General features: G+C 52.4%; 325 protein-coding genes and 10 non-coding genes across 335 annotated transcripts in view; 159 read left to right on the top strand and 176 right to left on the bottom strand.

Moving 5' to 3' along the window:
• The window catches only part of P168DRAFT_191921 (mitochondrial 37S ribosomal protein bS1m), a 1,774-nt gene extending 748 nt beyond the window's left edge, over window positions 1-1,026 (top strand). The window contains exons 1-2 of the mRNA XM_024833027.1: window positions 1-712; window positions 940-1,026. The exon at window positions 1-712 is cut by the window's left edge and continues 748 nt beyond it. Of these exons, the coding sequence (XP_024691408.1) occupies window positions 1-701 (701 nt within the window). The 3' untranslated portion in view covers window positions 702-712; window positions 940-1,026. The remainder of the gene's footprint in view (window positions 713-939) is intronic.
• Window positions 909-2,222, bottom strand: P168DRAFT_291933 (Rtr1/RPAP2 family protein phosphatase). Its single transcript, XM_024837497.1, has one exon. It carries the CDS (start codon window positions 2,150-2,152, stop codon window positions 1,124-1,126), a length of 1,029 nt encoding a protein of 342 aa, XP_024691407.1. The 5' UTR covers window positions 2,153-2,222; the 3' UTR covers window positions 909-1,123.
• Window positions 2,223-3,187: 965 nt separating this feature from the next.
• On the top strand, window positions 3,188-4,487 carry P168DRAFT_291932 (SDR family NAD(P)-dependent oxidoreductase). Its single transcript, XM_024837496.1, has 3 exons — window positions 3,188-3,293; window positions 3,354-4,029; window positions 4,112-4,487. The coding sequence occupies exons 1-3, from the start codon at window positions 3,230-3,232 to the stop codon at window positions 4,203-4,205; spliced, it is 834 nt and encodes a 277-aa protein (XP_024691406.1). The 5' UTR covers window positions 3,188-3,229; the 3' UTR covers window positions 4,206-4,487.
• An 844-nt stretch (window positions 4,488-5,331) lies between these two features.
• Window positions 5,332-6,611, bottom strand: P168DRAFT_191893 (uncharacterized protein). The gene has a single exon (XM_024833026.1). The coding sequence runs from the start codon at window positions 6,357-6,359 to the stop codon at window positions 5,655-5,657; it is 705 nt and encodes a 234-aa protein (XP_024691405.1). The 5' UTR covers window positions 6,360-6,611; the 3' UTR covers window positions 5,332-5,654.
• Window positions 6,612-9,260: 2,649 nt separating this feature from the next.
• On the top strand, window positions 9,261-11,211 carry P168DRAFT_298499 (putative MFS multidrug transporter; the record flags this gene model as incomplete). The annotated part of the gene is made up of 3 exons (XM_024838274.1): window positions 9,261-9,578; window positions 9,700-10,856; window positions 11,100-11,211. 3 exons carry the CDS (start codon window positions 9,261-9,263, stop codon window positions 11,209-11,211), a joined length of 1,587 nt encoding a protein of 528 aa, XP_024691404.1.
• Window positions 11,212-11,447: 236 nt separating this feature from the next.
• P168DRAFT_t129 lies at window positions 11,448-11,519 on the top strand. Its single transcript has one exon. It is a non-coding gene; the product is annotated as a tRNA-Arg (tRNA).
• Window positions 11,520-12,593: 1,074 nt separating this feature from the next.
• Window positions 12,594-12,665, top strand: P168DRAFT_t130. Its single transcript has one exon. It is a non-coding gene; the product is annotated as a tRNA-Arg (tRNA).
• Window positions 12,666-13,390: 725 nt separating this feature from the next.
• P168DRAFT_t127 lies at window positions 13,391-13,462 on the bottom strand. Its single transcript has one exon. It is a non-coding gene; the product is annotated as a tRNA-Arg (tRNA).
• A 1,260-nt stretch (window positions 13,463-14,722) lies between these two features.
• P168DRAFT_320348 (uncharacterized protein) lies at window positions 14,723-15,735 on the bottom strand (the record flags this gene model as incomplete). The annotated part of the gene is made up of 2 exons (XM_024840359.1): window positions 14,723-15,079; window positions 15,154-15,735. The coding sequence occupies 2 exons, from the start codon at window positions 15,733-15,735 to the stop codon at window positions 14,723-14,725; spliced, it is 939 nt and encodes a 312-aa protein (XP_024691403.1).
• A 3,993-nt stretch (window positions 15,736-19,728) lies between these two features.
• P168DRAFT_191819 (uncharacterized protein) lies at window positions 19,729-20,750 on the top strand. Its single transcript, XM_024833025.1, has one exon. The coding sequence runs from the start codon at window positions 20,107-20,109 to the stop codon at window positions 20,656-20,658; it is 552 nt and encodes a 183-aa protein (XP_024691402.1). The 5' UTR covers window positions 19,729-20,106; the 3' UTR covers window positions 20,659-20,750.
• Window positions 20,751-21,086: 336 nt separating this feature from the next.
• P168DRAFT_191817 (putative C2H2 finger domain protein) lies at window positions 21,087-22,451 on the bottom strand. Its single transcript, XM_024833024.1, has 4 exons — window positions 22,148-22,451; window positions 21,859-22,050; window positions 21,732-21,811; window positions 21,087-21,673 (listed from the first exon to the last, which is right to left on the bottom strand). Exons 1-4 carry the CDS (start codon window positions 22,199-22,201, stop codon window positions 21,169-21,171), a joined length of 831 nt encoding a protein of 276 aa, XP_024691401.1. The 5' UTR covers window positions 22,202-22,451; the 3' UTR covers window positions 21,087-21,168.
• A 10,012-nt stretch (window positions 22,452-32,463) lies between these two features.
• Window positions 32,464-34,012, top strand: P168DRAFT_239162 (3-keto-steroid reductase; the record flags this gene model as incomplete). Its single annotated transcript, XM_024833656.1, has 3 exons — window positions 32,464-32,531; window positions 32,596-33,341; window positions 33,465-34,012. The coding sequence occupies 3 exons, from the start codon at window positions 32,464-32,466 to the stop codon at window positions 34,010-34,012; spliced, it is 1,362 nt and encodes a 453-aa protein (XP_024691400.1).
• Window positions 34,013-34,995: 983 nt separating this feature from the next.
• On the bottom strand, window positions 34,996-36,309 carry P168DRAFT_298496 (mannose-1-phosphate guanyltransferase; the record flags this gene model as incomplete). The annotated part of the gene is made up of 4 exons (XM_024838273.1): window positions 34,996-35,015; window positions 35,065-36,088; window positions 36,199-36,242; window positions 36,303-36,309. The coding sequence occupies 4 exons, from the start codon at window positions 36,307-36,309 to the stop codon at window positions 34,996-34,998; spliced, it is 1,095 nt and encodes a 364-aa protein (XP_024691399.1).
• Window positions 36,310-36,930: 621 nt separating this feature from the next.
• Window positions 36,931-38,453, bottom strand: P168DRAFT_291923 (uncharacterized protein). The gene has a single exon (XM_024837495.1). The coding sequence runs from the start codon at window positions 38,385-38,387 to the stop codon at window positions 37,293-37,295; it is 1,095 nt and encodes a 364-aa protein (XP_024691398.1). The 5' UTR covers window positions 38,388-38,453; the 3' UTR covers window positions 36,931-37,292.
• Window positions 38,454-38,885: 432 nt separating this feature from the next.
• P168DRAFT_256499 (i-AAA protease YME1) lies at window positions 38,886-41,862 on the top strand. The gene is made up of 4 exons (XM_024834520.1): window positions 38,886-39,083; window positions 39,149-39,298; window positions 39,357-41,153; window positions 41,205-41,862. Exons 1-4 carry the CDS (start codon window positions 39,051-39,053, stop codon window positions 41,607-41,609), a joined length of 2,385 nt encoding a protein of 794 aa, XP_024691397.1. The 5' UTR covers window positions 38,886-39,050; the 3' UTR covers window positions 41,610-41,862.
• Window positions 41,863-42,297: 435 nt separating this feature from the next.
• On the top strand, window positions 42,298-44,718 carry P168DRAFT_312077 (voltage-gated potassium channel). The gene is made up of 4 exons (XM_024839548.1): window positions 42,298-42,638; window positions 42,720-42,858; window positions 42,940-43,950; window positions 44,228-44,718. Exons 1-4 carry the CDS (start codon window positions 42,370-42,372, stop codon window positions 44,669-44,671), a joined length of 1,863 nt encoding a protein of 620 aa, XP_024691396.1. The 5' UTR covers window positions 42,298-42,369; the 3' UTR covers window positions 44,672-44,718.
• P168DRAFT_256492 (glycerol kinase) lies at window positions 44,700-46,877 on the bottom strand. Its single transcript, XM_024834519.1, has 4 exons — window positions 46,549-46,877; window positions 45,458-46,452; window positions 45,243-45,409; window positions 44,700-45,193 (listed from the first exon to the last, which is right to left on the bottom strand). Exons 1-4 carry the CDS (start codon window positions 46,812-46,814, stop codon window positions 44,921-44,923), a joined length of 1,701 nt encoding a protein of 566 aa, XP_024691395.1. The 5' UTR covers window positions 46,815-46,877; the 3' UTR covers window positions 44,700-44,920.
• A 3,103-nt stretch (window positions 46,878-49,980) lies between these two features.
• P168DRAFT_320341 (wax synthase family protein) lies at window positions 49,981-51,504 on the top strand (the record flags this gene model as incomplete). The annotated part of the gene is made up of 3 exons (XM_024840358.1): window positions 49,981-50,681; window positions 50,768-51,167; window positions 51,493-51,504. The coding sequence occupies 3 exons, from the start codon at window positions 49,981-49,983 to the stop codon at window positions 51,502-51,504; spliced, it is 1,113 nt and encodes a 370-aa protein (XP_024691394.1).
• A 944-nt stretch (window positions 51,505-52,448) lies between these two features.
• On the bottom strand, window positions 52,449-53,863 carry P168DRAFT_291919 (DUF3429 domain-containing protein). The gene is made up of 4 exons (XM_024837494.1): window positions 53,457-53,863; window positions 53,341-53,397; window positions 53,047-53,274; window positions 52,449-52,992 (listed from the first exon to the last, which is right to left on the bottom strand). Exons 1-4 carry the CDS (start codon window positions 53,661-53,663, stop codon window positions 52,570-52,572), a joined length of 915 nt encoding a protein of 304 aa, XP_024691393.1. The 5' UTR covers window positions 53,664-53,863; the 3' UTR covers window positions 52,449-52,569.
• Window positions 53,864-54,961: 1,098 nt separating this feature from the next.
• Window positions 54,962-64,444, top strand: P168DRAFT_239194 (membrane morphogenesis protein VPS13; the record flags this gene model as incomplete). The annotated part of the gene is made up of 1 exon (XM_024833659.1): window positions 54,962-64,444. The coding sequence occupies one exon, from the start codon at window positions 54,962-54,964 to the stop codon at window positions 64,442-64,444; it is 9,483 nt and encodes a 3,160-aa protein (XP_024691392.1).
• A 409-nt stretch (window positions 64,445-64,853) lies between these two features.
• P168DRAFT_191641 (putative G-patch domain protein (TFIP11)) lies at window positions 64,854-67,565 on the bottom strand. The gene has a single exon (XM_024833023.1). The coding sequence runs from the start codon at window positions 67,473-67,475 to the stop codon at window positions 65,124-65,126; it is 2,352 nt and encodes a 783-aa protein (XP_024691391.1). The 5' UTR covers window positions 67,476-67,565; the 3' UTR covers window positions 64,854-65,123.
• Window positions 67,566-67,869: 304 nt separating this feature from the next.
• Window positions 67,870-70,630, top strand: P168DRAFT_298484 (uncharacterized protein; the record flags this gene model as incomplete). The annotated part of the gene is made up of 5 exons (XM_024838272.1): window positions 67,870-67,999; window positions 68,091-68,501; window positions 68,536-68,628; window positions 68,690-68,792; window positions 69,142-70,630. The coding sequence occupies 5 exons, from the start codon at window positions 67,870-67,872 to the stop codon at window positions 70,628-70,630; spliced, it is 2,226 nt and encodes a 741-aa protein (XP_024691390.1).
• Window positions 70,631-71,463: 833 nt separating this feature from the next.
• On the bottom strand, window positions 71,464-75,129 carry P168DRAFT_191562 (uncharacterized protein). Its single transcript, XM_024833022.1, has 5 exons — window positions 74,815-75,129; window positions 74,637-74,720; window positions 74,503-74,574; window positions 74,095-74,438; window positions 71,464-74,040 (listed from the first exon to the last, which is right to left on the bottom strand). Exons 1-5 carry the CDS (start codon window positions 74,954-74,956, stop codon window positions 71,674-71,676), a joined length of 3,009 nt encoding a protein of 1,002 aa, XP_024691389.1. The 5' UTR covers window positions 74,957-75,129; the 3' UTR covers window positions 71,464-71,673.
• Window positions 75,130-76,228: 1,099 nt separating this feature from the next.
• On the bottom strand, window positions 76,229-77,327 carry psf3 (DNA replication protein PSF3). Its single transcript, XM_024837493.1, has 6 exons — window positions 77,260-77,327; window positions 77,126-77,194; window positions 76,998-77,056; window positions 76,708-76,897; window positions 76,492-76,600; window positions 76,229-76,415 (listed from the first exon to the last, which is right to left on the bottom strand). Exons 1-6 carry the CDS (start codon window positions 77,299-77,301, stop codon window positions 76,345-76,347), a joined length of 540 nt encoding a protein of 179 aa, XP_024691388.1. The 5' UTR covers window positions 77,302-77,327; the 3' UTR covers window positions 76,229-76,344.
• Window positions 77,328-77,852: 525 nt separating this feature from the next.
• Window positions 77,853-79,781, bottom strand: P168DRAFT_240000 (acetyl-CoA synthetase-like protein; the record flags this gene model as incomplete). Its single annotated transcript, XM_024833691.1, has 3 exons — window positions 77,853-78,191; window positions 78,355-79,637; window positions 79,718-79,781. The coding sequence occupies 3 exons, from the start codon at window positions 79,779-79,781 to the stop codon at window positions 77,853-77,855; spliced, it is 1,686 nt and encodes a 561-aa protein (XP_024691387.1).
• Window positions 79,782-80,933: 1,152 nt separating this feature from the next.
• Window positions 80,934-84,341, top strand: P168DRAFT_291912 (uncharacterized protein). The gene is made up of 2 exons (XM_024837492.1): window positions 80,934-82,518; window positions 82,554-84,341. The coding sequence occupies exons 1-2, from the start codon at window positions 81,331-81,333 to the stop codon at window positions 83,979-83,981; spliced, it is 2,616 nt and encodes an 871-aa protein (XP_024691386.1). The 5' UTR covers window positions 80,934-81,330; the 3' UTR covers window positions 83,982-84,341.
• Window positions 84,342-85,074: 733 nt separating this feature from the next.
• P168DRAFT_320332 (uncharacterized protein) lies at window positions 85,075-88,197 on the top strand (the record flags this gene model as incomplete). Its single annotated transcript, XM_024840357.1, has 4 exons — window positions 85,075-85,902; window positions 85,992-86,790; window positions 86,844-87,385; window positions 87,433-88,197. The coding sequence occupies 4 exons, from the start codon at window positions 85,075-85,077 to the stop codon at window positions 88,195-88,197; spliced, it is 2,934 nt and encodes a 977-aa protein (XP_024691385.1).
• Window positions 88,198-89,295: 1,098 nt separating this feature from the next.
• Window positions 89,296-92,628, top strand: kgd1 (alpha-ketoglutarate dehydrogenase KGD1; the record flags this gene model as incomplete). Its single annotated transcript, XM_024838271.1, has 4 exons — window positions 89,296-89,490; window positions 89,550-91,597; window positions 91,664-92,037; window positions 92,090-92,628. The coding sequence occupies 4 exons, from the start codon at window positions 89,296-89,298 to the stop codon at window positions 92,626-92,628; spliced, it is 3,156 nt and encodes a 1,051-aa protein (XP_024691384.1).
• A 447-nt stretch (window positions 92,629-93,075) lies between these two features.
• P168DRAFT_291910 (putative PHD finger domain protein (Ing1)) lies at window positions 93,076-95,585 on the top strand. Its single transcript, XM_024837491.1, has 5 exons — window positions 93,076-93,641; window positions 93,840-94,468; window positions 94,515-94,699; window positions 94,747-95,373; window positions 95,441-95,585. Exons 1-5 carry the CDS (start codon window positions 93,198-93,200, stop codon window positions 95,497-95,499), a joined length of 1,944 nt encoding a protein of 647 aa, XP_024691383.1. The 5' UTR covers window positions 93,076-93,197; the 3' UTR covers window positions 95,500-95,585.
• An 89-nt stretch (window positions 95,586-95,674) lies between these two features.
• dscB lies at window positions 95,675-96,776 on the bottom strand (the record flags this gene model as incomplete). Its single annotated transcript, XM_024838984.1, has 2 exons — window positions 96,454-96,776; window positions 95,675-96,346 (listed from the first exon to the last, which is right to left on the bottom strand). Exons 1-2 carry the CDS (start codon window positions 96,718-96,720, stop codon window positions 95,675-95,677), a joined length of 939 nt encoding a protein of 312 aa, XP_024691382.1. The 5' UTR covers window positions 96,721-96,776.
• Window positions 96,777-97,062: 286 nt separating this feature from the next.
• P168DRAFT_256472 (TFIIH subunit TFB1 family protein) lies at window positions 97,063-99,402 on the bottom strand. The gene is made up of 2 exons (XM_024834518.1): window positions 99,045-99,402; window positions 97,063-98,977 (listed from the first exon to the last, which is right to left on the bottom strand). The coding sequence occupies exons 1-2, from the start codon at window positions 99,181-99,183 to the stop codon at window positions 97,209-97,211; spliced, it is 1,908 nt and encodes a 635-aa protein (XP_024691381.1). The 5' UTR covers window positions 99,184-99,402; the 3' UTR covers window positions 97,063-97,208.
• Window positions 99,403-99,825: 423 nt separating this feature from the next.
• On the bottom strand, window positions 99,826-102,043 carry P168DRAFT_191391 (Leucine Rich Repeat domain protein). Its single transcript, XM_024833021.1, has 3 exons — window positions 101,756-102,043; window positions 101,364-101,693; window positions 99,826-101,307 (listed from the first exon to the last, which is right to left on the bottom strand). Exons 2-3 carry the CDS (start codon window positions 101,617-101,619, stop codon window positions 99,911-99,913), a joined length of 1,653 nt encoding a protein of 550 aa, XP_024691380.1. The 5' UTR covers window positions 101,620-101,693; window positions 101,756-102,043; the 3' UTR covers window positions 99,826-99,910.
• P168DRAFT_191213 (uncharacterized protein) lies at window positions 101,467-102,308 on the top strand. Its single transcript, XM_024833020.1, has one exon. It carries the CDS (start codon window positions 101,756-101,758, stop codon window positions 102,209-102,211), a length of 456 nt encoding a protein of 151 aa, XP_024691379.1. The 5' UTR covers window positions 101,467-101,755; the 3' UTR covers window positions 102,212-102,308.
• Window positions 102,309-105,285: 2,977 nt separating this feature from the next.
• P168DRAFT_256466 (snoRNA-binding rRNA-processing protein IMP3) lies at window positions 105,286-106,344 on the top strand. Its single transcript, XM_024834517.1, has 3 exons — window positions 105,286-105,508; window positions 105,612-105,940; window positions 106,037-106,344. Exons 1-3 carry the CDS (start codon window positions 105,448-105,450, stop codon window positions 106,208-106,210), a joined length of 564 nt encoding a protein of 187 aa, XP_024691378.1. The 5' UTR covers window positions 105,286-105,447; the 3' UTR covers window positions 106,211-106,344.
• Window positions 106,345-106,650: 306 nt separating this feature from the next.
• On the bottom strand, window positions 106,651-107,829 carry P168DRAFT_320325 (uncharacterized protein; the record flags this gene model as incomplete). Its single annotated transcript, XM_024840356.1, has 1 exon — window positions 106,651-107,829. One exon carries the CDS (start codon window positions 107,827-107,829, stop codon window positions 106,651-106,653), a length of 1,179 nt encoding a protein of 392 aa, XP_024691377.1.
• A 1,706-nt stretch (window positions 107,830-109,535) lies between these two features.
• Window positions 109,536-111,777, top strand: gua1 (GMP synthase (glutamine-hydrolyzing)). The gene is made up of 8 exons (XM_024837490.1): window positions 109,536-109,711; window positions 109,768-110,233; window positions 110,296-110,494; window positions 110,556-110,950; window positions 111,004-111,299; window positions 111,352-111,409; window positions 111,460-111,540; window positions 111,603-111,777. Exons 1-8 carry the CDS (start codon window positions 109,643-109,645, stop codon window positions 111,659-111,661), a joined length of 1,623 nt encoding a protein of 540 aa, XP_024691376.1. The 5' UTR covers window positions 109,536-109,642; the 3' UTR covers window positions 111,662-111,777.
• A 355-nt stretch (window positions 111,778-112,132) lies between these two features.
• P168DRAFT_306019 (uncharacterized protein) lies at window positions 112,133-113,441 on the bottom strand. Its single transcript, XM_024838983.1, has 4 exons — window positions 113,274-113,441; window positions 113,174-113,202; window positions 112,604-113,108; window positions 112,133-112,536 (listed from the first exon to the last, which is right to left on the bottom strand). Exons 1-4 carry the CDS (start codon window positions 113,313-113,315, stop codon window positions 112,321-112,323), a joined length of 792 nt encoding a protein of 263 aa, XP_024691375.1. The 5' UTR covers window positions 113,316-113,441; the 3' UTR covers window positions 112,133-112,320.
• Window positions 113,442-113,471: 30 nt separating this feature from the next.
• Window positions 113,472-114,733, bottom strand: P168DRAFT_191200 (uncharacterized protein). Its single transcript, XM_024833019.1, has 2 exons — window positions 114,399-114,733; window positions 113,472-114,321 (listed from the first exon to the last, which is right to left on the bottom strand). Exons 1-2 carry the CDS (start codon window positions 114,660-114,662, stop codon window positions 113,614-113,616), a joined length of 972 nt encoding a protein of 323 aa, XP_024691374.1. The 5' UTR covers window positions 114,663-114,733; the 3' UTR covers window positions 113,472-113,613.
• A 598-nt stretch (window positions 114,734-115,331) lies between these two features.
• On the bottom strand, window positions 115,332-116,141 carry P168DRAFT_291904 (uncharacterized protein). The gene has a single exon (XM_024837489.1). The coding sequence runs from the start codon at window positions 115,772-115,774 to the stop codon at window positions 115,550-115,552; it is 225 nt and encodes a 74-aa protein (XP_024691373.1). The 5' UTR covers window positions 115,775-116,141; the 3' UTR covers window positions 115,332-115,549.
• Window positions 116,142-116,993: 852 nt separating this feature from the next.
• P168DRAFT_298472 (uncharacterized protein) lies at window positions 116,994-120,198 on the bottom strand (the record flags this gene model as incomplete). The annotated part of the gene is made up of 4 exons (XM_024838270.1): window positions 116,994-117,774; window positions 117,873-119,545; window positions 119,594-119,906; window positions 119,972-120,198. 4 exons carry the CDS (start codon window positions 120,196-120,198, stop codon window positions 116,994-116,996), a joined length of 2,994 nt encoding a protein of 997 aa, XP_024691372.1.
• Window positions 120,199-121,210: 1,012 nt separating this feature from the next.
• P168DRAFT_328774 (MAPEG family protein) lies at window positions 121,211-121,832 on the bottom strand (the record flags this gene model as incomplete). The annotated part of the gene is made up of 3 exons (XM_024841388.1): window positions 121,211-121,524; window positions 121,606-121,741; window positions 121,801-121,832. The coding sequence occupies 3 exons, from the start codon at window positions 121,830-121,832 to the stop codon at window positions 121,237-121,239; spliced, it is 456 nt and encodes a 151-aa protein (XP_024691371.1). The 3' UTR covers window positions 121,211-121,236.
• A 320-nt stretch (window positions 121,833-122,152) lies between these two features.
• On the bottom strand, window positions 122,153-123,592 carry P168DRAFT_291901 (putative diacylglycerol O-acyltransferase (DgaT)). Its single transcript, XM_024837488.1, has one exon. It carries the CDS (start codon window positions 123,582-123,584, stop codon window positions 122,379-122,381), a length of 1,206 nt encoding a protein of 401 aa, XP_024691370.1. The 5' UTR covers window positions 123,585-123,592; the 3' UTR covers window positions 122,153-122,378.
• A 1,151-nt stretch (window positions 123,593-124,743) lies between these two features.
• On the top strand, window positions 124,744-127,234 carry P168DRAFT_272289 (WD40 repeat domain-containing protein). Its single transcript, XM_024835315.1, has 4 exons — window positions 124,744-125,063; window positions 125,127-125,242; window positions 125,318-125,518; window positions 125,613-127,234. Exons 1-4 carry the CDS (start codon window positions 124,970-124,972, stop codon window positions 127,008-127,010), a joined length of 1,809 nt encoding a protein of 602 aa, XP_024691369.1. The 5' UTR covers window positions 124,744-124,969; the 3' UTR covers window positions 127,011-127,234.
• A 25-nt stretch (window positions 127,235-127,259) lies between these two features.
• P168DRAFT_328771 (uncharacterized protein) lies at window positions 127,260-127,819 on the bottom strand (the record flags this gene model as incomplete). Its single annotated transcript, XM_024841387.1, has 2 exons — window positions 127,442-127,819; window positions 127,260-127,380 (listed from the first exon to the last, which is right to left on the bottom strand). Exons 1-2 carry the CDS (start codon window positions 127,729-127,731, stop codon window positions 127,260-127,262), a joined length of 411 nt encoding a protein of 136 aa, XP_024691368.1. The 5' UTR covers window positions 127,732-127,819.
• Window positions 127,820-128,065: 246 nt separating this feature from the next.
• On the top strand, window positions 128,066-130,467 carry pex8 (putative peroxisomal membrane protein Pex17). The gene is made up of 4 exons (XM_024839547.1): window positions 128,066-128,185; window positions 128,251-129,248; window positions 129,314-129,762; window positions 129,822-130,467. Exons 1-4 carry the CDS (start codon window positions 128,112-128,114, stop codon window positions 130,374-130,376), a joined length of 2,076 nt encoding a protein of 691 aa, XP_024691367.1. The 5' UTR covers window positions 128,066-128,111; the 3' UTR covers window positions 130,377-130,467.
• Window positions 130,468-130,507: 40 nt separating this feature from the next.
• On the bottom strand, window positions 130,508-131,772 carry P168DRAFT_272283 (protein-S-isoprenylcysteine carboxyl O-methyltransferase). Its single transcript, XM_024835314.1, has 2 exons — window positions 130,749-131,772; window positions 130,508-130,681 (listed from the first exon to the last, which is right to left on the bottom strand). Exons 1-2 carry the CDS (start codon window positions 131,599-131,601, stop codon window positions 130,593-130,595), a joined length of 942 nt encoding a protein of 313 aa, XP_024691366.1. The 5' UTR covers window positions 131,602-131,772; the 3' UTR covers window positions 130,508-130,592.
• Window positions 131,773-131,997: 225 nt separating this feature from the next.
• On the top strand, window positions 131,998-132,815 carry P168DRAFT_283520 (sugar O-acetyltransferase; the record flags this gene model as incomplete). The annotated part of the gene is made up of 3 exons (XM_024836059.1): window positions 131,998-132,158; window positions 132,321-132,717; window positions 132,813-132,815. The coding sequence occupies 3 exons, from the start codon at window positions 131,998-132,000 to the stop codon at window positions 132,813-132,815; spliced, it is 561 nt and encodes a 186-aa protein (XP_024691365.1).
• Window positions 132,816-134,116: 1,301 nt separating this feature from the next.
• Window positions 134,117-142,410, top strand: P168DRAFT_272278 (putative ubiquitin C-terminal hydrolase; the record flags this gene model as incomplete). The annotated part of the gene is made up of 8 exons (XM_024835313.1): window positions 134,117-135,188; window positions 135,260-137,990; window positions 138,052-138,213; window positions 138,274-138,424; window positions 138,482-139,378; window positions 139,436-142,138; window positions 142,205-142,261; window positions 142,325-142,410. The coding sequence occupies exons 1-8, from the start codon at window positions 134,404-134,406 to the stop codon at window positions 142,408-142,410; spliced, it is 7,572 nt and encodes a 2,523-aa protein (XP_024691364.1). The 5' UTR covers window positions 134,117-134,403.
• Window positions 142,411-143,364: 954 nt separating this feature from the next.
• On the bottom strand, window positions 143,365-148,410 carry bud4 (putative GTP binding protein (Bud4)). Its single transcript, XM_024833017.1, has 6 exons — window positions 148,279-148,410; window positions 148,006-148,186; window positions 145,708-147,933; window positions 145,194-145,596; window positions 144,433-145,139; window positions 143,365-144,374 (listed from the first exon to the last, which is right to left on the bottom strand). The coding sequence occupies exons 2-6, from the start codon at window positions 148,093-148,095 to the stop codon at window positions 143,754-143,756; spliced, it is 4,047 nt and encodes a 1,348-aa protein (XP_024691363.1). The 5' UTR covers window positions 148,096-148,186; window positions 148,279-148,410; the 3' UTR covers window positions 143,365-143,753.
• Window positions 148,411-149,686: 1,276 nt separating this feature from the next.
• P168DRAFT_328765 (SET domain-containing protein) lies at window positions 149,687-152,281 on the bottom strand. The gene is made up of 2 exons (XM_024841386.1): window positions 151,765-152,281; window positions 149,687-151,705 (listed from the first exon to the last, which is right to left on the bottom strand). The coding sequence occupies exons 1-2, from the start codon at window positions 151,870-151,872 to the stop codon at window positions 149,930-149,932; spliced, it is 1,884 nt and encodes a 627-aa protein (XP_024691362.1). The 5' UTR covers window positions 151,873-152,281; the 3' UTR covers window positions 149,687-149,929.
• Window positions 152,282-152,359: 78 nt separating this feature from the next.
• On the top strand, window positions 152,360-153,100 carry P168DRAFT_328764 (mitochondrial 54S ribosomal protein uL14m). Its single transcript, XM_024841385.1, has 4 exons — window positions 152,360-152,434; window positions 152,497-152,581; window positions 152,672-152,893; window positions 152,961-153,100. Exons 1-4 carry the CDS (start codon window positions 152,420-152,422, stop codon window positions 153,029-153,031), a joined length of 393 nt encoding a protein of 130 aa, XP_024691361.1. The 5' UTR covers window positions 152,360-152,419; the 3' UTR covers window positions 153,032-153,100.
• On the bottom strand, window positions 153,043-154,109 carry P168DRAFT_306007 (DNA-directed RNA polymerase II core subunit RPB9). Its single transcript, XM_024838982.1, has 3 exons — window positions 153,860-154,109; window positions 153,327-153,795; window positions 153,043-153,272 (listed from the first exon to the last, which is right to left on the bottom strand). The coding sequence occupies exons 1-2, from the start codon at window positions 153,937-153,939 to the stop codon at window positions 153,462-153,464; spliced, it is 414 nt and encodes a 137-aa protein (XP_024691360.1). The 5' UTR covers window positions 153,940-154,109; the 3' UTR covers window positions 153,043-153,272; window positions 153,327-153,461.
• A 919-nt stretch (window positions 154,110-155,028) lies between these two features.
• Window positions 155,029-156,851, top strand: P168DRAFT_272270 (amino acid transporter; the record flags this gene model as incomplete). The annotated part of the gene is made up of 4 exons (XM_024835312.1): window positions 155,029-155,223; window positions 155,325-155,371; window positions 155,439-155,518; window positions 155,580-156,851. The coding sequence occupies 4 exons, from the start codon at window positions 155,029-155,031 to the stop codon at window positions 156,830-156,832; spliced, it is 1,575 nt and encodes a 524-aa protein (XP_024691359.1). The 3' UTR covers window positions 156,833-156,851.
• A 314-nt stretch (window positions 156,852-157,165) lies between these two features.
• On the top strand, window positions 157,166-158,211 carry pin1 (peptidylprolyl isomerase ESS1). Its single transcript, XM_024835311.1, has 4 exons — window positions 157,166-157,298; window positions 157,374-157,777; window positions 157,845-157,961; window positions 158,023-158,211. The coding sequence occupies exons 1-4, from the start codon at window positions 157,296-157,298 to the stop codon at window positions 158,030-158,032; spliced, it is 534 nt and encodes a 177-aa protein (XP_024691358.1). The 5' UTR covers window positions 157,166-157,295; the 3' UTR covers window positions 158,033-158,211.
• Window positions 158,212-158,629: 418 nt separating this feature from the next.
• Window positions 158,630-159,322, top strand: P168DRAFT_320308 (uncharacterized protein; the record flags this gene model as incomplete). Its single annotated transcript, XM_024840355.1, has 1 exon — window positions 158,630-159,322. The coding sequence occupies one exon, from the start codon at window positions 158,630-158,632 to the stop codon at window positions 159,320-159,322; it is 693 nt and encodes a 230-aa protein (XP_024691357.1).
• Window positions 159,323-160,991: 1,669 nt separating this feature from the next.
• On the bottom strand, window positions 160,992-164,105 carry P168DRAFT_272264 (uncharacterized protein). The gene is made up of 4 exons (XM_024835310.1): window positions 163,713-164,105; window positions 161,528-163,645; window positions 161,303-161,472; window positions 160,992-161,239 (listed from the first exon to the last, which is right to left on the bottom strand). The coding sequence occupies exons 1-4, from the start codon at window positions 164,013-164,015 to the stop codon at window positions 161,182-161,184; spliced, it is 2,649 nt and encodes an 882-aa protein (XP_024691356.1). The 5' UTR covers window positions 164,016-164,105; the 3' UTR covers window positions 160,992-161,181.
• Window positions 164,106-164,265: 160 nt separating this feature from the next.
• P168DRAFT_328760 (nuclear cap-binding protein subunit CBC2) lies at window positions 164,266-165,233 on the top strand. Its single transcript, XM_024841384.1, has 5 exons — window positions 164,266-164,393; window positions 164,455-164,549; window positions 164,607-164,651; window positions 164,708-164,899; window positions 164,956-165,233. Exons 1-5 carry the CDS (start codon window positions 164,328-164,330, stop codon window positions 165,083-165,085), a joined length of 528 nt encoding a protein of 175 aa, XP_024691355.1. The 5' UTR covers window positions 164,266-164,327; the 3' UTR covers window positions 165,086-165,233.
• A 10-nt stretch (window positions 165,234-165,243) lies between these two features.
• Window positions 165,244-166,173, bottom strand: P168DRAFT_256424 (pyridoxal 5'-phosphate synthase subunit PdxT). Its single transcript, XM_024834515.1, has 2 exons — window positions 165,915-166,173; window positions 165,244-165,849 (listed from the first exon to the last, which is right to left on the bottom strand). The coding sequence occupies exons 1-2, from the start codon at window positions 166,166-166,168 to the stop codon at window positions 165,270-165,272; spliced, it is 834 nt and encodes a 277-aa protein (XP_024691354.1). The 5' UTR covers window positions 166,169-166,173; the 3' UTR covers window positions 165,244-165,269.
• Window positions 166,174-166,366: 193 nt separating this feature from the next.
• P168DRAFT_272258 (4'-phosphopantetheinyl transferase family protein) lies at window positions 166,367-167,575 on the top strand (the record flags this gene model as incomplete). Its single annotated transcript, XM_024835309.1, has 1 exon — window positions 166,367-167,575. Exon 1 carries the CDS (start codon window positions 166,550-166,552, stop codon window positions 167,573-167,575), a length of 1,026 nt encoding a protein of 341 aa, XP_024691353.1. The 5' UTR covers window positions 166,367-166,549.
• Window positions 167,576-168,227: 652 nt separating this feature from the next.
• Window positions 168,228-169,164, bottom strand: P168DRAFT_320303 (1-acylglycerol-3-phosphate O-acyltransferase SLC1; the record flags this gene model as incomplete). The annotated part of the gene is made up of 2 exons (XM_024840354.1): window positions 168,228-168,394; window positions 168,453-169,164. 2 exons carry the CDS (start codon window positions 169,162-169,164, stop codon window positions 168,228-168,230), a joined length of 879 nt encoding a protein of 292 aa, XP_024691352.1.
• Window positions 169,165-170,147: 983 nt separating this feature from the next.
• Window positions 170,148-172,799, bottom strand: P168DRAFT_239711 (anaphase promoting complex subunit bimA; the record flags this gene model as incomplete). Its single annotated transcript, XM_024833680.1, has 4 exons — window positions 170,148-170,219; window positions 170,275-172,115; window positions 172,176-172,349; window positions 172,463-172,799. 4 exons carry the CDS (start codon window positions 172,797-172,799, stop codon window positions 170,148-170,150), a joined length of 2,424 nt encoding a protein of 807 aa, XP_024691351.1.
• Window positions 172,800-173,496: 697 nt separating this feature from the next.
• P168DRAFT_328755 (SND2/TMEM208 family protein) lies at window positions 173,497-174,517 on the top strand. The gene is made up of 2 exons (XM_024841383.1): window positions 173,497-173,748; window positions 173,821-174,517. Exons 1-2 carry the CDS (start codon window positions 173,740-173,742, stop codon window positions 174,334-174,336), a joined length of 525 nt encoding a protein of 174 aa, XP_024691350.1. The 5' UTR covers window positions 173,497-173,739; the 3' UTR covers window positions 174,337-174,517.
• On the bottom strand, window positions 174,511-178,035 carry P168DRAFT_272248 (uncharacterized protein). The gene is made up of 3 exons (XM_024835308.1): window positions 177,464-178,035; window positions 176,629-177,345; window positions 174,511-176,568 (listed from the first exon to the last, which is right to left on the bottom strand). The coding sequence occupies exons 1-3, from the start codon at window positions 177,583-177,585 to the stop codon at window positions 174,825-174,827; spliced, it is 2,583 nt and encodes an 860-aa protein (XP_024691349.1). The 5' UTR covers window positions 177,586-178,035; the 3' UTR covers window positions 174,511-174,824.
• Window positions 178,036-178,266: 231 nt separating this feature from the next.
• P168DRAFT_312039 (E3 ubiquitin-protein ligase SSM4) lies at window positions 178,267-183,344 on the top strand (the record flags this gene model as incomplete). The annotated part of the gene is made up of 2 exons (XM_024839546.1): window positions 178,267-181,742; window positions 181,807-183,344. Exons 1-2 carry the CDS (start codon window positions 178,493-178,495, stop codon window positions 183,342-183,344), a joined length of 4,788 nt encoding a protein of 1,595 aa, XP_024691348.1. The 5' UTR covers window positions 178,267-178,492.
• Window positions 183,345-183,839: 495 nt separating this feature from the next.
• On the top strand, window positions 183,840-188,211 carry P168DRAFT_291880 (uncharacterized protein). The gene is made up of 2 exons (XM_024837487.1): window positions 183,840-187,343; window positions 187,404-188,211. Exons 1-2 carry the CDS (start codon window positions 184,073-184,075, stop codon window positions 187,847-187,849), a joined length of 3,717 nt encoding a protein of 1,238 aa, XP_024691347.1. The 5' UTR covers window positions 183,840-184,072; the 3' UTR covers window positions 187,850-188,211.
• Window positions 188,212-188,559: 348 nt separating this feature from the next.
• Window positions 188,560-189,716, top strand: P168DRAFT_305996 (mitochondrial phosphate carrier protein; the record flags this gene model as incomplete). The annotated part of the gene is made up of 4 exons (XM_024838981.1): window positions 188,560-188,690; window positions 188,805-189,224; window positions 189,291-189,643; window positions 189,703-189,716. 4 exons carry the CDS (start codon window positions 188,560-188,562, stop codon window positions 189,714-189,716), a joined length of 918 nt encoding a protein of 305 aa, XP_024691346.1.
• Window positions 189,717-191,302: 1,586 nt separating this feature from the next.
• P168DRAFT_239823 (acetyl-CoA carboxylase ACC1) lies at window positions 191,303-198,305 on the bottom strand (the record flags this gene model as incomplete). Its single annotated transcript, XM_024833686.1, has 3 exons — window positions 191,303-197,845; window positions 197,902-198,072; window positions 198,141-198,305. 3 exons carry the CDS (start codon window positions 198,303-198,305, stop codon window positions 191,303-191,305), a joined length of 6,879 nt encoding a protein of 2,292 aa, XP_024691345.1.
• Window positions 198,306-201,088: 2,783 nt separating this feature from the next.
• Window positions 201,089-202,935, bottom strand: nde1 (nuclear distribution protein NudE; the record flags this gene model as incomplete). Its single annotated transcript, XM_024833665.1, has 2 exons — window positions 201,089-202,627; window positions 202,696-202,935. The coding sequence occupies 2 exons, from the start codon at window positions 202,933-202,935 to the stop codon at window positions 201,089-201,091; spliced, it is 1,779 nt and encodes a 592-aa protein (XP_024691344.1).
• Window positions 202,936-203,048: 113 nt separating this feature from the next.
• Window positions 203,049-203,400, top strand: P168DRAFT_190765 (uncharacterized protein). Its single transcript, XM_024833015.1, has one exon. It carries the CDS (start codon window positions 203,162-203,164, stop codon window positions 203,345-203,347), a length of 186 nt encoding a protein of 61 aa, XP_024691343.1. The 5' UTR covers window positions 203,049-203,161; the 3' UTR covers window positions 203,348-203,400.
• A 521-nt stretch (window positions 203,401-203,921) lies between these two features.
• On the top strand, window positions 203,922-205,831 carry P168DRAFT_312035 (cysteine hydrolase family protein). Its single transcript, XM_024839545.1, has 4 exons — window positions 203,922-204,393; window positions 204,491-204,915; window positions 204,968-205,099; window positions 205,151-205,831. Exons 1-4 carry the CDS (start codon window positions 204,287-204,289, stop codon window positions 205,654-205,656), a joined length of 1,170 nt encoding a protein of 389 aa, XP_024691342.1. The 5' UTR covers window positions 203,922-204,286; the 3' UTR covers window positions 205,657-205,831.
• Window positions 205,832-206,036: 205 nt separating this feature from the next.
• P168DRAFT_272228 (TRAPP subunit TRS20) lies at window positions 206,037-206,871 on the bottom strand. Its single transcript, XM_024835307.1, has 2 exons — window positions 206,625-206,871; window positions 206,037-206,539 (listed from the first exon to the last, which is right to left on the bottom strand). Exons 1-2 carry the CDS (start codon window positions 206,813-206,815, stop codon window positions 206,107-206,109), a joined length of 624 nt encoding a protein of 207 aa, XP_024691341.1. The 5' UTR covers window positions 206,816-206,871; the 3' UTR covers window positions 206,037-206,106.
• Window positions 206,872-207,032: 161 nt separating this feature from the next.
• P168DRAFT_272225 (splicing regulator NSRP1-like domain-containing protein) lies at window positions 207,033-208,549 on the top strand. Its single transcript, XM_024835306.1, has one exon. The coding sequence runs from the start codon at window positions 207,074-207,076 to the stop codon at window positions 208,472-208,474; it is 1,401 nt and encodes a 466-aa protein (XP_024691340.1). The 5' UTR covers window positions 207,033-207,073; the 3' UTR covers window positions 208,475-208,549.
• Window positions 208,550-208,647: 98 nt separating this feature from the next.
• Window positions 208,648-210,631, bottom strand: P168DRAFT_256389 (Zn(2+) transporter ZRT3). The gene is made up of 3 exons (XM_024834514.1): window positions 210,457-210,631; window positions 210,223-210,353; window positions 208,648-210,170 (listed from the first exon to the last, which is right to left on the bottom strand). Exons 1-3 carry the CDS (start codon window positions 210,509-210,511, stop codon window positions 208,941-208,943), a joined length of 1,416 nt encoding a protein of 471 aa, XP_024691339.1. The 5' UTR covers window positions 210,512-210,631; the 3' UTR covers window positions 208,648-208,940.
• A 548-nt stretch (window positions 210,632-211,179) lies between these two features.
• Window positions 211,180-212,481, top strand: P168DRAFT_272221 (DNA/RNA non-specific endonuclease). The gene has a single exon (XM_024835305.1). The coding sequence runs from the start codon at window positions 211,284-211,286 to the stop codon at window positions 212,280-212,282; it is 999 nt and encodes a 332-aa protein (XP_024691338.1). The 5' UTR covers window positions 211,180-211,283; the 3' UTR covers window positions 212,283-212,481.
• P168DRAFT_256381 (putative RING finger domain protein) lies at window positions 212,471-214,165 on the bottom strand. The gene is made up of 3 exons (XM_024834513.1): window positions 213,343-214,165; window positions 213,013-213,271; window positions 212,471-212,949 (listed from the first exon to the last, which is right to left on the bottom strand). Exons 1-3 carry the CDS (start codon window positions 213,907-213,909, stop codon window positions 212,621-212,623), a joined length of 1,155 nt encoding a protein of 384 aa, XP_024691337.1. The 5' UTR covers window positions 213,910-214,165; the 3' UTR covers window positions 212,471-212,620.
• Window positions 214,166-214,875: 710 nt separating this feature from the next.
• On the top strand, window positions 214,876-215,179 carry P168DRAFT_320288 (uncharacterized protein; the record flags this gene model as incomplete). The annotated part of the gene is made up of 2 exons (XM_024840353.1): window positions 214,876-215,118; window positions 215,168-215,179. The coding sequence occupies 2 exons, from the start codon at window positions 214,876-214,878 to the stop codon at window positions 215,177-215,179; spliced, it is 255 nt and encodes an 84-aa protein (XP_024691336.1).
• A 1,131-nt stretch (window positions 215,180-216,310) lies between these two features.
• Window positions 216,311-217,819, bottom strand: P168DRAFT_283494 (alpha/beta-hydrolase; the record flags this gene model as incomplete). Its single annotated transcript, XM_024836058.1, has 1 exon — window positions 216,311-217,819. The coding sequence occupies one exon, from the start codon at window positions 217,817-217,819 to the stop codon at window positions 216,311-216,313; it is 1,509 nt and encodes a 502-aa protein (XP_024691335.1).
• A 447-nt stretch (window positions 217,820-218,266) lies between these two features.
• On the bottom strand, window positions 218,267-220,582 carry P168DRAFT_283493 (FAD-binding oxidoreductase; the record flags this gene model as incomplete). Its single annotated transcript, XM_024836057.1, has 2 exons — window positions 218,267-219,763; window positions 220,262-220,582. 2 exons carry the CDS (start codon window positions 220,580-220,582, stop codon window positions 218,267-218,269), a joined length of 1,818 nt encoding a protein of 605 aa, XP_024691334.1.
• A 1,924-nt stretch (window positions 220,583-222,506) lies between these two features.
• On the bottom strand, window positions 222,507-223,623 carry P168DRAFT_305987 (O-methyltransferase). The gene is made up of 3 exons (XM_024838980.1): window positions 223,030-223,623; window positions 222,696-222,945; window positions 222,507-222,639 (listed from the first exon to the last, which is right to left on the bottom strand). The coding sequence occupies exons 1-2, from the start codon at window positions 223,556-223,558 to the stop codon at window positions 222,710-222,712; spliced, it is 765 nt and encodes a 254-aa protein (XP_024691333.1). The 5' UTR covers window positions 223,559-223,623; the 3' UTR covers window positions 222,507-222,639; window positions 222,696-222,709.
• A 660-nt stretch (window positions 223,624-224,283) lies between these two features.
• Window positions 224,284-224,357, bottom strand: P168DRAFT_t126. The gene has a single exon. It is a non-coding gene; the product is annotated as a tRNA-Val (tRNA).
• A 289-nt stretch (window positions 224,358-224,646) lies between these two features.
• Window positions 224,647-226,210, bottom strand: P168DRAFT_298442 (flavin monoamine oxidase family protein; the record flags this gene model as incomplete). The annotated part of the gene is made up of 3 exons (XM_024838269.1): window positions 224,647-225,413; window positions 225,470-225,791; window positions 225,854-226,210. 3 exons carry the CDS (start codon window positions 226,208-226,210, stop codon window positions 224,647-224,649), a joined length of 1,446 nt encoding a protein of 481 aa, XP_024691332.1.
• Window positions 226,211-227,036: 826 nt separating this feature from the next.
• P168DRAFT_256370 (putative C6 finger domain protein) lies at window positions 227,037-229,686 on the bottom strand. The gene is made up of 9 exons (XM_024834512.1): window positions 229,643-229,686; window positions 229,313-229,566; window positions 229,075-229,258; window positions 228,473-229,010; window positions 228,349-228,387; window positions 228,247-228,297; window positions 227,935-228,200; window positions 227,263-227,867; window positions 227,037-227,188 (listed from the first exon to the last, which is right to left on the bottom strand). The coding sequence occupies exons 1-9, from the start codon at window positions 229,672-229,674 to the stop codon at window positions 227,154-227,156; spliced, it is 2,004 nt and encodes a 667-aa protein (XP_024691331.1). The 5' UTR covers window positions 229,675-229,686; the 3' UTR covers window positions 227,037-227,153.
• A 1,660-nt stretch (window positions 229,687-231,346) lies between these two features.
• P168DRAFT_272201 (carbon-nitrogen hydrolase family protein) lies at window positions 231,347-232,712 on the bottom strand (the record flags this gene model as incomplete). Its single annotated transcript, XM_024835304.1, has 5 exons — window positions 231,347-231,551; window positions 231,610-231,654; window positions 231,715-231,927; window positions 232,002-232,492; window positions 232,568-232,712. 5 exons carry the CDS (start codon window positions 232,710-232,712, stop codon window positions 231,378-231,380), a joined length of 1,068 nt encoding a protein of 355 aa, XP_024691330.1. The 3' UTR covers window positions 231,347-231,377.
• A 1,003-nt stretch (window positions 232,713-233,715) lies between these two features.
• Window positions 233,716-234,759, bottom strand: P168DRAFT_320280 (uncharacterized protein; the record flags this gene model as incomplete). Its single annotated transcript, XM_024840352.1, has 2 exons — window positions 233,716-234,200; window positions 234,255-234,759. 2 exons carry the CDS (start codon window positions 234,757-234,759, stop codon window positions 233,716-233,718), a joined length of 990 nt encoding a protein of 329 aa, XP_024691329.1.
• A 455-nt stretch (window positions 234,760-235,214) lies between these two features.
• P168DRAFT_291867 (putative short-chain dehydrogenase/reductase) lies at window positions 235,215-236,711 on the bottom strand. The gene is made up of 3 exons (XM_024837486.1): window positions 236,340-236,711; window positions 235,477-236,213; window positions 235,215-235,424 (listed from the first exon to the last, which is right to left on the bottom strand). The coding sequence occupies exons 1-3, from the start codon at window positions 236,380-236,382 to the stop codon at window positions 235,362-235,364; spliced, it is 843 nt and encodes a 280-aa protein (XP_024691328.1). The 5' UTR covers window positions 236,383-236,711; the 3' UTR covers window positions 235,215-235,361.
• Window positions 236,712-238,532: 1,821 nt separating this feature from the next.
• Window positions 238,533-239,417, top strand: P168DRAFT_291866 (uncharacterized protein). The gene has a single exon (XM_024837485.1). It carries the CDS (start codon window positions 238,810-238,812, stop codon window positions 239,257-239,259), a length of 450 nt encoding a protein of 149 aa, XP_024691327.1. The 5' UTR covers window positions 238,533-238,809; the 3' UTR covers window positions 239,260-239,417.
• A 2,477-nt stretch (window positions 239,418-241,894) lies between these two features.
• P168DRAFT_305981 (fungal specific transcription factor domain-containing protein) lies at window positions 241,895-242,511 on the bottom strand (the record flags this gene model as incomplete). The annotated part of the gene is made up of 2 exons (XM_024838979.1): window positions 241,895-242,383; window positions 242,473-242,511. The coding sequence occupies 2 exons, from the start codon at window positions 242,509-242,511 to the stop codon at window positions 241,895-241,897; spliced, it is 528 nt and encodes a 175-aa protein (XP_024691326.1).
• Window positions 242,512-246,153: 3,642 nt separating this feature from the next.
• On the top strand, window positions 246,154-248,590 carry P168DRAFT_283485 (uncharacterized protein; the record flags this gene model as incomplete). The annotated part of the gene is made up of 3 exons (XM_024836056.1): window positions 246,154-248,139; window positions 248,187-248,242; window positions 248,554-248,590. 3 exons carry the CDS (start codon window positions 246,154-246,156, stop codon window positions 248,588-248,590), a joined length of 2,079 nt encoding a protein of 692 aa, XP_024691325.1.
• A 498-nt stretch (window positions 248,591-249,088) lies between these two features.
• On the bottom strand, window positions 249,089-252,105 carry P168DRAFT_328733 (uncharacterized protein). The gene is made up of 9 exons (XM_024841382.1): window positions 251,774-252,105; window positions 251,070-251,708; window positions 250,859-251,006; window positions 250,566-250,802; window positions 250,443-250,514; window positions 250,209-250,390; window positions 249,844-250,150; window positions 249,762-249,781; window positions 249,089-249,705 (listed from the first exon to the last, which is right to left on the bottom strand). The coding sequence occupies exons 1-9, from the start codon at window positions 252,023-252,025 to the stop codon at window positions 249,190-249,192; spliced, it is 2,373 nt and encodes a 790-aa protein (XP_024691324.1). The 5' UTR covers window positions 252,026-252,105; the 3' UTR covers window positions 249,089-249,189.
• A 1,628-nt stretch (window positions 252,106-253,733) lies between these two features.
• P168DRAFT_320274 (uncharacterized protein) lies at window positions 253,734-254,653 on the bottom strand (the record flags this gene model as incomplete). Its single annotated transcript, XM_024840351.1, has 2 exons — window positions 253,734-253,849; window positions 253,906-254,653. The coding sequence occupies 2 exons, from the start codon at window positions 254,651-254,653 to the stop codon at window positions 253,734-253,736; spliced, it is 864 nt and encodes a 287-aa protein (XP_024691323.1).
• A 2,123-nt stretch (window positions 254,654-256,776) lies between these two features.
• P168DRAFT_320273 (uncharacterized protein) lies at window positions 256,777-257,163 on the bottom strand (the record flags this gene model as incomplete). Its single annotated transcript, XM_024840350.1, has 1 exon — window positions 256,777-257,163. The coding sequence occupies one exon, from the start codon at window positions 257,161-257,163 to the stop codon at window positions 256,777-256,779; it is 387 nt and encodes a 128-aa protein (XP_024691322.1).
• A 2,012-nt stretch (window positions 257,164-259,175) lies between these two features.
• Window positions 259,176-259,464, bottom strand: P168DRAFT_320272 (uncharacterized protein; the record flags this gene model as incomplete). Its single annotated transcript, XM_024840349.1, has 2 exons — window positions 259,176-259,348; window positions 259,401-259,464. The coding sequence occupies 2 exons, from the start codon at window positions 259,462-259,464 to the stop codon at window positions 259,176-259,178; spliced, it is 237 nt and encodes a 78-aa protein (XP_024691321.1).
• Window positions 259,465-261,180: 1,716 nt separating this feature from the next.
• On the top strand, window positions 261,181-264,546 carry P168DRAFT_305978 (uncharacterized protein). The gene is made up of 2 exons (XM_024838978.1): window positions 261,181-262,437; window positions 262,551-264,546. The coding sequence occupies exons 1-2, from the start codon at window positions 261,363-261,365 to the stop codon at window positions 264,224-264,226; spliced, it is 2,751 nt and encodes a 916-aa protein (XP_024691320.1). The 5' UTR covers window positions 261,181-261,362; the 3' UTR covers window positions 264,227-264,546.
• On the bottom strand, window positions 263,990-265,612 carry P168DRAFT_272195 (Fig1 domain-containing protein). Its single transcript, XM_024835303.1, has 4 exons — window positions 265,425-265,612; window positions 265,286-265,354; window positions 264,873-265,224; window positions 263,990-264,787 (listed from the first exon to the last, which is right to left on the bottom strand). The coding sequence occupies exons 1-4, from the start codon at window positions 265,447-265,449 to the stop codon at window positions 264,409-264,411; spliced, it is 825 nt and encodes a 274-aa protein (XP_024691319.1). The 5' UTR covers window positions 265,450-265,612; the 3' UTR covers window positions 263,990-264,408.
• Window positions 265,613-268,669: 3,057 nt separating this feature from the next.
• On the bottom strand, window positions 268,670-268,949 carry P168DRAFT_320269 (uncharacterized protein; the record flags this gene model as incomplete). The annotated part of the gene is made up of 2 exons (XM_024840348.1): window positions 268,670-268,782; window positions 268,868-268,949. 2 exons carry the CDS (start codon window positions 268,947-268,949, stop codon window positions 268,670-268,672), a joined length of 195 nt encoding a protein of 64 aa, XP_024691318.1.
• Window positions 268,950-275,372: 6,423 nt separating this feature from the next.
• On the bottom strand, window positions 275,373-277,026 carry P168DRAFT_190553 (uncharacterized protein). The gene is made up of 3 exons (XM_024833014.1): window positions 276,779-277,026; window positions 276,537-276,675; window positions 275,373-276,418 (listed from the first exon to the last, which is right to left on the bottom strand). Exons 1-3 carry the CDS (start codon window positions 276,927-276,929, stop codon window positions 275,404-275,406), a joined length of 1,305 nt encoding a protein of 434 aa, XP_024691317.1. The 5' UTR covers window positions 276,930-277,026; the 3' UTR covers window positions 275,373-275,403.
• A 1,756-nt stretch (window positions 277,027-278,782) lies between these two features.
• On the bottom strand, window positions 278,783-279,562 carry P168DRAFT_190543 (uncharacterized protein). Its single transcript, XM_024833013.1, has one exon. It carries the CDS (start codon window positions 279,378-279,380, stop codon window positions 278,937-278,939), a length of 444 nt encoding a protein of 147 aa, XP_024691316.1. The 5' UTR covers window positions 279,381-279,562; the 3' UTR covers window positions 278,783-278,936.
• A 4,231-nt stretch (window positions 279,563-283,793) lies between these two features.
• Window positions 283,794-284,707, top strand: P168DRAFT_190472 (uncharacterized protein). The gene has a single exon (XM_024833012.1). It carries the CDS (start codon window positions 283,971-283,973, stop codon window positions 284,472-284,474), a length of 504 nt encoding a protein of 167 aa, XP_024691315.1. The 5' UTR covers window positions 283,794-283,970; the 3' UTR covers window positions 284,475-284,707.
• Window positions 284,708-285,665: 958 nt separating this feature from the next.
• P168DRAFT_239131 (uncharacterized protein) lies at window positions 285,666-286,476 on the bottom strand (the record flags this gene model as incomplete). The annotated part of the gene is made up of 2 exons (XM_024833652.1): window positions 285,666-286,180; window positions 286,248-286,476. 2 exons carry the CDS (start codon window positions 286,474-286,476, stop codon window positions 285,666-285,668), a joined length of 744 nt encoding a protein of 247 aa, XP_024691314.1.
• A 1,389-nt stretch (window positions 286,477-287,865) lies between these two features.
• On the top strand, window positions 287,866-288,969 carry zrfB (low-affinity Zn(2+) transporter ZRT2; the record flags this gene model as incomplete). Its single annotated transcript, XM_024839544.1, has 1 exon — window positions 287,866-288,969. One exon carries the CDS (start codon window positions 287,866-287,868, stop codon window positions 288,967-288,969), a length of 1,104 nt encoding a protein of 367 aa, XP_024691313.1.
• Window positions 288,970-289,282: 313 nt separating this feature from the next.
• On the top strand, window positions 289,283-289,837 carry fkbp3 (peptidylprolyl isomerase family protein FPR2; the record flags this gene model as incomplete). Its single annotated transcript, XM_024836055.1, has 2 exons — window positions 289,283-289,539; window positions 289,669-289,837. The coding sequence occupies 2 exons, from the start codon at window positions 289,283-289,285 to the stop codon at window positions 289,835-289,837; spliced, it is 426 nt and encodes a 141-aa protein (XP_024691312.1).
• Window positions 289,838-290,042: 205 nt separating this feature from the next.
• Window positions 290,043-292,694, bottom strand: P168DRAFT_328724 (uncharacterized protein; the record flags this gene model as incomplete). The annotated part of the gene is made up of 2 exons (XM_024841381.1): window positions 291,542-292,694; window positions 290,043-290,112 (listed from the first exon to the last, which is right to left on the bottom strand). Exons 1-2 carry the CDS (start codon window positions 292,453-292,455, stop codon window positions 290,043-290,045), a joined length of 984 nt encoding a protein of 327 aa, XP_024691311.1. The 5' UTR covers window positions 292,456-292,694.
• A 702-nt stretch (window positions 292,695-293,396) lies between these two features.
• On the bottom strand, window positions 293,397-294,573 carry aspf4 (allergen Asp F4). The gene has a single exon (XM_024837484.1). It carries the CDS (start codon window positions 294,505-294,507, stop codon window positions 293,629-293,631), a length of 879 nt encoding a protein of 292 aa, XP_024691310.1. The 5' UTR covers window positions 294,508-294,573; the 3' UTR covers window positions 293,397-293,628.
• A 2,134-nt stretch (window positions 294,574-296,707) lies between these two features.
• P168DRAFT_256343 (nucleoside transmembrane transporter FUN26) lies at window positions 296,708-298,430 on the top strand. Its single transcript, XM_024834511.1, has 2 exons — window positions 296,708-296,920; window positions 296,974-298,430. Exons 1-2 carry the CDS (start codon window positions 296,769-296,771, stop codon window positions 298,193-298,195), a joined length of 1,374 nt encoding a protein of 457 aa, XP_024691309.1. The 5' UTR covers window positions 296,708-296,768; the 3' UTR covers window positions 298,196-298,430.
• Window positions 298,391-300,084, bottom strand: P168DRAFT_305967 (CTD-interacting domain-containing protein). The gene is made up of 5 exons (XM_024838977.1): window positions 299,815-300,084; window positions 299,671-299,762; window positions 299,565-299,623; window positions 299,376-299,517; window positions 298,391-299,322 (listed from the first exon to the last, which is right to left on the bottom strand). The coding sequence occupies exons 1-5, from the start codon at window positions 299,910-299,912 to the stop codon at window positions 298,508-298,510; spliced, it is 1,206 nt and encodes a 401-aa protein (XP_024691308.1). The 5' UTR covers window positions 299,913-300,084; the 3' UTR covers window positions 298,391-298,507.
• Window positions 300,085-300,217: 133 nt separating this feature from the next.
• Window positions 300,218-301,209, top strand: P168DRAFT_305966 (clathrin light chain CLC1; the record flags this gene model as incomplete). The annotated part of the gene is made up of 4 exons (XM_024838976.1): window positions 300,218-300,344; window positions 300,412-300,644; window positions 300,706-300,806; window positions 300,837-301,209. Exons 1-4 carry the CDS (start codon window positions 300,305-300,307, stop codon window positions 301,207-301,209), a joined length of 747 nt encoding a protein of 248 aa, XP_024691307.1. The 5' UTR covers window positions 300,218-300,304.
• Window positions 301,210-302,012: 803 nt separating this feature from the next.
• P168DRAFT_256337 (t-SNARE syntaxin TLG2) lies at window positions 302,013-303,648 on the bottom strand. Its single transcript, XM_024834510.1, has 4 exons — window positions 303,409-303,648; window positions 302,818-303,347; window positions 302,395-302,744; window positions 302,013-302,310 (listed from the first exon to the last, which is right to left on the bottom strand). The coding sequence occupies exons 1-4, from the start codon at window positions 303,429-303,431 to the stop codon at window positions 302,062-302,064; spliced, it is 1,152 nt and encodes a 383-aa protein (XP_024691306.1). The 5' UTR covers window positions 303,432-303,648; the 3' UTR covers window positions 302,013-302,061.
• A 1,116-nt stretch (window positions 303,649-304,764) lies between these two features.
• P168DRAFT_291850 (calmodulin) lies at window positions 304,765-306,106 on the top strand. Its single transcript, XM_024837483.1, has 5 exons — window positions 304,765-304,982; window positions 305,092-305,148; window positions 305,227-305,242; window positions 305,331-305,669; window positions 305,730-306,106. The coding sequence occupies exons 1-5, from the start codon at window positions 304,980-304,982 to the stop codon at window positions 305,762-305,764; spliced, it is 450 nt and encodes a 149-aa protein (XP_024691305.1). The 5' UTR covers window positions 304,765-304,979; the 3' UTR covers window positions 305,765-306,106.
• On the bottom strand, window positions 305,951-307,303 carry P168DRAFT_190390 (uncharacterized protein). Its single transcript, XM_024833011.1, has 3 exons — window positions 307,201-307,303; window positions 306,280-307,150; window positions 305,951-306,228 (listed from the first exon to the last, which is right to left on the bottom strand). The coding sequence occupies exons 1-3, from the start codon at window positions 307,212-307,214 to the stop codon at window positions 306,199-306,201; spliced, it is 915 nt and encodes a 304-aa protein (XP_024691304.1). The 5' UTR covers window positions 307,215-307,303; the 3' UTR covers window positions 305,951-306,198.
• A 1,078-nt stretch (window positions 307,304-308,381) lies between these two features.
• Window positions 308,382-310,370, top strand: P168DRAFT_298425 (glycoside hydrolase family 47 protein; the record flags this gene model as incomplete). The annotated part of the gene is made up of 3 exons (XM_024838268.1): window positions 308,382-309,895; window positions 309,988-310,245; window positions 310,331-310,370. 3 exons carry the CDS (start codon window positions 308,382-308,384, stop codon window positions 310,368-310,370), a joined length of 1,812 nt encoding a protein of 603 aa, XP_024691303.1.
• A 728-nt stretch (window positions 310,371-311,098) lies between these two features.
• On the bottom strand, window positions 311,099-313,709 carry P168DRAFT_239504 (uncharacterized protein; the record flags this gene model as incomplete). Its single annotated transcript, XM_024833670.1, has 6 exons — window positions 311,099-311,266; window positions 311,328-311,608; window positions 311,671-312,261; window positions 312,317-312,388; window positions 312,447-313,457; window positions 313,517-313,709. The coding sequence occupies 6 exons, from the start codon at window positions 313,707-313,709 to the stop codon at window positions 311,099-311,101; spliced, it is 2,316 nt and encodes a 771-aa protein (XP_024691302.1).
• Window positions 313,710-317,182: 3,473 nt separating this feature from the next.
• P168DRAFT_320253 (uncharacterized protein) lies at window positions 317,183-317,867 on the top strand (the record flags this gene model as incomplete). The annotated part of the gene is made up of 2 exons (XM_024840347.1): window positions 317,183-317,196; window positions 317,270-317,867. The coding sequence occupies 2 exons, from the start codon at window positions 317,183-317,185 to the stop codon at window positions 317,865-317,867; spliced, it is 612 nt and encodes a 203-aa protein (XP_024691301.1).
• Window positions 317,868-318,100: 233 nt separating this feature from the next.
• On the bottom strand, window positions 318,101-318,173 carry P168DRAFT_t125. The gene has a single exon. It is a non-coding gene; the product is annotated as a tRNA-Lys (tRNA).
• A 706-nt stretch (window positions 318,174-318,879) lies between these two features.
• P168DRAFT_291847 (uncharacterized protein) lies at window positions 318,880-320,037 on the bottom strand. The gene has a single exon (XM_024837482.1). It carries the CDS (start codon window positions 319,688-319,690, stop codon window positions 319,082-319,084), a length of 609 nt encoding a protein of 202 aa, XP_024691300.1. The 5' UTR covers window positions 319,691-320,037; the 3' UTR covers window positions 318,880-319,081.
• A 550-nt stretch (window positions 320,038-320,587) lies between these two features.
• P168DRAFT_283461 (Zn(II)2Cys6 transcription factor domain-containing protein) lies at window positions 320,588-322,283 on the bottom strand (the record flags this gene model as incomplete). The annotated part of the gene is made up of 3 exons (XM_024836054.1): window positions 320,588-320,649; window positions 320,718-322,177; window positions 322,228-322,283. 3 exons carry the CDS (start codon window positions 322,281-322,283, stop codon window positions 320,588-320,590), a joined length of 1,578 nt encoding a protein of 525 aa, XP_024691299.1.
• Window positions 322,284-326,864: 4,581 nt separating this feature from the next.
• Window positions 326,865-328,991, top strand: P168DRAFT_283459 (FAD binding domain protein; the record flags this gene model as incomplete). Its single annotated transcript, XM_024836053.1, has 3 exons — window positions 326,865-326,868; window positions 326,978-328,926; window positions 328,980-328,991. The coding sequence occupies 3 exons, from the start codon at window positions 326,865-326,867 to the stop codon at window positions 328,989-328,991; spliced, it is 1,965 nt and encodes a 654-aa protein (XP_024691298.1).
• Window positions 328,992-329,133: 142 nt separating this feature from the next.
• Window positions 329,134-329,582, top strand: P168DRAFT_190201 (uncharacterized protein). Its single transcript, XM_024833010.1, has one exon. It carries the CDS (start codon window positions 329,276-329,278, stop codon window positions 329,525-329,527), a length of 252 nt encoding a protein of 83 aa, XP_024691297.1. The 5' UTR covers window positions 329,134-329,275; the 3' UTR covers window positions 329,528-329,582.
• A 227-nt stretch (window positions 329,583-329,809) lies between these two features.
• On the top strand, window positions 329,810-330,398 carry P168DRAFT_190168 (uncharacterized protein). The gene has a single exon (XM_024833009.1). It carries the CDS (start codon window positions 330,007-330,009, stop codon window positions 330,340-330,342), a length of 336 nt encoding a protein of 111 aa, XP_024691296.1. The 5' UTR covers window positions 329,810-330,006; the 3' UTR covers window positions 330,343-330,398.
• Window positions 330,385-333,137, bottom strand: P168DRAFT_328713 (C6 zinc finger domain protein; the record flags this gene model as incomplete). Its single annotated transcript, XM_024841380.1, has 5 exons — window positions 330,385-331,552; window positions 331,617-331,846; window positions 331,896-332,318; window positions 332,424-332,825; window positions 332,917-333,137. The coding sequence occupies 5 exons, from the start codon at window positions 333,135-333,137 to the stop codon at window positions 330,882-330,884; spliced, it is 1,947 nt and encodes a 648-aa protein (XP_024691295.1). The 3' UTR covers window positions 330,385-330,881.
• Window positions 333,138-341,744: 8,607 nt separating this feature from the next.
• fleA (fucose-specific lectin FleA) lies at window positions 341,745-342,912 on the top strand (the record flags this gene model as incomplete). Its single annotated transcript, XM_024841379.1, has 5 exons — window positions 341,745-341,778; window positions 341,836-342,017; window positions 342,065-342,278; window positions 342,347-342,446; window positions 342,525-342,912. The coding sequence occupies 5 exons, from the start codon at window positions 341,745-341,747 to the stop codon at window positions 342,910-342,912; spliced, it is 918 nt and encodes a 305-aa protein (XP_024691294.1).
• Window positions 342,913-343,886: 974 nt separating this feature from the next.
• P168DRAFT_291844 (sugar porter family MFS transporter) lies at window positions 343,887-346,172 on the bottom strand. The gene is made up of 7 exons (XM_024837481.1): window positions 346,036-346,172; window positions 345,511-345,974; window positions 345,085-345,446; window positions 344,877-345,026; window positions 344,603-344,814; window positions 344,447-344,539; window positions 343,887-344,395 (listed from the first exon to the last, which is right to left on the bottom strand). Exons 1-7 carry the CDS (start codon window positions 346,116-346,118, stop codon window positions 344,131-344,133), a joined length of 1,629 nt encoding a protein of 542 aa, XP_024691293.1. The 5' UTR covers window positions 346,119-346,172; the 3' UTR covers window positions 343,887-344,130.
• A 930-nt stretch (window positions 346,173-347,102) lies between these two features.
• Window positions 347,103-347,404, top strand: P168DRAFT_190111 (uncharacterized protein). Its single transcript, XM_024833008.1, has one exon. The coding sequence runs from the start codon at window positions 347,164-347,166 to the stop codon at window positions 347,356-347,358; it is 195 nt and encodes a 64-aa protein (XP_024691292.1). The 5' UTR covers window positions 347,103-347,163; the 3' UTR covers window positions 347,359-347,404.
• Window positions 347,405-360,374: 12,970 nt separating this feature from the next.
• P168DRAFT_239533 (homeobox domain-containing protein) lies at window positions 360,375-361,564 on the top strand (the record flags this gene model as incomplete). Its single annotated transcript, XM_024833673.1, has 3 exons — window positions 360,375-360,479; window positions 360,545-361,339; window positions 361,394-361,564. 3 exons carry the CDS (start codon window positions 360,375-360,377, stop codon window positions 361,562-361,564), a joined length of 1,071 nt encoding a protein of 356 aa, XP_024691291.1.
• A 3,827-nt stretch (window positions 361,565-365,391) lies between these two features.
• Window positions 365,392-366,967, bottom strand: P168DRAFT_305956 (uncharacterized protein; the record flags this gene model as incomplete). The annotated part of the gene is made up of 2 exons (XM_024838975.1): window positions 366,336-366,967; window positions 365,392-366,252 (listed from the first exon to the last, which is right to left on the bottom strand). Exons 1-2 carry the CDS (start codon window positions 366,720-366,722, stop codon window positions 365,392-365,394), a joined length of 1,248 nt encoding a protein of 415 aa, XP_024691290.1. The 5' UTR covers window positions 366,723-366,967.
• A 699-nt stretch (window positions 366,968-367,666) lies between these two features.
• P168DRAFT_272148 (uncharacterized protein) lies at window positions 367,667-369,391 on the bottom strand (the record flags this gene model as incomplete). The annotated part of the gene is made up of 6 exons (XM_024835302.1): window positions 367,667-368,086; window positions 368,151-368,383; window positions 368,489-368,647; window positions 368,703-368,894; window positions 368,954-369,215; window positions 369,266-369,391. The coding sequence occupies 6 exons, from the start codon at window positions 369,389-369,391 to the stop codon at window positions 367,667-367,669; spliced, it is 1,392 nt and encodes a 463-aa protein (XP_024691289.1).
• Window positions 369,392-371,730: 2,339 nt separating this feature from the next.
• On the top strand, window positions 371,731-373,347 carry P168DRAFT_239146 (flavin-containing monooxygenase; the record flags this gene model as incomplete). Its single annotated transcript, XM_024833653.1, has 1 exon — window positions 371,731-373,347. One exon carries the CDS (start codon window positions 371,731-371,733, stop codon window positions 373,345-373,347), a length of 1,617 nt encoding a protein of 538 aa, XP_024691288.1.
• A 220-nt stretch (window positions 373,348-373,567) lies between these two features.
• On the bottom strand, window positions 373,568-374,181 carry P168DRAFT_305954 (uncharacterized protein; the record flags this gene model as incomplete). Its single annotated transcript, XM_024838974.1, has 1 exon — window positions 373,568-374,181. The coding sequence occupies exon 1, from the start codon at window positions 374,024-374,026 to the stop codon at window positions 373,568-373,570; it is 459 nt and encodes a 152-aa protein (XP_024691287.1). The 5' UTR covers window positions 374,027-374,181.
• Window positions 374,182-374,601: 420 nt separating this feature from the next.
• Window positions 374,602-376,515, bottom strand: P168DRAFT_312003 (alpha-amylase; the record flags this gene model as incomplete). The annotated part of the gene is made up of 8 exons (XM_024839543.1): window positions 374,602-374,880; window positions 374,951-375,191; window positions 375,269-375,415; window positions 375,471-375,633; window positions 375,701-375,929; window positions 375,988-376,096; window positions 376,151-376,266; window positions 376,327-376,515. 8 exons carry the CDS (start codon window positions 376,513-376,515, stop codon window positions 374,602-374,604), a joined length of 1,473 nt encoding a protein of 490 aa, XP_024691286.1.
• Window positions 376,516-379,256: 2,741 nt separating this feature from the next.
• Window positions 379,257-382,346, bottom strand: P168DRAFT_239895 (glycoside hydrolase family 31 protein; the record flags this gene model as incomplete). Its single annotated transcript, XM_024833688.1, has 4 exons — window positions 379,257-380,934; window positions 381,000-381,170; window positions 381,218-381,625; window positions 381,673-382,346. 4 exons carry the CDS (start codon window positions 382,344-382,346, stop codon window positions 379,257-379,259), a joined length of 2,931 nt encoding a protein of 976 aa, XP_024691285.1.
• Window positions 382,347-384,386: 2,040 nt separating this feature from the next.
• On the top strand, window positions 384,387-386,589 carry P168DRAFT_239606 (putative C6 transcription factor (AmyR); the record flags this gene model as incomplete). The annotated part of the gene is made up of 3 exons (XM_024833675.1): window positions 384,387-385,363; window positions 385,428-385,908; window positions 385,975-386,589. The coding sequence occupies 3 exons, from the start codon at window positions 384,387-384,389 to the stop codon at window positions 386,587-386,589; spliced, it is 2,073 nt and encodes a 690-aa protein (XP_024691284.1).
• A 5,322-nt stretch (window positions 386,590-391,911) lies between these two features.
• Window positions 391,912-393,342, bottom strand: P168DRAFT_239224 (glycosyltransferase family 31 protein; the record flags this gene model as incomplete). Its single annotated transcript, XM_024833661.1, has 1 exon — window positions 391,912-393,342. The coding sequence occupies one exon, from the start codon at window positions 393,340-393,342 to the stop codon at window positions 391,912-391,914; it is 1,431 nt and encodes a 476-aa protein (XP_024691283.1).
• Window positions 393,343-396,981: 3,639 nt separating this feature from the next.
• Window positions 396,982-397,494, bottom strand: P168DRAFT_320236 (uncharacterized protein; the record flags this gene model as incomplete). The annotated part of the gene is made up of 1 exon (XM_024840346.1): window positions 396,982-397,494. One exon carries the CDS (start codon window positions 397,492-397,494, stop codon window positions 396,982-396,984), a length of 513 nt encoding a protein of 170 aa, XP_024691282.1.
• Window positions 397,495-399,575: 2,081 nt separating this feature from the next.
• P168DRAFT_311999 (signal recognition particle subunit SRP72) lies at window positions 399,576-401,922 on the top strand. Its single transcript, XM_024839542.1, has 4 exons — window positions 399,576-399,954; window positions 400,044-400,308; window positions 400,360-400,504; window positions 400,551-401,922. The coding sequence occupies exons 1-4, from the start codon at window positions 399,628-399,630 to the stop codon at window positions 401,767-401,769; spliced, it is 1,956 nt and encodes a 651-aa protein (XP_024691281.1). The 5' UTR covers window positions 399,576-399,627; the 3' UTR covers window positions 401,770-401,922.
• A 225-nt stretch (window positions 401,923-402,147) lies between these two features.
• P168DRAFT_189887 (NAD(P)-binding protein) lies at window positions 402,148-403,860 on the bottom strand. Its single transcript, XM_024833007.1, has 2 exons — window positions 403,586-403,860; window positions 402,148-403,527 (listed from the first exon to the last, which is right to left on the bottom strand). Coding segments are annotated over exons 1-2 (1,188 nt in total). The 5' UTR covers window positions 403,587-403,860; the 3' UTR covers window positions 402,148-402,340.
• A 901-nt stretch (window positions 403,861-404,761) lies between these two features.
• rfeF (putative transcription factor RfeF) lies at window positions 404,762-407,974 on the top strand. Its single transcript, XM_024833006.1, has 6 exons — window positions 404,762-405,086; window positions 405,228-405,368; window positions 406,351-407,215; window positions 407,303-407,370; window positions 407,440-407,573; window positions 407,806-407,974. The coding sequence occupies exons 1-6, from the start codon at window positions 404,892-404,894 to the stop codon at window positions 407,846-407,848; spliced, it is 1,446 nt and encodes a 481-aa protein (XP_024691279.1). The 5' UTR covers window positions 404,762-404,891; the 3' UTR covers window positions 407,849-407,974.
• A 1,602-nt stretch (window positions 407,975-409,576) lies between these two features.
• Window positions 409,577-417,130, top strand: P168DRAFT_305945 (aminophospholipid-translocating P4-type ATPase DNF3; the record flags this gene model as incomplete). Its single annotated transcript, XM_024838973.1, has 11 exons — window positions 409,577-414,717; window positions 415,316-415,320; window positions 415,362-415,390; window positions 415,426-415,452; window positions 415,523-415,530; window positions 415,672-415,696; window positions 416,024-416,049; window positions 416,243-416,355; window positions 416,448-416,466; window positions 416,824-416,867; window positions 417,032-417,130. The coding sequence occupies exons 1-11, from the start codon at window positions 409,686-409,688 to the stop codon at window positions 417,128-417,130; spliced, it is 5,427 nt and encodes a 1,808-aa protein (XP_024691278.1). The 5' UTR covers window positions 409,577-409,685.
• A 1,436-nt stretch (window positions 417,131-418,566) lies between these two features.
• P168DRAFT_283438 (homeobox domain-containing protein) lies at window positions 418,567-420,468 on the top strand (the record flags this gene model as incomplete). The annotated part of the gene is made up of 3 exons (XM_024836051.1): window positions 418,567-418,904; window positions 418,975-419,412; window positions 419,511-420,468. The coding sequence occupies 3 exons, from the start codon at window positions 418,567-418,569 to the stop codon at window positions 420,466-420,468; spliced, it is 1,734 nt and encodes a 577-aa protein (XP_024691277.1).
• Window positions 420,469-420,928: 460 nt separating this feature from the next.
• Window positions 420,929-422,099, bottom strand: P168DRAFT_305943 (phosphatidylglycerophosphatase; the record flags this gene model as incomplete). Its single annotated transcript, XM_024838972.1, has 4 exons — window positions 421,301-422,099; window positions 421,141-421,148; window positions 421,085-421,104; window positions 420,929-421,025 (listed from the first exon to the last, which is right to left on the bottom strand). Exons 1-4 carry the CDS (start codon window positions 421,971-421,973, stop codon window positions 420,929-420,931), a joined length of 798 nt encoding a protein of 265 aa, XP_024691276.1. The 5' UTR covers window positions 421,974-422,099.
• Window positions 422,100-422,207: 108 nt separating this feature from the next.
• P168DRAFT_291819 (putative small nuclear ribonucleoprotein SmD3) lies at window positions 422,208-423,151 on the top strand. Its single transcript, XM_024837480.1, has 4 exons — window positions 422,208-422,416; window positions 422,488-422,548; window positions 422,656-422,785; window positions 422,863-423,151. Exons 1-4 carry the CDS (start codon window positions 422,360-422,362, stop codon window positions 422,963-422,965), a joined length of 351 nt encoding a protein of 116 aa, XP_024691275.1. The 5' UTR covers window positions 422,208-422,359; the 3' UTR covers window positions 422,966-423,151.
• Window positions 423,152-424,020: 869 nt separating this feature from the next.
• On the top strand, window positions 424,021-425,262 carry P168DRAFT_189279 (uncharacterized protein). Its single transcript, XM_024833004.1, has 2 exons — window positions 424,021-424,433; window positions 424,514-425,262. The coding sequence occupies exons 1-2, from the start codon at window positions 424,139-424,141 to the stop codon at window positions 424,933-424,935; spliced, it is 717 nt and encodes a 238-aa protein (XP_024691274.1). The 5' UTR covers window positions 424,021-424,138; the 3' UTR covers window positions 424,936-425,262.
• Window positions 425,263-425,306: 44 nt separating this feature from the next.
• P168DRAFT_298406 (protein tyrosine phosphatase-like domain-containing protein) lies at window positions 425,307-426,120 on the bottom strand (the record flags this gene model as incomplete). Its single annotated transcript, XM_024838267.1, has 3 exons — window positions 425,307-425,371; window positions 425,430-425,569; window positions 425,642-426,120. 3 exons carry the CDS (start codon window positions 426,118-426,120, stop codon window positions 425,307-425,309), a joined length of 684 nt encoding a protein of 227 aa, XP_024691273.1.
• A 4,500-nt stretch (window positions 426,121-430,620) lies between these two features.
• On the top strand, window positions 430,621-431,228 carry P168DRAFT_283434 (Hpt domain-containing protein; the record flags this gene model as incomplete). The annotated part of the gene is made up of 2 exons (XM_024836050.1): window positions 430,621-430,895; window positions 430,961-431,228. The coding sequence occupies 2 exons, from the start codon at window positions 430,621-430,623 to the stop codon at window positions 431,226-431,228; spliced, it is 543 nt and encodes a 180-aa protein (XP_024691272.1).
• Window positions 431,229-431,917: 689 nt separating this feature from the next.
• On the top strand, window positions 431,918-433,481 carry P168DRAFT_283433 (uncharacterized protein; the record flags this gene model as incomplete). The annotated part of the gene is made up of 10 exons (XM_024836049.1): window positions 431,918-431,930; window positions 432,024-432,088; window positions 432,208-432,220; window positions 432,333-432,459; window positions 432,615-432,690; window positions 432,856-432,880; window positions 432,930-432,937; window positions 433,023-433,154; window positions 433,194-433,249; window positions 433,463-433,481. The coding sequence occupies 10 exons, from the start codon at window positions 431,918-431,920 to the stop codon at window positions 433,479-433,481; spliced, it is 534 nt and encodes a 177-aa protein (XP_024691271.1).
• Window positions 433,482-434,716: 1,235 nt separating this feature from the next.
• Window positions 434,717-435,397, top strand: P168DRAFT_283432 (uncharacterized protein; the record flags this gene model as incomplete). The annotated part of the gene is made up of 3 exons (XM_024836048.1): window positions 434,717-434,818; window positions 434,923-435,163; window positions 435,318-435,397. The coding sequence occupies 3 exons, from the start codon at window positions 434,717-434,719 to the stop codon at window positions 435,395-435,397; spliced, it is 423 nt and encodes a 140-aa protein (XP_024691270.1).
• P168DRAFT_291815 (uncharacterized protein) lies at window positions 435,180-437,395 on the bottom strand. The gene is made up of 4 exons (XM_024837479.1): window positions 436,727-437,395; window positions 436,553-436,645; window positions 435,319-436,505; window positions 435,180-435,224 (listed from the first exon to the last, which is right to left on the bottom strand). The coding sequence occupies exons 1-3, from the start codon at window positions 437,094-437,096 to the stop codon at window positions 435,511-435,513; spliced, it is 1,458 nt and encodes a 485-aa protein (XP_024691269.1). The 5' UTR covers window positions 437,097-437,395; the 3' UTR covers window positions 435,180-435,224; window positions 435,319-435,510.
• Window positions 437,396-440,985: 3,590 nt separating this feature from the next.
• P168DRAFT_189137 (uncharacterized protein) lies at window positions 440,986-441,367 on the bottom strand. Its single transcript, XM_024833003.1, has one exon. The coding sequence runs from the start codon at window positions 441,264-441,266 to the stop codon at window positions 441,048-441,050; it is 219 nt and encodes a 72-aa protein (XP_024691268.1). The 5' UTR covers window positions 441,267-441,367; the 3' UTR covers window positions 440,986-441,047.
• On the bottom strand, window positions 441,162-443,492 carry P168DRAFT_291813 (CAAX farnesyltransferase subunit beta RAM1). Its single transcript, XM_024837478.1, has 7 exons — window positions 442,871-443,492; window positions 442,648-442,803; window positions 442,513-442,587; window positions 442,329-442,456; window positions 442,146-442,263; window positions 441,807-442,085; window positions 441,162-441,748 (listed from the first exon to the last, which is right to left on the bottom strand). The coding sequence occupies exons 1-7, from the start codon at window positions 443,362-443,364 to the stop codon at window positions 441,469-441,471; spliced, it is 1,530 nt and encodes a 509-aa protein (XP_024691267.1). The 5' UTR covers window positions 443,365-443,492; the 3' UTR covers window positions 441,162-441,468.
• An 865-nt stretch (window positions 443,493-444,357) lies between these two features.
• P168DRAFT_298403 (5-aminolevulinate synthase) lies at window positions 444,358-446,109 on the bottom strand (the record flags this gene model as incomplete). The annotated part of the gene is made up of 4 exons (XM_024838266.1): window positions 444,358-445,196; window positions 445,253-445,658; window positions 445,733-445,953; window positions 446,007-446,109. 4 exons carry the CDS (start codon window positions 446,107-446,109, stop codon window positions 444,358-444,360), a joined length of 1,569 nt encoding a protein of 522 aa, XP_024691266.1.
• A 1,957-nt stretch (window positions 446,110-448,066) lies between these two features.
• On the top strand, window positions 448,067-449,668 carry P168DRAFT_346448 (MFS general substrate transporter; the record flags this gene model as incomplete). The annotated part of the gene is made up of 5 exons (XM_024841881.1): window positions 448,067-448,206; window positions 448,269-448,642; window positions 448,714-448,917; window positions 448,982-449,141; window positions 449,201-449,668. 5 exons carry the CDS (start codon window positions 448,067-448,069, stop codon window positions 449,610-449,612), a joined length of 1,290 nt encoding a protein of 429 aa, XP_024691265.1. The 3' UTR covers window positions 449,613-449,668.
• Window positions 449,669-452,604: 2,936 nt separating this feature from the next.
• Window positions 452,605-453,644, top strand: P168DRAFT_291810 (uncharacterized protein). Its single transcript, XM_024837477.1, has one exon. The coding sequence runs from the start codon at window positions 452,822-452,824 to the stop codon at window positions 453,293-453,295; it is 474 nt and encodes a 157-aa protein (XP_024691264.1). The 5' UTR covers window positions 452,605-452,821; the 3' UTR covers window positions 453,296-453,644.
• Window positions 453,645-455,380: 1,736 nt separating this feature from the next.
• P168DRAFT_298401 (Zn(II)2Cys6 transcription factor domain-containing protein) lies at window positions 455,381-457,804 on the top strand (the record flags this gene model as incomplete). The annotated part of the gene is made up of 4 exons (XM_024838265.1): window positions 455,381-456,496; window positions 456,552-457,400; window positions 457,454-457,652; window positions 457,704-457,804. 4 exons carry the CDS (start codon window positions 455,381-455,383, stop codon window positions 457,802-457,804), a joined length of 2,265 nt encoding a protein of 754 aa, XP_024691263.1.
• A 136-nt stretch (window positions 457,805-457,940) lies between these two features.
• P168DRAFT_188722 (uncharacterized protein) lies at window positions 457,941-458,869 on the bottom strand. Its single transcript, XM_024833002.1, has one exon. It carries the CDS (start codon window positions 458,693-458,695, stop codon window positions 458,078-458,080), a length of 618 nt encoding a protein of 205 aa, XP_024691262.1. The 5' UTR covers window positions 458,696-458,869; the 3' UTR covers window positions 457,941-458,077.
• Window positions 458,870-460,402: 1,533 nt separating this feature from the next.
• P168DRAFT_298400 (ubiquitin family protein) lies at window positions 460,403-461,448 on the top strand (the record flags this gene model as incomplete). Its single annotated transcript, XM_024838264.1, has 3 exons — window positions 460,403-460,424; window positions 460,498-460,713; window positions 460,769-461,448. The coding sequence occupies 3 exons, from the start codon at window positions 460,403-460,405 to the stop codon at window positions 461,446-461,448; spliced, it is 918 nt and encodes a 305-aa protein (XP_024691261.1).
• Window positions 461,449-462,144: 696 nt separating this feature from the next.
• P168DRAFT_328685 (putative RING and UBP finger domain protein) lies at window positions 462,145-464,709 on the top strand. The gene is made up of 2 exons (XM_024841378.1): window positions 462,145-463,172; window positions 463,264-464,709. The coding sequence occupies exons 1-2, from the start codon at window positions 462,225-462,227 to the stop codon at window positions 464,446-464,448; spliced, it is 2,133 nt and encodes a 710-aa protein (XP_024691260.1). The 5' UTR covers window positions 462,145-462,224; the 3' UTR covers window positions 464,449-464,709.
• P168DRAFT_283424 (3-demethylubiquinone-9 3-methyltransferase) lies at window positions 464,701-465,974 on the bottom strand (the record flags this gene model as incomplete). The annotated part of the gene is made up of 2 exons (XM_024836047.1): window positions 464,701-464,731; window positions 465,010-465,974. The coding sequence occupies 2 exons, from the start codon at window positions 465,972-465,974 to the stop codon at window positions 464,701-464,703; spliced, it is 996 nt and encodes a 331-aa protein (XP_024691259.1).
• A 5,978-nt stretch (window positions 465,975-471,952) lies between these two features.
• P168DRAFT_298397 (putative C2H2 finger domain protein) lies at window positions 471,953-473,373 on the top strand (the record flags this gene model as incomplete). Its single annotated transcript, XM_024838263.1, has 4 exons — window positions 471,953-472,221; window positions 472,278-472,357; window positions 472,411-472,550; window positions 472,600-473,373. The coding sequence occupies 4 exons, from the start codon at window positions 471,953-471,955 to the stop codon at window positions 473,371-473,373; spliced, it is 1,263 nt and encodes a 420-aa protein (XP_024691258.1).
• A 1,413-nt stretch (window positions 473,374-474,786) lies between these two features.
• On the bottom strand, window positions 474,787-477,565 carry P168DRAFT_311986 (RMD1 family protein). The gene is made up of 4 exons (XM_024839541.1): window positions 477,201-477,565; window positions 475,610-477,149; window positions 475,370-475,555; window positions 474,787-475,290 (listed from the first exon to the last, which is right to left on the bottom strand). Exons 1-4 carry the CDS (start codon window positions 477,249-477,251, stop codon window positions 475,061-475,063), a joined length of 2,007 nt encoding a protein of 668 aa, XP_024691257.1. The 5' UTR covers window positions 477,252-477,565; the 3' UTR covers window positions 474,787-475,060.
• Window positions 477,566-478,431: 866 nt separating this feature from the next.
• P168DRAFT_291804 (uncharacterized protein) lies at window positions 478,432-481,427 on the bottom strand. Its single transcript, XM_024837476.1, has one exon. It carries the CDS (start codon window positions 480,942-480,944, stop codon window positions 478,767-478,769), a length of 2,178 nt encoding a protein of 725 aa, XP_024691256.1. The 5' UTR covers window positions 480,945-481,427; the 3' UTR covers window positions 478,432-478,766.
• Window positions 481,428-488,315: 6,888 nt separating this feature from the next.
• Window positions 488,316-490,313, bottom strand: P168DRAFT_291802 (putative aspartate aminotransferase). Its single transcript, XM_024837475.1, has 6 exons — window positions 490,000-490,313; window positions 489,847-489,925; window positions 489,098-489,738; window positions 488,758-489,045; window positions 488,640-488,699; window positions 488,316-488,590 (listed from the first exon to the last, which is right to left on the bottom strand). Exons 1-6 carry the CDS (start codon window positions 490,117-490,119, stop codon window positions 488,489-488,491), a joined length of 1,290 nt encoding a protein of 429 aa, XP_024691255.1. The 5' UTR covers window positions 490,120-490,313; the 3' UTR covers window positions 488,316-488,488.
• A 966-nt stretch (window positions 490,314-491,279) lies between these two features.
• Window positions 491,280-493,502, bottom strand: P168DRAFT_291801 (U4/U6-U5 snRNP complex subunit SNU66). Its single transcript, XM_024837474.1, has one exon. It carries the CDS (start codon window positions 493,405-493,407, stop codon window positions 491,365-491,367), a length of 2,043 nt encoding a protein of 680 aa, XP_024691254.1. The 5' UTR covers window positions 493,408-493,502; the 3' UTR covers window positions 491,280-491,364.
• Window positions 493,503-494,145: 643 nt separating this feature from the next.
• Window positions 494,146-495,238, bottom strand: P168DRAFT_188593 (aminoacyl-tRNA hydrolase PTH2). The gene is made up of 2 exons (XM_024833001.1): window positions 494,714-495,238; window positions 494,146-494,602 (listed from the first exon to the last, which is right to left on the bottom strand). Exons 1-2 carry the CDS (start codon window positions 495,027-495,029, stop codon window positions 494,298-494,300), a joined length of 621 nt encoding a protein of 206 aa, XP_024691253.1. The 5' UTR covers window positions 495,030-495,238; the 3' UTR covers window positions 494,146-494,297.
• Window positions 495,239-495,409: 171 nt separating this feature from the next.
• On the bottom strand, window positions 495,410-496,556 carry P168DRAFT_291799 (uncharacterized protein). Its single transcript, XM_024837473.1, has 4 exons — window positions 496,489-496,556; window positions 496,078-496,396; window positions 495,603-496,000; window positions 495,410-495,552 (listed from the first exon to the last, which is right to left on the bottom strand). The coding sequence occupies exons 2-4, from the start codon at window positions 496,390-496,392 to the stop codon at window positions 495,519-495,521; spliced, it is 747 nt and encodes a 248-aa protein (XP_024691252.1). The 5' UTR covers window positions 496,393-496,396; window positions 496,489-496,556; the 3' UTR covers window positions 495,410-495,518.
• A 759-nt stretch (window positions 496,557-497,315) lies between these two features.
• Window positions 497,316-498,666, top strand: P168DRAFT_291798 (DUF4448 domain-containing protein). The gene is made up of 2 exons (XM_024837472.1): window positions 497,316-497,604; window positions 497,672-498,666. Exons 1-2 carry the CDS (start codon window positions 497,526-497,528, stop codon window positions 498,478-498,480), a joined length of 888 nt encoding a protein of 295 aa, XP_024691251.1. The 5' UTR covers window positions 497,316-497,525; the 3' UTR covers window positions 498,481-498,666.
• A 1,025-nt stretch (window positions 498,667-499,691) lies between these two features.
• On the top strand, window positions 499,692-501,942 carry hcsA (homocitrate synthase). Its single transcript, XM_024839540.1, has 6 exons — window positions 499,692-499,774; window positions 499,839-499,966; window positions 500,024-500,247; window positions 500,318-500,398; window positions 500,457-500,524; window positions 500,588-501,942. The coding sequence occupies exons 2-6, from the start codon at window positions 499,897-499,899 to the stop codon at window positions 501,543-501,545; spliced, it is 1,401 nt and encodes a 466-aa protein (XP_024691250.1). The 5' UTR covers window positions 499,692-499,774; window positions 499,839-499,896; the 3' UTR covers window positions 501,546-501,942.
• Window positions 501,943-502,279: 337 nt separating this feature from the next.
• P168DRAFT_272086 (sphinganine-1-phosphate aldolase DPL1) lies at window positions 502,280-504,654 on the top strand. Its single transcript, XM_024835301.1, has 4 exons — window positions 502,280-502,537; window positions 502,657-503,134; window positions 503,197-503,330; window positions 503,389-504,654. Exons 1-4 carry the CDS (start codon window positions 502,440-502,442, stop codon window positions 504,398-504,400), a joined length of 1,722 nt encoding a protein of 573 aa, XP_024691249.1. The 5' UTR covers window positions 502,280-502,439; the 3' UTR covers window positions 504,401-504,654.
• Window positions 504,655-505,047: 393 nt separating this feature from the next.
• P168DRAFT_328675 (mitochondrial 54S ribosomal protein uL30m) lies at window positions 505,048-505,594 on the bottom strand (the record flags this gene model as incomplete). The annotated part of the gene is made up of 2 exons (XM_024841377.1): window positions 505,159-505,594; window positions 505,048-505,131 (listed from the first exon to the last, which is right to left on the bottom strand). The coding sequence occupies exons 1-2, from the start codon at window positions 505,330-505,332 to the stop codon at window positions 505,048-505,050; spliced, it is 258 nt and encodes an 85-aa protein (XP_024691248.1). The 5' UTR covers window positions 505,333-505,594.
• A 206-nt stretch (window positions 505,595-505,800) lies between these two features.
• On the top strand, window positions 505,801-508,546 carry P168DRAFT_256248 (SNARE-binding exocyst subunit SEC6). Its single transcript, XM_024834509.1, has one exon. It carries the CDS (start codon window positions 506,151-506,153, stop codon window positions 508,428-508,430), a length of 2,280 nt encoding a protein of 759 aa, XP_024691247.1. The 5' UTR covers window positions 505,801-506,150; the 3' UTR covers window positions 508,431-508,546.
• Window positions 508,547-509,824: 1,278 nt separating this feature from the next.
• On the bottom strand, window positions 509,825-512,452 carry P168DRAFT_283412 (putative transcription regulator BDF1; the record flags this gene model as incomplete). Its single annotated transcript, XM_024836046.1, has 3 exons — window positions 509,825-510,157; window positions 510,213-512,289; window positions 512,352-512,452. 3 exons carry the CDS (start codon window positions 512,450-512,452, stop codon window positions 509,825-509,827), a joined length of 2,511 nt encoding a protein of 836 aa, XP_024691246.1.
• Window positions 512,453-515,167: 2,715 nt separating this feature from the next.
• P168DRAFT_272077 (WD40 repeat and Utp12 domain-containing protein) lies at window positions 515,168-518,092 on the top strand. Its single transcript, XM_024835300.1, has 2 exons — window positions 515,168-515,840; window positions 515,901-518,092. The coding sequence occupies exons 1-2, from the start codon at window positions 515,272-515,274 to the stop codon at window positions 517,879-517,881; spliced, it is 2,550 nt and encodes an 849-aa protein (XP_024691245.1). The 5' UTR covers window positions 515,168-515,271; the 3' UTR covers window positions 517,882-518,092.
• A 190-nt stretch (window positions 518,093-518,282) lies between these two features.
• Window positions 518,283-520,995, bottom strand: P168DRAFT_320204 (WD40 repeat domain-containing protein; the record flags this gene model as incomplete). Its single annotated transcript, XM_024840345.1, has 3 exons — window positions 518,283-518,523; window positions 518,636-518,911; window positions 519,488-520,995. The coding sequence occupies 3 exons, from the start codon at window positions 520,993-520,995 to the stop codon at window positions 518,283-518,285; spliced, it is 2,025 nt and encodes a 674-aa protein (XP_024691244.1).
• Window positions 520,996-521,115: 120 nt separating this feature from the next.
• Window positions 521,116-522,456, bottom strand: P168DRAFT_188507 (uncharacterized protein). Its single transcript, XM_024833000.1, has one exon. The coding sequence runs from the start codon at window positions 522,228-522,230 to the stop codon at window positions 521,235-521,237; it is 996 nt and encodes a 331-aa protein (XP_024691243.1). The 5' UTR covers window positions 522,231-522,456; the 3' UTR covers window positions 521,116-521,234.
• Window positions 522,457-522,566: 110 nt separating this feature from the next.
• On the top strand, window positions 522,567-523,936 carry P168DRAFT_272073 (Rab geranylgeranyltransferase BET4). Its single transcript, XM_024835299.1, has 4 exons — window positions 522,567-522,648; window positions 522,705-522,815; window positions 522,869-523,448; window positions 523,499-523,936. The coding sequence occupies exons 1-4, from the start codon at window positions 522,640-522,642 to the stop codon at window positions 523,867-523,869; spliced, it is 1,071 nt and encodes a 356-aa protein (XP_024691242.1). The 5' UTR covers window positions 522,567-522,639; the 3' UTR covers window positions 523,870-523,936.
• A 1,078-nt stretch (window positions 523,937-525,014) lies between these two features.
• P168DRAFT_283408 (putative GTPase activating protein (Gyp5)) lies at window positions 525,015-527,738 on the top strand (the record flags this gene model as incomplete). The annotated part of the gene is made up of 3 exons (XM_024836045.1): window positions 525,015-525,047; window positions 525,130-527,613; window positions 527,676-527,738. The coding sequence occupies 3 exons, from the start codon at window positions 525,015-525,017 to the stop codon at window positions 527,736-527,738; spliced, it is 2,580 nt and encodes an 859-aa protein (XP_024691241.1).
• A 562-nt stretch (window positions 527,739-528,300) lies between these two features.
• On the bottom strand, window positions 528,301-528,819 carry P168DRAFT_283407 (Dabb family protein; the record flags this gene model as incomplete). The annotated part of the gene is made up of 2 exons (XM_024836044.1): window positions 528,301-528,513; window positions 528,718-528,819. The coding sequence occupies 2 exons, from the start codon at window positions 528,817-528,819 to the stop codon at window positions 528,301-528,303; spliced, it is 315 nt and encodes a 104-aa protein (XP_024691240.1).
• A 639-nt stretch (window positions 528,820-529,458) lies between these two features.
• Window positions 529,459-530,782, bottom strand: P168DRAFT_239868 (putative 4-hydroxyphenylpyruvate dioxygenase; the record flags this gene model as incomplete). Its single annotated transcript, XM_024833687.1, has 3 exons — window positions 529,459-529,843; window positions 529,906-530,070; window positions 530,130-530,782. The coding sequence occupies 3 exons, from the start codon at window positions 530,780-530,782 to the stop codon at window positions 529,459-529,461; spliced, it is 1,203 nt and encodes a 400-aa protein (XP_024691239.1).
• Window positions 530,783-531,251: 469 nt separating this feature from the next.
• Window positions 531,252-533,418, bottom strand: P168DRAFT_298382 (uncharacterized protein; the record flags this gene model as incomplete). The annotated part of the gene is made up of 3 exons (XM_024838262.1): window positions 531,252-531,735; window position 532,116; window positions 532,869-533,418. The coding sequence occupies 3 exons, from the start codon at window positions 533,416-533,418 to the stop codon at window positions 531,252-531,254; spliced, it is 1,035 nt and encodes a 344-aa protein (XP_024691238.1).
• Window positions 533,419-533,750: 332 nt separating this feature from the next.
• On the top strand, window positions 533,751-535,695 carry P168DRAFT_291782 (MRG family protein). The gene is made up of 5 exons (XM_024837471.1): window positions 533,751-534,336; window positions 534,473-534,704; window positions 534,851-535,235; window positions 535,296-535,520; window positions 535,566-535,695. Exons 1-4 carry the CDS (start codon window positions 534,173-534,175, stop codon window positions 535,505-535,507), a joined length of 993 nt encoding a protein of 330 aa, XP_024691237.1. The 5' UTR covers window positions 533,751-534,172; the 3' UTR covers window positions 535,508-535,520; window positions 535,566-535,695.
• Window positions 535,568-538,535, bottom strand: P168DRAFT_311971 (ARMH3 family protein). The gene is made up of 8 exons (XM_024839539.1): window positions 538,253-538,535; window positions 538,078-538,200; window positions 537,897-537,977; window positions 537,685-537,838; window positions 537,516-537,628; window positions 537,123-537,457; window positions 536,653-537,063; window positions 535,568-536,591 (listed from the first exon to the last, which is right to left on the bottom strand). Exons 1-8 carry the CDS (start codon window positions 538,334-538,336, stop codon window positions 535,928-535,930), a joined length of 1,965 nt encoding a protein of 654 aa, XP_024691236.1. The 5' UTR covers window positions 538,337-538,535; the 3' UTR covers window positions 535,568-535,927.
• Window positions 538,536-539,316: 781 nt separating this feature from the next.
• P168DRAFT_272056 (putative conserved membrane protein) lies at window positions 539,317-542,204 on the top strand. Its single transcript, XM_024835298.1, has 2 exons — window positions 539,317-540,159; window positions 540,992-542,204. The coding sequence occupies exons 1-2, from the start codon at window positions 539,466-539,468 to the stop codon at window positions 542,032-542,034; spliced, it is 1,737 nt and encodes a 578-aa protein (XP_024691235.1). The 5' UTR covers window positions 539,317-539,465; the 3' UTR covers window positions 542,035-542,204.
• P168DRAFT_291777 (v-SNARE protein VTI1) lies at window positions 542,165-543,439 on the bottom strand. Its single transcript, XM_024837470.1, has 3 exons — window positions 542,970-543,439; window positions 542,495-542,901; window positions 542,165-542,405 (listed from the first exon to the last, which is right to left on the bottom strand). The coding sequence occupies exons 1-3, from the start codon at window positions 543,147-543,149 to the stop codon at window positions 542,318-542,320; spliced, it is 675 nt and encodes a 224-aa protein (XP_024691234.1). The 5' UTR covers window positions 543,150-543,439; the 3' UTR covers window positions 542,165-542,317.
• A 551-nt stretch (window positions 543,440-543,990) lies between these two features.
• On the top strand, window positions 543,991-546,212 carry P168DRAFT_328659 (uncharacterized protein). Its single transcript, XM_024841376.1, has 3 exons — window positions 543,991-544,688; window positions 544,746-545,482; window positions 545,563-546,212. The coding sequence occupies exons 1-3, from the start codon at window positions 544,475-544,477 to the stop codon at window positions 546,190-546,192; spliced, it is 1,581 nt and encodes a 526-aa protein (XP_024691233.1). The 5' UTR covers window positions 543,991-544,474; the 3' UTR covers window positions 546,193-546,212.
• A 168-nt stretch (window positions 546,213-546,380) lies between these two features.
• On the bottom strand, window positions 546,381-548,239 carry rvb1 (RuvB family ATP-dependent DNA helicase pontin). Its single transcript, XM_024834508.1, has 4 exons — window positions 547,946-548,239; window positions 547,653-547,872; window positions 547,049-547,596; window positions 546,381-546,992 (listed from the first exon to the last, which is right to left on the bottom strand). The coding sequence occupies exons 1-4, from the start codon at window positions 548,087-548,089 to the stop codon at window positions 546,528-546,530; spliced, it is 1,377 nt and encodes a 458-aa protein (XP_024691232.1). The 5' UTR covers window positions 548,090-548,239; the 3' UTR covers window positions 546,381-546,527.
• A 145-nt stretch (window positions 548,240-548,384) lies between these two features.
• P168DRAFT_291775 (mitochondrial 54S ribosomal protein bL28m) lies at window positions 548,385-549,369 on the top strand. Its single transcript, XM_024837469.1, has one exon. The coding sequence runs from the start codon at window positions 548,486-548,488 to the stop codon at window positions 549,125-549,127; it is 642 nt and encodes a 213-aa protein (XP_024691231.1). The 5' UTR covers window positions 548,385-548,485; the 3' UTR covers window positions 549,128-549,369.
• Window positions 549,370-549,723: 354 nt separating this feature from the next.
• Window positions 549,724-551,240, top strand: P168DRAFT_305904 (putative alpha-1,6-mannosyltransferase subunit). Its single transcript, XM_024838971.1, has 3 exons — window positions 549,724-550,315; window positions 550,393-550,826; window positions 550,888-551,240. Exons 1-3 carry the CDS (start codon window positions 550,027-550,029, stop codon window positions 551,116-551,118), a joined length of 954 nt encoding a protein of 317 aa, XP_024691230.1. The 5' UTR covers window positions 549,724-550,026; the 3' UTR covers window positions 551,119-551,240.
• A 115-nt stretch (window positions 551,241-551,355) lies between these two features.
• Window positions 551,356-552,778, bottom strand: P168DRAFT_256202 (trans-2-enoyl-CoA reductase (NADPH) TSC13). Its single transcript, XM_024834507.1, has 2 exons — window positions 552,639-552,778; window positions 551,356-552,568 (listed from the first exon to the last, which is right to left on the bottom strand). The coding sequence occupies exons 1-2, from the start codon at window positions 552,676-552,678 to the stop codon at window positions 551,664-551,666; spliced, it is 945 nt and encodes a 314-aa protein (XP_024691229.1). The 5' UTR covers window positions 552,679-552,778; the 3' UTR covers window positions 551,356-551,663.
• Window positions 552,779-554,574: 1,796 nt separating this feature from the next.
• Window positions 554,575-558,739, top strand: P168DRAFT_272034 (peroxidase/cytochrome P450 family protein). Its single transcript, XM_024835297.1, has 7 exons — window positions 554,575-554,911; window positions 554,965-555,062; window positions 555,122-555,170; window positions 555,227-555,419; window positions 555,473-557,651; window positions 557,708-557,834; window positions 557,904-558,739. The coding sequence occupies exons 1-7, from the start codon at window positions 554,645-554,647 to the stop codon at window positions 558,246-558,248; spliced, it is 3,258 nt and encodes a 1,085-aa protein (XP_024691228.1). The 5' UTR covers window positions 554,575-554,644; the 3' UTR covers window positions 558,249-558,739.
• Window positions 558,740-559,433: 694 nt separating this feature from the next.
• tom1 (E3 ubiquitin-protein ligase TOM1) lies at window positions 559,434-571,861 on the top strand (the record flags this gene model as incomplete). Its single annotated transcript, XM_024833650.1, has 5 exons — window positions 559,434-559,481; window positions 559,572-567,303; window positions 567,365-567,445; window positions 567,506-571,711; window positions 571,767-571,861. 5 exons carry the CDS (start codon window positions 559,434-559,436, stop codon window positions 571,859-571,861), a joined length of 12,162 nt encoding a protein of 4,053 aa, XP_024691227.1.
• Window positions 571,862-572,367: 506 nt separating this feature from the next.
• P168DRAFT_311962 (ribose-phosphate diphosphokinase) lies at window positions 572,368-574,129 on the top strand. Its single transcript, XM_024839538.1, has 3 exons — window positions 572,368-572,622; window positions 572,710-573,174; window positions 573,234-574,129. Exons 1-3 carry the CDS (start codon window positions 572,552-572,554, stop codon window positions 573,658-573,660), a joined length of 963 nt encoding a protein of 320 aa, XP_024691226.1. The 5' UTR covers window positions 572,368-572,551; the 3' UTR covers window positions 573,661-574,129.
• Window positions 573,729-574,184, top strand: P168DRAFT_187997 (uncharacterized protein). The gene has a single exon (XM_024832999.1). The coding sequence runs from the start codon at window positions 573,886-573,888 to the stop codon at window positions 574,120-574,122; it is 237 nt and encodes a 78-aa protein (XP_024691225.1). The 5' UTR covers window positions 573,729-573,885; the 3' UTR covers window positions 574,123-574,184.
• A 1,232-nt stretch (window positions 574,185-575,416) lies between these two features.
• On the bottom strand, window positions 575,417-576,857 carry P168DRAFT_291767 (40S ribosomal protein eS6). Its single transcript, XM_024837468.1, has 6 exons — window positions 576,710-576,857; window positions 576,524-576,596; window positions 576,331-576,351; window positions 576,171-576,269; window positions 575,765-576,083; window positions 575,417-575,711 (listed from the first exon to the last, which is right to left on the bottom strand). Exons 1-6 carry the CDS (start codon window positions 576,812-576,814, stop codon window positions 575,615-575,617), a joined length of 714 nt encoding a protein of 237 aa, XP_024691224.1. The 5' UTR covers window positions 576,815-576,857; the 3' UTR covers window positions 575,417-575,614.
• Window positions 576,858-582,307: 5,450 nt separating this feature from the next.
• P168DRAFT_320184 (putative HMG box transcriptional regulator) lies at window positions 582,308-584,514 on the top strand (the record flags this gene model as incomplete). Its single annotated transcript, XM_024840344.1, has 5 exons — window positions 582,308-582,687; window positions 582,740-582,941; window positions 583,002-583,437; window positions 583,491-583,949; window positions 584,000-584,514. The coding sequence occupies 5 exons, from the start codon at window positions 582,308-582,310 to the stop codon at window positions 584,512-584,514; spliced, it is 1,992 nt and encodes a 663-aa protein (XP_024691223.1).
• A 1,126-nt stretch (window positions 584,515-585,640) lies between these two features.
• Window positions 585,641-591,042, top strand: P168DRAFT_256187 (uncharacterized protein). Its single transcript, XM_024834506.1, has 4 exons — window positions 585,641-586,418; window positions 586,474-589,131; window positions 589,875-590,058; window positions 590,125-591,042. Exons 1-4 carry the CDS (start codon window positions 585,887-585,889, stop codon window positions 590,984-590,986), a joined length of 4,236 nt encoding a protein of 1,411 aa, XP_024691222.1. The 5' UTR covers window positions 585,641-585,886; the 3' UTR covers window positions 590,987-591,042.
• Window positions 591,043-594,375: 3,333 nt separating this feature from the next.
• vosA lies at window positions 594,376-596,362 on the bottom strand (the record flags this gene model as incomplete). The annotated part of the gene is made up of 10 exons (XM_024838261.1): window positions 594,376-594,639; window positions 594,702-594,821; window positions 594,895-595,216; window positions 595,274-595,382; window positions 595,439-595,485; window positions 595,624-595,708; window positions 595,784-595,929; window positions 595,993-596,062; window positions 596,142-596,209; window positions 596,313-596,362. The coding sequence occupies 10 exons, from the start codon at window positions 596,360-596,362 to the stop codon at window positions 594,376-594,378; spliced, it is 1,281 nt and encodes a 426-aa protein (XP_024691221.1).
• Window positions 596,363-605,420: 9,058 nt separating this feature from the next.
• P168DRAFT_311957 (putative histone acetyltransferase) lies at window positions 605,421-609,780 on the bottom strand. Its single transcript, XM_024839537.1, has 4 exons — window positions 608,785-609,780; window positions 608,584-608,663; window positions 608,467-608,514; window positions 605,421-608,411 (listed from the first exon to the last, which is right to left on the bottom strand). The coding sequence occupies exons 1-4, from the start codon at window positions 609,279-609,281 to the stop codon at window positions 605,776-605,778; spliced, it is 3,261 nt and encodes a 1,086-aa protein (XP_024691220.1). The 5' UTR covers window positions 609,282-609,780; the 3' UTR covers window positions 605,421-605,775.
• A 310-nt stretch (window positions 609,781-610,090) lies between these two features.
• On the top strand, window positions 610,091-610,848 carry P168DRAFT_187695 (NADH dehydrogenase [ubiquinone] 1 alpha subcomplex subunit 1). The gene is made up of 4 exons (XM_024832998.1): window positions 610,091-610,217; window positions 610,313-610,409; window positions 610,605-610,699; window positions 610,756-610,848. Exons 1-4 carry the CDS (start codon window positions 610,170-610,172, stop codon window positions 610,774-610,776), a joined length of 261 nt encoding a protein of 86 aa, XP_024691219.1. The 5' UTR covers window positions 610,091-610,169; the 3' UTR covers window positions 610,777-610,848.
• An 87-nt stretch (window positions 610,849-610,935) lies between these two features.
• P168DRAFT_305892 (arylamine N-acetyltransferase family protein) lies at window positions 610,936-612,126 on the bottom strand (the record flags this gene model as incomplete). The annotated part of the gene is made up of 3 exons (XM_024838970.1): window positions 610,936-611,493; window positions 611,558-611,603; window positions 611,699-612,126. The coding sequence occupies 3 exons, from the start codon at window positions 612,124-612,126 to the stop codon at window positions 610,978-610,980; spliced, it is 990 nt and encodes a 329-aa protein (XP_024691218.1). The 3' UTR covers window positions 610,936-610,977.
• A 732-nt stretch (window positions 612,127-612,858) lies between these two features.
• Window positions 612,859-613,782, bottom strand: P168DRAFT_187671 (uncharacterized protein). The gene has a single exon (XM_024832997.1). The coding sequence runs from the start codon at window positions 613,528-613,530 to the stop codon at window positions 613,045-613,047; it is 486 nt and encodes a 161-aa protein (XP_024691217.1). The 5' UTR covers window positions 613,531-613,782; the 3' UTR covers window positions 612,859-613,044.
• A 1,323-nt stretch (window positions 613,783-615,105) lies between these two features.
• On the top strand, window positions 615,106-616,181 carry P168DRAFT_239659 (RraA family protein; the record flags this gene model as incomplete). The annotated part of the gene is made up of 5 exons (XM_024833679.1): window positions 615,106-615,171; window positions 615,237-615,316; window positions 615,416-615,722; window positions 615,832-615,933; window positions 616,005-616,181. 5 exons carry the CDS (start codon window positions 615,106-615,108, stop codon window positions 616,179-616,181), a joined length of 732 nt encoding a protein of 243 aa, XP_024691216.1.
• Window positions 616,182-616,288: 107 nt separating this feature from the next.
• P168DRAFT_187637 (3-ketoacyl-coA thiolase peroxisomal A precursor) lies at window positions 616,289-618,052 on the bottom strand. The gene is made up of 3 exons (XM_024832996.1): window positions 617,876-618,052; window positions 617,348-617,798; window positions 616,289-617,280 (listed from the first exon to the last, which is right to left on the bottom strand). Exons 1-3 carry the CDS (start codon window positions 617,883-617,885, stop codon window positions 616,482-616,484), a joined length of 1,260 nt encoding a protein of 419 aa, XP_024691215.1. The 5' UTR covers window positions 617,886-618,052; the 3' UTR covers window positions 616,289-616,481.
• A 35-nt stretch (window positions 618,053-618,087) lies between these two features.
• On the bottom strand, window positions 618,088-619,376 carry P168DRAFT_187605 (uncharacterized protein). The gene is made up of 3 exons (XM_024832995.1): window positions 618,467-619,376; window positions 618,254-618,410; window positions 618,088-618,190 (listed from the first exon to the last, which is right to left on the bottom strand). The coding sequence occupies exons 1-2, from the start codon at window positions 619,042-619,044 to the stop codon at window positions 618,353-618,355; spliced, it is 636 nt and encodes a 211-aa protein (XP_024691214.1). The 5' UTR covers window positions 619,045-619,376; the 3' UTR covers window positions 618,088-618,190; window positions 618,254-618,352.
• Window positions 619,377-620,966: 1,590 nt separating this feature from the next.
• Window positions 620,967-621,620, top strand: P168DRAFT_328641 (uncharacterized protein). Its single transcript, XM_024841375.1, has 3 exons — window positions 620,967-621,203; window positions 621,326-621,387; window positions 621,472-621,620. Exons 1-3 carry the CDS (start codon window positions 621,077-621,079, stop codon window positions 621,562-621,564), a joined length of 282 nt encoding a protein of 93 aa, XP_024691213.1. The 5' UTR covers window positions 620,967-621,076; the 3' UTR covers window positions 621,565-621,620.
• Window positions 621,621-621,730: 110 nt separating this feature from the next.
• P168DRAFT_187587 (uncharacterized protein) lies at window positions 621,731-622,176 on the top strand. Its single transcript, XM_024832994.1, has one exon. It carries the CDS (start codon window positions 621,874-621,876, stop codon window positions 622,120-622,122), a length of 249 nt encoding a protein of 82 aa, XP_024691212.1. The 5' UTR covers window positions 621,731-621,873; the 3' UTR covers window positions 622,123-622,176.
• On the bottom strand, window positions 621,997-625,259 carry P168DRAFT_272009 (uncharacterized protein). The gene is made up of 4 exons (XM_024835296.1): window positions 625,008-625,259; window positions 623,875-624,937; window positions 623,216-623,808; window positions 621,997-623,165 (listed from the first exon to the last, which is right to left on the bottom strand). The coding sequence occupies exons 2-4, from the start codon at window positions 624,919-624,921 to the stop codon at window positions 622,232-622,234; spliced, it is 2,574 nt and encodes an 857-aa protein (XP_024691211.1). The 5' UTR covers window positions 624,922-624,937; window positions 625,008-625,259; the 3' UTR covers window positions 621,997-622,231.
• Window positions 625,260-626,199: 940 nt separating this feature from the next.
• Window positions 626,200-628,533, top strand: P168DRAFT_187552 (NRAMP family metal ion transporter). Its single transcript, XM_024832993.1, has 5 exons — window positions 626,200-626,383; window positions 626,434-626,475; window positions 626,546-627,197; window positions 627,249-627,520; window positions 627,588-628,533. The coding sequence occupies exons 3-5, from the start codon at window positions 626,553-626,555 to the stop codon at window positions 628,396-628,398; spliced, it is 1,728 nt and encodes a 575-aa protein (XP_024691210.1). The 5' UTR covers window positions 626,200-626,383; window positions 626,434-626,475; window positions 626,546-626,552; the 3' UTR covers window positions 628,399-628,533.
• On the bottom strand, window positions 628,360-629,616 carry P168DRAFT_256166 (putative SNF7 family protein (Cta1)). Its single transcript, XM_024834505.1, has 2 exons — window positions 629,321-629,616; window positions 628,360-629,252 (listed from the first exon to the last, which is right to left on the bottom strand). The coding sequence occupies exons 1-2, from the start codon at window positions 629,384-629,386 to the stop codon at window positions 628,668-628,670; spliced, it is 651 nt and encodes a 216-aa protein (XP_024691209.1). The 5' UTR covers window positions 629,387-629,616; the 3' UTR covers window positions 628,360-628,667.
• Window positions 629,617-630,910: 1,294 nt separating this feature from the next.
• On the top strand, window positions 630,911-634,278 carry P168DRAFT_187527 (SAPS-domain-containing protein). The gene is made up of 3 exons (XM_024832991.1): window positions 630,911-631,902; window positions 631,971-633,332; window positions 633,389-634,278. The coding sequence occupies exons 1-3, from the start codon at window positions 631,186-631,188 to the stop codon at window positions 634,109-634,111; spliced, it is 2,802 nt and encodes a 933-aa protein (XP_024691208.1). The 5' UTR covers window positions 630,911-631,185; the 3' UTR covers window positions 634,112-634,278.
• Window positions 634,279-635,542, top strand: P168DRAFT_187528 (uncharacterized protein). Its single transcript, XM_024832992.1, has 2 exons — window positions 634,279-634,454; window positions 634,569-635,542. Exons 1-2 carry the CDS (start codon window positions 634,452-634,454, stop codon window positions 635,280-635,282), a joined length of 717 nt encoding a protein of 238 aa, XP_024691207.1. The 5' UTR covers window positions 634,279-634,451; the 3' UTR covers window positions 635,283-635,542.
• Window positions 635,543-636,316: 774 nt separating this feature from the next.
• P168DRAFT_328636 (SET domain protein) lies at window positions 636,317-638,639 on the top strand (the record flags this gene model as incomplete). The annotated part of the gene is made up of 4 exons (XM_024841374.1): window positions 636,317-636,345; window positions 636,468-637,019; window positions 637,089-637,348; window positions 637,403-638,639. 4 exons carry the CDS (start codon window positions 636,317-636,319, stop codon window positions 638,635-638,637), a joined length of 2,076 nt encoding a protein of 691 aa, XP_024691206.1.
• Window positions 638,640-639,047: 408 nt separating this feature from the next.
• P168DRAFT_291749 (NADH-ubiquinone oxidoreductase 51 kDa subunit mitochondrial precursor) lies at window positions 639,048-640,915 on the top strand. The gene has a single exon (XM_024837467.1). The coding sequence runs from the start codon at window positions 639,469-639,471 to the stop codon at window positions 640,621-640,623; it is 1,155 nt and encodes a 384-aa protein (XP_024691205.1). The 5' UTR covers window positions 639,048-639,468; the 3' UTR covers window positions 640,624-640,915.
• Window positions 640,916-641,606: 691 nt separating this feature from the next.
• Window positions 641,607-643,625, bottom strand: P168DRAFT_311948 (putative MFS transporter; the record flags this gene model as incomplete). The annotated part of the gene is made up of 3 exons (XM_024839536.1): window positions 641,607-641,635; window positions 641,933-642,552; window positions 642,628-643,625. 3 exons carry the CDS (start codon window positions 643,623-643,625, stop codon window positions 641,607-641,609), a joined length of 1,647 nt encoding a protein of 548 aa, XP_024691204.1.
• Window positions 643,626-644,051: 426 nt separating this feature from the next.
• On the bottom strand, window positions 644,052-650,152 carry P168DRAFT_298355 (nucleoporin family protein; the record flags this gene model as incomplete). Its single annotated transcript, XM_024838260.1, has 5 exons — window positions 644,052-646,028; window positions 646,311-646,637; window positions 646,673-648,353; window positions 648,384-648,519; window positions 648,559-650,152. 5 exons carry the CDS (start codon window positions 650,150-650,152, stop codon window positions 644,052-644,054), a joined length of 5,715 nt encoding a protein of 1,904 aa, XP_024691203.1.
• Window positions 650,153-652,185: 2,033 nt separating this feature from the next.
• Window positions 652,186-655,241, bottom strand: P168DRAFT_256151 (acetate--CoA ligase). The gene is made up of 6 exons (XM_024834504.1): window positions 654,726-655,241; window positions 653,424-654,668; window positions 653,084-653,344; window positions 652,906-653,035; window positions 652,568-652,842; window positions 652,186-652,512 (listed from the first exon to the last, which is right to left on the bottom strand). The coding sequence occupies exons 1-6, from the start codon at window positions 654,762-654,764 to the stop codon at window positions 652,450-652,452; spliced, it is 2,013 nt and encodes a 670-aa protein (XP_024691202.1). The 5' UTR covers window positions 654,765-655,241; the 3' UTR covers window positions 652,186-652,449.
• Window positions 655,242-656,181: 940 nt separating this feature from the next.
• On the bottom strand, window positions 656,182-656,571 carry P168DRAFT_291746 (uncharacterized protein). Its single transcript, XM_024837466.1, has one exon. It carries the CDS (start codon window positions 656,494-656,496, stop codon window positions 656,284-656,286), a length of 213 nt encoding a protein of 70 aa, XP_024691201.1. The 5' UTR covers window positions 656,497-656,571; the 3' UTR covers window positions 656,182-656,283.
• A 2,093-nt stretch (window positions 656,572-658,664) lies between these two features.
• On the bottom strand, window positions 658,665-659,524 carry P168DRAFT_291745 (uncharacterized protein). The gene has a single exon (XM_024837465.1). It carries the CDS (start codon window positions 659,509-659,511, stop codon window positions 658,795-658,797), a length of 717 nt encoding a protein of 238 aa, XP_024691200.1. The 5' UTR covers window positions 659,512-659,524; the 3' UTR covers window positions 658,665-658,794.
• Window positions 659,525-661,145: 1,621 nt separating this feature from the next.
• On the top strand, window positions 661,146-665,247 carry P168DRAFT_239246 (C2 domain protein; the record flags this gene model as incomplete). The annotated part of the gene is made up of 6 exons (XM_024833664.1): window positions 661,146-661,478; window positions 661,535-661,570; window positions 661,638-662,012; window positions 662,069-663,553; window positions 663,616-664,751; window positions 664,878-665,247. 6 exons carry the CDS (start codon window positions 661,146-661,148, stop codon window positions 665,245-665,247), a joined length of 3,735 nt encoding a protein of 1,244 aa, XP_024691199.1.
• Window positions 665,248-666,006: 759 nt separating this feature from the next.
• P168DRAFT_283368 (uncharacterized protein) lies at window positions 666,007-667,197 on the bottom strand (the record flags this gene model as incomplete). Its single annotated transcript, XM_024836043.1, has 1 exon — window positions 666,007-667,197. The coding sequence occupies one exon, from the start codon at window positions 667,195-667,197 to the stop codon at window positions 666,007-666,009; it is 1,191 nt and encodes a 396-aa protein (XP_024691198.1).
• Window positions 667,198-668,122: 925 nt separating this feature from the next.
• P168DRAFT_305877 (putative DNA polymerase iota) lies at window positions 668,123-670,355 on the top strand. Its single transcript, XM_024838969.1, has 3 exons — window positions 668,123-668,283; window positions 668,347-668,634; window positions 668,701-670,355. Exons 1-3 carry the CDS (start codon window positions 668,233-668,235, stop codon window positions 670,036-670,038), a joined length of 1,677 nt encoding a protein of 558 aa, XP_024691197.1. The 5' UTR covers window positions 668,123-668,232; the 3' UTR covers window positions 670,039-670,355.
• A 930-nt stretch (window positions 670,356-671,285) lies between these two features.
• On the top strand, window positions 671,286-673,556 carry admB (ADAM family of metalloprotease ADM-B; the record flags this gene model as incomplete). The annotated part of the gene is made up of 1 exon (XM_024833111.1): window positions 671,286-673,556. A coding segment is annotated over one exon (2,271 nt), but the record flags the coding sequence as incomplete, so codon positions are not given.
• A 550-nt stretch (window positions 673,557-674,106) lies between these two features.
• Window positions 674,107-674,178, top strand: P168DRAFT_t131. The gene has a single exon. It is a non-coding gene; the product is annotated as a tRNA-Arg (tRNA).
• Window positions 674,179-674,481: 303 nt separating this feature from the next.
• Window positions 674,482-677,720, bottom strand: P168DRAFT_305875 (ssDNA-dependent ATPase MGS1; the record flags this gene model as incomplete). Its single annotated transcript, XM_024838968.1, has 3 exons — window positions 674,482-675,325; window positions 675,407-676,001; window positions 676,114-677,720. The coding sequence occupies 3 exons, from the start codon at window positions 677,718-677,720 to the stop codon at window positions 674,843-674,845; spliced, it is 2,685 nt and encodes an 894-aa protein (XP_024691195.1). The 3' UTR covers window positions 674,482-674,842.
• A 365-nt stretch (window positions 677,721-678,085) lies between these two features.
• On the top strand, window positions 678,086-679,897 carry P168DRAFT_328624 (kynurenine--oxoglutarate transaminase). Its single transcript, XM_024841373.1, has 8 exons — window positions 678,086-678,191; window positions 678,244-678,312; window positions 678,369-678,453; window positions 678,503-678,608; window positions 678,664-678,736; window positions 678,788-678,941; window positions 678,993-679,006; window positions 679,063-679,897. Exons 1-8 carry the CDS (start codon window positions 678,118-678,120, stop codon window positions 679,772-679,774), a joined length of 1,287 nt encoding a protein of 428 aa, XP_024691194.1. The 5' UTR covers window positions 678,086-678,117; the 3' UTR covers window positions 679,775-679,897.
• A 116-nt stretch (window positions 679,898-680,013) lies between these two features.
• P168DRAFT_346371 (uncharacterized protein) lies at window positions 680,014-682,066 on the bottom strand (the record flags this gene model as incomplete). Its single annotated transcript, XM_024841880.1, has 2 exons — window positions 680,014-680,739; window positions 680,809-682,066. 2 exons carry the CDS (start codon window positions 682,064-682,066, stop codon window positions 680,162-680,164), a joined length of 1,836 nt encoding a protein of 611 aa, XP_024691193.1. The 3' UTR covers window positions 680,014-680,161.
• Window positions 682,067-683,776: 1,710 nt separating this feature from the next.
• Window positions 683,777-686,047, top strand: prm1 (pheromone-regulated protein PRM1; the record flags this gene model as incomplete). Its single annotated transcript, XM_024833651.1, has 1 exon — window positions 683,777-686,047. One exon carries the CDS (start codon window positions 683,777-683,779, stop codon window positions 686,045-686,047), a length of 2,271 nt encoding a protein of 756 aa, XP_024691192.1.
• Window positions 686,048-686,173: 126 nt separating this feature from the next.
• P168DRAFT_256136 (putative xanthine dehydrogenase HxA) lies at window positions 686,174-690,730 on the bottom strand. Its single transcript, XM_024834503.1, has 4 exons — window positions 690,298-690,730; window positions 690,022-690,225; window positions 687,993-689,962; window positions 686,174-687,944 (listed from the first exon to the last, which is right to left on the bottom strand). The coding sequence occupies exons 1-4, from the start codon at window positions 690,529-690,531 to the stop codon at window positions 686,264-686,266; spliced, it is 4,089 nt and encodes a 1,362-aa protein (XP_024691191.1). The 5' UTR covers window positions 690,532-690,730; the 3' UTR covers window positions 686,174-686,263.
• Window positions 690,731-691,323: 593 nt separating this feature from the next.
• P168DRAFT_239771 (uncharacterized protein) lies at window positions 691,324-693,172 on the bottom strand (the record flags this gene model as incomplete). Its single annotated transcript, XM_024833682.1, has 2 exons — window positions 691,324-691,396; window positions 691,455-693,172. 2 exons carry the CDS (start codon window positions 693,170-693,172, stop codon window positions 691,324-691,326), a joined length of 1,791 nt encoding a protein of 596 aa, XP_024691190.1.
• A 1,851-nt stretch (window positions 693,173-695,023) lies between these two features.
• Window positions 695,024-696,440, top strand: P168DRAFT_187076 (carbonic anhydrase). The gene is made up of 2 exons (XM_024832990.1): window positions 695,024-695,159; window positions 695,691-696,440. Exons 1-2 carry the CDS (start codon window positions 695,147-695,149, stop codon window positions 696,314-696,316), a joined length of 639 nt encoding a protein of 212 aa, XP_024691189.1. The 5' UTR covers window positions 695,024-695,146; the 3' UTR covers window positions 696,317-696,440.
• P168DRAFT_186878 (uncharacterized protein) lies at window positions 696,441-697,217 on the bottom strand. Its single transcript, XM_024832987.1, has 2 exons — window positions 696,907-697,217; window positions 696,441-696,769 (listed from the first exon to the last, which is right to left on the bottom strand). Exons 1-2 carry the CDS (start codon window positions 697,020-697,022, stop codon window positions 696,565-696,567), a joined length of 321 nt encoding a protein of 106 aa, XP_024691188.1. The 5' UTR covers window positions 697,023-697,217; the 3' UTR covers window positions 696,441-696,564.
• Window positions 697,218-697,304: 87 nt separating this feature from the next.
• P168DRAFT_291734 (aldo/keto reductase) lies at window positions 697,305-698,561 on the top strand. Its single transcript, XM_024837464.1, has 4 exons — window positions 697,305-697,341; window positions 697,426-697,933; window positions 698,019-698,176; window positions 698,215-698,561. The coding sequence occupies exons 1-4, from the start codon at window positions 697,328-697,330 to the stop codon at window positions 698,522-698,524; spliced, it is 990 nt and encodes a 329-aa protein (XP_024691187.1). The 5' UTR covers window positions 697,305-697,327; the 3' UTR covers window positions 698,525-698,561.
• A 222-nt stretch (window positions 698,562-698,783) lies between these two features.
• Window positions 698,784-701,118, bottom strand: P168DRAFT_186972 (uncharacterized protein). The gene is made up of 2 exons (XM_024832989.1): window positions 700,942-701,118; window positions 698,784-700,845 (listed from the first exon to the last, which is right to left on the bottom strand). The coding sequence occupies exon 2, from the start codon at window positions 700,805-700,807 to the stop codon at window positions 699,044-699,046; it is 1,764 nt and encodes a 587-aa protein (XP_024691186.1). The 5' UTR covers window positions 700,808-700,845; window positions 700,942-701,118; the 3' UTR covers window positions 698,784-699,043.
• A 613-nt stretch (window positions 701,119-701,731) lies between these two features.
• P168DRAFT_186934 (uncharacterized protein) lies at window positions 701,732-702,777 on the bottom strand. The gene is made up of 2 exons (XM_024832988.1): window positions 702,657-702,777; window positions 701,732-702,410 (listed from the first exon to the last, which is right to left on the bottom strand). The coding sequence occupies exon 2, from the start codon at window positions 702,380-702,382 to the stop codon at window positions 701,870-701,872; it is 513 nt and encodes a 170-aa protein (XP_024691185.1). The 5' UTR covers window positions 702,383-702,410; window positions 702,657-702,777; the 3' UTR covers window positions 701,732-701,869.
• Window positions 702,778-703,601: 824 nt separating this feature from the next.
• Window positions 703,602-705,135, top strand: P168DRAFT_305868 (DUF409 domain protein; the record flags this gene model as incomplete). Its single annotated transcript, XM_024838967.1, has 3 exons — window positions 703,602-703,950; window positions 704,015-704,633; window positions 704,727-705,135. 3 exons carry the CDS (start codon window positions 703,602-703,604, stop codon window positions 705,133-705,135), a joined length of 1,377 nt encoding a protein of 458 aa, XP_024691184.1.
• Window positions 705,136-705,729: 594 nt separating this feature from the next.
• On the top strand, window positions 705,730-712,251 carry P168DRAFT_271958 (proteasome activator BLM10). Its single transcript, XM_024835295.1, has 3 exons — window positions 705,730-705,981; window positions 706,060-711,961; window positions 712,024-712,251. Exons 2-3 carry the CDS (start codon window positions 706,127-706,129, stop codon window positions 712,084-712,086), a joined length of 5,898 nt encoding a protein of 1,965 aa, XP_024691183.1. The 5' UTR covers window positions 705,730-705,981; window positions 706,060-706,126; the 3' UTR covers window positions 712,087-712,251.
• A 183-nt stretch (window positions 712,252-712,434) lies between these two features.
• Window positions 712,435-715,550, top strand: P168DRAFT_311930 (H(+)-transporting V0 sector ATPase subunit a). The gene is made up of 4 exons (XM_024839535.1): window positions 712,435-712,751; window positions 712,865-712,943; window positions 713,010-714,469; window positions 714,528-715,550. The coding sequence occupies exons 1-4, from the start codon at window positions 712,626-712,628 to the stop codon at window positions 715,416-715,418; spliced, it is 2,556 nt and encodes an 851-aa protein (XP_024691182.1). The 5' UTR covers window positions 712,435-712,625; the 3' UTR covers window positions 715,419-715,550.
• Window positions 715,551-718,246: 2,696 nt separating this feature from the next.
• On the top strand, window positions 718,247-722,999 carry P168DRAFT_186686 (uncharacterized protein). Its single transcript, XM_024832986.1, has 3 exons — window positions 718,247-718,358; window positions 718,526-718,968; window positions 719,055-722,999. Exons 1-3 carry the CDS (start codon window positions 718,351-718,353, stop codon window positions 722,597-722,599), a joined length of 3,996 nt encoding a protein of 1,331 aa, XP_024691181.1. The 5' UTR covers window positions 718,247-718,350; the 3' UTR covers window positions 722,600-722,999.
• Window positions 723,000-723,399: 400 nt separating this feature from the next.
• P168DRAFT_283352 (AHA1 family protein) lies at window positions 723,400-724,685 on the top strand (the record flags this gene model as incomplete). Its single annotated transcript, XM_024836042.1, has 3 exons — window positions 723,400-723,622; window positions 723,683-723,765; window positions 723,855-724,685. 3 exons carry the CDS (start codon window positions 723,400-723,402, stop codon window positions 724,683-724,685), a joined length of 1,137 nt encoding a protein of 378 aa, XP_024691180.1.
• Window positions 724,686-726,539: 1,854 nt separating this feature from the next.
• Window positions 726,540-727,871, top strand: P168DRAFT_186637 (uncharacterized protein). The gene has a single exon (XM_024832984.1). The coding sequence runs from the start codon at window positions 726,734-726,736 to the stop codon at window positions 727,478-727,480; it is 747 nt and encodes a 248-aa protein (XP_024691179.1). The 5' UTR covers window positions 726,540-726,733; the 3' UTR covers window positions 727,481-727,871.
• P168DRAFT_320144 (uncharacterized protein) lies at window positions 727,685-729,302 on the bottom strand (the record flags this gene model as incomplete). Its single annotated transcript, XM_024840343.1, has 6 exons — window positions 727,685-727,717; window positions 727,768-728,001; window positions 728,074-728,247; window positions 728,323-728,927; window positions 728,993-729,207; window positions 729,256-729,302. 6 exons carry the CDS (start codon window positions 729,300-729,302, stop codon window positions 727,685-727,687), a joined length of 1,308 nt encoding a protein of 435 aa, XP_024691178.1.
• A 483-nt stretch (window positions 729,303-729,785) lies between these two features.
• P168DRAFT_186647 (uncharacterized protein) lies at window positions 729,786-730,540 on the top strand. Its single transcript, XM_024832985.1, has 3 exons — window positions 729,786-730,147; window positions 730,204-730,251; window positions 730,301-730,540. The coding sequence occupies exons 1-3, from the start codon at window positions 729,893-729,895 to the stop codon at window positions 730,349-730,351; spliced, it is 354 nt and encodes a 117-aa protein (XP_024691177.1). The 5' UTR covers window positions 729,786-729,892; the 3' UTR covers window positions 730,352-730,540.
• Window positions 730,541-731,321: 781 nt separating this feature from the next.
• On the bottom strand, window positions 731,322-731,393 carry P168DRAFT_t124. The gene has a single exon. It is a non-coding gene; the product is annotated as a tRNA-Arg (tRNA).
• A 10-nt stretch (window positions 731,394-731,403) lies between these two features.
• cpdS (putative serine carboxypeptidase (CpdS)) lies at window positions 731,404-733,409 on the bottom strand (the record flags this gene model as incomplete). Its single annotated transcript, XM_024838259.1, has 7 exons — window positions 731,404-731,501; window positions 731,551-732,117; window positions 732,185-732,277; window positions 732,341-732,666; window positions 732,857-732,962; window positions 733,050-733,163; window positions 733,397-733,409. 7 exons carry the CDS (start codon window positions 733,407-733,409, stop codon window positions 731,404-731,406), a joined length of 1,317 nt encoding a protein of 438 aa, XP_024691176.1.
• A 1,453-nt stretch (window positions 733,410-734,862) lies between these two features.
• Window positions 734,863-736,196, top strand: P168DRAFT_291723 (SDR family NAD(P)-dependent oxidoreductase). Its single transcript, XM_024837463.1, has 2 exons — window positions 734,863-735,860; window positions 735,958-736,196. The coding sequence occupies exons 1-2, from the start codon at window positions 735,137-735,139 to the stop codon at window positions 736,158-736,160; spliced, it is 927 nt and encodes a 308-aa protein (XP_024691175.1). The 5' UTR covers window positions 734,863-735,136; the 3' UTR covers window positions 736,161-736,196.
• An 880-nt stretch (window positions 736,197-737,076) lies between these two features.
• On the top strand, window positions 737,077-739,239 carry P168DRAFT_256108 (isoamyl alcohol oxidase). Its single transcript, XM_024834502.1, has 5 exons — window positions 737,077-737,606; window positions 737,695-737,839; window positions 737,905-738,165; window positions 738,237-738,743; window positions 738,821-739,239. Exons 1-5 carry the CDS (start codon window positions 737,092-737,094, stop codon window positions 739,145-739,147), a joined length of 1,755 nt encoding a protein of 584 aa, XP_024691174.1. The 5' UTR covers window positions 737,077-737,091; the 3' UTR covers window positions 739,148-739,239.
• Window positions 739,240-739,908: 669 nt separating this feature from the next.
• P168DRAFT_291722 (uncharacterized protein) lies at window positions 739,909-740,170 on the top strand. Its single transcript, XM_024837462.1, has one exon. It carries the CDS (start codon window positions 739,934-739,936, stop codon window positions 740,153-740,155), a length of 222 nt encoding a protein of 73 aa, XP_024691173.1. The 5' UTR covers window positions 739,909-739,933; the 3' UTR covers window positions 740,156-740,170.
• A 1,585-nt stretch (window positions 740,171-741,755) lies between these two features.
• P168DRAFT_256103 (cytochrome P450) lies at window positions 741,756-743,537 on the top strand (the record flags this gene model as incomplete). Its single annotated transcript, XM_024834501.1, has 3 exons — window positions 741,756-742,064; window positions 742,121-743,269; window positions 743,368-743,537. The coding sequence occupies 3 exons, from the start codon at window positions 741,756-741,758 to the stop codon at window positions 743,470-743,472; spliced, it is 1,563 nt and encodes a 520-aa protein (XP_024691172.1). The 3' UTR covers window positions 743,473-743,537.
• A 298-nt stretch (window positions 743,538-743,835) lies between these two features.
• On the bottom strand, window positions 743,836-745,854 carry P168DRAFT_256100 (undecaprenyl diphosphate synthase family protein). Its single transcript, XM_024834500.1, has 2 exons — window positions 745,214-745,854; window positions 743,836-745,114 (listed from the first exon to the last, which is right to left on the bottom strand). The coding sequence occupies exons 1-2, from the start codon at window positions 745,436-745,438 to the stop codon at window positions 744,053-744,055; spliced, it is 1,287 nt and encodes a 428-aa protein (XP_024691171.1). The 5' UTR covers window positions 745,439-745,854; the 3' UTR covers window positions 743,836-744,052.
• A 195-nt stretch (window positions 745,855-746,049) lies between these two features.
• On the bottom strand, window positions 746,050-749,008 carry P168DRAFT_291719 (putative glycerol-3-phosphate acyltransferase Sct1). The gene is made up of 4 exons (XM_024837461.1): window positions 748,612-749,008; window positions 747,937-748,534; window positions 747,609-747,877; window positions 746,050-747,557 (listed from the first exon to the last, which is right to left on the bottom strand). The coding sequence occupies exons 1-4, from the start codon at window positions 748,780-748,782 to the stop codon at window positions 746,346-746,348; spliced, it is 2,250 nt and encodes a 749-aa protein (XP_024691170.1). The 5' UTR covers window positions 748,783-749,008; the 3' UTR covers window positions 746,050-746,345.
• A 999-nt stretch (window positions 749,009-750,007) lies between these two features.
• On the top strand, window positions 750,008-751,702 carry P168DRAFT_291717 (uncharacterized protein). The gene is made up of 3 exons (XM_024837460.1): window positions 750,008-750,426; window positions 750,740-750,911; window positions 750,974-751,702. Exons 1-3 carry the CDS (start codon window positions 750,416-750,418, stop codon window positions 751,493-751,495), a joined length of 705 nt encoding a protein of 234 aa, XP_024691169.1. The 5' UTR covers window positions 750,008-750,415; the 3' UTR covers window positions 751,496-751,702.
• Window positions 751,703-752,041: 339 nt separating this feature from the next.
• Window positions 752,042-753,176, top strand: P168DRAFT_328608 (cytochrome b-c1 complex subunit 6 family protein; the record flags this gene model as incomplete). Its single annotated transcript, XM_024841372.1, has 3 exons — window positions 752,042-752,315; window positions 752,434-752,556; window positions 752,636-753,176. The coding sequence occupies 3 exons, from the start codon at window positions 752,042-752,044 to the stop codon at window positions 752,698-752,700; spliced, it is 462 nt and encodes a 153-aa protein (XP_024691168.1). The 3' UTR covers window positions 752,701-753,176.
• Window positions 753,177-754,032: 856 nt separating this feature from the next.
• P168DRAFT_320135 (uncharacterized protein) lies at window positions 754,033-754,932 on the bottom strand (the record flags this gene model as incomplete). Its single annotated transcript, XM_024840342.1, has 2 exons — window positions 754,033-754,313; window positions 754,551-754,932. The coding sequence occupies 2 exons, from the start codon at window positions 754,930-754,932 to the stop codon at window positions 754,033-754,035; spliced, it is 663 nt and encodes a 220-aa protein (XP_024691167.1).
• A 1,153-nt stretch (window positions 754,933-756,085) lies between these two features.
• Window positions 756,086-758,370, bottom strand: P168DRAFT_311922 (putative cell surface receptor/MFS transporter (FLVCR)). The gene is made up of 4 exons (XM_024839534.1): window positions 757,731-758,370; window positions 757,559-757,671; window positions 757,157-757,505; window positions 756,086-757,100 (listed from the first exon to the last, which is right to left on the bottom strand). The coding sequence occupies exons 1-4, from the start codon at window positions 757,872-757,874 to the stop codon at window positions 756,267-756,269; spliced, it is 1,440 nt and encodes a 479-aa protein (XP_024691166.1). The 5' UTR covers window positions 757,875-758,370; the 3' UTR covers window positions 756,086-756,266.
• A 224-nt stretch (window positions 758,371-758,594) lies between these two features.
• Window positions 758,595-758,668, bottom strand: P168DRAFT_t123. The gene has a single exon. It is a non-coding gene; the product is annotated as a tRNA-Val (tRNA).
• Window positions 758,669-758,995: 327 nt separating this feature from the next.
• P168DRAFT_291715 (uncharacterized protein) lies at window positions 758,996-759,460 on the bottom strand. The gene has a single exon (XM_024837459.1). The coding sequence runs from the start codon at window positions 759,447-759,449 to the stop codon at window positions 759,132-759,134; it is 318 nt and encodes a 105-aa protein (XP_024691165.1). The 5' UTR covers window positions 759,450-759,460; the 3' UTR covers window positions 758,996-759,131.
• Window positions 759,461-759,919: 459 nt separating this feature from the next.
• On the top strand, window positions 759,920-762,942 carry P168DRAFT_271926 (involucrin repeat protein; the record flags this gene model as incomplete). The annotated part of the gene is made up of 3 exons (XM_024835294.1): window positions 759,920-760,084; window positions 760,134-762,569; window positions 762,625-762,942. 3 exons carry the CDS (start codon window positions 759,920-759,922, stop codon window positions 762,736-762,738), a joined length of 2,715 nt encoding a protein of 904 aa, XP_024691164.1. The 3' UTR covers window positions 762,739-762,942.
• Window positions 762,943-763,208: 266 nt separating this feature from the next.
• On the top strand, window positions 763,209-764,828 carry P168DRAFT_283340 (uncharacterized protein; the record flags this gene model as incomplete). The annotated part of the gene is made up of 1 exon (XM_024836041.1): window positions 763,209-764,828. One exon carries the CDS (start codon window positions 763,209-763,211, stop codon window positions 764,826-764,828), a length of 1,620 nt encoding a protein of 539 aa, XP_024691163.1.
• A 1,225-nt stretch (window positions 764,829-766,053) lies between these two features.
• Window positions 766,054-769,074, bottom strand: P168DRAFT_328605 (F-box and WD domain protein; the record flags this gene model as incomplete). Its single annotated transcript, XM_024841371.1, has 3 exons — window positions 768,442-769,074; window positions 766,230-768,343; window positions 766,054-766,194 (listed from the first exon to the last, which is right to left on the bottom strand). Exons 1-3 carry the CDS (start codon window positions 768,680-768,682, stop codon window positions 766,054-766,056), a joined length of 2,496 nt encoding a protein of 831 aa, XP_024691162.1. The 5' UTR covers window positions 768,683-769,074.
• Window positions 769,075-769,709: 635 nt separating this feature from the next.
• Window positions 769,710-770,429, bottom strand: P168DRAFT_186497 (uncharacterized protein). Its single transcript, XM_024832983.1, has one exon. The coding sequence runs from the start codon at window positions 770,324-770,326 to the stop codon at window positions 769,949-769,951; it is 378 nt and encodes a 125-aa protein (XP_024691161.1). The 5' UTR covers window positions 770,327-770,429; the 3' UTR covers window positions 769,710-769,948.
• Window positions 770,430-771,897: 1,468 nt separating this feature from the next.
• On the top strand, window positions 771,898-774,870 carry P168DRAFT_239794 (Rho family guanine nucleotide exchange factor CDC24; the record flags this gene model as incomplete). The annotated part of the gene is made up of 4 exons (XM_024833684.1): window positions 771,898-772,872; window positions 772,938-773,186; window positions 773,256-773,442; window positions 773,507-774,870. 4 exons carry the CDS (start codon window positions 771,898-771,900, stop codon window positions 774,868-774,870), a joined length of 2,775 nt encoding a protein of 924 aa, XP_024691160.1.
• A 1,706-nt stretch (window positions 774,871-776,576) lies between these two features.
• On the top strand, window positions 776,577-779,884 carry P168DRAFT_271919 (putative aminotransferase, classes I and II; the record flags this gene model as incomplete). Its single annotated transcript, XM_024835293.1, has 5 exons — window positions 776,577-776,762; window positions 776,849-777,324; window positions 777,401-777,686; window positions 777,742-778,345; window positions 778,600-779,884. Exons 1-5 carry the CDS (start codon window positions 776,681-776,683, stop codon window positions 779,882-779,884), a joined length of 2,733 nt encoding a protein of 910 aa, XP_024691159.1. The 5' UTR covers window positions 776,577-776,680.
• Window positions 779,885-780,274: 390 nt separating this feature from the next.
• On the top strand, window positions 780,275-781,521 carry P168DRAFT_271916 (sucrase/ferredoxin-like domain-containing protein; the record flags this gene model as incomplete). Its single annotated transcript, XM_024835292.1, has 3 exons — window positions 780,275-780,326; window positions 780,353-780,657; window positions 780,740-781,521. The coding sequence occupies 3 exons, from the start codon at window positions 780,275-780,277 to the stop codon at window positions 781,448-781,450; spliced, it is 1,068 nt and encodes a 355-aa protein (XP_024691158.1). The 3' UTR covers window positions 781,451-781,521.
• Window positions 781,522-781,820: 299 nt separating this feature from the next.
• P168DRAFT_311916 (alpha-hydroxy acid oxidase) lies at window positions 781,821-783,352 on the bottom strand. The gene is made up of 6 exons (XM_024839533.1): window positions 783,230-783,352; window positions 782,797-783,177; window positions 782,492-782,722; window positions 782,139-782,392; window positions 781,977-782,053; window positions 781,821-781,918 (listed from the first exon to the last, which is right to left on the bottom strand). Exons 1-6 carry the CDS (start codon window positions 783,306-783,308, stop codon window positions 781,843-781,845), a joined length of 1,098 nt encoding a protein of 365 aa, XP_024691157.1. The 5' UTR covers window positions 783,309-783,352; the 3' UTR covers window positions 781,821-781,842.
• Window positions 783,353-783,724: 372 nt separating this feature from the next.
• Window positions 783,725-785,175, bottom strand: P168DRAFT_328600 (uncharacterized protein; the record flags this gene model as incomplete). Its single annotated transcript, XM_024841370.1, has 4 exons — window positions 783,725-784,179; window positions 784,238-784,479; window positions 784,545-784,786; window positions 784,872-785,175. 4 exons carry the CDS (start codon window positions 785,173-785,175, stop codon window positions 784,125-784,127), a joined length of 843 nt encoding a protein of 280 aa, XP_024691156.1. The 3' UTR covers window positions 783,725-784,124.
• Window positions 785,176-786,769: 1,594 nt separating this feature from the next.
• Window positions 786,770-789,039, bottom strand: P168DRAFT_320125 (uncharacterized protein; the record flags this gene model as incomplete). The annotated part of the gene is made up of 2 exons (XM_024840341.1): window positions 786,770-787,530; window positions 788,667-789,039. 2 exons carry the CDS (start codon window positions 789,037-789,039, stop codon window positions 786,770-786,772), a joined length of 1,134 nt encoding a protein of 377 aa, XP_024691155.1.
• A 504-nt stretch (window positions 789,040-789,543) lies between these two features.
• On the bottom strand, window positions 789,544-790,663 carry P168DRAFT_186364 (retropepsin-like aspartic protease). The gene is made up of 2 exons (XM_024832982.1): window positions 790,458-790,663; window positions 789,544-790,382 (listed from the first exon to the last, which is right to left on the bottom strand). The coding sequence occupies exons 1-2, from the start codon at window positions 790,492-790,494 to the stop codon at window positions 789,862-789,864; spliced, it is 558 nt and encodes a 185-aa protein (XP_024691154.1). The 5' UTR covers window positions 790,495-790,663; the 3' UTR covers window positions 789,544-789,861.
• Window positions 790,664-793,356: 2,693 nt separating this feature from the next.
• On the bottom strand, window positions 793,357-794,668 carry P168DRAFT_320123 (G1/S-specific cyclin; the record flags this gene model as incomplete). Its single annotated transcript, XM_024840340.1, has 2 exons — window positions 793,357-794,394; window positions 794,456-794,668. 2 exons carry the CDS (start codon window positions 794,666-794,668, stop codon window positions 793,357-793,359), a joined length of 1,251 nt encoding a protein of 416 aa, XP_024691153.1.
• A 10,131-nt stretch (window positions 794,669-804,799) lies between these two features.
• Window positions 804,800-805,650, top strand: P168DRAFT_186267 (uncharacterized protein). The gene has a single exon (XM_024832981.1). The coding sequence runs from the start codon at window positions 804,930-804,932 to the stop codon at window positions 805,563-805,565; it is 636 nt and encodes a 211-aa protein (XP_024691152.1). The 5' UTR covers window positions 804,800-804,929; the 3' UTR covers window positions 805,566-805,650.
• Window positions 805,651-807,788: 2,138 nt separating this feature from the next.
• ura7 (small subunit rRNA maturation protein UTP4) lies at window positions 807,789-811,165 on the top strand (the record flags this gene model as incomplete). The annotated part of the gene is made up of 3 exons (XM_024835291.1): window positions 807,789-808,860; window positions 808,913-809,145; window positions 809,203-811,165. The coding sequence occupies 3 exons, from the start codon at window positions 807,789-807,791 to the stop codon at window positions 810,799-810,801; spliced, it is 2,904 nt and encodes a 967-aa protein (XP_024691151.1). The 3' UTR covers window positions 810,802-811,165.
• A 210-nt stretch (window positions 811,166-811,375) lies between these two features.
• Window positions 811,376-812,354, bottom strand: P168DRAFT_186252 (uncharacterized protein). The gene has a single exon (XM_024832980.1). The coding sequence runs from the start codon at window positions 812,129-812,131 to the stop codon at window positions 811,514-811,516; it is 618 nt and encodes a 205-aa protein (XP_024691150.1). The 5' UTR covers window positions 812,132-812,354; the 3' UTR covers window positions 811,376-811,513.
• On the bottom strand, window positions 812,176-813,906 carry phzA (putative serine/threonine protein phosphatase; the record flags this gene model as incomplete). Its single annotated transcript, XM_024840339.1, has 3 exons — window positions 812,176-812,205; window positions 812,351-812,503; window positions 812,557-813,906. The coding sequence occupies 3 exons, from the start codon at window positions 813,904-813,906 to the stop codon at window positions 812,176-812,178; spliced, it is 1,533 nt and encodes a 510-aa protein (XP_024691149.1).
• A 249-nt stretch (window positions 813,907-814,155) lies between these two features.
• P168DRAFT_186243 (uncharacterized protein) lies at window positions 814,156-815,244 on the bottom strand. The gene has a single exon (XM_024832979.1). It carries the CDS (start codon window positions 815,002-815,004, stop codon window positions 814,405-814,407), a length of 600 nt encoding a protein of 199 aa, XP_024691148.1. The 5' UTR covers window positions 815,005-815,244; the 3' UTR covers window positions 814,156-814,404.
• Window positions 815,245-816,268: 1,024 nt separating this feature from the next.
• On the bottom strand, window positions 816,269-816,753 carry P168DRAFT_320119 (LSM domain-containing protein; the record flags this gene model as incomplete). The annotated part of the gene is made up of 2 exons (XM_024840338.1): window positions 816,269-816,526; window positions 816,643-816,753. The coding sequence occupies 2 exons, from the start codon at window positions 816,751-816,753 to the stop codon at window positions 816,269-816,271; spliced, it is 369 nt and encodes a 122-aa protein (XP_024691147.1).
• A 582-nt stretch (window positions 816,754-817,335) lies between these two features.
• P168DRAFT_328592 (uncharacterized protein) lies at window positions 817,336-818,462 on the bottom strand. Its single transcript, XM_024841369.1, has 2 exons — window positions 818,094-818,462; window positions 817,336-818,018 (listed from the first exon to the last, which is right to left on the bottom strand). Exons 1-2 carry the CDS (start codon window positions 818,254-818,256, stop codon window positions 817,606-817,608), a joined length of 576 nt encoding a protein of 191 aa, XP_024691146.1. The 5' UTR covers window positions 818,257-818,462; the 3' UTR covers window positions 817,336-817,605.
• Window positions 818,463-819,154: 692 nt separating this feature from the next.
• Window positions 819,155-820,331, top strand: P168DRAFT_226470 (protein MEMO1; the record flags this gene model as incomplete). The annotated part of the gene is made up of 3 exons (XM_024833119.1): window positions 819,155-819,309; window positions 819,361-819,429; window positions 819,479-820,331. Coding segments are annotated over 3 exons (1,077 nt in total), but the record flags the coding sequence as incomplete, so codon positions are not given.
• Window positions 820,332-822,221: 1,890 nt separating this feature from the next.
• P168DRAFT_298313 (glycoside hydrolase family 71 protein) lies at window positions 822,222-823,920 on the top strand (the record flags this gene model as incomplete). The annotated part of the gene is made up of 4 exons (XM_024838258.1): window positions 822,222-822,335; window positions 822,407-822,935; window positions 823,007-823,232; window positions 823,323-823,920. 4 exons carry the CDS (start codon window positions 822,222-822,224, stop codon window positions 823,918-823,920), a joined length of 1,467 nt encoding a protein of 488 aa, XP_024691144.1.
• A 612-nt stretch (window positions 823,921-824,532) lies between these two features.
• P168DRAFT_283324 (uncharacterized protein) lies at window positions 824,533-825,311 on the top strand (the record flags this gene model as incomplete). Its single annotated transcript, XM_024836040.1, has 2 exons — window positions 824,533-824,572; window positions 824,710-825,311. 2 exons carry the CDS (start codon window positions 824,533-824,535, stop codon window positions 825,309-825,311), a joined length of 642 nt encoding a protein of 213 aa, XP_024691143.1.
• A 2,677-nt stretch (window positions 825,312-827,988) lies between these two features.
• Window positions 827,989-829,772, top strand: P168DRAFT_311910 (MFS general substrate transporter; the record flags this gene model as incomplete). Its single annotated transcript, XM_024839532.1, has 3 exons — window positions 827,989-828,176; window positions 828,457-828,786; window positions 828,846-829,772. 3 exons carry the CDS (start codon window positions 827,989-827,991, stop codon window positions 829,744-829,746), a joined length of 1,419 nt encoding a protein of 472 aa, XP_024691142.1. The 3' UTR covers window positions 829,747-829,772.
• Window positions 829,773-829,944: 172 nt separating this feature from the next.
• P168DRAFT_346308 (acetyl-CoA synthetase-like protein) lies at window positions 829,945-838,788 on the top strand (the record flags this gene model as incomplete). Its single annotated transcript, XM_024841879.1, has 4 exons — window positions 829,945-832,867; window positions 833,010-833,090; window positions 833,199-838,587; window positions 838,650-838,788. The coding sequence occupies exons 1-4, from the start codon at window positions 830,152-830,154 to the stop codon at window positions 838,786-838,788; spliced, it is 8,325 nt and encodes a 2,774-aa protein (XP_024691141.1). The 5' UTR covers window positions 829,945-830,151.
• A 3,385-nt stretch (window positions 838,789-842,173) lies between these two features.
• On the bottom strand, window positions 842,174-843,446 carry P168DRAFT_291695 (putative metallophosphoesterase domain-containing protein). The gene has a single exon (XM_024837458.1). The coding sequence runs from the start codon at window positions 843,309-843,311 to the stop codon at window positions 842,364-842,366; it is 948 nt and encodes a 315-aa protein (XP_024691140.1). The 5' UTR covers window positions 843,312-843,446; the 3' UTR covers window positions 842,174-842,363.
• Window positions 843,447-843,576: 130 nt separating this feature from the next.
• On the top strand, window positions 843,577-845,006 carry P168DRAFT_328589 (uncharacterized protein; the record flags this gene model as incomplete). The annotated part of the gene is made up of 3 exons (XM_024841368.1): window positions 843,577-843,999; window positions 844,067-844,424; window positions 844,553-845,006. The coding sequence occupies exons 1-3, from the start codon at window positions 843,939-843,941 to the stop codon at window positions 845,004-845,006; spliced, it is 873 nt and encodes a 290-aa protein (XP_024691139.1). The 5' UTR covers window positions 843,577-843,938.
• Window positions 845,007-847,386: 2,380 nt separating this feature from the next.
• On the bottom strand, window positions 847,387-848,792 carry png1 (peptide-N4-(N-acetyl-beta-glucosaminyl)asparagine amidase; the record flags this gene model as incomplete). The annotated part of the gene is made up of 2 exons (XM_024833671.1): window positions 847,387-848,182; window positions 848,257-848,792. The coding sequence occupies 2 exons, from the start codon at window positions 848,790-848,792 to the stop codon at window positions 847,387-847,389; spliced, it is 1,332 nt and encodes a 443-aa protein (XP_024691138.1).
• A 5,656-nt stretch (window positions 848,793-854,448) lies between these two features.
• Window positions 854,449-855,509, bottom strand: P168DRAFT_283316 (uncharacterized protein; the record flags this gene model as incomplete). Its single annotated transcript, XM_024836039.1, has 5 exons — window positions 854,449-854,814; window positions 855,152-855,265; window positions 855,296-855,346; window positions 855,394-855,413; window positions 855,497-855,509. The coding sequence occupies 5 exons, from the start codon at window positions 855,507-855,509 to the stop codon at window positions 854,449-854,451; spliced, it is 564 nt and encodes a 187-aa protein (XP_024691137.1).
• A 948-nt stretch (window positions 855,510-856,457) lies between these two features.
• On the bottom strand, window positions 856,458-858,626 carry P168DRAFT_186067 (glycosyltransferase family 20 protein). The gene is made up of 5 exons (XM_024832978.1): window positions 857,974-858,626; window positions 857,530-857,905; window positions 857,108-857,478; window positions 856,711-857,050; window positions 856,458-856,659 (listed from the first exon to the last, which is right to left on the bottom strand). Exons 1-5 carry the CDS (start codon window positions 858,272-858,274, stop codon window positions 856,608-856,610), a joined length of 1,440 nt encoding a protein of 479 aa, XP_024691136.1. The 5' UTR covers window positions 858,275-858,626; the 3' UTR covers window positions 856,458-856,607.
• A 740-nt stretch (window positions 858,627-859,366) lies between these two features.
• P168DRAFT_320108 (trehalose-6-phosphate synthase) lies at window positions 859,367-862,137 on the top strand (the record flags this gene model as incomplete). The annotated part of the gene is made up of 3 exons (XM_024840337.1): window positions 859,367-859,389; window positions 859,442-860,774; window positions 860,821-862,137. The coding sequence occupies 3 exons, from the start codon at window positions 859,367-859,369 to the stop codon at window positions 862,135-862,137; spliced, it is 2,673 nt and encodes an 890-aa protein (XP_024691135.1).
• A 1,219-nt stretch (window positions 862,138-863,356) lies between these two features.
• Window positions 863,357-866,304, bottom strand: P168DRAFT_186048 (putative chromatin assembly factor 1 subunit B). The gene is made up of 6 exons (XM_024832977.1): window positions 865,952-866,304; window positions 865,861-865,876; window positions 865,684-865,786; window positions 865,374-865,610; window positions 864,235-865,300; window positions 863,357-864,176 (listed from the first exon to the last, which is right to left on the bottom strand). The coding sequence occupies exons 1-6, from the start codon at window positions 866,053-866,055 to the stop codon at window positions 863,564-863,566; spliced, it is 2,139 nt and encodes a 712-aa protein (XP_024691134.1). The 5' UTR covers window positions 866,056-866,304; the 3' UTR covers window positions 863,357-863,563.
• Window positions 866,305-866,742: 438 nt separating this feature from the next.
• On the bottom strand, window positions 866,743-868,104 carry P168DRAFT_328584 (uncharacterized protein). Its single transcript, XM_024841367.1, has 2 exons — window positions 867,523-868,104; window positions 866,743-867,442 (listed from the first exon to the last, which is right to left on the bottom strand). The coding sequence occupies exons 1-2, from the start codon at window positions 868,000-868,002 to the stop codon at window positions 866,981-866,983; spliced, it is 942 nt and encodes a 313-aa protein (XP_024691133.1). The 5' UTR covers window positions 868,003-868,104; the 3' UTR covers window positions 866,743-866,980.
• A 164-nt stretch (window positions 868,105-868,268) lies between these two features.
• P168DRAFT_291685 (uncharacterized protein) lies at window positions 868,269-871,584 on the top strand. The gene is made up of 5 exons (XM_024837457.1): window positions 868,269-868,339; window positions 868,405-868,444; window positions 868,517-868,836; window positions 868,891-871,088; window positions 871,143-871,584. The coding sequence occupies exons 1-5, from the start codon at window positions 868,330-868,332 to the stop codon at window positions 871,392-871,394; spliced, it is 2,820 nt and encodes a 939-aa protein (XP_024691132.1). The 5' UTR covers window positions 868,269-868,329; the 3' UTR covers window positions 871,395-871,584.
• Window positions 871,585-872,035: 451 nt separating this feature from the next.
• Window positions 872,036-872,107, top strand: P168DRAFT_t132. Its single transcript has one exon. It is a non-coding gene; the product is annotated as a tRNA-Arg (tRNA).
• Window positions 872,108-878,916: 6,809 nt separating this feature from the next.
• P168DRAFT_239291 (acetate uptake transporter family protein) lies at window positions 878,917-879,919 on the top strand (the record flags this gene model as incomplete). Its single annotated transcript, XM_024833666.1, has 3 exons — window positions 878,917-879,311; window positions 879,371-879,539; window positions 879,593-879,919. 3 exons carry the CDS (start codon window positions 878,917-878,919, stop codon window positions 879,917-879,919), a joined length of 891 nt encoding a protein of 296 aa, XP_024691131.1.
• Window positions 879,920-882,022: 2,103 nt separating this feature from the next.
• P168DRAFT_239651 (uncharacterized protein) lies at window positions 882,023-884,111 on the bottom strand (the record flags this gene model as incomplete). Its single annotated transcript, XM_024833678.1, has 4 exons — window positions 882,023-882,776; window positions 882,829-882,944; window positions 882,996-883,315; window positions 883,367-884,111. 4 exons carry the CDS (start codon window positions 884,109-884,111, stop codon window positions 882,023-882,025), a joined length of 1,935 nt encoding a protein of 644 aa, XP_024691130.1.
• Window positions 884,112-884,673: 562 nt separating this feature from the next.
• P168DRAFT_291679 (ENTH domain protein) lies at window positions 884,674-887,603 on the bottom strand. The gene is made up of 5 exons (XM_024837456.1): window positions 887,141-887,603; window positions 886,822-887,059; window positions 886,570-886,760; window positions 886,404-886,515; window positions 884,674-886,348 (listed from the first exon to the last, which is right to left on the bottom strand). Exons 1-5 carry the CDS (start codon window positions 887,189-887,191, stop codon window positions 885,042-885,044), a joined length of 1,899 nt encoding a protein of 632 aa, XP_024691129.1. The 5' UTR covers window positions 887,192-887,603; the 3' UTR covers window positions 884,674-885,041.
• Window positions 887,604-887,938: 335 nt separating this feature from the next.
• P168DRAFT_305826 (uncharacterized protein) lies at window positions 887,939-890,702 on the top strand. Its single transcript, XM_024838966.1, has 2 exons — window positions 887,939-888,865; window positions 888,912-890,702. The coding sequence occupies exons 1-2, from the start codon at window positions 888,428-888,430 to the stop codon at window positions 890,475-890,477; spliced, it is 2,004 nt and encodes a 667-aa protein (XP_024691128.1). The 5' UTR covers window positions 887,939-888,427; the 3' UTR covers window positions 890,478-890,702.
• Window positions 890,703-890,939: 237 nt separating this feature from the next.
• Window positions 890,940-892,090, bottom strand: P168DRAFT_291677 (40S ribosomal protein uS17). Its single transcript, XM_024837455.1, has 3 exons — window positions 891,850-892,090; window positions 891,284-891,522; window positions 890,940-891,162 (listed from the first exon to the last, which is right to left on the bottom strand). Exons 1-3 carry the CDS (start codon window positions 892,022-892,024, stop codon window positions 891,094-891,096), a joined length of 483 nt encoding a protein of 160 aa, XP_024691127.1. The 5' UTR covers window positions 892,025-892,090; the 3' UTR covers window positions 890,940-891,093.
• Window positions 892,091-892,464: 374 nt separating this feature from the next.
• On the top strand, window positions 892,465-897,449 carry P168DRAFT_256028 (kinetochore-microtubule binding complex subunit SPC105; the record flags this gene model as incomplete). The annotated part of the gene is made up of 4 exons (XM_024834499.1): window positions 892,465-892,713; window positions 892,782-893,142; window positions 893,197-896,439; window positions 896,492-897,449. 4 exons carry the CDS (start codon window positions 892,465-892,467, stop codon window positions 897,265-897,267), a joined length of 4,629 nt encoding a protein of 1,542 aa, XP_024691126.1. The 3' UTR covers window positions 897,268-897,449.
• Window positions 897,450-897,741: 292 nt separating this feature from the next.
• Window positions 897,742-901,572, bottom strand: P168DRAFT_291676 (transcription factor domain-containing protein). The gene is made up of 6 exons (XM_024837454.1): window positions 901,189-901,572; window positions 900,922-901,055; window positions 900,476-900,867; window positions 899,744-900,416; window positions 899,142-899,690; window positions 897,742-899,087 (listed from the first exon to the last, which is right to left on the bottom strand). Exons 1-6 carry the CDS (start codon window positions 901,327-901,329, stop codon window positions 897,947-897,949), a joined length of 3,030 nt encoding a protein of 1,009 aa, XP_024691125.1. The 5' UTR covers window positions 901,330-901,572; the 3' UTR covers window positions 897,742-897,946.
• Window positions 901,573-905,710: 4,138 nt separating this feature from the next.
• P168DRAFT_298297 (bZIP transcription factor) lies at window positions 905,711-907,340 on the top strand (the record flags this gene model as incomplete). Its single annotated transcript, XM_024838257.1, has 2 exons — window positions 905,711-905,972; window positions 906,781-907,340. The coding sequence occupies 2 exons, from the start codon at window positions 905,711-905,713 to the stop codon at window positions 907,338-907,340; spliced, it is 822 nt and encodes a 273-aa protein (XP_024691124.1).
• Window positions 907,341-910,023: 2,683 nt separating this feature from the next.
• Window positions 910,024-911,304, bottom strand: P168DRAFT_298296 (Eisosome component PIL1/LSP1 family protein; the record flags this gene model as incomplete). Its single annotated transcript, XM_024838256.1, has 4 exons — window positions 910,024-910,640; window positions 910,717-910,900; window positions 910,963-911,096; window positions 911,187-911,304. The coding sequence occupies 4 exons, from the start codon at window positions 911,302-911,304 to the stop codon at window positions 910,024-910,026; spliced, it is 1,053 nt and encodes a 350-aa protein (XP_024691123.1).
• Window positions 911,305-912,744: 1,440 nt separating this feature from the next.
• On the top strand, window positions 912,745-916,688 carry P168DRAFT_271853 (tRNA (34-2'-O)-methyltransferase regulator RTT10). The gene is made up of 3 exons (XM_024835290.1): window positions 912,745-913,013; window positions 913,069-915,783; window positions 915,833-916,688. The coding sequence occupies exons 1-3, from the start codon at window positions 912,996-912,998 to the stop codon at window positions 916,583-916,585; spliced, it is 3,486 nt and encodes a 1,161-aa protein (XP_024691122.1). The 5' UTR covers window positions 912,745-912,995; the 3' UTR covers window positions 916,586-916,688.
• Window positions 916,689-917,270: 582 nt separating this feature from the next.
• P168DRAFT_271850 (SGNH/GDSL hydrolase family protein) lies at window positions 917,271-918,411 on the top strand (the record flags this gene model as incomplete). The annotated part of the gene is made up of 5 exons (XM_024835289.1): window positions 917,271-917,289; window positions 917,350-917,432; window positions 917,493-917,739; window positions 917,870-918,125; window positions 918,208-918,411. The coding sequence occupies exons 2-5, from the start codon at window positions 917,378-917,380 to the stop codon at window positions 918,409-918,411; spliced, it is 762 nt and encodes a 253-aa protein (XP_024691121.1). The 5' UTR covers window positions 917,271-917,289; window positions 917,350-917,377.
• Window positions 918,412-918,530: 119 nt separating this feature from the next.
• P168DRAFT_185551 (uncharacterized protein) lies at window positions 918,531-919,034 on the top strand. Its single transcript, XM_024832976.1, has one exon. It carries the CDS (start codon window positions 918,651-918,653, stop codon window positions 918,903-918,905), a length of 255 nt encoding a protein of 84 aa, XP_024691120.1. The 5' UTR covers window positions 918,531-918,650; the 3' UTR covers window positions 918,906-919,034.
• A 122-nt stretch (window positions 919,035-919,156) lies between these two features.
• P168DRAFT_320093 (glycoside hydrolase family 5 protein) lies at window positions 919,157-920,414 on the top strand (the record flags this gene model as incomplete). The annotated part of the gene is made up of 6 exons (XM_024840336.1): window positions 919,157-919,244; window positions 919,300-919,358; window positions 919,404-919,556; window positions 919,619-919,683; window positions 919,728-919,825; window positions 919,876-920,414. 6 exons carry the CDS (start codon window positions 919,157-919,159, stop codon window positions 920,412-920,414), a joined length of 1,002 nt encoding a protein of 333 aa, XP_024691119.1.
• An 809-nt stretch (window positions 920,415-921,223) lies between these two features.
• Window positions 921,224-922,269, top strand: P168DRAFT_239237 (SUR7/PalI family protein; the record flags this gene model as incomplete). The annotated part of the gene is made up of 2 exons (XM_024833663.1): window positions 921,224-921,361; window positions 921,418-922,269. 2 exons carry the CDS (start codon window positions 921,224-921,226, stop codon window positions 922,267-922,269), a joined length of 990 nt encoding a protein of 329 aa, XP_024691118.1.
• Window positions 922,270-922,894: 625 nt separating this feature from the next.
• P168DRAFT_305816 (uncharacterized protein) lies at window positions 922,895-926,641 on the bottom strand (the record flags this gene model as incomplete). The annotated part of the gene is made up of 2 exons (XM_024838965.1): window positions 926,435-926,641; window positions 922,895-926,374 (listed from the first exon to the last, which is right to left on the bottom strand). The coding sequence occupies exons 1-2, from the start codon at window positions 926,582-926,584 to the stop codon at window positions 922,895-922,897; spliced, it is 3,630 nt and encodes a 1,209-aa protein (XP_024691117.1). The 5' UTR covers window positions 926,585-926,641.
• Window positions 926,642-930,684: 4,043 nt separating this feature from the next.
• On the top strand, window positions 930,685-935,190 carry P168DRAFT_291667 (1-phosphatidylinositol-3-phosphate 5-kinase FAB1). The gene has a single exon (XM_024837453.1). It carries the CDS (start codon window positions 930,786-930,788, stop codon window positions 934,902-934,904), a length of 4,119 nt encoding a protein of 1,372 aa, XP_024691116.1. The 5' UTR covers window positions 930,685-930,785; the 3' UTR covers window positions 934,905-935,190.
• Window positions 935,191-936,590: 1,400 nt separating this feature from the next.
• Window positions 936,591-938,550, bottom strand: P168DRAFT_239078 (pyruvate kinase CDC19; the record flags this gene model as incomplete). The annotated part of the gene is made up of 6 exons (XM_024833646.1): window positions 936,591-936,918; window positions 936,977-937,810; window positions 937,926-938,047; window positions 938,103-938,183; window positions 938,250-938,341; window positions 938,427-938,550. The coding sequence occupies 6 exons, from the start codon at window positions 938,548-938,550 to the stop codon at window positions 936,591-936,593; spliced, it is 1,581 nt and encodes a 526-aa protein (XP_024691115.1).
• Window positions 938,551-941,808: 3,258 nt separating this feature from the next.
• P168DRAFT_239184 (F-box protein) lies at window positions 941,809-943,221 on the bottom strand (the record flags this gene model as incomplete). The annotated part of the gene is made up of 2 exons (XM_024833658.1): window positions 941,809-941,930; window positions 942,003-943,221. 2 exons carry the CDS (start codon window positions 943,219-943,221, stop codon window positions 941,809-941,811), a joined length of 1,341 nt encoding a protein of 446 aa, XP_024691114.1.
• Window positions 943,222-944,037: 816 nt separating this feature from the next.
• Window positions 944,038-944,111, bottom strand: P168DRAFT_t122. The gene has a single exon. It is a non-coding gene; the product is annotated as a tRNA-Ile (tRNA).
• Window positions 944,112-947,795: 3,684 nt separating this feature from the next.
• P168DRAFT_328564 (uncharacterized protein) lies at window positions 947,796-949,839 on the bottom strand. Its single transcript, XM_024841366.1, has 3 exons — window positions 949,656-949,839; window positions 949,396-949,562; window positions 947,796-949,334 (listed from the first exon to the last, which is right to left on the bottom strand). The coding sequence occupies exons 1-3, from the start codon at window positions 949,691-949,693 to the stop codon at window positions 947,959-947,961; spliced, it is 1,581 nt and encodes a 526-aa protein (XP_024691113.1). The 5' UTR covers window positions 949,694-949,839; the 3' UTR covers window positions 947,796-947,958.
• Window positions 949,840-950,145: 306 nt separating this feature from the next.
• On the top strand, window positions 950,146-951,065 carry P168DRAFT_255998 (mitochondrial 37S ribosomal protein uS8m). Its single transcript, XM_024834498.1, has 2 exons — window positions 950,146-950,209; window positions 950,274-951,065. The coding sequence occupies exon 2, from the start codon at window positions 950,353-950,355 to the stop codon at window positions 950,863-950,865; it is 513 nt and encodes a 170-aa protein (XP_024691112.1). The 5' UTR covers window positions 950,146-950,209; window positions 950,274-950,352; the 3' UTR covers window positions 950,866-951,065.
• Window positions 951,066-951,468: 403 nt separating this feature from the next.
• On the top strand, window positions 951,469-953,136 carry P168DRAFT_346281 (NAD(P)-binding protein; the record flags this gene model as incomplete). The annotated part of the gene is made up of 3 exons (XM_024841878.1): window positions 951,469-951,943; window positions 952,029-952,567; window positions 952,647-953,136. 3 exons carry the CDS (start codon window positions 951,469-951,471, stop codon window positions 952,707-952,709), a joined length of 1,077 nt encoding a protein of 358 aa, XP_024691111.1. The 3' UTR covers window positions 952,710-953,136.
• P168DRAFT_291660 (uncharacterized protein) lies at window positions 953,102-953,831 on the bottom strand. The gene has a single exon (XM_024837452.1). It carries the CDS (start codon window positions 953,526-953,528, stop codon window positions 953,289-953,291), a length of 240 nt encoding a protein of 79 aa, XP_024691110.1. The 5' UTR covers window positions 953,529-953,831; the 3' UTR covers window positions 953,102-953,288.
• Window positions 953,832-955,135: 1,304 nt separating this feature from the next.
• On the top strand, window positions 955,136-956,420 carry P168DRAFT_240021 (uncharacterized protein; the record flags this gene model as incomplete). Its single annotated transcript, XM_024833693.1, has 3 exons — window positions 955,136-955,263; window positions 955,349-955,417; window positions 955,508-956,420. The coding sequence occupies 3 exons, from the start codon at window positions 955,136-955,138 to the stop codon at window positions 956,418-956,420; spliced, it is 1,110 nt and encodes a 369-aa protein (XP_024691109.1).
• Window positions 956,421-958,137: 1,717 nt separating this feature from the next.
• Window positions 958,138-960,398, top strand: P168DRAFT_271825 (putative MFS multidrug transporter). Its single transcript, XM_024835288.1, has 6 exons — window positions 958,138-958,406; window positions 958,471-958,728; window positions 958,795-958,939; window positions 958,990-959,023; window positions 959,082-959,755; window positions 959,816-960,398. The coding sequence occupies exons 1-6, from the start codon at window positions 958,194-958,196 to the stop codon at window positions 960,157-960,159; spliced, it is 1,668 nt and encodes a 555-aa protein (XP_024691108.1). The 5' UTR covers window positions 958,138-958,193; the 3' UTR covers window positions 960,160-960,398.
• Window positions 960,399-960,625: 227 nt separating this feature from the next.
• On the top strand, window positions 960,626-964,183 carry P168DRAFT_328559 (EF hand domain protein; the record flags this gene model as incomplete). Its single annotated transcript, XM_024841365.1, has 1 exon — window positions 960,626-964,183. The coding sequence occupies exon 1, from the start codon at window positions 960,740-960,742 to the stop codon at window positions 964,181-964,183; it is 3,444 nt and encodes a 1,147-aa protein (XP_024691107.1). The 5' UTR covers window positions 960,626-960,739.
• Window positions 964,184-964,430: 247 nt separating this feature from the next.
• Window positions 964,431-966,494, bottom strand: P168DRAFT_255985 (WD40 repeat domain-containing protein). Its single transcript, XM_024834497.1, has 2 exons — window positions 966,315-966,494; window positions 964,431-966,190 (listed from the first exon to the last, which is right to left on the bottom strand). Exons 1-2 carry the CDS (start codon window positions 966,420-966,422, stop codon window positions 964,571-964,573), a joined length of 1,728 nt encoding a protein of 575 aa, XP_024691106.1. The 5' UTR covers window positions 966,423-966,494; the 3' UTR covers window positions 964,431-964,570.
• A 164-nt stretch (window positions 966,495-966,658) lies between these two features.
• P168DRAFT_291655 (cornichon family protein) lies at window positions 966,659-968,075 on the bottom strand. Its single transcript, XM_024837451.1, has 4 exons — window positions 967,765-968,075; window positions 967,451-967,606; window positions 967,315-967,381; window positions 966,659-967,248 (listed from the first exon to the last, which is right to left on the bottom strand). The coding sequence occupies exons 1-4, from the start codon at window positions 967,863-967,865 to the stop codon at window positions 967,156-967,158; spliced, it is 417 nt and encodes a 138-aa protein (XP_024691105.1). The 5' UTR covers window positions 967,866-968,075; the 3' UTR covers window positions 966,659-967,155.
• A 248-nt stretch (window positions 968,076-968,323) lies between these two features.
• Window positions 968,324-972,466, bottom strand: P168DRAFT_255981 (putative ATP-dependent permease ADP1). Its single transcript, XM_024834496.1, has 2 exons — window positions 968,929-972,466; window positions 968,324-968,872 (listed from the first exon to the last, which is right to left on the bottom strand). Exons 1-2 carry the CDS (start codon window positions 971,971-971,973, stop codon window positions 968,636-968,638), a joined length of 3,282 nt encoding a protein of 1,093 aa, XP_024691104.1. The 5' UTR covers window positions 971,974-972,466; the 3' UTR covers window positions 968,324-968,635.
• P168DRAFT_185133 (uncharacterized protein) lies at window positions 972,055-972,485 on the bottom strand. Its single transcript, XM_024832975.1, has one exon. The coding sequence runs from the start codon at window positions 972,356-972,358 to the stop codon at window positions 972,137-972,139; it is 222 nt and encodes a 73-aa protein (XP_024691103.1). The 5' UTR covers window positions 972,359-972,485; the 3' UTR covers window positions 972,055-972,136.
• Window positions 972,486-972,939: 454 nt separating this feature from the next.
• Window positions 972,940-977,086, top strand: P168DRAFT_298275 (putative long-chain fatty acid transporter; the record flags this gene model as incomplete). Its single annotated transcript, XM_024838254.1, has 6 exons — window positions 972,940-972,972; window positions 973,078-973,535; window positions 973,614-974,319; window positions 975,082-975,083; window positions 975,143-975,866; window positions 975,926-977,086. 6 exons carry the CDS (start codon window positions 972,940-972,942, stop codon window positions 977,084-977,086), a joined length of 3,084 nt encoding a protein of 1,027 aa, XP_024691102.1.
• Window positions 977,087-977,703: 617 nt separating this feature from the next.
• P168DRAFT_291652 (uncharacterized protein) lies at window positions 977,704-978,235 on the bottom strand. The gene has a single exon (XM_024837450.1). It carries the CDS (start codon window positions 978,007-978,009, stop codon window positions 977,809-977,811), a length of 201 nt encoding a protein of 66 aa, XP_024691101.1. The 5' UTR covers window positions 978,010-978,235; the 3' UTR covers window positions 977,704-977,808.
• Window positions 978,236-978,357: 122 nt separating this feature from the next.
• On the top strand, window positions 978,358-981,194 carry P168DRAFT_185106 (putative dynamin GTPase). The gene is made up of 3 exons (XM_024832974.1): window positions 978,358-980,374; window positions 980,435-980,696; window positions 980,762-981,194. Exons 1-3 carry the CDS (start codon window positions 978,491-978,493, stop codon window positions 980,863-980,865), a joined length of 2,250 nt encoding a protein of 749 aa, XP_024691100.1. The 5' UTR covers window positions 978,358-978,490; the 3' UTR covers window positions 980,866-981,194.
• Window positions 981,195-982,403: 1,209 nt separating this feature from the next.
• On the top strand, window positions 982,404-983,328 carry P168DRAFT_185085 (ubiquinone-binding COQ10-like protein). Its single transcript, XM_024832973.1, has one exon. It carries the CDS (start codon window positions 982,448-982,450, stop codon window positions 983,216-983,218), a length of 771 nt encoding a protein of 256 aa, XP_024691099.1. The 5' UTR covers window positions 982,404-982,447; the 3' UTR covers window positions 983,219-983,328.
• Window positions 983,301-984,602, bottom strand: sod4 (mitochondrial 37S ribosomal protein mS42). Its single transcript, XM_024841364.1, has 4 exons — window positions 984,508-984,602; window positions 984,264-984,444; window positions 984,039-984,163; window positions 983,301-983,978 (listed from the first exon to the last, which is right to left on the bottom strand). The coding sequence occupies exons 1-4, from the start codon at window positions 984,565-984,567 to the stop codon at window positions 983,439-983,441; spliced, it is 906 nt and encodes a 301-aa protein (XP_024691098.1). The 5' UTR covers window positions 984,568-984,602; the 3' UTR covers window positions 983,301-983,438.
• Window positions 984,603-985,307: 705 nt separating this feature from the next.
• P168DRAFT_346271 (uncharacterized protein) lies at window positions 985,308-986,729 on the top strand (the record flags this gene model as incomplete). Its single annotated transcript, XM_024841877.1, has 1 exon — window positions 985,308-986,729. A coding segment is annotated over one exon (1,269 nt), but the record flags the coding sequence as incomplete, so codon positions are not given.
• A 213-nt stretch (window positions 986,730-986,942) lies between these two features.
• P168DRAFT_311876 (uncharacterized protein) lies at window positions 986,943-990,257 on the bottom strand. The gene is made up of 4 exons (XM_024839531.1): window positions 989,544-990,257; window positions 989,239-989,482; window positions 988,507-988,764; window positions 986,943-988,441 (listed from the first exon to the last, which is right to left on the bottom strand). Exons 1-4 carry the CDS (start codon window positions 989,894-989,896, stop codon window positions 986,954-986,956), a joined length of 2,343 nt encoding a protein of 780 aa, XP_024691096.1. The 5' UTR covers window positions 989,897-990,257; the 3' UTR covers window positions 986,943-986,953.
• Window positions 990,258-990,802: 545 nt separating this feature from the next.
• On the top strand, window positions 990,803-992,375 carry P168DRAFT_298271 (hemolysin III family protein; the record flags this gene model as incomplete). The annotated part of the gene is made up of 2 exons (XM_024838253.1): window positions 990,803-990,976; window positions 991,050-992,375. The coding sequence occupies 2 exons, from the start codon at window positions 990,803-990,805 to the stop codon at window positions 992,373-992,375; spliced, it is 1,500 nt and encodes a 499-aa protein (XP_024691095.1).
• Window positions 992,376-992,825: 450 nt separating this feature from the next.
• P168DRAFT_291645 (uncharacterized protein) lies at window positions 992,826-994,117 on the top strand. Its single transcript, XM_024837449.1, has one exon. It carries the CDS (start codon window positions 993,119-993,121, stop codon window positions 993,893-993,895), a length of 777 nt encoding a protein of 258 aa, XP_024691094.1. The 5' UTR covers window positions 992,826-993,118; the 3' UTR covers window positions 993,896-994,117.
• A 110-nt stretch (window positions 994,118-994,227) lies between these two features.
• P168DRAFT_320067 (Zn(II)2Cys6 transcription factor domain-containing protein) lies at window positions 994,228-995,658 on the bottom strand (the record flags this gene model as incomplete). Its single annotated transcript, XM_024840335.1, has 2 exons — window positions 994,228-995,445; window positions 995,494-995,658. 2 exons carry the CDS (start codon window positions 995,656-995,658, stop codon window positions 994,228-994,230), a joined length of 1,383 nt encoding a protein of 460 aa, XP_024691093.1.
• Window positions 995,659-995,900: 242 nt separating this feature from the next.
• Window positions 995,901-996,603, bottom strand: P168DRAFT_298270 (NudC domain-containing protein; the record flags this gene model as incomplete). Its single annotated transcript, XM_024838252.1, has 3 exons — window positions 995,901-995,932; window positions 995,984-996,305; window positions 996,364-996,603. 3 exons carry the CDS (start codon window positions 996,601-996,603, stop codon window positions 995,901-995,903), a joined length of 594 nt encoding a protein of 197 aa, XP_024691092.1.
• Window positions 996,604-996,766: 163 nt separating this feature from the next.
• Window positions 996,767-997,596, bottom strand: P168DRAFT_291643 (uncharacterized protein). Its single transcript, XM_024837448.1, has one exon. It carries the CDS (start codon window positions 997,546-997,548, stop codon window positions 997,048-997,050), a length of 501 nt encoding a protein of 166 aa, XP_024691091.1. The 5' UTR covers window positions 997,549-997,596; the 3' UTR covers window positions 996,767-997,047.
• Window positions 997,597-997,863: 267 nt separating this feature from the next.
• Window positions 997,864-1,001,193, bottom strand: P168DRAFT_298286 (uncharacterized protein; the record flags this gene model as incomplete). Its single annotated transcript, XM_024838255.1, has 2 exons — window positions 997,864-997,879; window positions 998,696-1,001,193. The coding sequence occupies 2 exons, from the start codon at window positions 1,001,191-1,001,193 to the stop codon at window positions 997,864-997,866; spliced, it is 2,514 nt and encodes an 837-aa protein (XP_024691090.1).
• A 744-nt stretch (window positions 1,001,194-1,001,937) lies between these two features.
• On the bottom strand, window positions 1,001,938-1,003,877 carry P168DRAFT_291639 (2-(3-amino-3-carboxypropyl)histidine synthase subunit 1/2). Its single transcript, XM_024837447.1, has one exon. The coding sequence runs from the start codon at window positions 1,003,731-1,003,733 to the stop codon at window positions 1,002,003-1,002,005; it is 1,731 nt and encodes a 576-aa protein (XP_024691089.1). The 5' UTR covers window positions 1,003,734-1,003,877; the 3' UTR covers window positions 1,001,938-1,002,002.
• Window positions 1,003,878-1,005,154: 1,277 nt separating this feature from the next.
• Window positions 1,005,155-1,006,648, bottom strand: P168DRAFT_239233 (glycoside hydrolase family 7 protein; the record flags this gene model as incomplete). The annotated part of the gene is made up of 3 exons (XM_024833662.1): window positions 1,005,155-1,005,919; window positions 1,005,977-1,006,363; window positions 1,006,433-1,006,648. 3 exons carry the CDS (start codon window positions 1,006,646-1,006,648, stop codon window positions 1,005,155-1,005,157), a joined length of 1,368 nt encoding a protein of 455 aa, XP_024691088.1.
• Window positions 1,006,649-1,009,153: 2,505 nt separating this feature from the next.
• Window positions 1,009,154-1,010,449, top strand: P168DRAFT_239299 (putative alpha/beta hydrolase; the record flags this gene model as incomplete). Its single annotated transcript, XM_024833667.1, has 2 exons — window positions 1,009,154-1,009,560; window positions 1,009,627-1,010,449. 2 exons carry the CDS (start codon window positions 1,009,154-1,009,156, stop codon window positions 1,010,447-1,010,449), a joined length of 1,230 nt encoding a protein of 409 aa, XP_024691087.1.
• A 78-nt stretch (window positions 1,010,450-1,010,527) lies between these two features.
• On the bottom strand, window positions 1,010,528-1,010,906 carry P168DRAFT_291636 (uncharacterized protein). Its single transcript, XM_024837446.1, has one exon. It carries the CDS (start codon window positions 1,010,873-1,010,875, stop codon window positions 1,010,699-1,010,701), a length of 177 nt encoding a protein of 58 aa, XP_024691086.1. The 5' UTR covers window positions 1,010,876-1,010,906; the 3' UTR covers window positions 1,010,528-1,010,698.
• Window positions 1,010,907-1,016,861: 5,955 nt separating this feature from the next.
• Window positions 1,016,862-1,018,436, top strand: P168DRAFT_255942 (autophagy protein 5). Its single transcript, XM_024834494.1, has 4 exons — window positions 1,016,862-1,017,076; window positions 1,017,133-1,017,285; window positions 1,017,339-1,017,792; window positions 1,017,888-1,018,436. The coding sequence occupies exons 2-4, from the start codon at window positions 1,017,166-1,017,168 to the stop codon at window positions 1,018,289-1,018,291; spliced, it is 978 nt and encodes a 325-aa protein (XP_024691085.1). The 5' UTR covers window positions 1,016,862-1,017,076; window positions 1,017,133-1,017,165; the 3' UTR covers window positions 1,018,292-1,018,436.
• A 1,122-nt stretch (window positions 1,018,437-1,019,558) lies between these two features.
• P168DRAFT_298264 (Zn(II)2Cys6 transcription factor) lies at window positions 1,019,559-1,021,764 on the bottom strand (the record flags this gene model as incomplete). Its single annotated transcript, XM_024838251.1, has 4 exons — window positions 1,019,559-1,020,889; window positions 1,020,923-1,021,246; window positions 1,021,316-1,021,516; window positions 1,021,620-1,021,764. The coding sequence occupies 4 exons, from the start codon at window positions 1,021,762-1,021,764 to the stop codon at window positions 1,019,559-1,019,561; spliced, it is 2,001 nt and encodes a 666-aa protein (XP_024691084.1).
• Between the last annotated feature and the right edge of the window lie 3,620 nt (window positions 1,021,765-1,025,384).

Genomic DNA, 1,025,384 nt, shown 5'->3' with positions numbered 1-1,025,384 from the left:
TGAAGAAGCTCCGCGCGGACCCGTTCGCGTTGGGCCCCGTGGTCTTCGAATTGCTGGACCTCCCGTCTTCCCCGGCGGTCCCCAGTGACCGCATCGGCCAGAAGTACTTCCAGTCTCCCGGCACCAAGCTCCCATCGGCCGAGTACGCCGTGACCGGTCCCCCGCGCACCCACCCCTCCGCCGGTCTCTCCTACTCGCGATCGCACGCTTTGCTCTACAACCACCCTAAGTTCGGGCCTCAGACCTACCAGCGCCCCGTCGAGGCGCGTATCCTGCGCCCGAAGGGCCGCTTCAAGGGCAAGACCGCCAAGGCCATCGCCGGTGTGGGTGGTATCGCCGTGGAAGACCTCAACGCCATGACCTTCGTGGAGCAAGGCTCGCCTCCCGGCCTGGCCGCCTTCGACGCCACGATCCCCGGCGGTGCCAAATACTACGTGACGCCCATCCGGGCCTCGATCAACTCCGAGGGCCGCATCAACCTGGCGTCCTACCGGGCCAGCGCCTCCGCCAAGGCGCCCCACGGTCTCGAAGACTACAGGAAGCCGAACACCCTGAAGATCGCGGACTACGCTCGCGGATACCAGCGAACGGTCCCCCGGCTGGACAGGGGCATGCGCCGCAATACCTCGGCTCCGGGCCCCGAATCGCAGGGCTCCACCGAGGACATCGCACGGAACTTGATGAAGACGTTGAGCTCGTAGAATGGTTGAAAGTAGGTGTCTTGTCTTCCACCTCCGTCCTGTTTATCTAGCATGGGATTCTTGGCACTAGGAATGTTTATTGTACGATTAGAATATTTTCTTTCCCTTTTCCTTCACTTTTTTTCTTTTCTTTTTCTTTTCTTTTCCCCCCGCTGTCTTTGATGTAAAGCACTTGTAAATGAAACGATAACTTTAACTTAACTTCATCCATGCATCACCAATTCATGCAATTGTATAGTCTCAACTCTCCATAGACCCGGGTATCATATATACAGTATCAATAAAACGCCACACAACCTTCCCAAATCCCAACCAATATGCAAACCTTTCTACTACCCATTCCTTCACAAGAATAAAAGGCACAGAAAAGCAACCCACAAAATATGGCAACTCGTCAAAGATCAAACCCATATAGGATAACATCACGGAGCAGGCACATACCCCTCAATCGAACCCCCGCGATCATCCCCAGGCCCCATCCTCGGCGCAACAGCAGCCGCACCGCCCAAATCATTCTCGCGAACGCACACCCCAACCCTCCCATCACCCCAAGCCCCCTCCACAGAATCACCCCTCTCCAGCGCCAGCGCACGAGCCGCCCGGCCCTCATCCCTCACCGACAACCGCGCCATATCCCCCGCAACATCACCCGGTCCACGCCCGACAGAGTCAACATCCATAGAAAGATTCTCCAACTGGCCCGTCACATTACGCACAGACGGGGGATTATCCGTACTCCTCGCCTTGCCCTTGCCGTTAACCTGACCTGACTGCGCAGCCCGACCCTCCTCCAACAAAAGAATCTCCTGACCACCCGCAACATCCGCCGCGCGCCTCTCCCAAACGGGCTCCGCAGCCAGCTGAACGCGAATATACAGCGCCCGTTCCGCACACTCATCCGAGCACCATTTCTCCAGCGACTCGCGCGGCACGATATTCATAGACCGGCCGCGACCGCCGGGGCCACTGCCTTTCGCGCCCCACGTGATGCGGTAGCTGCCGTTTGCGCCGGTGCTGAAGGCATTTTCGGTGCGGTGCGGGCGGGGACAGAGCGGGTAGCCGCAGCGGCCTTCGATGTTGCGCTCTTCGATGAGGTTGTCGTAGTCGGAGGGTTGGAAGGGGACGAGCGCTGATTTGAGGGCGTGGGCGTCTGCGGGGGAGGGGGCGGCTGGGTCGGCGGTGGGTGAGGAGGGGAGGGTGATGAGGTCGAGGATGCGGTCTAGGATGAGGGCTTCTGAGTCTTTTTGAGATTGGATGCGGTGGGCGTGGTGGAGGGCGATGGCTAGGTGGCGGGGGTCGGAGGAGGGTTCGTTTGGGCCCTGGGAGGAGGTGGAGGGTTTTGCGGGCGCGCGAGAGGCGTTGTTGGTGGGTTTGGGTTTGGGGGCGGATACGGTGGAGGCTGCGTGGGTGGCGGGGAGGGAGTTTCTCACGGGGGGTTTGTGGGAGGACATCTTGTTGTTGTTGTCGTTGTTGTTGTTTGTTGTAATGGAGTTGTTTGGAATTGGTGGTGTTGAGATGATTGATGATGGGTTTTGGGTGGGAGAACTAGCGGGTCAGGAAAAGCTTATGACGACGACCTTAGTTACCTAATATTCCCTGTCACTGCACATTCTTGATATTGATCCAATTATAGATTGTTTGATAGATATTTGGGACATATAAATTCTGATTGATGCTATAACCAATTGTTGGGCGAATATATAATAGTACATCCACCTGGATCAGCTATATATTGTTCCAGCCTTAATCAATTACTAGTACAGAGGTAATACAAAGCTCCCGAATATATATAGTTCGTGATATCGAACCATCTGTTCTAGATGTCAAAGTCATCGATTAAACTATACTCAGAAAACAACTGTCAGGTCTTGCGAACAAGGATCCCGTCAAGATTGACAAACAAGTATAACCTCCTCCATAGAAGGGAGCATCCAGATCGTCAGTCCAACGGAGTCAAGCTTGTCGAGCAGGCAGTTTAATCGATAGCTATGCACACTACTAGTATTGAACTACAAGTGATCGCTCAAGCCACAATACTCCTTGAGAAACAAATACCTGTTTAATAATTTGACCTGACAAAAAGAGTGGGCGGTGCTCCCAAAACAACCATACTCTATATCAACAAGGATGACAGCCCTTTGACGTCATGCATAGCAGCACCACCGAAACCAGCATGAAACAAGTCAAGATCTTGAATCTTGACCTTACCAATTCCTGTCCAGACCTTATCCCCTTGATATGACGTGCCAGACATGACGTAGATGAGCATTGTACAACCATGAGATAGCTATGACACCCCGCCCAGCACCACAATATAGAAGACAGCACGCTCCCGACACATAAATGCAGACAAAATGCGACCCCTCCAGTCGAAGCTATTTTTCCCATATAACATCAAGAAAACCTGTTCCTTCCGTCCCTCTTTAAATGCCATTGCTGTTCCTAAGAGCATTCTGAACCGACCATCACTACCACTACCCTTGCAAACAGCACCCTCCATCCAGCAGACACGCACAAACTCGACCAAGATGTCCGCTCAGCAGCAGAACCAGCGCTTCTCGCTTGATAATGTCTTCAATGTCAAGGGCAAAGGTTCGCCCACCACACACATATTATATATACAAAACAGTAAAAACTAACCAAGCAAAACAGTCGCCCTCGTAACAGGCGGCGGCTCCGGCATCGGCCTAATGGCCACCCAAGCCCTCGCCGTCAACGGCGCCAAAGTCTACATCACAGGCCGCACCGAAGAAAAACTCGAGCGAGTCGCCTCACTCTACTCAAAAGACATCCCGGGGCAAATCATCCCCCTCGCAGCAGACATAACATCCAAGCCCTCAATCGAGCACCTAGTTCAACAAATATCCGCAAAAGAACCCGCCCTGCACATCCTCATCAACAACGCCGGAATCTCCTCGGCGACCCAAAACACCGAGCTCACCTCCGCAGAGGAGCTCAGCAGCGAGCTCTTCAACAAAACCAGCTTCGAAGAGTGGGAGAGCCTGTACCGCACGAACGTCTCGCAGCTGTACTTCGTGACGGCGGCGTTCCTGCCCCTGCTGCAGAAGGGCACGGAGCGCGAGCACGGCTGGTCCAGCACCGTTGTCAATGTGTCGTCCATCTCGGGCATCGTCAAGGTCGCGCAGCATCATTTCCCGTATAATGCGAGTAAGGGTGCGGCGGTGCATTTGACGCGCATGCTGGCGCATGAGGTTGCGTCTTCGGGGCTGAAGATCCGTGTTAATGGCATTGCGCCGGGTGTGTTTCCGTCGGAGATGACGGCTGGAGAGAGTGATGATACTCAGAAGAGTAGTATTCCCAAGGAGAAGTATGAGGGCAAGGTGCCTGCGGGCCGGCCGGGGAAGGATGAGGATATGGCGGGTGCGGTGCTGTTCACGACGGCTAATCAGTATCTCAATGGACAGACGATTGTGGTGGACGGTGGGTATGTTTTGGCGGCTGGGACGGTCTAGTAGTATAGTCTGGGGTTTCTGCAAAAGATAATGATTGTGATGATTATTTGCTTATGGCTACTCGAGTCTTATGTATAACAGTCTGTTCCATATACGCCTGCTCATGTACTTCACGTGGTGTAGATCCATTGACTTCCATCCCGTGCTCAACCCAGCCCTAATTCACTGATACAATCCCATGCTTCTCTTCTTCCATGTTCGACGCTCACCATAACAAACAAATCCACTGCCTCTATGCTATACAAATCGCCCTACAATATTCTCTCTCTAAGAGTTGCCAAATGTGACCAGAAAAATAACTGGATGTCCAACTATATACAGGAAACCATAGTAATAAGGGGCCGGATAGTAATGACTCCGATAGTGAATCCCATAGTGATAGACCATGTAATGACAGACTGGGATAGTGATAATCCCCCATAGTGATAAAACCGATAGTGATAAGCCCGGTAGTTGCTGTAATGACTGTAGTGACCGTAGTGACCGTAGTGACTGTTGTGACCGTAGTGACTGTGGTGACGGTGGTGACGGTGGTGACCCGTAGTGATAGCCCCCATAGTAATAAGCCGGTAGTGATATGCCGGTAGTAATAAATCCTCCAAAAAAACCCCCAAAAAAAAAGATCAAAAAATGATCCAAAAAAAAAAAAAAAAAAAAAAAAAAAACCTCCCAAACTCCAAAAACGCCGGGGATGGCCAGTCCCAACACCCAATATCCCAAAACAATTTTTTGATAGGTTTTTCTATTTTTTTTTTCGTTTTTTTCCCACTTTCTTTTCGTTTTTTGATTCCCCCGGCCAAAAGAAAGACAAAAAAGCAACGCAAACCCAAACCCAAACCCAAACAAAAGAAATCCTCCCCAATCTCCCACGACCTCCCACGACACCTGCAAGTCAATTAGCACAGACCACCCACAAGGCAAGCAATGCGTGAAACCTACCAGCAACCCTTCATGGTTGCGCCACCAGGACAACCTCAAATCCGCTCACGCCGCGGCGTGCGACTCCCCCGAACCCCCATCCACAAAAACCTCCACCTCGGTCTCCGCGTGAGACGTCGACGGCGTCGTCGGTGCTGCCGGCCAAAGGACTACGACTTAAAGGTGCGTACACCCGTGCGTCATTACGTTCTGAGCCAACCTCTGAAGCGCGGCGTCCTCTGCGCATGGTGTGTTAGCCAAGGCGACGTCATCCAGCAAGGCACCGATCAACTCACCCATAATTGCAACTGATGGCACCACCAATACCACGGCAGGACATCACACACGACTCCGGGCCTGTGGCCAGGTTAGCCGGCCCGGGAGTATGGCCACTATCCACCCATAGTGGCCACCCCCCAGGCAACAACAAGCTGACAAAGGAAAATCAACGAGTGGCTGACCCGAAGGTCCTAAGAGGGTTACAAACGAAGGTGCATATGCAGGGTAGTAGGGAGGGGGTGCTTTAATGAGAGACGAGGAAATCCTGACCCAACTCCAAAACTTACCACCCGCTAAATATATGGATGCGGGTATCAACCCACCGATCGATTTCGACGACCGAAACCTCACCGAAGTGGACACACCTCTTCGGCTTGACGCCCGCGCTGGCGCCAAGGATAGGCCGAAGAGGCCCTACCACCCGGTGTGGTGGAACGAATGGCTGGCGGCCGGGGATTAACGAGTGGCAGCCTCCCCCGGTGGGAGGCTGAGGGCGGCGGTCACGGCGGATCCGCGAAGGAGTGTGGGGGACGGGGTCCCGGCGGCGTTGGCGGCTGGCCTGCGTCACCTGCGCACGGTGAGGCATGGCCGGAGGGGAGGACGAGGTAGAGACTGGAAGGCGCCGAGGCACCGGAAGGAGGGACGGGGAGGAGGCTCCCGAAGAAGAGACAGGCAGGTGCCGAAGCACCGGAAGTCGGGAGGGCGAGGCGGTAGAGACAGGCAGGCGCAAAGGCGCCGGAGGGAGGCAGTCGATGGGTGCGACTGGGGCCGGGGCGGCAGCAGCCGCGGCGGCCAGAGGAGAGACAGACTGGCGCAAAGGCGCCGGAAAAGAATGGACGTCGACCGGGGTGGTGGCCGACAAAAAGGAAGGTGAAGTCATCAGAAACTCCAGGTAGGCAGCCGGTCTGGCATAATAACGATTGTATGACCGGACTGCGCAACCAGGGGCCTGGTGCTCCGGTCGGGCAATGCCACAATGATGGATCATTGGTGGCGACGAGAGGAAGGAAGGAAGGTAAACGTCAAAAGGCTTGGTATTGTGGTTCCTTGTAAAGGGTCACTGGTTGACGAAGCGTAATGCGTTTGGGAGAAAAGGGAAGAAAAAAAGACCAAGAGGGGATCGAACGGGGGGGATCTATTTGTACTGGTATGAGTCTTGTTCCATGAAGAAGGAACGGCTTGTCGAAGATGTGGAAGGTACGCATAGCTTCAGACAGAAGGATGGTCACCGGGAAGGCAGGTACGGCTTCATATGACGTGCGGGCTATACTGATGTGGAATGGCAGCAGTCGAAGCAGTTTTGATATCGGGACCAGCGTCCCCTGTTTGAGGGTGAAAGATAGCCCTAAGTGACGATGGTACTTGAGATTCGACATGAAGACCGAATAGCAGCTTTCCTCTGATATAGGCATGTGTTTCGAGCAAGTTTCTAGGAGGAGACTGCAAAGAGACTGTATTGTTCGCGGGAACGAGTCTGTTGTGTCTAAAAGCGCGAGATTGACTTACCAAACTTTAGCCCTAACGCATACAGAGGCGTAAGACGATATAAGATGCCTGCATCAATTTCACACCTACCAAGCTACCACCCTACGAAACCCGGGGAATATGGCCTTCTACCACTCATTTTTAGCATCCCGGATCAGATAATGTTGGGCTTATTTTATCTACAGCTCTTCTTATATCGATCAGCTATACCCCATGTCTTACAGGAAGCCCCGTTATCAGTCTGCTCGGGGCCCATGATCTCAAGCGTCATACCCACCATCGTACTTTCCCTGTCAACCATTTTTCCTCAACCCTATGACGTCTGTTTGCATTTGAGGTCGCGGCCGTACCCTATTAATGCCTGAGGCACAGATGGCCGGAGTTGGGGGATTGGGGCCTCATATTCACACGGGCTATTGGGCAAAAAGAACAGAATTGACACTATATAGGACAAATGTGCTCGTATATTTTGCACTTTGCAAAGTACCTTATAGTTATATGTAGCCAGTTTCGGATCTATCTCGTTGAAGAGTGAGCGCAAAGGGAAAAAATCTACTTAAAAACAGACGAGAATCCGGCATCTTCTATGATACTGGTCTAGCCAAGATGATACTATTGCTATTCCCAGCAAGGATTCTGCACTACATTCCGTTATAACCGTATGATCTAACATTTTGAGATCTCTTCTGGCCTGCCCAGAGGTTTTTCGACAGATACAGCAGGGAAGCATACTGCAGAGCGGCGCCCTCGCCACTTGGAGGCATGACTTCAACCACCACAACTTTGCAGCACTTCTCAAATCAAAATACGTCTTACTGGAACGTTCAAGCCTTCTATACCACAGTTTCTAATGGTGCAAGATAACAAAAACTAGAAGAAGCAAATCTACGACCGGTCCTTGAGTTGGCCAGGTAGCCTGGTCACACGCATACAAGCATATTTAGCATGTAACAAAGACACTGTAGAGCATGAACTAAGCAGAACATATGCACTGAGCCCACTCCAGGCGTCTATCCATGTATTTTTATTGATATTCTATCCATGGGCTTTTGTGGACTTCGTCCCTCTATTCGCAGCCTCAGGCACCCTATATTTGCTTACATGATAAGAGTGATACATCTACTCGCACCTGCTTGTCAATAGGTTACAAAGAAGATAGATTGGATATGGGCCACCCTATGGAAGAGTCTTGTCCCCCATGCCAGTCGTTATGGACCAGTCTACATCATCTCCGCTTCGTAGCCCTAATTCCGCAAAGGTTTTCTTGGCATCCAGAACACTGGACAGTGAGATGCGCTCGCTCCTTGATGAAAATCTTGACAACATGGATAACCCCGTGAAAAGTGTTGAATCAATGGTCTATATATAAGTACCAGGACCCAAACTTGTAGGATGTCAATCAAAATTATACTCCTGTTTTCAGTCTGGCCGTGGCCCAAACATTTAACTAAATTCGCTGCTACGCTGATCGCCTGCTGATATCAGATCATAACTCTCTATGAGCTGTCTACCTTACTCCATGACTTGCAGCTATAGTTTTTCTCTTTTTTAATTGCTAAAGATTGGTGGTATCGAGTTATTGGCACGTTCTTCCTATGTATATTGACCTGATGGGACCCTCTCAGGGGCATGCCATCATGGAAGCCTATGTACTGATTTATTTAATCACAGCACCCGGCCTGCGATATCCCTTCCCATGTTCATACAGGGACACCGGTAATTGGACTGCTAACCATCCGAAGTATTATTGAGCCAACAGGTTTCTTTCCAGTTCTCAGCCCCTTAAAATTTGTTCCCAATAAGGTAACTAATTGATCCGTTGCCCGGTGACAATGCCAAAATCCAGGACCATTGGAAAGACCCAGAGGCCAAAGATCACCCTCCCTTCACAAGATCGATCCACTAACCTCCAAGCATATGTGAATGTATGTTCGATCAATTCAAACTTCTCTGATCTTTCTTAGACTAGCTCTTTGACACAATCAAATGGGAAAAGGCAAGGTCCTATACAAGGCGAAGTGTAACATGTTGACGTGGTTGACACACCTCCAAGCCCTAAACCTAGAATCCAGTACAATAACCCACGCGACACAACACAACCATCTCTCCCCCGTTTCTCACGCCCCAAATGAAGAGGAACTGTGGAATGTGACCGATACGGCGATCTGAACAATGCTCATACCGCCAATGGCATGCGCTCTCACAGGCGCGACCCTTTCGTAAGCCAGATCTGCATACTTCAACCTAGACAGGCGCCTCCTCGCAGTCTGCAGAATGAGCTCAAAACCTAGCGGTGAATTACCAAAGATCTCATGTTTATTTACCTTCGGTTTTCCTCGTGTCTGCTACTTTATTTGATTACAATCGCCAGCATTCCCGATATGCTGCCGCTGTACAACATACAATGGATTCTTACAACCGCCGCGATGCCTCCTGTCCAGATGTGATCGATTTGGAAGCAGATCAGAAAGTCAAGCAAAGCACTGAGATCCGGAGCAAGTCTATTGGAGACGCTTCTGCCGACGACTCCTCTGCAGATGAGCTCAAATCCCCGTATACCGTCCTTTCCGAGAGAGAGAAACGATTTTTTATTGCAGTCGTATCGACCGTCAACTTCCTAGGACCAGTAACGGCTACGATCTATTATCCGGCTTTGGGGCCACTGGCGCGCGAGTTGAATGTCTCTGAGAGTCACATTAACCTGACTATCACGTTCTATCTGGTATAGCCCCCTTCCATTCTACATTGACAAAGGGGGGGGTATAAAGAAGGCAAAAGATATAAATCAGATAAAACAAGCAAATGAAGTCCAGAGAGAGAAAAAAAAAGTGCCAACATCCCAGATTATCTTAGGAATTGTTCCCCTCTTGACAGCGGGTTTCTCTGATCAAAATGGCCGGCGTCTCATTCTCATCGGCTGCCTCGTCGCCTTCGCCTTCGTCAATATCGCCCTCGCCCTTCAAACCAGTTTCCCTGCACTCGTTAGTCTCCGCTGTCTCCAAAGTTTCAGCACAAGCAACATCGCCGTGGTCGCGGCTGCCACAGTCGCAGACGTGATCACTCGGGCCGAACGCGGCAAATACCTCGCATACATCACACTAGGACCCAACATCGGCAGTGCGGTCGGTCCCATCGTCGGCGGCGTGCTCACCCAGTTCCTGGGGTGGCGAAGCATCTTCTGGCTCTTAGCCATCTTCGCCGCTCTGCTCGCCATTCTAGTCATCTGCTTCCTGCGGGAGACCTGCCGCGCCCTCGTCGGCAATGGTAGCATCCCCCCCGCGCCCTACAACAGAACCCTCTTCGACATAATCCGCCCGTGGACACCCCACACCCCCGAGAAGATTGAAGAGACAACACTCACCACGTTTAAACGGCGGCCCAGCGTGCTCGACGCCCTCAAAATCCTCTTCGACCTCGAATCCTGCTTCATCATCCTGTACAACACCGCCCTCTACTGCGGCTTCACGGCGGTAACAAGCAGCATCCCGGCCCTCTACGAACGAACCTACGGCTTCAACTCCCTCGAAGTCGGCCTCGCCTACCTGCCCTATGTCCTAGGCAGCACTCTCTCCCGCTGGACAGTAGGCAACCTCGCAGACTGGAACTTTGCGCGCCACGCCCGCACCGCAGGCATCACGATCCAGAAGAACCACCAATGCGCCGAGCAGCTAGCGCGCATTCCACTCGAGCGAGCACGGCTACAGCTTGCCCTGCCCCTGGCATATCTATCAACTGTCTTCCTGGCAGCCTACGGCTGGGTGATCCAACGCGAAGTGCACATCGCCGCGCCGCTTTCGCTGCTCTTTCTAATGGGAAACACAATGACGGGCACTAGCAACACGCTAAACCTGCTGAACATCGACATCAATGCGCAGCGCCCGGCCACGGCCACGGCTGCGATGAACTTTTTGCGGTTCACGTGCGGTGCTGGGGTCGCGGCCGCGGCGTTGCCGCTGGAAGGCGCGATCGGGACCGGCTGGATGGCGACGCTCGTTTCGGGGTCTGGGTGGTGGTGTCGCCGTTTTTGTGGGCGGTTTATATTTGGGGGCATGGCTGGAGGGGGAGACGTGGTGGACCTGAGGGGTGATGGTTGTGTATTGTATAGACTCTGGTAGACTATATATACAAGTGTGCTCAATGAGTATACATTTTGGGTCTAAAATTCAACTTGGTCTACTACGGAATTTGTAGCCACATTCACTACCGCTCTTGTCTTGTATAGTAGATCTTGTTTCTTCTCTAGGGTGCATTGGCAATTACAATCAAACCATAATCAGGGGAGATATTTCAAGACACAGGATGAGTTACACTACAATATCATCAAGCAACTGCAGTCACACAATGCAGCCATGTAAGCTTAACTGCAGGTAAACGTGTAGAGTAATTAGAATGAAACAGCATTTACCGGATAGACTATACTCCATGTGCAACTACCTACTAATTACATGCAGTATACCTGTAGTACAGCAAGCTAGATCTTGCACATGCAGGATGGATGTACCTCTTACGGAGTAATTAAAAGCTGGTAGATATCCATCCACAAGGATAGGCTTATAGTGCCATGCCCTGAACCTACCCTCAACCAATCATCGGCCGGCTGGCCCAATGGCAAGGCGCTTGACTACGAATCAAGAGATTGCAGGTTCGATCCCTGCGTCGGTCAATATTTTTTGTATTTTTTCTTTTTGTTATTGCATATTGCCTATCGATTGTTACATGCTTTGAAAGTGTGTGGAAGGCAAATGTATCCTACGATGCATTTTCTTCACATAACAAAGAAAGCCCATCCTTGAGTAGTAGACGAGTATGATAGCTCACCGCTACAACATAGCCTATTTCTTGGTAAATATTGGAAAGGTTTCGACCTTTTGCTACTCTCTAATATTTACATAGTTCAAGAAGATGATTTCAAGATCGTGTAATTGTATTTATGTGGTTGTGAGGTTACAGATATCACTGACTATTACCACACTGGATGATACTGGTTGAAGATGGTTGTGGACGGTTGCTAACGGTTATGGAATGGTTGCCTGGGGTTTTGGTATAATATTACTCCCGTCAAATAATACTTTAGTATTATTCTTATATAGTTATGAATGGTTTGTGGTCATCTATAACTGTAGCACAACCAGCTGCAACCAGCGGCAATGTTTATACGACCGCTGGTAACCCTTGCAACCTGTGGTATCGACCTACTATGTACTTATTTTCCGCTTCATAAAGCTCTCTACTATCTGCATAATCGGTGCCTAGTTCATTACCTTGTCGGCTATTCAACAGGAAAGCAGCATCTAAGACGTCTAGACCGGCTTTATAAACCATACATGCGGTGGTAAATTATTGGGGCCGCTCTGCATCATAACTAGGCAGCCTTGGCCCCCAGGCAGCCTAGCCTAATGACTTCTTGTGGCTTAGATCCATCACCTGACATATATTAACAATTTGTTTTCACTTAACAACAGGCATTGACTTCATCAGCGATATCCCCCTTTCCTTCCCTTCCATCCCTTCCACGCATCATTGACCCACACAGTTCCTTCCCACTTCAATCTACCAGACCACCGACCAGAACGTCGGACCGCTAATAATCACGTGCACAGCCATTATTGGCCAGCACCCGTTCCACATACTCGCGTGATTCCGACTCAACCCCACCACACAACCGTTGTTCGTCCCACCAAGCACGAACCCATTCTTAATTGTATGTCAAACTCTGAAATCCATACTCAACAATCAAGGCCGGCTGGCCCAATGGCAAGGCGCTTGACTACGAATCAAGAGATTGCAGGTTCGATCCCTGCGTCGGTCAATTCTTTTTTATAAGTTTTTTTATATAAACTCTGTATACTGTACACTGTTGAGTTTGCTCCCTTGGGCATTGTAGATATTCGTGCGCTTCCCCGGACGCCACAGGTTGCAAGGGATGGACTCCTTAATGCTAGTGCGCCATGAAAGTTTATTTTTTTAGAAGCTTAGAGGTCAATTGTTAGTACAGGATTCAATACTTGTTGTAGGATTGATAGAGATCGAGTTCTATATGCTCGGTAGGGCTGCAGTCGCGCATGGCCTGGGTGCGCTGAGCCCAGTATGTATCCAATCATCTATAACCCTCTTAGTTGGACACCGTCACTTTTGACCCGGTGGTTTGGGTAGTTGCATGGCGTGGAGTTTGCCTTTTAGCCAGCTAGTAGATTACTCTAAACACAGGAAAGTGGGCGAGGCCACAGAGCACAAGGCCCTATCTAATTAGGTGGGCGTGTGACGGAAGATGTACTCTAGGATCATGGAGAGCCACAATAATTTATACTCGAATCAAATCTATGGGTAACAAGTTAAGAACAGACTTGTATATAAAGACCTTGACTGTGGCATTAGATTGGGGTGGCCAACTGTGTGGTTGCCCCCAAGCAGTCTACAGCAAAAGTATGCAAGTAATAACATGACTTAAGTGGAACAAAAAGAAAAGATAGATGCATATCATCAGGAGCCGTTAAAAATAAGTACCTGGAAAGAGAAAGAAAAAGACAAAAAGATTGACCGACGCAGGGATCGAACCTGCAATCTCTTGATTCGTAGTCAAGCGCCTTGCCATTGGGCCAGCCGGCCTAGTTGATATCTGTTGATTTGCTTGTCTGATACGTAGCCTAAACCTTATCTAGGCACACCCTCGACTACAATCGAGATCAATCTCACTATATACATCAGGCCATACACAAGGTCGGTAGTAGGTGTTCTCTTTACTTTACTATCAAGCAGGGCACTATTTCATACACTTCAGACAGTTACATATCTATAGTTTTTTTGGAAGTCATCTCAATCCGAAATGCGCGCGAGATACAGTGTACAAGATACTTTAAGATATATATATAGCATGCAAGCCATGGATGAATGTTTGCTTCGCCTAGCGGGTTAACTATGCTGTTAAGATCGCCTATCAAACATTGCACAACATTTTATCCGAAGATATGGACCTAGAAATTCATCTATTATCAAATGAAATTTACAATACAATTAGATAGCTTCTAAAGCACTCGTGTAGGGCTCTGCACAGCACCGCAGGGAAAAAACCCCATGGTCTGGCAGTCCGTACGAGCTCTATATGGATTCCGAATATTATCAAGATTATGGTAGAAGAAATTATCTGCTAGATACAGGAGTCCAGATCAAAAAATGTAGCAGTGACTGCAATCGGTTGGCATGTCAGCTGATCTGCAGTGTCCTTTTCCCACATTTGACCGTTTGTAATTTCAACAAGCAAGTGACATCCTACATGGTCTGAATATCATCGTTTTTCATCCTTTCGGACGCGTTTCCATCCTCCATTTCCACAAAAAAACAGTCAATGAATATTATTTCCTCTTGAGCAATCAGTTCAAGATCATGACTTCTCAGGATGTCAGTAGTTCACGCAGTGTCTTCGTACCCAGTATAGCTTGGATTGGACAGTCTTTCACATGAAAGTGGCCCTTGTGGTCGACAATAGTGGATTTTAGTAGGATTTTAGTAGACAACGATTTACATGATTATTCTTATATCTAGTCACCCCCATGCCCATACTCTATAATTGAATCCCCCCACTCATCTATGTACCTTGAATGCCTACGAACACACCTGGTGACGATATCCGGCCAATGTGCTGGATTTGATTGGGAATATAACTGATATGCTGACTGTCTGGAAAGTGTCATACATCAAGTGCCGAGCACCCTCATACTGCCGATAAAGGGCTGCCTCGCATGGCACCCAATACGCCGTATGTCAATCAACATTCTCATCTCATCATTTCCACACCCCTGCAACAGTCGAAATTGGCCTGCGGTACTAGAATCCAAGAGCTGAAGACAGGTGGTAGATACATCAAATTCCTTACCACTGGAGACCCCTACTGCTGCCATCAGAAAAGTCCAACGAGATCAGGTGTAGTTTCTGCGCAACAAGCTCCTCATCAAGTCGTTCAAAACGATCCAGAAGGATTGATGACGGGCCGCACGTTGCATCCTCAACCTGTCCAGATTTGATTCCCAACCGACGTCGTCGCATTCTTCGAAAATCGAGCAGCCGACCATCTTGACCAACCAACGGAGTCTGTGCTGCACCGACTAGTTTCTGAAGTACCTCTACTTCGTCTCCCCCGAATACGACATCGTATTCCGTGGCCAGTTCGTCTCCCTCCTCTGGGGCCTGGTGATCCAGTTTCCACGCAAGCTGGACAAGGTTCGGACACTAAAAGCTTGGTTTAGCAACAACACCCAACGAAGGAACGAGAAAAAGGAAGAAGGTATCCAATCCAGACATACCCTTCGTAGTACTGAATGGTAAATGTCTACTCGTCGGAGCTCTTCAAAAAGCGTACAGAAGTATTCCCGCCAATTGAAAACAAAATAGCGGTCCGAGGCAGTGGATTGGCAGGAGAGGTCCATTGGGAGCATATCTGTCGCACCATCCCCAACTATCATTGCCATACAAGGATGATAGCCCCGCTCCGTGAAGGCAGACAGCTGATCGTCAATTAGGTCTGCGATAGTGAGGGATTGTGCAGTGCTTCCGCGATCACCGCAGGTGAGAGACGACCGGAGGATGGCCATCTGCTTCGTATCGTCCACCCAGCCGTCAAAGCAATAATTCTCAGTAAGTTCAGGGACATCAGGCCCAATATTGAAGTAGTTTGGGCAATCTATATCCAGATGGGTGTTTTTTAGATACTTTTCAATATAATAGTCTTCTGTGACTTCCTTGAATAGCCTGTTGACAGGACGGTACCGCTGCCACAGTTCCCAGCGGAATTGGTGAGGCATGCGGAGAGCATAGTCGACGATGATCGACCAAATCTCATTGGGAAGGCAGCAGCCTTGGCCAGACGACACGGGACTCTGCTCCATGGCAATTAGTTCATGGTGAAAGAGAAGGGTTCCAAATCGAATCAACTGAATCATATGTCGACTGTATCGTATGGAGGAGTGTTGACGGCTAGGAAGATGGTGCTATATTCGGTTCGGTGTCGGATCTCCTCATACTCACGTCGTGACCTGTCATCGCATAACCTACTTTGCTACGGCTCTCTCTCCTCACCTCGTCATCTTCCAACCTCCAAATACTCCTCATCAGGGCCTCTAAACTCACTCCTACACGCACTAATACAAACAATAGATAGATTTGATGTCTACCTTGAATTATCAAACCACATATATTTGAAGACAATATAGATACGTATCAGATAGAAATGGTCTGTATCAGTCTGTTATTGTGGACAGGAGGTTCGAACACACCAAATCTATTCACAGAGCCAGTGTTATTGACACCGAGAATAAAAGCAATGTACATCATACCTTATCAATAGGTAGATAACTATTATCAGATTGCTTCATAGCCAATCACTAGTCTGAGATTGTATATAGATAGAACCCAACATAAGAACTGGAAACTGGGGCACCTATCATCTTGGAACTATCTATCATACACTAACTCTTAATAGAAATGCGATATAGTACCAAGGAGCCTCTTGCCTGTATGACTAGATATGCAATCTCTGGTTCCGGTTCTATAAATCGTTGGAATATCTGTCAAATTAAGCCCTATACCAAACATTGGCCAACGTTTTGGCGTAGCGGCTATGATGAAATCCACTTCCAGATATTCTATATTCACCATATCCACCCACATGCTGATATTAGAATGATACCAAGAATATAGGCAAAGAATTGATGTCACAAGAATCTCTTCTGTAATATGACATTACAGAGGACTCTAATATGTTTTACAAGTGCGTCCTTGAACTTGAGATGGGGGAAGAATTCCATATCCCTTTGATGCTGAAGTGCCGGTATCTGGACTTTGACGTACAAGAGAAATACCTAGGAGGTGCCGGGGACACCGGCTCCCTCAGCAAGACTGGTTGGCCAATGGAATGTACCCTCCCTGGAAAGCATTGACTGTGGGCTGGCTGAGGACCGTCCCCAGTACCTGGTCCACTATAGGGAATCTCAAGGCTTGTCTAGGCATGGATAGTTATACTTGGGATGGAGGCATATATTGTGATGGACTATCTCCATACTACGTGTGAATGGCCTATTGTATTCGCTACATTCGGTCAAATTTGCTAGTCTCAAGTGAAATAATACCATGAACGTAGGTTTCGTTCGAGTGATGCCGTCGGATACCCGGAGGATACGTTCAGACAGGCAAGGAGTAGTAAAAGGACTTTGTTTGAAATCCTGTGATGTCAGGCCCATTATTACATAGTATCAGCCTTCACAACCACCGTCGGACGGCAAATATTCTGAGCGAGTTGGTACGCTTCCTGAATAGATGGTCAACGTATGGGGAGCAGACAGACAGACGCTCCAGATGCACATCAAATGGAGCTTGTGACTCGCACACGCCTAGCTTCACACTGCCAGACGTGCGTGTCTTTTGACGAGGCTTAGTACGTACTCCATATATAACCTATCGTTGGGGTTCTATTTGCGTTTCCAAGATCACTCGGCATTCAAATGGCCCTTTGACAACTTCTATACCGGACTTGCGCCGGCCGACTTATCATGAGCCGCGGTAGCGGTTTCTATAGCTCGAGAGGGAAAGTCTTCGCGAGGGGGCACTGAAGAAATATGGAAGCCATTTGGCTAGGTTCTCATTCATCAAATAGCAAGCTAGGATCGTCGTCAAGCTGCAGCAGCGGTTACATTGGTAGAGCTGGTGTGGTCGGATAAGAGACCACTGCGGAGTTCACTGTAGAGAAAATGTCACACCTAGGGGTATAACACCGATATCAACCCCCAACCCAACCACCCCGAAACCAGCCACGTCATTTCACCCCAAACTCTCCATACAGCTTATGATATCACCTCATACTATCCATATCCAACAGCATATGACACATCCCCAAGACACCGCACGGGCAGTGACCCAGAAACTGGAATCAAAACCATGCACTGCCATCCCGATCTCCCCCTATACGGGACAGACTCCCACAGATAGAGTTCACCGAACAAGGTTGTCGGGTGCGGGGAGCAGATCCACAGTTACACGAGACTTTATCCTAGCCATCTTATATGATATGATATGATATGATATTGTGTTATATATGGTATACTCATATGGAATGGTGTATATGATATGGTATAGTATGTAATCTGTATGATATGATAGGCTATCTACTCGAAGAAAGGATCAGGATCATCCTTTCTTCTCGTTTCTCTCCATTTCTTTCTTTCTTTTCATTCTTTCTTCCATTTCTCTTCCCTCGCAGTGTATACTAATGTCGTCTAGCGGTCAGGCATAAAGGTAGTAATCTACCTGATATCTACGCGACCAACTAGCCCGGATCTGAAGCGGGGTTCGACTTCGGATATAACAAGCTGAACAATCTGCTCGGTTGCCACCAAAAAGAACCGGCCGAGAGTGAAAGTAAAAAAAAAAAAAAAAAAGGGCATAGTCGGAATTATTCCCCCCCCCCCCCCCCAACCCAAAGCACTAATCATACGGTTTATGCAGATGGAGACACTACACTACACTACACTACACACCCCCAGATCAGGAGATCCCGTCCGGCCGCTATCCTAGTCTCGCGTCTCGTCCGTCTCGTCTCCTGTGCCGCGTCGGGAGGCGGGTGAGGCTGCGTGTCGATCGGTGGAGGGGACTAAGCTCTTACTTAATACTTACTAAGTAGCTAACTAACTGACTAATTACGGATACTCACGAACTAACAATGTAGCCAGGTGGGTAACTGATGGCTTGAGGACTAGCTGATGCCAGGGTACGATGCGCCTAAGACGTGTCGAGGCATGGTGTCCGTTTCGTGGTGTGGTGTGGTGTGGTGTGGCTAGGTTGAGTGGGTTCTTTCCATGTGCGTCGTTTTTCGTTTTTGAAAGCCTTGTTGGGTTAGAGGTTGATGTGTCTCTTGTTTCTCTGTAGACATTGGGTTATTAGGTTTTTGGGCCACTGGGTGGTTGGATTAGATTGGACTGGTTGTTTCATTTTAGTCTCGGATAGCCAACCATAGAAATGGTTGAGGAGGATTGGATATATAAGGAGAGGTATAGACTGGAATATTTTCCCGAGTGATTGCCTGATTGGAGAGGTGGATTTAGATAGCTTGTCCCTAGTTAGGTATTTACCTCATGGTACCTTACTCAAATTAGTAGTAGGTAAGTACTACCTTACTACTACCAGTAGTAGCTGTGTCAGAGTAAAGGCAAGAGTGAATGGCCCAAGCTCACCGGAACAAAGACAAGAGTCGATCCTAGGGCGAGGGCGAGCCTCACCTGACGGGCACTAAACAGTAAACAGCATATTAGTTCAATTGAGCCGAGACGCCACATGACTAGGGTATCCTTCTCGTATTCTGAACTGGTCGGTTGTGGCCTCATGATAGAACTAGAGGTGGTCGAGGTAGGGAAGGGAGTAGTCCATTGTCCAATCATGGAGGATGGTGTGTTGGATGGTTGATATTGCGAGTCGTGTCGATGCAGGGATGGGAGTGTGAGGTCTATCATCATTTATGAGTAGTCTTGTCCTTTCAATCTCTCTATGGCGATCGGGAGAGGATGGGATTACGACTGTGGCTTCTTGTTTGAGAATCTGTCAGTCAGTCACAGTCACAACCGGACGTACTCCGAAAACAAACCACCACCAGAACATGGAATCGGTTAAACCATCCTCATGATGATAAACCCCTGAAGCCAAGGTAAGTAAGAAACAATCCAAGGACGTAGGTAGTCAGTAAAGTGGTATCCGAAGTGTTCTCCACAGCCACAAAGCAGTAAACTCGATCTAAATTAAATCCCCCCACCCATCGAACTCAAGCTAGTTCAGTTAGCGTTCCACGATTCGTCATACAAGAAGTAAACTAAGTTATCGCGTCTCTCGTCTCCCCGGAATCTTTCTCCACCTCATGCTGATTGATCTCCCGTCTGTTTTTCTTTTTCCATGCTTGTAAGCAGTCAATTCCCCTGTCTCCCCTGTCTGTCTGCCAAGGATGGTCGCTGTTTCTGTTCCTTACTGTAGGAGTGTGGTACGCTTGCGCTTCGGACCGTGGGGATTCAGTTCCTTCTTCCTCTTCCTCTTCCTCTTCCTCTTCCTCTTCCTCCGTAGCATTGGCTGCCTTCTATCTCTCTCTTCTTGTAATTTACTTTCTTTCTTTCTTTTCTTTTTCCTTCCCGTCTTCGTTGGTTGACTCCATCAAGATAAATCCCCGAAGGTCGTCATCAAGCCAAGCCACGCAGAGTGGCGACTGTCCTGATTCGCATAGTGCCATGGAAACCTACTGCTCCTCGCACATTAGCTCGAGTCGACACACCCCCGACACTGGCGTCGGGTGGCCTTGTGAAGGGTGGCAGAGGGGGTTGCCTTCTCCGAGTCCAATCTCCTTACGACCGTGTAGAAATGAAATGAGCCGACGATGGATTCCCGCTTTTCCTCCAAGCGCTCGCTCTCTTATTGTGGAGTCGCCAGCCCGTTCCGACTGTCGATCCTTGGCTGACGTTGGTGGTGTTTTCGATTCATTCTGTTGTTTTCTCTTTTTTCATCATTTTATTTTCTCTATTTCGTTGTCTTTTTTTTTTTTTTTTTTTGTTTTCTTTTTTCCCGTCTTTCTTTCTTCTTGTGACATTGAGGGTGCAAGGAGAGGGTTGCATGTCTTTCTTTTTTCTTTTCTTTTTTTTCCCCTGTCAGATGTCGTCCGACCTGATCCCTCCTGTCTCGACCCGTGGATCACCGATCTAAATCTCAAAACAGATAAAGAATACCAAGTCATAGTAAAAGTCGGATTCATCACGAAGATCACAAACACCAAAACAACTAGATGAGAGATGTCAAATAGTCCTCGAATGCCAAACCAAAGGACTAAGTTAAATACAATCCACGCAGAAAGAAACATGTAAACAAATCAAGTAGAGTGTGGGAAAGACAGAACATAGATGACCAAACATATCAGGTATCAATTAACAAACGCCTGTCCAGAGCCTTTTAGCGGGGAATCACTCGAAACAAATCATTGGGCCGGCGGAGGGAACAAGACAGCAAACACGAACGGCACGGAACGGATAGGTATCGAATTCAATAAATCCAGAGACACAGGACCAAAGCAGAAAGACTCGCAGAACGGAATAGGACGCACCCCCGCTCGGCTCGTAAAGACAATCGTTATAGACATTACATGGCACAGTGTTGTGGGGTTGGGGCTGGGTTCTCGTCGATGATCTTGATTGTTGCCCAATCAGGTGGGAGGGTTTGAAGAGTCCACAGACGGACGCGGAGAACCACACGATCCATTGACACACGGTCTCTCGACACAGACGCTTTCAATGACGGTGGCCTTATCCTACCCCGAGAAATCCCCAGTCGGTTCCTTCGGGCTGGTTCAGAATCCGCGTTTGTGATTTGTACTGGAACCCAGGCTGGTAGGAGGGCATGAGGGGATGGCCGTCAACCATGGGAATCCCCTGGAAGGGTTGCTGGTAGTCCGGCGGCACAAAGTCCGGACGGGTCTGATCGTATCGCTGCTGCATGAGCATGTATTGTTGCTGGGCGTGGACGTCTACCGGCGACGTGACCGGTACATTCTGGGTCACGATCGGGGGCTCGTGTACCGCAACGGGCGTCATGGGCACGTTCTGCTGGCGATAATACTCGTGGTTGGGGGTCGAGGCATGAGGATAGTAGGGTTGTTGGGCAAGGAGATATTGATCGTTGGGGATGGAGACCGCCGTGGGAGGGTGGTAGGAATGCTCCGACGTCGCGTCCTCGGAGGAGGGTCGGGTGATGGTGCCCGGTGGGTGGGAGCGGTGTTGGTGTTTCGTCAAGGTGGTTTTGCGACAGAAGCTGCTTGAGAACATTAGATCACAATCGATAATCCGCGTGATGCCCAGCCAGAATTTACCTTCGTTCGCACGCGGGCTCCTGGCAGATATAAGGCCGTTTCCCCGTGTGGATCCGTCGGTGACGGGCTAGGCTGGAAGACTGAAGAGGTCAGCATGATACCGTGCGGTCTGGTTCGCAGGACATACATCGGAGAATGCCTTGTGGCAACCTTCGTGGTCACACACATGGGGTTTCTCGCCCGTGTGTGTTCGCGAATGGACGGTCAAGGCGCTGCGCTGGATGAAACTCTTGTTGCAGTCCTTGACCGTGCAGTGATAGGGTCGCTCATTGGTATGTATTCGGTAGTGTCGACAGAGATCCGACTTGCGATTGAAAGACTGGATGGGTGGTCAGTAGTTGTCGCGTGGCCCTGGTTGAGCGAAGAGATACCCCAGTGACACCCGGTGTGAGCTACAATTAGACGGCGTGGCTTACCTTTCCGCAGTGCTCCCACGAGCAGTTGAAATCACGCCCACTACCTGGAGCCATGGCTACAGGGTAGGAAGCACAGACGTCCTCGGTGATGTGCAAGACGTATGGAGTGGTGGGGGAGCGATTCGTGGAGCCAGATGACGCGAAGAGGGGAACACCCGAGGTTTAATAATAATAAAAATGCAGACCAAAAAGGCCAAATGAGGTCACATCCACGGAGTATGTTATAAGAGGGAAGGAAGTAGAAGAGAAAGGGCACCGATGGGTTGGAAAATCGGGGTGTGGATCAGAGATAAGAAGAGGAGGGAAAGAGTCAGAGGTGGATCGGAAATTGAGCGAGGAAAGAAGGTAAGTTAAGGTCAAGTAAGTCGAGGAGCTAAGAGAACTAGACTAGATGTGTGGAGAAGGAAAGCTGCCACAGTAAATTAAATCCGACAGCATGCAGAAGTCGATAATTGGAGTCTGGGCCGCGAGTCAGAGGGAAAATTAAGGGAAAAAAGGTAACAAAAGGGAAAAAGGGCCAAAAAACAAGGAATAAAAATGGATTGAAAGGGCGAAATGGAGGAAATGGAGGCGGATGGAGTCGGGCTTATGAGTCTGATTCAGGCTTCGGCATCACCAGGCAATCAAACAAAAGATGGTGGCAATAATAGTGACAATAATGACAATAATAATAGCAGGAGAGGAGGAATGGTAGAGTGTGGAGGCGTGGGTGCAAGAGAGAGTAAATATAGCACCCGCAACATCAAACATCAACCATGATCCTATAGGAGAGAGGGCTGATATATGAATTCACGACCAGGGTGTTAAAGCGATAATAAGGAGGAAGATGGATGGGAAAGAAGGGAAGATAATCAGAAGAATCATATGGTCTAGGTAGGAAAGGAGGAAGTAGACCAACGAGATAAATCGAGAAAAGTCACCAATATTAGATAAATAAATAGGAAGAGAGGAAAATAACAAATGCACATAATAACAGGGAGGAGGGAGGGGAATGGAATTATATTATTATTATAATATAATAATAAATTGTAATCTATAATAATCCATAATAATAATAATCACGAGGAGTGACAGTTCTGAGGTTGTTCTAGCCAGGGACTGACTGGGCTGGACTCTTTCCTTTTCCCACGCTGTTGATTGACTGAAGGATCATCCTATCCAACTGGATGAAAAGGATGAGAGGGCAAAAGAGGGGGAAGCAAAGGGAGAAAGAAAAAAATGGAATGAAATGAAAAAGAAGAGGGAAAAAGAAATAAAAAAAGAAAAAAGAAAAGAAAAAAGAAAAGAAAAAAACAATCAAATACTACGACAAATACTAATCCGAAAATTATCGGAAGGATTGGCAATCATTATTAGATTCCTGGTAATAATACTGGCTAGTATAATCATCATCATAATAATCAGAATAGTAATACTATCTAGCATGACAGTCTTACTAGTACGGAGTACTATATCTAATTATAATCAGATTGATCCTATAATACTGGTAATTTGATAAGAATGGGTAAATGGTCAAAGAATAGCAACCATGGACAGTCATATCCATATACCAATCAAAGTCATCAAGCAATAACTGCTATATTGATTCTGATTCATCTGTGAAAGCCCCCCGCGCCTATTCTCAAGCAGCGGGTCCATCTTGGGCGGGTATTCCCCAACAGACAGCCCGATAAACCACGGTCGATGCTATATGGGAATAACTGGACGCCCGTTGGCGGTGAATTCCACCCATCCACCACACTAGTTAGTATCCGAGAACGCTTGGGCTAGGTCCGCCGCTACGATGATCCAGAAGGCTGGCGGCTGTCAGGGCCAAGCAGATGGGAGGAGAAGGCGGTCACAATGGTCGTCCCAAAGGGGGGAGGGTGTCGCCTGTGGTTACTCAATGACCAACGGCGCTGTTGGTTCCGGAACTATTTAGATTTCAGAGAGATGATCCGACTTGTCAGGAAATCAGCGTACGGGACGGGGTTTCCCGGGGGAAAGTATGTGGAGGACATGGACATCGGTGTGGAGTGTGGAGATGGAAGTAGAGATCAAATGGAGATGGAGATTATCCCGACCGTGGACTTGTCGTAGTTGTATCAAAGAAACCCCGTCTATTGTTAGATCCGGAAGTAAACGGTGAGTGGGGGGGAAGGGAGGAGCAGTAAGAGGATGGAGGGATTCCGCCAGACTGGATTGATAGACAAAGGGTAAAATGAAGCGGTTACTAGAGTGGAGCTGTTGGCCGCGGGAGAGAGACTAAGGTGGTAACAGGCCACTTTTTGATGCCCTGGGGTAGGAGCTAGTCCCCACCACGCACCTTAACTTGGCCAATAATCCAAGGTTCTGAGTGAGCCGTAGGAACAGTAGTCGGAGAACTAGTCCATTCCTCCTTCTACTTTAATACCCTGGAATACGGAGTAGCTAATCGCCTAAGACCGAAAGAGTCACCAACCCTAGACGGCAGGCCCTAGGCACCAAACTAGTCTCCCGGTCAAGGTTGTGTGATTCGAGACTGGGATAGTCTCTCACTCTCTCTTGAGAGAAGTGGAGAGGGGAAAACACTGACCCACCGGGCTTTGCCTGTGCCTTGGGATTCCGTCCAAAGCAGAGTATACAGTCAACCAATCATACAGATGACTGGTGACGGCCCAGCCTTGGACCAAACCCCCTAGATCACAATGGGGCAAGTGTCATGCAGTGATGGGATCCCACATTCATGTTGGAGGGAGGGTCGGTCACTCGCTACTGGTTCACCCGTCCGTCTCACTCAACAGTTGAAGATGGTCAAGAGACTAAGATGTCAGCCTGGATTTTCTAATACTTGATCGGTATGATCGTATGATACCGGTATCTTACCATTGATTTGGTAGTGGTGGGTTACAATTGCCTTGATTATTGTACCGGCGTACACACAGAGTATAGTAATCTGTACTCTAAACGAGGCATTTCATCTTATCCATCAACGCCAATCTACCTCATACCATACGGGTTTATGGTAATAAATCCGTGCCAGGATCGCAGCTGTCATCGTGATGGGTCCTTATTGCCTTTGCGCCTGACTTTCAAATCCAAGGTTCAAATCCCGGGGAGTCGGTGTAAACACCGAAATACGGAACACTATATCAAATTTGTAGGTACGGTCTTTGGTGTCGCGTCGTGGTCGAAAAGATGAATAGAGAGTAGTTACCTGACCATGGTATCTTCATCTCCGTCCTCGAGGTATTTCATACTGATGGTCTCCTACGAGTAATGACACAATGCTCTCTCCTCCTTGCCGCGGACGTTCCCCGAGCCGCGATAGTATCCCAAGGCAAGGAAAGAGGAGAAAACACCGCTCTACTCACAGCAAGGGATGGAATCAAGCCATTCTGAAACACTTTTACTATATGGATGAGTTAGCCCACCAGGTTCAGCCTTTCCCACTTCTCGTTTCCACAAGATTAGCCGTGCCAACTATCTACTTATTCCATCCAGCCTCGCGACATTTTCTGATACTCCAAAACCGTTACCCCCAAATACAGTACCGGGAGCATAGGACATGGGAATCCTCCCGCTGGGATCGGTCCGTATCCTCATTTCTTCCCCAGATGTTCCATCTCCCTGGCCAATTGACGATGCTGCCCTGTTTGCTGCAATGGAACGAAGGAAGGGATCGTTCCAGAGAATGAACTGAACGAGAGCTTCCTTGACAATATCGACTCTCCCCCCCTCCCCCATGAGCTTGAAACCCCATGCTGACAGCTGCATTCCTGCTCGCTGCTCCAGGCTACATACATACATACTACCCTAGACGAAGCAGAAAACTGTAAAACTGTAATGCAGCTTCAGACCCATCACGGCGCAATCACCACCACATAAGACTGCCAATGTCCTGGTTTCCGGGTCGCCCCCCCCAATCCTCCACGTGGCTGAGGGTGGCATTTGTCGAAGGGAAGTAAGTCACTCTAGGAAAATGGGAGAAAAGTAGGTAAGACGGATCCTGTGCCTGTGTCTTGGCCACATTCATTCCGCGATGCGGTAAGTACGAACAGCCGCTAAAATCTCATCGATGCCTCATCCATCTTCCTTCATGCTAACCATCCCCCCTCTTTCGATGACGGATGCCGTTTCCGGAGAATTGAGCCTCCCCCAACATGTCAAAAGTCAAAGTCAAAGTCAAATCAATCAATCACAATCAAGTTGTCAACAGATAGATCCTGTGAGGCGTGGGAATGTTGCATGTCTATCTCCATTGTTGGGAACTGCAGATCTCAATGATTGAATGACACAACCGTCAGTGGATCAAGCCGACAAAAGCCCAGACAGAAAAAAAAAAAAAAAAAAAACAGGAAAGGCCAACGGGTAGCCTCGGCCAAGGGCCGAACTCTTCTCCAGCCAACCAAGATTTCGACCTTTTACTTACTCCATAGACTTAGAGAGTCTAGTAACTACGGAGTACAGTATCTCTACCTAACCATGGTCGGCAAATCTTAATCGCGCTCGATGGGGGCGTCTAAATCTGGTTCCGTCCTACAGTCTCAGAGAAACAAGCCGGTGGACCTCCTCCTCCGCCCACCCAGACCCACCCACTGCGGTGGGCTTTGCCGTTCTGTACAGGTCCTAAACAGATGGAAGAGATGAGATGACAGTGTGAAAATTGACAGATCACCCGGAAGTTGCCATCCTGCCAGCCGCCCTTCCAATCCTCATTCCTTCCGGCTTCCCCTAAAACCTTCGGTTTTTGCTGTTGAAGGTACATACCTACTAGGTTAGGGCTACAGGGGGACACAAATCGGAATCGTTGCAGCTGCAAGCGATTGGTGGCTCTTATTCGCCACGGTCGCTGCAGCACTGGGTGGAGGAGGTGTGGGTGTGGAATGGATGTAGAATCTTCATGGGGTTGCAGAAGCAAATACGCCGTAGATCGAAATCAAATCACAACCGAGCCTACTGAGTCGAACAATAGTCATAATAATCATGATACGAAGGAGAGGACGATGGGAAGACGACAAATTGTTTGTTTGCAATTTACTACCCAAACGCTATCCTTTGGGGGCCAATTGCCTGGTCGTTTGCCTTAGGCTGACCATATACATACTATAGTTCGTATGGCGTACTATCATCGTTTTGATTGTATTTTACTCTGATCTCCTTTCTGTTCTCCCAGATTACTCCATGACTACTTCCTTCGAGACACTTCGGCGTTTCAGCGATATTGACGGAAGAAAAAGAAGCAAAAAAGCAGGTGCCTGGGAAGATATCTCCCCTCGTGTATGTTGTAATGTTGTATATGTGGGCGTAGGCGGGTGGGTGGGTGTCATCGTCATCTGTTAGGGGAAACAATCTACCGACCTCCAGGGTAGTTTTAGTCCTGCATGTCCAGCCAGCCCATGCATATTCCAAGCGACAGATGTGAATGGGGGGGATACTAAATCCCGGGAAGGACGATGAATGGATGGATGGAATAAGCAGACTGGACCTAATCTCCATGATCAAACGTGACTAGGGACGCGAGGGATCTGCTCACAGTCTTGAGGTATAGAGTTGTCTATCTATCCAGTGCTCTGCCACAGGGTGGGTATCATGAATCATTCTATCCGTCAATCACACAATCGTATACGCATACCTACTCAGCAAACCTTCACCTCCGTGGCGAACCACGGCCAGCACGGGGTCAAAAGGTGTTTGGCTGTTTGTTGGCCAGAGAAGTTTAGGATGCAGGAGAGGCGTCGTTAATGCACGGCGTGCCGATCTTCGAGAAAAACTAGAAGATGCTGCCAGAATGGGTCCAAAAAGGATGGGAGCAGATGACTTTGGCTCAATCCTTCCAGTTTATTACCAATCTACCCACCCAATCCTTTCTGGCAAGGCTGACCTAAGAAATCATAATTGAGATGTTGAGTTGTTGGTTGGAGCGTGATGCTGCTGGGACTGGGGTTGCCAAGGTATATTGGCAATTTGTATCTTGTCGTACATGAAACTTACATTCTGGCTTGTAGGTTTGCAGTATGGGATATCCCAGTTGGTCAAGCATAGTGAAGAAAAGACCCGACTAATACCATGGAGGGAAGGATATCTACACGATCGAGATCAGGATCTATCGCGGATTCGCTGAAGGAATCCACTTGCTGTGGGATCGTCCTTCTCTTCCCCTCTCATATGTCCATCGGTATTGCCTGTACTTACCAAATAGTAAGTAAGTAAATAAACAAGTAAGTATCCAGTACAACTAACAACTACTAACCCAACTAGGGATGAACATCATATGCCAGCCAACTTACCAATAACAACCATCCCTCCCAGCAAGGACCATTAAACTCTAGCCCGTTCGATTTCATGCTCTACGCCGGCCATTGTTCCCTCCGCAGCCACCCAACAAAAGAGGGGGGGAAGGGCCGATTCGTGATTGCGCAGCTGCGGATGGATCCCATCGAAAGTCTCCGTCCCCACCCACCATGGCTAAAGACTATACGGTGTATGGAGTACATGTACGGAGTACATACTTGAGAGGTATCCCCAGGGAGTGACAATGACGGGATTTTACCTACAACTAGTCGGTTAAACTGGGAAATATGACCAAACTTGCTAACTATGGAGGAGACTAGGTGTCTACCGCCGGCCATCTATCTCTAACGGGCGATCTCGTCACGGTATTATACTGTATTGCCTGAGAGTATCAACCTGCGATAAGAAGCATACTGATCATCCCCAAGGCTGGATGGGAATTATGATCCAAGACGACTGACTCGCTCGGGTCTGTCTGCCTGTCTGTCACGCTCTATCCTATCGCCAGGCCCTAGTCAGCCATCCTGGTCAAGGTGGATCAGAATGATACCTAATCAGTTAGTTAGTCACTGGTAGCTTCGTGATCGACTGAGAATACCCCGCAATACCTTGTCGATGGAGATTACTCCCGACCGCATTCTAGTGAGCCTGCTTGCTGCTCATGGGCATCACCTGTCTCGCGCGGGTGGTTTGGAATAAAAGATTAGAGATAAAACGGAGTTGATGGATAGGCTCAGGGTGGTTATCATATTACATGTTATCGGACAGGTGCTGTTTAGAGGGATGGAAACCAACCACTGTCAGCTTGTTGAATCTGTACTGATGGAAGGGATGGAGGGATGGATGAATGGCCAGATGATGCGCATTATTGCTTTTGTTCCCCCTGGCGGAGTTTTTGATTCGATATTCGTGGTGGTTCACATGTGTGGGTAGGTAGGTACCTAGTATAGTGTTATTCACCTAGTGTGATCCTGTATTGTTGGATTAGGAATATGGTGTTAATATTGCATCTGCTTATTTTTATTACTTATTTATCTGATATTTAATGATTTGTCTTTCCACTTCCCTCCTTTTATTTTATCATAGTTTATTTCATTTTATTCCATTCCTGAGAAGTGCAATGACTTCAGTCCCACCCGCCAAACTACGTAACTCACGTTTCCTCCCTCCCTCCCACCCCTCCCTCATCCTGCATATATACGAACCAGGATGACGGCCCCGAAAGGACATCTGAAACAAGGCTTCGTCGGATAGATGGGTTACTTTACTTCCCACCCTGCAGACGGAGAGCCCGTAGATAGGTAGAATACAAAGGTAATCAGGTAGCACCATGTCGACAAGACCCCGGTGATCGGTGACTACCGCGTCGAAAATCTCCGGTCTGCATAGATTGCACGACTTTATGACTTCCCTGGTACGACGTTTGTCTGTCTGCTGTACCTCCCCTCTGGAACTGTTGCCAAACGACGTGGGTCTGGTGGTTTGTTTGTACTGTATACTTTCTATGTGTCTTGTGGGTCGATGGCGGACTAGAGCGGTGGTCGATCAGTCGCCACCCGGGTTTTCTTATCGAGTGGATGGAGGAGGAGAGGAGGAGAGGAGAGGAGGAGGAGGGGCTACGAGAACCCGCCTTGCATTGTGCAGGGTCACTAGTATGTATTCGACTGTGGAGTAGTATAGTAGTAAAGTATGGGATGCATATCTAGTGCGTACCCCATGGCTCTACGGCTGCGGCGACGGCGACGGCTTTACGGCCTGAGGAGGTCCGTATCTACTTGGCCCAAACGCACTCGTGATGGTGTTGACTGAACATTAAGAAGCACAAGTGTGACCCCTGCTATCAATTTCCTGGTTTCTTTCGAGCTAAGCTGGATAGTACATCCCGACTAGTATCATATTGGCCATTGTGAACGTGACAATAGCATCGCCTCAGGAATGTCGGTGTAAGTAACAGATGACGATAGAGAAAGCTGACAGGATTCGCCGACTCTCTGGAGGCGTTGTTCCTTGCTGACGGGCTTGTGCACCAACAAACTCACTGACAGGTGCGCTGCTAATAATGGCATCCACGCAAGTTCGATGGCGTTTTCTCAGCCTTGGGGGTCCGTTTGGTCGTCCCGTTGATCCTTAGCGGAGAGGAGGTATATCTCGCCATCTGAGAGCGAATTGAGAGCCTCACTGTCAGAGTAAGCGGGTGCTCCGAAACTGTCCCTTCTTTGTTTCTTTGACGTCTTCCCTGTTTTATTTAAAATTTTCTTTGTCTGCACTGCATTCCCCACTTCAGTCTCTGCGATTGCAATTCGACCCGACGGTCTGGGTGCTGACGACACCGATAGTATGAATCAGACAAGACGTAATACATATGCTACGACTGGTGGCTTTTAGTCGAATCATGTTCATGTCTGCCTTTCCCTTCTCTTCCTCTACCCTTTCTCCGAGGAACGGTACGAGGAACGGTACGAGGAGTACTCGGGGAGTCAAGTCAACATTCAAGGACCGAGGATGCGATTATCCTTGTAGCCTGCATTATAGTAGCATCGGCCGTTCATTGGAGAGCGACACTACGGTCGAAACCTCCATGCGGTGAATTTGCTGTTGGCTGATCCGATAATATATAACCCTCGCGACCGATTGAAGACTGATTGATGGAAATAGCAATTAATATGGCCGATGTCACCGTTCCCTTGCGTGCCAGGGGCAAGCCCTGCGAGCCTCCCATGTCCCTATATCCCATCTTCCCTTCGTTATATCACGGCCGGTCAGCGATGCCCACCGGCGAAATGAAATCCTGAAGCGGAGCGGAGCTGGGAGTCAAGGTCGAGTCGAGCATGTTCCCGTTTCGGACTGGCCACCGCCAGAAAGTCATTCTTTGTGCCTTTTGTGCGACATGGTCATCATCTTGTGGCAAAGCCTCGCGCCACTCGTCCTATATGATATTACTCCTTCGGCCGAGTATGGCCATCGCTTGATGTCCGTCCTCCGATGGGTAGGTAGTATAGTTCACTCCCCGGGCGGGCTGGGCCGCCCGGGTGTAATGGATGCTATTCGATCCGTTTATCATCCAAGGATAGTTATATCATGGGTAATCGAAGCAACTCGCCCAATCGACTCGAGGTGTCGGTCCATCAACCAACCATCTATCGTGCCACCCGTCTAGAAACAGTCACTACTTGCGAGCGACTAGTCAACAAACCATGGTAAGCAAGCGCATGGCGCATCAAAACAGCCATTCGAGTCGGTCGGCTTTTGCCCCCTCTCAGCAACAACCCTGGGGACCTGCCACCAATCGGCCCCAAGTGCCAACCGCAGCGCAGCAAAAAGAAAAGAGAGAAAAAAGCGACCACCGCGAGTTGTCCCTCCCATCACCGTCCGTCGAGACGATGGCCTCGCACGTTGGTTGGCTCCGCGTCACGCTAGATTCGGAGAATACGAGGAGAGGGGATGAATCCTGGGACGGTGATTCGGTCTGCATTTTTTCCCTGGGAGGAACTTCCCTCACGGGCTTGTTGACAGGCGCCAGGATGAGGCGATCCGAACGTTCGTTTTGATCGCCGAGGCTCGACTCGCCCTGTTTGGAGGGACGGGAGAAACACAGAGCGCTTGCTGTCAGACCGTGTGTCGCAACCTTAATATTCCATCAGAGTTGGACATGCACACGTGTCTGTTCGGGGAGGCTCCTTGGTTAGTTAGGTTTATCTGTGACTGACATCAGGATATTCGTGAGTGGTTCGATGACCTCGTGTAGGATCAGGTCCGATCGTCAAGATCCTCTGGTTTCTTTATTCCAGCTGTCGCATGACCTCTGCAAGATGATGATATCATTGTTTACATACCTATCACTTACTCCGTAGTTAGTTCTGATTGACTCGATGTAGTATGAATCTTGATCTTGATCTCGATCGTGCCTGTCACATGATATGCTTACATAATTCACGATAATGGTCAACATCAACATCAACACCAAAAAACACCACCACGACCATATTACGACCATCCATTGAATTTTCTCTGCTCCACTACCAGTCAAGGATCCGTCAAGGGCTGTGCTCTGCAATTGGATTATTATGGAACCCGCAGGAGCTCAGAAAGACCTCAGCGACCAGGTCTTCATCCTGGTCACCGGCGCCAACAGGTACTGTCTCCTGAGATAACAGATATAACTCCCGTCCCTACTCTAATCCATCTCCGTCCTACAGTGGCCTCGGCTTCTCCATATGCTGTCGGCTAGCCGACGAATTTCTCAGCTCTCCCGCCAACGCGCAAAAATCCCTAACAGTGGTCTTCACAACGCGCAGCACAAAAAAGGGGACCGACACCCTCCGCCGCCTGCAAGACCACCTCCGCGCCAACCCCGCGCCCCGCAAAGACCAAGTGACCTTCCTCCCCGAGAACGTCGACCTTTCGAACCTGCTCTCCGTGCGCGCCCTCTCCCGCCGTCTCAACAGCACCCTCCCCAAACTCGACTCCATCATCCTCAATGCGGGCGTTGGCGGCTGGACGGGCATCGACTGGCCCCGCGCTATCTGGGGCGTTTGCACGGACCTTGTCCATGAGGTCTCTTGGCCTTCGTACAAGGTTGCCCCCGCAGGCATGGTCACCGAGTCGCAGATTCCACAAGGCGAGAAGGACGGAGTGGTGGAGGGGGAGGTAGAGGAACCCCGGCTGGGGTCTGTCTTTTGCGCGAACGTCTTCGGACACTACATGCTTGCGCACAACGTTATGCCGCTCCTGCGTGCCTCCAACGACGATACGTCTACTTTCAGCGGCCGCATCATCTGGGTATCCAGCCTCGAGGCTTCCAAAAAGCACTTCAACATCGACGACCTGCAAGGCCTGCGCACGACAGCACCCTACGAGTCGTCCAAAGCCCTCACCGATATCCTAGCCCTCACCGCTGATCTCCCATCCACATCTCCCTGGGTCAACAGCTTCTACTCCACCAGTACTCCCAGTACCTCCACCTCCACCTCCACCACCACCTCCACCATAACCAGAACCCCATCAACAACATCAAGAACCTCCACAAAGTCATCAACAACAACCACCAAAACCGCCCCGCCCACAGCAACCCCCACCCCAAACCCCACCCCCTCCACCAAAGAACCCCAAACCCCCAAACCAACAACCCACCTCTCCCACCCCGGCATCTGCGGCACCTCCATCCTCCCCCTCTCCCCGCCCCTCTTCTACAGCATGCTCATCGCCTTCTGGCTAGCCCGCATGCTCGGCTCCCCCTGGCACAACAAGACCCCCTACATGGGCGCCTGCGCGCCCGTCTTCCTCGCGCTCGCAGCGCAGTCTGTCCTCGACGACAGCGAAGCGCCCTACCGCGCGCACGGCGGCTCGCGCGTGAAATGGGGCTCGTCGTGCTCGCGGGCCGGCGTGAACGCTGCTGTGTCGACTGAGGTGGACGGGTGGGGGCATGGGGGTGTTGTTGGGAAGCCTGTTGTTGAGGAGGATCGGCTGAGGAGGCGGAAGAGGGGCGATGCGGATTTGGGAAGCGAGGAGAAGGAGGAGTTTGTGGAGTTGGGGAGGAGGTGTTGGAGGGAGATGGAGGTTTTGAGGGGTGTTTGGGAGGGCGTTTTGGATAGGGTTGAGGGGGGGAGGGTTTGATTTTTTTTTTTTTCCTTCCCCCTCTTTATTTTTACTTTTCGTCTGTTGTCTTTCATCTTCACCTTTTGATTTATGGAGTGATGGGTGATGGATGATGGATGAGGGTGAGTGAGGGATGAGGGGGTCCCTTTCTGATTTATCTTGTTAGACATGTCGTGGACTTATAGTATCCACTACTACAACTGTAATAATATCTTTAGATAGATGCATATAGATATACCAATACGATACAATACACTAAACCAAACCTAACTCATTGATCTGAATTCCTGTCTGTCTGCCTGTCTCATATATACAATTCCAATCCTGAAACCCCATGTCCGCATACATCATTAGAATAAGACTAAGCAACAAACGCATCCCCACACCCGATACGATACCCGGATAGGGTAGACCGTGTACTCTTTCTTTCTTCTTTCTTTCCTTGGTATTAGACGCCTCTTATTCCACCCGTTCGTTCATTCATTCAGAGGATGAACCGAGGAGAAGGCAAAGACTATTGTCGAAACGAACAGTCGGGTTTCAAAGTTTGGATGGTTGGACTGACTGCGCGGCAGGATTCCGATCCCGGGGGAAAAAACACAGGGGTTGAGATAATAAAAAAAAACGACAAGAACGTCAACAGAAAAAGGGGGCAAAATTAGAATTGCTGTAAACGGGTCGAATAAATAGGATAACCACGGCTACCCCCTCAGATACACACCACCATCAAGGCTGGCGCGTGGGGAAGACGGCGGGTGAGGACGAATGTAGGAAGAGAGAGAGAGAGGGGGGTGGGATGGGGGTTAAGGCTCGAACGCGGTGAGTTTCGAAAGGGGGTGGGTGGACTCGTTCCTGTCGACGATTTCGATGATTCCCATGACAGGTACTCATGTCGCAGGAGAGGCGAGGAAACAGCGCCCTTTTGTGCATCCAACGGTCCAACGTGGGGGTGGTGGGAAAGAAAAAGGAGGAGGGAGGGAGGATGGTCGTGGAAAGGGTGATTACATGATGATTGCAGGTACTATCAAACATTAGTACTGGCTCGTGATCCGAATGTATGAACGACTTACCATCGACATTTTGCTTGATACTCTTGTGGGGTAAGATGGAACCGCCGTTGACATAGACCTCGTCGGCGATGGTGACATCGTCACCGAGGACGGTCACATTCTCCAGACGGGCCCACTTGCCCACGGAGCTGTTCCATCCGATGATGGTCGACTTGACCCAGGCATGATCCTTGACCTTGCTGTTCTCCAACAACACACAGCGCTGCAGACGCACTCCGTCCCCGACCACCACGTTGGGACCGATGACCACGTTGGGGCCGACACGGCAGTTCTTCCCAATCTTGGCCGACGGGTCGACCATGACGTTGCCGCCGTAGACGTAGGAGTCGGAGTGAGGGGCGAGCAGCTTGGAGTTGCGCTTGGCGAGCGAGGTGAGGTAGAGGCAGGTGCCCGTGAGGAAGTCCTTGGGCTGACCGACGTCCATCCAGAAGCCGTCCAGGTCAAAGGAGTGCAGTTGGCCGTCGTTGCAGATGGCGGGGAAGGTCTCCTGTTCGATGGAGGTGGGACGCAGTTCGATGCGGTTCAGCACACTGGGGTTCAGGATGTAGATGCCGGCGTTGATGCGGTTGCCGACGAACTCGACGGGCTTCTCGACGAAGCGGTCGATGCGCGAGGCGTGGTTGGGCTTGTGGACGACGACACCGTACTTGGAGGGCTCGTCGACCTTGGTGACGACGATGGTGCCCTCGTCACCGTGGCTCTTGTGAAATTGGGCCAGCTGCTTGAAGGGGAAGTCGCAGATGATATCCGAGTTCAACACGAAGAAGGGCGTGTCATCCTTGCCGAGGATCTTCTCCGCCAGCTTCAGCGGACCAGCCGTGCCCAGCGGTTCGGTCTCGACGGAGAACTCAATGCGAACATTGTATTGCTCCTCGTACTTCTTGAGGGCCGCCACCATCACGTCGGGGCGGTAGTTGACGGCCAGGACAATATCCGTTACTCCGGCGGCGGCCAGACTTTCGACTTGGTGGAGGATCATGGGACGATTGCCGAACTCGACCAGAGGTTTGGGGAGGGTCAATGTCTACACAAGCGATTGTCATGGTTAGCCTGTATTCGGACGGGGACGGACCGCATTGACACGTATTGGTGGGATGTGGTGTGTGGTATGCGGGGGCCGAGTCGAGTACTCACCAAAGGTCGCAGACGGGTACCAAACCCTCCGACGAGAATGAGAGCTGTTGTGTCAATTAGCTTTATGATGCTGATCTCCAATCATACAATTATACTGTACATACCCTTCATGGTGGGTTGGTTGGAGGGAGGTTATTATGAGGGGACAGCGGGATGATTCCGGTGGTGGGGGGAGGAGACAGGTCGAAAGAAGCCAAAGAACCCCAAGAGAAAGGAAAAGAAAGGTGAAAGGAAGAGAAGAAAACCCAGGACAAGACCAAGGTGTCGAGACCAGAATTGACGCTGGAGAAGACACACAAGCAGGAGAAGGAGGAGGAGGACAAGAAGTGTTGGGAAGAGGGGAGATGGGAGAGTGATGGGGAAGTAATAACAAAGGAAAGGATCAGGAGAACAGCTGGATGGATCCATTCCATATCCAGGGGAGAGACGGTGGCAGGTTACCGTACCGTACCATTTGCTCCTTTTCCCCTACTGTTTGCGGATGATCCATCTAGGCCTTGGACAGCGCCCCACCGTACATACTATAGGGAGTGCCCAGGTACAACCTATCCATAAGTACGTATGGTACGGTAACCTCCTGTTACTCTAATTTCTGGAAATTAACTGACTTGAATTTACTGTGATATGGATTGTCTGCAACACATCATGAGTGGCAAGGTGTCTCAGCTAGAGTACCAGATCTTTTGTACTTTTGTACTTGATTTCCTGTAATCTTCCTATTCAATATTGTATGTGCCTTTCTTTGTCTTTGATTGTTATTCTTATTTTTATTGTATTTACATTCTATTATAATAATCAGGTAGCCAATGTCACGGTGTGGGTTCCCCGTCATTGGAATCCATCGTCTGCCGCTGATTCGGCATCCATCGTTGTTTCAAACCTGTCCCAAGTCCGGTCGTGCTTGGCATGGCGTGTCCTGACCCACCCTCCTGCCCCAAGCTATCCAAAACGCCTCGACCAGGGTGGTTTTGGGTGGAATGATTCCTGCATCCAGGATCATCCCGATATCAACATGCGTGATACTGTCCATCCGGGGGCAGATATAGGTAAAACGGTGGAATTTCCACCTGCATGAGGTATTCTCCCCCCTTTTTCTAATTATAAGTATCGGGCGTATCAGGTGGGAGCACGAGTTTCGGATTAGTCACTCCCGTCCTCTCACCGCCTGCCGCATCCGGCGAACTGCCCACAAACCGGCGGATCCACTCACGGACCTTGCTCACTTTCGCCAACGGCAGATCGTCCTTCTTGGCTGCAGGGTGAGTTTGAGGGACGTCGCGGAGTTGCCGCGCGCTGTACAGACCGCCTGCGTCACCCGCGTCCACCCGCGGTCGGTGCAGGAGGTCGACCTTGGTGACCCCCTTCCGTAGGCTTTGCCCGTATACCCGTTCGCGGAATGAGCTCAGGCCAACCATACGCAGCAGGACAATGTCGCGGGGTCGCAGGCCCGCCAGCGTGGGGCCCAGGTCGCCTCCCTCAGCGCAACCTCGTGCGGCAACACCACCCTTTGTCTGGTCCACGGGGCCTAGCCAGAGCGTAACCCCAAACCCGCTGCGTGTCTCGTCCCCTACGACCATCTCAACGAGATCCAGTTCCTTCTTCCACTGTCGCGTCACAATGCGACGTGGCGGGTGAATTGTGATGATACTGACAATCAGGTTGACCGTCATGGTCTGGGGCACAATGGACTCGAGGTATCTCGCACTGGGGATGTCCTGGAGGTCGATCACCGGTCCCTGGATCGGCGGCATGGGCCCTGGAGCCTCTTTGTCACCCTCGTTACTAGTCGCGATTGAAGTCGCCGTGCTGCCAGCCCAGAGGTCGCTCTCCTCCATGGAACCGGGCGCAGACACCGTCGAGGTCTCGTGGACCGTGAAGGAATGGTTGTAGAATTGCGAGAGCATCGAGTCCTCAGGGAGTTCTGAGGGGATACTCCCATCGGGGTTATCCCCCTCGCGGTTGGTAAGATCTCGGGTCGTCAAGAACTGGGTGACTCCGGCTCCGTATAGGTTCTCCTCGAGAGCCCCACGCTTGGGTAACAATCTCCATTTGACTGGCTGCGTGTCCGACGAAGGCCGGTGCCCTTCGTTCTCAAAAGGAAAGGTAGGTTCGTTGAGGAGCTCTGTTTCATCCCAGTGGAGGCTCTGAACGGTGGGGGCTCCCATGAGGAAGATCATTTTCTTAGACATGATGGCAGATGACCATATAAGAGCGACCATTCAACATCGTAAATGAATGAATTGAATGAATTGAAAGTAGTTGGATTGATTTTCCGTCTCCAGGCGAACTTCACGGTTCACCATCAAATAATCTCCCTGATGACGAGTCCTGCTCCAATCTGTCTACCGGATCGAGTGTCCGTCCTTGAGGCGGGGAGTCTGTCAACTACGATTGGCATTGGGAGTGAATAGTCACCGTCCCCGGATACTGAATGCTGTCATGTACATCCTGTCATGGGGTGTATCTCATAGATCAGTTGACGGTCAGAATGAAGAGTAGTTGCCATCTCCATCGTTAGAATATAAAGTATGGACGGCGGTGGAATCGGCCCGAAGCCTGCTGCCTGGGGCACCCACACGTGACAGCCCTCCGGCCGGGCACAGCGACCGCCGTGGCAAACCCAACCGATAGTTTCGCCGCCCGGCGTGGAGAGAAGCAAGTTCCTGTTTCTCATTCAATCATCTATCCTACTTTGATCCCTAGTGTCGAGTTGGCTGTCATCTTAATATTATTGGTGATGGCATTTTGCCTGTCTGAAGAATAACCTTACTCCCTGTCTTCTCTCTTATCCTACTCCCAAGGCCCCCACTCTGATCTCCATCGTCGCGGCCGAGCGCCGCCTCTGGGCAACCATGATGGCCTTCCAGCTCCCCATTCCCAGGCCGGTGAGTCACTTTCTTATCCTCCACACGCTTGAGAATATCCGGTCTAATGCTGGATTGTGAAATAGAATGTTGCTGCGGCGACTTCGGACCTGTGGCCGGCAATGTCGACGACGCTGAACGCGCCCTGGAAGAACGCTAAACGTACCTTTTCCGCCTCCGCCTCCGCAGCGTCTCAGCTCCCCGCCCAGCGCACGCCGGCGGAAGCGAGTTCAACGGTATGGACTTTCTGTCAGGATGCAGATTACAAGAATACCGGTATTAATGGATTCATAGACACTCCGTGGCGTTTCACTTCCCGAGTGCTTGAACGTAGTGTCCCCCGAAGCGCTAAGGGCAGACGTGTTGTATAAGCCCATGCAATCTTGGCCCTCGTTTCGGACTACCTCTCTCGCGCTCCGTCCCTTCTCGTCTCGTTCCTATTCCACGGTGACCAAGGGTCTGGTCGGTTTCCACGCCGCTCCCAAGGTCAACGGACTCTCCAGGCTACAGCAACAACGATTCCTCTTTGGCGGCCCGTCTCACAACCTGTTGGCTCAGAAGGAAAAGACCGCGAACAACAACCCCAACAGCGCCAGTGCCCAGAATGCTTTCTACCAGTCCCTCCTCCGCGCCAACATGCCCGCGATTGTCGTCGAACGATATAAGAGTGGTCATTTTGCCAGCAACCCTCTCTCGGAAGCCATCTATCTCAAGTCCCTGCAAAAGGTGGGTGGCGCTGACGCCGCCGCCGCCGTCGCCCCCGGTACCAACCAGAACCTGAATCCCGAGCAACTGCAGGCCATCGGCCAGGCGGTCGCGGCCCGGAATCATGGCGGTCAGGTCGGAATGGCAACCAAGCAAAACGGGACCGGTGCGAAAGAGGCTCCCCTGTACGTCGTCGTGGAAGAGTCGCTCGGCAGCGCCGTGTTCCGTTGGGTTAAGTTCCTGCTCTACTTCGGCTTCTTCACGTACTTGTCTCTTGTCCTGGTCACTATCCTTGTCGAAACCACCGGTGTTTTGAAGAACATCCGCGGCCCCCAGAACAACGAAGCGCAGCCTCAGCAACAGACCGTCCGGTTTAGCGACGTGCACGGATGCGACGAGGCCAAGGATGAGCTGCAAGAGCTGGTGGAGTTCCTGGTGAACCCCGACCGTTTCTCGTCCCTCGGTGGCAAGTTGCCCAAGGGTGTGCTTCTCGTGGGCCCTCCCGGCACTGGTAAAACGCTCCTGGCTCGCGCCGTCGCCGGCGAGGCTGGGGTTCCGTTCTTCTACATGTCTGGCTCTGAATTCGACGAAGTGTATGTAGGCGTCGGCGCCAAGCGTGTCCGCGAACTGTTCAACCAAGCGCGGGGCAAGGCTCCGGCCATCATCTTCATCGACGAACTGGATGCCATAGGAGCCAAGCGCAACGAGCGGGATGCGGCCTATGTGAAACAGACGCTGAACCAGCTGCTCACTGAGCTCGACGGATTTTCCCAGACCAGCGGTGTGATCATCATCGCGGCCACCAACTACCCTCAACTGCTGGACAAGGCCTTGACGCGTCCCGGTCGTTTCGATCGGCGGGTGGTCGTCGGACTGCCGGATGTGCGTGGTCGCATGGATATCTTGCGCCACCACATGAAGGAGGTTCAGACCGGCACGGATGTCGACGTCGGCGTGATCGCTCGCGGTACGCCCGGTTTCTCTGGAGCCGATCTTGAAAACCTGGTCAATCAGGCGGCCATCCACGCCAGCCGGGACAAGAAGACCAAGGTGGGCGCCAAGGACCTGGATTGGGCCAAGGACCGGATCATGATGGGTGCCGAGGCGCGCAGCCGGGTCATCCAGGATAAGGACAAGCTGCTGACGGCGTACCACGAGGCGGGGCACGCGCTGGTGGCCTACTTTTCGCCATCGTCAACGCCGCTGTACAAGATCACTATTGTTCCCCGTGGCATGGCGCTGGGTGTGACCCACTTCCTGCCCGAGATGGACATGGTGTCGCGGAACTATACTGAATACCTGTCGGATATTGATGTGTCGATGGGCGGAAAGGCTGCGGAAGAGCTTATCTTTGGGCCTGACAAGGTCACGAGCGGTATCTCCGCTGTATGTCTTCTTTTCCTTCTTTCCCGTCTTACTAGAACTAACAATATGCAGGACATCCAACAAGCCACCGAAACCGCCTTTACTCTGATCACCCGATTCGGCTACTCCAAGAAACTCGGAAACGTCGACCTGTCGAGCAACTACGACAGCCTGTCCTCGGAGACCAAGCAGGAGATCGAAGCCGAAGTGCGCCGACTCGTGGAGGAGGCTCGCGCGCGCGCGTCCACCATCCTGACCGAAAAGCGCAGCGAGCTCGAACTGCTGACCAAGGCGCTGATCGAGTACGAGACTCTGACCAAGGAGGAAATGGAGAAGGTCCTCCGGGGCGAAAAGCTGCCCAAGTTGGAGATCGCGCCCGAAGCACCGCTCATCCTGCCGGAGCCACTGCAGACGACCCGACTGCAGGAAGAGGCCGCCGAGCCCCCAGCGTCGACTCCGACCCGATCGCCCGAGTAGTCTATTTTTTGTCCTTGTTATCCATCTCCTGTTGATATCCTCCTCTCTGCTCGCATGTTTCTTTTTCTCTCCTCGCATGTTCCTTTTCTTCCTCTTTGGCATGTCCCTTTCGTCTTCACATCCTCTATCTGAGCTCGATTTCCTTGTCTGATCTCCAAGTTGAAATAGCATGCATTGGCAGGTTGATGGCCAGCAATGCTCATTGTATTGTACTGTACTGTACACGCATATAGAAATTGGTCAATGTCTACATACCATTACCTTCTAGCTTGGTCTGATATGGTGTATTAAAGTGGATTGTTGTGTTGAAGTGGATGTAACATGGTACGGTTTGGGTTCCATGACGCAAGATATCCGGCGGATATCACGGGACTTCCATTCTTTCTTTTGGCCATCCGTCAGACATAATACTGAAAGAAGACAGGAACTTATTATATATATTGTATATACTGTATATTATATCTCATTATACGATCATGTATACTTCGCCATGAGACATCATCTATCAGCTCATTCAGCGTGGGACATCCCCGTCTGGTCGGAACAACCCCGCTGTTGTGTTACCAGTCTACCTATATCTATCATCTACACTCTCTACCCTGTAGTGAATGATAGATAGATAGATGAATGAATAGGTAGACAGACAGACAAAAAGAACAGTACCACAACAATGCCAACCCCCACCCACCCAACACCCCCAGCGCATCCCCCCCGGATAGCCAACCCAGCCATACCACCACAACCACCACCACCAAACAAAATGCAACCCATCAAAAAACAATGGTGGAACTGGAACTGGAACCGCTGGACCTTCCATCCCAAAATACACATGCGCCCCCCGGACGACGACGACCCGCAAGACTGGTGGTTCGCGTCGACCGCCATCCCGCTCATCTCGGCCGCCACGAGCCCGCTCGCGAACGTCATGTCGATCGTGGCGCTCGCCATGCGCTGGCGCTGTAATGTGCATTTTGATCGCAGTGATCGGTTGGGGGATCCGGTGCAGACTACGTATGGGGATCCGGGGTGGTATGTTCCTTTCTATCTTGATTTATATCCATGTGGATATATGATATGTGTATATGGATATGTCTAAGGCTAAAGGGATAGGTGCATCGCGTTGAACGCCATCTCGCTGGTGTGTGGGTTAGCAGGGAATGTATTCCTGTTGTTCAATTTCACCAGAGTCGTGCGGTATATTGTTGCGTTGCCGGTGTCGATCGTGTGTTGGGTTTTGGCTACTGCTACTGTACCTCCTCCCTCCCCTTTCCCCTCTCCTCTTCTTCCTCTTCAAAGAGGCATACAAAGATATAAACTGACCAAGAAACAGCTAGTCTCCAGCATAACAGCAATGCACATCTACGCGCCCCCCATCCCCCCCTCCCAAACCTACTCCCAAGCCTACTGGAGCGCCGTCATCGCCTCAAGCCTCTACTTCCTCCTCGGCGCACTCCTCCTCATCAACCTGCTGGGCTACATCCGCGGCCACTACCCCCAGCACTTCGCATTAACAGACTCGCAACGCACGCTCATCCTGCAGACAACAACCTTCGTCATCTGGCTTCTCATCGGCGCGGCCGTCTTCCACCGCGTCATCGACATCTCCTTCGCCGACGCGCTTTACTTCTCGGATGTTACTATCTTGACCCTCGGGTTCGGCGATATCCCGCCTACGACGGCTGCGGCGAAGGCGCTGGCGCTGCCGTATGCTGTTATGGGGATTATTATCCTGGCGCTGGTGGTGGCGAGTGTGCATCGCTCTGTGAGGGAGGTGAAGCACAATAACGTTGTGATGAAGCATGCTGAGCGGCGGAGGCAGGCTGCTCTAGAGCACTTTCGGTCCCTACACAACAATCCTCAACAGGGTAAACATCCCTCCTCACAGGGAGTCCCACCCCAAGCAACAGCAACAGCAACAGCAACGCCAGGAACCGAACCCGAAGACAAAGCCCGCTTCCACGCCATGCGGTCCATCCAAAACAACACGTCCCACTTCCGCCGCTACTTCAACCTGTCCCTCAGCATCCTCTCCTTCATGGTGGTGTGGACCATCGGCGCCGTCGTCTTCTGGAGCATCGAAGCGAGCCAGGGTCTGAGCTACCAGGAAGCGCTGTACTTCGGGTTCTGCTCGCTGCTGACCATCGGGTACGGGGATATCACGCCGCGGACGAATGCGGGGAAGCCGTTTTTTGTGGTCTGGTCGCTGGTCGCTGTGCCGACTATGACGACGCTGATTGCGGAGATGGGCGATACAGTTGTGGATGGGTTTAAGAGGGGGATGGATGTTGCGGGGGATTGGACGGTGTTGCCGCATCCGGGGCAGTATAGGGCTTTGTTTAGGGTTTTGGGGGGTGGTTTTAGGGGAGATAAGAAGGGGGGAGGAGGGGAGGTGATGGGAGGGGAGGTGGTAGTATTCATGGGAGGGGGAGGGATGAGGAGCGGGGGGGAGGAGATTCTTCTTCTTCGTCTTCGTCTTCTGCTTCTGCTTCTCCTACTCCTACCACTACTGACTCTTCATCTCCTTCATCATCCTCCTCCTCCTCACCACCACCACCTCCACCACCTACTACTACCCCATCACACCCCCCAGAAAAACACCCCCAACCCAAACCCAAAAGACCCCCCAAATCAACCCCCCCATCCTCGTCCACCAACTAGCAATCACCATCCAACGCGTCACAAAAGACGCCACCCTCGCCTCCCCATTCACCTCCACCTCCACCCCCAAACAATACACCTACACCCAGTGGACCGTCTTCAAGCGGCTCATACAGAGTTCCGGCGCGGCCGCTTGGGCCGCTTCCACCCACACCAACACCCGTGCCTCTCTCCCGCCTGACGATCGGCGGGAAGAGTTTAAGCGGAAGGAGGACGCGTATGGGTTGTTGGACTGGGATTGGATTGGGGTGGAGAGTCCGATGATGGCGGGGCGGACGGAGCCGGAGTGGGTGCTGGATCGGTTGTGTGAGAGTTTGGTGAGGGTTGTGGATTTGGGGAGGTCGAGTGTTGCTTTGTCGGGTACTGCTGATGCTGATACTGATGCTGATGCTGCTGTGGATTAGGATGATGGAGATAGATATTTATGAATGTATTTATTGATGTATTTATGTATGTGATGAACTATTCGTATATCTATATGTCCTATCAATCCCATCTGATGAGACCGACGTATGTTACCTGATCGTATCGGGTATCCCAAAGAAACCTCCAGAAAGCCCCAACCCCCAGTCAGAAAAACATCGCTAAATCGCAGACCCCAAGCTATTGAACAAGAAAAAGAAATGAAATAAGGTTGAAATATAAAATGCAACTCATTCAGCGTCAGCTTCCCCGTCCATGTCGCCCGCTTCCACCCAGCCGCGGGACATCTCCACCGCCTTGGACCACTGGCCGTACATCTTCTTGCTCTGGACGGGCGAGATGTGCGGCGTGAAGGTGGTGCGGTTGGCGCGGTTCATGTTGCGGAGCTCGCTGAACTCCTTCCACACGCCCATGGCGAATCCGGCGGCGATGGCGGCGCCGAGGGCGGTCGTCTCGTGCATCGAGGGTCGCTCGACGGGGATCTGGATGATATCGGCTTGGGTCTGGGACAGTTAGTACGGGTCGATCAAAAGCGAGAGGGGAGAGACCGACCTGCATGCAAATATCCGAATTGCTCATACCCCCGTCCACGGCCAGTTCGGTCAGTTTGTGTCCACTGTCCATCTCCATGGCGTCCAGAATGGCCTTGGTTTGGAAACAGGCGGCTTCCATGGTGGCACGGGCAATGTGCCCTTTTTGGGTGAACTGCGTGATACCAACTATTCGAGTCAGTGGGTGTCATGGATAGGGAAAAGGGATGAACGTACAGATGGTTCCCTTGGCATCGTCAATCCAGTACGGAGCGAACAAACCACTGAAGGCAGTAACGAAGAAGCACCCTCCGTTGTCCGGTACGGAGCTAGCCAAATCGCTGACCTTGCGCGAATCACGGAAGAAACCCATGTTGTTCATCAGGAAGGAGACACCGCTACCGGCGACGGCAACGCTACCTTCGAGAGCGTAGGTGGGTTTCCGGTCACGCCCCAGCTGGAAGCCGACGGTGGCCAGCAGGCCGTGCTTGGAGATGACGGGCTTGTCGCCGACGTTGTACAGCATGAAGCAGCCGGTGCCGTAGGTGTTCTTGGCCATGCCCGGGGTGAAGGCGCAGTGGCCGACGAGGGCGGAGGACTGGTCGCCCAGGCAGCTGGTGATGGGGATGCCGTCGAGCGGGCCGGAGCTGACGTAGCCGTAGCCCTCGCGGTCGGCGGAGGGGAGGATGGTGGGCAGGCGGATCTTCTTGCGGTCGATGCCGAAGAAGTCGAGCAGGCGATCATCGTAGTCGAGGGTCTCGAGGTTCATGAACATGGTGCGGGAGGCGTTGGTGACGTCGGTGACCAGGCGGCCGCCGGTGGGGCCGCCGTTCAGGTTGTAGATGAGCCAGGTGTCGACGGTACCAAAGGCCAGGCGGCCGGCCTCGTAGGCCTCGCGGACCTCGGGCAGGTTCCGGAGCATCCAGACGAGGGTGACGGAGGAGGGGTAGGTGGAGAGGGGGAGACCGCAGATACCAACCAGCTCGTCGGCACCGGGCTGTTCCTTGAGGTCGCGGACGAGACCGTTGGTACGAGTATCGGGCCAGGCGATGGCGTTGTAGAGGGGCTCCCCGGTCTCCCAGTCAAAGCAGATGGCGGTCTCCCGTTGAGAGGTGATGCCGATGGCCTCGATGGCGTCGGCGGAGTGACCGAGGGCGAGGAAACTCTTCATGGCCTCTTCGATGCAAATGTAGACGGAGTCGACCAATTCGAAGGGATCCTGTTCATGGTATCTACTAATATTAGTTTTCTGTCTTTTTTCTTTTCTTGTCCTTTCCTTTCTCTTTTTCTCTCTTTTTGCTTTCTCTTTTTCAGGCGAAAAAACTCACCCCGATTGCGAATGAATCTGACGGAATTCATTTTGGTATTTGGCGACGGGAACACCGGTGCAGTCAAAGATGATGAAGCGAGAGCTGGTGGTACCGGTATCGATCGCACCGATGAAGCGTTCCTTGAGATCGCCACGGGCCCGCTCGTTCTGCAGCAAAGAACGGTTGCCGTCGTTGGATTGATAGGCGTGGATATCGATGTGAGGCTCGTAATCATCTTCGACGACGGAATCCGACATGTCGGTCATATCAAAGGGGTTCCTCATGGTGATGGCGTGGAGAGGTTTTTTTCGTGCTTTTTTTTTTTTTTCTTCGAATTTATTTTTGACCCCTCCGTGGGAACAAACCAACGGGATGAAATAGATAACAGGGAATGGGAGTTTAAAAAAGAAGAAAGAAAAAAAAAAAAAAAAAGGGAAAAATGTGAACCAGAAAACCGGAAGGGAAGGGTATGGCGAAAAGGGTATATAGGTGGTATCAAATGGACCGAAGAAAAGATGATTTGACGGGCGATGGGAGAGGGGAAGTCAAGATAAGAGAGGGGAGGAGAGGAGAGGAGAGAGAGAGGGGCAAATGACCGGAGTCGGCAATATCTCGTAATCGGGTCCTTTGGGGGGGGAAGAGTAGGGAGGAAGGAAGAGAGAAGGGGGGAAAACTCGAGGGAGGCGAAGAGTAAAAAGAGAGAGAGAGAGAGGGAGAAAGACAAGAATTAATTACGTTGCAATTCCCGTTCCAAGCCAAGAGGGGCGCGAACAAGGTGGAAATGGAGACGGATGACGCGGGGCGGGGAAGAGGAAGGGAAACCGGCACTACAGTCGGGGCGAATGATACAATCAACTATAGACACGATGGAAGCCAGAGAAGTCCAGGAGAATGAGAAGAGAAGAGAAGAGAAGACAAGAGGATGACGTGAAGGGTCGAATGGAAGAAGAATCGATTGTCGGAGAGAGAAAGGAAGAGGAAAGCTGGTTGGCGGAAGTTGGGACAGACCAGGTTGGAAAGTATGAGGTCACGCTGGAGTACGGTTGGTTTGACTTGGTTAGGGTGGCGATCTATTCCATTCGACCAATACGAGAGAGAGAGGAGAGAGAGAGAGGAGAGAAAGAGAGAAAGAACAGAAGATAAAGAAGAAAAAGAAGAAAGAAGAAAGACTTTATGTTCACCTCACTTTTGTTAGGGATTCCCATAGACAAGTGAGAGGAATGTGAGTCTACTATTGTCTCTGCTTCTTCTGGAGAAGTGGGGGCGGTGGGGGAACAAGAGGTTTTTTTTCTGATCAGACGACCAGGTTGGTCGTCAGCTTGTCTGTTCCTCCTACTGACTATAGCTGTCTTGGTTGTTGTCTTGTTTCTGGTTCTTGGGACTACTAGTAGTCTAGTCCCCCCCTTGCCGTCTTCTCCAATCCCTACTAGTCCACCACTTGGCCCTTTTTTTTCCCACCATCCAGATGAATTTCCCTGTGGTTTATCCAAGGAACCTCTGGCATTCCCTGGATTTTCTTTTTCGTTCCTTCTGTTCTCTTGCTTCTTCTAGTCTGGTCGGTAGAGATCCGGCCCTAAGAATAGACTCGCACATGACCCTCGACTCCCCTTCCAACTCCACTTCCTATGCTAACTCGTCTCAACTCCTCGCTATCTACTACTTCCTACTAATTAGTATGACTATCTACTACTACCTACTAACTACCTGGAAATTCAGGATCCTCACCTGACCACTGCCAATTCCCCTCCAGATCAATTCCTGGATGCAGGATCCATCAATCCCCACGTCTTAACTACCACTATCTCCAACAAGTCACAGCAGTCCATCTAGATGCAGTCCCTGCCAAGTCTTTCCTTCTCTTTTCCTTTCTTTCTTTTTTCTTTTTTTCTGTCGATCGCCCACCTGACACTGTCCAATTTTTCTCTCCCCTCCCCACTATTCCCCTTTCAACCGCCCGGATCCAGTCTCTCACCTTCTAGACCCGGTCCAGTCCCTCTTCCACCTTCCACTTCCACTTCCACTTTTCTTCTCTCCCTTTCTTTTCTCAAGGTCATTTGGACAGTGGTTTCCCCCTGTTCATCAATCCTGTCGACCCCTCCCCAGTTTTAACCGTTCCCGGTTAGCCTGGATTATCATCACTCAGTTGAAGAAAATTAAAATTTACCATCTCAATAAAGTCAATTCAAGACAATGAAGAATCGGCCCGGTCACTACCTGGCGGCTCGGTTCGGCCTGAGGGCACCTTTTGGTTTTGACCGTCTGGTCCGGCCCGATGTCTTCAGTCCCGTAGTCCGTACAGTCATCTCTTACCTAATCCACATGACGTTATTCCCACCTCTTCCTGGTTTTCCTGGAAAACACGGATCCAGTCGATAATGATGATGATGAGTACAATGATGTATGATGTATGACTCCGTGGCCCCTCCGATCGCCCTCATTGTCAGGATCAACAACCCTGCTCCCGATCTACCGTCTGGGGTTGAACTTGGTACATGCTTTTTTTGGATTTCGGCCCAATGCTTGTCATAAAACCGGTTTCTCTCGGGTTGGTGGCACCTGCCACTGCAGTCGATTATCGTTCTTGGGCCTTCTATTCAGTCCCATGACTTGTCCTGGTCTTGCCAGGAACGGTGGGGGATCGACAGGTCACTGTACAGTATGTAGTCCATGTTCGATATTATATATTGTCACGGGGTGAGTCGATGGTCGTCTAGACTCGTCCGACTTTCCTTCTTGGGATATATATCCCTGTATTGTTCTAGTTTGATTTTACCTTTTTCTCTTCCTATAGATAAGCATGCTCAGCCACACTATAAATCTTTAGGGTTATTGATCAAACCTACACATTGTATTCTATCCATCCATCCATCCATCTGATAACCATAAGCTTAGACCACCGGATCAGATGACACGATCGCTCTCTGATTTGTTGGCTAGTTGTAGGTTATTGTAACGACGTTGGCCGCTAGTGATGCAGTTTTAGTGGAGTGGTTAGTACAATTGATACTGGTTGAACTAATTTATACACGCCATGCTGGTAGTATACTACTACTAATATGCTATATACTTACTCTATGATACTAGTTTATGATTGTATCATTGATTTCTACTGAACTAGAAACCCAACAATGGCTTTCTTGATATGTGGAGGCTTAAGAAATAGTCTCATTGACTCCCCAAGTTGTGACCACAGGTTTATCTGGTGTACCTTCTACAAAATAACCCTCCAAGATGGTGACACCCACCTGTGCCTGGTTGCCGGGCGTACATGTCCTCCACTCCTCATCCATGTCGGGTCTTTCTGGAGTCCCTCGTCCTTTCCATAACTGTCTCAACTACATATTCAGCGTAGATCTACTCAATTCAAGAACCGCCGTACATCTATATACCACATACTCATCTAGCTAACCCAAGACAATCACATAGTCCCGCTCTATAAGTACTTTAGATATGTCAACCAGCTGGTTCCTCCCCTTCGCCTTCATGCTCCCCACCCTCCACGCCGCCATCCTCCTCTCTACCACCAAACACAAACCCCCCAGACGCCTCACCTACCTCCCAACCCTGGCTGGCGCAATCTACTGGCGCATCTACCACCTCCCCCAGACCACCATTCACCCCTTCGCCAAATGCGCCACCGCCGTGCTCCTCCTCGTCAACGGCCTCCACTCCATCAACCTCCTCTTCCTCCTCGACACCATCCCCGAGTACACCCCCTTCCTCCCAGCAGTCAACCTCGTCCTCAACCTGCGCGGCATCGGCACCCCCTGGCAAGCACGCCACCTCCCCCACTGGCCCGCCGCCTTCGCCCACCGACCCCCGTCCCGTCCCGCCTTTCTCGCCCGCCAATGTGCCATCTTCGCCTGGCAGTACCTCGCCGTCGACCTCATCCTGACCCAGTCAGGTCGCGGCGTCGATCCCACTGCGCCCCATAATCTCAAGTGGCTGTTCCTGGACCCGTCGTCCACTCGCTGGTTCCCCCGCTTGCTCTCCGCCCTCTGGACCCCGCTTATTCTCCTCCGTCTCGTCATTGATGGGCCCTACCGCTTCTTTTCTATCGTCTTCGTGGCTGCACGTCTCGTGCCCCCGGCGCAGTTTCCGCCCCTGTATGGGAGTATCTGGGATGCGTGGTGTTTGAGGAATGTTTGGGGGTGAGTCGTTCCATACATTATCCATAACCCTATCTAGTCACCCCACCCCTTCCATGAAGAGAAGAAAGGAAGAAATAATGAAATAGAAAATACTGGCACCAACTTTTCCAGCTCCCCCTCCGCATCCCCATCACAACCCTCATCACCAACTCCCGCCCAATCGCCATAACTCTCATCTTCCTCCTCTCCGGCCTCATCCACCACTTCGCCTCTCCCGCCATTGACACTCCAGCTACCTCCTCCTCAACCGCAGTCCCCTACTTCCTCGGCTTCGCCATCGCCGTCATCCTTGAAGTTGTTTTCTCCCGTCTCTTCTCCCGTCTCTCTCTCCCACCCAGTATCACCTCAATAATCCCCCAAAAGCAAGCCTTCCACGCCATCGGCTTCCTCTGGGTCGGAGCGTGGCTGGCTGCCTTGTCTCCGCTGTATATTGCCGACGTGGCGTCCTTCTTTGCGACCCATCGGATGGGATTACCTGGTGATGTGGTGGGGTTGTTGGGGGGCCGTCTTGGGCGGTGGTTGCTTTGTTGGGTGTTTGGGGAGTGGGGTTGGTGGTTGTTTTTGGGGTTGAGGTTTGATCATTTCTTCTTTTGCTTTTTCTTTCTTCTTGGTTATTTCTTGTTTGGGGGGTTTGTAGGCTTGTGTGAAGTGGGGAGTAGTTCTGATCAGGTGGTTGATTGTAGTAGTAGTATGTCATATAATCCATAGCTAGGTAGGTAGCTACCGATTAGATGCTTTTGAAGAATTAGTAGTTATCCATGGATACATAGTCAATCGACGGTAAGGAGTGAGTTCCTACCCCCTACGATAGCTCCTGTCCTAACTTATATTGAAAACCAGCACCGCTTAGTTCAATGATCTTGTCATGTGCTTTTACCTGCCTACCTACCTATGCTTTCTAGCATGTAGATAGGCCTTTTACTGTACCTAAGTACTACCTAGATAGCAGTATCACAGTGGTGATATCTATACTCCCTCCCCCCCCCCCCCCCCCCCCCCCCCCTCTAATAAGTGGAAGATATAAAAGTATAACCCAGCCAGCTTATACGGTCAACCAATATAGCTATCATGAATATAATCACCAGTGAAAGAGAGCCTACATATATAACTACTTAGGCGCGGATATAGCAAGAAGCAACAACACCACGGGGGGATGAAGGTATGCATAGCTCTGAGTGTTTTGTAAGTTGTATATGAGAGAGGGAGAGAGAGGGAGAGAGGATTAGGTAGGTAGAGATGGTAGTAGATATGATTCTACTACTACTACTACTACTACTACTAATTATTGTCATGGAGGGGTGTCAGGGCTGTGCCGTGCTTACAAGAAGGTAGTAAGGTATGAGTGAGGGGAAAGGACCTAGAGATGGGTATATACCTACCTAAGGTGTGGGATAAGCGTGAGGAGTTAATCTATAGTAAGTAATGCTCAGCATGTGATCGTTACATCTTTATCTTAGCTCACCCTGATCAAATTGATAACGTCCCGCTGACGGAGGTATGAGCTGCTTGAGTTGTAGGATGTTGTCCAGTATTTTGACCTACTTGGTAGGAAATACTTTCCTACGTATTGACGTCAAGGCTGGAACTGTGTATGTTGGGTTGGTCTTAGTGGTGAGCTTGGATGGAACTCTGGGAATGTGAAGTCTACTATAATCAGCCCTGATAGTATAAGTCTGGCAATGTGAAGCCTATAGAAGATTGCATATGAAAATCACGGTGTAGATACTACTGAATACAGGATGACACTACTAGGTACAACTCAACAAATGAAACACAGCGACTGCCGTCTGGATTCGCATATACGAAACTGTAATCTACAAAATCATCCCCTCCTTTTCCCGCGCCCTCCCGAATATACAGATATATCCTTAATCCCCAGTACTGTAAATTACTCCACATCCTCGATGGCGGCCTGGCGGGCAGCCTCGGCCTCCTCCTGCTCCTTCTTCTTCAGGAAGAGCAGCGCGTTGACCTTGTCCGTGATGGAGTGCCCCTCCGACAGGCGGTTGTTGATCTGCTCGCGGCCGATGAGCGTCGCCACGATGCTGGCGCCGACGATGAAGGTCAGCACGAAGCGGTACATGCCGTACCAGTGCGGGGCGCGGCCGAACTGCGCCGCACGGGCGTCGTTGTAGTACAGGAAGGTGAACGCGAGGAACTGGCTGATCAGAGCGTACTCCACGGGGAACAGCAGAGTCGGCCATGCCACCGCCGGGGCGATCACGCCCGCAGCGTACCGCTTGTAGCCGTACTTGCCGCCGTAGCCGGCCCACTCCAGACCCCAGTGGATGGCTCCGAGGAAGGAGAGGATCTAATCGGTGGTATTAGTATTGATATGATCATGGTTTGGTGAACGGGTACGCACCACGGCACCGTAGCCAACCTGGATGGGCTCCAGCATGTGCAGCATCAGCTCGGCACTCTGGCCCGAGAGGAGGAGGCCATCGCCTCCCATAGCGGCGGCGCGGTTGACCTCATAGGACAGGTAGACGGTCTGCATCGAGGTGGCCAGGTAAGGGATCACACCGGCCATGCCGAGGTAGAGGGCCTCCTTGGGGACCTCTGCCAGGCTGAAGGTGTCCTTGATGACTCTCTATCCGACCGTTAGTCTGTCACCGGAGCACCGACTCTCACAACTCTCTTTCATAAGATGACGTACCGCCTCGGTCTTCATTCCAGCCATCACATCATCATCACTTTCGGCGACCGTTTCCTCCTACACACCATTAGTCCGATCGATCTCGACAAAAAAGCGATTTCCTTCTCGAGCCTCACCTTGCCAGTCGAGGCATAGCGGACCAGAGCCGTGGTGACGGGCTTGCGAGCAGCCAGGGCGAAGCTGGGCGAGGGACGGACGGAGCGAGCAGCCGACGTCAACGGGGCCTTGAACACGTTGCCGACCAGAGTCGAGCGGGCGACCGAGGCATTGGTGTGGGAGAGAGCCCGCAGGGCAGAGCGAGCAGCGGTGGTACGGTACAACATGGTTGATTGAGGTGTGTGTGCGTGTAGCTAATTTTTTTTAACATCCCCCGACATCCGGATTAGCAAACGGGCACATGGAAAGCTCGGATACGAGATCAATGGAGGGGAAAACAAACCCAATTGAACTGGGAAGAGTGGAGAGTAGGCGCAAAGGGCACGACGAGGGTATACACCCAGGAATTGGCTCGAGTTGGACTCGTGGGAGTGGAGATTTATGGGGTAGGGGAAAGGAGGCTTTCAAGTTTCGAACCGACGATGATATTATTATGATGGAGATGACTGGTTGACTTGTCGGGCGGACCGCAGCGGCCACTTGGGATGGACGGCCTCAGGCTGCCCACGAGCTCGGATCGGAGACGAAAGCGGAAGCATCAGGGAGCTAGCGTTAGTCAGCTGCATTAGTCCTGTATTGGTTAGTCTATTACAGTACTAGGTCTAGTGTACAATCACGTGTGAAACCCACGAGGCTGATAGCTGACTCAGCAACAAGGGCTGCAGCCCTAGCTGGACTGCAGGTACCTTGGCTTTCTAGGGGACTCCCATACACGGTGCAAGTACCATACTGTTATTACAGAGAGCCCGACCGACGTCACTCCGACCTTTCTCTTGCTCTTTTCTTCTCCACCGCGTCACTCTCTCCCCCCCCTTTTGTTGGTCTTCCCCAGAGTTTGGGATACAACGGACGACTCACGACAACAATACGCCCTTCTATACGCCGAACTGATTTGAGGTAATGATTTTTCCCTGTTGGTAATTATTCTTCGGTTGTATACGATATACTCAGTATTGACATTCGTACTCTAGAGGTCCGCTTTCGTTACAATTGGTCGACCGGCCTCCTCTCATACCTGGAAACCCAGCCCAACGGAGTTTCCAACCAACTCTTCCCCTCCTCATCGCCATCACCGTTTCCCACTCTCCGATCATACCCCGAACCTTCAGGGATAAAGCTTTACCTTCGCATCGACTTTTTCCCCTTTTCTTTTTCCTTTCCCGCCCCGTGAATTTCCGACCGAAATCACCGTCGCGATCCGTCTACCTCCCAGATCGACCGGCCCGCAATCGGTATCGCGTGCATGCTTGGTCGCCCTTGCATGGATCTGGTGTCTACCGTCGGCGAGTGGATCTAGACCTTGCGCATGTACGTCGTCCCCGGAGCATTCGTCTAGTTTAATTCCATCGATGATCCTCGCTTCTACCCCTCCTGATCTCGCGGACTGACCGTGTGCTACTAGGCTGGCGTCCTTTGCTAGACCCTTGCTGTCGACCACCCCGCGCGTGAGCCAGACCCCGCCATCATGTTGGAAGGGCTGGTCGCCAACCTGCTGAACCGGACCCTCGGAATCTACGTCAAAAACTTCGATGCGACCCAGTTGAATGTCGGGATATGGTCCGGTGATGTCAAACTGCGGAATCTCGAGCTGCGGCGGGAGGCGCTCGATCAATTGCGACTCCCGCTTAACGTTGTTGAGGGCCATCTCGGAGAGCTCACCCTGTCGATCCCCTGGTCCAACCTGAGGGGGAAACCGGTCAAGGTCGATATTGAAGATGTGTTTCTTCTCGCGGCGCCCAAGGAGGATGCCGACTACGATCCGGACGAGGAGGAGCGAAGAGCCCACGCGCTCAAGATGGAGAAGATTGAGAGCGCGGAGATTTTAAAGGAACGCAATTCCGAGGGGCTGAGCCAAGAGGAGCAGCGTCGGAACCAGAGTTTCACCCAAAGTCTGGTGACCGCCGTCGTCGATAACCTCCAAATCTCCATCAAGAACGTCCATTTCCGCTACGAAGACTCCCTCGCCTCACCGGGGCACCCGTTTGCCGCCGGTGTAACCTTGAAGGAACTCAGTGCCGTGAGCACCGACTCCGAGTGGAACCCTACCTTCATCCAGTCCACCTCGGCCACCACACATAAGCTGGCGATCCTGGGCGCCTTGTCGGTGTATTGGAACACCGATGCGGAGCTGTTGGGTACGGGTCGCGGGTCCGACGTGGGTGCCGTGGCTCAGGGCACGAGCCAGGCCGAATTGGTGGAGAGGTTGAGGGCGGGCATCGACGAGGACGAAAACCACCAGTTCATGCTGCGTCCCGTCAGTGGACGCGCCGGCTTGGAATTAGACAAGTCGGGAGAACACGACCGCCCCGCCATCAAGACACGGCTGCTCTTCGACGAGCTCGGGTTCGTGTTGGACGACGAACAGTACCGGGATGCCCTGATGCTCGTCGACCTCTTCCACTACTTCATCCGCCACCAGGAATACAAAAAACTCCAACCTAAATCCAGCCCCAAGGAGGCCCCGCGCGCGTGGTTTAGATTCGCCGGAGAGGCCGTCCTCAGCAAGATCCGCGACCGGAACCGCCGGTGGACGTGGGCTTACATCAAAGAGCGCAGGGACGATCGGATCGCCTACATCGACCTGTTCAAGAAGAAGAAGCGCGAAGAGTATTTATCCCCGGCCGAGGCGGATGAGTTTGACCGCCTGCAACGGAAGCTCAACTACGAAGATATACGGTTCTGGCGATCGCTGGCGCGGAATCAATTGCGCAAGGAAAACGTCGGCGTCAAGAAGCCCCAACGCGAGCAGACATGGGGCGAGTGGATCTGGGGTACCAAGCAGGAGGAGTCGGAAGACACCACGATAACCGACGAGCAACGACAGGAGTTATACAACGCGATTGACTGGGATGAAAAGAAAGCCATCGCCGAGAGCGTCGACGTTCCAAGAGAGTGGGTGAAGCTCCAGGTCAACTCCGGCCTCAAAGCCGGCAGCTTCACCCTGAAGCGGGATCCCCACGGCAAGGCCAACGAGGTCATGAAGCTTGTCTTCGATGATTTGCGGGCCAAGGCTATGCAGCGGCCCGATTCATTCTTCATCGACGTGGGTCTCGGAGGGCTGAGAGTGTATGATGGCACTACGGAAGGTAGTCTGTTCCCGCAGATTGTCAAAGTAAAGGATTCGCTCCCGGTACCGAAGAACCGCCTGTCACAGATCTCTGGCAACGAGGAGCTGGAGTCCGAAGTCGGAGACAACTACCTCGAGGACGAGGATAGCTTGTTCCATCTGCAGCTGGAGAAGAATCCCCTCGAAAGCGACGCCGACTCCGTGGTGAAGGTCAAGCTCAAGAGTATCGAAGTGATCTACAATCCCAAGTTCATCTTCGAGATCATCCGCTTCTTCGAACCCCCGGAGACACATATGGAATCCATCGGGGCCTTGTTGGATACCGCCGGGGCTACGGTGGAGGGGATCCGGCAGCAGACTCGTGCGGGCCTGGAGTTTGCGCTGCAGGAACATAAGAAGGTGGACGCGCAGTTTGATATCCATGCTCCGTTGATCATCGTGCCCGAGAGTATCACGCACGAAAGCTCTCTCTGTCTGATCCTCGATGCCGGTCATATCAGCGTCAGCAGCGAACTGGTGGACCGGCAGACCATGAGAGACATCCAGTCCAAGCAGAAGCGGCAGTACGACGAAGGTGATTACAAGGAGCTCGAACACCTGCTGTACGATAGATTCCTGCTCAAGCTGGACTCGACCCAGGTCCTCATTGGTCCTGGCATCGACGTCACGAAATCTCAGCTGGCATCGGACAGCGCAGACCGCAACCTACACATCATCGACCGCATCAACGTGGATTTCGTCCTGGAGATGTGCATCGTCCCCAAGGTGACCGAGCTTACCAGAACGCGCATATCCGGCCATCTCCCGGAGTTACATGCATCCATGTCCGACATGAAGTACAAAGGCCTCATGAAATTAATTGGCATTGCATTCCCGGAGTACGAGGAGGGCCCTGACCAGCAAAACGCCCCGGCGGTCGCCCCCGAAGATGACGCGGCTAACAGGCCCCGGTCCTCGTCATTTGTGCCGCTAGCCATCAGAGAACTTCCCGCGGTGGACGAAGACTCAGAAGACGAGGAGAGTTCGGACAAAGACCAACCGAATCAGAGTGTTGACTCAACGAACCTCCACCGGCGGGATTTTGAATTCAAATTCACCGTCGGCCGTCTCCGTGGCTCGCTGTTCCGCTCCGACTCGAACGACCCGCTACGTGACCACCTGCTGGTGGAACTGGTTGCCGAAGGGTTCATGCTAGACTACTATAATCGACCTTTCGATATGGTAGCAGAAATCGTTCTCAAGTCTCTGAGTGTGGACGACTACATAGAAGAGAATCCGGTGCCCGAATTCAAGAGGATCCTTTCGTCCAAAGGATTCAATGCGGATGAAGAAAGAGATCTATTCCACCTCAAGTTTGTCCGAGTCAAGCCAGAGTCGCCAGAATTCCATTCTACCTACGAGGGTGTCGCGATGAACTTGGATATATCCGTGTCAACCATCAACCTCGTGGTGACCCGGAAGACGCTTCTGACGCTTCTGGACTTTATCCTGCTCACCTTCACGAACCCAGACGAACCGAGTGACCAGGGTGCTTCGTCGGATCGGGCTGTACAGGATACTACCGCTGTCGAACAGAAGCCCGACCAGAGCGGAAAGATCCGTATCAAGGCCGACATGAAGAGTATTGCTCTGATTCTCAACAATGACGGGGTCAGATTGGCAACGCTGACGCTTAACACGGCTGATGTGGGAATCGTGCTGGTCGGTAATTCTATGCTCATCCAGTCTCGTATTGGCAGCTTGACCTTGATAGACGATGTCAACACGGGTGCGCCGGAAACCTCGGACCTGCGGAGGCTTTTGACGATCGAGGGTGATAACTTCGCGGATTTCAAGTACGAGACATTCGACCCGGAATCTCCCACTTACCCTGGGTACGACTCGGAGGTCTTCCTAAGGTCTGGGTCCATCAAGATCAACTTCTTGGAAGAACCCTACCGGAAAATCATCAATTTCCTGGTTAAATTTGGCAAGATGCAAGCGATCTTCAACGCTGCGCGTCAAGCTGCGGCGAACCAGGCCAATCAGCTTGGCGAGAACGCGTCACGCATGAGGTTCGACGTCGTAGTCATGACTCCCATCTTGGTCTTCCCAGGTGCCATGAGGGAGAACCATCCGCGCGATACGATAACCGCGCATCTTGGTGAGATCTATGCCAAGAACGAGTTCGTGCCCTTGGACGAGAAGAAGGACAGCCCCGCTGTCAACGTGATCTCATCCGGTATTCGCAATATTCGCCTGACCTCCAAGTTTCATTTCGATAGTGGCTCGGTCGAGGAGCTCGAGATGATCCAGAAAGTAAACCTGGACTTTAGTATATGCTACCTAGAGCACCAGGCGGACAACCCGCGCCCAGATATGGAGGTTGAGGGGTCATTGTCGCCGATCAACCTTCGGATTTCCCAGAAGCAACTGAAATTCCTGCTGGACTTGTCGACAACGGTACCGGGAGCATTTGTAACGGACACCGAGCAGCAAGTCCTTGAGGCCATGGAAGCCCTTCCTTCGTCGTTGACCGAACCAACGCGGGAAGCGGAGGCGGTGCAAAGCCGCATGAGCTTAGAAAGACGGTCGACAGACGCAGCGCCCAATGAGGAAACGTGGGTGCGACTCGACATGATCTTCAAGGTAGATAGCGTCGGGTTGGAACTCATCCTTGCGAACGATGAACCTGTCGGCCGCCTCGAGGACTCGAGCCTATCTAAATTTACCCTCAACGACACCAGAGTCAAGTTGCGTATGTTGACGGATGGCTCGTTGGATTCTGAGTTCTTGATACATTCCCTGTCCATCAGGGACAGCCGCAACCAGGACACCAACAAATTCCGGAAGATCATGTCGTTGATCAACAACGACATCCAGCAGCAGTTCATGGCGAGCATCTCGATGTCCCCGGGACCTGACAAGCATCTTATCGCAATGTTGACGATCGACAGTCCCCGAATTATACTTGCCCTGGACTACTTATCCGCATTGCAGTCGTTTACCAGCACGGTATTCGCATCGGAAGATCCAGTAGAGGAACCGGATACCGATGACCAAGAGGAGTCGGAACCTAGATCGAGTACCGCAGAAAGCGCAGATGGTACTACTACCGCACCATCAAGCGTGGATGGAACCACTTCTGTCGGGCACATGACCGTTTCATTCCGAGTGAACCTCGTAGATGCTCAGATCATAACCATCGCCAATCCTGGCATCGCGCACACCGAAGCTATTGTGCTTGGAACGAAACAGGTGCTCTTTTCTCACCAAAATGTGTCTACCCTCCAGATCAAGCAGGTGGGCATGTTCTTATGCCGCATGGACAAGTTTGAAACCAGTAGACTTCGGATTCTGGATGATTTCACCCTGGAGATGTCCATGGATAGTCGACCGCAGGAGAGAGGCTCGTCTTTGACCTCCATCAACGTGCACCTTGATCCGCTTGTGTTGCGGCTTTCACTCCGCGATATCTTGATGGCGATTCAAATTGTGAACAAGGCCTCTGAAATGACCGCTCGCAGGACCCAACAGGCTCAGACTGGTCAGGCTAAGAGAATTTCCGACAGCAAGGCCAATGCCTCTAAAATCAAGAGAAAGTCTGTTGGCAGACCGCCTTCAACGGCCGTTGTTCCAAGGGCTCGGCAAGGCTCCGGCGAGGAGGACGATTTACATCTGAGTGCGCAACGCTCAGCGGTGTTGAAGCGCGAAGAGCTGAGTGTCCACGTTGATGGTATCCGGGTCATCCTCATCGGTGACCTGCATGATCTCCCCCTGCTCGACTGGAGTGTCAAGGGATTCTCGGTGGACGTCCGTGACTGGTCGTCCACACTCAGCGCGGAGACCAATTTCGACACATTCATTAACGTGTATAACTTCTCCAAGTCTGCTTGGGAGCCGCTCATAGAACCCTGGCAGTTGGGATTCCACATGGCCAAGGAAACCCACCCGGATATCCTGTCTATGGACGTCTATTCCCACAAATCGCTCGAGCTTACTCTCACCTCGGCTACCATTGCCCTGGCGTCGAAATCATTTCAGTTCCTGTCTACCGATGAAGATGTCCTCTCCAAGCCGAGAGGTGCTGATGCGCCTTACCGCATTCGCAATCACACTGGGTTTGATCTCCATGTTTGGGCCGAGAGCACTGGGGATGAAGAGGGACCAGCTGCTCGGCTGGACGACGGCGAGGAGTATCCTTGGAGATTTGAGGACTCGACCGCTATACGTGAGACCTTGACACCGGAAGGTCACGCTGGGCTTGTTGGAGTGAAGCTCGAAGGCAGCGGATTCGAGAGCGTTGGCCGTATCCCCGTTGTGAGGGAGGGTGAGATTGTGTACAACTTGAAGCCGAAGAAGGATAGTGTGCTCCACCGCCTCCTCGTCGAAGTCAAACTCGGAACCGACAACGTGAAGTATATCACATTCCGCTCGCCGCTGGTTGTTGAGAACAATACCCAGATCCCGGTGGAACTTGGCATCTTCAGCCCTGGCGACGGGCATCTTCTGAAGATCGAGAAGATCCTCCCTGGCGACGCTCGACCTGCGCCTGTGGGAGCAGCCTATATGCATTCTCTCGTCGTACGACCAGACCAAGGCTTCGGCTATGACTGGTCGAACGAGCAATTATACTGGAAAGACCTGATGCGACGGCCCACTCGGACGTTGAAGTGTCTGAGTGAGAGTGGCCAACAGGCTCCTCCATTCTATTTCCAAATGAATGCCACATACAACAAGCGAGACTCTTTGACAAGCGTTTATCCTTACATGCGGATCCGGATCTTTGCCCCGGTTGAGATTCAAAATCTGTTGCCGTATGACTTCAAGTACCGCATATACGACAAGAACACGCGGAAGGACTGGACGAATTTCCTGCGTAAGGGCGGTGTCAGCCCCGTTCATGTGGTTGAGCTCTCGCACCTCCTGCTTCTCAGTGTCGACATGGAGGATACGGTGTTTAAGCAGAGTGATTTTGCGATTGTCAACGGCAACGCGCAAGATTTCCGAAGGGAGCATACTCTTTCTCTCAAGGACGAGCGTGGTATACAGTTGAAACTGAAACTCCACTACTTCAATGTGCCTGACAGTGGAGGTGCGTTCAAGGTGTCGGTTTACAGTCCGTACCTCGTCTTGAACAAGACAGGCCTGCCCATGGAGATCCAAAGCAAGGCCTTCCTGCAGTCGGCTCGATCAGCAGCTGGCCAGGGACTAAGGGCCGATTCGAGACATGGCGGACGCTCGCTTCCCTACATGTACTCCTACCAGACCGAAGACCCCAAGAACCGATCTATGCTGAGGATCGGAGAATCCGCCTGGAGCAGGCCTCAGAGTTTCGAGGCCATCGGGAGCACGTTCGAGGTCATGCTCCCAGATAGACATGGGAAATCTGAGTTCCATGCAGGCGTGTCTGTTGCCGAGGGTGAAGGCAAGTACAAGCTGACCAAGGTTGTCACCATCGCGCCGCGGTTCGTCCTCAAGAACAAGCTCAACGAAGATGTCCTGGTGCGGGAGCCTGGCTCCTCGAACGTCCTGACCATCAAGAATGGCGAGCTCATCCCTCTCCATTTCTTGCGCCAGGTTCCGGAGAAACAGCTTTGTCTCTGCTTCCCGGGCGTGAACAACCAGTGGTCCTCCCCGTTCAACATCGCGGATGTCGGAACTGTCTATGTCAAGCTTGCCAAGGCGAACCAGCGCCAGAAGCTCGTCAAGGTTGAAATCATCGTGGAGGGGGCGACGCTGTTCCTTCATTTCAACATTGAGACGCGGAATTGGCCGTTCTCAATGCGGAACGAGAGCGACATGGAGTTTATCTTCTACCAAGCGAATCCGAGCCTGGAAGACGACGAGGATGATCGAACTAACAGCTGGCGACCTATTCGCTACCGGCTGCCTCCTCGAAGCATCATGCCATACGCTTGGGATTACCCCGCGACGAAGAACAAGTCGCTCGTCCTGAGCTGCAATGGCAAGGAAAGACGTATCAAGCTTGCCGAAATCGGCAACTTGATACCCATGAGGATCCCCCCGGCTCAATATGGCGAACAGCAGAAAATTATCGACATCAATATCGTCGCCGACGGGCCTACGCAGACTCTGGCCCTGTCGAACTTCAAGCAGTCCAAGAGTATGTACCGGCAGCAGAAGGCCCAAAGTTCGCAGACCAGCGTGAGCACCGGATTTGAGGTCAAGGAGCTGGACTCTGATGTCAATTTCAAGGCCCAGCTCCGCCTTGGGGGGATTGGTGTTTCCTTGATCAATAAGAATCTGAAGGAGTTGCTCTACTTGACTTTCCGTGAGATTGAGATCAAGTTCAGAGAGTCGAGGGTCTACCAGACTATGAGTACGACGATCAAGTGGATCCAGATTGACAATCAGCTGTATGGAGGTATCTTCCCCATCCTGCTGTATCCCAGTGTGGTGCCGAAGACTGGGAAGGAGATGGAAGCGCATCCCATTTTCCATGCCATGGTCACGCGGGTTAAGGACGACTCGTATGGTGTGCTCTATATTAAGTATGCCACCTTACTGCTGCAGCAGATGACGCTCGAGCTTGATGAAGATTTCGTGTTTGCGATGCTTGATTTTGCCAAGATTCCCGGAGCGTCGTGGTCGGAGGAGCAGGAGGGCAGGCTCTGCGACGAGGATCTGAATATCCCCGAGCCGCAGGGCAAGGGCGTTGGCCAGGACGTGTATTTCGAACTCCTTCACCTGCAACCCATGCAGCTGGACATATCGTTTATGCGCACCGAGCACGTGAACGTCGAGGACACGATGCAGCCTTCGAACCCGTTGATGTTCTTCGTCAATGTGATGACCATGTCAATGGGCAACGTCAACGACGCGCCCGTCCGCCTGGACGCTCTGATGCTGGAAAACGCCCGTGTCTCCCTCGGTGTTCTCGTCAGCAATATCCAGCGCCATTACACTCAGGAATTCCTTGGGCAGGTGCACATGGTTCTCGGGTCTGCCGACTTCCTGGGCAACCCGGTGGGCCTGTTCAACAATGTCAGCTCTGGCGTTGCTGCCATCTTCTACGAGCCATACCAAGGCCTAGTAATGACGGACCGACCCCAGGAGCTCGGCTACGGCATTGCCAAGGGCGCCACCAGCTTCGTGAAGAAGTCCGTCTTTGGTTTCTCGGACAGTATGGCGAAATTGACGGGCAGCATGTCCAAGGGTCTTGCCGCTGCTACCCTCGACAAAGAATTCCAAGATCAGCGCCGCATGTCGAAGTCCCGGAACCGTCCGAAGCACGCGCTCTATGGCATCACAGCCGGCGGGAACGCGTTCGCAACCAGTCTCGCCAGCGGCATAGGCGGCCTCGCACGGCACCCACTGCAAGGCGCCGAGAAGGAAGGCATCCAAGGCTTCTTCAAGGGCGTCGGCAAGGGTGTCCTAGGCCTAGCGACCAAGCCAGCCATCGGAGCCTTCGACCTCGCATCGAACCTCGCCGAAGGCGTCCGCAACACGACCACCGTGTTCGACGCAGAGGGGCTCGACCGCGTGCGCCTGACGCGCTTCATCGGCACAGACGGCGTCGTCCGACCCTACTCACAGCGGGAAGCGCTCGGCCAGTTCTGGCTCAAGACAGCCGACGACGGACGGTACTTCAACGAGGATTACATCGCGCACCTGGAACTCCCCGGACGCGACATGCTGGTCATGTTGACATACAAGCGCATCATGCTCGTGCGCACCAAGAAACTCCAGACCGAGTGGGACATCCACCTCACGGACATCCAGACCATCTCCAAAGAGCGCACCGGCATGAGCATCACCCTCAAGGGCGGTGCCAACGGCCCCTTCATCCCTGTCCAGGACGAGAGCGCTAGAAACTGGCTGTATCGCCAGATTGCGGTTGCCGTTAACGCGTTCAACGAGAAGTATAACGGTCGGTAGAGTCATTCTATCTGTTTTCTCTGCTGTATACCTATCTAAATAGATAAATGGGGTTGTTGATGAATCGACAGCCGCCGAGACTGGGAAGGGAGGGGTGAAGATGATATGACAGTAACGAGCTTTTTTGTTGTGTTATTGACTTTGTTTCTTTTACGATTGTGGGGCAAAATTCTAGCATCATAACTTGTTTCAGATGAGATTCACCTTTTTTCGTCTTTTTATCTTATCATCATTTCATCTCTTTTTTTATCTCTATTTTTCTTATTGATTTTTTGTTCCTTGGAATGTTGTTTTGCGTGTGTTGTGTATATACTACTTAGCACTTCATTCTGCTTAGGCGGTCACTGATTGAATTAATTTCTCTTACTTCTGATATAGCTCTGTCTCTTGGTAGATGATAGATGTGTATGCTTTATATACGTATGAATTATCCTGTCAATACTAGCTATATTGAGGTTCATTAGTAGACGAGTAGAGAGAAGGAAGATGGACAATGTATAGGCCTGATAACTCAAATCGGCTAGATAGGTACTACAAGACAGGCGCTGGATTCTATCACCATCCCGAACACTAGTTACCGACATAAGCAGGTAAAACATAAATATACAAGATTCCAAAATAAGATAGAAAAGAAAAGGATATCGTAACCGTCATCAAAAGCACCAAAACAAGTAAACAACTAGACCAGAAAATTCGAAAAGAAGAGATGAGAAGAGAAGGAATTACTTTCCCTCAGCCTTCTCGACCAACCTCTCCTCCAACCCCATCGGTTCCCAGACCTCCTTGGCCCGCTTGTTCTGCACCCAGACGACGTCGCCTTGCAGGTAGGCCACCACGCCGCCTTTGCCGGTTGCGCTGGCGGTGATGCGGAAGAGGGGCTGGCCGTTTTGTGGGTGCGCTTCGCGGAGGGGGAGCATGATGAGGCCTTGTTCTTGGCACCATGATTCCAGGATGTCTTTGAAGGAGATTTCTTCCATGGCTCGGGGTTTGTGTTCTGGTGGTGGTGGCTGTGATGGCTGGTGGTCTTGTTTGGGGAGGTCTGAGGGGTGGTGGTGGTTGTTTCGGGGGCTGTGGGGGGAGGAAGTTCGGTAGCGGCGCGGTCGCCAAGTCGGGAGGCGAGGTCCATTGAGCGGAGACCTTTGTTCCATTCGTCGTCGACGATGGTGAGCTCGTTGAGGGGGGCTGGGATTTGGCCGCGCCACCAGGAGAACCACTCGGCGACTTCGTCGTAGTTGGGGTCGTTGGTGAGCCAGATGTAGAGGATGTGGTGCCATTTGGGGAAGAACTCGGCGACGAGGAGGAGGCCGAGGACGTTGGGCTTGAAGAAGGGCTGCCACTTGAGGACGTTCTCGAGGGCCGTGAGGTCCTGGTCTTGTGGGTTGACGTCGAAGTCCTCGCGGAGGTGGCGGGCCAGCCGCGGTAGCAGGTGGTTGCGGAGGCAGACGTCGAACTCGGAGCCTAGCGCGTCGCGCCATAGCTCGATGCCGCTGATGAGTCCCCGGCCTAGGTCCCAGGTGTCTAGGACGACGCGGAACTTGCGCTTGGCGTCGGATAGGAGCCCTGTCGCTTGCTTCGGGTTCGTGTGTCGGTCGTCCAGGTATTGCAGCCAGGTGAAGAGCCACCAGGGGAATCGGGCACTGTTGGCTGGTGAGGATCCGTGTCGTCGGCTGCTGGCGCGGGGCTTCCATGCCTTTAAGCCGCCGGCGAGCTTGGGCACGACTAGCTGGTCAAGCACGTTGGCGTAGACGAATGGCGGGAGCAGGTCTTTCCAGGCGACGAGGAGGGAGGTGGCGGGTGACGAGTCGAACACGTCCCACTCGTTGAGAAGCGCCGAGCGCACGCGAGGAAGCCAGAGGGTGTAGATCATGGTCTCGTAGGGGGTGGTCGACTGTCGTTGGGTTGGCTCGCTGTTCTTTTTCCGCGTTAGGAGGGGCCGGAGACGGTGGAGATTGGATACTAGGAAGGTCGGGTCTTGGAGCGGCTCCCAGTCCTCCATCGCCCGACGGAAGAGCGGGTGCAGCGCGGCCACCGCAACCTCGGGCAGCCGGTATTCGTCAATCTCGGCTTGGTACCTGGTCTGTAGAGCCTCGAGCTTGTCGGTGACCTGGTCGAACTGGACCCGCGTGTCGTCACTTTGGACGAGCTCCAGCTGGCCGATGGCCGTCACCAACTCCGTCAGCTGATCAGAACGGAGTTGCTGCGTGTCCATCTGCTCCACGATCTGGGCCTCCTCTAGCTCGATGAACCGCTTTCTCTCCGTCAAGCCCTTCCATTCGTCGGCGAAGGCTTCCAGGTCGTTGCGCGCCCGACGGGCGATCTTCAGCGCCTCCCCTTCGCCCTGATTGACGAACTCCTGGGACGCCATTAAACCAGCAGTCGACGTGAGCACCCGCTGCTCTTTCCCGGTAGCATCGACCAACGACTTGAGCACATTGGGCACCTCCAGGCCTTCCATGTCCGCTTCCATCTCGCGGGCTGTGCGGAACTGGGGTTTCGGCCGCGCGACCGGCGTCCCCGAGCCACTGCGAGCCTCCTTCTTGCGCTCCGCCTTCTTCCTCTGCCGCTTCTTGCGTTCCTCGTCAGAGCTGTCCTCCAGTTTCTCCCCGCGCTGAGCAGCAGCCCGTTTCTCTTCCTCGCGCGCCTGCTTGGTCTTCTCGCGGACCACACCCAGACCGGCACCCGACGGACGGGCCTGAGCCTCGATGGGGTTGACGATACCCTGACCGCTGGATCCGAGACCTTGTCCCTCAACATATCCCATTTTGGCCATCATGCGCGCGGCGAAGGAATTGGCGCCTCCGCCTCCGCCGCCGCTCGGGGTGCTCCTCCCGGATGGCATGTTGCTCCCATTGTTCTTCCACGGATTGCGACGACCACTCCCCAGACCGCCCATCGACGCGGGAGGGGACTCGGAGCGAGAGGATGCACGGGCGAACCCGCGAAAGCCCATGGTCGGGCGGGCGTCTTCTTCGGAGTCGGAGCTCATGTCGGCGACTTTGCGCTTGTGACCGGGGTTCGTGGAGGGATCCATCAAGACGGCCGTGTAGCGACAGTTGACGGATGTGCAAAACGGAAAGAATCGGTCATACAGCGTGAGTTGACGCCATGGAGAGGGTTGAGGCAGAGGATGATGTCGCCGTCCTTCACATCCAGCGATGTCAATATCAAAACGACAGCTGCTGAGTCAGCGGAGAGCTGTCTGCTGAGTCACCCCTGAGTCAGCCGGTCCACACGGGCAGCAACAACAATGATGTAATGGAATCCCCGTCTACCCGAGGAAGTCAGCTCTCCATCCTTGTCCTCACCTTTTTTTTCCGTTCCTCCTCTTCTCTTCTTACACCCTTCCTCTCTTCCCAATCTGTCAATCCTCCCCCTCTCACTATCCAACTGATTCTTATTTCCCCGTTAAATCTCTATAATTAATCATGGCTGCCTCTCTTCTTCGCACCTCCACTCGCTCCGCCCTGCGCGCTGGAGCTTCGGCTGCGCCCAGAGCCGCTGGTGTCGCGGGCACCACCTTCTGCCGCGGCAAGGCCACTTTGCCTGACCTGCAATGTACGTATCCTGGACGAGTATCTCCGGTGGCGTTGGCCGTGTAACTTGGGAAAGCAGCAAGGGAAAAGAAGGTGATTGCTAACCATCGAAGATGACTTCGGCGCCCTGGAGCCGTCCATCTCGGGCAAGATCATGGAGCTTCACTACAAGAACCACCACCAGACCTATGTCAACAACTACAACGCGTCCGTCGAGAAGCTGCAGGAGGCCCAGCACAAGGGCGACATTGCCGCCCAGATTGCGCTGAAGCCCGCCATCAACTTCAACGGCGGTGGTCACCTCAACCACAGCCTGTTCTGGGAGAACCTGGCCCCCAAGAGCGCCGGCGGCGGCGAGCCCCCCTCCGGTGCCTTGAGCAAGGCCGTCAACGACAGCTTCGGCAGCGTTGAGCAGTTCCAGAGCCTGATGAACGCCGCGCTCGCGGGCATCCAGGGCAGCGGCTGGGCCTGGTTGGTCAAGGACAAGCAGACCGGCGGCCTCGCCATCAAGACCTACGCCGTATGTTGATTCTATGTGAAATGGAGAGAACCGGGAAGGGATCTTGACGCTAACTTCCTACAGAACCAGGACCCCGTTGTCGGTCAGTTCGAGCCCCTGCTGGGTATTGATGCTTGGGAGCACGCCTACTAGTAAGTGATCTCACTCCCTCATATCTTGATTCTAGGCCAGCAGAACGCTAACATCTCCCAGCCTGCAATACCAGAACCGCAAGGCCGAGTACTTCCAGGCCATCTGGGACGTGGTCAACTGGAAGGCCGTGGAGAAGCGTTTCTCTTAGAGAACGGCGGGATGAGTAATGTGGTGTAAACCAAGAATCTATGTCATAGGAAATTCAGCAATCTAGCGCTCTTCATTGGACTACATATCGTAGGATATCTCCCCATTAGGGATATCATTGTCGTCATCCCGGAAGTTTTTCCCCCCAAGACAACCGCCGCCGATCCATCCGGGCTTATGTCAGCCACATATTTTATCCAGCTTTATGCTTGGCGATGCCTAATCCGTTATACAAGCATAGATAATCTTATCCCTCTTCGTCTTCGCCTCTGCTCCCTGTTCCTTCTTCTTCTTTTTCCTCCTTTCCCCTTTCCTTGTAACCTTCTATTCCCCCCTTTTGCTTACCCCTCCATGGCGGCCGACAGCCCCGGTGAACGTCGTGGCTTTCGAGCCTTTTTCGCCAGCGCCCTCCGACCCAAGAAATCCCGCCAGGTCCTGCGCAAGGGCGGCTTCAGTACCTCCACGCCAGATCTCCGACCCTCCACCAGCAGCAGCAGCGTATACACGGCCCCCGGCGCCCGCTTTCCCGACGATGACGTGCCTCCAATGCCCTCCCTGGCCCCGCTCGAGGCCCACCGCGCCAAGTACCGCGCGATCAATGCCGGCAAGGATACCCAGCTGGGCGAGACCCGCGACCCCACGGCCATGCTGCACGCCCTGGGGGTCCAGGAACTCGAACACGACCCCAATGCGCCGGACGACATGCATGACAACCGGCCGCCGGGCGAGCCCGACATAGCCAGCCTCTCCGCCGACCTGTGGCAGCGCATCGCCGACGAACTCAACCCCGCTGGCCGCGCCAGTCTCATCTTCGCCAGCAAGACCCTCCTATCGCGGCTAGGCCCCGGCGCCTGGTGGGCGCTCGATGAGCCCGATAACACCCCCTACAAGGGCGACTTCCTTGCCTCCCAGGACCGACATTACCCGCACCACCTCCTCTGCTTCCCTTGCGGCGTCTTCCACCGCCGCACGCAAGAGGGCGCCGAACGCCTCCAGCCAGCCGGCACAGTCAACCCGCTCTTCGACTGCCCCAACGCCCGCAACAGCGCGCTGCCGTCCCCGCGCCACCGCATCACCCACGGCCGCGTCCTCTACTTCGTCTTCGTGCAGCTCTCCATGCGCGCCCACCGCTTCGGTCCCCGCTACGGCATCCCCGCCGAGACCCTCAGCCGGCGCTGGCGCCGCGACGGCTGGTGGCACAACACCCGCTACTACATCCACCGCAACCACCTGCTCATGCGGGTCGTCAGCTCGACGTTCGCCGAGGCAGGCCTGACGCCCTCCGCGCAGCGCATGCTCCTCTACTCGCGCGAGGACTACTGGCCCTACTTCTCCGCCTGCGCCCACTGGCGCGACGGCGAGCTCATGAACATCTGCAAGTGCGCCCTCGGCCACATCCCCCAGTCCCGCGCCACTGCCGGCCTCCAGGGCCTCGAACACCGCGCCAAGGACAAGTACCACGGCCGCACCCACAACCCCAACGCCCTGACCACCCTCTGCGGCCGCTGTCGCCCCATGCGCCGCTGCCCCGAGTGCCCCTCGGAGTACCTCGTCGAGGTCAAGCTCACCGAGGACCGCTCCGACCCCCGCGCGCTCCGCTTCCGCCAGGCCATCGTCGTCACGCGCTGGTGCGACCTCGGCGACGGGACGTCCCCGCACACGTCGCCGGAGTGGTCCGCCTGCAATGGCGAGAACGTCGATCACCCGTTCGATTCGTTCGCCAGGTTCAGCAAGCGCTCTATCGCGGGGACGTTCGAGGCGGCCTTTACGGATGATACCTTGCCGGGGCAGCGGATGCTGTCTTTGAATCCGAAGGGGAAAAAGTTGGGAGAGGAGGGAACGGGGTGGTATTAAGTTTTCTTATCGTCTGCTTTTGTCTTTCCTTCTTTTCCTCTTTTCATCAATTTTTGTTTATTTATTCTTTCCCCTCGCGGATGGCGTTCCCATGGACCATGGATATGGATATCACTTTTTTAATCAATAGTTTTTTCTTTCTTTTATATTGCATTTGGCTGGGGTGGGGGTTTTCTCTCTCTTTTTGTGTTTTTACCAAATACAGGATAAAACGGAGTTGGAATGGATTGATGGGCTGGACTTGGTTGTGGTGTTTAAATTGGGAATGGGATTGGGATTGGAATGGATTATGGGTAGAGGATTTGCATGTATTCTTATATTTTGTTTTTAAATTACGTTGATTTTTATATAGAATGATTGGATAGATGGATTTTATTTATATTCAGGTCTTATCTGATTCGTCCTTCGTTATATCATGTCTTATATTGATTTCTACGGATACTAAGAACCACTAACTCCCAGGGGTAAGTTATAAGCTTTCTATTTTTAGAAACAGAGAGAGAAAAGAAAGAATTCAGAAGCAAGAGAGTGACTACTACATCAGACAATAAGTTTCAAAAAACAACACTAGAAAGAAGAAGAAGAAGAACAGAAGAGAAGAAAAGAGAAAACAGCATATCGTAAATCACATCAAGGAGTATATCAATTAATCGATGGTGGTATAGGCCAGCTAGATACCAGGGTAGAATATCAAGATAGGGTACCAGGAGAAGAAGTCATTTCATTCCGTGGAATCAAGTGAGAAGGTAAGGAAGAAAGCAAGAATGGATTGGGTATGTATGTATGTATGCGTTCCTTCGGGAATGGAAGGAAATCAAAGGAAAGAAAAGAAAAGGGAAGGAGTCCAATGCGTGGGTATCGTTCGTGTCGTGATGAGGACTGACCTCTTCGAGCCGGTGTAATCGTAGATTGGAAGGGAAGAATGAGAGAGAGAATAAACGAAATGAGAAAAAGGAAGAACCAGAAAGGAAGGAAAGAGCCATGCAAGATGTACACAGAATGCAAGTTAGAAAACGAAAAGAAAAAAAAAGTCAAGGAATGAATCACCCCCGACGAGGTCGTCTGTCCATATAGCGCGGTCTCCAACCACCATCATCCTCGTCCGTCCGCCCCGCAGGACGCACCGGCGGCGCAAAGTCCGTCACGGAGACGTTCATGGACGCCATATCAGCAGCGGCAGGCTTGGGAGGCTCCGCGGGGGCTCGCTCCGGCGCCAGACGGGAGGATGCTCTGTCCTTGGGCACGGAGCTCAACGATGAGGACAGCGTCGCTGAGGTGTCTGAGTCGGACTTCTTCGAGCCCAGCCCACTGGCTCCTTTCATCCAGCCGAAGATGCCCAGGGAGCCGCGGCGCCGGTGGTGGTCTTTGCTTCCTAGGGAGGCGCGGGCGGTTGCGGAGTGGGATTCTGTGAAGGATTGGGCCAGCGGGCGTGGTGCTGTCCCGTCGTCGGCGTAGGTGGGTAGCGATGCGCTGAAGTCGGTTGGGGTGGAGACGAGGTCCTTTGGACCGGGTCCGGATAGGAAGTCTTCCTCGTTGAGGGGCGTCGTTGCTGCTTTGGGTGGCCTCGTGGGACTTTGTGTTTGTCGGCTTTTTCGAACTATGGGGGCTGGTGCGCCGTCGTCTGGGTCGGTGTCGGTGACGGGTGCCGCGTGGAGCCAGCGGGAGGTGATCGAACGGGCGAAGAATGGATTGCGGAGGCTGAGTCGGTGTCGACGCGCCTGTTCCCGGCCACCTTCTCGCTCTGGCTGTGCGGAGGGATCAAGGGGAGGGGTCGGGTCGAGCTCTAGCGAGGACAAGTCGAGCGTAGGGATGCCGGGGATCTCTGCGTCTCGCACGCCGGTATCGATGCTGTGCCGACGCCCGAGGAAGGAGGTCTGGCTGGGTGCCCGCGCGCCGACCAGGCGAGTCTCGGCGGGCAGGGGCCCCTGGCGGGGCCCGCGCGGGGACCCGGTTCTCGTCCGGGTGTCAGACTTGGCGGCCTCGATCCAGTCCTGGGGAGTCAACGGGGGCGACGATGATGGCGAGTACGCGGGCTCTCGGGTGGCCCGGCGCTGGGTTGGGGCATAGTTGTTCTGGTCCATATTCGACAGCACCTTCTCCAAGCCCTCCTCGTTGAACAATACATCCTCGCCGTGGTAGTCGTAAGTCCGCTGGTTGAGCGTCTCCTGGCTCAGAAGACCGTCGCCCCGGGCGGTGATGCTGTTCAGCGGGTAGATCGTGGGCGGTTCATCGTCGTCATCGAGGCTGGCTCGGGGCAGGGTGCAGTCACTCATGTTCAGGTCCATGCTCTCGGAGAGACTCCGCAGCGAAGTGAGCTCACCGGCCGAACGAGGACGACCAAGGCGGCGCTTGACAGGGAGAAGCGGGTCCACATAGCCCTTCTCGCCAGGATGGCTTCCTTGCGAGCCAGCGGAACCGTTGGGGCCACCTGCGTACGCCGTGCTCATCGTGTCCGGTGTTGGGGGGAGCCTGGCGCTGCCAAAGACGCTGTCCAGCGGCGTTCGCTGGCTGGAGCTGTTCAACGAACCGCTATCGAAACTCAGCTGGTCCATCTTGAGAACGGGGTTCGAATTCTCCTGGACCGTCGAGGCCAGCATGTCATGCTGGTATGGTCGAAGCAAACAGCCGATGGGGAGCGGCGCCGCCTCACGATGGCCTGCGTTGGGTGTCGCATCCGCGATGGGTGCTACCTTCGGCCGGACGGGAATTTCCAGTTCATCAAATCCGTGGGATCCAACGAAACTGGTGTCAGGGTTCAGTTCGCTACATTCGCTCAAGGCGCTGAGGCGCGGCGATTCAACCTCGGCCATCTCGTTCATAGAATTGCAGCTCTCGGTCTGAGTGAGCGCACTCATGCCCGGATGTACTTCCTCCTCAGGTGCGTACAGACTTCGCAGGGCCGCCGTCCGCGTGGTCTCATCGCGGAGGAATGACGGCGCCGACTTGAGGTGACGGGTTCCGGGTGAGACGCGCCGGTGGCGGTCGGGCGTTCTCGTCCCTTTCCTCGACGACGACCTCTGGGGAATTTCCACCGCGATCCTCCCCTTCGGCGTGACCGCACCGGGGTCTTCGCTCGGATAAGCCGCAGCCGGCCTCGCCATTGGACCGCCCGTTTCCAGACGATCGACCTTAGCTTCGAGTTGACAGATGAGATCGACTGCCTCCGTTACGGCCTGGTCGCGCTTGTCGATCTCATGTCGCAGCTGCTCATTGGACTCTCGCAAGCGGTGGTTGTCCTCCTCGGCATCACGCAGCTCGGACAGCTCATCCTCCAACCGCTCCATCCGCCGAAGCTCTTCCTGCAGTTCCGCCATCCGTTCCAGCTTCTGCTCCATGACCGCCATCTGTTGGACTCGGTGGAAGATCTCGAGCTTGAGGTCAAAGTTTTGTTTATTGATTTTCGAGACGTACTAGTAACGATTAATCACCGACCGACGAGCCGCCATGGGGTTCACGCCACTCACGTGGTCCATTTCCCTCATACCCATTTCTCGAGGTTGTTTCAGACCTGCCGACAGGGCGTTGTTCATTTTCCGCTGGCGTTCGGACCCGGACTCTTCCTGGGACTGGGAATGTGATTGGGACTGGGATTGGGACTGGGACTGGGGCTGAGATTGAGATTGGGGCTGCGATTTAGAGACCGATCGGGAACGAGTACGGGCCGCGCTTGGGGTGCGGAGCACGCTGCCTTCCAGATCCTCTGTGGACGAGCCTCGTGCGCCTCTAGAGGCACGTTGTTCGTTTAGGAGATCCTGGAGTAGGGCTGAAGACGGGTTCACGAGAGCGGTCATCGGGGGCTCGGGGGTCCCTGTATGGGCAGTCAGCTACCACGCTATATAGTTCCACATCCGTCGCGTTTGCGATGCACATACTCGACCGGGATCTCGCCGTGGGCGTGCGGGGGTTGCCCGACATGGGGGACGGGTCATTCATCCATGACATTTCTGCAACCTGATCAATATGGGGAGCGTACGCCGACGGAGGGATCCATGGAGGTCTGTCGTACCTGTGCTGGCTCGTGACGGCGTCTGCATTGCGATCTTACCCTTGACTCGGGTCAAGGCTTTCGGCTTCGGGAGCTCTAAAATGTCTAGATAGAAGAGGAGTTTAGTCGGGAGGCAGGTATCCCTTGGGCAAAACCAACAAGGGTGCAACACAAGTGATCTAGGCGCGAGTGGACTGACTTTTAGGCTTGGAACGGTGTCTCGGAGGAGCGCTGTCATTTGGGGGGGTCGTGGCGGGAGGAGAGAAGTCGGGCTGCAAGGACGAAGGGATGGAGGACGATTGCACGGCGACCGTGCTTTGGATTTGAGGAGTCTGATTCATTATGGCTCGATGCGATCGACAATCCCACGACCAAGGAGAAAGAAAAAAAGAATAACAATAATAATCAGAGAGGAAAGAAAACCCGAAACCAGTGCCCAGGCTTAGAGAATGCGCATCACTGACAAGCGGGACGCACGAGATGAGTTCGGGTGGGTTGAAAAGAGGTCTGAGGTGTCCACCCCATGCAGACAAAGATCAGGATAGACAATCGGTCGACAGGTACAGCGCTGTGGAGGACGTGCGATTGGGAGGGCGAGGAAGCGAGGAGGTTGGGGGACGTGATGGAGGCCCACGACGTTGGAGCGCGGTGAAGTCGGAAATCGGTAGTTTGAGACGCAAGGGGAGAATCAGCGGCGTCTCCGAGAGACCGTCGAGCCGTGAGGAGAGGACAGATGGAGGGGAGAGACGAAAGAAAGAGGAGAAGAGAGGAGAGTAGAAGAGAGGGGTGTGATGAAAGTGATGAGTGTGACGAGTCAACGGTCGATCCTGGGAAAAGCCAAGACAGGGGGAGAGTCAGTGCCCACCTGGTTCCCGATCTTGTCCTTTGATTTGATCTGGATTTGACTTTGTTCTGGCTATTTCGTTTCCATTTTCTCTTTCTGGTAGTCGCCGTAGCAATGACCGGGAGGAATGCAGGGTGGCCAGGCGATTGGCACCGTTGCATATCTGGTGCATACCTGAGTTCTATCGCCAAATGGTCGAGATGGAGGTATAGAATAAAGACCTGGGATCTGGACGATCCAGGCACACAATCCCCACTCCAACGAGACTAAGAACGAGACTAAAGCAGGGACCAGAAACCAATCGGAAAAGCCAACGACTGGGCTGTTTCATCCGAAGCCAATAAAGATTTACCAACCGTTGGACAACGAGTTACGTTGGTTGATTTCCAGGTACCTTGGGTTCAGTGATTGAGTTGCTCATATCAGCCAGGGGTCAGACTTGGGATTATCAGGTCCCATGACTAGTATAGATGGAGATATCCTCAATAAATTGAAAGAGATACCCACTTTTGATTCGCCTAGAAGAATAACGCTGGGGCCCCATCGTTCATCGGGTGGATGTCGATCATTGTAGTTGAATTACACATTTAAAATGATATTGCAGTACGATATATAACCCCCCTGACGACTTCTGTTTCTCATTAATTGTTCATACCATACTCAATACAATTTCATATAACATTTACCAGGAGGGAATAATATATCATCGATCCAGTCGAGCAGCAATTATTCTAGATATATATAGTACTGCTCAATACTAAGGTAGTCACTAATATATACATACTCATTGATAACTCCAAAAACAACCCTAACTCCATCATATATCGTTCATAACAAACTTCCCTCACATATACTCACAGATCACCCAACCAAGCAATCAAAGGATCAGGGCCTCTTTTTTGCCTCCCCTGCCCAAACCCGCACTTCCTTAGCTCCTTCATGAGCAACTCGGAATACTACCGAGAACAACGAATCAGTCATACCATAAAACAAGAAAGGAAAGAAAGAAGAAAGAAGAAAGAAGAAACATACACTGCCTCTCCATCTCATCCAGTCCGCGCAAGAAGTCCACCCCCTGCCCCATCGCACCCTTGGGATTATGCGCATGGTCTGCGATCTCTGCAGCGCGTTTCGCGAATGTCTATTGACAGTTAGTAGCTATACATCTTATCCATCTATCCACCCATCTATAGGTAGATAAGTAGATAGACAGACAGATAGATAGATAAGTAGATAGTGGAAATATACATTCAACAAAACATCCACCATCTCCTCCTCCTCAAACAACTCCAGCACCCGCTCACTGAGACTGTAAAAGTGTGGCGCCAGCGAGCGCAGGTCGATCGTTCGGGGGTCGGCCTTGAGCGCATTCAGCACGCGCTCTGATAGAGCGGATGGGATGTCGAGTGTGACGAGACGGGACGTGCCCAGGCGGGCTCTGTAGTCAGATTAGTATTCTCTTTCTTTCTTCATTTCTTCTCTTCTCTTATCGCCTTTTGTAGTCTGGTAGTTCCGATAGTCCCGAAAGAATGACATACCCAATCGACAGCATTTCACCAAGCCATAATGGGAGGTCGAGTTGCGTTCCCGCTTTGATCTGTTATAATTAGTACTTCTTCTATATACATACCTATATTTGAGGAAAGTAAGAAAGGATAAAACACACGTTTTCACCCGGATTCCCCTCCAACACGCCCAACCCGGGTACTTCCAGCTCAAACGTGCAGGGCAGTTTCTACCCCGACACCATTAGCCTACACCCTCAACTGATCCCAACGAAAGGAGAAAAATAGGTCATACCTCCGAGTCAGTCAATATTGAGTCCACGTCGTAGTACGACATGACGAAGATATCTCACACCGTTGATCTGTTCGGCGCGTGGAATTGAAGCTGCTGGTCTGGACGTGTCTGCGCGTTGGTTTCTGTGCTGTGGGGTTGGGGATGACTCAGCGGGGGGGTTATCTTATCGGGTGTCTTATCGGGGTTGGTTTGGCTGATACTGTTTTTTTATCTTATCGGGATCGGGTTGGGTTGATCTCTTCATCTGTTGCCGGTGGTGGATGGAGGTAGTATAGGGTGCTGTACTAATAAATTCTGGAGTCTTATTCTAAAGTGATTATAACAGTACGATGGGCACCATGGCAAGGGTCGATCTAGGTATCTAGGTATTCGTATAGATGGGAATATAAGTAGACGGTAGGAATACTCACGGCCACCGCAGAAAGCGCCGTGGCTTGAGCGTGATTATATTGTTACTAGTATAAAGCTGGTATTCGATATGATTGACGACCTGAATCCCTACCGCAGTTCCCTCAGACAGATCTGGCCCGCTTCCACACGGTCATCCCCGGTCCAATACTCATCCTCCCTACCAGAAAAAGATAACAAAACGATCAAAGCTTAGCACCCTCCTCCCTCGCCTCCTTCTTCGCCTGATCACGCAATTCCCGTCGCAGGATCTTCCCGCTGGGACTCTTCGGAATGGCAGGCACGTAGACCACCCCGCCGCGCAGCTGCTTGTAGTGAGCCAAGTGGGATTTCACAAATTCCTTGATGGTGGCTTCGCTGGCTTGGGCTGGGTCCGCCACGACGTATGCCCGGGGTACTTCGTTGCCGGAGCCGTCTGGGGTGGGGACTCCGATGACGGCGACGTCCATAATGGCTGGGTGGGAGAGGAGGAGTGCTTCGAGCTCGGCGGGGGCGACTTGGAGGCCTTTGTATTTGATGAGTTCCTGTGTGTTGTTAGTGTATCTAATGAGGGAAGATGAAGAGTGAGAGGGCAGCTATAAAAGCGAGAGAGAGAGAGAGAGAGAGAGAGAGAGAGAGAGAGAGAGAGAGAGAGTGAGTGAGACATCACACTACGAAGCGAAACAGGGAGGAAAATGAGAGAAATACCTTCTTTCGGTCAACAATATAAAACAACCCGTTCTTCCGCACGCCGAGGTCCCCCGACTTGAACCAGCCATCCGGCGTGTACGCCTCCCGGGTGGCCTCCGGGTTGTCGTAGTAGCCCTTGGCGATGACCGGTCCCTGGACGAGAAACTCCCCCTCCTGGCCCTCGGCGACGTCGTGGCCCTCCTCGTCGACGATGCGGAGTCGCATGTTGGGCAGCAGCCGGCTCACGCTGCCCGTCAACTCCTCCTCTTCCCACGGCATGCCCGTGATGCTGCCGGTGGTCTCGCTCAGTCCCCAGGTCTGGTTGACGAAGCAGCCCAGCTTCTGCTGGACCTTTACCTGCAGGTCGGAGCCCATGGGCGCGGCGCCCGAGTAGGCGCGGCGCAGGGTCCGGAACTGGTCTGTGACGGCGGGGCTGTGGCTGATGAGGAGGAAGATGGGCGGCACGGAGAAGAAGAAGGTGATCTCCAGTTTCTTGTTGTACTCGAGGAATTTGGCGAAGTCGAACCGGTCCATCCAGTAGACGGTGCCGCCAACCACGCTCGGATTGATGAAGTAGCCCTGTGTGCCGGCGATGTGAGCCGTGGGCAGGTGCGCCAGCGTGCGGTAGGGGTGCTCGTAGTTCGGGTCCTGGGCCGTCCGCTGGGCGACGTACTCGCGGTCCATGAGGAAGGGGATGAGCGCCTCCGCGACGACGTTCCGGTGGGAGATGTTGACCCCCTTGGGCACGCCCGTCGTGCCGCTGCTGTACAGTAGGCAGATGAGGGAGTCGTCCAACCGCGGGGGGTCCGTGATGCGCTCCCAGTCCAGCGCCTGCGATGGCGTCAGGCCGTGGAGGTAGTTGTGGCCCGTCCGACTGTCGGCCAGCACCCGCTCGTGATTCATGCTCCGGAGCACCAGAACGCGATCGGCGGGCACGCCCGCCGCCTGCGCCGCCTGGAGGGCCAGGTCCCGGGTCTCGGGGCCCGTGATGACGAGCCGGCTTTTCCCCTGGCGGATCTGGCGCTCGAGCTCGGTGGGCGTCGCGGTGTAGGACGCGGCGCTCCAGACGCCCCCGGCCGCCACTACGCCGTAGAAGACGGCGGGCAGGAGAACCTGCCCGGTGGAGACCCCGACCACGACATCTTTACCGGCGCCCTGGCCACCGACCCCGAAGTGGTGGCGGAGGAGGTAGGCGATCTGACGGGTGTACTGGCGGGCCTGGGCTTTGGTGATGCCATTGGAGGGATCGGCGGCCTCTGCATGCAGGACGGTGGTCTCCTTGCTGCCGGGGAGGGGCGAATCTGATCGGGCATGGATCTCAGTTTCTCCGCCGGTGGACTCCCAGACTGCGCCGCGGAACGGAAGGGACGAGAGGACTCACCGAAGATTAAGCTTAACAAATCGAGATCAGGGAGATCATAGTCTTTCTCCGGAAGGTAGATCATGGTGTGGGAAGGGGAGGTTTACGGAGAATTGGGAGATCGGGCCGCGACAGTCTTGTAGGTAGAAGGAGAACCCCCCCCAGGAGACGGCGTCAGACCGCTTTATAGGAGAATTATTCTTCGTTGGACAACACATGTTTCCGGCGGGAAGCCATGCACACGAAGCCACGGCTACAGGGTCGATACATCTCACCCGACCCAAGCGAGGAGAGGGTGTTCTGCAGCCGTGAGCAACAGAGCCCGAGGTCCGTCGGCAGGAGATCGGCGGATATTGATGAGGATCGCGGAGATGCGGGGTCGGTTGACATTTGCCCTCACATCTCACGAGAGGGGTGACCGGATGGATGTCATTGGCTTTGATCATTGTCATGGTTTGACTTCCGATGAATGTCACACATGGCAGGATTCGTCTTCCAATGTATCCAGAGGGAGAGCGTGAACTGACGCGCCATCCCTGCGGGCGATGCGGTGTGGCCTTTCAGAGTGGAGTCCCGCTGCAGTGTGGCAGGGAGATGACACGCTTCCTGCCGTTCATGAGAGTTTAAATAAATTGACCAGCCTAGATCATTGGAGATAGTATATATTTATATATGGGGAGGGGATCACGAACCTTGAGGCATCCGTCATGGTGTATATTCCCTAAGTATTCCCCCCGGTCTGCTCTCCAGATGGTTCGAGGGTCTAGAACGGGGCAGAACGGCAAGATGTGCAGCGCTAAATTGGAAATTGTTCCGGGACAGACTCCACTGGGGATTCTCAGATTCTTTCGAGATACTATGAGATACTGTCGAGTCGATCGATCGTAATAGAGTGGATGAACCAACAATGCGATACGGATCTATCCGTACCAGACCAATCCACCTTCCATGTAGATCGAATCAAACGAACGAGGAGAGAAACGGACACGCGATGCAAGAGGAAAAGAGAAAGAGAGACAATACCCTGTTTTTGGCCACGCTAACCCGGGAAGAGGATAGGATGGTGGAGGGGAAGGAATCCTTTGGCCAAGTTTTGTTTAAACCAATGGATTAAAATAACTTGGATATGACTTGGCCACAAGTTGGTCCGCCGTATGATCTGAACATATAGAGATTGAATCAATCCAAGTAAACATGGAAATGATTTCCAGAATTCAACAGTTTAAGAAAGATAGAAAGAAAAGTAAAATTCAATCAATAAAACAGGTCCCTGGAAACCTCAGGACCACAACATAACGCGATCATAAACCATCATAATATTTATGGACGTGTGACATCTGCTTCTCCCGCTTGACTCTTTCTCTCTCTTTCTCTTCTTCTTCTTCTTCTCTCTCTTCTTTCTTTCTTTCTTTCTCTCCTCCATCCTTCTCTTCTCTTCCTCTCTCTCCCCTGATTGAAGATCCTCCCCTCTTCTCTCCCTTCTCCCTTCCTTTCTCTTTCCTTCCTTTCCTTTCTTCTCCTTGTTGTTTGTCCCTCACGCTCGTTCTTTTTCTCCCTTTCTTTTCTCGACCCATTCTGCATGACTCCAGAAATAGCCGTGAAGGCTTTCGTTCCTCCATCGCATCAGTCCCATCATGACCTACAACGCCCTCTCGCAATCCGACCAACATGAGGTTACCTCCAACACGAGCGACCAGGACAATCGAGGAGGAGATCGGTTGGACGCACGGGAGCCCATTCGCAGCCTTGGGTCGATGATTCGTTCCATGACCGCCATGAGCTACGAGACCGTCGAGGACGACGACTACGAGGAGATCGCCGCCGATCATGCCGCTACCCGGAAGTCCATCGATCCGCCCACCACGACTAGCGATGGATTCCCTCGTCCACTGCCTCCTCCGATCAACACGGCCGCCGCCGCCGCCACTCGCTCCGACTCCACCGAGGAACCCGCCCTGCGGACGCCCATCTCCGATGTCCCCGTGCCCCTGAGCCACCCGACCCCCGACCTGCAGTCCCTCCAGGGCGCCTATGTCACCAATGTCGAGCGACTGGAGCAGAGCGCCGAACGCATGAGCTGCAGCTCCGCCGATATTGGCCGTGAGATCCGCAAGATGGACCAGGCCCAGAAGCGACGCTCCTCCGGGTCCACCTCCCACCCCGTGGGGAGCCTGGACGGCTCGCCCCGCCGCACCCATGCCCGCTCTCGCCAGACCTCCATCCAGTCCGCCGCGCGCCTCGCCCAGGTGTGTGAGAATGGCCCCGGCGACCGCCGCTCCGGCCCCGTGCCGGCTCCTCTCCTGCCCCTGCCCCCGGCCCTCGCCCAGCCCATCGGTTTCGACCCGCTCCTCCCCCTCGACAACCCCTACGACCTCGATCGCCCCGTCTCGGCCGCGTCCAACGACACCTACCAGCAAGCGCGCGTCTTGTTCACCGATTTTGATGGCGTCCACTACCATCCGGACCGCGCCGACGCCCGGGGGCCCCGCGTGTCCTTGACCCGCCCGCCCCTGGCCGCGCGGCCCGAGTCGTTCCAGGAGCCCCCGCCCGGCGAGCGCATGGTCTACTACCCGGCACCCGTCCCGATGATGCTCAACCTGCCCCCGCGCCTGTCCCAGCGGCCAATTGCGGAGCGGGAGAAGCGGAGGACCCAGCTCCTCGGCACCGTCGCGGCGGCCGACCGCCAATCGACCGCGGGGCGGCGACTGGGTCCAGACGCGGGGGAGGACCCGCCGCGCGAGAAAGCCGCGACCGAGGTTGCCCCCCACCTGCGTGCCAGTGTCTTCTTCGACCCCCCCGGCGCGCCGGCCCTGGACGTGGACGTCAAGAAAGAGTCCGCCGTCGCGACGCTGGAGAGCATTCTCGACGCCTCCACCCGGGCCCCGGTCAGCGCCTTCACCGATCACCCGTTTGCCGGCCATCTCGGCCCGGAGGTGTACGGCAGCGCGCGCCCCCGGGCGACGGCGCCCCCGACCGGGCTGCGTCCGACTCGGACCTGCACTCGGTGTCCCTCACGGGCACCGGCGAACACGGGCCAAGCGAGGCGGAGGCCACCCGTGCCCACGAGGGCACGGCCCTGCGCGACGAGTCGCCGGGGGCGCCCGACGGCGCAGATGCCCCCCCGGCGCCGGCCGACGCGGCTGACAGCGGGGACGACGTGCCCTTCACCGGACCCCCAACCACCCTATTGGCCGAGCTGGAGATGCGGAAGCACGAGTTGAAGCAGCGGCGGCGGACGGCCGCCACCGCCGGGGGCCTGCATTCCACCTTGCTGCAGATGGACGCCGTTGCGCAGAAGCAGAGCGAGCACCGGCGTGCGCGCCCCGTGGCCCTGGCGTGGGAGAGCCCCACCCTGCATCAGCAGGACGCGGGAGACGACGAGGACGTCCCGCTGGCCATGCTGTTCCCCGAACAGGCCCAGCCGCCCGAGGACGGGCGGGCTCTCGGCCTCATGGCGCGGCGGGCGATGGAGGAGTCGGAGCCTCTGAGCCGGCGGCGCGCGCGACTCCGCGGGGACGGCTCCCCTGCGCCGGCGGCGCGGACCTCGGACCGACGGCCGGTGACCATGTACGCGCATGGACCGGCACCCGAGACGACCGCCGCGGCCAACCCGGATGCCGACGACGACGACAACGACGAGGACGAGGGCGAGACGCTCGGGGCGCGCCTCCAGCGATTGAAGGCGCACCACCGGCAGAGCACCGCGGGGCAGAGCGAGTTCGCCAGCGAGATCTTCGCGGAGTTCCGTCAACTGGGTGGGGCGGACGGCGACCCCGACGACGGGACGGGCGCCGGTGGTCCCCCGGAACCCGAGGACGAGACGTTGGCCCAGCGGCGGGCGCGTCTGCACCGGGAAGCCGCCGCGGAGCTCCCGAAGAACTCGACCCTGACGATCCCGCGATATCGGCGCAGCATGGCGGATCTCCTCCACGCCCGCCGTCCGACGACGGAGGGACGGCCCGCCGCCTCGGCGACCGGAGGTGCCCCCAGCGGTCTGGGTCATCAGCACACGCGGTCCCAGCTGTCGCTGCCGTTTACGGCGCCGCCCGGGGTAGTTCCGCCCGGGGTCGCTCCGCCGGGGGTCGTTCCGCCGGGCACGGCGTGCGCCCCGTATGTCCCGCCATCGGGCTATGGCATGGTACACCCAAATACCTTCTACACCGATGCCATCCTGGGGAAGCACCCGATGAGCTATGCGGTGCCCCGGCAGCCTGGCCCTCCAGGGGTTGGGCGGGCCGGCGGCCAGCGCGAGATGATTGACCGTTGGCGACAGAGCATCGCTTAATATCGATCTTGATTGGATTCTTTATCTCTTTTCTCTCTCTTATCTTCGTCTATCTCTCTCTCTTTTTCTTTTCTTTGAACTTTGTCTCTCCCGACCCCCCCTTTCTTTTTTCTTTTTTCTTTTTTATCTGTTATTGATCAATGTATTGGCATGTCGGAGCATCGGGTTGGTTCTGACGGTTGGAACGCATGCACGGGCTGTAGATTAGCGCTTGATTGTTCTTTTGGCATTCTGTCTTGTATTATAATATCTCTGATATCTCCATATTCTCATTGCCGGATTTCGGTTTGTTCGTGATTCGCCTTGCTGGATGGGCCACGTTTAATAATCTTCACAATACCAATGTCGAATTCCCAGAAATTCCCTTTTCTCCTGTCCAATTTTACCGAATTGGTGACCTGTCCGCCCAATGCGTAAAGACCAGGGACCGCCGTCGGGCTGTCTGCATCCATCCGTCGGGTCTTCCTCCCCGCCGCCACGCAGGAACTGGTTCAACCAACCATCCCCCCCAACTCCAACCCACACCCAACAACCAACAACTCCACCGCAAGCGACGATGGTTCCTGAAAGAAATCCCCAGACATTCTCTGGATCCGTCATATTGACCCTGGCGAATTCGACCCAACCAATGTCTTCCCGTGAGCTAAGGTAGTTGATCGACGGTGGAGAGGGGATGATTTTCCCGCTTTCGGACCCAAGAAAGATGGACCAAAGTCAGTGACTTCACCTCAAGCTTCTTTTTTTCTTCCTCCACCTTGTTTTCCACCCCTGACTCAACCAGACTTCGTCTTCTGTCTTGTTTTTGGATCCTTGGTCATCCATTCCCCTTTTGCTCTTGTCCTCTGTCCTCTTTTCTATTTCCAGTGCTTCTATTTTTATTTTTCTCCCCACTGCGCAGCTGGATTCAACGCTGTCCCCAAGCTGAGACATACCCCACGCCTCCAAGGATCCTTCGTCCCCTCTGGTTCTTCTACAGCTTGTCGATCGCTCGTCCATCCTCTCTCCATCACCTCCATCACAAGTCATGGGGGACTGTGGCACTCGTTGATCCGAGGTTTGTTTTCCCCACCGAGCCACGGTAGGTGAACTGGCGATGCCACCCTCCGCCGTCTTCTCGTACTGGCGGCGCGACCACCGCCGGTCCAGTGCGACCCCGAAACTGGCCCCCGCGCTGGCCCCGGTGCCGACCATCCAAAGCACCCCCGCCGATGTGCCCACGTCTGTGGGCAGCTCCCCGGCGCATCCAGAGGGCTCGAGCCCGCAGACGCCGGAATACTCCCCCGACGCGGACGGGGAGAAGCTGAACGTCACCGTGTCGACGGCGGCCATCCCGCCGCCGTCGTCCTCGTCCACCAATCTCGCCGTCCCGTCCGCCACGTCGGAGATTCGTCCCCATTCGAGCCCCGAAGAAGAACGCGCACGAGAGGTGCCGCTCACCGCCCAGTCCAACCACTCGCAACCGTCCTTCACCGTCCCACGTTCGACGGACCAGACCGATGCGGAGTCGTCCAAACCGAGCTCGCCCTTCCGGCTGTCCTTGGGGAAGAGTCTGCTGCATGCGCATCACCAACCCTCCGATTACCATTCCAAACGAGCGTCGACCCCCGCCATGACCCACACTAGCCACTTCCGCTTCAAACCCGCGCCGGACGATGCCACCATCGACAAAGCCAACGCGGGACACCGAGAGTACAAGAAGGACCGGGCGGATGGCGGGAACGGCGGCCGACGGCAGGGCGACCGCGAGGTCTCGGGGGACCACGCCTCGCACAAGTCGGGGAAGGCGATGCTGCATTTGTTGAACCCCATGTCGCTCCTGGCCCGGAGACGGTCCTCCCACCTGGCCCACCTGCGGACGGAGGACACCGCCGCGGTCCCGGCCATCCCGGACGACTACGATCCACGGATTCGGGGGAAGATCGTGCACGACTTCTCCGCCCGCGGCCCCGGCGGACGCGAACCACCGCCCCCACTCGATCCGGGGCGGGCTCCCGGGCTCCCTCGTCGCAGGACCAGGTGTCGGCCGCCCGATTGTCGGACCGCGACGCCCCGAACTACGCCCCTGAACAGGCGAGAAAACGGCAGAGTGAATACGCCCCCGTTTTCAAGGAGCATTTCGAGGACGACCGCCCGGTGTTGCAGGTGGAGAACAAGGCCTACCTGCAATCGTCACTGTTGACGAACCCGGCCGCGACCGACCAGGACGCCCAGGCAATCCCCGCATTTGCCAGAAAGCTTCCCGCACAGGTCCCCGCGGACGAACCCTCGTCGGACAAGCTCCCGTCGGACAAGGGGTCATCGGACAAGGGGTCATCGGACAAACCCCCATCGGACAATGCTCTGGGCGCGTCAAACGAAGACAGACCCCAGCAGCACGTGCGCGATGCGGACACCATCGACATCACCCCCCATCAACCACTGGGCGTGCCCAAACACTGCAAGAGCAATGCATCCCGGTTCAGCTTCGACATGGACGCCGTGGAATCCGAGACCCAGGAAAAGCTGCTGGAGGAGAAGCACAAGGCCAAGGAGGCAGCGCGGAAGGCCAAGGCGCGCATGGACGGCGACTTCAGCGACGCCGAGGACGACTATGACAACGATCTGTTCGACGACTTTGACGGCCTGGAGGAGAAGATTCCGGGAGTGAACGTGGACGACGAGGAGGATGGGTACGACGACTTTCCCGCCCCCGACGCGTTGGCGAACAAGTCCTGGCTCGCGCCGGGCTTGTCCCCGGTGGTGGCCAGCCCCATTAGTCCGGTCGGACCCGGCCTGCCGCCGGGGGCGTCTCTGTCGACCCATGATTTGGGTACCGTGCCGACCCCGCCATCGGAGCGGACCTCCGGTGTGACTGCCGCGGAGTGCCGCCCCGCCCGCCCCCAGATGTGCGAGACTCCACCGGACCACCGACGGAGGCACCGCAGATCCCAATCGGTCTCCCGCCGAGCAACCCACAGCCCCTGGTAGACGACGACGACGACATGTACTTTGACGACGGCGAGTTCGGTGATCTCACGGCGGACGTGGGTGGTGGGGAGACGTTTGACGAGTCCATCTTCGATGACGAGTCGAGCCATCTCTACAGCCGCAAAACGGCCGCCGCGCAGCCCCCCGTGGCGCCCGCCGAGGACCGGGACCCGGCACCGGCGCCGATGGAGATCCTCTCCGAGCTGGACGAATTGGCTCTGGACACCGAAGAACGTACCGACGGCCTGAAGCACATGCCGAGCATGGCGAGCGACTATCGGGGCCTGGGGTCGCGGCGCGTCGGCCGCGGCCCGCCGTCGCTGGATCCGGCCAAGGCGCAGGGCGGCGTGCTGTCCGAGCACAACCTCGAGGCGTTGCACCACGCGCTCGCCGCGGCGGCCAACCAGGCGACCCGCGACGGACCCCGGGGGCGCGCAGTCAGCGGCAGCGAGTTGTCCCTGGGCGCGGAGAGCCTCCCGGAGAGCCTCCCCCCAACGCTGGGGCACCCCCGGCCCTGGGGGCGGACGACGGGGCCTTTGAAGACCTGGACGCCTTTGAGGACCTGGACGACGACGATTTCGACGCGTCGCTCTACAACGACCCCATCATCGCGGCGGCCAACGCGGAGGCGCTGGAGAACGACGACGAGGGCTTCTACGGGCAGGAGTTTGGGTTCTACGCACACGCGCACGGGACGCAGACGACGCAGCTGACGAGCGGCGGGTACTTTGGCCCGCGCACCCTCGAGGGACTGACGCGGAGCTACAGCAGCCGCGGGACGTTCCGGGAACCGAGCCTGACGCCCATCACGGAGCGCAGCGAGTGGAGTACGCGCAACTCGGTGATCTCGCTGCCGCCGCACGGGGCGGGAGCGCATTCGACCCCGTCGCTGGCGAGCCCGGGGTTGGCACAGCTGGTGGATCTGGGGCCGCGCGAGGACGAGATGACGCTGAGCGCGCTGATGCGGTTGCGGCGTGGCGCCTGGGGCGGCAGCAACGGGAGCCTGCGGAGCAGCAGTGCCAGCCCGCCGCCGCACCCCCTACACGCACCGCACGCGCCGCACGCGCCGTCATCGCACCGAAACAGTTTCACGGGGCTGTCGGACGTCAGCCCGACCGTGCACAGCGTGCCGCCAGACCTCCCGTGGGGGTCCAGCAGCACGAGCGAGTCCCCGCGAAAGGACCCTGAGACGAGCGGCGGATCGTCTCCGCCGCGTCGCGTGGAGTCGTCGCCGATCCGGGGCGCATGACCTCTTTTCCCCTTCTATTTAACTTCTCTCCCTCTGCCTCCCCACCTTCCTTCTTCTCTATTGTTTTCCTGACATTGGTATTTAATTGGATCTATACCCGGCACCCTGATGTAACATGATCTCTGGGCGGCAGTTTCTTTTCCTCTTTACCGGTTGACCTTTTGCATCTATGTTTTTTCCTCTTTGTCCTCCTTTTCTCTGGCGTTTGTGAGATCTTATGACCGCTGTAATGTGTGATGCCCAACGGTGCCCTCTGATAGCCTAATCATCCGAAAGGTCTTCCCTTCGAGTCAATCATCGTCGATCCGCAACGATCCGGGCAAGGTCATACCCGGGCCGGGGATGTGGCGGTGTCTTTTTTCTTTCAGTACTGTAGCGTATTAAGTATGCGGCATTAAAGCGATGCCGGAAATGTCGGCCCGCATTTAGTCACGCAGGGCGGACGGGCTGAGTCAGCCACCCGCCTCAGCCACAGGCGTCATCGTATGGTACGGTACGGAACGGTGTAATACACAAGACACGGAGTGAAGTCAGCCTGAGGGAAGAAAAAAAGTCTCATAGCCGTCGATTTCGGCAAAGCTCTCTCTCTCTCTTTCTTTCTCCTTCTTCCCTGTCCAACTTCCTCCCCTTCTTCACTCTCTCCACCTTTTGTCCTCTCCTTTAGGACTTCATTTGTGACGTTCTTTGTCCTTTTCTTCTTATCTCCACTCTCCCATCCCCCCATTGTTAAGAGAGTTTTGATAACTCTCTGATGAGTCGCGTTTTGTTACAGGTGCTACGGCAATAATCGTCGACACCTGTCTTCGCTGGTTGTAACTGTATGTTCCCTTCACCCGGTGTTAGTCCCCATAGCTATCCTCCCTATGGAGCATGCTATATGTCTTGATATCTTGGTGTCTTGACTTCCCTTCTATCAGACTGACCCTTTCTTTGCAATATCCAGAGCTTAATCGATCGGTCTCGACTTCTTCTCGCTTATAGACATTCCCGGCTCCCTACCCGAGCTATCCGTCCACCACAACTCTCCCTATTCCGGTCCTTCATATCGTTCAGATTGCGCTCTCTTGCCATTGAGAGCCCCCGGAATTTTTCTTCGTCATGTTTCGTGTCACCGCGGTCAAAGCGACCAACAGCGGGATGATGCGTCCGGCCACCTGCGGCCGGCGATCCCTCGCTTCGATCGCTCGTCCGGCGGCTTCGTCCCGGTTCGCCCTGGCGGGCCGACGTCCGCTGGCCCTCGCCGATCGTCTGTCCCACGGGAGACGCTTCTATGCGGCTTCTGCGGAGGGTGTTGTGAGTTGTTATATAATATGTGGGCATTAATAGAAAGGATACTAATATTAATTCCCTAGGATGCCAATGACTCCTTCCTCTCCGGCAACACTGCCAACTACGTCGATGAGATGTATCTGGCCTGGCGCAAGGACCCCTCCTCCGTCCACATTTCGTGGCAGACCTACTTCAAGAACATGGAGGATGGCAACATGCCCGTCTCCCAGGCCTTCCAGCCGCCCCCCACCCTGGTCCCCACCCCCACCGGCGGTGTCCCCCAGAACATGCCCGGTGAAGGCCTCGCCGGCGTCGCCGAGGGCTCCGACGTCACCAACCACTTGAAGGTCCAGCTGCTGGTGCGTGCCTACCAGGCCCGCGGCCACCACAAGGCCAAGATCGACCCCCTGGGCATCCGCATCGAGGCCGAGGCCTTCGGCTACAGCCGCCCCAAGGAGCTCGAGCTCGACCACTACGGCTTCACTGAGCGCGACCTCGATGAGGAGTTCTCCCTGGGCCCCGGTATCCTGCCCCGCTTCGCCACCGACGGCCGCAAGAAGATGACCCTGCGCGAGATCATCGGCGCCTGCGAGAAGATCTACTGCGGCTCCTACGGTGTCGAGTATATCCATATCCCCGACCGCCGCCCCTGCGACTGGATCCGTGATCGCTTCGAGGTCCCCGAGCCCTACCACTATTCGGTCGACGAGAAGCGTCGCATCCTCGACCGTCTGATCTGGAGTCACAGCTTCGAGTCCTTCCTGGCCACCAAGTTCCCCAACGACAAGCGTTTCGGCCTGGAGGGCTGCGAGTCCCTCGTGCCCGGTATGAAGGCCCTCATCGACCGTAGCGTCGACTACGGCATCAAGGACATCGTCATCGGCATGCCCCACCGTGGTCGTCTCAACGTCCTCTCCAACGTCGTCCGCAAGCCCAATGAGTCCATCTTCAGCGAGTTCGCCGGCTCGACCGAGCCCTCCGACGAGGGCTCCGGTGACGTCAAGTACCATCTGGGCATGAACTTCGAGCGCCCCACCCCCTCGGGCAAGCGCGTCCAGCTCTCCCTCGTCGCCAACCCCTCCCATCTCGAGGCCGAGGACCCCGTCGTCCTGGGTAAGGCTCGCTCCATCCAGCACTACAACAACGACGAGAAGGACTTCAACACCGCCATGGGCGTCCTGCTCCACGGTGATGCCGCCTTCGCCGCCCAGGGTGTCGTCTACGAGACCATGGGCTTCCACTCCCTGCCCGCCTACTCCACCGGCGGCACCATCCACATCGTCGTCAACAACCAGATCGGTTTCACCACCGACCCGCGCTTCGCTCGCTCGACCCCCTACTGCTCCGACATCGCCAAGTCCATCGACGCCCCCGTCTTCCACGTCAACGGTGACGACGTCGAGGCCGTCAACTACGTCTGCCAGGTCGCCGCCGACTGGCGCGCCGAGTTCAAGCGCGACGTCGTCGTCGACATCGTCTGCTACCGGAAGCAGGGCCACAACGAGACTGACCAGCCCTCGTTCACCCAGCCGCTCATGTACAAGCGCATCGCCGAGCAGAAGGCGCAGCTCGACAAGTACGTCGAGAAGCTCATCACCGAGGGCACCTTCACCCAGGAGGACATCGACGAGCACAAGAAGTGGGTCTGGGGCATGCTGGGCGACAGCTTCGACCGCAGCAAGGACTACACCCCGACCAGCAAGGAGTGGCTGACCTCCGCCTGGAACGGTTTCTCGACCCCCAAGGAGCTGGCCACCGAGGTCCTGCCCCACCTGCCCACCTCCGTCGACCAGCCCTTGCTCCAGCACGTTGCCGGCGTCATCAGCGACGCTCCTGAGGGCTTCACCCTGCACCGCAACCTTAAGCGTATCCTGACCAACCGCCGCAAGGTCGTCGACACCGGCTCGGGCATCGACTGGTCCACCGCCGAGGCCCTGGCCTTTGGATCGCTGGTCGCCGAGGGCTACCACGTTCGTGTGTCCGGTCAGGACGTCGAGCGCGGTACCTTCTCCCAGCGTCACGCTGTCCTGCACGACCAGGAGACCGAGAACACCTACACCCCTCTGCAGCATGTCAAGGACGGTCAGGGCAGCTTCGTCATCTCGAACTCGTCCCTGAGTGAATTCGGAACGTATGTTTGTTCCTTTTTCTTTTTCTTTTTCTCTTTGTAGCAAGGCAATTAAACTAACTGTTCCAGTCTCGGCTTCGAATACGGTTATTCCCTGACCTCGCCCAACGCGCTGGTCATGTGGGAGGCCCAGTTCGGTGACTTTGCCAACAACGCGCAGTGTATCATCGATCAGTTCATCGCCTCCGGCGAGTCCAAGTGGTTCCAGCGCTCCGGTTTGGTGGTGTCGCTGCCGCACGGGTACGATGGGCAGGGCCCCGAGCACTCGTCCGGTCGTATGGAGCGGTGGTTGCAGCTCTGCAACGAGGAGCCCCGCATTTTCCCGCAGGGTGATAAGCTGGAGCGTCAGCACCAGGACTGCAACATGCAGATCGCCGTCATGACGACCCCGGCTAACCTGTTCCACATCCTGCGTCGCCAGATCCACCGCCAGTTCCGCAAGCGTGAGTCTTCTTTTTTCCGGTGCAATAATTGTTTGAAACTAACTCTTAACAGCCCTGGTGATCTTCTTCTCCAAGGCGCTCCTGCGTCACCCCCTGGCGCGCTCGGATATTGAGGCGTTCAGCGGAGAGTCCCACTTCCAGTGGATCATCCCCGAACACGCCCACGGCACCGCCATCGACGAGCCTGAGAAGATCGAGCGTGTGATCATGTGCTCGGGCCAGGTGTACGCGGCGCTGACCAAGCACCGTGAGGCCAACGGCATCCGCAACACGGCCATCACTCGCGTCGAGCAGCTGCACCCCTTCCCGTGGTCGCAGCTGAAGGAGAACCTCGACAGCTACCCCAACGCCAAGGATATCGTCTGGGCCCAGGAGGAGCCGCTCAACGCGGGTGCCTGGAGCTACGCCCAGCCGCGCATCGAGACCCTGCTGAACCAGACCGAGCACCACAACCGCCGCCACGTCCTGTACGCCGGCCGTGCGCCCAGCCCGTCGGTGGCCACCGGTCTGAAGTCGGTGCACTTGAAGGAGGAGCAGGAGCTGCTGGAGGCCGCGTTCAGCGTGCACCAGGACCGCCTGAAGGGCGAATAAATCACCCACTACCCACTACCCCACTACACTATACACCACACCAATCGCAACGGACGGGAGTTGGACTGGCAGAGGACTACTGACTACTTTGTACGAGTGCGGCATCGTTTTCTTTTGTTTATAAGGGGCACAGGTTCTTGGATGGCTTGTCTATACCTTGCACACGTGTCTGGATCATGTAAATTAAGAACCTGGATATATGGTTTCGTAGTATTTTTACAGTTCTCTTAGTATGTTACAGTTTTAAATATCCACTCGTATCTTAGGCGGTTTTCAAGAATACTCGAATATTCACTCGATATATATGCATGACGCCATAGAGCTCTATGCTGAGTCAGCAATAAATGCCAGCTAAATCAGGCCGCTACCACCTGATTCGGCCCGAAGGGAGTCTTGTCCGTCAGTCAGTCATTTCTCCGCACTTCAGCCTCACATTTTCTCCCATCAATCTCATCTCACCAATCTCCCCCAACCCAACCATCACACATGATTTCCCATCACATATGACCCCAATCTCTTTTCCTTCCATCAAAACCAATCTAAATCCCGATTGAGAGTCACCACTCAAAATGTCAGCCCTCACCACCCACGCCGCCATACCCCCATCAACCACATCAACCACAACCGCCCCCTCAACAACCACCACCGCAAACAACAATAACAAATCCCGCCAAACACGCACCAACCCCTCGCGCACCTCCAAAACCCAAACCCGCACCTCCTTCGCCTACGGCCGGCACGCGGACAACGCATCTCCCCCCGAGACGTCGTCCGCTCCGCATGGGTTCTATCCCGCGCTGACGCACTTCTCGGATGCGGTGACGGCGCTGCCGAGGGAGTTTAGGAGGCATCATTCGTTGTTGAAGGAGGTTGATGCGAAGGCTTGGGCGCTGGAGGAGAATTTGGTGAGGTTGTTGACGGAGTCGGTTTCGGGGTCGGGGGCGGTGTCTGGGGGGAGTTTGGAGAGGGCGCCGATTATTGGGGGCGTTGTTAGGGAGGAGTTTTTGAATACTGTGAGTTATTACTTTTTTTTTCTTTTCCTTCTTTGCTTGTGTTTTGGGTTGGTTTGGAGGGTGGATGGAGAGAGGATGGAAAAGTGAATGATGAAAAGAGGTGAAAAATTAGATGGGGGGAAAGATGAGGAAAAGATGAAAAAAGAAGAGAGAGAGAGAAATGATGAAGAAAGGGAAAGATGAAGGCTAACTCTACAGAATAACCCCCCCGAACCAGAAGAAAGCAAAAATCGTCGCCTCCTCTTCGATCGTGTCCGAACGACCCTCTCCGACCTGATGATGACCGCCGATGAGAAAAATCACGTCGTGTCCAACGCCAACGACGAGCTCGATCGCCAGCTGCTCCGTCTGGATACCATATACCCATATATTGCGGGCGAGATCAGTGAAGAGGCTCGTATGGGCAGTGTCACCCATTGGGCGTACTCCAACCGCAACACGGCCAAGCCACCGGCCAACGAGCGTCCGCGCCGGGAGGCCGCGTCCAACAAGGATCTGGCGCACGCTCTGCACGAGGCCGAGGCGGCGTCCCGGAGTGAAGCCCGACGCGAGGCCGTCCTCGCCCGTCGCCAGCGTCGCACACACGTAGATTCGGATATGGATGATACTCGCGGCCGCAAGGGACAAGGTAGCAAGTCGCGGGCCGGAGAAGCTGGCCACGGCGCCCAGACCAAGCGGCGTAAGGTCGAGCGGCCGGCGCCTGTCGACGGGGCTGCCATGGAGCGGACGACCAGTGGTACGGGTGCTTCTGGGCGAGGGGTGTCCAAGGACGGAGCGGAGGTGAAGAAACGGGCGCGCGCGCCGAACTCGACCGCTGCGCGGAAGCGGTATGTCATTACAGTCAGGGTGTTTGATTGGCGCTAACGTTGGTAGGAATAATACCGGGGTCTCTGTGGCTGATACGCCTGTCCTCGCGCCGTCCCCTCTGGTTGGGGCTGCTGTTCCCCGCACTCAGAGCCCTGGGGTTGCTCGACCGCAGTCGTCTCGCGCGCAGCAGGGGGCCGCAACGAATGGGCGGAGACCGGCCTCGTCCGCGTCTAACAGGACCACCAGTCACAGTATGATCTATCCACCACCCGGGTCTAACATAGCTAACGTCCAACAGACAAGACCGAACCCAAGCCTCCGAAAGAGACGCCCAAGATGGAGATCGCACCCACGCAACCGGATCCCCACCGCAAGGAAGACCCCCCGGAGACATCGAAGAACCCCATGCCAATAAGCACCAAGCGCGAAGACGAGAGCAAGCCAGCGGAGTCAATCGAACCGCGCGACACGCCCGTCCCAACAACATCGCACCCAGCGCCCAAAGGACGATCCTCCAAGACCTCCACACCGGTGACCACATTCTCCGACGCACACCAGCAACAGCTCCAGCACCAACAACAGCAGCACCACCTCCAACTCCAGATGCAGCACCAACAGCACACCCACCAGCAGCATCAGCAGCGCGTGCGCCCAACCCGCAACACGGACCCGGCCCCCGCCAAACGATCGCACAAGAAAAACGGCAGCATACCAGCAGCGGTGGTGGCGCGGGCGCCGTCGGAAGAAGAAGAGTCTTCCCTGCACGAGGGCGAAGGCGACGACGAAGACGACGACGGCGAGCCGCGGTACTGCTACTGCAATGAGATCAGTTTCGGCGAGATGGTTGCGTGCGATAATGACGCTTGTCCACGGGAGTGGTTCCATTTGTCTTGTGTGGGGTTGAGCAAGCCTCCTGGGAAGAATGGTACGTCTTTTTCTCCTTTTTTCGTTATATTATGTGTTATTCAGATCGATCGTGCTAACTGGTGCAGTGAAATGGTATTGCAATGAATGCAAGGATAGTATGCGACGGAGCAGGAGTGGGCGGTGATACTACTAGATTGAGGATATGATAGACATGCAGTGGAATCAATTTATGTCAGAGTCAGGTTAAGGTAGATAATGCTACTTACTACATACATACTCCATCCAACTCCAGTAATCCAGCAGCACCAAACCAGCAATACTCCATAAAACACAACCATACCATTCGATCAATCAGCTAATCAATCTCTCCTCCTCTGCCTCCCCTCTCCACTCCCACTCCCAGAAGCAGCCGCAACAGCAGAAGCCTCCCCCTCCAACCTCCTCCTCAACCCCTCATACCTCCCACCGTCCCCCTCCCCCCCAGACCTCATATCCGCAAACCCAGACCCAACCCCAGACCTAGAGACAGAATCCCTCTCACCCACAACCCAAGCCGGAACCCTCCTCCCAGAAGACCCCGAGCCCAAAAAAGGCAACACCTCTGCGCGCCACGCAAACCCCACCCCCCAGCCTATCAGCGCGGGGAGGAACATCGCCGGGAACTGCGAGAGGGCGAGTTGGGCCGCGACGAGGTAGACGGGGGATTTGTCTGTTAGGAGGATTCCGGTTGCTTTTTCTGTTTCTTGTTGTTGTTGTTGTTGTTGTTGTTGGGGTTGGTCTTCGGGGGGGTTTGTCGAGGAGGCAGTAGAGGGAGTGGAGGGAGATGATGATGATGATGAAGAGGAGGTGGATATGCGATAAGAAACCGTATGCGGAACCTCCACGTAATACTGCACGAGCAGGGCGAATATCGTTGCCGTCGGGCCCGAGGGGAGATAGTTGAGCTTGTGCAGCGTGAGAGGGCAGAGGATGGTGGTGAGTAGTAGCGGCGGGAGAAGAGTCGTGTAGGGCAGTGTCGAGAGGATGAATGTCTATACACCATACATCATAATCATTAGCATCCTCTTCCATACCATATATATCATATCCACATATAAACAACGCAAGTAAAGGAGGGAAAAGAAGGGAAAAAACTCACAGCAACCTTCCGCCCCCCCCACCCCCTCTCCACAACCCTCAAATGATAAACCAGCAGCGCAGCGAACAGCGCCTCCGTGGAGTTCGCAAACCCGGCTACTTGCCAGATCAGCGCGCGCCAGAACTGCCCGTACGGCCAGAAGTGCGGCGCGATGTGGATGCTGGCGAGGTGTTTGCTGTCGAGGATGGAGAGGAGGGCGGAGGAGGCGATTGTGTAGATTAGGAGGGTGCGGGTGAGGGGTGTGTGTGTTAGGTTTGGGGCGAGCATTTTCTACTCTCTATCTCTCTCTCGCTCTCTTTATTTATTTGTTTATTCCCGCTTGTTTGTGTTCTTTTGTATGCTGGGTGGTGGGGGGGGGGGAGTGGTGGTTGGATTGGATTGGTATGGTGGATGCCCGGGTTTGGGGGGGTGCGTTTCGTGGAGAGTGGTTGCTGTCTGTCGAGGGGCGCTGGAGAGGTTCGTTGGAAGTGGGACAGGACAATGTCCCTTGGCTGGCAATGGTTGTTCTTCGATGTGAAATAGACCACTTAAGATGAGTATGTTGGTTGCTATTAAGATATTGTGTCTCGGAGGTGCGGAGTTTAACACGTCGCATTACTCCGCACCGCACCGCATATAACACGCCTCCCGCTATCAATCAATCAAGCAACCGAGTCACCGCGGCATGCCGAGTCGATCTCCCCATTACATCATGTTACTACTACTACCATAGAGTCTACAATGGAAAGTAGAAAATAAGCGTACAAGGGGGAAAATTATTTAATATCCTCCACCATCTTCATCTCCTCCGCCAACGCCTTCTTATACTTCCCCAACGCAACCTCCAACGCCCGCACCGTCGGCCCCAGTAACTGCCTAACAGCACCAGCACCCCCCGGCACGCCCTCCAGATTCACCCGCCGGCGCCGCCCCGTCGCCTCGAGCATCTCCCTTGCCTGCCGCTTGAGCTTGTCAACCTCTACCTGGCGCTCCGCCTCGGCGTCGTTGGCGACCGCCGAGATGCGCTCTTGGGCGCGGTTCAGCGACTCAACCAGCGAGGCGACTTCTCCAGCGCGGTCGGGGTTTCCGGAGAGAAAGGCCTGCCAGAATTGGTGGAGGAATTCGGTGGATGTAGCGTGTGTGAGGGTCAATCGGTCGTAGAGCGCCGTGGACAGGCCGTAGGTTTCTGTCGTGCTGGCTATCTCTGTTTGGGCGCGTCGCTCGCGGATCGCGGTGAGGATTTGCGCTGACGCGCGCTGGAGGCTCGCGCGGGAACCGACTTGGGGTGGGGCTTGTGTTGTGTCTTCGTCGTCGTCGTTGTCGGGCTCGACGAGCTTGCCTAGTGGGGCGGTGCCGTCGGATGGGAGGTGGTATTCTACTTCGATGCGGAGATCGTTGAGGATCTTTTCTGGGTCTTGTTGTGAGAAGAGCCGGCTTTGGGCGTCTGCGCTGTCGTTGGTCTGTGAGGAGAAGAACCGGCTTTGATCTTGGATGTTGAGCCGGATCCGGTCTTGCGGTTCGTCGCCTCGGAGGTCCCGTAGTTGTAGTTCGTTGTATGTCTCTTCGTCTATGCCGCGCGGCGCGTGCGGGTCGCCGTCTGCGGGCGCTACGTTGGCCATGATCTTCTCGCTGAGCGCGTTGAGAGACCGGATGATGGGGACTTTTTCCACCGTCGACGGCCGCATGTCGATATCTGGGCGGTTTCCGCGTCGCTGGCTGTTATCCTGGTCGTTGGCGCCCAGGTCCAGGAAATGAGGCACGTGCATCTCGCGCGGGAGATTCCCCGATTCATCCGCCTTGAGGTACTTGTCCAACACGGTATCGGTCGCGTCCGTTTCGGAAATGCGCTCCCCGCGCAGCTTCTTGAACAGCCGGCTCTGGAAGAAGCGCGACCAGAACTGTTGCTCGCTCAGCTTGGGCACGGTCTCGTCGTACACGCGCTTCACCAGCGGGTGCTGATTGAAGATCAGCTGGATCTGCTCCTTGCTGATATTCAGCTTCGTCACGTTATCCTCCACCCGTGGTTTCAGCGTGGACAGCACGTTGTACGACCCCCGCGTCTGCGCCCGCTCGATGGCATGCGCCCGCAGGAGATGCAGCCGTGCGGACCAAAACTGCGACATGAACTGACCCGCCGTCAGGCTATCCGGCTTGGTCTTGAGCAGCTCTGTGAACATGCGCTGCAGGGTCGGGTCCGCCCGGAGCAGCGACTGCTGCAGCTCCACGTCCCACTTTAACCGCTTGTCGTCGTCCCACGGGTGCGGCCCCGCGCCTGTCTGCGTCGCAGTTACCGCGACCGTCGGTGTTGAGGCGGGCTCCCCGTTTCCGGGTCCTGGTGTGGGTGTCGCGACTGGTGTCATCTGGGTGGACTTGGCGGCTTGGATTGCCGCGCTCAGCGCATCTTTAATGGCGTCGGCTTCCGGACGGGCATTGTCGCCGGCTGTGAACGAGAAGACGTATTGTTCGGGGGCGTTGGGCGCGTTGACGGGGACGACGAATATCTTGAGCATGACTTTTTGGCTACTCGCGGGGGTTTGCTGCAAGTCTATTCCAAATCGTCAGTCAGCCGTCGAAGAAAGAATGGAAAGATAGGCAAATGGGAAAACACGCACTAGTTATCTGAGAAATCGGCAGCGTGATAGCTCCCGCTCCCCCAGCCACCGGTGTCCATGAAATGGACTGGCTGTCCTGGGCCATAGTCAGGGTGCCATCTTTCTTCTTGTACGCCGCCGATCCGCTCGGAGGTGCCATCCTAACTCAACCGCGTCCACTGTCGTGAGCGGCGTATGGGGATCTACCCATCGGGAGACAGACAAGCCCAACGAGAGTCCGGAAGGCGGGACGTGTGTCGAAGCCTTCAATAGGGTCGTGGATTGGTGAGAGCGAAAGGTATCAGAAAGAAACGAGACGCGGTGGAGCAAATCGATGAGGCAACGGATGTGACACGTGACCTGCACAGACCTATCTCGGAGTTAGTCCCGGAGTTATACTATACTTATTCTACAGGATAAATAGTTTTTACAGCCTAGTAGAGAGTCCAGTCTACAGTCTACAGACCGTCCGGTCAAAAATAAGAATCTGATAAATCCATTAACTAACCCATTAACACCGTGCTATCACAATAAACGCCAAACTAAACATCCAGACAATGCATCCGCGATAATGACACATTTTGATAAACGAACTTCGCCAGAGAGGGGATATCGCAACAGGAGATACCGCAAGACCGTACTCGAACATTCCCAGCGCTGAAAAGAGATCGCTCCCGCTATGCAGAATACAACACTCAACCCGTCCAGTAAGAACATCCATCCACGTCCGCGCTGGTCGAAAGCAAAAGATCCATGCGTAAGGTGTCCGTCTGTCAAACCAAAAACAACGACAAGAGGACAGAACAAAAACAGAACAAAACAGAAAAATATGAACAAGGGTATAACGTAAACAAGAAAGTATAGCAGAAACACCAGTCACGAGTCGGTCATTTCTTGAACATGTAGTGTCCGTAAATTCCACCCACATCGCCGACGGCGACCGGGATCTTGCGCATGCCCCACCACCGGGCGCCCATCTTCCATCCCCGGGACCCGTCGTCGACCGGCTGGTTCGGCATCGAGGCGGGATCCCGAACGTACCAGCCGCGACGACCCAGTTCGCGCACCGTCCAGCCCAGGTTGGTCTTGGCGTTGCGGGTCCGCTCGCGCAGGGGCGCGATCAGCTTGTCGCTGAACTCGATGACCTGCAGGGGCCAGCCCTGCTGTCCCAGGAGGAGGCAGGTGCTCGTGTTGAAGACGGTGCCGAGGGACAGCTGGGGCGCGCGGTTGAGGTCCAGGTAGCACAGCGCGGAGGGGACCCAGGGGGTCGCCTCCTCGCCGGCGGGTACGGCGGGCGGGGCCAGGAAGGCGTTGATGTTCTGGGCCGACAGCTCGGCGGAGCTCAAGCCCAGCTCCTCCAGGTGCTTGGTCAGGGGCACCAGTGCGTTGGCGTGGGCGGACGTGACCTTGGCGCCGCCCAGGTTGAGGGACCGCAGGGTGGCGGGCAGCTTCGGGAGCAGCCGGGACACGTCCTCCTCGTCGAGCAGCCGGAACCGCGAGGGATCGGTCAGCAAGTTCAAAAAGACCAGCGAGTCGCACACGGCCGGGTGGGTGGTCAAAAAGTCCACGACCCGGGGCCCCCGGAGGCGGGTGCACCGGGACAGGCCCAGGTGAGTGATGCGGGCGGTCTCGGGGATGGCGAACAGGGCCGCCTCGCTGATCTGGGTGTGGGTGACATCGAGGTGGGTCAGGTTGATGAGGCGCGGGAGCAGCGTCTCAAAGGCGGAGGCCGGCAGACTGCTGCACTCGTGCATCGAGAGGCGACGCAGGTTCGGCAGGGTCAGGGGCAGGTTGGGCCCCGTGATCAGGGCCTCTTGGAAGACGGCCGAGAAGGACTGGGTGGAACAGCCGCAGAGGTCGATGGCGGCGAGGTTGGGCAGGCCGGTGAATAACTTGCGCAGCACGTCGACGCTCAGGTCGCCTTCCACATGCTCCTGGAGCAGGCACTCGCGCAGGTTGGGCAGAAGGTCGAGGCACTGCAGCAGGGTGCGCGGGGTCAGGTTCTGGATCTCGGCGTTCATCTGCTTGGTGCGTCCCAGCCCCACCGAGGTGAAGTGGGAGAAATCAAGGCGGCGAACCAGCGTGCCGAGCGCCGGATAGGACGACATGTGGTTGAGAGCCTTGGAGAAGATGATGGAGTGCGGGAAGGTCATGTTCCTGTACAACACACCGAGGGTGGCCGCGTGCAACGTCCGGGAGGTGAGCAGGCAGGCAATCAGATCCACGTTGCGCGGTGCGTAGCCGTTGGGCGGGACGTCGATCGCCAGATGAGAGATGATTTGATCTGAACCTGTCAGCGGGGTTTCTCAATCCGAATACGACGGGTTCTAGTTTCCTTACCGAGAACCTCTGGAGGCATCTTCTCGAGAGGGGACAAGCCCGGGACCGGGGCGGCCTTGGGTTCCTCCTTCTTCACATCGATCTTGGGAGGCGGCGTGGGCGTCGGGGTCGACTCCCAGGCCCAGCCACGAGACTGCATCCCCCCGAGGCTTCGCAGGTCGCTGTAGCTGCGGCTCATGCTCCGGCCCCCCAGTCGGATCTGCTTCCAACCGAGGAAGCCGCCGCAGGGGCAGCAGAATTGCGGCGGTTGCTGCATCTCGGGCCCGGCGGGCTGCTTCTGCTCCTTGGGGGACTCTTCAATGTGAGTATCCACAAACGATTGAGCGATACCTGTCCGATGCCCCTGTTAGCGGCAATCCAAGGACCCCGGGGGACTCCCCGGTGCGGCGGACATGCTCGGCTTACCGTCAACGTCTTCTTTGATGGAGCCGCACGAGGGACGACGGCGGCTGCTGGAGCGGGAACCGTCGGGCGAGGAGCCAGAGGAAAGCGGCGACGAGCTGCGTGAGTGGTCCACGGGGGAGGTGTCGCCTGCAGTGATGGTGGAGAGTCGAGGGCAGGAAGGTTTATGGGCGGAGAATCCGGCAGAGGCCATGGCGGAGGACATGATGCAGGTGTCGGCGGGGTGGGAGGGGCCTCTTGGTTCTATATATGGTGCGGACGTAGGTTCGTCCCAAAATAGGAGAGGAAAAAGGGCGGAGAGTTTCGTGGGGACACGAAATACCGAACGAGGTCAGAGGAAAAGTGGGATGGTTGTAAAAAAAAAAAAAAAGGTCAAGCGGAAAAGTAAGCTTCGCTTCCCCGGATTCCACAGTTACTTTCCGGTACGAAAAAAATTTTGCACCTGAAAGAAAGTAACGGTAATTTTAATTTCAATTTTTTCTTCCTCTATCAGGAGAGAAAAAAATCAAAATTAATTAAACGGAAGGGGGGAGAAAAACAATAATAAGAATAGTCGAGTAGAGGGGCGGCGGAGAACAGGCCAACCCAGACGGAACGGGTGAGGAGAGGAAAGAAAGCTGTTAGTCACGGATTGCAGCGGATGGTCCAACGGCCGCGCCCCCCGACGGGCGCACGATGGAGAGGTAGAGGGACGAGATTGGAGAACAGCGATGATTCGCTGGAAGAGGGAAGAATGCTGGTATCCAAGGAAGTGGGATCTTCCAGTAGAGGGAGAGGGGAGAAATCCCGTGGAACAAGAATGGAGGATGAAGTGAGGGGAGGATGGAAAGCAATGGAGGCGATAGTGACGAGGGGAGGGAGAAGGTAGAAGGAGGAGGAACGACGAGAGGATGACCGAAGCAGGTAAAGTATGGGAAGCGTAGTTGGGAATAGTCAGGTGGTAGTCAGAAGAGCGGATCCGCTGTCAGAGAGCTGAGAGAGGAAGAGAGATCAAGATCAGACCGTGGTTGGAAGTAAAGGTTCTTTTGAAGGAGATGCGACGGAGAAAAGAATCGAGAGGCGGAAAACAGAGGAAGGAGACGAAGAGCTGGCAGGTTTGGGTCGGGCCGGAACCATGGGCCTTTCTGATTTTCTTGTTTTTGATTATTTTTTATTCTCTTATTTTTCCTCCTTTCTTCGTATATTACTTTGTTCTTGTAGGTTGTAAGTAGACAATAATTCAAAAGATTCTTTAAGGTAGAAGAGTCATCGGGTGGGATGAGATTTCCGCCACGGGAGGCAAAAAGGAATAATGCCTAACATGACTAGGGACATAAAATAGCGATGGCGGAAAATCACTGATGAATGCGGCCATCGGAGGTAAAATCAACAGTTCATTATTATCCTGTATTAAATCAAACCGGATGTCAATCCCGGTCCATTGGTAGCTAATATTCTAGTTACCTCGAGTCGAGTCTTTTTTCTTTGATTGATCGTATATTATTTATGATTTGATTGCCAATATCCTTACTGATTTATTTGATATGATTTGCTTTTTCTAATTGGATCTGCATTCTTAAAAATAAACTGGGGCGGAAGAAAAAGAAAAAGAAGTTATCAATCAACGATCGATCATCACGGGACCTCTCCTATACTCCTCTATAATTCTAGATGACCGTCAATAACAGATCAATATGATGACTCCGAGGAGATGTCTCCAGTGTCCCACCTGTCCACCTGGCGAGTCTATAGATTTCTCCAATTCAATGTGATACATGGACGTGCGTCGATGAGATTTCCCACTGATCTAAACCCGGTTCGGGATCGTCGCCGGACATTCTATGACATAATGGAAAACACCCGTGACCTCTCTCGCTCTTTCTCTCTCTTTCTTTCGGTCTCTGTCTCTCTCCGCTGACTGTTTCTTTTGACTTCTGAGATCATTCCATTCCTTTACGGTCCTGTCATATAGTAACTAGAATAGAATAATTCAATGGACCAAAACAGAATCAATGGTTCGTCAAGATGATCGCCGACGATGAAGGATGAGGATACCCCAGACTAGCCACGTTCCCTTCAATTCTTACCTAACTCTTTTCCCCGTCATTGGCCACGACGGTCCATCAAAGGTCCCGTGACCCTGCGGAGACCACTAGTGCATCGTCATCCTTATACTCCGTACTACTCTGGATAAACAGAGTATCCGTAGTATAGTCACTATACGGATAGTAGTCACTGGTACCCCTGGTAGTCTCTTCCTCGCTTCCATCTGCTGACTCTCTCCTTCCCCGTCCTGAAAGACTGGGATGGATCTCCAACCTCAGACCCACCAATCAATCCCCAGTCGGAACCAGACCTCCTTCCCCTCCAATCGACCTGTAGGTAATACCAGTCAAGTTGCATGGAACGAACTGAAAACCCATCATAGCTCCTGGTCTGGATCTGCCCACATTAACCCATCAACCCCGGTTTCTCTCCCCCTCCAGCCTTGGTTCATCACTCAAGCTTTAGACACTTATCCACCCCCCTCTGCCCATCCCTGGCATTACCCTACAGCAAGGGGGGTACTCACTTACCTAGTTGACCAGCACGGGGCAGGTCACATGGCCATCTCTTGCATGTCAACCCTCCGGAACAACCCTAAATATTCCCGCCTTGAAGAAGGCCGAAGGACGATAAGAAAGAAAGGGATCGAGTCCAGACCGCCAAGACTCCATCCCCACGCGCTATTGGATAATATCGTCGTCGCCCTTTCTCTGCCGGACCCCTGCATTCATAAAAGGTGTGCTAGATGGTTCGATGGATAAGGCAGACCACCCCTGTTTATGCTGGCATACATGCTGTACATTCCTCGGGAATGGTATTGCTGTTATCTCGCCAGATAGGCGTCATCTGTCATACTTGATCACCTCATCGTGACGTCTTATGGGTTGAGTCTTTCATCAACCTGATCAAGGGATTGCGTCCATCATCCTCAAGGGCTGCCATTCCTCATAGTGTCTTCACCTCGTAGGGAAGAATCAATCAGTCGATAGGCTTATCAGTCCATCCGCCCCTGTACATGTCCAGCCTCATCATAGCCTTACGGATTGTCAATGGATGTAACCATGTCTAGCTTGTCAGCTGTTGGAGGTCGTGATCTCTAACTCTGCAGATGCAGCTCGCCTAGCTGTCGTTTACTCGAGTCAGCTAACACAGGAGTATATCATATTAAGGCATCCTTCACTAAACCAATACCGTAGTGTCATGCTATCTATCCATGGCATGACTGTATCGAATTCCATCGACTAGTCATGTCTGCTCAGCCAGAACAAGTCCAGATACAAACATGGCTGCAGCGTCTTGCATTTACCAACTGGATTGTTGACTCATGGTTGTATTCATAATTGACATAACTTATACGCTATCTATCACAAACATAGTCAACTGCCTGCATATCACCTCTAATCCTCAAAACAACAGCCAAAAAAATAGACTACCTATCTCTACCTACCTAGTATGTAGAGCCTGAGAGGCCTGTTTAACCTGTTTGCACCCCAACCCAACCAAATCAACCAAAGGAAAAAAAGAAGAAAACCCGGCAGAACTCCCACCGCCCCTCACCGCCAAAATTTCTCTCTCACCGTCCAACCACCAAAACATCCTCCAAAAAAAGATAGCGAAAAGAGCAGACAGAGAAAAGAGACTTACAAAACCAACCAAAATGGTCCGTCAATTCAAACACCACGAGCGCAAGCTCCTCCGCAAGGTCGACTTCAACACCTGTATGTCCTTCCCTCCCTCTCCTCACCTTCTTTCCTCCAGAAAACCTCCCAAAAATAAAAAACTAGAATTCCAAAAAAAAAACTTCAAACTAATAATGAAAAGACAAATCCGACGGCTCCCACCGCGAACACACCGTCCGCCAACGCTACCACCTCCAAGAATACGACTACAAGAAATACAACACCCTCTGCGGCTCGCTGCGGCAGCTGGCGCACAAACTCTCCCAGCTCGACCCCGAGACGGACCCCACGCGGCGGCAGATCGAGGCCGACGTGCTGGACAAGCTGTGGAACATGGGGATCCTGAAGCAGAGCCGCGAGCAGGGAGCGGGCCTGTCGCGGGTCGAGCGCGAGGTGACCGTGTCGGCGTTTTGTAGGCGCCGGTTGGGCGTTTATATGGCGAGGGCGGGGATGGTGGAGAATGTTGTTACGGTATTTCTCTTCCCTCTTCCTCCTTCCCTTCTTGATTGTTTTCCACTGCTGTGGGAAAGAGAGGGGGTGTATATGCTGATACTAACAATAACATAGGCAATCACGTTCATCGAACAAGGCCACGTCCGCGTCGGAACGGAGGTCGTTACCGACCCGGCCTTCCTCGTCACCCGCAATATGGAGGACTTTGTCACCTGGGTGGATAGCAGCAAGATCAAGCGGAGTATCATGCAGTATCGGGATAATCTGGATGATTATGATTTGCTGTGAGGGTGGATTGGGTGGATGGTGGTAGATAGATAGATACCCTTGGTTTTATTTTATCGGTTTCTTTGTGTTTCTTGGTGGGTTTGATTTGATTTGGATTGACTTGATTTGGACTGAATTGGATGGAGTTGGGGCTGTATATGGTTGTTTGGTAAAAGTTCTACATATGTTTTGTCTACTTACTACCTACTTACTCTGTCTCGTGTCTCAGTCTGAGACAGGACGGAATAGATGAATGAATAAAGTATGGTAAAAAATAATGACGATGCTATTATCAGTCTATCTCATTATGGGTATCATAATCCACAGCCCTAAATCACTTATCAAAAGTGCCGGCCTCCACTCACCTAACCAAACAGAGTGACCACCAAGCCACCCATTCCATCAGCCCCTCAAGCACAGCTCAGGGCACACGTTCAAACGACAGAAATGATATAAGATGATCACCTCCGCACCCCCAACCGCCTCTTGATCATCCCCCCCATCTTCCGCCCCGACCCCCCTTCCTCAGGAATATCCATTCGGAACCGCCGAACGCTCCCCTCGTAATTCGCCTTGCCGTCTTTGACTTCGAAGAACGGCGTGCGGGCTTCGTTGGAGCGGCACCAGCGAGGCGCCACGCGGCGCCAGAGGCCGCGCACGCCGCTGCTGGCTCGGTCGATCTTCTCGTACTCGCGCCGCCGTGTCGACGGCGTCGTCCAGTCGATTACGGTCGTTGAAGGGTTCTTTTCCACGCCGTCGAGGTGGTGCGGGCGGGCGGGCATGGAGTATGCGCGGATGGGCGGTCCGGCGCGTGGTGCTGCCGGGCGGGATGGGGTCGGTTCGTGTGAGAAGCGTCCGGGGTGGACGGCTGGTGCGGGGGTCTCGGAGGAGCGGCGGGTGGGGGATTGCGGGGTGGATGGGGGTGGGGAGAGTGGCTTTGACGGGAGGACCACTAGTGGTTGTGATTGTTGTGGCTGGGGCTCGGGATTGTGGAATAGCCGGCAGGATTCTCGGTGGAGGGCGAGGAGACTCTGGCGCTGGGATTCGGGGGAGGTCGGTGCCGTGGACCCAGGTGTTAGGGAGGTGCCGGTTGGGATGCGACTGTGGGAGTGGAGGGAGCTCCGTCGGCTGCTCGGAGCGGAGCGGCGAGTGTTGCACGATGTCGAGCGGCGGTGATCTGAAGGCGGTTTGGGGGTCGATGATGGGGAAACGGTGCGCTTTCGCTTGGGGATGCGTGGAGATAGCGGCGGCGTGGTTGTCATGCATGTCGAGCCCTGATTCTGCATCGGGTGCTCCACGCATCCCACCATCTCGTCCCAGGGTTCATCGGGGATCAGGTCCAGCCCGATGGGTTTGCATGGTGTTGTCGTAGCCACGGTGATTTCGGTAATCTCAGCGCGGCTGGGGGTCTTTGCGTCCCCGTGCACGCCAGGTGGGACGGGAGAACCGATGTTGAGCGGTGAGATGTGCGAGACGTGAGGAGTTGAGGGATCTGGTTTTATAGTTGGGTTGGCCTGGAGTGGATCTGCTGCAAGGGCCGGTAAGACTGGATCGAGTGGGCGGCTATGGGTGCTATTTTGATTCCCTCCGTGATATGAATAGGCGCCCGGTAGTTGACCGTGGCATGTGATGGTCACCATGACCAGGTTTTTTTCGTGAGATGATCTTTAGGCGAACAGATTAGGTGTTCGTCAGGTGCGACGAAAAGAATCAGGAAATCTCAAGTATCCGATGATCCTGGTCCGACCTTCACATGCGTTGCCAAATGGCACCAGTGAGACTTAGTGTAGTGTCGCAGATCAATTGATAGGCACCACCAGTTGGTGGGACAGGTCCGTAGGGCGGATAATTAAATCAGACGAATAGCAGAGGCTCTTTGATTAAGAATAAGAATAAAGAAAATATAAATAGGTTGATAGTGAGTGAGCAACAATAGGAACTTAATAAAGAGATGGCAATCAGATTAGGGTTTCCGACAATGAGGGGAAATAATCCAGAGGGTACAAAGACGCTGATCGTCCTCCCACGTTCAGTTGGTGGTTTGAAGCATGGTGGACTCGGGACAAAGAGATAACGAATGCAATGAAGAAATAAACCGGTCAATCAGGCGGTTGAAAGCAGTCACAGTAAGGACTTAAAGACAGGAAGAAAGAAGGGATAACGAGGGCGATGGTCAGGCGGTCATGCTGCAGAGAGCATCTGTCAGGGGAGTACTGTATGATGTATCATTCCGAGACATCAACCGTTGATCACTCTTCTCGCACCCCTCGAGTATTAATATTCTTGCATCGGACCATTTTTTCCTGCTCTTTTTCGTTTTTCCCTTTTTTTTTCTGGGTTTCACACCGACTTTGATCCTCCACACCGCCGAGTGGAGCGTCGTCGTGAAGGGTGGATAGCGGGGGGGCTTGGGTAGTGGCCGCCTTGGAGGGGAATTAGTCTAGATGCAGCAACGATTAACCCCGGGCTCCTCTCGATCCTGCCATGGCAGGATTAACGCAGCGTTAAGGGTCTGACCAAGTGGGCGAGTGTCCAATGGTCAGGAACCTGTTGGGAAGACCCTCGTCAACACGTTGTGATCGTATCCGATGATTTGAGAGAGACATCATTGGTCTAGACGTCGCAGACCCCGCTTCCCCTGGCATTTTGTCTCGAGTCAGACAGTCCCTGCAGGTGGAGGAACTCATGGAATCCGGATGATTCTTGCCGTGGCGAACCGGCCAAGAGATCTCTGGAATGGTGGGAAGCTTGGAAACCCTTGAGTCCACTATGAATGCCTGGATTAGGAATTCACCCCTCCCCGGATAAAAATCCCGCAACCAAGCCGGATATGATCCTTCCAACACCTGGAGTGTATCAGGACTGGGGAATATGTTCCTTTGCTATAATCCAGCCGTAATCCAGGTCACTAGGTATCAGATCACCGGCAGACATCAGACTTCGTATTCTTGAAGCTGAGCTCACGATTGATGTCAACGCGTTTGACATATTCGGCACAGATATCCTGAAAGAACAAGGCAGACTTGCCAAATGTACATGACCCAAGATGGAAGGATGAACATGAACTATTTGCCACTGTTTGCCTGACAACGTTGCCACAGGAGTCAATCATTCCCTGATGGAATCTCCATAGATGCACAGATGATATGACCCAGTAGATATTGGAACTAAACCTGGAAGAAGAACCATTGACCGACGTGGTAAAAGAACAAGATGATCCCGTTTCGCGATGGGCCGATAAGAGCACCACCGCCTTCCTGACCGCCCACGGCGGGGGGGAGTGTTCTGCCCGCCAGAAATGACTCTTTCCCCCGCTTTAGTCTGAAATTTTTTCCTCCGCGCCCGCGATAGATTCATTTCTGCTTTGGACGAGGTAGCCTTCTCACCGGATAACCGTTTCTCGAATCTCTTTCGTTGACCTCTCGTTCCAATTCAATCAATCCTACCTTCACCATGGCGGACGCAGAGATCCCTTCGGCCACCTTCGACACCATCCTGACTCTGGATTTCGGGTCGCAATACGTGAGATATACAACTCGATCGTCGCATCAACATACAGTCCACTAACGCTGTCGCAGACTCACCTGATCACGCGCCGTCTCCGTGAGCTCAATGTGTACAGTGAAATGCTCCCGTGTACCCAGAAGTTGGCCGATCTCCACTTCAAGCCCAAGGGTATCATCCTCTCCGGTGGCCCCTACAGTGTCTACGAGGAAGGCTCTCCTCACGTTGATCCCGCCTTCCTGGACCTCGGAGTCCCCGTCCTCGGTATCTGCTACGGCCAGCAGGAGCTGGCCTACCGCCTGGGCAAGGATAATGTCGTGGCTGGTGTCGCCCGCGAGTATGGCCACGCGGACCTGAGCGCGAAGAGACTCGACGACCAGGGCCATGTCGACCGTCTGTTCGCCGGTCTAGAGGATCACATGAAGGTTTGGATGAGCCACGGTGACAAGCTGGCTCGTCTTCCTGAGGGTTTCCATACCATTGCGACGACCTCCAACTCGGAGTATGCCGGTATCGCGCATCAGACCAAGCCCGTCTATGGTGAGTCATTATAGTAGTTGGTGCACGGACGTCTTCGAGCGTGACTAAACAGATACCAACAGGCGTTCAATTCCACCCCGAGGTGTCCCACACCCCCAATGGCATCAAGCTTCTGAAGAACTTCGCGGTGGACATCTGCGGCGCGAGCCAGAACTGGACCATGTCCAAGTTCGTGGACCAGGAGATCGCCCGCATTCGCAAGCTGGTCGGCGAGACCGATCATGTGCTGGGTGCCGTCAGCGGCGGTGTTGACTCCACCGTGTAGGTTTCTCTTTTTCATTCTGAGTGGGTACAATATCTGTACAGAGCTAATGTGTACCAGGGCTGCGAAGCTGATGAAGGAGGCGATCGGCGACCGCTTCCATGCTGTCCTGGTCAACAACGGGTGCATGCGCTGGCAGGAGTGCGAGTCTGTCCACGAGCGACTGACTAAGAACCTGGGCATCAACCTGACCGTTGTTGATGCGTCCAAGCTCTTCCTGGACGGGCTCAAGGGCGTCACGGATCCCGAGAAGAAGCGCAAGTTCATCGGTGGTACCTTCATCGATGTGTTCGAGCAGCAGGCCGAGAAGATCGAAGCCGAAGCCCAGCACACCACCGGCGCCAAGGTCAAGTGGTTCCTCCAGGGAACCCTGTACCCCGATGTCATTGAAAGCATCTCCTTCAAGGGCCCCTCCGCCACCATCAAGACCCACCACAACGTCGGTGGCTTGCCTCGTAAGTCCTCCCGGAAGGTATCCCTGCAGAGCTCCCAGCTAACGGTGACACAGAGCGCATGATCGACGGACAGGGCATGAGGCTCATCGAGCCCCTCCGTGAGCTGTTCAAGGACGAGGTCCGCGCTTTGGGCGAGCAGCTGGGAATTGCCCACGAGCTCGTCATGAGACATCCTTTCCCTGGCCCTGGTATCGCCATCCGCATCCTCGGCGAGGTGACTCCCGAGCGTGTCGAGATTGCCCGCCGGGCCGACCACATCTTCATCTCGATGATCCGCGAGGCTGGTCTGTACGACCAGATTGCCCAGGCCTACGCCGCTCTGGATCCCAGCAAGGCCGTTGGTGTTATGGTATGTGATATAATATCCCACTCAGTCAGTAGCAGTGACTAACTTCAAACAGGGCGACAAGCGCGTCTACGCAGAGATCATCATCCTGCGCGCCGTCGAAACCACCGACTGTGAGTTATTCCATCCACAATTTGGAGATTCCCACTAATGATATGAACAGTCATGACCGCTCGCGCCTTCCCCTTCGACAACGAGTTCCTGAGCCGCGCCGCCACCAGAATCATCAACGAAGTGCACGGTGGTATGTCTTCTCTTCTTTCTCCTTTTTGGTTCCCATTTTTCAATACTAATATCTATTGATAGTGTCTCGCGTGCTCTACGATATCTCCAGCAAGCCTCCTGCCACGATCGAGATGGAGTAAACGGTTCGGTTTAGATTTAGTTTAGTACCTACCTAGTAAAAGATAGAATGTCTGCATGTCCGGGAGGAGTTTTGGTTTGAGATACTTGGTTTAGATTATAGTTTTCTATATTATAGGAAATGCTCTTTGTTATGTTAGATGTTGGATTTCGAGGTAGAAGTGTGGCTCTTGAATGGGCTATCTGCTTGTAAAGTCTAAAGTCGATGTTGTGATTACTAGTATGGCTTTCTGTTACCGTGATATATAACTATGTGTAGTTCGGTTTTGTTATCACTATTTATATATCTGTGTATGGACAAGGTTGCGGTGTATTCACTGGCGAACGCAGTCACTAGAGGGGAGGAAGTATTGTTTAGCATCTGAAGTGAAATATATACATCCTCCTAAATATTGAAACAATGAGAGACGACAAAGATATCTACCATAGACTGGAGCAAAATCTCGTACAGAAGCAAATGGGTTTAAACATCCGTGAAACGTAAGAGACTCAGAACTATACCGTCCCAGTCATAACATGCGTTTATTTCCTACGAGCTATTGCATAAAACAAACCAGCTAGTCCTTACCGCTACGATTCTAACCACCAAGTATCGATCCCCAACCAGTGTACCAAGTAATAACCGCCAACAGGTCATCCAACAACCAAGCATAGAAACCACCTACTGGCTCCACTCATTCGCAGGAGCCGACTCCGCATGAGGCAGCATGACTCTCCTCGGCCCCCCTTCCTGCTCCGGGTCCTCCGCCTCCTCCTCTCCATTCAAAATCTCCGGACGCGCCGGCCTCTGATAATCGCCATTTGCACGCTCCGAGAACACATCGCGCATCCAGCTAGCATTCGCGCGTCGACGAAAGCCAAAGCAGGTAATCCCGACCTAGCAGCACAACCGGTCAGCATCATCATCTCTAATAGCCCACAAATAGCAGCGACATCCACCCTACCTTAACGATCAAAATCAAAGCAACGGCAGCAAACATCGTCCACGAAGTCGACACCGTCTGTTCCCTCCACGGCACCAGACAGCTCCGCCTATAACCGAACTGCGCCTCGCACGCATCGTCGCCATGGTCGCGGTTCTTGAACGGCCAGGCGCGGTCGCGCGTGCTGTGCAGGCCACAGCACTGGAAGCGGTCTTGGATGGAGCGGATGGTGTGTGCGTCTTTCGCTTGGAAGTGGCTCTGCCAGTAGGATTCTAGGCGGCAGATGAGGAGGCTGTCTGGGAAGAGGACGGTCAGGGTGGTGGTGAGGAGGATGGTTACGAGGATTGTGTAGAGTTGGTCGAGGAGGGTGGCGAGCTTTTGGCGATAGGCGTTGGTTCGGGTTCCTTCAGGCTTGAATCCTAGCAGGCTCACTGCGAGGAGGGTGAGGGCTGAGAGGAGGGTGGTTGTGCCTGGGAGCCATTGCGGGGTGGGGAGGAAGGAGGATAGGGTGCGGGACCAGGAGATGCTTGGATGGGGGAGTTGGTTAGTTTGGATGGTTGTTGATTTATGATGGTTAGATGGTTTACTTACGCGCCGAGGATGAGAGATAGTATTAGACACTGGTACACAAGGATGGGTTAGAGAGGAGTTGTTGATTGACGAGAGGTCTTTGTCTGTTGGTTGCTCCTACCAATATGATGGGAAATACGGGGTTTCCAAAGATCGATGGCATTTTTGGGATGTTGATGGTGATGGTGATGGTGATGGATTGTGGTGTTGATGGTAAACAAGCGATCTACTTATAGATGGAAGAAGTGGGGTGAGTTGTGGAGGCTGTGGAGGTGGAGATCCACTCCTATACCTACCTGGTGGTCTATGGATTCTGTCACTTGCAGCGCGTCTCACTCGTTACCTGTCTTGACTCAAACTGGCTCTCCCGGAAACCTTACATGGGTTTCAAGGGCCCTAGCTTTTTAGAATAATGAATCTCAAGCAAGTCTTTTATCTACACTCATCCCCGGATCGAGATGCTAATAATATGGAGGCCCCCGGCTTCCACCCTCATGATAGGCAGGCCCAATTTCCTCCAAACTACCTCCCATACCACAGGCAAAAGCCTCCTTATAACAACCCTCGAACCAAGCCCCGTCATAGTTGCTTTCTGATCCATCATTCTCAACTCTCCACTGTCTCACCACATTCCCATAATCATCCAAAAACACGTGCAATAAACCTCCACCGCGGAGCACCACCTCATCCTCCACGAATACATGAGTAACAACACTAGCAGCGTGCCAGGGCCAATACCTATTCAGTGGATTCTTTTCCGACTCCGCCTGGCCTCTCGCTAACAACTCTTTAACCTCATCGGAGTAGTTCTCCGCACTAGGACATGGACTTTCCTGTGCAGCATCGACCATTTCTCTGAACTGTGCCTCTCTGAATTCTAGATCAACAGGTTCATTCGTCACACGCTCTGGAAAAACCTCCAGGGCAGCTGCCAAATCCAAGCCACTGAAGATACTCTCATCATCGAGGACTATCCCGTCATCACCAACCCATTCCGCATCTTCATTCTCAGCCCACAGGGTCTTATGCGCCTCTTCATCAGTGTAGCAGAGACGAAGCCACAGACCCGATAAAGATGCGGTGTCATCCGCGTAGGCGCGTAGAGCCTCGGGACGTATCGGTCGAAGAATCTCGTCGATTTGATTTTCAGTTGGAATGGGTGGCGATTCCTGGCAGTAGGGCTGTCAGGGTGGTATTGATTCGGGGTCAGTTGCGGTGTATGATCTGTATGATAGGGGTTATATACCTGTCTGCCTTCGAACCCCAATGCGAGAAATTGCCGAACAAGCCGCTTGCGACGGTCTGCGGGGGATTCGTTGGACTGGGAAGGGTCTGGGGGAAGGGTTTCCCATTCGGAGAGGAAGTAGACTTCCAATGGAAGTTCTCCCCAGGGTGGTTGTTTGGGTTGTTGGTCGTCAAGCTTATAGACCGGCATTCTGGATTTCGTCCCTCCGATGCTTGGGATGTAGGACTGAAAGACATATATATCTGATATCTCGGTCTCCAACATGGCGGGTGCACTAGTTTGGCGTATAATACAGCTTAAAAGGTACTGAAGACGTATTTGTAAGATACATTGACTAGTCCAGGGTTTGTAATAACATCCAATAAGAGCTACATGGGATCTATGACCGTCGACTGTACTCCGTAGACCTCGGGGATTTGAGACCCCAGGGTTTGAAAGCACAAGACGGTTGTTGCAAGATAAGGCCATAAAATTACAGAGCGCAAAGGTGTATGATGTCTTTCGTAGCTGAGTGGTAATTACATTCTACCACAGTCATCATCTTGGGCTTGTAGATGCTAGATCTCTTGCTCTAGCACATGCAAGTTCCTTTTTCATGCTTAGTACTAATAAAGCTCTATACTCCTTTCGAAGACACACACAGATCTTGATATCACTGAGTACATAGTACTCTCATACGGAGGATGGGTATCTTTCTTCCGCTGGGAAGGAGCCTGCCTGCTCAGAGTGGCCGTCTCAGTTACATAAGTGACTCACAACCAAGGAGATCTCCCCACGAGCACATCAACACCACCAACAGAATCACTCTCCCAACCCAACCATGGGACCGAGTATGGGTCCAAGCTGCCATTCACTGCTCAGTACCTGTCAGGCAAGCAGAGAGGCTGGCCCCCCTGCAGTGATAGGAAGGGAATCAACACAAGCGAGTGAATACACCCCGTCAACAAAGTGACCTCATTATTTCCTGTTCAGGAAGGAGGTGAACGCAGTGAAGAAGTGACAGATTGGGACCTGGGACTGCCTGCCAGAGGGTATAAATACCCCATCCTCCCCCCATTGAAGGTCTCTCTCTTCTTCTCTCCTACATCCATCTCCCATAGTACCCTTCCCACCCTTACCCTTCCTATCCATCCCGTATATCCTCCCCTATATCATAGCCTCATCCTTAGCTTCATCCTCATATTCATTCTTATATTCATTCTTATATTCATTCTTATATTCATTCTTATATTCATTCTTACCTTCATCCTTACCTTATCTTTACCTTCATCATTACTTTTACTACCTTCATCCTTATATCCATCATAACCTTCATCCATATATTTTATCCCTTCTCGTCGTTCATACTCTTTCTTCTTTCCCAATTCCTTTCCCATCCTTGCCCATCTCCTTCCTGTATCGTTCCCCATCCCCCTCCTGTATCCTCTCCCTATCCTTATCCTCTCATTCTTATCCCTATTCTTACCCTCTATTCTTACCCTATATCCTTATCTTGTATCCTTATCCCCTATTCTTATCATCCATTCTTATCCTGTATCCTTACCATATATCATTATCCACCCCCTACACATGCCAACCGTCGAGGGCACGAAGAACTTCCATCGTCGTGCCCAATCATGGCAGGCATACATTCCCCACTGTATTTAGCTAGACACACACCCAATCATCCTTCACATTCATTCGGACGGGAACAACGATCAGAAAAAACATCGGGTGGGCAAAAAAAAAAAAAAAAAAAAAGAACTTGATCGAAAGTCAAAGAGCAATCAAACTGCAGAGAAAGAGCAGACCCTAACTGCAGGGAATTCAATTTTTTTTTCGGGGTCTTGAGATTGACTGTTCTTCTAGGATATCGTCTTCTGGGCCCTTGGTTGGGTGGCTGGGTTGGGCCTGGGTTATCAGATGTCGGCGGAAGCCGTACGGTATGTCTTTCTATACTTTCCTTTGGAACAGTGGAAGACATAACTAATACCGACTGTATGCCTCCATATCACCGACATCTTGATATGGTTCTCAGAGACGCTATTCTGGTAAGACACCTTCTTCTGGGCCCTTGGTTGGGTGATTGGGTTGGGCCTGGGTCATGAGATATCGATGGTGGCTTTTGGTATGTTCTTGTCTATTCGTTTAGTTCCTTCTTCGCAGTTGATAGTCTTATTGATATGTGTTAGGGATATATATACTGGTCGGTGTGAACTTCCTGTTGATGGACTGGATCATGGGCTTTTGTGGAGATTGGGAACTATCATTGTGTACTGGGCGTGAAGGAAAGATGCAAAGCTAAGGGCATTGGTGAACAAGTCTGTATGTTGATTGGTATGCCACATCATGTTATGAACAAGACCTGTACATCCAATCAACGTGTTCACCATCATCAGTAATGGACCACACTGTAGACTGTCTGATCAACAGTAGACAGCCTGATATATACGTATAGTAGTTTGGCACGACCAACAAGGTCTTCGCATTATATACACCCCCTTCACCACTGGAATATGTACCTATAGAAGTATGACACGGCCAAACAAGCTCATCGCATTATATACACCCCCTTCACCACTAGAACCACAACATTTACAGTCTATAAGTCTACATCTAAACCAACGCCACCAAATCCTTCGACACGAGGTGCGCCTCACCAAGAACCTCCTTAATAACCAACACCAACTCATCAACCGTCCCCAAAAACTTCAAATAAGCACTCAACGCCACACAATACCTCCTCTCATTCTCATCGCGCACACGCTCCGCCCTCAACGCACCCACCTCCTCGGGATGCAACCGCCAGTACTCAAACGAGCGCTTCACAAGCGGCGAAGGCAGAATCTCCGGCGGCGCATCCTCCGACTGCAGCGCCTGCTCGCAAACACCCAGCACGGCCATAACCTCGCCTATCGCACGATGGTCCAGCAGGCCCGTCTGGCGGGCGAGCCGATCGCGGTGTTCCGGCGGCAGGGAGCCTGAGAGCAGCAGCAGGCGGCCGAGGTTCCGGTTGAGATTGTGGCAGAGGCGTTTGACGCGGTCGAGGGAGGCGCTGTCGAAGCGGGAGCTGGAGAACTCGAAGCGGAGGAGCTGGATGGGGCTGTCTAGGGTGACGAGGGATTGGGCGAGTTGGAGGGAGATGGGCTCTGCGAGGAGTTGGCCTTCTGTGGGCGTTTGGGAGTGGTGGGAGGACCAGCTGGAGAGGAGGAGGGCGTAGTGGTCTGAGATTGTGCGGATTGTGTTGGAGAGAGATTTGCGGATGTGTTTGGAGGCGGAGGGCGGGTGGGGGATGATTTGCACGATTGTTGCTGCTGCTACGCCGATTAGGACGAGGAGGAGACGCCGCCAGAAGACGGTGTAGCCTAGGCCCGGGCTGCCGTATTGGGGGAGGTGCCTAGGGGGTTTAGTTGGTTAGTGGTGGTTTCTGGGAGACAGGTTGATGGTAGGTAGGATGGTGACTGGATGGGAATGGGGAGTGGGGTGAAGACTCACGTGTCGTCGTAGCTGTATGCTACGACTAGGAGGAACGTCGCGCCTCCCATGATACCTCCTTGTAGTAGATTGGGCGGTAGGTACAATCTAACCCACATGAAGATGAGAAGCATCGCGCCGACAATGGCCGACAGCCCATAGGGATTGCCAGGTCCCATTCCGGAGCCGATATACCAGGCCAACAAGCCGAGGGCGCCGCCGACGACGGTCCCCACGACTCGCGAGATCACGGAGAAGGTAAAGTCCGCCATGTAGACCAGCATTCCTGTCTGCGCCATGATCAGGGCCCAGAGGCCCTTTTCGCGATAGTAGAAGCCGGCTGTATGCGGCAGCACGCCGGGAATAGCAAGAGCGATGGTTACCACAACCACTCTCATCGCGTACAGCCCGTCATTCGACGTGAACCAGTGGTAGGTTCCGAGAATCGCACGGCCGAGCCAGCTGCGCTGTTTACCGCGGTATTTGCGGCTTATGCGGAGCTTTTCTTGCGCGGCTTTGGTTAGATCGCTCACATCGTCGGGGTCGTTGTCTGTGGTCTGCTCCATGGCTGGCGCTTTGTCTCCTTTCCCTGTGGCCCATGAAAAGGCATGTTGGAGACCGGTCGGGAACCACAGTCGGGTGTGAGGCGAGTCGTGGAAAACTTTGGATACCTGGGTGAGGAGCGCTTCCGTTCTCTCTAGAACCTTGGACATTTGGTCCTCGAAGGCCATGCCGACCATGAGGCCTCGGAATCGGCCGATCTTGTCTTTGGGAGGCATTGCGCTGATGTCGTCGAGAAAAGGGCCATACTCTGCGTGGAGGAACTCGGTCGTGTCATGGACGAAGGAGACGTGGGTCTCGCGCAGAGACTCCAATGCAGCCTGGCTGCGTTGGTACAGTTCTTCCCGTTCTGCCGCGGAGGGGCGCCAGAACCAACGGCGGCAGTTGACCAGGTGGATACAGGACTTGACGACATCCAAGCCCTCTATACAGGCAGCTATTGCCTCTGTGCCCGTTCCTAGAAGCTCTTTGACCATCTCATCGTGGAGGGGCTGGCTGTCTGGGTAGCGGAATCCATCCAGCATTCCCCCCAGCTGCGATAGCTGGTGGTCTCCAATGTGGTGGGGACGTTTTTCGTCTTCGTTCTGCATCGACTTGCGCTCTTCGTGCCGTTTCAAGGCATCCGCCGATCGGACATCTCCGTATATCCGGTTCATGTGGAGCTCTAACAGCGACAGGATCGACGCCATGGCCTGTCGCATCGGCTCCTTGAAAGTCTCCACATCCCGAGCTCCCCAGCAGCCCACTGAAAAGTCCAACGGTAGGAAGGCAAGCGCCGGTTCCATTTTCTGATATAGTCCAATAATTCTGGACCGGGTCTTTTGCAGCTGCTTGATATCTAGCTCCTCCCCATCTTTGTCTAGAGCAAGAGACGTGAGGGCGAGGGGCATTTTGAGAAGCTCTACGATATCCTCCATGCTGTCCAGGACTACGTGCGAAGTAGACCGCGGAAAGAAGAGGATCGAGGATGCCAGTCCAAGGCCGACCCCAATGCCAGCGGGCTTTACGAGCGCCAATGGCATTGTCCCCGAAAATGACGGCAGTAGCGGCACGTAATTGAGAAAGAGATCGGATATGATCGTGCTGAAGATTTGAGTAAATGCCATCTTTGGGTTACTTGCTCGCAAGCGGGCCTAGAATCGGTTAGTGAAAGATCACTTGCGACGTAGGATTGTCCTTACCATAAGATAAATGAATACACAAACCATGCAGAATGTCACTGCCGACACGCGCGCATCTAGCATGTGTCCATCGTAGACTAAACGCTGCGCAGCTACACCGGGTGCGATTCCTGTTGCATTGGCTTGCGCGACTGCTAGCTGTTGCAGGGACTGTAGCCGTGCCTGTCTGTCGGCAGCCGGTCTGGCTGCCATGGCAGCCTTCATTACGATCAGGCCCCATGCCCAAGCAAGACAGATACCAAAGAAGAGAGAGAGGGCCCCCAGAAGATAAATCAAGACGATGCCCGATGGAGGAAGCATCAACTGAACCAGACTAAAATTAGGTTTTAGTAAATGTTCCACATAACAGGCCCGTCAACAGACGCAGACAGCACTTACCATGCGAAGAATGTCGCAGTGCCAATGTTACGAAGAGAAGGACTGATGAAGATCAGAAGACAGGCCACCCAGGCACCGACCCAACAGCGAAAAAAGATCTTGAGATCGCGCCCATTGAAATGATCCAGGAACGCCGGCAATCGATGTTTTTTCTGGCTTGTAGCCGCATTGCGAAGGGTCTCTGCTACCAGTTGCTGGCGGGCGGGATTCGAGCCGGTTCTAGACATGACGTCAGTCGTGCGCCTCGGCTGGTCCTCGAAGAAAGCTAAACAACCATTGAGGTTATCTTTGTGCAATGGACAGGAGGGCAATCGGAAAGTAATCGAAGGAATATATGGTCCACGAAAAATGCAATAAAGGAGGCAAGAGAATATAGGAAGTGGAGAACAGATGTCTCAAGCCCAAGAATGCGTTCATCGGTGGCCAGGCAGAACTTATGAGATAAAAAGAACCCATGGTTAATCGACCATCCTGCTAACTAGTGAAGATCTGCTTCTTGACCTTCCTCTCTGGGTTTAACATCCGAATTTTCCTGGCCTCCTACCTTTCAGGCAAAATTTGATTGTGATGGAGGTCCGTTCATAAATTTGGCTTGTGATAGACAGACACAGGCACGTAATTGTTTATGAACGTGGCAAAGACGGCCATGGGCTTCTAGCCTTCTAGGGAGCTGGATTGCTCCACAAGCAGCAGGCTCGGATCGACCCACTTTGGCCGTTTCTAATTTGTGATCATCTCTCCAGCCAGTAAGGGATACTTCGTTCCTTATCTAGGCTTGTCATTATTTGTCCCCTGGGTGATATTGTAGTGCTAGGTCAGTATGATCGACTGTCGAGAGACGCAAACCCCGCATCCTCCTACTCTATCTAGCTAGCGACAGCTTGCGTGGGTCGGGAGGTTCCGGATCCCGCGTTGGAAGAGTTTTCAAGCTGCTCATTTGTCTCTGGATGTATGTAGTGGCTGTAGGGTGGATGCGAGTTCTGTGCTGGTGGTCTGGGTGTTGCTGGAGTGAAGGCGGAGAGATCAAAACGGCGAAAGGCCTGAACCACGAGGATGGCCTGAGAAAAGAGGCTCTCACCACGTGCACCACTCATCAAGCAGGTGTGTAAATGAAAAGGAAGTACTCCGTAGAGCATATAAATAAATATATATATATATTGACATTATATAAGTCGCACTTATGAATTCGAGTATCCAGTGTGAACCCAGAAAACACGAGCAAGAGAATGTACAGCAGTACTATATATAGCAGTCAAACTCCCTCCTCAAAGAGAAAGCAAGCTCTTACCCACACCGAACACGCTCAATCCCCAGAGCGCACCCTGCGCCAGCCAGAACCACCCTCCAAGCATGCGGCCCTTGCCCTGGGCCTTACCCGAGTAGACGTATCCGTACAGGAAGAGCACGCGGGCGGCAAGCCAAACGCCGCCGAGGCCGGTCGCCAGCTCGGGGTACTTCAGGCCGGCAACGAGGGTGAAGAGCATTGTCTGAGAGGCATTCTCGAGGAAGTTGGAGTGGGCGCGCTGGGCGCAGTTGAATTGCTCGGCTTTGGCCTGTTGGTAGGGTGATGAGCGGGGGTTTCACGAAGCGGGGAGAGGAAATCAGGGGGTGTTTCATGGGCGGCGCAAACATACGCTGGACTTGCACTGCTCAATGGTGGCATAGCTGTGCGGGTAAGGGACCTTGGCTTCCTTGCGAAGGCCCGTGGTGACACCGCCGTGAATGAAGCCGAGGACAGGGATGGCGCCGAGGGCGACGGCAATGACGGCCCTGTAGATAGATGGTCAATGGCTCGGAAGGTGGAAGCAAGTCAGGATCGCACCACTCACCCGTAGTTATCAGGAACAGTAATGGCGATCATGATGGATATATATGGATAGGATAACGTGTACTAATGCGATTGATGATGGTGAGCTGTGCGGGGAGAAGATGGGTGTGGGGAAAGGTGCAGCTGCTTCTTATGGAAAAGGTGTTGCTGTCATAGCGCCAATGCCAAGGACTGGGTGCCTCAGGTTATCATCCGGAAGACGGGCCAGCCCCTTCCCGCCGGTGCCTGATCACCCCGATCGCCGGCGGACTACTCCGTGGCTTCCTTGAATCTCATCAGGGCTAGTGGGTTATTGGAAACAATAGATCAATAGTGGCTCTTTGGTTCAGATCATCTGTACGTTTGCAGGATTCCATTCCCTTCCCTCAGACGCCCACGCTTACATCTCGCGAAGTGCTTCTACACAATTAGCCAGACGGCGCGCATACGTGTTGGGTTATCACGGGCTGTCAAGAAACATTCGATTACCAATTCTAGCGAAGCTTCGACTTGCTTCTCTGCGGCTAACTCCGAGGGCTTGGCAGAAGAACATGCCGGCTGAATACACTAGACCCCTTATTCCTCCTACATCCTTCCGACTCACATTCTACTCACACTGCCATACTTCGCTTGCCATGCGAAGAAGTACAGCAAGGCTCCCAACGGCTGGCCTACAAGACAGAAGCTGATCCAGAAGATGGAATTTCCCATGGCCCTACCGGCAGGACCTTGCTTCTTCTCCATGGGAGCCGTCATCGCAATCAGGGGCAGCTGGAAGAGCATGCCCACGAGCGCAACACCTAACGGCCGGTTAGCACGACACAAGTCGACACGTGGGGGATACAGACGAGAACGCATACCAATAAGATTATGAGTGGGAATGCCCACCAGCAGCTCGTGCAGAATAGCGGAAATGGTAAAGACCGCGGAGCTGGCCGCCAGAGGACTCCAGCCCCGTCCAATCATGGGAGAATAGACATGGCGCTTCATGAAGAGATACACGGGCCGATTCCAGGACCGCCAGTACATCCCCAGACTGGAGCTGTTCCACCAGTCCGTATAAAATTCGCGATCGCCAAACCGCATCACCTCCGCCAAGGCGTTCAGTAAAGCCTGGAAGAGGGCGAAGAACCCGGCAAGCCAGATAATGAGGGAGATGGTGGACAGCTTCATCACCCGCTCCATAATGGACGCGATGTCCAGGGTAGCGATTTTGTCGATCGAGTTGCGCAGGACCGGGGCCGCATACTGCGCCGAGAGGAGCCAGATGAAAACGAGCAAGCTGAAGAACTCAAACATGCGCTTCCCCACGAACGACCATCGGATGCGCTCCGTCCGGGGGTAGACGGGCTGGTATACCAGGGTCGGGGCAAACCAGAAGTAAGCTAGGTTGCCTAGCGTGATGTTGTTCGGATACGAACAGGAGGAGTAAATCTCCGGAAGGTTCGATTCGACGGACGGCTTCAGCATCGCCTCGCGTAGATCACGGTTGGTGAAAGCGTAGGACCAGTTCTTCATGGCTACGATGATCGCATGGACCTCACAGAGCGTGCCGATGCCGGGGTGATGGATGTAGTAGTAGACCACGAAGCTCGTCACGGCCAGATTGACAACATCATTCAAAATATGCAGAGGGAGCGCAAACCGCCAGATGGTCCGGAAGATCTTGAACTGCTGGTCCCGTTCACCCTGCCCCGTCTGGCCGTCTTTCTTACTCCGACCAACCGTCTGTTTGGCCAATCCCGCTGCCGCTCGCTCCAGGACGTAGGCAACGAAGAGCTGACAAGGAATAAGCGCGAAGAGCATGGACCCCAGCACGACGTCTTGTTTCCGGTAGTCATGGCATTTGATGCAGATAAGAACTCCGTACTGTTCCGCAGAGGAGCGCAGTTAGGCTCTGGTCGGTTTCTAATTCCACCACGGACAGACTTACCTTCATAAAATTTTCAATGATCAATCGGAGGTTCATCGCCACTAGTACAGCCACGTTAGACCATCGATCGCATCGTCGACCGCGCATTCGCGGAGAAGGGAATAGTCTCACCCAGGACGATGACCATCAGATTCCGGAACCCCAGAAAGCTCGTGGCTATATTGGAATCCCGGGTCAGACACGAATGCCGTATCGCGGAGTGGTAGGCCGCAACATGGCGATATTTACTGCGCCTTGATCCGGTGGGTGCCGGGGAAGCTTCATCGGGCGGGGACTCGCCCCCGTTCTGAACTGTTCCATTGGAATTGGAGGGGAGGGTATGGTTTCCCAAGTCGACGGCGGTGCTTGACGCGGTCGCCGGCGATGAATCTTCACTCATCTTCTTCCAACTACCCTCAACAAGCTTGAACAGTTGAGAAAATCCAAGTGAAACTGGAGCGACAGGAGACTAGTGGCGACCGAGAAAGGCGGACTATCATGTGCAAATTGGAGAGGGAAAGCTCGGCACAGTAGGTATAATACTGCTAGAGGGGACAACTGCTTGCGACCTGACACCCTGCTGATTCAATCATAACACACCATCGACACCAGATAAATCAAGAAGAGTGAAAGAGAAAGAAGAAGGAGAGAAAAAGGGTGAGATAAGAGAGAAGAAAGTCCAGGGCAACATGGCGGGGTTGGAGATTAGAAACGTTTGTCGAGCGAGGAGCAAAGACCTCTTTCTCTTTCCGTTAGCTAAGGTTACTACTTACTAGGTACAGTACCTTACCCACCCTGGGACCTAGGTATTCCGTAGTTTTAGCTATAGTACAGTATTTTCCAGGGTGACCGGGGGGGGAACGTTTAGGCGTTCAAGAGGGAGCAAGCCGGAAGCCTAGAGAGGAGCCACAGGAACGCCAAAGCAGCCAATGTCGCCCGTCTGTTGGTCGACCGCCCGCAATCATCCGGCCCAAAAGACGGGCAGTTTCAAAGACTAAGTTGGACTCAAGCTAGTTAGTGAATCTTACCTCTAGACTTACCTTTACTGTTTAACTCTCTTTCGCGGTCACGGCATACACGCTATGATGGCCCCATTTTAGTTGTCGTTGGCTTTGTCTTTGTTGATCTTTATTCTTTTTCTTGTTTTTTTGCCCGAGGAATTGCTTGACTATCTTTCCTAGTTTCTAACCCCCCTGTCATGGTCGCGACCCGCTCCGACTTGCTTCCCCGTCAGCCTCATTCCCTCTTCCCCGACAGCCTAACCTAGGCCTACGCTACAATGTCCTTTTACGATGAACATGGGGGTGATGGTCAGCCTTTTGGGCGACCTCCGAAATCCTTTGAGGGTGGGATAGTGGGACCACGAAGGCCGAGTATGTGGAATGGCTTGCGATAGAGATCGTGATGATCAAAACTCACTAATCGCGTCTCCATAGGGCTGGTCACGGATTATGGCTCGTCGATGGTACAGTGGATGCGCAACCGGCGGCCGCTTTACAAGGGAGGCAATCGCATGGAAGTCGAGAGGCCCAGTGCCAGCTATATCATTGATGTGGGTTCGAATCATGACCGTGAGCTTGGAGATGGCTTGATGACTGACCGCCTGTCTCTGTTTCTCTTCCAATAGATGGCCCCTCCCATGGCGCGCGTACATTCGCCCGCCGATAGCATTCCTGTACGGCATTTACACCAATCGATCGGAAAGTCAAAGAAACCGATTACAGTCGTCAGATGGACCCCCGAAGGTCGGCGTCTGTTGACCGGTGGCCACACGGGTGAATTCATGCTGTGGAATGGCACGGCGTTTAATTTCGAAACTGTGATGGATGTGCGTATGCTTTTTGGCTCTGCGCTTCTTTCCTGAGCACGTCCAGATGGGACCGGTGCTCATTGTTCGACGGTGGTACTGACTTCGTGGATAGGCCCACTATGACCAATTGCAAGCTGGAGTGACGTCGCTCGGATGGTCGCACAGCCAAGACTGGTTAATATCGGGTGGACAGAAGGGCGACATCAAGTACTGGCGGCCAAACTTCAACAACGTTGAGACGATCGATGACGCGCATCACGATGCGGTGCGGGATCTGGCGTGGTCCCCGAGCGACAGCAAATTCCTTTCGGCATCCGACGATACCACCCTCAAGATCTTTGATTTCACCTCTCGGACCCCGGACACAGTTCTTACTGGGCATAACTGGGACGTCAAGACTTGTGATTGGCACCCGACCAAGGGACTGTTGGTTTCCGGCTCCAAGGACCACCAGGTCAAGTTCTGGGATCCGCGTACGACGAGGTGCTTGACGACGCTCCACAGCCACAAGAATACGGTCACGGCAACACGATTTTCACGAGCGAATGGGAACCTTCTTGCGACGTCTTCGCGCGACCAGACGGCGCGAGTGTTTGACCTACGCATGATGCGGGATATCTGCATCCTTCGAGGCCACGAGAAGCCCATCTCTTCGCTGACCTGGCATCCCGTCCACACGACGTTGGTGTCGACTGGGAGTGAGGACGGATCATTGTACCACTATCTACTCGACGAACCCAACGTCCCTTCGGGACAGGTTCCTACGATGGCACCGTACGACAGCCCAGACCCCGCCAATACACCGGCACAGGTCATCTACCCGGCTCATCGCGTCCAGTATGCGCATGGCGCGACGATTTGGTCCTTGGACTGGCATCCTCTCGGGCATATCCTTGCATCCGGGTCGAAAGATAATTTCACGCGGTTCTGGTCGCGGCCGCGGCCCGGGGAGACTAGCTACCTGAAGGATAGATTCCATATCGGGGAAGAGGCCGCAGAGGCACAAGGCACGTGGAACAGAGGCTTCGGAAAGCGACAAATGCGCGAAGAGGAAGAGCTGGAGATCCAAGACGAGGCCGACAGCTTGGTCGACCAGAGAAAATCCACGGGACCAGGCCTCCCCGGCATCCAGAGCTCTGGTATGCCTCATGATAACTCGGGTTCTTTATTACCCGGAATCGGTGCCCCTCAACCCCCTCCGCAGAGTGGACCACCGAACTCCATGCCTCAAATGGACCCTGGCCGCCTCGCTGCGCTCCTATCCACCCAACAACCCCCACAACAGAACCACCTTCCTCAAAACGCTGGCTTCCCCGGATTCCCCATGCCCCCTATGTCAGGGACGCCCCCAGTCAATGTCGACCTCGCGGAGCTGCAGAAACAGATGATGTCCCAAGGGTTCCCGATGCCCCAAGGGTTCCCACCACCCAACTTTCCCATGCAGATGGGTGGCGGCGGCCTTCCTGGTCTGCAGGGGAGCGGCACGCCCGACAATGCGTACGGCAGGTAACGACATTATCACATTTGGTCAACTGGTCCCTGGGAAAACTGGCGTCAAGGCAGGTAACGACTTGTTGGAATCTTCTGGTCTCTGATAGCATTGTGGCACACATTTAGTGGCTGCTATAATTTCTTCTTTGCATGTATCATAAGGCGATCGTGAACAAGGATCCGAATGGGAGGTTTAGCATGAACGGAGGGTCTGTATCCCTTGTGCACGCTTAGTAATATATTCATCCTCGTGCCCGTCGTCGATGTATCACAGTCCACCTTGCATAGGGAAGCTGGAAAGTATTAGGACGAGCACGTTGATGCCGCCCCATACGATCGGGATCCAGGTCGACATTCGAAAGTTACCGGCTTCGTAGACTGCACCGAGACTATTGGCGAACCGTCAGCACTCTGCCACAACATTGACCGTAGTAGAACAGAAAAACCCACACAAGACCGATAATACTCCCAGCCAAGAGCGCCTCCAAACCCGCAATAACGATATAGACGAGCGGAACAGCAACACATATCCTCCAAGTGCGACCCTGCATAAGCAGGGCAAAAGCCGCAACCGCAAGGTGGCTCGCCGAGTAGAAGATCAGTGTCCAGTAGAGGGTGAAGCGCCAGATATCTTGAGTGTAGTAGAGGTAGAAAGCCTGGGCGTTGGGTCGCGGAAAGGGATCGTAGAGCGACGGGAACGCCGGCGTTTGGTAATTGATCGGAACACGGTTGATGGCCATTTCATTTCGTTTCAGGCCCCGAGCCAGCGAGGGATGGTCCAATGTCTCCCCTTGTCAACCGCACGGTCCGAATGTGATCGGGGCGGAGAACATGCCAGTGTAATGGGCGTTGTGTCGGAGTTGGAGGACTAGGGGGAGTACCTTAATTCGGGGGGTTCCAGAGCTTGGACTACAAGAATTACACCTTACTATTCAGGTGTGATGACGACCCGTGGTTTGCACTGTTTGTTCCCGGAATGCTTAAACCTCGGCAGGTGATCTGGGGTCTCCGCGGTTGGGGCCGAATAGCGATAGTCATCCTAAACAACTTCATTCTCTCCCCTACTCCGGAGTCTCTCCCTTCTTATGTTTACCTCGCCCAACAGCGTCTGATTTTGATTATGGCAACAGAGCGCTCACTGGGCGCTCTTCTGCGATCTCTGCAGACTTCTTCGGATACCCAGGATGCTTTCGCGTGAGCTGTTCCCGTTCCCCTCCGGCTCCTCGGCTTATACTGACTACTGATCTCATCATGATTAGCCTGCTGCCCACAGCCACCAGCCTCCTGTCTCTGCTAGGAAATCCGTTGAATCTCAGTCTCCTAGCATCGCAATTACTATCGGCACCCGCGATTTGGGATCATCCGATCGATCTCCACGCCTGTCGCAAGATACTCAGCGTGTTCAATACAGCCGCCATCACCGTCCTACATAACGAAACAGCGGAGGATACAAGGATCCCCTACGCGGGACCTCCAAAACTTGGGCGAGAGGAATGGGTCAAGGCCATCGTCACCGGGGCGGACGATAAATCACCGCGATGGAGGCATCTGCTGTTGATCGGGGGTGTGCTTCTCGGGTTCGAGGGACAGAACAGACAAGGTCTGTCGTGGAGCGTGCGCAAGAAGCTCGAGTCAGCTCTGGTGACGGCTGCCCAGCTGGCTCTCGAGGAGCTGGATCCCAACGGTGGGATCGACGGTCTTTGCGTGACTATGGTCTTGAACTATTCGTTTGAGCTCCTGTCGGACTTTGAGAGGGGACACCTCGAATACGATCGATTGTTGCCCGTCATGGTTGATGCGGTCTATTCTTCGCCGGAAGGACTCGAGCGGGGATACTTCCTCGGGACGGTTGATAAGGATATTGTGGAAGGCCCTGCGAAGAAATTCATGTGGTCGCCGCAGTCTTTTACTTTCAACCGTGTAACTGGGATCTCGTCGAGCCCGCTGGTGTCAGCTCTGGGCCCGCTCTCGCGGCTCATCGCTCATGCGGTCGAGAACGCCCGTGATCCGAGCTTGGTGGTCAGGACTGTCGACTACATCGCGGAATTCGCGCGCACGTTGATGGTCCAGTGGCGGCAGAACAAGTTGTCGGAAGTGGACAAGACGGAAGAGACCGATTTCCTGGACCCGGAGTCGCTCCAGAACACGATCCCAGGCCTGTGGAAGTTGCTCCGCAACAGTCTGTATTCGACGGTGATCGTCCTCCGGGCTGTCTTGGGAAGAGTGATCAATGATAAGGTGCTGGCCGCCAACAAGAGTGAGTACTCCCACTTTTACCGGTTGACTCTGTATTGTCCAGTGCTGTCCAGCTGACTGATGTAGACGCACCGTTTCTGTCGATGCAAGCACTGCATGTTCTTCGAAACATGTACTTTATCACTTCCCGCATCGGGCAGAATGTGTCTTCGCAGCACATGTTCGTGACGCTAGCAGCCGTGGATATCCTTTCCCAGTATCCCGACCTGGCCGAGAATTTCATGAGAAGCATCAAGCCAAGCGACGTGGGCCAGATCCCCGCCCACCCCGTCGAACGGGCCCTCGACCTGTACTTTCTCAACACCGCAGAGCTGTTTACCATCGTTCTGTCGCCTACATGCAGTGAGGAGCTCCTCATCTCAGCCGCCCTCCCATACCTCCCCGCAGGAGGAAACAACAACCTACTTGACATATTCGAAGCCGCCCACAGCACCTGTCTCGCGGTGTTCGCCATCCCCACCAACGCATCCATCGCAGCCAAATATCTCCCATTCTACGTCGACAATCTCTTCGCGGTACGTCGTAACTCCCCCCATCCTAACCCAACAACCCACCACTAATACCCCATCCACAGGTCTTCCCGAAAAACCTCTCCATCCGGCAATTCCGCCTCGCATTCAAAACCGTCCTCCAAGTAACAGCCCCACCCTCCCCAATCGCCAACTCCAACCGCCTCCTCCCCTCCATCCTCCTCGAAGTCCTCTACGACCGAGCCCACCGCGCCTCAGGAGACGCCCTCCCTCAGTCCGCCCAAGGCTTCACCAACGAAGACATGGGCAAATCCATCCCGCTATCCGAACAAGCAGCGCTCACGCTCTCCCTAATCGACGGCCTCTGCTTCCTGCGCGTCGACGACCTCGAAGAATGGCTCCCTCTGACGGCCACTCTCGTCAACATGATCCGCGGCCCTGACATGCGCGCGCACTGCGTCCAGCGATTCTGGGAGGCCCTCAGTAATGGCGAGATGGATGTTGAGCGTGCTAATTACTGTGTTACGTGGTGGAGTACCAAGGGAGGTCGTGAGTTGGTGCTGTTTGGGCCGGAGATGGAGCATGCGAATACGGGGTCTGACCAGGGGGCGTATATGAGTGGTGCGATTGGTGGCGTTGCGCCGGAGAGTAAACTTTGAGTTGGGTTGTTTTTGCTGGCGTGGCGTTGTGCGCGTGTTTAGTTCGATATATTATACCATGGAGCGATGTATACATAGCATGAATATGAACATTACTATTTATTATATACTATAGTACAGGCGGAAAGGCTCTTACTTCATGCTGGGATTTGAATTGACACTAAGGATACATACTCTATCTATACTGCTAACTGTACACACTACACGACGCCGGATTTACCGGAGTCCAGGGATTCCCACCCATGACCGCTTCCGGTATTCAAGGTACTCATCCCCAAAGAAAGCGATCAGGAACTTTTCCTCTCCTATAAGCACTAGTTAGTACCGAGCCCGGATAGTCCACGATGTGAGAAAGAGGGGGGGGGGACGCACTATAAATCCGATTATGGAAGAAATTCCACAGCACAAACGCATAACCCACAAAACAAACCACATTACCCAGCACAAGCTGCGTGCCGAGCCCCCACCAAAAGAAGCCAAAGTAGCTCGGATGGCGCAGAACGGCGTAGATCCCGTGCTGGACGAGCGTGTGGCCGTCCTTGCGCTCGACTTGCACCGTGTGGTTGAAGTTACTGCCTGCCTGGGCCATGGCGAGGGTGCGGGTTATCTGGCCGATGGCCATGAGGACCAGGCCCAGCGCGACTTGGATCTTTGTGGCTGTGGGGTTAAGGGACCAGGGGAAGAGGGTGGGCCAGAGGGTGTGCGATAGGAGGCATTCTAGGATAGCGGAGGAGTGGGCGAGGTTGTAGGCCCAGCCGTTGGAGGAGAGGAGGAAGGCGGAGATAGAGGCGTAGTGCGTGTTGTATTCGGCTGTGACCCAGTATTCGAGGAAATGGAAGGCGCTGAGCGCGGCGAGGAAGAAGGGGGCGCGCCAGAGGGGGTGTGCGGTGGTGGTGGTGGTGGTGGTGGTGAGGATGACTGCTGTGAGGGAGAGGGTGAGGCCCAGGGTCGTGCCGAGGAGGAATGCGCGCAGGGAGATGCCGGAGAGGGATTTGGGTCCGTTGGGGTAATTGCTGCGGTCGAGGGAGGGGGGTGGGGTCGGGGGGGAGGGCTCTTGAAGTCGGATTCGGCGCGGGTGCCAGGTGTTGTTGGTGTCGGCGTTGTTGTTATTGGGGCTGGAGGTGGGTTCGGGGCTGGAGGAGGAGTCTGTTGGGCGGGATATCGGCCAGGATATATTGGGGTTTCCTGGGGATTGACCCCGGTAGTCTGAGGCGGAGGAGGTCATCTTGGTAGTGTGTGGTTGAGGGACACGTGTTGGGGAGGTGTATCGGTCGGGGAGAGGCAATTGGTGTTTTATACGTTCAGACTCTCATGACTGATGTATAGGAAGGACCTGTAGCTGTGGTGAAGGTAATCGAGGTATTTATAACCAGCGAGATGGAGAAGAATGAGAGCGAGAGGAAAAGAACAATGTCAGTCTGGGCGGAGAACAATATGAAAATGATTGATCGAGTCTAGTCCCCGCTCTCCAACACTAGTCAATTCTTGGGTGTCTCCACACCATGATACGTAGTAGTAACTCCGACTGCCAGGTCCCGTCAACAAAGCTGAGACTATTCCCCCGCTTCTTGACAAACAAGGATCATTTCCGTTTCAAGCCACGCAGAATTCTCATCGAATTATGGATCATCCAACAGAGAGAGAGAAGATGCTCCGCGGGGAACTTTACCGTGCCTTCACCCCGGATCTCATCGCTGCTCGGTCTCGCTGCTCTCGTGCCTGTCGCCGCTTCAATAGTATGGAGGAGGTGTCTCGTCGACGTCAGGTCGAGTTGTGGAAAGAGTGAGTGAGTGATCAGGGGAAACTACTACGGTCAATTTGCCTCCTTCCATGGATTTCTATCTGTCAATTTGTCTCGATGATCTGTCACTCCCAACCCATATTACGCCTGTATATTTACGAGTCATCACATTATGACTGTTCTGCTAACACGATACTGTCCAGTATCACAGAAGACACAACTCCCCTCCCACCGATGCAGGAGAGCCCCGAGGAGGACGATGCGTTGTTTGAAAACGAGCCCTGGGTGGAACCGCCGATCCGCATGGACTACGGATTCAATGTGAAGCTGGGAGAGGGCGTGTTCATCAACCACAATTGTGTAATCATTGATACCTGCGTGGTGAGCATCGGCGCGCGCACCCTCTTCGGACCGAACGTCCATCTGTACAGTGGAACCCACCCCTTAGACCCGGCCCTGCGCAATGGCACCAAGGGCCCCGAGACTGGGAAGGAGATCCACATCGGTGAGGATTGCTGGCTGGCCGGCAACGTGACCGTTCTACCTGGGGTGACTATTGGGAAGGGAGCGGTTATTGGAGCGGGGAGCGTGGTCACAAAGGTACGGCTTCGCCCTGGACGTAGCAAGTGTTGCAACGTGCTAGATCTTTCCCCTCTTCTCTTTTCTGCTCTTCTTTTGGTTTTATCGGACCACAGTAGAGACAGCAGCTAACCGCAGGACGGACAGGATGTCCCGGCTTTCCACTTGGCCGTGGGAAACCCAGCCCGCATTATTCGTCGAATTGAAACGGCAATGGCTGAACAATGAGGGGGAGCTCGGATTAACTTTCGCTGCAGAGTGGGATGCCTTGAACACTGATGACAAAGTACCTTGTTTCAAGGACAGTAGTCTGACTCCTGTGGTCGGTCGGAGCCATGGAGAAGCTCTAACAGGTGACATAAACATTCAACTCTTTCTTTTCTTTCTTTTCTTTCTCTCGTTTTGTGATCGACCCCGCTAGAAGTCCGGATAATGCCGGCTGCGTCGAGGGACCTTATCTGGATTATGTATAGTTTATGGTGCTTGTTTCCAGCATTTTGTCGAGCCAAATTCTTTCTATCATAGAACAGCGACCACTTTTCTGACGTGCATAGATGGTTTATAGTACTGGGAGGAGACCAGCTCTGCAGCCATGTGAAGGGAAATGCCTGTCTCCCGCCGGTGATGCTTCTATAGTTAAGACAGCCGGATTTTTAGCCAAGTAAGGGGATGATACCATTCCATTCCCGTCCAAAGTGTTCCCATATTATTCAATCTAATATTATTTTCGATTTAATAATATCCCCTACAGCTTCCAATGGGCCGGAATCAATTAACTAAAGATGCATCGATGGGACGGATTCTATTGTCAATATTTATACATGGGTCACTTGTTTCAATAGGATCGGGAGAACGGGAAAGATGGACAAGACTGACGTAATGGTTCGCGGTATATCAATTTCGGCGCGCGTTAGCATGACAGGAATGTACCTCCATTGGGGATTGGGGTCGACTATAGGTCTACTGCTTGACATTAAGTTCCTGGAAATCCGAGAAACTCTAGGCCATCTATTCTGTGTTTTCCCCTCTTGTTCATCCAGCCCCAGCGTCATTCATTTGTGGTGCAGAAAGAAGCCTTGTCCTTGAGGGAGAAGAGTGCCTGAAAACAAATCAATGGATGGAATATGAATCAAAGAAATAGAAGGAAATCGAAAATGGTGAGTAGAGAAGAGAAATATAGGATAAACATTAAAGTACAAAATAATTGAATTCAATGAATCAATATAGAACCATTGAAATAATCAATAGAACAATATAGACTCCACTATCAAGCTCTTATCGAAGCTCCAGCTGTGTTGGATCTGCCTGTCTTGCCCGCACAGTTTTTATCGGGCTCTCTTCTTCCTCTTCACTCTGTTGACTCTTTTTTCCCTCTTCTTTCACTCTTCACTTACTATGATCCTCTTCTTTCATCCGACAATTCTCCCTCTACAATCTTTCTGGGTGTGTTATTTAACTGGTTAACTGTCCCCCTTCTTGTTCCCTCCTCACTCCCTCCACCGCTTTCTCTTCTCTCGCCCCTCCATCTTATCTTCATCTCTTCCTGCCGCGTCTGCTGTCACGGAGCTTCCCTCTTTCTTTGAATCAACCCTTGATTCTTCCCTGGCTACCTAGTTGGGTGATACGCCCTTTCCTATTCACAGTCACTCTTCTTTTCCCCCCTTTTCTTGGTGCTCCTTGGTCAAAATAGGTCGTGGAAAAAATGTCATGGCAGCTGCCCCGATAGACGACAGCTCGACCCCCCCGCCTGACCCTGTACCTGCCGATTCGACGCGTCCTCCCCGCGATTCCATGGAAGACTCCGACCCCCAGTTGACCCGGAAACGTCCTCGTCTCGATAGTGGCTCGCCCCCTCATGAGGATTGTTCAACCGACCAGACTCCCGTTTCTCGAATGCCCGAGCAGACTCCCGATGCTGGTCCGGCTTCGTCGCCGCAGGACACCCCTGCGTCGACCCGACCCGCCAGCCGCATGACGATCAACGTCAAGTCGCCCGTCCCCGACCTCATGGCCTCCGTCTCAGAGGACCTGCCCGCCGAGCGACCGTCCGTCGAGATCCCCGAACCGCCCCTCGCAGACGATACCGGGACCCATCTGTCCAACGCCATCTCCGTCTCGTCATCCCCCGCCCAGAGTCCGGAGATCGAGGTGGCGGACTTGGAGGATATGGGTCAAGATCCGAACATGTCGAGCTGGAACTCGCTGGGCGACGCGCTGGGAGATCCCGAGATCGTGCAGATACAGGAACAGCCATCGCTGACCGACCTCTTCCCGAAACTGCAGGACAATCTCGATTTGCGCCACAACGTGCAGCAGATCAGTCTCATGATCCAGAAGGGCCCAGCGCACGATGTGACCTGTTTTGCGGCGATCAAGAGTTGGCTTGACGACGTGGTCCAGAACCTCGACCAGCTGACTTACGGCATATTGTTGGAAGACCGTGAATTTTGGAAGGAGGTGCCATCCCTGGTGGAAGGCCTGCTGCACAGACGGTATGTAGCTCGATCCTACGTCCTGGAAAACTTCCGTCGGGTCCCAACCCCCACTGACCGGATCGCATTAGGCAAATCCTTCAACCGGATGAAGGTCAAGGCCCTGTCGCATGTTTGCAAGAATTCCTCAGCGGCTTCGCCCGACTGGCCCTCCACATCCTTCACCTGGATACTTTCCTTCTGAACCAAATCCTCGAGGGCGTGGACATATCGGTGGGCGACTTGTTGTCGAGGCCGTATTTGGCCGCGGTGGCGGAGATGATCCGGGGCCCGCCAATCCCCTTGTATGATGCTATGGATAGGGTGTCTCACACATGGGAGGGCTCGGGCCTGGCCGCTCGCTTGCATGCCCAGGTCACCGCGCCTCCCCTGAGCATCGCCAAGCGGGTCTCCGAGTATGGTGCCTGCATCATGGCGCTCATTCCCAGTTCCCCGCAGCTGTCCTCGGCCCTGTTGGCGGTCTTGGTGGCTGCGCACAACCTGATCGAGCCTGGCCGCACGTCCGAGCCGGATCAGGCTGTGGTTGCGTCCCCCGAGACCCGCCGCACGGCCGAACTGGTTTACAGCTTGGTCCGGGCCGCGGATGAGTGGCTTCAGACTCATGTCACCAAGAAGTCTTCGTGGGTCACCAGTGAGGTCAGCGAGGTCGTAGCTCACCAGCTCGGGATCGCTTATCACAAACTCTGCACCTGTGACTCGGACCTGGCCCTACAGGTGGCCCAGGATCTGTCTATCAGGCTTCCCGAAGGTCTCCCATCTGATCAGATCCCCACCATCATCCACCACGGCTGGAGGTTCGCGCTGTTGAAGAAGCATGTCATGGAAGGCCGCATGGAGCTCCGAGTCCACGGCGTCGAGGGGATTCAGTCTGATCTCATCAGTATTTGGAGAAATTACATCCAGAAAGATCCCTCGGGTGTTGACCATCCGGTGGTGCAATACATGGTCCACTTGCTGAGAGAGAGCAAGATCGTCGAGTATATTGTCGGGGTCGACTCTCACCCTCAACTGATCAGCCGAAGCGGGAACTTCGTCGGTTTCTTGATCGTGACGTCCGCGTACACCGATATGGATACCGACATAATCTGGAAGGCTGTGACTGACAGTCCCGACCCGCGGACGGTGTCCGAGATCTTGGGAATGCTGCTGAAGACTATCCACATGCATCCGTCGGCCTCTCCCGCCCTGATCTATCTATGCTCCAAGCTTCTCGACCTCCCCCTTCCCCGGTTTGATCCCCGCATGCTGGAGTTCTGTGAACAGCTTCTGAACCAGGTTCGTGAGCAGCATAGCGCAAGGGCCGATCACGACCTGTTGGAGAGGACTCATGTGGAGGCCATTCCGTTGCGTCTCTGTGTGCGCCTGATTCGGGAGAGTGCTGCAACCACGGAGCTGGCTTTGGACCACAAAGCACTGCTGCAGAAGTTTGCCAGCACCCAGCTGCGCCTTTTCATGGACACGGGTCTCAGCGATATAGACAAGATGGAAACATACGAGCAGTGCGTGCAGGATATCGCCGAGATGAACCAGTTTTCTGTGGGCAGCGTTCAGGCCCTGGACGCTCTGATCCCGCAGTTCGATTCCCAGGAGATCCGGAAGCTCGCGACGGACTTCGATCTCACCCGTTTGGTGATCGCGGAGCTGGCCCACATCATCGAAGCGGAACAACCGGATCTGACAGACCCATTCGCGAGGAACGGCCTTCTTTCCCGGATTTACTTACTGATTCGCATCATCGACAAGGTTCCCGACACGATCACCCCGGATCTGGCCGATGTGCTCTGGCGGGGAATCTTCATGTCCAAGATGTTCCCTCCGCCCGGCCGGCCGACGCTCTGGGAACTGCTGTGTGGAATTGTCCAGCATGCCGTGAAGAGGAACCCGTTCATCGATCGCTGTGTGAGCGACTATCTCCCTGAACTCTCTCCCGCAGAGGACTATTCTACGGAGGTTCTCGCATTCGCCAAGCATACCGTCGACTACGAGGTCCGTTTCGATCCTCCACCAATCGCGGCCGAAGGTGAGATCGTCTCGATTCCGGGAATGGATCGAATCTGGAACTTCATCTTGACGGCTCCGCCGAATTCCATCGAAACGGACGCCACGAATTTCGCCATCCAAGTCTACCTCGACCACCCGGCGATCAGACGGGCCCCGCGGTCGGCTATTGACGCGACCCATATTGCCCTGGTAGATCGTTGTGTCGACCAGCTCCGATCGGCTGCGTCCGTGTTGAAGACGAGATCTGGACATCGCCCTGACGAATCGAACGGCTCGACGCTAGAAGCAGTACCTGGAGGCGAGCCTCAGACGGAAGAGATGAGGTTCAGTCGCTCTCTGCTTTTTCTTCGGCAGTTCTTGCAGGGCTTGCGCAGTCGACCCCAGTATAGCCCGCCCCAGACCTCCCCGCCAAGCTTGCCTGGACGGCCGGGTAAAGGGGACATGGTCAGCATCAAATACCAGGCGTTTGACGGCCCGAACAGTTCGAACATGCGCACATTCCAGATCGGGGAGCTTTCGACTGCTGCTGAGGTGGTTGAGACATTGGTTCAAGTGACCGGTTTCTCCAAGTTTACCACCATCCATGGTGGGGCAAGATTCAACCTCTTGGATAGTCCTGACCTCACGGTGCGGGACTTGAAGCTAGACTCGGCACTGCTTATCGTCCGCAAGGCGCCAGACACCCAGGAGGTGGCCGTGAGTGGGCGACGCCCATCCATGACTTCGGTGGATTCCGAAGTGTTGAAGCACTTTGATGATCTTTACGAGCTTCTTGGTCTTGAGAATCGCCTAGCTCGAGAGGTATGTGCATCGCTTCCAGAGATCGCTCACGAGGTCACTCTGCTAACTCGTCCCACCGTAGATTTATGATTTTCTGGTGGTTTTCCCGCCCCAGGAGAGGGTCCTACAGCTTGTCAAATCAGCAGAGAGGACTGAAAAGGACATGTTCCCCATGGACAAGCCGTACAATTTCCTTTATTCAGTAAACGCCCTTTCAATATGCCTGAGGGAGGCGGCGCTCGAGGTAAGTAGGCCGCGGACCGCCCGTGGGCGACTTAATGGCTAACAATCGCCCTATCATCAGTCATCACCCAACTTAGAATTTGTTTCTCATAGTATCCAAGTCTTGGTGGCGGCTTTGACACGTCCCGAGATGTTTGAGTCCTTGGAGAAAAGCTCCGAAAAGCTTATGTTCGCCACCAGCCTTGTGGAATGCCTTCTTTGCGCTCTTCTCGGTAAGCATTCCTACGTCGTGATGAAGGAACCTGTGATTGACTCTTCGCTTGCCATAGTGCGTCCCGGTTTAGCCGACGAGTCGTCTTCCATTGTCCACTCGTCGCAGGCGATCCAGCAGCTGGTGCACTTGATGCAAATAGGGCAGTGTATCTCGCCTACGCAACTGCCAGAAATTGGCATCTACAAGTTAATCTGTCACTCGTTTGCCGTTCTCACCGAAGGTTCCGTTCGAGACCCTGCATTTTGGACTGTAGTCAAACGGGAGGTACAGTTCGACTCCTTGCTACGTTCCTTTCTCTTGGGTGAACGTCGTCAGTCGATCCGGAAAGGTATCGCCGATAACGTGGCCATGGCTTGTCGTCCTCTTATCCTTCCCAAAAAATCGAGAAAGGTAACCCCGCCCCAAGACGAGATTGCCAACGAAGCGGCATCTCCCGAAATCCCAGTCAGAGTAGATATTCTTGGTACTATTTGGGATGGGTTTGTCAAAACTTTCCCACATAGCCTGGACTATGCTCAGCAATCGCAAGAGTTCTTTGAGGTCGCGTACATGGTCTTCCAGTCTGTCGCGGAAAGGTCGCCGCGTGACCTTATCTACAGTGATTACCTCAAACAGTGGAGCCGTGTCATGCTGCAGCATCAAACAGAAGAGTTTGTGGGGCGTGAGCCTATCGATCATCTAGTTCTGGGATTCTGTCGTCTTCTGAAGTCTTGCCTGGACATAGCAAGCGCCACCGACATTCCAGTCGATACGTTCGATCTCACCGAGAGTCTTTTCGACAAATATCTTTTCCCCGACTTTTCTGAACCCTCATCACATCGCATAGTGCCTCAAGTTCCCGTCATGCACAACCAGACCCGTCAAGAACTGTACAATATTATCATTCTACTCTGCAAATTCGACGGCAATTACTCCAAAATTGTGGCACGTCTAGAAGATATCATCCCTGAAGGTCCGTCGAAGCATCTCTTAACCAGGGTTGTTATCCTAGCTGACACGATTTCTGCAGACATCACATACTCACCTGGTTGGCCTTTTGAGCGGCAAAAGCTTCTCCGGGCCCCAGAGGGCTACGCGGGACTCAGGAATCTTTCTAATACGTGCTATTTGAACTCGCTTCTGACCCAGCTCTTTATGAATGTTGGGTTTCGTGATTTTATGATGCAACTTAACCTTGCGGACCCAGAGTCATCCCACATGTTGCTTGAAGAAACGAAGAAGCTCTTTGGTCACATGCAGGAAACATGGCTCAAGAGTGTGGACCCTCAGGGGCTAGTGGACTCGATTCGGACATACGATAATGAGCCCATTGATGTCACCGTACAGATGGATGTCGATGAGTTTTACAACTTGTTGTTCGATCGATGGGAGGCCCAGATCGAGGACTCCGAGCAGAAGAAGAAGTTTCGGTCGTTCTATGGCGGCCAATTGGTCCAACAGATCAAATCAAAGGAGTGCACTCATATCTCAGAGCGATTTGAGCCCTTCTCTGCTATCCAGTGTGATATAAAGGGCAAAGCCAGCCTTGAAGAGAGCCTGCAGGCCTACGTCGAAGGAGAGATCATGCAAGGAGACAATAAATACTCCTGTACCTCTTGCGGGCGGCATGTCGATGCCGTCAAGAGAGCATGCCTGAAGGATGTACCTGACAATCTCATTTTCCACCTTAAGCGCTTCGACTTTGATATGATCACAATGATGCGGAGCAAAATCAACGACGAGTTCCAGTTTCCTGAGCACATTGACATGAGTCCGTTCAAGGTCGAGTATCTCTCCGACCAAAGTTCAAATCCCAAGGAAGATGTTTTTGAGTTGGTTGGCGTCCTAGTCCATAGCGGGACGGCCGAATCTGGCCATTACTACTCCTATATCCGGGAAAGGCCCACGGCTAGCGCCAGTGGCTCGTGGGTGGAATTCAACGACTCCGATGTCAGCAGATTCGACCAGACAAAGATTGCAGACCAGTGTTTCGGTGGCTACGGCGACTCCGTTCATTCCGCGACCATGGGCCAGGTTCGGTTTCACAAGGTCTGGAACGCTTATATGCTGTTCTACCAACGTGTGTCAAGCATGGAGACTTCCAAGTCGATTTACAAACCGACCACGGATGATTATCCGGTGCGCGTGCCATTGCCAGTGCCGCTTGCCAACCATATCGCGATGGACAATGAGGTACACATACGAACATATTGCCTTTTGGATCCTTTCCACACTTTACTCGTCCGCTCTATGCTTTCTCGGTTGCACGAAAGCAAGAATTCGGCTGGAGAGGTGGATTCTAAGCTAGTCAAGCCTGTGGTCTTCATTGCCTTGGACGCCCTCGAACAGCTGATAGCAAGAACGAAAGACTGTGTGGGTCTCGAGATGATTGTTGGCGAGCTTATCAAAGCAATCAACGAAATCCCTGACACGGCGTGTCGGATCGTCCAATGGATTGTAGAGAGGCCGTCCCCCATTCGCAATCTTCTTCTCAGAAGTCCTTATCCGTCCGTGCGAAACAGCGTTGTGAGAGTTGTCACTTGTGCGCTTGCGAAACTTCGAACCCTACACAATCGAGAGGAGGATAACAGCCCGGAGAAGGAGCATTGGCTAGCACAGTACTTTGATGGTATGGAAAGTGTGACCATGATGCTTGAGGGGCTGTGGACAGGTATGCAAACTGCGAACAAAGCTTGGGATGACTACTTCGAATTCTTGTGGCAACTGGCAGGGTTTGGGCCACAAGAGGCTGGGATAGTCCTTAACTACGGATTCCTCCAGAAATGCCTGGAGATCATGTGGCTAGACAGAGATGATTTGAAGCGGCTGAGACGCCATTATCTCGCCTATATCAGGTTCGCCGAGAAAGGCCGACGATTTTCGCACCGGAAGCTCATGGATCTTTTGTCGCGATTGATGGCGAACGTTGACCTCACCGTGCTTCCAACTCCGGACGACGAGCGACAAATTTCGCCGGACGGAAGGTTTACGCTCACGCTCACAGAAGGTACTCTGATCCGAACGCTCGGGAAGAACAGGGAACTACTGGTCTTGAAAAAGATGCTGCAAGAATACAGCAGCCCGCAGGCGTGTCGAGAAATTATCGGTCTGTTGTTGGATGCAGAGCCCGAGGCTAGTCTTATGGAGCCAATCTGCAAGGTTCTAGAAGACGGGCTTCGAGTCGCACCTGCTGAACTTTGCACTCCGTTCTTGGATGCAACCCTGGTGTTCTGCCGACGGAGCCCCGATGAAGATCGGATCGCGTCCTTGATTGATTATGTCTGCAAAGGGATCGACACCATCAATAACAGCGGGGGCAGAGAACATGTCGCATTCTTGGAGAGAGTCGTGGCTTGCCACAATGAACGCTTAGGACTCGACAGCAATTGGTTTTTGTCTCAGCTTACAGACCGGGTTCCCGACTGGGCACCGACTCTGCTGATTTTCCCGGATCGGTTCGTTAGGTCCACGACGGTGGAACTTCTACGGAACATTCTGTTCTCCGGAGAGTCTCAAGATGATGAAAGCAGCGACTGGAAAGCACGTCATTCACGAGTTGCGAAAGAGCTCGTGCATGCCAGTATCGACAAGCTTACCAAGACATACCTTACCCCTTCCGCGAGCAACGTCGAGACTAAGGTTGTAGAGACTATCAAACCTGTGGTTTCCCACTGCCTGTCGACTTACTTCGACGACAACGATGAAGAGCGAGAGTTTACCCATCAGGCACACGGTACGTTTTCCTTCTCAGTTCAAGATCGCGCGGTAGACCATGTAACTAACGGGGTTCCCATCAAAGCTGTCTTGGACGAAGTCGAAGAATTGGCCGTTGACTTACCTGAGGAGCTGGCATCCGGTAAGTCCCTTTTTTTATCGCTTCCGCTTCACCATCTAACCAATTCCCCCTCCTGGATCACAGAGTCTGATATAGCTTCTCCAGAAGAATGGGAGGACAACTCGGCCATGGCAAGCGACTCGGAGATAGGACTAGTGGGTTCGCCTTGAATTGGAAAAAGACAAAATCAATAAATACCACGGAAACGGAACGTCATCGTTTAGAAACAGACGGCAGAGAAAAAAAAAGACCAAAAAAGTACCCATGAGGAAAACGAATTTATGAGGACAAAGGGGGGGGTGTTTTCATTTTCTGGTTCTTTTCTACATCACCTGCATTGCTTGGCGTTTGTCGTACCCCAACCATGCCTAGAACGGGGAATGGGATGGACGGATGGATGGATGGATAGGAAAGGAGGTGTGCAAATTGCGGTTGGCTGGCTTGTTCTGTTCTTTCTTTTTTATGTTATTGGCAAGTCTGGCATGGAGGTATGATATGGTCTTTCCTGAATGGTTTGATTTGATTTGATTTGAATCACCACCAGTTGGGGAAAGGAAAGGAAGTGTGCTCCCTAGGCTGTTTGTTTTTAAATCCTTTTTATGTCCTTGTCCTTCGATTCCACATCATGTCTTACTTATTATGATGATGATAATGGTGGTGATGGTGATGAACTTCTTTGTCTTTTTACAAATGAGGAATGAAAGAAGAGAAGAAAGATAGATGATTAACTTAACTACTGTGATGATCGATGACAACGACAATCATGATGTGTATGTCAATTGATGGATGGATTGTTGTATAAAGAATTGATAGGCTTTTTGTTCTTCAATTTTTTGCTATTTGTAGGATATCCTCGTTGGACAGTATGATGAGTCCATGTATATTATGTCCCCGGATAAATATATATAGGACGGGTGGGTATATGTATAGTTAGCTCAACTGATATTCTTCACTATTCTACTCTGATACTCGAATACTCTGAGAAGGTGTAGAGGAAATAAAGTCCAGATAGTGAAGATTTACATCACCAGCAGATCCTTTCTTTTTTTTTTCTTTTTTTTTTTTCGAAATTTCATTTAAAGTAGGTAGGTTACAGAGGAAAAGAAATTAAGATAAAAAGAAAACTGAATTGAATTGAACTAATATTGACCCACGAAAGAAAAAAGAAAAGCGGAAGACGCTATGTAACTATCATTAATGTACGACGAGCGAAGCAAAGGGTAGAATAGAATAGAATAGAATAGAATAGAAAGGGGCAAGAACGGGAGGAAGACAAAAAAGGAGAAACAAGACGCAAAATAGGAGAAAGACTCTGACAAAAGTACATCATCGCTAGCGAACACGGGAAAACAATGGCCAAGTACAGGGAAGAAAGAGGAGAAATCAAATGCTTCGGTTGGATCATAGTGACATGAGAAGGGAAGAGAGGGTTGGAGGAAGGAAGTCAGACAAGGGCGATTTCACTGCTTGTGGTTATCGTCTGAAAAGGTCCTAGGAATCATCGTTGGTCGATCTAGAACATCAACGAACGCGCCTTGTTCTTCCGGGCGTCAGCGCCACGAGCGTCAGGTTGGGACTGCGTGTGCCGATGTTGGGGTCGCGAGGGACGGTGGGAGGCCATTGCAGAGGGCGGAGGACCCGTGGCCGTGGCAGGCGGAGCGGGAGCGTCTTTCTTGGGAATGGGAGGAGGAGGTGCCCCCATGCTCTTGCCGCTGGTGCGGTCCAGAGTCTCACGGCGCGACGACTTCATGCTACGCTCACGCTTCAGGACGAGCTCTGTCCACGGCTTGGCTTGACTGCTGCTGGTTGAGCCCTTGCCAACTGTGTCGGCCAGGACGCCCATCCAGCCGTCTTTGTCGGCAGCGCTGTCGGCGTAGAAGTCGATCACCTCGCCGTTGCCGAAGCGTATCCGGAAGCCTTCTTCGACGAACATGTAGCCTTCTTCTTCTTCGGCGAATGCTGAGCGACGCCGTCCGCCGCCTCTGGTGGAGGTCTCCCTCTTGGTGAGAGCGCTGCGGTCATCGATCAACTTCGCGGCCTTGGATAGGTTGATGTTCGCCCGGGGCTGCCGGCTGGTCTCGTGGTAGGCGATCAGCTTGGAGCCCTGGAGCTTGAAGAAGCGGCGGCGCCAGTACTACGTAAAAAGTCAGTACAATCATAGTAGGTAGCTTCGAGAAGAGAATTGAACTTACAGGGCAATCGCCACCTTGCTGTGACAGGAAGCCCTCCCAAGTGCGAGCCGAAGCAGTCTCAGCCTCGCGCATCTCCCGGATGCATGCATTCATGCTCTTAGGCATGTCCTCGTCCTTGGAGTTCTTGGGCTTAGGGACGAAGAGCAGCTGCAACTCCAGTTTGCCGATCTTGTAAGGAGGTCGACGCTGCGAGGCGGCACTCGTAGTGCTCTTCTTGCTCTTGACACTGCTTGGCTGTTCCTCGACGGCCCACTCGTTGAAGCAAGCCACGTCCACAGTATAGGGACGACCGAATGCATGTTTTTCATGATCACTCAACGAGACATAAGCACGGCCGAAACTACCATCTCTGGCGATGAGGGTTCTCAGCTTGTCCCAGACTGCAGCGTTAGGATCCTTGCTCTTTTGCTGTTGCTGTGAAGCCAGCTGCTGCTTCATTTCCATCTCCTTGCGCTTGCGGGGAGAAGCGAAGACACGGCTAAAGGTGGAAGCCTTTTGCCGGGCTGGGGTTGCCGCCGGCGCAGATTCTTCGGTACGGAACTTGTCCTCGTCCGCCTTCATCTGCAAGGTGAGCTGGAATTCCAAATCATTATGCACAATGAGCTCAAACTCTTGTCCAATTGGTGCTGACTTCCCTAGCTCCAGCCAGGCAGTTGTCACGCAGTGAATGCCGTTGTCCAGCGTGAGGGAGAAGTGCGACCGCTCGCCTATTCAAAAGATGAGCAAGAAGAATTTTCTGGGCTGAAAGTGGGTGGACTTACCACGTGGAAGGGGAAGGTCTAGGGATTTCATTCCTACCACCTTGACAAAGAGACGACCTCGCTCCTCACCTTCTTCGAGGACGCCGCTCAAGGCAGGCTCGGTCTCCTCAATGGTGGCGGGGGCATCCTGGACGTTGCTCTGTTGACAGGGGAGAGGAGGGGCGGGACCGGACACGGGCTTCTTCCGGATCGCGCCTGAGGTCGTTCTGATGCTAGAGCGACGAGGACCACTGTTCCAAGGGACAGTAGTCCAAGTCTGCTGGCTAGGCTTACGTTGGGCGGGTCCGGCCGATCGGGGGTTGCGAGCGTCAGTGGGTGCTTGGCCCGGGGTTTGGGGTACTCCGTCGTCGTTGCTGCTACTAGCGATGACAACCTTCGTGTTGTGTCTCGTCAGGTAGCCCTTCTGTTTGGGTACATGCCTGTTAGCATTTTGTTCGTTGTGATGGGTAAGGGCATCCTGGGGTCCAATGGGCACACGACTGTATAACTGGGAAAGGGACAGTTCAAACGCAACCTTTTGGGTTTCGATGACACGATCGAATTCTTTGTCCAGGCCGAAGCCAAGACTTTCCTCCTGAATGCTGAAAGGGATATCCAGCTTCATGAGGCTGCTCTGTCGCTGGGCAACATCAACACCGAGCTGGGGGGGTGACGGGTCCTCGGGTTGGCTATCTTCAGAGGCTTGCTCGGGCTCTTGCTCATTGGACAACTGCTTGTGAAGGGAGGGAACGGGCGGGGGACCCTGGCCACTGACTTGGCGTCTAGTGGCGGCCATCGTTTGCAGATCCAACGGGGTCAACGAGGGCCTCGTTTTCAGGCCGGCCCCGTGGGCTTTCACCGTGGCAATAGGGGGGGGGACATCATCATCTACAGAGATCTCACTGTCGCTAATATCGTCCTCTACCGAGTGACGAATGACCGAGTCCGGGGAAGATGGCGCCGACACAGGGCTATCAATCTCGGGAGTAGCCGGGCGCTGGAGTGATGTTCTGAGAGGTTCCATTTGCGGAGGGGATTGTTTGTGAGCTTGGGACTCCTGTTGGGTCTTCTCCGAGATATTATGGGTGAGCTCTTGTTTAGCTTGGTCCGCGGGAATCGGCGTGGTCTGCCCCTCATCCGGTGGAGACTCGGCATGTTTCTCCGCATCCGCCGCTAAGGAGTGGCTGGAATAGTGGCTCTGATCGTCGCTCCTATCTGGCAGGCTCTTGAATGACAGGTCTTTTGGAGGCATGATCCCATCGTATTCAGGTACGTCGTAAAGGTCATCGTCATGTTCCTCGTGCTTGATCACCACACTGCCTGTGTCATCATCGGTGTCGTCGTCATCATCATACATGTCATCGTGTTCCAATGATGGAATTGGGTAATCGGGATCATAGGCCATCGGACGAGGGCTAGATCCCGGTTGGGAAGAATCCTCGTAAGAGTCGTCCATGTAGCTTTCGCTCTTACGCAGGTCTCTCAGGATCGAGTCTCTGGAAATATGAGGGGCCGAGAAACCCTCCGTATGGTCTTGCGGGCCCTTGATCGCCAAACTCTCTTCCTGAGACTTCTCCTTGGGGGTTTCGACATCGCCGCTCTCCTCATCTTCCATTGGGCGCGGATGAGGTTCTTCGGTGCGGGTCCGGTCCGAGTCAACGCTTGCGCGCTCCTTCTCCTGAATCATCATCAGACGCAGTCTCTCCTCCAAAGGCATCGAGGCGTGATTGCGTCCCGTGATATCAGACTTGGTGTAAGATGCTGCTGCAGGTGGGGATGGCAGCACCCGCTGAGCCCCAGTGCCTCGCTCAAAGGCGGCAGTTAGCTTTCCCGGGGAAGTGGGTCGCTGAGTGGCCGGCTGGGGGGTCCCGTTCGGGAGCGGGGGAAGCGGACGCCGTTCCCCGTTGGAGTCCAATGACTCAACGCGGGAGTGACGCCTCGACAACCCTTGAGCAGCCGATGGACGAGGATTGGGGCTGTGGTTTTCTTCGTCTTCAGTGAAAGGGTCCTCCTCTTCCTTGACGAGGGCCTCGTTGGCATTCGAGGGGCTCATGTAGCGCCAATCTTCAGGCAAAACGACCGGGGTCTTCTCGAGGTCCTCCAAAGAAGCATCAAAGCTATCATCACGATCAAAGGACGAGTCACGGTCGAAGCTCATATCTCCTTCGTCGTCCTCGGTGTCGTAGCTGCCATCGCGAGAATCCGACGCAACGGAGGACGGATCCGGGGTGGTCATCACATACTCGTTCACCTGCGGCGGGGCCGCGTCAAAGGTGACGCTCTTCGGGTGGCGATCGAGATCGGACCAGATCTCGCTCTCCGGATCGAATCCCCAATCCTTGGCTCCGAAACGGCTTGCCCGCGACAAGGAAGATTTGGCCGGAGCCGATTGATCCTTGCTGGGAGAAGGCGGCCGCGGCCCGACCAGGGTATCATCCTGAGTATTGGGGTTTTCCAGCGATGCACCCGTCTGGGACTGCCGCTCCGGGGACCGTCTTGGAGCTAGGGGCCGTTGTGGGACGTACACAGTGGCCGGATCGTACTCTTGCTTGTAGTCACGCAGCATGTTGCTGTTGCGCACCCGCGACTGGCGCTTCAGGTTTTCGAGCGATGCGCGTCTAGAAGGCGAAAAGGTGGAATCCGGGTCATAAGGGGCTTGGTTTTCCGAACTCTTTTGGAACGGTGACCCAGATTCACGACCTTTCCAAAATAGTCGGGGCGACGCCGGAGCATCGTGGGGGGATGGCTCGTGCTTGATCGCCTGTCCGTAGTGGGTCAGTCTTCCGATCGATCGAACCTCTCCATGGGGCAGCGGGATCTGGATCACACTCACTTTATTACTTTGGTTCCAAATCGGCGAATTGCGTCTCTGCGCCATGGGGCTCACTTCGGAGAGTGGCCGTTGTCCAAGGCCGCTACCCATGTTCGTGGTAGGACTTTGTCCGATCAGAACGGATTTAGCTGAGCTGGGAGACACGAGGGAACAAGAGAAGGGAAGAAAGAAGAAAACAAGGCTGGAAGGAGTAAATCAATCAGCGACTCTTCATCCATCACAACAATCGCACGACAGTCAAGGATGTCCCTTGCATGAGGAACGCGACCATACCTGATTCTGATAAACAACAACAATGACTGTTGCGAGCAATTTTTTTTTTTTTTTTTAAGATTTGTTCTTTTCTTGTCTCACTTGGTTTTTCTTTGTCGTCCTTTCTCTGATTCAAAAAGAGAGTCCTGACGACAGCGATATCAGGGTGGTTAGAAGACGTCACTGATGGCTCCAGATAATCATGAAAATCATTCACAGGATCGTTGAGATGCGTCACAAAAGGTTAAAAATTCAACAAATCAAAAAGAACATCCAGAACAGCGATTGTCAATTCGTTAAGAGACACGTCGGATCGTGGCCTGCATGAAGAGGAGGGGAAGAAGATACTAGGGCGATCGGGGAACGGAGGGAAGGTATCATATATTGTAGATAAACAGAGAGACCGAGGCGCTTGCAACAACCACAATGACAAAGAAGACTCGTAAATTTCCAGCTGAAAGAGAAGGAAGAAGAACGTGTTGCAAAGAAAGCGAAGAAATAAAATCAAATAGAATAATAAAAAAGACACCGTCCAACAACGGGTTCGCCAACAAGGAACAAGGGGGGAGGGGGCGTAAATAAGAGGGGAAATACAAGCGAAGGTAGTAGAGCGAACACTGATAAAATGACTTTGTTAAGTACCTCCGATCAGATTCCTCGTTCTGGAGAAGAAATCAAGGAAACATCGACAGTGGGACTGGATGATGAAGCTGGGAAGTAAATGTTGACATCAACCAGGGCCAGTCGGGAGTCTCCATAGCAACCCATGGTTTCAGCTCGGCATTAGCGCCTGAGGCCTTGGGGTGGATGCGCTGGATGGCCTGGGGCTGTCGTCCGATCGCCTTAGGCTGCATGGGGTTTAGCGTGGGATCGCTGCCTGGGAAGAAGCCCGAGCGTCGTGATTGATTGTCAGGCACGGATATTATGTCCTGAAGTGTCTCCTACCTAGGGAAGTATTGAGGCAACAGAGGCCTTGTATTTAATGCTCTTTTTCGCGTCGATATGATTCCATTCCCCTGGAACTGCAGATGCGGTCTGTTTACATGCAATGTCCTCACTTTCTCTCCGAGATCATGCACACTGCTGCAGGGGCTGATTGCACCTCCGCGCCAAGGTCTCTAGGCAATCAATATATATATATCCCACCCGGACCCGTCACATCAGTCTAGCTCCATCGAGGTCGGAACGTGATATTATTAGGAATCTCCACCTGCTAACTTATCATGACATGGGAATCTTGGTCTACCCCTCAGATGTGAAACATTCACCGCTCAGTAGCCCAGGTAATCGATTCAACACCCTTGATGGCTCTCCATGCCAACAACACCCACTCCTGCTAAAAATACAGAGGAAATTCGCCGCCCATAGGCCACCCAATGCTGGAGTCAGTGTACAGAGTGCGCAAAGGGGATTTGGAAAAGAAATATTGAAAAAAAAAAAAAAAAAAAAAAAAGAAAATAGAAAGACAGAAGTGGGAAATCAACCAGGGAGTCCGTGTACACAATAACGCCAGAAAGACTAGACATTATAAACCCGTCGATTGTAGATCACACAAGTGATGTCCAGAGAAGATACCAAACCAGAACGCCAGTCGCACCCAGGGGAATAAGAACACCGCACCCAACATTCAGCATTACATAGGAACCGGGGTCTCAGCTACCCGTCGTCATTATTACATGGTCATCCGCAGGGCGCGCGTCCGCGTGCGGCTCGCTCTCGTGTTTCCCCGGTCGGCAGACGCCTCACCGTCGTCCGTTTCGACGCGCGCGTCAGAGAGCTCCGGGGTGGGGGTGACGCCGAAGCTGACGCCGCGGTCCTTGCGCGAGACGCGAGATTCCTCCTCGGGATACAGGAATCGATGCACCGTGCGATGGTCCATCACGCGCTCCTCATCGTCGTTGTTGCCCTCGGGGTCGGTTTTGGGCCAGCGGAAGCCGTAGAGCATGGAGTGGCGCTCGCACCGGGGACATTCCCTCCGCGTCAGGTACGAGTTGTGCTGGACGAACCAGACATTGCACGTATGACAGTCAACCCATCGATCGTACGTTTGCGCGAGTAAGCGGGAGGTCTTGGTGTAGTCTCCGGGGACCCGAGTGCCGTGGGATTCCGCCTCCACCGAGGGAACAACTCCGTTTTTCCCGCGAGACTTTCTCCGGGGTGTTTCGACTCGATCGGTCACAGTGCCGAGCTTTTCATCCAGTTCAAGAGATTCGGAGAGTACGGACAAGACATCGTGGTCGTTGTGAGTGGATCCGGACAAGGCTGACACAGTTTGCTCCACCTGAATGGGGGGAATCGAAGGGTTTTCGTGGACGGTAGTTTCAATAGTCTCCTCTACCTTCGCAGTCACCCCACCATCGCACACTGAAGTTGGGGCAGTGGACGCCGACGAACGCTGAGAGTCGTCGGCCGTGACAGATGCGGGCGATTCACAGTCGGTCCCGTGGTGAGGTCGAGGGTTCTCGTCCTCTTTGGTCTCTGGTCCCGCAGGATCGCCCGCAGCCTCGGCAGCCTCGCTGGGCGCGGGTGGTGTCGGCCTTGGATGATCAACCGAGCTGAGGGAGTTCTCTTGGGCGATTTCGATAGAAGAATCGACTTCGGCCTGTGAGACCTCTGATCTTAACTTTGAAGTCTGGCGGACGAATGCACCTCGCTTGCGTGGAGTGGATGGAGACGTGTCGACATCAGAGTCGGGTGCCCGCTTCCGTTTTCTGGGAGTGAGAGAATCTTCGGCTGCGGCGGGGGTCGATGCTTGACTTGGTTGGTCCGAGTCCACCACTGGCGCCCACCCGTTGCGCACAGCCCGTTCGCATGACAGGCAGAGACATTCACAATTATCAATACCAAAGTAGTCCTCACCATAAGAAACAGTGATTTCTTCACCAATGTAGATATCGCGGGTGGCGACAACCTGCATGCCCTCCGAGCCCCGGGTCACCAGGCGACCGTTGGCATTACAGTCGTGGTTGGCGAAGCGGGCGGGACCGAGAAAGAAAGACGGTGTCTTCCGGCGACTCGACATGACGATGCTGAAGTCCTTTCGCTTGAGATCCAGTTCTTGTTCTTCTTCGCGGGTCATAGGCACGAGCGTTCCGCTGAGGTACTTGATCTCCTGGCCCTGTTTGATGAACCTGCGGGCGCAGATGGCGGCTTCGTGTTCGATGATCGTGTAGCGATTGGTAGTGGTGACCTCAAAGGGCGAGTCCGGTAGGTACATTTGGATGTATTTGCGTAGATGGCGGCGGAACCAGTCCTTCTCGCGATCGTTGGGCAACTTGGCCAGGTATCTCTTCAGCCCCGACATCGACAGCAGGGTACGCTCAGCCTTGGCGACGTCCTTTTCCACGATGATATCGTGAAGCAGGGTGTGAGCAACACTATCCTCGCTGACTCCACGAAGAGCGATGTATTTGGTCCGGTTCTTCCGAGTATTGGTCCAGAAATAAGCCTGCAATAACGAGAGTCAGAGAGAACCACATCGAGGGAGATTGGCACGGTTGGGCCTACTCGATCAACCAGCGCATCCGTTGCGACGTCGTCATAGCTGGCCAGTTTCGCCAGGGTGAGACGGTCGCGCCGGTCATCCGCGGGACTCGACCGCGCCTTTGACGACATGATATATTGCAAGATCAGACGATTCCCATTCAAAGGTGTTGCCTCCAATTGGGGCAGAGATAGCGTTGTCGAGAGGCGCCCAAACCCAGCGTCTAAGGGGAATGAAGCAAAAAAAGCGGGTAATGGTAAATTAACAGGAGGTCTCCACGACAGAAGATAATGAATGAACGAAAGCCCAAATTGTTCTTTCACAGGCAGAAAACAGACATCTTGGGAAAGGGAAGAAGAAAATAGAATAAGAAAATAAGGAAGGGTAAGAAGAAAAAGGAAAAGGAAGACACGACAGGTAGAGAAAGTGGTTGAGAAAGAGAGAGCAGCCCCCAATTTAGCGCGGGTGATATCCAAGCATCGTCCTCCGTAATTGTCGCAGTAACAAAATCGCAGTGACCGCCGTAGTGATGACTGGCGCCCAGTCCGGGGTCGGTCGTCGGCGAAACCTTCCGGCCCGGGTTCCTCGCTGGAAATCTTTCGGACATCAAATCACACGCTCCGCTCCGCTTCGTCTGCTCCCTCTCGCTGTCTTTATCCACCAGGGCCTGCTCACAAGATGATTCAATTAAAAGTGAGTGCTCTATTGGATTATGTGATTTTTTTAAAAGTGGTTTTTGCTGACATTTTCCTTAGTCGATGCTTAATTGCATCGACAACTCGGGCGCCGCAGTTGTCGAATGCGTGAATGTCCTGAAGAAGAAGCGGGCTGCCACTGTCGGTACGTCATCTTTTCCCCTCATCGCGCTTTCATTATTGCATTCTTTTGTTGGGCGCGATCTTTTCTAATGTGGTCTGGTTATTATTGCAGGCGACCGGATCGTGGTAGTGGTTCAGAAGCAACGAAATTTCGCCTCCGAGGGCGCCGGCGGCAGTATCAGCAACAAAGTCCGTCGCGGAGATATCCGACACGCGGTGATCGTCCGGGTTCGAAAGGAGATGCAGCGGCCAGATGGGTCGTCCGTGAAGTTCGATGACAATGCCTGTGTGTTGATCAACAAGTCTGGTGATCCGATCGGCACGAGAATGAACGGTCAGTCGTCGCGGCTTTTCCGCCCTCCAGATTGACAGGTGCAAGAGTACTGACATGAGGTTTACAGGGGTCGTGGCTACAGAACTACGGGACAAGCAGTGGTCCAAGATCTTGTCCTTGGCACCTTTGCATGTATAAAATATACCTTTGCAAGCGAATCGTTTTATTTCCTCATATAGCCTGTATCAATAGAAATTTCTGTTTTCCACGAACCGCTCCTCCAATATAAACACGAACAAAAGCACCAGAAAACTCCACGGATATGCTCGGAATGGAAAAATAAAACGGATAAAGGGTATCGGAAACACGGTAGACATGGCGGACAGCGCAGAAATCACACATAAACATTACCGCACGCACAGCACACATAGTAAAGTTTCTGCACAAACGTCAGTTCGATGGCCCTCATGCAACAAGAAGCGAAGAGTCTCACCATTCCCGTCTCGGCCGACCGCTGTTGGGACTGGAAGAAGACGGCCTCTGATTCGCCGCAGCTGGGGCAGGTCTTGTTGGATCGTGGGAGCTAAGAAACGCAGAAAAAAAGAGAGCAAAGTTAGCCACGGAGATCTCAAAGGCCTTTTGATGTCCATTCCATGGCGTAATCACCCCCTCCGGAATATGCAGAACAGCTGTCATAGTCATCCCCGAACAGGGAATCTTCCTCGGGCGATCCACAGGAGAAGCAGGTGATTTCTTCCCCGCAGTGGGTGCAAAAGCCTGGGAGACAAACCGTAGGATCAGATGCGACATCCTGAGTCACACCGGCGGTATCTCCAACCTGAGTGCTGAGTTTGTTCTGGTAAACGCAATAGGAGGAGGCAGGCTCGCCGACGTGGCACGTGCGACAGGTGAACATCAGGCGGTTATTGACGCGATCTTCCTTCGGGTACAGCAAGTTCGAGCTATGCAATATGTCAGCAAGGGAGTCAAGACAAGGACGAGGAATAAAATGAGGCGAGTGCTTACCATTCGCGACAGAAGCGAAAGTGAACCTGTTCGTTCTGCTTAACGTCGCCACCGGCGGACGGAGTTGGGCTTGCAGACATTTCGATGGTGATATGGATCGTTTGCGACGACGCTGGTAGTATTTGACTGAGATGAGATGATAGAGGAAGGTAATCGCTGTAATATTTGGCAATGTCCGGGTTATGAGCGAACAGGGAACTGCTAACAATAGAATGAAAGAATCAGTTGAACAATACAGACTTATCTTTTGATGATGGAAGTTGGAAAGAAACGCCCGCCAGGCCGCACTCCAGGCAGCCAAGACGCTAGTCCAGATCGGATCACTCTACGCTATACCCAATCGGGAACATAGTGTTGTGGTCATGGATTGACCGGCCGTCGTGGAGCGACATATCTAAAGACTCTCTACTGATGATGATTTCATATTATACATTCATCATTTGGGGGTTAAGGCTGACATTGTGCTTGTCTTCCCGAGGTTCTTTCTGCAGTACAAAGAAGACCTCAATATCAATAACCAAGAATAAGAGCAGCTTCCCAATATGTGCAGACGTGGATCTCTGATTAAAGATAGCAATATTGCTGCAAATATCAGCCGTATCACAAGGGTTCAATCTAAATGCAAGGACTGAGTGGTAGATTGCGGGCCCGAAATCTACCGGTGCTCCTTGCAGTACCATTTGCCCCTATCTCGGTCAAGTTTCAACTGCTATTGATACTTTGATGTCTGTGGCAAAAGACCAGAGTCCCTTGCTCACTGGACAGAAGGAAGTATGCGCCAGTGCCCGTAGTACCAGAAATAGGCGTTCGTGCCAGGGGGAAGAAGGCAGGACTCGTGTGGAAGACGGAGACTTCGAAGGCTAAAGAGGACAAGCATTCGTCTGTGGAGCACTGTTATATCGGACAGCATGCACACCCTGATGGCTCAGTGTGCGCCCTTGCGCAACGGTGTACGACATGGAAGCATTATCCTTCTATCGGCGGAAATTCGGCTGCTGCGATGAGGGCAATGTGTAGCTCTAGACTCGCTGGAAAGACCTGTCTCTCTGCATAAGATAAAGCGCGGTGTCTCCTTGTTAATGACAGGGTAGAGATTGGAGCAAGTCAAAACCAAGACTATCTCTTCTTTCTCCTTTCATCAATAGTCATAAAATTTTCACATGGACAAAATGCAGGAAGCGTACGAGTCCAAGTCAAGACCCGACTCTCCGGCAGCACTCGATTCACCCTCCAGCCAGGCGCCAGAGGGCCAGACGGATATCACGGAGTATCGACAGCAGCTCCACCGCAGATTTGGCTTGCTCCACGTTTGTGGATTGGCGCTGGCCAGCGGCAGTACCTGGGTACCATTTGGGGGCAGTCTCGTAAGTTAATTTGCCGATATAGTGTGTATACTGCTTTGTATGCCATGTATGTGAACATTTCCATTTGCAACGGTGATGGCTAAATCTGATTTCTTTTCCAGATAACAGCCATCTTTAATGGAGGACCTCCTGGCGTAATCTATGAGCTGTATGCGATGCGAATCCCACGGTAGACAACTCCAGATGCTGACAACTTCCTCGTTGTGATGATACAGGATAGCAAGTTCCTTTTTCTACTGGTTTATTGCTGCCTCACTTGCCGAACTGGCTTCATCCATGCCCTCGTCGGGTGGAGGTTGGTCTTATTATACCCTGTACAAATCAAGCATATGGATACTAAGACAAGTAGAAATCAGTGTACCACTGGGCGTCAATAACAGCAGGACGATATGGGCGACCGTGCGGCTGGTTCGCCGGATGGTGGAATTTCCTCGCATGGATCTTTGGAGCAGCATCAATGACACAGATCATCAGCACGCAGTCCATGTCGGCATATGCATTGTTTCACCCGGGCTTCCACATCGAGAGATGGCACATATTCGTCACGTACACCATATGCTCATGGTTTTGCTGTCTGACAGTGGCACTGGGCCACCGCGTGCTGCCGAAAATCGAGACATTGTCCGGATGCGTGGTAGTCGGGGGATTCCTGGTGACGGTCGTTGTGTGCGCAGTGATGCCATACGTCAATGGTCAACCGTATGCAGACAACGACTTCGTGTGGAGTAAGTGGCAGAACCATGTTGGCTACAGCAGCGATGGATTCGTCTTCTGTCTCGGGATGCTGAACGGTGCTTTCGCCGTCGGCGCCCCGGATGTCACTTCGCATATTGCTGAAGAGGTGCTTTATCCTAGCCGCAACGTCCCACTGGGCACCCTGATCCAATACATTATAGGCTTCACCACTGCGCTCTGCTATGCCATCGTTATCCTCTATGGCATCAGCGACCTAGACCAGGTTCTAGCTTCACCCCTCCCCTCTCCCTTGGCCGAGATATACCGTCAAACAACCGGCACCCGCGGCGGCGCTCTCAGTCTCCTCATTGTCTCCATAATTCCTACATTTGGCGTTGTCATCGGGTGCTATCTGATTTGTGGCCGCACACTATGGACTCTGGCTCGCGACAACGCCACCCCGTTCAGCCAAGTCATTCGTCGTGTCCACACCCGCCACCGGAATCCGATGATATCGACCCTCGTATGCGGCATGGTCTGCACTCTTCTCGGATGCATATACGTCGGCAACGATACTGCCTTCGGTGCCTTCGTCGGCAGCTACGTCGTCCTGACTACCCTCTCGTACCTTGCTGCCGTGATGCCGCATCTGCTCAGCGGTAGGTCAAACACGCCCCGCGGCTGGTTCTGGATGCGTGGCGCGCTGGGATACGTTGTCAATGGAATCGCTTGCGCATATACCGTGATCTTCATCGTCATCTTCTGCTTCCCATCTTCTGTCCCCGTTGACGCCAATTCGATGAACTATACGTGCCTGATCACGGGAGGATTGACCGCCTTCATTGCGGCGTTTTGGTTCTGGCGCCAGCGAGACTATGTTGGGCCCACGAATGTGTTGTTGGAGAGTGAGATGCTAGAACAGTCTGCAACATAGTGTATCTGGCGTTTTTTCCACGTTCAACTTTGGATTTGTATGTGGGATATGAGAGGTGATGATTGTTGGTTGAGGAATAGAATGTGATGATTGTCAGTGCACGGGGTAGGGCGGAAAGAAATACGAGTCTCAATCCATGAGATATAGAAAACCTTCACATCTCTCTAGTATGCACCCTCTTATTAGATGTAAATATTAAATAAAGATCAATACGGCATCTTGTATGAACAGCTTAGCTTGTTTGTCGTGTTGATCATGTTTGCAGTGTTTGCCATGGGATCTTCAATTCCCCGCAGTTGACCAAGTGAGGTCCGTGATCCCAACTTGCATGCATGGAAACTGAGCTGTTATATATCCTGCCGCGAACAATTGTATCTGACATCTAACCGTAATATCTTTATATTGCGGAAATTTGCCTTTCTCGTACCTAATCTCAGTTTCTTCTTGCACACAATCCGTCATCATGGTAAGTACCCACAAAGCCTTCAAACATACCCCTCCCCCAGAATTCTAACCTTGTTCAACGTGTTTCCAAATCTAGTCTGAAACAGGTCTTCCATCGGGCTGGGAGGTGCGACACTCCAACTCCAAGAACCTCCCTTACTACTTCAATCCCTCGACGAAAGAGTCCCGCTGGGAGCCTCCGTCCGGAACCGACACCGAGACCCTCAAGGTCTACATGGCGAAATACCACAGCGGCCCCGCCGGCCGTCCGGACGGACCGAACCAGGGCGAGGGAAAAATTCGGTGCAGTCACCTTCTGGTCAAGCATAAGGATAGCCGACGACCCAGCAGCTGGAGGGAGGCCAACATCACTCGGTCCAAGGAGGAAGCCATCGAGATCCTTCAGGGCCACGAGGAGCGCATCCAGTCGGGTGAAGTTACTCTGGGAGACATTGCCATGTCAGAGTCGGATTGCAGCAGTGCTCGGAAGCACGGTGATCTGTATGTCTTTCTTCATGTCTTCTGGCAAGATTTTCCTTCCCACGCAGGTCATTAACGGTTTATGTAGTGGTTTCTTCGGACGTGGTGAAATGCAGAAGGAATTCGAGGATGCGGCGTTTGCGCTGCAGCCGGGTCAGGTGAGCGGGATTGTTGATACTGCGTCGGGGGTTCATTTGATTGAGCGGTAAGTTTGACATCCTTATCTTTTGATGTTGGCATCTACTAATAATATGGTATGTGTGCAGTGTCCAATAAACGCAATACAGATACATGTAGTTGGTGTATTTGAAGTCAGGACATAAGAATAAAATCATCTCTACCACATAGCATTTCCCTTGACCTGCTCCCTAAATCCATGGTTCTGTCTTGTTCATATGAAGGTCTGGGGCAACGACAGTGACTGACTGACAAGCTGGTGATTCTAACACCGGTCCCACCCCAATAAGTTGCGCCAGTTGCTATATGAAGCAGTCCGGTCTCAGCAAGGTCTGCCCAGCACATGAGCCAGTGATAAACAAACCAGTCAGTTAAATCAAATCATGGTACATATAATCCTTACAGTGAAATGGTATAAAGGTAAAATGCCCCAGACTATTCACTGCAAGCCTTTCCCCCTCTTTGTTAATCATGAGCTTCATGTCTCCTACTTATTCATTCACTTGGAGGCAATTCCCTTCGTGTTTATCTACCAAGACGCTCTTTTGAAAGCATGGCAGACACTGTCCTTTGAATGCATTCTGAGCATGTTTACAATCCCCTGTCCATCTTTATGATACACATCTATCCACACTCACCTAACCTCCCAACCTCAAAACCCAATCTCAAAGTCCAACCTCAAAACCAACCCCAACCATGGCAATAGGCAAAACCTACATCTTCGACAGCACCAAGCTCGCCATCCCCATCCACCTCCGCACCGTCATAACCGGCGAACCAGCCGCAGCATTCAACCACTGCCGCCACGTCGCCTCGCGTGCCTTCCGCATGCTGAAGCGCATCGAACAGTGCTACGCGCACCGCTACACCGTGATGTGCTCCACAACCGACCGCAAGAAATACCGAGACCACGGCACCTCCATGGACCGCATCATGTTCTGGAAAGAGGACCACAAACCGCGCAACCCGACGCTCGCGCCGTCCGCGAAAATCCCCGCCGAGATCCTCGCCCTGTACCCCGACCGGCGCGTCTACGAGGAGTTCGTCCGCAGGTACAACCGCACGTTTGCGGACTTCATCAGGGGGCCGTACTGCCTGTGGAGGGAGTCTGTGAGGGCTGTGGACCGTGCTGTGGCGAGGTCTGGGCTCAGCGAGATGGATCAGCAGGAGTGGAAGCGGTGGTGGCAGAAGGCGTTTTTGGGGGAGATGTCGAAGTGGGAGGATGATGTTTATCGATTGGTTTTGCCGAAGTGGGAGGTTATTGTGGGTGAGGTTTGCAGGGCGATTAGGAGGCGGGTTGAGTATCCTGGGGCTTTGCTGGAGGAGTTTTGGGCTGCTGCGTGGCGTCCGCTGGAGGAGGATCGAGTGCGTTATGGGTCGTTTGTTTAGACGAGGAATGGGTTGATGGGTTTACGATTCATGACTAGGGTTTCTGGTGCGGACTTCTCGAGGGTTAGTCCTCTGAATGGAGCGTCTGGTTGGGTTGGAAACTTGATATGAAGGCAAATGCACAATGCTGGGAGCAAGGAGCTTGGGAAATGGTGTTTGATTCTGCGAATACTGGTTCATTTGCCATCTTTCCTAGGATTGCACATACTGGGTATTACTTTGAAGTACATAATGAAAATGATTTATTAGATTCCTGGTGCGTGTAATCTAAGAACTTTTAGTCCACGATAGCTATAGTATATACTTCAAGGTTCTATATTATATACAGAACGTGGGATTCGCTCCTAGGCGACCACGAAGCAAAGTGCTGCAACACCTCTAAGTAAAATACGCACACCATGCACCTCTCCATAATCAATCAACCAAACCCACCCGCCATTTGACCCTGGCAAATACAGGATGGTCATGCATCCTCCGGTCAAATTATGCTACATTCCCGCTTTTACCACGTGATTCGATAGCCCTAGCATCTGTCACCGTTGAACTCACATATCTGATACTGATATTGCCACAAGTACAAAGAATCGTGATCCTTATATTGTGTATTTCCTGTTTTATCGTAAAATAAGTCACATCTCTATACAAAGACATACTGAAAGCCAATACGCACGACTTGGTCAGCTTAGCTACATGTCCTTTACAAGGTCTGGAGGGCCATGAGTTGGAATAAAGCTTTGACGCGTGGAAAGTTTACAGATGCGTTCGTTGTAGTTTATCTTGTTCAGGACTGATAAGGCAATTTGTCGATATAAAAGCAAGACACAAAGACAACATTGCCGGGCTACTCCTTGTACCATCCGTGAATCCACCACAGACAAGCATCATTGTACAATAAACAAAGCTCACTACGTATCTAAGGTAATCCAATTAACATGGATTGAACCTTTGGTTCAAGCACTATATAAAAACGTAGAAAGTAGCCTAGATAAAAGGGTAAGAGAGACACCATGGCCTATATTCAAAACATCTCCCCTAACCCTATCCACCCCCTAGTCTCATATTCCACCTTGCATCTACGAGAAACCACCAAGAACCCAAACGTAACTTCCACACAACCGCAGCTATAATGTGTCTTTGCTGGATCGGCACATACCCATGCGGCTGCATGGAAGAAGGCCTCAAAGAACTCTGCGACAAGGCGCCCGACTGCGACGAAGGCGCGACCGCTGAGCGGAGAGAGTACCTGGACTTATGCGAAGAATGCCAAGGTAGGAAAGACGTGATCTCTAGACGAACAGACATTGTGCAGCGTTTAGACGGAGAGCAGGTTGGGGAGGTGGAGGTGGATCAGCCGAATACCCAAACTATCGGGCAGGTTGAGGCAGAGTTGGGCGAAAATTCGGGGGGCATGATGGACAGAACACGGACACGGCACAGACACCACCAAATTTTAAGGAGGACGTAGATGGAAAGTGGTTTTCCCTCTTGCCTGAGCGCTGTGATTTAACTAAGGGGCCGCGTCCGGTTAGGCGGCGGAGGGGAGAGGGATTTCCGAGGAGGGGAAGGACATATCCTGAGGATGAGGAGTGGATGTACTGATGTATGAAGTGGAAGGTGAAGTGCATGGAAGAATATGTTGTTTTTTGATCTATTGTAAGGTACTTTGGCAGTTTTGTATCTTCAATGAAAAAAGTAAGATTGGTATCGATGCATCTCTAAATTAAATGCGCGTTGAAGACAACTCCATGATCAAGTATTTCTCCAGTCCGATATCAAAGTAGTAACCCACTTTTTCACCTGTTCGTATACTTGGCATTCAATGACATGGCTTCTACATTGCAAACCGAGCAGATTCATGCTTATAAACTTGTGGTAAGTCGGTCCAGACGTGATGTGATTGCGTCGATGACGGCAGACCTGTGTTTGAAGGTTAGTTTAGTTACTATCCTGTGAGAACCCAACGCTAGGATTCAAACTTACTCTCGTTCAACCATCTTCATCGCATCTGCGATCCTCGCGCGTTGAAGTCTGTGAGGTACTCTTGGCTGTGCGCTCGATGGAGACGCGGGGCTGCCGGGTTCAGCGGGCACAGGGGACTTCACTGCAACAGATTTCGCCTCGGACAGGAGTTCTGATGCAATTTCCTTGGCCTAAAAAGTAGAGGTTAGTGTTGTTGCATATTTCATCAGAAAAAGTGTGACGTACCGCATCCAGACGCTGGGATAATTGCTGAATATTCTCCTGGCTATCCTGCTTGGGATTCTCGAATGATCCGGAGAGCATGTCCACCTCAGATGCCCAAGATTTCTCTCTCTCACTAAGTGGGCGCCCGCCCGACTTCAGGACCTTGTTCCGTAATTTCTCATATCGCTGGACAAGTTGAGTTTGTCTGTCCTTCGCACCTTGCAGTCTGTTCTCCAAGGCCTCACCGCTTCTGGATCCTTCTTTGCGCTCACCGTCCTCACCAACCTCACTGGACACGTACCTGATCCGCTCGGCTACGTCGGAGAGCTGCTTGAGTTGATCTTGCAGTTCCCCTTGCAGCCGCTCACAGCGACGGAACAGATCGGAGGCAGCCCTTTCAAGGGCGTTGGTGTGAGAGGACAATGTCCGATGTGCTGCTGCGACCAGATCCAGTGTTGCCGGAGACAAGCGAACTTGCTCCCTAAGACTTTGGCGCTGACGATGTGGGACGTGCTTGTCGACAAAGAATTCTAGCGGCGAGTCTGCATAGAAAATGGAAGGAACCTGATAAGGAGGTCTTCGCGGCGGAGGCATCGCGGAGCCAAGTTCGTGGGAATCGGAGTCGATCCGTAAGTTGGCCATTTCCGGGAATGTGATCTCCGGCGAATCCATGATAGCAGCATATGGATGGCTGGCGTGGGAGGTCAACAGTAGATAGCCAATATCGTAATCATAATAGACCAGACAAGATGACAAGTTGAGTGGCTGCTCTTGCGACACAGCGGCCCCCTCGTCCATTTGGATCAGCCGCTCACGGATAGAGACCGAGCCTTCGCAGAGCACTTCCAGGCGGAATCCAGAGCCGGCAGGGTCGTCTGCCTGGAGCTCGGCTTCAAGTCGTTGCACCCACGAAGACAGCGAGATGGAAGTGACATTATCGAAGTTCGTGACAAAAAAGCTGTAGGGCGAAAAGACATCCTTGGTGAATGTTGGCCAATTGTTCAATGACGTGTGCTCTCCCTTCAGAGTGTCCAGCGACTCGACCAAGACGAGATCAGAAGGTTCCGACACCGGGGTCCTAAATGCATTCTTCTTCGCCTTAGGTAGCCATTGGCCTTCAACTCCATCGAGCTCGAGGCAGACATGGACCCTGCCGCTGCCGGCCGAGAGGCAAATAACAGTGGCCGACAGCTTGTCTTCCCCATTATCCTCCAGGATAAGTTCATCTTCCTCGCCCATCATGAGAGCATCGGTATCGATCTTGGAAGCGACCACGACGATATCACAAAGATCCAAATCATCGAGCTCATCACCAGTGTCCACCCGGAAAGGTCCCTGCAATCTGGGGATGGCACTTGGATTAGCGGGACGGGTCAAGATTTCCGACCCGGAGTCCGCGTCAAGATCAACCAACAGGGGCTCCTGGTTGTCGATCTCAGCTAACCAATCGTATTGTTGGCGACATGCGGTCAACTGGTCTTCCATATCAACGGGATCCTCCTGCAAAGCTGCCAGTTTTGGGATGATAGCCGCAGAAAGCGAAGGGATGGTAGTGGCGGGGGCGCGCCACTTCGAAGGCAGCAACGGTGATAGGACGTAAAGATCGCCAGGTCGCATGGCCACCCATAAGGTCATGGGTGCCCAGGCATCCTCTTTCCCGCTACCCGTACCCCCAAAGCAAGCAGATGCAACTTCCATGTCGACAAAGTCCGCGGAAAATCCCTTGCTCTTTCCAAAGCCCGAGGGCGTAAAGTCCTGATCCGACGACGTGCCATCCACTAGCTTCCGCAGATCGATGGCCAAGGTAGGACGGTCAAAAGACCAATGATTATTGCGATCCAGCTCCCAAACTCGCACCGCAGCATCTGCGGTCACGGTGACAAAACATCCAGCGAGGTTGGTGTGTATTCCAAGAGGATGCCACAATGCCGACATCACCGGGGATTCGGGAATTACATGCGTTGTAGGGCCCAGCTGGTAGGTTTTGATTCGGATGGGAGACTGGTCGGTCGTCGATAAGTGCGAAGAGTCAGGAAGAACCGCGATGAAGACCGTATGGTCCGCGACAATGGCCAGAAATGCGCCGTTCGGAGAGGGAATGAGTTGACGAATTCGCTCGTACACCGGGACAACCAAAACCTAAACAAATAGAGCGTCAGCCAGGTGAGTTACCAACGATACAGGTTGCGCCATAAACCTTCCATACCCTATAGCTTCCATCCTGCGTATTGGGTCCATTCTGGCCTGCAGAGCCGTTGGCCGACCTCTTCTCCTGCTGCCATTCGTCTTTCAACCGCGTGAGGCTGGACCAACGGATCTGGTTGTCTACCACCGTAAACACCTCATTCCCCCTCTGTGCGAGAACCCGTGTCGGGCCAGTATAGTCGTCATTTTGGCGTAAGCTTTGCGAAGATTTGTCGAGGCCCTTCGAAGCCGTGCTCGAGAAGAGGGAAGCGCCGGGAGAAGGGCGCGATAGCCAGGGAGGCGTGTAGCTGATCACCTTCGGCATTATCGGGTACGGGTTGTCTTGACTAGGTCAGACTCCCATGCGCTGTATTCGACCGATTATTGCGACCGAAGGGTAAGAGGTCGAGGAAGAACGAGAGGGGTGGGTAGAAAGAAAGGAAACCATTATTTAATGCTCGGGCGGGAAACCTTTTAGTTTGCTGCTTGAGCAACGGAGGCGGCGTGCCAAGACCGGCGCAAGTTCCCTTTCCCAGCACCAGCTCCTGCGTCAGCTACTTTGTCTACGCTTCCATTTTTGATCTCCCTCGTTCATCTACACACACCCTCCTGCAGAATCAGAGGGCAGCACACGAAAATGGCCATTTCAGAACGGAACACCGTCGATAGATTAGATCGACCCAGTGCCTACTACATTAGCAAGGTACTTTCACCTCTGGCGTTTGGTTTGAGGTAGACGAAACTAATAGAGCTTCAATGTGTAGAACAAACGACGCAAGTACAGCCAAGACGAGGAACCACCGAAAGAAGAAGCACCGGATCCATTGAGGAATGCGACCACGCTCTACGTCGGCAACCTGTGCGATATCCATGCCTTCGAATTTGTCACCTCGAGCTTCTGCTGACCCTCGGATAGCTCCTTTTACACCACAGAAGAACAAATCCACGAACTCTTCTCGAAGTCAGAAACACGCCTACCACTCCCATACCGAAAAGCGAACTGACGGTTAAATTTAGATGCGGTGAGATCAAACGCCTGGTGATGGGTCTGGATCGGTTCAACAAGACCCCCTGCGGGTTTTGTTTCGTCGAGTACTACACCCATCAGGATGCTTTGGACTGCTTGAAATACATCGGGGGAACCAAATTGGATGAGAGAATCATCCGAACAGATCTCGACCCCGGGTTCGAGGAGGGCCGACAATACGGGTATGTCTTCCTTTATATCGCATCCTTTCCTTACGGCTAGTTCTGACCAGCACCAGTCGGGGTAAATCCGGTGGACAGGTTCGCGATGAGTACCGAGAGGAGTATGACCCGGGTCGTGGTGGTTACGGACGAGCATATGACGCGCAACGAGAGCGTGAAGAGGAAGAGTACGGTGCCGGTAAGTGATTCAAGCGGGAGGAAACAAGAAAGACTTGGATTGGCGCATGTATGGCGTTTGTACAAATTATATTGGGTGAGCATGTACGTCACCAGATGGAATTTCATGTTTAATATCTAGTATCCATCATTCAACGATAGGAAGACAAAAACGAACAAAAGGATTTCTAGGTTCATCTCTAAATGAGCAAATTTAGTTCTGTTCTATCTCACGTCTCCTATGCAGCGAACTCTGAACCTGCCGCAACCACCAAGCATGTATTCTAGCATCGTTGGTCAACTCGGGGTGGAAGCTCGTCCCAAAGACATTCCCCTGCTGGACAGCAATGATATCACCAGTTTCACGGTCTGCATCGATGTTTCTTCCCTCACTCGCCAGTTTGGCAGCCCTTCCAGGTAGCGTCGCCAGTACTTCCACATCGTCTGCCATTGCATCCTGCGCAGCGTGGCCCTCGGGGCTCTTCGCCGGCGCGACCACGGTATCATCCTTCTGCAACTCATCAACCTGGACACCTTTCTGGTGTGGCAGAATCTTCTCCACAACGGGAGCTCTGATGAAGACGGCGGGGAACGGGTCCGACTGTCCAGCAGCGCCGAGGAACGGTAGATCCAACGGCGCCTGGAAGCTCTCGGCCTGTCGACCGAAATGGTTCCTATTGACCCGCACATCAAGACCCCCAATCAAATCCTGGCCTCCTTTCTTCGTCCGGTTGGCCGATTCGGCGAGCAGAATTAGACCGGCGCATGTACCCCAAGCCGGCTTGCGGTGGACCCTACACGGGAAAGAGACGGTCAGACCGAAAAAGAACATCACAACACCGGAGAACAGGAAACCTACTTGACAAAGTCCCGCAACGGCTCCAGTATGTTCGACCGGGCAGCGACAAGGGACATGGTAGTGCTTTCGCCCCCAGGAAGAACCAGCGCATCGCAACGCTCAAGCTCTTGCGGCGTGCGCACTTCAATAACCTCCCATTGCGACGCGGGGCTGCCTGCCTCGGGGGCTAGATCGGCGGTAGCCTTTTTCAATAATTGGACATGTTCGTAGAATGCGCCTTGTAAGGCCAGAACGCCGACAGTGATTTTGCTCATTGCCTCATGATACAACTTCTTTCAACTGAGTCACAACAGCCGATCGCCATCCTTATAGATACTCTCGAAATCATTATATAAGCAACCCGCCACTATCAGCACGTGCTGCCCCGCGTTGCTGACCGATAAGGCTTGCCTGATGAGGCAACCAGGCTGACATGGAAATAAATGTTGACAATTGCAGTGATCGATCAGATCAACACCGTCAGCAACACCGTGGCTGCTATAGACAATTCTCAACAATAAGCGAGTCAATTCTCATGATAAGCATGTTCTTATGACAGCAGTGATCCCTTTTTCAGCAGTGATTTTACCAACAAACAACAGCCACTCCTCTATAGACACGCCTTTTGACCTATCAACACCATATATCCAGCAACAATGGGATCAGAAAGCGACTCACAATCGCTGCTACGATGGTACATTGACACCCGACCATTGACAGCGAGTACGACCACCCTACCGTTACTCGACACGCTGCAACCCAGCGACCAAGAAACAGTCAAGAAATACTACCACCTAAAGGACAAACACATGTCCCTCGCCTCCTACCTCCTCAAATACCTCTTCATCCACCGCACCTGTCGCATCCCATGGGACAAAATCACCATCAGCAGGACACCACCTCCACACCACCGACCATGCTTCATTCCCTCCCTCGCTCTAACGACCGACAACCCTAAGGGGCTCCCAACCATCGAATTTAACGTCAGCCACCAAGCATCCCTCATTGCTCTCGCAGGCACAACCACCCCAGCCTCTTCCCCAAACCCCACAGCATCCAGCTCCCCAAACCCCTCCACAACCCCCACCCCATCCACCCCCCAACTCGGAATCGACATAACCTGCGTCAACGAACGCCGCAGCACCGACACCACCCAACAAACGCGCCCCGCCCTCGAAGAATTCGTCGACATCTTCTCCGAAGTCTTCTCCCAGCGCGAGCTCCAAACCATCAAAAACGCAGCGGCGCCAACCCCAGGCCGCTCCGAGTCCGACGCAGTCGCCTACGCCTTCCGCCTCTTCTACACCTACTGGGCCCTAAAAGAAGCATACATCAAAATGACAGGCGAGGCGCTACTAGCACCCTGGCTGCGCGAGCTGGAGTTCCTGGACGTTGTTGCGCCGGATCCTCCTGCGGCTGGTGGAGGCGGAGCGAGCTCATTGGAGTGCGGGGTCCCTTATACGGGGGTGCGGACGTTGCTTTATGGGCAGAGGGTGGCTGATGTGAGGATTGAGGTTGTTGCGCTGGGAGAGGATTATCTCATTGCGACTGCTGCTAGGGGTGGGCGTGTTGGTTCTTCTTCGGGTGGGGTGAAACCGGATGTGTGGTTGGGTTTGAAGCCGGTTGATATTGAGGGGGATGTAGGGCCTTGTGCGAGGGGGTTGTGTCGATGTTTGGAGTAGAGGGTTGTTATCTATCTATCTACATTACTTTGACTTGTTGACTGAATTGTATTACATTCCCGAAATCATTTCATAGCAAAACAAACAAACAAACAAAGGATATCGTCTATCGTCGATCGATTCGTGTCCAACTAGCTGTTTTCCCCAATGGGGAAGCAGTCGAGGGATCATGGATCGTGTCTATGGGGTTTTCCCATCTTCCGCACGCACGGCGCGCCAGTGTGTAAACTCTAGCTAGGTGTTGACAGGTACAGGAGTTTGTTGAGAGAACGCAAAAATCATGCTAACAGAGTGTTCAAGCAATTATGTGTTGAGTGTTTTCACACTCACACAAATCCTCCCGCGTGGGATGGTGTCGTGCGGGTCCGTGGTTCAGTCGATGGGGGCAACCATCTATAGTTGTCAGGGGAAATAAAATATATATGCTTGCCGAAGCACATCGAGCGTATTTGTAAAGGGATAGTGTAGGTGATTGAATCTATCGTGGCGTGTCTTGTGCGTCGTTAAATGTATGTTGTTCCGTGCCGGTGACCATGGCAAGCCCAGGTCGGTTAGGAGTAGGAGCCGGGTAAGGCGAGGTTTGAAACGGTCAAAGAAGCACGTAGCTAGCCGATCCGAACCGCTGCCTCTTATCAAACTGCAACGGGTGCAATTAGATTTCCACAGCCGTGGAGGTGCCATTGGCACGTGCCGTATCAGCCTCGGCTGCGTTGCCGTTGGACATCTCCAGCAAAGTCTTGAGCATCGATTCCCGCGTCGACGTGGTGAGTTTATCCACGTCGGCGGCGGTCAAGCCCTCGGTGGGGATGGGAGGAAGGACTAGAAGTCGGTTTAGTCTAATGCGCGCAATATAAGTAGGGACGATAGAAGAGCATACCCTTGATCTTGATCGTGCCGGCTTCGAATCTCATATTGCGAGGGGACAACACGTGGGAGTAGTTCTCCGTAACCACCGGAACAACAGGCACACCGGCCTTGACGGCGAGATGGAAAGCACCCTTCTTGAACGGCAGCAGCTCCGGCTGATCGGAGTAGCTCCTCGTACCCTCGGCAAAGATAAAGACGCTCTGGCGCTGGGTGCGCATCTCTTCCGCAGCAGAGTCGAAGGCCTTGACAGCGGTCTCGCGATTGGCGCGATCGATGAAGACCGTCCGCGAGAGAGACATGAACCAGCCGAGGAAAGGGATATTGCGGAGAGACTTCTTGGCCGTGACACTGCAGTAGGGCGGGAAGATGTATCCCAGCACCAGCACGTCCAACTCCGACTGGTGGTTTCCGATGAACACGGCCGGACGGGTGGTCAGATGCTCCTTGCCCTCCACAATCTCGCACTGCACGCCAGTGGTAATCCGCATAACCCACTTGAAGCTGCGCGCGGCGGCCCATTGTGAAACCCGTCCGTAGCCCACCAGGCGCAGGACGATCGACGCGATCACGCCATACGTGGCACACAGGAGAAGAGAGGCGTACGACGCGAGACACCGAGCAGCGAAGGCTGCGCGAGGAACTTTTTGACCGAGCGCGAAGAGGGAGAGTGTCAGGACGACGAAGGAACTGATGCCCGAGGCGAGATAGGAGAGGAAGGACATGGCGGCGACGAGGACACGAAGCGAAAGTCGCCTAAACACACAGAATCTGGCGAATTTGCTGCCCACGGAGTTGTTTAGTAGGGGTCTCAGACTTTATTGACCTTATATCAGGCAACAAGAACGCCAGTAGGTTGGTTGGGGTTCTTACAGGGATCTCCAAAAAAAAGACCAAGAAGGATGATGAGGTCAGGCGAGAAAACTGGAGAAGGACTCGGGAGGCCGGTGGGTGGAGTGGGGTTTCACCGAGGATATATCGAGAACATGACAGAGCCACCAAATTCCAGTCGTACACAAGTGGTTTATGAGAATGAAGATCGCGAAGAACAACCACGACGTTCTGTCAAATAAAAGTGACCAAAGAATCGGGTGAGTCTCCGAAAAAAGCAGAGCAAACCATGGCAACTGTCGCATGCTTTTTTTTTCTAATCATTTTTCTTGGCCTCCTCCGAATGCCCGTTCACCGCCTTCACATCCTGGCCTTATAATGTCCAAGTATTATAGGCATATATATCTATACTCTCTTTACAGAACCATCCATAAATTATAATAAAGCTTGTTATGCCAAGGTTGATTGGTGGATGAATGCGCTTTTAGGAATGCCGGTAATAATAAGATCAAGTATGGGGTACCCAAGCTCGACAGACGGTGATATGTTCATGAGTCCGTCGTCCGCCCGAGTGTCATCATCGCTCATTCGCAAACCAACCATCGCTAATATACAAAACCAACCCAGCCTGGACACCGTCGCGAGTGTCTGATGCAGAGGAAACACCCCCCTCTAACCAACACTCCCTACCCGAACGCCTGTGGAATGCTTGCTGATGCTTGTGCAAATCGGTGTTGAGAAACAAAAGAACGCCGACCCTCATCCATCTACATCCTGAGATGGAGATAGGATAGGGAATCCGAGTAAGGACTGCGGGGAAAGAAAAACAATGAATAGCGGAGACAAAAGGAGCCCGCGGGGAGGAAAGTCATCACAGTTATGCCATGTCTTCGTCGTCTTCGTCGTCCTCGTCGAGGGACTCCATGGCGTCCTTGATGTACTGTGCGGCCTGCAGCATAAAGGTCAGTAAAGTCCCTGCGAATACCGTGGAGATAGTTACATACCTTAGGGTCCAGATTCAGGGCCGTCGTGAAATGCTTGATCGCATTGCCCTTGTCATGCAGCATCTTGTAGAGTTTACCCAAAAGGTAATGCACATTGGCCTCATCGGGCGCCATATCCTTGAGGATCTTGAGCTCGGCCAAGGCCAGTTTGAGCTCTTGGAGTTTCATCAACGCACGAGCCTTGCGGAACCGTGCAAGCACCGAGTGAGGTGCCAAAGTGCACGCACGGCTGTATTGCACAAGAGCCGTTTTCGGGTTGTTCATCTTTTCAAGCACCAGCCCAATGCAGCAGATCAGGACGGCGTTGGTGGGATTGATACTGGCTGCGTTTCGGAAGTGCTGCTCTGCAAATTCGAGCTTACCCATCTTGTCATAGACTGTACCCAGCCCATACCAGGCGTTATAATGGCGGCTATCTGCACTGATCCCGTGTCGGTACGCATCCAAAGCCTTATCGTACTCCTCGTTGGCGACGAACTCATGACCTTGCAAGGTGAACCCGTAAGCGAAGTGGGGATCCAACTGCGTAGTCCGCTTGAAGCACTTCAGGGCTTGGTCATGGTCGCGTTGGTGGGAAAAGGAATTCCCGACAGCACACCAGGCCTGAGGAGAGAGGCGGTCGACTTCCATCAACTCGTGAGCGAGATATGCGAGCTCCACATCGTTCTTCAGGTGCCAAAGTACCGTCGAATAAACCTCCATGTCATCAAGTCTTGATGGAGCCATGGTCCGAACCCGGACAAAGTATTTTTCGGCCTCGGAATACATCGCTTGCTCGTAGTACGCGCGTCCAATTTGCGACAGAACCCAGGGAGTCTCTCGCTGGCCCTGCGAGAGGCCATTGAATATCTGGATTGCATCCTGGCACTTATACCGGCTTAGGGCAAAATATCCGGAGGCAAGTTTGGAGAATAGATCTAGTAGCCAGGCCAAAGCCTCCACGGATTTGGACTTCTCAGCCCCACTGCTCCGCAAACTAGGGTTCGTCGAAGACATAGTTCGGTAGTCCCTGCCATCGCTATCGAGTATCTCGTTAGGAATTTTCCGGCCGCCGCTCACAACACGACCGCTATGAGTGCTTGTTGCGGTGCGACTCTTGGCACCCGTAGGTCTCACTCTTTTCAGCTCCCGGCCATCCTTCGTGGTAAGGGTAGTGCTCGACAGTTTGCTTGTTGTTGGTTTGATCTGATTGAACAACCGCACGCTCCGGCGCTGTGGTGCCCCTGGTTCTGTGGGTTGTTGTGGTGTTTGATGTGCGACTTGGCCTGAGACCGTCCGTTTGCGATCTCCGATCTTGCTCATAGCTTCTCTATCCGACTGTGGGGCGCCGTGTTCCTCTTGTTCGGCTCTTGTCCGGGCTCTTTGCCGAATACCGGTGGGCTTCATTTTCGGTGGCGGGTCCATCCCATGGTCGGTACCGATTGTCTGGATTGTCCGATTCTTCCGTGCAGGGGCTAATGGAGGATCCCACGCGGGCTCGGGAGCGGCTGTTCCATTCACGCCGCGAAGCTCATCGGGATCACTGCTTTGACCTCCAGGGGTCTCCGTCCCTTCTCGAGCAACGGGTACCGATGCACCCGTGGACGCAACGCTGACAGTGCTGCCGTTGAATTTCTCCCATAGGGCTGAGCTACCATGGGTGGTAGCCGAGTCACTCCGGGATGTCGCAGAAAGAAAGGGATCGGAATTAGAATTCGTATTGGCCTGGGACTGGAGGGGTCTGCCTGTTGTCGACATTGACTTGTCGGCGGCAGGGTCGACATCCTCTTGCGAGGCGGGGGACAAATTCGAGAGCAATTCAGAGTTCATTTTGTAGATATTCGGGACGCGAACGTTGACCCCTGGAAGTACTAGTCAGCGGCTGGAGCAAGCTACCTTCCTCATGTTGAACCAAAACCTACCTGTTTCGCAGAGACCCTGGAATGCATCCCACATGAAGGGATTCAATTTTAGAGCCTCGACGTAGCATTCTACAGCCTTGGTGACATCTTTGTGTGCGTGCCATAATTTCCCTTGTAGGCACATGACGGCCGCGGCATCCGGCAAGTGTTGTCTGCGTGTTTCGCTGTGTTTGTCTGAAGTGTCCAAGAGTGATTAGCACTGGTTCATTGTGCCAGATAACCGCGCTTCTTTCTCCCCTTTCTTTCTCTTTTGATTAGGCTGACGAGACCGGGCGGGAATCGCTTACTCCAGTGATTCTTTGAGGCCCACAGGCCTTTACTTCGCTCCAAAGCCGTGATGCCGTCTAGGTATTTCCCCAAGTCCAAACATGCTTGAGCATAGACATATGCACAACCCAGGTGTGTCCCTCTCGACCCAAAGTTGCGACTGTAGTCCCACGCAGCTTTCACTTGACCATTTTGAAGGTAGCAGAAGGCGAGTAGGTATGAGGCTTCCGACGTCCGGGGCTCGTAGGCGTGCAAACGACCAGCGAGGAAGAGCGCGTTCCGTACCAGGTTGTTATCCAAGTGGTAGTAAATCAACTGTCGTAGCTGGCTAGATATATGGGAAGTGGATGGCGACATGTTGAGGCGAGTCGCGCTTGGCGGAGGCACAACCGATTATACGCGGAGGTTGTGGCAGATGCGGGCGTGTCGGTGTCGGCGATGGCGAGGACGGAGAGAGATCGGGGAATCCGGAGAACTAGCGTAGTGTAAGGCGAGGGCCATTCAACACGTCCAAAATAGTCGACGGATGCGAGCCCAGAGGGAGTGTGTTGTTGTTTTCGTTTCCCGTGGCGCAGTCAGACCACGGTGAGGAAACAATGATGCGATCTTCCTTGTTCCCTTCACACGTCAAAGAACCAAATGCCAAGGGAGGGATGTCGCGAACTGAGTCGGGTTTCCAGTTCCTCCCCCCCAATCCTAAGCTGCGAAGGAAGTGTTTCTCAGAAGGGAGGATGACTGAAGGGAATGACGTCCGGGAAGGATGCGAGGATGTGCTCGTGACGCCCCTGTGGGCCAAACGCAAAGAGCTCAGAAGAAAACAAGGTGCATAGCGAGATCGACGGGGGAATAGAGAACGTGAAGCTCGCCCGAGCTAAAGGAGCATGAGACCGAGCGATCAAAGATGCGACCGAGCGGCAAGGGAGTCGATCAACGATGCAGAAAGGTAAATGTTAGTTCAGGTCGTTATGGAGCGAACCGTTCATGAAGTGGTTGGCCGATGCAGAGACAGACAGACAGATCGGGGCGCGGGCGCTTGTCTGGTTGTGGTGGGCAACGCCATTCCCTAATCGGCCACTTCCACCTTACTGCCGTTCGGCTTCACTTCGCAAACGTCTATATCTGTCTACTTCCACCTGGCTTAGTCCTGATCGGATCAACGCATTTGTGAACCTGTTGATGTCAACAGAGATCTACGGGTTTTATTAGCCTTTTTTCATCGCCCCAATTGGGTCTTTAGCTGTTCTTCGCTCAATCCTTCCTTGATATTCGGTTCCCCCGATCAGAACACGTCCCCACCATGGCCCAGGTAAGGACTACTTCGTTCGACGATTGTTCCATAATCAATAAATGCGAACAGACTATTGACACCAACTTCTAGAAAGCAGCCAAATCCCTCGCAGCACGCAATGCCTCGCTCCTCGTCCGCACGCACATGATCACCGTCGGACTCCACTTCGTCTTCTTCCTCCTCCACTGGACATTCAACCGACCTCGCTCCCTCAAGCCATACTTCTTTCTCGCATTCCCAACCCTCCTCATCGAGGCCTACCTTGACCGCCTGGGCCGGCCTCGTCATGACCCAACCGACGGCTCTCTGCGCTCTCCGGGCGAGGACCTGGGAGCTGCGGGCCTGACGGAGTACATGTGGGATATTCTCTACTGGACGTGGGGGTGCATCGGCGCGGTGTGTCTCTTTGGCGACCGCGCCTGGTGGTTGTGGATTGTGGTGCCCCTCTACTCCGTCTGGTTGGCGTACACTACCGTTATGGGGATGAAGAGCGGCTTGGCTGGGATGGGCGGTGGCGGATCGGATGAGGGATCTGCTGTTGCTGCAGAGAGTAAGAGGCAGAAGAAGATGGAGAAGAGAGGTGGTCAGCGGATGTCGCATCGGTAGGATGGTCTTGTCCATTTTCCTTTTCGCCCCTGTGGCATTCTTCTAGTCTATATTTTATAGTATGTACTTTCTCTACCCAACGGCTAAAATGTACCAATGGTACAAGCTACATACCACCTGTGGGTGGCATGGGTTAATTGATATACCAATCCGAAATGTATATGGTCCAAATTTGTCTGATAACAAAAGAATTTGCTGTGTATGTATAGGTCTAACTAATGAACAAAAGCCAAACAATCAAATGATAATAGAACATGTCGTGACGTACAATAATCGTAAACTATATGGGGAATAATCAAGGTCATCAATCTCGACGAAAAACCAACCCAACAAAGGAAGCATCGAGACAGCATCGAGACAGCAAGCACGTGCTTCCATCACCAAGGTCAACGCACTTCAGGTGTCTTTTCCCGATCACTAACTCACGGTATTTCCCAAGCATGTCGCCCTTTGTTTCCCATTATTTTTGTCTTCCCAAATCCCATTCCTTACAGATCGCCTCCATGGATAGCATCTTCATCGCCTCCAGTCGCATTTTCGACCTGTGGCGTAGCAGAGGCAGAATCAACAGACTGGGCGACAATAGATGAAGATGACTGAGTAGCGTCATCAATTGCGGACTCAACAGACGAGAAGGCATCATCGATAGCTTCTCGGGCAGCTTCCACCTGCTTAGCGCCAAGCGCACTACCGGAGGCAATAGCGGCCGATGCAGCAGAAGTTGCCTTTTCATAAACAACGCTAGTCGCAGATTGGATCTTCTCGCTTGCGTTTTCCATTGCGTCATTTATATCGGGTCTGTTCTCCGCGGGGGCAGCCGAAGAAGACGGAACAGCTGCTCCGTAAATAGCGTGAAGCTTGTTCAAAACATCGTCCGACAAAGACGAACCTTTGTCTGCAAGAAGTTTAGAGATCAATGCTTCTACCTCGTCGTGTGGTACGGCGGTAGAGCTGGAAGGCTGGGCATCGGTCGACTGTGATGTGGTCTCGCTGGCGGCTTTGGTGGTTTCAGCACGGTCGTTGTCGGCCTGGCTAGCAGCGTCGGGGACTTCATGATCTTGACGTTGGTCAGGAATGGGTTCGGCATTCGCTCCCCATGCAACTTTCGGGGAGTCATCTTCCGTTTGGTGAGGGGAGGCTCCAACGGTCTCCTCAGTATCGTAACGGGTGTCTTGTTCGTCACCATCTAAGGGTGCGTCGTCGAATCCCAGTTCTTCTTGATCATCTGTATGATGATCAGTTTCGTCTGCAGTCACGGTTGTGTGAGACCCCTGCTCGTCGGCATCGGTAGGATCCTGTCGGTTCTCCTCGCCTGCAACAGATTCGTCATCTTCGGCGAGTTGTTCAGACTCGATGATCGGCTGCGGTCGTGGTGGCGGGGAGCCAGAGCGCGTTTCGAAATCATCATTCACTTCGCGCGCAGCTATTTTCCACTTCCCAACTTCCTTCAGTCGGGCCAGCTCTTTCGCGGCAGCTTCAGCGGTATCCATTCCGTAGGACAGGATCTCGTCCGCCAAAGACCTGAGCTCTTCAAGCTTGCTATTCTGCAAACCGGCAGTATTGAATTCGTCCTTCCAATCCTCAAACCGCGTTTTCAAGGCATGATATCTGGCCCAATCTTTGTAGGTAACCTCATCCATGGACGCCCAACGGATGCCAATTTCCTGAAGGCCAACATCCCGAACACTGTCTAGAACATTGAGGGTGGATTTGACGATAGTAGATACCCGTCCCACCAGCTCCTGGTCGAAGGATCTGTGCCATTCTCGGAGAGCATGCGCATGGTCCCGGATAGTAATCGCTGCCTCTCTAATATCCTTTGCGAACTCCTCCTGCGCCACTTCCTCCTCCGCTGGGGCGTCCTCGAAGGGAAGGGATCCGGCCAATTCGTTCATGCGGCCCTTGGCAGCAGTCAGTTCGCTCTCGATGGTGGTGTTCAAAGCGGTGGCAAGACTCTCGCCAAAAGCCTTCGCATCGCTCTTCGTGTATTCTTCGACAAGATTCTCAACCTGATCCGCAAGATCTTTGGCTCCCTGGTCAGCGGCGACAATGAATCTCTCTTGCCACGTGGAGATATCGGAGTCGATCCGGGCACGAGCGTCGGCAGCCTTTTCTTCGGGTGACCAAGAGTGCGCTGGCGGTGTAATCGGTGTTGAAGAGGGTGTGGCCGATGCTACATATTGACTTGTTTCTATTGACGTGGGTGTGGTAGAACCCGTGGGATCAGAGGAGCTATGTTTGCCCAAGTTAGTCAACTGAGAATAACCTAACGTGCTACACACTATTATTTACCTGTCAGCTCCACCCACGACACTCCGCAGTGGCTTGCCCTCTCGGTAGATCGCGAGACGCTGCCCAATTTTGACCAGCTGAGGCTCCACATTCTCAGAATAGAGACCAGCAATTCTTGGCCACAGTTCGCGATTTGCCAAGTAAATGGCCGACGACCACGTGCTTTGCGCATATGGGAGTACGCTAGTCGTCAAAATATCTTGGCCGGAGGTGTAGGTCTTCCCGATAAAAGGCCTAGAGTGTGCGTAAAAGGGTACAATATACTGGTCACACACCGAGCGAACTGCGGAGTTGGCCTTCTGACGGTAGGGTGAGATCAAAGCCGTTACATGATCAGCATGCGGTGCCACATGCGCCTGATACAAGGCGCTCGCGCTGCCTTTGGCAGAGTGTATGTGAGGAACAACCTGCGCCTCCCATTGCTGCTTGCCATAAGCTTGTGCTTGGTGCAACGCCGGAGCTCCATATTCATCATAGCTCGTTTTGGCAACACTCGCCGCAGGGACATAAATCTTGTCATGGGCTACTTGAACGTATGGCCGGGCCGTATCAACGTAAGGCGCTGCGTAGGCATTGTAGTAAGGTAGGACATGCGGTTCGATATGGGAGCGAGCGATAAGGTATGGCTGGCAAACGCGCGGGGAGAATCCGTCCAATTCGGATAGTTTTGACGGACACCGAAAAAAAGGCGTGAGAAGAGCATACCAGATGCAAAGTCTGTTTCGTGCCAGTGTTAGGTAGAATGCGCCAGGTAGGATTTAAAAAAAAAAGGAAACCAAAAAAACAAAGGAAAGGAAAAAAGAAAAGAGGATAGATGCAGGAGTCCAAAGCATACCGCACAACCAAACCGACAGTCCATCGGACGGGGTTTGTCCTTCTAGAATTCACGCGAGGATTGCCATTTCCAACTGCTTTATCGATGCCATCCGAGGCATTACCACTATCGGCGTTTGCCATACTGGTAGGGATTTTTCTCCGCTGGGACACTGCCTGTGTGATGATTCAACCAGTGGAGTATCTGGCTCGTGTCGCGTGACCAACCTAGTTGATTACCGAGCTATACAAACATAAACCTGACCCTAGATATTTAGGTCATCGCAAGGAAACGGACAATAATAAAAACCAAAGCTTGGGCTTGCAAAGAACTGAGATAGAAAGCAAAGAGAAAAGAGCAAAACTCTCAAGGGGCTCGCGCGACACCCCAAGTCTTGGCGTATCTCCAGCTAGTGAGCAACACGGGCAAAGAGGACAGAGGAGCCGAGGGACAGCGAGCAGCTGGGAAGAGAGAGAGCTTGTTCTGAAGCTTGCAATCCAGAGAGAGGGTATGAGACGGATATTATAACTTGACAGGATTGAGGTCAAGTCGTCCCAACTCAATGCGCAAGGGCAAGTTCTAATTCATTTGGTGAGGTCATTGTACTTGTGGCGTCCGATGGGCCTGACGATGCATTACACGCATGATGATGTATTGTCGACTACGATCTGTATTATTGTGTATTATTGGTGAGTGGCGGCGGTAAGCTGCGGTAATCTCACGTGATCGCCGATGATACTGGAGAGCGGTCAGCCTCGATCAGTCAGCAGGTTCTCGGATCGTTCTGTCTGCATCGAGCTTCTGGATCGTTGTTGTTGGGGACAGTTTGCTGCTCTACTTTCTCCCTCGCATCCTAGATCAAGGTTGATCTTACTGGACACATATCAGCCTTTGGGAGGTACAGGCACAGGTGGATTTCCATCTTCTTGACTCAACGCGCCCTTCTGATCTACTACATAACGGCCCTACGACCATGATACCAACCTAGTCCCCCCCAAATACTATGATGATCGATTCGTCGACGACGTCGAACACTGTCGAAAGAAAACCATGGACGACTACACAGGACACGAATCTTTCGGTGGCGCGGCGCCATTTCCCGATCTCATGAACGATCCGGCCTACGAGACCAACCATAAGGGAAAGGAGAGGGAGCTGGAAGAGCCCGACACCTGTCGAATATGCCGCGGGGAAGGTACTGAGGATGAACAACTCTTCTACCCCTGCAAATGCAGCGGTAGCATCAAGTTCGTTCACCAGGCTTGTCTGGTGGAATGGCTTTCTCACTCGCAGAAGAAACACTGTGAGCTATGCAAGACTCCATTCAGATTCACCAAGCTATACGACCCCAACATGCCTCAGAGAGTTCCAACCCCGCTCTTCGCGAAACAGCTTCTGGTACATGGCTTCCGTACGGTGGTAACCTGGTTGCGGTTTGTCCTCGTTGCCTTCGTCTGGCTTGGGTGGCTTCCGTGGTCAATGAGAGCTATTTGGAGGGCCCTGTTTTGGCTGGCAGACGGCCGCTGGTCTGGTGGGGATAGCCCTCAACAAGGGTCGCCTCAGGCCCGCCTAGCTCAACTTGCATCGAATGGTACTGCTTCTATGTCTGCGGTCGTGTCCTCCACCAGCTCCATGGCCTCGGCGTCTTCCGCGGCTGCTGCGGCGCAAGGACAGTCTTTGCAGTCACCCATATCATCGATGTTTGACTTCTCTTCCGCCTCTGGGGAACCATTAGTTCTTATTCTCATGAAGAAGGCCTTTTGGACTTTATTCTTCCCTGCAATGTCGTCTACAGGAGTAAGCTCTACGGGCCCGGGGTCCGCGAATATGACGTCAGGGCCTACGAAACAGCGGCGACCCTCGTGGCTTTCGGACGTGAAGTTTCTGAATACCTTGACGCCATCTCCTACGATCAACAATATCTTAATAGACACCTTAGAGGGTCAACTGATCACTCTGCTTGTTGTCATCTCTTTCATTCTAATCTTCCTCATCCGGGAATGGGTGGTCCAACAGCAACCGATGGCAAATATCGCAGACGGTGAGCGAGAGGCGGCCGTTCAGTTGATCGCGAATAATCGTCCGAACAATCCCCCGGTGCCTGACGAGCGGGAGCCCTTGTTCCGAGGGCCTGAGCAACGCCAAGGACCCGGGGGTCGTGAGGATCCAGTACGCGATGAAATGACCCATGAGCATGTCGAAGACATTGCCGATCGTCAAAGCACCCTCATGCCAGATTTGAGACGCAGATCAAGCTCGGATTTTGGAAACCCATTTGCTCGGGAAGACCTTGCGAATGTTGTTGACGGTCAGGATACATATGACAATGCTGGGCCGACTCCGTCTGGACACAATGATGGGAGCGACGACGAAGCAGATTACGATATCACGGATGCGCAGCCTTCGGTTCGGCCCAGCAAGGCTTCGCCAGGTGTGGAGGCTTTCAGGGACCTTTGGACGCGTGCAAATGGTGATCCCGAACAAGTCCTAAATATCATACGGGAAGAAGGCCTTCGAGATGAACTGGGTTGGATTGAGACCGAAATGACAAAACTTCGGGGAACCGACACTGCTTCCGGCTCCACGGGTTTTGAGCAGAGTCTTCCCGATACTGCACATACACATCACTTTCCCGGTCCCCAGCCCCTGCCTGCTTCGCGACCTTGGGATATCGAAAGACCCTCCAATCCGTTCGCTCGGGACATAATACCGGGAGAATTGGAAGACCGCGCTGGCTTTCATTACGCCCCATCCACAGAAAGGACTGCAGGGGAACAAGGCGAGGTCGAAGAACCTCCTGCTGCCGTACTACCGGCCTACGAGGACCCCAGTCCGGCTGTGACTTCGACAGGTACAGATTACAGACCAGACGCTGGCTTGGGATCGTCTGAAAGCGGAAATAACACAGCACATTCTGACGCTCTAATCGCCGCTCCGCCCGGAAATTTGGCCACGAAGACTCTTGACTGGTTCTGGGGCGACATCACACCCGATCATTTATCTGATGACGACTCGTCAGATGATGGCTCTGCGCTGGAAGACCATTCTGACATTGCGGTCTCCGACGACGAGCAGGATAATCAAGCATTCGCCGCTGAGCTCGGTGTTGATGCGAACGATCTTGATGCTCTCGATGAAGGTGATGATATGGAAGGTGTCCTTGAACTGATTGGCATGCAAGGACCCATTTTCGGTCTCTTGCAGAATGGCGTGTTTAGTGCTCTCATTATCTCGTTCACCGTGGCCATCGGAATTTGGCTGCCCTATCTATGGGGGAAAATTGCACTCGTTCTCCTGGCCAACCCCATACAGTTGGTGTTCGGTGTTCCCATGACTGCTGTGTCCGTTATCGCAGACATTACACTAGACACACTCATTGGGAGCTTGGGATACGTCATGTACTCAATTAGCCTGATTTGCAAACTGCTATTGAAACCATTCGGTACCCTGATTCCTCTGGCTGACTGGATGCCCCATACCAAGTCCGTGACCAGCGCTTCGCTGTCTCTCATTGACGCGAGTAGCCACAGGCTGAGGAACGTGGTCAGTGCATTCTTTGTATTCCACGAGTCGGACGTTCCAATGTTTTCTGTTCTGTCTCACCAAGCTTTGAAACTCCACGAGGCGCGGATAGCCACTGTTTTCCGGTCAGTCTTTCTGCTTGGCAAACTGTTGCTGCACGATATTCCTCTTCAGATCCTCTCCCGTGGGGCTACGGGGTATCTCTCATCGGATCACACTATTGAAGGTGTTGTCAGTGTTCTGGCTCAAGCCCGAGACCAAGTTTCTGAGTTCTGCAGCCAGTTGCTGCATTTCGCAAGCAACACTAAGTGGTATGGCGTGGGTGTCACTGGAGCGACTTCAACGAACGTCACTCTCGACTATGATTTGGCGGTATGGGACACGAAGGACCGTATTATTGCCATTGTTATGGGTTATGTTCTCGCTTCCGCTTTGGGCCTTTTTTATCTTCGGATTACAGGTCTGTTTTCCGGTGTGGAGCGTGGGCAGAGGGCCGAAGGTGTCGTTGCGGAAATCCTCCACCAATCCGGCGGAGTGATGAAAGTGATCCTCATCATCGGTATTGAGATGATAGTGTTCCCATTGTACTGTGGATCACTGCTCGACGTCGCACTTCTGCCCTTGTTTGATCAGGCCAGTATTGCATCGCGCCTTGAATTTACATCAACGGCTCCTTTAACCTCGCTTTTCGTCCACTGGTTCATCGGTACATGCTACATGTTCCATTTCGCTCTGTTCGTGTCCATGTGCCGGAAGATTCTGCGGAGCGGTGTGCTGTGTAAGTCCTCTCCCCGACCCCATCCCAACCCCAGCGTATCCGCCAGGCGTTAATGCAATGATAGATTTTATTCGCGATCCCGATGATCCGACTTTCCACCCTGTGCGCGATGTCTTGGAACGGAACATCACCACGCAGTTGCGCAAGATTGCCTTCAGTGCCCTTGTCTATGGTGCTTTAGTCATCGTCTGCCTCGGAGGTGTTGTTTGGGGCTTACATTACGGATTCAATGGCGTCCTTCCTATTCATTGGTCTGCTACCATCCCCGTTCTCGAATTTCCGGTCGACCTACTATTCTACAACTTCGTCATGCCTTTTGCAATCCGGTCGCTCAAACCTTCGGATGGCTTGCATAGCCTTTATGACTGGTGGTTCCACAGGTGTGCTCGTTTCTTACGATTGACGAGCTTCTTTTTCGGTGAAAGACAACCGGACGAGGAGGGTCACCACGTGCGACGCACATGGGGTGATGTCCTTCTCAGGACTAAAGGCGACAGTCAGCGGCCGCTAGCAGGCCCAGATCATCAGCGTCGTGCTGCCGAGCTCAACATCAGTACGTACTTCGTGCCAGACGGAAAATTGGTCAGAGCGCCAGCGTCTGATCAAGTCCGCATCCCGAAGGGGAACCCCGTATTCGTACCGGTTTCTGAGGACAATCAGAGGCTTGACGGAGTCCGGGATCAACTCTGGCCCGGCCAATTCACCAAAGTTTACATTCCTCCCCATTTCCGATCCCGCATCGCAGCGTTCATCCTCCTGATCTGGGTATTTGCGGCCGCCACTGGCGTAGGCACCACCGTTATTCCCATGGTCATTGGGCGGAAGATTATGTCCGCCTATTTTCCCCATCGGCCGCTCAATGACATTTATGCCTTCTCTACGGGCATATGTTTGGTTGGCAGTGCTGCCTATCTTGCGGTGTACCGCCAGACCTGTTTCGCTACCGTGAGGCGTTATCTGCGTCCGTATCTCCAATCTCCCCGTCAGGCACTGGTTGGATTGGTGTCTGCTGTCGTGGGTGTTCTCCGGTTTGCCTATGTCGTGGGTGCGTTTTCGATCCTGTTGCCCTCCGTCTTCGCGCTGGTCATGGAACTCTATGTGCTGGTTCCCATCCACACGTACTCCAGTGGCGTCCAGGCGCATGTGATCCATTTTGTGCAGGATTGGACGCTTGGGGTGCTCTATGTCCAGATGGCCATCAAGTTCATTCTCTGGCGCTCCGCCTCTCGGCCGGCCACCGCATTGAAAAACATCTTCCGCAAAGGATGGATCAAACCAGATGCCCAACTGGCCACGCGGGCCTTGCTGCTTCCCATCATGCTTCTCGCTATCATCGCGGTGGCTGTGCCACTTGTGTTTGGGTTTGCAATCAACTCGACGGTGTGCGTCTCCAGCCCAGATCTGCACCCCAAGGTCTACCGGTACGCGTACCCGGTGACGTTATCCATGGCCGTCTTCATCTGGATGGCCTATCGCGCGCACCACCGAGTGGATACCTGGCGAGTCAACATCAGAGACGAAGTCTACCTGATCGGGGAGCGGTTGCATAATTTCCGCGAAAAACGGACTGCCGGTATGCCACGCCGGGTGACTACGGGGTGATGGTACCGGTGAGACCTGAGGAGGGAGGGGATAGACGAACTTGACGAATAGATGGGTGGATTTGGCTATTGATCCCATCCGCTGTAGTAATAGTCTTGACGTGTCTTCAGTTCTTGTAATCTTGCTTTCCTTTCCTTTCCTTTTTCTTCTCTCTTTCCTTTCTTTTATGATTCATGAATAGAACTTGGAGTATTGAAGACTGGTATTTTTGTGACGTAGTCAGGATGCATATCAAACCCTGTCCAGTGGCTGCCTGGCTGTGGGACCCTTTCGAGCAAGGTTTGGGAGATCAGTAGTATAAAGCCATCCACATCACAATAAACTACCGGTTAATGCTGCAGAGCACGGACCAGAGCGGGTGCGAATGGCGGCTGCCTGCCACGTGATATGTGGCTTGGCATGAGGCTTTGCCTTCACTCGCCACTCCCTATTGGTTAGGCAACAGAATTCCTGCCCACTTTCGATCTATTCTTATTCTTTCATCATCATCATCGCCTTCTTTCTCTTCGGATCTTATAGTTTTCGGTGTTATCACTCCTGAGTTGTGTCCCATTTTCACCTGAGATCTTTGAACATGGGTGGTGTATGGTCAGTCCGTGCCTGAGGTATTCCTGTGAATCGCTCCTCCACCCCCACTTCAATCCTCCCATCACCACCGTCACCCCAACTGCGCCAAGATGTCCGTTCTCCGCCATGGGGGAGGTTTCCTCCAGCGGCGTCTGACCAAAATGTATACCGATACAAAGACCTCCTGTGAGAGTGTCACTACGGCGTCCAAGGCGGTCGACGACCCGGAACTCGTCGCGTTGCATCGGAGCTTCCGAACCCAGCGCGATCGACTCCTCGCATGGGGTTTGGACTGGAGTGACGCCAGCGCCGCTCAGCCGCATGATATCGACGAGTCTCTAACCCAAGCTGGCTATAGCGACGTGGTCGCTAGCGTCATGTCGAGTATCCAAGAACAACTCAATGAAGCGGAGCGTCTCCAGCACACGGGAGCCTCGGGCTTGCCCCCGAAAGGCGCCGGAGCGGACACTGCATCCAAGGATGTACTCAGCAGTCTGCCCACAAAGACTCACTGGACGGACGACGACATCAACCACTCCAAGTCGATCCTCGCGGATTTGACGGCCTGTATCGACACCCTTTATGATCTCTCGAGCTCGCGCCGGAGTGCGCATGGCGCCCAGGCGGCCGCGAGAAGTCGATCGTGGGCGGACGAAACAGGCCACTCGGACTTCAAGCACCGGCGCCCATCCCATCAGGACAGCTTTGACTACTCGCCCTTTTCGGAGAAATCTGGATTGCATTCGCCCGGCATCGACCCGGCCAAATTCAAAATGGCGTCCATGAATTACATCATCGATCGCTCAGCCTTGCAACTGTCTGGCGCATCCCACGATAACAATCCACCCCCTTATGAAATGGTCGCGGCGTCTTCAAACTCCCGGGCCATTGGTCGTATGAGCACCGCGGCTTCTCCTCTTCTGAGCGGCACGAAGGATGCCACTGCGACTATCTTGGTTGAGTTCACGCCGATGATGCTCGAGACTTCTGGAAGCTACACCGCTCCCGTGAACAAGCGGCTGGATCGGGTGCAGCAGACTCTAGATCAACTCGTGCAAAATTCCCGGGTGTCTCATTTAGGCCTATTGAGGTTCCTGGGCTACTATGTCGACATGGCGAATTCCCGCTACGCTTTTATCTATCAGATGCCCATCGATTACTTCCCTTTTCTCCGAAATCCTACAGATCTTCTGAAGGGTTTGAAGCCCAAGCCTCTGGTTTCTCTCTTTCAAGTTGGCGACGACTATCAAGTCCCGACTTTGGAGACCCGATTCCGACTAGCTTACGACCTTTTGATGGCGGTCTTACAACTAAGGAGTCAGAACCTGGTTCATGGGAACATCAACAGCAGCAACGTCCTGATCTTTCCTGGCTTGACGAATACGAACAGCGACGAAGTAGGTCTCACAGAGAACCTGCGGCGTCCCTACCTGACTTCGTTCGCTCAATTTCCCGGCAACGGCCCAACGCCGGAACCCTTGTCATCAAGCATGTATCGTCACCCTGATGATAGGAGGCTGATCGATGATGACGCATCCTGGGCCTTTGATCTCTATTCGCTGGGTCTTGTGCTTCTCGAGATCGGACTGTGGACGCCCATCAGCCGTCTCTGGAAAATGAAGTACAACATGTCCATGTTCAAACAGAGGATCGAGAATGTCTATCTGCAGAAATTGGGTCCCAAGTGTGGCAGCGCATACCTCCATGTGGTCCAGTTATGTCTCGATGCGCCCAACTTTCACCTTTCGACTCAACCGTTCGATGATTTCAACCTCAGAATTCCCCAGACCTACCACTACCCAGTTTTGGACCTTTCGGAGCCGGATAGTATCTTTACTTTCTCCATGAACTTCATCTACACGATGTCTAAAATCGTCTGGTCTTGTTGTCGGATTGACATCTTTTCGGCCCCCGGTGCCGAGGAATTGGACGATTGTCTTCCGCTCGCGCTAGTTCCCAAGCAGGATTCCTCTGGTCCGAAGGAGCCTGCCCGAGAGTATATTCCTGCGCCGATTCACACGCAGACTGTCCCCGTGGAGGATCCATACTCGGCTATCCCTACGTCGGAGATGAAGGCTCTCAGGGAAAAGATGGGCGCCTTTGAACCCGGGAGGGTGAGGAAGAGGACTTTCAAGAAGCTCACCAACGTCGAGATCCCCCAGGCACACCTCAACGAGTGGAATTTCCACATGATGCCCCGGTTGAGAAAGCTTCTCCAGAAGATCTTGAAAGATTCATCCGAGTCCTGCGGTGTTACTCTGATGATGACCGGAGAGTCCGTTGACAATGCCAGGACGACGATCTGTGTGACCTGTTGCAGCGCCAAGAAAGTCCGCGCAGCGCTCAAGAAATACTTTGTGCTCGACCGCGATGATTGGGATATGTTAGTTCTCCGAGGAGACATCCAACGGTCAAAAGTCCCACGCAAGAAGCGCCGCAAGCCGGCAAAACCCGGGCCTGGGAATGACACGACTTCCACCGCATACCATGATCCGAATCCATGCTATCAACAACGGCCGCTGTGCGGCGCATCAATTGGTGCTTTCCTCAACGAGGAGCATCTTCCTCCGGTGACTTACGGCGGCTCGGTTCTCGTGGATGGCACGCCATACGGAATGACCGTCCACCACATGTTGGAGTCACCCAGTGACCAAGAGGACGCCGATGAACAAGAAGTTGACCCCGGTCCTCACCGGTCTGCGGGAAACTGGCCCCAGGGGTCGGTGGCCCAAGACCCAGAGTTCATGTACAGCTGGTGTGATGACGACCCGTCCGAGATTGACCTCGAGTTCGAAGTTTCTGAAGATGAAGACCGAGATGATATCTCTATCTCGCAGAGCCTGGAAGGCAATTATGACGACTTTACACTTTCGGACGACGGTTATTCCTCAGAAGAGGATGGTATGCGCGAGTATGAGGATGAAGACTCAGCCTCGATCGGCGACACGGCTGGCATTGAGCCGGGTGATGAACCTCCCTTGTTTGTTACGCAGCCCGCAATCGACGATGTAGACGAAAATTTCTTCCCGTGTCCTGAAGACCGCGACGACGAGCACCTCGCCTCTCACTCCTTTGGATATGTGCATGCCTCATCGGGCGTCAGACGCTGGACGAGGAAAGGACTCAGACACGAGATTGACTGGGCGTTGATCAAAATCAACGAGGATCGAACCGACGCGCGCAACGTCGTGTACGAGAACCAGACACGGTTTGCACGCAGACCCGGCGAACAGGGATCATCGATGTCGCAGAGACAGCCGATCTACCTCAACGACATCGCCCGTCTGGAAGACCTAGGCGGCCTCCAGGTCCACAGCTGCGGGCGGACCACGGGGTTGCAATCCGGGCAGATATCCAAAGCCATGACAATCGTCAAGCTTCGCGGACGGCACACCTTCTCAACGAGCTTCTGCGTGGACGGGAATTTCGGAAGTGAGTCCACACCCCAACCCCAACCTGCTCAGCTTGGATCCCACGGCTAACACCGCCCAGTCCCCGGTGACTCCGGAGCATGGGTCTTCGAAAGGTCCACCGGTCGAGTCTGCGGGCACGTTCTCGCGTGGTCCGAAAAGACCCACACAGCCTACATCGCCCCGATGGAGATCCTCCTACAAGACATCGCCCGCACGCTCAACGCCTCCTACGTCTCCCTCCCCGGCCACCCAGACGAATCCCTTGCCTACGCCATGTCGCAGCATCCCCATCCTCATCCCCATCCTCACCATCCATACTTCGACCCCCACAACCCGCGCTACCGCGCCCCACCGCCCCTCCCAGATCGCATCCCCGTCGACATCAGTCCCCTGCGCATCGACGACCCCGCAGCAAACATGGGCCCCGTCCACACCAGCCGCGGCCTGCGCGAAGCCTCCTCTCCCTACCGGAGCATGCCACCGATATTGACTCCGCCTCGCAGTCTGGAAAGACAACTTGCGTAGGCTGGATCTGCTACTATCTTTCTCTTGATTTTCCATTCCATGTTACGATACCACATTATACCCCCTTTTTTTTACCTTACAAATCTTTCCCTCCTGCTACTGCTCTGCTACTCTGTTGCACGGTTTCTTACGATTGAGATGAATGTCCGGGAAACAAGACAGTGCATGGAATAATGAATACCCCTTCTGTGCGTCTTTGTTTTGGTTTGCTTTGCCCAGTATCTTGTGTCGCTGCCCTGGGGTTATAATACAGCCATTATTATCCTGTCACTACCTACAACCATAGCTACCTCCGGGCTGCTCTTGATCTGCGTGGTTTTCATCTGTCAACAAACAAACAAATAAATCAAATAATTAACAACTGTACCATATCTTCACATTAACAGCCCCCTCCCACAAAATTTAGCATTCTTCCCCGTAGGCACCCTGGGTCACTGCAGCTTGTACCAACGCGCTAAGGGGACTGTAGCCAATCAACTCACAGGAGATAACGGAGTTAAGCCTTGAATCCGATGACCTGAGCTATACTTAGTGCAAAATGCCTCAATGAGTCAATACACATCAGGTGACCCACTATCATCGGCCCCATATATAGGCACGGGTCTCCCCGATCCCCCCCCCCGCCCGATCCACTCGTCCCAAATTTCCCTACTGGAGATTTCCACTTCTGTCTTTATCGCGTCGGAATCTCATTCACCAAGACCGTTGCAATGGCCGCTCAAGCTGCCGTCCCCCCGCTCACCAAGAGCAAGCCAGAGGGCGTCGACCTCTATGCTCGTTTCGCTCTTGCCGGCGCATTGGGCTGCTCCGTCACCCACGGCGCCTTCACGCCGGTCGACGTGTACGTATCCTGAATTCTAGTAAACCCATACTCAGTTTACTCGGAGGGTGAACATTCCCGCCCCCCGATTAACCCCGACTTCACCCACTAAATCATATGATTTTTCCCAAACAGCGTCAAGACCAGGATCCAGCTTGACCCAGCAACCTACAACCGCGGCATGATCGCCGGCTTCCGCAAGGTCATCCAAAGCGAGGGCGTCAGCGCTCTCGCAACAGGCTTCGGCCCGACATTCGCAGGCTACTTCATGCAAGGCGCCTTCAAATTCGGAGGATACGAGTTCTTCCAGAAGAAGATTAGTGAGAGCCTTGGCGGAGAGACGGCCAGAAACAACCGCACCGCGGTGTACATGGTCTCTGCGGGTTCGGCGGAGTTCTTCGCGTCGATTGCCCTGTGTCCCCTGGAGGCAACCCGGATTCGCCTCGTCTCGACGCCTGGGTTCGCGAATGGCCTTGTTGGTGGGTTTGGGAAAATTCTGAAGAATGAGGGGATTGGGGCGTTTTATTCTGGTTTTGGGCCTATTCTTTTCAAGCAGTATGTTCATCCAATTCGACTCTCCACCGTTTCATGATTGGAAAGCTCAAATTAACCCACGAGCAGAATCCCCTACACAATCACCAAATTCGTCGCCTTCGAAAAAGTCTCCGAAGCAATCCTAAGCCAATTCGACAAGTCCCAGATGTCCGCTGGCGCCTCAACAGCCGTGAACCTGGGATCCGGTCTGCTCGGCGGTTTCGCCGCCGCCATCGTGTCCCAGCCCGCCGATACCATGCTGTCCAATATCAACAAGACCAAGGGTCTACCCGGCGAGAGCACCGTCTCTCGACTGGTCAAGATCGGTAAGGAGCTTGGCGTGCGTGGATCTTTCGCTGGTCTCCCGACCCGTTTGTTCATGGTTGGTGGCCTCACTGCGGGCCAGTTTGCCATTTATGGCGATATTAAGAAGCTTCTTGGTGAGTACTTCTGTTTGTTTGCTCTGGTCGAATGGGCATTAAACTGACTTTGGCTACAGGTGCTACCCAATAGAAAACACTAGACATCATATTCAGCGTTGTATAGTTTAGATCAAGCGCTATGTCTCAGCTACTATATAGACTCGGTCGAATCAATTGTATCTACCTGCCTGCTTTTCTGTACATGAGAATAACAATTTAGAGCAAATTTGACTCAACCCGCTCAAACCAGCCTCGCAAGGATTCCTTACATGACAAGCGTATTTTCACTTTTCGAATCTCCATTCAAAGCGGTCCACCGATCGGTGCTCGGGTTAGGGGCAGGCCGTAGGGTTCAGTTCCTCCGCCGAGCTAAACCGAACTACAGTATGGGACTGTACTTCACAGCTGTCTATAGGCTAGGTGTTAATGAAAACTATGCCTTGTCATGTTGTCAGTCTTATGTTTTATTCCCCCTCGCTTACTCTTTCAGCCTCGTTCCTTTCATGGAATATAGTGCGACGTGATGTGGGAAGAAAGTACATACCCCTAACCAGCTGTAGTCCAAAGAAATCGTACCTAATCATGAATTTTCGGACCGCGAGCGATCCAAGTACATACAGTAATACAAGCCGTGGACCCTCGCTTCGCTCGGCGGCTTGATGACGTGGCTGAAAATACTTCTTAATTATTCTATAAAGTCAATGATTATTTACTATATTATATTCTCTATAAGCAGCCCCCCCCCCCCCCCCCTTCGCCCTGTAGAGCTCCTAAAAGCCCCCGCGTAGAGCTCCTGAAAGTAGTCACGTAGAGCTCTAAAAAGCACCCGCGTAGCCCCCCCGAAAGCAGCCATGTAAGCCCCCGAAAAGTACCCGCAAGCATCCACGTAGACCCCCCGAAAGCACCCGCGGAGCCCCCTGAAAGTACCCGTGTAGGCCCCCTGAAAGTAGCTATATAGAACCTCTAAAAGCACCCGCGGAGATTAGAGTTTAGAATATAAGGCGGAGTAACAGGGCAGAATCAGACAAATTAGTAAGCACCCGAGCCAAGCTAAACCCAAAAAGGGAATTCTACGCAGAAGTCTGTAGTTTTTTCATATTTCCTTATGATATTAGAGATATAGTATACAGTAATATATAGTATACAAGTGTCGCTGATCACCTTAAGTGGGGTTGAGGGTCGCTGATCCTATTAGAGCCCCTCCGGCTGTGCCTCCGACGCTGTCCCTGAGGATAAGTTGTGACTATCTGACTGTATTGTATTGTTTAGCGACGGTGTATATTGGAATATAAAGTTGATGTCTGGCTCTATTGGTTTGCGTGGGATTGCTCCTTGGAGTTGGGGGGAAACGTCTATCATAACCATGATATGAAAGATAGAGAGAGGGGGAGAGAGAGAGAGAGAGAGAGAGATGGACCAGTCAATCTGATAGGAAATAGTTGATTTTGATTTATTCAATGCTCAAAAATATCTCACACCGCGCATGCAACCATTTATTTACCCACCCAGTGAAACAAGGAGTAAAAAGTAAAGTAGAGTAAAGTAAAATAAGATAAATAAAATAAAATGAAAATAGATATCTAACATGAACATATCCCCAACACCTACATAAACCACATAACATACTGAGTATGCATAGTCGTTATATGTCTATCTATAAAACTCATTCAATCAAGCTCAAGCCGAAGCAAGATACTTAAACACAGCCTCCCTCTCCTCAACAGGAAGCATACCCAGCACCTGCTGCACACCGCGGAGACCACCCTCCTTGTTCCCGATGAGCAGACGGGCGATCTCAGAAGCGACAGCGTCAGACTTCAGCGAGTCGACCTTCGCCTGGATGATCTTCTTGTTCTCCTCGTACCACATGGCGACGCGCTGGTCTTCGTGGTCGAGCTCGTCGTCGAGGAGGCCAGTCCAAGAGTGGAGCGTGCGGAGGTGGGTCTTGCGCGCGGACTCAGGCGCAGGGGGCAGGGAGTCTGGGTTGGCGGCGGGGACGGCGCCGCTGCGGTCGTGGGTAGCGGCGGGGTGGGCCTCCGCGGCGACCATGCGCTTGACGATGACTTCTTCGCTGAGACGGCGGCGCAGACGCCAGTAGAAGAAGCGACGGGCGTTCTTCCAGCTGATGGCCTGGCGGATGGTGTTCTTGGCTTTCATGCGGCCGGGGCGGTCGTGCAGGTCGGCGAATTGGAGCGCGATCTGCATGTAGACCGGGAGGAGGCGCTCCTCGCGGGCGGCCATCTTGATCTTGATGTCGGTGAGCTTCTCCTTGGGGAGAGACTGGTCTGCCAGGGCGCGGCGAAGCTCGCCGTACTCCGGGTCCAGGCGGGCCATGGTGTCCAGCTGCTTGTCCCGGCGGTACTTGATGTTGACGATACCCTCGGGCTCGAGGACACCGCCGCGGGCTTCGTCGTCGGCGTACATTTCCATCTGATCGGGGTTGATCGTGGGGTCGACGACGACCCAAGAGCCACCACGCAGTTCACCATAAGGCGGGATATAGACAAAGATCGGTTGCTCATACTTGACAAGCGCATCAACAATGTACGAACCATACTTGAGAACCTCCTGGAACATGTCACGCTGACCGCCAGAGAAACCTCTCCAGTTGGCCAGAATCATGACAGGAAGCTGCTCGCCGTTGTTGAAATCACGGAGCGCCTGGGCGGTCTTGAACGCCGAGTTGGGGTACCACACACCGCCAGCCTCGGTGTTGACGACCTCCGAAGAGTCAGGGTTAGCCGGGTCGGCGGGGGTGACGTTGTCGACGGTGCGGGTCTCGACGGCGATGACACCCATGGGGATGCCGCCCAGGCGGGCACGACCGACGACGACGGTACGGGCCCATCCGCCCAGGGCCTCTTCGAAGGATCCCACGTCGAAGAGACCGGGGAGGAAGCCTTCGTCGTCTTGCGCGCCGGCGATGAGGTGGCGAGGGTCGTAGCCTTGCTTGCTGGGCGGGTAGTAGGCCACGTCCCGGTCCCAGTTGTCGGACCACGGACGGATGGGGATGGGGGCGCCCTTCTTGTCGGGCACGAAGGACATCCACTCGACGATCTTCTGGACACCGTCGAAGTCGTCGTTGGCAGTCATGTGCGAGACACCGTTTCTGTACATGATCTGCGTGCCACCAAGCTGCAGGTTGGAGGTGTAGACCTCTCTGCCCAGCAGCTTGTTGATAGCCGGAGCGCCGGTCAGGATGATCGGCTGGCCCTCGACTTGGATGGACCGCTGACCAAGACGGACAAGGTACGCACCAATACCAACGGAACGGCAAGTGACCAGGGTGATGGTGAAGATGTCCTCGTACGCCTTGGACGTGGCACCGGCAATGAGACCCGAGCCCTTCAGACACTCAACACCCAGACCATCCTTGGCACCGATCACGGTGGTGATCTTGTGGCGCTCTTCGCCATCCTCAGTGATCGGCTCCGTGATCACCTCCTTCTTCTTGCCGGCATCAAGCTTCTTCTTCACCTCGGGAGTCAGGTAAAGGTACTTGAACCCAGCCTCGGGCCTGCCCGGATCGTTCCAGGCAACGGAGAAGAGCGGAAGGAGCTCGTCAGCCATTCCAATACGAGCACCAGAGTTGGCAGAGAGGTAGATGCGGGGAATGCCAAGCTTGCGCGCCAGCTCCGTACACTTGTTGAAGAACTTGTCCTCCAGGGGACCGAACGAACCGATCTGGAAAGTGATGTCGTTGGCGACGATAATGAAGCGTCGGCCGCGAGGGTACTCGGGCGTACGAGCAGTGACGATCCAACCAACCATGCCGTGAGTGTTGGTGCCGGGACCACGAGAGATCTCGACCAGATTGTCGGTATCATCCAGGACCAGTTCGCTGTAGTCGATGCACTCGCCAACAGGGGGGCGCTGATCGATCAACGACGGGATCTGCTCCAGCGACTTGGACCAGCTGTTCTGGAACGCCTGGCGGAAAAGCTCGGGGAAATCGTACACGTACTGGGTACCCATGATGTGGGCCTTGTAACGCTTGGGCTGCAGCCACTCCTTGGTAGGGTAGGGCGTCGTGACAGAGCGCAAGTGCATCGAGCCGAGCTTGTTGCTGCCGCCGATGCTCTGGAAGATCCATTCACCCTTCTCGGTTTTCTTCTCCACGTAGAGCTCCACCTGGATGATGAAACCGTACGTGTTGGTGATGATGACACGCAGAGGATAGGGCATGCCAGTGGCCGGGTCAGTGCACAGAATACGGATCTCAGCGCCGGTGACACGCAGACGCCACAGACGGCGACCAAAGCGGTCCAAGAAACCGGCCAGGGCCTGCTCCACGTCATGGGGCTGGAGGTTGAAAACGGGAGAGAAGTTGATGAAGATGTGGTTCAGATCGGAGTTGTTGTTTCCAATGATCTCCAGCGCATCCAAGATATCGGTCATGAGACGGTCGGCTTCAGAGATGAGGTACTCAGCCGTCGGGATATCATCACGCAGGCGACCGGGACGGACGACAGCCCGCACAAAGTACCGCTTATCCACAGCCTTGTCGTTCTCCGGACCCTTGCCAATAGCCTCGTAGACGTGGATGTTCCGGTTTTCGGTGAACACGGGGGTGATCTTGAACTTGGACAGACGTCCAAGCTCCAGCTGGAACGCCAGCGCCGGCTCGCTGTGACGAATGCTCTCATCTTCCTCGTAGGTGGGACCACGGAAGGTGTAGTAGCCGGGGTAGATTCCGTTCTTGCTGCAGATGAAGGTCACGCGGCGGACACGGCGAGCAAGGAGCTCACTCTTGAAGTTCTCAATCAACGCGGTGGCTTGCTTGACGATCTGCCCATCGTCGAGATCTTCGACGTCGCGAATGGCGACGTTCAGAACGCCAGTCAGCTCGTCGTCGTTCTCGACCTTAGGCGCCGGTCGTCGCTTGCCCTCCAGGTTAGCAAGGAGGGTGTGGTCACTGCCCTTCTTAGACTTGGCAACGGGGAAGCCCTCCAGGGCGCGGGTCAGGGCCTCGTCGGCATCCTCCAGATACTGGATGGGGACAATGACACCCTTCCGCACGGGGTCACCCGTGCTGTCGTTGACCAGGTGAGACAGCTCGCTGAAGGAGTTCATCCGCTTGAAAGGGTTGCTGGCCTCGGCAGTCGGGGTGTTGGGGGTGGACGGGTGCGCGGAAGAGACCGGGCCGTACTCAGGCTGTCCGATCTTGCTCAGCGTAAAGTCCCAGCACAGCAGCGGGAACTCGCCCGTCGCGTTGTAGTTGATATCCTGCAGGGTGTAGGCACGGTAGGCACGGCGCACATACACCTCGAGCGCGGCCAGCGTGACCCAGACATCCTGGTGGACAAAGAAGCGGGGCAGAACATCGAACACCGTATACTTGGAGTCGACCACCTCCTTCAGCACCGAGAACTCGGGCTCCCGGTGCTCGAAGCCCGTCTCGCCGTACCGCGACTCCACGACCGCGGAGCGCAAGATCAGCTCCATCTGAGCCACGCGCTCCTCCATCGACGGCAGAGCGCACTGGATCAGGACCTCACGGGCCTTCAGGGTGACCTTGGCCGACGAGCGGGATTCGAGCTCCGTCAGCTTCTGGAGGACAGGCTTGAAGTACTTACCCACGTTACCAACACCCGGTTGGTTGGGGCGGTACATGGCCAGGATAGCCAGGATGAGGTTGTTCTTGGCGCCAATGCGGCTGTGAGACAGAACCGTGTGGACGATGCCGATGATGTCGTCCTTGTGCTCCTCGCGGAGTTTCAGGATGGCATCTTCATCGCGAATGTTGCGGTACGCGAAGAGCTTCTCGACATTGTAGTACTGCTCGAGCAGACCGCTGAAGACGCCAAACTCGTGGGCCTTCAGCCCGTCCATGTACTTGTTGATCACGAACAGCAAAGGCAGAAGCGTGGTCTTCAGGATCTCCGCGTCGGCGGGGTTGACGTTCTCCTCGATGAACCGCCCAATGGTCTTCTGCAGCTGCTTGGCGGGAAATTCGGCCTTGCGCGACTTGGCGCGCTCGACGACGCTCTCAAGCTGCGCATCCAGCTTCTGCGGCATGCGGGAGTGCAGGGCAGACGACTGGGCGTTCCACTCGCCATACGGAAGTTCCGGGTTCCGGAGGACCTCCACGAGCTCCTTCAACGTGGCCGCCATGATCACCTGGTTGTCGTACCCACGCAGAATGTTCTCCAGGATGCTGTGCAGGAGGAAGAAGCGCTGGGGCGGCTTGCTGCCCACCACCTGAGGGGGGCCCAATTCGGGCAGCTGGCCGGTAAACGGCTGGGCGTGCTTCACGCGCGAGGGATCGTCCAGGGCCAGAATGCCGAGGATGTCGCCGGCCTCGAGGGTCGCGCCGGGCTGCTTGATCAGCTGGACGATACCGTCCTCCTGGGCGATCAGAGGCATGTACATCTTCATGACCTCGACTTCGGCGAAGGGCTGGCCCGCGCGCACGTGCTCGCCGCTCTCGACGGTGAACTTGACGAGCTTACCGGGGGACGGAGAGCGGAGCTGCGTCGGGTCGTTCTCCTGCTCCAGCAGGCAGGTCTTGCCGTCGACACTGATGCGCGTCGCAGCCGGCTCCTCCTTCCAGTAAACGTTGTGGCTGCGACCGGCCAGCAGGACCAGCAGGCCGCCGTCGGCCAGGGCCCGCACGCCCACGGAGCACTTGGATCCGTTGATGAAGACGTGGTAGCTGTCGTGGCTGGCGCGCGTGGCGGTGAACTTGTACCGGGCGCCTTCGTAGATGAAGTCGACGGGGAAGACGGTCTTGAGGACATCCTTCGAGGGTACCTGACCCTTCTCCAGCCCCTTGCGGTACTCCTCCACACCAGCTTCGCTGGCCTGGTGCGCCTTGGTGACGGCACCGCACAGAACCGCGACGATGGGATCGGGGCGCTCCGCGGTCAGCTTGTTCGTGATCAGCTGGTCCAGCCACCCGGTCGTGATGGTGTTATCCTCGAACGCGGGCGTCTCCAGCAGCTTGATGAGGTATTCGACGGTCGTCCGGAAATCACCGCGGATGCTCAATTCCTTGAGGGCGATGACCATGTGCTTGCGCGACGCCGAACGGTTCTCACCGTAGGCGAAGATGTGACCAAATTGACTGTCCGAGAAGCTGTGGATGCCACCCGAGGTACCGACGGAGAAGTAACCCCAAACGTTGGACGAACTCCGGAAATTCAGCTCGTGCATGGTGCCGCTGGACGGCTTGAACCCCTCACCGGGGTCCTCCGAGGTGATGCGGCACGCGGTGGTGTGTCCCTTGGGCTGCGGGCGACGCTGAGTCTGGAAGCTCTCCTCGCTCGAAAAGTCAAAGTCGAGGTCCGAGGTGGTGTTGGGATCGACCCCGTAGAGCAGGCGGATGTCCCGGATGCGGTGGAGGGGGATACCCATGGCGATCTGGAGCTGCGCGGCGGGCAGGTTGACGCCGGACACCATTTCGGTGGTCGGATGCTCGACCTGGAGACGGGGGTTCAGCTCCAGGAAGTAGAACTTGTCGTCGGCGTGCGAGTAGAGGTACTCGACGGTACCCGCGGAGACGTAACCGACCAGGCGACCGAGGCTGACGGCGGCCTTCTCCATCGCCTGGAAGGTGGGCGGTTTCGCGATGGTCACGGGCGCCTCTTCGATGATCTTCTGGTGACGTCGTTGCACGGAGCAGTCGCGACCAAACAGGGAGATGTTGTTTCCGTACTGGTCCGCCAGCAGCTGCACTTCCAAATGACGGGCATTCCCTGCGAGTTTCATGATGAAGATGGGCGAACCGGGGATCTCCGCCGCGGCGGCGTTGTACAGGGAGACGAAGTCCTCCTCCTTGTCGACCTTGCGGATACCCTTACCGCCGCCACCTTCGGACGCCTTGACCATGACGGGGAACCCGATCTCCTTGGCCTTCTGCAAGCCCTCCTCGGGGGAGAAAGTGCACCCCTTGTTGTAGACATCGTCTGTGACAGTGACGATTCCATGCTTATCGACCGTGACCTCCTCGACACCAGTGCCGGACCACGGGATGCAGGGCACCCCGGCGTGTTGCGCGACAATCGTGGAGGAAATCTTGTCACCCAGCGAACGCATGGCGGAGGCCGGGGGGCCAATGAAGATGATCTTCTTCGGCGAAGCCGCCAGCGACTCGGGAAGGCGGGGGTTTTCGGAGGCATGGCCCCAACCGGCCCAAACGGCGTGCACGTCCATTCGCTCGGCGACATCGACGATCAGATCGACGTTGGCATAGTTGTTGTTATTCGTCCCACCGGGAACCTGACGATCTAGTCAGCAGTCTGTCCCCATCTCACCGGCCACATTGTTTTCCATACCTCAACATATTTATCGGCCATCCGGATGTAGTCTGCGTTGGCGTGCAGATCTTCTGGCGTAGCCATGACCGTGAACTGAATGGCACGCTCATCGCCGAACGTCTCGTAGGCCCATTTTCGGACGGAGCGGATCTCCTTGACGGCCGCGATACCGTTGTTGGCAATGAGAACCTAGATGCAACCATTGTTAGACATGAATTCCACCTTTTGCTTCCAACGTCGCTCAGAATGAGGCTCACCGAACTGATGACGGAGTGACCGTTGTGTTGAGCGACAAAGTCCTTGACTTTACTCGGGGGTGCGGCGTCCAGATGGTTACCGCCGATGAAGTGAGAGGGAATGTCGGTTTTGGCCGCCAGCGAGCCGGCGAGGCCAGATGTGGAAGAATCGTTAGGGGCGCCCATGATGCAAGCCGTGAATTATGTGTCGTGAGATCTCAAAACCATGCGAGATCAGCCCGGCAAAAGATGTGTGATCGGAGGTAGAGAACACGAACTATGGCGGTAGGACGGAGGGGAGTTTGAGGATAGAGGCGTCAGTCGATTGTCCCGGTGGTGGCGATAGTAATACAGGGGATCAGAAGGACGGCATCAAGCGATGAGGGGAGACTGAGGGGGAGAGAATTGGCCGGGAGAAGAACGAGGAATCTGACGGAAGAAAATCCGGGGGCTAGAAAGAGCGCAGCAAGGCAGAGTTAGCGTCTGTCAGATGAACGAGGATATGACTTGAAGATCGTATCTTGTATACATGGACGCCATTGGGCGGGCATCGCAATACGACAGTGATCTAGGATATGGAGGGGGGGAGATTACGTACGATGAGCACCTCGAGAGGATCAAGATTAGTAGGAGTAAGAAAGGATAGATGATAGTAGTGAGAGTGAGGGAGGGAGGAAGAAGCACAGCAGAGGAGGAGAGAAGAGGAAGAAGAAGATAGACCGATGGATAGATAGTAGTAGTACCTCCGACCAGTCGGGACTACTTCGTTACTTACTTACTTAACTTACCTTACGGATCTGGCCCAGAAAAAAAAATAATAAAAAGGAACCGGAGGGAAAACCCACCGCCGACGACTCCGCTAAACCCAAAGGAGAAAGTCATCTCCCCAACTAAACATCTGCTTCGCTCTCCTCCTTTCCCACCACTTTTCCCTCTGACCGTGGGACATTCCATGGAAATCCAGAGAATTCATTCTCTGGAACCAACGGGACTCTCCCATGTGGATGCATATTTCCCTGAGTTCTTGGCAGTCCAGTATTACTCGTTTGATGGATACCCTTTCGTTTCTCAATGCCTCCTGCTGGGTCTTCGTAGTTCGGTCCTGGTTGCCCTATGACTGCCTGATTTATCAGGAATTTACATCGTTCCTCCGGTCGTCCGCTAGACACATCGCCAATCAATCAATGTATCCATTCCAGTCCCAGTCAAACTCCAGATATACTCAATGACAACCAACAGATCTGACCGTCTACGGAGTCACCGCCGATCGTCTCCCAAACGGCACTAAATTAAAGGCCGAGTCGATCAACCGGGAGTACAGTATTGGATTGAATTATCTCCAAGACTCCAACTGCTCTCAATCAGACTCATGAACTACATACTGCCTACTGAGTAGGCAGTAATAAACCGATGAAATAGCCCATCAAACAACCCGATTTGAAAACCACAAACCTCCATCGGCGTTGCCCATCACCACCGCCGAACGCTATATCGGAACTCGGCAGTCAACTAACCACCTACCTAGTATAGCGTCCCTCACCGATGATGTAAGTCCACTTGTTGACGGCACACCGAGACTAAGCCTCAACGGGACAATTTGTTGAAGGACCCACAGCGACACTTGGCCCTAGAAAGTGACCAGGCCCGTTGGGAGTTGGGAATTTGGCAGAGAGGGATCGCCCTCACCAAATCGTGAGCTAGAAATGGAGATTTATTCTAGTCTGTCCACTGAAGAGGGTAATGTTTTTAATCTTTACCTGGCTGGGGCATAGGTGTAAACTCGTGCTTTTAATTGATTATTTTGCTTCTGTACCCTCTATTCTATTCAATCCCCATGGGGGTGACCTGTCTGTCCTGACTCTTGAGTCTTACGAGTCAGCAGTGCATGCCTGATCTGTCAGGCTGTCTCAACCAATCTCCCGGTTGTATGAGTTCTACACCGTTTTCCCAATTTCATTTCTGGTAGTAGAATCATATAGGACTTTATCATCAATAATTATATCCGAGGCTCTATATAATCACTGAATACTCGGCGTTTACTGTCCCATAATCAAACCGAGGCATACCCGATTATATATTTGTAGAGATACCCGGCCAATACCTATCTCGGAGGGCAATCACCAATCCCCGATCCTCGTGTATCTATCTATCTATCTATCTATTTATTTGGTTATTTATTTATTTGTTGACCTACCACCAATCTACTTATACATTCACAGCTTATAAAGATACCGTTCATAAGGATACTATTCATACCAATATTGAAAGATAGTTGGGTATTGTATTGTTCAAACGCCTCAGCTACCACAACAACATATTCCCCTACACATGGGAAATGATACAACCACTGAAAAAGAAAAGAAATAAAAAAGGCTGGGATACAGCTGGGACGTCGATAGGGTCCTGCACAACAACAAAGTGCAACAACCCCCGACATGGGGATATCAAATCGATGGCGCCACCGAAAAAAAAGAAGCAGACACAAAATCCTGAGCGAGCCAACTCCGCCTTGCCAGCCGAAACTGATGGTAGCAAAAGCAAAACAAAACCCGTGTGACGATCCGAGACCAGAGAGAGCAAAACCGCGAGGCAATACCTTATCAAACCGGAAGATGTCTAATGAAACCAGCCCAAACCGACACGCCCCCTGCCCGAAGAAATAACAGCTGGGATAGAGCGAGGTAGGCGTTGAGGAAACAAACAAGGTCTGGCCCAGATCGCGTGGATTACAAAAACGTGACAGGAGAAAGGAAAGGAATAGAGACGTAGAGAGAAAGGGGGATAGAGTATTGGCAAGTGAAATCATCAGTAGACTGGTACTGACACTTGCGGACGGGACATATACATCGTAAAGGCCAACATCCTCCGCATCGTCCCGGGCGGCACGTACGGGATATGGTGAAATTCAGAGGATGGAGGCGGGGAGAAGAAGAAGAAGGGGAAGGGAAGGAGAACCAGCGAGGACAACTTTAAAACGTCTCGCCCAGATCACTGGGGGTCGCTTTGTGATTGGAGGGTCCCATGTTTTCCCGACGATCGATTTCGCCACTCGTCCGGAGAGTACGAGGCGTGGGGATGGCCGACATGTTGCTGGGCGTCCGTTTCTTCACCCCGTTCGGGGTGGGGATGGATGGCAGACGGGTCTGGCGCGCCTCACTGATCTTCGCGCGCACGGACATGTGCATGGCGAGATCCTCATCCTCGTCGATGTGGGACATGCCGTTGACCGGGGCCCCCTGCGCGGAGGGGTTGCTGAGCGACGACCGCGGCCGCCGGCTTTCCGTGGTCGGGTTGGTCGAATAATGCCCGAGAGGCGTTTTGGTGCGACTCTGGCGACTTTCCGGCCGGGTCGACGAGGGGGCCACGCTCGGGTGGGTACTCTGGCTGAAGGAGCTGGAGAAACTCGTGCGGCTGCTCGGTCGGCTATCGCCCTGGGTCCGTTGGCTGAAGGAGGGACGGTGCGGGAGGTAGGACGGCACGCTGTCGCCATCCCGGAGCGACGAGCTGAAGCTGCTGCTACTCAGGCGTTGGCGGGCCTCGCCGCCGCGCGGGGTGATGGTCGACGCCATCGGGCTGCTGCCCAGGATCGATCCGGAACGCGACCCGGCGCGAGACGAGCCCCGGGACGGCGAGTCCGACGGGGGCGGCAGCTTCGACTTGGCGGACTGCACGCGTTCCTCGAGCTTCTGCATCTTGCCGATGAGGCCGCGGATCTGACAGAGGGAACCCGATTTGGGAAGCGCGGACGGTCGTTGGGCCGGGCCGTTGTTCGGCTTGGTCAAGCTGGGGCGGGAGGTCACCGACGGCGTGGACCAGCCATTGCTGTACGCCACGGATGTCGCACGGGAATGGGGTTGATACCGCTGGGTGCGGGGCCCGTGGAGGGAGCGGGTGCCGAACGATTCGGATCCTGAGGCCTTCTGGCGGGGGAACCCGGGGACGGCGTTGATGGACTTGCGCATGCTGCTCGTCTCCGACATGGGTGGGGAGGGGGGCGTCGCCGCGACCGAGGCCAGCGACGCTTTCATGGGGGGTGTATGGAACAAGGGCGAGGAGACGGTCGAGGTGGCCGGCGACCGATCGAAGATCTCCGGAGTCTGGGGGGTGGACGGCGTGCGGTGCAAGGGAGTCGGTTTCCTGCGTCGACCACCACCGTGCCATTCGGCATTCCGGAGCCTCTCCTGGACAATGTCGGTCTCGATCCTGACTTCGGAGAGTTCGTCGCGAAGACGTTGGTTTTCGATGCGCAGGGATTCGCGCTCTTTGTCGCCATTCTTGATCTCCTCCTCTAGCAGAACCCCCCTCTCGATAGCGATGTTGTACTTGGACTCCAGATCCTCCAGGGATGAAGTCGTATGGCGAGCCTGTCGTTCATAATCATCGTTGGTGACTTCAATATCGCGCAGCTTCAGCTGCAGAGAGCGGGTGGTGTCTCGTAGGGTAGTGATCTCTTTCTGTAGGGCATTCTGGGCGGCGCCGCCCTCGGACTTGGACTGCTTGTACTTGGTCTGCGGCGAGCGGGGGTGAGCTAAATTCCTCCAGCGGGGCCAGGGAGAGACCGATCGATATCACATACCTTCCACTCGTCGACCTCGTAAGTCAGCTTGTCCAGTCTCTCCTTCAACTTCCGCTCTCGCTTCTCCGAGGCCTCAATGTCCTTCTCCAGCTCCGTCTCCAGCTCGCGGCTGGAGGCCTGGAAATCGGCCAACTCGGACTCCAACTGCTCATACTGAGCTTTGTAGTGGGCGAGTTCATCCCGACCGGATCTGGATTCCTTGGGGTGCGAGGTGGAGGAAGAGACTTCCGCCGACGGCATGGTTCCTGGCCCAGCAGCCAACGCCAGGGGATAGGAGACTGCACGTTTTAGGGGAACCACGTGGGAGGGCAGAAGAGCGGAGGGGACGTCGATCCACGGAATCACAATCAACAGAATAGTCGAATGTTACCGACGGAAGGAACAGAAGGTGTCGAGATGGAGGTCATCCACGCCAGAGGGGGGTGGTTGGTGGTGACAACAACCGTGCGTGAACTGGTGGTGGTTGATGACGACGGGAAATGGGGGAGGGGCCGAGGCGGTGTCGCAGGGTCGGCGATTGCGACGGAACAAGGAAGGGAGAAAGGAAGAGAAAGAAAAGAAAGGGGAAAGAAATAAAGAAGAGGAAAAAGAGAAAAGAAGAGAAGAGAGTACACGGAGAGAGATACCCTCCGTGAGTGAGACTTACCGTTAAAACAAACCCTCACAGAGGGAAAAGGGAAGAGAAGAGGGAGAGAGAGAGAGAGAGAGAGAGAGAGGAGGAGTTGTTGTTGTTGATGTTGTTGCGTCTGGTTTGGTCCTCAGGCCCCGATCTGACTATTCCAGGGTGATTTCGTGCCAAGAGTTGCTATACTTAGTAGAGTTAGACGGTTTGAGGTATGAGATGTACTGTCAATACTCCTGTAATTTCATTCTCTCATCTTCAGGAGAAACTGATATTTATTCTATCATATATATTCCATAGTGTATTCAGACGAATATTCTAATATCTAATAATATCCCAAGCCAACAAGCAGTGTCCACGGGAGATGTGCAGGTGACAGTATACTTACCATACTATTCGTACTATACATACTCTATATTGCCACTACTCGGCTCTAAATCAAACTATTGACCGCCCTCGTACCCGTGCGTCTTCCCAGGCTCCAGTGTGAGTGACTCTTAGTTCTCTTGGTCCTTATCGGTCTCTCCCATAACTATCACCCTCTCACTCTCCTGTTGTTTGGTCTGGATCAGTTGATGATCCTGATTCACCCCTGGACACACCTTGGTTGGTTGTGTAAGTCTCCCTTTGAAACAAGCCTTGCGGTCTGGTGTCAGGCCTGCATGTTATTGTTTGTCTCCTCCACTTGCATTTCTTGGTTCCCTCTGGGCATCTACTCCGGTCTCCAAAGGGACCGCCTATGTCCACGCACACCCATCTCTGATCCAATCCCCTTTGCTTCCACGCACGATTTTATTTCACTTGTTTTAGATGTCCTTGATGTCCTTGATGCCCTTGATGCCCTTTCTCTGTTGATTCCTTTTTGACTCCCTCCTGTGGCTGTTCTCATGGATCTTTCACCCCTCCCATCATGCTGATGTCGCGCTCCAGCGTTCTACTGCTGATCCGCAGTCTAGATCGTCTGTTGCCATGACGGACCCCACCGATCTGAATCTCGACGCCCCGAGCGATCTCCAGGATATCCCGGAGATGTCCATGCAGTTGATTCCGCCTCCCGAAGGCACCTTTCCGGACAAGTGAGTCCACCGACGACCACCCCCGCCCCCCACCAAAACCCACTCCGCTCTCCGCCTCTGTCGCGACCACCAACTCACATGCGTATTTCGGTCGTAGGGCTTCCCTCCTCGCCGCCGTCCAGGCGCATGGCAAGGCGCATGGCTACAATGTCGTCGTCAAGTCGTCCAGTACCCCCACGGAAAAGAAACCGGGCCGCACGGCCAAGGTGTGGCTGCGGTGCGATCGCGGCGGCCACTATCGCCCGCGCAATGGCCTAACCGAGGAGACGAGAAAGCGCCGGCGGACGTCCCGGTTGATGGACTGCCCATTCATGCTTGTCGCCGCGGGCACCCCGGGTATCTGGACGCTGAGCGTGTTGAACCCGACGCACAATCATGGCCCGATGCTCGAGAAGCCTCGGCAAATGTCGCATCATAAGGTGCGCAAGGGCCAGATCGCGGCGCTCCCGTATGATTGGCCGCACGATGCGAGCCTAACGCCGTATACCACCGCGCTCGTCATCATTGACATGCAGAAAGACTGTGCGATCCCTGTACGGAGATTGGTGGGAGCCGTGACTGACAACTTCTGTAGTTTGCGTTCCTGGTGGATACATGGAGTTTCAGGGGTGTGACATTTCCCCCGCCCAAGCCCTGATCCCCAAGCTCCAACAAGTCTTAGATGTCTTTCGATCGTCGGGTTTCCCGGTGTATCACACTCGTGAAGGTGAGCGATCTAGCCGCGATTGGACCCACGCAGTCCACTAACATGCATCAGGTCATCGACCAGATCTCTCTACACTATCTAGTCGAGAGGCGTACCGATCCCAGAATAACTCCTCGAGACTCGGAATCGGCTCTCAGGGACCTCTCGGACGTCTACTGATCCGCGGGGAGATCGGCCACGACACGGTAGACGAGCTGTACCCGATCCCAGGAGAGCCTGTGATCGACAAACCCGGGCGGGGGGCCTTTGCGCACACGGATTTCGAACTACTCCTGCGAAACAAAGGAATCAAGAACCTAGTCCTGGCAGGCGTTACGACAGACGTCTGCGTGGCGACGACGATGCGGGAAGCCAACGACCGGGGATTCGACTGCGTCGTACTGGAGGATGGGACGGCAGCCAGCGAATCGTCTCTCCACGTCAGCACGCTGGAGGGGGTCAAGATGGAGGGAGGCATATTCGGGGCTGTGGCTAAGATCGAGGACCTGGTGGGCGCCGTCGAGAATTTCAAGGCGAATGCGGCGAAGAAGCTGACGCCGCAGATGACGGATGAATAGTAGGGTATGGATATGGGGTTGTGGATATGGAGCGAGGCGTTTGGCTTGATTATTACTATTATTATCTAGTTTTTTTTCTTGGTGATGGCTGTTTCTTTGTCTGGGACTGGAGACAAGTTGCTGTTTGCACGTTGAGCGTTGCGAGTTGGTTATATACAGGTAGTCAATATTGGACAATCTTTCTTATACTTACGTATCTAGTCATAAGATGAACGATATTATTCTGTACTAGACATGTCTAGTAATATAATCTAGCGACATAAATATGCTGATACCGATAGACAAAGAATAACCAAGCTATATATCTAACCGCCAGACCTGACAAGAACGCCGCGCTAGTCTCACATAGCAAGGAGAAAGAAGAACATCAACAAGATACACCACAAACCACAAACACAAACCACTCACAATCAGTACATCCCAAAAGAAAAAAAAGGGGGGAAAAAACGATTACAGCCATTTCTTCCCCGCAGCATTCACCCTCCCCCTAAAAACAGGACTCCGAATCTCCATCCCCTGCCTATAAAACGGGCTCATAACAGTCTTCACATAATTCTCATAAACCTCACTCATAAACTGGCGCACCGCCTCCTCCGTCTGCGGGGAGGTCGGGTTGGCCGCGATGGAGCTCGACGAGGTGCGCGAGGAGGACGCCGTCGCCGCGAAGGAGGAGCCCAGCAGCGACGACGCCCCGCTGCTGCTGCTGACGCTGCCGGTGCCAGGGGCGGCTGCTCCGGGTGCTCCTGTTGATGCTGCCGCGGCGGAGCCGGCTGTTGGGAGTTGCGGGGGTTGGTGGAGGAGGAGGAAGCGCGCGCCGGAGGGGGCCAGGAAGGCGGAGATGAATGCTGCTGCGGGTGGGTAGGTGTCGATGTGTTTGAGGTACCTTTTTTATCTGTCTTAGCTTTGTATCTTCTTATATATATATATATATATATGAGTATAAATAGGTAAAGAGAAAAGAGACGTACATATTCCCATTCATCCACTGCGCCTCCTCAACAATATCCAAACTAGAGTGGATAATAAACTGGTTCATGTACTGCGCGGTGTCAGGGAAGCGGAAGCGGGCAATGCCATCGCCGCCGCTTTTCGACGTGCCAAAGGCGATGTTGAACAGCGGAGCGTCGGTGGGAGAGAGGATAGTGAAGTAGTACGACATGGTTGTAGCCTGTCTGTCCTGTAGCGGAGCGTAGATAGATCGATATTGCGGCGTCAAGCGGAGGTCCAATGTTTAGCGGAGGAACAGCTGGGACGATGCGGAGATAGGAGTATACATCACGTGTGATAAGATAGAGCTTTACACGTGACACCGCCCCATCATCGGTCTCGATGAACGAACCCGTCCGCTTTCCATCACCCAAACTTGCATACTCGGTCCCGAAGCTATCCTTGGGCATTACTCCAGATTATAACGAAGATGCCCCCGAAATTATCCCTCGGACTGAACCTCCCCGGCAAAAAACCGCCCGGGGCGCGACCCCCGCCATCACTGGGCCAAAAGCGCAAGAAGACCATCTTCGACGACGACTCGGACGAAGACGCCGCAGCAGAGAGCAAAGGCAGCGGCGACAACGCAGTAGAGATCACCAGCATCGGGGGCCTAGAAGAGCCCATCCAACCCGCCCCATCAACCAAACCCTCATCCACAGCGCCTCCACCCGCAAAGCGCAAGATCCCATTCGGACAACAAGCAGCCGCCAAACCCAGCGCGAAGCCACTCACCAAGAGCTCCATCTTCGCCGACGATGACGAAGACGATAACAACAACAAAACCACAAGTGAACAACTCGACAAAGACAGCAACGTCCAATTCGGCCTAAACCCTAGCAAACCCAGCACAGCAGAATACACCAACCTCTCCGCCCTCCACAGCAGCCGCAAACACGCGCAACAAGCCGAAGACCTCGACCCCTCAATCTACTCCTACGACGCCGTCTACGACAGCCTCCAAGCCGCGAAGCCCCAAAAGAACAAGTCCAAGAAGAGCGGCGCCGAAGGCGAAGAAGAAGAAGTCCCACGCTACATGACCTCCCTCCTCCGCAGCGCCGAAGTGCGCAAGCGGGACCAGCTGCGCGCGCGGGACCGCATGTTAGCGAAGGAGCGCGAAGCCGAGGGCGACGAGTTCGCGGACAAGGAGAAGTTCGTGACGGCTGCTTACAAGGCGCAGCAGGAGGAGATGAGGCGGGTGGAGCAGGAGGAGGCGGAGAGGGAGCGGGCGGAGGCCGAGCGGCGGAAGAAGAACGGCGATGTGGGGATGTTGGGCTTTTATCGTGATGTGTTGTCGAGGGGTGAGGAGGAGCATGCTGCTGCGATGCGTGCGGCGGATGAGGCGGCTAAGAGGGTGAAGGAGGGGGTTGCTGGGACGGAGGAGGAGGAGAAGGAGAAAGAGGCAAGTAAGGAGAAGACGGAGGCGCAGGTCGCAGCTGAGTTGAACGCGCGTGGGGCTCGCGTCGCCGTCAACGATGAGGGTAGCGTGGTGGACAAGCGCCAGCTGCTCTCTGCGGGTCTCAACGTGGCGCCCAAGCCCAAGGCAGCGCCCTCGGCGGCACCGGGTGGTGGAGCTGCCCGCCCGGCAGCCAAGGTACGGGCTGACGGGGCGCCAACGTCTGGTCGTGCGGGCCAGCGCGCGCGCCAGACGGAGATGATCGCCGCGCAGCTGGAGAAGCAGGCGCAGGAGGAGGCGGCGGCCGAAGCGGCGAAGCAGAAGGAGCTGGAGGAGCGGAGTCGCAGTCGCAAGTCTGGTACCGATGTGTCGAGTGCGCGTGAGCGGTTCCTGGCGCGAAAGAAGGAGCGGGAGGCTGCTGCAAAGGGTAAATAAAGCTACAACTGTTGGTTTTTGTTCTGGATGTGGGTTAGGAGTTGCATTTATGGCGTTTGTACAGTATGGACTTGTATAGTTGTATCATATTATGAGATGCATGCCACTGAGTTAGGATTTTCAAGGACAGACGTCGGGTTGTACGATCGGTTACTTTCATGTATTCAACTGCTCACGAACTCAATGATCGTATTTACTATAGCTAGTGGTATAAAACCATATGCCCACCAGTAGGCAATAATTCCAAACCCAAACCCAGACTTGAAAAAAAGAAGAAAAGAAAGAAGAAGAACGTGTATGTCAGACCATTCATCACTCGTTACAAGATCAGACCGCAAACCAACTCCAAATGCAAGCCATTCCGGATGCCAGATCACGTTCACGGCGTACGATGCATGCTAAATATAGTCGTTCGGAGGAAGGCCTCGCAGGTGAATCAAATCGAACGCTAGGAAATAACAATCATTCATGCAGTCAAGGCGAAACTCAATCCCATCAGGCACATTCCACCGATCGCGAACCCGATGCACATTCCGCCGTGGTGGGTCAGTCCCAGCCCCTCGCTGAACAGCTGCAAGCCCACGGAGGTCATGACGCCGGCCGTGGCGGCGAACATGCCCCCGTACACGCCCCAGGAGGGGTCTGGTGCGGACTCCCCCGGCGCGGCTCGCTGGGTGGTCCAGATCCACAGGGCGGCCAAGCCGGCTCCGGCGGGCTGACTGATCCCGCCCAAAAGGCTGGACCAGAACATGGCCTTGCCGCGGGATTGGAGGGCCAGATAGAGGGGCAATGCCATGGCGAAGCCTTCGCTGATGTTGTGGATGAACAGGGCGAGGAAGACTGTAGCGCCGAGCTGCGGACTGGCGTGGTTAGTGGCGTAGGTGATGAAGCCTTCCGGCAGCTTGTGGAGCGCAATGGCTATTGAGGTCTGCAAGCCGATGGATAGGAAGGCGTTTTGCGGGACGTGGTGGTGGTGCTGAGCGGCCGCGGGGCCCGTCGACTTGGCGGCGAGGTCCGGGTCGGCTGTGCCGTCCAGCCCGATATGGGAGGAGGCCGACGAGCTGGGCTCCGGGGACACCCAGGTCAATGCGGGGATCTCGGCGTTGTGAGCGTCCAGTGGGGCGGCGACCGGTCGCGCCGGAAGACTGCGCGAGTGTATCACGGACGGACGGCCGTTCTCGACGTCCGCCGTATTATCCAGGAGCGTTTTGGCGCATTCATGGCCGCACGCCTGGGAGAAACCATAGCACGGGCCGTCCTCATCACAGTGGGCCTTGACCCCACCCACAAGGCCGCGGACTTGGCGCACAAGGCGCTTCCGCCAGGGTTCCTGACGGAAGGCTCCCGACGGCATCTCCTCGTGCGCGTGAGGCGGCGCGACGACCCCGGTGGTCGATTTCTGCGCGGGTGCGAGGAGGGGGGTGTGCTCGGAAGAGTGGGGTGTGTGGGGGTGGGGGTGGTGACCATGCCCGTGTGCGTGTCCGAGATCCTCGTTCGCGTGTGGCTCATGGGTATGGTCGCAATCGACGACGTGGGAGGGGATGTACCCATGAAGGAAGGCGGACAGGACGCGGATGATGACAACACCGGCGAGGAAGAGGCCGATCAGGAAGAAGGCGGCGGCGGAGGGGGAGAACCCCGCTCGAATCAGATATTTGTTGGAGGTGGGGAGCATGCTATAGAGCGAGGTAAAGAGCTGTCGACGGTCATTAGTTGAAATTCATGGCGATGCAGAGGACCATGCCTACCAGGACTCCGGCGCTCAGACAGAGAGAGGCCGATAGGAAGCCATTGTTGTTGACGATCTGAAAATTCTTCTGATGCGAAAAGTGGCGTAACAGCACATCGGCACAGACCAGAGAGGCACCCAAGACACAGGCTGTAGTTGGATGGTTTCGCATTAGTGACACATTCCTAGCACTGTTGGCTGATTGACCTCATTCTCGAGGCCCGAAGAGGCAAGTAAAGAGGATATCACTGACCGATGCCTGAGACGGCGCTCATGACCCAACCCCGAGTATCATTGCTGGGCGCCATGACGGGGTGGGTGGAACTACGCTGCGGAGACAGCTGGTGAGAGGATGGAGAAGGACAGAAAGAGGGGTGCAAGAGGAACGAGGGAGAAGTAAAAAGGAGGAGAAGAGAAGAGAAGTGGAAGTGAAGTCGAAGAAGAGCGAGCGTTGCCGCGTTGGGAGACGGAAGGACCTTGGGGATGATATCATGCGGGTCGGAGTCATCCAGCACACCGTTTACTACTATTTTAGAAATGATGTTTGTACAAAATGGATGTAAGGGATACTCGATATCTTAATAGCTGATAGTATCTACTATACCGTCAGTTATACTTGTCATTCTATATTATCGAGAATTGGAGAAATCGGTCTCGTGCATAACTGCCAACGGTGTGATTACATAATTATACATGTTATACTCCATTGTTCACTATTTGTTTACTCTAAACTTTGGAATTATAGATCTTGATATTTGATTCTACTGGAGGAATTTCTACCATATGATTGTGTAGTTCATAGCACACGAGGAGATCTTTAGATTCTTATCACTATCTACTTCTATCTACTCGTATGGTTGATAATGTAGAATCCTGTGTTCTCCGCCTCAGGCTTCACTGTCATCCGCATTTTCTTCCCCGAACTTTCTCCTCTTCACTCCGACTCTCCTCACTTCTTCTTCTTCTTCTTCCCCTCGTTCTCCTCCTCACCTTTCCCTTTCCTATTATCCTTCCTTTCTCTCTCTCCCCCTCTATTCTCTCTTCTTCTCCGGTTATACTCTATCTACCGACATCCTGTCCATGTCCAAAGCCACCGTCGCGGCTATCGCCGCCGCCAGTGCGGCTACGGGCGCCGGTCTGACTGCCCTACTCTACTCTCCCCGATCCCAGCAACAAGCTCAGAAACTGTCTCATCCTCCCCCTCCTCCACCTCCTTCGTCGGCGACAACCACGTCGAATGTGCCTGCGACCACACCGGCACCCCCCTCCCTTGCCTCCAAACCCCCCGGTGGCCCCGTCGACCCGCACGGCATTTACCAGTATGGCTTCCCGGGCCCCGTCGCCGACCTGCTGAGCTCGGCACCGCTCGCGGGCGCATATGACCGTCGCACGCGGAACCCCGCCTGGGTTGCAGAACACATCACGCCGGCCTCCCTGGCGCTCAAGAACGCGGATCGCAAGCATAGCACCTTCTTCGAGGACACGACCATCCCGCCGGCCTTCCGCGCCAAGCTGGCCGACTACTTCCGCTCGGGCTACGACCGGGGCCACCAGGTGCCCGCGGCGGACGCCAAGTGGTCGCAGCAGGCCATGGACGGCACCTTCGCGCTGTCCAACATGTGCCCGCAGGTGGGCGAGGGCTTCAACCGCGACTACTGGGCGCACTTCGAGGACTTCTGCCGCAACCTCGCCAAGCGCTACCCGTCGGTGCGCATCGTCACGGGCCCGCTGTACCTGCCGCACCGCGACCCCGACGGAAAGTGGCGCGTCTCCTACGAGATGATCGGGAACCCGCCCAACGTTGCCGTCCCCACCCACTTCTACAAGGTCATCTACGCCGAGGAGGGGCCCGCCGCCGCCGCCGGCAAGGTCGCCCTCGGCGCCTTTGTGCTCCCCAATGCCCGCATCTCCAACGACAGGCGTTTGTCCGAGTTCGAGGTCCCCGTCGAGGTCGTCGAGCGCGCTAGTGGCCTCGAGTTCGCCGCTCGCCTGGAACCCAGCCGGCGCAAGCGTCTGTGCCAGGAGATCAAGTGTGAGATTGTGGTGCGCGAATTCAACAACGCGGCTAAGCGGTCTTAAATGTGTTATATATGATGAGAGGACCTGGTTCTTGATGGGCGCCGATCGCCTGTGTATTTTTCTTTTTTCCTTCCTACTTCCCTTGGGTGTATCATGTTTATAGTCCAGGCGCTCTTCAGGCCGCACGTGCCGGTTTTTGTATTTACGAGCTTTGATCATAGACCGCCAGTGGCTGGAACGCCAGCGAGGGGCATACTAGCATTTTCAGCATTACAGACATAGATCTAAATAACCTCCAGCCTAAACTGTACACACGAAGTAAAAACATCCACAGACTCCGGACCCAACCAGCCAGATTTATAACACAGCCTAACTCCCAAGCAACCAATACATATATATCAACATTGAAACGCCACGCCCTTCTTGACCGCGACATTACCCCCACCACCTGCATAGCCCGTCCCCTCGCAGCTGATCTCCACCAGCCCAGGCTGGATCCCCTCCTTGTCCTTGCTCTTCTTCTTCTTCTTTTTGCTGCCGTCGGCCGCCTCTCCATTTGAGTCCCGCGGGGTGATATCCGTCTCGCAAACGTAGCAAAGAATCCGACCATGCAGCGCCGCCGTCTGCGCCTGCTCCTCCTTAGTCGCGTGGGGGTCGGGTGCGTCGTGTGGTGTCATGAATTTCGAGACGCAGGGCGAGCACATGACGTGGCCGCAGGGTTTGGTTACTGCAGACATAACGTTAGCACATCCTTCCACTACCAAGTCACAAGAATTGGGCGGATACATACAGAAAGCCTTGAGCCCGTTGGTCAGCGTCTTCTTACAGCTCGGACAGACCCGCGACGGGGACCCGTCCGAGGCCTTCTCCTCGGTGAAATGCACCTCGACGAGGGACTTGAGCGAGTAGCTGTGCTTGTTGTCGTCGGTCGACGCAGGACAGATAGGGTTCAGCTTGACGGCCTTGTTGGCTGCGATCTCGTTGGGGTCAGTGGAGGGCGTGAGCGAGGGAACCCAGAAGGAGGGCAGGGCCGATTTGCTCTCGTCCAGCTGTATGCATATTAGCCAACCTATCCATCCCTCATCGCATAAAACAACAGGAAGCAAAAGCTAAAGCTCACCTTCTCCTTCTTCAACTCCCTCGTCAACCGCTCCTGCTCCTCGCGCGCAACCCTTCTCATCTCCCCCTCATCCAATTCAAACACCTTCTTCCTCTTCCCCCCAACAACAACCTCCCTCTTCTTAAACGCCGCCAACGCCGCCTCCTCAGCCGCCCCATCATCCCCCGCCTTCCTCTTCTTATGATTCTCATTCTGCCGCGCCCCACCCAACCCCATACTTACGAGCTCAAACTCGCGCAACTCACGCTTCCTCGCCTCCTCCAGCGTATGCTCCTCATCCTCCGCAAGCCGCTGCTTCGCGTCCGCGCGCTCCTTCTCCAACCGCTTAATCTCCTGACGCTGAGCGAGAAGGTCACTGATGGCGCATTCGCGGCAGAAGAGGTCGCCGTTGGTGGCGCAGGCGACGACGGGGGCGCGCGCGGGGCGCAGGCAGAGGCGACACGAGCCGAAGGGGAGGAACGAGTCGCGGCCGATGACGCCGCGCTGGGTGCCCCATGTTGAGCGGAGGAGGCCTCGTTCGTAGGAGGTGAAGTGGGGGAGGGAGGTGTTGCGTTTGGAGTGGGCCATTTTGGTATGTTTTTATTCTTCCTGGCGGTTCTGGTGGGTTGCGATAGTGGGAGGAGGTGTTGGGTGAAGCTGAGGTGGGTTACGCTCGCATCGGGGCCGGAGGTGCTGCGGAGGTGCAGATTGGGGGGTAAACGTTATCAATGGACTGGATGGCGGGGTATTGGTAGTATGTTTGATTTTGGACAACTAGAAGTGAGCTATTGATCGACCTTATGAGAAGAAGGCAGGAATGTGAGGGAAGATGATGCTGGTGAGCTGCAAATTGTTTGATCTGAAGTTGAATTATGCAATGAAGCATCATTTGGTGAACCATATGACTAAGCATATATATACTCATAAATCATGTGATAGCCACGATGTATAAAATGTACTTCTTGGCTGATGGCAAAGCTGTAAGGTTTGAGCTAACATGAGGACCAATACTTGAAAAGGCAACTGCAAATTGCTAATTGCATGTTGATCATCTAGGCGCTGCTTGAATGAAGCGGTCCAAACTCGAACAAACCGCCAACATTGATGATATATGCGTTGCAAGAGTATTCACAGACCCTCGGACCCTCCACAAGTCGGAGATAGGGCTCGCGAAGCCCAATCATGCCCTAACAACTTTCGTGCCTGACCGGTAATGGCCACTCATAGATGATCGTCATTACCAGAACGGTAGGATGGCGACTAATTATACTTCAATTCTGAAAGTACCGATTATTCTTTCATTTGGCGCTTTGCTGTGCTCGAGACACCAAGACTTGAATCCTTCAGAAGAGGGGTAGAATGTATATATAAATATGTCCTTTACACCGGTCTCAAACAGCAAAGCAAAGCAGAGTCCGATTACTTTTCATTGCGCTTGTTGCCTGGTTGAGCCTTCTTTATACCTATCTTGCCCCCCTACGCTTACCACTACGCCGAAGCTTTTGAGTTCTATATACACCGTCAAAGTTTATACATTAAGTCACAAGATTGAAAATGGTTGTCGTTATTGCCGGGGACTCAGACCTCAATGGCGAGTACCACAAGGTGCCTAGAGGAAGTTTTGAGATGCAGGAGGACATGGCGATGACATTCCGTGGCTACCACTGCGATATCGTCGACAGCGACGGCAACGCTGTTCCAGGCGGACAGCTGACCCGGAAAGATGGATTGACGAGAAGGATTCTCAAGGCTGGCTACCGATGCCACATCCTGAGCGGAAGGGTGACGTTCAAGAGGGTGAGATAGGCGGGTCCGCATTCAGGTAAGAACCAGCCTTACAAGAAAGTTCTTTTATTAGCGAGCTCCAGATTATTGAGAGCGCTGTGCTGTTCAAAATGCCTCGTCTAATAACAGACTCTGGTAGATACGGGACCATATGGTATACAAAGGGCTCCTTGTTTCTCGTTGTCTTTCCACCGCTTGCTCGTCTCTATGCTAGACAGACGATCGTCGACTATATAACGCACTGTCGCTGATAAGGGTACATGGATATAGCGGGCCTGTCGTTTGATATACTTCTGAAACTTATGAGCCCAGACTCATGTGCTGCAGAAGAGTGGACTGGTGGTCAATTACAAGATAGCAGAAGCATTGAAATTGTATATATATATACTATATCTCAAGATCTAAACCATTCTTAACTGTTTTCCGCATCATCCCTAGGAGATCATATCCCATCGTAGGGGGATCCCAGAGTATTCCCTCTTATCTAAAACCAACCAACATCTCCAATACTTGGAATATTTGCCGCCAGCATCTGTGTCATGAAATACGTAGCATCTCAACCTAACGTCTAGAACAGCGCGTAGTCTGGCCAATGGTGAAGTGAATTCGTACGTGATTTTTGGTCCTTTCACAAGCGAACAAGTGGGACATTGCAAAGCGAACAGTGCAACTCGACTGTTGGGTACTGGCAAAGAGGATGAAGGCCTAGACCTCAGGTGAAATCAATCCAATGATTCTTCTAAGCCCAGCCCCAGTAAACGCAGTACGGGAGTCCACTTCAGCCATGCCAGCTTTTTAAACGCCCTCTTCTTTGAATAGAGGCTCTATATATTAGTGACAGAAGTCCAGCTCATGTCCAATTTGCAATGAGCTGTCTGACTGTGCGTGGAGGGGAACACATAAATACCAAAGACTTCAAGCGGTGTACACTCTGTCTCGCTTGGCGGATCAGTTTAGCTGGGTAAATTGATTCCTGGTTTCGAGACACAAGGGGCCACCATACGTATTCCTGCTCCTTTGTACACATCCCTTGATATGGACAAATAACATGTCTGGGGATAGTAATATTAGTAACTTAACCCACCATGGAACACTATGTGTATGAAAGCCACATGATTATAATAGGTCTAACATGTCATTATATCTGCACGGTACATCATTTTCATCAATGCAATCCCACCTCTCCATGCCATTCCATGCCATACTAAGACTGCAAAACAGTCCCACTCCTCGGCACCTTCAAACCAATCAAATAATCATCAATAGCATCCCTCGTATCCCCCTTATGGAAGTAACTCAAATGGCCACTCCCATTCCTCGCAACCAACACAGCATTACGATCCCCCAACTGTCGCTTCACAGAAAGAGCCCACTGGAACGGCGTCTCAGGATCATAAAGCGCATTCGTCAAGAGAACAGGCGTATCAAGCGTCCTACCCGCAAAAGTAGACGTCAAATCACGCGGAGGGTTCGTGACAGGCGCAGGCCAATGGAGACACTTCGCCTGGAGGTACCAGAATTCGCCCTGGCCGCGGGTGTGCGGAGTCATGACCTCGCCAGCGAGAACCTTGAAGAAGAAGTCGTCCGCGGACCAGTGCGCGCGCTGCCAGTCCTGGCAGATGATGGAGACGTAGCTGAAGTCAGAGTTGGATTGTTCGCTGTAGACGGGGTAGGAGAAGGAGCTTGAGTCGTTGTGGAACATGGCGTCGCGTAGGGCGGCCGACGCGGCCGCCCAGCCGGAGCCGTACTCTGGGGTGTCGTCGTATGGGAAGATGAGGGCTGCTTGGAGGGTGCGGAGGAGCTCGTGGCCGGTGACGTTGGAGCGGCAGGGGTAGTTGTCGAAGGAGACATCGGAGCAGTCGGGGGCGAAGATGGGGGTGCGGTTGGCGCGGTCGATGAAGGCGTCGAACTTGGTGGGGAGCTGGGTGGTGTTGTGCAGTGCGCAGGACCGGTCGGTGGCGCACCAGTGGAAGAACCGGCCCAGGGTCACTTCGTAGCCGAGGGCTTCTGACTCCCAGGCGAAGATCTCGGGCTGGGAGTGGTCGAGGACGCCGTCAAGGACGGCGGCGCGGACGTTGTCGGGGAAGAGTTCGAGGTACTGGGAGCCGAGCTGGGTGCCGTACGAGAAGCCGAGATAGGTAAGCTTTTCGTCTCCGAGGGCGACGCGGACGGCTTCGAAGTCTTTGGCTACGCTCGCTGTGTCGACGAAGTTGAGGAGTTCGCCGCTTTTTTCAGCGCAGCTCTGGCCCATGGCGCTGTACGCTTGGGTCATTTCGTGGTATTGGGCGGGCGTGCGCGGGAATTCGGGGACACGGACGTTCCAGGCATGGGGATCGCATTGGATGGGGGTGCTCTGGCCTGTGCCGCGCGGGTCCAGGGCGACGATGTCGAAATACTGGTGGAGTTTGCTGTCTTCCCAGATTTCCGAGCTTGTCATCAGGTCGGTGGTTGCTGCATTGCCGGGTCCGCCTGGGTTGAACAGGAGATAACCGATGCGCTGCGATTTGTTGGCCGCTGGCATCATTGCCATCCCTAGATTGATTTTCCGCCCATGGGGGTTGGCCCAGTCCAGTGGGACTGTGTGGTTGGCGCATTGAAATTGGTCTGAGGGGCTCTCAGGGCAGCTGGTCCATTGGATTGAGGGGGTGACTGAACCGACAGCCCCAACAGCCCCAACAGCGCTCGCCAGAGCGAGAAGTCTGAGGCTGACCATATCGCAAACAAGGGTTAGTATAGGATAGGGGGTGTTTGTGTTTCAAGAGCCGCGAGGCTCTCTTGACCGACAACTGCGTTGAGTGGGGTATTTAAGTATTACTTAGATTCGTAAGCTTGAGGAGCCTGTCCACTATCATGATGACATGATGAACAGGGGGAAGGGTGGAACCTACGGGGTACGGAGTAGGGAAGGCTTATAAGCAAGTCGCCGATCAATCGTCGTGGAAATTACTGAATAGGAAATCAATAGACGGACGCAAACACCTTACTTACGTTGCTAGGCCGACGTGGTCCTCTATGAGCCCTCGTAGGTAAAACCCCCAGGTAGAGCTCATAAAGCCAAACTCGGCTGCCCCCAAAAAAAATATAGTCAGGCTCTATGCCTATTGACTATGATGCATTAGTCTATATACATTCGACGGATCTATTTACAACAAGACCGGACCTAAGACGAGTTGGGATCGCGCTCGTTTATCCTCTTCCAAGGCGTTTCTCTATGATGCATGTACTCTTTACTTTGAATCGCCTTTCGGATCCCATACATGCCACCAAAAGGCCACTGGGACCGCATCCAGTTACCCCACGATGAGTTGCTCTCCTGACGGGTCCGCTGCGTATCGATCTTGACCTTATCATAGACACTGGGCAGGCTGGTGGCCGAGTATTTCTCCCGCAGCGCGTCGTACCACGGGCGATCGAACATGCTCCAAAACTCGTTCTCCGGGTAGTAGGTGTGAGCGTAGAGCCATTTCATGCCCCCGTGGCTCCGGATCTGATGCTCGAGCTCACGGTTGGCAGAGATGAAGGTGGCGGGATCCGTCGGACCCCAGCCCCAGAGCCCGACGTTGAGCATAGGCTTCGGGCTGCCGTCGGCCTCGACTTCGCCCGTGTGGGGGTGCATCGTGGGCGGGGGCGTCTGGCGCAGCGGGCACAGCCACAGAGGCCAGATGCCAAAGGAGTCGGTGGCCTTGTTGATAAACTGCTCGGCCGTCGAGTAGGGGAACGCCAGGTCCTGCACGATGTAGCGGCTGGATTCTCCGCTGGCGTGGAGCGCCTTGTACAGCATGCGCGTGTGCAAGAAGTCGTCGAGCCACCACCGGGTATACCGGTTAAACGGGAATTTGAAGTAGTCAAAGGCGGACGCGCCAACCCAGAAGCCGCCTCGGTCATAGCGGAAGAGGTACTCGGCCAGCGGGATGAATTCAGTGACGGGGGAAGGGCTGGCATTGGTTCTGTCCTTGACGTGGAGATAGAACCACGGATCCCAGGGATCGCTGAAGGTCTGCAGAGTGGTGTTGTCGGGCTTCTCGTTGGTCATCTCCCCCGTGACCACCACACCGTGCTCTTTTGAGAAAAGCATCCCGTCCACATAATCGTACGCATCATTGGTCGTCTCCGTCTGGATATCCTTGATCGCCTCAGCCACACTGCCCTTCCGATGGTAGGTCGCCTTGACGTATTTCTTGGCCTCGATCAACTGCAGCTCCACCATGGTAGTGATCCCCAAGCTGCCCACGGCACCGGCGGCGCCGTAGAAGAGATCGGAGTTCTCCGTCGGGGACGCCCGGGTGATTTCGCCATTCGCCAGAATCATCTCCACAGAGTTGATCGTATCATTGAAGAACCCGTGGCGGAACGAGCTGCTTTCCCCCGCCGTGCCAGCGTACCCGCCGCCGACAGTGATGCCGGGGAACTCCATGACCACAGGGGGCACCAGCCCGTACTTCAGCGTGGACGCGACTAGGCGGTCCATAGGGACATTAGGCTCGACCAGTGCGGTCCGCGCCTTTGCATTGACCTCTAGGACATTGGCCAGCTTGCTGATGTCGAGCGCGTGCCCCGGGCGACGCGGTCGAGTGCTGTTGGTGGAGCCATGAGAAATCCGAAAAGGCTCCTTGCGGTCATAGAATTGTCGGACTTTGGCAGCGATTTGGCCAACAGCCTGTCGGTGTTGGGCTAACATCCCGACCGTTCTCCAGGACAAAGTAAGAGAGTGATCTGGGGAAGAATAACCAGCATGGAGAGAACCTGTTAAGAAAATCCACCCCAGCCGACTGGAGAACTCGAGAGACTTTTTCTGATTGGTGGATTGGGAGAGATCGACACCAGCCTACTTAGGCAATCCACTGCAGCCACGTGACTAGTCCGATCCGGTTAGACCACGACAGACGCGCATTCCCGTGACTTTCCCAACATTGGTGGATTCCTCTGCAACGAATCAATAGTTCTGTGGACATGACACTTTTGATCGGACATGGCTCTTGGCAAGAATCTCACGCTGTCCCCACCTGTGTGATTCCTTTGCAGGCGAACTGTGATCGATCGGTTCGGTGGCGGTGGAGGAAACTCCCCTTTACGAGCCTCTTGGCTAGATGTGAGGCATATAGTCCGACCATTGGACTGATTGGTACAAATGTTTCGGGAAGGCCCGAAGGCTAACAAAGGATTCGACGAGGATATACCCTCGGGCGAGAACGTAGATGACGACGACAGGCGCGTGGATAGCGACCTGGGCCCACCGCGGAAACAGGGTCGCAATCTCAATGATTGTGGTCGCCTCTTTCTGGAAGAGGAACTGGGCTGCGGCGGGTGCCACTCGCTGGCCAATGGCCCATGCGAAGAGGTACAGAAGAAGCAATCCGAGAAGGGTGAGACTGGCAGTGGTCCACAGGACCCGCTCGACGGTGGTGGGAAAGACAAGGATCCATCCCACCAGGTGCATCCCGAAGTAAGCCAATTCGAACAAGATCCCGTACAGCATTTGGGGCGTGGTGATACCTTTGGGGGCGTTGTTTGGCTATTTTCGAAACGCCATGTGGAATCCGGGCTTGATCTGGTATTGGTGTTGAACACTGCGCCCACTCCAAACCAGAATGGCGTAGTCAGGCTCTTCGGATCTGGAGGGGGCTGTACCGCACCCAGCCAAGCTCTAGGGCTGGAGATCTGGGCATCTGACTGCTGTCTTGCGAGAATCTCAGATATGAGGCTCGTTGTTTGGATATCAATTGGTACCTCGAACGTCCTGCGGCTTGTCGAACCAAAAGAAAAACGTGTGGAGCGTGCACAAGATGAACGCCACGGTCGTCAGCTCGAAAGTCGTGAGCCCAATGCCTTGAATCCACCGGCCAACGCACTGCACCGAGAACCAGATTATTTGCACCAGGGTAGCTGCGCGAGCAAACCCATCGTTCCGGTCTTTATCATCGACCATGGCCAAGGTGATGTCCGGCATTGGGAAATGCTGACGCTCGACCAGCCAAGCTAGCTGATAACTGGTCACCGCGAGCGGCTCGTCGAGGTCCGGCGCCTTGATCCTGATTCCACCCATATCGGCGAGAAATGCGTGGCGCCTGGACCAACGAGCCCCGTGACCGAGCTGCGAAAATGTTTCCACTGACTGTTTTGCCGACTCCCACTGCTCCGCGGCGATGGCAACCATGACTTCGGGGAAGAGGATGGTGAACAGTTGCCAGTGTAGTTTGTATTTGAGGTATCCAAAGCGCCCGGTGATGGAGGTGGGGATGTTGAGACAGAGACATGACCAACTGCACAGAAAGATGGTACAGACGCAGCTCCAGACGATGTCAAGAGTGCCTCTGGTGTCGGATCCGGAGACCCATCCCCAGATGAAGTTTTGATCCGCACTGGCGTTTCCTGATGCCATTGCTCTGATCTATTGCTGCTATGGAGCTCACGCATGCTACTTGAACCTGTCTTATACCTACCTAGATACGAAACCTACCTATATACGAAAGACCGTGTTAGGCGGCATCATTATAATTGAAGTCAACAACCTCGTTGGACAAGATGCTGTTCCTCTTAAGCCTCACTTATGAGAAGTAACAGTTCGGAGAGGTCACTGGATCCACCCATCGTAATGAGGTTACACAGAAGAAAAAGAAAGGAGAGAGTTCAGCGATAATCAGGCAAAGGGAAACGAGGTGGCGTTGATAGCTAGGTTGGGCTTGGTGAGATCAATCGGGGAGGCGACGACCTCGACGAGCATCCTCCTCCGAAGCATTGCGCGGCGTTGTTAGATAATAAGGCCATTATATAAAAAGAGCTGTTAGTTGGATGGGAGAGTCTATGGAGGATATGAGGCCGAATTTCCATATCAGATACCCAAGATGGCATGCGCTGTGTTTGCTTCAAGTCGTAGATAATGGAGCATTTATTATCACGCTACAGGTGAATGTTTTGAGGGAAAATGCCTTGCAACAATTATCATCCTGTGATAAACTTCACCGTGAAATGTATAGCATGAATGGATAGACGATCCACCATGGGGGGTGTTTATGTGTACTACAAAAAGATCAAATAATTTTCTATCTATGCGTGGAAGATGTTCGATAATTTACTCGTTGTCAATCGATTCCTTCTATGTCTGATCATGGCAAGGAATAGGGCTCGAGATATAGAGCCGTGCTAATATGTGTAGTCACAGGCTCAATATACTAATTGTTATCATGCTGGAGCCCTTTGTTCCTTACATGTTAACTTGCCGGTTTGCTGACGAATGGCCCTCTATTGTACTCCTTCCTGGTAGGGGATATCTCATAGAGCCCCCCCTAAGCTAGAGTATGATCTAGAGTATGATTCACTAAGTGAAAAAATATATATAATAGAATAAAACAAAAGATAAGCCAACAAACAAACAATAGACCTACTTACCATAGGGGTAACATATATCACAGCCAATGGCCTAAAGGTAATCGAAAAATACCTTTTTTCGTCTGCTATATATTCCAAAGATTGGTCCAAGTCATAAGAAACAACACAGTCAGACGAGCGTAGAATATAATGATCAGTCTGTTTGGTCTGTATTCACTCGTCAAGCTGTTGACAGACTTCAGACAATAGAAGGGTGTACCAACCCTATGTTCGAAAGTCAAGAATCTTGAAAATGCTTCTCCGAAGCCAAATCAGGCAAATACACGCTCATCTCAAAACCATTGGAAAAAGGGAGGGTCATATTGCGGAAGCCATTATCCGGATCTCTCATATACGCCAACAGGTCAGCGTATCCCGCCGCCGCGGAGACGGTATTATCAGTAAGAACGACGGCGCCGGGTCGAAAATGGGGGAGAACCGTCTTGAGGGTAGGGAGGGAAATAGCAGCCCAGACTGATTCAATCCAAGTTAGTCCTACACAAACCAATTATATCTACGGACAGAAGCCCGGAAGACAAGACTGGAATCATCACTCACTATCCAAAAGAAGCAGATCCACCTGCGGCATATTCACCTTCAGCGTCTCGAGAATATTCCCCTCTCGCAGATCAATCTGTCCCTCCACGTCCTCTCCACACTGCGCCCAATACCCCCTAGCAACCTTCGCTTTCTCGCTCTCATTCTCCGTCGCAATGACCACCCCAGTCTTGCGCGTGCGCGCCTTATTCTGGGCAACCGCAAGCGCCAGGTAGATAGTGGAGACGCCGAAACTGGTCCCAGCCTCGACGATATTTGTTGCCCCCATAGCGGTAATCAACTGATAGACGAATTGGCACTTGTCTTCGTCGAGGGCGATGAACTTGTCGCGCATCATGTTGTCGAATTCTGCTTTCGCATTACCGCTGGGTGACTTGTCCTCGAGGTCGCCGATGACTGTTGACGAGATGACCTTCTTGGTTTGGGAAATTGCAAACTCTTGGTCCGCGGACTGCTTGTGCAGCTGGGTGAGGAGATCCTGGACATGCTGCGGGGCTTGGATGGGCGATGGGGATACTGGAGGCGACATAGTGGCGAGTTGAACGCGGAGGTGCGAAATTGCTGGGTTTGGAGAGTGCTGTAATGAGAGTTGGGTGCGGTGGGCTATGCGAACTCGATTTGTTTTGAGCGCGTCAATGTTTATATAGAAGTAGTGGCATGTTTGTATACGATGCATGACTCACTGGTGGGTTGATTGTTCCGGGGTGTTGGGACGGCCTAGTCCGGGGTAGAACCCCGCAGCCCTTCCTAATTGGGTGTGCAGAAATGACCTCGTATATCATTGGAAAGGGCTGTACCAGGCATTTTGGCGGAACTATAAATTAACATGTTGTCATGACAATAAGTATATAATGAGATCACTCTTCATTTCCTTGAACAAGCAGAAAATCCATGGTGAAGCATCACATCAGTACGGCGACATAGGTCTGGAGCAACAGGTCGCCAGCCCTGACGGGCATGCAATTGAGCATCCATAAGTTACTACTGCTATGGCCCTTTAGGTACTGCAGGAGCCCCTCAGCATGCTAGGCACCAATTCTTCAAAGATGACGCAGAGTCATCATTGGCCATATCTCATATGCTAAAATGCATGTTACCAATCAGCGCGGCATAACCCCAGCCAACGGATATCCGGATACGAGGACGTAGTGCGCAGCAAGGAAAAAGAATAAAGGAAAGGGCAAAGAAGGCAGAAGGAGCAGAAAGAATAGAAGAGGTGTCGTCAGCCGGAATGGCCAAAAACAAAAAAATAAGTGACCAGTGCCAGGTTCGAACTGGCGACCTTTTCGGTGTTAACGAAACGATATGACCAACTAATCCAACCGGCCAACTCTTGAATATGAAGTTATTGTGTCTCGTAGTAAACTTATATTTCCCCCTGCTACATGCGAGTCTAGTGACGCCGCGGGGTAGGGAATGGTTGCACAGCACACCCCAGGGCTTATTGTTCTGCTCTGCGTATTAACTTTCACTGAATAGATTTATTCATTGCTTACATTGTAACCCCACTTGCTAGCGTCCATTGGCATCATTGTCGATGCGAACATTATGAGAACCGCCCATAGAAGTCTCCTGCAATTTATAGGATAGTAACTGAAGAAGTGAGGTTGCCAGTCACTACCCCTTCAAAAGATCAATAACCTCCTTTGCACCCCTAATCCCCGAACGCACCGCCCCCTCCATATACCCCCTCCACACAAACGCGGTCTCCGTTCCCACGAAATGGACATCCTTGAACGGACACTGAGCAGCCGAGGCATCCACCGAGGAGAGCAAGCCCGGCGGCGAAACAGGACAGGGAGCGCCGCCAAAGAACTCCTGCTTGGTCCACTCGATCTCCAGAACGTTAATAGGTTCAGGAACATCGAGTTTTCCTGACAGCCCTGAAGCACTCTCAAAAGTAGTGCGAAACTGATCCCACGCCGTTCTGCGTCGCTCGGATGAGGACAGCAGCGACCATTCGCGGCCACGCTTGCCGACGATAAAACAGGTGATGGACCATTGGTCGTCGTCGGGGATGCTAGTGTCGCGTGAGAAGAGAATTGGTCCTAGATCGGTCTCCATGACGCCGGAAAGGCCGGCTGTGCGCCACCAGGGCTGGTCGAATACGTATATCATTTTACTGTAGTACCCGAGTATGTTGTCGCTTGCGAGGCGCGTCTTGTCTTCTGGCAGGGGAGGATCGAAGGAGATCTTGTGGTACAGTGGAGTTGGTATCGAGAGGATGACCTTCTTGGCGTGGAAGGTACTGTTCGTGGGAGACGATGTGCGGACCGTGCAGATACACGTCTGTGAGGATTGCTCGATAGATGTCACTGGCGTTGAGAGGAACAGAGTACCTGGTTCAAGTGCCTCCGCCATCTTTCGCGAGAAACTCTGCGTTCCTTAATTTGTTAGCCCAATCAGCAGGACAAAGACGAAGTTCAAAAAGTTGAGTTACCCTCTCGAACCCGGAGATACTGCCCTCCATCCTTGCCGTCAGACAAGGCCGCATCGACCCCGGTGGCTGCCTTGATGTAGTGCACAAGGCTCAGCATGCTGATCGAAGCCGCTTCAACTCCGAGCAAAGATTGAGTGACCGTGTCCACGATGCCAACCACTAGATCAGACTGGAACGTTTTGCTGCAGTATTCGCTTGCGGTCATACTGTCCAGCTCTTTCCCGATCGAACCAGCAGCCGGATTTTTCAAGTCAATCTGGTCTACCAGGCCTTGGATAGTTTGGAGGACTGACGCCACCAGCACTTGATCGTGTTCGTCTAACTGTAATCAACCCAAATTTGTCAGCGCGCCAACAAGCAATTAACTGTCCGTGGCATCCCTACTGGCAAGGTACCATAGGGGTGCGTAATGACCCCCTCCGCAGTCAGCGACAGACTCATTCCCTCAGCCCTCTGGATCTCACCATGGAGACCGTACTTCCGAAGCAAGCCGTACATCTCACTTTGCGACGTATCATTGATCCACGCTGCACCAATATCGTTGACACCGGGACCGCTGAGCTTCGAGGGTACGGATAGCGTCTTTCCACCAACGCGATCAACGGCTTCAACGACAATACAGGACAGCCCAGCTGCTTGAACATCCAAGGCTGCGCGCAGCCCGCTGAGCCCCGCTCCCACCACAATGACGTCGACTTCCTTGGGAGCAGCCGGGGTAGGAAAGCTGTTTGTGATGGACATCATGGAGCGGAAAACAGATTGAACAAGCTTAACACGCGCAGTAATTTGACAATCTCTACCGGACGCCAGAAAGGAATCACCATTGCAAATCCATTAGCGCCATCATAACAACATCCCGATAATCCCAGCTAGTATGGAGGGGAAAAAGGCGGGGGTTCCGATAACGAACGATAAGCGCAGCAATCAATCAATCCTCAGGCATCAAACCATCGATGCCTCAGGCCGTCAGCCACGCCTCTCGGCCGGTCCCGATCGTCGCAGATAAACCCCACCCGCTCAATCAATGCAATACTGGACATTCAAGTCCAAAGCCCGCGCTGTCGAGCAAACGGCTTCTGCTCCACAACAGATGGCTGACGTGTTATTGGCGTAAGAGGGGTTTGCAAACAAGCGGGAATTAGTTCATGTAGTGCATCTGGCTAGCCAGCCAGCGGATGTTGCGCGCGGCAGGGGTTGGTTCAGATCCCGGGATCCCGAGATCGTGCCATTGAGTTTGGCTAGCTTGGATCGGCATGTCTATCACATTGATCATGCACTGTGTTGTTTTGGTTTGCTTGAGGTTGTCGCTGTTTCCTGCACGTGGCTTAAGTGGGGATTGTGGGTGTGTGAGCTATAGATGGCTAGTAGTTATTGTGATAGACTGACTATCAAATGGCTGCCAATGGTGCCTGTAACTTCTGTAGAGGATGGGAGCAAACATAAAATTACCGTACATGACTCGTAAATATGCCCACAGCAAATCATCCCTTCTTGATGTTCCTGCAATTATGTAACTTCGAGTGCGTGGTAAAATTGGCCGTGTCTCATAATATTCATTCATCTTTTCCCAGACATCACAGAAACAGACCCGAAACAGATCGCTAAACACACAATGATAATACTATACAAGAATGCCAAATAGATCCCGCGCAAATAGCGCGACCAATCCATAACAGGGGCATCATCAACCGTCCAGAAACACCCAATGCGATACCTCATCTAGAATTCCCATCAGCAACTAATCCCCAGACTGCAAAAGACAAGAATCAGAAAAGGGAGATGGGGGCTCATACCTTTCATCCCGCGGAGCGCCTCCGACGCAATAGCATAATTAGCCAAAGTCTTCGAAACGACGCGCAGATTCTGCTGCAGCTCATTCACAAGCCCAATCCAAGCACGGCCCTTGGATGAGTCAAGCGCGTCTGCTCCGTTCGAGTGCATGGGCCGAGCCTTCATATACACCATCAGCATAGCGTAGCTAGCCTGCATGATGCAGCACGCGAAGGTCGGCATCGTGCGGGGGATCTCAACACGGGAGCTAGCAGACATGTAAGGCGGGGAGGTGAGCGGGACGGTGCTATCTGGGTTCGGGTAGGGGAGGTTGTCGAGGAGGCGGACGATGTTGAGGGCGGCTTGGAGGCACATTTTGGAGGACTCGTGAGAGGAGAAGGGGAATCCGAGGGGTGGTGGTGGCGGTGTTGCTGCTGCTGCTGTGGAGGAGGAGGCTAGGGATGCGCTGCCTGGGGAGGAAGCGGATGCGTGCTCTGTGGAGGTGGTTGGTGTTGCGAGACCGCAACATTGTGGGCTAGGACTGGCTGTTGAGTCGAGGTCACAGTGGCGTCTGCGGAAGATGGGGATGTCGCTGAAGGCGCAGAAGCGGTGGATTTTGATTCTCGAGCTATTTTCTGTGCGTTAGTGTCGTGTGCGCAGGATAGTTTCAACTCGGGGATGGAGGAGAGACGGACCTGTGGAGTTTGATTTCGGCAATGTGACGTATTGATTGTAGTGCGAGCTGATCGGGGGAGTCGGTGATCGGAACGAGTGTGTTGGGTGTTAATGAGGTGCATTCTCTGCACATGAGCAGGAGCTGGGTGATTTGGGCATCGAGTTGCGTCATGCGACTGGGGATCCACGAGGCTTGAAATCGCGATTTGGCCGTTTCGTTAAGATCGTGGACGAAGGTTGTTGCTTCTAAGATTGTTTGTTGCGCCTCGATAAGTAGTTTCCATCCCTTTTCCCGGTTAACACAATCTAGTTTGATGGAGAACCTTACTAACCTTGGGATATGGCGTCACGAATCGAGGATCGTACACATTGATCGCAGCAGGCTATACACTGTGAGCATCATGAAGTGATGAGGGGTTGGTTGATGTGCATACCACTCCACTGACTATGGATCCTTGGCAAACTGTAATATACTAAAACCCGTTAGTACTACTGTGGAAAATACCCGCGGCATATGGCAAAAGCAAGAAAAGGAACAAAGAGAAAGAAAGAAGATACCGTCATCCACCAAGCCCTCTTCCTCGCCTCGGAAAACTCATCTTCCTCGACCATCTCATGCAATGACACGCTCATGGCAGCCGTAAGAGCCTGACCAGCGCGATTACACAACTTCCGAATATTCCCGCGTTGCGCATACTCATACGTGCTGAGGAGCACCAGTGCCAGCACGGCTTCTAGCGAGACAGGCAGTTTCGAATGTAGAGGCGGTCGAGTCAACTGCGGCGCTCCTTCAGAGAGAGCCTTGGACGGATCAGACGACGAGTCGAGGAGTTCCAAATCCTGCTCAACGGCGTCCAAAGCGGACTGCGCAAAGCTCTGCGCGAGATCTCTACGGAGCTTGGTGTATTCCGCTTCTGAGGCCTGCTTTACGTCGGGACGGGGAATGAGCACCAGGAGAGCTGCCATGGCGAGACTCAACGGGCTGGTGGGTTGGAATGGAGACTTGACGTTAAGGGGGCGGTTGGTGACGGGGAGGCGTTCTGGAGGCGGCAGGATCGGGTAGTAGATGTGGATGAAGACGTAGTAGGCGTCAATTCTGGGAAGCATTAATGGAGGGAAATGAAGGTGGTTTCGTTGGTTGCTCATGATATGGCACTTACATGTCCTCGTTGCTCCCGTATACTTGTACCATGTCCGAGACCGATTGTTCTGGCTCGGCAGGGGCATGCGTCTCATCTGCAGAAAATATACAGTCGAAGATCTGTCCCACTTCCTCTATAGAGCTGTCCACACTCCGGAGTCCAGCTCCGGGCTCGCTCATACTCACTAACTGGCTATACAAATCTACGCATCCCTGGTCAGTTCATACGAAGTATAGGGCATGCGGGGGAATAATACCATCTTCGTCGGATCCCCATCCGGTCAACGCAGCGTCCAACCCAGACAACTGCTGGATACCGTCGTCCTCACTGGATACTACGATATCCGACAGCGACATCGGAGAAGGAGGCGTGTCCCCGGTCTTCCTCCGTTTGCGATTCTGGCAATTGCGCGGCCCGCCCCGGTTACTAGGGACGTAGAGACACGGCCTGTCTTTGGCAACGCAGTTGGAACATTTTTCTTGCCCATCGCAGCGAATGCGCCGTGATCGACTGACAGCCCAAGTTAGTCTCTGTCAACTCATGACTGTAAACTGGCAAAAAGTAATTATTTGGGTGGTTATATTACCAAGACAGACACGCCACTTTAACCGGCGGCATAGCAAATTTGCGGCCTGCGGAAGCTGCACTACTGTTCTCCTTTTCTTCGAAGGAACTCATTTTGGGCGTCGGGAAAACATTTGCTAGATATACCTGGTATAAAAGATGACCGAACATAAATAACATAAAACAAAAATCTATAAAAACGACCAGACACCGGCGCCGGAAAAAAAGGGTCGCACGCCATTCACGAACCGGGTCCAAAGCCCGATGGAACCCTGGTTCAGCAGATCCCGGCGGGAGCAAACCCCGCCAGAACGTTGTATCTGCAAGGCGGGTTTTGTGTCAGATCCCGACTTTAAAGACCCTATAGTTCTGATTCGCATGTTGCCTAGACCCACCGAGGGAATTGCTCCATTGAAGTGGCACGATCCTTGCCAGATCTCCGAAGGGATATGGAATTTCTAATGGACATGGGTGGGTTGGTAGAAAGCATGGCGAGTCATGCAGGCTGCCCCACTGTGTTTGTGATTCTGGCTTAACATTTGATTATGGGTCAGGACGTGGTTAGTGTCGGCACGACTTGCAGATAAATGACAGAGAAGAAAAATAAAACAAAGATAAATGTAGAAATAAAAGTAAGTGGTAGGAGAAGTAAGCAAGGAGAGACAACACAAGAATAAAAATAAATTTTTAAATAGCCGAGAATTGTATCAAATTATGCACCGAAGTATATATTCAAGTTGAGAACCACGCAGCCGCTCGTCTCTACACCTCTCCTCCTTTGAATCAGTTGAAACGAGCGTGACTGGCACCCCTGGAGAAGCCATTTATACCTATACTACCAGGGGGGGGGGGGGGGGGGGGGGACTTGCAATATTCCCAGGGGACTGGGAATACCCCTGAAAATCCCTAGCTATCCCTAGCTATCCCTAGCTATCCCTAGCTATCCCTAGCTATCCCTAGCTATCCCTAGCTATCCCTAGCTATCCCTAGCTACCTCTCGCTATCTAGCTACCTAGCCACCTACCTAGGGGTCCTATAAAGGATCACCCCTTGCCAAATAGGCTTAGAACTCCAAAGGAATCTCTTATCCCGTGTACTTAACTTAGTATATATATAAGCTATAGACTTGCTTAAAGTGGCTAAGAATACTAAGTAATTATAGATATTATATATCTAGAGTCAGACTTAATAGATATTCTTAAAGATCTAAGTTATAGACACTCTAGTTATTATATCCTGATATATATTTATTAAGAGATCTTAAAACTATAATTATATTATATTATATTATCTTAATTATGTCAAACTAATAATACTCTTTATATTTATATATAAAATACTAAAACTATAGTCATGTCCAGCAGGCTGCATCTCTCTCTTTATAATTAATTCTAGACTTATAAAGCTAAAATAGACTAAGAATCACTGTTTTAGTGCCTGTGTGGGGAGGCTTAGGTAGCCTGCTAGTATTACTACTCTCTCACTCCTATATCAAGGACTCAAGATAATTATGAACTCATGACTATAATACTGATGCGAGCTGACAGGCCTTACTTCGGCCCCTTAGCTGTTAGTGTCTTGGAAGGATCCCAGGAACGGTGATATATTCAAGGATAATGCAAATCTCTCTCTCTCTCTCTCTCTCTCTCTCTCTCTATATATACAAGTTGAAGTTATATTTGCAATACTGTCAGATGTATTCCAACAAGTGTAGGGAGAAGATATTAACAATTTAAAGAACAGCGACTGACTCGGTCTTAATTCTGTGCAGCCGAGGGAGTAACAGGCTCCAAAGGCGTCGAGAGACCAACTCGGTCTACAGTCCGAGTATACTCGACACCCCCGTTCACACGATCCTCCTGAACCACCAGGTCCTTCCGGTTGGTATCCACTAGCAGTCGGATCAAATCCGGGCGCATATAGTGACCGCCCTTTTCCTGCATTAGTTCCACTCTGACCAGCGGAAAAGGGACCGTTGAAGGGACTTACAAAGTCAGCGAGAGACTTGGTGAGATGGCACTCGTTCAAGTCAATCTAAACAGGTAATGTCAGTGAACAGCCGTTGTGGCATAAAAATTGAAGAAGAAAACCTACGTCCACGTAGAGCAGACCCTGGAAGTCCTTGTCTGGGTGAGGGACAAGGTTCTGGCCATCAGGGCCGAAAATGCGACCATTTCCGTTATAGATGTGCGGGTCCTCGAGTTCCTTTCCAGGGGGTGTGTTCAACTTGATGCCCTCGGCCGTGATGGTCTGCCACGGCGCCAGGGTGAACGTGCCAGTCTCAATGGCATACGCAGGCGTCACGAGCTATACATCCACTTATCAGCGTCGGAAAAAAACAAACATATTGACAGTCGATCAGCAAGCATAAGGTTTATTACATCAGCATTCGCTTCTGCGACATTGGTGTACGGGTCCGGGTACCGAAGGGTCTCCTTTCCAGGGTACAGCGGCCAGGCGGCAACGTGGACCTGTTCGCCACGCGAGGCACCGAATGCCTTCATGAACGGGTTCATGTTCTCCCAGCAGTTGAGGTGGCCGACGCGGCCGATATCAGTCTGGGTGACCGCCTCGGTCGTGTCGCCAGTGCCGTCGCCGAAGATCAGTCTCTCGACGTGGGTGGCGCGGATCTTGCGGCGGTGGTTGATGACATCACCCGTCGGGGAGATGAGTACCTGAGTAGTATAGAGGCTCGCGAGGTCAAGCTCGGAGTAGCCCAGCGAGACGTAGATCTTGTTGGCGCGGGCTGCCTCGCGGATGCGACGCATCTCATCAGAGTCGGAGGGGAGACTGTTCTCCCGGTACTTCTTGAGAAGAGGTAGGCTTTCCTGGTAGTTGGTCTTCCAGGCCCAGTAAGGGTAGCCAGGGATCCCTAGTTTTTCCAAATTCATTAGAACATGTTCTACGGTTGAGAATTGCTTCTCCCTCAACGGTTGTCGAAACTTACATAGTTCGGGAAAAGCAATCAGCTTGCAGCCTGCTTCGCCGGCTTCGTTAATCCAGTGGATAGTTCTCTTGACGGACTCCTCGAGGTCGAACCAGCCGGGCTCAGCGTTGACGGCTGCGGCCTTGTACTTGGTCAAGGAAGGCATAGTTGTGGTGATAATGAAGGCTGAGATGGTCTCAAGTGTAGATGAGGTAGAATTGCTTGTTTGCGATGTTTTGGTATGATGGACACAGCAATGAATCTCCTTCTTTATATGTCTGACCACTGGATATCAACGCCATATCATTTTTCATCATCGAGACTGTCATATGTCACGCCATTCAGACTGGTGGGGGTCGGTTTCTGCTCGCTGTCCGTTAAACCGGTAGGATCTACGAGTATCACTGGAGTGGTGAATGTATCACGTTGATGAAATCTAGATGTGGAGGAACCCGAAGCATGAAACCGGGCTTTGCATGCTAATTGATAGTTGACTGATAGACAGATAAGCAAACATGTTGAACATCCCAGCCATGGCAAGTTCCCGGTGTTCGGACGCTCGACGTGCAAATCCCGGGAGTATAGGGCTATTTCACCAAAACCCGAAGGTTGCGTATTTGCTTACACATGCATCATGCCATTTGTTCTAGACTTCACTCGCTGCAAGGAGATTGGAATTGGATCCAATGTAGCAATATTTCCGAATTCTGACCGAGTCATTTGTTCTTGTTCATTTGCTCGCACCACTTCGGAGAAATGGCAGATTTTCACGAATATCTCAAATCACGGGCTCTTACTGTCTGAGGTCCGCCCTGTTCCGAGACATTGATATAGCCGGAAATCATATAGTATAGAATTGGCTGCGTCTATCTGCAAGGCTGACATTGCCTTAAGCCGTCACCGACTGTCTCAACTAGAGTCAGCTGTAGTCTAGTCTAGTAAACCTGCACCACAGAGATCTGTACGCCACAATCCAAATAATACCAGTGAATAACTAGAAGTATTACCTATGCAACAGTCTGAGAGTCTCCTCATAACCCACTCACCCATGGAGGCATGAATGAAATACCCATTGATCAGCAAGCACACATGATCCATAAAGGAAAAGAAAGGAAACAAAGATAAATGTGTATTTTGATTCTAACACTGCGATACACACCAGTGACAAGCTAAAACCTCTTCGAAACATCCTCATAATACCCCTCGTACCTCCTCAACGCCACAAACCTCGACAGATCAAGCACGCCCCCAAGAACAATCTCATCAACAGTATGCAGACCCTCATTCAACTCAAGTACTCTCAACGAAACGCTCTGTCGCTCCGCTGCCCGCTGAAATTTCCTCACCGCATCGATGTCTTCGTCACCATCAGGTAAAACAATTGTCTGGCCCCGCAAGGACAACTCTTCTAAAGCCGCAGGCAGCATAAGCAAACTTTCCAGAAACGGCATCTCAATCCTCGCATTGGCAAGCTTCAGCTCGCGCAGCCCCGACACCCCGATGTGCTCCATCGGTAGCGGCGGCCCGTCGCTGGAGATAGAGAGGCCCTGGCCTCTGGCGATCAAAACCCTGAGAGATGGGATAAGAAAGACGGCTGCAAATGTAGCTAGGTGCCAGTCTTCGTATTTCCGCATTATGTCAAGGTCAAGATATACTATTACCCGGTGCCGTTAGCGCGTCAGTGGATATTGCCGCACGGGAGACTCACAGAACTGCAAGTTCGTCTTGACTCTCTGTCGCGTCGGCGTCAAAAAACTCATCTGCTTAAACAAGTCCGCCATCTCAAGCGCCTTCTGCTCCTGGTTGAAGTCCTCGTCATCAGAGACACCGATGTCATCCCCGCTGCAGTTGTAGGTTCCTCTGAGCAACAGTCGTTCCAGCCGAGGCATCTGGGTTAGCAAGTCCAGAAACCGGAAGGGGCAGTTTGGACGTGTTAAAGGGCGCCCCATGATTACGCTCAGGTTCCAGGTCCAGCGATCCACGAGTAGCCACCTGACGTGGTGGAGGTACCTGGGGTGGGTATGTAACCTGCCTAACTCTCCAATCGTGAGGGTGTGGAAGAGCTGGGGGGTCGCGAGGTCGTTGAGCAGTTGACATGTTAGGCGGAGATTTTGGAGGGTTGCTTTGTCGGTGCTGGTGTCGAGACTGTTTACGACCAGGCGGACGATGTCGAGGGGGATTCTATCTAGGGCTATATTGGACACTTGGGGCATTTTATAGTTGCCAGGGCTACTTGAAAAGTAGCGATGTGGGATGTCTAGTCGATAACTAGATCATACACAGTGTATAGAGTCGCTGATCGGAATTACGAAATGTAATCAATGAACCTTGAAGAAGTGCACAGTGTCCTGTTTAGCCTCGTGAGGTCCGCGGCTGAAATGCCCCCCACTAGTAGCGGGATTTGACGACACTAAATACTTAACACTTAATTGGTGGGAGAGACATGTTAGTAAAATATGCATTAGTTTTTTGAGACGTTTGTTGGGTTCCAATCGTGGCTTATGGTATTGATTTTAAATTGCACATCTGATAACTTAAACCAAATACAGTATATAACGCGAATGGCGTATGTCCGCCCGAGGCCGTGAAAGGCCCGCCTTAGATGGAAAACGTCTTAATGGATGGGTGAAATCCCGGCTACAGTTGATGGAATCTGAAAATCATGATATTGGCGCGTTGCGAGGGCTAAATGTGTAGGATAAGTATACTAGAACCTCCCATCCAACGAGCTAAGTATGTTCCAAGGAATGACCAGAACCAAATGCTCACGCCACCCTAAACAGTGGCACAGTATCTACACAATGTCTATACCACACTATCTAATAGTAAATCCACCATCAACCCTAATATCCGCACCATTGATCATACCGCTAGAGTCCTATCAAATCAGTTAGCGCCGACCAAACCCTCTCCACACCTCATCCTCTCACCTGGCAAAGAAAGCTGACCGCATCAGCGACCTCCTCCGGCAGAGCAAACTTCCCAGTCGGTATAGTCTTCAAAAAGGCCTCTCGAACGGTCTCCTCTCCCCAAGCCTTCTTCCCGAGATCCGTCCACGCCACAGTGGGCGACACCGTATTGGCCGTGATACCGCGCCCACCCCACTCAGACGCCATACTGCGCGTCAACCCCAGCAACCCCGCCTTAGACGCACAGTACGCACCATGCCGATGCAGCGCCGCATGCGCCGCCTGCGATGAGATACTCACGATGCGTCCAGGAGGCGGGGGACTCGGCGCCGACGACTCAGCAGCCGCCTGCGACGCTGCGAAGTACATCCTCGCGAACGCCTGCGAGCACAGCATCGGACCCATAATATTCGTCGTCAGGTGCTTGAGCGTCTCCTCAGGCGGCGTAGCCTCCATATCGCTCAGCGATACATAGCCGGCCGTGTTGATCAGGATGCTGGGGAAGGCGCACTCCCCCGTCGACGACGAGGAAGGCGCCACCGCGTCCCGGTACAAGGCGTCAAACGCAGACTCAACCGACTCCGGCGAGGTGATGTCGCATTCATAGGCGCGAATATCGCCCCGTTCGGGGGCGGAGACGCCTGCGTAGCCGGCTTGTAGCAGCTCGTCGCGCCGGGCTGTCTCGAAGGGTGCGTAGAGGATGGCGATTCGGGCGCCTTGCTCGCGCAGTTTCTTGCCTATGCTGGTTCCGAGTCCTCCTGTTGCAGATACGGAAATTCCGAGCGTCAGTCGATTTACATCTCGTCTTGTTGATATTTTGTTCATGTTTTCTACCCCCTTCCCAGCCCTGACCAATTACCCCGCACGCGGGAATCTGTCCCTACCTAGGCCTCCTGGGAGAATAGCGAGTCTGCGCGCAAACGCCATGATCTCCACAGCTGCTGAAAAGGTTTAAGGGCGATCGGCTTTGGGTGGTCGTTTGAGTGATAGTAGCTAGGGATGATTGTGTGCTGGGAAGGGGATTTCGACGCTATGGCGTAGCTATGGAGGTATAGACGACACTACTGTGTAGATAGTCGGTCGGGCTGCAATCGGTGATGTCATTGTTGTGTTTGTTTCCGGGCAGGAAAGCGGTAATTATGTCAGCCATTAGAGCCGAGGTCGGCCGTGTTTGTTCTGTTTGTTGCGGGGAATCTTGTGCACTATTTCCCAAGAGTTCTACGGTGATGAGAAGAGTATAACTTTGTTGATCGGGATAATTAAACTTCAAGAGAGGAGTAGGGGATGTGAGGGGAAGGGGAAAAAAAAGAAGAACAAAAGAAAGGAAGAAGGCGGACAGAGAGGAGCGGCAATGGCCAATGAATTCAAGTATAACGGTGATCCCCACCTGGGTATATGGTTCTCTTTCCGAGCCCTCCGGAAAGCTGCATATCCTCGGTCTGCAAGGTCAATATTGGTGCTTCCAATGAGATAAGAAAATTATTGAGAAGCTTAGCCCTCAGGAAATATCCTATCAAAAGGCCGACATATTGACATGGTCACCACAAACAATTTGAAGGAAAAGTGGGATACTGAGGAAGTATGCTGGGATGCATGGATGATTATTTTTTCCTTGCAAAAGGATTCGTTGCGCGTTTGAGATCACATTTCAGAAGCTATAAGGACTCAAGTCTATACTTTCTATGGAGAATGTGGATTATATGATGGAGGCAGAGAGAGTCCAGGCACGCACGACTGGAAGCCGGTTTTTGCTGAGGGTATACAGAAAATTCGGACGTCCTATAGCCACTCGACTATCGACCAGAGAGTATGAACCAGAATCAAGAAATAGGATCAAGTGCGCAACATCGGATGAGGAAGTGATCTTTCACACAGGTAGCATGGGCAGAAGCACGAGTTACAGTACAAGTCATGGTTGGATAGTGCCAACTCAGATCGAAGCGTGCATACATAGTACGTGGTAGATCTGTAGATCTATTTGCTTTGCATACAAGGAAGAGAGTACTCTTGTGAACGGCCTCCATGGCATGGTTTGTCAAGACTCCTGCTCAATCGGTAGCAGGCAGGCCGTCGGACAATTCGGCTTGCGAGCTATTGGCAAAATGCAAATTCTGAAGTGGCCCATGTGGTGGAGTAAAGAATCGGCACATGGCAGGAAAGTCTTCGCCCTGCCTTGGTTTTGCTTCGGGATAGTCGGCTTAGTTTCCCCATGGGTTATTCAAGTTATTCCCATGCAGAAAGATTGGCCTCCCTGCCAAGGTGAGCCAAGAAGTCGTGGTTGGGTTGGTAGTTCAACATTACATATGATCCGCGCAGGGATGAAAGCAGCGAGCGCCCAGCATACCATGGACGAATCTGCTGTATGAAGGAATGCATATCATTATCCTCCCTTTTCGCTTTTCCCCAGCTTGGAGCCGGGAACAGTTCTGGATCCCTGCGAGCCACAAAATTCCTGAACGAGACCTCGCCGTCCGGAAGACGGCATGCCCTAGCACAGCAACTCTCTCCGACGCTGGTTTCTTGCTCGGGTCCGAGCAGTGGGAACATGGTCCGTGGTCCCACATGCTGATCATTGTAAGATGGTCGTACGTGTATTACGCGGGGCTACACCCACGGGTTCCCGGGAGGCTGATTGGAGGCGTAATGGATGGTTTTCCGTCGGAACGGTAGGGTACCAAGGATGTGTCAAAAATTCATGTCTATAAAGTAAAAAAAGAGGAATTGATGGTGTGTTGTTTCGGATACTTGAGTCTATCATTCGATTGGGTAAAATATACAGTAAAGATACTTCGTTCTCGGTGGACTTACTACCACCAAGGGCTCGTATAGATAGAGCCCTTGGCATCATGATGTCAAGGATTCAAGGGACTGAGCCGGTTAGGCCGGAGATTGAAAGTGGATCTTCACCTCCATTCTCGAGTACAACGTTGGATACTGATTGGGAGACTCGACGTTCGCCAAGGTTCTTTACCCGCCAAGTCCGCCAATGCTGGCGGCGGTTCTCAGCGGCCGTGGGAGGAAGTTATCTGCGCAATTTACTTTACTAAACCACGATGGCATTGTTTTGGTCTCGAATTACCCGATTTTGAAAATTTTCTGGACGGCCGATGGTCTTGGTTCGGGTGGTTACTCTTTGGGTACCATCCCGGGTTTGCCGGGTGTCCTATAAAGCCCGGTCTGACTCTACTCGTCACGCCCCGATTTGCGCTCTTGCCCTCATTTTTCGCCCTTGATACCCTTCTGCGAGACGCCAGCCTCTCCCCAACCCATCGTTCCTCATTCCAGCTTTACAAAAACCATAAAAATCAACACTTTTTACTACCTTTAATACCGCCCAAAAAAACCACACACAAAATGCAGTCTTGGCTCCTCAAGTTTGGCGCCATCGCCGCCCTGGCGCAGACCATCTCCGGTGCCCACATCTACGTCAAGACCACCAACCCTCCCGCCAACAGGTACGTCTCGCACTGCACGGTGATCATCGACGACGACCTGTTCGGCTGCAGCGGCAGCTCCAAACCCTTTTCCGAGGGCTGCGGTGGCAACCGGGGCGTTTCGAGCCAGAAGATCTGCGGTGACGGCGAGGTCGAAGTCAACTGGCACTCGGGCGAACTCGTCTTCACTGCCCCCGATGGACAGCACGCCAACTGCACGCTCAGCACGTCGCGGAGCGGTGGCGAGTGTGACACCGAAGACCCCAACAAGTACCCTCCCGTTCACTTCAAGAACGCCGCTAGCGGTCCCGTGAACGTCAACAACCTGCTGTACGGAATGGGGTCGGTGGCCGCGGGCCTGCTTCTTTAAATCGTTTCTGTTTATTCGGAGTGCTGGATCTTTATGAGTACGAGGGGTTGCGCTGGATGGTTGATTTGGTAAGATATCTGGTGTTTTTTTGGTTTCTTTCTTTCTTGTATATTTGAATTACTATACTTCTTTTTGTATGTATATTAGCACCATGGCATCTGACAGTATATTCTACGATTAGGGACCGGATCTCATTAGACCTGATTTGTACTGATACTTAATCTCATAATACACATATAGTCTACCTCTGTTTATACCCAATGATTGATTATCTATTATTCTCCACTTCCAGTGGTCGCTGATAAAAATCCCAATGAAACCTCAGGTCTATGCAAGCCAGAAATTCCGGACCCACGTGCAAACTTTTTGTCCCGAACCAAAGTCTTTAACTTCACCATAAACATCCTATTGGTCCTCCTTGCAGCAGACTCATCGGCACAATTAACCTGTTCCTAGTTAGAAGCCCTTTCGCCCGACCTGCCCTTCGGCCCCAACACCTGACCGACCCATACAAATTTCCAGACTCCAATTTCCATCGCCCCGAGATATCCACCTCATTGAATGTCTCCCCGTTGACAAACACCTGACAATAATTGACCTTGATGACAACGTCGTTTCGAGTCTATCCTGAGCGTAGTATAAGTTGCTGACAGCCGAAAGGATTTGCGGGGCTCGCAGGATCGATGTGGGCCGATGATAAGTCCTCCCGCCGCTAACGGGTCGGTGGATCAAAAAGCTCGGGCACGGTTCGTGCAGCCCTATATACACTTGTGATACGTCCATTTCTCTGCATTTTGAGATATAGAAATCCAGTGATGTGTTCGTGTACAGATGAAATCGCCAATTCTTTGATCTTTGGAGTTTCTCGATTTTTTTTTTTAGGATGCCTTTGATTCCATAAAACTTACTCTATCTTGTCGTGGCTTGATGCTTCGCCCGTTGAATTGACTTGATTCCCTTACTTTCCCAGATGAGATTTGTGAGAGTACCTGGAAGCCTAAAGCTACTACGCGCCTACTCTTCCTTTTCCGAGTCGGTTGTCAAGGTTGCAATATTGATGGCCATTGATATAGCGTCGCTCGGACCGATTGTGATGCTCCGAAACCGTGCCTTTTATTGGACCAAGGCTGCTCCCGGTGAAACAAACTGACGATCACATATACTCCAGCATTCGGCATGTGTGATGATTCACCGATCAAGGACATCCAAGGACATCAAATCATTTGTGATGGCGCTAGAGGTGGTTTTTATTATCCTTGAGCTTTTTTCTAGGTCGAAAACCAGTCAGGACTAATGGTATTCAGGGGTGATCACTTTGAATACGGTGCTTCCTCAAATATCCATTTTGTTATAATGGCTCGTACAGTTCCTAGCTTGTATCAAGAGACTAGATATATTTGCAGAAACATACTACACCGGGCATCTTTTGAGCATATGGTGGCGTCGCCATTCAAGGATAGGAGGTCATTATAACAAGCAAAAAGAATTTCCACACACTGCTCAAGCTGACTGGTTGTCTACCAGTCTGTACTTTTTTTCTATTTTGGAGAATCTGTTACAGCACAGTGATCAAGATCTAATTTCACTTATAGTGCTGTTAGAGCTTGTTATTTGGTTAAATGCTCTTGAAATTAGCCATGTTGAATTTTTATTTATCCTATGACCCAATCAATGATAATAACCTTTGCAGGAGAGGCGCTATTATAGCATAAAGACAAGTATTGACAGTGGTTATCTAAGTTTATCACAATAAGAGAGAATTCAAAAAAGAACGTTCTTTTCTGTGTTACCTGGGGGCATGCTAGATTATCAGACCAAGATAAGAAGTTTAATGCGTGGCGTGGCCAATGTACAAAGACCGTGCTTTTTCTGACACTACAGGAAGGCTCACCACGGAATCCAATAGACGTTACGATAGTTATCATATGGTCGTGGGGTCGTGTGATGGAAATCATATATTCTGCACGTTCTCTTACTTCCAGTGACTGGACATATCTTCTATTTTGTGGTATTCAGTTAGGGATATCAGTCGGGTTAAGCCCTATACCAAACGAACGTTGGTCGGCGTTTCGGCGTAGCGGTTAAGATATTGTTCTTAAATTGCATAATTCCAATTGTTCAAATATCTCCTTTCTAATATCATGTTTCACTGACGGATTCCGAAACCACGTACTCTTCTACCGGCTGAGCTTGACGTTAGCCGTTGATAACCAATAGAGTAGGCGTCAAATTTGTAGCTGATTCCCAAAAGAATTATTGTATGTATAGCATGTTTTTCGTATGTACTTATATTATATTAGCAATATAGACTGCTGCGGCCCGGGAGTGTATCAACAGCTATGCATAGATCAAATAGAAACAAATAGGAATAAACCGAAGCAAAGAGCACTACACAATCAGGGACTTCCAGTAAATCTACTGGTCTAGAACCAACGGAGAAAACGACCAATGTTTCACATTTGAATTAGGAAGCCATGGAGAAACGCCCATCACCCATGCGACTAGAGTCCGAAGATACTCCGGGCACACAGTTCCCTAGCGGCGATTTGATTCCCGAGCAATTAATCTGCAATATGCCACTATTGCGAGGGGACGATCTGGCCTGTCTTTAGCCAAGCGGACTGGTATAACCAAATTAAGGGGCACCAAAACTTTCCAATATGGTCTGGCACATGCGAGAGGCGACGGGAAAGTGCGCTCGGATCTGAGTGAGCGTGTCGATCAGGAGTCGAATGCGTTTCTCGTCACGGTCAGCAGGAGCACCGAGGTTGTGGAGGGAAAGAACGTGGTTGACGAGAGAAGTAGCTGCCATGTAGATACTGTATACCATGAGCGGGACCATCTTATCGGGGCCAAATATTTCCTTGTAGGTGAGTATTGAATTGGTTAGATAGACTGCGCTTTCGTAGATGACCTTCGACGAGTTGGACGGAGTATACTGATAGGTGTCGTTGATCGGGGCAGCATTTTCGTGGTCTTGTCCGAGTGTCGATTGGAGTAGCGCGCGATGCAGTACGATTTTCACACTGTGAAACTGGGTGTTGTACGTATATCCCGCCATGTCAAGCTCTCCGACTGACGCGAAGAGAGCAGGAGGGAGTGCATCATAATGGCTTTGGAGACTCTGTTCCAATTGTAGGATATGGGTCCTGGAATAGCTATCTAGTGGGACGGACGTCGTCATGATATCCCTGATTTCGGCGATATGCATACAGAGGTCAACCCAAACATGTAGCATTCTGTTTTGCGCATAATTCGGGGTTAAATCTCGGACGGTACACAGCATAGACGGCGGTATCGCTCTCGGCTGCCTGAGGTGTATACTCCAGAGAGTGTCGTATACGAAAGTACTCAAGTAGATGGTGGATCGGTACTGAGTATCTGGTGACATAAGGATGTCTCTCGTCATTGCTGGATCAATTTTATCGTGTCCCAGATCAAAGGTGATCATACGACATGCGGTCCCTGTTAAATAACAAAGCATGAGCTAGCTAGTCTTTGGATGGAACGAGAAAAAGAACACAATCAAGGGCAGTTACTAACCCATATATGTCCATGCTTGGCGATCTCGACCTCTGGTTGTTTCAAAATCTGCTAGGAGAACAAAACCCTGGGCAGTCGCAGGTGTTGGGTCTTCAAACTCCACATGGATAGACTTCATGGCACGGTCGATGTATAGTGGTTCCAGTTTGCGAATCGCGGAGGATGTACTAGCCCGAGAGGCACACGCCAGTAAAGTGTCCTCTAGAAATGGCGAGTAGTACTGTGATCGAACTCCAAGTTGGCGATGCGAGAGGAAATACTCCTCGTGTACTAGCCATGGTTGTAGCGATGGACTTCGCCAAGCTATTTCCAATAGCACTTTCTGGACTAACTGTCGCTTCAGTGCCGATATCTTCCTCGGCCCCCGACAATTGTATCTCCGATTTAGTGGATGGCCGAGAGGTTAAATCCTGCTTTGGGCTGTTGTCTGTGGCCATATATGGAATACTAAGATGATGTGCAGACCCTCCTGGGGTGTATGCTAATACGTTCGCACTATTCGCCACAGAAGTACTCATGTTCGGGATACCACTCAAGCTCGAGTGGTTTCCATTAATCTGAAGCAGCTTGGGAATGTCTGGCCTCTGTAGTTGACAATCGGCTATGGTTGAGGTATCCGCCCCTGGGATAGAAAATTGGGTATTTTGCCCAGCGTCTTGCGACCGTCATCTTCGTGACGTATAAGCGCATTGTGATGACGGTTCTGAGCCCGCATCCACGTCTGTAGAAGATGATGGTCCCTTCTCATGTTCATTTGAAGCAACCAACTGCTCTCTCGCGTCACCGTGCGGTCGAGGGTTCTCTGCGATGAACGCTTCGAGAGACTGGAGGCGATCCTGCAAAAACGCGACATGGCGATGAGATCCGTATCTAATATGAACAATCAGACAGATTGCTACATCTGGTTCGTAGGACAGTCACAAACCTCCGGCGATCGCTGTTGTGGGAAATTATGCACTCAACATTTGCCACGCGACACTTTGTACAGGCCTCGCCATGCGCAATTTTCTGCACATCACACTATACAGAAAATTTACACTTAATACTAATTAACTCCGGCAATATCAACGGCTTTGCGCCATATTTAGTGATATACCTTGGCTTTGCGCTTGCGACAATTATTGCATGCAGTCGAGGCGCGCGGGCGATGTCGTGCACTTCCCATCATGCTTATTCTGAACATTGGAGCTCCGCCGTCAACGGCATTCCAACCTGTCATGGTGATCATGGAGAGGTTGTATGCATCGCCAATATATGGGACGCGCTGGAGTTACCGCGTCTTGGAACACTGAGATCTCTTGCCTATTCCACTCAGGGCATACAGACCTAGTTGCGTGATGTCATCACGTCCAGAGTCAAAGGACCCGCAATTGACTTGGATTGGATGACAAGGGCTCTTGATCTCTTTTCGACTAGTTATTTGCTGTCCTGTATGTTGAACTTCTCTGCCCCTGCGATTATCGTAGCAATGACAAGAACCGAGGTCGAACACTTGCCATCCCTTTCGAACGCAAAAGTACCCTATGAGGTAGACCGATGAGCAGTTCCGAACCGCACAACATAATGCTTGGATTGGAATTGGTGGGCGTAGCAAGAGCTTTGGATTGCCGGTGGGTATAGATAACAGGTATAGCATGATCTACATAGTTGATTGTAAATCCCGACGAGGATCTACAGTATTCGGCCTTTATTGTGGACCAGAGGGACGTGATCTGCATGTCGCTTTGACAAGCCAGATTAGACTCATTTTGCCCTTACATTTATGCGACTAAAAATCAACTCTATCTGGGGTCCACCATCATGGGAGCTTTGCCAAGCATGAAACGTGAGATGCTACAAAATGCAGGGGTTGAGGACTCCAAATCAGTGTATGACATACCTCGACAAGTGATTGAATAGCTTTATGTCCTGCTTTCTTATTGGTATTTTCTTCTCACTAAAAACAGTCGGCTTCGGGCTCTTGATCGTGGATGAACTTTTGAGTTACCCGTTTAGTAAACAGTCTATCCAGTCCCCGCGTCGAGTCCCCGATATTGTGCCATGAACAGTTGATCATCGAAAGTTCGTTGATCTGCAATTCGACGGAATCACGCAAGCATCGTGCCCGTTGACATGCTTGATTGACCAAGTTGTAGAGCATCATATCCAAGAAGGGACCCAGACCGTGACTTACAGCAGAAGAACGCTGTAGGCGTGTCGCGGCTTGACGAGTTGGAGTAGAATTTTCAGACAGCCAGTTATATGCCCTGCAAAACCATACATAGATGCATGTAATATATGCCAGGAACAAAGCCTGTTAAGCTAGGTTCTGTGCCAGACATTTATATATCGATTCAGTGACGCTGCCGGACTATGCCTCCTCAACACCGAGAGTGGGACACGCAGGTCGGGGTCGGGTCGGGCTCCCACAGACATGTGGTTCGATCGGGCTCCACAGATCAATGTGGACCCTGAACCGAGAAAATCAGGACTATGAAGAACCGATACATTCTGATTGGCGGTATATAGACATGATCGTCCAGCGTATCTACTGTGTGACTTCATAGTATAGGCTCTGCACAGTATGGTCTGGTTCGGGGTCCTGGAGAGTCCGAGAAGACCGAAGCGCCTTCGAACCTCGACCGATTGCGCTGTACTTCGTGCATGTGAGGGTTGGGTTGGAATATTCAGTGCCTCATGAGTTCATATGTCGTTCTGGATGTGTCAAGGTGGTCTTCTCGTGCGTATTGTGATGATGGTTAATGTTGCCATTGCAGGCAGAAACCGCTTGATAGCCTAGTCCTACAGCTTGCTCCATCATGTCTAGTCCGTCTTCGGGAATAGTTTATTTTTTTAGAACCACAAGATGCTGGGCGACTTGCACCGGCGCCATTTGAAGCTATTATCTCGGAAATTGACGATCTCGTTAGCAGTGTCGGAAAATCCGTCCGATAGAATATCCCATCTAGATAGAGAATTAGTGAAAAGACACTAGAAAATCTCTGTTCACCGAAGGCTTCCATAGTGTCCATACCGGAGAAAGATCGACAACAGTAGCTGCTCCACCTGTTGCGGACTCGCTGTCAAAGGTAGTACGATTTGGACCAGACTTTTAGTGATATAGTGTCCTAATCACGTCAAACAATGGCGCAATTATACCCCATTATCACTATTGACTTGGCAAGTAGTAGCAATATATCGTAGCTAGCAGGTCGCGTCAAAGTAGTACTAGAAGCAGAAAGGCTGCACATGAACTTTGGCGAGGAGATATAAAATCAGCAAGCATTTTACAAGCTACCGTTCCTGCACCACCTGCTGGACAGCTGACAGTTCGAGCTCTGTATTCCTATCGGCTCTTGTCAATTTCTCAATATGATTCCTCGAACATACCTACCTTTCTTATTATTGACGGGATGGCCTGTTGCTGCTGGCCCAGCCGTCTCCACCGCCAGCCCGTCACCTGCAGAGCAGCACCAGACCACAGCTCATGATGCACATGGTCCCAACCCCATGCACGATGCCCTAACAGGGCTCCCTAATATCGGACCGCCGACCACATCTTCATCCACCGAATCGGACGAATCGGAAAAGACCGCGATTCCGACAACGAGTGAGGCACAATCGATCGACTCTTCGCCATCTGCCGCGCCGACCAGTGCCTCCGAAACTACGGACGGTCTAGACAAATTACTCGGCGGTGGTTCAAAAACCACTGATGGAGGGGACGCGCCACCATCGCACACATCAACGTCAGATTCGGATTCCAAGCTGCTACCCGAGGGGAGTACGGGTGATCCTCTCAAGGATATTTCTAGTTTTCTGGACGGAGTAAAGGGCCTGTTGTCACCCAAGCTCTTGCCGGACCTTGAGGGGTTGGTACATGACGCAGCACACCTTTTGAAGGCCCCCACGGCCGACGATACCAAGACATTGCTGGGGAGCGCATTCCAGCTGCTGAACCCACACTCCGTCGGCAAGATCACGTCGGCGGTCCACACGGCCCAAGACATCATAACCCCCGAAGCGATCGACGAGCTCAAAAAGGTCCACTTGGCAGAGGCATTTGATGACATTGGGGTTCTCTACTCCAAAAGCAAGGCCTTGCTTGGTAACGCTAAAGGACTTGTCTCCGAGCATGTCATCAAGGATGTCACAGATATTATCGACGCTGTGAAACAATTGCTCACTGGGGGTTCCACCGAGGACATTCAGGATATTCTCGACAAGGTCGAGGGTCTGCTACCAAAGGAAGTTACCGATAGCCTCCGGACTGTTGTCTCGAATGCCGGTCCTCTCGTGAACAAAATCAAGCCCTTCATTACAAACGCGGAAGACTACCTCTCGCATGTGGACTGGGACCGCCTGCACGATGTGGCAAAGAACGGGGAAACTTTGATCGCCGGCATTGCCACCGTTCTGACTCCAGAACACATTCACGCCATCGAGGATGCCATCGAGAAGGCCAAGCCCTACTTTGGAAAGGTCGCGGACTACCTTTCGCATGCGGACTGGAGCCGGCTCGGTCCTCTGGCCAAGAGTGGGGAAGAGCTTATCAGCGCTCTCGCATCTGTGGTGACCCCAGAAAACATCAAGAAGCTCGAGGGCGCGGCGGACAGTGTCAAGCCTTACTTTGACAAGGTTATGGATTATCTGTCCCATGCCAACTGGGATCACCTGGGGCATGTAGGAAGCAGCGTGATAGATTTGATCGATGCCATTGCTTCTGTTGCAACACCCGAAAATATCAAGAAGGTCGGCGGTCAGGTTGACAAGCTCGAGCCTTATGCTGAGAAGGTCTTCAACTACCTTTCAAATGCTAACTGGGATCGTCTGGGTGAACTCGGGAACAGCGTGGAGGATTTGATCGGCACCATAGCTTCGGTTGTGACGCCGGAGAACATCAAGAAGCTCGAGGGTGCATTCAACGACACAAAAGACTACTTTACCCCCGAACGCAAGGATAAACTTCACAATCTCGCGACCAGTGTGTGGTCCAATATCACGCCGGAGGGTATCAACCGGGCCGGCAACTTGCTGGGTAAAGCCAACGACGCCCTCACTCCGGATCTATTCAACCGAACCGAGAACGTCTTCGACAAACTTCGCACAATGTACGATTCGCTCGCTCCAGGGATTACACCCTCAACTTTCGACAGACTTGGAGGGCTGCTCGACACAGTGACAGGTCTCTTGACTCCCCATTTTGCCAACGAGACGAGCAGCTTAATCGGCACTGCGTCCGGCGTGCTTACGCCACAGTTAGTCGATAAGGTCGACGGTCTGTGGCATCATGCAGAAAAGTCATTCACGCCTGATGTTCGAAATCAGACTGTTAATGTGCTTGGCTCTGCAGCACATGTATGTTTTCCTCTTATTCGCTTTTTTCAACCAATGACCACGGCCAGCTAACGCGTCTTCCCATCCAGATTTTACCTAATATCGCATCGTTCATCCAGAACCTGTAAGTACCAAGCAAAATGCCACTTGATTCTGGTGTACATGACTAACCTATTTCAAGTAGCTACTGATGCGAAACGCCGTTAATGTTGAAGCAACGCGCCATGAATGAGGAATGTTGTATGCTTCTGGCATATGTTTAAATGTTTTACGGCCAGATCCCATATAGGGTCTGTATCTGGAAATAATTATGAATAATCTGTAATATCTTTTAAAAATACTGATTGAGCGTCTGCTGGATAGTTTGTCGTTTATTACCTTGGGTTTTTCGTGGTCTAATAATCATAGAGAACTTCACTATATATCATTTAACAGCTGCGGTGCCTTAAGCTCGAACGTGGGTCCATTGTAACACCAATGAAAATCATGGAATGGACAATGTTATGACGAGAAACACCGATGGAAACGGAAAAGACCAATTCTGATGGTTTCGATGATATTATTCGAAGCTAGAGCAGGTTGCAAGTTGGATGTAGAGTCGAAACACAAGCTGCGTGAGAAAGTTCTGCTTGATCAGGCGACGCTTACCTGACTGCAGTGACTGATTCTTTCACTTCCTTGATTTTGAAGAAGCGAACAATATAATTCAGATGCGAAAATACATAAAACACCAGAGCTCCCTCGGTCTGTGAATGTCTATCGCTCTCGGATATACCTACAAGTCTGGACGCAGATAGCTTTCAGTAGTCGAAACCTTCCCCCGACTATCTCCGAGTCTACTTGGGAAGGGTTATTGAAAGTATTAAAGACTATACTGATACCGTCTACCTCGAAAATGATTTTAACCAACCTACTACTGATTAATGGGCTATTAATTATCTAGATTCCTTTCCTTTTTCTTTATTGTTGACCAACTTTGATTTCACGAGTGTCTTTCTTATTACTATCAAAGGACGGAAAATGTTGCCCCTTGGATATCATATAACGAACAGTATAACGACCCCTGCCACTCTATTTCTTTTCTTTCGGCTCCTGGGGCGCCTGAGTCTGAGGCACATGTTCCTGATGCGTCTGGTCATAAGGCGTCTGGTCCTGAGACGTCTTCTCACGAGATTCCTGCTCCTGAGGTGTCTTCTCCTGAGGTGTCGTCTCCTGAGACGCCTTGCGCTTCAGCGATGGCAGCCGGAAGACACTACCCAGGTCCAAACCACCACGGTTTAAACGAACATTCACCCGATCAGACAGGTACCTGTCAGTGCTAGGCGCCACAAAACTATAGATCATGACAACGAAGAAGTATATATAAGCCAGCACAATGACGTACTGCCACGACCGGCCGCAGGTCGTAGCCAGAGCACTGGTCATCGTCTTCGTAATAGGAAGCTGAGTCAGAGCGCGCATATCGCCAGTTGCTTGGACTTCGGCAATACCATCAAAGATGCTCCTTAATGTTTTCGGTACGGGCCCTGCCTTTGCGAATGCTGGGAGTAGGATTCTTTGCATTTTGCCCATCAGTTGGTTGACGTACTGCACATCTCGTTAGCATGGCATATCACGTTGGTAATGATGAGCGCATATCTTACAAGAGTCAAGAACACGGATCCTATGTAACAACATGGTTAGCGATAAGTCACCCATGAACCCGTAGGGGGGCTCGAGACTTACGGATGACGGAGAAAATCATATTTCTGTAAGCCGATACTAGGCCGACGACGAGCCCCATATCGCGCTTATGAGCGGACATGGGCCCTGTCACGTACAAGACCACAGTCACATATCCGTGTCCCAAGCCTGCCAGAAAGAAGAACGCCATACTTAGGCGATACTGATTCGTATGGATCAAGGCCCGAAGACAAGCAAGGAATCCCATTCCGAAGACAGCTCCCACGGCGACGTGCCATTTGAGGTACTTTGGCTGGACCAATGTTAGAGAAGCCAACAGAAAGCCGGCTACCAGCCCTGCGGCCCACAACTGTAAATGTGTCAGTAATGTACTCCTCCCTGCTGTTAATGCAATAGTTAACACTCACGTTCTCCCATGCTCCTTGCAGGCCAAATCGAGGCGTCACTGTCAAAAAGACCACCAGTTGAGCTATAGGTGCAAACCACCAGACAAGTGAATGCAATCCCGCGAGAGCCATCTGCGACACATGTGTGAGGCTTCGCATCAAGTAGGCTGGGTAAGCATTGTGGTCGTTGCCGTAGTTGTATTCTGTATTTCCATGAGTACACTTTCTCATGTCCATTTTGCTTAATATCCTTACCATATACCAAAAACGCAAGCAGGACAAAACCACTTATTGTGATAACGGCAATTATCTGGGGAGCAGACCAAACTATGCCTTTGTCAGTGTATACCGTCTCCTGGACAGGAAACCAGCACTAACCCCAGATAAACTTTCCCCAGCCGAGGGAATAAGTGACCATCGCAATAGCAGTGGTAAATATAGACAGGCCCAGCCAGTCTTTGACTGGAGGATCTTCGACGGGATGGTTGTGCAATTGGTGATATGTTGGCGGATGGTATGCAATAAATAGCCCTATTAACGAGGCGAACGAGAAAATTGCATTAATATAATAACCCCACCTCCAGCCTTCACTTGTGTTCCGTTCCAGTGCAGAAACTTCAGGTGGTCGTTAGCCAACCTCATCGCCCCCTTTCCCGAAGTGACTGACTTACCAACAATGACGTGCAAGACCAGTAGGGGGCCAAGGAGACTCAAACAGAGACCTGTTACTGTAAACCGCTGACGGACAGGAACCAGTTCTGCAAGTGCCAACCAGGGTCCGAGGACCTGAATCCCTGTACCAATTCCCAAGAGGGCACTCTACACAGCCAGTCAGCTACAAGTCATGGTATATGGGATGAGCGAGAAAGAAGTATTATATACCAAGCCAGTCATGTTGACGCCCTGGTCAGAGCGTCCCGCTGCGAGGAATGCCGCGAGCGACACAGCGTTTCCGAAAAGAAAAATCCACCGACGGCCAACATAGTCCGACAGACGCCCAAAGAAAACAGAACTGAGCGTCTGGGTGAACATCAAAGTGGGATAAATCCAGAGCGCCGACCTCAAGTCATGCACACCGGCAGGAAATTCGTTATATGCAGCCGGCACTGAGTTTGTGACATTGAGACCGGATACAAGGTCCGCCATCTGAAGGCCTGACGCAATCTGCGTCACGTTAATTGATGGCAGAATCTCTCCCATGTTCAGACTCCGCGCGATGCCAGTGAAGTTGAACCCCGAGGCAAACTCTTGCGGGTTTGTGTGCACGACCCCCCAGAACATATCATCCGGAAATAGGCTTGACCCGAGCTGTGTGGTATTCACACCGTGTGCCATCTGGGCCAGATCTAGCCCGTCGGCAACGTTGGCCACGTTGACACCGGCTGAAATTGCGAGTAAGTTAATAGGTCTGAGAAGGTTGTATATGCGCCGGAGTAGGAGCATCGCTGGAAGAAAAACCTGTCCTCCATTCCAGCTATTGACCGTTCCGAGGAAAGACGCATTGAAACCCAACGAGATTGACTTTGTGACTGTGGTTAGTATCACACAGAGTGTTTACTATCTTGGAGGATGCGGATATGCCTTACGACAAAAACCAGTATAAACTGCCAATTCGTATAAATACCCTGAGCCTCAATCCCAGGCGCTGGAAATGAATGAGCCGGGTCCAGTTTGCTGGGCGGTTGAGTGGCATTTTGTGTCTTTTCAGTCGAATCTTTATCTCCTGTTGGCTCTGTAGGATTCTCAAGCGCTGCTTCCTGAGACTCCTTGTCTTCATGTTGGCGTGTGAGATTCTTTTGGGAGTCACCCAGGGCGTTCTTTTCCTGCACCGCTTCCATGGCGAACAAATCGATATCTGCCGGGGGATTGTCGCAATGGGGCGCAACAGGTGGTGTGATGTAGAAAAGTCACACTATCGGGCGCCCCAGTGGGATTTATAGACACAGTTGTGATCATCCATATGTGACCACCTTCGCGGAATGGGAGCTCGTGCTTATCTTGAGTTTATACCATACAAGCTAAAATTGCATGATTCTCCATATTCTAGGTGCCACTTTTCCGACACTCAAAATGGGGACCCTACTTCGGAGACCAAAACTGAAGCTAGTGGACGATCAGTCTCCACTCGGGGATGTTGCTTGTCTCCACCACTTTCTCTGTTGTAAATCGCGTCCGTTCCGCGCGGTCATGTGTTTTCACTCTTGATTATGATTTTTGCGTCGCTACCGAGCTAGGGCTCCGTAACCTCTTTCAAAATCATAGACTCAGAGGGTTGCGGCTGTAATCATTGAGCATTTCAGGGTCCGGGTGTCCTTTGCAGCCACTGAAGCTGTCCCATATTATCATTGATAGTACGAAATCTGAAATTTCTCGCTCTTTTGCGAGGATAGAAGACGCTATTTCACGTGAAAGGTCTGAACTAATTGCCTTAGAATTGGGCCAACCACTCTCACCAAATATTGCACTAGTGTAGACAGCTTTTCCTCATTCCTCGGTCACAGCAAGGCTTCTCATTCTTATCCTCTCCTAAGATACATTTCTGCCACAGCAAACATAGTCAATAGTCGACATAGTCCGTTTGAACTAATTTCCACTCCAAATTTTGCTGGTGCAAGACCAGCTTGCACCAGCTGGGATTTGATAAGGATAGTCCTCGCAACTTCAATCGATGACGAGCCCGTCAAGCCTTCTAAAACTTTAATTCAAGCTTCCATTTCACGCAAAATTCGCCATCGAATACTGATGGTGGACAAGGAGCCGAGGTTAAATTTGGAGATGGATGTGCCTGCATCAATATGGTCGGCTGGGCACATGACAATTGCAATTTGTTTTCAAGCTAATGAGCCAATGGTCGCTTTATATGCGTCGTCGAGGCCTCTCAAACGCTTCAGGACCTCTCCCACGCCTTTAGTGTCCGATTCAACAAGATTGGTACTTGGTGGATTGATGAGATAAGAGAAGCAGGCAGCGCTGGCCCACGGCGGTGGTGCATCGCTGCAGACCTTCAAACTAGTGAGAGTATGGGCGTTGTATGAACTTACATACACGCCAAAAGCCAAACCTCATCGTCCTTGGAGTCATTAATATCTTGTTGATACTTTTAATCATCACATGCGATGTGGCAGCAGTGGATACACTTTAACCATCGCCCCCATATGCTCGTCTTTCGAAACCGCTGGATCGAACCACATTGATCCTAGCCTATATACAAATTCTGTACGCCCCGTCCACGCTGTTCGAGTGTGCCAAACCATCTGCAAGTCTGCAAGACGAGTCCTGTGTTCATGGAACACTCCAATCGGCTCCCTCCTGATGCCTTGATCTATGAATAAGGCTCATATTTGTTACGCAGGCGAGGCGGGTAGGATCCTACATATGTTCATGGAGCTTCAAATGGAACTATACAGAGAGATGGGTGAGCTGTGGGGCGTATTCTGAAGTTAAGTGGAAGTCAATCGGCATGTCAACCAACTCAAGTCACACGCGATATGTCCAACCAGGTGCCGCTAGAAGAGAAGAGGTTCGGTGTCTTGTTGCTGTCACGGTTTATGAGACTGGAAGGTGCGCCGACTGGGAGACATCATTTTCGGTATCAGTGGTGCGCTCTTTGACGATCCTGTAGCCTTTGGGGAACCGCGAGCGGGAGTAAGATGAAATGCCGCCTAGATGCCAATCGTTAAATAATGCGCCTTGCTCTGAGTATACGAGACGTGCTTACCCATAAGAAGAAAGTATTTGCTAATCACTGGAAGCCAGACCGTAATAGCGACAAGCTGACCGAAAGACCAGTGACCGAAATCAATAATATTCATAGTGCGGATGAACCAAAAACAGTTGGCGTCGACACATACATCCAGGATGAAGAGCACTTCAACGATGACAGTAAATGCTGGGAAAACGCGCCCAATCCGGAGTCCCCATTTCGACTGGCGAAAGCGCTGCAGCCAGTCGTAGGCTTTCAGGGGCTGGATAAGAGCACGCAGCGTCCCACGACGCGCGGGTGATTTGCTCCCATCATGTACGTATGACCATATCCATTTAATGACAATAATGAACCATATTAGGGAGCAGATTGGGTTTAAAATAGAACGGAAGAACCGCTGTGGAGAGAGGGCTTGCCCCCCAGTAGATGGATCGATGCAGTAAACTAGGGGCGGCGGGAACCCGCCGCAGCTCTCGGGCCAATCGCTGCGATTGACCTCGTCGAGGTCCTTTATCTGTGGCAGAGGGACAAGATACAGTGCCACTTCGGACAAGACGAACGCCGCACAGGAGAGGAAGAAGATCCACGGGGAGTTGCGGTGCCACTTTTGCAGACACCACATGGCAAGGACGACGGGCAGAATGCCTGCCATGGAGACCATACCGGCAATTCCCTGGTTTGCTATCAACATTTGGTACGTTATCGCTTCGTACACGGCTTGAAACTTGTGGGCTGCCAGAATTGCTGCCTGGGATGCGATCATGATGAAGCATTGCGCTTCTTGGAACTCCACCAAAACTGTCTTGAGTATCAAGTCGTGCTGCTTGAAGAAATGACGGATCTTGTCTCCTCTCACATTGGCAGATTCGGTATTGCGAGAACGCTTGAAACGAGTGATGAAGGACGCAACTCTTAGGATCAGACGGAATACGCGGAGAAAGAGAAAAACATAGAAGACAATGCCAATTTGCATAAGATACGAAATAAAGACCTAGGGATCAAATGACAGGATCAGCTCAATCTTCAGCAATATCTCTGCGGTAGAGATGCGTGGACTCACGCCGGGGCCTCCCAGATCAGGATTAACCTCACTGTTGATCCCAATACACATATCGCCGGTGAAGTAGCAGGATCCGCCTTCTCTGACTGTATGAAACCAGCCTTCATCATCGAGATACTCACACCCTTTGAGGCGACTGTCAGGTTGCTGGCAATATTAAGTCACACAATCCCATACTGTATCAATATAAACATTTTCGCCATCCGTATGCATACTCCCGAACTCTTCGTCACACTCAAAAAGATTGTCAAAATTGGCAAAACCATATTGAGGGTCTCCACAATCCGTGGAGTTCCCCATCGTGAGATTTTCTGGCAATTTCTGCAACAGATGACTTACGCAGGAGGAGAAGAAATATGAAGCAAATTTCATATTTACGAGAGAGCCTTGCGTGGTGAGTCGCGTGAAATATTAGTAGCCAGTCGGGGCTGCAAGGCTGTGTCAGACTGAGCCGTGATGATAGTCGCCTTACAGCGCTGTTATGGAACCAGTATCCAAATGGATCTAAGTTTTCCGCTCCGCAGCCCAACCAGCGCGTTTCTGTTTTAAGTTCCCATTCTATACGGGCTGACCACTTTAGATGGGGATTTGGGTGATGTATTGATGTAGCGTCTGTTGCAAGATCCACATGGTCGGACACCTGGGTTACTTCAGTATACGGAGTCAGGGAAGTTCCATTGAAGTGTAGCTTGCTTACACATCCATCGTACACATTTGAGTATCATAATCCTTTGCAAAATCATCAATCCATATCCAGGAGCATATACCACTGTTATAGCAAAATATAGCATCAATAGCCACTCGGTGCATAATGGAGGATGCAAGTCATGGCATAGTGTCTCAGCCTTGTGTTTATAAATCAGTTGGCCTGCAAGATAGATGAGGCCAATCAAGTGGGTCCAGTAACTCTTTTACTAAAAAAAGCCTTTTTCTGTTCTTTTCTAAGATATGGCAAGCGATACAAAATAAGACAGAAGAGAGACAAATGCCTTTCGAATCGATTTCCCATACTCAAGGAGAAGGGTACACAGGACTCTTGGTCATTAAATGTATTATCACCTTCTATTCGAAGCAGTCTAATCACATCTTTATTAGTTTTTAGGCCATTCTACTATCTCGAAAATATTATGTTTGGAAAAACACAGAAGAGAACCCTCATAGTAACAACGACATCAGACAGGCACTAGTTAGGGTTTCGGCGGTCAGGTGTCCGCATCAAGTCTTCATGAAACCTTATATGCTCGATTCTAGTACATGGCAACATTGTATATTCAGGAATAGTGCTTCGCCAACTTGTATTCTTTTGATATTAGGTGTTTCTCGCGAATTCTTTGTCATCTGATCCTTGCTTTGATCTCATCAAAACTGGCGCATTTACAGGGGTTTACTAAATGCTGGTGAGTATGGCTTGGCGCCGTCGTCCAAATCATGCAGGACTTGAGAAACGATGAGCTGTTTCCGTCCGATTCGGGGTTATGGTTATAACAATGAGACGCTCGGGATTTGATGTGAAGATTGACAACCCAGCGAAGGTAGAACTTCTGTGGGAATCCAATCACATTTACGTCGGGCTACACAAAGACATCGCGGTAGACAAGAAGGAGCGTCAATACGAGTCACCAGGAATTCAAGTAATCCTCAATATTCTACTGTTATTGAGAGACAAAAATAGACTTTGTTGTTTTAGATATAAAAAGTGTTCAAACATATAATCATCAGACACATACTGTCCAGTATAAATATCAACAAATCCCAATACCAAATCAAAGAACATGAGATAATCCTCGAAGTGTCATTTCATCCCACCACAATCATAGACAAGCTCTTTAGTTTCCGATATAGACATACGGTGCGCCCTTAACCTGCACGCACTCCGCCGTAAGAGAGTTACCATTATCGCCCTCGATGTCGACAGTCGTGCAATCCTTGTCACACTCGCTCGTGGGACATCCACCGAACTTCTTCGGGCCGATGTTGTTTGCTCCGGTGACGCTGGCTTGCATGATAGCGCCATAATCATCGCTGTCCCAGTCCGAGTTATCAGCGACGGATAAACAAAGGTTGTCGTATGAATAATCAAAGTTCAAGACTGGGGTGCTGGCCGTCGCGGACGGGCAGTCGCCTGCGTCGGCAAAGTACACCATGCCTGAGTAAGTCACGGCATTTGCGGAGGTGGCCAACACGGAGGCAACGAAGGCAGTGATGAGTTGCATTTTGGTGGTGGAGAGTGACTTGGTTTGAAAGTTGTGATAAGGTAGAACGATTCAGTTTGAAGTCTAGTTGGATTTGTTCGTTGTCGAAAATGTGAGACCATTAAGGGGTCTTATATAGTCTGGTAGATTGGATCTAGACCATACAAGCTGGATGCACTGCCTTCTTTAGGGGCATGATTTGCAGTACTAACTTCTCTATTGTTCCGGCTTATACATAGCACTGGATATTTCATTCCAATCACTGCCAAAGATAGTTCGATCGACGGCACTGCAGAAGTCCGGGACAGTGGGGCAAGATTTAGTGATTATAGCTTATATCCACTCCACTGCTAGACCGTCTTTTTTCACGCGTTAACCATTGCTTGCTTCGTCCAATGACCTTAAAAAATCTACCCTGGTATACCTACGTTCAATCAATCTCAGGGTGGTGTTCATACGGTTACGTATAATTATGAAGCAAGCCACATGGGGAAATCTTTCGCTTGTAGCGACAACACTTGCTATACTGTGTCCATTACTAACTAATCTCGAGTCTACCAAATGCATAGTATGTACCAGAAATAGACTTCGTGTGATTGAGAGTTAGTGAGGTGGAGATAAAGTTCTCTCTGGACCCCACGTCAGCCATAAGACTGTCAGATATGACTTCATCGGCTCCACATGCGTTTCAGCCCGGTGTTGTATTCGTATGGTCCGTGTGTGTGTCTGACTTGAGATGGGGCTAGTTTTGGACGATCAATGGGTGCTTATATCAAGGGGCGACAGATTGAATTCGTATGCAATATGTGGGCTGATATCACTGCTTATCAGCTACAAAGTCATTGTTAGGGAATGCTATTGTGGTCTATATACATGGAACAAGATATATGATATCATTGTCATATGATACTGGAGACCGGAATATGCACGATTCTCTTTTACTAAGAGAAATCTCTAGATGTAATTTCTTTTTGTAGCAGCGAGGGTGCAAACAATGACAACAATTGACCCTTGGGTAAAGCATTATGCTATTGAGAGTTTAGACAATATGACCCCATATATAACATTGAACTTGGATCTTTGCGTTGTGTCGACGCTCACATAGAGATCATCTTGCCATCTTTATGGCTGGCTCTTCCGTCAAGACAGGTATATATTAACCGCTTACGAGGGCTTCTCCTCCCGGTCTACCTTCACCCTTCAAAAGCAAAAATGCATCAATATATTTGCCCGTCGAATTACGTTCTGAAGGAGATTGATGCGGCGGCGCCTCAAGATGCGCGAGATGATAGCCGGCAACAATGTTACCTCCCACGTAGTGAGTCACTTGGGTGCGTTTGGCTTTGGTTCATGAACGAAGACAACTTGACGACCTAGGTCGCTTTTTATAGCCACATGGAGCCGATCCATTTACCCTGGCGCGAAAAACAGTAATATCAAGCCAGACCGTGATGAAAATGATGATTTTCAATGACTGAAAAGAATGATGAAGACTATGGAGAATCAAAATAGTACGGGACCAAACGACCAAGCGCGGTCTGGTGTCCTGCTACCAATACCTGGTCTCCCTTACTATGACCCTCGGGTTCTATTGGATGGTGCCGCAATATAATATGGCTATAAAGAGTATTCACGGATCTCAGAAGTGTCTAGATATCCTTTGTAGTTGACTGGTATTCTTTGCCATACAAAGTATATAAGTGACAATGCCTATCACTCAAACCACAACACAGCCAGGGGAGCATGGTATATGCACACCACTGTCAGACATAAATGCTAATGATACCGGAAGCGAGCCTCAATATACCCCTCACCGCCGATTCGGGGTGCGAATTATCTAGTAATCCCAATATAAATGTTTCCTAGGGTTTCAAGTTTCTTCGCATTGACAAGCGTAACACATTCCAACCATCTGACATCAAATAAAAGACCTGCCTTCATAACATCACATTTGTTCCCCCCAAGTGCCAGCCACTTGATCCATCCATCACCAATATTTATAATCGGACAGGCCGTGGTTGATGATATGTCGATCAGTGTACGGTGGCCGTCACCACTGCGAGAGTCCAGATGGTGGTGCCGTCGTAGTGGATGGTAGTTCCGTCAATTTCTACAGTCCTGGTCGCTTGAGGCACGGAGGGTGCGGGGGTGATGTTCTCTGCCCAGATGGTGGTTCCATCAGCATAAATGGTGGTTCCTTCGACGACTGTGCCCTTGATTAGCAAGTACATATCTCCAATGGATAGTGATAAGCGTACCTGCGCTCCGGGTAGCAGAAGCGACGCCTCCAAGGGCAAGCAAGAAGATAGTCTCGAACCTCATTTTGATGGATAGTAGGTTGTTTGATTGTTGTTGTTTTTGGTTTTCTTGTCTGGTCAAACAACTGAGCTGTACTCGCAGCCTACTTATATACCTTTCTCTTGGGGTCTGAGCCGTTCCCCCAAGATAACTCTACTTTGTATCATTGGCCCCATCATCACACTAATTGAGACAAATGCAAACAATGCGCCAATATACAGAACCAGTCATATGGGGTAACATTGATACTGAGGATTTTAATCAATATCGCGGGGTGGGAGAGGGGAAAGACAGTGCCCAGTGAATGTGCAGCGCCACCAGGCTCAGTATCCATGGTGGCTATAGGATGTTACAGGTAAATCCTCCTCCACTAGACACTTCGCCGCTTTCTTGAAAGAGTAAATGGAGTTTTGGCCCCATTTGTTTGCCCTCGGGTGAGTAAAGTGGCTGCAGTCATGAATGTAACATCAACCCCCAACAACCCAAATATGTATTAGTTGCGGCTTCTTTCATCCGCAGGAAAGGCAATTTCACCATGTGACGCCTAACGGCTATCACCGCAGTGGGACATCTGTGTATTCCTGTAGGATGCCGTATCGGACCTCCGGAGGGGAGAACACAAGGATCATGTTCCTGAATCCTGCAACCAGAAAGGCTGTCATCTGTCTCAGATAACTCCACGTGATCATCTGATGCCCTTGCCAACTCTATGCAACGGGTCCAATCCGAACCACGCGGTGCTGGCCATCAACCACTCGAAGTGGGTTGGTTTCCCTTGGCTAATGAATCATACTTTTAGCATCATATGAGTAGCACTGACTCGTCTCGAGTATGTTAAGTGATCTATGCTTTTGGACAGACAGATTGCTTGATAGACCCTCTGTGGGGTCGAAAAAGACACACTACGTAGAAAAACGTGGCTACATGGAAGAGAAGAGGAAGGAACATGATAGTCCACTATCTAGTAGTACCTTCCTCTAGCTAAACAACGGTAGATGGCCGGGATATCCGTGCCGAGACGGCACGAGCCGCTCCACATTGTTGCACCGTCGGGAACAATGGCTATAATAAAATATACCGTGATAAAGTCATGAACTCATGAAGATACCGTCTAGAGCTGTAGACAGATAGACCGTACTGACATCTTAGGGTTTATTGGCTCATACTTCCAGTTGACATGCTAATGCAGTAGGGCTCAAATGGGTTGGTGGCCAAATTAGGACGTTTCATACCCAGGTTAATTGCACAAGAAATGACTATATTGTCACAAATATCGATATCAAGAAACTGCATACTACATCTGGACTTATCAGCCGTGTTAATTCACTCACATACAATGTGTGGGAAATGGTATATGGCAACTGCGATGGGTGGTCCCGTGATCTGTCACCTGACTACGAAGGACTGGCCATTATCATTCCGTGGATTTTGACTTGACATATTTCACCTCGTTCAACCTCATCAATCCCATCACTTTTGTCAAGATTCCATCAATTTCATTGATCTATGCTCACACAATGTGTGCAACTCGGCGGATCGTCTCACTTCAGATAATGCACACATCAACAGCAGGGTCTTAAGCGATATATGCGTAAATCAGGTGAGCAAATAGCAGCGCAAGCTAATGAAAGGCAGAGGCTGAATGAGTACCATTTCAAGGGCCTAGAGCAACTTTTCAGCTGAGGCTCCTCATGTTTGCTTTTTTGCACATGTGTCTCATTTGATTGGTGCGTGTGAAAAGGGACCAATACGAAGCTCGCTAGCAATCCTTGTCGCTACTCGCTAGTCGAGTCACAGTCCCACTAACCATGGGCCTTCCACTTCGCATCCGAACATCAGTGCTCGGAGGACCGTGGTACCCTTGCGACAGTCGATTCCCGTATATGGTGTATTGGTTTTAGACACATTTAAAAGTCTGAACCATGGCCCAACAGCCCTCTCGCCACGTTCAGGAATGGATCAAGCAGCAACACGCCGAAGCGGAGGATGCTTCCCGAAAGTTGCGTAAAGCAAAGCCAAAACCTCGAAGTTCACTCGAGGATGCTCTCCGCCACGAGCCGGCTACACAAGCCTGGGTCCCAGAGCAGATCCCGTTGCCCGAATCCAGTGATGGGACATCCATGTCCAGTAGCATCGCCGAAGGCTCCAGAGGATATGAGGACCGGGATGGAAATACAGCGCGGGATTCACTGCATATGGTCGACCGACACGGCACCTTAATTCCAGCGGCCTCAGTTCCGCTGCCGGAATCACGAACCCCGTCGCCAGCGGGGAGGCGCTTGTCGCAGCAGGTAGTCACGAGACCGAGACAGAGGCCCCAGTGGCAGTCGCAATCGCAGTCGCAGTCATATCAGCCCTATGATCGGGTTCTCGCTCGCGCGGCAGACGTGTTCGACCACATCAAAAATGGCAATATACGTGCAGAACCCCGCTTACGGAATACCTCTATCACACTGTATGAGTATTACGGTGATGGCTTGGTGACGCGCGTAGGGCTAGAAGGTCCGGAGTCAGTCTCCGATTTCCGGGATGTGTCAGAGGGGTTAAGAAGGCGCGTCTTTCTTATCGAGGATCTCTCCGTGAGAGCAATTCATTGCTTTGGAGAGACGTTCGGGATCACACCAGAATTCTTTGAGGAGCATCTGCTTAATTCTGGATGGAGCGGAGCGAAGTACAATGATCCCCCAGCACAGTCGTGGACAACAGCCAGACTGCCGAAGTCATATACTTCGATCCAGTGGTTCCGGCCTGTGTACCGACGACTTCCTATTTTTTCGAGGCGCGACCGTGAAGACCTGCTTGATGTGGATAATGATGGTTTGGAGTATACTTCGGGGGGCTCGCCGATTAATATCCGGGCGGAGACGAATATCTTCCGCTCAGAGTGGGATCTGCGCATCAATCCTCGAGGCACAATGGACGATATGGGGGAGTTTGGCTTGGTGGAGCGAACGTCAATCTGGAGAAAGTTTGACAAGAACAGGGGATATGAGATTGGTTGGTTTCCAGACCCAAGCTGCAAGTCCTGGTAATGCTGACCAGAAACGAAGCTGTTGTACTGCTTGATCCGTTGCCGAAGATTAGCGTCAGTCACAATATGACTTTACAAGTTCAGGAAAGCGATGCTGGTACAGACGATGGATATATCGTGAGCGATGATGATGATGATGATCATGACAACGGCAATATGGATGGAACGACAACTCAGCCAATTATAATAATAGACGGTGACGATACAGTCGAGCGACTGGAGATTCCGATTGAGAACCCACGGCGAGAAACGGAACGACGACCAGTGCTGAGCTGGCTACACAGACGACGGAAACGCAAAGTCAGCGAGAAAACGATAAATGTCATGACAAGCCTCCAGGTACTAGTCAAACAGATGGCCCCTCGCAAGTCCATCACCATCGATCTAGAGGAGGCATTCTTCGCAGATGATGCGTCCAACGTGAGCACCCTTCAAAAGGAGCTCACCGAGACCAGATCCACGCGTCAGGAGTTTGCTGAGATAATGGACAGACAGGGTATGGAGGCCAGTCTACTTGACATGTTGTTCGGGATCATCCGAAAAGACACGTCAACCTTGCTCCAGGTCCTGGGCCAGATCTTGAGTGACATGGATAATGATCTTCTCGATGACACCAAGATGGAAGATCGGCTAGCTTTATGGCGTCAACTCATCAAGAGGGCAGAAAAAGAGCTCACCGAACTAAAGACTTCAACCAAGAGCTTCCTGTTTTATTTCGGTATTACGCACATACCAGATACGCCTTCAATCACCGTGGATGACGATGATATCAGCAGCGGCGTATCAGATCTCTTCCAGGAAATTGACAAGATGTTAGAACGGCTCCGCCGTGGATCTACGGCATTGACGTCCAACATGGGCCTTCTTGACAGTCGGCGCTCGATCGACGAGGCTCACGCCGTGACTAGACTCACTGAGCTAGCCTTCCTCTTTATCCCTTTATCGTTCTCCACGTCTATATTTGGGATGCAAATCAAGCCGTTCGAGGACTCGGTCCCCTTATGGAACTTCCTCGTCGTGGCGATTTCTGTGACGACATTTGCGTACTTGATGCGCCTTACTATGCGCAGCCAGTGGCTCTCCAGCGTGAAGCAGAGTGTTAAGCTCGATGTTAGACGGTACGCGGAGCAGCACAGTCTCCCCGTGCAGGCCCGGTCTCTGTCGATGCTCCTGCTCCTCCTGTGGTCCGGAAGCGTCGTCAAACGCAGCAGTAAGTTCACCTCGGTGTGGATAACACGACACAGTCGCAGGGCTGGTGTGCGGTTATGGAAGGTCGTTGGATTCCCCATCAGCTTGGTTACGCTTGTCGGCCTCGTTGCAGTCGTACCGCTTTCTGTCTTGTGGACTCGAAACCTCGATCACGGTGTGCAGACCACGGTTACTGTTCCTATTCTTATTGCGATTGTGGTTCTCGTCGGGATTCCATACTGGAGAAATTCGAAGCCCGAGTTTCGAAACGCATTTCCAGAACTCATAGTGGGTTTGCTCAAGCGCATCCCGCGCACCACCCGATTCCTCCTTCTTGGTGGTCTTGGGTTCGCGGCTCTATTCATCGTTCCACTGGCGCTCATATGGACGCGACCGTTGGCAACGGGGGTTAAGGCTGGTCTGACCACGGCCATTGTAATCATTCTGCTCTTAGGCGCTGGCATCCTGTCCATGGGGCTAGTATTTTCTAGAAATTCCCACTTTGCGCGAGGGAGTGTTACCTACGAGACGGACCGGTCCTCAGAACCCTATCTTGATCCCAGTTAACTACGCTCATTATGGCCAGATCCTACAACCAGAAGTTAACCTATATTCTAACATCGCCGCTGTGTCGCTAAATAAACTAATCGTATTTTGACAACCCAACTTTCCCAATAGGTACATGACACCCGAAGGGTCCGCTCAATCAATATAAGCCCAATGTTCGCACACATACTTGAAAAACGATATCAGTCGTCCTCCGTCAACACACGAATCAGCGAAATACTCCAAATCATGATCAGAAGCGCGAAGGTCGAAAGACCCATGCACACCACCGCAGCCCATCCGAGCACCACGGCCGCGATCCCCACATGGCTCTCGACGGCGCCATATGTGAGACCCTCGGCCATCGTCCCGGCAGCACTGCTATTGATGTGCTGCCACAGAATCGAGATCAGCCCGAACATGAAGCCCAGTGATATCAGCCCTAGCGCGGCCAGCGACACAGGCCTGGATGGGAAGGGCTTGACATCGATTTCTGACCCATCGTCGTTAACCTCTTCGTGCCACCCTGGAAAGGTCCATAGTAGGACAAAGCATATAAAGGTTAAGACGATGGCGATGAAGCTGCGGCCTTTAAGCATTTGCACACTCCGTGGGGGATGGACAAATAGAGTAGAATCAAGAGAGATGCAAAGAAAAGAAAACCTACATCAGCCCATCAAAAACCATCGTATCTTTAAAACGCTTCGCAATCCAGATCAGATTCAGCGGATCCGCAGTCGAGTTCCCAGTTTCCTTAGCCAAGCTCGCCAGCGCCTCAGCGCTATTCGAGCAAAACCGCAAGCCATCATTGCGAATCAAACAGAGACCCATGTACGCAGCGCGGATCTCCGTGATGGTCGCATTGCGAGGCTGCGTCACATTGTAGACTTTGTCCGCAATGCCAGGGTTGACCATCGCAGCGTCCACTGGACTCGGCGTGTTGATGTCCCTATACTTGAGGGAGACCAGATACACGTTGCTCAGGCCGTTGGTAGAGGTGCATCCGGCGAGGACGATCGCTGCTGTTTGTTACTAACATGATCGCTCATCGATCGCAAACATTGACCATCAACTACTGACATAGGAGGATTATCGCAATCGAGCAGACCACCATTATAACATGGTGGAACCCGATCATGGGCATGTACCCTATGGTGGTGGTCACGTCAGCCAAATCCCCCGCATGACATCGCGGTAGTGGTGAGAGTCACTCTCGTACTGAAGAGGGCGCGTGGGATAGCCATGTTTGAAGAGCGTCTGCTCGCTTGTATCGAGGACGCGTCGGTTGGACTAGATTATTGATAATGTGTGGGTATATATAGAGCGGTTTCTAGCTTCTCGCATAGGTGAAAGAAATAGAATCGAAGACTAAGATGGAGAAGAGAATCAGCAAAGCTCATGAATGTTTGACTTTTGCTTTTTTTTTTTTTCTTGATTCCTTTCCCATCTCCGAATGAAGCTAGTCGGGTTCAGCTGGGATATTCGGAGCGGGGAGGGGTTGTTGATTACTGGCTTTTGGTTTTCGTGTGTGCTGAAGAGGCTGGCACTAGCGAGTAAGCCTGGTTGGCTTGATAGGTTGTTGAACATTGGGCACTGGATGTTTTGATGCTTATCTCAGTAAGTTTTGAATGGTCTGGGAATATGTTATCACTGTTCTTTAATATATGATGTTGGGTATATCAATCAAGTTAAGCCCTATACCAAACGCTGGTCAACGTTTAGGCGTAGTGGTCTTGAAATATGATGTACCTGTCAACTCACCTCTAAGGGCAGGGAGTATATTAGCATGTCTTACCATTTTTCTCTATCTTTAGCGTCATGACTGTATGATAAATGACTTTCGGATCAACATATATTTCTAGTTAATTGGAAATTGGTTGTTAGTGAGAAATGAACCGAATCGTTTAACATCATTGTGAAATCCAAGGAGTCTAAAAGGTAAAGTTGATTTAGAATCAATCCACTATAGTCTGTGGCCTGAATAGAATACCCAAAGCTTAGCTCTACTCAGATATCCTTTACCTCGTCCAGGCTTTCGTAGGTACCGCTATTCCACTGTCTATTGATCCTGTATAGAGACACAGATCCTGCTGGTCCCAGACCCTCAAATACATCCACATGATGACAAACTCCGGAGCTTTCAGTCGATCGGGTGAATAGGTATATGTGAGAGGACCGATGAAAGGGGGCAAAATTATCGATAACATCAATGATTCTGATGACGATGGAATACTTAAGGATAGTTGCAAAAGCATGAGTCAATGATAATCTATGTGGAAAAACACTGTAAGTCAGCTAATGTTGGCCGAATACACTTCGCAAGTTTGTGCAGAAGGATAATTGAGCATCCTTGTCTGTATACTATAACATTTGATTATGGGTATAGAAATATATTACCACTAAATATCTACAGCCTATGATATAAAAATGGCAGTAGGATATCTACAGTAGACCAGTATGTATATATATATAGTCAGATTATCACATCTTCAGACAAGAAGTCATTATACTCCATTCATCAGGTTGATAAGATAGCTGACCCATTATGCCATCTCCCAAAGACCCCTCTTATGATGTGTGCACTCCAGTCTCCAGTAGATGCCACGAATGGTGTCCAGTAACCCAGGCCTTCAAAACAGTGAACGGGTCTATATCCTGCCATCATAGATAACATCATACCTAGCTATAATTATATTACACAAGAAGCCAACTTTCAAGATAGATGACCTCTAAGCATCTACAGAATAAATATACGCACCTCCTGCACCGCATCTACAGCATCCTGAGCATTTCTGCCTCAGGCACGCATTACTGTGCTGTGCTGTGCTGTCCGATTAGTAAGACCCACGACTGTCGTGGCACTTTACAGTCACCATCCTCTTATCACCAACACCACCAGTGATTCTATTACTGAGTTAGTACTAATAATAGATGGAAATGGTCCTTATTTACTAATCTGGTCAGACAAAAGGATCAAAAAAGAAGAGTAAATGAAAGATAATAAAGAAACAAAGAAAGAAAAATAGTATATAATCAAGTTCGTCAGAACTAAATATAGATCGCCAGGGGCATTGTGGGGGTGGAAAGTGAGACGTTCCTATCTATATCTCTCACGGTTTCAGGTTCTCAGGGTGAACCTGGCTGACTCTCAAGGTGGGTGATGTCAATGCTCTTTGTTGTTTGTTTGTTTGTTTGTTTGTATGACGGGTATATACTACGGAGTATACAGAACAATGCTGGCAGGGATCATACTACATGGATCTACTTGTGAGATGTTAAATACTTAGAAATTTTGAGGACTATCGGTGACATGACTCCAGACGGAGTAGTATGTAATAGATATTAGAAATGATTATAGTATCGTACAAATTAAAGTCCTATTCACCATGACCATGATGAGTAGGACTGAGTAGGACTGAGCTGGCAGACGACGACGGGTGGAAACCAGCCAGCAGACAGGTAGACGGACAAGTCAAGGAACCCCAGAATCATAAGGTATCGACGAAGGAGATCATGGATGGATGGAGGATAGGCATGATCTCCCGAGACGTGGATTTACCTCCGGTGGCCAATCAGCGAGCGACATGACATGATCGGCCTGGGGCAGATGCAGCTGTCGTCGGTATTAACTGTAAACAAACATACCTCAATAACACTTGGTAGGACCTAGTAAGGCAGTAAACAATAATGACAATAACATAGTGAGACAAAAGCCAGAACCAAGTCAAACAACCAACCCACGCTATGCGGAATCAAAGACGGAGGAAAGATAATGGTGATACATTGTGTTGTCCACTCGGAGAACCATCGACATCGCCAGTAGGTGTCCGACCGCTGCAGAAGGTTAACTAACGGATGGGCTGCAAGGACGGTCGGACTATTGTTCGTCTTCCTGGCGGGGAGAGGTCCTTTGAATGTAACACGTGTTGCAAGCAGAAAGCAAGAAAGCAGAACAAGAATCGACAGTTTGGTCACAAAGTACATGTCGGGATAATACAATAAAAAGACGAAACAAGAGAAAGAACAAAACAAAACAAAAGACAAAACAAAAGAAAGGAAAATCAAGAAACAGTTAATATACAGAAACCATAGGACCAATCTGCTGCCTCAGGCAGAAACCCAGACTGTGGTGAACTCCGTCAAACCCATCCGACCATAATAACACCAATAGCCCATAATAATACCTTAATAATAAGAACAGAATATGAAAATAAGAAGAGGAATAGAGCAGATCCGTCGGCACCCGGTCGAGCCAGTCGTACGGAGTTGCGAGTCCGGCCGATCACCGCCTCACTTTTGGGCCGCGCGGATATTCTTCCAGGACCAAGACCTCGACCCTAACTGACCAGCAGTATAGGGTGACCCTTCAAGGGTATGCATGTTGAAACAAAACAAAAGAAAATAATGAAAATGGAAAGAAATCAAAAGATGAAAAGATAAAACGAAGAAGAAGAAAAAAAGAGATCACTTCCAACGTTGTTTGTCCCAGTCGGCCGGTCTTGTTTCATCGTAGATTTGGCCCCCTTGGTTGTGGACGACGACGGGGGGTTGCGAGCGACGGGGGGCGCCATTGGACCCTAGTTTTGGTGGTTAGTTGGGGAGTGGATCATAGTAGAGATAGACTATGGGTCTTCTCGTTATTTCGGGGAGCATCTCACTCACCTCGAAGGTCGGTCACAACGACCCGATCACCACTACCGGTACTCCCCAGCGTGGAATTGGACTCGCTGGCTTTGTTTGGCATGGTGGTTGATGTGATGTGGTTGTAGATGTTGGATGTAGATGTTGGATGTAGATGTTGGATGTAGATGTTGGATGTAGATGGTTGAGGGTAGAGGAGGGTTGGTTATATGGATGGGTGGATGGTGGCGGAGCAAGGCAACTTTGGTAGTAGTAGAGGAGAAGAGGAAGTCTTCAAGACAAGACAAGACAGGGAGTATGGGGAGAGTAGATTTATAGAAGTAGAAGATAGAAAATAGAAGACAAAATGGAAGAATCGAACAGGGAGGCAAGAAGCGAAAGGGAGCCCTTTTGTATGTCGACTCACAAAGCTACAAACAAGTCGGTATCTAGATGAAAGGGGAATGGTATAATAACCCCGGAAGTGGGAATGGGAATTAGGTTGACGGTGGAAGATCCAATCCAAAATAGAACAAGACGAGCATCACCAATTGTCGGTAGATACATACTCTCCAGGCTACTAAGTGAGTCTACGCCTGCCTGCCCCTAGGGCCAATCGAGATCGGTGATCCTGCAGAAGGGTCTCCCCCATTCACCTCGCCCCAATTCCACTCCATTCCGGGGGAAAGATACCTAGAATAGAGGATATTCACCGACGTCATGGGGGAAAGACATGGTCCAGACCCAAGGACAATGAATAAATGCAATCAATCACAAAAATCACTCAAGGGAATGGGAACCCATCCGCTTTCTCCATTGCTCCATAGCTCCATAGCCAACTAGGGCGGGTGCTCCACCGCTTTGCCAGGGGCAATATCATGGTCAGGCGAGGACAAGGACAATTTAGATCCTGAATAACATCATCTACCTTCTATATCATTCGAAGGGCAAAAGATAGATGGCAGTATCAAATCAAACAGTCACCCCAATCGAGGCAATGCCTTGTCCAGGCCCTATCACGGCGAAAACAGAGAGAAAATACTTAGTGATGCTGGCCATTGATAGGCTGGCCAGTTGACACCAGCCACACGGTTGCCTGATGAGGCTGACAACGCCTTTCCCAACCCGGACGGCTGATGTGGCGGGTGAAGGCGGAGACGTGGCCCAGGAAGGCCCAGAAGAGGGCGGTGTGGTACCTGATACCGTACAGAACACATCATCTCTTCCAACACAGAAGAAAGAAATGGCGGTATGGTCAGAGATACCAGTCATGACATGACCCATAGAGAAGCCAATCTTACCCTACAGATAGTGACTCACGTACAGTCCAATACCTCCGTACCAGGCAGGGACAGGCTGTCCCTGTGTTGATCATGCTGCCAACTCAATTGGGTATAGAGATCTGGCCTGCCATATCCCCTTCATTCGCACGTCAGCCGTGCAATGCCATTGTACCACTCCCTCACAGCTCTACCTATCCTCGACACATTCCCATGGGAAGACAACGATAGAACACGTACGATGTCCCCCCTACCCCATTGGGAATCGATGGAGATCAGGTCCACCAGATCACACGGACACTCAATGCAGTTAGGCCGTGTCCTAGCCCCAGCAATTTCAGGAATGGATTCCACTCGAATCAGGCATAGGTCAGGAACTAGCCTAACCTCCCAAGCTTCCCAACTGAATCATCCTGGATCCATCCGTGAATGACCAGCCCGATCCAGTTACGCTCTACGATAGGCAGTAGCTGCTAAACTGCCTCAGGTTAACCGGAGGCAGCACTGTCAGGTGACCGGTCCATCCAATCATACCCACCGCTCGAAGTGATGCTGCACCGCTCACCGCTCCTCCTTAATATTGGCAGATGGATATATACACAGGACAAACAGGACAAACTTGACTCCTCTCCTGAGGCATCCCGTCTTGGTCTGCCGCCTTCCCGCTGACAGCGAGTACGAGCTCATACTACGTGATACTATGGACAGCACTAAACTAGACGGAGAGCTGTAGACCGCCAGAGTCGTCGATAGATGCCTGACGTACCAGACAGACAGCTGTACCACCTGAGCTTGGTTTATTGGTATCATGCCATACCTCCCTTCAAAGGAAGGGCAGCATTCATCGCTTCCATACCATCTCCCTATCCTTCCAGGCCATATTACATATCTGCAATGAGATGCTGTGGAAAAAGGCTAGTAGATACGATGGAGACCCCAGTCCGTCCGCAAAATAGATACATAAACCAAGCTAGTCCCTACACACTCCACACCTATAAACTAACCAACTAGTCGTAAGCATGACCAGTGCTGCATGCGCCGTTTCCGGGGTTGTTGGGATTAGGTTCAGGGGTGTCCTTCCTTGTGGTTACTCCGTACATATGTCCTTAGTTCATGCTTGGCTTGTTTTGGGACTCTTGCGTGAGCGGTGGTAGGAGTGTCTGCCGTCCGTCCGTCCGCCCGTCTTATCCGGTGTATGAGTACGAGTACTCCTGTAGTATCCTGCGGAGGATGATTCCGTGTGTATAGTTATTAGATGTGTTGGTCAAAACGTGGTTATGGTCTGGATAATCGTGGAGAGTAATAACGAGGAAGACCCTGCATGTATCTATTATATATATTTGAAGTCTTCTAGTACCAAAGTGGTGATATTGCATTTGCTCAGTGTTATAGGAGAGGCGATTAATAATGGCTGTATACTCCTACGGTGGTTCAAGTCACCCTGTAAAGACGGGACGGTATATACTTCACGCACATACTATGTTGCTAGACTAGCGACAGTTTATTCTCGCGTAGATAATACAGAATGTTTTCAACGTGGCATGGGGTACTAACCTCAGGAGTAAACTTAACAGTCGGGATAAATCAATAAAGGAGACTTGTTGTCCAAAGTTTACCATTCACGGGATACATCTACAAACACATGTTCAACTATCCGTAGGTGAATTAACATATTTCCCATGTATATTGTAGTATAATATAATTAGTCAACCCCCCCCCCCCCCCCCACGAATAAAACACCGCCAGCACCGCAACGCAGCTATCTGCGTTGCAGCACCATTGCCTATAATGATAGAATATTAATAATGATAAACAATCACCCCCGCTTCATCCGATCCGCCCACCCATTCATACTCCGCCGAATGCCCAGCGTACGCCGCGGCGCCGTCGACATCGTCGTCGTGTGGTACGTGGCAACCGGACGCATGCCGCCCGTCTCCCCCGCTCCGGGGGTCGGCGCCGTTTTGACAGTGGCACTCGGGGGTAATACTCCGCTGGTGGTATTTCTGGGGTTGACACTGTTTGTGGGATTATTGGTGGTGGTGGTGGTGTTTCTGCTGCTGTCGCGCGTTGGCGGTTTGGCTGCAGATGGGTTTGTCGGCGGGGTGAGCCACGTGTAGCGGTTGGGGTCGGACGGTTCGAGGGCTGGGCGGTGCAGACGTGATGCTTGCGGTCGGTGGTGGATGGAGAGGGTGGGAGGGAGGGGATTGTTGTTGGTGGTTGTGATGCGGGTTGTTTTCGGTTGTGGAGGTTGGGTGGGTGCTGTTTGGGAGGTAGTGGTAGATGCATGGGAGACGCCGCTTTGGCTGGGTTTCGACGGGCGCTGCCCGAAGAAATGCGCGATGCTGCCTTGTGAGAGACCAGGTTTGGCATTCAGTTTGGGTTTGGTGCTGTCGTTGGTGGCGGTGGTGGTGGTGTCCGGCGTCGGATCAGGAGCCGATGCGATGTACTGCCGGGCTGTGGAGAAGCCCATGGACATGGTTGTTTGCGGTGCAGAAAAGGTGGAGGAGCCGCTCATCGTGGTGCCTGTCATCATCGTGGTTGTCGGTTGTCCTCCGTGTCTCGCGCGTTTAGGGTACGGCTCGCCTCCTGGGGCACGCGACCCGTCCCATCGGATGACCGCGTCGGGGATGGCGTGGCCGTCTGCTGTCCACTGGTCGTCTTGCGTCGACGGCAGCGACACCTGGCCGGCGCTGATGGCGTCTGCAGACGGTCGCGGCCGGCGTAGAATATCTGCTATGCCGTAGACGTGCCGTTCGAGGAGACTGGGGCCCACGATGCGGAAACGCGAGTGGACGATGTGCTCGGGGAGGAAACTCGTGAGACTCGTCTCCTCGCCGGTCCGCGCCTGCTCCAGCGGGTAGCTGAGATAGAGGAGGGCCTGCGCACGCGTCATGGCCACGTAGAGGAGTCGTCGCTCCTCGTCCGAGTCTTCGGCCCGTGAGTGCGGGATGATGCCGTTGTACACGGCTGGGACGAACACCACCGGCCATTCTAGGCCCTTGGCGGCGTGGATGGTCGAGATGGTCACTTTTTCATGCGACTGCTTCTCATCCTCTCCTTCGGCACCCTCCTGCGGGAGCACCTCGGTGGACAGCGCCACGTTCGCTAGGAAACGGGACAGGGCCTCCTCGCCGGCGTGGGCCTTCTGCTGCGCGACGCCGTCAATCTCCGGGAGACTGTCGTCCGCGTCGGAGTCGCCCTGTGCTGCGGTCGCCGAGTCATCAGCCTGGCCCAGCAGCTCCTCCACGTTTGCCCAGCGGTTTTCCTCGTTGGCGCCATGTGTCGCGGCCAGATACTCCCGGAAGGAGATCTTCTTCATCACAAAATCCAGCAGCTTGCGAGGCGCTGAGCGATCATTCCACTCGGCGAGCTTCAGCCGCGCGGACTCGACCAATCCGACAAATGTACACAACCCGGTATTTGCAGGCTTCGACAAGGGCTTCTCAGTCGACCGGCGACCCTGCGCAACGTCCTTGACAAACTCCCACAGCGACTTCTTCGCCTTCTCCGCGCCCGCAACCAACAGCCGAATCGTTTCGTCCCCGATCTTCCGCGAAGGCACATTGATCACGCGCAGCAAGGCATCCGTATTCCCAGGCTGACTGACAACGCGCAAATAATCCAACAACAGCTTAATCTCGACGCGGTCAAAAAACCGCAACCCTCCAACCATCCTATACGGCACGCCCTGCTTCCCCATCTCGGACTCAATCTTCTGCGACAGCGCCGCCGAGCGCAGCAGGATCGCGAAATCCGCATAATTCAACATCCGCCCGCTCATCGCCACGCACCGCCGGATCTCCAGCACAATCCACTGCGCCTCGGCGTCAGCCGTCGGCAGCTTCCGCAGCACGGGCATCGTCCCGACAGAGTGAGTCGGCATCAGCGGCTTCGGCGGGCGCGAAGTATCCTGCTCGATGACGTCCTGTGCGGAGCGCAGGATGGCGCCCGACGAGCGGTAATTGTCTTCGAGAAGCACGACGGCCGTGTCGGGATAGCGGCGCTGCATGCGCGTTAGGTTGAGGATCTCTGCCGATCGAAACCCGTAGATGCTCTGGTCGGGGTCGCCGACGACGGTGATGCGCCGCTGCGCGCTGGCCAGCAGGTTCATCAGCTCGTACTGGATGTGGTTTGTGTCTTGGAACTCGTCCACTAGAACGGCTTGTACGTTGCTTACGCACGCTGGGTGTTGGCGGAGGAGCTCCGCGCACCGCACTAGCAAGTCGTCGTAGTCTAGCAGGTTTGATGCCGCTAGATGAGACTGGTAGTCTCGGAAAACTTGGATGAACTCGCGGTGCTCGAGGACCTTGGACTCGCTGCCTTGTTTCGCAGGCGCGATCTCTTCCGGCCCGATGCCGCGCGCTTTATGGTGGGAGATGCGGGAGCGGACGGCGTTGGGTTGCATAGCGGAGTGGAGGCGTTTAAGAATTCTCTATCCAGGAAGTACGAATTAACACTTACTCCCCTCCAATTCGGATGAGACATGTAGAAATGAAATATACCTTAATAATCCCCAAACTATCCCCCGAATCCGCAATCCCAAACCCCTTCGACACCCCAATCAGATACCCGTAACTCACCAGGTACCGCCGACAGATAGAGTGGAACGTGCCCAGCACGAGACGGGACTGCGTGCGCTCGCCCACCAGTCGGGCCAGGCGCTCGCGCATCTCGCGACTCGCCTTGATGGTGAACGTGCAGCAGATGACATCCTGAGGGCGGTAGCCGTGGTGCGCGAGCAGGTACGCTACGCGCGCGGTCAGCGTCTTGGTCTTGCCGGAGCCTGGGGGCGCCAGGACCTGGAGGATGGCGGCGGGCGAGGAGACCGCCGCTGCCTGGGCGGAGTTGAGGCCAGATAGGATGGTGGCTCCATCTGGATCCATGGTGTTTGGATCGCGGTTGGAGTGGTGATGAATGTCGCGATGTATAGTGCGGATGGAGCGCGCCGAGACGCGGGGTCATGTGATGCTATCTTATCGGCTACCTATGTATGTATCAACTATGATGATGTGGAAAGGAATTACCAGTCGGCTACCAAAGATGTCTTGACACTTCTGCGCTTTGTGAGTAACCTCGTATTGCGACAGACGGTCATTTGGGTAGGCTCTTGCCGCCCGTTAGGTTTTCCTCATACTACGCATACCAAGATAGTGAGCACAAAGCAACAGCCTAGCGGCTTCGACATCAACAAGACTAGGAGTATATCGCCCCGCAATATCCCAAAACCCCCATAACAGGCTTGAAAACAAATATAGGCATACAGAGTACATGTTATACATCCAAATCCTTCCTCCTTTACAATCCCATCACCCCAAACGCGTCCGGCGCCTCTCCCACCTCAATCTCGAGCGGTTCCTCCTCGTATTCTTCTTCTTCTTCTTCGTACTCCTCCTCGCCCTCATGTGAGAAGAACCCCGTCTGTACCATGTATCCGAGCAGCGCTACCACGCCGCCAACGGCAGCCGCCACTGACACCAGCACGTCTTTCTTCATTCCCGTAGCATGCTTGGCTAGAGCTTCGCGCTCCACGTCAGACAGGTCGGCCTTGGATGACTCGACGGCCTGGCGTAGCCGGTTCTGCGCGCGGATGGAGCTCAGGATGGGGGTGTTGTCCGCGAGAGAGTTGATAAGGGTGTAGCCCACGGTTGCTAAACGGGCACGCTCCGGAGTCTGCCACGGTAGGTGCGACGGCGACGGTGACGGCGACAGAGACGGGTACGCGTCGGCGACCTTGACCGCCGCCGTACCGTAGCACTTGTGGCGCATGCGCTGGGTGTACGCTGTCAGGCTATGGGCCTTGCTCTTCATGGCGTCGCGCAGCCAGGGGAATGTTAGCTCCGGCACCAGCGCCAGCGCCAAGTATCCCGTGGCCAAACAATCCAAGCTGGTGGGACGGTCAGCCGTCACGAGGTAGTCCTTCCCGCCCAGCATGGCCTCCAGGGGCTCAAACAGCTCGCCTGTTAGCGCCTCGAGCCGGAACTGGCTCTGATGCGACGTGCGGCCCAGCAGCTTCGAGACGGTATCACGCGGACGCTGGATGAAGTTTGCGGGGATCTTCCCCGCCGCGACGGCGGCCGAGTGGTCACGTTTGCGCTGATCCTCCATGGCGTCCAGGTCCAGAGCGGAGAGGCCCAGGTGGGCGGTGCGGGCCTTTGCGGCGGAGTGGATGCGTGGGGGGAGCAGCCACTGGTTGGGCCACTGGAGAAGATCGCCGTATGCGGGGGAGGTGCACTGCCAGTAGTTCTGACTGGATACGTAGAGGGAGAGGTCGATGAGGGGTTGTGCGCGGGATTCAAGAAACGAGGAGAATCTAGTTTCAGGTTAGGTAACGCGTTTTGTGTATATGGGTTGTGAATCCTTCAAGGTTTCTTCGTGTTTGCAAATATGATATTTTGTGTGCTATATTGGGAACGGAGGTAGGAACATACGCCGTATTATCCGCTGTCTCCAGCGCGTTCAGGTTTGAGTCCAGGTCCCATGCGCCGTCCGAGTACTGCCGGAGGTAGTCCACAATATTGCGGAATTGGCTGACCCAAGTCGGGCCGTTCTTCAGCGCGGGTAATTCATCTGCGTGACGCGGGGGGTAATTCCGTCAGCCGAGGGCGCTAATGATTTCACCAACGGGGCAATAAACCGCGATGGCGTGCCAGGGGAGGGGATCACAACGTACTAGTCGGGGAGACGGAAGGGTCACTGCTGGCGACCAGCACCCAGGCGTCCTTAGGGACGGCTTGGGAAAAGTAAGCGATGGCAGCGAGACATTTCGGATCAATTGACGGCAGGGAAAAGGCCGGGCCCCAGACGTGTAGTTCGAGGACCATGATGCTTTAGACTTTGGGGGGTAGGCGGAGGGAGTGACGATGCGATATGGTGGTGTTGTGGTGGAGGATCACGTGGAGGGGTGCGCGGGAAGTGTCGGGTGCCTGAGGCAGCCTGAGGCAGCATCCTTCCCCACGCTGGCAAGCAATTTATCCAGAAACTTGATACTCTCGGAGTTACAGCCCTGATCCTCCGTGATGAATTGGGTATCTACTTCAACAACCAGCTGCAATGCAACAGAACAGGCGCCCCATCCACGTCGTTTCGATACCTTGCATAGGAGAGAGATAATACCAAATGTCTCACCCCCAGATGCCGAAGTAGATGCCGTCTACGCCCGACTGAAAACCATGGAGCGTTAATGTGCCATCTCCCTCCACACAAAGGCCGGCACCGGCCACTCAATCTGACACGGGGTCGATCATGAGCCGCATGTATTCAGGCAAAAAGATCCCAGGCGCCCGCATTCTCTACTGCAGCATGGCGCCGGCCGGATTGGCCGAAAGCGACGTGCTTAAACGTTGCAACCCCCTCGTGACTCTCCTATCATAGCAAGGTGGCATTCTCTTATCTGATAGGAATCTGCAGCCGACTCTCTCCCAGCAATGGGAGGACGATTATCCTGACGGTTTTCCCGGGTGTAGTGGCGGCCGAGTGGTCCAACCGGACGGATTACTCGAACTCCCGGCAGGGTACACGACATTAATAACGATGATGATATAGCACCACCGGACGCACCTCTAACCTAGTCCGAATTAGCAGCATTGTCAAAGTGAAACACCCCGTGGTCAGTTGACCTGCGATCGGACACTTGCCCTGGTCCTGGTCCTCGTCGATGATCGGATCTCGTCTTCTCTGCAGTCTGCAGTTTGCATTTGTAGTTGTAGTTTGTAGCTCTGTGCCCTAAGTCGTATACTTGCTATCCAGGGTTAGTCCGTACCTAACTGTAAGTAGACAAGGTACATCCCCCGTACTAATCATGTTTGCATCACCCAATTCATTCCATCCCAGCCCAACTCCATCTGCAACAAATACACAGCAATAACAGCAGCGGCAGAAGACCGACAGAATCCCGAGGGGTGAGCCATTCAGCCTCGGAACAATCCCCTCAAATTATGGAAGAGCCAACCCCACTCGTCTCCTTGCTGCTGGCTCCAGATAGGTAGTGATTCTTAGGCTTATCGCCTATCCAACCCTCAAGCCAATCCAAACCAGATCCTCAACAGAACATACACTTTCCCAAAGTCTATATTCCACACCATCATCCATATCCATAAACTATAATTCCAGCACGCAAACTATCTGCCGAAACTCGCCGATCGACACCAACCCGACTCGCATCTCGTATCAGCGCCACAAACGAGCAGGATCCCAACCCCCAAGCAACTAGCGAGCATCAAACTCAATAGACAGGATAAAAATAACACCCCTACCCAGACAACCCCCCCCCCCCCCCCCCAAATAAGCAAAAAAAAACAAAAGTCCCAACATTAACATCGCTCGGATACTCCGTAGATAAGGGGCGGAAACACCGAAAAAGAACGAAAGACTAAAGCCAAGGCTGAAGGATAGTATGTCATGGTTGAATAATCCGCCTCGAATCATCGTCCTACCGTCACCACAGGACAGGGATGGTGGCCCGCGCTATCGACCCACTAAGGGCGGCCCTAGTGGGCTCGATCAAGCCCGTTACTATTACTGTTAGTTACTGTTGCTGTTACTGCAACGGTGGTGGTGGAGGTGGTGCCCTGGCCATGCGCTCGTGAAACATCATCATCCCATTCTTACATGGAGAATCGCGGCTGTGTCGGGAGGGATAAAAATGGAGGTTTGAGATCTATCCCTTTGTTATGGGTATAGTGTTGGGATATATATATTTATACAATTAAATAATTGAATATAATCGTTGAGATATAATAATGGATAGATGAATGAGCAAAAGAATTAGATATATTCTGCAGATAACACTGACAGAATGAGATGCGTGCGTGTTGGGTATATTAAGTCTATTATACATGCCGTTGCTTCAGATAACAAAAAGAAAAGAAAAAGAAAATCAAAACAAAAGCCCAAACAAAGAAAGAAAAAGCGAATCGAAACAAATCGAAAACACAAAACGTTCCGTGTATGATAAAGAAAAGCCACAAAACGAAAGATAGGTAATTAATAAGTGATGTCGTCTTTTTCCAATTCGCATTCGCCCAGACAGACAAAAGAAAAAGAAAGAAGCAAGGCTCAGCCCATCCATCATCATCATCATCATCATTATCATGGACGAATGGGTGAGTCAAAAGCTGGTTGCCTACTTCTTCCTTCCTTCCATCCATCCAGCCTTGCCAGGCCAGGCCAGGCCAGGCCATGCACTGCCTGCGGAGCGGGCCAAGGCGCAAGGAAGGGCCAGGACCAGGGCAGAAAGGCACCAAACAAGGCCGTGCCATGTGCCCATGTGCCATGTGTCAAATCCCGAGTGCGGGTCATCATCAGTCATCCCACGCCCTGTGTGGGATGACGAACTCCACTGGCTGCCTGAGAAAAGGGAGCTTGTGAGGACAGCGCCCCGGTGCAATGGATCATTGCGCAGCTGTGCGTCATCTTGCCTGCGGGGATGCGGCTGCGTCGGGATCTGGTTGGTTGGTTGCGAAACGGCCGACGTCCGAGGTGATGAGCTGAGTCGGGGTTGAGCTGATGCAATTGCAAGAGAGAGGGCCTGGGAAACCAGGGGGTGGCCAATCAAGATGAAGACAAAGATAAAAAAAGAAGGATAATTAAGATAAATAAAACAGGAAATCGGATGCGACGGTTCGATGGAGGGGTGAGATCATAGTATCGTCGTCGGTTTTATCTCTCGGTTTCTTGCATGTTTATCGCCTCCGCTTTGGTGACTTGACTCTGCCCCCGCTTTTCGTTCGAAACACTTGACGTCGCCATGTCGCATGTGTCGCGCCCGGATTGCCATGAGTGTTTCCTTGGTGCGGGGGTGAAAACGAGGGGTAAAGAAAATGAGGAGCGCCCTGCGCTGGTGATTCGAAGAGTGTGGTAATAAAATCGGTAGTAGAAGAAAATAAATAATAAAAAGGATAATCATGTGGAATCCATCGCCCCGGAGGTAAAACGAAATCCGAAATGGAGCGAATGGAGGTTATGCAGGTATGCGAAAAAGCGTCGACTAAAAGGTGTAGTGTAGATCGCGAAAGGAGGAAATTCCAACGAGAATTAAGAAAGTAAATGAAGAATGGTTGTGTGGCTGCGGGTCGTGATATCCATGCTGAAGAATGCAACTCCGTTTGTTTGGTGCGCCGGTCATCAGGTGTCGTTCGTCTCAATAAGGTGTTTTGTCCAGTTACTTGGGGAGAGGAGGCAGAGGGCCCTTGGGGGGAGGACCCGGGCAGGGAGGGAATTGGGAAGCAGAACCGCCGACGGAAGGCATGTTGATTGTAGGTGGTGTAGGTTGGTGGTGGTGGTGGTGGTGGTGGTGGTGGTCGTTTGTGGTGGTTGGTTGTTGGGTTGGTATTGGCTGTGGTTCGATGTAGATAGGTATCTTTGATAGTGGTGTGTGTGCTTCGTCTGTCTTTGGAAGTATAGAGGTAGAGAGAAGGATCAATGATGGACGAGGACAACCAGCTTAATATATAATTGTTCGGTTCCTCAATCGAAAAATCAAAATCCATCAAAAATTAAAATCAAAAATTAAAATCAAAAATTAAAATCGAAAATCCAACTAGAAAAGGGAAAAAGGAAGAGACCAAAAAATAATAATAATAAAATCAAAAATCAAAAATCAAAAATCCAAGCAGGTAAGAAAATAATAATGTAATGATAATAAAACCAACAAAAGAAAATTATAATCAATCATAATACTACTAATTAAATGATCACTCCATAATCCCCCCCCCCTGCGGCAAGCTGAGCTCCACACCAGACGGGAGGGCACAACAGAAAACGAACAAAACGACGTCAGTCGAGTGGAGAAGGTGACCTCAATCGGCAATCCCAGGGAAATTTTCTAGAATGTTACCGAATGTTACCAGGCACCGTATTGCTCGCCCTCCACCGTCGTCACATTCCATTCCTGGAGGATAGTCTGAATAACCCGATATTCCAAGGAGATGGATGCCCTGTGTAACCTGGAGCACTCTATGTGCACCACCGGATAATTACCATTCAATAATAAATAATAATAATAAGATTATAGACAGAATATACTTGAAGAGGGGAAGAAAGAAAGGTTGAATGATGGCCGGGGAGGACACTTGGTTCCTGATCCGTTCCGTTCGTTCTGTTCGACCAGGACGGTAATTACAGCCTAGTGGTAGTGTGTCAAAAATTAAATTACATGACTTGGACTCCACACAGTTCTTTCTCAGCGTAGTGTAAGGGGGGGGGTGGAAGAAAGGAGAAGGACAGAAGAAAAAGGTCAGATAATCGGAACGGAAAGGCCCCACTATATCGTTCTTTTATGTCATGGTCATGGTCATGGTTGGGATTTGGTCCTTTCTTTTCCTGCTTCCTGATGATTTTTTCTTCTTTTCGCTTTTGTTCTAGTTTTGTTTCATTAAAGGTTCCAGATGGTAATCTTCTTTGAACAGAATTATACTCGAGTCATGATCAGGCTACATAATTATGGAATACGCAAAGCGTATTACATCACGGGGTCTGATGGAGGGTGACGGGATAGTCAACAAGGAATGCAAAGCGATGCGATGCGACGCCACGCCATGCAATCCGATGGGTTCACCAAGAGCGACGGATGATAATCGTCTTAATAATACGAAGGATTATCACACCGGGATCGATGACTCAATCAACCTCCCTGTATGGTAACCAGCTAGCTGCTCATCGTTCCCATGGCTAGAGTTTCCAACACGTGCCAGTTTGTAGATCCTGAAGGATTAGGGAGGAGAAGGCGATCCCGAGTGCAAGAGGTTAGAACAGGGAGATGAAACGCATTCGACGTAGTCCCTACGTATGTACTATGTACAAGCAAAGAGCGAAAGAGAAAGATAAGGGAAGAAAGATGTGGAGGAAAGGGAGGGGTGGGGAGGGAAGGAATCCTGAGCGATGATCGAAATTCCATCGTCGCAGTCGCAGCCTTGAGGGTTCAGAGTTGAGAGAGCTTTGGGGAGGGGGCTGGGATATCATACCGCACGGTCCCCCATCATTGGCTGCCTGAAAAGGATGATTTTCCAGGATCACATTCTTATGTTTCGTGTTCGTCTTACTGATAAAAATAACAATACGTCGTGACTAAAATAAATATCCATGGTGAAGAGGGCATTGGACAAGTGTTGGTGGTCCTGCCGTAGCCACAATGTCGGGCTCCCCAGGGGGTCAGGAAGAGAGGGGGAAGTGGCAAGGTGACCGTGACAGGTCGTTTCACCTAGACACTAGGTTTCTGATTGTTGGTCTCCAGGAGAGATGGATGATGGAACAGTATGGGGACAGGAACGGGATATTCAGGGGCTGAGGGTCGTCTCGGTGATTGGCTCCGCCCAACAAGATTCCGAGCGCTCCTTGCAGGTGATCATGACAGATCAGACACTTGCATTCCCATGTCTTTAGTTCAGCTGGTATTGGTCGGGGATGGTTCAAGTGGTTGATTTTTCCCAATCGTTGGTGGTGGTCAGACCGCTACGATCATGCTCCGGATTTGGTGGGATCAGGCTGGGATCAAAAGAAAAAACGAGGGGATTTTGTTAGTCAACGGTAACTAACGATGGTCGGGTGACTTGGTACCTGGCTAGAAGTCAGGGTTTACAAGATACTATGCATCTATAGATTAGAATTAGAATTAGAAATGAATGAAAAGGTACGAACTGGAGTAGAATGACACACCTCAATAGATTAATCAATTAATCTATAATATACAAATGTATCTACCAGATACTACAATGTCTTACAGGTCGGTCCCCCTACCCGGGACCTTCTCTGCAACACCCATGGAGACCAAAAATAAATAAATCTAAATCTAAATCAATAAGAAAAAGGAAATGAGAATAAGACACGTACAACACCCAAAGTCATAAATATAGAGACAGTTACCTAAAAACAAACCAGGATGAAGAAAGTATCATGGGCTTGAATGAGCGACCAACAAAAAGATCTCCTGCACGTCAGTCAACTCAAAAACAAAACCAAACCCATCAGCTCATCATACCAAGCTGATCCATCAGTGCACGCACAGTCGCACATATCCAGTATTACACACGCATGAATCTTCTTCCCCCCCCCCCCCCCTCCATGATGAGATTCGCCACTGGGCGACACTAGCGACGCGCAGGAAATTAAAGTATTATCAGCCCCAGTTGGTTCTGCAGCGAGAGTGATTTGGAATTTGGAATTTGATTAGATGGTGTGTATTGGATAAGGATACCACTGCAGAGTTTACCGCGCTAGTATTATGTACTCTCCTGTATTAATACCTGGTTAATGGTTGGTTAACCGTGTAAACCTGGCATAGTGTGTATTATATACTGTAATCTGGCTGTACGAGCACGCCATCCCCCCTTGGATAGCACTAACACAACCTAGTTCCCTTAGGTATGTACAACCCAATCGGTAATGGGTAGTACCGGTATCGCCGAATATCAGAGATACAATGGTGAGTGCTACAGAAATCCTGTCCGCTACTCCGTCCGGCCATTGATGGATTATTCTACCCGTGACTGATCGTCGAGTTAATCTTAGGTCCATTGTTGGAATCTTCTATTGGCCCGTCTTGTCAAAATTAGGATACCGGTCGGCTTGATCATCCCACATCTTGAGTGACTTGCACACGTTACATGGGTCGGGTCTCTCGGCATGGTTTAGCCATTGGAATGGAAGAATTTTTTTAAGATTAATAATAGATGTTCGAATGGAATAATGAAATAAAGAATCAAGAATGAGAAGAGAAACAGGAAAGACACGGTTGAGTTGAGGAAATGAGATCCCCACCGATGGGGGCGTTCATTCCGCGCCGTTGGGAGTAGTTCCCTACGATCATTGGAAGAGGTCCTTCCTCGGTGGGTTGCCGGTGGATCGCTGGCCGGGGGGAGCGATTCTCGATGCGGAGACGGACAAGTCGCTCTTCCGGTGTCTACCTAAGTGTTGACGGACCGGCGCGATGGAGCGCGAGAGAAAGGGGTTGGCGCTTAAAAACGGACTTTTCAACCGACAAGCGGCGGGAGATGGGCAAAATTGTCCGGAGACTGTATATACATTCAATCAAGTCCTCCTGGGTAAACCATGCGTTCCCATCAGTGGTATGGAATGAATACGAATGCGAAAACCGCCGGGTCGCATCCACAGATCGGACGGGATACCTCTCCCTAGCCGACCCGAGGGACATCAGAATAATGATCATCACCAGATACTCCGCTCTGTCGAATGGGTCAGAGTCTTCCAGAAACCGACCCGTCCGTGATTCACCGCTCCTTAGCTCCGTCCGGCGTTTAGTTGAGTTGACTGTTGAAAACCTGCAAGTCAGGCACCAACCACACTTGTCCTCACCAATCGCTAGTCCACCGTCCAGTACCAAGCTAGCGAGGGAGACGGGTGGATCCCAATGAGATAGTCCGGTTTCACCTTCAACCATGGTCCACTGTTTCGTCGTTCATCTTCATCGGTCTTCCTCCGTGGCAGTTCATGCCAATACAAAGAAAGTGAAGAATTAGAAAGAAAAAAATCATAACCGCGCCAACATCAAAAAATCGACCCAAAGTGACGTCAAACCATTGTAATATTCTGCAGGATGAGTAATGACGGCTAGCGACAGGCCAGGAACAGGAAGTCGGCCCCACCCTGACCGGAAGGGGATTGGACTACATACTCCGGTAGGAGGATCGAACTCATGGTTACTGTCGACCGTTCGGCTAATTACTGGAAGTGACATGAGAACGCGGAGTGTCTCGGACTTCTTTGCAATGGCTAAGCAGCGTGTTTGCCGATCTGAATCAGTCGTGGAGGGGTCTCCGAGTTTACCGAAAGATGAAACATACCCTGGTTGCAGGTATGACTTGCATAGAGGGTCATGGTTTATGCAGCGAGCCGGAAGTCTAACTGGCTCTCCGCGCCACACAGCAAACGTCGAATTGCGGTCCCGTTTGTCCCGGATAGACTGCGTCTGGCATGTATCAAGTTGAGAACGGATGTTCCGGGATCCGAGATAATCGCTGTTACTGTCTCGTCTAGGTGACAGGGTGCAAAGATTACACCAGCGGTACAGCTAGAGGCCAGACTAGCGCATTCCAGTACCTGGACTAGCCCTTGATCAGGTCCTCCGTCGGTACCTATCGACACCCTTGCAGAACCTCTCGAAGTCACTGCAACTCTCCACGGGACTCGGTCCTGGGCAGAACCATCAATCCAGGTCATACAGCAGCCCATCTGCAATTGCAGTGGGTGGTGCGACCCATCGGTTAGCGGTTGTGTAGCATCCATGAGCATGGAAAATGCCCGGATATTTGCCGTATGGGCGCGATGGTGGCGTAATTCCGAGCGGTGATTTTTTTTTCCTCTATTTTTTGGCTGCGCAGGTTGCACTGCAATGTTCTTGTATATTATTCCAGGGGTGGATAGATCGGAGCTGCATATTGTGGCTGCAGCGTTATTTCGAAAACAGCTGCGACGAAACCAGCTTCCTAGTCTTGCACTGTATGAAGGGAGACGGGAAGACAACAGCTGACTTGACTTGGGGTCGCACAAAGATTTCGAGCCTAGAATTAAGCAGGCCACAACACATGCTCGATTCTGCTTGGGCCTCACTCCTCATCCAAATCGGCCTGCGCCTGCGTCGATATCCACTCCTCCATCAGAACCTGGCGAGAGGACTCTGACTGCGTCGGTCGGGCCGACACCCGGTCGCCTTTGCGTGTGACCAGCAGACACAACGTCCAGCCGTAGATATTGAAACCCTCGTAGTTCGTTTGGAAACGCATCTTTTTGTCTTCGGTGGGCTCCTCCTCGTTCTTCTTCCGCTTGGACGCTCGCAGACGGGGCGGTTCCTCCGATTCGGACCCTCGTTGGCGTTTCCCATGCACGTCTTCCTCTTCTTCTTCAGCTACCTGCTCTGTAGCGCGAGGGATAGCATTCAGATCCAATTCCTCATCGTCGCTTTCAACCATGATGCCCGACTCGGCGGCCCCGCCGTGGCCATCGACCGTTCCCGCCCGTCGTGAATCGGAGGCGGCATCCGGGCCGTCGAACTCCTTGTGGCGGGTCAAGAGCGAATGACGGGTCCGCGATTCGCGGAGAAACAACGCTACTTCGAAGTCATCTACCACAACGATCAGTGAGCAAGTGTTCTTCCTTGGCGTAGGTAGAATCTCAAACAGGTGGAGTACCTTCTGCAATCACATCCTTGACAGGCTTCCCCTTCTTCCGCGAAAAGAGTCTCTCGTTTTCTTCGCGGAGCTTAGGCAGCACGAGAGGACGAATGGCGGCGAAGATGCGAGGGAGGATGCGATCACGGGGGTCCACAAGCCATCGCGTGTCCGAGGGGTTCTCGAGGTAAATTCGGCACTCCAGGACCGTGTACTTGCTGATGCGGAGGTATCGGCGGATGGGAGGCATGCTGATGGGGTACCTCCTAGGGTGGTGGTGTCTGATCTCGGTGATCTAGATGCTGGTAGGCACAGGTGGGGATATTCCCAGGGTAGCGGTCGGCAAGCTTGGAGCAAGGAGGTTGTCTCCTACTGGCAACGAGGTGAGCTGTCGTCATGCGGTCGGTGAGGTGCGGGCGCCCAAGCCAGCTGCCGAATTGGGTTAGTGAGCTGTCCACCACGTGGTTGAGATCTTGATTCTTTAAGTGCCAGCTGTGAGGGATGGCATGTCTACCTGCTGCTACGTAGTAGCCTAGTAGGTAAGGGATAGATATCCTAGCCTGTGTTTGATATACAGTAGCCGGCTACTCTATCACTTGCTGGTTAGTTGTGAATGATTTGTCTGACCGCTGTATATATACAGTGACCGTGTCGAGTCCATAGATCAAATCACCATGTCAAGCGAATGGATCTATATCTCGCCATGAGGAACCCACATTGCCAACACAGTCTTCAAGCATCCATACTGGTCATCTATGATCATTTGATGGTTGCAGATATCACAGACTCTCATGTTGCAGCAAATGTGCACAATGGACATTACATAATCAGTGGATAGCACTGACGGTCACTGATACCTCACGTGACTGATAAGCCCGCTCGGCCAATCAGTGCGCGGCAGATGACGGCCCGCTGGCTCGCAAGGTCCTCAGAAACGACCGAAACGGGTAAAGAAAACTCTTCGAACCCATGCTTGACGTCGCCACTATGAGCTGTTATTCGCCTGGCAAGAAACTCCCATCCACCGCCAAGCGATGCTCTTCTTCTCCCAAGGTCCCCCTGTCCGTCAACCCAACGCAACGCCAACCCACCATGCCCGGCGCTTGAGGGAATGTTCATCATGGACCACTTTATCCCACCGTCACTTCTTCCCTTCCCTCCTTCCTAGTGACTCTTCTTTCTGTTCACTGACATCGACCGGTTTCGCGGAGTCTTTGCATAGTGACCCGACTGCTCCAGCTTCCATCGGATCTCCTGTATCATAAGGTCCTCAGTCTCTTGGGAGATCGCTGGAACCATAACCTTGTCGTGATCAAGAGTGGAGTGAAGTGGAGAGGGACCTTGTGGACAGTGCAATCTCTGACAGTCGCTTGGGCACACAACGAGAAAGCATATAACTGAGAGAGTCTGCACGACAGGAATTCTCAGAAACAAGCTTTTGGGAAGATTTCCTCCACCCTCTCTGCGTTCTGCCATCAGCGTATCCGTGATATTCTGCAGTTTTGGGCCTCCCTCTTGGACATTGATTGGACAATTCGATCGTGCCAGACAGTCAAGCACTGTCTTCTTTCTTCGACCCACACAGACCGGGTTCAGCCCAGGTATCACGCAGTTCCTCTGCTAGACAGTCACATCAGACATGTCGCTCCTTCACACCCTCCTCGCACGTGAGGAGGAATCCGGCCCCGCACCGGTCTGTGAGACCGGCAATGAATATGACGGCAACATGGGGGTGCGCATCTCCTCCATTTTCGTCATTTTGGTCGGATCCTCCTTCGGAGCGCTGCTCCCCGTTCTCGCCCGCCGCTATGGCGACTCCAAAATCGGCTCCTGGCTCTTCTTCATCGCCAAATATTTCGGCTCGGGAGTCATCATCGCCACGGCTTTTATCCACTTGCTGGCTCCTGCCGAAGAAGCCCTCAAGAACGAGTGCCTGACTGGCCCGATCACAGAGTACTCCTGGGTCGAGGGTATCATCCTGATGACGATCGCGGTGCTGTTCTTTGTGGAGTTGATGGTGATGCGGTACGCGCGCTTTGGCTCCGGCGACGGCCACGGCCACGGCCACGCTCACTCCCACACCCACACCCACGGCGACGACCATGACCATCACTCCGGCGGCGAGCCGTACTCCGACTCCAATGAACCCAAGGATCTCCAGAGCCACATCCTCGGCGAGGACCATCTCGGCCATTCGCGGGAGCATGAAGATCCCGAGTGCGGCGGCGTCAAAGACACCTCGTTGGAGGACTACGCGGCGCAGCTGACATCCATCTTCATCCTCGAATTCGGCATTATCTTCCACTCCGTATTCATCGGACTCACCCTGGCCGTCTCAGGCGAGGAATTCACCACCTTATACATCGTCCTGGTCTTCCACCAGACCTTCGAGGGGCTCGGATTGGGATCGCGTCTGGCCACCATTCCGTGGCCACATTCGAAGCGCTGGACGCCGTACATCCTGGGTGCGGCGTTCGGATTGTCGACGCCCATCGCCATTGCCGTTGGATTGGGGGTGCGCACATCGTACCCGCCCGAGGGCTACACGACACTGGTTGTCAACGGCGTGTTCGATTCCATCTCGGCGGGGATTTTGATTTACACGGCGCTGGTGGAGCTTTTGGCACATGAGTTTATGTTCAGCACGTCGATGCGCAAGGCGCCGATCCACCATGTGCTGGCGGCGTTTTTCTTGCTGTGTTTGGGGGCGCTGCTGATGGCGCTTTTGGGGAAGTGGGCTTAGATATCAAAAGTAATGAATTATGACTTGACTCCATATTTACATCTATAAATCGATAGAAGATAAGTTCAGTAGATGACACTGGTAGGAAGTACGTAGTTGACCATATTTTCATCCACAAGGTAAAAAGCGGAGACCCAACCCACTAAACCAAGCTAGGCAGGCTTCTCCGCATCCGACCCGCCACTCCAACCCACGTTTCAACCGCAGTCCCCTCTCCATTCAATCACTCCACAGTTCACCACCTACAACAACCCCAGACTTCCTCAACCCATCCTACTACCCAATACTTCACAAAAAACAACCACCGCTCAAAATGAAGTTCCTCGCCGCCCTAACCACCCTCCTCCTTCCCCTCGCCGCGCAAGCCACCTCGGACGCTAAACCCGCCATCACAGACCTCGACATCAACACCACCCACTCGACGGAATGCACCCGCAAGACGGCCGCCGGCGACACCGTCTCCATGCACTACCGCGGCACGCTCTACGCGGACGGCTCGGAGTTCGATAGCAGCTATAACCGCGGCAAGCCCCTCACGTTTCCGTTGGGCAAGGGATATGTTATTCAGGGGTGGGTTTCTTTTTCCCCTCTCCTCACTTCCCTTTTATATGATAATGCGTGTGGATGTATTGTGCATGACATGTACATGTGCGGGGTGAAGTGAAAGGTAGAGTTATGCTAATGTGTTGAATATGACAGATGGGACAACGGCCTCCTCGACATGTGTATCGGCGATAAGCGCACCCTGACCATTCCCCCGGCGATGGCGTACGGCGACCGCGGGGTGGGGCCTATCCCTGCGGGGTCGACGTTGGTGTTTGAGACGGAGTTGGTGGGGATTGAGGGGGTGGGGAAGGATGAGCTTTGAATTATTTGAGGTTTCTGGTCGGGGTGAGGTGGGGTGAGTGATTGTTTGATTGAGGGCTTGGTTGGGTAGATAGAGAGGACGGTGTGATTCAGGTAGGTATGTATATGATCTAAACTATCTAGATATCTTTATACCCATGTGTGTTTCTATCTACGGCTGGTGTGTATTTGTCGGTAGGGTCGATGTGTTTTGCCAGCCTTCTGGTTTACTGCTCCTGAACAGCCAGCGAACGAGGACGTGCGTGTTTGATATCAGGAAGGCTCCTCAAATCCATACTGATATTGTTGTTAGGCAAGCAGTAGACAGACACTGGCATAGAGGGCAGCGGGCAGATGGACGAATCTATTGATCAAGTCATGAGACAGAGCAAGTGACGCTGCGTACTCCCGAAGGACAGGACACTGATCACAACAGGGGTACAAAATTCCCCAGAAATGTGAGGATAGTATCTCACCGGGAAGGTAGATGAATCCCAGCTGTCGGCAATGGCCCATGAATTGCCCTGTATATATGATACTCTCTGGGGTCTTTTACTTGCGGGGTCTCCAGCAAAATGCTCGTCCCCGAAACGTGGTTCCAAGGTCCAGGACATCCGGGTTAAGGGCAGGGGGTACGACTACCGCAAGAAAAGCGCATCTCGAGGGAAGAGTATCCGTGCGCAGGATGAGGTTGAGTAGTGTTGTCAGTTGCTTCAGATTGGGTTAGGGCTTTGGGGGTGAGTATTTGGGTTGGTTGGTTGTTTGGTTGAGGGGGGTCTGGTGGTATATATCTCTGCCTTATTCGTTTAGAAATGAAGATGGGTGATCTCCGTGTGCTTCTACTTTGTTCTTCGAATGAAATACTTGACTGTGGAGAATAACAGTATAATATCACCCTAGCTGCGCATGCACACCCATATCCTTATCCATACCTATCCATACCAATCATCCGTCTTGTCCTTCCCACCGAACAACGAGATATAGAATAGATATATACGCCATAACAACAGACTCCATACCCACCAATAAGTACCTAACGGCCCCATCGGCACCCCGTATCCCCTGGGGAAGATGCACGCCGTACATTATATAAGGAGTAGCTTTAGTAGTAGTACCTCTCGACGAGTATGATCTAGCTATCGTAGTAAAATGGTAAATGGTCAAAGATAAAGAAAGCTAGGCATTCCAAGTGTAAAGCATATAGAATGGATGCACGACTATCAAGAAAGTCGATCCCATTCCTTCTGTGCATTTCGAAAAGATCCACGAGGGATCGATTAGTTGGATCGGGACAGTCCATGGGGAACGGTGCCTGACGGATATATCCGAGTTGGAGAAACTGATATGTATCTATTAGATGAGTGGGTTTGGTATTCTTGCTTTTTGGTTCTATCTCTTTTCCCTTTGTTGTAACCTGTATCTCTAATTATGCTATGCTATGTTATATAGGCCATAAGCCTCCCTTAATAATAAACATCCATATATACAGCATCTATCTATCATTACCCCCCCTAAATAAACCAAACCAAAAAGAAACCCTCAATCCATATCATCAAGTCCATTATCAGCCGCCCCCTCATTCTCCCCCACCAAAATCCCCACACAACACTCCCCCAAAATCGCATCCCAATTCACCCAAGGATGCACCTCCGTAAACAACTGCGCACTATCCTTCCCAGCCCCCCTTAGCAACTCGCCCCTCCCCCCAGGATGAAACGGTGCATACGGCGTGATATTGTACACTTTGCCCTGGTAGACCGTCCACGCGTCGGAGCCCTTGCGCCCCGTGTGCGCCTTGAGCATGGATGGCGTTACGCGGATCAGGTGAGCGGGGAGGTCGGCGCCCCGCAGGGTGTTTTTCGGGTTGGATGTGAGCGCTGCCCAGTCTAGCGGGGAGAAGCCTGGTTCGAGGGCGGCGCGTTTGCGGTGCGAGTTGGGGGAGGGGACCATTTTTTGGGGCGGGATGGAGAGGGTGTTGTTGCTGTTGCTTGAGGGGGCGGGGCCGCCGCGGAGGGTGGAGGCTGCTGAGGGGGGTGGGGCGAGGAGTGATCCGCTGCCTGGAGCTGTTGGTCTTGGGCGCGGGGGTGCGCGGCCTGGGACGAGGAGGTTGTTGTTCATGTTGGTGGTGGTGGTGGTGGTGGTGGGGGTTGGTCGGAGGCGCGGCGCGGAGGGGGGAGGCATGTTCGGGGAGAGGGATGAGGATGAGGAGGGAGGGGCGGAGGTAGAGCTCCGCGGTGGTGGGGGCGGAAGCATGCTGGTTGATGCTGGCTTCGCGCTTTTATCCGTAGTGGAGGGTGTGGTGGATAGCTGTGCAGATGTGGTCATAACAGGCTTATCGTCATTGTCTAGGCGGAGAGTCGGGGGTTCGATAGCGGGAGCGGCAGACGCGGACGCAGACGCCTTGGGCGTGGACTGCGAGTCAGAAGTCTCTGCGCTGGCGTCCTCCGGTGTAGGTCCGTCTTTGCAGAGCTGTCTTTCTATCACAGGCCCTGACTCTTCGGTGTTTGCTTCTGCTTCCTTTCGGGCCGCGGTCGTGGGCGCAGGAGGGACGGCCGGCGTTGGCGTCCGTACGGCTGTCGGATAGCGGTAAGCTATGAAACAGGCGGTCGCGATGAGCACAGCTACTCCTACCCAGCCCATTCTGGTCAGAAATAATCGAATGGGGGAGAAGTGATGCTGTGATGCGCGAGGAGAGGCGAAAGTGGGATTGCTGGTGATGGAGATTAGTAATGTGTACCTGAACCATGAAAACCACAAAAGGGATTGTGATTATATAAGCGGGGTTATGCTGAATAGTTAGTTAACTCGTTGTATGGTTCAATCATTCAGCATTCAAGCACTCAAGGGTTGTTGGTGTTTGTATCTGCCAGAGTATGTTGTTCGTGGTAAGCTCTTTGAGGTAAGCTTGCTAAGCATGACACCCTCATTACTCAAGTCTAAACCACGTGGTCTCACCATCAGCCACATCTATGTTTACTGAGGAACACGCGATGTGAACCCTGGAAGAGAATAAACTTTGCGGACAGTGTTATGTACAGAGATATGCTTGCAATTCGATGACTATGCATATGGTGGATGCATATATCATGTTGATAGCAAGCCACGCAGAAATATGGGAGAATGTGCATTCCTTTCAACTAGTTCAGGTATAGCTCCGAAGTAGATAGTTCGCCGTTTACCTTGTAACAATTGAAATGTATAGCCCGTGATGTGACAACAGGCCCATAGATCTGGACTGAGCAAATGAATAATTCAAGCTGGTTCTAGCCCCAGGCCGCTCACAACTACTCCGTATGCGGAGTCCACCACCGGGTGATGCCTCTCACCTCTCCGCGGTCTAACTATAGAGTGGATTAATGGGGCTGTGTTGTATATTAAAGTAGAGTGTGAGATGGCTAAATTTGGGGTCTACTGTCTTGGTTCTGAAATGAACGATTGCCTCCAAAGGAGTTGATCCTTGAACCTGATCAGTCTGAAGCAATAGTCGCCGTGGCGCCCCGGCCCCCGTATGCCCGATTGGCGTGCTATATTTAGAAATACTACTGGGTAGCCCCGGTAAAATATCACGATCGGTTTATCAAGATGTACTCTCAAGAGTACTGTCATGTACGATGATCCATAACTCGTAACAAATTTATGAACTAGAGACAATACTGTGGTATATGTACAAGGAACGAAAAAGAAGAGCCATCAGGTCGGACGGTGGTTGCTACCGCACACAAATAAAGCACCTCCAACGCAATTGATTTCAGACGAAGCAGAGTAGAGAAGAAAAATGGACTAGTAGATTGAAAGAGTAGAGGGTAGACGAATCTATTCGTAGTCGATGTTGACCATCAGACGGGCAGGGCCAGGCGGGTGGCGGCCACCGATACCGTCGACGCCCTCCTCCTTGTCGGTGTAGGCGTTCTCGACCTTCTTGCCGAGGTTGGAGATGCTGGAGCAGCCTTTACCGTCGTGGTTGCAGATCTTCATGCCCTGGACTTCCTTGGTGGTCTTCATGACCTCGATGGCGGACACGTCCCAGCCGACCCAGCCCTCGTTGCCATTGTTGCCAAAGTCAAACTCGCCCCAGGTGCAGGCGTAGGCACCCCAGTGGTTGACGGGGAGGGTGTTGCCCTTGGCGGCACCCCAGGCACCCTGGGAGTCGCTGTCGAAGGCAACGTACTTGGTCTCGCCGGGCTGGATGCGGATGGTCAGGGCGGAGTGGCCGAACCAACCGGTCAGCTTTCCATCGGGGCCCATCTTGTTCCAGAAGGTGAGGGTCCAGGGGTCCTTCTCGCTGCCATCGAAGCGGACGACGTGCTCGTACTCGCAGGCGCGCGACTTGTCGACCTCCTGGATGTTGCTGCCCCAGGGCTTGCCGACGTTGCCGGTGTAGAAGATGTAGCTCAGGTCGTTGTTCTTGGTGGCTTCACCGAAGCCATCGCGGGTGTAGTCGCCCGCGTTCTTGCTGCACAGCCAGTCCTTGCAGCTGCCCTTGGTCAGCTCCTTGGCGGTGGGCTTGTCCTCGTCCTCGTCCTTGTCCTCGTCATCATCCGACGACTTGGGGGCGGGGGCATCGGTGGGCTGAGCCGGGGCGTTGGGGATGGCATTGGTGGCATCGCTGGCGGCGGTGGCCTGAGCATCATCGGCGGAGGTGGTGGCATGGCCGGTCCACTCGTTGATCCAGGAGACGACCTTGCCGCCCATGGTGGCATAGACCATGTCACCAACACCACGACGCTCGGGGTGAGCGTGACGGCGCTCATGACCGTGCAGACGGGCGGCGGCCGAGGAGGCCGTCAGCGCCGTCACAAGGAGCACAGAATTCTTGATCTGCATTGTGGAAGAATGCAGGGATGAGGGAAGATAGAAGAATCGGGTATCAGGCTGCTGGAAAGAATACACGAAAAAGCAAATCCAGGAACGCAAGATAAAGGATGTATAAGATTCGAAAGAATGACTCGAGTCAAGGAAGAGACTCTGAAACGCAACACTAAAAGAATGTGAGATGCGAACCTGGAGAAAGGAGAGAGAAGGATAGAGGGAGGGGAAAGAAAGAAGAAGAAGGGAAGTCGAGAGAATGATGGGGGAGACAGTTGAATAAGAAGGGCCCGGGAAGGGGGGGGGGGGGAAGAGAGTGGATTCAGTGGAGGGAATCCCTTCAGGGGATCCATCGTGCACGGGAGAGAGAAAAACAATCCATGGAGTGAAATTACAGCGAAAAAGGGGGCCCAGTCAGGGGTGGATGTGATTGGTGGAGAGGTCCAACGGTGCCTGAGATGTTTGTTTTACGGGTGCTGATTGGATGGATCTAGTAGAAAGACCCACTTTGCCCAGCGGTCGAGACTCTGTCTGACTGGCCGATCTTGCCCGGTTCCCTGGTACAATACGGTATTTAATTACTTCCTTCACTTGATCCAAGAAGACTATTCGAACTGTATCCATACCATCGCAGAGAGTCAGGCATGATAGGTATGGTTCTGTAGTGCGTGGATAGGGGCTAGGAATGTACAGTCAATTGATGAATCAAGAAGAATGATAAAAGAATCAGATAGATCGATTTGGCCATGTGGTTGTCTGGAATGTCAGCCTGACATCGTTGTCAACCCTCGATAGGTCAGTTGGATAGGGAATTGGGTTTGTCAAGGATTGATCTACCACGGATGACCAGGTAGACATCCGTAAACATCCTCCTGAGGTTCATCACGACGTGAGCTGTCCATGGAGGAAGAGATTCATTCGTGGTTATGTCAGGCGCGAACCCTTCCATCCCATGTATACCTCCGTACCCAACCAAGGTCCTTCTCTCCCAAGCGACTTGGCCCGTACCTTACAGGCTGCATGACAGCTGTTCACCGAGTATCCATCCGACGAACCATGTTAAGATGAGGAATTGACACTCTTAGCGAAATGATACATAATAACTATTGTTGTTGTTGTTGCTAACATGACCCTTGTATGGTGACCGGTAGTGGGGGAAATTACACCCATATCACAAACCACTGGACTGCCATGGTCAGCATTGTGCCACCCCCAAATCCCATGCATTGACCCCTGACTAGAGAACCCTAATATCCATCCACCGGTCATCCAACGGCTTTGGTCAAGAGTACTCCCTACATTCGATTTCTGTTACTGTCCCTCCATCAATTTTTGTTCATGTCGTTACCAATACTGCCTTCTATGGAGTCCATGGAACCCGTCCCACCTCTGATCATCAACAGCCTGGCCATCAGTGGACCCCCTATCACCCGTGCTCTTATCATGGCCATTGGGACGATCGCTGATGGGGTCGGTGGGATTACCCTCTCAAGTAAGGATCGGGGCGACACGAATCACACCGGAGAGGGGTGATTGACTGCCAATCATACTCTAAATGTCAGGGCTGCTGAGGGTCGAATCATATTATCGGACGGTCTGGCTAAACCTTAGTAACGGGCGATAAATTTCCTACAATTCTGGTGATCTTGCTCTAGTATCTGAGGTTATTTTGGCCGAGTGTGGTGTCTACCAAATCTCACAGATGAGAAATTTTCGGCGTAAATAAACAAACCGTCCAACCCATGGCTGTGGTTCACTGATCCGTGGTTATATTATGACAACCGCATGGTTATGTCCTTCTCGAGGGATTGTGTGGTTCCGCTGTCAGAAGATGACCTAATGGGTGCTGGGAGTATTCATCGAATCCAGGCCCATACAATAGTGGTGTTCCTCACAGAGGATGGTATCAAGAATATAATATATACTAGGTAGAGAGTGAACATGAGGTTGATTATCTCTCACCGTCATCTGCACAAGTTGTGTCAAACTTGTGTGCACTGCAGTCCAGCTGACTAATCAGCCAACTGACGTAGATGTCTTGGCACTCACTCAGGTGACTTGGTCTGATACAACACCACAACCAACTACTTCATCTTCAAAGCTGCGCTCTTCCTTCGGCGATGCTCTGAATTGAACATCCATTCAATATGAATCTTCTTAATAGATGGTCTGATCCGCCTCCGGCCTACGAGCCGGTCGATCACGATGAGGATCCCTCCATCTTGCGGCGCAAACCCCGCTTCTCCCGGTTCGAATACGGCGTCTTCTTCCTCCTGGGGGTGTCCATGCTCTGGGCATGGTATGTCATGTAACTTAAAGCTAGAAACCCCCTGTCTAACAGAACCATGATAGGAACATGTTTCTCGCTGCGTCTCCGTACTTCCATCACCGTTTTGAGGCCGATCCCTGGGCCGCAACCAACTACCAGCCGTCCATCCTCGCCGTCTCGACCATCACCAACCTGGGCTCCTCGTACACCCTCGCCAGGCTCCAACGCGGCGCCTCCTATCCCCGCCGCATCGTCGTCTCCCTCCTCATCAATGTCGTCGTGTTCACCATGCTGGCGATCTCGACAGTCGTGGCCCGCGACGCCGACGTCCGCTTCTACTTCGCCTTCCTCATGACCATGGTCTGCGGCGCCAGTCTAGCAACCGGAATCAACCAGAACGGCGTCTTTGCGTACGTCGCCGGCTTCGGGCGCGAGGAGTACACCCAAGCGATCATGGGCGGCCAAGGCGTCGCAGGCGTGCTGCCTTGCATCGTGCAGATCGTATCGGTGCTGGCCGTCCCAAGGACCACAAATCAATCCGGAGACCCCACCGAACAAGACAGCGAGCCTGTGCCCCCGCCGCCAGAGAACAGCTCCGCCGCGTCCAAGTCCGCCTTCTGGTACTTCCTCACAGCGACAGCAGTATCCTCTCTCGCTCTCGTCTCGTTCCTCTCTCTCGTCCGCCGCCAACGCCGCCACCACCACCACACCACACCCCCCTCCCAAACCATCCCCAACTACACCGACCTGCCCACCGAGACAGACACAATTCCCCCCGAAACTGAAACCCAAACACCCCTCACAACCCTCTTCTCCAAACTCCGCCTCCTCTCCACCTCCATCTTCCTCTGCTTCGCAGTAACCATGATCTTTCCCGTCTACACCTCCCGCATCCTCCCCGTCACAACAACCCTCCGCCCCGAGATCTTCATCCCCCTCGCCTTCCTCTTCTGGAACGCAGGCGATCTCACCGGCCGCATGCTCGTCCTCCTCCCCTCCCTCTCCACCCTCGCGCACCGCCCCCGCGCGCTCTTCGCCCTCGCCCTCGCCCGCGTCGTCTTCCTCCCCCTCTACCTCCTCTGCAACGTCGACGGCCAAGGCGCCGTCTTCAAAAGCGACGCCTTTTACCTGGTGATCGTGCAGCTGCTGTTTGGCGCCACGAATGGCTTTTTGTCCAGTAGCTGTATGATGGGTGCTGGGGTGTGGGTTGATGAGCGGGAGAGGGAGGCGGCGGGTGGGTTTATGAGTCTGATGTTGGTTGGGGGGTTGGCGGCGGGCAGTTTGGCGAGTTTTTTGGTTGCGTGATTTTCTCTCTCTCTCTCTCTCTCTTTTTATGCTCTTTCTAGAGGGTATTTGTTTCGGGTTTGGTTTGGGTATACATGATGTTTACGATAGATCTATATAGCTGGTTTATATGGTGGAGTTTAGGCGATGGGAAATATTTACGATCTGGTATCTCATTATCTTTTCTTTGCATTTTCCCATTCACCATCTTATTACCTGTCAAACAGCCTAGATTACAAAAGAATGCAATTGCTCGGGTAAAAACACTATATCAAACACGATATAAATATAACCATCAATCCTTGAACAATGAGTACATGGCAATAGAAATCATCATTGGGCATCACCCTCCTGCTTCAACAACTCAGCCACGTCAGCATCCAGATCCCCCCCGGCGAACTGCGCGTAGTCCTCCTCGGTGTGGTCGACCTTGCGCTTCTTCGCCTGCAGTCCGTTGAGACTCTCTTGGAGATTGTGAGGCAGTGTCACGTCCTGGGCGATCGGGTGCTCGAACCCAGAGAGCGTGAACCCGCCGCTGAAGGGGCCCGGTTCGGTAGCTTCTCGCGCTTCGGGCTTGGGGGACCCGACGGGTGTCAAGGCTTCCACTGGGGGTGGAGTCAGCGCCTCGACTTCCGGGCGTGGGACGTTATCGGTGGCGGCGCTGTCTTCACCGGGAATAGCGGGTGGGTGTTGGGCGGCTAGGCCGCGCATGATGCCGTCTTCGACCTCGCGCTTCTTGTGCTCTGTTTCGCCCATGCGCTCTGTGAGCTGCGTCGCCAGCGACTGCTCCTTGGAGAGAGCTCCGCGGTTGGTCTCGAGGAGTTTCTCGAGGCCTTCGATGAGCGCTGTGCGCGACTTGATGACCTCCGAGACGGAGCTCTCTGCGTTGGCGAGTGTCTTGAGGAGCTGGCTGAGTCGCGCGGCGTGCACCGGCGGTGTGGGCAGGGGCGTGTTGGGGTCGTGCATCTTTTCGTATTCGGCGTTGGCGGCTGTGGAGGAGGCCCCGGAGGACATGGCTGCTTTGGAGAGAGCAACCTGGAGGGGGACTAAAGGCTGGAGCTCGGAGGGAGTGGAACCGGTGGATGGGCTGGAGAAGAGCGAGCCCCCGAGAGGAGGCTTCTTGCCGGTCGATCGAGATTTATCGAGATCTGTTGGAGTGAGAAAAGTCCGCGATACAGAGATTGGTGCTGGGGGTGCATACCATCGATGCGCGCTTCCACTGCTTCCTGGATAGGTGGCTCGAAGATGCCTCGCTGTCGCCATACTTCCACCACGCGTCGAATTTTCTGCTGGATATCGTTGGATGATCCCTTGTATGCCGCCGCTACCGCCTCCGCAATTATCTAGCCTCCATTAGCGGAGCCCCGGCTTTCCATAAGAGCGTACTTACGGGCGAAAAGGCAATGAGGAAATCCTCCTTCCGACGAGCCCGTGACTGCTGCGCAACCTCTGGTCTGGGTTAGTTTCGTCCGGATTATCACTCGGGAAGAAAATACCATTCGCGAGATAGATCAGGTTGAGTCGCTTGGGAGCCGGAGAGTCGCGTAGCTTCTGGAGCCAGAGTTGTGCGGTTCGGTCGGCATGCCGTCTATCAAGCGGTCCATTAGCACGTTTCTGGCAGATGTAGCAAGGTGGACAACCTGTGAAACATAACCCATTGCGCAACAGTGACAATGCCCTCCTGCGTCTCATTGAGCGCAGAGAGCTTTGCCTTGACAGCGTCGTCCGTATACGCCATTGCTGAGTTTCACAATGGGACGGCACTGGTGAGTTGGATCGGAGGACAGACAGTCTCCAATGAATATGAAGCGGAGATGATCCCAATTTAAACAAGACCAAATAGAAACTAGATATAATCCAAAGTTACGCGCCCAGAGGATGGGATCAAACGTGAGATGTATGAAGATCGCCAGTTGCAGAAGGTGAAGTTGATCAGTTTCCTGGGGTAACTCGGTCAATTGAAGCTCGGGCTCACCGCCTTTCCTGGCAGAACTAACTCCCCGTTGCTTACTCTACACTTACTGCCACCTCCTTCCGCTACAAGCCAGCTGGACGTCCCTGATTCCCCTCCTATTCCTGTATCCAGAACCACTTCACCACATCTTCATTCAATCGCATCCTTCCACTACAATGGCCGACCGTTTCCCCTCCTTAGAAGACTTCTCTGCAGGTCAGAATGGAACCCCGTCTTCGTACCTGCCCAACCGCCTCGCTGACACTAACCCCGTGAGTTCCAGGCCAGACGGATGTCGTCGAGACCAACACCGCAGAGGACAACGACGACTTTCTCGCTCGCGAACGGGCCGCCCTCGGTGAAGATGCGGAGCAGTTTGCTACGTCTCAAGACCACGTTGCCGATGTGAAGGACGACAATGACAATCTACTGGGCGGAGCGGAGGACGCCAGCCCCGTGGCTGCGGAGGTCTCCGGGTTCGAGTCGTCGTTCCCGGCCATCGACACACAGAACGAGGTACAATGCTTGTGACTATCCCCTTCATGACGTGACATTTGCTTATACAGGCGATTCACAGCAAGTTGCCCCCGGCGGCACCATCACCGGCACCGGTGCGCCCTTCCCGCCCTCCGGCTACGCCAGCTACCAGGAGCCCCAGGAGGAGCCGGAACCTGTGAAGTAAGCTTCGACAGCCTCGTCCAACACCAGACGGAGAACTAATAGCACCAGGGAATGGCGCGCGAGACGCGACGCCGACATCGCCCGCCGCGTCGAGCTCTCCGAGGAGAAGAAGGAAGCGACGGTCAAGAAGGCCCACGAGGACATCGACGATTTCTACGTCTCCTACAACAACAAGGCCGACAAGTTGCGCTCGCAGACCCGCACCGACGCCGAGCAATTCCTCGCCAACCGGGAAGATACCTCCGCCGGCGGCACCAGCTGGGAGCGCATCGCCAAGCTGGTTGACATCTCGGGCAAGGGCACCCGCGGCGGCGCGAGCGGCTCGGGCAAGGAGCGATTCCGCGAGATGCTGATGGATTTGAAGAAGGATCAAAATGCGCCGGGAGTCAGTGGAGTTTAATTTCGAGGTTGATACCTTTCTTTCTTTTCTTTTCTTTATCTTCGCTTCATTAATCTCTCTCGATTGTCGCATTTCTCAAGTCTTTTTTCTACCCTTTACTGTTTTCAACATATCCTACTACCATTTCTTTTGATGGCTCCTGGTGCATAAATAGGTGATGCTCAGATATGTATTTCCAATAGTCTGGTCCTTTGATTCCGCCGTTTTGTTGCTTGCTCGCGCTGGTTTCCGGCGCCCTTGTCTTTTCTACCCTCTCTGCCCCTTATTTACTTCTCCCTCTTCTACCATAACTGTGTTGATAGATAAAAATATATTACGCTGGATTGAAACGTCCTGTGTTCATAATTAGTATACTACGTTAGGTGTCTACTCCTATTACGGAGTGTGACGGATATCTGGCCGGCGGAGCTGCCAGATATATATTATTGGGTTTCCTTTTTGGTCGGGAGTGCTTAAAATAGATCGGAGATGATCGTCGCTGGAGGGTCTGGTCCTTAAATGACAGTCAGCAATACGGTTACGGAGACCCATTTCGAGACTTATATGGTATCATTTGAAACAGTGGGAATGGCGTGGTGGAGGGGTATTACCTAATTAACCTGATTTGATATTTGATATTTGAGTCTGGTGAAATGTTCTATAATAAACTAGCCCCTTTATTATTTCCCGCCACTTTTGAAGTAAGACCGGATCTGGTAACTCACGGTTGATGTATGTGTATACGAGAAATTGTACGGAGTACGGATACTGGGTATATATATAAGCGATACAAATCCATCTAGTGAAAAATCATCTTATACGTAGAAAAAGTAACATGCATTACAGTATGATTAAGCCTATCTAGCGACAAGCCTACCGATCTATATCGGGGTCGATCCATTTGCGCATCGTGTTCGTTCCCATCAGCGACCGTCTCCTGCGCCGAGAGATCGACATGCGCGGAACGGTGGTGGACGCCTGTTGATCGTCTCGTCGCTCCGGCGGGGGGGAAGAGTCGCTTCCTCGCGGTTTGACGAGGAGAAGGATGAACATGCCGACGACGAGGAGGGTGAGAAGGAGGAGGACTTTGCGTTTTACGGTGCGGCGTTGGTAGTTTGTTGCCTGGTTGTTGAGGATGCTTGGTTAGTTATTTGTGGATGACATTGGGTGGTTTTTGAAAGATGGTAGGTAACTGGGGGGACATACCGTTTTCAATTCCTTATCTGCCGCTTTAACTTCCGTCCCCATGCGCTCCACGTTGTAGTCGATCCGGTCGAGCATTGTCCCCTGGTCGATGACTATGGATTGCAGTTCGCGGAAGATGTCGGAGAGCTCGATGATACCCTTGGCAATGTCGTTGATTGCGCGCTCACGCTGCACGATTGCCTCGTCGTTTTGGCCCGTCAGGCGTTGGGACGTTTGCATAAGGGTGGTTTGGGAGAAGGATTTGTCTGCGTCGGATTCCATGAGGGATGGGTCGGTGTAGGGGTTTTGGTGGACGGGGGTGGGGACGCGGTCGATGGAGGGTATGCCTAGTCCTTCTAGGCCTCGGAGTTCTGCAGTAGACAAAGGGTGTTAGTTTGGCCAGATCCGGAATGTGAATAGGCGGACAGGATGGGGATGGCTCACTCTTTAGATATGTGCTCTGTTTCTTCCGGAATCGCGCACTCGAATCCTGGACTCGCGAGGCGAGTGAGATCTGCAGGTTCCGCGCCATGGTTTCCTCGCCGCTGCTGACACCGCCGTGCTGCTTCGCCTCGCGCACCATAGTTTCGATCCTCTGCACGGCACGCTGGCATTCGTGAAAAGCGGTCGTGATATCTTGAGTAAACTGCTCAATGGCGCTCTCTTCGTGCTTGCGCGCGTCCTCGTCGCCAAACCCGGGGAGTAGGTGCTTCTGGTGCAGTTTGTCCAGATGGGACGCCTTCTGCGCAATGTCCGCTAGCAGCTCGGAGACCTCGTCCTGCACATCGACCCAGCGCGGCGGCAACAGGTCCATCTCGATGATTGCGTCGCCGTCATCTTCGAAGCCGCCTGTCTCGGAGATCAGACGTCGGCTTTCTTCAGGGTGGGAGGTGGAATCGGAGAAGCTGCTGGATTGGCCGAATGGGACCTTCTTGGTCGGGTGGTGTGTAAAGGATTGGCGATACGAGATATAGCTGTGGTCACATTGCGTTAGATTCTTCCACACATAGAAACTGTAGAAGGGAATTGTCGTACAGGTTCGTGCGATCTCTCCACATGATGGATGGATGGTCGGATGGGATCGGACGGAGGAGGTTCCTAGGCTCTCCTTATCATTGCTGGGTAGATCGAAAGGCAGGGTTGAGATCTACCCGATCAGAGGGATTGAATTAGAACACGGAAGGAAAGATAAAGTGATATTCAGTACGGCAGCTTGTTAATGAGTGAGAATTGATATCATTGGCAAAATATGATGTACTGCAGCCTTACTATGATTGTCACGTCGGGAAGCTTGATGGATCTCGGTCCACGTGAAAGGAGGTTCCAGACGGGGTAAAGCATGGTTGACCGCCCAAGGTCTGGCCGTAACAGCGCCGTAATTGCCGGCTTCCCCCACACTGTTCCAGCTCACAACTGTGGTTATTTTACACGGCTTCATTCTTCCTGTTTCATCCTGGCTTTACCCGGGTTGATCCAGGTTCATCGGTTCATTCTATAGTATCGACTGTCGAAGGGACATTGATCAACATACATGGCAATCAAGTATCTTGTTCCGTCTCTTCCTCGCACGTTATCCCAAATACTCACTCTCATATTATTAGGGTCCAGACCAATATTCCACTATTGAAATACAGCGCCACATCCACATCGACCCCACTGGCCGACTAGTCTAGGTACCGGCCCGGATGGGCTGGACTGGACCTGAACGACGGTATTCTTCAATGTCAAGACCGTTGCTTCATCATGGACTTGATTACGAAGAGATGTACTGTGGTAGTCCCTCTTGAGACCCAGATGGAGACATACAACACCCATGGAGACGCTTGAGAGCTGAATGGAGGCCCATACTGTTTGGACGAAGAATAAACCCACCGGAGCATCATGCAACAGACTCCTGTCAATCCATGCATTCTTCCCAGTATATCTATCAACACGTATGCCAAGGGCCATGTTCCTGCCTACGAACCTGCTGTACCATGGGTTACCTGTCCTATCAACAGAACCGGATAAAGCGTCGTCAGCTGTCATCCGTCCACGCACGTACAAGTGCGTGCAGATACAGCCTTGTAGGGCTCCCTTTGGGTAGTCAACCAGTCCAAGCGATGGGGTGACTGTTGATCATCTGCCTCATGCAGACATCCACATTCGAGTGGTCCAAAAAGAAGGAAAATTAAGCAAAAGATAAACTAAGCCTGGGAGTTAAACGTGTTGGTAGTATAGTACAGTGCGGCTGAAGACGACGAGGTCCCTTATTGTGTTTCGGGTGGGAGTGACCGCCTGATAAGGCTGCCTCCTCAGTGGCCAACCGACCGACGGGAACGTTGTTGTGGTTTTGCCCCTTTCCCTCTTCCCCTCTGCTTTCTCCTCTCTTCTTCCCCCCCCCCCCCCTAACAAAGTCACAGACTGACCTAACCCCCCCACTAGAAATAACAGACTAAACCATCGCGGCTCCTACTCATCCACTACCAACTCCTCACCACCAATCTACCCGACTGAAACTAAACCTCACCAACTCCCTTCCTCCCTCTTCTTTATATTTTCCTTCCCATCCTCTCCCCTCACGCCTTATCCCTTAACCCCTCCCCTTTCCAATCTAATCTATCATCATGGTATGTTCCCCTCTTCCCACCCAATCGTGTCAAATACCCCCCACTTTGCGGGGCAGATCGGTCTCGCCATCTGCACAAAATTCCCTGTCGCTGATATCGCTCTCTGTAGGCCGACTCTCTCACCGAGGAGCAAGTCTCCGAGTACAAGGAGGCCTTCTCCCTCTTCGTAAGTCTTCCGTTCGGGGTGTCCTGCACCGGGAGATGGAACGGCGCTGATCGCAGGTCGCTTTTTCTCGTGTAACAGGATAAGGATGGCGATGGTTAGTACCCCGTCCGGACGATGCGACCGACGTCGATCGACTCTGATGACCATGTTTCTTTGCGAACTTCTGATCTGACGTACAACAGGACAAATCACCACCAAGGAGCTGGGCACCGTCATGCGGTCGCTGGGCCAGAACCCCTCCGAGTCGGAACTCCAGGACATGATCAACGAGGTTGACGCGGACAACAACGGCACCATCGATTTCCCTGAATTCCTCACCATGATGGCTCGTAAGATGAAGGACACCGACTCGGAGGAGGAGATCCGGGAAGCGTTCAAGGTCTTTGATCGCGACAACAACGGCTTCATCTCCGCCGCGGAGCTGCGCCACGTCATGACCTCCATCGGCGAGAAGCTGACCGACGACGAGGTTGACGAGATGATCCGCGAGGCCGACCAGGACGGTGACGGCCGCATCGACTGTATTTCCCCCTTTACCTTTTTGCGGAGGAGCATCAAAACATTGAACTAACGCGTCGCAGACAACGAGTTCGTGCAGCTCATGATGCAAAAATAAACGTACCAGTCAAGCCAGTGAAGCGGTGGAAGTGGGGGTAAAGACCGTGTTCCTCTTGCATCGTCCCGTTCGATCGTATAGTCTATCTCTGGCTGGCGGTTTGGCGGGACGGCTTGCATCTGGACGCGACTTGTCTTCTTGTGCTGGGGACGGATGAGGGACCCATATGGCCGGTAGGAATCTATCTCTCGTTTGGATCATCTCTCGATGACGTGGACGTCATCTCCGTTTTCAAGCTGGGTTTTGTTTGTTGATCTATCTATGTCCATATTGCCACCTCCCTGCGTTTCCGATTGAACTGTGTTTTAGCCCATGTCCCAATGAATACTCGTAGCAGACAAACTAGTACCACCCCGACCTATTACAGCCACGTAATTATCGACATAAAATCATTACCGGAAAAGCGTGAACGCCATCATCATGATCATATAAAATCATCGATTAAACCGGAATATCTCCATAAACTGCCTCGCAACATCAACCCCCGCCTCAGGATCCGGATCCTCCTCACTCACCCCAGAAACAGCCATCAAGCCCTTCCTCCACCGCTGCAACCTCCCCACGACCTCCGTCCCAACGCCCGGCACAAGAATCGCCTCCCTAGCACCTTCCACCCCCAACTTCGCCCAGAACTCACGAATCAGCGCCGCACAGGCGCGATACTCAGCCTCCACATCCCCGTCCTGTATATCCTCCGCCGTGACCAGCCCATCCCCCGCATCTTCTTCTTCTTCCATGGACACCCCCGGGGGTGATGGCGACGTCCGCGCAACAACAGTCGCCACGATCGACGGCCCACGCCACTCGATTTCGACGACGGTGCCGCGCACACGGGCCGTCGGCTGCGTCTGGCGCACGTCGCCGATGCGCACGCGGAAGTCGCCCACGTCGTAGACTGTGCCGCCGGGGACGGCGACCGTGTGCCGGTGGCACCAGAAGGGTTGGCAGGCGTAGACGAAGTGGCTGAAGAGGGTGCTTGTTGAGGGGAGGGGGAGGGTGGTCATTACGGGGAGGGGGGCGCCCTTTGTTGGGTCGGGGTGGTGTTGGCTCTGCTGGGGGTGGGGAGTGGGAGTGGGCGTTGGAGCGGTGGGAGTGGGAGTGGGAGTGTTGGCTGTGCTGGTTTGGGTGGTTGCATCTGGCTGCGAGGTGTAGATGAAGCCGTGGTGCGGGTAGTAGGAGAGGGAGAGGAATTGGAGGTAGCGGGGGTGTTGGGGGCGGTGTTGCGATGCTGAGGCGGGGAGGCAGGAGGGGGTGTCGCGCATGAGCTTGTGCTCGAGGGCCCAGCGGCCGATGGGGATGGGGTTGTCTGCGAGGGCTGTGTGGAGGCGTTCTGTGATTGTTGCGAGGGCTGTGGAGGCGTTCGGGTTGGAGGGGATGAAGAAGACCCTGTTGGGGTTAGTTTTAAGGCTTGTTGGTGGGATTGGGGGTTTGGGTACCCTGTTGTGGACATTGTGGCGGGTGTGAAGGTAGTGCGTGTGGTTCGAGAAATGTAGATATGGGGGGATGAGTTTAGTTGAAGTATGTATGGACTGCGATTGAAGGTCCAGCTAGGAGGAGTGCTTTTAATTCATTGAGTCGTTCTGTGGGGTTAGTGGTGTCGGGGTAGTATTGAGGGTGTAGGTTGATACCTAATGCAAAAGTAGACACCGAGACTAAATATGGACAGTCAAAGAATGGTTAATCAGAAGAGTGGTGGTATAACGTGGTCCGAAGCATGTCGCATTCTATCTTGAAGTCATACAAATCCGTCACGCGAAAGCTGCTTGTTGCCCCAGGCATCAGTATCTGATACACAAACAATGCAAACACCCGGCCATGTGGTCCCGATCTATTCTCGCCCACAGCTGCTTTCATCATCCAACAGCAATCAGACCAATCCTCCAAATACCTGCATATGGCTGGCAATCTCCGCATGAGGTCCATCAGATCCTCTCATTACCACCAGACCTAGACTCCGTGAGGCGTCGAATCCTAGAATGAAGCTCAAAGCCCCAAGCTGAAGTGAAACAGCTTTGGAGTAAGAATAGAATGATCCACTCTGAGCCGCCCCTACCAGTCCTCCACACCAATTGGACCTTGGGTCTCAGGGACCACGGAGCTTACGCAATGCCCTGTCTCTGCCCATCACAGTTCATATTGACGAGTCTCCGATCTCCATACTGTTGGTCTCTCTGTCCTTGGCCGACCCCCTTTGTCTCCGCAGGATGATTCCTGCGCAATTAATGCCGATCATTCCTTTGGGAGCCTTTAGAGTTCCCATACGACATTCCTCGACACCACCAACAGGCGCAGTCAATCGAAGCGCGAGTCTAGATCAGCATGGATCGCCGAGTCTAAAGTACAGTCCGTCTGTTGTTTGGGACCCCACAGTCTTGGTGCGATGGCGTATGCCCCTTGATCAGAGGGAGCTTTTCCTCTGGCCCTGTTTACTTTGTATCCTGACATCTTCGATGTTCTCAAAAATAAGGTGTTACCTCTAGTATAATGCGACCCGACGTTCTTTGATGCTGTCTTTTTTGCCGTGACATTTTTGAGCTGCACTGGCTCATCCCTTCCTTTTACTCCACACTTTGATTTGGAGCTAGTTTTATAATTGAAGATACCCCACTAGCGCACCATGCTTTGCATTCGCAAGAGCTGTGTGCTCCCGACCCTCGTTCTCATTTTCCTTGTATACACCTTCTTATCTTTCCAACCACCGGACGCGGAAACCTCCGCGGACATTGAAACAGCCGACTCCGGCTCTCGTGCTACGGATGAAGAGCCCGCAGCTCACGCCCATCCGGACAACCGGATCCGCTGGACAAAGCATGCAGAGCAATATCCAGTCACATCGTACATTCCTATGCCCACAGAGGCCCCGTCGCCAATCCCGCGCATTCAGCATAACTTCAAGACGGAGTCCTGGTGGACGCGCAGAAAGCGAGTGAAGCGCCAGAAGGCCGTCAAGGTTGCCTTCAAGCACGCGTGGAAAGGATACAAAAAGAATGCGTGGCTGAAAGACGAGGTATCGCCGCTGAGTGGCCTTTACCGGACCTCTTTTGCGGGATGGGCAGCGACATTGGTTGATGCGCTCGATTCGCTGGTCATCATGGGCTTGACGGATGAGCTGGAAGATGCGCTGGAAGGCCTCGAGCAGATTGACTTTACGGTGACTGATGCTGGGGATATCAATGTGTTCGAGACCACCATCCGATACCTGGGGGGCCTCCTATCCGCACACGATCTGACCGAGGGAAAGCACCCGATTCTACTGAAGAAGGCAACGGAAATCGCCGAGATACTATACAGCGCCTTCGACACGCGCAACCGCATGCCCCAGGCCCGGTGGGAATGGACCCGATCCGCCGAGGGTCGTAGCATTGTACCGAGTCGGTACACTGTGCTGGCCGAACTGGGTTCCCTCAATATGGAATTCACCCGCATGACGCAGCTTACCAACGACCCAAAGTACTTTGACGCCACCCAGAGAATCACAGATAATCTGGAAAAAGCACAGAAAGAAACCATCATTCCTGGCCTGTGGCCGATTATGGTAGACGCCCAAGACCTTGTGTATCGCGATCCTCGGTATAGCGTTGGTGCAATGGGCGACTCCACCTACGAGTATCTTCCCAAGGAGCACATGCTCCTCGGGGGGCGCACCGACCAATACCGCAACATGTACGACGCCGCCATGCGGACAATCAACGACCGTCTCCTGTTCCGACCCATGACAAAAGACGGAACGAACGTGCTATTCCCGGGCGACATGCGGGCGTCGTATACCCCCGGCCGGGAAACCCTCGTGCCCCAAGCCGAGCACCTAAAGTGCTACATTGGCGGAATGGTAGGAATCGGCGCAAAGGTGTTCAACCGCCCTGACGAACTGGACATTGCGCGAAAACTCACCGACGGATGCATCTGGGCATACGACAGCATGCCCACGGGCATCATGCCCGAGAATCTATACCTGAGCGTCTGCGAAAGCCGCGACCACTGCCCCTGGGACGAGCAGAAGTGGTACGACGACATCAATCGCCAGCTAGGCGTGACGTCGGACGATCCTCACGCAGAGGCGCGCAAGGACATTCTCAAGCGGGGTCTGCCACCGGGGTGGACCAACATCGGCGACAGCGAATACAAGCTACGGTATGTCTCCCGTTCACACACACACACACACACACACACACACACACACACACACACACCCACAAATTCACATGACTGACGCACGCACACAGACCCGAGGCCATCGAGTCCGTATTCATCATGTACCGGATCACAGGCGACCCAGCACTGCAAAACGCCGCATGGCGCATGTTCAAGAACATCGACAAGATGTGCCGGACGCAGTACGGGCACGCGGTGCTTGACGACGTGCGAAACGTGCACTCAGACCAGCAAGACTACATGGAGAGTTTCTGGCTGGCGGAGACGCTCAAATACTTCTATCTGATATTTTCGGAGCCGGACACAGTCAGCTTGGACGAATATGTCTTGTATGTCTCCCTGTCCCTCCTCTATCTCTCTCTCTCGATCCCCCTTCGCTGTGCAACAAGGATTCATACTGACTAACTAAATTAGCAACACCGAAGCGCATCCCTTCAAGCGACCGACTGTCTAGCTGGTATTGTTGTGTCGTGGTGTAGGCGGTTGCCGTCATGTAAATGTAACATTAATGAACATACCTAATATTATAGAACAACCTTTATCCTATCCATACCGACCATATGCACCTACCTCGAGTTGGCGCCTTCCGTTACGGGAAGTCGAATAGAAATTCTTATTGTGGCCAGTATATTGCTCTATGTGGAAGGTGCGAGCTGTCACGCGCTTACTTAGCTTTGCGCTGGTAGACTGTGAAAGAGGCTTCGGGCTTACTGTCCCTAGTTGCAGTTCTATTCCTGAGTTCCAGTATTGGACTCTATGGGCCTTTGCACCGAGATATACGCTGAAAACATGATAGAAGGGAAGAAGTGTTGTTATATAACCCATATTGAAGCTTAACCCTAACTGATCCATCTAGATACATCGGTATAAGGTATATAGATCACTCCGAAGAAGCGTCAAGACCTTTAGTCAGCGGCCAGACCATCTCGCAGTTACTCGCGGCACCCTCAACCGCTTTCCTTGTGTCGGGGTCGAGCTTGCCAAGATCTGCCGCCGGGATGCTTTTCACATAGTCAGCCAACCGTGTTCGGGCATTTTCAAACCCTTTCTTATACACTCCCTCGAACCACTTCTGGTGCGCTTCCACGAATTTGATATCGGCGGGCTTGTAAACCTCTTTGTCGTCGTCTAGCTTCTTCCTGCTTAGTAGTTAGCGAACTTGTTCTGTGGTTTAGGAGCGAGTCAGCCGCACAAGACTTCTTCGATCCTGCCGATCGTCTTCACCATCCGCTCCCGTATCTTCTTGTGGTTCATGTACATGCAGACAGTGACAGCACGCGAGAGCGAGCAGACCTGCTGGTTCAACTTCTTCTTCTCGAAATCCCCGATCATGTTATTGCCTTGGAACATCTATCTACAGTTAGTGCGATCTTGAGCTTGGGTCACCGTGATGAGCCAAGTCCTGTCTTACGTCGTATTTCATGCTATTCTGGATCTGCGGAACGACGGCCATCAATTGTCGGCTGGTCCATGACGTCGCGATATTCTGCATCAACGCCTCGGAGTAATTGGCCGCATCTTTCGGTGTCGGGGTGTCGATTTTGGCGGTCAATGCGCGACCAAAGGTGTCGACGGCGCCCTTGCACACTTTCCTGTCTTTTTGAACGTCCGCGTCATCTGGTAGCTTAGGGTAGCTCTTGATTACCTCCGCGATGAAGTCGCGGATCCAGTTCCCCTCGTATATATGCTCCGCTGAAAAATTGTCAGCCACTCTGGACTCATGTCAAAAGATTTTATCAATAGGATTGACATACATGCCCATTTCTCCGTCACGACAGCTCGGTCATTATCAGTCGCGTCGTCTGGAAGCGCGTCAATAGTCCATTGTTTAGCGGGACACGTCTCCGACTCAGCCTCCGCGCAGCTCATCCCGGGCTTCATGATAGGAACATTATACCGTTTCTTCTTCAACTTGCTCGGCCCCTGGTAGTTCTGACCCCGTATGGAGAAATCTTGTTTGGTATCACAGTCCAAGTAATAGGGTGCCCTATTGTCGTTCGCGCTTCTTTCATCACGTTTGACGAAAGTCACCGAGCGTTTGGACACGTCGGCCTCTTCATCAGCCTCTTCATCATCCGAGTCATCTCCACCTGGAAGGAATGAATCGATTGGATCGAAAGTGTGTTGTTCGGGAATACAGGCTCCAGGCGACTGTTTACCAAAAGCTAGACACAGCTGTGGGAAGGTATACAGTGCAGGAGTCTCAAAGATGGTGAGGTCAAGGAAGATGTCCTTATCGCCTTTGAGCTCGGTATACCCCTGCAGGCCCAGGCTGGCGCCTAGCTTTGCATCGAGCTTCACGCCGAACGGCTTTTCTGGCTCCGCCTTGCAGAAGCCTTCGACATCTGTGACAATGTTAGCTCGGTGACATGGGAACTGATGGACGTTGCAAGCACTCACTGTATCCTGCAGACGCGGTGACAGTGATATCGGGGACTTTGATCCCAATCTCCACATTGACACCATTCTCATCTATGAGCGATTGGATTAGCCTAATTATCCAGTCAGCACGTTAAGAACGCTGGCTTACCCAAGACTTCGATGCTAGCCGCGACTGCAACCTCGGTGTACAGGTGCGCCGTGGCGTCAATCTGCACGGACACTTCCAGAGGATCGGCCTCAATCTTTGGCTTCCAACCGGAGATGTCAACCTTCTTCTTGCTGGCCAGATCCACCTTGGCAACGGAGTCATCCGGAATCGATGCGGTGATTCCAGTGCTCACGTGGGCGTCTCCGATGATCCTCTCGACTGTGTACCCAGCATTGATCTTGACATTCGGTCCAAACGTGAGTACGCCTGGGACTCGCCAACCGCTCGGCAACGGCAGCTCCAGTAGCGTGAACTCATCACCGGGTGCCGGCAGTCCCTCGAAGTCGACGTCACCGTGGAAATCGAGACTCACGCCGACATGCGCCGAGACCCCGTGCGGAGTTGCCGACACCTCTAGCTTATCGAGACCGCCAAACACGCTGCCCTCAATGTGACCAGCAAACTTCACAGTGCCCTCGGTGCCACAGTCGTCGCAGGTGATTGCGAGGTGAGCGTCCACGTAGGGTGTGTTCAGGGTCCAATTGGCAATCTCGGACGGAAACTTCGAGCTCAGGTCCACGGTAAAGGCCTTGCTCAGGTCGAAGTCCAGCCAGCGTTTGTCCTTGCCAGAATCGCCGAGCATGATGTCCCCAAAGTCCATGGTGTAAGAGTTGGAGATCTTCTGCCAAGTGCTTTCGACGGAGTCGAGCGTGACGGTCGCCGTCTTGTCGTTGAACGCGGCGTTGCTGACCACCCACGGGTTGCGCGCCTTTGGGTCGCCGCATCCTTTCCAGTTAGCGACCACGACGAAGCTTCGCTGGTCGTTGAAGTTGACCCAGCCCCAGGCAATCTTGGCAGCAGCGTAGAAGAGTTTGTTTTTGAACTTGAGGGCCATCTTCTCGCCACAGGTGACCGACTCCAGGACCAGGGCGAGCTTGTCCAGATCGAGGATCTTCTCGTCCTGTTTGGAATAGACAACCATGCTGACGGCAGTGACCATGGTGTTGGCATCTTAGAGTGATGGTCAGCATAGATGGACTATGTCACGTAACCGTAGAGGTCTGATTTACCTTTACCGGATGCCCACATAAACTCTCCGTGGTCTTGCAAAGCCACACTATTGCCAGCATCATCTCTCTTTGCGAAGGCAGCTGTGTCCCAGAGATGACGAGGAACAGGATGAAGATCAATCAAGTCATTTGGTACTGCAGAAACAATGCTGACCAGCCATAGAATGGCAAAAGAAAGTAGGAACCGATTCATGGTGTCTCCCTTCAAGAGGCAATGATGTACACCTGCTTAATCCATATCACCCAATGTCGCCGGGCAACACGGGATTTATAGATTTCCCATTATCCCCGTGAGTCCCTCATTTTCTAGGGTGTGTGCTATCCAGTTTGCAGTCAGCTCTCCACTGACCTCAATTGACGCAGTTCTGGGAAAGCCATCTTCAGAAGGCTGTAAGCCATTGTGCCTGAAATCTTGGTCAATGCCATTGAATACGAAGTCACTCGTCTTCGCTGAGATGGAAATTCTACCCGAAGCATGAAACGCATGATTGCTATTTGTTCAGCTTCCAAGTCCGTACATCCTAATATCTGGAATGCGAGCGCCCAGTGAGGTAGGCAATCTTGCATGCAGGGTCGGTTAGAAGAATCACCAGTAGTATCAGCTACCAAGCGTGTGCCCAGAGCCACTGTTACATCAGGAAGGCTGTTGACCAGTCCGATCCCAAAGTTTCTCGTATTGAAGACGTTCTTGGGCGATGACTAGTTAGGGTTTGGCTTGGCCGTTCGAGCTGAAATTTGAACCCTGAGAGCAATAATACCCCGCTCCTTCGATTCGCATTGGAGTTGGGCATGTCATATCAGAGATTCTTCCACGGAGTGTGAGGCCGCGAAGGTCTAGAAGCTTGGCAGATTGGATGATATGTTGATTGAGCCAGCGTGAAACACATGCCGCCAATGACAGGCACAAAATGTCGGCTGGCTTAGCCTTGCATGCTTTGGATAAACTTTCATCAACTGTAGGTGGGGTCAAACGTTGATCTCGAGGCATACTATGGTCTCAAAAAAAGCCCCGACAATCAGAAGGTAGGAGATCTTGGGTGATGGCTGACAGCCTGTATGGTCTATAAATATCACCATCCCCGCCGCTACTCTCGTGTTGTGCAGGTACCCCCCTGTCGTGGAAGGTGACTGCCCCGCATACCAAGACGGCTTTCTATACAAACCACCAATAATCGGGTTTCCTGGTGCAAGGCTCGCAAATTGAGCCCGGTTTTGGATAGCCTCATTTCCTTCAAATTCGGACCATGCAACGATGCAACCCTCCTTCGAGCAGCCATCCATCTCAGCCTCAATGAACTCAGCGCCATCATCTTTTGGACTCATCAGCCGTTGATGCGTCAGTCGGCTCATTGACCCGTTGGACTTGGATTTACATGTCCCAGTTATTTATCCGCAAGAGATAGAGTGCTTTCGAAATGGTTTCCTAGGGGGCCTTTTGGTCGCGAAGGGTAGGACGTATGCGATCATGAATCTGAGGCCTTGATAACTTTCGCGCCAGCTGATCCTAGTAATGCTCAAGTTGAGGAGGCGCCTTGCATCACAAAGCACCGCAGCTCAACTGGCCCTTGATCGGAACTCTGGCGTTGCTTGTCAATTATTGAGAATAGGCCAGAGGTGTAATGGTTGCGTGCGCTTGTGGTAGAGAAGAAAACCATAAGTCGCTTCGAGCTATTGGTCGGTTGGGGAAAGGAGCTTCATTGATCGCTTTATTTAGTTGCCCTGTCTCGTCGTAACACATGACAACATCCACATGACTCTATAGAGAGTCGTTATTTTGCCTCATTTTCGTTGCTACCGGTGTTCTCCTAGTTTACCCATCGTTCTCGGGATTGACCCGTGCCGACCTCCATAGATTCGCCCTAAGAATGGCAAACAGAAGTGCATATCTCGGATGCAAGCGGGACTAAGGATCCTGGATTCAATGTAGCGTTCATACTTTCAATCTATTCATCAAAATGAGAGCCTCACGCACATGATTAGATGGAGCACCGCAGATGAGGTCACTCTAGCATCTTTAAAGTCACCGTCGAAGACCATCGCGCAGCATGTCAAGTCAATCTCCACAGTTACATGTCACCTTTTTCAGTCTATCGGCAAGAGGAGAACAGAAACACATGGTCCCTTTTGAGCATGGCTGACTTCGACCTAGATCCAGATAACCAGCAGAGTAAAGACTTCCACGAGAACCGGATTCATGGTTTGAAAGACGCAATTGCCTTCATCGGCGAAGCATGACTATCCAGACCGAGAGACAATTTGGACGTGTCTAGCGAATATATCAAAAGATTTATACTTCAACAAATTCTCGACTCTAGACTTAGACGGGCAACTGAGGGGAATCAAGACGATGAAGGTAGACAAAGATAGCGATGCAGAATGGGACGCACTGGTGCCGTCGAGGAAGTACCGTTATAAGAAAGGAAAGAACGATGGGGACAGAAGCCTAAGGCAAAGACAAAGACAGCCACAATGATCGTTTGATGATGTTATACTCGAAAGTCTTCCAATCATTACGAATGGGTCTGATATGATGACTGATTATCTGACTGCTATCAACGCCTTCGTCCGGTGGATGGAGCTCTGCTATTATCTGTGGGTTATATGGCGCGATGTGGCCTACAAGGGCTTTAACAGCGCAGTTGAGGCTACTCTGTCGACAATAGCTATTGGAATACCTCCGGTGTAGTGATTCAGGAATGCAGAATGGCCCCATGTCAGGTACGTTAACCTGATTTGCTCACTCGTGTGTATGCTTATGGTTCCTTTCGGATCTTCGAAGCCATAAGACTTAAGCTCTGCTTGCCGATATTGGCATACGTATAGATCGATATCCGATGATACGACTACCCCAGAGATCGTCTGATATCAACACTTGGCAGGCATTGCTCCGCTCTTGGGAGTTGTTGATGCGGGGGCTTAATCACAATTAGCTACGTGCCACAGGAAGTACCGGCGAAGTGAGGGCCAGCGAGGTCCCGTATCTATGATATCTCGTTCTTGAATTGTCGCATGACTGTTTCTGCTTGGAAGGTATGGTATACAGGTGTTGCTTATTGGGACCTAATGATGATGGGAAGACATGATGAAATTGTGAATGTGTGTAGGTGATTGTAGAAAAGGTAGTGGAGTACGTGGAGGACGACAAGTTCAGGGTAATCGGGTCACCTGACGTGCTTTATACTTCGCTGGGAATTTCAAATCATATCCAACCGTCTTGAAAATCCTCAATGTACTTACTATGATCTTCACAATTACAAAGATCCATTCCAAACATAGTGCACTACCTGTAAAGTGTAGCTTTTGCACAATACTAAGCTTCACAGCGAAATCACCTAGTATACCAGTAAACCATCACGTCCTCTCTGCCCTAGAACAAACGGTGCTTCTTAGGTTTGGTCGGGCCTCTCCGACCCCTGGGCTCTTGTTTGGACGGGCCATCGCCTTTGGTCCAAAGGGTGCGTTTCACGCATGGGCTTTGGTAGCTGACACGAACGATCTTGTCAACCTTGGGGTTTCGCGTCAAAGCCGGAGACTCCCGCCCTGTTCAGAGACTACCTAATAGCAAAAACCATAAGATAGGGTTCAACGCTTGTCACCCTTGGTCCTTCCAGGTCCTAGTTCGTTCGTCATCCAGAGCCAAGCGATTCCCACCAAAACATCATCCCGATGTCACACGACAGGTACTTCCTATACCCTCCAGCACCGGGATTACTCCAAGCCAGTAGACGCAAATAACAGATACCGACCAACTAGGCAACCGAACAGGTCTCCTCCTCGCCCTCCCTCCCCAACCCTCGACTCCGCAATCCTCCAACAAGTAACCACCCCAACAGCCCCAACCGACCTACACGACCTCCTCCTCGAACGCGACGAAGACCTCCTCGACAGTGCCTCCCGCGTCGCCACAGTCCCGGGCCTCGAGCCCCTCCTCACCTACCTCACCCCACGGCTCCCCAACGCTCCCCAAATCGCGCTCCACTCCGCCGCTTACGCCGGAAACGCCCCTCTCTTCCGCTATCTCCTACATCAGTACCCACCGGGACCCCAGCTATCCCTAGGCCTCCGACTTGCTGCTGCCGAAGGCGGCGTGGGGGTCTGGGAGGCGCTGGAGCAGGTATATCCGGGGTGTATCCATGACGGTGTAGGGCATCACGGGGACCTGCTCTGTGTGGCTGTCGATAGAGGAAGTGAGGAGTTGGTGCGGTATCTGGTGGGCAAGGGGATCGATGTCCCTAACAGTGGCTCGTTAGGGCTGTCAGTTTTGCAACTGGCGAGGAGGAGAGGGCTTAGTGACGAGATTGTGGAGCTGTTGGCGAGGCATGGGGCGCGAGACCCCGACGCCAGAGACTGAGCATAGTGGTATGTTCTCGCATGGCGAGAGTTAGTTGCTTTCTGGAGCCTGTGGATAAGAGTATCGAGCAGCAGGTTCACACCCAAGGATATATATGCTCCGGAAAAGGCCCCATTATGAGGGCAGCATCTCCACGATAAGGGAGTGATGCGAACAAAAATGAAACAGTAATATGGCAGACAGAAAGCAAAAACGAAATAAAAAAAAAAAAAAGAAGGAAAGAAAAAGAAAAAAGCCCAACGCGGGGGTCGAACCCGCAACCTTGAGATTAAGAGTCTCACGCTCTGCCGATTGAGCTAGCCAGGCAAGTTGAGGTTGACTTAGAAATCTTCACGGAAAATGAGAGGAAGCTAAAGAGTAGGGCTGCATGGATTTAATTCCATCTACTGTTCTATATTGTTATTGTGTGTAGCATGTCAATAGTCCTCTCCACAGGGATAGTGATTAGTTGGGATAACCCATTTGATCAACTCAATTCCTTCGGAGCTCCAGATCACCCTGTACTAGCGGGTGTATCCTAAGGCAACAGTGGTCAGGCATGAAACATTGGAATTGACGGGATACAGAACCAATGGGATATGGGGCGAAATAGGAACATTCTTTTGCACATGCCGTCTAGTATTTCCTTTTAAATAAGAATGCTGTCAATTTGAAGTTTCGATGTTCAGTGAGTCTGTTCAGAATTTCTGGCCTGATGCGCGGACATCCGAGGCATCTTTCTCCTGGTAATACCTGGAATACTGACCATATAGCTTGAAGCACGGCTGAAAGGGACCAGATATCTGAACGGAGAGTTCACAGACCATGAGTAACAATATCGCTGAGATGTCACACTACATTGCTAGCTCCGTTATGCTGTTGTTTATAAACAAATCATGGGATGTCTACCCCTCATTAACATCGTCAGTAATTAAGGCCCTAATTGCCGCAAGAGCGCATCAAGGAGAGCCAGAATCAATATGCCAACGATATCTTATAGCTTTGGATTAGATTTAAAGTATACTGTATGTAATGACACTATCTTATAACACTATCAAGCCAAATATCATCAATTATCTTTGAATATAACACCGTCAAAACACCTATCAAAAAGGTTCTCGACTCAACGATCCCTCTCTGAAACACCCAATACAAACCACATTACAACCACCAATACCCATCAGCCCTCCAATCCCACTCGATAGGGAAGACCACCCAGAAACCCACACAGCCCACTAACACTGCACCTCCCCATTAGCAAGAAGCCAAACGGGGCCAGAAACCGCATCAGGATCAGGAACGAGACTGTCGAGGTCCTGAAAGGCCTGAGGAACCGGGCCGCCAATATCCGGATTCGCTCCCTCGGACGTGATCTGCGCCGCGTTGATGTTCTGGTTATTGGCGCTCTCGAGATCAAACTGGATCGCCACGCTGCCGGGGAGATTGAAATCGGAGTATAAGGTGCAAGTGCGGTAGCCGGAGTCGACGGCGTCGGCCGTGGAAAACGTCCACGCGTAGCTGGCGCAGGTCCCGGGCATGTCCAGGCACGCTTGGATGCAGTCGCACTCGCTGGCGACTTCGGGGAAGGCGAGGTCGACTTCGCTGACGACGCCGGTGACGTCGAAACCTCGTGTGTAGCGAACGCAGCCTTTGTCTTGGGTTGCTAGCTGGGGGCAAATGCGTTTGATGCCGCTGTTGTTATCATCGTCATCGTCGTCGTCGTCGTCGTGATGGGGATCTCCGTTGTTGTTGCCATTGGGCGGGTCCGCGTTGCCGTTGCCATTCTGAGAGTCCCCGCTGCCGTTACCCTGTACGCTGTCTTCAATGCCATTGCCGTTGGCCATGTCTCCGCTGGATTCACCATTCGCGGCATCTCCACTGTCATCGCCGTTCTGGGTGCTTCCACTATCCTCGACGCCCTGGCCGGAGCCGTCGCGGATTTTCAGGGCGTTGCTGAGAGTGCCCAGAGCAAGAAGGGAAACGACAGACACGAACGAAAAACGCATTTTGTGTTAGATGAGTTTATTCCTTTTATCAGTTATGGATTTGCTGAATGGAATTTGGGAGGTCTGGTTTGCCGCGACTGAGGATTGATGGGGTCTATAAAGAGTCCAGAGCCATGATCTAATATGCTGACTATTTCCATCCATTGCATCTGTATGACCACACGAGTTGAATTTTTCGCCTTCGATATTGTGTGAGAATTGAAGAGCATTGCCTGAGAGACAAATTCTCAATTACATCATATACAATGTCCCTGATGGTGGTGGCGCCGTGCAAAGTACGCCTATGATGTACGTGGTTAAGAATCTAAAAAAAGAAAACGCTGATGACCACTCGATCTCGATGACTCGGATGCTGTTGATTGTCAAGAAACAAATAAAGTGCTTACGAAAATAGCAGGATCCAGTCATTGACAGGATGGCGCATTTGAGGTGGATAAGATATAGCCTCCTGAACTTTAATGTACACATATCTTAGCCACTCTGCAAATTTAGGTCAGTATTTGATGCACAATCAGAAGCTTGTTATCGTTTAACCAGTAATATTCTGGTCTTTTCGAGCTTTGTGTCATTGTCCAGTTGTGTCATTGTCCAGTCTATTGAAAGCTAATCTGATGTACAACAGTACTTGCTATACCAATGCCTGGTGTATAGAAATGTTCTTGGCTCTAAAAATAGTGGTACAGAGTGAAATGCCCTGTCAAAACTCACCTGATCCTCCTCAAGTCCACTCATCTCTTAGTCACACCTCGTGGGCATGGTAGGTTTCAACTTGAAAGTGCCAGACCATATCTCCTGGACTGTGCCATGGTCCACTGTCCACTTCATGACAACCAATCTACCGTTTCCACCGAACAAGACAACTCACGCCTGGACCAGTCCGACCAGAGCCACAGCTGAACCCGAGTCTCGCTGGCTCCCCAATTGTCCCAGACCTGGTAATGTACAATTCTGTTCCGCTCCCCCGGCACTCGGTGCTTCACCGGTAGATCTCGTAGCTCAGCTTCCTCAACCCGAATAAAGAATTTACCGAGCCGGACCGACCGCCTCCAATCCCACACACTCTCTTTCCGGGGATTATCCGACATGATACGGAGTGCTTCCCGTCGCAGCAACGGGTCCCGGCATTTAGTGGCGGTCAATTGCAAGGCGCGCAAAACACCCGGCTCAGGACAAAAGGGTCTCATTTCAGAGACGCTATTTTGAGCCGACCGTTCAAGATGCAATAAATTCTTGGCCATGCGGACAATATTCTCAAAATATGAACCATACCTGTCGTACTCCATCTCGTCCATTGCAGTGGTGGAAAGAGTCCACAGGATGGCGAAGTGGTGGTCGATGCGCAGTGCAAGCACAGAGCGTTGGTCAGCGGCTTTGCCCTGTCTTGTTTGCAAGAACCGGTTGAACGTGTCTGACCACGCCGCGTACAGTGACTGGTGAGTCATCAGCTCATGCTGAGACTGAAGAAACCCTTGATCGTGCTCTCGCATGTTTGGATGAAGTAGCAGGGGCTGTAGGTTCGTGTTCGGCGAAGCGATCATCGTCTTGTTCATCAGCTTGGTCAGAATTCGCCGCGACTGGGTGATATCGCTGAAGGAGCGCGGGATATGCACTTCTTCGCTCCCCACCACCGATGGCCATGTTCTGTGTCCGAACATCGCGAGATCCATGTGTAACCGGGAAAAGTGATCCCATAGCTCGAGGTCAAGGACGGGGAGATTGCCTGGGCCCCTATGGGCACTCTGGTCCTGCCACATGAGCTGTAGTCCAGCGTCGACGTGGTCGAGGGCTTGTTGGTGGTTGGAGTGGAGCATCTCCAGGCATGCGAACAGACAGCAGTTCACCAGGGTGAGGTTTGGCTGGCTGGTGTGCGTTCTCTGTGCCGTAGACAGGTGGCCATCGACCAGAACGCGAATAGCCCTGTTGTACTGCTGCAGAATGAATTCCTCTTCGCTGCCCTGGGATCCTGCAATGCCAATATACCGCCGATGGGCGGCAGCGACAGCCGTGATGGCATGGCGGACAGCGGGCTCAGTGTGACTGAGCTGTGGGAGAAGATGGCCCCACAGCTCTGAGACGAAAAACCCCGAAAAGACGGGCGAGGTCAGTGTGCAGAAGGTGTGTACGTACTCCCTCTCTTCGGGGGTGCCTTGGTAGACGGCGATCCGGTTGTCGGGGTTGGGAGGAACACGGTGTTGGTAGGCCTCCAGGACATTCTCGTGCAGCTGTTTTTGGGTGAGGCCGGGGTTGTATCCGTCACATTTGCGGCCGGTACTGACGCATTGTCCGCAGGCTGGTCTGTCTTCGTCGCACCTGACGTGGCGAGCTCTACCGATGTTAGTTGATGGTTGTCAGGAGAATTGGGTTGAAGAACGTACTTGCAGGTGCTGCACCCGTTACGAGATTTGGGCCTTCCGGCTCTTCGATGCTGCATTATACCTGTGGATGTCTGTCTAGACCAGTTAAGACAAATCCGTCGTCCTCAACAGAGAATTGCTGTTGTTGAATGAGTATTCTGGATAGAGAGGACGAGGTATATATAAATATTCGAGTCATCACAACATCACTAGGCTGAATGGATGTAAATGACTATTTACTTCTGGCACTGTCATCATTGGCCGTTGATGCCTGAGATATTGTACGTGGTGACAAATAAGAAGCCTGAGACACAATGCTACAGGCATCAGTTCAGCTGAAGATAGATAGATGCAAACAGGACAGATCGGCCAATGTTGCCATCTAGGGTTTCTAGAATCGTCGCTAAGTCTAGGCTGTTATGACCGTTAGTCAAGTTGTTACTTACTTCATGTTCAGTTGAGAGACCAGGAACGTCATTGAACACTCACTCTTCAAGTGCCCAAAGTCAGCCTCAATTACGAAGTACACCAAAAGAGTAAGAGCTATGTACATGGGAACTACTAGCGCTTCCCCGAAATGCCCTAGCTTGGTAGAGGACTCGACCGTTGGATGCAGTCGATCCATCAGCTAGGAAGACAGCACAGGCTGATTGGCCCGGTATATTTTAACCTCGAACAGGGATGCCAACCCAAATCGACACCGGGCCCTTTCATTGGCCATATCGTATTAAGTGCTGACCAATTGAGTGATCTACTAGATGGATAATCCCCAGGAAGTCGGGAGCCTCGAAGGAATACAGCCTCTGTCTACCGAGCTGACCCTCCTGTCAGCCTCGCTGTGGCTCAGTCGACCAAACGGGACGTCATCGTACAGGAACAATTCCCACTATGCTCCGCATCCAGCGCTTCTGGCACTACACGTCCCTGGAATCAGCCACACTTCCCTCTGTGAGACATAATCCGGTCACCGCAGGGTCCTCTCCCACCAACACATCCTGCCTCCTCTACTATGAAACATACTTAAACACCTTGTAAATCAGGTGCCTTTGTGACGGTCAGCCGCAGATACGTAAGCTAATCGTTCAGACCCTGATTTGTGGCTATTTTGATCGACCAGATGCAGACCCCAGCTTCCATGTGCTGGCACACCGTCATCTCCATATTTGGCTCCCTCATCTGAGATTGAGAGACGTTTAATCGGCTAATATGTCAGCTGACATGCGGTGCTTCCCACATAAATTGTCGTTTTGGCTCTTCGTGTTGCTTTTAATCTTGCAACTATTCGCATTTTTTCATAGCCCTAGGAATCATCAATATCATTGATATCTTTTGCTAATTCATCGACAGTTCTGCACCCCAACGCCCTTTACAGTTTGGCTTTGAACACTGAAACTTTCTTATTGATCAGTTGGGTTGTACTTATGTGCTGACCCCAGCTATCCGTATCATTCGTGGTATGTTTTCCAAGCCTGTACCCTTATACTGAGTACTACCGTAATCTAACCGTGCTTATATCATGTGGTATTCAAACTTTAGGAGGATTGAAATCAGTGAACTAACGATTATATAGATCACTGTGATGCAACCTCACGCCCCCATCCCTTGTTATCCTGACTCAACCATGTTTATTCCAGATTACAATGAATATATCACTATTGGAGAGCGAACACCACTCACACTGTTTGCTGTGCTCTCCTTTCTCCCCATATTCCTCATAGAAATGTTTGTCGGACGCGCGACAATGGGCTCATGCAAATTTCGGCCAGTACTTACAGGTGCTGGACAACCCATAACTTGTCTCGTTCACGTGAGTATAAAGAATGCAATCAGCCAGTACATTGGCCAACTTGTAGAGCTTTTCTCTCGCAAGGGTTATTTGAATTTTCATATCTTGCAACTTCCATAGTCTTAGGAATAGCTCCACAAAAATTACCATAAACATCAATATTTACCATTTCCATTGGCGCTCTCCTATAATCTCTAAACTCAGTAGATAGACTAGATAGACTAGATAGGTGAGTTTACCGAACAAAATTATCCTGGCTGAGAGTGTATACTCTGAGAGCGAGACGGCGGTTGCAACAGCTTAGGCTTGGCCAGGCTGTGCGGGAAGCCATCACTGAGCTAACAGAACCCCAACGCTAGACGAGAAAGACTAGGCTAAAGTGGAGCGAGAGCCTTGAAGGAGTGGATACGAGGTAGGTAGCAAGGCAGACAGGCAAGTTTCAATGTTTGAACTACAGTATCTTGTTTGAGTGTACGCATATCAGGCCAAAGTCGATGTCTAGTCATAGCGTGCCGTGTGGTATATTATATGTATTACCATCATCTTGATCAATTGTTCTTTGACACATCTCTCATGAAGTAGCCCAAGTTCTTGTCAACTTATATAATCTATATATGGCTGTTAGTTAACGTGGCCGGTTATCCTGCTCTAGCAACCGACTGAATAGCCGTCGAACGATAGTATAGGAAGGCCCTCACAATTAGAGGAGAGAAAATATAAATTGTAACAAACCACACAAAAATCAATTAAGAAAGAAAACGAAGGCAAAGAAAAAAGAAAAGAAACCCCACTTCGCAATCTTTACCCTCTCAACCTCCCCACCCAAATTAACTTCGACCACGACACACTGGAAGCTCCCAAGAATCCAACGTCAGAACCTAGACTCCGATCGCGCAGGGAACTAGGAACTTCTCTAGAACAGCGTGGAACGAACCCCATGCATGCAACGACGATCAATCTAAATAAACATCGTGGATGGAGACGGAAAGAAGTTACCCTCCTTTTTTTTGCTTTTGGCCCTTTGGGGAGACTGGAGAGCAGGAGAGAGCTCGGGCTTAGATACCTGGTACTATACTATACCTGATCTGGAGGAAGTGGGAGGGTCAAGCCCCGACGGACTCACTTTTGCCTCGTGGGTGAACGATTGGCTGTTGATGATGCCGATTACTCCATACTGACCTACTGGGTAAACTATAGAGGAGGCAGGGTTCCCCGTGGGCTGACTTGGACGAATTTGGCGAGGCCCCTGTTAATACCCTCATAGGGTAAGTAGGTGAACGATCGTATAATTGTAATTCAAGGGGTGTTGGTATGCAAAGTGGAGCGGTGAGGACGAGGTTCATTGGGGAGACCCTAATCAGATGGATAATCTGATTGATATGATCCCGTGTGCGACCCTTTCGTTTGTTGGGATTGGGTGGGCCCACCAATCTCCGTCACATGAGCCTGAGGCCGGAAAGCCCGGGAAGACGATCACCATATGTTTTCATGAGTGTTATGATTTAAGATAGGGATAGGAATGGGGATTGTACATAGGGTAGTGTATTAATGAAAGGAAATAAATAATAAATAAAACAGCATGTATCCTTGTATCCCAGCACCGACCGGTCTGGATGGGAGGCTGTCGTGCCACCCGGTCACCGTCAGTTATCTGATCCGGACCCTGCAACCTCCGACATCACGTGACTACGACCTCGGTTGCGTCGTAACATCCAGTCGCCGATAACAGCCTTTCCCCTTGCTATAGAAATTGAACATGATATATTGATATCGATCTCTTTTGTATTGACAATTCATCTACAGGGGATAACAATGACCCTGCAGGGCAAAGGTCCAGTCGAGAATAACAATCTCCGGCTGGAAGGGATGCGTGCACCCGGATCAGATTAGATCGGTGACGGTATTTAACATTCCAGTATTGATCATTACGCCGGTCGCGAATCTTACCCCGCTAGGGTAATCCCTTCCACTCAATGCAACTACTGCACGATTACAATTGATGGGGATGTCGTATATAGATAATAGGAGTATTTATAAAGTATGGGGTAAGAGTATTTCCCTGACGAATGAGGTTCCCAATGATGCGTGAGGATTATCTAAGATAATGAGAAAGGAAGACCACTCGGGAAGGCACGGGTGATGGTATGGTCCTGTATCGGCCGGAGGTGGCGACAGTGCTTTCATCATGCTTATCATATCTGATTTTTCCAGGTTTGACGGTGTGACAGTCAGGATTTCCCTTTGATCGGATTGATCTGGATTCTTTCGGCATTTAAATAAGCTAGATTCTTCTCATGATCTGGGTCATTTGACATGACTACATTTAACTACCGAATTAGATAAACAACGATTGATTCCTATCTACTCCGTACCGTCAGGTCCATTCTATCAGATCAGATTACCGTGAGGATCCACCCCTAGTCTCTCCTCCTTGCCGACCTAGCCTGGACGGAACCGCCATTCCGGTGCCGGTTTGCCTCAGCCGAGAAAGACACACCATTTTCCCTCCGTCTTTCCCCTCTCTTTCCTCCATCTTGATCGACTCTCCTCATTGTCTCCAATCCTGACTTTCTTGTTGAACTCTCTCCCCTCCAATCTTCTAGACGGACCCAGTCTCCAATCGCCCGGGTCTGTTCCTCCTTTTGATCCTCTCCCTTATGTGAATTAGCTTTGGTGGCTCTCATCCTTTTTGCTTTTTTTCCCGCTCGCCCCATATCTTAAGACACTCCCCATCATACCACCACTCCTCCGTTCTCTCGGCCTGCCTTTCCGTGAGAACTTTCTTTTAAACTTCCCAAGTTCTCCTGGTCGACACATCTTTGGTCGGTCTGCATCTCGACTCCCAATTCATCCCCCAATCCAACCGAACAGAATGGGTAAGTAGTCGCAAAATCCTCCCTCTTCCCACCCGAGGAGACGACCTTGCTATCCTCCGTACACATCGAGGTACGGCCAACAGACAATGGCTGATTGAATACCTACCAGTGCACGCGGTCGCTTTACCCGCTCGGCCGGCGAACAAGGCCTCTCGGTCCCCGAGCGCCTCGACCGGTCATGGCGATTACCGGCCGAATATTCCCGTCTCCTCGACCTCCCACCCGGATAACCCGGTTCCCGAGGAACCTCGCGGTGTCCGCTCACTGTCAATCACCGACCGGACCTTCACGGCTACCTCCGTATCGTCCCAGGACACCACAACCAGCAGCACCAGCAGCGACCCCCAGAGCCCACAGACCCCCGCCACGGAGCCCCCATCAGATGAGGACCTCGGCCTGAAGCAGCTTCCGTCGACAGAGACTACCGGGCATCAGCGCCGGGCGTCGACCGTGCTGATCTCCCAGAACTCCGATGACATGCGGAGAGTTCTGGAGGGTGTCGGTTCCGCGGGTACCCAGAAGATCCAGCCGCTATGCTGCGGAGGTGGTTGCTGTCGCAGCCAGCCCTTGAGCCAGACTATCGGTCCCGTCGTGGGCTCCAATGGCGTCACCCCCCCGAACAACAAGGCGTACCGGGCTCTCGAGCTGAACGTGGACCTCCTGACCTTGGACAGTCCCCTGACCAACGTCGTCCCTCTCCCTGAAAAGACGGTGACGTTCTCCAAGATTCCCGCATCCGCGGTCGATATGCAGCTCGGACCGGCGGATCACCCCCCTCCGTTTGTCCAACCGCACCCCCCCTACGACGTCTACCGTGCCCCCGTTTACCACGCCCGCGAGCTCACCGGGTCGGGCGCGGAAAAGCGCACGTACCACTTTGACATCGACATCACCGACTACCCCACCGAGGGAGGCAACGTCGACTTCGTCGTGGGCGGCGCCATTGGCGTGTGCCCCATGAACAAGGAGGAGGAAGTGGAGGACATCTTCAACCAACTGGGCATTCCCAAGTCTCTGCGCGACAAGAAGGTCAGCATGCGCACCACCAAAGGCAGATGGCCCACCATCTGGGGCGACGACCAGCCCCGTGAGTTGATCACCACGCGGCGCGAGCTTCTCAACTGGTGCTCCGACATCCAGAGCTATGCCCCCACCAAGGACCTCTTCCGCCTGCTGGGCGAATACGCCAGCGAACCCAACGAGCGACAGATCCTCATGTTCCTCGCCTCCGCCCAGGGCCAGGGCGCCTTCTGCGACCTGCGCACCGCATCCTACGTCACCGTGTCCCAGCTGCTGCACGCCTTCCCGTCCTCGCAGCCGCCCCTGGACCACCTGCTCTCCGTCCTCCACACCCTCATGCCCCGATTCTACTCCCTCTCGCAAGACCCCCTACTCTCGCACGCCACCAAGGGCACGCAGAAGCGTCGCCTAGTCGAGGTAGCCGTGACGGTCGCCGAGTCAAGCGACTGGAAGGGGGGCCAACGCACAGGCGTCGGATCAGGTTTCATGGAGCGCGTCGCGCGCCAGGTCGTCGACGCCGAGAAGCAAGGCATCGACCCGTCGACGCTCGACATCCACATCCCCATGTTCCGCGGACTGATGGCGAACCCGCTAGCCACGCGCTTCGCGTCCGACGGGCCCATGCTCCTCATCGGTGCCGGCGTCGGCGTCGCCCCGTTCCGCGGCTTCGTGCAACGCCGTCTGAAGTCGGCCAACTGCGCCAACAAGGTCTGGGTGCTGCAGGGGGTACGTGACTCCCTACTGGACGAGCTCTACCGCGGCGAATGGGGCGTCGATGAAGCCAAGGTGCGCACCGTCGTGCAGAGCCGCAAAGGCGAGAGCAAGTACGTGCAGGAAGAAGTGCGCCATCAGGCTGATCTCGTCTGGTTCGTTATCAACGCGCTGGACGGTCGTGTCTTCGTCTGCGGTAGCGGCAAGGGCATGGGCGAGGGCGTCGAAGCTGCCCTCGTCGACGTCGCCATGGTCAAAGGGAATCTGAACGAGGAAGAGGCCAAGCTGTTCTGGAAGAATAAGAACGAAGCGGGCCAGTATATTGCTGTATGTCTCCTCCCTACCTACCCCGGCCATTGAACTTTACTAACGAAAATTAGGAAACCTGGTAAATTTGTACATTTGATTCTTGGTTATGACCGAGTCGACCTCGGGTGTTTAATTTTTTCTTCATCTACCGCTTCACCTTCAAAAGTCCGACAGATACGCTTCCTTCTCATCCGGTGACTCTCATTTCCGCCCTCCCATACGTCACCCCCGCATCACCTCCCAGTATCTGTCCAGCCGCCAGCGTCTATTCTTCTTCCTTCCTTTTTCTCTCAACCATCATCAGCTGGCGGCTTCCAATCTACCTGTTCATTTACCATATCTTGTCGATAACATCATTGACATACATATGAAGGGTCACCCGGTAGAACCGGGATTTCATATTTATTTGTTTCTTACATTTCTGTTATATGTCATGGCGCACATGGTCGGTCCGGTTCGGTCTGTTTTTCTTCATGTTTTTCATCATTTCATTTGCACATTTTCCATGTACTTGTGTGGACAAAGATGGCCTATATACACAACAAGTCAGATATGGTTACCACACCATCTTACCAATATAGATCCAATCAATCAATTCCATATCCCACAACGAAAATAACAATAACCAACTTGCAACGTTACCTCATAAATGACACGCATAGGCACATACCTAGGTATCTCCTAGAATTCCTTAGCTTTTGTGATTTGATTTTCCCAATTTCTTGATTGTTACTCCTTTCTCCCCTCTAATCTTACTCTTCCTCTCCACCATCCATTCCAAGTGAAACACATAGATAAAACATATGCTAGTTGACATGCTTTATATTGCATGACACTCGCAAGCCATACCAGATAAGAATGAATGAATTGAATGACGAAGATACTACCTGGTAAATACGTACACAGATAGACAAAACAAAAGCCTCGAGTGATAACAGATGCCACTACACTTCATCTGAAAGATGCTATCTACCTACCTACGCACCTACCTACCTACCCATCTATCTGCCTAGACGATGGCAGATCATGCCATTGGGGTTCAGCACATGACTCGAGAAATATCCTCTTGCTCCGAATGATTGATTGATTGATTCATTCATGCATGCATGCCTTGTTATTAATATTAATCATACAATCGAGACTTTCGTCCTTGGGTTCTGTTTTGGCTTTGGTTGCTTTTCTTTTTTCTCATTTATTTGTTATTTACTCATTCGATTTTATTTCATTTTCCTTCATATCTTTCGTTCAACTCATTATTTGATTTTATTTGATTTATTTCTATTTAATATTCCAAATAATCTACCCCATTCCTTCCGAGACAAGGTTCCTGTGTGGCGATTATACTCCGCACGAGTATACTCCGCACGCAGCATATCCAATGATAACGATTCCTTCTTCCCCAACCAACCTACATACAATCCCTTTACAGACTAATCCTAATTTGATCAAAGAAAGGAAGAAAGCTGCTGCCCGAGAAACAAATTCGTATAGACAAACTAAATAAAGGGATCTTTTTCCAACAAAAATAACGGGTAAAGGGTATGGGTATTCGAGAAACCTCCTATCAAGCAGAGATGTGTCTATACTATATTAGAAAGGTGGGGGGGAAACAAACATAAACAACCAGAGTAAATAAACCATGAAACCGTCCATCAAGCGTGGGAATAGCAGCAATAAGGAAGTGAGTGCAAAAAGTGGGGGGAATAATCGACAAAAATGCAAGTCAGTCAAGTCGGTCGGATAAAACAGACTTCGACTACCTGCCGCGTCGGGTGAGATCTCGATTTGGGTAAGTTCAGGAGCGGGGTTAAGTCTTTTTTTGACAGCCACAACCGAAGAAGACCAGCTTACTTCGTTCGTATATGCGGGTCAGAAAACGAAACAAGATGCGAGCCCAAATGAACACCACCTGATCCTTTATCTTCCGTAAAAGGCAATAGTCTACCGCCAGCCATCCCAGATTGTGTTTGGCGCTAGAAGCTGGCCGCTCGATATGGGCCCACTGGGACGGGGACCTCGGCCCCGACACAGGCTAAGGGCCCTAGCACACCGCCGCCAGCGGCGCTGTGGCCGGGATATGAAGAGGCGCCTAGGAACTCTGGCACCAGCTGGTCTAGGACGGCGTACCCGCCGCCGTCCATCATCAGGCCGGCGACGTCGCCGTCTGACACGAGCTGTGGCACGAAGGGCGGCGCCTGCGACATGCTTGACACGGGCTCGAACGGCGACTGCGAGCCGTCAACGATGCCCGACGAGGAGACCGACGACGCAGCATCGTGGCAGTCTGTGCAGCGGCGCTTGAACTCCGAGATCATGAATGCGAACCGGTACGCGATGTGGTTCTCATCCGGCCCGAGTTGTAGTAGGAAGGCTTGGGTCTGGTCGATGAGCGGGTCGAGGAAGTTGAAATCGCACAGGTTCAGTGCGGCGTAGCCCACCACGAAGTAAACGTGGTCGATGGCCGACAGCGCGGTCGAGAACGGTGTCCGCAGGAATTTGTTGAGGATGAACCGTGAGTTGTGAAGGATCTCGGTCGGCAGGCGGTGGTCTTCGGGGCGCTGTCGCTGCACTCGCATGGTCGTGCGGTGGAGCAGGATCTGGCAGAACCAGAGGCTGAGCTCGAGGGTAGACTGTGCATCGCCGGCTGGAAGTGTGTTAGTCCCCTGTGGTGGTACGTGTAGGCCAGATGGCAGGTGGAGGGATCATACCGAGCAGGTGGGCCCATTTCATCTTCCACCGTTCGAGCTCCTCGAATTCCACATCGCTGGTCTGCATCAAGAGCGGATTGCACTGGATCTTGGAGGTGATCAGGTGTAGTTGGATCTCCGCCACTACCCGAGCATCTTCTAATGTCGCAGCCGGGTGGTCCAGGATGCGGGGACAGTGGTCCAGATGACGTTGCTGGATTTGCAGTGGACGGGCGTTGCCAACAGAATGACTAGATGGGTAATTAGCAAAATTCTTCGAACACGGGTACGGGGACGTACTGTAGTTGCGTCAGACAGACTGCATTCCAGAGGCGCAACTGGACAGCTGTCTCGTCGTTGACCATCAGCTCGGTGGGAGCGTAGTTAAGGAAGCCAAAGGAGATGGTCGCATGCTGGACGGAGATCCCGCTTAGGACCCAGCTATCCATCGGTGGCTCTTTCTGGACGGTCGCCGGCCATAGACAGAGAAGTACCAATGCTTGCAGCGACTCGTAAGTCAACGGGGGGCGTTCCCATACGATACTGGCCGCTGCCTGTCGCACCTGGAGACCGATGGCCTGTCTGACGGCAGATGGTAGTCCAGGTATATATCGCGACCCTAGCAAGCAGGCGGCGCTGTAAAGTAAAGGATTGGCTCGTTGAAGGTCATGAAGATCTGTGGTGTTGTATACCGAGATCCAGCGGCCAAAGTGCTCGACGAATCTGCAGTCATGTGTCAGTACCAGTGGACAATCTAGAGTAACATCAAAGATAGGAGAAGGTAACCAATTCTTTGGAGAAAAAAAAAAGGAAAGTGATCATGCGTACAGTTGAATCAATCTCTGCGATAGCTTGGGATCAATGGCACCCTGGGGGACATGATCGATCAGAGAAAGGCCATCACCACGGAAGCCCCCGGTGTCTCTCATCAACTCGGATTGAAGGTCCTGTATGAGACGAACCGGTCTGGGTAAATGCGGGGATGATACACCATCCATAGAGGTGGACGAGTCATCCGTGTGAACACTACGTGCTAATTGGGGCGCCTGGATGCCGGAGAGGTTGGGTGCTTGGCTCAGCATCTGCTGCAGTAACCCGGTCATCTCCTTCATGTTCTTTTCTAAAGAGATCAGCCGCTCTTCGATGGACGGGATTGCCGTCGTCGCTTCCGACCACATTGACGAAGTGTCTTGGAAGCGATCGGCCGTCTCGGGCAGCTGACAATCGATTCTAAGAAAACGGATGTTAGCGATTCCTACGAGTCATGCTTGGTTCCAATCGCTGGAAGGCGACTAGAAAACAAGGTGATGAGCATGCTAACCTGAGCGAAAGGCAGCGGCGACACGCGTGGCCGCGGGGATCAAGGTCGCATCTGGTCTTCAGCTTGCGACAGGTGTTACACGCGGTCATCGATCGTCGGATCCGTCCCTTCGGGCGTGCAGTGTCCCCGTCGATCGTGGGTCTACCGTCGTCGGCCCCATCGAAGCCTTTGCGGTCCCACAAGGGATGTTCGTATTTGACATCTTCTGTGGTTCGGGTCATTGTGCGAAAAAATAGAGTTTTAAAACAGAGCAATCATTCGGGAATAAGGTGGACAAGCCAAGGGCAAAGAGGAGCAATTGCTCTTGAACAAGCTGAGCGTAGAGAAAGCAGCGGTCAAGCGATGAAGATCCCGTGCAAATCATCCAACTCCTTGAGTGGGGAGGAGGATGGGCCTTTTAACGCTCACACCAGACTGAGCATTCGAAGAATGGTGTTAGGTGGACAGGTGTTGACGAGATAGGCAGTCCCATTGGCGCAGCGGGTAATAACGAACCTGGGGTAGAATGTTTCCTAATCGGCACATTGTGACCAATCCGGTTCACCCTGCAAACCTTCTAGAAAGATATGAAGGGGACCGTGATACCGTCGTCCGACTCCTTAGCGAGAGGGGGTGATGGACATGATTAGCAGGAGGACCCTTGTTGTGGTCCCAGCGTAAACCGGATCGGGTGGGAGCTGCGCGAGCGATGAGGGGCGAGAGTGGGTGGGATTGGATTGACACCCGCTGTCGGGTGGCGGTGACTAGGGATGATTTGTCCAGGCTTATCATGAGGCGAGCTGCGTAAGGGAGGGGGTACTGGAAAGTACCTCCTGCTGCTAGCAGTGGAAAATCGACGGTACTCGGGCAGATCTCTCGAGGGAAGATGGTGCATTGGCCGCAAAGAGACTTTGCCCCTTTGAGCGGGCAATCCTTTACTGGAGCGGTCCCTATCATCTCATCCGCTCCTCCTCGCCATTTGTTCAGGTCCTCGGGCATTCTAATTGGGTTTGGGACGATACTGCGTTGAGTGTTACCCTCCGAAACCCATGCAAATTGTCAGGAACAGATGGATCATCAGTCCAGTGGTCACGGTATCAGGCCGATCGCGCAGATCGCGAAGAATATCAGATTATCCGAGAAGCCTGCACATCGCGACATGTGAGGATCCCCTTATAAGGTCGGATCGACTGTACCTTTGCAGGAAAAGTTTTCACCATTTTCGTCTACCTCAAACAGCGGTTGCTGCAATACGACCTTGGTGAACCCTGGACGGACGGCTACCAGCGGTATCACCGAATAAGTTACGTTTTAGCGCCGTGAGATCCATGTCTAGTTCGCTTCACCATCGTAGCATGACCAATGCAGGTCCACAGTCTGCCATTCCGTCGACTCAGGGCCGTTGACAGGTACCGTCTATCCCATAGGGGCCCCATTCGGAGACTGCCGATGAGTAGTGTAACTATCTAGAAACATGATTCAGCGTTCTATCATCTTCCCACACACCAGAGTCAAAATAGGATGAAGGATGAGAAGTCTCCCTACTATCCAGATGGAGATGGTTGTCAAACCAGTCCGTCGACTTGGCGCGCTGCCGTGACCCTGTTAGCGCAGCCATGTTGCGGTGCAATTGTGGATCCAGACCCCCGGCTGCCGTTCGACTCATTGCTAGAAGTGCAATGGTAGCATCGGTTGAAGAGATTCGGGGCTTACGCATCGTTCATCCTGGATCCTAAACCGCGTTGAGGGGGAAAAGCGTTGGGAGGGGGAGGGGAAAATGTGAAGAATCTCGTTTCAAGGCGGCAAGTGTCGGCAAAAGAAGCGTCTGCGTGTGCTGTCCACCACGAATCCTTCCTCGTCATCCCTCATCCCAAACCAATTAAAACCCAATTAATTCCAATTCTGGCTCCTAGGAACTCCAAGACAGCAGGGTCATAACCTTAGTATCCAGGGATATTACTGAATTCTCACTTGTCGCCACTATCGCACGTTGCATCGTTGAATATCCCAGTCAATGCTGATCGAGTTCTCCGATTCTGCTTTGGATTTCTTATCTTTGTCGATACTCGACCTTAGATTCATCTTTTACAGGTTCTTAGATTGGTTGAATCTGTGAATAATCTTATCTACGCGTCTCGAAGGATGGCGGCAAACGCAGGACAACAAATGAGAAGTCACCTTACGCGACCCAGACATATCAACTGAACATCACCCCCGACGCGCGATGCTGATTGGAAAATACCTTTCCCCGCCATAATCTTGATTTGATAGGTACCTGATATGGGGCCCTTGCTTCGAGAGGGGCCTTGAGGGCCTCAGGGCCAACCAATAGATAATGTCGGCGCTTTTGCCGAAATCTCTACTAAGAGTTCCGTTCTCGATGCAACTTCTCTCAGAGACCGGGCCTCCACGCATTGATTGAAAACACGTTTGGACTGACCCGCAGGGTTGCACTAGCGGCACAGACCATAGGCCGGATCCTTCAGGATGCCACCTTGTTCCATGTTAGCTCAAAGCCAACCTCCCGCAGGGCCCTTTTCGCATATCGACCAGGAACCGCATTTCCCTATCTGGTGACTTGAAACCAAATTCGATCGCCGAGGTCGACAGGGATGGATGGGCTCTTTCATTTGCGGCTTGAATGCATGTGATAGTTGATAGCTAGGTGGTATTCTCTCAATGCTGCGTAACACGCGGCTTCCTTCCATTTGAGTCGTAGTATACGTTGATAGCACCCGTACCTGAACATCAGATGTCATTATGAAACTGAGTTGCGTATGTGTCCGGAGATTGAACGGTGGCAATGGACTTGAGTGGCTCGCCCCTGAACTCACTGATATGTATGTCATCTGATAGTTCTATAGGGCTGATTACTGTCCTGGTGCTATGTGGGCTGAGACATGGCGTGCCGCGCCGGCTTCTCTCTGGCACTGGCACCACGTTCCACAGCGGCATTCAACATAGGCTGCCCTTCCTGCAAGATTAGAAGGTCCAGGGCTTGCCACCTAGAGCTAGTGTTCATGCTAGATTACCTGTGGGCTTATGCCCAGGCACATTGCCGAGTGTTGCGCCGTAAATGGGGAAGCTTGGCTTTCGAGGTCTTTGATATCAATAAGTTGCACTGTGTACATGGGATCAACGGTGATGATCTTGATAACGACGTAGCAGATAGAATCATCCAGAAACTCAATCTTTCAACGGTTCCACAGCCTCGCAAAGCCGAAGTGGCCTGACCGTCGCATTCAGTGGGAAGCTGTGCACCTGTACCGAGCACTGCGCTCAGATATCGCCCAGAACAGCACCTGACTCTTCGTGTAGCTCATTTGATATGATCTTCCATTATGAGAACGCAGAGGCGAGTGAGCTAATCAATGAAGAACCATGATTATGATTGGTTCATCGTGCAGATGGTTTCCATATACGCATTATACTCCATTTTCAGGCTCTAGCTCTCTGTCTGTTGATGATGAAAGCGTTCAGTTAACTCAATATACTCTCATCCTATACAGAATCTATTGTGTACTCTCTATTGGACATACTTTCTAGTGGTCTATCACCCCCTGTGCTTCTCGAACAGTGTGGTAGGGCTGTTATCTAGCATATACACTGTTCGGATACCCTTTTCCGACGATTAGTATTCCTCCCATCCACGTTCCCCCAAGCTATGCTACAAGCACATGCTCAGACTCAGCAAAAGAAAATCATTGGCCCTAAACCTGGTAACAGCTGCAGCTCTGACCCAAGACACCAAGCAGACTAACACACTTAATGCCGTCTCTTTCATTAATCTAGAACATTCTATCTCATATTGCAGCAAACCTTATCACTAATCTGAGACCTGCATAGTTTAGCTGTTCTTGCTCAAGGATTAGAGAGCTATTTATCAAGGTTCCTAGATACTCTTTGTGTTGATATCAAGTAAGTATTACACATATCAGGCAGAAGCAATCTTTGGGACCGGGCCTGCACTCTCAAACTCTTGCTATATTAGTTTACCGGGATTAATATAACTCGGAAAGTACACCGAGAATGATGATGAACTGGCTAACCAAAGTGCGGCCCTGGAAAGTGACTGAGCATGGGTGGTGAAATCGCAAGGTGGAGACCGCGGTTTTCCAGGCTCACCGGTCCTTCTACGAAGACTGGAAAGCGCCAAACAATTATAGATACATTTTACCAGCGCTGTGATATGGAGTTCAATGTGAACTAATCTTTGATGTAAAAAAAAATAGAGATTTGTCAGAAATTAGTTGAACCGAAACACCCAACTATAATGATAGAGCTCTTGTTCGGTGAACTTTATAAACAGATATATATAGCTTATATCTTCCCTAGAAAGCTGTCATACAACAAGAATTTGGACCCCGAACAATAGGCCATTGTCTATAACATGATTTACTATAAGAATGCCACGTATGTCCCAGTTTTTGAGAATGAATTAGTTCTATATGCGAGCTTAATAAGTGATTTGTACTGGGTTTGGTGAGACAGTGATTAAGCTAGTGATTTCTGTAATATGCTTGATTTAGTCTGTTTAAAGCGTCTGGAGAACTATCACATGCTTCTTAATTCCGGTCAGCATTCGATCTCAGAATATTTGTGAATAGTGATGATGTGATGAGGCAGTGAATGGAGAAGCAGGGACTCGAAACCAAGCCCTTCAGTCTACGCAAAATTCTATGTATCCTCCTCGCTCCTCTTTTTCTCGCCCTTTCTTCTCTCTAGAACTCCCCTACAAATCCAATGCCTATATCCTTACAATCTGCTATATGTAATTTTTCGAGACATGCGTCTCAATAGCTGATTCGATCTACCCGCCTCGGAGGGTTTACTCTCGGACGCGCTTTTGCATCTTTTAGATATCCATATTTTTACGGGTAGCTTTGATAAGTTCCTTGAACTACTCTAGATACGTCTTTGAGACCAAGCGCCTGCGCTTTTGAATGATGCTCGGCGTATACATATAGAATTCAAGTGCTATGCTACTCTCGTTTTCTCACTCGCCATATAACTCTACATACGGAAATAATCACAAACTACACCTACCTACTACATGTATATACCTGCCCAACCTAGCAGAGATTATCATCAATAATCTCTGATGCAGGTAATGGCATCATGGTAGCATTGTCAAATTCTCGAGGATTATGAGAATAGTTCCTGTTCCGTCTTGTCAGGACTTCGAGAGGGCTTCCTTCCCATCTTCCCCCAATCATGCAAATCTTCTTGCAACGGAAGCCACGATGCACCATGAGAGATCAATAAAATGACTGAATTCGCGTGCTTGGGCACTTTTTCTGCTTCTTACTCTCTTTATCGCGATATTCAGAAACCCTCTACAACACCGAACTTCCTAATATGCCTCGGTTTATGCCTCCTCCCCCCCCCAAGCGGTTTCTTCCCCACCCGGACACCGTGAGCGAAGTCCTGAAAGACATCTGGGAGGTACTGCGAAGTCGCCACGTCGAACCGAAAGAAAAGATGAACGACGTTTGGGCGCTAGTTACTGCACCCGCCATTTCGTTTCGTTCTCCATTGTTTCGTTGAATATTACAAGCGATTTTACGAGTAGTATGACTAGCAGGCCTATCATCGAGCATGGTACGGGGCCGATGGTTAGGTGACAAGCTTTGCCAGGCTCCATGATGGGATGGAGCGATAGACAATATCTGATCCTCTAGCACGTGTAGAGGCCTTTCAGTTTGACAAGCCTAGTACCTTCGGGTCCAGCTAGGCAAATCTTCTCCAAGCTGACGAGTGGTTTTATGGTGAACACTTGGTAGGGAAGATTCTTATCTTCCCGTAGGTTCGAGTCCTGCAGTTGGCTGTGACCATGGTGTTGGAGAACATTGGTTTGTTTACTCAGTTTGTTGAGATATATATTATGTGGAAGAGTGAGATATGAAATAGGCGAACATCAGCTGGCCTGCAAAGTTTACCCCCTTCAAAATTGTTGTTTTGACTCTTTGTGTTTTGCAACTATTCGCAAATATTCCACAATCATCAAATTTGTGGAAGAGTGATAAGTGTGATCGCCAATATCAGTTAATTTGCCCAGTTTGTTGCCTTACAAATTATTGTTTTGACTCTTCCTGTCTTGCTACTATTACAAACTCCTTTATAGTCCTCAAGTTCACCAATATTTTTGACCATTTGACTGTCCTCCGAAGTATATCAAGTTAGAGTGACTTGGGTTCCATATATTTACAACCTGTGGTGAAAATGATTGACACTATAAAACAAATAATCTATCCGTTATAAACTAACAACAAGATAGATGGAGTAATTGATATTCAAATTATAAAGCGCACAGATTACTGTATCCTACCACATGGTTCTACTAGCATTTTAGGATAGGGTTTACCTCACGTCAACATGACATTTCACATAATTAGGTAGATCTTGAAAAGGTTATCTTATTTCCTGTCTTCATTTCCATAATCTTTGTCTCAGTCTCACCATCCAATATCTTCGGCAAAATGTTGTCTTCCAACCGCTTCGTTGTTTACTCACTGGGCTGTGCCACAGCAGTCACTGCATATAGGCTCTTCGCGGCTTCCTGGCTAGTCTTGCCTCCATATGCCGATGCGCAGAAATTTCCCATAGACTGCGCCTTCTTTGCTTTAATGATGGCCGTGACTCTAAGCTATCGTGACCATTTTACCTTACGAGCGTTATACTATGTGGCTCTCACGCATGGCGTCCTAGCGCTGGGATACCTATCTGATGACTTAGTCGACTTCCACCTGGCGCCTGGAGACTCTGCTAGCCATTCGATAATTTACAACAAGTTGTTAACACACTTTATGACATCTTTCCTTCTGATCGCAGAGGCAGAGCACACAAGATGCCAGGTAAGTGTCAGCACTATCCCGCCAGAGCGCTCCATTACCCGAAGACTAACAAAGACTCGCCCTTCGCTCAGTCCGACGAAACCGATTGGGGATCGGTATCTTTTGTGTCCATCAGACGGGGCCTTAATACAGGCATAGCGACTTACATGCTCTCTTTTACGATCTTTTTTTTGATAGTAGTCGCAGCCAGTGTACTCGACGGACTGCACCCAACCATCAGGGACATCATGACACTGCATCTATCACTTGGCGTGCGGTTCTCCCACAATTCTGGTACCATACCGTGGCTTGTGGATACGTCTTTCTTGCGCATGTGGACAGTCCTGGTTTTCGCAGTATGTTGGTCGTTCGAAAAGGAATTTGTGTTAACGATTTATGACGATGCTAACGAGATTTAGATCGCGCACTTGATAGAGGAGTATTTGTTGAGACCGCTTCCCTCCCCGCCCGACGATCCAGATGCTAGCTTTGAGAAGCTGGGGGGAGTTTGGTGGGGTCTTTATGCGATAGGATATGTGTTTTTTCGGTGGGAGTAGGCTGGGCTATAGTTGGGTACCAGGGAGACTTGGTTGGTAATAATATGTCGGCTCCAAAAATTGGAGAGAAGCTCAATTAATTTTAACGTGATGGTTTGAAGAGTAGGACAAGTGAAACTGTCGATAATGAAGGTTATGAATCCTCACTTTTCTCCAGCTATCTATAGTTCTTTCTGCCTCTAGTACACCAACGAAGTGACAGTATATTTGACACTGTGTCAGCTCGGCACTAAACGAAGCTATAGGTACCATGAGGATCCCTCAGCAAGTTGTCAGTTACAGACACTTGATTGGGCCCACACGCAAAGCGGGCTGTAACAGACTGTAGAAGCTCATGATGAAATTCAGAAGGGCCGTTATGTCAGTGTCAAGGACGTTAACTGGGAAATCAATGACTGAAATATGTTAAAACACATCTGCTGACCATGCAAACGCAGAAGTCTTTCCATAGTTGCATATAATGCAGCCTTCCGATTATTCATACAATCATCGCCGTTTCCGTAAACCTAATAACATTGTCAGCTTTGACAAGATCCTGGTCGATCTAATTGAGCTTTGCTTACATTCAATATGAGAGACACATTGTCAGAAACAAATGTATGGAGATCTAATATCTATCCTCCAACCTCATACAATATGATATCAATGTTAGAAGAAGATGCATTAATACCGAAGAAGCAAAGTCACACAAGAATACACAGCATCATAATCACGAAGGCTGAATCTGAATATTCTGTTGTCCAAAGCATAGAACAAATCAGAAGCATCATCGACGCCTCCAGTGCATAAGTCCGTGTGTATACAATCTCCCTTGAGATTATCTCTAGTTTGAGTAACAATTTCACTCTTCAGACACTGATACCATAGGCAGGAACAAATGATGGATGTTTCTATTGGCGAATGGTTACAGGAATGAATCTGTCCTTGTCATCATCATGGCCCGTGCGCTTCTCCATGGAATATGCTTCTTCAGTAAGACGCTTCTCCTGGTCTAGAATATGTGAGTTACCCAGTGTACCACAAGTCAAATCAATTGAGAGTGATGAAGTAAGCTGCAGATTCACAACAAGACGATGCTCTACCGGCTGTACAACTGTCTAGTAGTACCTATTTTCAAATCTACAATACCTGATCTTCGCAGCCTAGGCAAAAGGCAAAGGAATGCACATCATTGAGGTTTATCTGACAGGCACAGCATCTATCTGTTACAGAAAGATGATTCCACGTACAGGTTTTTGTCACTTCAAGTCATCCTGTTCAACACGTACACAAAATGCCAGTTCTCAGGCGGTTCGCAAAATAGATAAATAGGGGCCTAATTCCCACCGTTTCCATGAAGTATCTCAACGGATATCCCACAGTGACAAGCACAGCTTAGAGCATCTTCAGATTCCTCTTGCAGTACCTGCTACCTGCCATTACCCTTCAAAACACCTACCAATCCGCACCAATATTCACCATGTCTAGCATCGGTGCCCAGCAGATCCGTTTCCGTGAGTTTGATATTCAATAAACCCTAACATATGCAACTCAAACTGACAAGCCTTCAGGATGCGGCATCGCTCCGATCGGCAACTCCGACAGCATGCGCGTCTACGTCCAGGACACCAACGGCGGCATTAGAGAAGTCGCCTACGACAACGGCCACTGGTCTCGCGGAAGCGAAAAAGACATCATCGGCTACGGAGCTCTGGGATCTCCCATCGCGGCAATCTGCCGGGGCTTCAAGCATGTAGGTATCCATCGCCCGGCAGCTGCAAACATTGTACTGATATTCAGATCCGCGTTTACTACATCGGAGCGGAGAACATGCTCCGGGAGGCCTGCTGCGATGCAGGTGGTTCCTGGTACGAGGGAGACCTTAGCAAGAAGAAGGTCCAAGTCGCGCCGTACTCGATGCTGTCGGCGTGCTTCCTTGCCGGAACCGAGAAGTTGCAGATGCGCGTCTACTTCCAGACGATGGACAACACGATCAAGGAGTTCGGTTATAACGGTGAGTGTTTGCACCTAAAGTCGTCTGCGTGAATCGCCTCAAAGACATGTCTTCTAATCTATCATTAGATAACGGTAAGGGCTGGCAGGAGATGACCGGCCAGGGTCGTGCTCTCCCTGGAACAGGCATGGCCTGCACGTCCTTCCACGACTCAAAGCTACGCATCAGGTTAGTAGTATATTCCACGATGGGCCACTTGGTCGATTCCTCTCGCCTTTTCAAGATGTTGATAGTAACCCGCCGCAGGCTCTACATGCAGGATGAGGGGAACAACATCTTCGAACGATGCTACGATGAAGACCAGGGATGGTCCAAGGGTAAATTTTCCGTCCATGACACGGTGCCGCGCACCGACCTTTCGGTCACCAGCTTCAACCGGATGAGCATCCGGGTCTACTACGTCGACAGGGACAACAAGCTGAAAGAGATGGGCTACGACGGAAAGGACTGGTACCAGGGCGGATTCAACCGTCCCTGTGTCCCCGGAAGCCAGAATGGCGCCGTCAGCTTCATGAAGAGCGACAACGTCCGTATCCATGTGTTCTTCCAGCGCGGAGAGCTGGTCACTGCCGTGACGGAGTGGATTTATGAGGGTTCGTGGAAGGAGGGCAAGGCTGCTCTGCCGCCTGCTTAAGTGTGGGATTAGCTTGTGGGCTTTTGAGCTAGGGCTCATCTTTAAGCCAGATATTATCTCGTGGTCGTTGACTGGATATTGTTTGAGATTGCCAACTCGTTTTAGTCTGAATTTAACTCAAACAATTTGATTTCTGTTTTGAATTATGGGATTAGATCTTAGTGTGATTGAGTTCCCGAGGCATTCACATCGAGAACCTCTTAGTCTTAAGATATATTTCTCGAATACCACATACAACAATCAATTAAACCACTTATCTATTCAAAACCAGAGATCACCCAAAAGTATTGTATTCGCAACATGGCACCCATTCTAAACACTTGTGTATTATCAAATCTTACTTAATATTCTTTTAGATTATATTTCATATGACCCCAACACCCAACCCAACAACGCACAGACACCCAACCACACCCGTAGCCCCCTCCCTAGTCAACTCGCTTGAGCCAACGATCCTTGATACGGGATAGCCACTCCTGCCAGTCACTTTCGCACAGGAAATGCGGGGGCAAAGCTAGTCTCGAGCCGGAAACAACCTAGTACTAGTGAACCCGTGTGTGGAATCACTGAAGTGAAAGAGAACCGAAAGAGGTACTACTGTACCATTGCTAGTCCGCCCGAGCTAGGACCGATGGCCTAAACCGTATAAGCGAAGTAGACCTTACGAGCGCTAACATGGACCAGCCGCTCTTGGGGCCTGGTGCTCCTGATAGGGTGGTTGTCGGGGATTAATCTGTTCGTCACATTGGGACGAACTGTTAGTGCTCTGGGTTTTCTCTTTGTTTGCTGTACGGACCCTGGGTCTGTTGATTAGGTGGTTGCGTTGTGAGAGTACCCCTTGCATGCAGTAAGCTTTTCTCCAACACGTGTGGAAATTGAACGATTTTTTTTTTGGCTTATTCTTATTTATTTCATGTGACTTGACAAGTTATTTCAGTCTTCTAAAACTGGGTAGATTGAAATTAATCTAGAACCTCAACATCAACACAAAAACATGGTATCAAACTATCACTGCATCTAGATACAGACGAAGGGAAAAAACCCAATTAATAACAGAAGGGATAGACACGAATGAAAGAAAAGAATAGGTAAATATTCAGCAAGTCAACAGTCCGTGACAGATTACACCTCCGCGCAGGGTATAGGGTAGATGCAAAAAAGTTATACAGTCGACTCAAAACACACACGAGATGCTGATCCGGTCCTAACTAGTACATCTCAAGCCTTAACCTCAGTCGCACTCTCGTCGCTCTCCAGCTTGGTATGGTCGACGTGGACGGTGACGCTCGTGCGCCGGAGGGCCTCCTCGAGGTACTCGGGCTTGAGGTTGCCGTGCTTGTCGTAGCGGTAGGGCTCCTTGATGGAGATCTTCGCAGCGTCGAAGATGCTTGAGCTCTTCTTGAAGATGTTGTCCATTTCCTCGAGGGAGCGATAGCGGGTTTCGGGAAAGAAGAAGTACACGACGGGGAAGATGAAGGCGTTGCTGGTTGGTGTTAGTTAGGGCTGGGTTGGAGGGTTAGGGGAAGTCGCTCACATGACAGCGAAGATCACGTAGGTCTTGTATCCGATGTTCGCGAATGCGACGGGGGTGATCATGACGACCATGAAGTTGAAGATCCAGTTGGCACTAGATGCAAAAGGTGGTTAGCGCGCGCTTGTGAGCCACGGTTTTAGAGAGTCAGTCGCATACCTCGTGGAGAGGGCGTTGGTCGGAGCACGGATTCGCAGTGGCACAATCTCAGCAGGATACAGCCATGTCATTCCCAACCAGCCGATAGCGAAGAAAGTATTGAAGACGAACAGGAACACAGCCTGGCCAATACCGGCCTGTGTGTCGCCGAGGTGGGTCAGTCGATAGTTGGTACCGGCGAGGACAGCCATCGACAAGGACATGCCAGCAGCCTGTTAACGTTTTGTTAGCCACAGAAGTCATCCAAGCTTGAGCATTGGTAATTGCGACGTACCCCGAAAAGCATCAGCGGACGACGTCCGACTTTCTCAATGATGAAGATGGGAATGAATGCCGCCATGAGGTACTCTGTGCCGTTGCACGCAGCCAGCAACTTGGGCTGGTTACCCTTGCCGAGACCAATATCGGCGTACAGCTTCGGAGCCTGATAAAGTGGGTTAGTCCTGGATCGAAGTAGGCCTCTGTGTCCCGCAAGCACGTACATAGTAAGTGATCAGATTGATGCCGGAAATCTGCTGGAACATCTGGTTGATATAGGCGAGCGCGACGCGATGGAATTCACGATACTCGCTCATATCGAACAGACTGCGATAGGAGCCTTTGTTCATTTCCACCACCGTCTCCCGAATAGCGTTTAACTCGGTCAGAATCAGCGGATCATCGACCGACGACTCGGATAAAGCAGCAAGGATTTCCATCGCCTCTTCATTGCGGCCTTGCATGACAAGCCAACGCGGCGACTCGGGCAGGTTGAGAATGGAGCAGAAGATGACGACGGCGAAGATAATCTGGAAAGCCAGCGGAAACCGCCATGCAACCTCCAGGTCGCCGATATGCGCAAAAGCTATATTCCCATTGGTCATCAGCACGCAAACCACGCATTTGTCGCGTCAGAGGTTCCAACCCACCAAAATTGATCCAGTAACTGAGAGTAATGCCGGCTGTAATCAGCATACCCTCAATCATGACCATCTTGCCGCGATCGTGGGCCTTGGACGATTCGGATTGCCATGTTGGAACCGTACTTGTGTTCATGCCGTTCCCGATACCAGTAACGATTCGGCCGACAACGAAATGCGGTAGATCAAATGCGGTACACTGCAGGATAGCCCCGGTGGCCATGGTGACACACCCGATGAAGATCGTCTTGCGACGGCCTAGCGGGTTGCCGACGAAGATAGTGATGATCGATCCGAGGAAACATCCCAAGTTGTACGACGCTACCGCAATGCCTTGATTTGTCGCGCGCTGCGATTTCAGGGCGGGAAAGTCTTGAACAGCGGGATCCTTGTCATCGATGCTGGGGAAATACTTGATGAAAGACGGCAGGTCGAGGAGACCTCCGGTGATACCCTGATCGTATCCGAAAAGACTGGGTTCTCTCATGTTAATTACCAGACAGACCCGGTCTCAACGCGGATATAGCGACTCACAGGAAATCAAGACTACCCAGGGAACTGATAGCCAGGTTGAGGGCTCGGCCTCTCCAGCCAAAATACTTGGGAATCCCAAACATGATGGGTGGAACACAGCAACAGCGTGGGAAAGCAACGGTGATCGAACCTTGGCGTAGACTGGGGGGAAGCTGGGGAAAGCGACCAAGGGTTATATAGCGCTTTGTACCTTCGCCGCGCCCGGATGGATCAATGTGGTAACCCGAACGTGCAGGGGTCCTCGAGCGAACGGCGGCGGCCAAGATACGAAGTGAGAAGCAACATGTCTAGCGGGGCTTGGGGTCCGGGGATGTTTGACTGGACTGATATTTGGATGTGGCTTGCTGCGCCGGATCTAACTGGACCAGGCCTGAGTGCCTGGTTGGATATTATCAATCACCCCGGCCCTGATGGCGGCCGAAACACTTGGCGGTGCCATGAGATTCCTTGGCGGGGATGACAGGCCATTTTCTGAATCCTCGTCTGCATGGCTGACTTTAGGGCTTACTGGCGAGGCTAAAGATCTGGGCGGGCTCTCGGCGAAATCTAGGCGCGTGCCTCACGAGCCCGAGGAAAACAACACTAAAGCGCTCGTTCCCATTCCAGGCTGGCTTTCCCTTTCCCTTAGTCGTCCTTGGCACGATGGTCCAACCCGAAGAAAATAATTTCCGACGCGACTTTGGCTAACTGGATCTGGAGAGAGAAGGTGTCACAATCTGGACAGGGTAGGAGTTCCTTCGGATGTGGCGGGAGACCAACAAGCCTTAAAAACGAGCAGGCACGAATCGGACAAACCTACGCAGAAGAGAGCGTGTAGCTAGCTTTGAAGACAAAAGTCGGAATATGGACCGAGCAGTCATGAAATCATGGACAGACCCAAGTTGACTCCACGATGGAGAACCCCGGAATGATGACCAGATCGCAATGGCGGGGGTTTGATAAAGCCCGGGGCCTCTGATTGGGGAGTTAAAGGGGCTGCGCTCCAAGTTGGGGATAGCCCCACGTGGAGTCATCTCGCTAATCCACGAGCCAACGTGAAATTTCCCCATAGGCAATCCTGATTTAGCCCCGTACTTGTCAAAGCTGAATTGTCTGGAGCCTGATCATGAGTCAAATTTTCATACTAGTATGAGACAGTTACCTCTGCGGGCGACTTGGCCCGACCACGAGATCCGGGCAACCCTAACTAGGAACATGGGAAATTCACCCGATGGTCCAAGAAAGCCACACTGGTCAGCCATCCAACAAGGACACAATTTAGTGACGAGCCGAAATCCCACAATAGAGTTCGTTGCAACCACATCCATCGAGCCGCGACATTAAACACCCCAGTCAACTCCTGCGGAGTTCGAGCCGTCCATCTTGGCTCCAGCCGCCCAGGGGCTTGGACCTCCAGTTAGAGGAGGGTGGCTGCAGTCCTGGTGCCCCAACAAGGTGGTCATTGTCCCACCACTGCATCACCATGGCGCCACCGCATACGACAAGCACTGGATGGCAACGCTCCCATGACTAGGTCCATTACAGTCATCCCGGAGTTCCCTTGTCCATATAACCTAAGCTGACGCCATTCCCTATTGGGTGCGCAGAGGTCTAAATCGTCGGGCGCAAGCCCCGAGCCGCCCCCTCGTCATTGACATGGGTACAGAATATCGTAGGATTCACGAGATGACTCGCAGCGAATATTCCACGCAGACTTGAAGAGAGAGCTGGGCGCTTTTCCCAGCCCGATGAGAGGCTGGGTGACAAGGCTGCAGAATAAGCAAACAGCATGCAATTCCGTCTCGAATCTCAGGCTGTGTCTGTTGATCAATAGCTGCTTTGTGTGATCTTCTGGAAAATTCCCAAACGCGCTATGTCAATTTAAGTCTACATGTTTGTTGATAGTAGAATAATTCATGCATCAAGTATGGTTGTGATCTTCAACGTGTTAGTTTATCACGCGCAAACATTTTGTCCTGGCCAGGTTTGTCTTGGTCCTCTCCACCAAGGCGCTACACATACCTCTGTCATCAATTTGCTCGTCACACGGCCTGTTGGGGGAACTCCATGGGCACGTTTGTGAAAAAGACGCGTGGAATTTACTATGACAAAAACTTTTGGATATATTTTAACTATAAGCACCTGCGAGGTGGTTGGTATAATATTTAGTTGCTATACTAGGGGCCAATTCTATTTTTGTCACTTGATAATATCAAAATCACTTTAAAGGATTAACCAGTAGCGCACATGCTCGAGGGATCGAGTCACAGCCTACGGGGTTTAGTGTTGGGTGAGATTCAAGTGTCAATTAATGTCAATCATTGTCGATATACTATATAGAGCGATTGCTACGTAAGGCTCGTGTACAAAGATGTCTGTCATTTTCCACTATTAGACAACTCTACCATTGTGAGGGTAAATTGACATGTACTCTCAATCAAATCTTACGATGCTTTTCTTAAAACATACTCATCATTGCTGACGTGTTGATATAAGTCCCATGTGATATGGGTATAGGACTTCAAAGATTAAATAATCTAGTAAGAAGTAAGAAGTATGCAATGACTTCTCAATATATTCACGACTGTCTACTACAGTAGCCAGTATAGATAAAATCATACATATCATTATTACAGTAGGATAAAGGAAGCCAACTCATGTCTATGTATAGCACTCAACAATGCATTAGTTCTACCCTTGAGCTCATCTCTGCCTCAGATCCAGCCAGTATCCAACATTGAAGATATTAACCACTACTGGCCTCCCTATCAAGGCTAGCACAGGCTGAGAGGGTTCGTTCGCACAACAGACCCCTACCAAAATACATCGCCTAGGCGTTCCAGAAATGTTACTATTTTCCCCTGCGACAGCAGCCCTGTACACGTACATCAATAGTCCAAGACCCGTTGATTTGCTATATCAAGAAGTTTGGGGTAGGAAATATGGCGATATGACGCACCTGGAGCACACTAGCCACATATGTTTTGCTTGCAAGCCTCAGGAAAGTAACTTTCGTGAATCATTTGAAAAGCAACCACACTGATTATTGATAATGTTACATTTCCCATGCGGAATAGAGAATGCATCCGCGTTGTGACGATTACACACTGTATAGAATATATTGCTTTTTTCCATTCGTCAAAGCCCCAGAACCACTGAGTAGACTCTGGTGGCTCTGGGAGATGAGCAACTATACTGATGATAGTAGTTAGGTTGCTAGTTCGGGAGCTTCCATTCACAGACAGCTGGTGAGTTACTAATAACAGTTCATTTGAATTATAGAAGTGTATCAACGATGAATAAATAACACATTCATTACATTAATATATAGATAGGGATGGTGCAATCTTAGACGTTCGGCCTGACAACTAAAAGAGCGTCTGGGTAGCTTTGTTGGATCTTTTGTTGGATCTCTTGAAACTATAAGTACCTCGATATATCACTTATTATTATGACTTATAGCGTTTTGCTCTCGCACGACATGTATACTATGTACACGTAGATGGCGAAACGGTGTTATCAAGGAGGCCGTGTGCCATAGTCAAAGATAGAATCTTAGCTTATAGTTTGGGGAGAGAAATTCACAAAAACCATCATGCCTTCGAACAAGTTTTGGTAGGGGAAAAAGATCCATAAAATATGTATCAAGAGATATTGCTGGTAGTCAACCCAATCTACGGATTGGATTGACGACTATTCACAGTAGAAGTCATATATCTTGAAGTTATATATAGTCAGTTGTTATTGAGAAGTTCATGAACTACTCCGCAAACCACGCAGTATGTGGAAACAAATGGAGCCATTAAGCCTACTGCAATATGAATCTCAACTATGGACCATCTAGTGCATCATACAAGTCCATGCATCGCTGGCATTTCTTCCATTCTACCAGCGCTATCTGCAGCATCACATAATCCAGAACCATAGCCTCTGCTGTATATAACATTACCAAAAGATCCAACACGTGTATCAACCTGCTAAATACGTGTGACATATTTTGAATCTGAAATTATATGCTCACCACAAGCAATAGTCGGATTTGTACAGTGTAGTCGCCATGGTGTCGCCAACCATGTCATGACATTTCATATCTCCAGCCCACTCATACAGTATGACAAATAGCCCTGCCACGACACAAAATCTACGTCAGCAGAGTCTAAGTAAGCATGATCAAATCAGCCATTGTTATCTAGATGATATCTAGATGATCTACCAGTGTGCATCAGGAACTGACATGATAAGTCATTATTTCCAGTAGTAGTTCTGCTGACTATCGTGGCGTCTAGAATTTCCCCACAGTCATGACTGGAGAGTTTTGTCAGTTAAAGCATGTAGCTTTTCTAGACTCGAATTTATTCACATCTTTTCAAGGCATCGAAATATCAGGGACGTGGCTTCTCGTGGTTTCCGCCCTTTCTTCTCCTGGGTGAAATTCAGGTCTAAGTCGAACTGCCATCCATGTGCAGATAGATCGAACTTAACATATCTATAATTCCTCTCAGGTCGAACGAAGAAAAAAAGATATTGAATTATGTGGGTCTTTCGGGTTACGAAAGCTAGGACCTTGTAAGCATGCAAAACTCGCGCACATGTCAACTTCGTACTGGCTCCCCAACGAGTCGGGAGGTGTACATTAAATTGAACATGAATTAGAAGATGAGTTCAGAGCTTGAAATTGGTGGAATCTTATACAAGGAAAGGGACAAATATTGACAAGAGGTCTATCAAGATAAAGTTTATCAGAAGCTTGCGATATGTATTTATAAAAGCTCAATCTTGCAGAAAATATACCATACCTAACTTCTGATTTGTAGTCCAATAACAGTCTAGATATGTAGATTATAACCACTTTGATCTGCTTTAAAATACAGCACTTGAGCTGCAGTGATATCCATTTATTTATTACCAGTGTATACAGATTGTTGCATCTCTTTGAAATGAATATCAGCGACAACATAGCTAGTGATGGTGAAGCCCACTTGACTACTTAGCCTACGACGGTCTCCTACGTAGCCCTCCCAGTCCCTATTAGCTAGGTGTTTCCAGGTAAGGGTTTAATCATCTTGCATTTGCCTTAGTATGGTCGTACTCCTCAACTGGTCTATTAGTCTGCTGCTGATTGGAAAGTAATCCTATATACCATGTTCTTAGGTCCCCCATTCTTCAATATTGAAGATTAATGCAGGCTGTTACGTGTTCATAAGTACATATCCCTCTGCTGTGAGTACATTCTGCATATAAATTAGATTACGGAAGCCGCGCTAGCCGCTGTTCAAACCCACTTCTAGCATGGGGATAGTTACGAAACCAACCCAGGAGAGTGGCGGACGTCGTCAGTAGCAGAGTCCACCTTCAGTGTTAGAACATACCGAGGTAGAAGAGCCAACCTCATTTCTACGGTGGAAGAAGGACAAATACCGACCGGGCGTGCCAGGACTAGCATGATCCGAAATGGACCATGACCTTAAGAATAGTAATCGCAAGAAAACACAAGATAGACCACGACTAATCATGAACTAACCTTTCCAGTGCCTTTCACATATCCACCGACGTGGCCAATTCAGGTACAAGAACATAGACGGCACGCCTCATAATTAAGCATCGTCCACATTCATCATGACAAAGCATTCCAAGATCCAGATCGGTGAGATCTCAGCATTGCTGGCTGCCTCTGCATTTCCAGACCGCAACAACAACATTCCCTGCAGGGCCCGGACACCACCATTAACATGCAATCTTGCCTTTTTACGGTGCGATCTGGCTGACTCGCCACCGCAGATTATCCAAGCGCACATGCTCGAGAGATCGAGCCACGGGTTACGGGGGTTTATTGTTGGATGAGATTCGAGTGTCAATCAATGTCAATCTATGTACTCCGTAGTGCGATTGCTACGCAAGGCTCGTATACGAGTCAAGGATGATCTTCTTCATCTCGTCCAGTCTAGACCCATGCCGTTCTCTATCGACACCGCTTCTCAGGAGCGTGGTATACCGCTTCCGGGAAAGACAAATCCCAGCCTGCGGAGCATCCGTTCTCCCGCAGCAGCAGCAGCAGCAGAATCATAAACCGTCCAAATCCTGCTCTCAACAGCACACACTCTCAAAGCAGCAAGATCACCATCAAACTAGCAACAAACCATCTCCCCAAACTATGTATGTACTATAAGCGGAAAACCGAAGCTAGGAGGCCGTACCGCCCCACAAACAAGGGCCAAAAGCAATACAACCTGTGGCTGGTGCTGACGCAAACCCACATCCAACGCAAAGCCCCCCTTGGACCCGCCATTCTGGTTCACTCGCGCATGGAACAGTAGCTTTTCCGAACTGGTGTAATCCCGAGCGAATCAAGGGAGGGTTCCCGGGGCCCCCCATTCGGTACGGCCGAAAGGGGGGTGGGTATCGTCGGTATGCATACGGTAGACGCCACTGGTAGATGGGACGCGTAAGGAAGGGGACATATCGTATGATATTATGCGGGTGGGGGGAGGCGATATGTCGCCTCGGCCGAAGAGCGGACGGACGTCATCTGGTAAGGGTGTCTTAAGATGAAGTGCTGTGGGGAATGGAACTGAATCAGTCGATCGTGCGTTTGCAGGAAGCGTCGGTAGCATGCTGTAATGTTAGGAGTGCGGGTGATGCTGTCGTTGTCATTGTTGTTGGTGTTGTGCCGTTTGACCGCCGTCCTGTGGCATCAATATATTAGTCATGCTTTTGCGAATCGGTCAGATTGAGACCACCTGGCCGAGGGAGTATACAAGATGTTCTAGAAGAGATTGGGCGGGGCTGATCCTCGGTCTACGAGTAGAGGATGGGTCCTAAGGCGATTCGGTCGAGCTGAAGGCCAAAATCAATCGTTGAGGTAGAGAGACCTCGGGGAATTTCCACACGATGGAACTCCAGCCCCGTGGTGTTCCATGGATCAATGCTTTGTCTAGTCGAGAGTGCCAGGAACAGACTGAGTCAGGGTAATTAATATCGGCCGGGATGACCGCCATTGGAGCAGGGGACACTCCTGACTAGCCCGTCAGCCACCATCAGTTATGGACGGTGATACGACCGCGGGACGAAAGCAATGACAAATGCCTAGCGGCGAACGACAAGTTAGTCAACTTAGCCCCGTCAATAGTTACTTGACCGCTGACTCGGTGACCCTGGCTGGAAGGGGGCGGGAATGGTTCAGATACTGGGAAAATACCAAACCACGATTGCACCGATTTGATGATGCATCTAAATTCCATTGGCATTGGGATCGGGAAGATCAGCATAGCTGAAGTGGCGGGGGTGTACGGGAAAGAACTCTGGTTGGGGAGACGATGCATCGAAAATGCCATCCGACGAACCTCTCATCTCTGGGAAGCGGACGGAGGAGCGACCAGAGATCGCTCCCGTCTGCGAGATCTGGCATAACCGCCAGTGTCTGCACGATCTATCCCTGGGATCTGAAGGACCGACGAGTGGGGGGGGATCAGAAAGGAGGGCTCGGCCCACACTTACCATGTATGTAAGGCGACTACCAGGGGAATTTCGGCTGCATGCCCCCTCCGAGGTGGCGGCGACCTGTCAGGAGAAGGGAACCCAGCTCGACTCCAACAGGGACACTACTCAGACCCACTTGAGATAGTGGATGAGACGTCCATCCACTCCCGTTGAAGGGACTTCGCTGGCTTGTCTCGCAAAGAAATGACAGACGATCCGCGAGTATGGAACAAGTGGGTGTGGAGGAAAAAGAAAAATTAAGGAAAACAGCGTAAATTTCAATACGATGCAATACAGTACGAACCAAAAAGATACTAATATTACAGAAGAATAAGAGCAAGAGAGCGGGGATGGGTCATAAACAATCCATGGTCAGCAGACGGAAGGAGATCCACTAACAGGCCACGAGGCTACGGCCTCGATTTGGATCATGGCCTGAAAACGGGGTTGTTCGGCTTGGACTCGACCCATACGATAATTTGCCACCCCTCAAACCCTACCAGGCTATTTCCTCATGCGGCACGGTAAAACTACCTACCCTTTGTTCCCTACAAATGGTGGACGGTTCCCTTTGGGGAGATCACGCCGGAAATTTGGGGTTCGCTGAACCCCCCCTGCGGCGTCCCGAGATCTCTGCTGGAATGGCTCGGTAGGAGGGGGGCTGCTTAATCTGTCTAACCCTGGCTAACCCGAATTAGGAGGCCATATGGGGTTCGATTCCATTGGTACACTCTCCACACCCGTGAACGCGGAGAGGCGTCGGACGTGTCCCGGCTGAAGAACCTATCCCGGTGAAAGGGATGGAGTGCGGACAGATCTGAAAGTATGCGGTCCGAGAAGGAGAGTATGAACTTAAGCATATCTGTCTGTCTCATCGCGCTGAAGGAGTTGATCGGGTCTGTCAATCAATTTTGCCCCTAGTCCCAAGCACAGATTGCAAGGGGTGGATCTGACCGCTGGACGACAATACCGAACACTGCCAGTGTCTCCCGTCAATTGAGTGAATAGCTGGGATCAGCGCCCCCCTACCACACTTGATCCAAGCTAAATCCATATGGACACTCACATGTGGAGCTGGAATTCCCTGGGCCACATTAAGATCCGACAAAAGTGACGGATCAGAGGCTCAGCCTTCAGATTGACGTGACAGTGACAGTGACAGTGACAAGTGCCGGACGGGACAGGCCAAAAGAAAAGTTACTAGCAGACTGAACAATCGGGCGGTGAACCAATGACTCGGGAAAATTGGAGAGGCGCTTTTCCGATCGGTCCATAAGTGGATCCTTGCAACGAACTCGTGAGAGGCCCATCAAGAAACGCTAGAATAGTCCTCACCTTAGTTCGCTGGGACTTGTCCGGGTGACTAGTCAGCCCATCATCTCCTTTGCAGCGCTCCACTGGGCCGGGCATCTTCTCGTGGCACTGTTTGTGAAATACTATAAACGTGCGATTATTGACCATTTCTATGACATTTACTTCTCAGAACACACTGGATGAGGTCTGAATATTGTAGTATGTATTTCGTAATAATATGAATGGTGCCTGGCGGACTGAGACGCAGTCTGGAAGATCAGCATAGTATCACGTGATGACATTGTTTGGTACCGTTCCAATTACCGACGATTTCAGAACCCCAGAGACCCAGACCAGAGATTTGAATTTCACAAACTCTATCCTTTCCAAACTAGCCGTCCAGATAGTCTTTTCTCTGACACTATTGGATCTCCAACCATGGTTTCTCCCGAGTCCGTCACCTCATGGAGGGCATGTGGTCTTTCAAACTCTTTGTTTTCCAGAACGCCACGAGCCATTCGATGAGCCCGCTCAAACTTTTAGACCCATACTGGCACTCTCGATGGCGTCCCAACTCCTAGTCCTTCTCCACCACGTCCGTACGAGCTGAGTGGGGACTGGACAAATCATTCGGCGTTCCTGGCCGTCTTCGGAAAGCCCATCTGCCGTCGCTCAACTCCGACCACCCCATCCCGTCAATGGGACCAGACCAGCCGTACGGGGTCACGTGAACAGCCACTTCATCCGCACTGCCGACAATGTATGCAGTGATTTGTGCTACCACATGTACCACTCGACAAAACTGAGATGTCATATGCACGGGGCAACGGATCTTGCATGGTACATGAAGAGCCAACCAATCAGATCGAGCTGTCAGGAGCGGAGTTTGGTTCCTTGATCAGCGTCGGACCACGCTGGGGGGTTTTACATACCATGCATGGGTAGTTATGTCGGATGTCGCAATCAAGGGATCTGGCAGTGGCTACTGTTTTATTTTTATGTCTGAATCTAGGGATGTGTCGAATTATTGGCGGTTGGTCGAGATGATGACACCTAACGTTTTCTCTATTCGAAAAAAATAGATTGGTAGAAATAACACCCATCCGGGACCGAGTACCAGGTTTGGAAAACAACCGCATAACATGCATGATGACGGAAGACGACGTTCGCCTGCCGTAGATGACGGGGTGGGGCTCATGGAGCTTCCCTGTCCTTGGGTCAACCCCAAGACGAAACAACTGTGGGCTGGTTTCCTGTCATCCGTCTGTCATCCACCTTTATCTTGGGTTGAGTTCTTTGCTTTGGTTATTTTCATTTATTATTATTAACGTTATTGTTGTTATTTGGTCCCTTAAGGCGATTCTTCTTGGTTTCTGGACAGCATCTGTGCAAGCTCTATCATGGTCGGAATCCAATCATCTTCTTAGCGATCGATCATGATAACAGTCTGAGACAGAAACATCGAACCTCTTGAACTGTTCCCTGATCCATCACCTTGCAGCGGGAGAAAAGCGGGTCTCGTGGTTTCTGCTAGCCTAGTATCTGTCAGGGTTTGTATACCCGCACGGTCCCTACGTTCTCATCCCGTAATTACACATAAATACAAGGCCCTTTGCGCAAGGCAACTGGTACTATACATTGATACCCCGTCAGACAACAAGTATCTTTTTTTCAAGGCTTAGCTGTTTACACCCCAATACCATGAAATACCAGCGATTGAGACCGCTGTGGCAGGATAAACTATGGTTCGTATCAGCCACCTAGCGGCGAGCGGTTACTCTCCGCGTTCTTTTGACACCAGCAAGGGTCATTCAATGATAATTGAACTGTTCCCTTTATTGCTCACTTATCTTGTCTCATCCTTGATTGATTTATGCATTTTAATACTCGGATCCCACCCTCCCCAAAACACAACCATGGATGCAGTAGGCTGCGAATACGAAGAAGTAGGTACTTCGCAGCTGAAAACAAAAGCAACGGCTTATTCAGGATGACAAATTCCGGGTCCCCCTCCCTTTCGGCCGGGAGCCCTCCTAAGCCCCCTTGGGTTTAGACATGGCAACTGGACCGTTCCTCAGGCCATAAAGAGCTACTTCCTTACTCCTGCGGCGCTGTGCTGTGCGATTGCACATGCATCCATGATTCCATACATGCAGCCCCCCATTGCCTCCCACTGCCTTGGCGGTATACCCAGTTTGGTCGGCCCCCAGTTTCACGTTGCAGGGGAGGTGTGGTTCAATTAGGTATGTGGTGTTACCCAAAAGGCCGTTCCCACTTACCGGCGGTTGCCTTTTCAATCCATCTGGTCCTATTTGCTAGTAGCTACTCAGTTCCTTCCTTCCTAAGTAGGTAGTAAGTACCTTCCTCGATCGTTGTACATTCCGGGGAAAGGGGGGAGACGGGAGTGAGGGAAGTCTTTTCCGTGAGTTTTTGACTCAGGCACACCCCACTTTGCGGATTTTTGAAAGCAGCTTTGCCTCCTCCTTTTTGTTTTTTTTTTTTTTTTTTTCCCTTCTTCTTTGTTCTTTGTGCGGGCGTGAGGGTGGCTTGACGAGTAATGCGGTATCCAGAATCAGCAACAGGTGGATAGTGAAAAGGGCAGGTAGGATTGAGGTATCCGCCACCCTGGACTAGCCACATACTACTCTAAACCCTAGAAGCCCTGCCCCCCCTTATAAGAGTGAGCGATTTTATTACCACATGCCGAGTTTGAACTCATGGCTGGGTGTAACAGTACCTTATCGATAACATCGACTTAGCTACCTGCGGGTGTTCCCATCAATCCTTCGCCACCCCTACCTGCCCTGAGGCAGTCCTGTCCGTGCGGGTTCAATTACCGGTACGTACATAGTAGTAGTGCCGTAAATAGTATATCTGGCCAGATGTTTCGGAATCCTGCTACTCGTATCAGTAAATTGATATCGCTGGGTTTCAGCGGCGTTTTGCCTCGGGGCGTGACTTAGTGCGAGCCCCTCTTGGACTACTAGGTTAGTCGGCTTATCTTAGTGAGAACTAAGCTGTGGGCTGGTTAGTTAGGCATCGTCGAAACTCAAACATTGCGCTATGCTACTTCGCCCCCGTGTTCGTGGGCTCAGCAATCTCAGGGTTTAGGTTCCTACTATTGAGGCTAGTTGTTGGATAGGGAGGGTGTAATATTTGGTCGGGGGTTTGAACGTGCGTCGACATTGGATAGTGTGGAATAGATTGGAATATTGCCTTGAAAGGAGTATTACATAAATAAATGAATTAATTAACGAATTGATGAATTGAGTAAATTCAATTTAGCAACAAGGAGTCGTATAGACATTTATGGTTAGTTATGACAGGCATCAAGATGACAGCCAAGACATGATGGTTCATGACTTGTTAGGATCACCAGGCTACTAAAGCGTCCCACTACCATTTATGCCTAGCACAGCACAGCATATTTGGTTAAGACACAGCCATCCAACCAGCCAGGCCGACAGGAAGAGGAGGCTGATTGGCAGTGTCATCGCCTAGTTAATTTCCATCAATGACACCTAGGCGCCGAGGGATTTCCCAATCATCTACTCCATAGCCGGAGCCACTCCTAGATCCAAGACAGTAGCCATGCCTGTTCTGTTCTCGCGGGCCCAAGCTGGGAAAATCATCACCCTCCCCGATCCCTTGGCACCATCTGTCAAGCCAACCTTAAGAGGGAGGACCGGGCGATGTACGGAGGCCTCGGAGGAGGGTTGGTTTGGGGGGAGGGAGGATCATGGTGGGTAAATACGATTCCTTGCCGAATCATATCTAAGTCCCCTTTGACATGGTAGTTCTTTTCTTTTCTTTTGATTTTCTTTTTGATTCTACTTTTTTTTTGCTTGATTTGACTTTCAATTGTAGTATTTATTTTCTTTGGTTCATGATTTTTGTCTCGCAGGGGCGGACGTCTACCCCCACCTCACACACTTTCTTCTAGCCCCTCCGCTGTCACAGCCTGGGTAATGGATAATAGGTATTAGATAATAATCACCACCACTAGGTAGGTATGATCATAACAACCACCACAATAGCAGTACATGACAGCACACTATCTCCAGCACAATGCAGGAATAATAGTCAACATCCGTATAGACATGAACAATAACAACAACGTTCAAAATGGGAAATCCCAAGGAGAACAATAAACCAGATTCGGAGTGGCAGACTCGGCGGTCCTCCGTACCTAGTTTGTGGCTACTGGATCCACACCCACCCACGATCGTCGGGTTCTGGGAAACCACATCTCCCCCCCCCCCCTGTTCTCCATGGGCGCCGCCTTGGCCTTTTGGGTCGTCCGACTTGGGGAGGTGGCTGCTAACTCCCTTTCCTCGGCGCTGATTCAATGTGTATTCTTCATATTTTATCTTTTCTTCTGTTCTTCATTTTTTGCTATTTCTATTTCATGATCTACTGTATTGTTTTGGTTTGAAAGCTGTCTTTACACTAAAAACCATAGTTGGTCAAGACATGAAGATCATTCACTGTCATTCATTTTAATCTTATCAAATCAGATTATTATTTTTCTGAATAGAGAATATATATATTTAATTAATAAATAAATGAAATGTGATGATAATTATGGTTCCCCTTTTGGTGGTTTCGCCCCAAGAAAGGGCAGGGTCCGAGTGGGAAAATTACACAATACCGAAGAAGCATGATAAATGACAAGGTTGAAAATTAAAAAGGGCGATCATCGGGAAAATAAAACAAATAAAACACAGAAATGGAAAAGGAAAAGAAAAGAGGAAAAAAGGAAGGGGAAAGTAAAAATGATTGTAATAATCAAATAGAAAAAAAAAGAAATAGAAAAAGAAAAAAGAAAGGTAAGGAAAATTGAATTAAATAAATCAAACTAAGTAAAAGAAAAAAAGAAAAGTCAAAGAATTAATTGTCTGAACCCCGAACCTAGGAAGAGAAAGAGATCTTGGTCCACCTAGCCCAGATCCAATTGTTGAGCTGCCTTCCTCCTTACCTTGCATAACCTTGGTTCAGCTGGTCCATCGTCATCGTGTGCGGCAATGTCACTGTCCTTTTTAGTACGATTTGTCGCCCATTTCTCTCCCTCGATCTTCATTCGGGATCTTGACGACTACCTTCTCCAACCAACCTTAACTATTCCTCTTAGACTTAAATGACTGACTTGACTGGATTCTCTCCCTCTTCCTTTCTTTGTTAATTCTCTACTCTTCTTTTCTTCTTCCTCGTCCCCTACTTTAATACTCGGTCTCCCCCATTTCTATATACTCCTCCATTAATTGCTCTCTTTCCTGCTTTCCGTCCCCACCTGATCCTTCGCATTGTCTTTTACCTCCTCCCCGAACTATATAATACCGCCGCCATCGTCATCCTGGATCTTCCACTAAACGATTCTCCATGGTTACACCACACAACCGCCATTGACGAGATCACCTTTTAATTTCGACTGACAATTGCGTGGGAGCCGCCGGCCGGTTGTACTGCGTTGTTCCAATCGCCGATCCAGGTCGCATCTCTGCCTCCTCTCGATTTGCAAACGTAGGGAAGGATAGCCTTGTTGCCTTCTTTCCTGCGTGTTACGTTCTTCGCTCGGCGCAGGACTCTTGTCTATGTCCCAGTACCGTGACCTGGGCGAGGGGAACGGAAAAATGGCCATTTCATATGCGAGCGGGATCCCCGCCGATCACAGCCAGGCCCTTCCCTCCTTTCGGGAGGTAAGTGCGGGCGCTTCAATTGCCAGTTGCTGCCTGAATTCGCGGAAGACTGACCTATTCCGCAGCTGCTCCCTCCTCACCTCCACGACGAAATCGAGTCGACCTCCTACTTCACCTCCCGCCAACCGCCACGCGAGCGCCCCGCTTCAGCCAGCCACGATGTCTCCGGTCCCCATCCGATGACCGATCCCCGCCCCTACGGCCCAACTTCCAAAATGGCCATGGGAGAAGTTCAGGCGCCCCGTGATTACTCGGTGGCCCCCCCAAACAGAAGTCACGGGGCGGTGCAATCCCGAGTCCACGGAAATGCGCCCGCACCCGCGCCTGCACCCCCCGCCACCTCGACGCCCCGGTTCGCTTCTCGAGGCCCGAGCCCCATCCTGCCCCCAATCCGGGACCTTCAATCAATCTCCGATCGGGGCGCCATCACGCCCACTGCGCCGTTCCCCGATGTACGGCCGGTCTCGCGACCCGACTCGTACTCCGCGCAGGACTATCGGGCTGGTCCCGCCCCCATCCACGGCTACGCGGGGTCCATGGGGGACAGGCGGAGTACGGATGCGTACATGGCAAACGGCGGACCGCCGGTGATGCATGGGCAGGTGGCATACCCGTACCCGCCCATGTCCTACCAGAGCGACTCGGAACAGTCGGCGCAAGCCTTGTCGCACGCCCATCACTCGAACTTTGGCATCCTCGGCGACCCGATCGACTCCAAGAACAAACGCCGACGAGGCAACCTGCCCAAGCCCGTCACGGACATTCTGCGGGCCTGGTTCCATGAGCACCTTGACCATCCGTACCCCAGCGAGGAGGACAAGCAGATGTTCATGACGCGTACCGGACTTACAATCAGTCAGGTTGGTTTCCTCTTTCGCCTACATATATGAAGACCTCATACTGACATGAAATAGATCAGCAACTGGTTCATCAACGCTCGACGACGCCAGCTGCCGGCGCTGCGCAACCAGATGCGCAACGGGGCCAGCGATTTTGACTCGCAGCGGCAGTCACCATTCAGCGACGTCGACCACAACTCCCCCGAGTCGATGCCGTCGCCCCATCGAATGGGGCCCAAGCCTTAGACTTCCCCCCATGAACAACGCACAACACGAGTTGACAGGGTCTCATATCAAATCGAGACGTCTTTGCTTTTCCTCGGATGCCACCAGTCGAGTGCAATCGACCAAGATCATTTTTGATACCCTTCCCGCTTCTAATCGAATTTTACCGGCCTTGCATAGGATACACGATCTAGAGACGTCCAGCAAGGGGTTTCATAGAATAACCCTCTCCCATCCACTTGGGCTTTGGCAGCCTACGGAGAGAGAATACTTGCATTTGTGGTGTTTTTGGTCACGTGGTGTTTATTTTTTATCTTATAGCCGTCGGTCTGGTGCTCATCTTCGCATTTGATGTTCTTTACTTTTTAATTTCCTTTGTCTATCTCCTATGTTATCCTCTCTTGGGCACCAACAGGTTTGTTTACCAGGAAATTGAGCATCTCGATGAGTGTATAGTATACTAAGTATGGATGATGTGACCATGTCAAGCTAGATTTTTCTTTTTTTTTTTTTTCTTTCTTATTTTTGGTCTGGTTTTATATAGAATGGCAATCAGGAATTCCTTCATTTTCAATTCTGTCAAATTCACTCCACTAGTCAATTAGGTTTGTAAAGAGGAGAGGAAAGAAATAAACGAGAAAAACAACTAAAACAAGGCAAACATGGTTTCGGACACTTTCCTGCCTGCCAAGTTGGGAGTATCCATGGAACCGACTGCCTGGTCCTGAACTAACCTTAGTTTTTGGCTGGGTTGTCATTTCACTCTTAATTTTATTTATTTTTATTTTTCTGATTTTATTTAATCTCTTCTTTTTGCATCTTTCTTAACTCTTCACCATTCTATCATTTGGCAAGACATTATCAAGTAGTATATTGTATGTATATTACAATTTATGCGTATATCTCCCACACATTATACAGTACAGCTCAGTAGATAGCCAGTACTAACCTCCCCTCGTATCAACCACTAGTTCACAAACCTAAGTAAGTCAAGTCAGTCAAGTAGGTACCTTGGTAGTACCACCGCATTAAACGAAATAGGCAAGTGGCCTCTAGCAGTCAGAATCAGCCTAGCAGGCTATGCTGTCACCCAGTGACACTAGAGTTAGTTAGCGGTGGTGGGGAAGGGGCAAAAAAGAGGCGGGGACAGGATGAACGTCTACGGAGCCGGTGAGTGTTTGTTGGCCAATTGTGGGGGCATGGAGGGCTGGCTGTTGGGTGTCAGACAGACATAGCTAGTTAGGACAGGACTGATGATCGCCGGGTGGGTTAGCACGTCATTTTTCTTTCTTACTTTTGGGACGGAGGACTTGGGGTGTTGTTTTTGTTGTTGGGAATCTTGGAGGGTATGGGGTCTAGTTGTTATTACTGGATGTATTTGGTTATTGCTATTATTGTGAAAGTTATCTTTCTTGTTTGTAGGATGTGGTTTGAATGACATTAGTTAGACAGTATAGTGCTAACAAGGAAAGTATACACCGAAGGGATAGTACCATCTAACCCACTCGTGAATCCACTTTTCCTTCAGAATAGGCATATAGTAAGTACCTACCTAGTATCATAGCCACCGAGGATGTACTATTTAGTAACTGAGTAACAGCCTAACAGGTAAGAGGTAAGAGACCGCGATCAGATCTCTCCCCCCCGCTGCTGACACTAACCACTCCCGTCGTAGTACCTGACTACTACCTGGAAGAACTCCCTGATGATACCCTAAGGTACTCCGTGTGAATCGGCACAATCTTATCGGAGAATGTACCCGTCCTGTAGTTATTGGCTGATCTGCATCTCCTTCCACGTATCAATACATGGCATGACATGACATTACATGACATGACATAGCGTATCATGACTTGCTTACCCACTTTTAATCATGTATGTGCTACATATGGTGTTATGCCCAACGGGCCGCATCTGCATACTAGATAAATATTAGTATTATCGTTCGTTATTATTTTGATAATCAATAATGATAATAATAAATCGGTGACCGTCGTGGCATCCGATTTATCCATGCACGGGAGACCCTCAAATAGGAAGAGCACCTTCGATCCCTCCGATCTATCTGTCACATGGCGGTGATCGTCTTAGTCTCAGGGTCCGATTGAAACCTGACTGACTGACTGACTTGACGTGAGTTGACTGTCCTCGGACCCAAAGATCGACGACTAGCTTGTGGCTTAGGCTTGGGTTTGGACGAATTCTTGGGATGTCACCCGTTGACGTGAGGGGGGGGGGTTTTGTTCATCGGGGTTTGGTCAGATCGGTAGAGCCCGAGGATCCACGTACCTCCTGCTTTGCTTGTCTGTCTTTGGCCTGCTGCTACTAACTATTGACTAACGACGGGGTATTTTACTTTTTTTGTTTTTCTTTCTAATTCTTTTCTATTTATTGTTACAGCGTTAGGTGGCGTCCCCGCTTTGGCAGATCGATCGATCGAGACGTTTTTGGTCTGAGATCTGGCTCGGCATAGCATGACCTCATTGGCACTACATACCTACAGTAGTACCTACTCTCCCTGGTTAAGTGTTATGGATTGGGCACCAGGCTGCTGCAGTCCAATGCCTCGTATTTCTTCTCAACATCTAAGTACGTACCTTACGTACCTTCCTTCCTATCTATCTACCTACCAACCCACCTAAGGGAGTGATACCCCTGTCCACACCTGTAAAGCTACCTACCAACTGGACAATGGTATGCCGAGAAGAAACTATTTCTTGTGGCTTTTAATATCCGGGAAACGGTTTAGCCATCTGCACCCCACCGGCGATCTCCCTCGGGTTGGGTCGATCTGTCTGGTATTATCAACTAGGTATTATTATCGGTTACTGGCGTCTTAAGGGATCGTTGATCAGGTCTGACAGTGGTGATCTATTTCCATCATCATCGTAATATTCTTATTCTTTGTCCTCCCTTCCCCTGTCAGCCTGATACTCGAATGGAAGCCGTGTAGCATTACCGACATCCAATAATCCCACCCCTTGTTACTGGCTAGCGCGGGAGACGCTCCTGAGCTACCACCTACCTAGCTCCTACCTACATGAATACATACATACATATCCCGACATGTAGGGAGGGAGAGTAGCACACAGTAGTCCAAGGGGAGACCCTCAATCGATCCGTGCGCCCCTTGGTGTAGCTCACTACCCACTTAGGACCAACCTGCAAGGCGTCAACTCATGTATTTGATCCCCGACTGCATGTACGGTCAATCAGTCAGTCAGTCAGTCAAATCGCCACCCACACTCAAACTCTCATACACCCGCGCTTTCTGCCTAACCGCAGCCCCACGTCTCCCTAACGTGCCTTACTTGGCCTGCATCGATTTCGGGCGTCCGTGCCCTGGTCCTTGGGTCAGTTGGACGGATGGGATTGGGCACGGTAACATTTTCCGCTTGCGAGCCGCTACCCGCGGCTGCCTTGCTTGATTCTCGTCTTTCGTCTGTGGCCTTTGTTGAGGGCTTTGTTCGGGATGTGTCATGGTGGAGTGGGTGGGTGTTGATTATTGATGTGTCTGTGTCTGTGTCTGTCCTGCGAGGGATCGCTGGAATGCTGTGGAGCTGTTTCCGGTGGGTTGGGTTGGTCTGTCTGTCTTTCGAGGATCGACTCCGTGTCTAATTCTAGGATGGTCCTTACTTCTGATGGTCTGATACGTTTGTCTTTGTGAGGCGGTAGGTTATTCGTCCGGAACCAATATGCTGATAGTATGTGGTCTTTACATCCCACTATGCAGTACCCTTCTTCGTTTGGACTTGGCAAAACGTAATGAGATGCCATACACTACGCTATCCCAATGCTATAAGCGTATACAAGGGTTCTATTATACTATGTACGAATATATACAGATCCTACCCAAACAAATACTCCCACCACCCCTTCTTCCATACCCTCCCAAACCGATGATTCACACAAGCCTGGGCACTCCCAAACCCCTCCGCGGAGCTATGTCGCTGCCCATTCCCCCACACACTAACAGGCAGCACACAAAGTCCTCCATGACCGCCGTCCGCCCCCTCTCCCTCTCCCTCCCCCTCCCCAACACACAACGGATCCCTCATCTCATGAAACGGAGCCCACGTCACCCGCCGCGAGCCAGACCCCCCTTCCTCCCCCGCTAAATCCCCAATCCCCTCATCAGCAGCCACCGACCGCTGCACAAGCCAATGCGTCGGCGCCAGCGTCCGCGACAGCACATCAATCACCGCATCAGTGAACACCCCAGGCCCCGTAACCTCCAAGATAGTCGACTCGTCGTAAGCCGGCTCCGCGCCCAGCACGCCACCATGTCGCTGCCGGTGCTGCCGCGTGTGCGACAGCACCCGCACGATCGCCTCCCGCAGGATCGGGCTGAACCGCCGCGGCGCGAACATGGTGTACTGCCCGAACCCGTAGCTGCGGCTCCAGTGCCAGTCGCGCTTGAGCTGTGCTGACGCGTGCGGCTCGTCGATCTCGACACCTAGCACGAGCGAGTGTGCTTGTGGGGTGTCATTCGCGTCGAAGAACGGGAGGAGCGCTGGGCAGTTGGCGATTGGGCGCGCGGGGAATGCGTCTGTGTCCGCGTAGAAACCTCCGTAGTACCAGAGGAGGAGGTAGCGGAGGAGGTCGGCGCGGAGGACGTGGTGTGGGTAGGATTTGTAGAGGGTTTGGAGCTCGGGGACGGATGCGAAGACGGTGTTGATGAAGGTTTTTGCGTAGAGGGTTGTTACGAGCTGGTTTGCGTTTCGTGTTAGGAACGGATTTCAAGGGTGGAAAGAAAAGAAGTAATGAGGGAGGAAACGGAAGGATTGCGTACGGAATAATCCCATTGATCTCGGTTCACCTGCTGGAACAGCAGCGAGTCTTGCCCCCTCTGGGATTTGTGCCGTCCCAGATGAATCTGCCAGATATGTTGTTGTGCGGTGTCGTCGCCCTTGCGCGCCTGTCGCACGGCAGTCTCGATCGCAACCAGCGCGTCGGAGACATTCTTCTCGTAGCTGAGGTCGGGGTCCGACCGGAAGGACGAGCGATATAGATACCGAGGGGTACTCTCGACGTCGTAGTCGGGCGCCTTTTTGTCGGCGCGGTTGTTGTTCGTTGTCGGCGGGGGCGACGGAAGGCCGAAGATAAGAAAGTACAGGACGACGCTGGAGATGAGCCATAATAGACGCGGGAGCAGCCGCCTCCGCCGGCGGGGGTACATTATTATTTCTGATACTTGATTTTTCCAGCAAGAATAATGGTTAAGATGCAGAAAAGATTGCGAGGGTTCGACGATGGAATGGGCAATGGCAAGGGCAAGGGGCGGCCGTCAGCCGTCCTGGGGTCCCGGTGACGAACATTTTTGGAGGAAATGAGCGTCGTCCGGGTTGGGTGATCCAGGTGGCCTAATATGGCTGTTTGAACGAGCTAATTCCTTTCTGAGAAATCAAAAAAGAAACATCTGACGTGGATGGGCGAGTGGGCGTCAGAGCGGAGGGAAAAGAGTGGGGACAGCTTGGACGGGCGTCGATTTAGGGCTCCTCCGGGCATGTAACACATTTCCCTTTGCAGCCAACCAGGGGATGATCGGCTATTTTTAGATGGCTGTTTTCGAGCATCGATCGCGATCGTTCATCCCAACTGGCCACTTGCTACAGGTAGATGGTGCATTAAAGATGAATAGCAGATCTGGTTCATAAGGCTGGGGTCAAGATGTAAATAAAGTTGTCGTTCGATCCAAGCTAAGCCTTTACCAAGACGCGGCCGGTCACGTGTGAGCTCCACTTGCTATCAGATCATTTTCATTAATATGTATATTGTCAGTTAAAGTATTTGAGGCTGGTTGTAGAGAAAATTCGTAACTATGCGTTGGTGCTTCTATAAAATCGTGGTGTTGTAGGAGCTATATGCGTCTTCATAGCCCCATTTCTTATAATGAAGCCAAAGACCACAACGAGATCAACTAGTATGCTATACTATTCTAGGTTGGAATTACGCAAGTCATAGTTTGCCAAAAATATGCTGTAGTCTGTTGCTTACTTTTAGAATCCCGTCTGTTTGGCCTACGAAGACAATAAGGAGCCCAACGGTTCTGGGTACATTGTCATTCATTAGACGAGTATAGTATTGGGTATATACGACCACGACCGTCCTAGAGTTAGTAATTCATGAATTCGAATTATCAACACACGACCACGCAGACGAACCCGACGCAGCCTTGCTAGACGCAATAATACTGAGTACAGAACCATACGTCCCAGAAATCATCAAAAAGAACCCCAAAACAATGACAAGGACGCTCCAAAACACTAAAATCCTCCATTTCACCGTAGGTCGATCTCTCCCGCTGGCCCAATTGTCATACAGCCACATGCACCCCATCGGCTGGAACGACATGAAGGTCCCGAGCAGCGCCCCAATCAAGGACACCAGATCACCGAAGATGGGGATGCCGCTGGCGATGAGGTAGGCGGCTATTGTGGTGGCGAGTGTGCAGCCGAGCCAGGTCACCCAGTGTGTGATAGAGTTGGAGACGAGATGATCCGATCCGCGCAGAATGCGAACGAAGATGTATTTGCTTGAAAACTGGAAGGTGTTGGAAGTCAGATCATGTAGGGTGGACTCTATGGACAACTGGTAGACGGCTTACATGGAGGACGACAATCGAGCTGACGACCAAGCCTGGGAGGGAGATCCCGTAGGCAACTTTTTTGATCAATGGACCAGCGGATCCGAGGGCAGGAGACGCCACGTATGAGCCGCAGTAGTAGTACATGACGATCCCGACGATGAGGTAGACTGCTGTCACGCCACCCTGGCAGAGTAAAAGAGGTCGATTGTACTGCGAAGGGTCTCGCATTTCGGCGGCGATTGGGAAAAATCCTAAGTTGATAATTAGCATGTACAACATGGTAGCTACCCGTCATGTCTTGCGCGTTCCCCCCCGCTCATTCAAGGGAATCAAATATTACAAAAGGATTATATCACCTGGAGTTCCACAATAAGCGAATATAATGGACGAGACGGCAGAGACCGCTTTATCGAAAGACGGACGTCCAACTAACTTGTAGTCTGATACCCAGATGCCCCCTTGGGGAGCTGTCGTCGGTCTGTCTTGTATGCCAACTGCAATAGTGACAATCATCACTGTATGACAGTAAGCATTTTATGACCACATTAGATGTAAAGAATAATATCGCACCAGCAGTAAAAACACACCCTAGCCCTATCCAGGCAACCCATTTAATTTCTCCCAATGTGCGAACACTACCCACAGCGAAGGAGACAATAGCGGCTACTGCCACAAAGACAGCCGTACAGGTTCCATGGGCCGAGACAGCGTTCAGACCGATGGATGTACTCAAGAGGCCCGAGCCCATGCAGAAGATCCAGTCTAGAGCGCACGAGTTAGAAAGACACAGCCGAAGGCATGCCTATGAACAAGAGACCCACAAAGACAGACAACAAAGCCACACACTTCCCGGCCAACTCGACCAAACATCAAGGCCCCCGCATCGTCGATCCCGTATACTTCGGGATGCCGTAGCTTGAAAGCACCGACTATGTAGTTAGACCAAGTTGTGATGGCCGCTACTGCACAGATGCATATCACCCCCGGGATCATGCCCAGCGTGTCGAGTATTCCCGGCATGGCAAGGACACCAAGCCCGAATTGGGTTTTCATCATCAGAGCTGTGGTTCCGATCCATCCGACCTGTAGATCGTCAGTCGCTGTGCCCAAATACTGGGGAAAGAGCCCCGAACATTACGATAGTTTGGGCCGTCTTCGGTGATTTTGCCAAAGACTGCATCTTCAGTGATGGGTGCCACATCCAGGGACTCGGATGATTTGTCGATCGATTCCTTTTGCCCATTGGTCGTGTCTGACATATTGTGTGAAGAATCTCAAGGGTCTGGCAATATGGACAGGGTTTGCGATAAGAGAGGGGAAGACAGAACTCTTGTACAAACTAGGGGTAAACCGGCAGTTCCTTCTATAATGCGGGGATAACAACGATTAAGACAACTATGGCTCATACGGAAGATGTCATAGACGATAGGCCAATCAATTATTCTCAAAACCGAGAAGGCATCTCTAAACGGTGTCGCATTGCATCAACCGGCTTGGCCCTTGCCGCTCGGCACAGTCAAACTTGCGCTTTAGGCAACAGATTCCTTATCTAGGGAGATAGTAGCGCGACTCTACTAGTTTCGCGATACCAGGAAAGGAAATGTGCCACGAGTACGGAGTATATGCGCGGAGCATGGGGTATTCAAAGTTTTGGCTAGTAACTACACCAAGCCACGTTTGGTAGTGCTCAAGGAGGGTTTGGCAAGGGCAGTGAATTGAAAAGTGATGGAGCTCATGATGGAAAGCATGGGTGACTTCCAAATCGCATATTATCCTGGATCCATGGGCCCCGTTCACATACAACCTCCCCTATATGCGTACCTCGCAATATACGAAGCGAAGAGTATTCGACAATATTTCTGGCTAGCAAAACACGGGAATTGCGTGATTTTGGCGCTAATTCGCTCGAATCCTTTTATATATGAGGGCGACTCCAGTCTCTATCTTTCCAAGGGCCCACCAACATCAATCTTTGCGATTAAACCCATTCCTTGCACGGCAACCACACTCATAACAAACAGGGCAAGCGAGTCCGCAAGTGATAGGCAAGCAGCGCTCCCCTTGTAGGCTATAGGCCCTGGTTTGCGTCCATGATACAATATCCCGGAGGGTGGAGTCGAGCGGAACGGTGTGGGGCGCGCTACGGCCACTCCATCCGTCGTTTTTACCTCGGTGAAACAGCTCTATCATTGCACAAATGATGGCTGCACGGACTCATGTCGTGCTGTGGTTTGTTTTGATGTCATAGTGTGCAATATATTTGGACGAATGCAGCCCTGATGTTAGATGTCCTGCTTTGACTAGATGGTAGGAATGATTTGAACAAATACACCCCGGACACTTCATTATACTCCGGACAGTAATAGGCTGGTGTCTTCCAGGATTTTACCCTAGTTGTGGTAGTGGATAGGGATATTATCGCGAGTTTTTGATAGGCTGGAGAGCACAGTCTCGTTCGAAGATGGGCCTAGGACAGCTTTCACCAAATATTCACCTCGCCATTAATCGCTAAGCAGGAACTGGCATATATGAATTAATCGTGATGGTGTATAATGCAAACACATTACCCAGATGCCTAGACACGGCAAATGACTTGGTAGTGACTGAGCCTGTCCAGGCAGTGTCTAAGTTTGATGCTAGTCCTAATCGCAAGTCTATGTTGTCCACCGTTTGTCTTGAGTGAATATGACTTTGGATTATATATATTTTGGTAAGAATGTATGAAACTGATCAAAATTTAGAGACTTTACTGATAGTATAGAAACTTGACGAATCGTGGGAAGAATCCAACCTTGCAAAGATGTGTAGCAGCTTTACATGGTCAGCTTACACATCGGACTGATTGCAATCACTGGCTTTCCACACATGTAAATCACTTGCTACTTCCCCTAATAACCCAGGACATAATATACACTGAGTCCAACCAAGGTCTGCAATGACACTACTTTTCAGAATCGGGATCGTTGCCATGGCTGGATCATTCAGGCGACAGCGATTTACTATCGACACCCTATAGTCAAGCCCACAAATACTTTGTTTTCAACATCCGTCACATTCTCACATCTAGTCCTGTAATAGGCCATTTATTCGTTTGTGGTGAGTCTTCCAGCTTTAGCATGACATCTGTATCTATCTATAGGTCTTACTGAAATTCTCGCTAGACCTATTGGCAAACGTTCAGTCCCCCGGTATGCGGGTCCGAGCCAGCTATCAGAGACGTGAAGAAGCATGAGAATACCACAAAACACACCACCCTGCAACCACCATCGGACGGCAGGGCCGTAGTGTGGGTGTGATAAGGTGCGCGGAGCTTATCGTGGGTTGACCATGCATGGCTCATGGTGGGTGTTCCCAACAAGCCTTGAACGGAGACATGGGTTTCATAATGGTTCTGCTCGAGCGGGGAAACTGGAGATAGTGGAGCGTCTGGAATAGTAGGATGAATCTACCCATGCCTATCTCATGATCGTTTTCGATGTAAGAATCAGAAAGCTATAAAGAGGCAACACATCCAGGCAATCGCAAACGGTATATCGCTGTCCTCTTTTCTTCAACCCACCTTGATCAACCCCTGTATTTCTCCTCGATAGCCTCAATCATGGGTTCCTACATGGACGACGACTTCCTCGACGCGATCATCGTCGGTGGAGGCTTTGGCGGCTGTTACCTCCTCCAAAACCTGCGCAAGTCAGGGTTCCGCGTGAGGGTTTTCGAAGAAGGCCACGGGCTAGGTGGCGTATGGTGGCATAACCGATACCCCGGCGCCCGCGTCGACAACAACACACCGTTCTACGAATTCTCTGACCCCGAGCTCTGGACAGAATGGGAGTGGTCCGAAGCCTACCCAGGCCAGAAAGAGATCGTCGAATACTTCAAGTTCGTGGATCGAAAGTGGAATCTCAGTCAGGATATCACCTTTGGCACCAAAGTGACAGATGCAACGTGGGATGCTGCGCGCGGGCTCTGGACTATCCAGACAGATAAGGGTCACGTCGTCTCCGCTCGCCATCTTCTCCTCTCCATGGGCTTCGCTTCTAAGAAATATATCCCCCACCTCAATGGTCTCGAAACGTTTGAGGGCCTCAAATGCCATACTGCCGATTGGCCAGCCCGTCCTGTCGACTGGACCGACAAGCGCGTTGCCGTGATGGGAACTGGCGCCACTGGGGTGCAGGTCATCCAGGAGCTGGGTCCGAAGGTCGGAAAGCTTGTCGTGCTGCAGCGATCTCCGAACTGCGCACTCCCGATGCGACAAAAAGCCTTCAAACAACCAGTAGATAAATCAAAGTACGCGGAGCTGTTCCGAACCGCACGCCTCTCTCAGACGGGGTCAGATAACATGCTAGTCGACCGACGAGCCAAGGACGACACGCACGACCAGCGCATTGCTTTGTATGAAACGCTGTGGGCTAGAGGGGGGTTCGCGCCCGTGCAGGCCAACTACTTTGATTTCATGACCGACCTCGACGCCAATCATTCCTTCTATCGGTTCTGGCGCGATCAAGTCCGACAGCGACTCACGCGGAACGATTCAGACTTGATTGAGAATCTGGCCCCTGAGAACCCGCCATATCCGTTTGGTACCAAGCGGCCTTCTCTCGAACAGACTTTCTACGAGGTCTTCAACCAAGACAATGTGGAGCTAGTGCCGCTCAAAAAGACGCCAATTTCCCGGATCGTTCCTAACGGGATAGAGCTGGAAAATGGGATTACGATAAAGGTCGATGCCCTTATTCTAGCCACCGGGTTCGATGCCGTGACGGGCGGTTTCTCGCGGGTCAATATCCGCGGTGCGAAGAACAAGTCTCTTAGAGGCGAATGGGCCGACGGGGCGAGAACCTGTCTCGGGATGGCGACGTCGGGTTTCCCCAATTTGTTCTACCAGTATGGCCCGCAAAGCCCAACTGCTTTTGCCAGTGGCCCATTGATCTCGGAGATCCAGGCGGACTGGATCATCGCGACTATGGTGTATATGCGAGAGCATGGATTTTCGAAGACTGATGCTAAGCCTGAGATGGAGGAGGAGTGGTCTTGCATCACGAACGAAGCATGTTATCAGACGCTAATGTCGCATAATGAAACGACGTGGTATATGGGTGGGAATGTCCCGGGCAAGAAGCGAGAAGCGCTGGGCTATATTGGAGGGTTGCCCAAGTATCAGGAGTATTTGAAGGAGTGTGTGGAGAGCAGGTGGTCGAGTTTCGTATTTCAGTAGGCCATATATATATAATGGGTTCTTAGCTTCTTGCATCTCTCTTCTTACGCATTGGAACGAAATTCCTTTGCATTTATAACTTCACAACAAATGTCACCGTTTACCATGTGTAGTTGATGCTAGAATAAATATATCTTCTAGTTCCCGAAAACATGGATTGATAATGATACCCACACATCCTAACAAGAGTACGAAACAGTATAAAAAGCCAAACTACTCTCTACCGTCCTCGCAGCGCCGAACTGCGAATATTCCGATTAGTATGAATCCCACGCTGCGCCCCCAAAACTGGATCCAAATCCGCATTCTTCACCCTCCACACAGCCTCAAACCCAGCAGCGTCGGCTCCCCCCTCCGACCACCCCCAAGTCTTCCCCCTCGGATACGCCCCCATCATAGTAAACCCCGACACCTTCAGCTTCCCCACAAACGCCGCGGCATCCTCCCCCTCAATACCATACGCGTCCCCTCCCGTCAAGTACTGCGCCTCGGGACTCGGCGAGTCCCGATTGTACGACATATGCGCCACACCCGCCGGAATGATGAGCAGATCTCCGGCCTCGACGTCCGTGAAGAGAGCGCCATCCTCAGAGTCAGACCCGTAGGTGTGCTCGTCGGGGCTGTCGTCTAGGTCGGTGGTGCCCCAGCGGATTCTGCCCGGGCCGGACGGCACGACCATTACTTCGTGGGTGGCTGGGTGGTAGTGGGATCGCTGGTGGTGGCCGTAGGTGGTTACCCATTGGGAGTCTCATTTGTTGTGTTGGAGGTGTTGGATGAGAGGGTTGCGTCGACTTTTCCGTCTCGGATAAGGCTGTTTTCGTAGAGAGGCTTGGGGGAGTTGAGGATTGGGTTTGTGGGGTTCATGTGGTAGGGGATGGTGGGTCAAGATATATAGTTGGTAGTTTTGGAATGGGCAAGTCACTCCGCCGATGCATCACCAATGCTATTGGTCTAACAGTGTTAATTGAACCTCGATATACCTTCAGACAGCATAATAGCGATTAAATAATAATAAATTACAATAGATAGAATTAGGGGCATTGATGCCCATGGTTACGCCGATCCATATAAGCGACTCTACGACAACTTTATTGCTGTTTCTCAAGTGCACATCTTTCATAAACATGATACTTTTCAGTACCTAGATATCATTCTGATACATTCTAGCAATAACTTCATATACATCTCATCCAAACCGATATACTACACATATCCCCCCATCCCTCCCGCAACAGAATCATGCGATTTTCAAAATCAAGCGCAGATCTTGCTGTCAGCAAGCTTCTTGGTCGGGTACAGCACGGCCGGCGCGCCACCCTTCAAGGGCACCGACACCGATCCGTTGTCACCGGCCTTGACGGGCGAGCAAGTAATCACGTCCGTCAGCTCGGTGCCGGACTCGTAGCCCGTGCCCGTGACCTCGACCGTCGCCTCGCCGCCCTCGCCCTTGTTCGTGAGCACGGTGATGATCTGCGAGCCGTCGGCGCCCTTGCGGATGGCGATGGAGGAGTCGTCTGAGAAGATGGCTTGGGTCTGTTTATTGCGTTAGATTCTGCCTTTCTACATTCTGGGTTTGGATTGGGATATGGGTGGAAGTAAATACCTTGAAGTCGACGTATTTCTCGTCCTGCTTGATGGCCAGGTTGCGGACCTTGTTGGACGCGGCAATCACCTTGTACAGCTCGCCTTCGGTGTCGTAGCCACCGGTCCAGGTGGCTTCGCGGTTGGCGGGGTCTTCGCCGCCCGAGAAGTGCTGTTCCTGGCCTGCGTAGATGATGGGGATACCGTCGGCCAGGATGGAGTATGCGGCGATGTTCTTGGCCAGGGCGACGTCCTTGGTGTATCTGTTTTGGTTAGACATTGCTACCAATGTGGTAACACATACTGTATATGCGTGTATGTTGAGTGGAGGGAGACTCACGAAGCAAAGCGAGGGTTGTCGTGGTTGTCGACGAACGAACCCAGCAGGTTGACGTCCTTGCACTTCTCTTGGACCGTGGTGATCATGCTGGCGAGCTCTGACATGCTGCCGCCGGGGGCCTTGAAAGCGTTGATCAGAGGGTAGTAGCTGGTTGTTGTCAGTGGCTGTCTTATCCATCGTCTTTGTGTCTGGGAGGCCATACATCGGGTAGTTCAACAAGCCGTCCATGACCTCCTGGTACGAGCAGATGTTGTCGACATCGCCGTCCAGGACCTCGCCCACGCAGTAGACGCCCGCGGCCTCGTTGTATCCCTTCCAGAAGTCCTTCTGGACGTGCTTGACGGTGTCGATACGGAGACCGTCGACTGCATTCGTTAGTATGTTTTCCCACTCCACCTGTACGTGGCCATGGGAATGGATGGGTGGACGTACTCTTGTACTTCTTCACCAGGTCTCCAACCCACTTGTACCAGATATTCTTCACCTCCTCGCTTTCGGTGTTCAAGTCCGGCAAGGCGACCTTGTTGTCGCCCAGCCAGCACTGCTCCGACTGCGTCGGGTCATCGTAGTTCTTGATCGGGCAGTAATCGTGGAAGTACTCTTGCTTGTTGAACGGCGTGAAGATGCTGTAGTCGACGGCGTCACCGGCGCCTTTGTATCCCTATTTCTACTTAGCTATGCTCGGCGAAGGCGGGCGGGTTGCATCCAGGGTGACATACCATGTGGTTGGCCACAACGTCGACCATGAGGTACATGCCTCGCTCGTGGAGGGCATCTGACAGTGCAGTCAGGTCTTCCGGCTTGCCGTAGTGCTCCTCGAGAGAGTTTCTAATTTGATATTAGCTTGAATAGAGGGCGAGCAACATTGGGGGGGAAACGGACATGTCCTGCTGCCAGTAGCCGTGGTAGGCCTCGCCGTACTCGGTCGTGTCTTTGATTTGAGACGTAACGGGAGTGATCCAGATGGCAGTGAAACCCATGTCCTGGATGTAGTCCAGCTGTTCTCTCTCTTAGCTGTGCTCTTGTGCCCTAATTGGAAGTTGCTCGAGTGTAGGTACCTTCTTGATGATTCCCTGCCATGTACCACCACAGTACTTCCGGGCCTCCGTATCGCAAGGCTCCTCGGTCGAGCCATCAGTGCGGGCAAATCGATCCGTCAGCAGGAAGTAGATAGACTGCGACTTCCATTCCGCGGGGGTTGCTGCCAGGGTCGTGCCCAGGAGCAGAGACCACAAAGAGAGACGCATTGGTGAGGTTATACGGGGGGAGATTTGTGGCGAGGGATGCTTTTTTCTTCTGTCTGCAGTGGGGTGTAGCATGGTTACGGTTCCTGGGAAAGAAGCGTATTTATAATGCTCTCTTAGCAGGAGGAGGTTATTCGACCGATTGGTCCGTCGCCCAGTGAATCCCCGACCCCGGTCTGCCGAGTGTGAAGATCGGCGGATTCTGCGACGGTCGTCCCCTCTAGCGTTACATTCCTTATCCTAGCCAGGGGTAGTGGTCTTCACCATGCAGGGAGGGCGTCCATTCAGCCTGGTTCTACTGTGTGATAATTATGCAGGAATGTTCTGGCGTTTCCTGGCTGTTGTTTGATTGGGGATGACCCCCGGCCGGCAATTAGGGCACGGCACCATGGCAGATGCGGGGAAGAATCTCGGGGATTTTCTAGAAGATCGTTATTCCCTTCTTTCCCTCAACCCGTTGATTCCACAAGACTTTCCAGGAGGGTAGTCTAGAATCCTGTCAAAAGAATATCATGTCAATCTTCATCGGACCATGACCAGGGCCTGGTGGGGCAACAGATGAGGGGAAACTGGCCTTGGTATCTTTCTCCTCAGACCAGTCAGGAGTCGCAATCAATCGGACTCCGACCGACCCCGCCGGATTCATGATGCCATTGTCATTCCATCCACCCTCTGCGTTCTTCCCTTCGCTCATGAATCTGAAACCTCTCCTATCTCTCCTTTCCCTCCCTCCCGTATCCCAATTCATCCTGTCCCGCACTCCCTCATCCTTCGATCTGGGCGCCTAGATTATCATCAGAAGCCCCGCCCTCGATAGTATCCCTATCGACATCGCGGTAAAGGGCGCTAAGCACTCGGCGCCCAGCCGAGTCATATCACTGCTAACTACGGAGTAGTCCTAGCGACTAAGGCCAGAACCGTTCTGTCCATCTTGCTTCGCTTCGGTTCAGCGCTACAGACAGACCAGTCAACACGGCACCCTTCTACCCAAGGGTCTAAGACTCACCCGTGCATAAATTCCCCGCCACAAAGCACCCCCTCCTGCACCACCATCCATTCTGACATCACCGCCCAGACCCCCCTGCAGCTCCTGCCCAATCCATCCGCGATCTGATCTCCGGGGACGGACTGCGCCAGTCCGCCCCCGCCTACGCCACTGACGGGGTGGGGGGCCGGCACAAACGTGATGGCTTGCTGTGGGCGCTGTTACTGGCGATGTTTAAATCAATTGATTGCAGTTCCCTCTAAGCTAGCCACAGCCAATCGTTCTGGCACATTCGACGGGCGGATTGGTACTAACTAGGATTGAAGAAGTGCCTCGGCAGCGCAAGTGGATTGCTTGGCCGATCGTGCAGAACGGTTTGCCCTATACTGGGGCGGATGGGAATGCGACTATGTTCGGAGATTTCTTCTTGATGCTTTATATACGGAACGAGCAAATCTCCGAGAGGAAGAGAGAGTCTCGCGCTTGAGTTGATGGCGCTGCGTTCGCCGGCCATCTTAACCACACCTGCGCCCCGTCTCTCGCCCAGGACACCGAATCCAATGTCTCATCCGATTCTCTTCCTCTGCCATCACTACTTCTGGAAAAGACACCACTATACGGCTGTGTCTCGCCGTGCCCTGACAGCCATAAAGCCACCACCGGAGCTTCTACCCCATCAACAGCGTCGCTGGACCGCCACCGGAGTAAGTGTATGACGGCGGTCAGCCGTGGTTCCTGTACACGCTCTCTGCAGCGCAAGTACTGTATCAGGCTGTCTATTTTTGGGAGCGAGCTGGCTATATCCGTGGGACGGACGTTGGTAAGGTATGTCCGCGATCTGGATCATGGGATTCAGCAGGGCATATGTGCCCGTGATGGAAGTAATGGAATGTATGGGAGCCTGGGAGGGTGGTGCTATTGGATCGAGAGTATGCAGGTAGGTTTGTAGGGGTAGAGGTGGAGTTGTAGTCAGTGATATCTTTTGTTTTGCTGTTTTTCTTTTTATATTTTTTTCTATTTCTTTTCCTTTTTCTCCTTCTCTCATGATGCATAAGCAAGAATGGTAAGAAAACCTAATAGATCCAAGAAAAGGATACTCCACCTAACATTAGTTTACTATTTCCGCTCCGCATAATACCCATACCCCATACCAACAACAACAACAACAACAACAACAAGAACAGCACACTCCTACACCTGTTCCCCCCCACAAACCCTCACGCACGAACCTCCCCTCTTAGCGAAGCCTAGCGAAGCCAGACACATTCCGCTCAGGTAGTGGTAGTGTAGTGCACGTCAGCCACACAACCAGATTCAACGTGCTAGTGTGAATGTAGATCGGTGAGGAAGTAGCGTTAGTAGGGTCGGTTCCTACATTCCGTTGGTAGGTACTCCGTAGGTTGTATTGAATTGGGTAAGGCTGGGGTTGGGGTTGGGGGAGGTTGGGTTCTTTTTTGCCTCCTTCTTCTACGAGTTCTTCTTCTTCTAGTTCTCCTTCTAGCTCTCCTTCTAGTTCTCCTTTTAGTTCGGATAATCCCTGACAAGGCTCGGGTTTGGGGAGTAGTAGTGGTGGTGGTAGAAACTTGGCAGTGTGGATTACTTGGACAGAGGCGGGGGGCCGAAGGAAAGAAGAAGAAAAAGAAAAAAAAAAAAAAAAAGAGAAAAAAGACAGAGAGAGAGAGGGGATGTGTGTGGCGAAGTAAACATTAGTTTGCTTTTCTTTGCAATTACATGGAGACAACAGATCTAACCCATTCTATCACCATTTCAGCACCCATCCCTTGCCCCACGCCCCCTTCCCAGTCAATTTCTCCAGCCCACTCAGAGACAGGGTTCCCGAGTCCGTATCGTACAGCATAGCGTCCACAGGCACAGGCGTCCCGTTCAGCGTCACCGTTCTCGGAGACTTCTTGATGCCCAGGACCGTTATCGACCCCAGAGGGTTTGACTCCTGCCAGGTCCCCTCTGCTGTCGCCCGCAGTCGTGACCGCGACGCCTCGAAGTTGACCGTCAGCGTGCTCTCCGGATCGATGCTCTCGCCGTCGTCCAGGTACAGATCTCCCGTAGCAGTGCCGTCCGTCCCCAACGCCACCAGCAACGACCATGGCGACTGGCGTGCCTCGCGTGTGGTCAGCGCGGGCTCCTGCAGGGGCAGCACGCTGCCGCCGCGGATGTACACGGGGATGTGACCCAGAGGGGCCGGGATGGTGGTATTCACGCCTGGCTTCGCGTCCACTGCGGTCTTCGTGTACCAGTCGTACCACACCTCACCGCGACCAACGCCCGGGAAGACGCCCTTGACGGTCTTGGCCTGCGGCTCCAGCACGGGTACAACCATGATGGATGGCCCCACGAGGAACTGCGTAGCGACGTCCGCCAGGGTAGGGTCATCTGGGAACTCCCAGGCCAGCGCGCGCATCACGGTCGACCCGGTCTCGTGGGCCTGCTGCATCAGCGTGTAGAAGTACGGGAGGAGCGCGTAGCGGACGCGCATCGCCGACTTGGTGGCGTCGATGACCGATGCCCAGCGGTAAGGCTCCTGCGGGATGGCAGAGAGCACGTTGTGGTTCCGGTAGAAGGGGAAGAACGCCGATAGCTGCATCCACCGGTTGCAAAGCTCTTCATCGGCATTGCCGTTGAACCCACACGTGTCGACACCGAACATGGGGATGCCAAACAGCGAGAAAGACAGGGCCTGGGAGATGGAAAAGTACATAGATCCCCACTTGGAGAAATTGTCTCCTCCCCAATGACCCGCGTACCGTCCCGAGCCTGAGAACGTTGACCGCGCGATGATAAACGGCCGTTTGCCGGGGAACACCTCCAGCAAGCCCTTGTAGGTTGCCCTGATGCCCTCGTGGCCGTACAGGCTGTGTATATCGTACTCTTGGACCCCATCCACATGGGTGGAGTTGGGCGAGATGGCATGCACGGCCAAATCGTGGCCGGTCTGCACGTGGTTAATCACGTACGGGGGGTGGTTCACGTTGCGGACCCCCGGGGTGGGGGTAGTCCGCAGGTACGACGTAGTGGTGGAGGAGGTTGTCGGTTGGGCAGCCGCCTGGCTGGATGAGCTGGCCGAGGCGGCGGCAGCCTCGGTGGCGTTGGTCACCTCGAATCCCTCGGGATAGTCATACAGGACATTGCCTGGCTCACCCGGCAGGGAGAAGGGCGGGTGTGCGGGGTTCATGGTCAAGTTCCCGGTGCCACAGCTGCCGACGCAGAAGGACGACACCTCGCCCATGTCGTACCAGATGCCGTCGTACGCCAGCTTCTTGTACCAGGTTACCAGCTCATTGGCCCAGAAGGCAGCCGCCTGGAAATGGGACCAATCCGGGTACACGGTGTACCCGGGCCACACCGCCCCAATGTACAAGCTTCCGTCGGGGTTTTTGATGTACAAGTCATCTTTGGCCCCTCGGGTATAGGTTTCATAACTGTGGATATCAATCAGCCGTGTCCGTGAAAACAGAGGACTAGACAGTAAAGGAATAACACTCACGCGTCAGATGCATTTTCTGGGTTCGGGATATACAGCGCGGCGTCCACGATGGGCACCCAGCGACGGCCCCCGTCATGGAGCTTGTCGAGGAACTTTGCGCCCTCCTCGTAAGAGAATCGGTTCTCATCATTGTCAAAGTTCCGGTATCCATGCATGTAGTCGATATCCGCCCTATCAAAACATCAGTTATGCGCCAAAAGATTCATAGAATCACATACCAGAGGTATTCCAAGGGAATCTCAAATCGCTCAAAGTTGTCTACCACGTCTTGGAATTCCGACCAGTTATTGTACCCCCAACGGCACTGATGAAACCCGAGGGTGTTGTACTGCTGCATTGCCGGCAGCCCCACGGTACTCAGCTGGTACTGCTTGGTCACATCGGCCTGGGTGGGCCCGGCATAGAAGGTCAAATCGATGCTGCCGCCCAGCGTGCGCCAGGTCAGGCCCTTGGAGCGCAAGAGCACCTCGTGGCCATGGGCATTTCGCAGATACACGCCGTGCGAGAAGGAGACATATTCCTTGGTGCTATCCGCTTCGCTGGCCTTGACCGGGGTATGGTCCCCGTCACTCCCCTTGCGGAAGTACCGGGTATCTAGATAGAATGCATGGTGGCCATAGATATTACTACGGACTGTCAGCACAGTTTCTTGCAGATGATGTGGCAAACTCACTCATCGATGGGATCGGCAATATCCGCGGCATACGTAGTCAAGGTCGAATTCCGCAGAAGCCGGAGCTGCGTCATGCGCTCTCCCAGCCCGTACAGGTTGTACTCGTCTGGGAGGGAGGTGACGAACTCGACAAACTGGTTTTCGTAGACCAGCACAGAGCCTGCCGTGTTGAACAGGACATCCCCGGTGGCGCGCCGGGTGACCTTGAAGTTGAAAGAAGGCTCGTTGGACCATTCCAGCTGCAGCTGACCGCGGTGGCCCCACCCTTTGGTTGAGGCTTGAGGTCGTGGGACCAGTGCCTCCGAGAGGACGTACCAGGACTGGTTGGAGGCATCTACGTGGGAAGGGGTGATGACGATGTTCAAACGATCCTCTGCCTGGTACTCAACCGATAAAGACAGGGAGTCGACGTCATCACCGTACACATTGCAGGGCTTCCCTGCTAACTGTAGACTGGCCGTGAAGCCATGAGGGGTGTGTTCCACCCCCGATGCCTTGTATCCCGGGCAAACCGATTGCGCATTGACGGCCTTGGGGTCATCAATGTTGGCAATCAATTGGGCGCCAACATCCGCAGAGGCGGGGATGGTGAACTGGGGGGATGTGGCGGGGGTGGTCAGAGTGGTGGCGTATACCAGCGGCGCTATAGCCAGCCATGCCGTGAGGGCGACCATGATGATGTCGACCGTGTGTGGTGTGTGGATCAGGTATTTGGGAGGGATGATCACTTTATATTTTGACCCAAAAAGGGCAGGGTCAGGGACACAGGAAGCGAGAGGCCCAACATCCCTGCTACCGCGATATTTCTCCGTCCAACCTCCGAGCTATGGCAGTAAGGGGGTGATTGAGTTGCGGCAATCAAGGAATAATGGGGGGAGGGGAGAAGGGGGGAGGCTTCTTGGAGAGGTTCGGCGGGCGGGGAGGAGTGGGGTAGATCCTATAGTAGCAAGCTAATATACGAAGCCGAGAGTCAAACAGACCTCCAAGACTCCAATGCAGTAGTCGAATGATTAGCGCATGTCGATATCGACGGTAAATCGAGCTAAAGATCATGAGTTGGCGTTGGCGATGATCTTAGTCCATTCACAACACCCTAGCGTCGTATGCAGGGAAGGATGGAAGTGTTCGATGCAAGGAACAGAGACTGGGCATGATCCAAGGTCCGAGTCAGAAAGCATCCGATTCGACCATGATGCCTGAAAGCAATTTCACGGCTCACCAGGATGCCGTGGACAAGTTGTAGATGGTGTCTGAGATGACGACGATCGTGATTTGACTTGACAGGGCGGAGAAGTGGAGTCGGGTGGAATCAGGTGGAGTCCCGTGAGCGGGGCTCGGAGCAATATTCTCCTTTGGGTTAGTCCGGGTCGGTCCGAGTTGATGAATGACTCAGCAGCGGGACCGGGGGGTCATCTGATTCCGGCACGCGGATTGGCCAATTCTCCGGTAAATGCCCGAGAGTGGGTTTCGGTTGGAGATGAGGATGGACTGATTCACCTCTCTTCACCCTCATCCTCGTCGCGTTGACCCCTGCTCTATCTTATTGAAGTCCATGTTCTTTTCATCAGACCTTCACAGGAATGGTCTAAGATAGTCGGTTTAGGCTGCCGGTGAAGTCAAACTTGGCTCAAATCAGGCAACTCCCCTCTGAGTCTCCACTCCCTCCAGGTTTCATATGGGAAGTTACTGGCCAGGGCTAGGACTCTCAGACCAAAGTCTCCTCAAAGGCCAAGGGTTCCTCGTATCGATCGACTCCAATCACATCTCATCGGCTAGACGATGCCCCATATTTATTTTGGTTCCTCATACTGCTCGGCTTCCCGACTCTGCTCATCCAATCATTCCCCCCCCTCCAGCTGTGGAAGGCTATCTCGGCCAGCCATGGCATGCCATGCCAACATTAGCATCCTTCTAGATGCCCGTGCGGCTGCAGGGAACTGTTCTAGAAAATAACGCAACCCGTGTCCCTGCCGATGGCGCTGTGTAGAAGATCATTCGAACAATGCTAAACCCCTGAAGGGCCAACGGCATTGCACCGTCGGCCGCCTTCCATATCCTACCCCAGATCCACTGCATCCGAGTGGTCCTCCTGCCTTTTCCAGGTAATGATGAGCACTATACAGGGTCGTGGCGCAGCTATCCCGCGTTGTCTTGGGAGTTTCTCCTCAGCCTGGATGGCGGATGTCTGTAGTCCATCGTCTACCTAGCATGGGCCGATTCGAGTAGGAGTCCAATGAAAGTGGACTAAGGCGATTCGGCAATAGAAAGGTAAGTAGGACTCGGTACTAGTGCTAGGTGCCTCCCCTAGTGATGGCGACGAATGCACTCGAAACCGCCGCTAATCCCAATAGAGATCCTTCCCCTCCAGCTGCCATGGACCATCCATTATTTAATATTTGTATCCCCAGGGCGTCGCAGATAACGCGGGGTGCTTGCAGCCTGGAGAACCAGGCTATCCCGCTCTCTTTCCCCGGATCGTTTCCATCCTCTCTTTTACTTTCTCGACTATAATTACTGTTCCTACCTGGCTCGACGGCCGGCTTCATCGTCCACGCCAGCCACACACTCTTTATTTGGCCCCCACACCACTGGTCATGGGCCTCAGCCACTCTGTCCATGACCCTAAGTTTTCTGATCATTCATCGTAAAATTACTATGAACCCGTGCCTCTCCCTGGGAAAACGTTAGCAACCAATCGACTTGCCTATCCAGAGATGGCCTCGCCGATTTCCAGACACAAAGCATCCAAGCAGGCGTGCGACAATTGCCGCCGTCGCAAGATCAAATGTTCGCGCGAACTGCCGTGCGACAAATGCCAGCGCCTCCTTCTCTCCTGCTCCTACAGTGACATCCTTCGTCGCAAGGGTCCCAAGTTCCGCACTCTGTATCCGTTAGCCCCCATTCACCCGCTGCGATCACGACACGGAGAGGATGTCCAGTATGGGCAACCCCCTTACGCGGTCGAGAAGGAATGGCCCGCAGACGCGATGGGCTACCCGATCGAAGGGTCACCGACGTCGCCCCCCTTCCCGATCACCGACTTTCATTATCCGGCTGCGGACTTTACCGATTCTTTCTCTCAGCTCCCACCACCGGAGCTGGTCTCCTCTCCGGACTCGACGAATTCGCTGTCGGGATCATTTTCCGGGTTCCCCTCCCCTTACCCGCGGCGGCTGACCGCGCCGGTTCTATTGGCGCACATCAATGTGTATCTAAAGTATTTGTTTCCCATCATGCCAGTCGTGCGCAAGGAGCCGCTGCAGCAGGACTGCCACCAGCCGGAACGCCTGACAGCTTCACGCTATGCGTTCCTGGCCTCACTCTGTGCAGCGACGCACATCCAGCTCAAACTGGATGGTGCCACTCCCGTTTCCGGCCCGTCTCTTATGCACATGGGTCTTGACGGCCCCTCAGCGATGTCCGGAGAAGAGCTCCTGGCGGAGGCGGTCCGAGCCCGGAAGGACTGCGACGTGGTGGATGAGATGACCGTTGAGAATCTCTTGACCTCGTTCTTCCTATTTGCCGCGTACGGAAATCTGGACAAGCAGGACCACGCGTGGTTCTACCTCTGTCAAGCGACCTCGATGGTTTTCACGCTGGGCCTCCACCGGGAGTCTACTTACTCCGAGATGAATGTCGAAGAGGCTGAAGAAAATCGACGGATTTTCTGGTTGTTGTTTGTCACCGAACGGTAAGCGGCCCTCCCTCCACTGTCTGTACGTCCATCTAGTTTCTTGGGCTGACTCTAAACACAGAGGCTACGCACTTCAACAGGCGAAGCCCGTCATGCTCCGCAACTCCATCCACAAACCGCAGGTTCTCTGCTCCGAAGACCCAATCCTCGCCTATGGTTTCATCAACCTCATCAGCGTCTTCGAAAAACTCACAGTCAATCTCTACGACTGGGTCTCGGCAGGCGCTGGCGGTAACGTTGATGGCAATAGCAACACTGGCGGTGGCATGCCCCCAACCTCGTCCATCCAGTCCAGCCTCGCCAAGTCGGTCTCGCTGGAGGGCGTCTCGGAGATCCAGAAGGTTGATATTCTCATCACACAGCAATGGCTCCAGGCCATGATGTGGAAGTTGTCCATGGCGCGCGCAACGCAGCCCGGTGGCATGCTGCGCGACCATGACGGAGTCCTCCCCTTTCACCTACCGGTCCTAGTGGGTAAGGCCGTCATGGGAGTGATCGGCGCGGCCTCTCAGGGCGCGGTGGATGCTCACGGCATTGGAATGGTATGCATTTCTCTCTAGCGGCTTCCCCTCTCGGCGCTACCCTCAAGTACTAACGGCAATTGGCAGGAACAAAAACTCTTTGACCTTGGCACCTCCGTGGCAGACGTTTCCCGCTCACTTAGCCCTAAGGCCTCTAGCCGCCTCTCCCAATCTGCCATCGACCCACGCCAACTCCTCTGGGGCATTCTCACTACGCTGTCCCGGATCCGTGGGTCGCAGTCCCACCTCCTGCCAGTTTTGTTGGAACGAAGCAGCGGGGTGTTGGGCATGGCCGGAGGCGGACCTCTCGCCACTAGTAGCTTTCTTCTGGATCCTCCATCAGACACTACACCCACGGACAACACACCCATGCCATGGGACAAGGTTGAGCAGCATCAACAGCCGCAGCAGCAACAACAACAGCAAGAATCACATCAATGGGAACTAGACCCTGACCTCGACCTCGATCTCGACCTCAATACAGTCGATGTTGGGCTCAATCTTGCCGACGAACATGGTCCCAACAACACAGCCACTGTCGCTACCAACACCGTCGAAACCAACAACAACAATGGCAATGAACCTGACTTGCCGCCACCCCCCAATGCAGTGCATATGGTAGCGGACCACGTCCCATTCCGCAACATGCACCATACGCCGGAATTCCCGCCCTTCCGCTGGAAAGAACAGCCAGCACACTGAGATTTTTTTTTTTTTTGATTGACTGATTGATTTATCGATTGACCGACTGATGCAACGCGACCATGTACGAACTTAGACTCTCCCACATGATACCTACCTCCTTCCGAGTTACGTCTCTTTCTGGTGTCGTTTCTGTTTTTTTCTATTTGTTATCTGGTTGATTTTATGGTGGTTTTATATGGTGTTCACTTAGATGTATATACTATTAGATCTGTTTATGGCAATTATTGGCTTCTCTGAATTCTGGATAAACACTATGATCACTACCTCCATAGATAATTTGTGCTACCCCGTATCTTACTACTACCTACCCACTCAATCCACCCTCCATCCTTCCTCCACCTCTAATCCCGCCCCTTTCTCGGCCGAGGGAGGGCTGGCATACAACTGGCGCAACAGCCCGACACCATCTCCAATGAGTCACCCGTTACGGGCTTACACTGTGTATATTTCCATAACAAGGGCACGTCCCTATACCCCACGGGGTCCCAGTGCCACAAGCGGACGCCGCGGAAGCCGATAAGACGTCAACGAATACTCCAACTCCTACTCCTCCTCCCCTCCTCCCCACCTCCCCCAAACAGAAACCCAAACCGGCAAATAGATAATCAGAAACAAGAGCAGTCGCCAAAACCAAAACAAGCGGCCCATGCCCAAGACATGACATCACCCCACAGCTGCACAAACCCAGGTTCGTCCTCTCGCCAAGTAGCCAGGCAGGTACGCTCAGAGGTCTGACTCCACCAGCGCCGTCAGAAAATCTCCGAACCTCCAACCAACTACCCTGCACTAATGCGCATTTCCCCCTGTCACGGTTCGCCTTCGCCCGTGTTCTAGTCCTTCCTTGCTTGCTTTTGCCTGTTTCTTGACGAGAGCTAAGCCCCGGTCCCTGTCCTGGCCCTGTCCCTGGCCCTAGACTAGACACTGTTGATGACGTGCAAGCGTGGGGGTGGCTGCTTATTTGCCTCCGCGTTGCACTACCATACTATATCGGGGTAATGCATCGCTAAACGGTAGCGGCTGAGCTACTCTCGCAATGCAGACAGGAGGGGGGTAAATCCCAAGAACAGTATATGCGGGGGTAGCCTAGTATAGAGTGAACTTGCTTTTCGTCTAGATTCCAACGCTAACTAGCCACATGAGCTAAAGATTAGTTAGTCAGTTACTGCCTCTCGCTTCGTACTTGCAGTGCCGATCGGACAGCCTCATTCATCGTCTTTCTCGCTCGGAGTTGGTTGTAGGGCGCGAAGAGCCCCACGCCTTTTTGTGCTAGCTGGATACAGACTGGCTGAGATGCAAGCGAAGACTGATTTGGCTACCAGAGGGGGGATGGAAGTGTCTAGCCTCTTGGGCTGGTTAAGGTTTATTAGGGGATTGTTCTAGCTGGGATTGGTAAGGCGAGACGATCGACCTTTTTATGGCCGCTATGTCGGGCGAATTCCGCGTCTTTGTTGAGTATCATCTCGATACCCCTACGCCAAATCGTTGACCAAGTATTGGTATGGGGCTTAACCTGACTGATATTCAAACATATCACAATATGTGACCATAGCATCAAGCAGACAAGCAGTCCAGCAGTCAATCAATCAATACAGCTTTTATAATTTCCCATCGGCCTAATATCTTCAAACCCAGACATCAAAATCCCCCACCACCCTCTCTATCACCATGCAACCGCCCATATTTAATGGTTCCACTGACAATCCGTAGGCTGGAAGACAACATGCAACGCGTTCTCGCCCTTAACATAAATCCTCTTCTTCCTCGAGTCCTCCGCAATACCGCGCCACCCAGGCACAGGGACTTGAACACAGAGAGTCTAACACCTACTTATAGCACTGTAACTACAAGTCAGTCTACTCACACAATCCCGGGATTTTTCTCGCCCATACCGTCGCAATGAAGACTACCGGCCGGCCTCATCGAGCGACCCGAAATGACTAGGGATGTCGCGGAAAAACCGCGCATTCAGGGCCTTCAAGTCCCCCCCGAGAGGATATTGCTTCCACGTAACGTAGCATGAATCATGGGGTGCGTGACATGAAGCATAGGTTACCTTGGTGCCCTTCGGCCGGCTGGGGCATTCTTCGGATATTGTCTCCGCGCGTATAGATACTCACTAGGAGAGGCAACCATCCGAGTGAACGGATCTGTGTTCGTATTTATGATGATGAGATCTGGGGCCTGAAAAGATTGTGGGAACTGTATGGAGCTAACAGCGTTCATGGCTCGTGGGCTGGTGTTGGTCTTGGTTGACCCTTATGTCAATGAATTATACAGTAGCCCTGTAGCAAGCAGTGACTAGAAATCTATTCAGTTTGCAGCTACTTGACAGTGAGTCTCTCAACAAATATCCAACAAATGCAGATAAAGCCCCCCACAGACCCAAAGGAACAATAGCAGGGTGGCGCCGGAAGTATGTTTCATGATAGGGGAAGGAAATGGGTTCACGGTTGAGATTAAGGCTGTATATTGGAGAAGCTACTGAATGTCGTTGTTTCTGGTCTAATCCAGGCCAGTATCGAGGTTTTTATATGAGCTATAGCCATCTAACTACGCTGGTTGCGGCAGGTTTTGATAGAAACACTTCGCCGGATTCATCCTACAATCAGGTCTCGCTCTGTCGAGACGTCTCCTAGACCAGTACAATGAATCGGTGTGGTCGTGGATACAGAGCCCCAGAGGTAGAGAATACAACCTCCCCCGTCTTGCGCACGGCAGTCCCTGAGAGAATAGCATTATGCTTGCAACAATGTTGCATTGTGACGGACACATGGTACTCCACAGTGTAACAACCCAAGGAGCGTGTAGGAATGGTTACCGATCCTGGATTGCCATGCTACGACTTTTCAGGTATGTCGGCAAAGTCTAACGCTAGCTAGACTTGTCTTCATGGCAACTAGAGGGGAAAATATGAGCGAGGGATCATCTTTAGTAATGCAGATAGTCAAATAAATCAAGCGAGAATGGATTTGCGTGAGGAGTACGTGGACGACAACATTTAGCCAGGAACGAATGGGTTATGTGGTCAAATAAGGGTCTATACTATCCTGATATCAATTCAGTAGCCATATCAGACCGAATCAGACTACATATTTGAGTCAGTGATCTCTATGAAAGACTATACTATTACTCCGCATTTCTGGCGAATCATCCTCGTAGGTGATCAGTCAGTACTACTTGACTGTTATGTAGTGACACTCCTAACGTCCTCTTAATACTTCAAGATATTGTTCTCTAATCATGCAGCACTGACCTGATAATAGCTATCATACGTTGAGCTTTCCCAAACAACATCAAAGTAAGCTAGTCCATGCAGTGCTACTTTTTCCAAGTAAGTTTAAGCATAAATTACAATGAATTATATCACAGCAGTAGTTTGATTTTAGAACACCGCGCTAGACCTTTCTCGCTGGGCAAAACATAGTAACAAAGAAACCTTGATTCCCACTACTTAATTCGTGGATAATTCCAAAGCCTACATATTTCTTTCGTCGTTATTGTGGTGTATCAATAGATATCACTGAGTAGATAGGTATAGTGGTATATCAGTCCTAACCAATGGATCTTATTAACTACTATGAATTTACCAAAACTCCGACACATTCGCTGGTGATAAGTCTAGTTCAACCCAACAATCCTGTCTGTCTGTGACATTTCCCTTGAGATATAAGATCTTTTTTATCAATTGACAAGGTAACATAAAAAATACAGACTATAACACATGAATTGTGTAGAGGACTGTCGTGTTACTCGCTGAAGAAACATAACAACATTCCCGTTCCCACTTCACATTCCTTAATCCAACTCTATCATTAGACGCTCGAGTCATGGAGTTATAAAACATACATATTTAACTACCTACACCTTGCCCAGCTGCAGTCTAATAATCCAGACCAGCTCTCTATGTACTAACTCACTATGTATATTAAATATGCCAGATACACTCTACCTAACATAATAATACTAATGTAATATATTCGCAACCTTCTATAATCTATCCTTATCAAAAAAAGAAAGGAATTTACCATTTCCTGGGCCAGACAACTCCTTCGTACCCAGTATCAGTAACAATCCCACTCTAAACCATAATGAACATCATATCATATCATAGCACTTCACTCGCCCCCAGACCTATCCACTATCCACCACCCACATCACATGAATCTCCTCACATATGACATGTACACTGATTACTCCCTACACTCGCTGAAACACCTCCCCAAACCAAACACATCACCATATCACCCCTAAATAACTACCGATGAAACAATCTATATATATACACCAAACATGCAAAGCCAGCCCAAGCCCCGTTACATATCAAATCAGGCCAAGCTTTCCACTTTCCACCCCTCTATATATAACATTGAACCCAGCGCTAGGGTTACAATACCCCGGTGCAGCCTGCAGCTAGGATCTGTCATATCTAACTCATAGAGGATCCGTGGGGGTTACCTCCCATTAGGGGTTTGTATGTAGGATTGTTGTTTTGAAGGTAAAGGGGTTGTACGGATTCAATTCTAGGTGAAGCTCGTTGGTACGGTATGGATGAGTTTGTGAGATGTATAATTGATTCATCAAATTCTGCTGTGTAGTAATGAATCTATATTGATGTATTATGATTGACGTGAAGTTGGTCTTACACTGTTCGATATCATCAAACTGCTAGAGCGTAATATATTTTCATTGTATAAACGCAAGTACATTGGTAGTACATGGCAAAATCAATCTGTACATTAATCCCAACACGAGGACGAACACCGGTAACCTATGTATAAAGGGTTGAACTCCCCGCACCACGACAAGAAAAAGGGGTGGCGCGGAAAGGCAAAAGGAAAAAGGAAAAAAAGGAGCGATCCGACCGTTGCCGATGTACGGTACTGTACACACGATCGCCGGAATTCTCCTCGTCCATGGAGGAGACACCCCTAAAAGTGGAAGAAGAAAGAAAATAAATGCAGGAGAAGTAAGGAAAATGCGGAAGTCCCGGATTCAAACAATATGTGCATTTTTTTAATTGCACCCGTGACATCATCCAAGCCAAAAAAAACGGATCATCTATGCGCCATGACAATTCAATTATATCCTGACCGGGCGGGAGCGGGGGAGAGGATTCCTTCGGGTCTATATGGGTTCGTGTGGAGGAAGAGGGAGATGGTTTGTATGTATAAGGCGGGCGGGTGAAAGGGTCGGGGGTCGTCGCGTGCGGCCGGCCAGGAGTTCGATATGTATATAGGGCCACCATGTGGCCCAATGGAAATCAAAAATATCCAGAGAGAAAAGAGGAAAAAAACACAAAGAAAAACGGAGACCGCGGGTTTACCCGGCACGCCAGGTCAACTCGAACACCTGGTCGCCGTTGGCCTCATCGCGGTGGACGTACCACTGGCGCACCTGGTTACCCTCCAGGACAGCATCTTCCAGGAGATAGCTGTATTTCTGCTCGTCCTTGGGACGCATCGGGCCAAACTCGTGCAGGTACGACTCGTACACGGCGCCGTTCTCACCGTCCCAGGTCAATTCCATGGTCTTCTCGAACGGATCCACGGGCAGGCTGTATTTGATGATCGAGTACCCGTTGGTCAGGATCCAGCCGTCCTCGAACTGCCACTGGCGCAGCAGGCAGGAGTCGCCGCAGATGTCGCGCACCACGCTCAGCTTGCCCATGTCGGTGTGGAACCACGACTTCCAGTGGTGGACCGACAGCGGCGGCTGGCGACCCGACTCGAAGAAGCCGGACACGTCGCCGGTCACGTCGAGCTGGTGCAGGCCGTGGTTGATGGTCAAATGCGTCTCGGTGTTCTGGTAGACACAGATGGAGATGCGTCGGTCGCCCGTGAAATCCATGTTCTGGCAGGCCTCAAAGACATCGGGATCGCTAAGCTCCAGGAGCAGGGGCCGGGACAGGAAGACACCAGCGCCGCCAAAGCCCATCAGGCCGAAGACGCCGATCTGCGGGATGCTCTCCGACAGGCCGCCGACGTAGTAATTCTTCGTGTCGTCGTACTCGGACAGGGCCTTGACCAGGGTGGACATGGACATGAAGAAAGTGTCGTCATCGATGATACAGGACCAGCGGGTCTGCGACCGCACATTCTGGGCCAGGTGGGCGACCAGCGAGAAATAGCGGCGCTGGTACTCCTCGTCGGACTCGGTGATGTAGAGGTTGATACCCAGGAGGTCAGCCTTGGCCTGCACCTCCGCGGCGCGCGCATCGGGCTCAATCAAGGCGAAGATGCGGGTGCGGGTGTAACCGGCCCAGTGGGCAAACTGCTCGACGGAATCGTTGAGACGCGAAAGGGTGGTGGCGACACCGAAGTCGATGTGGGATGCGTCGACATTGCGGGGCGGACGGGGCACCTGGACGGTGATGGGGTCGTCCATCTTACAGTCCTTCTGGGCGGGTTCTTCCAGCGGATTGCCCTGGGCGTCGACGGACGGCAAGGAGGGTTCGAACAGGGGGTAGTTGAGGAGGTGCTTGATGGGCAAGGGGTCGTTGGCGGCGGACGGCACGGCAATCACATCGCGGCGCACGTACTGGCTCAACTTGCGGATATTGAGGCGGTTGAGGACATCGGTATCGGGATCACACTGGACGTCGGACGTGACCGTCACGTTGCCAGAGATCGTCGTCGTCGTGACACTAGGTTGTTCGACATGCGGCCAAAGGACGAAGGAGAAGGCGCTGACCAAACAGATAGCGACCAGAAAGCGTAAAAGCCTTTTCCGCGCAACTATCGGGGTACCCATTGTAGTCCCAACTGGTTCCCGTTTGGACCACATCGAACAGCGGAGGAAGAAAGGAGGGAGGCGGGGGCGAGGGGGAGGGGGCGTTTTTGAATCGATCGCGGTAGATAACGATACTGAGCCTGGAAGTCGTATGTCGTACTAAGGGAGCATAAGCATGTCGACTATCCAGGCACAGGAAGAGTCGAGCTGGCGGACGGCGGAAGGAAATAAGAAAGGTAAGACCCGTGAAAACAATACCCGGTATAAAAGTAAAGAAAAGGGAGAAGAAAGACAAACAAGATAATAGAGGAGAGGGAAAGAGGTGGATGAGGATGTGAAGGATAAAGGAAGTCAGGAAGGAAAACCAAACTCCCAAAAATTAAAAATCAAAATTCAAACTCAAAAAAAGAGAAGAAAAGAGGAGGAGGAAGGAAGATCAATTAAGAATCGATCGAGATAAGAGGAAGAAAGAGGGAGAGAGAAGAGAACAGAGTAAGTAAGAGAGAGAGAAATCAGGATCAGGAGGAAGGAGTCCCGGAGGAGACAAGGTTAGCCGTAGTTGGTCCCAGTATGGTCGAGGTACTCTGGCCCGTATTATTTCGTACGGTTCGGTACCGGGTGTGGCCACCGCGGCAACTCTCCAATCAGGCGACGTGACAGCAGACCTGCAGATTGCAGGGGTCAGGCCAGACCACTCCGTTTGATTATTTGCTTGGTATTTTTACCGGTATACACTCGGTATGATAACGAACCATATATACCCAGGTACTTCCTACTTACTACACCTTCTAGTCGAGAGGAATTGCCAGCATCTCAGGGTCAACTTCACTGCCTCAACACACTCAACCAGATAACCTACAGAGTTTGAAGCCACCACCCGACCATGCTCGAATTCTAATCAGACTTCCGGCAACCTTCTTTTGGGAACCCAAAAATTTCCATCGATTTTTCAGTCTCAGACGGCTCAACCCACGGTAATGTCTTCTTTGGGGCGGCTACCATTGGAGATCCAATGTCCACTTTGGCCAATGAGGCCTCGATCCAGGGGCTGCAGATCGGCCACTCGAGTGGGTCGTCTGCCAAATAGGAGTTTTTCCTCAACATATGCCACCGTGGTGGCCATTTCTGATTTTTTTTTTTTTGTTTGATTATTTTGGGAGGGTGGAACGCGAGGATCATCTGCAGAGATTCCAGTGTCACTGGGGCCCCGGTCAAGAATCAGGACGGCGTTGACTGTCAACCCTCAATTGCCAATTGCTTGAGACATCCAGGAAACAAATCCAGCCAACGGGAATAGGGACCTCTGACTTGCTGAAGGGTCCCCGCCAAGCCGCACCATGACGCGCGGATATGGTATGCCCTGGCGCCGATCGCCAGTGAGCGGGGGCGACACGGGGGGACGATGACGACGTCCGCAGGTTTGACCTGGCACTGTCCAGTCTCGGGTCGGGTAAGTTCCCAGAGTCCAAAAAAGGTCCAAAAGTCAAGGAGTCGAGAAGTCTACTCGTCAGGATGGAGTCGTCGGTAGCCTTCAAGCCTCACCCAGTGGTGGATGGGAATGGTTACATTGAGTCGTGAAATCATCGCCCATCTATCCCGGACTCGCCAGCTGAACAGAAGAGAGTCGGGTGTGGTGGCTCTGGAAGGCCGAAGTGGCGGATAAATTAATAAGGTGTGATAGTTTGACGCCTCTCATTTCGTACATGGCATGAAATGTACTAAAATTATCAACCAGATAAGGAGGATTAATTAATTATAGTATCCATTCCATTCCAACCCTTGTCACTTGTCACCGTGTGTGTCCGTCTTGGTCCGCACGGCCCGAGCTTATGTCAGCCGTCTTGCCCTGGATGACATAATCTTCTGGTTCTCTCTTGCTCTCTCCATTTAGATTATCTAGTCTATTGTATGTTCGTTGGAAAGATAATTTGAAGATACTTATGACGATCTGGTTAATTTTCAGTATAAGAGTTCTGAAAAACCAGCCAGACGCCTTATCTCACCTCACGCGACACCCCCTTCCCCTTAGCCCGGAATCAGCTTCATTAACCTAAACTCCGACCGAGACAATCCAGGGCTAAGACTGGTCAGACCGCGCGCCAAGCCCGCCCTGATTGCGAAATCGGTTCTGTCGCAGCCGTCCGTCCCGCCTGGTTTGGTTTCCATCTGAAGTCCAGGATATCATATTTCGCTGTCCCCGGCACAGCACAGAGTACAGAGTACAAAAGTGGATCATGTGCTTTGACTTGTGGCTTTTGCCGGCACCGGTGGGGTGACAGTGTAACGCAGCTCTTGTCTCTGGGCCACCTACATCGTACATACTACATAAACTAGACACATGTAGTTAGCCCCACCTGTAGGGCAGGCCATTTCGAGGCTCAGACTCTGGGCCCCCCTGGACTGTCAGCGTCACCGAGTATGACCTGAGAACTAAACTCGCAAGGACAGTCCACTATTGGATAAGATGAACTGTGCCTTGTTCGTGTCTGGATATCGAGTCAGATACTACCCACTATACCCTAGCTCCTCTTCACACGTAATACACATGCACAACAGTCACCATCATCCCTTCCGCTCTAAGAAAAGGAACACCTTACTATTCTCCCCAGGTACTCCGTGAAAAGCTCATATGCGTTTACCACTCGAACATCTCTAGATATCTCCTCCCCCTGATACATACAGCCCGTAAGATCATACAGGCGCCCGAGCCGCCACGCCCAGCGCCATCAAAGCATACCCACCTACCAACCACCTCCCCCAACCACGCCATCAAAACCCCGCACCGCGCACGCGCTTCCTTCGGCCTGTCCTCATTGACACCGCCCCAGGCCCACATGTACGTGCGACAGACGTCACCAGACTCGTGATAGACAGTAGCCATGCTAGATTAGCCTGCGGTAACACGGCAGGGCAGCCGTGGGGTCACGTGGTATCATTGAGTCAAATCACCTGCGTCATTGAGTGAGACATGCATGTCGGGATTGCGTCCCCCGCCATTCGATCCCTACCGCCCACGTTTGTCTCTTGAGTATAGATGGGTAGATAGGTAGATAGGTACGTATGCTACTGGAAGGTGGGCGGGACGGAATGCCGCAGTTGGGTTATTGGGTGTCTCCGCCAACGCAGACTGTCTCACTGGCATTACGTACAGCGGTCCCACGATGGAGGTCATTCATTATCTTGGTTTTCTCGTGCAGTGTTACTGTGTATGAAATGGCTTGACTTCACGGATTAATATGCTTGATGGGAATGGTTGGTGGTTGAATGGCCTATGGTGGTTACGGTTGGTTTCTTGATAGGACATGAGGAGCATTTGGTAAGTGATTGCAGTCTTCTTCAGAGTTCTTTCTTTACTGTGCTATCTACCCTACCTACTCTACGAGGTTGAATTCACTGAACTCGGCTTGCTACGGCTAGATTCTCGGGCTCTAGTTAACTGACACTGGAAATCTCAGCAAGATGCAGTGTTCTTGATGTCGACTACAGTGAGCTTCACTACTAGCAATTCGTTCTAGAATAGAAACAAGACCAATGTATGCACACACAAATCACATATCTACCCCAACAAAAATCCCATCCCTCCTCTCTCCAACTCTATCGTAGAGAAGCAGCTATCCCCCAAAACAACAGCAGCCCCCCCCCCCCCCCCCCAACTCCCAATCAATGATAAGGAGGAAGACTCCAAGCCGGCGGCTCCACACACTTATCAGGCCGATCATCAGTGGCAGACGCAGCGCCCATGGCAGCCATGACATCGGTGGAGCTGCAGAACACGCTCGTGTAAAATGTCATCAACCCCCCGTACACATTGTCATGCCCGTCGTGGCTGTCGACGTGGTTGCCGTCGCTGTCGAGGTGCTTGCATTTCCACGTCGTGATGACGCCGCACCGGCCGCGCAGCTTCTTCAGATACTGCTTGCCGCATTGCTCGTTGAGGTCGAAGGAGTCTTTGGGGGCCCAGATGACCCATTTGTTGGTTGCGGGGATCTCCTCGTAGCCGCAGACGGAGTTGGGGGGCGGTTTGGCGTCGGCGCGGGTGGTGAGTTCTGCATTTGAGGCGCGGATGAATATGTCTTTTTCGTCGTTGGCGTTGTCGTTGTTGATGGAGGGGATCGCGGTGGCTGTGGTGAGGCCGAGGAGGGTGATTGTTGTGAGAAGGGGTTTGAGGAGCATTTTGAATGGATTTGTTTGGTTTGGTTTGGGCGGGCTGGTCTGGGTTGGTCTGTTTGGAAATGATCTTTGATCTGCTTGGAGTTGGAATTGTTGTTGCTTTCTTGTTCATCTATCGGGGAAGTACTGGCTATTTATGGGACTCAAATTGCTTCACTCCCGTCTACCTCTTTCATCTTTGAGGGTATTCTCTCTAACACACCTATAATTGGGCCTTGATCTCCATGCCACTATCCCCATACAGAAAATACTCTCCAGAGTCCCAATATGGTTCTATATGCCGCTGACACTGCCCTGTCTATCTCCCCCAGGAATGCTGATGCTCGTATTCATCCCACGATCTGACTGTTCAGCATACACCTGCATGATCTTACCCTATAGGGTTATTTCCCAGCAGATATAATCCCTGTTAATTGCAGAGACGGGCACTGCCCCAGTCTACTGCAAGAGTGGGATTATGCATACCTGGATTATTGTTCAGCCGGAGATCTGCAGCGTCCAATATAATGGCTCAATGGTAGGGGCTTTGGTTACCATGACTTCATTTGTGGAGTACTCGCTTACCTTCTGACCTATTTACCTACCTACCTTACACAAAATAGAAAGTAATACTCGTGATCCTACCACCTACGATCTTGCCAAGGACGAGATTAGAATAGCAACTTCGATATGGGGTCCAAATCGGAACGCTACTACTAGCCGGTCGATCTCCGCTCTATGTTAGTACCGCCCCCATCCTTCCATCCTTCTGGCCCGCTGCTCTTTGTGAAGGGGTGCAATAACCTTGCTGTATCGGGTGAATAAGTGACATATTGCACTGAACATGGCGCTATATATGAATATAGGATTACTTGCGACAGCCAAAAGTGGCATGATATCTTTCGTAGCTGAGTGGTGATTCCTCCTTGCTTTATTGCAATATAACTGCTGACGAATGATTTCAGTCGCGGGCAAATGCCTCGAGTGGGCTGTGCCGGAGGGTGAGGGGATTACTCTACTTCTCATCTTGTAAGGACTCTGGCGTGTGGGGTATATTGGACGCCGGACGGAGAGCATCAACCGCTTGAGCTAAACCCCAGTTTGCTTAACATTGGCTCATGCTATGGTACTCTATAAAAATGAGGTAAGCGAGAGAGAAGTCGAGGGGATGATAAGTTAGAAGGAAAGAAACAGATGCCAGTAGAGTGACTGTAGCTGTGCAGCCTACAAATGACAACATGCTATCATCGTGTATATATCTCAGAAGGGAGATGGATGTGATTGCTCTTTGGTAAACCGAGTTATACTCCCATATTGCTTTCAAAATCAAGAATCTGTGCTCGTACTACTGAATGAATTAGAGAGCGAAATAATGGAAAAGGCCAGAACTTCAGCTCTAGTCGAACAAATTGAAATCCAGGTCTATCAGGACAGACTCTCCCTTGTCATATACAGTGCACAGGACACTGTAGCTGCGGACGTAACCGAGTATTTCGGCAACTCAAGACACACCCGTTCTGACTCGTCCCTGTTGGGGTTCAAGTAACCTTTCTAGGCCCAAGTAAATTGAAACACTTGGAAGTATTATTCTCCCTGATACCCAGAGGCATACTAGGCAAGGCACTGGAGGCTTCGAAATTGACCATCAGTGTACATGACTTGATCTAAGGCTAGTAAGTGGCTGACCAAGTATTATATACTAGAATAACAAGTTAATCAGCAAATAGCACTATAACTCTGCCAGATTTCATCATAACCAGAGTAAACACTGATCACATTCTATCTTTTTGAATTCTTGTTCGCTGATCGACGGCTAAATTCTGATTCATTGTGATAGATAACCAGTGGTTCCATCTGACTATGGGCCCATTCACTGAGTGCTATTAGTTCCATCGATATGATAACTTAATGCATACGCCAATACCTTCAATCGAAGTATTCCATCGATCGACCTGTTGATACAGTTACGGTGACAGCCATTTAGGGCTGGTGTTAGTCATTCATGACTAATATTGATACCTCAGGCCACCAACTTCATCCGGCCACACAGCAAGTCCTCTCCGCATCAACCAAAGATCGCTTTACCTCACTTGAATTACATGCAGCAACCATAACCTCCTAAATCCATATCGTGCCCCGGCACACCTCTCATTCATAATGACCACCCAATCCCTTCCCGCTCTCCTCCAACAATCCTCCATCGACGACCACGACGAAGCCCTCCAATCTGCCAACGCCGCCCTCTCCAAATCTAAATCTGACCTCCGCGCAACCCACGTCAAGGCGGTCGCCCTCCTCAAACTCGATCGCTACGATGACTGCCTGCGTGTATTTGAAGAAGCGGGTGATGCGTTGAAAAAGCGCGCCGCGCTGGAGTACGCATATGCTCTCTACAAGTGCGGGAAACTGGAGGAGGCCACCGAGGTCGTTGCGCAGCTGAGCGGTAGCGGGCACAGAGGGGCACAGCACTTGGAGGCTCAGGCTGTATGTTTTTCACCTCCTTTATCCATTTGATCGTGCTTTTTATTTGGGCGACACCGCTTTGAGCGACGTATGCTAATTATAGCCGATAGACTTACCGGGCTGAAAACTTTCGCCGCACGGCAGAGCTCTATGAGAGCCTGGCCAATGACGCATCCCTCGAAGCCAGCGATTTGAGGATCAATTCGTGGGCTGCTGATGCGCAACTACAGTGGCAGGGGTGGGCTAGCCAGGTGCGCCATAACCGGCCGACGCGGGATGATCTCGAGGCGTTCGAGACGGTGTACAATGCGGCTTGTTTGGGGATTGCAAGGGGAGAATTTGGACAGGCAGAGGTGTTGCTGAAGCGCGCTAAGGGTTGGTTTCCTGCAATCTTAACCCTGTGAGCTAGACGAGCTAACTTTGTAGAACTCTGCCGTACGTCCGAGGACTTGACGCCTGAGGATCGGGCCGCCGAGTTGCTCCCGATCGCTGTGCAGCAGCTGTATGTTCTCATTCAACAGGGCAAGTCGCAGGAGGCAGAGGCCATCCTGGAGGAGATTTCCGTTGATAGGTGGGTAGTCCCCTTCTCTCTCCATTGGTCCGTACTGATTCAGTAGCATCTCGGAACTGTCAACAAGAAGAATCGCGCAGACCAACGTCACCCTCGTCCGCGACTCCGCTGCCAACCCCTTCCTCCTCTACAAAGGCCTTGACGCCGCCCCCGAGGCCCCCGAAAACGACCGTCTCTTCTCCTTCCAAGACACTATCTCGACAGAGAACACCCACGCCGCCGACCTTCTCGTCCAGAAATACGACGGCATCATTCGCTCCACGGCCAAGGCCCTGTCGCAGGCCCCGTGGCCGTCCGCCGACGCGCGCACCAACCTGCTCTCAGTCTACAACGCAGCCGCCCACGCCCGCGGCGAGCCCAGCCCCAAAGCCCTCAAAGCGATTCTCCCCGCGCTGGACAACCGCCCCAAGGACCTGGGTCTGGCCCTGACCGCAGTGCAGCTCTTCGTCCGCGCCGGCAACACCACCTCAGCCATCACGACGCTCGAGCGCACCCTCCAGCACCTCGAAGCCGCAGAAGACAAGTCTGTCCGCTTCAACCCCGGCCTCCTCGGCATCCTCGTCTCCCTGTACAAGCTCGAAGGCCGCAAGACGCAAATTCGCGCCGAGCTCGCCAAAGCCGCCACCTACTGGCGCACCACCCCCTCCAACAACCAGGCTCCCCCCACCTCCCTCCTCCGCGCCGCAGCCACCTCCCTCCTCCACTCCACGGACTCCGCAGACCTCACCACCGCCCGCGACATCTTCCAAACCCTGCACCAGCAGAACCCGCACGACCCGGCCGCCCTAGCAGGATACATCGCGGCGCAAGCCCCCCTAGACCACACCCAGGTCCCCACCGCCAAGGTCGACTCCCTCCCAGAAGTGCCCACCCTCATCGCAGACGTCGACCTCGCCACCCTCGAATCAGCCGGCATCGCGCCCCCAGCATCCGCCTCCGCCGCCGCAGCCGCAGCCCTCGCCGGCGCCCGCAAGCGCCAGGCATCAGCAGCAGCGTCCGCCCCGAAGCGCGTGCGCAAGGACCGCCTCCCCAAGGACTTCGACCCGGCCAAGACAGCCGACCCGGAGCGCTGGCTGCCCCTGCGCGAGAGATCCTCGTACCGCCCCAAGGGCCGCAAGGGGAAGCAGCGCGCTGCGGAGCGCACGCAGGGCGGCGTCGTCTCGGATGACAAGCCTGCTGCTTCTAACAGCGGCAGCGCCGGCGTCGTCAATGCCCCTAGTGGGGGCGGCTCGAAGAAGAAAGGTGGGAAGAAGGGGAAGCGGTAGTGGACTGATTGCTACCTACCTACCTACCTAAATAGCGTGGAGGTTAGATTATCTATTTATCGTTCTATCGATATATCTACTTATCTATATATATCGATATGGCTATTATTTTTTTTTTTACTTTATCTGTCTATATAATTGAGATGTTTGTCGGAAGATGTTTTATCTCCCGCTTTTTTGCTTAGTATAACAGTAGCGTTTTAGGCGGGATGTATGTTATTACAGTCCCTTCATTGTAGTTGTTGCTGGTGGGGGGCTGTATGGGTCTTGATCTACGGGTGTACGCTGCGTGACATGCACCCTCAAATTATCACCTACGCGTACTTCATGCACGAATAAAACTCGAGGCGCACACCAATGGATATGATGCTTCAGTTATTCGATACGTAGGACGATCTGATCCCGAAGGAAACGATTCCATAAATGCGTTACATAACTATCCTAAGGATTACTAGATAAAAAAAAAAGGCGTCCAATCTAGCCCAGTTGTGCGTGCCAAATATGCGAGCAGATGAAAACAAAGAATTAAGTGTAAAAAAGGGAAAAGAAAAGAGAGGGATAGAGAGAGAGATCAGCCCAACGGGGTTCGCACCGTGCCACACTGTCGATCGTACTGGTCGAAGATGGTCTGGAACAGTCTCAGGTCCTGGATGGCGTCGGCCGTGGTGGTGCGTGGCTTGGTGCCGGCGACGAGGTATGCGTGCAGGGCCTCCAGCTCGGCTCGGTAGGCGTCTTCCCAGCGGGAGACAGTCTCCTGGGTGTGGAGGGTGCCGTGGGCGTCGGCCGTTTCGACGACGACGCGGACGGGCTGGCCCGGCACGTAGGGCAGGTCGTAGTGGATCGTGACGGTCTTGGAGCGGCCGTAGACGGCGAGGTGAGCGTCGCGGCGCGGGACGGAGTCCGTGCCGGTCTCGTACAAAAGGGTGTAGGGGTGGGCGTCGAGGGTGTCGTCGCCGTAGTGGAAGACGGCGGAGTAGAAGGGCGCGTTGACGGAGATGCTGGAGACCGCGTCGGGGTAGCCCAGCGCGTCACGCATGAGGCCCAGATCGTAGCAGCCAAGGGACGCGAGAAACTGGCAGAGGGAGATGCGCGCCGGGCTGAGGTCTTGCCCCGCGAAGGTCTCCTGCAACAGGTTGTTGAGGAGCTGCTCGCCCTGGGGTTGCTCGCGGTCTGCTCCAGTGACCGGTAGCGAGGGCCGCGTGGGGATGATCGCCGGCCACTGCTCCTGTGGAGCGGTGACGCTGTGCGCTGCGTGCGGGCCGGCGATGTTGCGACAGCGCGCATAGTATATGCGGTCTATGCTGGCGACTTCCTGACGGAAGACATCGACGCACGGCGCGTAGCGACGCACCGAGGCGACAAAGACCTTGGCGCCGTTGGGCGCCTGCCGCTCGGCGAGAATGATGCGTTTCGCGCTCATGATACCCAAGCTGATCGGAGCTTCCAGCATGACATGCTTTCCCGCCGCCAGGGCGGCCACAGTGTAGAACTCGTGGAACTCGGTAGGCATGAAGTTGAAGACGAGGTCGACGTCGCTGGACCGGACGACTTCGTCGGGCGTCCGAGCGATCCGCAGGGTCTCGTCATGGCCGTTGGACGTGCCGTTCTTAGGCGGGGCCGGGGGGTCGGAGTAGATCACGGTGGCCTGGAAGGAGTTCTTCAGGTCGCGCAATACGGGGAGGTAGATGGTCTGGATCACTTGCGCTCCAGGGCCCGCGGTGAGGATACCGACACGGAGGATCTTCTGGACCATTTTCACTCTTCCTACCGTTAGTCTGGGGGGAGTATATCTGGGGTGGATCGGCATGGGACTCACTGTTGATCGTGTTGATCGTGTTCGGACATGGATCTCCTATTCTACGGTTTGTCAAGCCTGTACCGTGGGATGGAGAGAGATTCGCTTCGATAATCAATGGCCAGGAAGAACGTCAATGAGGCCGAGTCCTTCTCAACCAAGGGGTAAGTGTGGGTGGAGGGCGCAAGGGATTGATTGAACTAATGAGAGGTTCTGGCCAATATGGAAGGGGAATCCGAGTGCTAGAATCCACAGATGCCTTTTGGAACACCGTGGAGCAAGGCTGATCGGGTGGGGAAAGAGTGACTGAACGGGAAGGGGAAGAGCTGGCCATGTTCCTGCCCACCCATACGAATAATTTTAGGCTCCGGAGCCGTGGTGCCCATGCTGGCATGATGATGTCTGTTTAGGTAGGGGCGTGATGTCAGCGGCCACCAGCGATCCGATGGAATGCCCGACATGGCGGACCTGATGCCCTGATGACTGATTTCCACCACCAAGAGCTTTATAGGAACCGTGGAAATCCATTTTGACCCTCCGGATCATAGTCATCTGGCTTCACGAGTTTTCAATGTCATACGTGGTCTCTATCACGACGTTGGGATCGTCGCCCTCCATGAGACGTCTGTCGTCACACCAAAACGGTAATTCCGTTCCACGAGGCGAGAGCAGCAGGTCCATTCCAACCAGCGGCTGTTCTACCCAGGAGAACCAAAGTACGAGCCAGAGGGATCCGACGGATGGACGGTTAGCCAGGAAGGAAGGAGAGAAGTATCCGTACTTCGTAGTAGAGAGAAAGATCGATCGATCAGGCCGATCGGCTTAACCCAATCGGGTAATGGCGGATCAGGTGGGGAGGATGACTCAGCTGCTCATCGGATCTTAGATGCCTGAGGAAGCCACTCTGGATTTGATATTGGAGAGAAACAGATCCTAGTCCATTAGGTACGCTGGTATAGTTCATCAGAGTGGTTTGACAAATTTACAGTTAGTATATTCCCACCAGGACGATAGATCAAAGGACACGTTCAGCCTTGCGCATCCATATTCTGTATGATGTACTGGTTGGTGCCTGGTGGATCAGGCGAACTGCGCCACTCACTCCACCTGTGGCTATCTGGATCTGACGGAATATCTCGTAAGTACCTGGTAAGTACTATTTACTAGGTAGGTTCTCGTAGTAGAAGTACAGGTACTGGACAGGAAGTGGAGAAGCATGGTTATTTATAAACAGCAGGGACCATTCGTTGGTCCATATCAAACTGCTGATCCACCAGAATCAACCCGATGACGCATGAGGCCCGGGCCTGAGGCTTCCCAAGGCTGAATGTTTGTTGACGATGATGATAAGTACCTCAGGCAGTCATCAGCCCACCTTCCTCTTCTTCTCTTCCATTTCTTCTCTTGCCTTCGGATCAACATCTCATCTTTCTCCTTTCTCCTTCCTCCATCTCCTTACTTTCCTCACTCGAGTCACTTTAGGCAACCTCTTTTCCACTCAACCCACCTGCCAACCATGGGAGTAAGTCTTGTTCTTTTCTCTCCTTTTATTGCCCCGCGCTTGCCCCTCCTCCCAAGCTGAATTGTGGCATCATCATCATCCCGGCCTGCATACTACCTGCAACCTGCAACCTGCATACTCATCATCATTCCTGGACTACAGTTTGCCTCCAAGATCGCCAATAGTCAACCTCCCACAATGAGTGCCAATCCATCCGGTTACAGCGGAGCTCCTCCAACCGGATACACGGGCGGACCTCCAGCATCATTGCAGCCTGGTGGCTCCGGTGGATACAACAGCCCTGTAAGTTGTCGAAATCCCCGAATCATCATCTCTCGTTTTTTTCTTGTCTCCCACTTTTTTTCTTTCTTGTTTTCCTTATTCCTTTTTCCTTTCCTTTCTTTTTCTTTCTTCTCGGCCCTTTTTCTCTTTCCGGATTTTGACTCACGCCGTCTGGCAAAAGCAACCGCAGTATCAGGCTTATCCAGGTTCCCCCGCTCCTCCTGGCTCGGTAAGCTGACCATCTCTTTTGGGTTTCTTTTTTCATCCCTCTTTCTTGTTTCTTCATCATCACCTTCCACCCGTTTATTTTGTGGTTATTCTTCCCCTTGGAATTTCCTCTTGGTCCATCACCCTCCGTGGAAAGACCCAAGGCCCCCCGCGACCCTGGGACCTGCCCCTCTTGCCGTCCGAGACCCCAACAAACCTTCCCCCCGGATAACCGCTCGGTCAAACGCTACACCATCCATCATCCATCCCGCCATGTCGAGGCCTTATTATACCCGACCGGAATATCCGTCGCCGCTGCAGCCGGGGCGCCCGGGATCGTCTCAGTCGCCGTATCCCTCCTCGCCGCCCCCGCAGCAGTACCAGGCCTATCCCCCTCCCTCCGTGCCTCCTAATAAACCCACGTCCGCGTCGCCCTACCCTTCGCCGTATGGAGGCACGCCCCAGCCTCCGCCGCCGTCCACCAGCCCATACCCTCCATCACCCTATGGACCGGCGACTCTCCCGACTGGACCTCCCGCTCCGTACGGCGCAACTCCGTACGGTCAACCCCCGCAGGGCTACGGGCGCCCACCTCCCCCTCCTTCCCCTCACTCCCCCTACGGAGCGCCAGGACCGCAATATCCACCCCAGTCGTCACATGTATAAGGCTTCCCTCATGTTCCTCGATCTTGTCTTCCATCTTTTTTTAACTTCTTTTCCATGCCTCATTGCCCATCGTTCTCTCCCTTGGCACGCATTTGAGGGGGCAAGCAACTGACAATAATCCCCCCCCCAGGCACCTTCGCACCCCCCGCAGAACTCCCCGTATCCCAGTGGTGCCGTTCGTCCTCCGCAGCCGGGAGCCCCGGGACCGCAGGGAGCGCCTTATGGACCTCCCGGCGGGATGCCCCCGGCACCGCGCGCGACAGAGCAGCAACTCGGCGCCTACCGACAGCTCTTGCTGGCAACGATCCAGGAGAACAACCTGCAACCCTTCTACCCCCCGGCCCGTCTGGATCAACTCGTCCAAGGGCTGGCCACCGAGGCCCCAGCCAAAATCAGCCGTCTGGTGCACGAGTGGCGTGTGCCCACCGAGGTGGCCACTGATATTATCAAGCTCTCCCTCTACGACGTCATCCTGTACGTGGATGACAGTGGATCCATCGAGTTCGAAGAGAATGGCGTGCGGAAGGAGCAGCTGAAGCAGATCATCGGCATCATCGCCACGGCAGCCGCCACGTTCGACGAGGACGGCATCTCCGTGCGGTTCATGAACTCCATGGAGCTCGGGGATGGTATCCGCAGCGTCGACGACGTCCACCGTCTAGTCGGCCGCGTTCGCTTCTCCGGCTTGACGCCCTTGGGCACCGGCCTGAAGCAGAAGGTCCTCGACCCGATGGTCGTGGGGCCGGCGCGCGCGGGTCGTCTGCAGAAACCCGTCCTGGTCATCACCATCACCGACGGTCAGCCAGCGGGTGAGCCCCTCGACTCGGTGGCCAATTCCATCCGCTCCGCGACGGACGAGGTGGCCCGCACGCCCCTGGGACGTGGCACGGTCGCCTTCCAGTTCTCCCAGGTCGGCAACGATGCCAAGGCCCGTGACTTCCTGGGGAGCCTGGACGAAGACCCGAAGATTGGCGGACTGATCGACTGCACTTCAAGTAATTAACCCCCTCCCCCTCTTCTTCCTTCGTCTTCCTCCTCTCTTCCCCGCAGGACCCTTGGAAGGCCGAGGCTAACAGTTGCAGACTTTGAGGTGGAGCAGGACGAGATGTCGCGCGCCAACCCCCCAGTGTATCTGACCCGTGAGCTATGGGTGCGTCTCCCCTAGATCTTCTCTCCCACCGTGGACGGTGGTTTGAGGGTCCTTGACTAACCGTTGCAGTGTGCTAAATTGATGCTTGGGGCCATCGACACCTCGTATGACACGAAGGACGAGAAGGCGAGCGGTCGTGCCGGGGGGGCAGTGGGCGCCCCGCCCGGCCCTGCTCCTGGCCAGTATGGCGGCTACAGCCAAGCGCCCCCGGCTGCCCCTGCCTACAGCCAACCGGGATATCCCAGCCCGTCCCCCACCCCGAGCTACGGCGCCCCCGGTCCCTACGGCCCCGGGCCCGGCTATGGCCAGCCCCCTGCCCAGTACGGCCAGTCCTACGGCGGCTACGGGGCGCCCCCGCCGCAGCCCAGCCCATCGGGATACGGACCGCCGGCCGGTGGGCCCCGCGGTTACCCGCCACCGGGAGCGTACGGACAGGCCCCCCCGCCGCCCCCGCGGTACTAGGGGGTCTGCCGGATGAAATGAGAGGGGATTAGGTGCGATGAAGAAGATTGATATCGGACTGTACCCATTATGATTTTTAGTTTTAGTCTTATTGTTCTTTTCCTTTTCTGTTCCTTATCTTTCTCTTTCCCTTATTTTTTTCTCTCCTTTGCTTTATTGTTATTCACTACGCGTCGACGGTCGTTTCATCCTTGTTCCTCGCTCCGGGCACGGTATTGGCTGGTGAAATGGGCATGTACCCGTAGAAAATGAACATTGTTAATGATTATTAGTATGAGGTTATTTTGGTATATCCAATTTTCAGGACCATGGCACGTAGCATGAGGTACGGCGGGGGAGGGGGTTCATGAACGGGTCGCCACCTGGACCCAACCATCCGGTGCGCCACGTTCCTAGGCGAGTCCTTGGGTTGTCTCGGACGATATGTGGAATTGATTGACATGATACGATTGATAGTATAGTATGCATGTATATGTATAGTGTGAGTATAGTATAGTATATAATATGAGTATACGGAGTATATCGTACGGAATATATATTGTTGAGTATTCAACATGGACTATTTGCGTTGATTGAGAATAACCGAGTATAGAGGAAGAATGACCTCGTGGGCGTGGGTAGACATGAAGTGGAGGCGAATAATATTTTATTTTATTTTATTTTTGTACCTTATTTTACTGTACCTTATTTTTATCCTATTTGCGAACCGTTCCAGACAACTCTCCCTCGGTCTCGACATGGCAGCAAGTGGAACCGACAGGGTAACCAAAGGGAAACGAGGTGGGTCTGGTGGAAAAATGGGGACTTGGCCAGGTGATTACCTTGTTTTGCTCGGCCTTAGTCTGAATTACTCTATACTTAGTACTTAGTGTTGGGGGATAGACTTTTAGCAATTGTAAAGAATTGTGCTAAGTATCTTGTTATATTGTAGTATTATAGTAGTGTTGTATTGAAATAACTATGGTATAGAGGATGCCTCAGGTATATGGGTCGAGGAGTGGACGTCCACATGGCGACCGACCCATTGGATCCAGGGGCGAGTATGTGGGGTTATATCTGTCAGGTCTACTTCGCACCCTGTCTCGATAGGTAGTATTATACATGTGTACTATTGTATACATACATCTATCTATCTATCTAGGTAACTATAATGAGTCTAGAATCGAATAGAATATAGATCCAGTCCACTATACCAACTACCAGATATAAGTCGACCTAGGTACTAAGTACTAGGTCCTCAGGAAATAACGTCCCGGAAGCGGCCCACAACCAGCCCCGTGATTGGCGGGGTATGGCCGCCTGCGGAAATAGTGCGAAATCAGGCAAAAATGACCAGTTTTCTTCTCTTCTCACATATTATCGCTGTTTCACTCTTACTTCTCTCTCTCTCTCTCTCTCTCTTACTCTCCTCTTCCCTCTTCCCTCCTCACCTCTCTACCTTGGGTGATATCCTGTCTATCGTTAATCCCACCCCTCCCTCTCATCCCTCCCCCTCCCCCAAGAATACATCCCTGGACGATCCTTCCCCTTTCCCCCCCCCACGGTCGTTTCACCTAGCCTCGCCAATTCAGTCGCTTCCCTTCTGACCTCGAGGCTGCATCTCTGTGCGACTCCCCGCCGAGGCTGTGAACGTCCCGCGCCCCGCCTGTCTATGTCGACATCCTCGTGAATAACACACCTTCCGCCCGATTTGCCGTGACGCGGAAGGATGCGTCTGGCCCGGTGATATCTTTGTACCGAGGCACCGTTTATTTTTGGAGGAAGGACGATTGGAATAGGGACAACATACCAGAGGCGCGCAGAGGAGAGGTTCTACCTCCGTCTACGCCCACCCTCCGACTTCCCGTCTCGCCATGTCCAGAAATGATGAGACCACCGACAATGACGACCACCCGGTAGCCCCGTCGGCTGGGGATCCCCCCCGTCCCAGCGAGGACGCCTCCGTCGACTCTCGCCCCGCCTCACTGCCCCGGAGTCACTCCCTACAAGGAGCCCCCCCGCGCAGCAGTCTATCCCAGGCCCGCCCCTCACTCTCCCCGTCGCGAGCCCTCTCCGATTCGGGCCGCCGCGCCTCCCAACAACATGTGCGCTTTTCCACCGACCTCGATCCCCCCGTCGCGGACGACTCGCGCCGATCCTCCGCCGGTCTCCGACGCCCCGGCTCCAGGGGCCTCACCGTTGATACCCACCTCTCCGTGAGTCGCGCCCACTCGCCGGGCAGGTCCCCCGAGCGGGCTACCTCCCCCCTCTCCCCCACCCACCCCGGGGAGCCCCCCTCGCCCCAGAGCCAGGGCCCCGACGCCGGCGGCCGCTCGCGGTCGCGCAACCGTGGCTATTCCCTGCGGCGTACTCTATTCGCCAAGAACATCGAACAGCAGCCCGACACGGCCACCCCGTCCGCCGACGTCGCCGAGACAGAGGAACCACCGTCCCCACCCCTACCGGCCAGCCCGCTGCCACCGCCGGACATCGCGGTCCAGCCACCGCTCCCCGCTCCGTCGGCCCCGCAGGAGAAGTCCGAGGTCGTCGTGGCCCAGCGGTCGTCGACCTCCGACTCCACCCCCAAGGACGATGGCTCGACCACCTGCTACTCCGAGCCCAAGGAGGGCCGCCACCTCTCCATGACCCTCTCGTATGACCGGTTGCGGAAGCGCACCGCCGCGATTGAGACGTTCAAGGTCCGGGTCCACGAGATGCTAGAGACCGCGCGCAAGACCATCCTCCGCATCCAGGACATCCCCCCGAGCGCGGACGGCCGCCACATCGACCTTGAGCCGATGCGCGCCGAGGACCGGCTGGACGAGCGCACCGGGAAGCCCTACATCGGGAACGCCATCCGTTCCAGCCGCTACAGCTTGTGGAGCTTCTTCCCTCGCCAGCTGTTTGCTCAGTTCACCAAGCTGGCCAACTTCTACTTCCTCGTCGTCGCCATCCTGCAGATGATCCCCGGCCTGAGTACCACGGGAACCTTCACCACCCTGGTGCCGTTGCTGATCTTCGTCGGCATCTCCATGGGGAAGGAAGGGTTCGATGACTGGCGCCGGTACCGCCTCGACCGCGAGGAGAACAACCGGATCGCCTGGGTCCTGCGGCCGGGTGCCGGGTCGACAATGCCACCGCAATCGGCGGCGGCGTCGGCCCGCGACAGCGTCTCCGTCGCCAGCGATGCCCAAGACTGGACGCCCGTCAAGTGGAAGGACATCAAGGTCGGCGACGTCGTCAAGCTCATGCGGGACCAGCCGGTGCCCGCCGATCTGGTCCTGCTCCACGCTGAGGAGGCCAACGGCATCGCCTACATCGAGACCATGGCCCTGGACGGTGAGACCAACCTTAAGAACAAGCAGCCGTGTCAGGTGGTCGCCAAGGCCTGCGACTCGGTCGAGGGAATCTGCGGCAACGCCATCCACTTCGCCGTCGAGGACCCCAACCTCGACCTCTACAAGTTCGACGGCAACGTCGTCGTCGCCGCCGGGGAGAAGGCGCCGCTGACCAACAACGAGATCCTCTACCGCGGCAGTATCCTGCGCAATACCCCCGAGGCCACCGGCATGGTCATCTACACCGGCGAGGAGTGCAAGATCCGCATGAACGCCAACAAGAACCCGCGCATCAAGTCCCCCGCGCTCCAGGCCCAGGTCAACCGCGTCGTCGTGCTGATTGTCTTTCTCGTGCTGGCGCTGGCCGCCGCCTGCACCATCGCCTACCGCTACTGGTCACATGACGTCGAGTCGCGGGCGTGGTACCTGGCCGACTCGACCGTGTCGTACGGGCCCATCTTCACCTCCTTCCTCATCATGTTCAACACAATGATCCCCATCTCCCTCTACGTGAGCATGGAGATCGTCAAGGTCGCCCAGATGCTCATGCTGAACGCCGACATCGACATGTACGACCCCGAGACCGACACCCCCATCGAGGCGCGCACCTCGACCATCAACGAGGAGCTCGGCCAGGTCAGCTACGTCTTCTCCGACAAGACCGGCACCCTGACCAACAACTCCATGCGCTTCCGCAAGATGAGCGTCGCCGGTACCGCTTGGCTCCACGACGCCGACCTCCAAGAGGAGGCTGCCCGGTCCGACGACCGCGAGCGGCTGGTCCATAAAAAGCGTGGTGCCAAGGCCCGTCAGTCCATGGCCCGCCAGTCCAACGTGTCCGAGGCCATGCGGCCGAGCTTCGCCCGCGCTGGCTCCGCGTCGCGGCCCTCCGGGGTTGCCATCGCCAACACCGCTGGTCCGCGCCCTGACCCGGGTGCGACGAACCGCACCGCCGACATGCTTGCCTACATTCAGCGCAAGCCCTACACTGTCTTCGCCCGCAAGGCCCGCATGTTCCTGCTCGCCGTCGCGCTGTGCCACACGTGTATCCCCGAGGCGGATGAGTCTGGCGCCATCAACTTCCAGGCAGCGTCGCCCGACGAGCTGGCGCTGGTCATGGCCGCACAGGAGCTCGGGTACCTGGTCTGCGACCGACAGGCCAACACTGTCACCCTGCGGACGTACCCCGACGGCGGGGCCGGGTCGGCCCCCGCCCGCGAGGAGGTGTATGAGGTCCTGGACGTGATCGAGTTCTCCAGCGCGCGGAAACGCATGTCGGTGGTGGTGCGGATGCCGGACCAGCGCATCTGCCTGTTCTGCAAGGGCGCCGATAGTCTGCTGATGCAGCGCCTCAAGCGCGCCGCTCTGGCGCAGGAGAAGGCGACCGAGATCGAGCGACGCGCGAGCAAGCGCAAGGCGGTCGAAGCCAACCACGTCATGCGGCGCAACAGCGAGTATCAGAGCCAGCGCCAGAGCGGCGTCCGGAATAGCTACAGCCGGCCGAGCATGACGCAGCGCCGATCGAGCGTCTCGGGCCAGCGCGTGTCGGCCCTCCGAGACAGCATCGACGTCTGGCTGCGGGACCGGGAAACCGAGGGCGGCCTCACGACGAAGGGGCGGGACCCCGCTTATTACAGTCCGCGGCCGTCGGCCCAGCTGGGCCGACAGTCGACGGCGCTGTCTGACGCGGGTAGCTGCGTGGTCGAGGAGGAGGAAGACGAGGAGCTGGTGGAGGAGGCGCTGGTCGTCGACGAGTCGGCCGTCTTCGAGCGGTGCTTCCAGCATCTCAACGACTTTGCCACCGAGGGCCTTCGCACGCTCCTGTACGGTCACCGGTTTTTGGACGAGGCTACCTACAACAGCTGGAAGGCCGCCTACCGGGAGGCGTGCACCAGCCTGGTCGACCGCCAGGACAAGATCGAGCAGGTCGGCGACGAGCTGGAGCAGCAGCTCGAGCTGACCGGCGCTACGGCGATCGAGGACAAGCTGCAGAAGGGCGTACCCGAGGCGATCGACAAGCTGCGACGCGCCAACATCAAGCTGTGGATGTTGACGGGCGACAAGCGCGAGACGGCCATCAACGTGGGCCACTCGTGCCGTCTGGTCAAGGAGTACTCGACCCTGGTCGTGCTCGACGAGCTGGCAGGCGAGGTCGAGGCGTCGATCGTGCGGCTGACGGCCGAGATCCGGCACGGCGGCGTGGCGCACTCGGTGGTGGTGGTGGACGGACAGACACTATCGACCATCGACGCGGACGAGACGCTGCGGGAGCAGTTCTTCCAGCTGGCCATCCTGGTCGACTCGGTCATCTGCTGTCGCGCCAGCCCCAAGCAGAAGGCCTCGCTGGTGCAGTCGATCCGGCTGCAGGTCAAGGACTCGATCACGCTGGCGATCGGCGACGGCGCCAACGACATCGCCATGATCCAGGAGGCGCACGTGGGCATCGGCATCGCGGGCAAGGAGGGCTTGCAAGCGTCGCGGATATCGGATTACTCGATCGGACAGTTCCGGTTCCTGCTCAAGCTGCTGCTGGTGCACGGGCGGTGGAACTACATGCGCGCGTGCAAGTACACGCTGGGCACGTTCTGGAAGGAAATGCTATTTTACCTGACGCAGGCGCTGTACCAGCGCTGGAACGGGTACACGGGGACGAGTCTGTACGAGAACTGGAGTCTAAGTATGTTCAACACGCTCTTCACCTCGCTGGCGGTCATTTTCCTCGGCATCTTCACCAAGGACCTGGCAGCATCTACGCTCCTCGCGGTGCCAGAACTGTACACCAAGGGCCAGCAGCACGGGGGGTTCAACATCCGACTCTACCTCGGCTGGACATTCATGGCAACCTGCGAAGCAATGATCATCTTCTTCACCATGTTCGGGCTCTTCGAAAACGTGCTCGCAACCTACACAGGCAGCGACCTCTTCGCCGCCGGCCTCTTAACCTACACCGCCTGCGTGATCGTAATCAACACGAAGCTCCAAGTCCTCGAAGTGCACAACAAAACCTGGCTCTCCGTCGTGGTCTTCATCATCTCCGTCGGCGGCTGGTTCGTCTGGAACATGATCCTCGCCCGCCAATACGACATCAAGACCGGCGACGGCATCTACCGCGTGCCCGGCCACTTCCTCTTCATCGTCGGCCACGACCTCGCCTTCTGGACGGTTCTCCTCCTCGCCGTCGCCGCCGTCCTCCTCTTCGAGATAACCGTCAGCGCCATCCGCGCGAACCTCTTCCCCACCGACGTCGACGTCTTCCAGGAATACGAGCAGGACCTGGCCATCCGCCGGCGGTTTGAAGAAGCCGCTGCCCTGGAACTCCAGCAGGGCTGGGACCACGGCTCTAAAAAGGCAAGCTTCGAACTCGACCGGGAGGAGGAGATGATCGCGCGCGAGAAGCAGGTTCAGGAACTGCTGGCGCGGCCGCGCGTCATGGAGAAGGCGGACGGCACTACCACTACCACTACCACTGCCACTGCTGTCGGGCCTGATGCCCAGGGGGGCGCGAGCAGGATGTCTATTGATCGGGCGAGCATGAGACGCCGGTCGGTGGACGTTCACGAGTTGTTTAGTAAGGGGTATGGGGCGATTCGGAAGTGATACCCTCTTCTTCCTTTTTTTTTTTTTTTTTTTTTTTTTTTTCTCGCTCCGTTTTTGACATTCCTTCGAGATTCCCTTCTTTGTATCTTCTTCTTTGTACCTTCTTTTTGTCTTCCTTTTCCTTTCCCATGTATATATGGGAGTGGGATTGGATCGGATTGATTGATTGATTGATTGCATTGGGGCATGTGTGTAGCGAGATGGCGTTGACCTTTTTTTCCCTCTTCTTTCTCTTGTGCATTCTTGTGCATTTATTTTTATTGTCATGGTTATTATACCCCTGGGTTGGGGAGTCATTCCTTGTGTGTATATATACTTGTACGTATACTTATTTTTATTTATTTATTTTTTCATCTCATCTAGTATACCTGATTCGTTCGTCTAATTTAGATAAACTATTTTGTTCTTATTCATCTTGTCTATTTTGATCATTGGATGTGGTTTAATGGCTTTACTACTATCTCTACCACACCATCTACCGATAGAGATATACACATATCTACCACGTAAACCCAAATAACCATCGAAAAAGTTAGATCACAATATATGTATATATAACAGTTACATAGACATAGTAAATAGACAGTCACCCTAGCGTACTGATCAACAGAGTAGATATGGAAGGATAGACTAGGCCAGTATCCGTAGGTAGGTAGAATTAATCTATCTGATATACTAGTCTCCGTGTCCGGAGAGGATATACTATGTAGGTACTAGGGAGTCGGGTTAGTGTTGTTAATCTCGGTAGGGCTCGATACTTTATTATATTATACTAGGCTAGTTGGTAGGTATACTATATTAGATTGTATTAATTTACTCTTGGTTATCGTTGACGATATAGTCAACTATAGTTATGTTCGAGAATGCGTACGATCATATTGGGGATGGTTATATTTCCATATATTGTGGATTATTTCATGAATAGCTAGGAATACTAGGTACCTACCTAGGTAAGAACTGCAACTTCTCCCTCTCTCCCTCTCTCTTACTCTCAAGTAATCGATTCCAACACATTCCACCACCATCTACCACCTCGAACTGATAGGGATCAAATGGCGATCTACCAAACTATCTATCCCTCCGTACATACTACATATCTCATTTCCTTACCCTATCCTCACTCTATACTAAGGAGGATGCATGCACGTTATTATAAAAGTACTTGAGGCTGGTCTGGATCTTGTATCATGTTTTTTTTTTTTTTTTTTTTTTAATCTTTTTATCTACATATCTATCTATATATCTACATATCCGTGCATATATGTACATCCGTATAGCTCGATGAGTAAGGAGAACGAGGCAGGTACGTACATGGGTACCAACCAAGCACGGATACACAGTGGCGACAACCCAAGCCCAGTCCAGCAACACGAGTTGAGCGCAGGGTCGGTTCCGGTGCCGATCCCCACCAGACGCTGTCATGGCCAGCCCAGCCTATCAGGACCCAACCGGCCCTGAAAAGAGGGGCGGGTACCTGAATCTTACCCTCCAATCAGATTTTTTATGTTGCTCGGTGAGAAATCAGGACCCGACCGGACTTCACGGAGGTGGACCGGTTACCGTCCGGGTTTTCAATGCTGGGTGGTGGATGGATGGATGGGATGGTTTGGTAGGTGGTGATATTAATAGTATGGTGAACCTGCTGGGTGTAGATACGCTAGTGGTGTTGTGGTTAGCGTGTGCCTTACTTGCTTGTTGCAGTTAGGGGATAACTACTTTGGTGTGTTGGTGGTTTGGTTTGGTTGAAGTCTCGTGGCTCCATACTTGATCCTGATCCTTGGAACTGGTTACTTTGACTAACTTACCTAACTACCAGGTTGGTCAGGCCTGGGAGACCCTTTTTCCCTTTTTCCCTTTTTCCCTTTTTCTTTCTTTCGACAATGTTGGTGGCAGTGATGGTGCAACATGAAACAGTTGCAGGTTTCTTGGCTCTCACCTCCCTGCTTTCCTGTGATGGATCTGGAACCCCCTACTGTTTTGGATGGGTGGTACAGAGTACAAAGTACCTGAGCTAGGAGTCTGTCCTACTGACTGGGTCGGGAGTTGGAACGCTTACTGACCTGACCTGTCTGTCCAGGTCGGAAACACCCGGTTGGAACGGTCCAGGTCACGTTGGGTTTGGTTCGTGTCCTTGGGTTTGGTGGGTTTACCGGGTTGATTTCTCCAGTCGTCGTGTTTTTTTCTAATGGGTCCTGTCGTGTCTGCAGAGGATCCAGTCCACATGGATTGGATGGGCTGGACTAGACTGAGTGAGTGAGTAAGTGACTGACTGACTGGATGGATAGGTGCTAGGGTGGATATGGATGGTGGATGTGGATGTGACCATCCAAAAGGGGGGAAGTGCTGGTCTTGCCCCACGTCGTGTACCTGGCGATTACTCATAATCATGGATGATGGACCCCCCCCCCCCTTGGCACGGTCTAACCACCTCTGGAGTTATTTATAGCCGGTTGTCCGATTCTGTTCGTTACTAGAGTGGTGGTTTGGTTTGTCAGGGGGGGAAACCCCCCGCTGGTTGACCAGTGGCCGGTGGCCACCATGCTGGTCACTAGCCACCCACTTGCCCACCAGTGAGGAGGTTTGAATATTGGAGGGTGAATATTGGAGGGTGAATAATGGAGGTCAGTATTGGAGGATCGACAGTGTCTCCTTCTCTTCTCCGAGCGAACGATGCACATGCATCTGGTGGCCTTGGTGGGAGGGACTTCCTCTGAACCTGTTCGAGGGATGATTGGAGGAGGCAGTTCCCCAGCAGGAATCGGGCAGCAGAATCAGATGCGTCGGGACGCAGGGGCCATACTCCTCCAATACTCCTCGCTTTGTTTTTTTTTTTTCTGAGGTTTATTTTATTTGATTTTATGATATTTGATTATTGTTGTTATGGTCCCTAGTATTCAGTTGGTTAGGATTCATGACGGGAAGCATAACAGACTGTAGTCATAAATATATATCACCCTCTGCATTCTTGATTGTTTCTACTATTCCAGCAAGAGGCAAAAGAAAGCCCCACGAGAGAGACAACGGTGACAAGTTCGACTTGGGAAAAAACAAGAAAATCATCGAAAAAAGAGAAAAAGAACACGCTAAACCCGATTGGGAAACCCCCATTGCCTCCTGAGCAGCCAGGCAGTGAGGCACCCAAGGCACCCACTCTCTCTCTCTGACATTCTCACTTCTCTTACTGTCTCTTCTCTTCTTCTCTTCTTCTTCTTCTCTCTCTCTCTCTCTCTCTCTCTTCCTCTCATCTTCCATCTTTACTTTCCTTTCCTCCCACACTCTTTTATTTCTTGTTTCTTCATTCGTTTATCTTCCTTCTTTTCCACTTTCATTCATTTGACTTTTGTCTCCCCAGTCGATCGTTTCACTCTTTCACGATCGACTCGCCTACGCGCTCTTCGCTCTTCGTCCCCCTCTCGTGGTCATATATCCTCGTCATCTCCACCCCTCGCCCTCGCTCTCTCGTCAGATGCGCTTGCGATTGTTCCTGGATTGATGAATCGATTGCTTATTGATTGAGGACCGGATTGATTAAAGACTCCGGATTATCTATCCTACACCGCGACGGTCGCGAAGTCTGGCCTTCTTTTCAACCCACCCAGCTGCATAGGTCGGCTGTTGATCTTCTCTTCTTCTTCAACCCCATTTTGATCATCCCCACCCACGCTTCGGCACGACGTCTTCGTTCCCCCGAACGAGTGCCCAATTCGAAGCGGCTTTCCTTTGATTCATCCGCCTGAATCGCTTGACGCGGCTTCAGACGACAGACCATCCATTCCTTCGACTGTCGACCGGATCGTCACTCCCTTCCCTCCTACCAACCATGTCTTCGATAGACACCCCGGATCCGTCGATCATGTCGGCCTCGTCCGCCCCTACGGCGCCCACCACGGCCTCCCCGTCGTCGGCTGCCACCACCCCCTCGCCCTCCGTCTCCAACGCCTCCATGCCGGGCCAGTCCTCGGCCCGTCGTCCCCAGCGCAAGAGCACCCTGACCCAGCAGCAGAAGAACAATAAGCGCCAGCGCGCCACCCAGGATCAGCTCGTCACCCTCGAGCTGGAATTCAACAAGAACCCCACCCCCACCGCCGCCACCCGCGAGCGCATCGCCCAGGATATCAACATGACGGAGCGATCCGTCCAGATTTGGTTCCAAAATCGGTGAGTTTTTTTTTTTCTTTTCTCCCCCCCACAAACTCGGTCGCGACGGCGTCTGACCGTCCGGTGATAGACGCGCCAAGATCAAGATGCTCGCCAAGAAGAGTATCGAAACCGGAGAAGGTTGCGACTCCATCCCCGAATCCATGCGCCAGTACCTCGCCATGCAGTTCGACCCCAGCAAGCCCGGCGCCCGCGACCCCTTTGGCCGCGCCGGCAGCTACGGCGGCCACGGCGCCTTTCCCAACGAGCCCACCCCGTCCGGCAAGGTTGTGATCCACCATTTCACCTGCCGCTCCCTGACGGTGGGCAGCTGGCGCCGCATCGGCCAGAACGCCATGGACCTCGTCGTTTTTTACTCCCCCGAGAAGGCCTGCATGACCTACTACATCAACAACGACTCCGCCGGCTACAAGATCGAGTACCCCTTTGCATACATCAAGAACATCACCCTCGAGTCGGGCGACCAGGCCCCGCAGCCCAACGGCGCCCCCCGCGACCCGCCGGGTTGGTCGTCGAGCTGAACCGCCCCCCTCTCTTTTACATGGACTCGTCCAACTCCGGCGGCTTCTACCAGTGCGGCGATTTCACCGAGGACCAGCAGGCCAGCCAGATTCTCGTCCACCATCTTGGCGGTCACCCCAAGGTGCTCAGCGTCCAGCTCGCCAAGCTGGTCTCGCTCGAGTCCTTCCAGAACCGGTTGGCCTACAACCAGTTCGCCATTCCCGGTCCCATGTCCCCGCCCTTCATTCAGCGGCCGGCTTCCCAGCCGAACCAGTTCGCGCAGCCCCAGTTCCTCGGGGTTTTCCCGGAGCACTCCGCCGGCCTCCACATGCCCGCGCGCGGCCACAAGCGCCAGCGCAGTCGGTCCGTGCCCGTGGCCGTCGACTTCGCGGCCATGCAGCCGCCTATGGGTGCCTACCCTATGACCCAGACGCACGCGCCCTACCACCACGCCGACTCGGGCATCTTTGCGCCGGTGCCGCAGTCGGCCGCCGGACTGCCCGCCAACCTGCGGATCGACACCTCCGCCCCGTACGGCTTCGATCCTCGGGGTCACCACCACCATCCCATGTCGGCGACCACCGCCACCGCGTCCCCGTCCGATTTCGCCAGCCCCTCCCTGTTCAGCACGGGCCCGCCGGGCGAGTCGACGCCAGTCGCCGCGACCATGGGCACGCCCTTCACCCTGCCGTTCCACGCCCCGGCGGTCGAGTCGACCGTGCCCACCCACGCCGCGTCGCCCTACTCCTCCGTCAGCCACGGTGATCCCCTGATCGCCGACCAGTCGCCGCCGCTGTCCAACCTGTCTCACGCGTCGCAGGACATGTACCTGGGGAGCGAGCACCAGTCCACCTTTTCCGACGACGGTATGTCCCTGGGCGGCATGTTCCCCAAGCCGACTGTGAATTTGGGGGGTGCCAACATGGGCCTCGAGGGACACCACCACCACCACCTGGAGCTGCCCATGCAGAGCCTGTCCAGCCACTCGTCGCCGGGTGTGCCGGATTACCAGGGCATGACCGGGCTGGAGCACGTGGATCACAATTCGATGGGGGGTTCCTGAGCTGCATTAACTGAGTGCTCTCAAATTGAATAGTGTGTTGGATGAAGTGGTGTGAATGTCGCCTACCTGATTAGTCCCGATGCGAGGCCGCACCCGGTCCGACCCGGGTTGGTCCGCACGGTCAAAGGACTTCCATTTCTAGGATGAATCCTAAGAACAGGACCTCATGATCCGAGGTCTTGTCGCGCCGATGTGCGAACCGTTGCTGTTTCTTTCTTGTTGTTTCTTTTGTATTAATACCCTTCTCCATTGGGCTGGTCCTTGAGCGTTCTGCTTTATTCTTGATTTTCACTTCTTCAATTCTCTTCGTGTTCGCTGGCTCGGTGGACATGCCTTTTACCTTTTCATCTTTTTACCATTTTTCACCTTTTAACCGTTTTGGTTGTTTTTCTTCTTTTTCCTTTTTTTACCGGACCGTTGGATCTCTGGTTACAGGGTCTAGGGTCGGCTTGTAACGTGGTTATGCCAAAGTCAGGATGGCGAGATTGAGTTGGATTCCCCTTTGTTCTTCTGGGTCGGCGAGGTTGGGCTTGATTTCCTTTGTATGGTTGGTCTCTCTTATTTGTTAGTGTTAGTGTTGCGGAGTTGAGATATTTCGCATTCATTATTTACTTACATCATATTATTCATAGTAGACTACTCGTACAGTGCCGTGGGTTATACATATCATACAGTAGATTCTACATATTATACAGGATATCATACATTTGATTATACAGTAGTAACCCATTACCCAACCGTCTTCGACGAACCCGATCCCGACGAAGAAGAGGAAGAAGAATAAGGACGAGCAGGCCACGGCGCCCTCAACCCCCTCCCCTCCCTCAAGTACCTCTCCATATAACCCTCCATCTTCTCCAACACGCCCTTGCCCCTAACACCCCCCTCTCATCCAACACCCCATCCCTAACCCAAACACTCCAAGCCCCCATCCGCACAGCCATCAACACATCCGTCCCCAACCGATCCCCAACGACAGCAATCTCACCCGCATGCTCCACAACCCCGCGCTCTTTAAACCACGCCAGCACCTCTTTCTCGCAGAACGGCTTCTTGCTTGCTCCGGCGGGCAGACGGAAGACGGGGATGGAGAGGTGCGCGAGCTGGGACTCGAGGGAGTGGATCTCGTGCTCGTAGGAGGGGTGCGAGCCGGCGCGGTTGGAGACGATGAGGATTGAGGAGGGCGCTGTGAAGGGGGAGGTGGGGGAGGTGCGGAGGGAGGTTAGTTTGGCGAGGATTGAGGGGGGGAGGGTGGTGGTTTTGGGGGGGCTGAGGGTGTTGTCTTTGTCGAGGATGAGGGCTTTGATTTGGATCTTTGGTTGTTTCTCGGGGTTGTCGGGGGAGTTGGTGGGTGTCGAAGAGGTGGTGGAGGCGGACGCGATGGCTGGACCCAGTTGCTCTGGGAGAGAAGTGAAGGTTGGGATTGTTAGGTGAGGGAGGAATTGGGATGGGTTGGTGAGGAGGGTTTGGACGGCGAGGTTGAAGGCGCGGAGGTTGGAGTTCATTTTGTTTCTTTCTTCTGCTGTGGATTTTCCTCTTTTTTTATTTTCTGTTCTGTATTCTTGTTCTTGTTCTTGATTGATGTTGAAATTGTGTAATTGTGTAATTGTTTCTGTAATGTTTATGTTATCTGTTTCCCATCATTGTTGTTGACATGAAGAGAAAGTATGGACTGGACTAGCTAAGGTAGAGTAGAGTAGAGCAGATTTCTTGGCGCGAGCCGCAAAACTCTCCGACCTCATCTCCCTCCTCACTAGGTATCTAACTATCCGACTACATCACCTCACTCTCTACGCCAATCTATTCTTTCTCTTTATTTACTTTCCGTTTTATCTTCCCTCCCTTTTACCCTCCATATTTCCCACGACGCTTTATATTCCCAGCCCACACAATGGGCAAGTTAACCAGCTCGATCGGTATCCCGATCAAGCTTCTCAATGAAGCTCAGGTACGCCCCATCTACTCCATACATGGGATATTACATGTCTTCGTCATGGCAATTATACTAATATATTATAGGGCCACGTCGTCACCCTCGAAATCACCTCCGGCGTCGTCTACCGTGGAAAGCTGTTAGAGGGTTCGTCCGACCTACCTACACCTATACACACCTTCATACGCCTTCCACCCTCCCATATACACATACACCCACCTACACCTTATATAAGACAAACTAACTCCCAACAGCCGAAGACAACATGAACGTCCAACTCAAAGACATCACAGTCACCGCCCGCGACGGCCGCGTATCCCATCTCGACCAGGTGTACATCCGGGGCAGCCACGTGCGGTTCTTTATTGTGCCTGATATGCTACGGTATCTTCCTCTCTTCTCCTTCTATTCTTCCTTCTCTCTCGGGAGAAATCCAGAAAATATGCTAAGAGTAATTATAGAAACGCCCCCATGTTCCGCTCGCGGGGTCAACGCGGTCGCGGTGTCGGTCTTGCGCGTGGTAAGGCGACGGTGCAGAGGGCGAGGGGGCAGAGACGGGGGTGATCTTTTTTCCTTATCTTTACTTTCGTCGATTTCTTCATTTTTATGGTTTCTTTTAGTGTCGGTTTTTTAACATTTTACTCTCCACATTTATGATGAGGTGTCGCGTGCCTTGGGATTGATTATTGTTGGTTGTAAGGTACCTACTAGATTAGTACCTTGAGGTTAATGCAGATGCATTTCCTTGTCCTTGTTTGGTTTTATGGGGTGGTTGATTTGTAGTGGTTGTGTTGGGTGGTTGGATGGTTGGTAGGATTGTAGACTTGATTTACGTAGTTGGGCTATAAGCTGGGTTTGAGTGAAAATCCAAAATAAAGCAAGTTGAGTCTAACGAGTCTATCATAGTCACTCCAATTATCAAGTAAGTAGCCATAAGAAAGTAGAATAATTCAAAGTGCTACTTCTCCAGTGCGGAGGAAAGAGATGGCAACGTGATATTCCGCTCCGCTACTTCTCCGCCTCCTCCCCGCATACCTTTTCAACCTCCCACCTCACACCAACCAAACAGACACTCCACACCACGCAGACATTTATAAACACCACTCATTCCTCACCCCTCACTCACCACCCACCAGTGCATCACTCCTTCCACCACGAAAAGATTTCGAGATATAGAGAAAGAAAAATGCCCCCCAAACCCCCCGCAAAAACCCCCGACCAAATCCGCTCCCCCGCCGCCTCCTCACCCTAACACCAACCTCGCACTCCCTATCCATCATCCCTCCCTTCCTCCACTCCCTAACAGGAGTCGCCGTAACGGATCCTCCCACCCAACCCTCACCCACCGACTCATCCTCCCAACCCCAGTCGACAGAACAAACACCCACCTTCGCAGGCTACACCACCCACCCGCCCCTCCACCTCGAGAACAAGTACTACACCGCGGACGTCCCGATCTGGGTCGACGAGATCCCGCTTTCCACCTCACAGCCACAGTCATCTGCCGACGAAAGCAACAGCGAAAGCAACAGCCCTGCCAAATGGCGCGCCGAGTTCTCCTCTGACGAGGCGCTGCCTGTGCGCGACGCGATTGGTGCGTTGGTTGTTTGTGTGCGCAATCCTTCGCCTCCTTCTTCTTCTACGCCTGCTCCTCCGTCGGATGATACTCTGGCCCCGTCAGCAGCAGCGCCAGCAGCAGCAGAAAACCACCCCGACGTGGAGGGCATCAAAACGTTAATGAAAGCCGTCGGGGACGTCAAGACTCTCATCGAGGAAGAGCGCAGCGATGGAGGGGACGTGTTGACACTGCTTGTTCTTGTGGGCGATACTACGTCTGCTACAGCTACAGCTACAGCTACAGCCGGAGAAGATGACGACGAAGACGTAAATGGAGCCGCGCTGGACGACGAGCCGTTTTCGGAGCTGTGGTGGGAGGACCAGATGTTCGAGATGGGGCTGGTGGGGGTTGAGGTTGTGCGGTGGGATCCGAAGGTTCCTGAGTCTGAGATGCGGGTGAGGAATTCGTTTGGAGGTATGTTTCTTCTTTCTTTCTTCTTTCCCTTTTTATCTGTGTTTGAGCAAGAAAGAGGGGAAAGGGCTAATGGATGGTAGAATACCAAGGCATGACGCGCATCCGAGAAGTCCTCGAAACGCACGACTGGAACGGTTCGTCGGAGACTGTCTCTGGGGATGTTGGTGTTGGTCACGATGACGATCTCGAGAAGTACCTTCTTGGGTTGGATGGTGATGGCGGCGAAAGCGATATCGACGACGAAGATACCGGTTTCGGACTGGAAGTTAACGAGCTTGAGCGCGAGATGGTAGGATTGCGAATGGCGATTGAAAACGGAGGAGATGTGGGACTGGATTCTGAGGTTGGGGGTGGGGAAGATGATGAGGATGAGGATGATTTGAGGGTGGATTCATTGGGGGGGTTGATGTTGAGGATGCAGGCTATTAAAGGTTTGTCTCTGTTCCTGTCACCCTGTCCCTTCTATAGAGTGATATACAGTATACTAAGGCTAACGGTATAGATATGAGCGCCGACCTTCCGGAGCAGGAGCGGAAACGGTTTGCGGCGAGGGCTGTGCGGGATATTATGAAGGAGGTGTAATATACTTAGATCAAGAAAAACATACAATGGTTCCATCTGAAGTAAACAGCTTCAAGGTCAGGCATTCATAGACTAGGCAACTTATGCAATAGATCTATACTAGTACATGCGATATTATACTACCATATATTCCAATCACCAATATTATAAGCTCTATACTTCTTGTCATAAACCGCATCCCAGCCCAACCTTACCACAATCTCAACCCATATAATACATAGATCACCCTCATCCACCTAAACAACGAACCCAACCCATCCCATCCACTCATCTAATCCATGGATCCAATCCTCAATCCTTCTTCTGCATAACCTTCCGTCGCTGAGCCATCATATGCGTATAGAGAATGTAGGAACCTATAAGAATTAGTTTAGCCTCATACTTCACACCCCCAAAGAAATAAGAGAGGAATACCAGGAACATAAATCCCCAACACAACCACAAACGCCCACCAAAGCAGCGGATTCCACTCCGCCGCCGGCTCCAGCGCCTTCACCACAAGCGTGCACTCGCTGCTGATGCCGAGGGGGTAAAGCACGTAGAACGTGTTGTATCTAATCACACGATCAGCCCGTTATCTTCTCACAGAATATCTCAAAGGAAAAGAAGGAAAAGAAGGAACATACCTCAACCAAGTCCAAAAACCAGGAACACCCACCCCCGAAAGCGAGAGCACGAAAAACCCATACCGAATACACTCGGTGATACCCCACGCAACCAGGCAGCCCAGGAAGGCGTAATCGCCCATTTGCACACTGTCCCCGCCCACGATGCCTTCACCGGCGGCGGCAACACCGCCCGCGCGGAACGGATACATGATCCCCCAGACGAGCAGCAGCCGCGACGAGACCTGCATGGCGGTTGTGGCGACCGGGGCGCGCACGAGGCCTGTGAGGCTGTGGAGGATTTCGAGCGCGGCGAGGGATTGCGTGGTTGTCAGGAGGGGGGAGTAGAGTGCGGTGAAGGCTTCGGTGGGGGAGGCGGTTGCGAGGAGGGTTTGAGCGCCGCGGGCGAGACAGGTTGCCCAGAGGGTGAAGGAGAGGGCGTTGTAGGCGAGGAGGTAGAGGCGGGTGAGGCCGGTTGGGCCTTTTGTTTTGGGGGGCATGTTTTATGCTTTTTTTCTTGGTTTACTTCTTGGTTGTTGGTGTTGTTGTTGTTGTGGTGGTTTTTGGTGTTTGAGGGAAGGGTGGGTTGTTTGTGGAGGTTGGTTGGTGGTGATGGTCAATTGATGGATTGTTTATGTAGTTCTTCAAGGTAGATAATGTTGTTGAGTGTTGAGAGCCTAGGTATCTCCGCCGCGGCAGTGTGTTTTCCCCATTGGGTTAGTGTGTATGTATTAGTCACGTATGAAAATTAATGTGCATAAATATGATCCAGTCAGTATCAGAAGTGAAACATGGAGTACTCTGTATAGATTATCTGTTAACTATTATTAGATTAATATAAGTATAGATAAGTTTCTGTTGATTATCAAGTTAATATAGACCTTATCTAACTGTTGATGATCTTGTCCTTGGCTTGACTCGGTGTACCCACCGTTCATGCTCGCCGGTAGTAACTTTGTTAGATTCAGAACTAGCTTGTCTGATTGTATTACTGTGGATTGAGAGGTAAGGAGGTATATGATGATGCAGGTAGTACAGATTTCAGGCTGAACAATATTGACAAGGTTGTAAGTGTGGATGCATCCATTGTTGTCTTGAGTTAAACCATATAATCATAGATCTGTATGTCCAGCTGGCCAAATGGGAACAAGTCTCGCAGCTAGACTATAAGAGGTACTTATTTCAGATGTCCTCTCAATTAAATATATAGTCAATTCCCACTGACACTCACATGTATACAGTCGGTACTTGTTTATTCCCGTCCGTACACTGACCCTGTACAGAGAGCCGAAGGACGGAGTAAAGCCCACGGTAATTCCTGCAGACGTCGTATTCAACAACAAATAGACACTAAAACACGAGGTCGCACTAACAGCAAGGGTGTCACCTCGTGATGTCACGCATTAGACTGTTGTGACCCTCAGAAGATCAAGTGTTCAGATAAATAAAGTGTTAAGTGTAAATCTTAAGACCGTGGGTTTATTGTCATAGCTGTCGTGATCAATCATGTTACAAGTCTCCATACGGAAATAGACATAGAAAGCCCAGGCTGTATCAGCGTGAAGCCCGTCGAATAGTGACGAGGGTAGAAAGATCCTAGTCTAGTCAGCGCTAGCGAGAGCGAGATTCGGCCGATGCTGTCGGGTTCTATCCCAGTCTTATTAGTTTCGAAATCTATAATAAGTTCTCAATCCCAGTTGGAAAATGGTCTCGACCACGTCGTCAGACGGAGCAGGCTCTAGTCAACGCGGTGATGTTTGCTCCGAAGCAGGGTGGTATCCGTATAAGGCGGTGGTATACACCATCTTCTAGGTTAAGAAGAATCTGGAAGGACGGCCGGCTGGAGAAAGTCTTGGCACGGGATCTGTCAACGTCAGTGGCGGCCACACTTCCCTCCCCCGATGATGTCATTCTGGGTATTGTCTGCTCTGATAGGTTGACCCCCCAGCCAGGCCGCCCTCAGGCACTCATCGGCCGACCCCAGGCATTCTCTCCTCCGAACAATAAAAAGACGGGAATTCCCTCGTCGGAGAGTTCAGATTTGAGTTGCCATGTTGTCCAATCGTTGGAAATTTGGTTGTTCAAACTCACCCTCGATGGATTTGATCTTGTGTTTCTCACCGTCTGATGGTCGTCCGGATCTTCCTGTCTCCTGACCTCCTTCTTACTCACGAAAGTGATACGGATAGGGGGGGGGGAAGGCTGGTATTGACCCTGCCATGTTTGCAACCGGTTGATCGGTTCGATTGGACGTTCCAAAGGGGCCAGAACGTCCGTCAAGCACTCTGGTGGCGGGCAATGATTTTAGTCTTGCCGCGAATATTCTGGCGGTCGAGTTGCGTAATTTTCCAGAGGGAATTTGAGTTTTGTTTCTTTCCTCTGTTTATGCCCTCTTCCTCTTTTCTATACATCTCTTTTTCCCTTTTCTCTTTATATTTTCTTCCCAAACCATTCAGGGTAAGTATTCTGGGGAGTATTCTGGGTAAGTGAGAGATATCCTTCGGTATGATTTCTCCCCTCAGACGACGAACGCCGAGAGAAGGGCAGGGATCAACATCCATGCCCAACGCCAAGGACGCTAAGCCCTAACGGGTAAGTGCAGTCCAATTTAAGGGCCAATTACGTCAGTTGTGGTGCTATGATTTCAACATGCATCCTGATCCCACAACAGAGGTGGAGATGTTTTCTTTTTAGCCTTTATTCTTTCTTTTCCCTTCTTTATTTCGATGCTTCTCTTTTCATATGCTCAATATTCTAGTTGATTTCATACTATCATTTATGAGAGAAGAATACAGAAATAGAATATAATATGAATATAAATAGAAAAAAAATAAGCAGAGTCTTGTAATCTAATCGAGGGGTTTGTTATTAGCTCAGGAATGTCTAGAACACACTCCCCCTCTTCCATTGTTACCCGATGGCAGGCTCGTTTCTTCGCTTTGCATCCTTTGGGACGGACTCCACCTATGGATGGACTAAAGAGCCCGAGGCAAGTGGGATGTTTAGCGGCAGATACTTGGGTTCAACTGCATCAATCATGACCATCGAGTTTGGTAGAAATGTAGAAATGTTTCTACAAGATAATCTATTCTGCAGTCAAGGCAATGGAAGAATAAATAGACATTGATGAAATGACCCAATGATGATGATGATGGTCATGGTTACCAATGACGCCAGAGTGGTCCGTCATCTGTTCCACCCCGACCTTTCTTTCTCTTGTACGGAGTACACAATTTGATCATCACTTTTCACTCTTTTTTTTTTTTTTTCCCTCCCCCACTCTCCTCTACTCCTCCTCCGTTACTTTCTCTTCTTGACTTTCTTTTCCCTTATGCAGCCCACTAGGTCGGTGTCCAATGACTGTCACCGCCTGATCGTTCTGACCGGTGGTTTGTAGTATTATTCAGTTGGATAGCATGGATGTCATGCTCTCTGGTTCGGTTTTTAGCCCCAATCAATGAATGGTTCTTAATTCCCCTTGCCTCTAACTAATCCCTATCCTGTCTTCTTTCTTTCTCTTCTGCTTCTTCTTCTCCAAATCCATTAACCCCTCCTCCTCTCTTCCAATCTCTTCGGTTCGTTCCATGACGCTAGTCCGCGGTTCCTTTTCCACACTTGCTGGCTAGTTTTCTTTTGACCTATCTTTTCTATCTCTTAGGCTTCTTTTTTCTTTCCTTCTCTCTTATTCTTCTTTATATTGTCACTTTTTGATTATTCTAAACATCCATCTCTATCATATTTCTATCCTATCCCTTTCTATCTATCCCAATATCCAGTCTCCTGACATAAACACAGACTGGTCCATCAGGTTAGTCAATCTTATTATCATCATCTATCTGGACAACCATAGAACCCCTCCTGTTTTGTTTTGTTTGAAACCAATTTTTTTTCTCCTCCACATCGCATCGGTCAAACCAGAGAACAGAAAAGGAAAAAGAAGGGAAAAAAGCCTAAAGAGAAGATCTCTTCTTATCCTTTTCTTTTTCGTTTTGCTTTCCCCTCTTTGATTGCTTTTTTCGTGTTTTTTTTTTTTTTTTTTTTTCTATTTATTTTTTATTTTTTATTTTCATTTCACCCGTCGAATCTCCCCAACTGAACTTTTGATACCTCTTCTTTCTGTCTTCTCTCCCTTCCTTTTTCCTTTCCTATACCATTTCTATCTGTTTGATCTTGCTTGTCAATTCAATTCAATTCTTTACTCCATCCCTTCCGTGTCAGACTGCAATATACCCCGGCCTTGTGCCCAAGCGAGACGCCAGGTGGGATTTTCCCTTGCTTCCATAGTGGTGCAATACTGCTGGAAGACAATTTCAGAGCCTCTACCCCTCCTGCCATGGATTTCCCCTCCCCCTCCTTCCTCGTTCCTTCCCTCCTTTATCTCCATGTGGATCCCTTTCAATCTCATTCTCGGATGACTTGACTGTGTGATCCGGGTCCGGTCTCTCGGCATCCTCTCCCTCTCACATTGCATTGCTCTTCAAACCCCATCTGTCCCGTCATCTTCGTGTGATATCCCCCTTCCCCTCTTCTCCTGACTCGAATACACGTTGTGGCTGAGCTGCTCAACGGTGTTCCGTTCTCGGTAACTACCTTGTGCTTGCTATCCCATGCCTAACCGTGGATAACCTTCATCTCTTGTGTTCCTCTTGACTGTCTGTTCTTGCTGTTCTTCACCCGCATAATCACCATTACGTAGGGCAGTACTCTGGATATCTATCACAGCTGTGCCGTCGGTCACTCATTCATGGACTGTCAGCTGACCCCAACCTGGAATTAGCAGATTCATCCAGCGTAATTCCAGTACACGTGATCTGTCTAGTCTATTTCACGCCTTGAACCTCTCCAAACCATCTTGAACCATCCTTAATCCAACCTCGACATCCATCTTCAATCGGCAATTTAAACCACTCCATCACGCCGTCATCCATTTACCCAGTCACATACGGTTCCGGTGATCCCGAATCCGAACGAGAGCAGACAGACCCCTCCACATCACAAAAATGGCACCGACAACGACCACTAAGACCGTAAAGGGCTCTCCTGTACGTGGCGAGACTGTAACGTCTCCTCGCGCAGAGGTTGAGGCTAACGCCGAGCAGCCCAAGGAGGCCCCTACGAAGAAAAAGTGGTCCGACATCACAGACAGCATCGACAAGGCTACATTCGACCAGATTTTGGAGATGGATGATGACGACGACCAGGATTTCAGCAAGGGCATTGTCTTTGGCTTCTTTGACCAGGCCGAGAGCACGTTCGAGAAGATGGAGAAAGCGCAGTACGTTTTTTTTTTTTTTTTTGCCCTAGGAGCGGGAGCTCGAGCTCGGCTAACTAGGTCTGTAGGAAGGAGGAGAACCTTAAAGAACTGTCACAGCTCGGCCACTTCCTCAAGGGGTCCTCGGCTACTCTGGGCCTGAGCAAGGTCAAGGAGGCGTGCGAGAAGATCCAACATTTCGGGAACCAGAAGGACGAAACAGGCTCGACTGACGAACCGGACGACAAGATCTCGCTGAAGAACATCGAGAAGACCCTGTCCGAAGTGAAGAAGGACTACGAGGAGGTGGAGACCTTCCTCCGCCGGTATTACGATGACCCCGTGTCCTGCAACTAAGAAGAAAACAATTCAAACCTACCACCAAACATCTCACAAACAACCAAACACACCCACCGGTTGAACTGGACTGGACTACGGAAGAACCAAGGTAGATGGCAATCTCATTGTTGTCTGATGGACATAATACCATGTGCTCTGAAAATTGGCACATTCTCGCGCTCACCACACTATCACCCTCACCCTCACCCTCAAAGTCAAGCCAAGCCAATCAATTCGAAATCCGAATCCCTTACCTAGCTTTCTTCTTAAGACTTGCCCGGACAGACACTGTTGACAGTTCTTGTCCATCCAATGAAATATGGGTACATTGCCACATGATCTAGGGGTAGACTTTTCTTTCTTATCTTTTCCGTTATTTCTATCTATCTCTTTCTATTTCTATGTTTGTTGTCATTTGTCTAGTCTAGCGGGTTTATGTTATGTTATTTTTCTAGCAAGATATCATGTATTTATGTACACCGGCATGAATTGGGTGAAGCAGTACCATCAATCATTATGCTAGACTGAGTACTAGTCTGAGTAGTAACTGCCGGTGTCACTGGCTCAGCTGTATTTCTACTTGATAGATAGGATACAGTGATAATATCAGCTGAGAGGCCACATCAATACCATATAAATCATAAACATCATATAACTACATCTGGCACAAGATATCAGATAAACCATCAGACAGAGACTAAGTATCCATGTATATCCTAAGTAGCCAACAACAACAGCATCAGAAAACAAGACCAGCGTTCAAGATCAATAGAAAAGACAAATGAAAGACAGTACATTTATACTCAAACCTAGCTCGGCCTATATCAAGCCACTTATATGATAGTGTCATCTTTTTCCTTGCACTGGTATCTGGGATGGTATCTAGGATGGTATCTAGGATGGTATCTGGGTCCTTACTCTGGGATAGTATAGTTAAGTAGATAGAAAGATATATAAATAGGGTAGTAAGATAGTATATACATACATACTATATCAGACCCATAGTGAAGGTAAGGGAACTATATATATATAATAAACCAACAATACCAATACTTCCCATGATAGTATCATAGCTATAATTGTTATAATAGTATAATATAATATAATGTCAACCATCAATAGTAGATACTAAACTAAAACCCCGTACAACCGCCTCACTCACTCCGTCCGTTCGCCATGTCGTGCCGGGTCGTGTCGTGTCGCGCACCCCTCGACCCGGTGCGGTGCACGACTTATGGCTGCGATTTTGGTAAGGATTAGTCGGGTCTTTTTTTCCTTCCTTTTCTTTAAGTTACTTTACTCTTGGGTTTGTTTTTGCTGTTTTCGATGATGTTTGCTTTTTCCTTGATGTTACTACCTCCTACCCAGCATGGATATATCTTCCTCCTACATATATTATCCTAGTAGTAGGTGGAAAACCGAGGATGCAGGATTGGCGGATGTGGATATATCATATGGAGGTGTCCTCGTGGAAAACGCAGTATGTTTGTATGCTTCGTACTTTACTTGTTTATCTTATTTTTTGTTTTATACTTTATATATTCCAGTCTATTGGTGTTTAAGACTTCTTGGCTTGTTTATCATCTACCTATCTTCATTCTTCATTATCTTACTTGGACCCTAACTATATACCTAATAGATATAGATAGATAGATATATCAGCAAAACAGGTAATATAATATACAATAGGTTACTCCCTATTGTACCCCCCCTACCTAGGTAGGTATGTATGCAACCAACGGTCTGTCTCACTCCACAATCCGCCCCCCCGCCCCATCCACCACGAATGTATGTATGTATGTGTGTATGTAGGTAGGTATGAACCTGCAAAGCACGTATGGCACGAGAATCCATAAAGCGGACGGAACTGCACGAGCGGAATTTGACAGACAGGTTGCACGGCAGAGGGCAGCGTCTGCAGGGGAGGAAGTCTGTTTCTGTTGGGTGGGTAGGGTTTGTTTGCATGATCTGGATATTATATAGGATAGGTATGATGTGTGGTGGAGTGGAGTGGATTGGGAACCTCGGGAGAGGATTGAGTGAGTCTGCAAACGGGGTCGGGAGGTTACTTTGTTTACTTTGGTATGGGACTTTTGTTTTATCTTGTCTGTTGGGTTATCTTTCTGTGTGGCTATATGCGTACCTGTGTGTATCAAATGTTGACAATATCATATGATCCTAGGTCTCTAGTCTAGTCAACATCCAAACATAGTTATAGAAATATTCCTCCTCTATACTACATGCCTAGACAGGACCAACACAATAGCCTAGACAACAAAAAAGAGAAAGGGAAAAAAAGACAAATCCTCCGGAACCATCTCCAGCCCATGCTACACAACAAGACGGCTACGTACATGACGCCCGTCCATCCAACGAACCAGCACCGCGCTGCCAAGTCCGAACCTTCGTACGGTGGTCCGATTGCTTTCATCTGTTTGCGTTTTCTTCTTTGTCGGGGATTTATTACTTTCTATTATTGTAATGATTCTTGCTGTTTGGTGGCCCACACAACGGCGCTGCATTGCGTCTTGTCTTGTCTCTAACTGAGTCGGACTGACGGTTGGTTTGGTTGTTGATGCATGCGAGGCCGTTTGGAAACAAACCCTTTCTTCTTATTTATCACTTTGACCATCTGGGTACTTAGGTACAGGTGGTATCTTTGTCTAACTGTTCCTAGCTAGGTCTATGTCTACCTACCTTGTATGACTACCACAGTACTACACCCAAAGCCCAAGACTGCAACGATAATCCGACCCGACTGGAACAACCATTCCAGCTACCTGGAATAAATGGTAAGTAAGTACTGACAGGCCCAGTAAAGAATCCATACATCCATGCTGAACCGTTGGAGTACGGCTCGTCGCTATCCGGCTTCAAACGCGGCAGGCGGCCGACAATCAGTCCATCCTGTAGTAAAGATGGTGTATGGGAGCGTCCTCATTCTGGATGATATGCTCTGGCCATTGAACAAATTAATGGGTGCTGTGCGACGTTTGTCGGCCCTGGTTGGTTGGACTGGGTGTTGAGATGGGGAATTACCTTAACCTGGCGCTCACTTTCTCCTGATATATATTTCTTTTATTATTATTTATGGTTTTATCCGTCTTCAATAAGGAGAGAAAAGATAGGAAAGAAAAAATCTATTATAAGATTCAATGCGGTGAGAAACGCTCGACGAACTCGTCTTCCAGTGTTTTTTATATATACTACTCGAATGGTGTCGTGTCGTGTCTCAAAGGTTGCATTTGCATTCGCATTTATTTCTCTTCCATTCTGTTCTCCATTCCACGTCTATTGTTCTTGTTCGACTCGACTCTGCTTTCTTTTTCTTTACTGGCTTGTCCCCCTCCTTTCTTCTTTCTTTCCTCCTCTCCTGATATCGACCTCAACCACCAGCTTATAACCGGTCTATCCTATCCCATCTATCTATCTCAACCTCAATCCACCACAGCTCAACACCACGAACGACCATACCCAGAGCAACGAAGAAGGAAAAAAACAGATCAATGCCCCCCGTAGGCCCCCGAGCATCCAAAGAAGAATTCATGCAAGCGCTGGGCCTCAACTCCCACGACCCGCACCATGAGCAATTCTACCGCGCCATGAGAGTATGTCCCATCCACCCTACACACACACACACACACACACACACACACACACATATATATATATATATATAAACAAACTGACACATATTCATATAATACAATAGGACGACGCAATCAGAGTATATAGCCGCCTAAACGAAGACACCTCCAACCTTCTCGACAGCGTAGCCAACGACCCCGCCACGCGTCCGCCCTTCTTCTGGCACCACATCCGCCCCGAGCGCCAGCGTCTCGCCATCCGCGACATCGCCGAGAATGCGAGCCCGCTCACGAAACCGCTCTTTGCGAGGGGCGACACCTCGGGCGAGTATGGGCCGAATTGGGTGGCGGGTTGGTTGCTGTATAGTGTGTTTCGGTCGAGGGATGTGAGGAATAATCGGAATAGGAGGAAGGGGGATGATTCTGGTTTGTCTTCCTTCTTCTTTTTTCTTTGGTTTTTGCTTTGGGCTTTGGGGGTGTTTATATTGGGTTGTTTGAAGACTTGCTGATTTATGTGTAGGACAAGGAAGATCGAATCAGCCGAGACAGGCTGATGAGGGCCCCGCGACGAGGTATTATGATCCTGTGAGGAATGGGTAGATGGCCGGTTCGATGGTCGGGTCAAGGGAAATGGTCTGGCCTTGCAATGGGATTGGAACGGATGTAGAGAATGGTAGATGGACGGTTGAGATAATAGACGACCTTATAATAATTTAATCATCTCCATCGTCTTCCTTAGGAGATCCATTGCGGTCATTCCGCTGCTGCTTCAGCGCCTCTGTAACGCGCTCATCCCGCTCATCCTTCGTCTCATTCCACACGACATCATACTCCGCCGCGATGGTCTTGATCTCCCTACGCAGCATATTGCCCTCGTCAATAAGCGACGCCCACAGCTGTAGATCCACGTCCTTAGCATGATACAGCTTCTTCTGCCTCGCGCTGATCGTAAAGTCCAGCGCAGACCGGTACGAAATCTCGCGGTTATGGTAGAGGAACCACAGGTAGCCGCCCATCAGCGTCGACAAACTGACCAGGTACGTCACAGGCTCCATCGTGTCCCAGCCCAGATCCGTCCCAAACGTCAGCTTGTACACCAGGCACCACCACGACGCGAGGATGCCGAACCCGCACATGGCCACCCGCTGCGCGCCCCGCTGCGCCAGCGCATCGCACTCGTGCTTCACCTCCGCCATTGTCTTGATCCGCCCGGAGATCTTGCGTAGCCGCATTCGCAGGAAGTGCGTGCGCTCGTTGAACGTCGGCACCTCCACGTGGATGAGCCGAAGGCCCGTTGGCGCGCCTTCGACGCTGACGATGAATTCGCGTGCTCGTGACGCGTCGCGCACGAAGTCGCCGATCTCGGTGGCTTGCGACCACCGCACGAACCGCTTCTTTTCTTCGGGTGCGTTCTGGTGCAGGTACGTGTAGGGGTCGTCTTGGTTGTCGGCGTCTTCTTCGCCGCCCCATGCTCGGTACTTGCCTGCGCCGCCGTCCTTGAGCTTGTTGACTTCTGTGTCGGTCGCTTCGTAGATGGCTTTTCGTGGTAGGATTGGGTTGTCGTCGATTTGGAGCGCTAGGAAGGATACTTCTGGCGGGATGGACCGTCCTTGGTCGACGGCTATCGGGGGGATTTCATTTTGAATGAGCTGTTTCAGTTGGGAGAGAGGTTGCTGCGGATGCACCAAGATGGCAATTGGTTCGACATCTATTCCGATTAGCGTCTATCTTCACCAGCAAGACAGGAAGACGAACCTCTACTCTGCCGATGATCCTGCTCCGACTCCTCCGACGTCGTCAACGGAATCAAAAGTTTAAACAGTTTCGACGGCGTCGTCAACAGTTTCCCTGTATCTTATTCTCAGCCCTATCCTCATTATACCCTTTCCTCACTCCCCCCCTTTCCCTCTGGATGCCAGTGTAACATACCTTTGGTCATCGCATCCGCCAATTCCTGCCTCGACCCTACCGCCCCCCCTTTTTTCCTCCCTCTATGCGGTTTCCCCCCGCCACCCCCATTCGCATTCTCAGCCTCAGACCGAGCACCCCTCTCCAACTCCAGCCTCTCCAGTCTACCCGCGTCGTTCCTCCCGCCATGCTGTCCTCCGTGGGGAATTGTCCTCCTAACGCTGTTCCCAGCGGTAACCGAGAACCCCCGACACGGCGGGAGAAGCCACGGCATCTGAAGCGCAGCGCAGCTTAACCGATCCGCGAAACGCCCCGACGGACGAGATACCGTCGCTGCTGCTGCGGTGGCGGCGCGCCCTATAGGCAGACACCGCATTGGGGCGGAATACATCGCCCTAGATAGTAAAAATGTTGGAAAATAAAGAACGCTAGCATAAACCACCGAGTGTAGGCTTAATTGCAAGAAGAAGAGTATGCCAGTTCACAGCGAGAGCACGGCATGTTCTCTGGATGATAACGATAGAATGAGTGGTGAAGTATAGTCGGTGTTCTCGGACGGGGTGGAAATCAAGAATCAATCGTCCATTGGGTGTTAATCGGTTGAAATTGAGATTGGAGTTGTGTTGTCATTGCATATCTGCGTTTCCCCTTTCTTTAAAAAGAGAGAGATGTACTGACGTATGGGTGTAGATCGGGCTGTGTTCCAGGTTTCCTGGAAGCTTCTATCGAAGCTAAGAGGCGGATCGGGATCGTCTACGTCATGGTGAGTCAGCTTCACTTTATTTTTATACAAGTCTGCCTGAGGCAGTAATTATATTGTTGACTTGCAGAGCATATACTGTATACATCCAGGATATCTAATATGACCAATTGGTTCTCAATTATATGTATCGTGTGGCTATTATCAGGTTTAATACAGCCCAGCAGTCAGCCTTTCTTCCAACACGAGTTCGCTACGTAAGACAGACGTTGATAGAGCTTCGGTTCGAATCATGCGCAGGTGGTGCTTGGGTGGTCCTTGTAGATTGTTTGGCACTCATTTACCCAAAGAATCGCGGGCCATTGTAACAAGCACAGAAGAAAGTTGATATCAAGGAGCGTGGGGAGAAGAGGAACGCAAGATCAATCTTTTGTCATGCCCTTCTCTTCATCCATCATCATCAATACTCATATCAGAAAAGAAAAAAAAAGAATTGAAAAAGACTAGCAAATTCTCGATCTATCTGGATATTCAAGTCATGTCATAAGTCATCGCGCCATCAATACCTATTTTGGTCAATTGAGCTTCTCTTTCCCTCTTTCCTCCCTTCTCTTCCTATCTTCCAATCCAATACAGACAGCCTTACATAGCCCTCCCCCCAAAAGCAATCACCCTACCCGGCCCAACCTCCCTCCTATCCCTCCCCAGATACCCCAACTCACAGCTCTCAGGACTACTCCCTCCACTCCTACTCTCCAGACTCGCACTGGTAGACGTATCGGTATCATCGCCAAGACGACCCTTCCGGCCCGTCCCAATAGCCACAGGAATTCCCTGGATGACGCCACCATGGTCGTGACCAACAGGGTACATGCCGTCATTGATGGAGAAGTCGCGGCAGATGAGATACGCGCGCATGGCGGCGTTCTCGCGCGCCAGCGTCTCGGACTTACACACTGCGTCCGTCTGGTACTCGCGGTTGTTGACGCGCACGATGCAGGTGAATCCTGTGGTGTCGGTGTAGGATTCGTAGAGGGGTTCGGGCCAGCGGCGGCGGCGGCAGAGACCTGTTTTGGGGGGTTATTTTTGTTCTTGGATTTGGAGTTGAGGGGGGATGGGTTTTTGAGGGAGGTTTCGGGGAGGAGTTGTATTGTATTTTGTGCATGGATGTATGTATGCAGGCGCGAGCAAACAGGCAGCAAACGACTGATTCATGATGGCCCCGGTGGAAGGGCAGCAAATCATGATCAGTAGCGATAAGGGACCCTTTATCTGATCCCGGTAGGACGGCTTATTCTGGGTCTGGAGATTCAAGGAAAGAGGGTAAATGGATGGATAAAATAAGATAGAAAACAGGTAGAGTATGAGAAGATGACGAAGAAGGGCACCAATTGATCCAATGAAATCAATCTAGCGATCACTGGGATCACACAAACAGACAGCAAACGAAACTGACTACATACTGGCCAGGTAGAGGATATAGTACATGGTGAGGCCCAATGGATGGCACGGGATAGCCCCGATAGTTCAGTGACTGGCAATCAAGCCAGGAACGTGGAAACCCGCGCTTAACTGCGTTTGTTGATGCCCAATGGCCACGTTCCTTCACGGAGCGAGCCCAAGTGCGCCGTGAGCAGGGAGCGGATTGGAGAGGAATCGATCAATGGCGCGTGAAGACGGGAAGAGCCCTAAGAAAGACGGGAGACGTGGCGGTTGACGGAAGACGGCAGCAATGTGCTATACAATAGCCCCGGGAGGGAAGAAGGGAGAAAGAAAAAAAAGAAAGGCGGGAGATTGTTTTCATGGTCTCGAGACAGAAGGGAAGAAGGTAAGTAGGTATAATGGGTTCAAATAAACAGGTGGGGTTTCCTTCATTTCAACAAGACAAGACCCTGAGGGACCAGAACCATAATCATCGCTCATATCATACATGATCATAGCGAGATGGGACCAGAATCCCATCATAGCACCGCGACAAATGAACTCGCACGGGAAAAAAAAAAAAAGTAATAAGGTAAACAAGTAACCATGCTAGTCATGATCCCTCCAGCCAACGGTTTCCGGACCGGCTCAATTAGACATCCCCAGCAGATTGGTCGAAGGGGCCCAGATCCGAGGAAAACTCGATGATCGAATGCGCCCTAATGCTGGAGACCAGGACGGGGGGGTGGAGGGAGGGGGGAGGGGCAGGATGGGAATCATCCATGAGTAAGTGTGGTCGAAACGCTGATGCGCTGGCATGGCTCATTGCCAGTGAGCCGGCATATGGAAGAGACCTCGCCCTGGTCCCATCGGCCACGCTGTAATTCGCCGCCGATCCAGCGGGTGTTGCTCAGGAGGGATTCTTTTTGTTCTTTTCTCCATCTTTCTGGCACCTCCCTCGTTATGCGCCGGGTCTTGGATGCAGGAGAGGCTGTTCGAAACCCCGCAGAATATATGAAACCAGAAGGATGGATTGAGTGGAAGAGAGTAAGCAAGCATAATGATCAGGAAGTCAGGAAGAGTGAGGGAGAGTCCGGAAGGAATCCTGTGAGAGCCAGATCATCTATGGGAATGGCTAATCTGCATGTGCATCACAGGCTCATAGCTCCATTAGTCTGGCCCACATGGATAGGTAAACCGAAAGACAAAACAATCCGTTGTTATTATAGATAGGGCTTTTTTTTTTTTTTTTTTTCAATTTCCCTACGTGTTTCATTCATTTTATTCACTGAAACTCAGCCGTCTTTAGACCTTCAAATTGATTGAATTAAATTAAATAAACTAAAAAAATAAATCAACAAATAAAACAGTGGATCTCAGGATTCTACTTCCGCCATTTCCGTAGTCAACCGCGAATGCAACGATGAGTTGGCAAACCTTTTGTTTATTATTCAGCGGGGAAACCATGCACTTCCACACCAAACAAGCAAGAGAACTTCCTTCATTTCTTCCTGCTGGTAATTAACTACTACCTCGGTGGGATTTGTTCAGCCGGTTGGATTAAACCCGTCCAATTGACTTTCTCGGGGAATGGAAGACGTATCCTTAGGTTTGATTGAGTCTATACTAGGTTTCTGTGTAGAGTTTCCATTCCCCGGTGGGATTTGGTAATTCTTCCGCGAGAGTTTCAATGGATATGCTGGATGTAGGCTATTGTATTGTCTGTGCGTGCCTTGCTTGCTGGATGGCGTGAGTTGTTGGGGTATACATATAGTCTAGATAGGACAGATGTGGTTGTTTCTTCAAATGACGTTTAGAAGTTGAGGACCAGTCGGGGCTAGGTTAGTGTGGTCTTTTGGAGAAATAAAAGAAAAATAAAAACAAAAAATATAATTCATGATCAATAAAAGAGATAGCTGAACCAATTCCCATCAACACCCACTGAGCCGTGTGTGCTCTTATTACATGCATCTACCTCCCTGGATCTCCGTATGTATGTAATTACAGGGGTTCCGGGTTATAAGGAAGAAGATAGCCAGACTCGATGGTTACAGGTGATACAACCCAGATCAATCAATCAAACAATCAATCTATAAAGTGGAGATGCTTACGTCGCACTGAGCGTTGGAGCATTGTGCATGCATTGGCTTAGTGAAGACTACTACTGTTGACTAGGTAGGTAGGTAGGTAGGTAGTGCTACGCCGGTTCTACAGGAAGTGCTAGCTGTCGCTGGATTCATTCTCTTGATCGAGTGGGTTGGGTTTGATATAGATGATAATGAAGTTGATGACGATGACGATGATGCCATGGCGCACTGCAGGTAGCTCGATGGGGTGAGAGGGCGTCTTTCGATCCCTTGCTTTGCTCAGAGCGGGCTTTCTTGGTACTATTTCTCCATTTCCCCCGCTCGATCCAACCCGCGTGGTTGTTAACAACATGTTCAGTTTATTTGGGGTCGTAACCGGTAGATTGATTACATGCTTATTGTACAAGGATCCATGTTGTTTTGTGTCACTTGCCGGGAGTGTAGGGTCGTACCCTTTTTTTCTCGTTTTTTGTTTATATTATTTTGTTCTGTCATTCCCTCTGTTTTCTTCCTTCTGTCCATGTCCTTGCAAGGGGGAGGAAAGGGGGAAGATCTCAAGGATTAAAGGGCTCTTGCTCAAACCAGAGACGCATGCCCTCTGCAGCCTCGTAGGGAATCACATATACCGGGTGGGAGGCTCTCAGCCGGTCACTCTCATCAAACACGTTCCGGTCTTGGCCTTTGTCGTCGGAGGCGACGAACGGGCGATGTTTCCACTGGAATGATGAGGGGAGCGTGTCCTTGGTGCTGGCGCTTGACTCGGTCCGGTAGTGGTGATGCTGGGTGTTGCTCAGGCCTGTGAGGGTATAGCACGTGTGGTACGAGTCGGGACGTCTGGTAAAACGGATCAGTATGAGAGACGATGGATATTGTGGATTAGACAAATACTCACTTGCCGGGCTTGTCGCGAAGGCCCCCGTTCTTGGACTGGCAACAAGCAAGGATATATCGAGTCAGTCCCTCGCGACTGTAGAGGCGACCAACGGAGGTAGACTGCGACGCTGCGGTCGACAGCGGGCCATCGAGGGCCGACTGGATCAATGGCCAGCAGCTTCCGACCCAGTGGCTGTAACACCCATCCACTAATTTATTGGTCCGTCCGGAAAAGCCTCCCTCCGGGGCATACTGTCGAGCAGAAAGCCAGGAGAGGAGCAACGGCAGGTCCATGCACCTAATTAATCCTCTCAGTAAGGCGCTCCGGGGCAAAGGGGGGTTGGAATCGGCAATCTACCTGGACACGGTGACTTCGGGTTGGCCGAGAATGCAGAGGCAGGCCAGTGCGCAGAACGCATAAGCTCCATGCGCCTCTGAGCCAGGGCTCCCGGAGATCCCCCCCTCAAAAGTCTGGCCTATATGGTGTTATCAGTTGAACTACCCTGGGACAGACAAGGCAGCCAGTGATGTTATCACTTACACCGAGAAAGATACTCTGCGAGCCCACTGGTAAAGGTCTCTCGCCCGTGTTGCCGAGCTGCAGATTCCGCAGGCAAATCCAGTGGCAAGTCGAGAAGCGAGATGATCACCATGGCGCAGTAAGCGCCTCTGAAGTGGCAGTCAGTCGCATAACTCCTTAGAATTCGATGAAAGAGAGCTATTACCGCACATCCTCTTCCCCACCCTCGCACATGGTGAAGCCCCCATCGCCCTGTTTCAACCGTCCCAGCCATCTCCACCTAATCCCAGCGTTAGCAAACGCTGTGACCCCCACGGGCGGGACGCGTTGGATAACTCACATTGCTTTTCGATCTATCAACCGGAAGGCGTCTTCGCCACCAACCATCGCCAGAGAAAGCACCACCGCGTAGCTAGACGCACAATGCGACATCTGACCGTGGCCGCCACCAAATCCACCGGTGGGGTTCTGCATCGGTCTAAACGTAGACAGGGCCCTGAAATCAAAGCGTTTAGAACCTAGCCGAGACGGCGGAGTGGATCGGCTCTGCGCCATCTGCTTACCGCTCACGAACTCTCCGAGTGTCTTCCCCGAGCAAAGCCAGGCCGGCCAAGGCCCAGTATGTCATCCAAGGCCGGCTGGCGTCAAGCGACACAAACGTATCGGGAAAGTCCTCTAGCGAGTCATACAGGTAGGCGATGTGCTCGTCGCGGAGGAGCCCCGGAACGCCATGCTGGTTGTACTGTTCACTTTGGTTCCTGGTCGCCTTCAGGAAGGGAAGGCATTTTTGCACCGTCTCCTGCTGGAGCTCGGTGGTTTCGGTGGAGAGGGAGTCTCGGATCCGAGGCAGCTCTGTGAAGAGCGCCGGGACCCCGGGATGCTGCGCGGGGGACGACTCGGTCATGGTGGTGCGGCTCGACTGGGGCGCTCGATGCGCGGCCAACGGAGAGCTTTTTGCGAATGAGCTATGTTTGGATGCTTGAGCTGCCGGTGCTTGGTTGGTCGATGAGAAGCGAACTTTTCGGCGATGTTTCCCGGTCGCCGCAATGATGGGCATGAATTATGGGATCTTGAAGAGAGGAGGATATGGGGCTCACTCTCTTCGCGGTTTGTATTTTAGAGAGAGAACAATTATATACGACTTTGTGGAGGGGTACTCTTTACTATTGTTCTCTGGCTGTCAATGGGGGGTGGTGGGCAGGAATGTTCATTCATTGTTCTCTGACGGAGGTGGGGTTCTCTCTCCCTTTCTAACCCGAGAGAGGTCCCAATCCTCTATTTCTGCTACAACAACGGTCAATTTTCGATCTGAAAAATGATGAAAACATGAAGGACAGGTTAATTTATCTAGGTAGACTTTTAGCTAGGTGGCATACTCAGTATTCAACTGGATAAGAATTTCCAAACTCTGGCCAACCCTTTTGCTCCGGATAAATGAACCGAGGCTGGTCCCGTGATATATTCTTGCCTTGTTTCTCAGGCGACCTGCCTCCATTCTGACACATGATCCATTCTTTCTTCTTTCTTCTCCTTCTCCATTGAGTCTCTTTTCCTTCTGTCTACGTTTCAGCTGTTAGAATACTATTTCATGAGCTCTTCGGACATTTGTTCCAATTCCAGACGTCGATCCAATGCAAGTCCTGTCAATTAAGGATGTCAGCAGCTTTGTGATTCGCGATGATCGTCTCATGAGGGGTGTAACCGAGACTTAGCATCTAGCAAGATACAGTACTTGATCAGTGCTGTTAGATGGACCAGGTCGTAGTTTATCATCAATCACCATGTACGGTACTGGTAATATCTTTATATAACTATAGTTTAACTGGTAAGTTCATGGTATTACAAATACAGACGTCTTTTGGGGGAAAGAGGGATGATCGATCGATTTGTCCCCAGTGCGAGCCGGGCTAGGGTTGTCTAGAGGAGGCAAGGCTGGGGAGGAAAACTTGAGTACTGAATATAAATTGACTGTACTATGTGACGTAAGATTCTATCAAACTTTTGCGACTTTTATATCATCATGTCTAATCATTTTGCATCGTGTTCCATCTCACTGCCCCAGACGTGTATCCTCAAGAGTCACGGACGATGTGCTCGGATCAAACAGCAACTCTCTGGGAGCCACATCCAGCTGCTCATTAGACCACACCGGTGACCCCACGCGAGCAGGATCCCAGTCAAGCTTGACCTTGCCGTCCACATCCCGTTCCCAGTCCCGAAGAGTAGGCAATCCAAGTCGACCCCATATTTCCACCACCGACGACAGCAGATGCTGTTGCTGCGCGGGAGTATGCGAGGCAGTCGGCGAGATGCGCAAACGCTCTTGTCCCCGAGGAACACTAGGATTATTGATCGGCTGGGCGTAGATCTGATATTCGTCAAACAGGATATCGGCGACCTGCTGACACTTTGCCGAGTCACCGACCATCAAGGGAACAATATGTGACTGGTTGGGCAGAACGGGGAGCCCGTGCTCGCGGAACGCCTTCTTGACAGCCCGCACATTGCGCTGTAACTCCATGCGACTCTGGGGGTTACGTCGCTGGAAGTCAATGGCCGCTTTAGCCCCGGCCATGATTGGGGGTGGCTGTGCTGTGGTGAAGATGAAGCCCGAAGACACAGATCGGATCATGTCGATGAGCGCCGCTGAGCCGGCGACATACCCACCCATTGTGCCGAAACCCTTGCCGAGTGCACCGGCGAAGATGTCGATCCGGTCCATGACGGTCCCCTGTGGCCGTCCTGTGCGGTGGGCCTCGTAGTCGAGATGCTCTGCGACGCCAGCACCGTGTGGCCCGTACAGGCCGAGGGCATGGACTTCGTCGATGTAGGTGATAGCGCCGTACTTCTCTGCGAGGTCGCAGATTTTCTCAATCGGGCTCACCGTGCCTGGGAATTGAACTGTTAGTTTTGTTGTTCGTTGTGAGCTCGGGGGCTCAACTCACCACACATGGAGTAAACAGACTCGAACACAATGATCTTGGGAGTGTCCTTGGGGATGGACTTCAGCTTGTTCTCCAGGTCCTCGAGATCGTTATGACCCCAGATCATCTTCGATGCTCCAGAGTGACGGATTCCCTCGATGATCGAGGCGTGGTTCGATGCGTCGGAGAGGAAGACGCAGCCGGGAAGCTGAGAACCAAGGACCGTCAACGCACAATCATTGGCCGTGTACCCTGAGTTCAGATACAACGAGGCTTCCTTGTGATGCAACCGTGCGAGTGTATCTTCTAAGGCGATAGCATGTTTATTGTGACCGGAAATATTCCGAGAGCCTCCGGAGCAAGCTCCGTACTTGTCCAGCACTGCATGCATGGTCTGGATAACTTCAGGGTTACCACCCATTCCAAGCTAACAAAAAAAAAAAAATAGGTTAGTCACAACTGCAGAACCTTTATGTCTCATCCCTCCCTAGGGACACTCACGTAGTCATTGGTACACCACACATCTACTCGACTGTGTTCATCGGCGGAATGGGCGTACGGAAACTCCTGTGCAAGACGGTTGACGTTCCGGAACCAACGGTAGGACTTGTCGGTCTTCTTGCGCGTTATCACGCCCTCGTAGTGCTCCTCATACGGAAACCATTGCGGGCCACGAGAAGCAGGCCTAGAGACTGGCTGGAAAGGATCTTGGGTGACCGTAGCTGAGACAACAAGTCAGCTCAGTTGATATCGGTGTATGAGGAGGTGTGCATACCAAGGCATCGTCGGGGAGGAGTGGACACTACTTTGCCGGCCTTGCTCACTGTATGATATTGGGCTCGGCGAAGAGTGCTGTGCGCAGTTGGGAGACGAAACATTTTGTTTTTATTGTGCGATTGATTGGGAGTTTCAGGGCAGACATTGAGCCGCAATATATATTCGGTCTCGTCAGCAATAGCGGATGTTTCATTTCCCCAGGTGACATCGGGGAACGCCGTAGACCGTCCTATGGAGTAAGAGGATTTTGTAAGAGCTACGTTATTCGAAATCTTGAGTATGCGATTTGGTGTACTGAACAGTGGCAATTTCGTCAACCTATGCCTCGCTCTTGATCTAGACTTCCTCTGGCATAGCGGTCATATCTTCACGGGATGTGTCTCACCGACATGACCCGCAAGAGGCTCGCTATAATCTCACTATCACGACGGAGGCTTCGGTAGTTGCAACCAGCGGGATAGTGTGCCTGCCATCTAACTATATAGGGGCTTGGTACGTTGCATACCTAGCGAGCACGGCATCAAGATTGGCTGGACCGGCCTGCATCTACGTTTCGAAACGATCATAGCGGCAGTTGATCGGGTAAGGGGACATGGTTCTGCAACACCATGCCAATAGCGCCACCCGCTCTGATAAGCTGGTGAGATGAGACTAACTCAGACCTTGAAGATGCCATGCCAGCCTAGCCAGGTGGTTAGAGTGGGATCCCGATGTGTACGGGGCCCCGTCTTGGGGCCATATATGGAGTACGGACCGAGGCATACCCCACCGAGGTGGATTGATCTACCCTGAGACGTATATAGGAGACATCTTCAGGCCATGAAGATGACTTCTAGGAGTGTAGTAACGAATCACGTCCCAGAGAGTAGTGCTGGTGCATTGGCCATCACGGGTCGGGCCAGACGCTGGTCATCCGAGAGCTAGCCCAGCTAGGGCATTACTCTGTATGAGTACAGGATGGATAGAGACGGAGGATTCCGCCCATTCTGAATAGCCCATTGGCCGTTTCGCTCGCTTTCAAACCCCTGTCATCGTGTCGGTACCCTAAAGTTGCCGTCGGTTTAGCGTCAGCTGTGCGATGGATATCCACCAAACTAAAGCTTTTCTGGCGTCCCCATTTAATTGGCGGACATCCGGCGCCGACCCTAGTTTGGGGACGTCCGTTCACCGCGATCATGCCCTAGCTCTCTCGCTATCCCCCATATGTACTAATTACCACCGGACTATCTTCATTCGTTTAGAAAGGCAATCATCCCATGGTCTCGCTGGTCAACTACAGGCCTGTCATTCTCTCACCGGGCTAGCAGCTAAGTGTGGTTCGTACTAGTGCTCGCGTGGTCCAGAACAGAGCTGGAAAAATAATCGGCGTGGTTCACGAAGTAACTTGTCTAATTAAGACAATGACCTATTATTCGAATTATACTCGGCTATATTCCCCTTCTCTAAAAAGCCTGTATATTCTCTTAAAGTAAACCGCGCAGAGCCCCAAAAGCATCCAAGGAATTTTACTAGAACCTTACTAAATTCTACTAGACCCTACTAGACACAGGGGCTCTATATGACTGCTCTGCAGGGCTCCACACGAACACTTTTAGGAACTCTTGGTGCGAGTACTTTTAAAGAGCCTAAATCCTGAACTATACAGCATATGTGAGACAGTAGCTTGGCATACTTCAGAAATTTAGCACAATTTTCTGAACCACGCTGAGCACTAGTCGCAACCACGCTCAGCTGTAACCTCTCTCTCACCAGTCTCTTTAACCAAGTGGGCCTCTAATGTGACCATGATTTCCCGCGGAAAGAAGTCCCGCCCTGTTAGACTCTAATCAACGCCCCCGTAGACGGTGCGAGAAAGAGTTTCAGTATGAATGCTCTTGGCTTCCTCCGTTCAAGATAGTCGAGTAGTATCCGTTACCTAATGCGGCTGTGCTAAATTGCATACACCTTCAAGGCAGCTGATATCACTCATCGGATCCCGAATCAATTTGAATTGCACATCAAGTCTCAACATCTAGTTTAACCCACTCGTGGGTCGTCATCTCTTACGCCCGAGTCACAATGGCGACAGAAAGGAAAGAAGCTCACGAGGAGGTCCCTGTGGCCGTCCCCGAGGAGGATGAGACAGGATATCGCATGGATGGAGGCTTGCAGGCCTGGCTACAGGTCTTGGGTAGCTGGATCCTCTTCGCAAACACCTGGTGAGTCTTCTCACCGTGCTCACAACTGGTGATGACCAAGTCCATCTGATCGTCACTGCCAGGGGTCTAACCAACTCCTTTGGAGTCTTCGAGACATATTACTCCCACACCCATCTCCCAACGTCGAGTCCCTCTGCCATATCATGGATCGGCTCTATACAGCTGTTCCTCACCATGTTGGTGGGTGTTTTTGCGGGTTGGTTCCTGGATGCTGGCCACCTGCGCATCCTGCTCATCATGGGAACATTCCTCGAAGTCTTTGGGATGTTCATGACGTCGCTTAGCACCACTTACTGGCAGATTCTCCTCGCACAGGGAATCTGTGTTGGGCTCGGTAGTGGGCTCTTGGGGCTTACATCGGTGGCCGTGATCCCTCTATACTTTTCCAAGAAGAGGATGATCGCCACCGGCATCGCTGCCACTGGCAGCAGTCTGGGTAAGCTACGCTCACTCTCACTGTCTATACTAATATATAACTATCACGAGAATGCTAATCATGAACTGCAGCCGGGATCATTTACCCGATCATGCTCCGTCGACTCTTCGTCCAGATCGGCTTTGCATGGGCTGTACGGGCCCTGACCTTTCTCATCCTGGGATGTCTGATGATATGCTGTGCAGTTATGAAACTGCGTCCGCGTCCGCGCAGAGCAACTGCCTTGATCGAATTCAAACACTTCCGAGATCGGTCATACATGGCTTTCGTTGCGGGTATACCACCTCATCCCCTGCTTACTATTCCTTCTGCGTAGACTAACGCCTGCCAAACAAACAGCATTTACCCTAATGATTGCCTCCGTCTACGTCCCATTCTTCTACATCCAGCGATATGCCCTTTCGCTGAACGTCAGCGAAGACATGTCATTCTACCTCCTCAGTCTCATGAATGCAGCTAGTCTGATCGGCCGTATAGGCCCCAACTTCCTCGCAGACCGGTCAGTACCGTACCGAATCACATCCTCCACAACCTCATACTCACCATATCCACATCTAGCTTCGGAGGGGTAAACGTCATGGCCCCATCTTGCCTCTTCTCAGCCGTCATTCTATTCGTATGGAGGTTCTCCCACAATCTTCCAGGTCTGATCGTGATTTCTCTCATCTACGGTCTTGTATCGGGCGGCATGGTTTCTCTCCCCCCAGCCACGATCGCAAACCTTACCAGTAAGCAGTCGGAGCTGGGCGGGAGGATGGGTCTCGCCTACACCATTGCGGCGTTCGGCGCGTTGATCGGGAATCCGATTGCCGGTGCTTGTTTGCGTCCGTCGGGGACGGGTGTGTCTGATGTGCAGAGTGAGTATCAGGGAACGTGGATCTTTGCTGGGGCGTTCATGATTCTGTCTACTGTTTGTGTGGTGCTGACGAGATATTTTCGGTTTGGGCTTGCGTTGGATGTGAAGATTTGAATTTCACGGGGTTGGAGATGTTGGTGTATCGGTACGACTATGTTCTATCGGTGAAGAATGCTAGACTGGATTTTGGGCACGATACATTGGGCTTCCACGAGTCGGATAGCAGTGATATATATACCCTGGGAGATATAGTATAGAGGGTTGAAATGCCACGCCACAATGTCTTACAACTATAGAACTACCAGATTGCAGCGAGTGATAACAAGCCATCCTATTCTTGGCATAGGTAGAAGCATAGGCCGTGCAAGCGGTGGTCTCGCTGCTTCTGCCATCGTCCAATGTCTGGTGGATATAGAAGACGCTCCCCGAGAAGTCATTACTCACCCGACGTTTATCAAATTTACTAATTCGATTAGCGAAGTTGTGGACAGGCTACATCCCCTATGAAAAGACCAGGAGATGGATTTTAGTGCCCAGGATGATGAATGGGAAATGAAATACCGGCAACGTCTGGGGTTCCCTCTTACTTCGTACAAGGATAGATGGCTTAGCCCTTCGAAGACTCCGGGTTGTCGAACCCTCCGAAGTGCATGGGGAAGGAAGGGGGGTGTAAGTGGATTGCAGATTGCGATCATTGCGATCACTGGACACGGACGGAGTGATTAGGCAATCATAAGTCGCTTGCATCCTCACCTTCCTCACCATTCCACATTTCTTTGACCCATACCTCATCGTACCGCTTACCGGCCATCTTATCTCGGTATCGGGCGGCAACACGTTCATTTTCACCATACGAGTTCTGTTTCCGGCTACGGTATCCATGAATCCACTGATAGAGGGACAGGAGCGTCATGGAATGTCCCTGGTGGATACAGAGGATGATTAGGAGCACCAGAACTGTCAGCCGCTGTCCTTCCCCGGGTGGGGGACCTTGAACCGACCTATCGAGATAGGAGATAATGGATCGTTGACCATGCGGCCTCCTAACCCTCACCCCGATAACGCAACCCAGGGGGTCAAAGCGGAGTCAGCAAGTCAGAAGTCTTTATCTACAGGCACGAGTTCTCAGAGCGAGTCCCGAGTCTCCACGGAGGAGGGGGGATGGGGCGATCCCAGGGTCTCCCGGCAGGTTGCAAGCATAGTGACAATGTGGTTAGTGACGGACTTCTGCGCTTGAACCCCCGGGAGATACCTCTGGTATTGCTGCCGATGCCCGAGGGCGCCGAACGGATTATCTTACGGGAACCCGAGCTGGTCAGTCTCTTTACCGCGAAGCGGAAGGACCGCAAAGTCTTCTGCCAGCACTTCACCAAAGAGGGGCGGTTGCGGGCGAAGCATTACAACCTCGCATTCCGCAAAACTGATTTTGGAGAAGTTCAGTCAGGTGCGCCATGGCCTCTAGATATGGAGGGGGTGCGCGATACAGCCGGCTAGAGTTTCTCGCGAAGAAATATTTCGCAAGCCACCCTGGATTTGACAATGCTGGGGCCAATGTCGCCCTTCATGATAGACTGCGACGTCTTCTCCGCGGAGAAAGAGATTTCTCGGGTGACGAACTCCAGTTCCATGATCGAAATCGTCACCATCAGACTGGGCCAACTATATGAGGCAGATGATCTCAAACAACAAATGGGACTCGATGTTCCCTCGATATTCGACGTACACACTTACCGCTGGGAGAAGACCATACTGGGAAACACGGAAGATGGGTCACAGACGAAGAAGCGCTATAAAAGAATATCCAGTTATCTCTCACACAGGGGTGTTGTGACAAGACCTCTCGGTGGGTTTTTATCATTTATAAAGCCCCACGAATACCTGGCACTCGCTCTCACAATATCAGAATATGACTGGAATGAGATTGAAGCAAGAGCCGCCTATGCATGCGAGCAGAAGAGAGGGTGGTATCGGTCAATTTACATGGCCTGGCGAGGGACGTCGGTGGCAAATGATGAAGAGGTTATCAGCCGTCGGCGGGCCCTCATGGAAACTCTGCGAAATCTGGGTTGGAAGATAGTAGAGAGGAGTCCGCCATGACCCTAAGAATGATGACCAGCTAGCTTCCCTTGCTAATTTTCTCAAGTTGTTGCATGGTTTATGATTAATTCTATATTTTGTCTGTCTGTTTTCTTCACTTCAGGTTGTAAAGATATATCTATGATCAGTCTCCACTGTAGATGTTTGTAGTCATTCCCTACCATTTGGCTAGTTATCGGGGGAGCGGATTCACAATGCTGTCACATCACAAGTGCCTGCTCCAATTTTGCCTGCTCTGTGGGCGGGGATCGTGTTTACTAGAACTCTCCTACCACTTGAACCAGATTTCATCACCGTAGCATGTAAACTTTCGGGTTTATACAGTATGGTGACAAAGTCTCGCGGAGAGATAGCAGCCGACAGTATCCAGTATCATTGTTTTTGAGTTTAAACGCCAATTAGACTTCTTGAGTACCATGAAAGATAGGAAACCATCAGGCCTCAGCGAAACATTTGATGACTCGACATTAATCGATAACCATGCCGCCCACGGTGCAGCCTCATACTTGATCGCCAGGCGGTATAACGCGGCAGACCCCCATCGCGCGCATGCGCGACAAAGCCAAAGAACGAATTCCCTCATCGTATACCACCACCTCCCTCCCAGTCTCTCTCTAACCCCCTCCTCACGACCCTTTTTCCCCTCTCATCATCGTTCTCATAAGAACAGACCCCCCAGAGGAGCCACATCCATGGATCCGTCCTTTGAGAAGAAGAAGATCATGGAGCAACGCACCAGCGGTCTTGTATAGTTCAGCGGACGAGGGGAGGGGCGGAGACGGGCGGCAGATCCGCGCAGGGTATAGCGCGAGAGGCTAAACCTGACTGGGTGGAGGTTAAACCGTATGGGGTGATCACGGGACAGGCGCTAAACCCGAGCGGGAGGGTTGCTGAAATCACCGCGGCCCTCCCTGGTAAATACGAATTGTACAGTAAATCTCGATTGCGTGCGGCCACGCTGGCGTGGCCAACTGCGAGTCAGAACCAAATGATGCCACGATGGAATGGAGGTGTTTCAAGGCTAGCAAATAGGATCCGACGGTGGTTGTCCCTGGTGGAACCCACGGGCTTCCCCCGTTGAGTCATCCCCTCTAGTAGACATGCAAAGGCTTTTTTCTTTCCCTGGTGGCTAGCTGACATTCGTGTGTTCCCCCCTTCCTGCAGCAACTGAGAGGGAAGGAAGGGGAGCGAGCCAAACCCTGCTGTTGCCTCTTTGACTTTTCCCCATGCATGCCCCGTGGAGGATGTACCCCAACTGCCCTGGCGTTGTCATCACCGGCGTGTCTTGCAGGTGTGTTGAGGGACCTGTATCTGATCTATCACTCTCTTTTCCTTGCCCCTTTGACTCGCTGGATGTTGGCGGTTATCCTTTCGTGACTGACCGACCAACGCCCCTTGCTATTTTTAAACAATCTACTCCATACTTCGTACCGTCATTGTTTCCCAGTGGAAGGGCCCGAGCCGAGCAAGGAAATACACACAGGCCCTCCAGAAATAGAGAAAGTGGGGACAAAAGCACGGGTTTCCCTCGGGTGATGGCTATGACAGACCCATCTCCTCGCTGGCAGGGCACAAACAGGTATTGTGAACGAGGAGAGTGTGTAATCGGATCCAGGCAGCAGACCTCGTACAGAGAAGGTCGTACTAACCCACTGAAAGCCGCTTATCATCCCACATCGGACTCACGGATTGTTCCATGATCAGCAGCATCAACGGATTGTTTAGGTTGGGATGTTCTGCCCTGTATGGTGGTGTATTACGGTTGAAATGGAGCTACTGCAGCGTCAGCAACCTTGAGAGCCACGAAGCCAACATGTGTGCCTCAATGGTTAGGTAGTTGGTCAGGGATGGAGACGCTGCTGACTCTCTACCGGGCCATGACCATCGCCTGTCGCGCTTCAGACCTTGGCAGTTGGCTCGTTGTCGATAGAGTAGTGACTAGAGACTCGGGGAGGACTAACTCGTTGGAGTAAGCAGTAGTCCCTCGAGGGCCGTTTAGTAGTTTAGTAACGGGGCGATCATCAGTCGTTGGAAATTAGCTATTTTGACTCTTGCTTTTTCCTCATCACACTGTGATCAACTAGTCTAGTCGAGACTCCCTGCAAAAGCATTCCGATCCAGTAAAGTAAGATGGGCAATGGTGAAGTAGCACAATATACCATACCATACACACTGTACCGTACTGTATGGATCCCGTCATCGGCGGGGCCGGCCGAGACCACCACCTATCAAAACCACCTACCTACTTACTAGGTAGTAAGGAAGTACTACTAGGTAGGTAAGTTACTAGAATATTAAATATTTCCACGCCCGTTAATCCTTCCAACCGATCTCAACGGAGTCCACTGATCTCCCCTCCCGGCGATGCTTTCCGTGTCGCATGGACGGAGAAATCCGTCGCCGTACCGTGGTTACTCCCAGGGGAACGTGGACTGTAACCAACAACTAACATCCCTTTAATCGGATGGTTCCATGGGTTCCATGGGTTCCATTGATCGAGGAATGTGTATTATGACAGAACACGCTATGATCATCGATCAAGAATGCTTACCCACAAACAGGACCCCGACAGGGATGGCGTGTGTGTGCGATACATGGAAACATGGGTCCCCATTACCGGTTATGATCTTTTTTGGGCTTGGAGGGCGCCACACTACTAGATTAGTATTACCGGGCTTGTCCAGCAATGCATGCACAAGGCGGATTTAGTATTGGATCCATCTTAGTTCCCATTCCCAACCAGTTGAAACGCCTCATTGATGATCCACTCTTTGGAGATCGGGGACGAGAATCATGAGACTTGTCAATCTTGAGGGTTATACCGGATTAGGATGGACAGTATTCTGGATGTCACGGGCAGACCGTGGGCATGATGGAATCAGTCATCCTGTTATGCTGGTGTAGGAGATGGATACCATAAGAGCCTCAGGATTGACTCTAGTATAGGTAAGTTCTACACCAAGGTACCTACCTACCTAGGTAGGTACCAGGTAGTTTACTTATTCCAGAAGATACCCAGGTGTGAATAAACCTGCAGTAATATACCAGTATCATACCGTAACCCCACTTCCTCTGATAGCTGGCTGATAACTCTCGCTCAGGATCCCTAGCGTATCTCCAGCCGACGCAACTTCCGCCTCACCGCTGCTTTGCTTCTCCTCCTCTTCCTCCACTCTCTCTCTTCTCCTCCCCCCCACACCCACCGCTTCTGTCCACTTTCCATCCTCACCCACTTCCCTCACTCAACTTCTAACCTCTTGAGCGGAGACTTCTACTCAAACGAAGCAATTCACATCAACAAATCCACTGACTATTCCTTTTTCATCTTTACGACTTACGATTCATGTACGACTAACGAACGAACCCGTGCCAATGACCTGATCTAAACTATTCCCCATCCTATCCATTCCTCTCTCGATTCCACCCTCAAAAAATACAGAATACACATAATTATTAAAAATAAAAAAAATTCCCCTCTTGTCGCCCGGGTTCTGGGCTTACTGCTCCTCCGAAGCCCTTCAACTTTCCTCAGGCTTCGCTGTCAGTCATCTTTCTCCAGTTTCATCCTCTTCTTCTTCTTCTTCATTTGTTTTTTTGTACCACTGACTCACCCATCTTGTCTGTCTATCTTTTGATCTTTCCCCCCCCCCCCCCCCCCCTTTCCTTTTCACGATTTGATTTTTACTTTTGATGGTTATTGTTTTCTCTCTCTCTCTCTTTTTTTTTGATTCATGCGATTCTTCTTTGGTTATTTCCTCTCGTTTCGTAAATAGTTCGTTGTCATCATGTCAAATGTCGATATATCTAGCGATGGCTTCATTGGCCTCGATTATGACTCCAGAAACTACCTCCAGCCGCAGTCATGGCCCGTGACGGTGGATCATCAGGCCTCGCAACGAGCCGATGGAGCACGAGATGTTGCGCTACAGACTAGCGGTCTCCCCTACGAACAGTCGGTATCGCAGGACCCTAACCTCATGGTCGACTGGCACTTTCATGCCCTGCAACCCCACCTCCAGTACTCCCCCGAGGAGGCCTCGTCCGTCCCACAGTTCACCACGGCCAGCTATGGCATGTCCATTCAGTCGTCTCCCATCGATCTGATGTCCAATTCGCAAGGCCAGATGAGCACCAGCCTCTTGGGGGGCTCCTATCTGCCGCTCTCGCCCCCCGTCGACATGAACCAGTTCCCCTACCATGATTTCCAGGCGGACCTCATGCCCTTCCCCGACGCCGTGGGCGATGTCTCGTCGTATGCGGCGCCGCACAATGTCATTGACAGCAGCTCCCCCACGGACACTGCCCTCGAGGTGCGCTCGCTGTCCAGCAGTGACAACGGCTGGTGTGCGATTGAACCCCGCCACTCGCACGAGTTCTCCTTCCCGGACCAGGGCTTCTTCATCAACCCCAGCCAGACCCTGCACGACCGGAGTCTGTCGGAGTCCTCGTATTCGACCTCCTACAGCAGCTTCATCGATGTCACGAACCCGGTCAATTCGCCCAGCTCGGACACCAACTTCGAGTCGGCCTTCAACACCATGAACCGACGCGTCTCGTTTGACCACACCTCCCATGGGTCCCAGTCTCCCACCGCGGTCAGCCCCGTGGCCATTGCCCGCCCCATTCCCGTGCCCGTCCCCATGAAGAAGCCGTCCTCGCCGGCCCGTTCCGCCGGCTCCCAGGCGTCGTCCGCGTCCCCGCCCAGCCGAAAGCCGTCCCGGAAGAGTCCCATCGCCGCCAAGTCGGAGACCAAGATCCGCAAGCACTCGCAGAGCGGCAAGCCGGAAACCGAGAAGCGGGTGGGCAAGCGCAAGGGCCCATTGAAGCCGGATCAGCGCAAGCAGGCCAGCGAGATTCGCAAGCTGAGAGCCTGTCTGCGCTGCAAGTTCTTGAAGAAGACTGTAAGTTCCCACGTCCCAAGGGTCCAGTGGTTCGTCGGCTGACGCGTTCAATCAGTGTGACAAAGGCGAGCCGTGTGCCGGATGCCAGCCTTCCCACGCCCGCCTGTGGCAGGTTCCCTGCACCCGAATCGATATCAAGGAGATCGGGTACTTCATGAAGGATTGGAAGGCGGACTATGAGCGCCACATCAGCCTTGGGTTCTCCGTCGGGAACATCAAGGGGTTCTCGGACCACGAGCGGACGCTCTTCATCACCCACGGTTATGGCCAAGTCCTCCCGATCAATGCCCGCGAGGTCTACGTCCGGGACGAACAGTGCTTCAGCGTTGACTGGGTGGAATCGATGCACCGGGAACCGACCCAATACGAGGTGGAAACCGCCAAGCTCTCGGCCGGAATGGAGGGTATCTCGCACGCCCTGCTCTCCGACTATCTGGACCGCCACATCGATGGTAACGGTACATTTGAGAAGTTTGTGGACGACTACTTCGAGGGTACTCCGTTCCTCACCCAGATGCTGAAGACCGCCTTCCGCTACTACTTCCGCACCAAGCTGCCGGTCATCCGCAAGGCGCTGAAGCTGGTCGTTGCCTACAACCTGACGCTCCATGTCACCATGGTGGAAGGCCTGGGCGATGAGGAGGGGCTCTCCGGGAAGATCAATAGCGGGTCAAAATTCTCGGGCAAGACCATGGCCCCGGTGATGATCAACTTCCAGATCAAGTGCGCCATGGCCAACATGTGGCGTGAGTTGCAGAAGGATGTTCTGGAGGAGCTCTCCGGTCTCTACTCGAGTGTTTATAGCGGGGACAAGCTGAAGAACTGGCCTACCATCTTTATCCTGGCGTCGATCCTGCTGGCGGTGTGGGAGGAGATGCAGTTCGACAGCCACTACCGTACACCGGTAAGTCATGGGAATACCCGTCGTTCTATCGTCGTATACTGACTCAATGATAGGATGCTTCCGCTGTGGATAAATTCTGCACCGATATGGAGACCACACCGGTTGGGGTTATCGTCGGCCTCTTCCAAGCCATCTCGCAGAAGCTGCCCGCCTTCACCGATTGGGAGACGCAGAAGCACCATCATCTGCTCCATTCCAATCCCGACGTTTGCAACACGATGACCGAGGTCCGCCAGCACGTGACGCAATACGGTAAGATGCTGTGTTTCCTTGATGTTTTCTCCCTTACTGATGTCGTTGCAGAGACCTACCTCCGTAGCCGCTCGGGTTCGAAGTTCAACCGGAACGACTTCGACTGCTTATCGAACAAGTTCATCTCCCGCCTCGTGATCCGCGCGAACTAGGTGATTTTGACATAACGACGGTCCGTTGCAATTTTCAAAACCTTTCCGAACAAATGAGTCATGGCTCCAGATGGCATGCCCACGACACGATCCAATGATATATGCCGGCATTTATTCACGATTATGAAATTTTCAGTCAGCCATTAACGACGACCGTCATTATTTTATCCACCAAACCGTATCTATCAGCTTTTTTTTCCTGTTTTCACAATTTGTTATGTTTTTAACTTCGGGATTGGTTTCATTTTGTTTTCATTTATCTTCGCAAGTCCTTCAGCGTCCGTCCTTTCCTTTTGATTCGATTTCGATCTCCGATTGACGACGTTCCTTACGTTTCCCCCCAGTGATCTGCCTCCCTCTCGCATAGTATCTATCACCAGCGATGATGAGGTTCACGAATGTCATGATATGTATGGTCACGAAATGTCTACAGCAGCAGCGACGAGCGCAACTGAGTTGGCGACACGTGCGGGAGACTAGTCCTCGTGTGGAGCTGCTGCTTTTTTGCATTTGTGTCCGATTGAGCGTGTTTTCTTTTTTGTTCTTTTTTGTTTCTTGTCCCAGTGGAGGAAGGACTTGGGGTTGCGTCTTGGTATTGGTGTCGGCGACTCCTGATGATGAGGAGGACCAAGGCGTCGAGGGGAGGGAGTGTGTGTTTACGATTTTGAAGAGGTGTGCTCGCATGCATGCTATGTCTTTTTTTCTATTTCTTTTGGTTTTGTCTTTGTTGATCTTTGCCATGCAAGCTTTGAATATTATATATTGACCAGCTCGGGTGTACAGTGGTTCAAGTCTACGTACATTTGATCGGGACCAACCCACCATTCCATCAGGGATTGTGTGTGGTGTCCTCCCCCTTCCCCATTTGTTGAGGTATTGTACAGTTGGCATTTAAATTGAACATACATACCTAGGTAGCGGTAGATAGGTACCTAGGTAGGCTAGTATATAGCATTGGATGAATCACATAAAAGCCTGCAGTCGGCAAAGTTTCCACGAGCTGTACATCATACCCTACTGTAGTAGTGACCTCTCCTCGTTTAAAATTCTGTACGGAGTACCGTAAGTTTTGGTGGATTCAGACTCAATAGCTCGTAGATAATGCAGGCAGTGCATCCATCCCACCAGGACGGTGATGGATCAGATGCATCATCACTATTATGTTCGTACAGTACTCTGTACCTACCTAGCACTTCATACCTAAGTAGGCAATAGAGAGACACTACCAAGCTAAAAGTAATGGTGTTGTCCGTGTGCATTGCGCCTGCACGTGCATGGGTGGTTTGTGATGTCAGATTGGAGACTCCTTACCGGGATGATGGGTGTTGGATTGGATTGTTGACATGTCTGATTCTGTTATGGGTGGTACCTGGGTGGGTACCTATCTACCTAGGTAGATACCTATATACCTAGTAGGTAAGTACTACGTGCGTGGAGTATATAATAAATATTGACAACCTTGATATAAAAAGAAAGGAATGCGACAACCGGACTTGATCCAAGTGCAATGCAATACCAGCAGCCTAAGGCAACAAACAAAGTGGGGCCAGGAAGGGAGTAACCGGAAGCGACGATCACCTGACCCTCCCTGCCGCGATGGGTACCTAACTCGCTCTAGGCCAGTCTTTAGTAGCCTGTAGGCCAGTCCCCCCTGCACTCTGGGGCCGTGTGCCGTTCCCACTTGCCGCTGGGCGATAAGGAGTGTTGGAGTCACACGTCATCATTTTTGGGGTGTCCATGACGCATTATTGGAGTTGACTTGTTTGAATCACTTTTATATATTTGAGAGGGGGAAATGAATTTTGATATTAGAAACTAAAGTTATTAGTCTTTTTTCCTGAACATTTTTTTTTTCTTTTGTTGGAAATGCTGGAAGACGTTTCCAGCGTGAATGAGTTGGCCGGTTTAGTGAGGAGATACCGACTGGTGGCGTCAGTGGCGGGTACGGACGGAGGCGGAGACAGACCGACCAGTATCACTCATCCATAACACTATGATGGCTTACTTGATAACAGGGAGAAGGCTGACTACAGCGCAGCAACTTGGACTTGCCTTCTTGAGAAATTTTCAGCCTGGTCCTACTAGTGAATGTAAAACTATGGATGAGTCTAACAAAGAACTTGAGTCATCGCTGTGGCTGAGTTTCGTTCTAGTAGTTTCCTTCCCAGTCGGTCTGGTTACTGGGACGGAGTAAGAAGGGATCGACCGGTGACTGGGTGGATAGTGAGGAATGCCCCAGGAGGTGCCAGAATAGTCAATAGGTACTAGTGAGATAGGTAGACTGAATGATGGCAGGTGGCATTTTCCTTGGTTTCAATCATCACGTTATCGGCCTATCATTGCTTGGAGGCCCTGACTAAGTTACTGAATTGGGTACTTTGCCTCTCGCCTCCCCTCACTCTTGGTCGTTCTCCTCTCTCTCTCCTCTCTCCTACCTATTTAACCCGCGTCTCCCTCCACTTCCGCCCTTTCCCCTCTTTTCATTCCACCTCTCTTGGACTGAGTCTGACGTCTGTATTCCATCCACTCTTCCATCAACTTCTCGACCTAGATCATCGTCTTTTCTTTCTACACCTCTACTGTGATATCCTGCCCATCATGCAGATCTTCGTCAAGACCCGTGAGTATTCTCATCCCTCGTCTCCGCTAACGCCACCTTAAGGGCCGTCCGCTAACCACCTCATCATCTACAGTCACCGGCAAGACCATCACCCTCGAGGTCGAGTCCAGCGATACCATCGACAACGTTAAGAGCAAGATTCAGGATAAGGAGGGCATCCCCCCCGACCAGCAGCGCCTGATCTTCGCTGGCAAGCAGCTGGAGGACGGCCGTACTCTCTCCGACTACAACATCCAGAAGGAATCCACTCTTCACTTGGTGCTGCGCCTGCGTGGCGGTATGCAGATTTGTAAGTTCGACTGTTTCGCCACCTGACGGGAAAACACGTATTAACTTGACTCCAGTCGTCAAGACCCTCACTGGCAAGACCATCACCCTCGAGGTCGAGTCCAGCGATACCATCGACAACGTTAAGAGCAAGATTCAGGATAAGGAGGGCATCCCCCCCGACCAGCAGCGCCTGATCTTCGCCGGCAAGCAGCTGGAGGATGGCCGTACCCTGTCCGACTACAATATCCAAAAGGAATCCACTCTTCACTTGGTCCTGCGTCTCCGCGGTGGCATGCAAATCTTCGTTAAGACCCTAACCGGGAAGACCATCACCCTGGAGGTGGAGTCGTCCGACACCATTGACAACGTGAAGTCCAAGATCCAAGACAAGGAGGGCATCCCGCCCGACCAGCAGCGTCTCATTTTCGCTGGCAAGCAGCTGGAAGATGGCCGCACCCTGTCCGATTACAACATCCAGAAAGAGTCCACCTTGCACCTCGTCCTCCGTCTCCGTGGTGGTATGCAGATCTTCGTCAAGACCCTAACCGGGAAGACGATCACATTGGAAGTGGAGAGCTCCGACACGATCGACAACGTCAAGTCGAAGATTCAGGACAAGGAGGGCATTCCCCCGGACCAGCAGCGTCTCATCTTCGCTGGTAAGCAGCTGGAAGATGGGCGCACGCTCTCGGATTACAACATCCAGAAGGAGAGCACTCTGCACCTGGTCCTCCGTCTCCGTGGGGGCAACTAATGTCTTTCCTTGATTCTCTGCTATCACGGCTCATACGGGATGGCATGCATGGCGTTGGGCTGGTTTCTTCGGTTTTATGACACGGTTATGGTCATTATTAGCTTCTTATCATACCTGACCACTGCGACAGCGGTGGTCCTCGTTCCTTATCAATGAACTATTGAGACAGACTTGTTTTCTGATTGTAATTTGATTCTATCCACATTAAAATGCTTCCTCGCGGAAGATATGACTGTCGCCACCCGCCTTGAGGTACGCGCCAGGCGTTCTATCGCCGTTCGTCGGTACCTTATCAACAACCCACTTCCCGACCAGGGTGGATGACTTATGGGGCGATACGGGTCTAGACATAATTGTAGGTCCAGGCTACTAGATTTGATTAATTTGACTGTCCTGTCAGTGTTTCTTATGGTTTTTGGCAGTCAGACGTGGATAATACGTTCAATTCTTGATGTTTTGCCACCGGGACTTCAATCGCTATCTTCGTTGGACAAACAATGTTTATTGTAGTTAAGCATAAAGTAAAAAGAATAGATAAAATCAAAATTGAATAAATAAATAAATCCTTTCCACAAACCCTCATACTCTGCATATTCTTCAACTATCAACTGGTCATGTGGGCGGAACGTTGAAAACGGGCAGTAAACTTCCCATCCGCAATCAACATCGTCATCATCATCAACCAACTAACTCCTAATACGATCTCCACCACAAGTCTCTTAGACTTGATGGAGCTATTACTGAACCACCACTCAGTAGTGTGAGTATCTGTCGCGATGCCCTCCTACTTCTACCACCTCGCCATTGAACTGTTTGCCCGCCCCCACAACGACCTCCGAAGCTCCTCTCCAGGCCGATCCCCAACATCGCTATCCTTCGACTCCGCATGCGAAGCTCTCCTCCCCTTCCACAAGCGACCGACCTCACACCGCAATAATCCCCGCGACCTGAGGACCACCTCCACCAGCAGCGGAACCCCACGCCCATCCACCTCCGACGCTCGCCCCTCAGACACTACGCACCCCGCCACGACCCCACCACACCCCTACACAACCTCACAGACAAGCACCCCCGCGTTCGAAAAAGACCTCCGCCTCGATAAAGTCTCCATCGCGTGCATCGACATGATTCCCCTAGACCAGGACCTCGGCGGCTCGCGCCGCGCAGCCTCCACCCGGCGCGTCGACGACAACCCCGTCGCGACGGGCATCGGAACAGACATCCTCGGCGGCCTGCGCACAAAAGGAAAATACATCCCGCTGGACCAGTCCGTCTCGGAAAGCGTCTGGGGTATCGTCCACCTCTACCGCGATCTCCAGGACACGCCCTCCCTCACGGAAGATGCCGACTACCCCCCGGACTTGAAGGGCTCTGCTGCCGCGAGACAGCCGCATGATGAGCTGGGCGGGGATGGTCGTCGGGGAGAGCACAGGCAGCTGCGGCTGCGGCAGTCTTCTTCGTCGTCGGCTGTTGTGTCGTCGTCGAGGGGGCGTCTGGATGAGGAGGACTGCACGACGCTGTGTATACTTGCTGTGCCGTCTTATATGTCGCCGTCGGACTTTTTGGGGTTTGTGGGGGAGGCTACCATGGATGATGTTAGTCATTTTCGCATGATTCGCACGGCGAGGGCCAATCGGTATATGGTTTTGATGAAGTTTCGGAGTGGGAGGAAGGCGAGGGATTGGCAGAGGGAGTGGAATGGGAAGGTGTTTAATAGTATGGAGGTAGGTCATTCTTTGATTCTAGTGTCCCAACGGTCACTGGGAGACTACTTCGCTTTTCGTCATGGGAAACTGTCTAACCTCTATCCTACAGCCTGAAACGTGCCATGTGGTCTTTGTGAAAACGGTGGAAATCCAAGCGGTCGACTTGGAAATGCAGACGCCGGCGACCAGCCCTCAGCGGACCCTGTCCTCAGCCAGCCAGACCAGCCCCATCCCCTCCGCTTCACTCTCCACCAGACCGCTGGCCCCTCCTACACCAGCCCTCGTCGAGCTCCCGACATGCCCAGTCTGCCTAGAGCGCATGGACGAAACCACCGGCCTCCTGACCATCATCTGCCAGCACGTCTTCCACTGCACCTGTCTCCAAAAGTGGAAAGGCAGCGGCTGCCCCGTCTGCCGCTACACGCAAGACGACATCCGCCACACACTCCCAAGCGCGTTCTCCGAAGACGACCCCGCCCAGTGCAACGTCTGCCACTCGGAGCTCAACCTCTGGGTATGCCTCATCTGCGGCGCCGTCGGCTGCGGGCGGTACGACGGCGCGCACGCCTTCGCGCACTTCCAAGAAACATCGCACGCCTTCGCCATGGACCTCTCCACCCAGCGCGTCTGGGACTACATCGGCGACGCCTACGTGCACCGCATCATCCAGAGCAAAACCGACGGCAAGCTCGTCGAGCTCCCCGCAGCAGACAACAGCGCCCTCGATCCCCCCGACTGGACGGACGCCGTGCCCCGCGAGAAACTCGAAAACATGAGCGTCGAATACACCCACCTCCTCACCAGCCAGCTCGAGAGCCAGCGCGCCTACTTCGAGGAAGTCGTCCAGCGCGCCGTCGACAAAGCCTCGCAGGCTTCCGTCGCTGCATCCACCGCCCAAGACGCAGCCACTACCGCAACCAAAACCCTACAGACCCTCCAAGCGCAGTACGACAAGCTCGCATCAGAGACCCTCCCGGCCCTCGAGCGCGATAAATCCCGCGCGGAGAAACGCGCCGAGAAGTTCGAGGCGATGGCGCGGAAGATGGAGAAGGAGTGGCGCGAGGAGAAGACCATGAACGAGAGCCTGATGGGCCGGATCGAACACCTCACTGCGGAAGTCGACACACTGAAGGTGTCTAATGTGGATCTGGCGGACCAGAACCGCGACCTTACGTTCTTTATCAGTGGGTCTGAGCGGTTGAAGGATCAGAGTGATGATGTTGTGCAGGGGACGGTCAGTGTGCCTGAGCCGGAGAGCAAGGGGAAGAAGAAGGGGAAGGGGAGGAAGAAGTAGCTTGTTTGAATCATCCTTGATGAGTGCTTTAGGACTGGTGTGCTATGCATGCTATCCTGACTATCTGCTAGACACGCTAGGCTTGGATGTCTCGTTGGCGACGCTGAACACTTTCTGTGGGGTTCGTCTGCTCTTGGAGATAGGCGCCGTGTAGTGCATGCACTGCATCTAGTCTAGCAGGTACACTGCACTACACTAACGGCTATGTAATGAGTTTGATATGATGGCAATATAAATATGTATTTTTTGTAACTAGTGAATGCTGTTATTCTGTTCTACAATGCTATAATCTCATAATCGTCTATCTAATCTACACTATATATACAACCTCACAACACAACATATCCTTCGACCATTCTAACAAAACAAGCCACACACTCTCACCTACTCACCCACCCACCCAAAGCAAAAAAGCTCAAGAACAAAAGAAGAAGAAACAAAGAAATAAAAAAAAGAAGTTAAACCCCCCTCCTAACCGCCCAAAAATAATTCCCCCAACCCTCCGAACCCTGCACCATCTTCCACCCCACGCCCGGAAAATACACAACCCCCCCAACACACCACCTCATGCCCTCTCCCAGCGCGCCCCCACCGCCCCGAACAGTAACGCCCCGATCCGCACCCCTCATCAGCGCCTCCTGCACCCACGCCTCCAACTCCTCCGGATTCACGAACTTCGCCCAGTCGTGCGTCCCGCGCGGGACGACGCCCACCGGCCACGGCGCCTCCGCGATGACCTGGTTGATGAGGTAGGAGGTGAGGGTGCGGGAGATGGTCGAGCCGATTAGCCAGCCGCCGGGCCGCACGAGGCGCAGGCAGTCTGTGAGGAAGGTTGTGGGGTTGCTGGTTGGGGAGGTGTTGTCGATGTGTTCGATTACTTCGAAGAGGGTGACCACGTCGTATTGGTTTGTGGGGGGGATAGAGGGTGATTGGGTGGGGGTGGGGGATGGTGATTGGGAGGGGGATGATGGTGATGGGGATGGGGAGGAAGAGGAAGAGGAGGAGACGTGATCTTCCAGAGTACAGTTCTTGTAGGTGAATGTGCCATTCCGGAGATGTTCCGCGACGATAGGATCCGTCCGGGCGTGGTCGCGCGCGATCTGGACGAGAGTCGACGAGGGGTCGAGCGCTGTTATAGACGCCGCGCGGGTGTGTGTTGTCGATTTCGAAGCAGGGTTGATAGTGCGCGCGAGCGACTCCGCAAAGATACCTCCTCCGCAGCCGATGTCGAGATATTTAAGCGTGTTTGCGTTTCCCACCTCTTTCCCGGTGTTGTTCTCGGTAGAGGTAACCGGCGGAGTCCCCTGCGCGAGGCAAGACGCGATAAAATCATGTCGGAGAGGATTCATCAGGTGCAGGACGCGCGAGGGACCTTGCGGATCCCACCAGCTGCTGGCTAGTGCGGAGAAGTGGGAGAGTTCATTTGCGGAGACGGTGGAGTGGGCTCGTTGGTATTGCTTCTGTTGGCGGAGGAGGAGGGGGCGTGATGTTGGGAGGGCCCGGAGGGTTGGGCGGAGGGTGGCCATGCCGTGTATTCTTCTTTTGTTTTTTTCTTGATTGATTGATGGGGGTTGGTTTGCGCGATGTGTTTTGGTGATGGTTTGCTTGATTTGGTTTGAGTGGAGATTGGTGTATTTGCGATTGCTGGGTAGGTGGAATAGAAACAGCTATATCGTGGAATTAGATATAATGACAATGTAATGAACTAGCAATGGTTCTTCCTACCTTATCTAGCGCACTTGATATCCCCAGTTCGACTGCGATGGCGGATGAGGTTCTTCGGAACATAAAATGCGATCATCGTGAGACAAACAGGACAAATGTGCCAAGCGTGCAAGAGACTGCCCAGTGCCTACTGGTCGCATTGGGAGTACGGGTGTTTGTTTCTGATTTGGTTGAGATCATTTATCTTTTTTTCTTGTGTATCATATTATCTTTGGCTTATTGAGAGGTTGTTACAATATACTACATGCGCATATCATAGAGTATAGTTAAGAGTAGTGTTAGTATAGTGAGACTCCAACTCCCACCCAAACATTGAACTGACGACAGGTAAATACATACCATACAGTAAGATAATACCGTATCTTCCAGAATCCTTCCTGTTCAGGAGACAGAGCAGAAAGATGGAGAAAGAAAGGAGAAAAGGGGAGAGAGATATCCACCCTTTAACATCTCATGCCTTGGTCAGTTACGTACTATCGCAATAATAATAATCAAGTCAGCCAGCTATTGCCTTTTTGAAAGTAGTTCTTTTATTTATTTTGATTGATCTGCCCAGCACTCGAGTTAGTCTCTCCTTTCCCCATCCCGAGTGATATCACGGACCCAGAACGTGGCCTAGTCTGTTCAATAGTCTCCTTCTACGGGCCTTCCAGAAGGTAGTGTTTCTTCTTCTTTTGTTATTCTTTGCTAACCAAGTCGGTGTGTTAGTTGCATTCTTGATGGGTCCGTTCTTCGTGTTGCTACCGTGCTAGCTTACTGTTAGTTAGTTGGTTAGTTAATTAGTTCTGCTCGTCTTCGTCTTACCATGTTAGCGCGACGCTCGGGAATGTTCCTACCGCTCCGCTTGACGATCATCGGTGTGCAATGGATATGATGAAGGATTTGACTGACTGACACGCAGTGGGTTGACTGTAGATGGGCTAAATGTGTTGTACTCCGTAGTCAATCGAATTAGGGATAGTAGGGAGGACGGACAGATGGAGAGACTCTCGACTCGGTTTGAAACTGGAGTATCTGTCTCCCCAGATGGAGCCTGAGGGGTAGGACGGACTGATGGTGAGGATGCGGTGAGTTGTACTGAAACTGCGGGACTCCGTTTGTAATATGATAATGGCATTGTCTCCTTCCTTTCTCGTTTGCTTCTACTTGGTAATATTTATTTTTATCGTTGATTTTGTTGGAAATTATTTTCCTATTTACTGTATTTTTAACCCCGACCGAGGATCAGATCTGAGCGCTGAAGGTCTTAGTGGCTAGAATAAGCCAGGATGTCGTGGATGCCTAGATAAGGCCCCTTTTCGGTCCTACCAAAGGAATACCTAGGATTCTCTGGATGGCGGTCGAGATTAGGGAGTCATGGCGTACCGGTGTTCTGTTCTGTGTTCGGTGCACAGGTCTACCAGCACTCTGTGTTTGGTACACCCGTGCCGCAACCATCGATTGAATCAGTGGTACGTCCGGGGATGAACCATTGATCATAGGTAGGTATTCCTGCGACACCGCCGATAGGCAGGAATACGTATGTCCTTAATACACCGTCAACCAGTGGGCCATACACCACCAGTGTCAAGTGTCAATACAATAGTCCAGATCGCTGCTGCGCGACTACTAGCTAGTAGTAGGGATTTCCCCTTCTTTGAGTCCATACCTAGTCTTAGACAGCGGATCACATGGATAACTGAGTCCAGGATAGGATAGGATAATCCAAACAGCAAGATATACTCTCGGTAACGGGACGGGCATCGCTGCATGGTGCATAGTCCGGCAAATGGAGTAGACGACGATCGCTGCAATCGACATCATCCGTCCCGTATTCCAGCCACCCCTGGTGGGGACCTCTTTTTTTGACCCTTGTTCCCCTAATCCCCTTCCACACTACTGTATTGTCAAGGCGGAGGGGTCGGGTCAGTCAGTTAGTTGGTTGGTTGAAACCTGGGATAAAACCACCGGTGGTAAAGGAGTAAATGCCGCGGGTCCAATCGTTGAAGGCGTGGCTCTCCGCCGGGTCAGCCACAGGATTCGGGCCCGAGCTGCCCCTGAGTGTGCCCGGATTTTGGCGGATTAATCCCTGTAAGAATATGTAAGACACCGGGCGCGTGGGGCTGAGATGTCGATGGTCTGGTTGACTCTCTCACGGACTTCTGCAGGATTTATTATTATTGTGGTGGTTTTTATTGTTGTTGTGATTATACTTTAGAAATGCACAATAGCCATAGTACCCGGCTGTACTCCGTACCATGACAGCCTAATTTCATGAGTATGTACCTCCTGCAAGGCTGCACAAATCAACCCCGTATCCTCTCGTAATCATCATCGTGGCTCCTATAAGAGCCTCCAGGAAATCAATCAGGCTCAGGCCAAGTCCTCCCAGATGACGCACAACGCATGGGTCCTCGCTTTAGAAGGAATTCGAACATTTCTAGAAGCTCTCCTCGGGGCACCGGACAGTCTTGGCATGCAGGTGGACCCCCTCACCCCCCCTCGCGTATGGGCAGTGGGGGAAAACAGAAGGAAAGAAAAAAACAGAAAAGAAAAGAGAAAAGAGTATCAGACCACCTGCAAGAATACCAAAAAAGAAAAGGAGTACAAAATAGCGGCAGAGACTTGGGCGTGGGAGGGATGTGCGGGTGGGGTCTGCGAATTGGTCGCAGCCTCCTCCGTCAGGTCCGTACACTAGCCAGGACTAAAGGTACTAGGGCGTCTCACTAGGGCCGTCTCACTGGCCCTCGGTTGGTGGATGGATTGGGGGAATGGGAAAGGGGGGATGGATTGGGTATTGGAGGGGAAATGAAACACGACATCTATTCGAATATGTCCTGTGGAGGGACAGGATTGAGTTGTTCGAATATACTACCTGACACCTATGGAGGGGCATGTGGTCCATGACAGGCAGGTTTGAGCAATTCGATCCAGCATCAGACAAAGCTGCTGTCCCTGCAGCTGGTGCGGATAAGGTAGTATAAGGTCGTATAATGTGTGGAACGAGTGCACGGTCAGGATTATTCATGAAATCAAAAGTCAATAATAACTAATAAAGAATCATAATAACCAGGATGATGGGCCGATGGGCCCCATTATTCGAAACTTTCTAGAAGGAAATTAGCTTCCCACCGTTGTCCATTGTCAATCTCCTTAGTTTCCTTAGTCTCCTTAGCTCTTTGCACGGGGAGCCTAAATCCCGAGGATTCAAAAGGGGTAAGGACTGATCCAATCTATACGATGGAATAGTTAGAGAACATAGTTGACAAGTCATGAACTGCTTGACTCGATGATATTGTCTTATTAAGTGATCTTGATTAATTACTTGATTAATTGTGAGTGATTTATTATTTATTATAATTTATATATATATATATAATATATATATATTTCTATTATTGTCCTATTGTTGGTCCTGAAACTGAGCCAGGAGCGGAGAGGGGTCATGCACACATAAGGGTTACTTATTTATTCTATATTTATTTTATTATTATTATTTTAACAAAACCCCTTTGGTCAGACAGTTTGTGTAAAGGATTTGCAGCGGTGTCTTCCCCTGAGGTCATTTTATGGGGCTAAATCACCCCATCGACCATCCTGATTGACCGTTCAGGGACCGATACCTGATTCAGGTGGGTGACAGAAGAGCGGTGGAATGTCGCACGATGAATACTGAGTCTATACCATTTTTAGTAGTAGATGGAATATTCCGTGAACATTCAATACTATTATTTATAACAAATCAATGGTTATAAACTAAGAATGACAGGAATTCAAGGAAGCAGAGAAAAGAATAGACAGAATAGGAGGATAAGATAACGTGGTTCCAGGTTCTGGGGAAGTCGGGCTTGGCTATGATTGATATCCGAGATGCTGAATGGTTCTTACCCCTTCTTGCGTCATATCCTGACTCCTGGTCCCTGATCTTATATATTATAATTATCAAAATCATCCCATTAGTCGTCGTAAAAAGAAGAAGAAGAAAAGAATAATATAGATCGGCACGTACCCACCATCCAGGAGCACGGCCAAAGGGACGGGGAAAGCCACGCGGTGGAGCCGAGGTGTTGCTGACGGTGACCTTCTGGTGCCGCCAGCGTCCTTCTACGGGGGAAAGAGAGAAGGAGGTGGGGAATCACCGACTGAATTAATTAATGATGGGATTCTTCCATCTTTCATCATTTAGTTCGGTATTCGTATCATACTAGTCCGTTGTTGGTGGACTTTGAAGTGGAAACGTGGGAAAAGGTGGTTTAGTATTGTCCAACTACTAACTAGTGAGGCCCAGTAATAAGACCACCGGAGTGCCTGGATACTAATTATAATCTTTTTTAATTTTAAAAAATCCCCATGGTCTTCCATACATAGGACTCATACTCCAACGGTCTCTCTTCTTCTTCTTCTTTTTCTTCATCTTCTACATCTCATCCTTATATCTCTCTCTTCTATACTCTCTTAAACAGCCACGGAAACCTGAGCTGTATCAATACCGGCTGTGACAAAGTTACCCGACTGTAGGTCTTCCCGTACTGACTGCATTTCCGCCAACAAAACCTCCGAATCGCTTTTTCCCTGGTCACGTCGTCATCATCATCTCCCTCATTCATCTATCTCAAGCCTCATCTTCCTCTCCTTCTGCGCTGGCTTTTGTGTTTGTCTTGCCTCTACTGCTGCTACTCCCATCTCTCCCTTATCCCCCCTGTTCGTCGTCATTTCAAAACACGTGGTTCGGGACTGATCCCCCCCCACTCTTCCTTTCCTTTTTTTTTTGTCTATCACAGCCTCCTCTTACCGTCCGTTTTCTTTCAATTACTTACCTCCCCGTCAAGCTTTCATTTGCTTCCTTAGAATTGCGACTTTTTGACTACCATCTGCCCACCACCACCGAACGCTGGGAATAGCGACTTTGCGCACGCTTCCTGATCTCCCCGCAATCCTCGACTGTGAGCTTTCTCGTCCAAGATTTGATAGGCCTAAACGGTTCCCGGTTCTTGGTAAGTGTTTGCGTGTTTACCACCTCCCCCGCTGGTCGGCTCCCGTGGCGCATTTTTCCTCAACGCCCCCGTACTCTCTGGTTTGTGTTCCCTCATTTGGTGTGAAACATGACTGCCTCGAGTTTTGCGCGGGGACCAAATCGCGCTTAAGTTCCCTGCGCAGATGTTCGTCGGATGCGCTGAAATCCCACCCTCGCTTTCCAGCGTGGTGGAAGATTCCAGCTCTGTCGGGGCGCGGGGGCCTACCGCGGGCTATTGCTATTACCTCGGCGCAACTTGCTAATGCGATGATATCTTTAGTCCATAAGGAACCATCGATACGACCGCCTGAGCCGCTGACATCACCGATCAAATCGAGAACGACTGCGTTGGTCTGGGTTGGAACCGGTACAAGCAACTGCGCGACGGTCCGACAGCTCGAATCTAGCGCACTGCGAATAGAATTTGCTTCGGATCGCCATCGGAGAGCTTTCGGTCCCTGACCCTGCACCTATCCGCCCATACACCCCAAACTGAGTCGCGACTTGCGGAGGAACACGGACGTTGTGTGATTCGGAATCGATCAAGAGCTTGGACCCCTGATTGCCGACAAACAGTGGTTGTTTGTCGCTCAACTGAACGGGGTGCTTCCAGTCAACCTCGCGAGGCCTTGGCTCAGTTTCCCGCATTCTCGGTTTTCAGAGGACCTCCCCCACCGCTGTGACACTCTTGGGAGAATATCCTGCGGCTCCGCGTCTGAACCATTCCTCAACTGAATCCCAAATCATTCCTGACACCCCTGTTTCCGCTTGCTGCTGGGTTGGGTCATGGACATCACAACCATCTTGAACAGAAAAGGTTCTACCGCTATGGTTGCCGGAGAATCACCATTTGACCAACAACAGTTTGTGTCAAACCATAGCCTGGAGAACAACTCGCCCAAAATGAAACCGGAGCCCGGGATCTCGGAATCTGGCGATCAGCCGGTCCTGTCGTATCCGCCCCATGCGCCCCTCGGTCAGGTGTCCGGTATGCAGCAAGACATGCGCTACTCGCAACCCCATCAGACCCCCGCATTGCCGCTTCTGCAGAACCCGTATCTCCCGGGGGGTATGCGACAACGGCCCAGCTTTCCAACGGTGCTCCGGGCAGGACCGAGCCTCCTCCCAAGACATTCCACTGCTCGACCTGCAACAAAGGGTTTGCCCGCCGCAGCGACCTTGCCCGTCATGGTACGTAGCTGAGAAGTGTGTTCATTGACATTTTGTATCTAACTTGTTCCCAGAACGAATCCACACCGGCGTCAGGCCGCATGCTTGTGATTGGCCAGGCTGTGGGAAGCAGTTCATCCAGCGCTCCGCCTTGACGGTACACTCGCGTGTCCACACGGGCGAAAAGCCGCACATGTGTGAAAGATGTGGCAAGGTATGTTGATGTCCGTTCCTCTATTCTATCACCGTACTGACCCATCCAGCCCTTCAGCGATTCGTCTTCCCTGGCTCGACACCGCAGGATCCACTCGGGCAAGCGGCCGTACAAATGCCCGTATGCGAATTGCCAAAAGACCTTCACGCGTCGCACTACCTTGACGCGCCATCAAAACCACCACACGGGCACTATCGAAGAAGCCGCCGCAGAGACGGAAGCCAATCTGCGACAAAACAAGGAGAGGGGAAGGATGCCGGGAGATAGCATGTTCCCCGACACCGACTCGGTTCATTCCACCCCGTCACCGGCACACCATCCTATCTCGCCGGGTGGCGAGCTTCCACCGTTGAACATGCCTCGCCAAGATTACTACATGGGGAACGGATCGATCCCGCCTCATGTTCGCGGCGATTTTGTTCAACCCAGTCCGCGAGCCTCCCCCACGGCTACATCGCCCTCGCTGTCCACCTACAGTAACCCGCACCCTCGACCGTCCATGACCTCGCATCCGAGTGCCTACGCTCCGCCGCAGCCTCTGGAGCCGCCTGCCAACAACGACCACCGGCCGAACAGCGTCAGCGGAAGCCCGCACATGACCAGTCTGGGCTGGGCGTCCCCGTCGCACGGGAGCATCCCTTCTCCGGGATCCGCGAATGACTACGCGCCGTACCCGGATTCGGGCGGATCGACGTATGCGAGCTCGATGCCTCCTCACATGTACTTTCCCAACTCCACGATCCGACGGCCTACCAGCACCGAGCCCGAGAACTACGAGATGAGGCCCCGACTGGGCGAAAGCCCGTGGTCTACGCCCGTCTAGAGACTCGACTTGATCACATCTCTTGGGTCCTACCAAGATCAATATTTATTCCACAATCTCCTTTGTTCTTTCCCCGATTGTTTCTCTTCATGTTCTGTTGTTTATCCTGCATAGCATCTGGTCACTTTCCATTATTCTGTCGTTACTTCATCACTGGTTATCCAACATGCCACCATCATAGCATTTCCTGGGTTGCAAGCGTGCAGGAAGGAGTCCGAGCGAGCTTTTCTCTTTTTGTTATCTTCCCTGTGTTTGTTTGATCTGAGCTTTTGGTTTGAATTTTGCTTCATCTTTCCCCTCTGTTATTTCTCCCATTTCATTCCCCTAATGCACGACACGACCAAGGACGAAAGAAAGCATCTTTACACATATATAGATAGAGTGGGAACCGGGGACACACGGTTGGTTGGGTTAGTTCATGGATATATTGGAAGGGGTGGGATAACAAAATGGGAAATCTGGGTCTTGGTCGTTTTCTTTCTTTCTTTTCTTTCCCCCCTACTGTGCATTTATCATCTACCATTGTTTGATTTGACTTGATTTGATCTTTTTCTGTGTTAATCTTGTTTGTCTGTTTTGTTACCCCTGCATTATATTATATCATATCACCTATATCTAATATTGTGTATTGCACTTGCACCTATACTTGTCTAATATTGCATATCCATCTATATCTATTTCTTCAGCTTGTCTTTTTTCTATCTTTCCCCCTTCTCTTTTCTTTTCTTTTCCTTTCCTTTTTCTTTTCCTTTGTTATGGAAGTGTGTTTATACCATATATATACCGTATCGTCATATACCAGATCTTCTAATTCTGTAACTGATTTTTTTTCCCTCTCTCTTGTTGATATCTTCGCGCCCTTGACCTGTACTATTGAGATAGATGATTCAAAGACATTTAGACAGCCAGTCAGACAGACAGACAGACAGACTGATGAATAGATAAATCGAAAGATAAATAGGAGAGACCTTAAAACCGCCATCTACTTACTGACTAATTATTTCCACGGCACAAAGATAAATAGATTGATTGATGGATACGGATGGGATGGGTGAACCTTGGAAGCAAAGAGAATATGGAGTATTTTCTTTAGTCTATAAAACCATCCATTCTTGACCCGTCGATGGTCTTGGTGGGAGGGGAGGAGGGGAGGGCCTCCTGCACACATACATACATGGTCTGTCTATCTGTATGTCTGTCTGTCTGTCTGTCTGTGTACCATCATGTCTCAGATGTCTTCCTAACCTTTCTGACTACGTTACGAAGATGGATGGAAAGTTGGAAATTGGGACTGAAGATTGGGGATTGTAGGTTATATGCGGGAATCAATTGATTCACATACTGCTACATTACAAGGGGGAATGAGAATGTTCCATGGATGGAGGGAACCGAGAAAGAGAATTAGAATAAATGAATGAATGATACCTTGACTATGTTAACGTTTAAAAAAACAAGATCCGGGAATGAAAACAGATGGAAGGAAAAGCAAATAAGAAAGCAGACCCATCCCGGACGCCATGCACCATACTGTGAGTTCTTTTGAATGGTTCCTCCTGTTTTTCCCTTGTGAGGTGAATAAGAAATGAATAGATAGTCTGATGTACTGGTTGATGATGATGATGATGACAACGATGACGGTTATAGTAGAGATAAAGAATTGTGAACGGGTTTCAGACGGAAGGGGAGGTTAATAAGGTACACCGCTAGTATTCAACCCAGCCGGACACTGACAATCACACACAACCGGCGAAAGCTGCGGCTGGGAGCGGCCTAGCGCGCGGGCGACCAGCGTCCCTGCGACGGAGGCAGGCGCAGCGGCGCCTTTTCCTGAGGAGAGGAGGCCGAAGCGGAGGAAGACTTCTGAGATGGTGACTACGATGGAGATGAGGATGAGGACGATGATGATCCATGTTTGGTCTGGCGAAGTCAGTTAGTTTGGTTGATTGTGGTGGGTTTTGGGTTGGGGCTATTCAAATGGGGGAGGAGGGAAACTCACGAGAGGTCCGGTTGTCTGCTATTGAGTCGGAGAGTATCTCGGCTAGATCGAGGAAGACGCGGCATCGTTCGTTGAGGACTTGGATTCGGGGCTTGATTTCGAGGTATTCGCGGACTGCGATGTACAGGGGGTAGAGGGTTGGTTCGCTTTCCCAGAAGAAGTTGGGGACGTCGAGCATGTTGGATGCTGCGCGGTATTAGTATTGTGATTGGAAAATTCATTCACGGGGGCAAGACTTACAAAGGTTGACCTCGACTCTGCTCTTGAACAGCCGTCCTAAAATGCGAAAGACTTCCTCCCGCTTCATGCCCAGTTTGCCTGTCATGGCGAGTCGGCGCGGAACGTCCTTGGCTTCGCTCATCTGGCGCGCCATGACTTCTTCGAAGAAGCAGAGTTTCGTGCTCTGCGAGATGCCGTGGCTGATGGCCAGCTTGATCATGTGGTCGCCGCTGCGCAGGGTGATCATGTCGTTGTAGACGCGGGGCCGCGAGATCTCGGTCGAGTATTCGAAGTGGAATTCTTCGGTCTCGAAGTCCTCCTCTTGTAGGGGCATCGTGGCCAGCGGCATGGGAGAACCTGTGGCGGACGACGTCGCGAATGCCAGATCGGCCAGCAGATCCTTCTCTTGCTTCTCGGTGAAGTTCCAGAAGACGACAACGCCGTAGCTGAACACGAACATCTCGGCCACGTTGTAGGGCAGTCGTGCCGCGGCTGACTGTAACTGCTGGCCACGACTCTGGTCATTCTCGGGGGTTGCTCTCCTCTCTGCGTCACCGTTGTGATCTTCCCCGTAATGATGGTGTAGTTCGCCGGATCCTTGCTGGTGTGGCGAGCCGTGCTCTCCGTGCTCTCCGTGCTCCCCATGCTCCCCACGACCCCCCACAACCGAGTGCTCCTCCGACTCCATGTCATAGTCGTGGTAATCGCGCAGCTCATTCCGCTCGATTTCCTCATCAAGTAAAGACTTACCCCCAGGTTTCTTCACAATCGGACTGCTCCTCAACCGGTAGCCGTCATCCCCAGGCAACAGAGGCAAATGGTACGCCGTATACAAACAATCATCATACAGCTTCGTCCGGCCCCCATGTCGATCCTTCACAAACGCCGACAGCGAACTCATCTTATAAGCCTGCGCCGTGCAATAAGCCGTCACACGAGCGAGTTTCTCCGCGCGCCTTGCCTTCGGCAACCGCTCCGCATAACTCTTCGCCTTCTCAGGCGCGACCTTCCTCCGCCGCAACAGCTCCTCCTCAGCCAACAGCGGAGCGATCTCATTATCGACGCCAAAGTCGCCCGCGAGCTTCCTCTGCACCAGCAATTGCTGCCTAACAGCCTCAGGATCCACATTCTTCTCCCGAGCAACTCTCAAAACCAGCTCTTCGTCCACGGCCTCCTCATCCTCCTCCTCGTCGTCCTCATCGCTCGGCATCTTCCGCTCCACCCCCTCCGCCTCCGGCAGAAGCACCAGCTTCTCGCTGACTTTCGTCGTCCGCGGAGGTAGACGCGGTTGCGCCGCCAGACGGCCCATTGTCGCTGCCGTGCCCACTGCACTACCGCCGCCAGCAGCACCTGCGCCGGGGACGGCACCGGTCGCTCCTATCAGGCCGCCGCCGAGGCGCGAGCGGGGGCGACTCCGCGGGGTGTCGGGGGGATGGCGCTGCTGCATGGAGGGCACGTCGGAGGAGTATTGGAGGACATTGTCGACGGTGATGAGGCGGGTGGATGGGGAACGGCGGCGGCGGGGTTGAGCGGCTTGTTGCTGGTCGCGCGAGTCGGTCACCTGCGACTGTCAGTAGGGTTGGGGGATGGTGTGAGGTTTGTGAGAGCTCACCAGGACATGGGGACTTCGCTGGCTCGGCACTCGTCCTTTTGCGGGCGCCATTGTCGAGCTCAGGTAATCTTAATTCTGCTCAGGCGCACAATTGAGTATTCCACCTTCGTACTCTCAAGATAACCGAGTGAATCAACCCCAATTACCCTGGATGTCGATAGAATAGATAACGACCTGAACCTCAGTGGTTGGTCGTTGTACCAGAATCAAAGTCCAGATCAGAAAAGACCCATGACTCTCGTCCTCAATACGGACGTAAAGCAGAGAATGGCAATATCAATCTCAACAATCAAAAATATCCCACTCGTCTTTCTTCTGAAAAACCAATGAACAACTAGACAGTCAAAGTCTAACAACCACCAGCAGACACAAACGATAAACGATAAAACGAACCGCCAGACGAACTCTAGCTCTCCCGAGAGCCTCTTTCCTCCCACCGCCGCAACCAACCCTAACCTATTCCAGCCTAGCCCAACTCCCCAAAAATGACGTCGTCGGAAAAAAACCAATACCGTACCACCATACAGCCAATACATCCATACCACCCGGTATGGTAACCCAGCTGTAATATGATTCAAGACGATTCGGCCGGCCACGTGCGGGCCGACGCGTCTAGACCGCGTTGAGGCTAGTGTGTTCATCATCTGGGGTAACTTACTTGCTTGCTTACTTACCTTACCGTTCACTTGACTGATTTAGTATTGTCACACTCTCTATTGTTAAAATGGGTGTCAGGGTCGGGGTGTACAAAGAGTATACAGAAAGTATAAATAGATTAAACTTGATCTTATTGTCATAAATATATAATCTTATTGTCATAAGTATATAACTTGAACAAATTACCGGTGTCCTTCCCTAATGGACGTTGTCAAGTGGCCTGGTGGGGCGTGGGTCAGAAATACCAGCCCACTCGCCGGCCGGTCGCTCGCCGCCCATCGGCCACACCTACAGTAAGAGGGGTAAACTAAACTACCTATGTACCTTACTTACTCCGTAGTGTCCGCTACATACCCTACTACCCTAACTCTGCTCGGAGACCGTCTCCGTGAGGGATGCAATTAGGAAAGAGATGGCCTTCTCCGTCCCGTCCTTAATCTATCTTCCCTGGTCTAACACACGGGACGCAACGGAAAATCTCACTGGAATGGGCGGAAGTATTTTAGATTTGAGTTTCCCGATTGATGTCTCCTTGCAGGAGACTACCTAGTTTAGGGGCTTCCTTGCATGCCGACACTTCTCTATACATCCAATTATAAGCAACCATGGCTACTAATCAATACAACGATGGTAATGTATGCAAATTGCCAAGAATCAAAAACATGTGGCTGATGGAGGGAACAAAGGAAAGGTATAAGGGAAATCGTCAAAAAACAAAAAGAAATGATAGAAAGAAACGATAATAAAAAGAATAAGGCTGTGCAACGCTAACTCCTCGAAGCGATGTCCACACTCGGCTTCGTCATGCTAGAAAACGTAAATCAACCATCCCATATGCAAGTGGAACACCCGTCCTGTAAACATCCGGGCTCCCAATGGATTGCCGTGGACTGACGACCATGGTGGAAATCACAGCCCATCACGGAGCCGTCGATCCTCGTCCCAAATCTCCTTCTTCATCCGCTGCAACCGGGTGTGCTGTCGTTGGAGCCGGTCCAGGTCCGCCCGAGGCGGATCGGCCTGCGATGCCAGTGCACCGTGTAACGTGCGATATTTGGCGTAGTACTGCTTGAACTTCTGCGATTTCTCGCGCAACTGCTGGCGGAGAATCTCGCGGCTGAGAGGCGGCGACGCACTCCCCGTGCTGCCGCTGGAGGTGCTAACCGCCCGGCGCCGTTTGTGCTCCAGGTCTCCCGTGGTGCGCCCCGCCAACTGTGGAGTTATCGAAGTCCGCTCCAATTCCGCTTTACGTTTAAGAGGGTTGGCGATCTCCGTCGATTTGACGATCCCATTCGGTTTGATCGGTTTCCGGGACACCGGACCCACAGCCGAAGCTCGACTCGGCTTCGCCAGCTGTGTGATGAGCGGAGAAGACGAAGAGCTCGACGAGTTGTTCTGGCTCGAAGAACGGCTGCGGTTCTGGGTGTCGGAGGAATTGTTGGTCCGTGGGGATGAAACGACCGAGGACGGTTTCTGCGGAGACTTCGGGTGGGCCGGTTGGGACGACGGGAGCTTCTTGGAGGCCAATGGCTTCGGAGGGGCGTGCGAAGATGCCTCGACCTTCGCGGGCGGATTCCGAGGGGGATCCACTTTGGGCGTGGGTGCATGGGAGGTTTCACGAGGGGCGGACGGCTTGGGCTGCTTGCTAGCCGGTTTGGCCGGCGGTGCTGCCTTCTGGGGTTTTGGCTTCTCTGGAACCGGGGCATCAGGCATGTCCATGTCGTCTTCGTCCGAATCCTGGACATATTCCGACGACTTGAACTTCCCATCCGGCTTGGCCGTAGGCTTCCGCTCGGCCTTCTTCGTCACACGCCCAGTCAATGTACTGTTGGTTGCAGCCTTGGGCTTCGCAGGGGGCTTCTTAGAGATATCTTTCTCGGCTGCTTTTTTCTTCTGCGTAGTCACGGTGGACTTGGGGGCCGACGTGGGTTCGCCCGCCTGGGGAGTCAAGCCATTCCTGCTGGCTCGGTCCGTCTCGTGGCCGGTTCCGTACCCATCTTTACCGGCGCCATCGGGGCTTTGCACTTGTATGCGCGGAGTAAGAGGTTTCTTGATGGGGCCCGTCCGCAAGTCGAGGCGCGACAAGCATTTGCCCTTGCCACGCTCCTCCTTGGGAAGGAGAGTCTGCCACAGCTTGTCGGAGCGAGAGATTCGCATCCGATCAAACGCCGAGATAGCATTCTCGATAGCCTCCTGCCGGTCTTCCTGAGACGGATAGGGAAAACCCCATACGTCCAATTCCCTGTATATTTTATCCCTCAGATCAAACTTCTCCGGGTTGATGCGGTTCTCGGTGCCATATTTGCGGGCCAACGTGGTGCAGTCTTCGAGGGAGGAGCGGGTCTGTCGTGAGAGGAACTTGGCCGAGACAGCTCGGACGGCAAGGAGGTGTATGAAGGGTACTCGGAGGGCGTCGAGGCGGAGTCGGTCTTTGTTCTGGGAGGCCGGGGCGGAGGTAGATGTCAGGGGAGGGACGGAGGCAGGGGACCGGCTTCCGCCCAGTGCCGGGCTCGAGGGCAAAGAACGATTGACGTTGGTTTTCAGAAGCCGATCTTTCTCCAATTCCACCTTGGTTGAGGGCATGCGGGCCAAGAGAGCGGCCTGGCGGCCGGTACTGGACCGGCTGTCACCCGTCTTTAGGGCCCTCAGCTCCTCCACGCTTGTGATAATGTGTGTTTTCTTCGATTCCTTCCCTCTTTCAAAGGCATTCAAGCTCTGCTCGAGATTGGCCAAGGCCTGGTCCGTGGCCGCGGTGGCCTCCTTGGCCTTTTGCACCTCCAAGCTGTGGCTCAGGACCCCCGTGAAGTATAGGTTCTCTTTGTCAGCGGAGCTCCCGCAGTAGACCTCGGATCGGTGCGTCGACGGGGAGGAGCGGAAGGATTGAGATTTGGAACCGTAATAGAGGGTTTGGTGTTTTCCCAGACGGATTCGAGCGGACTGGTCGTGGCGGAGGCTTTGTATGATGTCGTCGAGGGTGCTCTGGGCAAGGTTCAGACGCATGATCTGGGTTGGTTTGACCGTAGGATCGTTCCCGGGGCCGTCTCTGCAGAGAGACAGCCCGGTCTCGGGAATGTCCATGGCCGGCATGGCGGATGGGGGACAATGAGGAGGGACAAATCCCTGGGGCGTGAAAGAGGCAAGACAGTGTCTGAATGTCGGGGGTTTCGAAATTGGGGTGGGTGTTTGGAGGTCCGGAACAAGGACGGACAGCAGCGTGGAAGCTGCAGGTCAGTGGCCAACAGAATGATCCGACGAGTCCAAACACTCCATCAGATCAAGCACGAGAGAACAGAAGAGCGAGTGGAGAGCAGATTGCAAGGACAAAGGCAAACGGAGCTTGACCACCAACGCCCATGGCAGAAGGGCTGGGGTTCTGAGAAACAGATCCGAGACAGTGGTAGTAAAGAAAGTGATGGGAAAAGAGAGAGAAGAAGTGGGAATATTTGGAAGAGGGAAGGGAGAAGAAAAGAGTGTGGGAGAAAGAGAGAAAGGAAAAGAGGAGGAGGAAGAGGAAGAGGGCGAGAGAGATGAGATGAGATGATGCTCAAGGAACCGGGATTCAACAGTAAGGCGACCTTGGAGCGGAGAGAGAGGCTTACCACCGGGTACAGTGAGAGAAAGAGAGCGACGGGGAAAGACAACCAAGGCGAGTGGGGAGAGGCGGTATGGTATCGTTCGGCGTACCTTTTCTGGGTCAGTTGTCAGACCCGCCGAACTTTAGTTTGTCGTTAGGTAGGAGAAAGTGTAGTTTAGTTTGTCAAATTGGCCCGGATAATTATATTATATTATATTATAATGTTATAATGTTATAATCATGATTTATTATCTTCTTCTTCATCCTGACTTGTTCTGATGGTGGGTAGGTAATTAATTAATCTATCCATTTCCCCAACGCCGGAGTCCTGCAGATTCCCTCTTCCCTCCCGTGCTGACTATCCGTCACGAACCCTCCTACCCATTTAACCTTGAACAGTTGACTCCGTGCTGGTCGCCACTCGAGTACCCCTATCATAGAATGGGATATTGGAGTCAGGGCCCAAGGTGTGGCAGGGTGAGAAGTCCATATCAACAAGTATTAAGAAGCGTCGATCCATCCACGCTACTAATATACGTGATTTTCTTTATTGTATTTTTAGTTTATTTTATTCTTTGATTTTATTGTCTTATTTCATTACTTTTAACATTATGATTATCATCATTATATTATTATTATTATTATTATTATATGATCATATTGATTAGTATTATTCGGAAGAATAATCAGACGGGCAGGACGAATAAGAATAGGAAGGAGAGAAGATAGTACGACCGCTAGTATAAGTAGACGTATTATTGTATGATTCAGTTGACCCAGTTCGACGCTGGACGAGCTGCTCTGCTGTGACAACTGACAACGCCAGCCTCAAGAGTCAAGACGGGGCGTAGCCGTATAGATTACGCAGTATCATGGGGTATTTTATTTCCCTCCCCTTTGGCCTAAGGTTACCCAGCGCCATGTTGAATCACGGGTGAAGATGCCGTCACAAATCATTCGAGTTCTGGAACAACTTACTTACTTACCTACATTCTAATCCCTACCAACCTTACAATCGATCGGAGACAACACGGTGAATCGAAACCATGGACCGCGTTTCTTCTTCGTTTTAGATGTATCATCCCGTCCTTTGTACTCTATCATTTCTGGAATCCGATTGTCCAGGGGATATTGTCACACCCGAGGTACGCTTTCTGTTTTTGTTTTCTCTTTCGGTTTTGGGTTGTCGTTTTGGTTTTAGTTTTCCTTTGAAGATCCATTTATAACCACTCGCTTCTCGCTCCGGCGGCATTCACCCGGGGCGGGTTGGTTTCCAGGGCACTAGCCACTAACTACTAACTAGGTACGGATACTAACTAGGGGTCTTGTAAATTACACAGAACTGTAACTGTCCCCCGTCCGAACCAGGTGATACAGCCCTGACTGCAATTGTTCATCCGACGCCATGGCCATGTCTTGCCCCCACCACTACCGCGGATGGTAGGAATGGTGGAACCCTCCTACCATCCCATCACATTATTATATACTCTGTAGGAGACTATACTGATCTCCTGACTGTGGCAATGTTACCAGGGATTATAACAGGATAACTCGGGGTATGTGCTGTTCACATGTCTAGTATTAACTGGTTATGGGTGAGAATTAGGGAATGAAAGGAAAATGAAACAGAAAGATGAAGCACACCATGAGGGATAAAGAAACAAGGACAAAAGGAAAGAGAAAACCGGATCAGGACAGCGACAAAGGGTGATTACTGATAATAAGCCCAAGGGTGTCCTGGGTTCCAAAGGGCTGTCGTCACCCAAGCGTGGTGTACAAAGCGTCCCCGTTCGTTCTCCGTCCATTTCCCTACTAGGCGAACTAACTAGTTAGTAAATGGCAACACTGAAGAAAGGTGATATAATTAATAACAATGCGATCAACCAAAGGGGAAAAGGAATTCCAACGAGAGGCCAAAGAGTCTTCCCCTCATCTCCGGAGTCAATCCGATCGTCCTTTATTCGTTGTCATTATTCGAATATCCATGGGTGTTCTTCGTCTTTATCTTTTTTTATTATGTCTATACCTTCCTACTGTATTGATCAATTTCCATTATAATATGATGGACCATACTTTGTCCAGTCTGACAAAAGTAAAAAAGATCCCAAGATCAACAATAATACCAAATAGTACGGTGGCTGTCACAAGATCAACACAGAAGAAAACAAACCCTTGGTTCAACCTTTTGACGGCAGATCATCCGTCAAAACCAGCCGTGATTTCCCTTGATTTCCCCTGGGGCTGAGCCTTCTTATTTTTATCTTCGCCCCATCCCGTAACTCTCCACCCTAGGAAAGAAAGAGAGGAATGGACAGGACAGAGAGAGGATACGAAATACTGAGCTCTGTATAGCAGCTTGCCTTGCTCCTCTCGTGCAAAGAAAAAAAGCAGCTTCAGCTATGTCCAGTATTAATTTAGTACTTGGAGACATTACCTAATTCGGCACTGTACGGTGACAGTACACGCATTGAACATGATAGGTAGAGGTATACTTCAGACAGCCACCATAAGGGTCTTCGATGGTCTTCGATTGTTATTTATCATCATTACTGAAGATACTTCTAAATATTATTTATTATGTATTTATTTATCCTAAAAAGAATCCATACCTTCTTCCTTAATACGGGAGCACGGGGTACATACCTATGAAAATGAAACACACTCCTCCCATCTTAATTTACAGTTCTTGTTTAGGGGGGGGGGTTTAACCAGGGTTGTATCAAGATGGATCACGGAGAGCGCCCGGCCTTACGAACCCACCCGTGACTTCTTCCAGATTGGTAAACTTACAACTTACCACCATCTAACCCAAATAGGTCATTCGGCTGATCGCGCGCCAGCATAGTTGGCACATTACCTGGAATGTAGATACATGGGCAGTCATTCATTCATTCAATCATTCAATCCAAATTGAATGGTTTTCTTTCCATTATTTCCTGATATTTCTACTAATCTATTTTGAACCAAAGATCCTAGATATCGGACAAGGGATATAATTGGTTTCTGTATACCGGAATCAGAGGAAGCCCCGATACAACATACGACCATTCCAGCCCAGTAATGAAGGGATAATCCGCCAATGCCAACTCGGGCAATACTTCTCCCACCTACATAGGTGGGTAGCCGTATATAGGTAATATGATCATCCTTCTGCTATGAACTTGATCAATACAACGGACTATTATGATTTTCAGCGGAAGGATTCCATACAGATTGAATCTCGGGCAATGGATGGGAGATTCTACCCTTCTTTTCTTATATTCTCCTCCTCTGAATTCTTTCTTCTCTTTAGTATTTACTTTACTTTTTTGCTATGTACAGGGAGATTGATAGTATTACTGTATTCTCTATGAAAAGGCCTTACCAGGTAAGGAGGGTGGGGGAGGAATGGACACTAAAACAACTCAGCCTCGAACTGCTAGCAGGATGATGGTACTCTCAATACGGAGTAGGTCTAACAAAATAATTCAGAGGCCCAGCCAGATAGTTACTGGACTCGCCACTGTGTCAGGTACCAGTTACCAGAACGACTGGTCATTAGTATCAACAGGTGAAACTGTACAACTCAACTCAACCCAACACCCGATCACATCGGAGTACGTAGAAGTAGGTTATAGGTAAAATAAGTACCGAAATAAGTAAGTAGGTAGGATTCGCCTCCATGCCAGCTCAACCACGCCAAGTTTCATCCATATCAGAATAGAAGTAACTGATCCACGTGTTACGACAGCTTGAGCTCTGCCGTCCAGCCGAGGATCGTGAAGGGGGAGGGAGGATCAAATGATATATCTCATTGAAGGATAGCATACTGAGTACGGAGACATTGTCTCGTCTTTACTGCGATGTATCCACGAAGTACATACATACTTAGTTACATGTATGTATGTATGTATGTATGTATGTACAATCTATCCTTAGCGTCGCCACCAGCCACCTAAATGGATCTGCCACGGAAAACTCCGTAGCAGCTACCCGCCAGTCAACCCGACAACTCCGAGACAACACCGATCCAATCCTATGTATTGTCTATCCTCAAGGCGAGTAGCCCATCGGGCGCATCTTAGCTGGGGCGGATTCAATTCCCCTGTTTTCTTAGAGCCTCACGGCAATTATGATAGACAGAGACAGGATGACAGCGAGAAGCAGCGTGGCACAGCCCCATTGACTGACTACTAACTATCAGTCAGTCACAACAATAGTCACACCTCAAGCGGCCCGGTAAGAACGCAGTGCGACCCCTTCGTCCAATGTCACTCACTCACTTCTCCTCCTCAACTCCAAAGAGGGGGAGACACATTCCCCTCCCCGCCCCCGCTCGAGCTCGCACGCAAGGTATCTGTTTGCTACTGGTACCAAGTACCTTGCTACCGATGTATGTTTTCCACTGACGTGCCCTGGAGGTCCTGAACGGGTAAGCAGTGCTCTCTCTAATGAGATAGTACCGACGTCGCTCAGTAAGTAATTTGGGCTGGCTGGGAATCTCTCCATTTATCATTAGCTTGTTCTGTCCATGCGAGGGACATTTAGTTGGAAGTTAAATACAATACAGAGTAGAATAGGTAGGTAGTCTATAAATAATTGGCCATGTATCACCACAGGTTCATTGCCAGCACATCTTGGCCACTACTGCTGTTATTACTGCTCCAACTACTACTAGAGTATCCTTTCAACTGCACGTCGATCTGCGACCGAAAATAATAATAAAAAGACTGTCTCTTTCATACAGAAGCATATTTACTGTAGAATCAGATGTGAAACTAGCTCCTGGAGCTTACTTCTGAAACGTGCCAAATCCTGGCCCAAGCAATCCTTAAGCTGTCCGAGTATGTGTAATGATGTACGAAAGTATATTACCTATCAATAATCATTTTCAATACGGAGACAGATTAAAATGAATAATGTATTCATCTCTGTCGATCTGCTACTAAATAGATATATGGATAACTAGTTCGTCTCAGCCGCACACGAAACTGGTGGTCAGATCAGATCAACAGTGCCAGGAAGGGCCTGAACACAGACAAGTACATGTTACAGAAAGGTCAGAAATCAAGGAAGAAAGAATGGAAGAATCAGGCAAGTGCTAAGCCAACCCCGACCGTGGTGTGTTAGCAACATACTCTGAAACAGCATGCAAGTCTTAAAATAACATACAACAACAAAGACAAGGCAAAACAGATAGACAGACAGACCTAACAGAGCAGACAATAACAAGAATAGCGACACAGCCGCGCTACGCTACGCTAGGAACTGGGCGAAAATGATAGGGCCTGAGGCGGTGTTGGCCTTTCATATTATTATTAGATACATTTAGCTTGGCTGGTTAGTGTACGGAGTTCCTACTCTTAGTTAGGACCGTATTAGTTGTCTAGGCTGAGCTAACCTAACCAAGAACTTCCCTAACTTACTTGACCTAGTTACCTACTTCTACTGTAGTTGATGCGAATTACATGGATTCAAAGAAAATTGGCTGCATGAGATTTGTACTGTTATGCTATATCTACGATCTACCTATTGACAGAGTCTGATAGCCATCCAATACGGCGTTTGAATTGCACCCAGAAGTATAAATCACACATGACTACCAGAAACAACCCAAAATCTGAAGTAAGACCTAGCAAAATAGTCAATACTATGCGAACAGAAATAATGATAAAAGCCCAACAGCGAGAGGCGAGCGCAAAACCCGTATCCCCCGTCCCTTGCGCATTACACACTTACTTACGTTATCCTTGAGAAAAACCCATCCAATCCATTAGATTATAAAATTCCAACCTTAGTTCCATGCACATTCCATGAAAAAAGACGCAGATCAACGCACCTCCCAAGCATCCAGTGGCCAAAAGGGGGAAAAGAAAAGTAAGAGCGAGCCTATCATAAAGTGTATATCCCACGGTCAGTGCATGGAAAAGGGCAAACCATATACTGTACTGTATGTACTCCGGACAGCCAGAGACGTCAGTCGTTTATCTGTCTGTCTGTCTGTCTGTCTGTCTGTCAGTTACGGTCACGCTCATTGCTTACCGAGGGGCTGGGCTGAGCTGGGGTTGGGTTGGGGCTGATCTGTCTGTTCTGTTACCCATATGCAGGGCTGCGTTTGATGCGGGTGTGATTGATTCAATGATTGGGTTGGGTTGGATTTGGGGCTCGTATTTGTTGACTTGAGTTTATGGATCTGATCATTTAATCTGTTGATGTGTGGGATGGACGGATGGATGGATGGATGAGTATGGTTGTTTGGATGATGTTTTGTATATACTTTATGCATGCATCGAAGTATGTACCTGATAGGTAAGTAAGTAAGGTAGGTAGGTAGTAGGTACGTATTGCATGACTCAGGTCCCACCGTACAATAACATCGAGTCAGTCGCCCGGGGTGTTTACTACGTAGATACCTAAGTACCTACGCTATAGATAAACCCCTCACATCAAACACGAAGCTGCCCCGGACAGCTGAGCGGTAGGTTCTCCGCTGATCAGAGTTGGTTTCCTCGTATCTACTACATTACTACCTAAGTTCATACTACATCTTTTGTTCACAAAGCTACTGCTAATGCAGTTCACCGCTACTGGAGGTAATACCGGCGGTTGTGATAAGCACCGACTTAAGGCTTGCGTCGTTGGAATATGCGTGTAGTCGATGGGATTGTCTGATTCAGTTGCTTGGTGGTTTTTTGAGACTCGTGTAAAGCTGGGTCTAATGGATTTGGTAGGTGTGGGACATGGTAGTAGATGGGGGAGTAGATCTAGATTTTTGTCCCGTGTACCATGATCTCCAAAGTTATTTGATTGAGTACTTTCTGTACAGGGCATAGGGTCAACAGATAGGATGCCCCCTGAGTTAACCCCGACTACGGCATAGTGAAAATCTAATATGATGGGAAATGCTCGTAAAGATCATTCAAAGTAATGCTCAAAATGCTAATGTAACAGACACGGATATCAGTACAGAGGGCCGAACCCTGATAGATCTAGATCTATGTATCGAAAGACACTTTTGTTCATTTCATTCGCAAGGGTTCTCGCGAATGTCGGACCGAAATCAACTTCACTTCTCCATTTAACCGACCACCTTGAAGATCGACTCAGCCAGGCGGCCGACGTTGCCGCTGGTGATGCCGGCCACGGAGATACGGCCGTCCTTGGTGGCGTAGACGGAGTGCTATGCGAGTTAGTACGGGTGTATTAAGGGTGGGAAGGGAAATGCTCACCTCCTTGGCCAGGACGTCCATCTGCTCGGGCTTAAGACCGGTGTAGGCGAACATGCCGATCTGAGGGAGCCACGTTAGCTAGTTGCACCACTGGATTTTAAGACGAATTTGTGCCTACCTGGCTGGTGATGTGGGACCAGTCGTGCTTGCTGCCCAGCTGCTCCAGGTTCTTGCGGAGCAGGGCGCGCATCTCGATGATGCGGTCGGCCATGCCCTTGACCTCACCCAGCCACTGCTGGTTGAGCTCGGCGTCGTTCATGATGGTGGAGGCGACGCGGGCACCGTGGATGGGAGGGTTGGAGTAGAAGGGACGGATGAGGATCTTGATCTGCGAGTCCACGCGCTTCTTCTCCTCGGCCGACTCGCAGACGAGGGAGAAGGCACCGACACGCTCACCGTAGAGACCCTGGCCGAGATTAGCATGTGACCCCTTCAAGCTGTTAGACAGTGATGCCCACCATGTTCTTGGCGAAGCTCTGGCACAGAGCGATGTTGTGGCCCTCCTTGACGAAGTGACGGGGCGCGAAAGCGTCCTGGTCGGCGTTGCCGCTGGCGAAGCCCTGGTAGGCCATGTCGAAGAAGGCAAAGTGACCCTTCTGCTTCATGACGTCGCTGATCTGGCGCCACTGGTCCTGGGTGGGATCGACACCGGTGGGGTTGTGAGCACAGGCGTGCAGCAGGATGATGCTGTTATCGGGGGCGGCCTTGATGTCGGCGATCAGGCCCTCAAAGTCCAGGCCGATGGTGTCCTTGTTGTAGTAGCGGTACTTCTCGACCTCCAGGCCGGAGTCCTTGAAGACGGCGTTGTGGTTGGCCCAGCTGGGGTTGGGCAGGTAAACCTTCTTCGCGTGGGGGTAGAAGCGCTGCAGGAAAGCACCGCCGATTCTCAGGGCACCGGTACCGGAGATGGTCTGGGTGATGACCAGACGGCCGTCCTTGATGACGGCAGAGTCCTTGCCATAGGCGAGCTCAGCAGCGGCGCTAGTGAAGGTAGGGATACCAGTGATGCCGGCATATTCCTTGTCGCTGCGGGAGGCAACGACCTTGTCCTCGGCGGCGCGCACGGAGGGCAAAACGAAGGGCTTGCCCTGATCATCACCTATTGGCCGAATTCTCAATCAGTAGCCGTTCCAGTCGCATCGCAAGGCAGACGTAGTCCCCGAGAGGTTCAGGGAAGGTGGGGATAGAACGAAAAGAGATTGCTTACGGTACGCGCCAACACCCAGGTTGATCTTCTCCTTGAAAGAATCGGCCTTGAAGGCCTCGGTGATACCCAGAATGGCATCCTAAAAGCGCACGCGATCAGCCATTGCACAACCAAACCCAATCAATCGCATCGCCGTGAGATGGAAATGCCTACCGGAGGGCCCTGGGGGACCTTGGACCACGCAGAGGCATATCTGGCACCAGCGGCGACGGTGCGCAGGGTAGCGTCACGCGAAGCAGCCGTGCGGCTGGCAACTCGGAGGGTAGACAGCATGATGATCGGTGTAGGGAGATGGAGAAAAATCCAAACGAGATAGATGGACCGTGTTCAGAATCCCCAAAAATGAAGAAAGATGGAAGAATGGAGAAGAAAGGGAGGAGAGTGGTGTGATGTGTGTGTTGGAGATAAATAACCAAGCGCAATAGGAAGGAAAAAGCAGTGCCGAGTGGATCGGGGGGACGAGGGAGTCACCGATGGCGCGGAGTTGTGCCGGGCTAGTGAGTTTTCTTAAATTTTGACTCATGTGAACTAGGGAAGTCCGAGGAGTGTTTGTTATGCTCAGTATTTTATGATAATTGACTGATTTCAAACCTTTCTAGAATTACGTTTGAATCTGAACTTATTTATTTGTATATTAATTTATTTGTATATTAATTGATTTGTTTATTTATTTATTTATCACTTATTTATGTATTTATGTATTTATGTATTTATGTACACCTCCCATGTAAACAGAGTTTTTATACAAGTCAATCAGATAAGTTAAGATCGGATGGACTTACTCAGACCATATTATCCAGTATTATCCATAGAAGAAAAGAATTATCCAACTGATTTACGTACACCAGAACCGCTGTAACTGATTTCTCTCTTCTGGATCGACTCTGGCGCCGAAATCCGGTGAACTAAATTAGGGAAATGTGGAGCCTGGTGGCCTGGGTGCCTGACTGCCTGGGGCGTCTGGCCCGTCCTTCCCCTCACAGGAGTCGGGGTAAATTTGGGGTTGTCAGGGGTCTATATTGGCATGGATGTGAGTAAACATTTCGAGGGATAATTAAGAAAGAGGAAAGAAAAGGAAAGGAAAGAGAATTGACAGGTAGTGGCTATTTTTGAAGTCCCCTAAGAAGGTGGAGACTTGATTCCTGTCTCTCGATTGAAGCTTTCATGTTGGAGAAGGATGGACTCGAATACCAGGCTGAGTGGGACGAGAAGACAGATTTAACCGTTCTGCTGCTTTGCTGTTACTTTGGTGGTGTGTGCTCCGTGTAGATCGGTTAATTTCCCCCACACGCCAAGAGACAGTGCGAGACCTAGGTGTCATGTCGTTGCTATGGTAAGCTGGATGATTATACATGGGTATTATTGAGGAGAGGAAGAAAAACTCCCAGTCTATAATTAACAGAGTTGTTAAGTTGGATTCATACAGATCAATTAAGAGATGTTATATTCTGTGGTATACCATACATGCATATGTAGCCTCTCCCATAGACACAATGGGGATAGCCTCACCCCATATCCTTAGCCCAGTCGCACTCCCGCTTGGCGGTTCTTCCGCGCCGTCGCCCCCATGGCATTGTTCATCCCCGTGTGTTGACTGCTGTCCAACGCAGTCATGGCCTCGCGCTTCTTCTCCTCGTCGATCTTCTTCAGTCGCTTCTCCGTTTTCATCTTGCCGCTGCCCTTGCCGTGGAACTGGTGGCTGAGATGCTTGAACGCCTCCTTCTGGTTCATCGACCGCCCGTACTCGTCCGTGTATTTCAGCTGCACGTCCGGCTTGTACTCCTTGCTGAACACCTCCGCCATGTGACGCGCTTCCTGCTGGTCGCGGTGCTTGTTCTCCCAGCGCGCATACTCCTCGCGTTCCCGTGCAGACATCCGGTCGAGCTTCCCTGACGCGCGGTCCCGCTCACGCTGTTGTCGCGCACGCTGGTCGGCCTCCGTCTCGAGACGCATCTTTTCGTGCAGGAAGCGTTGGCGATCCCGCGTTAGCGCGTTGTTTTCGGTGCCGTCGGAGGATTTCACCAGCCCACGCTGCTTGAGCATGGACAACGCAGCACCGAGACCCTGGTCCAGCGTAGACTCTTCCTCCAATCCTGTGCCGCTGATCTGCGGCTTCTCCTGCGCCTCGTCCCGCTTGATGCGCTCTTTAAGGTCTTCTTCATCCTCGATGTCGTTGTAGGTCCGCTCCATAACCACGTCACCGTCCTCCTCGGCTTCTTCCTTGACGGTGGGCTGTTCGGACTTGGCATGGGGCTCTTCGGCGGGAGTGGATTGGCGGCGTTCACGGCGCTCGGGAAGGGTGGGTTTTTGTAGGTTGGAGACGAACTCCGACGTCTCGTCGATCACGAGACCGGGCTCCTCCTCGTTCTCGCCTGGTGTGTCCGCTTCCATGGGCGTATGCTCGCTTTCCTCTCGAAGCTGTCGGGCGAGATCCTCGGGTCGCAGCTTCTGTCGCTTCTTAAACGCGGCTCGTCTCTGGCGGGCTAACGAAGCCTGTAGGTCGTCATCGTCGACGAAGGATGTGTTTTCGCTGGCCCACTTGCGAGGCGCCGGGGCAGGCGCCGACTCCCCGGTAGGAGTGTCAACATCCATGGACGATGTGCCGTTCAAAGTCTCCGTCGATTGAGGCGTCGGGGAAATATCCTCGTCGTCGAGAGCAGCTCTCTTCTTCGTAGCCTTCGCCTTCTTCTTCTTAGGCTTCTTGATCTTCACCTCGCTCACGTCCATATAGTCGGAGCTCGGCACTTCAGGCTCAAAGTCAAGACTGATCACGTTCTTCCTCAACTGATTCGACACCTCCTGCCGCTTCGCCTCCCGTGCCTCAGTCGTCGCACCCTGTGCATCCAGAGTGAACCGTTTCCGCTTCTTCCCATCAATCTCCTCATCATACTGCGCCAGTATCCCCGAGTTCTCCGCCGTAGGATCGTAAGCCGGCTTCCGCTTCTTCAGCTCCAACTGCTCCGTAGTCCTCTCCTTCTCCCGCAGATCAAGATTCTCCAACTCATCCCCCTCCTCCTCATTCTCATCAATCGTCGTATCCTTGAGCGTAAGCACATGATCCGTCCCGCCCTCGAAATCCCCAACCTCATGCCCAACCCTGATCCCCGAAAGCTCCGCAGCAGAGTACTCCGCGATGCGCTCGCGCTCCTCCAGCTCCGCCGCAAGCCTCTGCGCCCGCTCCTTCTCGATCTTCTTCTGCCGCTTCTTCGACTGCTGTAGCCACGTCTTGGTATCCATCTCCACGTCCGCAGACTCGCCCAGCGTCGCGCCCGCTAGCTTCCTGTCCCGCTGTGCCTGGTCCCGCGCCTTTTTGATCGCCGCGTTCCGCTCCTCCCGTTTGCGCTTCGCATCCGCCTCATCCTGGATCTTCTGCCAGTTCGCTCCGGCTTGCGCCTGCCGCGACTCAAGCGTGCTCGCAGGATCTTCCTCCTCGTCGGATGACAGGTCTGAGGAATCGTCGTCGGATTCGGCGGTGGCGACGGCGCCCGGCACCGGGAGGGGCTTTAGCCCCAGCGCGGCGCGGATTTTGTTGTTCTGTTCGATGGAGACTGCGTCCGCCATGTTGTGCGGTAGAGCTAGGCTCTAGTCTAATGGAAGATGAGATAAAACGATATGGTTGCTGCGTGAAGGGTAACAGGCGTGTAAATGAGTTCGGTTTATCCGTCATCGATAAGGAACATTCTACCCAGCCTGCTCTGCTCAGCACCAGACGCCAAGAAACCCTTACCTAAGCAGCACCATTCTCGGCAAGGTTTAGCGCGATCAAAAATCCTTAGCGCGCACTAGACGCCGCCGATAAAAGGTGGAAATTTTCCACCCTTGGCTCCTTTCTTTCTTTTCTTCTTCAGAACATACCACGGATCTGTGTCCAGCGATCCTGTTCACGGGCGCCGTTCTCTTCGCAAGAGGAGACGACTGTCTGTGTTTCGGTTGATTACTGGACAGTTCGACGACCAAAGGAGCCATGTTTTACGAATGCATGGTTTGCTATTTTCCGGTCGACAGATCTCAGATTAATTGCTGGCGCTGGGGGGTTCACGCCGGTCTTGAGCTCCCTTTCCTTCGGGATTGGTGAGCTCGGCCGGTGCCTCTGGTTTGCTGGCGGCGTCATATTCCTACTCCCTTTGCCGATTTTGGCCGTTGGCTGATGAGGTTAGGGAATAACCATGACTGGCCAACATACTTTTTTGTAGACTATTGATGGGTTTTTTCTTCACTGGATGGTGTTTATATCTCCTGCTGGCTTGATGCTAGCGGGGTAGTAGTATATATATATGGAAACTTCCGTAACAACATCTATGGGATTTCGTTATACATGAGTTCGCATGTAGATGCTCAAACATAATGTGCCTAATGGCTGAGTGCAGTGCACCCGTGTGCATCATTCATTGCCCCGTCCTATACCGAGATTGTGGCCTCGCGCCTCCTGGCAGAATGCGACGAAGACGCAATCACAGCAACTTCAAATGCCCCGTAACACCATCAACCACACTCTTAGGCCCCAACACCCCAAGAACAGTCCTACTCCCGCTCGCGATCTGAGTCCGTCCAGCGTCGGTGATCACCTGCGCGCAGAGACCCAGGCTGATCGCCTGCGCCTGCAGCAGCTCCATCTCCTCCTCGGACTTTGTCTGCAGCGCGATCTTGGCCTGTCCTTGTCGTTCCCAGCGGCGGAGCATGCTGGAGTTGGGGGTGTGCGTCGTGAGGTACTTGTAGCAGGCGAGGGTTGCGTGGGAGCATTGGGCGGCGATTTTACCTAGAGAAGAAAAAGACATGTCGTGTTAGTGGTTGTTTCTTTTTGCTCTCACATGAATGGCTTCATGGAAAGGCTCGGGAAGAGAAAAGAAGGGGAAAAAGACAAACACACCCTTGGTCATCCCCAAATCCGTCCTGACAACAAGAACCAATTTCACTTCCTCATTGCTGCTGTCGAAGTTCGCCAGCTCGCTCCCATCACCCTCCTCTTCCTCTTCCTCTTCTTCAGATTCGTCGTCGTATTCCTCGTCCGACGAGTCGCGATGAACCTTCACATTGTAGCTGTTCGGCCAACCTTCCTTCTCGTTTGCAGAGAAGAATCCGAGCGTGGAGCCCTGGCCGATGAAATACCCTGTGATGCCGGCGAGGATTGCGGTCGCGACGACGTAGGCGGCTGTTGAGGGCGGTATCCGGTCGAGGTCGGACATTGTGAGGATTGTGGGTTGGTGGGTAGGTAGGTAGGAATGGAGGTGATTGAGGTGTAGTTGTGAGGAGAAAATATAGAGGAGCTAGCTTGGCGGTTGTTCGTTGCGCTGCACTGGAAAATTGGAGTCGGGCCGGGCTGTCTGACGTTGGTGCGGGTAACTTGGTGTGGTGCGAGTGTTGTGTCTGCTGTGGGTTCCAGTGTAGACTCTTAGGTGGCCACTGTTGTTGTTCTTGGTCACTTCGAGTTTGTTTGATTTTGTCTTGTTCTCTTAGAATTTGTTGGGAAATGTCGTAGTATTCTGGACTTTCTCTTTCTAGTCGACTAGACCTATTATATATTTTACTACGGCTGTACGAGCGGATACGAAAGCATTGGCCATCACTCAATATCCAATTTATCTGATCGTAGATACTCGTCACTACCTCATTATATACATCTCTGATCCTGATAAATTGTTTTTCGAGCACTCCACCTCCCTCACAAGATTCAATTAGGCACGCGCGCCACCCCCAACACGACGGCTCCTGTCAAAATATTAGTAACAATTCAATACCCATCAATGAGATCGACTTACATAACAGTCCGGCTGAAGAAGCTGATGCCGACCATGACAAGCCAGCTAGGGACGGCACCGACGGCATAGAGGACGTAGCCCGCGGGGACGAGGAGTCCGTTCTTGGCGAGCCAGCCGTTGGTCGGGTGGAAGGGACCATTGTAAGGGGGGACCTCCTCGTACTTCTTCTCGGAGTGGATCTTGTAGATGGTATCGGGGGTAACATCGGTGGTGTTCAACCACACGGTGTGAAGATCGACGACGGGATGATCCTCTCCGAGGCGGGCCTCCGGGATCTTGAAGTAGTAGACGGACGGGCAACCAGCGGACCACATGGAGCACAGGACCTTGTTCGATTCACAGTCCAGGTATCCCAGGTTGGGCGAGGTCGGGTTAGCAGACAGGAGAAGGACGGATTGCTGGCAAGGGTGAAAAAAGGATGGTTAGTGAGCTGTCAAACTGCGCGCTATCGACCCCCTATCTGCGAAGTCCTTACATTGAACGACTTGTCCGTCTCGCCACAGCGACCGAAGCAAGTCTTGTTTCCACCCGTGATGTACACCATCCAATCCTGAGGCTCGGACGACGGCTCGAGAAGAGACTGCCAGTTGCTCAGGTTGAACTGCGTGACGGTCTTCTCCTGGATCTTCTTCTGGTCGACCAGCTTCTCGACGGCAGGAATGACCGGGGTGGCGGTCGGCAGGTACGACTTGGCCTTGTTGAACCATCCCTGGACGCGATCACCGAGGGGAACCTGCTCCTGCGCCGCAGCAAGCGCTGGGAGGAGAGGGAGGAGCTGGATGAAACGCATGATGCTAAAACACAACAATCACGGCGCGTTAGGTAAACTGCGGATCAAGCGCGAAAATCTGGGGAAAAGCGGGGGAGATGGATGCTGAATATATACCTGAGCTGGATCTTGAGATGACAAGCGCACTTTGGAGAAAGGGTTGAAATTGAAAAGGCCAAAGTACGGACAATAGGCAGCTGGGGAGGACAGGCTGGGTTGTGGTTAGAGCGAAGCGAAAGAGCCACGACAGACAATATCCCGGACACCTGGCCTAACGCTAAGTGGCGTAGAGGCAAATCTACCCAACGAGTTTTGTTGCGGGGACGCTTCTACGCCTTCTATGCATGTAATGGGCCCAACTGAACATGACAATGAATTTTAAATCTACTAATAGCTTCACTTGATTAAATAAAAGTTAATTGCCACCATAAGATGGAATAGATCGCTCAAAGTATGTCACATTAGATTGACATCCCTTGTTTACATTTCCACTGCATTGATTATGTCATCACGCTACAAGTGGTGATGTATGAATCGCGTTGAAACAGGCTGTGGGCTCATTTCTTATCCGACACCCATACAGGAAAAGAAACTTGACTCGTGGTCACACTGTGGACTCGAAAGTATGCTCCAGCTGCATTCTTTCAAGGGTGAGATTTGGCTGCATGAGCCTTTTCTAGGCCTTCAAGTCTGGCTGGATTGAACCGACGAGGACCTTGGTCGACACTGTGTTCGAATTGCAATTATTCACCAGTGAGGTTAGTATGGTGCATGTCGAAGCTTATCACCGGGTAGGCATGTCAACTACCAGATACTTAGGTGCCTAGGCAGGTACTTACCTTCCAGTGTACCACACCCAAGACAGAGCAGAGGCGGCCCCTTCCACATCTAGCAGACTTGGAAACTTGACATGCCCCATAGTACTTCCTTCACTCACCTACTATAGATGCTGATAGCATTATTCTTGCCTGCCATGCTTCCTCATTACCCGGTCTTGTACATCGCTTGGTCCAATATAGCATATGCATGACCCTCTTGCCTTATCAAAACATCCATTAGGCATACAGCTTGCTCGATCATCATCGGTGATACTGAGATCCACGTTCATGCTTAGAATAATGCGGTATTACAATGGTCTATTGCTCATCCTAGTGATGGTGGCTGTTCCAACCACGGGTGTGTTTGGCTCTGATCTTCGACATGTACGAAGAAGCGCGGACGTTGAACCACAAGGTGAATAATACCAACATGGGCTCAACTGGGATTGACGAGTTGTCTTGAGACTAAAAATCTCACAAAGCAGGCTGGGGGAACAGTCCCACCTCCATTTTCAACAACAGCACCCCCCAGTACGACTATATATCGCCTTCCAGAGATTTCCCAATATGCACCGATCTCGACACGCCCCTTGTGCCATTTTGTCTCCCGCATGATGGAGCCGATGTCATCGTCGATGCCACCTATTATGTCACATGGAATGCCGACTTCTACCCTCTGAACGCCACCATCACCATCGAATTGAGATATACAGACTCCACCGTGGGTGACTCTGCATTCACCTCTGCCAGGGTTGATAACAGCTATGGATACGTTCCAATCCACATGAGCGGGGAATGGCTCCAGGGGAAGTCGCAGAACGCATTGACCCTGTACATCATTGAGCTGGAGCCGTCCTCGGACAGACGGGCCAGTGCACAACAGGGTCCGACGATTACTCTTCACACAAAGCCTGTGGAGCGCTACAGGCACCCTCCACCATTGCCATTTAACGAGGTGGCTCTTTACATTGGTCTCCCTGTGAGCCTTGGCGTCGTGATATGCGTCGTGGCGGGTCTGTTTTTCGGAATGCGCGAGAGTAGAAGGATTGGAACTGGAAACATCATGGGATCGAGAAGAAAGGGCTATGGGATTCGAAAGTCGAAGTTTGAGCGCCTTGGCCAGGAATCCAGTGACCATGGACCTGAGAGTTTCGCCGTACTGAAGAAGCAGTATGAGGATGAAGTCCATTGGCCTTTCCCTGAGACTGCCCAGCGTGATAATGATCTTGAATGTAGACCCAGTGATGTCGAGAGAGAAGCATCAAGGCCAAATAGTTGGAGGCTGCGGTGAAGCGCGAAGTTTTGTCTTCTTGTTAGGGCTTGGGTCCTATGGTGGACGATAACACGGGGCACCATAGAGGATAACAGCAGCACACTCCCTTTGATTGGCATGGTTGGTCTCTGTTGGCGATCAATTTGAGCATCATCAGTCTGTGTTATGAATTCAGCTTATTCTATATTTATAGTTTACCAGCTAGGTAGGCACTTCAGACTGGAACGGATCGTTTGTTAGCTTATACAATATTGAGCGATTACTTTTACTTTCCCCTTTGTTATCTCCCTCGCCACTGAATAGAACAATCGAGTAAATGATTCATTCCATTACGCTCCATTAACCTCGACGAACATTTTTCTGCTGCTACGATTATACGAGGTATAACGAAGTAATACAGATCAACTAGCACATGATAGTAATATGGGACTGTAAACCACATGCAAGAAATGACATCAATATGGAGTGCTCAGCCAACGAGAGCCTGGAGAAACTCCATTACCCGTACCGCTAGACGCCACCGCACGGTACTGATTGGCGTAGGAGGGGCGGTATCGGAGAACCAGGATATGGAGTGAAGTGCCTAATAGTAATGGACGTGTTTAGGCAGATCAAGATCTGGACGAGTCAAGACAAGACATGAAATTGATTAGCAAGTCGGGCCTTTTGGACTTTTGTCTGTTTCCATTATAATTATTTGGTAACTTTCTATCCTCGAGGGTCTTGGTGAGAGTCATAGTTCCCCGCTGCCGAGGCCGTCGCAATTATAATATCATCCTTGGGATCCGATGTCGGTTTCAGGGATCTTTTGGATAGTATAGAGTACGGGGGTGAAGATGATATACCATCCACGTTAGAAAGTCAGGAAGCAGCGGAGACACTGGAGTAAGGCAATTGATTTATGAACATTTCCGCCGTGCTAAAGACACAAATCCCATCGGACACCAACGAGTGGCAAAGATGAATTCCCAGATGAGATGTACCACTGTTGATCAACGGAAAGTAATGCGTATTACACACTAGAACCTAGGGCCAAGGGCCTGGGGAAGATCCTCAGGATGCGCAATTGGACATTCCGGATGCGCTGTGAACGCTGAGTGGTTCTCCACCTACGAGGGCCAAAAATTTCTTCGTTGGCAGGACACTGGGCACGGTGGGCAGTCCCCCCTCCGTCGAGTCATCCGTCCTTGCAGACCGCCCGCCTTTTTCAAACTCCAACCCACTTTTTTCTTTTCCGGCGTATGACTCTTTCTTTGCTCCTTTCATATTTGTGAATTTAGCATATAAACAGTGGTTTTCCGATCTCAAAAAAGTTTGTGGTTCCGTCGATTAATAGTCTCCTCTCGCTGCTTGCTTGATGTCTAACCTCAGCGCAGATTCCTGGCATTCTTCCTATCGCAACGACGACATTACCCCACCATAGACTTTCCCACAATGTGCCCCGGTGCAGAGAACGAGCCCAATGGGCAAGCCAACGGTGCCAATGGCCAGAACATCAATAATGGTAGGCGGAAGTTGCACGATTTATCTGTGTACTCTATCCACTGACGCCCTTGAAAAGCCGATCACCCCGGCTTCACTGCTGTACAGACTCGCAACAACCCTCACCCCACCCGTAACCCCTACGGCCACAGCGTCGGTGTCACCGACTTCCTGAGCAACGTCTCTCGATTCAAGATCATTGAATCCACCCTCCGTGAGGGTGAGCAGTTCGCCAATGCTTTCTTCGACACCGAGAAGAAGATTGAGATCGCCAGGGCTTTGGATGATTTCGGTGTGGACTACGTGAGTCATCGCGCGGGACAGAGTTGGAGATGTTTCGGGACATGTGTATTGACCAATTTGTTCGTTATAGATCGAACTTACCAGCCCCTGTGCCTCGGAGCAGTCGAGACTCGACTGCGAGGCTATCTGCAAGCTTGGCCTGAAGTCCAAGGTATGTCCGAATTTCATAGCACTCCATGAGTCACTGATTCTAACCCGTGCGTCTGCAGATCCTTACTCACATTCGCTGCCACATGGATGATGCCCGTGTGGCCGTTGAGACGGGAGTTGATGGAGTGTAAGTGCAATTTCGCTCTTTTGGCATTGGTAGTCGCGGATGTTGACAGTCGTCCGTCTTTAGTGATGTCGTCATTGGAACCTCCTCGTACCTCCGTGAGCACTCTCACGGAAAGGACATGACCTACATCAAGAACACCGCCATCGAAGTCATCGAATACGTCAAGTCCAAGGGCATCGAGATCCGATTCTCGAGCGAAGACTCTTTCCGCTCTGACCTCGTCGATCTCCTGTCCATCTACTCCGCCGTCGACAAGGTCGGTGTCAACCGTGTCGGTATCGCCGATACCGTTGGCTGTGCCTCTCCCCGCCAGGTCTATGAGCTCGTCCGTGTGTTGAGAGGTGTGGTGGGTTGCGACATCGAGACCCACTTCCACAACGACACTGGCTGCGCCATTGCCAACGCCTACTGTGCTCTGGAGGCTGGTGCCACCCACATCGATACCTCCGTCCTTGGTATCGGTGAGCGCAACGGTATCACCCCCCTGGGTGGTCTCATGGCCCGCATGATGGTTGCCGACCCCGAGTACGTCAAGAGCAAGTACAAGCTGGAGAAGATCAAGGACATTGAGGACCTTGTTGCCGAGGCTGTTGAGGTCAACATTCCCTTCAACAACTACATCACCGGTTTCTGTGCCTTCACTCACAAGGCCGGCATCCACGCCAAGGCCATCTTGAACAACCCCAGCACCTACGAGATCATCAACCCCGCTGACTTCGGCATGACTCGCTATGTCCACTTTGCCTCTCGTCTGACGGGCTGGAACGCCATCAAGTCGCGTGCTCAGCAGCTCAAGATCGAGATGACCGACGAGCACTACAAGGCGTGCACGACCAAGATCAAGGCTCTGGCCGACATCCGGCCCATTGCCGTCGATGATGCCGACAGCATCATCCGTGCCTACTACCGCAACCTCAAGTCGGGCGAGAACAAGCCCCTCCTGGACCTCACGGCTGATGAGCAGGCTCAGTTCCACGCCAAGGAGAAGGAGTTGGCTTCCCAGGCCGGCGTTATCGGCTAAGCGCTATATCAATTTCGTCTAGCAGCATTTCCGTCGTTCTTATCTTTCGTGCCTTTCCCTTGCTTTTGTTCTTGATTCCACAGTGGAAACGGAGCACCAGTTGGCATAGAAAGCCTGGTTTTCTCAGAGCTTAGAGGCCATGCGTTTCCCATCTCTTCCAGTATGGAAGGCGTTGGTTTTACTCTCATGATTTGATGTTTATTTACGCGTCTTGGGGTTCGTTTTACGGGGTTTTGAAAAGTCGTTTTTCTTTTTTCCTTTTCCCTCACGAGAGTAAAAAAAGAAACCCATAGAGGAAAGAAACCGGTGTTGGGAGAATGTATATAAGTAGTCTTGTTAATTTGTTGGTATGTAGTGCGCTGCATATGAAGATTTCACCACAAATACAGATATTTACAACATAACCGGATATTAACTGGAAGGTTAATTCAATTGAACAATTGATTCTTCCCTATGCACGTACAGTACTTGTGTAGGTTAGTACTAGTAGATATGTCAGTGATGTGTGGATGTGGTTGGTGGAAGGCGAGCGTTAGACCTTACCGAATGCGATGCAATGACGCTGATTAGTTCCCTTGCATTGCATGTGGGAACCGAGGCTGCTTCCATCGGCAAACCTGGAGTTGGAATGGCCTGCCAAGTTCTCAGACGGTAAATGGTGAAGGAACTTCCCAACTTCCTCTTTCGTACGACCTGTTCTATCCAGCTTAGTCGCTAGACTTGTTACTAACTGACTAACGACCAGCTAGCCGTTTCCCCGGCCCGCTCAACTCTCCCACTCTCTTTTCCCACTTCCTCTCTATCAGTTACTATAGTACTGTTATCACCTGTCTTAGGGACTGGTTTTCGTGGTTTTCGCCATTCATATCATTTTGGAGTCCTCGTCGGATCACTATGGCGTCCTCGATTCTTCCGGTCGCTCTGCAGAATAAGCTGCTGGGCTACGGAAGAGCTCAGAATCCGTATCTCGCCGCTGCCTTGAACTTGGACCTGTAAGTGGAGAGCGGCCCATCCCCGCCTTTGATAGCCGGTGGAAGATCAGTCATGGCGCGCATCGTTCTGGGGGTCATGACTGCCTTAATATATGTCTAACATATGGCGTTTGCGATAGAATCCGAAACATTGTATTCTTCCTCTTCGTTTTCCGCTACGTCCGCAAGACCTTCTATTCTTTGCGCGGCTACGGCCTGGTCGGCAGTCTCCGAAATGTTTATTTCGCCATCCGCCTCTTTCTCTACTCCGTCTTTCTGCGCGCCCCCGGCGTCCGGGGTCAGGTCGACAAGCAAGTGTCGGAGGCCATTGAGGGCCTGGAGAATAAGCTCGTGACGACGGGCCCCGATGTCACCCGGTATCTCGCGCTCCCGAAGGAGGGATGGACCCCCGAACAGATCCGCGCCGAGCTGGAGAAATTGTCTAATATGGAGCATACGCGGTGGGAGGATGGGCGAGTCAGTGGGGCTGTGTACCATGAGGGCAAGGACTTGCTGAAGGTCCAAACGGAGGCATTTGACAAGTTCGGTGTCGCGAACCCGCTGCACCCGGATGTCTTCCCTGGTGTCCGGAAGATGGAGGCTGAAGTTGTCGCAATGGTAAATTAGTCTGGGGCTGGCAATGTTATGAGGAGCTGAGTGGCTGACGGGATGGATTCTAGGTTCTTGCACTGTTTAACGCTCCTTCGGATGGCGCTGGTGTCACTACCAGCGGTGGTACCGAGTCGATTCTGATGGCCTGTTTGGGAGCACGGAACAAGGCTTATGCCGAGCGTGGTGTCAAGGAGCCTGAAATGTGAGTTTCTTCGGAGTCGATTGGCTGGTTTCGCTTCAGTTACTGATATGCACTATAGTATTATCCCGGATACTGCTCATGCTGCTTTCTACAAGGCCTGCAGCTACTTTGGAATGAAGCTGCACCGCGTTCCTTGTCCGGCGCCGGAGTACAAGGCTGACGTCGCTGCTATGCGCCGTTTGATCAACCCGAACACTGTTCTTCTTGTTGGATCTGCGCCCAACTTCCCTCACGGTATGGTCGATGATATCCCGGCTTTGTCCCGCCTGGCAACTGCGTACAAGATTCCCCTGCATGTCGATTGCTGTCTCGGTTCCTTTGTCATTGCGCACCTCAAAAAGGCGGGCTTCCCTTCGCCATATGAGGAAGAGGGTGGGTTTGATTTCCGCCAGCCCGGTGTGACGAGCATCAGTGTGGATACACACAAGTATGGCTTCGCGCCCAAGGGCAACTCCGTTGTCCTCTATCGCAACCGATCCTACCGTCGTTACCAGTACTTCATTTACCCCGATTGGTCCGGTGGGGTCTACGCCTCCCCGTCCGTGGCCGGATCCCGTTCCGGCGCTCTCATTGCGGGCTGCTGGGCCAGTATGGTGAGTCTCGGCGAACATGGTTACATCAACAGCTGCCTTGAGATTGTGGGTGCCGCGAAGAAATTCGAAGCCGCACTCAAGGAGAACTCGGTCCTCAAAGCGAACCTCGGAGTCATCGGAAAGCCCATGGTGAGCCTTGTTGCTTTTGACAGCCAGAACGGCGGCATCGACATCTACGACGTCGCAGACGCCTTGTCCTCCAAGGGCTGGCATCTCAGCGCCCTCCAGTCGCCCCCCGCGATCCATGTGGCCTTCACCGCCCTCACGGCCAGAGCAGTCGACAAACTGATCTCGGATCTCGCCGAGGTCGTCGAGATACAGTTGGCCAGGGCCGAGGAGCGGCAGCGCCAGGGTAAATCATATGTCATCAAGCGCGGTGACACCGCTACTCTGTATGGTGTCGCGGGCAGCATGCCCGACAAGAGCATCATCAGCCGCCTGGCAGAAGGTTTCCTCGACACCCTGTACAAGGCCTAAGCGTGCTTGCTCTGGTATATCAAATCGTGCTGCGAAGCATCCAAGGAGTGCGGGGCTCCTGCTGTACAAAGTCCTCGCCTGAAGCCTTGTTCTTTAGTAGGCTTGCTGCCAACATACCTAGGTAGTTTGAAGATTGGTGGTGTTGGGGCGTCTTTTGGTTGCATACATACATACTCCTCCGTTTCTCAAAAAAAACGGGATAGCGTATCTTTAACAACGATGCGATTCATACATATTCAATGCATTCAGTGTAACTTGGAGTTCTAATATGACATGAGCAACGCGTAACAAGTATAGTACAGTAGAAATGGTTCCATGTAGTAAAGGCGTGGACATGGTGTCCGTGAGTCGCGTCACCGGAAGATTTTTGGAAAAGCAATAATAAAGCACCGCTTTATGCAATCAACGCAGGGGCGATTCTTCTTGGAGTGTCTTGCGCAGGCAGAGTGAGAAGACAGGAGGATTCAGCAGCAACCGTTAGTCACCGATCTCCCAACTTCAATCCCAACCCGAGAGGCCAGGACAAGAGAGGACATAGCCAAACCCACACACGCGCAGGCATTGTACAAGCAATAACAGCACCCCAAGAAGAACCATCCAGAATAAATCCACTAGATCAAACAGAAAAGAAGAAGAAAAGAAACAGTCTATTGCCCCCTCTGCTCGAGGAACTCCGCAGTCGACCTCTTCTCAACATAATACCCCGGGTCCGGCTTGCGTTCCAGATGGATCTGCTTCCGCGTTAACCGCTCCTGCACCTCGCGGACCTCGACCAGTTCCTTCACGCGCATGATCTTGCCCGCGATGTCCTGCGACACGGGGTGGAAGACGGTGCCCATGCGCTTTTTGAGACCGAGCGATTTGAGGACGTCTGTTGTTCGGCGCGGGAGGCCGATTGCCGAGCGGGTGAGGGTTATGCGGAAGAAGTTCATTTCGGTGGGATTGTTCCTTTTTTTCCTTTTTTTGAGGAGGTTTGGTGTTGTTGCGGTTGGGGTGTGTGTTTCCCACCCCCCGGGCTTTGCGGCGGAGATTGATTGATTTGAGGATGGATTCGAGGTTTGACTTTGATAGGGTGGAGGGATTGATGCCTTTCGCGGGTGCGGTTGGAGGTGTGCTTTTTGTGTTGGACTGTAGGGGTTATTGTCGTCTGTGGTCTTGTCGTTGGTAGGATCGACTGTTGTATGGTTGTTCAAGAAGAGCGAGAACTAACTAATGGTTTGTCTATTCGCAACGCAGCGGGATTTTTGGTTTCCCGATTCGGTCGGCTGGCTGGGCGGAGAGTCACGTGCAGGGGTTCTGCCGGCGGCCTCCTGCGGCGGTATCGACAGCTTGCAGTGTGTCGACTAGATAGATGCGACCTACCCGGTACCCCCACCAGGTTATAGCTTGACGCTCTACTCTCTGTGGCCAATTACGCCTGGTTGAAGAAAGACTCAGCGAGGTTTCTATCCGATCTCGACATTTCTAATCGAAATTGGGATGCGGGCTGCGTAGAAGCCCTGCTTCAAGGAGGGAGACTCACGAGGCCTGCGTTTCTAGAGGGGTCACCAACTCTACGACTCCGGATCGGGGTCGCTTTACAGCACTTATTGCTTGGTTTTTGACTTATTAGCATACCTTTCGGACTCTCCAGTGAATATTGCTTTCTTCAGACGAAATTCGATTCGACCCCGTTGTCAATCACGCAGTTCGGATATACCACTCCCTACCTCCGACCGATACCTCCATCTATATACACGTTCGCACAACCATGGCGCCAGTCGGTAACGCAGATGGATCGGTGGCCATGCCCCGGCTGGATGACATTCTACGCCACCCCGAGGACCTCGACAAAATCACCACCCTGAAGTCGGAATACCTGCGCAAGAAAGCCGCCGTTGATGCGCACCTACGCGAGGGCCTCCGGGACCAGCTGGAAACGGTCCAGCGCAGCATCACGGCGCTCACCGAGGGCCAGCGGCAGGTGTCGAAGACGAAGGATGAGCTGCAGGGGATTGACAAGCTGTGTGCGGAGTCGCAGTCCAGCGTGGACGACTTCTCGCAGATCGACAAACTGGCGAAAGTACAGCGGAATTTCGAAGCCACGCTGGCGATGAAGAAGGGGTTGGAGAATTTCAGCACCAATTTGGCCGAGGTTGAGAATCTGTTGCAGGAGGATGACGATGATCTGGAGAATCAGCCGAATTTGTTAAGGGCTCATATGCAGATCTCGCGGCTGAGGGACTTTCGCGATGAGGCGATGGATCAGATTCGCAAAGCGACGGATACTGGCGATGAAGTCACCCTCAGGGAGTATTTCCAGGGCTTGGATTCTGTGATTGATTGGTTTGATGATCACTTGGGTACTGCTTGCATGAATATCATTCCGCTTGTGCAGTCGGATAACCCGAGCATGGTCGTTCGTCTTGCAGTTGTTGTCATGAACGAAGAAAAGAAGGATGACACTGTCCGTGCGCTGCAAGAAGCGCAAAAGGACCACCAAGACTTGGCTGGTCGCTTCAAATCCATGAACGTGGGCCCGAAGACTATCAGAGGCTACAAGGAGAAGTTCCTCCAAGCTGTCGAATTCTACGCGCAGAACCAATTTGAACACACCAAGGAGCAGTTCCTGAGTGATCCAGACAGCCTCGACAAGAGCTTCCGTTGGTATTTCAACGATCTCTACACCGTTCAGCAGGGCATGCAGTCTTTGATGCCAAAGAAGTGGAATATATACAAAACATACGCCGATATCTATCACCGCATGATGCATGATTTTATGATTGGGCTGATCGACGATCCGGAGCTGCCCCCCGATAATCTGCTCGTCATCGTACACTGGTGCGAGAAATACTACAAGAAGATGAACAAGCTCGGGTGGAAGGCGGCCGACTTGCAACCTAATATTCTCGACAACCGCGAAGGCGAAATAATCCGACAGTGGCAGGACATCATCATCAATGCGGTTGAAGAATGGATGGATCGGATCATGGACACCGACAAAAGAGGTTTCGTGGACCGCGTTCCCGACTCGTTGGACACCAACACAGAGGGCTACTTCCGCACCAGGACCCTCCCAGACATGTGGCGTATGCTTCACGAACAGCTCAGCGCATCGGGCGCCTCGTCCCGATCAGACGTCGTGGAAGGCATCGTCGACGCAATGCTACACATGCTCAAGGGCCGCCAGACAACCTGGCAGAACCTCATCGACGAAGAGTGCGCCAAATACAAGGCCCCCGGCGGCGACCAGCTGGACGGTCTCCAGCTCCTGCAAGACTGGCTCATCGCCGTGGCCAACGACCAGATCGCCTGTATCGACGACAACCTCGACACCGGCCAGCTGGGCTACCTGTCGCGATTCCGCCTCGAGATGGCTGCCCACGTCGACCCAAAGTACATGGTCTCCCGCGCCCTCCCAGAGCTGGAAGCCCTGCGCGACGGCTACGTCGACCTGAGCACATACTGCCTGTCACAATTCGTGCAACTCGTCTTCGCCGTCGACTTCCGCTCCACGATCCCCGAATTCTTCACCCAAAAATGGTACGGCGACTTCGCCATCAAACGCATCACCTCCACCTTCGAAGACTACATGAACGACTACTCGCCCGTCCTGCACTCCTCGCTCACAGACATCCTCGTCGAGGAACTCTCCGACGAGCTCCTCATCAACTACCTCTCCTCCGTGCGCAACCGCGGCGTCAAATTCCGCCGCCACGCAGACCCCTACACCGACAAATTCAAGGACGACGTCCTCACCGTCTTCGCCTTCTTCCAGCGCTACCCGGACTCCTTCGCCTCCACCATCAAGCAGAAGTGGCGCCTCGTCGACTGGCTCGTCCGCCTCCTCGAGGCCGAAAAGGGCGCCCCGCTCGTTGCCGTCTACGAGAGCTTCAAGACCGAGTACTGGGATCTGCAGCTATCGTGGGTCGAGGCTGTCCTTCGGACGAGGGATGACTTTGAGCGCAGCATGGTGAGCGCTATCAAGGCCAAGGCTGCGGAGCTGTCTGTTGAACGGGGGTTGGAGACTTTGTTGAGTCGGGTGAGGTAGACATTTCTCTTTGGGAGAGATCAGCTCTGGAGGCGATTGAATTGCCTACTTCCTTTTTTTCTGCCTTTGCTTTTATTCACTCATTTACTACTGCTATTTTGCTGTTTTAAGCGTGGCGTTTGGAAGGCTACCTGTCTACATTCATATACAGAATCATTGTCCAAACATCGTCTAAGTAGAATGCTGTATTCATCTCTCCACTACGCAGTAGATTCCAACCCATTTAACACCAACACCATAATTGCACCCTTATCCGAAGGGACTAACTACCCCGACCAAACTATCAATCAACCACAGCATCACCACTCTAACCAACCCATCCATCCATCCATCCACCCCAGTACCAACCACCCACCCACCTACCTCCTTACTATAATCACCCTATAAACCACCACCATACAGATGATCACTATACGTATCTACATCCATCGAAACTAAGTTCCATACTAAAGAAAGATACAAAAAAGAAAGCTCAAGAAAATCGCTCCCATTTTCACATTTCATTTCGTAATCATACAAAGACAAGCACCACCATAATGCAGTGCCCACAACAGTGAAGCACAGCACAGTCCCTAGTTAAGTTAAGCTAATTGTTTCGTTTCCTTTAAACCCGGCAAAAATCGCAAGATAAGAAAAAAAATAAACCCAGTAAATGAAAAAGGGGGGAAAAGAGGAAAAGGAGAAATGATGACATAAAGGGATTCCGTCCGTAAGATGCGGCTCGGTTCGCACTTGCGATGTTCGACAGTGGTGATGGTCTGCGTCCATGTATGCATGGATCTGACTTGAGGTCTGTCTGCCTGAGGTTCCCGTGTCTTTCAAAAGAGAAGAAAAAAAAAAAGAGAAAGAAAAAAAGAGCAGCCGGACATAATCGGATCCTCGTTCTGGATCATCGCTCCTTACAATAATTAGGTAGGTACCCGTAGAGTGAAGATGGAAGAAAAAGCTGCGCTAAAGAGACTCGACAATCGCTATCTGGAATAAAATAGAAAGGGGGGCCACAAATCCCTGGCATGGAAGCAGAAACACGGGTTCGGGAAAGGCCTAAGAGCACAATGAAGATAGAATATGTACAAGCATCTCCAGTGCCCCCATGTTATGGAAAGAAACACGATGGTGTCCCCAGCCCCAGCACCGTGACCGACAACCAGTAAAGGGAAGCGAAAAAAGGGAGACAGAACAGAAAAGTCCTGGAAGGGTAGATGAAGGGAACATCCAAGATGATAGCAGCCCATTGGTGTGGTCAGAGGCATTTACGAGATCAACAGGAACTGCACGCGAGAGGGGTGGAACAAGAACAAAGAACAGAACTGTTGCAGCTAGCCACCAACCCGGCGGGTTGGTCGGGAGAAGGGCCCCGCTGTAAACTGTCTTTAAACAGTCTCCGTGCTGCTTCATTCTTCTTCACTCTCTTCGGAGTCGTCGTCTGAGTCATCGCTGCTTTCGTTGGCTTCAACTGAAGGGACTGGGTCGGGAGAACGACCACCGCCGCCCTGGAAGCGAGACAGATTGCTCTCAAGCATGTTGATCTGAGCTTCCTGTTCATATTTGCTCATAGGCTTGTTCTTCTTGGGTTTGGGAGGAGCCGGTTGTTGCGCAATGGGCGTTTGGACCTCCTCGTCTTCCATCACATGCGGAGCATTTTTCTTGACGAATCTCAACAGCATCATCAGAACATCGTTGGGAAGCTCATCAATATCCAACTCGATCTCGGTCTCTTGAGTACCCTATTTTTCAGCGATTAGAAAATGATTCGATAGACTAAAAAGGAACAAAACATACCTTGAGAGCTGGAACGTTGCTCTGAATGATCCTGAGAGCCTCCTGCATCTTCTTATCCGGAAGGCTACTAATGCCATTGGAGATGATCTGCTTTTCGCCGTAGGTGATCCAACGCTCCTTCTCAGGCTTGGTCGACTTGGACGAGATTTTCTTGTCTTTCTTGCCAACGCTGACGGACGAGGACTTCTTGATTTCCTTCTTTCCAGACTTGGCCGTTTTCCCAGCCTTCTTAGACCGAGGTGGCGTCTTCTTCTTCTTCTGAGTGATGGCATCCACTTGACGTGACATCTCAGCGATCTGCTTCTGAAGCATGGTGAGTTTCTCGTCATCGTAGACATCACTCTCCTCGGCTTCATCCTCGCTCTCATCTTCAGAGGAGGAGGCACTATGGGGCTCTGGGTGTGGTTCATGGGCCTCCAGGTAGCGCCCTTTCTGGGACCACTTGGCGCTGAAAACTTCTTCGAACTTCTGCCCGGCCTGATAGGTGGGATCGCCGGGAATGTTGAATTTGTAACAGTTCTTGAAGATCTGACGTACGTCCGTCTCGAATTCCTTTGCGTTCTCGTATTGGCCGGTCTTGAGCTTTGATTGAACGGTGGAAAGATCCATGGGCTTCTTGATAATGCTGTGGTAGGTAGGGATATTCAGAGCGACCGGATCGACGGGCGCGTAGAACGGTGACGCGTACAGATAGTGCTTCGGCTTGTAGAGATCATCCAGGACCTCCTGGCAAAATTTCAATTCCCACTGGTACTTCTTCTTCTTCGGCTTCGTGGAGTAGGGGAGATCACGCTTCGGGGGATGGATGGAACGCTTGGGGCGGCCATCGACCGTGGTCGAATCGCGACGGATGAGCGGTAGGCCCTCCGGGCCCAAGGCGAAAGTTGTTGTTTGAGGAGAGCTCTCGGAGACTCGGCTCGGGGGCTGACTGCCCGTACTGGTCCGGGGCTCCCGGCGGGCTGCTGACGTCTTGGTGGAAAACTTCTTGGGCTTCTTCTCCTCCACTTCGGTGGCCTTGGGAAGATTGACCATCTGCTTTTCGAAAGTGCCCTTGAGTCTTTCGCCTTCCTTGGAAACAAGGTGGTCGGCGCTATTGAACGTCACTGCATTCTGAACCATGAGGTTGAAGTCGTCCACAACACCCTGGACCGTCTTGTACTCATTGGCCTTCAGCTTCCGCTCGATGGTACCTAGATCCATGGGTTGTTTGATGATAGTCGGGTAGTGGGGGATGTTCAACTTGATGGGATCGACAGGGTCACGGTAGAAGCGCGCATCATTCATGCGCTTCAAACTCTGGATGCCCTTGAGAAGAAACTTGTGCTGGACCTTGGTCATTCCATTTTGGCCATTCACCGCGAATCTCGCGGGTCCTTCTGCGGTAGGGGTGGGAAGGGTCGGGACCTTGAACTCCGTAGGTTCCGTGTCCTCACCCCCGATCTTCGTGCGCTTCGCGGCGGGTTCGTCACTCGGTTCGGGTTCACGTTCTCTGGACACTTTCGTAGGGGAAGCCGGAACTTCCGGCGCATCCCGCATCTCCTGGTCAGCACTCTGCTGAGGCGCCGCGACCGCAGCATCGTTACTAGGAGTGCCCGGAGTGCCCGGGGTGCCCTCGTGCGAAGTACCCCCGGGCTGTGCAACGGTCGGGGGGTGATGAGGTAGTGCGGTCTTCACCGTCGAAGCGTCCTCTACCTGCGTGGTATTGCCATCCGATGGTGTTGGCTTGGACTCGTCCTGAGGCTGGTCTTTGGACGCAACCTTTGAAGCGGCATTGGCATTTTCTTGGGTATCCAATCCGCCTGCCGCAAGTTTATCGTCGGATTTTTCCTTTGCATCTTCCGTCGCAGGAGTATCCGGGTTGGAGGGCTCGGCTTCCTTGGTCGGCGCGGCAGATTGGGTCGGAGTATCAGCCGCAGTGGCAGCAGGCGACTTGGGAGGGGATGTGGTCATGTTTGCACCATTTGTGAAAGAAGCTTTCTCAGGAAGCTGGCCATTCACCGGAGTGGAGGCCTCGGTGATTTTCTGGTCTCCATTGGTCCCGGCGTCTGGCTTCGCATCGGTTACGGAGTCCTGCGCACTGTGATATGGTCAGCTATCCACCGTCCAACCTAGTCCATGCAGAGTGATGATAGCACGTACCCCTTGCCGGTCGCGTCATCAGCTGCACCATTTGGCGACGGAGGGAGCTGAGGCTTCTCCTCCTTCGGGACAGAAGGTGCCTCGGGAGGCGGGGTCGCCATTTGAGGTCGCTGGCTTTAAAAGAAACCTCCCTGGGAACCAGAATACAAAGAGTTTATCGCGTAGGGAACAGATAGAGGCTGATCTCTGTGATGGTAGGTTTAGGAAGCAATGACGGTAACAACAACCACGGAAATAAGTACTCTCTGTGGTATCACAGAACTAATTTGAATCGATTCGAAGACTGACGGCAGCCAAGACACCTGATTAGATGACAGGAGACAGAGAAGAGATGATCGTCTTCGCAGGTTGTAGAGAAAATCGCGATGGCACGGGTGTTGTAGCGATAGGAGAGAGAGTAAGAGAGAGGGAGAGCGAGATGAGAGATGAGAGATGAGAGATGAGAGAGTAGAGGTACAAACAGAAGGTTAGCGCGGTCGGAAGTGGAGAATGCGACAAGCACGACTTTATAGTGCCAAGAGGCGGAAGGAAGATGATGCAGGGTCACGTGGGCGGCAAGGTGGATTGACTAAGCGGGGGGGAAATGGACGGAAAGAAACGAGGAAATTCAGAGATGGAAAGATGGCCGAATTAACCAGGCCGGTCAGGTGATGGCCTGCTCCGATCGGCACGTGTTAGCGTGGATGCCTGAGGCAGCAGTGGCTATCTATCCTCCCGATGAGGATATTGCGTCAAGTCGGTAAGAAAAAAGATAAAAAAAAAAAGGTAGATAAAATCCGCGGCAGAGGCTAAGGAGATAAAGTCAAGAGAAAATCAAGAATCGACCGAAAAGAAAAATAAATTAAGCAGCTGCAGTAGGGTGGCTGGGATGGGCTGGGCCGGGCTGGACAGGAGGGGGAAGAGGATGGTTATTTGAGGGCGCGACGCGAATGACGCGTTGGATCTCAGGTATCCAAATAATAACAATGATGGTCACTTTGTAAGGGGGGCGACAAGTCAAGGCGGTCCAGGGGTATGAGTAACCTGGGACACCAAGGCGGTCAGAGAGAAAATGGATAAGCAAGGCAAGCTCAGCTCCAGAAACAGAGTCTGAGAAAATCGGACGGGGTGCTAGAATCCTTAAGTACGAACGGCCGCGTCGCGCTCGTCCGTCCTCTGCCGCTAACTCCATCGGCTGCGCTAATCCCAATCACTCTAGTTCAAGCCATTCCGCAGTGGCTGATTGGTTGAGGTATGACGCGTTCTACAAGTACGTGGTTCTGATTCGTGGTGACTGGTAGTTGAGTGGGTCCTCCGTACCATGCTTTCTGTGTCGGAACTTGAAAAAAAAGAAAAAGAAAAAGAAAAAGAGAACGAAAACGAAATGAAAGGAAATGAAAATGAAGCTGTACCTTGTATGAACATCAAAAGTCGGAACAACAAAATACAGCTGATAGACACAGCTATAAAAAAGAAATGAAATGAATAGAAAATTTTGGGGGGGAAATTCTCAACCACACTAATAATAAAATACTGGCACCTTGGTTTTTCACCTTGTTTCAAACCAGCTGTGCTGATCAATACACCACCAGATCAATCGAAATTATTGTGATACTCTGATCAATGTGAAGTCAAATGTGACATGCCCGAAATGTTGTTAGTCTATTAGGCACGCCAAAAAAAAGGCTGCATCATAAATTTCCCTGGGAAGCTTGGGAGCTTTCCAGAATGTGGTGGTCTGCTGACCAGTGGAAACCCCAGGGTTCAGGGCTAACCCTCTTCTTGAATCAGATCCGGGTTAGTCAACCAGGGAAACGCTGATGCAATCACTCCACCTTATACTTGTCCTTGACGGCGAGCTGTCTCTATCTAAACTGATAGAACAACACTGTATGATCTAGTCCATTCTGTAGTCTTGCCGAGGTAGTTGGCTATTTTCGCACCGGGAAGGTCTCGACGGTTCAGCCTATCGCCCACACCCAATATCCGCAGAGCAACTGTGACGCCGACGCTCTGTGTTTGCAGGAAAGAGCAAGTGCTCAGCTGGATGTCGAGTCAATTGATATCGCATTCCACCCGCGGCGTCAACCTGGTCTGTTTGTGGGTATGAACTTGGCGCTCCTTGCAAATCGCGCAGGACAGATCAGCATGAGTCACAGAGTGGTTGACATGGGCTACACAGCCTCATCCGCTGTAACAGCGGGTGACGAGCAGGCTATCCGCATTCAAACCGATGCCTGGAGAACCCACATATACACAGACAAGGCTCGGCGTCTCGCAACCCAAGGGAACCGGACTGTTTGCTTGTGGTACAGAAACTCGTTTCACTGGGAGTGTCCGGAAGGCAACCGTCAATCCGGGTTAATAGACACAGTCAAAGATATATATATCCTTCTATGAGCAAGAAGGAGCAGTCAACCCAGGAGATTTCGGAGCACACTGGAGCCAGCATGGAATGTATGAGTCGCTGTGATGGATTGTACGCTTGGAATCAGGACCACAGTGTGGATGTCTGCAAATTCCCCGAGAAGATTCCTGTTCCATATTCCTGGAAAGACAAATGGGAAACCCAGTCAAATGGTATTCCGAATGAACCAAGAGTAGAGACTGGAGGATTCAAGTCGAAGATTCGTAGGGAGGAGAAAGAAGAGCGATTAGATAAGACGCCGACCGAGAGCAAGTTGGGCGGAGACTTAACCCAAACAGGCTAAGCGTACTACCGGCTCTAGAGTCTACAGAACTTTTTTTTTCCATCCCAGCAACACCGCCCAAGAAGACGGCGACGGTTTGCAACTTCGACAGGCCCCTCTCTACCCCCGGTGCTGTTCCTTTAGGAACTCCTTTTTCTTCAATTGTTTTGTTTATAATACCTCGTGCGCATCACTTGGTCCCTTTCCTTTTCTCCCTTTCTCCCCTCTTTCCTGTCCGCAGTCTGTCAAAAATGGGCAAAAAAGCGTCTCGCCCGCCGGCGTCGAAATCTTCCGCCGCTGCTTCGCCCGCGATCTCCGGCCTCACCAAGACCAGTAGCAAGTCGTCGATCCTGAAGGCGTCCTTTGCGCCGTCCGACTATCAATTGGCGCTTTTCGCGTCCGTGATCCAAGGCCTCGATGCCCAGCATCTCCGGATACATGATACGAATACGGGCCGGCTGCAGTGCGAGCATGTCTTAGGGCCGAAGGAGACGGTTACCTCGCTGGATTGGGGCTATTACCCCGGGAAGTCACGCGATCGCGATCAGCAGTCGAAGAAGAAGAGAAAGCGTCACTCGGATGTCAATGGCGTGAGTGATGGTGAGCAGGGAGATGTCGTTATCGCTTTCGGAACGAGCTCGTCCGATATCCGCATGTACTCGCCCTCGGAGGACAAGATTGTCGGAACTCTGTCCGGTGCACACGACAGAGGTGTCAAGGACTTCAAGTTCACTGCCAACCGCCCTGCACAGGAGGGTTGGAGCATTGGTGGAGATAACAAGCTGGTGCAGTGGGACCTCCGCAGTGGGCAAAGCACGAAGTGAGTCCTGACTTTTTCTCCAACTATCCCCTTCGATATTCATTTAACAATCTGTTCTAGGGTTGTCAACCTTCCCGAGTCCGCTTCTGGCTTCTCCACGCTTGCGCGCCCGTTCCCGTCGAACCCTCCCGTCATCTGCGCATCGCAGACTCCTTATATCATTGATGTTGAGAATGGCGACATCCAATTCGACGCCATGCGGAACCCCATCCACACCATCCTCGCTACCTCGGGTGAAACCGCTACTTCGGGGCTGTTCCTCACTTCTGACAACGATCGTTATATCAATGTCTTCGACCCTCAGAACCGGAAGCTTGCGATGAACCTGGTGGCTGAAAACGAAGTATCTTCCTTGGCACTATACACTCCCGCTAGCAAGGCTGGTGATTCCGCATCCTCGGAGAAGCAAGTCCTCGCCGCCGTGACCGACGATGGTACGATTGAACTCTTCACGAGGCCATTTGTGCTGCCCAAGGACACCCCGAACGCCAAGGGTGCCGCGAGTCTCAAAGCGAAGAGAAAGCAGATGACCCGCCGAGCGGAGTCGTCTCTCAAGATCATTCGCTCCGACAGTTCGAGCGCCTCTGTGCCCGTAGTGACGGTCTCGTTCCAAGGACCTGATCTGCTTGTCGCCTGGGCGGAAGGTGGCGCCATCCCTGTTTTCGAGCGCATCAAGTGGCTCAACGAAGATACCGATGAGCTGGCATTCACAGGTCTCAAGAACGTTCCCAGAAGCAAGACGACCTCCGTACTAGGATCGACTGCCCTGAACGCCTCAAAGAACGCCAGTGAAAGCCATGTGGACGAATCGAGAGCCGACGTAACGCAAGGCGGCATGGCGGACGATGATATCGAGATGGACGACCAAAAGCAAGATACCATGTCGGTCGACGACAGCGAGGAAGGTGACTCGGATGAGGAACAAACTAGCAAACCCAAGGCCAAGAACGGGCCGCAGAAGGACGAAAGCGACATCGAGATGGACAACGCCTCGGGATCGGAAGAAGAGGAAGAGGAAGAAGGCGACGACGTAGGGGAACCGACCTTCGGCGACCTGATGCGTGCCAACGCCGCGAAGGAAGTCGACGTGGAAGCCGAACTGGAAGACGACGCTCAAATGGGCGCTCTCGTGCCCGGCAAACAGAACTCGGCTGTTAAGCCCATCCCCACCGGTGTCTCGCTGGCGACTGTCCTCGCGCAGTCCCTCAAGACCAACGACAACACCATGCTGGAGTCGTGCTTCCACACCGGCGACACGTCCATCATCCGCGCCACCATCCAGCGTCTCGAGTCGTCCCTCGCCGCCACTCTGCTCCAGAAACTGGCCGAGCGTCTGTCCTCCCGACCCAGCCGATACGGGCACCTCCTCGTCTGGGTGCAATGGACGTGCGTCGCCCACGGCGGCGCCCTCGCCGGCAACCCGGAACTCCTCAAGCGCATGGCCACCCTGTTCAAGGTAATGGAGCAGCGCTCGTCGAGCCTCTCCTCGCTGCTGCTCCTCAAGGGCAAGCTGGACATGCTGGACGCGCAGCTCGGCCTGAGACAGTCGATCCGCGGTGGCGCCGAGGGCCTCGAGAGCGAAGACGAGGACAACGTCATCTACGTTGAGGGACAGGACGAGGACGAAGACGAGGACAGCGACGCCGACCTGGCGAAGCACGCGACCACCCCGCGGACCAAGCTCATCCGCGACCAGACCTTCGACGAAGACGAGGAGTCCATGCTGAACGCCGTGCAGTCCGGCATGGAAGAGTCCGACAACGACGAAGACGAGGACAGCGACGACGACGAGGAAGAGAACCAGGACATCTTCGACGTCGAGGCCGAGGAGTCGGCCGGCTCGTCCGACGCGGAGGAGTCGCTTGAAGAGGACGAGGGCGAGGACGACGAAGACGCCGACAGCGTAGGCTCCGTCGCGGACTTCATCGCCGACACGGAGGATGACGAGGAGGAGGAAGCCGTGACGAGCCGGCCGCCGCCTAAGAAGGCTAAGCTGGGCGGCAGTGGAGGAGGAAAGGGGAAGAACAAGGCAAAGAAATAGATTAGATTATACCCTGTTCTTCTACACTTGCACCTGGCGGAGTTTTTCCTTTCTTTTCCCACTTTTCCTTTCACTGTCCCCTTCCTGTTCCATCCATCACCAACCAAAAGTAAAGAAACCCTCCGTTGTTGTTCTGTAATAGGGTCTTGAACCCTGCTATTATATTCATGTGTTATCTGTTTATCTGTTTATATTCTTGCATCTACTTGAGGATCTATAAATGTAGTGTATTCGAATGACACTCATTACAATAAATAACCTTCCCTATACAAACAGTCACAAAAAAAAATATCCCTTAATGACTTACCCCCAACATAACCCATCAACCCAGACTATACTACCTACCTAAAATACTCTATCAATCCCCCCCCTCCTCCCAACCACCACCTCTCACCCCACAATCAAACATCCCCATCCCCACAAGCCCCCCCATGCAAAACTCGATGCCCCGGCACATCACGAACAGGAACCTCCACAGCAACAGTAACCTCATCACCCGTATACTCCGTGAAATGGCCCTCAGCACTAACATCACGCGTATCCAGCACCAGGATAGTCCCCTTCTCTCCGCCGCGAATCCACGCCTCGTCGTCTGAATGAGGGAGTGTGATGTGTGCTAGGCCGGAGAGGAAAATCACCCATCTAGTTCACGTTCAGCTATTGTTAATGTCTCCCTTCTCCCAATTCCCTCCTTTTTATCGTTTCTTTCGGGAGCAGGAAGACAGAGGGGAATGAAAGGGGGAAATAATCATACTGCAACCCAGGCGCATTATGCAACCCCCCATCAAACCGCGGCGGAATCATCGTGTAGCTCGCGTTTTCCGACAACGCGCCCAGAGAGAGCGACGCCGTGCCTGATATACCTGGCTCAGTGGCCTTTTCGAACCCCGGGACGAGCGCCCAACATTCGAGGGTTGAGTGGTTGTTTTGGGCGGTTAGGACGGTTAGGGTTAGGGTTTGGGGGTGATTGGTTCTGTTGGTGGTGGTGTTGTTGTTGCTGCGGTTGCTGCGATTATGGTGCTGAGGAGGGCTGTGAAGATGGTTGGGGTGGGGAACATGTTCGTGGTTTGGATTTATGGAGGGGGGGGGGGGGGGTGGGATTGAAGGTGGATAGTGTGGTAGATAGATATTCGATCTGAGGAGGGAGAGCGATACTACTGTATATATTGGAAAACTAGTCAAGAGGGCGGGGAAAACACAAGAATAGCTTGAGGATTAATGCGTGAGTCTACAAGTCACGCACTCGATAATATCTGCAATATGACCCACTAGAAGCAGGGTTTCTATATAATATATGAGAACTACTTGATTGTGATTGACATGGATACAGGGTCCAGCTTACTGGTGCAGATCCACCCCTTGTGTAACCATTTCAATGTCTCGTTTATCCCTTGTGGTCATACTTCATACAGATAGACAAGAGCGTTGTGACCCATGTGGAGCAGCTTAATGATATCTGTTGCAGTAAGTACATGATCCACCAGTACCAATTTGACTCTACAGGAACGCGAACCGGACATGACAGAACGAACAGAATCAACGAATAATTTCCTTTCCAGGCTTCTCAAACCCCTCAAGTGCCTCGAGAATCTCACTCCCTCCGTACGGACCAGTTCCTTCCATGGTAGTCCTTGAGCCGGTCCACACCTCGTGGAACTTCAGAGTCTGGTCGCTGGATGCCACAATAATGCATCCTTCCTCGGTGGTTCGTGAGCACCATAGGCCACCCTCTTTGGCTCGGGGTCGTATAGCTGCCACGCTAGGTGCATGGCCACCAGGGTCGCTTTGCTCCCGCCCAGTCAACCTCTCCAGTATGGTCGAACTGTCTGGGGAAGATGAGCTATCCTGACTTCGCAGCCTTCGCAGCATATACGCAGGGGGTCTTCCTGGGTAGCTAACGGCACTGAGGGCACGTCCGCAATCACCATACTCATTGTTCATGAAGCCATCCCAGGCGCTTCCATGCGGGCCCCAGGGTATTGCAGCAATCTGTTCGCAGCTCGGCCAGGCGAAGACAGCGATTCGGAAAGGATGCTCCGGCTGTGCAAATCCAAAAGTGGCAACAATCTGCCGGCGGGTCTTGCTCCAGATTAGGCTCGTTACCTGGGCGTAGACGTTTATAGTAGCCAGACAAGCCCCAGACGGTGTGTGATAAAAGTGAATGGCTCGATCGTTTGATCCACCCCCAGTAGCAAGAAGGGACGGTCTCCATGGGGCAAAGGCGATCGCTTTGACGGCTGCAGAATGAGTGAGTCGATGCTTCTGGCAGTTCATCGGAATGTAGGCCGTACAGCCTTCTCCAGCTATGAGACTCCCCGTAAAGTTGAGAAGAGCCGTTGCTAGAGGCGCACTGTTGGTTCGAGCCAATGGAAGGAGATTATTTGTATGGTCACGTCTACTGTGCATCCGAGAGTTGTCAAGCCCTAGAGCCTCAGGCTCTGAAAGAGTTCGCCGTGGGATGATCTTCTCGAGCTCAAACAGCAGGCACGTGTTGTCGTTGCCCCCAGTTGCAAGATAGGAGCCATCCGGCGACCACGCTATGCCGCAAATCTGCTGTGAGTGGGCAGATATTTTGGCAAGCAAGGTCATCGAACCATGCCAATTATACTGAGCCCGGACATCGTCATCTGACCATTCCACAGAGTAATACCAGACAAATCCATTGTCGTCACCAACAGCGAGATCCTCTGTGTCTACCTCAACCTGCGGGAACCGTTCTGAAGGCCTTCGTGATTTCGTTTGTTTAAACGCAACACATGTGATGGTATCCGGATGATCTATCCGAAACCGCAGGGCCGGTTCAAAGACACTCCAGAGACACAGCATGCCAGAGCGCTTACCAATGGCTAAAATGCTCTTACTGCCATTTTCAGAGGAGAAGGAGAGCGATGTCACATAATTGGAGGTGTGTTGGTCCTTCAGGGGTGGGCGCTGCACTCCAAAGGCCTCCGACCAAAGGTAAACATGGTTACCAAGACCAACGGCGAGAACACCAGAAGTAGCCGAATACGCTAGAGTTGATGAATAGAAATCATCTCGCAGACGGGGCGCGTCCAAAATGCGGAAGGGACGGGTTGGCACTGTTCTGTCATCGCCTGCTTTCAGTCCATTCATCGTCCCTGTGATTCCACTGTCAGTAACCTCAAATTACGGTACTCGGATTAATACACATGGGTCATTCATAGTATGTCTAATAATTGGCAAAACCAACTCTGATACATTCTTGAACCACACATGAAAGCCCCTGTGAAAAGGAGAATCCAGTGGCCTGCGACTTTCTGTTCCCTGCCAAATTCAATAAAATCACTGCAACATCATGACCCGCGTGGAGACCATTGACAGGCAATGAAGGGCTAGCCCATTTGGAACTTACATTGACCCCTTTCTGCCCTCTTCCATGCATTCTCTTTCCAAACCAACGGCGAGAGCCGTTCGTAATTGGGAGAAGATGGACTCGGTGTGATCTCAAGTAGTGGCCAAATTCCAGAACTTGTTAGCACTCTTGCAGCGGGGTCGATATCCAATGCAAGCGCAACTCTTGACTGATATTTCTGTACTCTCTCTATTGATGCAGCCGGCGACAGAAACCTGGCCGCGTGCATCGGGGCGGTTGTTCCACTCGCATGCAGGTTTGTCCCACCAAACACCGCACCAGGCTGTTGCGCTATAGCAGCTGATGAGCCTCCGACATTCCATACGGCTCCAGCACTGATCTGTCTGCGTAGTCCGTCTAGTCCACAGCCTCCCCCAAAAGCGAAATCATTGACAAGATGGGGACCGTAATGAGGACGAATAACAGGTACCCTTGGACTGCTTAGAGGTCTTCGTGGCCGCGTGGGCATGAAAGGGTCCTCTCTGAGTGGGCGATGCCGCAGGACCCTTTCCTCGCTGCTTAATTCTAGGGGGTTTCTCCCGACTTGAAACTGTGTGGGCAAAGAGTCAATGAGCCCACGCATTGATATGAATCTATCAGATATCATATGGGCTCCCCTCCGTTTGAACGCACGCCTCCTGTCTTGGTCAGTTGCATCCTGGGAAGAGGTGTGTGTCGTGGACGGAGATTGACATGTGTCGCTGGCAACGTAGAAATTATTGATTGCTTTGAAAATAACTTTGGGAGCAAGTTTTCTATCGTTTGGTGTCTCAGTAAGGGCCAAAGGAGTGTATATATCGGGTCGCGAGCGAAAGTCAGGCCCTATGAGGGTGGGAGGCGTAGCAGGCGGTTCGGACGAGGTCTTGGATTCGCCATCCTCCGAAGAATCCGTGAGCTCGGGTGTCAGGTAACTAGCTTCAGAGCCTTCCGATGAGTATTCTGTCTGCCAAAATGAGTCCTGGCTCTCGTGTGACATCGCTATGGGCACTCTTTCAGATCAGTGGGCAGACACAGTAGTCGATAAATGACGCTGGAGTAAGGAACGGATTGTCCAACCCGCTGATGTGAAATGAGGCCATAGGGGTAAGACTAGTATGAATTACTGCTTGAAAGATAGCCTCTCATGGTTTGGAAAAGGAGGAAGAAGAAGAAGAAGAAGGAGAAGAGGAAACTGAAGGTTGGTGACTGCGATGGTCGTTATGTATAGACCACGTGATACTTCCAGATACGGCAAGTGGCAGCGGCTTCCCCATTTAATCAACCAGATGGATCATCCATCGTACTGTTTACTACATACTCGGTTTTGACCCTAAGAAACCATATAGGGTTCCCTTGAATGATCGCAGTTACTGTTTGATACGGTAGTAATACTCTCCAGCGTCAATATGGCCAGCGTAAACACTCACCTGTCTTGACCCATCTCACCCCCTACTAACTATTGGCTGGGCAGCATGGAATCCCCCGCTATAGTGTACAGACTGAGAAGTCTGAAGAAGTTCGCCAACAGGAGCTTCGCAAAATTGAAAATTACCGTCAAATAGATCAACAGGTTCGAGAGAAGGTTAGAGCTGAGTTTCCAGTGGAGAATTAACGGTGGACTAATTGACCAAACAGGTGGCGGAGCATCAATATACACCAGAAACTCTGCAGAAAATATCCGAGTTATTGAGCAAAAACCCGGAGTACTACACAGTCTGGAATCATCGGCGACGAGTTCTACAGCATGAATTCGCACAGGCAGTGGCGAGTTGTGTCGAGGGATCTGCATCAGACCGGGTCGCAGCACTGATCAAGGATGACCTGCAGTTCTTGATTCCCCTCTTGCGAAGCTTTCCTAAATGCTATTGGATATGGAACTATCGCATGTGGCTCCTTGAGGAAGCCAAGCGTCTACTTCCGCTGCCGGTGGCGCGCCGGTTCTGGCAAGAAGAGCTGGGGCTTGTTGGCAAAATGCTTAGCCTCGACAGCAGAAACTTCCATGGCTGGGGATACCGGCGATTCGTTGTCGAATCGCTGGAGCATCTCGCACCGGGAAAAGAAAGCATGGCACCGGCTGAATTTGAGTACGCGAAAAAGATGATCGGAGCTAATCTGTCTAATTTCTCTGCCTGGCATTATCGCACGAAGCTTATCCAACGGCTGATGGACGAGAAGTTGGCCAGTGATGAGGAACGGAAAAAGATGCTTGATGATGGTAAGGTTGACTATTTGTATGTCACAAAGTGTACAGCTGACACCTGATAGAACTGGACCTCATCCACCGGGCTCTAATCGACCCATATGACCAGTCATTGTGGTTCTATCACCAAAACCTGATGTGTACCTTTGATCCCTCAATCGCTCAGCACACCATGGCCCCGAATCTGAGTGATGCCGAACGGGTGGAATACCTTCGCAGGGAGATTGACGAGATCCAGGAGATGCTGGATGGAGCGGAGGACTGCAAATATATCTACCAGGCCCTCATTGACTACACCTTGCTGGCTACCAAGGTTGAAGGGACGATGCACAGCGAGGACCAACAACAGATCATGGGCTGGCTGTCGGAACTGAAGAAGTTAGACCCGCTAAGGCGCGGACGGTGGCTTGACTTTGAACAGCAACTGTGCAGATGATATTGGACCTTGCCTCCCATCTGTAGACTCCCGCACGGCGCATTTTGCATAACATTTTCTCTTTTCTTCTTCCTCTCATATGTACACACACACACACACACACACACACACACACACGTATATATAGAACAAAAAATCAACATAAAAATGAAGATAATATATTATATATAAATAGATCATTATAACTACCATAAATAATGATCCTATGGATGATCGTAACTGAAAAGGTAGTGGGGCCCTTCCTGGCTCCAGTGGAAGGAGGTTTCCGGGTCAGTTTCAGAATAACAGGTGGCGTCCCCCTGGAGATAGCATTGGACTATTTCCCTATACTCTATTAGTAGCCAATAGACTGTGGAAAAAAAAAAAAGAAGAAGCAATCCGGACCATATCCAAGTTCCCCACCTATTGGGATAAACGTCCATCCAGGGGAACGGTGGATTTTTCTTTCTTTTTTTGGAAGTTTTGGCCAGTTGATGGTGAACGGTTGATCACTATGTAGATGGGATGATTATTGGTGAATTACATCTTTCCCCAGGGTCGAGACCCGCCAGAAAGCTTTTGGACCAGAATCCATCCCAAAGGAACAACAATAATACGCAGCTGGTGCTCCTCCGCCCGCCTCCTTCCCCTTCTTCTCCTCTTGGGCTCCCTACGAAGTCGTCATTTTCATCTTCTCCCTCTCTCTCCCTCCCCTCCCTCTCCCCGGACTCTTGTCTCCAACCTTCTGGTGGAGAGTTTGTTTTTTACTTGTCCTTTCTTGTTGTGACCCTTCTTCTTCTTCGTTTCTATAGTTTCGTCATACCTGCGGATTTTGTTTACTTCGTCTGCTTGGCCAGACTTGCGTTCAACAGGAATCCTTAGTTTCCGAACGGCTCATTCCCCTGGTGGCTTTGGGTCCTCATTCCATCCAACCTCCCCTTCCTCCCTATTACCTCTCCTTTTCCCTCTTATCCACACCGGTGGCTTTCGCGATCTGGCTTTCTTTTGACATTCTCCCGTGTTCCGTATCATGGCCTGTCCATTGATCTAATCTCGTCCCGATCTCGCATACCGCTACAGCCTCGCTTATCACCTCGGCTTGATATCCCGCAGATTGAATTCTAGACCGCGCAATACCCCCCGCGCGACCGACACACCGACACACCATGTCTCAACGGAATAGCAGAGATTACGATGGGGTGAGTGACTCCGCTCGCCTTCCGGTTGCGCGAGGATGCCAAAGAGGACAAACGCTAATCCATCTTCTCTCGCTCCGAGTAGGAGACCTTCGACGATGCCTCCGAAGTTCCTCAGTCCCACAGCAACCTCAGCGTTTCAATTCCCCAGGGGTCATCAACGCGCTCTCTAACCGACAGCTCGCCTAGTGGCTCGGGCCAGACCCCGCAACTCCCTGACGCTCCCTCTCCTCAAACATCCGCCTCGCAGGAAGAGCATAAACAAGCCGAAGAGAAAGCAACGGATGATGCTAGTTCGGACAGAGTGTCGGAAGCGGAAACGCCCCGCGACCCAAATCACAAACCGCAAAAGTCCCCATTATTGACGGCTCACCGACTATCCACCACATCCCTTGACGAAGTGAACCTAGCCGGCGGTAATAAAGACGGAGAATCCCCCGAAGATCCCGATTTGCACCAGGAGGCCAAACCAGTCTCACCCCCGCCTTTGCCGTCAAGGGACTCAACGTCGACCCAAAGTGTTCAAGGTCTATCCAACAACCTCCCCTCGGTCCCGTGGGCCCCTCCTCCGGTCAACAAGAATCCCCCACCAGCCGCGCCGCCGCCGCCTCCGGCGCGCAAACTGACCGGTCCATTTGCCTGGCTTTCTCGGAACTCCACGGGCGGCAAAGAAGTCAAATCTCCTCCAGCCACAGACCGCCGAAACACCAATGCCTCGGAATCGACGGTCTTTAGCAACTTGGAGATGGCTGCAGAAGATGGGGAGAGAGGGAGACCAAGACGGAACAGTCTGAAAGACCAGTTCAAGCAGTTGCGCATGCGAGAGGAGAAACAGGTCTCGGAAGCCGACGATGGGAGTGTCACGTCTGGACGTGGCAGCATCAGTCACTCCGCTGGAAGCCCGCCTCCCAGTATTCCCGAAGAGGGGCATGAATCGCCGGCCGCTACTTCGGCAACATCACCCCCTAGTACATCGTCCACTGTCAATCCGAATCTTGCCCCGGGCACGGTCTCGGGCTTCTCGACTTCTGCGACCGATGCGTCAGTGCCCGTTGATTGGGAACTCTGGCAGCAATTGGTCAACGGCGGCGCCCAAGCGCTGAAGGGTGCCAACTCGGACGATTTGAACGCGGCAATTAAACGGGGAATCCCGCAAACCATTCGCGGGGTCATCTGGCAAGTCCTGGCTGACAGCAGAAACCCCGGTCTCGAAGAATTGTACAGGGAATTGGTCGCGCGCGGTACGGACAAGGAAAGGCATCACTCCATCAACGGCACCGCCCACGAGAATTCGACGGCGTCTTCGTCACGCTCGTCTATTCGCTCTGAACGCTCTCCGTCGGTCGCGCACTCGGTCAACGGGTCACCCAGCCCGACCCGGGAGGCCGACCCTGAGAAGCTGACCAAGGAGCAAGCGAAGAAAGCCAAGGATGAAGCCGCCGCCCTTCAAAAACTGGAGAAGGTCATTCGGCGCGACTTGGGTGCACGCACGAGCTATTCCCGCTACTTCGTGTCGCAAGGCAACCAGGAAGGCCTCTTCGGTCTGTGCAAAGCCTACGCTCTCTACGACGAAGCGGTCGGTTACGCCCAAGGCATGAATTTCATCGCCATGCCTCTGCTGTTCAATATGGACGAGGTGGAGGCGTTCACCCTCCTGACGAAACTCATGAACCAATACGGATTGCGTGAGATGTTCATCCAGGATATGCCAGGTCTCCATCGCGCCCTCTACCTCTTTGAGCGACTCCTTGAGGACCTGGAGCCGGCCCTCTGCTGTCACCTTCACCGGCGCGGAGTCAACCCCCAATTGTACGCGACTCAGTGGTTCCTCACCCTGTTCGCTTATCGGTTCCCCCTGCAGCTGGTTCTTCGCATCTACGATCTTATATTCGAAGAGGGTCTGGAAAGCACCATTCTGAAATTCGCTCTTGCCATTATGCGGCGCAACGCAGACACTCTTTTGGGCATGAAGGACATGACGCCCCTGACAGCCTTCCTGAAAGAGCGCCTGTTCGATGTCTACATCGACAAGCAACCTTCGGCGTCATCCATCCTGGAAAATGGATTTTTTGGAAGCTCGGGGGCTGCCGACAAGGAAATCTATCGTGCGGACATCCTGGTCCAGGATGCCTGTGCTATTCCTCTTGACCCGGTGACGATCAAGGCGTACACGGCGGAGTGGGAAGAAAAGGTGCGAACCGAGAAAGAGCGCGAAGTGGAACTGGAGAGCTTGAAGCATACCGTGTCCACCCAGAGCTCTCGGGTGCGCCTGCTCGAAGAACAAGCGGAGGCATCCGACAAAGAGCACGTTCAGCTGGCGTCCGAGCTCATCCACGTCAAGGTTGAGAACGAAGAGCTTTCCGACTTGAACGATGCCCTGAAGATGCAAGTGAAGGAGCTCAAGAACGTGTGTGACAAACAGCCTGCGGAGGTGGAGGAGAAGCTCCGGACCGAGATGGACCGCATCATGAAGCGCAACATCGAGGTGCAAAACGAGAACCGGTCTATGGTGGAACAGATGGCGGAGATGGAGAAGGAGCTTGTTGAGGCAAAGATGCAATGGGCCGAGGTGAGTTTCTATGCCACGACCAACATGGCACTGCAGGGTAGTGAGCTAACAATGAAATATAGATCAGCGAAAACTACGAAAATCTGAAGCAAAAATGGGGTGATCTCCGCAAAGCTCTTGGATAGATTGCCGCTTTTCCTTCTTGTGGCCACCATCTATCTCCGGTTTCCCTTGGTGTATGTTTGTACATTTAGCCGGCGAATCTTGGACAACGGCGCGGCACCGCGATTCTGGATGATCACGCCACTGATGTATCACCACTCACTCCCCTCTTTCTCCTCGACCAAGCTCGGCTTTTCGGCCTGGGCTGGGTTTCCTGACTATGACCAACTTTGAACGAATGTCTCCCTCCCGTCGGTGTTTCTCATTTAGAAGGCGGGTGTTTCTGTCTTGCGTGCTTTTTTTTATTTATCTCTATCTCCCCTTTGTTTGTTCTGTCGGCCTGTTGGGCATTATTCAATGTGTTTCTGAATGTGCATGGACAGTATGTCTTGCACGCAGTGTATATCACGAAAAGATAGGTGTTATTCGACTATCCAATCGATCAGTCAGTCAATCAATCAATCAATCCATCAGTCTTGATAGAATTGTATGTCTAGCCAACCCATCCAGTATATACATCATCTCCCCATCGCCAATATCGTCACACCGTACAAGAAATCGAACCCCCCCCCAAACAAAAAAGATTTACAAAATACTCTCATAAAAAGTCGTCAAAACATCCTCCTTAACCGGCCCCGCAATCTTCTTCAAATCCTTATGCGCCTCGCACTCCTCATCGTAGAACTTCATATCCTCCATCGACGCGAACGTCGTCTTCACGGAGATGTTGTACCCCTTGTTGCGGACGTCCGGGAAGGAGACTCCGACGGCTGCGGAGGTGATGTAGGGTTTTCCGTCCTAGATATCGTCATAGTTCTTAGCATTCTGTTTTACGCTGGAGAGGGGACGCTCGATTCGTCGTTGGTTGGTCTGGTAAGGTGGGGAGGTGGGGAGGTGAAGTGTGGTGTGCAGTACATGCAGTAAATGCAGGTATGTATGGATATACTTGCTGCAGCAAAGACGGGGGAAAGAGAAGAGGAAGGGAAGGGAAGGAAGGCATACTTTAACAGCCGTCTTCGCAAGCACCTTGTACTGCTCCAAGACGCGGTCTCGGTCCGCTTCGTTGGGGATCTTGAAGAGGGTGATGCGTTCGATGGGAGCCATTGTTGTTTTTGTTGTTTTATTGTTCTGCGGTGTTGGTGTTGAGTTGAGTTGAGGTGGGATGATACCAAGTGGTGGTGTGAGGCAGTAAAATTGCAGATGTTATAAGAAGTAGAGGATGGTAAGCAATAGGGATGGGGTAAAAGGTTTACGAGGGCATCTTCTACTATTGGCTTTATACCTAGAGTAGGATCCTATACTGAGCGTGGGGACGGACCGGCTCTGTGCGGGGTATCTCCGAGGATAACAATGGATTGTTTTTGTGAATACTCCGCCCATCGTACCTACATACCTACCTTTCTTTTACTAGGATCAATAATTTTGAATACGCTGCTGGTACCAAGAAGTCTGTCGTGAGTACCATCTCACTGCTGACAGTCTTTGCTTATCAATAGGTGGATGGCGTCAGTTTTGGTTGAGCTGGGCCGGATATTCGCGGGTGTGTAGCTTGTCCGTCGTTTTATGGTGCGGAATTGGTCCGGTTGGGCTGTTTCCGCTTGGCTGCGGAATGGTCGTGTCTGCTCTTCATTATCCACTGTATTGGTTGTTTGTTTAGCTACTGTTTTATTGGGTGTCCACGGAGACTGAATGTAACGGCAGACTCATACTTCAATAGAACAACTGATGACTAGACAGATACGGTTACAAATTCCCCCTCGACGCCTGCTCCCGCTCAAAAGCCTGAAACAAGCTCTTGAAGTTCCCCGCCCCGAATCCATCAAAACAGTTGCGCTGGATCACCTCGATAAACACCGTCGGACGATCCGAGACATGCTTGGTGAATATCTGGAGCAAGTATCCTTTTTCGTCAAAGTCCACCAAGATGCTCAGTTTCTCTAGCAGGTCGAGGTCCTCGTCCAGCTTCAGCTCCACTTGAGATAGTCGCCGGCGAAGGTCGACGTAGTATTCATGTGGAACGCGCAGGAATGGCACCCCTCGCGCCCGGAGATTGGTGATTGCTGTGACGATGTTGTGCGTTCGGAAGGCGATGTGCTGGACGCCCGCGCCGTTGTAGAAGTCGACGAATCTGAAGACCCGTTAGCTGCAGAGAACTATAATTCTTGAAGTTGAAGGGGTACGGATACGTACTCCCCAATCTGTGACCTCCCCTTGCCCGGTGCCGGCTCGTTCAAGGGCATTTTGATCACCTCGTTAGGGGAAGACACCACGATGGATCGCATGGCGGAGTAATCGCCGCACATGTTGGAATCGTCCACGGTCCAGTAGCGATGGAAATCCAAGCATTCCTCGTAGCTATGCCACTGTTCGTCAGAGACTGATGTGAATCTCGTGGGAGACGCGAGTTGGCTTACTATCTGACGACTGGGTCGATTCCATTCCAAGGTTGGTTTCCAACGCAGTGGTCGATTTCATAAAAGTCAATCTTAGGCAGTAAGCTATTTATTGGATCCTCTTCGGATACCGCTTCGTATCCAGGCAAGAATGGACCGGTGTATAGCTGCCGGTTTACCAGCGAGTGTACGGTATCGCCATATGCTCCAATAGTGGCCAGTTTAACCGAGCCATTCTTGCCATCTCGTAGAGTAACCGGGCATACGATTGGCCGTGCGCCACAGTCCACTGCGCGCCTCCAGACATCGTCAACTTTCCCTGTAATACGGAAAGCGACATCCTTGACTCCGTCGCCATGTTTGGTGAGGTGATCGTGCATTTCAGTCAGAACAGCCTTTTCTTTTCGCGAGATATCGACTCCTATCTCTGACAGACCGCAGGCAGGTGAGCTGAGGACAAAGACGGCCTGTCCATTGGATACCACACGAGATGTTATGGTTCGGGATCCAGTTTCGGGGCCGCAATATGCAATCTGCTCGAATCCCATACGGCTCACATAGTATGATGCTGCCTGCTTGGAGTTTCCAACATACCAAGTGATATGGTCAAAGCCGACGTATTCTGGCCCAAAGCTGGAGGGGAAAATATCCTCTTGAGTCTTTTCAGTATACATATCTGCACGCTTGGGAACGAAGTGAAGATAAAAGATGGAAGATCATGAAGCCATATGTTGGACCTCGTTGCGATATCTGTGCTAGACGTAGGGCGTCCACCCCAGTTTTGAACCCGACTATCCTGCTCGATGATGTGGAACCCACAGCTCAGGTGGAGAGACCAAATCCAGCCTGTGTTTGAGCATTTATGCAAGTGATTGCCACTTCATATAATGTTGGAACAGTCAGTAGTCGATTGTTGATCGAGCCTATGAGCGGAGACCTCAGTGCGACGCATCATGACGGTGTCGAAAAGAACGCTCAGACGACGGTCGGATAGACCTGCTCGATAGATAAAGTTCTGTAACCCATCGGTTACCGCCATGACACTGTTATTCAGTCATATGTGTGACTTGCGAGGCCCACGGCCATTCAAATCCCTTCTTCAGCTTTCAGCTCGTCGCCTCTCTGCAAGTACGACCGGTTTCGTCAATTATCATTGACAGGCTCCGGTCGATTCTTGAAGATTATTTTAAACTTCACGATCTCGACGATCTCCAGCTCCTCGGAGATGCCGTCAGCGGCGTTTCGAGCATTATGAGATTCGGCCTGCGGCTGACGTCGCTGTACCACTGCAAACGGGTTCGGCAGCTTCTTCACCTCCCCCGTCATCCTCTGGTATCTTCCGACGTACAGGTAAACCCTTTTCATCCATTCCGTGTCGTCGGGCGCGGTGGTTTGCGGCGAGTAGTCTGGAAACATGAGTTTTCCAACCGGGGTCTCAAAGGTGGTGCTAGTTCCGGATCCGCTGTTCGGTTCTTCAAAATCGATTTCATTTTCTGGTAGGTTTATTGTGCCCTGGAGCTCTAGCAGTGCGAGTCCGGAAGGTGTCTGGAGGAGTTGAGGGAGGGGATTGTCCGCGGCGGAACGCGTCACAGACGCGCGGGGGTGAAGAGGAATTGACGGCATTTGGCTGGGGTTGGCGCTCAGATGGAGACTTCCAAATTTCGCAAACAGGTAGCGGATTTAAAGGCGCGTCGATCGTCGAAAGTGATTAAAGTAGAGGGTGGTAAGCTAAATTGTTACGCGTGGTGAGGTCGCGGGGTCGCAAATTTTGGGGTGCGGGCTTCGGCGCGTCTGCGGAAGATCCTTGGCTGTCCTATCAAGCGATAGTTAATGAATTCCTGCTAGGCGCACCAATGTACCAGGCTCATGTCAAATCATGCAACTATTTTGCTGGGGAACACATGATTAGCTCGTTCGTATTGTATTCGCATTGTTATTGATTCGCGTCATAATCTACAAATTCAAACATTTGGAGGTGAGAACTATATATATATACATAATAAAAACTCTTGATGACAATATATTGCTACTGCCTATCAAAGATCACTATTGTTTAATCTGTATGCAATAAGCATTATATCGACCGCCTGATGGTCCGATACAAGGATAGTATAGTGCGAAACCTTCCAATACGTGATGGTCAACAACAAATGTGGTGCTATGTAAGAAAATGATATGAAATTATTATTGAAGTTGACGGCCGCCGCTGATGTGGGTTGCTTGATGCGAGTTTAGACACAATCACCAATAGCGAGACTCACGAAAATGAAGTCTCTGATTGGCGTGGTGATGGGTGGAAGGGACAATCGAGGCCTCCCATATGTATCACTACATACCATCTTTAATGCAAGCACAGTACGACGACCTCTAGGAGATGCTTCATCTTTGGACCCTCTCGCACTTCTTCAGAGAAGACGGGCTATCCACATGTGGCATTTCTCCCTGTCCAGATAATGCACACTCTCCTTTCAAGGGAGCCACTGACCCATCAAAGATATGGGCCGTGATCTCACATGCCAACGGCAGTCGAAAGCCAACTTTCACCAATCCTGAGATAGTGGTTCTCATGGAACCTATCTTGCAACAAGTTCTTCTCGAGCCTGAGTCCTAGTGGACCGCGAGGATATGGGTCAAGTGTACTGCGTATGTAGGCCAGTCGAAGGTTAGATGGAACCTTATTAGATGGAACCAGTAGTCCAACTCGGGTCGTATCTTAAGGGGCCATTTTGCGATAGCAGGCGTCTTCAAGATTTTGAAGACCACTGATAGCCTCTTGCACCACCTCTTCATCCGTAGCCCCTACAGAGGCGCGCATTTTCCCGTACCGCAGGTCGCTCAGCTCCCCAACAGTGGTGTTAAGCTGCGAAACAATAGCAGTTGCGCCTTTTTCTACCTCGTCCATCTCCTGCTCGATACTGGAGCATGCTGCCTCCATGGAGGAGAGTAAGCTAGAGGCTGAATGGTAGTCGCCAGGGCCGGCCGAAGACGCCTGACCAAACAATTGGACGTCCATGTCCATCTCGCGCTGGTCATCCATGCTCATTCCGTCGACACCGGTGCGCATGAGGGACTTGCGAAGTTCTGCTTTTTGAAGTTCACTTTGTCGCAGTTCCTTGTCAATATTTTCATTGACTAGATCCATGTCTTGTTCTCGAACTTGTTGCAGTTCGCGATAGAGAACTCGGATGTGCGGATGAGCTCGTAGTCGCTTTGGAAAGAGCTCTGTGAACTGCTGCAGCGAGATCGCTGTCGGCAGTGGAGCCGGGGAAAGCAGAAATTTGCTTAGAATAGAAGCTTCGGTTGGAGCCATGATGACAACCGAGGGATCACAAAAATAGATGTTGAGTGAACGCGTATGGATCAGGGCGAGTGAAGATATTTGATGTTACTTGTTTGAGATGGGTCTTCAAAAACCGTACTTTCCCCGAAAGTACGCCCCTAGTTATGTGGAACAGTAGCCGTATTAGGTAAAAAGTATGGGGAGATTAATCGATAGAAAATGGAAGGCCGAAAGAATCAAGGAAATGTGGAGGTGGAGTTGAAGTTGGATGAGGCAGTCGGCGCGGGAGATCCAACTGATTAAGTTGCCGTTTTTTGAAGGGCGCGCGCGTCGACTTTGTTCCGTTTCCTGGCCTCTTCCTTTCTCTTCGCCAACACACCCACCATTCCATCTTCTTGTCACCGCCACCAGTTCTCTGTAGGGAGTCTCCTATAGTACTTAGCATTCAGCCAGACGAATACCTTAGTATCGCCCAATTGGGACATCAAGACCACCCTATTCACGGGCTGCGCTGAACGCCGGGAGATAACAAAACCCGCTTCTTGTTTGCTTGTCACGGGAAGCATCGTTGACAGGCTTGCTGCAACTGCATTTATATACCTGGCTGCTCGTCCTTGTATCGACCGTTCTTTCACTGTTGGTTGTATCTCAAAAGCTTTGCCCCTCGCGCGTTCGGAGGCCGAAGGATCTTATCCTATTGGTTTTCTGCTGCTGTTGGACACCTCTCAGTGAAGTGATACCTCCTTTTGCCATCGCCGTCAGCAGTATTGCGGTGGCTGGTAACATGGCTCCAGCAAGTCAAATGCATTACCAGAAAGATGAGAAGGTTCTCTGCTTTCATCATGAGATCCTCTACGAGGCGAAGATCCTTGACCTGAGGCATACCGACCCCGACGACCGGAAGAGTCCATATGAATACCTTGTACACTACAAGGGCTGGAAAAACACGTATGTATTACCCCATTGTCTACCACTATCACGCCATCTTCATTCTCAATTTTGGAGATCTTGCATCTTATTGGCGTCAAACCGGACCCTATATAGGCCATATTGAGTACGTCGTGAACTTAGCTGACTCTACCAGATGGGATGACTGGGTGCCCCAAGATCGTCTGCGCAAGTTCACAGACGAAAACAGGGAGCTAGCCACAACCCTCCGCCGCGAGGCTGAGGCGGCTTTCCGCCAGAAGCCCACCAAAGCAATCATGAAGAAGAGAGGTGAATCCGACCGCAGCTCCGCGCGGGGAAGTGAGGAGAGACAGATGTCCGTACCTGGACGTGGTACGAAGAGAGCGCGAGAAAATGACATCGAAAAGGTAATTTTACCCCCATTTACTCTATTCTGTGTTGCACACACTCCTTGGGCGTTCTTTGTCGCCGGGTGTGGTGGCGAAGGAAAGAAGCGAGCCGTGTAATGCCTGAAAAGAGTTGAATTGAAACATCTTTGCTAACGGTTTTCCAGGAGGATAACTTCTACGTGCGGCCCTCAGTAAGGATTGTCATGCCAGACAACCTAAAGTCTCTTCTCGTCGACGACTGGGAGAACGTGACCAAGAACCAACAAGTTGTGGCCTTGCCGGCCAAGGCCTCCGTAAACCAAATCCTTGACGACTACACCAAGGAAGAAAAGCCCAAGCGAACAACCTCCGCTGATCTGGACGTGCTCGAAGAAGTCGTCGTGGGCATCAAAGAGTACTTTGACAAAGCCCTTGACAAAATCCTTCTCTACCGATTCGAGCGCGAGCAGTACCGCACTCTCCGCAAGAAGTGGGAGGAGGGGTCCGGAGATTTCGCCGATAAAGGCCCGCTTGATATTTATGGCGCGGAGCATCTAACGCGACTGTTCGGTATGTTTCCTCCCCCGTATCCCAGTTTCTGATGTAGAATTGTCGCTAATGCCAACCCAGCGACCATGCCCGAGCTCATCGCACAGACAAACATGGACCTCCAGTCCACCAATCGACTCCGCGAGGAACTCTCCAAGTTCACCATCTGGCTCGGCAAAAACAACAGCCAGTACTTCGCGACCAGGTACATGACGGCAAGCAACGAGTACATCGAGAAGTCCCGGGGCGTTGCAAATCCCACTCCTGGAACCGCTACCTCGCGCCTGGTTTGATGTGAGAACTTTCCTTGGGGGCATGTCCTTTTTTTTTCGTCGTCTAATTATTGTGAAGTTCTGTTTTCTATCGTTGAAGCCCTGTGGTAGTTTATTGGTCACTTTATGAGCATGAGCATCGCGAGCACTTGAGATTCGGGCAAATTGTATCACTACCTAGGTTAGGGATAGGCGAATATTTACGGGTCGATTCTTCTATTCTTTCATCCAATTTTCCTTCCAGTTCCGAGCAGCCGTGAAGGAGAAATGCAGAAATCGCAATCAAAATACAGTCAGAATAGAACAAAAGCTTGAATCAGTTCAAAGAAATAGAATAGATATGCGTATATGCAAAAGCGTTAGAAAATAAGCAGGACCTGCCACACACACACCCCCGTCTCAACTTTCACACGTTCTCGCCAACAAGAAGATACAGCAAAATCAAGAAACCAAATCCCTCGCATCATCCACCGCACACCGCGCCACGCGCTTCAAATCCGGCTTCCAGTCCGTCTCTCTCCACCGCGTCCACGCGCTCAGCCCATCAGGAGGCTGGATACTCAGCGTGTCGTACCCCTGCTTGATAATCTTGTGCACCTCGCGCGGGCTGAGGTTCTTCTTCTGCGTAGCCGGGATGGGGGCGGCTTCGGCCGAGGCGTCGTCGCCCTTGCTGTGGGGGTCCGTGTTGAAGAGGAGGGTGTTGAAGTGGGAGGAGACGGAGATGAGGGTGTCGATGGCGGCGACGTGGACGTTCTTGGGCGGGGTGGGGTCCGTGATTTTGGCGGTTGAGGGGCCCTTGAGGGAGAAGACGTCGCGGAATTTGACGATGATGGGGCCTGTTTCGACGAGCTTGTAGAAGAGGTCGTCGTAGGAGGTTGGGTCCGGGAGGAAGGTGTCGCCTGAGGATACGCAGAAGGCGACGAGGTCGACGAGGGTTGTTGTTAGGGTTTCGATGTGCGGGTGGCTGGTGAGGTCGGAGGCGTAGGTCGTGAGGAAGCGCATGAGGGAGAGGAGGGTGCGCCAGAGTTCGGACCAGTGGTATGTGAGGCGGATTTTGTTCATTGAAAGGTAGGTGAAGAGGCGGAGGAGGATGGCGATGGATTGGCTGGGTGGATGGGTTAGGCTTTTGATGTTGGAGGGAAGGATGGGAGGATGGGTGGGTTTACCTGTAGAGGTTGACGTCGAGGCGTCGACGCAGGTTGTGCGAAAGGGTGTCGATTACGATGTCGAAGATTGCAGTGGCGAGGACCCTTTCCCCAGTCACCGCGGGGAGATAAGGCTGGCGCTGTCGACAGAGACGGATCTTTCGCTTGGTGTCTTCGCTGCAGAGCTGCTTGCATAGGTTCGAGTCCTCTGTGAGGATGCGGAGGACGAAGAGGTTGAGTTCGGCGTACTGTCCGACCCGCGGGGAGCGATATGCATGGTGCAAGAGATAGGAGGTCAGGGAGAGGAAACTTGCGAACGGAGATTCCTCATTCTCTTTCTCCGGGGCCGCTGTGACCAAGTGATAGCCAAAAAGCTTGTTCGCGTTGGTGAAGTCGTAGGTTGCCAGAAGGATAGCAGCCTGCTTGGCCGGACTGGAAGTTTGTTAGGAGTGGGTTACTAGCTAGGATAGCCGGATTTTTAAAAGGCTTACAGCTGCGCGAAGATTTCTTTGGCCTCTTCTGCACTGGGTGGGCTGGTTCGACCCTTTTTGCCAGAGGTAAGTACCCCCAGGCCAAAGAAGAGTAGAGTGCTGATAAGGTTCCATCCTTCGGGAGAGTCGTCTTGCACGGCAACATAGCCGTTTCTTAGAGCGCCACAGGACAGACCGACCCCCTTCACGATCTTTTGGATGCTCGCTTCATTGACAAAGTCATCGAGCCGCAGCTGATAGGGATTCTGGAATTCAAACTTGTTGTAGTTTGCCAGAAGTCCCAGGAGAAGAAATGGCTCAAAGACTTGCAAAGGGGTCTCAGAGTCTTGAACAAGCTGAATAAAAGTCAGATTCTGCAAATGCCAATTCGAAGATGAGGCCTTCTATACGGACCTTCATGAGCGAGGGGAACAAGTCGCGATGGGTAAAGTAGGAGACCAGGCTGGTTTTGTAGGCTCCGCTGGCCATCGCCGTCGCCACCCGCACACCCTTGATCCGGAGATCAACTAGGGATGATTAGTCTGACTGGCAAAGAAATGGCGCCCATCGGCAAGAAACTTACGGCTACTGCCATTGCGAATGACCGTATCGAGTACAGCGACAAAATTGGAGATGACGTGGTCAACATCGTCGAGACCAGCAAGCACCGTGATGACGTCGGAGCTGGGGTTGGTGTATTTCTTCTTCAAGACACAGGCTAGGAAGACCGTCAAAGTCTACCGTCAACTGCTTAGAGGCTGATATGAAGAGGTAGTGAGCATAAGACACACTTACCTCTAAGGCATAAGAATTGACTGGGTTGGGGCCGGAGCCAGCCTCGCGAATGGCACGCGCAAAGAGTTGTTGGGTTTGGTTCTGATATAGTCAGTGCCTTTTTCTTCTTCTTACAAATTTTGGAATTGAGTTTATTCTGTTGTCGATATCCATTTATTAGGTTATGAGATAAGCAACATACCTGGAGGGTGAGAGTATCATCGGGACTAAGCTGTTCTAGAACCGCATGAAGCTGGGCGCGATCAGGCGGCAACAGGAAGAACTCCCTCCAGAAACCCTCAGAGGGTTCTGTGTAGTCGGTTGTCTAGGAAGAATTAATACTACATCACTGGAGGGTTCAAGAGGAATGTGCGCACTTGGAATAGTTTCTCATATAGTTGGACAACCTTCGGCTTGAAGATCTCGGGTCTACTTTGCTGGGTCAAAGGGGAGGATTCCATGGTGTTTAGATGGGGGGCTGGATTCTCTGATTAGAACGTGGGATCATCGCAAGCATGACAGAGGAACCAGTTTGACAAGAGAGATAAAGTCGAGAAAAGAAGTTGTTAAAGGTGTAGTAGATGAAACATAACAAACACCAATCAAACTGCAACAGGAAAGGGGGGTTTCTTTCATAGAAATCTTAAGTCATCATTCTAGTCCACATCGCCGTTATTGATTCCTTTTTTCTGTTCTTTCTGGACCAGAGAAATCCCCCCACCAGCCACGCACGCTCCATCCGTACCAGCCACATTTCATCAAACAGTCCACGGATGGGATTCTATGGTTCTTTTTGGGTTTCAATGGAGGATTTGACAATAACGTTTCTACGAAGTATCTACAAGTTCTTTTGTTGAGCGATCATAGATCCATATCGGTTATTTCTGAGGTATGTATTTTTACTAAATTTTTTCACTAATATTTCTTCACTATCCTAAGAAAAAAAGGTCAAAAAGAAGGAAAGAAAGCAAGTATTGCCAAGCAAGGGAAAGAAGACAGATTGATAGTACAGTCTGATAGTCATTCAACTCCTTATCTTGACGGAGTCCGAAGGAAAAGGAAATCGGAAAGGGAAAGATACGGATGAGTCAGCTGAATCAGGAGAGCATCATACATGACTAATTATGAATCACGTGCTATCTGCCGGTTATGTTCCGCCTATTATCGGAGGGCCGAATCAACAGCCATTCGATCCTTTTCAGTGTAGTAATCGACTATATCAGACCTAATTTTTTACAGGAAATGTCCCCGAGTAAGATCATGAACAAAGATATTATCAAATCATGACTCAGTGCTCTCTCGAGCCCCAAATGTGCATCATCAGGTGACGAGTGGCGCCACTGCTTGTGTAGAAACACATGGATGGTGATTGGCCCGTCGAGGTCATCCCGTGGAACTCTTTAACCGATTCCGACTTTCTTCCGCCTTCAAAACAGACTCCGTTGGACTCACTTTCCTCGTTCTAACAACTTTAAACTGATACCTTTCAACTATCCTTCAACCCCGCTGTTGATACCCTTTTTCAAATCTACTAGTGCTCTTTTATACATTTTTAATATAGAATCTTCTCTCACCATAACTCTTATCACCATGTCGCTCTGCAGAGCTACGATGCGACCCCCGGTGACATCATCCGCCACCATGCTCGGCTTTGCGAGAAAGACTTCAACCGGCACACCAACACGGTCCCTTCGACTATTCTCGTCATACGGCAACTCGTACCGGTCGTCGAAGCGGGACATGCAGACCGCAACCGCCTACCGTCCTCATTCGTTGCCGTCGTCCTTCCCTCCGCCTCGTGCCAACGGAGGTTCCGATACTATCTCGGCCGATTTCCCCCCTACCCGAGAGACGACATTCCAACAGAAGCCGGAACAGCGCAGCGACTCTTCCACTGTCAAACCCAGCGAGAGCGAACCGCAGAAACAGACATCTGCAGAGCCCGCCACCACAGCCCCGAAGGCGACGGGAAAGCCTCGAAGGAAGTTGCGCCCTCGCAAGGCTGCTTTGAAGGTCACGCCATTAGCCATCGAACAACTTCGCAAATTGGTATCGCAGCCTGACCCAAAGTTTATTCGAGTGGGGGTGAAGAACCGTGGCTGTTCCGGCCTCGCCTACCATCTCGAATACGTGGAAAAGCCGGGCGCGTTCGATGAGGTTGTCGAACAGGATGGCGTCAAGGTCCTGATTGACAGCAAGGCGCTGTTTAGCATCATCGGCAGTGAGATGGACTGGCAGGAGGATAAGCTGAGCCGCCGATTTGTTTTCCGGAACCCCAACATCAGTAAGTACCTTGAGGACCTCTGACTGTTGTTCTTGAGCCGACCACTAACACATTATGCAGAGGAATCATGTGGATGCGGTGAATCCTTCATGGTCTAGACCATCGAGACGACCTTTTCTTTTTTCTATCCTTTAGACAGTTTTCTTCCGGAGTCATTGGGTGCATCGGATGGCGTTTTGACGGGTGGTTCGCTGGACTCCCGATTTCTTTTTTATCATGTACATTTCATCGATTCCCGAGCGACATTGCTCAGCTGTGAGATTTAATATTGAACATTCTTTTCCTTTGTCACTCTTTTGTCACCAAAGCCTCATAGAGATTAGACTATAGGCTCATGTCATGTCCTACCTGACTAGCGGCGGATCTTTATAAACATAGTTATTGGCCGTAGTTATCACTAGAGTATATTTTCCGTTTAATAACTATCCTTCTTTTGGGATTTCGAACATCTTCCTTGATCTGCCGCGATATGATATGACCCGGGAAGTTTTCCGACTGCGGGGATGGTTTCCCGCCATGACGTTAGATCGGTTGAAGTCGGGCTATATACAGGCACCGATATACAAATTACACATTTATGATATTTCGTAAAAACACAGAATGAAAAGTAAATGACAATTCAGTTCTCAGATGGACCTACCCTTTGAATTTAGATATATAACTATCCCTGTATAGATCTAGTTGATCGCTGATATACATCACGTGGGGCCATATCAGCAATCACCCAACGTTTCCTTGAATCACCAAGTTTCCCTTATCGCAATAGCATCACCCATCAGCATCAGCATCTCCACAAACCAGCGCCACCCCAAAAAAGCGAAAATCGAGATAGATTCTTCCATACGACTCGACCAAAAACCACACGGCGACCCGCATACCCCCTCCCCCCATGAACCAAAAATGACCTCCCCACACATCCAAACCCCCTCTCCCTCCCTCAAAGACAACGACCCAACACCACCAAGCGACACCCTCTTCCTCGTCATCCGCTTCTCCGCCTCCCTCCCAGACCTCCCGCTAGAAGTCTACTCCCCTGAAACGACCACCGCCGCAGGCCTAAAGCAGCTGATCCGCACCCGCCTCCCCCCAGATCTATCATCGCATCGCCTCCGTCTTATCTACGCCGGCCGTGGCCTCGAAGATACAAGGCCGCTTTCTGTTACGTTACGACTGCCACCGCCCCCACTGTCTATGCGCGCGCGTCTTTCCCCCGACGACGATAGCAATGGATCCGCGAATGATAAGGGCAAGGGGAAGCAGCCTGTGCGCGAACCGCCCCGTCTATACATACACTGCTCGATTGGCGATATAGTTCTCTCCGCTGTGGATTTGGCTGCTGAGGCCGCTGTGGCGTCTACGTTGCAAAAGCAGAAGCAGGCGCAGTCGCAATCGCAACCAGGGGGCGATAATGACGCCGCTGATGACCAGCAACGATCTACGACGACGCCCGCCCCGCGCGGATTCGACCGCTTGCTATCAGCAGGTTTCACGCCCGCAGACGTGTCAATGCTAAGATCGCAGTTCATGGCCATCCAGTCCGTGTCGCGCACGCCGGACACGATGCCGAGCGGGGCGGAGCTGCGCGAGCTGGAAGATCGGTGGATGGACGAGGGGTCGTCGCCTATGGCGAATGCGACTGGGACGGGCGGCGACGGGGGCGTGGCCTTTGCGGATGACGACGGCGGGTTCGGGTCTGGGTCGCATGGGGCGATAGATGATATGCTGTGGGGCGCGGTCATGGGGTTCTTTTGGCCTGTGGGCTGTGCGATGTGGTTGAGACGGGAGGAGGGCATTTGGAGCTGGCGGAAGGGGCTGGCTGTTTTTGTGGGCATCGTGGTGAATATGGCTTTTGGGGCGATGCGGGTTATGGGATGAGTGTATTGGGGAGATGCTTGTTTGATTTGGTTTGTTGTATTTTGGTGTTTAGGTAGTGCGTGATACCCCTCTCATATTGTTGTCTATTTAGTGTTAGATTTATTGCATTTACGGTCGTTGTGTTTTTTGGTGTTTGCGGTCTCCAACGTCTGGTCTTATTAAAGCTCAAGGAACGCTATCATACATGTTGGAGAGGTCTGTGCGGACAGACAAGCGTGTCATAAATTGAAAACAAAAGGTCGAGGAAGAACAACACCACAATAACGCCCTAATAGCCCTTCGCTCAATGAAACTTGCTGTAGATAACGGCGAAAATCAACAACACCAACACAGTAATAATCGCAATCGTGATCATCCGATTCGTAGCCATCCTGTATTATCGACGAACGCCACATGTCAGTAATCTATTCCTTGAAGATAACAGGGGACAATGTAAACAGAAATGCACGGGAGTCAGTACCTACGGGCCATGCCCCTCAGCGTCTTAATGCTAGTGTCGACGTAACCCTCGCTCATCTGGAGGCCCTGCCGGGCATGCAAGATAGTCTCCCGCTGCTGTCCCAAGTCGCCCAGCGTACCGCGACCGATGGCTTCCGTTTCGAGGGCCATGCGCTGGCTGTTCTGCAGCCGAGCGGAGCTGCGCTCCAGACGGTCTGTCCCCGACAAAAGCTGCTGTCTCTGCTCGAGGTGCTCATCCTGAGGGTCGTCGGTGTAGCGATCGCCGAAGAGCGCTTTGCGATCGTCGGAGAGGGATTTGAGCTTGCGTTTCGCCTCGTCCATGTCGCTTGAGTAGTTGCGGAACCGCTGGTTCACTTTCGATCGAGCTTCTGAGGGGATGTTCTGTTTCTCTATGCGCATTGATTCCAACTGCAGTATTTAAATAGTTAGAACATTTCATTGATGCGGCTCTTTTTTATGAAGTGTGTGGCACGAACCAATTCATTGGCCTCCTCCTGGGCCTGTGCTGCCATCCGGATCGCTGATTTCCGTTGCTCGCCGCTGGCTTCGGAAATTTGGTCTAGTTTCTGGTTGAAATCGGCCTGGAGCAGCTTGAACTCGGCCTCGTAGCTGCTGAAGAGCTCCGACCCGGCATCGGTATCCAAAGGGTTCGCCATTGTGATGCGATAGTGTTTATTTCAAGAGATAGAGTAGTGGTTTCGACTTTAAGTCCGAGAACCTGTCGCGGACTGCGGCTATTCGAGTCGATATGAACAACTGGGGGGTTTAGGTGTAGCGATAGGCGGCACCTTTACTGTTGCCTGGAAGATGATGTCCCGATGCGAATTTGACGAGAAAAACCCACACCCTGGTGAAGAGGAAGACTGATGAATATGGTGGTGCTAGGCAGTGGTGATAGGGCGACGGACGAGGTGGCGGAGAGGAGTCTGGAGTGGAGACAAGGACGGTGACGCTGATGATAGACCGACGGTGACATTGATTAACCTCATCTGGACCAGAGCGGGCTGATCGACACGTGACTTGCCGGCCGAGGCTATGTCTTCCCCGACCATACCTCAGTAATTTACTGTGTTTAGCACATAGTACTACGTCCCTGTGACTACTTCATATGAACCTGATTCATAGAATAGGCTGAAACAAGCCAGCTCTCTCAACCCACTCCTGTATGGGGCATGTCTCATGAATGATATAGGAGAATGACACGGAGATACTCCGCGTCCAATTCGATTTCCCACATGAACAGAACTCCGCAGAGTATGCTGACAGCAGGATTCCTGCATAAGTCAAACCCGTTCTTCTCTGAAATGCTATATTCATATTGCTGGAATAGTGGAGCAATAGCCAAACCCCTACAAATCACAATACACCAAAGTACCCCGGACTTAACCTCCTCAATGTTCGCGACTATGGGGCCAATGAAAGACGTCACATAATGCATTGAGAAACTCAACTAATGTGCTGTTTAAAGTGGACATAACTCCTCGGTTTTTGGACATATTTCAGGCCTTGATATCTGCTGACTCACCAAACAATACTCCTGGTAATTGACTATTAACTAATTAACCCATTATTGGCCTTCCTATTATGATTATCACCTCGAGTGTTGTCATCTGATATGGTCACCCATACCTGTCTGACTGTCTGATCCTCCATACTGTGTACAGAGACATTCTCGGCATCTCAAGCGGTTATTAAACAGGGTTGTCCCTGATCGCGCCCCTACTCCAATACATGCTTCCCCGCCGTATCGCACGCTTGCTTACTTCGCTCTCGAGGCCCTAATGCCCCTCTGCCGTACCTTCGTATGGGGGCTAAAGGAGCCGGTATTATTGCTGTAGAGTTCATTCACCAGGCCTGTCTCACCTCGTCTATAATTTGAGAGTCTCTTCAGGGCTCTCATTCGACATCATACCTAGCTCTGGGCACTGGACTTTGGACTGCTTTCTGAGCTTAATGGAAAGCTCACTTAAAGTTCGCCCTCATGCCACTGCATCAGCCTAAGCTCGTCGCGATCATAGGAGGCGGCTCTTCAGGAATCTCTGCCTTTTGGGCTTTGCAGCACTCCGCACATGACGTTCATCTATTCGAGGCCTCCCCGACCCTCGGTGGAAGGATCAAGTCCGTGCCATTTGAACACAATGGACACAGAGTCGACGTGGATACGGAATCACTATCATTCAACTCTGAGACCTGCCGTTAGTTTTGCTTGCATCATACACCAATGTCATCCTTGAGCTAATATCTACCTGTAGCCAATCTCACGTCTCTGCTTCGCCATCTGAGGCTAGAAACATCAGAGGTTCCCTTCTGTTTCGGCGCATCAGATCGCACAGGCTCTTTTTCATGGCATGAGAGCATCCTGAAAGACATCATCCAGCAGCCATGGATCCTGTTCAGCCTAGAGACATATCGCACTTTAATGGACATCATCTGGCTGAAGTACATGGCCATAGACGTCCTAGCCGATTGCTCCCGGTTCTCCAAAACCAAAAACACCCAACGGGCATGCAACACGCACGCATATCTCGCAGACGAAGGGTACTCGAGCGGCTTCACTGATAGGTACCTGATTCCGCTGCTCTCTATGCTGTGGAAGACGAATGCTGGTCGGCTTCTCCCGCGGCTCCCAGTGGACGCCATGGTTAGCTGTTTATATGACCACCGACTGCTCTATCCGCGGCAGGCAAGACCCCAGTGGCGGCGCATCGACACAAGAGCAACCGAATTTGTTCAAGCCATGACTCAGGATTTTCCTCCAGAAAAGGTGCATCTCAACACACGGGTGCGGGAAATACGCCGATTTGGTGAAAAGCAATATAGCCTCCTGGGCGCTGATGATCAAGAGATGGTTTTCGACCATGTTATACTGGCCGTAGACGGCCACGAAATACTAAATATCGCGGGCCTTTGCCTAGACATAGAGGAAACGAGTGTAATTCAAGATTTAGCGACTTCAAGGAACATCGCTATCCTGCATTCAGATCCCATCGTGAGTATCCATCCGCATGGCCATATCCACTGGCAATATAGATCAACCAGATATCTGTACCAGACACTAACACACTCAAGCTCAATCTAAGCTGCAATCCGCAATGGCCCGCCTCAAACTACACCACCGACCCCCACAGCCGCTACGGCCATCAATGCGCAGTCTCCTCCCACCCAACGCTCCCTAAATCCTGCCTCACATACAACGTGAACATGCTCCAGGACCTCCCAGCCTACCTCTTCGGCCGCGTGTTCATCACCCTAAACCCGTTCACACCGCCACATCCTGGCCTCGTCCAAGGGATATGGGAGTTCACAGACGCTGAACCCAGCGTCACTTCCCTCTACGCACAGCAGTGTTTACCCTCCATCCAGAACAAACACGGCTTAAGCTATTGCTACTCCTGGACCGGTCGTGGTAATCTCGAAGATGCCATTACTGCTAGCTTTGAGATCGCCATTGAACACTTCGGTGCTCGGGTGCCGTTTTCGGTAGACTACCATGGCACACCTGCGAGTTCGGCGCCGTCGGTGTGCAATTTGGGTTTGAGAGGTAATCTGGTCCGCTTGGTGCTTAGACTGCTCCGTCTATATGCACTTCTTTTGGAACTGCTTTTTGTCTTCTTGCGGGTTGTTTGGGGTAAAACGTTGTCGGTTGCGTACTATCTTGGCTTGAGGTTTCCTGTGATCAGAAGCAAGAAGCAAGCCTAATACTCCAGGGCAACACAGGCATAGTAATCTGTTCCCAGGATGTTTCTAATTCGCCCTCTGCAATTTGTACATAATCTACGGAGTGCTTCGTACGAGAAATGGAATACATACTTAAGTGAATAGTTGACATTAGCGTAAAACAGTTTATTTAAGATGAAACAGTCGCCATTCCAGTTCATGATGAAACCCTCCAACGTGTCAGACATGGTATACACATCAGTCGAGTAGTCCTTGCCCTCCCCCTCCCCCTTCCCCATTTTCCTGTGTTGGTTTTCATGTTTATTCCGTAGTCTCTTTATAGAATTCCACCCCGAAGTTGAATATATCATCGCAGATCAAAGCAAGAACTTCTCGCTATCCTTGCTTACGATAATAGCACTCCGCTTCGCGTCGATGAAAAGATCCTCGCACTCGACCACGTCGGCCTCCTCGATGCCACCCGGTCGTCCGTTTACCCGCGCCAGAATGCTTGCGGGCGTCAGCAGCTGCAGAGCGTACCGTAGACTGACCTTGCTGCCGTGCTCGGAGACCTTCTCGAGGGCGGGGTCGGTGATGTTGAGACCTTCTGTCTTGGCCCGCAGGCGGATGATGGTCTTGATCTCGTCGGGGGCGTACGGGTGGGTGGGGATGATGAGGAGACGGGCGAGGAGGTCGGTGGGGATGCCGTGGGCGGCGGTGATGTCGTCTGTGCCGCGGATGACGGTATTCCCGCGGTTGGAGGCGAGAATGACGATCGGGGAGATGGAGGATTCGAGGGCCCGGTTCAGATATGTGAAGCATTCGATGTCGAGCATGTGGACCTGAGTGGTGCTGCGTTAGTAGTGAACGGGGTTGGAAATGTGTATCTTTGGCATACCTCGTCGATGAAGAGAACGCCAGGAACAAGTTCGGCAACGCCTTGGTCGATGTAGCGGTTGACCACCTTGTTGATCTCCTGTCGCAACTTGTCCGTGATCTCGGTCTTCTTAGGCTTCATGAGCTGTCCCATCATGCTCATAACGTCCTGTCCGCCCTGTGGCCGGGCATTGGCCATGTCGAGGTCATGTAGCGTCACATCCTGGACGATTTCCTTCTTCTTGTGGACTTCACCCTTCGGTACGGGAACGTATTCCTCTGCTTCGAGATCAAATTCCGTGGCGTACGCGTCCGACCGTCCAACTCGCTTGCAGGCACCGGTGTTCGCTTCGATATAGATGACGTCTCCGACTGTGACTCGTTCCTTCTGGATGGCTTCGTAGATGCTGGGGTCGAGACGGAGCTTCTTAGTCCCCTTTGCAGATTTCAGTCCAATGATCAGATGGCTAATTGTGCGTCCGTAGCCGCCCAATGGATTCTCGGTTTCTTCGGGGGTCAATTCCGTCACCTCGCCTTCGTACACCTCCTTCGTCTCGCGCACACGGAGACCTATGGATGTTAACCACACACGCCCATGTTTTGTGAGTCTATCAGAGAACGCATACCAATAGCCCTCCGGAAGTTCTCCATAAGGGCCTCAGTCTTCTTGACTTCGGCCGAGTAGATCTCACTACCCACGATAGGGCAGAATGGAACCTTAGTACCCAGCTCCTGGGAAACACCGAGAGCAAGCGCCGTCTTGCCCGTTCCCGGGCCACCAGCCAGAAGAACGGCTCGTCCGGCCATCTTCTTCGCCTTGATCAGGTCCACCACGACACCACATGCCTGTGCAAGAGAATTTCTGCGTTAGCCTACAAGTCTCTTGGCAGAATCGCAAGGGAGATAGGTCTGGGCGCACCTCACGGGCAGACCCCTGCCCAACGAAGCCATCACTAGACGGCTCTGCGGTTCCATCGGAGCGCAGTCCTAGACCCTTGATATGCGTATGGGCGGCTGTCCTGTTTTCGCGCGAATTGCCCTTCACTTCGCTGATCTGGACCATGGTGGAGGGACTGCGGCCTCGTCGGTGCCGGCAAAAAACGTTCGATCGAGGTAGGAGACAATGAATCGGGATATAGGACGAGTAGACGAGGAATCAATTAGAACTGGCCGGTTGGAAAATCGGAGATGGAAGCAAGAAGGCAATGGGGATGCTTCTGGCCGAAATTCGAGCGCGCAGCTTGGGGGAACAATCGATCAATGACAGTGGCCCGTTGTCAGGGCGGTCAGCCCCAAGCGGCCCCAAATTCTTTCACCACCGACCGACACACGCCTACTTCGACATCCTATATTGCGAATCACGTCTCGACCAGCATCTCGTCGGCCCGCCCGCTCTTTTTCTTGATTTATCGTCCCTTCCTGGCATGGTAAATACTGCCACGGCATCTTGATCGCAACAATGGCGGGATTGCAGGCTCGTTCCAGCATGTCTCTGCCCTCCTCCCTCTCGGCAGCCTTTCGCAACATCTCGTTAAACACCTCGAAACGATCCTTTTCCTCAACGCCGGTCACGCAGAAGACGCGCACGCTACCGGAATACATCCCGCCGTATCCCTTCGGACCGAAATACGTTTACAAGCAAGCAGACTCGGGTCTCTACGGCGGCGTTCAGATCAGTTTCGGCAATAAAATCTCCCAAGGTCGCAACGAGGGCAAGACACGACGATCATGGAAGCCCAACGTGCGCAGAAAGAAGATCCACAGCGAGGCACTCGGTGAAGATCTATTCATCAAGGTCACGCGAAAGGCCCTGCGGACGATCCGCAAGGCTGGTGGTCTTGACCAGTACCTGCTGGACGACAGACCCGGTCGAGTCAGGGAGCTCGGCATGTTCGGGTGGGAGTTGAGGTGGCGTGTGATGCAGACGCCAAAGATACAGGAACAGTTCAAGCAGGAGCGAAAGCGCTTGGGGTTGCCTGAGCCGCCGACTTTCGAGGAATGGGTGAAGCAGAAGGAAGCGGAGTTGAAAGCACAAGCGGAGGAGGACCAGACCAACATCAAGGAGGCCACGAAACCGTTCTACAACAAGCAGCTGTATTAGCGGAAGAGAGCAAGCGATAGCGGCCCATATTGACAGTCGATGTCTTCGACGAGCGAAGCGTCTGTACTATTACTTCGATTTACATGTTGACTGTCTTCCCTCGATATCAGGGCTGCCACTATCCTCAAGGTGGCAGGGGAAGCGACTTCAGTTGTATAGGGTTTCTTCGATTTGCATGAATGATTTGCTTTACAATGTATTTATATTTGGTCCACTTCAGGGTTAGATTTCCTCAATTTTATGTGCAATTGCGTTTCAGGCCTCAAATGTAAGCAAGGCATTTTCTGTAGATAGTCTTGTGGTGGTCAACGACAGGTCATAAATGTTTTATCCTCGATTGACCATTCCTTCATAGCAATGTTCTCAACCTGAAACCTCTAGTTGTGCTAATGAAGGGTAGAGGGAGCGTTCCTTTCCATGCTCCACTCGGTTATAGGTATATTATTGAAGTATACGGAAACGAATATATTGTAAGCCCCGCTATCTGTCGTCCCATCGCACCACCTACGATAGCCATTAGCCAACAGGAGATGTCTAATAATAAAACGAATGACAGCTCCACCAAGTGTTCCTGGATTGAAGCAATCTGAGACTATCCACGTTCTTGGCGACTCGAGGGCCTCGAATCGACCCGGGCCAAAAATGATCCGCGATTAATTTCCGGATCCGGCCTACAGACGGTCATGTCGAATGGTAAGGTACAGGAACCGAGCGACACTCTTTCTTCCCCCACTCATCTCTTGCGAAGAAAGTGACAAAAGAAAAAGGAGGACAAGCTTCGGACGTCCCCAGTAATGCCCTGATCTCCAGGGTCCCTGAACACCAACCACCCTCGTCGAATCGCAAGCAAGCCTAGAATCTGAGTGTCGGGGGCGGAATAGTTTCGCCTCGCTTTCGCCATGCAGTTTGCCGTGCCTCCTCGGAGGAACCTCCAGAGTCCTTACGGTCGAGCCCCTCGATTCTCCCTCCAGCGTCGAAAACAACTCAAGGCTGTTGGTATCCTGGCCTTTGCGCTCCTCGCGGTCTTCTTCCTGCTCTCGCAGCTCTTCTACACCAGCACCGGCACCTCGGCAGTCCCCGCCGGAACCCCCAGCGTCGTCATCGTCACGGTCCTCGACCGGGCGCTCTTCAGCGATGCCTATATCCAGAAGATCATCAAGAACAGGGAAGACTACGCCAAACGACATGGTAAGTGCCAAAACCGACCGGCGACCCCCCTCTCCTCACGGAGCTCAGTCATACTGACCACAATCCCGCGGACGCAGGCTATACCAACTACTTCGCGAACCTCGCCGACTACGAACCGTCGCTCGAAGGCGCACCGCGCAGCTGGGCGCTCATCCCCGCCGTCCGCCACGCGATGGCATCCAACCCGTACTCAAAGTTCTTCTTCCACCTCGACGCCCACGCGCTCTTCATGAACCCGAGCCAGTCGCTAGAATCGCACGTCCTCGACAAGAGCCGCCTGGAGTCGCTGATGCGCAAGGATGTCCCCGTCGTGCCGCCCGACAGCATCATCAAGACGTACGCGCATCTGCGCGCCGAAGACGTCGATCTGATCGTCTCCACGGACAGCGATGACTTGAGCTCGGGGAGCTTTCTCATTCGACAGGGCGAGTTCTCGCGCTTCTTCCTGGATATTTGGTTTGATCCGTTGTATCGGAGTTATAATTTTGCTAGGGCGGAGACTCACTCGTTGGTACGTTGTTCTTTTTCACCGTACTCATCGTGTGGCTGTTTGTGCTGACCGTTACCTCCAGGACCATCTCGTCCAGTGGCATCCTACCATCCTAGCCCGGCTGGCCCTCATCCCGCAGCGGGCAATCAACGCCTACAGTCGGGACTCCACGGGCGCCGTGGCAGACGGGACTTACAAAGACGGGGACTTGATCATTCGGTTCAACGGGTGTGACACCGAACTCAGCCGGAGCTGTGAGAAGGAGATGGACCCGTACTACCATCTTTGGGCGAAGAATTTGAAGAATGAATGAATGAAAGAAACGCTGTCAAGTGATTCATTCTTCTTTCGGCTTCACCCTGTGACTGTACAATTAGGAATGTGGTTTCAATACTTTTTATGGGTTGGCTATGTGGAGTTAGGGTTGGATTGTGGTATGGGGGTTTGTTAATGTGGGTTTCTAATGTTTTTTTTTTTTTTTTAACTCGGTGTTTCTGGAGCAGGGATTTGCTCGTTGAATTATAGAAATTAGCTAGCTGGCTACAAGATGATAGCTGATAACTTCAATGCATTGAAAAAAATATCGTGTATCATATTACACCTGAGGGTAAACTGGGGGTTGTTCCCCCCCTGCTCGGGATAGCACCCAAGAAGGGTATCCTTTGCAAACGCAATCGTATCACTTTAAACATACAGGTGTATGGAGGAAGACGGATCCTCCATATCACGGAATATCAAGGGTCAAGCCCCATGACGAGCCAGCGCACACGCAATTGGTCGAGACCAGGCCTGGTTTAAACCGAAGTGTGCCCGACTCCCGGCTCGCATGTGTCACAGCAACGTCTGTTTGCATCCACTCTAGTAGATGCCAGGAATCATGACAGACCTCTTGCGCTTGTACTTGTCGCCGAATTCCTTGCGGTACCGGCGTTCCTTCTTCGAGGCCCACGCGGCCATCTGACCACCACCGACGATGATGAAGAACAGGACGCTCCAGCTGAGTCCGCTGACCAGGTAGACGCCGACCCAAGCCAGGATCTCGAACAGGTAGTTGGGGCACGTCACAAGGCTAAATCCGAATCCGGAGGGGATACCCCTGTCCGTGGTACCGGGACGACGCAGGTCACGGAGGACCAGGTGGGCGTTGAGGTTGGCGAGCTCGGCGAATACGAAGAGAGCCACGCCGGTGTAGAGGAGGATAGGGTTCGCCTGGGAGGTCGAGACCGCGGCGGCGGCATCGGGGCGGAAGGCCCAGTAGGCGATGTTGAATCCCGCGAGCACCCAGTAGTGGCCGCTGTTCTTGACGATGTTGAAGGCGGGCATGGTCGCGTTGCTGAATCGGTGCACGAAGATGGTCTCATATTCGCGCTTCAGGAAGTGGAGGGTGAGGAGGCCGCAGAGGAGGATCTGGAGGTCGGACGGTTCCGGGAGGGGCTTGTCGAAGTTGAAGTAGAGGTATGGGCGGAGGGGGAAGAGGAACAGGGCCGGGATGAGCATGGGTCCGAGGTATTCGATGATGAAGACAGTGCGCCAGCTGATCTGGGGGCCCAAATCCTTGACCTGGAGCACATCTTTGGCACTCAGACCGGTGCTGGTGATCGTGTCGTTCTTGGAATTCGGCACCAAGCTCCGGTCACTGGCCTTGGTGATTCTCAGGCGGTGGATGGAGAGACCCGACACTTTGGCGAGCGATTGGTAGATCTCCTGGGTGGATGCATCCGAAGCAATCTGAACCTCCTTAGGGATTTTCTTGCCGAGTTTTCCTAAACAATCCCCCATGTCAGTCTCGAGTAATATAGACCATTGAACCAGGCAGCTGAGAGCGACACGTACCCCGTGGCTGAATAGCCAGGGTGATGGATGGAGAAGCCATTGACGCAGTGAGATGGATGTGATTTCAATAAACCAGCCAATTTCCCACTCATAGACACACACATGCACTTGATTGCAAGCAATGTGATGAGGGACTTCAACAATGGTGGTGACAATGAAAATCAAGATTGCCCAAGATAGCTCGGGTTAGTGAACTAGGTACCGCCAGGCCTCGGCAACCACAGGCCACGTGACCATTCTGCACCGGCAATACGCATGATACGCATGGACTCCATCGTTGTTTGGCCTGGTGGAATACAAAGTACTGCATATATCGTGTGCCATATTTATGTCCAGACCACCCTGCATAATGGAATAGTCGAATGCACAGCCCTCTATTTATAATTCTACAATTGCTTCTTCCATGCCATGATATAACATCATCAACTAGCAGGCATCTTGGGAAGGCTGCGAGGCTATCTAGAAAGCTGGCTGGCTGGGGGTTTGGAGCCATACTGTGTACGGAGTAGTCGGGGCAACTGGCCGGGGCAGTGGCACTGTCTATTTCTTCCTACAATGCGCCACTGGCCCAACTGGAGCCAGGAACTGGGGGCCTTGTCCTTCATCTGAGACAATGAAATTCAATTCAATATAATATTATCTAGAATGGTGGTGTACTCCTGCGTCATGAGGCTTCTAAAGACATTTCGTAACAATCCCCGACTATTGGAAATTGATCGCCAGGAATTTGAGGTGTAATTGTTGATACCTGAAAGCAATCAAGGATAGGAACATATTTCGGAGTATTTTGGTTTGCTCATGTTACCGTGATACATACTATTTATACTATCCCATTGTACGGAGTCCATCTGCCAACCCCAGAAAGCTCCACACAGCCATAAAATCGAGGCTCCTACCATTCTTATTCATCTAAATAGCCTGTCATGTCCATGGTCTAGCGTCATTCTATCAGCTCGTTGGCTGTGCTCGGAGATAGACCGGACTTGTCCCAACCGTCATCAGCACCCCCCTCTATGCGGCATAGCTGCGGTCTATAGTGTTAGGTACTTGAGATTAGTTTCTCTCGAACTCCCCGAAGCTTCCACCTGACGGGCTGCTCCGTTACACTAGTCTCTCCACGATCTTCAACTTTCGCCCCCATTGCTCAGCTCCTCAATCGGCTAAACAACCCAAGTCTGATAGGTTGGTCGCCAATTTCTTGGTCGTGAAGCCTCGTGGGCAAATCAGAAGGATGGGCATAGGCTGTGGAACTCGGTCCTGCACAGAAAAAAAAAAAATACCATCTCACTAGCACTCGTGTCCAGCTCCTGCTAGTAACGGGGAGGCCGAGAACTATCCCTTCAGCCGCACTGGCACAAACCCTGGCAGGGAGTATAATTCAACCCATCAGCCTGGTTGTTAATCTAACCATAATGACAATGACACCTTGATAATTCCGGTTATAAATGACCTGCATCAACCCGGCCCTCGAGATCCTTCGATTGACAATCTATTGATCTACTGGGGAATTCTTTGATACTCTTTGTAAAAATTATCTAACTATTATATTTCCCCTCACCATCCGAGATTGTCGGAGGATACTTTCCGGCACTGAACCTAATTTTGATTACCGTCGAATCTAAGACATTTGCTCTTCTTGAATATAAAATTTCTGGCCCAATTCCCTGTCATCGACACCATTGATATCCCAACCCCACTGATCCCCTCAGAGTGGTAATTTGGACCGGTCCTAGTTGGTGAGCCACTCCGGGTTCTTCAGGCCGTTCTGTGACAGACTGTATGTGTCTCACCCTTACTGCTATACACCGAGAGACCATGTGACTTTCAATATCATTCGGGGCTTTCCCCTGTATCCAGCTCATCACTATACCCATTGCCTCTCATTTTGATATTCACTACACAGACTGGAAATTCTGCGATACTGATCGGTTACAAGTCGGTTGTAACCAACTGCTTCGAACTTTATATATATAGGATCACAGGCGACGCCTGGACTTTCATCTAGAATGGGTGAAGCCAATAACGGTTCCATGCTCAATGGCATTGGGAAAGCCATTTCGCAGATTGAAAAAACTGTATCCGCTTCATTGCGACCCCTACCTACCGAAACAGGGGACGGAACTTATGTCCCCAAGTCAACGGACACAGGAATCGTGCAAGACCTAAGTCATGTCGACCTCGAGGATGTCAAAACCATCGTGGAGCTTACCAAGAATGCTGCGACAGGCGAGCCCGTTGATGACAAACAGTACGTTATGGAGCGATTAGTCCAGGTACGTTTTCATGTTGTCCTTGAGATTTATGCTTGACGCTCATCTCGCGACAGCTCGCTTCGGGGCTCCCTTCTACCTCGAGAAGCGGCAAAGCTTTGACGAACACCTTTCTCAATCAATTGTGGAATGATCTGGAACACCCACCTCTCTCGTACGTTGACTGACGACATGCCATTTTTCTGGGAACACGAGACTAACATTCTCGTTCAGGTATCTTGGACATGAGTCTTTGTACCGGAAGGCAGATGGGTCAGGCAATGTATGTAGTCCTTCGCCCCGATCCTATGGCCGAAAGCCCACTCACATGGACCGTAGAATGCCTTGTGGCCTCACCTTGGAGCTGCTGGCTCTCACTACGCTAGGTCTGTAAGGCCGACTACCGTTCAGTCTCCTGCACTCCCAGACCCCGAGACCCTTTTCGACAGTCTTCTGGCACGGAAAGACTTCAAGGAACACCCCAACAAGATTTCCAGCGTTCTATTCTACATTGCTTCGATTATCATCCATGGTAAGCGTGAGACAAAATTCTCCCGAAATGCTGTGTCGCTGACCGACATCAAGACTTGTTCCAAACGGACCGAGCCGATAGCACGGTCTCCGCCGCTTCATCCTACCTCGACCTTGCACCGCTGTATGGCAATAACCAAGATGAACAGAATCTTGTCAGGACGTTCAAGGATGGAAAGCTCAAACCTGACTGCTTCTCTACCAAGAGAGTCCTGGGATTTCCCCCTGGTGTTGGCGTCCTTTTGATTATGTTCAATCGATTCCACAATTATGTGGTCGACCAGTTGGCATCAATCAACGAAGGTGGCCGGTTTAACAAGCCGGATCAGTCTAATGAGAAAGAGTGTGCGAAATACGACAATAACCTCTTCCAGACCGCCCGGCTGGTCACCTGTGGTCTATACGTCAATATCATCCTCAAGGACTATGTCCGAACCATCCTGAACGTTAACCGGACGGATAGTACCTGGAGTCTCGACCCCCGGGCGGAAATGAAAGACAGCCTACTCGGTGAGGCCGCAGCACAGGCCACGGGAAATCAAGTCTCTGCCGAGTTCAATCTCGTGTATCGCTGGCATGCTTGTGTCTCCAAACGCGATGAGAAATGGACGGAAGGTGCCTTCAAAGATCTTCTTCACGGGAAAGACCCTGCGACCATTACTCAAGAAGAATTCATCCGCGCTCTTGGTCGATGGGAGGCGAAGTTGCCAGAACAACCTGAGAATCGCCCACTTGCCAACCTGCAACGCGGACCAGATGGATCGTTCGATGACGACGATCTGGTCAAGATTTTCGAGGAGAGCGTTGAAGACTGCGCAGGTGCCTTTGGTGCTTCTCATGTCCCAACGATCTTCAGAAGTATCGAAGCCCTTGGTATCAAGCAAGCTCGGTCTTGGAACCTGGCTACGTTGAACGAGTTTCGAAAATACTTTAACCTGGCCCCCCACAAGACGTTCGAAGATATCAACCCCGATCCCTATATCGCGGATCAGCTCAAGAGGCTGTACGACCATCCGGACCTAGTGGAGATCTACCCAGGTATCATCGTAGAGGACACAAAAGAGCCCATGTCTCCTGGAAGTGGTCTGTGTACCAACTTTACGGTATCCAGGGCCGTTCTCTCTGATGCAGTCGCCTTGGTTCGGGGTGATCGGTTCTACACGGTCGACTTTACGCCGAAACATTTGACGAATTGGGCATACAAGGAGATTCAAGCCTCGGACACTGTCGACCAAGGCCATGTCTTCTCAAAGCTCGTACTGCGGGCATTCCCAAATCATTTCCAGGGAAATTCGGTCTATGCTCACTTCCCGCTCGTCATTCCATCGGAGAACCAAAAGATCCACACAAAGCTTGGCTCTGCTGAGAAGTACAGCTGGGCTAAACCTGCTTTCACCCCTCCCCCGAAAATGTTGACATCTCACTCTGCCTGTATGTCGGTGCTGGCGGACCCTGAGACGTTCAACGTTACATGGGGCAAAAAGATTGAGTTCTTGATGCACAACAACAACCAACCGTACGGTAGAGACTTCATGCTATCCGGCGATAGGAAGCCTAATGCCGAGTCGCGGAAAATGGTGCACAATGCCTTGTATACTAAGGACTGGAAGCTCGAGGTCAAGAAATTCTACGAGGAGATCACGCTACAGCTCCTGGAGAAGAACTCTTACCAGATCGCCGGGGTCAACCAGGTGGACGTGGTCCGAGATATTGCGAACCTTGCGCAAGTCCACTTCTGCGCTTCCGTTTTCTCCCTTCCACTAAAAACCGAAGCGAACCCACGGGGTATCTTCACCGAGTCAGAACTGTACAAGCTCATGGCCGTTGTCTTTACCTCGATCTTTTACGATGCTGATATGGCGAAATCTTTCGAACTCAACCAAGGCGCGCGCGAGGTGACACAGCAGCTCGGTCAGCTTACCATGGCCAATGTCGAATTGGTCAGCAAGACGGGTTTTATCGCGAATATCGTGCATAACCTTCACCGGCATGACGTGCTCAGCGAGTATGGCACACACATGATTCAACGTCTGCTTGATTCGGGCAAGCCAGCGAACGAAATTGTGTGGACTCACATTCTGCCCACCGCTGGTGGGATGGTAGCCAACCAAGCACAGCTCTTCTCCCAGTGTCTTGACTACTACCTGTCCCCGGAGGGAGCCGAGCATCTCCCTGAGATTAACCGGTTGGCTAAGGCAAACAACGCCGCCGCAGACAATTTGTTGACCCGATAGTAAGTGACAGTCCGAAATCTCAGCATTCTCCTGACAGAGTACTTACCACGAGTAGCTTCATGGAGGGAGCACGGTTGCGATCATCCGTTGCTTTGCCCCGCGTGGTGACAAAGCCCACCGGTGTTGAAGACAACGGCAAGAACGTGGAACTTGAAGCAGGCGAGCACATCCTATGCAACTTGGTAAGCAGCCCCCACGATGCAAATAGAGAAGAGCACGATCATGGCTGACGCGCGAGCGATATCATCCAGGTCACTGCGAGCATGGATCCCGTCAGCTTCCCAGAACCCGAAAAGGTCAGATTGGACCGTGACATGAATCTGTATGCCCACTTTGGCTTCGGACCACACCAGTGTTTGGGCCTGGGTATGTGTCAAATGGCATTGACGACGATGCTGAAAGTTATCGGCCGGCTGGACAACCTGCGTCGGGCTCCCGGACCTCAAGGGCAACTGAAGAGGCTCTCCGGGCCCGGGGGTATTGCAAAGTATATGTCCGCCGATCAGAGTGGCTTTTCTCCCTTCCCGACGACTATGAAAATCCAATGGGATGGCGACTTGTCGGATCTGAAGGCTAGCCTAGGTATTGTGCAGTGAGCGAACGGATGGGATGCTCTTCAGATTAATGGCAAGACGGCCAACCCATAGGTTGGATGCTGGTATAGCAGTGGACCATGATCGTTCCTTTTATTACTCCTTGGTGACTTTTGGGTATTTGATGCTTCGCTGTGAATTAGTAGTGCTTCCTGGAATGGAAATGTTGTTCAAGGCATGAGTCACGATAACATCTGGATATGAGTGATCTTCCGAGCTCCATTAATTGTATGACACCATCAAAAGATAGCCACAGTAAATATGCCAGATGTTAGTGAATCTGATAGAGAAAGTCCAGTTGTTGTATAGATAGCAGTGAGTGTATCTAACAGTGAACTCTAATAATCCAAGTGATATCAACATGAGGGGTACCCGATCGCCAGGGATACCCATTTCATAAGGCTCCGAGATCACTACCTAAATACCAGGCTGACCACCTCCGATCAGCCTATGAATAATATTTGGTACCGTTCATTAGTTACCTAACTCAACCATTACAGTACCCGTTGAAAGAGTCTGGGCGAAACAGGGCTACTAATAAGTAGTACTGAGTTGTTGCTTCGGCGGGGAAGAAGACCCGCTCCGCCAGAGCTCCATCATTGGGATAATTTCACGAACCTTCCAACTACCGGTACTGTCGCTCTTACATTTCTTTTCCCTTCTCTTTCTCATCCCGCCCCATCTCCTCATCCTCCTCCCCGATTACCCCCCATCTGAACTCTTACCTTGATTCATAAGGTGGTTTCTTTTGCCTTAAATTCAAAACACTTTGATTACTACCTATCTTTGGTTGTCATAGCTTCGGGATTAACGACCTGCACCGTTTTCCCCGTCTCTCTGGCGCCCAGCGGTAGCCGCAACTCAGTCTTTCCTCGACCCATCGGACTTCACGTCATTTCGTCCATCCAGAAAAGTCTTCGTCTCTGGTGAAACCAGCCTGTCCGTTCATTGTTATCGATCTTTTTTTCTTTGAAAAGTTGGACCTGTGGCTGAAAAGCTGTCCCACCTCACCAATTGGGCTTTTTTTGTCGAGGAAGTGAGACGCCCGAAAAACGTCATAAGGTCCTGTTCCCGCGACCTCCTCCGCGACCCGGTCAACACGACCTCCCCACTGCCTGAAGTGGTAAACCCTCCCCTTCTGGGATTCTTTTCATTTCCTCATGACCGCCTGTTTCTTCGAGTTCAATTATGGGGAGAATTAAAAAGGTGGCGAGCCAGAAACATGAGGCGACGATCGTAAGTGACCACCCCTCATCCTTGGCCGGGCTTTTGTCGTTCGGGTCGAGTCTCAGAGTTTTCTTTTTCTAATCTTCGTCTGGTACATAGTCACCCTTTCTAGCAGAGTTCGTCGCTCGTGCTACGGACATCTCACTCGCCGAACTCCCTTCGCATCTTACCACCTTCCCTCGCCTGTGGCCTTTCCCCCGAGGTGACCTTTATCATTGGATTAACGTTCTGAATCGCTTCGACGAGATTCTTGCATCTGTCATCGACAAATACACTCTCAACAGTGGACCTCAAACTACACCGTTTGGCAGATGTGTTTTGGTGGATTCCTATACCAACGATGAAGGCAAACCGAGCACCCCGGACGTTGAGACCAAATTGAATGACTTGGGATACGGTCAGGAAGGTGATAGGGAGCTTGTGGAAGTGATTCTTGATTTCTCTAGGCTGCTCTTGGAGAAGTGCGGTAATCGAAGCTTGTACAACAGCAGTGAACGCCTTGGGGAGCTTTTAAACACCACGTCTCTCTCCCTGTTGCAGTCTACACTCCGCCTGTCTCTCTGCTTGGCACAAAGATACTACTCGCGCCATCGAGGAGGCTCTCATCTCCAGCAGGGCTTACTGGCTGCTCACTATAATATTGATCTGGAAAAACTGCAGAAGATCGCCTCTCCTTTCCCTCGCCCTTCCACGTCTGCGAAGTCTCCCTTATCGCCCACCGTTGGCATCAAGGGCAAGGAGAGAGGGCCCCAGACCAAGCACAATGCCAATGAGCTTACTTCTCTTGTCCGTGATGATGATGGTTGGGATGAATGGGCACATGTGCGCGTGCTTTATTATCCGTCGGACCCCGCACCAGTAAAGTCCTCGGCAGATGGTGCATCGGGCGGAACTCAAACACACCCCCCTTCCACCCCGACGCCTCTGCGTAGGTCGCATACCCATCCTACCCCTCGCTTGACCCGTACTACCATCGTCGAGGATAGTCCCGGGTCTGTTACGAATTCCCCCTCCGGAAAGGCTGAAGAGTCCCTACGGGGTGGGAAGTTTCTGGACATTCCCCATTCGAAGATCTCTTCAGATACCCCCGAAAACCTGCTGAAGTCACATATTGAGGACATACCGGATGATTCGAAATACGAGCTGCTTCATAAAATTCGCGCAGCGCAGGCATTGGCCGAATCTCGCTCCAGTCGGGAGCAGATCCTTGCGATTCGAATACTCGCCGTTACTAATCTCGCATACATCTATCCCGAATCACTTTTCCAGCAAAAGGTTTTGCAGTATGACATGGAGCAGCCCAAACGCCTTCAGCTTGCCTATCAACTAGCCGAGCTGGTTCATCTCGGTGCAAGTGAAGATCTGCCAGTCTCGCGCACTCTGCAAACATTGGGGATTCAGGCTCTCGATGCACTTGCAAAGCACAAGTCTCGCGCAATTGATGTCTGTGCGGCGCTGAGTGTCAATGTGAACCACGGTGTGCTCATGTTCTTGACCCGCAAAGCCGTGAATGAATTGGCTGCGGAAGATGATGAGAAGGATGATGGTAGTCAGGACGAGTGGCGTGACGCCTTGCTTGGTCTCCTGCGGACACTTCCTGGCTCAAGCACTCGAACCCCAGAGACTCTGGTTTCTGCCGGCTTGATTCCAATGTTTGTTGACGTGCTCAACTTGCGAACGGAGAAGGCCCGACGCGTCTACTCTCGAATTATGGAGTTCTTGGATACCTTCGTCCACGCAGTCCGTGACGCATTGGGGACGCTTACAAGCGCCAAGGGTTTCGATGCAATTTCAGATTTGATTGACTATGAAACGAAGACTTCATTTGAAAGCGTACACAAGGGCGCAGGGATTCCTTCCCAATACAAGACATCCACGATTGATTACCAGATTCCCTACTTCCAGCAACAGACTCTCAGGTGGATGTTCCGATTTGTCAACCACATTATGCAGCACAATGGTGGCGGCTTTGATCGAGTCCTCCGGAACCTGATCGATTCGCCTCAGCTGCTAACATCTCTCCGCTTGGTGATCGAAAATGCTCTGATATATGGATCACACGTTTGGAGCAACACGGTCAACATTCTCAGTAGTTTCATACACAACGAGCCCACCAGCTATGCAGTCATCGCCGAAGCGGGTCTGAGCAAGAGCTTCCTCGAGTCCGTGACATTGTCCACGGTGAAGGCTCCAGAAAAACCGCCGGCGGTGGAGGAAGAGGCCCCAGCGACCGAAGGTGAACCTTCTGGAGCACCTGAAGTTGCGGCCGAGCCTGCGCTTCCTCCCAGTGAAGGCGACAGTCAACCTCGAGAGTATGCCATCGTCAGGAGCAAGGACTCCAAACTTGCGCCTGGAATCATGACTTCCGCGGAAGCTTTGTCGTGCATCCCGTCGGCCTTCGGGGCGATTTGCTTGAATTCATCCGGCCTTCGACTTTTCCGATCCTCCCACGCCCTCGAGAGCTTCTTTGAAATCTTTGAAAACCCCGAGCACGTGAGATGCTTGAAGGACGACCCTAATCTGGTTCGCTCGCTAGGTACAACCTTTGACGAACTAGTGAGGCACCATCCCGCGCTCAAATCGTCGATCATGAGTGTCGTCATCGTCATGATTGCGCGCGTTGGGTTTTTATGCAGAAGTAAAGCCTGGTCACAGGGCCTTGGGACGAAGCTTTGGAAAGAGGGAGCCGACGGAAAGCCGGCGCCTTCGGGAAGTTCGTCTGACTTGTTCCGAAGGATGGGTGTGCCTGAAGATTCCGACTTGACCGACCCTAGCAATCTTGGTGTCAGGGAGTTGAACTCTACCGCACTCCCTGATGGCGGAAAACTAGTTACCGGTGATCTCAGCCAGGTTCTCCCATCTGCCGATAGTCAAATCGAGCCCAAGGATGCCGATGAAGCCGGTCTCACGGTCACGGACTACCTTTATCCTCTGGTACGATTCCTGGGGGCTTTCTTTGAGAATCAGTCGAACTGCACGTATTTCATCGAATCCGGTGGAGTCGAGTTTATTCTGGACCTGGCAACGTTGCAGAGTCTGCCGTTTGATTTCCACAACGCGGAAGCCAGCCAGGAACTCACTGTGTTAGTGCACATGATGTCGGAAACAAAACCCCACTTGGTTGTACCGTCTCTTGTTGAACGTGCAGAGTCAGCTGTTGAGATGCTATCCCAATTCTGGCGTTCGGAGGTGCCCAGGGGTCTCGGATACTTCACCCCTCTTATCACGCCGGCTTCTGATGAAAAGTCCAAGGACAAGGGAGCTGAAGTAGATTCTGCTGTGCAGGACAAGGGCATTTTCTTGGCTCGACACATGGTCACTACCCTTATTCTAACGGGTCTTGTGCGCGAGGTTTACGCGATACCCCTGTACCAGTCTCGACCCAGTCAGCAGACGTCTGCTTTTGCCCAGGTCAATCTAGCCGACCGCTATTGCTCCCTGATCAAGAAGTTAGGTGGTTTGCACGCGGCATGCGTATGGGAGGAAATTTACCTGGAGCAAACCATCCCAGAGGCCTGGAACCAGGCAACGAAAGTGCAATCTTCTGGATCAACTGCCGATCGCCCTAACGACACTCCTGCCCCCGTGGATCCCGCAGGAACCTCCAACGCACCTACAGCGGAAACCCAGGGAGAAGGTTCGACAGCTAGCGCACCCGCTCAGCCGGTGACCACCCAAGAACCGAGCAACAAAGCAAGCAACGTTTCTGAAGACAGCGTAGCATTCAAGAATGTGCAAGTGCTTCGGTATCTTCTTAGCTCTTTGCCTTCCTCGATCACAGGCTTTTTCCACAACTTGGGGCTTGGCCTGATTGGCAAGCGGAGGATTGATTCATATCAGAAACAAAATGCCACCCTGGTAGCCGAGGCGGTCGCAGATGCTGTTATTGAACAGCTCAAATCTGGGCCTCCGAATGCTTGCGAGAATCCCAAGCTTCGGTTTGCCTACCTGATTGTGATTCTCTCCTCGTTCTCTCACCTGCTATTCGAGGCCACGGCGGACCGACCGCAAACCAATTATCTTACGCTCGTGCTGTTCGCTTTCAAGAGACGTGACGGGCTAAAGCTTCTGAAGGAGATTTGTGATGTCTTCGTGCGAGAAGTCAAGTCTCTAACCCCGCCAGAATCTGTACCTGCGTCTGAGACCGACGTGTCCGCCCGACTTACTTCTGCCTATGGCGGCATTAAGATCATACTGGGCTTCTTTTCTGAGCTCGTTTCTGGCAAGAACATCGTCGAATCTAGTCAAACCCAAGCAATGACCAGCAGTGATCGGGAGCGGGAACGGCCGGATTTCTTCCAGCCAGGTCAATTTTTGGTTGACCTTCGCATGGAGATTCTTCCCATGGCTCGAGATTTGTGGGACTCCGATTTTGCTACCCAATCGTCGAGCTCTGTCATCAAATGCCTGATTGATATCCTGCGCTCGTCCCTCGACGGCGAGTATGAAACGGGTGCGGTTGCACGGCGCTCGGACGCACCGCCTGCACTGGCAGATGTCGGACGCAAAACCCTAACTATTCATAAGGACCGCGCGACTTCTTTACAGGAGAAGGGGTACGCGTCGGACCTGGTGAAGGAGGCAATGTACCGATGCAACAATCTTTACCTTGTCGCCGAAGAATACTGCAAGGCTCAAAATTGGCTTCTGGCTCCCCCGAGGATAGCACCGCCTGCAGACGATATTGAGATTGTCCGGTCCAATGCCCCTACAGGGGAAACTTCTGAAGACCCAGCCGCTGAAGAAGGCCCTCCATATGACAATGGATTCCTAGATAACTCTGCATTTGCTATGCTTCTAGCACAAGCATCGGGCCGACCAGAAGAAGGGCGTCGCCAGGAAGGCCAAGATAGACCCGAGGAAACTGAAGTCAGACATGGCTCCGAATTCCTGGCTCGGGCCTTGACTACTATTCTCAACGACGACCACGGAAATGGCGACGGAGTCCGAGACAATCGAAACAATACTGCTCGCCCCCCTGCTCCCGCCGAGGGAAGTTCGTCCGAGCCTTCGAACCAGGCTGCCAACCCACCCCCTGAACCGCGTGCAGAGCAGCCAACGAGGCGACGTGAAGTAGTGTCTGTCGAAGATTTGGACCAGGACCGTGAAAGAGTGCGAGAAAACCTCATTGAGCGTTGTTTGGATGTTTTGAACGAGCATCATGACGTGTCCTTCGAGCTCGCGGATCTTATTGCATCCGCAACACGAAAGCACCGCGAACCTGAAACCTTCCGGAGAGAGGTTGGAGAAATCCTTGTCCAGTCTCTCGTTTCTTTGCAGACGGAGAATTTCCAAGAGGCTGGCAAAAAGGTGGCCGCCTATGCCCATCTTCTGGCTCTCGTGGTACAGGATAGAGACATGTACAATGCTACTCTGGGAGAGTTGAAGGAATGTTTCACCACATTTTTAGCGTTCATCCAAGTTCCGAGCGAGAAGACTTCGAACGAGTCCTTCCCGTGGATTGGACATGTCTTGCTTGTATTGGAGAAGTTGCTTTCTGATGATTGCCAGCCGCATCAAATCAAGTGGACCATGCCTGATAATGATGGCACAAGCGCAGACGAAGAAGGACCGGCCCAGTTGGAAGAGCCTCTGGTGTCTCAAGACCAAAAGACTCAATTGTTCGAGTCTCTGATCGAAATCCTACCTAGGATTGGGAAAGACGATACGCTCGCATTGTCAGTGTCTAGAATTCTGGTCATTCTTACCAGAATTCGGAGCATTGCGGTCCGTTTGGGCGAGAAGCGAAGCCTGCAGCGTCTTTTCGTTATGGTCAAACAGCTTTCGAGCTCCACCAATGAAAAGCTCCAAGGTGCTTTCATGCTGATATTGAGACACATCATTGAAGATGAGGACGCCATCCGGCAAATCATGCGAAGTGAAATCGTTGCCAACTTCGAATCTAAATCCTCTCGCCAAATTGATACTACTGGATTCGTTCGCCAGATGTACCATCTGGTGTTAAGATCACCAGAATTGTTTGTCGAAGTATCCAACGAGAAGCTGAAGTTGCAGCGGTACGATAGCCGACAACGCCCGCAGGTTCTTACATTGAAGGCCGATAAGAACACGAAGGGAGCAAGCTCATCGCAGGAACGTCAAGAGGAGACAAAGGAGACAAAGGATGGTGAAAAGCCCTCAGCTGATTCACATGCCAGCGATGATAAAGGCAAGGGCAAGGGACAAGAGTTGAAGCCTCCCGTTGTGGAGAATCCAGATGGTGTTATACACTATCTGCTCTCTGAACTCCTGTCTTACAAGGATGTCGACGATAAGGAACCCCCAACGGAAGCCGCAGATCAGCCTGCGTCAGAACAACCTGAGGCGCAGACTGACGTGGAGATGTCAACGGACGAACGTTCTCCCTCCGTCTCTAGTGCCGATTTACAGGGCGGACGCAGTGCTAAGAAGGCAGAAAAGCCAACGTTCAAAGCGGACGACCACCCGATCTACATTTACCGCTGTTTCCTTCTTCAATGCCTGACGGAATTGCTTTCTTCTTACAACCGAACGAAGGTCGAGTTCATCAATTTCTCTCGCAAAGCCGATCCGTTGGCAAGTACCCCTTCGAAGCCCCGGTCTGGAATCTTGAACTATCTCCTAAACGCTCTTGTTCCTATCGGCACCATGGACCATGACGAATCCGTTTCGTTCAAAAAGCGGAGCAACACGTCTGCTTGGACAATGCGTGTCCTTGTCGCCCTGTGCACAAAGACTGGTGAATTCGGTGGAACTGGAAGACGGCGCGGTGAGCAAAATCCGAACGAGGAGGATGAGCCCGAGCTTGCCTTCGTTCGCCGGTTTACCCTAGAGCACGCTCTGCGGTCGTACAAGGAGGCCAACTCATCGAACGAGCCCCTGGACGCCAAGTATTCCAGGTTGATGTCTCTCGCCGATCTTTTCGACAAAATGCTTAGTGGGTATGCCTTCGTGTCAGGCGACACGGCTTTCCCGTCTTCGACTACGCAACTCGCGAAGACCATGTTCGAAAAGAATTTCATCGCTGCTCTCACTGCCTCAGTCGCCGAAATCGACCTCAACTTCCCAGCGTCTAAGCGTGTTATCAAATATATCCTTCGTCCTCTGAACAAGCTTACGAAGACCGCTGTGCTTCTGAGCGAATCTTCCGATATCTCTACTCTTGTGGAAACCGAGGAAGGCGATATTTCTTCGGCCACATCGGTATCTGATATGGAAGATGAACGCGAAGAGACCCCTGATCTTTTCCGCCATTCCACTCTGGGCATGTTAGAGCCTCGTCACGAAGAAGAGACAAGCTCCGATGAGTCGGAGGAAGGAGATGACGAGATGTACGACGACGAATATGGCGAAGAAATGGACTACGATGAGGATGTACCCGAAGATGACGGCGAAATGGTTAGTGATGAAGAGATCGAGGGTATGGGTCCCGTTGAAGGCCTCCCTGGTGATTCCGGTATGGATATCGAGGTTGTCATCGACGATGAGGATGATGACGACGATGACGACGACGACGATGATGACGACGACGATGAATCGGACATGGAGGACGATGAAATCCTTGCTGGCGAGATCACTGGCGACCGGGACAACGAAAGCCTAGGGGATGGTGAGGATGATGAGTGGGAAAGCGAGGATATGTCTGAAGATGACGATGAAGCCGAAATCATGAACCAATTTGAAGACGAACTCGCCGATATCAGACAAGCAGATCATCGAGATGAGGGACACCGCTTTGATGATCTGTTCCGCGTGCTCAACGAAGCTGCTGGCGGCGTTGAAGATCTCCAAGGTGACGGTCTTGGTGGTGATTTGCACGACGATATCGATGATGATCTCAACGAAGATGAAGGTCAGTGTTTCATTGTTCATTCGCACCGTGCGCCAATGGCAACAGCTAACGTTCTTTGAAGAAGATGAAGAAATTGATGAACTAGAAGAGGAGCTTGATGATGCTGATGATGATCAAGCTTCTTATCAAGGATTCGACGATGGTGAGTTTTATATGTGCTTTTTATTGACGTCGATGTACATTATTAACAGCGTTGTTATAGATGAAGACCTCATTGAGCCATGGGGCTGGGATGGTGAAGACCACGCGATGCCGCGTGGGCATCAACGATTCCGTGGTGCTCAGCCCGCTTGGGTCACTGGAATCATGCCCGGTCGGCCTGGCATCGTTCCTATTCAGCCCTACCGATTCCATCGGAGTCAGGTCCCTGCCCGTGGTACTGACGACGGAACTAACCCGCTTCTTGTTCGCATGGACCGTGGGCCTGAGACGAACCAGCCACGTGGACCTGGCAACGAAGCTTTCACCGATTGGACTAGCGCCATAGAGCCTATGTCCACTGGCCGTCTGCTCCCAATGGACAGCCCCGTAAGCTTCATGAACGCAATCATGCAAGCCATCGGAGGGCAAGGTGGTCCAGGATTTGGAGTGATCACTCGTCCTGACGGAATCCATGTTCATGTTGACAGACGGGCTATCTTGCCTAATCGGATCCAAGACATCTTCGGTCTCGGTAGACCCCAGGCCCCTCCATCTCGTTCACGGGATGACCCATCGCAAGCTGTTAGCTTTGCCCTGGCAACGACACGAAGCCGCTGGCAAGAAGAAGCACGCATCCTGTTCAGCAGCACGTACGTCGAGAAGACTCAGCGTGTGGTGGACTCTCTCTTGAAAGTACTGGTGCCTCCTGCTATCGAGGAAGAGAAGGAGCGTGAAAAGAAAGCGGAAGAAGAACAGAAGCGTCGGGAAGAAGAAAGGGCCGAGCGAGAGCGCCAAGAGCGCATCACTAGGGAAGAAGAAGAGAAGGAGCGCAAGCGGCAAGAGGAGGAAGAGAACGCCAGACGGCAGCAAGAGCGAGAACAGCAGGAAGCCGAGAGGCGTGAAGCTGGGGCTGCTGCTGCTGCTGAACATATGGACGATGTTCAGACGGCAGATTCTGTGGACGAAGCCGCTGCATCAGCAACTCAACCTGAGCCGGGTCCTTCTGAACCAGTTGAGCGAGTTCATACAACTATCAGAGGGCGCCAGCTTGACATCACTGGGATGGAAATTGATCCCGAGTATCTTGAAGCTCTACCTGAAGAGTTGAGAGAGGAAGTGATTATGCAGCAGCTTGCAGAGCAACGGTCGCAAGCCGCGGCAGCCGGTGAAGAGCCCAGCGAGATCAACCCAGAGTTCCTGGAAGCATTGCCAACCGAGATTCGGGAGGAACTGTTACAGCAAGAAGCGGCTGATCGTCGTCGGCGGGAGCGTGAGAGTGCCCGCAGACAAGCACCCACTGGTGCAAGTGCACCCACTCGTGCCGAAGACATGGATGCGGCCAATTTCCTCGCCACCTTGGATCCTGCGTTACGACAAGCGGTCCTCGCCGACCAACCCGAGGAGATACTTGCGACTTTAGGTCCAGAGTTTGTGACCGAAGCGCGTGCTCTGCCTGGAAGACGTCTCACTCAGTTTGGTGATATTCCCAGAGTTGAACATCGACAGAGGACTGAACCAGCTCCCGCGCAAGAAGAGAAGAAGCAACAGCGCCGTCAAATCGTCCAGATGCTCGACAAAGCTGGTGTTGCCACATTACTTCGTCTGATGTTCATGCCGCTTCAAGGAAACGCGCGCCACCAGCTCAACGATATTCTCTACAACGTCTGTGAGAACCGTCAGAACCGGGTTGAGGTTATTAGCCTTCTTCTTTCTGTTCTGCAAGATGGTAGCGTGGATGTTTCCGCCATTGAGCGCAGTTTCGCTCAACTCTCGCTCCGGGCAAAGCCTTCTGCACTGCAGAAGGCAACCCCTCAACCTGTCAAGCGAAGTCTAGCTTTCCAGGCTTCTTCGAGCGTCAGCAACGAAGTGACCCCGGTCATGGTGGTACAGCAGTGCCTGGGAACCCTCTCTTTCCTGTCTCAGTACAATCCCCACATCGCGTGGTTCTTCCTCACTGAGCATGATCCCTCGTCCAGCCTGAAGCTCAAGGCGTTGCGCAAGGGCAAAGGAAAAGAGAACAAGGCAAACAAGTTTGCCTTGAACGCTCTGCTTACTTTGCTTGACCGCAAACTGATCATGGAAAGCCCGAACTGCATGGAGCAGCTCTCAACCCTTTTGAGCAGCATCACGCAACCTCTCACTTTGCTGCTTCGTCGCGAGAAAGAGCGACAGGAGGAGGAAGAGAAGAACAAGAAAGCCCAAGAAGAAAAGGGTGATGAGCCTGCCAAGGAGGAAGAACAATCCGAGCAGCCTGCAGACGCAGCACAACCCGCGCAGCCCTCCGAAGAAGCACAACCCACAGAAACTCCTGCGGATGCTACTATGACAGACGCTCCCTTACCAAGTGTCGAAACCACTGAGGCACAGGACAGCACGTCGGAGCAACCCAAGGATGGCGCTGATAAGGAGACCAAGGCGGAGAACGCAAAGGAAGATGGCAAGTCGAAGAAGAAAGCCATCGAGCCTCCCGTCGTACCCGACCACAATTTGCAACTGGTTGTTCACATCCTTGCTGCCCGTGAGTGTAACGGCAAGACCTTCAGGGACACGCTCTCTACCATCAACAACCTCTCTGCTATTCCTGGCGCTAGGGATGTGATCGGAAACGAGCTGGTCAGCCAGGCTCAGACCTTGAGCACCACCATTCTGACCGATCTGGACGAACTCTTGACGCATATCCACCAGGCTAAGAGCGGGACAGACATGCAAGGTCTGTCTCTGGCCAAGTTCTCCCCGGCCAGCTCTGATCAAGCCAAGCTGTTGCGTGTGTTGACTGCTCTTGACTACCTATTCGACCCTAACCGCGCCGACAAGGTCAAGGGAAGCGAGCCGGATCCTGCCGCCAAGGAAGATGTCTTGCAGACCTTGTACGAGAGCTCTACCTTTGGTCCTCTGTGGACCAGACTGAGCGAATGCTTGACTGTCATCCGACAAAAGGAGAATATGCTGAACGTGGCTACAATCCTCCTGCCTTTGATTGAGGCCCTGATGGTGGTCTGCAAGAACACCGCACTGAAGGAAACTGCTCTGGCTCGTAACAGCCGTGAGCTGTCTGTGTCAAGCACCGGCGATTCTAGCTTAAGCATGGAGAGTCTCTTCTTCAAATTCACGGAGGAGCACCGCAAGATTCTCAACGAGCTTGTTCGCCAAAATCCCAGATTAATGAGCGGGACATTCTCCCTCCTCGTCAAGAACCCCAAGGTCCTGGACTTCGACAACAAGCGGAATTACTTCACTCGCCGCATCCATTCCCGTGGAGCAGAGCCTCGTCACCCCCATCCTCCTCTGCAGTTATCTGTAAGGAGAGATCAAGTCTTCCTCGACTCCTTCAAGTCGCTCTACTTCAAATCGGCAGAAGAGCTGAAGCATGGCAAATTAAATGTCCGGTTCCACGGCGAGGAAGGTGTCGATGCCGGAGGTGTGACTCGAGAGTGGTTCCAAGTCCTTGCGCGTGGCATGTTCAACCCTAACTATGCCTTGTTCATCCCCGTCGCTTCTGACCGGACCACTTTCCATCCTAATCGTCTGAGTGGTATCAATTCGGAGCATCTGATGTTCTTCAAGTTCATCGGCCGAATCATCGGTAAGGCCCTGTACGAGGGTCGCGTACTTGATTGCCATTTCAGCCGAGCGGTCTACAAGTGTATCCTGGGCCGGTCAGTCTCCATCAAGGATATGGAAACGCTTGATCTGGACTATTACAAGTCACTCCTTTGGATGCTCGAGAACGATATCACCGATATCATTACCGAGACCTTCTCTGTTGAGACAGACGACTTTGGAGAGAAGCAGGTGATTGACCTGATCGAGAATGGACGTAACATCCCTGTTACCCAAGAGAACAAGGAGGAATACGTGCAGCGCGTGGTCAATTATCGCTTGTTCAGCTCTATCCAGGAGCAGCTTGACAATTTCCTGAAGGGTTTCCACGAGATCATCGCCCCTGATCTGATCTCTATCTTCAATGAACAGGAGTTGGAGCTGCTGATTTCTGGTCTTCCCGAGATTGATGTGGACGACTGGAAGGTGAACACCGAGTACCACAACTACTCTGCCTCCTCGTCCCAGATCCAGTGGTTCTGGCGGGCAGTCCGCTCATTCGACAAGGAAGAGCGTGCCAAACTCTTGCAGTTTGTGACCGGAACAAGCAAGGTACCGCTCAACGGCTTCAAGGAGCTTGAGGGTATGAATGGCGTTAGTCGATTCAACATCCATCGCGATTACGGCAACAAGGATCGCCTCCCAAGCTCGCACACATGCTTCAATCGTAAGTTTATCTCAACCATCGCAGCTATATTTACAAGATACTAATTATGGAACAGAGCTTGATCTTCCGGAGTATGAGAGCTACGAGACTCTCCGACAACGTCTTTATACCGCCATGACGGCCGGTAGCGAATATTTCGGGTTTGCATAAAATTGGTGGTGCTGTTTTCTTTTTCCATGTGGCGGACAAAATAAGTTTTTGTTTTCTTTTCGATTTACAGTCTTCGTTTCAATGCCGAAGCATTTGATGGCGTTTGACACATTGCTATGCTTTATCATCTGGGTGGATTGTTTACGGGGGATGTTCTGTGAAAGGAAAGATGACTGGGACTGCCCGGAGACACTGATTGAAGTGCAGGTCAATCAGTGATCGAGGTGGTGGTTGGGTGGCTTATACCCTGTCCCGGCGGCTTTTCTTTTCTTTTCCTTTTCATGTTTTACCTAGATTTATCTTTTGTTGATTAATATTTTCACATTCTGTGTAATAAATGCGACGCTTTTCTTCAGGTGCCTCTTCCCTCGTAAAGACGTATAGTGACGTTCCGGGGCGGTGAGGTAGAGTGGAACCCGGGTCACGGGATGGAACATTTTTCTGCTGGGAAAAAAAAGGTCCCTTGCCCGGCGGGGCAATTACTCTCCTCTCTCTTTGCATTCGATCGCATATCCAGTTCCTTTTACTTCCCTTTGGCTCCGTCCTGGTTGATGGGGATTCATCTTCGAACACTTGTGGACTCGACCTACTTGGTTTTCTGACCCAATCTCCCTGCTTATTCCAGCCGTTTCTCCACCAATCAACCACTTCAACCCATCCTAACCGGGGTCTTCAATTTACTCAGACAACATGGCTACGAACTCGATTAAACTTTTGACTGGTAACAGTCACCCCGAGCTTGCCCAGCTCGTGGCTGATAGGTGCGCACCGGTTTACATGACCCCGCGTGGTCGGGTTGTGCCAGTATCGACCGAGGGCTAATGGCTTTTTTTTCTCCGGATTTGCAGGCTTGGCATCGAGTTGACCAAGATTATGGTCCTCCAGTACTCGAACCAGGAAACCAGCGTCACCATTGGCGAGAGTGTACGAGACGAGGATGTTTTCATCCTGCAGTCCACCCGCCCCAACGACATTAACGACGGCCTGATGGAGCTGCTCATCATGATCAACGCCTGCAAGACCGCCTCCGCCCGACGCATCACCGCTGTCATCCCCAACTTCCCCTACGCCCGACAGGACAAGAAGGATAAGAGCCGCGCGCCCATCACCGCGAGACTCATGGCCAACATGCTCCAGACCGCGGGCTGCAACCATGTTATCACCATGGATCTCCACGCCAGTCAGATCCAGGGCTTCTTCAACGTCCCCGTCGACAACCTTTATGCCGAGCCCAGCATGCTGAAGTGGATTCGGGAGAACCTGGACGTGAACAACTGCGTCATTGTCAGCCCCGACGCTGGTGGTGCCAAGCGGTAAGTATCAACTGGGGATTTGTTCCGTTCCAATGATTTTCGCTGACTCAAAAACAAAGTGCCACTGGTATCGCCGACCGTCTCGATCTCCAGTTCGCTCTGATCCACAAGGAGCGCCAGCGCCCCAACGAAGTCTCGCGTATGGTCCTCGTCGGTAACGTGAAGGACAAGGTCGCCATCATCGTCGACGACATGGCCGACACCTGCGGTACCCTCGGCAAGGCCGCTGCCACTGTGATGGAGCACGGCGCCAAGGAGGTCAACGCCATCGTTGTGCACGGCATCCTTTCCGGCAACGCCATCGCCAACATCAACAACAGCTGCCTGAGCCGCGTCGTCGTCACCAACACCGTTCCCCACCAGGAGAAGAAGGAAGCTTGCCCCAAGATCGAGACCATCGACGTCAGCCCCACACTTGCCGAGGCCTGCAGACGTACGCACAACGGCGAGTCCGTCAGCTTCCTTTTCTCTCACGCTGTGGCCTAAGCTGGGAAATTTGTTTTTGTTCTTTGAAACGGTGTATACGATGGACGGAAAGAGGAAAGAAGAGAACAGAACGCAGGACGAACGGTCTCGGGATTTAGGAAGAGAAAGATTGTCTGTAATCGAGGAACCAGTCTCGACTTGCCTACTTCTTTCACCCTTGTTCTTCTTCTGCCAGAATTCTCTTTCTTTATTTGTTTTCTTTTTTCTTTTCTTTGATACTATTGCATGGGGTTGCGTGCTTATTGTGAAAGACTACCTATTGCTGTTGTATGTTTCTTTTTCTTTTTTCTTTTATCTACCGAGATTTGGATGGCCTTCTTTTTGTTTCTCTTCTATCCATCTATTTCACAGGTAAAGATTTATGACGCTTGCACGAATTACAGAAGTTTTCTTTTCTTTTCCTTACTTTCTCGGAGTGATGCGAAAGAGTGGGTGAGAGGTGGTGGTTGGTGGGTGGGCTAGTCTTGACTGGAAATGTTACTTGAGATGCTGAGATGATGACGATGTATATATAGAAAATCCGAGTTCTACTTTATTTCTCTCACTCGTCAATCTTCGATCTTAATAGGGTAAACGCAGGTCGTGCGTGAATGAATTATGTAGCAATTGTTAGAGTACACATATCGACGGAATAATATAAAATATATACTTCTATCAAGGACTGGGTCAAGCTGTCCGCTCATTCAATAATTATCCAACTTGCACTTTTTAGGTACCCACAATTTGTGGCTAGAATAGTCAAGTCATGACATTGTCCCCCTCTAGCGAGAGAAAGAGATTACTATGTAGTACTAGGTAGGCAGGTAGATAGATAGGTAGGTAGGTGGGTAGTTAGCCAGGTGTAGGTAGTTAAGACTTTGTCGCACTGGATAGTTATATATATAGGGTTTTACTTACGAAAGGCCAAAAGTGGCAGGGGCATATGTTCTGTACCCGGGTGGTATTGATTAATTTCCTTTTGAACGGACTTCAACAGAGTATTTTACATATAGTACATGTATCCTTCCCCGCATCAAATACTTCGTGGAATGGTGGGAACAAGCGTGGGGTTGCATTGGTATATATCAGTTGAGAAGTTAATCTCGATCCTGAAGAGAAGAAGAGAAGAAGAAGAATGGGAAGAAGCAATAGAAAGAGATAGGAAGAAGAAGGGGACGAGCGAGACTACAAATGTAGGAACAGAATTTAAAGAGGTATATTATATGTTCTTTTAATCAGTCAGTCAGTCAGTCAGTCAGTCAGTCAGTCAGTCAACCAGTGAAGACAAGACGATAGTTAGTTCAATATCTAAATTGGGACGGATATATATATAGGTAAGGGATAGTTATGATGTTCCGGAGACTTTCAAGTAAGCATTAGGTCAATCGGTCCCTGTCGTTAACGGGACAGAGAGACTGATTATCCACTACCAATTAGAAAACATGCAACCAAGGGAATAAGGAAGCAAAGTGGTAGGGTTCTTTAACGGTTTTCCGACATTGCCTAAGTTGTGTTGAGCGAATATGGGAGCGGAGTGGGAGCGGGAAATGGGAGCGGGATGGTAATGGGAGGGGACGTTTTGTTCTTTTTTCTTATTCGTTGTTCTTTGTTTTTAAGAGAGAAAAAAAAATAGGAATATCGTTTCTAACCACACGCCCACAATGAAAGTAAGAGTTCTCTCGGTCCCCGCAAGACAGACCACTCTTCTTTTCCATCATAGTTCTTTATCACCATCCCCACATATCTCTTTTTACCAGGAGGAACGGAAGGAACGGAACAAAAAAAGAAAAGGAAAAGAAAAATATTTGTGAAGAGTCTGTCATGTCCTGCTTTTTGTGAACTCGAAAAAACTCCCCTCCCCCACACCAGCGTTCAACCCCGGTTTCCAGATTGTCCCTTGTCCGTCACGAGATTCCCGAGCCAGAACAAAGTTGAGACGTTACCCGACCATTAAAAACCCAGCGGAATTGAACGTTTACTTCCGCATCGAAGACGCCCGGCGCTTGCGGAGCTCGTCACGCTTGGCCTTCTCCTCGTGGACACGGTTGGCCAGGAGCTTGGCGTAGTCGTTGCTATATCCTTGTTAGTACAACTATAGTGTACAGAGAGATTAGAGGGGTCTTACGCAGCCTCGCGGGAGGACTCAGCGCGACGGCGCTTCAGGGCAATCCTGTGACGCTTGCGCTGCAGGCGCTGGGGAGTCACCAGGCGCTGGATCTTGGGGGCCTTGGTGGTCTCGGGCTTGCCCTCCTTGGTGACGGTACGGCGGATGACGAACTTGCGGACATCGTCCTTCTTGTCGAGGCCGAAGAAACGCTGGATCTTGGTGGCGCGCTTGGGGCCGAGACGCTTGGGGACGATGCTGTCGGTGAGACCGGGCAGCTCACCCTCACCCTGCTTGACGATGCTCAGGGCCAGGACGGCAAGATCGAAGTTGGTGATGGCTGGAGCAGATATCAATAACCTGTGCTATTTCGGTGATTTTCTCGGGGCGCACACTGCGATCTGTGTGCGATGGGGGCCAAACATACCACCACGGACGGACTTGCGCTTGCGCTCACCGGTGCGGCGGGGGCGGTAGCAGCTGTGGCCCTCGGCGAGGAGCAGGCGGGTACGGGTGGGAAGGAGAACTGGAAGATCGATGAGTTTCTGATACGGTGAATCTGTTGGTTCGGTCGGTCGATAACATACCACCCTGCTTCATGGGGAAACCTGAAGATTAATACTGTCAGCCAATGTTCCTTTTCGCGATCGTTTCGAAGAATGATTCCCATGATTCCACGGTCCACGTTGTTTCCTTGAACTCCTCCCTTCTTCTCCTCCCTCCCACGCACGGAATCATAGGAACCATTCAAGAAGAATAAAAGTGTTGATCCATCCGTACCTTGCTTGTCGTTACCACCGGTAATCTTGAGCAGATAGCCCTTGAATTCATCACCGAGCGAGTCACCGGCAATCTGTATCATTCAAAAAAAAACCCCAATCAGCCATTTGTCCCATTCATTCATTTCATCACATCGCCCATCACTCCTCGCAGTCGTGGTTGGATATTCATATCAAGGGAACTGACTTCGGTGCCCATGCGCTTCTCCATGAAGGGGCGGAGCTTGCGCTCATCATCGATCTCGACGATTTTCTGCGACCCATTGGCCGGGTAGGAGATGTTGAGCTTCATCTTGACGGAGTGGCGCGGTCAAGACGGAGGGCGCGGGTTTGTCGACAGGTCGAGGTGGTTCAAGGTCGTCTCGGGTTCTTCGTGGGATTTTTCGCTGGTGTGAGGGTTAGCGAGATTCGCCCTGTGTGGGCGGATGACTCAGCGGCGCTAGGCTGGTCTGGGAATCGGGCCGCTCGGTAGGGCTTCTTATGTCAGCGTTTACTAATACCTTATGTAATCAAATCATGCTTTGTTCCTCTCTTTGGTGACCACTTTTTGTGACTTGGACTTTCTTTAGGTTCAACCTCTCGATACAGAACGATCGTGATGGAATTGTACACCAAATGCCGCCATGGAGATACTATAATGTCAGCTATCTGAGACCAACGGCCAGGCCATCTCAACCATAAAACACCCCATCTGAAACACCCAAGGATATCAATTGGAGTCGCCAGCCAGCAACATCTCCCATCAACAACGAACATGAGACCAATACTAACTAACCCACAACCACCTCACCAAACAGCCGCATACAATCCAAAAATGGCCCCCGGTGGGGCAAATCCAAAGGACAAGACAAAGACGAGAAAGAAAGAAAAAGAAAAGCAAAGGAAAAAAGCACTTGCTGTCGTCGGTCTAAGCGACGCACGCCACCGAGCAAACCACTCCCACCACACCCTAGGGCCGCGGACCCGACCCGCAACAGCCGTCCTTCGTGTCTTTTGCCTTGCCTCTGGGTCTATCCTTGGATGCTCTGTTATTATTGCTATCGTCATCATTGTGGTTACTGTGTAGGTTTCAGCCTGGTGAGGCAAGCAAGCATGCATGCATGCTTGTCGGTAAGCATGATTAGCAGCAGATAGGTCCATTTGTGGTTGCAGTTGTGGTAATAGTAAGAGTAGTAGTAGATAAATATGCTTATTGTTGTTCCTTTTTACTGCTGAGACAAGACATCACAAGACCGTGTGACCGGGTTGTTCTCTCCCCCTATACAGAGTTACAGAGTACTCGTGGCGGCTGTGTCCCAAAGATAACAAGCATATCCCTAGGGGAATTCCTTCCTTGCAGAAGAGACTCGTGGCTCTGCAAGCCTTTGATATATCCGGGGAGGTCCTGGTTATGTCGATAGTGTTGACTCGCTGGCAGAGCTCATCTGTAGCTCTGCCTGCAGCCAGCAGGAGCTGGACACGAGGTATTGAGGAAACCTCATACTAAACTGCATCATCCTGGGAAGCCACGATCTGCTTTAAGTGAGCTTGGGTATCCGGGAGATGTCTCACGGGTGGACAGCAACTGATGCCCGGTGAGAAAAACGTGAGATCCTGGGAATTCGAGAGTTGTTTGTTCTTCCCTGGTGACTGATCAGGCAGATCCTAGTTGATAGGGATTGTCTCCAAAGGCTGTGCCTGTCGAAAGCTACGGTCACCCAATATCAGGCCAACTTGAGCATTGAAGCTTGTCATCAATCGTTAAGTCATCTGCACCTGCACAGGACCGCCGGAATACTTCCCTTGTCTTCAAGCACTGACCTGTCTGAGTCCGTCTGATTCAGGGAAACAATTCCTGTTTGATTTGTCTTACAATTCTTTTTTTTTTGTTCTTTTCTGGGACGTCATCTTTCTTTGTTTCTCCCCTTCTTTCAGTCTTTCTTTGACCGTCGCTTCTGACGTCCCTGTTACCCACCTGGGATTCTTATTTGGACCGGCTCAGCAAACCATCCTATCGGCTGAGAGTAATTTGCGCCAATCACACAACGTCGATTGATGGGACCGGCTCTGGGGAAGCCCGTCTGAACTGCGGCCTCGCACGTCCTTTGTCTCGAACCCTTTGTGCGTCGGTCCTTCCACGCCTTCGTGCCTTGGCGATGTGTGTCATCCTGTAATGACGCCGAATCTCTCCCTGGTCGCCTCCCCAGGTATTACCGTCGGTCATGCCGAGTAACCCACCGCCAGCCTCCAGGCCCCATGTGGCGGAATCAGCTTTTGTAATTCGTAGAGGGATGACAATGCAATGCGTTAGGGGTCCCATCTGAATAAGAATGGCTCTGCTGGGGGTCGGCTGAGCAATTACCAGCATTGTCGATCAATAGGGGCAGTTGACAAAGCGGTTGCAAAACATCAAACGCCAAACCTTTCCTAGTAGACAGTTCAGTCTTTTGCGAACAGAAAGCCCGCGGCTGCGGGAATAGATTGTTCAAAAAGTAGAGCCGCTGTGGCTGTGTGTCCGGCTCAGTGAGGCAGGTGACTGCTGGCAAATTGTATGAATGGACCGTTGCCGAGGCCATGGCCCGTGCAACTCGCCGAATAATCCAGAGGGGACCACACGGTCTTTGCGTCCTCCTTCAGGGGTGTCGGGCCTGTGGGAGAACCTACGGGCAGCCACCAGGAGCAATGGGCTACACAGCATGGAAGCCATCATGGAACTAGTTTAATCTACTGTTTCACGATCGAAACGACATGATGTATGTATTCGAGACCGACGTAGTAAACTGTCGGGCGAACCGAGACTGGCGGCGAGTTGAGGGACCTGAATGGTGACCTAGGATGGAGACGAGATCGACGCCGCTTGCGTCCAGTATGTGGAAGATGGGGAGCGGTAGTGATGACATCAGAGGGAGAGACCGTGTGAGCATCCAGAGACCTCTCTGCTGCGGTAAGATCCATCCAAGTCCACCGTGGGACCCATCGGCTCGATCTAGGCCACCCTTTTCAAAGGCAGGGTCTCGACTCTTTAGCAATAAGATGGACCTGGGCCCATCGAGTGATGGACTTGTCAGGACAGAAGAGTTCCATGGAAGCTCAGCAGTGACATTGAAGAAAAGGGCAGGGGGGAAGTTAAAATTTTTTCCCCTGCCCTCAATCAGTCCGTCAGGGTTAATGAAACATAAGCAATTGCCAGTCTGCGCCGCCCGGGGAAAGTGAGGCCGCTCTGTACGGAGTGGGAGATCAAGATCAACCCGTGGAGAAACTCGTACTAGGACCCAGCGGGTTTGGGCCCAACACAATCAAACACTTACTGAGAATGGGCAAAATGACAGTGACTAGTCACTCCGTGCTTACTCTAGAGACATTGATGTCTAAGACTTGGTTTGCGACGAAATGTGGTCAACAAGAGGACTCCACCAAACCAGACCAGCGCTTCCGGGGGGGAGTCGCAGAGGTGGAGATTCGAAAAGGGAAAGGTGGTATGTCTCATTGGGTATAGTCCGGTAATAAAATAGAATAAAAGATCAAAGATAAAAAAAGAAATCAAAGGAATAAAGTAAGATAATCAAAAGAAAGGGGGGCAAAGAATAAGGGAAAAAAGAAAGGAAAGGTGAGTGAGACCTGGGGCACCCATCAGGTTCGATTGCAACGTGATTGTGGGGGGGGATCGGAATGTGATCACCGACCGGTCGATCGCATCGCCAGGATTGACAGGGGGTTGTGGGGTTGGAATTGAGAGGAGAATTAGAATTAGGATTTTGGAATGGGATTTGACGTTAGGGTTCCTGCAACATCAACGTGTCAGTACCGGAATTCGGATAGGTCAGAGGAGGGAGAGGAAGATGGTTTTGAAATGAGCTGCTTTCTAGGGAGAAGTTCTTAGGCCGGGGGGTTCTCTGGATGGGCGATAGCACTACCTCTCAGGCTCTTACAGTCACAGTCCAGGAGTGGCCAGCCTTTCTTTTCTTTTCTTTTCTCTACATCCGTCTCTCTCTCTTTTCTTTTCTTGACTTTTTTTTTTCGTTTTCCAGTTCATACCTATTTGTGGGTTTCTTTTGGTTTTTGGTTTGGTTTGATTTGCTTACATCTACTGATCTGCCTCCAGTCGTATTCATAGTGTTGGTGGTGGTTGTGGTGGTGGTTGGGGGGTGTTCCGCGCTAGCTAGATCAGGGTATACCGTCTGCTGTAGCCGGGAGGTGCCTCCATGCGAGATGGATATCCCAAGTTGGTTTGATGATTGATCATGCTTCCCTTCGTTCAATATTGTCTTTCCATTCGTGTGAAGGAGAGAAAAAAAAGAAATCCCATCCAATTTGCTTCTTTCTTTGTTTGATACCCATGGGACGGGACCAGGTGATCCCAAGTTAGGCAGGTGTCAGTGTGGCACACTAGCCGGTGGATCCCCCGGGGAGTGTGCCTGGAGCAGTGATTGGTTTGGGGGAGACTACGGCACACCGCATGCGGGCGTCCAACAGACAAAGGAACCAAGTTCAATTAAATGGAACTTCACTTCAAACAACTTGGAACAATAACCCTCCCTCTAGCGCTTGGGACGTCAATGAGTCTGGACTCTAGACTTGTCCAGGTAGTAGCCGCATTACTAACTGTCCCTAGTACTTACCCAGTAAGGTACCTACGACTGTTACTGCTCCTCCCACTTTTACTAGGTACTGCTACCACTCCCACCACTACTAATACTACTAATACTCCTAATACGGAGTACTACTACTACCTACCAGTAACAACCTTGTCTCTCGTTCCAAAGGTACCGTAAGACACCAACCCTTCAGGCTTATCCAGAGGTTCAACATGGTATGGTGGCATTCGTCTTCTCCTGTCCCCTTGGATCCCTGAACAGGATCCTTTCTTCCATGGTCAAGGTTGAGGGTCTTTTTTCCGACCTCCTTTACCAAAGGAACGGCCAGTCCATCCCTCCAGGTTCCATCCTGTTCCATTCATCGTAGTCTGGGGTGGGGGGAGGGGGAACGAGTGGACGTGTATCATCCAGAACAAAGAAAGGAAACACCGTAGAAAAGGAATAAAATAAATGAAATAAAACTAAAAAAAATCAATCAATGGTACCCAGGGCTAAACCTGGATTGCCTGCAAGGCCAGACTAATATGTGGCTCCAAAGATAGACTTATAACAAAGCACTTGAAAAGCCAAATCCCGGCTTCATCACGTTCGTCCTCAGTCCTGGTTGGTTCGGTTTGCCTGGTAACAACTACTATCACCAAAGACAACAAAAAGACAAAGAGATCGCTGAAAGAAAAAGAAAATAATCCTAATTATCATCACTATTATTTTCAGGGAAAATTAATTAAAGAAAGACCAGAACATATTATCGAGGAAAAAAGAAACCGAGAAGAAGAAGAACTATCAGAATTGATCGTCTGCTTTCTGTTTCCTGAGCCTCTGGGTTTCTGAATCATTTCAGAAAGGAACATCCGCCCCTCTTCTCTCCTCAAATAGAGCACAGAAGGGAACAAGAGAGTATTGCAGAAGAGAGACGGAGAGCAAAGAAACGAAATAAACCCAAACAAAGGAAGAAAGAAAGAAGAAAGAAAGTGTGGACAACCGACAGGGCACGAGGATCAATCTGGCGATAACTTTATATCTGCTTTCTTTCTTTTCTTTCTTTCGGTGACTTCGCCTCTTCGTCTTATCCTAGCAGCGCCAAATCATCTTCTCTTCTCTTTCTCCCTCTCGCCTTTTTCCATTCTCTTTCATCCTTCGGATGTTCTCCTCTTTCAGCCCACCCGCCGCCGACCCAAGAATCGTTTAATTTCTTCTTGCCTGCTTCATAAATGTCTTACGATCGAGTGCTCCCCAAACCGCCCGCTTTCCATTATGACTCTCAAGTCACCCTGTCTCGACCGACTAGCAATCTCCTCGAGCACAAGATCATGAATGACGACCTCACCAAGATGTCTGTGATGGATCATCGAAGAGATACTCCCGCCGTCGGAGCTTCTTGTCGCTATGTGGCCGACGCCCTCCCCCAGGTCCATCTCTCCTCTCTCAACCGGGCCAAGATCGCTTTGAATAAGATCGCTTCCACCGCGCCCATCGACCCTCAGAGGTCCACGGAGCCGGGGTTGGCCCCCCAGCTGGCCCTTCGAGAGCGCTCCTCGGTCTCGGAACGCTCCTCCTCCGCTAGCCCTACCAAGAGGGAGAGCGAGACCAAGTTCTGCCTGTGCCAGCCAGATCCGAAGATTCCCAGACCTCGAAATGGCAAGTTGCCCAAATCTCCACCGCACGGCGTCCTGCCATCTTCTAACACTCATTCCCACAGCCTTCATCCTCTATCGCCAACACTACCAAGCGGCAGTCGTGGCTTCGAACCCGGGACTCGCCAACCCCGAGGTCTCCAAGATCATTGGCATCCAATGGAGGAGTTTGCCCCAAGATACCAAGGATGAGTGGAAGAAACTCGCCGAGGTAGCTCACCCCAGATTTCGGGCTGGTCCCATGGTTACGTCAAAGACTAACCCTCACTAGGCTGAAAAAGCCCGGCATCAACAGCAATATCCGGAGTACCGGTATCAGCCGCGCCGTTATGGACGAGATGGCAGCTCTCGAGGCACGAGTTCGGGGATCAGCCACAACCCCAACGGCTCGAGTGTCTGCAGTCGGTGTGGTGGCCGAGTGATGAACCCGCCCGTATCTCCGGACGCCATCTTCACCCCAAATGGGTCCACGAGCTCGAGCGCTTCGTCGGCGACTCCAGAGGCGGCCACGGTCCGTAATTACCACTGCCGGACGACGGATGCAGAGCGTGTCCCGCACCCGATCAAGGTCGAGACGGCGAAGGTTGAGACTGATGGGGGCCATCATGCGTCTCGGCAACGCCAGTGGGAGGAGAACGGAGCTCGATCCCCAGACTCGAAGCGTCGACGTTTTAACCCCCAACCCACCTTCAAATCGAATTCCCATCGTGATAGAAGCCCGAGACCCCGTACCCGATATCCCCATACACCCCCCGCGGAGACGTCCCGCCGAATTATCGAGGCCCACATCACACCTTTCAAATGTGGCAGCCGCCTCGACCGCTGCGTAGTGCGCACTCAGGCCCACCGCATGATCCCAGCCTCACGCTCCCTCCCCTGCAAACGACCGCGACGACTCCCAGTGCCATGACCCCAGTCACCCCGTTCCCCAAAGAAGGGTCGAGCGTTGAGGCGACAGTGATGACGATCCCGTTCCTCAACAAGATCAAGGTTATCTCCAAGATTGCACCCCCGCTGACCCCCTCATTCCGGGAAGGGGCCGCTCAAAGACGGGGTGCCGTGATCGCTGTGGAGGGACAAGATTCGAAGCTGGTGAACGCCATGGTGGAACATCTGAACCACGTGCTGCAGAAAGAAGGCAAATATCAACCTCGCGTCTTCCCCGGACCCAAGGTGCCGACGGGGGAGAAATACGCGGAGCCCAACCAAGCGGGTCATGGTACGGTTGACTACATCCATACGATCTCGGGCTGGAACACGGTATCCAAGGACATTGTCCGCTTTGTCGCACCCGAGCTATCAGAAACGAAGTCGGTGGACGGGGAATCTGCAACGCCCGGGATGTCCCCAAGACCATCATCCCCAAGACGGCAGATATGCACATCCGCTCGCCGTCCCAGTCGAGCGACAACGGGTCGGTATCAGCGGGCTCTTCCTCGGGAGCAAGCACGTGTTTCGTTCCCGTCGCCCTCGTCCCTCAATATCAGCTGACGACGGCGGATTTCTTCGCCTGCTCGGTTCCCCTCAATGACTCGTACGCGGTGTTGGACCACTGGCAGTGGATGGCATCCCTGTGGCGGGGATGCGTGGGGGCCGATATCACCGTCTACATCCGGGACTGCGAGAGAGAGGAGTTGGACCGGTACGGGGGAAACCCCGTCGAGGTGCGTCTTCAGGACGCACGGACTGTGGTGCTACGTCGAGCTGCAGGGTCCACGCGGGACCTTGACGAAAAGGCCCTGAAACGTGTTGGATTCGAAATTGAGTTTTTCCTCTCCCAGTGATGGGTGGGTTGGTTCGATATTATTCCTTTCTTGTCTCTATTTGTGGACGTTTTTTTTTTTTCCTTTTTTTCTTTTCTTTCTTTTCTTTCTTTTTCCTTTTACTATTTTCTTATTTTTGGCGTTAAGATCTGTCATATATGGGATGGTTTTCTAATTGGTGAGTAGCCCCCAATCTGTCCACAGAGTTGGGGGTAGGGACATATACTCATCAGATGGTGGATGGGCGTTCCCGCCAGATATATTTGCGGAATCAGGTTACTGCTACTATTATTCTCTACCGTTTGATGTTCAGGACAATTTGCGTCAAAAATAGGGTCAACTTGATCTACAGTGAAATATACAATGAATAATACAACTCTTTGTGAGAAACACTTATCATTTAATCTGTTCACAATGCAGTGCAGCAGTATGTATGTCAACTTTACATACAGTCCCCCATCCTAGTGCTATGTGAGTGTCGATCCCTGCTTGGCACAGGCCATTAACTCTGCGGTGGAGCCTGGAGAGCGGTCAGAGCCCCAGCCCAATCAAGCACGCTAGACTGCGGGAGAGACCCGTGCGGCTTATCAGACTTCGGGGGTATCCACTGATTGCGCCTCGTCTTTCGCGACAGCCATCTGCATCAATCTTCTTCGCTCTTTCTTCCCCTTCCATCATTTTGGTCTTTTTGACACATATATACCGAGATTCTTTTGCATCTTGGTTTGGATGACCCCTCTGATGGTGAAGGCGATGTGAAAGCTTTTGGCCAACAACGATGAGTGGAACTTTCTGCGCCGCAATGGATCCTGCTGGTCAGGATAGCCCTCCCCACGCAGCAATGGCGCTTGATGGTGATGGGTATGGGCCTGCACTTGTATATGGTTCTGGGTCTGTTCTGCCAAGTGATGGCACTCCTAAGGTGTGTTTTCAGTCTACTTCGCACCGCCTACATTGCTTTCCGTTGAAGTGCACAATGGGCATCGCATGCGTCTGGACTGGTTAATTGATGGTTATTCTCTCTTAGATCATTAAGTTAGGTACAAATGATACCATGTCCATGGATCATAGCGATACCCCAATGGCGAATACCCTCGAAGCCCCTCTCCCCGGATCGTCAACGGATACCGTGGAATCCTCTACGCCGGCGACCTCGTTATCGGAGCATGGTCCCACACCAGACTCTTCCGCTGAGAGCCCCCAACCCATCAACGATGGTATTGAAAGTCTCGATAACTACATACCCGCGGGCATTTTGAGACGCATCGCAGGAGACGATCCCCACACCACTTTAGCGTCAGCGGCAGACAATTTTCCTTACGCAGAAGTGGTGAACTTGGAAGGTCACCGTTGGATCCGGACAACCGTCCATACATACCAGGACTATTCACATATGTGCTATGTCCGTGTGTATGTCTTACCCGATGACGTTGGCCGCAAGGCCATCCCTCGATCGAGCTCGTCATTGAGGCGCGCTTTGAAGGTCGTCATGGCGAGGGTGGATTCATCGGTTGGAGCTTGGCTGGGGGAGTCCTATTCGGGGGAACTATCGGACAAGAAATTGTCTGCCAGTGCGGAGGACGAGTCGATGTGGTATATTTTCAATACCCTGCGGGATCCGGAGCCTCGGGTTGAAGAAATGAAGGACTTATATGGGCGGAAAGCAATGGAGGAATTGCTTGCGGGGTCTGTTGGGGGTGAGGCTGAGACGGGGCAGGATCTCGGCGTACTGGGCCTCAAAACACCCCTATACCCGTACCAGCGCCGTTCGGCTGCTGCTATGATACAGCGGGAGGTTCAGCCGGCTCAGATGTTGGATCCTCGATTACAGGCCTTTTGCGGCCCGACGGGCCGGGTATATTACTATGATAAAGAAGAAGGCAGTATTGTGCGTGAGAAGCGGATGTATTCCGAAGCTTGTGGAGGTAGGTGTTTTGCCGTTAGCGAGGTCTTTCCTGGAGGTTATCTAATGTTTACTAGGAATTCTCGCAGAGACCATGGGCTGCGGAAAGACGCTAATCAGTTTGGCGGTCATCATGGCGACACGAGGCCACTTCCCCAGGATCCCGCTGGAGTATCAGGAGACAGAGAACGTCGTACGCCAGAAGACGGGGTCTCTAGTCGAGATGGCCGCAGCCGCAGCCGGTCGATTTTCGCTGCCGTGGAAAGCCCACTTCGAGACCGAGAGATTCTACGGCTCCAACTACGACCGATGTATCAAAGCATGCGAAGAGCACCGCGGTTCATATATTGTCCCGCCTCCACCGGCCCGGCATACAGGCCGCAACGGAGTGGCCTATCCCAGGCCGCCACCGCTCCATCTTCGACTTAGCTCGGGGACATTGATCATAGTGCCGCCCAACCTTGTAAACCACTGGCAGAAGGAGATCGCGCACCACACGGAAGGACTGAAGGTGCTTGTTCTTCGGGATAGTTCAGACGTGACGCCTCAACCAGACGAGCTTTTACAATACGACATTATCCTGTTTTCTAGGGTTCGCTTTGAAAGGGAGGCAGGGGAGGTGGTTTACAACCACCGTATTTCGAACAGGCCTGAAGATTCCCCCTTGACGAAACTCCACTGGTTACGTATCGTGGTCGACGAAGGCCACAACGTTGCCGGCCACGGCCAGCGGACGGTAATGATGCACATTCTGGCTCAGCTGCACTTCGAACGTCGGTGGGTCGTGTCGGGAACGCCGTCGAGCGGACTGTACGGAGTTGAAGTCAGCCTTGCATCGCACGAGACCAACATGAGCGACACGGACCTAGGAGAAGCCACGACAGCTGTCCTACGAGGAAGGAAGAACACGGGAGGTGCCCTAGCAAGCGAGCTCAAAGACCTAGACCGATTGCGACTCATAGTAGTCGAGTTCCTCGACGTCAAGCCGTGGTCCAACTCCCGTGCTAACGATCCCGCCAACTGGACAAAATACATCAAACCCATCGGGGAAGACGGGAAGCGCAAGAAAGCACCATCGCTCCGCTCGACGCTGCAGGGCATTGTCGTCCGACACCGCATGGACACCATCCACAGCGAGATCCCGCTTCCGCGACTGTACAACAAGGTCGTGCGGCTTGAGCCGACGTTTTTTGACAGGCTGAATTTGAATCTGTTTATATTCGTGATTGCGGTCAACGCGATCACGTCTGAGCGAAAGGATCAAGATTACCTGTGGCACCCGCGTAATAGGAAGCATCTCAGCCTTCTGATCAGCAACCTGCGAGCGGCAGGGTTCTGGTGGGCTGGTTCTGAGGCGGATGTCCCTGGGACTATTGATACTGCGTTGAAGTATATGGAAAAGAACAGAGATAAGATGACGGAGCAGGATATAGTTTTGCTGACAGACGGTGTACGGATCGCGCAGAGGGCGATCTCCAGCGAAAGCTGGCAGGCGTTTAGAAAGTACCATGAACTAGGAGTGTTCATTAAAGGGTTCCCGTCCCACGCTCGGAGCATGTGGGCACTGAACCAAGCGGAATGCGACAGGGAGCCGCTGCTCATGGGGATCTCCCAGGCACGGGATGCCCAAAAGTTTGTCACAGGACACTTAGACAGTTTTGATCCGGCAGAAGGTCTCGCAGGCGCAGGCATCAAAGTCCGACGCAAGCTCGCGCAGCGCGAGAACAACACCTCCGACACAGCAAGCACGAAGAAAACCACACCCGACAAGCCCATCAAACCCAAGACATCCAAAAAATCATATACCAAAGGGCTCACCAAAACCCTCCCCCCCGACTCCCCCCTCGCATCAACAAAACTAGTCGCAACAGCCTCCGCCAAACTAACCTACCTCCTCAGCCAAGTCCTCGCCCTACACAAAGCAGAAAAGATCATCATCTTCTACGACAACAACAACTCCGCCTTCTGGATCGCCGAAGGCCTCGAACTCCTCGGCATCGCCTTCCGCATCTACGCCAGCACACTCAAACCCGCCCAGCGCGCCGAATACCTAGAACTATTCCGCGAGTCGGAAGACATACGCGTCCTCCTAATGGACCTACGACAGGCCTCCCACGGCCTCCACATCGCAAACGCCTCGCGCGTCTTCATCATAAACCCCATCTGGCAGCCCAACGTCGAAAGTCAAGCCATCAAGCGCGCGCACCGTATCGGCCAGACGAGACCCGTCTTCGTCGAGACGCTCGTCCTCCAAGATACGCTCGAAGATAAGATGCTCCGGAGGCGGAAAGCAATGTCCGACACGGAGATCCAGCACGCAGAGCGCGATCTTCTCGACGATAGTACCATGAGCGCCATCATCCAGGACGAGCATTTCCTGCCTCTGCCGGAGGACGACTCAGCCGGGTGGGCCTTGTTGACGGGAGACGAAACACCGGGCCTGTTTGACCGCCACGCGCTTCCCCTCCCGGATGACCACGACGATAAACCCACGCCTAAGCCTAAACATGTACCCAAACCCAAACCCAAACTCCCGACACCAAAGCGCACCCGTCTTCCAGACGCGGAACCAGACCTTCTTACCCCGTTAAAACGCCGCCGTTCAGCGAATGTCCGCACTCACGTGTCTCCCGCGGGGATCGTAATGGAGGGTCCTCCGCCAGCGGCGCGCATCCGCTCGCCTGCTCCACAAAGTTCAGGAGCGGGTACTATAGTAAAGGATGAGAGTATGGACAGTCCCCCGCGGACACACATTCACTCACCTGCTGCGCAGTCCTCCAGCGCGGAAGCGTCTACTACAGTAAATGATAAAAGTATGAACGGCGTTACTGACACTGCTCGTCCGGCCGAAAGACCGAAAAAGACGGTCTCTCTGTTTGGGGGTGGTAGACCGGGGGATTGATCTATTGATATAAACGGGTTGGGTTAGTGTAAAATAGTATAGTATGATACCAGGCGTCATTGATTATAGGGACATATACGAATATTCACAAGAGATAATTGCACATTTAAAATTACATGGGTAGGTTAATCTACACTACAATCAAATAGAGTATAGACATACAAAGTGGAGCAGGCATGCAACAACGGCGCCGATCCCGATCACGTGTGGGGGTGGATTATACGTAGCATCAACTCCACAATATTTTTAATCGGACAACTAGCGTGATATTACATCACGCGTATCGCAACAGTTTAATCTTACTTCAACTTGTGGATCAACAGGGCCGTTTCGCTCGTGAGTGGATAAGAATTGGATCGCATCTAGTACTATCGCTTGGGACGTGCTTGACAGTTCAACCTAGACTGCATGCATACTATTAGTGGGTGGTATCAAGTCAAGGTTGGGGCAAGCAGCAGCAGCAGCAGCGACACCGATAGCATTGACTAGTCCATACTCCTCTACGCACAAAGTGCATATCAATCCGCACAGATAAACCCACCCAAACAATACAGAGAAAAAACGGCACCTGCGAAGCTATGGCAAACATAATCGGCATCTCGGGCCCCTCATCCAGCGGCAAGACGACCCTCGCCCGCTTACTGCAGCGAATCTTCAACGGAGTCCTCGATGACACCACTACTGGCCAACCCCCCCAAAATAAACAATCTCTCCGAACATTCATAATCCACGAAGACGACTTCTACAAACCCGACGATAGGTACATACTCCCCACCCGCATCCCAACCAATCATTTCAAACCAAACCAACCAACTAACAACCCCAGAATCCCATACACAACAACCAAAACCGGCCAAACCATCCAAGATTGGGACACCGCATCCGCAATCGACATCCCGCTCTTCACAGCCTCGCTGGCGTACGTGCGCGCGCACGGTAGCCTCCCACCGCGGCTGACCAGCATCCAGGACCAGAATGAGGTGAGGGAGTCGGGGGTGGCTGATGATGTTGTTGGTAGGTTGAGGGGGGATGTGCGGAGGCGGTTATTGAGCGCTTTATCTACTTCTTCGTCGGAGCAGCAGGGGGGAGGAAGGGCGGGAAGAGAGGGAAGGAAGGAGAGAGTGGTTGTTTTTCTCGAGGGGTTCCTGCTGTACGGTAGTGCGGATGAGGCTCGGGTGCCCATGCCGATGCGTGACGTGCATGCGCATATTGATGTAGGGCTTTTCTTGCCTGCGCCGTATGATCGCGTTAAGGAGAGGAGGGAGAGTCGGACGGGGTATGCTACTATTGGGGCGCAGCCGGATGTTGTTCCTGCTGTCGCTGAGGGAGGAGAACAAGGTGGTGGGGAGGGCAAGGTTCATGAGGGAGAGGAGCTCCACGAAGGAGAGGCATATGAGCCGCCGCAGAACTTCTGGACGGACCCCCCTGGTTATGTGGATGATGTTGTTTGGCCGCGGTATGTCCGGGATCATGCGTGGTTGCTGCTCCCTGAGGGTGGGGAGGGAAGGTTTACAGGGGAGGAGGGGGATGAGGAGTTGGTGAGGCGCGTTGGGCAGGGTGTTGATGTGAGGTGTGATGCTGGGGTTGTTGTTGCGCCGGGGAGGGGGGAGAAGCCTATGGTGGAGGTGTTGGAGTGGGTTGTTGAGGAGGTGGTGAGTTATTTGCTTTCTTCTGGTGGTGCTAATTAGATTTTGTAAGATTTTAGAATGCTTGATTAAGAATTGCTAAGCGTGTTAGACTGCTGGGTACATGTTCCGTCTTTTTTTCTTTTCTTTTCTTTTCTTTTCTTTTCTTTTTCCATTTTTGTTGGTTCATGATGTCCTAACAGCGTTGCTGCAATGCATCAAGCATCTAGATCAGGACCCATCCATCCGAGCCAGTAGTCAAGCCTGTCTCTTAGTGACAACGGAGCTGCAGTACTTTCCGTCTCAGCGTTTGCATTCGACTCCCCTGATGGGGCGACTGGCTCGGTTCGTATCTCCCCTGGTTCAACCGTATTTGGGATTCCATCACCTGGTTCAACAGACACCTGATCGGATTCTAAATCCAGAGTGAGATCTTTGAGAAACGCGTACGTCTCCGCCGACTCATTCTCGCTGGACAGGAGTGCATCCGTAGCAGTGCTGCAGGAAAACGTTAAGCTGGTATGGTACTGGTCTACAGCACAGGCACCGTCATGACAAACGACTGCCCTGAAGTAGAAGAGGTTGAGCAAAACTGCGAGCCAAAAAGTGATAACTAGTAGGCACACGCAGAAAGCCACCAGAAGCAGCTTTTGATATATCCCTAGCGGAATTGACTCGTCATTTGTCTGAGAGAAACCACCGAGTCCAAGTGTTATCTCGGAGTCGGTAGATGAAGGCGGTCCATGCAATTGGCGGATGGGATTGGGAATGGGTCTTTCATCACCTTCAGCCTGTCCAAATTCAGTGCCATTGTTGTCAACATGTGATAGAGGGTCGAGTTCTGTAAGTTTATGCCGAAGTTCGTATCTCTCCTGTTCATACGGCCCGGTTGTGGCCGGGAAGACTCGCGGAAGCCAGCTCATAGCCTGTCTGATAGGTGCTTTGACCGTCCATGCAAGGCAAAACAGACCCAAGTCTCGTGGCGAGCAAATAATCTTGATATGCGAGACACCTATGCAGGGATTGTCGGGAGTCGGGATGTGAACTACTTTGAGACCCTCGGTCTGGGCTTCTAATTCGTATTGGAAGGTCCCCTCTGGGCCGCCGTCTAGGTCGAGATAAAACGAACACTGTTCCGCCCAAAAGCAGCGATGATGCAACTTGATTGAACACACTGCGTGGTATTGCACCACCAGATTGGACTGTGCATCTTGGGTTCCGCCTGCAGTGGGATCAACACGGCAAATTGCCCTGATTTCTTGTTCTACCGTAAATTCCTGAATGCCGTGGGATTTCGAGTCACGGAGTCGCAGAGAAATGACGAGATCGCCGTGGCTAATGAATTCGGCAAAAAAGCAATTCTCCACAATCTCGTACCTCTGGAGGTTCCTAGTGTCAAACTCAATGCCTTTTTCTTCTGGGATGAGAAAGAGAAAGGTTCCATTGTCTTCGGGTGTGGTCTGGGGAAGTCCTGGTATCAACAACTCATGCCAGCCCCTTAGGCTACTTTCTTTCAAGAATATAGACACGGTGAGGGTGACTTTGTAGACTGCTTGTCTCCCATTCCTGGGACATTTCAGATAGAGGATTCCGTCTCTTGTCTCCAGGTGGGGTTTAGCCGTGGCGGTTTCGATGCGGGAACCTTGGAACTTCGCGGCCACTTCCGGAACCACTGTGCGAGATAGAGACGGGACAGAAGCCAGCGTATCTTCCATACTAGGCTGGCCAATGGCTGACGGTAACTCAGATAAACTAGTAAGGGCCTTTGGCGGAGAAGTGCCCAAGACAGCCTGTTCCTTGACGTCACTGTCTTCTACATGGCGTTCATCACTCATGCCATGAGGATCTTCCCCTGATGACGATGACGCGCAAGCAACCGATCTCTCCGGCATCGCCAACCTAGTCCGAGATGCAGGCTTCGGGATCATACTCGGCTTATCGACAACCCTTTCATCCGAATGGCCCGAGTGCGTCGACTTCATACTCTGAGCACTCCTCGGCCTCGAACCAGCATCAGGGTCAACGAGTGCCATTTTGCCTTTGTGAGAAGTATCCTTCTTATCACCGGACTCAGTATCAGAAAGAAACGCATCATGGGCCGTTCTTTTCCCCAGACGCGGCGAGTTACCGCCATATTCGCCTGGCAAACCAGCGGAAAGACCAGAGGAGACGTCAGGGTACGATTGTGAGTCTTCACAGGGTCGTGGACATTCCTGAGACGAACCCTCTTGAGCATCGCGACTACCCAACGACGGACTATCACTAGGACCGTCATGTTCTCCCAGGCCACCCGCGAAAACAGTCGTCTCCCGATCGCTGTCATCCGCGTCATGCGAGAACTCAAAAAGCGGGCTCTGGGGGGAGGGTTCGTCAGGTTGTCCTCCACTCTTATTGGACTGAAGGAGCACGGAGGTTTTGATGGCCAGTAGCCGCGCATTTCCCGTGTGTAACAGCGGGAGCTCCCTTCCCGGAAGACATTGGACCTACAACCCAAAAAGACAGGGGCCGTGTTAGGTGGTGGCTAGGGAGTATACTGGTATGGGGTATCCTACCTCGACGGAAATCTTCAGATCTGCTGGCTGGCCTAGATCACCAGACCATGTCCCGCGAATCTCGAGGTCCTTACATTCTAGGGTGCTACCGCGAGATTCCTCGGCTGGGTTGTCTGCCATCTCGTCTGTGGTGTTTCCTGCCGCGTCGTGGAACGAAGAGGACGCGATCCTATGTGAGAGCGGATGAATTAGAAGATAAGGAGTCAGGTAAGAGGATGGCTAGGGCGAGTCATGGAATGGCAAGTAAATGTGAAGGGAATGGCATGAATAATGAGGAAGGAAGTGAAGTATCAACCGGCCAGGTAAATTGATTCCACTTCACGCGTGGTTGAATCCTCAGGCAACCTGGACCTGCCTGGTTTGTTTGCTAGACACCTCAGGGTGCACAAACCTGTTATAGCGGCTGACCAATTTACCCTCTGGCTACGTACGCAACACCCTCGAACAAGAATTATAGATGGGTGATAAAATTACCATCTAATATGCGAGCCACAAGCAGCCCAGCCTGTCGGCCGCCATGTAACTCGCAAGTACGGATACAGGAAGGGTAATATGTACAGGGGAAAACCAAAACGGCAAGAACCAAAACCCCCATAAGCAAAGCAAAGAACGCAACCAGCCGTGAGACGGATATCCCTTTTATGCCCCCTAGGCGCCATGTATCCCCCGAGAGCCACCCATTCTGTTCCCAGAAAAAGACAAACACCCACCCCACAGTCTATTCCGAAACGAAACGATCAAACCCAGAGTAAGCCATCCCACGCATTCCACCGTCACCCCGGGAGGGGAAAAGATTGGACAAGAAAGGAAATCAAAAGGAAAAGGAAAGCAAAAAGAAAGAGGGGGAAGAATAAAGATGAAAAGCGGTCAACGAAGTAGAAGAGGGAAAGGTCGGGGGCCTCAGCGGGGTGTTGTTCCATTCGATGAACCCGGAGGATCGAACGTTTGCCCCTGGGCATACCGCTCTGCCTCGTTGCCCATGGGCTGCGATGGAAGGATGGGAGTCGCCGCTTGAGAAGATGGTTCGAAGTAGCCTCGCGCCGTCGAGCCATTGGTCCCCTGGGGGTAATTGCGATTCCGTTGTAACGGAGGAAGGATTGTGGAACCCGCTTGGTACTGCGATCGAGGGTAGCCCTGCATCATCGCGCCTGTCGAATCTGCTGTCTAGAGATCCACCAATGTCAGTACCTTCTCCCGAGGGTGGTACGGGTCGGCAAATTACATACCGGTGTGTCCGACGGGTTCACCATCCCCAGCGACTGCATCGTGGCCTGTTGACTGGAGCGATGCTGTACCCCTGGATCCTGCATCTGAGGTACTTGTGCCGGTGATAGCCCGTATGGCATCTGCTACGTCGTGTTAGTGACCTGTCGTGGGGAGCAAGACGATCGTGTGTCTTCAGACGGAAGGCGAACGTACCGTGTAATCTGGAACGCCGGTGTGCCCTGTGGCATACCCTGGCATCATAGACGTGGGGTAGGCCCCTGGTTGATTTGGATACATTGCTGTGGTCTGCGGGTAGGCGTCCATCTGGCGCATACGCCCGTCACTATCGTAAAGACCGCGACTCCCAAAGTCCACCGACGTGCGCTGGCGCTTGACTGGTCCGCTGTAGTACGTGTAGTCTCGCCCTGCGGCTGGATACCCGCTATAGGTAGCCCCAGGCATTTGCATCGACGAGCGATCCGGCGACCTAGGTACCGCCTGGGGGTATTCCTCAGTCCGAGGGATGGTCCGTTTGCTGCGTAGATCTGTTAGCCCTGACCCGTAGGTTTGGCAACTCTCGCCGTGAACTCACATCAGCGTCCGCGGCTCTTTTCGAATGCGCAGTTTAACACCCTGATCGGCAAACGACCGCGACAGGAACGTCGATTCCGCCATCCCAGGAAAACTCTTGGGGGGCGACACTAAGAGATTCGTCAGTGCCCACTTTGACTGGAGCTTGAAGAGTGCCCATCCTCACCGGTGAAACGATCCGAGATGGTCGATTTCAGGTACGTCACAACTTCCCTATTGGCACGGTACGGTCAGCTCTGGTTTCCATGGTCTGCTCGACTTTCGCGGTCTGCTTGAATTTTCCCTTCGTTCCAAAGGTGGGCTTCCATCCTCTCAACGCTCTGCCAACCAGAGGGGCTTGGAGTTACGTACTTGCGCATTTCGAAGAGAGTGAACTTGAGCCGGAAGTCGCCTTCGATCTTGATCGACAAGTCACCAAAAACGAAGAAACCTCCATCTGCGCCGATCTCGTCAGTTGGACTGCGCCAATTTCCCGAAGACGTGAAGCCGGTCTGCTGGCGGCTCAACTCACCGGTGTTATCCACATCCTTCAGACGGTGCAAAGACGACACCAGAGTCCCCGTCAAAGTGGTGGACGGGGAAACGGGAACTGGAGAATCGTCTGAGGAGTCATAGAGGCTGCAGCACATAAAATAATACGGACTCTGGAGGTAGTGCCTATCCGCAGCGGTCAGTGACCCAAACTCCCATCGCACTCCGTCCTTGACTATGGGGACCTACTGCGCGAGATAGGTTCCTTCCTCTTTGACCCGGATCTGCACAATCGGCGGCGGATCAACAGGCTTACGTTCTGCGACGCGGTCAGCCACCGGCTAGCTCATTACTGCGCAGATCGCCCGGTTCCGCGCGCACCGCGGCCGGTCACTCACCTTTCTCCTTCCCACCAGCCACGCGCGCCCGCGACGGCTGCTGGCGGATGATCAGATCAAATTCAGAACTGGGGATAACATGGTCAGTGGGAAATCCGGAAAAGCTGAGTAAGAACTGAAGCCATCGGGGGTGATGCGCGAGGGAGCCGACGGATCCCGTCCTTGACTTACCCTTGAGGATCGCGAGCTAGAGAGGCGTCCGGGAACGTCGACGCACTCATCAAGGCGAGATGTGAGGCACGAGAGCCAAAGTGAACGGAGCCAGAGAAACCAAAATTCGGGATATTGGGTCAGACGCCCACAGTCGAGTGAACCAAGTATGAGTCGAACGGGGATCTTGCCAGGGGGAGCAGCGTTGGGTGGAAGGAAGTAAATTGGGGTAGATGGGACAAAAGGAAAGCGGGAGGTTTTACAACTGGGAAAGGGTAACGAGGATGGAATTCTTGGAACCTCCCGATCAAACTTGTGGTTCAACGACACACTAGAAGGAGGAATGATACACAGTGGGGTTGACGGGAATAGAGGAACGAGGAAGATGGGAGGCTGGGAGAGTGGAGGGGGAGGAGAGGGGGGGAAGGAAGAGTGTAGGTTGATTTGGGGGTGTAAAAAGTGGTGGTTCACGATGAGCACAACGGTATGATCGATTAGTGAGGTGAGTAGTAAGGCTTAGTGACCTTTCCTTAATTGAGGAATGACCAGAGAAAGCTCTCGACCAGGACGGAGTGGTTTCCAAGGTGGAGACAACGTGGGAATGAGACCTTGCAGCTGCCACAGTAAGGTTGGGAAGCTTTGATCATCCAGATCGAAGCGATGGGTACGAAAACGGCGACCAAGACTGAAAGAGGTTGACTTGGGAACTCGAGTCGAATGAAGAGCAGTTTGGCGGTAGTGTCGTCAGAATGCAAGCGGCAAGAGCCCAGCCGAGCACGGGGGGGGGGGTTCCAGACAAACCTTAGTCGGATTGTAAAAAGTCTGGTTAAGTCGCCCGTCAGGTTCCAGCAAAGAATGTTGGTTTAGGGAACTTGGTGAAGAAGTTTGTTTCCAATGAGGCCCAATTTGGTTGTTGCAAGTAGTATGAGGTGGAGGATCTTTTCTTTCTTTTTTTTCTTATCTTTTCTTTTTAGATCTTTTTTACCCTTTTATTTTATTTTTTTTTTCCCTTTCCTTTTTTTATTATATTTAATATTTTTTTTCTTGTCTTTCTTTGGTTCTGTTCCCTCTCTTTCTGGTCCGTTGAATTGGATCGATGATGAAACGTAGTCGTTCCAAAGAATTAATTATTCACCAGTCCCCTCTGTGGTGAAAATAATAGTAAGAGTAATAAATGATAGTAATAGGAACCAAACCCAGTGAATGGTACTCTCCCGACCGTGAAGAGTGACTTGCCTTCCTTCTTTTTTCTCTCTCTTTTTTCTTTTAATAGACTCGAGAGTTCAAAGGCGAAAAGTGAAGAAGGTAAACCTAAAAAATCTCCAATCAGAATTCCAATCCAATCAGCGCTCAGAAGAAGTCGAAAATAATAATAATAATAATAATAAGACAAAAGGCCAAGGTATAGAGGTGGAATCGGCCGACAGTCCTATGACTGCCTAATAAGTCGAGGTGTGGCGGGATAGACGACCGCCCGGCGATAGGATAGGAAGGCAGACCAGACGGTAGCTGAACGATGGGTCAATCAATGTCGCCTCTTGCCAATTGACACGCCTGTGACGCACAGAGGGTCAACTCAAGAGGGAGGCAAAAAATAAATGTGGAAAAAATAAAATAAAAAAGAATATAAAATATACAGAAAAATATTGAAGGGAAAAAACGGAAAGGAAAAAAGACTTCTAAGCCAATGTAAAAAAAAAATGATTTAGGGTATAAAGAAGAGGGGAACAGAGAAAGAAAGAAAAGATTTACTGGAATCAGAGGCGACAAGCCCAGCTGACCGGTGGAGCTGTACCAGAAGAAAAAAAAAAAAAGGCAGAACCGGCCAGTTTTCGGCCGTCAAATGGTGTCGTTACCAGCTATGGTCGACCACGGTTGAGAAAGCGGGCTAAAAGGTGCAAGTGGTATCAGTCTTGACGATCCGACAGGAACCGTGACAACATCAGGATGATGCGCACACATCTGGAGGCTCCCCAGACTTGTCCGGGGGGGGAGACGGTTTATACCAGATTCAGTTGGGCCACCTGCGCAAGCCCTAAAGTCTATACTTTCTTTTCTCTTCCAATGAGGGTGGAGGATTGTGATGGGGTGATGGAGGATCGTATACGGGTGTACTCCGTATGTATCTGAAAGACCCTCTCTAGGTAGGCGTCAAATTTCCAGGTCAAATCACAGCAAATCAGATCAAACCAAATCGAAAAAGGACCCCCGCAAGGGAAACCGCGTTTGCGGTAAACCAGCAATTGCTTCCCCGAGCAAACCCCCAATAACCCACCCCAATCTAAGGGTAACGGTTTGTGGCCTCGTGCGGCGGAGATGGGACCGGTTATGCAAGTGATGGTACTAGGTTGACCCGTAACGATGCCAGGCACCACCTAGATGATCTCTTGTCCCTTCTTCTTCCAGTCCTTTTTGTCCTCTTTCCTTTTTTTGAAAAGGTGACAAACCCCCCTTCGTCCTTTCCGGACCCAGACGGCAGAAGAGGAGACAAGGCCGGTTCGGGGACTGGTCGGTGCGCACCCTAAACAATTCAATTAGAAAGTGGTCTCCATAATCGAGTCATGGATTATTATCATTCGCGTCATTGGATGGGATCAGAACCCATGAGAAAGCAGATGGGAATAAGCTCATTATTCTGATCATGATGACCATGGACGAATAGGATAGACATGGACCGAAACAAAGGCCAGTCAGGACATACCTTTGATTGAGTAATATGATAGATAATGTGAGAAAGAGGAATGATGATGATGGTCAGACTCCGATTGAGTGCTTAAACTTTGATCGGCTCTTTGTGCTCTTTGTGTCTGGCTGGTCCAGTGGTCACTCTGGTGAGAGGAGGAGGGGGAGGAGTAGGGAAAGGGACCCTCATCCGTAGATCCTTCTGGCTTTCCTGCTCCCCTCTCGGCTCTTCTCTCAACCTCCTGCCTACTAGTCAAATGTCAGCCTTCTTTCTTTATCTTCCTTTCTCATCATCGGCATCATCCTCATCATCATCATCCATCAGCATTATCATCTTCGTCATCCTCTTCTTTTTCACCTTCCCTGTCTTGGCTATCATCTCGACGAATGCTCTGTAATCGATCCAGCCATGCAGACACCTCCCTAAAGCGTAGGAGGGCTTCCCCGTGCAATCATAATCACAACAAAAACAGCAAATCAAAGGTCAGGGAATACGAACCGTGTCTCTCTTCTCTTCCCTCCGTCTTTCTCTTATGTCATTCAATTCGTTCCGTGGTTTTTCGGCGGGATGCGATCCAAGGACGCAGGTCACGGTCACTAGGGAAGCTGTCCAAGGCTCCTTTCCAGGCCCACTCGGTATTCGTTAAACCTGTTGTTATCAGTTGCAAAAGCATTCAATCAACTCGGATCCAGTCGAGTCTTCTACTTCCTTTCCGGCTTCTCCTCTGGACTCGAAGCGCCCTCCGTGCAATCGTCGATGCCTCTTAGAGCCTCTCGGAGGGTTAGGTCAAGAGGCGAAACCCGGAAGTTGGGAATAGGGCAGAGTGGTCAAGGTCATCAATTAGGAAACAGTGGAAAACGGTGACACTACCCATCCCAGTCGCGTCGTCTTTCGTTTAGACTCCTCTTGGGCTTCGGATTTGAAACGCCCTGCGCGGTAGCCGTGCGACACACGCCAGTGCTTCTCACTGAATAATAGACGCAACCCCGCAAAAAGAAGCACAATATCTTCGCTGAGAACACTCGACGCTGTTGGATTTTTCAGGCGCAATCCGAGTCGCTATAATGCCACATTAATTCGGGGAGGATGGTCATAAGTACTTTGTGCTGTGATTCTAGGACATTGGCGGGAGCGTGCCTCTATTTCAATGTGCGGTCGTGGATGCAGGTCTGGCTGGAAAATCCAGCCTTTTAGCTGCTGCGTTCTAGCGATCTAGTTCGATAGATGCATCACATTGTCTGGGTTCGTGCCATGCAGGTTACATAGACAGCGTCTCCCCACACGCTCCTTGACTTCAAGACCGTTGTGATGAGGAGGCCTCGGCTTGCCATGCGTGGATGAGAAGGAACTCACCCGTCAGGAGGGGCCGGGGTCTGTCGAGGATCGGGTTAATAATGGCTTGGTACGCCACACGAAGTGGGCTAACATGCACGATCTTTTTTTGGGAAAGACGATCGTCGCGAGCCTTGCTTGGGGTCTCTCACAGGCTTAGGTGGATTCGATTCAATCATGAAGAGCTAACCTTACTTAAGTAGTGCTGGTCATTTCGTCGGACTACGCTTCCTCGCGTGCATGATACGAGGCCCTTAGTCTCTCACGCGCAATTGGGCGTTACGCTTCCATTCCCTCGTACCATACCGCGACTTTTGTCGCGGTCGCCCCCCGTCAGATACACCATGCTGCACCTCGGGCGCGTACGGAGCCTGGGACTTAATTGGTGGCAGCTGCATCTCGCCGCATCTCGCCGCATCATCTGCGGAGCTACGAGCACCATAAGCCCGGAACATGGTCCTTCGCATTCTTCAAGCAAACATTCAGCCTGTTGCCTGGTTGGAAAGGCAGATTTATGCCAAGCACTGCGGAAAGGATTGAGGTTCTGTTTTTGACTCTCTCGACAATAGCCCGATGCGACTCGTCTTGCAGTCCCACGGGGGTGTATGTGAGCAGGACCCGCAAGTAACGAGCCACCATTGATTGGCGTAACCACGCAAGGGTGATCCAGATTCATGTCGAATTTTGTCAGGGCCTGGTGATGGCTAATGGTGGTTCCGACCAGTGGACCTGCAACATAACAGGTCACCCCGGCGCTCCCTGAAGAGAGGGGAACAAAAAGTCAAGAAAACTAGGGGGAGAAGAAAAGAAGAGAAAATGAAAAGAACAGAAAACTCAACCAAAGTAAAAAAAAAAAAAGACAAGAAAAGAAAAGAAAAACGAAGAACGAAGAACAACAGGAATAAAAACAAGAGACCAAAGGCCTTTCGCCTTCAGGCAGGTACGGTTGGTTTGGAGAATGGGTTTGGCCATTGAGACTAAATCCTTGAGTCGATTCCATCATCCAATCATCCATGGAAAAGAAAAGGAGGGAGGGGCAAAGAAGGAAAAAAAGAAAAAAAAGGACAACTGACACTGGTCGATAGTCAGTCTTTGCATACTCATCACTGACCATGATCGGCCATACCCCGAAGACCTGTCAGCATGAGCCCGGATACTACAGACGGACCAGACAACCAATGGCTCGAAGATAATGCCACGTTTCGTCGGCGTAATGGGTGGGAAAGCTCTTGAGTTGAGGCAATTGAACGCCCATTATCGTTGCTCCCGAGGGATCTTGGTAAAGTGGTCAGGTACCTGTCGCACCGGACACTCAATCATACAAACCCGCTGGAACCCAGGGACATGCCGCCATTTGCTGAGAGCGCTAGCAGTATGTTTGGTCAGAAAGCGATTCGACCCGATACTGCTACGGCCACCGGTTGCCCAAAGAACGAGCGCGAAGCCTTTGCTTCTCTTCTCCCTCTGTCATTTTTATCCTTTCTCCACTCTTGATTTGAAATCGAGAAGGGAACAGGGCAGGGGAGGGTGAAAAGTAGGTGGAAGGATTCAGAAGCACCAGACAGGACCGGGTGGGTGGACGAAAAGAAAATTCCTTGCTTTCTTTCCCTTTTTTATTTTTGGTTTTTTAACGGGCCTGGCTCTTTTCGTCCTTTTACATATCGGTGGGGGTCGAACAGGTGCTGCACAGTGAAGTGTCCGTCGGGCTTAGCGGTTGCCTGCTCGTCTAAAACTAATCGGGGGAGTGACACTTCCTCCGTCAATGACAGCCGCCCTTCTCCATTGTGAACCGAACTCTCGACAATGCTTATTTTACGCTACCGTTATGCTTATTATTCCGGACCCTAACGAGAGGTTCCGTGCTTCGTTAGGGTCAGATCCATGGCCTACAGCATCTCTATCACTTTGGTCATTTGAAGGCGGAGCTGGAGAGATTCTGTCCGAGTGCCGATCGCCATGGCCGTACAGAATTTTCCATCCTCTAGCCCGGACTACGAAAGTTAAAACAAGACCATCCACCACGGTGGGAACGTTGCTGCTCTTCCACAGCATGGACTTGATCGCAGCAAGACCACCCTAGAGACTGACCGAAGTAACGCCATGGACTATCCGCCCATGGTGAGATAGATGCTCGCTAACTTTCAAATACGAATTTCAGTGTCTCGGATACAATGTCCATGCATGACTGGGCGGGGATATAACCCCACTAAGTTAGCCGGAGCGTCAGCAAGGAGCCTGTCAGAAACCTCGAGGTTTGAATGGACAATCAAACAGAAAGAGGTAAGGAATGAAGGGTGAAAAATAAAGTTTATAGAAAAAAAGAAGTAAAAAAAAAAAAAAAAAAAAAAACATGAAAGACAACGAATGCAATGGGACATGGCTGAATATGATAATCTTGATGATCATCGTCGGGATTGGGTGAGGAAATGAGAGAATAAATTTTTTGTCATGACAGATCATATCCCGGAACCGACGATCTTCACCCACATCGCAAGAAGAATAGACATCCTTCCTTCAGCTCTCTAGTCAAGCCACAATATCTGTATAAGACACGGGCTTCATTCCGTCGATCTATATCGCGATATTTATAGACATGACCGTCCAATCCTTCAATGCACAGCAAATGTCATTGAAGATGACCGCGCGGCCTATCTCCAATTTCAAGACCTGTGACCAAATCAACCTCTGTCGGCTTTACAGTCAGGATGAGTGGCATCAGCTATATCGAATTTCAAAAAATTATCTCCAAAACATCGTACTTTCAACCACGTCGTCACCTCCCACGGTCCACTAACTCTTCAAGGTACCAGGCTCAGAGTGGTACCTGTCATGGCCCTGTCAAACTCCGTATTTCCATAAACGGCGCCAATTGTGTGCAACAGCACTTCGTACGCAGTCCTGTCTGTATACGCCATGCATGCCGTCTTATCACACCAAGGCGGCTGAGCCCATTGTCCCCCCGTGCATCAACCAAAAGAAACCCAGCTAGTCTACATGTAGGGCAGCCCAGCCCAGCCGGGTCACACTAATGGGAGTGGACCACTATCGCACCCTACCGGGGGCCGGGCGCATGCACGCAGATCTCAACAAAGACTGTCATCAATTCCCGGGTTTCCTAGCTGCAGCGGGCTCACATAATGTACTTTTGTATGCAGCCGAGACTGTCCGAACTCGGCCGGGGTGTTTACCTACTGCTGCTGCTACGTATTACTGCTGCTAGTGACTGATTATTGACTCATTAATTGCGGATAACACCAAGCCCTATTACTCGACCATCTCATTTCCCCAATTGACGAATCTCTTCATCCGACAATATCAACATACGCAATCTCATGGTCTTCCCAGGAAGGACAGCATCATGCAAGGATGTTTCAATTACCAGGCCATATGCAGTCCCTTCCCTAGAGGGAAAACACCGTCGGCCATCGCCCTACTTGATTTTGCAGCCCTGAGTTTGGAGACGATCGTAGCATTACCCGTCAACCAATAAATCAGCCTGCAAAGGTACGAGTACTACTTACTCTCTTGAGATACCCTCCGTCTCATTTGATTGTACTCTGTACATTCCGTGGGCTTTGCTTCCGAGACCCGGGATGCAATATACCTGCAATATACTAGGTTAGTACGTTGTGTGTTCGTTGGTTGTGTATTCAATGGTTGCCTTGGGAAGGACTAGATGGTGGTTTGCTTCGGTTAAAAAATTAGAATTGTGAGTGACGATGGGATAAAATGGGATTGTTTCCAATAATAGTAAGTAATAGAAGTTTGATACTTTGCTATACTCCGTGAGCTTGATCTGATAGATGAATCGAACTATGAGTACGGAGTACATCTCTGCCAGACGGATAAATTGATAGGTTCAAACAATAATATGTATACTATTTGCATTCTTTTTCTATTCTTTCCTATTTGTTCCTCGAATAATAATAATAATAATAATAATAATAATAATAAAAAGAGAAATAAAAAAACAGATTCCAACGAATCCAGGCTCAGCTCGTCATACCTTACTTTTCGGGCCTCTGTACCTGTAGATAAACAGTTTACCTAGGTGTACCTAGGTACCTTACTTTTTCTACTATCTATATGCCCATCCTGCAGATGAACCTCTACCTTTCTCTTTGTTCTTTCCTGATAAATTATGTAGACGGGGTTTATTTGTTTCTGTCAGAAACAGACAGACAGGCAGGATCAACATCCTATCCATTATGATAAATATAGTAAGTAGTACTTCCTGACAGCTGACCTATACCTCCAGATATCACAACACGGGTCAACAAAACATGCACCAATCCAATAATAAGATTAATAGGGCGTAGTTAGTGTATTTGGTGCAGTTCGTGCTAGTGATCACCACTAACCTAATTGGTACCTATTTGAACCTGTGAATATAAATAGTAAGTACAAAGTACAGAGCACCTACCTGCTATCTAAGGTAGTATCTACTATCCACTTCTAGGTAGGATCTAGTCTACCAACATTCCTGTCTAGTCTACTTGATCGAAACAAACCAAGCTAATCAAATCACAGCGCCCGCGGACAGCGGATCCAAATTCCGGTGAATACTTTATTCTATTGCCGTTTTCTCACTGGGCTGTTCCCTTTCTCTCTCTTTCCTTTTTCTAATAGGATACAAAGAAAAAAAAGGGAAAAAAACAGAAAAAGGAAAGGAATGAATACTATTGCATACTTCCTTCCTTCCTCATGTGTCGTGTTTTATCTAGATCAATCCTTCCTTCCTCCTTTCCTTTCCTGACGAGTCAGAAACAGAAGGAATGGAGAATGCTCCTGTACTTTCCGGATGCGGTAGTGCAGAGCCTGCCCAGAGTCAACCTGAATAGAGTTCTGACCAGATAGGAAAGTCCATTCTACTGCACAGCAGAATGAGTAGGCTGTTGCAAGTGAGCTGATCCTACCTAGGGTACCTACTATCTGCAATACTATGCTCCGGTGTACTTTCCTTTCTCGGTCTTCCAGTGTTCGAGGGTTCGAGTGTACATATTATATGATCGAGTCAACAAACTCAAGCCAGACATACACACAAAAAGAAACAAGATGAGTCCGTAGCTGCAATTAACAAGACATACTCCATACAGGAGCGAAGTTCAAATAGACAAAGGATGGATGAAAGGATTCAAAAAGCGGAATGCCTTTTAATAAAACTCAGCAACCTCTGAGAGAACGATTAAAATAAGATAGAATAAACATGAACAAAACAACCGCTCAAACTCCAATTGCCGCCCACTCCTTGCTGTGAAAAAAACCAATACAGGATGGATAATAGATAACACGTACAAAAAACCATGAAGTGAATCCATACAGGTAAGACCTTGTGGAAATGAATAAACAGATAAAGAAGAAGAAATCCGCCAAAAACTAATAATTTAGAAACGCCGCCTTCGAATGCCTCTTAGGAAGTGAGTACCCAAGTCCCAAGTACCCAGTCCCAGTGCCAATATCCATCCATAATCATGTCTCCGTGACCACATTTCCGTCTGCATCGGTGATGACGGTCTTCCCACCGTTGGTCTGGCTCGCATCCTCGTTATCGTCAGCGGGCAGGACGACTTCGACCTTCTCTACAATCGACTTGCGGATGACCGAACGAGAGAGTTGTGCCTTGCTCTGTGCACCCTTGCCTTTGGACGTCGGGCTAACGGGCTGATCGGCGGTTGAGGTCTCGGTGGGCTCGCCGTCCACAGTGTCGGCCTCGGTGACCCCGTTCATCCCTTGACTGTCCTCGGGAAGGATAGACTTCGCTTCTGGCGCGTCGATTAGGACACCCGCGTCCGAGCCACCTACGGATGTAGGTGCGCCATCGTCTAGTTGGCCGTTCTCAATGCCGTTGGTCTTGCCGCCCGGGCCTGGCGAGCCCTTGGTGGGAGAATCGCCGAGCTTCGCACTGCGCCCCCGCCGTACACTTGGCGTGTTCGCCACGGGCGTCATGGCCGTGAGAGCCGAGGGCCGTCGCGGAGTGCTCCGACCGCTCATCCGGGAGTTGGTTGGGGTAGAACCCACTCGGTTGTATGTGCTCTTACTGCCGAATGGTCGGCCGGGCTTCCGCTTGAAAATTGGTGCCTGAACGGGCGGGTAGACTTCGAAGCGCCACGCCGGGATACTGGCGGCGGGGTTCTCTTCCGCTGTGGGAGCATCGGACACCGCGGAACCCGTAGTCTGGTGGTGAAATCCGTTGTAATTGGTGAGAAGGCCTGTAGATGGAGGTCCAGCAGGCTCACTGGGGCCTCCAGCGTCGGGGTGCGTGATGCCGTTCGTGGCGGGGGCTACCGTGCTGCCCTTCCCGCCAAATTTCGCTGACATCTGATCGTCTTCATTCCCGGACTCTTTCACACCCTCGGATTCCTCCTCTTCCTCCTCTTCCTCTTCTTCCTCCTCCAGGCCCTCTCGCGGCGCAACGGCGTGTAAGGGAGCACGATCGAAATGGGACTGGTTGTTCCGGCCCATGATGTATGGCGTCCATACCAAGGCGTCCGGATTCAGTTGGACATATCCCTTCATCTCCCAGTTCCGAATGCACTCCTCGAAGTAGTTGTAGTCGAGGCGTAGCGCATACGTCTTGGTCACAGGATCCCGCACCAGAGCGCGCAGGGCCTCCAACCCGGACACGATGTCATCCGCAGTCATGCCGGTCCGCTCCGAGAGGTCGACGATGCTGAGCGGGGTTTTCTGGCCGCGTAATTGGTAGGATAGGATGAGTCGCCAGTAGTTCCGATACGACACCAAACCCAGATCAGAAAGCGGTTTCTCCGGAGAGCCCGTTTTCCCTTCGATTCGGGTCAGTAAATAGGAGAAATCGATCAGGAGGTTTCCGTATCCTTTCCGCTGATGAATGGGAAGGGTGAGGATGCAGGAGACATTGTTGGCAGAACTAGGCCGTTTCTCCTTGCTGAAGTACCCGACAAAATGGCAACCTAGATCGTCAATCTCAGTCATGACGTAGAACAGGAAGGGCTCGACATCGTAGTAGAGGGTCTTCGACCCTAGAAAGAGTTTGGCGAGCAAACACAAGTTCTGACAGTAGACCGGGTTCTTTCGCCCGTCGACCTCGAAAATAGAGATGGATCCCTCGCGGTAAATTTCATCACCCGGGGGGTGCTTGGCCGGACACTTGAGCTTATGGCGCCAGGCGACAAAGGCAGAGTTCATGTATTTCAAGCAGAATTCACATATGTAAAGAACCCGGTTGCGGCTGTACTCCTCGGGGTAAGGAGCCGCATACCAGGTCTCGATCTCGTACCCACCAAAGTTGATGTACTTGATCTTGGACGGCGGCCCTGAAACTTTCTGGGAGACGTGCTGCACAGGCTCACCGCCCCGTTCCGCTTCAAGAAGTCGTTGCTGCCACGCTTCCTCGGCTCGTTGCCGCGCAGCTTCGAACCGTTCGCGATCGTACTGTGTAGGTAGAGTCCTAGACGTGTCTGCGTCGGTTTCGGACAGGATGCCGCCGTAAGGTTTCGATTTCGACTCGTCCATCTCACGGTCGTTGAAGGAATAGAAGGGGGAAATGTAGGAGGCGGGGGTGACAGGGGCAAAATGTGCTTGTACCTGGTGTGCCTGTGCCGGGACTTCATGCGCGGCAGGAGTTGCCAAAGCGGTTCGCCGGGTCCGAGCCTGCACCTTTCGGGCCGAATTGAGGATCTTGGACACCTTCGTCTCGTCAAGACGAAACGCTAGGATAAGTTTGCCATACTGCTTCGAAAGGACACGACAAGTCTCCGGTTCACTCTTCCGCGTCCGCCGAGAGCGAGTCCGCACAGGAGACCCGGTGTCGGAGTTCTCAACGACCAGATCGCGCATTCCCGTCGACGACTGCCGCAGACGTTTTCGAAGCACCGGCACATGTTCCTCTGCCTCTAGCGACTGGGTTTTTCTCTTGCGCAATGACCGGGAACTATTCAAGAGATCTTCATTCATCGACACCGTGTTGAAGATTGAGTGGAAACCCGAGCCCTCCTCCCCACTGTGGGCGGGCATGAGTTCTTTGCTCATATTCTTGGGACCTGACATTCGCTGAGGTGCGCCCATCTGCCCAACGCTCGGTTCCAGCTTCTCTCGCACGCAGGTCGGGCATCTCCAAGACGAGGCGTCTGCAACTTTATTAGCATCGAGGATCCTCCACCAGTCATCAGAACCGGAAAATACCTTGTGCATCGTTTAGGGCGCTTTGTTCACGGGCACACTGCCGGTGAGCTGTCGGAAGGACCAAGTTAGCAACGATCGCCAAGAGTTTGGGGAGTGCCGGGCCGCAAATCAACGTACAGTGATCGCCGCAAACTGCACAAGTTAAATACTCCTCATACTCCTCGCTTGGATCATGGTACTCATCCTGGTTACAAAATCTGATTCCATTGTCAGCATTCACGATAGTGTACCTCCGAAATGATGCGTTAAAAACAAGCCATCCGAAAACACATAGCTCTACAACAATACCAGAGGGATAAAAAAAAGAATTACACTCACAGACAATTACCGCGAACCGTATTATTGTCCACCTCGGCATCCTCCCGGGCATTGCTTTCTGCCTCCCATTCGTCATCCGATTCGGGGCTACTGGAAGCAGAAGCCTCCCGATCACTGTTGCTGTCGTTCTCAAAGGCCGGATCCCCATTGACATCGGCATCGGCATCAATATCGTCATCCTCACCTACCGAGGGGGCATCATCCGGCAGTTTGACCGCCCCAACGGGTTCCGTGTCATCGTTCTCACCGGACCCATTCATCTCCGTATCCGGCTCCCCTTCCGCATCTTGTTCGTCCCCGGAACCATCTCGATCCTCCTCGTCGGTTTCTCCGGAGTACGCACGATGCACGGCATCCTGAAGCTGTTGATCCATCTGGTATAGGTCGGTCTCCTCCTCGCCCTCAGCGTCCAGGTCACTGTCCACCGCGGCCGTTGAGGGCTTCACCTGGGGGTCGTGGTCGTCGGGGACCGGCGGCGGCGCAACACCAGCCGGCATGGTAACAGTCACGGCGGTCGCCAGGTTGAGCGATTTGCCCGAGAGGGGAGAGAGGAGGAAGGGTTGTGTAGAAAGAGGAAACTCTAGTCTCTTGTGATTGATCGGTAACCTGGCAGTTGTTGAGGCTACTGAAGCTCCCCGTGCGAGTCGACAATCATCTAGTGCCGCATGGGGAACATCAACGCGATCGATCCTCACCACCAGATAGTTGTCCCACGAGCCTCGCTAACGTAGGGAAACTGCGCAGCTCTGCTGTGTTGAGTTAGCGACGGGTTGGGGAAGCAGCGCAATCAACACAACCATGGACGGGGAGTGACGAGCAATCGAAAGGTAAGGCAGAATGGATAGAACACGGAACGACGCGCGAAGGAGAAACCAACATATAGAAAAGGAAGAGAAGCAAACAGACAGGTGAAAGAAAAGCGTAACCCCACGGACAGCACTATCGTCGTCAAAGACTCAGGAGCGAGCAAGTTGCGTTCGAAGTCGGGGGGAGGAGGTTGGACGGCGGCGCGTCGATCCACAGCGGACGAGGCGTCTAATTATCGAGCTGGAAGGTACCAGAGAATCCGGCGAAGATGGTAGTGAAAAGGATGTAGCTAAACGGCCCTCTGAATCAACGCAACGGAATAATCATCATCAAAACCATCATCCACCATCGCCCCTTCTCCTGCTTTTGGCTGTTGGAGGTCGCTGGATGGCTGACCGGCTGACTCAGCTGCCTTTTCCTTCCCCCCGCTAAACCGCTTTGGTCAGCTATGCGCCAGACCTCTCAGCGGCATTCCCGCGGTCGTCAAACCACCGTCCTCCAATTATTCATTTCTCCTCCTCCTCGTCTGCCTCTGGCTTCTTCTCCTCCACGCCAATTACCTTCCTTTCATAGCAACCATGGGTGTCCCCTTTGAGGCTCTGATTCCCTATGGGATCATCATCGGCGTACGTGGAAATCCAACTTGATCCCGCTTCATCCCCCCCCTCTCCCTCTCCCGGAAACAACCGAATCAGTGACTGACGGCATGGCGGATTGACAGATGTTCGGTGTGACGGGTATTGGTCTGGGAGCGGTCAAAACCTTGTCGAACGAGGGCAAGCGGGCGCGCTGGAACCGCGATCTGTGGGATAGAGTAAGTTTCCTCTTATCTCTGTTCTTTTCTGGAGCGGACGACGCTGCGATCGGAACAGTTGGGCTAACAATCTTGCAGCAAAGTACGTGACATGACCCGATTCGCCGAATTACCTGGAGAGAGAAAATTGGGATATTCGCTCGCTGAGGAGGGGATTCTCGATCGTTCTCGAAAGTTGAAGCTAATTGTTCGAACGCAGTGATGGAACGGGACTACAGACTCACGGGAACGAAGCGAGGCCAGTCAACCAATGTGGTAGCGCCCAAGGGCTTCGAAGTTAGCAACCCGTGGAAGGTATGGTTCAGAAATCCAGTCAGTGGGAGTTGCGATGAGACTAACGTATGCAACAGTTGGAGAAACGGATCTACTAGAACACCCGAATCGATATATCAACTTCATGAGTTTCTCTTCTTCGCTCACTCTTTCTGCGCTTCTGTGATAAATATCCCGCAATTGAATTCCATACAAAAGACAAAAAAGAAACAAAAAATCTTCTATATGTACCATCTACCAATCGGATCCCATCATATCGTACCAACAACACCCCATCCTCCTAGGTAGTATGCAAAGCTCTACTTAATCTCCGTGACCATCCCCTGAATGCCATCCACCTCCTGCGGCAACAGCACAATCCCAAACCACCTCGCCAGCGCCTCCACCCGATCTCCATCCCGCGCAAACGTCACCAGCACCTCCGTCTGCCCCAGCACCCTCCTCTTCACCTCCTTCCCAGACAAGATACAGACCCCGCGCGGTTCCAAAGTGGTCTCGTCAACGACAAGCCGCGTACAGAACAGCGCCTGCGTAAACCAGCTCACCGGCCCCTTGCTCGTCCAGAAGTTCATCATCGCAAAATCCTGCGGCAGAAACTCGACCTCCGAGAACGAGTAGTGCGGCACCCACGCGCTGCCCGGCCCATACCGCACTTGGTAGATCCAGACCTTTTGCGTGCGGTCGACGAACTCGGGGAGCGTCTCGTGGACGAGGCGCATTTCGCTCGGCGCGATGCAGGTGACTGCTTCTTCTGCTGCGTGAGGCCGTAGCGGGAGGGGACTGGTTGGTGAGTTGTTGCCGAAGCCCACGTCCACCTGGGGTCTCAATTAGCATCTGTATTTTGGTTGGGGGGGAGTGGGGGGGGGGAAATGAACCCACCATGTATTTCTGGCCATCAATGGTCACAATCAAGACCATGTGGTTTCTGCAGGGTCAGCATCAGCAACGACCATCCACCCAGCACGTAGCATCAAACTCCAAGACGGAAGACAAGGAAAGAAAGAAAAAGAAAAGACATACAGCGACAGATACTGCTCCTCACCAGGCACAAACTCCCCACCACCAGTCACAACCGTACACACCCTCCCCCCTGTAGGATAAACCTGGTACCCCAGCGAGCACAAGACACCGTAGAAGAGATTGGTATTCTCCATGCAGTAGCCATCGTGTCGGCGCACGACCAGCTTGTCGAAGACGGCGGCGGGGTGGGTGGAGACGGAGCGATGCTGGGAGTAGTGCAAGGCGGAGTTACCCCACGGGATGGCGGCCAGGTGTTTCCGTTGTAGGGTTGTCAGCGTGGTCAGGGGATCTTTCTGGATGGATTGCTGGAGGGACTGGAGGCGGGGGATTTGAACCCCTGTGGGGCTGGCTGTGGCGTCTGCATATTTGATGCGCTGGAGGTAGAGCTCCAGTTGATCGGGACTGTAGGCGGTGGTGTTTGGCGGCATTGTGCTACGTGAGTACTATATAATTGTTTAGAGGATAAGATCATGGTGTCAATTTGTATTCTGATACGGCATTAATCAACCGAGCCCGCGGCGGGGTTCCCGGGGCTACTAAGGTGCTAGTCATCGGGTTAATTGTGGGTTACGGTGTGCCTGGTGGTTAAATGTATAAGCGTGGTCTGTCTATGCTGAACTTACCACCCTGTATAGTTTAAATTAACAATATCCCGTTTGTCATTGTTCATATCCAGTTGATACCGGTATCTATATCCGATATATTCAACACACATTAATAGCACCGGGAAACTATTTGAAAACAAAATCACAGCCTAATCAAAAATCTGAGAGATACTTCAGCCTTCGTCTGTCTGGGATTTCACGGTCAAAGTCACGTGTAATATATTGGTGATGATCTTGAAGTATAGCAAAAGAATTCATTTGTAGTTCGGCCAGATCTTTCATCTTGGGGAAAGTGACTTCTGTTCTGTGTACCCAACTTGAAGAGATATATAAAACATTGGATATAGTTAATAGTAAGGTAAAATCTCGGGTCTCCCGTTTACTTGAACGATTTTGATGTTTAGTGCTTCATATATACGGTATCGCTGTGTGAGGACCGATGAAACGGTCAAAGCATTGATGATATAGGTGAATTATAAAGATATAAAAAGGTCTCGAATACTTGCAAGACTGCAAAAAACTAAGGAGTGAAAATATCAATTTATGTGGGAAAACACGCAAGTTAGCTGACATATTGGTCGGTTGCATGTCTCAAACTCCACAACTGCTACAGTTACATATCTGTCTTGATAACATGACATAAATGTACCTTCGCTTGCATAATAGAGTCCATCTCGTTTCCCACAACACGGTAAGCCGACTTCATCAGTGTACAATGATGAAGTACAGCGGTTTAGCGGCTTAAATCCTAGACTCCTCCTCCGTAGACATCTCCTCAAAACAACCAGCGAGATTGGAAGCTACGTACTCGTCGATACGGCTCGTTACATCTGGCTTGAATAGCCGCGCTTCCATTTCCCCCATCGCCCCAAAAAATCGATCAATGAACCGACTCGCATCACTCAGATAGAGGATCTTCGCGATGGCAGAGTGGATCTTCAGAAGATCAGCTGACGGCGGGTCTATATTGTGATCTGGGGCGAGATCGAGGGTTCGGGTAACAGGAAGCTCAGCCCTTTGAAGATCGGGCGGGTAGTCTGGGCGCACCAAGTCGATCTTGTAGGTGTGAGGCCCAATATGTTCGAAAGCTATTTTGAAATGAGAAATCAGCCAGCAAGCAGGACGCGTCATAGTGAGCGCATTCATGGGACGGTCAATGTTAGTCCCACTGCTGAGAGGGACAACAGTGGGATTGAACATATTCAGGATCCTATGGGCCATCTGCATGTATTCAGCCTAGATAGATTGTAGACGAAGGATCAAAGAATAGAATCTGGAAGGGTACTGTTTCCAGAAATTACCCCTCGGCCACAACATGTCCCCATTGTCATCTCGACAACAGTCTCCGTATTTGTTGGGTCGCTTAGAAGCTTCTCCAGTATCGAATGTTCCAGTTACAACGCATCTATGGCGATCGCGCGCATAACAGTCTCGGTGTAAAGGGGAGGAATATTCCAGATCCTCATAAAGAGATGTTTCCGTAGGTTCATAGGGTTTGTCAGCTGACTCTATCACGGGGCCAACGTTGGTTGCATGCACTCCAAGCTTGTGTATAGGAACCTACAGGGCAAGAAGAACATATCGATCAAAAACCTCGCGAACGTGACTAGGCTTTCACCAAGGGCACGTTTGTTCTCGGTGGTCCATGTAGCGAAGCTGTCCAGGCGAGATAGAATGCGAGGGAGGGAGGGCTCTGTGTCGAGTGGGGACCGTCTAGATAGTAGTGCTCAGTCAGTGGGAAAAAGAGGTTGCAAATCTATCCTTGTCGAGAACCTCCTCTTTCATCAGGCGGATTAAAGTGACTGGTTTGAGACCGTTGTCCGTTGCCTGTGAGGGTTCGAAATGTTGTATGATGCTATCAAAAAGCCCCAACGCTGCATCGCGGTCTGGTCTCAAGGGCTGGACTCCTTCCAGGGACATCCCACATTGGATTTGTGGAAAAGCCATGTCGGTCCCAAAGTTGTAAGTACTTTCAGTTTTTTGTCAAGAAAACGAAGGGGTCTGTCTTGATACTGTAGACCTGGTAACTCAGATAGATGATCATTAATATTTATAGAGATATGTATACAGATCTGAGATTGGTTTGACCTAGCTGAATATATTTCAAGAGAGGTAGACGAAGCCTGATCAATCTATAAACAAAGAATATTCGGCAGCCTACAGCTAAAGCGTAAATCCGACGCAACAATGGTGTCAACCCGACTGCAGGCCGACTTCTCCGAAACAGTGACAGTACCGCCTGTACCTACTGTATGATAAGTCCATGGCTATCACTTGATTCACTGGCAATATACACTTGCCAAGTTGGGTTCAGGTTCTCTGCCATCTTCTCAAGCGGGCGTGGGTGATATGTAGCCTTTTGTGTCAGGAAGCTCAGTCATGTACAACTCAATAACAGCAAATATAGACAGACAACCCCTGTAGGTTTAAATATATATACAAGGGAGGAGGGACCAGTTTGCACATTACTATATATTATAAACAATTGATTAGTGTAAATATGAAATTCAAGTAAATAGAATATACAGCAATTAATAAGCATCAATATACGTCATGATCCTAGAACACCCGATGCTGATCAGGAACACTCCTTATCACTGTTAAAAGCCCTAATCTGATCTCCTTTCTTCCGTCATCGGAATCCTTCTTATAGTTTACTCTCTACTCTCTCTACTCTTTTCTCTCCTCTCCTCTCTACATATTATCTATATCGATTTCTCTATGTTCACCCCCCGAGTCCTTCCCCGAATCATCTCCACTCCACTCCGCTCCCCAACCTTCATCCCCACCTTCCACCGCACCATGTCCTCGGCCGCAACCTCCATCGCGCAGAAGCTGGACGCCCTGCGTAATTACTCCGCCTGCGATGTATGTTTATTTACTTGCCATTCAATCTACCGAATACTCCAATCCCAATACTAACCACCAATAAGGTCTCCGACGCATTACTCAAGATCCAAAAAGTACCCGAGGGAACGGCACCCCGCGCAGGCCACCTAGCCGACTTCAGTATGTCCTCACCCACTCCTCAATTCCTCACAAATAGATCATAATCACAATCCACCCTCTATACACCGTAACTATACAACTCCAAAACTAATACAATGAAAAGCCCCCTAACCCCCACAATCGGCCGCAACACAACAACCCCCAAGCTCATCGCCCCCGCATCAACCTTCAAATTCATCCCCAAAGCCGAATCCGCCTCCTCAGACCCCACCCACGGCTTCCCCGCCGGCACGCACTGGGTTGATCTCGCCGAGCCGGGTACCGTCGCCGTCATCGAGCAGCCCCAGGGCCAGTACTGCGCCGTGCTGGGCGGTATCATGGCGGTGCGCATGAAGACGCTCGGCGTGGAGGGCGCGCTGGTTAATGGGCGCGTGCGGGATTTGGATGAGATTAGAGAGTGTGGGTTACCGGTTCGTTCTTTATTTCCCTTTTTCTTTTCTTTCATTTTTCTTTCCTTCATGCAATACTACATACTTTACATTCTTTTTTGGAATAATTGAGATTCTAATGGGATAATAGGTCTGGGCCCAAGGCACATCAACCGTCGGCACAGGAGCCGAGGCCAAACCCGGTGCGCGCAACGTCCCCGTGACAGTCGGCGGGGGGGTGACTGTATCTCCCGTACGTTTTTACCTCTTCCTTATCACCTTTCCCCATTTGGAAACGTTCTATGTATTAATTCGATTGAAAAGGGCGACATCATCTTCTGCGACCCCCTCGAGGGCGTCGTCTTCATCCCCCGCGACCTCCTCGACCAGGTCCTCGACGTCATGCCGAAGCTGATTGCCATGGACGATAAGGTGAAGGATGCGGTGGGGCAGGGGATGTCTGTGTTTGATGCGTTTAAGCAGTTTCGGACGAAGATTTAATCGTCTTGTGATTTTTGTATATACTTTGAGTTGTGGTGTATATATTGTTAAGAAATCAGGGGTGAGTTCATTGATGGTCTACATGTGAGGGGGAGGATGCACTATCCATAGGTATTGTACATAGCATTTCATTCGGTTCTATTAAAACCGTTGATAGGTGGTATGGTAGGTAGTATGCAAACATCAAACCAAGTCGCTGTACAAGAAACTAAAAATGAAAAACTAAAACAGATATATATATAAGACAGAAAAAAGAATCATGATGCCAGATCATTGCTTTTTTTGTTGAGAAAACACCGCTTACTCGCGCACCCACACGGCGGCCATACCCATACCGGTACCGACACACATGCTGGTGACACCGATCTTCTTGTTGGTGCGCTCCAGCTCAGTCATCAGGGTGCTGATCTGGCGGGAGCCGGTGCAGCCGAGCGGGTGGCCGAAGGCGATGGCACCGCCCTTGGGGTTGATCTTCTCCTGGGGGATGCCGAGCTCGTTGATGCACCAGACGCACTGGGAGGCGAAGGCCTCGTTGATCTCGAAGATGTCGACGTCGTCCTTGGTGATGCCGGCCTTCTCGAGGGCGACGGGGATGGCCTTCCAGGGGCCGATACCCATGAGCAAGGGCTTGACGCCGACCACGCTGGCGGCGACGTACTTGCCGATGATCTTCTGGCCCAGACGCTCGGCGGTGGAGCGCTTCATGAGCAGGACGGCGGCGGCGCCGTCGGAGATCTGCGAGGCGTTGCCCGCGTGGATGGAGCCGTCCTTGGCGAAGGCGGGGCGAATCTTGCCCAGGGACTCGGCGGTGATGCCGGGGCGGATGCCGTCATCGGCCTTGACGGTGATGGTCTTCTCCTCGCCGGTCTTGGGGTCGGTCCACTTGACCTCCAGGGGGGCGATCTCGGCGTCGAACAGGCCGGCCTTCTGAGCGGCGAGGGCCTTCTGGTACGAGGCGGCGGCGAAGGCGTCCTGGGAGGCACGGGTCACACCACGCTCCTTGGCCATCTTCTCGGACAGGACACCCATGGGGACCTTGCAGTTGGCGGACTCGGGGTGGCTCTCCAGGAGGTCGGAGAACTCGGTCACGGCACCGGGGCTATTGTCCAGTTAGACTCTGATTCTCAATTCTCGATGGGGGAAACCCTGGTTAAGGAGGTACGTACCCGTACTGCGAGGACATGCTCTCAACACCGGCACCGATACCAACATCGATCATGCCGGTCTGGATGGCATTGGCAGTATCAACGATGGCCTGCAGACCACTGGAGCACTGACGGTTCAGAGCCTTGACGGCGACTGACTCGGGGAAACCGGCGACCAGGGCGGCGGCACGGAACTCAGTGGCACCACCGCCGGGGGGCAGGACGGAGCCGACGGAGATGTCGTTGACCTGGTTGGGGTCGATGCCGCTCTTGTTGATGACGGCCTTGAAGACACCGGCCAGCAGGTCGGCGGCGGCGGTGTCCTTGAAGGCACCCTTACCACCCTTGGTCAGGGCGGTGCGCAGAGCGCAGGTGATGACGATATCATCGGGGTGCTTCTCGGTGATGGCAGCGGCTCCCTTCTTGCCACCGGGGCCGAAGTGGGAAGCCACCTGGTTCAGACGCTGTTGGGCTGAGAGAAAAAAAATATGGTTAGTGATTGTTATCATATGGTGGGGGAAAAAACTTCTTGTCTCTTTGGGAACTCACCACCAGACATGATTATGACGTCAAAGGGGTATCAGGAACGGAAAAAAAAGATCCAAGATGAGAGAAGATGAGAGAATGAAATCCAAGGAGTGAGACAAGGGAAGGGGCAGTTCTTCTTATAAAACTCGAGGGGGGAGGAGAGATCCGGGGATGAAGCTCGGAGCAATCGCCTTTTGTAGGAGAAGGAGATGACCCCATCCCGTGAAAGTACCGAGGTTCGCCGTATCAACGTTGTTCCGGGATCTGCCGGGTCACGTGGCCAGACGGGCCATTATGGCGGCGCTTTTTTTCATGTGAACCTTGACGTAACCGAGTCTGTCTGATTAGTGTGATTAGTGATGAGCTCGGAGATTGCATTGGAATTGTCATCAGACGGACATCACCAGCTTGTCGATCAATAGGAGTCTATCAAATTTTTCTTTGATCATCTGCAAACGTCTTTTTACACATTCCTGTCAGCCTAGAAAGCGCTCTCGGTCATGGGGCTGCCGCAATGGTCCAGCCGGTCTGCCATACAGCCAAGACCTGGATGTACCTAGTAACTCCCTTAGATACTGTCTCGGACAAAAGTTCCACAGCATAACTACTTACTGTAAAGGCTGAATTCCGCAGATGAGGACGGCAGCAGCAGCCGAGGTTGCGAAGAAGCTCACCCTTGAGCATGCAGCCTGCTGGTGAACCCGCCGACGATGGCGCCGACCGGGAGACGAGAACAAAGTCATGTTCATGACATCGATGGCTCTCCCGGTTGTCGGCCCGAAATAGTCGCTGAACACGCCGGTGATAATCTGTCGATAATACAGCGATAAGACCAAAAATATCGGTGGAAATATGCGTTGGGAAAAGAGACCGAGAGATTGCGATATTTCCGGACGGCACCGCTGATAGACGAACATGATGGGATTCCATGTGTAACTCGTGGGAGATGACACCTGACGCTGGGGCCTCATCTTGGTCTGTAAGGAAGATGACGGCGGTGCTGAGGGCCACCGTGAGCCATTGTCTGAGCTGGGCCAGTTTCGTGGACTCTGGAGGTCGTCATCGGTATTGAATACCCCTGTCTGCACGCCTTCTGTGCGACGTCGGGAATTTGGTTGCCAACCACAGCGGGAGATGGTTGTCGCTTTCGACCTCGTTGACCATTGCCATCGGGACCTATTTACCGGCATTGGAAAGAATTAGGTTGAATGACTGTCCATGATTTGTTGAAGGAGAGACCTCGAAGGCGCCATTGCTCGAGCATGAGGAGACGGTTGTTTCGGGTTTATCGTGCCTGGCGCTCTCTTTTGTTGTCAGTATACCAGGACGATGGCAACCTCCTTTGTCGTTGTGTGACGGAAGTGCATCCCTTGTTTTGAAGCATAGGCAAGAGGATGACCAACCGGTCTAGTTCGATGTGAGGAGGCGTGGAATGTCCCAGGGACGACCACATTGGTACCTGTCTCAGCTTGACATGACAAAGTGATGCTGATGGTCAGATTTGTGTCATAGTATTTGCATAATGCGTACATTTCTTCGTCTGTATTTCAGAAAATAGGACGGTACGTCACCAGCTTAACAAGAACTTCGAATAATCATAACAACAAGAACGAAGGTGTTGGTATGTTGCGAAGAAATAAACACCCTTGATTGAAATACAAACTATACAAGCCATCAGATGGGCGGTGGCTTGCTGGCCCGTCTGTTTTTACTGAACCTACTTCATTAGACCGTCAGACCTGCTCACCATGTCCTGCGTCACTGAAATCCCTGAGAAGATAGTCTCAAGGACAGGCACAACGGCTTGTTATCAAGGTGCATACCCAAAGACTAGCTTCCCGTCATTATCGTGTCTCAGCAGGCAACTTTGTCAATAAAATCTTCCCAAATATGGAGGATGACAGTCGGATTCGCTTCCTCGCATTTGAAGTAAGGGGAGACCGCACCTTTATGTCCATCGATGTCAACAACTTTGGCTATAATTCTGACACGACGCGCGAAACGAAGACGATCCTTCCAGTCTATGTTCTGGCAACATAAGAGAAAGGGCTGGTTCGTCGTCAGATGGCCCCAGGAAGACGGACCTCTTGCTACGATGCTGGCGGAGCTCCATCGACTTACTGGCTTTGATGCCATCACACCATTTCTTGCGAATTTCAATGCACAGGTTGTCTATGGCAGCCCTCGGGTAGTCTCTACGCATCGGTAGTGCTTAGCGAAAGTGGTACGGCATGGGTGAGCATTTGCAACTTTGGCGTATGGATACTCCTGCCGTTTGGTGGACAGATAGTAGAGATATAGTGGGGAGCTTTTCCCTTTCCTTTCGATGATTTAGCACTTATAGTCTGACGTGATTATGGTCGATTCAATACAAATTTACATTAACCATTTGTGTGGGTTTGAGGATATGCCTGGATTCTTTCCAAGGAATAAAGGTATGATAAGACTGCTGATTCTTTTGTAGTTTATATGTTGACGAAACATTCCTAGAAGAAAGTAGATTCTGACTAGTCCATGATATTATTTGAGTACTCCTCTAGCTCCGTAGAATTTGTGTTAACTACATTAATCACTCCCCGACTATTTCCTGCACAAAACTAGATATATGTTTATAGAGAAACGAGATAAAGCTGGAAGCCCGTCACTGTGATCGACGGGAGTCGGGCCAAGTGGAGATGGCAAGCCGACGATCTTATTTCCGCCTTAGACTTTTCTCCGCAACACCTCCGTCTCTTCACCACTGTTCTTATCGCAACAACCACCTGTACTACTCCGACAGTGCTCTTTCTATCTTTACATTGATATTATCGATCAATAGATATAATTCAAGCGCCCATGCTTCCCATACGTTTACTCCGCGGGATTCCCTCCGTGCGCCCCGTCGCATCCTCCTCATCACCATGGCTTCAACTCATCTCCGGCCAACGAATCCCCTCATATGCTGTACGTCACTGTCCATGCTTCACATTCAGACCCAACCCAAACAAAAGACAGGACATGAAAATCTAACAAATCCAAACCCACAGAACCAAACTCGCTCTATAACAACCACCCAACCCACCCTCTTTTCCTCCTCCTCTTCAGTTTCCTCCTCCCCCTTCCGCCTCAACAGCAACAACAGCAACAATACCCCCCAACAAACCCCGAACACGACACCCCCGAATCCGAATATGCATCAGACAAATACACCCCCTACAAACCCAAACGCACCTGGCCCCGGACATGCGCCGCCTCTCCCCCAAGCACCAATTCCGCCTCGAGCGCAAATACCGCCGTCGCGCGGCGCTGAAGTTCGCTCGGCCGCAGTGGATGAAGATTACGAAGCTGGTGCAGTGGGGGGTTATTAGCTGTATGTCCCCCCCTTTATCTCCCTTTCTTTCCCTTTTTTGGGTCGGTTCTGTGCTTTGTCTCTCAGGCTGTCTTTATGCTCCTGTCATCAGATGGTAGATGTGCTAATCTGACTGCTGCTAGTTGTCTTGTTATATGCGGTGCTCTTCATGGAGTGGGATGAGCGGGGGAGTCCGTTTGATGATGTTCGTGTATTCCCCTCTTTCTCTCTCTTTCTCTTGATTCAGTGGGTTGATTGTTGGCTGGTTACTGACGGTGTGATGTTATAGCTACGCAATGCTGTCTTCGGCGCTGTAAAGGGCGCGTTCTCGACTCCGGCGCCTCCACGACCGGTGCAGAAGGGTGATCAGTCTAGGGAGTAGAGGGTTGGATTTCGATACTGTCCTGACTGATAAGGACTGGATAGATACATTGTATCAACATGGAAAATGCAAATATGTATAACAAGGATAGAATGTACAATACACTACTTCCTATACCAATTCTCACAACATACACAAACCAAAGAAAGAATACACAAATCAATTCATTCATTGCCGTATCAAATATCCTAACTACAGCGCTTTTTTTCTTTTTTTCTTTTCTTTTTTTCTTAGTTGTAAGGAATGCAAATGAAGCCATAAGAAGATTCCGCTTGCCCATGCTCTTCCCAAAAGCCAGTCAGTCATCAAATGGGAAGCTCCGTTCCTTCAGTCATTAAATCATTTCGTTTCGCCGTGGCCGTTCATGTAGACGGATTGAATGCATCCAAAAAGAGAGAGAAAAGGAAAAAAGAAAAAAAAAAAAAAAAAACTCCGGAAGAGAAAGCCAACGCCGTCACACACACACTCCGAAAAGAGATCAACGTGAAAGCAATGATAGAGGCATTTGGAAGGAAACCAAGAGCAGGGTGGAAAGAAAACCGCAACGCCGTGTCATGACCATCAATTGAGGGTGTCGAAGGAGCCCGTTGGCAGCTATAGTCAGTGCAGTATCAAATATAAAGAAAAGAGAAAGAAAATAAAAATTAACCAAGAATGTCTGGCGTAGTTACAGCCAGTTGCTGACGCCATTGACCCGTGGGGACAGCCGGTCGTTTTTGGGAGGGGCATCCAGTGCCAGCTCCAATTTGGGTGGCTGTTCCGGGAGAGCACTCTTCTGAGGGCTGCCAGGAACCTTGGTGGGCGACTTCCTGGGCGAGCCCAAGTCGGGTCGGGGTGGCCCTTCACGCACAGCCAGGTACGGCCAGTCGTCTTCAATGGCAGCCACAACCCAGGTCCGCAGACAGTCGTGGACCGAAGAATAGAACTTCTCCTTACAGGTTCGCAAGCTGCCACCCATGACCTTCTCGAGCCCCGAGGCCCGCAGCTCCGCCCGCAGCTGGTTCCGATGCTCAATGGACGGGAGAGAGGCCACCAGGCCATTCATCAGGTCCAGGTGTGCGGCCAGATAGTTGGTGGCATCCCACTCAACACCGCCCACGTAGGGTGCGGCGGGCACCGGTGGTCGGGGAGTCGGGAAATGTCGCTCGCGGTAGCCGCCCGAGGCTAATTGCCCGGTCTGCGTGATCGGGATCACATTCATATGGTGGAGGAAAATCCAAAACACCTCCTTGGTGACATTGGTGACCTCCTTGCACCACACCCGGTAGGGCCGTGACTGGTAGATATTGGCAATAAACGCCAAAGGCTGGTTGTCTTCGGCGGGAGTTGGATCGCGCAAGTAGGATAGGATCCGGGCGGCGCGCGCGGTCGCATCTTGATCCGACGACGCGGCAGAAAGCTGCGTGAAGATAATGGTGATGATAATCCCGCGGGTAGTATACTCGCTCGGGCCCTTCTTTTCCTCGTCGAACAACATCTTTAGCAGCGCCGGAAAGAGCTCTGCTTCAATCTGGGTCAGATGATGCAGTGCGATCGAGGTGGTGCAAATGCCCTTCAGACACAGCAGCGTTTCGTGGAGCAGGTTATCCTCGTGCTCCTCCCTGTCCGGCGTTAGCACGTCGGTCCATCCGAACGGGACCAAAATACAAACCTCCATTCCACCTTCATGATACGATAGAGCAGCTGAACAATCTCGTCCATGCCCCCCTCACAAATAAATGTGTCGACCCAACTCACGGTCTCGTTCCGCAAAAGGAGCCGTAGCTTGTGCATCTTGCCGACCTCGATCATCTCCGGTTTCTGGATCTCGCGTAGATAGTGTACAAAATCCGATGGGTCAGCGGCTGTATCCTGACAGGCCGTGGCAGAAAGGGAGGTGGTCGAACTGGCAGGCGTCAGGACTTTCGACAATGTCGCGGGTTGTGTAAAGTCTCCCGATTTGGGGCGACGGTACGAGCTGCCACTTTCCGGCCGAGGCTTCTTGGGGGACGAAGGGGTCTTGGAGAAGTTAAAGCCGCGGCTTCGCGAGCGCGACCGGGATCCCTTTCCATCATGGCTCTGCCGTTCGTCCTTCTGATCATTCTTACGGCCCCGACGGCCGGTACTGTCATTCGCATACACACTGGCCCCGGCGCTGTGGGGAGTGTTGCTCTCCGTTCGATCCTTCTGGATGAAGTCCACTTTGATACTCGTATCCAAAGACCTCATCTTGTCCCTCACGTTATGAGGAATGTTCCTTGCATCCTACATGGCGGTCAGCATCACACCATCTTCCAGGAGTGGCGAGAAACGAGGTCTGTCGGCACTTACCAGCAGCTTCTCAAATTCGCTCTCAAGGTCCTTGGCATTTAAGCGCTTTTTCAATTCAGCCTCGTGCTCTTTCGCATTGAAGGCCGAGATTGCCGCCTGAACCCGGGAGACGCGCTGCGGGCTTTGTTCCGGACGTTGCTCGAACTCGGGTCGAGCTGCGGGCCCCGACAGACCTCGGGGCCGTCCGTGTCGAATAGAAGTGGAATCCTCTTCATCAGTTGGAGACGGTTTACCGGCCGGCAAGTGGTGGGACGATCCGAAGAAATCCTTGACCTTGCGGCCCCCGGCAAAGAAGTCCGACTTTGGTCGAGGTCGAGGCTTTAAACCCTCACGGTTCGACAGAGACGGCTGTTGGAAGTCATAGAAGTTGCGCTGCTGTGCAGGACTGTAACCCTTGGGCGTGTAGAGAGAGACCTCTTCCTGCAAGGTTCTCCGCTTTCCCGGTGATTGGGGTGCACCGCCCCGGTGCGAGAAGGAGTCGTTCGGATACCCATTCCAGGGTGGAGAAGACAAGTAGTCACCCAGGTCTGTGGGGCTTCGGTTTTCTTTATCACGGGAGCTCTTGGACTCTTCCGACTTTCTCCCGCCCTGGGAGCGTTTCAAGATGGCTGTCAGGCTGTTGGCCGACTTGGCCTTCTTGGGTCTCAAGTTGGATGATTCTTCGGGGGGAAACTCGTCATTCTTCTGGTCCTTTCGCTCCATGTAATTCTTCAGAGACTTCAGCGATACGGCACTCTTGGTCTTCTTGTGCAGGGTATTCTTCTCCTGTTTCTCTAGCGACCGCTGGAACGACAGTCCGTCCGCATCGCGGTTGGGAATGATCTCCGCCAGCGGTTGGTTCAAGGTGGCGTAGGCCTGGTCGCGGGGTGATACGAAAGAAGGGCCAAACGACGGTCCCTGGAGTCGTCTGGCTGCGGCGGCATCGTCTGCGGATTGGTTTCTCCGATGGCCCTTGGAGGACCAGATCGAGCGAAGGACGGACGGTTTGGTGGGGGAAGCACGAGTGGCATCATCGAAGATCATCGGTACCTGAACGCTGGGAGTCATCTCGATCGTCTTTGACCTGAAAGGAGACGGTATTAGCATATTCTATGGTTGCACAACGTAGGGTGGGCTGGTCGCCGCAGACATACCGTGAGGATAGGAAGCAAACAATCGATGGGCAAAGCAATCACCCCGGACGTCTCCCAGAAATAGAAAGAGACCGAAAAAGAAAAGAAAGCGAAACCGACCCGAGTGAAGCAAGAACGAACAAGAAGCAAATCGTGGATTAACAGAAAAGAGACGACATTGACAAGTGTAGAGGGCCCACGAGCACGAAGGGAAGGGAAGGGAGTGAGATCAAGAGAAAAAGGTCAGGATAAGGGGAGTCGGAGAGAATGGTGGAGAGGGGGAGAATGGGGAATGGAGGAATGATAAGGTGAAACGGCCAGATGGAAACCACAACAACCGTGGTCAAGTAATTAATGCAGGTATTTCAGATTGAATCTATCAAGTATGGATCGATCGGAAGATCCATCGCCATAATAATCCCTACTGGTATGTAAGAATCCCTCTGGTAACTACTGCATAACTACGTAGTTCACTATGTTTTCCCCACCGGACGAAGCGCTATAACCGGAGGGTAAACATGGTGGTGGTTGCGGGGGTAACGGGTTTTTTTGGTGTGTGTCTAGATACGAGATCTTTGGATCATTCCTGCATGTCTCTCTCTCTCTTACACGGTCGGATTTGCACGGATTATCTGCCTTGACTATAGAAGAAGAGAGATAGATCACTGATGTTGTGGTTTATGATCACGGTCTTCCCCTCTTCCCCAGAATACCCATCGATTGATCGCCTTCCACGATCTGATGTATCGAACAATATGCCCGTTATCTCCCCGTTCGACAGCCCATGTGCCCGACGACTTACATGTGCAGATATCCTACTAGTGATTGTGAGGCATCTTAATACATCTTGCAGAATGATGTTGACGCCATCGTCCATGATCTTCGTAGTACCATGGATCAGTATCTTTGATCCTCGATCGCAGAGGAGTCAACGCCAAGAAGGTGATCGGTGGGGTCAGAATCCAGTTTTATCCGTGTGATTGGGGAACGAACCATGGCAGCAGAATGGCCAAGCATTGGCATCAGTACTCTGGGGTCATATCTATACCCGTATGCTACTCTCGAGGAAGTGATACTAGACTTCGATTTTATCTCCTGAACATGTACTTGTGAGATGGTTGGGCTGATTTCCTCCGATATCACCAACCATGGAGATCCTTCCTTGTCTAACTTCCGAGAGCAGCGCCCGAAACGCCAGACCCAGGCTTTCCGTCGGTGTTATCCGGGTTCTTGACGGACGCACAAAACTCACCTGGTTGACTGGACTCCGGTTTGATTTCACGTTCGTTTCTTGACCCAATTCTCGCAAATCTCGATAGTGTCGCGTCGGCAAGTTGCGCGATTCGACTCCACTAAACCGTTGCGCAATCGGGCGGTGTCGGGACTGCCCCTCCAAGGTACGACGTTCATTCAGGGTCTCAACAGTCGACTGACATCGAATGACAAGACCAATAAATCCAATCACGTAGCAAGAGAAACTACAGACGAGGTAAGCTTAGACTCCATTCGAGTCACTGCACTTTTCTCCCCGTTCTCGCGGCTGACCTGGGCCCTCACAGTCCCGCAATGAATTGCCCCTCACGCACCGACGATACCTTGGAACACCCGGACTGGAATCAAAATCCTTCAGCTCTGAGTGCGGATACCACCACTCGCAATGACTTCAATAGCATCGCCAATGCGAGACTTCACAGGAGACATGCCCCCGGGATGATGGGGGACCAGGAGGATGAGATCAGGGCGTTGCAGTCGACAACACACTGTTTCGAAGCGGACAGACCGGGGCCCGAAAAGACCCCCGGCGAGATGATCTCGGCCACCTCTGGGAGTGAACCACCCCAGAGGAACAGCCGATCATCTCGCCGTTCTTGCAACGAATCTCTAATCTCATCCTTTGTCCGGTATCTCGCCCGCAGCATCGCCAAATTTGGCCGATTTGTGGGTCCGGGTTTCCTGATCGCCGTCGCCTACATTGACCCCGGAAACTACTCCACCGACGTGGCGGCGGGTGCCGAATTTCGATATGCCCTTCTCTTCATCGTGCTCCTGTCGAATCTCTTCGCTATCTTCTTGCAGTCGTTGTGCATCAAGCTGGGCACGGTCACCGGGCTGAATCTGGCAGAAAACTGCCGCGAACACCTGCCCAAGTGGTTGGTGATCATTCTTTACATCTTCTCCGAAGCTGCCATTGTGGCGACAGATATTGCAGAAGTATGCCCCAGTCCCTTCGATCTGAGGCAGGGCATTAATGTTCTTTCATAGGTGGTTGGCTCGGCTATTGCGCTCAATCTACTTCTGAAAATCCCTCTGGTGGCCGGTTGTGCTATTACGCTGGCGGATGTCCTCTTCATCCTCATCTTCTACCGGCCCAATGGTGCCATGTGGGGGTTGCGTTTGTTTGAATTCTTTGTCATGGCTCTGGTGTTGGGGGTAGTCATCTGTTTTTGCATCCAGCTCTCCCTCATTAAGGATCAGTCCGTGGGAAACGTCTTTCGAGGATACGTGCCGTCGTCGGCGATTGTGAAATCGAAGGGGTTGGTTTATCTCTGTCTTTTTATTTTGACCCACAGAGAGTAGAGGCGATACTGATGGAGCATCTAGGCTATACCAAAGCTGTGGCATTCTCGGTGCCACCGTCATGCCTCACTCCATGTTCCTCGGCAGCGGTGTCGTCCAATCCCGACTGAAGGAATTCGACGTCACAGAAGGCTACGTGGACCCGTCCGTCTGTCTAGGAAGTGTCGACGGAGAGGTCAAGTACAGACCGTCAATCCAAGCAATCCAAGGGTGCATGAAATACTCCATCGTCGAGCTAACCTTGTCTCTCTTCACGTTTGCCCTCTTCGTGAACAGCGCCATTCTCATCGTCGCCGGTGCCTCCCTCTACGGCACGTCAGGAGCAGACGATGCTGACCTCTGGGGCATCCACCATCTACTATCCACCTCAATCGCCCCAGCCGCCGGCCTAATCTTCGCCCTGGCCTTGCTCCTCTCCGGCATCTCTGCAGGAATCGTCTGCACCATGGCAGGGCAAATGGTAAGCGAGGGCATGCTGAATTGGAGTATGCGGCCCTGGCTTCGCCGACTCCTCACCAGATCGATCAGTATCATCCCCAGCATCATCATCGCCGGGGCCGTCGGCAAAGACGGGCTCGACAAGACGCTCAACGCCAGTCAGGTGGTGCTGAGCGTCATCCTGCCGTTCGTCACGGCGCCACTAGTCTACTTTACCTGCCGCAACCGCTACATGACGGTCTCGGTCGATAGAGTCAGCCACGGCGCGGACGAGCCGGCCGAGGGGGTAAAGATGCGGAACGGCTGGCTGGTTTCTGCCGTTGCTGTAGTGGTCTGGGTGATCATTGTAGTTATGAATGTGGCATTGCTGGTGTTGGTTGGAATGGGGAAGGCTTAAAAGGTCTTACTGAATAAGGGACAGATCAGAATGTGTCAAATTGTAGTGTCCCTTGAAAACACACTGTGGAGCGGAACATTGATCAATAATATGCTAGCAACGTCCGGTGTTCAAAACGTGCGCATCAAGTCAATTTACAGGAAATATAAGAAAAGAAAGTCAGAAGACGCAAATATGCTGCCCAAACTCCTCGCTTCCTGCCATAATAGAAATAACTCCAAGCTCGTCCATCGTCTCAAACGGCGTATATCATCCCCGTATAGCACCTATCAACCCAACCCCCCAGCCGGCTCCTTCACCTTCGCCGGCTCGGGCGGCTCATCAATAAACTGCGGCGGCGCAACCTCATCCTGCATAAAGCTCGGGACCGCCCCCTCGCCCACCCCACTCTCAAACATACTCTCCTCGCCCAGCGCCTCGAGCTCAGCATCCAAATCCGCCTCATCAACCTCATCCGGCACATCATACGCCCTCGAAATACTATCCTGAATCTCATTCCCCATGTCCATCAGATCAGCCATCTCATCCTGCATGCGGTCGATCTTGTCGATGTCGATATTGCGATACTGCTTCTTCAGCGTCTTCGTCGTATCCTTCATGACGTCCACGGTCGTCATCGTGTTCTTGAGATTATCTGTCATCATGCCGGCCTGCTGCATGTTCCAGGACTGGCCTTCGAGCTGGTCGCGCTGGGATTCGTACTGTTTGCGTCGTTGGAGGACTTTGAGGGCTTTTTGTTTGAGCGCCGTTTTGCCCGGCCCGTCGCGCATCTTGCTGATTTTGGTTTGGTAGGTGGTGAGTTCGCTGTTTAGGGAGGTGAGTTTTACGTCGAGGGTGGAGATGCGGTCTTCGACCTTGGAGGGGTTAGTTACTACCTTTTTTATGGGGGTTGAGGGATGACGTGGGGTTGGAGGGGGCTTACATTGGTGATAGCGCCGTCCAGCGTCGGCTTTGGAGCCGCGCTCTTGGATCCGAAGAGTCGGTTCATGGTGTTCAGCGTGGGTAGTTGAATGCGTAGTGTAGTGTAGTGTGAGGTGAGAATTGATAAAGTGGCACTGCGGGGTGAACAATACTAGCTAGTCTGCCTAGTAGTCGGTCGATAACTTTCCACCGTAGGTAGATTCGTCCAATGATATGATCAGTCACGATCAGATCGTGACACCATCTGATACACTGGGGTTTGGACTGTGGGATGATATGACTTGTCTCATGTGCAGCTGTCAGGTAGATACTTATTAAGTGGTTATCGCTGCCTATGATGACCAGTCTAGTGCGGAGGCCCACGTGACATGGTTGTCTGTATATGTGTTACATTTATTACCAGAGGGGCGCCAGTTTCAGGTAACAGTGGTACCAAATGTTATAGGGAGTATCTGTTACACAGACCGTTAAGACAGAGCATTATAGTCAATAAACTGTTCTAGTCTTAAGCATCAACACGTGTGGACGTTATTCCTCTTGATCTATCTTACAATACCTGTTCAGACAGAAGTACCGGTACGTGCATTCCCATATCACCCATGTGGTCAGTGCGGTACCTACGGAGTAGACTTGCCCTCCTCAACTGGTAACGATTGATCAAGTAGTATTTAAGGGGATGGTGGGAGGATAGTACTAGATAATTAGAGAAATATAGATACTCTAATACAGTCAAATTGATTCAATTTAATGAGTCAAGAGAAAGAAATATCTGAAACAAGAGCCTAAATCCCCCACTACTTCCAGCCTTCTCGCCTATCTTCCCCGCCGTCCATGCCTGAGGTTAGTCAGAGACCACCTTTACCTAGGTAATTATCAGTTTACTGTATTTCGCTGATTCCAGACCACACTTCTCTCCCTGCCTCCTCATCGGTCATTCAATATATCCTCTGTTGATCGAGATTGATCTCTTCCGATCATTCTCTTCTCTATCAACCCCCCCCCCCCCTTCTCACGCCTTGTCGTGGTGTTCCTCCATTCCATCCTAACTGGCCCACCACTAACGACGCTGACGACGGAGGGTCCGGCTGATCCCTTCTTTCTCCTCTTCCTTCTCTGCCTCCTCTTCCTCCTCTCGCTTCCCCGTTCGGTGGTCGGAACCTGCACTTCCCTCGACTGCTTGCTCCTCTCTTCTCTGTCGCCACAGTGTACGGGTTATTGTGATTGATTTTCGGATTTCCTTTTCCCAGTCACTCTTTGGGTTGTGAAGGTAAGCGCTGTCCCATGCTTCTCCTCATTCTCCTCCCTGTCAGCCTCAAGTAGTGCCTGCCAGCTTGCCCCTCGTTACCACCACACTCTCCCTTGATGAACCCACTCTTCTGTCCACGTTCTGCTCGCAATCATACTCGCTACCCTTTTGGTCGGACCGCATCCTGAATCCCGACCATGTCTGCTCCCATATCTGCGGCCGACAATGCGGGTCGTACAACGTCGAAACTTGGACTTCAATTTGCTGACGTGCTCTCCCCTGCATCACCAGCGCTAGGTCGCTCCGACCGTGTTTGTGTCTTCGCGTTTCTGACGGTCTTCCCCGGCTGGCATGATATGCTTCGATCGAATTGACCCCACTCCAGAACCGCTGATTTTACACCCACAACTCTTTCAACCACACGCATGATCGCGCATCGCACGAGTCCCGGTACCCTTTCCCTTTGTCCGTTGACACCGGTCTCCATATAAAAATCCAACAAAGAAATCAAGGGGAGAGAGAGAGAGATAGTATCGAAGAAACGGCCTCGCGCGAGCGCTTTGTGGTACCTTTGTTTTCTTTTTCCATGAGCTGTTTTTCGCCCAGCTATATAATTCATCATGTTTTGGCGTTTCGGGGGATATGCAAGTATCTCCTCCATTGATACCCTGCTCGACAAGCCTGATGTCTCGCTCGAGGAGCTGCTGGACGAGTCCGAGCTGGTCCAGGAGCTCAAGCAGCATAATACGAAACTCATAGAATATTTACGCGATGATAATGTCTTGAAACGGCTTATGGACTATGTGATCGCGCCCAGCCTGGTGAACGACGATGACGAGGATGAAGATGAGGATAAGGACAAGAAAGAGAAAGAGAACAAGACCGAGAATGATACCCATGACAGTGATGCGGCGGCCGAGGGACAGGAAGATCCCTCGGAGGAGAAGCGCGGGGATCCGTTGAAGGACATCTTGAGCCCGGAGGACCTGGATAAGGCCGAGAAGGATCGCCTCAAGCGCGCTTATATTGCCTGCGAGATTCTGTCCTCCGAAGTGTGGTCCATCATGGAGTCGGTCATGCTCAACCCGCGCGCGCTGCGAGACTTCTGGGGCTTCCTGAGGAGATCGCCGGCCCTGGATTCCGTCCAGGCGAGCTACTTCACCAAGGTCAATGAAACCTTGTTCGACAAGAAGACCGGTGACATGCTCGATTTCTTCAAGTCGCTCGACGGGATTATCCCCGCCTTCCTCCAGCACATCGACAATCCAATGGTCATGGACCTGTTGCTGAAGATTATCAGTCTGGAAAAGGCCGAAGGGGGCCAGGGGATTGTCGAGGTGAGTTCGATCATCAAGAGCGGTGTTTCCTCCCCCGTCTGTTACCCCTACTAATGGACTTTTGACAGTGGTTGAAAACGCAAGACTTAATACCGACGCTCCTGTCCTATCTCTCCCGCGACCACCCTGACTCGGTCCAAACGTCCGCCGGCGATTTCCTCAAAGCCATCATTACCATCTCCGCCAACGCGACCCAGAATGACCAATCCTGTATTGGTCCCAACAGCCTGACTCGCCAAATGGTCTCCACGCCATGCATTGAGAGCCTGATCCAGGCGATGCTTCTGGGTGGGAACACCCTCACCGTCGGGGTCGGGATCGTGATCGAAGTCATCCGAAAGAACAATTCGGACTATGACCCGGAGAACATCAACAGCCCCGAGACCATGCCCTCCACCTACGACCCGATCTACCTCGGCAACCTGCTGCGCCTGTTTGCGAAACATATCCCCGACTTCATGGCGCTGATCCAGAGCTCGAGGCACACCGTGAAGGACGGCAGAGACGTGAAGAGTGTCGAACGAGGCCAGCTGAGCTCCGCATGGGGTGCCAAGATTGAGCCCCTAGGGTTCGACCGGTTCAAGACCTGCGAGTTGATGGCCGAGCTGCTCCACTGCAGTAATATGGGCCTGCTGAACGAGCCCGGCAGCGATGACTACGTCGAGCAGCGGGATGCGGACCGCGAGCGGCTGGCACGGGAGGGCGCCTTCAATCTGCACCAGGAAGAAACCTCGGTTTTTGACGGAAACGACTCGACCACGGACTTTGTGAATGGGTCCGTCATCGGGTATGGCTCTCCCGAAGGCTCCAAGATCACGGCGGGCGAGGACGGTTTCGACGAAGTGAGCTCTTCCGGGGTTCTTATCGACAAAGAGAAAGACGCTGGCGTTCCAGGTGCCCCTAGCGGCGAATCCCAGTCGGAGCGGACCCCGGCGACAGCGGAAGCTTCTCCCGCATCAGGGGCAGACCCCTCGATCAAGGAGCACGATGGCCAGCCGAAGCCAGCTGTCCCGGCCATTTCAACGCCTGAACCATCCCAAACGCCCCCATCCGATCCGCTTTCTCCTAGCACGCTAGGTCTCACAGACCGGATTGGAGAGGTTTCTCTCAACAATCAGACAGGCCTGGAGGAACCCAAGGCTTCTTCTGCGGTGAGCTCGGGTGAGCTGGCAGAATCGTTGCAGAGCGATCCCTCGCAGTCCTCTGCGCCCATGTCCTCCAATCCCGAGGCGGTCCCTGCGCCTCTCTTTTCCGCAAGCCAGCAGGGTCAGCAGGAGACGCCTCAGCCCGACGCTGCGGATTCCGAAAACAACGCTGCACAGGTGCAGCAGATGCATCCGGATGTCCAGGTAGATACAAACGGTCAACCTGTGGTAGGTGACTATCTCAAGATCATGTTTGTTGAGAATCGGGTCGTCCCCACCATCTTGGTAAGTATCGCCCTTCCATGGAAGGTCTCTGGCATCAGAATTAATCATTCTTACAGGGCTTCTTCTTCCGGTTCCCCTGGAACAATTTCCTCCACAATGTGGTCTATGATGTGATCCAGCAGGTCTTCAACGGGCCCATGGAGCGCGGCTACAACCGCGCATTGGCCATCGATGTCTTCGAGACTGGCCGTATCACGCACGCCATCGTCGAAGGGCAAAAGCGAAGCGACGAGACGCAACGGGCCAAGCAGATCCGGCTCGGGTACATGGGTCATCTGACCCTGATCGCGGAAGAAGTCGTCAAGTTCGGTGAACGTCACCCACCCGAGCTCCTTTCGCCAGCAGTGATGGACAGCGTGTTGAACCCGGAGTGGATCGAGTACGTGGAGCAAACGCTCTCCGAAACTCGCGAGCGCGACAATGCGATCCTCGGCGGAGTACGACCGGACATGGCGATCGGGCATCGTCAGGGCACGGCGAATACCGGACAAGGTACGAGTACTTCGTCAGCCCTTGCCGATGCGGGGTTGAACGGTCAGATGGGAGGAAACTCTGGCTTCCAGGGCTTCGACGCGAACCAGGGGAGTGTCTCTGGAGGGGCATTCGGGTTTGGGGGCAATGGCGGCTCTTCGCTAAGCGGGTTTGCCAGCTCGAGTGATGACGAGGACGATGACATGGAGGACCAAGACGATAGAGCTGGGGGTGATGCATCCGCAGAAGGCGGTCCTGAAAATGTGGGTGACGATTTTTTTACCGATGTTGACATGAGTGACCCATGAGATCTTATACTATGACGATTCTTCCGTTTTACCGTTTGACCCTTCTACCCTTTGATACCCTGTCTGTTTGCTCCATGTCCTCATACTTGTCTTTCTGCGTGCGTGACCTTCTATTGGGTCGTTTAGCAGGAAAGATGCGCATGATGGAACATGAATGTGGAGGTCGTTGAGACTATGCATCTAGAGCATTGAATCCACCAATTCTTCCATTCTAATATGACGCCATGCTTTAAACTTCCAATTCCCTTGGTTGTGTCTGGGTATTTGCTAGTCATTTTAGGCATGCCTGAAATTTTGTTTTTTATTGTGCCCTTGAGCGATGTCAATGTGATTTCAATGCATGGTACTTATATTGTTTTTCTTTCAATTGTGATGTGTTTCTTCTGCGTTGCATAGCGTGTCGACAGTCAGCATGTATACGAATGACTGGACTTTGCTGACACTGCATCCCCCATAGGCATCGACAAACTCCACCAGCCAGCCGATCCCGATTCTTCCTCCGCCTCCCGCTCCTCTGAGTCTCGGGCCGTCTCGCGCACGGCGCCAGCTCGCTGCCCGACTAGCCAAACAGAAGGCGCAGGTTGCCGAAAACGGGGAGCACGACGGCGAAGACAAGGACCGCGAGTCCGAGCATTCGAACCCCCAGGGCACAGATGTCCAATGGCATACCAATCCTTTTGTCATTGCAGGGTTGGACGACGACGCTGACGGGCAAAGTGCCCCAGCGGGAGCGGCATTCCCCTCGACCGACCTGTCCAAGGATGCCCCCTTTTCCTCCCCTCCTTTCGCAGAATCCGGATTCAGCCCTCCGGACTCCTTATCCTCGAACTCTTCCGACGACGGGGAGGACGATTCCGGCCACGCCCGGGGCAAGGAGCGCGCCCCCCTAGAAGTCGACGACGACGACGATGACGACATGGGCGAGATGGTCGGACCATCCGGCGGGTCAGGCATGAATGACTCGTCAGACGAGGAAGACGAAGCCATCATGAACGAGTCCCTGGGGTACCCCGACCTAGGCGCAGAACGATACAAGACCTTCCGACGGTCCCGGGCCGGGGCGTCCCCCTTTGACGATGACGACGACGACCAGAATGATAGCAGCGACGGGGAGGACGACGGACTGGTCGAGATCCTTGTTCCTGGACGAAAGCCTTCATTATCTGACTGAACTGAACTAACTACGATTGCCAATGGGGCCATGGAGATGAAATATGAATGACAAGATTCCCTAGATTTGTGCCAGTTATGTGATTTTTTCCTTGTTGTTGTTTGTTTGTTTTGGGCGGGGACTGTGGTTTACGTTTGTTTTCTTTTTTTCGTTGATGTTCTGTTTATTTTTCTGTGTACTTTGTGTGTGACTGGTTTCGATCCGATGATTGATGTACTATATTGACTGCATTGGCATACCTTATGTATATGTTCTTTCCCCCTTTTTTTGGAGTGCAATGCAAGCTTGGCTTTGATATGATATGATCTTGATGAGCGGGGGTAAGGTAGAAGTACGCAGGACAGGTGGGATGAGGAGAGCCTCTTCTTCCTTCTCCTTCTCCTTCCCCGTCTCCTAAACTATACATTGCTCGTTGGCTTAGGGTGGTTGCAACCGTTTGATCTATGGTTTGATGGGATATGATTTTGATATGGTATGATATGATTGAATGGGTGGGGGTTATACTGAACATGATCGGTACGAAGCATGTGGATGCTCTCGATGCTTATTTTCAGCTGGATTGTTATATGGATTCATGCAATGTTATGATCGATTGATTGATCGACTGGTAATTGTTTATGCATTGTGGATAGCAGGAAATGTCACTATTCAGGTTAAGCTTTGCAGGTGGATGCTATTGATATGCAAATCTTCTCTGACAGTATGAAGTGCGATACTGCAGGTATGACCTGAATTTCTCTGCTAGACTAGATTCCTTAGACCGGGATAGATGATTATTTATTATAACAATCTAGATTTCAAATATCCCGTCTCCAATCTCAAGATTGAAAGATCGTGTTGATTATGAAGAGCCGCGGGGGGTGTGCAAAAAAAATAAAAAGTGGGACACCGCATTCATCATGTATCATTTTGCATTGGTCCGTATGGATCCTGCCCCTCCATCTTTTATAACTCTTGCGACATCTTGAACCTCGATCAACCCAGAGCTTGGCAGAATTTAGGCAAATTGGATATAATTTCGTTGAGAGCTGATCATGGCGACGGATTCAGGACTTCCGTCAAGGTGGGTTATGTCTTTTATCCTGTTTAATCCATTCGTATACCTACTGTAGTGCATTGCAACTACACCTAATAGACACAATCTATACACCCCGCTATAGAATCAAATGAACTAACACCACACAGTCACAATGACGCAACTCTAACCAACTACACCGCACTCCTACAATGGATGACCACCAACGGCGGCGACCTCCACCCGGCCGTGCAAATCGCGCGCGACGACCACCGCGGCGTGCACCTGCAAGTCAAACAAGACCAGCCCCCGCTCCCCAGCAACACAGAGGTCATCCACACGCCGCTGGCAGCGACACTCTCGTACTTCAACGCCATCGACCACCGCCCAGCTAACTCGGCCGTGGCGTTCCCCGCGCACGGGTTCCATCTGCCGCAAGCGTTTGTCGACGCTGTTGGCCCTGAGGAGACGTCTATCTTTTTTCTGATTGGGCAGTATCTGCGTGGTGAGGATGGGTTTTGGGCGCCTTATTTGAGGTCGTTGCCGCAGCCGGGGGATCTGACGACGCCGTTGTATTATGAGGGGGGCGATTTGGAGTGGTTGGGGGGCACGAGTCTGTTGGCTGCTAGGGAGCAGAAGAGGGTGTTATTGCTTGGGAAGTATGAGGCTGGGGTTAGGGAGTTGGGGAGGGTTGGATTTGAGGGAGTCGAGAGGTTTACTTGGTTTGTGTTCTCCTTTCATTCGTTTTGTGTTTATCTCTTCCTTTTGTTCGACTTGTGTTGACGGGATAGGGACCTGTATCTCTGGGCGTCGACCATCTTTGTGTCGCGGGCTTTCTCGTCTAAGGTCTTGTCGGGTGTCATCCCTGACTCGGATCTGCCGGAGGAGAGCGTCTCCGTTCTTCTGCCCTTCATCGATGTCTTGAACCATCGGCCGCTGGCTAAGGTGGAATGGCGCGCTGGCAAAGATGACGTGGCTTTCCTCACGAGGGAGAATGTTGCGGCCGGAGAGGAGATTGCGAATAACTACGGTCCGAGGAACAACGAGCAGTGTGGGTGTTCTATCCTTACAGCCCCAAAAGACAAACACTGACCATCTACCCCAGTGATGATGAACTACGGCTTCTGCCTCTCCGGCAACCCGTGCGACTACCGCACTGTTGGCCTGCGCGCACCTCCAGGGAGTCCGTTGTACGTGGCCCGGCAACATCAGCACCAGATGTATCCCCAGCTGGCCGCAGACGCAGACGACCACTACTACGTGTTCAACGTGTTCTATCCACTGCTTGCGCCGGACACCGCCATGGAGCATTCGGTCTTTTCGCCGGCGCTCTTCAACGCCGTCTCCGTCCTGGCGGCCAACAACCGCGAGCTGGAGACCCTGGAGATCTCCGAGGCTGGGATCCGCATCCCCGACGGATACGGCAACTCGCGCACCATCCTCTCGGCCCTCAGCCAGATCATCATTGAGCTGATCACCCATATCGTGAAGCTGAAGACATCGGCCCCCGACTCGCCGACCCCCACCAACCTCAAGCAGACGCACGCCAAGATCTACCGCGACAGTCAGATCCTCCTCTCCGAGACAGCCCTCGTCATCGCATCCTGGACATTGAACCGCGCACGCCAGCACAACTACCGCGGCAGCTGGGATGAAACCAAGACGCTTCTCAGTGCTCACATGCGCGGCATCCCAGCCGGTAAATTCTCCAACGAAGTGCAGTCCCGCGTGCAGGTGAAGATCCTCGAACGCCCATCCCTCCTCCACGACAACGGCGAACTCTTCTCAGCAGACGAGCTCGTCCGCCTCCTCCCGTCCGAAATGCAAGACCCAGCACGAGTCAGCTTCCAACAGATCTCAACGACAGCCGAACGCGCCGTTCCCGCCCTGCGCGACAGCCCCGACGCATCGCCCTTTGCCTTCCCGATGTTCCTGTGTCTGGTTGCTGCCGCGCACCGTAACTCTGTTCGTCTGTCCTCTCGTCTAGGCAAATGGGTCGGCTTTCTCCTCGAGCATTACCCGCCTCCGCCGGAGGATGTGCTGTGGGCTGTGGAGGACGAAGACGACGAGTATCTTCTTAGCGCGTTTGACGAGGCGCTTGAGACTATGCGGGAGCAGAGCGAGGCCGCGTTCTCTGGTTTGGGGGCGTTCACCGGCGACTGGAAAGGCGACTCCTGGTGGCTGTCTCCTAACTGGCTGCGGTGGGCGTGGATGGCGGTGGAGCAGGAGAGTGTCCAGGTGCCGGATAACCCACTGGGGTTGCTCAGTGGGGGGGCAGGTGGGCAGGTGATGCTGTCTACGGTGAACTACCTGTACGTGCCGGAGGACCATCGTAGTTAGACTTGACTGGATTATCTATCACACATTGATCAAGTAGTAACTGTTATATCCGCATAAAATAAATGACATAATCAAGCATAACACCCACACATCTTTATACCCGCTGACTCAGATTAAACATCACGTGATTCGTCCCCACCAATCAGGACGTTGTCAAAGACGGATATTCAGCAGGGCGCAGGAATTGCCCCGAGACGACATCACCTCTTCTCCTCTACCACCACCCCGTTCACCCCCTCCGTTCACACCAATTGGGACCCAACACCGCCCCAACACAGCTCGCCCAAGATGATATCTCGAGCGGCGGCTCCCTCGCCCTCCACCCTCTCCCGGTCCCTCCGCGTCCAGGGCCGGCCGGCCGCCCGCTCCTTCGCGACCGTTCAGGACAACGCTCCCCCCGTCCGGCACCATGGCGGTCTGCAGGACCAGGACCGCATCTTTACGAACCTTTATGGTCACCATGGGGCGGATCTCAAGTCTGCGATGAAGTATGGCGATTGGCATCGGACGAAGGATATTGTGTTGAAGGGGCATGATTGGGTGGGTATCTCTTTTACCTCGGGGATGTTGCTTTGTGTGGGGGGATAATGGGATTGGGAGACAGAAGGAGAAGGGGAGACAAGCGATGTGGGAGAGAAGTCGTGTGCTAATGAGGGTATCTGTTGCAGCTTATTTCCGAAATTAAGGCTTCCGGTCTTCGTGGTCGTGGTGGTGCTGGGTTTCCGTCGGGTTTGAAATATGTGAGTTCCTTCATCCTTCAATGCTTTTGGGGTAAACCGTGGAAAGAAAAGAGGGGAAAAGAAGAAGAAGAATCTAATAATGTAGTCTTTCATGAACTTCAAAGATTGGGACAAGGACCCCCGACCCCGGTATCTGGTCGTCAACGCGGACGAAGGCGAACCCGGAACGTGCAAGGACCGCGAGATCATGCGCAAGGACCCCCAGAAGCTGATCGAAGGCTGTCTCGTCGTCGGACGGGCCATGAACGCCAACGCGGCCTACATCTACATCCGTGGCGAGTTCTACCACGAGGCGACGGTGCTGCAGCGCGCCATCAACGAGGCCTACGCCGCCGGACTCATCGGCAAGAACGCCTGCGGAACCGGCTACGACTTCGACGTCTACGTGCACCGCGGCATGGGCGCCTACATCTGTGGTGAGGAGACCTCGCTGATCGAGTCGATCGAGGGCAAGGCCGGCAAGCCCCGCCTGAAGCCGCCCTTCCCCGCCGCGGTCGGTCTCTTCGGCTGCCCCAGCACCGTCACCAACGTCGAGACCGTCGCCGTCACCCCGACCATCATGCGCCGCGGACCCAACTGGTTCTCGCAGTTCGGCCGCGAGCGCAACGCCGGCACCAAGCTGTTCTGCATCTCGGGCCACGTCAACAACCCCTGCACGGTCGAAGAGGAGATGTCGATCCCGCTGCGCGAGCTGATCGAGAAGCACTGCGGCGGCGTCCGCGGCGGCTGGGACAACCTGCAGGCCATCATCCCCGGCGGCTCCTCCACGCCCGTGATCCCCAAGTCCGTCTGCGACGACCAGCTCATGGACTTCGACGCCCTCAAGGACAGCCAAACCGGTCTGGGCACGGCCGCCGTCGTCGTCATGGACAAGTCCACCGACATCGTCCGCGCCATCTCCCGCCTCTCCACCTTCTACAAGCACGAGTCCTGCGGTCAGTGCACCCCCTGCCGCGAGGGCAGCAAGTGGACCATGCAGATGATGCAGCGTCTCGAGACCGGCCGCGCCCGCGAGCGCGAGATCGACATGCTCCAGGAACTGACCAAGCAGGTCGAGGGCCACACCATCTGCGCTCTGGGCGAGGCCTTCGCCTGGCCCATCCAGGGCCTGATCCGCCACTTCCGTCCCGAGCTCGAGGCCCGTATCCGCGAGTACTCGGCCGAGATCGGTCAGGGTGGTCCCTACGCTGGTGGATGGCAGCCGGAGGCTCGTGCCGAGGGAAAGCTGATCTCGCCGGGGATGTAAATTAATTTTTTTCCTTATTTTATTTATTCATCATTTTATTCTTAAACTTGTTCGTTTATTTACAGCCTTCGAGGAAATTTAAAAATTGAAAAATGGAACTTGTCTAGGTGGTAGTGTAAGAGTGGGAGATACTGTTTTTGTACTTTTTGGATAGGACTTGTTTAGTATCGCCGTCTTCTTTTCGGCACTGTTGTTATTTTTACTGTTGTTGTTGTTGTTACCTTCTATCGAATCCGCCATGTACAGAGTTAGAGTTCAATTCCAGTTCAATTCCAATTCAGGTCCATATCAGGTCCAGTTTAATCCCAACTATCAACTAAGCATTTCTCTATTTGATGTACCTTCTTGATATAGTCCAATCCCAACATCAACTAGATCATGTTCTTCCATTTCACACACCTTGCAATATATCAGATACAGACAATCATTGATACTATCTATCCATGCATCTATATAGGATTCTCTTATGCCTGTAGGACCTAGATATAGATGTATGTATCCATCATCCATCCCTTCATCTCTATCTATCAATCCTATGGGCGACTTGATTTATAGTATACTATAAGGTGAAGTATCAGGAGCTTGACGTACCCTGTTGAAGGTACTACTAACTGACGGACTACGTGCTGATACTATCTTGAGTCCTAAACATGGAATGGGTGGTGGGTAGATATTATCTGGATACAAATGGGGGCTTAGGTAGATATACAGTAAGCAGGTAGTAGACAGGTAGTAGGTGACTAGATGAGTAGTATATAGTAGGCATGTAGTAAGCATGTGGTAAGTATGTAGTAAGTAGATAGTAAGTAGATAGTAAGTAGATAGTAAGTAGATATGTAGATAGTATGTAGATAGGAAGCAGGTAGTAGGTAACTACACAGTAAGTAGGAAGCAAGTAAAAAAACAAGTAGAAAGCAAATAGAAAGCAAGTAGAAAGTATAACACACTACTTTATACTTTATATTATTGATAGTAACTGATAACTACTGACCGACCTCGTATACTACTCTAACTACACATAGCAATGTCCTGAATAATTCCCCTAATGCAATGCAATTAATATTAACTAACCTCTTGGGCTACTTTAAAAGCACATATGTATGTATCATTGCCCTGATTCCCCCAACGCATGCAATGCATGTACCTATCAATGCAGCATCCCATATCTCCACCCCCTTCAGTAATCACCGCGGTAGTCTCAACGTAGCTCTTCCCACGAATGCATTAAAAAAGGATCACTCGTTCTTCTCCTCCTGATTCCCCTCTTTACTCTCCCCGTGTGTATTCCCCCCTGTCGAGTCCTCCTTACTCTCTCCATGCGTATCGTCCTCTCCCAAGCCCTCCCTCCCTTCACCAATATCGTCCATATGGATATCATCAGGAGGAGGATTAGGATTCCGCTTTAAAAATCTCTTCTCCCGCCATCCCATTCCCCGCTTATACTCCACCCACATCAGGCCCAACCCCGCCGCAAGAACCAGTCCTAGAAAGGTGAAGCACCATCCCCAGCCCATGCCGTTCAGCATATAGTCGATGACGGCTGCGCCGACGGCGCCCAGCCAGCAGCGCACGAGGTTGCAGGCTGCACTGGCTGTGGCGGCGCGGTCAGGGAAGAGGTCGACGAGAAGGGTGTTGAGCGTGTTGAGGGCCGCTATGAAGGAGAAGCCCATTATGAATTGTAGGATGAGTGGGACGGCCAGGTGTGCGCGCCGCTGTAGAACCCAGCCGTAGGGGAGGAAGGTCAGCGTGGCGAGTGCCATGATGGGGAAGAAGGTCTGTAGTCTGGTTTGCTCGATTGGGAATCGTCGTAGGTCTTCGCCTTTCTTGCGGTCCACGGTTATGCCCAGGCGGTGCGCGGTGCGGCGGTAGTTGAGGTCGAGGAGTTTGCCATTGAGGATGGCGCCGATGCAGGCGCCGACGCCGAGGGGCCTGTCATACAGTCAGTATACTTCTTTTTCTTCCTTTCTTGTCTTTTTCAGAGGATGGGGTGATGAGGAAACATACAGAAAACACAACCCAATCTGCAAGACATTCAGTCCATACAGCTTCCCAAACAGCGTCGGCGTACTCGTCAACAAAGCAACATTGGCCAGCATCGCCAGCCCAACAAACGATATAATAATCAAAGCGTCCATCTCCAACAGAATGGCAAACGCCGGCAACGGATTCGGAAACGCAAGTTTACGCGGACAGCGGTCATCTCCACGGGTCGTTTCAGGGCCTCCCCCTCCCCCTCCTGCCCCCCCCTCAACCATACTTCCCCCAGAAGAAGGTGGTGATCGTCGTCTCCGCGCAGTAACCCACTGCCAAACCGACATCCTCCACCACTCCGCCGGCACCACCCCCCCATCACCCACAACAACCCTCCCCGTCTCCGGCACAACAAGCACAAACACAACAAGATACCCACCACTAACAACGACCAAAAACCAAAACACCGCCCTCCACCCAAGATACCTACTCAACAGCCCGCCCACAACAGGCCCAATAGCAGGCGCAATCATCACCCCCGCCGCCATCGGCCCAATATAGTGCCCTCTCTCCGCCGGCGTCGCGATATCCGCAATCACACCATACCCGAACGCGATGGTCCCGCTGCTGCCGGCACTCTGGATACAGCGGAGGATCATGAGCGCGGCGTAGCTGTTTTGCAGGGCCAGGCCGATGTTCGCTGCGGTGTAGATTGTGAAGGCGACGATGTAGGCTGGGCGGCGGCCGCCGGTGTCGGCGAAGGTGCCCATGAAGCTTGGGGCGAGGCCTTGGAGGATCATGTAGGTTGTTATGGTTAGGTTGATTAGGGCCGGGGTGAGGTGGTAGTTTTGGACGAGGGTCGGCATGACGGGGTAGTAGATTTGGCCGCTGAGGGGGGAGAAGAGCGAGGCGAGGCTGATCATTGTTATTATGAAGCGTTTTTGGGAGGTGGTGAAGGCTGAGTAGGCTGTTGTTGGGGGAGGCTGGGCCTGGGACTGGGCCTCGAGGGTGGATGGGGTGTCTGCTGTCATGGTGGTGGTGGTGGTGGTGATGGAGATAGGATGATGGCCTATATTCAGTATGAGGGAGAGGAGATGAGGAGAAGAGGACGAGGAGAACAAAAGAATAGAAGAGAAGGAGAAGAGAAGAAGAGGAAAGAATAACAAACTCCCGGAAACGGGCCGGAACCGGTTGAGTCTATAGACATAACATAGCACAACACACACCACAGCACTCTACAACAGTCAATACAGAAAATGATAGTAAATGCTCACGGCTTGATTAAAGTAACAGTCAAGAGAAAAGCCTCCCTTAAGGGGAGAAATCAATAGCGTACATAGCATACACTCTGGGTCGTCGTCTAGTGCAAGAATACAGGAGAGCAAGAAGAAAAGAAGAAAAAAACACACATGAGCCCCAGCCCCATATCCATCCATGATATCCATCATCCATCCCCATCAATAAGCCCCAGCCATGATCGCTCCAAAGTATCGTCGGCTCATCTCGGCCGTCTGCACGAGGCGCGCATCACCCGTCAAGGGCAACCGCAGTACCGCTGGGCTGAGATCCGCTGCCGTCTCGTCGTGGGCCGTCCACTGCGCCACTAGTCGGCTCATTTCCTTAAAAGCCACACGCTCCTCCAATCCTTCCACACCCGTCCCCTGCATGCGTTCGGCCATCGCACCCAAGGCCTGCACCAGTCGACGCAACCGCGAGCGCTCGCGGGCGCCGCCCCGCGCCGTGGCTAGTCGCAAAAAGTCTTCGTAGACGCCGCCGCCGCGGGCCCAACCGGGTACCTGGCTCTCGGGTCCGTCGCCGAAGCCTGAGATCAGTCGTTCCAGAGTCGCGTAGTCTTGCTCGATCACGGCGGTTGGGCCCACGATCCGGCAAAAGGTGGCGTGGGCGTCGGTCCAGTTCTTCGCTCGCACTAGGTAGTCCACCTCACCGGCGGCGTCGCCCTGGTCCCGCGCCGACAGCGCCTTGGCCTCCCAGAGCCACGCCTCGGGGACATGGAGCTCCTTGGTCAAACCGTCCCATGCGGAATCCGAGGTCCCGGCGGTCGTGACCGGTTCGGGAAGCCGAGGGGCAAAGCGGGCCAAGAGCTCGCGCACGCCGCGCTCCCGGTCCATCGGGCGGGACAAGTGCAGCAAAACAAACACTGCCCGCTGCAGCTCGCCCGCGCAGCTGAGCTCCCAGGCGAAATCCCGGACCAGTCGATCCGCCTGCTCGGGATTGACCAGGAACCGGTCGTGCGGGCCCACTGTCGCCGCCAGCAGGTGGTACAGCGGGAATGACAGGCCACTAGAGAGCGCGTCGCCGCCCACGCATTCGGGCATCAAGGCGGCGGGGAACTCCTGCACCGGCAGACCCGGAGCCGCGCCGACGGTGCCAGCGTAGAGCTTGAGGAGAACCCACAGGGGAGATTCCCGGCCCGCGCCCGTCTGGTTGGGCGGGTAGGGGAAGGCGGTCTCCTCGCCGCTGGTCAAGTCCTGCATGTAGCTGGACACCGCGGCCTCGATCGGCTCGTCCTCGGTAATGCTGTACCACAGGCGCAGGCCGAACGCCTCGAACCAGTCCAGCTCGAACCGCTCCGTGATGGAAAACGAAGAGGAGCGGTCCTCCAGGGCTCCGCCGGACTTGCCCTCGCTGCGGAGTGCGTTGCCGGCCAGCAGTTCGTAGAGGGCCCGCATGGGCTCGGTCATTTCGGAGGAGACGTTGTGCTGCCGCCACATTTCCACCTGCTGTGCCATGTCGGCGCGCGTCGTCCGGTCGCGGCCGATCTGCGCGACCAACGTCGCCAGGTGGAGATTCTGGCTGGTCATCAGGACGTTACACGCCTCGTCCACCCGGTGCGAGCAGAGCAGGTACACAGCCTGCTCTTCGGCCGACCCCGCCTTGCCCAGGACGCGTGCGTGCTTCTCGCGGATGATCCCCTCGAGCAGACGACTGAGTCGGTCTTTTTTGATGCGGGGGAGAAACTTTGGTCGGACCTGAGGTGGCACGGCCGCGGAGATGTCATCTTCGATATCGTCATTGAACAGAACGTTTGCCAATTGCCAGATCAATCGCTCTTGGTCCGGTTGGGTGGCTGCCGCCTGGGCGAACTGCTGGAAGTTGGGGCTGGCTAGACGAGCCAAGGGCACCCCATCCACGCGGCGGATGGCCGACTGTTGCCGTTGCACGTCGATCATCGTGTTCACGTCTCCTCGCGGATGGAATTCCAGCAGAACGATCTCTCTCTCCTCACTTGTCACCGATAACTTGGACTTCCATCGGTCATCCCCTGACTGGACACCGCCCCATCCGCTTTTAACACAAATCATCGAATCCACCGGGCCCCAGCGGGGTTTGAACGAGTGATGAAAAGCCAGGTCGTCTCCGCTCAGTTCATTAGACTCGCCAGCATAAGTTTTGGGTCGTTTGTTGTAGGGCCACTAGACGGAAGGGAATAAGGATGATTAGTTCGTGTTCATTAAGTTCAACTATCTAGTAAGAGAAAGATGGATGAAGAGAAAGATGGATGAAGAGAAAGATGGATGAAGAGAAAGATGGATGAAGAGAAAGATGGATGAAGACAAAGGAAGGAGGAAAGAAAGAAAACAGATAGAAAGAGACTAGAAAGGATAGCTAGGTACAACAAGGGGGAACAATGCAACGGGGTAAAAACCGCGTGACTGGGTAAAAAACAAGTAACAACAATCAAAAGGGAGTCAAACCTCAAAGCCTTTAGGGCCAGCACTCGGCGGCTTCAACGGAGACGGAGCCGTCTGTTTCCGGGGCTGCTGAAACAAAGAGTTCATCAGATCAATACTGGTCGCAAAGCCCTTCTGCTGCCGCGCATCGGCATCGGAACCCTTGGGCGTGTCGTCCTGCAACGGCCGGTCATTGAATGCGTTGGCCTGGATCTCGCGCAAGGCGGCGCGGTCCTGCTTCCGAGGACTGATAGTGCGTTGCAGATGCTCGGCCCAGTCCCCGGTCAGGTCGAGCCGGGTCTTGGGGGCGTGTTCCAGGGTTTCAAGGACGGCTGCGAGTGCTCGTAGAAACTGTCGGCGCTGTTGGTGATATCGTCGCGCTCCACGGTAGGACGTAGGTCGGGAAAGGTGCCTGCCATCTCCATTTCCTCGCCATCGTCCAATTCAACTTCTGAATCGCCAGACTGCTGGCTCTCGGTGACGTCGTCGTCGCCATCCTGCTCAGTTGTTGAACCCGTGGAGCCGTCCCCTAAAAAAGACTCGGTGCCCTCCTCCGAAAAAGACCGCTCGTCGGCCATCACCTCCATGGCCTGATTGCCGAACGCGCCGGGGACCAGCTTCCGCTTCTTGAAGTCGAACGTGTCATCCTCGACCCCGGCTATCGACCCAACGAAGGAGTCGTCAGTGGAGAAGGTGGTCTGCTCCGAGCCCACGGTGTTGGCGAACGGGGATTGAGCCTTCGGAGTCGGTGTGTCAGGAGCAGCACTCAAAGTGCTTTGGTCAAGGCCCTCACCTTCTTCGTCTTCATCGCTGTCATAGTCCAGACCATAGGTGGTGAAGTGAGGGACGCGGAACACCCAAGTGCCCTTTTCCATCTCGTAGTCAACGAATTCGGCGTTGTGCACCTTACGCAGTCGGTCGATGTGTTTGTCGAAGAGGGGACCACTGGTCACCGGGGAGGGCGCCTTTTTGTCGCGGCCGCGCGGCCACGAGTTCTCGATGCGGAGGGTGGACGGTACGTTCAGGCCTTTGCCCCTCTGAGGTTTCATCGACTCGTCGGGATACACGGTAATCTTGCGCACGCCAATCTCCACCAAGCCACCGAAGATCTGGTCCAGATCGATGGTCGTCAGGTCGACCGGCTCGTCGAAGGTCACCTGCCCACATCGCTCGCGACCCACCGTCAGTCCCACCATCCGCTTCTGCTGGTCCCGGGGCATCTTGGCGATCTCGGCCCGCGAGGGCGTCATCCAATAGTCGCCGGGCTTGGGGTCACCACTGGGGATAAAGGCCAGTCGGGTGGGACCGTCCGCGGACGCCGCCTGTTCGGCATCTTCGGGCACCGAGGCAAGATCCGTGCGGAGGGGTTCGATGTCGGGACGAATTACACTGTCCGGGGTCGGCTTGGCGCCGTTGATGTTGCTGATGCCGTTGATGGTGCCGCTTTTGCGGATCGACCGCAAGAAACCCAGCTCCTCGGGGGTGGGCTCGGAGCTGGACGCTTGAATGGGCACGATCTCGGAATCGCTCGCCGTGTCCGATGGAGACGGAGCCTCGAAGCTGACCTTCTTCTTCATTTTGTCGCCCGGCGCGATGAATTCGTCACCGTTGGTGATGGGCGCGGCCGAGGTGCTGGCGGGGCGCGAGAAGAGGTCATTACGCAGGCTGCGGTCAATGGTCAGACGCTTCAAGTTCCCGCTCGGCAGACGGGAAGGACCGCTGGAAAGCGCTCCGGGCGACAGAACGCTATCGGTCTCCGGATCGAAGGTCTTGCGCAGATTGCTCGTTGAGAAGCTCTTGCTGAAACTGCCGCGTCCCAGACTGCCGCCCAGGCTTCCGCGCATGCTGTTGGCGGCCAGCAGACCACTGCCGAGGCCATTGGGGGTACTGGCGTTGCTGGAGGGGGATCCGTAGGTGGAGTAGCTGAACCCGTAGCCTTGGCGTTTGGGCGGGGTGATGAGGCGATTGGCCGCGCTCGGGGTGATCTTGTGCACGGGCAAGGGGGTCCGCTGTTTCTGCTTGTTGGTCGAGGAGAGCGGCGTCGCCAACGGGCCCGGGCTCTGTGCGCTGGGGGCGGGCAGCCCGGAGAAGATGGACTGGTTGCCGTACGGGTTCGCGTCGAGGAGGGAGGCCTGCAGACTGCCCGGGGCAGGCTGCTGGGGTTGCTGCGCTTGCTGCGCCTGCGCCTGCTGGGAGTTGCCAAAAAGGCTCGAGGTGCCCAGGCCGCCGCCAGCTTGAGCCGGTTGGCTCTGGTTTCCGAAGAGGGACGAACCCGTGTTTTGAGCCGGTGCGCCGGAGCCACCGAACAGAGAGCCACCGGTGCCCGTGGAGCCACCGAAAAGACTCGGCTTCTGTTGCTGCTGAGGCTGAGCCCCACCGAACAGGCCTGCACCGGCTCCAGCCTGTTGGGGTTGCGTGTTTCCAAAAGCACCCCCGAAACCGGTGCCGGTACCCGTCGCCGCGCCGCCCCCGAAAAGGCTCTTCTGAGCCGGCTGCTGCGGTTGGGCTCCGCCGCCGAAGAGAGAGCTGGTTCCAGACTGCTGGTTGGCGCCCCCGCCGAAGAGCGAGCTACCCGCCGCCGGTTGTTGCTGCTGTTGCGGCTGCTGATTATTCTGTCCGAAGAGCGAGGAACCCGTCGTGCCAGCGCCGCCGCCGAACAGGCTCGGGGTGGTCGACGGTTGTTGGGTGCCGGCGCCAAGACCACCGCCACCGAACAGGCCTTTGTTTTGTGGCTGGGCCTGATTCTGGGCCTGATTCTGTTGCCCAAACCCGCCAAAGCCCGTCGTTCCGGTCTGCTGCTGCTGCTGCTGCTGCTGCTGCTGGCCGCCGCCAAAGGGAGAGGACGAGGCTGCGCCGCCGCCAAAGAGGGAGGATGAAGTGCCGGTATTCTGTTGCCCGAAGCCGCCCAGCCCGGTTCCTGTCGAGCCGGTCGAGGCGCCACCGCCAAAGAGAGGCTTGTTCTGTTGTTGGTTGGCGTTGGCCCCGCCAAAGAGCGAGCTGCCCCCTGTGGCTCCGGCGCCAAACCCACCGGTGGTTCCCGTGTTTCCAAACCCGCCGGTCGTCCCTGTAGCACCAGCGGCGCCGCCGAACAGACCTCCGCTGGGTTGGGCAGGAGCTGCGACAGCTCCGCCTCCGAACAAGGAAGTAGCCGGCTTATTGGCCCCGAACAAGGGGTTGGACGGAGTCGATCCAAAGCCACCAGCAGTCTGGGTGGTTTGGCCAAAGCCGGATGGGGCGCTGGTGCTCGCGCCGAAAGCCGACGGAGTGCTTCCAAAGCCTGTGGTGGACGGCTGCTGCTGGCCAAAGCCCGTCCCGGCACTACTGCCAAAGGCAGAGGTTCCAAAGGCCCCGGCCTGTCCACTGCCGTTCCCGAATCTGCGACCCTGGCTGTAATCGGCCACTCGAAGTTCCTCGAAGGAATACTTGCTGTACGGTTGCATGAAGCTGATGCTCTGGTAGTGGTTGGTCACGCTCGAGGAGCCATCTTTCTCGGTGAAGGGGCTGAATGGGGTCCCCCCGGTACCCTCCGAGGGAGGAACCGCCTGGTTGAAAGCCGTACCGGTCGCGCCGCCAAAACCTGCACCGCCACCTCCAAAGCCGGTACCGGTGCTGGCGGGGGTGCTGGCGCCGGCGCCAAATCCGCCGGTACCAGTTGCGCCGCCAAAACCGGTGCCAGTCTTGTTGGCACCAAACATTCCACCTCCGGAGCCGCCAAAAGCCCCACCCGTGTTTCCTGCTCCGAAGCCACCACTGCCAGCACTGCCAGCACCAAATCCACCGCCGCCAGCAGTAGCCGTGCCGCTTCCAAAGGGGCTGCTACTCGTTGATGCACCGAACCCGGGGGTCCGGTTTTGGCCTCCAAACATGGAGTTCGATTGGTTCTGCGTGCCTGCTCCAAAACCTAGTTGAAAGATATATCTGGTTAGCAAATGATAACATCCATATGTTGAAAAGGCTCCGAAGTGAAAGAGGGAAAAGGCGAAATAAAGAGCAGTGATTCCGTCCTCGAATACGGATCCCATGGGTCGGCGTTTTTGGCGTTCTTCTTCTGTATTCTCTCCACGTCCATAGTCGGAGCGATCCAGGTTTAGGAACATTGGATATGTTCTTTCTTCTTGCGCGGGAATCCCTGGAAACCGACTGGGCGAATCTCCAAGCGCGCGCGGGATCGTCACATATCGATAGGCGTAAAATCAAAGACCATGGGAATCCGATCGCAAGCGACAGGAAAAAAGAGAAAGGATCGCAAAGCTGGCTGAACTCAAGTCGTTGAGCACGTACCTCCACCGGAACCAAAGCTACTGGAGTTATTTCCAAACAGGCCGCCGCTTCCAGAGGTGCTGGCGCCAAAGGACGGAGTGGATCCAAAGCCTAGATGACGGGGGAAAGATGCTGTCAGAGACGATTCTCAAGCTGCGATCCCTTCTCTTGTTGGCGATACTGAGTGGCACGGTGTCGGCCTCCGCGGAAGTGTTGACGTTGATTACTGTCGGTTTGAGGTGAACCATCGCGGATCGAGGTCGAGAGGGCCACCAGGTGCCGATTGCTGAACCAGAGGCGTGTTTCCCAGGAACAGACCGGAAGATAGAGAGAGAGAAACGAAGAAGAACAAAGTAACCGACCCCGTCCCTCACAACCAGGGGGAAGGAGAGGTGGTCACAATAAAAGAAAAAAGGACGATCAAAACCTACCTCCACCGGAGCTGGTACCTCCGAAGCCAGAGCCCGTTCCAAAGCCGGAGCCCTGGGTATTCTGCTGTCCGAATCCACCGAACATGATGTTTCTTCTTGGTGTCGCCTCGACTCAAGGGCTCATCCGTTCGACGGTGGTCGAAAACGGCCGCGGTCAAACAGTGACAGGGATTGAACACCACCAAATACAAGACCGATTTTGATATGCGAAAAGATCGATCGTCATGCGCCAGCCGCGAGGACCAGACCTCGGTTGCAAGAAGGTCTCAGAGTCGGCGAGAAGTCTCGACGCGCGGACCAGCAAAGCAGACCGTTCAAGGGAAGTGAGAAAAAGACAATGGGGTTGTCTGCTGCTATTGGGCCTCCTGGTGAAAAAACAAGAGACCACACCCAACGACAGATCGTAAACCACTTGTCAAAGCACAAGGTGTGCAACAAGGACCCACAAAGATGTGGCGAAAAAGAGAAGGGGAAGCAAGACGGGCGACCGATGAAAGGGGAGGTTGAGAGGGGGTCAAAAGAGAGAGAGAAAGAAGAGAAGAGACGCGCGACGGTGAGGAAAAAGAAGCTGTGTTAGGTTGGCAAGAGGTGCCGGTCTTGGCGCTTAGGTAAGGCCTGCCAGCAACGGCCAGGTTACATTCTGTTACCATCCATACACCATCTTCTCGGTGGGGAGGCACCATTGGACAGTAAAATACACCATGGAGAAACAGCACTCTTACTGGTAAATTACCTGCTCTGGTTCCGGCTAATCACGTGGAGGGGATTGGTGCCTGAAAATGGGAACCGGACTGGACTGCTCCACGCACAACCTGGTCGCATTGGGTTGACTCACAGCTTAAGGTTACTGAATCCCAGAGGGAGCCTCATGACTGCAGAATCAAAGCCACTTTACACCTGTCGAGGCTGATAAAGTGGAAAGAAACAGTTCATGCATGGATTAGTCATTGACAGCTCGGAAGGAGTGGAGACGACCGGATAAAAAAGGCCAACTGGATTGGATGTCTCTGCCTCGGAAGTACAAGTACGTCTTGACTCTACATACTCTACATGATTGAGGACAGTGGCACAAAGAATCTTATTGTATAGATGCAGTTGTGGCACTGCATCTTTGTAGTCAGTCTGACTATGACTGTCACCTATATACGAGTACATCTACGGATACAGTCATCTACAGTCGTGTACGCTATCCCTCTACTCCAAGTGGTCCAGATGAACAGTAAGAAATATATATAGATTCAATGGTTGAATACAGCGCAGTCAAAAAGGAGATCGCTTCTCAACATCGCAAGACACGGGAATCACAAAACAATTAAGCAGACCTGCAGGTATCCAGCCAAGGCATGAAAGTCGCATCGTTTCATCAGGTAGTTTCTTGGTTTTCTTGGTTTTTTTTTATCGTTTTTGATCTTTGTTTTTTTCTTTCTCGTTTCGGAGTTGTCGTTGATCAGGTAGGTTTCGTCCCATACCGTTTATTTGCCACGGGCCTCGTGGACCGTGCTGATGATCTTTGCAACGACCGAAGGGTCGGACAGCTGAAATCCGTGTTAGCCAGGTCCACCAAAAGAATGAAGATGGGCAGATGCTTACCGTGGTGATATCACCCAGGCTGTCCTCCTCTCCGCTCAGGATCTTGCGCAAAATCCGGCGCATGATCTTGCCGCTGCGGGTCTTGGGAAGATCGTCGACCGTGAAGACAGCCTTGGGCGCCGCGAAGGGACCGATCGACTTGCGCACCTGCATGACCAGATCCTTGCGCACCTGATCGCTCGTCTCATTGCCCTCCTTGAGAGAGACAAACGCGTTGACGGCCTGGCCCGTCAGCTCGTCGGCGACACCGACCACGGCGGCTTCGGCAACCATGTCTGCAAAAGGTTAGTCGTTACAGCAAAGAAGAGGGACAAACGGGGCAGCGAAAGTGAACATACGGTGTTCCAAGAGAGCGGCCTCGATCTCGGCGGTCGACAGACGGTGACCAGACACGTTGACGACATCGTCAACACGGCCACGGATCCAGTAGTATCCCTCGTGGTCACGGCCGGCACCATCTCCCGTGAACTATCACATATTAGAATAACATAATGTTAAATGAGGAGATTAACATACGTAGTAACCCTTGTACACGTTCAGGTAGGTATCCATGTAGCGCTTGTGGGCGCCCCACACGGTGCGGGCCATGCTGGGCCACGGCTGCTTGAAGGCCAACACACCCTCGACGTCGTTACCCGAGATCTCCTCGCCCGAGACGGGGTCGATGATGGCGGGCTCGATGCCGAAGAAGGGCAGCGAGGCGCTACCGGGCTTGGTGGGAGTCACACCACCCAGGGGCGTGATGACGTTCGAGCCGGTCTCGGTTTGCCAGTAGGTCTGCCGTTCGTCAGTACAAATTTTTTTTTTTTTTTTTTTTTTTTTTCCAATACAAAAGAAAAGATATTAGAAAACTCACGTCACAAATGTGGGCCTCCTCCTTGCCGACCTTCTCAAAGTACCACTTCCACACCTCGGCGGCGATGGGCTCGCCGACGGAGCCCAGGATACGCAGGTGGGCCATCTTGTGGTGGATGTGCTCGTCGCCGGCGCGCTTCAGCAGACGCAGGGCGGTAGGGGCGACGTAGAACTGGGTGACCTGGTACTTGTCGATCACGTCCCAGTAGCGGGAAAAGTCGGGGTAGGCGGGGGTACTCTCGAAGACGACAGTGGAGCATCCCAGGAGCAGGGGCGCGTAGACGACGTAGGTGTGACCGGTGATCCAGCCGACATCACCACCGCAGAAGAAGCGGTCGTCGTCGTGGATGTCAAAGACGTACTTGCCGGTCATGGCGGCGCCCAGCAGGTAGCCGGCGGTGGTGTGCATGACGCCCTTGGGCTTTCCGGTGGAGCCGGAGGTGTAGAGGAGGAAGAGAGGGTCTTCGGAGGTGACGGGCTCGGGGGCGAAGTAGTTGGGGTACTTCTCGACCTCCTCGTGCCACCAGACGTCGCGGCTGTCGGTCCAGGGGACCTCGGCGCCCGTGCGCTGGTAGACGAGGACGCTGGAGACGTTGGGGCACTGCTTCAGGGCCTCGTCGACGATGCGCTTGGTGCCGATGACCTTGCCGCCACGCTTGCCCTCGTCGCTGGTGATGATGACCCTGGAGTCGGCGTCGAGGACGCGGTCGCGCAGGGAGTCGGAGGAGAAACCGGCGAAGACGACGGAGTGGACGGCGCCGATACGGGAGCAGGCCAGGAAGGCGATGAGAGCCTCGGGAATCATGGGGAGGTAGATGGCGACGGTGTCACCCTTCTTGACGCCACGCTGCTTCAGGACCCAGGCGACGCGCGAGACCTCGCGCAGCAGCTCGCCGTAAGTGATGGTGCGGCCCTCGTTGGGCTCATCGGCCTCGTAGATGATAGCGACCTTGTTGGGGTTCTTCAGGGCGTGTCGGTCGACACAGTTGTAGGAGGCGTTCAAGCGGCCCTCGGGGAACCAGGCGACATCGCCGTTCTCGAGGGAGCCCATCATGGTGGTTTGGAAGTCGCGGTAGAAGGTCAGGTTCTCGCGGGCCATGCGGGCCCAGAAGGTCTGGGGGTCGCGAATGGACTCCTCGTACATGGCCTTGTACTCATCGATATTCTTGACGTGCGTCCCCGTAGGGTGCTTGTCATGGAATGCTTTGGGGACATGGAAAGTGTCGACTTGGTGGGCTTCCGGCACCTGGAGCTTGTCAGCTGGGCCGAGAGTTTAGTGGGGGGACGGGGGGGAAGAGCTTACCACGGCGGGCTTGGGGGGCATGACGTTGCCGTCCGACATGATGAATAGCTTCTAATAGACACGGACGCTGGAATTGACGAGAGAATGGAGGTGAAATGGGAGAATGGTGAGTCGACTGATGGGATGGGAGAGAATGGGCGGAAGAGAGAGGAGAAATTCTGCGGGGACAACCAGCACGTTAGATTTCAACTCGGGAGGTTTTGGGTCCGATGGGAAAGGAGACCGAGAGCGCGAATGAGAAAGCCAGAGAACAAAGAAGCACAGGTTACAAAGCGGGGAGGAGCTGGGCGTCAGGGATAGCGAACGCAGCCGGTGTTGGCCGCCGCCAGGGTGGGGTAGTGGAGGGGTGATGTTCAGGTACTATTGCGACACCATCCGCGGCCGAGGGCAGGGATTGATGCAGGAGCTGCATTCGACATACCTATAGGGGGGAGAGAATAGAGAGATGTAAAGTAGAGAGGGATGAGGGAAAGAATGGAGAGCGAAGAAGTAAGAGAGTCGAGTAGGATGAAGAGGGGAAGAAGAGGGAAGAGTTGCAAACGGAAAGGAAGAAAATGGAGGAGGGGAGGAGGGGAGGAGGGGGAGACACCAGGATATTTATTTAATGAACAGTTCAACCGATATACAGAGAATAATATATTATTTAGAAAATCGTATCTTAAAAAAAAGAAAATCAATAAAATAAAAGAAGAATAAAATAGTAACTGTTGAGGTGGATGTCGACCCTGTTGAATTGAAATTAAAGAATTAATTCCAGAATAATAATTAAATGGAGAATGACTAACTGAGAAAGGAAAGGAGTTCGCTCCTCCACTCTGTCTGCTTCTTCCGCGTACCCGTTCGTCTACATCATCCGATGTCCAGTAATAGTATTCTGTATCTAAGTGTCCAGTAGTAATACTCTATAGATACAGAATACCAGTGTAGAGTAGACTGTATCATGTGAGCCACTCTAATCATCCTTAGCCGACGCTCCATCTGTCCATTCCATAGCGTCGATCGATGTGTAGTTCCATCTCAAATATAATATACACATTTATATACAGACATAAATATAAATACTTAAATATAAATATATATACATATACATATATATATATATATTAATACAATGAGGACAGAGTCATAATAGAAGAACGTACATCCCAGGGACACTCTATAGTACTACCACTACCACTACCACTACTACTACTACTACTACTACAATAGACTAACCACATCCTCTCTAGTGTCTCAACGCCTCGGCCATGCGGGGAGTGAGCCTGGGAGCCTGAGAGAGGCCTTAGGCCAGGCTCTCGACTTTCCGTTGCTCCGGGGAAACCAACTGCACCTGCATCATAGTACCGATAGTACCGTTACAATACTCTCACTACGCCATCCTCCACACTCCTACCATGATCTACCCCTCTCTGGTTCGGCTTACCATCAGCCAAGACTGGAGACAGCACACGCCCCCGGTACCAAACTACCCCGTTCGCCTTCGGGGCTGGGGAAAGGAATTCTCTCTGGGAAAACTCGGGGCTCTCTAGACAAAACAGACAAGAAATCATTCCGGAGCCTATCCCCCGGGTCCTACCCCGCTAAAACCATCCATCCAAGGTTTAGTATTACGAAAAACATGAGTGAGCACTGAGAAAGAATCATCGTCAGCCAAGCTTACCCAGGTGGAGTGTAACTTTGGTTTCCCCCTGTTGCCCGGTATGTGAATGCGGGGAGGGAGGGACCAACGGAAGTTTATGAGTCTGGGCATGATCCTTCGTTCGTAGTTCATAGTGGGGTCTAGTAGTACTGCAGTACTACTACAGTATGAAGACGAGGGCAAGGTAGGAATCAATCAGACCTCGTCCGCTTGCGGTAGGTAGTCAGTCTCTCTAATCTCTGCTACTACTACTACACGAACAGACGCATTACTATACTAGCAGGTCCTAGCGGTTGATTCCAAAATCGGGTGAGGGGTAGATGATGCGGTTTGAGCCTAAATGGCCACTAATCCTTGCCACCAGTGCACCGACGTCGTAGTCGAATTTCCAATCGGCCTTGGATTTCTGGCGGCTGCAAGGAATCCTCCCGTGCCACGTGTTTGTCATGTTTGTCTACCTACCTAGGTACATGATGGTCTCATGATACAGGATACTACAGGATACTGGATAAGTGAAACAATGATTCATTGTGTCTGGGGATGCACTATAAAGCTTATACCATAGTTGAAATGATCCAAGATATATTCGCACTATTATCTCCCCAGCAATACATCCAGAGACTCCATCCTCGTATTATGAACCCCAGAAGAGAAAACCGATGATATCATGACTACCTTACAGATAGTCAGACAGATATCTTAGTCGATCATGATCACCAGATCACAATTCACAACCACCATTCAAAGCAGTGGTAGTAAGCCAGAAAAGTGGTCTACGGTTCCGACACGAAAACACCCTCCAAACTAAAACCAATAGAACAATCCACACTCCACTTCCCCCCCAAACTAATCCTCAATGCCAAGACTTCTCTCCCCCCACCATGATCGGCTAGACTCAACCCACGAGGTCGGGAGAAAATCGGCATTCTCTTGGAGATTTCTTGGTCGGGAGGTAGGGAGAGAGCATGTGGGCCTGCTGGCGATTATCGTGCGGCTTGCAAATGGCAAGGCAGGCAGGGCTCGTGGATCAATGGATCTTCAATGATTATGATTCAATGTGCTTGAATAATCCATGGGGTTTCAAAGTTAGAGACCGGGGTAGAGGACGGTTGTTTACGGGTGAATGGACTATCCTTGCTGGATTGCTGCTCCGAGGTTATTTACCCTGTAGTCATACGGAATACTATGTGTGTTATCCGGTGGCTGGATCATATGGTACTACCACTGAACTCCTTCGTACTACTATACTATAAAATCAGGTATATTACTATCGTCCTTGATAATACCCAACCTATAGTCTAGGGTATATAATATAATATAATAGAACGACCTAGGTATATATCCTCCGTACACTACAAAAGAACCAACCGGAATCCCACTCGGTATAAACTGTTCACATAATCCCCCTGCAGGGGCACCCAGCTCGCAATCACGATAACCACCTCCTATCCCAGCCTATACTAGCCAACCGGAGGATGATTTAACTGTTAGTCTAGCAGTAGCTTAAGTTAGTCTTTTTACAATACTAGTCCTGCCACACTACCACCACCACGGAGTAGTCTACAGCTGCTAACAAAGTAGGTTCAGTATATATCTCCCCGAACAACCAGGCTAACCTGTCAAAGGTACGTGCATCAGACTAAACATACCCCCCCTGTTTCCGACTTCGATATTTTATCTAGTGCGTACGGTGGTGTGGTGTGAATGCAACCTGCCGATCGCTATATGGTTTTTGACTGTGGTTCCTGGCTAGACTCTCACTTATCTGTCTGCGGCGCAGTTGGGCTTATATGTTGGTGGGCCGCTCGCTCTTCTTGTGACTCGTTGTAGTATTGGTACTATGGAGGTAAATGCTAAGGCCTCATTGAATAAGTAGGACTTTGCCTGTTTCAATGCCTACCCAGTATTCGGAGGTAGTCCTATCTGAGTGGACCTATGAAAACGGTACAAGATATTCGTGGAGTCGATGATTCTTGTGACTATAGAGATTGTCGCAATATAAGATGTTACTAAAGGTTACTCACGAAGCGCAAAGGTGTCTAGATATTTTTTTTGGGGCTGCGAGGTAATTCTTTGCGACAGAGATGTTACGGATAGTTGCAAGATTGCAAGCAGGAAACATGAAGAGTCAACGACTATTTGTGGGAAAACACCGCAGCCAATGTTGGCTGATCGCACGCCTCGCTCTTCTACGATTTCAATATCTAGGGATTGGTAGGAGTTCTACAGGTGAGGTACACTTCTGTTTAATAGATCAGTGTGGTCGGTGTGTTGATGTTAAGAATGGGTGGAGTAGATGATCGTTAGAGTAGAACGCTGTCATTGACGAATTCATAAGATTAAGCTTGGGCTGATCATTCAAGTAAACAGTATTGAAGGTAGCCAATAAAAGAAACTCCGGATTAACCATCTCGTAGAGGAAAAAATGATTCAAACACCCACCCACTCCTGATGCCACCAAGCTCCCATCCCCAACAAAAACACCACAATACTGCCATCACGCAACACATCGCGAAACAGCTGCACCCCCAATGCCAACCCCCCAGCCCCGCCATTCCGTCCCTTCATCATCACCCGCGCCCCCGACAGCACCATCTCTCCGGTCGTAAAGTACAGGAACGGGCTCTGGGCCGTCGCCGGCGGCGGCGGTCCGCTGCCAAACGTCGCGATCGACGCTCCCACCACAAACAGCAGATACGCCCCGACGGCGAAGGCGAAGAGCACGTGGGCGACCTTCCACGCCCAGATCTGCTTCTTCTCCGCGTCGGTCTGCTGTCGGGTTGCAGCGCCCAGCATGCTCGACACGAAAGGTGGGAGGCCCAGTGCGGAGGCGAGATCGCCGGGTGAAGGACCCCCTGCGTTGGCGGGTGCGTTGGGTGGTTGTTCGCCGCCTGGCATGTTTCCTGGCATGTTGCCTGGCAGGCCGCCCATGAGCGAGCTGAGGAGTTTCATGGTCGGGTCGTCTTCTCCTCCTGCGCCGAATGGGTTGGCCGGGGGGTTGTTGCTGGTATCGTTGCCTTGGGGGCCCGGGGACGGCGCGGGCTGCCGGAGGAGCGCGCGAAGCATCTCCTCCTGGGCTCGGAGGTCCTCCGGCGAGGGACGGTTGTAATGGCTGTCAGTTGCGGTCGGGGCGGGTGGGAATTGCATAGGAGGCGACGGGGGGCTGGAGATGGCGGCTGGAGGCTGCGGAGAGGGAGAGGGAGATGGCGCTGGGGCGGTTTCTGTGTAGACTGTGGATAGTGTTAGTGTTGTGGCTTGTTTATGGGAGGGGTTCAGGGTTGCAGCGTACCGCTTTGCGGGGTACGACCGCTGGAATTGGTGATCTTGTCTAGACGTGCCGCGCCGCCATCTCTGATTTTCGCTTCACGACGCTCGCGGCGGAGGCGCGCAGATCGCTGCGCGGGGGATTCTTCGACGGGCGGTGATGACATTGCGGTGAAACGGTTGGTTCTGTTGGTCTAGTGTACAGTATGCTATGGGCAGCGTTTGTTCGGTGAGGACGTAGTCAGATAGCGATGAGATGACTGGATAAGAAGTTGAGATGGCTGAGAAATGGCAAGGCCAGGGGTGAGTGATGAGGGAGGAAAATGGAGGTTGTTGGAATTGGAGCTATTCAGTGTTCAGTGTTCAAGGCAAATCATCCGGCGCTAAGCCACATACGCCACAACTGTGGCTGACTTGTTAACTACTGTTGTTAACTTGTTATACTTGTTTTTGACGATTCCTTTTAATTTCTTTTTGTTTAACCGTATATGTACGTAGTATATTTGCTTGGTTTACAGTTTACAGTAACCACTGTCAGTTTTAGACAGACTGGGTCATCCAGGCTTTCTTCGGATTGTTTGTTGCTACGACTGCCCGGTTCAACAACGATGAGACGAAAATATATTGAACAATAACCCCATTGTAAGTCAAGATATATATAGAAATGCCAGAGACATTCACAAATCATTGACCAACTATCCAACTCCAGACCGACAGTCCAACCATGATGATCAGCACCCAACAGTGGCTCCATGCTCCATGTTCCATGATCCGCCGCTCTGCCGTTGCAGGAATGACATCATCATCTTATACCTTGCTTGGATAGCTGTGCTGTGTTGGACAGGTAGGTTTTTCGAAAGATGCAATTGGCCATTGAACTGAAACACGTAGAGTCCGGCTACTCTATTCATGCTCTGACATGTTTCTTATCACATCCATCCTTTGAATGAATGCATAGTGGTGGTAATTCATGGCATCATCTCCGGGCCCGCCAAGACTCCCATGATGGCGGGAGTGACGATCATTGTGAATCCTGGGTAAGTGATAGACGCCTCAATGTCCTACCGGAAGATAGGAAAGGATCCGATCTGCTTGCTCAAGATCGAAGCTATTAGAATCCCTCCTCTGATTTGCCAGGAGAGTGGGGGAAATAGGGGAGCGGATGTGAGAGGAGGAGAAAGACCGTGGGATTAACCGGTTGGTCTCCTCTCCATGACGTCGTTGCGGTAAGACTGCGAACAGTTTTCTCCAGCTTCAACTATTCCATTCTTTCCTTTCTCTTTCTTCTTCTGATTGTAAATATACATATTTTGTTCTTGATGACCTGATCCATTTGATACTCATTTGTTTTCTTTTGTTGAGTATCTTGGGGTCGATTGATTAGGTTCCCTCCCCTTCTATACTTCCTTTTACTGTCTTCCATGACAGTTCCTGACGACCTTCCAACACACTCAATTCCTGTATAGCGAATTTCACCTTTTTTTTTTGTTGTTGTATTTCCTCACTGGCTCGCAACCATGGCGCCCCATCCCCATCACAAGGGCGGGGAGCACTCTCCCAAGCAACACCGCGTGGGAGAGCACTGGAGCGGTGCCAACCCTGTCCCCACCATCAGCAAATTCATGGAGCGTCTGGAGACAGACAAACAAGAACGAGAAGCCCACGCTGCTGAGGTGTCCGCCCGACATGAGCAAAGACAGATGGATCGCACGGCAGCAGAAGCCGGTCCGCATCAACCGCGCAAGAGGCCCAAGGGCAAGACTCGCATGGTAACCGATCCGACGACGGGGCGAGATATTGAGGTGGAGGATTTAGATGAGGAATCGATGGAGGTGGTCAAAAATCCCAAGGTATTTTGATTTTGTCCCGATGTTGGACGACGCGCAATTGCTAATCCTGTTCGTAGCTGGTGGTCCCCAATGCCAACCTCGGAAAGCCCACGGTGAGTTTCGCAGTTCTTCCTTTGCTTTGGAATATACGTGAAAAGAAGCTTTACTGACGCATTACAGCACGTCAAAACAGATCCAAAGGACAGCCTTTCGCAATACAAGGAGAATCAGGACATCACGGCACCCCCGGATCCCATCGCAGAGGGCACCACGTCTGACGTGCCCATCCATGGCGAGAAAACCAACATCCTCTTCCATCCCACACCGACCGTCAGCTATAGGCCGATGTTTGATAAGCTTGAGAAACGTGGTATAACACTATGCGTGGGCATCATCTTGAGCGTCGTCGTCCTGGGTCGCTATTTTGGTGGCTCCTTGTGGGGGCTGCTAGCTCTGGCGTGCTGCGTGGCCACCGGAGTATGGCTGTGGGTAAAAGAGGTCATTCGCAGCGGCCGGGAGATGGAATGGAGCACCGAGTTGATTCGAGGGCAGATGGTAGGGTCTCCCGCGCGGTTTAATATAACGACTGACACTAATCTGTTCTCGCATAGGCCACGGCAAATCTACTCCCCGAGTCGGTAGAATGGATCAACACGTTCATGGGCGTCATCTGGAGCTTGGTCAACCCCGAGATGCTGTCCCCCATCGCCGATACCATCGAAGATATCATGCAAGCGTCCGCACCCAGTGTGGTCGAGAACGTGCGCATCGCGGAGATCGACCAGGGGAATAATCCCCTGCGCATCCTCAGCCTGCGTGCCCTACCGGACGAGCACGTCGACAACATCATACAAAACATGCGCGAGGAAAACAAGCACAAGGACCCCGACGAGGCTGCTGCCCTGGAAGAAGGGGGCAGCTACTACAACCTCGAAGCCTCGTTCGCATATCACGCCAAGCCCAGCGGCCAGTCTGCGTCGTCCAAGGCACGCAACATGCACATGGAGATCGTGTTCTACCTCGGCGTCCGGGGCCTCTTCGGGGTTCCCTTCCCCGTGTTCGTGGAGTTGATCGAGATGGTCGGCACGGTGCGCATCCGGTTCCAGCTGATGCCCGAGCCGCCGTTCATGAAGGACATGACCTTCAGTCTCGTGGGCCTTCCCCACGTCAAAGCCGGGTGTATGCCGATGGTCAAGGGCGGCGTCAACATCCTGAACTTGCCTCTGATTTCGAATTTCGTCAACTACGCCATTGGCACCGCGTGCGGGCTGTTCGCGGCCCCCAAGTCCATGACCATGGATCTCAGCTCCATCCTCAAGGGTGACGACATCATCAAGGAGACCGAGGCCCTGGGCATCATGTGGGTGCGCATCCACCGCGCCATCGGACTGAGCAAGCAGGATCGTCGCGGCAGCTACGGCGGCGGCAGCGACCCCTACATCAACCTGTCGTTCTCCAAGTACGGCAAGCCCATGTACTGCACGCGGGTGATCTGCGACGACCTGAACCCAGTCTGGGAGGAGACGGCGGCGCTGCTGGTCACGCCGGAGCTGATCAAGGCGGACGAGAACCTGAGCGTCGAGCTGTGGGACTCGGACCGCAACACGGCGGACGACGTCGTCGGCAAGGTCGAACTGCCCATCCGCGAGATGATCCAACACCCCTGCCGCATGTACCCGCAGGTCTCGAAGCTGCAGGGCCTGAACGAGGGCAGCGAGATGCCCGGGGAGCTGCACTGGGAGGTGGGATTCTTTGGCAAGCCGAAGCTGCGGCCAGAGCTCCGGACGGACGGCAAGAAGAAGGACCTGCCCGCGAACCTGCAGGGTAACCCGCAGTTCCAGGACCCCAAGGGCGTCATCAGCACCGACCAGGAAGACGCCGTCGTGCACACGCCTCCCGATCCGCTCTGGCCCAGCGGCATCCTCAGCGTCGTGGTGCATCAGATTGTCAATCTCGAGCTGTCCAACATAAAGGGCAGCGATGGCAACCGGAAGGGCAAGGATTATGAGCCCGCCAAACCATACGGAGAGGCTACGGAGGAGCAGGGCAGCGAGTTACCAACCAGCTACTGCAAGATTATCCTCAATGACCAGCTTGTACGTTCCCCCCTCGTGCTTCTTTCATAGCTCGTTGAATGAACATCTCCTAATGTGTATAGATCTACCGCACTCGCGCCAAAGCCGTCAGCTCCAAGCCCATCTTCAACGCCGGAACCGAGCGCTTCGTCCGCGACTGGCGCTCAGCCATCGTGACCGTGACTGTGCGAGACCAGCGCTACCGAGAGCACGACCCGATCCTAGGCGTCGTGCCCCTCCGCCTAACCGACCTCCTACGCACGAGCTCGCAGCTCACCCGGTGGTACCCACTAGACGGAGGGGTCGGACACGGACGAATCCGCATCTCTCTACTCTTCCGCCACGTGGAGACACGCCTTCCCCCACAGATGCTCGGCTGGGACGTAGGAACATTCGGAATCGCAGGGGAGAAGGTCATCGCGCAGGGATTTGGGCACAAGGCCAAGATACACCTACGCACAACGGGCAGCAGCAGCAAGATCACCAAGCACGTATGCACCGTCGACGCGAACAACAACGCCGTCTTCGACCTCTCCAACGAGACCTTCCGCAACCAGCTCCGTCTCCCTGTCCGCCACCGCTACCGCGCAGCAGTCGTCTTCGAACTACACCACCCAGGCAAGCGCGGCGTCGCCGGCTACGCCGTCCTCTGGCTGCAGCACCTAGTCGACAACGAGGGCACAGCGGTCGACATCCCCATCTGGGCTACCCACAACGGCAAGCGGCTCACGCAGAACTACATCACGGAAGACAACTGGGAGCAGAAGCGCTCGCCGGGCCTGGAAGACCTGCAGCAGATCGGCCGCCTGCAGTTCCACGCGCATTTCACGCCGGGTATCGACGAGTCGCACGAGCAGTTCATCGTTGATAACCACTCGCGCGAGACCTTCGAGACTTGGGAAGCGCTCGTCGCCGAGGGCGTCCGTCCGCACCGTATCACCTCTTTCGTCCCGCGGGACATCGAAGAGCTGCATGAGCGATCCCTCGTCGAGGGCCGCGATATCCTCCGCCATGCGAGTCCTGATGAGCGCCGTCGGTGGATAGACAAGCAGGGCCAGGACTGGAGTGGCTGCTTTGGCCATGACCCGGCTATGTTCTTCGACCCTGATCACACTGACGATACCCTCGTCGCTAAGGGTCGTGACAGCGGCCACGGCCACGGCCACGGCCACAGTCGCCAGCCAACGAGTAGCTCCTACAACAGCAGCGCCGCACGCACGTCCTACTCATCCCAAGACCCAACTCGAGAAAATTACCATCAACCAGCGGACGAAAACAACATCCACCACCAAGACCAATACGTCACGGCCCTCCAAACCAACAACATCAACAATCGCCCAACAAGCGCCCCAACCAGCTCCCCCCAATACCAAACCCAACCCCAAACCCAAACCCAATACCAAAACCAACAACGCACCTCCCTCGACAACAATGACTACGAAGAAAACAGACGCCCCTCAACAGCAGACAGCATAGCCGACTCAAGCATAGCCGACTCCAGCATAGCCGACTCCACCACGAGCACCACGCCGTCAAAAAAGGCAGTGCGCCGCAGCGAGCAGCGTCAGCAGCGCGGCCTGATGCAGTGGAAGCCGGTGCGGAACGCGGCGTTTGCGCGCGACGAGGCGAAGTTCGCGCTGCGGAAGGTCAGACGGAGGTTTTCGGGGGATTTGGTGGGGAGGGAGCCGGATGTGGAGACTGAGACGGGGTCGTAACTTGGCCTATCCTTCTTTCTTTGTTTTGGTTTTTCTTTGTTGTGGTTTCTTTGTGGGCTATTTTGGTTTGTTTTTGGGTTGCTTTTGTTTGGAGGATTGTATGTATCTACCTATCTGTATAGTATCTCGTTATGTGGTAGGAGTATGTTTGTTATGGACTGTTATTCATGTTTGTATAATATTCGCAGTATTCATATACACCTTAGTGTTTATACAAGAGTCACTTATGGGATGCAATACAATCTACTCCAGATAAAAGTGGTAGATACCACATGTACACAAATAAGTAGTAAAGTCTGTGAATATCATATTCATAGAATATATATGCAAGTAATATGTCCGGACAATCAAATGAGAAGAAATGCAACCGTAGCCTGGTATATGTATATCAATCAATCATCGATACGAAGAAGATAGACGAGGGCCGCCACACCGACACCATGTATAGTCAGATAATAGAATAAAAAGAAAGAAAAGAATATGAAAAGAGGGAAGACAGTAAGAAAAAGGAAGGAATGAGAAAAGCGAGAGTAGAAAAATATTAAGATATGTATATGAAGATGTCGCTCTAAAAAGAAGAAATAAGAAAAAGAAAGGAAGGAAACCCCACAATAGGAAAAATATCCAAGTGGAGAAAAATAGAAAGAGTAGGCACTAGGTAAAAAGAAAAGAAATCGCTCATCTATGACAGATGCATAATTCATAAATCAAGTCCCATCCATATCGTCAATGCAGAGGCATCATGGCCGTCCGCACGGGTTATTGGTCTGCAGGCTTGAGGACGGGTTCCGCGTCCGACAACAGCGGCATCTTATACTCGAGGTCCAGTTCTGACGGCACGGACGAGCTGGGCGTGGATGTCAACTGCGATGTTGCTGACAGGGACTGGACGTCTGAGTCCCAGGACAGAGGGCTGACGTTGTCGCGTGTGTGTGGGGTGGATTGGGTTTTTAAAGTGGATAGAATGGGTAGGGTCGTCGAAGTCGGTGTAGTGGTTGTAGTAGCAGCAGGAGGAGTGGTGAGGGTCAACTCGTCCGAGTCTTGCGCCGGGAATGGCTCGACGATCTTCTCGGTGGTTTCAAGTGGACCGAGCGTCCACCGCCATTCGCAGCGTCGTTTGGCGCGGTGTTGACGCGGGGTCTGTGGCGTGGCGGACCCGTCGCCTTCGATGCCGTCCATCAGTGCGACGGCGCGCACTTGTCGCTCGGCGCTGAGATGTTTCCGCTTCTTGCGGGATGACCGTGCGAGGGACGAATTTGTGTCGTCGTCAGATGAGGATGAGGTGCTGGCGTCTGAGGTGGCCCCGCTTGCGGTGGAGTCGGATTCTGCCTCGTCGGAGGCTGTGTGGGGGGCGGGTCGTTGGGGTTGCTGTTGCTGTTGCTGTTGAGGTTGTTGTTGTTGCGGGTCTTCTGCGAGGTCGGAATGACGTGCGGTGTAGTGTACTGTGCGGATTTCTTCTTCGAGTGGTTGACGATAGCTGACCTGCTTCTTTGGGGGGAAGAAAGCGCGGCGGGCGCCGGTCGCGCTGGAGGGAATGGAGATGGAGCGTGATCGACAGGTGGGTTCTAACGGGGAGTTGCGGAGGATGCTCTTGACGCCGAGAGGAAGTTGGTAGGGATTGGTGTTGTTGTTATTGTTGTGGGCGACATTGTTGTAGGATGAGATGGCGAGGCGACCGGTCGCGGATGGCTTCGAGGGAGACGAGGTGGCCGAAGTGGGGTCGTAAGCGTTGTTGAAGGTATTCCGGACGGTGGGAGAGGCAGTGGGTCCGGCCGCCAGAGATAGGGAGAGTCCGGTGGATGAACTGCCGAAGGTTCGGGGGAGACAGGCGGTTTGTAGGGAGAGTTTGGGGCGAGATGAGATGGCGGACGGAGGGTTGGAGGCAGAGGCCAGTGTGCAGGCCATATTGGAGGAGGACGACGTCGACAAGGTCATGGGGACCGCCAGCATGGCGTAGTCTACCTTGATGATATGTTGATATAGGTGGTAGTATAAAGGGAAGAGAAAAGAGAGAGTGTGTGTGAAAGAGAGGAATAAGAAAGGATGTAGATGGATAATAGCGAGGTCGGGGAGATGGAAGAGAAAAAAGCATGCGATGCAGAGTGACGAAAGAGTCGATGGATCGACGTTTTCCTAATTTAGACCCGTATTGATCGTCTTCCTCTTCCTATATGGGTGGAGAGGTGGAGAAGGAAGAGGGAGAGAGGAAGCAGAAATCAAGAGGGAAAGAGAAAGAGGAGGAAGAGGAAGAAAAAGAGGAAGAGAAAGAAGAGAGAAAGAAGAGTAATACACTATTGACGCCCGCATCAGACTGGTCTTTTATCTCGTCCTCTCATTCCTATTCTTGTCCAGACCCATCGACCGGATCGATGGAGTCGCCTTAATTAACCTTCATTTACACCACACACGGTCCATCGGCTCCATCTTCACGAGAGGTCCATCCTCCTTCCATCCTCCGAACCAGGTGGCCATTTTTTTCTTGATTTCTGGACTATTGAAAGATTTTTAATTAATATTCTTTGGATCAATTATCATTTTCCCAATACGAATCCCACGGGAGGGGAAGATATTTATAGCGTGGTTGACTATCCCGATTCCCAATCTGCCAGCCAATCACGACTGCCTCTCACTGTCCGATCCGATGCTAAAAAAAGAACCAATCAGACTATAAAAAGAACAATCTAATCTCGATCTGGAATGGTCTAGAATCGTCCCCTCCAATAGAATCGTCTAGCCTGATCTGGTTAGCCTTCCCGAGCCACAGTTCACCAGCCACCTGTGCTTCTGCATAACTATCCTCTTTATACTGGATGACTCATCCGGCAGATTGATGAACTTTCCACCACCACCACCACCACCACCATTAACAACACAACACAACAACAGCTACTAATACTAATACTACTCGATCTTCATATCCTCCTCCTTTGATTGTTATTATCTATTCATATCGTCATGACGTGATTCCACTAGATCCTTCCACGCATGGCCTCTCCATCTTTATCTCCCGACGACCAACGCATCATCATCCACTTGGTTCGTATACTTCTCCACCTAAAATAGTACCTAGTAGTCGTACAGTCTCTGACTCCCCCGCAGGATTATGACTGTTTCTATGCCTCCGTCTTTGAAGTGGAGCATCCCACCTGGAAATCCCGTCCGTTGGCCGTCCAGCAGAAACAGATCGTCGTCACCTGCAACTATGAGGCCCGTCGTCGTGGGTTACGCAAGCTGCAACTCATCCGTGAGGCGAAGCAGATCTGCCCCGAGCTTCTGGTCGTCTTAGGTGAGGATCTGTCCCGGTTTCGCGATGCGTCTAAAGACCTCTATCACTTCCTGCGCCCCGTGGTGTGGGGAGGGCGTGTCGAGAAACTCGGATTCGATGAGGTATTCTTCTTCTAAAATAATATTTCCCCACCATCTGATCGTGCTCTGGATCTAATTATAGCCTAGTTATTTCTGGACGTCTCCCACATGGTAGACTACAATGTGGACCAACTCAACCCCCATGATCTGGACCACTCGTTCTTCCACCTCGACCGACACGATCCCACCCGGGGATTTGTCTTCAGTGCCACCACCGTGCAGGGGCCCACCTATCCAGCGGACGGGGCGCAGTCGGTGAGGAGTGACACCCGTCTGGACATCCGCCTCCGTCTAGCCTCGCATCTGGCTGCCTACCTTCGCGCCCAGTTGGAGACCCAAAAGGGCTACACCGCCACCGCCGGCATCGCGACCTCTAAGCTCCTAGCCAAGCTGGTTGGCAGCACCCACAAGCCCAACAGCCAAACCACCCTCCTCCCCCCGTACGAACCATCCGCGCCTGATGCCCAAGGCAACGTCCGGGACTTTCTGGACGGCCACCAGATTCGCCAGATCCCCGGCATCGGCTCTGCCCTTGCCCGGAAGATCACTGCGCATCTGCCGGCCGCGAACCCCGATGACCCCGTCACCGTCCGGGACCTGCGTCGATGTGCGGGCATGGGCCCCGCGCGGCTGGACCGCATCCTCAGCGGCCCCGGAGCCCCCAAGGAGATCGGCTGGCGTGTCTGGCGGTTGATTCACGGCGTTGACACCGCCGAGGTCCTGCCGGCCCGGGACCTCCCTACGCAGATCAGTATCGAGGACTCGTACGGCCGTCTGGACACCATCAATCAGGTCCGAAGAGCCCTGGTTGCGCTGACTGTCAGCCTAGTCCGGCGGATGCGGACCGATCTGACGGAGCCAGCGACCGACGTCCCTCATGGACTCCGGTGGCTCGCCCGTCCCCGGACGTTGCGGCTGTCTACGCGCCTCCGGCCGCCCGTCCAGGCGGACGGAACGCGCGGCCCCGGGGGGAATCGGGTCTCGCGCTCTGTCCCGCTGCCACCGTTTGTCCTGCACCTCGATGAGCGCGTCGACGCGGTGGCGGAGCGACTGGTCCAGGAGCGGACACTGTCCCTGTTCCGTCGACTGCACCCCGAACCATCCGGGTGGAACTTGCAGCTGATGAACGTGGCCGTGACGAATCTGGCCGAGACGGCGGGTAGCGGACAAGACATTGGCCGGATGTTCCAGCGGCCAGAGACGAGCCGCCCCCAAATCCCGCCCGTGGTCGTCGAGCGGGATCCGGCCGGCGCGGGAGGGTCAGCGGTGGAGGGAACACCGCTCTCCCCGACGTCGGACGAGGATGGATGGGAGGACAGCGACGAGGACCGCATCCCGTCCGTGCCCTGTGCGACCTGCGGGGTATCCATCCCACATTTTGCCCTGGTCGCTCATCAGGTGTACCATTCGGTGGCCGAATCATGACGGCCGGGCGGGGCCTACGGTTCCACGGTACGGACGATTACGGTGTTTCGGACAGAGAGATGCCCTGGAGCGGAACCATTGATTTATTCCATGCCCTGAGCGGACACTGATGGGTCGAGATTCAACTGTCTACGTGGACTTCACGTATTCCTGATTGCTCGTCATTGATCCGAGCGAGTCATCCATAGACGGAGGATGTTAGGGCTGATGAACGCCGCTGAGTCAGGGAGTGACACCGATGGGGGAGCATGATCAGATCAGATCGACCAGTCAGAGCGTGTACATGAATCTGTAGGATAATAGAAGTCGAGGAGACGAACTCTAATTTATAACAAAAGTCAATATTACGTCTAGATCATCACTAGGGAAGCGTGTTCTGCATGGAAATAATGCATTCCCAGTGCAGCCTTGGCGCCGGGTTCGTCATTATGAGCATAACTCAGGAATTGGCGGATAGAATCAGGCATCCCTGAATCTCTTTTCATCCTTTCTTCTTTCTTTCTTCCTCTCTTTCTCTCTCTCTCTTTCTCTCCTCCACAACTTCATCTTCTCTCGTTCTCCTCACTTTCCCCCTTGCCTCATTTTTAATTCATTTCTATCTCTCTCTCTCTCTCCTCGTTCCTCTGTCTGTGTGTCTCTCTTTCTGGTCCCACTTGTCATTTCATCCCCGCCAAGCCCGACTGCGCCTCAATCCGGCTGACCGTTCTTTCATCTTCATCTGATCTTGCATTACACTATTCCCTGATATTCCTCTTATTGCGCGTCTTCTTCCCCGTCTTTTTCGGCTTCGGGACTGGCGGATCCTTTGGTCTCCACCAGACGAGCAACCGCCACGCCCAGCCACTGGCTGACTCGAGCGCTCGCCCTACTTGACTCTCTTTCCCCCTCTCTCGACCGTATCCAATTCGGAGTCTCAATACCGAGATCTTCTGCGGGTCCTTTGAGGATCTCTTGGTTTCTTTCTTTCAGTTTCACGGTTGCCTGATGCCCTTCGACAATCCTCTTGTGTCGATTATTCCTCCTCCCTGATCGACAACAAATATTGTCTGTTCCTCTCGTCAGCAATTCGTAACGACCGGCCGACCGGTGCATGATCGAGTCCGAAGCGCCCTTCCACCCGCTTCCTTTGTAGTCATGAGGCTAATACCTTCGCTGCCCTTGCTGGCGGGCGTTCTATCGCTCTTTCTAGGCGTAGATGGTCAGTATCTCATTGTGATATACTCTGTTTATCGTTCAGAAAATCCTAACATGCTACAGCCCGGTCCCAAGCCCCCAGCGCGATCCAACACATTACCACCCTCGACTCCCTTTCCATCAATACCCCTTCCAGCCAAGTCGACCATCTGACCAATTTTGATCTCACCTTCACTCTCCGAGACAAGAGCAAACGGTACAAGCTCGAGTTAGAACCCAACCACGACATCCTCGCCGAGGATGCCTTTGTGCAGTACCTGGGCGCCGACGGGGTCGTCCGACGCGAAGAGCCCGTCGTCCGCAGTGACCACAAGGTCTTCAAGGGACGGGCCTTGATGTCCCGCGGCAAGGGCATGTGGGATCCCGTCGGGTGGGCCAGAGTCTATCTCCAGAATGACGGCCCCCAGCCGCTGTTTGAGGGCGTCTTCAACGTCCACGGGGACAACCATCACGTCGAACTGATGTCCACCTACTTGCAGAACAAACGCGAGCAGGACGCCGACATCCCCCACCGCAAAGGGGATTACATGATCCTCTACCGCGATTCCGACATGGTCCGACACTTACACACCGAGCTGAAGCGGTCCCTGCCCGTCTCTTCCTCGTCCTGCGAGGCCGACAAGCTGGGCTTCAACAACAACCCGCAGCATCCTGTGCTGCGAAGCGACGAGTCCCAGATCCAGAGCCGATGGGGCGGCATGTCCCTGGACTCCATGTTCGGGCTTACCAAGCGCCAGTCGGACATCGGCGGCGCCTCCGGCAACGCCGGCGGCGTGAACCTGAAGTCCACCATCGGCGATACGTCGGGCTGTCCGAAGACGAAGCAGGTGGCCTTGATCGGGGTCGCGACCGATTGTTCGTTCCGCGGCGCTTTCAAGAGCGACGACGATGCCAAGAAGTGGGTCATCAACACTGTCAACAGCGCCTCCAACGTCTATGAACACTCGTTCAACATCTCCATCGGCCTGCGCAATCTGACCCTCACCGACGCAGCCTGCCCGGACAAGGCGCCCGCGACCACGCAGTGGAACATGCCCTGCGAGCAGGGCAACATCACGTCCCGACTGGATCTCTTCTCCAAATGGCGAGGCCAGCAGAAGGACGACAACGCGTACTGGACCCTGATGAGTTCCTGTCCCACGGGCACCGAGGTGGGGCTGGCCTGGCTCGGTCAGCTGTGCAACACCGAGGTCAACGACATCGGACCCAACTCCATCAGCGGCACCAACATCGTGGTCAAGTCGCCGGGAGGCTGGCAGGTCTTCGCACACGAATCCGGCCACACCTTCGGCGCCGTCCACGACTGCGACTCCATCTTGTGCGAAAAGGGCCTTGACAGCTCGTCGCAGTGCTGTCCCCTGTCGAGCTCCGGGTGCGACGCCGACGCGCGGTACATTATGAACCCGACCACCGCGGGCAACGACGTGACCAAATTTTCGGCGTGCACCATCGGCAATATCTGCTCCGCCCTGGGCCGCAACAGCGTCAAGTCCACCTGCCTGTCGGCCAACCGCGACGTCCAGACCTACACGGGCGGGCAGTGCGGCAACGGCATCGTCGAGTCGGGCGAGGACTGCGACTGCGGCGGCGAGGAGTCGTGCGGGGACAACAGCTGCTGCGACGCCAAGACGTGCAAGTTCAAGACCGAGGCCGTCTGCGACGACGCCAACGACAGCTGCTGCGAGGGCTGCCAGTTCCGAAAGGCTGGCAGCGTCTGCCGCGAGAGCCGCGGTGAGTGCGACGAGGAGGAGACCTGCAGCGGCGACTCGAGCAGCTGCCCCAGCGACACCTTCAAGAAGGACGGCGACAGCTGCGGCGGGTCGTCGTCGGGGCTGACCTGCGCCAGCGGCCAGTGCACCAGCCGGGACTACCAGTGCCGCTCAGTCATGGGCAGCCTGCTGCACAACAACGAGACCAACGCATGCAGCGCCTTCAGCGACTCATGCGAGCTGGTCTGCTCATCCCCCTCCCTGGGCCAGTGCCTCAGCGTCAACCAGAACTTCCTCGACGGCACCACCTGCGGTAACGGCGGCTTCTGCCGCAACGGCAGCTGCGAGGGCTCGAGCGTCAAGAACTGGATCAAGAGCCACAAGAACGTCATCATCGGCATCTGCTGCGGCGTCGGCGGTCTGATCGTGCTCGCGCTACTCTTCTGCCTCATCAACCGCTGCCGCCGCTCCCGCCGCCCCATCAAGCCAGCCCCGGCGCCTAGGCCCTACGGGGGTCCCTGGCCCAACGGCATGCCGCCCCCACCACCGGGGGCGTGGGCACCGGCCCCCACGCGGGGATACCACGGCCTAGGGGGAGATCCGCCCCGCCGCCCTACCCGGGGCCGGGCTACGGGCCACCAATGCGATATGCATGATTTATCTTATTTTGTCGCTATCTTATTTATTTTATAGTCGTTTTTTAGGCGTTCATGGATGATCTAACATGAGGGGTTTCTTTTCTTGCATTTAACGTGTTGCATGGCGTAGCATGGAATTTATCTTATCTACCATCCACGGATAACATTCCCAGCCAGTTTGGATAGAACGTATGGATTGCAGCCCGTAGTCCGACGTAGGCAGATACATTCAAGATATGTATATATCCAATCTCCTCGGCACTCGGCATATGGACTGACAACTAGACAAATACACCATATAACCCATGATTAACCCTAGTGAACTCACTAATCTACTCTAAACAAGCTTAATATAAATTAATATCCAACCCAGTCCGCCCAGCCCTAACCAGCCAAATAGCGTAGCCAAGAGAAATTGTGCATGCTAGAGTAGACACTAACACCAGACAGGCAGTAGTTAGTTAGCGGGCAGAATGCAAGTAACTGCCGAATGAGAACTTTGTTCCGAAAGAAAAGAAACAAGAACAGGCCGGCTGGCCCAATGGCAAGGCGCTTGACTACGAATCAAGAGATTGCAGGTTCGATCCCTGCGTCGGTCAATTCTTTTTTTCTTTTTTTTTCCCCCCTCTTTGTTTCTCTCTCTTTATAAAAAATTAATTTGATTTTTTTTTAAGCTGGGGTTAGTTGGTAATGGGTTAATGAGGTTATTGAATCATTTATGTAAAGGAATAAGATTGGGTGGGTTGTTCTTTTCGAATAAGTGTAATGTGCCTGCATATCTGTAGAGACTTATATGTAGGACTGAATATAGGCTTAACGAAGACTTCTTCGCTGTATTATACTCGGAGATAAATGATTATTTGATATTAAGGTTTATGAATTGGTACTTCCACACGAGTGAGGTTGAATAACTCATGCCGATATATACATCTGACGGGTAATAGACAGTCATAAGTTCATTATTGCTGTGCTGGACATTCCTCCCTAACGAGGGAGACATGTAGGTATGTAGGTAGGTATGTACCTAGTATAGTAAGTAGTGATATCGACAGATGCAGACACCAATGGCAAGAAAACCCCCCATGGAAAGTGGTGGGGGACAAGATAAAATATACAGCCTGATATGCACACACTCCTTCCCAAGGACGCAGATGATAATGGATCGAGCAATGCAAACAAACAACCAACAACCAACCAAAAAGACAGCGGGAAAAAAAGCGGAAAGCAAAATGTAAGAAAGAAAGAAAGTAAGAAAGAAAGAAATCACTGCCAACAAATCCCCACAAACGCCTCCCTACTCACCCCACCGCTCCCCTCAAGATCAAACTCCTCAATCATCGCCCGAAGCTCATCCTCCTCGAGGCCCGTCTCGCCCAGCTCCCGCGCCACCCGTCGCAAGTCCTCAATATCGATGAACCCCTTACCGCCCTCGTCGAACAGCTCAAACGCCCGCATGATCTCGTCGCGCGGATCCCGCTCGAGGATCTTATGCGCCGTCACGGCCTGGAACTCACTGAGCGGCATGAGGAGGTTCGACGGGTGCGACGCGTCTGCTGCCGTGCTGGGTGGCTTCGCGGCGGCGCCGGACTGCGACTGCGCTTGTTGGACTTGCGGGCGCGGCACGCCGTAGGTTTTGAGTAGCGCGATGAGTTCTTGCTTGGGGAGGGTGAAGCCTAGCGCGCGGAAGGAGACGCGGAGCTCGTGGTAGTCGAGGTGGCGGTCGCGGTCGAGGTCGAAGAGTGTGAACTATTCCCCCCGAACTTAGTGTTAGTATATATACTTTTTGGATTGTTGCGTGGTTTCATATTGTGGGAGGTAGGTACATACCGCTTCGCTGATCTCCTCCCGCTGCTCCTCGGTCAACCGACTGAGCGGGTTCTCTGCGGCGGCGGCCGGCGCGCTCTGTGTGTGGAGCGCGGGTGCGGAGGGCGCTTGCTGGGAGGACTTTGGTCCTGCGCCTTGGTCGGCGTAGTCGATGGTGGAGGTCATCATGCGGCCGCGGCCGAAGGTCGACGAGGCGAAGGGTGCGGTCGCGGCGTTGGCGTTGAGGGATCGGTCGGGGAGTCGGTTGCTGGAGAGACCTCGGCCGGTGCCTGGTCCGGAGATTGGACCGGCGTAGGATTGATGGAACCCTGGTTGGGTTGCCATTGTGTGTGTTGTTTGCTGTTGCTGTGTTTGAACCGATCGGGCTGTTTGTTGGGTTGGTTGGTTGAGGGGTGTGTGGTGTGGATAGAGTGAAGATAAGGCGATCAGAATCGAGGATCGGAGATTAATGAGGTGCTCGTGTAGAGCAGTGAAAGTGGGGAGGGTGACTGGTTGGAGAGATTGACACTGGCGGATTGACGCCGGCGATGGAGGATTTGATTGTTTTGACGCGACGCGGAGAGCGGTCAGTCTCTGCCGCTGTTGACTATCTCGGTATCTATGGAGTATGGAGTATCACCCACGATAGTTGACTACTAATTGAGTAATCAATATGTACAATGACGGCCATTGAATGGATCGTTTACAGATGGACTTGTTGTAATTAATACCTCACACCAGGGTCAATCCGATCCCCTAGGTCCCGGTCTTCGAGGAATCTCCGCCCCTGCAGGTCCTCCGGCAGATACTCCTGCGCCACCTGCCCGTCTACATAATTAGGGTTGTACTTGTATTCTTTCCCATACCCCAATTCCTTCATCAGTCGCGTCGGCGCATTCCGGAGGTGGATGGGAATGGGGAGCCCCGCCACACCCGGCTCCGCCAGCGCCGCAAAGGCGTTGTTGAGAGCGCGGTACGACCGGGTGCTCTTCTTGGACAGCGCCATGGCGACCGTGGCATGCGCGAGGTTAATGCGCGCCTCGGGCAGCCCGATCTTTTCCACCGCTGAGTGTGTCGATATGGCGAGCGTGAGCATGCTGTGGTCCGCTAGCCCGATGTCCTCCGAGGCAACCACGATGAGTCGCCGCGCGATGTACAGCGGATCTTCCCCGGACTGGATCATCCGCGCGAGGTAGTAGAGGGAGGCGTCTGGATCGCTCCCGCGAATGGACTTGTGAAAGGCCGAGATAGTGTCGTAGTGCTGGTCTCCAGCCCGGTCGTAGACTAAGGTTTTGGTCAGGGAGCGCTTCAGCTCCTCTTTGCTGATGTCCGGGCGCCGCGACAGATCCATGGCTAACTCGAGGAGATTCAAGGACGTCCGAGCGTCCCCGTCGGAGAAGTTAGCCAGATACTGGATCAGCTCGTCGTCCACCAGGGCCGACGGCGTGTAGCTCGGCCCCTCCACCCGCAGGGCCCGCTCCAGGATGGACTTGACGTCCGCGTCCGTCAGCTTGGACAGCGTGAACGTGCGACACCGGGACAGCAGCGCACTTTGCACCTTGAACGAGGGATTCTCCGTCGTGGCCCCGATCAGAGTCACTTGGCCGCTCTCCACCGGGCCGAGGAAGACGTCCTGCTGGGACTTGGAGAAGCGATGGATCTCGTCACAGAAGATGATGGTCTTGCGCCCCGTCAGCCCCAGCTCGCTGCGCGCCTCGCCGAAAATCTTTTTGCACTCCGCCACCCCGGTGCTCGTACTATTGATCTCGACAAACCGGCTGCCCACCATGGTGGCAATAACACGCGCAATGGTGGTCTTGCCCGTGCCCGGGCCCCCCCAGAGCACCATGCTCGGAACCCGATCCGACTCGATCAACCCGCGGAGGATGCCGTTCGGGCCGACGAGGTCCTGGCCGCAAACCTCGTCGAGTGTGCGCGGGCGCATCCGCTCCGCCAGCGGAGCGGCCTGTTGTAGGGCGTTCATCCTCGGTTTTTTGGTCGGTGCATCCTGCGGTGTCTCTGACTTTCCGGCGCTATTGACGCCTGCGGGCGAAGTGGAAGCCGCATCCTGGGTCACGGGTCGCTTGCGGCTGGCATTACGGAGTGGGGAGGCGTCCGCCTGAAATTCAGACTGGAGCTTCGACTGCGCCGATGCTTTCCGGGCCGAGGTCGGTTGGAAAAAGGTGGGAACCTGGGGTTTCTGGGAGGGTTCCGGGTCGGTCGAGGGCGCGGTCGAGGGAGGCGAGGATTCTTCCACGAAGCTTTGGCAACCGGAATCGATATGGTCGTTGATCTTGAGGGATGGGACGGAATTGGCGCAGATAGGACAGGAGACCATTGTTTATGAGTACATGAGGGATAGAGGATCAATCAAAATTTGAATAGACATAGAACTCGAATGGATACAGAAATCCAACGCGGACGCGTCGAATCGATCGATAAGGCGATAAGGCAGGCGATAAGCGCTGACTCAGCGGTGCCTTGCTGCCTGATCGGTGAGGCCTCTCCAGCACGCCATTCCGATACGGAGCCGAGAGTTGGAGATAACCTCAACTTCCCCTCACCCGGAGAACTCCGACGCGCCAGTAGACCTCTTGTCTTTGTCTTCGTCTATATCTTTGGTGTTATTCTCACTTATGTTCCTTGCCTCTCGCACGGCCGTCCGCTCCATTCGTCCCTTGACGTCTCCCCCCTCCGCTATCTCCAATCTACCCCGCCTTATCCCCCGCCGAGCCATGTCGACGACCGCACCCCGTGCGGACCCTTTTAAGCCGGCGAAGCGTGTCGCCGGCCAGCGACAGGATGTCTGGTGCGAGTTGATCCAATGCGACGCGCGCGAACGCCTTCCTAACCCTGACTAGGTCCATCGTCAACGAGGCCGCCGCGGCCTCGCCTGTCCAGCCGATCGTGAACATGGGGCAGGGTTTCTTGTGCGTATCCAATAATATGGGAGGGGGGGATTACAGGGTACTGACTATCTGTGCAGTGGTTACAACCCTCCCAAGTTCGCCCTGGACGCCGCCAAAGACGCCCTCGACCGCGTCGACTGCAACCAATACTCCCCCACCAAGGTGCGCGCGGGAACCATGCGTGGAAGGGTGTCGCTGATGGGAGATCTAGGGTCGCCCTCGTCTGAAGAAAGCCATCGCGGATGCCTACTCCCCGCACTTTGGTCGCACGATCAACCCGGATACTGAAGTGTCCATCACGACGGGCGCCAACGAAGGTGCGCAATACTGGTGGGATGCAATGCGGGTGGACACAAACTGACCGTGATACAGGTATGCTCAGTGCCTTTATGGGTTTTATTGAGCAGGGCGACGAGGTCATTATCTTTGAGCCTTTCTTTGATCAGTACGTCCCTTGACTCTGGTTTGCGTGTGGTCACTGACTGACCCGACAAAGGTATATCAGCAACATCGAGATGCCCGGGGGTACCATCCGCTATGTTCCGCTGCACCCTCCCAAGGACGGGGCCACGCGGACGTCGCCGGCCTCGGAGTGGACGATCGACTTTGACGAGCTGGAGCGGACCATCAACCCCAAGACCAAGATGATGGTAAGAACTCACGCATAGTAGTTGACATGTTTATTCGCTAACTTCTAACAGGTGTTGAATTCTCCGTAAGGCGCACTTCCTCCCTCCCTTTATAATCACCCGGACCAACTAACCTATCCAGACACAACCCCGTGGGCAAGGTGTTCTCCCGCGAGGAACTCCAGCGCATCGGCGACCTGTGCATCAAGCACAACCTTATCATTCTCTCGGACGAGGTCTACGACCGACTGTTCTACGTGCCGTTCACGCGCATCGGCACGCTCTCGCCGGAGCTGTACGAGCGCACACTGACCGTCGGATCCGCCGGTAAAGCCTTCTACGCAACCGGCTGGCGAGTAGGCTACCTGATCGGGCCCGAGCACCTGGTCAAGTACGTAGCAGGAGCGCACACACGCATCTGCTACAGCAGTGTGTCACCGCTGCAGGAGGCAGCAGCAGTAGCCTTCGAGCAAGCCGACGCGCACGGGTTCTGGGACGAGAGCCGCAACGAGATGCTGGGCAAGGTGCAGCGATTCTGCCAGGTCTTCGACGAGCTGAACATCCCCTACTCGGAGCCCGAGGGCGGCTACTTCGTGCTGGCGAACTTCGCGTCCGTGCGCCTGCCGGAGGACTACCCCTTCCCGCCGCATGTCGCCAGCCGGCCGCGCGACTTCCAGCTCTGCTGGTTCTTGATCCACGAGGTGGGCGTCGCGGCTATCCCGCCGACGGAGTTCTACACGGATGCCAATGCGCATATCGCGGAGGATTATTTGCGGTTTGCGGTTTGCAAGAATGATGATGTGTTGGAGACGGCTAAGGAGAGGCTGCGGGGGTTGAAGAAGTATATTCAGTAGAGCAGTATCTTCGGTAGAAGAGGTAAACGCAGTAGATTTTTTTTTTCTATTTATCTCTTTATGTCCACGAAAGTCCATATCAGTGTCACCATTATTGTTAGAAAGAAAGAAGAAAGTCGAAAGATCCATCAACCTCATAGCCCATCCCTTATCCTCCGAAGCAAACCAAATTCTGACCCAGTACCTTGAGGAAGAAAGAAGAAAAATCCATCAACGTCGATAGTCCATCCCTTATCCTCCGACGCAAACCATCCAGATCCAGCACAGAAAGAAAAAGAAAAAACACATCAATCTCCCTCCACACCTTTATCCTTAGCCTCCGAAGCAGTCCATCAAACCATCCAGACACAACACCCTCAAAAGGCAAAGAAAGAAAGCAAAAACAAACTACTCCCAATCCATCTCCCCCATAGCAAAAACATCCGCCGGAACCTCAATCGGAAAATCATAATCATTCACCCCCTCAATCTCAAGCTCCCCCGAGCCAGCCCCATCCCATCCCTCCCCACGGCGAAAAACCCTCCTATCCTCAGGAACCACATCAGGGAAGCCCTCACCGCGCATGCGCGCCTTCGCCCCAACCTCAAAAGCATGAGCATGGCCCTGAGCAGCAGGCGGCAAGGTCTTCCTCGCAACTCTCAAAATCCAATACGACGACTCCAGTCCCTCGACGGTATGCTTGTGCCCCGCGCCGTGGTGACGGCCCAGCAGACGGCGGTCTTCGGCGCGGCAGGTGGCGTCGCGGCAGAAGCGGCGGTTGCGGCCGGTCCAGTCGGTTTCGCAGGCGTGGCGGCGGCCGACGAGCTGTTCGTTTAGGGTGGTGGAGAATTCTTGAGCGAATTGGTAAGTGACGGCTGCTTCGAGGTGGGCGAGTTGGGACTTGGTGAGCTTGGGGGTGTGCGCGCGGAGGTTGTCGCGGATGAGGCGGTAGAGGTAGTCGGTCACCACTACGACTGTGATGGTTTCTGTTTCAATCTGTTAGTATTTTGGTTTGGTTTGATGTTATTTGTTTGATGGGAAGGGTGGGGAAGTACTGAATAGACAGGCTGCCAGGATCCGACGGAATCGATCTTTCAGGTCTGCGTCCTGAATGGTAACGGTGAAGATGACGCGCGACGAGCAGCGCAGACGGATGCGTGTGTCGAGATCGTCGTCCAGGATGGTCCCCGCATCGCGGAGGTCGTCATAGTCCGAGAAGATAAAGTAGTCGCCGCGCGCAGAGTTGGCGTTGAAGTAAACGGCCTGGCGATGGCGCTCGGGCATGTCGTACATGTGAGCGCAGGGGATCAGAGGGACGGCTTCAGCGAGGGCTGGAGGCAGCGAGTCAGGCCGGCAGGGATGCTCGAAGGTGTAGTGAAGGCAGTGCGAGACCCAGTGACGCTTGATGTCCTGGAGCAGATGCTGCGTGGAGCAGTAGCGGATCTCGGAGTAGGGGCCACATCTGGGGCAGATGGCGGTTGTAGGGGCCCAGGTGTGGCAGCGTTCGCTGCAGTCGGGGGCTGCACAGATGAAGACGTGCTTGGTGAGGTCCCAGACGAAGTTTTTAGGTTTGTGCTCGGGGGCGAGTTCGTTGGCGAGGATGGCGGTGGGGACGGGGTCGGGGTGGGCGTGGCCGGCGATGACGTCGGACGAGGATCCGGTCACGGTACTTTGGCTGGTGGTGCCCTGGCTTCCAGTCTTCTTCTTCTTCTTCTTCTTCTTTCTGCTGTTGAGGGCAGGACCAGGGGTGATCACCGTTGAGGCTGTGCCTCTGGAGCCGGGGGCATTGGACCAGGTGCCGGATGGGGGCGTCGCCTTGGCCGACTGGGGAGTGAGGGCCTGAGTCGGGGTAGCCGTGGCCTCGCGAGCAGGCTCATTTGGTGGAGTCTCAGGCTCTTTGGCTCTCACAGGGAGGGTGAGCTCCTGTTCCACGGTCTGATTCTGAGGATCCACCCTTTCAGTGGTGTCATCGTCGTCCTGGTACTCCTTTGCGGTGTAGAAGGTGGCCGTGCTGGAAGAATGCTCCGACGCGGGTCCTGGGATTCCCAGAGGAAGGGTGAACTCCTGCTCCACTGGCTGATTCAGAAGAGCCATTCTTTCTGCGAGGTCATCGTCCTGGTACTCTTTGGCGGTGTAAAAGGTGCCGGTGCTGGACGAATGCTCCGACTCGGCGCCGTCACGGTCGACCTGGCCCTGGCCACTGGGCTGGTTGAGAGGGGTCAGAGCATTGGTGATCTTCTTGTTGTTCTTTTTTCCACCCTTCTTACCCTTGTTCTTCTTTTTACCCTTCTTGCTGCCGCCGTAGATGGGCATGGTAGATGAGTCTGTCTCACTAGGGAGACTGTTGTCGTCAGAAGAGCGCGTGTCAGTACACGGATGAATCACGTCGAGGGCCTGAGAGATTGCAGAGTCTTTGATCGGTTCTGAATTTGTTAGATGATTGATGTCGCAACTGGAGAGGATGGTATCAAGGAGAAGAGATGATGATGAAGAGGATGAAGAGGATGGGGAGGAGAAGAGAAGAGTGGAAGATGGGAATATATAGTCAGGAAAAACCAGCCATGGTTCCTCTGATCTGGTGAATGCCAGCTTAAGAGTAACGATGACCAGGTGAAGATACGGTGACAGACAGGACACTCACCTTTCTCTGCCTTCACTGGGTCTGCTTCATCGTCTCCATCACCAGGGTCCAGGAGATGAGAACCCACCGGGTCAACTTCATCTTCATCATCACTGGGAGCCTGGACACTGACATCCACTGGACCAAAGCTGACTGATTTAGAAGTGCGACCTTCTCCTGGAGAGTGGAGGCTGGATCGGAGGGGAGAGGATGGGGAGGATGGGTCAGGGGAGTCTGGTCTGGTTGAGTCCATGGTCATACACCAGTTGACTGGCTATGGTGGTATCTTGGTATCAAACAGACTAGTTGTTCTATCTAAGACATATTAGTTTTCATCTCAACAGAGATAGATGATGGTCCATACTGTCAGAGGATGTTGACGGTCCAAAGTGAGGGCTTGTGAGGGCACGTGAGAGGATCGTGAGAAGAGAGAAAGGGGAAAGAGGAAAGAAAACAAGAATTTCGCGGTTTTATTATCGTGGGTTCTCGGCGACGACTCATCTTGACGACTCATCTTGACAATGATGCGATTTACTACATGCCTCTAGTCTATCTGTGAACGGGGTGTGATGAGGGTATTCTATACATTATTCTATACATCTTGTTAGACGTGAGCGGATGACTGCTGTGGTTGGATTGATCAGGACTATACTTGATCTAATCTGGAGCAAAGAGAATATAAGATAGACTATCTTGCTTATAGATAATGCAGCATCTACATATAATTTATCTCTGTTCTTCATCGGTATTCTGTCTGTATTCATTCTATGTTCTATCCAGTTGATGGGCTGAAGTCAGGATTAGGGCGGGGATAGTCACGTGGATAACAACATCTCACTTCCACTCTTAATAGCATCATCCTATTATTTAATGTTTTGCAGAACTTCTTTGTCTTCTCATCATTCTGCACACTACTTTATCTCCCTTCCAATCAATCCCATGTGGATCCAGGTGGCTGATGCATCTCCACTCTGGCGGCAACAACCCTAAGCGCCGGCATCAAACGCATCTGATCGGGTTGAAGAATCCAACCAAGCGCTAAGAGACTTTCATGCAAAGGATGTTTTACGCGCTGTCTATACAAAAATCTATATTTGGTTGGCGCTGGAGGAGACCGGTGACTGTCATTTCACGCAAGATGAAACACCAGTTCATTCATGGTCCCTCTTTGTTGATTGTCTATTGTCTTTTTTTCTAATCCTTTATTAATGACACCCCGGTCTCTCCCTTCTGTTCTGTAATTCTTTCTTCTTCGGCTTCTTCTGTTCATTTTTCTCTTTCTTTCTCTTTTTGACTCGATGTCATGACCATTCAATAGACTTATATTTCCTATCATACGACAAGCGTGCAAGTTGGTGGCAGGTCCATCTCCATCATTCTCTTCAATCATATAGACTATAATCATGTTCTCTCGTTCCATCTTTCCTCTTCTCCCTCCCTACACGCGTGACCCCCACGGTAGTCAATCTCGCCACCCAGATGAGTTGACCCCGTATCTCGGGCTGCGTGCCCGCCTGTCCCAGGTCTGGATAAACCCGTGGACCATCCTGCTGCTGCTCGTCCTCGTCCGCGTTCTCATCGCCGTCACTGGCATGGAGACCGACATGGACGGGGCCCACGCCGACGCCCTCCGGGCCTGCACCACCGTCGAGTCAATGGGCAGCGCCATGGCCTCGATGCCACACTACATGGCCCAGGGCGTCAACGAGGTCACGGCCTCCAGCGTCGAGCACGCCGTCCACGCCCTTCAGTCCGTGCTGATGCTGTCCCTGACCGCCGTCGAAGAGTTGGTCCTCTTCTTCATTAAGGTCATGTACCAGACCTACCTCTGTCTCCTCACCCTCGCCGTCCGAGGCAGCGTCCAGGTCGCCGTCGGGGTCATCAAGGACGCCACCGACTTCCTCAACTCCACCGTCAAGGAGATCGGCCACGACATCAGCAAGACAGTCGACACCTTCGACAACGGCCTCAACAAGTTCCTCAACAGGATCAACTCCGTCGCCAGCGCCTTTGGCGACGACGTGCCCAAGCTCAACGTCGGCGGCTCGCTCGACAAACTCGACCACCTCTCTCTGCCTTCCAGCATCGACACCGGCCTCGACAAGCTCAATGACTCCATCCCCACCTTTTCCGAGGTCGACGCCTTCGTCTCCAACGTCCTGCGCACCCCCTTCGAGCTCGTCAAAAAGCGCGTCAACGAATCCCTCACCAACTACACCTTCGACCGCGCCGCCCTCTCCGTCCCCACAAAAGCCCACCTCTCCTTCTGCGCCGACCACAACGGCGGCATCAACGCCTTCTTCGACGACATCAGCGACCTCGCCGCCCTCGCCCGCCGCGTCTTCATCGCCGTGCTCGTCATTCTAGTCGTCCTCGTCTGTCTCCTGAAGGCCTGGCAGGAAATCCGCCGCTGGCGCACCATGAAAGACCGCTCCCACCATCTCCTCCACAAAGACCCCTCCTCCTCCTCCTCCTCCACCACAGACCCCATGGACGCAGTCTACATCATCTCCCGCCCCGCCACCGCCGCCCTCGGCATCAAAGCCGCCAGCCGCTGCAGCACCAGCCGGCGCCAGAACCTCACCCGCTGGGCCGTCGCCTACGCGACAACCCCCGCAGCACTCTTCGTGCTGACCCTCGGCCTCGCAGGCCTCCTCGCCTGCCTCGGCCAGTACATCCTCCTCCACGCCGTCCAGCGCGCGGTGCCCGACCTGGCAACCCAAGTCGGCGCCTTTGCCGACCAAGTCGTCACCCACCTCGACGACACCTCCAAGGCATGGGCCCACGACGCCAACGCCGCCATCGCCGACACAGACGCCTCTCTCAACGACGACCTCCTCGACTGGGTCGACCCAGCCACCACCGCCCTAAACGATACCCTCAACGCCTTCGTCGACAAGACCGAGTCCCTCCTCAACGACACCTTCGGCGATACCCTCCTCCGCGACCTCCTTGATGACCTCTTCGACTGTCTAATAGGTCTCAAAATCGACGCCGTCCAAAAAGGTCTCACATGGGTCCACGACAACGCCCACATCAACCTCCCCGATCTCCCCTCCGATATCTTCACCCGCGGCGCCGCGGACTCCATCAACGGCGAAGGAGACGAGAGCTTCCTCTCCGACGCAGGCGACCAAACAGCCAACAAGATCACAGAAGTCGTCGCGCGCGTCGTTGCCAAAATCGACTCTGCCATTCGCTTCGAAGCTATCATCTTCTCTATCCTCGTCCTCCTCTGGGCTCTTAACGCGTTGATCGGCATCATCCGCGCACTCTCTCTCTTCTGGACCCGCGACAAAACGCGCGGCGAGGGCGGTCCCGCCCATGCCTTGCGTGTCCACGTCCCCCCTCCCCCTCATTCCCACCATTCTTCTCCTAATTCCAGTGGTTTCACTGATGTGCCGTTGACGGCGATGCCTAATCCTGCTTCTTACGGGGGCCGACACCACGATATGAATAGTGGTGGCGATGATGATGATATCAGCCGGACGCAGCCGGCGCCGCGGTATGAGGTTGCTACTGCGGGCAATACCAGAGTCAATATGCCGGCTGTGTCGGAGACGCAGTATCAGGATGAGAAGTTGGGGTTTGCGGGTCAGAGGCCGTTGATGGTTGATGGGGGGCCGGATTTGAGGGGGAGTAGTTATGTTGAGTATGCGGGGGAGAAGCGGTGATTTCTTTCTTCTTTATTTGTTTTTATTTGACTGTTCTTTTCTTCTTTTTCTTACTATCATTGACTCCTTTCATGTAGTTAGCCTGTGTTGTCCTGGTTTAGAGGAGTCGAGGCGTGTACTGCTATGGTAGATAGATATCACAATGTGCATTCATACTTGGCTATACTATACTATACCATGCAAGATTCCAACGCTCAATCAACCAAGATACAAGAACTAAATCGAAGCAAAAAAGCACTCCTCATCCTTCCCCTCCACCCTCACCCTCTCCACAATCGGATCCGCACAACTAATCCTTATCCTCTCCGGCGTCGCCGGACTCCTCAAACTCAACACTCCGTTCACCCCCCACTGCCTCCTCGCCGCCTTGAGCGCATCCCGAATCGCAAAGAACACAGCACTCCCCATAAACAGCGGCGGCTCGCCCACGCCCCGACTGCGCTGAATCGTCCGCAACTCCTCCCACTCCACATCCTTCAGCAAACTGACATTGAAAACCTGCGGGATATCCCTGAACCCGGGAATCTTATAGTTGCCAGGACCCCGCGTCGCCAGCTGCCCCGTCCCGCGGTGCCAGAGGCTCTCCTCCGTCGTGAACAGGCCCTGACCCTGCACGAACGCGCCCTCGATCTGCCCGTAGTCGATAGATGGGTTAATCGTGCGTCCGACGTCCATCTTGATGTCCGCCCGCAGCGGCGTCCAATCGCCTGTCAGCGTGTCGATCTCCACCTCAGCGGCCGTCACGCCCTGCGTGAAGTAGAAGAACATCTGTCCCTTGTTCTCGCGCCACACGTACCCGATCTCCGGCGTCCGGTAGTACCCCTGCGCAGAGAGATTCACGCGGTCGAAGTAAGCCGCGTGCGCGAGATCCTTCATCGGCGCGTTCGGCATCTTCGTCCGGTAAGGCCGCAGCCGCTCGTTGATCTGCTCGCACGCGTTGAAGATCGCGTATCCATTGAGGTCGGAGCTCGCCGACGCGGCCGTCGACGACGTGTTCGCTACCGTGTTCGTCGCCGTCTCGGAAATGAACACGTCTTCGACGGGCACGTTGAGCGCCTCTGCCGCAATCATCGTCATCTTCGTGTGCAGGCCCTGCCCCATCTCCACGCCGCCGTGCGCAACCAGCACGCTCCCGTCGTGGTAGATGTGCACCAGCGCGCCCGCCTGGTTCAGGAACAGCGCTGTGAACGAGATCCCGAACTTGGTCGGCACTATCGCTAGCCCGCGCTTCGACCACTTGTGTGTCTTGTTGTATGCCTCTACGGCCTGTCGTCGGGCGTCGTACGAGCTTTCGGCAAGCACCTGCTCGTACATCAGCGGCACGTGCCAGTCCTTGATCACCTGGTTGAAGTGCGTCTTGTCGCCCGCGCGATACATGTTGTCCCGCCGTAGCGTCTCAACGGGGATATCGAGGTGGTCTGCGACTTCGGAGATGAAGCTCTCAGCGAAGAAGAGGCCCTGCGGGCCTCCGAAGCCGCGGAAGGCTGTGTTGGAGACGGTGTTCGTCTTGCAGATGTGGCCGCGCACGTGTACGTTCGGGATCTTGTACACGTTGTCGATGTGCGATAGACTGCGCTCGACGACCGCGCCGGAGAGATCCTGCGTGTGGCCGCCGTTGGCGTAGACGTCTGCGTCTAGCGCGAGGAGTTTGCCGGTCTTGCTGACGCCGACTTTCCAGCGGCAGTAGAAGGGGTGCCGCTGGCCGGAGGTGAGCATGTCTTCGTCGCGGTTGAGCATGCACCGCACGGGACGCCGGGTCTTGGATGCTGCTGCCGCGCAGATGCATGCTAGCTGGACTGAGCGGGTTTCTTTGCCTCCGAAGCCGCCGCCGAGGCGCTTCACGCGGGAGACGATCTTGTTGTTGGCGACGCCGGTTACTTGGGCGACGTAGGATTGGCTATAGCACGTTAGCTTGGTTGAAATGACACCAGTGGGTGAGACTCACGTTTCAGTCGGATTCTGCGTGCTGCTCCACACCTCCATTTCCCCGTCCTCCAACTTCGGAATGACAACGCAAGCCTGCGTCTCGAGATAAAAGTGCTCCTGACCACCCATCCTCGACTCCCCCGTAAAGACATAATCCGCAGTTTCAAACGCACTCTCGGGATCCCCGCACTTGATAAACGGCGAATGCGCAAAGAACGACTCCGCAGAAATAGCCTCCTCAATCGACAGAATAGCCGGCAACTCCTCATACTGCACCTGCACAGCTCTCGCCCCCTGCTCAGCAATCTTAGCCGTCGTCGCCAAGATCACCCCGATCGGCTGCCCCGCGGTATTAACCTCATCGACAGCAAAGAACTGCTCGTCGCAGTTCGGCGCGCCCCACCAGTTCGCCTGCGGGCTGGGGAGATCGCGGTGGTCGACGTAGTCGTGGACGCCGGGGATGGCGAGCGCGGCGGCGGTATCGACGCTGAGGATCTTGGCGTGCGCCTTGGTCGACAGCACCATGCACGCGAACAGCTCGTTCTGCAGCACGGGCGTGTCGTCCGTGTACTGTGCTTCGCCGGTGGATTGCTTGAGCGCTGATACGTGGGGGCCGGCTTTGCCGAGGACTCTCTGTTGGTAGGCGGCTGATGCCTCGTGGTCTTTTTGGCCGGTGGAGATGGCGCGCTCGATCTCGGCGATTGCTTCGTCGTCGACATCTGCGGAGGTTACTTCTAGGGTGGACAGTATGTCGTGGTAGAAGCGGTAGAAGAAGCCGAGTGCGAGGGACTTGCGGTATGTGGCCATGCCGCCGGGAACGCTGAATTTCAGGTCGAAGTCCTGTGATAGCGCGCTCATTGTGCCTTCTAGCGTGGCTGGGTCCGTGAATTTCTTGCCTGCTAGGAAGGATTCTGCGTTCTTGGCGGATACCGTCATGGGTGCTAGACCGCCGAAGACGAGGTTGACGCTGGTGATGTCGTGGGCGGGGGATAGCGACACGCGCAGCGCGGCGTTGACGATGGCGATGTCGTCGTCTTTCCGCTTCGACTGTTTGTAAGCGCGGAGGTGTTCGCCTTGCGCCGATGCAGCGGGGATGCGCAGGCTGAGGATGATGGCGTCTGGGGGTAGGGCTGTCGAGCGGTAGCCTTTGAAGAACTGGCTCATGGGGATCTCCACCTCGGTGTCGAGCGACTTGGCGACTAGCACGGTGTTAGTCGCTACGAACACGGGATTGAGGTCCGAGATGGGCGATGCGGTAGCTAGGTTCCCTGCTGGGGACGCAACGTTCCGGATCTGCCGTCCAGCGAAGTACCGAAGCTGCTTCTTGATGGCGCTGAAGGGCTGACCGCGGACAGATCCGTAGCGCTCTAGAGCCTGGTCGCAGATCGACTCCAGATCGGTCAGCGAGACGTTGGCGCCGAGGTCAACGTGGTCCTCGTGGAGGGAGTACTGGCGGAGTTCGGGGATGTCCCCGACGTAGACCGACACGGGATACAGCATGGCCTTGAACTTGACTTCGATCTGTGTCTCCGTGCTGCCGCCGATGATCTTCGCGTCGGGATGCACGCTCTTGATCTGCAGGAGCTGATCCACCGTTACGGGCCGGTACCAGCGCTTCTTCTTGTTGCCGAACACCAACGGTTGAAAGTCATGCTTGTGCAGCGCGGGCGGGAAGATCAGCTCCGTGTCGGGGCTGTATTTGATGAACTCGGGCGGCGTCAGCTTCGGCGCCTTGCCGTCCATGAGATCCACCGCTGGCGCTTTGCAGCATCCCCCCTCGCCACTCTTCTTCTCCATACAGCATCCGGAACCACCATTCACGGCGGCCTTGCCACACGGACTGCTGTTGCTGCTCGCCGGGGCGGCGAAGCTCTGCGCGGCGTCCAGAATTGGACGGTATCCCGTGCAGCGGCACAAGTTGCCGTCGAAGGCCTCCTCAATGGCGTGTTCGGAGGGTTGGGGGTTATTCCGCAGGAGGGCGTACATGCTCTAATCGATTAGCCACCCATCCATACATCCCTTCTGCTCTGAAAACGGTGTAGTCATACCATGACAATGCCAGGCGTACAGAAACCACACTGACTCCCATTCCCCATAGCCATGCGCTGCTGAACAGCATGCGGGTTCTTCACATTCCCGATTCCTTCCACGGTAATGACATGTTTCCCATCGACGCTGATCAAGGGCGCGAGACACGCGTTGACTGAAGCGTGGTAGATCTTTTTCGTCGTGGGGTTGACATGTGAGAGTACCTATAAGACATATCATATCAGTCAGTATATTATTGCCACAAGCAAAACAACAAGGATGACGATAAGACATACCACCGTACACGCGCCACATCCCCCCTCCGCACAGCCCAGCTTCGTCCCCGTCAGCCCCACACCCCTCAAGTACTCGAGCAGCGTAAGCTCCGGGTTGACCGTATCCACAGCGACCTTGGTGCCGTTCAGGTAGAACCGAATGGTATCGTCCCAGTCTTCCGTCAACTGCGCCAGCGATAGTGATTTCGGGGCCACCACGGGCGCCTCGGGGGCTGTCGCAATTCCGGGGGCCATTGTCGCGTGTAGACCCGCCAAGGGGGAGAAGTGTTGTGTTGTATAGTCAGGTAGTAATCAGGTAGGGAACGTAGTAGTAACCGAAGGACCAAGCTTAGAAGTATACAATCAAGCCATGGACACCCACATCGAGCACAATTCGATGGTTCTCAATAGATCAAATCAATCAAATCAATCAGTTCTACTCAGTAAGAGTAAATAGTAAAAAGCTGAAGAAGAAAGAAACCCAAGGGATGTGGGCATCTTTTATCCAGCGTGACCAGCAGCTGCAGCGGACGGGCCGGGGAAGCTGACCCGCCCGAAGTCACAATGGCCCCAAATAATGCTTGAAGGGAAATCCCAATACTGCAAGATGGAACGATAACCTGGAACCATTACATTAGCTGGTTAGCTTATCAGAAGAGTGTAACTAACCCCACCATGACAGAGTGGGAGTGACACGGCGTTCATGCGGGGATCGCCACCATCCGAGTCTTTCTGATTAGTAGGATCCGTTGTTATTCATGGATGGGATTCCTTTGATCTATAACTGGATTGAAATATCTACTAAAAATAAGGATAAATAAATAGATCGATGAAGAAAGGGAAATAATATTAGAAAAAATAAAGAATGAACAAATGGAATAGAATAGAACAGAAAATATAGTAAAAAAGAATAAAATTAGATAACGCCGCCAATGCTCCTCCTAACCCAGTGGTGATACACGATTCCATACAAGTCCCACAACGACAGGAAGGGGTAGCACATTATAACAAAGAACTACGAAGCAAACAAGAAAAAGAAGGACAGAATCAGTGGTGTAGAGGTCCCAGGAAATTCTTCTCCTCTTCCTCCCATCGCTGTCGCTCAAAGACACTTCGGGCGCTATCAGATGATCAGTTAGTTGGATCTCCAATGGTCAAATGGATTGAAGGAGACAAACCGGAATGCTCGGACAAATCGCCACACCTCCGTATCGGCCAGATTCCACGCTTCCACCACGTCTCTGATGACCACCTGAGGTCCCTCCCTGCTGTTCAGCACCGCCCGGGCCGCCTGGAGCACCTCGTACTCGCGTCCCACCCCCTCTCGGCTGGGGTTGGCGTTCTGCAGGGACTCCTTGGAGGCACCTTCGTTCTTGGCATCCACCTTGTCCTTCTCCTCCCGCGGGATCGGGAAGCCCAGCTGCCACTCGAACTCGTTCAGCAGCTCCGTGGGCAGGGCCTGGCCCGCGTCGGGCGGGATGGACTCGACCGTCATCCACAGCGACGCGTCCGTCAGGTCGTCGTCTGCCACCACCTTCTTCAACACGCTGGCCCGGGCGGACCCGCCGATCTCGAGGCCTAGCTGCTCCTGCGTCACGGCTTGCAGCCACTCGTCCCGCTCCGTCTCGCGACGGATGTGCCGCGTCGTCACCTCCGCCGAGTTCTGTCGCAGGCTGACGAGTGTGTACGGGTGCGGTAGCGTGCCGATGCTGAATACGTGCGTCGTGTTGCGGTAGCTCTGGGGCTGGCTGATGTGCATCGGCTTCTCCGGGTCGCAGGGTCGGCAGCGGGGGAGGTTCGGCGGGCAGGAGTTGGGCATCGGGGACGGCGGGCAGCGGCCCAGCGCCCGGGCCAACCGGAGCGCCGGCTCGACCAGGGCTGTCGTGTGCTCGGGGAACGGCTTCAGGACGGCGATGCCGGCGGGAAATGCGTTCTGGAAGGTGTTGTGCAGGTGCGAGTGGACCAGCTCGACCAGGGCCGCCGTGCCCGAGCCCCGCGACCGGTCCATCTTCTCCGCCAGGGCCGGGTAGTGCGACACGATGGCGGCCGAGTTGTACCACGCCACGGCGCTGGTCTGCTCCACCTTGAACGTCTCGGGCGCGACCAGGTCGAAGATGTTGGTCGCCTGGTCGCTGATACCCTTGCTGACGGCCTCCTTGATCACCTCGTTGATCCGCTCCTTCGTGCCGGCGAATAGGCCATTCTGAATCTTGTCGAGACGCGTGATGACCGCCGGGTCCGTTCCGCGGCGCAGGTAGGACAGCAGTGGATCGTCGTACCGCGCCATGGGGAAGCAGCGCCAGTGGACCAGGATCCCATCGCCCATGTGCCCCCAGGCCAGCCAGCGGAGCACCTCGTGTTCAATGTCCGCGGTCCCGAACTTGATATTCTGGACCATCTCGTAGATCGGGTTGTGGACGGCCTCGCCGCGGCCGAGGATGACGGGGCGGAACCCCTGGGCGAACCACGCGCGGCGCCAGGCGAGCAGCAGGCCGGCATCGGCATTATCCTGGGGTCCACCATTCTTCTGATCGGCATTGTAGTAGGTGTAGACGTAGGGTCGGTGTCGCAGCGGCGGGAGCACGGATCGGTCCTCCTCGAGGGTGGTGGACGAGGAGAAGGGATTCAGCCATGACAGGTCGCTCAGCCATTTCGAACCTCCGCTCGCGCTGTCCGGCTGGGTCGCGGGCGGCTTATGCGCGGTGGGATAGAACGACGGGAGGTGCAGGTCGCTCAGCGCCGGTAGCTTCGGTCGGGGGACATACTTGGCCGGGCCGGAGACTGGTACCTCGCCCGTGGACGGATCGGGGGTGGATGGGGTGGAGGAGAAGATGACGAGTAACAGACCGATGAAGACGATGGCCGTCAGGAGGGTTGTACTCCGATGAGGGATCATCTTCTTTTGTTCTTTTCAGTCAGTGCAGGAGATAGAAAATCAAAGAACGAGGACAAAGAAGGATGGAGAGTCAGGAGTGGATCCGACTTGATCCCTCCACCGCGCTTAATGGAAACAAGTTTTGTTTTAGTGCAAGGACTGCGGTATCGATAAGGGGGAAGAGGAGAGGACCCACTCGTCTGAGGAATGGATGGTTCAAATAGCCCCAGATAAAAGGGAAAGTCAATCCATTGCCAGAAAGTAACAAGATTGCGGTCGTGTTGGATGAGTTTACTCAGCGTCACAACCAGGAAGTTGAAGGACGTGGATGGGTGCCTCAGGCTGCCCCAGGCTGGTGATCCTCCGTCTCAGGCACTCAGGCATTCAGGCACTTCCGCCGTGGTACTCACACCTAAGGCAGTGACGAGTATTAGATACCTGACTTCTAAGGTACTCCACTCACTACTTCTGACACTGGGAGTGTTTCATGGCGTGGCTACAGGGCTTGTATGCCCCGGTCTATAGCAGCGAATGATCGCTCATGTCGATATTGAGGTAGGATTGGTACTATATGTCCCCGTCTTGGTTGTGCCTGTTCCATTGTTTCTTTTTTATAATATGAATCAAGCAAGGCTGAAACAGAACCAACTGCAGCTGTTGGAAGTATCAACAACAACGTACGGATCTCGTGGGCTATACTGCATGAAGCGGACGTGGAGCATTCCCAAGACTCGACATGACCGGCTCATACACCCGCTTTACAACTGGCTTACCACTTGACAATTGGTTTACGACTTGACAGCATGTCGTCAGGACCGACAATCTGCTAATCGTCGACCCAATCAGCAAGCCCAAGACCCATTAGTTCATGAAGCCCTTGACTCTGCCCGCAGTGGGATAGATTTTCAGGGTCTGAAAATCCAACAATCACAGCCTTCTCCCCCTTCTTGTCAAGACGTCATGATGGACAAGCTTGGAACCAGCGGGTCCGGGGGGTCCACCTGGGTTCCAGGACACAAATAGAAAGAGTGCTGTGAGCGATCACCTTCGTTGTAGCTTTATTTGGACACCATAGAGGCATGCTCCCATACTCAACATCGGCGGTTTATATTGACAAACACGGTCAGTTTTGTTCAGCGCATTGGCTGGATGAGTCCTCTACCATGGAGTATATGTGAATTTTCCTAGGCATATTCCTTTCAAAGACCTGGGTCGTCTTCTCCTTAACGGCTAGCCACTTGACTCAATCTTAGCCATTAGCTCCAATCATGCGGATGTCCGCGGATAGAGAACGGATAGAGAACGAGTAGAGAGTGGGTAGAGGTTGGAGATCGTAGTATTGTGGCTAGGCTTTCCAAAAAACGTATGATATTTGGGCCAAAGAGGAGGGAGATAACACAGCTCCACAGGAGGTGTTTCTTATTGCGGATGTGGATATAGTAGTATTGTAGTGTTGAAGGGATTCTGAGAGCTATGGTGCATTCTCCGGAGCAGACAGACGATATATGTTATGGCGATTTCATGATCCAGCTGAACAGTGTCGGCGTACTACTACTATAATCCAGTCAATTTCCAGTGTACTGACCTGACGCCAATAATATAGGCTAACCGATCATCCAAACCAGTATTGAATGTCTGGTTGGAGTAACCTATCCAGTTCGTGGTAATCGCCCAATCAACATCATCACAGTCGGTCCCTACCATACCTGTGGTTGTAGGTATGTACCGGCACCATACACAAGGACCCATCCAACTCCTTTCATACTCGACATAGATGGGGCTACTCCGTAATAAGCCCAGTTTGTAGCCGACTCACCCATGCGAGCCACCGTGATATGACCAGACCATGTCGGCTGACAGGGGCTTCTTAAAGAGTTGGGTTCTGCCGTCCGCCCGCCAAGATGCTCACAACCCACCCCTCTCTTTCTTCTTGTATACTCCTGGATAGATAAACGTTAATGTATAGATTCTTGACACTCGCCACTCACATTCATAATGACTTCGCAAGGTATGTCTGAAATCCCTGCGACTATGGCAGTTCTTTGCTGTTCTTAGCCTCCGCGTCGGTTGTTGGGCGGGGGTTGTCACATCTCTTTTTCCGCTTTGTTGTCTTTCGTATCATCAGCAGTCTCATCGCGCAGCGTTTATGATTTCTTTGCTCGGTCTTTCCTGGCTTTCGGGTAGTTATTTAGCAAGCGTAATGGTCGTTTTGAAGCCATTCTGTCTTGCTGGTCTCTGCTGTCTCTGCTCGTCCTCTGCTTCCCTTTGTTGATGTGCTGAGTCACGTGTTTGACTCGATTTAGACCTGTCTAATTCCCATTAGCATCATCACTTACCTGTTGCCCTCCATCATAAACCCCACGAGGCTGGTCTGTGACCTCAGGGCTGCTGTATTCCCTTTAGGTCAACCAGCAGGAGTTCCTTTCCCCCCAGCATCACATGCGCGAGCCCCCAACTGCACCCGACGTACTTGCCAATTACTGCACCATCATCAGCGCCATGCGGCCCAACCCACTTGCTCGTACTGACCAAAGCGCAGACCGATTGACAACCGCCCTCAACCGAAACAAAGAATGGGCGGCCCAGACCGCGCAACAGCACCCAGACCTCTTCCCCACATTAGCCGCCGGCCAACAACCTGAGATCCTCTGGATCGGCTGCTCCGACTCGCGATGCCCGGAGACAACCATGCTGGGCCTCAAGCCCGGCGACGTCTTCGTCCACCGCAACATCGCCAACGTGTTACATGCCGCAGACCTCAGCTCCTCGGCGGTAATCGAGTACGCCGTGCACCACCTGCGCGTCCGCCATGTCGTCATCTGCGGCCACACTTGCTGCGGGGGCGTCGCGGCCGCCATGGGCAACAAGCAGCTAGGCATCCTCGACCCGTGGCTGATGCCGCTGCGCCAGCTGCGCGAGCAGCACCTGGCGACGCTGCAGTCGCTGTCGCCTGAGGAAGCGATGCTGCGGCTGGCGGAGCTGAACGTGCAGGAGGGTCTGAGGCTGCTGAAGCAGAAGAATGTGGTGTTGGAGGCTGTTGAGCAGCGCGGGCTGCAGTTGCATGGTCTGATATATGATGTTGGGAGTGGGGTGCTTCGCCCTATGGATACTGATGAGCCGGAGGAGGCGGGTAAGGCGCGGTTGATTGCGTATAAGACGGAGTGATAGCATTGAAGACGGAGCAATAGGCATTCATATATCTCCTTTTTCTTTCTAGCGCGTGTCGGATGATTTGCGCTAGACAAGATTCCTGTGTTCAGCAAAGTTTAGAGAGCGAAGCGTCATGATTGACAATCAAACTCTTTCCATCCATTCCCAGTGTCAACTGTAGAAACATCATACAATAAGTGGAGGTAGCTCTCGGCCAGATCACACATCATTGAACTCCAACGACCGACAAAACTACCACAAAATCACAATAGAGGAAGTGAAAGAAAGATCAAGGGAAACCTCCAACCCAAATATACGACTCTCTCAGTAGTCATGACTAACTTAATCTCGACTGCCTGAATCTCCTGGATTTCCAGGCCGTTTTTACCGGATTCGGTTAGATTCGGCCGAGTCGGGTCCGAACACGGTGCCTGAGGAGTCACTTTTTTTGTACATTTTATCCATAGACTGTATTATGTTTATCCATTAATCAGTTGACCTCTTAGCCCTAATTTCTCAATATTGATCTGAGGGATAACTGTTAAGACAACAGTATACCCAGTTCGGATAGATAGAACGTTTAGTCCCGAGAGGGGGTTACTAACACAGTACTAGCCAGTTTGATATATATAGAGAAAGAAGCCCTTACGGCAGCATAACCAGTTAGTTGTTGCATTGGTTGTGCCGTACTGAAAAAGACTAAGACTGGAGATGAAGACATCCCGACTTTCTAAACCGAGTCGACGGTCCGGGAATACTGGAGACTGTCGATCGGTTAGAGATCGGCTGTCGCTTTGGATGTCGGCAGATAGGCTGATTAATCGGGGATTCGATCTGAGGGGTATGTATTCCCCATGAAATAGATCGTTCTGTGAATACTCTCCTACTACTCTGTATATCATATATACACTACTCAATACTATCGAACGGTATGTAAGTAGTATAGAGCCAAAGCTATCTCCCTACTTTTCTATATATCAGAAAGTGTTAACAAAGAACACAGAACATATACCCCGCACCGCCAAAATGGAATACGTCAAGTACGTCACCCAACACCACCACCAAACCTCAATGGAAGAAAAAGAAAAAGAACAAGAACAAGAAATCTAATAGAATGTGACCAGCCTCGGCAAGTCCGGCCTCAAAATCTCCAAAATCATCCTCGGCTGCATGTCCTACGGCACCCCCGCCTGGCAAGACTGGGTGCTCGACGAATCCACCGCGCTCCCCCTCATCGAACACGCCTACAACCGCGGCATCAACACCTGGGACACAGCCGACATCTACTCGCACGGCGTATCCGAGGAAATCCTCGGCAAGGCGCTGCGCCAGTACAACATCCCGCGCAACCGCGTCGTCATTCTCACCAAGTGCTACTTTGGCGTCGACGACGCGGGCGGCCAGCCTCCTATCTCGACGTCGGGAAGGAATGAGGGGAAGTTTGTGAATCGCGTGGGGCTGTCGCGGAAGCATATTTTTGATGCGGTTGAGGAGAGTGTGCAGCGCCTCGGGACGTATATTGATGTGTTGCAGATACATCGCCTGGATCGGGACACGCCGAGGGAGGAGATCATGAGGGCGTTGAATGATGTTGTTGAGAGTGGGAAGGTTAGGTATATTGGGGCTAGTACTGTATGTCCTTCCCTCACTTACTTTCTGGGTATATGGCTATCCAAAGCGATAGCTATATATGTATATACTAACGGTGATATAATAGATGGCAGCCTGGGAATTCCAAACCCTCCAAAACATAGCCACCCAAAACGGATGGCACAAATTCATCAGCATGCAAAACTACCACAACCTGCTGGCCCGCGAAGAAGAGCGCGAAATGATCCCCTACTGCAACGACTCCGGCGTGGGCCTCATCCCGTGGTCGCCTCTCGCGCGGGCGTGCTGGCGCGGCCGTGGAGCGCGCGGTCGTCGACGCGCGAGGCGACGGACGGGGCGCTGAAGATGCTTGTGCGCGGGCGGGAGAGCGAAGCTGACAAGGCGATTGTGGAGCGCGTGGAGGAGGTTGCGAGGAAGAGGGGGCTTTCGATGGCGCAGGTGGCGATTGCGTGGTCGTTGGGTCGGAGGGGTGTGAATCCCATTTTAGGGCTCTCGTCGAAGGAGAGGATTGATGAGGCTGTTGAGGCTACGAAGGTTGTTTTGAGTCCTGAGGAGATTGCGTATCTTGAGGAGATGTATGTGCCGAAGGGGTTGACTGCTTTGGAGAGGTAGATTATACATACATATAGTATGAGTGGTTAGGTTTAGGGGTTGAGGGCAGTGGTGCCTTAGGGATACTTGTGTTGGTAAATACTAAGTTGTATCCATTTCGAATTATAACGTACGTATATCTATGTTAACAGAACAGTGTAGAAATGTAGAACATATTACTTGTAATCCATTGTTAATACTAACTACGGTGACATCCGCAAGCATAGATTCGATACGTTCACTACCATACAGATCACGCCTAAATCACCACAAACAACGCCATACCGGTATCTCATGGGGAATCATATGGCTTAAGAGCAAAAAAGAGTAAAAAAGAAAGTAAAGAGAGGAACGAGTGAGGAATGTGAAGAGAGGAATGGTTGAGATATGTGAAGAGAAAAGATTGGGTCCGTGTCTCGGCGCCTGGCCGTGGATATGCCGTCTGTAAATAGGAAACGTGGGACTCGCCCAGTCCTGTGAGGATCGAACCGTACAATCTGAGCATAATCAAGCTCAAACTGCGAATCAGGCAATGACTAGCTAGTGGCGGTGGCTGTTCCTTCGCACTAAACAGTCAAATACATGACTGAGGCGGCGCCGGCATTTTCCCTTCGTGGGCTCGGGCTCTGGTGCACGCCCGGGGATAGACCGGGAAGCCTCCCCAGAGTGTGCTCCAGATTGCGGGGTTCGATCATCCGAGTCAGTTTTCTTCCGCTGCGATCGGGTCTGGCCATTGGTGGCTGGGGCTGCTGGGACTGCTGGGACTGCTCGGACTGCAGGGTTGCTCTCGGAATTCCGGTTTTGGGATACCCCTCGCGGGCTGCAGAGTCCGCTATGCCGATTGGGCCCATTGTCGATCCCAGATGCGCGTCGGTTCGACCGTTCGATAAAAGCCGCCCCCGTCGAGTTCGAGCGCTTATTTAGGCGACCGTATGCCACAGGCGAATTCGGAACTGACAGACTCGGGGGTAAGGTACTAGACGTTGGCCGTCGGGAACTCAAGCCAATGCGCAATCCATCCGGGTCAACGATCTGTGCCTTCGGAAATGGCTCGTTCTCGTTCTGTGGCGTCATGGGCAGGTCGTGTCGGGAGCCGCAGATGGCCTTGGGGTTCAGCGCCAGCGCCGAATCGTCGTAGCGAAAGCTGTGCGACCAGCCCTCGCGCATGGCCACCCAGATGCTGGTGACGATGATCAACTTCCGTAGGTAGTCGTCCACTGGGATGGGCTGTCGATCCAGCGCGATGTCGGCCTCGGAGAGGTCGCTCACGACAGACATGCCGGAGGTGGGGGAGGCGGCGGTCGAGCCCGCACTGCTGGGCATGGAATACTCGTGAAACACCTCCAAGTGGTTACGTGCCATGCTCGCCAGGACTGGGTGCCGTCGAGTGGTGGGGTCGATGACGCTGAAGGTGAACCGCCGGCCATCCTCCGCTAGAGTAGACCCCGGGGGCGCCGACACGCGACGATTCCGCCCATTCCGCACCACCCATCGTACGGTCTGGATGCCCTGTTCGGTGTGGGCCACAAATTCATACGACCCGTTGGAGAGGGGGGTCGCTTCCCAGACGGGTCCGTCACGGAGGCAGATCTCCGTCTTCCCCTGGGACAGCGCGTTCTCCTTCAACAGCTGGCAGATCGTCGCGATGACCTCCCGATGCTCGCCGCTTTCGTCATCCGACGTCGACTGCCGCTCGGCGATATCCCTGCCGCCTGCGGGCTCGTAGAGATCGCTGGCGACGACGATCAAGTCATTCGGGCCCAGCCCTTTCTTGCCCCGGAAAATTGCGGGGAACTTGCGCGCCAGTCGCGGGAGGAAGACGGAGGAGGGAAGGACATCGAGGACGGGTAGCGGGCGCGAGGTCGGGGAGACGCGCTGCACTTGCAGCAGGAGCTTGGGACGGAGTTTAAGTCGCCGGTGACGGGCGTGGCCCGCGGGGTGGGCTAATTGGTATGACGTCTTCGCGCGCGACGATTGTTTCCTAACTGAATGGGTTTGCGCACGGCCGATCCGCGGACGGGCGAGACCGGGTCCAACGGTCGAGTGATTTGCGTCGCTCATGGGTAGCGAGTCGACCGAGCTCCCCGACATGGCAGGTTGATCTGTCGGGGGCAGCTTTCCTGGCGGCACACCGCGGTAGCGATTGTATAGATCGTCCAGCCCCAATAATGGCAGCGTCGCAAAGCAGACGGGACGCGACGAGCCGTGAACGGGACTAGATCGTTGGGAGACGGGGTTGGAGACAACGAGGTCGGACTCGTGGGCTGCGGCGGTATTCGCTGGGAGGCCTAAATTGAGAAGCATTCTTTATTTCCCATGCGAAGAGACCAGCTGCGATCGACCGTCCCGTCGACCATTGACAGGATCGGGGTGGGATTGCGGGACGATCGCCTGCGACGGGTGTCACACCTGACGGATCCGGAATGACCCCGTTCGACACACCACCGAACGGTGGACTGGGTTAGAGAATTGCAAGTCCGATTGAACGGGTTGATGGAGCTCGAGGGAGTGAAGAGAGCGTATTGAATCGAGGAGATCCTGTGGCCAGCACGAAAACCGGGGTTTGTTGGATAACGAGACGCAATCGAGGGAAAGGAAAGGGTTGAATTGAGTGCAATTAGGAAGGAAAGAAAGGACTGGATAGAAAGGAAAGGTAAAGGAATAGAAAGAGAGGGGAAGGATAGAGAGAGAGAGAGAGAGAGAGGCAGTAAGAAGATGGAAGTGGGAGAGGAAGGAGGGAAGAGAGGGAGAGAATAGGTAAGGCGAAGGTGTGCAACGTCAGTGGGAAGGGCTGGCAACTGGTATACAAAAAGCGGGTCGGAGAGAGAGATCAGTGTAAGGGAGAGCAAGGCTGCAGCCGCCTTAAAATATCTCTAAACCTCAATGTCAAGTTGTCAACCGGAATGATGGAGAGCCGTGAAGAAAAGAGTCGGATATCGGCAAAGGATTGTATGGAAGTCAATACCGGAGGTAGGAGATATCCGGGTGCCTGAGGTTGGATAGTAGGGAAGTATGAGAAGATGGCGGTCAAAGAAAGAAGCGAGAGAGAGGAAGAATCCACTTTATTTGGGTTTTGCCTGATCGTATACATCCATAGGATTATTCAGACTTCAAAAGAAAAAATCAAAATCAATCAATAAGTATTACAAAATCAGGAATCTTAAAAATATATATAAAAAAAATAGTAATAGAGAACCAGACGAATAAGATGAAGGAGCCCGATGGATAAGGCTCAGTTATGCAGGAGTACAGCGGGCAGACCATGGAAACCAAATCTCCTCCACTGATCGGGTTTCTCTTTCCACTCGCACTAATTCTGGTCGATCTCTGGTCTCTCTCACTCACTAACCATTGACTATTCATTTGTCAAAAAATCAACATAAATTGACCCCTCTTGGTTGCCGATCTTTCGGATCCCATTGCCCGGATACGGATCCGGCTTATCCTCCTTCCGATTAGCTCAGCAGGGCATAACCTTCCATTCATAATTCTAGCGTCCACAGCATTCATTGATTCAATCGCTCCGAGTTCCGACTGTCTTATTGCTTCTTCTGGATGAAAGAACGGGATGAAAAAAAAAGGGGTCTTCTGACATGGATCTCCAGCTCTAATTCTAATATCTAGAGTTCTGACATGGCTCATGATCCTGACACAGTTCGTGATTCTTACTTCAGCACGGCGACTACGGACTCCGACTCGCCGGTAGGGCCCGGATGGTGCCATGGACGCCGACTCGTTGGTTCGGCCAGGTCTCCAGAATAGGCGCCAACAATTTGATACTTTCTTTCCCCTCTTTTCCTCGTGATAATTATAGTGATGACTCGGTGATCTCATTCGGAGTATATTCTTGTTATTATCATACAGTCCTTCGCCGTCCATCCACACAAAAGTCGACAACAGGAATCTTCTGGAGTTAAGTCAAATCAGTCAGACATGTCCATAAGATTCGATAATGAAGGATAATTTGCCCCTTTGGCCCAGACCAGGCGAGTTGCAGTTCTTGGCATCCACGGGTCAGCCAAGAGGGGAAAAAGTGACCGGTCTGTGGGGATCCACTGTCCAGATGGATCTGAGAAGCGGAAGGATGGAAATTTTCTGCACATCGCGTGGTTGCCCGATCCTTATCAAGTTATCAGAGCGATTCTTCACTGACCTCGGCCTAGTTGATTAAAATTCATGATCAGTATAAGAATAACATGATCCGTCCGGCACGAGAGCTAATCTCCGCGTCCGATATGATAACGTACCACTGTCTGTAGACAGTATACACCATACGGATAGAAGGCATGTAAATGCAATACACGAAAACTAATCAAACAGGGAAGAACAGAAAGCAGGGAAAAACTGGCTGTCATCATGAGTCAGTCGATCGGCCCTTCCCATCGCCACTGTCAGACAGTTGGCCGACTGTAAGACATGTCAGATGCTGTTCTCCTTAGGTCATACCAAGACGCACGTATAATCATAATCATGGATGATCCTTGGCAAGTCGCCAAGATGAGCCAAGTAAAGAATAGTAATCAGAATAATATCATGGTGACATCTTTTTAAATATCAGATACTCCAGTTCGGTCTGGGTAGTACCCAAGGTAGCTGTTATAGGATGGACTCGGCCCATAGGGCTGAACCGACAACTGCTGAGTGGGCTGATCCCAGCAAGGATGGTAGAATCATCGGTGGAGAGCATATCCACAGTGTGGCGATGAGATGATGGGATGTATTTTTAAAACACCGTTTCTATCTCGACTGCAGAACGAAATGATCAGTATGATCATCATATCATGTCGTATATCCTGAGACTGACTGAGTCTCTGAGTAGCTCACGGGTAGATGCTTCTCTGATACAAAAGGAGTTATGCAGATGAATAAGACACTGGTGCACAAGTCTTGGCATCACTAGTTGGCCCACTGCAGTCCAGCCTCGGTCGAGCGAGAGACCGAGACCGACGCCGTCTTGACAAATCCCATATCGGAATCGCCGTCTTGTCAACGAACGAACCCGCTAGGCTGATGATTTGCGTGGGTTTCGCCGAACTTTAGTAGACCAACCCGTTCGACTATTCCAAATCGCTACGTTGGTCATCCCTAAGGCTAGGCCATGGCCAACGAGGCAACAACACCGGGATCTCCCCGGCTGCTACACCTCTCCCACCCGATCCGAAGCTTGACGATAGCTTTCGGCTTGTGGAAAGCCCTTATCTTTCTGGTCGTCCTTGGGTGCCCGGGCCCGGGCTACGATACCTCCACCGGTCTCCTGCCCTATCTCAGCTCCGGGACCGGTGATGTCATCTCGAGGGACACTAAACATGCCCCTATTGTGGCCTTGTTGAAATTCACCCGGTGGGATTCTATCTACTTTGTGCATATTGCCGAGAGGGGCTATGTCTTTGAGCAAGAGTGGGCCTTTGGCTATGGATATACTAGAATCCTCGCCTTTCTCGCGTCCTGTGTGTTTCCCTGTCCGTTGGACCCCAAAGGGGTATCTAGAAATTGGTACTTATTATTGTATAGTTTTCCATCCATCGAACGGAGTGGGCGAGGCTGCCGTGATCACTGCAGTGGGCATCGCAGTCTCCCACATATCCCACTACCTATCAGTCCTAGCTCTCTACCGGCTGTCAGTCAATGTCTTCGGCCAGCACTCCCGCGCGCGGGAGCTTCTATGCTTCCTCACACCCATCCTGCATATCATCTCGCCCGCGGGGGCATTCCTCTCCGCACCATATGGAGAATCCCTCTTCGCGATGCTAAACATCGGGGGTTTCTACCTTTATTCGTCCGCGTTTCTTGATGCCCGGGCACGGAAGGGAGCTTCGAGCCATGCGAAGTTGCTCCTGGCGGCGGGACTCTTCGCGGTCGCCTCGACGGTGCGCAGCAATGGTGTCCTCAGCGGGATCTTATTTGCGTACGATGCGCTGGTGTATGCTTGGGCGATTGTTTCGCGTGGCCCGTCTAAAGAAGCTTGTCTTCGCCTGGCTGTCACGATTGTCGGTGGCTGTATTGTCGGGTTGGGCTTCGTTCTTCCCCAAGTGATTGCCTACTTGTCGTATTGCACCGCCGGAGAGACGTTGCGTCCTTGGTGCCAGAGGCTCATCCCTAGTATCTATGGTTGGGTCCAGGAACAGTACTGGTTAGTCTCTCTCTCTCTCTCTTTTTTTTTTTTTTTTTTTTTTTTTTTTTTACTTATCTATGTTTGTGTATCATGTTACTGATCGTGATATAGGAATGTCGGTTTCCTTCGCTACTGGACCCTATCGAACCTTCCCCTGTTCCTGCTGGCCCTCCCGATGCTCGTCCTACTATGCTGGTCTTCCATCTGGGCATGCAAGGGAGACATCTCCCTCGGTTCTCCCGCATCCACCGCCGCCCATTCATCCACAATGGCGTCCCTGCTCATCCGGCTTGCTCTTCCGCAGGGCATTCTCGCCGTTCTGGCATTTACCAGTTACCATGTCCAGATTGTCAACCGAATTTCCTCTGGGTATCCCCTGTGGTACTGGTACATTGCCTATCAGATCCTCTCTGGCTTTGAAAGCAAACACAGTCGGGCTCTTCCCGTTGCGGTGACCAGCATGGTGATGTATGGGCTGGTTCAGGCCACTCTTTTTGGTTCTTTCCTTCCGCCTGCATAGGTACTATTCAATAATGTCATTTTATCTATTTATTAACGTTATCATTATCGATATATAGTTTAAGTACACTGTTGGCAGCACGTGACGTCAACTTCTCCGTAGGTAAAGCACAATTCAATTATGACTGGGTCAATTCTACATCTGTCCTTTCTTATCGGATTGCTTAACATGAATTGATTGCCTTTTTCATTTTTCATTTTTCTATTTTATTTTATTTTTTTAGAACTCTAGCCAAATATTTATTTACCTGTTCCGTGCCCAAAAAACCAGGTAGGATAGAGAAAACCTATTCCCACACACTAGAATTCCCACACACTAGAAGGATAATTATTCATTACTACTCTCAGGCAACAAATGCATACGAATCCTCTTTTTCTACTACACTCAATCGAGCTCTCTAAGGCTACTACGTATGTAGTTCGAGGGTTCAGTTAGGCTGGGTGGTTACGTACGTCAGAAAAGCATTATGTCATCAGCTATCTCCCCCGAGCTAAACTACCTGACCTAAACCTAACCTAACCTAACCCCAAATGATGATGCTGCCGCTCCAACTTCAATCTGCTTGCCATTTGATTCTTTATTCTACCCCACGACACTAGAGCTGCGCATTGTCCCGACTGATGCAGCTCATGTTCCAAACGGAATTCTTTTGCTCAATCTTTTCTTAATTAAAGAGATCTCCCTGCTAGACGGACTCGACGTTGCCAGATCTCCTGCCACTTCTGGTCGCTCGGCTGGTCGACGTAACTAAACTGACGTCGCTCGCCCACGCGAGCAATGCTGAGGGGTCGAATTTTTTGAGATCCCACCGGTACCCTCTATCTAGCCACCAGCTTCATGGTGAAAGTAGGTCGCTTCAATTGTCACCGCAATGATTCAGCAAAGTGTGAGGAATCCCGACTGACCGACGGGCCGTTCTACCAGGCCTCTCCCACAACACTCCCAATCCCAATCCCCGTATCGCTCTAAACGCCGAACGGTCGCCGCAACGATGGATCATCATTCCGGACCCAAAGCGATCCTGACATCGGAAAATTTCCACCATGCGCATGAAATCTCACGAGCCACCTCGCCCGGCGGGGACCCTGTAGGGGTGAACGGAGACGACGAGCAAAAGGCGCGCGTCCGTCCCCGGGCCTACCCATACTTCAAATATCTGCCATACCAGCTGGAGGACGAGCCGCGGAGGGACCGCAACCTACGGGAGATCTTGAATCAACTCTACATCGCGGTGGAAGCCGGTGACTTCAATCCCGGGGCCGTGCACTGGACTCGGGAGCTCCGGGGATGGCTGTCCCTCAAGTTCGACCCGAACCGTAGGGACCGGATCAATCTCGTGAAACTCTACTATGAGCTCTCGCTGGCCCCGGGCATTGACCCGAGCGTGGCGGAGCGTTTCACCAGCATGTTCATGCTCCTGACAAAGCGCAAACACTACCTGCGACCGGTCCAGGACCTCGTCTTGGATTGGAAGCCGTTGTATAGGGAGGTGAAGACCTTTGTGTTGCCGACGGAGTCGGGCCTGGTCCATTCGACCAACCTCAAGCGAAACATCAAGACATTGACCAAGCTCTGCGCGTTTGTTCAGCTGTACATCGACCCGTGTGAGCTCCCCGCAATGCTGGAAGAATTCCTGCCGCACTACACCACGTCGTTCTCGGAGGGCGCGTTCGTCGTCGCCGGGTTGATCAATCTCTTGCTCCCCACGTCGCCTCCGCCGGAATCCAGAGAAGATCTGCTGCCGCGACACTACCTCCCCACCTACTTCCATCTCTGGTCGCTGGTGAACAGGTCAAAGACGTTTGACATGACGTTCCTCGATTATCTGTCCCGGCTGGCTCGCGACTCTCTACCCGCCAAACAAATCCCCTTCGGGGAGTACGGTATCTTCAACAAAGAACAGTCGTCGCTCATCTTCACCGCCATCCTTCGGTTGCTGGAGATTCCCGTGGGGCAGTCGACCTCTCCGTATAGTGCCCTGGTGGACATCTCGTCCGGGCTCGGCATCATGCTGGACCGCGATACCCGCAAGCACCCGGTTGCCCACCACATTGCCCGGTGGGTGGTGATGTCGCTTTCGCCGGCGTGTCTCGACGCAGAGGAATCCATTTTGACCCAACTCGAGGGCCTCATCCAAGCCGTGGAGACCTTCTTCCACCCGTCCAATACGGGCAGCTGGACAAAGACCCTGTCCCAGCTGGTGTACTATCTTTCGGATTTCTTCGTCATGCGTTGGAACCGGGAGCAAAGCGGCGAGATGGAGATCCCACCCGAGCGGAAACTGACGGAGCCGTTGAAGCGCCGCTTTGTGCTCTGCCTGCGTGACGTGGTCTTTATGGGCATCTACGCCAAGAGTGGCACCGCCATGAGCTTTTCGCTCTCCACCCTGCAGAGCCTTGCCTTCTTGGAGCCCCATCTGATCCTCCCGGGCGCCCTGCAGAGAATCTACCCCTCCCTGCAAGGGCTGGTCGAGGTTCACCGCACGATGTCCTCATTGCGCGCGCTCCAGGTTCTATCGCGTATTATTGCGCGGTCGAAGGGTTATCGTTGCCATATGACTACCTTGCTGGGGCTCGCTTTACCAGGTGTGGACGCCAATGACCTGGAAAAGTCATTGCACGCCCTGTCTTTTATCCAGTCGGCGTGTTACAGCATACCTCTGGTCGATCTAACCAAGGGCCGGGAAGACGTCAATTCTAGCATGCTGGCCATCCAATGGGTGTCCGGCGAGATGGAACGGATGGAGGAAGAAGGCGTCCAGATCCAGCTGAACTATGAGACGGACTTGGACGACCAGACCGAGGAGATGATCCTTCGCTCGTCGACGTGTGGGTTTGGTGATTTCATCGTGTCCTTCTTGGGTAGAGTCTTTACTCTGTTGGAGAATCTGCCCGATGTGAGCCGCGTGCGGAACGGGTCTCCCGAAGAGAACATTGTGAACACGCTTCCCGCCACGTTCATGCCTCTTTTGTCATCGCTTGCCCCGGAATACTACGACATAGCCTTGTCGAAGGTCGTTGACTTCATCTCCAACCACGTAATCCATCAAGCCCGGGACGCCATGGCCTTCATCTGTAACTCCATATGCAAGGTTGACCCGGAGAAGGCCCTGAAGCGGTTCATCCCCGTGTTGATACAGGCCATTCGCACCGAGATCGACGACAACGGCGCTGGGTCCACCCGGACAACGGGGACTGATGTTTTGCCGCGGGATCGTGGACTAGTCTGGAACGTCAGCATGCTCAGCATGTGTGTGGTTCACGTTGGAGATGCCGTGTTGGCCCACAAGCAAGAGCTCTTCGACATCGCTGTGTATATGCAACAGAAGTGCCGCGGCATCCCGACCGTTCACATCTCGAACTTCATCCACCATCTTCTTTTGAACCTGACAGGGACATACACTGCGGATTTCTCCCTTTACGAGCCTAGCGCCCTGGCCAAGGGAATGCGACCTGAACTTTGGGGCTACAAACCCGATTCACAAGATCTGACTATCAAGTGGCATATTCCAACGCGCGAGGAGATCAGTTTTGCCGTCGAGCTATTCCAAAACCAAGCCGAGACTGCCTTGAAGCAGCTGACTGCACTGACCAACGAGACGTCTAGCGTCAAGCGAGACGGAAGCGGCAAGGACTGGTCCGATGAAGTGACGCGGAACTTGATCCTGCTTCGCCTTATCTTGTCCGGCATATCGATCCTCTTTGATTCCCAAGCCGCATCGACAACGAAGCAAGGCGCATCAGATGGAACCGACGTTGATATGGTCGGCTCTGAGGCGACTTCAGGCGCGGTACGTGCCGAGGAAGAGGATGATTCCGACGAGGCGCTAGATAGCTCTGATGATTCAACTGTCCGAGAGACGTTCGAATACCCTACCGGCTACCCCCTACAAAAGGACGACCCCATGTACACCACCATCCATGATATTCGGGAGAGAGCAGGCTGGGTCCTTCACGACGTACACCGGTTCTTGTCCGACAAGCAAGAAGATGACGTGCCGTGCTTCGCTGCTTTGTACTCGGCATACCGATCGTGGTTTGTCGATGTGGGCATTGAGAGGTCCGCCCATGTCTTGGATCGAGTTACGCGCCTTCTCGCGGCAGATATCCACCCCTATAAGATGAGCGGGATCCGCAAAGACTACCCGCGTCCGTTGCTCGTCAGACGGGCCAACGTGTACCACCTTCAGCGTCTGAGACATAATGCGGCCCCCCGCCGTCGGTCCCGCTTGGATGAGATTCTCCTCCTGGACATTGCAGAATCTTGCGTCTCTGTTTATACCGAGACTCGCCGTAATGCCCAGAGCGCCGGTGAATCCGCTTTCAAGGCTGTCTGGGGGTCGCGAGTCCTCGTGATTCCGCCCCTGCTGAAAGCTCTGCAGAAAGGTATCAAGGAAAATGATTATGCGCGGATAAAAGGCGGTCTGTTTACGCTCCTCCTGAGCAGCGTTGCGAAGACTTTGGGCCGCCACTGGAAATACACGCCGACCATGGTCCGGACTTTCATCGATGCTAGTGCGGTGGACAGGCCGTCGGTCCAGAGGATTTGCTCGAGTGCCGTCTTTCAGATAATGGACTATGGTCGCTCCATGGAGAGAATGTCTATCCTTGACCAGGCCATCATTGAAGCCATTGCGCCCAAGCAAGATGTTCAAGACCAGATCACTCAGAAGCGCCAAAGCATCAACGGCAAGCGCGTCCTGATCGAGAAGAAGAAGGCCGGCCTTGCTGAAGAGCTAGTCGATTTGGCACGGGTATCCCATTGGAAGGTTGCCAGCCGCGCAGCTACGATCGTGATCACTATGGGTCTCAGGTTCGATTACATCGCGAGCGAGAACCTCGTCGAGCTGGTCATGCGCGGGTCGATTGACGATCACCCCGGCCTGCGCGGCATGTACTCCCAGGCGCTCATCGCACTGTTCACCATGGTGGACGTACGGGCGATTTGCGGCCATGACTACAAGAATTACATCTTGGGTCATCAGAACTTCCCTTCCAAGATCAAAGTGGCGACCGAGCGCTATGAGAAGGGCTGGACCGAGAAATATCTTGCCAGCTTCGCCAATCCAGAAGCGGAGTACTACGTCGACCACGACTTCCCTGGCTGGCTGGTCTGGGGCGATAACATGCCTGCGTACAAGTCGAACGTTGCGCGTGATATTGAATATGATGAGCAGGAGTGGCAGGTGCGAGGCCAGCTTGGTAAGCGGTTTGATAGAAAATGGTTCTCCAAGTTCTTTATGTACTTGAAGCAAGAGCCTCGGGATCCCAGTGCCGATAAATTCCGCATGCCTTGTGCGATGATGCTGCTCTATGCTTTTGAGTTGATGCTCCGGGATGGACTCACCGCTGCTACGTTTGAGGAGATCCAAGAGGAGATCCAGGGGGTGTTTGAGGATGGCAGTGATAAGCACCAGCACCGAGCGACTGCGGAGATTCTGGGTGCCTTGGTCAGCTCAGTTGCGGACACAAGCGTCGACAAGCGGACGCAGGTGTGGGAATATGCTTTCCCGATTGTTCGCAAGATCTTTACCGACGGACTGACGCCTGAGAACTCTGGCTACTGGACGACCTTCCTCCACATGATCCTTCAATGTCGTGATCCGAGACGGGCGTGGCCGCTGGTCGACTGGCTGGCGAGCTTCCGGTTAGACATGTCTACGAATGCGGCCTTCAAGGAAAGCTCCAAGATCAACCTTCTCCACCAGTCTATCATCGACGCAGGGTGGCATTTCCAACTGGAGAAACCCATCGTGGAAAACTTCCTCGCACATCTCGATCACCCCTACAAGGGCGTTCGCGAAGCCATGGGCCAGACTCTTGCCTCGATCTATCGCACAAGGTATCACGAATCGTACGCCGACGTGAAGCAACTCCTTACCGCGCAAGAATCGGCCTCATCGGTCGGGACCTTCCCCTATCTACCGACTGAAAACTTCACCACGATGATCCGCGATATCTTCAGTCGGATTGAGCAGTGGCGGCAACAGAGAACGCCCGGCCAACAGACGCCGTCGTCTTACACTTCCGGTTGCAAGACGGTGCTTCTCTGGCTGGATTCTACCCTCTCGTCTTTCGAATGCACACAGCTCGTCCCGTTCTTCCCCGACCTGTTCACCGGCCAACTCCTGCACATGATGGACGTGAAGGAGGACCCGGAGCTCCAGTCCCTGGCGTACCACGTTTTCCGCCACCTTCCCAACATCCCATACCCTGCCGAACAGGATTCAGGATTCATCAAATCCCTCATCCATATCGGACAAACCTCGCCGTCATGGCACCAACGTCTGAGAGTGATGATCAACATCCAGATCATCTACTTCCGCCGTCTTTTCCTGCTCTCAGTCGGCGACCGCGACAAGCTATTCGAATGCGTAGCCAGCATGCTGAACGACTCCCAGCACGAAGTGCGAGCCGGCGCATCAGCCACCCTATCTGGCATGATCCGCTGCTCCCCCGTGTCTCTCCGCGACGAAATGGTCCGCAGGCTGCAAGAGCGCTTCACAAAGATCCTGGTCCAGCAACCCTTCCCGAAGCGGCCCAAGGTCTTCCGTTCGGGCGTGTCATCTCCCATTCCCTCCGGGGCCGGCACTCCCACCCCCGAACACACCCGCCTCGTCATTCTGCGACACGGCGCCGTCTTGGGTCTGGGCGCCCTCATCCAGGCGTTCCCATACAGCAGCCCACCGCCCTTGTGGATGCCCGAGGCGCTCACAACCCTGAGTGTCCGCGCCGCGAGCGATCCAGGCGTTGTCGGCTCTAGCGTAAAATCTATCATCAGCGAGTTCAAGAAGACAAGACAAGATACATGGCATATAGATGCAAAGGTGAGTTACCACTCGGACCCCCCCCAAAGGTACAAGGCTAATATCTCTTTTCTTCCACGCAGTCATTCACTTCGGATCAGCTCGAGGACCTCTCCGGTGTCCTTTGGAAGAGCTACTTTGCTTAGTGTATAGGAGTGAACAACCCATTCGCTCGAGCAATGCACTTCATCATCGTGCTACGCTGCGGGCTGTAGTAATCCATTTTTCAAGTATTTATCCTGTACCTAGGCTAGGGCCTAATGACCTGTCTAGGCAATCCCAAGACAAGTTATTAGTCATTTTCACAAAACGAATATAGAACAAAAGTAATTCCAAAGCAAACATAAATAACTCTCGTAGTCAAAACTGGGCTGGCTGAAGCGGTCACCATCTACACAATTACATAATCAAACACAAATCACGTGCCATGTATCAGCCACGCGGCGCTCCCGCATCCCATCCCGTAGCTCCGTCTTCACCATCACACTCCTGTTTGAGGACTCACAAACCAACATTCTCCACGCCCGGTGGTATTGGCGTTTCTCTCGTTAGACTTGCAACAGATTATTCCAAATCATTCTATTAATCCAGCGCTAAGCGCACCCTTATCTCGCCCCCGGTGGTTGTGGTCGGAACTTGAAACGAACGAAACGAATCCCTGCTGCAGGGCAGCCGTCCGTCCACCATGGCTCCGAAGGACACCTTTTTCCGGTCGTCGGATATGAGCTTGACGCAGCTCTATATTGCGAATGAGATCGGTAGAGAGGTTGTTAGTGCGTTGGGAGAGCTGGGTCAGGTTCAGTTTCGGGATGTGAGTTCTTCACCTCTCTCGTTTCTAGAGGAGGCTTGTGGGGAAGGGACCTTGGAGGAGGTTCTTGGGGAAGGAGTCTTATGAATGTTTGCTGATTGTGTTGATATGATTAGCTCAACCCCGAAACCAATGCTTTCCAGCGGACCTTTACGAAGGAGATTCGGAGATTGGATAATGTGGAGCGGCAGCTTCGTATGTGATTCATTATGGTGATGAGGATGAGGATATGGGGAAATTGTACTGACTTGGGTGATACAGGCTACTTCCATGCTCAGATGGATAAAGCGTCCATCATAATGCGGTCTTCGTCCGAATTCTCGGATACTCTGGCGGCACCCATGGCGTCGGAGATCGACGAGCTCGCCGAACGCAGCGACAGTCTCGAGCAGCGGATCGCTTCGCTCAACGATAGCTACGAGACGCTGAAGAAGCGCGAGGTGGAGCTCACGGAGTGGCGCTGGGTGCTGCGGGAAGCGGGCGGGTTCTTTGACCGTGCCCACACTCACACCGAGGAGATCCGGCAGTCGTTCGACAATGACGAGGCGCCGCTGCTGCGGGACGTCGAGCAGCAGCCGAACCGCGGCGATGGCCAGGCCCAGCAGTCGTTCTTGGAGATGAACATTGGCTTTGTCTCGGGTGTTATCCCGCGCGACCGGATCGCGGCGTTCGAGCGGATCCTGTGGCGGACTCTGCGCGGTAACCTTTACATGAACCAGTCGGAGATCCCCGAGCCGATCATCGACCCGACTACCAATGAGGGATCTCACAAGAATGTCTTCGTTATTTTCGCGCACGGAAAGAGCATCATTGCGAAGATCCGGAAGATCTCTGAGTCGCTGGGTGCCTCGCTGTATAGTGTCGATGAGAACAGCGAGCTGCGGCGCGACCAGATGCACGAGGTGAACACGCGCTTGGGCGATGTGGGGAATGTGCTGCGGAACACCAAGAACACGCTCGACGCGGAGCTCTCGCAGATTGCGCGCTCGCTTGCGGCCTGGATGATTATCGTCCGGAAGGAGAAGTCCGTCTACGACACGCTGAACCGGTTCTCCTACGATCGGGCGAGAAAGACGCTCATCGCTGAAGCGTGGTGTCCGACCAACTCGCTGGCGCTGATCAAGTCAACCCTGCAAGACGTCAACGACCGCGCTGGACTGAGTGTCCCGACCATCGTCAACCAGATCCGCACCAACAAGACTCCCCCGACGTACGTGCGGACCAACAAGTTCACGGAAGCCTTCCAGACGATCGTCAACGCCTACGGTATCCCCAAGTACTCCGAGGTGAACCCTGGGTTGTACACTATCGTCACCTTCCCCTTCCTCTTCGCTGTCATGTTCGGTGATCTGGGCCACGGTCTTCTCATGACGCTGTGTGCCGCGGCGATGATCTTCTGGGAGCGGAAGCTCCACAAGACCAAGCTGGACGAACTGACGTACATGGCGTTCTACGGTCGCTACATCATGCTGATGATGGGTTTGTTCTCCATGTACACCGGTTTTATTTACAACGATATCTTCTCCAAGTCCCTCACCATCTTCACGAGTCAGTGGCAGTGGCCCGATCAGGTTGAGCGCGGACAGGCGGTGGAGGCCTCTCTGAAGGATGGCTATCGCTTCCCGTTCGGTCTGGATTGGAACTGGCACGAGGCTGAGAACTCCCTGCTGTTCTCGAACAGTATGAAGATGAAGATGAGTATCGTGCTTGGCTGGGCACACGTGAGTTGTTCCATCGTCGTTCGTGATTCCTGAGAAATTGAAACTAACCGTCTCCCAGATGACCTACGCGCTCTGTCTCCAATATGTCAACGCACGTCATTTCAAGTCCAAGGTTGACATTATCGGCAATTTCATCCCGGGCATGATTTTCTTCCAGTCCATCTTCGGTTATCTCGTCACAACCATCATCTACAAGTGGTGCGTTGACTGGGCCGCCCGCGGCCAGTCCCCCCCCGGCCTCCTGAACATGCTCATCTTCATGTTCCTGTCCCCCGGCACCGTGGAAGAACCCCTCTACAAGGGCCAAGCCACCGTGCAAGTCCTACTGCTTCTTCTCGCCGTGGCGCAAGTGCCCCTCATGCTCTTCTTCAAGCCCTTCTACCTCCGCTGGGAGCACAACCGCGCGCGCGCCCTCGGCTACCGCGGTCTCGGCGAGCAGTCCCGCGTCAGCGCACTCGAAGACGACGGCCACGACATGAACGGCGGGCGAGACAGCATGGCGAGCGACAGCGAGAATGTGGCCATGATCGCGCAGGACCTGGACGAAGAAGAGCACGAGGAGTTCGAGTTCTCAGAGGTCATGATCCACCAAGTCATCCACACCATCGAGTTCTGCCTCAACTGCATCTCGCATACCGCGTCCTACCTCCGTCTCTGGGCCCTCTCCCTCGCTCACCAGCAGCTCTCCATCGTCCTCTGGGACATGACCATCGGCGGCGCCTTCGACCAGGAGTCGTCCACGACCCGCGTCATCATGATCGTCGTCACCTTCTACATGTGGTTCACGCTCACTATTGCCATTCTCTGCGTGATGGAGGGTACTAGTGCCATGTTACACTCGCTCCGTCTACACTGGGTTGAGGCTATGAGCAAGCATTTCCAAGGCGAAGGCATACCTTTCGTTCCGTTTAGCTTTAAGACGCTTCTGGAGGAGGATCCGGTCGAGTGATCTTGAGCTGTCCTTCTTTTTAAATCTCTTTTTCTGACTGAATGTCTGTCTTTCCTTCTTGGATCGTCTCTCTTGTACTGTAGCTAGTTTGTTTCCCTGTGGGAAATTCAATTGGATTCTAGATCTGTCTCTATTATCTTCCCCGATTGTGTGTCTAGAGTAAATATGTACGTCTGCGCTACCTGCACAGGGCCCTTGTAACCAAGTGTAATACCCTATAAATCAAGCATTGTCCTGGTATCTACTCCCTACCTCGCTAGAGCATCGACAGTAAGCTAAGGAATAAGCTAAACAGCCGAGCCTAGTGTATTACGTAAGTACTCGGCACTACTAGCCCGAAGCAGCTAGCTCACGGTAAATCATGGCTCCGGAAAGCGAAAAAAGTGAATATTTCTTCGCTCGAGCTTTTCTTTTTCTCTTCACACAACCTTCATTACAACTTTCTTCGACACAGCTATCCAGCTTGCCAGAGTCTCCCTGAAATGTCTATGGGTTGACTGATTATACACTGTAGATAGCTTGGTTATTCTGAGCTATTGACTGACTGACAATGCTTGGATCTTAGCATCACACAGGGTGAGTTTCATTTTCCTTTTTTTCGCACAGCGCTCAGCGCCAACCACCCACCCTCCCTTTATGATGATACCCATAACCAAATTTCAAACTAGAGTCTTTGACCCTCTTCAGGGGAATGAAACTTTTGTTATTGCACGTCAGTCTGATATTATTGCGAACGCTGGCTTTTATGCTACTCATTTGATTGCCGAAGCATTCTTGACTAATGCGTTTCTTAGGACTAATCTTAGCGTTCATTGCGAATAGCTCCAGCTTCATCGTAGACGATGAGTTGATCTGATGGTCATAGTGTACGTTGTCCTGTCTTTTATCACTTCCTTCTTTCTCCCCCACTAGCATGATGACCTTCGTATTTAAATACGCTGGAAATTACCGACTGAGTCGCCTTCGGGTACCTGACGATAAAAATTGGCTGTTGTCTGATTTGCTTGCTTCAATTTTGAATTTATTTTTCGTTTGATCGTTGAGAAACTGGACGCTAACGAATTTTAAAGCCTTGGACTAGTTTAGCAGATGGTAAGATTCTCCGACTTTCTTCATCCACATCATATTCTTCGAAGATGAAACGGCACTGGGCTCCGACGGCGTTAAAAAAACGTTCGGTCATGACGGATATGCCTTTTTTGTGGCAGGCCTAGAAAACCTCGCCCACTGAGATCATTATCCTCAGCACTTTTCATCATTTGCAACCGCTGTGGCTGGATGCTAATCGTGGATTGCGTTTAGACTTTGATCGGATGTTACAATCACTCGTAGATACAAACCAACAGGTAAACATTGACTCCTTCTTTGAACCCCGCGATGCATCGAGATGATTACCTAGATGACGAGTCTGATTCGAGTTTTCGATGCTGACACCATCAATTTAATACCATTCATGCCTTCTGACTTGCATTTTTCAAGAGTTATCTTGTACACATCCGTTTTTGGCTGTTGCTAACTCTCATATCAGTAGGTAATCATTTGTCTAGTCGTACTCGCCTATGACCACCGATGAAGCCATATCCAAGTGTAAGTACTTGACTCTTGCCTCACACCCCACGGGTTACATGATGATACGACGTTACAATAAGACAAGCATATGTCCTAGCCGGCCTAGCTGGCGAAGACGAGAATCGTCATGCTGATCAACCCACACATCATGGATTTATATGTGATCCTACTAGTTGCAGAAAGCTAATTCTGTTTCTACAGGTATCTTTTACTCTTAGAGAACGGCTTCATCTTCTCGACCAAAATAATTAGTCTACTGTGGGTAACCCATCTTTATCTTTCTTCCCCAACACCTTTCCCTCCTTTTCAATGATGATTTACTATTTTTAATCACGACGGTCAACATAACTTTAATATTGATGACCACCGCCTGTGACAGGGCATATATCTGAAATCTGGATATGCTTTTTGTCATATCATTTACCACATTGTCTCATTCATGGATTGAGTGCTGACATGGAATAGTCTTTTAGGTCCGGCGTACATGCCAACATATTAGGGGTTCCGCAACCTTGGTTGTACAACCCAACGATGCCCTTGCAGGTGCGCTCATTTAGTGAATCTCCTAAAATAGAATGTTTTATTTTGTGTACTTCTCTTCCCTGTACTTCGTATTCTGTAACTCGGTGCTCTTCGAAGCAGTAGCCTTCATAGGCAATCGGCCGATGGTCCAAGGCATGTCGCCGAAGTTCGTCCATTACCCCCCTGTCCTCCTGCCAACACCTGGCAATTCATTGACCATCCGACTAGGTGCATGAAACGAACAATGGCCGGAAAATGTGATGGGAGTTTTGATTAGTGGAAGCTGCAGGGGTGTTGACCTGTGAGCAGCCGTCAAAGCGCGGATCTAGGCGCCACGACCACGCCGTCTGTGATGAAAGCTCCAAGGCTGCATCTCCTTAAACTCTGCAGACTCTGTTTTTTTTTTTTCTTTTCTTTTCGGGTTTTTCCTTCCCTTCCTTTTGGTTCTATTCAGCGTGGCGATCCCGTGTTTGGGTTATTTTTATCCCATCCCCCCCCCGCTTTGCTAATATACTTGCCTCGCGACAATATCGCCATCCAGCCCGGCCGACTTACTTCCTCCACAGTTAGACGGTGGATCCCCGCCAGTGATGTCTGTCTGGCCACCGACTGTCTTGGGGCATCTTGGACCATACCGCGGTTGGTTGGACTCTATCGACGGTCGCAAAGAATAGAAACCCGTATCGCTTGCGCTTGTTGGTTGGGGAACCTCTCGCGTCTGGCTACCGTTTGCTTTGTTCTTCCCTAATTTCCAATCCTTCCCTCATCGCATTCCTGCGCGCCGCCGTTCCTCCGCCATGGCTTCACGCACGGTTGGCTCTTGATATCTGGAGCAAACACTATGAATAGGTGTGCTTACCCTCCTTGTCTCTTTGCTTAATTTTATTTTGCTTTTTTACTTTTCGTACGCTTTGGCCTTCCCTCTCCCTTCCCCTCTCCTCCACCTCCACCTCCACCACCTTTTCGTGTCTGGCGAAAGTTGTCGGGAAATACTGACCCCCGGATTTTGTCGATAGCTGGTGGCCATCAAGCACATCTGGCGACGAGTCGCTGCACGCTACATATCCTGCCAGTGGCTGGCCGACTCCGCGTGCCGGCAACGGTCCCAGCAATCAGCCTTCTCCAAGTCGCCGGGAGCATGCCGCACAGCCGCCGCCTCTGACCACGGCATTGAGCGGTCATCAGTACCAGGGCCTTGGGGTGGGAGTCAGTGGTTACATATCGACGCCGCTGTCAACAACTTCTCTCTCGAGTCCCTTCACCCATAGCCAGTCCCCCGCAGTGACGACGCCCGGCGGGGTGCCCGTCGGTTCATCTTCCTCCATGGCTTCCAGACAGTACAATATGCCGTATAACCCTCAGGATTGGGGCCCTGTCGGTGTGAGTGCGGGACAGGCTCCGTATCAGCACCAGGCTCTTCGGGTCGTCTCGCACCCGCGACATCCAGGCACTCATTCAGGTTGGTCATGATCCCTATGCGTACATGTCTATATGGTGCAATAGTCTGTTTGGGGTTGGAGCGAATCCTAACCACATCTCTGTTAGACATGTCTCTCTCTCCACCTCCCCCGCCTTATTCACCACCCAGCCAACCCCAAGCGCAACTACAACATCAGCAACCGCAGAGCAACCATGCCACACAATACGCTGCCTCTAATCGCGGTTCGGTATCCCCAGGAGCAGGATCCACCTACGGCGGAGGAGCACACGCGAGCACGGAGCCCCCAGTGGAGTATCGTCAGCATCCGATGCCCCGGACGCGCCCCTTATCCATAGTGCAAGATGCCAGCCACGCCAGGCAAATGAATATACCACCGCCTCCTCCTTTACCGCAAGGTGTCCCGTCTTCAAGATCGTCCTCGCAGAATCGGCCAGATCCCTACCCGGAACAGTCGTCTTTCGCCACGAGCTCTCGGCCATATGTCGTGGTGTCTCCGGGTCAGCATATGTCGCCGCAGGCAAATGGATATGGCCATGATAATTCCTCTCTCTTTGAGGATCTCTCCCGCCCACCGGCGTCGAGGAGGGCGGTCTCCGCTGGGCCAGTGGTGAGCAGCGCTGGTTCCTCACGGGCGGCCAGCCAGTCTCGTAGTGGATCACCGCCCGAAGGATCTGGCTGGGCGCCCGGGATGCCGCTCCCTCCGCCTCCGCCCGGTCCTCCGCCGACCTCCAGGTCGCAGAGTGTTAATGGTCTGCATGACCATTCATCGTTGCGGAACTCACCGCATTCTAACAGGACAGCCAGACGACCACCCCCCGTCCTGGGGACTACTCTCGGTAGCGTCCCCCCCACGCCAGCGGATTGGGTGGACGAGGGGCGCAACCAATCCAGAAACAGAGGCAAAGCGCCTCTCAACGTCAACACAACCGATTTATTGAGGTCTCCTGCCGGACCGAGCACCGCTGGATCCAACGACCCGTCGCAGGCGAATAGTGGGCTGTTTCGGTGTCCAGCCATTCGCGACCCCAGCGCCAAGGGGATCCGAGAACGGCGGATTGAGCGCCGCAATCGACAGGGCCAGGTTATTGACGATTTTAGCGCGGTCTCGGCCCAGAGCAATAGCAATCCCTGGGCCGATGCGTTGGACCAGGTGAAGCCCTCAGATTTGGTCCTGGATGACCAGCAAAGTACCCCACCACACTCTCGAAGCCAAGGACCATCCAAGTTCACTACTCCGCGCAGCACCACCAGCGCCACTTCGGACGGGCAGCTCCCGTCGACGTCGCGCTCTCGTGCCTCGTCCACGGGACTGTTCTCAAACCGCTCCGCCTACTCGACACCCCGAGCGGAGCCAAGCCCGCTAGGCCCGTCGCGAACATATGCTCAAACACCTCCGTTCTCGCCCGACGAGACATCCTCATCCTCAGTCGCGAAGCCGACCTCCCAAGCCCTGCCCCCGAAAGCGCTCCCTACCCCTCCTCTCCACTCCGGACAAGAGATGGGCACTCCGTCCCGTTCTGGATCCCGCGAAGAACGACCGGTATCGCATCTGCTGCACTTACCCAACGAGGCGGCGTCCTCGGTTCCGCCGCTGTCCCCGCGCCGAGCCCCGTCCCAAAGCTCGTCGCTTGACGCGGTTGTCAATCGCGACCTGACTTTCGTCCAGAACGCCATGCAAAGACACAAAGAGTTCGTCGAGAAGGAAGCGGCCGCGTCGGACGAGGCGGAGGCTTTGAAAATAGTCGCCGATTACATGATTGCAGAGTCGCAGATTCGCCGCGAGCGGTACACGAAGGCCTGGGACACCGGTGCGTTCAACGTCGAAGAAGTCCGCCAGAAGCTATTTGTGTTGCCTCCGAAGCCGAAGCCGAAGCCGGCCCCGCCCCCCGCCCCGGTCATGCCGCCACCGCCGCTATCACGGCGGCCTTCACGGGGAGCGCCCCGGCTTGACATTCCCCAGTCGCGGCCCGAGTCCGCCTGGTGGAACAATTACCAGCCCTGTCTGTCCCCGATTGCCAGTCTTGGCATGAGCAACGATGAGATGAGCTCGAGAGGCCGCGCTCCTAGCCGGTGGTGGGAATCCCATTCCAGCAGCGAAGGCGGCGATCGGAGGGTCCAACGGTCGAAGCGAGAGTCCAAGTACATGGGTCTGCCCCGTGAGGCTCTGCAGTGGGCTCAAGGAGGAGCAGGGGGAGGGTTGGTCGACTCCAGACACGTAGGCGCGACCTTGGATGCGGCGGAGCCGTACGCCTCGTACGGCCCGGACGAGTATCCGCCGGAGAAGGTCGGATGGCACGAGGAGCGTGCGGCGTCGGACTATTCCAGCACGGTGGGCCACGGGGCCTACCTCAACGAGACACCGAAGATGGACGTGTCCCGGCTCATTACGCTGCCACCGCCGTATCCCCGACACCACCCAGCCGTCAATAACAGCCACCCCGAGCTGGTGAACTACCGAACACTGGTGCGGTCCGTCAGCGAGCTGACAGACATCAAAGCAACGCGGCAGCGCCACCAGGCCGAAGTGGAGACTTTGCGGCAAGACCACCGGCAGCGCGTCCAGGAAGGCCGTCGACAGTTCAAAGCGAACATCCAGAGCCAGATCCAGCAGGGCAGCCTGACGTTCGCGGAAGCCGCCGAGGCGGAGGCGGCCCTTACTGTGGAAGAGCACCACCTCGAGAGAGCGCTAGCCCAGCGGGAGCTCGACTGCTACCAGGAGTCGGTCATGGAGCCCAACCACCAGGTGCTGAAGGACCGCATCCAGAAGGCGACCGCTTGCATCGACGAGCTCCAGAGCAAGCTCTTCGACGACGCGCAGCACGAGACCCCCGATCAGACGCAGGCCGAGGGCGACGAGAAGCCCGAGCTCCTGGAGAAGCTCACGCAGCTGAAATGGCTGTTCGAGGCGCGCGAGCAGCTCCACCGCGAGACGTACGACCTGGTCAGCGACCGCGACGAGAAGTACAAAGCGGTAGTAGTGCTCCCGTACCAACAGAAGAAGCACGACGACAAGGTGGGCGAGACGCATGCGTTCTTCATCAAAGACGGCCTCGACCGTCGGACGAACTACGAGGCCAGCGCACTCGCCCGCCTCGAGTCCTTCCACGCCGTGATCGAGGAGAACGTCGTCCGGGGCGTGGAGATGCAGCTGTCCGCCTTCTGGGACATCGCCCCCTCCCTTGTGGCACTGGTGCAGCAGATTCCCGACCGGCTGGACGGCTTCCAGATCCAGATCCCGGCCAACGAGTACGAGGAGAACCCCAGCTACCACCGCCACCCACTACAGTACCTCCACTCGCTGCTGTCGCACGCCGAGAAGTCCAGCTACCAGTACATCGAGTCGCAGATCAATCTCTTCTGTCTGCTGCACGAGGTCAAGTCGGCTGTCATGCGCGCCCACTGCAAGCTGATGGAGGCGGAGCGCATCCGCCAGGGTGAGGCCGAGGACAGTGTGCGTCGCGAGATGCACGAGTCCCGTGCTAATGAAGAGCGCATGCTCACCAACGATCTGAAGGATAAGGTGGCTACGGTTGAGGGACAGTGGACGGAGGCTCTCGGCAGTCCCATCCAGGCACTCCGTCAGCGGGTACGGGGGCAGCTTGAGGCGGAGGATGGCTGGGAGGACTTGGAACAGTTGGAGCAGACTTAATCTACAAAAGGATTGGATGTGGAGGGATTTTGACTTTGATTTGCTTTGTTTATTTTTCTGTCTTTCCTGCTCCTGTCTTCTTTATTTTGCCATCAGCGGAAGATACCCATTACGTTCGCTACAGTTATGAATTCGCGATATGGAAAAGTTGCCTGAGGCACCTAGTTTGATATGATAACTAAGCATTCACGTGACGCATTCTAGCAGTTTCGGTTCCGCGTCCGCCGATTTTTCTCGCTTCTTCGACGTCGCCTTATTTAACACTCTTTCCCTCCTTCTCCTTCTCCTTTTCTGACTTCATCTTCTCCCGCTACTCTCAGGATTGATTCTGTCCTGTTGTACTCCTTTTCTCCCTCTATCCGATTTTTCTCCTTTAGTGAACTGTAAGTGTTGAATGTTCCTTCTTCCTTCTCCCCTCAGCCTTCATCTCACCCCGCGGTGGGATGGCTGAATCCTCAATGATGAGATCTCATAGCTGGCACCAGTCAGACGTTGCTGGATTGTTTACAATCCTTCAGCCATGCTGAGTAGCTGCGATCCGGTATACGCAACTGTGATCCTGAGGAAGTCCTTGCACTTCTTGATTCTTTCTTTGTCAACTTGTGTCATTGCATGGTGGAACAAATCGCTAATTAGTGTCTTGCCCACAACAGAACTTAGTGATCGTCGCTCAATTAGAGAGCTTACCTTGTCCTGTCTGCTCCAACTTATCTTTCCCATCAGGAGCCTGTAGTTTTCAGAATTAAAAAGAAACAAACCAAACCAAATCTCCTCTTTTAAAGCTCCCCCCCAACGTCATCATGGTTCTGCACAATCCCAACAACTGGCACTGGGTCAATAAGGATGCCTCCGAATGGGCCAAGACTTATCTGAAGGAGAATCTCCTGACCATCGCCGCAGAGGATAATGGTGTCTCTGCCAAGCTCTCCAACCTCCTGACCATGGATGGCGACGTAGACGTCAGCCAGCGCAAGAACAAGGTCATCACCCTGTTCGATGTGAAACTTCAACTAGAGTACGAAGGTTCGTGAACGGCTAGATTCTCTGTTCCGTCCGGGTTGCATCCCACTAAGACCTCGACAGGTAAGACCAAGGACGAGGAGCTGGTCAGCGGGACCATCACTATTCCCGAGGTGGCCCACGACACGGAAGAAGATGAGTATGTTGTATGTCTCCTATGAACGGTGATCCGCCCATTGTATTTCAGAGGGTTCTAGCGGAACTGACTCGGGGTTTTTTTTCTTCTCGTGAATAGTTTGAGATCGAGAATTACGCCGATTCGCTCGCCAAGCAGCCCGTGAAGGATCTGGTGCGCTCCAAGCTGGTTCCCCGGATCCGTCAGGAGCTCGTGAAGCTCGCTCCCGCTCTGGTCAAGGAGCATGGCAAGGACCTGCAGCACGCCCCTGGCGTCGACCCCTCCAAGGGGTTCACGCCCGCAGCCGTCCACCCCCAGACCGCCAAGAAGGAGGCTGCTCCCAAGACGACGACCACCACCACGACCGGCACCAAAGTTGCCGTCAACACCACGACGGTGACGGCCTCGGATGAGATGCGCACGACCGCCGAGGAACTGTACATCACCTTCACGGACCCGCAGCGTATTGCCGCGTTCACCCGTGGGCCGCCCCGTCAGTTCGAGGGCGCCCACGTCGGTGGAAAGTTCTCCATCTTCGATGGCAACGTTGTCGGCGAATACGTCAAGCTCGACAAGCCCTCCCTCGTCGTGCAGAAGTGGCGCCTGGCCCAGTGGCCCGAGGGTCACTTCAGCACCCAGGAGATCCACTTCGACCAGAACGACGTGGACGGCGTCACCCAGATGCGCGTGACCTGGTCCGGTGTGCCCGTTGGACAGGAGGACGTTACCAAACAGAACTGGGACATGTACTATGTCCGTAGCTTGAAGCAGACGTTCGGGTATGTTTACTCCCCTTTCCCGTTTTTCTTCCATTGTCATCATCTATCCCATATTGCCTACCTTCCTTACCAGTTATCGTGGCAGATCGCCTTTGTCTTCATCCTCTTGGAAACCATTGCTGATCTCGTTCGCCGTTGCTTCTCTTGGCATAGGTTTGGCACTCTCCTCTGATCGCTTTACGAATCTGTGGAAGCCGTAATCAACAACTCGTCATGACCCACCCATACCCATCGGCCAGCCATTTTGGAGGAAGGACAAGGACGAGCACCAGGACCGTTGGGGTGATATCAACAAGTCAGGAGCGTGGATGGGGATCTGCCTTTCCACGCGTCCTGCAGGAGTGCGGATGTCCATGCGTTCGGTTAGAGTAGATCTCTTCTTGTTTCTATGACGGGCATTCTTTCATATCCATCCCTCGGCCTTTCATTCAACCAAACCAACCCACCCACCCAAACTCAACTCTAAACAAACACCTCTTGGTTTATGTACTTCATGTATCTGATGTTCATCCTTTTTTCCCTTTTACCTTCCCTTTAATGTTTACGAGGGCATGGTTTCAACGATTGCACGATAGACTGATAATCGCCAACAATAAATATACTCTGACTGCTTAGATTGGGTTGGGAGAATGTGAAGTATCTCGTTGGCAACCATATGTATGTTTCTTCTTGCACTCACATGAGTTACCGTTAAGTCAGTCCGTCCGTTGCCAACTAGGCTAGGCTACTTGTAAAGTACTGCCTGGCAACCAGCCAAACAGTTAACTGACCTACCGAGTTCTTTTCCCACTGTTTTATCATCTTGTATTTCAATCACACTGCAAGCTTTTCTATAGTCCGTATACCATTGGATCATATTCTTTCTAAATAGTCGTTATTGCTAGCTCCACAGGTGATGAGCCTTGGGTCTCTACCAGCTACCACGGTGTTGTATCCTTAACCTAAAGTTCAGAATCGTGATTATTCAAATCGTGCATAATACAAACTACCTCTAAAAATATTGAATATCTACCCTGATGTTATATTCCTGGGAAGACCCCCAGAACTCGCTCTGGTTCAGGGCAGATCCTGAAGCTAGCCCCCAAATCCCAGCCGGATTGGAGGCACCCCACACCTAGAATCCCCCAACCCGCCCCGAAAATATCGAGATTGTCTTATATCCATGTAGAAAAGGATATTAAATTTTTACCAGTCATTATTTATTACTTTGTTTTCCAGCTGGGAATCTCTCTGGAACATCCTTTTTCCGCTCCCTGTAGCGATTTCGAGTCTCAAACCGAGCCCCGACATACCATATACATTAGCTAAAACGCATCCTCCATTTTGAAACATCATGTAACGCCCACGACTCAGTTGAACACCACGTGAAATATTGCTCCGACTATGCGCAATCCGCTGTCCATGCTGAAGACGTGGCGCAGAACCCAAAGCGGAACCCCCCCCACTCCTCAGGGTGAACAGCTCCGTCAACGCCTTCAATCTGCACAAGTATCTTCTCCACTCAATACAGCAGCATTCTTTGTTCCCATTGGTGAGCTCAACGCGCTTATCGAGCCTGGGACCGTGCATGGCATACTCCAAGAGTTAGACAAACAGTCCTCCGAGTCTCACGAAAGACTGACTGCGACCATCGTTCAAACAGCACCCAGGCTTTTCGCCCTCCTGGTCTGGATCGGCCAGGCCCATCGAGTCTTCTCTCTCAGGTCGCATCATCTCGATGATACGAGCCTACCGTTAAATGAAAGAGCTAGCTTCGGCTGGGGCACGGAATGCGAGGCCAGGATTCTGCGCGACCAGTGGATCTTCCTTGCGCCAGTTTTTCAGACTGAAGGTCAATCCATCAGCATTCATCCCTCTGTGCCTCTACCGTTCATATCTGCTACTCCTGTAAGCAAGGAATCAGACAATCGAACCCTCCGTCAAGTTCAAATCCACCCTTCGCACCTCGGAATTTTCAATGGCGATGATGTATGAAATGCCTTGTCCCTTTCTCATTGGTACTACTATTAAACAAACCTCATTTCCCAGGTTGCTGCGACTCCCGTTCTAGCTCTCAAACTGTTCAAAACCAAAGCAAGTATAAGATTTCAGCATGAAGTTCACATCCTTCAGCTTCTCAACCAAGTTTCCAGCCGCAATATCGTAAAGCTTCTCGTGGCATTTTCAAACCAGTACACCCGCGGTATTATATTTCCATGGGCTGAATGCGATCTCTCCGAGATGATGATGCGGGCAATACCGCCCAATCAACGATGTGAGCTTGGCCTCTGGACTCTTCAACAGTTCATTGGCCTTTTAAATGGACTTGCAACGATTCACCGCATACCCGAAAGCAATGGATGTCGATCACGCACGCAGTGCCGACACGGTGATCTCCGGCCGGCTAACATACTTGTCATGAAAGGTTCGAAAGCCCCTTGCGACCATCCAGCTAGTATCGCGAGTTGTAGACTCCAGATCGCTAGTATGGCCATGGCGCAATTATTTCAAGACGAAAGCCAATATACTGTTCCGTCGGAAACCGGCACGTATCAAGGACCAGAATGCCACCTTCAAACTGCGATTGGACCGTTGTACGATATCTGGTCGCTGGGTGGACTTTTTCTTGAGATGATTATCTGGTGGCTTGAAGGGCCGAGCGGACTCGAAAGTTTCGCCGACGAGCGAATCGCACCAGACCCTCTACTCGGAGAAAGGGTCCAGGACGATTATTTCTTTACCCTCTATACTGAAGACGAGCGGTATGCTGGTGCTGAAGTTAGATCTTCTGTTATGTCGTCGATAAAGAGGCTCGAGCAGGACGAGAGATTGAGCCCTGCGTTTGTGATCTTATTGAGCGTCATCAAGAGCGACATGCTTGTACCCATTGGCAGTCAGCGGTTGGGAGCGAGTGAGCTCTCAAGAAAGCTTATGCACCTATTGAATGGCCAGGGAGGAGACACGGCGGATGTCCAGTGCAGCAAGTGACTTTGTATTGTTCTACCACATATCGAAAGTGGTAGTCGAGTATGACATCTTTCGCCTACAATCTACTTCAGGATGCATTCTGCGCCCCGTTCATGGCCAATGCTACTCTTCTCCGCAATGATCCCGGTGGTTTAGCTGCCACACAATAATCGTTACCGAACCGGTACCGACGCGCGCTGCCCCATCCTAGACTGGGCAACAATTCTAGAAGACGACCTTCTTATCCCCATATCCGGTCTAGACCCTCTGTCCTGCTCGGCATATTGACTTCTGCCCTCCGGGCTCACCAATTTCTGCCGGTCATGGCGCCGGAGCAGGAGTCCATCCAGTCCCCGGTACGACACGTTAGTGCCGTTAGCCGCGTCTTTCTCCCAAATCGTACCGAGGAACCAGTACCGCCAAGTGTAGAGCACCAGGAGCGTCAAGATGGCTGAGAGGGCACAGAAGATCCAGATACTCGATCGGGCCGTGGGCCAGAAACTATGAGACTCCCAGTCAAATGCAGGAAGGGCGAAGACGGTCTAGTGGATACTGGTTATTTTCCTACTTAAGCGCAAGTGGGTTATGGGGTGGTTGGATTGGAAGAGATTTACTGCCAGTGTAGTTCCAGGCAAGAACACCATGGTGAGGACAGCGAGCGCTTTCATCGCCGAGCTATCGTTCCCACTTGCTTTGGCGATGACGCGACTCGAAGTGGCAATCTCCTGGTTGATGATATTTGCCTTCTGGGATCTTTTGCTGTCGCTTTGGGCGATCAAGCTCCACAACTTATGATTGTGTTGTCAATACCGACTCCAACATGGATTGGCGGTATGGGCTTGTCTGAGGGGAATGGGACTCACTGTAGTCAGTAAGAGACTGGCGCCTTCCTTGAGGAGCAATGTTTGCTGTTCCAGGTCCTTGTATCCAGTAGCTATTTGCTGCAACCGGTGGGTGATTGAGGTTGCTGTCTGGAATCGGGGACTAAGTGGAGTTGTTTGTCTCTGCAACGACTGTTCCGCGAGGTCTTGCAGCAAGTCGATGTTTGCTTGGAAAGTACAGAAATGACGATACATACGGCCGTGCTTGCTGTGCATGGCGAAAATGGTGCTCAACCAGTCAGCTATCTCGGGCAGATCGCGGGTCCTGTCCTCCGTGAAAGGGGAGAGTTTGGTTATCACTCTAGCTTTTTCTTGGAGTTCGAAGAAGAGGTCGTCGTATCGGCGCCAGTATTCTTGGGTGATGTGGGTATGGCGCTCATATTGGATCTCAGCCAGAAGAAAGGCCATAAGGGTGGGTTCCTGCAAGGCTTGAGAGGCCTGCTTCAGCCATCCTACGATATGTTGGGCTTCATTTTCCGTACAGCCATGGAGAAATCCAGTCGTGAATGAGTGATGATTATCAGCTGTGGACCTTACGGCGAGGATCAAGTCTGATGGCAGCGCTCGTTCTGTCCGCATAATGTAACCTGTTGAAAAGCATTTGGGGGCATGTCAGATGCAGCGCGATGAAGGCGAGGCAAGGGCAACAGACTCAGACTTCGAGAATCCAGGTCTTCTAGGGAGAATGAAACCTTCGAGTCGTCTCCCAAGGACGTAACGGTCTCAATGAACTCCGGTTCGAGGTTTAAATGGCGAAGCACGGCTACTAGAGTGGACTTCGACATGGAGAAGTTACAGAGGTCGAAGGATGATGAGAGGTCAAATGGCCGGTCTGCAGCCAAGTACGTGTCGTCCCGTAGCGAGATTCTGCACGTATTTCAGTTGAGTCCCGTATGATCTTTCCATTGCACTCACATTAGACGGAACCCCCAGCTCCAATGGCTGTCCGAGGTGGTTGGCATTGTCGACACGAGCGGCTGTCAATCTCTTGTAAGAGGATGGACATCTCCAACAAAACCTCCATACCTTTTTGATACGATCGCAAATCTCTGCATCGGTGCTGAGAACATGGTCGAAATGAACACCAGGAGGGTTACTTCCACCACTGAATCCGGGTCAATGATCTCCGATACCATGGCAGAGATAAGTTGCCACTGACCTAGTCCACCTTGCTTCAACAACATGGCATTGTTGCAATATTGATGGATGCCTCGCGGAGTCGGTAAATTTGAGTCGCTTCCGGGTGTTCTTTAAGCCATTTAGGCTCCACGATGGCAAGCCCATGGTGCTGGTTCTTGGGAATGGCGTCACCCAGCCAAGGAGGCGAACAGATGACATGTTCAGCTGAGAATCCTTTCCCTCTTGAAGCGCACGTACGTCTACTAGCGGCTCCTGCGCCTGCGAGGCTTGGCTTGGCGCGACGAGGCGGGGTACGACTTCAACTCAATCTCCACAATGATGAGGCTGGCCGAATCGATGTGCCTGGGCAGCTATCATCAAATCAATTCTGGGATTCTGGACCCAACGGCCGCAAGAGGGGATTTTTCTTATTATGAGAAAACGCTTTGCAGAGGCCATAAGGTCTGGAAAGCCCAACAAGAATAAGCCCGGAGAGCAGCCAAGCACCGAACGTAACGACGCAGCAACATCGGCCAGCAATGATAATGATAATGATAACCAGCAGAAAACCACACAAGATCTGCCGTCACAGTACGGGATACGTCAAGTAGTAAGCTCTAGATATCTCATCAGAAAGCGCTTGGTCAATCTGCTCGAAGAGCGTTTCCCAGGCCGCTGGTCACTTACGGTTCGTGCACATCGTTATGTTCTACACAGATCATGATTGACCAGTGTGTCATTTAGTTGCGCTTTGATACTTTGTTTATTGATCTACCGGCGCCACTTTCCCCGGTAAGTCGTTTGGATCGCACTGTGACCCCTCAGTCTAACCACCGCATAGGAGGACTTGGATCAATGCGTGGAGGGGAGCACGAGTGGGTCGTCAGGGTGAGCCAGGGCTTCGACTACATGGAAGCAGAAACCCACGGCAGCCCTTGAGCGAATACCCGCATACGAGTATACGAAGAGTGTGCAAGATTGTCATTTTGCCCGAGGGGAAGTAATACCATTCGAGTTCCCGGAAGGCGAGAGTGGTGGTATGGGGCCAAGCGGGTTAATATTCGATACCCCTTGACAGCTTCAATGCGACTTGGGGGTATGAAGGCTGTTCTCTCATTCTGACAACGGATTGAGCAATTTAAACAAGATGTAACTAGATATCAGCGGGTAGGGTATTTATCGCAGGGACGGGTCTTTCGAGGAAACGAGCAACTTGGATGGTCCGCCTCGATCGCTGCATACGGCGTTGAGTCACCTGGAAGCAGAGCTCCTACTCAATACTGGGGAGGTCGGGGTATATGGAATCACCACCACCGACTATACAACTTATATGAACGCTTGAAAAACGTAAACCAACACAGGGAAAAAGTAGAAGGCAAAAAGAAAGAAAGAAAGGAAAACTCCAGAACTGCCACATGTCTTCTACATAGCCACAACTCAGTCTTTGGATGAAGATGGTCAGATCGATGTCTACGGTCTCCTCCCCGGGCCGCACAGGATGTGTTGGAGCGGTATTTGGAGGGGTGGGGGATTTAGTTTTGTGGTGAGCTTGCTTGGCTTTGGAGTTGGCGTACAACATATGACAGAATGCTTTGGTTTTGAGTTTTATAAATGATCGTATTTGTGATTGAAGCATGGTAAAAATGCACTGAGGTAGTAGTAGTAGGAGTAGTAGTAGTATTTATTAATGTTCTAGTGAGACCACCACTCCCTCCCTCTGCTACCTTAGTAGCAAAAGTAGTACGACCCAGAGACCTCCCGTAGGGTATGAGGACGCGCCCTCGCTATGAAACCATATACAGGGTAAGCCTTTGAGGAGCAACACAGTGGGCAAGATGCCGGGACGTAAAAAAAAAAGATATTGACCGACGCAGGGATCGAACCTGCAATCTCTTGATTCGTAGTCAAGCGCCTTGCCATTGGGCCAGCCGGCCTTGTTGTCAGCTAGGCAGTATAATTCCCTACATCAGACAAGCTATCGATCCGTCCCAGGAGAAATTCCAGCTGGCGGTACGCGGCTCCCGGCGCGTACTGAGGTATATCTGTATGAAGTTAATCGCGGTCCACCACGTAAGAAGTCATTCCACTCACGATGCCCCGCCCCATACACAGAAGTAAAAGTCAGCCCGCGCTCCGTGTGCGCCGTACCCAGATAGCCTGCGCCTGCGTCCAGCGTTAATGGAGTCGGGGCGTTGCCGCTTCCCAGCTCAGCGAGGCCATAGTGGCAGGGAACGTAAAGTGGTTCCGTCGGCTGGTGGTGGAACCCCTGGGCGCCGTTCCAGGTCATGTTCTGGATGGTGACGAGCGATCCGTTCAAGAAGATCAGGTAGTCGAGCCATCCGTGTGCGATTATTGTGTTGTTCGTGCGCTCGATGACGCTCGGGAGGGGTCCGAGGGCGCTGGGGGGTGATGGATCGCCGTTGGGGAAGACCCCGTCTGCGGTGCATGCTGGGTAATCTGTTTGAGGAACGTGTAGGATCTGCTGCACGTCGGATCGGTTGAAGTAGTTGGATGGCCCCCCTGCGCGTGGGTTAAGGCCCGTCGTGTCCCAGAGGTAGGGGCAGAAGTCTGTTAGGTGGTACCTGTTGAAGCAGGGGTTGACGAAGAAAGCTGCTTGGACGATCTTGTCCCAGAGGTTGCAGCCGTTGGTGCTTGGGTCTGGGGGGGGTGGGAAAGTCGCTGGGTGGGGGGTATGTTAGGGCGCTGTCGAAAAAGGTGTTGAAACCACATTTCTCTGCGCGGCGAGTGATGTTTTGGACGAAGGTTTGGTTGAGTGCAAAGATGTTCTGGTAGTGGTTGAAGTGACTAACTACTGGGGCTGTGAAGAGCTTAGTATACTGCAGGGTATGGGAGAGATTCGCAGGTGAAATCAGCGACGTACCATGGATCATGACGGATTCCTCATTGATCATCGGGTCATTCAATTGGATTCCACGAAGATTGAAGTAATCTATGTCCTTCCGATCCAACATGTCAGAAGCAATGTAGGGAATGTATTGGCCGGCATAACTCTCTCCAATAATGTAAATCTTCCGCCCATGAAGGTCAAAAGTGTCCACAAAATTCTTGAACCAGCCGTTGAATTCTCGCGCAACATCTTGCTCATCAGTCACGGTCGACGGACCAGGAGAGAAGCCCGTCCCCGCAGGTTGATCAACATAGACCATATTCGTGAGATTCGCCCAAGAATAAGGGTTGGGAATAGGCCTGTATGTCCCAGGTCGCCAGATAAACGGGCCGTTTCCTTGAAGCATCCCTGTGAGTTAAAAACATCCTGGTCCACCATTGAGCCAGATCGTGATCTTTCACAGTTCTTCAATGTTAGTGACGATGTCTTCAGGCTGGTCAATTTGAATGTACCTCGTCTTTTGCGTCGGAATTCTGCGATGGGAAGAACCAGAAGAGGCTGGAGTTTCCGGCGGGTGTGTTTGGTAGAAGGCCGGCATATGATTCTCCCACATCGAACGCAACCTCCGGGATACTGGTCCCATTTACGAGGAATTCTTCTGTTTATTAGCGTTAGATAAGACATATCACAGCGAATGCCCTACCTCTCGTTTTGTCATTCAAGTTCTAGTAGCCGATATCACCGGCGTTTGTGTGAGTTACAGTCGGCAGTGCTCTCCGAATTGGCTGGATGGCTTTGCGATGGGGGTTGTCCAAGCATATTCCACTTTGAGCGAAGAATATAACAACAAGTTGCACTATCATAAACATCGTGGAGGATTATCTGATACCCGTATTTGAGAGTGCTGGGGTGTAATCATTCGCAAGGGCGGATCAGCATTCAACAACCAGTCAACGAAAGAATGCGCATGGGAATTGCAAAAAAATAGAAGCAGCAAGCTGTCAGCAATTATATAACTAATATTCTCAATCCATATGCAGCCTAGTAATTAGTAATTGTTCGTTCTCTCTGCTGATACATAAACAGGACCTGGCAAAGACATGGAAGCAAGGTGATGACCTTACAGCCCACGCTCGTCAGTTTAAAGCAGGGGTTAGGCTTAGTCCAGTGGTGTCTCAAAAGTGTCTTTGCAGATCTCCTCTATTGCCAATGTTACAGATATTCTTGTGCTAAGCCCAGTTCATTGTTGATAAAGCGATGGGTATCTCGCGGCCAATGCGAACAAATTGAGCCGTATACTTTCAGGAATTCGCAGATATAGTAGTATCTTCCCCTCCCCTTACCCGCATTTCCCACAGACACGGTGCATGCTGCAGGGAGTGAACAAATTGTAGTCGACATGGTATTTGTATGGATGGATGGATGCATTTCATCTTCTACATCTTGTGTATACTGTGTTTTCTGTCGGGCTTTGTATCTCAGTCTAGTCTATATTCAAGACTTGGCAAAGTAACAATTTTTGGCATGAAACAAAAGAAGAGCGACCTAGTCAGGGCTAACATACTGATCAGCAGATAAGTCACTTTGATCTGGCATAGTCAAAAAAAAAAAGCAGTGATTAGGGCTTATAGTCAATCAGCTGACTCGCAAGGTATTTCTTCTTGCTGTGTACTCTGCACATTTTGATCTTTCGTATCATCACTTACTGTTTCATCATGTCAACAGATTTATTACTCTTTAATGATTGCCATCTGCTACTCGCCACGATAAACGAAGGTCAATACAAGACCCCGGAAACTAGTAAGTGCAAAAGCAGTTGATGCGTTTTGAATGTCACAAACACAAACCCACAGACTTCACTAGCAACGTTCATCTGCTCCAATGACTCCCCGGGAGCTCGGGTGATCTCTTCATATGGCGTAATCTCCTCTGAGGTGAGACCAGAACCGTCGTGAATATTCACAAAAAAAAAGTTCTTGATATCAGCGGCCTTCAGTTGATGGAGCATGACCTTTGACGTGCCTAGGCCGTGAAAGGCAGGCTTCCTTGCACTTGTCGATAGGATGTATAGCCAAAATTCTTTCATCCATAGCTTTTCTTTAGCTATGAGATTTTAATCCCAGCGAATGACTGAGACCCCGGATAGCAATTTATGAACAGTTTGGCTACTACTTGCTGAACTGAGGATCTAGTTCTCGCTAATCGTGGTCTTTCTTGGTCCCTACTCAATCTTGTCCTTTGCAATCAGTGATCTCGTCTCTTTTCGGGGCATTTTTCGACGAGTCATATGAGTGTCTCACTAGATGGCATCTAGTAGGTTACCTGGTGTTACCTGGTTTGGGATTGGCAAATCCCCATTCACTTGTCCAGCAGCTACTGGTTCCACTCCGGGTGGAGCCTTGGGCTAGACACGGGGACCTCACTATTCGCTATCCTTTGGACAATTCAAGATACAAGCCACCCGCTCATCTGTAGTGCTTACGGCCAGATGCATGTTAGTATGGAAAGCCTAGGACCAAAAAGACACCAACAAGGCTTAAATCGGCTGATGATACATTGCATTCCCACTGTCATTACCGCTCTCACCCCCTTTTTCAAGAATCTCATCTGTCGTAGCTACCTGCCTGCCTGTCTGCTCGGTCAACACTTTCCCCAGATTGACCGGTCACCCTTCCCGCTACCTCTGCATTTGCATTGTTTGAGCCTCTTGCATGCTGAATTTTGTGTATCTACATTGAATTGACACCCATTTACATGCTCACTCCCTCGCACTACAAACCAAGCAGCCAAGCCACAAAGAGAGAGGCAAAGAGTCGACAGTCTTAAACCATGGCCCCGCAACCGCCCTCATACACCAAGGTCACTCATTCCGCCACATATGCAAGCATCGACCCCGCCCAGCCCGGCCTCTCCACGGCGGGCAAGGTTGTGCTGATCACGGGCGCATCAGGCGGCATCGGCCGGGCCGCCGCCTCATCCTTTGCGGCATCAGGACCCCGAGCCCTAATCCTCCTGGGTCGCCGCGCCGACGCGCTGGCAGAAACCGCCACGGCCGTCCGCGCCAGTCACGCAGACGTGCCGGTTCAAACCCACCCGGCGGAGCTGTGCGACGCGTCGGCCGTCCGCGATGCCATGAACAAGGCGGCGGCTCAGTTCGGCGGCATCGACATCCTCGTCCACTGTGCCGGCGTCCTGGCCCCCGTTGTTCCCCTTCTCGAGGCGGATCCGTCGACCTTTCTGGACGGCTACAAGACTACGGTGGTCGGGACGCTGGTGGCCGCCCAGGCGGTCGTCCGGGCAAATCAGTCTGTCGGCGCCAACGAGGACAAGCCCGTCACCTTCATCAATTTGACCACGGCCGGTATCTTGTTCCCCCCGTTCGCTGGGATGGGCGCCTACGTGAGCAGCAAGATGGCTGCCGTCAAGCTCCTGCAGTCCTTTGCCGCCGAGAACCCCTATGTGCGTCTTCACAATGTGCACCCCGGGTTCCTCAAGACGGCCATGTCGGCCAAGCTGGAAGAGAATGTGAAATTGCCATTTCCCTATGACGACAGTACGTATCACTTGATCTCTGCCCCTGCTCTAGGGAAGATTCTGTCTGTGCTTCCAAGCAACTAACGGTCTTTATTTGTTCTTTTTTTCTCGCGCAGTCTCTCTTCCCGCGGATTTCCTCGTCTGGATTGCCTCCCCCGAAGCAGCGTTCCTCAAGGATAAGATCGTCTTTGCCGCGTGGGACGTGGATGAGCTCAAGGATCGCAAGAAGGAGATTGTCGGTGGCCCGCCCGGGACTGGTGAGCTTGGGATCGGCTTCCAGGGGTTTCCACGATTTATGAATGGCCAGGCTTTGTCATAGGATAAACCATTCAAATGAGAATCCAGTCTTGGAGTGAAAGGTGTGATACTAAGACTTTATGAGAGTGTCAAACTAAACATTAGATTTGAAAGAATCTTAGTCATGGCGGACGTCGCGAGATAGTGGGCAACAGCAGATCCTGATCAGGGTTAGCATGATGCGCCAAGCCCGGTCCGGACGGACTAAAGCCAAATGTTAAATCGCACTTGTTTTGTCCTGATTAATGCCTTTGAAGTTGAGAGTAAGAAGGCCGAGGAGTGGGTGAGCAGAGCCATGCAAATCATAGCAAATACAATGACGGGTCGCCAAATCGATGGACCATCAACGTATTGAGCCTTCGGTTACTGTCGGCCAAGACACCCGGGGCAGAGAAAAGCGTGTACCAAGCAGGAATAGGAATAATATGGAGACTCCAAGCGATATAATATGGAGAATCAATCCACCCTGATTGTGGCAGTGTGTCCATCTTGGCAGGGGATCAGGCCTGACTTGGCAATTAGCATAGGAATATTCTTACTAATGATTCCATGAAACATATGCAGCAGGGTTCGGGGAAAGACGTTGGGGGAATTAATCGGACCAGACATACTAGCTATTTAATTACTATAAGGCTTGTTGGGCATGCCTCCCAGCTCACATTAGGACTGACGTTACCCTCGGGCCTAAAGGCAAAAGGGCTCTGTGGGCAAGTGCCATTTTTTTTACTTAATAGCCAGGCTGCTCAGCCTGGCTACTATTGATCATGCATAGGCAACACTGTTTCTATTGATAGGTTCCTACCCGATGTAATTAATTGACCTACTTTATATACTCATCTGCCATCTGCCCTTTCTGCTCGTTAATTAGTGAGAGAAATTGATTTCCCTTCCATCAGCTACCTACTTGATCAGAGGCAGTTATGTTTATTCAAACGCCTAGCCTTCTGCTATTGATGCTTGCCAACACGGCGCCATCTTTTGCGTCCGTTCACCCAGCCATCCTCAAGGTTTCCAATACAGATTGGAACGCTCTCAATGCAAGTGTTGAGGGTCGACTCGGTGTCTTAAGGCCTCTAGCGGAGCCTTGTTATCTGAAATACGACCCTAATGGTCAGACGTCGTTCCATACCCCTGACCTAGAAGCCTGCCAGATCGCACTGAAAAACAGGCGCAATGTGGAGTTCATCAGCTCTCAACCTGCTGCATATCACGATGCATTCTATGGGTCATGTATGACTGCGGGTCACGGATGCCCCCTCGCCAATTTGCCAGCGAATGACACTACCAATCCACTTCCGGGCACATGCTACCAGGGCAGCGTACCGGATTATTACATCGATGTGCGGAGCGTGCGGGACATCCAGGCGGGATTGGAGTTTGCTGAAGAGCACCGTATTCCCCTGGTGATCAAAAATACAGGGCACGACTACAAGGGCCGCAGTGCTGGACGTCATAGCTTGGCGATTTGGTACGTTGACGTCTTTCCTCATCCACTTTGATAGGGACACTAGGCATCATCTAACTTGTTGAACCTACTCGACTTTGCCCCGCTACAGGACACACAACCTCCAGCCTCCAATTCACTTGGACAAAGACTTCAAACCGGATGGTTGCGGAAAGTCGGTTGGTCCTACTCTAACATACGGTGCCGGCCAAGGCTTTGAGGGCATATATGAGTTTGCCCACCAACATGGATACATGGTATGTGCTACAGAGCTCTCTACTATAGAAGCATACTGGGCTTCTGACTAACTAGTTTCACAAAGGCAATAGGGGGAGCTTGTCCAACAGTGGGTGCATCCGGAGGATATGTTACAGGGGGCGGCCATAGTCTCCTTTCCCCGGTCCATGGTCTGGGTGTTGACAACGTCATGCAAATGAAAGTTGTTCTACCTAATGGGACATATGTCACGGCCAACCGCTGTCAAAACCAGGAGATCTTCTTTGCTCTCCGTGGAGGTGGCGGTGCCTCGTTCGGTGTGGTGACGGAAACCACGGCCCGTGTCTTTCCTGAGGTCCCCTTGCAGGTGAGCGAGCTTGTGCCATTGTTGACCCTCTCCCTCTGTCAATGCCGTTATACTAATGATAAATCTTAAAGATGGCAGTTATTTCGTTTGCATCCCCGTTGACCTCTAGGGAAGTAACAGCTCTCGCGGTGGATAACGGGGTTAAATGGGCTGAAGACGGCTGGGGAGGGTACATGAGCTCTCTGGGAGAGTCAACTAGTCTCATGCTGGCAGTAACGCCCAAGCTTACGCTCGAAGAAGCAAAACTGTCAATGAAACCACTGATCGACTTCGCCCGGCCCCGTAACAACGGTACCCTTCGCTTTGGGGTGGACGTGACGACCGTTGAGAGCTACTGGGAATTTCTACAAAGTCCTGCGATGCAATTCATCGGCGGTCTCATCGACGGAATTTCTGTTGCCCAGTCCTCCCGTCTCGTTCTGAAAGAAAATTTTGGAACGGAGTCCAAGCGACAGGAGCTCACAGATGTGCTATCAAACATGCCCTATGGAATCAACATGGTTGCACCTCTTGGATATGAGTTGCCCGAGTCAGACCAGCCAGGAGGTCCTGGAGAGGCGTCGGTCACTCCTGCGTGGGTGAGCAGTTCTCTCCCCCTTTTGGTCACGAGTTTTATCATTTCGCTAACATTGTCACTAACATTGTAAATAAACAGAGAGAGGCTGTCTGGCATATCATGTTACAGTCAGCTTGGGACACCGACAGCCAGAAGTCACATACCCCCGAATTTTTCGTCGAGCGCTTCAAAGAAGCTAGCGAGCTCGTGAGCCCGTTGCGCGAAATCACCCCCAACAGCGGTGCCTATCAAAATGAAGCCGATGTCTACGAGCCAAATCACATCGACAGCTTCTGGGGAGAGAAGAATTACGACCGGCTTCTCAAGATCAAGAAGGACGTTGACCCGAGTAATCTGATAACGTGCCATCAGTGTGTTGGGGCCGATTCGGATGATAGCCGTCTCGGTTGTTACCCGCAGATATAACCACATGCAACGAGTGTGAGCGGTGTTATTGATCAGCTCTGGCGTTAGCCTTGTTGAAGAATCATATTGGAACATGGGGACCTACATCAATTGGCATGTTGATTTAGTCATGTACTAGTAGCTGTAGAAATAAAAAGTGCATAGCGGGACACAGCTCAGAATGCGTATCTTACCATACTCTTGTTTTCTTTCATGCATATGCCAACCACAAAGCTAGATTGATATACACCATGGCGATCAACCAGACCCCGGGCAGGAGAATGTCACCATGGTACAATTTCCACTTCCCCTCTACTACGTTTAGCATATGAGCCCGCGAAGAGTCAGACTCGGCTTAGGAAACCATCGGTCTTTTTTTTCTTTTCTTTTATTGTTTCTGTGATGCACGGTTCACCTGTTTCGCCTCTTGTTCTTCGCGATCCGGCTGATGAGTTGGGTATCAAGACTGGGATTCCTCGTTCTAACTTTATTACCCAAAATATGGGGCAGGCCTGCACATATCGAGAAACGCTGTCCAAGGAGTCACGACAGCGTCGACGCCCGATTGACCAAAGCTATTGCTATCATGGAGGGAAGTCTGGTCCTGGTGGATTTTTCGGCAAATCTCAGTTGAGTTGCGCAGACACCATAGGCTTGAAGCCCTCCGCCGAGGCCAGCTGCCTGCTTGAGCTCCCCCCCCCCCCCCACACCACCCCCCCGCTTTGTGTCAGTAGGTGGGCGGGACAAGTCCGTTGGCCCCCAGCTGGCGTCGCAGATCGGGGCCAAAGTTCGCCGCGGAGTTGCTGGATGCCATATCCGCGAAGCTTCTCGCCGAGAGGAAACATTGCCCGGGTTGATATCTTCAACCACACTCAGATCTGTCAAACTCAAACTCTCGCTGCGGAGACCGCTTTCCCCGCACGGAGCGGCTCGCTGAACGGAATTTTCATCTTGCAGTGGACGGACCCAACCAAGGACGAAGAGTTTCTGTCGTTTGAGGCAGTCGATCCAGACGGCTTGTCAGGATGAGATGTGGAGGGCAAGACTGAAGCCCACGGACTTTGTTCAGAGCTCTATGGCATATATTGGGGGTCAGTAACTGTCCTCCTGCTTATATTGAAGGTCTAGTATAGGCACTGAACCCTGTGACAGATGAGCAGGTGGCACCGGCAGATATGTTCGGGGAGAATGCCGCTCGGCTGGTGGCGGTTAAGACGCAGTATGATCCGAGCATTGTTTTCCATAAGCTAGACCCCCTTGGTAATGTGTGTGGGTGAGTTGGATGTGGTCATTTGACTTTCAGACAGTCTTTGTTGTCTCTTCTGCGGACTGGTTGGCTGGCTTGATTGTGTTGGTTTGCTGCTTCTCGTCGGACATAGTGAGTATTGAATGAAGTGATTGCCTCGGCTAGGTATTGGCTTACTGACTCTATGTGAAGTTCTCATGCTTAGCTGGGTGCTTACATCCATCCTCCTCCGTTCTCTACTCCTCCAAGTTGACTTGAAGTAGGATATAGTCGATTGGTATAAACCCAGAGAGCGCTGATGCGAGTCATCCCCGGATAACTCCTCAAGTACTTCTTCAAGGCCTATACAGCCAGAAAGTACTGTTCTCCCTTCAACTATTCTGACCAGCCCAGCTCACCATACAGATACAGATCCGACCATACTGCCATCCACTGCGGCCTGAATGCCTGAATTAGGGTTTGTAGCGATGACGTCATCACAACACGTGGCATCCGCCACTGGCAGCTCAACAGACCATCAACCGAGAATGATAAAAGAACAGGTATATTTCCAGTATAATATCGAGAGGAAGGCGATGTAACTCGGTCCACTTCCTGTTCGTCTGGGCAATCCGCTCGGAACCACTCCGTGCGGGGAACAGAGTGGATAGCCGGTTCCAGCGTCCGGTGGGACAGATGATGTGTTGATAGAAGATGGATTTAGTGATTGACTGTGTGTGTTGTAGATACCGGCTCTGACTGAGCTGTCTAATACCCGAGTGTTGGAAGACCAGGGACTCGGTATATAATTCCAGTCTCTCTAAGATCAGTCAGTCTATACAAGATAATGGACAATGTCCGGAGGACTCCGTCTGCGATAAGATATGAACGACCGACCGAGACCCATCGGTAAACTCCAGAATTAACCGTTGAATAACCGTTGAACTGGTATACTGGAAGATCCTGCGAGGGAGGAGCATTTCGGCTGGTGAACGGGCCCCCAAATGCCGACGCACGGGCTGGAGCAGACGGGCTTGACCAACTATACTCCATCGCTCTCTAGCCCCTCCACGGAATGATGGAGAAAAGCGCCGGAGAAACTGCGAAATTCCTCCTCCACCCACAGCGTCGGTGGATGACTGAAACATGCCTTTCGACGGGATTGGTAGTCTTATCGCAGGTTTGTCCACGTCGATCGGATCCGGACATCTCCAACTGCCGATGTCCGTGTTGGATTGAACTGGATGGCCGTCTAGCTGGCGCTCTGCGCGGTGAAGATCATGGACGAGCTACTACCTAACTGACCAATTAACCAACCAACCAACCGAGTAACTAATGACCTACATATATATATGTATATCATACCGTCCGTCTTTCTGATCCATCCCGAGGCAATCAGACACCATGACGGTTACTTTCGCGGTGCTTCCGGATTCCGCGCTGTCCTACGCGTTCTACGCGGTCCCCTGCCTCCTCCTCTATCTCTCGCTCAACTATTTCCATAACTCTCTCCATGTCTTTCCCGGTCCCTTCTGGGCGCACTTCACGGATCTATGGCGCTATCTCGATGTAAAAGGGCGACGTCCGGAACGGACCCACATTGAATTGCATCGCCAGTACGGAGACATCGTGCGTCTGGGGCCCCGCACATTATCATTTGCGGATCCGAAAGCCATCAAAGTCATCTATGGCTTGAACAAGGGATTCACCAAGGTACACCCCCCACCAATCCCAATATCAATATCAGAATAGCCTCTAACAAAGACCAGTCCGAATTCTACCCCGTCCAAATGACAGTCTCCAAAGGCGAACCACTCCCATCCCTCTTCTCAACGCTGGACGAATCCTTCCACGCCAACCTCCGCCGCTCCGTAAACCACGCCTTCTCCATGAGCTCGCTAGTCCAGTACGAGCCCCTCGTAAACGAAACCGTGGAAATCTTCCTCGACCAAACCAGCCGCCTCTTCGCCGACGGCACCACAGTCTGCGACTTCGCGCGCTGGCTGCAGTTCTTCGCCTTCGACGTCATCGGCAGCATCACCTACAGCAAGCGCCACGGCTTCGTCGAAAACAACCACGACGTCGACGGCATCGTGCAGTCCCTCGCCAGGATCTTCGACTACTCCGCCCCCGTCGGCCAAATGCCCTGGCTCGACAAGCTCCTCTGGAAAAACCCCATCTTCGACCTCCTCCAGAAACTCAACCTCGCGGATAACTCCCACCCCGTGGCCGTCTTCGCCAAGCAGCGCATGCAGGAGCGCCTCGCCGCCAAAGCCTCACCGGCGGCCGGTGCGGGCTCCCCCAAAGACGACCTCCTCACAATGTTCCTCAAAGCAGGCGAAGCCCGCCCAGACTTCATGACCAACAAGCGCATCCTCACAATGGCGGTGTCCATGGCCTTCGCGGGATCCGAAACAACAGCCATCAGCATCGCCGCCGTCTTCTACTACCTCTTAAAAACCCCCTCCTGCATGGCCCGCCTGCGCCAAGAACTCGACGACGCAGTCGCAGCCGGCACTATCGACAACCGCCCAACAGGCCTCGTCTCGTGGACCGAGTCCCGCAAGCTGCCCTACCTCGACGCCTGCATCAAAGAGGCGTTCCGTCTGCACCCTGCGGCAGGATTACCCCTCGAACGCGTCGTCCCCGCCGCCGGGGTCGAAATCTCAGGGCGGTTCATCCCCGGGGGCACGATCGTGGGTTGCAGTCCGTGGGTGATCCACCGGAGAGAGGACATCTTCGGTCCTGATACGGAGAGCTTTGTTCCGGAGCGGTGGCTGAGTGCTGAGCCGGAGAAGCTGAAGGCGATGGAGGGGAAGATGCTGCAGTTTGGAGCGGGGTCGAGGACGTGTATTGGGAAGAACATTTCTCTGATGGAGATTTATAAGATCGTGCCGAGTTTCTTACGCCGGTTTGACGTGAGTTTCTTTTTCCCTCCCTCCTTTCTTTCTCGCTCCTTTCTCTTTCTTTGATAAGTATGAGTATGATGGCATCGCTAACCTTAATATGATGACAGGTAAAACTCGCCCACCCAGACCAAGAATGGAAGCTCTGGAACGCGTGGTTCGTGCGGCAGTATAACTTCAAGACGTGTTTCACGCCGAGGGAGATCGCGCCATGATATTTATGCATTATAATGAAAACGTGTCCTGTCCTGCATATATAAAAAATACAGATATTGGTTTGGGGAAAAAAGAAAATACAGGTTAGATTCTCACTAGAGGGATGAGGTTTACTGTGCCTTGGGCGGTAGTTTAGAGTTTGGCTTGGATAGGCAATGCGGATTGTCTATCTATCTGGCTATCTGTCTGTCTATAGTCCTTCCGATGAAGAGACTGGTCATACGTGTTTATGCGTGTGGTTGCTGGCTAGTAAGGAGACGAGCTACCCCTACGATTTAAGAGTTATGAATAATATACACGTTGTTTATAATACAGTATAGCATGCATATATTAGGATTATCCAGACTACTTGTAGTCTCTATCTAGGAACTCAGCTCAACACGTCCGTTCTACTCGGGGTAATATCAAAATGCAAGTCTCGTCAAGAGTCTTAAAAGACCGGTACATATGTATAGTATATATGTATGGAGGTTGTATGTATGGTGAGTGAAATAGGGGATGGTAGGGGAGTGCGTGCGCAGTGTGCACGCTGTATACACAAATCAGGGGATGGACAGGTGTATGGACAGTGAAATTAGTTTACAAGCCCTTGAGTTTGGCGTCGTTATGCAGCAGCATATCGTCGCTGGGGACGTCGTCAGTCGACGACGGCGACTGTTGCTTTTGCTGTTCCGGGGTGGAGTCACCCTCAAAGTCACCCTCGGCTTCAGGGTTCACCTTCTGCTTGGAGATACGGCGCTGCCAGCGCAGTAGCACAGGAAGGAAATGCCACAAATCGAACTCGGGCCACATGACGTCTAGGAAGACAATCTCCGTGTTTTCATTGCCCTGCCAGAGCATGAAGTCGCTGAGGCGCTCGACGCCCGACGTGCGAATGAGTAGGTCCAGCGGCGGGTTGCCCTTTGTGTAGAGGTGGTCGGAGATGGTCTGGCTGGTGATGGTCTCGGGGGACTGGAATTTGCCGCTTGTGTTGTTGTCGTTGTCGTTGTCGTTGTCGCTGTTGCCCCCGGCGGCGGCGGCGGCTTTGGCTTCGGCGAGGTGGAGGGTTGTGGAGGAGGAGAAGGATGAGCCGGTGCCTTCGTAGACTTTGCCTGGTGGGGACGATGGGTGGTCGTCCTCCACTTCACCCCGGGTGGAGGATTCAGAGCCGGACTCGATGTCGCTGGGGGTGTCTTCTGCTGCTGTTGCTTGGGGCTCCGGCGGGGACTGCGACTGCGCTTGGATCTTGAGCGCGATGTGGGACTCGGAGAAGGGCGAGCGGACGCTGCCTGTTGAGGCGTGCACGGGCTGTAGTGGTGTGCTGTATTCTGCGACGGTGTCGCGGACGGCGCCGGTGATCTCGTCGCGCGAGGTGTACGGGAAGCAGATGTTGAGGACGCAGTTGCCGTTGCGGCTGGTCATTTCGACGGCCTTGGTGAACGCCGCGTGGACGTCCGGACGGAGTAGGTCCATCCGCCCTAGCACTCTCACTTGTGCGCCGTACCGATCCAGGATGTCCCCGTGTTGTGCCAACTGGCCGAGCTTGACGCGGGCCATTTCCATCAGGGCGTCCACCTCGAATTTGGATCGCTTGAAGTTCTCGATGCTGAAGGCGTAGATCGTGACCACCTTTACCCCACTCCGGTAGCTGACTTCTAAGATCTATCCGCCAGACAATATGGTCAGCATCTTGTCCATGTGTAACCACACACCCCAAGCATCGTAACAAGATTGGAAGAAAGAAAGAAAAGGTAGACTAACCCGCGCTAATGCCTCAAACCCCAGGTTGTGGCCCTCCACCGTCTCGATCCGATGTGACCGAGCAAATCGTCGGTTACCATCCATCACGAACGCGACATGCTGTGGAACTGGTCCCTGCCGGATGGCGCCCACCAAGAGATCCCGCAGTTTGGAAATGGCGAACTCGATCGGTGGAGACGCGACGATCCATTTTCGGAGACGCGACAGGTGCATGGATGTCGCCATGGTATAGAAAAAGAAACGAACGATCGCTAATGTACTGGACGCTGGCTGGAAACGAATAATCAAGTAACTGGACGGGTGGTGTGGTTTTCGCAGGAAGAAGACCGATCGGAATAGGAGGTATAGGAACTAAGTTGGCTAGATAAAATCCGTCTGTCTTTCACACAATGTACGCCACTCGGGGGCCAAGAGACACGACAAGAGCGAAGATCCTTCGTGGTAAGGCTGTGTCCATCAGGCTGCCGTGTTTCGTTGAGCTCTTTGAAGACTGATGTTCCAAGCGTTTGCGGGGATAGGTGGCAAATCGATCGAATGACAGGATCGAGAGACGGCCGACTGGGATCTGCTGGTCCAGAGGAGAAGCGACGTGGAGTAATCAAGAGTCGCGAGTGGAGGAGACGATGAGCAACGTTACCAGTTACCAGCGCACAGCGTGGAGTCGGATTCGGAGAACGGGGAAGAATCACGGGCCAAATCCTCCCCCGGAACCAGCACGGTCCGAGGAGCTTCTTTTGATATCACCTGCTTCTTCGTCTTCCAATTAATTCAATCTTTCAATTCTCGCTTTCGGGTTAGAAATACTTTTTTGAAACTCTAGAGACTAATTGCTACTCCATTAATTTTTTCTTTCTTTTCTACTCAATCCAGTCTCGTTGGCTACTCGTTTTCTCGTGCGTCATCATCCTCGGTACCCCTCGCTGGCACACATCCATTACATACACAAAACATTCAACGCCAAACACCGCCGCTAGTACGGATATATAGAAACAAAGGTCAAAGGGGAAAGGGAAAGGGATAGATAAACAGGGAATAGGGAAACAGAGAAAGAAAAGGGGGTCATAAATAAAAGTGAGGTGGGTGGGAAGGGAAGAGAGAGGCAAAGAAGGAAAAAGGAAGAAGAAAGAACTTATTACAGATCCTTTCGTCCCTCCTCACTCGACGGAGTCCCTGGATCGGAACTGATCGCACCCCGGCTGACACTGTCTTCACTTTGTCGGCGTCGACGGGCCCCGCGTTCCCGCATGGCATCTCGGATCTTCGCACTGACTTGGTCGAATTCGCCAGTGGAGTTGATCTGGCTCATGGCTTTCAGCTGTTGCCCCGATGATCCCGGCCGTCCGCCAAAGGAGCTGCTGCGACTGTGGCTGTAGCTGCGGCTACGGCTGCGACTGGGAGGCCGCGTTGAGAAGAAGCCGATGTTGGCCAGGTTGTGGAAGGACTCGTTCCGAGGGAGGGGTTCCTTGGTCGTCGAATCCTCTTCGTGTTCGCTCGTGCTAGCCCGCTTGAGCTCCGGCACCGCGGCTGCCTCTCCCTCCTGCTTCGTCGGTCGGTCCCGTTCACGGAAGGGGTCGGAGACAACCCGGGCTGCGTCGAAGTCGGGGAACAGCTCCGGACCGAGCGTGTTGATGGCCTCGGTCACGTGTTGTGCCAGTGCAGCACGCTGGTGGCGGAGTCTTACAAGGCTGTTGGCGGAGGAGGGGTTCAGGGAGAGCACCAGGGGCGGGAGGGACTTGACGATGTCCATCCCGATCTCGCCGATCCGGAGGGCCGCAAAAGTGATGGCCGGGAACAGGACCATGGCGATCGGCACAATCAGCCACAGCGGCATACTGGAAGGGAGGAGCCCTTGGATTCGATTACGGTAAGCCCAGTAGGTAAAGGCCGCAGCATAGAAGGCATAGAGCGTGGGGGCAAATGCAAGGGCGACGAGGAGCTTCCAGGTGGCCATCACATCCCGCCCCTGCAGCTTCACCGTGGACGCCGCCAAGGCTTCTTTCGACTTTTGGATCGAGATCACCTTGGTGACGATGAAGACGGGCGTAAACAGGAGCAACCCCGGAAGGGTCCCTATCGTAAGAAAGACTAACTGAAGGAGGCGGCCGACCAGGGTGCCGATCACCCGGAAGAACGAGAACCTCGCATATTCCACCTGGTGGTCGCGGATCCCCAACAGACGCAGCTCCCGGTTGTAGTCCGCGATGGATTTCTTCAGGTAGACAATCCGCGGGTCATCCTTGAAGTGGGCGTACCCCTTTACAAGACGGCGATTCAGCTCCACGACCATGGGCAACGGGAGCTTTTTACCCCGGATGTTATAGAGACGGCGGGCCGCTTGGATTGCCTAGACAAGGGTTAGCTATAGCCCCTTGCATCGACTGAGCGTTCCACGAACCATTAAAGTGTCGTAATCCGGGCTCGTCACGGTGACCGCACCAAGGGCCTGGTATATAAGGTCTAAAAGCGGGCCGACCGCTTCGCGCCGTTCTCCCTTTCTATACAGATCTACGAGTTCCTTGGGTATTTCGATCGGGGTGCCAAACTCAATGACGGCGCGCGAGCGGAACTTGTGGGCGTGGAAATAGTTCATCCCGCAGGGAACGATCTTCAACCCACAGTCGGGGTTGTCGGCCAAGGTACCAAGAGCCATCATGGCCACGCCCGCTATGAACTGGGTTAGCCGATGCACGCTAAAGATCTCAAAAAACAAAGGATGAAATCACCTTTCAAAGGCAACAAGGTGGTCCGATCATGACTGCCCCCTTCGGGAAAGATGCCAATACAGCCACCCGCGTTTAACCGAGCAAAGACGGCATTGTAGACGGCCGTCTGGTCCACGTGCGGCGACACCTTGAACTTGGACCCTTTGAAGTCGCCGAGGTCCTGATCGGCGACGTCGCCCGTGAACTTGCCCTCGTCCGAGATGTCCGTCCGCCCCGTGAGTTGGAAAAGAGCGTCCTTATGCGTGAGTGGCTTTTTCAAGACCAACTCCTCGGGGCCGTGGATCTCCGCAATGGTTCCATTGTGCGATACCCCGTTGATGGTAGGCAGCGCGATCGTGCCGTCCTTCTCATAGCCCGGGCCTTCGAAGTCGGTGCCCACCCCGCGCACCAGCGTGGGCTGGTTGACGGGGTCGGGCAGATAGATCATGCCCTTGCCCGGCTTCATGTTATCCATCGCTCGGCTGACTGGAACCGTGCCTATGCCTCGGGCCAACATGCCAATAAACTTGCGGCGGAAGGATTTCTCTGCGATGAGCCATGAGATGCGGCGATGGGCTTCGCTGCGCAACACGCGCATGAGGATCAACGAGTCGACGAACTAGTTTGCGGGCACAGTCAGCGGACGGATCCCAGCGAGGATGAACTAGAGATCAATCAAAATAAAGCCCAGCGTACCTGATTCGCATGAGGAGCAGCGACCAGAATCATGGGACCCTTGCGGGGGATCTTCCAGGAACCGCGGGGATGGACCTCCCGGAAGAAGAGGTCGACCAGCACGGAAAAGGTCCAGAGGACCAGATCATATAACCACCCGATCAAGGGCGGGATGCGCGGTTGGGTCGGCATTTTGTTGTTTTCGACAATGCCCGGATCAAATCCAGACCTAGTGGGTAGACAGATGGGAATGCGCCGGTCGGAGAAGGTGAGAGACGACCTGGGGAAGCGAGACTCGAGGGGAATGACGCATGAGCATTGACCTGTGCGGGAAACGAAAGACGTGTTGGTCAATTGATGGGTCGTGTGGGGAAGGATTCATGAATTGTACGAATCTCTTACCGATGAGGATCTCAAAGAGACTCAATATGGGACGATAAAAAGTCCGACATGAGGGGGAGGGGGTGTGGGCGTTTTTCAAGAGTTTATTTTTTTCTCAGTGAGCAACACGAGGTCGAAATATTAAAAAAGTTGTTAGTAGACTGTCATTTTTCTGGCTAGTGGGGACCTCTCCGTTTGTAACGATGTAATGGCCGATCATAGCTAACTGGTTTGGGTCAACCGTCCATCCGCACACAGGGGGGACGCACTTACAGCCTAGATCTTCTTCCATCTAATCGTAACTTAGTTAGTGAAATCATTCACACACGCACTGATATACTCCCACCACGGCATTGCCATCAAATCTGGACAAGAGCACGGACCAGATACAGCTATCTGTAGCTTACCAGCGCAACAGTCCTGTATCGTATTTTACACAGGGACCCTTCTAGAACCACGGCCACTGGTCTCTATATCTGGTCTCAATATAGCGTCAGTATTGTATTGGGACAATCAGGACATTCTAGGCGTACTTAATAGAAGTCACCCAAACCTCAGAGTTGAGATGGTTGACATGGTTGAGATCAGAGTCATGACTGATCCCATACAATGCTGTACTCGAATGATGTCGTTGTGGTACTGTGATGGACTCACGGTGTTGACCAACTTCTTGGATTCAGAGGCTGGATTGTCTTGGAGTATCGTGTTTGTGGACAGAAGACAGTTCGGTTTCCCACTGTTGATCGTGCTGTATCAACATTATATTACATGCCTGATATATCAGGTGTTCAGGCAATCAGGCTGTAGATCTCGATCAAGCAGTGGAAGTCTGAGAACATTAGAAGAAAATATATATAAATATATTTGATACGTATTGTATATACTAGTTAAATATAACATTTATATATCTAGATCATCAGTCGTGGTAGTATCAATCAAATGGTACATGATCAACCAGGTTTCAACTCTACTGCTGGCCCGCTTACCATCCGTTTCCTCCCTTTTTTAAGGCCTCCACTTCCAACCCCGCGCTCCCCCAACGGTCATTCAACTGCATAGACACTGACAGCCCTGATCACCATCCCAAGGATTTCTTCCTAGTTCCTTTCGATACATTTTATTGATCCCATCGTTGCGGTGCAGTGGATCATATCCAATAGACATCCTATTCCACTGCAGATTACACTAGTCGTGCATTCCAATCAGGCGGACACTGCAGTATATCTATCTACCTATCATCCCACCACTAGACTTCTACTACCACCACCACCACCTCGCTAGTACCTAACCCAACCTACTACCCAACTTTGTTTTTTCTTCTCTAATTCTAGTCTTCCTGACTGGTCTATCACTCGTCCTAATTACTCTTCCATGCTGCTGTCTGTGGATCAAGCACCTTTCCCTATTCGATCACCCACTGTCTCCGGTGGTAGACTCAGGCAAGATGTCGGTCAAGTATGTGAATAACCCCTCCTTACCCACCGCCGAACCTTTCTTATCTATTGCTGTATACGGGCCTGGCTCTCTCCACTGTCGCAACTGTCTCCCATTTGGTGATGTTCGGATTGTGGTTGGGTCAGATCGCACGATTCTTCCCTATTCCGCCCCCTTGTTCAGATTGATATCGGGTTTTCCGTGTCCATTCAAAACACATGCCTTGATACCCCTCCACAATGCATCCACGTCACTCAGTCCCTGGTTCTTTCTCCCACCCCGGATGAAACCATCCGGAGTGAAATACTACCCAGATTCTAACCATCTCCAACAGCTGGGTGATGCTGCAAGAGCGTGACGGCTTCGTCCGCCTCCCCAGAGAACAATCCGTATATGCATCTCCCCCGCGGACAAGCATCTCCCTGCAACAGCTCGGGTCGAGCTCCGGGAAGGATGCCTTTTCCCTCCAAAGCAGCAGCGGTCAAATCTACCTAACGAATCAGCGGGTAAGTGGTCCCCCGTGACATCTCTTGCCCACGCGCTCGACTCGACTCTGACGACTACCCAGGTGGTCTACATCCCGGCTCAGAAGTCGGATGAATTCCAATCATTCTCGGCCCCACTTCTCAACGTCCGCGACAGCCATGTTACGGCCCCATTCTTTGGCCCCAATGCCTGGGTGGCTCTGGTCCAGCCCGTCTCGGGCGGCGGGATTCCTCCCGGGCTGCCCGCTATCCAGATCAAAGTCACCTTCAAAGAAGGCGGGGCGTTTGACTTCCACAACCGCTTTGAAAGGATCAAAGAGCGTCTGGAGCAGGCGGTCGAAGTCTCGCGAGAGAGCGCACGCGGCTCCACCAACGTGGACATGTCCACCGTCCATCTGGAAGAGCTCCCCGCTTACTCTGCGCCGGCCAGCGAGGCAACGGGCGCGAGAGCACCAGCATATGACGCACCTTCGTCGACCTCGCAACATACCCGGGTAGCTTCCGAAACGGGACCGGAGTTCATGGAGCCGCCGCCGGGCTACGAGGAGGTGCAACAGCAGAGTGTGGCTAATGAGCTAGAGGAGCGATTACGCCGTACCACATGAGGATGTATTTCGGGGTGGAAGTATCATTCAAGGTCTATTCTGTTCCTGAATTTCTCAATCCTTGAGTTGATTTTCTTCTATATCCCTTTTCCTCTTATCCTTTTCCAATTTCTCGATTTTGTTTCCCTTTTTTGTGCCTGCCGTCTCCAAGCAAGTCCCAGCAAGCCTGTTGATAAAAAAAATCCAAATCTGTACAGTATTAATCAATTTAACAACAATCCATTCACTACCATATCAAGTTCTAAATTGTATATACGGATACATAAGTATATAAAAAATAAAAATAAAATAAAAAGTATAAGAACGAACCACATTGCCGCATTAGTAAAGGCCCCTTCCGAAGCGCCAGCCAATCACGTGTCCGACAATTGAGCATTCGCCCGGCGGCCGGGGTGTTCCGATTTTCCCAGCTTCGTCAAAACCGCTAACTTGCACCCTCAAAACCAACCTCATCCAACTTGTTGGCCCTGTTGAACCCTCCCCACCGCCACCACCGACCACTGCCCACCTCCAGTCAATTCAATTGATACTTCCACACGGCTCACAATGGGTTTCACCGACTTTTTCTCCGACGTGATCTCGTCGTTCGGCCTCCCCGAGGCCCAGGCTGAGGCGCCGCCCGCCGACACCGTCCAGGAGACCCCCCAGGCGGAGGATCCCAAGGCGGACGCCGCTGAGAGTGAGGAGCCTGCCGAGGAGGCCGCCGAGGAGGAGGCCCCCGCTGAGGAGGCTGAGGAGGAGGAGGCTGAGGAGGAGGAAGAGGAGGAGGAGGAAGAGGAGGAGGAGGAGCCCGAGGATATCAAGCCTCAGCTCGAGGAGGGTGAGTTTTGCCTTTCTTCCCTACTATCGCAGTGACGCTTGGCTCCATTCAATTGCCAATTGGTGTCTTTCCCACGGTTTGAGGAGGTGAGTTGTTCAATGGCTAACGTGAGGGATAGAATGCGCCAACTCCGCCCACTGTGCGCCCGCTAAGCACCACTACGACGAGTGCGTCGAGCGTGTAACCCAGCAGCAGGAGGATGAGGACTACAAGGGCCCCAAGGAGGACTGCGTTGAGGAGTGTGAGTATTCCCACTTATTCAGTGTTCTCCACCATGCACACCGGCCTCTACGTATACAGGTGTACTAATATCATGATAGTCTTCCACCTCGCCCACTGCGCGACCCAGTGCGCCGCCCCCAAGCTGTGGCGCACCCTGAAATAAACGAATCCATATCCTCGACGGGCCTGATTCCACCTCCCTTCCAATATGATAGTTCCCCCACCATGAAGCCAATGACAAACCGGATCGAATGAACGAAAGAAAGAAAATATAAACCTGTTGGTGTTGGTCCTGGATAAAGTACAAGTATACAAATAAGCGACAGTGGAGAGGACGGAGGCACGGAGGCACTCGAGTCACGAGATAGAATGAAGGGGAGAGGAGGGGAATAGGCATGGCATATTGACATTGTCTTGTGGTGCCTTTTTCTTTTCCTTTTCCTCTCTATTATTGGTTCCTTTTTGTACGTTTTATGCGTTGTGTTTGAAGAAAGACGGAGATGTGGAGATGTGGAGAGATGTGTGGTGATAGAGTGAATGGGTGCACCCATTCCATGATGTGTATTGTACAGATATCTAGTCGGGTTTGTCTTTGAACTGTGCTTAATTTCTTTTTTATTATCTTTTTCTTATCTGTGGTTTAGAAATGAATGTTCTGTCTAGACTTGGGTCCCGATGGTTTTAACTAAGCCTATTTTGTCCTCCTAAAGTATCAGATGTCTTCCCTGCTCGTCGTTGAGCCACGGTTTGAGCACCGAGCATGGTGGATATGTGTGTACATACATATGTACCTTAGGTAGGAGGTAACTAAACATGTATACCTCTACAACTTCGATTCTATAGCTAGAGAAGGTCAAGATTCGAATCTTACTCGAGCAGAAATGAACTACCCGCAGCATTCGTACACATGTATATACCATGTAGTTATAGGCCACGATAAACAAACAAACCCGACATATCACCTTGAACGAATCTATTCTCAACTCGAGCTATTCTATGCCAAGTGCAGCCTGATGGTTCCGACCTTTCCTCCCGTTTGGAGGGTTGTAACCCACTGGCAGAGGTCAGGATCCTCCAAATGACTGGTTCTCTTATTCTATCTAGCCTTGTACCTACTACGTATTCTGGGCTCTCTGATTCGACTACCCTCGTCTTCTTTCTTTACAACCCTGTGTTGTTCCTTCGTTGTTTGCTAAATGTCTTGTCTTGCCGATTGTGGCGAGAATTGGCATGGGTGTAGTAGGCAGGGATTATGTCTATTCATCTTCTATATCCTCATACATAGGGTCAATGTAAGAAGCAAAGTGCAATCCATTGAAACATTAGATACTAGTAATATAGTAGAAATCAAACTATTATTTACATAGAATAAATATATATAATGGTATCATATAGAGTCAATCATCATGACCCACAAAAAGCCAGTCCAATGCAAAATGCAAACCGGAATGAAAGTATAAAGAACAAAAGAAAAAAAGTCCAAAGAAAGAATCCCTCAAGGCAATTCACTCGGCCTCGTATTTTCATGCAACTCAAACCTCTTCGCAGCATTGTGACTCTCCAACTCACTCGGCCCCTCATACCCTGGATACGCCTTCACAGGCGCCTCGGCAACACCGCCCGTTGGGATAGGTTCGAACCCGGGGGGCGCGTTGCTGTTGCTGGTGTCGGGCTGCATGCCGTTCTGGCGACGACGGCGGCGGAGCATGAAGAGGACGGCTACTATGATCAGGACGACGCCGGCTACGCCGCCGACGACGCCGCCTGCGATGGCGCCTGTGTTGTTGGGGGTTCCTCTGGAGCTTTGGGGTTGGGAGTTGGGGGCGTGGGGTCATCCGGCTTGGGGGGTGATGTTGGGGAGGGGGCTGGTGTTGGGGAGTATAGGGCTGTGATAGTCATGTTAGCACTACCTTATCCCACCTAGTATACAGTATCACCTAGCGAATCATCGCCGAGACCAGTACCAAGGGTAAAAAAGGTCAAGTACTGGAGGCTGTAGGTAAAAAGACTCACTCTGCTCAGCAGGATTAAGCAACGTCCTCAAATTCGACCCGGGATCCCCATCCGAACACCCCACAGAGCCATTATGGCCCTTCTCGGCCGTCCAGAACCCAGACTGGTCCTCGAGGCAGCAGAACATGCCGTCGCTCTCGAACATCGTCCACGACTCATCCGCGCAGTGCGGTTTGGGGTCGATGAAGTTCGCGCAGTTGGACTCACCGGGACAGCAGAACGAGTTCGGCGCCCCGTTTTCGTACTCGAAGCATTGGGAGGTGTTGGGGCAGCACGAGAGGAAGCCGCCCCAGGTTTGGTAGCATGGGTTTGTGCCGGAGGGACAGGAGTCTTTGGCGCGGAGGGCGAAGCCTGCGTTGGGGGGGTCGTAGTTGAGCACCATTTTTTATTCTTTTTATTCTTTTTCTTCCTGATGTTTTGGCTGGCTGGCTGGCTGACTGGTTGATTGGTTGATAGATGTATATGTGGTGAGGACCACTGGTGGTGGTGTGGTGCGTCTACGACTGGAAAGGATAATATGAGATGAGAGATGCGACAGACGAAATGAAGAGAAAGGGAAACGAGGGAAATAACACTCAAGGCAGAGGTCAGCTAATTTGTTAGCAGCAAGGCTGAGTTGGCGTTGATCTTAACCTATTTGAAATAATTCTATACAAACTTTACAGGGGAATAGTCAGGCGTCCAGCACTAACTAATCGATACTACAGTATGTAAGTTTCATCCTGCCGACCCGATCATGGCCGGTCCTACATAACTAACTAGCTATCTTAAGTCTGAATATAAACATACTTTGCATACATACTTACATACATAGGTACACATACATACATACCTATTCGGGAATATGGTATGTCGACAGTAAGTTATAGCAGCCCCTATCAGGGATCGATGCGGGGTGCCAGGGCGCCTAGTGGAGCAGATAGATGAGATGAGGCTTGAGATTGCGGTGGTGATAGGAGGGTTGAGCCAACGTTCGGACTATAATTTTATACCTAGTATTCTACCAGTCTTCACAAATCAACCAACCACTGGATATTGGGAGACAGAATCTAATCTTGATATTGAGTTCTGTAAAAATACGAGTTAAAAATATCCATACCGCTCCTAACAGACAAATCATCGTTAGAGCCGAGCTAGAGCCATCTAGGGCTGACAGCCTGATTCAAGTAGCCGATTATATCATCCTTAGCCAACCCTTCTTGACGTGGTTAGATACTTACATACTGGCGATTACTCTAATTCAGCCTCTATCAGTCTTTATTCTCGTATGACTATCTCTGAATATGCTGTTCCGTCTTGCGGTGTGGAATGGCCTGCGCTACTAAGGGGTTGTTTATTCTGCTACGATCTAGATTTGCTAGCTGCACGCTAGTATGGAACTAATACTAGAGTATACCGGAGTGGATTTTACGGGCGCGTGCCCCTTATCAACAACGGCAACGGCTGCGGAGTGCATACTGGATGAAATTAAAGTATTGGAGTTGTGCAATTCCATACATGTGCGTGTAGTACGGGGGGGGGGGGGGGGGGGTAGGAGGCAGGTATGTACATCAATCATACGCGTGTCGACATAGACAGTCCATCATAGACGGACTCGAAATAAACATTAGAAAAAGAACAACAAAACAAACAATCATTGGGTATGACAAGACAGTAAAAGTTGCATGGCACGGACGTAAAAGAGATAGAGGGACAGAGACAGATCAAGAGAGAAAATCAATTCTTCGTCCAGATATCGAAACGAGACTTCGACTCCGTCGGGCCCGTCGTCTGGGCCGCCGAGTCAGCCTCGGCACGCTCAGTGTCGTCGTCAATAGCGGTGCCACAGTCGACGTCCAAGCGGCGACGGCGGACATCTCTCCCGAAGAGTCCAATACAAATGGGGAACGGGGCGGCGACGGTGGCGATCACGGCGGAGAAGATGAGGGCGTTGCGCATGTGGCCCGGGGGGCTGGCGCCGGGGCTGGCCTTGAGAGCGTCTTGGATAAGGATGAAGATAGCCCCGAGCAGCTGGCCGCCGGTCCAGCAGATGGTGCTGCCGATCTCCGGGGAGAACGGGTAGGTGATCTCGACGAGGTATTCGAGGGTGACGGGGAGGAGGCCGAAGGAGGCGGCGCCGAGGAGGGCGCAAACGATGTAGCTGGGGGCGATGCCGGCGGGGCTGGACGGCGCGAAGATGAACCCGATATAGGTGGCGGCGATGATGGGGACCAGCGTGCGGATCGCGAACAGGTAGTGCTTCCAGCGGTCGGTGATCGGGGAGAGGATGGCTGAGCTGATCAGTCCGACGACGATGAGGATGCCGCCGGCGATGCCAGCGTCGGTTTCACTGAAGCCGTGTGGTTCGAGGATCTGGTTCAGTAGCGACGACACGCTGTTGAAGAACCCCACGTATACGGCGAAGGGGATCAGGATGAGCCAGAACTCGAGGGTCTTGAGAAGCTGCGTCACCGCGGGGAGGAGCGGGGTCTTGGCTGTCGAGGCGGATGCGCTGGGCGGGGTGGGCGGTCTGGACGGGAGGAAGAACGAGGGGATCGCTGCGACGGTGGCCTGATGGGTTCTTGTTAGAGAGACGGTTTTGTCCTCTTGAGGGGTCATGAGCTTACCATGACCGAGAGCCAGAGCACCATGTCCGGCACCTCGCTGGGCTTGGTCGCCCAGAACGAGTTGATCAGTTGGCCCAGCGCCGCGCCCAGTGGATTAGCGAGGGTCGCGAGGGCCGTCGCGCTGGTGCGACCCTTATCGGAGAACCAGAGGTCGCTGTAGCGGGTGGGGGCACTCAGGCAGAAGGGTTGCGACAGCCCGATGAGGATCTGGCCGAACATGGCGACGCCAAAGATGCCGCCGCGGGCGCGCGTACCGGCATATCGGATCCAGTTGCCTGCGAGAAGGAGCGCTGAGGTGGTGATGATGGCGGGCTTGGGGCCGCCTCTGTTGAGCGTGAAGATGACGACGCTGACCGGTGAGTGAGTAGACTTCTCTGACAGTATGACGGCGATGATACTCACGGACTAGCGACACAAAAGGCAAAGAGATAGCCCGTGCTCATCCAGTTGACGGCACTCTCCGAGACGCCGAAATGTTCGGCGGCGGTCGTGGAGATGGCCGAGAAGGTCAACCACTGCAGACAACCATCAATCTCGCGTCACGTACGCATTCCGTGACAGAGAGGGTACATACATCCCAGCTCACGACAACATTCAACAGGACCAGCTGAGCGAGCCCCAAGAACCGCCGCTTGTAGACCCTATAGACGGGCCCCGTGGGTGGTAGATCCGGGGCGGGGTCTTCAGCACTCCGAGGCGATGAACGGAAGAAGACCATGATGTGGGACCGACACGAGCATGGAACACTCACGACAGGCAACCCAACATGGAATCACACAGAGGATCGAGTCAGGACAGAAGTAACAAACAGAGACGGTTGATTCAGGAGATAAATGATAATCTGTTTCCTGTTAGCGACCGAATTAGCGGCATCGCTTGGACTCCTCTGTCCGCGAATGAGCCCCCGTCGAGGCTTGGATAGGAGATTTAAGAGACCGGGAATTGGTTCGCATTCAATTACTGGGGGGGATCAGGGACTAGAACCGAAGGGGCCATGGACCTAATAAGCTAGTGAGTATCCTGGCAAGAATCCTGGCGACTGTAACGGGGAAATCCTCCAGTAGATGGAGCAGCATGACCGAGGCAAAGACCAAGGGTGGTGGAGAGAAGAAGAGGGGGAGAATGATCAGCTGTGGGGATCCAGGTCCCCTCAACTGTCACCTTCCTCCACTTGAATACTACAGTCTGAAGAATCTTTCATCATGAATGTGGAGAGAGGGGAGCAGTGCCAACCATGGGAAAGTCGAGGCTGATCGGACGGGACTTACCGGCAGGACTCGATCCATGTGAACGCTGCCGTGGAACATTGTACAACCTGAAAACAATAAAATAGAAGAGATAGACAGAGCTTGGATACATCGAGAATAATCCTACATGGAATAATTCAATCACACTGATAAAATGATAAGATATAAAAAAAGAAAAAGAAAAGAAAAAATGACCAGACTGGGGCTCGAACCCAGGACCTTGTGCGTGTTAAGCAAACGATATGACCAACTAATCCATCCGGCCTATTTGACGTCATATAATTCCTGAATGTACTTCTAGTCACTAGAATCACTGTACCTCTGATCAATACAGATTAATCTATCGGATTCATTTGACAACCCGGTTCAGGGTCAATCTGGGATGAATCTCGATGGATCAGATTAGATCCTGTAATTTCATTTAGATGAGGATTGTAAAGAATCAAGAAGAATGGCCAATTGACAGCCAGTAAAGTCTCGTCTATCTGTCTCTATCCGTCTCGAGATTAATGATCTGCCAGACCATCTAATATATATAGACCGATAGGTGAATACGGAGTGACGATAATATAGATGGATAAATAATCAGTATAATCTAGTAGATGGATAGAAGATATACATATCAAGCATTCCCTCGACTGATGTCTCCATCCTGCAGTCCCTGTCAGGCTGTCATGCATGTCATTCTCTCCATGGCCCACTGTGGGATCTGGTATCCAGGGATGACTTCAAACATCCAGGCATCTGTCATTCTGCATTCTGCATTCTGTCAATTCTTCTCGATCTTTCTTTTCTGAAGAATACTCCACTGTCTTAACCGATTGTCCGTCCACATGCGACCGTTGAGAAAATACGTGGTTGGTTCTTAGACTGGGACTCACTCCTGATAGATCCAACCACGCCTTGCAGGTCACTAGATCTATCATGAACCTTTCGGAGAAATCCATCAGATGGCATACCAGAGGGAAAGAGATTAGTAAATCTCCCCAAAAGACACAGAGAGAAAGAAGAAGAGAGAGAACAGCGTCATGGTGACTGATGTTCATGATGGGGCGGCCGACTCAGCCATTCGCAGATCTTCTCGTGATCCTCATTTCCCTTCACCTCTTAGTCTCTCTTCTTCCTTCCTTCCTCTCCCTCTCCCTCCTCCTCCTCTCCATCCCCCGTTCTTTTCTCCACTCCTCCTCTTCGTTCACTCGTTGGTTCGAATCCACTCTCCAGGTCCTTCCCTTGGATAAAGTCGACTTCTCTCCATCTACTCTCTATTCTCCTCAACTACACAGTTGATTACCCCGTCTCTCCCTCACTCAGCTCACTCCTTACTTGGCGGCTCGCTTCCCCCCCGATCCGGTTCATGGTAAACACAGAATCATGGATACTGTCTCCGCCCGGTTTTGATCGATTCCTCGCCCCTGACTCGAGTCATTCGCTTCCTGTCGACCGGGTTTTCATCGTGGCCGTTTATTTTTCTCGCCATCGTCCTTGTTCATCCCTCACTCCCTCCTGAGTCCTCACCATGAACGGGTCCGACTTCCGAACCAGCCAGTCCTCCTATGGCGACCCCCGCCATTATTCTGCGACCTCCGTGGGCCCTCCACAGCCGCCCCCGTCCAAGGTCCTTCTTGATGGCTACCAAAACAACGTTGATGCGCTTCAGGGGGAATCGCCGCGATATAACCCGGTGAGTCGTCCCTACGATCGTCCCCCCGCAAGTCGCTAACCGGGACCAGTTGAATCCGACACACCCGCGCAGTTCCGCTCTCCTGAACGCCAACGATCCCGTCACCATGTACTTACTCACCGAGACCGCCATGGGCGACAGTGCCCATTACGAGATCCTGTCCCTCGAGGAGGTCGAGTCGCTGAAGAAAGAGCACAAGTTCCTCGCCGGTCGCATGGACGGCGCTAAGCGGAAGTTGGCGCTGGAGATGAAACTGCGCGATGCCGCCTCCTCCCTCAACCGGCTATACGGCGCCAAGAGTCCCAGGGGCAGTGAGGAGTACGCCGCGGGGGGTTCGCCCAAGTCCCATCGCCGGAGTGGGAGCATCTTTGGCCGCACCCCCGGCTCCCAGGACAAGGCGGACGAGGAGCTGGCGGTGAGCTCGCGTAAATGCGACGAGCTGGCCCACGAGATCTGGAGCGTCGAGGGCCGCGTCGCAACCATCCACCGCCGTCTGCTCGAGCACACCGCCGGCGTGCTGCAGCTGACCCACAAGGGCCTGAAAAAGAACCCCAAGAACAACATCCCCCACACCCCGGAGAGCCTTTCGAGCCACAACACCCAGGGCAGCGTGGACGAGTTCGACGACCGCAGCCTGTACCGCCCCTTTGACCACGGCGACGAGTTCGGCTATGCGAGTCGGGCGCCGCCCGTCCCCGCGGACCCCAGCACGCCCAGTGCGCCCAGCGCGCTCGGCCTGGACGCGGTGCAGAGCATGGAGCGACGGCTCGAGGAGCTCAGCGCGCGGATGCGCGACCAGGTCTCCCGGTCCAACCCGGACAGTGAGTTCCATGCGGTCCCCCTCCCCGCGCACCGGGGCAGCCCAACGGATCCAACCGCAGGTCTAGAGGCCCACCTGGCCTACATCACCAGCGCGCTCGGGATGATCCACGCCCACCCGCCGCCCCCAGACGCCACGCCGACCCGGGGCGGGGACGACGGACCGTCCGTCGCCCACCTCGGGGACCTCAACGCGCGCATCTTCGACATTGTGGCTCAGTCGGGCCTGCCGCATTCCCAGACCCTCCCCCCGCCGCCGGAGGCGGCCGACGGCGGCGTGTCGGAGCAACTGGCCTACCTGGGGACCGGACTGGACGGGCTTCAGCGCCGCATCGAGGGGCTTTTGGACCAGAAGAGCATCCTGACCACCCAGATCCAGCAGCAGCGCGAGCTCAACTCCAAGTCCGACGCCGAGCGAGACGCCCATATCGGCGACCTGGTCGAGCAGCTGGCGCACGTCCGCAAGGACCTCGAAGGCACGGAACGCGACCACCAGCGGTCCCAAGACGAGATGGGTCTGGTCGTGGGCCAGCTGGAGGCCGTCCGCCGCGAGCTGTCCGACCACCAACAACGCAGCGTGCCCGCCGAGGATGCCGGCGCTCTGTCCGCCGAGAAGGACGCCCGTGCGCACGCCGAAGCGGAACTCGTCCGCCTGCAGGCCATCGTGCAGGAGCTGGAGCGCGACCGCGCGGCCCAGGCCGAGGCCCACGAGGCCCGTCTGCGCGCCGAGAGCGAGGTGGCTCGTCTGGAGTCGGATCTGGAGGCGCTTCGATCCCAACCGACCAGCGACCCCGAGGAAATGGCCGCGGTGCGCGCACACGCCGACAGCGAGATCCAGCGCCTGCAAGGCATCATCGACCAGCTCCACAGCGAGGCCGATGCCCGGGCGGAAGAAGCCGCCGAGGCGCGCGAGCGCTCGGAGCAGCAGATGGCGGAACTCGAAGCCTCCATGCAGCAGATCCGCTCCGAATCGGACGCCCGCGTCCGCGAGTCGATGGAGAAGCGCGCCCAAGCCGAGGGCGAAGTCGCGCAGCTGCAGGCCTCCATGGAACAACTCCGGTCGGACATCCAATCCCAGCTCCAAGAAGCCACCGACGGCCACACCCGCGCCGAGGCGGACGCCACCCGCCTGCAGACCGAGCTGACGCAGATGGAGGGCGAGGTCGCCCGTCTCCAGACGGAGCTGACCATGGCCAAGGCGGAGCTGGACGGGGCCTATGGTTCCCGGTCCGAGCGGGCCGCGGCGGCGGCCAACTCGGCGATCCAGGAGGAGATCGACGCGCTGAACACCCGCAATCTGGAGCTCATGGAAGAGCTCGCGGGCCTGAAGGCCGGGAAACCGGGCGGCGGTACCCCCGACAGACGGGTGCAGATGCTGGAGAAGGAGCTTCGCGAGACCGTCGACGACTACGAAAGCATGACCAAGGCCAGTATTGAGTTCGAGAAGGAGCGCGAGCGGTTCGAAGGGGTCATCGATACCCTCCGGGACCGCTGCGAGCAGCTGGAGACCCAGATCAACGAGGAACGGATCCAATGGATGGGCATCCACCACGCGCCCATGTCGCGCGACGGGACCACGTCGGAGACTACCTCGACCATGGTGCTCAAGAACGAATTCAAGAAGATGATGCGCGATACTCGGATTGAGAACATGAGGATCCTCAAGGTGAGTTTCAATAACTACCAAAAATTACCCCCCAGTCATACTGATCCCCGTTTAGGCCGAACAGGAAGAACGCCGCAGGCTCGAAAACCTGATCCGATCGTTGAAGAAAGAGCAGGCCAACGCGGCCGCGGCTGCGAGCCAACCCACCACCCCAGGCGTCGCGACATGAACATCATGATATCCCCTTTTCCGTTCTCGTTACATGCTGTCACCCTTCTCGGTTACCCCATTGTTAATTTTCTTCGATGATATCCATTCTCCGTACATATTAATGCCTGATTGTCACATGCTCTATGTTTCTACCATTTATCTTACCATTTGATTCCCCTCTCGGTTGCTGATTGATTGGGTGTATATAAGCTTTAGATGATTTCGTATTATAATATTCTTGTTCTTTCTTGATCTCTTATGATTATTCTGGTTGCCTGTTTATCCTACTTATTACGCGAGCTCTGCGCCTTCCAATTGTAGTCATTCCCTTACACTAGGAAAGTGCGATGCACTGGCACACTCCCCATCATAGTTGGTGATTGGCATTGAGTTACACCGCGAGTGCCCCGAAGGTATCCCATTTCACGGTCCTACCATGTCCCTCTGAACCCAAGTTGCAGACCTGTCACGGTCTCAACCCTTGGCAGCATGTCCTCATGCCAGTCCACGCCACCGCGATCAGAATCCAGCGAAAACATCATAGTTTTCGAAAGCCACCGCGCCAGCGAAGAAGCCAACCCAGCCCCCAACCAGGAATACTCGCTGTCGTGCCCCACCGACGAGACCTCCATCTACAATGCCGCGCGAACCAACTCCCCCATCGAAGGCTATCCCCGCCACTCAGAGCCAGGCAGCACAGTGAAAAACAGCCTGCACGCCCGAGAAGCTGCCAACATGGCGATGTTCCTCTCTCGCACATCGGAGCCCGCATCCCGTCTAACGCAGCACGGCTCTGACCCCGGCGGTGCGGCGCAGAAGAGCAAAGACCGCTGGTGGCAATCGCTGTTCTGGTCGGATAACCACGCGCCATGCTCGACGGATAGTGAGAAAGATGAAGAAGAGGTCTCGTCGCCGGATGAGTCGTCGCGGACGACCCTCTCTAGTCGGCGCCAACACCTGAAAGCCGCGAGTCTCGATGATACTGTGTCCACTGCTCGGATGTCGAAGTGGCCGGGGGATGTTGGGTCGCCTGTGAGTCCGGCGCAGCCTAAGTATCCACCGCCGGTGAGGCCGGCTACGCCGCCGGGACTGCCGTCGTTTGGGACGCCGGAGGCGATGTGTTTTGCGACGCAGTATGCTGTTCGTTCTGCGCCGTCTCATCGGCAGGGTCGGAGGGGGGACCAGCCCTCCACGGGCAGACGTCGCAGGCGCGCTGCTTCATACGGGGAATGGTTGCGCAGGCTGTTTGGTTCTTCTGCGGCTGTGCAGACCCGGCCGAACTTGCAGTTGGGTCAGCTTGCCAGGGCGGAGGACGGCACGATCGTCCAGGGTCGCTTTCCCTATAGGAATAGTGCTCACGGGACGCATATGGGAGGTAGAGGGTTAGAGAGCCATCCGTTCCATCGAGGGACGCTTCCCGTCGCGGAGTGCAGTCTTGTCAACGGTGCTGCTGCATCCCTTACCCGAGGTGGTCACGGCGCGAGGCAGCGAGGCGGTATCTTGCTGGACTGGCGGACCCCAAGTCCCAACCGTGAAGCGGGTGTTAACTCCCCAGCCCCGAAAGGTGCCCTCGCTGCTCTCCTCCGCCATGTAGCAGCGTCAACAGGCCCAGCAAGCCGACCCTCAGCCCGCACTACCTGTCCGCCCCTCTCACATTACCACTCCTGCTCCTCCCAGCCCATCACAGCCCAGCCCCGCGCATCCAGAGCAGTCCTAGGCTACACCGTCGACCCCTCAACAGTCTGCTCACTAATAACAACACGATCACCCCCAGACCAACAAAACCCCCAAACCGACGACCAACACGAAGACACGAGTCTCTGGCACCAGTCCAAACAGCTCATCAACACCTACCTCTGCTGCTCCTGCAGCTCCGCCCCCGAGCAAGACACACTCTTCTACCCGTCCAACGAGACCTACATGACCGCCCACGGCTGGATTTCGAATGTCAATAGCGTCGAGAACGCCCGCGGAAACTCTAATGTGGGTAATGATACCGTGCGTGTGAATCGAGACGGTGGACGCTGGTGGGGTTTGGGGGGTGCGTGGAGGTCGTTTAAAGGGTTTGCGGCGAGGAATGTGCTGGTTGTTGATAGTGTGATTGCTTAGGTGTCTACTGGGTTGGATGCATATTGGACTGCGTTTGGGGTCATTGGGTATATGATGTATGGACTGACTGGGATACACCGATACACACTGTCTATGAATGCGTGGCTTTGTTTGGGGTGAGGTGGGTATTCTTCCTTTCTTTTCTTTTCCCTCTCTCTATCTCTTTTTGTATCGAAGAAAGAGAAAGCAAGTCATACCTGGCTTGATCTCTTGGTCTTGGATGAACAGCATGTATTCCATGCCAGTATATACATTACTTCTCCCTCTTGGTTCTTGCTAGTGTTCTTATTGTTCTTATTGTTCTTGTTCTTGTCCATATCTTATATAGAAACGTGCGCATTATTAGTATCACCTACATACATACATACCTACCTATCAACATTACCAGATTGATTGATTGACTGGTTGGAAAGTGGCGTTACCATTGTCTTAGTATTTCTCTTTATACCTCTGTTTCTGTTAGTTAAGTAGATGGGTAGATGAGTAGGTATGTAGTCTCGCCCGTTGCAAGATCTCTATGCACTTTCAGCCAAACAAGAAGGATATCAAAAGAAGAATAATATATACTAATCATAGAGACCACATTGATGTAATAACTTCATGCTTTATATGCAATAGAATAACTTGAATAAGTGAATACTATCAACATATCAATCCGAAAGACCTGGATCGGATAAAGAAGATAAGAACTGAATAGATGAGCAAGAAAGGAATAGATGAATATTCAGATGGATGAATAAAGTAAATAAATAATGGATGAAAAGGATTAAATAAACTCGCAGGCTAAGAGAAGTGGATGGATGATAGATAATAGATAGATAGATAGGTGAATATATGATAGATAATAGATAGATAGATAGGTGAATATATGATAGATGAATAGATGAATGGATAAATGGATAAAGAAACGAAAGAATGAGAAGAAAGAAACCGGAACCTCGCTATGATAACTCAGAATCCAACCCGATTCTTATTTATGTATTGACTGACTGATTGACCGATTGATTATCCATTCATTCACTCACATGCAAATCAATATTGACAGAGAAGGGAGAAAGAAGATTGAGTTTGATCATTAGGATTGACCTTTGATTGGATTCATCTTGATGGAGGTTTGTCTGTCCATATATGGTGATGATCATGTAGAGGTAGGGTAGGTAGAGGGAAGGATAGATATAGGTAGGTAGGCAGAGTCGATCATGTAACGCGTAGGTTCAATACGGTACTATAACCCCTTGAAGAACTGACAAGCCTCTTCAATCTCGTTATCCCCGGCGACAAAGTCCCACCCGATGATGCGCGGGTCCTGGCTGGCGCAGATGATCTTGCGCGCGTCGAACTGGAGCTTGAAGACGCGGGAGGTCGGCTGGGTCGCGGGACCAGTGGCGGGTCGGTGCGGACGGACCGGTGCGTGCTGCTGGGGTTGGAGATGCGGGTTCGGGCGGCGGGGACGGCTGGGGCGGGGATGCTGGCGACTGCGGGATGGAGTGTCGGCGTGGAAGCACCAGCCTGCACTGCTCGCTGCGCCTGAGCGCGAGCCTGGGCCCGGGCCTGGGCCTGGGCCTGAGCCTGCTGGGCGAAGGCGTTGCCGCGGACGGGACCGTGAGCCGCGCCCAGGTGCGTATTGGCAATGTTGTCGGCGGCGTCGGCTTGGCGCAGGCGCTGGCCGACTACCCAGTGGCCCTCGTTGTCCTTTTTCCAGATGATGATGGACTCGTCGTACGAGCCCGAGACGATGCGCCCCCACTTGCTGCCACCCCCGCCGGGTGGGATCGTGGCACCCAGGGCTTTGATGTCGCGTGGGTTTCGGGACCCGGCCGTGTTCTGCGTGTGACCCGCCCGTCGGAGGGCTCCGGGGCCGAGGTCCACCGGCGCGCCGGCACGGTGGGCGTCCCAGAACTGGTTGTCGACGGCCAGAGCCTCCAGTCGCATGGCCTCCTCGGCGCCCGGGGGGTCCCCAAACCCGGCCTGGACGGTCCGGACCAGGTTGAGGTGGCCCCGGAGACAGGCGACTTCGGCGCCCGAGACGTGGTCAAAGATGCGCACGGAGTCATCGTTGCTGCCGCTGATGATGCGCCGGTTGTCGAACTGCACGCAGGCGATGCCCTTCTCGTGGCCGACCAGGGTCTTCTTGCACGCGCCGCTGCGGAGGCTCCAGATCTTGATCAGCCGATCGCCCGACGCGGAGACGATCTCGTCGTCACTGATCTGGATGGCGTTGACGGCCGCCCCGTGTCCCTCTAGGGTCATGAGGAGAGCGTATGGCGCCAAGGTCCGGATGTGGTCCCGGGCCATCTGCGCCTCCAGGATGGGCGACGGGATCTCGCTCGTGTCGACAATGTAGGACGGGTAAGTGACGCCGGAACTCCGACAGGTCACTGGATAATCCGGGTCCGTCGGTGCGAGGGTGCGTCGGTTCCACACCTTGATCAATTTGTCCTTGGAGCAGGTGACGAGAAACCGGTCATCGAACCGGAGGTTCAAGACCGAGTCATTGTGCGCCCGCTCGATCTCGTGGATCTTCTGGCCGGTGGAGAAGCGCCAGATGATGACATTCTTGTCACTGCTGCCGGAGATGATGACGTCCTGCTGCGGCCGGGCGTCGAATTGGAGGCAGAGCACCGATTTCGTGTGGCCGACCAGAGGCCGGTAGAACAACCTTTTGGTGTTCAGGTCCCAGACTCGCACGGTCCGATCGCGGCTTCCACTGACCAGCCACCTGCCGGAGAACTGGATCGCGTAGACGCATTCCTGGTGAGCTTCGTCCATGTGCGCGGGGTGCGGCAGTTGGAAATTCGTAAAGCGACCCTTGTTCCAATTCTCTTCCAGGCGCCTCCGTTGACGGTACAGATGGGGCCAGTTGATCTTGGTGAGACTGTTGAAACGAAGGAGGAGATTGGATGTTGGCGACGTGGACCTGTCCGTCATGGGCCGCATGATCTCCGACTGCGAATCGCGACTGCTGCTGCTACTGCTACTGCTGCCGGTACGTCCTAGGGACTGGTCTTCCGCCGAGCTTGGGAAACTGCGGTCGATCAACGCGTCGCTCATGTGATAGTCCCCCTCTGTATCCGCTTCCGCCATCGCGTGCGGCCCATTGTCTTGGAGCGACGCGTCGGTGCTCCGTGAATCCAGCCAGCTCGGGGGCACCCGCTTCTTCTGCTTCGGTTCTTCCGAATCCGTGTCGGTATGTCGTGGGCGCGATTTGCGGGACTGGGGCGACGGAAGCCCCGAGTGCGCCTGCTCGAACGAGTGGATTTTATCGATGTCGACGCGCCATCCTTCTCCGATGTACAAGTCCCTCCACAGGCGAGAATCAAAGATCCGACCGCGCCACGCGCGAGAGGCCAACGACGCGGTGAGAAGGGTGTGCGGGTCGAGGTAGGAGAAGATCTCGGAGGTGATCTCCGGGGGGAGCTTGAAGACGGGGTCCATGTGTAGTAAGGGGGCCAGGCGATCGACGACTGCTGCCACAGTGGAGGTGCGTACGGTTCGTAGGAGATTATACGCGAGCTCTACAATTAGGGAAAACACGATGGTCCGTCAGCATCACACACCAGCAAAACGCCCTGGCCAACACACGAGCGGCGCTGGCAACGGTTCGCCGACTCACCGGCTCGTTCTTCCTCGCTGTTTGCGAGAAGCCAACCAGGTACGGTCATCCCATCGTTTGTGGGCGCAGGGAAGAGCTCTTTGTCGGGCAGACTCTTGGTTTCGTCGGAGTAGCCCTCGTCCAAGCGGAAGGGCGTGGACGATGGCCGGGAAGCGGGGAGACCGGAAGGGGTATGGTTGGAGCCCTGAGGTTGCAGGAGGCGAGGGAACGAAGGGTCTGGGGCTGTAGACTCCCTCGCCATGAATCTTCGCTGGATGGTCTCCACTGACCGGTGAGGAGGGTCGTAAGTAGTTTGAGAGTCCCTTGATCCTCCTATCTCGGAAGTCGGATCGACGGGGTTTGAACGTTATCGAACGGGCCAAGTATTGACACAAGAAGCCAGACGAAGGGAGCCCCGCTAGACCTCGCAGTTTCTCTGACCGGAGAGAGTGGGCCCTCAAGAGACGTCGAGGGAGACAGGAGGTTGGGGGAGTATTATTGCGGGACCCACATACGGAAGTCCAAACAAAGGACCTAATACTTCATACACTCATTAAGGGTGGGGTCGATTCAGCGGATGGGGAGACGGGAAAGTCCGGAAGGTGGGCAGGAGGGAAGAAGAAGCAATTTTCAGGAGGAAGGATTGTGGGGAAATGAGAAAGGAAGATGGAGAGAAGAGAGAAGAGAGAGAGAAGTAAGAGAGGAAGCAAGAGTTGGATGGATGAGGTTCTTCCTCCAAGGCTAATCCCGTTTGGGCAGGTCGATATCCCAGCCCTGTGACCAGTATCTGTCACCAACTCTCAACAACTTCATCCACATTACTATAAATATGCCAAGCTGACATGACATGGCTAACCCTCATGCTTCTCCCAGATCGATTGGCTAGTGATGGCCCTGCGCGGACACCCAACTCTTCCAGCGAGCTCCGTCAGACATCATCCACATCAACCTCTGGCATGGGCTTCATAGAAGGGACTCGAGAGGATCGTCTCTTAAGATGATTAGTTCCTTTCTTCCCATCCGGGATTTCCTTCCGATCCCGTGAGGGGGGTTCAAGAACCGATCATAGCTATAGCTATCGCCCCACGCAAGGAGCTGGTTGATCCTAAATCACCGTGGATGGGCGCTGCTCCATGCTACCCGATGCATGCAATGCCACTTTCGACAGTGCCCAAGGTTCTGGTCGAAGGAGCATCTTGCAAAATCAGAGATTGGACGTTGTATTATCATCCAGACGCGACCCAGATGGATATGGTCTCGCTGATGGGTTTTTTTTTCTTTCTTCTTTGCTTTTTTCTGAAATATTGATTTCTTTCTAAATTCGCGGAGTTTGATTCAACCTTTGATCGGTCGTTTGCTCGCGATACGAATCAAGTAAGAGTGAATGGAAAAAGAAAAGGCGAAAAGAAACAAAGAAACAATCCCTTCTTTACCATCATGTCGGTCTTCTCCTATCAGTCAGTACCTAAGCGCTACGGAGATGCGACAGGGAAGGCGCAGACACTGCATGGTTGGCGCTTGGACAGGTCTAGGAGTCCAGGATGCAAAGAGATGGCTTAAGGAGTGAAAGGAAAGGAAAGGAAAGCAAGGTTTTTGGTGGTTCCAAGGATGATGAGGCACTATAGTTGACATAACAGGTGCTGGTTGAAGGGTCAGTTGAAGGGTTGAAAAGGAAAAGGAAGACACCCGGTCTGGGATCAATACACTCCGTCAGGTTACCAGATGCCTGTCCAGGTGAGATACAGACATAACCCATACGGACTGGAAATGCCGTTTCTTCCTTTAATTCCTCTCGACGTGGAGTTGGGATCATGATGAAACATGAGGCTGCCACATGCGGCATGGAGAGCGACGATCTATATATCCATCCAATTTCAACCGTCAGGTCAACCCGCGCCCCCACCATCGACACCAAACGTCTTCTTAAGTTCTTCCTCTCGGCGCAACGCTCGGGTCGGACTAGGTCATGAGCTAGTCGGACTTTCCAAACGCTTGGTGTTTGAGAACGCGAACGTTCTCTGCGATTTCAGTCTTCGGGGTTGGTGGTCCTCATGCAGACCTCCACCCCGTTTCGGCCTTGGTTCTCTTAGGTTCTCTAATCCCTACTTAGCGGATGGTGGGGGGGGATTTATTCCCTGATGTGCCGCATGCACCTTTTAGAACGAAACCCCGTTACAGGAAAGACAGGCAGAGAAAAAGCAAAAAAAAGAAAAAAGAAGAAGAAATGGAACAAATGATCAAGGGGAATGACGATGCAGCCGATCCCTGTCGAAACCTTGAAGAGATTGATCATGAGGAACTGCCGGGTTTTTCTTTTCTGTCTCCTCTCATCTTGGATGTCCCCGTCAGATGAACATCTCTGACCTTAGCATCCCCTTATCGACGGACGGGACGACTCCCCGATATTGTACATTGAATACTGGTCGATCAGGGTGATCTTTTGGTTGGACACTGGAGGATGGAAGACCGGCGTCCCCTGATATTGAGGACTGAACACGGCCACCATCTTGAGTTCTGTCTGGTCTTGATTGAGATCCTTCATCATGAGGCAAAGTCATCATTTTTTTCTCTTTATTTCATTTGATATATTTGATATATTTTGTTCTTTTTATAACCGACTATTGGATCTCTCCCCTTACCGGCCGGAATCCTGTCGACACGGTGGGTTTTAGTGCAGTGAACCCCCACATCTGCTGGATCCTTTCTGTTCTCTGAAGTTTGGTCTCAGGTAAGGGTCGGAATTTCTGGTATTTGATATAACCAGAAAATATAGATAAATAAATAGATAATAAACCAGATGATATCAAATAATATATCAAATCAAAAACCAGGAAAACAAGGGAAAAAAGAGGGAAAGAAGGGTGATTTAGATCCAACGGCCGAATCGGCGTAACGATACCGTACGGTATTTCTGCCTTATCGACCTCCATCCCAGCCCATTCATTCATTCTTCATTCTTCTTCATCTCCTTCTCTCTCTCTCTCTTCTCCTTTATATATATCGTCGTATTCCATACTGAATGCTCTAGTTGGATCTTCTTCTACCTATCTCGCCCTCTATCCTCTCAGTACACTGAGTCGAATCGGACTAACCTGGTCTAGTCCCTCCAACTCCGAACCGTACCAACTTCTTTCCCTTCCCTTTCTCCACTCCCTTTCTTTAGCCGCTCGCTTGCGCTATCCCCATCCCGCATTGATCCACCGCGCGGGCTCTCCCTCTCAACCTCACCTTTCAATCCTGATCCATGCTGCATCGCTTTTCTACCTCAACCCTCACTGCTTGTCGCCCTCGTTTTCTTTCAATCTGCTGTGCGGATTTATTTTGACGATCCTCTCCTGATACTTTCTTTCCCCGATTCTCCCCTCCTCCGTATACCTGCTGGATTGGTCTCCCCATCTTCTTCTCCCCCCCCCTCTCTCCCCCTCCCTCCCTCCCTCCTCCTCCCTCCCGCACGGTCCCTATCAACGGGCAATCGAGATGGTCGAGACCCCAGCCATGACTGGCGGTCCCATCGCCGAGGACAATATCATCAACCGGCGTGGCGGTGAGTCGATCTATCAGAGCTGCGTCAACCTCAAGAAGCGACTGGCCGAGCTCCCGTCTTTCCGACCCCACCTGGAGGAACGAGAACGGATCGATCAAGAGCAGGGGAACACCGACCCGGTCGCGTCGCTATGGAATCTACTGCGCGAGGGCTTTCCTCTCTTGACCATCTTCAATTCCTCCGACCCCGAGGAGTTCCTGGAGGTCGACCCGGCCAAGGTCCCCGAGGCCAAGCGCCCCAAGGCCGCCACCTTCAAGTTCCTGCAGGCCTCCCTGCAGGAGCTAGCCTTCCCCCAACCGGATTGCTTTCTCATTACCGATCTGTACGGGGAGAGCACCACCGGGTTCATTAAAGCGATCAAGATGGTCAACAAGGTCATGGATATCCTCGAGATGCAGGGCAAGCTCCAACGTCCGTCCGAGGACCCTGCCGCCACGCCCGCCCAGGGCGCCGTCAAACTCACCAAGCGAGAGCATATCCTCAAGGAGTTGTTGGAGACCGAGCGCGATTACGTTCACCACCTGCAGAATCTACAGGCGCTGAAGAAGGAATTGGAGGAGACCGGCGCGCTGACCGGGGACGCCAGCCACCAGATCTTCTTGAACCTCAACAACCTGCTCGACTTCGCCCAACGCTTCCTGATCCGTATCGAGCAACACTACGCCCTCCCTGAGGACCGGCAGAACTGGGGCGCGCTATTCATGCAGCACGAAGACGCCTTGCGACAATACGAGCCCTTCATCGCCAACCAGATGCGCTGCGACGCCGCCTGCCAGCAGGAATGGGACAAGATCCGCATGGCCCCGCGTTCCTTGGATCTCCAACAGATGGTCGCCCAGCCCGCCACCCTCAATAGTTTCTTCGTCAAGCCCTTTCAACGGCTGACCAAGTACCCCTTGATGCTATCGGTGAGGACCTCCCCTTCCCCTCCCCCCTCTAGCGCCTTGCGCGCCCGCGCTAACAGGAGCATTAGGAACTGCGCAAACAGCTCGAAGACCCCGACCTCCAGAACGACATCACGGGAGCGATCGACGCCATTCAGGTCGTGCTCGACTCGGCCAACGATGCCATTGACAAGGAACACCTCGCCACCGCATTCAAAGAGCTGGACGAACGGGTGGATGATTGGAAGTCGTTGAAGATTGATTCGTTCGGGGCGTTGCTTCGCTATGGCACCTATTCCGTCGTGAAGGGGGACAATGGCAAGGATTCGGAACGCGAGGTGGGTCTTCCCCCAGGAATTTCATGGACCCGTGTCGTTCTCCCTGCTGACTCTCTGGGCTCTCCGCAGTACCATATCTACCTCTTCGAACGGATTCTCCTCTGCTGCAAAGACATCAACCCCAACAAACAAAAGGCCAAATTGACGATTAGCAAAGACAAACCGGCGGGCCCGATCAAAGGCAAACCCCGTCTCCAGCTCAAAGGACGCATCTATATGGCGAACGTGACCGACATCCTCTGCTCCCAAAAGCCTGGTAAGCCGCCCCTACTCTTCCACATGACTAGTCCTCTGAATTTCTGACCAACTCGCGGTGGTAGGCCAATATCGGATCCAGATCTTCTGGAAGGGCGATCCGGGCGTGGTGGACAACTTCGTCATTCGCTACCAGAACGAGGATACCATGAGCAAGTGGTACAAAGACATCGACAACCAACGCCAGATCCAGGTGGAGCATCGCAGCACGCGCAGCACCGGAACCTCAGAGACCGAGTTCACCTACATGAAGAGCATGACGAATATCCCCAACCCGTACCAGCAGGAGTATGACGCCGAGGAGTCGGCCACCAAGGAAGCCGGGTTCTTCTCGGAATTCCCCATGAGCCGCAACGCCTCCAGCACAAGCCTCCGGACCCGGTCCGCCACCGGGGGGAGCGGCGGCGGCTCCGGACCCGCCATGTCGGTCAATCGTCCGCCCCGCGGGTACCCCGTGCCGGACCCGAACCTCGCGGTCCACACCCAATTCCCGGGGAGCGGCGGGATGTCGCCGATCGAGAAGAATGCCAACTCGTACTTCTCCCCCGTCGCCGAAACGCCGTCTACGCGGTCCAGCTCCCAGTCCACCGCGTTCAGCTACAGTCGCCAGGGAACCCCGTCCAACGGCTGGACGGACGAACACAACCGATACACGGCCCCCGCCCTCTCCCGGGGGATGTCCCGGGATGGGTCGGCCCCGACACATTACGTGAACGGGGTGCCGAACGGGCGGAGCACCCAGCGCCCGTCGCTGCCCCCCATGCCTGGGGCGGGGCAGACCGCCAACGGCATGGCGCAGCAGCGCATGCGGTCGGCCAGCAGCCCGGACATCCACAACCACGCCCACAACCCCGAGTCCCGCCGGTACATGGGGGCACACACGATGCAGACAGTGGACAACGTGCCCGTGCCGCCGATCCCGGCCCACATGGCCAGCATGAAGGCGCCCGTCAACCGAAGCCAGAACAGCTCGCCCACCAACGTCCACCTCCCCGTCCGCGGGGGCCCGCCGGCCCCGGCCACCCATTTCCACGAGCCGCAGTACGCGGACAACCGCCCTGTGGGGCCAGCGGCGGACGCGCCGACGTCGCCCCTCAGTCGCGATCCGGAGGAGCCGATGATGCCCACCCAGCTCAAGGCCAAGGTGAACTTCGACGACAACTACGTCACGTTGGTGATCGCCAGCAACATCATGTTCCGGTCGCTGATCGACCGGGTGGATGCCAAGCTGGCCCGCTTCACCAACCGGTCGGTCGGCAACAAGTCCGTGCGACTCCGGTACAAGGATGAGGATGGCGACTTTGTAACCATCGACAGCGACGAGGCCGTGCAGCTGGCCTTCATGGAGTGGCGGGAGCAGCACCGGGACATGCTTGCGCGGGGCCAGGTGGGCGAGATCCAACTGTTCTGCCAAGCCGTGGAGAACTAGTCGTGCGTGTCGGGGTGGGTGGAATCCCCCGCCTCTTTTCTTCTTTCTTCCTTGTTATTCACCCCCTCCTTCCCACTCCCGATTACGATGCCCCCCTCCCTGATCTACCTCCCCCGTCCTCCCACTCGCTTGTCCTTTTGAAGAGGAGGGGGGGAGGTACCTCTCCCCCTTCATCCCGCCTTTATCGATGGCACCTCCCCACGACAGTCCCCGGCGTCGCCTCCGGGTCGGCCCTCCTTCGTCCACATCCTTCGGGAGTGACAGGAGCACGTCAGGGACGAACCGATCGAGGAGAGGCGTCCGGGCGGAAACGACCTTTCCATCCTTCTTCCTTTCTAGTGACTCTTTTGGACCCGGAGGCGTTTTCTGCGTTTGCCTGGATTGGAACGACCCGTCTCCCGACGAGTGCGATGTGATTGATGACCTCTCTTTGTTTCTTTCCTCTCCCGTTGTTCTTCTGTGCTTGGTTGATTGATTGATTTCTTGATTGATTCGCGGCCATCGGACCCGTGGCTGGAACCTGACTAGACTGCATGTCGCCCCAAGACTCGAGATGCGCTGTACAGAGAGTCGATGCGTATCCAGGGCTAGTGTGCCCCTGGCGGGCGGGATTGTCCATGTGGTGTGGGAAGTTGATGACTCCGAGAGTGTCTTGATGATTTTACTTAGACTTGCTGAATATCCCGCTATCTATTTTTTCTTTCTTTTCTTCTACTTCTCTTTATATCCGCTGGGTTGCTTTGACTTGTGTATCGACCTTAGTTTTGGGGAATCAACGATCTACCAACTTTCCTGTTGATTGGGATGATCTAGGATACCATTATGACCCAGTCCAACGGTCAAGCTCTTCTAGAAGATAGACGGCGTCCCTGTCCCTGGTTGGATCCTGATCGGGAAGAGTGGGTCCTTCTTTTCCTTGGGTGAGAGCTTGGGGAAAGACCTCCGGCATGGAACCGGGACCAGGGGATCCATTTTCACCATGAGTTACAATATAGTTAGACTGGTCTCGTTTCAAACCCATAGAAAATCATCATCCATTAGATCGATATTGCATTTTGAAGACTTCCTCCTGAGTATTGCCGATTATCCGTCCTTCCCAGAAAGACGACTAGCCACGAACCACTCATATAAATAGACTGCGTAGGGCGTTTCAGACGACGCTAAGCCTTTGCGCTGGTGAGTGTTAGTTATGGGAGAGAGAGAGAGAGACCTTAGTGTCTCCACAGTGTCCACCGTCGATCGAAGATGCGGTCTAGGTGCGGCATTTTCATTCTTCCTATCTTGGATGGATTTTTTTTTCATGCTTTGGATTTTGTTTTTTGCCCCATGATGACGACTTGCCTTGTTTGGATTATTATGACTATTGGGGATTCTGCTGACGGCCTCCTGGATTTGATCTGTCAGGTAATTAGTAGTTAGGTAGGTAGTCCTATGAGGCAATTCACGTCGAAGGAGGAGGATTCAGGGGGAGGGTATTACTTTGCGGCATTTACTGCGCTGCATCGTGGTGATTAACATTATGAGAGGGAAAGAAGAGAATAATATGGCTCAAAATCAATCGGTCTATCAGATCTATTAATATCAACCGTGTAGACACGACGGAGGAGGAAGAAATGGAGGTATACAAAAGGCTGGCGAGTCCCTCTTGACTCGCTTATCCTGATTGATTTCTTCCCCTCTTTATCAGACTTGCCCCTCATCCTTCTTTTCTCTCTCTGTCGGTCTGTCTGTCTGTGTTTGTGTCTACTGCCACTTCCATAGCTATACTGTCTACATTGCTATATAATCCATCGCATCTTTCCATACCGTCATGTCTTTCTCCGGACGTCGCGTGAGCATCTTGCGTCCTTCCAACCGTCGCTTTTCAGCGGCAAAGGAATTGTCCGAGAATGGTCTGTCCCTCCTTTTCTTTGCTTCTTATTCTCCCTCCTTCTATTTCTTATCCCCTGTCTGACTGATAAACTAACTAAAACCAAAGAACTCCGCTCCGAAACCCACCGTCAATTCCGTTCCGCCCACGAAGGCCACCGCCCCCACGCCGGCCTCGACGCCTCGCGTGCCTCAACCGGCGTCGTCTGGTGTACCGAACGCGCCTCCGAACACGGCTACCTCGAGGACCCCTCCGGCTGGGCCAATCTCGGCCAGGGCGCCCCGGAAGCCGACGACGAGATCGAGGGCAGCTTCCCCCGTCCCACCAGCATCCCGATCACTTCGGCCGCGCGCGAGTACGGCCCGACCGCCGGTATCAAGCCACTGCGCGCGGCGGTCGCCCGTCTGTACAATGAGCACTATCGGCAGGGGAAGGCGAGCCAGTATACGTGGGAGAATGTCTGCATTGTGCCTGGTGGGCGGGCGGGGTTGATTCGTATTGCGGCGATTTTGGGCAATTCGTATCTGTCGTTTCCTATTCCTGATTATTCGGCTTATTCGGAGATGCTGAGTTTGTTTAAGAATGTGAGTGTCACCCACATTCTGATGGGGTCTGGAGAGGCGACCTTCTATCGGTAGAGGTTGTGTGCTGACGATATAGATCGCCCCCATCCCTATGCCCCTCGCCGAAGAAGACCACTATCATATCCACCCCGACAAGATCGCTGAGGAGATCGCTCGCGGTACCTCTGTCATTCTCACCTCCAACCCCCGTAACCCCACGGGTCACTTCGTCGGTCATGAGGAGCTGGCGCGCATCCAGGATATCTGTCGGGATCGCGCGACGCTGATTCTGGATGAGTTCTATGGTGGTTACAACTACACGACGGACTGTGATGGCTCGACGATTAGCGGTGCGGCGAACGTGGAGGATGTTAACAAGGATGGTTTGTCACCCTTCTTTCTGGGCACCCCAAGACGACATCGAGCTAACCATCATAGATGTCCTTCTGATCGACGGTCTCACCAAGCGCTTCCGTCTCCCCGGGTGGCGCATCGCCTGGGTGGTCGGCCCCAAGGAGTTCATCGACGCCCTGGGATCCGCCGGCTCCTACCTCGACGGCGGCGCCAACGCCCCCTTCCAAGAGGCCGCCATCCCCATGATGGAGCCCGACCTGGTGCGATCGGAGATGAAAGCGCTGCAGCAGCACTTCCGCGTGAAGCGCGACTTCGTCCTGAAGCGTCTGCACGAGATCGGCTTCCGCGTCAAGGACGTCCCCCAAGCGACCTTCTACATCTGGCTCGACCTGACCTCGCTGGACCCGCCCCTGCCGCGCCAGGCCAACATCTCCGACGGCCTGAACTTCTTCACGGCCCTCCTGACCGAGAAGGTCATCGTCGTGCCTGGCATCTTCTTCGATTTGAACCCGGCCAAGCGACGTGACCTCTTCGACAGCCCGTGCCACCACTTTGTGCGTCTGAGTTATGGGCCCAAGATGGATGTGCTGAAGCGGGGTCTCGATGGGATTGAGCGAGTGGTGCGCCGCGCGCGGGGGGAACCGTTTGAGCCGCACTGGGAGGATGAAGTCGCTGTGTCGGATGATTAGTTTTTTCCTTTATTCTTCTGTCTTCTTTCTTCTGTTCTTTTTCTTTGCTTTCTTCAACTTGATACACCAACATCAGCGTAGAGCATAGTGTTGATTGCTGTGTAAATGAATACGTTGACTCTATCTACAATATCCACGTAAGCAGCGGAGCTGTCCTAGCTGTTCTAGCTAATCATCACGTGACCCTATCAATCATCACTCCACCCGCTCATCTCCTTTCTTTCCTTTCTCTCCCTCCCATGCGCCAAATCAGCCAAAACCATGCGCAGCATGAAGCGTCGACGATGTCGTGGAACCTGGAACGCGCGCTGCACTACGCCGTCTTTGTGGTTCTCGCCGTGATCCTCTTCTGCCTGGTGCTCCTGACCCCATCAGACGCCATCTACCAATGCTACGTCACGCAGCGCCTGACCAACATCTTCATCATAACCGGCGGCTACATAGTGACCTTCCTCCTCACGGCGCTCATCTACGCGACTCGCATCTACACAAACCGCAACGTGCTGTCCGGCATCCCCAAGGCATGGATCCCGATTGAAAAAGAAGACGTCGGCAAGAGCGTCCGCCGGCTTGTCGTGGAAGGTCTCGCCCGCAGCGCTATCATCGCGTACCAGGCCCGTCCGCGCGATCCAGCCGCTGACGCTGAAGCGGACGCCTTCGACGATTACCCGATGCTGCAGATTGACGCCGCCCGGCCGCCTTGGGGAGCCGTCGAACATCCGGGCTGGTCGGCACCGCATTCGCCCGATCTGCCTGATCTACCGTACCGCACTGTCGTGCAGGAACTTCCACATTTGATTGAGGCGAAGGCTGTATCATTGGCCCCGCCCGACCCGTTCTTCCTCGCTACCAACCCCCGTCGCCCGTATCCTCCAGGCCGATCCCTCCACCCGTCTTCTGCCCACGGCAATGACAACGATACAGAACAGTCCATCCCAGACACGCGTGTCGTGGACGTCCTCCGCCGACCGGCGGCGATGGGCCTGCGCGAGTACCTACAGCGCCTGGCGCAGCTGGACGTGCTACACCCTGCGGAAATCGGGGCCGAGTTTCTGAGCCTGTATGAGCGGGCGCGGTTCTCGGCGCACGCGCTGCACGAAGCGGAGTTTCGCTCGCTGATGCATGTCTTTGCGGACTTGCTGCGGGGTATGCGGTTGGCGGACCCGGCGGCTGTCGAGGGCGAGATATATGGTGGCTCGGGCGTGGATAGCGAGTCGCTGATTGGTCCGTCGGACGAGGAGGGCGAAACGGATGCGATGGAGTATAGGGGTGGAGGTGAGGCGTCGAGGCCGTCGGATGCGTCGTCGGCGTGGGATGATGGACGCTCGGTGTATGCGACGCCGGTTGAGAGGAGTAGTTCACGGTGGGGTTCGCGGCAGGGTCAGGCACAGGGTCAGGCACAGGGTCAGGCTCAGAGGCTGCGGCCGCAGAGCTCGACGCAGTCGCTGCGACGGATGCAGTCTGGGTCTAGCTCTGGGAGCGTGATTCATTTAGTGGAGACGCGGGATGCGTCGGAACTGCCTTATGCATATGGGTAGTGTAATTTATGCTTAGTATAATTTATATGGGTAGCATAACATAATATGGGTAGCATAATATTAATATGGGTAGCATAATATCAATACGGTGATAGCATCAGTATTATATGAGTTGTATAGGATTGAGGGTAATAGATATGCGCGTATCCTAATATAGCATTCTTTCACAAAAACGCTATGCTATGCTATGCTAGCGAGCTCCGGAGCAGGCGGAAGCGTTCCGAGATTGATAAGATGTCTTGGCGTAACTCATCATCGGGTATATCATTACCCATATTTCCTTCCCCTACACCTCACCTAACTTAACCTACACCCAACTATACACCCTACCAGCTACACACCATAGACAAAACCACCCACCCTTCCCCCCCAGGAAAAGAATCAACGAAAATGGACCTCCTCCGCCGCAGCGCCTCCCTCTTCACCCCCACCCCAAGCCCAAGTCCCACCCCCAACCCGCCAAAAAAGCCACCACCACCCCAAAAACCTCAGACGACTTCTCCAAAGCCCCCTCCCCCGAAAAACTCTTCCACCAAACAACCGCCAGCTCCGACGGCGAAGACTGTCTCCACGACTGCTCCTCCTGCACAATCAAGTACCCCGCGCGCTTCGATGTCGACCAGGAAGACACGGTGTACGGGAACGTCGACGGGTGGGCGACGCATGCGCTTGTCGCGACGGGCAAGACGGACTGGGTGAGGGATGTTGCGGATGAGGAGGGGAGTGTGATGGAGGCTGTTGAGAAGGGGGGTTGGTTCCGGCGAATGGGGTGTGTATCTTCCCTTTTTCCTTCTTGTCCGAAGAAAACTTCCATGAGGAAGAAAAGAAGAAAAGCTAACAATAGTGATGATCAAGAAACTCAAACTCTCCGCCTCCAACATCCCCGTCCCAGACGAATACCACTCCCACGAAAAGGGCGCCCAGCCCACAACCGTCCTCCTCCTCCCCGCCTTCCAGGTCATCGAGCACGTCACGCCCGCGCTGGCTCCTGCTCTCATCAAGCATATTGTCAGCAAGGCGCCGACGACAACCACCCCGTTGGTTCAACAGCCCGCGCCGCCTACATCGCTTCCGCCCACAGAAGGACAAGAACTCGAAGGACAATTGCAAACCCACCCCTCCCCCCACGCAGCAATCATCCTCCTCTGCTCGCAGCGCACGCGCGACGCCCGCTGCGGGCAGTCTGCGCCTCTCCTCCGCCGCGAGCTGGAGCGGCATTTACGCCCGCTTGGCCTGTACAGGGATATGCACGATGAGAGACCTGGCGGGGTTGGAGTCTACTTCATTAGTCATGTGGGGGGGCATAAGTATTCGGCGAATATGATTGTTTATCGGAGGAGGGATTTTGATTGGTATAAACGGTCTGATGGGGAGAAGGCTGAGGGGGGGAAGACTGAAGGAGGGGAATACGATGAAGGAGCTGCGCAGGGAATCTGGCTGGCGAGGGTTAGACCTGAAGATTGTGAGAATATCGTGCGGTATACGGTTTTGCAGGGGAAGGTTGTTAAGGCGGAGAGGCAGTTGAGGGGTGGGTTTGATAGGGAGAGGGGGTTGATTAGTTGGTGATTTCTCATTTTTTTTTTTTTTCTTTTATATATTTTATATATTGGGTTTGTTGGATTGTGGTTTTGGTGTGGTGGGTAGATGGGTATATTGGGATAGATGGTTTGATCTACTTTTATTTATCTACTATCATTATCTTATTTTCGCTCTTCTACTTCAATCTTCCACTTCTACCTCAATCAACATTACATATACAAATGGTCTCCCCTGTGATATAGTTAAGTGGCCTCTAATGTTTGAACACTGATTCCAATATTGATTAGTATAGCATCTACTTGATATCAAATACTCAAGTCGAAGTACCATATCCTCTAGTAGAGTAAGCCATATTATATGATTAGCAAATCTAACTATATCCCATAACTCTAAACCACATTCTATATACATAGAGTAGATTACAACCTCGCCAACCGCCCACCCGACTCCAACACCGCCAAATGCTCCAGCGAGATATCCTTAATAGTCCGACACCTGCTTCAGTCAGCTTCAAAAAGGACCCAGAAGAATAGGAATAGAAAGAAGAACCCACCCAGTCAACATCATCGTCCTCTTCAACTCCTCACGAATCAGCCGGATCGCCAGATCTACTCCCCTTTCCCCGTCATACTACATACAGTATCCACATTAGCCTAGACTCATCCAGCATAAGGACCAAAAAAAGGAGAAAAAAAAGAAAGAAAGAGAGAAATACAGCCAACCCCCAAATAGCCACCCTCCCCACAAAACAAAACTCCGCCCCCAACGCCAACGCCTTAAACACGTCCGCCCCGCGCCGAACGCCCCCATCAAACGCAACAGGGATCCTCCCCCGCGCAACAGGCGCACACATACGCAGGATATCCAGCGCCGCGGGCACACCGTCTAGCTGGCGCCCGCCGTGGTTGGATACAACGATGCCGTCAAGGTTGTGGTCGATGGCGAGCTGCGTGTCCGCGGGGGTGTATACTTCTATTTCTCAGTGTCCGTCTATATTGCAGGGGGTATGGTGTGATGTGGCGTCATTATGGGGAGAGATTGGGAGGGGGTTTGGCTGATGATACGTACCACCCTTCAGCCAGATTTCCATCTTTGTGTGTTGTCGTAGCCATGGGATGGTCTCGTCCCAGGTGATTGTTGGGTCTGGGGTCACAGCTCTCAACCCCGGTTCGTGCTCTGACTCCGCTAGGACGGGGAACTTCATGTCTGGTGGGAAGCTGAAGCGGTTGCGGCTGTCGCTGAGCCTGTTGCCTAGGATGGGGAGGTCGACGCTGACGAAGAGGGCTTTGTAGCCTGCTCCTATATTTCCATTATTTGTGAATATTCTCATGCAGACCTTGGAAGGAACAGGAAGGAAAAAAGAAGAAGGATACGTTCAGCCCGCTCAATCACCCTCCTCGTCACCTCCCTATCCCGAAAAAACGACACCTGCATTGCATACGCTTTCCATCCCCGGGCATGTCCCTGGCCAATGACATCCTCCACGCCCGACGTGGCCCACGACGACAGGCACATGGGGATGCCGTTGGAGGCGGCCGCGCGAGAGGTCGCCAGTTCCCCGTCCGGATGGGCCAGTCTGTGCGCAGCTGTCGGGGCGAACCCAAACGGGAGGGAGACGTCTTCGCCGAAGATGCGTGTTGTGGTGTCTATGGGATCGACGTTGCGGAGGATGCGTGGGAGGAGGCGGTAGCGGGTGAAGGCGGATTCGTTGTCGTGGAGGGTTTGAAGGTCGTCGGCGCCGAGGTTGTAGTATCCTTTGATTGATTATTAGTATGGGGTAGTATATCGCGTGTGGAGATGAGGCACCTCGTGTAGTAGGGGAGAATCTCTTCTCTGCTTCTTTTTTCAAGTCCGCGATGGTGAAGACGGGGCTGGGGGTGGTCATTTTGCTGAGTTAACAATTCGATAGTCAAACCTGAGAGATGATGTAAATCTGGATATAGATATAGATATAGATATAAACAGGTCGATATGATACAATGGCTCAAGATCAGGATCACCTACTATACCCATACCCAAAAGTGCTAGAGATACCCCGCTGATAACAATCCAACCCCTCCTAACAGAAGTGCACTCCTCACGATCCCCTCACCTCGCCATGGATCGCATTCCGCCCCGCAACCCCCGGCCACACGTACCCATCAAACTGCTATCACGACTGTTTACGCTTTTCCTCACGCCACACGAACAGCCCCGCAATCAATGCCCTCGCCCAACCCTGTCGCTGTCCCTGATACAACCGGTTCGTAGTTTCAGCAGAGAATGAAAAAAAAAAAAAAAAAAAAAAAAAAAAAAAGACCTGGTCTCGCTCGCGGGTTCACGAATCCTGGATGGTGAAAAATGCTGGATGGTTGGTTGCGCGACCTGCTAGTAACCCTCGGATTGTTTCGCGCGTTCATCTTGCTGAGCTCTTCCAGAGATACTCGGAATATGTCGACATGGGCCTGTAAAACATGTCCCAGTATGGACTGGATGACTTGAAGTATGCTATGCTTGAATTATGACCCGTGTTCGACAGGATCCGTATTCGCATTCATTGATAACGGCCGAAAGATTACTCGTCTAAGATATCAAGCCACTTCCGCGAACCGATACTCGTTCCGCAGGTGACTCAAATGCAACGAGTGGGGGTACCGTCTCTGCTGAAACAGGCTGTCCCCAGTAGAACCCCGCGTAACTCGACATACCAGTGACAAAACCTCTAGCAAGATCTCCCGTCCGAGCTGGTAATGAGCGCGACCTGCACAGCCGCGAACCTGGAATCCGAAAGTCAGCATCCACAAGGAACAACGAGCGGTAGCGAGAGACACTCACGCTGTAGAGGCAGCAAACATCTCAGAGCGCCTAGCCTTAACCATGAAGCCGAGGACCATGGCAAACGTGATATTGTATATAAATATGATCGCAAGACGCAAGGGAACACTCTTCACAAAGAACAGAACAAGGATAGACGATGCAGGCAGGAGCCCCGAAATGAAAATGCTGAGTGCATTGGTGAAAGATTTGATTGATTCATCGCTGTAGAAAGAAGCCCCTAACTCCGGGTCGGTGGTTTTCTGGATTCGAGTCAGCTTGTTTGAAGGGGTAGTTCCATGTAGGTGTATATCGTTTCTGAAAGTACCTTGAGCCGGTACCCCCAGCGCTCGTGGAACCAGGGTAATGCTTTACGATAGATCCAGCGCGTAAAGTGGTCTGCTCCGTCTTGTCTTGCGAGGATGGCAACGAGGTCGTTTTCGTCGTTCCATTGGTGTGTCCTACTTGGTCCGCCTTCCAGGCACCTGAGCCACTCGCGAAACCCCGCGAGTTCTGCTTCGTCGGGGCTGCGGAGTCGCATCAACTGGGATTGCTGGATCAGGGCTTCGTCTTGCTTGGATGTCAGAATTTGAGGTGAGACGAGAAACAGAAAGGGAAACGGAAACAATGGGCAAGGAAAAATTGGGTAACATACTGTATTCTTTGAGCAGCCTGCGAATCTCCAAAAACTTCTCCCATTGCATGGAAACGTTCTCCGAATCCCCCAGGGAACCCTTGAGATGCCCGATAGAAAACGGATAGTGTTTTTCATTTCCGCCATCACGAGAGGCCCTGTCCCTATCCAGGCTGATAATATCTTCGAGGTCTGCTTCGAGGTCTCCCAGTTCAGCTTGATAGTAGAGTATATTTTTGAGGTTCAGTCTCGCGAACCGACGGACAAACGTCAACGGTGGGTCTGAGGCCAGAAAGGCCGCGATTCTGTCGTAGCCTGCAGCCATGTCCCGTGTCAGATAGATGGGCTGTAGATAATCGATCAACGGGGCAGCAGCGTATACTAAAGAATGCTGCAGTCAAGCCGCGGGTATATATGCTGGTTACCGGTAGACAGGTATGAGCCTCAACCTATGCGAGGCAGAATACGCCCAGCTGGAGAAAGCGTGAGTATCCAATGTGTTTTATTTGTGGATATGTAGCCATTGTTTCGAGATTTAAGGTTTTTTGCCCGCAGACATTGTTGATTTAATGTCGCGCTTTGCATGATACGCACATACAAGCGCGGTCGTTGGGCAGCGAACCGGTCCCCATGATATTGACAGTCTCTGACTTCTGTCTCCACCGCATGTCTGGCACTGGCGTACGCTGGGGGATCATCTTTATGTACTTACTCGAAGCACTGGTGAGTGCGCCATCATACATGCCAATATCAGCTGGTTATTTCGGTACTGATTTTCAGCAGTTTCTGCCCCGTTCGACCAAGTGAGGAAATGTCCAAATGACACTGATAGCCTTGCATATTCGCAATCAGCATGGTAACCCAGAATGGAAAGACGACTGCGACATACGTGGACCAAGGTCATTTCGCTTGCGGACGCATGCCATGATGTGGTCGAATGATATGCAGCCTCCATCCCCCCCTCTCTGTCCTATTACGTCACAGACCATTTGGGCAGCAGGTGGATGGTGTTTTCCAGCCTTGAAGGCGCAGCAAATCAGAGGCCCGGTAATGTAGAGGGTTTTGTGGTAATTATGTAAAAGAGACAATCTTAACGAGCATGTTGGATGTTGATCCGATATAACCTTAATGAGATAAACTGTAACCGGATGCCCGTAGTAGAACCGACTGGATAGAGCAGACCGCACTTGAGTAGGCTTAATACACCATTTTCCGTTTTATGAAGCTTAAGAAGTACAATGATTAATCCATTGTAGACCCCGTTTCCCGACATGCGATTCAATTTGGTTCGCATATTGGTTCCCTTGAGAACTCAGGTCTATCACGGGATGGCAAATGAACGCCGCGCATACCGCGTCCGCAGTCCTCCACGATCTCGAAGGTGATAATGAGTGGTAATGCTGAGCCAGTTCACCACGGAGAGGATGTTTCCGCTACGTCCAGCATATCCTGACCGAGGTCGATGGCCCCCTTTGACGATTCCCGTCCATAATCACCGGTTTACTGATCCTTAGGGCCATCGACCTCTCAGCTGAATCCCACCCCAGTAGAACCGGAGCAGCTCATTAAGCGGACCCGTCATAACTAACCCGAAATTTCCCAAATGAACTTATTGTGTTGATATGGGCGATTTGTCCTATATTTTCGTCTGCCCACTTGAGGCGAGGGGCAAGACACAAGAAGGAAGAAGGTTGTCGCGCGCCCAGAACTCCGAGGTGCACGTATGTTTTCTCGGAAAACCAGACGCATTGCAAGAATGGTTGGAGAAAATATGTTCCCCTCGCACCGCAAGTAGCTCTGTTGAAGGAATGGAGGAGGCTCCATTTTAGACGATGTCCCAATATGCCGAAATATGCTCCTTTTCCGTATTCACGCCCTACACCGTGCTTCCAACCCATGGCAAACAAGATTCGACGTAGTTATAGATTGATCTGATGTTCCAGGATGGAATGTCTCCCGATCATAACATCGAAGTCGCATCCGCTGACGATGAAGAAAGAGGTGAGGTAGTTGCGAGAGTCTCCCCAGACACACCACAGACAGTTCACTTTGCCGGTCGGTTTGAGATCCGCTTGACCCGGTAGACTGAGCGGCGTAGTCATGCCGCAAGGTTCCTTTTCCAAGTTCAGAGACCTGTACACCTCGTCGTCCATCACATTGACGTCGGCGTTGAGCTCGAGGACGAGAAAGCGTCGTATCTGACCGTAGTCGGCCTTCCATATGAGAATATCCAGGACCTTATCAGCCACTTGGGTTACCGGTGAGTTTATGTGCGCTGGTTCTACGTTGCGCGGTGCAATAATGGGCTCGTTCCGAGGCGCGCCTCGTCTCACCGCCCAATCCGGAATCCTCGATTTTTGTCCCCTAGCTGGATACGAAGAACGATGATCCAGACTTCCAAAGTCGCTTCTCGAAGGCCCATTACCACGTTCGCGTTGATATGGCGAGGGCGACGGAAACCGCTGGATGCGCCAACAACAAAGGTAGGAGGACCGTTTCGATCTCCGGGCGGGTGGTTCTAGTGGGGCACCCATCCCCGCTTTTTCGCCCAGATCGCAGGCGTCACTTTGGTCGTCTTGAACACCTTTCAAGGTCTGTCTTGATTTTGCCTCCCTTTTGCTTTTGGTGTCCTGATGGTTTGGGGTTCCCTTTCCTCTGCGAGGTCCAAAAACATTGAAAACTGTAGAACTTCGTTAGCCTTTTCCGCAAGATCCTTTTCATCAGGGGATAGACACATCCCTTGCCCTTATTGAGATAGATGCTGGGTAAGGGGCGCTTACTTGATCGAGCCATCGGTACACTCCACAGGGCATATATATCCTTTCTTGTGCAATCTGTGTCGAGAGTGATCCCTATTGTCGTCTTTTGAGCAAGAGATTCAGAGCCCCAAGAGAGCCAACATCACATGACATGTGGGCGATTTGTCATCATTGTCGCTCTCAAGCGTTCCTTACCGTCAACGGGGCACGCCAGCAGGCAAAAGGAAAATGTGGGGGTGATGGCTGCCTCGGCTTATTATAGGTCTCGACCGGTTAACCATCTCACGCTTCAAGGATCCAGGGTGAATCTGACCGCTTTTTTGCCCTCGGACATGAGGATAAGATTAATCTTACTGGCTCAGTATCAGATAATTCGCAGGGATGGGCCCAGACGGCTGAAGGCTCGGTGGTCTGTTTGTCCGTCAGGCTCTGGAGAAACACGTAGACGATGCCTATGGACTGATTGATTTTCTCGCATAAGATTAACTACCTATGTGACTACGGAGTTGGTTTCATTCGGGACCTTGACTCTGATACCAGCTCTGCTATATTCATGTAGCTATTTATTGATTTCAACTTCTCTAATTTGACGACCGACGCTCTCTCCAACCAAGTCCCCCCCCCCCCCCCAAACATAATTGAGGATAGAAAGTTAGTGGCTGGGCTGGAATCTGACTAGTTTAATGTGCATAGCCTTGACCGGAAGCTCAATGGAAAAGTGGACTAAATGCCCAATCCTCCGTCGCTATAGGGCTTTTTCATTTGATCGTCATTATTTCACAAAGATCGCCCAACAAATAAGATAGGTCGCTATCTGTTGTCTTGCCGCTAGACTGGGGTGTCCGACTTGCTATGCTCGTGGAGCATTGCGTCGTTGATACTGTTCTCTGAGACGCGCCGTTCTTTCCTCCTCATACTGGGCAGTTTGTTTCTTTTGCTGCTCCTCAATTCTGTCCCTTCTCTCACTCTCCTCTATCCCAGACTTAGTGTCAGCGGGGCCCCTGCATTCACACGAAAATTCTCGGGTAGATTGCCCACCATTTCGGCTAAAACATACCTCGTGTCGGTTTCACATAAACCATTGGCAGCCCGGGATAGCCTTGCTGGTGATAGTCGCGGTGAATGGACGAGTCCTTGCCCACCATAATCCCACACCCGTGAGGTAGCCCCGTAGGAGCCGTGTCGCTGACGGCGAATCTCTCCGCACAGATCCGGCTGCCCTTGGGGATCTGAACTTGCAGTTCGACTACTGCGTCTGTGTCTCCCCGGGAGGACACGAGCCATCTGTCCAGATCTTGAAGCCTGATGACGGCTGCACGGGTAATAAGGTTCGTGCCCCGGGTGCCATCGATGACCGCGTCGAGCATGTGCGACGCGACAGACTCATTCCCATACGGGTATATGACAATTTGACATTGCGGAAGTGACATCTGCCAGTGTCAATATCATCTCCGTTTTCATTTGAGGCTAGGTTTGTTTGTTTTTTTCCCCAGCGAAAATGGGATATTATGCCTCCCTATAGAAGTGACGAGGTGTACTTACCGTGGCAGGAGTGGTTAACCAGTGTGCAACGAGTTTGGCCATCCAAACCGACCATTGGAATATTCCCCATCTCATAACTTATAGGCATGATGTGCTGGGTTGAGCCTCATCGCGTCGACCTCCAACACGGGACAGTATGCATTTGATTTGACAGAGATACTTGAACTCATTCCGTGCTAAATGCTACTCGGGAGCATTTGCAGGTTAGATGGCATGGACACTTCATCCCCAATGCCATGGGTTCGGTCCGCCATGCCTGTCATTGGATGGCGGCACGGTATTGGGCACCCATTGTCAATGGGCAGGCCAGTCAGCTGTTGCGGTTTTGTCAGCGGGGGTCTCAAGTTCTCAAGAGATCTACAGACATGCAAACGATGCATTTAGCCAATGGCCAACAAGGAGTGAACACGATAGGTCGCGACTGTTGTCCACGACCTCCTCCGATCCGTAGATCGATATAGTTGATTGTTTATAAACATAAATCATCCCAACGCCAAAAGCACCAGCTATAATACTCCTTGCTTGACAATCCGCATCCTCATAATCATAAAGCTTCCATAAATCCATGTCTCGTGGATTGGACAACGCCATATATATACCGTGCGGAACTAGACAGTCCGCCGGGTGCAACTCTGCCAAAGATGGTGTATAACCAACACCGATATATAACCAATGACTTACCCAGGTTCAGCGCCTTCCTTCCACCGCTCTCACATGTCCAGATTCCACTCGACCAAACGATACTTGTTGATGGTATGTTTTCCAATAATGACATCGAAATGATCGGTGTGAACCACGCGGAAGTCGGACACATAGGTCTTTTGCCCGGGCACGCCTTGCCATTTGATGTTCTCGAGCACTCCATGCACAGGGGTTGGGTCAGTGTGAAGGGTAATGATCCGCTCATGGTCACCGCACGGCTTTAACTCGTGGTGCAACCGCGTCTGAAGCTCGGACGAGATAAGGTCCTTCTCAGATTGAGTGTCGAGAGCGATGATGACCGGAATAGTGTTATTATCGACGTCGAGCAAGCGACCCGGGATCTGCCATTCCTCCGTAGTGTCGGGGGGCGGGTAAATCAACAGCGTCGAGCCAGCGTTCGATCGGTCGCGGTCGCGACGATCGCCGGGTTTGAAGACGTCGAGGATCTTGCGGAGGGGGTCGGACACGCGAGACTGGCGTCGTCGCCATCTTTCTCTTGTTGATGGTGCCGGAAGATGGATCGCGGATTCTAAGAGAACGTCGTGACTTGGTTAGCCTGGAACTCGGAGATTTCCCCGCATGACTCCCTCCGGAGAGAACTCACCACCACCGTCACCGCCCGCCCCCGGGGGAACCGTCATTTATCTTCCGCCGGATGGAATGCAGGTGTGTCTATGAGATCGAGCATCCACATGCAATGCGAGAAAATGGGCATTCAGGTTGGACAGCTAGCGCGGTTCTGCAATGTTGGCTGCAATGGCCGAGGATTCGGGGATGTCGATGTGTCGATGATGTCGGATGAGGGAAGCTGGGGATTCTCAAAGTGCAGGAGATGGGCAATTACGGGCTCTTTTGTAGGAAGGGAATAGGTAGAATGGGAATCTAAAGATTGAATAAGACTGGAGAAGGAAGAGAAGAGTGGCTTGCTTCTAGAACAGGCCGCTACTAAAAGGATCAAAGGATCGCTGTGGAAATAGTTGATGGTAATATTACGGAATACACCGTACCAGATCTGTATTTATACTACTATTAGTAGTACAAGTCAACAAAATGTAGGAAAGAGGATCCAAATAGCTCTTCAGGTGACAAGGCCGTCCATCCTTCTATTCGCCATCTCCACCACCCACTGCAGATCATTACTACATAATCACCTATCAGAGCCCTTATCATAACTCTTCATCATTAGTATAATTCTAATCTAATCCCCATCATCTAAGCCCCTTCTTCGTCGTCCTTGATAACACATCTTACAGTACCTAAGGGATCATGGATGAGTGGAAAAGCTCCGACCACTTGGAAGGGGAGTATGTCTTAAGCACTGCCACACAACCATCTGTGGCTAGATCTGCGATGATATCCTCTGACATTTGGACTGTTGACCCTCGATGGTCTCATTCTCACCTGGCTGGCAATCTTCTGAAGGTCCAGATGTTCTAACCAGAAACCAGAGGGAACTTATTCTCAGGTTGCAGTCTTTCATCAATTCCAACCTGTGATTCTAATCCTACTTCGAGACTCCCTAAAGGGATAAAATGGATTCCCATGAGCTGGAGCTCGCATTGATAAGCGATGACGTAGATCTTCCCCTTCTCTTTGGTTCAAAAGTACCGGACCAGTACCGGATTATAAGAGCAAGATGATTGATGATATTGACGAGGTATTATATGATTCCCCAGACAGTCTTCAATCAGTACTCGGGGTGGGTCAGGAGCCACCTGAGGTGAAAGTGGGCCTACAGCTCCCAGGTCTCTCTGGTCTCTCTGGTCTCTCTGGTCTCTCTGGTCTCTCTGGTCTCTCTGGTCTCTCTGGTCTCTCTGGTCTCTCTGGTCTCTCTGCTCTCTCTGCTCTCTCTACTCTCTCTACTCTCTCTACTCTCTCTACTCTCTCTACTCTCTCTACTCTCTCTACTCTCTCTACTCTCTCTACTCTCTCTACTCTCTCTACTCTCTCTACTCTCTCTACTCTCTCTACTCTCTCTACTCTCTCTACTCTCTCTACTCTCTCTACTCTCTTTACTCTCTTGTCTATTCTCCTGCCTATGTTTTCTCTCTATTTTTTTAAATATTAAAAGAGTCTAGCTTTGAACTAGTTTTGAAACAGTTCTAAACTAGTTTCTGAAAATCATAGATTTCAGTCCGTTCACACTATATATATGTTTGAGACGATAGATATATAATAAATATACTATGACTATCTCAGAAAAACCAACATGCATAGTCTTATCTTTACAAATATATATATATCTATACAGATATACTGTGACATGATCAAAACATGGTAGATACACAGTCAAGCAATCAGATTGACAACAGCCCCCTTTTCTTTTATGTCTGGCATTTATATATACATATAATAGGTATAAAACACGATACCTTCCGGTGGAAATTGACTGGTGTGTGTCTATTTAGATAGAGAATAGTAGACTGTATCTCTCTCTCGTCTATCTGGGGAGTAAAGTTTCTGACTGTTTACATTGAATTGCAATGCTGTCATATTCGGCGGTTGTAGACCGTGCGTGAGGATGGAACTGCACGCTAGTGGTTGGGCATCCGTGTCGAACATCGTGACTGACCACTGCCTGGGTATTTGTATTTGACGCACGCGATATATGGAGTATATCGTCTACAGTAACTCCTACTCAAAACATGTACAATGTCTACAGTTACAGCAACGCATGGATATCAAATCATCATATTTCCCATCCTTAATATATACAGTCAGGTGGGATTGTCAAATCTAATGACAGACTTCTGCTAAATGCTCGATTTCTTCCCCAGATCGCTCTCTCGCCAACTCATTAGATAACAAAGCCATGTTAAGGTTGGTCCTTTACCTCCGCTTGTGTTTTTTTTTTTTGTTGATTTTTGGTCGCCTTTTTTGCTTTTTTTTGGAGGGTCCTCGCCGTCTGCACAGCGTACAGAACGGACGAGATGCTGCCACATTGACGCTTTGGTGGTGGAATGGATGGGGTGATGTAAAGAAGGGATAGGGTAGGGGGAGGGTAGGGGTAGGGGGAGGGTAGGGGTAGGGGAGGGATGAAACAAAGGAACAGGAATCCCGGAGAAATCGACCGGGGCATACCAGCCAGACGAACTGAATTGCAAACTCCACGCATGGCCAGGAAAGAAAAGAGAAAATAAATGTCGATAGGGAAATGCAATTTAGACTTCAACGGCTCGCGCTTGCAATGCTAGGTAAATGCAACTTGGTTGGCCCAATGGAGACAACAAGAATGGGGTATGCAATTTTAGGGCAGTAGGAAACGAGAGGAAATGAGGAACTGAAGATGGGGGAGAAAAAAAGGGAAAAGAAAAAGAAACAGAATGAAATGGGGAATAAAACAAGGAAATCCTAATCGGGATGATATCCAGCTTGGTTCCGGCTCACAGGCCACGGTTTAATGATAGACGATGCCAGGTCGGCAGATATGGCACAGGACGCGTTTGACGCACGTCATGTTGCTGTTCAAGCAGTTTGATGGTACAATATGGACAGAAATGTCCTCAGTAGCCTGCGTTGAAGGACATCTGAGGCTGGAGGTATTGTTGCGAGTATGCGGTCTCCTGCGGGTACGCGTGGCCGCTCACATACTGCACATTGGGTGGGGGCGTCGGCGAAGGCGAGCAGGCACTGGTCCCGGCCACTTTGATGTAGGAGTTACCGCCAGTGACAAACACGTCGTTCTCCGGTGTGATCGGCGGGGTGATGTAGCCGTGCGGCATGTTCGACGGGTGCGGCGCCTTCTGCGGCGTCGCCAGTCCAATCTCGCCCTCGTAAGGCTTGGACTCCACGGTGACCATATCTGACGGCGGGCTGGGCGGAGCGTAGGTGGCGATGGACGCCTGGCGGGCAAGGAACTGCTCCAGAATGCGAGACACCCGGGAGTAGTGGGTGGACGAGTACTTGCGGGAGAGGACCTGAGACGGCTGGTGCAGCTGCTGGGACAGTCCCACCAGCGTCATCGAATCGTACTGCGAGGCCCACTCCGTGTGCCGGGGCTGGGGTCGGTCAAGGATGCACCGCGACAGAGCCAGCGAGGCCCGAGCGAGGTCGGAGGATGGCTTCGAGACGAATTCCCGGTGGAACAGGGCGATCTCTGCAATGTACAGAGCCATGTGCTCTACCTCGGGATCGTACGCAGTATCCAGGACGGCGACCTGCAGGAAGCTATCCACGGTTGGGTGTCCGATGGTCCACCCCAAGGTCTGCAGAACGTGCCATTCCATCTGGATGAACATGTCGTCATCGTAGAGCGAGCAGCACATGGACTTCAGCTCCTTGATCGTGGGCACACGGTCCTTTTTGTCTCCATACTTGGCTGCAATCAGGAGTGCCGCACAGCCCACCAGCTGGTAGTGTCTCTTGTAGACGACCCGCTTGGAGCAATACCGGTCGAGCAGGTTGATCGTCAAGAACAGGGTCGACGGCAGCAGCTGGAACGCGGTGTGGGCTTCGATGAGGAAGTCAAGGAGGTAGGGACGCATGAACCACTGGATCTCGGTCTGGATATCAATCGACTCGACATCGGGGAGGGTTGCCGCCTGAACACGCACAGTTAGCCTCAGTCTTCGCAATCTGGGATGATCCAGGTGGGCAACTAACATCCATGTCCAGCATGTGAGACACAATGTCCTCACGGAACTCATCGCTAGTGATCCGGGACAGCTCATCCGCGATGGCGTACTGACGCTCCCGGGCAATGAACTTGGCATGTTCCTTGGGGTCCATGCGGGGCGCGGGGGCGTTATCGTACGACTCGACGAAAAACGTGTCACACGGCTGGTAGCTGGATGTAGGGCGCTTCTGATAAGCCATGTTTGCGAGAGAAAGGGTTGAGACGAAACACCCAAACGAGGGTCTTTCAGACGACGGATTTAAGAGAGTGACAGTCGTAAAAGATTAGAGTATTAATGAGTGGAATTAGTTGGGAATTAAGGAATGGCCAGTAATGACAATAGTCGTGATACTGGAAGGAGGGTAGGCCAGAAAACCAGGGTAGAACCGTAGGTGGCCGGAGCTAGAGAGAGAATAAGATTAGTATCAGATATTAAAAATTAAAAATTAAACAGTAGAGTGATGTGCAAGAATAGAAGCCCCAAACAAGAAAATAAAGAAGGAATGAAGAAAGAAATTCAAAAGAGCGGCGAGGTAGTTTATAGTGAAGCAATCAAAGTGAAAGTGAAGTGAGAAGGGAAGAGGGTGAAAAGGGGTCCGGATCCGCTGGGGGTAAAAGAATACTAACCCAGATGGAAGGCCTTCGGGCAGAGGGCACAATGCAACCCTTACCGTGACGGCGTGTCTGGCATCTAGGCTGGGACAGGACGTAGAGGAATGGTCCGTCAATGGATCCTGCAGAATACCAGTCCAACAGGCAAAGGACGACTGAACGTCTTCACCCTAGGAAACCGGTGCTTGCTGCTGGCCTATGGCACACTGGAATGTGTAACGGGAGTGCAGGCACGAACCCTATGAAGGGGTAGGGAGATCGTCAGGGGATATCAACATGGAATAAGAATGTCCATCACATACACTTTGCGGTCCAGTGTCTTTTGACAAGGTGTTCTTCCTGTGCAAGAAGACGGCGTTGTTGTGAAGGGGAGGACAAGTGACCAGAATCCGCATTAAGGAGGGATGCAGAACTGAGGTCAACTATAGGACACGAGATCGGTCTCCTAAACAGAAACACAGTGTCAGCCGGCCAATTCCACTCGCAATGCTATGCTTTTTGTTTTTCTCCATGCGTGACTGCCATTGCGACCTGAAAAGCTCCGGGTATGTGACTCTTGGAGATCGCCCGTCCTCGAGTATGTGCACCTGCCCTACAATCCCTTTCTTCTCACACCGACAAGCCCCTTGGTCCGTACCGTTGCTAGAGAAAAGGTTGGCCTTTTCCAGAATCAACAGATTGTTGAAATTTGACATTCATCCGGTGATTTATGGACATCATCCTGCAATTGCACCCCCTGTTTTTATCCCCGCCATTGTCCTTCACTCCTCTCCCCCTGGGCGTCTCAATCCCTCGGTCGACATATATAACCACGCAGCGTCACGCCCCCAGGGTCCGTTTCGAATGGTAGGTTCTCGTGGGTTTCGAATGGCAATAGATCCGGCCTTTTGACGGGCAATGGCTCAATGCTCCGGCGGATCCACCCCGTCCTCATGCAATTCCCCCTAAGCAATTCCCCCGGCATATAGGTGGCATGACACCGAGCAACGTGCAAAAATCGTCCGCGGTCTCTCCAACATAATCGGAATGGTGGCAGTCCAGAATGACAGGAAAGAAAATCAGTCTTACCTCGGGAAAAAAAATTCACAGCAAAAACCAAATCATATACAAGCCAGAGAGCCAGCGGAAGAAAGAAGTAACAAGGAAGAAAAAAGACACCCTTCTTGTTGCTCTTCTAACCGGCAGAAGCTGTTTCAGAGGGGGGAGAGATATCTGACAGTCGTCGACACAGTTGACACCGGGACGGACAGGTCAGGGGTGGGGAGAGCGTAATTGGTCGCCGTTTGAGTTAACAAACGTCGAAGGAGAGAAGAACGTCGAAGCAGAAGCTGACGGACACGTCTCAACTGAAGAGCTAGTACAACGGGGAGACAGACGACGTCGAGCGATAGGGATTATATCGTCGACAGTAGCTGACTCGACCTGAGGACCAGTCTCGGAACTCTCCAAAAGAATTGGCGGGGAGGAGGGGGGGGAAGGTAAGAAAAGGGGGAGGGAGGGAAAGGAGGAAAGGGAGGAGGATGAGGAAGATGGAAGAGGGAAGAAGGGGAGGAGAGATAAGTGAGGAGGAGTTTCTCTCTCTCCAGACGAGTGTGATCGAAGGAAAAGAAGAAGAGAGAAGAAGTAGAGACTAGACGAGAGACCGCAGATAGAAGTTCTTGAGAGGATCGCTGCAGGTTAGCTGGTATTGTAAACTGTGACGGGGGCTTTTTTTTCTTTACATGGTTTTTTATTTATTACAGTCCTTTTTTGGGTTTCCTTTTCCTTCCCTTTATTTCCCGTAATCAATAACGGGGGTGTGGATGCTCATACATTTACTACGTTGAATACACCGTATATGGGTATTATACATACCCCGTACTCCGTATAATAGTAGGGGGTAGTGTAGTAGGGAGTGGTTACTACTGAAAAAACAAAGTACGTACTTTACGCTAAAAAATACATACCGTTTCATCTCGTCTCAACTATACCTCACATCCCCAGTAGTAGTGGCTCTCACTCTCTCACTCTCTCAATCTGTCAATCCCATGGACAGCGTGCTCTGTCTGATGTAGTGTACCCCGAATACGATCCTCTAGGATTGCCATTAAAAGCATGCATCCCTGTGAAACACCCCGAGGAGGTGGGAAACAACACTGTCTCAAATCTTGATTCCAACCACCGACGTAGGCGTGGGAAAACCAGGTCAGCCAAGCAGATCAGACGGGAATGGTCTCGATCCCATATTATGATGCTCGCCTCCTGAACCGCCTGGAGGACGGGATTCTGCCTAACGCGACTGGCCCTTACTGACTAGTAGACTGTACGGGCCAAAGTTAATCATAATAATCTGCGGTCGGTAATCACTAAATCACTAATAGTAATAAGGAATCAATCAGATTAATACTGATACTACGGTGTACTTACTGATTACCCACGTACGATGGCTGGTATGGGTCTGATGGGGCAGTAATAGTATGGACCGTATCTCATTGTTGACAGGGAAGGGCCTTTTGTCTGATATACATGTTGCTCCATAACCATGTCTCCTATTTATCGCCAGCCTTGTCCATATCCCCACCAGTAATAGTCCACTTTCCACCTCTATCTTCAATCTTCTTTCTTGTCGAATACATAGTGACTACTACGTAGTACTCCGTACACCGTACGAATTGACACTAAACAACCCCAGAACACAGGGAACAACACTCACATTCTAACCTCTCTCAGCCTACACCAACTCCTTCGGTGGGCTTGGAGTGGGGGGGATCTCCGACCTCACCAGCCAGTCTGCACCAGCCATTTGCCCTCCCGTTCCTTGGTACCCCCATCGGTGGCCTCTTTCTCCTGGTGCTTTGGACGCGCTGATTGAATCGATTTTCAGCCCCTTCTCCGGGGGGCGGTGGGAGCTGCATCCCATGCCGTACTCTTCTGATTATTGGTGTTTGGACCGTCGTGGGTTGTTTCCTCTACTGTAACTAACTTGACTCCTGCATTCGTGGATGATATAATTGCTTCCATTCGCATGGTGTCTTGAAAACCAGACATCAAGTCGACTGCATGTCGATTGCAGTCTCGACAGCTAGGATTTCGGTGACGTGACTTGAGACTGGCTATATTTATCGTGGTTGTTACACCACTACTTACTTTATTTCCTATATTAATCGTCGGAGGCACTGTAATGATTAATATTACTATTATTATTAGGTAGATTTACTGTCTCCGGTTCATCACATTGCCTCACCCACAATCAATTGCGGAGTAGCCGACTCATTTCTTTCAGCTGCTGACTGCTGTAACTTAATCAATACCTAGGTAGTAACTGACTGGGTACTCTGTTGACGATACTCAGAACCAAATTAGTGGTGGCGATAGCCTAGTAAAGGGACTTGTTCTGACTTACATCCTTACATACATACGGTCGCGTCCTGGCGTCTTCAATCCGCCATCTGGCCGCGCTGACTGGCTCGAGCCCTAACCTCCGGCGACCTCATCGCGTGTCTTTCCCGCCATTCACGGCCAGTCGCATCCCTCGACTCCCTAGTCCAGTGAATACTGGCGGTGCTGATCTCTTTGTTGACAAGACGTCTTGAACTTTACTGTGATCAATTCTTGATCGATGAAACAATTCAAACTCAAATCAATCTTACAATTCAACATTAAAAGAATTTATCTCTAGTTACATATGACAAAGTGAAAAATATCAATTGTCCAGCAGCCCGAGGACAAAAACAAACACGAAGCCACCGCACTGCATCCATGGTCCGCACCTATCGACTACCCTCGGGCGCATGGACGCGCTCGCGTTTGCTACCCTTGTTCGAATCAATCTCCTCCTGAATCCGTTTGGGGTGAATCAACTAGCAGGCAATAGACTTCGTCGGCCGGAGTCTCTTTCTCTCCCCACATGCAGAGGGCTTTGTCAATCGTGAATCCAGAACCAATGGACTGGGTGGCTGCATACTGCACATCTGAAAGCCATGTCACTGGTCCTGTATCTTTGTCCAGGTAGATGATAGTATCGTCATCTTCCTCCGAAACCAACGGCAGCCACCTTCGAGCCACATATCTGATTCAGCGGGTTGTGACCAATGGTGTGGCCGGCCGTCTTCCGTCCGAGTATGGATGTACCCAGTAGATACGGAGTACCTTGCCTATGGGATGTAGACAAACACGCTTGACCCCGTTCACAATCAGTCGGGGATAATTCGAGACAATATGCGTTGGAACCGTTGCCGGCGTCTCCATGGATCGATCCCTCCATTCATCCATCCACGTCTATCTATCTATATATCAATCAAACCAAACGTTGGTTCCAAAATAGAACCTTGTGCTTGATCCCCGGTTGAGACGCGAATGCGAGACGCGGGACGAACCCCTTAAAGCACGCTTCACAATTGGCGCGACAAACCAACTTCAAGTCAGCTTGATGTATGGATATCCGTATTGTAGCCTAGGTAGGTAGCTCAAGAAATCTCGACAAAGAAAGCCAACCCCCGAGCTGATCCATAGACGCAGCTCCTCATTCTCCGACCGGTCGCTCACGCCCCGACCGTCGTCGTAGGTGGGGGATGGATCACCGGATCTCGATCCTAGACTAAACTCAAGCCCGCAGCCCCGGTATTTGTGTTTGGTTTGATTCATGATTCATCATCATCATCGACCATCCACCGTGGATAACAGACGTATCTTCGTGTTAACGCGGTAGTCTGTCACTTTTCTCCACTATTTCCTTTTCTTTTGAGGTTTCAATTGCTGTCTGAGTGCCACTGTGCCACTGCATTCTGACGGACTTGAGTCGAATCAATCAAGGATCCGTACGATCCTTACTTGGTTGGCTGGTGGTTGACTGACCGGTTGGGGGCGGAGATCTCCTTTGTTGCAGTTGGACTGGCTTGGCCCACGGATGCATATCATCATTCTTTCTTACTCTGTAACTATATTGTGGTATTCAACTAACTAAATCTGTTCAGCATTTCACATATACATACAGTAGGCAAAACATACGATTGAAGTTGAACAAACTAGAAAATTGTATCTCCAAACAACCACCCAATGGAGTATCCACGTATCGCCCATTCAAACCTACACAACCCCTTAATCCCCCCCTTCCCCAGCCAAGATGATAATAACCCGAACCGGCTCTGAACCGGAACCATGGATCCCTCGTCAGTCAACGCGGTTCAAACGCGACATCACTTCCCGAGCCCCTGTCCTATCCTATCCTATCTATACCTTACGAGTAGTATAATATAGAAATATAGATCAGGATTACAATCCAAGCACCAGCAGACTATACATTCATCCACTCCTTCCTCCCTACCTATCCCCATTCTACATCGTAATGAAACTAATAAAGGGGCCCGCTGAAGGTAGGTACCTACCTACCTTAGAAAAAGGGGCCCCAGACACTAGCAAGGATAGGTGCCCCAAACCCGGCTTGCCCTGCTTTGCAGCCGATCGCGGGCCACCGGACCCCGTATTACTATTGAGATTGCGATTTCCTTTTTATTAGTGATTTCCAGCGGAGTTATGTATGTTACTATGTATGTATTCTATGTATAGGTCATGGCACCGGATGGGTTGCTACTACCTACTGATTTATATATTACTGACAACTGATGACCGGCGCCTAGGTATCCGGTTACTATAGTAGCTATACATAGTTAGTATGTAACTACCTAGCGAGTTAGCCTCCCTTCAACTCCGGTTCATTATTGAGAACAGACATTGGGCTAGGTACTGCCAATGCAATGGTGGTGAAATGGTGAGACTGACTTGATTTCGCTACTGGAAGGGATTGTCGCACCCGTCACTCCGTGGTCACTGGTGATACTGATTATTGGAATGATGGGCGCGATCTTCGAGGGGTATGTTAGGTTGGGGTTCTTGGTCGGTCGGCTGGTGGAAAGGAGTTGGGATACTACGTAGCCTGGTATCATTAATTGCATATTTGATACGTGCGCCTCAATATGAACGGAGTACGGAGCAAGTAGGCAACCTATGTGTATGTATATCTCCGTGCTCTCGCTATTCGCAATAGCCCAGCCACGACGAAGCAACAATCTTTGTGCCCATAGGTAGCATCATAAAACAATCGACCAAATAGTAAACTACATCATGGATGTACACTCCTACATTTGTATCCCACCTACATATCGGAATCATCAAGCGCACAACCATACCCTTCCTACAGACCACGTATACCACATTCAATTCTAAGGTGTATACCTAGAATGCGCCTCGCCTCACCAGCTAGTTAGCAACCAGGTTGCTCCCTCGACCAGGATGGATAATCATAATTATAGGCGTTCCCCTTGCGGCGTACCTGCAGGTCCCATCATCCCCTCTCATTTAACTAAGCATGCTGGGTTCCACGATGATGTCTTTGCTCGCTATCATGCCATGGCATCCATGCCTTGCTTGCTTTGCATTGTCGTAAACTGACTCGTTTATATAAGTGTCAGGCTCATTGGATAGGTTGTTACTATTTCGCTCGGGGGAGGTATATATATTATAACTTAGGTATGGTCAAATCCTACAGGATGATTTGATTATGTGTACTCCGTACTTCGTATCACTCGGGCGATCCTGCAAGGGCCGCTGCATCTGAGGACCATCGTCCGTTTGCATTGCATATCATTATTTCCTAGTAGTGAAGCAAAGCGGTCTGGGGGGTTCGCTGCTTTTGTTCTCTCATCCTCGTCATCAACTGGTGTGATAGTTAATGATACTGACTTGGGTATTGTATCTATTTCCATGAGGGTAAATACCGGCTGTATGTGTGTTTTCATACATTTCCCTACTACCAAAATATTACTTCGTACAGTACAGTAGCCGGAGGCAATTGTAGAACGTTCGATGTATCATTAAGAGGCCCATCATCGATCAATTCCAGGAAAGTAATCTCCCCGAGCTGGAACTAGTTGGATTTGTTGGTGCTAGACCGGGGTCAATTTGAGCTATCATTCACTGATTATATCCATCAATATTATATATATATATAGTAAATACAATAGAATAGTCAGTTAAAATCACCAATTGATCAAGATACAAGTTACCTAACATTCAGTATTCTATTCTATTCCACCCATACAGTTTCTAGCTCCTGCAGAAAACACACCGCACTTGCGTTGAAATCCACTGCGGATCTAGCCAGAAAACCCTGTATGTAACTACTAGCCAGTAGCCACTGGACCACTGGTAAGAAGAATAATACACGGATTTTGCCTCAATGGGAAATTGTCGCCCTCTCTACCTTAGATCCTCTACTCCGTACCGACCGTATGATTTTCGGTCCGCCTCTCGGCTTCCCGGACGAGGCTGATCCAGTATTATTTACTTACCCAGCTATCGCACACCAAACATACCTACTCTTTCGCCTGGGTAATAATAATTATCTAGTCACGATTCTGTGGCGGATGTTTTGCAGCCCCGCAGTTCCGACCAGTCGGTCCACCTGCAGAGGCTACACGTAAAACACTGCATTAAGCTATGGATCCTGTATCTGGTCTAGTATCTAGTATCTAGTATCTAATCTCCATCGTATGTTTCCTATCCTTGCGGAAGGGACGGGTACAGTTAGTACACTACGCAGTTACATACTAACGTCGAGCCATTAAATGAGGTGGATCTCGGAAGAAAAAAAAGGTGAAAATGAAAATAAAGATGAAAAAAGAAAAAAACAGAAAGGTAAAGAAAAGAAAAGGTAAAATATTGTTCTAGAAAAATAGAAGGAACCTTCGGTTAGCCTCCAAAAGGAACAGGGCCGATGCATGATGACCCGTCGTGCTCCATACTCAATGCAGGCCGAGTGGCTCGCTGAACCCCGATCGCTTCAGCGATGTGGACGAGTCGAGGGATCATCTGTATGGCTTCGTGATGGACCGATTGAGTAAAAGCTCGCCGACTCTATCGGAGGCGTGGGTTGATCTATCTACCTATCCTACCACTTCAATACTCTCCATACATGCTTGTTCTGTTGGGACCCGTACCTAGTACCTACTAGTAGTAAAAGTATACCAATTCCGTGTTTTTCAAGTATCATATTCAACGGTCACTTGATCCACCCGGTGGGCGATTTTCTTTTTCAGATCTTTAAGCCGGGTCGGTATCAGGGTCGTGGACGACGGACAACTGTCAATTCTGTACACCCTGCTATTTACGAAGCAGTTGGTCCAATTGATATGATGCTATTGTTGTACAGAGTACGAACAGTGTCTTTCAAATTGGGCTTACCCTGTTGTCCCTTCTTACCCCGTTCACGGTCGGATGCATATGTGATGAACTCTAACATATCACCTCATCAAGGTCCTATCCTATATCTATCAATTGACCAGAGACCCACGGAGGAGAAACCAGAAAAAAACCTGCACAACCAACCTAACCGTAACGTCAAACGGAGGGATCAGCCACTTGAGGCAATTACCCGGCACACATGGATCGGTACGGTAAGCACAGCAGAATGGAGCAAGTTAATGTATCTAAGTATGTTACACCTCCAGCTAGGTACGGAGTACTCCATACCTAAGTATCTATATAGATCCACGGTGGCATCCGCGGTGCGTCGGACGAATAACGACTCTTCTATTTGGCGACGCGGAAATAAAGGATGAAAAAAACCCACGCCGGAGCCGAGACAATATGACCTGATCCGGTAAGGACGTGTCTTTGGGGCGGGGATAGCGGAGAGCCTCAGCCATGGTTCGTGGTCGTCGTTTTTTTCTTCTTTCTTCTTTCTTCTTTCTTTCTGTCTTCTTTTCTTCCGGTCTTGGCTGGAACCGTGGCTGGTTGGGTAACGGAGACAGCCTTCAATGGCTTGGAGTTGCTCCTGTATACGACTAGGGGTAATCTAGTATATCGAAGGGACATAGTCATCTAAGACTGTCCAGTACGGAACCAATTCGTTGGTTTATTACCTACTAACTTAGGTACGAATACATAGGTGAATCAGAATACCTTACTAAGATACTCCGTACAATACATACACTAATCCACAACCAGACTAAAGCATGGACTGAGGTGGATCCCGATTGTAGTGTAAACAAACGACTCCACATTTATCCCCAAAGCTCGAAATCAATTCACCGAATTTTACCTACTTGATGGGCTCCATTCCCTGCAATCCAATTCTACAGTTCTTCTTGAATAGATTGCAAGCCGAGTGTATCCATTGCTCAATAAATATGGGGTATGCAGGAGTTCCATGTTTCCATCGCGTCCAATCTTCCCCGGTCATTCATACAGGGGAGAACATCAAAGGAGACGGCCAAGAGACTTCGCGTCCTCCGGGGTATGTCGTCATTACTATTGATTGACTCGCGTTCCACGTTCCATCCGTTCAGCTTGCTCCTTCTGGAATCTCGAGTTACGATCAAGCCGTCCAACCGAAATTGGCTTCTATTCTCGGGCACTTTCCCTGGTATGTATGACTTCATTCACAAAAACACCCTCGACGACGAACCCTGGAAAGACGGGATTGAAGGCATGTTGACGCGCCCTGATTCGACGATCGCGTTGCCAAAGTCAATCGCGCTTCCTGTTCAGCCTACCGGACGTGTTGTTGTTCGGCCTTCTCCAACTCCTCCATGGACTATTGTCTTGGTCTAGAAGCCCGAGAGAATCCTGCCTCGCCCGTGCTCTCGTCTTTCCTTTCCCCTTTGGCCAGGACTGAAAATTGTAGTGCGAGGTGGTAGATCGACTAATGTGATGGGATAGGGAGACAAGATTAAACCGCCTTGGTGTGGCGATAGTTCCTCGGGCTAAGACGCGCCCGTCTCATCTGCAATCCTGCTTAATTCTAACTAACCCCCCAGAGTCGTCTTGAAATCTATATTTTGGGGTCCGATCATTTGGACGGGATCACCTTTCATGCTGCTACGCGCGACAGGATTGCCGTCCAGACGCCTGGGCCAACATCCCGTCAGCCACCTCCTGAGCCCAGGCCGGCTACAGGTGGTGAGATCCTGGTTCTCATCCGCACTTACGCCTTCACATGTTTCCTGGTTCGACCACGGACCCAGGATTCACTCGGTCGGCCTGATTCCTCGTAATGACAATTTGGAATTGTACCGAGTCGATGGGGGTAGATCAACCACCATTCGTGCATCTGTCGCGAGTCGCGACCCGGACAATGATAATGGACCCGGCCCCGATCGGTCGCGTTCGTCGCCAATCAATTGGCCCAGGGTCTTTTCGTTTGCTTTTCCCCTCCTCCTTTTCTTGAATTCAATGTCCTATCGGCAGGGACGCATGGGATTGCGTTGGCTATCAACCTTATTCGGTCGCGACAACTCTAAGGATCAGGAGGTTTCCGTGCCGCGAGGCTGTCTCATCGCCGATCGGACCACGGCTCTGACACTCTCCAAACACTCCCAAGGTCTATCAGGCTATCAGCCCAACATACATGGCAGAGGTGAAACACACCCATGCCGATGTTGTAAAAATAGCATAGACACTGCTACGTCCCGTCCGGCGGAAATTATTTGCGAGGCCGTTTGGCTGTGAACACTCACTCTGTCGCTACCTACGCCTAAAAGAATTTGTAGCACCAACACAAGCTAATATAATTTTATTTTTTCTATTTAATATATTTGAAAGATCAAATGCTGAATTTCTTGTTTATAATAGACAAAAACTTAATTACGGTTTATCAAGTTATAATTTAGCTTTATTCCATTTAGTAAATCATGCTTTTTATAAAGCGTTAATATATATATAATAAAAATAAAAATATAAATATAAATATAAATATAAATATAAATATAAATATATGTAATTTCAGAAGGTACTTATTTAGGAAATCATTATTTTTATAAAATATAAAAAAAAAAATTTAATTAAGTATAAAAAAATTTTTTTATATCTCCATAGATAGTGATAGCCAAACGAAGTAGATGGGCCATATCTCTCCGTCGCAAGGTGTTTTCTATATTGGTGCAGGATTTCTATATTGTCGGGAGGCAATCCCAGAGGGCGTTCTCAAACTCAGTCTGGATGATTGCAAATCATGATCGGATCCCCAGTTAATTTAGTCTCTTCACCCCGCACCTCAGCTGGACATGGATATTCTTTTAGGTCTCACCCTGATAACTCTCTTCCCTCTGAGACGGGTTTAAATCAAGCAGAAACCAATATACGACGGCAGCCACACGGCCCACCATCAGCCCTTCCCCTCTTGCCCGGCCACAGTGCCCAGAAACACATGGACTCTGCTTCTCTCCCCTCTCTTTCAGCCTCCACAAAACCCATGCATAAGCTCCGGGTGTTTCGTCGGAAATGGGCCCGTCGGTGGAGTGCTCGCTGATGCGATATCAACTCACATCCTATCAGGCCATAATCCTGCACTCGCTAGACCTGCGATCCCAGAAATGGCGACCAGGGTCGCGACTGACGTGGCAGGCTCTCCGATCTTGAATGGACCTACCGTCCCCCGCCGCCAATGCAAGTGCTTTAGAAATTGTGTCATCGATACGACTTTTCTCCCTTCTCACCTCCCCACTCCCCCTCTCCTCTCCCCTCTGGTGGCCCGCAAGGCTCACCCTCTGCCGCCATGAGGAAGGGACTTGATATTCTGGCCGAGTCTAAATTAATATTTCTCGGCATACACTAGCGTTGTCAGCTCGCGTCTGTCCCTGTTTACCGAGGAGACGGACGCGCACAGGCACATACAGAAGAGATACAAATTCGCGGTATACATTTACTCAAAATACGTGTGTACGTATGTCCATACATACATACACACAAACATACACTTTTGCTGCACGAAGTTGGATTAGGTCCTCCTCGCAGAACCGATGCATCATGTACGGAGTACTTGGGACCTCCTGCGCCCGAGATCATCGACTACTCTCCAGTCATTCTGTTTGGTGTGTGCGCGTGTGGTTGTTGGCTCCCCCGCGTGTAACGGATGCGCGAATCCGACGGGGTTGATTGCTCTGGTCTCTACCAGCACTTGCACTTGCTTGCGTCTTGTCTGAAGTTTATTGTTTTGTTTATTACGCTGTTGGATGTGATCCTATGGGTGTTGTTGTTGTTGTTGTTGTTGGTCTTCTTGTCCAGCTTAGTCCCGTGACTTGTGTAGCCAGAGGTTTCTCTCTGGACGCCGGACTATCTTTCGAGTTATAATTCTGGCGATGCTTGTACAGGCTTGGTGGCCTTGTTTAGGGCATATTATCCAGGACACTAGATATTCGTCGATGGTTGGATGCCCTTGGTTCAAGGGGATAGCAGTACCAAATTAATGGCTGGCACAGTTGTCAATTTATGTGAACAGTCGTCAATTGTATATTATTATATCTATCTATTAATGCCTCCCAATACATTTGCCCATAGCTTATGAACATTTTCGTCAAAGCAATGATTCTTTTACTTTGAGTTGTCAAGGTGGAATACCAAATGCGACAACTGGAGGCACGTGACCACCCCGGTGGATCCTCCGCGGGCGCGCTAAAAATTATATCAAAAAAAGATGGGAAAAAAAAAAAGTCCGCGATAGCAACATCAAGCAGAATCGTCTGCTCAACACCACCCATTGACCACCTCCAATCTTAGTTCATTCCCCGGAATGATTGTCTAACGGACGGCTCCAACTCTTGAGCCGCGATACAATTACCTTTTCCTCTTCCGATCTATTGCTCGACCTCAAAACCTCTTTCGCGGGCAAAGCTCCGCCAGACCTTGAACCGCATACCTCACCTTTCCCTCCGCTCCCTCCCCACCTCCTCAACAATGGATATCCATCGCTGCCGATTCGTGCCCTATAACCCGCAGGCGATCAACTCCCTGGCGTTCTCGCATCCCCCCTCCGCCGACCTCAAGGGCCGTGGTATCCCGACGCTCCGCCTGGCAGTCGGTCGCGCAAATGGTGACATCGAGATCTGGAACCCCATGCGCGGCGCCTGGTTCCAAGAGACAGTGCTCCGTGGCGGCAAGGACAGAAGCATCGAGGGCCTAGCCTGGACGCAGGATCCGGCCGAGCCCGGCCCCGACGAGAAGACCCAGCTGCCGGGCCGTCTGCGCCTCTTCAGCATCGGGTACTCGACGGCCGTGACGGAGTGGGATCTCGAGCAGGGCCGTCCCGTGCGCAACTCCAGCGGCAACTACGGCGAGATCTGGTGTCTGGCCGCCCAGCCGCGCTGGCAGGCCCCTGCCTCGGGCTCCCGTGGCAAGGATGGCAAGCAGCTGCCCGCCGCCGCGGAGGGTCAATACACGGGTCAGCACCTGGCGGCTGGCTGCGCTGACGGGTCGATCGTGATCTTGTCGACGGCGGATAATGACCTTCGATTCCTGCGTTTGATGCGTCCGTCGACGAAGCGCTCGCGTGTCCTCAGCGTTACCTTCCAGGACCGTAACACGATCGTTGCCGGCTACGCCGACAGCTCCATTCGTCTGTTTGATATTCGTAATGGTCAGCTGCTGCGCACGATCTCGTTGGGCCGTGGCCCTGCTGGTGGCTCCAAGGAGCTGCTGGTCTGGTCGGTCAAGTGTCTCCCTGACGGGACGATCGTGTCCGGTGACTCGGCTGGCGAGATCCGCTTCTGGGACGCGAAGAACTACTCGCTTATCCAGCGGCTGCAGGGCCATCTGGCAGATACGCTGGATGTTGCTGTGAGTGCGAACGGAGATACGGTCATCAGTGGCGGTGCGGACCAGAGGACCGTCGTCTACAGGAAGAACGACGGGGACAAGGGCGACAAGAAGAGCAGATGGGCTGAGGTCATGCACCGTCGGTATCACACCCACGACGTGAAGACTTTTGCCGTCTACGAGACGAGAGACATCAGTGTTGTCGTGTCTGGAGGTACGGTTCTACTCCGTCTGTTCTAACCTGCGAACCATGCTGACAATGTTAGGCCCCGACGCCACCCCCGTTATCCTGCCCCTCCGTGAATTCGGAAAGGAACACCACCGGGCGTTGTCGACCCTCCCTCAGGTTTCTCAACTGGCCTCTGCCCCCTCGTCGAGACTTGTCATGAGCTTCTGGGACCGAGAGGTCAGCATCTGGCGCATGTCTCGTGGGCCTGGGTCGGTGCACGAGTCTGTCGACGGCCCGAAGCATCGTCTTGTCGGGAAGGTTCTGATTCAGGTACGCATAACAGTCACAAAAAAAACTGCGAACTACGCTAATAAGTGTCTGCTACAGGGCGAAGAGAACATCACATCGGCCATGCTATCCTCGGACGGAAAGATCCTCGTCGTCGCCACGATATCCAGCGTCAAGGTCTTCAGCGTACGACGACGCAAAGGCGACGAGAAGGGCACACTGCGGATACAGAAGCTGGAGGCCCCAGCCGCACTGGCAGACGACGGCGCCCGCGTCGTGACGGTCTCCCCCGACAGCCGCTGGGTCTGCGTCGTGCGGCCCAACAGCGCCGTCTACACCGCGCGAATCAAGCCGGCGTCCTCGCCGCAGGACAAGCCCCAGATCCTGTCGCAGCTCGTCAAACTCAACCGCGCGCCCCGTCGGTCACGCCACGAAAAGGCCTCCCACGGCACCCTAGGCGAATACGAGCGGACCATCCGCTGCGCCGTCTTCTCCGAGGACAGCCGCGTCCTCGCCACAGGCGACCTCTCCGGCTGCGTCGACACCTGGACCCTGGAGAACGCGACCGAAGCGTCCAAACCCACCACCACCACCGACTCCGACTCCGACTCCGAATCCGAAGACGACTCCTCCCCAACCCTCGAAGGCGAACGCTGGCGCATGGCCGCCTCCGACCCGCCCATCCCGCGCCTCACCTCCGGCATCGCGGTCCTGTCCTTCCGCCCGTCCAACCCGGCCACAGCGACCTCCACCCCGCGCCTAATGGCCATCACAAGCGAGCACCAGCTCGTCGAGTTCGACGCCCTCTCCGGCAAGCTCTCCGACTGGTCCCGCCGCAACCCCAAAGCCTACCTCCCGCAGCAATTCCGCGGCGTCAAAGACCGCGTCATGGGCTGCCTCTGGGACCTGACCGCCGAGCGCGAACGCCTCTGGCTCTTCGGCTCCTCCTGGCTCTGGATGTTCGACCTCAACCAGGACTTCCCTTCCCCCGAGGAACTAACCGCCGCGTCAGACGACGCCAAGCAAACCGCCCTCGTCGAAGCCTCCTCCTCAGCCAACAAGCGCAAGCGCGAAGACGACGACGCCGCAGCAGCAAGACGCAAGAAACCCAACAGCGGCGCAGGCGACCGCATCCCGGATTCCGAAGAGATCTACCTCTCCCGGTTCCGCAAGACAGTCGTCGGTGCGGACGAGTCCCACTCGGAGTGGGTGTCTCTCGAGGGTGGCAACAACAACAACAACAACACTTCTTCCAAAAAGGATAACGAAGACGACGACGAAGATGAGGACAACACCGCCGCGCACGAAGCCCGTCTCGCGCGTCTCCGCCGTGCTGACCCTTCCACGTCCACCTCAACCTCTACCCCCCAGAAGAAAAAATCAAAGCACCTCCTCACCGAAGCCGCGCTTGACTCAACCCCGCTCAAACAGCAGGTCCAGCTCTCGCAGACGCAACAGGACCAGGGCACCCGCCGCTGGTGGCACACCTACAAGTACCGTGACGTGCTAGGCATTGTACCTCTCGGTGGAGCCTCCTCTTCCTCCTCCGACTCTGACTCCGACGCCGACGCCGACGTCAAAGAAGTAAAAGAAAACGGCGAAGAAAGCGGCGCACCCAACACCCTCGAAGTAGCCATCATCGAGCGGCCGATGTGGGATGTGGAGTTGCCGGGGCGGTATGTGCGGGACTATGAATGATTTTGATTTGATTAATACATAGATGGATATCGTTTCTTTCTTTTCTTTTCATTTTTTTTTTTCTTGCATATCTTTTTGTTGTCTTTGTTTGTTGGTTTTGTTTTCTTTTTTTCTTTATTCATTTCTTTTTGGTGGGATGATCGTGGATGTAACTAACTAACTACCTATCACCTATCTATCTACCTACCTACCTACCTACCTACGTCCTTACCCTGAGCTGTCTTGCTTGCTGGCTATCTTACAGTACGGTAGTACATTATCAATCTGATAGGCAGGCAGGCAGGCAGGTGGGCAGGTAGACAGGCAAGTAGGTAGGTAGCCTGACTATGGGTATAGTGAGTTGGTGTGGAGAGAATAAATGTACGTACAAATTTCATTCAGAATACTCATTATCAAGGTAGTAAGCTGTGGGCATGCAGGATAGGAGTTATAATGTTATATCAATGCACAAAAGTCATTTTTCTGTTTTCCCTTCTTCTCATCTCTTCTACATGTCTGTCTTGATTTATTTTGTAGGTGGTTGCATACATACTATAATAAATCAGTAGACAGATAAATCTACGTACCAAAATGATAGTCATAGTGATATGAATTCAAATAAAAAGACAAACTATCTGCTCAACGCGAAGATGATGCTATCATGTACAGCTCAAGCCAAACCAGGCCAGCAAAGCAACACAAACGCCAGCTGTTTCAATATCATATCTAACTATCAAGACCCCACCATGCAGTTATGAGCAAATGAAACAAGCCAAAGCACGCAAATGTCATCGTTGCAATTGATTGATTCCGATCCCAGGCAAACACAGCATACGTATGTAAAAATTTCATGACGCGTCAAAAGGTCTCGCTCGCGGATAGCGGAGACGGAAGATAGAGAGTACACGGGATTGCGCTTGTCGCGTGGGTTTCTTTCCGATATCGAAACTAGTCGTTGCACCATAGCGTCCCTTTCATGACGGACTGGTTGTAGAGCAGAGAGAATAGAGGAAGTAAAAAGGAAAAAAAAAAAAGAAAGAGAAAAAGACAAGAAAAGAAAAAAAAGGAGAAGAGTGGTCACGGGCAGATCGGCTATCCGTCCAAACTCATGCCGACCACCAACCAGCGACCTGCCACTTGCGGTCCAACTTGCAAGCCTGACTACTGGCAAGCACAGGGTTGGTTGGAGCGTCCTGCAGCCAAGATGATCAGCCGCGGCATGCTCACGGCGGAGGATCCGATCTGCTGTCGTTTCGACCGTCCTAGTCAAGGCCCCAAAGAGACCACGGTTGGAGACAGAATATTGGCGGGGACGGACCGCCAGGTCCACCCAGATCTTCGATGGTGACATCCCAAGGCAGTTAGCCGTTTTCGCGGCACCGAACCCCAAGGTGTTTAGAAGCTTTGCGCAGACACGGTCGCGGGCTGTGGCGAATGTTAGCAACTCTATTTAAATTGTACGGCAAGGGCGGGCGATGAAATGCACAGGAGTCTCGGCAGGGTTGCACAAGACCCCGTGCTGGGCTGGGCGAAAACAAGGAAAATCGACCGCCACGCAAGGGGCACTTACCGGACTGCTCAGCATGCTGTTTCGCTTGTTCCGGCCCTTCTTGATATGATTCTTCAACGCCGTCGAATCCAAAGGCTTCAGCAACTCGAAACTACACAGTAACTCGCCCGAGACCGACATGATCGCGCCCCAATTGTCAAATTCACCGCAGTACTAAAAAGGGTCAGCAATGCGAAACGGATGTTGTCACGCGAGGGAAAACCTACGTTAGGGGCGGAGAACACGGTCACGAGAACCCGGTCCTGATAGAATTCATATCCATCCTCGACCACCATGTGGGCGCGGCACACCAGGTCGAAGTCGTGGCGCTGCAGGAAGTTCATGATCACCTTCTTTCCGAAGCAATAGCTGACACCGCGCTCGTTGGGCTCCCAGTCTTCCTCCATGTCCGCCGGATCGCTCCAGAGCAGATCGTTCAGCAAGCCGTAATCCGGCACGTCGGTGGGTCGAGCGATGCCACGGATGTCGTCCATGTGGGAGAGACTCGGGGAGAGCCCGCCGTGCACGCAGAAGATCTTCCCCGCTACGATGGACGCGATGGGCAGGCAGTTGAAGGTGTCGATGAAGGTCTTCCAGGTCTTGATGTTACACCGGCGCTTACACTCGTCGTAGAACCCATACACGCGGGTCACGTTGGCGCATTCGTGGTTGCCACGCAGGAGGAAGAAATTCTCGGGGTATTTGAGCTTGTAGCAGAGAAGGAGGAGGATGGTCTCGAGACTCTGCTTGCCACGGTCGACATAATCGCCCAGGAAGAGGTAGTTGGACGTCGGCGGGAAGCCGCACATCTCGAACAGCCGGATCAGGTCGGTGTACTGACCATGCACATCTCCCACGATCTTGACGGGGGCGGACAGCTCCAACAGGGCCGGCTGGGACAGGAACAGCTCGCGGGCGGCGCTGCAGACGGCCGTGATTTCGGCGTTCTTGAGACAGACGGTCTTGGTGACCTTGGTCGAGTAACCCGCGTCCAGGAGACGTGAGATCATGTCATCCAGATCGATCGACTTCAAGGCGCCCATGCCCATGCCCGGCGACGAGGAGGCCTCCGATGGCGGGTTCATGATGAAATCCAGGATGGGATTCATCTGACCCTCGCGCTTGATGAGGATGGATTCGCCCACCGCCTGCGAGGACGGGCCCACGGGCGCCGCCCTGGCGTTGAGCGGCGCATCGGAGACATGGTCGACCTCGCCACTCTGCTGCATGGCACCCACATCTTTATGGCCCCGTTTCAGGCTGGTCGACAGCGACGGGGAGGGCGGCGGGTCGGGGGCATCGGGCTGGGAGGCGGTGTCATCCGCGACGCCCGACTGGGTGGTGCTGAGGTTCGTGGAGCTGCGTCGGCTGCCGACGGACTTGACGGACCCGGTCTCGGAGCGGTCATCCGATAGTGCGGAGGTGGACGCGCGGGGGCTGTCACTACTGAGGATCCTGGATCGGAGGGAACCCCGGATGGAGCGGAGAGACTCCTTGGTTTCGGAGCGGGAGAAGGAAGGATACGACTGCAGGGTGTCGCCCTGGTTCGAGTTGGATTTGGAATGCGACTGGCCCATGATGAGACAATCAGAACCACCGGTATACGGTCACCCAAAAAGCAACACAGGACCCGTTGGGTGATGGAATGTTGGCAGCCGACTTGGCTGCTAACTATCTCCCGAGGGCCTGTTGATCAGATTATGGAAAAGACCGGACGCGGTTGACGAAGACCACCGTGGGAGACGTCAGAATATAGGGATCGAAGCCGATTGTTGGGTGGATGAGAACTCTAGAAGAGGGAGAGGAGGAGAATAGAAAGACGATGAAACAGTGAATCAATCCTCAAGTCGACTGGTCACGTTCTGACGGAGGAGAGAGAGACCGCTGAGGAGGAGGCAATAAACGGCGGAGGTCGGCAGCCACCTATTGCAAAGCCACTGAGGAGCTAACCGGTTCGGAAGGGACGGCTCCGATTCGCCGAACAAAAAGCTCCTGATCAACAAGACGGTTAGAGAAGGCGTGAGGAGGAGCCAGTAGGCAACGACCAACGATGAGGGGAGGGAGGGTGGCAGTATCTAGGGGAGGAGTGGCATGTGGAGAGGACAGATCGAGAGAGGGAGAGGAAGAGGAAGAGGAAGAGGGAGAGGACGAGTGAAAGCAGCAGGGGAATGGGAGTGGCACTGGGGGAAGGAAGAATGATGGGAATGCGTCATTATGGGGTTACGGGATTGGAATGGATGGAGATGGACTGGGGGGGAGAGAGACAAGGGAGGCGGGGAGAACCTACCAATAATGGACGAGGAAAGAGAGAGATCGACAGGAAAAGGGAATTCAAGCCACCTGAATGGGGGTTGGATAGGATTGATGATAGAAGTGGAGAGAGAAGTAAGAGAGAGAGAGAGAGAGAGAAGGGAAAGTAAGAAGAGAGAGATAATGATGTTTCCCGTCCAGGTAATGAGTCGGTATTGCGCAGCCTGAGGTAACCCAAGTGTCAGTGACCTTCTTTTGCCCCTCGGATTAATCGGTCGGCCCGAGGACAGGCCTGAGGCTGGAACGGAGCTTGTCACAAAGGCGGTCAGACAAATGACCGGCTTTGATTGGTTATCACTCAGCTCACGTCTTCTTCGCCGGTCGATCCACTCTGGAGCTCTCGGGATGATTTCTATCGGCATCATGGATGGAATGGATGGGAGATCGTGTTTATATAGGTGGTTGCCCCGTCCAATGGTGTTGTTCTTCCCTGTTTGACCCTGTTGGTTCTTTCATTTTCTGACGAGTAATTTTATCTTATCTTTTATTCCTTTTTTATTATTTTTTTTTTTACAATAACTAGTATCATAAATCAAACTACTACTGCATCATTGTTTTGCCCCAGTCCCCTCTCCTCCACTATCAACCCTATGACGGACTAGTCTCCCCACCGTCTGCAATTTCATTGAATTTGACATATCCTAGCCAGAGATCCTCCCCTCACCTTTTTTCCTTCCCCCCACCTGGTCTGTCTTGGCTCGCCCCTCTCTCCACGTAACTTAAGTCTGTCTGAATGAATATTCCCCTCCGCGAAGACTCTCCACAATTGTAATATATTTTAATTCAAATTTTTCCATACCCTAATACAGTCACATCGGTGAGAGACACGATCAGCCGTGTCAGCCTCTAACACATATCCCCGATCCATCCCGAATATCGAGGCTGAAACTGTACATGCATCCATCTCCATTGGCTAGAAGTATCCATTCGGAATGACGTTACCGGTCCTATCCGCATGTTAAATCTCAAGCAAAGACCACCTACCATGCTCATTGCTAGGTAAGTAGGTACTAGGTACCCTTGTCGATCCAATGTCTCTTCATCCTTCCCCCCCCCTCCCTCCCCCCCCAATCCCGTCCCCTCGTCGACTGCCAGGAACACCGCCAGTTCAAGCTCGATCGCAGTGGGGGGGGGTGTACTCGTGGCGTCGACCGCCAAGCCTGGGCTGTCCTGCTGCCAAGCTACCAACAGCGAATCTTCTTCCGACGTTTAAGTCTACCCACGTTGGCGGTGGGAAACGTTGGGTGGTCCATTTTGGTTCGAGATCTTGGCGCTGGGCCCTCCTTCGACCATGTAGGCAAAAACTTCCCGGTAGCGAAGTGTATCGAGAGTTCTGGCCAGCCCAGGAAGGTGTTGCATATTCGCCTGTGTCAACCGTCCAATCAACTCCTCCCCACCCCTCCTTTCCCATCCATTCATCCATGTGTATATATATATACGCCCAGAATGGCCGACCCAATAAAATAGGGGAACAACCAGAGTGTAAAAGTAAGAAAACAAAACAAGAGAAAGAAAGACTTCAACGATGAGTCACTATAGCGACACATTCGTGTTTAGGGTTTCATCTCGCACGGAAGGAACAAGATCATGGCCCTTGCGTAGACCTGGCATCCATATCCACCCACCCTATCACGCAAAACCCTGGGTCTTCCTGAGCGCATCTCGCACGCGACTCTGCTGCGGGGTCTCCTCCAGCTCGATCTGCGTGAGATGCCGGCCGGGGACAACCACCAGCCCAATAAATCGACTCGTCATATTCACCTTGATATTGGGCGAGCGCTGTTCCGCCGAGGTTGTGTCGGTGTCGGCACTGGCGGCTGCGTCTCGGACGGCGGAAGGCGTGGGAGGGCGATATTCGAACGTGTTCCCGAGGATGATGTTGCGGGCCTATCGATCCATCGATTAGCGATTTTGCTTTTTTTATTTCATTTATTTTCATTCGTCTTTAATATGATGGGTTTCTTTTTAATTCGTTGAATCCGGTTTTTGATCGGGCCACCCACCGCATCAGTACACTTAAACGTGCCCACGAAGATGCGCGTGTCGGTCGCGTGCACTCGTATCGTCTGGCCGATTAACGACTCCAGAAACTGCACTGCCTGGTTCGCATCCATGGTGAGCCTGGTTTCTGGCTCCAATCGATCCCAGGTGCTCGGGAGGCGTGGTCGGGATTGAACCAGTTAAAACAGGTAAAATACGATCGAGTGAGAAGGGCCGGGGTCTGGACTGTTCTGCAGGCGAGTTGAATGGACGAGCTGAATGGATGCGCTGGAACTAGACGATGCCTAGGAGCATGTTCAATTGAAAGCTAAAGGGCGAGCTAGGCGGTTTCCGGTGGGTCTGACTGTGTGTTCGGTGGCCTGTGGTTGTTCATGACATGAGGGGGAAGAAGGTATTTATCATCTGGCTGGGAGTGGGAGTGGATTGGACGTTGGATCATGGATGAGCAACTCCGAAGGCGGAGAGCCGCTGGGGGCCTCAGGCAGATGCATGTGACCCGTTCGATGTGTCGATATAGTTTATTTTATCTGTTTTTCTTCTTCTTTGATATATCATAATTTTCACTGTTATTTTTGAGTTGATCAGGATTGTGGTGTTTTACAGGTTCTCGATCGAACATGTAGAAATCTTCAGATAATGTCCCAATATGTTCGAACATCCACTGTATTCTTCACGTAGAGATAACTAATTACAAGCTCCGCACAACTCCATATACATAAACGGGGTAAATGGCCTGCATCGTTCCCACTGGTCCAGAAAGCTCCCACAGTAAGCACAAATAGGTATATAATCAAGCAAACATCGGGCGATTGACGGATGACGGATGAGCAGAGTCGTTTTGATCGCACATCATGGTCCACACCAAGGCCAGCCATCGATGACAGACAACAAGAAACGCGATTAACAAATGATGCACATCGTCACTTTAAAGAAATAGCACAAACAGTGTCGGTCGTATCAAATCATCACATCCAGCCGAGCCCACCAGCCCACATATTGGGATCTCGGGTGGTCCCGTCACTCCCCGAGTCCATATCAACGTCCATATCCATGCTCGGACCTTGAGAGGACAAACTGGGAGTCCGGGTATCACTGCTGACTGAGGCACTCGTTGCGTCCATGTTCAGACTCGGTTGCTGAAACGACAGGGCACTGGTTTGCGGGGTGCGATTGGGTGTCATCGGCTGCGGGTGTGTGCCTTTTGAGCGAGACTGGGAGGAAGATGTTTTGGCAGGTTGGAAGAATTTAAGCAGCGTTTGCTGGCGTGGGTCGACGGTTTCTGGTGCGGGAAGGGACTCGATGTCCATCTCCTCAGTCTCGGCTGCCGGGGATGGTTCCGGTCGCTGTTGGGCTGTGAAGAGCCAGCGGAGGGTGTTTTCTGCAGTGGTCCAATTGATTAGCTGACTGTTATATGAGATGTTATAACTCTTTGATATTCAATAGATCGGCCTACCATATACTACCCGGTCTTCTGGACGGTCGTCGCGGAAGCGCTTTCGCGTCCGGCTGTTGAGGTGCTGTGGCGAGTCATCCAGCATCATTGATCGTCCGCCGATGACGGATGGGGTGCTGGGAGACGTCGGGGTCGAAAAGGAGGCCTTGCGCTTGAGAGACATGTTGCAGAGAGGTGTTCAGCTGTTTGGACTGGGGAGAAATTGCGCCCTCGGGTGGAGAATTTCGCGTCGTATACAGAGTACCAGAGTGGTACCGGGAAGGGACTAGTTTTGGAGAAATATAGGAGGAACAGTCGATGGTCTGACTGGACACAATCAGTTGGAGTGAATCTCTAATAAAGTCTGTACAGAGAGATTGTGGAGGGAGTAGATCGCAAATTCAGATGAGGCTGGGAAGTCGCGTCTTCGCGTCCGAAATGCCGGTCACAACTTAACCATGCGCTATTCCCGATTGGGATTAATTGGACATGGTCGCGACATGTTTGAACAGTAAATCCTACTGGCAGGATTCAGTATCCATCTGGTTCTCATAATATGGGGATAATCTGAATCAGTTGACATTCTTGAGGGTTCATCCGATATATCTATAATTTCGTCCTCAGAGTCGTATATCCAGAAGCCCGAGGCCCGTAAAGCGTGCCAGCCACGCGATCAGTCATCAGGCGTTCAGATACAGATCCTATATGTCTGGAAATGTTGATCATGACTGGTAAAATCTGCATGGTAAAAACATAAGAAAACAACAAATATATGAACTTCTGACATGGACATACAAATACTTGAGATCAGCCCAGATAGAGCAGTCTCGACTGAATGCCTTGATCGGCATCCCGCATTTAGGCTCTCGGCATCCCGCAGGACGTCATCGCAACCAGTTCCAGTGGATTTGCAACCCCGCTTTTGGTCGGTTCCATCTACTGACCATCTATCTCGCCCCCTCAGTATCTATTCCCTTCTTTCCACTCCATCGCCACCACTCAGAACTTTTTGTCACTCTCCCATTCCACGTATTGTGTCTTGTCGTCCTTGGTATCTCTCTTGAAGCAAACACCAGTCCAGAATGCAGTCTCGCGAGGCTTCCCATGCTGGTTCATGGTATTCGAATAGCAAACGCGCTCTAACCCGCCAACTTGATGAATGGCTGGCTCAGGTTCCCGATGAGATTGAGGGGATTGGATCTTTTCCGGTGCCTGGTGCAAGAATAATCATCGCCCCGTACGTATCAAACCCCCCTCATCCTCCCTGGTCTTTCGGCTGACAAGTTAGGCACGCTGGTTATGCCTACTCCGGATCATGTGCCGCGTATGCCTACAAGGCCCTGGATTTATCGAAAGCGTGAGTAACATTCTTCTTAGTCGGATGTACTGCTCTAATGACAGCAAAGGAAACGGATCTTCGTTCTCGGCCCCTCACACCACCACTACCTCTCGACTCTGGCCCTTCCGGAGCTCACATCGTATTATACCCCGCTTTCCGATGAGCCTTTGCCGTTGGATACCGAGCTCATCGCTAAGCTCCTCTCCACCAAGGCGGTGAAACCCAGTGGTTCGACAATGAGCTTCACCACCATGACACGATCCATCGATGAGGATGAACACAGTATCGAGCTCCACCTCCCCTACATCCACCGCCTGTTGCAGCTCCAGCACCCCGACAAGCCCACCTCACAATACCCTCCGCTTGTGCCAATCATGGTGGGAAGCACCTCCGAATCCACCGAGGAAGCCTTCGGGGCCCTTCTCGCGCCGTATCTGGAAGATCCAGGCAATGCGTTTGTCATAAGCTCAGACTTCTGCCACTGGGGGTCACGCTTCCGTTACACATTCTACGTGCCGCAGGCGCCCACCCCGGGGCCTAAACTCCCGCTGTCCGCTCACTCGCTCCCGCAGCCCGAGGATGACACCCAAGAGTTAGAGGACAAGATGGAGATGGGCTCGGCGGGTCAGACCCTCCAGCGGCAGGACCGTATTGGAAGTCGAGCGCCCGCCATCCATGAGAGTATCTCCGCATTTGACATCGCCACCATGGCCGCCATCAGCACGGGTGCCTCGAAGAATTTTCTAGAAATCATCCGGCGGACAGGGAACACCGTATGCGGTCGCCACCCCATCGGCGTAGTCATGGCGGCCATCGAAGAGATCACGAGTCGCCGCGAGGAAGTGAAACAAGGGAGGTTCCACTTCGTTAGATATGACAGAAGCTCCGATGCAGTCGACGTCCTCGACAGTTCTGTGAGCTACGTGTCTGCGTTTGCTGTTCTATAGAGCCGGCCTCTAGAGGGGCCTTGAAGATACTCCTACTGTTCTTTACACTGAATGTGATCGAGTTCTCTTTTGCCTTGCTAGGCGTGGTAAGACTTACAACTCCCTCCTCCCAGCCATAGGGTCGTGGGCTCAATCCTCATTCGGACATGTCTGCATGTAAAGGTCTGCCTCTGGGCTTCCTCCCAGACTCAGCCGCCACACTCAAACTTTGCCATCCATAACCAAGTAGAACCCTTGTTCTCCCCATAATCCCAAAAAAGGAAGAAGAAGAAGAGGAAGAAGAAGCACTCCTTTTGTCTTGGCCCTCAAACAGGCAGATACCTGCGGAATCCCACTTAATGATGCAACGTGAGACTCACAACCACACCGCCCACACCAACCCAGGCAATCTTCGAGATTGCAGGAGAGCCCCAACACCCAATCAATCAACCCTGATCGCTCCCTCCCATCACATGAGATTAGACGTGGCGCGACACCAAGAAGCGTTACACGGCATGAAATTGCGAGGACGGCCTAGAAATAAGGTAAGCCCCGACGCGGGCCCCTCGTTTGGCGTCGCAGCATGACCAGCCAGCCAGCCAGCCAGCCCGCCCAGCCCAGCCTCCTTATGTGTCTTAGTCTCTATCTACCTGGGACTTGCAAGGCGCTGCTGTCGGTGATCCCCAGCAGTGTACTACCTCACCAGCCCAGGCGCCGCATAACGGGGGAGGCCTATGAGCGGATGAAGCATGTGTTAAGGCTGTCTGGTGATAGCATCGCGTGGCTGACCGATCGAGCTACGAGCTTTTATGTACGTCGATTCGATGGGAATTTTTCCGCGGACGTCGAGCCAAGTCGGATTAACCCGAGTTTTGTTTGATGTTGTACTTGGGCCACTACGATAATCTATCTGCTATTGCAGATCGCGGACGACGGCTGCTGTTGCCGATGCACACTGGTCATGTCATCATCGTCGGAAAATAGGGCGCATAGGGCAATTTGCATAGAAGTCTCCGCGTGTGTGCTTGCCCTAGCCAATGGGAGGAAATACAGCATACATCAGTGTTTACGGCGACTATATTGGGTTACCAAGGAAGTTAATTGAGAGATGTATCTCTTGACTCCCGCTCCCGCTGCGGATACTTCCGCGACGCTAGCCCTCGCTGTCCCTGATTGAGGCTATTCCAATGTCATTGTTATACTGTCTTATTCATGCAATGGGTCGTCGTCTGAGGCTCAATGCCACTGCTGTACCCGATTGACGGTGTTGGTGTCGTATCGATTGACCTAGACCTCACCCTTTCAGTCAACCTAGTGCGCGTTATTTCCACAGTCTCGGCAGTGCCATCCCATCCCGGACAACAAACTCTAAGACGAGCCGGGATCGAAGAAAGTTCGACTCAATCCGGGATCCTCGCACACCGTCCAAGCGTCAAGGGCTCTTGGATAGCCACCCCGTGATGGACAAGTGAGGGATATAGTCGCAATTCTGGCCCCATGACGATGCAATTCGGGGTATCAGGGATATAAGTCAACTTGGGATTGGATTGGATTGGATTGGGCCGACTGCACACAATGACGTCGAGGCTTGGACCTAGAGAGGGTTGTTTGAAACGCGCACAGAAGCGGATGGAGATGATGTGCGACTTTGTGTCTTGTTTGGATGGGTATGGCTTTTTTCCACTTTAATCTCCCTCAGACAATGTTTTTCATCCAATGCCTCCATATCTAGAGACGTGTATATAATGCATCCAACCCGCTTGTTCTGTCTGTCTCGGTTGTCATCGGTCTTTCCTCCAACTTAGATAGATCTCCACCTGAGAGAGCCATCTCATCCACTCATTGATAGTTCAAAGACTCCAACTCTCATTCTTCTTTCACATCATGCTGGCAAGGGTACTCTCTCTCGCACTAGCCGGCCTCTCAGCCCTAGCCAGTGCCATCCCAGCCCCAGATGTATCTGCCAACAATGACCGGCTCGTCTTCTGCCACTTCATGGTAACCCTCCTCCTCCCTTCCATTCTATCTTCTCCCCAATAACCCCCCTAAGCTAACAAAGAACGCCGTAGATCGGCATAACCAGCAACCGCCACAGCGCCTCGGACTACGACGACGACATGAAGCGCGCCAAAGCCCTCGGCATCGACGCCTTCGCGCTCAACATCGGCGTCGACCCCTACACAGACGCGCAGCTCAACCTCGCCTACGAATCCGCCGCCAACAACGACATGAAGGTCTTCATCTCCTTCGACTTCAACTGGTACCACACGGGCCAGGCCTCCGCCGTCGGCGACAAAATCAAGCAGTACGCCAGCCGCCCCGCCCAGCTCAAAGTCGACGGCAAGGTGTTTGTGTCGTCCTTCGCCGGCGACGGCATCGATGTCCCCCAGATTAAGGCCAGCGCGGGGCAAGACATCTTCTTCGCGCCGAATTTCCACCCCGGTCAGGGCGATTTTGGCGCTATTGATGGCGCGCTGAATTGGATGGCGTGGGATAATGATGGGAATAATAAGGCGCCGACGTCGGGGCGTAATGTTTCTGTTGCGGAGGGGGATCAGGCTTATAATGATGCGTTGAAGGGGAAGCCTTATATTGCTCGTATGTCTTTTTCCTTTTCCTTTTCTATCACAGGGAGATTGAAACAGAAAGGAAAAGACTAATGAGAGTAGCCGCCTCCGGCTGGTTCTTCACTCATTTCGGCGGCGAGGTGTCCTACAGCAAGAACTGGGTCTTCCCTGGTGATCTGCTCTGGTATAACCGCTGGCAGGAGATCCTGACCCTTGGGCCCCGATTTGTGGAGATCGTCACCTGGAACGACTACGGCGAGTCGCATTATATCGGGCCATTATCGTCGCCTCATACGGACGATGGGGCCTCGAAATGGGTGATGGACATGTAAGTCTCTATTTTTTTCTTTTCTGTCATCCCCTCCCCCCTATTTTTTACGTCTTGCAAACCCAACAAGATGAAAAACTAACAAAAAAGGCCCCACGGCGGCTGGCTCGAAATGTCCAAACCCTTCATCGCAGCCTACAAAGCGGGCGAAAAATCCCCCGACAAGTACATCACCGACGAAAGGCTCATCTACTGGTACCGGCCGACGCCACGGGACATCGAGTGCGACGAAACCGACACGACCATGCAAGGCAGCCCGAACAACGCCAGCGGGAACTTCTTCCGCGGCCGCCCCAACGGATGGGAGACGATGGAAGACGCGGTGTTCGTTGTGTCGCTGCTGAAATCAGGCGGCACGGTGGAGGTGCGCTCGGGCGACAAGACGGAGTCGTTCGAGGCGCCTGCGGGAGCGGCGGCGTTCACGGCGCCGATGGGGCTCGGCAAGCAGCATTTCTCGCTGAGTCGCGATGGGAAGGCTGTTATGGAGGGGGCGAGTCTGAAGGAGATTGTGGATGAGTGTATTTGTGGACTTTATAACTTCAATCCTTATGTGGGCACTGTGCCCGCTGAGGAACCGGTTGATAAGTTGCTTGCGGATGGGTTGGCGATGCTGTCGCAGGGGTTGAAGGCGCCTTGTCCGACGAATACGTTGGGGGTTGCTGCTGCTGCTGCTGCTGCTACGGCTTAGTGGTTATGGGGGTGAGGTTTGGTAGGTGTATAGGAGAGTTGAGGACACTCGTTTGGAGGTGGGTTCGCTCTTTACTTCTGCGGAAGATTCGCTCGTTCCTTGGTTTTATGAGTACTGTCACTCGTTCATACTGTCCACTCGTTCATGGTGGTTGAGTCACTCGTTTATGTCTGGTTGAGTATAAGCTCTGTTGTTGATATGTTCTTCAACTCGTCATTCGTTATGGAAGAATAGCAAGCACGGTCATTACATGGTCATCTCGGGATAGGAAGGATACCGGGAAATTGTTATATATTATATAGTTGTACGGGTATATACATACTGTTTGTGTTTGTCAATCATAGGAAAGTATATTATCTGTCTCATCTTTCCCAGTTAGTGAGTATTCAATTATGAGAGCATTCATGGTAATGATCGAGAGAGCACTGTCTACAAGGGGCCGCCTGTTGACAGGAAGATTGTCCTGACATGCGATCATTGCTGGTATAAGGTCAGTTACAATCGTGGTCCCTTCCAGGGCGTTATTCGAAGAGGAGCCGGTCAGCTGTACCATGGCAAGTAGGAATCAATATCACAAATAGAATGTGAGGACCTGTGAAAGCGACGCCGAAAATGACCACTTCTGAGGCCGTTTATGGCCGCATTTCCACCTGTAACGCCCAGCGGCGAGCCGCCGCTTTAACGTCCCACGACGTCTCGCATCACTATTCTGCACCCGCCAGGAAAATTTCTACGGACCTGAAGCGGAGAATTTTAATGAGGATAAGCTGCTTGCACGACGTATCCAAGTTACCAAGGACATGGTTGCCCTCATGCAGCTCTGCGATCTGAATCAGCGGGGCAACCGATTCAACTGGAATATGGATGATGGTGATGAAAGTGAGAAATCTGAAGAGCCATTAATTCCTAAAGAGAAAACCCTGGATTGTCCAACAGATGTTTGCATCATCTGTTATGGTCTATCCCGACGTTCAGCATCTAATCCTCCTCATAAATTCCCCTCCAGGCGACAAGATGCTCTTCGCCGCTATCTCATTGATCCTCATCTTGCCTGTGTGCACGACGGGATCAGCTGCACCTGGGCAGCCTGCGGCGGTGTCCCTAAGTTCACCAAAGTCACTGAATTCTTGGCCCATGCGGCTACCATTCACCAATATGACGTCCAAATTAGACTGCAGCATCTCCCAAAAAGACCCCGGGTAATCTGCAGCGACACTTCATCTGTCGACAGCTCGGAAGCTTCTCTCAAATCAAATGGTCGTTCAAACACCGAGACTCCCGCTTCGTCCGTTGGCTTTGAGATGGAAAATATCGACCCACGCTTGTTGGAATCCAGCACCACCATCAGCACACAACCTCCATTGCGTCGGTCAACGAGATTGCAATCCTAATTATGGCGTGGAAGAGGGTGGGCATTTTCTGTCGCAACAGTGTTTATGAGTTAGACTATAAAGTTTTGTTGTACTGAACCCTCTGCTTAGGCTTTTTTGTTTCCGCTCCCTTTTTGGCTGCTGCTACTGCTGTTGAAGTTGTTATTCTTATGGCTGTGGCTGTCCATCTGATACACATGCCTAATATGTACACCTGGTATACTTCGAGTTTCTGCATTGTAACTGTAGCAAATTTCAGTAGATTCACAACCTACCAAAACATCAGGAACTAGTGTTGGGCAGCTCAAACTCACGATGGCTGGGTTACTCCCAGCCTCCTCAAGGCTTGGGCGCCGCAGCCGTTGATGGGATCCTATGCTGCCATGGAGCCTCCGCCACGTCGGTCAAAGAGACTGCTAGCGCCTCAGGCTTGTCACGATAACTATTGGGTGGTAGGCCTCAAGCCTGGGGAAATGGGGTGATTTTCTTGAATCCAACCTGCCTTGGTCAGAGTAGGTCACTGCTTTTACACAAGAATGGGTTGTCCTGAGCCAGGCCATCAATGTCTGCAGTTCTAGTGCTGCAGTCGCTCTGTCTGTTTGGGGGCGGGTCATTTGGTCTTATTGGCCCATTATAAATTTTAAGGTAGTAATCTCTGGCTCAGCCCCAATTTAGAATCTACCAGCCGGGGGGCCTTGTCGGTCCGCAGCGGTAACCAAGGACCACCAAATGGGATGCCACTGCGGTACCTACCGTGGTAGTAATCCACTTCCTCAGGCGATAGATACATATAACGGGCCAGTGCGACCTCATTTCTTGATACTTGGCACAGGCAGCTGCGGCGCGGAACTTTCGCTTCCGCCACCAAAGAAATACCGGATAATCAAATTGGTTTTCTTTCAGCTCATAGAGCTTTGCCTTCAGGATAGCTGCTGAGAATTTCTGTAGTCAATGACAACTGAACTATTTCTTTATCTCGCCTTGCTAGGACAAAAGGTGGGAGTCTGAGGTGCCAGGATAATGGACCCATGAGACCCCCTTTTTGATATTTGGGTGGGGGCTACTGCGGCTACCGCTGCGGGATCGCTGAAGCTCCAACCTTCAGTACCAGGGCCAGTAGATCTTTGAAATTGACACAATTGATAGGAAGGAATGCGTAGGGGGCAATTGAGTTTGTTGTTGGCAAAGACCGAAGGCGGTTCTCATTTGACAGGGATATATATATTGGATAACGGCCTCTTGTTGGGTGGAAATGACTTTCGATCTTTGGAAACTGTAAAAGCTTGCTGTCCAATCACAATGGATGAGGTCACCTTATATTCCCCTGGCAGTAATCCATGGAACATCTTCATATTCTCAGGTTCGTTGTAATTTCCGACGAGAAATGATCGTCTGGGCCCCTCACGGGCACGGCATCTCTTCCCTTGGAGGGGTCATTTAGGTAGGACCGTATAGGAGTTTTGTGTCAAATATGGTATTATATGTAATGCAGTTGTTCCAGAATTAGAAAGCATCTATTCTCAGAAAAGGACTCTTTAAGCATTGTTTTAATATGGATTAGCGCGGTTTCGGGTACGACCGAGAAATAAAGCTTGAGTTTCTACTACGTAGTGAGGGGGATTCTGTTTTCGAAATCTACTGTTGCAAATTCTTAGGCTTCCACAATCTTCATCCCTGCGTGCTGAAAACGGGCTCTAACGCTCGCTCTCCTCTTTTGGACCCACAGTACTAATGCACCACTCAAGAAATACATCGAACCCTTGGTCAGGATTTTCTTCATAGAAGCCCCAGCTACGTTTAATGAAGCTCTCGAGTAAATACGCGGAATAACTGGCATATTCCCGAAACTTTACTTGTGCAGTATCAAATGGTACACTAAATGTCAGTCAACCTTCAAATGCACAAAACCCCAGAATAGAAAGGCGCCCGTCATGGTAACCCAAGGGAAAGGGTGTCTGTCATTCTTAATGGCAAAAACACGTGGGTTCACGATAGTCATGAGGGAGCCATAATACTTGTCCATCTCTAAATGCCGCCCAGTCATCATCTACAGATATCCGAAAGCCAGACTTTTGTGAAGCCTGGGAACAATCCAAGCCGGTCGTGACATCCCATAACTTCACAGTTCCATCGCTAGAGCCGGAGGCCACCCTCTGGCTATTCAGGGAGAATGTCACTGAGTTAACCGGGTCTGAATGGCCCTTCAGGCTCTGCACCTCCGAGCCGGTCGTATCATTACATATCTAAAATCCATGCTGAGTGTGCAGATTCTTCTACAGCTGATAATCTCCAGCACTTTGCTACTTTTCGGAGTGATGGGGGAATATGAAAAGCTAAAGCACTTGCTTATCTTACTTGAAATACGGTGCCAACTAAACTCTGCCTCCTTTAGATTGGCGTCCCACAATGTAGAGGTGGAAAACAGCAGTAAGGGGTGTAAAGGCAGAATTCATAGAATTTGGAATTAGGGATAAGGTACACTCAGTTACGTGTACATTCAATCACCATCTTTTGATATGCTCCCAGTGATGGTTTGGGTATCTACCTTACATTTGTGTGCGACATTCTCCTACCACCCTCCATTCCTTCTGATACATCCCTTTTATGGGTTGCTTCCATCGTTCTTCTTCTTGACCGCAACCCGAGGTTTCTTTCCTCTTCCCTCTACGACATCATGTCGAAGTCATCTCTCGCGGCAATGGTTAAAGCGGCCCCTACAAATCAGGTAGCCCTGCAGTACGCTCTTGAAGACCAGGGCCTGGAGCGGACTGGTGATGAGAAGAATCTCGTGCGCTGGGCGACCACGAACCCAAAACATCCCAAGAACTGGTCCCCACTCAGGAAGGCTTACGATGTCACGATAATTATCTTACTCGAGTTCTACACGTTGGTACCCCTTCTGCTCTGTCGGCCTCGAGATATTATCCTCATGCTAACCGATGATCGCATTTCAGAACTGCAGTGAGCACATCAGGGGTATAATTTAGCATCCTTCAAAGCACGCTGTTCATTGTTACTCATCATGTATTATATCACAGGCAACGGCCGCCGCCAACGCACACCAACAATTCGGCATTGACGCAACCCTATCTTTGTTTCTCTATGTATCAACGTCGGTATTTTCCTGATCCAGGGCGGGTTGAAGATGATTATCAGGCAAGAACAGGTACCTGCTCGCCCAGGGTATTGGAAGTGTCATCTTTCCTCCTTATTCAGAATGTTTCGGTCGCAAGCGATTATATGTGGTGAGCACAGTATTCTATAGCATCTTTTGTGCTGCTACTGGCGCGATCTCACATCCCGCTGCCGGCGCTGTTGGCCGCCTGGCCACGGGTTTCCTTTCGGCAGTCCCGAGTGTTGTAGTGGCAGGAAGTGTTGAGGATATATTCGATATACGGGAAAGAATCTGGATCACTTTTCCTTACCTGGCGGCTGCGAATTTTGGCATTGCAGCAGGCCCAGTGATGAGTGCATACATCACGGCTGATTGGGGATGGTATGAAACACCCACGACTACATGAAACTAGAGATCAAGGAACTAACTGCTACATGCAGGCAATGGGTCTTCTATTCAGCGGCAATTGTGACGGCCTTCTTGGCCGTTTTACTACTGACGATCCGAGAATCCCGACCAAGTCTTGTCCTTGAACGAGAAGTAGCGCAATTGCGCAAAATAACGGGAGATGAATCTCTTCAAGCCTTGAACCCGGATAAGGTGCCAGATATGCAGACATTCGCGCGCAATGTCGTCTTTCGACCAGCCCAACTGCTTGCCACGGAGCCTATTATTATGGCAGTATCGGTAGTCTGTGGGGTCTCTAGCGGCATCATCTATCTTTTTACAGATGTGCTCCCTCCCGTTTACAAATCGTTTGGCTTCTCAACAACCCGAGCCAGCCTCCCATTCATCGCCATCGGCCTCGGCTTTCTGCCAAATATATTGACCCGCTTTATAGAATACCGTATGGCTGACAAATGCCGTAAGAGAGGCGACCCTGTTCTTCCTGAACAGAAGTTGATCGGGTATATCATCGCGGCTCCTGTATTGATGGGAGGATTGTGGTGGTTTTCCTGGACGATCCCACCTGATATTCATGTGCATTGGTTCATTTCGGTTATCCCCCTATTCTTTGTTGGATTTGCCATCAATGAATTTGGAGTTGTGCTCGTGGGATACATGATGGACAGCTACCTGTTGTTTTCAGCCAGTAGTTTTGCCGCCCTCTGCATAGTTCGATGCATTCTCGCAGCTTCATTTCCCTTGTTTGCAAGGAGAATGTTCGACGGCTTGGGTCCTAACATGGCAGTATCAGTCCTGGCAATAGTGGCCACTATTTTCTGTGGCATCGCGCCTTTACTTAGGATGTATGGGGAGCGGCTGAGGAAAAACAGCAAGTTCGCCGCCCATAGTTTGAAAGTGCACTCGGAAAATACAGTGGAGGAGGCTGTGCCTTGATTGCAAGGAATTTTGGGGGGGATGAGTTGGCTGAAATAATATCCCAAAAGTAGGTGCGGTCTACATCTGACTCGAAGCTGCGGTTTGACTTTGTAGATATCCTCAGCAAATAATGGCAGCCCAATGGAAATAACTAGAATTAATACAGAAGACGCCTCTCCCAGAACTTAAGCACATGGCCTTAAGCAGTCAAATTATGGCAAACACTGCAGTATAGACTCAATGTTTATAAGCTTAGTTTGGAATTGGTGCTGAAAGTTCTCTGCTGCTTCGCCTTCCGCTCACTTGTCTTATCCTCTTGCTGCCTCCTCACTGCAATCTTCCGATTGGCATCTTTAGTAGTGAGTACACCACATTTACCTATTTGCTTCTTCGATTTGCGAGCAGTTTGAATCAATCGCAGGTATGGGTTCAACTACACTCATCGAGAACAAAGTTGCCTGTGCTCCGTTTGATATTGTCCACCAGCAGCCCGGTGCAGAATACTTCAAGATCCTGGTACAGGCAGCATGGGCTGTGCTGGTTGGAAGTCACACAGGCTGTACAGCAATTCGGTACTCGATCCGTGAATACCGGGAAGAGACCGCAGCAAAATTCCAGTTGCAATTGCTGGAAGACCAGGCCCCTAATATGGAGGTGGAAGTGGACTTTGACGGTAAAGCGCAGAACCTATTCAACAATTTACGTTGCCAAAATGCCCTGGCAAGTGATGAGACGGGCCATAAGGCAGAGTCCCCTGATAACCCGCTAGAGGTCCCTGGGATCGCGGGAAAGAAGCCCTCAATACTCATATTACAACCGGAAGGGGATGGTTCGGCCTTTGGAAATGACCAGACTTGGGAAAGTCAATCAATCATAACAGACTTACGAGCAATTGCATTTGCTTCTTCGTGCAACCAGCATGGTCACCAGATTCAACTCCTCTACAACTCCAGCAAGAATAGGGACCAAGAGACTCGGACAGTTGCACGGCAAATGGGGCAGCTAGTGAATCTGTTTCTCGAGGAACAGGCGGGCTCAAAATCACTTGGCCAGTTTCTCAGGGCACCCGAAGACGAGGTCGTTGAAGCTTGGTGGAAGAACCGCGACCTCCCTGAAAGTCACGAGCGTTGTGTTCACGACATTTGGGATATCGCCCAATACGAAATGGGGGCCCCAGCCATTCACGCTTGGGATGGCCGACTCAGCTATGGTAATCTCATTGAGATGTCTACAGCTTTGGCTGAGTGGCTTGTCGCATTCGGCCTCCAGAAAGGTGCCATCGTACCCTTGTGCATTCAAAAAAGCAGATGGATGCCTGTAGCAGTGCTTGCGGTGGCGAAAGCCGGAGGTGTATGTATTGCCATTGACGTCAACCATCCCGAACAGTGGCTTCAACTTATACTGCAACAAGTCAATCCATCATTGATGTTATGCACTGAGGCCACTCGAAAGTTCACCTCCCAATTGGCAGGGGATATTCCCTTTCATGTGGTTGACAATGTTTTGAATGACCTGGGTCAGCCGGCAGAAAAGCATACCTCTTCCACTCTGCTTCCTCCTGTGGACCCCCATGAGCCGGTCTACATATCCTATACCTCTGGCAGTACCGGAATGCCCAAGGGCGCTGTGATAAGCCACAGTAATGTCTGTTCCGCGGTCACCCATCTAGGACCCCGACTCGGCTTCTCAAATCAGTCTCGCGTGTTTGATCTTGCCCCGTATTGTTTTGATGTCGCCTGGACAAACTTGTTTCACGCTCTGTGTTCTGGTGGATGTCTTTGCGTGCCTGCCCCTCAGGATATCAAGAATGACCTGACGTCCGCAATCGAACGATTCAACGCAAATATAATCAATATCACACCCTCTGCTCTGCAGTTTATCAGCCCCAAAATTCGAGGGCTAGAAGCCGTACTCCTGAGTGGGGAACCGGCAAATGCAGCTCTTATCGAGCTGTGGGCACCGCGTGTCAATCTATTCAATACGTACGGTGCGGCCGAATGTCCATCGAAAACAGCCGTAACGCACATTTCAAAAGAATTCCGCGGAAAGCTAGCACTGGGAGACGGTATTGCCAACAACCTATGGGTTGTGAACCCCCACACAGGGCAGCATCTTGCTCCCACAGGCACAATCGGAGAGCTTTGGATCGAGGGTCCAACGGTGGGTCAGGGGTACCTGAGAGACATCAAGAGCTCCACTACTGCTTATGTTAAAAATCCTCCATGGCTTCTGAGCGGCAGTGGGCAACATGATGGACGCCCGGGTCAACTATATCGCACCGGGGACCTCGTGCGATACGACCTCGAGGGACGGCTCATATACATGGGCCGCAAGGGCCAAATGGCTAAAATCCGTGGGCAGCGTGTGGAGTTTGGAACCATCGAGCACCACATTCTGAAGCATCTGGGCGCGGAGACAATCGCGGCAGTCGAGATCATTCACCCACATGGTGACGAGCTCCAGTCTGTACTGACCGCATTCTTGGTTGTGGGGAATGGAGCCGTTCTAGGAGACATTGCTATCCATGACCTGGACCAGCACATGGACCGTTCACTCCCAACATACATGAAACCGTCTGTATGGGTTGTCAAGTCCGAGCTCCCCCGGACACCCACGGGCAAGATTGACCGTCGACGACTCCAGAAAGAAGGAAACGAAATGTCATTGGAGCAGTTGATCATGCTCGACCCCCGGTTCTCACAGGATGGAGAGGTACCGAATACCGCGGCTGAGGGACAACTCCAGTCACTATGGGCGTCGGTCCTCGGGGTAAAGTCGAAACACATCGGGCGGCATGCCGATTTTTTCAGGCTCGGGGGGGATTCTATCTCGGCAATCAAACTGGTGGCCGCTGCCCGCAATAAAGGCCTGGCACTTTCAGTCGAGGATGTTTTTCGCCATTCCCAGTTGTACGCCCAGGCTGCATCAATAGCAGATCCTGGGACCAGGGCTCAATCAAGCAGGGGTCCAAGTCCACCATTTTCACTACTTCCCACCCACCATGGCAGGCAAGAAAGCATCCTGCAACATGCTGCGAGTGTGTGTAGCATTCCCACAAACTCTATCATGGACATTTTCCCATGCACTCCCATACAAGAGAGCCTTCTAGCCAGCTCGGCACAATGGACAGTCCACCATGGTATGGCCCAATACATCTTTGAGCTTCCAACTGACTGATGTCTCGCTCTTTCGTGCATCCTGGGAAGCAATGGTGAAGAAAACGCCAATCCTTCGCACCCGTGTTATCAGCTTCTCCACAGGTACATTTGCCCAAGTAATAGTGGATGAGCCTGTGTGTTGGTCTTCTGCCAACTCCCTTGAGGAGTATTTCATGAGGAATAAAGATGATTCCTGTGACCTCGGTATGCCACTAAATAGGGTTGGGGTCGTTCAGGAGTCGAGTCACACACTTTTTATATGGTCCCTCCATCATGCTATCTATGATGGCTGGTCAATGCCACTGATCCTAGAGCAGGTTGCTAGGGCATATCACGGCGAAACCCCAGAACACCTACCGTCGCTGCAGGCCTTGGTGCAGCATTTGCAGAACACAGACGAAGCAGGGACACGGAGCTTTTGGAAGGCACAGTTGGGAAATAGCGGGGCTGTAGCCTTTCCATCATTACCGGCACCAAACTATGAAGCACAACCAGATCGGGTGATAACCCGTCGGTGTCCTAATATACAGTGGAAGGCCGACAACCGCGTCACTCCGTCCAACTGCCTCCGCGCAGCATGGGCTTTCCTCACTGCTCGCTATACCGGCTCATCGGAAGTATTGTTCGGTGCGACAGTTAGTGGGCGCAAGAGCTCTGTTACAGGGATCGAAACAATGGCAGGGCCTGTCATAGCTACAGTCCCTCTGCGTGTAACGGTAGACGATACGATCTCGCTGGAGGAGTTCCTGCATACAATTCAACAGCAGGAGATTGACATGATCCCATTTGAGCATACTGGTCTGCGCAAGATTCGGAGCATCAGTCCGGACATTGCTGTCGCATGTGACTTCAATTCACTGTTTGTTGTCCAACCCGCGTCCAACAGTGGCGATACAAATGCGGGTCAAATCTTCCGTCTCAGGGATACAGCCTATGACCATAAGCAAGTGGCCTCAAAGTACCAGTATCACACTTCGCCATTGTTGGTAGAGTGTCTGCTAGAGAGTCATGGTGTCACGATGCACTTTGTCTATGATGAAGGCGTCATTGACACCAAGCAAGTTAATTACTTGGCAGGCCAATTAGAGCATGTTTTGCGACAAATGCAGACAATGCCGTCCGACCCAGAGGTAAAGCTCAGCCAGGTGACCACGGCAAGCCAGCAGGACCTCCACGACATCTCGAGCTGGAATGCTGTAGTGCCAGAACCCGTGGATTTGTCCGTGGGCGACTTGATCTCTCGAACGATACAAGAAGTACCCCCTGAGGCACCAGCTGTGTGTGCATGGGATGGCAGCCTCTCCTACGAACTGCTCAATTTACATCACCTCCAACTTGCCGGTATGCTAGTAAACCGCGGGCTGTTGCCGGGCGACAATGTTGCCATATGCCTGGAGAAGTCCATGTGGCTCCCGGTGACTCTTCTCGCGGTAGCCAAGGCTGGGTTGACATCTGTATCGGTCGATGTTTGCCAGCCACAGGCTCGTTTAAAAACCATTTTCGAACAGGTCCGGCCACGCATGGTCCTGGCTTCCAAGATGAACCGGGGGCTGGCAGAGAGACTCATAGAGGACCCTGCCCAGGTCATCATTGTATCGGACTGTGTTGATCAAACCTCCAAGATTCCCCTTCTGCCAGCTGTATTACCTTCGTACCGACTCTGTATCATTTTTACCTCTGGTAGCACGGGGACACCCAAGGGCACTATATTGACCCACAGGAACTTCAGTAGTGCCATCAAACACCACTGCGCATACCTGGGCTTTAATAGGAGCACCCGGACCTTTGACTTTGCTTCTCACGCCTTTGATGCCTCGTGGTTCAATTCTTTGCATACCCTGTATGCCGGGGGTTGCATTTGCATCCCCTCAGAAGATGATCGACGCAATAACCTCGCAGACGCCATTCAGAGCTTGGGAGCGAATTTCTCATTTCTACCTCCGGGACTGGCTAAATTCATTGACCCGTCCTCAGTACCGTCCTTAACCGATGTGTATTTTGGAGGTGAACGAGTCCCAGATGACTTGGTCCAGCGCTGGTGTGAGAGAGGGGCCAAGGTTGGCATTGGCTACGGACCAACCGAGTGCACTGTTTTCAGCACACTTGAAAGCCAGCCCCAACGCCTTGGTAACAGCATTGGCCGCGGCGTGGGCCTTGTCCCTTGGGTGGTGCACCCGGTTCATCACAATCTGGTCGGCATCGGCCAGCTGGGAGAGCTTTGGCTCGAAGGGCCCCTTGTGTCGGAGGGTTACCTGGAGTTACCACAGAAGACAGCTACAGTATTTGTGACCGATCCTCCATGGTTAACCGACGCCGCAGACCCGGCAAAAGGCCGCCATGCAACATTGTACCGGACCGGTGATCTTGTGCGATACAACCCCGACGGGAGACTGACATATATGCGGAGAGCCGATGACCAGGTCAAAATTCGCGGCCAGCGGGTGGAGCTGACCGAAGTGGAATACCACGTCCGGCAGGCCATCGACAGGGTTGGGGCTTCGTCCGATGTGGGGGTAGTTGCCGAGGTAGTCACTTTGGCCGGCAAGACGAATCCAATGCTTCTCGCCATTCTTGCTCCAGAGAGCCAGGCAACAAGTCTTTTGTGTGAATCGGAGTTCTCGCTGCAGGAAATCCTCATGGAGCAGCTTCCATCTTTCATGGTACCCAGCGCATACGCTCCAATTGCCGAATTCCCATTAACAGTCACCGGCAAGATTGACCGCCGATGCCTGCGACAAGTCTTTGCGAAGCGATCTGTAGCAGACATTCAGATTACCAATGGTGGTGGCAAAGAACCAGATCAAAGAAGATCCCCAGCATCTGACACCGAGGAAGCGTTGCAGAGGGCCCTGAGCGATACTCTCAATATTCCTATCGCGGATGTCCCAATGGATGTATCCTTTGTTCGCCTTGGAGGGGACTCCATCTCAGCAATGCAGGTGGTCTCGGCCTGTCGTATACACGGAGTGGTTGTTACAGTTATCCAAATCCTGAGATATCAAACCATTGAGCGTATAGCTGCTGAGCTGCAACAGTCCAAGAATTCCATTTCCAACGGCCAACCGTTGTCACTGCAGGACGAAGAGAACGATCTGAGCGTACCATGGGACCTTTCCCCCATTCAGAAGATGTTCTTCAAGCTAGTACACAACAGTCTGCACCACTTCAATCAGGCATTCCTGTTCCGGCTCAAGTATAGGGTGCCTGCCGACAGTATCTTTACTGCTACTCAGCGGCTGGTAGACCGTCACCCCCTTCTGCGAGCAAGGTACCAGCGCCGGGAAGATGGACAATGGCAGCAATACTGTGTGCCCTCTCGCTTATCATTGCGCAAGAATCTCGATGAGCATGGCAACGCAGATACATTTGGATGGGCCACACATGTAGTCTCAACGCAAGAGGAGCTCTACGCAGATGCCCAATGTCGACAGGAAGAGCTCAATATTGAGCGCGGTCCGGTGTTTAGAATCGATATTTATGAGATCCGTGATGGGCCCCGGGATCGACAGGCAATCTTGTTCACAGCCCATCACTTGGTGGTTGATTTTGTCTCCTGGCGCATCATTTGGCTGGACTTGCAGCGGCTCCTGACTGGATCTTTCATGTCAAAGGAGCCACCTACTTCGTTCCGCTCATGGTGTCAGCTGCAGAGGAAGCACTGCGAGATGTTGCGAGAAGAAGATGTTCTTCCATTCAAAGTCCAGCCTCCGTTGTTGGACTACTGGGGGCTGGTCCCGGGAGAGAACACTCACGCCGGCTGCGCCAGTGAGCAGCGTGAAATCGATCGGAAAAGCACCGCGCTCATAGTGGAGAAAAACTCACTAATTCCTCTGGTTGAACTTGTAGACATAATCATCGGAGTGTTGCTCCACAGTTTTCATCAGTCATATCCGGATCGTGCAGTCCCCGCAGTCTATGTCGAAGGCCATGGTCGAGAATCCCCAGATGACTTGCACCCTGTTGATCTCTCCGAGACCGTCGGCTGGTTCACCACAATCTGCCCCGTCCAGATAGCCGAGGCGTCACTCAAATCGCTGGGCACTGTCATTCAATCTGTGCGGGATGTTCGCCGCAAAACACCAGGCAAGGGACGGCCCTACTTCGCGCTCCGCTGGGAGGGCACAGGCCGTAAGAATCCCAGCAATGCAGACAACGAGGGAATGGAGCTCATGTTCAACTTTGCTGGGGCGTATCAACAGCTGGAACGTTCTGAAAATCTGTTCGAGAGGGACGGTGGTCTGCACGTGGAAAACCAGGTCCCAGGGGTGGCCCAGCGCTTTGGAATGCTCGAAGTATCGGCAGGTATCCAAAACGATCACTTGACCATTCGTCTCGAGCAACACAAAAGGATAAAGCACAAGGCATTGTTGCCCAAATGGGCAGATCTCATTGTCCGTCAACTCAGAGCGATTGGGCCCACACTAGATGAGCTTCTTCCTGGGAACACAGAAAAACTCTATGATTCCCGCAACTTAAACTCGATACAAAATTTGTTGTCCCAGAACGGGATCGATTCTGCCAGCGTGGTCTGTGCTTTGCCTTGCACTGCAATCCAAAAGCACATGCTGATGGCACAGAGAAACTCCGGCGAGGGAATCTACAACGTACGCCTTTCATTCCAGGTCCCAGCATCCAACAATGCAGACGCCATAGGGCGATTGGCTCAATCATGGAAAAACACCGTGAAGCGTTATGAAATACTCCGAACAGTATTTGTTGGAGACTACCAGGTCGTGTTGAAACATGTGGACTCGGTCATTTTCCCTGGTGAAATCCCGCCTGATTCAGCTGCCCTACCTTCAGGGCCTGCGCATGCCATCTCCTTCACTGGCAGCCCTATTGGAGTCACAGTCACAATGGAGATAAGCCACGCCTTGACTGACAAGCTGGCCATGGATCATATTCTTCAGGATTGGTCTGCCATTTATCACGGAGACTCATTACCACATGCGTCTCTCGACTATGCAGCAGCCGTAGAGAGAATCCTTGATAAAGAGCGTTCTTCGAAGTCTTTGAATTTCTGGGAAGAACACCTTGCCTTGACAGGTCTGTCCGGCTCTTTTCCTGTAAACAGCTTGGTCCCAATGAGCATGGACAATGCACGACGAACGGAGCGACGATTCCAATCCATGTCCGCACTTCGCAAGACATGCCAAGAGAACAACATTACCACGAGCAACTTTCTGTGTGTATCGTGGGGCCTGACACTGGCACACAAGATGCAGCAAAATCAAATCGTTTTTGGAATGGTGACCTCGGGGGACAGCACATTCCCCAACATGGGCGATATCAAACCCCCTGTAGGGCCTCGTCTCAACATTGTCCCGTGTGTGCTGCATAATGCTTTGAGCAAGGATGCTCGGACTCATATGCAAGACATGTACCATTTTATCTATGAAGCACTGGAGCACGAGGGGGCTGGGTTAACCGCGGCGCAGAGCGGGGCTCACACCCTGTCCGGTTTCAGTACGGTGGTTAACTACCGGAAGTTTGGGCCGACAAGCAATGGCCAGGGCAAAGAAAATGGGGTCTTGAGCTTTTCGCCGACGAGCATCCGTGATCTTTGGGGATTTGACATCTTTGTTGGTGTGGAGGAGTCAGATGGCTGCCTTGATTTCAGCTTGCAATGGTATAACGGCCGGTGTGAGGACAACGTTGCCGAGGGTCTTCTTGACGACATGCTGGGAACCATGACAAAGTTGTGTGCCATGAAACTGTGATCATGTCATTTTAGTGAATTATTGTGGATCAGCACGGTCATAGGGAGGGTGGATATGATGCCACACTTTCGCAGGCTAACATTTCGGGCTACATCGCGGGCGACAATGATACTTTGCGCGATGGGGGCATTCTTGAAAAATGTGTTTACTGGGGTAACCTTCAATACAGTGTAAAAGCCTAAGCTGAGGGTGGATGGCGGGAGTGGCCTGGAAAAGCGAGGGAAAGCGATGTCTTAACTTGGTTCTCAAATATGGTCAGTTTGTTCCGCGACATGGCGACCAAAGAGGGCTTTATAATAACATCCCAATCCCCCACTTTGGGCCCGCATCAGGGCATCCGTCTTCTGAGAATCATCTAGTCGTCCAATCTACTCCATTTCTTTGCCAATATGGTTGACCAGCTGCACCAGAGTAAGCGTCATCCACAGGAGGCGTTAAGGAGAGTTTACTCATATTGGAAGTTGGAATAACTGTCCTTATTTAAATCTGGTCCCCTTTTCTGGTTCTCCTTCAAGTGAGGTGAGTAAATGAAACTGGGTTGGGTTGGTTCACTTACCTTGAGGCTGACTGTGATAGTTATCATTTTGGCAGGACCAGCCCGCGAGGTGGAATGGTGTGAATTGATCAAATGAAAGGGCTGTTCTCCTGCCTTGGGGGTATGGGATCAAGTTAGCCACTGGGCCCCAGCTAGCCTGGTGTCCTTCCCATGCTGTCACTAGTTTAGATACCGTGCAGTCACTGCAGGCCAATAAAACTTGAGATCTCAGAGTCTGATATGATGTGTTCTACAGCCTGAAGCAGCGCATGCACTCCATTAGTAGCCAAAGAAGGGGTCTCAGTACATTTGCAGAAGTTCACATTGGCTAGTCCACTTGCTATAGGGAAATGACCCAGTCAGTCCCAGCACACCAATCTGCACCTAGCATAGGACAGTGAGGGAAAGGAACAGAATGGATGATCCTGGGATGCTTGGGCATGTGTTCTTCCAAGGCAGCAAACCCGCAGTTTAAGTCCCTTATGGTATGCGAACCATCCTCTTTGGGTTCGCTGAAGCAAATTACCGGGTTTGGAGGCTTCCATTGAACAAGACATAAATCTTGTAGCTGACCGGTGCTGTTTGAGCTTGCACTAAATATTCTCCCCTTCTTCGATTGTCGGCCATGGTCCAAATGCTCACCTTCAGTCTGGTTGGACATCCTCTTTTGGCTGCCCCTTTTGAAGTGTTCATCAAGTTGGGTTTCCGGACTCTGTACTGAAGGAGTAACCAAATGCTCCCTTCTATCCCAGATGGCCTTCTGCAACCCATGGATATCTTCCAGGTAATAGCAGAGCCCCATCTTGTCTTGGAACTGTTCCCGACACATCAGATGAGTACAGGAGTATTCATTTAGTGTTCTGAAATGCTCTTCAATGTGAGCTCGCAGCTCGTTACTTCATTTCCAATACTTCATACGCTTGGAGGACTCTCGGGATTGGTCACCCAAGCAAAAAGGGCAATAGCCTGGCCGGATGAGCGTATGGCAATATGTGACGATTTCACACTGTCTAGTAGAGACGTTTACCAGATGAATGCCACAATGGTTCTCCCACTGAACAAGGGAATAAAACTCAAAACACTCATAGTAGTATTCCAGTTTGCATTCCTTGTAACTGAGGGCATTGCAAAGCTCCTTTCATTGGCAATCCTGGATATAATTACCCCACTGAGGCCAAGAGAGTCTTACTGAGGTCAGTGCAGTCCGTGCATCCAACATTTAGACAAGGGCCCTTCTCTTCTTACTTTTCTAATTTAAAATGGCAATTCCTAATTGGGCACGTGCCATCGGTCAGCATTTCACCCAATTGATAAAAGATGTCATGGTTTCAAACACGCAATGAGAGTAGATCATGGACTGGAGAGAGCATTTCATGATAAGACAAAATCTTGTCCAATGGGATCATCATGGCAACACACTGACACTCGGGCATAACGTTAAAAAGACAAGCAGTTATATCATTCAGTAAAGCTCCTCTTGGGGCTGACTTTCCTTGCAAAATAACTTTTCCTTCTAGATGATTTTGAATCCATTCTTCTTGGTAGTCATTCAGACCTTCAGTGTGAAGTCAATTCCTGAGAGCCTGTTCTTGCTTCTTTGTGATGCCAATTCCGAATGGATCAGAACCTTCATCCTTGACCAGGATTTTAAGCTCATGTTGAAGTTGCTGTAGGGTTGGATTATTCTGAACAGCATATTCTCTCTCTGCTGGCAAACATTGTGGATAACCCTTCTCACGATATTTACCAACTCCTCAAAGATACTCAATATGATCCAGGCGCATCTTTTCTCCAAGAAAAGCATCCATGCTGCTTAAAGCTGAAGTACTGTTAATATAACTGCGACCATACACATTCGGATCCTGTTGGGTTAGAAGCTGGCCTCTTTCTGCTTCAGTCGCAACTTCTACAACAAATTAACCTCTTTTCCAAGCTATTGGCAAAGGAGTCATCACTTACTATCAATTCTATTTGCAAGACCTCGCCACAAGCTGTGAACTGTAATGATCTTGTAATAGCCCGTGTTGCAAACAATGCCCCTAAACAGACAACAGAACATCTCACAAGTTGATTACTCTTTGCCTGAGCCTGTGGAATGCTGCGCAGAGCTCCCAAGACCTTTGCAGGTGTAAAGCTTACAGGAATCAAATACTTGGAAATAGGGCTTTTAGGTGGGAGAGGATGATTCATTGAGGAAGCTGGAAGTAATTTTGATGAGATCATATAGGATGTGTTAAGGAGTGGAAATAGCAGATTCATCTGGATCCTGGAGGGCATGAGGGGATCTCAAGTAGTGGACTGTTATAGAAAACTTGACAGTTCATATTCAGAGAAATAATTCTGGGCAGAGTGTAAAACGTGATGTGCTTGAAATAATATTTGTTGCTCACTTGTTTCCTAACGTAGGAAACAGAGAAATTTATAATCTGGCGACTGAACAGACATGATAATACCATACACGTAAAGCCACCAAAATCTTCACCCGCAGTGGTAAGAACATCCAGCCAACCATCAAAAAGTGACAGAAACCTAATGACCCTTCCCAAGAGAAGACTAGACACGTTCACAGGCACCTTAGCAACCATCATAATACCTGCTATTCATATTCCGATTCGGCTAACACTGTTCAATCATTGCCAGACCGTTCCAAAAATCATGCGCTCTTCCAAACCACGTTACAGCCTTTTTTATAAAGGGCAGTCACTGCCAATTGCTGATGTCTTCCTCGCGCCACTCTTTGAGGATATTTCGAGAGAATTCAAAGTGTTCATTTAACCATTCTGGGCGGGATACATAAAACTGAGACATCCAGTCAACTCGGAGGCGATGAAAGAAGAGTAATGAGGCACAGCTGAGTGCTATGCTTCTAGGCAGAAGTCTAGAACTTGGAATCTGGGCTTTCACGGAACGCCGGTCGCCGACGATTGACAACCTAAAAATTAAAAAAAAAAAAAAAAGGAAAGGAGGGGGGAATAAACAGGGGGGAAAGGGGGTCAGCGAGCGCACGCAGGTGATCGGGTGGGTGTAGAATAGAGAGGGGGGAAGAAGAAAAATTGAAGAAGTTGGAAGGATGGAGTGTTAGAACAGCAAGAAGTCGGCTTTTATATTCTCTTGGACGGGCGGTGCTAATTACAGATAGGTGTATTAGGACGCCATACATGAAGCGGAAAAGCTGATCGCAAAGGGGAATTCACAGGTCCTCGCTTTACTCAGACAATGAATCTAATGATGACTCTGTGCCGGCAAGTCCAAATCAACCAGCCAAGCAGGATGAACGGGAAGATCATCCGGACCAGAGCTCTCCACGGCAGCATTGACAAACAGAGTTTGAGCCCCGTGTTGAAGGGGATTCGCATCATCAGAAGAGTGCCCGGTCAGGCAATACGGGCGTCGCCCACTCGCCTTGAGACTCGCGAGATCCTCGATGACCGTCGACTTGTCATGGTCGATATCCGCCAGATGGGATGGTTTCTCACTCTGTGTCTCGTTCCATGTGACCAGTTTGGCGCCCCATCCCCCGTGGATGTGTCCAAAGCAGTGCATTAGCGGTCTGGAATGAGCGATCTTCTCGAAGAGATACTCACAACCCGCTAGCTTATCAGATAGGGTATTGTCGTCTAGGATACCCCGCGGAGGGCCATGCGTCACAACGACATCCGCATCCCCGATTGCAAAGTCGTGTCGTCCATCGGAGCTATACTGGAACCCCCAGTCGCCAAAACATGGCGTGTACGGGCTAGCGTACACGGTCAAGGACGCGCCATTGTTCAAGGTGAAGTGATGGGTCCCTTCGTCGAGCAGTCGGATCCCGCTCTTCTCCCTGACGTCTGCATGGTCGAATAGTTCGCGGACCTGCGCCGAGGTGCCGTGCATGAGCTCAATCACCCGCGGGTCGATGATCTGCAGTCTCTCTGCTTCGCGGATCTTGTCCTGGTAAGCGGGCGGGTCGAGGGTGAAGTCGTGGTTGCCTGCGATGACTAGTTTGAGGGGCGCGTTGATCCTCTTGAGGAGAGTGATCGCTGATTCGTATTCTTCTAGCATGGATCTCCGAGTGAGGTCGCCGCAGTGGATGGCCACGTCTGCGGATTCATTGCATTGTATGATGTCGCGGCCGTGGGTGTCTGAGATGACGAGGATTCGGGTTTTGATGGTCGGTTGGGGTTCGGACATGTTGAATCTGTCATCCAGCGGTTCCTTGTATACAAGGTAGCTGTAATATGGAGAAAGAAGAATCTTTAAGATCGAGAAAATCCATTCATTCCCATCAGGCTACCCCCCCACTAGTCCAGCCTTGTGGGTTTCCAGCTTAGACTCCGAGGTCAACCAAATCAATAGGAACAGATGAACCCCTGACCGGGTTCCTTATCTTATCTCTGCCCGCCAATAAACACCGGCTAAGAAATGCCTCACATCCCCGGGTCAAATCGACTTCATCCTCACCGACTCTTTTTCTTCAGCCTTTTTCGGCCAGCAACATGGATGAGTGTCTCGCACGTTTGTGAGCATGGGAGGCGGGTATAAAAAGACGCAGCCTGGCTGTCTCCTTCAGGAAAATCGCGCTTACGCCCGGCTTCTTCCCCTCTTCTCCGCACCTTCTCCACCTCGGACCTGACCTGACCTGACCTCTGGCCTCGGAGCTATACTGTCATCTTTCTCTTCTTCTTGTCTTCTTTCCTCGTTTGCACATATCGTGTTTATTTCTATTAGTATACACACGATGGCCAACTAGAATATGCCCCCGGACTCTGAACAGGTGGTTGTCAGCAGTTAAGGGAATCCATATCATACAGAACCGCGATGGCGAGGATCAAGCAGGGGGTGTTTTCCTGGGAGGATGTGCTGGCACATCGGTACCAGAGTGCGTCTACCAATATATAGATACGGGTAAAGAGGATGGTCAATAGGAGAAACTAACACCACAACAGACAACAAACCCACCGCCCTCACTAACCTCAAGAACCAGCCCCAGCAGGCTGAAGCAGAGACAGAAACAGACACACAGACACAGACACAAACCCCGACAGCAACGGGAGACTTCCCATCTTACACCCCCCAACCCCAGAGCCTCCTCCTCGGCAAACTGTCCCCAGAGCTCCGCCTCCTCATCTGGGAATTCGTGTTCGCAGACTTGCGCCTGCACATCGTGCAGCGCCCCAACAGACGCATGGGCCACGTCGTGTGTCCCGGCACCGCAAAATCCTGCGAGATATGCCAGGGAGGACTGCCGTGTCCGCGAAAGGGGCCGAGTGGGCTTCTTGCGCTGTCGATGGTTTGTAAACAGACGTATGTTACCATCTCTATCATGTTTACCATGTTTACCATGTCCATCACATCCATGCATTCGATCTATAAGCCCACCAACATACAAACACACAAGAATCATGAAGTAAAATCTAACGAGAACCCAATAGCCACTTAGAATCACACCACCTCCTCTACACCCAGCCAACATTCGAATTCAGCACGACGTGGTCCCTACCCTACCTACGACTGACAATCGCCCCAGAGCACTGGCACGCAATCCGAGCAGTCGAGCTACGCTGGGCCTTCCCAGGCCACTGGCTGCCGAGCAAGGACCCAGTCAAGCACGTGTACTTCGCAGCGGGCCGGACGCAGTGGATCGAGACGTGCCAGGCTGTGGCGGAGATGCGCGGACTGCGCAACTTCACGCTGAGGGTCAGCGGGGCGTGGTTCTGTGAGCCCGCGGAGAGGATCCCAAGCTTTTTGGAGCCGTTGCGCGGGATGGGCTGTAGTGGTGGGGGTGGATGGAAGTTGGTGTTGCCGAAGCAGGTGTGTTATGGGGGGGAGTTTGAGGGGATTGGGAGGGAGTTGGGGGGGAGGGGGTGTCGGGTTTCTTTTGGGTGATATTATTATCTCTTTGTAGTTTGTTGGTGCGTATACGTAGGTTTGATTGATTACTATAGTTATACTCGATATCTAGTAGGTATATTTGTATCTGGATCAGAGTATAGTAGTATCCACCCAGCATGGGTGTGGATACAGGCAGTACAACAATTAGTTCAACACAACAACTCTACCTCTAGAGCAGAAGAGACACTATGTCTACGCAAGTATGACCTCAACATCAATGTCTCAGTCCCCCACACTCTCAAGCAAGCAGCAAACACCTAGTAGTATACTATAATACTAGTAGCAACCTACCCTATACCCACAAACAAAACAAAACAAACAAAACAAAAATAACAAAATTAAAGAAATACCTTACTAATACGACCATACTAAACAAGTTGACTAACTAGCTACCAGCATTCCACTCCCTTAGTACGTCCAACGTAGCACGCAGCATGTATGGAAGAGAGGAGGTCGGTATGTCAATTCCTCCGTAACTACGACTAGTACCTACCTACTAGTAAGAATCAAACTTAACCCAAACCAGAGATAGTCCTGTCGATCATCTCGCTCTCCCGCACTGCCTCGCTAAAAATAGATCTGTCTGGTTGCATCGACCCTTTTCCCTCTTTTTGGGAGTGTATTTAGATTTCGATTGCGATCCTGGCTATGGGGTTCTACTACTACTACTACTACTACTACTACTACTACTACTACTACTACTACTACCGTAATGGAGGACTTGCATTGTCGGTATTGGGTTAGTTAGTATTTACTAGTAGTAGACTGAGGATCTAAGGATTGCTTTGAAAACGTGGATGGAGTGTATTGTGGGTGGTATTTTATTGTATTATGTTCTTCTTCTTCTTTTCTTCTTCTCTTCCCTTACCCAAGCACCAAAGAGTTAATCACGAAGAAAAGACAAACTATTCTCCCAATCCCATTGATTGAAGTTCCTCAGTCCCTATACATATACTCATTCATTGATTGAACCTACCAGTCCTGTCCTGTCCGGTCCTGCAATACTACCTACGTATACCCCAATACCAATGAACCCAGCCAACCATACCAAAACACCATACATACCATATAAAACCACCCCCTCCCCTCCCCTCAATCAATAAGTTGAATCTTTCAACTTTCCGGGGTGCGACTCCATCTCCCACTCTTAGCGCGTATAGATATATTGATATCGTCCGTGCCTAGGGCTAATCCAGTTAGTAGTATCGAAGTGGACGGGACGTTCGTTGGTGTCGTGTTCGCTAGTACTACAAGATGACTAGTACCAGGGATGGTAAGGTACCTTTGACCTGTCCATTGTTAGGATAGGCCGACTAGTACCTAGTTACTTGGGTGGTTCAAGGTCTGGACGCTCGTTGGGTTGATATTCATTACTTTTAGTACTTCCTACCTACTTACAGTACTACCGTGCTACTCTGTACTCAATGTACATGGTGGTAAGTAACGTGGTTGGGACGTCCCTGATCCATTTGGTTCGGTTACTGGTTCGGTCTACTAACCATTAGATATTCATAAGGGTATGGAATTGGTAAATCCAATCAAAGCTCAAATTCAAATTCAAAACTAAAGAGGTATCCGAATCTGAGATCGCCAGGAGCCAGAAAAAAGAAGTAAAAAAAAAAAAAAAAAAAAAGATAAAAAAGTAGTGAAAATGCTCCTCCAGTTCCAATCATGCAACCTATGTACTAAACGTACTCGAGTGTCTCGTACAAACATGCTCGGTCGGACCTCTCGCGCCCAACCGCAAAGAAAATTAAAAAAGCCAAATTAAGATGATCATATCACGGACCCAACCTCTGCCGTGTTCCCAACATGATTCCCGATGAATCGTGTTTTTTCCAGTATGCTCATAAAAATGAAGTGATGAAATGAAAAAAAAAAAAAGGAAAGGAGAATTGCTTCAACGACGGTAATAATAGCCAAGGAAATCATCATGATCGATGCTGTATGCTGTATGCTGGTCATAGACCACAAGTAAAGAAAATGCGATAGAAAGATCGTGGATATATCAACGAATTTCAATCTCGATTCGTTAATCGTCCACTGGATGCCTCCAGAAGACGGGGATCCGTAGATCCATGGGGCTAACCCCGAAACGGTGTAGTCACCTTCACCTGAGTTGAACTCGGGGAAGTGTGATGACGGGGCTGCGGCGGGTCGACAGAATGTCCCGGTCGGCTGATGTCTGGCCGACCGTCGGACATGTCGCTTCCACGGATTCAATGATCCGATCGGATCAGTCCAGCCAAGCAGCGTTCGTATATCGGCAGCGCGGACCGTGAAACGGGCGTGGCGTTCCCCTTCCAACGAAGCCGAACGGGAGAAGAAAGTAAAGCAGAGAGCAACCAACCAATCCGGTTAAAAGCAGAGACTGTTATTGACCATCCGACGATCGGTCCGGTCCAGACTGACCGGCCCGTCGAGTGGTGAGAAACTCTGTTTCCGCCTCCTGTCGCTTCTGTTCATCGAGGCGACTGCTGGAGTGTCGGGGGAGGATGTTGTTCAGCTCCGCGGCCAGGGCCGAGGTCGTGTAGGCGCGCAGCTCCCTTTCCTCCCGGTCGTCTTCTTTGGTCAACCGCTTCAAGTCTGTCTTGCCCAGGTTGTCCCGTCGCTTCTTCCGGATTTCCTGGATCACCCACACGAGGACTTCCTCCGGGGCGCGGTTTCGTGGGGCTCCGTGCTTGGCGGGGCTGCGCACGTACCGCCGCGTGACGTCCGTCGCCCCCTCGATCGAGAAGGCAACACAGTACGACATCTTGCGACCCCAACCCTCAGCATACAGGCGAGGTTGGTCCCACGCGTCCTCGCAGGCATCGACATGGACCCACCGCCGCTGATGCTCCGAGTACACCTCCGTCCAGACGTAGTCCTCTGAATTCCACACCCACCGCACACGGCCACCCAGCGCCCGGCAAAACATGCTGAAGCAGTTGGCCCATTCACCAACCCGCCCACGGCGGGTCTGTAACAGCTGCCAAACATCCGAGTATCGAGGGAATCTCTCAGGAGCACCGCAGGTGGGCTCCGAGCATCGGTAGAGTTCCACACGGGTGGCTCCCCGGGCGGTCTCATCAGGAGTGGGCGGCGTCATGCCCTGGGCGATAGTAGGCATAAAGCACCGATTGCACGGAGGGTTGTTGACGAACTGGAAGAAGGATCGCTTAAACCATCTAGGGGCACGGTCGGTGTCAGTAACGATTCCCATGCCTTTCAAATGGGAGGGTATCATTGTGTCAAGACTCACCTTAATAACGCGCGGATCACGCAATCTTGGTAGCCCCATTCGGCCTTTCCTCTCACACTAGCAGCTTGAGCCTGGAAGATCTGGCTCTCCTCCTCCGCCTCCGAGTAGAGTCGATCCAGCGGGATCAAGGCCAGCGCCTCGTCCAGGAGGCCGGGATTCTCGTATTTGGTCGGAGTCACGGACAGGACGTGGAGAAGGTTGCGGAATTTGAGCGAAGCTGAATCTTGAGGGGGTGCTGGGACGATAGGGAGGCCCCAGAGCGGCGACCGTGACGAAGGTTGCGGGGTGGATGGCATCGGGGATTGAGCTGCGGTCGGCGGCGGCGGCGGTGCTCGTGACGGATGGGGCGGTGTGTTGAAGGGGCTCGGGGACATGGGCGCTGGTGACTGGGTTCGAGAACGGGACCGAGACTGTTCCTGAAGACGGTTGAATCGCTTGGTGCGCATCAATTGTTCAAAGGCCTGGGTGAGTTCGGAAGGGTCGAAGTGGTCCGTTCTCTGACCCCGTCGGGAGTGGTGGTGTCTACCGTCCGGCATGATGGTCAAGGCAGGTCGACAACACCGATCCTATCGACCCGAGATCTCCAGGGTGAAGTGATCGATGGATATCGATGGATATTGGCGAGAAGGAATTTGTCTCGCGAAGCGTAAATATTCGGGAGAGACAGGAGACGAAAGGTCGACAGCGGACGGACGGACGAATCGAAGGTTGGGTAGGATGGATGGTGAAATATGGACGGTAGAAAGGACGAGTAAATCGCACAGCCCAGCTAAACGGTTGCCACGTTTAGCGCCGGAGAGGGGGGGTACGGTCGATGAAGTTATTGAGTTCAGCGATGGCGTATAGATGGAAGGGATTCGGAAGGAATAAAGAGTGATATGAGAAGGATTAATATTAATTAGGAAAGGAGACGGATGGAAAGAGAAAAGGAAAGCGAGAGTTAGAGAGGGCAAGAGAAGTCGAGACGAATGAGAAGGGATAGAGGAGGGAGAGAGAGAGAGAGACGAAAGGCGACGAGAGTATGTCAAGAGAAGGAGAAAGAGGAGAGAGAGAGAGAGAGAGAGAGAGAGAGGAAAATGGTGGTGAGCAGACAAGGAACATCGACCCCGGTTTCCAACCAAGTCAACTTCTCACTAGTAAACTAGTCGAGTCAGAAAAGAAGATTACATGGGATTGAGAGCGAACTGGCGAAGCGTCGTCAGCCTTGGTCCTGTCCTGCCAATCACAGCCGCCCGCCAGCACCGCAAGCCGCGTGTTGTTGCTGTGCCGCCCCGAAACAGTCGCCCGTACCGTACGGTATGTACGGTATGTATGGTATCGTATTATCTCTCTCGGTTTTCCTCTTCCATTCTCTCCCATCCATCATCTCTCTCTCTATGAAGATAGGAATATCATCACCTCATCTCGGTTGAACTTGATTCACTTTCTATTTGCTTCATTCATTCATTCGTCCATTCTGGGCAAAATGGATGAATGAAGATCATCAGTTCCACAATACACACTGTCAACGAGGCCGGCTGACGAAATCAACTAAAAAGCTTGGCTTCTGGTGCTCCTCTGGGCCCATACGCAAGCTCTTCCACTGTCCAGTCTTGACGCTTGACCCCTATTGAAATTTTACCTTGTTCTAGTCATCCCGATCTTCACTGATAGATGGCCATCCACCGAATGGGAGGATGATGCTTGTACGACTTGAAGACTGACGCCTCCCATGATCTCGACTCAACGTCAGCTGTCTTACGCGGCTGTGACCATCTATACAACCAATACCATCAATCCTAGCTTCCTAGTAATCTATCCATCTACAGGGACCTAGAGGGACTTAGGGAGCACCTCAATACTATTATACTACCTACTAATAGTAAGATAGGTATCCAGAACGGCCTTACGAGTCCACCTGGCAGTCTTTCAGTCCACAATCCGGGTGCTGACGAATCACGCGGAAATCCTTACGGGTCTGTTGAGTTGTCGTGATAGGTACTCCCGTCGCCGACATCCTTCTTTTCTTTCCGAAGAAGAACGTCAATCCTATTGATATAATTCGGTTCTTGTCAAACCGGTTGTCTTTGATTTAGTTGGGGTAATCGGTTGGGACTGTCCAGCGAGAAGGTCGGACGGCCTTGATGATCCCGGTGATCCTGATTAGAAAAAGCCACAGATTTTTATTTTATTTTATTTTTTTTTTTTTTTCCGATTTTCTCCAGCTTCGTCGGTAACTCCATACGTACCATACTTACTCTACCACTAACCATCGTTTTTGCTTTGAGATAGGATTTACACGAAAATCCTGTGGACAGTGGACAATGGACACGAAAAAAATCCCTTCCCTATCTCTACCTCTATCCACGTTGTCTCCAATTTATTTTTCTTCCCAGTGGGGTCCAAGATATGACTGTGACTGGGAGGTGAAGATCAACGAGTTGATCGCTGGAGCAAGACCCAGACTCCACGGACACGTAACGATGACCCAACAGCCCACATAATATGGGCTTGCTTGCTGTACATATAAGAATCACCCACCCCTCCTCCTCCCTGTCTCCTTCCCCCGTCGTCCAAATAAATATATCCCCTACAGGATGGGCGGGGGTCACACACACGCGGCGTGATGCACTTTTGATGTATTGCGTCTCCACCGACTGTGGACGCTGACTGCACGAACCACGTCCTTGCCACCGGCGAGCTTCTTTACTTACCGGGTATGACTGACTCAGTCAGCCCCCGGGAAGGAGACGAACCGACTGGTGGGAACCTTAATAAAGTAGTACTACTGGTCAGGACCTAAGGCACCAAGCCCTCTCCGCTATATACCTATTAGTAATGCAGTATGAAAGATTAAAAAAAGTAACTTTAGAGAATAAAGAAAAAATATCTAACTACCCTCCCAACCCACCAAGCCTAGATAAATTAAGCTAAATCAAACTAACACAACTAAAATAGGATTAGCATTTATTAACAAAACAATGGGCGATGACAAAAACCGGTCGGGTCGGTATCACGAGCTTACGGCATCAGCCATCAAGGCCATGCACGCCCTTTTCTCCCTTCAAACCAGTTCGATGAGTGGCGGAGACGCGCAAGCGTCCGTCTTGGCTCCAGGCTCAAGATTGAAGATCGGGCTAGGGGATAGGGAGAGCTTCATCAGTTAGTTACTTACTGCCAGAGCGACCCACTCACCGCGTTAGACCCCTTTCTTCATCGTCTAACAGATACTGTATTGGGCGTTCAACCGCCCTGCCTACCTGCCTACCTGCCTAGCCCTAAAAGAAGGAGGAGTCCCTGGACGGGTGCTCAACAAGGGGGCTTGGCGTGGATGCCTTGGTTCGGGATGTTTATCGGAGTATGCGAGTAGGTGAGATGATGTTTACATCTTGATGATTCACATTGTATTGTTATTCATCTATTATTCGATCTTCATACTCAGATTATAATGTTGATATTCATACTATTACTCTAGCTCAACATGAACATCCAATACAACGATACCATCCATTAATAACAATAATAACAACGTCGACCCGATCCCCCTGCAATCTCATCCCGAAACACCGGACGCACACGCCAGGAGCCGACCCGGCTCTCGCACTAATTGCTGCCTAGGAACTACAACAACCACAACAACATTACATAATCCCATCATCACCATCACTCTTACAGCATAACTCCTCCAGCATAACTACTACATTGCAACAACCGCCTGCGTGAGATGAACGAATTGAAGGGGTTCAAGGCATGCACGTCCTGAATAACTCTCGCACATCGATCGTGATCGAGACCGTGGCGGTGTAGTTGCCGAGAACGGACAGTTCGATCTGGTATGCTGCACAGGAGGTGGCCTAGCCCTGGGGTGGGATTATGTTGTACTCGAGGGTTGTGTTTGTGGGAGAGTTATGCTGATGGTAGTACTATGGGACGGGTATGACTTCATATGTTGGATTCCTAGGATGGGATGATGGATGGACTGTGGCGACGTTGGCGCCCTTGCAGGATGATGGTGGGTAGGATATGTATTGGGCTTTCTAGTATTGAAATCGAAGCTTTCGGAGAACGGATGGAAATGCTTGAGTGAGTGCTTGGTATTCTGTTATGGCTTACCTTGGTGAGCGCTAGAGTGGCCTGGGTGGTTATGTGATTGTTTGAAACTCGCTTGCCCTAAGTTCTCTATATATATCAGTATGGGGTTCAATAGTCGAGTCTACTAATAGTCCACGAAGTTACTCATGTCTATATCAGAAGTGTCAAGATTAGATATAGTAGAACGGATGGAGATTAGTTAAATTGTAGTGGACACTGAAGGAGGTAAATGCATCACTGAAATCACTGAAACCATCCATCCAGTCAACACAGCGGTATATACATATCTAGTATATCGTATACCACGGAAACACCAACTCGACTACCACCCTTGAGGACGATGGGTATAGAAGGACACTCATCATCCTGTATTTAGGCAGTTGCTCTTCGGCTCTTTGCGTTCAATAACAACTATCAATGTTGAGTATAAAGCTAGTTCGATTCGCCAGCTACTCTTTCATATACCATTTTGTACATGTACGCAATAAGACCTGACTTACTTCGCCCTTCGCTTATCACATTAGAAATATTTAGGACAGTAGATTGTCCTGATTGATTCCGAGACTAACTATTAATACAGGTTCTTAAGAGTAATAATCTCTAGTTTTTTGTGGATTGGAGATAATGAATAGAGCTGATAATATTCTAGAGCTTAGCTTATATTTATTAAATAAATCTATATTTTCAGATTTTCTTCTTGATAAAGTAAACAGAACTCTGTTAATTCTAACTAAAGAATCAATTAGTTATAACTTATAATAAAGATAATATTCTTATAACAGACTTGAAGCTTTTGATAATCTTATCTCATGTTTATATACTTCCCTTGGATCATCTGCTGCTGTTTTCTCACGCAAGAACGGCATAGATCAAGAAATCTTATGTAAATCGTACACACGTCTTGACGATGAATGCTACCAGGCTATCAAATCTAACTTCACCACCGGTGTATTCCATTCCTCCCGTGAATCAATCACCACTTCTGCCTCGTCAACTCAAGCCAGGACCACCAAACACGGGCCACTTGCAAGCAGAGCTGCTAGCGCCTGATGAATGAAGTGCCATGGAAATCCAGCCCCGGCGTATTGCAGCCTTGTCTTAAGTTTTGACTGACTGAAGGGTGGAGATTGCAGACACAATCAGACCCTGCTAGTGAGAAATAAAGTGGCTTAGAGCACGACGGGAAAGATCCAAGCCAGGAATCAACAAATGAGACTAGCTCCCTTTCCCCCGCGATCCTGAGGTGGTATCATGCCCAGCATTTAGTTCATCTCTAGCGCAGGCTTTTAATCTCAACGCCTCCCATAGCGATTTTGTGGGATGGTGATGGGGTCTGCTTGGCTTGAGCCTCTAGTGCCTGAGTGAGTAAAAAAGGACTTATAAGACCATCAGAATCTGCGGTCTTCTCGCTTATCTATCTTTCAAGCTAACTCTTTCCTTTCTACCGGACTATTCTCTATCTACTGAACTCTACACATTGATATAATTTCATCATGCGTCTCCTCCCTGTCACTGTCCTGGGCCTCGTCTCTGTTGCCGCTGCTGCCAATGCCGATGCCTACACCGATACCTACGCTTATCTCAAGACCTGGAACGACGTCATGGGTGACATTCCCAACTGCATGAAAGAAGTCCATGAACATCTTCTACAAAGATGGCGTTGTGGACAAGGAGTGTGGTGCCCCTGAAAAGGCCACCGATGACTGTCTGTGCAAGCCCAAAATCAAAAAGATCATCTCCTCCACCATGACCGGTGTGAGCGACCTGGACAGTGCCTTCAAGAACGTGTGCACCCATTCCGAGTACAAGGATAATAGCAACAAGCTAGATGGTCTGGATAAGCGCCTCAAGGGTTTGCAGAGTCATTGTCTAGCCCTGTGTAAGCCAAGCTAGATCCTTTCCCGTTATGTGTGTATGCGTGTCTGACTTGTGTTTGAACTTTTTAGCGATCGAGGATAGTAAAGACAACTCTGATTCCGACGATGACGGCGATTCTAACAGCGCTGGTTCCCTCCTGCCTGGTGTGAGCAAGTCTATGCTTGTTATTAATGCTATCCTTCTCCCTGCTATACTTTAAATAGAAGGACTTTCGCATATATTATTTATGATATCTTGCTGATACTATTGTGCCGAGTAATTCTCTTTCCGGTCGTGCTGGTACGGGTCGTCGTGGTCTTGGTGCGCTGGTACATTGACGCGGTGGACGACCCATGGCATGAGCTCGCGGAATGGTGCATACGGCTTTGGCCCGGTCACAGCGGCGACATTGCTGCGAGCGGTTTTTCCCAGATGCATCGCAGCTTCTGGCCTCGACAGCGGTCGCAGGCCGAACGAGGACCGCTCGACTTGATGACCCCGTCCGCCATGGGAGGGGTATAGGATCTTGGAGGCTATAGATGAGACCAGATCGCGAGAGGCTGTAGGATCGGTTGCCGATATGACTGTGGCTGGCGTATTTCCATGACTACGGAGAGGCCAGTGCATTTGCTGGTGGATGGTTATAGAATGAAAAATGATATGAAAGACAATGGGCGAAGTCTATTTGTACAAAGCGGCGATCACGGGGTCGATCCCGTGTGGGGAATCCCGGGGGGTTTAGCGCTGGCCTGGAGTTCCATGCCGCCAACCACAAAACATCCATCTATGGATTTGACTTTTGAGTTCAACCTACATGTACAAGATAGACATCCATAAAATAGACATTCTGGAATTCACTATCAAGGTGGGGCTCATAAGAGGCCCTACTATGGATCTCCCCCCCCCCCCATCATCTAGACTAGATGCTACTACAATTTGGACGATCAAGGATTGCATTTTTTACTACCATAGTGGGTGTCAAATGGACATGTCTCTTTGGAAGCAATCTATAGCCGACGCCAACCTGAGAAATGGTATCGTTAAGGGCTGCGGCGTTGGGAGAAACTATCAATGGAAAACACTGTGATATGTGTTCAATTTAATCAATTACTATAACTATTGGGTGACTTTGATCCAAATCCCAATTCATATCGAACGTATGCTGTGAAGTGTCATAATCCAGCTAAAAGCCCTAGGCAAGTTACATACAGCGCTGTCCCTAAAGTCATCTACAAGTCCAAGTAGATTTCAATAGTACTATATATCTTATATGGTAAAAGACAATACCTATCAATACATCCGGTCTCCTCACCTGTGGCTCCCATTGATTGCCTCCCTTCCTGGTCTGAAGAAACAGCAGGAATCAACACCTATTAAAAGACCCTATCCCGAAAACCCGATACGTCTCTGTATGTAACATGTATGTGGGTATGTAAGTGGATACTGGATAGACGCATACTGGCCTCGCGATGACGAAATCGGCATTTCTCTTTCTACTAGTTTGTTGATCCAGTCTTGCGTCATAGTGGAATACATATGTCGGTGGACTTGCTTGGCTATTGCTTGAGTATTCGGATGTTCTCCACTGTCTGTTGGTATTGTAAGTCGGGGATAAATAAAGTATGCTTCGTAATGAGATAGGAGATGGCTATGCGGTGTGTATGCGCGATCCCCGTGGTTGGAGGGTGAGTTGTTTTCTTGCTTGCTTGCTTGCTTGCTTGCGTTGTTTTGTCTTGAATGCTGTCTTGGAATGTCTTGGATGTATACATAGAAGCATATTCAACTCGTCCGTGAAGATTCCTCGCTGTGAGATCCACCGTCGTGGTATTTCGTGTTAGAAAAAAAAAAAAAAAAAAAAAGGTAAAAGAAGAGAAATAAAAACATTGGATAATTTCATGGATCATCTCATACGGTGACCCCATATTTATGAATCAATCAACTATCTCAAAGCGGTACATATACAAGGGATGATACGCGCAGATCAGCACTCTCAAAATTTTGATCTACCGGTTGAATGATCCTCCGTAGACTGAGATGCCGATCGATCGGCCGGATGACGAGATAGGGCATAAAGGCTGCAAGGTGTAATGGTTGCGCTTTGAAGATCATGGGTTGGTTGTTCATGATGACTATCACTGGCTGCTATGGACTGGCTTAACGGCGGACGACTGTCGGTTTCGTCACCGGGTGGGGACTGGAAATTGAAGATTGTGGGGACTGAAGTGATAGTGCCATAAGAATTCCTGTCTTGCAAATCACTTTAGATGGTCTGTGTATGGTGAATGACTGTATGTATGCTAGAATCTATCTTTGAACTCGCTCATGTGCTACGCTATCTGCACGAGCTAATCCGCTCCTGTGGCTTCGCCCGCACAAATCTCAATTAAATGCAAGAAGGAGGAAGAAGAAAAGCCAGAGAATTATTATGATGAGCCTCTGGATAGCTCGGCCACAAAAGACTGCCCCCAGAAAGTGCTATGCAAGTTAGTCATCTTTCGACCGGCGGATGTAACTCGGACGACTAACCTGGTGTACTTGGAGATGTATTTGTAGAGCTTGCCGAACTTCGCGGCGCGTTCACCATCACTCATTGAGACCGCTTCCTGGTATGCGGCAGCCAATTCCTCGGTGTTCCAGGGGTTGACGACGAGGCTCCCGTTCAGACTCTGCGCGGCCCCCGCAAATTCCGACAGAATTAGGACGCCTTTGCGTGCCTGCTGCGTGGCGATGTACTCGAACGATACGAGGTTCATTCCGTCGCGCGTCGACGAGACAATGCAGGCGTCAGAGACGGCGTACAGCGCAATCAGTTCGTCGAAGTTGACGGACTTGTGCATGAAATGGATGGGCATGTAGTCCACCGTTCCTGTACTAACCATTAGTATCTACTACCCCCCGAAGCGGTCATCAGTGTATATCGTACCAAATTTTCCGTTAATCCTCCCCACAAGTTCGTTGACAACCGTTCTCAGGTTCTGGTATTCCTCCACGTCCTGGCGACTTGGGACAGCCACCTGCACCAGAACGACCTTGCCTACCCATTCCGGGTGGTTGGAGAGGAAGACTTCTAAGGCGTGCAGCTTCTGCGGGATCCCCTTGATATAGTCGAGACGATCCACGCTTACCATCAGCCTAGTGCCCTTGAACTTGTTCTCTAGGCTGGCAATGCGGTTCTGAACCTTGGGGCTCTTCAGGCCCTCGGTGAACTTGTCGGGGTCAATCCCGATTGGAAAGGCCCCCACGGCGACCGATCTACCCTTAAAACTTACGCTGCTAGGAGTGGTCACTAGCCCTCTATGTACCGTCAGCTCATGTCGCACAGTTAGTACCCGCAGATGAACCTACAGAATATGAGTGCAACTGCTCAAGAAATGGCGAGCATAGTCATAAGTGTGGAACCCGATTAACTCGCAGTGCAAGAGGCCCCGGAGAAGTTGGCCCCGAACGGGTAGAATGCGGTAGATTTCGCTACTGGGGAACGGGGTGTGCAGGAAGAAACCGATGCGGACGTTCTCCTTGCCCAAGGCCCGCAGTTCCTCGCGGAGGATCTGGGGCAGAAGCATAAGGTGGTAATCATGGATCCACACCAGATCTCCCTCCCGTGCCTCGGTAGCAATGGTCCGCGCAAACAGACGATTGGCCTTGCGATAAGCATCCCAGGCCCCTTCGTCGAAAACGATCTCCCCGGGATGGTAGTGCAGGAGAGGCCAGAGGATCGAGTCTGGGGGCGTCAGCATCAGCTCCCACCATCACGGGATTGGCTGTCGAACAGGAGGGTTCAACACATACTAGAAAAGCCATTGTAGTGCCGATCAGCCAATGTGTCATCCATGAATACCGGCGTCGCATTGAATTCGTCATTCAGTCTCTGTGTCACCGACGCGACCTCGTCCCCTGGCACTTCTAGGCCTGGCCAGCCAAACCACTGGAAGGTTGTACTCTTGGAGAGGCCGCTCAACCCGGTCACCAGGCCACCAGATGACATGGAGAATTCATACTTACCGCCTTCCGACCGTCTCACTGTAATTGGGAGACGATTCGAGACGATCAGAAGGCGAGAGTTGCCTGACGGAGAGACTATGGATGGCATGAGGGTAGGACGGAACCCACGAGAGATATCAGTCGGTGTAGATCAGAGGGGTGGGAGAGTCAGGTGATTCGTATAATATAGTAGCGTTGTGATGTTGAGATGGAGACAAATTAGGTTGTGATATAGTATGTAAGAGAGAGAATGGAAAAGAGATACAATCTAGAAAGATGAAGCAGATAAAGTGGTAGTAGATAGAGAGGGTAGTAGAATGAAAGAATGTAGTGGGGTCAAAGTCAGTGACTTTTTATGCACTTCATTCATCGCCCTTGTTTTCCTCCTTTAAAACAACCATCACCACTTCAACTACTTTACCTTCACTCTCTCACCATCTGTCTTTCTGTCTCTCTCTCCCTTTCTATCACCTTTGTCCTCCTCTATCTCTGATTCTTCCATCTTCTTTCAAACCTTCCAATTGCAACTTCCTCCCCTTCCATCTCCGTCTCCGTCTCCGATTCTGGTTGCGGGTTAGCGTGGTGGAGACCGTTGATTCTCCGGATCTGGCCAGGGTATCAATCAGTCTGCAGGCAAGTCTAGGTTCCTTTTAGTGGCTTACAGGAGGTTAGAACATGGTCTGGTAACACTACCTGGATGGAAATCGCACCGTTCATTGGCGAGTGGATTCTATATACAATGTCTTTTTCCCCATATACAAACTTGCATCTCTTTGCCAGCCATGCCTAGACTTTCATACCCCTCACTCCCCTCATGATGTCTTTCCCTCGGGTGCCTAGATCGCTTTTCTTTTTGTTTCTTTCGGATGTTTCACGGAAAGCTTGCAGGGTTCCATGGCCCAATCATTCATGTTTGCCATTGTCCTTCCGTGACCCTTTGGACCGTGCTGCGGGTGTCGAATTGCCTACTAATTTCCAGGACATTCTCGCTCTGTGAGACATTTAGATAAATGGCTCTTAATCATCTATCATCGTCATCACGATCGTCAGTGCCATCATTTGGTCCGCGTTAACGACAGGTTTATTATAAACTCGGGATCCTCGTGCTCTTCTCGATTGACCACCCCCTTGAACGGTAGAGACTACCAGACCGATAAGACACCGTTGAATCTAGGGATCGATTATCCGACCCACCGGCCCAATGACAGTCTTTATCGCCTCAGTGTATGCGCCCTTGCCTCTGGTGATAACAGGAATCACTGATCGTTCTCGATAGTTTTCTTCCTTATACCATCGACTTTCAGGCGACTGAGCTCAAACGTACTCGTCGCCTGTCATCCGTAAGCCACGCACATGCAAGCGACCAGATTATAGGACGCTTGGCGGAAGCTCGTCGGAGACGCGACTCCAAAGCATATAGCCTTTCTCCCACGCCGGGTGCGACCACAGAAGATGAGAGAATCTTCAAGCCCTATGCCTCACGTTCGGCAGGCGAGATTCCCCTGGCGGATGATCCCAATGGACCGGGTCCCAACGAACCGCGGAACGTCTCATGGGGTCAAAGCCGGAAGTTCAACCAGCCACGCTCCAAGGCGTCGCTCTATCCGGAGTCCTCTATTCTGAGCCGTCCTGGCTCAGGTGATGGCATGAAGATTGACACTTCTCTCGACCCTTTGCCAACGCCGGATTCGGAGGAGGACTACGGAAGTCCTCGTGCTCTTCTCTCCGACGTCGATTGGGCTGTCAAGGCAGCCGAACAGGGCAACGGCGGCCTCCGCAATGCCGTCAAGATTGCACAAAAGTCAGGGTTCCTCCCTGATAAACGGTGGGTTGGCACATTGGGGATGCCGACCGATTCACTTAAAGACGAAACTCGTGCCAGTATCTCGGAGATGTTGGGGGATGCATTCGAGTCGCTGGCGGTCTTCGTCGGTGATAGCGAATTCGAAGGACACTATAGCCATTTCTGTCGCATGATGCTATGGCCAGCGCTCCATTATCAGATGCAGGAGAGCCCCCGACATACTGAATATGACGACTATGCCTGGAAACAGTACGTCAAGGTCAACGAGGCATTCGCCCAAACCATCATTGCCCATTGGCGCCCTGGCGATAGCATTTGGGTCCACGACTACCACCTTATGCTGTTGCCTTCGCTGCTGCGGGAGAAACTTCCCACAGCTGAAATTGGCTTCTTCATGCACTCTTCCTTCCCGTCCTCGGAAGTTTTTCGGTGTCTCAACTCGCGAGAGGCGCTGCTCTATGGTCTTCTCGGTGCGGATCTGGTCGGTTTCCAGACGGATGAGTATTGCCACCACTTCCTCCAAGCCTGCAGTCGCCTTCTCCGTCTAGAGGTTTCCGTCGACGGTGTACAACTTCAGCGCCGTCTCGTTCATGTCAAGACGACTCCCATGGGTATTGATGTCGAAGCGCTGAACGAGTTGCGCCGGTTTGCTGAAGTCAAGGATTGGATTACCAATATTAGTTCCCGGTACAAGGGAAAACATTTGATCATCGCGCGGGACCGACTGGATGCTTCAGGCGGTATCAAACAGAAGCTTCTGGCATACGAGTTGTTTCTGAAGAAGTACCCCAAATGGAGACAAAACGTAAGACCCTCCGTCCCCTCTCCAAACAGGAAGCTGACCCACTTAGGTCGTTCTGATCCAAGTTGCCTCGGCATCAGAAATGCCCGAACTCGAGGCACAAGTCTCCCAGATTGCCATGAGAGTCAACTCTTCCTACTCAACTCTCACCCATCAGCCCTTGGTCTTCCTGAGGCAAGATACCAGCTATTCCCAGCTCTTGGCGCTCATGAGCGTCGCCGAAATTTTCTTAGTCACCAGTTTAAGAGAAGGTATGAACCTTATGAGTCACGATTATCTACACTGTCAAGACGGGAAGCTTGCCCCCCAGCGCCATGGTTCCCTCATCATCAGCGAGTTCACCGGTAGTGCGTCGATCTTCCAAGGACACGAGATGCTAGTGAACCCTTGGGATTATACCGAAGTTGCCGAGGCAATCAACCGGGCATTAGAGATGTCGCCGGAACAGAAACAGCGTAACTGGGGATATCTTCTCGAGAAGAAGACCCCCTTTACTGCGATTGCCTGGTATCACACATTTCAGGGCGCACTAACTACAGCTCACAGAACGCAATTATCTCGCGAACTTCACCAGATCTCGTCGCTCTCCACGGTAGATCTCAAGGAGGCATATGACAAGACTAACTATCGATTATTCCTTTTTGAAGAAAGCGCAGTCACTTCCCCCAATATGGAACCACCCGCTGCTAACTTGATCTCCGTGGCTAAAAACCTACTTCTTGATCCCAACAACTTAATATATGTGACCAGCGACAAAAGCCCCGAGCAGCTAGAGCTTGTCTTCCAAGACCTCTCCACGCGTGTTGGGTACATTGCCGAAAACGGATGCTTCAAGCGCGACATCGGCTCGACGTACTGGAAGACCCTAGTAGACCTGGAGAAGGCCAAGGACTGGCGCAATGGCATCCGCAAGGTCCTACAGTACTACCACGAGCGAACCGAAGGCAGCCGATTTGAAGAACGACGCTGTTTGCTAAACTTCTGGTACAACGAGGCCCAGGACCCAGAAGTCGCAACGCGGCAGGTTTCCGAGCTGGCAGACCAGGTCAACGGCTCCCGCGGCAGCGAGGCGATCCGCGTCGTGCTCACCGAGGGCCTCCTAACCGTGGAACCCCTAGACGTCACCAAGGCTAAAGCCGCAGCGTCCATCCTAGAGTCGCTCCCCCGTCTCCCAGACTTCCTTTTTGTGGTCGGTGGCTCCCGCAGTGACGAGGCTCTCTTCCGGTGGGCCAACAACAACTCCTTCTCGGGAGATAAAATCCACAGCGTGACAACCCTCGCCGTGGGAGCCCACGCCACCGAGGCCAAAGCTGTGCTGCCCGATAATGTGACCCTGGCCGCTGTCGTAAATGCCTTGACCTCTTGATAGAGACGATCCGTTGCTTGGAGGAGTCGGTCCCATCTCTTGAAACCCTCACTCACCACTCACTCGCCTCCTTTTACCGTGCACGGTGGGCAGAAGAAGCAAGAGATCACTCGTATCTACTCAATCTACCCATCTAAGTATCTGGCTGACTATCACGAGTCGATGATAATGATGATAATGATGATGATGACAACGATCATGAAAGACGACCACATGTGTAGCAATTTCTGTTTCTCAATTCAACAGCCTTCTTTGCTCTCTCATGCTACTTTTCTTACATGTGTGTTAGGTATGGATTGAACATGGATGGCTTGGCTAGGGCATAGATCTAGATAGTCTGTGTGCGTTAATCCATTTTTTTTTTCTCGTTTTTCATAATGTTATTGAAGTTATAAATGGATAGGAGGTAAGATGACTACACCAGGCCAGTATCATCCAGCATAGTAGCCCTCAAGTACGTAAGGATACTCGATCTAGCCTGCTAGGAACTAAGAAGATCAAATACCAATACGATTCTTCCAATATGGTACCTACCTAAGGCAGGTAACTAAGTAAACAACCCATCCCCACCATCCCAGCACATCCAGATCCATATATGCAATCAACCCCAAACATATCATATAGTCTGTAGGACGGGAAACGCTGTGGCTCTAAACAAAGGAGTATCGCGACCAGAATTACCACCGTCATACACATCCAGAAAAGGAAAAATAAAGGAAAAGAATCGATGCACAGTCATCTCGTAGACATCCATCAATCCACCACCACCATCACCACCACCACCGCTCACTTACTAAACCTAACTTGGGCACGTATCATTAACGTTCATCCAGGACTACAGGCTTGTACAACATCAATGACCAACCAAAGAAGGAAGCTTGTCAACAAGTGTCCCCCCTTTCATCGATTCCGGAATGTAGGGATCTCATGCTGCGGTTGGGAGGGCGATATTATAGAGGCAGAGAGAGACGCGTATGAAACCTGCCATAAAAGAGAAGACAGTACACCTTAAGATAACAAAGGTGCGATAAAAGGAGGCTCGTAGTTGATTACACAAAATAAAGTCAAGACGCCAGGGATAGAATAAAAGCGCACAGTAATAAAAAGACTAATAGAACAACCAGACCGGCCACGTCTACCAAAATCTCGGATCGATGACCCCCTTATTTCCCCCCCCCCCAACAGATTAAGGGACCTAGGTATCGTATCGGTGCTTACTCCTATGGGATTGGATAAACCGAAAAGGGAGGGGGGGCGGAAGGGGGGGAAGGAGAATGGAAGAAAAAGAAGAAAGAAACAAGCATAAATCATCAAAAGGTATCGCGCACACGGGGTCATTCGCCATGACTCGAAGAAATGATTCGGAGTTTTGCACTGGATGAGGAGAGTGGGAGAGGGTACTTTTTCTTGAGAAGGGTAGGTGCGTCTAGTTACCGCCGTCTGCATTTGGGGGCTGGTCCTTTGGAGCAGGGGTTTCGTTGCCAGCTGACACGAGCGTTGGTGCGATACGCCGTTTCTTGGGCGGCTGTTGGACCTGTGGGTCGGAGGTCTGCTCTTTGGGTGCCTCCTTCTCTGGCTCGCTGGCTCGCTTTCCCAGGACGCTCTGCTGGTTGGATGCGCCTTGGGGGGTGGGTAAGGGCGTCTCCGGGGGTGTGGTGAGCGGGAGAGTTGGGGGTTGGGAGGAGTGAGTTGCTGTCACCAGTGGCACGGAGCCGAGAGTAGGGGTCGGGTTGTTGACCACCCGGTTTGGTGGTTGGGATGTGGACTGGGTTGTAACAGAAGAGACAGAGTTCGAGCGTGCTGGGCTCGCTGGCGGTGCCGGGACAGCAGGAGCAGGGGTGGAGGCCGGACTCGGTTTCGCGGCAGAGGTCGCCGGCGTTGGCGGGGGCGCTTGGGTGGTAGATGGTGCGCCGGTTTTCACCTGCGGGGTTGCCGGGTTCGAAGTTGTATATGGCTGGCCGAGTTCGCCAGAGGTGAAAGAGAGAGTCGAGCAGAAGCCGTCGGACGAGCTCATGATCAACGTGAGGCCATCATTCGACCTGGTGATAGTGGATTAGAGCATGACAAAGGGCAAACTCCGAACGTTAGAGGACTTACCATGTGAGATCGGTGAATGTGGCAAAGTGCAAGTTGCTGACGACACAAATCGGCGTTTGCTGTTGGGTATCATACACGAGGACAGCATCCTGGGTCGCAACCGCATAGACGATGCGATAGGGTAAGGAGAAGACAGGTGCGGGGCTAGGCGCGGCTTCTCCCTCGCCCTTGATGCTTTTTGAGGAATCGGTGGCGGGTGTCGAGGAAGGCGGCTCCATCGCAGTAGTGCCATTCGCGGAGCTGACCACGGGGTCAGGCAGAGAGGCGAAAGTCTCTTCTCCGGATGAGGTATCTAAGGTGATATGGCGGACCGCCTGGGGCGCCTGTCTCAAGGTGTAGAATATCGGCGAGCACTTAACAGCCACGGACGGCTTCTTGTGGCCCGGAAGATGGGAGATGGGCGGTTTGTTGAACCCCGCGCGCGTATAGACGTACACCGTGTTGATGACCTCGTCCGTGGTTTTGGACGGATCTGTGGCGGATAAGTGCGACGTCTTGTATTGCCCTGCGGGCGTGAACAAGAGACTCCCATCGGGAGCAAAGGTTAACCGGCGGAAGAAAGACGTGAACGTCTCGTTGGCGTAGATATTGGAGTTCCGGGTCCCGAGCCCGCCCAGCAAATTGGGGGATGGAAGCTCCATCGGCTTGACGGCGGGCAGTGGCAGCGACGGCGCAGGGGATGCAGAACGGCGAATCGACGGCGAGGAGCCGAAAGAAGAGCGGCGGCTATGCGATACCGGGGGCGGATCCATGGGCAGATTCGAAGCCATCGGGGTTCCTGGAGTCGACGAGGCGGGGGAAGCGATGATCGCTGAGCTCGGAGGAGGTTGGGATCGGATCGAAAGGTCTGGCGGAGCCGGACTGCTGGACGAGATTCGTTTGGCCGGCAGGTCCATTTTCAAGAACTTTCCGTGAGACGTCAGGGTGAACTGTCCGTCTTTGGTCTTCAGACTATAGATGTGCACGGATCGATCCGATGACTGCGTCGCCACGAACTCGTTGAGAGGGTCCCACGCGACGCCCTGCACGTAATGCGAATGCTCCGCAATCTGTCGCACCATTTGTCCTGGGTTTCGACCATCAGCCAACGGCACTCACAAGGGAGGGGATCTCTCCGACGCAGTCGAGGGCGAACCAACCGGTCTGGGCGTTGTATATCCGGGCGATATTATCCATGCTGCCTGTAATAATGAAAACACCATCCGGCGACCAGGCCAGATCATAGATCTCAGCTCCAGACGAACGACACATGTGCTTCACTCGCCAGGTCTCTTTATCATCCGAGTGATCCTCGCCTAGACCACCCTGGGTCTGCAATTCCGACGGAACCCAAAGGAGCACGTTACCATCATCCCCGGCAGATGCCAGCATCTCGCCTAGAAGGTGTCAGACAAGGGTCTCCAGCAAATTTCCATCTCCCAGAGGGTATTTCGACCGAACCAGCCATACCTTTCGGGCTGAAGCGCACCACGTTGACAGCTTGGGTGTGCTTTATCAACGTACTCAGATACGTGACCTTTCTGTCCTCCCCAGTCGATTCGACTCGCCATAACTATTCCAGGATTCCTAGTTAGAAAGATCGAGGCACGGAGGGAAGGGATGGACGGGGTAACGAGGGAAGCGCACTCGAACGTTGTTATCACTGTAAGAAAAGTAGGACGTATCAGCCTTCCGATCTCACGGATCTGGAGGGGGAGGGGAACAAATTGCCACGTACTTTCCAGCCGTCGCCAGACGACCTTTACCATTGGGGTCGTAATGGACCGAATAGATCGGGGCATTATCGTTGTGCCACGCGATCAGCAACGGGGTAGCCTTCATGGTGAGCGCGAAAGCTCCACGGGTGGCTCCCCAAGACGGTTGCTTATGGCGAAATCACACGACACGGCCCTGGTGGCTCGAAAACGTTCTCGCCGACGATATAGGTGCTATATCCAGTAGATCTCGAGAGACGTGAAAGAAGCACAGTCAGGAAGTCGAGGAAGAGTCGAAGGGAAAATGTCTTTGGGGAGCGTGAAAGCCGTTCGAGGGGTGGGGAACAAGCAAGCAATTGGCGTATAAATTGGAGATGGACGAGGGACCAAACAAAGAGCCAATCAATCCAAGGGGAAAGTCCAAAGAGAATAGCGAGAAGAAAGTGAAGAAAATGGGGCAATCACAGGGGACAATAGGAAGTGTAGTCGACTGTGATCCAAGATGAGCGAATGGATGAACGATGAATGGATCGGATGAATGAGCTCGTGCCGGCTTTGGCGTCAAAATGCGCCCGGCGATTGAACCATAAGCGTCTCTGCATCCACCCATGCAACTAATGCAGTAATGGTGGCTTCACTTCCTAAAGGTTTATTGTTCTGTATCTTGTTACTGTTTTCTATTGTTCTTTTTATTCGGATTCTTGAGATCTGGTCTGGTACTACGACGATTACTATGACTACCACCTCGCCGCGTCCGTATCACCTCCGACCCTGTTTCAACACTGGAATCCTCTCAAATCCTGGTTTATGAATTCCGGTTTCTGACATTATGTCCGAGGTCGCATCGGAAGACAACAAGAAACTACCTATCCCATGCATAACCCAGCTAATTACGTGCAGTTCGGGGAGAAACAATGATAATCATCAGGATAATCATAATAATCATAACCAACAACTCCAGTCATTTTCACAGATCATGGGAATAAGATGTGGAAGATCGGTAATAATACAGGGGTTAGATTTTCAAGGATATCAATCACACCAGAGACCTCCTAGGAGATCCAGTTCCCTACTCTCTCCCCAAACCAGCTGGTGGCCTTCTCGCGTCGCTTGGCTCGGTTATCCTCGTGGGTCTTGAGGAACGGAGAAGCCTCCTGCGCATACACCTTCTGCTGTTCGAAGTTCGCGTTGTGCGTCCGGATCTCCAATTCCCGCTCGTGCGGACTCAGGGTCTCCCAGTTCTTGGGCGGCCTGAAGCCCGCGGGAATCGATTCGCCCCCGGAGATTTCCACGGCACCGGGCTGACTCGCCGATTCCTGCGACGACGGCGGCGCCTGCGGGTTGAACAGCGACGTGAGCGGAGGGGGTTCCTGACCAGCCTTCCGGGCCTCCTTGGCTTGTTCTTCGTAACTCAGCATCTGGTGGTAGAGCGTGTCGGCGTGCATCTGTATCCGTTCTTCTCTTTCCTCATCTTGGTGGAAGGACGAGGCGTATCCGAGAGCCTGGAGGAATTTCTGGAGGCACGTTAGCAACCACCACCCAACCCACACACACAGTAGACTTCACAGAGCCACTTCTCCCACGCTGCACTTACAGATTGCGTCGTAAAGCAACGGGAGAACTTGGCATTCTCATCGGAGCACAGAGTCAGCCGGGATTCCAGCTGTTTCTGCCAGTTGCCGGTCTGGAAACAGTAGGTCAAGGCCTCATGCTCCAATGCGCAATTCTCCATCGCCGCCCGGTGTACAGTGTCATTGCGCTTCTTATAGTTCTCGATCACGCGTTCTGCGCCCTTCACTTCGTTGGTCTCCTCCGGTGGCGGCTTGTAGTTCTTCCAGAGATGGGCGTAACGGCCGTCGGGGTAAAGAGACTTGTGGGGCACGGAGGGTTGCGATGGATCAGAGGTCGCGGAGGATTGAGGCTGCGGTTGCGCATCGACCGGCTTTGCAGACTCCGTCGACGAGGGAGCTGGGACATATTTCTTGGGAGCTTCGTGCTCGAGGTACTCGCGGAGACCCGGGTCAAGCTTTTTGACCGGGTCGTCGTTGTTCGAACTTCCCCAGAACCAACCCATGGCGCAACCGGGGGAGGGAATATAATAGATTGCAGACTAATTCAACACAGATACCAATGATAGTTGTAGAATATTGGGAAATCCTGCAGATCCGGGCTCGTGAGTACGGATGGAACGAAAGAAGATGGAGAGTTGGTGCAGGTCGGGCGAATTGCCGCCAAACCAGATTAGGCGGAGCGGCATGCAATCCACGATCATCATCCTCTCCATCATCGATCACAACCCCAACTCTGCCACAACAATCTTCTTGTCAACCCCCCACCACCCCTTTGCTCTCTTTCGCGTGTATCTGCGCGTCGAGCCTGGCAAAGGCGCTACTTCTCGATCATGGCCTCTAGTACGATCCCTCTTATCTCTTACAAGTAACCATTCAATCGATGCGAGCTGACCGAATACCTCTAGATCGAGAGGAGCGCCGCCAAATGCGGCAGCGCGGAGCTGCGTACGCGCCTCTTCCACCCCGCGACGAGTTGACCTGGAAGACTCACAGCTAACCCACAACTCTTTGGATCAGGACACGCAAGATTAAAGAAGTCGATTTTGGCTTCTCTTTTGGCCTGGCGCCTCCGCCCGAGGAGTCCTCGCAACCCGCGTCGCAACCCGCCAATGTTGACATCGCCTCCGCTCCCCCTCCACCCTTAGAAACCACCGGGGCTCCGCAACCAACACAGCCTCCGTTATCACCTCCAGGAGAAAATACAGTACCGCAACAAGCGACAAGTCAGCGAACGCCGGGGGGTGCGCGTAATGCTCTTCCTCCGCGGCCCTCGACGTTCGACTTGGACGCGAACGAGGCTCCAGAACTTTCGCGGAGTGCCAAGAGGCAACGGATTGGTAGGTTTGAAGGCTTCAAAATGAGTATCTGTTTTGTTGCTAAATTTCCCAAAGAGCCTCCTAGCAGGATACCGGTGGCCGCTGCCAGTGTAAACCCCGCCCAAACAGAACAGCCGACCGTGCAACCCCTCCAGAACGGTGATAAATCGGACGCCGTACCAGAATCACGCGACGAACCAAAGGCGCAACCTTTGGCTGCAGATAGAATATTGAGCCCAGAACAGCCGGCTCAAGAGGCGCCTCGGGCAACCCCTCCAACAGCCCCTCAAGCCCCTCAAGAAGCCCCTCAAGAACTTCCGAAAGGAGCTCCCACGCCTGCTGTTCCTGAATTACCTGACAACCCAGCGTCCGGTCAGGAGAACCAGAACGAAAGGACAACCGAAAATAATGATAAGTCAAGGAGTCCATCGTCTCGAAATGGGTCGCTCAGACCGAACGGGACGAAATCTCCGCCCGGCGATAAGACGAGGAGTAAGCGCAAGCGAAGAAGTACCAGCGCCGATGAACCCCCGGCGCAGGATGTCACGAAACCAGACACCGCCGTCGAAACTGCCCAACAAACAGAACAGGCCCCTGAACCAGAGAAACAAACCGCTGGCCCCGAAACAACTTCACCAAAGCCACAGCCTGCGAAACGCGCCCGAGGCCGACCAGCAGCTAAGGATTCACGGAAAAAGACAACGCCTCCCGAATCGCCAGATGAGTCTCGAGATGTTTCTGTGGGTGCAAAAGCTCCAACGCCCCCGCGACCGGTGCAAACACGGGGGGACCTGCCAACGGGAGACACACAGCAAACACGGACGGTGGACTTGCCTTCGGAGAACCTTCAAGGGTCCCAGAATGCTCAGGTGAATACGGAAGTCCCATTGCCCCTGCGGCAGAGGCGATCACGAAAAACACCCACCACAGAAGACTCTCAACAGACGCAGGCCTCGGAGGATCTTCAGGAGACCCAGGATGCTCAGGTGGATGCGGAAGCTCCAGTACCCCCGCGGCAGAAGCGATTACGAAAAACGCCTACGGGAGACGATGCCCGACAAACGCAGGCTGCAGAGACACAGGCAGAAAAAGATATGCCCGCGACAAGAAAGGGATCGCAACGCGAGAAACGGCCAGATACCCGCCCAGGACCTCGCCGTTCATCATCTATGCCCGCGCATCAAGAGCCAGAATCACAAACGACTTCCCCTGCTGAAGGCAGGCCAGAGACTACATCGCCTCCGGCCAGAGGTAGGAGGGCTCGGGGCAAGAATTCCAAGAGCCGCGACCCTACACCAGAAGCTCCTCGCACCACGAAGCAACGGGCAAATAAGCAGCTTGACACCGAGACCCCCGATGATACTGAGCCGAATGACACGACCAAGCGTGGAGAGCGTCAACCTCCAGCGAAGTCACATGAGACACTCCCAGCGAAGCGCGCTGGCCGCCCCGCGAAGAGGACTCTCCAGGCCGCTGAGACTACAGAAGCTCCTCCCCGGATTATGAAAGACAAGAAGCGTCGACGAGAACCGGAACCGGAACTAGAAGCAGAACCAGAACCTGGGTCTGAACAGGTCCAAGAGGCGGAAGCCGAACCGGAAGCCGAACCGGAGCCCGAGCTGCCAACGGAGCCTGAGCAGCCTCCACCTACGAAGCGCAGACAGGGCAGACCGTCATCGAAGAAAGACACCCAGCCATCCGCACAGCCCGAAGAACCTGCTCCCGAACAACCTGCCGAGGAGCGTCCTCGGCCCGCACGGAAGCCCAGACAACCTCGTGGGGAGGCAATCCCCGTCACTATTCATCGACTGGCAAATGTGGCCACACTTGGAGGTGACACCGGGTCCCAAGGTGCATCCGACGGAGAGGGATCAGGTGACGAGCTCTCCACGCGCCAGAAAATGAAGCTCCCAAGCAGGGGTGGCGTGAACGCAGCGGACGTGCTCAGCCAAATTTGCCGAGAGACATTGGAGAAAACCATTGCGACACTCAGCACCGGAATTGCCAACGAAGGCAACGCGTCGCGACGCTCGGAATGGATGCACAAGCGGAAGGCCGTCGAAGCATACGGCTCAGAGCTCGAGGGCCGTCTCCTCGAGCTGAGCGACATGCTCGACGGCAATTTCACCCTGGGCACGCAGCTCAAACGAGCCAAGCGAGAGATGATCGACATGCGGAGTCGGCTCTACCACCTCCGGGCGCAGCGGGAAGATGTCGCCTTGCGTATGGACGCCGTGCGCAAGAAGCACTCCGAGGAAGAAAGCGCAAACACCGTAAGTCCCTCTCTCCCTTTTCTTATAATAGGGATAACTAACCCCACCATCTAGACCCGCTCCGCCATCAACAACTCCCTCCACAGCCTCGACCTAGCCCTCGAGCGCAGCCAGAACCGCACCGCAGACGACGAAGTCAACACCCCAATCCACACTGGCCCCTCAACCGCCGGTCTAGAATTCATGCTCCGCAGCGTTGCAGAGAACGTGAGCTCTCGCGCGCCCGGTTCTCAAGGCGGACTACTGAGCCAGATGCGGGCGTTCAATGCGCGGCTGGAAGCTGCTGCGCGGAAGCTAGAGAGCTGACCTGGCTTGCTTGACATGTTCTTGAGTTCTTTGTCCTTGTGCTTGTTATTGTCTTGTTGAATACCCTGTCGCGAGTTCTTGTCTTGTCTTGTCTTGTCTTTATTAGAGCATATGGGCGTGGGTTCGGATTGATTCTTGTGTAGTATATAGCTCTAGCATTGAGACCGGGGTTATGGCCGGTGAATCAAACGAAGTCATGTCTATTGTTGGCCTCTTGTTGTTCTGGCCTAGTTACACAGCTTCTTTTGGTACTTGTATATGTATTGGTAGACTACTCGAGGCTTCAATTGAGATGGGACGATACTGGTGGGTAAGAAAGCCGCCATGGTTCGACAATCTGTCAAGTGCGTACACCACAATATATCTTCAACTCCATACCCAATACGAGTACTACACACATGAAATTGTTATTCTTTCTCACACAGAAGAGAAACCCCTTCATAAACACTAGTTGAGTTTCTCAGAGTTTAATAATAATATTAAGATAAAAATATACCATAACGAACAAGTGTCAACACGCACCCCCAAACCAACCACCCCAACCTATACACACAACGTTCACGCAGTATTAACGCGTTGGAATCAATATTTTGTGTTATGGCCTATGTATCAATTAGAAGTACAAATTATTCCACAGATCAGGCTCTGTAGATCAGTGGTAGATCGTTGGTTTCCGGCACCAAAGGTCGCGTGTTCGAGCCGCGCCAGAGTCGCTTCTTTTTTTCTTTTTCTCTTTTATTTTTAATTCAGCTGTTTACAACCCGGTTTATGTTGGCCTTCTTTTGTTCAAATTAGTGATGTGTTAGAAGGGGTTTGGTTGGTAGTTGGAAAAATATAACCATTCACTCCTCCCACGCGGTGCCTTTTTTTGAAGAACTACTTAAGACTATCTAACCCTGGATGTATAGATGGCCTTAGCATGATATACGCTTTTTGTAATACGGTTTTATAGATTCATAGATCCTATGTATAGTGCTATATCCACCTGGATAACCACTGGAAGCCAGTGTATAGAGAATTGGCTGGAGGGGCTCTGGAGAACTCGCTCGATGGCGAGAACCTTTCCCTCGTGCCCCAGTGAGACATCGTCTGATAACCCAGGACAAACACGGCGACTGCGACGCCGGCCGCGGTCGCGAGGAGCCCAAGTACCAGGACTGTGATCTGTCTGACCGAAACTTGCTCCCCATGTTAGAGTCAAGTCTGAACAGCACGAGGGCGTCGGCGATGGTCGCAGTCTCTGGTTGGGATTTTACTCTGCATACATGCTCCAACGTACATGCTCTCTCGCTTATGCCAAATTGTCCATGTCCATCCCGTATTGCTGAAGAGGGCCATGGCCGAGGCGTAGTTGGTCGGGGGTTATCAAGTACTGTAGACGGTATACCTTCACATCATGGCATAATCACCTAGTTGATCTTCGGATAAGCGCATTTTCGTCGACTATTGAGACGGTGGTTGCCCCCAAGTGCAAAGGAATTGCAGGATTGCACTAGTCCTGGTGGACGGACGAGAGTATTATTTCTTCAGCATTGCCCATATCGGTCGTGAAGGAAGAGGTACCTGGCCTTTGGATCCCCATGTTAAAGTAGACATAGTCGACTAGTAGTCTCTCCTACAGATGATTCGAGGAACAGACCAAAGGAGGCTTCCTTTAATCATCACCTCTGCTGTATATCAGCCATAACACAATGTATCATCACTGATACGGCATACTGCCACAGCAGAAGTCTCTCCCTGTTGACAGCCGAATTGCAGCCACTGATATAGCATCTAGCAAATTGCCGCTATTGCAGCTCAGGTCTGAAAGAGATGTCCAATTTCAGAATTATTGCAGTTACCATGACACTGGACAAGGGGTGTCAGATTGATAGCACTGGTAATGAGGCTGATGGCGGTTATCTAGATGGAAGGAGACGGAAAGTCTGACAGGGGCAGCGTTGCTAACCCACACGGAGATACAACCTTCGCGGTCAGTGGTAGGAGACTGTAGACTTCACTGTCAGTCAGTACGGGTAGATCTGTACAGCTGCTTGATTCTGATTGCTGTGTTCATTTTAGTTCGGGTATTAGTATCAAGTTGAGGATATCATGGTCGATGAATTGGATGCAAATAGCAACTGTATTCTGCTGCCAGACACCCTCAACAAGTTGCCCAGCAATTGATCCAGTAATAGACTCCAGCAATCACTGTTGTCAAAGACGAGATAAACTTGATCTACTCCGTACCAGTACAGTCTCATCCCACGTGACCCACCTCAATCACAAACCAGACAAACACCCCCCCCATTCCAGCAAACAAAACCAGACTCGTCATGATCAGCAATTCGTCTCCGCGTCTTACTCAATGCCCAGCGAAACTATCGATTCCAGTGGATTGTGGAGTGGACAGTGAGTGGACACATGTGCCGGTCCACGTGGTTCATTTTCCTATTTGCTGGGCAATACTCCGTAGATATCTATCTAGGAGATCAGTCTATCCATTACCCAGGTAGGTTATTGGTGAGATACTCCTCTCGAACCGGTTTCCATCAAACCAAGCCTATTTACTACACTCCGCACAGCATGCACATTGATTTACCAATCCTTTGGTCGGGTAGTTACTTCATAAACTCAGTCTCCGGCCCATCTGAACCCTTTAAAGTGGGCCCATCCATCCATCCATCCATCTATCACAAGTGTCACCTGACTCCTGCGGGCTTCCGCGTTTCCGGCACGGCATTTGAGTCTCTTTTCTATCCATGCAGGCCCACATTGGAGATATTATCATCATCATTATATCATCATCGTCGCTATCACAATGACTGCGATATTATATAACATTGAGTTTGACCGAATCTGGAAATCGCTCTGATTGTAGTACGGTAGGTAGGGAATGCTAAGATCTTCAATCCCTCCGCTCCCCCGAACCGAGCTGCAACCCCGTCGTGGAGAAGCACATCCGCTGTCTGGAACCAGACCAATTGACTGATTGGGTTGGCTGGGTTGGGGAAATCCCAACTGCAGTTCCCCGACATGGCATGATCATGACTTAGTTACTTGGTTCATGCCCAATTTGTGGTTCTTACATCTGGGCCCTGATTTGGAATCTATCCAGTCTTTGAAGCTCGGATTACACGGGCGTGAAGAAAGGAGATAGCCGGGCCTGACCTGGTGGTTAAGCCATGGTTCCAATTTCGTTGTATCAGTTGTCTAGATTTGCCTTCTTTTCTCTCATTCTGTATTACTTAGTTTTATATTTTATTAAGCAAGCGATATAGGTAAAGCCCGTAGTTGTCGGGACTTGATCTGTATTGGTTTCTTCATCCGGTACTCCGTAGAAGGATTCGGTAGAACTGTCGATCCCCCTCATCTTCGTGATTTTGCTGGCTGTACCATGCACTCCTCTTGGAGAGAAAATACATGATAGGTAGTTGGGAATGTGTGTGTGTGAACTGTTCGTGCTGATCTGCTTGTCTAGCATCGTAGCTACAGGATTGGCAGCAGCAGCAGCAATCCGGGGAAACGCAAGCCCTACCCAGTACTTACCGCTCAGACCATGACAAGACCCTAATCTCAAACCAAGACCTTGGACGGACGAACAATCCCAACTAAGGTAGTCATGCCATGCTATATAGCTCTACTAGTCACTACACTACGATATACTGTCTACCAAACACGGACATGGTAAACGAAAAAAAAGTCCCACTTCCCCGCTATACAGAAGACCAGACAAGTTACAAGCCAGGATCAAACGTAAAGGATTGGGTAATACCCCGTAGATCACCTCGTGTTTTCTCCTCTCCAGATTATTCTACCTCCCCACATTTATCGTAAGTTGGGGTTTAGGAGTTGGGAGTTGGGACTGGAGTAAACTGATCTCATTCTCTACCAAGGATCTGCCAAGCATCTCGGGGGAAGGGAGATTTGACAGTATAACCTAGGTTATACCTTTCTGCCGTGGGAGTGGTCGGACCCGATCGACCCCAGACTTACTCCGTACTTGCCGGTGGATTCTGGTCGACGCGAGGGCCGTTTCCTTTGGATGAGTGGATGGATAGATATGATGGGGGTGGGTATGGGGATTGTTGGGGGAAATTATCATTGAAATTCTAATTGTAAATGTGATTCAATTATCCGGTTGATGGAATGAGATGAAATGGTTGTACCAAGGTTTTCGGGGACTTTTCTCTTACTTTTTTGATTTTCTCCCCGTGGGCTTGACCGGAGTAGGTCCACGACTACATAGGATTGATTGAATAGGAAACAGTATGATTGCAGTTTTACTACGACGCGAAGTGAGTCAAAAAGGTACAGGCAAATCATCCTAGCAATCAGCCACCATAAGCCTAGCATAATCAAGAGATTTCCGCCAAGAAATGGTGTGGCTAAAAGCCCAGGCTATTTCAAAGCGTCCTTCTCCATGTCGACAGATATTGACAGTCGAGTTTGAAATATAGTGCGTGCCTGACAGACTCGCGAGAGAGAGTCCAGATTGCCGGCTAAATCCAGGCTGGTAAGCGGGATTGATTGCCCGTCAAGGCGGTTGTCTCAGCCCGGGCGGCCCGGCTGGACTGGCTGGCTGGCTGGACTGGACTGGGCGAATCTAGGTACTAATGTCTCTGAATTATTCAAACCCATAAACAGGAGAATAATAAATACACTCGTTAATTAGTTACCCTCAACAAAAACAACGGTCTTAATGTTTCAATCAATGCAGTGGCACAGGACGCTAAGACGGCAGGAATCGATTACGACACCAATTGAAATCTCCCCGTCGGGGGGAAGCTAGAGCTAGAGATGCATCTTGGATTTAGCGTCGTGATGACTTGCAGCTGTTGCCAGCTGGGGCCAGGCCAGCATTTAACTACGGAGTAACTAACTAATTCCTCTCCCCGCCAGGCTGCCAGGCCGCCAAGGTGTCCCCCGACTAGACTCCTGGTCATAATTGGAAGGAGATGGTCAATGATCAGCTAGCTGGCAATAGTCCACACCCTTTTCGTTTCAACTCTCATACTCCTTGTTGGCGCTTTGTCCATGGTTTGCGTGTGTGGTTTTGAGTATGGTGGTATTGACTTGAGTTAGCCGGGGATGGCTGGCCCCTTTCATGGATTAGATTTACAAATATTAATTAGGTGTGTCCCTGTAAACAGTGGTAGAGGTTCCCCTGGGAACAACTACAAGGGTCCCTGGTTGATGTATGATCGGACACGATCAACCCCTTGCATTCATCCTGTGGTGTCTGGCCTCTAACCTCGTGTTTGGCAGCATGAGAGACAGACAAGAGAATCGACTACCGATTCAGCTCCCGACGACACGACAAAACGGCGGATAGAAGATGATCTTCCCCTCCGTACCAACCCGGACAAGGTCCGAACCCGTTCCTTATGATTTTCTGGTCAATTGACCACCTAGGTACGGAGTAGTACCAAAGTTAAGGCCAAATTACAATCATCAACCCGACCTCTAATCAGGATAAGGTGAAAACAGGTCCCTCCCGAGAGCCTGTGAGCTTGTCGTCCGCCCACAAACTTACGCAGACGGGAGGATCACAAATCATGATAAAAAAACGGGTCCGACAACTCCAGCGAAGCTCATGGGCCGTGGCCCCCCTAAACCTTAGCCTACTGTGCCAACTGCCACTGCCAGAGAGGACGGTCCCATCGCTTCAAACGCTTGATTACACTCGCTACGACCCATGGTTTCATTAACCCTGCTGGGGTACATGGTACATCATTGGTGCGGTAATCCGCCACTTTCTCCGTGGGAAATCTCAATCTCACTCTCATTCTGGTATCCCGTACATATCTGGGTACCATCTGGAGAAGAGCCCTGGGCCGTTGAGTTGCCTAGGGTATGTTTTCCCCGATGAGCGATTGTATGGTTTGTGGATTGTACGAAGTCTATTAGTGTCGTTCCGACGAACTCAACAATACCACTGTCCATCCCTCGGAAGCAAAGAAATTTAGAACACGGACAAGCTTCCCGTTCGCACACGGGAGAGCAAATCTGATTTGTGAGGGGGGAGTAAAAAGTGGTCCAGCCATGAGGATGTGCACGAGGTGGACCGTTACTTCTGCTAGTCCACGACACTTAAGCACTGTACTTTTTGTCACTTGCTGGCATTCTGCCTCCCCGGGACGTGGTCGTCGTCTATTATCGGTGGAACCGAGGGTTCCGTCTCCGTGCTTCTCCATTTCATTCTATTCTTTTGGATGTTTGTGGCCTCATTGTTTGGGTCATTTGATGGAAACCAATACCGAGGACAATAATGCAGATATCCGATACAATACCATAGCCAACTGGTATCTTGCAAAGAGCAGCCAGAAAGATATTGTTTGTTCAAATGACGATCACCCTAGTGTGGTCCACTGCCTGATTACTCATCGATGAACTTTAGTCATCCTGCGGATCGGACACGGTTCTCCGGTGGAAATTGGCATTGCATAATTAGGATAATTACAGAGTACTTTTTTAGGGCTTGTTGTGTTTCTTACTTCACACGATGTGGCTTTCAAGTCAGTGCCATTCAATCAAGTGTTAGTAATAATAATATAATAATAATAATATCCTTCTGGGGTCAGTCAGATCCATGCTAGCGAATATCCTCTTGATTGGTCATTGGTGCCCTGAAATCCACTGGTTGACTCCAGACTGGCTCCACTGGCTCCCCCAGTTCTTGGGAGCTTCCACGGTCGTGGCAAGGGAGAGTCAAATCAAATTTAAGAAAATAAAAGCAAGGATGAATTAAGAGGGAAAAAAAAGGAAAAAAATAGGGAAGAGAGGAAAACTTCCATTCATCCTTGGACCAACCATGCTCGCTTCCATGGAGCTCATTCATTTTCCCCAGATGGAGTACGGGCTTTGCCACGGGGGGATTCTCGTAATGCGTGGGAAGTCACGACCTCATTGATGCTCGTTATTTAGGATCTCTCGTCTCCCTCCCAAGGATCCCCCCAGACATCTCAAGATTATAAGGGATTCTTGTCGAGGAAACTCACCGGGTTCTTCCTTTGTCTGTGTCAACTCCATTTCGTTCAACTCGCTGCAATCCGTACTCCACTTACTCTTTCTTTACCCTTCTTTTCATTCTTCCCCCCCCATTCCCATCCCACGCAAAAATTAAAACCGACTAAAAGAATTGGGGCCTCCGCTAAAGAACTCGACTAAACTCAACTAACGGGCCTTTCCCCCCAATTCGGTAAGTAACTGGACTCCCCTGCAACTTTCACCTGCCCGGACGTGTCTCATTGTCTGTTCCGCCTGTCCTTGCTTGTCGCCCTTCTTATTCTCCTCCTTCCCCCCCCAACTCCGCTCCTCTGGTTCTTCCCCTTCTCTCTCCTGTCCCTGATCTCCTCTCCTGTTGTTATTCAAGAGCTTTGGAAGCTGTTGTTGTTCTCCCCGCCCAGCCGTGCTGTGTGCTTGGATTAATTCTCTTCTTCCCTTCTCCCCTTTGTCGTCTTTGGCACTGGTGTTATACTTGTCTTTTAATCCTTACCTGATATAATATCTGACGATAATACCGTCAAGTCAATTCATCATCATGTCCGCCGAGCAAAACCAGCATCTGGAGAAGGACTTCGGGCCGTCGCCCGACAGCAACAACAGCAATGGTGAAGGTGCCAACCTGCACAACACCATGACGGCGGAGGAGACCGCGCGCGCCGCCGCCCGCTTTGGTTACGGCCCGCTGTCCCACGTCAACACCGCTGAGGCCAACCTCCGTCCCTTCGGTGGTGAGTTCCAGCCCGGTCTGTACAAGTCGGTCGACTCGCGCAAGTTCGGCAATCCCGCTCCCCTGGGCCTGTGTGCTTTCGCCCTCACCACCTTCATCCTGAGTGCCATCAACATGAAAGCCCGTGACATCACCGCGCCCAACATCGTGGTCGCTTCCGCTTATGGTTATGGTGGTCTCGTCCAATTGCTGGCCGGCATGTGGTAAGTTTTTGCGCTGTCGCAGTCATTGTAAATTGTATAGCAGGTCTGACGATCTTTAGGGAAATGGCCGTTGGTAACACGTTCGGTGCTACTGCTCTGTCCTCGTACGGCGGTTTCTGGATCTCGTTTGCGATTGTCTTGACTCCGGGTGGCTTTGGAATTGAATCCACGCTGGAGGAAACCGGAGGCAAGGCCATGTTCGACAATTCGTTCGGTCTGATGCTCTTCGTAAGTTCGCGACAATCCATGTCGGGATGCGCACACGCTGACTCCAACTTCAGGGCTGGTTCATCTTCACCACCATCCTCCTCTTCTGCACCCTGAGGTCGACGGTGGCTTTCTTCCTGCTGTTCTTCTTCCTGGACCTGACCTTCCTGCTGCTGGGTATCGGGTACCTCCACCGTAACGCCGAGGGCAAGCCCAACCCGCCCGTCATCATGGCCGGTGGTTTCTTCGGTCTCCTGTCTGCCTTTACCGCCTGGTACAACGCCCTGGCCGGTATTGCCGACAACACCAATAGCTTCTTCATAATCCCCGTGGCCCACTTCCCCTGGTCCCCGACTGCCCGCTCTCGCCGGCAGCAGAAGACCGAGCGCGAGACCGTCTAAACGCGGTGTCTCCGCGACGGTCCGGCGTGACTCAGTATTGGTGTAGGGTGTTTCCCTGCATTTGCTTTTGCCAGATACCCTTTCTTATAAAATGACAGTGGGCAATCCCTGTTCAGTGATGTGATCAAGACAATCCCGGTAGATATACCGTGTCTTTCCAGGTATACCTGATCATTTTTGGTTTAATATGCTTTTTCCTTTTGTTGGTTCACGATGAAGACGGACAAGACTTGTAATGAAGGTGTGGTCTGGCTGTTTCAGCGGACTGGGTGTATCTAGCTTGTTAGCGTCTTGAATATGATGTAAATCAATGATCTTGTGTTGTATGACTTACTGTAAAGTAGTAAGTAACTGGATGAAAGAGTAGTCAGTAGAGTAAGGTGAAGTCATGTTGGCACCTGAAGTTCGGATTAGTTCAACATTTGACAGCTCATACCACTCGACATTAGTCGTCAGAACCTAGAGTTAGTATAGGTAGTATAGCAGTGATCACTCGATCGAGTGTTATCTGTAGACACAGACAGACACATGCTAAAGCAGAGTAGAGTTAATGAAGGTCGACAGGTAGTATACAACAACCCAGACCCAACGACTGACTCAACAAAAGTACCTACTCAGTAGGTCCATCGAAGAGTACAAGTAAAAGAGAGCAAACGAGCAAAAGAGCAAAAGAGCAAAAAAGTAAAAGAGAAGAAAGAGAAAGAGAGAAAACAGCTGGTACATAAGTATGAAATAATACCTCAACCTGTCGGGCATTTCTCGGTCCTCCCTGATTCATTGGGTGTTGGTGTACCGTGTGGATAAGGGAAGGAAATTGGCAGTCGGAAATTTCTCGGTGGATCTCGCCACTGTAGGACTTGCCTAACTTGCTTATCTTGGGCGGGTGAAACTCGGCGGTTTCTTTTCATAGTTCTTGCCTATGAGGTACTTGTTTTAGGTAGGTAGGTAGGTAGGTATGATGTACCTGCCTAGAATGATTGTGTTTACTTGGTAAGTTGATAGTATTTGGTTGGTAGGTAGGAGGTAGGGGGGTACGAAGGATGTTGTAACTTACCCATGTGGGAGATGTTACTCCATTAGGCAGGTACGTACCTTCCTGTTTCCTCAGGCTTACTACATTTACTCGAAGAGATTCAAGAATCAAGAGTGAGCCCTGGTAGAGTACCTGAGGCAGCTGTGCTATCCATGGTGTACCTCTACTACTCCCTAAGTACCTACTACATACAGTAAGTACCTCCTTAGTATACAGCGTGGCACTATATGACATTACCCTACCAGGCAGGTAGGTAGATACCACTAACTAGGTACTGTAGGTACTATAGTACTTGATAGTTTAAGCTACTAGGGATTGTAAGACAGACTATGGAGCCAGCTACTGTGGAGGCAATTCATCGTCTCGGTGGATAGGTTCTATCTAGTCTAGGCTCTAGGTTCTTGGTGCCACTGAGGGATTAAATCATTCTTCTTTTCTTATCTGTCTTACTCATTTACTCATCTAATTCCTACTCTTTTGCTATCTTCTTATCTTGTCTTGTTTTGTCTTGTCTTGTCCTCCTGGTCTTGTCTGCCTTGGACTTGTTGGCTTCTTACCTACCTAGGTACCTACGTACGTAGGTCCCTACCTATTGCGCCTGGGTATAGTACAGTACTACTATTCATTATGCTATTGGTATCGTTATCTATTTGTAGTCTACCTACCTAGGTAGCTAGCTAGGTATGTACCATATAAGGGATGAACTGCATAGCAGGCAGATCACAAACAACTCTCCATGGATTCCTACCCATCCACCTTAAAGGCTAGCCAGCCTCTCTACGCCCAGAAATACCTACCTACCTAACCTAAGGTATTTACTTTATTACTTTCTCCGAACCAACCCCGAGATCCAACATGTTACTTGCGTACCTGTGAAGTATCCTACACTATGATAGTTAGTATCCTTCCCTCTAGCTGTATCCTGACAAGCTGGAATACGCTTGATTCTGGGCATGCTCTACTGGGTATAGACTACGTTGTGAATCCACAAGTGGGCCTTCTTGATATCGTCATCCATATCTCATTAGTATACATACATACATACATATGCTGAAGTTAAAAAAGTGGAATCATCGGTCGTCGGTGAGATACTGCGGGGGCCGGCGCATCTGAATCTCGTCCCACACCTCCCGTAACGGGCCCAGATACGTTCTATCAACATAAAAGAACCCCAGGAGTAATGTCCGCAGTTCTTGCCATGAGTGGACGCCATGGTCCTGGACAGCGGCAGCCAGCTCTGTCACGAAAAACGCCCGCTCGCGGACCATCAGCCGCGAGGCGCAGGCGCCCATGAAGAGCAGCCAGATGAGCAAATCTTGACAGAGGTGGAAGTAGCCGGCTGGGATGGTCGTCTCCAGAGCCTTCTGCAGACCGGTGATGGGTTTGGGAAAGACAGGCGCGATCTGCGGGTAAAAGTCCCAGATTGCGCTGTTGTGGAAGAGGAGGCTGGCGAGGCGGACGCAGCCTTCGATGGAGGCGTCGCCTTTGGAGACGCCCGTGTCGGTGTAGCGGTCGGTGTGGAGGGCGTATTCGATGTAGAGGACTTCGGTGTTGAAGTAGTCTTCGGTTTCTTCGTCGAAGTCTTGGTAGGTCGGGTCGGTTTTGATCCATTCGGCCCACCAGGTGAGCTCGCCGAGGTCGTAGATTGTTTGGACGAGGGCGGAGCTGAAGATTCCGGGTATTTCTGTTAGGGCGATTAAGCGCGCTGCGGTGTTGGAGAGGTCTGTTGAGGGAGGGCGGACGGAGAGGTGGGTGGGACGGGCGTAGCGGATGAAGGGGAAGATGGGTCGTGTGAATGCCATGCAGGCGACGCGGATGTCGGTCCTACATTAGTTAGTCGGTGCTTCCGCTTGAAGAGGGCATTGGCGAAGCTCACCATGAGATCTGGAACCGGACGTCCGGAGGTACATCCGCAAGACTATTCCGCATGCCCACCATCTGCCTTAAGCCGGCCAGGTGGATCTTGAGATAGTCGGGGTTACCGGACGCAATCTGGGCAGTCAGCAAGAAAACACCCCGATCACCCCGTGAAGGAAAACATACCTCGATTGTCAGTAGGATCGAAACCGCTGCGATCAACACATCACTCGACGCTTTGACGGGATCCGATAGGCCCTCGTTGACCAGTCGGATCGTTTCCCCGCGGTGATGAAAAGTGTCGAGCAACAACGGACTCGACGACCGTTTGTTCGGGTCCTTGAGCGGGAATTCACCCGCCTGGAGGGCCATATTAGACGCCGCGACACATATACAGGCATGGAGGGATGCAGGGTCTTGTTGGACCAACGTCGACCAGTGAGCCTGCAACTTGGGTCCGTATCGACGTTGTAAAGGGTAGGCTATTTGTGTCAAGTTGCATAGAACTGGTGACCTAATTAGCCAGACTTCTTAGTATGCCAATGTACAGCACTTACAGTGTTGCAAATGCCGCATCATACGATCCGACAACCGCGAATGTCCCAGACAAAATGGGTCTTGGGCTCCCTGGCTGACATAGTCCCATGGAGATACTACTCGTACCGGGCTCCCCCGGTGACCGTTATTAATGTGCCTCCCCGGGACGACCGGAGCAACCACAAGCCCAGTTGGGCTGTCTTCTCCCTTCACACGCCTCTCCGGTGGAATATGCCCTGGCGACGACGACGCGGACGATCCTCGACTATCGGGCGAGGTCGTCTTGATCAAAGCGGGAGGTTCAGTGGACGCCGTCAACGCAGCGGTAGCAGACGAGGTAGAGGCACTCGTCTCGACCGGCTGAAAAGCCAAGTGTTTCCACGCCTTGGTCTTATACCGCTTGGTATTCTCGAGGCGCTTTTTGCGATTGTGTTCGGACATGACATGGGACCGGATGCGCTTGAGGGTATCCTCACGGGTCCCCTCAGAGACAGACTGCGAATCGGTATGGACCCAGAACAGCGACGACTTGCCTCCCCCCGCATTGTTGCCCTTGCGCGGTTTGCGCATCTTGGACACGGCGCCGTTCTTGCCCGCATCGGCGCGATGGGATTCAGTGGGGTTTTGCGAGCGATTGGCCTGGACCGGTGGCGTCGCCAAGGACGGCGGTGGAGGCGCGTGAGGATCATGATAAGGCGTAGGAGAAGGGGGACGAGGGTGGGCTATCGCGTCGGGTGCCGGGTAGGTGGTATAGGCGTGGTTCATGGCATCGGAGTAAGATAGCGGGGCCGACCAGCCAGCCGAGCTAGGCCCGTGATGGGAGGCCGCCGGGTCGGCTGGCTGATGAGGATGGTTCTTGGCATCCATTTCATAGGCGAGTCTAAAGAGGGGGTATTCAAATATCCTATTTGGTGATCTTCATGGGTGTGTTTCATTCTTCTAGAGTGGCGTGGCGCGACTGGAGAGACGCTAAAGAGAGAGACAGATCTCCGAGTCCAATGGCGAAGATAGGAAATAGCCCGCGCACTGTCTTTATGTGGTAAGGGCCATTGTCTACCACAGGATGATAGAATCGCGATGACAGGCTCTCCCTTCTTGGAAGTGAAGTTGACAGGAGCGACTGTAAATAAGATAGAAAAAGCGAGAGAGGCTAGATCTCGGAAGCTGCTGCTGCCGATGACCGAGTGGGGGAGTTTAATTTGGCTGTTTGGACCAGACTTTCAACGGTAGGTTACTAGTGTATTGAAAGGTGTATACGTACGGATACCGTATCTTATCTACAGGTACTGATCGATGCACGGAATGACACTTCTCTCCGACATTCCATCCGGATTGGGGTGACTATAAGCTGGTAGGTTGTACTTGTACTCTGTGAATCCTATCAATGAACACGTCTATCCTAGTCTATCCAATCCTCAGACAGCTCTCGTCATACAATTGTACCAACTGCGTGTCTGATTACATACCCTCGATCGTTATATTCGCTATTGCCACAGAATCCAGCAGTGGCCGCGCTGCGAGCCATCGTTGTATGCATGGAGGAAAATGAAAGAAAGATAAGATAAAAAAGACTGACAGAAAGACAGATCAAAATGCGACCGATTGGACAGCAATGAGACTAAAGAAAGGATGGGGAAAAGAGAGAAAGGGGGTAAAGAAATGAAAAACGACACTCTAGAACTGGCCCCTGCGTCATTACATCCCTGGTCGCGGAAAGACGGGCGTCGTATCCGGTAGTGCATAGCCTCCAAGGGTGCCCTGCTGGCCGCTGGCCTGCCACCCTTGGCCAGTCTGTTGGTTGACAAAGGTACTTTGTCGGAAGGGATTCGTACTGCCCGTGGGATTCGGGCGCAGAGGCGCGGCAGCGGGAGGTTGGAGCCCTGGTGTCTGCTGGGGCGGAACCGAAGAGCTGCGGGCAAACGGGTTGGTCCCAGTCCGCTGAGGCTGCAGTGTGGCAGTCTGCGGAGGCGGTTGTTGGAATTGGGGCTGTTGCTGCTGCTGCGGTTGTGGTTGGGGTTGCTGTGGTTGTTGGAACTGGGGCTGTTGCTGAGAGAATGATCCCGGTCCACCGGCGCTAAACTGCGGATTTACCATGGACAATCGTCGCGCAAACGGATTTGTGCTCTGGCGATTCAATCCAGGAGAAGGAGACGCACTCATAGGTGACTGTGACCCAGTGGGGTTGTTCAGCAACATCGATTGCCGGAACGGATTGGTGGTCTGCGGTTGTAGCTGCTGTGGCTGACCAAAAGGTGCCGCATTGTTCTGAGGGGTGAGATGATTCTGGTATCCATACGTCTGCGTCTGTGGCTGCGGCTGCGCCGAGTACCCGCCGAACCCGGCACCAGTGGGGGTGGCCTGGAGAGGCTGTGGCGGTTGCTGGACTTGCTGTCCAAATTGATTGCTGTTCGCTTGAGCGAATTGCCCGCCGTAACCAGTGGCTTGAGGCTGCTGTTGGAACCCTGTCGGCTGGGCGTAAAACCCTTGCTGCTGTGGCTGGAACCCCATCTGCTGGAATTGCAGTGCTTGCTGTTGCTGCTGTTGCTGCTGCTGTAAAAATTGCTGTTGTTGCTGAGCGGGGGGCTCAATCGTATCGAAGAAATCGATCAGGTCAGATTGATTCGTCTTCTTTTGCGGCGCAGGCTCTGTCCGAGGCCGTGCGGGTTCCGAGTTGTTGACGACTCTGCTCATTGGCCTACTGCTGTTGCTCTTGCTGTTGCCGGACGGAGCCAGCGACGCATTGATTTCTGCACTGCTGCGTCCCTTAGACAGCAAATATTCTCTTCGACGTTGGTTGAAGTCCGGGTCATTCAGATCATCTTCCAGCAGTCGCGTCAAGTCCGTCGAAGCATGCTTCAGTTTCGGTATCTCCAAACGGGTGGCGTTTTGAAAATGCCTAGCCACTCCTAAAAATTTCACTACCTCTTCCGTCTGGGCAGCAAAGGTCTTGTAAATTTCCAGCGCACGCTCGCTGTCCGGTCGTGACATCTCGAAATAGTGTTCTATACACAGGCATCGTAAGAGCAAGCCACCACCTGCATTGGAGGACGGTCATACCTAAGACGTTGATCGTACCCTCATTCATTACCGAATACAGGGCCAACAGATCCAACGTGAGTAGCCGGAAGGCTGTTAACGTGATTTCATTTTCGACTTCGTCGGTCAGGAGCTAAGAACAGTCAGTTGTGGGCTCCGGTATCGCGACAGCAAGAGGAAAACATACGTCGCACTTGAGCAGCGCGCGAATCTGCCTTTGGACAATCTCCGTCTCTCTAAGAAGACCCTTTTCCACTGTCAACCGTCTCATGCGGCCTTGTCCACCCCGCACGTAGTCTGTCTTCGTTTTCTCGAACGCCCTCGCACGTGAAATGAGGTAATCGGAATATCTCCGAATATTGTGTCCTTGCGTTTGCACTGGAAAATCCTCTGCATCAGCATGTGTTCTCCTTCCGTTCGCTGTCTGTGATCGTCTCACCTTCCGAGTACCCGCTAATGGCGATCTTTCGAGGGTTCTCCGCCACATACTGTAGCGTGGCGTCCAACTGCCCCTCTCTGATCATCATGTGAAGGACAATCAGGGCCTTGAACACGACCGTCCATCCTGACTCACGAAGCCGGATCTCCAGCGTGCGAAAGATTTCCGCCACGCCAGCCTCGCCAGTATGGGTCGCTACCAATATGTGTTCGATGTATTTGGATTTCGGGGGCGCAAGCTGTCCACGGGGCAAGAAAAACCATCAGTATTACATCCAATCCCGGTAGAATCACAGCACAGCGCAATGTCTCGAACTGACTTTAATTTTCGTGGCCCCCTTGACCGACTTCTCAAAGTTCCCACTGGACATTGTCGGGACGCCTCAATTGGGCCGCAATCAGGATCAGGAGGCTGACTGTGTCGCGATAAGGTTCAATTCGACGAACAGGTGTTGCAAGAAGGTGGGCGATATCGCTTGTGTCAGTAGAAAGCGTACAGCTCTCGTGGAATCCAAAACGACTTGTCCACGTGAGTACCAAAAATTATCATCGTGGCTCAAGAGGCCATGTTGCGGATCGGTGAATCTTATGCGGCCAGTCAGGAACGAAGCGGGGAAATCAGGAAGTGATGGGGATGGATCGATGGTGGTCCTACCAGGTCAAGAAAGACAAGATTATGAAGAGTTTAGGAAAAAATAAAAATTCAAAGACCAGCCAGAATCATGGGAGTCACGGAGGGGGGACCGATTGGAAACTGGGAGAAGCTTCAAAGCGACCGGGGGAGAAGTGAGATGAACTCTCGGTGGAGCTCCCTTCTCTTTCTCGGTGCCCCCTAGGTACCCGTAGTCACTACTAGTCCGTCTCCTCCCGACGTCACCATCGCCGTTCTTTCTTCCTGCCTTGGCTGCATTAATGAATATTGATGAATACCAAGATGAGAATGATCGCCATTTTCCATTATACTAGATTTGAGAGGTAATTTTGTCTCATTTCTGATCTATATTGTTTTTCCGAATTATATCAGTTTGGTCGGAGATTATCTCCTATATTGCTCTATATATACATCCACTGCTGCCTACCGAGTACAACTAGAAGGCATAACTATATTACTACATACAAGAGTGATTCTAACATGCAATCTTATGCGTATAAGATGTTTACATAAGCTTCTCAGCAGAGATCATCTCACAATAATGTCTAGTTGAAAAGCTTCAAAAATACATGTTTCGCTTGTTTCACTTGGTCTGATATCAATTTGTTATGTTGACTTAGACCTTCTTCCTTGCTCGCAAGTGATTTGTTTCACATAACATTCACTTATCTCTTCACTTATTTCTTCACTGTTTCCTTCACTCTCACCCTCTTCTTCCTAAAAGTGCCTCTGCTGTTTGATTTTTTTTTATCAAAACATCCCATCACACAGTAACAAACACCTCAGGAATCACTCGTGGACAGCATGGATTCAAAACAACACCCCCTTTCTGTCATCTTGTCTCATGACTTCCAACCCTCGACAATGCCCTTGTACCTGAGCCTACCCCAATCAATGAGAATACTTCCTCCTCACCACCCCCCACCACCTTCAGTCTAATAACCCTCCCGCAGAGATGCCGTCCCCCCAGGGGTCGTCTCTCAATTTCGGAAAGAAAGTCCCCAAAATCAAGTGGAACAGGGAAGAGAGAGTGATCCTGTGTGTTCTCTATAAGCACTTCCAGAAAGATCTCACCGCTTTCCAAGAAATCTTCAGCTGTATCTTCAAAGGCGAGTTGATGGAATGCGGGATTCAGAGTGCGAGAAAGACTTCTATCAATACCCAGTGGGAGCACATGAAGCGCAGTGGAGACCATGTGTTTGGGGAGGTTCATCTGTCTGCGTTTGATGCGAATGGTCAATGGCGTGGTCACCTGAGGAAGATCAAGCAGACAGCGGCGAGTTTGGGCATTGATCTCCGCGAGAAAACCACGGATGATATTAATCTGTCACATTTCCGGTACCGACGGGTGAGAGCTTTGGGGATGACTGAGGGAGAGGGAGAGGCCACAGCCGTAAGTTAACAGTATGCAATAGGAATCCATGTACTGATTCGCGCAGCCTGGGCTCGATGAGCTTGAACGGTCTCCGGAAACAAGTCCAGCCAGAGCAACAAGCCCCGATGTACAGATGCAGACCCCCCCTGTGTCTCCGCCATCACTGAAAGAAAACACGAGCCTTGTCAATAGTTGCGGGAAACTGTGTTACTGGTGCATGTTGGAGAATCCGACTCTCGAAAACCAGGAAACTCAGGACGCAGCAAGAGCGGAGGGGCTACCGCCAGTTCTGTACCGGTGGTCCAACGTCGACTCTCAAGGCGTGAACTCCAAGAAGCTATTCCTCGCGGGCCTATTCGCAGATGGTGTGGACTATTTCTCCCCCGAGCAGCTCGAACAGGGCGAGTTTGATAACTTTGTCAAAACACATGTTAGCATTGAGAAGTCCCCGACGCCTTTCATCTCAACTTTCACCTCAATGCTTGCCCCGCTCCACCGGGCATTGAGGAACCAAGAAGGTGCGATGATTTCAATCATCGACACCACGAAACTGCAATCTCCTGTGTTCTCTGCGCGTGACCTCGTCAGGAGACTGAAGATCAACATCAGGGGATATCACGGAGGCGGGGAGTATCTCATTTGGGCCAAAGTCCCCAGCGCCGCCATTGTCTGCTCGTACAAAGCAAGTACCTTACTGAAGATCGCGAATGAGGTTGCGGATATCGGGAGCATCCTGCAACTTGAGACGATCTCTTCGTTTAGACTTGCAAGACCGGCGTTGCACCACGCTCTTAGAAACGGGCCAGGAGGAAGGGATCTTGAGTCCGGCATGACCATTGGAAAACTCTTATCAATGATTGGGGTTTCTCGTGAACACTGCAAGTTTGTGAGCGAGGGCCTGACGTATTCATGGAGGTTTGCGAGAGACGGGTCCTTGGAGGAGTTTCATGCCGGAGTTGAAGAGGGCTACAATGCCCATTCTTACAATGCCGATCCTGTTGTTCAGAGCTCTTTACCAATGACGCCTGTTCCTGCCGCTACGGCCAACGATGACGAGGATTCAGTGGAGAACGAAGACGCCAGTGTCAATGACGCCCCTTGCCTCCCCCGATCCGCTACTCCGTACCCCTTGCCCGACACTGCCGCAGCAGCAGCAGCAGCTACTCAAGACGAAGTGTCGTCGGAGGATGAGTCTCTCGGAGACGAGTTCAGCCGCATCTTCGACACACCCTGTCCTGTACCCTCTAGAACGGACCATACCACCACAGTCGAGTTGTTCGACGCCGACACCCAGCTCTGGGTCACAGGACAGCAGCACCCAGAAGATCATGCGCCGTCCCCATCCGGATCAAACACGATAGACACCTCTGACGAGGACGACACGAGGCAACTCCCCAGTCCTGGAAACCCTTTCCGTCCCGGCTTACTCCAGCACTACAACCAAGATCCTCCTGTGGTCGGGACCATTATTGAGGGTCATACCGTTGGAGGGGGTCACGATGAACATTCAACTTCAGCGTATGGCGAACAGTGGCGTGTAAGTGAGCCTGAACCGGCCCCGGCCCCGGAACCTGCAGACCAGGACCCGTTTGCTATGCGGAGAGCACGCATAATGCAGATCATCAACTGATATGAGACTGTCGATTGGGAGTTGATCGGATGATCTATTGTATGAGCGAGGGTCTCTTGCGCCTGGGGCTATTCTTTCGGTTGGCTGGAATAGACGTGGTGTTCCGGAACCGCAGGTGGCAGAGGCACAGGGTGATGGATTGGCACGGGACATGGTTGACATCAGAGTTGCATGGGCGGTGTCTACTGGAAGTAAAGCATAGCTACCACAAATGGAGAAGTCCAGTCTACTGTATTCAACACCAAAACCACAGCGTACTACGAGTCCCTAGTTTAAACAAGCAGAAAGACCAATGGTTTCCACCAAAAGTAGCACATTAAGGAAATATATGCGTAGCGCCCCAGATTATAATAACCCAGTGAATGTAAGATAAAAAAACACCCATACCCGACCTTCTAGAGAACAGGCGGGATCTCTATATTAGGGATCAAAAGTGAGCGATTTTTTTTTTCTTTTTAATATTCATTGGATATCTCCTTTCACAAGGGTACCTGGGACATGAAATCGTGAAACAATCCCAACCCGTTTGTACTATTTCGCTTATTGCCCCTGTCGCGCCGCTGCCCTAGATGGTTTTCCTCGAGAAAATACCCCCTTTTTTTCGTCATCGACACGCTTAGAACTTGCTGAACGACTTGACGGCCTTGCCGGTGCGGGGCAGGACACGCAGGGTGTTGAAGCGGACCTGTTGGATTATATATTAGCGCCTGTTATATGCGAATGAAAGCCATAGAAGTATGTTCGGCAGTTGCGCCAGTTCCATGCGGAAGGGCGAAAGGCCTGGAAGCCTGTAAAGGGGCACGTACAGTCTTGCTCAGAGGACGGCACTGGCCGACGGTAACCCAGTCACCCTCCTCAACACGGAAAGCGGGAGAGACGTGGGCGGCAAGGTTCTTGTGGCGCTTCTCGTAACGGTTGTACTTGGGGACGTAGTGGAGGTATTCACGGCGGATGATGATGGTACGGTGCATCTTGGTGGAGACGACACGACCGGTCAGAATACGGCCACGGATGGAGACCTGACCGACGAAGGGGCACTTCTTGTCTGTTTGGAATCAGCAAACCTGCTATCAGTGTATTGGGTGATGACCGGAGATCATGATAGGTCTGGGCATTTGAAATTTGAAGATGAAAGTCCGTGTAGCAGTCTGGGCTCTCGAATTTTGGTACGCTCCCTTGAAAAAGAGAGATGAAAAATCCCCGTCTCCTTCTTTATATCTTTCTTTCTTGTCGCAAAGTGTCGTATATCCAATCTGATAACCCATTTGCCACACGGTATTTTCATCTCCAAACTCCCAATACTGTGCCCAGTCCTTCTCCAAATCCGATGGTTCGATGTCCCAGTGAAAAATTCAGCGGAGGTCGTGCATACCGATGTAGTTGCCCTCAATGGCAGTCTTGGGGGTACGGAAACCAAGACCGACATCCTTGTACCAGCGGCGACCCTGGGTGGTCTTCTTGCTCTTCGCGGTGGTCTTGGGGTTGACGAAGATGTGAGGCTGCTTCTGGAACGCACGTTCCGACTGGACGTTCAACTCGGTCGCCATTTTTGCGAGAATTCAGGTCGACAGGGAAGCGAAGTCGAGCTGGGTTGGGAAAATTCGTCGCGAAAGGGGTTGTCGGGGCCTGCGGTTGTCGAACGTCGATGTTGGAGAAGATTTAGCGAAGTCAAGCCGGATATTCAGTGTGGTGAGTGTGCGATGGCCACGCTAGTCCGGATCGGGGATGGTGCGGTTCGGCTAGGGCTTTTTTGGGCTTTGTTTACATCCGGCGATCACATGAGCGGCAACCGTGGAGACGCGCGCCTTGACTAGTTGTTTTGGGGGGTTAGTTAGTTAGTATGCTGAGCAAGATGTCACCGCAATCGCTATCAATCCACCTGTCAATGCCATGTTATCAGTAGTGCTGCCATCTGCGTAGCTGACGGAACAACTGGAATTTCATTTTCAATTCCTTATCGGTCTATGATTCCCCCTTTACTGGCATGATGTCGTCCCGACGGGAGTCTACGGGTGTCACTCGTCCTCGTCCTCGATCGCGTCGCTCGATCGCTCACGTACCTCGAACCAGGACGGCGACTGCAGGCGATAAAGAGAATGCCACATTGGACATCGGCGCCCCGAAAACGCGCGATGACTCGGCGAAGGCTGCAGCGAAAGAAAAGAAATCCCGCAGCAAGAGCTTGGGGCCGGGGGGTCTAGATGCCCTCCAAGACTCGAATGGCAATCGACGCAAGGTAATAAGACTCTGCGTTAGGACCCCTGATCGCGTTCGGAAGGCTAATTGCGTGATCATACTCTGCAGTCCACCACAGCTTTCCCCCTCAAATCTATCCTCAAGCCTACAGTCCCGGTATCGCCAGTTCGCAACATACCAACCTTCGAGGAGACTCGGAGACGCACCCCGGCGCGCAGGCAACAACAGGAAGAGGAAAACAACAAGGACGCGAATGATGGAGGAAATGAGGGCTTCCTGATCGATTTGAACACCCCGGCCCATCCATCAGCCTCTGCCTCGGAAGAACGCGCCAACCCGTTCGATAGCTTTAATGCGGAGGCAATTCGCGACGAAATGGCAGCCACGAGAGAGCGGGAGGAGAAGGAGAGGGCGGAAAGGGAACGAAAGGCAATCCTTCAACAAAGAGAGGCTCGCCGGAAGTCCATGGGTAAGCTCTTCCCCCTTGTTGGGGGCCTCATGTAGGCTAACCAGTGCCGAAAAGCAAACCGCCGAGTTTCCTTCGCGCCAGAGGCAACGTTGCATACTTGGAATGTGGTCGAAATTCCCGACGACTCGACCTCGTCCTCCACTTCGAACTCCACCAGACGTGCGTCGTCTCTACAGAATGCCGAAAACCAGCCGCCAGCACCAGCGCCAGCCCAAGAAGAGCCCTCCTCTCCCGACGATGCCGACTCAGACATCACTTTCTCTCCGGTGAAATACCAAGACTTGCAACAACTCGCGAATCGCCCGCAACCTTCAAGCTATGACGGGATGGGTTCCTCCCAGGAGATGTCTTCGAGTCCCTTCAGTGGAAGTTCCGTAGGCGGGAGTGAAGACGCTGGGATGCCAAGCCCAGCGAGGGATGACGATGAGAGTTCATCCGATTCCGAATTTGATGGCGAGAGTACTGCAATGAGCATGGACGAAACCGTGCGATCGTCTGCGACAATGCAATCCGAAGCATCTGAACCTACCTCCTCTAGCGCTCGCCTCAACGACGCTCTTCAGCAAGCCGCCCGAGAGGCTGGGAAGGAGGGACTGGACCAATATGACAACGGCGAGATGTCAATGGAAATTGCCGACCAAGAGATTACCGGCGCTTTCCAGCCTTGGATCAAGAAGGGCCAAAGACAAAGTTTCGACTGGGAAGACATTAGCGCTCGGCATGACCAAGAAAATGCCCCGACCCGTGAGGCGGCCGATGACTTCGCTCACTCCGACGCTGCATCTGATGATATCGATGAGGAACTTAGTATGGACGTGACAAGCGCCATCGGACGCATTCTGTCCAAACCTCAAAGTCGTCGCCAAAGCGCCGTTCGTCGCAAGTCGGTCTCGGAAGAGACCACTTACGATGAACAAACAATGGAGCTTACAAATGTTGTCGGAGGTATAACCCTATCGACTCCTGCAAAGTCAGTGGGTGGCGACAGCAACGCAAACGAGGATGAAGAGATGACTATGGAGTTTACGACGGCTGTTGGGGGTGTTTTGAACCGAGAGTCTCCGTCAAAACATGCTGGCGGCTATGATGCTCCAATGGAGACAGACACTCCCCAAACCAAGAGAAAAAATGGTTCTGGGTGGGATGAAGAAGCTGATATGGATGAGGGGATGGACATGGAAATGACAGGAGCCGTCGGTGGCATTCTTCCGGCTGCACAGGAAGAAGAGACAGAGTCACAAGACGACGATCAGACTACAGGCATGGATGTTACGACGGCCCTGGGCCAAATATTGCCCCCGAATGGCGAGGCCGATCAGAGCGAAGCAGATCAAGCAACCGGACCCGAAGCCGCCCCAAGCACGATAGACAACTCGCCTGTCCGGGATGCTCAGCCGTCGCCCGCGAAAACCCCCGTTTCTTTCCATCTCGCAGCTGTCGCCTCCGAAAGTGGTAGCCCCAGTTTGGCCAGCGTCAGAACCCGCCGCACAAGGCAGAGCTTAGGCCGTCGAGCGTCCACCACGCCCACTTCCAACGCGCAGCAGTCATCTCCTCATGAAGAGCCGCCTGCGGAGCACTTGACACCGCAGGCTATTCATCCCACGACACCTGGTAAAACACCACCTTCGACCGGGAGGCAGCTCCGAAGCGCATCCCCGAGAAAACTTTTCCAGCCCGAACTTGGACAGTCGGCAAACCAGCGAAAGTCCCCTGGCCGTAAGAGCCTGTTTGGATCCAGTGCCACCGGCGAGTCCACCCCTCGTTTTGTGTTGCAGCCTCACAGCAAAAAGAGACGGTCGTCTGGCCTTGGGATCGACAAGGAGGGACTGGGCTCGCCCCGAGTGGCGGCTCTGCTTGATAAACGCCGATCAATTGGGGAAGATTCCCCTGCGTTCGTTCCCAAGGAACAAAGGCCACAGGGTGTGCGTTTCGAAGACCCCATCAAACTCCAGGAAGAGGTCGACCAAGAGCGCGAAGAGGAAGAGAACCGGGAAGATGGCCATATCCCGCCGATGCACCCCAGTGAACGCGATGCCACCGCGAACCTAAAGGACATGATTTCGAGCCTGACGCCCAAGAAGAATAAGCTCCGTGGCCGCAAGAGCTTGCATGTTGGTGCTGCGCGCGGAGTACTCGGCAAACGACCTATGGAGCTGGATCTAGATGATGAGGATGTAGACTCTGATCATACACCGAAGCGCCTTAAAGGCCGTCCAGCTAGTCCGGTGAAGAAGATCCATCTTCCAGCACCACCCTCAAAGGATGAAACCGTTGGCCGTCGCACTCCTCGCAAAGAGCGCGACATGACCCCTCAGTTCAACACGACACCTGTTCAGGAACCAACGACGAGTTCTGTGTCAGTGGAGATTACCAAGGGTACAACAGGCTCTCCCAATGTCTCTGACTTGCAACCGCAAGAAGAGGCTAGCGCAGGTGCCGAAGAACCTGTACCAGAGTCGGAGCCTATACAACTGCAGGAATTCTTGAACATGACCAACATCCACTTTATGGAGCTTACCACGACGAAGAGACGGCATACGACCGTCCTGGATAGTGCTAGCAAGAGAGTAGCTAGGCTGTCTAGTGAGTTTGCGGACAGATCGAGTGCCGCTAATTTCGATGATTGTGTGGCCGCTGGTCTCTGTACAGTCCCCATGCTTGAGCTGTACCAGCATTCTTGCCGCGAGCTGAAATCCTACATTTCAGAAGGGCGACAGGTCATTCGGTCCATCGAGGCCGAGACTTTTGAGGATAACCCACCCCTGTTCCGGGAGTACATGACGGCGGCGCCGGACATCCGTCTTCTGATGGACAACCAATTCCGGAACGTGAAAACCCATGCCAGGTTTCTCAGCAAAGCTACATGGTATGAGTGGCGTATGAAACTCCTCGAGGGCCTGAAGGAGGGGCTTGATCAGCATTACGGGCAGATGAAAGACGACGAGCAGCTTGTATCGAAATATGAGGCTCTCCTCGACGAAGCTGTACCCGCACTTGAAAACAAGCACACTTCGTTGCAGGAGGAAGCGACGAGCCTCCAACAGATGGCGGACGAGATGGAGAATTACGACCAAGATGAACTGCGCGATTCTCGGGAGACGCTAGCCCACATCGACGAGGAAATTGCTGCTAAGAAGCAAGAGCTGCAAGCCATGCAGGAAGAGGTGCAAGACAGAACCGACACCATCGAAACCGGAGCTGAGCTCAAGGCGGAGTTCGTGGCGCAGATCCAAGAAGCGGAGAGGGTCAAGGAAGAATGCCGTGGCTGGAGCGCCAAGGAGATCAACGAGCTCAAGGGTGAGTTTCATTCTACCCTTCAAATACTGTCAACCCTACTAACAGAACACAGACTCTGTTCGTACCATCGAGTCCCAAACGGGCTGGTCGATCGCCTCGGCCGTTGCCACCTCCGATTCCTCCAGCGGTCCCCGAGTCACCATGTCCTACCGTAACCAGCTCCAACTGGTATTCCACCCCGGAAGCTTCTACATCGAGAACGACAATAAGCAATCCGCAGCCGGCGAGAAGTCCAGCACGCCAGTGGAACTTCGATTCCAGCCTACCGAAGGAGCCAACTCCACACCACACCACACACACCTCACCCCCATCGGCTCCCTAGTCCTCAAGACCCTCCAAAACCACATCTCAACCACCCCGCCGTCCAACTTCGCCCCCACCCACCTCCTCCGCTTCGTCTCCCAAGCCTGGGACTCCACACTCAAGCTCGAAGAAGAAGCCCGCATGCTCGAATTCTGCGGCGTCACCAAGCTCAAACTGCGCGAAATCGACGCCACCCCCTCTCTCAGAGCCCGCTGCACCTTATTCGAAGCCCGCCCCAGGGACAAAAGCAACGACGCCACACCCAAGCGCATCGACGTCGACTTCGCCGTCAAAGCGCGCATCACACGCGCAGACCAGCCCGGCGCGATCGGCGTGATGGACTTCGACACGGACGTCATTGCCAGTAAAGTCTACGGCTTCGGAGCCGGCAACGGCACGGGCATTTCGGAAAACAAGATGCGGAATATCCTCCACAAGGAGATGGGCGGGAAGAAGGCGGCCTTGCAGCTTGGGAATGGCATCTGGAGTAAGGCGATTCAAGCGCTTAGTGGGATGGTATTTTAGGGGTAACTGATTCTGGTGTTATTGTTTTTATTTTATTTTACTCTTCTAGTGTGCGCGATTCAGCGCTGGCGTTTTGAACGGATGGATGGATGGATGATGGATGGATGGATGGATATGGTTTTTTTTCGTGCGGATGGTATGGTATGGTATGGGGTTATGCTTTCTTTTTTTTCGCGATCGTCTACATACCTAGTACATACCTACAAGTTGATTCTTGAGAATTGAGTTACCGCTGCTGCGGATTATGCATATACATAATAATTGCATCACATGCTGGAATAACACCAACACTAACATGAGTAAGACATTTCAAAAAATGATAACCACTGCTGTCGGCTCGCTCTGAACTTTACAAATGGGCGGTGCTACACACAAAGGTATATAACCGAATGCCTAGGCATGAAAGTATCTATACCCAGTACTTCCCTCAATCGAAGAAACAAGATCCAGCTAGCGTCTGGAATATATCTATATAGGTATACTAAGTAATTCGGTAGGTGTACGAGGGAGGGATATATATGCCACATGAAGCGCCGATATCCAAGCACCAGCCAGGATAAATCAAACAAACAAAAGAAGAAAAAAGAAAGAAAGAAGAAAGGGTACTATTTCATCATAACTCGTTACGTGCTGGATATATATATATCTATATCGAGCAAGACACGCCCACGCCCGCATGCTAGTAATACATCCGCCCATCAGCCTGCCCATCTATGGCAGTAGCGCCTCGGAACGGATCCGTGTAGCCGGTATTCGTCCACATACTCGCCGTTGTCGGGTCGTGTCCCTGCTGTGGGGTATGATGATTTGTAGTTTGATTTTGACTGGGATTTTGGTGTTGATTTTGGTTCGGGCCTGGACCATGCTGCATGTAGCTGTAGTTCATGTCCATGGGCGTGGATGTCATTGGTTGTTGGTGTTGGTGGGTAGGAGGATGAGATTGAGGATGGGGGTGAGGAGGATGCGATGACTGTCCTGGGATGTCGCCCTGGTAGAAGGGGGTGGGACCCCCGAATAAGCCCGGGAGAAATTGGCCGCCGAATTCCCAGTCTGCGGTTAGGGGGACTTGCCAGAGGTCGGGCTGGGCGAAGATTCCACTGGCGGGGTCGAAGGGGAAGAAGTTTTGGAGGGAGTACGGGTCTGTTTGGGTTGTGGGGAGGGTGTTGGGTGGGGGGTAGGTTTGGTGGAGTGGGGGTTGGTGTTGGTGTTGTTGTTGTTGCTGCTGCTGCTGCTGTTGCTGTTGCTGCTGTGGTTGTGGTTGTGGTTGGTGGTTGTGCTGGTGGTGATGGTTCTGGTTTTGGTGGTGGTTTTGGTGGAGGATGGGGGGAGCTGTGTGAAGATTGACCGGATTTTGGGGCGGGCTGCCTGGGACGACGACGTAGCCGCTGGAGTTGACGCGCGGAAAGCCGTTGATGTTGCTGGGGACGTTGATATTCGATGCGGGGGAGTGATCTGGGGACGGTGATTTTGGGACAGCGGAGGGTCGGTCACGCAGCGAGGATGATGCAAGGGGAGCAGTAGCGGTGTTTGATTCCGTGGTGGTGGTTGGATCGCGGGATTGGAGCTGTTTTTCGCTAGGTCGAGTCGCGGTCTTCTGGTGGCGCTCGAAGACAGTACGGGCAGTGCGCTCGAAGTTGGCGCACATGCGCGTCATGAATCGCGCGTAGTTGCAGGGCCCGTCGCCGGGGATGAGCGTTGCGAAGAACGTGGCGGCCACGTTTAGGGACTGGATATCGTCTTTGACTTTGGGGTGGCCGCTGTCGCGGAGGATATTGACGAATATCATTATTACGGCGAGGAAGATGTAGTAAAGTAGGGACCTTGCACGTGTGAGTAAATACTGTATCTCTCCCTGCCGAGTCAAGAGAACTTACCATATCCAGGCGATGTCGCCCCACGGGAGGTTGTTCACCAATTTCAAGGTATCCCGCGCAGCTTGGACGCAGACTGCGGTGGACGTTAACGACTCGTCCAAGATCACCTTCAGGTCGATAGGCACCTGCCCTCCGGTGGCAAGGCGATGGGCATAAATGAAGTGAATCACGAGCGGGACGCGATGGACCATGATGATAGAATTGTAGTACACGAATTGCAGCCCTGCCGAAGCAAAGCCCACCAGAAAGTCTTCGCCGCCCCTCTCCTGCTTCGGTGCGAGGTCAAACGCACTGGCGGCTTTCCACTTTTCCAGATCCGCGTGTAGACCGCGCACGATGCCGATGATTTCCAAAGCGGACTTTTTTTCCAAGGCCGTGGTAGCATATAAGCTGTTGTAGATTCGGCTCTTGATCACGGTCATGCTGCAGAGTTGCTGGAAGAAGGACGTGTTGTTGGTCAAAACGAACTCACTTTCTTCCTCCACCGGAAACTCAACGTCAAGGTCCTCGTAGTGTTGAGTCGGTGCATTTCCTGACCTGATACACGTGCTAGACGGACAGTCAGCTACCGATATGCCCAAGAACAATGAGTCGGATCTTACCTCTGGTCCAGGATGTAGGCAATCCAAAACACCCTCTTCCGCTGCTCCTGCTCAGCCAGAGGCAGATGAGGCCTCGGGATATTGCGATGAAGCCCCAATCGGTGGGACGAGCGGATGGCGGCGGTGATGATAGGCAAGGCGGACTGAGTCCCCGAGTTGCCGCGGAGAAACAGCGCCATGCCCAAAAGGGCCTGCACGCTCAACAGATCGGTCCGGCGGAGGGTCAGTTCTGCAAAGACGGACATGGCATTCTTGTAGTAGAGCCATGCTTTCTCTCGCTCCTTTTCAGACTTCTGCGTGTTCGAGTAGCGGTATTCGTATGCCAAGGAGATGATGATGTTGATACTGGCCCAGCGAGCGGCATCGTCGCACGTCTGTTGCGTGTACTGCCACTCGACCAATTTCATGAAGGTCGCCTCGTGATACAGCGGGAACAAACGGTTTAGAGTCCGAAAGTAATCTCGTAGGAGAGAGAACACCTCCGCCCTCGGGGGTAAAGGCTTGAAGACCTGGGAGGAGAACACGTCGTGGAACACGTCGGGCCGCCAATAGTCCCACGGGCAATCATGACTTGAGTCCGACACCAACAGGCGGAGAAAATTCACTTCGCCGGTTTTGTTCTTGATCCACTCGATCCCGTCCCTGGAGAGGATTGACAAGGACGAAGACCTCCCTGTCTCATGTCAGCGAATGTTCGTGCCAACACAGTGAAAGGGGAGATAGCTAGCATACCATAGTATCGGTGCTCCTCTCTAGCATCCCATTTGAAAACCGGGACTTGTTGGAGAGGGTTCTGACCAAACCGTTGGCGGCCGGTTGCGTCGGTCGTACTTTCAGAGCCATCCTTGCCGGCGGCCGTATCGGAAGGCGGATCTCGGTCTGCTGAAAGAAGGCCCCTCTGGCCACGATCGGAGTCCCTGTCAGAACTACGTTTACTTGGATCTAAGTTGGGATTAGACGAATCGTCGTGTTCATGGTCGACGTCGCTTCCCTCCTCGAGCTGTTCATCCTCGCTCGAGCTGGCATTCTCCTCGTTGAGGGTGTCCTCACCCAGAAGGCCCGCCGTTCTGAGCAAGTCCTCTGTCTTCCGGAGTCGCTCTTCAAGCGCTTTCACGTAGTGGGTTCTAGCGAAGGTCAGCCATTACCAGTCTACCAAGCTGTTAAACTATAATCAATACCTTTTGAGATCCCCGCGCTTCTCGCGCCTGGAGGTGAACTTGCACCTGATATTGCGGCGCATGCATTGGACACAAGCTGCATTGGAGCCGTCGACCTCACATTTGATCTTCTTCTTGTAGCACGACTCACACGCCTGTATGACACTACTTTAATGCCTTCATACGACAGAGGGTGGGAGGAGGAGCGAAAGAAAGAAAGAAAGAAAGAAAGAAAGAAAGAAAGAAAGAAAGAAAGAAAGAAAGAAAGAAAGAAAAGATTGAACATACCAGCTGATTGCGCCTCCGACTTTGATAGGTCGAGCCACTCTGGGTCCCCGGAGTCGGATGAGATCCCGATACACCAGACGTAGGACGATTCGGCGCTCCCCACGACGGCAGATTCCTACCATCCAGCGGAGAGTTCTGCATGGCAAACGAATCTAGACCAAGCGCGGGGTGGGGAAAAGCGCTGTCGCGGGCATGAGTCGCAAGGGAAGCCGACTGCCAAGGCCTGGACCAACAACAACCAGAGATCTCTCAATCGCGCGGATGGAGAAATCCTCCCTATCTACTTAACCTACTTAGCTCCCGGAGCGGGGACAGATTGGTTAAACCGGATTTGGTCGTGGCTGGAGTGGACAGGAGAGTAAAGTGATGGGGGTGGGAAGGTGGGCAGTTAGTTAGTTGCTGTGGCGAGAGTGAGGAGTTCGAGTCCAGATCAGCCGCGGACGAATGATAGTGCTCACGGGTTGGAGATTGATCAGGCTAAGGAGGGTACATTGATCTTGACTATTGTAGTTTATACTGATAGAAGGTAAGAGGATATGATTTCTACTCTCAATCTATTTTACTCAATTTTTCTGGTTTATTCTGCTTTGCCTTCGCAATCTGGCCAACCGAGGGTGGAATCAATAACCCTGATTTGTCAGATTCCCGGCGTCTCCAGCTTCCGTTCCGTCTGCTCTTTTGCGGTCGGAGATTTTCCTTTCCCCGATTTACTATCATCAGGTGTACTCATGCACTACATATACGTGCGATATATGTATAGATCGGTCGCTGATATGGATCGAGATGGTTAGTTATAGCGCGCATGCGAGTTCAAGCACTGTTAGATCGCATGTCCGTCTTGGACCGTGTTCTCTTGCAATGCGCCAGTCTCGCAGGATACTCCGTCAATTGCTTAGAACGACCGACATTGTCCCGTGACCAGCGGGATTACTCCAGATAACAGGAGTCCACGTGTGCCTGTCCGGGGTCAAGCCAAGGACGGAACGTGGAGTGGCCGACAGACTGTACGACGGGAAGGTTCCTCAACGTCCCGAGCTGCCATTGCTCTGGGTTTGCTGTAAACTTTGCTGGCGGCGATAACTCCGGGCTCGTAGATCCAGGCCTTTGTGAAAGCTCCTGCAGACACTAGTGGGTGGCTGGTCTGGTGCTTATCGCGACGTTCCTACCGGTTCCCCTTGATGTTACCGTGGCCTTATCTGGCCAGTGGCCAGTGGCCAGGCCCCTGGCCACACCCGCCGTCGACGTTCGGACCAACTCTCGGAATCGTCTCCGTTTTCGCGAAATCGTAGGATCGTCGGATGTGATTTCTCGGGGATAAATCTGCCAAGAGATGCGGAGGAGGAGCGACCGACGTCAGGAGCTAGAGCTTGTCTGTTCTTTCAGGATCTAGAGCGTGCAGTCAGGTCAGCGTGTGCGAATTTAGAAAGCTTTGAACGGCTCATTCTTGTTGGTCTGTGTTCTAATTAAGAGTCGGTTCAATGCGATCCGATCTCACTGTCGTTGCGTTCGATCGCTTGGTCACTCCAAGGTTGGAGAGCGTCGCTTGTAGTCAATTTATCTGTCAGCCAAATCTGGAAGGAGAAGGTACACTGGTATCAAACCAGGGTCTGCCGCCGTTCTAGAAAGAAAGAAAGAAACAGCTTATCGCAAGGTATGTCCATTCCTAAGTCTAACCAGTGGAGACCCGTGGAATGTCAACAGCGTGAAATGATTCTGATGACTGATTCCCACGAGTCCTTGAATTAGAATGGACAGCCTGGAAAACCAGGCAACCTCTCACGCCATTTCTAATTTGGGATAGACGATGATGCTGTCCGGGATAGGAATCACGCCATCGGGGCCAGTCCAGCCTTCGCCGTACTTTTATCCTCCATTACGGAGTACTCCGTACACACTACTCTCCGTACAACAATACAATCCCTTACGACCAAGTAGCTTCGCGCCTGACCAGGATATTGATGCACAGCTCCCGCCATACCGTTTCCGATCTACTGGCCGATTTAAAACGCGCGAACAGAGTGGACGCTTGAGCTTTTCGTGGCGTGCGCCGTCCACGCTTACCGCGCTTGTTCCTCTCCGTTCCTCGCACGCCACGCAAGCAGCTGTTTACGCTACGGGGAGGAGTGCTAGTATGGTGTGCGAATGGGAGTGCAGGTAGGGGGAAGCTTGGGAGTCAGTCCCGGCTGAGGTGGTCCCCGGCAGTCGAAGAAAGTTAACTAGCTCTGGTGAACACGCCTAGACCGTCTGTGGTGCTGCATGCAGCCTTAAAAAGAGCGCTGCGGGCGGGTGCGTCTCGTGCAAGGGAATAGAAGGTAAGAGGCCCCGTGGACGGGAAGTTTGCCACCGATTGACAATGCAATTGTGTCGATGGGAGCCGAGCTGCCCTGAGGATGGTGTTCCTCATTCACGATACGTGGAGATACAGCAATTTTACCTCCCTACCTGATACCTCCTACCTAGTCCTACAGACCAATCTATCTGCCACAGACGCAGAGACCGGCATTGACACGAGTCTCAAGAAGACAGTCGCTCGCCCCGAGTCGAGACACGGGGAGGGGAGTAACCCAGGTTCCCAATTTATCCGGTAGTAGGATCGATGATCTCCGACGGAAGTGAGTCCAATGGTTGACCAGGGAGAGGGTCAACTTCCCGCCATGGAGCGCGGGGAATACAGGAAAAGAAGCATGATACGGGGATTAACAGTCGTGCTAGCCTTGATGGAGTATTTGGGAAGTGGCGAAGAATCATTGGTAGACAACGACTCTGGAAGACGCCAAGATTTCCGGAGCATTGACTCGGGACTGTTAATAGATTCGATGCTGTTTTCAATATCCAGGTCATGGATTTCAGGAGACTTCAAAGAAAGTCTGGAATCGTCAAGGGCTCCTTGGGTCTGTTTATATTGTGATTGCCCCGCGTGGACCAGGATGAAACGGTCCCATCCAGAGAGCAAGAAGGGAGTTTATTCCCGAGGGTGGACACTGGAGAGGAAGGAAATCGTGTTAACCACGGAATTGAAACTGATATTCAATACTGATGACCATACCAGAACAAGGCGGCTCCCCTGTCATGGACCCTTCTTTCCTTCTTTTCTCGTCCGTTCCTCCGTTGTTTGAGCAGGAATCGACTCCACCCTCCCCACTTTCCATACCGGTCATTACCAGTACACGTAAGTAAACCAAGCCTTAATTAAGTTCCGGGCCCCCTTAAGGACGGGGCGGGAGACCGAAGAACCAGTCAACTGTCAAGCCGAAGTTGGATGATGTTCCTCGTTACGTCGTCATCTCTCTGTTTTTTGTGTCCGTCTGTGGGTTTCCTTGTGATGATATTTGCTTCTTTTCCTTCCTGTTGATGTCTATTTCTATGTCGGTTTCTATTTAATTTTGTATCCCGATTCCATTGTCGGAACCACCCATGGAATCTCCTCCGCATTTGTAGATATTCATTAGTGAGCATAATTACTGCTCGAAATGGAGTTTCCCCTCTCCATGATTAGTACTGACTTTATGCTGGGTCTCCGTTCATAGTTTAAATACCATAAACTACTCAATCCTTTCTCTAGTCTTTCTTTTCTCTCCTGTCTTTTCTCCCTTGACTCTTCTCTCTTCCTCTCTTGCTTCTTCCTCCACTCCTCCCTTGATAATTGTCTCTATATTGTCCTTCCTCTTCTCCCTCTTAAGTCCTTCTCTGTCTCCGCCCGAAGCGGTCAAATCCAATTTCCTGAAAATACCGAGGACCTCCATCCGACGAATAAGAACCCGCGATCACGACATTTCTCCATTCTATCAGATCATCCACTAGCCTTGGACGGACCTGAGACGATCACTCACCCAAACACGACCTTGTGTGGTCTCTTTGATTGCTGCTGACTGCCACTTTCTCCCGTTAATTCCCATCCAACTTCGCCTGGAGATACCTCTGGATTGGATTTGCCCATTCTTCCATCCCATCTCATCCCCCCCCCCCCCCCCCCCCCCCCCCCAGACCTCGTCTTTTCGGCCGGTCATTGCTCGTGCCCTGACGTACGTGGCCCCACGCTATACCACTTCGATCCTGTGAATGCCACTCCCGATATCTTTGCAGCAAATCATCTCATTTTCGACCTGTTGAAATCTCTCCTTCCTCTTGTATCATCATCCACTCTTTCCTTCCTTTCTCCTCCCCCTTCTTCGTCTCCTTTCCCCCTCCTTCTATCAGGTTTGGGGTCCAACGTCGGTCTGGGTAAAGTCTATTCTGTCATCATCTGGTCCTGGTTCCTGCTATCAAGCACGAATTAAAGCAAGAGGAATAATAAGGGGCCCAATAATAAACCCGCCATCCATATCGGGGAAGTACGTGGTAATTCATCTCCCCGGAAGACCAGGTCAAAACGTCCAAAGAAAAAAAAGGAAAAATTACCAGACAATAAAACAAAAAAACAAAAAAACAAAAAAGGAAAAAGGAAGGAGGGCAGAATAATAATCTTTTTTTATTCTTATAAAAAACAAGAATAATATATCCTGGCCAGGGCGCTGCAGCCAACATGTCAGACGAGCACGTTCGTCAGGCAGCCTCGAGTTTCGATAGGCTTGAGAACTTCAACTTCCTTCTCTCTCGACACGATCCCGCCGTGGCAAAGAGTCGACATTACTCATTCGACGCCGACTCGGCTGGTCTCGCATCGATTCAACATTTGAACATGGATTACGATCAGACCGAGGGAATGGGCGGTCTATCCGTCAGTTCCTACGACAGCATTGAAGACGACCGCAGCCCCATCGACGTGCGAGGGTATCCCTACCATGGTAAGTCTAAACGTTGCATTGCTTGCGCCATTTTGTTCTCTCTTGGGCCACCATCCGCGTTGTTTCCTGATTATTGCTGTCTGGGCGCTATGGAATGAAGTGATGAGCTACTGCTGGGGCTGATGGCATCTGACCCCCAAGGGCCGTTGTCTTGAGTCCGGCGGAAGCTTCATTCTGCAACCCTGTCTGACCCCATGGTTGGGTTTCTTTGCTTCATGTTGCTCCCTGTATCTGCCTTTCGTAATCCCTCTCTGCCCCTTGATTTCATTTGCTTTCGCATAAACGGTGGGTGATGGCGTAGCCCGCCGCCGCCCTCTCGTCCAGTCCCCTTTCCGTCTCGTTGGATCGTTGCCATGCGAGTTGAAACTTATGCATGACGTGCGCGTCTGTTATTCAATGCATTGGCTTTTGTTTTTATTTTTTATTTATTTTTTTTCATTCCATTTTCCTTTTCCTTTGCATGGTGAATTTTGTTTCCCCCTTGAAATGGGAGGGTGGGAAGACTTGCGATATCTCGGCTTGGGGATAACCTCCATCCGAGCACGCAATCTACCACATCAATGACAACGTTCGGGAACCCTGTCCTTGTTGGAAACCCTTCTCCCCATGTCTTCCTCTCCACAGGGAAATCCCCTTTCAAGTGCCCCTTCCCGCTCCCCCGCCCGCTTCGATCCTGATTCCTCCTATCACGATGGTGTCGATGATCTTATCTACCTCCGTTCTTGTCGATACTTGGCCATCACTTCAAATCCCTTCGCCGCACGCGTGGAGCCTCTACCAGCCAGCTTGCTTACTTGACTCTACACAGCAGGAGACAAGTCAGTGAACTATTCTCTGCCCGATCAAATGATTTCCTATTCAGCCCACCCCATCTATCCTCCTATCTCTTATGGAGCATCCGATGACCTCGGGCACGGTGCGGGGGCCATGACCCCCTCGGATGTCTCGTCGTCGATATCCCCGCCCAACGGCCAGATCGGCAACAACAAGTACAGCACGTCCATCTCGAGCGACCACATCGCCTCCGCGCTCGGCCAGGAAGAGGGCGGGCGGGTTGCGGCCGAGGAAGACCGGCGGCGCCGGAATACGGCCGCCAGTGCCCGGTTCCGCATGAAGAAGAAGCAGCGCGAGCAGATTCTCGAGCGCACGGTACGAGAGACCACCGAGAAGAACGCCAGTCTCGAGGCCCGGGTGGCCCAACTCGAGATGGAGAACCGGTGGTTGAAGAACCTCCTGACCGAGAAGCACGAGGCGACCGGTACCCGCATGGGCCCTCCGTCGCAGGACACGTTGAATCAGAAGAGCAACGGGAGCAACGGGCAAAAACATATCCAGCCAAAAAAGAAGGGCGTGGGGACCGATCACTAGTTGTCAAAATGAAGTGATTTTTTGGTTCTTGTTTTTGTGATATACACCTTCTGAGCTCTGGGATTGTTTGCTTGCTATACCTGTTCTGGTCTTTTTCGTCACGTTCTGTCTTCATATCCTGTCTCGTCTTGTTTCTGGTTTTCTCTTTATATCTGACCGATCATCCACTGGATGAAGTCACATGACGATGTCACGACTTTCTCTTTTTGTCATCTGGGACGCGAGGTTCGAGGGATAGGGGTATCTAGTGGATGGTTCCGTTGCGACACACGATGGAACCGCTAGAGGGCATCGAGTTTAAGGTCATTTCGGTGGGCGGGGAATAGCAGCCGGGTCTATCTATCTCCCTTTTCGTGTTTGATTTTGATTATGGGTTTGCCCGCCGTCGGAGTATCAAGGAGGGTTCTGATCTACTTGCTAGCTACGGGGTTCTTGCCTCTTTGTGATTTGTTTGATACGTTCTATTTGCTGGTGTTGGATTTATGCGTTTTGGACTCGCGAACTTGAACATTGACATTGATTGACTATTTGAATGAAGAGCCTAGAGCCAAGCACGAGTAGTCTCACTCCTCCCCAGGTTTGATCGGTTCGTCTGACAGTGGCGTCATTCGCAAGATTCACGTGATGACCGTCTACTAATGGATATAACAACCACAGGTAGGTAGGTACTAAGTAACCTTAGGTACGGAGCACTAAGGAGGCAGGTAAGTAGAAGGTAGGAGGTAAGTAAGAACTAACGCCCAGCTATGGGCACGACAGCGCGGGAAAGGGCAAACCAAACACCCCACACCACACGAAACCATGCATATCCGAGCCAAACAACATGACAATCGACGATATCTGACTGGTCGACCCCGGCCATCGGCATGCAGGCAGGTATGACCTTATTCCCCACAGACAAGACGTGATCGAGTACCTACGACCTACCTACTTACCTAAGGTACTTGCCAGACAGGGTCGATTGGATTCCCAGATTGGGAAGGTAAATAGGTGGTAAGTGAGCCCAAGCACGAGCACAAGCGTTGAGTGTCTGAGCACGTCTTTGTTAACGGCCTAATATGTATGTACGTATCTGACTGGGTACTGAGGTAGGTAGGTATGAGTATCTCATTCCTAAAATGTGAGTAGGTAGGTAAGTAGGTCTGACATCATCCACAGCCTGTTCAGTACCTTGGTAGGTAGGGTAGGTAGCGAGTGCATCGAAGCTACACCAGGTAAATACTTGTGCAAACCAACTCAAGTGCGGAGTACGCGTCGGACTTATTGTTATTTATCGGGTAGTTGTTATTATCCAATTCCAAACAGTGGATGAAGGGAGTCAGACCGGGTTGGTTGGCTGTATCCACTGTCAATGCCAGTGTCACTTGTCAATGCCCACTGTCGACTTCCCACAAAACGACATCCGCTAATCGATACTGAACTCGTATGTGGGTACTATAATACTTGGTACCTAGGGTAGGTACATACCCAGGTAGTCCTATAGGGAAAGTATCGGCGTTTCCAGACTAGGTAATTGAAGTGACTTTGGAGACACCGGGGATACCTACGTACCTTGGTAGGTAGGTAGGTAGGTACCTTTTGCAATTGGTATGGTTTTATCATCATTATAATTCTTCTTCTTCTTCTTCTTCTTCTTCTTCTTCTTCTTCTCCTTGAGATGAATAGGAAGCAATGTGATGCGCGTAGTATGTGCATACAGATTGCACTGTATCGCCTGACACGCAGTTCTACATATCGTGATGTCGATTAGCTAGATGTAGCCCGTCATATCATATCATATCATATCATATCCTAGATACTTATCTTTTAGAAGCGGTACTGGCCACTACCTACGTTGAGATAGCCGAATCCATCTCAGTTGGATGAAATCGATTATGTAGAGTCGATTCGGACTGTAAGCACTGCTCGATAGGAACGGATATATACCTCCCCGTCTACTTACAGTTCAGTCGTTATCTACACGAATACAGTGTGTTCATGTCCCTAGCTTAGACCGAAGATACTACTGTTAATATACCTCTAGAGGACTATGAATGTATCTAGTTAACCATCCTCAACCCCCAGCATCACTCCAGTCTATCTACCTACCTAGAGACAAGGTAGACATCCGAAAACCGGCAAGCCGACCTTTATCCAACCTAGCCGGTTGGACTACCCGTATAGCATCTAGAGTTAGAACATCGCATCAAACTCCATAATAATATTTGACTATATATATTATATATGCACATTGAATAAACACATTGATTACTACCACTGATCAAACAATCAAGCAGAGTTATCATGTACCCCGTGCAGACAGTATGGTATTATTACATCGTTCCATTAAACAGTAGGCACGTCCCGTGTCTGATTCTTGTCCAGACCTCTGACCCTTTCGTATAAGGTCCAGAAATGCAAGGTGGACTGGCTCATGGGAAGGAGGTTGTGCAAGTTGTATTATTATTATAAGTCGGGAGCTCATCGGGTTGTATAAAAGAAAAGAAAGGGTTTTAAAACATTAACCATCAAACAGTTGACAACGCATCAAGCGGGAATCCCATGATAGAAAGAAAAGAAAAGAAAAGAACAGAGCCGACGATAGGATGGGTCACTTCGTATGTTTGAAGAAGAGCGCCGGCGTCTTTTCACCTCGGACGGTACTCTAATATATTATTATTCCAAAATAAAGAGAGAGACGCCCCTAGGCTGGGACGACGGTCACCCGCTCGTCTTCTCGTCCCCGGGCCTCGCCGTCAACAGTGCTGGCGCCCTCTTCGCCGTCTTCCACGACGTGGTAGGTCGCGTGCTGGCCCGCCGGTACCCACGAGTCACGGTCACCCCGCATCGCTTGGTCCTGGTTAGACAGGTCGACTCCCTCCCGTTGCTTGTTGACGTTCTCGCGGTGGCGCTGGGAGAGCGTACGCGACCGGGTCGACAATTCAGACTTGACGACGGCCTTGGAGGACACCCAGTCGGCCAGGGCACCCTCACAGTCCTTGATGATGGCCTTGCTAGCGTCGTAGCCATCGTAGGCCTGGCGGGTCTCACCCGGAGTGACGGCCGTGTCGTCAATGAGGTCCAGCAGGTGCTTGCCGTAGCCGGCGATGATGGCCACCTTCTCACAGTGCTCACGGAGAGCGTCGAACTGGTACGAGAAGGCCGCCTTGAGCTTCTCACGGGTGATGTTGGACAGCTGGGCCTCGGCGACGAGGGACTCTGCCTCGGCGCGAACCAGCTCCTGCTCGAGCACGACGATACGAGGGGAGTTCGGGTCCTTGTACTTCAGCTTGGCGATCTCGTCGGTGATCTTCTGCTTGCCTGGGGGGAGATTGGATGTGAGTACGTGTGTGTGCGTGGTGGGTGAGAGACACAACGTGGCGCCATTGGAACTTACGGTCACGGCTGGGCTGAACGGAAGCCTCGATGTTACGGATGCTCTTGATGGTGACACGATACTGGTCGTAGCGGTCGACGTAGAGATCCTCCAACTCTCCGACCTCGTACAGCAGAACACCCAGCTTGTCGGTCACATCCGAGACGTCTTCGTCGCAGTTCTCACCCCAGATGGAGAGTTGTTGCTGTACGCAAGGGACGATTAGTACAACTTCATCGCGACTCGGGTCAGGCCAGTGTAACCTACGGCAGTCTCCATGCGCTCCTTGGACACCAACTCGAGACTGCGCATGACGTTCTTCTCCATCTTCACCAACTGCGCCAGCTTCCTCGCGAGATCGGGGCCAAACGCCCCTGCCGCATTCTTGCGGAAGGCGTGGCCTGACACATCACCTAGGAGTGTTATTTATCATATCCGAGCGACAGCGCACGACCCGATGATCCATCACATCTGGAGGGGCAAATACTCACCGAAGCCTCCTTTGCCAAGCCATCTGCTCGTCTTGGTGGTGGACAAGGGCGGGGGCGGGTTCTCGACCTGTGATGCGGTCGGCATGCGCGTCTGGCGCATAGAATAGGTGCGATGCATGGTGAAAGGCTCGGCTCGGTATAGCAGTCAACTCTAAGTACAAGAAAAAGTAGAAGGTGAGTAAAGGCGAAGGAAAGGTGTTTTCAGTTGGGCAAGACGGTTTCTTTCAAGGACGGTCTGCGCGGCGGTGACGTGATTCAGAAGGCGCAACGGGATGTGACGGAAGGACAACCAGGTGAGAAAGAGGGGAACTGCAACCGAACAGGAGACCGGGAGGGACTAAATAAGGGGAGAAACCGATGACCCAAGGATAGATGGATGACACTAGGTTACTTCGAAAGATGTTGAGTTGTTTTGATTCCTAGAAAATGGAGACGATGAAGGTGGATCGAGTGGATCGAGTGGGACAGGAGAGTAGGAGAGACGAGAGTGAAGATTCAAGGGGAGAAGAGAGAAGAGAGAAGTTGATACGAAGAGAAAGAAGAAAGAGAAGAGAGAAGTGTGTATGTGTGAGGGAGGAGGTTGGTGACGTCGAGACTCTGTTTGGAGAGGACTAACCCAATTGGGATGATGGGCCAGATCGATTACGATCTACCCACTAATTCTCCTCTACGTGAACAACACGATCATGATCATCTCTCGACCTCGACATTGGATCCTCAGGTGGGATTCAGGATCGAGGCAAGGGAGAATAGGGCCCTGCAGGGGACAGAATCGACACATTCCATGGTGACCCCATCTATGGATGTTCGTCCAACCACCTGAACCAGATCAAATCTCATCCCGTCAACAACGTCATCGGCTGAGTCCAACGTCATGGATCAACCCATTGCCAAATCTTCACAACTCGGGTCGACTCGAAAATGTCATGACTGGTCGGGAAGTCCGTTGGGCGCATGGGGAGGGTGATATTTGTTCAACCTTAACATCCATCTCTACCCAACCGAGTCGATCGAGGAGGGTCTCTCCATGACCACTCAATTAGAGATAAGTGGGGATGGGCTCCACCCGTGGATTGCTCGGATCTTCCCCCCTACTATCGTCCTCTCCATTCAATGACAACGTCGCAGTGGACGGTGGAGTCGGTCAGAGGTCGATTACACGATGATAGTCGGTATATATTTATTGTGTGAACAGATTTAAGGCAGGAGATGTCCTGGAAGTCCAGGATGGGTTCATGTCTGGATCGGAGGGGCAATCCTTGTGTCTTTGGGTCATCATAATGGTTCTCTGGATCTCTTTCCTTGTTCCTATGGAATCCATAATTTGTAGTTCTTTCACTTCTTTTCTTCTCAATTCCAGACAATATAAACTACATGGAATTTATAATGTCGGGGCAGTGTTTAATCATACGATGAATTCAAGAAAAGACAGTCCCCCAATTGGATGAGATTATTTGAGCAAATCCCAATAATTGAGCAATTGGAGCTACGTTTAGTGAGCTACTTGTACAAATGCATCTAATCTATCGTGCATGGTTGCTCGTTCAACGTGGAGTGAGAATGCTGCAAGATGCATAATCACATAGATGACAAAGCATATATCCATCCTTATACATGCCTTATGCAGTGCGGGATAGCAGAGACATGATTGGATAAAAGTCTTACATAAGCATAATATGATGGAAATTCTGGATCGCCAGGGAAAAACCACGCGGGGTGAATGTTAATTGAAAGCATCCCAGTCGTCAAAAGACCTTGATTTGGTCATTTCAAGAGCCTGGTGGTCAATGCGTTCCCTTGATACCCCCAATGCATCCCTCACTCGAGGTCAGTCGCCAGCCCCTCAGCGTCCCCGCAGCGCACAATCTGACCCCATCGGTAGCACATTGATGCATGTCTCCCAGTGGCTGCACTGAAGGTGCTCAACCTGGGAGGTACCCGGCTCATTCTTCAAGGACATGGCTCCTATACCCGTCTTATTGAGGATGAGACCGGGACCCTGCTGGCCCAACTCAAGACCTTCAAGCGAAATAATGTCCATGGGTTCATGGTCTTGCAGCAAAGCCAAGGACCGGATGACACTGCCCATGTTCAACTGATCGCGTGGGGAGGCCAGTCCTTGAGAGGGGTTGACCTGAATTTTGGTCCCAGTGCGTCTGGGGAAAGGCAAGCGATCCTGCAAGCCACGAGTGCCGAATATCTGGCGCCCGACTGGATCCTAACCGGATGCACGTCTGCCCCCGAAGATGTTAGAGAGAAAGCCTTTGTAGTCACGGCTCATAATGCCATCCTGGGAGTTCACATCACGGATCATGAATCCTCGAAGTATGCGAAGAAGATTCACGTCCGACAACTCGTGACCGGAGTCAAGTCGATCCTTTACGCCGCTGATATCCTCGCGCTTTCCCCATCTCATGTCTTGATCACGGCGGGAACTGCCTTTGGCGAGATCATTGTATGGTCCTGTTTTCTTAATGAGGATAACTGGCTCGCTCAGGGAGCGGGCTCAATCCACCACTTCTTCACTGGCCATGAGGGGTCTATTTTCGGAGTTCGGATATCTCCCCTCATCACGTCCTTGCCGGGCCGTCCTACGGGGCGGTTACTGGCCAGCTGTAGTGATGACCGGATGGTGAAGTTATGGGATATATCGAACTGTGAGCAAACGACTCGGCACGACCATTCTCCTTACTCGACGGATGGGTTTGAACTCCGTAGCACGGGATTTGGCGACCTACCCGCCCACGAATCCTCCCTTGTGAGCTGTTTTGCCCACAACGCTCGCATCTGGAGTGTACATTTCCTGCCGCAGATGACAGGAGAACAGTGTGAGATGAATCTAGTCTCGTGTGGCGAGGATGCAACGTCGGTCGTGTGGGCCCTTAGATGGGAACTGTCCCCTTCTCAGGATACAGTATACAAGCTCAACGAGCTGGCCTCAATTCACAACCACGCTGGAAAGCACATCTGGTCAACGGATCTGCAGACCAGCGGCACGGTGACAACAGTCTACAGCGGCGGTTCGGACGGGGCCTTGAAGACATTTCAAATCGTTGCGGCCGAGAATGGCGCGGCGATCTTGCCAAACAAGAACAACGTCATCTCGACCACAGTGGATCTGCAAGACTCGAAAATCCGCACTGAAAACAACATGAAGGCCTTTGCTTTTGTCACCGCGGACTGCTTCATTGGAACGACCACCCGAGGGCAAGTCCAGCTTGGCTGGATCGGGTCCCACGGGACCTCTGCCGAACAGCACATCCTCCAGGAAACATTGACTACGGAAGAAGACCTGCGTTCCTTTGCAATCATCGCGACTCTACCGCAGAGCGAGCTGGCACTCCTAAGCAACGCTCGGGGCTTGATCCGGCTGTACACCCACAAAAACAAAACGCTACGCAGCCTTACGGACATTGGACAGCGGCCACAGAGGCTCTATATCCTAAATCATAACCGCGATGTGGCCGGCTCATCTGAGACTTTGACCTTCATCGCAACATACGTCTCCGGCGAGAAAGCTGATTTGATCACTGCCACCTTGATGGATAGTGGAGAGACGCACTTGGATAAAACGACTCTGGTTCTTCCTCCTCACTTTGAGGTGTCTGGCGCATCTCTCGTCCGTGACAAACAATATTTGGTCCTGGGAGCCTGGCAAGGCAAAATCGCATCATACCGTGTTACCAGCTCAGAAACCCCCCTTACCTTCATCTTCAACCGAACTATACACACGAGGGAGGTCGTGAACCAGGTTATATCATTCGAGTCTCTCTACGGTGACGCTTGTACGCCGTCGGGTTACTTTTTGACTTGCAGCCGCGGCGGGGACTATCGGGTCCACGAGCTTCAGGTCGCAGACGAATCTCCAGACTCGGTGGATGTGCAAACGGTTCATCAGACGTGCCCAGCGATCGACATCGCCCTAGAAGGTGCGTACGTTGACAAGCCATCCGGGGATCTCATGCTGTACGGGTTCCGGGGTATGGATTTTATCCTCTGGAACGAGACCAAGCAGTGTGAGCTTGCGCGTGCCTGGTGCGGAGGACCGCGCCGCGTCTGGACCTTCCAGCCCGGCCGCGGAGACGGCACGGCCGGCGTGTTTCTGTGGATCCAGTCCAGTCTCAAGATCCTGCAGATTCAACCGGATTCCCAACGGACTGTGCGGGCGGGCGGCCACGGCCGCGAGATACAAACCATGAGTGTTTGCCAATCAACGGACGAAGGCACCAAGCTGTTTGCGACGGGCTCAGAAGACACTAATATCCGTATCTTTGCCCCCATCGACCCACAGAACAGAGTTCTCTGGGGCGCGTTCAAGTGTCTGCGCACGCTGCGGAAACACGACTCCGGGACGCAACACGTCGCCTGGTCGCGGAGCGGACAGTTTCTCTTCAGCAGCTCTGGAAGAGAGGAACTGTATGTTTGGCAGAATCGGACGCTTCCCATGTTCGGTCTGGCCACGGTCTCCGTGGCCCAAGCTCCCAAGGACGACCCCAAGTCTGATTTGCGAATCACCAGCTTCGACCTGCTCGAAGTGGATGGCGAGGCTGAGGGGGAGTTCCTCCTTTGCCTGACGTACTCGAATTCCCAGATCAAGGTGAGATAGCTACCTTCAACTACACGCCGAATTATCGCTAATATTGTAGCTCTTCCACTACTCTTCCTTCGGTGGCTTCACTCTCCTATCCAAAGGCACCTACACAAGCAACTGCCTCACCCAAGCGCATTTCATCCTCCGCGACTCATCCCTAAGCCTAATCACAGCCTCCACTGACGGACACCTTACGCTATGGAACCTCAACCCTGTCATCGAGCCCTTCTACACAGTCGGGTCCACCTTGCGCCTTAAACAGCCAATCGACGCGACATTCATCCACGCGGAGACCATCATCGCCTGCGAGAACCGCTACCAAGTCCACTCAAACAGCATCAAGACCGTCGAGCTGGTCGAAATCTCCAGCACAGCATCGCTCGTCATCGCCGGCGGCGACGACAACGCCCTGACGCTGTCTCTGGTGCGCACCAACTTCACTCATACCGAAGGAGGAGCAAGCGATGCCATCTCCACGGTCACCATCCCCGACGCCCACGCGGCGTGCATCTCGACGACGAAAGTCCTCGCGCAGCGCCCGTCTGCGCACGGCGACGCCCTGCACATCGTGTTTGCCTCGTCGGGGAACGACAACCGCGTCAAGCTTTGGCGGGCGGAGGTCGACGCCCGAAAAACTGCGGCGGACGGTGGCATCCAGGTCCAGAACCTAATTGATCAGTACAGCGCGGTGGAGGACATCTCTTCGGTGGACGTGATTCGCGAGGGGTCCGGCGAGACCAAGCTGTTGGTCTGTGGCGTCGGGATGGAGCTGTTTGGTGTGCCGCAGAGGTTTTTCAACACGACTTGATTACGATGTCATGCATAGATTAGATTCAAAGTGGGCGTGTTGCATGTACCATACCTACCTATACTCCCTGTACATACGTATATCCATCCATACATCCGTACATACACATACTTTCTCTCTCTCTCTCGTAACGCCCTTAAAGTATGAAAACAAAAAAACTCGGCCCAAAGGATCTACCCCATCCAGCCCACCCCAAATCCGTGATCAAACCGGTATAGTCCGTTTCACCCCACGCCCCTCTCCAAAACCCACTAAACTCGGTGATTAGCCTCATCCTTCAGGGCTGACGCCTACCCCGCAAAATTCATATAACGACTACTGAGTAATTGTCCTCCTATCAACTGCCGACTCGGGTAAATTCTGCTTATATGCGCGTGCATGTATGACTGTAGTTTCGCCAGCTGTACGGACCATGACTCGAGCGACAGGAGATGTCCGCTCCGGGTCTGGCTGTGGTACTTGGTTACTTATAAAATGGGTCTACGGGGGTTTAGTCCTCTGTTCAGGGTTGAGTGTCTTGATTTTTTTTCTGTTCTGGATCTGACTAAAAATTAAATATCTTGATATTGTTCTTCGTTCATCATGAAGGTTCAACTCCCATGGCTAACGGCCACGACTATGGCCGTCGCCGTCGCTGCACGGCCCTGGGCCCAGCCTCAGCAACAGCAACAGGAGGCTGCCGACGCGACATACTTCTTCACATTGTACATCTTACCCTCAATCAACCCCATCACAGCATGGATACAATACTAACCCTCGCGCAGCGGAAACTCATACACCCAAACCAACTTCATGACCACAGGCGAACAGCCCTCGCCAGCGAACCCCATGGGTAATCCCGCGCTAGGTACACCCTCCAACACATACTATCCAATCGCTATCTACAAACACTAATATAAAAAAACAGGCGAAGGCACAACAACCGGCGGCGCAAACTGGGTCGGATACCTCACAACAGCGGAAAACGCCTCGCTGGTCCTATCGTACAATCTGGCTATCGGCGGCGCCACGGTCGACAATACCCTTGTCAAGAGAGTCGACGGCGACCTCGTGTCTCAGGTGAAGTTGTTCGGGGATGCTTATGCCAGCAAGCCAGAGACTGCGCCTTGGACGGCGGAGAATGCGGTATTTGGGTTTTGGATTGGGGTTAATGAGTATTTTCCCTTTTTCTTTCCTTGCTTTCTTTCCTTCCTTTCTTTCCTTTCGTTTGCGCTCGTAATCTTAAGAATTGAGAGTATACATTTATATGTATATGTACATCCACTAACCAGAATGGTACAATAGCATCGGCAACGCCTACTCCTCAACCGACGCCAGCACATTCATCCCACAACTAACCTCGCGTATCGCATCCCTCCTGGACGAAATCTACAAAGCCGGCGGCCGCAAATTCCTCCTCCTCAACGTGCCGCCCACCAGCCGCAGCCCGCTGTTCCTGGGTCAGGGCGAAGAGGTCGTCGAGAAGCATGCTGCTTATGTGGCGGCTTATAATAAGGACTTGGCGGCTATGGTTGAGGGGTTCGAGGGGGAGCATGAGGGGGTATGTTTCCATCCTATCGGATTTTCTTGAGCTTGATTGTACTATGGGAGGTGTGGATGCTAATTATGCTATGATGGTATAGGTTACGGCCGTCGTCTACGACTCCTGGACATTCATGACTAGCGTTCTGGACAACCCTGCGGACAGCGGCTTCCCCGACGCGACGTGCTTCAATGAGGACGGGACGTCGTGTGTCTGGTGGAATGATTATCACCCGAGTGCGAAGTATCAGAGTTTGCAGGCGGGGGATATGAAGAGTGTGGTGAAGGGTTTGGGGGGGTGGTAGTTACTAGTTACCTAGTGAGTTAACTGGTATCTTTGCTGCTAGATAGTATAGTACGGATAGGAGGTGTTGTATATTTGATGGTTTAGTTAATTTGTACTTCACATGTTCATCATGGGCATATCAAACTGGGTACCTAGTAATATACATGCACTTACTATCGATAATCTATTCCCAGAATGACGCGGGCGTAGATCTACCCATCCTTCCCTAGTCCCTAGTCCTACTGTACTCTAGTATGCATGTACGTACCTGATCCACCCCGGTCTAGTCCGTCTCGTCCAAGATTAACCCCCCAAGTCAACCATCCCTCATCTCCACCGTTTCACGTTAAACACTACCTTTCTGCAGCCTGCGACTCCATCCGGAAAAATCCATCTCCTGTCGGGACAAATAGGCGCCAATTGGCGTGTTTGTTTCTCCTTGCGTTAAGGAACATCGACCTTATGATTCTATACTGCATACTTCTTGGTTTTTGTGAAGATTCGGCCCGGTAATCCGGGATTTTTTGTTTCATTGTAGATTTGATTTGATGTAATATGGGTGGACGGAGAAAGTTATCCACGATGTGCGTCTATCGTGTGATACTTTGCGGGGTGTAATTTGAGGTGTCGGAATGGGGGTATATATAGTTGGTGTTATTCCTGCAGGATAGGGTGGTTTTTCCTTGTTCGGCTACACTCTTTTGACTTTTCTTTCTTGTATATTCTATTGTATCCAGACTTTGTTCATTCATTTGGTCGTTAGTATGAAGCTCAGCTCTCTGATCTTCGCCGCGGCGGCCGGTTCCGCTGTGGCTGCCCCGGCGCATAGCAAGCGAGCTGGTGCTCTTCAATGTATGACATCTTTCTCTTTTGTCTTGTCCTTTTATACGTAATACTAACAGCACAGGGCTGGGAACCAACGAATCCGGAGCCGAGTTTGGTGAAGACACCGTTCCCGGAGTCTGGGTATGCAATACACACAAATGATGGAGAAAGAGGCTGACCGATTAGGGCACGGAATACATCTTCCCTGACCCCGCGACCATCAAGACTCTCGTCGGCAAGGGCATGAACATCTTCCGCGTCCAGTTCCTGATGGAGCGTCTGGTGCCCGAGAAGATGACCGGGACGTACGACGAGGCGTATCTGAAGAATCTGACGGAGGTACGCTTCCTTCTCGCGAAACATTTTTCAGAAGAGTGACCAGTGCTGATTGGAATCTTCAGGTGATCAATGGCATCACCGACCAAGGCGTCCATGCTATTCTGGACCCCCACAACTACGGCAGATAGTGAGTGTCTCCCCATCTATGGCAGCAATCATTAACAGGTTCAGCAACGGCGAGATCATCACCGCCACGGCCGACTTCCAGACCTTCTGGGAGAACCTCGCCGGCAAGTTCAAGGGCAATGAGCTTGTCGTGTTCGATACCAGTACGTCATCATCACCCATAACTAGATATTCTCGTCGTTAACCCATATAGATAATGAATACCACGAGATGGACCAAGAGCTCGTCCTCAACCTCAACCAGGCCGCCATCGATGGAATCCGTGCCTCGGGCGCAACCAAGCAGTGGATCTTCGCCGAGGGCAACTCCTGGTCGGGAGCGTGGACCTGGGTCGAGGTCAACGACAACCTGAAGGCGCTCAAGGACCCCTCGGACAAGCTCGCGTACGAGATGCACCAGTATCTGGACGCCGACGGGTCCGGCACCTCGGAGACATGCGTGTCGGAGACGATCGGGACCGAACGTCTGCAGGCTGCGACGGAGTGGCTGCGCGAGAACAAGAAGGTCGGCGTGATCGGAGAGTTCGCGGGAGGCGTGAACGACGTGTGCAAGAAGGCGTTGACCGGGTTCCTGGACACGTTGGTTGAGAATGAGGATGTCTGGAAGGGCGCGATCTGGTGGGCGGCGGGCCCGTGGTGGGCGGACTACATGTTCAACATGGAGCCCGAGCAGGGACCGGCTTATGCGGGGATGTTCGATCTGCTCAAGGGGTACATGGGGAAGAAGGAGTAGTGCTCATTCGTCGACCCTGTTGTGTTTGAGAGGGAAATTATGTACTACCAGGCAGAATGGAAAAGGATCCGGTAAACTGCTGCCTGGTCGTGGTCCTGTGTTCCTGACTCGACCATGGACCGTGATTCTTGTCGACCCACTGAGGGATCTGGAGACTCTGTCTGACACGTCTTCATCAATCTGATACGGTTCTCGGCTCGTCCATATTTGCCATCCTGACCATTAACCATCAGAAAACCTATGTCAATTCATATCAATCCATATCAATTGGCATCAATCATGCAATAAGCAAGAGACAGCCTGATGATGAAAAAGACCCAGCCACTGGTCTCGCATGACGTGGCGGCCATGAAGGCTGGTGCTGTGTCTGCCGATCATGGACCGATCAGGATGCAGTTCCTTGGCCCACCGCGTCATTTGGCCATATTTGGGTTGGTCAATTTTTAGAAACAGAGCGTGGCGTAGTGTAGGGTAACGGATATGGTTGGCCGGTCGATCTCCATGGCGGAGAAGAAGCAGAGAAAAGAGAGAAAGGACTGCGCCCCCTGTAGGAGACGAGAAAATAGGTATCCGTCATAAAGAGAAAAACAGGCATCGATCTTCAGGCCGACAACTCTTTTAACTTCATCCAACCTCCATCTTTTTCTCCTCCATTCTTCCACTTCTCTTCCATCTTCTCTTCTATCCACATTTATTCTCCGTCCTCCTTCCTTCCCTCCTCACCTTCTCTCCTCCACTTGACACGATATTCCAACTCCACCGTTCAATAAAAAACAGAGGAAATACACCAAAACAAGGAATACGTCATCATGGGTAAAGGCGGCCGCGTGCTCTGTATCATCACCCCATATGTCTTGACCATCGCGTCCCTGATCTGTTTGATCATGGTCGGGCTGGGCTGCACAAATTCCAGTTCGGGCTCTCTCAACAACCTCTATTTCTTCCGAGTATGATCCCTCTCCAAATCATAAGAAGCGAATGATAAATCCTAACCATATAATAGGCCAACCTGCAAAATGTCACCGAATCCTCCGAAGTCCAATCCGGGGTCGATCAAGCCCTCGACAAACTGGGACAAGCCAATATCCACGTCGACGATGGCGACATCAAGACCGCTCTCGAGCAGGTCCAGAAGCAACTCGGCGTGACCGTCGCCGACTACTACGACATCGGTCTCTGGGGCTACTGCCAAGGCAACATCACCAAGGACAACAAGTACGACACCAGCAAGTGCTCTAAGCCCAAGACCGAGTTCTGGTTCAACCCCATGGAGGTCTGGAACCTCGAGCAGACGGGCCTGCAGAACGCCCTCCCCGACGGCATGGACAAGGCCCTCGACGTCTACAAGAAGGTCTCCAAGTGGATGTCCGTCGCCTACATCATCGCCTTCGTCGCCACCGTCATCGAGCTCGTCGTCGGCGTCTTCGCCATCTGCTCCCGCTGGGGCAGCTGCGTGACCACCCTCATCTCCGTCGTCGCCTTCCTCTTCACCGCCGCCGCCTCGGCGACCTCTACCGCGCTCTTCGTCGTCATCCTCGGCCTCTTCAACGAGAAGCTTAAGCCCTTTGGCATCGTCGGCTCCATCGGCAAGAACATCTACGCTGCCTCCTGGCTCGCCGTCGCCTTCTCCCTCGCTGCCGCCCTCTTCTGGCTCCTCTCCACCTGCTGCTGTTCCGGTCGCTCCCCTTACAACCACAAGAACCGCGCCGGTCCCCGTCCCGTCACCGCCGAGAAGACCCCCTACACCTACGAGCCCCTGGGCCCGTACGACAACAACCAGGCCAACACCTCCTACCCCCCTCTGCCTCCCCAGAGCCGGCACAACAACGCCTACGAGCCTTTCCGCCACGCCTAAGCTCTACTTCTTGAAAGAGAGCGTACTGAAATAAAATAAAAGAAAACAACAAAACAACAAACAAGAAATACGCGACCGATCGCGGAGATCCCATCTTGTATTATGAAACATAATGCCACCCACCTCATGATTGTGATTGCTTGATCTGAGCGTTTATCCTCCAACTCATCTTCCTGTCATCGTCATCGTCATCGTCATCACTTGCATGTTACCGGTCGGGCAGGCTATATCTTGGGTTTTGATTTTTGTCTAGTATTTTCGCTCGGGCTACTGGTTACTGGTTTACTTGTTTTGTTATTGTTATCGATAGATATGGCTGCGGCTTAGATACCCTCCTTTTTATTTATTATTGTTAGATATGAAATCTATCTACTACTTATGGTTACCGCATTACTTGAAAGATGGGTGTATTGTATTTATAATTTGGTACCTTAGGTGAGATAGTATCAACAAGTTCAGTCCATATCGTACACATTCATAGTTAGGACACGGTCAGCTGCCATTCTGGTCATACCTGAACAAACACACCGCACAAAACCAACGCCGTGAGCCTGTTTATAACTCGGGATATCAAAACAGTAAACACCATAAAAGCAAAACAAAACAAAAGAGAGAGAGATAGATCTCAACGAGGCCGTTGAACCACCCCCCTCTCGTCAACTGCATACGCCCACCCCCGCCGTTTCACCTCCGACTTCACGTTCAGCGTCTCCCGCGCCCACGTCTTGAACGGTGTGTTGCGGTCGTCTGACCATGGCGGGTCTGCATCGGAACGCTCCCAGATGTGGTGCAGGGAGTCAAACCAGTTCTCGTTGTCGCTCTCGGGTTCGGATTCCTGCGAGGGGAGACCTTTTGCATCTGCTGTGGAGGACGGCCCTGCGTCGTTGTCCTCGTCGTCGCCGAGCTCGATGCTGGCTGTTTCGTGCGTTTCGTCCATGGGGTCGTCGTAAATAGATTCGGAAACGCTTTCGGGGATGCTGCGTTCGATGGTGGACTGGTGGTCGGGTTCGACTTGGATTTCGCCGGCTGGACTACTTCTGGTCTCGTCCATCGCGTCTTTGTAGCATGATTCGCTTTCGGAGGCGCTGGCTGAGCGGTTGGGGGGTCCATCAGGCGCGCGGCTTCGTCGTGCCTCTTCGATGGCGTCGTCGTAATGTGATTCAGTGGGGCTCGGGGAATGTCTGGCACCTGCTTCCTCTGGATGTTGGTTGGGAGGCGCTGTGCGACGTTCTTTGTTGAGACCACTGCGCTCGGGGTCTGCCTCCTCGCGCGCGGATGCTTGGGACACTTCGCCTAGCAGCTGTTCTTCAGCGGCCGCCTGCGTGTCTTCCTGGGAGTCCGTTGACTGGGTGGACGGCATCCGGTCGATATCCAGGTCGGTCTGGGCACTCTGACTGGAGGGTCCAAACGAGTGCGCGTGGAAATTGGAGAACCGGTCCACCAGACTGCCCGTGAATGAGACCTTTGCGTCGGCCTGGTGAACCGGACTCGACTGGCTCAGGGGCACATACTGTGCGGCCGCGACCTCGATGCTCTTAACGGTGAGATCTCGTTTCTTGTACGAGGGCTTGTTATACGTTGATAGGAAGAACTCTTCGTATGGCAGTGTCTTGGTTTCGGCGGCGGATGACTGCTCCCGATGCTGTGGGTAGTCTTGCAAGTGCTTGATGATGAAGTCGTCCCATAGGAAAGACCGCGTGAGATTCCCTTGACTCCGCAGAGATCGCAGCATGGAGCATAATTCTGTGAAATGAAGGAAGTCCCCCGTGTAGCTGGGGTAGGCCCTCCGGAATTTCTCATGTATCCGCTGCGCTTCGAAATGCTCAGGGGAGCCGCTGATATAGCTCTGTCGACGGGTGACGATGTCCGATACCGACCGGCTCACATCGTGGTCTTCGTCGTGTTGCGCTTTGAATCGCTTCGCCATTGATAGGTCATTATCAACTTCAGAAATGCCTCGCTTCAACGCTAATCTTCTGGCATGCTCGACAAGGAGATCAGGCAGCGAGCTGCTGGGGCCCGATGCATCCTCGATATCTTCCGACTGAGTTGAGTGCAAGACCTCTCGGTACGATGAGAATGGCTTCGATGACTCTTCTGACTGACACGTAGAATTGACCACTCCGACACTCTGTTCCCTGTTTCTAGACACCGAAGGATCGAGCAACATATCCGACTGGGAGAACGTTGTTTCTTGCATTGACCAGTGTCCCGTACTTGATTGCGTGCCCAGTATATTGGCGTTGTTTGAGCCATCTTCTGACCCGATTGAAACATTCGTATCTTCCGTGCGTTCGGGATCACCGTTGTTGCTTGCATATGTGTTGAGTATACGAGATTGAGACGACTCTGGCCCCGATGACGATGGCTGCCCAGACGGCTGCGAATTTGAGTCGGTATGGTTAGGACTCTCTTTGGGCTTCGCCGCTCGACGTTTGTTGGCAGGGGTTTCCATGACCTGCACATGCTCTTGGACAGACTGCTCGTGTGCCGAGCCCGAGCTGTTGACACCGTTTTCTGGCTGACTGGCCGGGTTTGTTTGTTGGGAATTGCTCCCGAGGGCGCACGGGACAGATGTTTCCATTGTAGAGTCATCGCTTTCATTGTCAGACTCGTGTGTCTCTTGTATATGAGCCCTGGTGTCCTCGATACCAGTATCACCATCAGCCATGTCGGGTTTTGGCTCATGGCCTTGTTTTGGTGGGCTTTCCATCCGTATGTCTTGTTCTGGCTCTGCATCGGCTTCTGGCTGGTTATGAGTGGAATCTAACTCAGCCCATCGCAAGTCGCCTCGTCTACCCCTGGGTATTTCTCGCACGGGGCTGCTGTCCGCTGGAATTCCTCGGCTTGGAGATGCATCATTACTAATGGACCAGTCGCACGGCGAGCCTTCGTCGGACTCTGGGTCTGGCTCCGGGGAACGGTTGGGTGTATCGGGCTGTGCATCGTGTGAAATGGCTGGGTTAGGTGTTGAGCTCCTCGGGCCAGGTTGCTGGGCCATGCGGTGTCTCTTCAGCGCAATTTGATTCCATTGGTGCAAGAGTGCAGGTGGTACGTTCCCTGTAATTTCATCCCTTCCCGGTGAAGCCGGTATCCAACGACGGAGATGTTGTTCAAAGAGTTTCCTCTGATCCTTGGGTATTTCCACGTCCTTTTTGGAAATCATTGTCATACCTTCCCAAGGATTTTCTCGGCTGCGTTTTGGGCTGTTGAGATCCTCGCTGTCCGTTAATGTCCGTTTCGAGGCGCCGGTCTGAGCTGGCGATTTGGCATGTTTTTCCACGTTTTCTTCTCGATCTGGATTCTGCGCGGGATTTGTACACTCTTCCGTCTTATCTCTCGTGTGTTCACCCATGCCGGGAGTATTTCGATCGGGAGTCTTGAGCCTAGTAACAGACACCGGGTCCGGGAGCTGCACATGATCTTGAGCCGAAGGTCTACTATCGGTCCCGATAGAGACATCACCTCCACGAGTCTGGTCAGTTCCCACTGCTCTATTTGGTTGGGCCACGATCTCAGGCGGTGCCTGTGACGGGGACCCGTTCTGTGAAACGTGGGCGCCACCACCAAGATGACCCAGGAGCTGATCCGAGTTTACTGGCAGCGGGGCTGTTTGTGAACTGTACGCCCAATTCCTTCCATAGAGATCTGAAGGTACCTGAGACATCAAAACGCTCTGTGTGCCAGGAGCTTGGGGGGCATGACCCTTCAATGAGCCAGGAGAGCCAAGAAAGCGAGGATCTTTCGGAACTTGGCCCCCTTTCCCTGCCGACTTAGCGTGTTTGAAGGCCTGGTTTACCAACTCCATGAGTTCCTTCGATTTTTTCGGCAATCTCCCTGGAACGGGGCCCTTGTACCTAAACCCCTCCCATGCAACATCGAAACGCTTGACGTAGAGATGGATCCCTGGACTTGAAGCGGCATATTCGAGAACCATCTCAAAATCGAGTAGCCGAATGGAACATCCTCTGGCTTCCTTGATGTCCACCGGTCGATGGGGGAATGATCGATTGTATACTTCGAGTGACTCTTCGGAGATGATCGCATCGAGTTGGGTCAACTGATCCGTGATTCTTGCTTTGGACCAATTCTTCATGTTATCCCACTATCCAAACAATGGAGCGATTAGCCAAGTCCAGCGAACGTATCCAAAGAGTAGACTTACCGCGGTTATCATGGCATGGCGTCCCGAAGGAACTTTAAATCGCAGGTTGCTTCCATCGTCCTCGACTTCTAGATCATCTAGTTGCCCATGCGAATAAAGAGACAGAGAGCGTTCAATGAGGGGTCCTATCCATGGCTGGATGGACTCCATGGTGCGAGATTCAACTGGGTCTCCGCGGGTGAGTATTAGTCGGTAGCATTATAGGCCGGGACAGGTTCATAGGCGTTGGAGATGGCCAGGTTAGTGAGGAGTAACCAATTTATTCCCATTCTGCATGATTTCGAATCTTCCTTGATTGTAGTCTCTTTTTTTTCACTTTCTTCTGGACGAGGTGGGAAGAATTCAATCCGTGATCAATCGACAAGATCGGAGTAATCTTCAATTCATGCCTGGAGAAAGACGCGCCTGCACGCGCCTCACCGCCCGCCTCCCACCGCCCCACTTCTGCTGCAGGATATCTGAAAGAACAGGAGATACGACTACTTATACTAACCCATATCTGACCTCTAGCCACACCACGTCATTGGGCAGCACTGGCACTTCCGGACCTCCAACTTACACGGTTTAGTACCAGGTAGGAGTAGTGCCATCACGCCCTGCTTAGCTTCCATTTTCTTTGCACGGTTATTAGCATCATCCATGATGACTGTCTTTCATCCGTTCCTATTTTTGGAGTGAGATGCGGGATCGAGATCAACCCCGAGTATCGTTATTCCCCACCCCACTTCCTTTCTCCTCGACTTTCTTTCAGAACCGACTGGTCATTTAAAGAGGCCTCAAAGGATGCCGATCCAGTATCTCAACGCAATACGCATGGACACAATCGACGCAGACTCCGATCATCTTCCTATATCTCGAGCTCCGGTAGCTCCGCGGCGGGCGATCACAGATGCTTGGTCCCAACCCCTCACCTTGCTTCGATAATCAGGAAGCTGGAATTATCGTACTCTTGACAGACTAAGCTGGACAGGCGAGGTGGTGCTACACTCAAGGGGACGAGCGAGTCCAGATGGCGTCTCAACAGTCTCAAGGGACGTCAAGTCCGTCCGCGTCTTCGATCTTCCTTCCGCTGGGACGACGAGGCTCCCGCGCGTCTCTCTCCACGCAGGCCGAACAGGAGAACCTAAACGCCGCCCTCGATCAAATCCATACGGCCGCATACCAATCTGACTCCCTCACTGTCTTTAATGATTTCACGAACCCTCCCGCCACGAGGTCCGCCACTGACGACAAGAGTGTATCGGGGGAACTACAAGGGGGTCTGAGTGGATTGTACAGCAGGTTCCGAACCTCTGTTGGTGGAATGGTGAGCGGCGTGGGTAGATCCACCGATAAGGCTTCCGCGGAGGACCCCGCTCTCAAAAGCCCACGCCCTCTGAAAAGTCCCCCGTCGGAGCGCTCTGCAGCGAGATCTGCCCATGAGTCGGCGGCTTCCATCGCAGAGACTCAGCGAAACAGTCATTCTTCCGCTCAAACTTCTAGGGTACCTTCGCCGGTGTCCGCTATACACCACTCGATCCATGATGGCCAGCAACCCCTTGGGCTTGGCAAAGGCTCCAAACTCTCTTCGAAAGCACCCAGTATCTCCTCCAAAGCCTCGGCTTCCACCTCCCTCGCGATCAAGCCCCCCGTTCCGCCTCTGCCCAAGGCTACCACCAGCTCCACGGCTGCGGATCCGACCGTAACTGAAGTCAACGTGAATGCAGTCAAGGAGCCTTCACATCCTTCCAGTATTAAATCGGTCAATCCCTCTACTCACAGCCTACAAACCCTGGACTCATCCGGCTTCGATAAAGAAGATGGTACGCTTAATACGTCGCTGGCCTCCTCTGGTTGGAGCCAGCGACTCAAGCAATCTCCAGTCATACAGCCAAAACCCCATGGAATTGCTCCCGAAGGGCAAAGTGTTACAGGTCATAGCAGGACTCCGACTACGGGCAGCCAGGCGACCGATCACTCAAGAAGGATAGAGGGGCAGGTAACTCATGAGTTTGATCAGACCCTACCCGGCCCTGCGAGGAGGGCAAAGCGTTCGATCGACGGCCCGCAAGACGGCGCCGCGGCGGCACTCCATCAAGAGCGACTACGGTCCAACTCCGGTGCCTCATTCGTTCTCGATAAACCAGCGGGAGATTCGCTCTCTAGTACAAACCGCATCTCCCGAGTTCCCACGCGTGAGGATAGTGTTATCTCCGAAGGCCAGAAGACTCCTGCCGATGACTCTTCCATCTCCTTGAAAAGAGATCAGATGCAGCCGCGGGATTCTCCAAAAATGAGCGCTACCAGCGATCAACCAAGGGACCGACCGGCAATTGGAAATCCGAGCCGCAGGCCTGGCCATGTGCCGTCGAAGTCGTCCGTCTCTGAGACCTCAATACGGCCTGCCGCTTTACCGCACATAAACACAACAGTCGATCGCGTGCCAAGCCAAGAAGGGAGGAATTGGCACACCGGTGGTGACGGGGTGATGTCGCAGCTGAGAAGTAAACTGCTCAGTAAGGACTTCTGGATGCGCGATGAGAATGCCAAGGATTGTTTTCACTGTGGCGAGCCCTTCTCGACCTTTCGGCGAAAACACCACTGTCGGACCTGTGGCCAGATATTCGACTCTAAGTGCACTCTTCTTATACCAGGAGAAGGATTCGGTCAGCCGGGCTCCATACGCGTTTGCAGACCGTGCGAGGATATGATAAACGGCCATGATGATGACTCCTCTGATATCTCCGACAGCGAACACAGCCCGATCATCGTGAATCCTCGTCTATCTGAACTTAGTTTCGGGGGTCAGTCGCGAACAGGAGCAGACGATGATGACACTTCTTCCATCGTGTCGCAGTCTCTCGACCACGTCATAAAGACACCTACAATGGCTATCCCCGCCACGAGACGTGCTGGGGAAGGTCATAATCGCCGGTCGGCAGTCCTAGAGATTAGCCCGGACCGTCCACTAGCGAGACCCACGTCATCCCGATCATTAAGGTCTTCGCTCGGCGGGAGAACACATTCAATGGGCCATAAGCGCCATCATTCCCGTCAACAGTATATCCGTAATCCCAAATCATTTCACGACGATAGGGCTCCATTTCAAAGACGCCATGGGGAAGACGCAGCACCAGAGTCGAAGCTCCCTGCATTTCACAAAGACAATATCATTGACCCTGATCTGGCGCAGTACCTCTCTGACGATGCCTCCAGTGGCGATGAGCAGCCAAGCCTGCTGTCAGCTGTTTCCGAAGGGTCACTGCCAAAGAATAGCGGGGACAATGAGAGGTCCACATTTGGAGGTTTCCTGGCAGCTATGAAAAAGGGCCGATCTGCATTTGGAGATAGAAGCATCGCGAGTGCGAACCTTCGTGATGCTGATGACGCCAGTATTACCAGCTCCAAGGCGGCCAACATCCCGCGTATGTCAAGACGACGTAACCTCAGCGTTGCTAGTAGTATTCACCCACGCAATTCCCCGAGGGCCTCAAAAGATAGTATTTTCAACCATCCCGAGTTATCAACCCCAGCCCAGGTCTTGCCCACCATGGTGCCCCGAAGCGATTTCAAAATAACGCGGAGCTCGTCGATGCGAGGAGACGGCGCCCCACCGGTCGAGCTCAACAAAGCCAGTTTACACCATGTTCATAGGCTCCTCCGGCAGTTGTTGAAAGACTCATCTATCCCTCATGCTCAAAGCTGGGAAACGGCACTCCTCCCGATCTTGCTGAAAGCAGCCGATGAAGTCGACCCCGATGTGCAAAATGGCGATGACATGGATATCCGTCATTATATCAAATTGAAGAAGATCGTGGGCGGTCGACCGGGAGATACTTCTTACGTCTCGGGGTTGGTGTTTACGAAGAACCTCGCTCTTAAAAGCATGCCCAGGAGCATTCCTCGGCCAAAGATCTTGATCATAACATTCCCCCTCGAATATGCCCGTCACCAGCAACATTTCATGAGTCTAGAGCCCGTCATTCGCCAAGAGCGTGAGTTTCTCGAAAACCTAGTCAGCCGAATAACAGCTTTACGACCTACTCTGCTACTGGTGGAGAAAAATATCTCGCGACTGGCTTTGGAGCTATTGGAGAAAGCCAACATAACTACAGCCTACAATGTCAAATCGTCGGTACTCGAAGCAGTATCTCGCTGCACGCAAACAAGGATCGTTACTTCCATGGATAAACTGGTCACCACCCCAGTGACTAGTGTCTGTGGCAGCTTCGACGTCAAAACCTACGTTTACAACGGCCGCCGAAAGACTTATATGTATCTGTCGGGGTGTCGGAAAGAGCTTGGTTGCACTATAGTTCTGCGCGGGGGTAATCACGAAGTGCTTACCAGAGTCAAAAGGATCACCGAATTCATGGCCTATGTCGTCTACAACCTCAAATTGGAGACTTGTTTGATGCGAGACGAATTCGCCCAGATACCAACTTCACTTGAACCGGATGTTGAGACAAAGCCGAAGGACGTGGGGGCAAGTGCCCTATCTGCTGCAGCAAAAGCAGACGATAAATCCGGCGTTGCAATACCAGGCGAGAAGCAAGATCTGAACGAGAACAAGGGTGACTCTTTCTCTGAAGATAAGCCGAGCGTTGCAAGCGAGGCGACCGAGGTGCCCGATGATGTTCCGATGCCGACCTACTATGAAGAAATCGTTCAAAACCACAAGACCAAGATCTTATCTGCGTCTCCTTTTGTCAAATTTGAGCCTCCTCATCTGTTGATGCGTGCGAGAGAGATGGAGCGCCGACTGGCTTACCTCCAGCGCCTACGTGACCAAGACCTCAAAGTCAACCAGCCATCTGACGAGAAATCCAAGGCCCAGAAGTTTGTCCTCATAACCCCTGAAATGGTTCATCAATCTCCTACGGGTGCCGCGCCCAAGGTAATGGAGGTCTTGCACGCGGCCCACGATGCCGAATACGATAGGGCGATGCACAATTACCTGACACAGAAACGACAGTGGGAAGCTTATATCTCCGGCACTGATGTTGGCCTGTTTGACCCATTTGCGCATCAGAATATCGTTGTTCTTTTCAGCCTGGTCTGTACAGAAACGTCAATCCCTTGTACCGGTCCGGACATGCTTGCTATGGAGTACTACAACGAGCACGAAGACGAAACGATATTCGAGCCTGACTGTGCGCTTGGCCAATACGTGGAAGATGTCTGCATCAACGCCAATGCCGTCTGTGGTACGGACGGCTGCGAGAAACGATACTTTGAACACCATCGTCAGTACGTCCATGGAGAAGGCCAGATCAGCATTTTTACCCAGCCCTATCCCTCAAAACTTAGGGGTCTCCAGGACACAATCTTGATGTGGAGCTGTTGCAAGATCTGTGGCAATGAAACACAGGTCTTTCCAATGTCGGAAAATACGTGGAAGTATTCGTTTGGAAAGTACCTGGAGCTTTCTTTTTGGAGCAAGAATCTGCATGCTCGCGCAGGCGTTTGCCCTCACGATTTGCAGCGAGATCATCTTCGCTTTTTCGGTTTCAAAGACGTTGCTTTACGCATCCACTACGATGCCATCAATCTGCTCGAGATCATAGTGCCAAGGACCCGAGTTACTTGGAAGGTGGACAATGATTTGAAGCTCCGCAATGAGATATACCTTAGGAATGAGGGCCGCATCAAGAAGTTCATGGACTCCGTCCGAGCCAGATTGAAAGGAATCAACATTGAAAGTGGTGTTATCCCCGAAAAGGCGGAAGAATGCAAGAGGGAGATCGAAGTTTTGACCCGAAAAAGTTTCGAGGATCAAGCGACTCTGATCAAGCAGCTGCAAGACAAATACACAAACTCTCGGTACTGGGAGGTCATACCTTTGAACGAGGTTCTGCGCTCCGTGCAAGAGCGAGTCGTGGAGTGGGATACCGTGTTCACTGAATTTGAAAAGAACTATTTCCCCTCCGAAAAGGATATCAGGCGGCTGGCGACGCTACAACTCAAGAAGATCTTTTTGGACAAGGACGCTTCCGTCACGTCCATCACCTCATCTGATGAGCAACCGACGCCCCAGAATGAGACGGAGAGTGAGAGCATTGAAGAGCCTGAAGAAGTGCGGCCAATGCGTCGCATGACTCTCTCTCCCGAAAAGGCGCAGGATGTTCTTGTGTCTGTAGTTGAGGAGCATTCAGGAAACAAGAATCGAGCCGTTGCCCAAGACCTGGAATCTCCCAGGATCGAAGAGATTGATTCAACGGCTCCCTCACCACCGCCAGAGATGAAGTCGCCTCCAGCCGAATCTGAGCTCGACCAAGGTCAACAAGAGCGCCCTGAGGCAATAGGGACCACTGTTCAGCCTGAAAAGCCTCCGTCAGAATCGAGTCCCCCGGCGAAATCTCCAGAGTCAGATACTCGGCCTGTCCGCTCAAGAAACAACTCGACAGAGCTGCCTACCAGCGAACAGCCAATCGTTCGTAAAATGAGCCAGAGGAGCAGCACTGACGGGGACAGGACAAGGAGCCACACAATTGCGAACAATGCCCCATCGGGTATCCCACGTCTAGCTGAAAATGCTTCACGGCGCAGTGGGAAAGCAACCTCACCACCAATTCTACGCGCCCAGTCCCAGCCTCTCCAGTTTCAGAAGAACGCGTCCAATGAAAACGTGTCCTCGAAAGGGAAAAAGGCGGGATCTAGCAAGGCCAGCGGATCTGGGGATGTTCCCGACCTGTCTCCTCCTGAGGGTAAAGCCAAGTCTCCTGAGAAGAAGTTGACGGATCGACTCGGTCTCGGTGCTTTTAGGAATGCGAAGATTACACCCGGTCCTTCTCTCATACCTCGTTCAATCCCAGGCAGGAAAGGTAGTTCTCGTGTGTCGAATCTAGCGAAGCATTTTGAACAGCTGAGTCGCGAGTTCGAGAAAGAACGTCAACGGGAGAGAGCTCGACGAACGGCTCGGGGTACCCATTCCCGGGCATTTCCCCTCGCAAGTTCGAAACCTATTGTCGAAGTCTATAAGAATGTCAGGGAAGCTGTTGAAGAACGAGAGCCTTCAGCCGAGGGAGAGGATCTCGCGACGTCCATTCCGAAATTACCGGCCGACGAGTCCAGCCGGGGAAGCGATGAGTTTATGGGAAGGGCCTCCGAAGAAGAACCGAGAAAGGGAGCATCTTCACCCGAACCATCTGCCCCGGTACCAGAAAACGACAAGAACGACGACCACGCTCTGTCGGACGAGGAGGAAGCCCACACGGACGAAGACCGGACATCAGCGGACGGACTCCATATCACGGATTCGAATGAGGATCTTGGCAAGATGTCCCCTGAAGAGGAACAGCTCGACCTCAGAGAGCTCCCTAAACACGAGAGAAGCACGCTGCTGCGGCTGCTGACGACCTTTTGGTCCGAACGCTCAGCCAGCGGATGGGCCCCTCTCAGCTACCCGCTCACGATGTCCGACCACGTCTTTGCCGACTGCGACATCATCGTGAGGGAGGATGAGCCGAGCTCGTTGATCGCCTTCGCGCTGGACTCCCAAGACTACAAGGACAAGCTGACCACCATACAAGAGCGCTACGAGGCGCAGGACGAGTTAGAAATGGGCCTGGAGAAGGGGACGGAGGCGATGGCCGAAACCCGGGTCGAGCACGCGCTTCTCCGGTCCACGGGGACACACCTGAAATACCAGTTCCAAGAAGGACAAGCCAAGATGCTCTGCAAGGTGTTCTACGCGGAACAGTTCGACGCGCTGCGGCAAAAGTGTGGGGTGTCCGAGCGGATCGTGGAATCGCTCTCGCGGTGTGCCAAGTGGGATTCGCAGGGTGGCAAGACCAAGTCGCTCTTCCTGAAGACTCTCGACGACCGGTTCATCCTGAAGTCGCTATCCACCATTGAAACGCAGGCATTCCTCAAGTTCGCGCCGGCGTATTTCCAGATCATGTCCGAAGCCCTCTTCCACGAGCTGCCATCGGCAATCGCCAAGATGTTCGGCTTCTACCAAGTCATCATCAAGAACCCCGCCACAGGAACAGAATTCAATTGGTTCCTATTGCTCATGGAAAACCTGTTCTACGATCGCGTGCCAACCCGCATCTTCGACCTCAAGGGCTCGATGCGTAACCGCAAGGTGCAAAGCACCGGCGAACGCAACGAGGTACTCCTCGACGAGAACATGGTAGAGTTCATCTACGAGACGCCACTGTTCGCCCGGGAGCACTCGAAGAAGCTCCTCAGCCAGAGCGTCTGGAACGACACGCTCTTCCTGGGCCGCCAGGACGTCATGGACTACTCGCTCATGATCGCCATCGACGAAAGCCGCTCGGAGCTCGTAGTGGGCATCATCGACTGTATCCGCACGTACACGTGGGACAAGAAGCTGGAGTCGTGGATCAAGGACCGTGGGTTTGCGGGCGGCGGCAAGAACAGGCCTACTGTTACCAGTCCTAAGGAGTATAAGGGGCGGTTCCGCGAGGCGATGGCTCGATATGTGCTGCAGGCACCTACGTATGGAGACACCAACGTATTCTGACCCATGTTTTGACTTGCTGACTCGTCTCTAGCTGTTGGCATCAGTTCCAGGCCTCTCAGGTGCCCCGGTACATGCCTCTGGGACAAGCCCGGCACGCTTCCATTGCTGAATCCGAGGGACCTGATGGGCCTATAGATTCGTGGTGAATACACAGGAAATAGGTAGTATATGATTAGACGGACGATGTGATGACGGCGTTATGGGGTGGGACATTGTTTAGGTTGGGATTGGGCTGAATGTATTCTTTGCATTGAAGTGTTCAGAAATATAACCATCGACTCTATCAATACTAGGATCTAGTATCCTACGGAGCAGTATCGCATCTCAGATGGTAGTGGGGTTTCCGATGGGACTCGGATTCTGGATCCTGGGGCCGAGAATAACATGTGACGATAGATCCTCTCACCACCACCATCAACTTCTTCTTCACCAAATATCCACACTCAATACTACACACAAGAAAAAAATATTCATATGATAATCGAACACTCAGATTCTTTTACCCAAAAACCAATCATCCCCCAAAAACCCCCTCAAACCACCCAACAAACAAAACTTAAAAAAATACATAAAAAACCCCCTTGGTCCGAGCGTACAATATCGGCAGAATTCGGGACGAAGAGTTCCTAATCCCGAGGGATTTCCGTCTTGCTCCTCTTTCTCGCTTTCCTTCCTTCTCTCTTCCTCTTTCTTTCTTTCTTTCTTTCCTTCTGTCCGTTTTCGCTTTTTACTTTCCTTTTCTGCTTTTTGGTTCTTTGTGGTGAACTGGATACACCTGGATGTTGTCTTCAGTGCCCAGTGTGGTCTACTTACTTACTGCTTACCTACTTAGCACGGTACTAACTAACCTTCTACCGAATATAGATACATAGCTACAACAACTGGGGGACGTTCCATTCATCCGCGTCGCATTACCGCATTACTACCAGCACACAGATGAGAAAGCTGCACATGCAAAACCGACAGACAGACACTGACTAAAGCTTTGCTGCTCTCCCCCGCCTCCTTGAATGCCCCCGCATTGAGGGGTTTTCTTACTTCTCTTTCCTTGTTTTGCCTTGACTTCTTCTTCTTCCTACCAACACTCACTCACTCCACTATCACTTCCCTGATACACTGCTTGGTTTCTCTTGCGTCTGTTTGTCGATGTGCGCTGCTTGGTCTACTCAGTCTCATGGTGATGAGTTGCGCTTCTTCATGCCAGCTATGCGCCGTCCGTCCTTCCTGTCTATGGATTGGGATATACATGCAAACAGACGTTACTAACTCAAGGAACGAATGATCATATTAAATCAGTTGATTTGATCTCCTAGCTTTTGGATCGCTGAAAAGCCATCTTGATGATGGCTGGCTGCACTAACGCCTAACTCGCAATGAATACCGACCCGGGGTCAAGCACCCGGCCCCGGATTATGGGCCTGGGTCTCCCCCCTCTTGGTCGCCAAGTACACGGATAAATCGGGGTATGTTTCGTGCTTCGCCGCCGCGCACACTGCGTCTCGCATGTCCAACCGCAGAGAGACCGTCCAGCTAGAGCGGAGAGCATGTCGCGGTTTTTTGTTGTTCATCACTTTCGTCCCACACAGCGACCTGTCTACTACGGTTCAAGACACGCCCCCGGCGCCTACTGCCATATCGTTGTCGTTACCACATGAACCCACCTGTGGTGGTATCGCCGTCGCCGATTTATTCAGCAAGACCGAGGTTCTCCTCGGCGGGCACCACACGGACGGTGTTGGTGTGGCCCTGGCCGCCGCGCCAGCCCTGGACGCAGACGATGTTGTCGCCCTTGTTGATGATGCCGAGCTTGAGGCCGTGGGAGATACCCCACTTGAGGCGGCGGTCGACATCCTCCTGCCAGATCTTCACGTTGAAGTCGGGCTTCTTCTCGGGGAACAGGAAGGGCCAAACACCCCGGTACAAGTGAGAGTACCGCGAGGCGCGCGCGTTACGGGTGACCATCAAGATGGGGCAGACCGGGCGGTACTTGGAAACGAGACGAGCGGTGTGGCCACTGCAAAGAACCTGTTAGCGCTGGACTCGCCGAATCATGTGGGGACATCTGAACCTACCTGGTGGTCAAGACAACAATCGCACCGGCGTTGAGTTCCAGACTGGCACTGACCGCAGCCATGGCGATCGACTCCACCGTGCAGGTGGGACGAGGGGCCAGGTTACGCAGCTCATCGAAAACGTTGAAGTGAGGGGTGGCCACCTCGGCGAGCAGACAGGTTTCGGACATCATCTTCACGGCCTCCTTGGGGTAGGAGCCCTTGGCAGTCTCACCCGACAACATGACACAGTCGGCACCGTCGAGGACGGCGTTGGCAACGTCGGACACCTCGGCGCGCGTGGGACGGGGGTTGTACGTCATGGACTCCAGCATCTGCGTGGCGCAGATGACGGGCTTACCCTTGATGTTACACTTGGCGATCATCATCTTCTGGGCGATGAAGACCTTGGGGGCGGGGATCTCGATACCCAGGTCACCACGGGCGACCATGACACCATCCGTTTCCTCGAGGATCTCGTCAAAGTTGTTGACACCCTGCTGGTTCTCGATCTTGGCAATGATCTGGATCTCCTTGCCCTCTTCACCGAGGACCTCGCGGATGTGGCGGATGTCGCTTCCACGACGGATGAAGGAGGCAAAGATCATGTCGACCTGGTTCTTGCAACCGAACTTCAGATCGCTGACGTCCTTCTCGGACAGAGCGGGCAGGTCAACGTCCGTGCCGGGCAGGTTGACACCCTTACGGGACGAGATGTTGCCATTGTTCAGACACTTGACACGCAGGGTCTGGTCGTTTACAACCTCGAGCACCTCGAACGAAAGGATACCGTCGTCAACATAGATGAGCTTGCCCGGGGCGATCACCTTGGTGATGTTCTTGTAATCCAGGTACCTGAGACCAAGGTGTCAGCGCGACCTTTCTCTTTCCGACGCGATCCGCAGTTTGTGTTCCAGGAAAGCAACGGATTGTTTGTACCGAACCGCAAAGGTCGATTGGGAGGACTTACATGTTCTGATCGTCGCTGCTGTTGGCATACTGCTCGTCGGTGGTGATGTTGAGCTCATGGCCCTCCTTGATGGGGATGTCCTTGTCCCCGGTGGTGTTACCGGTACGGATCTCGGGTCCTTTCTACGAGGCCGTCAGCGTCATGTGTGGAAAGGTATTACAGCGGAGGGAAACTCACGGTATCCAAAGCGATGGCCAGGGGACGGCCGGTCTGGGTCTTGGCGGCCTCGCGGGCGTTATCGATAACGGATTGATGGTACTGGCTGAGTCAGTGGACTAGACCCAACGGCGCGGAGGAGGGGTCGAAAAGGGGGGTTGCGCTCACCTCGTACGAGCCGTGCGAGAAGTTCATGCGAACCACACAGAGACCGACTCTGCGGAGGGCGTTGATCATCTCCACCGAGTTTGTCTTGGGGCCTGGGGAAGAGAGACGGATGTCAGTGATGGAGTCCCGTCGCCCATTTGTCGGATGGAGGCGGGATGCGTGGACAGAAGGACATACCAATGGTGCCAATGATGGAGGTGCGGCGGAAGTTCTTCGCAGGAACCATCTCCGTGTTCAGCTTGGAGAGCCACTCCAGCTTCATACGGTTGCTCAAATGATCGAGAGAGGTGCTGGCCGCCATCTTGCACGGATGATTTGGTCGGTGTGGGAGAGTGAGGTAAGTGGAAGTGGATGGAGGGGAAGGGTGAGGGAGGATGGGGAAATAGATAGCAGGTCGTAGAGATTCAGAAGAATCAAAAATGGGGAAAGGGGGGAAGAAAAGAAAAATAGGATGAGGGGTGAATGTCCAGAGAGAGGAAGCCGGTGAGCGGAGAGGGAGAGGAGAAGGGGAGAAAAAGAGGGTGAGAAGACTAAGAAGAGCTGGGGAGGGGCAGGAGTGAATCCTTGGGTCCAATGTGTGTGCCCAGCGGAGAAAATGTTGATGGCCCGCTCTGCTATTAGCTGGCCGACTCTCCGGTCGGTCCTCCGTCTTGACCACTATCACTACGGAGTACAATCCCAACTATCAACTATCACTACCGACTAGTACAGAAGAAGTCTCTGGCAAGTGAAACAGAGATAGAATTTTCACACCATCTACAGAGTGTCCATCATCTACCACGTCCACCGTTTCAATGGTGAAGTCCAACAGCGATTGGAATCGCCTTATCAGGATTGACGGTATCCCATCTCATCAGGACGATCACCCCCAGAAATGAGAAACGAAGAAGAAAAAAGAAAGAACAGAAAAAAGCAGACATCAATCTTTGAACCCGCACATGACATGGTCATCAGCGTACTATGATACTGTTAGTGTGGAAAGGCCCACCCGGTTGATCCAGAGAACACACAGTGGCCAAATCTTGGGTCTCCGTTCTGGGCATTCTATCGATCATCCCTTGTCCTTCCTCCTCTATGAGGTCGGTATGACATGGAAGGCTCAGTCGAATGGTCGGTATTAAATCCCCAATGAGAAGGGAGACGGGGGCTATCTCCCCTGTAAGACCGGCCAGTGGCGCCCATACAAGTCCAGTCTCAACGGTCCCACTACTGGATACATTCCACGTAGTAACCCGGTGGGTCTAGGAACAGGTACTTTTCAGTTTCCAGTCCAACCCGACCACGGTCTACGATCACCGACTCCATCTTAGGCTTGGTTGCAGCAGACTGAACAGAGTAGTAATCTAGTAATCGACTGGAAGGATGTTAATAATAATGCATGCATAACTACAGCTGATAGATGACTCATGTGCATAATCTGAAACCCTCCCAGCCACACCTCTCAGCCACACCCGCCCAGCCACAGCCCAGCCCCCTCTTCACCGCCCTGAAACCAGCACAGTCGCCCACGTCATGTGAGCTGGCCCGACTTCTTCCATTCTCTCCAACACGCGATCTCTATCTCAAGATCTGTCGGTCTCTAGTGATATCTACACCAGAACATCTGATTCTCAATCACTCTGATCCTTACTTGCTACTCCACCCCCACTGAATCCTCCCGATCGACGATCTACAATCAACGCTACCCTTCCTCAGTCATCATGGTAGGTCTCGTCGGTCCCTGCCTCTACCTAGGTGCTGGCATGGTAGCCAGCAACTGGATCGTTGGATGGGTACTACTACCACGGGCCTTGCATTGTTCGCATTTGAGAAATCACCCTGGATAATGGCTGACGTCTCTTGGGTACACACTACAGATCGGTCGACTTGGTCATTACGCTTTTGATGCCGTCTTGCGTTCGTCTCCCTTGCTTAATTCTTAACTCTTAAAGGGGACGAGATAAACTAACGTTGGTTGTATCATGCAGTCTCTGCCTTTTTGGCCGGCGTCAAGCGCTCCACTGGTCTTACGTAAATACTTACCCCTCTTGTCTCTTATCGCTTATGGGATTGCTTTTGCTTGTCTATCAATCCGATCGTATACCCTGATCGTGTTATGAAAGAAACCCAACTAACTGGTTCGCCTCTGCGTCCCTCTGCCCACCGGAGGGATCGCGTGGGGTCTGTCACAGCCCCAGTCTACAATCCGACAAAATCACCGATAACAAGGACTTTAAGAAGTGGATCGATAGCTACCTTGGTGTGGGCGAGTGGGTGATGGATCAGTCGGTTGCTGTGTTGGGTACTTCCAGCTTTTTTGAGCGGAAGCGGTGAGATCCTCCTGGTAGTCACAGCTTGGTCCTCTCCGTCTGTGACTGACGTTGGATGTCTCTTTCTACCTCCGTCGACTGGAATCGGCTTGGTCTAGTCTGTCGGAGATCTTGATCTTATACAGGGCGAACATGCTAGAGGTCAGGTCAGTTCTCGACTGTCAGCTAGCTGTTCATGATTGATGACTGTTTTCTTCTTCTTTCTGTCTGTTCTTCTGTTTCCATTCTCGGGTTCATCTCATTCACCCACCATTCTTATCTCTATATCCTTCATGATACTGCCTTTTTGGCTCGATTTTCACCAACAATGGCGTTAGACATGGGTTTTCTTCTTTTTCTTCTTTTTTGACCCTTGTTTGCTTGTGCACTTACTGCATGTCTGGATCTTCTCCCCAGAAGACTCTCTCAGCGGATGTCTCTCTATCTCCTGGCATATTCGCATGTACATACATAAGTACGCCAGTCAAGCCAGTCAAGCAAATCAAGCAAGCACATAGCACACTCCACTCCAGCTATCCAACTATCCATTAGCTTATCACCTATGTTATCATCATTGCACACCACACCATACCTCCCATATATCCATCCAACTTCCAACAGTGAACCTCACCCCCTCAATCACACATACATGAAACACGAAACCCAACCGTAACACACCTAACCAACCCCCCATAGCCTGTAAGAATCAAGCCAGCCCACGTCCAGGGGTGTTCGATAGTGGGGTTCGTCCGCACGGACTGTCACATCCGTTCCGTTTCCCCCGCCCCTCTTGTCAGATGGACCTTGCGTGCTTAGGTAGTGTGGGACACTCAAGTGAATACCTAAGCAAGGGGGTGGGGGAATATACTCCCTTACGTGAGATGTGAGATGTGAGACGTCATATTTATCTTTTGGGCCTGCACTGTAGGTCCGTCGTCGTAGATACCTACTATCGAGGAGGGAGGGTCCATTCATGGCTGGATCATGTGCATCTATCTCTGACAAGAGAGGCAGGGTACAAGATATTGACCTCCCAGTTTGTTGCCATTGCTAGGAGGCACCTGTTTTATCCAACACTCCCTGTCTCTCTAGTAAGGTAGGTAGATAGATAAGCTTACGTCCATCAACAACCAACTTGCATATATCGAAAGAAGAAGAAAAAAAAAGTACATTCATGATTATACCCTTCCATATACAAAAGGGATGCCATGTCTCGTCAGTCGTAGTCGTAGTCGTAGTCGTAGTCATAAGTCACAGGGACGGCACTCCGTTCACGTCCGAATCAGCGCGTCGATATCCAGGCGACGGAAATAGGTAATATGGCCCATGGCTTCCCAGTAATGGGCTATATAGTCGGGGGAGATCAGGATCAGCTGCGAGTCGATGAATGTGTCTGTTGTATGCAAGTCAGCGGGAACACGTCATGCATTGAACTCGTCTGTTTGGCAGGGATAGACGAGCTTACCATCTCGAAAACCTAGACCCGCTACGTGGCCCCTACTGCGCACAATCCGGGATCCCTGGAAGAGGGCTTCCTCTGCGACCCGGATGAAGCCTCCCGGGCCGATGTCGTCGGAGATGAATGAGATCTCGCCGCGGGGGACGTTCGGGTCCCCCGTAAGTTTAATGCCCTTGAGGCTGCCGCGTTGGATCGGGCCGTCGTCGTGGGGCTCGGTCTCGCTCGGAGGTGGGGTCGGGTCCTCGCTGCGATCGCCTTGCATGAATAGTAGGAACTCGCAGCCGTGCGCCGCGTAGTCACCCACCCAGATGCCCTGGTACGGTTTTTCCGGGGTCGGCGTGTAGAGGCTGGGGTCTAGCGTGGCGTAGGTCGACAGGGTCTCCCCCCGGCTGAAGATGGGCATGCCCATGCGGAGATGCGCCCACCGCCGGATCCGAAATGCATGTTCTGACATCTGCGTCAGCCGGCGCGGGGGCTGGTCCCATCCCGACTGCTGGGTGTCGGCGTCGCGGTGGACGCGAACGCTGCTGGGGATCGCCGGTGGCGGCCACTGCTCGATGGGGTCGGGGTCCAATGGCTGCTCGGTGGAGCAGAGTAGAAACGCGTTGGATACATGCTGCATCTCGAGAGGCAGGGGCATCCGGGTCTCGCCATGCAGATAGCGCGTGGGTCGACCCTCCCGCTGGTTCTTCAAAAACAGCACAGGGTCGTCGAGCCAGAGGCTGACCTTGGGGTGGAAGTTCTGGATGATGACGTCCGTATTCCACTCCCAGGTTTGGAAGTGATTGGTGCGCCTCTCCGCGATGACGCGGTAGGCCTCGATGACCCCGCGTCGGTTGTCGTAGCGGGCGAGGATGAGGTTCCCGGTGTGCTCCGTATCCGAGAACCAGATCTTGTGCTGCGGGATGAACCAGCAGGGGTGGTGGGCGATATAGAGACTGCGGAAGGAGTCAAAGGGGCCCGCATCGTTGATCTTGTCCGGGAGGTAGGAGTTGATCAGGCTCGCCCACAGCCGATCGTTGGCTGCGTGTTTGGCGAACGAGCGACATGTGGCTGACACCCGCGCGAGGTCCTGCGCCGAGAGATACGACAGGATCTGCAGGAGGAGTTCGAGGGGGAGCTGTTCGAAGGGCGATTTGACGACCCGATGAATACTGTTTTCCATGTCGGACATGGGGAAAGGCAGGTCCTCCTCTTCTTCCACCTCCTCGTCCTTGTCCACCATCGGGGAGGGGTAGTGGCGATGGTGTTGCCCCAGGGTTGGGACTAAATTCCAGGTCGCCGACACCACGGCCATCGAGGGATTATTTCCGGTCAACAGGGGGGGGTAGACGAGGTGACAAAATGGACGACCATAGATTGCCGCGTAGCTAGCGATGGGGGAGTGCGAAAGATGCCCGTCTTTGGGTAACTAATCTCTGCGCCCAATATACAATCATCGGGGGGTTGATGATGAAGGAAGTAGCGAGGGAGAGGATCAAGCGAGAGATCGCTGGGTGAGACCGGGTTGGTATTATCGTGATCGCTGCGAGGCGTAGGTATCAATGTCGTAGCAATCCGTCATCCACATGGATCTGTCGATAGAGTTGGTTGATAAGAAAGGAAAGACGGGGAAGTAGAATAGGTGATTGCAGGAAGTTGGCGGTACGACAGACCAAGAGTCCGATGACATCACGGAGTATTCAGATGAAAACAAAAGAGGGGTCTGTGGTTCTCGTGTGATCGGGGAAGGTCCATGGAATTGGGACCTTTTCTTTCTTTTGTTATTTCTTCATTTCTTTCTTTTTCTCCTTGTTGGACCATCTGGATCGGTCGGATTGGACTGATCCACATAAATGAACGCGTTGGAGAGGATGAACTAGGCCAGGACAATAAAGTTGTGATGGAGTACACTAGGGAACAAGACCCTTTCCAGTGTTATTGTCGAGTGAGGTTATCCCATTATAGTATAGAGTTAGATTAAAAGGTAAAAAGTAATATAAAATAGAATATATTCATGTAGATAATAGTGAAAATAAAAAGGAAAAAAGAAAAAAAGAAGTGGTCCCAGTGAGGCTCGAACTCACGACTTTAGAGTTATTAGCTCTACACTCTAACCAACTGAGTTATAGGACCCGGTTATTGTGAACCCAGTCGAGTCTGTGCTATATCATAGACTCTTACTTTCAAGGATCGACCATCGCTTAGAATCGAAGCCAGGTGGAAGCCGGTTCGCAGTACGTCTAACCCCCGATCATCCCCAACTGATTGGCCCTGCTTTCTGCAAGCTGGCCTTTAGAATAGTGGAGAGCCCCGGATATTACACTCGTCTCAACGAGGGGTCAGAATGATGATCCAAGGCGGGTTGTCGGGCTGACAAGAAACCCAGTGGCCCCTGGATGAGATTACCCTGTGTAGGGACCCCATTACGCAGTCAGCGCAACTACCTCCTCCCCCTCTCGAAGACTCCTGAGTACTGAGTGCTCCGTACTCAATCTAAGTATGGAGTCTATGGACGAAGGATGGTCGATGCGATCATGATTGTCAATGACGCGAGGGACCTGGACGTCCGATCGGGACGGGACGCGATCCGTTCCCAGATCTTGCAAGGGGATTCCATCATGCCAGCAATAGATTCCCAGCCTTGGTTTCCAGAACAGTAACGGTCAATCAATAGTGGCTGACACTATAAGACCACCCCAAGGGGGGGAATTCTGGAAGGAAAGAGGAAAGTGGATAACGGAGGATGCCGGGGAAGACCAACTCGTCGAAACGGGGAAGAAGCCTAAGAAGGATTGGGTTTCTATTTTTGTTCTGATGATGATGTTCGATTGCTCTGGAAAAGTGTATCCTTCCATTAACCCAGTGGATCATTGCCCATCCCATTAATAAGAAGAATGGTTTGAAACCAAATCCCATTAATCTGACGCCGCGGATCCGACCCCTGAAACGGCTGCCTGAGGCCCGCCGCCATGTCCCACCATCGGACTTTCTCCTTTCCTTCTTCTCCTCTTCTTCCTTCTTCTCCCTTCACTCTCTTCCCCTTCATTATTCTTATGCCTTGACCCATTCCTTCTTTGACTGGCTGAACCGATCTATCATGTTTTGGGCTTTTCCTGCATGGTCTCACTTGCTTTGATCTCCCTGCGTCCCTCTCTCTCCTTCCTGTGTTTATATCACGTCACCCTTCCCCCCCTCCTCCGGAAAAAGACGCGTCCTGCATCCTCCCCCTCCCCCCCAAATCCCCCAGCGACCGTCGCCCTGTCGGTTTGCGAGCGGTTGGGTTTGATCATTACACATATTAAAAACAACAGCTCGGAGCAATCTCCCATCAAATTTGCTTCCATCCATCACCCCGCCGCTGGCGCCTAAAAAGTTTCCCATCGGACCACGTTGCCCACCGTGAGAGGCTCATACGGCGCCCGCCCCCCGCTCTCTTTGAGTCAGTCCGGGTCGCATCCGTCGCACTTACAGGAAGTCATGGCTCATCCGGGGGTGAGGAATCTGTTGGCCAGATTCGAAAGTGGTCAGAGTACCACCACCACCTCTCCGCCCTCCCGGGGTCGATCTCCCGCTGGGTCGGATAACTCGGGCTCGAGTAGGCCCTTGTCCAAGGTGCGCGCCAGCTTCATTGCCGTCGATGGCGTCGTGCAATCCAGTTCTCCGGGTACGAACAGGGTCCGAAGCTACAATTCGGATGATCTGGAGGCCAGTGCCACCCTGAAAAGCCCACTGTCTGCGTCACCCACCAGAAACCCGGTCCCGGCTTCTCCTGAGGATGGTGTGGACCATTCCGCCAAGGATAACCCTCGGAAGGTGGGATCAGAGCCTGTCAAGCTACCGGTAGTGGAGATGGAGAAGAAGACCCCCGAGGTGAACACGGCGCCGAACAAGGAAAACCAGCCCACCGACCATTCGACCACCGAAGCGACGCCCCAGAAGGCCACGAAGACAGTGGCCAAGCGGCCATCGACCATTGAGGTTCGCAAGACGGTCCCCAACAAGGCTGCATCCAAACCCGCCGCCAAGTCCTCGTCCAATCCACGGACCCCCACGTCCCCAGCACACCCCAGCGACAACGAGAAGGCTGCGCGACCGGCGCGGACGACCAAGCCGGCTGCGAGCGAAGCGCCGAAGGCGGCAACCCACAAGGCTAGCCGCACGGCCTTGAACACCACGGCCAAGCCGACCGCGCGCCCCCCTCGATCCTCGATGCCCGCGCGGGAGACGGCAAGATCGGCCGCTGCACCCCCCACGCGCACCACCAAGCCGGCCCGTACCCCTGCTACTACGACCACGACTTCGAGCCTGTCTCGAAAGCCTTCCACTCTGAAGCCTGCCAGAAACGGAGCCCAGCAGCGCGCGACGACCCCGAGTGGTGCGAAGCAAGCGTCGAAACAAAACCCCGTCGAACGACCTCAGTCCCGAGTCAGCAGCAATGGCAGCAGCTCCCGACCGGTTGATGAGGGGTTCTTGGCCCGGATGATGCGCCCTACCGCCAGCTCGGCTAGCAAGGTGCATGACAAGGATGTCAAGAGCCCTCCTCGGGCCTCGAAGCCCTCCCGCGCTCCAGTCAAGAAGGTTGCCCCCAAGACCACCTCCCGTGCAGTCCCGCCCAAGGAAAAGACTGCGCCGAAGAAATCATCGGAGGAGAAGCCGGTGGCCGCGCCAGTTGAGGCGAGCCAGCCTACCCGGACTCCGAGCCCCGAGAAGGCTTCTGAGCCTGCGACCGATGTTGAGCCTAAGGAGTTGGTCGGAACCCTTGAGGAGTCGGCCCCCGCCGTCGAGGAATCCTATCCCTCGTCCGTCGAAGCGATCGAAGAGGAGCCCGTGGCCGACGTGGCAACCGATGACGCTCCTGTCGAGTCATCTGCTACTCCTGAGGTGACGGCTGATGCCGTCTCCACTCAGGACGAGCCCGTCGCGAATGTGACGGAGGCTCCGGTCGAGCAGACCACCGAGCTCTCCTCCACCGTTCCCACGGAGCAGCCTATCTCTTCTCCGGAGATCAAGGCGCCTGAAGCAGTCGAGCCCGTCGCCGAAGTCCCTCAAGTCACCGAACCCGTGGAGCCCAAGGAGTCGGCCGTTTCCGAATCGCTAGTGGACACGGACGTTGAACCCGTTGAGAAGCCCAGCGAGAAAGCTGCGGAGAACCAGGGTCAGGTTGATTTCGGTATGGACATGCTTAGCTTGATCTAGATCTGAGTCTAACTTGCACCTCAAGGAAATTGAGTCTACCTGTCCACGGTTCCTTCGGACCCTTCCTCTAAGCTTTACCCCTCTCCCCATCTTGGGGTTTTCATGTTGACGGTCTGTACATCAAATTTATACCCCGCGAAAGCCACGATGAACAGCACATGTCATCTTCAAATTATTTTACACTTCGATGTCCCTTTTTGATATTTTTTCTCTTCTTTTTTCCCTTTTTTTTTCTACCATTCATCTTCACTTTTTGACTATTTTTTTCATCATTTACCGGATTCAGACGGGTCATCCATGTACCATATGAACCCGGATGGCGCCCGAGGACGGATGCATGCCAGAGGATTGACTTGGAGGAGTTGCTTTAGGTTTTCTTTTGATGGGTTTAGCGTGATCCCCAGCATCTTTGCATATGTCCTGTAGGAGTCGATTTAGGGTTTTTTTTGTTGTTTTTATTATCTTCTCTTCTCTTCCTATTCTTCTTTCTCCTCGACTGAGGTGTGCTTTATTTTCTTCGATTCTAGTGATATATACTTTGCGTTATATTCTGGTATGTTAGTTTGTCGTATTTGATCTTTATCGTCTATCTGGAAGTTTACCTTAGATCTCACCGGTCATCTGAATATACTACCTAGTAAATACTATACCCTATTCCTAAGCGCCAATCATATTACAAGGAGGACAGAAATCGAGATAACACAACTTGAAAAAAGCAACGACCCTACCAGATCACAGATCCAGGGTATAATATATAAATAAACACTATCCCCACGACGACAAATCAAAGCCTCTTCTCCAACTTCTTAAACAGCCGACTCACACCCGCTTCCACCCGGCTTGCGCCGTCCTCCAGCTTGCGCGGGCGCGAGCCCGGGTTCTGCACTGCCTTCTGGGCGTATTTCTGGTGTTTGGTGCCAGCTTCGGCTTCGGTGGGACGGTAGAGTTGGTTGTGGATGTCGTAGTCGCTGCCGAAGGATTGTTGTCTCTGCGGGGTTGAGTCGTAGGTGTAGTTTGAGTAGCCGCCGACTGGGGGTGGGGACGATACGGGTTGTTGGACTTGGGCTTGGGTGGGTGGTGGTGGGGGTGCGGGGGCGTAGAGACCCGGGGACTGTTGGGGTTGGCTGTATAGGTGTGCGTTTGGGTCTCTGGGGGGAGGGGCAAAGGACATTGGGCCCGGTGGGGTGGGCGCTGCTGGTTGGGGGCTGCCTGTGCTGCCTGTGAGGAATGATGGCGCGTAGGATGGGACGCCTGGCGGGCTTTGCACGGACGATCGGGAGGATAGAGAGGCGGAGTGGGTCGGGCCTGGGGCTGGCGGGAACCCGGTACTTGGGGGTAGTCCGGCGCTGGGGGGTGGTGAGACGTAGCCTCCGGGCATGCTGTTGTAGGGCAGACCTGCGCTGGGTGGAGGAGGTGCATAGCCTGCTGGTACGGCGCCGGTGAGATGAGGTGGAGGCGAATGTGGAACACCATTGTCGGCGACCGCCGCTGTAGCTAACCCCGTGCCACCCCCTGCGTCAACTGGAGGTGGCGTTTTCTCGCGATGTTGGATGGGCTCGGGTGCAGCTGGTGCTGCGGGATTGTAGGGCAAAGGTGCACACTGGGGGGAGTCTCTTTGCGCCTCTGCAGGAGGCTGAGGTACAGCCGCTGTCTGCTGGGTTGGAGGGGATGGTCCCCCGAGCGGAGGCGGGGGAGGGAGTGGAAGAGCGCTGGGAGCAGCGGCTGTCTGGAAGGTGGACGCGGGCGTCGAGGAAACACTTTCTCCGCCAGGTCCCCGGGTATGTCCATGCTGGTAGGCGGGATCGGAGATGGCTATATTCTCCAATTGTTGCACAACCGGGTTGACGGTGCTCTGCGGGGGAGGCGGGTAGGGGTGTCGATCCGTTGAGATATTCGTCTGGGGGAGATACACCTCGACCAGATCGAGAAATTGAGTGGCATCGTCTTGGGTCCAGAAGTAGATATCCAGGGTATGGAGGCGCAACAAGGCCCTGGATCCGTCGCGCGGATCACCGCTCGGCAACTGCCACTCACAGGCACTTGTGGCGCCTGGAGGAGGCGGAAAGGCCTGCTGGTGCTGGTCCCGTGTCTCTCTCTCCACAGTCAAAGTACACAGGGTGGGGAAGTTGGTGGAATGGAGAAAGTGAACATTGTCCAGACCTGGACTACGGTTAGCTTGGCCACATGCAAGTCACTGACACCGGAATGACCATGGACCAACCTCCATTGAACGCATCCTGTTCTGGCGAGCCAGGATGGTTTGCTACTTCAAGCCTGGTCTTACGCTGAGTCGCATTGTGATAGAGATAGAGATATGAGCCTTTATCAAACCGATGCTGCAGTGGTTTGGGGGTTGGGTCAGTGAAGTAGTAATGAATATCCGCAAAACTATACAGGAATTGATCAGCAAGAGTTCATATTCTCTATTAACAGAGACAGATCCAGATCAGTCACTGCGGGGTAGCAAGAGTCAGCACTCACACTGTCAACAGGCGTTCTTCCCCCGGTAATGGAGGCATGATGGTTGATCAGGGGATATGTGGTTCTAAAAGGCACAAGGCAAGGTGATGTAGGAGAAGAAGAGGAGTGTCACAGGCCATGGTGAAATAAATAGCAGGCAACCGCAACGAACAGCGATCTCTGCAAGAAGCTCTTGGGACGAGGGGAAGGATTCAGGACTGAGCCTGTGAGAGAGAGGATTGGGAAGGTCGGCGGTTACAAGAGCGCTTCCAGAGGCGTGACTGCACTGTGATAGGTGCATAACGTGCATCTCGTGCATACTCCATATCGGCCAATCATAATTCTTCTGGCCTGGGGCATGAATTCAGGCACTAAGGCATGAAGATACTAAGGTAGCAAGGCACAAGGCACCAAGGCACCAAGGCAGGAATGCGGAGCGGAGGCCGGCTTATCGTGTCTCCGAAAATTTCATCTGGGCTTCCCGTCTGGCTTGGGCTGGGTAAGTGTAGACTGCTGTTCAATTGAGTCCTATCATAACAACTTCGATTCCGAAGGGGAGTTGTACACTCGCAAAGGTAAATATCTGAACAACTTGAACACTTGCATTTTCTAATTGCATAGCTGACATCTCCATTCTAGCCCTAGTCACCTCAATAACTCCCGAGTCGCAATCCCCAGAACCCCGATCGCGCCTTTTGCTTTCCCATAACGATCCATCATGTCTCTCGTCAACCTTTCTCACGTCTGTTCGCATTTGAACAATGCGTGCAAGGCCCGCCTGGCTATCACCTCGATCCCCAACTCCAACCTCCACCTGAAGCTCAGCCACGCCCTCCAGAACTCTGGCTATATCTCCTCCGTCATCCGAGGCGGCCCGACCCCCCCTCCGAAACACACCATCCTGGGTACTCCGACTGTTAGCGATGGTAACGCGGGCGTGGAACCCGTGACGCAGGACAACGTTGCCTCCCGACGACTGTGGCTGGGCCTGAAGTACTGGCAGAGCGAGCCCGTCCTGGGGAAGATGACCATGATCAGCAAGCCGACAAGACGGATCACCATCGATGTGACTGGACTCCGACAAGTCATCCGAGGCGAGAAATATCAGACGGTGGAGGGATTGCGGTCGCCGGGTGAGAACCTGTATCTGTCGACGGATCGGGGCATCATGGAAGCGCGCGAGTGTGTTGAGAAACAAATAGGCGGATTGGTTCTGTGCCGGGTTCAATAGGTTGCTGACCCGCGAGGATAACAAGGAAGAGGGACCTGGGTTGTTCCGCTTTCTGGATGCGTCGTTGGATTTTGCATTTACCCCGGAGTTTGGTCAGTCGCGATGTCTCCTCCCATGCTTTGTGTATCTGATGTTTGCGACTGTTGGGATGGATACCTTGTATAGTAACATACGCTCGAATTCATGTATCATTCTTTGATCACTAGTATTGGTGGTGCGTTTCTTCGTAGTAGTCTGTTCAGGGTGGGCGTGGGTCGGGTCAGAGGTCCCTCGGTTGCTATGGGCGGAATGGACGGAGTGACGATGTGATGGGGTTGTCCGCATCTCCGCTCCCTTCCAACCATCCGAGGGATTCCCCCTGCGTGGTCTATGGACAGTAGGCTCCTCAACTACGTCCAACCTCTTCGACAAGCAGAACAACGCGATCATCTCGGCGTACGCCATTGTCTTCCAACCTGCTATCCTCGATTGCAATCGATTCATATCCAAGACCCTGTCAAGGGTTGAATGTCGCCACCCCGGGCGGGCCCACCGCAGGAACATACATACTACGCCTATGAATAGAAGCGAATAAGAGGCGGCAAAGTCATAGAATTACCCAACATGTCCGTAAACCAGGTTCCCTTGACAAAAGTCCTCATCTCAGGGGGAACTGGCTTTGTGGGCGCAGCCACCGTCCGAGCACTGGCAGAGGCCCATCCAGAATGTGCCATCACCATTATAGACCTGCAGCCCCCTGGCCCCACGCATGTAGTGCCGGGTGGAATCACCTTCTTACAGGTCGATGTCACCAACTTAAATGAAGTCCGCAGAGCCTTTGAGCAGGCCAAACCGGACCTCGTCATCCACACAGCAGGCATCATCCCGCCGCTCAGCGAACGCTTCGGAAGAAGACTGGAAAAACATGCTTGGAGGGTTAATGTCCAAGGGACAAGGAATATGCTGGATGCGGCCAAAGAGGCCAACGCAGAGGGTTTCATCTACACTAGCAGCTGCTGCGTGGTGGTTGATTGCTTGGGTTTCCCATACCACAACATCGACGAGCGATGGCCCATCCCCGCTTCCTCCCTCATCTACGGTGAATCCAAGGTTGGCATCTTTCTAAAGCCTGTCACCCTATCATTTAATGACGAACACGGAACAAATCCTTTAGGCTGCCGCAGAAGCAATGGTTCTCCAGGAATCGAGCGGCACGATGGCCACCTGTTCGCTCCGTCCATCCGTCCTGTGCGGGCCTGGTGACCATCAGTTGCTGCCTCCGATCCATGCATGCATCGCCAAGTACGAGACCCCTTTTGTCATTGGAAATGGCTCCAATCTATGGGACGTGACGTATGTCACCAATGTCGCGGACGCCCATGTCCTGGCAGCCCAGAACCTGATGTCGTCGAAAACCGCCGCCGGTGAGGCTTTCTTCATCCAGAACAACGAGCCCATCACCTTTCGGGACTTCTGCCTGGCGATATGGGCTCACTTTGGGCACACGCCGCCCTTTGAGGTCCACATCCCCATGTTCCTGCTGTACCTGGTTGGTTGGCTGTGTGAATGGCTGACCTGGTTGTTTGGCACGTCGACGACTCTGAGCCGCGGCAGTGTCCGCGATGCATGCTCGATCCGGTACGCCAGCGGGGAAAAGGCGAGACGGATACTAGGCTACCAGGCTCGTGTTGGAATCGACGAAGGCATTCGGCTGAGCTGTGAGGTGAGTTCATGTCCAGGGATGCCGGCCCTTCTGTCGTTTTCCTCTTGGGCAAACAGCTCTGTTGACTTGTTCGGTCCAGGATTATGCCCGTCGCATGGGAGTTGAGCTCCCACCGAAGGCAACACGCCCGAAAGAGGAATGATACTGGAATGACCAAGGTTGCTGAGATCCCGTCATGCCCCGATATTGTCGTTCGTCCGTCTTAGGAATGGGTTACACTGCCACGGCATCATGAACGGTCTTGTGCTCATGTCGATGACGGATCAATCTCAGCGTCGAATCCGCTGTCCGCTGTCCCATCGTTGCACTGCCCATTGGGCTGAAACAACTTACGCCATATCCTTTGTCCTATGTTACACTGGTTCAGCTACGACTGCGTTTCCTTATCCAGGCGCCCATCACGGGATTATCAGGTAACAATATCACTGATATGGGATGTCCAAGTTCCGACATTCTCGCTATACAGATCTGTACTCTGGAGTGGATCAGTGGTGACTAAGTAAATGTTTTAAGTTTTATTTATTTATTTTTATCCCGCTTCTAGTGCTCTCTCTGTTCCGTTCTTTCCGATCTCGAATCATCGATGGGCGTCTGACAACTCCAGCACGACCGATTGATAATTTGAAAACCCGTGCGGCCAGCGATCGGAAATCGCATTCCAATCCATAGGAACGGATACCCACACTAATGGTAGATATGGGAAGGAAACCTCTAACAGCAATCAAAATAATCCCGCACATACAGATCTATGGATCCGGGCAGAACCGACAATTGGATTGTGGGTCTTCCATGTTGGAGACCTTTCCCGGAACTCTCTTAGAGCACTACTCATTGCGAGATATGGACAGGGCAGACTGGCTGATACTGACCAGCCCGCAGTTTGGGCAACAAGACCTGCAGTGACGTGTATGCCCAACATGTCCAGAGCGGCCAATTTGCCGGCCGGGGGTCGTAGATCCATGCTCTCCACAATCGCGAAAATCGGAGTCAGGCCGCCATCAGCTCTCTGCAACCTCTCTCTCTGCGAAACGCTGGGGGCTAAATGACCACAGCAGAACCATCCAAGCCTGTGAAAGGTGTTAGATCTGGAGGATTATAGCGGGTGGTAGTGATGAGGATGGGCTTGTCCAGGCCAAGCTAGACCAGCCGGGGATCAACATGGAGGTTGGAAGTTTCCCCGCCTAGTCTAGCTTGGGGCCGTGGGATAGTAGACGAAGAAGGTTGGAGCGATGAGCTGTCAGTCAGAAATCCAAGTCGAGGGATGCGGTGGCGGCGAGGGTTTTCTGAGAAATTAATTACTAGATATTAGATACTTGGTAGAAGAAGCGCTAGTCGAGACGGGAGGAGCATTATCGTCCTGAGGAATCAGGCCAATGCCTGCATCACTGACCCGATCAGGATCGGCTTTCATCCTCCGTCCAGAAGTCTCCACTTCTCACTCTCTCCACTTTCCATCTCTCCATCTCTCTCTCTCTCTCTCCAGAGTCCAGAGGGTCTTCGGCCATCTTTCTTCATCCTTCCAGGGCTCCCCCGTCTCCCAGCAATGGATTCCTCTTCGGGCGTCGGTGGAGAAGCACCATTACTATTACAAAACTCAAAATCAGAAGCGTCCTGCGTTGTCATTCACTGACCAGCAACTCCGAGGGGAGCCAAGCCATGGAGCGACAGCCTGTCGCCCTGCCTAGTGGATACTTATGCCCGCCCTGCTGAAATCCTGAGATTGCTGCCCAAAACCCTATGCATCTACCATGGATTCTGTCTTTCGATCCTCTTGGAATTTTTACCCCCCATCGTGAGGTTCTAGTTTCTTTTCGGGGTGCGATCATCACGCCAGAATTAGCCACGTTTGGTCCCTAGTTGGTGTTCTCGACTCTCCTTCCGGGTTCACCCATGGGGAAGACCCTCCTAAAGTGCAGTGTAGCCAATCCGCTTGATGGAGTAATGTGAGACAGAAGACGGGCTGGATGGCTGGACCATGGCGCGCGGTCCTGGTTCTTACATGGCCCTACTATAACGAGGGTTATCCGTCATCTTCATTGTTGCTAAGACCTTGGATCCAATCTATCGCATCGGAACCTTGTCATGGAAAAGAAAAAATGAAAAGACAGTGGGGTGGGGAAAGCCGATCTAATTCACAATTGGCATCCTGGTGATACCGATGGTCGTATATCGTCGTCAACTTACTTATGCTTCGGATAATTCTCGTCGAAGAACGGGAATGGGGGTTCGATTGCTTCCTTGCCGCTGTCTTGACCACTGATGTCGGGTCCTTAATGCCCTGCCTGCCGTCTCTTCCTCATCCTCGTGGGACCGACAGACTGCTGAGCTTATCTTGCGCTCTCACGATTGGGCGCTTATCCTCTTACCTTATTATTCATCTTTAAATCGGACTATTCAATAGCGGCATTCCAGACTGCAGTGAGGCGCCGTCTTGGAAGGCCTCTCTGCCTTGCCTGTCCAGAACATCCATATAATAATCATATCGAACCCTCTTCCCCCCGTTTCACTTCCAGTCATTCAGTTATCTCCTTCCTTGTCTTGCTCCAACCGGCCTTCTGTACCTGTAGCATGCCACCGGTTGCATCGCCTCCCTTGGTCCCGATGTCTTCGAGCTACAGTTATTTCTCTGGAACGTCAGGCAGTGGCTCCTATACAACTTCTCTCGGCAGTGAATCGGATTCTTGGTCTCGACATAGGTTAGCTTTAGCGGGCATCCATCTTCCCTCCTCTCCCCACCTTGTTATATCTTAGCGTCCTTGGAGAGAGGCTCATGTCTCGCAGTGGCCCCATACCCCAACACCCCCAAGTCTACGCAAATTCCGGCGACGCTTCTGTGGCTTATCACCCAAGGTACCCAATCATCTCGCGTCGCTCGCCTCTGTTGCCCCTCTCTGCAAACGCGCCTTATCATACTGAGAACTGCGGCGTCGTCCTATCTAGCTCAAAGAGACTATCCCCTCCACATCGCGACTGTGGCCCTATAGACACTTCAGTTGCCGCATCGAGGCCTGCGAAGCAAGTCTCACCCGACTTCGAATTCCCAACTCCATACAATGGCCTCCCGATGACGTCGCATGCGCCGGGCAATATATCCATCACTCCCGCCGGACCATTTTCCCGTCCCCCTTCCCTCTACCGAGAGTGGAAGCACCCGGCTTGTCTCCCACCAGAGGCTCTCCAGCGGGAGACCGAACTGGTCAGACCGGTGGAGAATGCGGATTATTTGGTAGAGCGACCCAGTCGGCGGACCGCTTCTAAGGGCAGTGCACGATACCACTCGCAAAGACGCCCGTCGAACCGGGATGAATTTGATGGCCCCCATCAGTACCTGGAGATGCCGTCTCAGCGCATGATATTGGCGCAGGCAAGGGATCTGCCTCATCTTCCTACTAATCTCGATATCTCAGAGCAAGATCAAATTCTATCGACAGTGAATGACCGCCTGTCGCAGTGCGCATTTGACTTTGTCGCGAAGTATCAGTTTCCGATTCCACTGGAACCGGACAAGAGACAGGTGAGGGTTCCCTCAGACCGTGAGTGGACTGAATGGGTATATCTCTTGAAAAGGCTGGCCACCAAGCGCCGCATCCCTGCCAGGGTCTTGTATAACGGCCAGATCAAGCAGCTCGTCACCGTGCTGGAGAACTCCCTGGAGATGAGGCACGCTGCCAAACATCAGTCCAGACCCATCAAGGATGATCGGAATGTGCTGCAGCTGATTTCCGCTGGCACCCAGGTGGCCAAAATCCTCAAGGATGCCAATACCATGGACTCCCTTGATCGTCTTTATGTTGAAACCGAGAAGCGCATCCAGGACCGACGTAACCGCCGTGTGAAGTTTGCCAGCCCTTGAGCAAATGTTGGTTTCCACCCGGCCCGTCCGTGATTTTGTGCCTACGATGTCTTTTCGTATACTGGCCCTTTTACTCTCCGCTACGGACCTAGTTTTCTTGAAAGCCACCGTGTTTCCCCCCATCCCACGGTCCCGCGGGATTTGATTTTTACCTAGTGGATGCCATGCTCAGGAATGACCTAGCTTTGGATCTTCAATTTTGTCCTTGGATTTCCCAACTCCATGGCTTCCCATTTGGTTGGATCTAGGCCTCCCTCTCGGGCCTCCATGGATAAGGGTAGCCGCCTTTTGCCCCGGATGTGGATCCAGCCTTCCTGCTCCAGCCCCTGCTAGTCCCCAATATTCCCCTCTGGCCAGATGAATGATGAAGCTATAGAGATTCGATGCCATCGACTAATGGCGGTCGATTGACGTGCACTTTATGATTACGGTTATCACCTTCAGCCCTATCTACGATACTGTCTGGTCTCTACCCTGTTGTTGGTTTATACCTCCCACTGTCCTTTCAATAATTAGTGGAGGACGTGTTACTTGGGTAATGCTGTGTTTTTTTTTCCTTCATGTTTTGCGGTGATAGCCAAACGGCCCCTGTTATTCTGTACAATCCTGACCAAATGACCAACGTGGTAGCCCTTGCTATCTCCTGTGTCGATATTAGTTGGTGACCTGGATGGATCCTGAGATTTCATGTGATTTTACTGTTATGTTGATATACCCGGCTGTTATACGTTCAGGGTCGTGACTATTGGAATCTGATTTATGTTTCTGTGTTGGCTGGGACCTGTTGTCAGACATTTGTACAAGGGAAGGCACGAGAGGAGGAGCGTCGTTGGGCATTAGCAGCACTTACCCTCAAGGTGTAATTGCTATTGGTGGAGGGAAGTTCACGTCTCGATGCCTAGTGCTGGTTGTGGTGAGGGGCTTTGTTTTCGTGGTTGCCATATGTTAGGGCAGGCCGAAACAGAGACATTCACGAACTTTCTTCTGAACTCCCGCTCCCAGCAATTGGTGATACCAGCCAGACTGTGCTGCTCACTAACGTCAACTCTAACGACAGATAGTGCTAGAGGACATTATTTTCAATGATAAATGCTGAGAACGTGTTAAGTCAGAGCCACTGCCATGACAGGTGACTGCCTCCAACGGAGCCGGCCTGATTCCTCTACTACCGGACCATGTAGACCCTTTGGAGGGCCTGACTCACACCTTTTGACCCTGGAGTCTACCACTGCCTGGAACTAATGCGCGATTTGATCTTTATGGGTGACTCCTGCATAGGCCTTGCATACTATGTGCAGTCTCACAGAGGCCCCCCTCAGGAGAAGAGCGCAGGTGCGTGCAGTCAGATGTGTCCATTAAGTAATTAGATGATGTTGGACTATCAGCATAGTATATCTTCCTTTGATCTTTTATTCACAACCTTGTCATCTTCATACTAATCATTGTTAGTTTGATAATATCAAATTGAATACAATGAATCCCGATCAGGAAAGGCGCCGTATCGGCCGATCGGGTCGGGGCGGGGCGTAAATTACCTTGAAAAGCTTAGCGCCGAGCGGTGTTCCAGCCGAACAGCCGATCCCGCCAATGAGAGCCCCAGAATCATTAGCCCCTCGCGCCTCCGCAGCTTATCAGCACGTGATTCGGATTGATGCCCGAGGCCGCAAACAAGAGATCGAATGCGACTCATCGCCTCCTTCTTCTCGACCTTTACTACCGTGAACTCCTCGCACTTGAAGAAAGGCGCACACGGCGAGCAAGTGGGTGAATGGGATGGCGATAGCTAAGAACCCCACGGAGACATCCCCGTTGCTGGGATCCCAACGCAACGGCAATGCGACCCTTGATCCTGCCTCGACCGGCGCCATCTGCAACTCGGACCCCGAGGCGCCATACCCGGTAGATGGGGAGGAGACCACGCCAGGTGATGAGGTAGATGATCACAGGAATAAGCTTAGATACATTATTCCTGCGATATCGATTGGGGTATGGACTCAATCCGCTCTATCAAGGCACCTCTTTCGGCTACGAACTGACTCAATTGCTCCAGGTCTTTTTGTCTGCAGCGGACCAGACGATCATCGTCGCCAGTTATGGGCAGATCGGCAGCGACCTTGAGGCTCTCAACCTGACCAGCTGGATCGCGACGTCGTATTTCCTGACCCTGACCTCGTTTCAGCCTCTGTACGGCAAGCTGAGCGATATCTTTGGCCGCAAGGGTTGTTTGTTGTCGGCTTATGCTATTTTCGGCGTGGGCTGTTTGTGCTGCGGCCTCGCGCAGGATATTTACCAGCTTATCGCTGCTCGTGTATGCATTACTGAGCAAGAGTCTTGTTGTTTGTGTGGAGAAAAGCTGACGCGATGTGTGTTCTAGGTTTTTCAAGGTATTGGCGGCGGCGGCATGACGACTGTTGTCAGTATTCTTATGAGTGACATCGTCCCTCTTCGCGATCGGGGCGTCTGGCAAGGTGTTATTAACATCATCTTCGCCACTGGTTCGGGTGTTGGTGCACCGCTCGGTGAGTACATACACACTAATCATTATTCGTCATTGTACTAATTGGAGAAGGTGGAATTTTGGCCGATTTCGTTGGTTGGCGATGGTAAGCATCATGTTCCTAGCTGGTCTGAAGATGACGCCTTCTCTAACGTATCTCATAGGGCATTCCTTGCGCAGGTGCCACTTTGCATTCTCGCCTTTATAGCTGTCACGGTGATGCTGGAACTGCCTCCCCTCGAAGACAGTCACTGGAAAGACAAGCTTCGTCGCATTGACTTCCCCGGTGCCATTGTGCTTGTTGGCGCTGTCCTGGGCTTTCTTGTCGGCCTCGACCGAGGAAGCAATGTATCCTGGTCGATGCCAACAACTATCGTTTCTCTTAGCGTCTCCGCCGTCCTTTTTGTGCTGTTCATTGTTGTCGAGGTCTTCTACGCGGCGGAGCCGTTCGCCCCCGGTCACATCATCTTTGACCGGGCCTTCGTTTCCAGCTACGCCTGTAACTTTTTCAGTTTTGGCGGTTGGCTTGCTGCCCTCTTTTACATTCCATTGTATTTCCAGGCCGTCGATGGCGTGTCTGCCACTGTTGCAGGCTTACGCCTCCTCCCAAGCATCTTCGCCGGCGTTTCCGGGTCGCTTTTTGCCGGATTCGTGATGAAGTGGACTGGCAAATTCTACTGGCTGACCATCATTGCCTACGCTCTCCTCACCGTGGGAATGTCTATCATCTTCCTTTCCTCCGGGGCCGCTCAGGAAAGTCTGGTGTGGATGATCATGGGAATGGTCTTCTCGGGCTTTGGAAATGGCATCGGCGTTACATCGACATTGATCTCTCTCAGTGAGTCCTGATTAACATGTAGATATGCGCTTGCTTTCTCACACATACTTACCTCTGCAGTCTCGAACTCGACCCCCGAAGACCAGGCCGTGGTGACCGCCTGCTCATATCTCTTCCGATCCCTAGGATCCGTCATCGGTCTCTCCCTGTCGTCCACTGTGGTCCAACAGGCTCTTCGGACCCGACTACGCTCTGCGTTACGCGACAGCAAGGACGTCGATCAGATCGTTGACGGTGTGCGGCAAAGTCTTGATTATATTAGAACCCTCGATCCGGCTGTCGCCAGAACCGTCCGCGGCTGCTACGGGTGGGCAACGAACAAGGGCTTTGGGTTCTTGTTTTTCGTTGTCTTCTTTGCTTTCTTTAGTAGTTTCTTCATCCGTGAGAAGAAGTTGTCGCGTTGAACAGGATCTCAAAAAGCTTGCATAGGGGATTTTTTCTTTTTCTTGCTGACAATGGACGACGGGCGATTCAATGCAGTCTAAAAGTATAGAGGACTTAAAATAGCTGTTCCTGGGGTCCTGGATTGGCTGGTTCAGGGTACTGCTCTCTAACGGGTTTGGATAGACTCAGATATATAACTGATAGGAACAGTATGCAGTGGGTAAAAGTGGTAAAATCTTGACATGTCCTTAGCTTGAATTCAAATTTCGGCAGTTCCCTATAGTTTATATACTATGACAACGCCTTATCCATTTTAAATATTTTATATCTTTTTCGTTGCTTTTATAGAGGTGATTGAATAATGGTAAGCTGCTGTTAGAGACGAAGGCGGTCTCCAGTCTGTCCGCCTTTTATCCCCGGACTTTGATTTCGCATCGATCCACCAATTCACCAACCACAACTTCAGCTCTTGTCCACACCTCAGACTCGCAATTCCACTCCAGGGTTCTCTTCTCTCAATTCAACACCTCTCCTACCTCCTCATGCACCCTCAATCATAAGGATGTCATTTTCCTAGCCATTGCAGATCATCGCACCGCTATGTCGGAATCTCAAGCTCGGCCGGCTTTGTCGCGGTATCGCCCTCTCGCCTACCTCCTGACCGGCGCCGCCGCCGCCTATGCGATCGTCTACATCCACAACTACATCCTTTCTCCCTCATCACATCCCGGCCTTCGTCGCCGCAGAGCTCTCCGCCGCCGCAGACGGAATGAGCCCGACCACCCAGAAGTGACCGACACGCCGTCGTCACTGGCGATCGCGCACCTCGAGCAGCTGGAACGCCAGAACGGAGTCTACGGCACATTCCGCATAGAGACTGAAGATGGCCGGCGTGTGGAAAGCGGTCTTCTCCCGTCGCTGCTGGCGACGCGGGACCAGCTTATGGAGGAGGTCGGCGTCCCGCCCGCCCACGCAGAGCGTATGCGGGAGATGATGGAAGACACCTTCCTTGAGTCTTTCCTGGCTCTGGACTTCCCGCCGACTCATACCCTGGAGGAGTCTAGCGACGAGCGAAACTACCTGATGGAGCAGCTACAGCGGCGGGGGATTTCGCATGCGGGTATCGAGCGGGCGCTGACTCGGTTCAACGAGGATAGCAACTACGGCGAGGAACTGCGACGTCGTCGGCAAAATGGCGAGAGAGTTACCCTGTCGGCGTCGACGTTCCCGGATGAGTCTCAGCCGGCACAGAACATGGATGGTGCTGAGACGGTCGTGGATGATCAGAGTGTGCTTTCCTGGCGCGATGGCAATAACGATGACTCGCCGACGCGCGAAGGGCAGAATCTTTTGAATCTGCTGTACCACATCGCGGAGGATCAGTCGAGGAAAGACGGGTACATTCACCGCGGAGTGACGTGCAACAGCTGCGGGGCGATGCCCATCCAAGGGATCCGGTATCGCTGTGCCAACTGCATTGATTATGATCTCTGCGAGACCTGTGAGGCAATGCAGGTGCATATCAAAACGCACCTGTTTTACAAGGTCCGCATCCCGGCCCCCTTCCTCGGTAACCCTCGGCAGTCCCAGCCGGCGTGGTATCCTGGGAAGCCCGCCATGCTCCCGCGCAGCCTGCCCCGGTCCCTGGCCAAACGCCTGATGAAGGAGTCTGCTTTCGAGAACACGGAGCTGGATGCCCTCTGGGACCAGTTCCGATGCCTGGCCAATCACGAATGGGCCGACGACCCGAATAAACTCTACATGGCGATCGACCGGAAGACCTTCGATCGATGTTTCGTTCCCAACACCTCCATCCGCCCTCCGCCGCCGAGCTTGATCTACGATCGCATGTTTGCATTCTACGACACGAATAGCGACGGGCTGATTGGGTTCGAGGAATTCCTCAAGGGCCTTGCAAGCTTGAACAACAAAAGCAACGACGAAAGGTTACGCCGCGTTTTCCGGGGCTATGATATCGATGGCGACGGTTATGTCGAGCGGAAGGATTTCTTACGGGTGTTCCGTGCGTTCTACACGCTTAGCAGAGAGCTGACGAGAGACATGGTCGCGGGTATGGAGGATGACTTCCTGGAGGGAGGTGCGCGAGATGTAGTCCTGGGAAGTCAGCCCATCAGCTCCGCATTCCCCGGCAGCATCCCCTCTGGGGAGCCGTCAAGGGCCGGAGAGGGCAAGCGAATGACGCAGGATGGTGACATGGAGCTCACCGACAATGAGGGCATCCTACGGCCAGATGGGACCGACACTGGTGACCGCCATACTGTCATTGGGGACGCCGCTGTCCGGAGTCAGTTTGGCACTTCGCGCCCGATTTTCCCACGTCTGAGCTCCCCGCCTCGCGATACGGCCGTTGAACAGTCAACACTGGGACCTCACGGAGCCAGTCTTTCTGATGTCCATGACGATGGAAGTAGCGATGGCACCTCGACTTCGTCTGCCGTCCCCAACCATTGGCCCGGCGTCGAACATATCCGGAATGAAGACGTGGTGACCGCTCTTGGTGCCTACGTCCCTCCTCAAGAGATCACGGATCCTGTGGACCGGGCTCGCGTGAGGTCCGTTGTGTTCAATCGAATGTTTGAAGAAGAGCAGAGACAGGCGGACGAGCTTCGCCGGCAGGGTATCGATGAACGGTGGCGGCGACGGTCGTTCTACACCGACGAGGAGGACGGCGGCGATGCCCCCGAGAATTATCGCAGCGATTCAAGCGCCGATGACCTGTCAGATGATAATGACGATGGCGAAGAAGAAGACGAAGATCACGATACTGATGAAGCTGTCTCCCACGACGACCACTCGCAGGGTTACGAGTCCCACCCGCCGTCTCCCCGTTCCCGATCCTCGTCCAAGGTGCGATTCCAGGATGATCTCACAGACGACTACGACGTGAGGTCCAACCCGTCGACCTCATCGCGAAGCATCCTAGTCGGAGAGCGATGGGGTGGGTTCGAAGTCCCGGAGGTCGAAAAGGACGTTGGAAAGGAGATCTTATACCAGGTCACGCAGCAAGGGTTCAACGAGCTGCTCGATATCCTCTTCAAGCCCAAGGAAGACCTGCTCATGGAAGTCCGCCGCACGCGCGCCGAGCGCAAGATTTGGGCTCACGAGATCGAGCTGGCGGAACAGGCGGACCCTCGCAACCATTCGTCGCGCGAACAGAGCGACGGACTGGACAGCGAGCAGCCCAAGAGGAGCACCTATACTGAAAGACCTCTAGGGGAGCTCCTCGACCGCGCCGGATATGCCATCCGCAGTCCTTCCCCCTCTGGGGAGCTTTCCACTACCGGCCCTATCCTGGACCCTCCCTCACCCCGGATACGGGCTTCTTCTGATGATGACGACGTCAGGCCCACGCACCTCGCGCATCCAGAAGACGACGACGAAGATGAAGAGGACGAAGACGAAGATGAAGACGACGGCCTAGACGACCAGCCTGAAATCCTAGCGCCAATCCCTCTCTCCGCTCGACCTCGCATCATCACAGAACACAACCGTCCCGTCTCCCCCTCCTCCTCCTACTACGATCCGACCCTCCCTCACCACCGTCCCAACGAAGACGAACAAGAAGAGACAGCAGAGCAAACCACCACCTCCCTCCCCCAAACCTACTCAACCCCAGCATCCCCCTCAAACCCCACCGACCTCCCCCGCACCCTCCCCCCCAACCTCACCCTCCAACCAACACCAGGAACAACCTCCTTCCCCGCCCCATCGACCACCTCCCCCATCCCGCCCTCCTCCCCAGAAGCCGAAGCCACCGCCCCCAAACTCTCCCCCTCCCCCATCCAAGCCCTCCCCTCATCAACCACCGCCTCCCTGCCCCCTAACGGGGCGGGGGCCAGCCTGCCCCCAAGCCCACTAACCCTCTCGCGATGGGCCTACCTCAACCACGTCGAGCGCGAAGCCAAAACCCGCGGTGGCGCAGGCGCGAAGCTGAATTTTGAGGAGTTCTCGCGCCGCATGGCTGCTGATCGGGGACGGCGGTTGGCGTTTGTGGCTAGTTGGATTGAGATGGCTAGTTTTTGAAAGAGCTCTTTATGGTTGTGTATGGTGTGGGTTGGTTGTTTTCCAAAAAAGATTTTGTACTGTTGCGGAGGAAATACCATGAGAATAAGGAATGATTACTCTACTCTTTACCGGTTGACCTTGTGGTAGATGTTTATCTAGAGCTGTACCTGCTCTTCGTATATAATGGTACTGAGCATCTATGCACATGTGCTACTACCATACAATCGATCATTCCGTTGATCAAATTGACTGATTGATCCGACCTCTGAGAGAAAGATTGGTTGGGAATCTAGTAGTATATACATTTATCACGATCAAATCAAAACACACCCAGGATACTCCAATCAACAGACGTAAAAAAAAACAAGGCAAAGTAAAACGAGATAGTCCCAAAGAAAAGCGTGATCAATCCCAATACCTAATCAGCCCATCCAACCCACCGCTCGCAACCTTGCTCGTCTCCTGCGGATGCCAATCAAGACAAGTAACAGCGCCGCCCTCCTTCCCGCCCGCCATAATCTTATGATACATCTTGCCCGTCTTCCAGTCCCAGAAGCAGAGGTAACCGCCGCTATCGCCAGACGTGACGAACTGCCCGTCGGGGGAGATCTTAACGTCGATGGCGTAGCCGGCGTTGTTGTGGCCGCGGTAGCTCTTCTTGCGGTTCTGGCGGAACTTGTCCGTCGCGCCGTACACGACGATCTGGTTGTCGCCGCTTTGGAAGGCGACGTATTTGCCGTTGGGGTGGGTGGCGGCGCGCGTGAGGGCGAACATGTAGGGCTCGGCGATGAATTTGATGGGCACGGGGATGCCGTATTCCCAGGCGCGGAGGGACTTGTCGTCGGAGGTGGAGATGAAGCGTCGGTTGCGGTCGACGAAGGTGATGGTGTTGATTGCTGCGAGGTGGTGGTCGTATTCTTGGACGAGCTCGCCCGAGCGGGTGTCGAATTGGACGATCTTTTTGTCCGACATGCCGGCTAGGAACTCGTGGGAGTGTTCCGGGTTGGGGTTGAAGCGCACGACGTGCGGTGTCTTGCCGGTGGAGAAGCGGTTGATGCACTTTCCGTACTCGGTGTCCCAGAGCTTCATTTGACGGTCGTAGGAGGCTGTGAGGAAGGTGGAGCCTGTTGGGTGGAAGTCCGTGTCCGTGATGGCCTTGGAGTGGCCGGAGAAGGTGCGCAGCAGCTCGCGCGAGTGGAACGCGTCCCAGATCTTGGCCTTGCAGTCCGCCGACGCGGAGAGCAGCAGGTGGCCCGAGTTGGGGATGAAGCGCAGCGACGTGATGGGTTTCGTGTGCGACTTGTACGTGTGCACGAGCTTCTTGGGGATGTAGTTCTTGGCGCTGCCGGGCTCCTTCCGCAGGTCGATGTCCAGATCCTGCGGGACGTGCATGTAAGTGCGACCCATGTAGTCGAGCTCCTCCGACCCGTGGAATTCGGTCGATTCCACCTTGGACGAGTCGTCCTGGTAGTCTGTCGCCGCCTTGCTCATGGCCGGCATGGGCGTAGTGGCGAGGTCTTCTTCGACGAATTCCTCGTCGCTGGCGAGCTCGCGATTCGCCAGCGCCGCCTCCTCCTCGTAGACGTGGTCGTCGTCCTTGTATTTCGCCCACGGGCCCAGATACGCGCCCTCGCCCTCCACGATGCTGGAATCGCCCTTCCGTTGCCGCTTGGCGCGCAGAGCCGCCGAGACCTCCTTCGACGGCTTCATCTGCACGACGTCTCGGCCCCCGTATTGGGCCGCTTGCTCCAGATTCCCGACAAACTGGCCCGGGAGGGTCGGGTTGCGGGTGTAGCCTAAACTCTGGAAGGTGCGGTGCTGTGCCGCGAACGTGGCCTCGCTCATGGCTGCCTCTTCGGCGAATCCGGTCGGTACGTTCTTGCGCTTGAGACCGCTCGCCGGTCCTTCGGGTTTGAAAGGGTTCGACGGGCCCTGCGACGGACGGGACAGATCATCGTACGTTGCGTTGTAGGTGAGGGCGCCGGACGAAGTGTTGGCGAGCATCATCTGCATGTGTGCTTGATCCTGTGGAGCTGTTAGTACCGTCGACAGAGCTCCTTCGATCGGGAAATGGGTATCCCCAACGCCATAACAATCCACCGGGAAATGACAGTGTAGTGAAAAGGCCAATTTGAATGGGGGACCAAACCTCTGTATTTACTTCGGGCGCCGCAACGACCTTGGTCGCCGCGGGCGCCTGTGTCTGGTGGGTCTCATCGTCGCTGGACTCATAGGCAGCGCCTAGTAAAGAAGCCATCGTAGTCAATCCGCTGCTGACTGACGGATGTTCTGTGTAAATAAAAGAGTAGAGAGAATTAGGAAGGGAATGAGTGATGGGCGATGGCGAGAGGTGAAAGGATGAAGCAATGTCGGAGTCGCGAATTTTACGGGCGGCGGAACAACCGCCCCGCGAACATTCCGCCTCAGGCACCCTGCATATTACGTCTTGGACCTGACTCGATCCTCACAATCAAGATTGCCAACAACGGTACCTGAATCTTCTATTTCAACGAGAGTTCGAGGGTATCGTACGCTCATCATTGTCGCACCGCTAGTGTGGTATATACAGCATTACTTAAGACATTAACATGAGAAAGAAAATGAAAAAAAAGAAAAGGCACTTGAATCCAGCACACGCATACAAAAAAAAATCAAACCCCCATAATCCTCCCGCTTCATCATGAGACCATACATCCTCCCCATTCCCATATCTTGCACGTATATCACCCTTCATCGCACACGTCATCAATACTCGTTCGTCGACCCACATCCGACCGCGGGTCTGTTCAGTCCACGCTGCATTGATCGACTGCAGTCGCGAGGAGGGCACCCCCGGGGCGAAATGCGAACGGATGGAATCATCAGGTCGAGGGTGTGGCGCTGGAGATGGATACAGAGAGAGCCTTCATCTACCGAACCCCTCCACCGATACACGCAACGCTTCATCCCGGACCGCCGTAGCGCATCGCATACTCCGTCTTTCCCCGCAGTCAGTTGGACTCGTCGCGGATCAGGGCCACGATCATGCTGTAGAGGTAGAAGAAGAACATCAAGAGGTGGAAGCCGAGCTTGATAAAGGATTCCTACAGATTCCGCGTCAGTAAGACCGATATCCGACGCAGGGGATGTCGTAAATATAAATGACGGACCTTCTTGTGCACATTCAGCTTGCGGAAGATCTCGGTGGCATCCAACAGGTGCTGGTTCTCGTAAATCCTAGTCGAGCGGACGTTTATTAGCTGGGAAGCTCGGGGCCCGAGAGCTCTCGGAATCGAAGGAACGCACTTCTTGGCATTGAACGCCAACAGAGGCAGATTCAGGGCGATCGCCAGCCAGTAGCCATTGATCACAAAGAGGAAGGTCAGGAAGGCATGAACGGCAGCTTCAGGGATAATATAGGCGTTAAGGCGGTTGCAGAGGTCGATGGGGTTGATGTAGTCGCTGCAGCAAGAAAAAAAAATCAGATTAGCTCATGGTGTCGCAATCGCGAGTGGACGGAGGTTCGGCCAGTCCAACCACCACCCCGGAATTTCACACCGCACGAAAACCGGTGGGTACAAAAGGAGCTCCCCCAGAGAGAAAAGGAGGTGGGAACATACCATTCCAAATCACTGTACATAATAGTAAAGAAAACCTGCAGGAACAGGTTGACGGCGTTGATCAACACCGCCAGCAGGTAGAGCCAGGCCTCGCCAGACATGTTGGGTAGAATCAAGCGGTTGTGCGCGACTGACTGGGAGGGAAAGAGAAAAAGAAATTAAATATCAGACAGATTAAAGGAGGACAATAAAAGAGGTAATGAGATCCAGTGGAGAGGGAGAGGAGTGGAGGGAGGATAGTGAGGGTAATGGGGGGGAAGAAGCGGGAGAAGAGGAGAATGAGGTGGAGGAGAGAGAAGAAGAAGAAGAACAGGTGAGGTGAGAGAGAGAGAGAGGAGTGGATGACGGCTCGTTGGAGGAGGACTGGGAGCCTGAGGAGAACAGGGACCCGCCTGAGGCACCCGCCGGGCGGTGAGGGCCGGGAGCTTATATAGCTTCAGTCTGGGGGACCCACCATGATATTGATCTTATTTGTAGATAAACATAAAGCTTTTATGTAAATGATGGTCTACTCTACAAGATTGTTGCAGTAGATCAGCTATACGGCTCGTAATCCGGTGTCGGGACGATGTGGTGATATACTAAAGTAGGGCGTACTCGACGGTCTACTATGGAACTACATGTAATCCAGCTTCCATCAGTAGCACACTGCCATGGTCGTTCACGTCAGGCCATATGTACATGTCAAAGCCAACGTTCGAGACCAGAATAATATTCACAAATAGCCCATATGGCCCGAGGGGGACATAGCTCCCTGACCCCATAACTAGCATCCCAGAACATTAACTCGTGTCGACTACCACCCCAAGACATAAGGAATAAAATAACATAAAGACAATAACAGACATCACAAACCGGCAGTTGGCCAGCTTCACCGCTTCTCCACCAACAGCACATGCATCGCTGCATATGCGATCACAACGAATGCCCCCGAGATCACCGCCAGTCCGATCACGTCCGTCCACAGCGCCGCCGTGTCAAACCCGAACGCGCTCAGGATCGATGCTCCCGGAACCTCAATATCCAGGCCGTATTTGTGGTCGATCAACGTCAAGAATGTCACTTCGTTGACGATCAAGGCCTCGAAGCCATAGTGGAAGATGGACAACTAAAACCGTGGTTAGCTCGGGATCCCTTCATTCATCAGAGCGGGGAATGATTTACCGTTTGAAGCCACAAGGCGGACTTGGGGATAGCATCGTGGTTGAGTAACAAACCAGCAAACAGCAGACTGAACAGCATCACAAGGCTTCCGATCAAGTTGGCCACCCCACCATCGCGGAACACAATCCCGATGAACAGACAGATATTGGCCGCCGCCATGTTGAAAAGAACTAGAACTAAGATGAACCGGAGGAACTCTGGCCACGCCGGAATTAGCCCGGTCATGGGATACACGATCACTCCCATGATCACCGGGGGCAAGAGCCGCAGCGGCACGACGTCGAATACCACCTTCGCCGCAAAGTACGTGATCGGGTGATAGTACCCGTTGGCCCGCTCCCGAACAAACAGGAGTCGCTCCGTCGAGAACACCGTGAGGCTGGTGAGCGTACTGAACCCAAACAGAGCCAGAATGAAAAAGAAGAGGCCCAACCGGTTCTGGAAGCCCTTGATGTCATCGGTCAGTCCGTAGAAGAGGTACCCGCACAACACCGCCAGGAGGATGGAAATAGCATAGTGGGTGAGCATCAGCATGGGGTTCCGGTACAGGTTCCGCCAGGTCCGTTGGGACAGGATTAGGAACTGGCGGCCGAGGCCGACTCGGGCGTAGGTCTTCGGGAAACCGGTCGGGGCCGAGAAAATCTCCGCGTTGGCCGACCCGTTGGCCGCACGCGCACTTTGAACGGAAGAGACAATCTCGTCATGCACGGCGCGGGCAACATCCGACGTCGAGTAGTTGGTCACCAGGATATCGAGGTCGGTATGGCCGGGGGCGGCCGGGGGCACCTCATCGGGGTCGTCGAGGATCTGCGGCGGAGCATTGGCAGACTGGCGGGAGAGACGAAGCCACTGCTGGGGGTTTTGAGCTTCAACACGAGCGTCTTCGTCGTCGGTTTTGGGAGTGGACGGGGGTTCCGAAGAATCCTTCTTCCGGGAGTAAAGCTGTTTATCCTGTCGCTGCTTCAAAGAGACACGGCGTTGACTCTTCGGTCGCCGGGACCCCTCGACGGTGCTGCTCGAATTATCCTCGACGCTCGCGTTCGACGCACTCGCGACCGACTTCACCGCTCTCAAACTACTCGAGGCAGTCTTGGGCGGCCCCGTACGCGAATCCAGCATAGACGATACAAAGTCGTCGCCGTGGGTCCGAGTGGTACTGGCGTGCATGGTAAGGTCAACGAGGTAGTCGGCGATGTTGAACCCAGGCGGACAGGAGTATCCCGAATGATCGAAATACCGCTGGCATGCCGAGAAAGGACCGGAATATACGGTTCGGCCCTGGGCCAAGAGAACCAGACGGTCAAACAGTGCGACAATGTTCGAACGAGGCTGATGGATCGTGAAAATAACCGTTCGATTATAAGTCTTCGCCAAGGTCACCAAACACTCAACCACGTTGAATGCGTTGAAAGCGTCCAGTCCGCTGGTCGGTTCGTCAAGGAAAAGGATGCTAGGACTGGTGACCAGCTCACAGGCAATGCCCACGCGGCGCTTCTCGCCGCCAGAGATCCCGCGGCCCCTGCCCTCCTCGGATCCAATCAGCTGGTCCTTGATATGGTAGATTCCAAGTTGCTTTTCAACGTCAAACACGCGCTGCTCTTTCGCCCCGCGACTCATATCCCGCGGCAAACGCAGGAGCGCACTCGTTAAGATGGTTTCGTGCACGGTCAGAGTAGGCAGCATGGTATCTTCCTGGTCCACGAAGCCGATCATATTCTTGAAATCATGATCGTCCAACTTCTCTCCATTGACAAAAAAGTCGCCGTGAACGGCACCCCGCTTATTCTTCCGAGCCAAGATGTCGAGGAAGGTGGTCTTTCCAGCACCCGAAGCACCCATGATAGCCGTGATCTGACCCGGTTTCGAGGCACCCTGAACATTGGCCAAAATCTCCTTCCCATTCAAGTAATAGGATACATTGTTCCAGTACAAGGCGGCAGGTTTGTGGTCCGCCAGAAGCTTCGCAGCTTCATCATCCGAATCATCGGAGAGAGGCAACATGATACGGTCGTGGTACGACCGCCGCGACAGATACCACACCGACAGAATGACTGCAACGACAAAAAGGGCACATCCTGCGATGACGCCGGCAATGAGAGGCGTATTGATCTGCTTGATTGGACGTACATATCCCGGGACGTCTGTGTGGTACAGACATTCGCCAGCATCGCAACGCAGTGTGATACTCTTGTCTCCAAACACGCTCTGGATCAGCTCATTCATCGCCGGTTCCTGAAAAATACTACCGTCTTCCGGACTACCTCCTTCGGTCGAAACCGTGGAGAAGCTTGCGGGGCCTTTGATGGATTCCGATAAGAATTCGCCAATATCGATAGAGCCTTCTTCACCGCAGAGCATCCGACCAGGGATGCACCTGCAGTTGATGTTGTCGCATCTGTAACTGGTCGTGTTTTGGTCGTGTGTGGTCTCCAAGTCCCAGTTGCATGTATCCAGTCCACAGTAGAACGATTCCTTCTGGTCCACCCAGAATTGGAAGTTGCACGTCTGATCCTCTGCCTCGCAGGAGAATGTCACCTGAGGCTTCCGTTCCTTCAGCTGATCGAGGATCTTGCGATTAGTCACATCACACATCTGAAAGTTCTCCTTCACCGTGACGCCCTGTTTATGACACACACCACCCTCACCCTCGGGCATCATCGCATTACACGCATTATTGGTCTGGCACACATTGCAGTTGATCCCCGACCAGCCGTCCTTGCAAGAGCAGTACTTGTCCTTCCGTGGCCTTCTTGCATGGCCATCGCCCAGCGACCCACACAACGGTTCAAGACAGTCATCACCTCCAAAGCCCGGAGGGCACACGCACTTCCCGGTAAATTTATCGCAGTGGGCGTACTGGCCGCATTGGAAGGCGTCTAGCTGACAATTGAAACAGGGTGGACAATGTCCGGGTCGATCATCGAAAGAGGAAAAGAGTGGAGAAACGACGTCGGGGTCGGAGTAGTTGTACTGGACGGCACCCGTAGCCGCGGGTAATGAGAGCAGAGTGGCTAGAGATAGCTGTAACAATGATTCAAGCCGCATAATGATTGACCGTCCGCTAACGCTCGCCGCCAGCGGAGAAAGCACGGGGCAAGATGATGGGCCAGGGAGGAGGATCAAAGACGAAGATCCGTCATGGGTGGATTCTCTATCTGGCAGCGGAGCTGAGAGCTTGACTGGGGGATGTCGGGAGTTTTAAGGAGTTCTAGCCGCGGAAGAAAGGAAAGATCACAGACAACCCGTGAAAGAAAAAAGAGCAAGAAGAATAGAAGAAATAGAGAGAGAGAGAGAGCGCGCGAAAGAAATGGAGATAGAGAGGGGAAGAGAGGTTGGTGAGAGGGAAGTGTCGTGGCAGTGGCTGAGAGAGTAGATCGATGGGGCGATGACGAGGGCGGAGACGGGAGATTCGACTGGGGGCGGTCACCATGTGTAGCCTGGGGCATCCATTGCTTTCCTACCGCGGTTAGTCGTGTTGATAAGGTCAACGGATTCTGTCTCCACAACTCCGCAATATTATTTGCGACCAGCCATCTGCTTATGGATCTGGAAAGAATATCTCTATGCAATCCATATATCTACATGGAAACTGGGTCAATCATCCACTATCGTCGTGCCTTGGATCCCGGGATAATGCAGACGTCATGTACACGTGATGTGTGCCTGATTCGTCCCACCAACCAAGACTCGTCATTTTCCGAGCAATCGGTCAAGGTAGGACCACTAGTAAGCTGAGCGACCTCGTACGTATGCATGTAAGAAGACGAAAGTTTACCTCTATAAGCAATTAGAGAATTACCTACTAATCAATCCCTACTTAGAGACAGTAACTCCCATGGCCCTATCGGATGTCCGATCACGTGACCGAATAAGATTCCAGGCTGTTCGGCGCAGCAAAATGGAGTACGAAATTCCCCACCATCGCGATCGAACAGGTTACCAAAATTCAACGCATTCCAAATCGCTGTATATAGTCTCTTCTCAGAGTCGGTTAAACCACAGATTATCACCATGGTTCAGATCAAGGAATTTGCTGTAGAGCAGGTATGCTTACTCCCATGACTCTTCATACCTTCCCCGCACCACTATCTGGATCGCATACCGGATCGCAATGTGTTTTTCAGCATGCTGACTACAGGACCTTTCAAGTGGATGGACACACATGAGGACACTGCCAAATACAATATTGCAGAGACGTGCTGTGCTTCCGTCTCGGTGGATTATTTGCAGAACCACAGCGAAGACAAGTCCTCCAAACCGTTGGACTTGTCAACGAAGCTCACGTACGGTCCGATTCGGGGGTCAGAGCGCTTACGGGGCACCTTGGCCAATTTATATTCGGCTAAAACGCCTTCACCGCTGCCATCTGACAATGTCCTCATCACCGCGGGCGCAATCCAGGCGAACTTCCTGCTCCTGTATTCGCTGGTGGGACCGGGGGACCATGTCATTTGTCATTACCCCACATACCAACAGCTCTACTCGGTCCCCGAATCTCTCGGGGCGGAAGTCAGTCTGTGGAAATCAAAGGAGTCCGACGGATGGGCGCTGGACACCAACGAGCTAAAGGAGCTTATCAGGCCCAATACTAAGCTGATCATTCTCAAGTATTTCTCCCTTTGTGTGTGTGCTTCCATAGTGTGCCCTTGAAAAGATGACTGATACCGGCCGGTTTCTCGATATAGCAACCCCCAGAACCCTACTGGGGCTATTATCCCGCAACCCACTCTCAAAAAAATCGTGGAGATCGCTCAGGAAGCATCCATTACCGTCTTCGCGGACGAAGTATATCGACCAGTGTTTCACTCGATCGGCCCCGCGGATCCAGATTTCCCATCATCCCTCCTCTCACTTGGCTATGAGAATACGGTCGTAACCGGCTCAGTGTCCAAAGCCTACAGCTTGGCGGGTATCCGTGTGGGATGGATTGCCTCGCGCGATCGGACGCTTGTCGAGAAGTGCGCCTCTGCCCGACATTACACCACAATCTCCGTGAGCCAAGTGGACGATTCCATTGCGAGTTACGCATTATCCTCGGGCTGCATCCACGGCCTTCTGAGCCGGAACCTGGCCCTCGCGAAAACGAACCTGGCCATCTTGGATCGATTCATTGAGTCTCACCGATGGGCGTGTGAATGGGTGAAACCCCGCGCGGGGACAACCGCCTTTATCCGGTTCAATAAGATGGGAAAACCGGTGGACGATGTGGCATTCTGCGAGAGCGTCTTCCAACAGACTGGGGTGCTCTTTGTCCCGGGCAGCCTGTGTTTTGGGGAGGGAGAAGACTTCCGGGGCTATGTGCGCATTGGATTTGTACAGGAAACATCCGTGTTGGAACAGGGGCTCGAGGCCTTGCGATCATTCATGGACGAGGGCTATGAGGATGTCCCAGTGATCAAGAAGAAATAAGACAGTTGATTGAGATTAAAGTGGCTGAAGCACGGCGAATGAGGAGGTATGAGGATTCCATAGCGCATGTGATGCCAAGGCCAAATTCCCCGGATTCACAATGCGGCCCCATGGAGTTCCCACAGCCGATCTGAGATGCGCATGAGCAACGAGATTACCCTCTTTGAGCGCGAGGTTGGCTCTTCAATATATTTTCTTCACCCTATATATCTTCGCACGGCGACTTCAAATGCGGTCGATATACAGTAGCAATCCTTGGGCCCCGCCAGGCACTAGCCACTCCCCGACCAGTGGGTGGAGGGAACCCACAATTCGACTGGGTGCCGAGCTACCGTTTCCGAACGTGCCGGACCCATCAAGTGCCGAGGCAACGGATGGTCTCATATTCACCTCCATTCCACCTGTCCCTCTTCCTTCCCATCCCCTCTTTCTCCTCTTTGATGGCGCCGTCGCCTTTCTCATCCCCTTTAATCCCTGTCCTCTTTGGAGACTTCCCCGTTCGCGACTTGGTATTGTAAATTTATAACCATCTGCTTCCTCATATCTCCTTTTTTCTACACGCCTATCTTTGTTTATCTGTAGCCCCATTTGGTTTGCAGGATGTCGCCGATCCCCTTACCTGGTACGTGATAAAAGAGCGCTAATGCTCTCTAAGGAGTGTCTTGGTGGAAATTCGAGAACAGAATCAACGAAGAAAACTATGGAGAGATCGAAGGCGGTTTTGCTGATTTGCCACCTATCCAGATGTCCCTCTCTCCCTCGCCGCGCCGACCGCCGCCGCTCTATTAGCGTACCTGAACGCCAGGTACTCGCTATTCTACGATGTGAAATTGATTGGTGGCTTGGTTAAAACGGCCTTCACGTCGCGCATGGCCGCCCACCGCGATGCCCTGAACCTCTTCTATGTCCTCGAGAAACATGCGCTCGCCGCCGACACCAAGGACCGTCCGTTTATCGTCTACAACGGTCGCACTTGGACCTTCAACGAAGCGTACGTTACGACGCTGAAATATGGCACATGGTTTAAGGAGGTGCAAGGGGTCAAACCCAAGGAGATCGTCGCGATCGATTTCATGAACTCCTCGACGTTCATTTTCATGACCCTCGCTCTGTGGAGCATTGGCGCTGTTCCCGCTTTCATCAACTATAATCTGTCTGGAAAGCCGTTGACGCACTCTATCCGCACGTCCACGGCTCGTCTGCTAATTGTGGACGAGGAGCTGAGCGAGAACTTCCCGGCGGATCAGATGGCGACGTTTCAGTCGCCTAACTTCCGGGACGATGGAGGCGCGATTCAGGTGGTCTTCTTCACGCCCGACGTGGAGGCTCAAGTGATGCAGATGGAAGCCACCCGCCTCGATGATAAAGTGCGCAGTGGATCGGTCCTTCGCGACATGGCTCTCCTGATTTATACCAGTGGCACTACTGGTCTTCCCAAACCAGCCATTGTTAGCTGGCGGAAGTGTTGGGTGGGCAGTGTGTTCGTCGGCAAATTTCTGGGTCTCACTCGTCAGGACCGCTTCTTTACGGTATGTTGGTTTCCATGGCACTGCCACCGTGGGTGTAATGTCGTACTAACAGAAAGCAGTGCATGCCTCTCTACCACTCGTCCGCCTCCATTCTTGGATTCATCACTTCTTTGATGAACGGAAACACCCTGGTCATCGGTCGCAAATTCTCTGCCCGGAACTTCTGGCGCGAGGCGCGTGAAAATGACGCGACGATCGTCCAATACGTGGGTGAAACTCTGCGATACCTGTTGGCGGTCCCGCCGGAGATCGACGCTGCAACGGGACAGGACCTCGACAAGAAACACAATATTCGGTTGGTATTCGGAAACGGTCTGCGACCGGACATCTGGAATCAGTTCAAGAAGCGCTTCAACGTTGAGAGCATTGCCGAATTCTACGCGGCCACCGAGGGTACCTCGGGCTCCTGGAACCTGTCGTCCAACGATTTCACCGCCGGGGCGATCGGCCGCAACGGTGCTCTCAGCCAGATGATCATGGGTGGGGGAATCGCCATTGTTGAAGTCGACCACGAAAAGCAGGAGCCGTGGCGCGATTCCAAGACGGGCCTCGGTCGGAAAGTTCCGCGTGGCGAGCCAGGCGAGTTGCTGTATGCCATCGATCCCAACGACCCTACGGATACCTTCCAGGGGTACTTTAAGAATTCCTCGGCGACGGAGAGCAAGATCATCCGCGACCTCATCCGCAAGGGCGATGCCTACTTCCGGACGGGGGATATGGTTCGCTGGGACCAGGAAGGCCGGTGGTATTTCTCCGACCGGCTGGGCGACACCTTCCGCTGGAAGAGCGAGAACGTGTCCACCAGCGAAGTGGCCGAAGTTCTGGGCTCCCACCCGGGGATCCACGAAGCCAACGTCTACGGTGTGCAGCTGCCCAACCACGACGGTCGCGCCGGCTGCGCCGCCATCATCCTTAAGCAGCAGATCCAGGCGGACAACCCGTCCGTCCTGATTACACCAGAGCCGGGCCTCCTCGACAGCCTAGCCGCACACGTCCTGCAGCACCTTCCCCGGTATGCGGTCCCGATTTTCCTGCGTCTCGCGCCCGAGATGCAGTCCACAGGCAACAACAAGCAGCAGAAGCACGTTCTGCGCTCCGAAGGCGTGGACCCGTCGTTGGTCAAGTCCTCGGACAAGCTCTACTGGCTTCAGGGCAACAAGTACGTGCCGTTTGAGCAGCAAGGGTGGAAGAGCCTGCAGGGCGGTCAAGTCAAGCTGTAATGGGTTTACTTTTGTTGGCCATGCTCCTTCAAGTCGCTCATGTGTCAACCGACTGCTCAACGCCTGAGTTGCTTGATACATATATATCTTTACATGAGCGTGTATATATGCCCCCCTCTCCGTCGTGACTCGTGCCCAGTCACTGACCGTCTTTGATACCCTACCTACGTCCCATTTCATTGTGTGATGTTTATTGATTGATGTATTTATTGCCTGAGAAGGCCCAGAGTGCCATGTGTGGTACGACGCGATATTACAAGACTCGCACTAGATAGTACACAAGATTTCCTCTCTGACCACATAGTCTTGAAAAGGCTACGTAAAAACCATGGTCTGAAGTTGTATCATGGATCAGGCCTGTAGTACAGACATACTGACCTGATGTCATGGTTTGCAAAATGCAATCAGAGCATAAGACTACTCTAATAATGCTCTAGTACGCAGTAATTTGCCAGACCTATTTTGAATACCCTGCCAACGATGGACCATTTGTGGAAAGAGCGAAGGCAACCGACCAACATGTCAGCTGACTTGGAAAGTTTTCCCCCCAGCTTGTATCTTGATCCTCCACATAATTTGCAACCTCCCATAGCTTCAAGAAATCATTGGAACTCTTCATTATTTGACCTGTTTTCATCGGTACTACCCCACACAATCGATTATCCTACAATTGGCCACACCTCAGCCTTAAACATATGGTAATATATCTCTATAGCTCGATTTTACTGGTTGCAAAGCGACCAGTATGCGGAAGCATCGCGGTTCACAATCCAAACGAGGCGGAGTAATCTGGCTACTGATGTAGGATGTGTCTTAACCCAGCGCATCTTTGAAACAGAAGCCCCGCTCGCGCTGGGTAGTACCTCCTCCCCAAGCAGGATAGCCCGTCTCAGAACACTAAAATAGGCCAAAACACTGGACATGAGTCAGGGAAAAGAGGGGAATGCGCATCCCAGGGAAGTGCTTGGCTGTGGCTATGTGTTGATCAAGTATCACACACACTCACACACCACAATGAGCCTGGCGGTTGACTGACAAGAATAGCCACAATGTTGGATCGTGATACAGGGGTTGTATATTAACCGGGCAAATGAGGTTCAAATGACCCCCAATTCCTCTCCATTCATGCGTCAAATGAACCTGGAGTGTCATGCATTTTCCAATGGCTTCTGCCTTGGGGGTACTAACTACGCGCTCGGACTAGGGATGCAGACTACGGCGCAGTCAATAATTGCACCTTCGGGATCGGCGATAAGTCTATATAGATAGGGAATAGAGTCCCCATGCCCCTCGGCATAGATCCCAAGTTTCACCCCATTACTTGTTCTACTTTGAATTTGCCGTTTTGCGCTTCTCTATTTCCAATTCTATTATCCTTTTGTATATCAATCAGTACCAGCAACAATGCAAGCAGACGAGACCCAAGCGATAAACCAGCTTCAGTCTGAACATTCCCGGCTCCTGGACAAGATCGACGAGCTGCGCACAATTGGGGTAGGCGGTTTCGTGGAACTACCCCAACTGGTCGTCGTTGGAGCCCAGAGCTCAGGAAAGTCCTCCGTTCTCGAAGCTGTGTCGCGCGTGAGCTTCCCTACCAAGAGCAATGTGTGCACGCGGTTCGCAACGGAGGTCGTTCTTCGCAGGAGCTCAACGGTCAGGTTGAAAGTGGTGATCGAGCCCGGAGCCTCGAGAACGGACGCAGAAGAGCGGCAGAGGATTCGCGATTTCACGCCGGACTCGTTCTCGAACACGGGTGACTTGCCGGATCTTATAGAACAGGCAAAGGAGCGGATGGGCATCACGGACAGCATGCATGGTTTCAGTGACGATGTCCTGAAGGTCGAGATCTCCGGGCCTGATAAACCGGAGCTGACACTGGTGGACCTTCCTGGATTGTATATTTCGGAGAGCGAAGAACAAGGCGCCGAGGGGATCAGAATTGTGCGCGAATTAACCGAACGGTACATGGAAAACAACAGAAGCATTATCCTCGCGGTCATCAGCGCAAAGGTCGACTACCATTTGCAGAATGTGCTGAACATAGCCAAGCAGTTTGACCCGAAGCGTGAGCGGACAATGGGGATCATCACGCAGCCCGACCGTCTTGAGAGGGACTCAGAAGAGGAAGAGAATTATATCCGATACGTTCGCAACGAGAAGGTCCCCCTGAACCTGGGGTGGCACGTCTTGAAGAACCGCTCGTACGAGGACAGAATGGCATCGCACGATGTCCGAGACGAGCAGGAAAGGACCTTCTTCAACCAGGGACGCTGGGCCAGTTTGTCCCGCGAGTTTGTGGGCGTGGATAGTCTCCGACGTCGTCTGAGCAACGTCCTCCTGAAGCATGTGCGTCGGAATTTGCCCGGCTTGGTTGCAGACATCCAGCGACAGATCGAGGTGCGACAGAAGCAATTAGAACGACTGGGACCTGCAAGAAGCAGCGCACAAGAGCAACGGGGGTACCTCCTGGCGATCTGCAGTAGTTTCGAGCGAATTGTTGGCCAGGCTCTCAACGGCACTTATACAGGTGATTTCTTCGGGGGTTTCAACAGCCTGGAGAATGACTCGAACAACTCCCAAGACTTCCGGCGTCTCCGTGCTATCGTTCGAGAGTTGAACGAGTGCTTTGCCGAAGCCATGGAAATCCGTGGACATCGCCGATGTATTGTGGGAACCACGCACGACGCGCCGACTGCTGATAGCAAAGTCCTCTCACAGCCCTACATGGAAGGTTGGACCCCAATCAAGATTTCCCGGAAAAAGATGGAGTCGGAAGTCAGCGAACAGGCCAAAAATGATCGAGGGATTGAATTTCCTGGGAGTCCTAACCAGCTCCTGGTGGGGAGCCTTTTTCGCGATCAGTCGCAGCCTTGGGAGATGCTCGCACGCCAACATCTCCTGCAATGCTGGGAGTCGGTGAAGTATTTCATCGGGTTAATCCTCCAACACCTGACCGACGAGCACACCCATTCGTTACTTTACGGAGCCGTGTTATTGCCAGAGCTGGAAAGAATGAAAACTCATTTGATGGAGAAGCTTAATGAACTCACTTTCCATACAAAGCGAGGTCATCCGCTCCCCGTCGGTCCAAGCTTTCTCGCTAGAATCCAGAAATCTCGAGCAAAGCGTCAACTTTCGTCATTGAAAGGGAACCTCGGCCAGAATTCAATGATGGGCAGCGTCCAGCTGACGATGGATGATCTCACACGTGCCCTTTCTGCCTTGGATCTCTCTAGAGATCAATTTGCAGCGGCGGATATAATCGATCAGATGCAGGCATACTATGATGTAAGTGACGAATTGTCCAGTATGGTTTTGCCCTCACTTAGAATACTAACGAGATGGTAGACTGCAATCATCACGTTTGTGGACAACATTGCAACGTTAGCTGTCGAAAACTGTCTTCTTGCCCCGTTGGAGCGGATCTTCACCAATCAGACGGTGAATGTGATGGATGAAAATCAGCTGAAAGACCTCGCTGCCGAGCCACCGTTTGTCCATGAAGACCGATGTCGTCTGGCGGACGAGTTAGGCAAGCTACAGGCTGGGCTGCAGACCTTCAGCGTACTGGGGACTGAGCCCCGGTCAATGTCGCGGCCTCCTGCGTTTCGTAAGAACCTCGCTCCAGTATTTTCATCGTCAAAGATCCCCCCCCCTAACCTGTTTCCTGGATAGCATCGCGACCTCCAAACCTCCCGTCCACTTCCAAGCCTGAGTTCACAATTTCGATGGCCCACGAAGAAAACAGTCATCCATGTAAGTGCGTTCGACAAGATTGAATGCAGAAGCCTGACTGATCTGCTTGACCCAGCCATCAATGGTACCACCGAACCGTCGAGCGTCACGCGCACTCATTCCCCCGGTGCAAAGGATAGTAGAGTGGACAAGTTCCCCTCCCGTGTTTCCGACGCAGAAGGGAAAGGCAGCAACACCACTGGCGCATTCGGCCAAACAGGCTGGGGAACTTCTGGGACATGGCACCCCGCAAACGTTACTAGTGGTGGCGGACAGTCCAACGTCACTAATGGGAGTCTGAGCTCTGCGACCTCCTCATCTAGTGGGACGTCATCGCTTTTCGGAAGCTCAGGGTCTTCGAGCTTCGGGCTGGGCAGCGCAGGCGAAGGGACCCCTAGGACTGGACAATCAGTGTTCTCGCATCCACCTGGAGACAGCAAGAACACCGGATCTTCTGCGTTTGGCGGTTCCAGCAGTAGATCCGGCAGTGGACTATTCGCGAGGCCTTCCAGCACGTCGGGAACTAGGTCGTAAGAGAATATAGACTCTTAATCGAGACTGTTGTGGCGACTGAAACGAGAACACAGGTCGTCGGCTGTATCTCCTCCGTCTCTAAGACAATGTACCGGGTCAAGTGAATGGAAATATCGGCCCCTCACGGAAAAAGATGGACAGTCAAGCTCCACTCACTACTACCAAAATATCTGTTCAATGCAGCCCTACTCGAAGTTTTCTTTTGAGGTGCGTGTCCCTGTTACCGACAGTCATGAGGGGAAAGAAAGGGCGCTCAGTCACTAAGACTTGATTAGGAAATTCGACTTGCAGACTACCAGACCGGCCATAGGTTTGCATCAGTATCATCGTGGTAGAATTGAACCGTCTCGATTGTGTTCATGGTTATAATCATTTTATGAAGTATACATAGCCTCGAGATATGGTCATTGGGTTTGACAGAAGCCGCGCAACGTGAACTTGTATATTTGCAGCCATAGTCGATCATGTTCTGTCGGATTGAACTGAGAATAACCCCAGTCTTTGGTTCTTTAACGACAGGCAGATTTCCCCCCAATAGAGATTCTGCTGGTGATATAAATAGCTTGGTCATTGTTGTATAGTGGCGGAGAAGACTTCCTTGGAGCTCTACATCTACAGGCCCTGGACGACCACTTGCGCGACCTCCCAGCCCAAACATTGATATCGAGCAAAATTGGGGCTCGGAAGTGATCAAGTGGATATCCAAGACTCCTATTGGTACACTGGTGCGTACATGACGGTGTCAACTATGTGACTGTACACCGCAGTAGACTAAGTAACATAATTCAAGAGCTGGAGGGGCAGAGTACTTCCACAAATTTTGGTTCCCACCGGAGGGATGATAGTAGTCGAATCAAATATACGGAATCACAGACAATGGAATATAAAAATGCCGTTGTTTACCTAGTTCTGAAGAAATGACGGACATACAATACAGTATGCTACCCCGATCTTGGCACGGCCCGAAAAAGACGGCGCCGATCCCGATTGGGGTCAAAGGGAAAAAAAAGACAAGCCGAGGATGTTCTACTGTATAGCATCTTGAACAGAACATCATCCAGTCAATCACCTTCACCTCCTCTCTTTCTCTCCATGATGAAGCTTTCTTTCCCGCCGCGACAGCTCAGTCGCGCAACGCAGCGTCTTCTCCGCGCACAGAATCCACGCTTCCCTATCTCGCTCCAACGAACATCATCACTATCACTATCACCAACAACATCAACCTACCAACAAACCCGCCCCTTCAACCTCTCCTCCCTCGCCTCCCTCCTCCCAAACAACAATGGCGGAAACAACAACAACAACAACAGCGACAGACACCGCACCCTAACCGCAATCCGCACCCTCCCCTACGCCCCCACCCCCCTCTTCACAGTCATCTCCTCCGTCGAATCCTACTCCGAATTCCTCCCCTTCCTAACAGCCTCAACCGTCACAGCGCGCGACCCAGCTACCGGTCTCCCCTCCCGCGCCTTCCTCACAGTCGGCTACGGGCCCCTCTCGGAAACATTCACCTCGCAAGTCGACTGCGACCGCGCGAACTGGACGGTTGAAGCGCGGAGTGGGGCGCGCTTCGGGGTGGACTCTAAGGATGGTCAAAGCCAGGCCCAGAATAGTCTCAGTAGTGTTTTCCCCGGTGCGAATGAGGGGATCTTTGAGTACTTGAGTACCCGGTGGGAGTTACTGCCTTTGGAAGAGGCCGGGCCCGGTGGAAGGCCGCAGACGAGGGTGCAGTTGGAGATTCGGTTTGAGTTTAGGAATCAGTTCCATGCGGCTGTTATGGGTGCTGTTGAGGGGCAGATGGCTGGGGCTATGATTGCTGCTTTTGAGGGGAGGATTAGGCAGTTGGAGGGAGAAGCTTAGACGGTTTTTTCCCCCCTTCTTTTTGCCTTTGGTTTGTAGAGTACTGGGGAAGTCTTGGAGTCTGTCCTGTTGATATGTTTTTCGTTGTTCTACCAATCGCTGTACAGTAGACTAGATATAGAAAGAGAAAGAGGAAAAAGAAATCCTGACCAAAACCATGGAATATAATACAATTATCCAGACATGAGGGAAATTAAAACACTTGTAAACCCAAACCCGCTCAGACCATGCTGTTCAGGTTGCGGTTCCAGTTCCCTCCAGGCGCCGCCTTGACCGAGCTGACCGCCGTGTAGTTGGCAAACACCGCCTCCCAGTTGATCCGGTCCCACCAGCGCTCCAGGTACTCGGCCTTACCGGCGATGCCGTAGTCCATCATCCAGACGTGCTCCCACGTGTTGACGCAGAGGATGGGCTGCACGTCGATGGCGCCGGGGGCCATGGTCTTCTGGTTCGTGGCGTTGGCCGAGTGGGCGCCCATGGCGCCGGCGTATTGGTTGCCTAGGGGCGCGTCGGGGCTGTGGGTCGACATGTCGACCGGCTGCCGCCGCGAGTGCGCCGCCGGGTAGGGCGAGCCGGCGTTGTAGGTGCAGAAGATGTGCATCAGGCCTTCGCGCTCCAGGTTCTTGGCCAACCAGACGAAGCCAGGGCCGAACATGGCGTTGGCGGTGGCCAGGAAGTCGAGCTTGAGCGATTCGACCGAGGAGCACGTGTCGATGATGTCTTTGGCGAACTTGTCGGGGATCTGCGTGGGAGCGGGGGACTAAGAGAGAGACACGGTCAGTAGGGAACTTCCCGCAAGGTCAATTGACTGTGTACGTACGAGGCAGTTGAAGAAGAAGTGGTTGTTGTGGGCCATCGAGGCGTAGTTGAACACGGACGCCATTTCCGGGCGCCGGGAGTACTTGACCAGCAGTTCTCCAGGGGGCACATTGGCGTCAACGGTGTCTGTATAACCCAACATCAGTATTTCAACCCTACGACACCCTCTTAAGGCCATTCATTGCCCACGCCGAGGGCAGTCCACACGTGTTCGGGGTTGTCGTACCCTGCGTCAAAAGGTTCAACTTGTCGATCAGAAGCGTCTGGTATTGGGTCCACGCGAAGTCCACCGCTTCGGGGGAAAGCAGTTCCGGGATTCCCTTCTTCTTGAAGGAGGCGTCATGAGTTAATTGGGGCACACGGTGGATTCCTCGAATTTGGCGCTGGGGGAGAGCGGAGACGGGTTTCTACGGCGCAAACGGTCAGCGAACGACGCCTCGACAAGGCATTAGGGAAGAAGGACGACTCACCTGAAAGAGAGAGGAGGCCCCACGCAGTGAGCTCTGCGGCCGGAGGAGTTTGTGCAGCATGATGACAGGGATTGGGGGGAGGCGGAGGAGGAATGAGGGCGTCAACAGAACTCAGACATGAATCCGCAAGAATTATTCCTCAGTCAGTTCCGTTCCTCGTCCAGTTCCCCATCGGGTTTAGCGTGGCTGAGGTAAGCCAGCGTCAACTGCGGCCAATCAGCGGGCGGCGATCTACTCTGTGTTTCGCTTGCCGCCGAATAACCTCATTTCTTCTTAGTCCTTTTTCAGTCAACAGTCTTGACACTTTCTCCAGCTGAATTTAGAACTCGACGGGGATAGATGTTGGGTGGCTTACGCTGGCCCAATGGTTTGCCAGGATATGACTTTCAGCGCCTATCTTGACCCTCTATCAGGCACAATGTCTCTCCAACTCCATCTTCCCAATGCTGGGACGGCGCGTGCAATGCTTTGCTCTGGGTGCTTGCATCTATGACGCAGTCGACTTATTTTGGGTATCAGGCGGCTAGCTCTAGGCATCTTCTTTGTCTCAACAGCAGGAAGGTATTTCCCTGTCTTTGTACAGCGTGTCGGGCTTTGTTAACTAGCATTGTTGGAGTCTCATTGTGATATCTTTTGTCTGCTTTGAGCGTTCTATTAGATCTTTCCAATTTCTCTACTCTTGATCTTGCACGTCTACTGTCTTCTATATCAGATTCCACCAGAAATTGACACACAATATGGTGCGGTTAAGCTCTCCGAATGCCTGGAGGGCAACATCTTCAGTATACCTTCTCCTGGCCATCCTCTCAAGCACAGCCTCCTCCAGTCCCACAGGCCATTTCCTAGCACGAGAAGCAGAAACCTGCCCCAAAAACTATACACAATGCTCCAACGCGGGACTCCCAAGCTCGTTCTGCTGCCCGTCTTCATCAACCTGCATCAGCCTGGACGACGGGAGTTCCGCAATCTGCTGCCCAAAGGGAGAGACCTGCGAGTTCATACAGCCCATAGGCTGTGACGTGCAACGACAAGACGCAAAAGAGAACCCCAAAAGTCCCATCAAAACCACCCGGACCGACGACCGCCTCCCCAAATGCGGAGACTTCTGCTGTCCATTCGGATACACCTGTCAAAAGGACAACGTCTGCATAATGGACAAGGCCAGGTCCTCCTCAAGCAAGACCAAGACTAACACCGCATCCGAAACCACAACCTCCACATCCACCAACACAAACACCAACACCAACACCCAGACCACAACAACAGGCTCATCGCACACAGTCCCAATCATGGACCCAACCGCCACAGCGGACACCCCTGAACCATCCACAACATCCCCCTCCAACCCCAACTCATCCGCCGCCCAAGCCGCCCCCCAGTTAACAGCCGCCTGCCCCTCCTACCCCAGCCAAGCCGTCGCAGCCGGCTTCTTCCCCGGCGCCATCTTCGGCGCCATCGCCACCCTCCTCGCCCTCTTCGGCATCCGCAAATACCAAGAAAAGCACCTGCCCCCAGGCGACAAGATCACCCAGCACACGCAGCGCTCCTCAAGCGGTACCCTCCTCGGCATATCGCCCCCCATCCCCTCAGACGAGACCTCCTACCGCACGGACTTCCTCCTCCATCGCCCAGCCACAACATCAACATCAACGAGACGAACCTCCGAAGGCGCCCGCTCAATGCTCCAGCGCAGCCGCTCCCGCGTAAAGTCCCTCTTCGGCACGACCCCCAAAATAACCATCTCCGAGCCCGACGCCCCTCCGGTTCCCGTGCCGGTGCCCTCGACGCCCCAGCGCGCGGTGGTGGCCCGGCGCCCTAGCACGGAGAGTATCAAAGTTTATACACCGCCTGGCGTGTTCGCTGGGACGAGTGTGCTCAAACCGAGCCCGTATCCGGATGTGAGGCCGAATACGACGTTTTCGGATATGATTGATCGGGTGGGGTTTAAGGATGGTCGGGGCGATCCGTGTTATCGGGTTCAGACTCCGCCGGGGGGGATAGTGGGAGTGGGAGTGGGAGTGGTAGTGGTGGTAGGGCGGGGAGGGCTGCTAGGAGGTGAGCTAGGCTGATCCTCTGTCTCAAACGTCAGAGGTAGGTCTGGTGGGGTTGGAGAAGTATATAAGACAGCCAGCTGTGCTGGTGTTGTCATCTCGGGTCAGAATGTTGTGATATCCTGGCGTTATCGTATTGTGTATTTCTTGTTTATGCTTGGTTGGTTTGGGAGTTGTATATATGTTTTGGGTTTAGCTGTTTGTTTGTTAGATTGGCTAGAGCATAGACGATATAGTCGTATATCTTAATTAAAGGGTTGCGTGTATGGATTCCGTCATTGATTTATAGATTAGGTTGGGAGGTTATATTACGTTTATAGTAGTGATATACTGCACATAGTAAAGTAAATACTGCAGGTAATAGCATTAATGTGAAAATATATACGCAACTAAGACTATGCCTTCTTAGCCTTCCGACTTGCCACAAACCGCTTCACTTCCTTCAGTAGCCCCACGAGCAGAGGCACACCGACAGGACCCAGCAGAGGCAGGTAGACAGCGACCTTGTGCTCATCTGGGAAGTAGACCTGGCCGACCATGCTCTTCTCGAAGAAACTGCGTTCGGCTTCTGCCTCGGCGACGCGAGCGCTCGCCAGCGCAGCGTGGAATCTGCCGTGGCGGAGATGGGTGCACGTCAGAGACAGATGCGACAGCGTGGTTGAGACGGAGGCGGCGACGTTGGCGGGGATGGGGATCGACGGGAGGGATTCGGTCAGGCGGGCGAGGGAGCCCATTGTGGATGAGGCGGAGAGGAGGAGCATGGCGGCGCGGACGCGGATGAGGGTTTGGAGGCGGAGGGGGAGGGAGGTTGGGGTTGTGGGCGCGCCGAGGAGGGTGAGGAGTTGGTGCGAGAAGGTTAGGAAGGCGGGCTGGAGGGACTCCTGAGATAGGTGGGGTGGGTTGGTGGGGGAGGGGGTGGTTGTGTCGAGGGGTGGGTTGAGGAGGAAGACGCCGCCCCATTGGGGGATGATCCAGCTGGTTGCACTGCTTTCTTTGACGAGGAGGGGGGACTGTGATGGGGCGGGGACGTAGAGGATGAAGTTAATGGTGGGCCCGCTGCCGATACTGGGGCTTAGGGGCCATTCGGCGGCGTTGATGAACGCGCTTAGGTCGTCCTTCTTTAGTGTCCAAGCCGACAGGGAGTCGTCGTACTCGGGCCGGGGCGCCGTCGGGGAGAAGGTTGCGTAGAGCTGCACTTGCGTGTCGACGGTGAAGTTGCTGATCGGGGCGAAGGACTGCAGGACAGGGGAGATGTACTCCTGCACGGCGGCCTGGATGTCCCAGGAGGACGGCTCGGCGCCAGGGGTAAACAGCGAGAAGGCGAGGTGGTAGGTGTCGGCGTACTTCATGGACCGTCGGAGCCGCCGCGCGATGTTCTCCGCGAGTTGCGGCGAGATGGAGTTCAGGATCGCGGATGGCTGTTGATTGTTGGACGACGACGGCGTGTTGGTGTTGGTGTGGGCGGCCACGGCACTATCGGACAGAACGTGCGCGATGGTCGCCTTCTCCTCCAGGAAAAGACGCTGCAGCTCCGCCGCGATGAACGCCGACAGCGGGGGGTTGGAGGACGAGGGAGGCGGGACTTGGCTGGGGGAGTAGAGCACATCCAGCTGCGCTGCATCCAATTGCAGCTCCGCCTGGGGAGCCGTCAGGTCCTCCCGAGGCAGCAGGCGCACCGTTAACGCGGTATCCGCCTTCTCATCGGGAGAAAGCCCATCCTCCACCGACGGGTCGTCCGATAGTTTCAGCCGGAGGTGATGCGCAGAGAATTCGTTGAGGTCGTCCAGGGTGTGCTGAGTGGTTCGGAGAAGATGTTGAGCCTCTGCATCTGGCAGAGACGGAGTTTCAAATCGGATTTCCAGGGGAAACACAGGACGACAGATCTATACACCATCGCATCGGTCAGCTTACCGTTCTGGAGGGGGTCGCGTGCGGACAGGAGACGTACCTTTCCATCGGCCCAACCGCTCATGTCCTCGATCGGCAGACTCGCCCGGTAGATTGACGTAGTCTTCCACCAGATCGGAAACCCCAGGAAGATAATGACGGCCCAAAAGGCAGCGATGACCTTGAAGCGCGTTCGGGCGGCCTCTGGCTTCTCCGGCGAGGGGGCAGCTTTGGCGGGCGTGGAAGGGGTCATGGTGGCGTCGACGGCAGTCTTCTCCGACCCCGAGTCTTCATGCTTGCTGGTCATGACCAGGGCATGCTTTAGCCAGAGCGTAGGCTATTTTCTGGCGGGGTGGGTGGAATGGGGGTGGTGGTGGGTGAGATGAGTTGGGAGCTCAGGACGGAGCAAGTGGACACGGAGACGGAAGTCCGTTGGAGCTGCGCAGATCGACGAATCCCGAGATCTCGATCCAACCACCAACACATTGAATGATAGTATTGATTTACTCGCTACGGTTACAGATTAGTCAAGTTAATGGAAATTATCCCGTCGAATTATTCATTACTTCATGATCCTAAAGGTGTTTATGTTCCCAACCGGGTACAAGTGACCCATGTATGCCAACACCGGATTATAGACAAATGCCAAAGGGTATATATGATGAAGCGCCAATCCCAAACCATACCAAGATCACATCCTGATTAATACTCCTTTTCGAAAATTTTCTGGATCGGTTTCGCCGCCTGGGACATCATTAGCCAATGTCGGACACATGGTCATCCGTGAACCTACATCGATAAACCTCTCCAGATCTTGATCCAGGCTCGCGAGATCCTCCTTTCGCTTGTTGTTCTCGGCGATCAACGCCTGCTTGCGCTTGAGCAGTTCCTGGCGCGCCTGTTCCAATTTCTCTCGCTCCGCGTGCTCATGGTTGATCCGGGCGATCATGAGTTCATGGCTGTCGGACTCCCGGTGTTCCGGAAAGAGCTCGAGAAACTCCTCCGCCGAAATTAATGGTAGGGAACGGTATTTGTGACTAGACAGGCCTGTTAGCGAAATTCGAACCTTCCGACCGTCTTTTCCCCATCGTGACCTACTCGTAGGAATCGCAGGCGGCAATTTCGCCGGTGAGATGGCGCTGTTCGTAATAGAGATTCTGTAGCTGGAGATGTAACCGATCGATTTCCTGGCGGGCCTCTGCGGTGGACTGCTTCGTCTCGCGGACGTGGAAGACAGCATCCCGATTCTGACCGCGTAGTCGAGCTAGAAGCGCATACAACTGTTTCTGCTCGCGGGAGGCGGCTAGAGCAATCTCCTTGGGATCCCTCGAAGTCGAGTCGACGGTCGGGTCGAGCAACGCAAGGAGTTTCTGACACTGTTCCCGCGTCTCGGCGCTCGTATTGAGCACGGGTAAGAGAGACTCGTCGGCGACGATGTCACGGACCGCCATGATCTTCGAAGAGAGAAGTAGTGGATGATTGGGTATGACCTCAACGCACAATCCGCGACCACAACCTGAAATCAATCAAATCAAGCAGGTAAGGCTGACTTGGTTCGTTGGCTAGTTGGTTAGTTAGTTGGTTAGTTAGTCCCCGTGCCGAGAGTGGTGGCAAAGACGTGGAGACCGGAGAGAACTCTGGGCAATGACGGGGGGGCCGATCAGGACCAATGGCGACTGGATTCCAGGCAAGGTAGTGAGGTCAGAGGAAGGGGAGGAGGCGCGTGGAGGGCAATCTGGACGAATCGAGAGAGCGATGGAGAGAAATGGTGAGAACTGAATCCTTTTTCCCCTCGGTTGTTTTCGATTCATGAAGTGAGGAGAAGACGCTTGTGACTGACATGCCTGAAAATGCCTGAAAAATGCCTGAGGAGTGAGAATTTGGTGCCACCTTCTGCAGGCAGGCTATGGGATTCCCCACTTCTCAGGCACCCCAACCATTTTCCCGCCAGCCAATCAGGACCGTCGCTCTCTCACTCTTTTTCTCTCCTTTACTCCGATTCATTCATTACCTCAGGCTCACTTCTCTCACTTCTTGTTCTCTGAATCATCATTCTTCTTTCTCTTCTTCTCTCTTTTATACTCTCCACTCCCTCCGTATTCATGTCTCCCTAGTCCCTTTCTCTCCTTCCCTCCTTTTGGTTCAGTTTATGATATCCGATCCTTCCTCACTTCCACTTTTCAGTAGTACGGTTCCTTGCAGCTTGGTATGTATTACATTGATTGATACCCATGCACTACAACCCGAGTCCCCCCAAAACAACTCCTGCCCTAAATCTACCCAACTAACCCTATGTTCCTTGATCTCCAGGATATGCCCGTCTAGTATTTTCTCTTTTTTGACCATTCTCTGTCATCATGGCATGCTCCGCTCAATCCATGACCGTTGAATCTTATCCCGAGGAGGCCGCCGCCTCCACGGCAACGCCTTCCGAGGAGACCGCCATGCTCCGAGACCGGCGGCGAAGACACTCCTTCCACACGGCACGGAAACTCTCGTGCGACTACGATGCGGATGCTATCTATTTAAAGGTCAGCATACTCTTCACACCCCGATAAGACCTCGGGGAAACCATGGAATCCGGTTCCACTAACCCGTCTACAGGTCGAACTGTTTTTGACCGAGTTGGAGCGACGGATGCAATGGATCGAACAGTCTCGCAAGGCCCACATGATGCAGATCGACGCCAGTCTCCGTAGCGGCTACGAGATCCTCGAAGCCGTGCGGGACTCCTGCTCCTTCGCCTCCGGGGAGTTGATGGGCAGTGGCAAGAAACGAGCCAAGATCCTGGTGGAGACGCTGGAAGAACAGTACAACGACGCCCTCGCGACCAAGGAGACTCTCGAGCAAAAGGCACAGGCCGGCGTGCGGTGGATGGAGTCGTGTCTGTCCGAGATGGAGGCTCGCGCCCATGCGGTGTGCGACCGCGGCGTCTACGGCGCGCTGGATGATGGGTGGAAGGCCGTCGATTCAAAACTGGTCCATGCCCGCGAGGTGATGGACGAGGGCATGGAACGAGCCCGACGAGCCAAGGACGCCCTGCGGGAAAGCGTCGACCGCGCCATCATCCTCGCCCAGGAACGCCGACTCATCGCCTACGCCGATCTGCCCCATCCTTGGCGCATCAACCCGCACATCCTGAAGGGCTACCGCTTCCACACCTCCAAAGTCGACTGCGTCACTTCCGTCTTCTCCTTCTCCAACGAACTGGTCAACATCTGGTCGCACCTGGTCGGCCTGTTCATCGTCCTCTCGATCGCCTTTTACTTCTACCCGCTGAACCCCAACTTCGTCCTCAGCTCCAAGACGGACATCTTGGTGGCGGCGGTGTTCTTCTTCGCCGCGTGCAAGTGCCTGGTCTGCAGCACCCTCTGGCACACCATGAACAGCATCGCCAACCAAAACGTGATGGAACGCTTCGCCTGCGTCGACTACACGGGCATCTCGATGCTGGTGGCGGCGTCCATCGTGACGATCGAGTACACGGCCTTCTACTGCGAACCCGTGTCGCGCTGGGTCTACATCCTGCTCACCATGTCGCTGGGCGTGGGCGGGGTGATCCTGCCGTGGCACCCGACCTTCAACCGCGCCGACTTCGCCTGGGTGCGGGTGGCCTTTTACGCGTCCCTGGCGCTGACCGGGTTTGCTCCGCTGGCGCAGCTGACCTACGCGCGCGGGCTGGAGTGGTGCCTGTATTTCTACGCGCCCGTGATCAAGAGTGTCCTGGTCTACTTCACGGGGGCGCTCATCTACGCGTCCCAGGTGCCGGAGCGGTGGCGCCCGGGGCTGTTCGACTACGTGGGCGGCAGTCACAACATTTGGCACCTGGCGGTGCTGGGCGGGATCCTGTTCCACTACACCGCGATGCAGGACCTGTTCGCGGGGGCCTTCCAGCGGGCCCAAGGGGAGTGTCCGAACCTGGCGAAATAAGCCCGGACTGGACGACCCCTGATGGTACGACGATTACGAATTCAAACCGGATCTCCGGCTGTCCCGAGCATATATAAAGTTCTCGCGGAGAGAGACGGAGTTCTCCTGGGCCGCATAGCATGGAAGGAGTCATTATCTAGCGATTCCCGGGGGAATCATCTGATTTCTTGTAAATACTTTTCGGGGGGATAGAGTAGACGGTGACCTTGGACCATTGTCGGGGTGGGGGAGGGGGCGGGGGCCGTTGGAGATGAACATATATCATCATTAGCGTTAATTGCACATAAAAGCGATGTTTGAGAGTTATAATAGTATTCCGGGGATGAACTCGGAGTAGGAGATCGAAAGAATATGGGGTGCCTGAAAAATAAGCGGGGAAACACGAACGGTTGACGTGGCCTGCCTCAGGCAGTGCCTCCAGTCTCGATTTAAAACACTTTGGATTCCTTTGAGGCTGAGCTTTTTCTGGCTCTTCTTTCTTGTCACTCCTCAGTCTCTTCTCTCTCCATTCTTTTCTTCTGTTCAGCTCGGGCATCATGCTCTGACCCTGATTCGTCTGCGCAGGAGGCTCTGCATGCATGCAGTTATCTACGACATTCAACCAACCATCTCCGTCCTGTCCTGACTGCCATTGATCACCGGAGATAAGCCTGGGGATTCACCTGTCTTTGTGGGCCATACCATATAAAGGACACCTCCACCAACACTCCACATCTACAGCCCTTGAATCCCAATCATCAAATATGACCGTCTTCTCCCTCCTCTGTGGGTGCTTCCGCCGCCCCACTGATCATCCTCCCCAGGATCATCCCCGCGAACATCGTCATCCTCGCGATGCCGATTCAGATCCAGATCCAACGCAACACGGACCGCCCATGGGCTCCGACCCTCAGACCATCCCCGACTGCGCCGACGCAGGCTACGCCGCAGTCACGCCCCTACCAGCCTACACGCCCCATCCGGTCGAGGTGCGCGAGAAGACCCTCGAGGCCCACCTGCGCGATCCGCCCCTATCGTCGGAATCCTTCCCCCGCCACACCGCCGACCCGGACGCCAAGTCCAGCTTTCACCATCACCACTACTACTACACCCCGCACTTCCCTAGTAAAATTAACGAGGACCTCACATCCGACGTCTCCTCCGCTATCTCCTTCACAAGCAGCTACGGCAATACCTCCACCGCTACCCGCGAGACCCCTCCCCCGCCGTACTCCCCGCGCGGCGTGTCGCCCTCGCCCTCATGGCGTCTGTACCGCCAGCAGTGGGCGAACACAGCTGCCAATCCTTTGCAGTCCTCTTCGTCTACGGCCTCGTCGAGACGCCATTCAAGGTCTATGTCCGTCTCGTCCGCGACGAGTCTGCCTTACCCGGGCGTGCCTCCGCCGGCGCCGGCGCCGCCCCCGTTACCGATGGCACAGGTGACGCCGCCGAGGCCGGTCCTTCGGCGGGGTGTGGGTGGGGGGTTAGGACGGCGGAGTGTGGATGAGACGACGAGGAGATATTCATGGGAGAGTCGTTGATCTCTTTCTTTCTTTCCTTTCCTTTTTCTTGAACGTTTTGGCTTACTATCTGGACTAATATACTTAATACATGGGAGGGGTATGGTGTTTTTTTGATTGTTTGATGCGTGGAATGAATGTTACGATGGATGAGGATGGATAACTGCTTGCATGTGGGTTGGCGTTTGGGTTGGTTTACTACAACTATATTAATCATGTCTTGAAATACATATACGAATACATAGACATACACACTTGGTCATAACACTCAATTACATACCAAAAGAGTAAAGAAATCCACATAGACATAAAGACATAAAGCGTAAATATATAAAGAGAACGGAGCAAGAGGTCTACTCACCAGTCTCCCGGTCCCGATCCCCATCCACCCCCAATCCATCCCCATCATCATCCCCATTGTCATCCTCCCACTTCAACACATACCCACAAGCCCGCGCTGGAACCCCCAACAACGCCCTAACCCTCCCATCACTATCCTCCATCTCCTCCAAAAACATACAGACAGCGCGCAACTCCGAGCGCAACCTCCCCCCCAACCACCACACCTCCCCCGCAGCAACAACCATAAGCGCCATCCACCACGCCAGCACAACAAGCGCAGGGACCTCCCTCCTCGCCAAACACTCATAGAACTCCGGCATCAGCCTCCCCATGAAATTACAATAGTGGTGGAAGGAGCGGCGGGAGCGCTCTAGTTCCAGCAATGGGGTGAGCATGCGCAGCGGCCAGACGTAGGGATTGTTTGATTCTGTGTCGTCTTCGGAGGTTATATTGCAGAGCGCTGCGAGGTCAGGATGTAGATCTTTGGGACCCGGGCGGTGGTCTTCGAAGAAGGCGTTGTCGGAGCGGGTTGTCATGAAGGTCGTGAACCAGATGCTTTGGGGGAGGGAGGCGCCGTTTAGGGCTAGGAGGTGGCGGAGGCCGGATTGCATTGTTAGCCAGGATAGGGCGTGGGGGTTTGTGTCTATTGTGTAGATGAAGGAGGTTTTCCTTGGGTTGTTGTTGGAGGAGGAGGAGTCGAGCATGAAGGTGTGGGAGGTGAGGAGGAGGCAGGTTGAGAACAGCGCGTCCATGTTTTTGGGGGACGCGCCGTGGGAGAGTTCGCGCGCGTATTGGCTTATGCTGCGCTGCCAGTGGTGGGATTCGAGGATGGTGTAGGTGTTTCTGGTGGGGGATGAGGGGGGCGTTAGGTGGAGGAGGTGGGAGAGGGAGGTTGCGAGGACGGCGTGCATTACTGTTGGGGATGACAATGCGAGGTGTGTCATGCGGGTGCGCATTAGGTCGAAGGAGTTCTTGTCGCTGATTGTGGAGGCTGTTGCGGAGTGGAAGTGGTGGAGGGCGTGCAGGTGGTGGTGTCTGTGTTTTGGGGGTAGCTGGAGGAGGGAGTCCAGCTTGTCTGCTATGTCGGTGAGGGAGAGCGTGTAGGCTGTGGTATCTGGATGGGCTATATTTGAGACTGCGTCGAGCTCGTTCCCCCTCGAGATCGGAGCGTAGGTGCAGTCGACGCCGTGTTTCTGGCATCGGAGACAGGCGGGTTTGGTCTCGTCGCACTGATTTATCTGTTAGGCGGGCTACTAACTACTGATTTGGGGGTATACCTTGACCCGGCGGAGTTTACACTTTTGACATCCTCCCCGCGACTTGCGATGGGCCCGACGAGAGTGGTATGCCGCTTGGGACGCATCGCCGGCGTCTTGGGATCTCAACTGTACCCGGAAGACGCTCTTCTGACCTTTCATCCTGGGGGAGAGGTCTGCGGACATGCTGCAATTCACTCTGATGAGTATGGCGCAGTGGTAGATGGTACATTGTCATGACCATCCAGATATGTTGAAGTGTCGAGAAGTAGCATCATTGAGACCCACCCAGAAGAACAGCTGGCTAACCCGATCAGGGAACTCGTATTCGCCCTCCCAGTGGATCAACCAAGAATAGCTCAATACGAGATCAAGGGATGAGCATCAATTATATGCATTACTTCATACACCGTAAGAATACCTAACCTCTATCCGATCTGCGCATTGGAAAAGTCCATTTCTGTAGCCATTAGTATCAACCCTCATGAGAGGGACTCATGTCAAAACATACCTGGATGCTCCGCCTGGAACTGCTTCAGAATATCCCTCTTCCGCTGCTCCTCGCTCGACAACCCACCCGTCTCCTTCTGCCGCTGATCGTACATCATCTTCTCGACCATCGCGCGCGTCTCCCCATCCAGATCGCTCAGCGACGAATTCTCCGGCGTGATCTTCGTGACGTCAATCTTGGGCGCGCCCGTCACCACATGCGGCCACCACTCCATCTTATTAACCTTATCCAGATGCACCGCGACTTCCTTGCCGGGGGGTTTAGACGTCGTCTCCAGCGTCCACGAGGATTCGTCCACGATGATCGGGTGGGGGAGGTCGCCCTGTACTCTGATTAGCTTCCCACTCACCTCTGCTCGGTGTAATGTAGATAGGGAATACCTCGATAAACGCCTCCTGCCCCTTAATCGCAACCTTCAGCTTCGTCTTGGTGAGAACCACGTCCAGATCACGACCCTTGATCGTCCCCGCGACGGGGATCGTCACGTCCACGTCGCGGATGCTCTGCGTCCATTTGTAGGGCAGCTGGGCCTGCTCGGCGGCTTCTCTGGCCTTGCGCTCTTTCTCCTCGTGCTCGCGCTCGGCGGTCTCGGCGGGGGTGGGGATTTGCTCGGAAGACATGTTGTTATCCTGGGGATTGGATCGATCGGTAGATATACAGAAGTGGGATGATGGTTGTCTGGAAAATAAAAAAGGTGGGGGAAGCTCGGGCGGATAAATAGTGGGGCCTGGATTTCTTCTTTGGGAAAAACATCATTTCTATACGGAGTACGGATACTCCTCTCTGCATTAGCTATAGATAATTACTGTCTATGTCTATGTCGCTTGAGTCGACTTCCACCCCCCAATCATCCCATTCTCCCAGATCTTCTCTTTATTTCCACGAACGGCGATATCGACCGCCGCTCGCGCGAGCACATCCACGCGCACAGACGGCGCCAGTCCGCGCACGAGATCCACGACGCTGGTAGTCTTGTTCAATACTATCCCCGGTCGCATAATGTATGATTCGAAGGTGTCGCCGTGGAGGGTAGCGTGTGCAAGCAGGACATTTTCTCCCGCGCCCTAGAATATCGTTATCAACTGTCTTCGATATACGCTCAGCCTGTCAAGAATGAAAAAGGGGGAGAAACAAACCCGCACGCGCCGATACGGCCCCGAAAACCACAGTGACTTCGACTGGTCCCTCTCCGCCAGGGAACCACTAAGATACACAAACCGGAAGCGGCTTCCGCTCCCGGAGCAAGTCCTGGTAAAAGCCTGCGCGGCCTGCTCTGTGAAATCTACCGTGACTCTCCGTATCGCCTGTGCGTCGGACGCCCGCGACGGCACGACGCCCAGTGACCAGATGCAGGCGTGGGCGCCGCGCAGGGCGGCTGTCAATTGGGGGCTCGAGTAGGAGAGGAAGTCGTCGTCTTGCATGCGGTAGATTTGCACTTTGGGGTCTGTGGTAGGGAGGTCTCGACGGGTGAGGATCACGATGGAGGTTATGGCTGGGTGGGAGAGGCATTGGGAGAGAATTTCTTTGCCGATGAAGCCGGTTGTTCCTGTTAGGATTATTTTCATTGTATGTATGTGTGTATGTATTGTTGTGGGGTAGGTGGAGTGGTGGAGGGGAGGAGTACGGAGTAGAGGAGTTGGAATTATGGGGAAGTGGATATACTAGGTATAGTTATACTAGGTATGGAGGATTGCACAGCCATCTTGACTCAGCCTTCCTGCTTGCGCCGATCAATCTGCGGGTGAGGGTGAGGTTATCGCGGCCAGCGCATGTAAGGGAGGTCATTTCGTATTCTATCTATAAACCGTAAATGACGCGGAGGGATTGGGCACCAACGGGATTTGAACCAGTACAAGGCATGACTGTTTGACCACGTCATGTCAAGACTGGAATGCTCTTGGGGAGAAACAGCTCAGTAGATACAATCGGACTAGTAGGCCACACTGATGTACTCCGTAGTTGGGGGCCAAATCCGGGTGCCTGGCATTCTTGATCTCACCGATCTGGTGTAGTTGTTTCAGGGTGCGGACTGTGCTTTCTGGAATGATTCTTTTAGGTACCCACATTTTGATTAGAAAAAGAACCGGTGACGCCATTCAAATCGCTCATATGTTATTGGTAGCAAGCACTATCTGGTCTACAGCCGTCAGGGCTCCAACAATATTACAATCACGCTATCTATAGAGAACTCGTTAGATATGGATCAAGCAACGTATATACTCTCTTAGAGCCTATATCATGTAAACTAGTATAGCACGCTCTCCATCTAGGTAAAATTATGTTGAAGATGGTATCATTGTAAAAATTAGTGGTTTATGCTGTATCTACACAGCTCCATTTATGCGTATACCACATGAGATAATGACTTTGTGCATTGCATGATTATCAACAATGGACTCCGAATGCCCTATGGACAATGACTCGCTAAGTCGTGAGATTAATGAGAAAATGAGAAGAATGAAATGAATACTCCAGACAACCGTGGACCTTCCCCCAAACTCCACAAATAGGAAAGTGCACTCGGCATCGCTCGAAGAACAACAGAACTGGGTACTATTCTCGGCATGGTTCCCTCCCATGCGAATCTCTGTTCCAACGCCTTCCCCCCTGTCCCATCCATCCGAATAACAAAAAAGAAAAAGAAAAGTATGTTCAGCGCCATTGGTAAGTGAACCGCAGCTGCCCGTCTATGGACCGCAGGCGGAATCTGACCCCTGGTGGGTGTCTTGCACTTCGGGCGTGGATTCATCCTCCACCGTGTCGAAGAACTGACTGGCGTATTCGGCGACTTCGTTCGCGAACTTGTTCCCTAGGATTCCCTCTAGCGCCCACATGTCTTTCATCCACTTCTGCTCCTGTCGCGCTTTCTCCTCCTCTAACCGTCGGCAGGTGCCGTCGCGCTCGCGGAGCTTGAGGCAGTTGGGGCAGAGGTAGTTCACCTCGCAGTAGGAGCAGCTGCAGGGGGGGTTCGCCGTGACGCAGTCCTGGCACACGTACACCGAGCAACTCGTGCATTCCCGCATCTCGCTGCCGCATCGCTGCCGGTGATCGCCCACTGCCCGGTATTGGGGACAGAAGAAGGACTGGCAGCCTTGCCATTTGGGTGGCTCCGTCGGTGACTCGCAGTACACGGACGATGGCGACGAGGAGCGAGATCGGTTCGAGTTGGACACCGAGAAGCTCCGCGACCGCCCGTGCAGTGCCGCGCCAGCTGCGTGCGGGGCTGACGTGCTCTCGCCGACGATCCCGTCCGCCTGGTTGTCTTCGGTGAAGCTGCTGGTCGTCGAGTCGATCGCCCGCTGCGTGCGATAGGGCAGCTCGAACTCCGGCACGGTATGGGTATATGGGACGTGGGGCGACGGATACGAGTTGGTAGCGGTCAGCTCGCTGCTGGACGCCGACCGATTTTGAATGGCCATCTTCTCCAGCGTGAGATCGCGATAGCCACAGATCCGTAATCGAAGGCCGCGAAGGTCGTGTTCAATACACAGGGGCTTCGAGCAGCTCTTGCAGTGCACCTTCCACTGGGGCGTATCATAACACTCTTGGCACAGATTTCGCGGACAGGCCGTCGGCTGACGATCTGGTGGGCCCAACAACCACTTCATCATAGCGATGTGACCCGTCTCCAGTGTGTAATCGGGCTTCCGCGGGTCCCCGTACGCATACTTGGGGAAGGTTTTGCTCCACTCCTGCGCTGAATACTCCAGATCCTCCCACCCTTGTCCACGGGGCAGGGGCGCAGCTCGCACCTGGTCGACATCCCGATTCGGCGTCCCAATGCTGATCCCGCCACCGCCCGAGAAGATGGGCTCCGTGCAGCACCAGTGGAACTTCAGCGACGGATAAGGTAACGAAGCGTTTGCATTTCCGTGGTCCGAGTTGACGTGGGGGTCGTGCATGAGACACGGTGACACCGACGCATTGGGCGCCCACCACAAAGAGGATGTGTTATTGCGAGAGGATGACGAGTGGCTACCGTGGTGGACGTAGGGCCGTTCATAGGCACAGCTGGCGCAGAGAGTCTTTCGACACCCAACGCAGTGCATCAGGATGCTGCATTGCTCACACCTTTCCGGGATCGCGTCGCCGCAGTGGTCGCACCGGACGTTCTCCACAAAGCGTCGGTGACTCCAACGCAGATGTGCCGGCTTCATCCTGCCCTCCCCGAGGTCTCCCACTTCGCCCGTCCCCAGAGCTTCCCCGAAACAGCCGGTCTCCTGATGTTCCCACAGCTTTCCATTCTTTTGAAGCGACTGGGAGCCGGTGTCCACCGGGCCAATCCAGTTCTTCGACCGCCAGAGCCGGTCAAACACCACCCACACCTCTGGCGATCCCTGCGGCACCCGCATGGAGACATAGCCTCTTCTCCGGAAACACCGTGCCGCCGGGGTGGAGCACCATGCAGTATCAGTCCAAATTCCCAGCTTCCGGCACAGGTTGACCAGTTCGTGGGTCGGTTCCGAGTCCGAATCCTTTCGGGCCAAAGAGGAGGACAGATACGGTCGTCTGCGGTGATGGCGACATCGGTATGTAAAGAGGCTCTTGAGCGCCAGGTGTTTGGTAGAGGGCGAGCTGCCAGTGCCCTTCCTCATGTCCACATCGTACTGCAGTCCGAACATCGTGAGGTAGGGAATGATATGGTACTTGAGTGAAACATTCTTGCATCCGCGGACGGACAGGTGCTCCAGAGTCTCCCGCCGTGCGTAGAGGACGGTCGAGAAGAGGATCTGACCCGACACGGCCGTGTTATCCAGCTCCAGGCTCCGCAGACAGGGACTGAAGGGGATCACCACGTTCATCAACAGCTGATCGAGCGCATACGGGCGAGACTGACGGGGGGTCGCCAAATCGGATGACTCGGCGACGGCCAACCGGAGGGGCGACGGGGTGCCCGACGGGTAGAAGAGGCGGAAGGAGAGGTATTTCCATGCTGTGGGGTAGGATCGCAAGAAGGTCCGCAGATAGCGAGAGGTATGGTAGAGCTTGACAATGGTATCGGTCGGGATCTGAAGGAGGAGGGATTCCAGGATCGGCGCGTTAGTGGTCAGGACTCGTTCAAACATGGAGAGAACCCGTTGCGCAGGCATCGACTGTACCCGCGCCGACTCCACGAGCACTTGTGAGTCAGGGTCGGTGTCATCCTCCTTCATGTCCAGAGTGCCCGGATCCCGGCTATCCACCGCGGTCACATCACGAAGGGACGTCATGGTGTTGTCCGAAGATGAGGACCTTTCTTTCTCTTTTGGTTTTGTCTTTTCTTCTATCTTTCTTTTTTGATTTTCAAATTATTCATTCCACTCTGTCTTGCACTTCCAAAGATCAGAGGGACGCGGTATCGCGAGCACGGCGGAGGATGCGGAAGATGCCGCACATGATAAGGAGGGAAACGGAAGCGCCAGGACGAGATACTCCCAGGAGTCAAGACAACCGTAGAGTTCCACCAAGGATGAAAGGGGGAAAAGAGAAAGGAGTGTTAGGGAAGAAAAGAAGGGAAGGGGAGTTCTGGGAGAAGCAGAGAGGAGAAATGGTGCTCAGATGTGGCTTTGACAACTCACAATTGGGATCAAATCCAACGTCCGGGATCTGCCTGAGGTTGCATCATGTGATAGGTCGCCTCCACTGCTATCTCTACCTAAGGTATCCATTCACTTCTTTCTCGCAGTCATATTAGTATTCACTCAGTCTGGATCATTCACTGCTGTCATTCATTGCTATGATTCATATGAATTCTATCCTTCAGCTCTGCATGGGTTCCCTTTGCCCCTCTAGGTAGGACAGAGCTGACCCATGAATCATCACAGGGGGGTATTATTAGCCTGTTATCGCCCTGGTAATGGGGTCCGTCCATGGTGATGACTATCACCACTCCTATTAACTCTTCAGGAATCAATAGAACTCTAATTATTCTGACTTTATTGGCACATGGTGGAAACCAGGGGGGAAGTTGAAATCAAATAAACGCTGATGCGATCATAGTCTATCGAGTCTAACGAGGTTAAATTCCTTGCCGGGAACTCTAGTGCCGATCGTTTGCCTCTCCTACCGTGTATCCCCTTGCGATGCCCTTGCGCCCTTCCACCACCAGCGTACTATCCCGCTCGGACTCGCCCTCCTCCTCGTACTGGATATCGAAGTCACTCCCCAACCCCTTCCAGGTACGTTGCGACCGTAGGAACTCAGCCCCCGGGGAGACGGTCCCGCCGATCATCGCCAAATCGCCCTTGGCCCGTCTGGCGAGAGCCCGCGCAGCGGAGGGTCCGCTGCCCGCCGGTGCCCCCTCGTCGGGTCGCCCGGAAACGCGGGGTGCAGGGTTCCGCATCGGGCGCGAGTGCGAGACATATCGACCGGTGCGCAGGTCGAACTCGGGCGGGGCGGATTCCTCTTCCGACATCTCGGCTTCGTTGTCGTCTTCCGCGCCGTCGTTCCCGTTGGTTTCCTCATCGGGTTGGCTTTCTTGGTTCGGAGACGGTTGGTCCAGGACGCTCTGGAAGTCACTTTGCCAGGCCCCCGTCCAGACCCGCTCCTCATCCCCCTTGAGGGTGAGCTCCAGCTCGAACGGGGTGATCACCGGCTTCCAGAAGTCCTTGCTGTCCACCAATGAGCTCTCCCAGCAGCCGATGACCACCCAGCCGCCGATCTCGCTGAAGTTGGCCACCTTGGCGGCGTTCAGCTTGCCCACGACAAACACGTAGCTTTTCTTGCCGGCCTCGGCAATCCGTCGCTTGACGTGCTCCACGATGTGGAGGTAGTTCTTGACGCTGAGCGTGTTGATCAGGATCCCGAAGATCGGCTCCGTGCTGAGCCGCGTCAGGATCGCGTAGCGACGCCGCAGGGCGAGCCCCGTCGACGCCGGCAGCGGCTTGACCGTCTCGCTCGCCGGGCGGTCCGTGGGGTAGATATGGATCGACGCGAGGCGCGACGCGAGGGTCAGCAGCAGGGCGGTCGGCGGGTCCGAGAGATGGAACAGCTGCCAATCCGTCAGGGTGTCCGGTGCGTCTTTGACCGAGTCCGGCACCGTCCGGTTGGGGATCGCGGACGACGGGTCGTGGACCAGCTCTGTGGCGTACAGGTTGGTGTAGCCTTCGCTTGTCAGGCGCGCGTGCAAGGCGGGGATGTGGTCGGTGTAGGTGACATCGGCCGCGAGGATGACCTTGGCGGTGGGATCCGGGTAGGTTTCTTTGAAAGCCCGAACAACGGGCTCGAGAGGAAGGGGCTTGTGGGTGAAGACGTAGATCACCGGGAGTCGGGCCGTTGGCGACAAGCACGACCGTCCGTAGTGCACGACGACATCCGCTTCCACATGTTCCGCGGCTACTTCATCCACGCAGCATGTTCCGTAGGACGTATCCCCCAAGATGTAGAGTTTCGGCGCATAGCTCTGGTCCTGCACGTCCAGCTGGGCTACCGACTGCGCGAGGCATGCACCGTCGCAGTCGCTATCGACCTTGGTTGTCCCATCGCTGCGATCCTGGGCATTTCCATTATCATTGCTATCGGCGCGTCGAGCATCCAGACCGCGACTGAGCAACTGGAACACCCGCGGCGCATCCGGCAGCATATCATCGGGGAACTGGAGTGCAATGCGCTTGTACCGAGCCTGGCGAATCTCCTTCAACGTGCGCTCGATATCGTAGGTAATCGAGAGCTCCTCGTCCGACAAACTGCGATGTCCATCCTGCGCGGCGACGGGTTCGGTGGCTTCCAGGATGCGATCATCCGGCGTTGAGAGGACGGGGGCGGCCTCCATTTCGTTCGTCATGTCATGCACTGTGTTGAGAAATAAGTGGAGCTTATTAGAGCGATGGAAAGAATCAGGCCCGTTAGATTGTGTTTGTGGTGGGTGATAGTTATGGACGTGGTTGATGTTGGAGAAGAAAAAATCCACGGAAATCGTCCCACTTCTTTTTTCCCCCCACTTTAATCCAATCTTCACCCCGCCATCCGCTTGAGATCAATAACACTAGTGCCAATTACTTCTGGGAGTATACGCATAACCTGCAGCATATATTTATGTTGCATCATTGATTTACCTATAGATTGAAGATGAGGATCTAAATATATACAGTCAATCATCACTACTCCTGGTGATCTTCCTAGGGTGGTGAAATCTACATATCCACCCAGTCGGCACATCAGCTAGACGCGACAGATCAACTCCAGGTCAGAGAGCGTTCGATCTCGCAGAGTGCCACTGGGGTTGCTAACTACAATATAAGCAGCTTTTCGATATCCTCTTTTTCCACACGAAAGGGGATCCCGTCCTTGAGACCGGGTTTGCGCTATACTGGCGTCCAATGTCACAAAATATATAGTGGGATCCCCGACAATATATTTATCGTCAACACGCAAAACAAAATCAGGTCTCTACATGCCCACATCTACCAATAGACATGTAACTCGAGTACCATGAACGATTTGACGAGCGTTGAAGTTGGCCATCTATGAAAAATCACACTATTCTCCAGACACCACCGGTATTCATTGAATTTACTTAGGCAGTGGGACATCCTGAGACCATTGGGTTCTCCTCTGGCGAGGGTCTCTACTAGGTTGTCTAGGATTCGGCAATTCGCCGTTTTAATACGTTTTATTTCTGCTGACTTACACACCTTAATTTGGTAGTCAATGATGGACAAGGTGCTTTACAGGGGTACTGCCACTGCTACGGTATATCACTGTCATGGTGAAGAGAACAAGGCTATCGATTGGCGAATGAAGCACGATATAGATATGTGGCAGAGGATTTCCTCTTTCTAAGGATTCACTGAAGTATCTTCCGTATTTAGGTGGTGCATTATCAAGTGCACCTACTATAGTACTATCTACTCATATTGAGGAATGAATCGATTTTCCCAAAACGTGAAATGTTCATTTGCACTAAATACATGAAGAACAGATAAAAAGGTACAAGAAGTAAAAGGGGGTCGAATACAATCCGAAAAGGAAGCAGTAATAGTAACTGACCCTATCCAGAGGATTCAGAAGAATAGAAACAGAGAAGGAGGGTAGAAAGAAAAGAAGAACGGAAGAGTCTCGGGTCTAGGGCCTTATGTACAAGCTTTTCGTTGAAACTTAACCAAGAATTGGTCGTCTTCTTGTTGGGATCGTCCGGACATCGCATCCCTGGTGGAAACCGGGGCGTGGTGCCTTGGGCGATGGTTTGGTGGCTTAGGCGGGAGCCTTGAAGGTCGAGCCGATGGGGCCGAACTTGATGTTGGAGAAAGTCACCGAGGCGTCGCCGGAGGCGCTCTCAACCTTCTCGGGGTCACCAGCGTGGGGCTCGCAGGTACCACGGCCGACACCGAGCCTGCCGGCCTCGGCATCCTCGGGGTAGGTGCTGTCAAGCCACATCATGCTGGCGTAGTGGTCATCCCAGATGCTCATGATCAGGACCATGGACTCCAGACCGTCGCCCATGCCCTCGAGGCCACCGTGCTCGGTGAAGTGGTCATCGTCGCCGAAGGCGGTCTTCTGGGCGGAGCAGAATTCGGAGGTGATAGAGTTACCCTTGACGCCCTCAATGTTGGACTCAGCGTTGGCGACAACCTTGTCGTTCTGGACCCAGAAGCGCTTGATCTCGGAGAGCTTTCCCGTGTCGGTGCCGTCGGCGGTGATGAACTGGGTCACGACAGTCATCGGGGACTTGGTGTCAAGGGTCATGCCGGGGCCGTAGAAGGATTCGTTGCCCATGCGGAAGGCGTTGAAGTCGCATCCATCGGGGTCGCAGGTACCGGCGTAGCGGGTCTCGGAGTAGGTGCCGCCGCACTTATCGGCCTCGCACATAGTCTGCTCCACAGAGTCGCAAGGGTGGGGGGTATAGGCCGTGGAGATGCTGTTGGCCTCCCAGATGTCCATCTCGGGGCAGCAGGAGCCGTGGCCACCGACACCGGCATTCTTGTCACCCTCGGAGGGCTCCCAGCCTTCCACGTTGGCCTGGTTTGAGACGGTCAGCATTCTTGCCTAGTGCTGGTGGGTCGTGAATGGACTTACCTCGCCGTTGATGAACTTCAGATCACGCGGGCACTGGGAGTCACAGTAGCCGGTTCCGTACTTGGCACCGGCCTTGTTGCCCTCGTACTTTTCCAGTCCACCATCGGCGTCCATCGAAACGAAGTACAGGGCTCCGTTCAGGCCGCAGGGGAGTTCCGAGACGTCGACGTCGAAAGTGAACTCCTTGTTCTTGAGGTTGAAAATCTGGTACGTCTCGTCGTCTTCCGACATCAAATAGGTACGCGAGCCAACGTTTTCACCCTTGACGAACTGGAGCTTCAGGGAGTCCCCTTCGGCAGTGATGCCATAGGTCTCGGCGTAGTCCGCTCCCTCCAAGGCACAGCCCTCGGCGCAGGCCTTGTTATCCGGGCAGAGCTCCTCGTCCCACTATATCGTTTGGTCCAGTGAGCTATGATGATACACTTTTCTGGTGTAACGGATTTAGGGAGCACTTACAGTATTTCCCGTGTAGCAGTTGTCAGAGCCTTCGAGGGAGTGCAGCCAGCGCCAGTTGGAATCGATGACCACGGAAGCGCTCTTTTCAGTGCACTCGCCGCCTTTAGCACACTCCTGCCAAGTCATGGGAGGGTGAGTTTCCTCCTGCATCGTTCCCACCTGTTGGGCGCGAACGGCAGAGAGGAGAGCGGTGATAAGGAGCGACCGTTGATGCATTTTGAATGAAGATCGGAAAGAGTGTCTGAGTTGTTCTGTGTTGTCTGTCCTGCAGAGATGATTTTTTTTCCTATCCCGAGTCGAGCGGACGGCTCCTTATATAGCCATTTTGGGACCAGGATTTCGAGGATGGCTTCTTTTTCGTTCTAGGTGGATCAACACTACTCTTCATGACCGGTGTCGCGGACCGCTACGCCGCTGGAGACCTGTTTCAGACAGGCCCTGAAGTTGGAGCACTGATAAGATCAGAGACACTTCCATTCAACCAGATGACCAGGGTTAGATTAGCTCCTACTGCCAAGCCGTGGGGTCAGAGAGCTAATGGCAATAATTTAATCAATCCGGACGAGTTCATTTGCCGTTGACACAAGGAAGATCAGGTTTAGACTGACGATGATGGTCGCGGAGGATGCTCCGGGTCATTTTTGTACGAGACGAGAGTCCAGGCAGTCAATTCTGCACGACAGCGGTAGCCATCGGCCCCATCGGGTATCCGAGAAGTGGGGAGTTAAGCTATAGACCTTACGTCTCGGTAGATTAAGGAGCTTGATAGCGGTGTCAATCAACTCTGGATTTTCCGTGGATCTCTAGCGTGCGCATCATGAATTCCAGCCAGATCGGCTTCCACATGCCATAAGGCTAGAGAATGATTAGGCGATGTCAGGTAGAAACATATGCGAAACACTGCAGGAATGAACACTGAAGGAATGCCGTGACTCTTCTGGACTACCAGCCCTCAATCCAGAGTACATCTGCAGCAGCTTAGTCCTTCAGATCATCCGGGGTAAGAGCCGAAAATCCCATACGGACCGACAATCCCTAGTAAGAACCAGACTAATCGACGTCGGGTCTCCGCACTAAGGATGGTGACGAGGTGACCGTATGTGGCGCTTATTGGGCGTTGTGGGGAACCTGAAGCACAAGTGGCTGCAATGGGAACTGCGGGATGATTAAGGGACCCGTTAGCCCTTTCAATCCTTGGTTTGCGGGGGTAGATCTTCCCATCAATGATATCCATGGATTTAGATTGCCCCGCGCTTCGTGGCTTCCGAGGCTTTTGCAAAGCAGCGCCATGTGGTGAGAGAGGCGTCTGACCAATTTAGCCACCCGAATGGGAGATGATAGGAAATATTAATGTCCGTGTTGAGCTGATCCTTAGGCCCTGAGATCAGACAGCCATATTTTGATTTGCCCAGGTCGCAGGATAAATCCACGGCGTTCGAAGCTGCATGTTGACAGGTTCCGGATGGATGACTACTAGCGTCGTCCTCCGTGGTACTTCCTTAAGCTTGTCCAAGATTATACAGGCACAAGACGTCGATAAGACTTGTCAACTGTGAATCATGTCGGTAAAAGTAGCGCAGGACACAGGATGATCCATGCAGTGACCTTATGATCTGAGGATTACTCGGGTAAGGATAATTGCATGGATTGTTTTTGTCAACCTTCCTCGAGGGAAGTCCCGAAGATTCCGATCGTCCGCTGTCTACTCGTCAAGCCAGGAACACGATGCCGTACCTTGCCGATCATTTCCATATGGAATCATCCTAGCGCCAGTATGCAAGCATTGCCATCCTCTGGGCCTGATTTAGCCGGAATCATGCCATGGAGAAGCAGACGGGGCACCATCCGCATCCCTCCAGGTCTTGCCACACATGATTGAAAGGTGGGGGCATGGGGGATGTCAGGGAAATCTCCCGGTTTCAAGGTGAACACCTTCAGCTCCGTTACGAAAAATGATAAGTCATCTGAGAGATTTGGCGCCTTGCCACTCTGAAACTCGGCGAGGAGATATTTACTCCGGCGGATCCCACATGGTCCAGATTGTGTGAATTTCTCATTTACTCCGGATCTCTGGGAAATTGTTCGTTCTGACCGCTTCTTCTTCTTCTTTCCGTTATTTCGTCCTGGTGGGTTTGTCCATGTTTTGTTGGCTTTTATCGGGGGCTATTCCCTCCATCCCCGCGCGAAGTTCTCTGTATCGTCTGGGAAAGTAGGACGGACGATGTTGCCCAGGCATGGACGAAGTTTTGGTAATCCATAGATGGGCAAGACTGGCGCAATATGTGGTGGAACAGACTGACTGATTTGTTTCTGTCTATCATTCTGTGGGAATTGTCAGAGAAAACAAGACCGGAAGGAAGATGGCAGAGTGAGAAGTGAGAAGTGACTGGAGATGTTCCAAGACGGTCAATATCAATGTCCAGACGAGAGTGTTGGCCTCAGGCACTCTAGCAGGCGACCTCGGCTGACGGGAATTCCTGCCTGAATGCCGGGGCACTGCCGCTGCATTATCATTGTTCCTGTCGTATCAGCCTCCGTTATCGCCACAGACTCACTACTCTCTCTGCTGCTCCTGTTCCTTCTTCTTTGCAGCTGTCGTTCTTTCTGTTTTCTCTTCTCTGGCCTCGTTATTTTCCTAGATCGCATTGTTTTTTGTTTTGTGAATAGACCCTTCAGAATCTCATATATAAACATCCCACGTGGGAACAAAAGCCCGAAACCATGGCCACGGCTTGGTATAGCCGAACCGTTGAGGTTCTCTCCGATTCTTTGACCAACCGTCAGACTCAACTTCCTTTGCTGGCCTTGACTGGTGCCTCTGTCACTGCTGGTCTGTTACTTCGCTCGGCCCTGTCCGATAAACATCCGGAGACTCTTCTCCCTGCCCCCCGCACCAAGGTTTTGGGCTTATCGGATGCGGAGAACCGGGAGCATCCGTTGCCGACCGACGTTCTCCCCGGAGCTCGAGACCTGACGACACCATATGGATCGATGAGGGTGTATGAGTGGGGCCCTGTCGACGGACCCAAGGTGTTATTCGTTCATGGTATTACAACGCCTTGCGTTGCGTTGGGTGGACTGGCACACGCCCTGGTGGATCGGGGGTGCCGAGTGATGCTATTCGATCTGTAGGCCATCACCTTAGAGTACCGGTGCGACACAAACCGTCATATTCGATACTGATAGATTACCAGGTTTGGAAGAGGCTTCTCAGACTGCCCGTCCGATCTTCCCCAGGACGACCGATTGTTTGCGACGCAGATTTTCATGGCCCTGAGCACGTCCCCGATCCCCTGGACCGGTGCTGGGTCGGGCAAATTCTGCCTTGCCGGCTACTCTTTGGGCGGCGGGATTGCCGCTGCGTTTGCAGCTCATTTCCCCGAGCTCCTCTCGTCCCTGGCCCTGATGGCCCCGGCGGGGTTGATCCGTGACTCCCAAATCAGCGCCCAGACTCGGCTTCTGTATTCGAATGGTCTCCTCCCTGAGCGTGTCCTCGGGTTTCTCGTTGGTCGGCGTCTTCGTGCTGGCCCGTTGACCACTCCCAAGCCCAAAGACGAGAAGGTCGACGCCGCTTCTGCACTGACTGAGGAACTCCCGTCCCAGGGTGGGGCGAATGTGCAGCTCTTGTCGCGGGCCTATCCCCATGTCAGTGTTCCTGGTGCCGTGCAGTGGCAGGTGAACAATCATGCCGGCTTTGTTCATGCGTTCATGTCTAGCATGCGATTTGGTCCGATCCTGCAGGCCCGTCAGCGGGGAAATTGGGAACGCTTGGGGAGCTTCCTCTCAGCGCAGCAGTATCTCTCACCGGAACAGCAGCGTGCCAACGGTCTACCAAGCAACAAAGTCCTGATTCTGTGCGGCATGCATGATGGAATCATCGTGAAGGAAGAGCTTGCTCCCGATGCCACATCAGCGCTCCAAGGGAACGTGGATTTCAAGTACTTCGACGCTGGACACGAATTCCCGAGTACGAAATACGACGAGGTGGCAGACTGCCTGTGGAAGATTATGCATTAATTGGCTTTCCCAACTGCACTATCTGACAGAGTACCGGTTTTCCCTGGGAAGGCTCACCGAGCACTTCCCCTCTTGAACCTTACACTTCTGGGATGATCCTGCCATCCCAGCCAAGCTATCCTCTCAGTATTGATAGAATTGTATATAGACGCTTCCGATGTGGCCGTGGGGAATCCTCCTTTCTCGCCCGTTTCTTAAATATAGATTATGCCTTTGTTACCCCCTTTAAGCTGTCTTTCCTGTTTTCTTTCACTTCTTCATGATCTCATCTGTTGCATCAAGCTGGCTTGAAAGACGTGATACGTGATCCGAACGATCCTCCATTCGTGCGCGAGCAAAGTAAGGCTCCTCCGCGGCGTTCGATTGTGAGAATCGATCCACAACGCCGCCACTGCTTTGATCGGGGACGTTGTTCAAGTGACCCATACTGAGACCGTTGCTGACTCCATTGGTGTTTCTGCTTGGGAATTCTCTGTGAGTATACCACATCGGACAAGGAGAGAGTACGACTAGAAGCCTTACTTGGTGGTTTGCTTGTCTGCGGAAGGCATTTCGGCGATGATGTGAGGTCTATGATACTCGAATTCCGTTACTTGGGAGGATGGAGAGACGTCGAAATGCGAAGCGACCTTGGGTTGATATGCGTCCTTATGGTTCGGGAGCTCAAAGAATGAATCTTCAAGATGAGGATGATACCGAGGTTGGTTCGATTGGACAGTAGACAACGAATCTTGGATTGACGGTGGAGATCTGATAGAAAGAGAGCTTATGCCGATGCTAATGCTTGAAGAATACTCTTGAGAATCGAGAACTATAGCCCGATAAGATTGAAGCAGCAGAGGGACTCCGTGTGCACTATATAGCTCGGGGACGGGGTTCAACATCTGCATCGTCGACTGATGACGAATGATTCGGTAAGATGGAATACGAAAATAGACAGAAGTCGACTGGGTATGGGAGCGAGCGGAAGACCAAACCAGGAATGGTAGGATGAAAAGAAAGGGCACTAATTGAAGAAGAAGCAGGCCTAGAGAGATAGAGATCTTCGGGCCGACTGTACTGTCTGGGAAGGTTTCAACTGCTCAGGTGCACAGGCTTGATCTCTCTCATCGTTTCTTAATCTCAAGCCGTTGTTGGTGATCAGCCACTAGATGAGATGGGACTCTGCCCGTGACTTCTCGGTACTTGCTAACTGAATCTAGGGAGTGAGCAAAGACACATCATTCGTTCGGTCCTATCGATTTTGTCACACCCAAGCCAAGCCCTGACAAGAGGCTGACATCGGTGATTACAGGAGTGGGGGAGTGGAAATGGAGGATGTATCCCACGACTGGGATGGAAAGTGTGATCCAATTTTGGGTAAGAGATCGGACGAGTACGGAAGGAGCACTCTGGGGAAATCCATGATTGATAGCCATGGCCTACGTCGGTTACAGGAACCGAGAGACCACCCACTCGTTCGGTATATGATCCTGGTCCGATTCGTCCAGTCCAAGCTCTAGATGACAATGGGTTTCTTACTTTCTTCCTGTCTTACAGGCGAGAACCGTCACTGTGGATCGGATGCGTCCGCCTATAGAAAGGGGTGCGTCTAGCTGAAACACAGACATCAGATTGGCCAGCCCAAGTAAGAAAGCTTCGTCACGAGCCTTAGTACATTGGGTCCCAGAATCCGGTGGCAGCGTGTCAGAGGTGGGGAAACTATGTGCCCTCGGGACCCGAAAAAAGATCATCGACAAACCGTTTGGAACGATCGGCTGAAACGAAAATGGGCAAACGTGGTCGAAAGCAATCACGCACTGCCTCAGTGGAGAGTCCAACCCTGGACTAGGCCACGCTCCTGTGGTTCAATCTGATCTACTTTCTATTCCCCTCTTCTCTTTTCTTTTTCTTTTATCCTTTTATTCTGAATTCATCCCTCGACATCTTTTTACTGTTACCTGATCCAGTAATGATCAGTCACGACCTAGATCATCAACGTCCGCACCGTCATCAGATCCCGTTGACGATAGCGCACTGACCAGCGATGATTTCTACCGTGCTGCATCAAGGGCAACATGCAGCTAAGACTTTACGTCGAGTATGGTGTCTTCATTATATTACACCCTTTTCATCTAGGGGGTTCAGTAGACGCATAGACGCCTGTTGGAACAGACGTCTCGATCAATCTCTCATTTCTCATGGTATGAGAAGAACCGCACTGCGAACATCTCTTCTCATATTTTTTAATCTAAGAATTCTTTTTTTTTCTCTCTTTTCTTATTGGAAGAAGCAAAAAGAAAAGAAAAATATCAGTTCATGTCCACACCTCAATTCAAGTGTGAGACATGACAATTATCATTACTGTGGGTCCTGCAGCGTCACCTCCCACATACTTGACCACCACAGCCCCCAGATATGCTTACTCAACTACATTCATTGCACACCTAGCCCTTAATTTCACCATTGGCTAGCAAATTCAGAAAAAGCAACCCTCCTTTGGAGCTAAGCCTCGCTCTCCCCGGCGAACCCTGCAGTGGGTGGAGGTAACCCTAAGAGCTTTCCAGGCCGCGCAATCGACCGAGATAAAGTAGCGCCACAATAAGCAACTATCGTTTTATTCTTGTGATTCCTTCCCCCTTCTCAAAATGGATCCCAACTTCTGCGGTGCAAAGTTTTTGATTTCCCCGTCTTTTCTATTCTATCTCTTGGTTTATGGGGTTAGCGGGTGGAGAAGGGATGCTGGACCGTCGCGTTGCAGCAATTTGCGACAATTCGCCCATGGTTTGGGTCCCAATCCTGGCTGCTGACCAGCATTAGAACAGCGGAGTAGCGCTAGCTTGCTCTAGTGGCTTCCTTCGCATGGGTTACCAGAGAGTCGGTATGCGCCCCCGCCAAATGGGGCCGAGTAAAATTGCAAGGGCTTTCAGGGAGTTCCGGCGGAAAGGGGCAGACTTGGCCGTCCGCCGTCAAAAGTTAGTATAACATTCTTTTCTAGCTGAGATCTTATTCCCTCTCCTGGTCGTCTGTCTAAAAGAGGCACCAAAGAGGGTATACAACTCCGTCAAGAACTCCACAGTGGGATACAGTTGCACAGCCGGGGGACAACTCCGCGGAGTAATGATCCTGTCAGACCTGTCAGCTACGTATTTCCTACAATAATTGTACCAAAAAGCCCCTTTCGGTGTCGGCTAATTCTCGGAAAACAATAGAGCCGACGATGAGAAGGACAGCGTTGAATTTCCACGCTAATATTTTGATCAATCGATTCCATCGTCGCCGACATGGGGTATGCTCCCGGATGCATGGGGCCACAGTTACAAGATGCAAGGCACGCGCTTGGGCCAACACCCGCGAAAAGCTCAGCAACCTTATCGCTGATTGACACGCTCCACCCAAGGCTAACTTTTTACAGACCTTCTGTCCTACGTCTCATCACGGATCGCCAAGCGAACGGTTCCCCTGAAGGGAGATTGGACGGTGATCGGACACGAACTCGTAGTGACTGACCCCTTTTTGCGATGTGATCACCCATGCCGTACACCAATGGGCCTGACCTATCTGAATTTACCGTCAATTCGAGTTTTGCCCTTCGATTAAGTGTGCTGTCCTCCGTGTGGTTTTGGGCCATCTCCTCGAACCGACCCAAGTCGACGAGAGCATGGAGTCAAGTCAATCACAAGTATGTGGGACGCGAAGCAAGCGAAGATCAGAAGGAGCTTTAGTTCAGCTTGCGATCACTTCAGATGCATTATGCATACGGCAATTCAGCCAATATTCCCTCTTCTCTATGAGGAAAGTATCAACGCGTGGAAAAACACCTAGTTCGTCGATCCTTCTTGAACGGCGGCCCCTAGATGGATAATGCTCGATGAGACGGAATTATTGGTTGCCGAGACTGCCAAGGTTCAATTTTTTTACTTGATTATTTTATATTGTTCATTTGTATGTTTGGTTGGATTTGTCTTCTTTTTTCTTTTTCGTTCGCAATAACTCACTCCTTTTCCCTCATGGCCCCTTTCCTTCCCCCACCCTCAAATCAGGGATGACAACAAAACGCATGATACTCACGAGCAGACAGCTTGTAAAATGAAACAGCCGCCAATGTCAAATTACGCCAAGAAGAAAACAGGAACGAGGTGACGACAACAGCTGAGGAAGCTTTCTAGCACTGTCTTACGTCTAGGATTTTTGGGCCTTGGCAGCTGGACAACCAACCAGGTCTTTTTCTAACCAATATGGAATGCCAGCAGAATTGCTGACCTAGTCCTATCTGAAGGGGCCTGAGCTGCAAGGTGCTTCTCCGGAACCGGCTAGGACGGTCTGAACCTACTTTTTGGAACTGAGGCTATTCCGGCTGAGTGTTCAGATGAAAGTTACACCGAAGCAAACAAGAGGGAGGTCCCATATCCCGCAGCCACGCTGTTTCATACAGCATGTTCGAAATCCCCAATTCCCCTTGGATCACCCTACCATGTGGACAAGTCACGTCTGTAGACTTACTTTGGACGCCAAAACTACTGATCAACCTAGATTGCTTCAAGACAGCCCGAGAGCAGCCCGGATCACACTGTGTGTTTGTTTGGCGTCAGAAAATTTACCCTGGCTGCCGTTTGAGACAGGTCTGGATCCACGTGGTTTTGATTCGAACTTGCATGCTCGGGGTTTGCTTCAAAACTCCTTGTGTCATGGGCTGAGTATAGCGAATGGGACCTCTCCCGAAAGCCAGTACATGTCGAGTATTTTTGTCTCGTGATGCGAAACGACGAGATTATCTCAGAGTAGGATATCGTTCTTATCTCAAATGGCGCTTTTGACGCCAGACCGAACGAAGACAGTCATTTGACGTCTCATTGCCATGATCTGGAGACGGCGGAGGAATACTCTCTCTTTCCAACAGAAATTGGAATTGAGGTTGCTGATTATCCCCCGCATCATGATAACGAAGGCGCTCCTAGCGAGACATTATTGTTCCAATGTGCGTGTCTGAATGCTCACGTAAACGACGGAAGTACTCGGGCGAAACCCCTGCAACCAGTATCCACCATTCTCGCCATCATCCTGGAATTGCAATATTGATTCATGGAAATAGATCTGCTCTCAAGAGCGCGGGGTATGAGAGGTCTTGATTGGGCTGGCCTTCAATGGCCATCCGGGCAGGCCTGTTGGTCCCATATCGACTGGGACTCGCCGGATGGGCTTCTCGCGTATCATGTCCATAAGCCAGGCCGAGGGATTGACGACTGCCTGCACAATGCTAGTCAAAATGGTGGTTTAGACAGCCAGAGACTGGCAGGTGCTCAAATGATCATTAAGACGACGAACAAGTCACGCTCTTTGTCACTGGCGGCTTATCGAGGCCTTCCTGGCATTTAACATGGTCACGTTCGGCGTCTGCATATGAAATTTACATATTAGCCGATCTTACCAATACTCGCCGATTCCAACTAATTACGCCAAAGAAACCTTGATACAGCACCATTGTACTTTCAAAAGCCCCCAAGCCCTCGGCCGCAGTCCTCACCCTAGCCAGGAAGGTGCAGATGTTCATCTCTACTCAAGCAGGGCGTATCAGCTAGTCTACCTTGCGTCCGACTTCGACTGCAAGCTACGCAATACGGGGCCCACTCTAACGGAAGGCCGTTGTTGGCCCACAAGGCAAACCAGAAGGCAACCAGATAAACTGACCAACGCCCATTCAGAGAGGACCCATCCTCGCGTCATCCTACATCGGTAGTCTGGGTCATCAATGAGAATGACTGACCGTGTAATCGTTTATTTTCGGAGTGCGACGGGCTCTAGAGTTAGCGTCGAGATGAACGCTGGCCGAACGCTGTCCAAGCATTGGACGGTACATGTCAGCTGCAGAGGTCTCTGAGACCCTGATGGGATTGTTAGAGGGAGGGAATATAATGAAATCGTCTCGGTATGCCTATTATGGTGATGATTGTCAAAGCAGAGGGGATTGACAACTAGCTGGGATCATTGGCTGTCGGTCCTGATATGAGTCTTTTACAATCGTCTTTACATCATCAATACATGCCTCACACACCATAAGCTGGGAAGACCAAGGCTGATGAGAGAGGCTTGCCAGGACTGGATTAGTGTCTCCCGATCTCTGGATAAATGCCAGTAGGGCACCGCATCTCTTATGGTGGCGAGGTCTGGGTCTGTCCTGTGGATAGGGCTGCTGGAATCAAGGGTCACCGTCGTAGTTCCGGGGCAAGATTCACATACAGCTTCACGCCTAATGTGCTGGATATACAAGATAGATCCACAGAAAGACATAATATATACAGTAGACCGAGGAGAGAAGAGGAACATGAGTGGATGATGACGTGTGCCTCAGGCAGGAATAGGATCATCACGTGGAAGGAGGCATGGATTCCCGTTCAGGAAACTCACCAGACTTCATCTCTCCACCTTCGACCATCTCCACCACAATCCCGATATCTCTTCACTTCTCTTCTTAAACCTTATCTCCTTGCAGAAACTATATCTAGCGGGTCCCAACTTATCGACGGGTCTGAACTGGGAGAGCGCGCGGGAAGCAGTTCTTGATGATGGCCTGAGCTTTGCGGGGCAGTGACAACGCCAACTGTAGCTTGTAATCTGACTAGGTGCCTCATTGTTGGAATCTGACCTTTGGTACTTCTCAAACTACCTTCTATATCTCTGCATGGCAACTTACTGACCGTCCGTAGTTAAACCGCTGGACCACGACCTGCTCTACCAACATGTACAACCAGTCCACACTCAGCAGCATCCAAAAGGCAGTCTGGGACGGCAAACTTCCCCTGCAGATAGAGCTGGCTGCTTCTGAGAGCCGAACATTTGACCAGACAGACCCATACCTCGTAAGCAACCTTTAGCTCATGATACCCACATTCCTCGAAACTAACTAGTCTAGATCTCCTGCCCCCGGATCTCTTATCTCCCATCACTGCTCCAAAGGCTCCACGCCTTCTTCTCATCGTCACTGATCGACCCGAGCTCTAGCCCCCACGACGGCTGGCTCTCATTCGAAGGCGTGCCTCTGAAATGGCACCTGCCCATTGGTCTCCTGTATGACCTCTACGCGGGTGCAGACCCCGCCTCGAAGGGTGACAGGAGCGCATCCGAGGACGCGACAGAACATCCCACCGACGACAGCGCGGGTGGCTCTTTACCCTGGCGGTTGACGGTCCATTTCAGCGACTGGCCCAATGAGGAGCTTGTTCGGTTAGATGCGAACGGCATGGTCATGAACGACGCGTTCATCAACAGCGTCAAGGAAGCGGATTTCCTGCGCAATGGCACAGCAAAGAAGATTATGAGTCTGTCCAAGGAAGATAGCTCGGGTCTGTGGAAGGCTGTCGAAGAAGGTATGTCCTCTCCAGCCCTCCTTCTCTCCCTACCCATAGTTACAATCCCACCAATCTAAGCACAGAGACAAACACAAAACTAATCCACTCAACAGTCGACCTCCCCTCCTACCAACGAATATCCAACATCCTCCTCCCCCCACCGAACCAACCCTTCCGCAACATCCCCATCCGCTTATTCCTCCCCCTCCCCCCAGACTCAGGCTCGCCATCCCTCAAAATCGTCCAGTCGCCCATTCCCCCGTCGCTCCCCCCCTCCAGCATGGCAGCCAGCCAGGCGACGCTTTCGCGCGGGAGTCCCGCCCCACAGACGCAAACGATAGGGTCCGCACTGCACTCGCTTCTTCCGAATTTGTTCCCCAGTCGGCGGACGCCTGTGCTGGCGAGGCCCGTGCTGCATGGTGCTGCGGTGCCGATGTCTGCGCCTGTTGATGAGGTGGTCAGGAGCTGTGCTTATGGGGATGGATGGCTTTATGTTGTTATTCGGATGATGGGATGAACCTTGACAGCATGTGTTGTTACTACTTTCTCTACATCCATCCTAGCCAACTTGTCTCCTACCTACGCAGTACAATCATGGTCTACGTGAATATATATATTTATACATATATATAGTAGAAGATTATGTATATAAACCGGTTACCAGGCTCAAGTCCAGATCAAATGAGTTCTCTTTTCCCTCAAGTTAGTAGAATGTGGAAATTCACCACTACCATTCTACCCAGCCCACCTACCACTCTCGCTCCCATGAAAGGTCCAATCCATGAATTCCTCTTCCAGAAACCTCATGGAAACCGAAATAGGTGGATGTCGGATTGGAAATACATATTGAGAGAAACAGGAAAAAAGCAAAATAACTTCCCAACTTCAAAAGTCAAATAGACTTCGTAGCAAATAGATATATTGCCACAAGAAATGTAGTAAATAAATATATAGATATAGATCAAGACCAAGAACGCCAACCAGCCTAATAACAGACATAAATGCAAATTCCATCCAAAACGATACTAACCATAAAGTATTGAACGAAGGTGTTGATTTGCTTTCGAGTCACGAGAGTTTTTCCCTGCTAGTTCATAGGTATTATGAAGTAAAATAAAATAAGAGGAAAAAAGACGAAAAAAAGACGAAAAAAAGACGAAAAAAAGAAGAAAGTGGAGAACACCAACAGCTACATAGTAATAATGTATAAAACACCATATTCCCTGCGCGATTAACAGAAAACGAGTGCTTAGTTTGCGTTATGCCTTTTATTAGTGCGATCCCTGTACTCACGGGAAGAGAAGAGAACGAAAAAGACGACATACAATCAAAGAAAATAGTGCTATGGAAGAAAACAGAAAAATAAAAACTAAGAATAAAAATAGAATTAAATAGAACAACCAAACATGGGGGATATAAACAGCAACAGCGACAGCAACCACCACAGACTAGTAAAAAGTGAAACAAGAACAAGAACAAAGATAGATAACAAAAAAAGAAATAATAGATATCGAAAAAAGCCTCCAAACGCCTACCACCTTGATTAACTCCCACCACCCAACCACCGAAACGCCCGGGTGTCAATCACCCGTGGGAATGTTGCATTAATGCCGCAGCATCATCGAGCTAAGATTGGTGAGCCGTGAGGTCCAATGAGAGTCGAGCGTTGCTGTTGGGAACTTTGGGGAAGGGATCTGGATGGATGGACAATGTTGGGGGGAGGGGGGTTTCTCTTACTCGTTGTTCGTTTTGTCTGTATATGGTATGTGCATGTGTTGAACATGCTAGATGAGCAGATAACGCCACCCGTAGCGCTTCATGACGTCTCGCCAGTGGACGGGCTGTTTTTTGACGGGCTGGCCCATCGTCTTGACCTGTGGGATGGAGCCGAATGACAACGGCTGGTCGTAGGAGTGGTCGGATGGGGGCAACAGCATGCTGGGAGTCGTGTAGGCTGGCGTCATGGGAGGGTTGTCGGCGATCTTCCAGACTTCTTGTAGGACGCGATACATGCGCCCAAAGCTACCAAAGTCGCCTGACTCACCCAAGGCGGTTGCTCGCTGGGCCAGAATGCCGCGGAAACTGCCCTCCGGGGTCGAATATGTCCCCACCACGAGCAGTGGCCAGACTAGGGATCGGTCGAAGCCGTAGGGTCCCGTGGGGATGGACTGTAGAAGGTCGGCGGCCGCCTCCACTAAGTTGAAGATGCTTGGTTCGCTGCGGTCGAAGGATGGCATCAGGCTGTACAGGTAGATCCGAGCCGCCACGCGGAAAATGGCCGTCATGTTCATGGTCAATTTTTCGGGGTCGATTTCGCCGGAAGCAGAACATGGGTCTTCCAGCCGGAAGTCGACGGGCTCGGTATGGTCAATCTGCGCCCTTAGTGCGGAGACGTGGTGGGAAATGTTGAGCTCGTCCAGACGGCCTGATCCTTTTAATGAATCTAAACATGCGATCTCGGAGATCAGATACATCACTCGGTCGTCGCAGCCCATCAATTCCTTCAGTCCAGAAGAGATTCCACTAAGATGCTTCGTACGGTATGTGTGGGCAAACTGGGGTGATCTGCCTAACATGGTGGCGCCTAGGATGTCGATCCACGCCGTCAGAGAAACGCTGAAAGGAAGAGCCGCGTAGGGTGATGAATCGATCAGTCCGAGTTGGTTGATAAGATCTGCGACGGCCTTAAAGTGTTGGTTCCATGGGATGTCCGGCAGGTGGTCGTCGGGGGCACCCACGGAGCAGTGGAAAAAGATCATGGCGAGCGTGGCATCGAGAATCTGATCGTGGCCGCTGTCTGATTCTAGGGCCCGGGTCAAATGCGAAACGGCCTTGTATCGATGCTGCATTATGTCACGCTCGACGCTCTTAGCCTCGGGGTGGGCGCTGGTCTTGAGATGGATCGCAGACACGCTAAGCGAGCAGTGGTAGTAGGATTTGTTAGTCTCTAGGGAATGAAGGATCTCGCGCGCTCGGACTGGGCCTGCTTTGTGAAGGTCCAGAATTGGAAAAATCAATCGCAAGACATCATCGACGAAGTGATAGAGTAGGAGTCGTTCACGCTCGTCCAGTGACTCGGTATCCTTCAAATAAGCAGATAACGGTTTGTCGGTATCTTCGACCTGCTGCTGCTCTTTCGCGTGCTCACTGGGCGGGGCAGGTTGATCATATCTCTGATACGCTTGATCACAAGGCGAAATGCTGGCAGGTGCGAGCACTGGCTGTAAGTTTGTTCCCATGGTGCAAAATGAATTGGTATCTGCATTTTGCCAGGACGAGGTATTTTGTAGCGGAGTTTCCGGTAGAGTGGTGAAAACGCCCGAGTTATACGGGTAAGGCGGAGATCCTGCGGTCAAGCCTGGAGTAGGCAGGTAAGAGCTGTATGATGAACCATAGGGGCTACCATAAGCTGGAGGTCGACTAAAATCATATTGGACGTTTGCCGGCGATGGAAGTAAACGTCGGACTTGTTCTATAGGAGAAAAAAAGGCATTGGAATGAGATGTATAAAATCAGGAATAGAATGGGTCAAGATACATACCTTCCAGATTCAGGCGCCTTTCGAGCATCTTTGTCTCCCGGATTTTGTTCTTAATCCGCTCCTTTTGTATGCGTCGCTGCTCTACGCTTGACCACCACGCGGGTTGAGTGTACTCGCAATTCACAGAAAGGCTGCTACAAGCTTTGCAGGCAGGACGACCCTCGTCACACTTCTTTCGTCGAACTCGACAGGTGTAACAGCCTGCAAATTTGCCTTGTCAGTCATTCCCGGCTTCTGGTTCACATATATTGGCGTGTTTAAAGGCCTCGGAGGGTGGAAATTGGTGCTATTTCTCGACACTAACCGGATCGGGAGCGCCGAAGCTTGCCCTTTTCGGGGGATCCTGGGATAGGCGGATTTGTCGAATCCTGTATCGGAAATATGTTGGGTCGTGAAGTGCTTGGTTGCGCACGAAGCGGCATGGGTGCATATGCGGTGGTGGTATACATGGTGGAGGAACTGGCTTGGTAACGCTTCGTCTCGAGTGAGGAAGTGGACCTGGATCAGCGGGCGATATACTTCGATGATGTCGTTGACGATGGCGTTGCTGCTAGTATCTTCCCTTTGATGTGTACTGCATGAGGCAGGCCGTCGTAGGTGGGAATGATACCACAAGGTCGACTCAACACGAACCAAAGGCAGAAGATAGTGTGCGACTGACTGAGGTTGCGATGGAACTTCCGGGGGCCGACCATGATGCCTTAATATCCTGGAGATGAAGCCTTTTAAATGTAATCTGATAAACCGTCAAGATGTGCATGCTTCTATTTTTGCTATATTTTGTCGCAATGCATGAACCGCGAACCAACTGCGAAGCGCGGATAGGTGAAGTGGGGGGCGATCTTGATGCACGCGACAAATGACAAGCGACTAGAAACTAATTTTGGGACATTTTCGACCGGGGTATGGGCGGGTGTGCCTGGGGGTGGAAGTCGATCGTGCTATTTGAGACCATCTCAGGGTCTGCATCGTTAGCGTTGGCGGTTTCTTTCCTCCGCAAAGCCCTACCTAATAGGGCGGTTAGAAGTTGCTCCTCCTTCTCTCCCGCGACCCTGTCAGAACTGTCGAGAATAAATATTCTGAAATAAGTTGGCACGTTCATTCTTCGTGTCCCTCTAGTTGCGCTCCTTTTTTCTCTGGAATTTTCTGAATTTTCCTCGAATTTTTGCCGTATGTTGTTTCCTCACGACCGGTCTCCCAGAGAGAGCCCACATCGTCCATCATAGCAGCTCATCACCAAAACCAGGTAAAAATAGCATTAATTCTGCCCCCACATGTATTCGCAAGGAATGATTGGCTGGGATCGACTTAGAACGTGAGAATCTTGCCCGTTTGGGCCTCCCTCAGCGACTACTGAAACGGTGTGGAAGACTAGAGTCTGTGAAAGGTGCAGCGGGGGGTGCATGCCAAGCTTCAGTCTATGAGCTTCGGGGGTTGGTTTGGTCTCCATCGCAAGCCATCAGCGGTTCGGTGGACTTGATAGAGGGCGCTATCTCCTATCCTGGTTGGAACCAGCCAATCTGGACTCACAGAAAATCGACCAGGGACTGGAACTAGCCTGTCATCGGCAAGTTTATCAGGAAAATCTTTAAATGTCCAGAGACTTTCTGGTTGGATGAAAGGTAGCCCTAATTAGCAACACTTAGCCGCCAAATTGTATAGGAATACCACCTAATTGCTTGTTTGGGCGGCAAGAAGAAGACTTAAGTGATGGGTCCAAATTAAGTTAGTATATACTCATACCTCAGCGCTTCCATTGTCTTTGGCACCTTGCTCTCTTTGACGCCCATTAATTTAGTCACATTTGCCTGTTCACTTCCCATTGCTATTAATAACAGCCGCCTGGGTTGCAGCAAAATTAGGTTAAGGTTAACTTACCTGTGCCCTGTGGGCACTTGCCACTTCCCCGCTGCCTCCTCTAGGGAGTAAGACACTACCCTTTGCGTCGACTTTGGGGCTAGACATAATTAGCAACACTATTTGATTCATAATCAGCGCCATCAATGAAGCAACGCTGTTAAGCTCCCGATCGGGATGATGGTGTTGCCCTCAGCTCGTTCGACTTCCCTCCACCCGGGGGTTCACTATACATGGGAATTCCCAACCCCAGGCGTCCAGGACCTTTCCCCTTCCATTATGTCATCCATACATCTCACAACAGCAAGCGCCCAGCTGCCCCCCACCGTTGTATATCTCTGACAGCCTAATTGTCACAAGATGGTCAGGGCTCGGATTTCCCGGGTGCGTAGTTTGTAGGATAGACGCCCTTGGAATCCTTCGCCGGTTCCCAGTAGCCAAACGACGACTGTACCCGCTCTTCTTCCACGATATGTACTCGTATTGCGTGAACGTCTCGTGTCATGCTTGGTAACTTGCAGAAGAATGGCGTTTCACCACTCATAGTTCCATGTGTCTAATCGATGTTTCGTGAAAGAATAGAAGTTTGAGATCCCATTGCGGGGTGGTGGCTAGATACGGAATGGCGCCGTGGCTTCTTTTCACGGACCTCCACTGGTCTCCACGTTACAAACATTGATCGTGCGTACTAGTATACTGACGAGGTGAAGCCGTACGGGCCCGTCCCAAATAGCAGTGTCTAACCATGTAACACTGATTTGAGACCCCACACATTTTGTCAAGCATATGGTACTTGTCTCTGGTCGATTGCTATAATTTTCGTGCATTGCGTTCAACTTCTCTCCGTAGACTGGAAAGTCAACGCTTGTTGTAGAGCCACATTCACTTCTACATGTAAGAAAATGGCCGGTTGCGTGGCTTACAGAATATGTCTTGTAAAAGTCAGTGGTATTGGTGGGATTACTCGCCTGTCGGGCTACCCGAGGTGAGAAGCCAGGTTCGATTCATGCTGAACAGACAGGGTTCCATAGGAGAATTTATAACTCATGGGAAGATTGTGCACTCCGGTGGGGCATATTCAGACAGAAATCTTGCACAAACTGTGTGGGATCAAGGAGAGATCGGTGAGACAATGTTGAGGGCACAACATCAGCATTCTGCACCTGCATCTGCAGCCGGATGCAGGCTGTCGCCGTGGTGCACACCACACCACGAACCCCGCGCCTCTATCTTTAATTACCGTCTTTGGGAAACACTAGCGAGTGATTGAATAGATTGGCTTGGGGTTGGTGCAAAGCAATTTCTTCCGCATCCCAGAGCATTGACTCAACGTGACGACGAATAAGATCATCCAAATGCACCCCCTTGGCATGTCACCTCGTCATGGTCACCTTGTCTTGACGGGATATCCCCCTAGACATTTTAGGGACAAGATGGTGGGATTGAACGAGTCAAGTAGGAGTACCCATTCCATTGGGTATTAAGGAACCGACCGTTCCTCGAAGTGAGGCGAAACGGTCGAGGTCTATGCGGTCGTAAAGGGATAGACGAGGTCACGAGGACAGCACCATCGCCCATCAGGGGGCGGTGGGAGCAAGAAGGGGCATATCAGAACAAAGCGAACGTTGAACGACTTGGGGACAAGTTGGTCAACTCAGAAGAAGATTGAGTGAACACAGACGGATCATCAAGGGAATAAATTGAAGGATTGTGATGGGATGGCTATTGGTATTTGAAGGTCAACGCGTGACCCAAATATAGCAAGCCATCAGAGCCAGTGATTCTATCGCCGTTGGGACTGAAGAGAGAGGGGTATCTCCACTCGTCACATCGACTAGTTGCTTCTATTTCGGGAAGATTTAACCCTCGAGAAAGGCTCCTAATGGCACCTAAATGTCCCTCATGGAGGACGTATTATCCCTCAACCTTGTCCAAAGTAGGTGACGAGTCGTGAGAGTTGCAGAGTTGAAGTTGACGGTGGAGGGGAAGCCTGCCTGGGCCTGCCTTAGCCTGCCTTAGTTTTTAGCGCCAATGTGACGGTCGGCCATATCAATCAGGCCGCTGGTTGGCTGTCACGTTATCACTGCAGTAGCGCCATCTGCTTCCAGCCTCTCATCGTTCTTGGCTGCCCTCCCTCGTCCTCCATCTCCTCAACAACGGAGTTCATGTTAATTTGGGAGTCCTCTCTCATCTCCACTCCTTCATCCAATGA

This window comes from Aspergillus campestris (genome assembly GCF_002847485.1).
Source record: "Aspergillus campestris IBT 28561 chromosome Unknown P168scaffold_9, whole genome shotgun sequence".
Classification (NCBI taxonomy): Eukaryota; Fungi; Ascomycota; class Eurotiomycetes; order Eurotiales; family Aspergillaceae; genus Aspergillus; species Aspergillus campestris.
The sequence above is the reverse complement of the archived record's forward strand: the minus strand, read 5'-3'. Positions and strand labels throughout refer to the sequence as shown.

What these genes read in the sequence shown, in the direction of transcription:
- P168DRAFT_328760 (XM_024841384.1), top strand. Translation starts at nt 164,328, where the DNA reads ATGGCCATTTCAGAACGGAACACCGTCGATAGATTAGATCGACCCAGT. An exon ending in ATCCACGAACTCTTCTCGAA is followed by an intron (nt 164,652 to 164,707) that starts GTCAGAAACACG and finishes GGTTAAATTTAG; the next exon opens with ATGCGGTGAGATCAAACGCC. An exon ending in GAGGAGGGCCGACAATACGG is followed by an intron (nt 164,900 to 164,955) that starts GTATGTCTTCCT and finishes GACCAGCACCAG; the next exon opens with TCGGGGTAAATCCGGTGGAC.
- P168DRAFT_190553 (XM_024833014.1), bottom strand. Translation starts at nt 276,929, where the DNA reads ATGGTCCTCGAACTACACGTCTGGGGCCCGGCCTTTTCCCTGCCGTCA. An exon ending in CCCTTCCGTCTCCCCGACTA is followed by an intron (nt 276,676 to 276,778) that starts GTACGTTGTGAT and finishes CGCGTCACGCAG; the next exon opens with ATGAATTACCCGCGCTGAAG. An exon ending in GAGACAGCGGATAATACGGC is followed by an intron (nt 276,419 to 276,536) that starts GTATGTTCCTAC and finishes ACCTGAAACTAG; the next exon opens with ATTCTCCTCGTTTCTTGAAT.
- P168DRAFT_311999 (XM_024839542.1), top strand. Translation starts at nt 399,628, where the DNA reads ATGACCACCCAATCCCTTCCCGCTCTCCTCCAACAATCCTCCATCGAC. An exon ending in AGCACTTGGAGGCTCAGGCT is followed by an intron (nt 399,955 to 400,043) that starts GTATGTTTTTCA and finishes TATAGCCGATAG; the next exon opens with ACTTACCGGGCTGAAAACTT. An exon ending in GAGGAGATTTCCGTTGATAG is followed by an intron (nt 400,505 to 400,550) that starts GTGGGTAGTCCC and finishes CTGATTCAGTAG; the next exon opens with CATCTCGGAACTGTCAACAA.
- P168DRAFT_272221 (XM_024835305.1), top strand. Translation starts at nt 211,284, where the DNA reads ATGTCCAAAGCCACCGTCGCGGCTATCGCCGCCGCCAGTGCGGCTACG.
- P168DRAFT_291667 (XM_024837453.1), top strand. Translation starts at nt 930,786, where the DNA reads ATGGCCTATGTCGTCTACAACCTCAAATTGGAGACTTGTTTGATGCGA.
- P168DRAFT_256466 (XM_024834517.1), top strand. Translation starts at nt 105,448, where the DNA reads ATGGTCCGTCAATTCAAACACCACGAGCGCAAGCTCCTCCGCAAGGTC. An exon ending in CAAGGTCGACTTCAACACCT is followed by an intron (nt 105,509 to 105,611) that starts GTATGTCCTTCC and finishes AATAATGAAAAG; the next exon opens with ACAAATCCGACGGCTCCCAC. An exon ending in TGGTGGAGAATGTTGTTACG is followed by an intron (nt 105,941 to 106,036) that starts GTATTTCTCTTC and finishes ACAATAACATAG; the next exon opens with GCAATCACGTTCATCGAACA.
- P168DRAFT_191819 (XM_024833025.1), top strand. Translation starts at nt 20,107, where the DNA reads ATGGAAACCTACTGCTCCTCGCACATTAGCTCGAGTCGACACACCCCC.
- P168DRAFT_328624 (XM_024841373.1), top strand. Translation starts at nt 678,118, where the DNA reads ATGTCGACGACCGCACCCCGTGCGGACCCTTTTAAGCCGGCGAAGCGT. An exon ending in GGCCAGCGACAGGATGTCTG is followed by an intron (nt 678,192 to 678,243) that starts GTGCGAGTTGAT and finishes AACCCTGACTAG; the next exon opens with GTCCATCGTCAACGAGGCCG. An exon ending in TTTGAGCCTTTCTTTGATCA is followed by an intron (nt 678,737 to 678,787) that starts GTACGTCCCTTG and finishes GACCCGACAAAG; the next exon opens with GTATATCAGCAACATCGAGA.
- P168DRAFT_191391 (XM_024833021.1), bottom strand. Translation starts at nt 101,619, where the DNA reads ATGCAGCAACCGCCGCAATTCTGCTGCCCCTGCGGCGGCTTCCTCGGT. An exon ending in GATGCCTCCAGAGGTTCTCG is followed by an intron (nt 101,308 to 101,363) that starts GTAAGGAAACTA and finishes TGACAGGTTCAG; the next exon opens with ATCAAATCATCTCTCATCTG.
- P168DRAFT_186364 (XM_024832982.1), bottom strand. Translation starts at nt 790,494, where the DNA reads ATGACGGTTCCCCCGGGGGCGGGCGGTGACGGTGGTG. An exon ending in GGCGGGCGGTGACGGTGGTG is followed by an intron (nt 790,383 to 790,457) that starts GTGAGTTCTCTC and finishes ACGTTCTCTTAG; the next exon opens with AATCCGCGATCCATCTTCCG.
- P168DRAFT_256136 (XM_024834503.1), bottom strand. Translation starts at nt 690,531, where the DNA reads ATGGCCCCCGGAATTGCGACAGCCCCCGAGGCGCCCGTGGTGGCCCCG. An exon ending in GATGTGGCGCGTGTACGGTG is followed by an intron (nt 690,226 to 690,297) that starts GTATGTCTTATC and finishes TATGTCTTATAG; the next exon opens with GTACTCTCACATGTCAACCC. An exon ending in ACGCAGAATCCGACTGAAAC is followed by an intron (nt 687,945 to 687,992) that starts GTGAGTCTCACC and finishes AACGTGCTATAG; the next exon opens with CCAATCCTACGTCGCCCAAG.
- P168DRAFT_185106 (XM_024832974.1), top strand. Translation starts at nt 978,491, where the DNA reads ATGCAAGCAGACGAGACCCAAGCGATAAACCAGCTTCAGTCTGAACAT. An exon ending in AGATGCAGGCATACTATGAT is followed by an intron (nt 980,375 to 980,434) that starts GTAAGTGACGAA and finishes ACGAGATGGTAG; the next exon opens with ACTGCAATCATCACGTTTGT. An exon ending in GTCGCGGCCTCCTGCGTTTC is followed by an intron (nt 980,697 to 980,761) that starts GTAAGAACCTCG and finishes TTTCCTGGATAG; the next exon opens with CATCGCGACCTCCAAACCTC.
- P168DRAFT_291867 (XM_024837486.1), bottom strand. Translation starts at nt 236,382, where the DNA reads ATGGCGTTTGCGCGCAGACTCGCTATTCTCCCAGGAGGCCTAG. An exon ending in TATTCTCCCAGGAGGCCTAG is followed by an intron (nt 236,214 to 236,339) that starts GTAGGGACAGAT and finishes TATCTGCAACAG; the next exon opens with GAGGACTCGGAACCAGCATA. An exon ending in CGGTCAGCTTTCTTTGCCAG is followed by an intron (nt 235,425 to 235,476) that starts GTGAGAGGATGA and finishes CTGATTTGATAG; the next exon opens with GACTCTAGCGGTATGATCAA.
- P168DRAFT_291655 (XM_024837451.1), bottom strand. Translation starts at nt 967,865, where the DNA reads ATGTCTGGCGAGGCCTGGCTCTACCTGCTGGCGGTGTTGATCAACGCC. An exon ending in ATGTACAGTGATTTGGAATG is followed by an intron (nt 967,607 to 967,764) that starts GTATGTTCCCAC and finishes TTCTTGCTGCAG; the next exon opens with CGACTACATCAACCCCATCG. An exon ending in AGCTGAATGTGCACAAGAAG is followed by an intron (nt 967,249 to 967,314) that starts GTCCGTCATTTA and finishes CGGAATCTGTAG; the next exon opens with GAATCCTTTATCAAGCTCGG.
- P168DRAFT_291639 (XM_024837447.1), bottom strand. Translation starts at nt 1,003,733, where the DNA reads ATGGAGGCCGCCCCCGTCCTCTCAACGCCGGATGATCGCATCCTGGAA.
- P168DRAFT_291677 (XM_024837455.1), bottom strand. Translation starts at nt 892,024, where the DNA reads ATGGCGACCGAGTTGAACGTCCAGTCGGAACGTGCGTTCCAGAAGCAG. An exon ending in CATTGAGGGCAACTACATCG is followed by an intron (nt 891,523 to 891,849) that starts GTATGCACGACC and finishes GATTCCAAACAG; the next exon opens with ACAAGAAGTGCCCCTTCGTC. An exon ending in GCCGTCCTCTGAGCAAGACT is followed by an intron (nt 891,163 to 891,283) that starts GTACGTGCCCCT and finishes ATAATCCAACAG; the next exon opens with GTCCGCTTCAACACCCTGCG.
- P168DRAFT_186878 (XM_024832987.1), bottom strand. Translation starts at nt 697,022, where the DNA reads ATGTCTTCATCTCCAGTCTTAGTCTTTTTCAGTACGGCACAACCAATG. An exon ending in ATCAAACTGGCTAGTACTGT is followed by an intron (nt 696,770 to 696,906) that starts GTTAGTAACCCC and finishes AACATAATACAG; the next exon opens with TCTATGGATAAAATGTACAA.
- P168DRAFT_271825 (XM_024835288.1), top strand. Translation starts at nt 958,194, where the DNA reads ATGGCGATAGCTAAGAACCCCACGGAGACATCCCCGTTGCTGGGATCC. An exon ending in GGGTGTTGGTGCACCGCTCG is followed by an intron (nt 958,940 to 958,989) that starts GTGAGTACATAC and finishes TAATTGGAGAAG; the next exon opens with GTGGAATTTTGGCCGATTTC. An exon ending in GATTTCGTTGGTTGGCGATG is followed by an intron (nt 959,024 to 959,081) that starts GTAAGCATCATG and finishes CGTATCTCATAG; the next exon opens with GGCATTCCTTGCGCAGGTGC.
- P168DRAFT_291901 (XM_024837488.1), bottom strand. Translation starts at nt 123,584, where the DNA reads ATGCTCTTCGCGCTTATTCCTTGTCAGCTCTTCGTTGCCTACGTCCTG.
- P168DRAFT_291717 (XM_024837460.1), top strand. An exon ending in TCTACCTAACGAATCAGCGG is followed by an intron (nt 750,912 to 750,973) that starts GTAAGTGGTCCC and finishes ACGACTACCCAG; the next exon opens with GTGGTCTACATCCCGGCTCA.
- P168DRAFT_189137 (XM_024833003.1), bottom strand. Translation starts at nt 441,266, where the DNA reads ATGTTGTTAACAACCACGCGGGTTGGATCGAGCGGGGGAAATGGAGAA.
- P168DRAFT_256381 (XM_024834513.1), bottom strand. Translation starts at nt 213,909, where the DNA reads ATGGCCCACTCCAAACGCAACACCTCCCTCCCCCACTTCACCTCCTAC. An exon ending in GGGAGTTGAAGAAGGAGAAG is followed by an intron (nt 213,272 to 213,342) that starts GTGAGCTTTAGC and finishes ATATGCATACAG; the next exon opens with CTGGACGAGAGCAAATCGGC. An exon ending in CAACGGGCTCAAGGCTTTCT is followed by an intron (nt 212,950 to 213,012) that starts GTATGTATCCGC and finishes TTATGTCTGCAG; the next exon opens with TAACCAAACCCTGCGGCCAC.
- P168DRAFT_272289 (XM_024835315.1), top strand. Translation starts at nt 124,970, where the DNA reads ATGTCCTTTTACGATGAACATGGGGGTGATGGTCAGCCTTTTGGGCGA. An exon ending in AGTGGGACCACGAAGGCCGA is followed by an intron (nt 125,064 to 125,126) that starts GTATGTGGAATG and finishes GCGTCTCCATAG; the next exon opens with GGCTGGTCACGGATTATGGC. An exon ending in ATTTCGAAACTGTGATGGAT is followed by an intron (nt 125,519 to 125,612) that starts GTGCGTATGCTT and finishes CTTCGTGGATAG; the next exon opens with GCCCACTATGACCAATTGCA.
- P168DRAFT_190543 (XM_024833013.1), bottom strand. Translation starts at nt 279,380, where the DNA reads ATGGCACATGGGCACATGGCACGGCCTTGTTTGGTGCCTTTCTGCCCT.
- P168DRAFT_256108 (XM_024834502.1), top strand. Translation starts at nt 737,092, where the DNA reads ATGCTTGCCAACACGGCGCCATCTTTTGCGTCCGTTCACCCAGCCATC. An exon ending in CGTCATAGCTTGGCGATTTG is followed by an intron (nt 737,607 to 737,694) that starts GTACGTTGACGT and finishes GCCCCGCTACAG; the next exon opens with GACACACAACCTCCAGCCTC. An exon ending in CGTCGGTCACTCCTGCGTGG is followed by an intron (nt 738,744 to 738,820) that starts GTGAGCAGTTCT and finishes GTAAATAAACAG; the next exon opens with AGAGAGGCTGTCTGGCATAT.
- P168DRAFT_186497 (XM_024832983.1), bottom strand. Translation starts at nt 770,326, where the DNA reads ATGGTGGGGGCGCGGGTTGACCTGACGGTTGAAATTGGATGGATATAT.
- P168DRAFT_291810 (XM_024837477.1), top strand. Translation starts at nt 452,822, where the DNA reads ATGCATGCCCCGTGGAGGATGTACCCCAACTGCCCTGGCGTTGTCATC.
- P168DRAFT_291799 (XM_024837473.1), bottom strand. Translation starts at nt 496,392, where the DNA reads ATGCGTTTCATCCAGCTCCTCCCTCTCCTCCCAGCGCTTGCTGCGGCG. An exon ending in AGACGGACAAGTCGTTCAAT is followed by an intron (nt 496,001 to 496,077) that starts GTAAGGACTTCG and finishes CACCCTTGCCAG; the next exon opens with CAATCCGTCCTTCTCCTGTC. An exon ending in TTCTTCAGCCGGACTGTTAT is followed by an intron (nt 495,553 to 495,602) that starts GTAAGTCGATCT and finishes ATATTTTGACAG; the next exon opens with GAGCCGTCGTGTTGGGGGTG.
- pex8 (XM_024839547.1), top strand. Translation starts at nt 128,112, where the DNA reads ATGGCAACAGAGCGCTCACTGGGCGCTCTTCTGCGATCTCTGCAGACT. An exon ending in GATACCCAGGATGCTTTCGC is followed by an intron (nt 128,186 to 128,250) that starts GTGAGCTGTTCC and finishes CATCATGATTAG; the next exon opens with CCTGCTGCCCACAGCCACCA. An exon ending in ACGTCGACAATCTCTTCGCG is followed by an intron (nt 129,763 to 129,821) that starts GTACGTCGTAAC and finishes CCCCATCCACAG; the next exon opens with GTCTTCCCGAAAAACCTCTC.
- P168DRAFT_311962 (XM_024839538.1), top strand. Translation starts at nt 572,552, where the DNA reads ATGGCTACGAACTCGATTAAACTTTTGACTGGTAACAGTCACCCCGAG. An exon ending in GCCCAGCTCGTGGCTGATAG is followed by an intron (nt 572,623 to 572,709) that starts GTGCGCACCGGT and finishes CCGGATTTGCAG; the next exon opens with GCTTGGCATCGAGTTGACCA. An exon ending in GACGCTGGTGGTGCCAAGCG is followed by an intron (nt 573,175 to 573,233) that starts GTAAGTATCAAC and finishes TCAAAAACAAAG; the next exon opens with TGCCACTGGTATCGCCGACC.
- P168DRAFT_190472 (XM_024833012.1), top strand. Translation starts at nt 283,971, where the DNA reads ATGCGGAGACGGACAAGTCGCTCTTCCGGTGTCTACCTAAGTGTTGAC.
- P168DRAFT_186243 (XM_024832979.1), bottom strand. Translation starts at nt 815,004, where the DNA reads ATGATGCCGATAGAAATCATCCCGAGAGCTCCAGAGTGGATCGACCGG.
- P168DRAFT_271853 (XM_024835290.1), top strand. An exon ending in ACTCGAATTCCCAGATCAAG is followed by an intron (nt 915,784 to 915,832) that starts GTGAGATAGCTA and finishes CTAATATTGTAG; the next exon opens with CTCTTCCACTACTCTTCCTT.
- P168DRAFT_191817 (XM_024833024.1), bottom strand. Translation starts at nt 22,201, where the DNA reads ATGGCTCCAGGTAGTGGGCGTGATTTCAACTGCTCGTGGGAGCACTGC. An exon ending in CGTGGGAGCACTGCGGAAAG is followed by an intron (nt 22,051 to 22,147) that starts GTAAGCCACGCC and finishes CCACCCATCCAG; the next exon opens with TCTTTCAATCGCAAGTCGGA. An exon ending in GCCACAAGGCATTCTCCGAT is followed by an intron (nt 21,812 to 21,858) that starts GTATGTCCTGCG and finishes TGACCTCTTCAG; the next exon opens with TCTTCCAGCCTAGCCCGTCA.
- P168DRAFT_256499 (XM_024834520.1), top strand. Translation starts at nt 39,051, where the DNA reads ATGATGGCCTTCCAGCTCCCCATTCCCAGGCCG. An exon ending in CGGCGGAAGCGAGTTCAACG is followed by an intron (nt 39,299 to 39,356) that starts GTATGGACTTTC and finishes ATGGATTCATAG; the next exon opens with ACACTCCGTGGCGTTTCACT. An exon ending in TCACGAGCGGTATCTCCGCT is followed by an intron (nt 41,154 to 41,204) that starts GTATGTCTTCTT and finishes AACAATATGCAG; the next exon opens with GACATCCAACAAGCCACCGA.
- P168DRAFT_291715 (XM_024837459.1), bottom strand. Translation starts at nt 759,449, where the DNA reads ATGAACATCAGTCACCATGACGCTGTTCTCTCTCTTCTTCTTTCTCTC.
- P168DRAFT_311971 (XM_024839539.1), bottom strand. Translation starts at nt 538,336, where the DNA reads ATGGAATCCTCCCCTTTGACCCAGCAAAGTAGACCCGAGATCTTCAAG. An exon ending in ATGATACTCTCACCCTCCAG is followed by an intron (nt 537,978 to 538,077) that starts GTATGTTGCTTA and finishes TGACTATATCAG; the next exon opens with AACCAAACCCAACAACTCTT. An exon ending in CATTCGCAATGGCAGTAGCC is followed by an intron (nt 537,629 to 537,684) that starts GTAAGTTTCTTG and finishes AATCATCCCTAG; the next exon opens with TTGATCTCCGGATCAAGGGT.
- aspf4 (XM_024837484.1), bottom strand. Translation starts at nt 294,507, where the DNA reads ATGGGCGGCAAGGTCGTCTCCTGGATCAACGAGTGGACCGGCCATGCC.
- P168DRAFT_291880 (XM_024837487.1), top strand. Translation starts at nt 184,073, where the DNA reads ATGTATACCGATACAAAGACCTCCTGTGAGAGTGTCACTACGGCGTCC. An exon ending in CGTGGACGGGAATTTCGGAA is followed by an intron (nt 187,344 to 187,403) that starts GTGAGTCCACAC and finishes AACACCGCCCAG; the next exon opens with TCCCCGGTGACTCCGGAGCA.
- P168DRAFT_187671 (XM_024832997.1), bottom strand. Translation starts at nt 613,530, where the DNA reads ATGCAGATGGCCCATAGGATCCTGAATATGTTCAATCCCACTGTTGTC.
- P168DRAFT_305987 (XM_024838980.1), bottom strand. Translation starts at nt 223,558, where the DNA reads ATGTCGCCTCCAGTATCCCCATCGCCCATCCAAGCCCCGCAGCATGTC. An exon ending in GGATCTGCTTCTTTTGGATA is followed by an intron (nt 222,946 to 223,029) that starts GTGAGTGATGAT and finishes GGATTGAATCAG; the next exon opens with TCTGGGCTGCTATTTCCCTC.
- P168DRAFT_256100 (XM_024834500.1), bottom strand. Translation starts at nt 745,438, where the DNA reads ATGGCGACATCCATGCACCTGTCGCGTCTCCGAAAATGGATCGTCGCG. An exon ending in GGTTTGAGGCATTAGCGCGG is followed by an intron (nt 745,115 to 745,213) that starts GTTAGTCTACCT and finishes TCTGGCGGATAG; the next exon opens with ATCTTAGAAGTCAGCTACCG.
- P168DRAFT_291813 (XM_024837478.1), bottom strand. Translation starts at nt 443,364, where the DNA reads ATGCCCATCATTGCGGCGACCGGGAAACATCGCCGAAAAGTTCGCTTC. An exon ending in ACTCGGAGAGTTCGTGAGCG is followed by an intron (nt 442,804 to 442,870) that starts GTAAGCAGATGG and finishes CTTTGATTTCAG; the next exon opens with GGCCCTGTCTACGTTTAGAC. An exon ending in TTGATAGATCGAAAAGCAAT is followed by an intron (nt 442,588 to 442,647) that starts GTGAGTTATCCA and finishes CGCTGGGATTAG; the next exon opens with GTGGAGATGGCTGGGACGGT.
- P168DRAFT_185085 (XM_024832973.1), top strand. Translation starts at nt 982,448, where the DNA reads ATGATGAAGCTTTCTTTCCCGCCGCGACAGCTCAGTCGCGCAACGCAG.
- P168DRAFT_187605 (XM_024832995.1), bottom strand. Translation starts at nt 619,044, where the DNA reads ATGCCGGTAAATAGGTCCCGATGGCAATGGTCAACGAGGTCGAAAGCG. An exon ending in TGCGGAATTCAGCCTTTACA is followed by an intron (nt 618,411 to 618,466) that starts GTAAGTAGTTAT and finishes GGGAGTTACTAG; the next exon opens with GTACATCCAGGTCTTGGCTG.
- P168DRAFT_191641 (XM_024833023.1), bottom strand. Translation starts at nt 67,475, where the DNA reads ATGGATCCCTCCACGAACCCCGGTCACAAGCGCAAAGTCGCCGACATG.
- P168DRAFT_187997 (XM_024832999.1), top strand. Translation starts at nt 573,886, where the DNA reads ATGGGGTTGCGTGCTTATTGTGAAAGACTACCTATTGCTGTTGTATGT.
- P168DRAFT_272225 (XM_024835306.1), top strand. Translation starts at nt 207,074, where the DNA reads ATGCCCCCGAAATTATCCCTCGGACTGAACCTCCCCGGCAAAAAACCG.
- P168DRAFT_291801 (XM_024837474.1), bottom strand. Translation starts at nt 493,407, where the DNA reads ATGGCGGACGCAGTCTCCATCGAACAGAACAACAAAATCCGCGCCGCG.
- P168DRAFT_186647 (XM_024832985.1), top strand. Translation starts at nt 729,893, where the DNA reads ATGAGAAAACGCTTTGCAGAGGCCATAAGGTCTGGAAAGCCCAACAAG. An exon ending in CAGGCCGCTGGTCACTTACG is followed by an intron (nt 730,148 to 730,203) that starts GTTCGTGCACAT and finishes TGTGTCATTTAG; the next exon opens with TTGCGCTTTGATACTTTGTT. An exon ending in TACCGGCGCCACTTTCCCCG is followed by an intron (nt 730,252 to 730,300) that starts GTAAGTCGTTTG and finishes ACCACCGCATAG; the next exon opens with GAGGACTTGGATCAATGCGT.
- P168DRAFT_291745 (XM_024837465.1), bottom strand. Translation starts at nt 659,511, where the DNA reads ATGCAATTCCCACCCGCCCCGACCGCAACTGACAGCCATTACAACCGT.
- P168DRAFT_291919 (XM_024837494.1), bottom strand. Translation starts at nt 53,663, where the DNA reads ATGTTGTACCGTACCACCGCTGCTCGCTCTGCCCTGCGGGCTCTCTCC. An exon ending in GCTATGCCTCGACTGGCAAG is followed by an intron (nt 53,398 to 53,456) that starts GTGAGGCTCGAG and finishes AATGGTGTGTAG; the next exon opens with GAGGAAACGGTCGCCGAAAG. An exon ending in CTGGAATGAAGACCGAGGCG is followed by an intron (nt 53,275 to 53,340) that starts GTACGTCATCTT and finishes ACGGTCGGATAG; the next exon opens with AGAGTCATCAAGGACACCTT.
- P168DRAFT_186267 (XM_024832981.1), top strand. Translation starts at nt 804,930, where the DNA reads ATGCTGCTACGCGCGACAGGATTGCCGTCCAGACGCCTGGGCCAACAT.
- P168DRAFT_191200 (XM_024833019.1), bottom strand. Translation starts at nt 114,662, where the DNA reads ATGTTGGAGACCGAGATATCAGATATATATGTCTTTCAGTCCTACATC. An exon ending in TGGGGTTCGAAGGCAGACAG is followed by an intron (nt 114,322 to 114,398) that starts GTATATAACCCC and finishes CCCTACTGCCAG; the next exon opens with GAATCGCCACCCATTCCAAC.
- sod4 (XM_024841364.1), bottom strand. Translation starts at nt 984,567, where the DNA reads ATGCTGCACAAACTCCTCCGGCCGCAGAGCTCACTGCGTGGGGCCTCC. An exon ending in GGGCCTCCTCTCTCTTTCAG is followed by an intron (nt 984,445 to 984,507) that starts GTGAGTCGTCCT and finishes TTTGCGCCGTAG; the next exon opens with AAACCCGTCTCCGCTCTCCC. An exon ending in GTTGAACCTTTTGACGCAGG is followed by an intron (nt 984,164 to 984,263) that starts GTACGACAACCC and finishes TGGGTTATACAG; the next exon opens with ACACCGTTGACGCCAATGTG.
- P168DRAFT_187527 (XM_024832991.1), top strand. Translation starts at nt 631,186, where the DNA reads ATGTTTTGGCGTTTCGGGGGATATGCAAGTATCTCCTCCATTGATACC. An exon ending in GGGGCCAGGGGATTGTCGAG is followed by an intron (nt 631,903 to 631,970) that starts GTGAGTTCGATC and finishes GACTTTTGACAG; the next exon opens with TGGTTGAAAACGCAAGACTT. An exon ending in GGGTCGTCCCCACCATCTTG is followed by an intron (nt 633,333 to 633,388) that starts GTAAGTATCGCC and finishes TCATTCTTACAG; the next exon opens with GGCTTCTTCTTCCGGTTCCC.
- P168DRAFT_187637 (XM_024832996.1), bottom strand. An exon ending in AGCATGTCCTCGCAGTACGG is followed by an intron (nt 617,281 to 617,347) that starts GTACGTACCTCC and finishes ACTGGACAATAG; the next exon opens with CCCCGGTGCCGTGACCGAGT.
- gua1 (XM_024837490.1), top strand. Translation starts at nt 109,643, where the DNA reads ATGGCGGACGCAGAGATCCCTTCGGCCACCTTCGACACCATCCTGACT. An exon ending in TGGATTTCGGGTCGCAATAC is followed by an intron (nt 109,712 to 109,767) that starts GTGAGATATACA and finishes ACGCTGTCGCAG; the next exon opens with ACTCACCTGATCACGCGCCG. An exon ending in TCAGACCAAGCCCGTCTATG is followed by an intron (nt 110,234 to 110,295) that starts GTGAGTCATTAT and finishes AGATACCAACAG; the next exon opens with GCGTTCAATTCCACCCCGAG.
- P168DRAFT_256202 (XM_024834507.1), bottom strand. Translation starts at nt 552,678, where the DNA reads ATGGCTTCTCCATCCATCACCCTGGCTATTCAGCCACGGG. An exon ending in CCTGGCTATTCAGCCACGGG is followed by an intron (nt 552,569 to 552,638) that starts GTACGTGTCGCT and finishes GGGATTGTTTAG; the next exon opens with GAAAACTCGGCAAGAAAATC.
- P168DRAFT_272034 (XM_024835297.1), top strand. Translation starts at nt 554,645, where the DNA reads ATGGGTGAAGCCAATAACGGTTCCATGCTCAATGGCATTGGGAAAGCC. An exon ending in TTATGGAGCGATTAGTCCAG is followed by an intron (nt 554,912 to 554,964) that starts GTACGTTTTCAT and finishes ATCTCGCGACAG; the next exon opens with CTCGCTTCGGGGCTCCCTTC. An exon ending in TGCTTCGATTATCATCCATG is followed by an intron (nt 555,420 to 555,472) that starts GTAAGCGTGAGA and finishes ACCGACATCAAG; the next exon opens with ACTTGTTCCAAACGGACCGA.
- P168DRAFT_291819 (XM_024837480.1), top strand. Translation starts at nt 422,360, where the DNA reads ATGGGCAAGTTAACCAGCTCGATCGGTATCCCGATCAAGCTTCTCAAT. An exon ending in AGCTTCTCAATGAAGCTCAG is followed by an intron (nt 422,417 to 422,487) that starts GTACGCCCCATC and finishes AATATATTATAG; the next exon opens with GGCCACGTCGTCACCCTCGA. An exon ending in CCGTGGAAAGCTGTTAGAGG is followed by an intron (nt 422,549 to 422,655) that starts GTTCGTCCGACC and finishes AACTCCCAACAG; the next exon opens with CCGAAGACAACATGAACGTC.
- P168DRAFT_256166 (XM_024834505.1), bottom strand. Translation starts at nt 629,386, where the DNA reads ATGAACCGACTCTTCGGATCCAAGAGCGCGGCTCCAAAGCCGACGCTG. An exon ending in TGGACGGCGCTATCACCAAT is followed by an intron (nt 629,253 to 629,320) that starts GTAAGCCCCCTC and finishes AACCCCTCCAAG; the next exon opens with GTCGAAGACCGCATCTCCAC.
- P168DRAFT_188507 (XM_024833000.1), bottom strand. Translation starts at nt 522,230, where the DNA reads ATGTCACACGAGAGCCAGGACTCATTTTGGCAGACAGAATACTCATCG.
- P168DRAFT_305904 (XM_024838971.1), top strand. Translation starts at nt 550,027, where the DNA reads ATGCAGTTTGCCGTGCCTCCTCGGAGGAACCTCCAGAGTCCTTACGGT. An exon ending in AGACTACGCCAAACGACATG is followed by an intron (nt 550,316 to 550,392) that starts GTAAGTGCCAAA and finishes CCGCGGACGCAG; the next exon opens with GCTATACCAACTACTTCGCG. An exon ending in GGGCGGAGACTCACTCGTTG is followed by an intron (nt 550,827 to 550,887) that starts GTACGTTGTTCT and finishes CGTTACCTCCAG; the next exon opens with GACCATCTCGTCCAGTGGCA.
- P168DRAFT_188593 (XM_024833001.1), bottom strand. Translation starts at nt 495,029, where the DNA reads ATGTCCGACCTCGACCGGATACCGCCCTCAACAGCCGCCTACGTCGTC. An exon ending in GGATTTGGGGATGACCAAGG is followed by an intron (nt 494,603 to 494,713) that starts GTGTGTTTGTCT and finishes TTTCTTCTCTAG; the next exon opens with GTAAAATCGCCGCCCAATGC.
- P168DRAFT_291815 (XM_024837479.1), bottom strand. Translation starts at nt 437,096, where the DNA reads ATGTATTCCGCCCCAATGCGGTGTCTGCCTATAGGGCGCGCCGCCACC. An exon ending in GGCGGATGCGATGACCAAAG is followed by an intron (nt 436,646 to 436,726) that starts GTATGTTACACT and finishes AATAAGATACAG; the next exon opens with GGAAACTGTTGACGACGCCG. An exon ending in GGATCATCGGCAGAGTAGAG is followed by an intron (nt 436,506 to 436,552) that starts GTTCGTCTTCCT and finishes TAATCGGAATAG; the next exon opens with ATGTCGAACCAATTGCCATC.
- P168DRAFT_255942 (XM_024834494.1), top strand. Translation starts at nt 1,017,166, where the DNA reads ATGTACAACCAGTCCACACTCAGCAGCATCCAAAAGGCAGTCTGGGAC. An exon ending in ACCAGACAGACCCATACCTC is followed by an intron (nt 1,017,286 to 1,017,338) that starts GTAAGCAACCTT and finishes TAACTAGTCTAG; the next exon opens with ATCTCCTGCCCCCGGATCTC. An exon ending in GTGGAAGGCTGTCGAAGAAG is followed by an intron (nt 1,017,793 to 1,017,887) that starts GTATGTCCTCTC and finishes TCCACTCAACAG; the next exon opens with TCGACCTCCCCTCCTACCAA.
- P168DRAFT_291652 (XM_024837450.1), bottom strand. Translation starts at nt 978,009, where the DNA reads ATGTCCAGTGTTTTGGCCTATTTTAGTGTTCTGAGACGGGCTATCCTG.
- P168DRAFT_291904 (XM_024837489.1), bottom strand. Translation starts at nt 115,774, where the DNA reads ATGGGAAAGGAATTGGGAAAGAAGAAAGAGTATGAACGACGAGAAGGG.
- P168DRAFT_305826 (XM_024838966.1), top strand. Translation starts at nt 888,428, where the DNA reads ATGCCGTCCCCCCAGGGGTCGTCTCTCAATTTCGGAAAGAAAGTCCCC. An exon ending in GAGAGGGAGAGGCCACAGCC is followed by an intron (nt 888,866 to 888,911) that starts GTAAGTTAACAG and finishes TGATTCGCGCAG; the next exon opens with CCTGGGCTCGATGAGCTTGA.
- P168DRAFT_306007 (XM_024838982.1), bottom strand. Translation starts at nt 153,939, where the DNA reads ATGTCTGCAAGCCCAACTCCGTCCGCCGGTGGCGACGTTAAGCAGAAC. An exon ending in TTTCGCTTCTGTCGCGAATG is followed by an intron (nt 153,796 to 153,859) that starts GTAAGCACTCGC and finishes CATATTGCATAG; the next exon opens with CTCGAACTTGCTGTACCCGA.
- P168DRAFT_272077 (XM_024835300.1), top strand. Translation starts at nt 515,272, where the DNA reads ATGGGCAAAAAAGCGTCTCGCCCGCCGGCGTCGAAATCTTCCGCCGCT. An exon ending in CGCAGTGGGCAAAGCACGAA is followed by an intron (nt 515,841 to 515,900) that starts GTGAGTCCTGAC and finishes AATCTGTTCTAG; the next exon opens with GGTTGTCAACCTTCCCGAGT.
- P168DRAFT_291679 (XM_024837456.1), bottom strand. Translation starts at nt 887,191, where the DNA reads ATGTCCAGTGGGAACTTTGAGAAGTCGGTCAAGGGGGCCACGAAAATT. An exon ending in AGGGGGCCACGAAAATTAAA is followed by an intron (nt 887,060 to 887,140) that starts GTCAGTTCGAGA and finishes CCCCGTGGACAG; the next exon opens with CTTGCGCCCCCGAAATCCAA. An exon ending in GGGTACGATCAACGTCTTAG is followed by an intron (nt 886,349 to 886,403) that starts GTATGACCGTCC and finishes GCCTGTGTATAG; the next exon opens with AACACTATTTCGAGATGTCA.
- rvb1 (XM_024834508.1), bottom strand. Translation starts at nt 548,089, where the DNA reads ATGGTCCAGATCAGCGAAGTGAAGGGCAATTCGCGCGAAAACAGGACA. An exon ending in GGCAGGGGTCTGCCCGTGAG is followed by an intron (nt 547,873 to 547,945) that starts GTGCGCCCAGAC and finishes TCTCTTGCACAG; the next exon opens with GCATGTGGTGTCGTGGTGGA. An exon ending in GCGTTCTCTTCATCGACGAG is followed by an intron (nt 546,993 to 547,048) that starts GTATGCCAAAGA and finishes AGCACCACTCAG; the next exon opens with GTCCACATGCTCGACATCGA.
- P168DRAFT_305978 (XM_024838978.1), top strand. Translation starts at nt 261,363, where the DNA reads ATGGCCCAACAGCCCTCTCGCCACGTTCAGGAATGGATCAAGCAGCAA. An exon ending in GAACAGGGGATATGAGATTG is followed by an intron (nt 262,438 to 262,550) that starts GTTGGTTTCCAG and finishes TGACTTTACAAG; the next exon opens with TTCAGGAAAGCGATGCTGGT.
- P168DRAFT_187552 (XM_024832993.1), top strand. Translation starts at nt 626,553, where the DNA reads ATGAATTGCCCCTCACGCACCGACGATACCTTGGAACACCCGGACTGG. An exon ending in TGGCGACAGATATTGCAGAA is followed by an intron (nt 627,198 to 627,248) that starts GTATGCCCCAGT and finishes GTTCTTTCATAG; the next exon opens with GTGGTTGGCTCGGCTATTGC. An exon ending in GCGATTGTGAAATCGAAGGG is followed by an intron (nt 627,521 to 627,587) that starts GTTGGTTTATCT and finishes TGGAGCATCTAG; the next exon opens with GCTATACCAAAGCTGTGGCA.
- P168DRAFT_272073 (XM_024835299.1), top strand. An exon ending in ATCAACAGGTTCGAGAGAAG is followed by an intron (nt 522,816 to 522,868) that starts GTTAGAGCTGAG and finishes TTGACCAAACAG; the next exon opens with GTGGCGGAGCATCAATATAC. An exon ending in GAAAAAGATGCTTGATGATG is followed by an intron (nt 523,449 to 523,498) that starts GTAAGGTTGACT and finishes GACACCTGATAG; the next exon opens with AACTGGACCTCATCCACCGG.
- rfeF (XM_024833006.1), top strand. Translation starts at nt 404,892, where the DNA reads ATGTTTGTTGACGATGATGATAAGTACCTCAGGCAGTCATCAGCCCAC. An exon ending in CCCACCTGCCAACCATGGGA is followed by an intron (nt 405,087 to 405,227) that starts GTAAGTCTTGTT and finishes CCTGGACTACAG; the next exon opens with TTTGCCTCCAAGATCGCCAA. An exon ending in ACTGATCGACTGCACTTCAA is followed by an intron (nt 407,216 to 407,302) that starts GTAATTAACCCC and finishes TAACAGTTGCAG; the next exon opens with ACTTTGAGGTGGAGCAGGAC.
- P168DRAFT_256389 (XM_024834514.1), bottom strand. Translation starts at nt 210,511, where the DNA reads ATGGCGCCCAGCAATGATACTCGGGGTTGGGTCATGAGCGCCGTCTCA. An exon ending in GAGCGCCGTCTCAGGCATCG is followed by an intron (nt 210,354 to 210,456) that starts GTCAGTGATATC and finishes ATCCAACTACAG; the next exon opens with CCTGTGTCTTGGGTGCCTCT. An exon ending in GTCTGAGCGCCGGAGTCCTG is followed by an intron (nt 210,171 to 210,222) that starts GTAGGCATGGTC and finishes GACCGTCGACAG; the next exon opens with CTCTTTACCTCGCTCTATAG.
- P168DRAFT_291782 (XM_024837471.1), top strand. Translation starts at nt 534,173, where the DNA reads ATGGCTCCAGCAAGTCAAATGCATTACCAGAAAGATGAGAAGGTTCTC. An exon ending in TACAAGGGCTGGAAAAACAC is followed by an intron (nt 534,337 to 534,472) that starts GTATGTATTACC and finishes TGACTCTACCAG; the next exon opens with ATGGGATGACTGGGTGCCCC. An exon ending in GCATCTAACGCGACTGTTCG is followed by an intron (nt 535,236 to 535,295) that starts GTATGTTTCCTC and finishes ATGCCAACCCAG; the next exon opens with CGACCATGCCCGAGCTCATC.
- P168DRAFT_272283 (XM_024835314.1), bottom strand. Translation starts at nt 131,601, where the DNA reads ATGACCTCCTCCGCCTCAGACTACCGGGGTCAATCCCCAGGAAACCCC. An exon ending in CTTCCATAATCGGATTTATA is followed by an intron (nt 130,682 to 130,748) that starts GTGCGTCCCCCC and finishes TAGTGCTTATAG; the next exon opens with GAGAGGAAAAGTTCCTGATC.
- P168DRAFT_311916 (XM_024839533.1), bottom strand. Translation starts at nt 783,308, where the DNA reads ATGACCACCCCCAGCCCCGTCTTCACCATCGCGGACTTGAAAAAAGAA. An exon ending in TGGCTATTTGGGGGTTGGCT is followed by an intron (nt 782,054 to 782,138) that starts GTATTTCTCTCT and finishes TACTGTATGTAG; the next exon opens with TATGACGGGGAAAGGGGAGT. An exon ending in AGGACGATGATGTTGACTGG is followed by an intron (nt 781,919 to 781,976) that starts GTGGGTTCTTCT and finishes TGACTGAAGCAG; the next exon opens with GTGTCGGACTATTAAGGATA.
- P168DRAFT_291695 (XM_024837458.1), bottom strand. Translation starts at nt 843,311, where the DNA reads ATGTCCGAACCCCAACCGACCATCAAAACCCGAATCCTCGTCATCTCA.
- P168DRAFT_255985 (XM_024834497.1), bottom strand. Translation starts at nt 966,422, where the DNA reads ATGGCTTCTTTACTAGGCGCTGCCTATGAGTCCAGCGACGATGAGACC. An exon ending in CGCCCGAAGTAAATACAGAG is followed by an intron (nt 966,191 to 966,314) that starts GTTTGGTCCCCC and finishes ACAGCTCCACAG; the next exon opens with GATCAAGCACACATGCAGAT.
- P168DRAFT_189279 (XM_024833004.1), top strand. Translation starts at nt 424,139, where the DNA reads ATGAAAGCCGTCGGGGACGTCAAGACTCTCATCGAGGAAGAGCGCAGC. An exon ending in GGTGAGGAATTCGTTTGGAG is followed by an intron (nt 424,434 to 424,513) that starts GTATGTTTCTTC and finishes AATGGATGGTAG; the next exon opens with AATACCAAGGCATGACGCGC.
- P168DRAFT_186972 (XM_024832989.1), bottom strand. Translation starts at nt 700,807, where the DNA reads ATGCTTCTCAATTTAGGCCTCCCAGCGAATACCGCCGCAGCCCACGAG.
- P168DRAFT_255998 (XM_024834498.1), top strand. Translation starts at nt 950,353, where the DNA reads ATGTCTCTCGTCAACCTTTCTCACGTCTGTTCGCATTTGAACAATGCG.
- P168DRAFT_272248 (XM_024835308.1), bottom strand. Translation starts at nt 177,585, where the DNA reads ATGGCAAACGCCGATAGTGGTAATGCCTCGGATGGCATCGATAAAGCA. An exon ending in ACTGTCGGTTTGGTTGTGCG is followed by an intron (nt 177,346 to 177,463) that starts GTATGCTTTGGA and finishes GGCACGAAACAG; the next exon opens with ACTTTGCATCTGGTATGCTC. An exon ending in GTCGTGGGTGGAGCTGACAG is followed by an intron (nt 176,569 to 176,628) that starts GTAAATAATAGT and finishes GGGCAAACATAG; the next exon opens with CTCCTCTGATCCCACGGGTT.
- P168DRAFT_186686 (XM_024832986.1), top strand. An exon ending in ACATCCAGGCACTCATTCAG is followed by an intron (nt 718,969 to 719,054) that starts GTTGGTCATGAT and finishes CATCTCTGTTAG; the next exon opens with ACATGTCTCTCTCTCCACCT.
- P168DRAFT_190168 (XM_024833009.1), top strand. Translation starts at nt 330,007, where the DNA reads ATGCATGCATGCCTTGTTATTAATATTAATCATACAATCGAGACTTTC.
- P168DRAFT_291723 (XM_024837463.1), top strand. Translation starts at nt 735,137, where the DNA reads ATGGCCCCGCAACCGCCCTCATACACCAAGGTCACTCATTCCGCCACA. An exon ending in GCCATTTCCCTATGACGACA is followed by an intron (nt 735,861 to 735,957) that starts GTACGTATCACT and finishes TTTCTCGCGCAG; the next exon opens with TCTCTCTTCCCGCGGATTTC.
- P168DRAFT_291676 (XM_024837454.1), bottom strand. Translation starts at nt 901,329, where the DNA reads ATGCAGAACTCTCCGCTGGATGGTAGGAATCTGCCGTCGTGGGGAGCG. An exon ending in AAGCGCGGGGATCTCAAAAG is followed by an intron (nt 900,868 to 900,921) that starts GTATTGATTATA and finishes GACCTTCGCTAG; the next exon opens with AACCCACTACGTGAAAGCGC. An exon ending in AGAGGAGCACCGATACTATG is followed by an intron (nt 900,417 to 900,475) that starts GTATGCTAGCTA and finishes GACATGAGACAG; the next exon opens with GGAGGTCTTCGTCCTTGTCA.
- P168DRAFT_256492 (XM_024834519.1), bottom strand. Translation starts at nt 46,814, where the DNA reads ATGAGGAACCCCTTTGATATGACCGACATGTCGGATTCCGTCGTCGAA. An exon ending in CAGATTCATTCGCAATCGGG is followed by an intron (nt 46,453 to 46,548) that starts GTGAGTTTTTTC and finishes TAATATTAGTAG; the next exon opens with ATACCATGAACAGGATCCCT. An exon ending in ATTCGGATATTTGCATGCAG is followed by an intron (nt 45,194 to 45,242) that starts GTCGGTCTCTCC and finishes TAACTGTCCCAG; the next exon opens with ACCCAAGCCGATATCATCCA.
- P168DRAFT_291746 (XM_024837466.1), bottom strand. Translation starts at nt 656,496, where the DNA reads ATGAACTACGAACGAAGGATCATGCCCAGACTCATAAACTTCCGTTGG.
- P168DRAFT_191893 (XM_024833026.1), bottom strand. Translation starts at nt 6,359, where the DNA reads ATGATCCATCATTGTGGCATTGCCCGACCGGAGCACCAGGCCCCTGGT.
- P168DRAFT_311957 (XM_024839537.1), bottom strand. Translation starts at nt 609,281, where the DNA reads ATGCCGGCTGGTGTTGCGCCGCCGCCGGTCCCCGACGACCACGACCCC. An exon ending in TGCAGTTTGCGGCGATCACT is followed by an intron (nt 608,515 to 608,583) that starts GTACGTTGATTT and finishes TCCTTCCGACAG; the next exon opens with CTCACCGGCAGTGTGCCCGT. An exon ending in CGCCCTAAACGATGCACAAG is followed by an intron (nt 608,412 to 608,466) that starts GTATTTTCCGGT and finishes ATAAAGTTGCAG; the next exon opens with ACGCCTCGTCTTGGAGATGC.
- P168DRAFT_272264 (XM_024835310.1), bottom strand. Translation starts at nt 164,015, where the DNA reads ATGCCGAAGGTGATCAGCTACACGCCTCCCTGGCTATCGCGCCCTTCT. An exon ending in CGCAGGATGGAAGCTATAGG is followed by an intron (nt 163,646 to 163,712) that starts GTATGGAAGGTT and finishes CTATTTGTTTAG; the next exon opens with GTTTTGGTTGTCCCGGTGTA. An exon ending in ATGAAGATGGTTGAACGAGA is followed by an intron (nt 161,240 to 161,302) that starts GTAAGTTTGAAT and finishes CTTCAAACACAG; the next exon opens with GTCTGCCGTCATCGACGCAA.
- P168DRAFT_191213 (XM_024833020.1), top strand. Translation starts at nt 101,756, where the DNA reads ATGCTCGGCTTACCGTCAACGTCTTCTTTGATGGAGCCGCACGAGGGA.
- P168DRAFT_185551 (XM_024832976.1), top strand. Translation starts at nt 918,651, where the DNA reads ATGTACGTACCTGATCCACCCCGGTCTAGTCCGTCTCGTCCAAGATTA.
- P168DRAFT_186252 (XM_024832980.1), bottom strand. Translation starts at nt 812,131, where the DNA reads ATGTCACCATCGAAGATCTGGGTGGACCTGGCGGTCCGTCCCCGCCAA.
- P168DRAFT_311930 (XM_024839535.1), top strand. Translation starts at nt 712,626, where the DNA reads ATGGCTCCGAAGGACACCTTTTTCCGGTCGTCGGATATGAGCTTGACG. An exon ending in GTCAGGTTCAGTTTCGGGAT is followed by an intron (nt 712,752 to 712,864) that starts GTGAGTTCTTCA and finishes TGATATGATTAG; the next exon opens with CTCAACCCCGAAACCAATGC. An exon ending in TCGTGCTTGGCTGGGCACAC is followed by an intron (nt 714,470 to 714,527) that starts GTGAGTTGTTCC and finishes ACCGTCTCCCAG; the next exon opens with ATGACCTACGCGCTCTGTCT.
- P168DRAFT_190765 (XM_024833015.1), top strand. Translation starts at nt 203,162, where the DNA reads ATGACGACGGGAAATGGGGGAGGGGCCGAGGCGGTGTCGCAGGGTCGG.
- P168DRAFT_256187 (XM_024834506.1), top strand. Translation starts at nt 585,887, where the DNA reads ATGTGCTATGTCCGTGTGTATGTCTTACCCGATGACGTTGGCCGCAAG. An exon ending in AAAGGATGAGAGTATGGACA is followed by an intron (nt 589,132 to 589,874) that starts GTCCCCCGCGGA and finishes GCACCTGCGAAG; the next exon opens with CTATGGCAAACATAATCGGC. An exon ending in TTCTACAAACCCGACGATAG is followed by an intron (nt 590,059 to 590,124) that starts GTACATACTCCC and finishes TAACAACCCCAG; the next exon opens with AATCCCATACACAACAACCA.
- P168DRAFT_306019 (XM_024838983.1), bottom strand. Translation starts at nt 113,315, where the DNA reads ATGCCATCGATCTTTGGAAACCCCGTATTTCCCATCATATTG. An exon ending in CTATCTCTCATCCTCGGCGC is followed by an intron (nt 113,109 to 113,173) that starts GTAAGTAAACCA and finishes CCCCCATCCAAG; the next exon opens with CATCTCCTGGTCCCGCACCC. An exon ending in CTTTGATTTTGATCGTTAAG is followed by an intron (nt 112,537 to 112,603) that starts GTAGGGTGGATG and finishes TTGTGCTGCTAG; the next exon opens with GTCGGGATTACCTGCTTTGG.
- P168DRAFT_255981 (XM_024834496.1), bottom strand. Translation starts at nt 971,973, where the DNA reads ATGCGGCTTGAATCATTGTTACAGCTATCTCTAGCCACTCTGCTCTCA. An exon ending in CCGCCTTGTGGCTTCAAACG is followed by an intron (nt 968,873 to 968,928) that starts GTAAATCATTCC and finishes CCACGGTTTTAG; the next exon opens with TTGTCCATCTTCCACTATGG.
- P168DRAFT_312077 (XM_024839548.1), top strand. Translation starts at nt 42,370, where the DNA reads ATGCAACCCATCAAAAAACAATGGTGGAACTGGAACTGGAACCGCTGG. An exon ending in ACGTATGGGGATCCGGGGTG is followed by an intron (nt 42,639 to 42,719) that starts GTATGTTCCTTT and finishes CTAAAGGGATAG; the next exon opens with GTGCATCGCGTTGAACGCCA. An exon ending in AGTATAGGGCTTTGTTTAGG is followed by an intron (nt 43,951 to 44,227) that starts GTTTTGGGGGGT and finishes CAAACCCAAAAG; the next exon opens with ACCCCCCAAATCAACCCCCC.
- P168DRAFT_291932 (XM_024837496.1), top strand. Translation starts at nt 3,230, where the DNA reads ATGTCCGCTCAGCAGCAGAACCAGCGCTTCTCGCTTGATAATGTCTTC. An exon ending in CTTCAATGTCAAGGGCAAAG is followed by an intron (nt 3,294 to 3,353) that starts GTTCGCCCACCA and finishes CAAGCAAAACAG; the next exon opens with TCGCCCTCGTAACAGGCGGC. An exon ending in AGTAGTATTCCCAAGGAGAA is followed by an intron (nt 4,030 to 4,111) that starts GTATGAGGGCAA and finishes ACGGCTAATCAG; the next exon opens with TATCTCAATGGACAGACGAT.
- P168DRAFT_291636 (XM_024837446.1), bottom strand. Translation starts at nt 1,010,875, where the DNA reads ATGGGTCACTTGAACAACGTCCCCGATCAAAGCAGTGGCGGCGTTGTG.
- psf3 (XM_024837493.1), bottom strand. Translation starts at nt 77,301, where the DNA reads ATGTCGTACTACGACGTGGACTCAATATTGACTGACTCGGAG. An exon ending in CAATATTGACTGACTCGGAG is followed by an intron (nt 77,195 to 77,259) that starts GTATGACCTATT and finishes GTGTCGGGGTAG; the next exon opens with AAACTGCCCTGCACGTTTGA. An exon ending in TGGTGGATGTTTTGTTGAAT is followed by an intron (nt 76,601 to 76,707) that starts GTATATTTCCAC and finishes AACTGTCAATAG; the next exon opens with ACATTCGCGAAACGCGCTGC.
- P168DRAFT_328584 (XM_024841367.1), bottom strand. Translation starts at nt 868,002, where the DNA reads ATGGGTTGGTTCTGGGGAAGTTCGAACAACGACGACCCGGTCAAAAAG. An exon ending in GTTGCTTTACGACGCAATCT is followed by an intron (nt 867,443 to 867,522) that starts GTAAGTGCAGCG and finishes ACGTGCCTCCAG; the next exon opens with AAATTCCTCCAGGCTCTCGG.
- hcsA (XM_024839540.1), top strand. Translation starts at nt 499,897, where the DNA reads ATGTGCCCCGGTGCAGAGAACGAGCCCAATGGGCAAGCCAACGGTGCC. An exon ending in TGGCCAGAACATCAATAATG is followed by an intron (nt 499,967 to 500,023) that starts GTAGGCGGAAGT and finishes GCCCTTGAAAAG; the next exon opens with CCGATCACCCCGGCTTCACT. An exon ending in GAGACGGGAGTTGATGGAGT is followed by an intron (nt 500,525 to 500,587) that starts GTAAGTGCAATT and finishes GTCCGTCTTTAG; the next exon opens with TGATGTCGTCATTGGAACCT.
- P168DRAFT_291643 (XM_024837448.1), bottom strand. Translation starts at nt 997,548, where the DNA reads ATGAAAATAATCCTAACAGGAACAACCGGCTTCATCGGCAAAGAAATT.
- P168DRAFT_291933 (XM_024837497.1), bottom strand. Translation starts at nt 2,152, where the DNA reads ATGTCCTCCCACAAACCCCCCGTGAGAAACTCCCTCCCCGCCACCCAC.
- P168DRAFT_191562 (XM_024833022.1), bottom strand. Translation starts at nt 74,956, where the DNA reads ATGAATCAGACTCCTCAAATCCAAAGCACGGTCGCCGTGCAATCGTCC. An exon ending in ACACCGTTCCAAGCCTAAAA is followed by an intron (nt 74,721 to 74,814) that starts GTCAGTCCACTC and finishes TCTTCTATCTAG; the next exon opens with ACATTTTAGAGCTCCCGAAG. An exon ending in CACGGCGAGATCCCGGTCGA is followed by an intron (nt 74,439 to 74,502) that starts GTATGTGCATCG and finishes CTGCCCATACAG; the next exon opens with GGACCCCCGAGCCCCCGATG.
- P168DRAFT_291645 (XM_024837449.1), top strand. Translation starts at nt 993,119, where the DNA reads ATGACCGTCTTCTCCCTCCTCTGTGGGTGCTTCCGCCGCCCCACTGAT.
- P168DRAFT_328685 (XM_024841378.1), top strand. Translation starts at nt 462,225, where the DNA reads ATGCCCTCCTACTTCTACCACCTCGCCATTGAACTGTTTGCCCGCCCC. An exon ending in AGGTGTTTAATAGTATGGAG is followed by an intron (nt 463,173 to 463,263) that starts GTAGGTCATTCT and finishes TCTATCCTACAG; the next exon opens with CCTGAAACGTGCCATGTGGT.
- pin1 (XM_024835311.1), top strand. An exon ending in GCTCGGAAGCACGGTGATCT is followed by an intron (nt 157,778 to 157,844) that starts GTATGTCTTTCT and finishes CGGTTTATGTAG; the next exon opens with TGGTTTCTTCGGACGTGGTG.
- P168DRAFT_190390 (XM_024833011.1), bottom strand. An exon ending in GCTTGATGGCTGTTTCTGGG is followed by an intron (nt 306,229 to 306,279) that starts GTGAGTGAGGAG and finishes GTTGCGAGGCAG; the next exon opens with TTTATGGAGATATTCCGGTT.
- P168DRAFT_291719 (XM_024837461.1), bottom strand. Translation starts at nt 748,782, where the DNA reads ATGCCGACCCAACCGCGCATCCCGCCCTTGATCGGGTGGTTATATGAT. An exon ending in CTGCTCCTCATGCGAATCAG is followed by an intron (nt 748,535 to 748,611) that starts GTACGCTGGGCT and finishes CCCGCAAACTAG; the next exon opens with TTCGTCGACTCGTTGATCCT. An exon ending in CGGATTACGACACTTTAATG is followed by an intron (nt 747,558 to 747,608) that starts GTTCGTGGAACG and finishes ACCCTTGTCTAG; the next exon opens with GCAATCCAAGCGGCCCGCCG.
- P168DRAFT_328765 (XM_024841386.1), bottom strand. Translation starts at nt 151,872, where the DNA reads ATGTCGTCAAAGGCGCGGTCGAGTCCCGCGGATGACCGGCGCGACCGT. An exon ending in CGGATGCGCTGGTTGATCGA is followed by an intron (nt 151,706 to 151,764) that starts GTAGGCCCAACC and finishes TCGTTATTGCAG; the next exon opens with GCTTATTTCTGGACCAATAC.
- P168DRAFT_291866 (XM_024837485.1), top strand. Translation starts at nt 238,810, where the DNA reads ATGCAGTCTTGGCTCCTCAAGTTTGGCGCCATCGCCGCCCTGGCGCAG.
- P168DRAFT_291767 (XM_024837468.1), bottom strand. Translation starts at nt 576,814, where the DNA reads ATGAAGCTCAACATCTCCTACCCGGCCAATGGGTCGCAGAAAATCGTC. An exon ending in CGGTGGTAACGACAAGCAAG is followed by an intron (nt 576,352 to 576,523) that starts GTACGGATGGAT and finishes ATTAATCTTCAG; the next exon opens with GTTTCCCCATGAAGCAGGGT. An exon ending in GAGTCCTCCCGCGAGGCTGC is followed by an intron (nt 575,712 to 575,764) that starts GTAAGACCCCTC and finishes ACAAGGATATAG; the next exon opens with CAACGACTACGCCAAGCTCC.
- P168DRAFT_291847 (XM_024837482.1), bottom strand. Translation starts at nt 319,690, where the DNA reads ATGGCCAACGGCAATGGCATTGAAGACAGCGTACAGGGTAACGGCAGC.
- P168DRAFT_291910 (XM_024837491.1), top strand. Translation starts at nt 93,198, where the DNA reads ATGTCAGCCCTCACCACCCACGCCGCCATACCCCCATCAACCACATCA. An exon ending in GGGAGGAGTTTTTGAATACT is followed by an intron (nt 93,642 to 93,839) that starts GTGAGTTATTAC and finishes CTAACTCTACAG; the next exon opens with AATAACCCCCCCGAACCAGA. An exon ending in TAACAGGACCACCAGTCACA is followed by an intron (nt 94,700 to 94,746) that starts GTATGATCTATC and finishes AACGTCCAACAG; the next exon opens with ACAAGACCGAACCCAAGCCT.
- P168DRAFT_291775 (XM_024837469.1), top strand. Translation starts at nt 548,486, where the DNA reads ATGGCGGGATTGCAGGCTCGTTCCAGCATGTCTCTGCCCTCCTCCCTC.
- P168DRAFT_272195 (XM_024835303.1), bottom strand. Translation starts at nt 265,449, where the DNA reads ATGGCTATCCCACGCGCCCTCTTCA. An exon ending in TATCCCACGCGCCCTCTTCA is followed by an intron (nt 265,355 to 265,424) that starts GTACGAGAGTGA and finishes CCACCACCATAG; the next exon opens with GGTACATGCCCATGATCGGG. An exon ending in GATTGCGATAATCCTCCTAT is followed by an intron (nt 265,225 to 265,285) that starts GTCAGTAGTTGA and finishes AACAAACAGCAG; the next exon opens with CGATCGTCCTCGCCGGATGC.
- P168DRAFT_328764 (XM_024841385.1), top strand. An exon ending in GAAGCGGGCTGCCACTGTCG is followed by an intron (nt 152,582 to 152,671) that starts GTACGTCATCTT and finishes TTATTATTGCAG; the next exon opens with GCGACCGGATCGTGGTAGTG. An exon ending in GATCGGCACGAGAATGAACG is followed by an intron (nt 152,894 to 152,960) that starts GTCAGTCGTCGC and finishes TGAGGTTTACAG; the next exon opens with GGGTCGTGGCTACAGAACTA.
- P168DRAFT_305967 (XM_024838977.1), bottom strand. Translation starts at nt 299,912, where the DNA reads ATGGCGTATACGGACGACGCTGTCAAGGCAAAGCTCTCTGCGCTCAAT. An exon ending in CAATGGGTTATGTTTCACAG is followed by an intron (nt 299,763 to 299,814) that starts GTTGTCCACCTT and finishes ACCGCTTGATAG; the next exon opens with ACGGCATGCCGACCGAACCG. An exon ending in TCCTCATTGCCTTTTCGCCC is followed by an intron (nt 299,518 to 299,564) that starts GTAAGTACGCTC and finishes AATGGAGGCTAG; the next exon opens with ATAATTGCGGAGGCGGTAGC.
- P168DRAFT_256337 (XM_024834510.1), bottom strand. Translation starts at nt 303,431, where the DNA reads ATGTGGAGAGATCGCACGAACCT. An exon ending in TGGAGAGATCGCACGAACCT is followed by an intron (nt 303,348 to 303,408) that starts GTACGACAATTC and finishes ATGTGACCACAG; the next exon opens with CTATATCTCGTATCGCCAAT. An exon ending in ACAGAGCACATATCTAAAGA is followed by an intron (nt 302,745 to 302,817) that starts GTGAGCCATCCC and finishes TGTCTACTGCAG; the next exon opens with AACTCCGAGGCCTAGAAGGA.
- P168DRAFT_190111 (XM_024833008.1), top strand. Translation starts at nt 347,164, where the DNA reads ATGAGACAGTTACCTCTGCGGGCGACTTGGCCCGACCACGAGATCCGG.
- P168DRAFT_311876 (XM_024839531.1), bottom strand. Translation starts at nt 989,896, where the DNA reads ATGGCGGTCCGTGACATCGTCGCCGACGAGTCTCTCTTACCCGTGCTC. An exon ending in GCCGCCTGCGATTCCTACGA is followed by an intron (nt 989,483 to 989,543) that starts GTAGGTCACGAT and finishes AGGCCTGTCTAG; the next exon opens with TCACAAATACCGTTCCCTAC. An exon ending in GCGGTTGGGCCGATGGAAAG is followed by an intron (nt 988,442 to 988,506) that starts GTACGTCTCCTG and finishes GATGGTGTATAG; the next exon opens with ATCTGTCGTCCTGTGTTTCC.
- P168DRAFT_256370 (XM_024834512.1), bottom strand. Translation starts at nt 229,674, where the DNA reads ATGCCGCCGGTTAAAGTGGCGTGTCTGTCTTG. An exon ending in AGAGGGCTTGGTGGATGACG is followed by an intron (nt 228,388 to 228,472) that starts GTATCTTCTTTC and finishes AACGGGTTTTAG; the next exon opens with TATATTACAGTTTGCCAAGG. An exon ending in GATCCATAGTCAGTGGAGTG is followed by an intron (nt 228,298 to 228,348) that starts GTATGCACATCA and finishes CACAGTGTATAG; the next exon opens with CCTGCTGCGATCAATGTGTA.
- bud4 (XM_024833017.1), bottom strand. Translation starts at nt 148,095, where the DNA reads ATGGGTAGCGGCCTTGGACAACGGCCACTCTCCGAAGTGAGCCCCATG. An exon ending in AGACCTTCCCCTTCCACGTG is followed by an intron (nt 145,140 to 145,193) that starts GTAAGTCCACCC and finishes TCTTTTGAATAG; the next exon opens with GCGAGCGGTCGCACTTCTCC. An exon ending in AGCAAGGTGGCGATTGCCCT is followed by an intron (nt 144,375 to 144,432) that starts GTAAGTTCAATT and finishes CTTTTTACGTAG; the next exon opens with TACTGGCGCCGCCGCTTCTT.
- P168DRAFT_187587 (XM_024832994.1), top strand. Translation starts at nt 621,874, where the DNA reads ATGGGAAGCTCCGTTCCTTCAGTCATTAAATCATTTCGTTTCGCCGTG.
- P168DRAFT_312035 (XM_024839545.1), top strand. Translation starts at nt 204,287, where the DNA reads ATGACGGACCCCACCGATCTGAATCTCGACGCCCCGAGCGATCTCCAG. An exon ending in CATTGACATGCAGAAAGACT is followed by an intron (nt 204,916 to 204,967) that starts GTGCGATCCCTG and finishes CAACTTCTGTAG; the next exon opens with TTTGCGTTCCTGGTGGATAC. An exon ending in GGTGTATCACACTCGTGAAG is followed by an intron (nt 205,100 to 205,150) that starts GTGAGCGATCTA and finishes AACATGCATCAG; the next exon opens with GTCATCGACCAGATCTCTCT.
- P168DRAFT_186067 (XM_024832978.1), bottom strand. Translation starts at nt 858,274, where the DNA reads ATGCCATCCATAGTCTCTCCGTCAGGCAACTCTCGCCTTCTGATCGTC. An exon ending in GCACTACAATGGCTTTTCTA is followed by an intron (nt 857,906 to 857,973) that starts GTATGTGTTGAA and finishes TGACGCCCCCAG; the next exon opens with ACTCGATCCTCTGGCCTCTC. An exon ending in GAGGATTAACGGAAAATTTG is followed by an intron (nt 857,051 to 857,107) that starts GTACGATATACA and finishes TGGTTAGTACAG; the next exon opens with GAACGGTGGACTACATGCCC.
- P168DRAFT_328641 (XM_024841375.1), top strand. Translation starts at nt 621,077, where the DNA reads ATGCGCCGCCTCTCCCCCAAGCACCAATTCCGCCTCGAGCGCAAATAC. An exon ending in GCAGTGGGGGGTTATTAGCT is followed by an intron (nt 621,204 to 621,325) that starts GTATGTCCCCCC and finishes GACTGCTGCTAG; the next exon opens with TTGTCTTGTTATATGCGGTG. An exon ending in GGGGGAGTCCGTTTGATGAT is followed by an intron (nt 621,388 to 621,471) that starts GTTCGTGTATTC and finishes GTGATGTTATAG; the next exon opens with CTACGCAATGCTGTCTTCGG.
- P168DRAFT_291749 (XM_024837467.1), top strand. Translation starts at nt 639,469, where the DNA reads ATGAACTTCAAAGATTGGGACAAGGACCCCCGACCCCGGTATCTGGTC.
- P168DRAFT_271958 (XM_024835295.1), top strand. Translation starts at nt 706,127, where the DNA reads ATGGATCATCATTCCGGACCCAAAGCGATCCTGACATCGGAAAATTTC. An exon ending in CATGGCATATAGATGCAAAG is followed by an intron (nt 711,962 to 712,023) that starts GTGAGTTACCAC and finishes TCTTCCACGCAG; the next exon opens with TCATTCACTTCGGATCAGCT.
- P168DRAFT_272056 (XM_024835298.1), top strand. Translation starts at nt 539,466, where the DNA reads ATGTCGCTCTGCAGAGCTACGATGCGACCCCCGGTGACATCATCCGCC. An exon ending in TTTCCGGAACCCCAACATCA is followed by an intron (nt 540,160 to 540,991) that starts GTAAGTACCTTG and finishes AAATCGAGATAG; the next exon opens with ATTCTTCCATACGACTCGAC.
- P168DRAFT_328659 (XM_024841376.1), top strand. Translation starts at nt 544,475, where the DNA reads ATGCCACTGCATCAGCCTAAGCTCGTCGCGATCATAGGAGGCGGCTCT. An exon ending in ATTCAACTCTGAGACCTGCC is followed by an intron (nt 544,689 to 544,745) that starts GTTAGTTTTGCT and finishes ATCTACCTGTAG; the next exon opens with CCAATCTCACGTCTCTGCTT. An exon ending in TCCTGCATTCAGATCCCATC is followed by an intron (nt 545,483 to 545,562) that starts GTGAGTATCCAT and finishes AACACACTCAAG; the next exon opens with CTCAATCTAAGCTGCAATCC.
- P168DRAFT_256343 (XM_024834511.1), top strand. Translation starts at nt 296,769, where the DNA reads ATGAATCTTCTTAATAGATGGTCTGATCCGCCTCCGGCCTACGAGCCG. An exon ending in GTGTCCATGCTCTGGGCATG is followed by an intron (nt 296,921 to 296,973) that starts GTATGTCATGTA and finishes GAACCATGATAG; the next exon opens with GAACATGTTTCTCGCTGCGT.
- P168DRAFT_291912 (XM_024837492.1), top strand. Translation starts at nt 81,331, where the DNA reads ATGACCTACAACGCCCTCTCGCAATCCGACCAACATGAGGTTACCTCC. An exon ending in CGCCGGCCCTGGACGTGGAC is followed by an intron (nt 82,519 to 82,553) that starts GTCAAGAAAGAG and finishes GACGCTGGAGAG; the next exon opens with CATTCTCGACGCCTCCACCC.
- P168DRAFT_272228 (XM_024835307.1), bottom strand. Translation starts at nt 206,815, where the DNA reads ATGTCGTACTACTTCACTATCCTCTCTCCCACCGACGCTCCGCTGTTC. An exon ending in CAGTGGATGAATGGGAATAT is followed by an intron (nt 206,540 to 206,624) that starts GTACGTCTCTTT and finishes CAGATAAAAAAG; the next exon opens with GTACCTCAAACACATCGACA.
- P168DRAFT_256151 (XM_024834504.1), bottom strand. Translation starts at nt 654,764, where the DNA reads ATGTCGGACGGCAACGTCATGCCCCCCAAGCCCGCCGTG. An exon ending in TGCCCCCCAAGCCCGCCGTG is followed by an intron (nt 654,669 to 654,725) that starts GTAAGCTCTTCC and finishes GACAAGCTCCAG; the next exon opens with GTGCCGGAAGCCCACCAAGT. An exon ending in AGGAGGCCCACATTTGTGAC is followed by an intron (nt 653,345 to 653,423) that starts GTGAGTTTTCTA and finishes GACGAACGGCAG; the next exon opens with ACCTACTGGCAAACCGAGAC.
- P168DRAFT_328733 (XM_024841382.1), bottom strand. Translation starts at nt 252,025, where the DNA reads ATGGAAGCGGTGCAGGAAAAGAACGCCCTGGGTGACTCCCAAAAGAAT. An exon ending in GGTCTTGCACGTCATTGTTG is followed by an intron (nt 250,803 to 250,858) that starts GTAAGTCAGTCA and finishes GACCACCTGAAG; the next exon opens with TTTCTGCACTGGAACGGAAC. An exon ending in TATGATTTTCTCCGTCATCC is followed by an intron (nt 249,782 to 249,843) that starts GTAAGTCTCGAG and finishes GTTGTTACATAG; the next exon opens with GATCCGTGTTCTTGACTCTT.
- P168DRAFT_305877 (XM_024838969.1), top strand. Translation starts at nt 668,233, where the DNA reads ATGGCCTCTCCATCTTTATCTCCCGACGACCAACGCATCATCATCCAC. An exon ending in AACGCATCATCATCCACTTG is followed by an intron (nt 668,284 to 668,346) that starts GTTCGTATACTT and finishes ACTCCCCCGCAG; the next exon opens with GATTATGACTGTTTCTATGC. An exon ending in AGAAACTCGGATTCGATGAG is followed by an intron (nt 668,635 to 668,700) that starts GTATTCTTCTTC and finishes ATTATAGCCTAG; the next exon opens with TTATTTCTGGACGTCTCCCA.
- P168DRAFT_291777 (XM_024837470.1), bottom strand. Translation starts at nt 543,149, where the DNA reads ATGGCGAACCCTTTGGATACCGATGCCGGGTCGGAGCTCTTCAGCAGC. An exon ending in AGGAGGAGGCCAATGAATTG is followed by an intron (nt 542,902 to 542,969) that starts GTTCGTGCCACA and finishes TAAATACTGCAG; the next exon opens with TTGGAATCAATGCGCATAGA. An exon ending in CTGAGGGGCATGGCCCGTAG is followed by an intron (nt 542,406 to 542,494) that starts GTACTGACTCCC and finishes TCGATAATACAG; the next exon opens with GATGGCTACGAATCGGATGA.
- P168DRAFT_291804 (XM_024837476.1), bottom strand. Translation starts at nt 480,944, where the DNA reads ATGCCGGCCATGGACATTCCCGAGACCGGGCTGTCTCTCTGCAGAGAC.
- P168DRAFT_188722 (XM_024833002.1), bottom strand. Translation starts at nt 458,695, where the DNA reads ATGCCAACTGTACAATACCTCAACAAATGGGGAAGGGGGAGGACACCA.
- P168DRAFT_328592 (XM_024841369.1), bottom strand. Translation starts at nt 818,256, where the DNA reads ATGTCTCTCAAGCGCAAGGCCTCCTTTTCGACCCCGACGTCTCCCAGC. An exon ending in AGAAGACCGGGTAGTATATG is followed by an intron (nt 818,019 to 818,093) that starts GTAGGCCGATCT and finishes GGACCACTGCAG; the next exon opens with AAAACACCCTCCGCTGGCTC.
- P168DRAFT_256424 (XM_024834515.1), bottom strand. Translation starts at nt 166,168, where the DNA reads ATGAGCAAAATCACTGTCGGCGTTCTGGCCTTACAAGGCGCATTCTAC. An exon ending in CCGTTGCGGGACTTTGTCAA is followed by an intron (nt 165,850 to 165,914) that starts GTAGGTTTCCTG and finishes TTTCCCGTGTAG; the next exon opens with GGTCCACCGCAAGCCGGCTT.
- P168DRAFT_291802 (XM_024837475.1), bottom strand. Translation starts at nt 490,119, where the DNA reads ATGCTGTCTACCCTCCGAGTTGCCAGCCGCACGGCTGCTTCGCGTGAC. An exon ending in AGAGCTTCGCCAAGAACATG is followed by an intron (nt 489,046 to 489,097) that starts GTGGGCATCACT and finishes AATCTCGGCCAG; the next exon opens with GGTCTCTACGGTGAGCGTGT. An exon ending in GGTCCCACATCACCAGCCAG is followed by an intron (nt 488,700 to 488,757) that starts GTAGGCACAAAT and finishes TGGCTCCCTCAG; the next exon opens with ATCGGCATGTTCGCCTACAC.
- P168DRAFT_291844 (XM_024837481.1), bottom strand. Translation starts at nt 346,118, where the DNA reads ATGTTTGGGATTCCCAAGTATTTTGGCTGGAGAGGCCGAGCCCTCAAC. An exon ending in CTGGGTAGTCTTGATTTCCT is followed by an intron (nt 345,975 to 346,035) that starts GTGAGTCGCTAT and finishes GAGAGAACCCAG; the next exon opens with TCTTTTCGGATACGATCAGG. An exon ending in TACGTGATCTTCGCTGTCAT is followed by an intron (nt 344,396 to 344,446) that starts GTGAGCGACTTC and finishes AACACCAACCAG; the next exon opens with CAACGCCTTCATCTTCCCCG.
- P168DRAFT_187695 (XM_024832998.1), top strand. Translation starts at nt 610,170, where the DNA reads ATGGGTGTCCCCTTTGAGGCTCTGATTCCCTATGGGATCATCATCGGC. An exon ending in CCTATGGGATCATCATCGGC is followed by an intron (nt 610,218 to 610,312) that starts GTACGTGGAAAT and finishes GCGGATTGACAG; the next exon opens with ATGTTCGGTGTGACGGGTAT. An exon ending in AAGTTAGCAACCCGTGGAAG is followed by an intron (nt 610,700 to 610,755) that starts GTATGGTTCAGA and finishes CGTATGCAACAG; the next exon opens with TTGGAGAAACGGATCTACTA.
- P168DRAFT_311922 (XM_024839534.1), bottom strand. Translation starts at nt 757,874, where the DNA reads ATGGTCTTCTTCCGTTCATCGCCTCGGAGTGCTGAAGACCCCGCCCCG. An exon ending in GCCTTTTGTGTCGCTAGTCC is followed by an intron (nt 757,506 to 757,558) that starts GTGAGTATCATC and finishes CTCACCGGTCAG; the next exon opens with CGTCGTCATCTTCACGCTCA. An exon ending in TGCTCTGGCTCTCGGTCATG is followed by an intron (nt 757,101 to 757,156) that starts GTAAGCTCATGA and finishes AGAACCCATCAG; the next exon opens with GCCACCGTCGCAGCGATCCC.
- P168DRAFT_291685 (XM_024837457.1), top strand. An exon ending in ATGCGGCAGCGCGGAGCTGC is followed by an intron (nt 868,445 to 868,516) that starts GTACGCGCCTCT and finishes TCTTTGGATCAG; the next exon opens with GACACGCAAGATTAAAGAAG. An exon ending in TGCCAAGAGGCAACGGATTG is followed by an intron (nt 868,837 to 868,890) that starts GTAGGTTTGAAG and finishes AATTTCCCAAAG; the next exon opens with AGCCTCCTAGCAGGATACCG.
- P168DRAFT_256248 (XM_024834509.1), top strand. Translation starts at nt 506,151, where the DNA reads ATGGCGCCAGTCGGTAACGCAGATGGATCGGTGGCCATGCCCCGGCTG.
- P168DRAFT_186637 (XM_024832984.1), top strand. Translation starts at nt 726,734, where the DNA reads ATGATGATGCGGGCAATACCGCCCAATCAACGATGTGAGCTTGGCCTC.
- P168DRAFT_291734 (XM_024837464.1), top strand. An exon ending in GGTATATTGGGGCTAGTACT is followed by an intron (nt 697,934 to 698,018) that starts GTATGTCCTTCC and finishes GTGATATAATAG; the next exon opens with ATGGCAGCCTGGGAATTCCA. An exon ending in GGCGTGGGCCTCATCCCGTG is followed by an intron (nt 698,177 to 698,214) that starts GTCGCCTCTCGC and finishes GCGGCCGTGGAG; the next exon opens with CGCGCGGTCGTCGACGCGCG.
- P168DRAFT_272086 (XM_024835301.1), top strand. Translation starts at nt 502,440, where the DNA reads ATGGCGTCCTCGATTCTTCCGGTCGCTCTGCAGAATAAGCTGCTGGGC. An exon ending in GCTGCCTTGAACTTGGACCT is followed by an intron (nt 502,538 to 502,656) that starts GTAAGTGGAGAG and finishes CGTTTGCGATAG; the next exon opens with AATCCGAAACATTGTATTCT. An exon ending in GGTGTCAAGGAGCCTGAAAT is followed by an intron (nt 503,331 to 503,388) that starts GTGAGTTTCTTC and finishes TATGCACTATAG; the next exon opens with TATTATCCCGGATACTGCTC.
- P168DRAFT_190201 (XM_024833010.1), top strand. Translation starts at nt 329,276, where the DNA reads ATGAAGGGTCACCCGGTAGAACCGGGATTTCATATTTATTTGTTTCTT.
- P168DRAFT_291850 (XM_024837483.1), top strand. An exon ending in CGGTGACGGCCGCATCGACT is followed by an intron (nt 305,670 to 305,729) that starts GTATTTCCCCCT and finishes AACGCGTCGCAG; the next exon opens with ACAACGAGTTCGTGCAGCTC.
- P168DRAFT_291923 (XM_024837495.1), bottom strand. Translation starts at nt 38,387, where the DNA reads ATGTCTAAGAAAATGATCTTCCTCATGGGAGCCCCCACCGTTCAGAGC.
- P168DRAFT_185133 (XM_024832975.1), bottom strand. Translation starts at nt 972,358, where the DNA reads ATGGTGACCGCCCCCAGTCGAATCTCCCGTCTCCGCCCTCGTCATCGC.
- P168DRAFT_272009 (XM_024835296.1), bottom strand. Translation starts at nt 624,921, where the DNA reads ATGACTCCCAGCGTTCAGGTACCGATGATCTTCGATGATGCCACTCGT. An exon ending in GCGAATTTGAGAAGCTGCTG is followed by an intron (nt 623,809 to 623,874) that starts GTAAGTGCCGAC and finishes ACCGCCATGTAG; the next exon opens with GATGCAAGGAACATTCCTCA. An exon ending in ATCATGAAGGTGGAATGGAG is followed by an intron (nt 623,166 to 623,215) that starts GTTTGTATTTTG and finishes AACGCCGGACAG; the next exon opens with GGAGGAGCACGAGGATAACC.
- P168DRAFT_328564 (XM_024841366.1), bottom strand. Translation starts at nt 949,693, where the DNA reads ATGCCTCCATTACCGGGGGAAGAACGCCTGTTGACAGT. An exon ending in GAAGAACGCCTGTTGACAGT is followed by an intron (nt 949,563 to 949,655) that starts GTGAGTGCTGAC and finishes ATTCCTGTATAG; the next exon opens with TTTTGCGGATATTCATTACT. An exon ending in ACAGGATGCGTTCAATGGAG is followed by an intron (nt 949,335 to 949,395) that starts GTTGGTCCATGG and finishes ACCGTAGTCCAG; the next exon opens with GTCTGGACAATGTTCACTTT.
- P168DRAFT_311986 (XM_024839541.1), bottom strand. Translation starts at nt 477,251, where the DNA reads ATGGCGCCCGCAAAAGGACGAGTGCCGAGCCAGCGAAGTCCCCATGTC. An exon ending in CAGAGTCGAGGTCAACCTTT is followed by an intron (nt 475,556 to 475,609) that starts GTAAGTCTTGCC and finishes AATACCGCGCAG; the next exon opens with CATCCAACATGCTCGACGTC. An exon ending in AGCAGACAACCGGACCTCTC is followed by an intron (nt 475,291 to 475,369) that starts GTGAGTTTCCCT and finishes TGACTTCGCCAG; the next exon opens with ACCAAACATGGATCATCATC.
- P168DRAFT_186934 (XM_024832988.1), bottom strand. Translation starts at nt 702,382, where the DNA reads ATGGACGGCGAAGGACTGTATGATAATAACAAGAATATACTCCGAATG.
- P168DRAFT_291798 (XM_024837472.1), top strand. Translation starts at nt 497,526, where the DNA reads ATGGTGGCTGTTCCAACCACGGGTGTGTTTGGCTCTGATCTTCGACAT. An exon ending in CGCGGACGTTGAACCACAAG is followed by an intron (nt 497,605 to 497,671) that starts GTGAATAATACC and finishes AATCTCACAAAG; the next exon opens with CAGGCTGGGGGAACAGTCCC.
- P168DRAFT_291722 (XM_024837462.1), top strand. Translation starts at nt 739,934, where the DNA reads ATGCCATATCCGCGAAGCTTCTCGCCGAGAGGAAACATTGCCCGGGTT.
- P168DRAFT_291660 (XM_024837452.1), bottom strand. Translation starts at nt 953,528, where the DNA reads ATGGATCTACGACCCCCGGCCGGCAAATTGGCCGCTCTGGACATGTTG.
- P168DRAFT_256472 (XM_024834518.1), bottom strand. Translation starts at nt 99,183, where the DNA reads ATGGCACCTCCGAGCGGATCGGCGGCGTACAAGAAGAAAGATGGCACC. An exon ending in GCCGATTTCTCAGATAACTA is followed by an intron (nt 98,978 to 99,044) that starts GTGCGTGTTTTC and finishes GATTTGGAATAG; the next exon opens with ACTTGCAGCAAACCCCCGCG.
- P168DRAFT_186048 (XM_024832977.1), bottom strand. Translation starts at nt 866,055, where the DNA reads ATGAAGGCTACCCCGTTGCTGATCGCGTGGCACAACGATAATGCCCCG. An exon ending in GGTGCGCTTCAGCCCGAAAG is followed by an intron (nt 865,611 to 865,683) that starts GTATGGCTGGTT and finishes GACACCTTCTAG; the next exon opens with GCGAGATGCTGGCATCTGCC. An exon ending in GATATACAACGCCCAGACCG is followed by an intron (nt 865,301 to 865,373) that starts GTTGGTTCGCCC and finishes GTCGAAACCCAG; the next exon opens with GACAAATGGTGCGACAGATT.